Source organism: Budorcas taxicolor, chromosome 20 (genome assembly GCF_023091745.1).
Source record: "Budorcas taxicolor isolate Tak-1 chromosome 20, Takin1.1, whole genome shotgun sequence".
Taxonomy (NCBI): Eukaryota; Metazoa; Chordata; class Mammalia; order Artiodactyla; family Bovidae; genus Budorcas; species Budorcas taxicolor.
In genome coordinates this window covers 12072-1150530 of record NC_068929.1, presented here as the reverse complement: position 1 = coordinate 1150530, position 1138459 = coordinate 12072, and positions in this window count along the sequence as shown.

Sequence of the window (1138459 nt, the reverse complement as noted above, 5' to 3'; positions counted from 1 at the left end):
AGACGACGCCTGACTCCCCTGGGGAGACTCAGAAGCACCCCAAGATCCATGGCAACACTGGAGAGGAATCCTCAGGTTCCGGCCCCGACTCCACACAAGGACTGAGGCCCCGGCATGGACGGGAGAGGAATCCCGAGAGGTCCCCTAGCAACTCGCATGGGGACTGGCCTTTCCTGAGGCCACCAGAGCGGGTCCCTGAGGTCCCCGTCGTAACTCGAGAAGACCTGCCGCAACTCGAGAAAATCCGGGAGGTTCTCCCCTCCAGGCGAGATGAGGCCCATTTCCGCTGAGGCGGCTCGAGGCTGATCACACCTCACCTCTGGAACTTCGAAAGGGTTCTTCACACCCTTGGTGCAAATCAAGAAGTTCCCCGACATACCCGTCTCCACTCGAGAGGAATCATGAGGTTCCCGCCCACATCCAGAGGAGCCCCGTTTCCGCCTCGTAGCTCGAAATGAGGGATCCTATCCCTGCTTCGTCGGGGAAGAGTTCCCGGCGTTCCCGTCGCATCTCAAGAGGAGGCCCTCTCAACAGGAACGGCGAGAGGAACTCCAGGGTCGTGCCACCATTCCAAGAGTCCCCCAGATGTCACAGTCCATTCTAGAGGAACCTCTTTTCCCTTCACCGGCTCGTCTTTCACGCCGAGGATCGACTCACACCAAGGTGGCACGTGGCACAGCCCTGTGGGAAAGCCTCGTGGGAGAGCCTCGAGGGACAGCCTCGAGGGAAAGCCACAGAACCCTTGATCCACGTGACAGGAAGCGTGACACTACTGCTGCAGCTCGGGAGGAAAGCGCACGTGCATGCCCCCACTCGAGACGAGGCCTGACTCCCCTGGGGAGACTCAGAAGCACCCCAAGATCCATGGCAACACTGGAGAGGAATCCTCAGGTTCCGGCCCCGACTCCACACAAGGACTGAGGCCCCGGCATGGACGGGAGAGGAATCCCGAGAGGTCCCCTAGCAACTCGCATGGGGTCTGGCCTTTGCTGAGGCCACCAGAGCGGGTCCCTGAGGTCCCCGTCGTAACTCGAGAAGACCTGCCGCAACTCGAGAAAATCCAGGAGGTTCTCCCCTCCAGGCGAGATGAGGCCCATTTCCGCTGAGGCGTCTCGAGGCTGATCACACCTCACCTCTGGAACTTCGGAAGGGTCCTTCACACCCTTGGTGCAAATCAAGAAGTTCCCCGACATAGCCGTCTCCACTCGAGAGGAATCACGAGGGTCCCGCCCACATCCAGAGGAGCCCCGTTTCCGCCTCCTAGCTCGAGATGAGGGATCCTTTCCCTGCTTCGTCGGGAAAGAGTTCCCGGCGTTCCCGTCGCATCTCAAGAGGAGGCCTTCTCAACAGGAACGGCGAGAGGAACTCCAGGGTCGTGCCACCATTCCAAGAGTCCCCCAGATGTCTCAGTCCATTCCAGAGGAACCTCTTTTCCCTTCACCGGCTCGTCTTTCACGCCGAGGATCGACTCACACCAAGGTGGCACGTGGCACAGCCCTGTGGGAAAGCCTCGTGGGAAAGCCTCGAGGGACAGCCTCGAGGGAAAGCCACAGAACCCTTGATCCACGTGACAGGAAGCTTGACACTACTGCTGCAGCGCGGGAGGAAAGCGCACGTGCATGCCCCCACTCGAGACGACGCCTGACTCCCCTGGGGAGACTCAGAAGCACCCCAAGATCCATGGCAACACTGGAGAGGAGTCCTCAGGTTCCGGCCCCGACTCCACACAAGGACTGTGGCCCCGGCATGGACGGGAGAGGAATCCCGAGAGGTCCCCTAGCAACTCGCATGGGGACTGGCCTTTCCTGAGGCCACCAGAGCGGATACCTGAGGTCCCCGTCGTAACTCGAGAAGACCTGCCGCAACTCGAGAAAATCCGGGAGGTTCTCCCCTCCAGGCAAGATGAGGCCCATTTCCGCTGAGGCGTCCCGAGGCTGATCACACCTCACCTCTGGAACTTCGAAAGGGTCCTTCACACCCTTGGTACAAATCAAGAAGTTCCCCGACATACCCGTCTCCACTCGAGAGGAATCACGAGGGTCCCGCCCACATCCAGAGGAGCCCCGTTTCCGCCTCGTAGCTCGAGATGAGGGATCCTTTCCCTGCTTCGTCGGGGAAGAGTTCCCGGCGTTCCCGTCGCATCTCAAGAGGAGGCCCTCTCAACAGGAACGGCGAGAGGAACTCCAGGGTCGTGCCACCATTCCAAGAGTCCCCCAGATGTCTCAGTCCATTCTAGAGGAACCTCTTTTCCCTTCACCGGCTCGTTTTTCACGCCGAGGATCGACTCACACCAAGGTGGCACGTGGCACAGCCCTGTGGGAAAGCCTCGTGGGAAAGCCTCGAGGGACAGCCTCGAGGAAAAGCCACAGAACCCTTGATCCACGTGACAGGAAGCGTGACACTACTGCTGCAGCTCGGGAGGAAAGCGCACGTGCATGCCCCCACTCGAGACGAGGCCTGACTCCCCTGGGGAGACTCAGAAGCACCCCAAGATCCATGGCAACACTGGAGAGGAATCCTCAGGTTCCGGCCCCGACTCCACACAAGGACTGAGGCCCCGGCATGGACGGGAGAGGAATCCCGAGAGGTCCCCTAGCAACTCGCATGGGGTCTGGCCTTTCCTGAGGCCACCAGAGCGGGTCCCTGAGGTCCCCGTCGTAACTCGAGAAGACCTGCCGCAACTCGAGAAAATCCAGGAGGTTCTCCCCTCCAGGCGAGATGAGGCCCATTTCCGCTGAGGCGTCTCGAGTCTGATCACACCTCACCTCTGGAACTTCGGAAGGGTCCTTCACACCCTTGGTGCAAATCAAGAAGTTCCCCGACATAGCCGTCTCCACTCGAGAGGAATCACGAGGGTCCCGCCCACATCCAGAGGAGCCCCGTTTCCGCCTCCTAGCTCGAGATGAGGGATCCTTTCCCTGCTTCGTCGGGAAAGAGTTCCCGGCGTTCCCGTCGCATCTCAAGAGGAGGCCTTCTCAACAGGAACGGCGAGAGGAACTCCAGGGTCGTGCCACCATTCCAAGAGTCCCCCAGATGTCTCAGTCCATTCCAGAGGAACCTCTTTTCCCTTCACCGGCTCGTCTTTCACGCCGAGGATCGACTCACACCAAGGTGGCACGTGGCACAGCCCTGTGGGAAAGCCTCGTGGGAAAGCCTCGAGGGACAGCCTCGAGGGAAAGCCACAGAACCCTTGATCCACGTGACAGGAAGCTTGACACTACTGCTGCAGCGCGGGAGGAAAGCGCACGTGCATGCCCCCACTCGAGACGACGCCTGACTCCCCTGGGGAGACTCAGAAGCACCCCAAGATCCATGGCAACACTGGAGAGGAATCCTCAGGTTCCGGCCCCGACTCCACACAAGGACTGTGGCCCCGGCATGGACGGGAGAGGAATCCCGAGAGGTCCCCTAGCAACTCGCATGGGGACTGGCCTTTCCTGAGGCCACCAGAGCGGGTACATGAGGTCCCCGTCGTAACTCGAGAAGACCTGCCGCAACTCGAGAAAATCCGGGAGGTTCTCCCATCCAGGCGAGATGAGGCCCATTTCCGCTGAGGCGTCTCGAGGCTGATCACACCTCACCTCTGGAACTTCGAAAGGGTCCTTCACACCCTTGGTACAAATCAACAAGTTCCCCGACATACCCGTCTCCACTCGAGAGGAATCACGAGGGTCCCGCCCACATCCAGAGGAGCCCCGTTTCCGCTTCGTAGCTCGAGATGAGGGATCCTTTCCCTGCTTCGTCGGGGAAGAGTTCCCGGCGTTCCCGTCGCATCTCAAGAGGAGGCCCTCTCAACAGGAGCGGCGAGAGGAACTCCAGGGTCGTGCCACCATTCCAAGAGTCCCCCAGATGTCTCAGTCCATTCTAGAGGAACCTCTTTTCCCTTCACCGGCTCGTTTTTCACGCCGAGGATCGACTCACACCAAGGTGGCACGTGGCACAGCCCTGTGGGAAAGCCTCGTGGGAAAGCCTCGAGGGACAGCCTCGAGGGAAAGCCACAGAACCCTTGATCCACGTGACAGGAAGCGTGACACTACTGCTGCAGCTCGGGAGGAAAGCGCACGTGCATGCCCCCACTCGAGACGAGGCCTGACTCCCCTGGGGAGACTCAGAAGCACCCCAAGATCCATGGCAACACTGGAGAGGAATCCTCAGGTTCCGGCCCCGACTCCACACAAGGACTGAGGCCCCGGCATGGACGGGAGAGGAATCCCGAGAGGTCCCCTAGCAACTCGCATGGGGACTGGCCTTTCCTGAGGCCACCAGAGCGGGTCCCTGAGGTCCCCGTCGTAACTCGAGAAGACCTGCCGCAACTCGAGAAAATCCAGGAGGTTCTCCCCTCCAGGCGAGATGAGGCCCATTTCCGCTGAGGCGTCTCGAGGCTGATCACACCTCACCTCTGGAACTTCGAAAGGGTCCTTCACACCCTTGGTGCAAATCAAGAAGTTCCCCGACCTAGCCGTCTCCACTCGAGAGGAATCACGAGGGTCCCGCCCACATCCAGAGGAGCCCCGTTTCCGCCTCGTAGCTCGAGATGAGGGATCCTTTCCCTGCTTCGTCGGGAAAGAGTTCCCGGCGTTCCCGTCGCATCTCAAGAGGAGGCCCTCTCAACAGGAACGGCGAGAGGAACTATAGGGTCGTGCCACCATTCCAAGAGTCCCCCAGATGTCTCAGTCCATTCTAGAGGAACCTCTTTTCCCTTCACCGGCTCGTCTTTCACGCCGAGGATCGACTCACACCAAGGTGGCACGTGGCACAGCCCTGTGGGAAAGCCTCGTGGGAGAGCCTCGAGGGACAGCCTCGAGGGAAAGCCACAGAACCCTTGATCCACGTGACAGGAAGCGTGACACTACTGCTGCAGCTCGGGAGGAAAGCGCACGTGCATGCCCCCACTCGAGACGAGGCCTGACTCCCCTGGGGAGACTCAGAAGCACCCCAAGATCCATGGCAACACTGGAGAGGAATCCTCAGGTTCCGGCCCCGACTCCACACAAGGACTGAGGCCCCGGCATGGACGGGAGAGGAATCCCGAGAGGTCCCCTAGCAACTCGCATGGGGTCTGGCCTTTCCTGAGGCCACCAGAGCGGGTCCCTGAGGTCCCCGTCGTAACTCGAGAAGACCTGCCGCAACTCGAGAAAATCCAGGAGGTTCTCCCCTCCAGGCGAGATGAGGCCCATTTCCGCTGAGGCGTCTCGAGGCTGATCACACCTCACCTCTGGAACTTCGAAAGGGTCCTTCACACCCTTGGTGCAAATCAAGAAGTTCCCCGACCTAGCCGTCTCCACTCGAGAGGAATCACGAGGGTCCCGCCCACATCCAGAGGAGCCCCGTTTCCGCCTCCTAGCTCGAGATGAGGGATCCTTTCCCTGCTTCGTCGGGAAAGAGTTCCCGGCGTTCCCGTCGCATCTCAAGAGGAGGCCCTCTCAACAGGAACGGCGAGAGGAACTCCAGGGTCGTGCCACCATTCCAAGAGTCCCCCAGATGTCTCAGTCCATTCCAGAGGAACCTCTTTTCCCTTCACCGGCTCGTCTTTCACGCCGAGGATCGACTCACACCAAGGTGGCACGTGGCACAGCCCTGTGGGAAAGCCTCGTGGGAAAGCCTCGAGGGACAGCCTCGAGGGAAAGCCACAGATCCCTTGATCCACGTGACAGGAAGCGTGACACTACTGCTGCAGCTCGGGAGGAAAGCGCACGTGCATGCCCCCACTCGAGACGAGGCCTGACTCCCCTGGGGAGACTCAGAAGCACCCCAAGATCCATGGCAACACTGGAGAGGAATCCTCAGGTTCCGGCCCCGACTCCACAAAAGGACTGAGGCCCCGGCATGGACGGGAGAGGAATCCCGAGAGGTCCCCTAGCAACTCGCATGGGGACTGGCCTTTCCTGAGGCCACCAGAGCGGGTCCCTGAGGTCCCCGTCGTAACTCGAGAAGACCTGCCGCAACTCGAGAAAATCCAGGAGGTTCTCCCCTCCAGGCGAGATGAGGCCCATTTCCGCTGAGGCGTCTCGAGGCTGATCACACCTCACCTCTGGAACTTCGAAAGGGTCCTTCACACCCTTGGTGCAAATCAAGAAGTTTCCCGACATACCCGTCTCCACTCGAGAGGAATCACGAGGGTCCCGCCCACATCCAGAGGAGACCCTTTCCGCCTCGTAGCTCGAGATGAGGGATCCTTTACACGCTTCGTCGGGAAACAGTTCCCGGCGTTCCCGTCGCATCTCAAGAGGAGGCCCTCTCAACAGGAACGGCGAGAGGAACTCCAGGGTCGTGCCACCATTCCAAGAGTCCCCCAGATGTCTCAGTCCATTCCAGAGGAACCTCTTTTCCCTTCACCGGCTCGTCTTTCACGCCGAGGATCGACTCACACCAAGGTGGCACGTGGCACAGCCCTGTGGGAAAGCCTCGTGGGAAAGCCTCGAGGGACAGCCTCGAGGGAAAGCCACAGATCCCTTGATCCACGTGACAGGAAGCGTAACACTACTGCTGCAGCTCGGGAGGAAAGCGCACGTGCATGCCCCCACTCGAGACGAGGCCTGACTCCCCTGGGGAGACTCAGAAGCACCCCAAGATCCATGGCAACACTGGAGACGAATCCTCAGGTTCCGGCCCCGACTCCACACAAGGACTGAGGCCTCGGCATGGACGGGAGAGGAATCCCGAGAGGTCCCCTAGCAACTCGCATGGGGACTGGCCTTTCCTGAGGCCACCAGAGCGGGTCCCTGAAGTCCCCGTCGTAACTCGAGAAGACCTGCCGGAACTCGAGAAAATCCAGGAGGTTCTCCCCTCCAGGCGGGATGAGGCCCATTTCTGCTGAGGTGTCACGAGGCGGATCACACCTCACCTCTGGAACTTCGAAAGGCTCCTTCACACCCTTGCTGCAAATCAAGAAGTTTCCCGACATACCCGTCTCCACTCGAGAGGAATTACGAGGGTCCCGCCCACATCCAGAGGAGCCCCGTTTCGGCCTCGTAGCTCGAGATGAGGGATCCTGTCCCTGCTTCGTCGGGAAAGAGTTCCCGGCGTTCCCGTCGCATCTCAAGAGGAGGCCCTCTCAACAGGAACGGCTAGAGGAACTCCAGGGTCGCGCCACCTTTCCAAGAGTCCCCCAGATGTCTCAGTCCATTCCAGAGGAACCTCTTTTCCCTTCACCGGCTCGTCTTTCACGCCGAGGATCGACTCACACCAAGGTGGCACGTGGCACAGCCCTGTGGGAAAGCCTCGTGGGAAAGCCTCGAGGGACAGCCTCGAGGGAAAGCCACAGATCCCTTGATTCACGTGACAGGAAGCGTGACACTACTGCTGCAGCTCGGGAGGAAAGCGCACGTGCATGCCCCCAATCGAGACGAGGCCTGACTCCCCTGGGGAGACTCAGAAGCACCCCAAGATCCATGGCAACACTGGAGAGGAATCCTCAGGTTCCGGCCCCGACTCCACACAAAGACTGAGGCCCCGGGATGGACGGGAGAGGAATCCCGAGAGGTCACCTAGCAACTCGCTTGGGGACTGGCCTTTACTGAGGCCACCAGAGCGGGTCCCTGAGGTCCCCGTCGTAACTCGAGAAGACCTGCCGCAACTCGAGAAAATCCAGGAAGTTCTCCCCTCCAGGCGAGATGAGGCCCATTTCCGCTGAGGCGTCTCGAGGCTGATCACACCTCACCTCTGGAACTTCGAAAGGGTCCTTCACACCCTTGGTGCAAATCAAGAAGTTCCCCGACATACCCGTCTCCACTCGAGAGGAATCACGAGGGTCCCGCCCACATCCAGAGGAGCCCCGTTTCCGCCTCGTAGCTCGAGATGAGGGATCCTTTCCCTGCTTCGTCGGGAAAGATTTCCCGGCCTTCCCGTCGCATCTCAAGAGGAGGCCCTCTCAACAGGAACGGCGAGAGGAACTCCAGGGTCGTGCCACCATTCCAAGAGTCCCCCAGATGTCTCAGTCCATTCCAGAAGAACCTCTTTTCCCTTCACCGGCTGGTCTTTCACGCCGAGGATCGACTCACACCAAGGTGGCACGTGGCACAGCCCTGTTGGAAAGCCTCGTGGGAAAGCCTCGAGGGACAGCCTCGAGGGAAAGCCACAGATCCCTTGATCCACGTGACAGGAAGCGTGACACTACTGCTGCAGCTCGGGAGGAAAGCGCACGTGCATGCCGCCACTCGAGACGAGGCCTGACTCCCCTGGGGAGACTCAGAAGCACCCCAAGATCCATGGCAACACTGGAGAGGAATCTTCAGGTTCCGGCCCCGACTCCACACAAGGACTGAGGTCCCGGCATGGACGGGAGAGGAATCCCGAGAGGCCCCCTAGCAACTCGCATGGGGACTGGCCTTTCCTGAGGCCACCAGAGCGGGTCCCTGAGGTCCCCGTCGTAACTCGAGAAGACCTGCCGCAACTCGAGAAAATCCAGGAGGTTCTCCCCTCCAGGCGAGATGAGGCCCATTTCCGCTGAGGCGTCTCGAGGCTGATCACACCTCACCTCCTGAACTTCGAAAGGGTCCTTCACACCCTTGCTGCAAATCAAGAAGTTCCCCGACATACCCGTCTCCACTCGAGAGGAATCACGAGGGTCCCGCCCACATCCAGAGGAGCCCCGTTTCCGCCTCGTAGCTTGAGATGAGGGATCCTTTCCCTGCTTCGTCGGGAAAGAGTTCCCGGCGTTCCCGTCGCATCTCAAGAGGAGGCCCTCTCAACAGGAACGGCGAGAGGAACTCCAGGGTCGTGCCACCATTCCAAGAGTCCCCCAGATGTCTCAGTCCATTCCAGAGGAACCTCTTTTCCCTTCACTGGCTCGTCTTTCACGCCGAGGATCGACTCACACCAAGGTGGCACGTGGCACAGCCCTGTGGGAAAGCCTCGTGGGAAAGCCTCGAGGGACAGCCTCGAGGGAAAGCCACAGATCCCTTGATCCACGTGACAGGAAGCGTGACACTACTGCTGCAGCTCGGGAGGAAAGCGCACGTGCATGCCCCCACTCGAGACGAGGCCTGACTCCCCTGGGGAGACTCAGAAGCACCCCAAGATCCATGGCAACACTGGAGAGGAATCCTCAGGTTCCGGCTCCGAATCCACACAAGGACTGAGGCCCCGGCATGGACGGGAGAGGAATCCCGACAGGCCCCCTAGCAACTCGCATGGGGACTGGCCTTTCCTGAGGCCACCAGAGCGGGTCCCTGAGGTCCCCGTCGTAACTCGAGAAGACCTGCCGCAACTCGAGAAAATCCAGGAGGTTCTCCCCTCCAGGCGAGATGAGGCCCATTTCCGCTGAGGCGTCTCGAGGCTGATCACACCTCACCTCTGGAACTTCGAAAGGGTCCTTCACACCCTTGGTGCAAATGAAGAAGTTCCCCGACATACCCGTCTCCACTCGAGAGGAATCACAAGGGTCCCGCCCACATCCAGAGGAGCCCCGTTTCCGCCTCGTAGCTCGAGATGAGGGATCCTTTCCCTGCTTCGTCGGGAAAGATTTCCCGGCCTTCGCGTCGCATCTCAAGAGGAGGCCCTCTCAACAGGAACGGCGAGAGGAACTCCAGGGTCGTGCCACCATTCCAAGAGTCCCCCAGATGTCTCAGTCCATTCCAGAGGAACCTCTTTTCCCTTCACCGGCTCGTCTTTCACGCCGAGGATCGACTCACACCAAGGTGGCACGTGGCACAGCCCTGTGGGAAAGCCTCGTGGGAAAGCCTCGAGGGACAGCCTCGAGGAAAAGCCACAGATCCCTTGTTCCACGTGACAGGAAGCGTGACACTACTGCTGCAGCTCGGGAGGAAAGCGCACGTGCATGCCCCCACTCGAGACGAGGCCTGACTCCCCTGGGGAGACTCAGAAGCACCCAAGATCCATGGCAACACTGGAGAGGAATCCTCAGGTTCCGGCCCCGACTCCACACAAGGACTGAGGCCCCGGCATGGACGGGAGAGGAATCCCGAGAGGTCCCCTAGCAACTCGCATGGGGACTGGCCTTTCCTGAGGCCACCAGAGCGGGTCCCTGAGGTCCCCGTCGTAACTCGAGAAGACCTGCCGCAACTCGAGAAAATCCAGGAGGTTCTCCCCTCCAGGCGAGATGAGGCCCATTGCCGCTGAGGCGTCTCGAGGCTGATCACACCTCACCTCTGGAACTTCGAAAGGGTCCTTCACACCCTGGTGCAAATCAAGAAGTTCCCCGACATACCCGTCTCCACTCGAGAGGAATCACGAGGGTCCCGCCCACATCCAGAGGAGCCCCGTTTCCGCCTCGTAGCTCGAGATGAGGGATCCTTTCCCTGCTTCGTCGGGAAAGAGTTCCCGGCGTTCCCGTCGCATCTCAAGAGGAGGTCCTCTCAACAGGAACGGCGAGAGGAACTCCAGGGTCGTGCCCCCATTCCAAGAGTCCCCCAGATGTCTCAGTCCATTCCAGAGGAACCTCTTTTCCCTTCACCGGCTCGTCTTTCACGCCGAGGATCGACTCACACCAAGGTGGCACGTGGCACAGCCCTGTGGGAAAGCCTCGTGGGAAAGCCTCGAGGGACAGCCTCGAGGGAAAGCCACAGATCCCTTGATCCACGTGACAGGAAGCGTGACACTACTGCTGCAGCTCGGGAGGAAAGCGCACGTGCATGCCCCCACTCGAGACGAGGCCTGACTCCCCTGGGGAGACTCAGAAGCACCCCAAGATCCATGGCAACACTGGAGAGGAATCCTCAGGTTCCGGCCCCGACTCCACACAAGGACTGAGGCCCCGGCATGGACGGGAGAGGAATCCCGAGAGGTCCCCTAGCAACTCGCATGGGGACTGGCCTTTCCTGAGGCCACCAGAGCGGGTCCCTGAGGTCCCCGTCGTAACTCGAGAAGACCTGCCGCAACTCGAGAAAATCCAGGAGGTTCTCCCCTCCAGGCGAGATGAGGCCCATTTCCGCTGAGGCGTCTCGAGGCTGATCACACCTCACCTCTGGAACTTCGAAAGGATCCTTCACACCCTTGGTGCAAATCAAGAAGTTCCCCGACATACCCGTCTCCACTCGAGAGGAATCACGAGGGTCCCGCCCACATCCAGAGGAGCCCCGTTTCCGCCTCGTAGCTCGAGATGAGGGATCCTTTCCCTGCTTCGTCGGGAAAGAGTTCCCGGCGTTCCCGTCGCATCTCAAGAGGAGGCCCTCTCAACAGGAACGGCGAGAGGAACTCCAGGGTCGTGCCACCATTCCAAGAGTTCCCCAGATGTCTCAGTCCATTCCAGAGGAACCTCTTTTCCCTTCACCGGCTCGTCTTTCACGCCGAGGATCGACTCACACCAAGGTGGCACGTGGCACAGCCCTGTGGGAAAGCCTCGTGGGAAAGCCTCGAGGGACAGCCTCGAGGGAAAGCCACAGATCCCTTGATCCACGTGACAGGAAGCGTGACACTACTGCTGCAGCTCGGGAGGAAAGCGCACGTGCATGCCCCCACTCGAGACGAGGCCTGACTCCCCTGGGGAGACTCAGAAGCACCCCAAGATCCATCGCAACACTGGAGAGGAATCCTCAGGTTCCGGCCCCGACTCCACACAAGGACTGAGGCCCCGGCATGGACGGGAGAGGAATCCCGAGAGGCCCCCTAGCAACTCGCATGGGGACTGGCCTTTCCTGAGGCCACCAGAGCGGGTCCCTGAGGTCCCCGTCGTAACTCGGGAAGACCTGCCGCAACTCGACAAAATCCAGGAGGTTCTCCCCTCCAGGCGAGATGAGGCCCATTTCCGCTGAGGCGTCTCGAGGCTGATCACACCTCACCTCTGGAACTTCGAAAGGGTCCTTCACACCCTGGTGCAAATCAAGAAGTTCCCCGACATACCCGTCTCCACTCGAGAGGAATCACGAGGGTCCCGCCCACATCCAGAGGAGCCCCGTTTCCGCCTCGTAGCTCGAGATGAGGGATCCTTTCCCTGCTTCGTCGGGAAAGAGTTCCCGGCGTTCCCGTCGCATCTCAAGAGGAGGCCCACTCAACAGGAACGGCGAGAGGAACTCCAGGATCGTCCCACCATTCCAAGAGTCCCCCAGATGTCTCAGTCTATTCCAGAGGAACCTCTTTTCCCTTCACCGGCTCGTCTTTCACGCCGAGGATCGACTCACACCAAGGTGGCACGTGGCACAGCCCTGTGGGAAAGCCTCGTGGGAAAGCCTCGAGGGACAGCCTCGAGGGAAAGCCACAGATCCCTTGATCCACGTGACAGGAAGCGTGACACTACTGCTGCAGCTCGGGAGGAAAGCGCACGTGCATGCCCCCACTCGAGACGACGCCTGACTCCCCTGGGGAGACTCAGAAGCACCCCAAGATCCATGGCAACACTGGAGAGGAATCCTCAGGTTCCGGCCCCGACTCCACACAAGGACTGAGGCCCCGGCATGGACGGGAGAGGAAACCCGAGAGGTCCCCTAGCAACTCGCATGGGGACTGGCCTTTCCTGAGGCCACCAGAGCGGGTCCCTGAGGTCCCCGTCGTAACTCGAGAAGACCTGCCGCAACTCGAGAAAATCCAGGAGGTTCTCCCCTCCAGGCGAGATGAGGCCCATTTCCGCTGAGGCGTCTCGAGGCTGATCACACCTCACCTCTGGAACTTCGAAAGGGTCCTTCACACCCTGGTGCAAATCAAGAAGTTTCCCGACCTAGCCGTCTCCACTCGAGAGGAATCACGAGGGTCCCGCCCACATCCAGAGGAGCCCCGTTTCCGCCTCGTAGCTCGAGATGAGGGATCCTTTCCCTGCTTCGTCGGGAAAGATTTCCCGGCGTTCCCGTCGCATCTCAAGAGGAGGCCCTCTCAACAGGAACGGCGAGAGGAACTCCAGGGTCGTGCCACCATTCCAAGAGTCCCCCAGATGTCTCAGTCCATTCCAGAGGAACCTCTTTTCCCTTCACCGGCTCGTCTTTCACGCCGAGGATCGACTCACACCAAGGTGGCACGTGGCACAGCCCTGTGGGAAAGCCTCGTGGGAAAGCCTCGAGGGACAGCCTCGAGGGAAAGCCACAGATCCCTTGATCCACGTGACAGGAACCGTGACACTACTGCTGCAGCTCGGGAGGAAAGCGCACGTGCATGCCCCCACTGGAGACGACGTCTGACTCCCCTGGGGAGACTCAGAAGCACCCCAAGATCCATGGCAACACTGGAGAGGAATCCTCAGGTTCCGGCCCCGACTCCACACAAGGACTGAGGCCCCGGCATGGACGGGAGAGGAATCCCGAGAGGTCCCCTAGCAACTCGCATGGGGTCTGGCCTTTCCTGAGGCCACCAGAGCGGGTCCCTGAGGTCCCCGTCTTAACTCGAGAAGACCTGCCGCAACTCGAGAAAATCCAGGAGGTTCTCCCCTCCAGGCGAGATGAGGCCCATTTCCGCTGAGGCGTCTCGAGGCTGATCACACCTCACCTCTGGAACTTCGAAAGGGTCCTTCACACCCTGGTGCAAATCAAGAAGTTTCCCGACATACCCGTCTCCACTCGAGAGGAATCACGAGGGTCCCGCCCACATCCAGAGGAGCCCCGTTTCCGCCTCGTAGCTCGAGATGAGGGATCCTTTCCCTGCTTCGTCGGGAAAGAGTTCCCGGCGTTCCCGTCGCATCTCAAGAGGAGGCCCTCTCAACAGGAACGGCGAGAGGAACTCCAGGGTCGTGCCACCATTCCAAGAGTTCCCCAGATGTCTCAGTCCATTCCAGAGGAACCTCTTTTCCCTTCACCGGCTCGTCTTTCACGCCGAGGATCGACTCACAGCAAGGTGGCACGTGGCACAGCCCTGTGGGAAAGCCTCGTGGGAAAGCCTCGAGGGACAGCCTCGAGGGAAAGCCACAGAACCCTTGATCCACGTGACAGGAAGCTTGACACTACTGCTGCAGCGCGGGAGGAAAGCGCACGTGCATGCCCCCACTCGAGACGACGCCTGACTCCCCTGGGGAGACTCAGAAGCACCCCAAGATCCATGGCAACACTGGAGAGGAATCCTCAGGTTCCGGCCCCGACTCCACACAAGGACTGAGGCCCCGGCATGGACGGGAGAGGAATCCCGAGAGGTCCCCTAGCAACTCGCATGGGGACTGGCCTTTCCTGAGGCTACCAGAGCGGGTCCCTGAGGTCCCCGTCGTAACTCGAGAAGACCTGCCGCAACTCGAGAAAATCCAGGAGGTTCTCCCCTCCAGGCGAGATGAGGCCCATTTCCGCTGAGGCGTCTCGAGGCTGATCACACCTCACCTCTGGAACTTCGAAAGGGTCCTTCACACCCTTGGTGCAAATCAAGAAGTTCCCCGACCTAGCCGTCTCCACTCGAGAGGAATCACGAGGGTCCCGCCCACATCCAGAGGAGCCCCGTTTCCGCCTCGTAGCTCGAGATGAGGGATCCTTTCCCTGCTTCGTCGGGAAAGAGTTCCCGGCGTTCCCGTCGCATCTCAAGAGGAGGCCCTCTCAACAGGAACGGCGAGAGGAACTATAGGGTCGTGCCACCATTCCAAGAGTCCCCCAGATGTCTCAGTCCATTCTAGAGGAACCTCTTTTCCCTTCACCGGCTCGTCTTTCACGCCGAGGATCGACTCACACCAAGGTGGCACGTAGCACAGCCCTGTGGGAAAGCCTCGTGGGAGAGCCTCGAGGGACAGCCTCGAGGGAAAGCCACAGAACCCTTGATCCACGTGACAGGAAGCGTGACACTACTGCTGCAGCTCGGGAGGAAAGCGCACGTGCATGCCCCCACTCGAGACGAGGCCTGACTCCCCTGGGGAGACTCAGAAGCACCCCAAGATCCATGGCAACACTGGAGAGGAATCCTCAGGTTCCGGCCCCGACTCCACACAAGGACTGAGGCCCCGGCATGGACGGGAGAGGAATCCCGAGAGGTCCCCTAGCAACTCGCATGGGGTCTGGCCTTTCCTGAGGCCACCAGAGCGGGTCCCTGAGGTCCCCGTCGTAACTCGAGAAGACCTGCCGCAACTCGAGAAAATCCAGGAGGTTCTCCCCTCCAGGCGAGATGAGGCCCATTTCCGCTGAGGCGTCTCGAGGCTGATCACACCTCACCTCTGGAACTTCGAAAGGGTCCTTCACACCCTTGGTGCAAATCAAGAAGTTCCCCGACCTAGCCGTCTCCACTCGAGAGGAATCACGAGGGTCCCGCCCACATCCAGAGGAGCCCCGTTTCCGCCTCGTAGCTCGAGATGAGGGATCCTTTCCCTGCTTCGTCGGGAAAGAGTTCCCGGCGTTCCCGTCGCATCTCAAGAGGAGGCCCTCTCAACAGGAACGGCGAGAGGAACTCCAGGGTCGTGCCACCATTCCAAGAGTCCCCCAGATGTCTCAGTCCATTCCAGAGGAACCTCTTTTCCCTTCACCGGCTCGTCTTTCACGCCGAGGATCGACTCACACCAAGGTGGCACGTGGCACAGCCCTGTGGGAAAGCCTCGTGGGAAAGCCTCGAGGGACAGCCTCGAGGGAAAGCCACAGATCCCTTGATCCACGTGACAGGAAGCGTGACACTACTGCTGCAGCTCGGGAGGAAAGCGCACGTGCATGCCCCCACTCGAGACGAGGCCTGACTCCCCTGGGGAGACTCAGAAGCACCCCAAGATCCATGGCAACACTGGAGAGGAATCCTCAGGTTCCGGCCCCGACTCCACAAAAGGACTGAGGCCCCGGCATGGACGGGAGAGGAATCCCGAGAGGTCCCCTAGCAACTCGCATGGGGACTGGCCTTTCCTGAGGCCACCAGAGCGGGTCCCTGAGGTCCCCGTCGTAACTCGAGAAGACCTGCCGCAACTCGAGAAAATCCAGGAGGTTCTCCCCTCCAGGCGAGATGAGGCCCATTTCCGCTGAGGCGTCTCGAGGCTGATCACACCTCACCTCTGGAACTTCGAAAGGGTCCTTCACACCCTTGGTGCAAATCAAGAAGTTTCCCGACATACCCGTCTCCACTCGAGAGGAATCACGAGGGTCCCGCCCACATCCAGAGGAGACCCTTTCCGCCTCGTAGCTCGAGATGAGGGATCCTTTACACGCTTCGTCGGGAAACAGTTCCCGGCGTTCCCGTCGCATCTCAAGAGGAGGCCCTCTCAACAGGAACGGCGAGAGGAACTCCAGGGTCGTGCCACCATTCCAAGAGTCCCCCAGATGTCTCAGTCCATTCCAGAGGAACCTCTTTTCCCTTCACCGGCTCGTCTTTCACGCCGAGGATCGACTCACACCAAGGTGGCACGTGGCACAGCCCTGTGGGAAAGCCTCGTGGGAAAGCCTCGAGGGACAGCCTCGGGGGAAAGCCACAGATCCCTTGATCCACGTGACAGGAAGCGTAACACTACTGCTGCAGCTCGGGAGGAAAGCGCACGTGCATGCCCCCACTCGAGACGAGGCCTGACTCCCCTGGGGAGACTCAGAAGCACCCCAAGATCCATGGCAACACTGGAGACGAATCCTCAGGTTCCGGCCCCGACTCCACACAAGGACTGAGGCCTCGGCATGGACGGGAGAGGAATCCCGAGAGGTCCCCTAGCAACTCGCATGGGGACTGGCCTTTCCTGAGGCCACCAGAGCGGGTCCCTGAAGTCCCCGTCGTAACTCGAGAAGACCTGCCGGAACTCGAGAAAATCCAGGAGGTTCTCCCCTCCAGGCGGGATGAGGCCCATTTCTGCTGAGGTGTCACGAGGCGGATCACACCTCACCTCTGGAACTTCGAAAGGCTCCTTCACACCCTTGCTGCAAATCAAGAAGTTTCCCGACATACCCGTCTCCACTCGAGAGGAATTACGAGGGTCCCGCCCACATCCAGAGGAGCCCCGTTTCGGCCTCGTAGCTCGAGATGAGGGATCCTGTCCCTGCTTCGTCGGGAAAGAGTTCCCGGCGTTCCCGTCGCATCTCAAGAGGAGGCCCTCTCAACAGGAACGGCTAGAGGAACTCCAGGGTCGCGCCACCTTTCCAAGAGTCCCCCAGATGTCTCAGTCCATTCCAGAGGAACCTCTTTTCCCTTCACCGGCTCGTCTTTCACGCCGAGGATCGACTCACACCAAGGTGGCACGTGGCACAGCCCTGTGGGAAAGCCTCGTGGGAAAGCCTCGAGGGACAGCCTCGAGGGAAAGCCACAGATCCCTTGATTCACGTGACAGGAAGCGTGACACTACTGCTGCAGCTCGGGAGGAAAGCGCACGTGCATGCCCCCAATCGAGACGAGGCCTGACTCCCCTGGGGAGACTCAGAAGCACCCCAAGATCCATGGCAACACTGGAGAGGAATCCTCAGGTTCCGGCCCCGACTCCACACAAAGACTGAGGCCCCGGGATGGACGGGAGAGGAATCCCGAGAGGTCACCTAGCAACTCGCTTGGGGACTGGCCTTTACTGAGGCCACCAGAGCGGGTCCCTGAGGTCCCCGTCGTAACTCGAGAAGACCTGCCGCAACTCGAGAAAATCCAGGAGGTTCTCCCCTCCAGGCGAGATGAGGCCCATTTCCGCTGAGGCGTCTCGAGGCTGATCACACCTCACCTCTGGAACTTCGAAAGGGTCCTTCACACCCTTGGTGCAAATCAAGAAGTTCCCCGACATACCCGTCTCCACTCGAGAGGAATCACGAGGGTCCCGCCCACATCCAGAGGAGCCCCGTTTCCGCCTCGTAGCTCGAGATGAGGGATCCTTTCCCTGCTTCGTCGGGAAAGATTTCCCGGCCTTCCCGTCGCATCTCAAGAGGAGGCCCTCTCAACAGGAACGGCGAGAGGAACTCCAGGGTCGTGCCACCATTCCAAGAGTCCCCCAGATGTCTCAGTCCATTCCAGAAGAACCTCTTTTCCCTTCACCGGCTGGTCTTTCACGCCGAGGATCGACTCACACCAAGGTGGCACGTGGCACAGCCCTGTGGGAAAGCCTCGTGGGAAAGCCTCGAGGGACAGCCTCGAGGGAAAGCCACAGATCCCTTGATCCACGTGACAGTAAGCGTGACACTACTGCTGCAGCTCGGGAGGAAAGCGCACGTGCATGCCGCCACTCGAGACGAGGCCTGACTCCCCTGGGGAGACTCAGAAGCACCCCAAGATCCATGGCAACACTGGAGAGGAATCTTCAGGTTCCGGCCCCGACTCCACACAAGGACTGAGGTCCCGGCATGGACGGGAGAGGAATCCCGAGAGGCCCCCTAGCAACTCGCATGGGGACTGGCCTTTCCTGAGGCCACCAGAGCGGGTCCCTGAGGTCCCCGTCGTAACTCGAGAAGACCTGCCGCAACTCGAGAAAATCCAGGAGGTTCTCCCCTCCAGGCGAGATGAGGCCCATTTCCGCTGAGGCGTCTCGAGGCTGATCACACCTCACCTCCTGAACTTCGAAAGGGTCCTTCACACCCTTGCTGCAAATCAAGAAGTTCCCCGACATACCCGTCTCCACTCGAGAGGAATCACGAGGGTCCCGCCCACATCCAGAGGAGCCCCGTTTCCGCCTCGTAGCTCGAGATGAGGGATCCTTTCCCTGCTTCGTCGGGAAAGAGTTCCCGGCGTTCCCGTCGCATCTCAAGAGGAGGCCCTCTCAACAGGAACGGCGAGAGGAACTCCAGGGTCGTGCCACCATTCCAAGAGTCCCCCAGATGTCTCAGTCCATTCCAGAGGAACCTCTTTTCCCTTCACTGGCTCGTCTTTCACGCCGAGGATCGACTCACACCAAGGTGGCACGTGGCACAGCCCTGTGGGAAAGCCTCGTGGGAAAGCCTCGAGGGACAGCCTCGAGGGAAAGCCACAGATCCCTTGATCCACGTGACAGGAAGCGTGACACTACTGCTGCAGCTCGGGAGGAAAGCGCACGTGCATGCCCCCACTCGAGACGAGGCCTGACTCCCCTGGGGAGACTCAGAAGCACCCCAAGATCCATGGCAACACTGGAGAGGAATCCTCAGGTTCCGGCTCCGACTCCACACAAGGACTGAGGCCCCGGCATGGACGGGAGAGGAATCCCGACAGGCCCCCTAGCAACTCGCATGGGGACTGGCCTTTCCTGAGGCCACCAGAGCGGGTCCCTGAGGTCCCCGTCGTAACTCGAGAAGACCTGCCGCAACTCGAGAAAATCCAGGAGGTTCTCCCCTCCAGGCGAGATGAGGCCCATTTCCGCTGAGGCGTCTCGAGGCTGATCACACCTCACCTCTGGAACTTCGAAAGGGTCCTTCACACCCTTGGTGCAAATGAAGAAGTTCCCCGACATACCCGTCTCCACTCGAGAGGAATCACAAGGGTCCCGCCCACATCCAGAGGAGCCCCGTTTCCGCCTCGTAGCTCGAGATGAGGGATCCTTTCCCTGCTTCGTCGGGAAAGATTTCCCGGCCTTCGCGTCGCATCTCAAGAGGAGGCCCTCTCAACAGGAACGGCGAGAGGAACTCCAGGGTCGTGCCACCATTCCAAGAGTCCCCCAGATGTCTCAGTCCATTCCAGAGGAACCTCTTTTCCCTTCACCGGCTCGTCTTTCACGCCGAGGATCGACTCACACCAAGGTGGCACGTGGCACAGCCCTGTGGGAAAGCCTCGTGGGAAAGCCTCGAGGGACAGCCTCGAGGAAAAGCCACAGATCCCTTGTTCCACGTGACAGGAAGCGTGACACTACTGCTGCAGCTCGGGAGGAAAGCGCACGTGCATGCCCCCACTCGAGACGAGGCCTGACTCCCCTGGGGAGACTCAGAAGCACCCAAGATCCATGGCAACACTGGAGAGGAATCCTCAGGTTCCGGCCCCGACTCCACACAAGGACTGAGGCCCCGGCATGGACGGGAGAGGAATCCCGAGAGGTCCCCTAGCAACTCGCATGGGGACTGGCCTTTCCTGAGGCCACCAGAGCGGGTCCCTGAGGTCCCCGTCGTAACTCGAGAAGACCTGCCGCAACTCGAGAAAATCCAGGAGGTTCTCCCCTCCAGGCGAGATGAGGCCCATTGCCGCTGAGGCGTCTCGAGGCTGATCACACCTCACCTCTGGAACTTCGAAAGGGTCCTTCACACCCTGGTGCAAATCAAGAAGTTCCCCGACATACCCGTCTCCACTCGAGAGGAATCACGAGGGTCCCGCCCACATCCAGAGGAGCCCCGTTTCCGCCTCGTAGCTCGAGATGAGGGATCCTTTCCCTGCTTCGTCGGGAAAGAGTTCCCGGCGTTCCCGTCGCATCTCAAGAGGAGGTCCTCTCAACAGGAACGGCGAGAGGAACTCCAGGGTCGTGCCCCCATTCCAAGAGTCCCCCAGATGTCTCAGTCCATTCCAGAGGAACCTCTTTTCCCTTCACCGGCTCGTCTTTCACGCCGAGGATCGACTCACACCAAGGTGGCACGTGGCACAGCCCTGTGGGAAAGCCTCGTGGGAAAGCCTCGAGGGACAGCCTCGAGGGAAAGCCACAGATCCCTTGATCCACGTGACAGGAAGCGTGACACTACTGCTGCAGCTCGGGAGGAAAGCGCACGTGCATGCCCCCACTCGAGACGAGGCCTGACTCCCCTGGGGAGACTCAGAAGCACCCCAAGATCCATGGCAACACTGGAGAGGAATCCTCAGGTTCCGGCCCCGACTCCACACAAGGACTGAGGCCCCGGCATGGACGGGAGAGGAATCCCGAGAGGTCCCCTAGCAACTCGCATGGGGACTGGCCTTTCCTGAGGCCACCAGAGCGGGTCCCTGAGGTCCCCGTCGTAACTCGAGAAGACCTGCCGCAACTCGAGAAAATCCAGGAGGTTCTCCCCTCCAGGCGAGATGAGGCCCATTTCCGCTGAGGCGTCTCGAGGCTGATCACACCTCACCTCTGGAACTTCGAAAGGATCCTTCACACCCTTGGTGCAAATCAAGAAGTTCCCCGACATACCCGTCTCCACTCGAGAGGAATCACGAGGGTCCCGCCCACATCCAGAGGAGCCCCGTTTCGGCCTCGTAGCTCGAGATGAGGGATCCTTTCCCTGCTTCGTCGGGAAAGAGTTCCCGGCGTTCCCGTCGCATCTCAAGAGGAGGCCCTCTCAACAGGAACGGCGAGAGGAACTCCAGGGTCGTGCCACCATTCCAAGAGTCCCCCAGATGTCTCAGACCTTTCCAGAGGAACCTCTTTTCCCTTCACCGGCTTGTCTTTCACGCCGAGGATCGACTCACACCAAGGTGGCACGTGGCACAGCCCTGTGGGAAAGCCTCGTGGGAAAGCCTCGAGGGACAGCCTCGAGGGAAAGCCACAGATCCCTTGTTCCACGTGACAGGAAGCGTGACACCACTGCTGCAGCTCGGGAGGAAAGCGCACGTGCATGCCCCCACTCGAGACGAGGCCTGACTCCCCTGGGGAGACTCAGAAGCACCCAAGATCCATGGCAACACTGGAGAGGAATCCTCAGGTTCCGGCCCCGACTCCACACAAGGACTGAGGCCCCGGCATGGACGGGAGAGGAATCCCGAGAGGCCCCCTAGCAACTCGCATGGGGACTGGCCTTTCCTGAGGCCACCAGAGCGGGTCCCTGAGGTCCCCGTCGTAACTCGAGAAGACCTGCCGCAACTCGAGAAAATCCAGGAGGTTCTCCCCTCCAGGCGAGATGAGGCCCATTTCCGCTGAGGCGTCTCGAGGCTGATCACACCTCACCTCTGGAACTTCGAAAGGGTCCTTCACACCCTGGTGCAAATCAAGAAGTTCCCCGACATACCCGTCTCCACTCGAGAGGAATCACGAGGGTCCCGCCCACATCCAGAGGAGCCCCGTTTCCGCCTCGTAGCTCGAGATGAGGGATCCTTACCCTGCTTCGTCGGGAAAGAGTTCCCGGCGTTCCCGTCGCATCTCAAGAGGAGGTCCTCTCAACAGGAACGGCGAGAGGAACTCCAGGGTCGTGCCCCCATTCCAAGAGTCCCCCAGATGTCTCAGTCCATTCCAGAGGAACCTCTTTTCCCTTCACCGGCTCGTCTTTCACGCCGAGGATCGACTCACACCAAGGTGGCACGTGGCACAGCCCTGTGGGAAAGCCTCGTGGGAATGCCTCGAGGGACAGCTTCGAGGGAAAGCCACAGATCCCTTGATCCACGTGACAGGAAGCGTGACACTACTGCTGCAGCTCGGGAGGAAAGCGCACGTGCATGCCCCCACTCGAGACGAGGCCTGACTCCCCTGGGGAGACTCAGAAGCACCCCAAGATCCATGGCAACACTGGAGAGGAATCCTCAGGTTCCGGCCCCGACTCCACACAAGGACTGAGGCCCCGGCATGGACGGGAGAGGAATCCCGAGAGGTCCCCTAGCAACTCGCATGGGGACTGGCCTTTCCTGAGGCCACCAGAGCGGGTCCCTGAGGTCCCCGTCGTAACTCGAGAAGACCTGCCGCAACTCGAGAAAATCCAGGAGGTTCTCCCCTCCAGGCGAGATGAGGCCCATTTCCGCTGAGGCGTCTCGAGGCTGATCACACCTCACCTCTGGAACTTCGAAAGGGTCCTTCACACCCTTGGTGCAAATCAAGAAGTTCCCCGACCTAGCCGTCTCCACTCGAGAGGAATCACGAGGGTCCAGCCCACTTCCAGAGGCGCCCCGTTTCCACCTCGTAGCTCGAGATGAGGGATCCTTTCCCTGCTTCGTCGGGAAAGAGTTCCCGGCGTTCCCGTCGCATCTCAAGAGGAGGCCCTCTCAACAGGAACGGCGAGAGGAACTCCAGGGTCGTGCCACCATTCCAAGAGTCCTCCAGATGTCTCAGTCCATTCCAGAGGAACCTCTTTTCCCTTCACCGGCTCGTCTTTCACGCCGAGGATCGACTCACACCAAGGTGGCACGTGGCACAGCCCTGTGGGAAAGCCTCGTGGGAAAGCCTCGAGGGACAGCCTCGAGGGAAAGCCACAGATCCCTTGATTCACGTGACAGGAAGCGTGACACTACTGCTGCAGCTCGGGAGGAAAGCGCACGTGCATGCCCCCACTCGAGACGAGGCCTGACTCCCCTGGGGAGACTCAGAAGCACCCCAAGATCCATGGCAACACTGGAGAGGAATCCTCAGGTTCCGGCCCCGACTCCACACAAGGACTGAGGCCCCGGCATGGACGGGAGAGGAATCCCGAGAGGTCCCCTAGCAATTCGCATGGGGACTGGCCTTTCCTGAGGCCACCAGAGCGGGTCCCTGAGGTCCCCGTCGTAACTCGAGAAGACCTGCCGCAACTCGAGAAAATCCAGGAGGTTCTCCCCTCCAGGCGAGATGAGGCCCATTTCCGCTGAGGCGTCTCGAGGCTGATCACACCTCACCTCTGGAACTTCGAAAGGATCCTTCACACCCTTGGTGCAAATCAAGAAGTTCCCCGACATACCCGTCTCCACTCGAGAGGAATCACGAGGGTCCCGCCCACATCCAGAGGAGCCCCGTTTCGGCCTCGTAGCTCGAGATGAGGGATCCTTTCCCTGCTTCTTCGGGAAAGAGTTCCCGGCGTTCCCGTCGCATCTCAAGAGGAGGCCCTCTCAACAGGAACGGCGAGAGGAACTCCAGGGTCGTGCCACCATTCCAAGAGTCCCCCAGATGTCTCAGTCCATTCCAGAGGAACCTCTTTTCCCTTCACCGGCTCGTCTTTCACGCCGAGGATCGACTCACACCAAGGTGGCACGTGGCACAGCCCTGTGGGAAAGCCTCGTGGGAAAGCCTCGAGGGACAGCCTCGAGGGAAAGCCACAGATCCCTTGATCCACGTGACAGGAAGCGTGACACTACTGCTGCAGCTCGGGAGGAAAACGCACGTGCATGCCCCCACTCGAAACGAGGCCTGACTCCCCTGGGGAGACTCAGAAACACGCCAAGATCCATGGCAACACTGGAGAGGAATCCTCAGGTTCCGGCCCCGACTCCACACAAGGACTGAGGCCCCGGCATGGACGGGAGAGGAATCCCGAGATGTCCCCTAGCAACTCGCATGGGGTCTGGCCTTTCCTGAGGCCACCAGAGCGGGTCCCTGAGGTCCCCGTCGTAACTCGAGAAGACCTGCCGCAACTCGAGAAAATCCAGGAGGTTCTCCCATCCAGGCGAGATGAGGCCCATTTCCGCTGAGGCGTCTCGAGGCTGATCACACCTCACCTCTGGAACTTCAAAAGGGTCCTTCACACCCTTGGTGCAAATCAAGAAGTTCCCCGACCTAGCCGTCTCCACTCGAGAGGAATCACGAGGGTCCCGCCCACATCCAGAGGAGCCCCGTTTCCGCCTCGTAGCTCGAGATGAGGGATCCTTTCCCTGCTTCGTCGGGAAAGAGTTCCCGGCGTTCCCGTCGCATCTCAAGAGGAGGCCCTCTCAACAGGAACGGCGAGAGGAACTCCAGGGTCGTGCCACCATTCCAAGAGTTCCCCAGATGTCTCAGTCCATTCCAGAGGAACCTCTTTTCCCTTCACCGGCTCGTCTTTCACGCCGAGGATCGACTCACACCAAGGTGGCACGTGGCACAGCCCTGTGGGAAAGCCTCGTGGGAAAGCCTCGAGGGACAGCCTCGAGGGAAAGCCACAGATCCCTTGATCCACGTGACAGGAAGCGTGACACTACTGCTGCAGCTCGGGAGGAAAGCGCACGTGCATGCCCCCACTCGAGACGAGGCCTGACTCCCCTGGGGAGACTCAGAAGCACCCCAAGATCCATCGCAACACTGGAGAGAAATCCTCAGGTTCCGGCCCCGACTCCACACAAGGACTGAGGCCCCGGCATGGACGGGAGAGGAATCCCGAGAGGACCCCTAGCAACTCGCATGGGGACTGGCCTTTCCTGTGGCCACCAGAGCGGGTCCCTGAGGTCCCCGTCGTAACTCGGGAAGACCTGCCGCAACTCGACAAAATCCAGGAGGTTCTCCCCTCCAGGCGAGATGAGGCCCATTTCCGCTGAGGCGTCTCGAGGCTGATCACACCTCACCTCTGGAACTTCGAAAGGGTCCTTCACACCCTGGTGCAAATCAAGAAGTTCCCCGACATACCCGTCTCCACTCGAGAGGAATCACGAGGGTCCCGCCCACATCCAGAGGAGCCCCGTTTCCGCCTCGTAGCTCGAGATGAGGGATCCTTTCCCTGCTTCGTCGGGAAAGAGTTCCCGGCGTTCCCGTCGCATCTCAAGAGGAGGCCCACTCAACAGGAACGGCGAGAGGAACTCCAGGATCGTCCCACCATTCCAAGAGTCCCCCAGATGTCTCAGTCTATTCCAGAGGAAACTCTTTTCCCTTCACCGGCTCGTCTTTCACGCCGAGGATCGACTCACACCAAGGTGGCACGTGGCACAGCCCTGTGGGAAAGCCTCGTGGGAAAGCCTCGAGGGACAGCCTCGAGGGAAAGCCACAGATCCCTTGATCCACGTGACAGGAAGCGTGACACTACTGCTGCAGCTCGGGAGGAAAGCGCACGTGCATGCCCCCACTCGAGACGAGGCCTGACTCCCCTGGGGAGACTCAGAAGCACCCCAAGATCCATGGCAACACTGGAGAGGAATCCTCAGGTTCCGGCCCCGACTCCACACAAGGACTGAGGCCCCGGCATGGACGGGAGAGGAATCCCGAGAGGTCTCCTAGCAACTCGCATGGGGACTGGCCTTTCCTGAGGCCACCAAAGCGGGTCCCTGAGGTCCCCGTCGTAACTCGAGAAGACCTGCCGCAACTCGAAAAAATCCAGGAGGTTCTCCCCTCCAGGCGAGATGAGGCCCATTTCCGCTGAGGCGTCTGGAGGCTGATCACACCTCACCTCTGGAACTTCGAAAGGGTCCTTCACACCCTGGTGCAAATCAAGGTTTCCCGACCTAGCCGTCTCCACTCGAGAGGAATCACGAGGGTCCCGCCCACATCCAGAGGAGCCCCGTTTCCGCCTCGTAGCTCGAGATGAGGGATCCTTTCCCTGCTTCGTCGGGAAAGAGTTCCCGGCGTTCCCGTCGCATCTCAAGAGGAGGCCCTCTCAAAAGGAACGGCGAGAGGAACTCCAGGGTCGTGCCACCATTCCAAGAGTCCCCCAGATGTCTCAGTCCATTCCAGAGGAACCTCTTTTCCCTTCACCGGCTCGTCTTTCACGCCGAGGATCGACTCACACCAAGGTGGCACGTGGCACAGCCCTGTGGGAAAGCTTCGTGGGAAAGCCTCGAGGGACAGCCTCGAGGGAAAGCCACAGATCCCTTGATCCACGTGACAGGAACCGTCACACTACTGCTGCAGCTCGGGAGGAAAGCGCAGGTGCATGCCCCCACTGGAGACGACGCCTGACTCCCCTGGGGAGACTCAGAAGCACCCCAAGATCCATGGCAACACTGGAGAGGAATCCTCAGGTTCCGGCCCCGACTCCACACAAGGACTGAGGCCCCGGCATGGACGGGAGAGGAATCCCGAGAGGTCCCCTAGCAACTCGCATGGGGACTGGCCTTTCCTGAGGCCACCAGAGCGGGTCCCTGAGGTCCCCGTCGTAACTCGAGAAGACCTGCGGCAACTCGAGAAAATCCAGGAGGTTCTCCCATCCAGGCGAGATGAGGCCCATTTCCGCTGAGGCGTCTCGAGGCTGATCACACCTCACCTCTGGAACTTCGAAAGGGTCCTTCACACCCTTGGTGCAAATCAAGAAGTTCCCCGACATACCCGTCTCCACTCGAGAGGAATCACGAGGGTCCCGCCCACATCCAGAGGAGCCCCGTTTCGGCCTCGTAGCTCGAGATGAGGGATCCTTTCCCTGCTTCGTCGGGAAAGAGTTCCCGGCGTTCCCGTCGCATCTCAAGAGGAGGCCCTCTCAAAAGGAACGGCGAGAGGAACTCCAGGGTCGTGCCACCATTCCAAGAGTCCCCCAGATGTCTCAGTCCATTCCAGAGGAACCTCTTTTCCCTTCACCGGCTCGTCTTTCACGCCGAGGATCGACTCACACCAAGGTGGCACGTGGCACAGCCCTGTGGGAAAGCCTCGTGGGAAAGCCTCGAGGGACAGCCTCGAGGGAAAGCCACAGATCCCTTGATCCACGTGACAGGAACCGTGACACTACTGCTGCAGCTCGGGAGGAAAGCGCACGTGCATGCCCCCACTCGAGACGACGCCTGACTCCCCTGGGGAGACTCAGAAGCACCCCAAGATCCATGGCAACACTGGAGAGGAATCCTCAGGTTCCGGCCCCGACTCCACACAAGGACTGAGGCCCCGGCATGGACGGGAGAGGAATCCCGAGATGTCCCCTAGCAACTCGCATGGGGTCTGGCCTTTCCTGAGGCCACAAGAGCGGGTCCCTGAGGTCCCCGTCGTAACTCGAGAAGACCTGCCGCAACTCGAGAAAATCCAGGAGGTTCTCCCCTCCAGGCGAGATGAGGCCCATTTCCGCTGAGGCGTCTCGAGGCTGATCACACCTCACCTCTGGAACTTCAAAAGGGTCCTTCACACCCTTGGTGCAAATCAAGAAGTTCCCCGACCTAGCCGTCTCCACTCGAGAGGAATCACGAGGGTCCCGCCCACATCCAGAGGAGCCCCGTTTCCGCCTCGTAGCTCGAGATGAGGGATCCTTTCCCTGCTTCGTCGGGAAAGAGTTCCCGGCGTTCCCGTCGCATCTCAAGAGGAGGCCCTCTCAACAGGAACGGCGAGAGGAACTCCAGGGTCGTGCCACCATTCCAAGAGTTCCCCAGATGTCTCAGTCCATTCCAGAGGAACCTCTTTTCCCTTCACCGGCTCGTCTTTCACGCCGAGGATCGACTCACACCAAGGTGGCACGTGGCACAGCCCTGTGGGAAAGCCTCGTGGGAAAGCCTCGAGGGAAAGCCTCGAGGGACAGCCTCGAGGGAAAGCCACAGATCCCTTGATCCACGTGACAGGAAGCGTGACACTACTGCTGCAGCTCGGGAGGAAAGCGCACGTGCATGCCCCCACTCGAGACGAGGCCTGACTCCCCTGGGGAGACTCAGATGCACCCCAAGATCCATCGCAACACTGGAGAGAAATCCTCAGGTTCCGGCCCCGACTCCACACAAGGACTGAGGCCCCGGCATGGACGGGAGAGGAATCCCGAGAGGCCCCCTAGCAACTCGCATGGGGACTGGCCTTTCCTGAGGCCACCAGAGCGGGTCCCTGAGGTCCCCGTCGTAACTCGGGAAGACCTGCCGCAACTCGACAAAATCCAGGAGGTTCTCCCCTCCAGGCGAGATGAGGCCCATTTCCGCTGAGGCGTCTCGAGGCTGATCACACCTCACCTCTGGAACTTCGAAAGGGTCCTTCACACCCTGGTGCAAATCAAGAAGTTCCCCGACATACCCGTCTCCACTCGAGAGGAATCACGAGGGTCCCGCCCACATCCAGAGGAGCCCCGTTTCCGCCTCGTAGCTCGAGATGAGGGATCCTTTCCCTGCTTCGTCGGGAAAGAGTTCCCGGCGTTCCCGTCGCATCTCAAGAGGAGGCCCACTCAACAGGAACGGCGAGAGGAACTCCAGGATCGTCCCACCATTCCAAGAGTCCCCCAGATGTCTCAGTCTATTCCAGAGGAACCTCTTTTCCCTTCACCGGCTCGTCTTTCACGCCGAGGATCGACTCACACCAAGGTGGCACGTGGCACAGCCCTGTGGGAAAGCCTCGTGGGAAAGCCTCGAGGGACAGCCTCGAGGGAAAGCCACAGATCCCTTGATCCACGTGACAGGCAGCGTGACACTACTGCTGCAGCTCGGGAGGAAAGCGCACGTGCATGCCCCCACTGGAGACGACGCCTGACTCCCCTGGGGAGACTCAGAAGCACCCCAAGATCCATGGCAACACTGGAGAGGAATCCTCAGGTTCCGGCCCCGACTCCACACAAGGACTGACGCCCCGGCATGGACGGGAGAGGAAACCCGAGAGGTCCCCTAGCAACTCGCATGGGGACTGGCCTTTCCTGAGGCCACCAGAGCGGGTCCCTGAGGTCCCCGTCGTAACTCGAGAAGACCTGCCGCAACTCGAGAAAATCCAGGAGGTTCTCCCCTCCAGGCGAGATGAGGCCCATTTCCGCTGAGGCGTCTCGAGGCTGATCACACCTCACCTCTGGAACTTCGAAAGGGTCCTTCACACCCTGGTGCAAATCAAGAAGTTTCCCGACCTAGCCGTCTCCACTCGAGAGGAATCACGAGGGTCCCGCCCACATCCAGAGGAGCCCCGTTTCCGCCTCGTAGCTCGAGATGAGGGATCCTTTCCCTGCTTCGTCGGGAAAGAGTTCCCGGCGTTCCCGTCGCATCTCAAGAGGAGGCCCTCTCAACAGGAACGGCGAGAGGAACTCCAGGGTCGTGCCACCATTCCAAGAGTCCCCCAGATGTCTCAGTCCATTACAGAGGAACCTCTTTTCCCTTCACCGGCTCGTCTTTCACGCCGAGGATCGACTCACACCAAGGTGGCACGTGGCACAGCCCTGTGGGAAAGCCTCGTGGGAAAGCCTCGAGGGACAGCCTCGAGGGAAATCCACAGATCCCTTGATCCACGTGACAGGAACCGTGACACTACTGCTGCAGCTCGGGAGGAAAGCGCACGTGCATGCCCCCACTCGAGACGACGCCTGACTCCCCTGGGGAGACTCAGAAGCACCCCAAGATCCATGGCAACACTGGAGAGGAATCCTCAGGTTCCGGCCCCGACTCCACACAAGGACTGAGGCCCCGGCATGGACGGGAGAGGAATCCCGAGAGGTCCCCTAGCAACTCGCATGGGGTCTGGCCTTTCCTGAGGCCACCAGAGCGGGTCCCTGAGGTCCCCGTCGTAACTCGAGAAGACCTGCCACAACTCGAGAAAATCCAGGAGGTTCTCCCCTCCAGGCGAGATGAGGCCCATTTCCGCTGAGGCGTCTCGAGGCTGATCACACCTCACCTCTGGAACTTCGAAAGGGTCCTTCACACCCTGGTGCAAATCAAGAAGTTTCCCGACATACCCGTCTCCACTCGAGAGGAATCACGAGGGTCCCGCCCACATCCAGAGGAGCCCCGTTTCCGCCTCGTAGCTCGAGATGAGGGATCCTTTCCCTGCTTCGTCGGGAAAGAGTTCCCGGCGTTCCCGTCGCATCTCAAGAGGAGGCCCTCTCAACAGGAACGGCGAGAGGAACTCCAGGGTCGTGCCACCATTCCAAGAGTTCCCCAGATGTCTCAGTCCATTCCAGAGGAACCTCTTTTCCCTTCACCGGCTCGTCTTTCACGCCGAGGATCGACTCACACCAAGGTGGCACGTGGCACAGCCCTGTGGGAAAGCCTCGTGGGAAAGCCTCGAGGGACAGCCTCGAGGGAAAGCCACAGATCCCTTGATCCACGTGACAGGAAGCGTGACACTACTGCTGCAGCTCGGGAGGAAAGCGCACGTGCATGCCCCCACTCGAGACGAGGCCTGACTCCCCTGGGGAGACTCAGAAGCACCCCAAGATCCATCACAACACTGGAGAGAAATCCTCAGGTTCCGGCCCCGACTCCACACAAGGACTGAGGCCCCGGCATGGACGGGAGAGGAATCCCGAGAGGCCCCCTAGCAACTCGCATGGGGACTGGCCTTTCCTGAGGCCACCAGAGCGGGTCCCTGAGGTCCCCGTCGTAACTCGGGAAGACCTGCCGCAACTCGACAAAATCCAGGAGGTTCTCCCCTCCAGGCGAGATGAGGCCCATTTCCGCTGAGGCGTCTCGAGGCTGATCACACCTCCCCTCTGGAACTTCGAAAGGGTCCTTCACACCCTTGGTGCAAATCAAGAAGTTCCCCGACATACCCGTCTCCACTCGAGAGGAATCACGAGGGTCCCGGCCACATCCAGAGGAGCCCCGTTTCCGCCTCGTAGCTCGACATGAGGGATCCTTTCCCTGCTTCGTCGGGAAAGAGTTCCCGGCCTTCCCGTCTCATCTCAAGAGGAGGCCCTCTCAACAGGAACGGCGAGAGGAACTCCAGGGTCGTGCCACCATTCCAAGAGTCCCCCAGATGTCTCAGTCCATTCCAGAGGAACCTCTTTTCCCTTCACCGGCTCATCTTTCACGCCGAGGATCGAATCACACCAAGGTGGCACGTGGCACAGCCCTGTGGGAAAGCCTCGTGGGAAAGCCTCGAGGGACAGCCTCGAGGGAAAGCCACAGATCCCTTGATCCACGTGACAGGAAGCGTGACACTACTGCTGCAGCTCGGGAGGAAAGCGCACGTGCATGCCCCCACTCGAGACGAGGCCTGACTCCCCTGGGGAGACTCAGAAGCACCCCAAGATCCATGGCAACACTGGAGAGGAATCCTCAGGTTCCGGCCCCGACTCCACACAAGGACTGAGGCCCCGGCATGGACGGGAGAGGAATCCCGAGAGGTCCCCAGCAACTCGCATGGGGACTGGCCTTTCCTGAGGCCACCAGAGCGGGTCCCTGAGGTCCCCGTCGTAACTCGAGAAGACCTGCCGCAACTCGAGAAAATCCAGGAGGTTCTCCCCTCCAGGCGAGATGAGGCCCATTTCCGCTGAGGCGTCTCGAGGCTGATCACACCTCCCCTCTGGAACTTCGAAAGGCTCCTTCACACCCTTGGTGCAAATCAAGAATTTCTCCGACATAGCCGTCTCCACTCGAGAGGAATCACGAGGGTCCCGCCCACATCCAGAGGAGCCCCGTTTCCGCCTCGTAGCTCGAGATGTGGGATCCTTTACCTGCTTCGTCGGGAAAGAGTTCCCGGCCTTCCCGTCGCATCTCAAGAGGAGGCCCTCTCAACAGGAACGGCGAGAGGAACTCCAGGGTCGTGCCACCATTCCAAGAGTCCCCCAGATGTCTCAGTCCATTCCAGAGGAACCTCTTTTCCCTTCACCGGCTCGTCTTTCACGCCGAGGATCGACTCACACCAATGTGGCACGTGGCACAGCCCTGTGGGAAAGCCTCGTGGGAAAGCCTCGAGGGACAGCCTCGAGGGAAAGCCACAGAGCCCTTGATCCACGTGACAGGAAGCGTGACACTACTGCTGCAGCTCGGGAGGAAAGCGCACGTGCATGCCCCCACTCGAGACGAGGCCTGACTCCCCTGGGGAGACTCAGAAGCACCCCAAGATCCATGGCAACACTGGAGAGGAATCCTCAGGTTCCGGCCCCGACTCCACACAAGGACTGAAGCCCCGGCATGGACGGGAGAGGAATCCCGAGAGGTCCCGTAGCAACTCGCATGGGGACTGGCCTTTCCTGAGGCCACCAGAGCGGGTCCCTGAGGTCCCCGTCGTAACTCGAGAAGACCTGCCGCAACTCGAGAAAATCCAGGAGGTTCTCCCCTCCAGGCGAGATGAGGCCCATTTCCGCTGAGGCGTCTCGAGGCTGATCACACCTCACCTCTGGAACTTCGAAAGGGTCTTTCACACCCTGGTGCAAATCAAGAAGTTCCCCGACCTAGCCGTCTCCACTCGAGAGGAATCACGAGGGTCCCGCCCACATCCAGAGGAGCCCCGTTTCCGCCTCGTAGCTCGAGATGAGGGATCCTTTCCCTGCTTCGCGGGAAAGAGTTCCCGGCGTTCCCGTCGCATCTCCAGAGGAGGTCCTCTCAACAGGAACGGCGAGAGGAACTCCAGGGTCGTGCCACCATTCCAAGAGTCCCCCAGATGTCTCAGTCCATTCCCGAGGAACCTCTTTTCCCTTCACCGGCTCGTCTTTCACGCCGAGGATCGACTCACACCAAGGTGGCACGTGGCACAGCCCTGTGGGAAAGCCTCGTCGGAAAGCCTCGAGGGACAGCCTCGAGGGAAAGCCACAGGTCCCTTGATCCACGTGACAGGAAGAGTGACACTACTGCTGCAGCTCGGGAGGAAAACGCACGTGCATGCCCTCACTCGAGACGAGGCCTGACTCCCCTGGGGAGACTCAGAAGCACCCCAAGATCCATGGCAACACTGGAGAGGAATCCTCAGATACCGGCCCCGACTCCACACAAGGACTGAGGCCCCGGCATGGACGGGAGAGGAATCCCGAGAGGCCCCCTAGCAACTCGCATGGGGACTGGCCTTTCCTGAGGCCACCAGAGCGGGTCCCTGAGGTCCCCGTCGTAACTCGAGAAGAAGTGCCGCAACTCGAGAAAATCGAGGAGGTTCTCCCCTCCAGGCGAGATGAGGCCCATTTCCGCTGAGGCGTCTCGAGGCTGATCACACCTCCCCTCTGGAACTTCGAAAGGGTCCTTCACACCCTGTTGCAAATCAAGAAGTTCCCCGACATACCCGTCTCCACTCGAGAGGAAACACGAGGGTCCCGCCCACATCCAGAGGAGCCCCGTTTCCGCCTCGTAGCTCGAGATGAGGGATCCTTTCCCTGCTTCGTCGGGAAAGAGTTCCCGGCGATCCCGTCGCATCTCAAGAGGAGGCCCTCTCAAAAGAAACAGCGAGAGGAACTCCAGGGTCGTGCCACCATTCCAAGAGTCCCCCAGATGTCTCAGTCCATTCCAGAGGAACCTCTTTCCCCTTCACCGGCTCGTCTTTCACGCCGAGGATCGACTCACACCAAGGTGGCACGTGGCACAGCCCTGTGCGAAAGCCAAGTGGGAAAGCCTCAACGGAAAGCCACAGATCCCTTGATCTACGTGACAGGAAGCGTGACACTACTGCTGTAGCTCGGGAGGAAAGCGCACTTGCATGCCCCCACTCGAGACGAGGCCTGACTCCCCTGGGGAGACTCAGAGGCACCCCAAGATCCATGTCAACACTGGAGAGGAATCCTCAGGTTTCGGCCCCGACTCCACACAAGGACTGAGGCCCCGGCATGGACGGGAGAGGAATCCCGAGAGGTCCCCTAGCAACTCGCATGGGGTCTGGCCTTTCCTGAGGCCACCAGAGCGGGTCCCTGAGGTCCCCGTCGTAACTCGAGAAGACCTGCCGCAACTCGAGAAAATCCAGGAGGTTCTCCCCTCCAGGCGAGATGAGGCCCATTTCCGCTGAGGCGTCTCGAGGCTGATCACACCTCACCTCTGGAACTTCGAAAGGGTCCTTCACACCCTTGGTGCAAATCAAGAAGTTCCCCGACATACCCGTCTCCACTCGAGAGGAATCACGAGGGTCCCGCCCACATCCAGAGGAGCCCCGTTTCCGCCTGGTAGCTCGAGATGAGGGATCCTTTCCCTGCTTCGTCGGGAAAGAGTTCCCGGCGTTCCCGTCGCATCTCAAGAGGAGGCCCTCTCAACAGGAACGGCGAGAGGAACTCCAGGGTCGTGCCACCATTCCAAGAGTCCCCCAGATGTCTCAGTCCATTCCAGAGGAACCTCTTTTCCCTTCACCGGCTCGTCTTTCACGCCGAGGATCGACTCACACCAAGGTGGCCCGTGGCACAGCCCTGTGGGAAAGCCTCGTGGGAAAGCTTCGAGGGACAGCCTCGAGGGAAAGCCACAGATCCCTTGATCCACGTGACAGGAAGCGTGACACTACTGCTGCAGCTCGGGAGGAAAGCGCACGTGCATGCCCCCACTCGAGACGAGGCCTGACTCCCCTGGGGAGACTCAGAAGCACCCCAAGATCCATCGCAACACTGGAGAGGAATCCTCAGGTTCCGGCCCCGACTCCACACAAGGACTGAGGCCCCGGCATGGACGGGAGAGGAATCCCGAAGGGCCCCCTAGCAACTCGCATGGGGACTGGCCTTTCCTGAGGCCACCAGAGCGGGTCCCTGAGGTCCCCGTCGTAACTCGGGAAGACCTGCCGCAACTCGACAAAATCCAGGAGGTTCTCCCCTCCAGGCGAGATGAGGCCCATTTCCGCTGAGGCGTCTCGAGGCTGATCACACCTCACCTCTGGAACTTCGAAAGGGTCCTTCACACCCTGGTGCAAATCAAGAAGTTCCCCGACATACCCGTCTCCACTCGAGAGGAATCACGAGGGTCCCGCGCACATCCAGAGGAGCCCCGTTTCCGCCTCGTAGCTCGAGATGAGGGATCCTTTCCCTGCTTCGTCGGGAAAGAGTTCCCGGCGTTCCCGTCTCATCTCAAGAGGAGGTCCTCTCAACAGGAACGGCGAGAGGAACTCCAGGATCGTGCCACCATTCCAAGAGTCCCCCAGATGTCTCAGTCCATTCCAGAGGAACCTCTTTTCCCTTCACCGGCTCGTCTTTCACGCCGAGGATCGACTCACACCAAGGTGGCACGTGGCACAGCCCTGTGGGAAAGCCTCGTGGGAATGCCTCGATGGACAGCCTCGAGGGAAAGCCACAGGTCCCTTGATCCACGTGACAGGAAGCGTGACACTACTGCTGCAGCTAGGGAGGAAAGCGCACGTGCATGCCCCCACTTGAGACGACGCCTGACTCCCTTGGGGAGACTCAGAAGCTCCCCAAGATCCATGGCAACACTGGAGAGGAAACCTCAGGTTCCGGCCCCGACTCCACACAAGGACTGAGGCCCCGGCATGGACGGGAGAGGAATCCCGAGAGGTCCCCTAGCAACTCGCATGGGGACTGGCCTTTCCTGAGGCCACCAGAGCGGGTCCCTGAGGTCCCCGTCGTAACTCGAGTAGACCTGCCGCAACTCGAGAAAATCCAGGAGGTTCTCCCCTCCAGGCGAGATGAGGCCCAATTCCGCTGAGGCGTCTCGAGGCTGATCACACCTCCCCTCTGGAACTTCGAAAGGGTCCTTCACACCCTTGGTGCAAATCAAGAAGTTCCCCGACATACCCGTCTCCACTCGAGAGGAATCACGAGGGTCCCGCCCACATCCAGAGGAGCCCCGTTTCCACCTCGTAGCTCGAGATGAGGGATCCTTTCCCTGCTTCGTCGGGAAAGAGTTCCCGGAGTTCCCGTCGCATCTCAAGAGGAGGCCCTCTCAACAGGAACGGCGAGAGGAACTCCAGGGTCGTGCCACCATTCCAAGAGTCCCCCAGATGTCTCAGTCCATTCCAGAGGAACCTCTTTTCCCTTCACCGGCTCGTCTTTCACGCCGAGGATCGAATCACACCAAGGTGGCACGTGGCACAGCCCTGTGGGAAAGCCTCGTGGGAAAGCCTCGAGGGACAGCCTCGAGGGAAAGCCACAGATCCCTTGATCCACGTGACAGGAAGCGTGACACTACTGCTGCAGCTCGGGAGGAAAGCGCACGTGCATGCCCCCACTCGAGACGAGGCCTGACTCCCCTGGGGAGACTCAGAAGCACCCCAAGATCCATGGCAACACTGGAGAGGAATCCTCAGGTTCCGGCCCCGACTCCACACAAGGACTGAGGCCCCGGCATGGACGGGAGAGGAATCCCGAGAGGTCCCCTAGCAACTCGCATGGGTAGTGGCCTTTCCTGAGGCCACCAGAGCGGGTCCCTGAGGTCCCCGTCGTAATTCGAGAAGACCTGCCGCAACTCGAGAAAATCCAGGAGGTTCTCCCCTCCAGGCGAGATGAGGCCCATTTCCGCTGAGGCGTCTCCAGGCTGCTCACACCTCACCTCTGGAACTTCCAAAGGGTCCTTCACACCCTTGGTGCAAATCAAGAAGTTCCCCGACCTAGCCGTCTCCACTCGAGAGGAATCACGAGGGTCCCGCCCACATTCAGAGGAGCCCCGTTTCCGCCTCGTAGCTCGAGATGAGGGATCCTTTCCCTGCTTCGTCGGGAAAGAGTTCCCGGCGTTCCCGTCGCATCTCAAGAGGAGGCCCTCTCAACAGGAACGGCGAGAGGAACTCCAGGGTCGTGCCACCATTCCAAGAGTCCCCCAGATGTCTCAGTCCATTCCAGAGGAACCTCTTTTCCCTTCACCGGCTCGTCTTTCACGCCGAGGATCGACTCACACCAAGGTGGCACGTGGCACAGCCCTGTGGGAAAGCCTCGTGGGAAAGCCTCGAGGGACAGCCTCGAGGGAAAGCCACAGATCCCTTGATCCACGTGACAGGAAGCGTGACACTACTGCTGCAGCTCGGGAGGAAAGCGCACGTGCATGCTCCCATCGAGACGAGGCCTGACTCCCCTGGGGAGACTCAGAAGCACCCCAACATCCATGGCAACACTGGAGAGGAATCCTCAGGTTCCGGCCCCGACTCCACACAAGGACTGAGGCCCCGGCATGGACGGGAGAGGAATCCCGAGAGGTCCCCAGCAACTCGCATGGGGACTGGCCTTTCCTGAGGCCACCAGAGCGGGTCCCTGAGGTCCCCGTCGTAACTCGAGAAGACCTGCCGCAACTCGAGAAAATCCAGGAGGTTCTCCCCTCCAGGCGAGATGAGGCCCATTTCCGCTGAGGCCTCTCGAGGCTGATCACACCTCCTCTCTGGAACTTCGAAAGGCTCCTTCACACCCTTGGTGCAAATCAAGAATTTCTCCGACATAGCCGTCTCCACTCGAGAGGAATCACGAGGGTCCCGCCCACATCCAGAGGAGCCCCGTTTCCGCCTCATAGCTCGACACGATGGATCCTTTACCTCCTTCATCGGGAAAGAGTTCCCGGCCTTCCCGTCGCATCTCAAGAGGAGGCCCTCTCGACAGGAACGGCGAGAGGAACTCCAGGGTCGTGCCACCATTCCAAGAGTCCCCCAGATGTCTCAGTCCATTCCAGAGGAACCTCTTTTCCCTTCACCGGCTCGTCTTTCACGCCGAGGATCGACTCACACCAAGGTGGCACGTGGCACAGCCCTGTGGGAAAGCCTCGTGGGAAAGCCTCGAGGGACAGCCTCGAGGGAAAGCCACAGATCCCTTGATCCACGTGACAGGAAGCGTGACACTACTGCTGCAGCTCGGGAGGAAAGCGCACGTGCATGCCCCCACTCGAGACGAGGCCTGACTCCCCTGGGGAGACTCAGAAGCACCCCAAGATCCATGGCAACACTGGAGAGGAATCCTCAGGTTCCGGCCCCGACTCCACACAAGGACTGAGGCCCCGGCATGGACGGGAGAGGAATCCCGAGATGTCCCCTAGCAACTCGCATGGGGTCTGGCCTTTCCTGAGGCCACCAGAGCGGGTCCCTGAGGTCCCCGTCGTAACTCGAGAAGACCTGCCGCAACTCGAGAAAATCCAGGAGGTTCTCCCCTCCAGGCGAGATGAGGCCCATTTCCGCTGAGGCGTCTCGAGGCTGATCACACCTCACCTCTGGAACTTCGAAAGGGTCCTTCACACCCTGGTGCAAATCAAGAAGTTCCCCGACATACCCGTCTCCACTCGAGAGGAATCACGAGGGTCCCGCCCACATCCAGAGGAGCCCCGTTTCCGCCTCGTAGCTCGAGATGAGGGATCCTTTCCCTGCTTCGTCGGGAAAGAGTTCCCGGCGTTCCCGTCGCATCTCAAGAGGAGGCCCACTCAACAGGAACGGCGAGAGGAACTCCAGGATCGTCCCACCATTCCAAGAGTCCCCCAGATGTCTCAGTCTATTCCAGAGGAAACTCTTTTCCCTTCACCGGCTCGTCTTTCACGCCGAGGATCGACTCACACCAAGGTGGCACGTGGCACAGCCCTGTGGGAAAGCCTCGTGGGAAAGCCTCGAGGGACAGCCTCGAGGGAAAGCCACAGATCCCTTGATCCACGTGACAGGAAGCGTGACACTACTGCTGCAGCTCGGGAGGAAAGCGCACGTGCATGCCCCCACTCGAGACGAGGCCTGACTCCCCTGGGGAGACTCAGAAGCACCCCAAGATCCATGGCAACACTGGAGAGGAATCCTCAGGTTCCGGCCCCGACTCCACACAAGGACTGAGGCCCCGGCATGGACGGGAGAGGAATCCCGAGAGGTCTCCTAGCAACTCGCATGGGGACTGGCCTTTCCTGAGGCCACCAAAGCGGGTCCCTGAGGTCCCCGTCGTAACTCGAGAAGACCTGCCGCAACTCGAAAAAATCCAGGAGGTTCTCCCCTCCAGGCGAGATGAGGCCCATTTCCGCTGAGGCGTCTCGAGGCTGATCACACCTCACCTCTGGAACTTCGAAAGGGTCCTTCACACCCTGGTGCAAATCAAGGTTTCCCGACCTAGCCGTCTCCACTCGAAAGGAATCACGAGGGTCCCGCCCAAATCCAGAGGAGCCCCGTTTCCGCCTCGTAGCTCGAGATGAGGGATCCTTTCCCTGCTTCGTCGGGAAAGAGTTCCCGGCGTTCCCGTCGCATCTCAAGAGGAGGCCCTCTCAAAAGGAACGGCGAGAGGAACTCCAGGGTCGTGCCACCATTCCAAGAGTCCCCCAGATGTCTCAGTCCATTCCAGCGGAACCTCTTTTCCCTTCACCGGCTCGTCTTTCACGGCGAGGATCGACTCACACCAAGGTGGCACGTGGCACAGCCCTGTGGGAAAGCCTCGTGGGAAAGCCTCGAGGGACAGCCTCGAGGGAAAGCCACAGATCCCTTGATCCACGTGACAGGAACCGTGACACTACTGCTGCAGCTCGGGAGGAAAGCGCACGTGCATGCCCCCACTGGAGACGACGCCTGACTCCCCTGGGGAGACTCAGAAGCACCCCAAGATCCATGGCAACACTGGAGAGGAATCCTCAGGTTCCGGCCCCGACTCCACACAAGGACTGAGGCCCCGGCATGGACGGGAGAGGAATCCCGAGAGGTCCCCTAGCAACTCGCATGGGGACTGGCCTTTCCTGAGGCCACCAGAGCGGGTCCCTGAGGTCCCCGTCGTAACTCGAGAAGACCTGCGGCAACTCGAGAAAATCCAGGAGGTTCTCCCATCCAGGCGAGATGAGGCCCATTTCCGCTGAGGCGTCTCGAGGCTGATCACACCTCACCTCTGGAACTTCGAAAGGGTCCTTCACACCCTTGGTGCAAATCAAGAAGTTCCCCGACATACCCGTCTCCACTCGAGAGGAATCACGAGGGTCCCGCCCACATCCAGAGGAGCCCCGTTTCGGCCTCGTAGCTCGAGATGAGGGATCCTTTCCCTGCTTCGTCGGGAAAGAGTTCCCGGCGTTCCCGTCGCATCTCAAGAGGAGGCCCTCTCAAAAGGAACGGCGAGAGGAACTCCAGGGTCGTGCCACCATTCCAAGAGTCCCCCAGATGTCTCAGTCCATTCCAGAGGAACCTCTTTTCCCTTCACCGGCTCGTCTTTCACGCCGAGGATCGACTCACACCAAGGTGGCACGTGGCACAGCCCTGTGGGAAAGCCTCGTGGGAAAGCCTCGAGGGACAGCCTCGAGGGAAAGACACAGATCCCTTGATCCACGTGACAGGAACCGTGACACTACTGCTGCAGCTCGGGAGGAAAGCGCACGTGCATGCCCCCACTGGAGACGACGCCTGACTCCCCTGGGGAGACTCAGAAGCACCCCAAGATCCATGGCAACACTGGAGAGGAATCCTCAGTTTCCGGCCCCGACTCCACACAAGGACTGAGGCCCCGGCATGGACGGGAGAGGAATCCCGAGATGTCCCCTAGCAACTCGCATGGGGTCTGGCCTTTCCTGAGGCCACAAGAGCGGGTCCCTGAGGTCCCCGTCGTAACTCGAGAAGACCTGCCGCAACTCGAGAAAATCCAGGAGGTTCTCCCCTCCAGGCGAGATGAGGCCCATTTCCGCTGAGGTGTCTCGAGGCTGATCACACCTCACCTCTGGAACTTCAAAAGGGTCCTTCACACCCTTGGTGCAAATCAAGAAGTTCCCCGACCTAGCCGTCTCCACTAGAGAGGAATCACGAGGGTCCCGCCCACATCCAGAGGAGCCCCGTTTCCGCCTCGTAGCTCGAGATGAGGGATCCTTTCCCTGCTTCGTCGGGAAAGAGTTCCCGGCGTTCCCGTCGCATCTCAAGAGGAGGCCCTCTCAACAGGAACGGCGAGAGGAACTCCAGGGTCGTGCCACCATTCCAAGAGTCCCCCAGATGTCTCAGTCCATTCCAGAGGAACCTCTTTTCCCTTCACCGGCTCGTCTTTCACGCCGAGGATCGACTCACACCAAGGTGGCACGTGGCACAGCCCTGTGGGAAAGCCTCGTGGGAAAGCCTCGAGGGACAGCCTCGAGGGAAAGCCACAGATCCCTTGATCCACGTGACAGGAAGCGTGACACTACTGCTGCAGCTCGGGAGGAAAGCGCACGTGCATGCCCCCACTCGAGACGAGGCCTGACTCCCCTGGGGAGACTCAGAAGCACCCCAAGATCCATGGCAACACTGGAGAGGAATCCTCAGGTTCCGGCCCCGACTCCACACAAGGACTGAGGCCCCGGCATGGACGGGAGAGGAATCCCGAGATGTCCCCTAGCAACTCGCATGGGGTCTGGCCTTTCCTGAGGCCACCAGAGCGGGTCCCTGAGGTCCCCGTCGTAACTCGAGAAGACCTGCCGCAACTCGAGAAAATCCAGGAGGTTCTCCCCTCCAGGCGAGATGAGGCCCATTTCCGCTGAGGCGTCTCGAGGCTGATCACACCTCACCTCTGGAACTTCGAAAGGGTCCTTCACACCCTGGTGCAAATCAAGAAGTTCCCCGACATACCCGTCTCCACTCGAGAGGAATCACGAGGGTCCCGCCCACATCCAGAGGAGCCCCGTTTCCGCCTCGTAGCTCGAGATGAGGGATCCTTTCCCTGCTTCGTCGGGAAAGAGTTCCCGGCGTTCCCGTCGCATCTCAAGAGGAGGCCCACTCAACAGGAACGGCGAGAGGAACTCCAGGATCGTCCCACCATTCCAAGAGTCCCCCAGATGTCTCAGTCTATTCCAGAGGAAACTCTTTTCCCTTCACCGGCTCGTCTTTCACGCCGAGGATCGACTCACACCAAGGTGGCACGTGGCACAGCCCTGTGGGAAAGCCTCGTGGGAAAGCCTCGAGGGACAGCCTCGAGGGAAAGACACAGATCCCTTGATCCACGTGACAGGAAGCGTGACACTACTGCTGCAGCTCGGGAGGAAAGCGCACGTGCATGCCCCCACTCGAGACGAGGCCTGACTCCCCTGGGGAGACTCAGAAGCACCCCAAGATCCATGGCAACACTGGAGAGGAATCCTCAGGTTCCGGCCCCGACTCCACACAAGGACTGAGGCCCCGGCATGGACGGGAGAGGAATCCCGAGAGGTCTCCTAGCAACTCGCATGGGGACTGGCCTTTCCTGAGGCCACCAAAGCGGGTCCCTGAGGTCCCCGTCGTAACTCGAGAAGACCTGCCGCAACTCGAAAAAATCCAGGAGGTTCTCCCCTCCAGGCGAGATGAGGCCCATTTCCGCTGAGGCGTCTCGAGGCTGATCACACCTCACCTCTGGAACTTCGAAAGGGTCCTTCACACCCTGGTGCAAATCAAGGTTTCCCGACCTAGCCGTCTCCACTCGAAAGGAATCACGAGGGTCCCGCCCAAATCCAGAGGAGCCCCGTTTCCGCCTCGTAGCTCGAGATGAGGGATCCTTTCCCTGCTTCGTCGGGAAAGAGTTCCCGGCGTTCCCGTCGCATCTCAAGAGGAGGCCCTCTCAAAAGGAACGGCGAGAGGAACTCCAGGGTCGTGCCACCATTCCAAGAGTCCCCCAGATGTCTCAGTCCATTCCAGCGGAACCTCTTTTCCCTTCACCGGCTCGTCTTTCACGCCGAGGATCGACTCACACCAAGGTGGCACGTGGCACAGCCCTGTGGGAAAGCCTCGTGGGAAAGCCTCGAGGGACAGCCTCGAGGGAAAGCCACAGATCCCTTGATCCACGTGACAGGAACCGTGACACTACTGCTGCAGCTCGGGAGGAAAGCGCACGTGCATGCCCCCACTGGAGACGACGCCTGACTCCCCTGGGGAGACTCAGAAGCACCCCAAGATCCATGGCAACACTGGAGAGGAATCCTCAGGTTCCGGCCCCGACTCCACACAAGGACTGAGGCCCCGGCATGGACGGGAGAGGAATCCCGAGAGGTCCCCTAGCAACTCGCATGGGGACTGGCCTTTCCTGAGGCCACCAGAGCGGGTCCCTGAGGTCCCCGTCGTAACTCGAGAAGACCTGCGGCAACTCGAGAAAATCCAGGAGGTTCTCCCATCCAGGCGAGATGAGGCCCATTTCCGCTGAGGCGTCTCGAGGCTGATCACACCTCACCTCTGGAACTTCGAAAGGGTCCTTCACACCCTTGGTGCAAATCAAGAAGTTCCCCGACATACCCGTCTCCACTCGAGAGGAATCACGAGGGTCCCGCCCACATCCAGAGGAGCCCCGTTTCGGCCTCGTAGCTCGAGATGAGGGATCCTTTCCCTGCTTCGTCGGGAAAGAGTTCCCGGCGTTCCCGTCGCATCTCAAGAGGAGGCCCTCTCAAAAGGAACGGCGAGAGGAACTCCAGGGTCGTGCCACCATTCCAAGAGTCCCCCAGATGTCTCAGTCCATTCCAGAGGAACCTCTTTTCCCTTCACCGGCTCGTCTTTCACGCCGAGGATCGACTCACACCAAGGTGGCACGTGGCACAGCCCTGTGGGAAAGCCTCGTGGGAAAGCCTCGAGGGACAGCCTCGAGGGAAAGACACAGATCCCTTGATCCACGTGACAGGAACCGTGACACTACTGCTGCAGCTCGGGAGGAAAGCGCACGTGCATGCCCCCACTGGAGACGACGCCTGACTCCCCTGGGGAGACTCAGAAGCACCCCAAGATCCATGGCAACACTGGAGAGGAATCCTCAGGTTCCGGCCCCGACTCCACACAAGGACTGAGGCCCCGGCATGGACGGGAGAGGAATCCCGAGATGTCCCCTAGCAACTCGCATGGGGTCTGGCCTTTCCTGAGGCCACAAGAGCGGGTCCCTGAGGTCCCCGTCGTAACTCGAGAAGACCTGCCGCAACTCGAGAAAATCCAGGAGGTTCTCCCCTCCAGGCGAGATGAGGCCCATTTCCGCTGAGGTGTCTCGAGGCTGATCACACCTCACCTCTGGAACTTCAAAAGGGTCCTTCACACCCTTGGTGCAAATCAAGAAGTTCCCCGACCTAGCCGTCTCCACTAGAGAGGAATCACGAGGGTCCCGCCCACATCCAGAGGAGCCCCGTTTCCGCCTCGTAGCTCGAGATGAGGGATCCTTTCCCTGCTTCGTCGGGAAAGAGTTCCCGGCGTTCCCGTCGCATCTCAAGAGGAGGCCCTCTCAACAGGAACGGCGAGAGGAACTCCAGGGTCGTGCCACCATTCCAAGAGTTCCCCAGATGTCTCAGTCCATTCCAGAGGAACCTCTTTTCCCTTCACCGGCTCGTCTTTCACGCCGAGGATCGACTCACACCAAGGTGGCACGTGGCACAGCCCTGTGGGAAAGCCTCGTGGGAAAGCCTCGAGGGACAGCCTCGAGGGAAAGCCACAGATCCCTTGATCCACGTGACAGGAAGCGTGACACTACTGCTGCAGCTCGGGAGGAAAGCGCACGTGCATGCCCCCACTCGAGACGAGGCCTGACTCCCCTGGGGAGACTCAGAAGCACCCCAAGATCCATCGCAACACTGGAGAGGAATCCTCAGGTTCCGGCCCCGACTCCACACAAGGACTGAGGCCCCGGCATGGACGGGAGAGGAATCCCGAGAGGCCCCCTAGCAACTCGCATGGGGACTGGCCTTTCCTGAGGCCACCAGAGCGGGTCCCTGAGGTCCCCGTCATAACTCGGGAAGACCTGCCGCAACTCGACAAAATCCAGGAGGTTCTCCCCTCCAGGCGAGATGAGGCCCATTTCCGCTGAGGCGTCTCGAGGCTGATCACACCTCACCTCTGGAACTTCGAAAGGGTCCTTCACACCCTGGTGCAAATCAAGAAGTTCCCCGACATACCCGTCTCCACTCGAGAGGAATCACGAGGGTCCCGCCCACATCCAGAGGAGCCCCGTTTCCGCCTCGTAGCTCGAGATGAGGGATCCTTTCCCTGCTTCGTCGGGAAAGAGTTCCCGGCGTTCCCGTCGCATCTCAAGAGGAGGCCCACTCAACAGGAACGGCGAGAGGAACTCCAGGATCGTCCCACCATTCCAAGAGTCCCCCAGATGTCTCAGTCTATTCCAGAGGAACCTCTTTTCCCTTCACCGGCTCGTCTTTCACGCCGAGGATCGACTCACACCAAGGTGGCACGTGGCACAGCCCTGTGGGAAAGCCTCGTGGGAAAGCCTCGAGGGACAGCCTCGAGGGAAAGCCACAGATCCCTTGATCCACGTGACAGGAAGCGTGACACTACTGCTGCAGCTCGGGAGGAAAGCGCACGTGCATGCCCCCACTCGAGACGACGCCTGACTCCCCTGGGGAGACTCAGAAGCACCCCAAGATCCATGGCAACACTGGAGAGGAATCCTCAGGTTCCGGCCCCGACTCCACACAAGGACTGAGGCCCCGGCATGGACGGGAGAGGAAACCCGAGAGGTCCCCTAGCAACTCGCATGGGGACTGGCCTTTCCTGAGGCCACCAGAGCGGGTCCCTGAGGTCCCCGTCGTAACTCGAGAAGACCTGCCGCAACTCGAGAAAATCCAGGAGGTTCTCCCCTCCAGGCGAGATGAGGCCCATTTCCGCTGAGGCGTCTCGAGGCTGATCACACCTCACCTCTGGAACTTCGAAAGGGTCCTTCACACCCTGGTGCAAATCAAGAAGTTTCCCGACCTAGCCGTCTCCACTCGAGAGGAATCACGAGGGTCCCGCCCACATCCAGAGGAGCCCCGTTTCCGCCTCGTAGCTCGAGATGAGGGATCCTTTCCCTGCTTCGTCGGGAAAGAGTTCCCGGCGTTCCCGTCGCATCTCAAGAGGAGGCCCTCTCAACAGGAACGGCGAGAGGAACTCCAGGGTCGTGCCACCATTCCAAGAGTCCCCCAGATGTCTCAGTCCATTCCAGAGGAACCTCTTTTCCCTTCACCGGCTCGTCTTTCACGCCGAGGATCGACTCACACCAAGGTGGCACGTGGCACAGCCCTGTGGGAAAGCCTCGTGGGAAAGCCTCGAGGGACAGCCTCGAGGGAAAGCCACAGATCCCTTGATCCACGTGACAGGAACCGTGACACTACTGCTGCAGCTCGGGAGGAAAGCGCACGTGCATGCCCCCACTGGAGACGACGTCTGACTCCCCTGGGGAGACTCAGAAGCACCCCAAGATCCATGGCAACACTGGAGAGGAATCCTCAGGTTCCGGCCCCGACTCCACACAAGGACTGAGGCCCCGGCATGGACGGGAGAGGAATCCCGAGAGGTCCCCTAGCAACTCGCATGGGGACTGGCCTTTCCTGAGGCCACCAGAGCGGGTCCCTGAGGTCCCCGTCGTAACTCGAGAAGACCTGCCGCAACTCGAGAAAATCCAGGAGGTTCTCCCCTCCAGGCGAGATGAGGCCCATTTCCGCTGAGGCGTCTCGAGGCTGATCACACCTCACCTCTGGAACTTCGAAAGGGTCTCTCACACCCTGGTGCAAATCAAGAAGTTCCCCGACCTAGCCGTCTCCACTCGAGAGGAATCACGAGGGTCCCGCCCACATCCAGAGGAGCCCCGTTTCCGCCTCGTAGCTCGAGATGAGGGATCCTTTCCCTGCTTCGCGGGAAAGAGTTCCCGGCGTTCCCGTCGCATCTCCAGAGGAGGTCCTCTCAACAGGAACGGCGAGAGGAACTCCAGGGTCGTGCCACCATTCCAAGAGTCCCCCAGATGTCTCAGTCCATTCCCGAGGAACCTCTTTTCCATTCACCGGCTCGTCTTTCACGCCGAGGATCGACTCACACCAAGGTGGCACGTGGCACAGCCCTGTGGGAAAGCCTCGTCGGAAAGCCTCGAGGGACAGCCTCGAGGGAAAGCCACAGGTCCCTTGATCCACGTGACAGGAACCGTGACACTACTGCTGCAGCTCGGGAGGAAAACGCACGTGCATGCCCCCACTCGAGACGAGGCCTGACTCCCCTGGGGAGACTCAGAAGCACCCCAAGATCCATGGCAACACTGGAGAGGAATCCTCAGATTCCGGCCCCGACTCCACACAAGGACTGAGGCCCCGGCATGGACGGGAGAGGAATCCCGAGAGGCCCCCTAGCAACTCGCATGGGGTCTGGCCTTTCCTGAGGCCACCAGAGCGGGTCCCTGAGGTCCCTGTCGTAACTCGAGACGACCTGCCGCAACTCGAGAAAATCCAGGAGGTTCTCCCCTCCAGGCGAGATGAGGCCCATTTCCGCTGAGGCGTCTCGAGGCTGATCACACCTCACCTCTGGAACTTCGAAAGGGTCCTTCACACCCTTGGTGCAAATCAAGAAGTTCCCCGACCTAGCCGTCTCCACTCGAGAGGAATCACGAGGGTCCCGCCCACATCCAGAGGAGCCCCGTTTCCGCCTGGTAGCTCGAGATGAGGGATCCTTTCCCTGCTTCGTCGGGAAAGAGTTCCCGGCGTTCCCGTCGCATCTCAAGAGGAGGCCCTCTCAACAGGAACGGCGAGAGGAACTCCAGGGTCGTGCCACCATTCCAAGAGTCCCCCAGATGTCTCAGTCCATTCCAGAGGAACCTCTTTTCCCTTCACCGGCTCGTCTTTCACGCCGAGGATCGACTCACACCAAGGTGGCACGTGGCACAGCCCTGTGGGAAAGCCTCGTGGGAAAGCCTCGAGGGACAGCCTCGAGGGAAAGACACAGATCCCTTGATCCACGTGACAGGAACCGTGACACTACTGCTGCAGCTCGGGAGGAAAGCGCACGTGCATGCCCCCACTGGAGACGACGCCTGACTCCCCTGGGGAGACTCAGAAGCACCCCAAGATCCATGGCAACACTGGAGAGGAATCCTCAGGTTCCGGCCCCGACTCCACACAAGGACTGAGGCCCCGGCATGGACGGGAGAGGAATCCCGAGATGTCCCCTAGCAACTCGCATGGGGTCTGGCCTTTCCTGAGGCCACAAGAGCGGGTCCCTGAGGTCCCCGTCGTAACTCGAGAAGACCTGCCGCAACTCGAGAAAATCCAGGAGGTTCTCCCCTCCAGGCGAGATGAGGCCCATTTCCGCTGAGGTGTCTCGAGGCTGATCACACCTCACCTCTGGAACTTCAAAAGGGTCCTTCACACCCTTGGTGCAAATCAAGAAGTTCCCCGACCTAGCCGTCTCCACTAGAGAGGAATCACGAGGGTCCCGCCCACATCCAGAGGAGCCCCGTTTCCGCTCGTAGCTCGAGATGAGGGATCCTTTCCCTGCTTCGTCGGGAAAGAGTTCCCGGCGTTCCCGTCGCATCTCAAGAGGAGGCCCTCTCAACAGGAACGGCGAGAGGAACTCCAGGGTCGTGCCACCATTCCAAGAGTTCCCCAGATGTCTCAGTCCATTCCAGAGGAACCTCTTTTCCCTTCACCGGCTCGTCTTTCACGCCGAGGATCGACTCACACCAAGGTGGCACGTGGCACAGCCCTGTGGGAAAGCCTCGTGGGAAAGCCTCGAGGGACAGCCTCGAGGGAAAGCCACAGATCCCTTGATCCACGTGACAGGAAGCGTGACACTACTGCTGCAGCTCGGGAGGAAAGCGCACGTGCATGCCCCCACTCGAGACGAGGCCTGACTCCCCTGGGGAGACTCAGAAGCACCCCAAGATCCATCGCAACACTGGAGAGGAATCCTCAGGTTCCGGCCCCGACTCCACACAAGGACTGAGGCCCCGGCATGGACGGGAGAGGAATCCCGAGAGGCCCCCTAGCAACTCGCATGGGGACTGGCCTTTCCTGAGGCCACCAGAGCGGGTCCCTGAGGTCCCCGTCGTAACTCGGGAAGACCTGCCGCAACTCGACAAAATCCAGGAGGTTCTCCCCTCCAGGCGAGATGAGGCCCATTTCCGCTGAGGCGTCTCGAGGCTGATCACACCTCACCTCTGGAACTTCGAAAGGGTCCTTCACACCCTGGTGCAAATCAAGAAGTTCCCCGACATACCCGTCTCCACTCGAGAGGAATCACGAGGGTCCCGCCCACATCCAGAGGAGCCCCGTTTCCGCCTCGTAGCTCGAGATGAGGGATCCTTTCCCTGCTTCGTCGGGAAAGAGTTCCCGGCGTTCCCGTCGCATCTCAAGAGGAGGCCCACTCAACAGGAACGGCGAGAGGAACTCCAGGATCGTCCCACCATTCCAAGAGTCCCCCAGATGTCTCAGTCTATTCCAGAGGAACCTCTTTTCCCTTCACCGGCTCGTCTTTCACGCCGAGGATCGACTCACACCAAGGTGGCACGTGGCACAGCCCTGTGGGAAAGCCTCGTGGGAAAGCCTCGAGGGACAGCCTCCAGGGAAAGCCACAGATCCCTTGATCCACGTGACAGGAAGCGTGACACTACTGCTGCAGCTCGGGAGGAAAGCGCACGTGCATGCCCCCACTCGAGACGACGCCTGACTCCCCTGGGGAGACTCAGAAGCACCCCAAGATCCATGGCAACACTGGAGAGGAATCCTCAGGTTCCGGCCCCGACTCCACACAAGGACTGAGGCCCCGGCATGGACGGGAGAGGAAACCCGAGAGGTCCCCTAGCAACTCGCATGGGGACTGGCCTTTCCTGAGGCCACCAGAGCGGGTCCCTGAGGTCCCCGTCGTAACTCGAGAAGACCTGCCGCAACTCGAGAAAATCCAGGAGGTTCTCCCCTCCAGGCGAGATGAGGCCCATTTCCGCTGAGGCGTCTCGAGGCTGATCACACCTCACCTCTGGAACTTCGAAAGGGTCCTTCACACCCTGGTGCAAATCAAGAAGTTTCCCGACCTAGCCGTCTCCACTCGAGAGGAATCACGAGGGTCCCGCCCACATCCAGAGGAGCCCCGTTTCCGCCTCGTAGCTCGAGATGAGGGATCCTTTCCCTGCTTCGTCGGGAAAGAGTTCCCGGCGTTCCCGTCGCATCTCAAGAGGAGGCCCTCTCAACAGGAACGGCGAGAGGAACTCCAGGGTCGTGCCACCATTCCAAGAGTCCCCCAGATGTCTCAGTCCATTCCCGAGGAACCTCTTTTCCCTTCACCGGCTCGTCTTTCACGCCGAGGATCGACTCACACCAAGGTGGCCCGTGGCACAGCCCTGTGGGAAAGCCTCGTGGGAAAGCCTCGAGGGACAGCCTCGAGGGAAAGCCACAGATCCCTTGATCCACGTGACAGGAACCGTGACACTACTGCTGCAGCTCGGGAGGAAAGCGCACGTGCATGCCCCCACTGGAGACGACGCCTGACTCCCCTGGGGAGACTCAGAAGCACCCCAAGATCCATGGCAACACTGGAGAGGAATCCTCAGGTTCCGGCCCCGACTCCACACAAGGACTGAGGCCCCGGCATGGACGGGAGAGGAATCCCGAGAGGTCCCCTAGCAACTCGCATGGGGTCTGGCCTTTCCTGAGGCCACCAGAGCGGGTCCCTGAGGTCCCCGTCTTAACTCGAGAAGACCTGCCGCAACTCGAGAAAATCCAGGAGGTTCTCCCCTCCAGGCGAGATGAGGCCCATTTCCGCTGAGGCGTCTCGAGGCTGATCACACCTCACCTCTGGAACTTCGAAAGGGTCCTTCACACCCTGGTGCAAATCAAGAAGTTTCCCGACATACCCGTCTCCACTCGAGAGGAATCACGAGGGTCCCGCCCACATCCAGAGGAGCCCCGTTTCCGCCTCGTAGCTCGAGATGAGGGATCCTTTCCCTGCTTCGTCGGGAAAGAGTTCCCGGCGTTCCCGTCGCATCTCAAGAGGAGGCCCTCTCAACAGGAACGGCGAGAGGAACTCCAGGGTCGTGCCACCATTCCAAGAGTCCCCCAGATGTCTCAGTCCATTCCAGAGGAACCTCTTTTCCCTTCACCGGCTCGTCTTTCACGCCGAGGATCGACTCACACCAAGGTGGCACGTGGCACAGCCCTGTGGGAAAGCCTCGTGGGAAAGCCTCGAGGGACAGCCTCGAGGGAAAGCCACAGATCCCTTGATCCACGTGACAGGAACCGTGACACTACTGCTGCAGCTCGGGAGGAAAGCGCACGTGCATGCCCCCACTGGAGACGACGCCTGACTCCCCTGGGGAGACTCAGAAGCACCCCAAGATCCATGGCAACACTGGAGAGGAATCCTCAGGTTCCGGCCCCGACTCCACACAAGGACTGAGGCCCCGGCATGGACGGGAGAGGAATCCCGAGAGGTCCCCTAGCAACTCGCATGGGGTCTGGCCTTTCCTGAGGCCACCAGAGCGGGTCCCTGAGGTCCCCGTCTTAACTCGAGAAGACCTGCCGCAACTCGAGAAAATCCAGGAGGTTCTCCCCTCCAGGCGAGATGAGGCCCATTTCCGCTGAGGCGTCTCGAGGCTGATCACACCTCACCTCTGGAACTTCGAAAGGGTCCTTCACACCCTGGTGCAAATCAAGAAGTTTCCCGACATACCCGTCTCCACTCGAGAGGAATCACGAGGGTCCCGCCCACATCCAGAGGAGCCCCGTTTCCGCCTCGTAGCTCGAGATGAGGGATCCTTTCCCTGCTTCGTCGGGAAAGAGTTCCCGGCGTTCCCGTCGCATCTCAAGAGGAGGCCCTCTCAACAGGAACGGCGAGAGGAACTCCAGGGTCGTGCCACCATTCCAAGAGTTCCCCAGATGTCTCAGTCCATTCCAGAGGAACCTCTTTTCCCTTCACCGGCTCGTCTTTCACGCCGAGGATCGACTCACACCAAGGTGGCACGTGGCACAGCCCTGTGGGAAAGCCTCGTGGGAAAGCCTCGAGGGACAGCCTCGAGGGAAAGCCACAGATCCCTTGATCCACGTGACAGGAAGCGTGACACTACTGCTGCAGCTCGGGAGGAAAGCGCACGTGCATGCCCCCACTCGAGACGAGGCCTGACTCCCCTGGGGAGACTCAGAAGCACCCCAAGATCCATCACAACACTGGAGAGGAATCCTCTGGTTCCGGCCCCGACTCCACACAAGGACTGAGGCCCCGGCATGGACGGGAGAGGAATCCCGAGAGGTCCCGTAGCAACTCGCATGGGGACTGGCCTTTCCTGAGGCCACCAGAGCGGGTCCCTGAGGTCCCCGTCGTAACTCGAGAAGACCTGCCGCAACTCGAGAAAATCCAGGAGGTTCTCCCCTCCAGGCGAGATGAGGCCCATTTCCGCTGAGGCGTCTCGAGGCTGATCACACCTCACCTCTGGAACTTCGAAAGGGTCTCTCACACCCTGGTGCAAATCAAGAAGTTCCCCGACCTAGCCGTCTCCACTCGAGAGGAATCACGAGGGTCCCGCCCACATCCAGAGGAGCCCCGTTTCCGCCTCGTAGCTCGAGATGAGGGATCCTTTCCCTGCTTCGCGGGAAAGAGTTCCCGGCGTTCCCGTCGCATCTCCAGAGGAGGTCCTCTCAACAGGAACGGCGAGAGGAACTCCAGGGTCGTGCCACCATTCCAAGAGTCCCCCAGATGTCTCAGTCCATTCCCGAGGAACCTCTTTTCCCTTCACCGGCTCGTCTTTCACGCCGAGGATCGACTCACACCAAGGTGGCACGTGGCACAGCCCTGTGGGAAAGCCTCGTCGGAAAGCCTCGAGGGACAGCCTCGAGGGAAAGCCACAGGTCCCTTGATCCACGTGACAGGAAGAGTGACACTACTGCTGCAGCTCGGGAGGAAAACGCACGTGCATGCCCCCACTCGAGACGAGGCCTGACTCCCCTGGGGAGACTCAGAAGCACCCGAAGATCCATGGCAACACTGGAGAGGAATCCTCAGATTCCGGCCCCGACTCCACACAAGGACTGAGGCCCCGGCATGGACGGGAGAGGAATCCCGAGAGGCCCCCTAGCAACTCGCATGGGGTCTGGCCTTTCCTGAGGCCACCAGAGCGGGTCCCTGAGGTCCCTGTCGTAACTCGAGACGACCTGCCGCAACTCGAGAAAATCCAGGAGGTTCTCCCCTCCAGGCGAGATGAGGCCCATTTCCGCTGAGGCGTCTCGAGGCTGATCACACCTCACCTCTGGAACTTCGAAAGGGTCCTTCACACCCTTGGTGCAAATCAAGAAGTTCCCCGACCTAGCCGTCTCCACTCGAGAGGAATCACGAGGGTCCCGCCCACATCCAGAGGAGCCCCGTTTCCGCCTGGTAGCTCGAGATGAGGGATCCTTTCCCTGCTTCGTCGGGAAAGAGTTCCCGGCGTTCCCGTCGCATCTCAAGAGGAGGCCCTCTCAACAGGAACGGCGAGAGGAACTCCAGGGTCGTGCCACCATTCCAAGAGTCCCCCAGATGTCTCAGTCCATTCCAGAGGAACCTCTTTTCCCTTCACCGGCTCGTCTTTCACGCCGAGGATCGACTCACACCAAGGTGGCACGTGGCACAGCCCTGTGGGAAAGCCTCGTGGGAAAGCTTCGAGGGACAGCCTCGAGGGAAAGCCACAGATCCCTTGATCCACGTGACAGGAAGCGTGACACTACTGCTGCAGCTCGGGAGGAAAGCGCACGTGCATGCCCCCACTCGAGACGAGGCCTGACTCCCCTGGGGAGACTCAGAAGCACCCCAAGATCCATGGCAACACTGGAGAGGAATCCTCAGGTTCCGGCCCCGACTCCACACAAGGACTGAGGCCCCGGCATGGACGGGAGAGGAATCCCGAGAGGCCCCCTAGCAACTCGCATGGGGACTGGCCTTTCCTGAGGCCACCAGAGCGGGTCCCTGAGGTCCCCGTCGTAACTCGGGAAGACCTGCCGCAACTCGACAAAATCCAGGAGGTTCTCCCCTCCAGGCGAGATGAGGCCCATTTCCGCTGAGGCGTCTCGAGGCTGATCACACCTCACCTCTGGAACTTCGAAAGGGTCCTTCACACCCTGGTGCAAATCAAGAAGTTCCCCGACATACCCGTCTCCACTCGAGAGGAATCACGAGGGTCCCGCCCACATCCAGAGGAGCCCCGTTTCCGCCTCGTAGCTCGAGATGAGGGATCCTTTCCCTGCTTCGTCGGGAAAGAGTTCCCGGCGTTCCCGTCTCATCTCAAGAGGAGGTCCTCTCAACAGGAACGGCGAGAGGAACTCCAGGGTCGTGCCACCATTCCAAGAGTCCCCCAGATGTCTCAGTCCATTCCAGAGGAACCTCTTTTCCCTTCACCGGCTCGTCTTTCACGCCGAGGATCGACTCACACCAAGGTGGCACGTGGCACAGCCCTGTGGGAAAGCCTCGTGGGAATGCCTCGATGGACAGCCTCGAGGGAAAGCCACAGGTCCCTTGATCCACGTGACAGGAAGCGTGACACTACTGCTGCAGCTAGGGAGGAAAGCGCACGTGCATGCCCCCACTTGAGACGACGCCTGACTCCCTTGGGGAGACTCAGAAGCTCCCCAAGATCCATGGCAACACTGGAGAGGAAACCTCAGGTTCCGGCCCCGACTCCACACAAGGACTGAGGCCCCGGCATGGACGGGAGAGGAATCCCGAGAGGTCCCCTAGCAACTCGCATGGGGACTGGCCTTTCCTGAGGCCACCAGAGCGGGTCCCTGAGGTCCCCGTCGTAACTCGAGTAGACCTGCCGCAACTCGAGAAAATCCAGGAGGTTCTCCCCTCCAGGCGAGATGAGGCCCATTTCCGCTGAGGCATCTCGAGGCTGATCACACCTCCCCTCTGGAACTTCGAAAGGGTCCTTCACACCCTTGGTGCAAATCAAGAAGTTCCCCGACATACCCGTCTCCACTCGAGAGGAATCACGAGGGTCCCGCCCACATCCAGAGGAGCCTCGGTTCCGCCTCGTAGCTCGAGATGAGGGATCCTTTCCCTGCTTCGTCGGGAAAGAGTTCCCGGCGTTCCCGTCGCATCTCAAGAGGAGGCCCTCTCAACAGGAACGGCGAGAGGAACTCCAGGGTCGTGCCACCATTCCAAGAGTCCCCCAGATGTCTCAGTCCATTCCAGAGGAACCTCTTTTCCCTTCACCGGCTCGTCTTTCACGCCGAGGATCGAATCACACCAAGGTGGCACGTGGCACAGCCCTGTGGGAAAGCCTCGTGGGAAAGCCTCGAGGGACAGCCTCGAGGGAAAGCCACAGATCCCTTGATCCACGTGACAGGAAGCGTGACACTACTGCTGCAGCTCGGGAGGAAAGCGCACGTGCATGCCCCCACTCGAGACGAGGCCTGACTCCCCTGGGGAGACTCAGAAGCACCCCAAGATCCATGGCAACACTGGAGAGGAATCCTCAGGTTCCGGCCCCGACTCCACACAAGGACTGAGGCCCCGGCATGGACGGGAGAGGAATCCCGAGAGGTCCCCTAGCAACTCGCATGGGTAGTGGCCTTTCCTGAGGCCACCAGAGCGGGTCCCTGAGGTCCCCGTCGTAACTCGAGAAGACCTGCCGCAACTCGAGAAAATCCAGGAGGTTCTCCCCTCCAGGCGAGATGAGGCCCATTTCCGCTGAGGCGTCTCCAGGCTGCTCACACCTCACCTCTGGAACTTCCAAAGGGTCCTTCACACCCTTGGTGCAAATCAAGAAGTTCCCCGACCTAGCCGTCTCCACTCGAGAGGAATCACGAGGGTCCCGCCCACATTCAGAGGAGCCCCGTTTCCGCCTCGTAGCTCGAGATGAGGGATCCTTTCCCTGCTTCGTCGGGAAAGAGTTCCCGGCGTTCCCGTCGCATCTCAAGAGGAGGCCCTCTCAACAGGAACGGCGAGAGGAACTCCAGGGTCGTGCCACCATTCCAAGAGTCCCCCAGATGTCTCAGTCCATTCCAGAGGAACCTCTTTTCCCTTCACCGGCTCGTCTTTCACGCCGAGGATCGACTCACACCAAGGTGGCACGTGGCACAGCCCTGTGGGAAAGCCTCGTGGGAAAGCCTCGAGGGACAGCCTCGAGGGAAAGCCACAGATCCCTTGATCCACGTGACAGGAAGCGTGACACTACTGCTGCAGCTCGGGAGGAAAGCGCACGTGCATGCCCCCATCGAGACGAGGCCTGACTCCCCTGGGGAGACTCAGAAGCACCCCAACATCCATGGCAACACTGGAGAGGAATCCTCAGGTTCCGGCCCCGACTCCACACAAGGACTGAGGCCCCGGCATGGACGGGAGAGGAATCCCGAGAGGTCCCCAGCAACTCGCATGGGGACTGGCCTTTCCTGAGGCCACCAGAGCGGGTCCCTGAGGTCCCCGTCGTAACTCGAGAAGACCTGCCGCAACTCGAGAAAATCCAGGAGGTTCTCCCCTCCAGGCGAGATGAGGCCCATTTCCGCTGAGGCCTCTCGAGGCTGATCACACCTCCCCTCTGGAACTTCGAAAGGCTCCTTCACACCCTTGGTGCAAATCAAGAATTTCTCCGACATAGCCGTCTCCACTCGAGAGGAATCACGAGGGTCCCGCCCACATCCAGAGGAGCCCCGTTTCCGCCTCATAGCTCGACATGATGGATCCTTTACCTCCTTCATCGGGAAAGAGTTCCCGGCCTTCCCGTCGCATCTCAAGAGGAGGCCCTCTCAACAGGAACGGCGAGAGGAACTCCAGGGTCGTGCCACCATTCCAAGAGTCCCCCAGATGTCTCAGTCCATTCCAGAGGAACCTCTTTTCCCTTCACCGGCTCGTCTTTCACGCCGAGGATCGACTCACACCAAGGTGGCACGTGGCACAGCCCTGTGGGAAAGCCTCGTGGGAAAGCCTCGAGGAACAGCCTCGAGGGAAAGCCACAGATCCCTTGATCCACGTGACAGGAAGCGTGACACTACTGCTGCAGCTCGGGAGGAAAGCGCACGTGCATGCCCCCACTCGAGACGAGGCCTGACTCCCCTGGGGAGACTCAGAAGCACCCCAAGATCCATGGCAACACTGGAGAGGAATCCTCAGGTTCCGGCCCCGACTCCACACAAGGACTGAGGCCCCGGCATGGACGGGAGAGGAATCCCGAGAGGTCCCGTAGCAACTCGCATGGGGACTGGCCTTTCCTGAGGCCACCAGAGCGGGTCCCTGAGGTCCCCGTCGTAACTCGAGAAGACCTGCCGCAACTCGAGAAAATCCAGGAGGTTCTCCCCTCCAGTCGAGATGAGGCCCATTTCCGCTGAGGCGTCTCGAGGCTGATCACACCTCACCTCTGGAACTTCTTAAGGGTCCTTCACACCCTGGTGCAAATCAAGAAGTTCCCCGACCTAGCCGTCTCCACTCGAGAGGAATCACGAGGGTCCCGCCCACATCCAGAGGAGCCCCGTTTCCGCCTCGTAGCTCGAGATGAGGGATCCTTTCCCTGCTTCGTCGGGAAAGAGTTCCCGGCGTTCCCGTCGCATCTCCAGAGGAGGTCCTCTCAACAGGAACGGCGAGAGGAACTCCAGGGTCGTGCCACCATTCCAAGAGTCCCCCAGATGTCTCAGTCCATTCCCGAGGAACCTCTTTTCCCTTCACCGGCTCGTCTTTCACGCCGAGGATCGACTCACACCAAGGTGGCACGTGGCACAGCCCTGTGGGAAAGCCTCGTGGGAAAGCCTCGAGGGACAGCCTCGAGGGAAAGCCACAGGTCCCTTGATCCACGTGACAGGAAGCGTGACACTACTGCTGCAGCTCGGGAGGAAAACGCACGTGCATGCCCCCACTCGAGACGAGGCCTGACTCCCCTGGGGAGACTCAGAAGCACCCCAAGATCCATGGCAACACTGGAGAGGAATCCTCAGGTTCCGGCCCCGACTCCACACAAGGACTGAGGCCCCGGCATGGACGGGAGAGGAATCCCGAGAGGCCCCCTAGGAACTCGCATGGGGACTGGCCTTTCCTGAGGCCACCAGAGCGGGTCCCTGAGGTCCCCGTCGTAACTCGAGAAGACCTGCCGCAGCTGGAGAATATCCAGGAGGTTCTCCACTCCAGGCGAGATGAGGCCCATTTCCACTGAGGCGTCTCGAGGCTGATCACACCTCACCTCTGGAACTTCGAAAGGGTCCTTCACACCCTGTTGCAAATCAAGAAGTTCCCCGACATACCCGTCTCCACTCGAGAGGAAACACGAGGGTCCCGCCCACATCCAGAGGAGCCCCGTTTCCGCCTCGTAGCTCGAGATGAGGGATCCTTTCCCTGCTTCGTCGGGAAAGAGTTCCCGGCGTTCCCGTCGCATCTCAAGAGGAGGCCCTCTCAAAAGGAACAGCGAGAGGAACTCCAGGGTCGTGCCACCATTCCAAGAGTCCCCCAGATGTCTCAGTCCATTCCAGAGGAACCTCTTTCCCCTTCACCAGCTCGTCTTTCACGCCGAGGATCGACTCACACCAAGGTGGCACGTGGCACAGCCCTGTGCGAAAGCCAAGTGGGAAAGCCTCGACGGAAAGCCACAGATCCCTTGATCCACATGACAGGAAGCGTGACACTACTGCTGTAGCTCGGGAGGAAAGCGCACTTGCATGCCCCCACTCGAGACGAGGCCTGACTCCCCTGGGGAGACTCAGAGGCACCCCAAGATCCATGTCAACACTGGAGAGGAATCCTCAGGTTCCGGCCCCGACTCCTCACAGGGCCTTAGTTCCCGGAATCGACGGGAGAGGAATCCCAAGATGGCTCCTAGCAACTCGCATGGGGACTGACCTTTCCTGAGGCCACCAGAGCGGGTCCCTGAGGTCCCCGTCGTAACACGGAAGACCTGCCGCAACTCGAGAAAATCCAGGAGGTTCTCCCCTCCTGGCGAGATGAGGCCCATTTCCGCTGAGGCTTCTCGAGGCTAATCACACCTAACCTCTGGAACTTCGAAAGGGTCCTTCACAGCCTTGGTGCAGCTCTAGAAGTTCCCCGACATACCGTCTCCACTCGAGAGGAAACACGAGGGTCCCTCCCTCATCCAGAGGAGCCCCGTTTCCGCCTCGTAGCTCGAGATGAGGGATCCTTTCCCTGCTTCGTTGGGAAAGATTTGCAGGCGTTCCCGTCGCATCTCAAGAGGAGGCCCTCTCAACAGGAACGGCGAGAGGAACTCCAGGGTCGTGCCACCATTCCAAGAGTCCCCCATATGTCTCAGTCCATTCCAGAGGAACCTCTTTTCCCTTCACCGGCTCGTCTTTCACGCCGAGGATCGACTCACACCAAGGTGGCACGTGGCACAGCCCTGTGGGAAAGCCTCGTGGGAAAGCCTCGAGGGAAAGCCACATATCCCTTGATCCGCGAGACAGAAAGCGTAACACTACTGCTGCAGCACGGGAGGAAAGCACACGTGCATGCCCCCACACGAGACGAGGGCTGACTCCCCTGGGGTGACTCAGAGGCACCCCAAGATCCATGTCAACACTGGAAAGGAATCCTCAGGTACCGGACCCGACTCCACACAAGGTCTTAGGCCCCGGCATCGACGGGAGAGGAATCCCGAGATGGCCCCTAGCATCTTGCATGGGGAATGGCCCTTCCTGAGGCCACCAGAGCGGGTCCCTGAGGTCCCCGTCGTATCTCGAGAAGACCTGCCGCAACTCGAGAAAATCCAGGAGGTTCTCCCCTCCAGGCGAGACGAGGCCCATTTCCGCAGAGGCTTCTCGGGGCTAATCACACCTCACCTCTGGAACGTCAAAAGGGTCCTTCACACCCTTGGTGCAACTCAAGAAGTTCCCCGACATACCCGTCTCCACTCGAGAGGAAACACGAGGGTCCCGCCCACATCCAGAGGAGCCCCGTTTCCGCCTCGTAGCTCGAGATGAGGGATCCTTTCCCTGCTTCGTCGGGAAAGAATTCCAGGCGTTCCCGTCGCATCTCAAGAGGAGGCCCTCTCAACAGGAACGGCGAGAGGAACTCCAGGGTCGTGCCACCATTCCAAGAGTCCCCCAGATGTCTCAGTCCATTCCAGAGGAACCTCTTTTCCCTTCACCGGCTCGTCTTTCACGCCGAGGATCGACACACACCAAGGTGTCACTTGGCACAGCCCTGTGAGAAAGCCTCCTGGGAAAGCCTCGAGGGAAAGCCTTGAGGGAAAGCCACAGATCCCTTGATCCACGTGACAGGAAGCGTGACCCTACTGCTGCAGCTCGGGACGGAAGCACACGTGCATGCCCCCACACGAGACGAGGCGTGACTCCCCTGGGGAGACTCAGAGGCACCCAAAGATACATGTCAACACTGGAGAGGAATCCTCAGGTTCCGGCCCCGACTCCACACGACGTCTTAGGACCCGGCATCGACGGGAGAGAAATCCCGAGACGGCCCCTAGCAACTCGCATGGGGACTGGCCTTTCCTGAGGCCACCAGAGCGGGTCCCTGAGGTCCCCGTCGTAACTCGAGAAGACCTGCCGCAACTCGAGAAAATCCAGGAGGTTCTCCCCTCCTGGCGAGATGAGGCCCATTTCCGCTGAGGCTTCTCGAGGCTAATCACACCTCACCTCTGGAACTTCGAAAGGGTCCTTCACAGCCTTGGTGCAACTCAAGAAGTTCCCCGACATACCCGTCTCCACTCGAGAGGAAACAAGAGGGTCCCTCCCACATCCAGAGGAGCCCCGTTTCCGCCTCGTAGCTCGAGATGAGGGATCCTTTCCCTGCTTCGTTGGGAAAGAATTCCCGGCGTTCCCGTCGCATTTCAAGAGGAGGCCCTCTCAACAGGAACGGCGAGAGGAACTCCAGGGTCGTGCCACCATTCCAAGAGTCCCCCAGATGTCTCAGTCCATTCCAGAGGAACCTCTTTTCCCTTCACCGGTTCGTCTTTCACGCCGAGGATCGACTCACACCAAGGTGGCACGTGGCACAGCCCTGTGGGAAAGCCTCGAGGGAAAGCCTCGACGGAAAGCCACAGATCCCTTGATCCACGTGACAGAAAGCGTGACCCTACTGCTGCAGCTCGGGAGGGAAGCGCACGTGCATTCCCCCACTCGAGACGAGGACTGACTCCCCTGGGGTGACTCAGAGGCACCCCAATATCCATGTCAACACTGGAGAGGAATGCTCAGGGTCTGGCCCCGAGTCCACACAAGGCCTTAGGCCCCGGCATCGACGGGAGAGGAATCCCGAGAGGTCCCCTAGCAACTCGCATGGGGACTGGCCCTTCCTGAGGCCACCAGAGAGGGTCCCTGAGGTCCCAGTCGTAACTCGAGAAGACCTGCCGCAACTCGAGAAAATTTAGGATCTTCTCCCCTCCAGGCGAGAGGAGGCCCATTTCTGCAGAGGCTTCTCGGGGCTAATCACACCTCACCTCTGGAACGTCGAAAGGGTCCTTCACACCCTTGGTGCAACTGAAGAAGTTCCCCGACATACCCGTCTCCACTCGAGAGGAAACACGAGGGTCCCGCCCACATCCAGAGGAGCCCCGTTTCCACCTCGTAGCTCGAGGTGAGGGATCCTTTCCCTGCTTCGTCGGGAAAGAATTCCCGGCGTTCCCGTCGCATCTCAAGAGGAGGCCCTCTCAACAGGAACGGCGAGAGGAACTCCAGGGTCGTGCCACCATTCCAAGAGTCCCGCAGATGTCTCAGTCCATTCCAGAGGAACCTCTTTTCCCTTCACCGGCTCGTCTTTCACGCCGAGGATCGACACACACCAAGGTGTCACTTGGCACAGCCCTGTGGGAAAGCCTCCTGGGAAAGCCTCGAGGGAAAGCCTTGAAGGAAGCCACAGATCCCTTGATCCACGTGACAGGAAGCGTGACCCTACTGCTGCAGCTCGGGACGGAAGCGCACGTGCATGCCCCCACACGAGACGAGGCCTGACTCCCCTTGGGAGACTCAGAGGCACCCCAAGTTCCATGTCGACACTGGAGAGGAATGCTCAGGTTCCGGCCCCGACTCCACACAAGGTCTTAGACCCCGGCATCGACGGGAGAGGAATCCCGAGATGGCCCCTATCAACTCGCATGGGGACTGGCCCTTCCTGAGGCCAACAGAGCGGGTCCCTGAGGTCCCCGTCGTAACTCGAGAAGACCTTCCCCAACTCGAGAATATCCAGGAGGTTCTCCCCTGCAGGCGAGATGAGGCCCATTTTCGCAGAGGCTTCTCGGGGCTAATCACACCTCACCTCTGGAACTTCGAAAGGGTCCTTCACAGCCTTGGTGCAACTCAAGAAGTTCCCCGACATACCCGTCTCCACTCGAGAGGAAACAAGAGGGTCCCTCCCACATCCAGAGGAGTCCCGTTTCCGCCTCGTAGCTCGAGATGAGGGATCCTTTCCCTGCTTCGTTGGGAAAGAATTCCCGGAGTTCCCGTCGCATTTCAAGAGGAGCCCTCTCAACAGGAACGGCGAGAGGAACTCCAGGGTCATGCCACCATTCCAAGAGTCCCCCAGATGTCTCAGTATATTCCAGAGGAACCTCTTTTCCCTTCACCGGCTCGTCTTTCACGCCGAGGATCGACTCACACCAAGGTGGCACGTGGCACAGCCCTGTGGGAAAGCCTCGTGGGAAAGCCTCGAGGGAAAGCCACAGATCCTTTGATCCACGTGACAGGAAGCGTGACACTACAGCTGCAGCTGGGGAAGAAAGCGCACGTGCATGCCCCCACGCGAGAGGAGGCCTGACTCCCCTGGGGGGACTCAGAGGCACCCCAAGATCCATGTCAACACTGGAGAGTAATCCTCAGGTTCCGGCCCCGACTCCTCACAGGGTCTTAGGCCCCGGCATCATTGGGAGAGGAATCCCGAGATGGCCCCTAGCAACTCGCATGGGGACTGGCCTTTCCTGAGGCCACCAGAGCGGGTCCCTGAGGTCCCCGTCGTAACTCGGGAATACCTGCCGCAAACTCGAAAAATCCAGGAGGTTCTCCCCTCAAGGCGAGGTGAGGCCCATTTCCACTCAGGCGTCTCAAGGCTAATCACACCTCACCTCTGCAACTTCGAAAGGGTCCTTCACAGCCTTGGTGCAACTCAAGAAGTTCCCCGACATACCCGTCTCCACTCGAGAGGAAACACGAGGGTCCCGCCCACATCCAGAGGAGCCCCGTTTCGGCCTCGTAGCTCGAGGTGAGGGATCCTTTCCCTGCTTCGTCGGGAAAGAGTTCCCGGCGTTCCCGTCGCATCTCAAGAGGAGGCCTTCTCAGCAGGATCAGCGAGAGGAACTCCGGGGTCGTGCCACCATTCTAAAGTCCCCCAGATGTCTCAGTCCATTCCAGAGGAACCTCTTTTCCCTTCACCGGCTCGTCTTTCACGCCGAGGATGGACTCACACCAAGGTGGCACGTGGCACAGCCCTGTGCGAAAGCCTCGTGGGAAAGCCTCTAGGGAAAGCCACAGATCCCTTGATCCATGTGACAGGAAGCATGACACTACTGCTGCAGCTCGGGAGGAAAGCGCACTTGCATGCCCCCACTCGAGACGAGGCCTGACTCCCCTGGGGAGACTCAGAGGCACCCCAAGATCCATGTCAACACTGGAGAGGAATCCTCAGGTTCCGGCCCCGACACCTCACAAGGTCTTAGGCCCCGGCATCGACGGGAGAGGAATCCCGAGATGGCCCCTAGCAACTCGCATGGGCCTGGCCTTTCCTGAGGCCAGCAGATCGGGTCCCTGAGGTCCCCGTCGTAACTCGAGAAGACCTGCCGCAACTCGAGAAAATCCAGGAGGTTCTCCCCTCCAGGCGAGGTGAGGCCCATTTCCGCTGAGGCGTCTCGAGGCTAATCGCACCTCACCTCTGGAACTTCGAAAGGGTCCTTCACAGCCTTGGTGCAACCCAAAAAGTTCCCCGACAAACCCGTCTCCACTCGAGAGGAATCACGAGGGTCCCGCCCACATCCAGAGGAGTCCCGTTTCCGCCTCGTAGCTCGAGATGAGGGATCCTTTCCCTGCTTCGTCGGGAAAGAGTTCCCGGCGTTCCCGTCGCATCTCAAGAGGAGGCCCTCTCAACAGGAACGGCGAGAGGAACTCCAGGGTCGTGCCACCATTCCAAGAGTCCCCCATATGTCTCAGTCCATTCCAGAGGAAACACTTTTCCTTCACCGGCTCGTCTTTCACGCCGAGGATCGACTCACACCAAGGTGGCACGTGGCACAGCCCTGTGGGAAAGCCTCGTGGGAAAGCCTCGAGGGAAAGCCACATATCCGTTGATCCGTGAGACAGAAAGCGTAACACTACGGCTGCAGAACGGGAGGAAAGCGCACGTGCATGCCCCCACACGAGACGAGGGCTGACTCCCCTGGGTGACTCAGAGGCACCCCAAGATCCATGTCAACACTGGAGAGGAATCCTCAGGTTCCGACCCCGACTCCTCACAAGGTCTTAGGCCCCGGCATCGACGGGAGAGGAATCCCGAAATGGCCCCTAGCAACTCGCATGGGGACTGGCCTTCCCTGAGGCCACCAGAGCGGGTCCCTGAGGATCCCGTCGTAACTGAAGAAGACCTGCCGCAACTCGAGAATATCCAGGAGGTTCTCCCCTCCAGGCGAGATGAGGCCCATTTCCGCTGAGGCGTCTCGAGGCTAATCACACCTCACCTCTGGAACTTCGAAAGGGTCCTTCACAGCCATGGTGCAACTCAAGAAGTTCCCCGACATACCCGTCATCACTCGAGAGGAAACACGACGGTCCCGCCCACATCCAGAGGAGCCCCGTTTCCACCTCGTAGCTCGAGATGAGGGATCCTTTCCCTGCTTCGTCGGGAAAGAGTTCCCGGCGTTCCCGTCGCATCTCAAGAGGAGGCCCTCTCAACAGGAACGGCGAGAGGAACTCCAGGGTCGTGCCACCATTCCAAGAGTCCCCCAGATGTCTCAGTCCATTCCAGAGGAACCTCTTTTCCCTTCACCGGCTCGTCTTTCACGCCGAGGATCGACTCACACCAAGGTGGCACTTGGCACAGCCCTGTGGGAAAGCCTCGTGGGAAAGCCACAGATCCCTTTATCCACGTGACAGGAAGCGTGACCCTTCTGCTGCAGCTCGGGCGGAAAGCGCACGTGCACGCCCCCACTCGAGACGAGGCCTGACCCCCTGGGGAGACTCAGAGGCAAACCAAGATCCATGTCAACATTGGAGAGGAATGCTCAGGTTCCGGCCCGGACTCCACACAAGGCCTTAATCCCCGGCATCGACGGGAGACTAATCCCGAGATGGCCCCTAGCAACTCGCATGGGGACTGGCCCTTCCTGAGACCACCAGAGCGGGTCCCTGAGGTCCCCGTCGTAACTCGAGAAGATGTGCCGCAACTCGAGAAAATCCAGGAGGTTCTCCCCTCCATGCGAGAGGAGGCCCATTTCCGCAGAGGCTTCTCGGGTCTAATCACACCTCACATCTTGAACTTCGACAGGGTCCTTCACACCCTGGGTGCAACTCAAAAAGTTCCCCGACATACCCGTCTCCACTCGAGAGGATACACGAGGGTCCCGCCCACATCCAGAGGAGCCCCGTTTCCGCCTCGTAGCTCGAGGTGAGGTATCCTTTCCCTGCTTCGTCGGAAAAGAATTCCCGGCATTCCCTTCGCATCTGAGGAGGAGGCCCTCTGAACAGGAACGGCGAGAGGAACTCCAGGGTCGTGCCACCATTCCAAGAGTCCCCCAGATGTCTCAGTCCATTCCAGAGGAACCTCTTTTCCCTTCACTGGCTCGTCTTTCACGCCGAGGATCGACACACACCAAGGTGGCACTTGGCACAGCCCTGTGGGAAAGCCTCGTGTGAAAGCCTCGAGGGAAAGCCTCGAGGGAAAGCCACAGATCCCTTGATCCACGTGACAGGAAGCGTGACCCTACTGCTGCAGCTAGGGAGGGAAGCGCACGTGCATGCCCCCACTCGAGACGAGGCTTGACTCCCCTGGGGAGACTCAGAGGCACCCCAAGATCCATGTCAACACTGGAGAGGAATGCTCAGGTTCCGGCCCTGACTCCACACAAGGTCTTAGGCCCCGGCATCTACGGGAGAGGAATCCCGAGATGGCCCCTAGCAACTCACATGGGGACTGGCCCTTCCTGAGGCCACCAGAGCGGGTCCCTGAGGTCCCCGTCGTAACTCGAGTAGACCTGCCGCAACTCGAGAAAATCCAGGAGGTTCTCCCCTGCAGGCGAGAGGAGGCCCATTTCCGCAGAGGCTTCTCGGGGCTAATCACACCTCACCTCTGGAACTTCGAAAGGGTCCTTCACACCCTTGGTGCAACTCAAGAATTTCCCCGACATACCCGTCTCCACTCGAGAGGAAACACGAGGGTCCCGCCCACATCCAGAGGAGCCCCGTTTCCGCCTCGTAGGTCGAGGTGAGGGATCCTTTCCCTGCATCGTCGGGAAAGAATTCCCGGCGTTCCCGTCGCATCTCAAGAGGAGGCCCTCTCAACAGGAACGGAGAGAGGAACTCCAGGGTCGTGCCACCATTCCAAGAGTCCCCCAGATGTCTCAGTCCATTCCAGAGGAACCTCTTTTCCCTTCACCGGCTCGTCTTTCACGCCGAGGATCGACTCACACCAAGGTGGCACGTGGGACAGCCCTGTGGGAAAGCCTCGTGGGAAAGCCTAGAGGGAAATCCTCGAGGGAAAGCCACAGATCCCTTGATCTACGTGACAGAAGGCGTGACCCTACTGCTACAGCTAGGGAGGGAAGCGCACGTGCATGCCCCCACTCGAGACGAGGCCTGACTCCCCTGGGGAAACTCAGAGGCACCCCAAGATCCATGTCAACACTGGAGAGGAATCCTCTGGTTCCGGCACCGACTCCACACAAAGTCTTAGGCCCCGGCATCGACGGGAGAGGAATCCCGAGATGGCCCCTAGCAACTCGCATGGGGACTGGCCCCTCCTGAGGCCAGCAGAGCGGGTCCCTGAGGTCCCCGTCGTAACTGGAGAAGACCTGCCGCAACTCGAAAATATCCAGGAGGTTCTCCCCTGCAGGCGAGACGAGGCCCATTTCCGCAGAGGCTTCTCGGGGCTAATCACACCTCACTTCTGGAATGTCGAAAGCGTCCTTCACACCCTTGGTGCAACTCAAGAAATTCCCCGACATACCCGTCTCCACTCTAGAGGAAACACAAGGGTCCCGGCCACATCCAGAGGAGCCCCGTTTCCGCCTCGTAGCTCGAGGTGACGGATCCTTTCCCTGCTTCGTCGGGAAAGAATTCCCGGCGTTCCCGTCGCAATTCAAGAGGAGGCCCTCTCAACAGGAACGGCGAGAGGAACTCCAGGGTCGTGCCACCATTCCAAGAGTCCCCCAGATGTCTCAGTCCATTCCAGAGGAACCTCTTTTCCCTTCAACGGCTCGTCTTTCACGCCGAGGATCGACTCACACCAAGGTGGCACTTGGCACAGCCCTGTGGGAAAGCCTCGTGGGAAAGCCTCGAGGGAAAGCCTCGAGGGAAAGCCACAGATCCCTTGATACACGTGACAGGAAGCGTGACCCTACTGCGGCAGCTCGGGAGGGAATCGCACGTGCAAGACCCCACTCGAGATGAGGCCTGACTCAACTGGGGAGACTCAGAGGCACCCCAAAATCCATGTCAACACTGGAGAGGAATCCTCTGGTTCCGGCCCCGACTCCACACAAGGTTTTAGGCCACGGCATCGACGGGAGAGGAATACCGAGATGGCCCCTAGCAACTCGCATGGGGACTGGCCCTTCCTGAGGCCACCAGAGCGGGTCCCTGAGGTCCCCGTCGTAACTCGAGAAAACCTGCCGCAACTCGCGAATATCCAGGAGGTTCTCCTCTGCAGGCGAGATGAGGCCCATTTCCACAGAGGCTTCACGTGGCTAATCACACCTCACCTCTGGAACGTCGAAAGGGTCCTTCACACCCTTGGTACAACTCAAGAATTTCCCCGACATACCCGGCTCCACTCGAGAGGAATCACGATGGTCCCGCCCACATCCAGAGGCTGCCGGTTTCCGCCTCGTAGCTCGAGATGAGGGATCCTTTCCCTGCTTCGTCGGGAACGAGTTCCCGGCGTTCCCGTCGCATCTCAAGAGGAGGCCCTCTCAACAGGAACGGCGAGAGGAGCTCCAGGGTCGTGCCACCATTCCAAGAGTCCCCCAGATGTCTCAGTCCATTCCAGAGGAACCTCTTTTCCCTTCACCGGCTCGTCTTTCACGCCGAGGATCGACTCACACCAAGGTGGCACGTGGCACAGCCCTGTGGGAAAGCCTCCCGGGAAAGCCTAGAGGGAAATCCTCGAGGGAAAGCCACAGATCCCTTGATCTACGTGACAGAAGGCGTGACCCTACTGCTGCAGCTCGGGAGGGAAGCGCACGTGCATGCCCCCACTCGAGACGAGGCCTGACTCCCCTGGGGAAACTCAGAGGCACCCCAAGATCCACGTCAACACTGAAGAGGAATCCTCTGGTTCCGGCACCGACTCCACACAAGGTCTTAGGCCCCGGCATCGACGGGAGAGGAATCCCGAGATGGCCCCTAGCAACTCGTATGGGGACTGGCCCCTCCTGAGGCCACCAGAGCGGGTCCCTGAGGTCCCCGTCGTAACTCGTGAAGACCTGCCGCAACTCGAGAATATCCAGGAGGTTCTCCCCTGCAGGCGAGACGAGGCCCATTTCCGCAGAGGCTTCTCGGGGCTAATCACACCTCACCTCTGGAATGTCGAAAGGGTCCTTCACACCCTTGGTGCAAATCAAGAAGTTCCCCGACATACCCGTCTCCACTCTAGAGGAAACACGAGGGTCCCGGCCACATCCAGAGGAGCCCCGTTTCCGCCTCGTAGCTCGAGGTGACGGATCCTTTCCCTGCTTCGTCGGGAAAGAATTCCCGGCGTTCCCGTCGCAATTCAAGAGGAGGCCCTCTCAACAGGAACGGCGAGAGGAACTCCAGGGTCGTGCCACCATTCCAAGAGTCCCCCAGATGTCTCAGTCCATTCCAGAGGAACCTCTTTTCCCTTCAACGGCTCGTCTTTCACGCCGAGGATCGACTCACACCAAGGTGGCACTTGGCACAGCCCTGTGGGAAAGCCTCGTAGGAAAGCCTCGAGCAAAAGCCTCGAGGGAAAGGTACAGATCCCTTTATCCACGTGACAGGAAGCGTGACCCTTCTGCTGCAGCTCGGGAGGGAAGTGCACGTGCATGCCCCCACTCGAGACGAGGCCTGACTCCCCTGGGGAGACTCAGAGGCACCCCAAGATCCATGTCGACATTGGAGAGGAATGCTCAGGTTCCGGCCCCGACTCCAAACAAGGCCTTATTCCCCGGCATCGACGGGAGAGGAATCCCGAGAGGTCCCCTAGCAACTCGCATGGGGACTGGCCCTTCCTGAGGCCACCAGAGCGGGTCCCTGAGGTCCCCGTCGTAACTCGAGAAGACCTGCCGCAACTCGAGAAAATCCAGGAGGTTCTCCCCTGCAGGCGAGAGGAGGCCCATTTCTGCAGAGGCTTCTCGGGGCTAATCACACCTCACCTCTGGAACGTCGAAAGGGTCCTTCACACCCTTGGTGCAACTCAAGAAGTTCCCCGACATACCCGTCTCCACTCGAGAGGAAACACGAGGGTCCCGCCCACATCCAGGGGAGCCCCGTTTCCGCCTCGTAGCTCGAGGTGAGGGATCCTTTCCCTGCATCGTCGGGAAAGAATTCCCGGCGTTCCCGTCGCATCTCAAGAGGAGGCCCTCTGAACAGGAAAGGCGAGAGGAACTCCAGGGTCGTGCCACCATTCCAAGAGTCCCCCAGATGTCTCAGTCCATTCCAGAGGAACCTCTTTTCCCTTCAACGGCTCGTCTTTCACGCCGAGGATCGACTCACACCAAGGTGGCACTTGGCACAGCCCTGTGGGAAAGCCTCGTGGGAAAGCCTCGAGGGAAAGCCTCGAGGGAAAGCCACAGATCCCTTGATCCACGTGACAGGAAACGTGACCCTACTGCGGCAGCTCGGGAGGGAATCGCACGTGCAAGACCCCACTCGAAATGAGGCCTGACTCAACTGGAGAGACTCAGAGGCACCCCAAGATCCATGGTAACACTGGAGAGGAATGCTCAGGTTCCGGCCCCGACTCCACACAAGGTTTTAGGCCACGGCATCGACGGGAGAGGAATCCCGAATGGTCCCGTAGCAACTCGCAGAGGGACTGGCCTTTCCTTTGGCCATCAGATCGGGTCCCTGAGGTCCCCGTCGTAACTCGAGAAGACCTGTCGCAACTCGAGATAATCCAGGAGGTTCTCCCCTCCAGGCGAGATGAGGCCCATTTCCGCTGAGGCGTCTCGAGGTGATCACACCTCACCTCTGGAACTTCGAAAGGGTCCTTCACACCCTTGGTGCAAATCAAGAAGTTCCCCGACATACCCGTCTCCACTCGAGAGGAAACACGAGGGTCCCGCCCACATCCAGAGGAGCCCCGTTTCCGCCTCGTAGCTCGAGATGAGGGATCCTTTCCCTGCTTCGTCGGGAACGAGTTCCCGGCGTTCCTGTCGCATCTCAAGAGGAGGCCCTCTCAACAGGAACGGCGAGAGGAACTCCAGGATCGTGCCACCATTCCAAGAGTCCCCCAGATGTCTCAGTCCATTCCAGAGGAACCTCTTTTCCCTTAACCGGCTCGTCTTTCTCGCCGAGGATCGACTCCCACCAAGGTGGCACGTGGCATAGACCCGTGGGAAAGCCTCGTGGGAAAGCCTCGAGGGACAGCATCGAGGGAAAGCCACAGATCCCTTGATCCACGTGACAGGAAGCGTGACACTACTGCTGCAGCTCGGGAGGAAAGCACACGTGCATGCCCCCACTCGAGACGAGGCCTGACTCCCCTCGGGAGACTGAGAAGCACCCCAAGATCCATGGCAACACTGGTGAGGACTCCTCAGGTTCCGGCCCCGACTCCACACAAGGACTGAGGCCCCGGCATGGACGGGAGAGGAATCCCGAGATGGCCCCTAGCAACTCACATGGGGACTGGCCCTTCCTGAGGCCACCAGAGCGGGTCCCTGAGGTCCCCGTTGTAACTCGAGAAGACCTGCCGCAACTCGAGAAAATCCAGGAGGTTCTCCCCTCCATGCGAGAGGAGGCCCATTTCCACAGAGGCTTCTCGGGGCTAATCACACCTCACATCTGGAACTTCGACAGGGTCCTTCACACCCTGGGTGCAACTCAAGAAGTTCCCCGACATACCCGTCTCCACTCGAGAGGAAACACGAGGGTCCCGCCCACATCCAGAGGAGCCCCGTTTCCGCCTCGTAGCTCGAGGTGAGTGATCCTTTCCCTGCTTCGTCGGGAAAGAATTCCCGGCGTTCCCGTCGCATCTGAGGAGGAGGCCCTCTGAACAGGAACGGCGAGAGGAACTCCAGGGTCGTGCCACCATTCCAAGAGTCCCCCAGATGTCTCAGTCCATTCCAGAGGAACCTCTTTTCCCTTCACCGGCTCGTCTTTCACGCCGAGGATCGACTCACACCAAGGTGGCACTTGGCACAGCCCTGTGGGAAAGCCTCATGGGAAATCCTCGAGGGAAAGCCTCGAGGGAAAGCCACAGATCCCTTTATCCACGTGACAGGAAGCGTGACCCTTCTGCTGCAGGTCGGGAGGGAAGCGCACATGCATGCCCCCACTCGAGACGAGGCCTGACTCACCTGGGGATACTCAGAGGCACCCCAAGATCCATGGCAACATTGGAGAGGAATCCTCAGGTTCCGGCCCCGGCTCCACACAAGGCCTTAATCAGCGGCATCGACGGGAGACTAATCCCGAGATGGCCCCTAGCAACTCGCATGGGGACTGGCCCTTCCTGAGGCCACCAGAGCGGGTCCCTGAGGTCCCCGTCGTAACTCGAGAAGATGTGCCGCAACTCGAGAAAATCCAGGAGGTTCTCCCCTCCATGCGAGAGGAGGCCCATTTCCGCAGAGACTTCTCGGGTCTAATCACACCTCACATCTGGAACTTCGACAGGGTCCTTCACACCCTGGGTGCAACTCAAGAAGTTCCCCGACATACCCGTCTCCACTCGAGAGGATACACGAGGGTCCCGGCCACATCCAGAGGAGCCCCGTTTCCGCCTCGTAGCTCGAGGTGAGGGATCCTTTCCCTGCTTCGTCGGGAAAGAATTCCCGGCGTTCCCGTCGCATTTCAACAAGAGGCCCTCTCAACAGGAACGGCGAGAGGAACTCCAGGGTCGTGCCACCATTCCAAGAGTCCCCCAGATGTCTCAGTCCATTCCAGACGAACCTCTTTTCCCTTCACCGGCTCGTCTTTCACGCCGAGGATCGACTCACACCAAGGTGGCACGTGGCACAGCCCTGTGGGAAAGCTTTGTGGGAAAGCCTCGAGGGAAAGCCTCCAGGGAAAGCCACAGATCCCTTGATCCACGTGACAGGAAACGTGACACTACTGCTGCAGCTCGGGAGGAAAGCGCACGTGCATGCCCAAACTCGATTCGAGGCCTGACTCCCCTGGGGAGACTGAGAAGCACCCCAAGATCCATGGCAACACTGGAGAGGAATCCTCAGGTTCTGGCCCCGACTCCACACAAGGTCTTAGGCCCCGGCATCAACGGGAGAGGAATCCCGAGATGGCCCCTAGCAACTCGCATGGGGACTGGCCCCTCCTGAGGCCACCAGAGCGGGTCCCTGAGGTCCCCGTCGTAACTGGAGAAGACCTGCCGCAACTCGAGAATATCCAGGAGGTTCTCCCCTGCAGGCGAGACGAGGCCCATTTCCGCAGAGGCTTCTCGGGGCTAATCACACCTCACCTCTGGAATGTCGAAAGGGTTCTTCACACCCTTGGTGCAACTCAAGAAGTTCCCCGACATACCCGTCTCCACTCTACAGGAAACACGAGGGTCCCGGCCACATCCAGAGGAGCCCCGTTTCCGCCTCGTAGCTCGATGTGACGGACCCTTTCCCTGCTTCGTCGGGAAAGAATTCCCGGCGTTCCCGTCGCATCTCAAGAGGAGGCCCTCTGAACAGGAAAGGCGAGAGGAACTCCAGGGTCGTGCCACCATTCCAAGAGTCCCCCAGATGTCTCAGTCCATTCCAGAGGAACCTCTTTTCCCTTCAACGGCTCGTCTTTCACGCCGAGGATCGACTCACACCAAGGTGGCACTTGGCACAGCCCTGTGGGAAAGCCTCGTGGGAAAGCCTAGAGGGAAAGCCTCGAGGGAAAGCCACAGATCCCTTGATCCACGTGACAGGAAACGTGACCCTACTGCGGCAGCTCGGGAGGGAATCGCACGTGCAAGACCCCACTCGAAATGAGGCCTGACTCAACTGGAGAGACTCAGAGGCACCCCAAGATCCATGGTAACACTGGAGAGGAATGCTCAGGTTCCGGCCCCGACTCCACACAAGGTTTTAGGCCACGGCATCGACGGGAGAGGAATCCCGAATGGTCCCGTAGCAACTCGCAGAGGGACTGGCCTTTCCTTTGGCCATCAGATCGGGTCCCTGAGGTCCCCGTCGTAACTCGAGAAGACCTGTCGCAACTCGAGATAATCCAGGAGGTTCTCCCCTCCAGGCGAGATGAGGCCCATTTCCGCTGAGGCGTCTCGAGGTGATCACACCTCACCTCTGGAACTTCGAAAGGGTCCTTCACACCCTTGGTGCAAATCAAGAAGTTCCCCGACATACCCGTCTCCACTCGAGAGGAAACACGAGGGTCCCGCCCACATCCAGAGGAGCCCCGTTTCCGCCTCGTAGCTCGAGATGAGGGATCCTTTCCCTGCTTCGTCGGGAACGAGTTCCCGGCGTTCCTGTCGCATCTCAAGAGGAGGCCCTCTCAACAGGAACGGCGAGAGGAACTCCAGGGTCGTGCCACCATTCCAAGAGTCCCCCAGATGTCTCAGTCCATTCCAGAGGAACCTCTTTTCCCTTAACCGGCTCGTCTTTCTCGCCGAGGATCGACTCCCACCAAGGTGGCACGTGGCATAGACCCGTGGGAAAGCCTCGTGGGAAAGCCTCGAGGGACAGCATCGAGGGAAAGCCACAGATCCCTTGATCCACGTGACAGGAAGCGTGACACTACTGCTGCAGCTCGGGAGGAAAGCACACGTGCATGCCCCCACTCGAGACGAGGCCTGACTCCCCTCGGGAGACTGAGAAGCACCCCAAGATCCATGGCAACACTGGAGAGGACTCCTCAGGTTCCGGCCCCGACTCCACACAAGGACTGAGGCCCCGGCATGGACGGGAGAGGAATCCCGAGATGGCCCCTAGCAACTCACATGGGGACTGGCCCTTCCTGAGGCCACCAGAGCGGGTCCCTGAGGTCCCCGTTGTAACTCGAGAAGACCTGCCGCAACTCGAGAAAATCCAGGAGGTTCTCCCCTCCATGCGAGAGGAGGCCCATTTCCACAGAGGCTTCTCGGGGCTAATCACACCTCACATCTGGAACTTCGACAGGGTCCTTCACACCCTGGGTGCAACTCAAGAAGTTCCCCGACATACCCGTCTCCACTCGAGAGGAAACACGAGGGTCCCGCCCACATCCAGAGGAGCCCCGTTTCCGCCTCGTAGCTCGAGGTGAGTGATCCTTTCCCTGCTTCGTCGGGAAAGAATTCCCGGCGTTCCCGTCGCATCTGAGGAGGAGGCCCTCTGAACAGGAACGGCGAGAGGAACTCCAGGGTCGTGCCACCATTCCAAGAGTCCCCCAGATGTCTCAGTCCATTCCAGAGGAACCTCTTTTCCCTTCACCGGCTCGTCTTTCACGCCGAGGATCGACTCACACCAAGGTGGCACTTGGCACAGCCCTGTGGGAAAGCCTCATGGGAAATCCTCGAGGGAAAGCCTCGAGGGAAAGCCACAGATCCCTTTATCCACGTGACAGGAAGCGTGACCCTTCTGCTGCAGCTCGGGAGGGAAGCGCACATGCATGCCCCCACTCGAGACGAGGCCTGACTCACCTGGGGATACTCAGAGGCACCCCAAGATCCATGGCAACATTGGAGAGGAATCCTCAGGTTCCGGCCCCGGCTCCACACAAGGCCTTAATCCCCGGCATCGACGGGAGACTAATCCCGAGATGGCCCCTAGCAACTCGCATGGGGACTGGCCCTTCCTGAGGCCACCAGAGCGGGTCCCTGAGGTCCCCGTCGTAACTCGAGAAGATGTGCCGCAACTCGAGAAAATCCAGGAGGTTCTCCCCTCCATGCGAGAGGAGGCCCATTTCCGCAGAGACTTCTCGGGTCTAATCACACCTCACATCTGGAACTTCGACAGGGTCCTTCACACCCTGGGTGCAACTCAAGAAGTTCCCCGACATACCCGTCTCCACTCGAGAGGATACACGAGGGTCCCGGCCACATCCAGAGGAGCCCCGTTTCCGCCTCGTAGCTCGAGGTGAGGGATCCTTTCCCTGCTTCGTCTGGAAAGAATTCCCGGCGTTCCCGTCGCATTTCAACAAGAGGCCCTCTCAACAGGAACGGCGAGAGGAACTCCAGGGTCGTGCCACCATTCCAAGAGTCCCCCAGATGTCTCAGTCCATTCCAGAGGAACCTCTTTTCCCTTCACCGGCTCGTCTTTCACGCCGAGGATCGACTCACACCAAGGTGGCACGTGGCACAGCCCTGTGGGAAAGCTTTGTGGGAAAGCCTCGAGGGAAAGCCTCCAGGGAAAGCCACAGATCCCTTGATCCACGTGACAGGAAACGTGACACTACTGCTGCAGCTCGGGAGGAAAGCGCACGTGCATGCCCAAACTCGATTCGAGGCCTGACTCCCCTGGGGAGACTCAGAAGCACCCCAAGATCCATGGCAACACTGGAGAGGAATCCTCAGGTTCTGGCCCCGACTCCACACAAGGTCTTAGGCCCCGGCATCAACGGGAGAGGAATCCCGAGATGGCCCCTAGCAACTCGCATGGGGACTGGCCCCTCCTGAGGCCACCAGAGCGGGTCCCTGAGGTCCCCGTCGTAACTGGAGAAGACCTGCCGCAACTCGAGAATATCCAGGAGGTTCTCCCCTGCAGGCGAGACGAGGCCCATTTCCGCAGAGGCTTCTCGGGGCTAATCACACCTCACCTCTGGAATGTCGAAAGGGTTCTTCACACCCTTGGTGCAACTCAAGAAGTTCCCCGACATACCCGTCTCCACTCTACAGGAAACACGAGGGTCCCGGCCACATCCAGAGGAGCCCCGTTTCCGCCTCGTAGCTCGATGTGACGGACCCTTTCCCTGCTTCGTCGGGAAAGAATTCCCGGCGTTCCCGTCGCATCTCAAGAGGAGGCCCTCTGAACAGGAAAGGCGAGAGGAACTCCAGGGTCGTGCCACCATTCCAAGAGTCCCCCAGATGTCTCAGTCCATTCCAGAGGAACCTCTTTTCCCTTCAACGGCTCGTCTTTCACGCCGAGGATCGACTCACACCAAGGTGGCACTTGGCACAGCCCTGTGGGAAAGCCTCGTGGGAAAGCCTAGAGGGAAAGCCTCGAGGGAAAGCCACAGATCCCTTGATCCACGTGACAGGAAACGTGACCCTACTGCGGCAGCTCGGGAGGGAATCGCACGTGCAAGACCCCACTCGAAATGAGGCCTGACTCAACTGGAGAGACTCAGAGGCACCCCAAGATCCATGGTAACACTGGAGAGGAATGCTCAGGTTCCGGCCCCGACTCCACACAAGGTTTTAGGCCACGGCATCGACGGGAGAGGAATCCCGAATGGTCCCGTAGCAACTCGCAGAGGGACTGGCCTTTCCTTTGGCCATCAGATCGGGTCCCTGAGGTCCCCGTCGTAACTCGAGAAGACCTGTCGCAACTCGAGATAATCCAGGAGGTTCTCCCCTCCAGGCGAGATGAGGCCCATTTCCGCTGAGGCGTCTCGAGGTGATCACACCTCACCTCTGGAACTTCGAAAGGGTCCTTCACACCCTTGGTGCAAATCAAGAAGTTCCCCGACATACCCGTCTCCACTCGAGAGGAAACACGAGGGTCCCGCCCACATCCAGAGGAGCCCCGTTTCCGCCTCGTAGCTCGAGATGAGGGATCCTTTCCCTGCTTCGTCGGGAACGAGTTCCCGGCGTTCCTGTCGCATCTCAAGAGGAGGCCCTCTCAACAGGAACGGCGAGAGGAACTCCAGGGTCGTGCCACCATTCCAAGAGTCCCCCAGATGTCTCAGTCCATTCCAGAGGAACCTCTTTTCCCTTAACCGGCTCGTCTTTCTCGCCGAGGATCGACTCCCACCAAGGTGGCACGTGGCATAGACCCGTGGGAAAGCCTCGTGGGAAAGCCTCGAGGGACAGCATCGAGGGAAAGCCACAGATCCCTTGATCCACGTGACAGGAAGCGTGACACTACTGCTGCAGCTCGGGAGGAAAGCACACGTGCATGCCCCCACTCGAGACGAGGCCTGACTCCCCTCGGGAGACTGAGAAGCACCCCAAGATCCATGGCAACACTGGAGAGGACTCCTCAGGTTCCGGCCCCGACTCCACACAAGGACTGAGGCCCCGGCATGGACGGGAGAGGAATCCCGAGATGGCCCCTAGCAACTCACATGGGGACTGGCCCTTCCTGAGGCCACCAGAGCGGGTCCCTGAGGTCCCCGTTGTAACTCGAGAAGACCTGCCGCAACTCGAGAAAATCCAGGAGGTTCTCCCCTCCATGCGAGAGGAGGCCCATTTCCACAGAGGCTTCTCGGGGCTAATCACACCTCACATCTGGAACTTCGACAGGGTCCTTCACACCCTGGGTGCAACTCAAGAAGTTCCCCGACATACCCGTCTCCACTCGAGAGGAAACACGAGGGTCCCGCCCACATCCAGAGGAGCCCCGTTTCCGCCTCGTAGCTCGAGGTGAGTGATCCTTTCCCTGCTTCGTCGGGAAAGAATTCCCGGCGTTCCCGTCGCATCTGAGGAGGAGGCCCTCTGAACAGGAACGGCGAGAGGAACTCCAGGGTCGTGCCACCATTCCAAGAGTCCCCCAGATGTCTCAGTCCATTCCAGAGGAACCTCTTTTCCCTTCACCGGCTCGTCTTTCACGCCGAGGATCGACTCACACCAAGGTGGCACTTGGCACAGCCCTGTGGGAAAGCCTCATGGGAAATCCTCGAGGGAAAGCCTCGAGGGAAAGCCACAGATCCCTTTATCCACGTGACAGGAAGCGTGACCCTTCTGCTGCAGCTCGGGAGGGAAGCGCACATGCATGCCCCCACTCGAGACGAGGCCTGACTCACCTGGGGATACTCAGAGGCACCCCAAGATCCATGGCAACATTGGAGAGGAATCCTCAGGTTCCGGCCCCGGCTCCACACAAGGCCTTAATCCCCGGCATCGACGGGAGACTAATCCCGAGATGGCCCCTAGCAACTCGCATGGGGACTGGCCCTTCCTGAGGCCACCAGAGCGGGTCCCTGAGGTCCCCGTCGTAACTCGAGAAGATGTGCCGCAACTCGAGAAAATCCAGGAGGTTCTCCCCTCCATGCGAGAGGAGGCCCATTTCCGCAGAGACTTCTCGGGTCTAATCACACCTCACATCTGGAACTTCGACAGGGTCCTTCACACCCTGGGTGCAACTCAAGAAGTTCCCCGACATACCCGTCTCCACTCGAGAGGATACACGAGGGTCCCGGCCACATCCAGAGGAGCCCCGTTTCCGCCTCGTAGCTCGAGGTGAGGGATCCTTTCCCTGCTTCGTCGGGAAAGAATTCCCGGCGTTCCCGTCGCATTTCAACAAGAGGCCCTCTCAACAGGAACGGCGAGAGGAACTCCAGGGTCGTGCCACCATTCCAAGAGTCCCCCAGATGTCTCAGTCCATTCCAGAGGAACCTCTTTTCCCTTCACCGGCTCGTCTTTCACGCCGAGGATCGACTCACACCAAGGTGGCACGTGGCACAGCCCTGTGGGAAAGCTTTGTGGGAAAGCCTCGAGGGAAAGCCTCCAGGGAAAGCCACAGATCCCTTGATCCACGTGACAGGAAACGTGACACTACTGCTGCAGCTCGGGAGGAAAGCGCACGTGCATGCCCAAACTCGATTCGAGGCCTGACTCCCCTGGGGAGACTCAGAAGCACCCCAAGATCCATGGCAACACTGGAGAGGAATCCTCAGGTTCTGGCCCCGACTCCACACAAGGTCTTAGGCCCCGGCATCAACGGGAGAGGAATCCCGAGATGGCCCCTAGCAACTCGCATGGGGACTGGCCCCTCCTGAGGCCACCAGAGCGGGTCCCTGAGGTCCCCGTCGTAACTGGAGAAGACCTGCCGCAACTCGAGAATATCCAGGAGGTTCTCCCCTGCAGGCGAGACGAGGCCCATTTCCGCAGAGGCTTCTCGGGGCTAATCACACCTCACCTCTGGAATGTCGAAAGGGTTCTTCACACCCTTGGTGCAACTCAAGAAGTTCCCCGACATAGCCGTCTCCACTCTACAGGAAACACGAGGGTCCCGGCCACATCCAGAGGAGCCCCGTTTCCGCCTCGTAGCTCGATGTGACGGACCCTTTCCCTGCTTCGTCGGGAAAGAGTTCCCGGCGTTCCCGTCGCATCTCAAGAGGAGGCCCTCTCTACAGGAACGGCGAGAGGAACTCCAGGGTCGTGCCACCATTCCAAGAGTCCCCCAGATGTCTCAGTCCATTCCAGAGGAACCTCTTTTCCCTTCACCGGCTCGTCTTTCACGCCGAGGATCGACTCACACCAAGGTGGCACGTGGCACAGCCCTGTGGGAAAGCCTCGTGGGAAAGCCTCGAGGGACAGCCTCGAGGGAAAGCCACAGATCCCTTGATCCACGTGACAGGAAGCGTGACACTGCTGCTGCAGCTCGGGAGGAAAGCGCACGTGCATGTCCCCACTTGCGACGAGGCCTGACTCCCCTGGGGAGACTCAGAAGCACCCCAAGATCCATGGCAACACTGGAGAGGAATCCTCAGGTTCCGGCCCCGACTCCACACAAGGACTGAGGCCCCGGCATGGACGGGAGAGGAATCCCGAGAGGTCCCCTAGCAACTCGCATGGGGACTGGCCTTTCCTGAGGCCACCAGAGCGGGTCCCTGAGGTCTCCGTCGTAACTCGAGAAGACCTGCCGCAACTCGAGAAAATCCAGGAGGTTCTCCCCTCCAGGCGAGATGAGGCCCATTTCCGCTGAGGCGTCTCGAGGCTGATCACACCTCACCTCTGGAACGTCGAAAGGGTCCTTCACACCCTTGGTGCAACTCAAGAAGTTCCCCGACATACCCGTCTCCACTCGAGAGGAAACACGAGGGTCCCGCCCACATCCAGGGGAGCCCCGTTTCCGCCTCGTAGCTCGAGGTGAGGGATCCTTTCCCTGCATCGTCGGGAAAGAATTCCCGGCGTTCCCGTCGCATCTCAAGAGGAGGCCCTCTGAACAGGAAAGGCGAGAGGAACTCCAGGGTCGTGCCACCATTCCAAGAGTCCCCCAGATGTCTCAGTCCATTCCAGAGGAACCTCTTTTCCCTTCAACGGCTCGTCTTTCACGCCGAGGATCGACTCACACCAAGGTGGCACTTGGCACAGCCCTGTGGGAAAGCCTCGTGGGAAAGCCTCGAGGGAAAGCCTCGAGGGAAAGCCACAGATCCCTTGATCCACGTGACAGGAAACGTGACCCTACAGCGGCAGCTCGGGAGGGAATCGCACGTGCAAGACCCCACTCGAAATGAGGCCTGACTCAACTGGAGAGACTCAGAGGCACCCCAAGATCCATGGTAACACTGGAGAGGAATGCTCAGGTTCCGGCCCCAACTCCACACAAGGTTTTAGGCCACGGCATCGACGGGAGAGGAATCCCGAATGGTCCCGTAGCAACTCGCAGAGGGACTGGCCTTTCCTTTGGCCATCAAATCGGGTCCCTGAGGTCCCCGTCGTAACTCGAGAAGACCTGTCGCAACTCGAGATAATCCAGGAGGTTCTCCCCTCCAGGCGAGATGAGGCCCATTTCCGCTGAGGCGTCTCGAGGTGATCACACCTCACCTCTGGAACTTTGAAAGGGTCCTTCACACCCTTGGTGCAAATCAAGAAGTTCCCCGACATACCCGTCTCCACTCGAGAGGAAACACGAGGGTCCCGCCCACATCCAGAGGAGCCCCGTTTCCGCCTCGTAGCTCGAGATGAGGGATCCTTTCCCTGCTTCGTCGGGAAAGAATTCCCGGCGTTCCCGTTGCATCTGAGGAGGAGGCCCTCTCAACAGGAACGGCGAGAGGAACTCCAGGGTCGTGCCACCATTCCAAGAGTCCCCCAGATGTCTCAGTCCATTCCAGAGGAACCTCTTTTCCCTTCACCGGCTCGTCTTTCACGCCGAGGATCGACTCACACCAAGGTGGCACTTGGCACAGCCCTGTGGGAAAGCCTCGTGGGAAAGCCACAGATCCCTTTATCCACGTGACAGGAAGCGTGACCCTTCTGCTGCAGCTCGGGAGGTAAGCGCATGTGCATACCCCCAACTCGAAACGAGGCCTGACTCCCCTGGGGAGACTCAGAGGCACCCCAAGATCCACGTCAACATTGGAGAGGAATGCTCAGGTTCCGGCCCGGACTCCACACAAGGCCTTAATCCCCGGCATCGACGGGAGACTAATCCCGAGATGGCCCCTAGCAACTCGCATGGGGACTGGCCCTTCCTGAGGCCACCAGAGCGGGTCCCTGAGGTCCCCGTCGTAACTCGAGAAGATGTGCCGCAACTCGAGAAAATCCAGGAGGTTCTCCCCTCCATTCGAGAGGAGGCCCATTTCCGCAGAGACTTCTCGGGTCTAATCACACCTCACATCTGGAACTTCGACAGGGTCCTTCACACCCTGGGTGCAACTCAAGAAGTTCCCCGACATACCCGTCTCCACTCGAGAGGATACACGAGGGTCCCGCCCACATCCAGAGGAGCCCCGTTTCCGCCTCGTAGCTCGAGGTGAGGGATCCTTTCCCTGCTTCGTCGGGAAAGAATTCCCGGCGTTCCCGTCGCATTTCAACAAGAGGCCCTCTCAACAGGAACGGCGAGAGGAACTCCAGGGTCGTGCCACCATTCCAAGAGTCCCCCAGATGTCTCAGTCCATTCCAGAGGAACCTCTTTTCCCTTCACCGGCTCGTCTTTCACGCCGAGGATCGACTCACACCAAGGTGGCACGTGGCACAGCCCTGTGGGAAAGCTTTGTGGGAAAGCCTCGAGGGAAAGCCTCCAGGGAAAGCCACAGATCCCTTGATCCACGTGACAGGAAACGTGACACTACTGCTGCAGCTCGGGAGGAAAGCGCACGTGCATGCCCAAACTCGATTCGAGGCCTGACTCCCCTGGGGAGACTCAGAAGCACCCCAAGATCCATGGCAACACTGGAGAGGAATCCTCAGGTTCTGGCCCCGACTCCACACAAGGCCTGAGGCCCCGGCATCGACGGGAGAGGAATCCCGAGATGGCCCCTAGCAACTCGCATGGGGACTGGCCCCTCCTGAGGCCACCAGAGCGGGTCCCTGAGGTCCCCGTCGTAACTGGAGAAGACCTGCCGCAACTCGAGAATATCCAGGAGGTTCTCCCCTGCAGGCGAGACGAGGCCCATTTCCGCAGAGGCTTCTCGGGGCTAATCACACCTCACCTCTGGAATGTCGAAAGGGTTCTTCACACCCTTGGTGCAACTCAAGAAGTTCCCCGACATACCCGTCTCCACTCTACAGGAAACACGAGGGTCCCGGCCACATCCAGAGGAGCCCCGTTTCCGCCTCGTAGCTCGAGGTGACGGACCCTTTCCCTGCTTCGTCGGGAAAGAGTTCCCGGCGTTCCCGTCGCATCTCAAGAGGAGGCCCTCTCTACAGGAACGGCGAGAGGAACTCCAGGGTCGTGCCACCATTCCAAGAGTCCCCCAGATGTCTCAGTCCATTCCAGAGGAACCTCTTTTCCCTTCACCGGCTCGTCTTTCACGCCGAGGATCGACTCACACCAAGGTGGCACGTGGCACAGCCCTGTGGGAAAGCCTCGTGGGAAAGCCTCGAGGGACAGCCTCGAGGGAAAGCCACAGATCCCTTGATCCACGTGACAGGAAGCGTGACACTGCTGCTGCAGCTCGGGAGGAAAGCGCACGTGCATGCCCCCACTTGTGACGAGGCCTGACTCCCCTGGGGAGACTCAGAAGCACCCCAAGATCCATGGCAACACTGGAGAGGAATCCTCAGGTTCCGGCCCCGACTCCACACAAGGACTGAGGCCCCAGCATGGACGGGAGAGGAATCCCGAGAGGTCCCCTAGCAACTCGCATGGGGACTGGCCTTTCCTGAGGCCACCAGAGCGGGTCCCTGAGGTCTCCGTCGTAACTCGAGAAGACCTGCCGCAACTCGAGAAAATCCAGGAGGTTCTCCCCTCCAGGCGAGATGAGGCCCATTTCCGCTGAGGCGTCTCGAGGCTGATCACACCTCACCTTTGGAACTTCAAAAGGGTCCTTCACACCCTTGGTGCAAATCAAGAAGTTCCCCGACCTAGCCGTCTCCACTCGAGAGGAATCACGAGGGTCCCGCCCACATCCAGAGGAGCCCCGTTTCCGCCTCGTAGCTCGAGATGAGGGATCCTTTCCCTGCTTCGTCGGGAAAGAGTTCCCGGCGTTCCCGTCGCATCTCAAGAGGAGGCCCTCTCAACAGGAATGGCGAGAGGAACTCCAGGGTCGTGCCACCTTTCCAAGAGTCCCCCAGATGTCTCAGTCCATTCCAGAGGAACCTCTTTTCCCTTCAACGGCTCGTCTTTCACGCCGAGGATCGACTCACACCAAGGTGGCACTTGGCACAGCCCTGTGGGAAAGCCTCGTGGGAAAGCCTCGAGGGAAAGCCTCGAGGGAAAGCCACAGATCCCTTGATCCACGTGACAGGAAACGTGACCCTACTGCGGCAGCTCGGGAGGGAATCGCACGTGCAAGACCCCACTCGAGATGAGGCCTGACTCACCTGGGGAGACTCAGAGGCACCCCAAAATCCATGTCAACACTGGAGAGGAATCCTCTGGTTCCGGCCCCGACTCCACACAAGGTTTTAGGCCACGGCATCGACGGGAGAGGAATCCCGAGATGGCCCCTAGCAACTCGCATGGGGACTGGCCCTTCCTGAGGCCACCAGAGCGGGTCCCTGAGGTCCCCGTCGTAACTCGAGAAAACCTGCCGCAACTCGAGAATATCCAGGAGGTTCTCCTCTGCAGGCGAGATGAGGCCCATTTCCACAGAGGCTTCTCGGGGCTAATCACACCTCACCTCTGGAACGTCGAAAGGGTCCTTCACACCCTTGGTACAACTCAAGAATTTCCCCGACATACCCTTCTCCACTCGAGAGGAAACACGAGGGCCCGCCCACATCCAGAGGAGCCCCGTTTCCGCCTCGTAGCTCGAGGTGAGGGATCCTTTCCCTGCTTCGTCGGGAAAGAATTCCCGGCGTTCCCGTCGCATCTCAAGAGGAGGCCCTCTCAACAGGAACGGCGAGAGGAACTGCAGGGTCGTGCCACCATTGCAAGAGCCCCGCAGATGTCTCAGTCCATTCCAGATGAATCTCTTTTCCCTTCAACGGCTCGTCTTTCACGCCGAGGATCGACTCACACCAAGGTGGCACTTGGCACAGCCCTGTGGGAAAGCCTCGTGGGAAAGCCTCGAGGGAAAGCCTCGAGGGAAAGCCACAGATCCCTTGATCCATGTGACAGGAAGCGTGACCCTACAGCTGCAGCTCGGGAGGAATGCACACGTGCATGCCCCCACTCGAGACGAAGCCTGACTCCCCTGGGGAGACTCAGAGGCACCCCAAGATCCATGTCAACACTGGAGAGGAATGCTGAGGTTCCGACCCCGACTCCACACAAGGTCTTAGGCCCCGCCATCGACGGGAGAGGAATCACGAGATGGCCCCTAACAACTCGCATGGGGACTGGCCTTTCCTGAGGCCACTAGAGCGGGTCCCTGAGGTCCCCGTCGTAACTCGAGAAGACCTGCCGCAACTCGAGAAAATCCAGGAGGTTCTCCCCTCCAGGCGAGATGAGGCCCATTTCCGCTGAGGCGTCTCGAGGCTGATCACACCTCACCTCTGGAACTTCGAAAGGGTCCTTCACACCCTTGCTGCAAATCAAGAAGTTCCCCGACATACCCGTCTCCACTCGAGAGGAATCACGAGGGTCCCGCCCACATCCAGAGGAGCCCCGTTTCCGCCTCGTAGCTCGAGATGAGGGATCCTTTCCCTGCTTCATCGGGAAAGAGTTCCCGGCGTTCCCGTCGCATCTCAAGAGGAGGTCCTCTCAACAGGAACGGCGAGAGGAACTCCAGGGTCGTGCCACCATTCCAAGAGTCCCCCAGATGTCTCAGTCCATTCCAGAGGAACCTCTTTTCCCTTCACCGGCTCGTCTTTCACGGCGAGGATCGACTCACACCAAGGTGGCACGTGGCACAGCCCTGTAGGAAAGCCTCGTGGGAAAGCCTCGAGGGACAGCCTCGAGGGAAAGCCACAGATCCCTTGATCCACGTGACAGGAAGCGTGACACTGCTGCTGCAGCTCGGGAGGAAAGCGCACGTGCATGCCCCCACTTGCGACGAGGCCTGACTCCCCTGGGGAGACTCAGAAGCACCCCAAGATCCATGGCAACACTGGAGAGGAATCCTCAGGTTCCGGCCCCGACTCCACACAAGGACTGAGTCCCCGGCATGGACGGGAGAGGAATCCCGAGAGGTCCCCTAGCAACTCGCATGGGGACTGGCCTTTCCTGAGGCCACCAGAGCGGGTCCCTGAGGTCCCCGTCGTAACTCGAGAAGCCTGCCGCAACTCGAGAAAATCAAGGAGGTTCTCCCCTGCAGGCGAGAGGAGGCCCATTTCCGCAGAGGCTTCTCGGGGCTAATCACACCTCACCTCTGGAACTTCGAAAGGGTCCTTCACACCCTTGGTGCAACTCAAGAAGTTCCCCGACATACCCGTCTCCACTCGAGAGGAAACACGAGGGTCCCGCCCACATCCAGAGGAATCCCGTTTCCGCCTCGTAGGTCGAGGTGAGGGATCCTTTCCCTGCATCGTCGGGAAAGAATTCCCGGCGTTCCCGTCGCATCTCAAGAGGAGGCCCTCTCAACAGGAACGGCGAGAGGAACTCCAGGGTCGTGCCACCATTCCAAGAGTCCCCCAGATGTCTCAGTCCATTCCAGAGGAACCTCTTTTCCCTTCACCGGCTCGTCTTTCACGCCGAGGATCGACTCACACCAAGGTGGCACGTGGCACAGCCCTGTGGGAAAGCCTCGTGGGAAAGCCTAGAGGGAAATCCTCGAGGGAAAGCCACAGATCCCTTGATCTACGTGACAGAAGGCGTGACCCTAATGCTACACCTCGGGAGGGAAGCGCACGTGCATGCCCCCACTCGAGACGAGGCCTGACTCCCCTGGGGAAACTCAGAGGCACCCCAAGATCCATGGCAACACTGGAGAGGAATCCTCTGGTTCCGGCACCGACTCCACACAAGGTCTTAGGCCCCGGCATCGACGGGAGAGGAATCCCGAGATGGCCCCTAGCAACTCGCATGGGGACTGGCCCTTCCTGAGGCCACCAGAGCGGGTCCCTGAGGTCCCCGTCGTAACTCGAGAAAACCTGCCGCAACTCGCGAATATCCAGGAGGTTCTCCTCTGCAGGCGAGATGAGGCCCATTTCCACAGAGGCTTCACGTGGCTAATCACACCTCACCTCTGGAACGTCGAAAGGGTCCTTCACACCCTTGGTACAACTCAAGAATTTCCCCGACAAACCCTTCTCCACTCGAGAGGAAACACGAGGGCCCGCCCACATCCAGAGGAGCCCCGTTTCCGCCTCGTAGTTCGAGGTGAGGGATCCTTTCCCTGCTTCGTCGGGAAAGAATTCCCGGCGTTCCCGTCGCATCTCAAGAGGAGGCCCTCTCAACAGGAACGGCGAGAGGAACTGCAGGGTCGTGCCACCATTCCAAGAGCCCCGCAGATGTCTCAGTCCATTCCAGATGAATCTCTTTTCCCTTCAACGGCTCGTCTTTCACGCCGAGGATCGACTCACATCAAGGTGGCACTTGGCACAGCCCTGTGGGAAAGCCTCGTGGGAAAGCCTCGAGGGAAAGCCTCGAGGGAAAGCCACAGATCCCTTGATCCATGTGACAGGAAGCGTGACCCTACAGCTGCAGCTCGGGAGGAATGCGCACGTGCATGCCCCCACGCGAGACGAAGCCTGACTCCCCTGGGGAGACTCAGAGGCACCCCAAGATCCATGTCAACACTGGAAAGGAATGCTGAGGTTCCGACCCCGACTCCACACAAGGTCTTAGGCCCCGCCATCGACGGGAGAGGAATCCCGAGATGGCCCCTAGCAACTCGCATGGGGACTGGCCCTTCCTGAGGCGACCAGAGCGGGTCCCTGAGGTCCCCGTCGTAACTCGAGAAGACCTGCCGAAACTCGAGAATATCCAGGAGGTCCTCCCCTGCAGGCGAGAGGAGGCCCATTTCCGCAGAGGCTTCTCGGGGCTAATCACACCTCACCTCTGGAACGTCGAAAGGGTCCTTCCCACCCTTGGTGCAAATCAAGAAGTTCCCCGACATACCCTTCTCCACTGCAGAGGAAACACGAGGGTCCCGCCCACATCCAGAGGAGCCCCGTTTCCGCCTCGTAGCTCGAGGTGAGGAATCCTTTCCCTGCTTCTTCGGGAAAGAATTCCCGGCGTTCCCGTCGCATCTCACGAGGAGGCCCTCTCAACAGGAACGGCGAGAGGAACTCCAGGGTCGTGCCACCATTCCAAGAGTCCCCCAGATGTCTCAGTCCATTCCAGAGGAACCTCTTTTCCCTTCAACGGCTCGTCTTTCACGCCGAGGATCGACTCACACCAAGGTGGCACTTGGCACAGCCCTGTGGGAAAGCCTCGTGGGAAAGCCTCGAGGGAAAGCCTCGAGGGAAAGCCACAGATCCCTTGATCCACGTGACAGGAAGCGTGACCCTACTGCTGCAGCTCGGGAGGGAAGCGCATGTGCATGCCCCCACTCGAGACGAGGCCTGACTCCCCTGGGGAGACTCAGAGGCACCCCAAGATCCATGGTAACACTGGAGAGGAATGCTCAGGTTCCGGCCCCGACTCCACACAAGGTCTTAGGCCCCGTCATCGACGGGAGAGGAATCCGGAGATGGCCCCTAGCAACTCGCATGGGGACTGGCCCTTCCTGAGGCGACCAGAGCGGGTCCCTGAGGTCCCCGGCGTAACTCGAGAAGACCTGCCGCAACTCGAGAAAATCCAGGAGGTTCTCCCCTGCAAGCGAGAAGAGGCCCATTTCCGCTGAGGCGTCTCGAAGCTGATCACACCTCACCTATGGAACTTCGAAAGGGTCCTTCACACCCTTGGTGCAAATCAAGAAGTTCCCCGACATACCCGTCTCCACTCGAGAGAAATCACGAGGGTCCCGCCCACATCCAGAGGCGGCCGGTTTCCGCCTCGTAGCTCGAGATGAGGGATCCTTTCCCTGCTTCGTCGGGAAAGAATTCCCGGCGTTCCCGTCGCATTTCAACAAGAGGCCCTCTCAACAGGAACGGCGAGAGGAACTCCAGGGTCGTGCCACCATTCCAAGAGTCCCCCAGATGTCTCAGTCCATTCCAGAGGAACCTCGTTACCGTTCACCGGCTCGTCTTTCACGCCGAGGATAGACTCACACCAAGGTGGCACTTGGCACAGCCCTGTGGGAAAGCTTTGTGGGAAAGCCTCGAGGGAAAGCCTCGAGGGAAAGCCACAGATCCCTTGATCCACGTGACAGGAAGCGTGACACTACTGCTGCAGCTCGGGAGGAAAGCGCACGTGCATGCCCAAACTCGATTCGAGGCCTGACTCCCCTGGGGAGACTCAGAAGCACCCCAAGATCCATGGCAACACTGGAGAGGAATCCTCAGGTTCTGGCCCCGACTCCACACAAGGTCTTAGGCCCCGGCATGGACGGGAGAGGAATCCCGAATGGTCCCGTAGCAACTCGCAGAGGGACTGGCCTTTCATTTGGCCATCAGATCGGGTCCCTGAGGTCCCCGTCGTAACTCGAGAAGACCTGCCTCAACTCGAGATAATCCAGGAGGTTCTCCCCTCCAGGCGAGATGAGGCCCATTTCCGCTGAGGCGTCTCGAGGTGATCACACCTCACCTCTGGAACTTCGAAAGGGTCCTTCACACCCTTGGTGCAAATCAAGAAGTTCCCCGACATACCCGTCTCCACTCGAGAGGAAACACGAGGGTCCCGCCCACATCCAGAGGAGCCCCGTTTCCGCCTCGTAGCTCGAGATGAGGGATCCTTTCCCTGCTTCGTCGGGAACGAGTTCCCGGCGTTCCCGTCGCATCTCAAGAGGAGGCCCTCTCAACAGGAACGGCGAGAGGAGCTCCAGGGTCGTGCCACCATTCCAAGAGTCCCCCAGATGTCTCAGTCCATTCCAGAGGAACCTCTTTTCCCTTCACCGGCTCTTCTTTCACGCCGAGGATCGACTCACACCAAGGTGGCACGTGGCACAACCCTGTGGGAAAGCCTTGTAGGAAAGCCTCGAGCAAAAGCCTCGAGGGAAATGTACAGATCCCTTTATCCACGTGACAGGAAGCGTGACCCTTCTGCTGCAGCTCGGGAGGGAAGTGCACGTGCATGCCCCCACTCGAGACGAGGCCTGACTCCCCTGGGGAGACTCAGAGGCACCCCAAGATCCATGTCGACATTGGAGAGGAATGCTCAGGTTCCTGCCCCGACTTCAAACAAGGCCTTATTCCCCGGCATCGACGGGAGAGGAATCCCGAGATGGCCCCTAGCAACTCGCATGGGGACTGGCCCTTCCTGAGGCCACCAGAGCGGGTCCCTGAGGTCCCCGTCGTAACTCGAGAAGACCTGCCGGAACTCGAGAAAATCCAGGAGGTTCTCCCCTGCAGGCGAGAGGAGGCCCATTTCCGCAGAGGCTTCTCGGGGCTAATCACACCTCACCTCTGGAACGTCGAAAGGGTCCTTCACACCCTTGGTGCAACTCAAGAAGTTCCCCGACATACCCGTCTCCACTCGAGAGGAAACACGAGGGTCCCGCCCACATCCAGGGGAGCCCCGTTTCCGCCTCGTAGCTCGAGGTAAGGGATCCTATCCCTGCATCGTCGGGAAAGAATTCCCGGCGTTCCCGTCGCATCTCAAGAGGAGGCCCTCTGAACAGGAAAGGCGAGAGGAACTCCAGGGTCGTGCCACCATTCCAAGAGTCCCCCAGATGTCTCAGTCCATTCCAGAGGAACCTCTTTTCCCTTCACCGGCTCGTCTTTCACGCCGAGGATCGACTCACACCAAGGTGGCACTTGGCAGAGCCCTGTGGGAAAGCCTCCCGGGAAAGCCTAGAGGGAAATCCTCGAGGGAAAGCCACAGATCCCTTGATCTACGTGACAGAAGGCGTGACCCTACTGCTGCAGCTCGGGAGGGAAGCACACGTGCATGCCCCCACTCGAGACGAGGCCTGACTCCCCTGGGGAAACTCAGAGGCACCCCAAGATCCATGTCAACACTGGAGAGGAATCCTCTGGTTCCGGCACCGACTCCACACAAGGTCTTAGGCCCCGGCATCGACGGGAGAGGAATCCCGAGATGGCCCCTAGCAACTCGCATGGGGACTGGCCCCTCCTGAGGCCACCAGAGCGGGTCCCTGAGGTCCCCGTCGTAACTCGAGAAGACCTGCCGCAACTCGAGAATATCCAGGAGGTTCTCCCCTGCAGGCGAGACGAGGCCCATTTCCGCAGAGGCTTCTCGGGGCTAATCACACCTCACCTCTGGAACGTCGAAAGGGTCCTTCACACCCTTGGTGCAAATCAAGAAGTTCCCCGACATACCCGTCTCCACTCTAGAGGAAACACGAGGGTCCCGGCCACATCCAGAGGAGCCCCGTTTCCGCCTCGTAGCTCGAGGTGACGGATCCTTTCCCTGCTTCGTCGGGAAAGAATTCCCGGCGTTCCCGTCGCAATTCAAGAGGAGGCCCTCTCAACAGGAACGGCGAGAGGAACTCCAGGGTCGTGCCACCATTCCAAGAGTCCCTCAGATGTCTCAGTCCATTCCAGAGGAACCTCTTTTCCCTTCAACGGCTCGTCTTTCACGCCGAGGATCGACTCACACCAAGGTGGCACTTGGCACAGCCCTGTGGGAAAGCCTCGTGGGAAAGCCTCGAGGGAAAGCCTCGAGGGAAAGCCACAGATCCCTTGATCCACGTGACAGGAAGCGTGACCCTACTGCTGCAGCTCGGGAGGGAAGCGCATGTGCATGCCCCCACTCGAGACGAGGCCTGACTCCCCTGGGGAGACTCAGAGGCACCCCAAGATCCATGGTAACACTGGAGAGGAATGCTCAGGTTCCGGCCCCGACTCCACACAAGGTCTTAGGCCCCGTCATCGACGGGAGAGGAATCCCGAGATGGCCCCTAGCAACTCGCATGGGGACTGGCCCTTCCTGAGGCGACCAGAGCGGGTCCCTGAGGTCCCCGTCGTAACTCGAGAAGACCTGCCGCAACTCGAGAATATCCAGGAGCTTCTCCCCTGCCGGCGAGATGAGGCCCATTTCCGCTGAGGCGTCTCGAGGCTGATCACACCTCACCTATGGAACTTCGAAAGGGTCCTTCACACCCTTGGTGCAAATCAAGAAGTTCCCCGACATACCCGTCTCCACTCGAGAGGAAACACGAGGGTCCCGCCCACATCCAGAGGCGGCCGGTTTCCGCCTCGTAGCTCGAGATGAGGGATCCTTTCCCTGCTTCGTCGGGAAAGAATTCCCAGCGTTCCCGTCGCATTTCAACAAGAGGCCCTCTCAACAGGAACGGCGAGAGGAACTCCAGGGTCGTGCCACCATTCCAAGAGTCCCCCAGATGTCTCAGTCCATTCCAGAGGAACCTCGTTACCGTTCACCGGCTCGTCTTTCACGCCGAGGATAGACTCACACCAAGGTGGCACGTGGCACAGCCCTGTGGGAAAGCTTTGTGGGAAAGCCTCGAGGGAAAGCCTCGAGGGAAAGCCACAGATCCCTTGATCCACGTGACAGGAAGCGTGACACTACTGCTGCAGCTCGGGAGGAAAGCGCACGTGCATGCCCAAACTCGATTCGAGGCCTGACTCCCCTGGGGAGACTCAGAAGCACCCCAAGATCCATGGCAACACTGGAGAGGAATCCTCAGGTTCCGGCCCTGACTCCACACAAGGACTGAGGCCCCGGCATGGACGGGAGAGGAATCCCGAGAGGTCCCCTAGCAACTCGCATGGGGACTGGCCTTTCCTGAGGCCACCAGAGCGGGTCCCTGAGGTCCCCGTCGTAACTCGAGAAGACCTGCCGCAACTCGAGAAAATCCAGGAGGTTCTCCCCTCCAGGCGAGATGAGGCCCATTTCCGCTGAGGCGTCTCGAGGCTGATCACACCTCCCCTCTGGAACTTCGAAAGGGTCCTTCACACCCTTGGTGCAAATCAAGAAGTTCCCCGACAAACCCGTCTCCACTCGAGAGGAATCACGAGGGTCCCGCCCACATCCAGAGGAGCCCCGTTTCCGCCTCGTAGCTCGAGATGAGGGATCCTTTCCCTGCTTCGTCGGGAAAGAGTTCCCGGCGTTCCCGTTGCATCTCAAGAGGAGGCCCTCTCAACAGGAACGGCGAGAGGAACTCCAGGGTCGTGCCACCATTCCAAGAGTCCCCCAGATGTCTCAGTCCATACCAGCGGAACCTCTTTTCCCTTCACCGGCTCGTCTTTCACGCCGAGGATCGACTCACACCAAGGTGGCACGTGGCACAGCCCTGTGGGAAAGCCTCGTGGGAAAGCCTCGAGGGACAGCCTCGAGGGAAAGCCACAGATCCCTTGATCCACGTGACAGGAAGCGTGACACTACTGCTGCAGCTCGGGAGGAAAGCGCACGTGCATGCCCCCACTCGAGACGACGCCTGACCCCCTGGGGAGACTCAGAAGCACCCCAAGATCCATGGCAACACTGGAGAGGAATCCTCAGGTTCCGGCCCCGACTCCACACAAGGACTGAGGCCCCGGCATGGACGGGAGAGGAATCCCGAGAGGTCCCCTAACAACTCGCATGGGGACTGGCCTTTCCTGAGGCCACCAGAGCGGGTCCCTGAGGTCCCCGTCGTAACTCGAGAAGACCTCCGCACCTCGAGAAAATCCGGGAGGTTCTCCCCTCCAGGCGAGATGAGGCCCATTTCCGCCGAGGCGTCTCGAGGTTGATCACACCTCACCTCTGGAACTTCGAAAGGGTCCTTCACACCCTTGGTGCAAATCAAGAAGTTCCCCGACCTAGCCGTCTCCACTCGAGAGGAATCACGAGGGTCCCGCCCACATCCAGAGGAGCCCCGTTTCCACCTCGTAGCTCGAGATGAGGGATCCTTTCCCTGCTTCGTCGGGAAAGAGTTCCCGGCATTCCCGTCGCATCTCAAGAGGAGGCCCTCTCAACAGGAACGGCGAGAGGAACTCCAGGGTCGTGCCACCATTCCAAGAGTCCCCCAGATGTCTCAGTCCATTCCAGAGGAACCTCTTTTCCCTCGCCGGCTCGTCTTTCACGCCGAGGATCGACTCACACCAAGGTGGCACGTGGCACAGCCCTGTGGGAAAGCCTCGTGGGAAAGCCTCGAGGGACAGCCTCGAGGGACAGCCTCGAGGGAAAGCCACAGATCCCTTGATCCACGTGACAGGAAGCGTGACACTACTGCTGCAGCTCCGGAGGAAAGCGCACTTGCATGCCCCCACTCGAGACGAGGCCTGACTCCCCTGGGGAGACTCAGAAGCACCCCAAGATCCATGGCAACACTGGAGAGGAATCCTCAGGTTCCGGCCCCGACTCCACACAAGGACTGAGGCCCCGGCATGGACGGGAGAGGAATCCCGAGAGGTCCCCTAGAAACTCGCATGGGGACTGGCCTTTACTGAGGCCACAAGAGCGTGTCCCTGAGGTCCCCGTCGTAACTCGAGAAGACCTGCCGCAACTCGAGAAAATCCAGGAGGTTCTCCCCTCCAGGCGAGATGAGGCCCATTTCTGCTGAGGCGTCTCGAGGCTGATCACACCTCACCTCTGGAACTTCGAAAGGGTCCTTCACACCCTTGGTGCAAATCAAGAAGTTCCCCGACCTAGCCGTCTCCACTCGAGAGGAATCACGAGGGTCCCGCCCACATCCAGAGGAGCCCCGTTTCCGCCTCGTAGCTCGAGATGAGGGATCCTTTCCCTGCTTCGTCGGGAAAGAGTTCCCGGCGTTCCCGTCGCATCTCAAGAGGAGGCCCTCTCTACAGGAACGGCGAGAGGAACTCCAGGGTCGTGCCACCATTCCAAGAGTCCCCCAGATGTCTCAGTCCATTCCAGAGGAACCTCTTTTCCCTTCACCGGCTCGTCTTTCACGCCGAGGATCGACTCACACCAAGGTGGCACGTGGCACAGCCCTGTGGGAAAGCCTCGTGGGAAAGCCTCGAGGGACAGCCTCGAGGGACAGCCTCGAGGGAAAGCCACAGATCCCTTGATCCACGTGACAGGAAGCGTGACACTACTGCTACAGCTCCGGAGGAAAGCGCACGTGCATGCCCCCACTCGAGACGAGGCCTGACTCCCCTGGGGAGACTCAGAAGCACCCCAAGATCCATGGCAACACTGGAGAGGAATCCTCAGGTTCCGGCCCCGACTCCACACAAGGACTGAGGCCCCGGCATGGACGGGAGAGGAATCCCGAGAGGTCCCCTAGCAACTCGCATGGGGACTGGCCTTTCCTGAGGCCACCAGAGCGGGTCCCTGAGGTCCCCGTCGTAACTCGAGAAGACCTGCCGCAACTCGAGAAAATCCAGGAGGTTCTCCCCTCCAGGCGAGATGAGGCCCATTTCCGCTGAGGCGTCTCGAGGCTGATCACACCTCACCTCTGGAACTTCGAAAGGGTCCTTCACACCCATGGTGCAAATCAAGAAGTTCCCCGACCTAGCCGTCTCCACTCGAGAGGAATCACGAGGGTCCCGCCCACATCCAGAGGAGCCCCGTTTCCGCCTCGTAGCTCGAGATGAGGGATCCTTTCCCTGCTTCGTCGGGAAAGAGTTCCCGGCGTTCCCGTCGCATCTCAAGAGGAGGCCCTCTCAACAGGAACGGCGAGAGGAACTCCAGGGTCGTGCCACCATTCCAAGAGTCCCCCAGATGTCTCAGTCCATTCCAGAGGAACCTCTTTTCCCTCGCCGGCTCGTCTTTCACGCCGAGGATCGACTCACACCAAGGTGGCACGTGGCACAGCCCTGTGGGAAAGCCTCGTGGGAAAGCCTCGAGGGACAGCCTCGAGGGACAGCCTCGAGGGAAAGCCACAGATCCCTTGATCCACGTGACAGGAAGCGTGACACTACTGCTGCAGCTCGGGAGGAAAGCGCATGTGCATGCCCCCAATCGAGACGAGGCCTGACTCCCCTGGGGAGACTCAGAAGCACCCCAAGATCCATGGCAACACTGGAAAGAAATCCTCAGGTTCCGGCCCCGACTCCACACAAGGACTGAGGCCCCGGCATGGACGGGAGAGGAATCCCGAGAGGTCCCCTAGCAACTCGCATGGGGACTGGCCTTTCCTGAGGCCACCAGAGCGGGTCCCTGAGGTCCCCGTCGTAACTCGAGAAGACCTGCCGCAACTCGAGAAAATCCAGGAGGTTCTCCCCTCCAGGCGAGATGAGGCCTATTTCCGCTGAGGCGTCTCGAGGCTGATCACACCTCACCTCTGGAACTTCGAAAGGCTCCTTCACACCCTTGGTGCAAATCAAGAAGTTCCCCGACCTAGCCGTCTCCACTCGAGAGGAATCACGAGGGTCCCGCCCACATCCAGAGGAGCCCCGTTTCCGCCTCGTAGCTCGAGATGAGGGATCCTTTCCCTGCTTCGTCGGGAAAGAGTTCCCGGCGTTCCCGTCGCATCTCAAGAGGAGGCCCTCTCAACAGGAACGGCGAGAGGAACTCCAGGGTCGTGCCACCATTCCAAGAGTCCCCCAGATGTCTCAGTCCATTCCAGAGGAACCTCTTTTCCCTTCTCCGGCTCGTCTTTCACGCCGAGGATCGACTCACACCAAGGTGGCACGTGGCACAGCCCTGTGGGAAAGCCTCGTGGGAAAGCCTCGAGGGACAGCCTCGAGGGAAAGCCACAGATCCCTTGATTCACGTGACAGGAAGCGTGACACTACTGCTGCAGCTCGGGAGGAAAGCGCACGTGCATGCCCCCAATCGAGACGAGGCCTGACTCCCCTGGGGAGACTCAGAAGCACCCCAAGATCCATGGCAACACTGGAGAGCAATCCTCAGGTTCCGGCCCCGACTCCACACAAGGACTGAGGCCCCGCCATGGACGGGAGAGGAATCCCGAGAGGTCCCCTAGCAACTCGCATGGGGACTGGCCTTTCCTGAGGCCACCAGAGCGGGTCCCTGAGGTCCCCGTCGTAACTCGAGAAGACCTGCCGCAACTCGAGAAAATCCAGGAGGTTCTCCCCTCCAGGCGAGATGAGGCCCATTTCCGCTGAGGCGTCTCGAGGCTGATCACACCTCACCTCTGGAACTTCGAAAGGGTCCTTCACACCCTTGGTGCAAATCAAGAAGTTCCCCGACCTAGCCGTCTCCACTCGAGAGGAATCACGAGGGTCCCGCCCACATCCAGAGGAGCCCCGTTACCGCCTCGTAGCTCGAGATGTGGGATCCTTTCCCTGCTTCGTCGGGAAAGAGTTCCCGGCATTCCTGTCGCATCTCAAGAGGAGGCCCTCTCAACAGGAACGGCGAGAGGAACTCCAGGGTCGTGCCACCATTCCAAGAGCCCCCCAGATGTCTCAGTCCATTCCAGAGGAACCTCTTTTCCCTTCACCGGCTCGTCTTTCACGACGAGGATCGACTCACACCAAGGTGGCACGTGGCACAGCCCTGTGGGAAAGCCTCGTGGGAAAGCCTCGAGGGACAGCCTCGAGGGAAAGCCACAGATCCCTTGATCCACGTGACAGGAAGCGTGACACTACTGCTGCAGCTCGGGAGGAAAGCGCACGTGCATGCCCCCACTCGAGACGAGGCCTGACTCCCCTGGGGAGACTCAGAAGCACCCCAAGATTCATGGCAACACTGGAGAGGAATCCTAGGTTCCGGCTCCGACTCCACACAAGGACTGAGGCCCCGGCATGGACGGGAGAGGAATCCCGAGAGGTCCCCTAGCAACTCGCATGGGGACTGGCCTTTCCTGAGGCCACCAGAGCGGGTCCCTGAGGTCCCCGTCGTAACTCGAGAAGACCTGCCGCAACTCGAGAAAATCCAGGAGGTTCTCCCCTCCAGGAGATGAGGCCCATTTCCGCTGAGGCGTCTCGAGGCTGATCACACCTCACCTCTGGAACTTCGAAAGGTTCCTTCACACCCTTGGTGCAAATCAAGAAGTTCCCCGACCTAGCCGTCTCCACTCGAGAGGAATCACGAGGGTCCCGCCCACATCCAGAGGAGCCCCGTTTCCGCCTCGTAGCTCGAGATGAGGGATCCTTTCCCTGCTTCGTCGGGAAAGATTTCCCGGCGTTCCCGTCGCATCTCAAGAGGAGGCCCTCTCAACAGGACCGGCGAGAGGAACTCCAGGGTCGTGCCACCATTCGAAGAGTCCCCCAGATGTCTCAGTCCATTCCAGAGGAACCTCTTTTCCCCTCACCGGCTCGTCTTTCACGCCGAGGATCGACTCACACCAAGGTGGCACGTTGCACAGCCCTGTGGGAAAGCCTCGTGGGAAAGCCTCGAGGGACAGCCTCGAGGGAAAGCCACAGATCCCTTGATCCACGTGATAGGAAGCGTGACACTACTGCTGCAGCTCGGGAGGAAAGCGCACGTGCATGCCCCCAATCGAGACGAGGCCTGACTCCCCTGGGGAGACTCAGAAGCACCCCAAGATCCATGGCAACACTGGAGAGGAATCCTCAGGTTCCGGCCCCGACTCCACACAAGGACTGAGGCCCCGGCATGGACGGGAGAGGAATCCCGAGAGGTCCCCTATCAACTCGCATGGGGACTGGCCTTTCCTGAGGCCACCAGAGCGGGTCCCTGTGGTCCCCGTCGTAACTCGAGAAGACCTGCCGCAACTCGAGAAAATCCAGGAGGTTCTCCCCTCCAGGCGAGATGAGGCCCATTTCCGCTGAGGCGTCTCGAGGCTGATCACACCTCACCTCTGGAACTTCGAAAGGGTCCTTCACACCCTTGGTGCAAATCAATAAGTTCCCCGACATACCCGACTCCACTCAAGAGGAATCACGAGGGTCCCGCCCACATCCAGAGGAGCCCTGTTTCTGCCTCGTAGCTCGAGATGAGGGATCCTTTCCCTGCTTCGTCGGGAAAGAGTTCCCGGCGTTCCCGTCGCATATCAAGAGGAGGCCCTCTCAACAGGAACGGCGAGAGGAACTCCAGGGTCGTGCCACCATTCCAAGAGTCCCCCAGATGTCTCAGTCCATTCCAGAGGAATCTCTTTTCCCTTCACCGGCTCGTCTTTCACGCCGAGGATCGACTCACACCAAGGTGGCACGTGGCACAGCCCTGTGGGAAAGCCTCGTGGGAAAGCCTCGAGGGACAGCCTCGAGGGAAAGCCACAGATCCCTTGATCCACGTGACACGAAGCGTGACACTACTGCTGCAGCTCGGGAGGAAAGCGCACGTGCATGCCCCAACTCGAGACGAGGCCTGACTCCCCTGGGGAGACTCAGAAGCACCTCAAGATCCATGGCAACACTGGAGAGGAATCCTCAGGTTCCGGCCCCGACTCCACACAAGGACTGAGGCCCCGGCATGGACGGGAGAGGAATCCCGAGAGGTCCACTAGCAACTCGCATGGGGACTGGCCTTTTCTGAGGTCACCAGAGCGGGTCCCTGAGGTCCCCGTCATAACTCGAGAAGACCTGCCGCAACTCGAGAAAATCCAGGAGGTTCTCCCCTCCAGGCGAGATGAGGCCCATTTCCGCTGAAGCGTCTCGAGGCTGATCACACCTCCCCTCTGGAACTTCGAAAGGCTCCTTCACACCCTTGGTGCAAATCAAGAAGTTCCCCGACATACCTGTCTCCACTCGAGAGGAATCACGAGGGTCCCGCCCAAATCCAGAGGAGCCCCGTTTCCGCCTCGTAGCTCGAGATCAGGGATCCTTTCCCTGCTTCGTCGGGAAAGAGTTCCCGGCATTCCCGTCGCATCTCAAGAGGAGGCCCTCTCGACAGGAACCGCGAGAGGAACTCCAGGGTCGTGCCACCATTCCAAGAGTCCCCCAGATGTCTCAGTCCATTCCAGAGGAACCTCTTTTCCCTTCACCGGCTCGTCTTTCACGCCGAGGATCGACTCACACCAAGGTGGCACGTGGCACAGCCCTGTGGGAAAGCCTCGTGGGGAAGCCTCGAGGGACAGCCTCGATGGAAAGCCACAGATCCCTTGATCCACGTGACAGGAAGCGTGACACTACTGCTGCAGCTCGGGAGGAAAGCGCACGTGCATGCCCCCACTCGAGACGAGGCCTGACTCCCCTGGGGAGACTCAGAAGCACCCCAAGATCCATGGCAACACTGGAGAGAAAACCTCAGGTTCCGGCCCCGACTCCACACAAGGACTGAGGCCCCGGCATGGACGGGAGAGGAATCCCGAGAGGTCCCCTAGCAACTCGCATGGGGACTGGCCTTTCCTGAGGCCACCAGAGCGGGTCCCTGAGGTCCCCGTCGTAACTCGAGAAGACCTGCCGCAACTCGAGAAAATCCAGGAGGTTGGCCCCTCCAGGCAAGATGAGGCCCATTTCCGCTGAGGCGTCTCGAGGCTGATCACACCTCACCTCTGGAACTTCGAAAGGGTCCTTCACACCCTTGGTGCAAATCAAGAAGTTCCCCGACCTAGCCGTTTCCACTCGAGAGGAATCACGAGGGTCCCGCCCACATCCAGAGGAGCCCCGTTTCCGCCTCGTAGCTCGAGATGAGGGATCCTTTCCCTGCTTCGTCGGGAAAGAGTTCCCGGCGTTCCCGTCGCATCTCAAGAGGAGGCCCTCTCAACAGGAACGGCGAGAGGAACTCCAGGGTCGTGCCACCATTCCAAGAGTCCCCCAGATGTCTCAGTCCATTCCAGAGGAACCTCTTTTCCCTTCTCCGGCTCGTCTTTCACGCCGAGGATCGACTCACACCAAGGTGGCACGTGGCACAGCCCTGTGGGAAAGCCTCGTGGGAAAGCCTCGAGGGACAGCCTCAAGGGAAAGCCACAGATCCCTTGATCCACGTGACAGGAAGCGTGACACTATTGCTGCAGCTCGGGAGGAAAGCGCACGTGCATGCCCCCAATCGAGACGAGGCCTGACTCCCCTGGGGAGTCTCAGAAGCACCCCAAGATCCATGGCAACACTGGAGAGCAATCCTCAGGTTCCGGCCCCGACTCCACACAAGGACTGAGGCCCCGGCATGGACGGGAGAGGAATCCCGAGAGGTCCCCTAGCAACTCGCATGGGGACTGGCCTTTCCTGAGGCCACCAGAGCGGGTCCCTGAGGTCCCCGTCATAACTCGAGAAGACCTGCCGCAACTCGAGAAAATCCAGGAGGTTCTCCCCTCCAGGCGAGATGAGGCCCATTTCCGCTGAGGCGTCTCGAGGCTGATCACACCTCCCCTCTGGAACTTCGAAAGGCTCCTTCACACCCTTGGTGCAAATCAAGAAGTTCCCCGACATACCTGTCTCCACTCGAGAGGAATCACGAGGGTCCCACCCACATCCAGAGGAGCCCCGTTTCCGCCTCGTAGCTCGAGATCAGGGATCCTTTCCCTGCTTCGTCGGGAAAGAGTTCCCGGCGTTCCCGTCGCATCTCAAGAGGAGGCCCTCTCGACAGGAACGGCGAGAGGAACTCCAGGGTCGTGCCACCATTCCAAGAGTCCCGCAGATGTCTCAGTCCATTCCAGAGGAACCTCTTTTCCCTTCACCGGCTCGTCTTTCACGCCGAGGATCGACTCACACCAAGGTGGCACGTGGCACAGCCCTGTGGGAAAGCCTCGTGGGGAAGCCTCGAGGGAAAGCCACAGATCCCTTGATCCACGTGACAGGAAGCGTGACACTACTGCTGCAGCTCGGGAGGAAAGCGCACGTGCATGCCCCCACTCGAGACGAGGCCTGACTCCCCTGGGGAGACTCAGAAGCACCCCAAGATCCATGGCAACACTGGAGAGGAATCCTCAGGTTCCGGCCCCGACTCCACACAAGGACTGAGGCCCCGGCATGGACGGGAGAGGAATCCCGAGAGGTCCCCTAGCAACTCGCATGGGGACTGTCCTTTCCTGAGGCCACCAGAGCGGGACCCTGAGGTCCCCGTCGTAACTCGAGAAGACCTGCCGCAACTCGAGAAAATCCAGGAGGTTCTCCCCTCCAGGCGAGATGAGGCCCATTTCCGCTGAGGCGTCTCGAGGCTGATCACACCTCACCTCTGGAACTTCGAAAGGGTCCTTCACACCCTTGGTGCAAATCAAGAAGTTCCCCGACCTAGCCGTCTCCACTCGAGAGGAATCACGAGGGTCCCGCCCACATCCAGAGGAGCCCCGTTACCGCCTCGTAGCTCGAGATGTGGGATCCTTTCCCTGCTTCGTCGGGAAAGAGTTCCCGGCATTCCTGTCGCATCTCAAGAGGAGGCCCTCTCAACAGGAACGGCGAGAGGAACTCCAGGGTCGTGCCACCATTCCAAGAGCCCCCCAGATGTCTCAGTCCATTCCAGAGGAACCTCTTTTCCCTTCACCGGCTCGTCTTTCACGCCGAGGATCGACTCACACCAAGGTGGCACGTGGCACAGCCCTGTGGGAAAGCCTCGTGGGAAAGCCTCGAGGGACAGCCTCGAGGGAAAGCCACAGATCCCTTGATCCACGTGACAGGAAGCGTGACACTACTGCTGCAGCTCGGGAGGAAAGCGCACGTGCATGCCCCCACTCGAGACGAGGCCTGACTCCCCTGGGGAGACTCAGAAGCACCCCAAGATTCATGGCAACACTGGAGAGGAATCCTAGGTTCCGGCTCCGACTCCACACAAGGACTGAGGCCCCGGCATGGACGGGAGAGGAATCCCGAGAGGTCCCCTAGCAACTCGCATGGGGACTGGCCTTTCCTGAGGCCACCAGAGCGGGTCCCTGAGGTCCCCGTCGTAACTCGAGAAGACCTGCCGCAACTCGAGAAAATCCAGGAGGTTCTCCCCTCCAGGCGAGATGAGGCCCATTTCCGCTGAGGCGTCTCGAGGCTGATCACACCTCCCCTCTGGAACTTCGAAAGGCTCCTTCACACCCTTGGTGCAAATCAAGAAGTTCCCCGACATACCTGTCTCCACTCGAGAGGAATCACGAGGGTCCCGCCCACATCCAGAGGAGCCCCGTTTCCGCCTCGTAGCTCGAGATGAGGGATCCTTTCCCTGCTTCTTCGGGAAAGAGTTCCCGGCATTCCCGTCGCATCTCAAGAGGAGGCCCTCTCGACAGGAACCGCGAGAGGAACTCCAGGGTCGTGCCACCATTCCAAGAGTCCCCCAGATGTCTCAGTCCATTCCAGAGGAACCTCTTTTCCCTTCACCGGCTCGTCTTTCACGCCGAGGATCGACTCACACCAAGGTGGCACGTGGCACAGCCCTGTGGGAAAGCCTCGTGGGGAAGCCTCGAAGGACAGCCTCGAGGGAAAGCCACAGATCCCTTGATCCACGTGACAGGAAGCGTGACACTACTGCTGCAGCTCGGGAGGAAAGCGCACGTGCATGCCCCCACTCGAGACGAGGCCTGACTCCCCTGGGGAGACTCAGAAGCACCCCAAGATCCATGGCAACACTGGAGAGAAATCCTCAGGTTCCGGCCCCGACTCCACACAAGGACTGAGGCCCCGGCATGGACGGGAGAGGAATCCCGAGAGGTCCCCTAGCAACTCGCATGGGGACTGGCCTTTCCTGAGGCCACCAGAGCGGGTCCCTGAGGTCCCCGTCGTAACTCGAGAAGACCTGCCGCAACTCGAGAAAATCCAGGAGGTTCTCCCCTCCAGGCGAGATGAGGCCCATTTCCGCTGAGGCGTCTCGAGGCTGATCACACCTCACCTCTGGAACCTCGAAAGGGTCCTTCACACCCTTGGTGCAAATCAAGAAGTTCCCCGACCTAGCCGTCTCCACTCGAGAGGAATCACGAGGGTCCCGCCCACATCCAGAGGAGCCCCGTTTCCGCCTCGTAGCTCGAGATGAGGGATCCTTTCCCTGCTTCGTCGGGAAAGAGTTCCCGGCGTTCCCGTCGCATCTCAAGAGGAGGCCCTCTCAACAGGAACGGCGAGAGGAACTCCAGGGTCGTGCCACCATTCCAAGAGTCCCCCAGATGTCTCAGTCCATTCCAGAGGAACCTCTTTTCCCTTCTCCGGCTCGTCTTTCACGCCGAGGATCGACTCACACCAAGGTGGCACGTGGCACAGCCCTGTGGGAAAGCCTCGTGGGAAAGCCTCGAGGGACAGCCTCGAGGGAAAGCCACAGATCCCTTGATCCACGTGACAGGAAGCGTGACACTACTGCTGCAGCTCGGGAGGAAAGTGCACGTGCATGCCCCCAATCGAGACGAGGCCTGACTCCCCTGGGGAGACTCAGAAGCACCCCAAGATCCATGGCAACACTGGAGAGCAATCCTCAGGTTCCGGCCCCGACTCCACACAAGGACTGAGGCCCCGGCATGGACGGGAGAGGAATCCCGAGAGGTCCCCTAGCAACTCGCATGGGGACTGGCCTTTCCTGAGGCCACCAGAGCGGGTCCCTGAGGTCCCCGTCGTAACTCGAGAAGACCTGCCGCAACTCGAGAAAATCCAGGAGGTTCTCCCCTCCAGGCGAGATGAGGCCCATTTCCGCTGAGGCGTCTCGAGGCTCATCACACCTCCCCTCTGGAACTTCGAAAGGCTCCTTCACACCCTTGGTGCAAATCAAGAAGTTCCCCGACATACCTGTCTCCACTCGAGAGGAATCACGAGGGTCCCGCCCACATCCAGAGGAGCCCCGTTTCCGCCTCGTAGCTCGAGATGAGGGATCCTTACCCTGCTTCGTCGGGAAAGAGTTCCCGGCATTCCCGTCGCATCTCAAGAGGAGGCCCTCTCAACAGGAACGGCGAGAGGAACTCCAGGGTCGTGCCACCATTCCAAGAGTCCCCCAGATGTCTCAGTCCATTCCAGAGGAACCTCTTTTCCCTTCACCGGCTCGTCTTTCACGCCGAGGATCGACTCACACCAAGGTGGCACGTGGCACAGCCCTGTGGGAAAGCCTCGTGGGGAAGCCTCGAGGGACAGCCTCGAGGGAAAGCCACAGATCCCTTGATCCACGTGACAGGAAGCGTGACACTACTGCTGCAGCTCGGGAGGAAAGCGCACGTGCATGCCCCCACTCGAGACGAGGCCTGACTCCCCTGGGGAGACTCAGAAGCACCCCAAGATCCATGGCAACACTGGAGAGAAATCCTCAGGTTCCGGCCCCGACTCCACACAAGGACTGAGGCCCCGGCATGGACGGGAGAGGAATCCCGAGAGGTCCCCTAGCAACTCGCATGGGGACTGGCCTTTCCTGAGGCCACCAGAGCGGGTCCCTGAGGTCCCCGTCGTAACTCGAGAAGACCTGCCGCAACTCGAGAAAATCCAGGAGGTTCTCCCCTCCAGGCGAGATGAGGCCCATTTCCGCTGAGGCGTCTCGAGGCTGATCACACCTCACCTCTGGAACTTCGAAAGGGTCCTTCACACCCTTGGTGCAAATCAAGAAGTTCCCCGACCTAGCCGTCTCCACTCGAGAGGAATCACGAGGGTCCCGCCCACATCCAGAGGAGCCCCGTTTCCGCCTCGTAGCTCGAGATGAGGGATCCTTTCCCTGCTTCGTCGGGAAAGAGTTCCCGGCGTTCCCGTCGCATCTCAAGAGGAGGCCCTCTCAACAGGAACGGCGAGAGGAACTCCAGGGTCGTGCCACCATTCCAAGAGTCCCCCAGATGTCTCAGTCCATTCAAGAGGAACCTCTTTTCCCTTCTCCGGCTCGTCTTTCACGCCGAGGATCGACTCACACCAAGGTGGCACGTGGCACAGCCCTGTGGGAAAGCCTCGTGGGAAAGCCTCGAGGGACAGCCTCGAGGGAAAGCCAGAGATCCCTTGATCCACGTGACAGGAAGCGTGACACTACTGCTGCAGCTCGGGAGGAAAGCGCACGTGCATGCCCCCAATCGAGACGAGGCGTGACTCCCCTGGGGAGACTCAGAAGCACCCCAAGATCCATGGCAACACTGGAGAGCAATCCTCAGGTTCCGGCCCCGATTCCACACAAGGACTGAGGCCCCGGCATGGACGGGAGAGGAATCCCGAGAGGTCCCCTAGCAACTCGCATGGGGACTGGCCTTTCCTGAGGCCACCAGAGCGGGTCCCTGAGGTCCCCGTCATAACTCGAGAAGACCTGCTGCAACCCGAGAAAATCCAGGAGGTTCTCCCCTCCAGGCGAGATGAGGCCCATTTCCGCTGAGGCGTCTCGAGGCTGATCACACCTCACCTCTGGCACTTCGAAAGGGTCCTTCACACCCTTGGTGCAAATCAAGAAGTTCCCCGACCTAGCCGTCTCCACTCGAGAGGAATCACGTGGGTCCCGCCCATATCCAGAGGAGCCCCGTTTCCGCCTCGTAGCTCGAGATGAGGGATCCTTTCCCTGCTTCGTCGGGAAAGAGTTCCCGGCGTTCCCGTCGCATCTCAAGAGGAGGCCCTCTCAACAGGAACGGCGAGAGGAACTCCAGGGTCGTGCCACCATTCCAAGAGTCCCCCAGATGTCTCAGTCCATTCCAGAGGAACCTCTTTTCCCCTCACCGGCTCGTCTTTCACGCCGAGGATCGACTCACACCAAGGTGGCACGTGGCACAGCCCTGTGGGAAAGCCTCGTGGGAAAGCCTCGAGGGACAGCCTCGAGGGAAAGCCACAGATCCCTTGATCCACGTGACAGGAAGCGTGACACTACTGCTGCAGCTCCGGAGGAAAGCGCACTTGCATGCCCCCACTCGAGACGAGGCCTGACTCCCCTGGGGAGACTCAGAAGCACCCCAAGATCCATGGCAACACTGGAGAGGAATCCTCAGGTTCCGGCCCCGACTCCACACAAGGACTGAGGCCCCGGCATGGACGGGAGAGGAATCCCGAGAGGTCCCCTAGCAACTCGCATGGGGACTGGCCTTTACTGAGGCCACAAGAGCGTGTCCCTGAGGTCCCCGTCGTAACTCGAGAAGACCTGCCGCAACTCGAGAAAATCCAGGAGGTTCTCCCCTCCAGGCGAGATGAGGCCCATTTCTGCTGAGGCGTCTCGAGGCTGATCACACCTCACCTCTGGAACTTCGAAAGGGTCCTTCACACCCTTGGTGCAAATCAAGAAGTTCCCCGACCTAGCCGTCTCCACTCGAGAGGAATCACGAGGGTCCCGCCCACATCCAGAGGAGCCCCGTTTCCGCCTCGTAGCTCGAGATGAGGGATCCTTTCCCTGCTTCGTCGGGAAAGAGTTCCCGGCATTCCCGTCGCATCTCAAGAGGAGGCCCTCTCTACAGGAACGGCGAGAGGAACTCCAGGGTCGTGCCACCATTCCAAGAGTCCCCCAGATGTCTCAGTCCATTCCAGAGGAACCTCTTTTCCCTTCACCGGCTCGTCTTTCACGCCGAGGATCGACTCACACCAAGGTGGCACGTGGCACAGCCCTGTGGGAAAGCCTCGTGGGAAAGCCTCGAGGGACAGCCTCGAGGGACAGCCTCGAGGGAAAGCCACAGATCCCTTGATCCACGTGACAGGAAGCGTGACACTACTGCTACAGCTCCGGAGGAAAGCGCACGTGCATGCCCCCACTCGAGACGAGGCCTGACTCCCCTGGGGAGACTCAGAAGCACCCCAAGATCCATGGCAACACTGGAGAGGAATCCTCAGGTTCCGGCCCCGACTCCACACAAGGACTGAGGCCCCGGCATGGACGGGAGAGGAATCCCGAGAGGTCCCCTAGCAACTCGCATGGGGATTGGCCTTTCCTGAGGCCACCAGAGCGGGTCCCTGAGGTCCCCGTCGTAACTCGAGAAGACCTGCCGCAACTCGAGAAAATCCAGGAGGTTCTCCCCTCCAGGCGAGATGAGGCCCATTTCCGCTGAGGCGTCTCGAGGCTGATCACACCTCACCTCTGGAACTTCGAAAGGGTCCTTCACACCCTTGGTGCAAATCAAGAAGTTCCCCGACCTAGCCGTCTCCACTCGAGAGGAATCACGAGGGTCCCGCCCACATCCAGAGGAGCCCCGTTTCCGCCTCGTAGCTCGAGATGAGGGATCCTTTCCCTGCTTCGTCGGGAAAGAGTTCCCGGCGTTCCCGTCTCATCTCAAGAGGAGGCCCTCTCAACAGGAACGGCGAGAGGAACTCCAGGGTCGTGCCACCATTCCAAGAGTCCCCCAGATGTCTCAGTCCATTCCAGAGGAACCTCTTTTCCCTCGCCGGCTCGTCTTTCACGCCGAGGATCGACTCACACCAAGGTGGCACGTGGCACAGCCCTGTGGGAAAGCCTCGTGCGAAAGCCTCGAGGGACAGCCTCGAGGGACAGCCTCGAGGGAAAGCCACAGATCCCTTGATCCACGTGACAGGAAGCGTGACACTACTGCTGCAGCTCGGGAGGAAAGCGCATGTGCATGCCCCCAATCGAGACGAGGCCTGACTCCCCTGGGGAGACTCAGAAGCACCCCAAGATCCATGGCAACACTGGAAAGAAATCCTCAGGTTCCGGCCCCGACTCCACACAAGGACTGAGGCCCCGGCATGGACGGGAGAGGAATCCCGAGAGGTCCCCTATCAACTCGCATGGGGACTGGCCTTTCCTGAGGCCACCAGAGCGGGTCCCTGAGGTCCCCGTCGTAACTCGAGAAGACCTGCCGCAACTCGAGAAAATCCAGGAGGTTCTCCCCTCCAGGCGAGATGAGGCCCATTTCCGCTGAGGCGTCTCGAGGCTGATCACACCTCACCTCTGGAACTTCGAAAGGGTCCTTCACACCCTTGGTGCAAATCAAGAAGTTCCCCGACCTAGCCGTCTCCACTCGAGAGGAATCACGAGGGTCCCGCCCACATCCAGAGGAGCCCCGTTTCCGCCTCGTAGCTCGAGATGAGGGATCCTTTCCCTGCTTCGTCGGGAAAGAGTTCCCGGCGTTCCCGTCGCATCTCAAGAGGAGGCCCTCTCAACAGGAACGGCGAGAGGAACTCCAGGGTCGTGCCACCATTCCAAGAGTCCCCCAGATGTCTCAGTCCATTCCAGAGGAACCTCTTTTCCCTTCTCCGGCTCGTCTTTCACGCCGAGGATCGACTCACACCAAGGTGGCACGTGGCACAGCCCTGTGGGAAAGCCTCGTGGGAAAGCCTCGAGGGACAGCCTCGAGGGAAAGCCACAGATCCCTTGATTCACGTGACAGGAAGCGTGACACTACTGCTGCAGCTCGGGAGGAAAGCGCACGTGCATGCCCCCAATCGAGACGAGGCCTGACTCCCCTGGGGAGACTCAGAAGCACCCCAAGATCCATGGCAACACTGGAGAGCAATCCTCAGGTTCCGGCCCCGACTCCACACAAGGACTGAGGCCCCGCCATGGACGGGAGAGGAATCCCGAGAGGTCCCCTAGCAACTCGCATGGGGACTGGCCTTTCCTGAGGCCACCAGAGCGGGTCCCTGAGGTCCCCGTCGTAACTCGAGAAGACCTGCCGCAACTCGAGAAAATCCAGGAGGTTCTCCCCTCCAGGCGAGATGAGGCCCATTTCCGCTGAGGCGTCTCGAGGCTGATCACACCTCACCTCTGGAACTTCGAAAGGGTCCTTCACACCCTTGGTGCAAATCAAGAAGTTCCCCGACCTAGCCGTCTCCACTCGAGAGGAATCACGAGGGTCCCGCCCACATCCAGAGGAGCCCCGTTACCGCCTCGTAGCTCGAGATGTGGGATCCTTTCCCTGCTTCGTCGGGAAAGAGTTCCCGGCATTCCTGTCGCATCTCAAGAGGAGGCCCTCTCAACAGGAACGGCGAGAGGAACTCCAGGGTCGTGCCACCATTCCAAGAGCCCCCCAGATGTCTCAGTCCATTCCAGAGGAACCTCTTTTCCCTTCACCGGCTCGTCTTTCACGACGAGGATCGACTCACACCAAGGTGGCACGTGGCACAGCCCTGTGGGAAAGCCTCGTGGGAAAGCCTCGAGGGACAGCCTCGAGGGAAAGCCACAGATCCCTTGATCCACGTGACAGGAAGCGTGACACTACTGCTGCAGCTCGGGAGGAAAGCGCACGTGCATGCCCCCACTCGAGACGAGGCCTGACTCCCCTGGGGAGACTCAGAAGCACCCCAAGATTCATGGCAACACTGGAGAGGAATCCTAGGTTCCGGCTCCGACTCCACACAAGGACTGAGGCCCCGGCATGGACGGGAGAGGAATCCCGAGAGGTCCCCTAGCAACTCGCATGGGGACTGGCCTTTCCTGAGGCCACCAGAGCGGGTCCCTGAGGTCCCCGTCGTAACTCGAGAAGACCTGCCGCAACTCGAGAAAATCCAGGAGGTTCTCCCCTCCAGGAGATGAGGCCCATTTCCGCTGAGGCGTCTCGAGGCTGATCACACCTCACCTCTGGAACTTCGAAAGGTTCCTTCACACCCTTGGTGCAAATCAAGAAGTTCCCCGACCTAGCCGTCTCCACTCGAGAGGAATCACGAGGGTCCCGCCCACATCCAGAGGAGCCCCGTTTCCGCCTCGTAGCTCGAGATGAGGGATCCTTTCCCTGCTTCGTCGGGAAAGATTTCCCGGCGTTCCCGTCGCATCTCAAGAGGAGGCCCTCTCAACAGGACCGGCGAGAGGAACTCCAGGGTCGTGCCACCATTCGAAGAGTCCCCCAGATGTCTCAGTCCATTCCAGAGGAACCTCTTTTCCCCTCACCGGCTCGTCTTTCACGCCGAGGATCGACTCACACCAAGGTGGCACGTTGCACAGCCCTGTGGGAAAGCCTCGTGGGAAAGCCTCGAGGGACAGCCTCGAGGGAAAGCCACAGATCCCTTGATCCACGTGATAGGAAGCGTGACACTACTGCTGCAGCTCGGGAGGAAAGCGCACGTGCATGCCCCCAATCGAGACGAGGCCTGACTCCCCTGGGGAGACTCAGAAGCACCCCAAGATCCATGGCAACACTGGAGAGGAATCCTCAGGTTCCGGCCCCGACTCCACACAAGGACTGAGGCCCCGGCATGGACGGGAGAGGAATCCCGAGAGGTCCCCTATCAACTCGCATGGGGACTGGCCTTTCCTGAGGCCACCAGAGCGGGTCCCTGTGGTCCCCGTCGTAACTCGAGAAGACCTGCCGCAACTCGAGAAAATCCAGGAGGTTCTCCCCTCCAGGCGAGATGAGGCCCATTTCCGCTGAGGCGTCTCGAGGCTGATCACACCTCACCTCTGGAACTTCGAAAGGGTCCTTCACACCCTTGGTGCAAATCAATAAGTTCCCCGACATACCCGACTCCACTCAAGAGGAATCACGAGGGTCCCGCCCACATCCAGAGGAGCCCTGTTTCTGCCTCGTAGCTCGAGATGAGGGATCCTTTCCCTGCTTCGTCGGGAAAGAGTTCCCGGCGTTCCCGTCGCATATCAAGAGGAGGCCCTCTCAACAGGAACGGCGAGAGGAACTCCAGGGTCGTGCCACCATTCCAAGAGTCCCCCAGATGTCTCAGTCCATTCCAGAGGAATCTCTTTTCCCTTCACCGGCTCGTCTTTCACGCCGAGGATCGACTCACACCAAGGTGGCACGTGGCACAGCCCTGTGGGAAAGCCTCGTGGGAAAGCCTCGAGGGACAGCCTCGAGGGAAAGCCACAGATCCCTTGATCCACGTGACACGAAGCGTGACACTACTGCTGCAGCTCGGGAGGAAAGCGCACGTGCATGCCCCAACTCGAGACGAGGCCTGACTCCCCTGGGGAGACTCAGAAGCACCTCAAGATCCATGGCAACACTGGAGAGGAATCCTCAGGTTCCGGCCCCGACTCCACACAAGGACTGAGGCCCCGGCATGGACGGGAGAGGAATCCCGAGAGGTCCACTAGCAACTCGCATGGGGACTGGCCTTTTCTGAGGTCACCAGAGCGGGTCCCTGAGGTCCCCGTCATAACTCGAGAAGACCTGCCGCAACTCGAGAAAATCCAGGAGGTTCTCCCCTCCAGGCGAGATGAGGCCCATTTCCGCTGAAGCGTCTCGAGGCTGATCACACCTCCCCTCTGGAACTTCGAAAGGCTCCTTCACACCCTTGGTGCAAATCAAGAAGTTCCCCGACATACCTGTCTCCACTCGAGAGGAATCACGAGGGTCCCGCCCAAATCCAGAGGAGCCCCGTTTCCGCCTCGTAGCTCGAGATGAGGGATCCTTTCCCTGCTTCGTCGGGAAAGAGTTCCCGGCGTTCCCGTCGCATCTCAAGAGGAGGCCCTCTCAACAGGAACGGCGAGAGGAACTCCAGGGTCGTGCCACCATTCCAAGAGTCCCCCAGATGTCTCAGTCCATTCCAGAGGAACCTCTTTTCCCTTCTCCGGCTCGTCTTTCACGCCGAGGATCGACTCACACCAAGGTGGCACGTGGCACAGCCCTGTGGGAAAGCCTCGTGGGAAAGCCTCGAGGGACAGCCTCGAGGGAAAGCCACAGATCCCTTGATTCACGTGACAGGAAGCGTGACACTACTGCTGCAGCTCGGGAGGAAAGCGCACGTGCATGCCCCCAATCGAGACGAGGCCTGACTCCCCTGGGGAGACTCAGAAGCACCCCAAGATCCATGGCAACACTGGAGAGCAATCCTCAGGTTCCGGCCCCGACTCCACACAAGGACTGAGGCCCCGCCATGGACGGGAGAGGAATCCCGAGAGGTCCCCTAGCAACTCGCATGGGGACTGGCCTTTCCTGAGGCCACCAGAGCGGGTCCCTGAGGTCCCCGTCGTAACTCGAGAAGACCTGCCGCAACTCGAGAAAATCCAGGAGGTTCTCCCCTCCAGGCGAGATGAGGCCCATTTCCGCTGAGGCGTCTCGAGGCTGATCACACCTCACCTCTGGAACTTCGAAAGGGTCCTTCACACCCTTGGTGCAAATCAAGAAGTTCCCCGACCTAGCCGTCTCCACTCGAGAGGAATCACGAGGGTCCCGCCCACATCCAGAGGAGCCCCGTTACCGCCTCGTAGCTCGAGATGTGGGATCCTTTCCCTGCTTCGTCGGGAAAGAGTTCCCGGCATTCCTGTCGCATCTCAAGAGGAGGCCCTCTCAACAGGAACGGCGAGAGGAACTCCAGGGTCGTGCCACCATTCCAAGAGCCCCCCAGATGTCTCAGTCCATTCCAGAGGAACCTCTTTTCCCTTCACCGGCTCGTCTTTCACGACGAGGATCGACTCACACCAAGGTGGCACGTGGCACAGCCCTGTGGGAAAGCCTCGTGGGAAAGCCTCGAGGGACAGCCTCGAGGGAAAGCCACAGATCCCTTGATCCACGTGACAGGAAGCGTGACACTACTGCTGCAGCTCGGGAGGAAAGCGCACGTGCATGCCCCCACTCGAGACGAGGCCTGACTCCCCTGGGGAGACTCAGAAGCACCCCAAGATTCATGGCAACACTGGAGAGGAATCCTAGGTTCCGGCTCCGACTCCACACAAGGACTGAGGCCCCGGCATGGACGGGAGAGGAATCCCGAGAGGTCCCCTAGCAACTCGCATGGGGACTGGCCTTTCCTGAGGCCACCAGAGCGGGTCCCTGAGGTCCCCGTCGTAACTCGAGAAGACCTGCCGCAACTCGAGAAAATCCAGGAGGTTCTCCCCTCCAGGAGATGAGGCCCATTTCCGCTGAGGCGTCTCGAGGCTGATCACACCTCACCTCTGGAACTTCGAAAGGTTCCTTCACACCCTTGGTGCAAATCAAGAAGTTCCCCGACCTAGCCGTCTCCACTCGAGAGGAATCACGAGGGTCCCGCCCACATCCAGAGGAGCCCCGTTTCCGCCTCGTAGCTCGAGATGAGGGATCCTTTCCCTGCTTCGTCGGGAAAGATTTCCCGGCGTTCCCGTCGCATCTCAAGAGGAGGCCCTCTCAACAGGACCGGCGAGAGGAACTCCAGGGTCGTGCCACCATTCGAAGAGTCCCCCAGATGTCTCAGTCCATTCCAGAGGAACCTCTTTTCCCCTCACCGGCTCGTCTTTCACGCCGAGGATCGACTCACACCAAGGTGGCACGTTGCACAGCCCTGTGGGAAAGCCTCGTGGGAAAGCCTCGAGGGACAGCCTCGAGGGAAAGCCACAGATCCCTTGATCCACGTGATAGGAAGCGTGACACTACTGCTGCAGCTCGGGAGGAAAGCGCACGTGCATGCCCCCAATCGAGACGAGGCCTGACTCCCCTGGGGAGACTCAGAAGCACCCCAAGATCTATGGCAACACTGGAGAGGAATCCTCAGGTTCCGGCCCCGACTCCACACAAGGACTGAGGCCCCGGCATGGACGGGAGAGGAATCCCGAGAGGTCCCCTATCAACTCGCATGGGGACTGGCCTTTCCTGAGGCCACCAGAGCGGGTCCCTGTGGTCCCCGTCGTAACTCGAGAAGACCTGCCGCAACTCGAGAAAATCCAGGAGGTTCTCCCCTCCAGGCGAGATGAGGCCCATTTCCGCTGAGGCGTCTCGAGGCTGATCACACCTCACCTCTGGAACTTCGAAAGGGTCCTTCACACCCTTGGTGCAAATCAATAAGTTCCCCGACATACCCGACTCCACTCAAGAGGAATCACGAGGGTCCCGCCCACATCCAGAGGAGCCCTGTTTCTGCCTCGTAGCTCGAGATGAGGGATCCTTTCCCTGCTTCGTCGGGAAAGAGTTCCCGGCGTTCCCGTCGCATATCAAGAGGAGGCCCTCTCAACAGGAACGGCGAGAGGAACTCCAGGGTCGTGCCACCATTCCAAGAGTCCCCCAGATGTCTCAGTCCATTCCAGAGGAATCTCTTTTCCCTTCACCGGCTCGTCTTTCACGCCGAGGATCGACTCACACCAAGGTGGCACGTGGCACAGCCCTGTGGGAAAGCCTCGTGGGAAAGCCTCGAGGGACAGCCTCGAGGGAAAGCCACAGATCCCTTGATCCACGTGACACGAAGCGTGACACTACTGCTGCAGCTCGGGAGGAAAGCGCACGTGCATGCCCCAACTCGAGACGAGGCCTGACTCCCCTGGGGAGACTCAGAAGCACCTCAAGATCCATGGCAACACTGGAGAGGAATCCTCAGGTTCCGGCCCCGACTCCACACAAGGACTGAGGCCCCGGCATGGACGGGAGAGGAATCCCGAGAGGTCCACTAGCAACTCGCATGGGGACTGGCCTTTTCTGAGGTCACCAGAGCGGGTCCCTGAGGTCCCCGTCATAACTCGAGAAGACCTGCCGCAACTCGAGAAAATCCAGGAGGTTCTCCCCTCCAGGCGAGATGAGGCCCATTTCCGCTGAAGCGTCTCGAGGCTGATCACACCTCCCCTCTGGAACTTCGAAAGGCTCCTTCACACCCTTGGTGCAAATCAAGAAGTTCCCCGACATACCTGTCTCCACTCGAGAGGAATCACGAGGGTCCCGCCCAAATCCAGAGGAGCCCCGTTTCCGCCTCGTAGCTCGAGATCAGGGATCCTTTCCCTGCTTCGTCGGGAAAGAGTTCCCGGCATTCCCGTCGCATCTCAAGAGGAGGCCCTCTCGACAGGAACCGCGAGAGGAACTCCAGGGTCGTGCCACCATTCCAAGAGTCCCCCAGATGTCTCAGTCCATTCCAGAGGAACCTCTTTTCCCTTCACCGGCTCGTCTTTCACGCCGAGGATCGACTCACACCAAGGTGGCACGTGGCACAGCCCTGTGGGAAAGCCTCGTGGGGAAGCCTCGAGGGACAGCCTCGAGGGAAAGCCACAGATCCCTTGATCCACGTGACAGGAAGCGTGACACTACTGCTGCAGCTCGGGAGGAAAGCGCACGTGCATGCCCCCACTCGAGACGAGGCCTGACTCCCCTGGGGAGACTCAGAAGCACCCCAAGATCCATGGCAACACTGGAGAGAAAACCTCAGGTTCCGGCCCCGACTCCACACAAGGACTGAGGCCCCGGCATGGACGGGAGAGGAATCCCGAGAGGTCCCCTAGCAACTCGCATGGGGACTGGCCTTTCCTGAGGCCACCAGAGCGGGTCCCTGAGGTCCCCGTCGTAACTCGAGAAGACCTGCCGCAACTCGAGAAAATCCAGGAGGTTGGCCCCTCCAGGCAAGATGAGGCCCATTTCCGCTGAGGCGTCTCGAGGCTGATCACACCTCACCTCTGGAACTTCGAAAGGGTCCTTCACACCCTTGGTGCAAATCAAGAAGTTCCCCGACCTAGCCGTTTCCACTCGAGAGGAATCACGAGGGTCCCGCCCACATCCAGAGGAGCCCCGTTTCCGCCTCGTAGCTCGAGATGAGGGATCCTTTCCCTGCTTCGTCGGGAAAGAGTTCCCGGCGTTCCCGTCGCATCTCAAGAGGAGGCCCTCTCAACAGGAACGGCGAGAGGAACTCCAGGGTCGTGCCACCATTCCAAGAGTCCCCCAGATGTCTCAGTCCATTCCAGAGGAACCTCTTTTCCCTTCACCGGCTCGTCTTTCACGCCGAGGATCGACTCACACCAAGGTGGCACGTGGCACAGCCCTGTGGGAAAGCCTCGTGGGAAAGCCTCGAGGGACAGCCTCAAGGGAAAGCCACAGATCCCTTGATCCACGTGACAGGAAGCGTGACACTATTGCTGCAGCTCGGGAGGAAAGCGCACGTGCATGCCCCCAATCGAGACGAGGCCTGACTCCCCTGGGGAGTCTCAGAAGCACCCCAAGATCCATGGCAACACTGGAGAGCAATCCTCAGGTTCCGGCCCCGACTCCACACAAGGACTGAGGCCCCGGCATGGACGGGAGAGGAATCCCGAGAGGTCCCCTAGCAACTCGCATGGGGACTGGCCTTTCCTGAGGCCACCAGAGCGGGTCCCTGAGGTCCCCGTCATAACTCGAGAAGACCTGCCGCAACTCGAGAAAATCCAGGAGGTTCTCCCCTCCAGGCGAGATGAGGCCCATTTCCGCTGAGGCGTCTCGAGGCTGATCACACCTCCCCTCTGGAACTTCGAAAGGCTCCTTCACACCCTTGGTGCAAATCAAGAAGTTCCCCGACATACCTGTCTCCACTCGAGAGGAATCACGAGGGTCCCACCCACATCCAGAGGAGCCCCGTTTCCGCCTCGTAGCTCGAGATCAGGGATCCTTTCCCTGCTTCGTCGGGAAAGAGTTCCCGGCGTTCCCGTCGCATCTCAAGAGGAGGCCCTCTCGACAGGAACGGCGAGAGGAACTCCAGGGTCGTGCCACCATTCCAAGAGTCCCGCAGATGTCTCAGTCCATTCCAGAGGAACCTCTTTTCCCTTCACCGGCTCGTCTTTCACGCCGAGGATCGACTCACACCAAGGTGGCACGTGGCACAGCCCTGTGGGAAAGCCTCGTGGGGAAGCCTCGAGGGAAAGCCACAGATCCCTTGATCCACGTGACAGGAAGCGTGACACTACTGCTGCAGCTCGGGAGGAAAGCGCACGTGCATGCCCCCACTCGAGACGAGGCCTGACTCCCCTGGGGAGACTCAGAAGCACCCCAAGATCCATGGCAACACTGGAGAGGAATCCTCAGGTTCCGGCCCCGACTCCACACAAGGACTGAGGCCCCGGCATGGACGGGAGAGGAATCCCGAGAGGTCCCCTAGCAACTCGCATGGGGACTGGCCTTTCCTGAGGCCACCAGAGCGGGTCCCTGAGGTCCCCGTCGTAACTCGAGAAGACCTGCCGCAACTCGAGAAAATCCAGGAGGTTCTCCCCTCCAGGCGAGATGAGGCCCATTTCCGCTGAGGCGTCTCGAGGCTGATCACACCTCACCTCTGGAACTTCGAAAGGGTCCTTCACACCCTTGGTGCAAATCAAGAAGTTCCCCGACCTAGCCGTCTCCACTCGAGAGGAATCACGAGGGTCCCGCCCACATCCAGAGGAGCCCCGTTACCGCCTCGTAGCTCGAGATGTGGGATCCTTTCCCTGCTTCGTCGGGAAAGAGTTCCCGGCATTCCTGTCGCATCTCAAGAGGAGGCCCTCTCAACAGGAACGGCGAGAGGAACTCCAGGGTCGTGCCACCATTCCAAGAGCCCCCCAGATGTCTCAGTCCATTCCAGAGGAACCTCTTTTCCCTTCACCGGCTCGTCTTTCACGCCGAGGATCGACTCACACCAAGGTGGCACGTGGCACAGCCCTGTGGGAAAGCCTCGTGGGAAAGCCTCGAGGGACAGCCTCGAGGGAAAGCCACAGATCCCTTGATCCACGTGACAGGAAGCGTGACACTACTGCTGCAGCTCGGGAGGAAAGCGCACGTGCATGCCCCCACTCGAGACGAGGCCTGACTCCCCTGGGGAGACTCAGAAGCACCCCAAGATTCATGGCAACACTGGAGAGGAATCCTAGGTTCCGGCTCCGACTCCACACAAGGACTGAGGCCCCGGCATGGACGGGAGAGGAATCCCGAGAGGTCCCCTAGCAACTCGCATGGGGACTGGCCTTTCCTGAGGCCACCAGAGCGGGTCCCTGAGGTCCCCGTCGTAACTCGAGAAGACCTGCCGCAACTCGAGAAAATCCAGGAGGTTCTCCCCTCCAGGCGAGATGAGGCCCATTTCCGCTGAGGCGTCTCGAGGCTGATCACACCTCCCCTCTGGAACTTCGAAAGGCTCCTTCACACCCTTGGTGCAAATCAAGAAGTTCCCCGACATACCTGTCTCCACTCGAGAGGAATCACGAGGGTCCCGCCCACATCCAGAGGAGCCCCGTTTCCGCCTCGTAGCTCGAGATGAGGGATCCTTTCCCTGCTTCTTCGGGAAAGAGTTCCCGGCATTCCCGTCGCATCTCAAGAGGAGGCCCTCTCGACAGGAACCGCGAGAGGAACTCCAGGGTCGTGCCACCATTCCAAGAGTCCCCCAGATGTCTCAGTCCATTCCAGAGGAACCTCTTTTCCCTTCACCGGCTCGTCTTTCACGCCGAGGATCGACTCACACCAAGGTGGCACGTGGCACAGCCCTGTGGGAAAGCCTCGTGGGGAAGCCTCGAAGGACAGCCTCGAGGGAAAGCCACAGATCCCTTGATCCACGTGACAGGAAGCGTGACACTACTGCTGCAGCTCGGGAGGAAAGCGCACGTGCATGCCCCCACTCGAGACGAGGCCTGACTCCCCTGGGGAGACTCAGAAGCACCCCAAGATCCATGGCAACACTGGAGAGAAATCCTCAGGTTCCGGCCCCGACTCCACACAAGGACTGAGGCCCCGGCATGGACGGGAGAGGAATCCCGAGAGGTCCCCTAGCAACTCGCATGGGGACTGGCCTTTCCTGAGGCCACCAGAGCGGGTCCCTGAGGTCCCCGTCGTAACTCGAGAAGACCTGCCGCAACTCGAGAAAATCCAGGAGGTTCTCCCCTCCAGGCGAGATGAGGCCCATTTCCGCTGAGGCGTCTCGAGGCTGATCACACCTCACCTCTGGAACCTCGAAAGGGTCCTTCACACCCTTGGTGCAAATCAAGAAGTTCCCCGACCTAGCCGTCTCCACTCGAGAGGAATCACGAGGGTCCCGCCCACATCCAGAGGAGCCCCGTTTCCGCCTCGTAGCTCGAGATGAGGGATCCTTTCCCTGCTTCGTCGGGAAAGAGTTCCCGGCGTTCCCGTCGCATCTCAAGAGGAGGCCCTCTCAACAGGAACGGCGAGAGGAACTCCAGGGTCGTGCCACCATTCCAAGAGTCCCCCAGATGTCTCAGTCCATTCCAGAGGAACCTCTTTTCCCTTCTCCGGCTCGTCTTTCACGCCGAGGATCGACTCACACCAAGGTGGCACGTGGCACAGCCCTGTGGGAAAGCCTCGTGGGAAAGCCTCGAGGGACAGCCTCGAGGGAAAGCCACAGATCCCTTGATCCACGTGACAGGAAGCGTGACACTACTGCTGCAGCTCGGGAGGAAAGTGCACGTGCATGCCCCCAATCGAGACGAGGCCTGACTCCCCTGGGGAGACTCAGAAGCACCCCAAGATCCATGGCAACACTGGAGAGCAATCCTCAGGTTCCGGCCCCGACTCCACACAAGGACTGAGGCCCCGGCATGGACGGGAGAGGAATCCCGAGAGGTCCCCTAGCAACTCGCATGGGGACTGGCCTTTCCTGAGGCCACCAGAGCGGGTCCCTGAGGTCCCCGTCGTAACTCGAGAAGACCTGCCGCAACTCGAGAAAATCCAGGAGGTTCTCCCCTCCAGGCGAGATGAGGCCCATTTCCGCTGAGGCGTCTCGAGGCTCATCACACCTCCCCTCTGGAACTTCGAAAGGCTCCTTCACACCCTTGGTGCAAATCAAGAAGTTCCCCGACATACCTGTCTCCACTCGAGAGGAATCACGAGGGTCCCGCCCACATCCAGAGGAGCCCCGTTTCCGCCTCGTAGCTCGAGATGAGGGATCCTTACCCTGCTTCGTCGGGAAAGAGTTCCCGGCATTCCCGTCGCATCTCAAGAGGAGGCCCTCTCAACAGGAACGGCGAGAGGAACTCCAGGGTCGTGCCACCATTCCAAGAGTCCCCCAGATGTCTCAGTCCATTCCAGAGGAACCTCTTTTCCCTTCACCGGCTCGTCTTTCACGCCGAGGATCGACTCACACCAAGGTGGCACGTGGCACAGCCCTGTGGGAAAGCCTCGTGGGGAAGCCTCGAGGGACAGCCTCGAGGGAAAGCCACAGATCCCTTGATCCACGTGACAGGAAGCGTGACACTACTGCTGCAGCTCGGGAGGAAAGCGCACGTGCATGCCCCCACTCGAGACGAGGCCTGACTCCCCTGGGGAGACTCAGAAGCACCCCAAGATCCATGGCAACACTGGAGAGCAATCCTCAGGTTCCGGCCCCGACTCCACACAAGGACTGAGGCCCCGGCATGGACGGGAGAGGAATCCCGAGAGGTCCCCTAGCAACTCGCATGGGGACTGGCCTTTCCTGAGGCCACCAGAGCGGGTCCCTGAGGTCCCCGTCGTAACTCGAGAAGACCTGCCGCAACTCGAGAAAATCCAGGAGGTTCTCCCCTCCAGGCGAGATGAGGCCCATTTCCGCTGAGGCGTCTCGAGGCTGATCACACCTCACCTCTGGAACTTCGAAAGGGTCCTTCACACCCTTGGTGCAAATCAAGAAGTTCCCCGACCTAGCCGTCTCCACTCGAGAGGAATCACGAGGGTCCCGCCCACATCCAGAGGAGCCCCGTTTCCGCCTCGTAGCTCGAGATGAGGGATCCTTTCCCTGCTTCGTCGGGAAAGAGTTCCCGGCGTTCCCGTCGCATCTCAAGAGGAGGCCCTCTCAACAGGAACGGCGAGAGGAACTCCAGGGTCGTGCCACCATTCCAAGAGTCCCCCAGATGTCTCAGTCCATTCCAGAGGAACCTCTTTTCCCTTCTCCGGCTCGTCTTTCACGCCGAGGATCGACTCACACCAAGGTGGCACGTGGCACAGCCCTGTGGGAAAGCCTCGTGGGAAAGCCTCGAGGGACAGCCTCGAGGGAAAGCCAGAGATCCCTTGATCCACGTGACAGGAAGCGTGACACTACTGCTGCAGCTCGGGAGGAAAGCGCACGTGCATGCCCCCAATCGAGACGAGGCGTGACTCCCCTGGGGAGACTCAGAAGCACCCCAAGATCCATGGCAACACTGGAGAGCAATCCTCAGGTTCCGGCCCCGATTCCACACAAGGACTGAGGCCCCGGCATGGACGGGAGAGGAATCCCGAGAGGTCCCCTAGCAACTCGCATGGGGACTGGCCTTTCCTGAGGCCACCAGAGCGGGTCCCTGAGGTCCCCGTCGTAACTCGAGAAGACCTGCTGCAACCCGAGAAAATCCAGGAGGTTCTCCCCTCCAGGCGAGATGAGGCCCATTTCCGCTGAGGCGTCTCGAGGCTGATCACACCTCACCTCTGGCACTTCGAAAGGGTCCTTCACACCCTTGGTGCAAATCAAGAAGTTCCCCGACCTAGCCGTCTCCACTCGAGAGGAATCACGTGGGTCCCGCCCATATCCAGAGGAGCCCCGTTTCCGCCTCGTAGCTCGAGATGAGGGATCCTTTCCCTGCTTCGTCGGGAAAGAGTTCCCGGCGTTCCCGTCGCATCTCAAGAGGAGGCCCTCTCAACAGGAACGGCGAGAGGAACTCCAGGGTCGTGCCACCATTCCAAGAGTCCCCCAGATGTCTCAGTCCATTCCAGAGGAACCTCTTTTCCCCTCACCGGCTCGTCTTTCACGCCGAGGATCGACTCACACCAAGGTGGCACGTGGCACAGCCCTGTGGGAAAGCCTCGTGGGAAAGCCTCGAGGGACAGCCTCGAGGGAAAGCCACAGATCCCTTGATCCACGTGACAGGAAGCGTGACACTACTGCTGCAGCTCGGGAGGAAAGCGCACGTGCATGCCCCCACACGAGACGAGGCCTGACTCCCCTGGGGAGAATCAGAAGCACCCCAAGATCCATGGCAACACTGGAGAGGAATCCTCAGGTTCCGGCCCCCACTCCACACAAGGACTGAGGCCCCAGCATGGACGGGAGAGGAAACCCGAGAGGTCCCCTAGCCCCTCGCATGGGGCCTGGCCTTTCCTGAGGCCACCAGAGCGGGTCCCTGAGGTCCCCGTCGTAACTCGAGAAGACCTGCCGCAACTCGAGAAAATCCAGGAGGTTCTCCCCTCCAGGCGAGATGAGGCCCATTTCCGCTGAGGCGTCTCGAGGCTGATCACACCTCACCTCTGGAACTTCGAAAGGGTCCTTCACACCCTTGGTGCAAATCAAGAAGTTCCCCGACCTAGCCGTCTCCACTCGAGAGGAATCACGAGGGTCCCGCCCACATCCAGAGGAGCCCCGTTTCCGCCTCGTAGCTCGAGATGAGGGATCCTTTCCCTGCTTCGTCGGGAAAGAGTTCCCGGCGTTCCCGTCGCATCTCAAGAGGAGGCCCTCTCAACAGGACCGGCGAGAGGAACTCCAGGGTCGTGCCACCATTCGAAGAGACCCCAGATGTCTCAGTCCATTCCAGAGGAACCTCTTTTCCCCTCACCGGCTCGTCTTTCACGCCGAGGATCGACTCACACCAAGGTGGCACGTGGCACAGCCCTGTGGGAAAGCCTCGTGGGAAAGCCTCGAGGGACAGCCTCGAGGGAAAGCCACAGATCCCTTGATCCACGTGACAGGAAGCGTGACACTACTGCTGCAGCTCGGGAGGAAAGCGCACGTGTATGCCCCCACTCGAGACGAGGCCTGACTCCCCTGGGGAGACTCAGAAGCACCCCAAGATCCATGGCAACACTGGAGAGCAATCCTCAGGTTCCGGCCCCGACTCCACACAAGGACTGAGGCCCCGGCATGGACGGGAGAGGAATCCCGAGAGGTCCCCTAGCAACTCGCATGGGGACTGGCCTTTCCTGAGGCCACCAGAGCGGGTCCCTGAGGTCCCCGTCGTAACTCGAGAAGACCTGCCGCAACTCGAGAAAATCCAGGAGGTTCTCCCCTCCAGGCGAGATGAGGCCCATTTCCGCTGAGGCGTCTCGAGGCTGATCACACCTCCCCTCTGGAACTTCGAAAGGCTCCTTCACACCCTTGGTTCAAATCAAGAAGTTCCCCGACCTAGCCGTCTCCACTCGAGAGGAATCACGAGGGTCCCGCCCACATCCAGAGGAGCCCCGTTTCCGCCTCGTAGCTCGAGATGAGGGATCCTTTCCCTGCTTCGTCGGGAAAGAGTTCCCGGCGTTCCCGTCACATCTCAAGAGGAGGCCCTCTCAACAGGAACGGCGAGAGGAACTCCAGGGTCGTGCCACCATTCCAAGAGTCCCCCAGATGTCTCAGTCCATTCCAGAGGAACCTCTTTTCCCTTCACCGGCTCGTCTTTCATGCCGAGGATCGACTCACACCAAGGTGGCACGTGGCACAGCCCTGTGGGAAAGCCTCGTTGGAAAGCCTCGAGGGACAGCCTCGAGGGAAAGCCACAGATCCCTTGATCCACGTGACAGGAAGTGTGACACTACTGCTGCAGCTCGGGAGGAAAGCGCACGTGCATGCCCCCAATCGAGACGAGGCCTGACTCCCCTGGGGAGACTCAGAAGCACCCCAAGATCCATGGCAAGACTGGAGAGCAATCCTCAGGTTCCGGCCCCGACTCCACACAAGGACTGAGGCCCCGGCATGGACGGGAGAGGAATCCCGAGAGGTCCCCTAGCAACTCGCATGGGGACTGGCCTTTCCTGAGGCCACCAGAGCGGGTCCCTGAGGTCCCCGTCGTAACTCGAGAAGACCTGCCGCAACTCGAGAAAATCCAGGAGGTTCTCCCCTCCAGGCGAGATGAGGCCCATTTCCGCTGAGGCGTCTCGAGGCTGATCACACCTCCCCTCTGGAACTTCGAAAGGGTCCTTCACACCCTTGGTGCAAATCAAGAAGTTCCCCGACATACCTGTCTCCACTCGAGAGGAATCACGAGGGTCCCGCCCACATCCAGAGGAGCCCCGTTTCCGCCTCGTAGCTCGAGATGAGGGATCCTTTCCCTGCTTCGTCGGGAAAGAGTTCCCGGCATTCCCGTCGCATCTCAAGAGGAGGCCCTCTCAACAGGACCGGCGAGAGGAACTCCAGGGTCGTGCCACCATTCCAAGAGTCCCCCAGATGTCTCAGTCCATTCCAGAGGAACCTCTTTTCCCTTCACCGGCTCGTCTTTCACGCCGAGGATCGACTCACACCAAGGTGGCACGTGGCACAGCCCTGTGGGAAAGCCTCGTGGGGAAGCCTCGAGGGACAGCCTCGAGGGAAAGCCACAGATCCCTTGATCCACGTGACAGGAAGCGTGACACTACTGCTGCAGCTCGGGAGGAAAGCGCACGTGCATGCCCCCACTCGAGACGAGGCCTGACTCCCCTGGGGAGACTCAGAAGCACCCCAAGATCCATGGCAACACTGGAGAGAAATCCTCAGGTTCCGGCCCCGACTCCACACAAGGACTGAGGCCCCGGCATGGACGGGAGAGGAATCCCGAGAGGTCCCCTAGCAACTCGCATGGGGACTGGCCTTTCCTGAGGCCACCAGAGCGGGTCCCTGAGGTCCCCGTCGTAACTCGAGAAGACCTGCCGCAACTCGAGAAAATCCAGGAGGTTCTCCCCTCCAGGCGAGATGAGGCCCATTTCCGCTGAGGCGTCTCGAGGCTGATCACACCTCACCTCTGGAACTTCGAAAGGGTCCTTCACACCCTTGGTGCAAATCAAGAAGTTCCCCGACCTAGCCGTCTCCACTCGAGAGGAATCACGAGGGTCCCGCCCACATCCAGAGGAGCCCCGTTTCCGCCTCGTAGCTCGAGATGAGGGATCCTTTCCCTGCTTCGTCGGGAAAGAGTTCCCGGCGTTCCCGTCGCATCTCAAGAGGAGGCCCTCTCAACAGGAACGGCGAGAGGAACTCCAGGGTCGTGCCACCATTCCAAGAGTCCCCCAGATGTCTCAGTCCATTCCAGAGGAACCTCTTTTCCCTTCTCCGGCTCGTCTTTCACGCCGAGGATCGACTCACACCAAGGTGGCACGTGGCACAGCCCTGTGGGAAAGCCTCGTGGGAAAGCCTCGAGGGACAGCCTCGAGGGAAAGCCAGAGATCCCTTGATCCACGTGACAGGAAGCGTGACACTACTGCTGCAGCTCGGGAGGAAAGCGCACGTGCATGCCCCCAATCGAGACGAGGCGTGACTCCCCTGGGGAGACTCAGAAGCACCCCAAGATCCATGGCAACACTGGAGAGCAATCCTCAGGTTCCGGCCCCGATTCCACACAAGGACTGAGGCCCCGGCATGGACGGGAGAGGAATCCCGAGAGGTCCCCTAGCAACTCGCATGGGGACTGGCCTTTCCTGAGGCCACCAGAGCGGGTCCCTGAGGTCCCCGTCGTAACTCGAGAAGACCTGCTGCAACCCGAGAAAATCCAGGAGGTTCTCCCCTCCAGGCGAGATGAGGCCCATTTCCGCTGAGGCATCTCGAGGCTGATCACACCTCACCTCTGGCACTTCGAAAGGGTCCTTCACACCCTTGGTGCAAATCAAGAAGTTCCCCGACCTAGCCGTCTCCACTCGAGAGGAATCACGTGGGTCCCGCCCATATCCAGAGGAGCCCCGTTTCCGCCTCGTAGCTCGAGATGAGGGATCCTTTCCCTGCTTCGTCGGGAAAGAGTTCCCGGCGTTCCCGTCGCATCTCAAGAGGAGGCCCTCTCAACAGGAACGGCGAGAGGAACTCCAGGGTCGTGCCACCATTCCAAGAGTCCCCCAGATGTCTCAGTCCATTCCAGAGGAACCTCTTTTCCCCTCACCGGCTCGTCTTTCACGCCGAGGATCGACTCACACCAAGGTGGCACGTGGCACAGCCCTGTGGGAAAGCCTCGTGGGAAAGCCTCGAGGGACAGCCTCGAGGGAAAGCCACAGATCCCTTGATCCACGTGACAGGAAGCGTGACACTACTGCTGCAGCTCGGGAGGAAAGCGCACGTGCATGCCCCCACACGAGACGAGGCCTGACTCCCCTGGGGAGAATCAGAAGCACCCCAAGATCCATGGCAACACTGGAGAGGAATCCTCAGGTTCCGGCCCCCACTCCACACAAGGACTGAGGCCCCAGCATGGACGGGAGAGGAAACCCGAGAGGTCCCCTAGCCCCTCGCATGGGGCCTGGCCTTTCCTGAGGCCACCAGAGCGGGTCCCTGAGGTCCCCGTCGTAACTCGAGAAGACCTGCCGCAACTCGAGAAAATCCAGGAGGTTCTCCCCTCCAGGCGAGATGAGGCCCATTTCCGCTGAGGCGTCTCGAGGCTGATCACACCTCACCTCTGGAACTTCGAAAGGGTCCTTCACACCCTTGGTGCAAATCAAGAAGTTCCCCGACCTAGCCGTCTCCACTCGAGAGGAATCACGAGGGTCCCGCCCACATCCAGAGGAGCCCCGTTTCCGCCTCGTAGCTCGAGATGAGGGATCCTTTCCCTGCTTCGTCGGGAAAGAGTTCCCGGCGTTCCCGTCGCATCTCAAGAGGAGGCCCTCTCAACAGGACCGGCGAGAGGAACTCCAGGGTCGTGCCACCATTCGAAGAGACCCCAGATGTCTCAGTCCATTCCAGAGGAACCTCTTTTCCCCTCACCGGCTCGTCTTTCACGCCGAGGATCGACTCACACCAAGGTGGCACGTGGCACAGCCCTGTGGGAAAGCCTCGTGGGAAAGCCTCGAGGGACAGCCTCGAGGGAAAGCCACAGATCCCTTGATCCACGTGACAGGAAGCGTGACACTACTGCTGCAGCTCGGGAGGAAAGCGCACGTGTATGCCCCCACTCGAGACGAGGCCTGACTCCCCTGGGGAGACTCAGAAGCACCCCAAGGTCCATGGCAACACTGGAGAGCAATCCTCAGGTTCCGGCCCCGACTCCACACAAGGACTGAGGCCCCGGCATGGACGGGAGAGGAATCCCGAGAGGTCCCCTAGCAACTCGCATGGGGACTGGCCTTTCCTGAGGCCACCAGAGCGGGTCCCTGAGGTCCCCGTCGTAACTCGAGAAGACCTGCCGCAACTCGAGAAAATCCAGGAGGTTCTCCCCTCCAGGCGAGATGAGGCCCATTTCCGCTGAGGCGTCTCGAGGCTGATCACACCTCCCCTCTGGAACTTCGAAAGGCTCCTTCACACCCTTGGTTCAAATCAAGAAGTTCCCCGACCTAGCCGTCTCCACTCGAGAGGAATCACGAGGGTCCCGCCCACATCCAGAGGAGCCCCGTTTCCGCCTCGTAGCTCGAGATGAGGGATCCTTTCCCTGCTTCGTCGGGAAAGAGTTCCCGGCGTTCCCGTCACATCTCAAGAGGAGGCCCTCTCAACAGGAACGGCGAGAGGAACTCCAGGGTCGTGCCACCATTCCAAGAGTCCCCCAGATGTCTCAGTCCATTCCAGAGGAACCTCTTTTCCCTTCACCGGCTCGTCTTTCATGCCGAGGATCGACTCACACCAAGGTGGCACGTGGCACAGCCCTGTGGGAAAGCCTCGTTGGAAAGCCTCGAGGGACAGCCTCGAGGGAAAGCCACAGATCCCTTGATCCACGTGACAGGAAGTGTGACACTACTGCTGCAGCTCGGGAGGAAAGCGCACGTGCATGCCCCCAATCGAGACGAGGCCTGACTCCCCTGGGGAGACTCAGAAGCACCCCAAGATCCATGGCAACACTGGAGAGCAATCCTCAGGTTCCGGCCCCGACTCCACACAAGGACTGAGGCCCCGGCATGGACGGGAGAGGAATCCCGAGAGGTCCCCTAGCAACTCGCATGGGGACTGGCCTTTCCTGAGGCCACCAGAGCGGGTCCCTGAGGTCCCCGTCGTAACTCGAGAAGACCTGCCGCAACTCGAGAAAATCCAGGAGGTTCTCCCCTCCAGGCGAGATGAGGCCCATTTCCGCTGAGGCGTCTCGAGGCTGATCACACCTCCCCTCTGGAACTTCGAAAGGCTCCTTCACACCCTTGGTGCAAATCAAGAAGTTCCCCGACATACCTGTCTCCACTCGAGAGGAATCACGAGGGTCCCGCCCACATCCAGAGGAGCCCCGTTTCCGCCTCGTAGCTCGAGATGAGGGATCCTTTCCCTGCTTCGTCGGGAAAGAGTTCCCGGCATTCCCGTCGCATCTCAAGAGGAGGCCCTCTCAACAGGACCGGCGAGAGGAACTCCAGGGTCGTGCCACCATTCCAAGAGTCCCCCAGATGTCTCAGTCCATTCCAGAGGAACCTCTTTTCCCTTCACTGGCTCGTCTTTCACGCCGAGGATCGACTCACACCAAGGTGGCACGTGGCACAGCCCTGTGGGAAAGCCTCGTGGGAAAGCCTCGAGGGACAGCCTCGAGGGAAAGCCACAGATCCCTTGATCCACGTGACAGGAAGCGTGACACTACTGCTGCAGCTCGGGAGGAAAGCGCACGTGCATGCCCCCACTCGAGACGAGGCCTGACTCCCCTGGGGAGACTCAGAAGCACCCCAAGATCCATGGCAACACTGGAGAGGAATGCTCAGGTTCCGGCCCCGACTCCACACAAGGACTGAGGCCCCGGCATGGACGGGAGAGGAATCCCGAGAGGTCCCCTAGCAACTCGCATGGGGACTGGCCTTTCCTGAGGCCAACAGAGCGGGTCCCTGAGGTCCCCGTCGTAACTCGAGAAGACCTGCCGCAACTCGAGAAAATCCAGGAGGTTCTCCCCTCCAGGCGAGATGAGGCCCATTTCCGCTGAGGCGTCTCGAGGCTGATCACACCTCCCCTCTGGAACTTCGAAAGGGTCCTTCACACCCTTGGTGCAAATCAAGAAGTTCCCCGACATACCCGTCTCCACTCGAGAGGAATCACGAGGGTCCCGCCCACATCCAGAGGAGCCCCGTTTCCGCCTCGTAGCTCGAGATGAGGGATTCTTTCCCTGCTTCGTCGGGAAAGAGTTCCCGGCCTTCCCGTCGCATCTCAAGAGGAGGCCCTCTCAACAGGAACGGCGAGAAGAACTCCAGGGTCGTGCCACCATTCCAAGAGTCCCCCAGATGTCTCAGTCCATTCCAGAGGAACCTCTTTTCCCTTCACCGGCTCGTCTTTCACGCCGAGGATCGAATCACACCAAGGTGGCACGTGGCACAGCCCTGTGGGAAAGCCTCGTGGGAAAGCCTCGAGGGACAGCCTCGAGGGAAAGCCACAGATCCCTTGATCCACGTGACAGGAAGCGTGACACTACTGCTGCAGCTCGGGAGGAAAGCGCACGTGCATGCCCCCACTCGAGACGAGGCCTGACTCCCCTGGGGAGACTCAGAAGCACGCCAAGATCCATGGCAACACTGGAGAGGAATCCTCAGGTTCCGGCCCCGACTCCACACAAGGACTGAGGCCCCGGCATGGACGAGAGAGGAATCCCGAGAGGTCCCCTAGCAACTCGCATGGGGACTGGCCTTTCCTGAGGCCAACAGAGCGGGTAACTGAGGTCCCCGTCGTAACTCGAGAAGACCTGCCGCAACTCGAGAAAATCCAGGAGGTTCTCCCCTCCAGGCGATATGAGGCCCATTTCCGCTGAGGCGTCTCGAGGCTGATCACACCTCACCTCTGGAACTTCGAAAGGCTCCTTCACACCCTTGGTGCAAATCAAGAAGTTCCCCGACATACCCGTCTCCACTCGAGAGGAATCACGATGGTCCCGCCCACATCCAGAGGAGCCCCGTTTCCGCCTCGTAGCTCGAGATGAGGGATCCTTTCCCTGCTTCGTCGGGAAAGAGTTCCCGGCGTTCCCGTCGCATCTCAAGAGGAGGCCCTCTCAACAGGAACGGCGAGAGGAACTCCAGGGTCGTGCCACCATTCCAAGAGTCCCCCAGATGTCTCAGTCCATTCCAGAGGAACCTCTTTTCCCTTCACTGGCTCGTCTTTCACGCCGAGGATCGAATCACACCAAGGTGGCACGTGGCACAGCCCTGTGGGAAAGCCTCGTGGGAAAGCCTCGAGGGACAGCCTCGAGGGAAAGCCACAGATCCCTTGATCCACGTGACAGGAAGCGTGACACTACTGCTGCAGCTCGGGAGGAAAGCGCACGTGCATGCCCCCACTAGAGACGAGGCCTGACTCCCCTGGGGAGACTCAGAAGCACGCCAAGATCCATGGCAACACTGGAGAGGAATCCTCAGGTTCCGGCCCCGACTCCACACAAGGACTGAGGCCCCGGCATGGACGAGAGAGGAATCCCGAGAGGTCCCCTAGCAACTCGCATGGGGACTGGCCTTTCCTGAGGCCAACAGAGCGGGTAACTGAGGTCCCCGTCGTAACTCGAGAAGACCTGCCGCAACTCGAGAAAATCCAGGAGGTTCTCCCCTCCAGGCGATATGAGGCCCATTTCCGCTGAGGCGTCTCGAGGCTGATCACACCTCACCTCTGGAACTTCGAAAGGCTCCTTCACACCCTTGGTGCAAATCAAGAAGTTCCCCGACATACCCGTCTCCACTCGAGAGGAATCACGATGGTCCCGCCCACATCCAGAGGAGCCCCGTTTCCGCCTCGTAGCTCGAGATGAGGGATCCTTTCCCTGCTTCGTCGGGAAAGAGTTCCCGGCGTTCCCGTCGCATCTCAAGAGGAGGCCCTCTCAACAGGAACGGCGAGAGGAACTCCAGGGTCGTGCCACCATTCCAAGAGTCCCCCAGATGTCTCAGTCCATTCCAGAGGAACCTCTTTTCCCTTCACTGGCTCGTCTTTCACGCCGAGGATCGACTCACACCAAGGTGGCACGTGGCACAGCCCTGTGGGAAAGCCTCGTGGGAAAGCCTCGAGGGACAGCCTCGAGGGAAAGCCACAGATCCCTTGATCCACGTGACAGGAAGCGTGACACTACTGCTGCAGCTCGGGAGGAAAGCGCACGTGCATGCCCCCACTCGAGACGAGGCCTGACTCCCCTGGGGAGACTCAGAAGCACCCCAAGATCCATGGCAACACTGGAGAGGAATCCTCAGGTTCCGGCTCCGACTCCACACAAGGACTGAGGCCCCGGCATGGACGGGAGAGGAATCCCGAGAGGTCCCCTAGCAACTCGCATGGGGACTGGCCTTTCCTGAGGCCAACAGAGCGGGTCCCTGAGGTCCCCGTCGTAACTCGAGAAGACCTGCCGCAACTCGAGAAAATCCAGGAGGTTCTCCCCTCCAGGCGAGATGAGGCCCATTTCCGCTGAGGCGTCTCGAGACTGATCACACCTCACCTCTGGAACTTCGAAAGGGTCCTTCACACCCTTGGTGCAAATCAAGAAGTTCCCCGACATACCCGTCTCCACTCGAGAGGATTCACGAGGGTCCCGCCCACATCCAGAGGAGCCCCGTTTCCGCCTCGTAGCTCGAGATGAGGGATCCTTACCCTGTTTCGTCGGGAAAGAGTTCCCGGCCTTCCCGTCGCACCTCAAGAGGAGGCCCTCTCAACAGGAACGGCGAGAGGAACTCCAGGGTCGTGCCACCATTCCAAGAGTCCCCCAGATGTCTCAGTCCATTCCAGAGGAACCTCTTTTCCCTTCACCGGCTCGTCTTTCACGCCGAGGATCGACTCACACCAAGGTGGCACGTGGCACAGCCCTGTGGGAAAGCCTCGTGGGAAAGCCTCGAGGGACAGCCTCGAGGGAAAGCCACAGATCCCTTGATCCACGTGACAGGAAGCGTGACACTACTGCTGCAGCTCGGGAGGAAAGCGCACGTGCATGCCCCCACTCGAGACGAGGCCTGACTCCCCTGGGGAGACTCAGAAGCACCCCAAGAACCATGGCAACACTGGAGAGGAATCCTCAGGTTCCGGCCCCGACTCCACACAAGGACTGAGGCCCCGGCATGGACGGGAGAGGAATCCCGAGAGGTCCCCTAGCAACTCGAATGGGGACTGGCCTTTCCTGAGGCCACCAGAGCGGGTCCCTGAGGTCCCCGTTTTAACACGAGGAGACGTGCCGCAACTGGAGAAAATCCAGGAGGTTCTCCCCTCCAGGCGAGATGAGGCCCATTTCCGCTGAGGCGTCTCGAGGCTGATCACACCTCAGCTCTGGAACTTCGAAAGGGTCCTTCACACCCTTGGTGCAAATCAAGAAGTTCCCCGACCTAGCCGTCTCCACTCAAGAGGAATCACGAGGATCACGCCCACATCCAGAGGAGCCCCGTTTCCGCCTCGTAGCTCGAGATGAGGGATCCTTTCCCTGCTTCGTCCGGAAAGAGTTCCCGGCCTTTCCGTCCCATCTCAAGAGGAGGCACTCTCTACAGGAACGGCGAGAGGAACTCCAGGGTCGTGCCACCATTCCAAGAGTCCCCCAGATGTCTCAGTCCATTCCAGAGGAACCTCTTTTCCCTTCACCGGCTCGTCTTTCACGCCGAGGATCGACTCACACCAAGGTGGCACGTGGCACAGCCCTGTGGGAAAGCCTCGTGGGAAAGCCTCGAGGGACAGCCTCGAGGGAAAGCCACAGATCCCTTGATCCACGTGACAGGAAGCGTGACACTACTGCTGCAGCTCGGGAGGAAAGCGCACGTGCATGCCCCCACTCGAGACGAGGCCTGACTCCCCTGGGGAGACTCAGAAGCACCCCAAGAACCATGGCAACACTGGAGAGGAATCCTCAGGTTCCGGCCCCGACTCCACACAAGGACTGAGGCCCCGGCATGGACGGGAGAGGAATCCCGAGAGGTCCCCTAGCAACTCGCATGGGGACTGGCCTTTCCTGAGGCCAACAGAGCGGGTCCCTGAGGTCCCCGTCGTAACTCGAGAAGACCTGCCGCAACTCGAGAAAATCCAGGAGGTTCTCCCCTCCAGGCGAGATGAGGCCCATTTCCGCTGAGGCGTCTCGAGGCTGATCACACCTCACCTCTGGAACTTCGAAAGGGTCCTTCACACCCTTGGTGCAAATCAAGAAGTTCCCCGACATACCCGTCTCCACTCGAGAGGAATCACGAAGGTCCCGCCCACATCCAGAGGAGCCCCGTTTCCGCCTCGTAGCTCGAGATGAGGGATCCTTACCCTGTTTCGTCGGGAAAGAGTTCCCGGCCTTCCCGTCGCACCTCAAGAGGAGGCCCTCTCAACAGGAACGGCGAGAGGAACTCCAGGGTCGTGCCACCATTCCAAGAGTCCCCCAGATGTCTCAGTCCATTCCAGAGGAACCTCTTTTCCCTTCACCGGCTCGTCTTTCACGCCGAGGATCGACTCACACCAAGGTGGCACGTGGCACAGCCCTGTGGGAAAGCCTCGTGGGAAAGCCTCGAGGGACAGCCTCGAGGGAAAGCCACAGATCCCTTGATCCACGTGACAGGAAGCGTGACACTGCTGCTGCAGCTCGGGAGGAAAGCGCACGTGCATGCCCCCACTCGAGACGAGGCCTGACTCCCCTGGGGAGACTCAGAAGCACCCCAAGAACCATGGCAACACTGGAGAGGAATCCTCAGGTTCCGGCCCCGACTCCACACAAGGACTGAGGCCCCGGCATGGACGGGAGAGGAATCCCGAGAGGTCCCCTAGCAACTCGAATGGGGACTGGCCTTTCCTGAGGCCACCAGAGCGGGTCCCTGAGGTCCCCGTTTTAACACGAGGAGACCTGCCGCAACTGGAGAAAATCCAGGAGGTTCTCCCCTCCAGGCGAGATGAGGCCCATTTCCGCTGAGGCGTCTCGAGGCTGATCACACCTCAGCTCTGGAACTTCGAAAGGGTCCTTCACACCCTTGGTGCAAATCAAGAAGTTCCCCGACCTAGCCGTCTCCACTCAAGAGGAATCACGAGGATCACGCCCACATCCAGAGGAGCCCCGTTTCCGCCTCGTAGCTCGAGATGAGGGATCCTTTCCCTGCTTCGTCGGGAAAGAGTTCCCGGCCTTTCCGTCCCATCTCAAGAGGAGGCACTCTCTACAGGAACGGCGAGAGGAACTCCAGGGTCGTGCCACCATTCCAAGAGTCCCCCAGATGTCTCAGTCCATTCCAGAGGAACCTCTTTTCCCTTCACCGGCTCGTCTTTCACGCCGAGGATCGACTCCCACCAAGGTGGCACGTGGCACAGCCCTGTGGGAAAGCCTCGTGGGAAAGCCTCGAGGGACAGCCTCGAGGGAAAGCCACAGATCCCTTGATCCACGTGACAGGAAGCGTGACACTACTGCTGCAGCTCGGGAGGAAAGCGCACGTGCATGCCCCCACTCGAGACGAGGCCTGACTCCCCTGGGGAGACTCAGAAGCACCCCAAGATCCATGGCAACACTGGAGAGGAATCCTCAGGTTCCGGCCCCGACTCCACACAAGGACTGAGTCCCCGGCATGGACGGGAGAGGAATCCCGAGAGGTCCCCTAGCAACTCGCATGGGGACTGGCCTTTCCTGAGGCCACCAGAGCGGGTCCCTGAGGTCCCCGTCGTAACTCGAGAAGACCTGCCGCAACTCGAGAAAATTCAGGAGGTTCTCCCCTCCAGGCGAGATGAGGCCCATTTCCGCTGAGGTGTCTCGAGGCTGATCACACCTCCCCTCTGGAACTTCGAAAGGGTCCTTCACACCCTTGGTGCAAATCAAGAAGTTCCCCGACATACCCGTCTCCACTCGAGAGGAATCACGAGGGTCCCGCCCACATTCAGAGGAGCCCCGTTTCCGCCTCGTAGCTCGAGATGAGGGATCCTTTCCCTGCTTCGTCGGGAAAGAGTTCCCGGCGTTCCCGTCGCATCTCAAGAGGAGGCCCTCTCTACAGGAACGGCGAGAGGAACTCCAGGGTCGTGCCACCATTCCAAGAGTCCCCCAGATGTCTCAGTCCATTCCAGAGGAACCTCTTTTCCCTTCACCGGCTCGTCTTTCACGCCGAGGATCGACTCACACCAAGGTAGCACGTGGCACAGCCCTGTGGGAAAGCCTCGTGGGAAAGCCTCGAGGGACAGCCTCGAGAGAAAGCCACAGATGCCTTGATCCACGTGACAGGAAGCGTGACACTACTGCTGCAGCTCGGGAGGAAAGCGCACGTGCATGCCCCCACTCGAGACGAGGCCTGACTCCCCTGGGGAGACTCAGAAGCACCCCAAGATCCATGGCAACACTGGAGAGGAATCCTCAGGTTCCGGCCCCGACTCCACACAAGGACTGAGGCCCCGGCATGGACGGGAGAGGAATCCCGAGAGGTCCCCTAGCAACTCGCATGGGGACTGGCCTTTCCTGAGGCCACCAGAGCGGGTCCCTGAGGTCCCCGTCGTAACTCGAGAAGACCTGCCGCAACTCGAGAAAATCCAGGAGGTTCTCCCCTCCAGGCGAGATGAGGCCCATTTCCGCTGAGGTGTCTCGAGGCTGATCACACCTCACCTCTGGAACTTCGAAAGGCTCCTTCACACCCTTGGTGCAAATCAAGAAGTTCCCCGACATACCCGTCTCCACTCGAGAGGAATCACGAGGGTCCCGCCCACATCCAGAGGAGCCCCGTTTCCGCCTCGTAGCTCGAGATGAGGGATCCTTTCCCTGCTTCGTCGGGAAAGAGTTCCCGGCGTTCCCGTCGCATCTCAAGAGGAGGCCCTCTCAACAGGAACGGCGAGAGGAACTCCAGGGTCGTGCCACCATTCCAAGAGTCCCCCAGATGTCTCAGTCCATTCCAGAGGAACCTCTTTTCCCTTCACCGGCTCGTCTTTCACGCCGAGGATCGACTCACACCAAGGTGGCACGTGGCACAGCCCTGTGGGAAAGCCTCGTGGGAAAGCCTCGAGGGACAGCCTCGAGGGAAAGCCACAGATCCCTTGATCCACGTGACAGGAAGCGTGACACTACTGCTGCAGCTCGGGAGGAAAGCGCACGTGCATGCCCCCACACGAGACGAGGCCTGACTCCCCTGGGGAGACTCAGAAGCACCCCAAGATCCATGGCAACACTGGAGAGGAATCCTCAGGTTCCGGCCCCCACTCCACACAAGTACTGAGGCCCCAGCATGGACGGGAGAGGAAACCCGAGAGGTCCCCTAGCCCCTCGCATGGGGCCTGGCCTTTCCTGAGGCCACCAGAGCGGGTCCCTGAGGTCCCCGTCGTAACTCGAGAAGACCTGACGCAACTCGAGAAAATCCAGGAGGTTCTCCCCTCCAGGCGAGATGAGGCCCATTTCCGCTGAGTCGTCTCGAGGCTGATCACACCTCACCTCTGGAACTTCGAAAGGGTCCTTCACACCCTTGGTGCAAATCAAGAAGTTCCCCGACATACCCGTCTCCACTCGAGAGGATTCACGAGGGTCCCGCCCACATCCAGAGGAGCCCCGTTTCCGCCTCGTAGCTCGAGATGAGGGATCCTTACCCTGTTTCGTCGGGAAAGAGTTCCCGGCCTTCCCGTCGCACCTCAAGAGGAGGCCCTCTCAACAGGAACGGCGAGAGGAACTCCAGGGTCGTGCCACCATTCCAAGAGTCCCCCAGATGTCTCAGTCCATTCCAGAGGAACCTCTTTTCCCTTCACCGGCTCGTCTTTCACGCCGAGGATCGACTCACACCAAGGTGGCACGTGGCACAGCCCTGTGGGAAAGCCTCGTGGGAAAGCCTCGAGGGACAGCCTCGAGGGAAAGCCACAGATCCCTTGATCCACGTGACAGGAAGCGTGACACTACTGCTGCAGCTCGGGAGGAAAGCGCACGTGCATGCCCCCACTCGAGACGAGGCCTGACTCCCCTGGGGAGACTCAGAAGCACCCCAAGAACCATGGCAACACTGGAGAGGAATCCTCAGGTTCCGGCCCCGACTCCACACAAGGACTGAGGCCCCGGCATGGACGGGAGAGGAATCCCGAGAGGTCCCCTAGCAACTCGCATGGGGACTGGCCTTTCCTGAGGCCAACAGAGCGGGTCCCTGAGGTCCCCGTCGTAACTCGAGAAGACCTGCCGCAACTCGAGAAAATCCAGGAGGTTCTCCCCTCCAGGCGAGATGAGGCCCATTTCCGCTGAGGCGTCTCGAGGCTGATCACACCTCACCTCTGGAACTTCGAAAGGGTCCTTCACACCCTTGGTGCAAATCAAGAAGTTCCCCGACATACCCGTCTCCACTCGAGAGGAATCACGAGGGTCCCGCCCACATCCAGAGGAGCCCCGTTTCCGCCTCGTAGCTCGAGATGAGGGATCCTTACCCTGTTTCGTCGGGAAAGAGTTCCCGGCCTTCCCGTCGCACCTCAAGAGGAGGCCCTCTCAACAGGAACGGCGAGAGGAACTCCAGGGTCGTGCCACCATTCCAAGAGTCCCCCAGATGTCTCAGTCCATTCCAGAGGAACCTCTTTTCCCTTCACCGGCTCGTCTTTCACGCCGAGGATCGACTCACACCAAGGTGGCACGTGGCACAGCCCTGTGGGAAAGCCTCGTGGGAAAGCCTCGAGGGACAGCCTCGAGGGAAAGCCACAGATCCCTTGATCCACGTGACAGGAAGCGTGACACTACTGCTGCAGCTCGGGAGGAAAGCGCACGTGCATGCCCCCACTCGAGACGAGGCCTGACTCCCCTGGGGAGACTCAGAAGCACCCCAAGAACCATGGCAACACTGGAGAGGAATCCTCAGGTTCCGGCCCCGACTCCACACAAGGACTGAGGCCCCGGCATGGACGGGAGAGGAATCCCGAGAGGTCCCCTAGCAACTCGAATGGGGACTGGCCTTTCCTGAGGCCACCAGAGCGGGTCCCTGAGGTCCCCGTTTTAACACGAGGAGACCTGCCGCAACTGGAGAAAATCCAGGAGGTTCTCCCCTCCAGGCGAGATGAGGCCCATTTCCGCTGAGGCGTCTCGAGGCTGATCACACCTCAGCTCTGGAACTTCGAAAGGGTCCTTCACACCCTTGGTGCAAATCAAGAAGTTCCCCGACCTAGCCGTCTCCACTCAAGAGGAATCACGAGGATCACGCCCACATCCAGAGGAGCCCCGTTTCCGCCTCGTAGCTCGAGATGAGGGATCCTTTCCCTGCTTCTTCGGGAAAGAGTTCCCGGCCTTTCCGTCCCATCTCAAGAGGAGGCACTCTCTACAGGAACGGCGAGAGGAACTCCAGGGTCGTGCCACCATTCCAAGAGTCCCCCAGATGTCTCAGTCCATTCCAGAGGAACCTCTTTTCCCTTCACCGGCTCGTCTTTCACGCCGAGGATCGACTCACACCAAGGTGGCACGTGGCACAGCCCTGTGGGAAAGCCTCGTGGGAAAGCCTCGAGGGACAGCCTCGAGGGAAAGCCACAGATCCCTTGATCCACGTGACAGGAAGCGTGACACTACTGCTGCAGCTCGGGAGGAAAGCGCACGTGCATGCCCCCACTCGAGACGAGGCCTGACTCCCCTGGGGAGACTCAGAAGCACCCCAAGATCCATGGCAACACTGGAGAGGAATCCTCAGGTTCCGGCCCCGACTCCACACAAGGACTGAGGCCCCGGCATGGACGGGAGAGGAATCCCGAGAGGTCCCCTAGCAACTCGCATGGGGACTGGCCTTTCCTGAGGCCACCAGAGCGGGTCCCTGAGGTCCCCGTCGTAACTCGAGAAGACCTGCCGCAACTCGAGAAAATCCAGGAGGTTCTCCCCTCCAGGCGAGATGAGGCCCATTTCCGCTGAGGTGTCTCGAGGCTGATCACACCTCCCCTCTGGAACTTCGAAAGGGTCCTTCACACCCTTGGTGCAAATCAAGAAGTTCCCCGACATACCCGTCTCCACTCGAGAGGAATCACGAGGGTCCCGCCCACATTCAGAGGAGCCCCGTTTCCGCCTCGTAGCTCGAGATGAGGGATCCTTTCCCTGCTTCGTCGGGAAAGAGTTCCCGGCGTTCCCGTCGCATCTCAAGAGGAGGCCCTCTCTACAGGAACGGCGAGAGGAACTCCAGGGTCTTGCCACCATTCCAAGAGTCCCCCAGATGTCTCAGTAAATTCCAGAGGAACCTCTTTTCCCTTCACCGGCTCGTCTTTCACGCCGAGGATCGACTCACACCAAGGTAGCACGTGGCACAGCCCTGTGGGAAAGCCTCGTGGGAAAGCCTCGAGGGACAGCCTCGAGAGAAAGCCACAGATGCCTTGATCCACGTGACAGGAAGCGTGACACTACTGCTGCAGCTCGGGGGGAAAGCGCACGTGCATGCCCCCACTCGAGACGAGGCCTGACTCCCCTGGGGAGACTCAGAAGCACCCCAAGATCCATGGCAACACTGGAGAGGAATCCTCAGGTTCCGGCCCCGACTCCACACAAGGACTGAGGCCCCGGCATGGACGGGAGAGGAATCCCGAGAGGTCCCCTAGCAACTCGCATGGGGACTGGCCTTTCCTGAGGCCACCAGAGCGGGTCCCTGAGGTCCCCGTCGTAACTCGAGAAGACCTGCCGCAACTCGAGAAAATCCAGGAGGTTCTCCCCTCCAGGCGAGATGAGGCCCATTTCCGCTGAGGTGTCTCGAGGCTGATCACACCTCACCTCTGGAACTTCGAAAGGCTCCTTCACACCCTTGGTGCAAATCAAGAAGTTCCCCGACATACCCGTCTCCACTCGAGAGGAATCACGAGGGTCCCGCCCACATCCAGAGGAGCCCCGTTTCCGCCTCGTAGCTCGAGATGAGGGATCCTTTCCCTGCTTCGTCGGGAAAGAGTTCCCGGCGTTCCCGTCGCATCTCAAGAGGAGGCCCTCTCAACAGGAACGGCGAGAGGAACTCCAGGGTCGTGCCACCATTCCAAGAGTCCCCCAGATGTCTCAGTCCATTCCAGAGGAACCTCTTTTCCCTTCACCGGCTCGTCTTTCACGCCGAGGATCGACTCACACCAAGGTGGCACGTGGCACAGCCCTGTGGGAAAGCCTCGTGGGAAAGCCTCGAGGGACAGCCTCGAGGGAAAGCCACAGATCCCTTGATCCACGTGACAGGAAGCGTGACACTACTGCTGCAGCTCGGGAGGAAAGCGCACGTGCATGCCCCCACTCGAGACGAGGCCTGACTCCCCTGGGGAGACTCAGAAGCACCCCAAGAACCATGGCAACACTGGAGAGGAATCCTCAGGTTCCGGCCCCGACTCCACACAAGGACTGAGGCCCCGGCATGGACGGGAGAGGAATCCCGAGAGGTCCCCTAGCAACTCGCATGGGGACTGGCCTTTCCTGAGGCCAACAGAGCGGGTCCCTGAGGTTCCCGTCGTAACTCGAGAAGACCTGCCGCAACTCGAGAAAATCCAGGAGGTTCTCCCCTCCAGGCGAGATGAGGCCCATTTCCGCTGAGGCGTCTCGAGGCTGATCACACCTCACCTCTGGAACTTCGAAAGGGTCCTTCACACCCTTGGTGCAAATCAAGAAGTTCCCCGACATACCCGTCTCCACTCGAGAGGAATCACGAGGGTCCCGCCCACATCCAGAGGAGCCCCGTTTCCGCCTCGTAGCTCGAGATGAGGGATCCTTACCCTGTTTCGTCGGGAAAGAGTTCCCGGCCTTCCCGTCGCACCTCAAGAGGAGTCCCTCTCAACAGGAACGGCGAGAGGAACTCCAGGGTCGTGCCACCATTCCAAGAGTCCCCCAGATGTCTCAGTCCATTCCAGAGGAACCTCTTTTCCCTTCACCGGCTCGTCTTTCACGCCGAGGATCGACTCACACCAAGGTGGCACGTGGCACAGCCCTGTGGGAAAGCCTCGTGGGAAAGCCTCGAGGGACAGCCTCGAGGGAAAGCCACAGATCCCTTGATCCACGTGACAGGAAGCGTGACACTACTGCTGCAGCTCGGGAGGAAAGCGCACGTGCATGCCCCCACTCGAGACGAGGCCTGACTCCCCTGGGGAGACTCAGAAGCACCCCAAGAACCATGGCAACACTGGAGAGGAATCCTCAGGTTCCGGCCCCGACTCCACACAAGGACTGAGGCCCCGGCATGGACGGGAGAGGAATCCCGAGAGGTCCCCTAGCAACTCGAATGGGGACTGGCCTTTCCTGAGGCCACCAGAGCGGGTCCCTGAGGTCCCCGTTTTAACACGAGGAGACCTGCCACAACTGGAGAAAATCCAGGAGGTTCTCCCCTCCAGGCGAGATGAGGCCCATTTCCGCTGAGGCGTCTCGAGGCTGATCACACCTCAGCTCTGGAACTTCGAAAGGGTCCTTCACACCCTTGGTGCAAATCAAGAAGTTCCCCGACCTAGCCGTCTCCACTCAAGAGGAATCACGAGGATCACGCCCACATCCAGAGGAGCCCCGTTTCCGCCTCGTAGCTCGAGATGAGGGATCCTTTCCCTGCTTCTTCGGGAAAGAGTTCCCGGCCTTTCCGTCCCATCTCAAGAGGAGGCCCTCTCAACAGGAACGGCGAGAGGAACTCCAGGGTCGTGCCACCATTCCAAGAGTCCCCCAGATGTCTCAGTCCATTCCAGAGGAACCTCTTTTCCCTTCACCGGCTCGTCTTTCACGCCGAGGATCGACTCACACCAAGGTGGCACGTGGCACAGCCCTGTGGGAAAGCCTCGTGGGAAAGCCTCGAGGGACAGCCTCGAGGGAAAGCCACAGATCCCTTGATCCACGTGACAGGAAGCGTGACACTACTGCTGCAGCTCGGGAGGAAAGCGCACGTGCATGCCCCCACTCGAGACGAGGCCTGACTCCCCTGGGGAGACTCAGAAGCACCCCAAGATCCATGGCAACACTGGAGAGGAATCCTCAGGTTCCTGCCCCGACTCCACACAAGGACTGAGGCCCCGGCATGGACGGGAGAGGAATCCCGAGAGGTCCCCTAGCAACTCGCATGGGGACTGGCCTTTCCTGAGGCCACCAGAGCGGGTCCCTGAGGTCCCCGTCGTAACTCGAGAAGACCTGCCGCAACTCGAGAAAATCCAGGAGGTTCTCCCCTCCAGGCGAGATGAGGCCCATTTCCGCTGAGGTGTCTCGAGGCTGATCACACCTCCCCTCTGGAACTTCGAAAGGGTCCTTCACACCCTTGGTGCAAATCAAGAAGTTCCCCGACATACCCGTCTCCACTCGAGAGGAATCACGAGGGTCCCGCCCACATTCAGAGGAGCCCCGTTTCCGCCTCGTAGCTCGAGATGAGGGATCCTTTCCCTGCTTCGTCGGGAAAGAGTTCCCGGCGTTCCCGTCGCATCTCAAGAGGAGGCCCTCTCTACAGGAACGGCGAGAGGAACTCCAGGGTCTTGCCACCATTCCAAGAGTCCCCCAGATGTCTCAGTCCATTCCAGAGGAACCTCTTTTCCCTTCACCGGCTCGTCTTTCACGCCGAGGATCGACTCACACCAAGGTAGCACGTGGCACAGCCCTGTGGGAAAGCCTCGTGGGAAAGCCTCGAGGGACAGCCTCGAGAGAAAGCCACAGATGCCTTGATCCACGTGACAGGAAGCGTGACACTACTGCTGCAGCTCGGGAGGAAAGCGCACGTGCATGCCCCCACTCGAGACGAGGCCTGACTCCCCTGGGGAGACTCAGAAGCACCCCAAGATCCATGGCAACACTGGAGAGGAATCCTCAGGTTCCGGCCCCGACTCCACACAAGGACTGAGGCCCCGGCATGGACGGGAGAGGAATCCCGAGAGGTCCCCTAGCAACTCGCATGGGGACTGGCCTTTCCTGAGGCCACCAGAGCGGGTCCCTGAGGTCCCCGTCGTAACTCGAGAAGACCTGCCGCAACTCGAGAAAATCCAGGAGGTTCTCCCCTCCAGGCGAGATGAGGCCCATTTCCGCTGAGGCGTCTCGAGGCTGATCACACCTCACCTCTGGAACTTCGAAAGGCTCCTTCACACCCTTGGTGCAAATCAAGAAGTTCCCCGACATACCCGTCTCCACTCGAGAGGAATCACGAGGGTCCCGCCCACATCCAGAGGAGCCCCGTTTCCGCCTCGTAGCTCGAGATGAGGGATCCTTTCCCTGCTTCGTCGGGAAAGAGTTCCCGGCGTTCCCGTCGCATCTCAAGAGGAGGCCCTCTCAACAGGAACGGCGAGAGGAACTCCAGGGTCGTGCCACCATTCCAAGAGTCCCCCAGATGTCTCAGTCCATTCCAGAGGAACCTCTTTTCCCTTCACCGGCTCGTCTTTCACGCCGAGGATCGACTCACACCAAGGTGGCACGTGGCACAGCCCTGTGGGAAAGCCTCGTGGGAAAGCCTCGAGGGACAGCCTCGAGGGAAAGCCACAGATCCCTTGATCCACGTGACAGGAAGCGTGACACTACTGCTGCAGCTCGGGAGGAAAGCGCACGTGCATGCCCCCACTCGAGACGAGGCCTGACTCCCCTGGGGAGACTCAGAAGCACCCCAAGAACCATGGCAACACTGGAGAGGAATCCTCAGGTTCCGGCCCCGACTCCACACAAGGACTGAGGCCCCGGCATGGACGGGAGAGGAATCCCGAGAGGTCCCCTAGCAACTCGAATGGGGACTGGCCTTTCCTGAGGCCACCAGAGCGGGTCCCTGAGGTCCCCGTTTTAACACGAGGAGACCTGCCGCAACTGGAGAAAATCCAGGAGGTTCTCCCCTCCAGGCGAGATGAGGCCCATTTCCGCTGAGGCGTCTCGAGGCTGATCACACCTCAGCTCTGGAACTTCGAAAGGGTCCTTCACACCCTTGGTGCAAATCAAGAAGTTCCCCGACCTAGCCGTCTCCACTCAAGAGGAATCACGAGGATCACGCCCACATCCAGAGGAGCCCCGTTTCCGCCTCGTAGCTCGAGATGAGGGATCCTTTCCCTGCTTCTTCGGGAAAGAGTTCCCGGCCTTTCCGTCCCATCTCAAGAGGAGGCACTCTCTACAGGAACGGCGAGAGGAACTCCAGGGTCGTGCCACCATTCCAAGAGTCCCCCAGATGTCTCAGTCCATTCCAGAGGAACCTCTTTTCCCTTCACCGGCTCGTCTTTCACGCCGAGGATCGACTCACACCAAGGTGGCACGTGGCACAGCCCTGTGGGAAAGCCTCGTGGGAAAGCCTCGAGGGACAGCCTCGAGGGAAAGCCACAGATCCCTTGATCCACGTGACAGGAAGCGTGACACTACTGCTGCAGCTCGGGAGGAAAGCGCACGTGCATGCCCCCACTCGAGACGAGGCCTGACTCCCCTGGGGAGACTCAGAAGCACCCCAAGATCCATGGCAACACTGGAGAGGAATCCTCAGGTTCCGGCCCCGACTCCACACAAGGACTGAGGCCCCGGCATGGACGGGAGAGGAATCCCGAGAGGTCCCCTAGCAACTCGCATGGGGACTGGCCTTTCCTGAGGCCACCAGAGCGGGTCCCTGAGGTCCCCGTCGTAACTCGAGAAGACCTGCCGCAACTCGAGAAAATCCAGGAGGTTCTCCCCTCCAGGCGAGATGAGGCCCATTTCCGCTGAGGTGTCTCGAGGCTGATCACACCTCCCCTCTGGAACTTCGAAAGGGTCCTTCACACCCTTGGTGCAAATCAAGAAGTTCCCCGACATACCCGTCTCCACTCGAGAGGAATCACGAGGGTCCCGCCCACATTCAGAGGAGCCCCGTTTCCGCCTCGTAGCTCGAGATGAGGGATCCTTTCCCTGCTTCGTCGGGAAAGAGTTCCCGGCGTTCCCGTCGCATCTCAAGAGGAGGCCCTCTCTACAGGAACGGCGAGAGGAACTCCAGGGTCTTGCCACCATTCCAAGAGTCCCCCAGATGTCTCAGTCCATTCCAGAGGAACCTCTTTTCCCTTCACCGGTTCGTCTTTCACGCCGAGGATCGACTCACACCAAGGTAGCACGTGGCACAGCCCTGTGGGAAAGCCTCGTGGGAAAGCCTCGAGGGACAGCCTCGAGAGAAAGCCACAGATGCCTTGATCCACGTGACAGGAAGCGTGACACTACTGCTGCAGCTCGGGAGGAAAGCGCACGTGCATGCCCCCACTCGAGACGAGGCCTGACTCCCCTGGGGAGACTCAGAAGCACCCCAAGATCCATGGCAACACTGGAGAGGAATCCTCAGGTTCCGGCCCCGACTCCACACAAGGACTGAGGCCCCGGCATGGACGGGAGAGGAATCCCGAGAGGTCCCCTAGCAACTCGCATGGGGACTGGCCTTTCCTGAGGCCACCAGAGCGGGTCCCTGAGGTCCCCGTCGTAACTCGAGAAGACCTGCCGCAACTCGAGAAAATCCAGGAGGTTCTCCCCTCCAGGCGAGATGAGGCCCATTTCCGCTGAGGTGTCTCGAGGCTGATCACACCTCACCTATGGAACTTCGAAAGGCTCCTTCACACCCTTGGTGCAAATCAAGAAGTTCCCCGACATACCCGTCTCCACTCGAGAGGAATCACGAGGGTCCCGCCCACATCCAGAGGAGCCCCGTTTCCGCCTCGTAGCTCGAGATGAGGGATCCTTTCCCTGCTTCGTCGGGAAAGAGTTCCCGGCGTTCCCGTCGCAACTCAAGAGGAGGCCCTCTCAACAGGAACAGCGAGAGGAACTCCAGGGTCGTGCCACCATTCCAAGAGTCCCCCAGATGTCTCAGTCCATTCCAGAGGAACCTCTTTTCCCTTCACCGGCTCGTCTTTCACGCCGAGGATCGACTCACACCAAGGTGGCACGTGGCACAGCCCTGTGGGAAAGCCTCGTGGGAAAGCCTCGAGGGACAGCCTCGAGGGAAAGCCACAGATCCCTTGATCCACGTGACAGGAAGCGTGACACTACTGCTGCAGCTCGGGAGGAAAGCGCACGTGCATGCCCCCACACGAGACGAGGCCTGACTCCCCTGGGGAGACTCAGAAGCACCCCAAGATCCATGGCAACACTGGAGAGGAATCCTCAGGTTCCGGCCCCCACTCCACACAAGTACTGAGGCCCCAGCATGGACGGGAGAGGAAACCCGAGAGGTCCCCTAGCCCCTCGCATGGGGCCTGGCCTTTCCTGAGGCCACCAGAGCGGGTCCCTGAGGTCCCCGTCGTAACTCGAGAAGACCTGCCGCAACTCGAGAAAATCCAGGAGGTTCTCCCCTCCAGGCGAGATGAGGCCCATTTCCGCTGAGGCGTCTCGAGGCTGATCACACCTCACCTCTGGAACTTCGAAAGGGTCCTTCACACCCTTGGTGCAAATCAAGAAGTTCCCCGACCTAGCCGTCTCCACTCGAGAGGAATCACGAGGGTCCCGCCCACATCCAGAGGAGCCCCGTTTCCGCCTCGTAGCTCGAGATGAGGGATCCTTTCCCTGCTTCGTCGGGAAAGAGTTCCCGGCATTCCCGTCGCATCTCAAGAGGAGGCCCTCTCAACAGGACCGGCGAGAGGAACTCCAGGGTCGTGCCACCATTCGAAGAGTCCCCCAGATGTCTCAGTCCATTCCAGAGGAACCTCTTTTCCCCTCACCGGCTCGTCTTTCACGCCGAGGATTGACTCACACCAAGGTGGCACGTGGCACAGCCCTGTGGGAAAGCCTCGTGGGAAAGCCTCGAGGGACAGCCTCGAGGGAAAGCCACAGATCCCTTGATCCACGTGACAGGAAGCGTGACACTACTGCTGCAGCTCGGGAGGAAAGCGCACGTGCATGCCCCCAAACGAGACGAGGCCTGACTCCCCTGGGGAGACTCAGAAGCACCCCAAGATCCATGGCAACACTGGAGAGCAATCCTCAGGTTCCGGCCCCGACTCCACACAAGGACTGAGGCCCCGGCATGGACGGGAGAGGAATCCCGAGAGGTCCCCTAGCAACTCGCATGGGGACTGGCCTTTCCTGAGGCCACCAGAGCGGGTCCCTGAGGTCCCCGTTGTAACACGAGAACACCTGCCGCAATTGGAGAAAATCCAGGAGGTTCTCCCCTCCAGGCGAGATGAGGCCCATTTCCGCTGAGGCGTCTCGAGGCTGATCACACCTCACCTCTGGAACTTCGAAAGGCTCCTTCACACCCTTGGTGCAAATCAAGAAGTTCCCCGACCTAGCCGTCTCCACTCGAGAGGAATCACGAGGGTCCCGCCCACATCCAGAGGAGCCCCGTTTCCGACTCGTACCTCGAGATGAGGGATCCTTTCCCTGCTTCGTCGGGAAAGAGTTCCCGGCGTTCCCGTCGCATCTCAAGAGGAGGCCCTCTCAACAGGAACGGCGAGAGGAACTCCAGGGTCGTGCCACCATTCCAAGAGTCCCCCAGATGTCTCAGTCCATTCCAGAGGAACCTCTTTTCCCTTCACCAGCTCGTCTTTCACGCCGAGGATCGACTCACACCAAGGTGGCACGTGGCACAGCCCTGTGGGAAAGCCTCGTTGGAAAGCCTCAGGGGACAGCCTCGAGGGAAAGCCACAGATCCCTTGATCCACGTGACAGTAAGCGTGACACTACTGCTGCAGCTCGGGAGGAAAGCGCACGTGCATGCCCCCACTCGAGACGAGGCCTGACTCCCCTGGGGAGACTCAGAAGCACCCCAAGATCCATGGCAACACTGGAGAGGAATCCTCAGGTTCCGGCCCCGACTCCACACAAGGACTGAGGCCCCGGCATGGACGGGAGAGGAATCCCGAGAGGTCCCCTAGCAACTCGCATGGGGACTGGCCTTTCCTGAGGCCACCAGAGCGGGTCCCTGAGGTCCCCGTCGTAACTCGAGAAGACCTGCCGTAACTCGAGAAAATCCAGGAGGTTCTCCCCTCCAGGCGAGATGAGGCCCATTTCCGCTGAGGCGTCTCGAGGCTGATCACACCTCCCCTCTGGAACTTCGAAAGGGTCCTTCACACCCTTGGTGCAAATCAAGAAGTTCCCCGACCTAGCCGTCTCCACTCGAGAGGAATCACGAGGGTCCCGCCCACATCCAGAGGAGCCCCGTTTCCGCCTCGTAGCTCGAGATGAGGGATCCTTTCCCTGCTTCGTCGGGAAAGAGTTCCCGGCGTTCCCGTCGCATCTCAAGAGGAGGCCCTCTCAACAGGAACGGCGAGAGGAACTCCAGGGTCGTGCCACCATTCCAAGAGTCCCCCAGATGTCTCAGTCCATTCCAGAGGAACCTCTTTTCCCTTCACCGGCTCGTCTTTCACGCCGAGGATCGACTCACACCAAGGTGGCACGTGGCACAGCCCTGTGGGAAAGCCTCGTGGGAAAGCCTCGAGGGACAGCCTCGAGGGAAAGCCACAGATCCCTTGATCCACGTGACAGGAAGCGTGACACTACTGCTGCAGCTCGGGAGGAAAGCGCACGTGCATGCCCCCAATCGAGACGAGGCCTGACTCCCCTGGGGAGACTCAGAAGCACCCCAAGATCCATGGCAACACTGGAGAGGAATCCTCAGGTTCCGGCCCCGACTCCACACAAGGACTGAGGCCCCGGCATGGACGGGAGAGGAATCCCGAGAGGTCCCCTAGCAACTCGCATGGGGACTGGCCTTTCCTGAGGCCACCAGAGCGGGTCCCTGAGGTCCCCGTCGTAACTCGAGAAGACCTGCCGCAACTCGAGAAAATCCAGGAGGTTCTCCCCTCCAGGCGAGATGAGGCCCATTTCCGCTGAGGCGTCTCGAGGCTGATCACACCTCCCCTCTGGAACTTCGAAAGGCTCCTTCACACCCTTGGTGCAAATCAAGAAGTTCCCCGACCTAGCCGTCTCCACTCGAGAGGAATCACGAGGGTCCCGCCCACATCCAGAGGAGCCCCGTTTCCGACTCGTAGCTCGAGATAAGGGATCCTTTCCCTGCTTCGTCGGGAAAGAGTTCCCGGCCTTCCCGTCGCATCTCAAGAGGAGGCCCTCTCAACAGGAACGGCGAGAGGAACTCCAGGGTCGTGCCACCATTCCAAGAGTCCCCCAGATGTCTCAGTCCATTCCAGAGGAACCTCTTTTCCCTTCACCAGCTCGTCTTTCACGCCGAGGATCGACTCACACCAAGGTGGCACGTGGCACAGCCCTGTGGGAAAGCCTCGTTGGAAAGCCTCAGGGGACAGCCTCGAGGGAAAGCCACAGATCCCTTGATCCACGTGACAGGAAGCGTGACACTACTGCTGCAGCTCGGGAGGAAAGCGCACGTGCATGCCCCCACTCGAGACGAGGCCTGACTCCCCTGGGGAGACTCAGAAGCACCCCAAGAACCATGGCAACACTGGAGAGGAATCCTCAGGTTCCGGCCCCGACTCCACACAAGGACTGAGGCCCCGGCATGGACGGGAGAGGAATCCCGAGAGGTCCCCTAGCAACTCGCATGGGGACTGGCCTTTCCTGAGGCCACCAGAGCGGGTCCCTGAGGTCCCCGTCGTAACTCGAGAAGACCTGCCGCAACTCGAGAAAATCCAGGAGGTTCTCCCCTCCAGGCGAGATGAGGCCCATTTCCGCTGAGGCGTCTCGAGGCTGATCACACCTCCCCTCTGGAACTTCGAAAGGGTCCTTCACACCCTTGGTGCAAATCAAGAAGTTCCCCGACATACCCGTCTCCACTCGAGAGGAATCACGAGGGTCCCGCCCACATCCAGAGGAGCCCCGTTTCCGCCTCGTAGCTCGAGATGAGGGATCCTTTCCCTGCTTCGTCGGGAAAGAGTTCCCGGCATTCCCGTCGCATCTCAAGAGGAGGCCCTCTCAACAGGAACGGCGAGAGGAACTCCAGGGTCGTGCCACCATTCCAAGAGTCCCCCAGATGTCTCAGTCCATTCCAGAGGAACCTCTTTTCCCTTCACTGGCTCGTCTTTCACGCCGAGGATCGACTCACACCAAGGTGGCACGTGGCACAGCCCTGTGGGAAAGCCTCGTGGGAAAGCCTCGAGGGACAGCCTCGAGGGAAAGCCACAGATCCCTTGATCCACGTGACAGGAAGCGTGACACTACTGCTGCAGCTCGGGAGGAAAGCGCACGTGCATGCCCCCACTCGAGACGAGGCCTGACTCCCCTGGGGAGACTCAGAAGCACCCCAAGATCCATGGCAACACTGGAGAGGAATGCTCAGGTTCCGGCCCCGACTCCACACAAGGACTGAGGCCCCGGCATGGACGGGAGAGGAATCCCGAGAGGTCCCCTAGCAACTCGCATGGGGACTGGCCTTTCCTGAGGCCACCAGAGCGGGTCCCTGAGGTCCCCGTCGTAACTCGAGAAGACCTGCCGCAACTCGAGAAAATCCAGGAGGTTCTCCCCTCCAGGCGAGATGAGGCCCATTTCCGCTGAGGCGTCTCGAGGCTCATCACACCTCACCTCTGGAACTTCGAAAGGCTCCTTCACACCCTTGGTGCAAATCAAGAAGTTCCCCGACATACCCGTCTCCACTCGAGAGGAATCACGAGGGTCCCGCCCACATCCAGAGGAGCCCCGTTTCCGCCTCGTAGCTCGAGATGAGGGATCCTTTCCCTGCTTCGTCGGGAAAGAGTTCCCGGCCTTCCCGTCGCATCTCAAGAGGAGGCCCTCTCAACAGGAACGGCGAGAAGAACTCCAGGGTCGTGCCACCATTCCAAGAGTCCCCCAGATGTCTCAGTCCATTCCAGAGGAACCTCTTTTCCCTTCACCGGCTCGTCTTTCACGCCGAGGATCGAATCACACCAAGGTGGCACGTGGCACAGCCCTGTGGGAAAGCCTCGTGGGAAAGCCTCGAGGGACAGCCTCGAAGGAAAGCCACTGATCCCTTGATCCACGTGACAGGAAGCGTGACACTACTGCTGCAGCTCGGGAGGAAAGCGCACGTGCATGCCCCCACTCGAGACGAGGCCTGACTCCCCTGGGGAGACTCAGAAGCACCCCAAGATCCATGGCAACACTGGAGAGGAATCCTCAGGTTCCGGCCCCGACTCCACACAAGGACTGAGGCCCCGGCATGGACGGGAGAGGAATCCCGAGAGGTCCCCTAGCAACTCGCATGGGGACTGGCCTTTCCTGAGGCCACCAGAGCGGGTCCCTGAGGTCCCCGTCGTAACTCGAGAAGACCTGCCGCAACTCGAGAAAATCCAGGAGGTTCTCCCCTCCAGGCGAGATGAGGCCCATTTCCGCTGAGGCGTCTCGAGGCTGATCACACCTCCCCTCTGGAACTTCGAAAGGCTCCTTCACACCCTTGGTGCAAATCAAGAAGTTCCCTGACCTAGCCGTCTCCACTCGAGAGGAATCACGAGGGTCCCGCCCACATCCAGAGGAGCCCCGTTTCCGACTCGTAGCTCGAGATAAGGGATCCTTTCCCTGCTTCGTCGGGAAAGAGTTCCCGGCCTTCCCGTCGCATCTCAAGAGGAGGCCCTCTCAACAGGAACGGCGAGAGGAACTCCAGGGTCGTGCCACCATTCCAAGAGTCCCCCAGATGTCTCAGTCCATTCCAGAGGAACCTCTTTTCCCTTCACCAGCTCGTCTTTCACGCCGAGGATCGACTCACACCAAGGTGGCACGTGGCACAGCCCTGTGGGAAAGCCTCGTTGGAAAGCCTCAGGGGACAGCCTCGAGGGAAAGCCACAGATCCCTTGATCCACGTGACAGGAAGCGTGACACTACTGCTGCAGCTCGGGAGGAAAGCGCACGTGCATGCCCCCACTCGAGACGAGGCCTGACTCCCCTGGGGAGACTCAGAAGCACCCCAAGAACCATGGCAACACTGGAGAGGAATCCTCAGGTTCCGGCCCCGACTCCACACAAGGACTGAGGCCCCGGCATGGACGGGAGAGGAATCCCGAGAGGTCCCCTAGCAACTCGCATGGGGACTGGCCTTTCCTGAGGCCACCAGAGCGGGTCCCTGAGGTCCCCGTCGTAACTCGAGAAGACCTGCCGCAACTCGAGAAAATCCAGGAGGTTCTCCCCTCCAGGCGAGATGAGGCCCATTTCCGCTGAGGCGTCTCGAGGCTGATCACACCTCCCCTCTGGAACTTCGAAAGGGTCCTTCACACCCTTGGTGCAAATCAAGAAGTTCCCCGACATACCCGTCTCCACTCGAGAGGAATCACGAGGGTCCCGCCCACATCCAGAGGAGCCCCGTTTCCGCCTCGTAGCTCGAGATGAGGGATTCTTTCCCTGCTTCGTCGGGAAAGAGTTCCCGGCCTTCCCGTCGCATCTCAAGAGGAGGCCCTCTCAACAGGAACGGCGAGAAGAACTCCAGGGTCGTGCCACCATTCCAAGAGTCCCCCAGATGTCTCAGTCCATTCCAGAGGAACCTCTTTTCCCTTCACCGGCTCGTCTTTCACGCCGAGGATCGAATCACACCAAGGTGGCACGTGGCACAGCCCTGTGGGAAAGCCTCGTGGGAAAGCCTCGAGGGACAGCCTCGAGGGAAAGCCACTGATCCCTTGATCCACGTGACAGGAAGCGTGACACTACTGCTGCAGCTCGGGAGGAAAGCGCACGTGCATGCCCCCACTCGAGACGAGGCCTGACTCCCCTGGGGAGACTCAGAAGCACGCCAAGATCCATGGCAACACTGGAGAGGAATCCTCAGGTTCCGGCCCCGACTCCACACAAGGACTGAGGCCCCGGCATGGACGGGAGAGGAATCCCGAGAGGTCCCCTAGCAACTCGCATGGGGACTGGCCTTTCCTGAGGCCAACAGAGCGGGTAACTGAGGTCCCCGTCGTAACTCGAGAAGACCTGCCGCAACTCGAGAAAATCCAGGAGGTTCTCCCCTCCAGGCGATATGAGGCCCATTTCCGCTGAGGCGTCTCGAGGCTGATCACACCTCACCTCTGGAACTTCGAAAGGGTCCTTCACACCCTTGGTGCAAATCAAGAAGTTCCCCGACATACCCGTCTCCACTCGAGAGGAATCACGAGGGTCCCGCCCACATCCAGAGGAGCCCCGTTTCCGCCTCGTAGCTCGAGATGAGGGATCCTTTCCCTGCTTCGTCGGGAAAGAGTTCCCGGCGTTCCCGTCGCATCTCAAGAGGAGGCCCTCTCAACAGGAACGGCGAGAGGAACTCCAGGGTCGTGCCACCATTCCAAGAGTCCCCCAGATGTCTCAGTCCATTCCAGAGGAACCTCTTTTCCCTTCACTGGCTCGTCTTTCACGCCGAGGATCGACTCACACCAAGGTGGCACGTGGCACAGCCCTGTGGGAAAGCCTCGTGGGAAAGCCTCGAGGGACAGCCTCGAGGGAAAGCCACAGATCCCTTGATCCACGTGACAGGAAGCGTGACACTACTGCTGCAGCTCGGGAGGAAAGCGCACGTGCATGCCCCCACTCGAGACGAGGCCTGACTCCCCTGGGGAGACTCAGAAGCACCCCAAGATCCATGGCAACACTGGAGAGGAATCCTCAGGTTCCGGCTCCGACTCCACACAAGGACTGAGGCCCCGGCATGGACGGGAGAGGAATCCCGAGAGGTCCCCTTGCAACTCGCATGGGGACTGGCCTTTCCTGAGGCCAACAGAGCGGGTCCCTGAGGTCCCCGTCGTAACTCGAGAAGACCTGCCGCAACTCGAGAAAATCCAGGAAGTTCTCCCCTCCAGGCGAGATGAGGCCCATTTCCGCTGAGGCGTCTCGAGGCTGATCACACCTCACCTCTGGAACTTCGAAAGGGTCCTTCACACCCTTGGTGCAAATCAAGAAGTTCCCCGACATACCCGTCTCCACTCGAGAGGAATCACGAGGGTCCCGCCCACATCCAGAGGAGCCCCGTTTCCGCCTCGTAGCTCGAGATGAGGGATCCTTTCCCTGCTTCGTCGGGAAAGAGTTCCCGGCCTTCCCGTCGCACCTCAAGAGGAGGCCCTCTCAACAGGAACGGCGAGAGGAACTCCAGGGTCGTGCCACCATTCCAAGAGTCCCCCAGATGTCTCAGTCCATTCCAGAGGAACCTCTTTTCCCTTCACCGGCTCGTCTTTCACGCCGAGGATCGACTCACACCAAGGTGGCACGTGGCACAGCCCTGTGGGAAAGCCTCGTGGGAAAGCCTCGAGGGACAGCCTCGAGGGAAAGCCACAGATCCCTTGATCCACGTGACAGGAAGCGTGACACTACTGCTGCAGCTCGGGAGGAAAGCGCACGTGCATGCCCCCACTCGAGACGAGGCCTGACTCCCCTGGGGAGACTCAGAAGCACCCCAAGAACCATGGCAACAATGGAGAGGAATCCTCAGGTTCCGGCCCCGACTCCACACAAGGACTGAGGCCCCGGCATGGACGGGAGAGGAATCCCGAGAGGTCCCCTAGCAACTCGCATGGGGACTGGCCTTTCCTGAGGCCAACAGAGCGGGTCCCTGAGGTCCCCGTCGTAACTCGAGAAGACCTGCCGCAACTCGAGAAAATCCAGGAGGTTCTCCCCTCCAGGCGAGATGAGGCCCATTTCCGCTGAGGCGTCTCGAGGCTGATCACACCTCCCCTCTGGAACTTCGAAAGGGTCCTTCACACCCTTGGTGCAAATCAAGAAGTTCCCCGACATACCCGTCTCCACTCGAGAGGAATCACGAGGGTCCCGCCCACATTCAGAGGAGCCCCGTTTCCGCCTCGTAGCTCGAGATGAGGGATCCTTTCCCTGTTTCGTCGGGAAAGAGTTCCCGGCCTTCCCGTCGCACCTCAAGAGGAGGCCCTCTCAACAGGAACGGCGAGAGGAACTCCAGGGTCGTGCCACCATTCCAAGAGTCCCCCAGATGTCTCAGTCCATTCCAGAGGAACCTCTTTTCCCTTCACCGGCTCGTCTTTCACGCCGAGGATCGACTCACACCAAGGTGGCACGTGGCACAGCCCTGTGGGAAAGCCTCGTGGGAAAGCCTCGAGGGACAGCCTCGAGGGAAAGCCACAGATGCCTTGATCCACGTGACAGGAAGCGTGACACTACTGCTGCAGCTCGGGAGGAAAGCGCACGTGCATGCCCCCACTCGAGACGAGGCCTGACTCCCCTGGGGAGACTCAGAAGCACCCCAAGATCCATGGCAACACTGGAGAGGAATCCTCAGGTTCCGGCCCCGACTCCACACAAGGACTGAGGCCCCGGCATGGACGGGAGAGGAATCCCGAGAGGTCCCCTAGCAACTCGCATGGGGACTGGCCTTTCCTGAGGCCACCAGAGCGGGTCCCTGAGGTCCCCGTCGTAACTCGAGAAGACCTGCCGCAACTCGAGAAAATCCAGGAGGTTCTCCCCTCCAGGCGAGATGAGGCCCATTTCCGCTGAGGCGTCTCGAGGCTGATCACACCTCACCTCTGGAACTTCGAAAGGCTCCTTCACACCCTTGGTGCAAATCAAAAGTTCCCCGACATACCCGTCTCCACTCGAGAGGAATCACGAGGGTCCCGCCCACATTCAGAGGAGCCCCGTTTCCGCCTCGTAGCTCGAGATGAGGGATCCTTTCCCTGCTTCGTCGGGAAAGAGTTCCCGGCGTTCCCGTCGCATCTCAAGAGGAAGCCCTCTCTACAGGAACGGCGAGAGGAACTCCAGGGTCTTGCCACCATTCCAAGAGTCCCCCAGATGTCTCAGTCCATTCCAGAGGAACCTCTTTTCCCTTCACTGGCTCGTCTTTCACGCCGAGGATCGACTCACACCAAGGTAGCACGTGGCACAGCCCTGTGGGAAAGCTTCGTGGGAAAGCCTCGAGGGACAGCCTCGAGAGAAAGCCACAGATGCCTTGATCCACGTGACAGGAAGCGTGACACTACTGCTGCAGCTCGGGAGGAAAGCGCACGTGCATGCCCCCACTCGAGACGAGGCCTGACTCCCCTGGGGAGACTCAGAAGCACCCCAAGATCCATGGCAACACTGGCGAGGAATCCTCAGGTTCCGGCCCCGACTCCACACAAGGACTGAGGCCCCGGCATGGACGGGAGAGGAATCCCGAGAGGTCCCCTAGCAACTCGCATGGGGACTGGCCTTTCCTGAGGCCACCAGAGCGGGTCCCTGAGGTCCCCGTCGTAACTCGAGAAGACATGCCGCAACTCGAGAAAATCCAGGAGGTTCTCCCCTCCAGGCGAGATGAGGCCCATTTCCGCTGAGGCGTCTCGAGGCTGATCACACCTCACCTCTGGAACTTCGAAAGGCTCCTTCACACCCTTGGTGCAAATCAAGAAGTTCCCCGACATACCCGTCTCCACTCGAGAGGAATCACGAGGGTCCTGCCCACATCCAGAGGAGCCCCGTTTCCGCCTCGTAGCTCGAGATGAGGGATCCTTTCCCTGCTTCGTCGGGAAAGAGTTCCCGGCGTTCCCGTCGCATCTCAAGAGGAGGCCCTCTCAACAGGAACGGCGAGAGGAACTCCAGGGTCGTGCCACCATTCCAAGAGTCCCCCAGATGTCTCAGTCCATTCCAGAGGAACCTCTTTTCCCTTCACCGGCTCGTCTTTCACGCCGAGGATCGACTCACACCAAGGTGGCACGTGGCACAGCCCTGTGGGAAAGCCTCGTGGGAAAGCCTCGAGGGACAGCCTCGAGGGAAAGCCACAGATCCCTTGATCCACGTGACAGGAAGCGTGACACTACTGCTGCAGCTCGGGAGGAAAGCGCACGTGCATGCCCCCACTCGAGATGAGGCCTGACTCCCCTGGGGAGACTCAGAAGCACCCCAAGATCCATGGCAACACTGGAGAGGAATTCTCAGGTTCCGGCCCCGACTCCACACAAGGACTGAGGCCCCGGCATGGACGGGAGAGGAATCCCGAGAGGTCCCCTAGCAACTCGCATGGGGACTGGCCTTTCCTGAGGCCACCAGAGCGGGTCCCTGAGGTCCCCGTCGTAACTCGAGAAGACCTGCCGCAACTCGAGAAAATCCAGGAGGTTTTCCCCTCCAGGCGAGATGAGGCCCATTTCCGCTGAGGCGTCTCGAGGCTGATCACACCTCCCCTCTGGAACTTCGAAAGGGTCCTTCACACCCTTGGTGCAAATCATGAAGTTCCCCGACATACCCGTCTCCACTCGAGAGGAATCACGAGGGTCCCTCCCACATTCAGAGGATCCCCGTTTCCGCCTCGTAGCTCGAGATGAGGGATCCTTTCCCTGCTTCTTCGGGAAAGAGTTCCCGGCGTTCCCGTCGCATCTCAAGAGGAGGCCCTCTCTACAGGAACGGCGAGAGGAACTCCAGGGTCTTGCCACCATTCCAAGAGTCCCCCAGATGTCTCAGTCCATTCCAGAGGAACCTCTTTTCCCTTCACTGGCTCGTCTTTCACGCCGAGGATCGACTCACACCAAGGTAGCACGTGGCACAGCCCTGTGGGAAAGCCTCGTGGGAAAGCCTCGAGGGACAGCCTCGAGAGAAAGCCACAGATGCCTTGATCCACGTGACAGGAAGTGTGACACTACTGCTGCAGCTCGGGAGGAAAGCGCACGTGCATGCCCCCACTCGAGACAAGGCCTGACTCCCCTGGGGAGACTCAGAAGCACCCCAAGATCCATGGCAACACTGGAGAGGAATCCTCAGGTTCCGGCCCCGACTCCACACAAGGACTGAGGCCCCGGCATGGACGGGAGAGGAATCCCGAGAGGTCCCCGGCAACTCGCATGGGGACTGGCCTTTCCTGAGGCCACCAGAGCGGGTCCCTGAGGTCCCCGTCGTAACTCGAGAAGACCTGCCGCAACTCGAGAAAATCCAGGAGGTTCTCCCCTCCAGGCGAGATTAGGCCCATTTCCGCTGAGGCGTCTCGAGGCTGATCACACCTCACCTCTGGAACTTCGAAAGGCTCCTTCACACCCTTGGTGCATATCAAGAAGTTCCCCGACATACCCGTCTCCACTCGAGAGGAATCACGAGGGTCCCGCCCACATCCAGAGGAGCCCCGTTTCCGCCTCGTAGCTCGAGATGAGGGATCCTTTCCCTGCTTCGTCGGGAAAGAGTTCCCGGCGTTCCCGTCGCATCTCAAGAGGAGGCCCTCTCAACAGGAACGGCGAGAGGAACTCCAGGGTCGTGCCACCATTCCAAGAGTCCCCCAGATGTCTCAGTCCATTCCAGAGGAACCTCTTTTCCCTTCACCGGCTCGTCTTTCACGCCGAGGATCGACTCACACCAAGGTGGCACGTGGCACAGCCCTGTGGGAAAGCCTCGTGGGAAAGCCTCGAGGGACAGCCTCGAGGGAAAGCCACAGATCCCTTGATCCACGTGACAGGAAGCGTGACACTACTGCTGCAGCTCGGGAGGAAAGCGCACGTGCATGCCCCCACTCGAGATGAGGCCTGACTCCCCTGGGGAGACTCAGAAGCACCCCAAGATCCATGGCAACACTGGAGAGGAATTCTCAGGTTCCGGCCCCGACTCCACACAAGGACTGAGGCCCCGGCATGGACGGGAGAGGAATCCCGAGAGGTCCCCTAGCAACTCGCATGGGGACTGGCCTTTACTGAGGCCACCAGAGCGGGTCCCTGAGGTCCCCGTCGTAACTCGAGAAGACCTGCCGCAACTCGAGAAAATCCAGGAGGTTTTCCCCTCCAGGCGAGATGAGGCCCATTTCCGCTGAGGCGTCTCGAGGCTGATCACACCTCCCCTCTGGAACTTCGAAAGGGTCCTTCACACCCTTGGTGCAAATCAAGAAGTTCCCCGACATACCCGTCTCCACTCGAGAGGAATCACGAGGGTCCCTCCCACATTCAGAGGATCCCCGTTTCCGCCTCGTAGCTCGAGATGAGGGATCCTTTCCCTGCTTCGTCGGGAAAGAGTTCCCGGCGTTCCCGTCGCATCTCAAGAGGAGGCCCTCTCTACAGGAACGGCGAGAGGAACTCCAGGGTCTTGCCACCATTCCAAGAGTCCCCCAGATGTCTCAGTCCATTCCAGAGGAACCTCTTTTCCCTTCACTGGCTCGTCTTTCACGCCGAGGATCGACTCACACCAAGGTAGCACGTGGCACAGCCCTGTGGGAAAGCCTCGTGGGAAAGCCTCGAGGGACAGCCTCGAGAGAAAGCCACAGATGCCTTGATCCACGTGACAGGAAGTGTGACACTACTGCTGCAGCTCGGGAGGAAAGCGCACGTGCATGCCCCCACTCGAGACAAGGCCTGACTCCCCTGGGGAGACTCAGAAGCACCCCAAGATCCATGGCAACACTGGAGAGGAATCCTCAGGTTCCGGCCCCGACTCCACACAAGGACTGAGGCCCCGGCATGGACGGGAGAGGAATCCCGAGAGGTCCCCGGCAACTCGCATGGGGACTGGCCTTTCCTGAGGCCACCAGAGCGGGTCCCTGAGGTCCCCGTCGTAACTCGAGAAGACCTGCCGCAACTCGAGAAAATCCAGGAGGTTCTCCCCTCCAGGCGAGATTAGGCCCATTTCCGCTGAGGCGTCTCGAGGCTGATCACACCTCACCTCTGGAACTTCGAAAGGCTCCTTCACACCCTTGGTGCATATCAAGAAGTTCCCCGACATACCCGTCTCCACTCGAGAGGAATCACGAGGGTCCCGCCCACATCCAGAGGAGCCCCGTTTCCGCCTCGTAGCTCGAGATGAGGGATCCTTTCCCTGCTTCGTCGGGAAAGAGTTCCCGGCGTTCCCGTCGCATCTCAAGAGGAGGCCCTCTCAACAGGACCGGCGAGAGGAACTCCAGGGTCGTGCCACCATTCCAAGAGTCCCCCAGATGTCTCAGTCCATTCCAGAGGAACCTCTTTTCCCTTCACCGGCTCGTCTTTCACGCCGAGGATCGACTCACACCAAGGTGGCACGTGGCACAGCCCTGTGGGAAAGCCTCGTGGGAAAGCCTCGAGGGACAGCCTCGAGGGAAAGCCACAGATCCCTTGATCCACGTGACAGGAAGTGTGACACTACTGCTGCAGCTCGGGAGGAAAGCGCACGTGCATGCCCCCACTCGAGACGAGGCCTGACTCCCCTGGGGAGACTCAGAAGCACCCCAAGATCCATGGCAACACTGGAGAGGAATCCTCAGGTTCCGGCCCCTCCTCCACACAAGGACTGAGGCCCCGGCATGGACGGGAGAGGAATCCCGAGAGGTCCCCTAGCAACTCGCATGGGGACTGGCCTTTCCTGAGGCCACCAGAGCGGGTCCCTGAGGTCCCCGTCGTAACTCGAGAAGACCTGCCGCAACTGGAGAAAATCCAGGAGGTTCTCCCCTCCAGGCGAGATGAGGCCCATTTCCGCTGAGGCGTCTCGAGGCTGATCACACCTCACCTCTGGAACTTCGAAAGGGTCCTTCACACCCTTGGTGCAAATCAAGAAGTTCCCCGACCTAGCCGTCTCCACTCAAGAGGAATCACGAGGGTCACGCCCACATCCAGAGAAGCCCCCTTTCCGCCTCGTAGCTCGAGATGAGGGATCCTTTCCCTGCTTCGTTGGGAAAGAGTTCCCGGCCTTTCCGTCCCATCTCAAGAGGAGGCCCTCTCAACAGGAACGGCGAGAGGAACTCCAGGGTCGTGCCACCATCCCAAGAGTCCCCCAGATGTCTCAGTCCATTCCAGAGGAACCTCTTTTCCCTTCACCGGCTCGTCTTTCACGCCGAGGATCGACTCACACCAAGGTGGCACGTGGCACAGCCCTGTGGGAAAGCCTCGTGGGAAAGCCTCGAGGGACAGCCTCGAGGGAAAGCCACAGATCCCTTGATCCACGTGACAGGAAGCGTGACACTACTGCTGCATCTCGGGAGGAAAGCGCATGTGCATGCCCCCACTCGAGACGAGGCCTGACTCCCCTGGGGAGACTCAGAAGCACCCCAAGATCCATGGCAACACTGGAGAGGAATCCTCAGGTTCCGGCCCCGACTCCACACAAGGACTGAGGCCCCGGCATGGACGGGAGAGGAATCCCGAGAGGTCCCCTAGCAACTCGCATGGGGACTGGCCTTTCCTGAGGCCACCAGAGCGGGTCCCTGAGGTCCCCGTCGTAACTCGAGAAGACCTGCCGCAACTCGAGAAAATCCAGGAGGTTCTCCCCTCCAGGCGAGATGAGGCCCATTTCCGCTGAGGCGTCTCGAGGCTGATCACACCTCCCCTCTGGAACTTCGAAAGGGTCCTTCAAACCCTTGGTGCAAATCAAGAAGTTCCCCGACATACCCGTCTCCACTCGAGAGGAATCACGAGGGTCCCGCCCACATTCAGAGGAGCCCCGTTTCCGCCTCGTAGCTCGAGATGAGGGATCCTTTCCCTGCTTCGTCGGGAAAGAGTTCCCGGCGTTCCCGTCGCATCTCAAGAGGAGGCCCTCTCTACAGGAACGGCGAGAGGAACTCCAGGGTCTTGCCACCATTCCAAGAGTCCCCCAGATGTCTCAGTCCATTCCAGAGGAACCTCTTTTCCCTTCACTGGCTCGTCTTTCACGCCGAGGATCGACTCACACCAAGGTGGTACGTGGCACAGCCCTGTGGGAAAGCCTCGTGGGAAAGCCTCGAGGGACAGCCTCGAGAGAAAGCCACAGATGCCTTGATCCACGTGACAGGAAGCGTGACACTACTGCTGCAGCTCGGGAGGAAAGCGCACGTGCATGCCCCCACTCGAGACGAGGCCTGACTCCCCTGGGGAGACTCAGAAGCACCCCAAGATCCATGGCAACACTGGAGAGGAATCCTCAGGTTCCGGCCCCGACTCCACACAAGGACTGAGGCCCCGGCATGGACGGGAGAGGAATCCCGAGAGGTCCCCTAGCAACTCGCATGGGGACTGGCCTTTCCTGAGGCCACCAGAGCGGGTCCCTGAGGTCCCCGTCGTAACTCGAGAAGACCTGCCGCAACTCGAGAAAATCCAGGAGGTTCTCCCCTCCAGGCGAGATGAGGCCCATTTCCGCTGAGGCGTCTCGAGGCTGATCACACCTCACCTCTGGAACTTCGAAAGGCTCCTTCACACCCTTGGTGCAAATCAAGAAGTTCCCCGACATACCCGTCTCCACTCGAGAGGAATCACGAGGGTCCCGCCCACATGCAGAGGAGCCCCGTTTCCGCCTCGTAGCTCGAGATGAGGGATTCTTTCCCTGCTTCTTCGGGAAAGAGTTCCCGGCGTTCCCGTCGCATCTCAAGGGGAGGCCCTCTCAACAGGAACGGCGAGAGGAACTCCAGGGTCGTGCCACCATTCCAAGAGTCCCCCAGATGTCTCAGTCCATTCCAGAGGAACCTCTTTTCCCTTCACTGGCTCGTCTTTCACGCCGAGGATCGACTCACACCAAGGTGGCACGTGGCACAGCCCTGTGGGAAAGACTCGTGGGAAAGCCTCGAGGGACAGCCTCGAGGGAAATCCACAGATCCCTTGATCCACGTGACAGGAAGCGTGACACTACTGCTGCAGCTCGGGAGGAAAGCGCACGTGCATGCCCCCACTCGAGACGAGGCCTGACTCCCCTGGGGAGACTCAGAAGCACCCCAAGATCCATGGCAACACTGGAGAGGAATCCTCAGGTTCCGGCCCCGACTCCACACAAGGACTGAGGCCCCGGCATGGACGGGAGAGGAATCCCGAGAGGTCCCCTAGCAACTCGCATGGGGACTGGCCTTTCCTGAGGCCACCAGAGCGGGTAACTGAGGTCCCCGTCGTAAATCGAGAAGACCTGCCGCAACTCGAGAAAATCCAGGAGTTTCTCCCCTCCAGGCGAGATGAGGCCCATTTCCGCTGAGGCGTCTCGAGGCTGATCACACCTCACCTCTGGAACTTCGAAAGGGTCCTTCACACCCTTGGTGCAAATCAAGAAGTTCCCCGACATACCCGTCTCCACTCGAGAGGAATCACGAGGGTCCCGCCCACATCCAGAGGAGCCCCGTTTCCGCCTCGTAGCTCGAGATGACGGATCCTTTCCCTGCTTCGTCGGGAAAGAGTTCCCGGCGTTCCCGTCGCATCTCAAGAGGAGGCCCTCTCAACAGGAACGGCGAGAGGAACTCCAGGGTCGTGCCACCATTCCAAGAGTCCCCCAGATGTCTCAGTCCATTCCAGAGGAACCTCTTTTCCCTTCACCGGCTCGTCTTTCACGCCGAGGATCGACTCACACCAAGGTGGCACGTGGCACAGCCCTGTGGGAAAGCCTCGTGGGAAAGCCTCGAGGGACAGCCTCGAGGGAAAGCCACAGATCCCTTGATCCACGTGACAGGAAGCGTGACACTACTGCTGCAGCTCGGGAGGAAAGCGCACGTGCATGCCCCCACTCGAGACGAGGCCTGACTCCCCTGGGGAGACTCAGAAGCACCCCAAGATCCATGGCAACACTGGAGACGAATCCTCAGGTTCCGGCCCCGACTCCACACAAGGACTGAGGCCCCGGCATGGACGGGAGAGGAATCCCGAGAGGTCCCCTAGCAACTCGCATGGGGACTGGCCTTTCCTGAGGCCACCAGAGCGGGTCCCTGAGGTCCCCGTCATAACTCGAGAAGACCTGCCGAAACTCGAGAAAATCCAGGAGGTTCTCCCCTCCAGGCGAGATGAGGCCCATTTCCACTGAGGCGTCTCGAGGCTGATCACACCTCCCCTCTGGAACTTCGAAAGGGTCCTTCACACCCTTGGTGCAAATCAAGAAGTTCCCCGACATACCCGTCTCCACTCGAGAGGAATCACGAGGGTCCCGCCCACATTCAGAGGAGCCCCGTTTCCGCCTCGTAGCTCGAAATGAGGGATCCTTTCCCTGCTTCGTCGGGAAAGAGTTCCCGGCGTTCCCGTCGCATCTCAAGAGGAGGCCCTCTCTACAGAAACGGCGAGAGGAACTCCAGGGTCGTGCCACCATTCCAAGAGTCCCCCAGATGTCTCAGTCCATTCCAGAGGAACCTCTTTTCCCTTCACCGGCTCGTCTTTCACGCCGAGGATCGACTCACACCAAGGTGGCACGTGGCACAGCCCTGTGGGAAAGCCTCGTGGGAAAGCCTCGAGGGACAGCCTCGAGGGAAAGCCACAGATCCCTTGATCCACGTGACAGGAAGCGTGACACTACTGCTGCAGCTCGGGAGGAAAGCGCACGTGCATGCCCCCACTCGAGACGAGGCCTGACTCCCCTGGGGAGACTCAGAAGCACCCCAAGATCCATGGCAACACTGGAGAGGAATCCTCAGGTTCCGGCCCCGACTCCACACAAGGACTGAGGCCCCGGCATGGACGGGAGAGGAATCCCGAGAGGTCCCCTAGCAACTCGCATGGGGACTGGCCTTTCCTGAGGCCACCAGAGCGGGTCCCTGAGGTCCCCGTCGTAACTCGAGAAGACCTGCCGCAACTCGAGAAAATCCAGGAGGTTCTCCCCTCCAGGCGAGATGAGGCCCATTTCCGCTGAGGCGTCTCGAGGCTGATCACACCTCACCTCTGGAACTTCAAAAGGGTCCTTCACACCCTTGGTGCAAATCAAGAAGTTCCCCAACCTAGCCGTCTCCACTCGAGAGGAATCACGAGGGTCCCGCCCACATCCAGAGGAGCCCCGTTTCCGCCTCGTAGCTCGAGATGAGGGATCCTTTCCCTGCTTCGTCGGGAAAGAGTTCCCGGCGTTCCCGTCGCATCTCAAGAGGAGGCCCTCTCAACAGGAACGGCGAGAGGAACTCCAGGGTCGTGCCACCATTCCAAGAGTCCCCCAGATGTCTCAGTCCATTCCAGAGGAACCTCTTTTCCCTTCACCGGCTCGTCTTTCACGCCGAGGATCGACTCACACCAAGGTGGCACGTGGCACAGCCCTGTGGGAAAGCCTCGTGGGAAAGCCTCGAGGGACAGCCTCGAGGGAAAGCCACAGATCCCTTGATCCACGTGACAGGAAGCGTGACACTACTGCTGCATCTCGGGAGGAAAGCACACGTGCATGCCCCCACTCGAGACGAGGCCTGACTCCCCTGGGGAGACTCAGAAGCACCCCAAGATCCATGGCAACACTGGAGAGGAATCCTCAGGTTCCGGCCCCGACTCCACACAAGGACTGAGGCCCTGGCATGGACGGCAGAGGAATCACGAGAGGTCCCCTAGCAACTCGCATGGGGACTGGCCTTTCCTGAGGCCACCAGAGCGGGTCCCTGAGGTCCCCGTCGTAACTCGAGAAGACCTGCCGCAACTCGAGAAAATCCAGGAGGTTCTCCCCTCCAGGCGAGATGAGGCCCATTTCTGCTGAGGCGTCTCGAGGCTGATCACACCTCACCTCTGGAACTTCGAAAGGCTCCTTCACACCCTTGGTGCAAATCAAGAAGTTCCCCGACATACCCGTCTCCACTCGAGAGGAATCACGAGGGTCCCGCCCACATCCAGAGGAGCCCCGTTTCCGCCTCGTAGCTCGAGATGAGGGATTCTTTCCCTGCTTCGTCGGGAAAGAGTTCCCTGCCTTCCCGTCGCATCTCAAGAGGAGGCCCTCTCAACAGGAACGGCGAGAGGAACTCCAGGGTCGTGCCACCATTCCAAGAGTCCCCCAGATGTCTGAGTCCATTCCAGAGGAACCTCTTTTCCCTTCACCGGCTCGTCTTTCACGCCGAGGATCGAATCACACCAAGGTGTTAACTGGCACAGCCCTGTGGGAAAGCCTCGTGGGAAAGCCTCGAGGGACAGCCTCGAGGGAAAGCCACAGATCCCTTGATCCACGTGACAGGAAGCGTGACACTACTGCTGCAGCTCGGGAGGAAAGCACACGTGCATGCCCCCACTCGAGACGAGGCCTGACTCCCCTAGGGAGACTCAGAAGCACCCCAAGATCCATGGCAACACTGGAGAGCAATCCTCAGGTTCCGGCCCCGACTCCACACAAGGACTGAGGCCCCGGCATGGACGGGAGAGGAATCCCGAGAGGTCCCCTAGCAACTCGCATGGGGACTGGCCTTTCCTGAGGCCACCAGAGCGGGTCCCTGAGGTCCCCGTCGTAACTCGAGAAGACCTGCCGCAACTCGAGAAAATCCAGGAGGTTCTCCCCTCCAGGCGAGATGAGGCCCATTTCCGCTGAGGCGTCTCGAGGCTGATCACACCTCACCTCTGGAACTTCGAAAGGGTCCTTCACACCCTTGGTGCAAATCAAGAAGTTCCCCGACCTAGCCGTCTCCACTCGAGAGGAATCACGAGGGTCCCGCCCACATCCAGAGGAGCCCCGTTTCCGCCTCGTAGCTCGAGATGAGGGATCCTTTCACTGTTTCGTCGGGAAAGAGTTTCCGGCCTTCCGGTCGCACCTCAAGAGGAGGCCCTCTCAACAGGAACGGCGAGAGGAACTCCAGGGTCGTGCCACCATTCCAAGAGTCCCCCAGATGTCTGAGTCCATTCCAGAGGAACCTCTTTTCCCTTCACCGGCTCGTCTTTCACGCCGAGGATCGAATCACACCAAGGTGTTACGTGGCACAGCCCTGTGGGAAAGCCTCGTGGGAAAGCCTCGAGGGACAGCCTCGAGGGAAAGCCACAGATCCCTTGATCCACGTGACAGGAAGCGTGACACTACTGCTGCAGCTCGGGAGGAAAGCGCACGTGCATGCCCCCACTCGAGACGAGGCCTGACTCCCCTAGGGAGACTCAGAAGCACCCCAAGATCCATGGCAACACTGGAGAGGAATCCTCAGGTTCCGGCCAGGACTCCACACAAGGACTGAGGCCCCGGCATGGACGGCAGAGGAATCCCGAGAGGTCCCCTAGCAACTCGCATGGGGACTGGCCTTTCCTGAGGCCACCAGAGCGGGTAACTGAGGTCCCTGTCGTAACTGGAGAACACCTGCCGCAACTCGAGAAAATCCATGAGGTTCTCCCCTCCAGGCGAAATGAGGCCCATTTCCGGTGAGGCGTCTCGTGGCTGATCACACCTCACCTCTGGAACTTCGAAAGGCTCCTTCACACCCTTGGTGCAAATCAAGAAGTTCCCCGACATACCCGTCTCCACTCGAGAGGAATCACGAGGGTCCCGCCCACATCCAGAGGAGCCCCGTTTCCGCCTCGTAGCTCGAGATGAGGGATCCTTTCCCTGCTTCGTCGGGAAAGAGTTCCCTGCGTTCCCGTCGCATCTCAAGAGGAGGCCCTCTCAACAGGACCGGCGAGAGGAACTCCAGGGTCGTGCCACCATTCCAAGAGTCCCCCAGATGTCTCAGTCCATTCCAGAGGAACCTCTTTTCCCTTCACCGGCTCGTCTTTCACGCCGAGGATCGACTCACACCAAGGTGGCACGTGGCACAGCCCTGTGGGAAAGCCTCGTGGGAAAGCCTCGAGGGACAGCCTCGAGGGAAAGCCACAGATCCCTTGATCCACGTGACAGGAAGCGTGACACTACTGCTGCAGCTCGGGAGGAAAGCGCACGTGCATGCCCCCACTCGAGACGAGGCCTGACTCCCCTGGGGAGACTCAGAAGCACCCCAAGATCCATGGCAACACTGGAGAGGAATCCTCAGGTTCCGGCCCCGACTCCACACAAGGACTGAGGCCCCGGCATGGACGGCAGAGGAATCCCGAGAGGTCCCCTAGCAACTCGCATGGGGACTGGCCTTTCCTGAGGCCACCAGAGCGGGTCCCTGAGGTCCCCGTTGTAACTCGAGAAGACCTGCCGCAACTGGAGAAAATCCAGGAGGTTCTCCCCTCCAGGCGAGATGAGGCCCATTTCCGCTGAGGCGTCTCGAGGCTGATCACACCTCACCTCTGGAACTTCGAAAGGGTCCTTCACACCCTTGGTGCAAATCAAGAAGTTCCCCGACATACCCGTCTCCACTCGAGAGGAATTACGAGGGTCCCGCCCACATCCAGAGGAGCCCCGTTTCCACCTCGTAGCTCGAGATGAGGGATCGTTTCCCTGCTTCGTCGGGAAAGAGTTCCCTGCGTTCCCGTCGCATCTCAAGAGGAGGCCCTCTCAACAGGACCGGCGAGAGGAACTCCAGGGTCGTGCCACCATTCCAAGAGTCCCCCAGATGTCTCAGTCCATTCCAGAGGAACCTCTTTTCCCTTCACCGGCTCGTCTTTCACGCCGAGGATCGACTCACACCAAGGTGGCACGTGGCACAGCCCTGTGGGAAAGCCTCGTGGGAAAGCCTCGAGGGACAGCCTCGAGGGAAAGCCACAGATCCCTTGATCCACGTGACAGGAAGCGTGACACTACTGCTGCAGCTTGGGAGGAAAGCGCACGTGCATGCCCCCACTCGAGACGAAGCCTGACTTCCCTGGGGAGACTCAGAAGCACCCCAAGATCCATGGCAACACTGGAGAGGAATCCTCAGGTTCCGGCCCCGACTCCACACAAGGACTGAGGCCCCGGCATGGACGGGAGAGGAATCCCGAGAGGTCCCCTAGCAACTCGCATGGGGACTGGCCTTTCCTGAGGCCACCAGAGCGGGTCCCTGAGGTCCCCGTCGTAACTCGAGAAGACCTGCCGCAACTCGACAAAATCCAGGAGGTTCTCCCCTCCAGGCGAGATGAGGCCCATTTTCGCTGAGGCGTCTCGAGGCTGATCACACCTCACCTCTGGAATTTCGATAGGGTCCTTCACACCCTTGGTGCAAATCAAGAAGTTCCCCGACATACCCGTCTCCACTCGAGAGGAATCACGAGGGTCCCGCCCACATCCAGAGGAGCCCCGTTTCCGCCTCGTAGCTCGAGATGAGGGATCCTTTCCCTGCTTCGTCGGGAAAGAGTTCCTGGCGTTCCCGTCGCATCTCAAGAGGAGGCCCTCTCAACAGGACCGGCGAGAGGAACTCCAGGGTCGTGCCACCATTCCAAGAGTCCCCCAGATGTCTCAGTCCATTCCAGAGGAACCTCTTTTCCCTTCACCGGCTCGTCTTTCACGCCGAGGATCGACTCACACCAAGGTGGCACGTGGCACAGCCCTGTGGGAAAGCCTCGTGGGAAAGCCTCGAGGGACAGCCTCGAGGGAAAGCCACAGATCCCTTGATCCACGTGACAGGAAGCGTGACACTACTGCTGCAGCTCGGGAGGAAAGCGCACGTGCATGCCCCCACTCGAGACGAGGCCTGACTCCCCTGGGGAGACTCAGAAGCACCCCAAGATCCATGGCAACACTGGAGAGGAATCCTCAGGTTCCGGCCCCGACTCCACACAAGGACTGAGGCCCCGGCATGGAAGGGAGAGGAATCGCGAGAGGTCCCCTAGCAACTCGCATGGGGACTGGCCTTTCCTGAGGCCACCAGAGCGGGTTCCTGAGGTCCCCGTTGTAACTCGAGAAGACCTGCCGCAACTCGAGAAAATCCAGGAGGTTCTCCCCTCCAGGCGAGATGAGGCCCATTTTCGCTGAGGCGTCTCGAGGCTCATCACACCTCACCTCTGGAACTTCGAAAGGCTCCTTCACACCCTTGGTGCAAATCAAGAAGTTCCCCGACATACCCGTCTCCACTCGAGAGGAATCACGAGGGTCCCGCCCACATCCAGAGGAGCCCCGTTTCCGCCTCGTAGCTCGAGATGAGGGATCCTTTCCCTGCTTCTTCGGGAAAGAGTTCCCGGCGTTCCCGTCGCATCTCAAGAGGAGGCCCTCTCAACAGGAACGGCGAGAGGAACTCCAGGGTCGTGCCACCATTCCAAGAGTCCCCCAGATGTCTCAGTCCATTCCAGAGGAACCTCTTTTCCCTTCACCGGCTCGTCTTTCACGCCGAGGATCGACTCACACCAAGGTGGCACGTGGCACAGCCCTGTGGGAAAGCCTCGTGGGAAAGCCTCGAGGGACAGCCTCGAGGGAAAGCCACAGATCCCTTGATCCACGTGACAGGAAGCGTGACACTACTGCTGCAGCTCGGGAGGAAAGCGCACGTGCATGCCCCCACTCGAGACGAGGCCTGACTCCCCTGGGGAGACTCAGAAGCACCCCAAGATCCATGGAAACACTGGAGAGGAATCCTCAGGTTCCGGCTCCGACTCCACACAAGGACTGAGGCCCCGGCATGGACGGGAGAGGAATCCCGAGAGGTCCCCTGGCAACTCGCATGGGGACTGGCCTTTCCTGAGGCCAACAGAGAGGGTCCCTGAGGTCCCCGTCGTAACTCGAGAAGACCTGCCGCAACTCGAGAAAATCCAGGAGGTTCTCCCCTCCAGGCGAGATGAGGCCCAATTCCGCTGAGGCGTCTCGAGGCTGATCACACCTCACCTCTGGAACTTCGAAAGGGTCCTTCACACCCTTGGTGCAAATCAAGAAGTTCCCCGACCTAGCCGTCTCCACTCGAGAGGAATCACGAGGGTCCCGCCCATATCCAGAGGAGCCCCGTTTCCGCCTCGTAGCTCGAGATGAGGGATCCTTTCCCTGCTTCGTCGGGAAAGAGTTCCCGGCCTTCCCGTCGCATCTCAAGAGGAGGCCCTCTCAACAGGAACGGCGAGAGGAACTCCAGGGTCGTGCCACCATTCCAAGAGTCCCCCAGATGTCTCAGTCCATTCCAGAGGAACCTCTTTTCCCTTCACCGGCTCGTCTTTCACGCCGAGGATCGACTCACACCAAGGTGGCACGTGGCACAGCCCTGTGGGAAAGCCTCGTGGGAAAGCCTCGAGGGACAGCCTCGAGGGAAAGCCACAGATCCCTTGATCCACGTGACAGGAAGCGTGACACTACTGCTGCAGCTCGGGAGGAAATCGCACGTGCATGCCCCCACTCGAGACGAGGCCTGACTCCCCTGGGGAGACTCAGAAGCACCCCAAGATCCATGGAAACACTGGAGAGGAATCCTCAGGTTCCGGCCCCGACTCCACACAAGGACTGAGGCCCCGGCATGGACGGGAGAGGAATCCCGAGAGGTCCCCTAGCAACTCGCATGGGGACTGGCCTTTCCTGAGGCCAACAGAGAGGGTCCCTGAGGTCCCCGTCGTAACTCGAGAATACCTGCCGCAACTCGAGAAAATCCAGGAGGTTCTCCCCTCCAGGCGAGTTGAGGCCCAATTCCGCTGAGGCGTCTCGAGGCTGATCACACCTCACCTCTGGAACTTCGAAAGGGTCCTTCACACCCTTGGTGCAAATCAAGAAGTTCCCCGACCTAGCCGTCTCCACTCGAGAGGAATCACGAGGGTCCCGCCCACATCCAGAGGAGCCCCGTTTCCGCCTCGTAGCTCGAGATGAGGGATCCTTTCCCTGCTTCGTCGGGAAAGAGTTCCCGGCCTTCCCGTCGCATCTCAAGAGGAGGCCCTCTCAACAAGAACGGCGAGAGGAACTCCAGGGTCGTGCCACCATTCCAAGAGTCCCCCAGATATCTCAGTCCATTCCAGAGGAACCTCTTTTCCCTTCACCGGCTCGTCTTTCACGCCGAGGATCGACTCACACCAAGGTGGCACGTGGCACAGCCCTGTGGGAAAGCCTCGTGGGAAAGCCTTGAGGGACAGCCTCGAGGGAAAGCCACAGATCCCTTGATCCACGTGACAGGAAGCGTGACACTACTGCTGCAGCTCGGGAGGAAAGCGCACGTGCATGCCCCCACTCGAGACGAGGCCTGACTCCCCTGGGGAGACTCAGAAGCACCCCAAGATCCATGGCAACACTGGAGAGGAATCCTCAGGTTCCGGCCCCGACTCCACACAATGACTGAGGCCCCGGCATGGACGGGAGAGGAATCCCGAGAGGTCCCCTAGCAACTCGCATGGGGACAGGCCTTTCCTGAGGCCAACAGAGAGGGTCCCTGAGGTCCCCGTCGTAACTCGAGAAGACCTGCCGCAACTCGAGAAAATCCAGGAGGTTCTCCCCTCCAGGCAAGTTGAGGCCCAATTCCGCTGAGGCGTCTCGAGGCTGATCACACCTCACCTCTGGAACTTCGAAAGGGTCCTTCACACCCTTGGTGCAAATCAAGAAGTTCCCCGACATACCCGTCTCCACTCGAGAGGAATCACGAGGGTCCCGCCCACATCCAGAGGAGCCCCGTTTCCGCCTCGTAGCTCGAGATGAGGGATCCTTTCCCTGCTTCGTCGGGAAAGAGTTCCCGGCGTTCCCGTCGCATCTCAAGAGGAGGCCCTCTCAACAGGAACGGCGAGAGGAACTCCAGGGTCGTGCCACCATTCCAAGAGTCCCCCAGATGTCTCAGTCCATTCCAGAGGAACCTCTTTTCCCTTCACCGGCTCATCTTTCACGCCGAGGATCGACTCACACCAAGGTGGCACGTGGCACAGCCCTGTGGGAAAGCCTCGTGGGAAAGAAAGCCTCGAGGGACAGCCTCGAGGGAAAGCCCCAGATCCCTAGATCCACGTGACAGGAATCGTGACACTACTGCTGCAGCTCGGGAGGAAATTGCACGTGCATGCCCCCACTCGAGACGAGGCCTGACTCCCCTGGGGAGACTCAGAACCACCCCAAGATCCATGGCAACACTGGAGAGGAATCCTCAGGTTCCGGCCCCGACTCCACACAAGGACTGAGGCCCCGGCATGGACGGGAGAGGAATCCCGAGAGGTCCCCTGGCAACTCGCATGGGGACTGGCCTTTCCTGAGGCCACCAGAGCGGGTCCCTGAGGTCCCCGTCGTAACTCGAGAAGACCTGCCGCAACTCGAGAAAATCCAGGAGGTTCTCCCCTCCAGGCGAGATGAGGCCCAATTCCGGTGAGGCGTCTCGAGGCTGATCACACCTCACCTCTGGAACTTCGAAAGGGTCCTTCACACCCTTGGTGCAAATCAAGAAGTTCCCCGACCTAGCCGTCTCCACTCGAGAGGAATCACGAGGGTCCCGCCTATATCCAGAGGAGCCCCGTTTCCGCCTCGTAGCTCGAGATGAGGGATCCTTTCCCTGCTTCGTCGGGAAAGAGTTCCCGGCCTTCCCGTCGCATCTCAAGAGGAGGCCCTCTCAACAGGAACGGCGAGAGGAACTCCAGGGTCGTGCCACCATTCCAAGAGTCCCCCAGATGTCTCAGTCCATTCCAGAGGAACCTCTTTTCCCTTCACCGGCTCGTCTTTCACGCCGAGGATCGACTCACACCAAGGTGGCACGTGGCACAGCCCTGTGGGAAAGCCTCGTGGGAAAGCCTCGAGGGACAGCCTCGAGGGAAAGCCACAGATCCCTTGATCCACGTGACAGGAAGCGTGACACTACTGCTGCAGCTCGGGAGGAAAGCGCACGTGCATGCCCCCACTCGAGACGAGGCCTGACTCCCCTGGGGAGACTCAGAAGCACCCCAAGATCCATGGTAACACTGGAGAGGAATCCTCAGGTTCCGGACCCGACTCCACACAAGGTCTGAGGCCCCGGCATGGAAGGGAGAGGAATCCCGAGAGGTCCCCTAGCAACTCGCATGGGGACTGGCCTTTCCTGAGGCCACCAGAGCGGGTCACTGAGGTCCCCGTTGTAACTCGAGAAGACCTGCCGCAACTCGAGAAAATCCAGGATGTTCTCCCCTCCAGGCGAGATGAGGCCCAAATCCGCTGAGGCGTCTCGAGGCTGATCACACCTCACCTCTGGAACTTCGAAAGGGTCCTTCACACCCTTGGTGCAAATCAAGAAGTTCCCCGACATACCCGTCTCCACTCGAGAGGAATCACGAGGGTCCCGCCCACATCCAGAGGAGCCCCGTTTCCGCCTCGTAGCTCGAGATGAGGGATCCTTTCCCTGCTTCGTCGGGAAAGAGTTCCCGGCGTTCCCGTCGCATCTCAAGAGGAGGCCCTCTCAACAGGAACGGCGAGAGGAACTCCAGGGTCGTGCCACCATTCCAAGAGTCCCCCAGATGTCTCAGTCCATTCCAGAGGAACCTCTTTTCCCTTCACCGGCTCGTCTTTCACGCCGAGGATCGACTCACACCAAGGTGGCACGTGGCACAGCCCTGTGGGAAAGCCTCGTGGGAAAGCCTTGAGGGACAGCCTCGAGGGAAAGCCACAGATCCCTTGATCCACGTGACACGAAGCGTGACACTACTGCTGCAGCTCGGGAGGAAAGCGCACGTGCATGCCCCCACTCGAGACGAGGCCTGACTCCCCTGGGGAGACTCAGAAGCACCCCAAGAATCATGGCAACACTGGAGAGGAATCCTCAGGTTCCGGCCCCGACTCCACACAAGGACTGAGGCCCCGGCATGGACGGGAGAGGAATCCCGAGAGGTCCCCTAGCAACTCGCATGGGGACTGGCCTTTCCTGAGGCCAACAGAGAGGGTCCCTGAGGTCCCCGTCGTAACTCGAGAAGACCTGCCGCAACTCGAGAAAATCCAGGAGGTTCTCCCCTCCAGGCGAGTTGAGGCCCAATTCCGCTGAGGCGTCTCGAGGCTGATCACACCTCACCTCTGGAACTTCGAAAGGGTCCTTCACACCCTTGGTGCAAATCAAGAAGTTCCCCGACATACCCGTCTCCACTCGAGAGGAATCACGAGGGTCCCGCCCACATCCAGAGGATCCCCGTTTCCGCCTCGTAGCTCGAGATGAGGGATCCTTTCCCTGCTTCGTCGGGAAAGAGTTCCCGGCGTTCCCGTCGCATCTCAAGAGGAGGCCCTCTCAACAGGAACGGCGAGAGGAACTCCAGGGTCGTTCCACCATTCCAAGAGTCCCCCAGATGTCTCAGTCCATTCCAGAGGAACCTCTTTTCCCTTCACCGGCTCATCTTTCACGCCGAGGATCGACTCACACCAAGGTGGCACGTGGCACAGCCCTGTGGGAAAGCCTCGTGGGAAAGCCTCGAGGGACAGCCTCGAGGGAAAGCCACAGATCCCTTGATCCACGTGACAGGAAGCGTGACACTACTGCTGCAGCTCGGGAGGAAAGCGCACGTGCATGCTCCCACTCGAGACGAGGCCTGACTCCCCTGGGGAGACTCAGAAGCACCCCAAGATCCATGGCAACACTGGAGAGGAATCCTCAGGTTCCGGCCCCGACTCCACACAAGGACTGAGGCCCCGGCATGGAAGGGAGTGGAATCCCGAGAGGTCCCCTAGCAACTCGCATGGGGACTGGCCTTTCCTGAGGCCACCAGAGCGGGTCCCTGAGGTCCCCGTCGTAACTCGAGAAGACCTGCCGCAACTCGAGAAAATCCAGGAGGTTCTCCCCTCCAGGCGAGATGAGGCCCAATTCCGGTGAGGCGTCTCGAGGCTGATCACACCTCACCTCTGGAACTTCGAAAGGGTCCTTCACACCCTTGGTGCAAATCAAGAAGTTCCCCGACATACCCGTCTCCACTCGAGAGGAATCACGAGGGTCCCGCCCACATCCAGAGGAGCCCCGTTTCAGCCTCGTAGCTCGAGATGAGGGATCCTTTCCCTGCTTCGTCGGGAAAGAGTTCCCGGCGTTCCCGTCGCATCTCAAGAGGAGGCCCTCTCAACAGGAACGGCGAGAGGAACTCCAGGGTCGTGCCACCATTCCAAGAGTCCCCCAGATGTCTCAGTCCATTCCAGAGGAACCTCTTTTCCCTTCACCGGCTCGTCTTTCACGCCGAGGATCGACTCACACCAAGGTGGCACGTGGCACAGCCCTGTGGGAAAGCCTCGTGGGAAAGCCTCCAGGGACAGCCTCGAGGGAAAGCCACAGATCCCTTGACCCACGTGACAGGAAGCGTGACACTACTGCTGCAGCTCGGGAGGAAAGCGCACGTGCATGCTCCCACTCGAGACGAGGCCTGACTCCCCTGGGGAGAGTCAGAAGCACCCCAAGATCCATGGCAACACTGGAGAGGAATCCTCAGGTTCCGGCCCCGACTCCACACAAGGACTGAGGCCCCGGCATGGAAGGGAGAGGAATCCCGAGAGGTCCCCTAGCAACTCGCATGGGGACTGGCCTTTCCTGAGGCCACCAGAGCGGGTCCCTGAGGTCCCCGTCGTAACTCGAGAAGACCTGCCGCAACTCGAGAAAATCCAGGAGGTTCTCCCCTCCAGGCGAGATGAGGCCCATTTCCGCTGAGGCGTCTCGAGGCTGATCACACCTCACCTCTGGAATTTCGATAGGGTCCTTCACACCCTTGGTGCAAATCAAGAAGTTCCCCGACATACCCGTCTCCACTCGAGAGGAATCACGAGGGTCCCGCCCACATCCAGAGGAGCCCCGTTTCCGCCTCGTAGCTCGAGATGAGGGATCCTTTCCCTGCTTCGTCGGGAAAGAGTTCCCGGCGTTCCCGTCGCATCTCAAGAGGAGGCCCTCTCAACAGGCCCGGCGAGAGGAACTCCAGGGTCGTGCCACCATTCCAAGAGTCCCCCAGATGTCTCAGTCCATTCCAGAGGAACCTCTTTTCCCTTCACCAGCTCGTCTTTCACGCCGAGGATCGACTCACACCAAGGTGGCACGTGGCACAGCCCTGTGGGAAAGCCTCGTGGGAAAGCCTTGAGGGACAGCCTCGAGGGAAAGCCACAGATCCCTTGATCCACGTGACACGAAGCGTGACACTACTGCTGCAGCTCGGGAGGAAAGCGCACGTGCATGCCCCCACTCGAGACGAGGCCTGACTCCCCTGGGGAGACTCAGAAGCACCCCAAGAATCATGGCTACACTGGAGAGGAATCCTCAGGTTCCGGCCCCGACTCCACACAAGGACTGAGGCCCCGGCATGGACGGGAGAGGAATCCCGAGAGGTCCCCTAGCAACTCGCATGGGGACTGGCCTTTCCTGAGGCCAACAGAGAGGGTCCCTGAGGTCCCCGTCGTAACTCGAGAAGACCTGCCGCAACTCGAGAAAATCCAGGAGGTTCTCCCCTCCAGGCGAGTTGAGGCCCAATTCCGCTGAGGCGTCTCGAGGCTGATCACACCTCACCTCTGGAACTTCGAAAGGGTCCTTCACACCCTTGGTGCAAATCAAGAAGTTCCCCGACATACCCGTCTCCACTCGAGAGGAATCACGAGGGTCCCGCCCACATCCAGAGGATCCCCGTTTCCGCCTCGTAGCTCGAGATGAGGGATCCTTTCCCTGCTTCGTCGGGAAAGAGTTCCCGGCGTTCCCGTCGCATCTCAAGAGGAGGCCCTCTCAACAGGAACGGCGAGAGGAACTCCAGGGTCGTTCCACCATTCCAAGAGTCCCCCAGATGTCTCAGTCCATTCCAGAGGAACCTCTTTTCCCTTCACCGGCTCATCTTTCACGCCGAGGATCGACTCACACCAAGGTGGCACGTGGCACAGCCCTGTGGGAAAGCCTCGTGGGAAAGCCTCGAGGGACAGCCTCGAGGGAAAGCCACAGATCCCTTGATCCACGTGACAGGAAGCGTGACACTACTGCTGCAGCTCGGGAGGAAAGCGCACGTGCATGCTCCCACTCGAGACGAGGCCTGACTCCCCTGGGGAGACTCAGAAGCACCCCAAGATCCATGGCAACACTGGAGAGGAATCCTCAGGTTCCGGCCCCGACTCCACACAAGGACTGAGGCCCCGGCATGGAAGGGAGAGGAATCCCGAGAGGTCCCCTAGCAACTCGCATGGGGACTGGCCTTTCCTGAGGCCACCAGAGCGGGTCCCTGAGGTCCCCGTCGTAACTCGAGAAGACCTGCCGCAACTCGAGAAAATCCAGGAGGTTCTCCCCTCCAGGCGAGATGAGGCCCAATTCCGGTGAGGCGTCTCGAGGCTGATCACACCTCACCTCTGGAACTTCGAAAGGGTCCTTCACACCCTTGGTGCAAATCAAGAAGTTCCCCGACCTAGCCGTCTCCACTCGAGAGGAATCACGAGGGTCCCGCCTATATCCAGAGGAGCCCCGTTTCCGCCTCGTAGCTCGAGATGAGGGATCCTTTCCCTGCTTCGTCGGGAAAGAGTTCCCGGCCTTCCCGTCGCATCTCAAGAGGAGGCCCTCTCAACAGGAACGGCGAGAGGAACTCCAGGGTCGTGCCACCATTCCAAGAGTCCCCCAGATGTCTCAGTCCATTCCAGAGGAACCTCTTTTCCCTTCACCGGCTCGTCTTTCACGCCGAGGATCGACTCACACCAAGGTGGCACGTGGCACAGCCCTGTGGGAAAGCCTCGTGGGAAAGCCTCGAGGGACAGCCTCGAGGGAAAGCCACAGATCCCTTGATCCACGTGACAGGAAGCGTGACACTACTGCTGCAGCTCGGGAGGAAAGCGCACGTGCATGCCCCCACTCGAGACGAGGCCTGACTCCCCTGGGGAGACTCAGAAGCACCCCAAGATCCATGGTAACACTGGAGAGGAATCCTCAGGTTCCGGACCCGACTCCACACAAGGTCTGAGGCCCCGGCATGGAAGGGAGAGGAATCCCGAGAGGTCCCCTAGCAACTCGCATGGGGACTGGCCTTTCCTGAGGCCACCAGAGCGGGTCACTGAGGTCCCCGTTGTAACTCGAGAAGACCTGCCGCAACTCGAGAAAATCCAGGAGGTTCTCCCCTCCAGGCGAGATGAGGCCCATTTCCGCTGAGGCGTCTCGAGGCTGATCACACCTCACCTCTGGAACTTCGAAAGGGTCCTTCACACCCTTGGTGCAAATCAAGAAGTTCCCCGACATACCCGTCTCCACTCGAGAGGAATCACGAGGGTCCCGCCCACATCCAGAGGAGCCCCGTTTCAGCCTCGTAGCTCGAGATGAGGGATCCTTTCCCTGCTTCGTCGGGAAAGAGTTCCCGGCGTTCCCGTCGCATCTCAAGAGGAGGCCCTCTCAACAGGAACGGCGAGAGGAACTCCAGGGTCGTGCCACCATTCCAAGAGTCCCCCAGATGTCTCAGTCCATTCCAGAGGAACCTCTTTTCCCTTCACCGGCTCGTCTTTCACGCCGAGGATCGACTCACACCAAGGTGGCACGTGGCACAGCCCTGTGGGAAAGCCTCGTGGGAAAGCCTCCAGGGACAGCCTCGAGGGAAAGCCACAGATCCCTTGACCCACGTGACAGGAAGCGTGACACTACTGCTGCAGCTCGGGAGGAAAGCGCACGTGCATGCTCCCACTCGAGACGAGGCCTGACTCCCCTGGGGAGAGTCAGAAGCACCCCAAGATCCATGGCAACACTGGAGAGGAATCCTCAGGTTCCGGCCCCGACTCCACACAAGGACTGAGGCCCCGGCATGGAAGGGAGAGGAATCCCGAGAGGTCCCCTAGCAACTCGCATGGGGACTGGCCTTTCCTGAGGCCACCAGAGCGGGTCCCTGAGGTCCCCGTCGTAACTCGAGAAGACCTGCCGCAACTCGAGAAAATCCAGGAGGTTCTCCCCTCCAGGCGAGATGAGGCCCATTTCCGCTGAGGCGTCTCGAGGCTGATCACACCTCACCTCTGGAATTTCGATAGGGTCCTTCACACCCTTGGTGCAAATCAAGAAGTTCCCCGACATACCCGTCTCCACTCGAGAGGAATCACGAGGGTCCCGCCCACATCCAGAGGAGCCCCGTTTCCGCCTCGTAGCTCGAGATGAGGGATCCTTTCCCTGCTTCGTCGGGAAAGAGTTCCCGGCGTTCCCGTCGCATCTCAAGAGGAGGCCCTCTCAACAGGCCCGGCGAGAGGAACTCCAGGGTCGTGCCACCATTCCAAGAGTCCCCCAGATGTCTCAGTCCATTCCAGAGGAACCTCTTTTCCCTTCACCAGCTCGTCTTTCACGCCGAGGATCGACTCACACCAAGGTGGCACGTGGCACAGCCCTGTGGGAAAGCCTCGTGGGAAAGCCTTGAGGGACAGCCTCGAGGGAAAGCCACAGATCCCTTGATCCACGTGACACGAAGCGTGACACTACTGCTGCAGCTCGGGAGGAAAGCGCACGTGCATGCCCCCACTCGAGACGAGGCCTGACTCCCCTGGGGAGACTCAGAAGCACCCCAAGAATCATGGCTACACTGGAGAGGAATCCTCAGGTTCCGGCCCCGACTCCACACAAGGACTGAGGCCCCGGCATGGACGGGAGAGGAATCCCGAGAGGTCCCCTAGCAACTCGCATGGGGACTGGCCTTTCCTGAGGCCAACAGAGAGGGTCCCTGAGGTCCCCGTCGTAACTCGAGAAGACCTGCCGCAACTCGAGAAAATCCAGGAGGTTCTCCCCTCCAGGCGAGTTGAGGCCCAATTCCGCTGAGGCGTCTCGAGGCTGATCACACCTCACCTCTGGAACTTCGAAAGGGTCCTTCACACCCTTGGTGCAAATCAAGAAGTTCCCCGACATACCCGTCTCCACTCGAGAGGAATCACGAGGGTCCCGCCCACATCCAGAGGATCCCCGTTTCCGCCTCGTAGCTCGAGATGAGGGATCCTTTCCCTGCTTCGTCGGGAAAGAGTTCCCGGCGTTCCCGTCGCATCTCAAGAGGAGGCCCTCTCAACAGGAACGGCGAGAGGAACTCCAGGGTCGTTCCACCATTCCAAGAGTCCCCCAGATGTCTCAGTCCATTCCAGAGGAACCTCTTTTCCCTTCACCGGCTCATCTTTCACGCCGAGGATCGACTCACACCAAGGTGGCACGTGGCACAGCCCTGTGGGAAAGCCTCGTGGGAAAGCCTCGAGGGACAGCCTCGAGGGAAAGCCACAGATCCCTTGATCCACGTGACAGGAAGCGTGACACTACTGCTGCAGCTCGGGAGGAAAGCGCACGTGCATGCTCCCACTCGAGACGAGGCCTGACTCCCCTGGGGAGACTCAGAAGCACCCCAAGATCCATGGCAACACTGGAGAGGAATCCTCAGGTTCCGGCCCCGACTCCACACAAGGACTGAGGCCCCGGCATGGAAGGGAGAGGAATCCCGAGAGGTCCCCTAGCAACTCGCATGGGGACTGGCCTTTCCTGAGGCCACCAGAGCGGGTCCCTGAGGTCCCCGTCGTAACTCGAGAAGACCTGCCGCAACTCGAGAAAATCCAGGAGGTTCTCCCCTCCAGGCGAGATGAGGCCCAATTCCGGTGAGGCGTCTCGAGGCTGATCACACCTCACCTCTGGAACTTCGAAAGGGTCCTTCACACCCTTGGTGCAAATCAAGAAGTTCCCCGACCTAGCCGTCTCCACTCGAGAGGAATCACGAGGGTCCCGCCTATATCCAGAGGAGCCCCGTTTCCGCCTCGTAGCTCGAGATGAGGGATCCTTTCCCTGCTTCGTCGGGAAAGAGTTCCCGGCCTTCCCGTCGCATCTCAAGAGGAGGCCCTCTCAACAGGAACGGCGAGAGGAACTCCAGGGTCGTGCCACCATTCCAAGAGTCCCCCAGATGTCTCAGTCCATTCCAGAGGAACCTCTTTTCCCTTCACCGGCTCGTCTTTCACGCCGAGGATCGACTCACACCAAGGTGGCACGTGGCACAGCCCTGTGGGAAAGCCTCGTGGGAAAGCCTCGAGGGACAGCCTCGAGGGAAAGCCACAGATCCCTTGATCCACGTGACAGGAAGCGTGACACTACTGCTGCAGCTCGGGAGGAAAGCGCACGTGCATGCCCCCACTCGAGACGAGGCCTGACTCCCCTGGGGAGACTCAGAAGCACCCCAAGATCCATGGTAACACTGGAGAGGAATCCTCAGGTTCCGGACCCGACTCCACACAAGGTCTGAGGCCCCGGCATGGAAGGGAGAGGAATCCCGAGAGGTCCCCTAGCAACTCGCATGGGGACTGGCCTTTCCTGAGGCCACCAGAGCGGGTCACTGAGGTCCCCGTTGTAACTCGAGAAGACCTGCCGCAACTCGAGAAAATCCAGGAGGTTCTCCCCTCCAGGCGAGATGAGGCCCATTTCCGCTGAGGCGTCTCGAGGCTGATCACACCTCACCTCTGGAACTTCGAAAGGGTCCTTCACACCCTTGGTGCAAATCAAGAAGTTCCCCGACATACCCGTCTCCACTCGAGAGGAATCACGAGGGTCCCGCCCACATCCAGAGGAGCCCCGTTTCAGCCTCGTAGCTCGAGATGAGGGATCCTTTCCCTGCTTCGTCGGGAAAGAGTTCCCGGCGTTCCCGTCGCATCTCAAGAGGAGGCCCTCTCAACAGGAACGGCGAGAGGAACTCCAGGGTCGTGCCACCATTCCAAGAGTCCCCCAGATGTCTCAGTCCATTCCAGAGGAACCTCTTTTCCCTTCACCGGCTCGTCTTTCACGCCGAGGATCGACTCACACCAAGGTGGCACGTGGCACAGCCCTGTGGGAAAGCCTCGTGGGAAAGCCTCCAGGGACAGCCTCGAGGGAAAGCCACAGATCCCTTGACCCACGTGACAGGAAGCGTGACACTACTGCTGCAGCTCGGGAGGAAAGCGCACGTGCATGCTCCCACTCGAGACGAGGCCTGACTCCCCTGGGGAGAGTCAGAAGCACCCCAAGATCCATGGCAACACTGGAGAGGAATCCTCAGGTTCCGGCCCCGACTCCACACAAGGACTGAGGCCCCGGCATGGAAGGGAGAGGAATCCCGAGAGGTCCCCTAGCAACTCGCATGGGGACTGGCCTTTCCTGAGGCCACCAGAGCGGGTCCCTGAGGTCCCCGTCGTAACTCGAGAAGACCTGCCGCAACTCGAGAAAATCCAGGAGGTTCTCCCCTCCAGGCGAGATGAGGCCCATTTCCGCTGAGGCGTCTCGAGGCTGATCACACCTCACCTCTGGAATTTCGATAGGGTCCTTCACACCCTTGGTGCAAATCAAGAAGTTCCCCGACATACCCGTCTCCACTCGAGAGGAATCACGAGGGTCCCGCCCACATCCAGAGGAGCCCCGTTTCCGCCTCGTAGCTCGAGATGAGGGATCCTTTCCCTGCTTCGTCGGGAAAGAGTTCCCGGCGTTCCCGTCGCATCTCAAGAGGAGGCCCTCTCAACAGGCCCGGCGAGAGGAACTCCAGGGTCGTGCCACCATTCCAAGAGTCCCCCAGATGTCTCAGTCCATTCCAGAGGAACCTCTTTTCCCTTCACCAGCTCGTCTTTCACGCCGAGGATCGACTCACACCAAGGTGGCACGTGGCACAGCCCTGTGGGAAAGCCTCGTGGGAAAGCCTTGAGGGACAGCCTCGAGGGAAAGCCACAGATCCCTTGATCCACGTGACACGAAGCGTGACACTACTGCTGCAGCTCGGGAGGAAAGCGCACGTGCATGCCCCCACTCGAGACGAGGCCTGACTCCCCTGGGGAGACTCAGAAGCACCCCAAGAATCATGGCTACACTGGAGAGGAATCCTCAGGTTCCGGCCCCGACTCCACACAAGGACTGAGGCCCCGGCATGGACGGGAGAGGAATCCCGAGAGGTCCCCTAGCAACTCGCATGGGGACTGGCCTTTCCTGAGGCCAACAGAGAGGGTCCCTGAGGTCCCCGTCGTAACTCGAGAAGACCTGCCGCAACTCGAGAAAATCCAGGAGGTTCTCCCCTCCAGGCGAGTTGAGGCCCAATTCCGCTGAGGCGTCTCGAGGCTGATCACACCTCACCTCTGGAACTTCGAAAGGGTCCTTCACACCCTTGGTGCAAATCAAGAAGTTCCCCGACATACCCGTCTCCACTCGAGAGGAATCACGAGGGTCCCGCCCACATCCAGAGGATCCCCGTTTCCGCCTCGTAGCTCGAGATGAGGGATCCTTTCCCTGCTTCGTCGGGAAAGAGTTCCCGGCGTTCCCGTCGCATCTCAAGAGGAGGCCCTCTCAACAGGAACGGCGAGAGGAACTCCAGGGTCGTTCCACCATTCCAAGAGTCCCCCAGATGTCTCAGTCCATTCCAGAGGAACCTCTTTTCCCTTCACCGGCTCATCTTTCACGCCGAGGATCGACTCACACCAAGGTGGCACGTGGCACAGCCCTGTGGGAAAGCCTCGTGGGAAAGCCTCGAGGGACAGCCTCGACGGAAAGCCACAGATCCCTTGATCCACGTGACAGGAAGCGTGACACTACTGCTGCAGCTCGGGAGGAAAGCGCACGTGCATGCTCCCACTCGAGACGAGGCCTGACTCCCCTGGGGAGACTCAGAAGCACCCCAAGATCCATGGCAACACTGGAGAGGAATCCTCAGGTTCCGGCCCCGACTCCACACAAGGACTGAGGCCCCGGCATGGAAGGGAGAGGAATCCCGAGAGGTCCCCTAGCAACTCGCATGGGGACTGGCCTTTCCTGAGGCCACCAGAGCGGGTCCCTGAGGTCCCCGTCGTAACTCGAGAAGACCTGCCGCAACTCGAGAAAATCCAGGAGGTTCTCCCCTCCAGGCGAGATGAGGCCCATTTCCGCTGAGGCGTCTCGAGGCTGATCACACCTCACCTCTGGAATTTCGATAGGGTCCTTCACACCCTTGGTGCAAATCAAGAAGTTCCCCGACCTAGCCGTCTCCACTCGAGAGGAATCACGAGGGTCCCGCCCACATCCAGAGGAGCCCCGTTTCCGCCTCGTAGCTCGAGATGAGGGATCCTTTCCCTGCTTCGTTGGGAAAGAGTTCCCGGCGTTCCCGTCGCATCTCAAGAGGAGGCCCTCTCAACAGGACCGGCGAGAGGAACTCCAGGGTCGTGCCACCATTCCAAGAGTCCCCCAGATGTCTCAGTCCATTCCAGAGGAACCTCTTTTCCCTTCACCGGCTCGTCTTTCACGCCGAGGATCGACTCACACCAAGGTGGCACGTGGCACAGCCCTGTGGGAAAGCCTCGTGGGAAAGCCTCGAGGGACAGCCTCGAGGGAAAGCCACAGATCCCTTGATCCACGTGACAGGAAGCGTGACACTACTGCTGCAGCTCGGGAGGAAAGCGCACGTGCATGCTCCCACACGAGACGAGGCCTGACTCCCCTGGGGAGACTCAGAAGCACCCCAAGATCCATGGCAACACTGGAGAGGAATCCTCAGGTTCCGGCCCCGACTCCACACAAGGACTGAGGCCCCGGCATGGAAGGGAGAGGAATCCCGAGAGGTCCCCTAGCAACTCGCATGGGGACTGGCCTTTCCTGAGGCCACCAGAGCGGGTCCCTGAGGTCCCCGTCGTAACTCGAGAAGACCTGCCGCAACTCGAGAAAATCCAGGAGGTTCTCCCCTCCAGGCGAGATGAGGCCCATTTCCGCTGAGGCGTCTCGAGGCTGATCACACCTCACCTCTGGAATTTCGATAGGGTCCTTCACACCCTTGGTGCAAATCAAGAAGTTCCCCGACCTAGCCGTCTCCACTCGAGAGGAATCACGAGGGTCCCGCCCACATCCAGAGGAGCCCCGTTTCCGCCTCGTAGCTCGAGATGAGGGATCCTTTCCCTGCGTCATCGGGAAAGAGTTCCCCGCGTTCCCGTCGCATCTCAAGAGGAGGCCCTCTCAACAGGACCGGCGAGAGGAACTCCAGGGTCGTGCCACCATTCCAAGAGTCCCCCAGATGTCTCAGTCCATTCCAGAGGAACCTCTTTTCCCTTCACAGGCTCGTCTTTCACGCCGAGGATCGACTCACACCAAGGTGGCACGTGGCACAGCCCTGTGGGAAAGCCTCGTGGGAAAGCCTCGAGGGACAGCCTCGAGGGAAAGCCACAGATCCCTTGATCCACGTGACAGGAAGCGTGACACTACTGCTGCAGCTCGGGAGGAAAGCGCACGTGTATGCCCCCACTCGAGACGATTCCTGACTCCCCTGTGGAGACTCAGAAGCACCCCAAGATCCATGGCAACACTGGAGAGGAATCCTCAGGTTCCGGCCCCGACTCCACACAAGCACCGAGGCCCCGGCATGGACGGGAGAGGAATCCCGAGAGGTCCCCTAGCAACTCGCATGGGGACTGGCCTTTCCTGAGGCCACCAGAGCGGGTCCCTGAGGTCCCCATCGTAACTCGAGAAGACCTGCCGCAACTCGAGAAAATCCAGGAGGTTCTCCCCTCCAGGCGAGATGAGGCCCATTTCCGCTGAGGCGTCTCGAGGCTGATCACACCTCACCTCTGGCACTTCGAAAGGGTCCTTCACACCCTTGGTGCAAATCAAGAAGTTCCCCGACCTAGCCGTCTCCACTCGAGAGGAATCACGTGGGTCGCGCCCATATCCAGAGGAGCCCCGTTTCCGCCTCGTAGCTCGAGATGAGGGATCCTTTCCCTGCTTCGTCGGGAAAGTGTTCCCGGCGTTCCCGTCGCATCTCAAGAGGAGGCCCTCTCAACAGGAACGGCGAGAGGAACTCCAGGGTCGTGCCACCATTCCAAGAGTCCCCCAGATGTCTCAGTCCATTCCAGAGGAACCTCTTTTCCCTTCACCGGCTCGTCTTTCACGCCGAGGATCGACTCACACCAAGGTGGCACGTGGCACAGCCCTGTGGGAAAGCCTCGTGGGAAAGCCTCGAGGGACAGCCTCGAGGGAAAGCCACAGATCCCTTGATCCACGTGACAGGAAGTGTGACACTACTGCTGCAGCTCGGGAGGAAAGCGCACGTGCATGCCCCCACTCGAGACGAGGCCTGACTCCCCTGGGGAGACTCAGAAGCACCCCAAGATCCATGGAAACACTGGAGAGGAATCCTCAGGTTCCGGCCCCGACTCCACACAAGGACTGAGGCCCCGGCATGGACGGGAGAGGAGTCCCGAGAGGTCCCCTAGCAACTCGCATGGGGACTGGCCTTTCCTGAGGCCACCAGAGCGTGTCCCTGAGGTCCCCGTCGTAACTCGAGAAGACCTGCCGCAACTCGAGAAAATCCAGGAGGTTCTCCCCTCCAGGCGAGATGAGGCCCATTTCCGCTGAGGCGTCTCGAGGCTGATCACACCTCACCTCTGGCACTTCGAAAGGGTCTTTCACACCCTTGGTGCAAATCAATAAGTTCCCCGACCTAGCCGTCTCCACTCGAGAGGAATCACGTGGGTCCCGCCCACATCCAGAGGAGCCCCGTTTCCGCCTCGTAGCTCGAGATGAGGGATCCTTTCCCTGCTTCGTCGGGAAAGAGTTCCCGGCGTTCCCGTCGCATCTCAAGAGGAGGCCCTCTCAACAGGAACGGCGAGAGGAACTCCAGGGTCGTGCCACCATTCCAAGAGTCCCCCAGATGTCTCAGTCCATTCCAGAGGAACCTCTTTTCCCTTCTCCGGCTCGTCTTTCACGCCGAGGATCGACTCACACCAAGGTGGCACGTGGCACAGCCATGTGGGAAAGCCTCGTGGGAAAGCCTCAAGGGACAGCCTCGAGGGAAAGCCACAGATCCCTAGATCCACGTGACAGGAATCGTGACACTACTGCTGCAGCTCGGGAGGAAATTGCACGTGCATGCCCCCACTCGAGACGAGGCCTGACTCCCCTGGGGAGACTCAGAAGCACCCCAAGATCCATGGCAACACTGGAGAGGAATCCTCAGGTTCCGGCCCCGACTCCACACAAGGACTGAGGCCCCGGCATGGAAGGGAGAGGAATCCCGAGAGGTCCCCTAGCAACTCGCATGGGGACTGGCCTTTCCTGAGGCCACCAGAGCGGGTAACTGAGGTCCCCGTCGTAACTCGAGAACACCTGCCGCAACTCGAGAAAATCCGTGAGGTTCTCCCCTCCAGGCGAAATGAGGCCCATTTCCGCTGAGGCGTCTCGTGGCTGATCACACCTCACCTCTGGAACTTCGAAAGGCTCCTTCACACCCTTGGTGCAAATCAAGAAGTTCCCCGACATACCCGTCTCCACTCGAGAGGAATCACGAGGGTCCCGCCCACATCCAGAGGAGCCCCGTTTCCGCCTCGTAGCTCGAGATGAGGGATCCTTTCCCTGCTTCGTCGGGAAAGAGTTCCCGGCGTTCCCGTCGCATCTCAAGAGGAGGCCCTCTCAACAGGAACGGCGAGAGGAACTCCAGGGTCGTGCCACCATTCCAAGAGTCCCCCAGATGTCTCAGTCCATTCCAGAGGAACCTCTTTTCCCTTCACCGGCTCGTCTTTCACGCCGAGGATCGACTCACACCAAGGTGGCACGTGGCACAGCCCTGTGGGAAAGCCTCGTGGGAAAGCCTCGAGGGACAGACTCGAGGGAAAGCCACAGATCCCTTGATCCACGTGACAGGAAGCGTGACACTACTGCTGTAGCTCGGGAGGAAAGCACACGTGCATGCCCCCACTCGAGACGAGGCCTGACTCCCCTGGGGAGACTCAGAAGCACCCCAAGATCCATGGCAACACTGGAGAGGAATCCTCAGGTTCCGGCCCCGACTCCACACAAGGACTGAGGCCCCGGCATGTACGGGAGAGGAATCCCGAGAGGTCCCCTAGAAACTCGCATGGGGACTGGCATTTCCTGAGGCCACCAGAGCGGGTCCCTGAGGTCCCCGTCGTAACTCGAGAAGACCTGCGGCAACTCGAGAAAATCCAGGAGGTTCTCCCCTCCAGGCGAGATGAGGCCCATTTCCGCTGAGGCGTCTCGAGGCTGATCACACCTCACCTCTGGAACTTCGAAAGGGTCCTTCACACCCTTGGTGCAAATCAAGAAGTTCCCCGACATACCCGTCTCCACTCGAGAGGAATCACGTGGGTCCCGCCCACATCCAGAGGAGCCCCGTTTCCGCCTCGTAGCTCGAGATGAGGGATCCTTTCCCTGCTTCGTCGGGAAAGAGTTCCCGGCGTTCCGGTCGCATCTCAAGAGGAGGCCCTCTCAACAGGAACGGCGAGAGGAACTCCAGGGTCGTGCCACCATTCCAAGAGTCCCCCAGATGTCTCAGTCCATTCCAGAGGAACCTCTTTTCCCTTCACCGGCTCGTCTTTCACGCCGAGGATCGACTCACACCAAGGTGGCACGTGGCACAGCCCTGTGGGAAAGCCTCGTGGGAAAGCCTCGAGGGACAGCCTCGAAGGAAAGCCACAGATCCCTTGATCCACGTGACAGGAAGCGTGACACTACTGCTGCAGCTCGGGAGGAAAGCGCACGTGCATGCCCCCACTCGAGACGAGGCCTGACTCCCCTGGGGAGACTCAGAAGCACCCCAAGATCCATGGCAACACTGGAGAGGAATCCTCAGGTTCCGGCCCCGACTCCACACAAGGACTGAGGCCCCGGCATGGAAGGGAGAGGAATCCCGAGAGGTCCCCTAGCAACTCGCATGGGGACTGGCCTTTCCTGAGGCCACCAGAGCGGGTCCCTGAGGTCCCCGTCGTAACTCGAGAAGACCTGCCGCAACTCGACAAAATCCAGGAGGTTCTCCCCTCCAGGCGAGATGAGGCCCATTTTCGCTGAGGCGTCTCGAGGCTGATCACACCTCACCTCTGGAATTTCGATAGGGTCCTTCACACCCTTGGTGCAAATCAAGAAGTTCCCCGACATACCCGTCTCCACTCGAGAGGAATCACGAGGGTCCCGCCCACATCCAGAGGAGCCCCGTTTCCGCCTCGTAGCTCGAGATGAGGGATCCTTTCCCTGCTTCGTCGGGAAAGAGTTCCCGGCGTTCCCGTCGCATCTCAAGAGGAGGCCCTCTCAACAGGACCGGCGAGAGGAACTCCAGGGTCGTGCCACCATTCCAAGAGTCCCCCAGATGTCTCAGTCCATTCCAGAGGAACCTCTTTTCCCTTCACCGGCTCGTCTTTCACGCCGAGGATCGACTCACACCAAGGTGGCACGTGGCACAGCCCTGTGGGAAAGCCTCGTGGGAAAGCCTCGAGGGACAGCCTCGAGGATAAGCCACAGATCCCTTGATCCACGTGACAGGAAGCGTGACACTACTGCTGCAGCTCGGGAGGAAAGCGCACGTGCATGCTCCCACACGAGACGAGGCCTGACTCCCCTGGGGAGACTCAGAAGCACCCCAAGATCCATGGCAACACTGGAGAGGAATCCTCAGGTTCCGGCCCCGACTCCACACAAGGACTGAGGCCCCGGCATGGAAGGGAGAGGAATCCCGAGAGGTCCCCTAGCAACTCGCATGGGGACTGGCCTTTCCTGAGGCCACCAGAGCGGGTCCCTGAGGTCCCCGTCGTAACTCGAGAAGACCTGCCGCAACTCGAGAAAATCCAGGAGGTTCTCCCCTCCAGGCGAGATGAGGCCCATTTCCGCTGAGGCGTCTCGAGGCTGATCACACCTCACCTCTGGAATTTCGATAGGGTCCTTCACACCCTTGGTGCAAATCAAGAAGTTCCCCGACCTAGCCGTCTCCACTCGAGAGGAATCACGAGGGTCCCGCCCACATCCAGAGGAGCCCCGTTTCCGCCTCGTAGCTCGAGATGAGGGATCCTTTCCCTGCGTCATCGGGAAAGAGTTCCCCGCGTTCCCGTCGCATCTCAAGAGGAGGCCCTCTCAACAGGACCGGCGAGAGGAACTCCAGGGTCGTGCCACCATTCCAAGAGTCCCCCAGATGTCTCAGTCCATTCCAGAGGAACCTCTTTTCCCTTCACAGGCTCGTCTTTCACGCCGAGGATCGACTCACACCAAGGTGGCACGTGGCACAGCCCTGTGGGAAAGCCTCGTGGGAAAGCCTCGAGGGACAGCCTCGAGGGAAAGCCACAGATCCCTTGATCCACGTGACAGGAAGCGTGACACTACTGCTGCAGCTCGGGAGGAAAGCGCACGTGTATGCCCCCACTCGAGACGATTCCTGACTCCCCTGTGGAGACTCAGAAGCACCCCAAGATCCATGGCAACACTGGAGAGGAATCCTCAGGTTCCGGCCCCGACTCCACACAAGCACCGAGGCCCCGGCATGGACGGGAGAGGAATCCCGAGAGGTCCCCTAGCAACTCGCATGGGGACTGGCCTTTCCTGAGGCCACCAGAGCGGGTCCCTGAGGTCCCCATCGTAACTCGAGAAGACCTGCCGCAACTCGAGAAAATCCAGGAGGTTCTCCCCTCCAGGCGAGATGAGGCCCATTTCCGCTGAGGCGTCTCGAGGCTGATCACACCTCACCTCTGGCACTTCGAAAGGGTCCTTCACACCCTTGGTGCAAATCAAGAAGTTCCCCGACCTAGCCGTCTCCACTCGAGAGGAATCACGTGGGTCGCGCCCATATCCAGAGGAGCCCCGTTTCCGCCTCGTAGCTCGAGATGAGGGATCCTTTCCCTGCTTCGTCGGGAAAGTGTTCCCGGCGTTCCCGTCGCATCTCAAGAGGAGGCCCTCTCAACAGGAACGGCGAGAGGAACTCCAGGGTCGTGCCACCATTCCAAGAGTCCCCCAGATGTCTCAGTCCATTCCAGAGGAACCTCTTTTCCCTTCACCGGCTCGTCTTTCACGCCGAGGATCGACTCACACCAAGGTGGCACGTGGCACAGCCCTGTGGGAAAGCCTCGTGGGAAAGCCTCGAGGGACAGCCTCGAGGGAAAGCCACAGATCCCTTGATCCACGTGACAGGAAGTGTGACACTACTGCTGCAGCTCGGGAGGAAAGCGCACGTGCATGCCCCCACTCGAGACGAGGCCTGACTCCCCTGGGGAGACTCAGAAGCACCCCAAGATCCATGGAAACACTGGAGAGGAATCCTCAGGTTCCGGCCCCGACTCCACACAAGGACTGAGGCCCCGGCATGGACGGGAGAGGAGTCCCGAGAGGTCCCCTAGCAACTCGCATGGGGACTGGCCTTTCCTGAGGCCACCAGAGCGTGTCCCTGAGGTCCCCGTCGTAACTCGAGAAGACCTGCCGCAACTCGAGAAAATCCAGGAGGTTCTCCCCTCCAGGCGAGATGAGGCCCATTTCCGCTGAGGCGTCTCGAGGCTGATCACACCTCACCTCTGGCACTTCGAAAGGGTCTTTCACACCATTGGTGCAAATCAATAAGTTCCCCGACCTAGCCGTCTCCACTCGAGAGGAATCACGTGGGTCCCGCCCACATCCAGAGGAGCCCCGTTTCCGCCTCGTAGCTCGAGATGAGGGATCCTTTCCCTGCTTCGTCGGGAAAGAGTTCCCGGCGTTCCCGTCGCATCTCAAGAGGAGGCCCTCTCAACAGGAACGGCGAGAGGAACTCCAGGGTCGTGCCACCATTCCAAGAGTCCCCCAGATGTCTCAGTCCATTCCAGAGGAACCTCTTTTCCCTTCTCCGGCTCGTCTTTCACGCCGAGGATCGACTCACACCAAGGTGGCACGTGGCACAGCCATGTGGGAAAGCCTCGTGGGAAAGCCTCAAGGGACAGCCTCGAGGGAAAGCCACAGATCCCTAGATCCACGTGACAGGAATCGTGACACTACTGCTGCAGCTCGGGAGGAAATTGCACGTGCATGCCCCCACTCGAGACGAGGCCTGACTCCCCTGGGGAGACTCAGAAGCACCCCAAGATCCATGGCAACACTGGAGAGGAATCCTCAGGTTCCGGCCCCGACTCCACACAAGGACTGAGGCCCCGGCATGGAAGGGAGAGGAATCCCGAGAGGTCCCCTAGCAACTCGCATGGGGACTGGCCTTTCCTGAGGCCACCAGAGCGGGTAACTGAGGTCCCCGTCGTAACTCGAGAACACCTGCCGCAACTCGAGAAAATCCGTGAGGTTCTCCCCTCCAGGCGAAATGAGGCCCATTTCCGCTGAGGCGTCTCGTGGCTGATCACACCTCACCTCTGGAACTTCGAAAGGCTCCTTCACACCCTTGGTGCAAATCAAGAAGTTCCCCGACATACCCGTCTCCACTCGAGAGGAATCACGAGGGTCCCGCCCACATCCAGAGGAGCCCCGTTTCCGCCTCGTAGCTCGAGATGAGGGATCCTTTCCCTGCTTCGTCGGGAAAGAGTTCCCGGCGTTCCCGTCGCATCTCAAGAGGAGGCCCTCTCAACAGGAACGGCGAGAGGAACTCCAGGGTCGTGCCACCATTCCAAGAGTCCCCCAGATGTCTCAGTCCATTCCAGAGGAACCTCTTTTCCCTTCACCGGCTCGTCTTTCACGCCGAGGATCGACTCACACCAAGGTGGCACGTGGCACAGCCCTGTGGGAAAGCCTCGTGGGAAAGCCTCGAGGGACAGACTCGAGGGAAAGCCACAGATCCCTTGATCCACGTGACAGGAAGCGTGACACTACTGCTGTAGCTCGGGAGGAAAGCACACGTGCATGCCCCCACTCGAGACGAGGCCTGACTCCCCTGGGGAGACTCAGAAGCACCCCAAGATCCATGGCAACACTGGAGAGGAATCCTCAGGTTCCGGCCCCGACTCCACACAAGGACTGAGGCCCCGGCATGTACGGGAGAGGAATCCCGAGAGGTCCCCTAGAAACTCGCATGGGGACTGGCATTTCCTGAGGCCACCAGAGCGGGTCCCTGAGGTCCCCGTCGTAACTCGAGAAGACCTGCCGCAACTCGAGAAAATCCAGGAGGTTCTCCCCTCCAGGCGAGATGAGGCCCATTTCCGCTGAGGCGTCTCGAGGCTGATCACACCTCACCTCTGGAACTTCGAAAGGGTCCTTCACACCCTTGGTGCAAATCAAGAAGTTCCCCGACATACCCGTCTCCACTCGAGAGGAATCACGTGGGTCCCGCCCACATCCAGAGGAGCCCCGTTTCCGCCTCGTAGCTCGAGATGAGGGATCCTTTCCCTGCTTCGTCGGGAAAGAGTTCCCGGCGTTCCGGTCGCATCTCAAGAGGAGGCCCTCTCAACAGGAACGGCGAGAGGAACTCCAGGGTCGTGCCACCATTCCAAGAGTCCCCCAGATGTCTCAGTCCATTCCAGAGGAACCTCTTTTCCCTTCACCGGCTCGTCTTTCACGCCGAGGATCGACTCACACCAAGGTGGCACGTGGCACAGCCCTGTGGGAAAGCCTCGTGGGAAAGCCTCGAGGGACAGCCTCGAAGGAAAGCCACAGATCCCTTGATCCACGTGACAGGAAGCGTGACACTACTGCTGCAGCTCGGGAGGAAAGCGCACGTGCATGCCCCCACTCGAGACGAGGCCTGACTCCCCTGGGGAGACTCAGAAGCACCCCAAGATCCATGGCAACACTGGAGAGGAATCCTCAGGTTCCGGCCCCGACTCCACACAAGGACTGAGGCCCCGGCATGGAAGGGAGAGGAATCCCGAGAGGTCCCCTAGCAACTCGCATGGGGACTGGCCTTTCCTGAGGCCACCAGAGCGGGTCCCTGAGGTCCCCGTCGTAACTCGAGAAGACCTGCCGCAACTCGACAAAATCCAGGAGGTTCTCCCCTCCAGGCGAGATGAGGCCCATTTTCGCTGAGGCGTCTCGAGGCTGATCACACCTCACCTCTGGAATTTCGATAGGGTCCTTCACACCCTTGGTGCAAATCAAGAAGTTCCCCGACATACCCGTCTCCACTCGAGAGGAATCACGAGGGTCCCGCCCACATCCAGAGGAGCCCCGTTTCCGCCTCGTAGCTCGAGATGAGGGATCCTTTCCCTGCTTCGTCGGGAAAGAGTTCCCGGCGTTCCCGTCGCATCTCAAGAGGAGGCCCTCTCAACAGGACCGGCGAGAGGAACTCCAGGGTCGTGCCACCATTCCAAGAGTCCCCCAAATGTCTCAGTCCATTCCAGAGGAACCTCTTTTCCCTTCACCGGCTCGTCTTTCACGCCGAGGATCGACTCACACCAACGTGGCACGTGGCACAGCCCTGTGGGAAATCCTCGTGGGAAAGCCTCGAGGGACAGCCTCGAGGGAAAGCCACAGATCCCTTGATCCACGTGACAGGAAGTGTGACACTACTGCTGCAGCTCGGGAGGAAAGCGCACGTGCATGCCGCCACTCGAGACGAGGCCTGACTCCCCTGGGGAGACTCAGAAGCACCCCAAGATCCATGGCAACACTGGAGAGGAATCCTCAGGTTCCGGCCCCGACTCCACACAAGGACTGAGGCCCCGGCATGGACGGGAGAGGAATCCCGAGAGGTCCCCTAGCAACTCGCATGGGGACTGGCCTTTCCTGAGGCCACCAGAGCGTGTCCCTGATGTCCCCGTCGTAACTCGAGAAGACCTGCCGCAACTCGAGAAAATCCAGGAGGTTCTCCCCTCCAGGCGAGATGAGGCCCATTTCCGCTGAGGCGTCTCGAGGCTGATCACACCTCACCTCTGGCACTTCGAAAGGGTCTTTCACACCCTTGGTGCAAATCAAGAAGTTCCCCGACCTAGCCGTCTCCACTCGAGAGGAATCACGTGGGTCCCGCCCACATCCAGAGGAGCCCCGTTTCCGCCTCGTAGCTCGAGATGAGGGATCCTTTCCCTGCTTCGTCGGGAAAGAGTTCCCGGCGTTCCCGTCGCATCTCAAGAGGAGGCCCTCTCAACAGGAACGGCGAGAGGAACTCCAGGGTCGTGCCACCATTCCAAGAGTCCCCCAGATGTCTCAGTCCATTCCAGAGGAACCTCTTTTCCCTTCACCGGCTCGTCTTTCACGCCGAGGATCGACTCACACCAAGGTGGCACGTGGCACAGCCCTGTGGGAAAGCCTCGTGGGAAAGCCTCGAGGGACAGACTCGAGGGAAAGCCACAGATCCCTTGATCCACGTGACAGGAAGCGTGACACTACTGCTGTAGCTCGGGAGGAAAGCACACGTGCATGCCCCCACTCGAGACGAGGCCTGACTCCCCTGGGGAGACTCAGAAGCACCCCAAGATCCATGGCAACACTGGAGAGGAATCCTCAGGTTCCGGCCCCGACTCCACACAAGGACTGAGGCCCCGGCATGTACGGGAGAGGAATCCCGAGAGGTCCCCTAGAAACTCGCATGGGGACTGGCATTTCCTGAGGCCACCAGAGCGGGTCCCTGAGGTCCCCGTCGTAACTCGAGAAGACCTGCCGCAACTCGAGAAAATCCAGGAGGTTCTCCCCTCCAGGCGAGATGAGGCCCATTTCCGCTGAGGCGTCTCGAGGCTGATCACACCTCACCTCTGGAACTTCGAAAGGGTCCTTCACACCCTTGGTGCAAATCAAGAAGTTCCCCGACATACCCGTCTCCACTCGAGAGGAATCACGTGGGTCCCGCCCACATCCAGAGGAGCCCCGTTTCCGCCTCGTAGCTCGAGATGAGGGATCCTTTCCCTGCTTCGTCGGGAAAGAGTTCCCGGCGTTCCGGTCGCATCTCAAGAGGAGGCCCTCTCAACAGGAACGGCGAGAGGAACTCCAGGGTCGTGCCACCATTCCAAGAGTCCCCCAGATGTCTCAGTCCATTCCAGAGGAACCTCTTTTCCCTTCACCGGCTCGTCTTTCACGCCGAGGATCGACTCACACCAAGGTGGCACGTGGCACAGCCCTGTGGGAAAGCCTCGTGGGAAAGCCTCGAGGGACAGCCTCGAAGGAAAGCCACAGATCCCTTGATCCACGTGACAGGAAGCGTGACACTACTGCTGCAGCTCGGGAGGAAAGCGCACGTGCATGCCCCCACTCGAGACGAGGCCTGACTCCCCTGGGGAGACTCAGAAGCACCCCAAGATCCATGGCAACACTGGAGAGGAATCCTCAGGTTCCGGCCCCGACTCCACACAAGGACTGAGGCCCCGGCATGGAAGGGAGAGGAATCCCGAGAGGTCCCCTAGCAACTCGCATGGGGACTGGCCTTTCCTGAGGCCACCAGAGCGGGTCCCTGAGGTCCCCGTCGTAACTCGAGAAGACCTGCCGCAACTCGACAAAATCCAGGAGGTTCTCCCCTCCAGGCGAGATGAGGCCCATTTTCGCTGAGGCGTCTCGAGGCTGATCACACCTCACCTCTGGAATTTCGATAGGGTCCTTCACACCCTTGGTGCAAATCAAGAAGTTCCCCGACATACCCGTCTCCACTCGAGAGGAATCACGAGGGTCCCGCCCACATCCAGAGGAGCCCCGTTTCCGCCTCGTAGCTCGAGATGAGGGATCCTTTCCCTGCTTCGTCGGGAAAGAGTTCCCGGCGTTCCCGTCGCATCTCAAGAGGAGGCCCTCTCAACAGGACCGGCGAGAGGAACTCCAGGGTCGTGCCACCATTCCAAGAGTCCCCCAAATGTCTCAGTCCATTCCAGAGGAACCTCTTTTCCCTTCACCGGCTCGTCTTTCACGCCGAGGATCGACTCACACCAACGTGGCACGTGGCACAGCCCTGTGGGAAATCCTCGTGGGAAAGCCTCGAGGGACAGCCTCGAGGGAAAGCCACAGATCCCTTGATCCACGTGACAGGAAGTGTGACACTACTGCTGCAGCTCGGGAGGAAAGCGCACGTGCATGCCGCCACTCGAGACGAGGCCTGACTCCCCTGGGGAGACTCAGAAGCACCCCAAGATCCATGGCAACACTGGAGAGGAATCCTCAGGTTCCGGCCCCGACTCCACACAAGGACTGAGGCCCCGGCATGGACGGGAGAGGAATCCCGAGAGGTCCCCTAGCAACTCGCATGGGGACTGGCCTTTCCTGAGGCCACCAGAGCGTGTCCCTGATGTCCCCGTCGTAACTCGAGAAGACCTGCCGCAACTCGAGAAAATCCAGGAGGTTCTCCCCTCCAGGCGAGATGAGGCCCATTTCCGCTGAGGCGTCTCGAGGCTGATCACACCTCACCTCTGGCACTTCGAAAGGGTCTTTCACACCCTTGGTGCAAATCAAGAAGTTCCCCGACCTAGCCGTCTCCACTCGAGAGGAATCACGTGGGTCCCGCCCACATCCAGAGGAGCCCCGTTTCCGCCTCGTAGCTCGAGATATGGGATCCTTTCCCTGCTTCGTCGGGAAAGAGTTCCCGGCGTTCCCGTCGCATCTCAAGAGGAGGCCCTCTCAACAAGAACGGCGAGAGGAACTCCAGGGTCGTGCCACCATTCCAAGAGTCCCCCAGATGTCTCAGTCCATTCCAGAGGAACCTCTTTTCCCTTCACCGGCTCGTCTTTCACGCCGAGGATCGACTCACACCAAGGTGGCACGTGGCACAGCCATGTGGGAAAGCCTCGTGGGAAAGCCTCAAGGGACAGCCTCGAGGGAAAGCCACAGATCCCTAGATCCACGTGACAGGAATCGTGACACTACTGCTGCAGCTCGGGAGGAAATTGCACGTGCATGCCCCCACTCGAGACGAGGCCTGACTCCCCTGGGGAGACTCAGAAGCACCCCAAGATCCATGGCAACACTGGAGAGGAATCCTCAGGTTCCGGCCCCGACTCCACACAAGGACTGAGGCCCCGGCATGGAAGGGAGAGGAATCCCGAGAGGTCCCCTAGCAACTCGCATGGGGACTGGCCTTTCCTGAGGCCACCAGAGCGGGTCCCTGAGGTCCCCGTCGTAACTCGAGAAGACCTGCCGCAACTCGCAAAATCCAGGAGGTTCTCCCCTCCAGGCGAGATGAGGCCCATTTTCGCTGAGGCGTCTCGAGGCTGATCACACCTCACCTCTGGAATTTCGATAGGGTCCTTCACACCCTTGGTGCAAATCAAGAAGTTCCCCGACATACCCGTCTCCACTCGAGAGGAATCACGAGGGTCCCGCCCACATCCAGAGGAGCCCCGTTTCCGCCTCGTAGCTCGAGATGAGGGATCCTTTCCCTGCTTCGTCGGGAAAGAGTTCCCGGCGTTCCCGTCGCATCTCAAGAGGAGGCCCTCTCAACAGGACCGGCGAGAGGAACTCCAGGGTCGTGCCACCATTCCAAGAGTCCCCCAGATGTCTCAGTGCATTCCAGAGGAACCTCTTTTCCCTTCACCGGCTCGTCTTTCACGCCGAGGATCGACTCACACCAAGGTGGCACGTGGCACAGCCCTGTGGGAAAGCCTCGTGGGAAAGCCTCGAGGGACAGCCTCGAGGGAAAGCCACAGATCCCTTGATCCACGTGACAGGAAGTGTGACACTACTGCTGCAGCTCGGGAGGAAAGCGCACGTGCATGCCCCCACTCGAGACGAGGCCTGACTCCCCTGGGGAGACTCAGAAGCACCCCAAGATCCATGGAAACACTGGAGAGGAATCCTCAGGTTCCGGCCCCGACTCCACACAAGGACTGAGGCCCCGGCATGGACGGGAGAGGAATCCCGAGAGGTCCCCTAGCAACTCGCATGGGGACTGGCCTTTCCTGAGGCCACCAGAGCGTGTCCCTGAGGTCCCCGTCGTAACTCGAGAAGACCTGCCGCAACTCGAGAAAATCCAGGAGGTTCTCCCCTCCAGGCGAGATGAGGCCCATTTCCGCTGAGGCGTCTCGAGGCTGATCACACCTCACCTCTGGCACTTCGAAAGGGTCTTTCACACCCTTGGTGCAAATCAAGAAGTTCCCCGACCTAGCCGTCTCCACTCGAGAGGAATCACGTGGGTCCCGCCCACATCCAGAGGAGTCCCGTTTCCGCCTCGTAGCTCGAGATGAGGGATCCTTTCCCTGCTTCGTCGGGAAAGAGTTCCCGGCGTTCCCGTCGCATCTCAAGAGGAGGCCCTCTCAACAGGAACGGCGAGAGGAACTCCAGGGTCGTGCCACCATTCCAAGAGTCCCCCAGATGTCTCAGTCCATTCCAGAGGAACCTCTTTTCCCTTCACCGGCTCGTCTTTCACGCCGAGGATCGACTCACACCAAGGTGGCACGTGGCACAGCCCTGTGGGAAAGCCTCGTGGGAAAGCCTCGAGGGACAGACTCGAGGGAAAGCCACAGATCCCTTGATCCACGTGACAGGAAGCGTGACACTACTGCTGTAGCTCGGGAGGAAAGCACACGTGCATGCCCCCACTCGAGACGAGGCCTGACTCCCCTGGGGAGACTCAGAAGCACCCCAAGATCCATGGCAACACTGGAGAGGAATCCTCAGGTTCCGGCCCCGACTCCACACAAGGACTGAGGCCCCGGCATGTACGGGAGAGGAATCCCGAGAGGTCCCCTAGAAACTCGCATGGGGACTGGCATTTCCTGAGGCCACCAGAGCGGGTCCCTGAGGTCCCCGTCGTAACTCGAGAAGACCTGCCGCAACTCGAGAAAATCCAGGAGGTTCTCCCCTCCAGGCGAGATGAGGCCCATTTCCGCTGAGGCGTCTCGAGGCTGATCACACCTCACCTCTGGAACTTCGAAAGGGTCCTTCACACCCTTGGTGCAAATCAAGAAGTTCCCCGACATACCCGTCTCCACTCGAGAGGAATCACGTGGGTCCCGCCCACATCCAGAGGAGCCCCGTTTCCGCCTCGTAGCTCGAGATGAGGGATCCTTTCCCTGCTTCGTCGGGAAAGAGTTCCCGGCGTTCCGGTCGCATCTCAAGAGGAGGCCCTCTCAACAGGAACGGCGAGAGGAACTCCAGGGTCGTGCCACCATTCCAAGAGTCCCCCAGATGTCTCAGTCCATTCCAGAGGAACCTCTTTTCCCTTCACCGGCTCGTCTTTCACGCCGAGGATCGACTCACACCAAGGTGGCACGTGGCACAGCCCTGTGGGAAAGCCTCGTGGGAAAGCCTCGAGGGACAGCCTCGAAGGAAAGCCACAGATCCCTTGATCCACGTGACAGGAAGCGTGACACTACTGCTGCAGCTCGGGAGGAAAGCGCACGTGCATGCCCCCACTCGAGACGAGGCCTGACTCCCCTGGGGAGACTCAGAAGCACCCCAAGATCCATGGCAACACTGGAGAGGAATCCTCAGGTTCCGGCCCCGACTCCACACAAGGACTGAGGCCCCGGCATGGAAGGGAGAGGAATCCCGAGAGGTCCCCTAGCAACTCGCATGGGGACTGGCCTTTCCTGAGGCCACCAGAGCGGGTCCCTGAGGTCCCCGTCGTAACTCGAGAAGACCTGCCGCAACTCGACAAAATCCAGGAGGTTCTCCCCTCCAGGCGAGATGAGGCCCATTTTCGCTGAGGCGTCTCGAGGCTGATGACACCTCACCTCTGGAATTTCGATAGGGTCCTTCACACCCTTGGTGCAAATCAAGAAGTTCCCCGACATACCCGTCTCCACTCGAGAGGAATCACGAGGGTCCCGCCCACATCCAGAGGAGCCCCGTTTCCGCCTCGTAGCTCGAGATGAGGGATCCTTTCCCTGCTTCGTCGGGAAAGAGTTCCCGGCGTTCCCGTCGCATCTCAAGAGGAGGCCCTCTCAACAGGACCGGCGAGAGGAACTCCAGGGTCGTGCCACCATTCCAAGAGTCCCCCAAATGTCTCAGTCCATTCCAGAGGAACCTCTTTTCCCTTCACCGGCTCGTCTTTCACGCCGAGGATCGACTCACACCAACGTGGCACGTGGCACAGCCCTGTGGGAAATCCTCGTGGGAAAGCCTCGAGGGACAGCCTCGAGGGAAAGCCACAGATCCCTTGATCCACGTGACAGGAAGTGTGACACTACTGCTGCAGCTCGGGAGGAAAGCGCACGTGCATGCCGCCACTCGAGACGAGGCCTGACTCCCCTGGGGAGACTCAGAAGCACCCCAAGATCCATGGCAACACTGGAGAGGAATCCTCAGGTTCCGGCCCCGACTCCACACAAGGACTGAGGCCCCGGCATGGACGGGAGAGGAATCCCGAGAGGTCCCCTAGCAACTCGCATGGGGACTGGCCTTTCCTGAGGCCACCAGAGCGTGTCCCTGATGTCCCCGTCGTAACTCGAGAAGACCTGCCGCAACTCGAGAAAATCCAGGAGGTTCTCCCCTCCAGGCGAGATGAGGCCCATTTCCGCTGAGGCGTCTCGAGGCTGATCACACCTCACCTCTGGCACTTCGAAAGGGTCTTTCACACCCTTGGTGCAAATCAAGAAGTTCCCCGACCTAGCCGTCTCCACTCGAGAGGAATCACGTGGGTCCCGCCCACATCCAGAGGAGCCCCGTTTCCGCCTCGTAGCTCGAGATATGGGATCCTTTCCCTGCTTCGTCGGGAAAGAGTTCCCGGCGTTCCCGTCGCATCTCAAGAGGAGGCCCTCTCAACAAGAACGGCGAGAGGAACTCCAGGGTCGTGCCACCATTCCAAGAGTCCCCCAGATGTCTCAGTCCATTCCAGAGGAACCTCTTTTCCCTTCACCGGCTCGTCTTTCACGCCGAGGATCGACTCACACCAAGGTGGCACGTGGCACAGCCATGTGGGAAAGCCTCGTGGGAAAGCCTCAAGGGACAGCCTCGAGGGAAAGCCACAGATCCCTAGATCCACGTGACAGGAATCGTGACACTACTGCTGCAGCTCGGGAGGAAATTGCACGTGCATGCCCCCACTCGAGACGAGGCCTGACTCCCCTGGGGAGACTCAGAAGCACCCCAAGATCCATGGCAACACTGGAGAGGAATCCTCAGGTTCCGGCCCCGACTCCACACAAGGACTGAGGCCCCGGCATGGAAGGGAGAGGAATCCCGAGAGGTCCCCTAGCAACTCGCATGGGGACTGGCCTTTCCTGAGGCCACCAGAGCGGGTCCCTGAGGTCCCCGTCGTAACTCGAGAAGACCTGCCGCAACTCGCAAAATCCAGGAGGTTCTCCCCTCCAGGCGAGATGAGGCCCATTTTCGCTGAGGCGTCTCGAGGCTGATCACACCTCACCTCTGGAATTTCGATAGGGTCCTTCACACCCTTGGTGCAAATCAAGAAGTTCCCCGACATACCCGTCTCCACTCGAGAGGAATCACGAGGGTCCCGCCCACATCCAGAGGAGCCCCGTTTCCGCCTCGTAGCTCGAGATGAGGGATCCTTTCCCTGCTTCGTCGGGAAAGAGTTCCCGGCGTTCCCGTCGCATCTCAAGAGGAGGCCCTCTCAACAGGACCGGCGAGAGGAACTCCAGGGTCGTGCCACCATTCCAAGAGTCCCCCAGATGTCTCAGTGCATTCCAGAGGAACCTCTTTTCCCTTCACCGGCTCGTCTTTCACGCCGAGGATCGACTCACACCAAGGTGGCACGTGGCACAGCCCTGTGGGAAAGCCTCGTGGGAAAGCCTCGAGGGACAGCCTCGAGGGAAAGCCACAGATCCCTTGATCCACGTGACAGGAAGTGTGACACTACTGCTGCAGCTCGGGAGGAAAGCGCACGTGCATGCCCCCACTCGAGACGAGGCCTGACTCCCCTGGGGAGACTCAGAAGCACCCCAAGATCCATGGAAACACTGGAGAGGAATCCTCAGGTTCCGGCCCCGACTCCACACAAGGACTGAGGCCCCGGCATGGACGGGAGAGGAATCCCGAGAGGTCCCCTAGCAACTCGCATGGGGACTGGCCTTTCCTGAGGCCACCAGAGCGTGTCCCTGAGGTCCCCGTCGTAACTCGAGAAGACCTGCCGCAACTCGAGAAAATCCAGGAGGTTCTCCCCTCCAGGCGAGATGAGGCCCATTTCCGCTGAGGCGTCTCGAGGCTGATCACACCTCACCTCTGGCACTTCGAAAGGGTCTTTCACACCCTTGGTGCAAATCAAGAAGTTCCCCGACCTAGCCGTCTCCACTCGAGAGGAATCACGTGGGTCCCGCCCACATCCAGAGGAGTCCCGTTTCCGCCTCGTAGCTCGAGATGAGGGATCCTTTCCCTGCTTCGTCGGGAAAGAGTTCCCGGCGTTCCCGTCGCATCTCAAGAGGAGGCCCTCTCAACAGGAACGGCGAGAGGAACTCCAGGGTCGTGCCACCATTCCAAGAGTCCCCCAGATGTCTCAGTCCATTCCAGAGGAACCTCTTTTCCCTTCACCGGCTCGTCTTTCACGCCGAGGATCGACTCACACCAAGGTGGCACGTGGCACAGCCCTGTGGGAAAGCCTCGTGGGAAAGCCTCGAGGGACAGACTCGAGGGAAAGCCACAGATCCCTTGATCCACGTGACAGGAAGCGTGACACTACTGCTGTAGCTCGGGAGGAAAGCACACGTGCATGCCCCCACTCGAGACGAGGCCTGACTCCCCTGGGGAGACTCAGAAGCACCCCAAGATCCATGGCAACACTGGAGAGGAATCCTCAGGTTCCGGCCCCGACTCCACACAAGGACTGAGGCCCCGGCATGTACGGGAGAGGAATCCCGAGAGGTCCCCTAGAAACTCGCATGGGGACTGGCATTTCCTGAGGCCACCAGAGCGGGTCCCTGAGGTCCCCGTCGTAACTCGAGAAGACCTGCCGCAACTCGAGAAAATCCAGGAGGTTCTCCCCTCCAGGCGAGATGAGGCCCATTTCCGCTGAGGCGTCTCGAGGCTGATCACACCTCACCTCTGGAACTTCGAAAGGGTCCTTCACACCCTTGGTGCAAATCAAGAAGTTCCCCGACATACCCGTCTCCACTCGAGAGGAATCACGTGGGTCCCGCCCACATCCAGAGGAGCCCCGTTTCCGCCTCGTAGCTCGAGATGAGGGATCCTTTCCCTGCTTCGTCGGGAAAGAGTTCCCGGCGTTCCGGTCGCATCTCAAGAGGAGGCCCTCTCAACAGGAACGGCGAGAGGAACTCCAGGGTCGTGCCACCATTCCAAGAGTCCCCCAGATGTCTCAGTCCATTCCAGAGGAACCTCTTTTCCCTTCACCGGCTCGTCTTTCACGCCGAGGATCGACTCACACCAAGGTGGCACGTGGCACAGCCCTGTGGGAAAGCCTCGTGGGAAAGCCTCGAGGGACAGCCTCGAAGGAAAGCCACAGATCCCTTGATCCACGTGACAGGAAGCGTGACACTACTGCTGCAGCTCGGGAGGAAAGCGCACGTGCATGCCCCCACTCGAGACGAGGCCTGACTCCCCTGGGGAGACTCAGAAGCACCCCAAGATCCATGGCAACACTGGAGAGGAATCCTCAGGTTCCGGCCCCGACTCCACACAAGGACTGAGGCCCCGGCATGGAAGGGAGAGGAACCCGAGAGGTCCCCTAGCAACTCGCATGGGGACTGGCCTTTCCTGAGGCCACCAGAGCGGGTCCCTGAGGTCCCCGTTGTAACTCGAGAAGACCTGCCGCAACTGGAGAAAATCCAGGAGGTTCTCCCCTCCAGGCGAGATGAGGCCCATTTCCGCTGAGGCGTCTCGAGGCTGATCACACCTCACCTCTGGAACTTCGAAAGGGTCCTTCACACCCTTGGTGCAAATCAAGAAGTTCCCCGACATACCCGTCTCCACTCGAGAGGAATCACGAGGGTCCCGCCCACATCCAGAGGAGCCCCGTTTCCGCCTCGTAGCTCGAGATGAGGGATCGTTTCCCTGCTTCGTCGGGAAAGAGTTCCCGGCGTTCCCGTCGCATCTCAAGAGGAGGCCCTCTCAACAGGAACGGCGAGAGGAACTCCAGGGTCGTGCCACCATTCCAAGAGTCCCCCAGATGTCTCAGTCCATTCCAGAGGAACCTCTTTTCCCTTCACCGGCTCGTCTTTCACGCCGAGGATCGACTCACACCAAGGTGGCACGTGGCACAGCCATGTGGGAAAGCCTCGTGGGAAAGCCTCAAGGAACAGCCTCGAGGGAAAGCCACAGATCCCTAGATCCACGTGACAGGAATCGTGACACTACTGCTGCAGCTCGGGAGGAAATTGCACGTGCATGCCCCCACTCGAGACGAGGCCTGACTCCCCTCGGGAGACTCAGAAGCACCCCAAGATCCATGGCAACACTGGAGAGGAATCCTCAGGTTCCGGCCCCGACTCCACACAAGGACTGAGGCCCCGGCATGGACGGGAGAGGAATCCCGAGAGGTCCCCTAGCAACTCGCATGGGGACTGGCCTTTCCTGAGGCCACCAGAGCGTGTCCCTGAGGTCCCCGTCGTAACTCGAGAAGACCTGCCGCAACTCGAGAAAATCCAGGAGGTTCTCCCCTCCAGGCGAGATGAGGCCCATTTCCGCTGAGGCGTCTCGAGGCTGATCACACCTCACCTCTGGCACTTCGAAAGGGTCTTTCACACCCTTGGTGCAAATCAAGAAGTTCCTCGACCTAGCCTTCTCCACTCGAGAGGAATCACGTGGGTCCCGCCCACATCCAGAGGAGCCCCGTTTCCGCCTCGTAGCTCGAGATGAGGGATCCTTTCCCTGCTTCGTCGGGAAAGAGTTCCCGGCGTTCCCGTCGCATCTCAAGAGGAGGCCCTCTCAACAGGAACGGCGAGAGGAACTCCAGGGTCGTGCCACCATTCCAAGAGTCCCCCAGATGTCTCAGTCCATTCCAGAGGAACCTCTTTTCCCTTCACCGGCTCGTCTTTCACGCCGAGGATCGACTCACACCAAGGTGGCACGTGGCACAGCCATGTGGGAAAGCCTCGTGGGAAAGCCTCAAGGGACAGCCTCGAGGGAAAGCCACAGATCCCTAGATCCACGTGACAGGAATCGTGACACTACTGCTGCAGCTCGGGAGGAAATTGCACGTGCATGCCCCCACTCGAGACGAGGCCTGACTCCCCTGGGGAGACTCAGAAGCACCCCAAGATCCATGGCAACACTGGAGAGGAATCCTCAGGTTCCGGCCCCGACTCCACACAAGGACTGAGGCCCCGGCATGGAAGGGAGAGGAATCCCGAGAGGTCCCCTAGCAACTCGCATGGGGACTGGCCTTTCCTGAGGCCACCAGAGCGGGTCCCTGAGGTCCCCGTCGTAACACGAGAAGACCTGCCGCAACTCGACAAAATCCAGGAGGTTCTCCCCTCCAGGCGAGATGAGGCCCATTTTCGCTGAGGCGTCTCGAGGCTGATCACACCTCACCTCTGGAATTTCGATAGGGTCCTTCACACCCTTGGTGCAAATCAAGAAGTTCCCCGACATACCCGTCTCCACTCGAGAGGAATCACGAGGGTCCCGCCCACATCCAGAGGAGCCCCGTTTCCGCCTCGTAGCTCGAGATGAGGGATCCTTTCCCTGCTTCGTCGGGAAAGAGTTCCCGGCGTTCCCGTCGCATCTCAAGAGGAGGCCCTCTCAACAGGACCGGCGAGAGGAACTCCAGGGTCGTGCCACCATTCCAAGAGTCCCCCAAATGTCTCAGTCCATTCCAGAGGAACCTCTTTTCCCTTCACCGGCTCGTCTTTCACGCCGAGGATCGACTCACACCAAGGTGGCACGTGGCACAGCCCTGTGGGAAAGCCTCGTGGGAAAGCCTCGAGGGACAGCCTCGAGGGAAAGCCACAGATCCCTTGATCCACGTGACAGGAAGTGTGACACTACTGCTGCAGCTCGGGAGGAAAGCGCACGTGCATGCCCCCACTCGAGACGAGGCCTGACTCCCCTGGGGAGACTCAGAAGCACCCCAAGATCCATGGCAATACTGGAGAGGAATCCTCAGGTTCCGGCCCCGACTCCACACAAGGACTGAGGCCCCGGCATGGACGGGAGAGGAATCCTGAGAGGTCCCCTAGCAACTCGCATGGGGACTGGCCTTTCCTGAGGCCACCAGAGCGTGTCCCTGATGTCCCCGTCGTAACTCGAGAAGACCTGCCGCAACTCGAGAAAATCCAGGAGGTTCTCCCCTCCAGGCGAGATGAGGCCCATTTCCGCTGAGGCGTCTCGAGGCTGATCACACCTCACCTCTGGCACTTCGAAAGGGTCTTTCACACCCTTGGTGCAAATCAAGAAGTTCCCCGACCTAGCCGTCTCCACTCGAGAGGAATCACGTGGGTCCCGCCCACATCCAGAGGAGCCCCGTTTCCGCCTCGTAGCTCGAGATATGGGATCCTTTCCCTGCTTCGTCGGGAAAGAGTTCCCGGCGTTCCCGTCGCATCTCAAGAGGAGGCCCTCTCAACAAGAACGGCGAGAGGAACTCCAGGGTCGTGCCACCATTCCAAGAGTCCCCCAGATGTCTCAGTCCATTCCAGAGGAACCTCTTTTCCCTTCACCGGCTCGTCTTTCACGCCGAGGATCGACTCACACCAAGGTGGCACGTGGCACAGCCATGTGGGAAAGCCTCGTGGGAAAGCCTCAAGGGACAGCCTCGAGGGAAAGCCACAGATCCCTTGATCCACGTGACAGGAAGCGTGACACTACTGCTGCAGCTCGGGAGGAAAGCGCACGTGCATGCCCCCACTCGAGACGAGGCCTGACTCCCATGGGGAGACTCAGAAGCACCCCAAGATCCATGGCAACACTGGAGAGGAATCCTCAGGTTCCGGCCCCGACTCCACACAAGGACTGAGGCCCCGGCATGGAAAGGAGAGGAATCGCGAGAGGTCCCCTAGCAACTCGCATGGGGACTGGCCTTTCCTGAGGCCACCAGAGCGGGTCCCTGAGGTCCCCGTTGTAACTCGAGAAGACCTGCGGCAACTCGAGAAAATCCAGGAGGTTCTCCCCTCCAGGCGAGATGAGGCCCATTTCCGCTGAGGCGTCTCGAGGCTGATCACACCTCACCTCTGGAACTTCGAAAGGCTCCTTCACACCCTTGGTGCAAATCAAGAAGTTCCCCGACATACCCGTCTCCACTCGAGAGGAATCACGAGGGTCCCGCCCACATCCAGAGGAGCCCCGTTTCCGCCTCGTAGCTCGAGATGAGGGATCCTTTCCCTGCTTCGTCGGGAAAGAGTTCCCGGCGTTCCCGTCGCATCTCAAGAGGAGGCCCTCTCAACAGGACCGGCGAGAGGAACTCCAGGGTCGTGCCACCATTCCAAGAGTCCCCCAGATGTCTCAGTCCATTCCAGAGGAACCTCTTTTCCCTTCACCGGCTCGTCTTTCACGCCGAGGATCGACTCACACCAAGGTGGCACGTGGCACAGCCCTGTGGGAAAGCCTCGTGGGAAAGCCTCGAGGGACAGCCTCGAGGGAAAGCCACAGATCCCTAGATCCACGTGACAGGAATCGTGACACTACTGCTGCAGCTCGGGAGGAAATTGCACGTGCATGCCCCCACTCGAGACGAGGCCTGACTCCCCTGGGGAGACTCAGAAGCACCCCAAGATCCATGGCAACACTGGAGAGGAATCCTCAGGTTCTGGCCCCGACTCCACACAAGGACTGAGGCCCCGGCATGGAAGGGAGAGGAATCCCGAGAGGTCCCCTAGCAACTCGCATGGGGACTGGCCTTTCCTGAGGCCACCAGAGCGGGTCCCTGAGGTCCCCGTCGTAACTCGAGAAGACCTGCCGCAACTCGCAAAATCCAGGAGGTTCTCCCCTCCAGGCGAGATGAGGCCCATTTTCGCTGAGGCGTCTCGAGGCTGATCACACCTCACCTCTGGAATTTCGATAGGGTCCTTCACACCCTTGGTGCAAATCAAGAAGTTCCCCGACATACCCGTCACCACTCGAGAGGAATCACGAGGGTCCCGCCCACATCCAGAGGAGCCCCGTTTCCGCCTCGTAGCTCGAGATGAGGGATCCTTTCCCTGCTTCGTCGGGAAAGAGTTCCCGGCGTTCCCGTCGCATCTCAAGAGGAGGCCCTCTCAACAGGACCGGCGAGAGGAACTCCAGGGTCGTGCCACCATTCCAAGAGTCCCCCAGATGTCTCAGTGCATTCCAGAGGAACCTCTTTTCCCTTCACCGGCTCGTCTTTCACGCCGAGGATCGACTCACACCAAGGTGGCACGTGGCACAGCCCTGTGGGAAAGCCTCGTGGGAAAGCCTCGAGGGACAGCCTCGAGGGAAAGCCACAGATCCCTTGATCCACGTGACAGGAAGTGTGACACTACTGCTGCAGCTCGGGAGGAAAGCGCACGTGCATGCCCCCACTCGAGACGAGGCCTGACTCCCCTGGGGAGACTCAGAAGCACCCCAAGATCCATGGAAACACTGGAGAGGAATCCTCAGGTTCCGGCCCCGACTCCACACAAGGACTGAGGCCCCGGCATGGACGGGAGAGGAATCCCGAGAGGTCCCCTAGCAACTCGCATGGGGACTGGCCTTTCCTGAGGCCACCAGAGCGAGTCCCTGAGGTCCCCGTCGTAACTCGAGAAGACCTGCCGCAACTCGAGAAAATCCAGGAGGTTCTCCCCTCCAGGCGAGATGAGGCCCATTTCCGCTGAGGCGTCTCGAGGCTGATCACACCTCACCTCTGGCACTTCGAAAGGGTCTTTCACACCCTTGGTGCAAATCAAGAAGTTCCCCGACCTAGCCGTCTCCACTCGAGAGGAATCACGTGGGTCCCGCCCACATCCAGAGGAGCCCCGTTTCCGCCTCGTAGCTCGAGATGAGGGATCCTTTCCCTGCTTCGTCGGGAAAGAGTTCCCGGCGTTCCCGTCGCATCTCAAGAGGAGGCCCTCTCAACAGGAAAGGCGAGAGGAACTCCAGGGTCGTGCCACCATTCCAAGAGTCCCCCAGATGTCTCAGTCCATTCCAGAGGAACCTCTTTTCCCTTCACCGGCTCGTCTTTCACGCCGAGGATCGACTCACACCAAGGTGGCACGTGGCACAGCCCTGTGGGAAAGCCTCGTGGGAAAGCCTCGAGGGACAGCCTCGAAGGAAAGCCACAGATCCCTTGATCCACGTGACAGGAAGCGTGACACTACTGCTGCAGCTCGGGAGGAAAGCGCACGTGCATGCCCCCACTCGAGACGAGGCCTGACTCCCATGGGGAGACTCAGAAGCACCCGAAGATCCATGGCAACACTGGAGAGGAATCCTCAGGTTCCGGCCCCGACTCCACACAAGGACTGAGGCCCCGGCATGGAAAGGAGAGGAATCGCGAGAGGTCCCCTAGCAACTCGCATGGGGACTGGCCTTTCCTGAGGCCACCAGAGCGGGTCCCTGAGGTCCCCGTTGTAACTCGAGAAGACCTGCGGCAACTCGAGAAAATCCAGGAGGTTCTCCCCTCCAGGCGAGATGAGGCCCATTTCCGCTGAGGCGTCTCGAGGCTGATCACACCTCACCTCTGGAACTTCGAAAGGCTCCTTCACACCCTTGGTGCAAATCAAGAAGTTCCCCGACATACCCGTCTCCACTCGAGAGGAATCACGAGGGTCCCGCCCACATCCAGAGGAGCCCCGTTTCCGCCTCGTAGCTCGAGATGAGGGATCCTTTCCCTGCTTCGTCGGGAAAGAGTTCCCGGCGTTCCCGTCGCATCTCAAGAGGAGGCCCTCTCAACAGGACCGGCGAGAGGAACTCCAGGGTCGTGCCACCATTCCAAGAGTCCCCCAGATGTCTCAGTCCATTCCAGAGGAACCTCTTTTCCCTTCACCGGCTCGTCTTTCACGCCGAGGATCGACTCACACCAAGGTGGCACGTGGCACAGCCCTGTGGGAAAGCCTCGTGGGAAAGCCTCGAGGGACAGACTCGAGGGAAAGCCACAGATCCCTTGATCCACGTGACAGGAAGCGTGACACTACTGCTGCAGCTCGGGAGGAAAGCGCACGTGCATGCCCCCACTCGAGACGAGGCCTGACTCCCCTGGGGAGACTCAGAAGCACCCCAAGATCCATGGCAACACTGGAGAGGAATCCTCAGGTTCCGGCCCCGACTCCACACAAGGACTGAGGCCCCGGCATGGACGGCAGAGGAATCCCGAGAGGTCCCCTAGCAACTCGCATGGGGACTGGCCTTTCCTGAGGCCACCAGAGCGGGTCCCTGAGGTCCCCGTCGTAACTCGAGAAGACCTGCCGCAACTGGAGAAAATCCAGGAGGTTCTCCCCTCCAGGCGAGATGAGGCCCATTTCCGCTGAGGCGTCTCGAGGCTGATCACACCTCACCTCTGGAACTTCGAAAGGGTCCTTCACACCCTTGGTGCAAATCAAGAAGTTCCCCGACATACCCGTCTCCACTCGAGAGGAATTACGAGGGTCCCGCCCACATCCAGAGGAGCCCCGTTTCCACCTCGTAGCTCGAGATGAGGGATCGTTTCCCTGCTTCGTCGGGAAAGAGTTCCCTGCGTTCCCGTCGCATCTCAAGAGGAGGCCCTCTCAACAGGACCGGCGAGAGGAACTCCAGGGTCGTGCCACCATTCCAAGAGTCCCCCAGATGTCTCAGTCCATTCCAGAGGAACCTCTTTTCCCTTCACCGGCTCGTCTTTCACGCCGAGGATCGACTCACACCAAGGTGGCACGTGGCACAGCCCTGTGGGAAAGCCTCGTGGGAAAGCCTCGAGGGACAGCCTCGAGGGAAAGCCACAGATCCCTTGATCCACGTGACAGGAAGTGTGACACTACTGCTGCAGCTCGGGAGGAAAGCGCACGTGCATGCCCCCACTCGAGACGAGGCCTGACTCCCCTGGGGAGACTCAGAAGCACCCCAAGATCCATGGAAACACTGGAGAGGAATCCTCAGGTTCCGGCCCCGACTCCACACAAGGACTGAGGCCCCGGCATGGACGGGAGAGGAATCCCGAGAGGTCCCCTAGCAACTCGCATGGGGACTGGCCTTTCCTGAGGCCACCAGAGCGTGTCCCTGAGGTCCCCGTCGTAACTCGAGAAGACCTGCCGCAACTCGAGAAAATCCAGGAGGTTCTCCCCTCCAGGCGAGATGAGGCCCATTTCCGCTGAGGCGTCTCGAGGCTGATCACACCTCACCTCTGGCACTTCGAAAGGGTCTTTCACACCCTTGGTGCAAATCAAGAAGTTCCCCGACCTAGCCGTCTCCACTCGAGAGGAATCACGTGGGTCCCGCCCACATCCAGAGGAGCCCCGTTTCCGCCTCGTAGCTCGAGATGAGGGATCCTTTCCCTGCTTCGTCGGGAAAGAGTTCCCGGCGTTCCCGTCGCATCTCAAGAGGAGGCCCTCTCAACAGGAACGGCGAGAGGAACTCCAGGGTCGTGCCACCATTCCAAGAGTCCCCCAGATGTCTCAGTCCATTCCAGAGGAACCTCTTTTCCCTTCACCGGCTCGTCTTTCACGCCGAGGATCGACTCACACCAAGGTGGCACGTGGCACAGCCCTGTGGGAAAGCCTCGTGGGAAAGCCTCGAGGGACAGCCTCGAGGGAAAGCCACAGATCCCTTGATCCACGTGACAGGAAGCGTGACACTACTGCTGCAGCTCGGGAGGAAAGCGCACGTGCATGCCCCCACTCGAGACGAGGCCTGACTCCCCTGGGGAGACTCAGAAGCACCCCAAGATCCATGGCAACACTGGAGAGGAATCCTCAGGTTCCGGCCCCGACTCCACACAAGGACTGAGGCCCCGGCATGGAAGGGAGAGGAATCGCGAGAGGTCCCCTAGCAACTCGCATGGGGACTGGCCTTTCCTGAGGCCACCAGAGCGGGTCCCTGAGGTCCCCGTCGTAACTCGAGAAGACCTGCCGCAACTCGAGAAAATCCAGGAGGTTCTCCCCTCCAGGCGAGATGAGGCCCATTTCCGCTGAGGCGTCTCGAGGCTGATCACACCTCACCTCTGGAACTTCGAAAGGCTCCTTCACACCCTTGGTGCAAATCAAGAAGTTCCCCGACATACCCGTCTCCACTCGAGAGGAATCACGAGGGTCCCGCCCACATCCAGAGGATCCCCGTTTCCGCCTCGTAGCTCGAGATGAGGGATCCTTTCCCTGCTTCGTTGGGAAAGAGTTCCCAGCGTTCCCGTCGCATCTCAAGAGGAGGCCCTCTCAACAGGACCGGCGAGAGGAACTCCAGGGTCGTGCCACCATTCCAAGAGTCCCCCAGATGTCTCAGTCCATTCCAGAGGAACCTCTTTTCCCTTCACCGGCTCGTCTTTCACGCCGAGGATCGACTCACACCAAGGTGGCACGTGGCACAGCCCTGTGGGAAAGCCTCGTGGGAAAGCCTTGAGGGACAGCCTCGAGGGAAAGCCACAGATCCCTTGATCCACGTGACAGGAAGCGTGACACTACTGCTGCAGCTCGGGAGGAAAGCGCACGTGCATGCCCCCACTCGAGACGAGGCCTGACTCCCCTGGGGAGACTCAGAAGCACCCCAAGATCCATGGCAACACTGGAGAGGAATCCTCAGGTTCCGGCCCCGACTCCACACAATGACTGAGGCCCCGGCATGGACGGGAGAGGAATCCCGAGAGGTCCCCTAGCAACTCGCATGGGGACAGGCCTTTCCTGAGGCCAACAGAGAGGGTCCCTGAGGTCCCCGTCGTAACTCGAGAAGACCTGCCGCAACTCGAGAAAATCCAGGAGGTTCTCCCCTCCAGGCAAGTTGAGGCCCAATTCCGCTGAGGCGTCTCGAGGCTGATCACACCTCACCTCTGGAACTTCGAAAGGGTCCTTCACACCCTTGGTGCAAATCAAGAAGTTCCCCGACATACCCGTCTCCACTCGAGAGGAATCACGAGGGTCCCGCCCACATCCAGAGGAGCCCCGTTTCCGCCTCGTAGCTCGAGATGAGGGATCCTTTCCCTGCTTCGTCGAGAAAGAGTTCCCGGCGTTCCCGTCGCATCTCAAGAGGAGGCCCTCTCAACAGGAACGTCGAGAGGAACTTCAGGGTCGTGCCACCATTCCAAGAGTCCCCCAGATGTCTCAGTCCATTCCAGAGGAACCTCTTTTCCCTTCACCGGCTCATCTTTCACGCCGAGGATCGACTCACACCAAGGTGGCACGTGGCACAGCCCTGTGGGAAAGCCTCGTGGGAAAGAAAGCCTCGAGGGACAGCCTCGAGGGAAAGCCACAGATCCCTAGATCCACGTGACAGGAATCGTGACACTACTGCTGCAGCTCGGGAGGAAAGTGCACGTGCATGCCCCCACTCGAGACGAGGCCTGACTCCCCTGGGGAGACTCAGAACCACCCCAAGATCCATGGCAACACTGGAGAGGAATCCTCAGGTTCCGGCCCCGACTCCACACAAGGACTGAGGCCCCGGCATGGACGGGAGAGGAATCCCGAGAGGTCCCCTGGCAACTCGCATGGGGACTGGCCTTTCCTGAGGCCACCAGAGCGGGTCCCTGAGGTCCCCGTCGTAACTCGAGAAGACCTGCCGCAACTCGAGAAAATCCAGGAGGTTCTCCCCTCCAGGCGAGATGAGGCCCAATTCCGGTGAGGCGTCTCGAGGCTGATCACACCTCACCTCTGGAACTTCGAAAGGGTCCTTCACACCCTTGGTGCAAATCAAGAAGTTCCCCGACCTAGCCGTCTCCACTCGAGAGGAATCACGAGGGTCCCGCCTATATCCAGAGGAGCCCCGTTTCCGCCTCGTAGCTCGAGATGAGGGATCCTTTCCCTGCTTCGTCGGGAAAGAGTTCCCGGCCTTCCCGTCGCATCTCAAGAGGAGGCCCTCTCAACAGGAACGGCGAGAGGAACTCCAGGGTCGTGCCACCATTCCAAGAGTCCCCCAGATGTCTCAGTCCATTCCAGAGGAACCTCTTTTCCCTTCACCGGCTCGTCTTTCACGCCGAGGATCGACTCACACCAAGGTGGCACGTGGCACAGCCCTGTGGGAAAGCCTCGTGGGAAAGCCTCGAGGGACAGCCTCGAGGGAAAGCCACAGATCCCTTGATCCACGTGACAGGAAGCGTGACACTACTGCTGCAGCTCGGGAGGAAAGCGCACGTGCATGCCCCCACTCGAGACGAGGCCTGACTCCCCTGGGAAGACTCAGAAGCACCCCAAGATCCATGGCAACACTGGAGAGGAATCCTCAGGTTCCGGACCCGACTCCACACAAGGTCTGAGGCCCCGGCATGGAAGGGAGAGGAATCCCGAGAGGTCCCCTAGCAACTCGCATGGGGACTGGCCTTTCCTGAGGCCACCAGAGCGGGTCACTGAGGTCCCCGTTGTAACTCGAGAAGACCTGCCGCAACTCGAGAAAATCCAGGAGGTTCTCCCCTCCAGGCGAGATGAGGCCCATTTCCGCTGAGGCGTCTCGAGGCTGATCACACCTCACCTCTGGAACTTCGAAAGGGTCCTTCACACCCTTGGTGCAAATCAAGAAGTTCCCCGACATACCCGTCTCCACTCGAGAGGAATCACGAGGGTCCCGCCCACATCCAGAGGAGCCCCGTTTCCGCCTCGTAGCTCGAGATGAGGGATCCTTTCCCTGCTTCGTCGGGAAAGAGTTCCCGGCGTTCCCGTCGCATCTCAAGAGGAGGCCCTCTCAACAGGAACGGCGAGAGGAACTCCAGGGTCGTGCCACCATTCCAAGAGTCCCCCAGATGTCTCAGTCCATTCCAGAGGAACCTCTTTTCCCTTCACCGGCTCGTCTTTCACGCCGAGGATCGACTCACACCAAGGTGGCACGTGGCACAGCCCTGTGGGAAAGCCTCGTGGGAAAGCCTCGAGGGACAGCCTCGAGGGAAAGCCACAGATCCCTTGATCCACGTGACAGGAAGCGTGACACTACTGCTGCAGCTCGGGAGGAAAGCGCACGTGCATGCTCCCACTCGAGACGAGGCCTGACTCCCCTGGGGAGACTCAGAAGCACCCCAAGATCCATGGCAACACTGGAGAGGAATCCTCAGGTTCCGGCCCCGACTCCACACAAGGACTGAGGCCCCGGCATGGAAGGGAGAGGAATCCCGAGAGGTCCCCTAGCAACTCGCATGGGGACTGGCCTTTCCTGAGGCCACCAGAGCGGGTCCCTGAGGTCCCCGTCGTAACTCGAGAAGACCTGCCGCAACTCGAGAAAATCCAGGAGGTTCTCCCCTCCAGGCGAGATGAGGCCCATTTCCGCTGAGGCGTCTCGAGGCTGATCACACCTCACCTCTGGAATTTCGATAGGGTCCTTCACACCCTTGGTGCAAATCAAGAAGTTCCCCGACATACCCGTCTCCACTCGAGAGGAATCACGAGGGTCCCGCCCACATCCAGAGGAGCCCCGTTTCCGCCTCGTAGCTCGAGATGAGGGATCCTTTCCCTGCTTCGTTGGGAAAGAGTTCCCGGCGTTCCCGTCGCATCTCAAGAGGAGGCCCTCTCAACAGGAACGGCGAGAGGAACTCCAGGGTCGTGCCACCATTCCAAGAGTCCCCCAGATGTCTCAGTCCATTCCAGAGGAACCTCTTTTCCCTTCACCGGCTCGTCTTTCACGCCGAGGATCGACTCACACCAAGGTGGCACGTGGCACAGCCCTGTGGGAAAGCCTCGTGGGAAAGCCTCGAGGGACAGCCTCGAGGGAAAGCCACAGATCCCTTGATCCACGTGACAGGAAGCGTGACACTACTGCTGCAGCTCGGGAGGAAAGCGCACGTGCATGCTCCCACACGAGACGAGGCCTGACTCCCCTGGGGAGACTCAGAAGCACCCCAAGATCCATGGCAACACTGGAGAGGAATCCTCAGGTTCCGGCCCCGACTCCACACAAGGACTGAGGCCCCGGCATGGAAGGGAGAGGAATCCCGAGAGGTCCCCTAGCAACTCGCATGGGGACTGGCCTTTCCTGAGGCCACCAGAGCGGGTCCCTGAGGTCCCCGTCGTAACTCGAGAAGACCTGCCGCAACTCGAGAAAATCCAGGAGGTTCTCCCCTCCAGGCGAGATGAGGCCCATTTCCGCTGAGGCGTCTCGAGGCTGATCACACCTCACCTCTGGAATTTCGATAGGGTCCTTCACACCCTTGGTGCAAATCAAGAAGTTCCCCGACCTAGCCGTCTCCACTCGAGAGGAATCACGAGGGTCCCGCCCACATCCAGAGGAGCCCCGTTTCCGCCTCGTAGCTCGAGATGAGGGATCCTTTCCCTGCGTCATCGGGAAAGAGTTCCCCGCGTTCCCGTCGCATCTCAAGAGGAGGCCCTCTCAACAGGACCGGCGAGAGGAACTCCAGGGTCGTGCCACCATTCCAAGAGTCCCCCAGATGTCTCAGTCCATTCCAGAGGAACCTCTTTTCCCTTCACCGGCTCGTCTTTCACGCCGAGGATCGACTCACACCAAGGTGGCACGTGGCACAGCCCTGTGGGAAAGCCTCGTGGGAAAGCCTCGAGGGACAGCCTCGAGGGAAAGCCACAGATCCCTTGATCCACGTGACAGGAAGCGTGACACTACTGCTGCAGCTCGGGAGGAAAGCGCACGTGTATGCCCCCACTCGAGACGATTCCTGACTCCCCTGTGGAGACTCAGAAGCACCCCAAGATCCATGGCAACACTGGAGAGGAATCCTCAGGTTCCGGCCCCGACTCCACACAAGCACCGAGGCCCCGGCATGGACGGGAGAGGAATCCCGAGAGGTCCCCTAGCAACTCGCATGGGGACTGGCCTTTCCTGAGGCCACCAGAGCGGGTCCCTGAGGTCCCCATCGTAACTCGAGAAGACCTGCCGCAACTCGAGAAAATCCAGGAGGTTCTCCCCTCCAGGCGAGATGAGGCCCATTTCCGCTGAGGCGTCTCGAGGCTGATCACACCTCACCTCTGGCACTTCGAAAGGGTCCTTCACACCCTTGGTGCAAATCAAGAAGTTCCCCGACCTAGCCGTCTCCACTCGAGAGGAATCACGTGGGTCGCGCCCATATCCAGAGGAGCCCCGTTTCCGCCTCGTAGCTCGAGATGAGGGATCCTTTCCCTGCTTCGTCGGGAAAGTGTTCCCGGCGTTCCCGTCGCATCTCAAGAGGAGGCCCTCTCAACAGGAACGGCGAGAGGAACTCCAGGGTCGTGCCACCATTCCAAGAGTCCCCCAGATGTCTCAGTCCATTCCAGAGGAACCTCTTTTCCCTTCACCGGCTCGTCTTTCACGCCGAGGATCGACTCACACCAAGGTGGCACGTGGCACAGCCCTGTGGGAAAGCCTCGTGGGAAAGCCTCGAGGGACAGCCTCGAGGGAAAGCCACAGATCCCTTGATCCACGTGACAGGAAGCGTGAGACTACTGCTGCAGCTCGGGAGGAAAGCGCACGTGCATGCTCCCACTCGAGACGAGGCCTGACTCCCCTGGGGAGACTCAGAAGCACCCCAGGATCCATGGCAACACTGGAGAGGAATCATCAGGTTCCGGCCCCGACTCCACACAAGGACTGAGGCCCCGGCATGGAAGGGAGAGGAATCCCGAGAGGTCCCCTAGCAACTCGCATGGGGACTGGCCTTTCCTGAGGCCACCAGAGCGGGTCCCTGAGGTCCCCGTCGTAACTCGAGAAGACCTGCCGCAACTCGAGAAAATCCAGGAGGTTCTCCCCTCCAGGCGAGATGAGGCCCATTTCCGCTGAGGCGTCTCGAGGCTGATCACACCTCACCTCTGGAATTTCGATAGGGTCCTTCACACCCTTGGTGCAAATCAAGAAGTTCCCCGACATACCCGTCTCCACTCGAGAGGAATCACGAGGGTCCCGCCCACATCCAGAGGAGCCCCGTTTCCGCCTCGTAGCTCGAGATGAGGGATCCTTTCCCTGCTTCGTTGGGAAAGAGTTCCCGGCGTTCCCGTCGCATCTCAAGAGGAGGCCCTCTCAACAGGACCGGCGAGAGGAACTCCAGGGTCGTGCCACCATTCCAAGAGTCCCCCAGATGTCTCAGTCCATTCCAGAGGAACCTCTTTTCCCTTCACCGGCTCGTCTTTCACGCCGAGGATCGACTCACACCAAGGTGGCAGGTGGCACAGCCCTGTGGGAAAGCCTCGTGGGAAAGCCTCGAGGGACAGCCTCGAGGGAAAGCCACAGATCCCTTGATCCACGTGACAGGAAGCGTGACACTACTGCTGCAGCTCGGGAGGAAAGCGCACGTGCATGCCCCCACTCGAGACGAGGCCTGACTCCCCTGGGGAGACTCAGAAGCACCCCAAGATCCATGGCAACACTGGAGAGGAATCCTCAGGTTCCGGTCCCGACTCCACACAAGGACTGAGGCCCCGGCATGGACGGGAGAGGAATCCCGAGAGGTCCCCTAGCAACTCGCATGGGGACTGGCCTTTCCTGAGGCCACCAGAGCGGGTCCCTGAGGTCCCCGTCGTAACTCGAGAAGACCTGCCGTAACTCGAGAAAATCCAGGAGGTTCTCCCCTCCAGGCGAGATGAGGCCCAATTCCGCTGAGTCGTCTCGAGGCTGATCACACCTCACCTCTGGAACTTCGAAAGGGTCCTTCACACCCTTGGTGCAAATCAAGAAGTTCCCCGACCTAGCCGTCTCCACTCGAGAGGAATCACGAGGGTCCCGCCCACATCCAGAGGAGCCCCGTTTCCGCCTCGTAGCTCGAGATGAGGGATCCTTTCCCTGCTTCGTTGGGAAAGAGTTCCCAGCGTTCCCGTCGCATCTCAAGAGGAGGCCCTCTCAACAGGAACGGCGAGAGGAACTCCAGGGTCGTGCCACCATTCCAAGAGTCCCCCAGATGTCTCAGTCCATTCCAGAGGAACCTCTTTTCCCTTCACCGGCTCGTCTTTCACGCCGAGGATCGACTCACACCAAGGTGGCACGTGGCACAGCCCTGTGGGAAAGCCTCGTGGGAAAGCCTCGAGGGACAGCCTCGAGGGAAAGCCACAGATCCCTTGATCCACGTGACAGGAAGCGTGACACTACTGCTGCAGCTCGGGAGGAAAGCGCACGTGTATGCCCCCACTCGAGACGATTCCTGACTCCCCTGTGGAGACTCAGAAGCACCCCAAGATCCATGGCAACACTGGAGAGGAATCCTCAGGTTCCGGCCCCGACTCCACACAAGCACTGAGGCCCCGGCATGGACGGGAGAGGAATCCCGAGAGGTCCCCTAGCAACTCGCATGGGGACTGGCCTTTCCTGAGGCCACCAGAGCGGGTCCCTGAGGTCCCCGTCGTAACTCGAGAAGACCTGCCGCAACTCGAGAAAATCCAGGAGGTTCTCCCCTCCAGGCGAGTTGAGGCCCAATTCCGCTGAGGCGTCTCGAGGCTGATCACACCTCACCTCTGGAACTTCGAAAGGGTCCTTCACACCCTTGGTGCAAATCAAGAAGTTCCCCGACATACCCGTCTCCACTCGAGAGGAATCACGAGGGTCCCGCCCACATCCAGAGGAGCCCCGTTTCCGCCTCGTAGCTCGAGATGAGGGATCCTTTCCCTGCTTCGTTGGGAAAGAGTTCCCGGCGTTCCCGTCGCATCTCAAGAGGAGGCCCTCTCAACAGGACCGGCGAGAGGAACTCCAGGGTCGTGCCACCATTCCAAGAGTCCCCCAGATGTCTCAGTCCATTCCAGAGGAACCTCTTTTCCCTTCACCGGCTCGTCTTTCACGCCGAGGATCGACTCACACCAAGGTGGCACGTGGCACAGCCCTGTGGGAAAGCCTCGTGGGAAAGCCTCGAGGGACAGCCTCGAGGGAAAGCCACAGATCCCTTGATCCACGTGACAGGAAGCGTGACACTACTGCTGCAGCTCGGGAGGAAAGCGCACGTGCATGCTCCCACACGAGACGAGGCCTGACTCCCCTGGGGAGACTCAGAAGCACCCCAAGATCCATGGCAACACTGGAGAGGAATCCTCAGGTTCCGGCCCCGACTCCACACAAGGACTGAGGCCCCGGCATGGAAGGGAGAGGAATCCCGAGAGGTCCCCTAGCAACTCGCATGGGGACTGGCCTTTCCTGAGGCCACCAGAGCGGGTCCCTGAGGTCCCCGTCGTAACTCGAGAAGACCTGCCGCAACTCGAGAAAATCCAGGAGGTTCTCCCCTCCAGGCGAGATGAGGCCCATTTCCGCTGAGGCGTCTCGAGGCTGATCACACCTCACCTCTGGAATTTCGAAAGGGTCCTTCACACCCTTGGTGCAAATCAAGAAGTTCCCCGACCTAGCCGTCTCCACTCGAGAGGAATCACGAGGGTCCCGCCCACATCCAGAGGAGCCCCGTTTCCGCCTCGTAGCTCGAGATGAGGGATCCTTTCCCTGCTTCGTCGGGAAAGTGTTCCCGGCGTTCCCGTCGCATCTCAAGAGGAGGCCCTCTCAACAGGAACGGCGAGAGGAACTCCAGGGTCGTGCCACCATTCCAAGAGTCCCCCAGATGTCTCAGTCCATTCCAGAGGAACCTCTTTTCCCTTCACCGGCTCGTCTTTCACGCCAAGGATCGACTCACACCAAGGTGGCACGTGGCACAGCCCTGTGGGAAAGCCTCGTGGGAAAGCCTCGAGGGACAGCCTCGAGGGAAAGCCACAGATCCCTTGATCCACGTGACAGGAAGCGTGAGACTACTGCTGCAGTTCGGGAGGAAAGCGCACGTGCATGCTCCCACTCGAGACGAGGCCTGACTCCCCTGGGGAGACTCAGAAGCACCCAGGATCCATGGCAACACTGGAGAGGAATCCTCAGGTTCCGGCCCCGACTCCACACAAGGACTGAGGCCCCGGCATGGAAGGGAGAGGAATCCCGAGAGGTCCCCTAGCAACTCGCATGGGGACTGGCCTTTCCTGAGGCCACCAGAGCGGGTCCCTGAGGTCCCCGTCGTAACTCGAGAAGACCTGCCGCAACTCGAGAAAATCCAGGAGGTTCTCCCCTCCAGGCGAGATGAGGCCCATTTCCGCTGAGGCGTCTCGAGGCTGATCACACCTCACCTCTGGAATTTCGATAGGGTCCTTCACACCCTTGGTGCAAATCAAGAAGTTCCCCGACATACCCGTCTCCACTCGAGAGGAATCACGAGGGTCCCGCCCACATCCAGAGGAGCCCCGTTTCCGCCTCGTAGCTCGAGATGAGGGATCCTTTCCCTGCTTCGTTGGGAAAGAGTTCCCGGCGTTCCCGTCGCATCTCAAGAGGAGGCCCTCTCAACAGGACCGGCGAGAGGAACTCCAGGGTCGTGCCACCATTCCAAGAGTCCCCCAGATGTCTCAGTCCATTCCAGAGGAACCTCTTTTCCCTTCACGGCTCGTCTTTCACGCCGAGGATCGACTCACACCAAGGTGGCACGTGGCACAGCCCTGTGGGAAAGCCTCGTGGGAAAGCCTCGAGGGACAGCCTCGAGGGAAAGCCACAGATCCCTTGATCCACGTGACAGGAAGCGTGACACTACTGCTGCAGCTCGGGAGGAAAGCGCACGTGCATGTCCCCACTCGAGACGAGGCCTGACTCCCCTGGGGAGACTCAGAAGCACCCCAAGATCCATGGAAACACTGGAGAGGAATCCTCAGGTTCCGGCCCCGACTCCACACAAGGACTGAGGCCCCGGCATGGACGGGAGAGGAATCCCGAGAGGTCCCCTAGCAACTCGCATGGGGACTGGCCTTTCCTGAGGCCAACAGAGAGGGTCCCTGAGGTCCCCGTCGTAACTCGAGAAGACCTGCCGTAACTCGAGAAAATCCAGGAGGTTCTCCCCTCCAGGCGAGATGAGGCCCAATTCCGCTGAGGCGTCTCGAGGCTGATCACACCTCACCTCTGGAACTTCGAAAGGGTCCTTCACACCCTTGGTGCAAATCAAGAAGTTCCCCGACCTAGCCGTCTCCACTCGAGAGGAATCACGAGGGTCCCGCCCACATCCAGAGGAGCCCCGTTTCCGCCTCGTAGCTCGAGATGAGGGATCCTTTCCCTGCTTCGTCGGGAAAGAGTTCCCGGCGTTCCCGTCGCATTTCAAGAGGAGGCCCTCTCAACAGGAACGGCGAGAGGAACTCCAGGGTCGTGCCACCATTCCAAGAGTCCCCCAGATGTCTCAGTCCATTCCAGAGGAACCTCTTTTCCCTTCACCGGCTCGTCTTTCACGCCGAGGATCGACTCACACCAAGGTGGCACGTGGCACAGCCCTGTGGGAAAGCCTCGTGGGAAAGCCTCGAGGGACAGCCTCGAGGGAAAGCCACAGATCCCTTGATCCACGTGACAGGAAGCGTGACACTACTGCTGCAGCTCGGGAGGAAAGCGCACGTGTATGCCCCCACTCGAGACGATTCCTGACTCCCCTGTGGAGACTCAGAAGCACCCCAAGATCCATGGCAACACTGGAGAGGAATCCTCAGGTTCCGGCCCCGACTCCACACAAGGACTGAGGCCCCGGCATGGAAGGGAGAGGAATCCCGAGAGGTCCCCTAGCAACTCGCATGGGGACTGGCCTTTCCTGAGGCCACCAGAGCGGGTCCCTGAGGTCCCCGTCGTAACTCGAGAAGACCTGCCGCAACTCGAGAAAATCCAGGAGGTTCTCCCCTCCAGGCGAGATGAGGCCCATTTCCGCTGAGGCGTCTCGAGGCTGATCACACCTCACCTCTGGAATTTCGATAGGGTCCTTCACACCCTTGGTGCAAATCAAGAAGTTCCCCGACCTAGCCGTCTCCACTCGAGAGGAATCACGAGGGTCCCGCCCACATCCAGAGGAGCCCCGTTTCCGCCTCGTAGCTCGAGATGAGGGATCCTTTCCCTGCGTCATCGGGAAAGAGTTCCCCGCGTTCCCGTCGCATCTCAAGAGGAGGCCCTCTCAACAGGACCGGCGAGAGGAACTCCAGGGTCGTGCCACCATTCCAAGAGTCCCCCAGATGTCTCAGTCCATTCCAGAGGAACCTCTTTTCCCTTCACCGGCTCGTCTTTCACGCCGAGGATCGACTCACACCAAGGTGGCACGTGGCACAGCCCTGTGGGAAAGCCTCGTGGGAAAGCCTCGAGGGACAGCCTCGAGGGAAAGCCACAGATCCCTTGATCCACGTGACAGGAAGCGTGACACTACTGCTGCAGCTCGGGAGGAAAGCGCACGTGTATGCCCCCACTCGAGACGATTCCTGACTCCCCTGTGGAGACTCAGAAGCACCCCAAGATCCATGGCAACACTGGAGAGGAATCCTCAGGTTCCGGCCCCGACTCCACACAAGCACCGAGGCCCCGGCATGGACGGGAGAGGAATCCCGAGAGGTCCCCTAGCAACTCGCATGGGGACTGGCCTTTCCTGAGGCCACCAGAGCGGGTCCCTGAGGTCCCCATCGTAACTCGAGAAGACCTGCCGCAACTCGAGAAAATCCAGGAGGTTCTCCCCTCCAGGCGAGATGAGGCCCATTTCCGCTGAGGCGTCTCGAGGCTGATCACACCTCACCTCTGGCACTTCGAAAGGGTCCTTCACACCCTTGGTGCAAATCAAGAAGTTCCCCGACCTAGCCGTCTCCACTCGAGAGGAATCACGTGGGTCGCGCCCACATCCAGAGGAGCCCCGTTTCCGCCTCGTAGCTCGAGATGAGGGATCCTTTCCCTGCTTCGTCGGGAAAGTGTTCCCGGCGTTCCCGTCGCATCTCAAGAGGAGGCCCTCTCAACAGGACCGGCGAGAGGAACTCCAGGGTCGTGCCACCATTCCAAGAGTCCCCCAGATGTCTCAGTCCATTCCAGAGGAACCTCTTTTCCCTTCACCGGCTCGTCTTTCACGCCGAGGATCGACTCACACCAAGGTGGCACGTGGCACAGCCCTGTGGGAAAGCCTCGTGGGAAAGCCTCGAGGGACAGCCTCGAGGGAAAGCCACAGATCCCTTGATCCACGTGACAGGAAGCGTGAGACTACTGCTGCAGCTCGGGAGGAAAGCGCACGTGCATGCTCCCACTCGAGACGAGGCCTGACTCCCCTGGGGAGACTCAGAAGCACCCCAGGATCCATGGCAACACTGGAGAGGAATCCTCAGGTTCCGGCCCCGACTCCACACAAGGACTGAGGCCCCGGCATGGAAGGGAGAGGAATCCCGAGAGGTCCCCTAGCAACTCGCATGGGGACTGGCCTTTCCTGAGGCCACCAGAGCGGGTCCCTGAGGTCCCCGTCGTAACTCGAGAAGACCTGCCGCAACTCGAGAAAATCCAGGAGGTTCTCCCCTCCAGGCGAGATGAGGCCCATTTCCGCTGAGGCGTCTCGAGGCTGATCACACCTCACCTCTGGAATTTCGATAGGGTCCTTCACACCCTTGGTGCAAATCAAGAAGTTCCCCGACATACCCGTCTCCACTCGAGAGGAATCACGAGGGTCCCGCCCACATCCAGAGGAGCCCCGTTTCCGCCTCGTAGCTCGAGATGAGGGATCCTTTCCCTGCTTCGTTGGGAAAGAGTTCCCGGCGTTCCCGTCGCATCTCAAGAGGAGGCCCTCTCAACAGGACCGGCGAGAGGAACTCCAGGGTCGTGCCACCATTCCAAGAGTCCCCCAGATATCTCAGTCCATTCCAGAGGAACCTCTTTTCCCTTCACCGGCTCGTCTTTCACGCCGAGGATCGACTCACACCAAGGTGGCACGTGGCACAGCCCTGTGGGAAAGACTCGTGGGAAAGCCTCGAGGGACAGCCTCGAGGGAAAGCCACAGATCCCTTGATCCACGTGACAGGAAGCGTGACACTACTGCTGCAGCTCGGGAGGAAAGCGCACGTGCATGCCCCCACTCGAGACGAGGCCTGACTCCCCTGCGGAGACTCAGAAGCACCCCAAGATCCATGGAAACACTGGAGAGGAATCCTCAGGTTCCGGCCCCGACTCCACACAAGGACTGAGGCCCCGGCATGGACGGGAGAGGAATCCCGAGAGGTCCCCTAGCAACTCGCATGGGGACTGGCCTTTCCTGAGGCCACCAGAGAGGGTCCCTGAGGTCCCCGTCGTAACTCGAGAAGACCTGCCGTAACTCGAGAAAATCCAGGAGGTTCTCCCCTCCAGGCGAGATGAGGCCCAATTCCGCTGAGGCGTCTCGAGGCTGATCACACCTCACCTCTGGAACTTCGAAAGGGTCCTTCACACCCTTGGTGCAAATCAAGAAGTTCCCCGACCTAGCCGTCTCCACTCGAGAGGAATCACGAGGGTCCCGCCCACATCCAGAGGAGCCCCGTTTCCGCCTCGTAGCTCGAGATGAGGGATCCTTTCCCTGCTTCGTCGGGAAAGAGTTCCCGGCGTTCCCGTCGCATCTCAAGAGGAGGCCCTCTCAACAGGAACGGCGAGAGGAACTCCAGGGTCGTGCCACCATTCCAAGAGTCCCCCAGATGTCTCAGTCCATTCCAGAGGAACCTCTTTTCCCTTCACCGGCTCGTCTTTCACGCCGAGGATCGACTCACACCAAGGTGGCACGTGGCACAGCCCTGTGGGAAAGCCTCGTGGGAAAGCCTCGAGGGACAGCCTCGAGGGAAAGCCACAGATCCCTTGATCCACGTGACAGGAAGCGTGACACTACTGCTGCAGCTCGGGAGGAAAGCGCACGTGTATGCCCCCACTCGAGACGATTCCTGACTCCCCTGTGGAGACTCAGAAGCACCCCAAGATCCATGGCAACACTGGAGAGGAATCCTCAGGTTCCGGCCCCGACTCCACACAAGCACCGAGGCCCCGGCATGGACGGGAGAGGAATCCCGAGAGGTCCCCTAGCAACTCGCATGGGGACTGGCCTTTCCTGAGGCCACCAGAGCGGGTCCCTGAGGTCCCCATCGTAACTCGAGAAGACCTGCCGCAACTCGAGAAAATCCAGGAGGTTCTCCCCTCCAGGCGAGATGAGGCCCATTTCCGCTGAGGCGTCTCGAGGCTGATCACACCTCACCTCTGGCACTTCGAAAGGGTCCTTCACACCCTTGGTGCAAATCAAGAAGTTCCCCGACCTAGCCGTCTCCACTCGAGAGGAATCACGTGGGTCGCGCCCACATCCAGAGGAGCCCCGTTTCCGCCTCGTAGCTCGAGATGAGGGATCCTTTCCCTGCTTCGTCGGGAAAGTGTTCCCGGCGTTCCCGTCGCATCTCAAGAGGAGGCCCTCTCAACAGGAACGGCGAGAGGAACTCCAGGGTCGTGCCACCATTCCAAGAGTCCCCCAGATGTCTCAGTCCATTCCAGAGGAACCTCTTTTCCCTTCACCGGCTCGTCTTTCACGCCAAGGATCGACTCACACCAAGGTGGCACGTGGCACAGCCCTGTGGGAAAGCCTCGTGGGAAAGCCTCGAGGGACAGCCTCGAGGGAAAGCCACAGATCCCTTGATCCACGTGACAGGAAGCGTGAGACTACTGCTGCAGTTCGGGAGGAAAGCGCACGTGCATGCTCCCACTCGAGACGAGGCCTGACTCCCCTGGGGAGACTCAGAAGCACCCAGGATCCATGGCAACACTGGAGAGGAATCCTCAGGTTCCGGCCCCGACTCCACACAAGGACTGAGGCCCCGGCATGGAAGGGAGAGGAATCCCGAGAGGTCCCCTAGCAACTCGCATGGGGACTGGCCTTTCCTGAGGCCACCAGAGCGGGTCCCTGAGGTCCCCGTCGTAACTCGAGAAGACCTGCCGCAACTCGAGAAAATCCAGGAGGTTCTCCCCTCCAGGCGAGATGAGGCCCATTTCCGCTGAGGCGTCTCGAGGCTGATCACACCTCACCTCTGGAATTTCGATAGGGTCCTTCACACCCTTGGTGCAAATCAAGAAGTTCCCCGACATACCCGTCTCCACTCGAGAGGAATCACGAGGGTCCCGCCCACATCCAGAGGAGCCCCGTTTCCGCCTCGTAGCTCGAGATGAGGGATCCTTTCCCTGCTTCGTTGGGAAAGAGTTCCCGGCGTTCCCGTCGCATCTCAAGAGGAGGCCCTCTCAACAGGACCGGCGAGAGGAACTCCAGGGTCGTGCCACCATTCCAAGAGTCCCCCAGATGTCTCAGTCCATTCCAGAGGAACCTCTTTTCCCTTCACGGCTCGTCTTTCACGCCGAGGATCGACTCACACCAAGGTGGCACGTGGCACAGCCCTGTGGGAAAGCCTCGTGGGAAAGCCTCGAGGGACAGCCTCGAGGGAAAGCCACAGATCCCTTGATCCACGTGACAGGAAGCGTGACACTACTGCTGCAGCTCGGGAGGAAAGCGCACGTGCATGCCCCCACTCGAGACGAGGCCTGACTCCCCTGGGGAGACTCAGAAGCACCCCAAGATCCATGGAAACACTGGAGAGGAATCCTCAGGTTCCGGCCCCGACTCCACACAAGGACTGAGGCCCCGGCATGGACGGGAGAGGAATCCCGAGAGGTCCCCTAGCAACTCGCATGGGGACTGGCCTTTCCTGAGGCCAACAGAGAGGGTCCCTGAGGTCCCCGTCGTAACTCGAGAAGACCTGCCGTAACTCGAGAAAATCCAGGAGGTTCTCCCCTCCAGGCGAGATGAGGCCCAATTCCGCTGAGGCGTCTCGAGGCTGATCACACCTCACCTCTGGAACTTCGAAAGGGTCCTTCACACCCTTGGTGCAAATCAAGAAGTTCCCCGACCTAGCCGTCTCCACTCGAGAGGAATCACGAGGGTCCCGCCCACATCCAGAGGAGCCCCGTTTCCGCCTCGTAGCTCGAGATGAGGGATCCTTTCCCTGCTTCGTCGGGAAAGAGTTCCCGGCGTTCCCGTCGCATTTCAAGAGGAGGCCCTCTCAACAGGAACGGCGAGAGGAACTCCAGGGTCGTGCCACCATTCCAAGAGTCCCCCAGATGTCTCAGTCCATTCCAGAGGAACCTCTTTTCCCTTCACCGGCTCGTCTTTCACGCCGAGGATCGACTCACACCAAGGTGGCACGTGGCACAGCCCTGTGGGAAAGCCTCGTGGGAAAGCCTCGAGGGACAGCCTCGAGGGAAAGCCACAGATCCCTTGATCCACGTGACAGGAAGCGTGACACTACTGCTGCAGCTCGGGAGGAAAGCGCACGTGTATGCCCCCACTCGAGACGATTCCTGACTCCCCTGTGGAGACTCAGAAGCACCCCAAGATCCATGGCAACACTGGAGAGGAATCCTCAGGTTCCGGCCCCGACTCCACACAAGGACTGAGGCCCCGGCATGGAAGGGAGAGGAATCCCGAGAGGTCCCCTAGCAACTCGCATGGGGACTGGCCTTTCCTGAGGCCACCAGAGCGGGTCCCTGAGGTCCCCGTCGTAACTCGAGAAGACCTGCCGCAACTCGAGAAAATCCAGGAGGTTCTCCCCTCCAGGCGAGATGAGGCCCATTTCCGCTGAGGCGTCTCGAGGCTGATCACACCTCACCTCTGGAATTTCGATAGGGTCCTTCACACCCTTGGTGCAAATCAAGAAGTTCCCCGACCTAGCCGTCTCCACTCGAGAGGAATCACGAGGGTCCCGCCCACATCCAGAGGAGCCCCGTTTCCGCCTCGTAGCTCGAGATGAGGGATCCTTTCCCTGCGTCATCGGGAAAGAGTTCCCCGCGTTCCCGTCGCATCTCAAGAGGAGGCCCTCTCAACAGGACCGGCGAGAGGAACTCCAGGGTCGTGCCACCATTCCAAGAGTCCCCCAGATGTCTCAGTCCATTCCAGAGGAACCTCTTTTCCCTTCACCGGCTCGTCTTTCACGCCGAGGATCGACTCACACCAAGGTGGCACGTGGCACAGCCCTGTGGGAAAGCCTCGTGGGAAAGCCTCGAGGGACAGCCTCGAGGGAAAGCCACAGATCCCTTGATCCACGTGACAGGAAGCGTGACACTACTGCTGCAGCTCGGGAGGAAAGCGCACGTGTATGCCCCCACTCGAGACGATTCCTGACTCCCCTGTGGAGACTCAGAAGCACCCCAAGATCCATGGCAACACTGGAGAGGAATCCTCAGGTTCCGGCCCCGACTCCACACAAGCACCGAGGCCCCGGCATGGACGGGAGAGGAATCCCGAGAGGTCCCCTAGCAACTCGCATGGGGACTGGCCTTTCCTGAGGCCACCAGAGCGGGTCCCTGAGGTCCCCATCGTAACTCGAGAAGACCTGCCGCAACTCGAGAAAATCCAGGAGGTTCTCCCCTCCAGGCGAGATGAGGCCCATTTCCGCTGAGGCGTCTCGAGGCTGATCACACCTCACCTCTGGCACTTCGAAAGGGTCCTTCACACCCTTGGTGCAAATCAAGAAGTTCCCCGACCTAGCCGTCTCCACTCGAGAGGAATCACGTGGGTCGCGCCCACATCCAGAGGAGCCCCGTTTCCGCCTCGTAGCTCGAGATGAGGGATCCTTTCCCTGCTTCGTCGGGAAAGTGTTCCCGGCGTTCCCGTCGCATCTCAAGAGGAGGCCCTCTCAACAGGACCGGCGAGAGGAACTCCAGGGTCGTGCCACCATTCCAAGAGTCCCCCAGATGTCTCAGTCCATTCCAGAGGAACCTCTTTTCCCTTCACCGGCTCGTCTTTCACGCCGAGGATCGACTCACACCAAGGTGGCATGTGGCACAGCCCTGTGGGAAAGCCTCGTGGGAAAGCCTCGAGGGACAGCCTCGAGGGAAAGCCACAGATCCCTTGATCCACGTGACAGGAAGCGTGAGACTACTGCTGCAGCTCGGGAGGAAAGCGCACGTGCATGCTCCCACTCGAGACGAGGCCTGACTCCCCTGGGGAGACTCAGAAGCACCCCAGGATCCATGGCAACACTGGAGAGGAATCCTCAGGTTCCGGCCCCGACTCCACACAAGGACTGAGGCCCCGGCATGGAAGGGAGAGGAATCCCGAGAGGTCCCCTAGCAACTCGCATGGGGACTGGCCTTTCCTGAGGCCACCAGAGCGGGTCCCTGAGGTCCCCGTCGTAACTCGAGAAGACCTGCCGCAACTCGAGAAAATCCAGGAGGTTCTCCCCTCCAGGCGAGATGAGGCCCATTTCCGCTGAGGCGTCTCGAGGCTGATCACACCTCACCTCTGGAATTTCGATAGGGTCCTTCACACCCTTGGTGCAAATCAAGAAGTTCCCCGACATACCCGTCTCCACTCGAGAGGAATCACGAGGGTCCCGCCCACATCCAGAGGAGCCCCGTTTCCGCCTCGTAGCTCGAGATGAGGGATCCTTTCCCTGCTTCGTTGGGAAAGAGTTCCCGGCGTTCCCGTCGCATCTCAAGAGGAGGCCCTCTCAACAGGACCGGCGAGAGGAACTCCAGGGTCGTGCCACCATTCCAAGAGTCCCCCAGATATCTCAGTCCATTCCAGAGGAACCTCTTTTCCCTTCACCGGCTCGTCTTTCACGCCGAGGATCGACTCACACCAAGGTGGCACGTGGCACAGCCCTGTGGGAAAGACTCGTGGGAAAGCCTCGAGGGACAGCCTCGAGGGAAAGCCACAGATCCCTTGATCCACGTGACAGGAAGCGTGACACTACTGCTGCAGCTCGGGAGGAAAGCGCACGTGCATGCCCCCACTCGAGACGAGGCCTGACTCCCCTGCGGAGACTCAGAAGCACCCCAAGATCCATGGAAACACTGGAGAGGAATCCTCAGGTTCCGGCCCCGACTCCACACAAGGACTGAGGCCCCGGCATGGACGGGAGAGGAATCCCGAGAGGTCCCCTAGCAACTCGCATGGGGACTGGCCTTTCCTGAGGCCACCAGAGAGGGTCCCTGAGGTCCCCGTCGTAACTCGAGAAGACCTGCCGTAACTCGAGAAAATCCAGGAGGTTCTCCCCTCCAGGCGAGATGAGGCCCAATTCCGCTGAGGCGTCTCGAGGCTGATCACACCTCACCTCTGGAACTTCGAAAGGGTCCTTCACACCCTTGGTGCAAATCAAGAAGTTCCCCGACCTAGCCGTCTCCACTCGAGAGGAATCACGAGGGTCCCGCCCACATCCAGAGGAGCCCCGTTTCCGCCTCGTAGCTCGAGATGAGGGATCCTTTCCCTGCTTCGTCGGGAAAGAGTTCCCGGCGTTCCCGTCGCATCTCAAGAGGAGGCCCTCTCAACAGGAACGGCGAGAGGAACTCCAGGGTCGTGCCACCATTCCAAGAGTCCCCCAGATGTCTCAGTCCATTCCAGAGGAACCTCTTTTCCCTTCACCGGCTCGTCTTTCACGCCGAGGATCGACTCACACCAAGGTGGCACGTGGCACAGCCCTGTGGGAAAGCCTCGTGGGAAAGCCTCGAGGGACAGCCTCGAGGGAAAGCCACAGATCCCTTGATCCACGTGACAGGAAGCGTGACACTACTGCTGCAGCTCGGGAGGAAAGCGCACGTGTATGCCCCCACTCGAGACGATTCCTGACTCCCCTGTGGAGACTCAGAAGCACCCCAAGATCCATGGCAACACTGGAGAGGAATCCTCAGGTTCCGGCCCCGACTCCACACAAGCACCGAGGCCCCGGCATGGACGGGAGAGGAATCCCGAGAGGTCCCCTAGCAACTCGCATGGGGACTGGCCTTTCCTGAGGCCACCAGAGCGGGTCCCTGAGGTCCCCATCGTAACTCGAGAAGACCTGCCGCAACTCGAGAAAATCCAGGAGGTTCTCCCCTCCAGGCGAGATGAGGCCCATTTCCGCTGAGGCGTCTCGAGGCTGATCACACCTCACCTCTGGCACTTCGAAAGGGTCCTTCACACCCTTGGTGCAAATCAAGAAGTTCCCCGACCTAGCCGTCTCCACTCGAGAGGAATCACGTGGGTCGCGCCCACATCCAGAGGAGCCCCGTTTCCGCCTCGTAGCTCGAGATGAGGGATCCTTTCCCTGCTTCGTCGGGAAAGTGTTCCCGGGGTTCCCGTCGCATCTCAAGAGGAGGCCCTCTCAACAGGAACGGCGAGAGGAACTCCAGGGTCGTGCCACCATTCCAAGAGTCCCCCAGATGTCTCAGTCCATTCCAGAGGAACCTCTTTTCCCTTCACCGGCTCGTCTTTCACGCCGAGGATCGACTCACACCAAGGTGGCACGTGGCACAGCCCTGTGGGAAAGCCTCGTGGGAAAGCCTCGAGGGACAGCCTCGAGGGAAAGCCACAGATCCCTTGATCCACGTGACAGGAAGCGTGAGACTACTGCTGCAGCTCGGGAGGAAAGCGCACGTGCATGCTCCCACTCGAGACGAGGCCTGACTCCCCTGGGGAGACTCAGAAGCACCCCAGGATCCATGGCAACACTGGAGAGGAATCCTCAGGTTCCGGCCCCGACTCCACACAAGGACTGAGGCCCCGGCATGGAAGGGAGAGGAATCCCGAGAGGTCCCCTAGCAACTCGCATGGGGACTGGCCTTTCCTGAGGCCACCAGAGCGGGTCCCTGAGGTCCCCGTCGTAACTCGAGAAGACCTGCCGCAACTCGAGAAAATCCAGGAGGTTCTCACCTCCAGGCGAGATGAGGCCCATTTCCGCTGAGGCGTCTCGAGGCTGATCACACCTCACCTCTGGAATTTCGATAGGGTCCTTCACACCCTTGGTGCAAATCAAGAAGTTCCCCGACATACCCGTCTCCACTCGAGAGGAATCACGAGGGTCCCGCCCACATCCAGAGGAGCCCCGTTTCCGCCTCGTAGCTCGAGATGAGGGATCCTTTCCCTGCTTCGTTGGGAAAGAGTTCCCGGCGTTCCCGTCGCATCTCAAGAGGAGGCCCTCTCAACAGGACCGGCGAGAGGAACTCCAGGGTCGTGCCACCATTCCAAGAGTCCCCCAGATGTCTCAGTCCATTCCAGAGGAACCTCTTTTCCCTTCACCGGCTCGTCTTTCACGCCGAGGATCGACTCACACCAAGGTGGCACGTGGCACAGCCCTGTGGGAAAGCCTCGTGGGAAAGCCTCGAGGGACAGCCTCGAGGGAAAGCCACAGATCCCTTGATCCACGTGACAGGAAGCGTGACACTACTGCTGCAGCTCGGGAGGAAAGCGCACGTGCATGCCCCCACTCGAGACGAGGCCTGACTCCCCTGCGGAGACTCAGAAGCACCCCAAGATCCATGGAAACACTGGAGAGGAATCCTCAGGTTCCGGCCCCGACTCCACACAAGGACTGAGGCCCCGGCATGGACGGGAGAGGAATCCCGAGAGGTCCCCTAGCAACTCGCATGGGGACTGGCCTTTCCTGAGGCCACCAGAGAGGGTCCCTGAGGTCCCCGTCGTAACTCGAGAAGACCTGCCGTAACTCGAGAAAATCCAGGAGGTTCTCCCCTCCAGGCGAGATGAGGCCCAATTCCGCTGAGGCGTCTCGAGGCTGATCACACCTCACCTCTGGAACTTCGAAAGGGTCCTTCACACCCTTGGTGCAAATCAAGAAGTTCCCCGACCTAGCCGTCTCCACTCGAGAGGAATCACGAGGGTCCCGCCCACATCCAGAGGAGCCCCGTTTCCGCCTCGTAGCTCGAGATGAGGGATCCTTTCCCTGCTTCGTCGGGAAAGAGTTCCCGGCGTTCCCGTCGCATCTCAAGAGGAGGCCCTCTCAACAGGAACGGCGAGAGGAACTCCAGGGTCGTGCCACCATTCCAAGAGTCCCCCAGATGTCTCAGTCCATTCCAGAGGAACCTCTTTTCCCTTCACCGGCTCGTCTTTCACGCCGAGGATCGACTCACACCAAGGTGGCACGTGGCACAGCCCTGTGGGAAAGCCTCGTGGGAAAGCCTCGAGGGACAGCCTCGAGGGAAAGCCACAGATCCCTTGATCCACGTGACAGGAAGCGTGACACTACTGCTGCAGCTCGGGAGGAAAGCGCACGTGTATGCCCCCACTCGAGACGATTCCTGACTCCCCTGTGGAGACTCAGAAGCACCCCAAGATCCATGGCAACACTGGAGAGGAATCCTCAGGTTCCGGCCCCGACTCCACACAAGCACTGAGGCCCCGGCATGGACGGGAGAGGAATCCCGAGAGGTCCCCTAGCAACTCGCATGGGGATTGTCCTTTCCTGAGGCCACCAGAGCGTGTCCCTGAGGTCCCCATCGTAACTCGAGAAGACCTGCCGCAACTCGAGAAAATCCAGGAGGTTCTCCCCTCCAGGCGAGATGAGGCCCATTTCCGCTGAGGCGTCTCGAGGCTGATCACACCTCACCTCTGGCACTTCGAAAGGGTCCTTCACACCCTTGGTGCAAATCAAGAAGTTCCCCGACCTAGCCGTCTCCACTCGAGAGGAATCACGTGGGTCCCGCCCACATCCAAAGGAGCCCCGTTTCCGCCTCGTAGCTCGAGATGAGGGATCCTTTCCCTGCTTCGTCGGGAAAGAGTTCCCGGCGTTCCCGTCGCATCTCAAGAGGAGGCCCTCTCAACAGGAACGGCGAGAGGAACTCCAGGGTCGTACCACCATTCCAAGAGTCCCCCAGATGTCTCAGTCCATTCCAGAGGAACCTCTTTTCCCTTCACCGGCTCGTCTTTCACGCCGAGGATCGACTCACACCAAGGTGGCACGTGGCACAGCCCTGTGGGAAAGCCTCGTGGGAAAGCCTCGAGGGACAGCCTCGAGGGAAAGCCACAGATCCCTTGATCCACGTGACAGGAGCGTGACACTACTGCTGCAGCTCGGGAGGAAAGCGCACGTGCATGCCCCCACTCGAGACGAGGCCTGACTCCCCTGGGGAGACTCAGAAGTACCCCAAGATCCATGGCAACACTGGAGAGGAATCCTCAGGTTCCGGCCCCGACTCCACACAAGGACTGACGCCCCGGCATGGACGGGAGAGTAATCCTGAGAGGTCCCCTAGCAACTCGCATGGGGACTGGCCTTTCCTGAGGCCACCAGAGCGGGTCCCTGAGGTCCCCGTCGTAACTCGAGAAGACCTGCCACAACTCGAGAAAATCCAGGAAGTTCTCCCCTCCAGGCGAGATGAGGCCCATTTCCGCTGAGGCGTCTCGAGGCTGATCACACCTCACCTCTGGAACTTCGAAAGGGTCCTTCACACCCTTGGTGCAAATCAAGAAGTTCCCCGACATACCCGTCTCCACTCGAGAGGAATCACGTGGGTCCCGCCCACATCCAGAGGAGCCCCGTTTCCGCCTCGTAGCTCGAGATGAGGGATCCTTTCCCTGCTTCGTCGGGAAAGAGTTCCCGGCGTTCCCGTCGCATCTCAAGAGGAGGCCCTCTCAACAGGAACGGCGAGAGGAACTCCAGGGTCGTGCCACCATTCCAAGAGTCCCCCAGATGTCTCAGTCCATTCCAGAGGAACCTCTTTTCCCTTCACCGGCTCGTCTTTCACGCCGAGGATCGACTCACACCAAGGTGGCACGTGGCACAGCCCTGTGGGAAAGCCTCGTGGGAAAGCCTCGAGGGACAGCCTCGAGGGAAAGCCACAGATCCCTTGATCCACGTGACGGGAAGCGTGACACTACTGCTGCAGCTCGGGAGGAAAGCGCACGTGCATGCCCCCACTCGAGACGAGGCCTGACTCCCCTGGGGAGACTCAGAAGCACCCCAAGATCCATGGCAACACTGGAGAGGAATCCTCAGGTTCCGGCCCCGACTCCACACAAGGACTGAGGCCCCGGCATGAACGGGAGAGGAATCCCGAGAGGTCCCCTAGCAACTCGCATGGGGACTGGCCTTTCCTGAGGCCACCACAGCGGGTCCCTGAAGTCCCCGTCGTAACTCGAGAAGACCTGCCGCAACTCGAGAAAATCCAAGAGGTTCTCCCCTCCAGGCGAGATGAGGCCCATTTCCGCTGAGGCGTCTCGAGGCTGATCACACCTCACCTCTGGAATTTCGATAGGGTCCTTCACACCCTTGGTGCAAATCAAGAAGTTCCCCGACCTAGCCGTCTCCACTCGAGAGGAATCACGAGGGTCCCGCCCACATCCAGAGGAGCCCCGTTTCCGCCTCGTAGCTCGAGATGAGGGATCCTTTCCCTGCTTCGTCGGGAAAGAGTTCCCGGCGTTCCCGTCGCATCTCAAGAGGAGGCCCTCTCAACAGGAACGGCGAGAGGAACTCCAGGGTCGTGCCACCATTCCAAGAGTCCCCCAGATGTCACAGTCCATTCCAGAGGAACCTCTTTTCCCTTCACCGGCTCGTCTTTCACGCCGAGGATCGACTCACACCAAGGTGGCACGTGGCACAGCCCTGTGGGAAAGCCTCGTGGGAAAGCCTCGAGGGACAGCCTCGAGGGAAAGCCACAGATCCCTTGATCCACGTGACAGGAAGCGTGACACTACTGCTGCAGCTCGGGAGGAAAGCGCACGTGCATGCTCCCACTCGAGACGAGGCCTGACTCCCCTGGGGAGACTCAGAAGCACCCCAAGATCCATGGCAACACTGGAGAGGAATCCTCAGGTTCCGGCCCTGACTCCACACAAGGACTGAGGCCCCGGCATGGACGCGAGAGGAATCCCGAGAGGTCCCCTAGCAACTCGCATGGGAACTGGCCTTTCCTGAGGCCACCAGAGCGTGTCCCTGAGGTCGCCGTCGTAACTCGAGAAGACCTGCCGCAACTCGAGAAAATCCAGGAGGTTCTCCCCTCCAGGCGAGATGAGGCCCATTTCCGCTGAGGCGTCTCGAGGCTGATCACACCTCACCTCTGGCACTTCGAAAGGGTCCTTCACACCCTTGGTGCAAATCAAGAAGTTCCCCGACCTAGCCGTCTCCACTCGAGAGGAATCACGAGGGTCCCGCCCACATCCAGAGGAGCCCCGTTTCCGCCTCGTAGCTCGAGATGAGGGATCCTTTCCCTGCTTCGTCGGGAAAGAGTTCCCGGCGTTCCCGTCGCATCTCAAGAGGAGGCCCTCTCAACAGGAATGGCGAGAGGAACTCCAGGGTCGTGCCACCATTCCAAGAGTCCCCCAGATGTCACAGTCCATTCCAGAGGAACCTCTTTTCCCTTCACCGGCTCGTCTTTCACGCCGAGGATCGACTCACACCAAGGTGGCACGTGGCACAGCCCTGTGGGAAAGCCTCGTGGGAAAGCCTCGAGGGACAGCCTCGAGGGAAAGCCACAGATCCCTTGATCCACGTGACAGGAAGCGTGACACTACTGCTGCAGCTCGGGAGGAAAGCGCACGTGCATGCTCCCACTCGAGACGAGGCCTGACTCCCCTGGGGAGACTCAGAAGCACCCCAAGATCCATGGCAACACTGGAGAGGAATCCTCAGGTTCCGGCCCCGACTCCACACAAGGACTGAGGCCCCGGCATGGAAGGGAGAGGAATCCCGAGAGGTCCCCTAGCAACTCGCATGGGGACTGGCCTTTCCTGAGGCCACCACAACGGGTCCCTGAAGTCCCCGTCGTAACTCGAGAAGACCTGCCGCAACTCGAGAAAATCCAAGAGGTTCTCCCCTCCAGGCGAGATGAGGCCCATTTCCGCTGAGGCGTCTCGAGGCTGATCACACCTCACCTCTGGAATTTCGATAGGGTCCTTCACACCCTTGGTGCAAATCAAGAAGTTCCCCGACCTAGCCGTCTCCACTCGAGAGGAATCACGAGGGTCCCGCCCACATCCAGAGGAGCCCCGTTTCCGCCTCGTAGCTCGAGATGAGGGATCCTTTCCCTGCTTCGTCGGGAAAGAGTTCCCGGCGTTCCCGTCGCATCTCAAGAGGAGGCCCTCTCAACAGGAACGGCGAGAGGAACTCCAGGGTCGTGCCACCATTCCAAGAGTCCCCCAGATGTCACAGTCCATTCCAGAGGAACCTCTTTTCCCTTCACCGGCTCGTCTTTCACGCCGAGGATCGACTCACACCAAGGTGGCACGTGGCACAGCCCTGTGGGAAAGCCTCGTGGGAAAGCCTCGAGGGACAGCCTCGAGGGAAAGCCACAGATCCCTTTATCCACGTGACAGGAAGCGTGACACTACTGCTGCAGCTCGGGAGGAAAGCGCACGTGCATGCTCCCACTCGAGACGAGGCCTGACTCCCCTGGGGAGACTCAGAAGCACCCCAAGATCCATGGCAACACTGGAGAGGAATCCTCAGGTTCCGGCCCTGACTCCACACAAGGACTGAGGCCCCGGCATGGACGCGAGAGGAATCCCGAGAGGTCCCCTAGCAACTCGCATGGGGACTGGCCTTTCCTGAGGCCACCAGAGCGGGTCCCTGAGGTCCCCGTCGTAACTCGAGAAGACCTGCCACAACTCGAGAAAATCCAGGAGGTTCTCCCCTCCAGGCGAGATGAGGCCCATTTCCGCTGAGGCGTCTCTAGGCTGATCACACCTCACCTCTGGCACTTCGAAAGGGTCCTTCACACCCTTGGTGCAAATCAAGAAGTTCCCCGACCTAGCCGTCTCCACTCGAGAGGAATCACGAGGGTCCCGCCCACATCCAGAGGAGCCCCGTTTCCGCCTCGTAGCTCGAGATGAGGGATCCTTTCCCTGCTTCGTCGGGAAAGAGTTCCCGGCGTTCCCGTCGCATCTCAAGAGGAGGCCCTCTCAACAGGAACGGCGAGAGGAACTCCAGGGTCGTGCCACCATTCCAAGAGTCCCCCAGATGTCACAGTCCATTCCAGAGGAACCTCTTTTCCCTTCACCGGCTCGTCTTTCACGCCGAGGATCGACTCACACCAAGGTGGCACGTGGCACAGCCCTGTGGGAAAGCCTCGTGGGAAAGCCTCGAGGGACAGCCTCGAGGGAAAGCCACAGATCCCTTGATCCACGTGACAGGAAGCGTGACACTACTGCTGCAGCTCGGGAGGAAAGCGCACGTGCATGCTCCCACTCGAGACGAGGCCTGACTCCCCTGGGGAGACTCAGAAGCACCCCAAGATCCATGGCAACACTGGAGAGGAATCCTCAGGTTCCGGCCCCGACTCCACACAAGGACTGAGGCCCCGGCATGGAAGGGAGAGGAATCCCGAGAGGTCCCCTAGCAACTCGCATGGGGACTGGCCTTTCCTGAGGCCACCAGAGCGGGTCCCTGAGGTCCCCGTCGTAACTCGAGAAGACCTGCCGCAACTCGAGAAAATCCAGGAGGTTCTCCCCTCCAGGCGAGATGAGGCCCATTTCCGCTGAGGCGTCTCGAGGCTGATCACACCTCACCTCTGGCACTTCGAAAGGGTCCTTCACACCCTTGGTGCAAATCAAGAAGTTCCCCGACCTAGCCGTCTCCACTCGAGAGGAATCACGATGGTCCCGCCCACATCCAGAGGAGCCCCGTTTCCGACTCGTAGCTCGAGATGAGGGATCCTTTCCCTGCTTCGTCGGGAAAGAGTTCCCGGCGTTCCCGTCGCATCTCAAGAGGAGGCCCTCTCAACAGGAACGGCGAGAGGAACTCCAGGGTCGTGCCACCATTCCAAGAGTCCCCCAGATGTCTCAGTCCATTCCAGAGGAACCTCGTTTCCCTTCACCGGCTCGTCTTTCACGCCGAGGATCGACTCACACCAAGGTGGCACGTGGCACAGCCCTGTGGGAAAGCCTCGTGGGAAAGCCTCGCGGGACAGCTTCGAGGGAAAGCCACAGATCCCTTGATCCACGTGACAGGAAGCGTGACACTACTGCTGCAGCTCGGGAGGAAAGCGCACGTGCATGCCCCCACTCGAGACGAGGTCTGACTCCCCTGGGGAGACTCAGAAGCACCCCAACATCCATGGCAACACTGGAGAGGAATCCTCAGGTTCCGGCCCCGACTCCACACAAGGACTGAGGCCCCGGCATGGACGGGAGAGGAATCCCGAGAGGTCCCCTAGCAACTCGCATGGGGACTGGCCTTTCCTGAGGCCAACAGAGAGGGTCCCTGAGGTCCCCGTCGTAACTCGAGAAGACCTGCCGCAACTCGAGAAAATCCAGTAGGTTCTCCCCTCCAGGCGAGTTGAGGCCCAATTCCGCTGAGGCGTCTCGAGGCTGATCACACCTCACCTCTGGAACTTCGAAAGGGTCCTTCACACCCTTGGTGCAAATCAAGAAGTTCCCCGACATACCCGTCTCCACTCGAGAGGAATCACGAGGGTCCCGCCCACATCCAGAGGATCCCCGTTTCCGCCTCGTAGCTCGAGATGAGGGATCCTTTCCCTGCTTCGTTGGGAGAGAGTTCCCGGCGTTCCCGTCGCATCTCAAGAGGAGGCCCTCTCAACAGGAACGGCGAGAGGAACTCCAGGGTCGTGCCACCATTCCAAGAGTCCCCCAGATGTCTCAGTCCATTCCAGAGGAACCTCTTTTCCCTTCACCGGCTCGTCTTTCACGCCGAGGATCGACTCACACCAAGGTGGCACGTGGCACAGCCCTGTGGGAAAGCCTCGTGGGAAAGCCTCGAGGGACAGCCTCGAGGGAAAGCCACAGATCCCTTGATCCACGTGACAGGAGCGTGACACTACTGCTGCAGCTCGGGAGGAAAGCGCACGTGCATGCCCCCACTCGAGACGAGGCCTGACTCCCCTGGGGAGACTCAGAAGTACCCCAAGATCCATGGCAACACTGGAGAGGAATCCTCAGGTTCCGGCCCCGACTCCACACAAGGACTGACGCCCCGGCATGGACGGGAGAGTAATCCCGAGAGGTCCCCTAGCAACTCGCATGGGGACTGGCCTTTCCTGAGGCCACCAGAGCGGGTCCCTGAGGTCCCCGTCGTAACTCGAGAAGACCTGCCACAACTCGAGAAAATCCAGGAGGTTCTCCCCTCCAGGCGAGATGAGGCCCATTTCCGCTGAGGCGTCTCGAGGCTGATCACACCTCACCTCTGGAACTTCGAAAGGGTCCTTCACACCCTTGGTGCAAATCAAGAAGTTCCCCGACATACCCGTCTCCACTCGAGAGGAATCACGTGGGTCCCGCCCACATCCAGAGGAGCCCCGTTTCCGCCTCGTAGCTCGAGATGAGGGATCCTTTCCCTGCTTCGTCGGGAAAGAGTTCCCGGCGTTCCCGTCGCATCTCAAGAGGAGGCCCTCTCAACAGGAACGGCGAGAGGAACTCCAGGGTCGTGCCACCATTCCAAGAGTCCCCCAGATGTCTCAGTCCATTCCAGAGGAACCTCTTTTCCCTTCACCGGCTCGTCTTTCACGCCGAGGATCGACTCACACCAAGGTGGCACGTGGCACAGCCCTGTGGGAAAGCCTCGTGGGAAAGCCTCGAGGGACAGCCTCGAGGGAAAGCCACAGATCCCTTGATCCACGTGACGGGAAGCGTGACACTACTGCTGCAGCTCGGGAGGAAAGCGCACGTGCATGCCCCCACTCGAGACGAGGCCTGACTCCCCTGGGGAGACTCAGAAGCACCCCAAGATCCATGGCAACACTGGAGAGGAATCCTCAGGTTCCGGCCCCGACTCCACACAAGGACTGAGGCCCCGGCATGGACGGGAGAGGAATCCCGAGAGGTCCCCTAGCAACTCGCATGGGGACTGGCCTTTCCTGAGGCCACCACAGCGGGTCCCTGAAGTCCCCGTCGTAACTCGAGAAGACCTGCCGCAACTCGAGAAAATCCAAGAGGTTCTCCCCTCCAGGCGAGATGAGGCCCATTTCCGCTGAGGCGTCTCGAGGCTGATCACACCTCACCTCTGGAATTTCGATAGGGTCCTTCACACCCTTGGTGCAAATCAAGAAGTTCCCCGACCTAGCCGTCTCCACTCGAGAGGAATCACGAGGGTCCCGCCCACATCCAGAGGAGCCCCGTTTCCGCCTCGTAGCTCGAGATGAGGGATCCTTTCCCTGCTTCGTCGGGAAAGAGTTCCCGGCCTTCCCGTCGCATCTCAAGAGGAGGCCCTCTCAACAGGAACGGCGAGAGGAACTCCAGGGTCGTGCCACCATTCCAAGAGTCCCCCAGATGTCACAGTCCATTCCAGAGGAACCTCTTTTCCCTTCACCGGCTCGTCTTTCACGCCGAGGATCGACTCACACCAAGGTGGCACGTGGCACAGCCCTGTGGGAAAGCCTCGTGGGAAAGCCTCGAGGGACAGCCTCGAGGGAAAGCCACAGATCCCTTGATCCACGTGACAGGAAGCGTGACACTACTGCTGCAGCTCGGGAGGAAAGCGCACGTGCATGCTCCCACTCGAGACGAGGCCTGACTCCCCTGGGGAGACTCAGAAGCACCCCAAGATCCATGGCAACACTGGAGAGGAATCCTCAGGTTCCGGCCCTGACTCCACACAAGGACTGAGGCCCCGGCATGGACGCGAGAGGAATCCCGAGAGGTCCCCTAGCAACTCGCATGGGAACTGGCCTTTCCTGAGGCCACCAGAGCGTGTCCCTGAGGTCGCCGTCGTAACTCGAGAAGACCTGCCGCAACTCGAGAAAATCCAGGAGGTTCTCCCCTCCAGGCGAGATGAGGCCCATTTCCGCTGAGGCGTCTCGAGGCTGATCACACCTCACCTCTGGCACTTCGAAAGGGTCCTTCACACCCTTGGTGCAAATCAAGAAGTTCCCCGACCTAGCCGTCTCCACTCGAGAGGAATCACGAGGGTCCCGCCCACATCCAGAGGAGCCCCGTTTCCGCCTCGTAGCTCGAGATGAGGGATCCTTTCCCTGCTTCGTCGGGAAAGAGTTCCCGGCGTTCCCGTCGCATCTCAAGAGGAGGCCCTCTCAACAGGAATGGCGAGAGGAACTCCAGGGTCGTGCCACCATTCCAAGAGTCCCCCAGATGTCACAGTCCATTCCAGAGGAACCTCTTTTCCCTTCACCGGCTCGTCTTTCACGCCGAGGATCGACTCACACCAAGGTGGCACGTGGCACAGCCCTGTGGGAAAGCCTCGTGGGAAAGCCTCGAGGGACAGCCTCGAGGGAAAGCCACAGATCCCTTGATCCACGTGACAGGAAGCGTGACACTACTGCTGCAGCTCGGGAGGAAAGCGCACGTGCATGCTCCCACTCGAGACGAGGCCTGACTCCCCTGGGGAGACTCAGAAGCACCCCAAGATCCATGGCAACACTGGAGAGGAATCCTCAGGTTCCGGCCCCGACTCCACACAAGGACTGAGGCCCCGGCATGGAAGGGAGAGGAATCCCGAGAGGTCCCCTAGCAACTCGCATGGGGACTGGCCTTTCCTGAGGCCACCACAACGGGTCCCTGAAGTCCCCGTCGTAACTCGAGAAGACCTGCCGCAACTCGAGAAAATCCAAGAGGTTCTCCCCTCCAGGCGAGATGAGGCCCATTTCCGCTGAGGCGTCTCGAGGCTGATCACACCTCACCTCTGGAATTTCGATAGGGTCCTTCACACCCTTGGTGCAAATCAAGAAGTTCCCCGACCTAGCCGTCTCCACTCGAGAGGAATCACGAGGGTCCCGCCCACATCCAGAGGAGCCCCGTTTCCGCCTCGTAGCTCGAGATGAGGGATCCTTTCCCTGCTTCGTCGGGAAAGAGTTCCCGGCGTTCCCGTCGCATCTCAAGAGGAGGCCCTCTCAACAGGAACGGCGAGAGGAACTCCAGGGTCGTGCCACCATTCCAAGAGTCCCCCAGATGTCACAGTCCATTCCAGAGGAACCTCTTTTCCCTTCACCGGCTCGTCTTTCACGCCGAGGATCGACTCACACCAAGGTGGCACGTGGCACAGCCCTGTGGGAAAGCCTCGTGGGAAAGCCTCGAGGGACAGCCTCGAGGGAAAGCCACAGATCCCTTTATCCACGTGACAGGAAGCGTGACACTACTGCTGCAGCTCGGGAGGAAAGCGCACGTGCATGCTCCCACTCGAGACGAGGCCTGACTCCCCTGGGGAGACTCAGAAGCACCCCAAGATCCATGGCAACACTGGAGAGGAATCCTCAGGTTCCGGCCCTGACTCCACACAAGGACTGAGGCCCCGGCATGGACGCGAGAGGAATCCCGAGAGGTCCCCTAGCAACTCGCATGGGGACTGGCCTTTCCTGAGGCCACCAGAGCGGGTCCCTGAGGTCCCCGTCGTAACTCGAGAAGACCTGCCACAACTCGAGAAAATCCAGGAGGTTCTCCCCTCCAGGCGAGATGAGGCCCATTTCCGCTGAGGCGTCTCTAGGCTGATCACACCTCACCTCTGGCACTTCGAAAGGGTCCTTCACACCCTTGGTGCAAATCAAGAAGTTCCCCGACCTAGCCGTCTCCACTCGAGAGGAATCACGAGGGTCCCGCCCACATCCAGAGGAGCCCCGTTTCCGCCTCGTAGCTCGAGATGAGGGATCCTTTCCCTGCTTCGTCGGGAAAGAGTTCCCGGCGTTCCCGTCGCATCTCAAGAGGAGGCCCTCTCAACAGGAACGGCGAGAGGAACTCCAGGGTCGTGCCACCATTCCAAGAGTCCCCCAGATGTCACAGTCCATTCCAGAGGAACCTCTTTTCCCTTCACCGGCTCGTCTTTCACGCCGAGGATCGACTCACACCAAGGTGGCACGTGGCACAGCCCTGTGGGAAAGCCTCGTGGGAAAGCCTCGAGGGACAGCCTCGAGGGAAAGCCACAGATCCCTTGATCCACGTGACAGGAAGCGTGACACTACTGCTGCAGCTCGGGAGGAAAGCGCACGTGCATGCTCCCACTCGAGACGAGGCCTGACTCCCCTGGGGAGACTCAGAAGCACCCCAAGATCCATGGCAACACTGGAGAGGAATCCTCAGGTTACGGCCCCGACTCCACACAAGGACTGAGGCCCCGGCATGGAAGGGAGAGGAATCCCGAGAGGTCCCCTAGCAACTCGCATGGGGACTGGCCTTTCCTGAGGCCACCAGAGCGGGTCCCTGAGGTCCCCGTCGTAACTCGAGAAGACCTGCCGCAACTCGAGAAAATCCAGGAGGTTCTCCCCTCCAGGCGAGATGAGGCCCATTTCCGCTGAGGCGTCTCGAGGCTGATCACACCTCACCTCTGGCACTTCGAAAGGGTCCTTCACACCCTTGGTGCAAATCAAGAAGTTCCCCGACCTAGCCGTCTCCACTCGAGAGGAATCACGATGGTCCCGCCCACATCCAGAGGAGCCCCGTTTCCGACTCGTAGCTCGAGATGAGGGATCCTTTCCCTGCTTCGTCGGGAAAGAGTTCCCCGCGTTCCCGTCGCATCTCAAGAGGAGGCCCTCTCAACAGGACCGGCGAGAGGAACTCCAGGGTCGTGCCACCATTCCAAGAGTCCCCCAGATGTCTCAGTCCATTCCAGAGGAACCTCTTTTCCCTTCACCGGCTCGTCTTTCACGCCGAGGATCGACTCACACCAAGGTGGCACGTGGCACAGCCCTGTGGGAAAGCCTCGTGGGAAAGCCTCGAGGGACAGCCTCGAGGGAAAGCCACAGATCCCTTGATCCACGTGACAGGAAGCGTGACACTACTGCTGCAGCTCGGGAGGAAAGCGCACGTGTATGCCCCCACTCGAGACGATTCCTGACTCCCCTGTGGAGACTCAGAAGCACCCCAAGATCCATGGCAACACTGGAGAGGAATCCTCAGGTTCCGGCCCCGACTCCACACAAGCACCGAGGCCCCGGCATGGACGGGAGAGGAATCCCGAGAGGTCCCCTAGCAACTCGCATGGGGACTGGCCTTTCCTGAGGCCACCAGAGCGGGTCCCTGAGGTCCCCATCGTAACTCGAGAAGACCTGCCGCAACTCGAGAAAATCCAGGAGGTTCTCCCCTCCAGGCGAGATGAGGCCCATTTCCGCTGAGGCGTCTCGAGGCTGATCACACCTCACCTCTGGCACTTCGAAAGGGTCCTTCACACCCTTGGTGCAAATCAAGAAGTTCCCCGACCTAGGCGTCTCCACTCGAGAGGAATCACGTGGGTCGCGCCCACATCCAGAGGAGCCCCGTTTCCGCCTCGTAGCTCGAGATGAGGGATCCTTTCCCTGCTTCGTCGGGAAAGTGTTCCCAGCGTTCCCGTCGCATCTCAAGAGGAGGCCCTCTCAACAGGAACGGCGAGAGGAACTCCAGGGTCGTGCCACCATTCCAAGAGTCCCCCAGATGTCTCAGTCCATTCCAGAGGAACCTCTTTTCCCTTCACCGGCTCGTCTTTCACGCCGAGGATCGACTCACACCAAGGTGGCACGTGGCACAGCCCTGTGGGAAAGCCTCGTGGGAAAGCCTCGAGGGACAGCCTCGAGGGAAAGCCACAGATCCCTTGATCCACGTGACAGGAAGCGTGAGACTACTGCTGCAGCACGGGAGGAAAGCGCACGTGCATGCTCCCACTCGAGACGAGGCCTGACTCCCCTGGGGAGACTCAGAAGCACCCCAGGATCCATGGCAACACTGGAGAGGAATTCTCAGGTTCCGGCCCCGACTCCACACAAGGACTGAGGCCCCGGCATGGAAGGGAGAGGAATCCCGAGAGGTCCCCTAGCAACTCGCATGGGGACTGGCCTTTCCTGAGGCCACCAGAGCGGGTCCCTGAGGTCCCCGTCGTAACTCGAGAAGACCTGCCGCAACTCGAGAAAATCCAGGAGGTTCTCCCCTCCAGGCGAGATGAGGCCCATTTCCGCTGAGGCGTCTCGAGGCTGATCACACCTCACCTCTGGAATTTCGATAGGGTCCTTCACACCCTTGGTGCAAATCAAGAAGTTCCCCGACATACCCGTCTCCACTCGAGAGGAATCACGAGGGTCCCGCCCACATCCAGAGGAGCCCCGTTTCCGCCTCGTAGCTCGAGATGAGGGATCCTTTCCCTGCTTCGTTGGGAAAGAGTTCCCGGCGTTCCCGTCGCATCTCAAGAGGAGGCCCTCTCAACAGGACCGGCGAGAGGAACTCCAGGGTCGTGCCACCATTCCAAGAGTCCCCCAGATGTCTCAGTCCATTCCAGAGGAACCTCTTTTCCCTTCACCGGCTCGTCTTTCACGCCGAGGATCGACTCACACCAAGGTGGCACGTGGCACAGCCCTGTGGGAAAGCCTCGTGGGAAAGCCTCGAGGGACAGCCTCGAGGGAAAGCCACAGATCCCTTGATCCACGTGACAGGAAGCGTGACACTACTGCTGCAGCTCGGGAGGAAAGCGCACGTGCATGCCCCCACTCGAGACGAGGCCTGACTCCCCTGGGGAGACTCAGAAGCACCCCAAGATCCATGGAAACACTGGAGAGGAATCCTCAGGTTCCGGCCCCGACTCCACACAAGGACTGAGGCCCCGGCATGGACGGGAGAGGAATCCCGAGAGGTCCCCTAGCAACTCGCATGGGGACTGGCCTTTCCTGAGGCCACCAGAGAGGGTCCCTGAGGTCCCCGTCGTAACTCGAGAAGACCTGCCGTAACTCGAGAAAATCCAGGAGGTTCTCCCCTCCAGGCGAGATGAGGCCCAATTCCGCTGAGGCGTCTCGAGGCTGATCACACCTCACCTCTGGAACTTCGAAAGGGTCCTTCACACCCTTGGTGCAAATCAAGAAGTTCCCCGACCTAGCCGTCTCCACTCGAGAGGAATCACGAGGGTCCCGCCCACATCCAGAGGAGCCCCGTTTCCGCCTCGTAGCTCGAGATGAGGGATCCTTTCCCTGCTTCGTCGGGAAAGAGTTCCCGGCGTTCCCGTCGCATCTCAAGAGGAGGCCCTCTCAACAGGAACGGCGAGAGGAACTCCAGGGTCGTGCCACCATTCCAAGAGTCCCCCAGATGTCTCAGTCCATTCCAGAGGAACCTCTTTTCCCTTCACCGGCTCGTCTTTCACGCCGAGGATCGACTCACACCAAGGTGGCACGTGGCACAGCCCTGTGGGAAAGCCTCGTGGGAAAGCCTCGAGGGACAGCCTCGAGGGAAAGCCACAGATCCCTTGATCCACGTGACAGGAAGCGTGACACTACTGCTGCAGCTCGGGAGGAAAGCGCACGTGTATGCCCCCACTCGAGACGATTCCTGACTCCCCTGTGGAGACTCAGAAGCACCCCAAGATCCATGGCAACACTGGAGAGGAATCCTCAGGTTCCGGCCCCGACTCCACACAAGCACTGAGGCCCCGGCATGGACGGGAGAGGAATCCCGAGAGGTCCCCTAGCAACTCGCATGGGGACTGTCCTTTCCTGAGGCCACCAGAGCGTGTCCCTGAGGTCCCCATCGTAACTCGAGAAGACCTGCCGCAACTCGAGAAAATCCAGGAGGTTCTCCCCTCCAGGCGAGATGAGGCCCATTTCCGCTCAGGCGTCTCGAGGCTGATCACACCTCACCTCTGGCACTTCGAAAGGGTCCTTCACACCCTTGGTGCAAATCAAGAAGTTCCCCGACCTAGCCGTCTCCACTCGAGAGGAATCACGTGGGTCCCGCCCACATCCAGAGGAGCCCCGTTTCCGCCTCGTAGCTCGAGATGAGGGATCCTTTCCCTGCTTCGTCGGGAAAGAGTTCCCGGCGTTCCCGTCGCATCTCAAGAGGAGGCCCTCTCAACAGGAACGGCGAGAGGAACTCCAGGGTCGTGCCACCATTCCAAGAGTCCCCCAGATGTCTCAGTCCATTCCAGAGGAACCTCGTTTCCCTTCACCGGCTCGTCTTTCACGCCGAGGATCGACTCACACCAAGGTGGCACGTGGCACAGCCCTGTGGGAAAGCCTCGTGGGAAAGCCTCGCGGGACAGCTTCGAGGGAAAGCCACAGATCCCTTGATCCACGTGACAGGAAGCGTGACACTACTGCTGCAGCTCGGGAGGAAAGCGCACGTGCATGCCCCCACTCGAGACGAGGTCTGACTCCCCTGGGGAGACTCAGAAGCACCCCAACATCCATGGCAACACTGGAGAGGAATCCTCAGGTTCCGGCCCCGACTCCACACAAGGACTGAGGCCCCGGCATGGACGGGAGAGGAATCCCGAGAGGTCCCCTAGCAACTCGCATGGGGACTGTCCTTTCCTGAGGCCACCAGAGCGGGTCCCTGAGGTCCCCGTTGTAACTCGAGAAGACCTGCCGCAACTCGAGAAAATCCAGGAGGTTCTCCCCTCCAGGCGAGATGAAGCCCATTTCCGCTGAGGCGTCTCGAGGCTGATCACACCTCACCTCTGGAACTTCGAAAGACTCCTTCACACCCTTGGTGCAAATCAAGAAGTTCCCCGACATACCCGTCTCCACTCGAGAGGAATCACGAGGGTCCCGCCCACATCCAGAGGAGCCCCGTTTCCGCCTCGTAGCTCGAGATGAGGGATCCTTTCCCTGCTTCGTCGGGAAAGAGTTCCCGGCGTTCCCGTCGCATCTCAAGAGGAGGCCCTCTCAACAGGAACGGCGAGAGGAACTCCAGGGTCGTGCCACCATTCCAAGAGTCCCCCAGATGTCTCAGTCCATTCCAGAGGAACCTCTTTTCCCTTCACCGGCTCGTCTTTCACGCCGAGGATCGACTCACACCAAGGTGGCACGTGGCACAGCCCTGTGGGAAAGCCTCGTGGGAAAGCCTCGAGGGACAGCCTCGAGGGAAAGCCACAGATCCCTTGATCCACGTGACAGGAATCGTAACACTACTGCTGCAGCTCGGGAGGAAAGCGCACGTGCATGCCCCCACTCGAGACGAGGCCTGACTCCCCTGGGGAGACTCAGAAGCACCCCAAGATCCATGGCAACACTGGAGAGGAATCCTCAGGTTCCGGCTCCGACTCCACACAAGGACTGAGGCCCCGGCATGGACGGGAGAGGAATCCCGAGAGGTCCCCTAGCAACTCGCATGCGGACTGGCCTTTCCTGAGGCCACCAGAGCGGGTCCCTGAGGTCCCCGTCGTAACTCGAGAAGACCTGCCGCAACTCGAGAAAATCCAGGAGGTTCTCCCCTCCAGGCGAGATGAGGCCCATTTCCGCTGAGGCGTCTCGAGGCTGATCACACCTCACCTCTGGCACTTCGAAAGGGTCCTTCACACCCTTGGTGCAAATCAAGAAGTTCCCCGACATACCCGTCTCCACTCGAGAGGAATCACGAGGGTCCCGCCCACATCCAGAGGAACCCGTTTCCGCCTCGAAGCTCGAGATGAGGGATCCTTTCCCTGCTTCGTCGGGAAAGAGTTCCCGGCCTTCCCGTCGCATCTCAAGAGGAGGCCCTCTCAACAAGAACGGCGAGAGGAACTCCAGGGTCGTGCCACCATTCCAAGAGTCCCCCAGATGTCTCAGTCCATTCCAGAGGAACCTCTTTTACCTTCACCGGCTCGTCTTTCACGCCGAGGATCGACTCACACCAAGGTGGCACGTGGCACAGCCCTGTGGGAAAGCCTCGTGGGAAAGCCTCGAGGGACAGCCTCGAGGGAAAGCCACAGATCCCTTGATCCACGTGACAGGAAGCGTGACACTACTGCTGCAGCTCGGGAGGAAAGCGCACGTGCATGCTCCCACTCGAGACGAGGCCTGACTCCCCTGGGGAGACTCAGAAGCACCCCAAGATCCATGGCAACACTGGAGAGGAATCCTCAGGTTCCGGCCCTGACTCCACACAAGGACTGAGGCCCCGGCATGGACGCGAGAGGAATCCCGAGAGGTCCCCTAGCAACTCGCATGGGGACTGGCCTTTCCTGAGGCCACCAGAGTGGGTCCCTGAGGTCCCCGTCGTAACTCGAGAAGACCTGCCGCAACTCGAGAAAATCCAGGAGGTTCTCCCCTCCAGGCGAGATGAGGCCCATTTCCGCTGAGGCGTCTCGAGGCTGATCACACCTCACCTCTGGCACTTCGAAAGGGTCCTTCACACCCTAGGTGCAAATCAAGAAGTTCCCCGACCTAGCCGTCTCCACTCGAGAGGAATCACGAGGGTCCCGCCCACATCCAGAGGAGCCTCGTTTCCGCCTCGTAGCTCGAGATGAGGGATCCTTTCCCTGCTTCGTCGGGAAAGAGTTCCCGGCGTTCCCGTCGCATCTCAAGAGGAGGCCCTCTCAACAGGAACGGCGAGAGGAACTCCAGGGTCGTGCCACCATTCCAAGAGTCCCCCAGATGTCACAGTCCATTCCAGAGGAACCTCTTTTCCCTTCACCGGCTCGTCTTTCACGCCGAGGATCGACTCACACCAAGGTGGCACGTGGCACAGCCCTGTGGGAAAGCCTCGTGGGAAAGCCTCGAGGGACAGCCTCGAGGGAAAGCCACAGATCCCTTGATCCACGTGACAGGAAGCGTGACACTACTGCTGCAGCTCGGGAGGAAAGCGCACGTGCATGCTCCCACTCGAGACGAGGCCTGACTCCCCTGGGGAGACTCAGAAGCACCCCAAGATCCATGGCAACACTGGAGAGGAATCCTCAGGTTCCGGCCCCGACTCCACACAAGGACTGAGGCCCCGGCATGGAAGGGAGAGGAATCCCGAGAGGTCCCCTAGCAACTCGCATGGGGACTGGCCTTTCCTGAGGCCACCACAGCGGGTCCCTGAGGTCCCCGTCGTAACTCGAGAAGACCTGCCGCAACTCGAGAAAATCCAGGAGGTTCTCCCCTCCAGGCGAGATGAGGCCCATTTCCGCTGAGGCGTCTCGAGGCTGATCACACCTCACCTCTGGCACTTCGAAAGGGTCCTTCACACCCTTGGTGCAAATCAAGAAGTTCCCCGACCTAGCCGTCTCCACTCGAGAGGAATCACGAGGGTCCCGCCCACATCCAGAGGAGCCCCGTTTCCGACTCGTAGCTCGAGATGAGGGATCCTTTCCCTGCTTCGTCGGGAAAGAGTTCCCGGCGTTCCCGTCGCATCTCAAGAGGAGGCCCTCTCAACAGGAACGGCGAGAGGAACTCCAGGGTCGTGCCACCATTCCAAGAGTCCCCCAGATGTCTCAGTCCATTCCAGAGGAACCTCGTTTCCCTTCACCGGCTCGTCTTTCACGCCGAGGATCGACTCACACCAAGGTGGCACGTGGCACAGCCCTGTGGGAAAGCCTCGTGGGAAAGCCTCGCGGGACAGCTTCGAGGGAAAGCCACAGATCCCTTGATCCACGTGACAGGAAGCGTGACACTACTGCTGCAGCTCGGGAGGAAAGCGCACGTGCATGCCCCCACTCGAGACGAGGTCTGACTCCCCTGGGGAGACTCAGAAGCACCCCAACATCCATGGCAACACTGGAGAGGAATCCTCAGGTTCCGGCCCCGAATCCACACAAGGACTGAGGCCCCGGCATGGACGGGAGAGGAATCCCGAGAGGTCCCCTAGCAACTCGCATGGGGACTGTCCTTTCCTGAGGCCACCAGAGCGGGTCCCTGAGGTCCCCGTTGTAACTCGAGAAGACCTGCCCCAACTCGAGAAAATCCAGGAGGTTCTCCCCTCCAGGCGAGATGAAGCCCATTTCCGCTGAGGCGTCTCGAGGCTGATCACACCTCACCTCTGGCACTTCGAAAGGGTCCTTCACACCCTTGGTGCAAATCAAGAAGTTCCCCGACATACCCGTCTCCACTCGAGAGGAATCACGAGGGTCCCGCCCACATCCAGAGGAACCCGTTTCCGCCTCGAAGCTCGAGATGAGGGATCCTTTCCCTGCTTCGTCGGGAAAGAGTTCCCGGCCTTCCCGTCGCATCTCAAGAGGAGGCCCTCTCAACAAGAACGGCGAGAGGAACTCCAGGGTCGTGCCACCATTCCAAGAGTCCCCCAGATGTCTCAGTCCATTCCAGAGGAACCTCTTTTCCCTTCACCGGCTCGTCTTTCACGCCGAGGATCGACTCACACCAAGGTGGCACGTGGCACAGCCCTGTGGGAAAGCCTCGTGGGAAAACCTCGAGGGACAGCCTCGGGGAAAGCCACAGATCCCTTGATCCACGTGACAGGAAGCGTGACACTACTGCTGCAGCTCGGGAGGAAAGCGCACGTGCATGCCCCCAATCGAGACGAGGCCTGACTCCCCTGGGGAGACTCAGAAGCACCCCAAGATCCATGGCAACACTGGAGAGGAATCCTCAGGTTCCGGCCCCGACTCCACACAAGGACTGAGGCCCCGGCATGGACGGGAGAGGAATCCCGAGAGGTCCCCTAGCAACTCGCATGGGGACTGGCCTTTCCTGAGGCCACCAGAGCGGGTCCCTGAGGTCCCCGTCGTAACTCGAGAAGACCTGCCGCAACTCGAGAAAATCCAGGAGGTTCTCCCCTCCAGGCGAGATGAGGCCCATTTCCGCTGAGGCGTCTCGAGGCTGATCACACCTCACCTCTGGAACTTCGAAAGGGTCCTTCACACCCTTGGTGCAAATCAAAAAGTTCCCCGACATACCCGTCTCCACTCGAGAGGAATCACGAGGGTCCCGCCCACATCCAGAGGAGCCCCGTTTCCGCCTCGTAGCTCGAGATGAGGGATCCTTTCCCCGCTTCGTCGGGAAAGAGTTCCCGGCGTTCCCGTCGCATCTCAAGAGGAGGCCCTCTCAACAGGAACGGCGAGAGGAACTCCAGGGTCGTGCCACCATTCCAAGAGTCCCCCAGATGTCTCAGTCCATTCCAGAGGAACCTCTTTTCCCTTCACCGGCTCGTCTTTCACGCCGAGGATCGACTCACACCAAGGTGGCACGTGGCACAGCCCTGTGGGAAAGCCTCGTGGGAAAGCCTCGAGGGACAGCCTCGAGGGAAAGCCTCAGATCCCTTGATCCACGTGACAGGAAGCGTGACACTACTGCTGCAGCTCGGGAGGAAAGCGCACGTGCATGCCCCCACTCGAGACGAGGCCTGACTCCCCTGGGGAGACTCAGAAGCATCCCAAGATCGCTGGCAACACTGGAGAGGAATCCTCAGGTTCCGGCCCCGACTCCACACAAGGACTGAGGCCCCGGCATGGACGGGAGAGGAATCCCGAGAGGTCCCCTAGCAACTCGCATGGGGACTGGCCTTTCCTGAGGCCACCAGAGCGGGTCCCTGAGTTCCCCGTCGTAACTCGAGAAGACCTGCCGCAACTCGAGAAAATCCAGGAGGTTCTCCCCTCCAGGCGAGATGAGGCCCATTTCCGCTGAGGCGTCTCGAGGCTGATCACACCTCACCTCTGGAACTTCGAAAGGGTCCTTCACACCCTTGGTGCAAATCAAGAAGTTCCCCGACCTAGCCGTCTCCACTCGAGAGGAATCATGAGGGTCCCGCCCACATCCAGAGGAGCCCCGTTTCCGCCTCGTAGCTCGAGATGAGGGATCCTTTCCCTGCTTCGTCGGGAAAGAGTTCCCGGCGTTCCCGTCGCATCTCAAGAGGAGGCCCTCTCAACAGGAACGGCGAGAGGAACTCCAGGGTCGTGCCACCATTCCAAGAGTCCCCCAGATGTCTCAGTCCATTCCAGAGGAACCTCTTTTCCCTTCACCGGCTCGTCTTTCACGCCGAGGATCGACTCACACCAAGGTGGCACGTGGCACAGCCCTGTGGGAAAGCCTCGTGGGAAAGCCTCGAGGGACAGCCTCGAGGGAAAGCCACAGATCCCTTGATCCACGTGACAGGAAGCGTGACACTACTGCTGCAGCTCGGGAGGAAAGCGCACGTGCATGCCCCCACTCGAGACGAGGCCTGACTCCCCAGGGGAGACTCAGAAGCACCCCAAGATCCATGGCAACACTGGAGAGGAATCCTCAGGTTCCGGCTCCGACTCCACACAAGGACTGAGGCCCCGGCATGGACGGGAGAGGAATCCCGAGAGGTCCCCTAGCAACTCGCATGCGGACTGGCCTTTCCTGAGGCCACCAGAGCGGGTCCCTGAGGTCCCCATCATAACTCGAGAAGACCTGCCGCAACTCGAGAAAATCCAGGAGGTTCTCCCCTCCAGGCGAGATGAGGCCCATTTCCGCTGAGGCGTCTCGAGGCTGATCACACCTCACCTCTGGCACTTCGAAAGGGTCCTTCACACCCTTGGTGCAAATCAAGAAGTTCCCCGACATACCCGTCTCCACTCGAGAGGAATCACGAGGGTCCCGCCCACATCCAGAGGAACCCGTTTCCGCCTCGAAGCTCGAGATGAGGGATCCTTTCCCTGCTTCGTCGGGAAAGAGTTCCCGGCCTTCCCGTCGCATCTCAAGAGGAGGCCCTCTCAACAAGAACGGCGAGAGGAACTCCAGGGTTGTGCCACCATTCCAAGAGTCCCCCAGATGTCTCAGTCCATTCCAGAGGAACCTCTTTTCCCTTCACCGGCTCGTCTTTCACGCCGAGGATCGACTCACACCAAGGTGGCACGTGGCACAGCCCTGTGGGAAAGCCTCGTGGGAAAACCTCGAGGGACAGCCTCGAGGGAAAGCCACAGATCCCTTGATCCACGTGACAGGAAGCGTGACACTACTGCTGCAGCTCGGGAGGAAAGCGCACGTGCATGCCCCCACTCGAGACGAGGCCTGACTCCCCTGGGGAGACTCAGAAGCACCCCAAGATCCATGGCAACACTGGAGAGGAATCCTCAGGTTCCGGCTCCGACTCCACACAAGGACTGAGGCCCCGGCATGGACGGGAGAGGAATCCCGAGAGGTCCCCTAGCAACTCGCATGGGGACTGGCCTTTCCTGAGGCCACCAGAGCGTGTCCCTGAGGTCCCCGTCGTAACTCGAGAAGACCTGCCGCAACTCGAGAAAATCCAGGAGGTTCTCCCCTCCAGGCGAGATGAGGCCCATTTCCACTGAGGCGTCTCGAGGCTGATCACACCTCACCTCTGGCACTTCGAAAGGGTCCTTCACACCCTTGGTGCAAATCAAGAAGTTCCCCGACCTAGCCGTCTCCACTCGAGAGGAATCACGAGGGTCCCGCCCATATCCAGAGGAGCCCCGTTTCCGCCTCGTAGCTCGAGATGAGGGATCCTTTCCCTGCTTCGTCGGGAAAGAGTTCCCGGCGTTCCCGTCAAATCTCAAGAGGAGGCCCTCTCAACAGGACCGGCGAGAGGAACTCCAGGGTCGTGCCACCATTCCAAGAGTCCCCCAGATGTCTCAGTCCATTCCAGAGGAACCTCTTTTCCCTTCACCGGCTCGTCTTTCACGCCGAGGATCGACTCACACCAAGGTGGCACGTGGCACAGCCCTGTGGGAAAGCCTCGTGGGAAAGCCTCGAGGGACAGCCTCGAGGGAAAGCCACAGATCCCTTGATCCACGTGACAGGAAGCGTGACACTACTGCTGCAGCTCGGGAGGAAAGCGCACGTGCATGCCCCCACTCGAGACGAGGCCTGATTCCCCTGGGGAGACTCAGAAGCACCCCAAGATCCATGGCAACACTGGAGAGGAATCCTCAGGTTCCGGCCCCGACTCCACACAAGGACTGAGGCCCCGGCATGGACGGGAGAGGAATCCCGAGAGGTCCCCTAGCAACTCGCATGGGGACTGGCCTTTCCTGAGGCCACCAGAGCGGGTCCCTGAGGTCCCCGTTGTAACTCGAGAAGACCTGCCGCAACTCGAGAAAATCCAGGAGGTTCTCCCCTCCAGGCGAGATGAAGCCCATTTCCGCTGAGGCGTCTCGAGGCTGATCACACCTCACCTCTGGAACTTCGAAAGGCTCCTTCACACCCTTGGTGCAAATCAAGAAGTTCCCCGACATACCCGTCTCCACTCGAGAGGAATCACGAGGGTCCCGCCCACATCCAGAGGAGCCCCGTTTCCGCCTCGTAGCTCGAGATGAGGGATCCTTTCCCTGCTTCGTCGGGAAAGAGTTCCCGGCGTTCCCGTCGCATCTCAAGAGGAGGCCCTCTCAACAGGAACGGCGAGAGGAACTCCAGGGTCGTGCCACCATTCCAAGAGTCCCCCAGATGTCTCAGTCCATTCCAGAGGAACCTCTTTTCCCTTCACCGGCTCGTCTTTCACGCCGAGGATCGACTCACACCAAGGTGGCACGTGGCACAGCCCTGTGGGAAAGCCTCGTGGGAAAGCCTCGAGGGACAGCCTCGAGGGAAAGCCACAGATCCCTTGATCCACGTGACAGGAAGCGTGACACTACTGCTGCAGCTCGGGAGGAAAGCGCACGTGCATGCCCCCACTCGAGACGAGGCCTGACTCCCCAGGGGAGACTCAGAAGCACCCCAAGATCCATGGCAACACTGGAGAGGAATCCTCAGGTTCCGGCTCCGACTCCACACAAGGACTGAGGCCCCGGCATGGACGGGAGAGGAATCCCGAGAGGTCCCCTAGCAACTCGCATGCGGACTGGCCTTTCCTGAGGCCACCAGAGCGGGTCCCTGAGGTCCCCATCATAACTCGAGAAGACCTGCCGCAACTCGAGAAAATCCAGGAGGTTCTCCCCTCCAGGCGAGATGAGGCCCATTTCCGCTGAGGCGTCTCGAGGCTGATCACACCTCACCTCTGGCACTTCGAAAGGGTCCTTCACACCCTTGGTGCAAATCAAGAAGTTCCCCGACATACCCGTCTCCACTCGAGAGGAATCACGAGGGTCCCGCCCACATCCAGAGGAACCCGTTTCCGCCTCGAAGCTCGAGATGAGGGATCCTTTCCCTGCTTCGTCGGGAAAGAGTTCCCGGCCTTCCCGTCGCATCTCAAGAGGAGGCCCTCTCAACAAGAACGGCGAGAGGAACTCCAGGGTTGTGCCACCATTCCAAGAGTCCCCCAGATGTCTCAGTCCATTCCAGAGGAACCTCTTTTCCCTTCACCGGCTCGTCTTTCACGCCGAGGATCGACTCACACCAAGGTGGCACGTGGCACAGCCCTGTGGGAAAGCCTCGTGGGAAAACCTCGAGGGACAGCCTCGAGGGAAAGCCACAGATCCCTTGATCCACGTGACAGGAAGCGTGACACTACTGCTGCAGCTCGGGAGGAAAGCGCACGTGCATGCCCCCACTCGAGACGAGGCCTGACTCCCCTGGGGAGACTCAGAAGCACCCCAAGATCCATGGCAACACTGGAGAGGAATCCTCAGGTTCCGGCTCCGACTCCACACAAGGACTGAGGCCCCGGCATGGACGGGAGAGGAATCCCGAGAGGTCCCCTAGCAACTCGCATGGGGACTGGCCTTTCCTGAGGCCACCAGAGCGTGTCCCTGAGGTCCCCGTCGTAACTCGAGAAGACCTGCCGCAACTCGAGAAAATCCAGGAGGTTCTCCCCTCCAGGCGAGATGAGGACCATTTCCACTGAGGCGTCTCGAGGCTGATCACACCTCACCTCTGGCACTTCGAAAGGGTCCTTCACACCCTTGGTGCAAATCAAGAAGTTCCCCGACCTAGCCGTCTCCACTCGAGAGGAATCACGAGGGTCCCGCCCATATCCAGAGGAGCCCCGTTTCCGCCTCGTAGCTCGAGATGAGGGATCCTTTCCCTGCTTCGTCGGGAAAGAGTTCCCGGCGTTCCCGTCAAATCTCAAGAGGAGGCCCTCTCAACAGGACCGGCGAGAGGAACTCCAGGGTCGTGCCACCATTCCAAGAGTCCCCCAGATGTCTCAGTCCATTCCAGAGGAACCTCTTTTCCCTTCACCGGCTCGTCTTTCACGCCGAGGATCGACTCACACCAAGGTGGCACGTGGCACAGCCCTGTGGGAAAGCCTCGTGGGAAAGCCTCGAGGGACAGCCTCGAGGGAAAGCCACAGATCCCTTGATCCACGTGACAGGAAGCGTGACACTACTGCTGCAGCTCGGGAGGAAAGCGCACGTGCATGCCCCCACTCGAGACGAGGCCTGATTCCCCTGGGGAGACTCAGAAGCACCCCAAGATCCATGGCAACACTGGAGAGGAATCCTCAGGTTCCGGCCCCGACTCCACACAAGGACTGAGGCCCCGGCATGGACGGGAGAGGAATCCCGAGAGGTCCCCTAGCAACTCGCATGGGGACTGGCCTTTCCTGAGGCCACCAGAGCGGGTCCCTGAGGTCCCCGTTGTAACTCGAGAAGACCTGCCGCAACTCGAGAAAATCCAGGAGGTTCTCCCCTCCAGGCGAGATGAAGCCCATTTCCGCTGAGGCGTCTCGAGGCTGATCACACCTCACCTCTGGAACTTCGAAAGGCTCCTTCACACCCTTGGTGCAAATCAAGAAGTTCCCCGACATACCCGTCTCCACTCGAGAGGAATCACGAGGGTCCCGCCCACATCCAGAGGAGCCCCGTTTCCGCCTCGTAGCTCGAGATGAGGGATCCTTTCCCTGCTTCGTCGGGAAAGAGTTCCCGGCGTTCCCGTCGCATCTCAAGAGGAGGCCCTCTCAACAGGAACGGCGAGAGGAACTCCAGGGTCGTGCCACCATTCCAAGAGTCCCCCAGATGTCTCAGTCCATTCCAGAGGAACCTCTTTTCCCTTCACCGGCTCGTCTTTCACGCCGAGGATCGACTCACACCAAGGTGGCACGTGGCACAGCCCTGTGGGAAAGCCTCGTGGGAAAGCCTCGAGGGACAGCCTCGAGGGAAAGCCACAGATCCCTTGATCCACGTGACAGGAAGCGTGACACTACTGCTGCAGCTCGGGAGGAAAGCGCACGTGCATGCCCCCACTCGAGACGAGGCCTGACTCCCCAGGGGAGACTCAGAAGCACCCCAAGATCCATGGCAACACTGGAGAGGAATCCTCAGGTTCTGGCCCCGACTCCACACAAGGACTGAGGCCCCGGCATGGACGGGAGAGGAATCCCGAGAGGTCCCCTAGCAACTCACATGGGGACTGGCTTTTCCTGAGGCCACCAGAGCAGGTCCCTGAGGTCCCCGTCGTAACTCGAGAAGACCTGCCGCAACTCGAGAAAATCCAGGAGGTTCTCCCCTCCAGGCGAGATGAGGCCCATTTCCGCTGAGGCGTCTCGAGGCTGATCACACCTCACCTCTGGAACTTCGAAAGGCTCCTTCACACCCTTGGTGCAAATCAAGAAGCTCCCCGACATACCCGTCTCCACTCGAGAGGAATCACGAGGGTCCCGCCCACATCCAGAGGAGCCCCGTTCCCTCCTCGTAGCTCGAGATGAGGGATCCTTTCCCTGCTTCGTCGGGAAAGAGTTCCCGGCGTTCCCGTCGCATCTCATGAGGAGGCCCTCTCAACAGGACCGGCGAGAGGAACTCCAGGGTCGTGCCACCATTCCAAGAGTCCCCCAGATGTCTCAGTCCATTCCAGAGGAACCTCTTTTCCCTTCACCGGCTCGTCTTTCACGCCGAGGATCGACTCACACCAAGGTGGCACGTGGCACAGCCCTGTGGGAAAGCCTCGTGGGAAAGCCTCGAGGGACAGCCTCGAGGGAAAGCCACAGATCCCTTGATCCACGTGACAGGAAGCGTGACACTACTGCTGCAGCTCGGGAGGAAAGCGCACGTGCATGCCCCCACTCGAGACGAGGCCTGACTCCCCTGGGGAGACTCAGAAGCACCCCAAGATCCATGGCAACACTGGAGAGGAATCCTCAGGTTCCGGCCCCGACTCCACACAAGGACTGAGGCCCCGGCATGGACGCGAGAGGAATCCCGAGAGGTCCCCTAGCAACTCGCATGGGGACTGGCCTTTCCTGAGGCCACCAGAGCGGGTCCCTGTGGTCCCCGTCGTAACTCGAGAAGACCTGCCGCAACTCGAGAAAATCCAGGAGGTTCTCCCCTCCAGGCGAGATGAGGCCCATTTCCGCTGAGGCGTCTCGAGGCTGATCACACCTCACCTCTGGCACTTCGAAAGGGTCCTTCACACCCTTGGTGCAAATCAAGAAGTTCCCCGACCTAGCCGTCTCCACTCGAGAGGAATCACGAGGGTCCCGCCCATATCCAGAGGAGCCCCGTTTCCGCCTCGTAGCTCGAGATGAGGGATCCTTTCCCTGCTTCGTCGGGAAAGAGTTCCCGGCGTTCCCGTCAAATCTCAAGAGGAGGCCCTCTCAACAGGAACGGCGAGAGGAACTCCAGGGTCGTGCCACCATTCCAAGAGTCCCCCAGATGTCTCAGTCCATTCCAGAGGAACCTCTTTTCCCTTCACCGGCTCGTCTTTCACGCCGAGGATCGACTCACACCAAGGTGGCACGTGGCACAGCCCTGTGGGAAAGCCTCGTGGGAAAGCCTCGAGGGACAGCCTCGAGGGAAAGCCACAGATCCCTTGATCCACGTGACAGGAAGCGTGACACTACTGCTGCAGCTCGGGAGGAAAGCGCACGTGCATGCCCCCACTCGAGACGAGGCCTGACTCCCCAGGGGAGACTCAGAAGCACCCCAAGATCCATGGCAACACTGGAGAGGAATCCTCAGGTTCTGGCCCCGACTCCACACAAGGACTGAGGCCCCGGCATGGACGGGAGAGGAATCCCGAGAGGTCCCCTAGCAACTCGCATGGGGACTGGCTTTTCCTGAGGCCACCAGAGCGGGTCCCTGAGGTCCCCGTCGTAACTCGAGAAGACCTGCCGCAACTCGAGAAAATCCAGGAGGTTCTCCCCTCCAGGCGAGATGAGGCCCATTTCCGCTGAGGCGTCTCGAGGCTGATCACACCTCACCTCTGGAACTTCGAAAGGCTCCTTCACACCCTTGGTGCAAATCAAGAAGCTCCCCGACATACCCGTCTCCACTCGAGAGGAATCACGAGGGTCCCGCCCACATCCAGAGGAGCCCCGTTCCCGCCTCGTAGCTCGAGATGAGGGATCCTTTCCCTGCTTCGTCGGGAAAGAGTTCCCGGCGTTCCCGTCGCATCTCAAGAGGAGACCCTCTCAACAGGACCGGCGAGAGGAACTCCAGGGTCGTGCCACCATTCCAAGAGTCCCCCAGATGTCTCAGTCCATTCCAGAGGAACCTCTTTTCCCTTCACCGGCTCGTCTTTCACGCCGAGGATCGACTCTCACCAAGGTGGCACGTGGCACAGCCCTGTGGGAAAGCCTCGTGGGAAAGCCTCGAGGGACAGCCTCGAGGGAAAGCCACAGATCCCTTGATCCACGTGACAGGAAGCGTGACACTACTGCTGCAGCTCGGGAGGAAAGCGCACGTGCATGCCCCCACTCGAGACGAGGCCTGACTCCCCTGGGGAGACTCAGAAGCACCCCAAGATCCATGGCAACACTGGAGAGGAATCCTCAGGTTCCGGCCCCGACTCCACACAAGGACTGAGGCCCCGGCATGGACGGGAGAGGAATCCCGAGAGGTCCCCTAGCAACTCGCATGGGGACTGGCCTTTCCTGAGGCCACCAGAGCGGGTCCCTGTGGTCCCCGTCGTAACTCGAGAAGACCTGCCGCAACTCGAGAAAATCCAGGAGGTTCTCCCCTCCAGGCGAGATGAGGCCCATTTCCGCTGAGGCGTCTCGAGGCTGATCACACCTCACCTCTGGCACTTCGAAAGGGTCCTTCACACCCTTGGTGCAAATCAAGAAGTTCCCCGACCTAGCCGTCTCCACTCGAGAGGAATCACGAGGGTCCCGCTCACATCCAGAGGAACCCCGTTTCCGCCTCGAAGCTCAAGATGAGGGATCCTTTCCCTGCTTCGTCGGGAAAGAGTTCCCGGCGTTCCCGTCGCATCTCAAGAGGAGGCCCTCTCAACAGGAACGGCGAGATGAACTCCAGGGTCGTGCCACCATTCCAAGAGTCCCCCTGATGTCTCAGTCCATTCCAGAGGAACCTCTTTTCCCTTCACCGGCTCGTCTTTCACGCCGAGGATCGACTCACACCAAGGTGGCACGTGGCACAGCCCTGTGGGAAAGCCTCGTGGGAAAGCCTCGAGGGACAGCCTCGAGGGAAAGCCACAGATCCCTTGATCCACGTGACAGGAAGCGTGACACTACTGCTGCAGCTCGGGAGGAAAGCGCACGTGCATGCCCCCACTCGAGACGAGGCCTGACTCCCCTGGGGAGACTCAGAAGCACCCCAAGATCCATGGCAACACTGGAGAGGAATCCTCAGGTTCCGGCCCCGACTCCACACAAGGACTGACGCCCCGGCATGGACGGGAGGGGAATCCTGAGAGGTCCCCTAGCAACTCGCATGGGGACTGGCCTTTCCTGAGGCCACCAGAGCGGGTCCCTGTGGTCCCCGTCGTAACTCGAGAAGACCTGCCGCAACTCGAGAAAATCCAGGAGGTTCTCCCCTCCAGGCGAGATGAGGCCCATTTCCGCTGAGGCGTCTCGAGGCTGATCACACCTCACCTCTGGCACTTCGAAAGGGTCCTTCACACCCTTGGTGCAAATCAAGAAGTTCCCCGACCTAGCCGTCTCCACTCGAGAGGAATCACGTGGGTCCCGCCCACATCCAGAGGAGCCCCGTTTCCGCCTCGTAGCTCGAGTTGAGGGATCCTTTCCCTGCTTCGTCGGGAAAGAGTTCCCGGCGTTCCCGTCGCATCTCAAGAGGAGGCCCTCTCAACAGGAACGGCGAGAGGAACTCCAGGGTCGTGCCACCATTCCAAGAGTCCCCCAGATGTCTCAGTCCATTCCAGAGGAACCTCTTTTCCCTTCACCTGCTCGTCTTTCACGCCGAGGATCGACTCACACCAAGGTGGCACGTGGCACAGCCCTGTGGGAAAGCCTCGTGGGAAAGCCTCGAGGGAGAGCCTCGAGGGAAAGCCACAGATCCCTTGATCCACGTGACAGGAAGCGTGACACTACTGCTGCAGCTCGGGAGGAAAGCGCACGTGCATGCCCCCACTCGAGACGAGGCCTGACTCCCCTGGGGAGACTCAGAAGCATCCCAAGATCCCTGGCAACACTGGAGAGGAATCCTCAGGTTCCGGCCCCGACTCCACACAAGGACTGAGGCCCCGGCATGGAAGGGAGAGGAAACCCTAGAGGTCCCCTTGCAACTCGCATGGGGACTGGCCTTTCCTGAGGCCACCAGAGCGGGTCCCTGTGGTCCCCGTCGTAACTCGAGAAGACCTGCCGCAACTCGAGAAAATCCAGGAGGTTCTCCCCTCCAGTCGAGATGAGGCCCATTTCCGCTGAGGCGTCTCGAGGCTGATCACACCTCACCTCTGGCACTTCGAAAGGGTCCTTCACACCCTTGGTGCAAATCAAGAAGTTCCCCGACCTAGCCGTCTCCACTCGAGAGGAATCACGTGGGTCCCGCCCACATCCAGAGGAGCCCCGTTTCCGCCTCGTAGCTCGAGTTGAGGGATCCTTTCCCTGCTTCGTCGGGAAAGAGTTCCCGGCGTTCCCGTCGCATCTCAAGAGGAGGCCCTCTCAACAGGAACGGCGAGAGGAACTCCAGGGTCGTGCCACCATTCCAAGAGTCCCCCAGATGTCTCAGTCCATTCCAGAGGAACCTCTTTTCCCTTCACCGGCTCGTCTTTCACGCCGAGGATCGACTCACACCAAGGTGGCACGTGGCACAGCCCTGTGGGAAAGCCTCGTGGGAAAGCCTCGAGGGACAGCCTCGAGGGAAAGCCACAGATCCCTTGATCCACGTGACAGGAAGCGTGACACTACTGCTGCAGCTCGGGAGGAAAGCGCACGTGCATGCCCCCACTCGAGACGAGGCCTGACTCCCCAGGGGAGACTCAGAAGCACCCCAAGATCCATGGCAACACTGGAGAGGAATCCTCAGGTTCTGGCCCCGACCCCACACAAGGACTGAGGCCCCGGCATGGACGGGAGAGGAATCCCGAGAGGTCCCCTAGCAACTCACATGGGGACTGGCTTTTCCTGAGGCCACCAGAGCAGGTCCCTGAGGTCCCCGTCGTAACTCGAGAAGACCTGCCGCAACTCGAGAAAATCCAGAAGGTTCTCCCCTCCAGGCGAGATGAGGCCCATTTCCGCTGAGGCGTCTCGAGGCTGATCACACCTCACCTCTGGAACTTCGAAAGGCTCCTTCACACCCTTGGTGCAAATCAAGAAGCTCCCCGACATACCCGTCTCCACTCGAGAGGAATCACGAGGGTCCCGCCCACATCCAGAGGAGCCCCGTTCCCTCCTCGTAGCTCGAGATGAGGGATCCTTTCCCTGCTTCGTCGGGAAAGAGTTCCCGGCGTTCCCGTCGCATCTCATGAGGAGGCCCTCTCAACAGGACCGGCGAGAGGAACTCCAGGGTCGTGCCACCATTCCAAGAGTCCCCCAGATGTCTCAGTCCATTCCAGAGGAACCTCTTTTCCCTTCACCGGCTCGTCTTTCACGCCGAGGATCGACTCACACCAAGGTGGCACGTGGCACAGCCCTGTGGGAAAGCCTCGTGGGAAAACCTCGAGGTACAGCCTCGAGGGAAAGCCACAGATCCCTTGATCCACGTGACAGGAAGCGTGACACTACTGCTGCAGCTCGGGAGGAAAGCGCACGTGCATGCCCCCACTCGAGACGAGGCCTGACTCCCCTGGGGAGACTCAGAAGCACCCCAAGATCCATGGCAACACTGGAGAGGAATCCTCAGGTTCCGGCCCCGACTCCACACAAGGACTGAGGCCCCGGCATGGACGCGAGAGGAATCCCGAGAGGTCCCCTAGCAACTCGCATGGGGACTGGCCTTTCCTGAGGCCACCAGAGCGGGTCCCTGTGGTCCCCGTCGTAACTCGAGAAGACCTGCCGCAACTCGAGAAAATCCAGGAGGTTCTCCCCTCCAGGCGAGATGAGGCCCATTTCCGCTGAGGCGTCTCGAGGCTGATCACACCTCACCTCTGGCACTTCGAAAGGGTCCTTCACAACCTTCGTGCAAATCAAGAAGTTCCCCGACCTAGCCGTCTCCACTCGAGAGGAATCACGAGGGTCCCGCCCATATCCAGAGGAGCCCCGTTTCCGCCTCGTAGCTCGAGATGAGGGATCCTTTCCCTGCTTCGTCGGGAAAGAGTTCCCGGCGTTCCCGTCAAATCTCAAGAGGAGGCCCTCTCAACAGGAACGGCGAGAGGAACTCCAGGGTCGTGCCACCATTCCAAGAGTCCCCCAGATGTCTCAGTCCATTCCAGAGGAACCTCTTTTCCCTTCACCGGCTCGTCTTTCACGCCGAGGATCGACTCACACCAAGGTGGCACGTGGCACAGCCCTGTGGGAAAGCCTCGTGGGAAAGCCTCGAGGGACAGCCTCGAGGGAAAGCCACAGATCCCTTGATCCACGTGACAGGAAGCGTGACACTACTGCTGCAGCTCGGGAGGAAAGCGCACGTGCATGCCCCCACTCGAGACGAGGCCTGACTCCCCAGGGGAGACTCAGAAGCACCCCAAGATCCATGGCAACACTGGAGAGGAATCCTCAGGTTCTGGCCCCGACTCCACACAAGGACTGAGGCCCCGGCATGGACGGGAGAGGAATCCCGAGAGGTCCCCTAGCAACTCGCATGGGGACTGGCTTTTCCTGAGGCCACCAGAGCGGGTCCCTGAGGTCCCCGTCGTAACTCGAGAAGACCTGCCGCAACTCGAGAAAATCCAGGAGGTTCTCCCCTCCAGGCGAGATGAGGCCCATTTCCGCTGAGGCGTCTCGAGGCTGATCACACCTCACCTCTGGAACTTCGAAAGGCTCCTTCACACCCTTGGTGCAAATCAAGAAGCTCCCCGACATACCCGTCTCCACTCGAGAGGAATCACGAGGGTCCCGCCCACATCCAGAGGAGCCCCGTTCCCGCCTCGTAGCTCGAGATGAGGGATCCTTTCCCTGCTTCGTCGGGAAAGAGTTCCCGGCGTTCCCGTCGCATCTCAAGAGGAGGCCCTCTCAACAGGACCGGCGAGAGGAACTCCAGGGTCGTGCCACCATTCCAAGAGTCCCCCAGATGTCTCAGTCCATTCCAGAGGAACCTCTTTTCCCTTCACCGGCTCGTCTTTCACGCCGAGGATCGACTCACACCAAGGTGGCACGTGGCACAGCCCTGTGGGAAAGCCTCGTGGGAAAGCCTCGAGGGACAGCCTCGAGGGAAAACCACAGATCCCTTGATCCACGTGACAGGAAGCGTGACACTACTGCTGCAGCTCGGGAGGAAAGCGCACGTGCATGCCCCCACTCGAGACGTGGCCTGACTCCCCTGGGGAGACTCAGAAGCACCCCAAGATCCATGGCAACACTGGAGAGGAATCCTCAGGTTCCGGCCCCGACTCCACACAAGGACTGAGGCCCCGGCATGGACGGGAGAGGAATCCCGAGAGGTCCCCTAGCAACTCGCATGGGGACTGGCCTTTCCTGAGGCCACCAGAGCGGGTCCCTGTGGTCCCCGTCGTAACTCGAGAAGACCTGCCGCAACTCGAGAAAATCCAGGAGGTTCTCCCCTCCAGGCGAGATGAGGCCCATTTCCGCTGAGGCGTCTCGAGGCTGATCACACCTCACCTCTGGCACTTCGAAAGGGTCCTTCACACCCTTGGTGCAAATCAAGAAGTTCCCCGACCTAGCCGTCTCCACTCGAGAGGAATCACGAGGGTCCCGCTCACATCCAGAGGAACCCCGTTTCCGCCTCGAAGCTCAAGATGAGGGATCCTTTCCCTGCTTCGTCGGGAAAGAGTTCCCGGCGTTCCCGTCGCATCTCAAGAGGAGGCCCTCTCAACAGGAACGGCGAGATGAACTCCAGGGTCGTGCCACCATTCCAAGAGTCCCCCTGATGTCTCAGTCCATTCCAGAGGAACCTCTTTTCCCTTCACCGGCTCGTCTTTCACGCCGAGGATCGACTCACACCAAGGTGGCACGTGGCACAGCCCTGTGGGAAAGCCTCGTGGGAAAGCCTCGAGGGACAGCCTCGAGGGAAAGCCACAGATCCCTTGATCCACGTGACAGGAAGCGTGACACTACTGCTGCAGCTCGGGAGGAAAGCGCACGTGCATGCCCCCACTCGAGACGAGGCCTGACTCCCCTGGGGAGACTCAGAAGCACCCCAAGATCCATGGCAACACTGGAGAGGAATCCTCAGGTTCCGGCCCCGACTCCACACAAGGACTGACGCCCCGGCATGGACGGGAGGGGAATCCTGAGAGGTCCCCTAGCAACTCGCATGGGGACTGGCCTTTCCTGAGGCCACCAGAGCGGGTCCCTGTGGTCCCCGTCGTAACTCGAGAAGACCTGCCGCAACTCGAGAAAATCCAGGAGGTTCTCCCCTCCAGGCGAGATGAGGCCCATTTCCGCTGAGGCGTCTCAAGGCTGATCACACCTCACCTCTGGCACTTCGAAAGGGTCCTTCACACCCTTGGTGCAAATCAAGAAGTTCCCCGACCTAGCCGTCTCCACTCGAGAGGAATCACGTGGGTCCCGCCCACATCCAGAGGAGCCCCGTTTCCGCCTCGTAGCTCGAGTTGAGGGATCCTTTCCCTGCTTCGTCGGGAAAGAGTTCCCGGCGTTCCCGTCGCATCTCAAGAGGAGGCCCTCTCAACAGGAACGGCGAGAGGAACTCCAGGGTCGTGCCACCATTCCAAGAGTCCCCCAGATGTCTCAGTCCATTCCAGAGGAACCTCTTTTCCCTTCACCTGCTCGTCTTTCACGCCGAGGATCGACTCACACCAAGGTGGCACGTGGCACAGCCCTGTGGGAAAGCCTCGTGGGAAAGCCTCGAGGGACAGCCTCGAGGGAAAGCCACAGATCCCTTGATCCACGTGACAGGAAGCGTGACACTACTGCTGCAGCTCGGGAGGAAAGCGCACGTGCATGCCCCCACTCGAGACGAGGCCTGACTCCCCTGGGGAGACTCAGAAGCATCCCAAGATCCCTGGCAACACTGGAGAGGAATCCTCAGGTTCCGGCCCCGACTCCACACAAGGACTGAGGCCCCGGCATGGAAGGGAGAGGAAACCCGAGAGGTCCCCTTGCAACTCGCATGGGGACTGGCCTTTCCTGAGGCCACCAGAGCGGGTCCCTGTGGTCCCCGTCGTAACTCGAGAAGACCTGCCGCAACTCGAGAAAATCCAGGAGGTTCTCCCCTCCAGGCGAGATGAGGCCCATTTCCGCTGAGGCGTCTCGAGGCTGATCACACCTCACCTCTGGCACTTCGAAAGGGTCCTTCACACCCTTGGTGCAAATCAAGAAGTTCCCCGACCTAGCCGTCTCCACTCGAGAGGAATCACGTGGGTCCCGCCCACATCCAGAGGAGCCCCGTTTCCGCCTCGTAGCTCGAGTTGAGGGATCCTTTCCCTGCTTCGTCGGGAAAGAGTTCCCGGCGTTCCCGTCGCATCTCAAGAGGAGGCCCTCTCAACAGGAACGGCGAGAGGAACTCCAGGGTCGTGCCACCATTCCAAGAGTCCCCCAGATGTCTCAGTCCATTCCAGAGGAACCTCTTTTCCCTTCACCGGCTCGTCTTTCACGCCGAGGATCGACTCACACCAAGGTGGCACGTGGCACAGCCCTGTGGGAAAGCCTCGTGGGAAAGCCTCGAGGGACAGCCTCGAGGGAAAGCCACAGATCCCTTGATCCACGTGACAGGAAGCGTGACACTACTGCTGCAGCTCGGGAGGAAAGCGCACGTGCATGCCCCCACTCGAGACGAGGCCTGACTCCCCTGGGGAGACTCAGAAGCACCCCAAGATCCATGGCAACACTGGAGAGGAATCCTCAGGTTCCGGCCCCGACTCCACACAAGGACTGAGGCCCCGGCATGGACGCGAGAGGAATCCCGAGAGGTCCCCTAGCAACTCGCATGGGGACTGGCCTTTCCTGAGGCCACCAGAGCGGGTCCCTGTGGTCCCCGTCGTAACTCGAGAAGACCTGCCGCAACTCGAGAAAATCCAGGAGGTTCTCCCCTCCAGGCGAGATGAGGCCCATTTCCGCTGAGGCGTCTCGAGGCTGATCACACCTCACCTCTGGCACTTCGAAAGGGTCCTTCACAACCTTCGTGCAAATCAAGAAGTTCCCCGACCTAGCCGTCTCCACTCGAGAGGAATCACGAGGGTCCCGCCCATATCCAGAGGAGCCCCGTTTCCGCCTCGTAGCTCGAGATGAGGGATCCTTTCCCTGCTTCGTCGGGAAAGAGTTCCCGGCGTTCCCGTCAAATCTCAAGAGGAGGCCCTCTCAACAGGAACGGCGAGAGGAACTCCAGGGTCGTGCCACCATTCCAAGAGTCCCCCAGATGTCTCAGTCCATTCCAGAGGAACCTCTTTTCCCTTCACCGGCTCGTCTTTCACGCCGAGGATCGACTCACACCAAGGTGGCACGTGGCACAGCCCTGTGGGAAAGCCTCGTGGGAAAGCCTCGAGGGACAGCCTCGAGGGAAAGCCACAGATCCCTTGATCCACGTGACAGGAAGCGTGACACTACTGCTGCAGCTCGGGAGGAAAGCGCACGTGCATGCCCCCACTCGAGACGAGGCCTGACTCCCCAGGGGAGACTCAGAAGCACCCCAAGATCCATGGCAACACTGGAGAGGAATCCTCAGGTTCTGGCCCCGACTCCACACAAGGACTGAGGCCCCGGCATGGACGGGAGAGGAATCCCGAGAGGTCCCCTAGCAACTCGCATGGGGACTGGCTTTTCCTGAGGCCACCAGAGCGGGTCCCTGAGGTCCCCGTCGTAACTCGAGAAGACCTGCCGCAACTCGAGAAAATCCAGGAGGTTCTCCCCTCCAGGCGAGATGAGGCCCATTTCCGCTGAGGCGTCTCGAGGCTGATCACACCTCACCTCTGGAACTTCGAAAGGCTCCTTCACACCCTTGGTGCAAATCAAGAAGCTCCCCGACATACCCGTCTCCACTCGAGAGGAATCACGAGGGTCCCGCCCACATCCAGAGGAGCCCCGTTCCCGCCTCGTAGCTCGAGATGAGGGATCCTTTCCCTGCTTCGTCGGGAAAGAGTTCCCGGCGTTCCCGTCGCATCTCAAGAGGAGGCCCTCTCAACAGGACCGGCGAGAGGAACTCCAGGGTCGTGCCACCATTCCAAGAGTCCCCCAGATGTCTCAGTCCATTCCAGAGGAACCTCTTTTCCCTTCACCGGCTCGTCTTTCACGCCGAGGATCGACTCACACCAAGGTGGCACGTGGCACAGCCCTGTGGGAAAGCCTCGTGGGAAAGCCTCGAGGGACAGCCTCGAGGGAAAACCACAGATCCCTTGATCCACGTGACAGGAAGCGTGACACTACTGCTGCAGCTCGGGAGGAAAGCGCACGTGCATGCCCCCACTCGAGACGTGGCCTGACTCCCCTGGGGAGACTCAGAAGCACCCCAAGATCCATGGCAACACTGGAGAGGAATCCTCAGGTTCCGGCCCCGACTCCACACAAGGACTGAGGCCCCGGCATGGACGGGAGAGGAATCCCGAGAGGTCCCCTAGCAACTCGCATGGGGACTGGCCTTTCCTGAGGCCACCAGAGCGGGTCCCTGTGGTCCCCGTCGTAACTCGAGAAGACCTGCCGCAACTCGAGAAAATCCAGGAGGTTCTCCCCTCCAGGCGAGATGAGGCCCATTTCCGCTGAGGCGTCTCGAGGCTGATCACACCTCACCTCTGGCACTTCGAAAGGGTCCTTCACACCCTTGGTGCAAATCAAGAAGTTCCCCGACCTAGCCGTCTCCACTCGAGAGGAATCACGAGGGTCCCGCTCACATCCAGAGGAACCCCGTTTCCGCCTCGAAGCTCAAGATGAGGGATCCTTTCCCTGCTTCGTCGGGAAAGAGTTCCCGGCGTTCCCGTCGCATCTCAAGAGGAGGCCCTCTCAACAGGAACGGCGAGATGAACTCCAGGGTCGTGCCACCATTCCAAGAGTCCCCCTGATGTCTCAGTCCATTCCAGAGGAACCTCTTTTCCCTTCACCGGCTCGTCTTTCACGCCGAGGATCGACTCACACCAAGGTGGCACGTGGCACAGCCCTGTGGGAAAGCCTCGTGGGAAAGCCTCGAGGGACAGCCTCGAGGGAAAGCCACAGATCCCTTGATCCACGTGACAGGAAGCGTGACACTACTGCTGCAGCTCGGGAGGAAAGCGCACGTGCATGCCCCCACTCGAGACGAGGCCTGACTCCCCTGGGGAGACTCAGAAGCACCCCAAGATCCATGGCAACACTGGAGAGGAATCCTCAGGTTCCGGCCCCGACTCCACACAAGGACTGACGCCCCGGCATGGACGGGAGGGGAATCCTGAGAGGTCCCCTAGCAACTCGCATGGGGACTGGCCTTTCCTGAGGCCACCAGAGCGGGTCCCTGTGGTCCCCGTCGTAACTCGAGAAGACCTGCCGCAACTCGAGAAAATCCAGGAGGTTCTCCCCTCCAGGCGAGATGAGGCCCATTTCCGCTGAGGCGTCTCAAGGCTGATCACACCTCACCTCTGGCACTTCGAAAGGGTCCTTCACACCCTTGGTGCAAATCAAGAAGTTCCCCGACCTAGCCGTCTCCACTCGAGAGGAATCACGTGGGTCCCGCCCACATCCAGAGGAGCCCCGTTTCCGCCTCGTAGCTCGAGTTGAGGGATCCTTTCCCTGCTTCGTCGGGAAAGAGTTCCCGGCGTTCCCGTCGCATCTCAAGAGGAGGCCCTCTCAACAGGAACGGCGAGAGGAACTCCAGGGTCGTGCCACCATTCCAAGAGTCCCCCAGATGTCTCAGTCCATTCCAGAGGAACCTCTTTTCCCTTCACCTGCTCGTCTTTCACGCCGAGGATCGACTCACACCAAGGTGGCACGTGGCACAGCCCTGTGGGAAAGCCTCGTGGGAAAGCCTCGAGGGACAGCCTCGAGGGAAAGCCACAGATCCCTTGATCCACGTGACAGGAAGCGTGACACTACTGCTGCAGCTCGGGAGGAAAGCGCACGTGCATGCCCCCACTCGAGACGAGGCCTGACTCCCCTGGGGAGACTCAGAAGCATCCCAAGATCCCTGGCAACACTGGAGAGGAATCCTCAGGTTCCGGCCCCGACTCCACACAAGGACTGAGGCCCCGGCATGGAAGGGAGAGGAAACCCGAGAGGTCCCCTTGCAACTCGCATGGGGACTGGCCTTTCCTGAGGCCACCAGAGCGGGTCCCTGTGGTCCCCGTCGTAACTCGAGAAGACCTGCCGCAACTCGAGAAAATCCAGGAGGTTCTCCCCTCCAGGCGAGATGAGGCCCATTTCCGCTGAGGCGTCTCGAGGCTGATCACACCTCACCTCTGGCACTTCGAAAGGGTCCTTCACACCCTTGGTGCAAATCAAGAAGTTCCCCGACCTAGCCGTCTCCACTCGAGAGGAATCACGTGGGTCCCGCCCACATCCAGAGGAGCCCCGTTTCCGCCTCGTAGCTCGAGTTGAGGGATCCTTTCCCTGCTTCGTCGGGAAAGAGTTCCCGGCGTTCCCGTCGCATCTCAAGAGGAGGCCCTCTCAACAGGAACGGCGAGAGGAACTCCAGGGTCGTGCCACCATTCCAAGAGTCCCCCAGATGTCTCAGTCCATTCCAGAGGAACCTCTTTTCCCTTCACCGGCTCGTCTTTCACGCCGAGGATCGACTCACACCAAGGTGGCACGTGGCACAGCCCTGTGGGAAAGCCTCGTGGGAAAGCCTCGAGGGACAGCCTCGAGGGAAAGCCACAGATCCCTTGATCCACGTGACAGGAAGCGTGACACTACTGCTGCAGCTCGGGAGGAAAGCGCACGTGCATGCCCCCACTCGAGACGAGGCCTGACTCCCCTGGGGAGACTCAGAAGCATCCCAAGATCCCTGGCAACAATGGAGAGGAATCCTCAGGTTCCGGCCCCGACTCCACACAAGGACTGAGGCCCCGGCATGGAAGGGAGAGGAAACCCGAGAGGTCCCCTTGCAACTCGCATGGGGACTGGCCTTTCCTGAGGCCACCAGAACGGGTCCCTGTGGTCCCCGTCGTAACTCGAGAAGACCTGCCGCAACTCGAGAAAATCCAGGAGGTTCTCCCCTCCAGGCGAGATGAGGCCCATTTCCGCTGAGGCGTCTCGAGGCTGATCACACCTCACCTCTGGCACTTCGAAAGGGTCCTTCACACCCTTGGTGCAAATCAAGAAGTTCCCCGACCTAGCCGTCTCCACTCGAGAGGAATCACGTGGGTCCCGCCCATATCCAGAGGAGCCCCGTTTCCGCCTCGTAGCTCGAGTTGAGGGATCCTTTCCCTGCTTCGTCGGGAAAGAGTTCCCGGCGTTCCCGTCGCATCTCAAGAGGAGGCCCTCTCAACAGGAACGGCGAGAGGAACTCCAGGGTCGTGCCACCATTCCAAGAGTCCCCCAGATGTCTCAGTCCATTCCAGAGGAACCTCTTTTCCCTTCACCGGCTCGTCTTTCACGCCGAGGATCGACTCACACCAAGGTGGCACGTGGCACAGCCCTGTGGGAAAGCCTCGTGGGAAAGCCTCGAGGGACAGCCTCGAGGGAAAGCCACAGATCCCATGATCCACGTGACAGGAAGCGTGACACTACTGCTGCAGCTCGGGAGGAAAGCGCACGTGCATGCCCCCACTCGAGACGAGGCCTGACTCCCCTGGGGAGACTCAGAACCACCCCAAGATCCATGGCAACACTGGAGAGGAATCCTCAGGTTCCGGCCCCGACTCCACACAAGGACTGAGGCCCCGGCATGGACGGGAGAGGAATCCCGAGAGGTCCCCTAGCAACTCGCATGGGGACTGGCCTTTCCTGAGGCCACCAGAGCGGGTCCCTGAGGTCCCCGTCGTAACTCGAGAAGACCTGCCGCAACTCGAGAAAATCCAGGAGGTTCTCCCCTCCAGGCGAGATGAGGCCCATTTCCGCTGAGGCGTCTCGAGGCTGATCACACCTCACCTCTGGAACTGTGAAAGGGTCCTTCAAACCCTTGGTGCAAATCAAGAAGTTCCCCGACCTAGCCGTCTCCACTCGAGAGGAATCACGAGAGTCCCGCCCACATCCAGAGGAGCCCCGTTTCCGCCTCGTAGCTCGAGATGAGGGATCCTTTCCCTGCTTCGTCGGGAAAGAGTTCCCGGCGTTCCCGTCGCATCTCAAGAGGAGGCCCTCTCAACAGGAACGGCGAGAGGAACTCCAGGGTCGTGCCACCATTCCAAGAGTCCCCCAGATGTCTCAGTCCATTCCAGAGGAACCTCTTTTCCCTTCACCGGCTCGTCTTTCACGCCGAGGATCGACTCACACCAAGGTGGCACGTGGCACAGCCCTGTGGGAAAGCCTCGTGGGAAAGCCTCGAGGGACAGCCTCGAGGGAAAGCCACAGATCCCTTGATCCACGTGACAGGAAGCGTGACACTACTGCTGCAGCTCGGGAGGAAAGCGCACGTGCATGCCCCCACTCGAGACGAGGCCTGACTCCCCTGGGGAGACTCAGAAGCATCCCAAGATCCCTGGCAACACTGGAGAGGAATCCTCAGGTTCCGGCCCCGACTCCACACAAGGACTGAGGCCCCGGCATGGAAGGGAGAGGAAACCCGAGAGGTCCCCTTGCAACTCGCATGGGGAATGGCCTTTCCTGAGGCCACCAGAGCGGGTCCCTGAGGTCCCCGTCGTAACTCGAGAAGACCTGCCGCAACTCGAGAAAATCCAGGAGGTTCTCCCCTCCAGGCGAGATGAGGCCCATTTCCGCTGAGGCGTCTCGAGGCTGATCACACCTCACCTCTGGAACTTCGAAAGGGTCCTTCACACCCTTGGTGCAAATCAAGAAGTTCCCCGACATACCCGTCTCCACTCGAGAGGAATCACGAGGGTCCCGCCCACATCCAGAGGAGCCCCGTTTCCGCCTCGTAGCTCGAGATGAGGGATCCTTTCCCTGCTTCGTCGGGAAAGAGTTCCCGGCGTTCCCGTCGCATCTCAAGAGGAGGCCCTCTCAACAGGAACGGCGAGAGGAACTCCAGGGTCGTGCCACCATTCCAAGAGTCCCCCAGATGTCTCAGTCCATTCCAGAGGAACCTCTTTTCCCTTCACCGGCTCGTCTTTCACGCCGAGGATCGACTCACACCAAGGTGGCACGTGGCACAGCCCTGTGGGAAAGCCTCGTGGGAAAGCCTCGAGGGACAGACTCGAGGGAAAGCCACAGATCCCTTGATCCACGTGACAGGAAGCGTGACACTACTGCTGCAGCTCGGGAGGAAAGCGCACGTGCATGCCCCCACTCGAGACGAGGCCTGACTCCCCTGGGGAGACTCAGAAGCACCCCAAGATCCATGGCAACACTGGAGAGGAATCCTCAGGTTCCGGCCCCGACTCCACACAAGGACTGAGGCCCCGGCATGGACGGGAGAGGAATCCCGAGAGGTCCCCTAGCAACTCGCATGGGGACTGGCCTTTCCTGAGGCCACCAGAGCGGGTCCCTGAGGTCCCCGTCGTAACTCGAGAAGACCTGCCGCAACTCGGGAAAATCCAGGAGGTTCTCCCCTCCAGGCGAGATGAGGCCCATTTCCGCTGAGGCGTCTCGAGGCTGATCACACCTCACCTCTGGCACTTCGAAAGGGTCCTTCACACCCTTGGTGCAAATCAAGAAGTTCCCCGACCTAGCCGTCTCCACTCGAGAGGAATCACGTGGGTCCCGCCCACATCCAGAGGAGCCCCGTTTCCGCCTCGTAGCTCGAGATGAGGGATCCTTTCCCTGCTTCGTCGGGAAAGAGTTCCCGGCGTTCCCGTCGCATCTCAAGAGGAGGCCCTCTCAACAGGAACGGCGAGAGGAACTCCAGGGTCGTGCCACCATTCCAAGAGTCCCCCAGATGTCTCAGTCCATTCCAGAGGAACCTCTTTTCCCTTCACCTGCTCGTCTTTCACGCCGAGGATCGACTCACACCAAGGTGGCACGTGGCACAGCCCTGTGGGAAAGCCTCGTGGGAAAGCCTCGAGGGACAGCCTCGAGGGAAAGCCACAGATCCCTTGATCCACGTGACAGGAAGCGTGACACTACTGCTGCAGCTCGGGAGGAAAGCGCACGTGCATGCCCCCACTCGAGACGAGGCCTGACTCCCCTGGGGAGACTCAGAAGCATCCCAAGATCCCTGGCAACACTGGAGAGGAATCCTCAGGTTCCGGCCCCGACTCCACACAAGGACTGAGGCCCCGGCATGGAAGGGAGAGGAAACTCGAGAGGTCCCCTTGCAACTCGCATGGGGACTGGCCTTTCCTGAGGCCACCAGAGCGGGTCCCTGTGGTCCCCGTCGTAACTCGAGAAGACCTGCCGCAACTCGAGAAAATCCAGGAGGTTCTCCCCTCCAGGCGAGATGAGGCCCATTTCCGCTGAGGCGTCTCGAGGCTGATCACACCTCACCTCTGGAACTTCGAAAGGGTCCTTCACACCCTTGGTGCAAATCAAGAAGTTCCCCGACCTAGCCGTCTCCACTCGAGAGGAATCACGTGGGTCCCGCCCACATCCAGAGGAGCCCCGTTTCCGCCTCGTAGCTCGAGTTGAGGGATCCTTTCCCTGCTTCGTCGGGAAAGAGTTCCCGGCGTTCCCGTCGCATCTCAAGAGGAGGCCCTCTCAACAGGAACGGCGAGAGGAACTCCAGGGTCGTGCCACCATTCCAAGAGTCCCCCAGATGTCTCAGTCCATTCCAGAGGAACCTCTTTTCCCTTCACCGGCTCGTCTTTCACGCCGAGGATCGACTCACACCAAGGTGGCACGTGGCACAGCCCTGTGGGAAAGCCTCGTGGGAAAGCCTCGAGGGACAGCCTCGAGGGAAAGCCACAGATCCCTTGATCCACGTGACAGGAAGCGTGACACTACTGCTGCAGCTCGGGAGGAAAGCGCACGTGCATGCCCCCACTCGAGACGAGGCCTGACTCCCCTGGGGAGACTCAGAAGCATCCCAAGATCCCTGGCAACAATGGAGAGGAATCCTCAGGTTCCGGCCCCGACTCCACACAAGGACTGAGGCCCCGGCATGGAAGGGAGAGGAAACCCGAGAGGTCCCCTTGCAACTCGCATGGGGACTGGCCTTTCCTGAGGCCACCAGAGCGGGTCCCTGTGGTCCCCGTCGTAACTCGAGAAGACCTGCCGCAACTCGAGAAAATCCAGGAGGTTCTCCCCTCCAGGCGAGATGAGGCCCATTTCCGCTGAGGCGTCTCGAGGCTGATCACACCTCACCTCTGGCACTTCGAAAGGGTCCTTCACACCCTTGGTGCAAATCAAGAAGTTCCCCGACCTAGCCGTCTCCACTCGAGAGGAATCACGTGGGTCCCGCCCATATCCAGAGGAGCCCCGTTTCCGCCTCGTAGCTCGAGTTGAGGGATCCTTTCCCTGCTTCGTCGGGAAAGAGTTCCCGGCGTTCCCGTCGCATCTCAAGAGGAGGCCCTCTCAACAGGAACGGCGAGAGGAACTCCAGGGTCGTGCCACCATTCCAAGAGTCCCCCAGATGTCTCAGTCCATTCCAGAGGAACCTCTTTTCCCTTCACCGGCTCGTCTTTCACGCCGAGGATCGACTCACACCAAGGTGGCACGTGGCACAGCCCTGTGGGAAAGCCTCGTGGGAAAGCCTCGAGGGACAGCCTCGAGGGAAAGCCACAGATCCCATGATCCACGTGACAGGAAGCGTGACACTACTGCTGCAGCTCGGGAGGAAAGCGCACGTGCATGCCCCCACTCGAGACGAGGCCTGACTCCCCTGGGGAGACTCAGAACCACCCCAAGATCCATGGCAACACTGGAGAGGAATCCTCAGGTTCCGGCCCCGACTCCACACAAGGACTGAGGCCCCGGCATGGACGGGAGAGGAATCCCGAGAGGTCCCCTAGCAACTCGCATGGGGACTGGCCTTTCCTGAGGCCACCAGAGCGGGTCCCTGAGGTCCCCGTCGTAACTCGAGAAGACCTGCCACAACTCGAGAAAATCCAGGAGGTTCTCCCCTCCAGGCGAGATGAGGCCCATTTCCGCTGAGGCGTCTCGAGGCTGATCACACCTCACCTCTGGAACTGTGAAAGGGTCCTTCAAACCCTTGGTGCAAATCAAGAAGTTCCCCGACCTAGCCGTCTCCACTCGAGAGGAATCACGAGAGTCCCGCCCACATCCAGAGGAGCCCCGTTTCCGCCTCGTAGCTCGAGATGAGGGATCCTTTCAATCCTTCGTCGGGAAAGAGTTCCCGGCGTTCCCGTCGCATCTCAAGAGGAGGCCCTCTCAACAGGACCGGCGAGAGGAACTCCAGGGTCGTGCCACCATTCCAAGAGTCCCCCAGATGTCTCAGTCCATTCCAGAGGAACCTCTTTTCCCTTCACCGGATCGTCTTTCACGCCGAGGATCGACTCACACCAAGGTGGCACGTGGCACAGCCCTGTGGGAAAGCCTCGTGGGAAAGCCTCGAGGGACAGCCTCGAGGGAAAGCCACAGATCCCTTGATCCACGTGACAGGAAGCGTGACACTACTGCTGCAGCTCGGGAGGAAAGCGCACGTGCATGCCCCCACTCGAGACGAGGCCTGACTCCCCTGGGGAGACTCAGAAGCACCCCAAGATCCATGGCAACACTTGAGAAGAATCCTCAGGTTCCGGCCCCGACTCCACACAAGGACTGAGGCCCCGGCATGGACGGGAGAGGAATCCCGAGAGGTCCCCTAGCAACTCGCATGGGGACTGGCCTTTCCTGAGGCCACCAGAGCGGGTCCCTGTGGTCCCCGTCGTAACTCGAGAAGACCTGCCGCAACTCGAGAAAATCCAGGAGGTTCTCCCCTCCAGGCGAGATGAGGCCCATTTCCGCTGAGGCGTCTCGAGGCTGATCACACCTCACCTCTGGAACTTCGAAAGGGTCCTTCACACCCTTGGTGCAAATCAAGAAGTTCCCCGACCTAGCCGTCTCCACTCGAGAGGAATCACGTGGGTCCCGCCCACATCCAGAGGAGCCCCGTTTCCGCCTCGTAGCTCGAGATGAGGGATCCTTTCCCTGCTTCGTCGGGAAAGAGTTCCCGGCGTTCCCGTCGCATCTCAAGAGGAGGCCCTCTCAACAGGAACGGCGAGAGGAACTCCAGGGTCGTGCCACCATTCCAAGAGTCCCCCAGATGTCTCAGTCCATTCCAGAGGAACCTCTTTTCCCTTCACCGGCTCGTCTTTCACGCCGAGGATCGACTCACACCAAGGTGGCACGTGGCACAGCCCTGTGGGAAAGCCTCGTGGGAAAGCCTCGAGGGACAGCCTCGAGGGAAAGCCACAGATCCCTTGATCCACGTGACAGGAAGCGTGACACTACTGCTGCAGCTCGGGAGGAAAGCGCACGTGCATGCCCCCACTCGAGACGAGGCCTGACTCCCCTGGGGAGACTCAGAAGCACCCCAAGATCCATGGCAACACTGGAGAGGAATCCTCAGGTTCCGGCCCCGACTCCACACAAGGACTGAGGCCCCGGCATGGACGGGAGAGGAATCCCGAGAGGTCCCCTAGCAACTCGCATGGGGACTGGCCTTTCCTGAGGCCACCAGAGCGGGTCCCTGAGGTCCCCGTCGTAACTCGAGAAGACCTGCCGCAACTCGAGAAAATCCAGGAGGTTCTCCCCTCCAGGCGAGATGAGGCCCATTTCCGCTGAGGCGTCTCGAGGCTGATCACACCTCACCTCTGGAACTTCGAAAGGGTCCTTCACACCCTTGGTGCAAATCAAGAAGTTCCCCGACCTAGCCGTCTCCACTCGAGAGGAATCACGTGGGTCCCGCCCACATCCAGAGGAGCCCCGTTTCCGCCTCGTAGCTCGAGATGAGGGATCCTTTCCCTGCTTCGTCGGGAAAGAGTTCCCGGCGTTCCCGTCGCATCTCAAGAGGAGGCCCTCTCAACAGGAACGGCGAGAGGAACTCCAGGGTCGTGCCACCATTCCAAGAGTCCCCCAGATGTCTCAGTCCATTCCAGAGGAACCTCTTTTCCCTTCACCGGCTCGTCTTTCACGCCGAGGATCGACTCACACCAAGGTGGCACGTGGCACAGCCCTGTGGGAAAGCCTCGTGGGAAAGCCTCGAGGGACAGCCTCGAGGGAAAGCCACAGATCCCATGATCCACGTGACAGGAAGCGTGACACTACTGCTGCAGCTCGGGAGGAAAGCGCACGTGCATGCCCCCACTCGAGACGAGGCCTGACTCCCCTGGGGAGACTCAGAACCACCCCAAGATCCATGGCAACACTGGAGAGGAATCCTCAGGTTCCGGCCCCGACTCCACACAAGGACTGAGGCCCCGGCATGGACGGGAGAGGAATCCCGAGAGGTCCCCTAGCAACTCGCATGGGGACTGGCCTTTCCTGAGGCCACCAGAGCGGGTCCCTGAGGTCCCCGTCGTAACTCGAGAAGACCTGCCACAACTCGAGAAAATCCAGGAGGTTCTCCCCTCCAGGCGAGATGAGGCCCATTTCCGCTGAGGCGTCTCGAGGCTGATCACACCTCACCTCTGGAACTGTGAAAGGGTCCTTCAAACCCTTGGTGCAAATCAAGAAGTTCCCCGACCTAGCCGTCTCCACTCGAGAGGAATCACGAGAGTCCCGCCCACATCCAGAGGAGCCCCGTTTCCGCCTCGTAGCTCGAGATGAGGGATCCTTTCAATCCTTCGTCGGGAAAGAGTTCCCGGCGTTCCCGTCGCATCTCAAGAGGAGGCCCTCTCAACAGGAACGGCGAGAGGAACTCCAGGGTCGTGCCACCATTCCAAGAGTCCCCCAGATGTCTCAGTCCATTCCAGAGGAACCTCTTTTCCCTTCACCGGCTCGTCTTTCACGCCGAGGATCGACTCACACCAAGGTGGCACGTGGCACAGCCCTGTGGGAAAGCCTCGTGGGAAAGCCTCGAGGGACAGCCTCGAGGGAAAGCCACAGATCCCTTGATCCACGTGACAGGAAGCGTGACACTACTGCTGCAGCTCGGGAGGAAAGCGCACGTGCATGCCCCCACTCGAGACGAGGCCTGACTCCCCTGGGGAGACTCAGAAGCATCCCAAGATCCCTGGCAACACTGGAGAGGAATCCTCAGGTTCCGGCCCCGACTCCACACAAGGACTGAGGCCCCGGCATGGAAGGGAGAGGAAACCCGAGAGGTCCCCTTGCAACTCGCATGGGGACTGGCCTTTCCTGAGGCCACCAGAGCGGGTCCCTGAGGTCCCCGTCGTAACTCGAGAAGACCTGCCGCAACTCGAGAAAATCCAGGAGGTTCTCCCCTCCAGGCGAGATGAGGCCCATTTCCGCTGAGGCGTCTCGAGGCTGATCACACCTCACCTCTGGAACTTCGAAAGGGTCCTTCACACCCTTGGTGCAAATCAAGAAGTTCCCCGACATACCCGTCTCCACTCGAGAGGAATCACGAGGGTCCCGCCCACATCCAGAGGAGCCCCGTTTCCGCCTCGTAGCTCGAGATGAGGGATCCTTTCCCTGCTTCGTCGGGAAAGAGTTCCCGGCGTTCCCGTCGCATCTCAAGAGGAGGCCCTCTCAACAGGAACGGCGAGAGGAACTCCAGGGTCGTGCCACCATTCCAAGAGTCCCCCAGATGTCTCAGTCCATTCCAGAGGAACCTCTTTTCCCTTCACCGGCTCGTCTTTCACGCCGAGGATCGACTCACACCAAGGTGGCACGTGGCACAGCCCTGTGGGAAAGCCTCGTGGGAAAGCCTCGAGGGACAGACTCGAGGGAAAGCCACAGATCCCTTGATCCACGTGACAGGAAGCGTGACACTACTGCTGCAGCTCGGGAGGAAAGCGCACGTGCATGCCCCCACTCGAGACGAGGCCTGACTCCCCTGGGGAGACTCAGAAGCACCCCAAGATCCATGGCAACACTGGAGAGGAATCCTCAGGTTCCGGCCCCGACTCCACACAAGGACTGAGGCCCCGGCATGGACGGGAGAGGAATCCCGAGAGGTCCCCTAGCAACTCGCATGGGGACTGGCCTTTCCTGAGGCCACCAGAGCGGGTCCCTGAGGTCCCCGTCGTAACTCGAGAAGACCTGCCGCAACTCGAGAAAATCCAGGAGGTTCTCCCCTCCAGGCGAGATGAGGCCCATTTCCGCTGAGGCGTCTCGAGGCTGATCACACCTCACCTCTGGCACTTCGAAAGGGTCCTTCACACCCTTGGTGCAAATCAAGAAGTTCCCCGACCTAGCCGTCTCCACTCGAGGGGAATCACGTGGGTCCCGCCCACATCCAGAGGAGCCCCGTTTCCGCCTCGTAGCTCGAGATGAGGGATCCTTTCCCTGCTTCGTCGGGAAAGAGTTCCCGGCGTTCCCGTCGCATCTCAAGAGGAGGCCCTCTCAACAGGAACGGCGAGAGGAACTCCAGGGTCGTGCCACCATTCCAAGAGTCCCCCAGATGTCTCAGTCCATTCCAGAGGAACCTCTTTTCCCTTCACCGGCTCGTCTTTCACGCCGAGGATCGACTCACACCAAGGTGGCACGTGGCACAGCCCTGTGGGAAAGCCTCGTGGGAAAGCCTCGAGGGACAGCCTCGAGGGAAAGCCACAGATCCCTTGATCCACGTGACAGGAAGCGTGACACTACTGCTGCAGCTCGGGAGGAAAGCGCACGTGCATGCCCCCACTCGAGACGAGGCCTGACTCCCCTGGGGAGACTCAGAAGCACCCCAAGATCCATGGCAACACTGGAGAGGAATCCTCAGGTTCCGGCCCCGACTCCACACAAGGACTGAGGCCCCGGCATGGACGGGAGAGGAATCCCGAGAGGTCCCCTAGCAACTCGCATGGGGACTGGCCTTTCCTGAGGCCACCAGAGCGGGTCCCTGAGGTCCCCGTCGTAACTCGAGAAGATCTGCCGCAACTCGAGAAAATCCAGGAGGTTCTCCCCTCCAGGCGAGATGAGGCCCATTTCCGCTGAGGCGTCTCGAGGCTGATCACACCTCACCTCTGGAACTTCGAAAGGCTCCTTCACACCCTTGGTGCAAATCAAGAAGCTCCCCGACATACCCGTCTCCACTCGAGAGGAATCACGAGGGTCCCGCCCACATCCAGAGGAGCCCCGTTCCCGCCTCGTAGCTCGAGATGAGGGATCCTTTCCCTGCTTCGTCGGGAAAGAGTTCCCGGCGTTCCCGTCGCATCTCAAGAGGAGGCCCTCTCAACAGGACCGGCGAGAGGAACTCCAGGGTCGTGCCACCATTCCAAGAGTCCCCCAGATGTCTCAGTCCATTCCAGAGGAACCTCTTTTCCCTTCACCGGCTCGTCTTTCACGCCGAGGATCGACTCACACCAAGGTGGCACGTGGCACAGCCCTGTGGGAAAGCCTCGTGGGAAAGCCTCGAGGGACAGCCTCGAGGGAAAGCCACAGATCCCTTGATCCACGTGACAGGAAGCGTGACACTACTGCTGCAGCTCGGGAGGAAAGCGCACGTGCATGCCCCCACTCGAGACGAGGCCTGACTCCCCTGGGGAGACTCAGAAGCACCCCAAGATCCATGGCAACACTGGAGAGGAATCCTCAGGTTCCGGCCCCGACTCCACACAAGGACTGAGGCCCCGGCATGGACGGGAGAGGAATCCCGAGAGGTCCCCTAGCAACTCGCATGGGGACTGGCCTTTCCTGAGGCCACCAGAGCGGGTCCCTGTGGTCCCCGTCGTAACTCGAGAAGACCTGCCGCAACTCGAGAAAATCCAGGAGGTTCTCCCCTCCAGGCGAGATGAGGCCCATTTCCGCTGAGGCGTCTCGAGGCTGATCACACCTCACCTCTGGCACTTCGAAAGGGTCCTTCACACCCTTGGTGCAAATCAAGAAGTTCCCCGACCTAGCCGTCTCCACTCGAGAGGAATCACGAGGGTCCCGCTCACATCCAGAGGAACCCCGTTTCCGCCTCGAAGCTCAAGATGAGGGATCCTTTCCCTGCTTCGTCGGGAAAGAGTTCCCGGCGTTCCCGTCGCATCTCAAGAGGAGGCCCTCTCAACAGGAACGGCGAGATGAACTCCAGGGTCGTGCCACCATTCCAAGAGTCCCCCTGATGTCTCAGTCCATTCCAGAGGAACCTCTTTTCCCTTCACCGGCTCGTCTTTCACGCCGAGGATCGACTCACACCAAGGTGGCACGTGGCACAGCCCTGTGGGAAAGCCTCGTGGGAAAGCCTCGAGGGACAGCCTCGAGGGAAAGCCACAGATCCCTTGATCCACGTGACAGGAAGCGTGACACTACTGCTGCAGCTCGGGAGGAAAGCGCACGTGCATGCCCCCACTCGAGACGAGGCCTGACTCCCCTGGGGAGACTCAGAAGCACCCCAAGATCCATGGCAACACTGGAGAGGAATCCTCAGGTTCCGGCCCCGACTCCACACAAGGACTGACGCCCCGGCATGGACGGGAGGGGAATCCTGAGAGGTCCCCTAGCAACTCGCATGGGGACTGGCCTTTCCTGAGGCCACCAGAGCGGGTCCCTGTGGTCCCCGTCGTAACTCGAGAAGACCTGCCGCAACTCGAGAAAATCCAGGAGGTTCTCCCCTCCAGGCGAGATGAGGCCCATTTCCGCTGAGGCGTCTCAAGGCTGATCACACCTCACCTCTGGCACTTCGAAAGGGTCCTTCACACCCTTGGTGCAAATCAAGAAGTTCCCCGACCTAGCCGTCTCCACTCGAGAGGAATCACGTGGGTCCCGCCCACATCCAGAGGAGCCCCGTTTCCGCCTCGTAGCTCGAGTTGAGGGATCCTTTCCCTGCTTCGTCGGGAAAGAGTTCCCGGCGTTCCCGTCGCATCTCAAGAGGAGGCCCTCTCAACAGGAACGGCGAGAGGAACTCCAGGGTCGTGCCACCATTCCAAGAGTCCCCCAGATGTCTCAGTCCATTCCAGAGGAACCTCTTTTCCCTTCACCTGCTCGTCTTTCACGCCGAGGATCGACTCACACCAAGGTGGCACGTGGCACAGCCCTGTGGGAAAGCCTCGTGGGAAAGCCTCGAGGGACAGCCTCGAGGGAAAGCCACAGATCCCTTGATCCACGTGACAGGAAGCGTGACACTACTGCTGCAGCTCGGGAGGAAAGCGCACGTGCATGCCCCCACTCGAGACGAGGCCTGACTCCCCTGGGGAGACTCAGAAGCATCCCAAGATCCCTGGCAACACTGGAGAGGAATCCTCAGGTTCCGGCCCCGACTCCACACAAGGACTGAGGCCCCGGCATGGAAGGGAGAGGAAACCCGAGAGGTCCCCTTGCAACTCGCATGGGGACTGGCCTTTCCTGAGGCCACCAGAGCGGGTCCCTGTGGTCCCCGTCGTAACTCGAGAAGACCTGCCGCAACTCGAGAAAATCCAGGAGGTTCTCCCCTCCAGGCGAGATGAGGCCCATTTCCGCTGAGGCGTCTCGAGGCTGATCACACCTCACCTCTGGCACTTCGAAAGGGTCCTTCACACCCTTGGTGCAAATCAAGAAGTTCCCCGACCTAGCCGTCTCCACTCGAGAGGAATCACGTGGGTCCCGCCCACATCCAGAGGAGCCCCGTTTCCGCCTCGTAGCTCGAGTTGAGGGATCCTTTCCCTGCTTCGTCGGGAAAGAGTTCCCGGCGTTCCCGTCGCATCTCAAGAGGAGGCCCTCTCAACAGGAACGGCGAGAGGAACTCCAGGGTCGTGCCACCATTCCAAGAGTCCCCCAGATGTCTCAGTCCATTCCAGAGGAACCTCTTTTCCCTTCACCGGCTCGTCTTTCACGCCGAGGATCGACTCACACCAAGGTGGCACGTGGCACAGCCCTGTGGGAAAGCCTCGTGGGAAAGCCTCGAGGGACAGCCTCGAGGGAAAGCCACAGATCCCTTGATCCACGTGACAGGAAGCGTGACACTACTGCTGCAGCTCGGGAGGAAAGCGCACGTGCATGCCCCCACTCGAGACGAGGCCTGACTCCCCTGGGGAGACTCAGAAGCATCCCAAGATCCCTGGCAACAATGGAGAGGAATCCTCAGGTTCCGGCCCCGACTCCACACAAGGACTGAGGCCCCGGCATGGAAGGGAGAGGAAACCCGAGAGGTCCCCTTGCAACTCGCATGGGGACTGGCCTTTCCTGAGGCCACCAGAGCGGGTCCCTGTGGTCCCCGTCGTAACTCGAGAAGACCTGCCGCAACTCGAGAAAATCCAGGAGGTTCTCCCCTCCAGGCGAGATGAGGCCCATTTCCGCTGAGGCGTCTCGAGGCTGATCACACCTCACCTCTGGCACTTCGAAAGGGTCCTTCACACCCTTGGTGCAAATCAAGAAGTTCCCCGACCTAGCCGTCTCCACTCGAGAGGAATCACGTGGGTCCCGCCCATATCCAGAGGAGCCCCGTTTCCGCCTCGTAGCTCGAGTTGAGGGATCCTTTCCCTGCTTCGTCGGGAAAGAGTTCCCGGCGTTCCCGTCGCATCTCAAGAGGAGGCCCTCTCAACAGGAACGGCGAGAGGAACTCCAGGGTCGTGCCACCATTCCAAGAGTCCCCCAGATGTCTCAGTCCATTCCAGAGGAACCTCTTTTCCCTTCACCGGCTCGTCTTTCACGCCGAGGATCGACTCACACCAAGGTGGCACGTGGCACAGCCCTGTGGGAAAGCCTCGTGGGAAAGCCTCGAGGGACAGCCTCGAGGGAAAGCCACAGATCCCATGATCCACGTGACAGGAAGCGTGACACTACTGCTGCAGCTCGGGAGGAAAGCGCACGTGCATGCCCCCACTCGAGACGAGGCCTGACTCCCCTGGGGAGACTCAGAACCACCCCAAGATCCATGGCAACACTGGAGAGGAATCCTCAGGTTCCGGCCCCGACTCCACACAAGGACTGAGGCCCCGGCATGGACGGGAGAGGAATCCCGAGAGGTCCCCTAGCAACTCGCATGGGGACTGGCCTTTCCTGAGGCCACCAGAGCGGGTCCCTGAGGTCCCCGTCGTAACTCGAGAAGACCTGCCACAACTCGAGAAAATCCAGGAGGTTCTCCCCTCCAGGCGAGATGAGGCCCATTTCCGCTGAGGCGTCTCGAGGCTGATCACACCTCACCTCTGGAACTGTGAAAGGGTCCTTCAAACCCTTGGTGCAAATCAAGAAGTTCCCCGACCTAGCCGTCTCCACTCGAGAGGAATCACGAGAGTCCCGCCCACATCCAGAGGAGCCCCGTTTCCGCCTCGTAGCTCGAGATGAGGGATCCTTTCAATCCTTCGTCGGGAAAGAGTTCCCGGCGTTCCCGTCGCATCTCAAGAGGAGGCCCTCTCAACAGGACCGGCGAGAGGAACTCCAGGGTCGTGCCACCATTCCAAGAGTCCCCCAGATGTCTCAGTCCATTCCAGAGGAACCTCTTTTCCCTTCACCGGATCGTCTTTCACGCCGAGGATCGACTCACACCAAGGTGGCACGTGGCACAGCCCTGTGGGAAAGCCTCGTGGGAAAGCCTCGAGGGACAGCCTCGAGGGAAAGCCACAGATCCCTTGATCCACGTGACAGGAAGCGTGACACTACTGCTGCAGCTCGGGAGGAAAGCGCACGTGCATGCCCCCACTCGAGACGAGGCCTGACTCCCCTGGGGAGACTCAGAAGCACCCCAAGATCCATGGCAACACTGGAGAAGAATCCTCAGGTTCCGGCCCCGACTCCACACAAGGACTGAGGCCCCGGCATGGACGGGAGAGGAATCCCGAGAGGTCCCCTAGCAACTCGCATGGGGACTGGCCTTTCCTGAGTCCACCAGAGCGGGTCCCTGTGGTCCCCGTCGTAACTCGAGAAGACCTGCCGCAACTCGAGAAAATCCAGGAGGTTCTCCCCTCCAGGCGAGATGAGGCCCATTTCCGCTGAGGCGTCTCGAGGCTGATCACACCTCACCTCTGGAACTTCGAAAGGGTCCTTCACACCCTTGGTGCAAATCAAGAAGTTCCCCGACCTAGCCGTCTCCACTCGAGAGGAATCACGTGGGTCCCGCCCACATCCAGAGGAGCCCCGTTTCCGCCTCGTAGCTCGAGATGAGGGATCCCTTCCCTGCTTCGTCGGGAAAGAGTTCCCGGCGTTCCCGTCGCATCTCAAGAGGAGGCCCTCTCAACAGGAACGGCGAGAGGAACTCCAGGGTCGTGCCACCATTCCAAGAGTCCCCCAGATGTCTCAGTCCATTCCAGAGGAACCTCTTTTCCCTTCACCGGCTCGTCTTTCACGCCGAGGATCGACTCACACCAAGGTGGCACGTGGCACAGCCCTGTGGGAAAGCCTCGTGGGAAAGCCTCGAGGGACAGCCTCGAGGGAAAGCCACAGATCCCTTGATCCACGTGACAGGAAGCGTGACACTACTGCTGCAGCTCGGGAGGAAAGCGCACGTGCATGCCCCCACTCGAGACGAGGCCTGACTCCCCTGGGGAGACTCAGAAGCACCCCAAGATCCATGGCAACACTGGAGAGGAATCCTCAGGTTCCGGCCCCGACTCCACACAAGGACTGAGGCCCCGGCATGGACGGGAGAGGAATCCCGAGAGGTCCCCTAGCAACTCGCATGGGGACTGGCCTTTCCTGAGGCCACCAGAGCGGGTCCCTGAGGTCCCCGTCGTAACTCGAGAAGACCTGCCGCAACTCGAGAAAATCCAGGAGGTTCTCCCCTCCAGGCGAGATGAGGCCCATTTCCGCTGAGGCGTCTCGAGGCTGATCACACCTCACCTCTGGAACTTCGAAAGGGTCCTTCACACCCTTGGTGCAAATCAAGAAGTTCCCCGACCTAGCCGTCTCCACTCGAGAGGAATCACGTGGGTCCCGCCCACATCCAGAGGAGCCCCGTTTCCGCCTCGTAGCTCGAGATGAGGGATCCTTTCCCTGCTTCGTCGGGAAAGAGTTCCCGGCGTTCCCGTCGCATCTCAAGAGGAGGCCCTCTCAACAGGAACGGCGAGAGGAACTCCAGGGTCGTGCCACCATTCCAAGAGTCCCCCAGATGTCTCAGTCCATTCCAGAGGAACCTCTTTTCCCTTCACCGGCTCGTCTTTCACGCCGAGGATCGACTCACACCAAGGTGGCACGTGGCACAGCCCTGTGGGAAAGCCTCGTGGGAAAGCCTCGAGGGACAGCCTCGAGGGAAAGCCACAGATCCCTTGATCCACATGACAGGAAGCGTGACACTACTGCTGCAGCTCGGGAGGAAAGCGCACGTGCATGCCCCCACTCGAGACGAGGCCTGACTCCCCTGGGGAGACTCAGAAGCACCCCAAGATCCATGGCAACACTGGAGAGGAATCCTCAGGTTCCGGCCCCGACTCCACACAAGGACTGAGGCCCCGGCATGGACGGGAGAGGAATCCCGAGAGGTCCCCTAGCAACTCGCATGGGGACTGGCCTTTCCTGAGGCCACCAGAGCGGGTCCCTGAGGTCCCCGTCGTAACTCGAGAAGACCTGCCACAACTCGAGAAAATCCAGGAGGTTCTCCCCTCCAGGCGAGATGAGGCCCATTTCCGCTGAGGCGTCTCGAGGCTGATCACACCTCACCTCTGGAACTGTGAAAGGGTCCTTCACACCCTTGGTGCAAATCAAGAAGTTCCCCGACCTAGCCGTCTCCACTCGAGAGGAATCACGAGAGTCCCGCCCACATCCAGAGGAGCCCCGTTTCCGCCTCATAGCTCGAGATGAGGGATCCTTTCCCTGCTTCGTCGGGAAAGAGTTCCCGGCGTTCCCGTCGCATCTCAAGAGGAGGCCCTCTCAACAGGAACGGCGAGAGGAACTCCAGGGTCGTGCCACCATTCCAAGAGTCCCCCAGATGTCTCAGTCCATTCCAGAGGAACCTCTTTTCCCTTCACCGGCTCGTCTTTCACGCCGAGGATCGACTCACACCAAGGTGGCACGTGGCACAGCCCTGTGGGAAAGCCTCGTGGGAAAGCCTCGAGGGACAGCCTCGAGGGAAAGCCACAGATCCCTTGATCCACGTGACAGGAAGCGTGACACTACTGCTGCAGCTCGGGAGGAAAGCGCACGTGCATGCCCCCACTCGAGACGAGGCCTGACTCCCCTGGGGAGACTCAGAAGCACCCCAAGATCCATGGCAACACTGGAGAGGAATCCTCAGGTTCCGGCTCCGACTCCACACAAGGACTGAGGCCCCGGCATGGACGGGAGAGGAATCCCGAGAGGTCCCCTAGCAACTCGCATGGGGACTGGCCTTTCCTGAGGCCACCAGAGCGGGTCCCTGAGGTCCCCGTCGTAACTCGAGAAGACCTGCCGCAACTCGAGAAAATCCAGGAGGTTCTCCCCTCCAGGCGAGATGAGGCCCATTTCCGCTGAGGCGTCTCGAGGCTGATCACACCTCACCTCTGGCACTTCGAAAGGGTCCTTCACACCCTTGGTGCAAATCAAGAAGTTCCCCGACCTAGCCGTCTCCACTCGAGAGGAATCACGTGGGTCCCGCCCACATCCAGAGGAGCCCCGTTTCCGCCTCGTAGCTCGAGATGAGGGATCCTTTCCCTGCTTCGTCGGGAAAGAGTTCCCGGCGTTCCCGTCGCATCTCAAGAGGAGGCCCTCTCAACAGGAACGGCGAGAGGAACTCCAGGGTCGTGCCACCATTCCAAGAGTCCCCCAGATGTCTCAGTCCATTCCAGAGGAACCTCTTTTCCCTTCACCGGCTCGTCTTTCACGCCGAGGATCGACTCACACCAAGGTGGCACGTGGCACAGCCCTGTGGGAAAGCCTCGTGGGAAAGCCTCGAGGGACAGCCTCGAGGGAAAGCCACAGATCCCTTGATCCACGTGACAGGAAGCGTGACACTACTGCTGCAGCTCGGGAGGAAAGCGCACGTGCATGCCCCCACTCGAGACGAGGCCTGACTCCCCTGGGGAGACTCAGAAGCACCCCAAGATCCATGGCAACACTGGAGAGGAATCCTCAGGTTCCGGCCCCGACTCCACACAAGCACTGAGGCCCCGGCATGGACGGGAGAGGAATCCCGAGAGGTCCCCTAGCAACTCGCATGGGGACTGGCCTTTCCTGAGGCCACCAGAGCGGGTCCCTGTGGTCCCCGTCGTAACTCGAGAAGACCTGCCGCAACTCGAGAAAATCCAGGAGGTTCTCCCCTCCAGGCGAGATGAGGCCCATTTCCGCTGAGGCGTCTCGAGGCTGATCACACCTCACCTCTGGAACTTCGAAAGGCTCCTTCACACCCTTGGTGCAAATCAAGAAGTTCCCCGACATACTCGTCTCCACTCGAGAGGAATCACGAGGGTCCCGCCCACATCCAGAGGAGCCCCGTTTCCGCCTCGTAGCTCGAGATGAGGGATCCTTTCCCTGCTTCGTCGGGAAAGAGTTCCCGGCGTTCCCGTCGCATCTCAAGAGGAGGCCCTCTCAACAGGAACGGTGAGAGGAACTCCAGGGTCGTGCCACCATTCCAAGAGTCCCCCAGATGTCTCAGTCCATTCCAGAGGAACCTCTTTTCCCTTCACCGGCTCGTCTTTCACGCCGAGGATCGACTCACACCAAGGTGGCACGTGGCACAGCCCTGTGGGAAAGCCTCGTGGGAAAGCCTCGAGGGACAGCCTCGAGGGAAAGCCACAGATCCCTTGATCCACGTGACAGGAAGCGTGACACTACTGCTGCAGCTCGGGAGGAAAGCGCACGTGCATGCCCCCACTCGAGACGAGGCCTGACTCCCCTGGGGAGACTCAGAAGCACCCCAAGATCCATGGCAACACTGGAGAGGAATCCTCAGGTTCCGGCTCCGACTCCACACAAGGACTGAGGCCCCGGCATGGACGGGAGAGGAATCCCGAGAGGTCCCCTAGCAACTCGCATGGGGACTGGCCTTTCCTGAGGCCACCAGAGCGGGTCCCTGAGGTCCCCGTCGTAACTCGAGAAGACCTGCCGCAACTCGAGAAAATCCAGGAGGTTCTCCCCTCCAGGCGAGATGAGGCCCATTTCCGCTGAGGCGTCTCGAGGCTGATCACACCTCACCTCTGGCACTTCGAAAGGGTCCTTCACACCCTTGGTGCAAATCAAGAAGTTCCCCGACCTAGCCGTCTCCACTCGAGAGGAATCACGTGGGTCCCGCCCACATCCAGAGGAGCCCCGTTTCCGCCTCGTAGCTCGAGATGAGGGATCCTTTCCCTGCTTCGTCGGGAAAGAGTTCCCGGCATTCCCGTCGCATCTCAAGAGGAGGCCCTCTCAACAGGAACGGCGAGAGGAACTCCAGGGTCGTGCCACCATTCCAAGAGTCCCCCAGATGTCTCAGTCCATTCCAGAGGAACCTCTTTTCCCTTCACCGGCTCGTCTTTCACGCCGAGGATCGACTCACACCAAGGTGGCACGTGGCACAGCCCTGTGGGAAAGCCTCGTGGGAAAGCCTCGAGGGACAGCCTCGAGGGAAAGCCACAGATCCCTTGATCCACGTGACAGGAAGCGTGACACTACTGCTGCAGCTCGGGAGGAAAGCGCACGTGCATGCCCCCACTCGAGACGAGGCCTGACTCCCCTGGGGAGACTCAGAAGCACCCCAAGATCCATGGCAACACTGGAGAGGAATCCTCAGGTTCCGGCCCCGACTCCACACAAGCACTGAGGCCCCGGCAAGGACGGGAGAGGAATCCCGAGAGGTCCCCTAGCAACTCGCATGGGGACTGGCCTTTCCTGAGGCCACCAGAGCGGGTCCCTGTGGTCCCCGTCGTAACTCGAGAAGACCTGCCGCAACTCGAGAAAATCCAGGAGGTTCTCCCCTCCAGGCGAGATGAGGCCCATTTCCGCTGAGGCGTCTCGAGGCTGATCACACCTCACCTCTGGAACTTCGAAAGGCTCCTTCACACCCTTGGTGCAAATCAAGAAGTTCCCCGACATACTCGTCTCCACTCGAGAGGAATCACGAGGGTCCCGCCCACATCCAGAGGAGCCCCGTTTCCGCCTCGTAGCTCGAGATGAGGGATCCTTTCCCTGCTTCGTCGGGAAAGAGTTCCCGGCGTTCCCGTCGCATCTCAAGAGGAGGCCCTCTCAACAGGACCGGCGAGAGGAACTCCAGGGTCGTGCCACCATTCCAAGAGTCCCCCAGATGTCTCAGTCCATTCCAGAGGAACCTCTTTTCCCTTCACCGGCTCGTCTTTCACGCCGAGGATCGACTCACACCAAGGTGGCACGTGGCACAGCCCTGTGGGAAAGCCTCGTGGGAAAGCCTCGAGGGACAGCCTCGAGGGAAAGCCACAGATCCCTTGATCCACGTGACAGGAAGCGTGACACTACTGCTGCAGCTCGGGAGGAAAGCGCACGTGCATGCCCCCACTCGAGACGAGGCCTGACTCCCCTGGGGAGACTCAGAAGCACCCCAAGATCCATGGCAACACTGGAGAGGAATCCTCAGGTTCCGGCCCCGACTCCACACAAGGACTGAGGCCCCGGCATGGACGGGAGAGGAATCCCGAGAGGTCCCCTAGCAACTCGCATGGGGACTGGCCTTTCCTGAGGCCACCAGAGCGGGTCCCTGTGGTCCCCGTCGTAACTCGAGAAGACCTGCCGCAACTCGAGAAAATCCAGGAGGTTCTCCCCTCCAGGCGAGATGAGGCCCATTTCCGCTGAGGCGTCTCGAGGCTGATCACACCTCACCTCTGGAACTTCGAAAGGGTCCTTCACACCCTTGGTGCAAATCAAGAAGTTCCCCGACCTAGCCGTCTCCACTCGAGAGGAATCACGTGGGTCCCGCCCACATCCAGAGGAGCCCCGTTTCCGCCTCGTAGCTCGAGATGAGGGATCCTTTCCCTGCTTCGTCGGGAAAGAGTTCCCGGCGTTCCCGTCGCATCTCAAGAGGAGGCCCTCTCAACAGGAACGGCGAGAGGAACTCCAGGGTCGTGCCACCATTCCAAGAGTCCCCCAGATGTCTCAGTCCATTCCAGAGGAACCTCTTTTCCCTTCACCGGCTCGTCTTTCACGCCGAGGATCGACTCACACCAAGGTGGCACGTGGCACAGCCCTGTGGGAAAGCCTCGTGGGAAAGCCTCGAGGGACAGCCTCGAGGGAAAGCCACAGATCCCTTGATCCACGTGACAGGAAGCGTGACACTACTGCTGCAGCTCGGGAGGAAAGCGCACGTGCATGCCCCCACTCGAGACGAGGCCTGACTCCCCTGGGGAGACTCAGAAGCACCCCAAGATCCATGGCAACACTGGAGAGGAATCCTCAGGTTCCGGCTCCGACTCCACACAAGGACTGAGGCCCCGGCATGGACGGGAGAGGAATCCCGAGAGGTCCCCTAGCAACTCGCATGGGGACTGGCCTTTCCTGAGGCCACCAGAGCGGGTCCCTGAGGTCCCCGTCGTAACTCGAGAAGACCTGCCGCAACTCGAGAAAATCCAGGAGGTTCTCCCCTCCAGGCGAGATGAGGCCCATTTCCGCTGAGGCGTCTCGAGGCTGATCACACCTCACCTCTGGCACTTCGAAAGGGTCCTTCACACCCTTGGTGCAAATCAAGAAGTTCCCCGACCTAGCCGTCTCCACTCGAGAGGAATCACGTGGGTCCCGCCCACATCCAGAGGAGCCCCGTTTCCGCCTCGTAGCTCGAGATGAGGGATCCTTTCCCTGCTTCGTCGGGAAAGAGTTCCCGGCGTTCCCGTCGCATCTCAAGAGGAGGCCCTCTCAACAGGAACGGCGAGAGGAACTCCAGGGTCGTGCCACCATTCCAAGAGTCCCCCAGATGTCTCAGTCCATTCCAGAGGAACCTCTTTTCCCTTCACCGGCTCGTCTTTCACGCCGAGGATCGACTCACACCAAGGTGGCACGTGGCACAGCCCTGTGGGAAAGCCTCGTGGGAAAGCCTCGAGGGACAGCCTCGAGGGAAAGCCACAGATCCCTTGATCCACGTGACAGGAAGCGTGACACTACTGCTGCAGCTCGGGAGGAAAGCGCACGTGCATGCCCCCACTCGAGACGAGGCCTGACTCCCCTGGGGAGACTCAGAAGCACCCCAAGATCCATGGCAACACTGGAGAGGAATCCTCAGGTTCCGGCCCCGACTCCACACAAGCACTGAGGCCCCGGCATGGACGGGAGAGGAATCCCGAGAGGTCCCCTAGCAACTCGCATGGGGACTGGCCTTTCCTGAGGCCACCAGAGCGGGTCCCTGTGGTCCCCGTCGTAACTCGAGAAGACCTGCCGCAACTCGAGAAAATCCAGGAGGTTCTCCCCTCCAGGCGAGATGAGGCCCATTTCCGCTGAGGCGTCTCGAGGCTGATCACACCTCACCTCTGGAACTTCGAAAGGGTCCTTCACACCCTTGGTGCAAATCAAGAAGTTCCCCGACCTAGCCGTCTCCACTCGAGAGGAATCACGTGGGTCCCGCCCACATCCAGAGGAGCCCCGTTTCCGCCTCGTAGCTCGAGATGAGGGATCCTTTCCCTGCTTCGTCGGGAAAGAGTTCCCGGCGTTCCCGTCGCATCTCAAGAGGAGGCCCTCTCAACAGGAACGGCGAGAGGAACTCCAGGGTCGTGCCACCATTCCAAGAGTCCCCCAGATGTCTCAGTCCATTCCAGAGGAACCTCTTTTCCCTTCACCGGCTCGCCTTTCACGCCGAGGATCGACTCACACCAAGGTGGCACGTGGCACAGCCCTGTGGGAAAGCCTCGTGGGAAAGCCTCGAGGGACAGCCTCGAGGGAAAGCCACAGATCCCTTGATCCACGTGACAGGAAGCGTGACACTACTGCTGCAGCTCGGGAGGAAAGCGCACGTGCATGCCCCCACTCGAGACGAGGCCTGACTCCCCTGGGGAGACTCAGAAGCACCCCAAGATCCATGGCAACACTGGAGAGGAATCCTCAGGTTCCGGCCCCGACTCCACACAAGGACTGAGGCCCCGGCATGGACGGGAGAGGAATCCCGAGAGGTCCCCTAGCAACTCGCATGGGGACTGGCCTTTCCTGAGGCCACCAGAGCGGGTCCCTGAGGTCCCCGTCGTAACTCGAGAAGACCTGCCGCAACTCGAGAAAATCCAGGAGGTTCTCCCCTCCAGGCGAGATGAGGCCCATTTCCGCTGAGGCGTCTCGAGGCTGATCACACCTCACCTCTGGAACTTCGAAAGGGTCCTTCACACCCTTGGTGCAAATCAAGAAGTTCCCCGACCTAGCCGTCTCCACTCGAGAGGAATCACGTGGGTCCCGCCCACATCCAGAGGAGCCCCGTTTCCGCCTCGTAGCTCGAGATGAGGGATCCTTTCCCTGCTTCGTCGGGAAAGAGTTCCCGGCGTTCCCGTCGCATCTCAAGAGGAGGCCCTCTCAACAGGAACGGCGAGAGGAACTCCAGGGTCGTGCCACCATTCCAAGAGTCCCCCAGATGTCTCAGTCCATTCCAGAGGAACCTCTTTTCCCTTCACCGGCTCGTCTTTCACGCCGAGGATCGACTCACACCAAGGTGGCACGTGGCACAGCCCTGTGGGAAAGCCTCGTGGGAAAGCCTCGAGGGACAGCCTCGATCGAAAGCCACAGATCCCTTGATCCACATGACAGGAAGCGTGACAATACTGCTGCAACTCGGGAGGAAAGCGCACGTGCATGCCCCCACTCGAGACGAGGCCTGACTCCCCTGGGGAGACTCAGAAGCACCCCAAGATCCATGGCAACACTGGAGAGGAATCCTCAGGTTCCGGCCCCGACTCCACACAAGGACTGAGGCCCCGGCATGGACGGGAGAGGAATCCCGAGAGGTCCCCTAGCAACTCGCATGGGGACTGGCCTTTCCTGAGGCCACAAGAGCGGGTCCCTGAGGTCCCCGTCGTAACTCGAGAAGACCTGCCACAACTCGAGAAAATCCAGGAGGTTCTCCCCTCCAGGCGAGATGAGGCCCATTTCCGCTGAGGCGTCTCGAGGCTGATCACACCTCACCTCTGGAACTGTGAAAGGGTCCTTCACACCCTTGGTGCAAATCAAGAAGTTCCCCGACCTAGCCGTCTCCACTCGAGAGGAATCACGAGAGTCCCGCCCACATCCAGAGGAGCCCCGTTTCCGCCTCGTAGCTCGAGATGAGGGATCCTTTCTCTGCTTCGTCGGGAAAGAGTTCCCGGCGTTCCCGTCGCATCTCAAGAGGAGGCCCTCTCAACAGGAACGGCGAGAGGAACTCCAGGGTCGTGCCACCATTCCAAGAGTCCCCCAGATGTCTCAGTCCATTCCAGAGGAACCTCTTTTCCCTTCACCGGCTCGTCTTTCACGCCGAGGATCGACTCACACCAAGGTGGCACGTGGCACAGCCCTGTGGGAAAGCCTCGTGGGAAAGCCTCGAGGGACAGCCTCGAGGGAAAGCCACAGATCCCTTGATCCACGTGACAGGAAGCGTGACACTACTGCTGCAGCTCGGGAGGAAAGCGCACGTGCATGCCCCTCCTCGAGACGAGGCCTGACTCCCCTGGGGAGACTCAGAAGCATCCCAAGATCCCTGGCAACACTGGAGAGGAATCCTCAGGTTCCGGCCCCGAATCCACACAAGGACTGAGGCCCCGGCATGGACGGGAGAGGAATCCCGAGAGGTCCCCTAGCAACTCGCATGGGGACTGGCCTTTCCTGAGGCCACCAGAGCGGGTCCCTGAGGTCCCCGTCGTAACTCGAGAAGACCTGCCGCAACTCGAGAAAATCCAGGAGGTTCTCCCCTCCAGGCGAGATGAGGCCCATTTCCGCTGAGGCGTCTCGAGGCTGATCACACCTCACCTCTGGAACTTCGAAAGGGTCCTTCACACCCTTGGTGCAAATCAAGAAGTTCCCCGACATACCCGTCTCCACTCGAGAGGAATCACGAGGGTCCCGCCCACATCCAGAGGAGCCCCGTTTCCGCCTCGAAGCTCAAGATGAGGGATCCTTTCCCTGCTTCGTCGGGAAAGAGTTCCCGGCGTTCCCGTCGCATCTCAAGAGGACGCCCTCTCAACAGGAACGGCGAGAGGAACTCCAGGGTCGTGCCACCATTCCAAGAGTCCCCCAGATGTCTCAGTCCATTCCAGAGGAACCTCTTTTCCCTTCACCGGCTCGTCTTTCACGCCGAGGATCGACTCCCACCAAGGTGGCACGTGGCAGAGCCCTGTGGGAAAGCCTCGTGGGAAAGCCTCGAGGGACAGCCTCGAGGGAAAGCCACAGATCCCTTGATCCACGTGACAGGAAGCGTGACACTACTGCTGCAGCTCGGGAGGAAAGCGCACGTGCATGCCCCCACTCGAGACGAGGCCTGACTCCCCAGGGGAGACTCAGAAGCACCCCAAGATCCATGGCAACACTGGAGAGGAATCCTCAGGTTCTGGCCCCGACTCCACACAAGGACTGAGGCCTCAGCATGGACGGGAGAGGAATCCCGAGAGGTCCCCTAGCAACTCGCATGGGGACTGGCTTTTCCTGAGGCCACCAGAGCGGGTCCCTGAGGTCCCCGTCGTAACTCGAGAAGACCTGCCGCAACTCGAGAAAATCCAGGAGGTTCTCCCCTCCAGGCGAGATGAGGCCCATTTCCGCTGAGGCGTCTCGAGGCTGATCACACCTCACCTCTGGAACTTCGAAAGGCTCCTTCACACCCTTGGTGCAAATCAAGAAGCTCCTCGACATACCCGTCTCCACTCGAGAGGAATCACGAGGGTCCCGCCCACATCCAGAGGAGCCCCGTTCCCTCCTCGTAGCTCGAGATGAGGGATCCTTTCCCTGCTTCGTCGGGAAAGAGTTCCCAGCGTTCCCGTCGCATCTCAAGAGGAGGCCCTCTCAACAGGACCGGCGAGAGGAACTCCAGGGTCGTGCCACCATTCCAAGAGTCCCCCAGATGTCTCAGTCCATTCCAGAGGAACCTCTTTTCCCTTCACCGGCTCGTCTTTCACGCCGAGGATCGACTCACACCAAGGTGGCACGTGGCACAGCCCTGTGGGAAAGCCTCGTGGGAAAGCCTCGAGGGACAGCCTCGAGGGAAAGCCACAGATCCCTTGATCCACGTGACAGGAAGCGTGACACTACTGCTGCAGCTCGGGAGGAAAGCGCACGTGCATGCCCCCACTCGTGACGAGGCCTGACTCCCCAGGGGAGACTCAGAAGCACCCCAAGATCCATGGCAACACTGGAGAGGAATCCTCAGGTTCCGGCCCCGACTCCACACAAGGACTGAGGCCCCGGCATGGACGGCAGAGGAATCCCGAGAGGTCCCCTAGCAACTCGCATGGGGACTGGCCTTTCCTGAGGCCACCAGAGCGGGTCCCTGAGGTCCCCGTCGTAACTCGAGAAGACCTGCCGCAACTCGAGAAAATCCAGGAGGTTCTCCCCTCCAGGCGAGATGAGGCCCATTTCCGCTGAGGCGTCTCGAGGCTGATCACACCTCACCTCTTGAACTTCGAAAGGGTCCTTCACACCCTTGGTGCAAATCAAGAAGTTCCCCGACCTAGCCGTCTCCACCCGACAGGAATCACGTGGGTCCCGCCCACATCCAGAGGAGCCCCGTTTCCGCCTCGTAGCTCGAGATGAGGGATCCTTTCCCTGCTTCGTCGGGAAAGAGTTCCCGGCGTTCCGGTCGCATCTCAAGAGGAGGCCCTCTCAACAGGAACGGCGAGAGGAACTCCAGGGTCGTGCCACCATTCCAAGAGTCCCCCTGATGTCTCAGTCCATTCCAGAGGAACCTCTTTTCCCTTCACCGGCTCGTCTTTCACGCCGAGGATCGACTCACACCAAGGTGGCACGTGGCACAGCCCTGTGGGAAAGCCTCGTGGGAAAGCCTCGAGGGACAGCCTGGAGGGAAAGCCACAGATCCCTTGATCCACGTGACAGGAAGCGTGACACTACTGCTGCAGCTCGGGAGGAAAGCGCACGTGCATGCCCCCACTCGAGACGAGGCCTGACTCCCCAGGGGAGACTCAGAAGCACCCCAAGATCCATGGCAACACTGGAGAGGAATCCTCAGGTTCCGGCCCCGACTCCACACAAGGACTGAGGCCCCGGCATGGACGGGAGGGGAATCCCGAGAGGTCCCCTAGCAACTCGCATGGGGACTGGCCTTTCCTGAGGCCACCAGAGCGGGTCCCTGTGGTCCCCGTCGTAACTCGAGAAGACCTGCCGCAACTCGAGAAAATCCAGGAGGTTCTCCCCTCCAGGCGAGATGAGGCCCGTTTCCGCTGAGGCGTCTCGAGGCTGATCACACCTCACCTCTGGCACTTCGAAAGGGTCCTTCACACCCTTGGTGCAAATCAAGAAGTTCCCCGACCTAGCCGTCTCCACTCGAGAGGAATCACGTGGGTCCCGCCCACATCCAGAGGAGCCCCGTTTCCGCCTCGTAGCTCGAGTTGAGGGATCCTTTCCCTGCTTCGTCGGGAAAGAGTTCCCGGCGTTCCCGTCGCATCTCAAGAGGAGGCCCTCTCAACAGGAACGGCGAGAGGAACTCCAGGGTCGTGCCACCATTCCAAGAGTCCCCCAGATGTCTCAGTCCATTCCAGAGGAACCTCTTTTCCCTTCACCGGCTCGTCTTTCACGCCGAGGATCGACTCACACCAAGGTGGCACGTGGCACAGCCCTGTGGGAAAGCCTCGTGGGAAAGCCTCGAGGGACAGCCTCGAGGGAAAGCCACAGATCCCTTGATCCACGTGACAGGAAGCGTGACACTACTGCTGCAGCTCGGGAGGAAAGCGCACGTGCATGCCCCCACTCGAGACGAGGCCTGACTCCCCTGGGGAGACTCAGAAGCACCCCAAGATCCATGGCAACACTGGAGAGGAATCCTCAGGTTCCGGCCCCGACTCCACACAAGGACTGAGGCCCCGGCATGGACGGGAGAGGAATCCCGAGAGGTCCCCTAGCAACTCGCATGGGGACTGGCCTTTCCTGAGGCCACCAGAGCGGGTCCCTGTGGTCCCCGTCGTAACTCGAGAAGACCTGCCGCAACTCGAGAAAATCCAGGAGGTTCTCCCCTCCAGGCGAGATGAGGCCCATTTCCGCTGAGGCGTCTGGAGGCTGATCACACCTCACCTCTGGAACTGTGAAAGGGTCCTTCACACCCTTGGTGCAAATCAAGAAGTTCCCCGACCTAGCCGTCTCCACTCGAGAGGAATCACGAGAGTCCCGCCCACATCCAGAGGAGCCCCGTTTCCGCCTCATAGCTCGAGATGAGGGATCCTTTCCCTCCTTCGTCGGGAAAGAGTTCCCGGCCTTCCCGTCGCATCTCAAGAGGAGGCCCTCTCAACAGGAACGGCGAGAGGAACTCCAGGGTCGTGCCACCATTCCAAGAGTCCCCCAGATGTCTCAGTCCGTTCCAGAGGAACCTCTTTTCCCTTCACCGGCTCGTCTTTCACGCCGAGGATCGACTCACACCAAGGTGGCACGTGGCACAGCCCTGTGGGAAAGCCTCGTGGGAAAGCCTCGAGGGACAGCCTCGAGGGAAAGCCACAGATCCCTTGATCCACGTGACAGGAAGCGTGACACTACTGCTGCAGCTCGGGAGGAAAGCGCACGTGCATGCCCCCACTCGAGACGAGGCCTGACTCCCCTGGGGAGACTCAGAAGCATCCCAAGATCCCTGGCAACACTGGAGAGGAATCCTCAGGTTCCGGCCCCGACTCCACACAAGGACTGAGGCCCCGGCATGGAAGGGAGGGGAATCCCGAGAGGTCCCCTTGCAACTCGCATGGGGACTGGCCTTTCCTGAGGCCACCAGAGCGGGTCCCTGAGGTCCCCGTCGTAACTCGAGAAGACCTGCCGCAACTCGAGAAAATCCAGGAGGTTCTCCCCTCCAGGCGAGATGAGGCCCATTTCCGCTGAGGCGTCTCGAGGCTGATCACACCTCACCTCTGGAACTTCGAAAGGGTCCTTCACACCCTTGGTGCAAATCAAGAAGTTCCCCGACATACCCGTCTCCACTCGAGAGGAATCACGAGGGTCCCGCCCACATCCAGAGGAGCCCCGTTTCCGCCTCGTAGCTCGAGATGAGGGATCCTTTCCCTGCTTCGTCGGGAAAGAGTTCCCGGCGTTCCCGTCGCATCTCAAGAGGAGGCCCTCTCAACAGGAACGGCGAGAGGAACTCCAGGGTCGTGCCACCATTCCAAGAGTCCCCCAGATGTCTCAGTCCATTCCAGAGGAACCTCTTTTCCCTTCACCGGCTCGTCTTTCACGCCGAGGATCGACTCCCACCAAGGTGGCACGTGGCACAGCCCTGTGGGAAAGCCTCGTGGGAAAGCCTCGAGGGACAGCCTCGAGGGAAAGCCACAGATCCCTTGATCCACGTGACAGGAAGCGTGACACTACTGCTGCAGCTCGGGAGGAAAGCGCACGTGCATGCCCCCACTCGAGACGAGGCCTGACTCCCCAGGGGAGACTCAGAAGCACCCCAAGATCCATGGCAACACTGGAGAGGAATCCTCAGGTTCTGGCCCCGACTACACACAAGGACTGAGGCCCCGGCATGGACGGGAGAGGAATCCCGAGAGGTCCCCTAGCAACTCGCATGGGGACTGGCTTTTCCTGAGGCCACCAGAGCGGGTCCCTGAGGTCCCCTTCGTAACTCGAGAAGACCTGCCGCAACTCGAGAAAATCCAGGAGGTTCTCCCCTCCAGGCGAGATGAGGCCCATTTCTGCTGAGGCGTCTCGAGGCTGATCACACCTCACCTCTGGAACTTCGAAAGGCTCCTTCACACCCTTGGTGCAAATCAAGAAGCTCCTCGACATACCCGTCTCCACTCGAGAGGAATCACGAGGGTCCCGCCCACATCCAGAGGAGCCCCGTTCCCTCCTCGTAGCTCGAGATGAGGGATCCTTTCCCTGCTTCGTCGGGAAAGAGTTCCCGGCGTTCCCGTCGCATCTCAAGAGGAGGCCCTCTCAACAGGACCGGCGAGAGGAACTCCAGGGTCGTGCCACCATTCCAAGAGTCCCCCAGATGTCTCAGTCCATTCCAGAGGAACCTCTTTTCCCTTCACCGGCTCGTCTTTCACGCCGAGGATCGACTCACACCAAGGTGGCACGTGGCACAGCCCTGTGGGAAAGCCTCGTGGGAAAGCCTCGAGGGACAGCCTCGAGGGAAAGCCACAGATCCCTTGATCCACGTGACAGGAAGCGTGACACTACTGCTGCAGCTCGGGAGGAAAGCGCACGTGCATGCCCCCACTCGTGACGAGGCCTGACTCCCCTGGGGAGACTCAGAAGCACCCCAAGATCCATGGCAACACTGGAGAGGAATCCTCAGGTTCCGGCCCAGACTCCACACAAGGACTGAGGCCCCGGCATGGACGGGAGAGGAATCCCGAGAGGTCCCCTAGCAACTCGCATGGGGACTGGCCTTTCCTGAGGCCACCAGAGCGGGTCCCTGTGGTCCCCGTCGTAACTCGAGAAGACCTGCCGCAACTCGAGAAAATCCAGGAGGTTCTCCCCTCCAGGCGAGATGAGGCCCATTTCCGCTGAGGCGTCTCGAGGCTGATCACACCTCACCTCTGGCACTTCGAAAGGGTCCTTCACACCCTTGGTGCAAATCAAGAAGTTCCCCGACCTAGCCGTCTCCACTCGAGAGGAATCACGTGGGTCCCGCCCACATCCAGAGGAGCCCCGTTTCCGCCTCGTAGCTCGAGTTGAGGGATCCTTTCCCTGCTTCGTCGGGAAAGAGTTCCCGGCGTTCCCGTCGCATCTCAAGAGGAGGCCCTCTCAACAGGAACGGCGAGAGGAACTCCAGGGTCGTGCCACCATTCCAAGAGTCCCCCAGATGTCTCAGTCCATTCCAGAGGAACCTCTTTTCCCTTCACCGGCTCGTCTTTCACGCCGAGGATCGACTCACACCAAGGTGGCACGTGGCACAGCCCTGTGGGAAAGCCTCGTGGGAAAGCCTCGAGGGACAGCCTCGAGGGAAAGCCACAGATCCCTTGATCCACGTGACAGGAAGCGTGACACTACTGCTGCAGCTCGGGAGGAAAGCGCACGTGCATGCCCCCACTCGAGACGAGGCCTGACTCCCCTGGGGAGACTCAGAAGCACCCCAAGATCCATGGCAACACTGGAGAGGAATCCTCAGGTTCCGGCCCCGACTCCACACAAGGACTGAGGCCCCGGCATGGACGGGAGAGGAATCCCGAGAGGTCCCCTAGCAACTCGCATGGGGACTGGCCTTTCCTGAGGCCACCAGAGCGGGTCCCTGAGGTCCCCGTCGTAACTCGAGAAGACCTGCCGCAACTCGAGAAAATCCAGGAGGTTCTCCCCTCCAGGCGAGATGAGGCCCATTTCCGCTGAGGCGTCTCGAGGCTGATCACACCTCACCTCTTGAACTTCGAAAGGGTCCTTCACACCCTTGGTGCAAATCGAGAAGTTCCCCGACCTAGCCGTCTCCACTCGAGAGGAATCACGTGGGTCCCGCCCACATCCAGAGGAGCCCCGTTTCCGCCTCGTAGCTCGAGATGAGGGATCCTTTCCCTGCTTCGTCGGGAAAGAGTTCCCGGCGTTCCCGTCGCATCTCAAGAGGAGGCCCTCTCAACAGGAACGGCGAGAGGAACTCCAGGGTCGTGCCACAATTCCAAGAGTCCCCCAGATGTCTCAGTCCATTCCAGAGGAACCTCTTTTCCCTTCACCGGCTCGTCTTTCACGCCGAGGATCGACTCACACCAAGGTGGCACGTGGCACAGCCCTGTGGGAAAGCCTCGTGGGAAAGCCTCGAGGGACAGCCTCGAGGGAAAGCCACAGATCCCTTGATCCACGTGACAGGAAGCGTGACACTACTGCTGCAACTCGGGAGGAAAGCGCACGTGCATGCCCCCACTCGAGACGAGGCCTGACTCCCCTGGGGAGACTCAGAAGCACCCCAAGATCCATGGCAACACTGGAGAGGAATCCTCAGGTTCCGGCCCCGACTCCACACAAGGACTGAGGCCCCGGCATGGACGGGAGAGGAATCCCGAGAGGTCCCCTAGCAACTCGCATGGGGACTGGCCTTTCCTGAGGCCACCAGAGCGGGTCCCTGAGGTCCCCGTCGTAACTCGAGAAGACCTGCCACAACTCGAGAAAATCCAGGAGGTTCTCCCCTCCAGGCGAGATGAGGCCCATTTCCGCTGAGGCGTCTGGAGGCTGATCACACCTCACCTCTGGAACTGTGAAAGGGTCCTTCACACCCTTGGTGCAAATCAAGAAGTTCCCCGACCTAGCCGTCTCCACTCGAGAGGAATCACGAGAGTCCCGCCCACATCCAGAGGAGCCCCGTTTCCGCCTCATAGCTCGAGATGAGGGATCCTTTCCCTCCTTCGTCGGGAAAGAGTTCCCGGCGTTCCCGTCGCATCTCAAGAGGAGGCCCTCTCAACAGGAACGGCGAGAGGAACTCCAGGGTCGTGCCACCATTCCAAGAGTCCCCCAGATGTCTCAGTCCATTCCAGAGGAACCTCTTTTCCCTTCACCGGCTCGTCTTTCACGCCGAGGATCGACTCACACCAAGGTGGCACGTGGCACAGCCCTGTGGGAAAGCCTCGTGGGAAAGCCTCGAGGGACAGCCTCGAGGGAAAGCCACAGATCCCTTGATCCACGTGACAGGAAGCGTGACACTACTGCTGCAGCTCGGGAGGAAAGCGCACGTGCATGCCCCCACTCGAGACGAGGCCTGACTCCCCTGGGGAGACTCAGAAGCATCCCAAGATCCCTGGCAACACTGGAGAGGAATCCTCATGTTCCGGCCCCGACTCCACACAAGGACTGAGGCCCCGGCATGGAAGGGAGAGGAATCCCGAGAGGTCCCCTTGCAACTCGCATGGGGACTGGCCTTTCCTGAGGCCACCAGAGCGGGTCCCTGAGGTCCCCGTCGTAACTCGAGAAGACCTGCCGCAACTCGAGAAAATCCAGGAGGTTCTCCCCTCCAGGCGAGATGAGGCCCATTTCCGCTGAGGCGTCTCGAGGCTGATCACACCTCACCTCTGGAACTTCGAAAGGGTCCTTCACTCCCTTGGTGCAAATCAAGAAGTTCCCCGACATACCCGTCTCCACTCGAGAGGAATCACGAGGGTCCCGCCCACATCCAGAGGAGCCCCGTTTCCGCCTCGTAGCTCGAGATGAGGGATCCTTTCCCTGCTTCGTCGGGAAAGAGTTCCCGGCGTTCCCGTCGCATCTCAAGAGGAGGCCCTCTCAACAGGAACGGCGAGAGGAACTCCAGGGTCGTGCCACCATTCCAAGAGTCCCCCAGATGTCTCAGTCCATTCCAGAGGAACCTCTTTTCCCTTCACCGGCTCGTCTTTCACGCCGAGGATCGACTCACACCAAGGTGGCACGTGGCACAGCCCTGTGGGAAAGCCTCGTGGGAAAGCCTCGAGGGACAGCCTCGAGGGAAAGCCACAGATCCCTTGATCCACGTGACAGGAAGCGTGACACTACTGCTGCAGCTCGGGAGGAAAGCGCACGTGCATGCCCCCACTCGAGACGAGGCCTGACTCCCCTGGGGAGACTCAGAAGCACCCCAAGATCCATGGCAACACTGGAGAGGAATCCTCAGGTTCCGGCCCCGACTCCACACAAGGACTGAGGCCCCGGCATGGACGGGAGAGGAATCCCGAGAGGTCCCCTAGCAACTCGCATGGGGACTGGCCTTTCCTGAGGCCACCAGAGCGGGTCCCTGTGGTCCCCGTCGTAACTCGAGAAGACCTGCCGCAACTCGAGAAAATCCAGGAGGTTCTCCCCTCCAGGCGAGATGAGGCCCATTTCCGCTGAGGCGTCTCGAGGCTGATCACACCTCACCTCTGGCACTTCGAAAGGGTCCTTCACACCCTTGGTGCAAATCAAGAAGTTCCCCGACCTAGCCGTCTCCACTCGAGAGGAATCACGTGGGTCCCGCCCACATCCAGAGGAGCCCCGTTTCCGCCTCGTAGCTCGAGTTGAGGGATCCTTTCCCTGCTTCGTCGGGAAAGAGTTCCCGGCTTTCCCGTCGCATCTCAAGAGGAGGCCCTCTCAACAGGAACGGCGAGAGGAACTCCAGGGTCGTGCCACCATTCCAAGAGTCCCCCAGATGTCTCAGTCCATTCCAGAGGAACCTCTTTTCCCTTCACCGGCTCGTCTTTCACGCCGAGGATCGACTCACACCAAGGTGGCACGTGGCACAGCCCTGTGGGAAAGCCTCGTGGGAAAGCCTCGAGGGACAGCCTCGAGGGAAAGCCACAGATCCCTTGATCCACGTGACAGGAAGCGTGACACTACTGCTGCAGCTCGGGAGGAAAGCGCACGTGCATGCCCCCACTCGAGACGAGGCCTGACTCCCCTGGGGAGACTCAGAAGCACCCCAAGATCCATGGCAACACTGGAGAGGAATCCTCAGGATCCGGCCCCGACTCCACACAAGGACTGAGGCCCCGGCATGGACGGGAGAGGAATCCCGAGAGGTCCCCTAGCAACTCGCATGGGGACTGGCTTTTCCTGAGGCCACCAGAGCGGGTCCCTGAGGTCCCCGTCGTAACTCGAGAAGACCTGCCGCAACTCGAGAAAATCCAGGAGGTTCTCCCCTCCAGGCGAGATGAGGCCCATTTCCGCTGAGGCGTCTTGAGGCTGATCACACCTCACCTCTGGAACTTCGAAAGGCTCCTTCACACCCTTGGTGCAAATCAAGAAGTTCCCCGACATACCCGTCTCCACTCGAGAGGAATCACGAGGGTCCCGCCCACATCCAGAAGAGCCCCGTTCCCGCCTCGTAGCTCGAGATGAGGGATCCTTTCCCTGCTTCGTCGGGAAAGAGTTCCCGGCGTTCCCGTCGCATCTCAAGAGGAGGCCCTCTCAACAGGAACGGCGAGAGGAACTCCAGGGTCGTGCCACCATTCCAAGAGTCCCCCAGATGTCTCAGTCCATTCCAGAGGAACCTCTTTTCCCTTCACCGGCTCGTCTTTCACGCCGAGGATCGACTCACACCAAGGTGGCAGGTGGCACAGCCCTGTGGGAAAGCCTCGTGGGAAAGCCTCGAGGGACAGCCTCGAGGGAAAGCCACAGATCCCTTGATCCACGTGACAGGAAGCGTGACACTACTGCTGCAGCTCGGGAGGAAAGCGCACGTGCATGCCCCCACTCGAGACGAGGCCTGACTCCCCTGGGGAGACTCAGAAGCACCCCAAGATCCATGGCAACACTGGAGAGGAATCCTCAGGTTCCGGCCCCGACTCCACACAAGGACTGAGGCCCCGGCATGGACGGGAGAGGAATCCCGAGAGGTCCCCTAGCAACTCGCATGGGGACTGGCCTTTCCTGAGGCCACCAGAGCGGGTCCCTGAGGTCCCCATCGTAACTCGAGAAGACCTGCCACAACTCGAGAAAATCCAGGAGGTTCTCCCCTCCAGGCGAGATGAGGCCCATTTCCGCTGAGGCGTCTGGAGGCTGATCACACCTCACCTCTGGAACTGTGAAAGGGTCCTTCACACCCTTGGTGCAAATCAAGAAGTTCCCCGACCTAGCCGTCTCCACTCGAGAGGAATCACGAGAGTCCCGCCCACATCCAGAGGAGCCCCGTTTCCGCCTCATAGCTCGAGATGAGGGATCCTTTCCCTGCTTCGTCGGGAAAGAGTTCCCGGCGTTCCCGTCGCATCTCAAGAGGAGGCCCTCTCAACAGGAAAGGCGAGAGGAACTCCAGGGTCGTGCCACCATTCCAAGAGTCCCCCAGATGTCTCAGTCCATTCCAGAGGAACCTCTTTTCCCTTCACCGGCTCGTCTTTCACGCCGAGGATCGACTCACACCAAGGTGGCACGTGGCACAGCCCTGTGGGAAAGCCTCGTGGGAAAGCCTCAAGGGACAGCCTCGAGGGAAAGCCACAGATCCCTTGATCCACGTGACAGGAAGCGTGACACTACTGCTGCAGCTCGGGAGGAAAGCGCACGTGCATGCCCCCACTCGAGACGAGGCCTGACTCCCCTGGGGAGACTCAGAAGCATCCCAAGATCCCTGGCAACACTGGAGAGGAATCCTCATGTTCCGGCCCCGACTCCACACAAGGACTGAGGCCCCGGCATGGAAGGGAGAGGAATCCCGAGAGGTCCCCTTGCAACTCGCATGGGGACTGGCCTTTCCTGAGGCCACCAGAGCGGGTCCCTGAGGTCCCCGTCGTAACTCGAGAAGACCTGCCGCAACTCGAGAAAATCCAGGAGGTTCTCCCCTCCAGGCGAGATGAGGCCCATTTCCGCTGAGGCGTCTCGAGGCTGATCACACCTCACCTCTGGAACTTCGAAAGGGTCCTTCACTCCCTTGGTGCAAATCAAGAAGTTCCCCGACATACCCGTCTCCACTCGAGAGGAATCACGAGGGTCCCGCCCACATCCAGAGGAGCCCCGTTTCCGCCTCGTAGCTCGAGATGAGGGATCCTTTCCCTGCTTCGTCGGGAAAGAGTTCCCGGCGTTCCCGTCGCATCTCAAGAGGAGGCCCTCTCAACAGGAACGGCGAGAGGAACTCCAGGGTCGTGCCACCATTCCAAGAGTCCCCCAGATGTCTCAGTCCATTCCAGAGGAACCTCTTTTCCCTTCACCGGCTCGTCTTTCACGCCGAGGATCGACTCACACCAAGGTGGCACGTGGCACAGCCCTGTGGGAAAGCCTCGTGGGAAAGCCTCGAGGGACAGCCTCGAGGGAAAGCCACAGATCCCTTGATCCACGTGACAGGAAGCGTGACACTACTGCTGCAGCTCGGGAGGAAAGCGCACGTGCATGCCCCCACTCGAGACGAGGCCTGACTCCCCTGGGGAGACTCAGAAGCACCCCAAGATCCATGGCAACACTGGAGAGGAATCCTCAGGTTCCGGCCCCGACTCCACACAAGGACTGAGGCCCCGGCATGGACGGGAGAGGAATCCCGAGAGGTCCCCTAGCAACTCGCATGGGGACTGGCCTTTCCTGAGGCCACCAGAGCGGGTCCCTGTGGTCCCCGTCGTAACTCGAGAAGACCTGCCGCAACTCGAGAAAATCCAGGAGGTTCTCCCCTCCAGGCGAGATGAGGCCCATTTCCGCTGAGGCGTCTCGAGGCTGATCACACCTCACCTCTGGCACTTCGAAAGGGTCCTTCACACCCTTGGTGCAAATCAAGAAGTTCCCCGACCTAGCCGTCTCCACTCGAGAGGAATCACGTGGGTCCCGCCCACATCCAGAGGAGCCCCGTTTCCGCCTCGTAGCTCGAGTTGAGGGATCCTTTCCCTGCTTCGTCGGGAAAGAGTTCCCGGCTTTCCCGTCGCATCTCAAGAGGAGGCCCTCTCAACAGGAACGGCGAGAGGAACTCCAGGGTCGTGCCACCATTCCAAGAGTCCCCCAGATGTCTCAGTCCATTCCAGAGGAACCTCTTTTCCCTTCACCGGCTCGTCTTTCACGCCGAGGATCGACTCACACCAAGGTGGCACGTGGCACAGCCCTGTGGGAAAGCCTCGTGGGAAAGCCTCGAGGGACAGCCTCGAGGGAAAGCCACAGATCCCTTTATCCACGTGACAGGAAGCGTGACACTACTGCTGCAGCTCGGGAGGAAAGCGCACGTGCATGCCCCCACTCGAGACGAGGCCTGACTCCCCTGGGGAGACTCAGAAGCACCCCAAGATCCATGGCAACACTGGAGAGGAATCCTCAGGATCCGGCCCCGACTCCACACAAGGACTGAGGCCCCGGCATGGACGGGAGAGGAATCCCGAGAGGTCCCCTAGCAACTCGCATGGGGACTGGCTTTTCCTGAGGCCACCAGAGCGGGTCCCTGAGGTCCCCGTCGTAACTCGAGAAGACCTGCCGCAACTCGAGAAAATCCAGGAGGTTCTCCCCTCCAGGCGAGATGAGGCCCATTTCCGCTGAGGCGTCTTGAGGCTGATCACACCTCACCTCTGGAACTTCGAAAGGCTCCTTCACACCCTTGGTGCAAATCAAGAAGTTCCCCGACATACCCGTCTCCACTCGTGAGGAATCACGAGGGTCCCGAACACATCCAGAAGAGCCCCGTTCCCGCCTCGTAGCTCGAGATGAGGGATCCTTTCCCTGCTTCGTCGGGAAAGAGTTCCCGGCGTTCCCGTCGCATCTCAAGAGGAGGCCCTCTCAACAGGACCGGCGAGAGGAACTCCAGGGTCGTGCCACCATTCCAAGAGTCCCCCAGATGTCTCAGTCCATTCCAGAGGAACCTCTTTTCCCTTCACCGGCTCGTCTTTCACGCCGAGGATCAACTCACACCAAGGTGGCACGTGGCACAGCCCTGTGGGAAAGCCTCGTGGGAAAGCCTCGAGGGACAGCCTCGAGGGAAAGCCACAGATCCCTTGATCCACGTGACAGGAAGCGTGACACTACTGCTGCAGCTCGGGAGGAAAGCGCACGTGCATGCCCCCACTCGAGACGAGGCCTGACCCCCTGGGGAGACTCTGAAGCACCCCAAGATCCATGGCAACACTGGAGAGGAATCCTCAGGTTCCGGCCCCGTCTCCACACAAGGACTGAGGCCCCGGCATGGACGGGAGAGGAATCCCGAGAGGTCCCCTAGCAACTCGCATGGGGACTGGCCTTTCCTGAGGCCACCAGAGCGGGTCCCTGAGGTCCCCGTCGTAACTCGAGAAGACCTGCCGCAACTCGAGAAAATCCAGGAGGTTCTCCCCTCCAGGCGAGATGAGGCCCATTTCCGCTGAGGCGTCTCGAGGCTGATCACACCTCACCTCTGGCACTTCGAAAGGGTCCTTCACACCCTTGGTGCAAATCAAGAAGTTCCCCGACCTAGCCGTCTCCACTCGAGAGGAATCACGAGGGTCCCGCCCACATCCAGAGGAGCCCCGTTTCCGCCTCGTAGCTCGAGATGAGGGATCCTTTCCCTGCTTCGTCGGGAAAGAGTTCCCGGCGTTCCCGTCGCATCTCAAGAGGAGGCCCTCTCAACAGGAACGGCGAGAGGAACTCCAGGGTCGTGCCACCATTCCAAGAGTCCCCCAGATGTCTCAGTCCATTCCAGAGGAACCTCTTTTCCCTTCACCGGCTCGTCTTTCACGCCGAGGATCGACTCACACCAAGGTGGCACGGGGCACAGCCCTGTGGGAAAGCCTCGTGGGAAAGCCTCAAGGGACAGCCTCGAGGGAAAGCCACAGATCCCTTGATCCACGTGACAGGATGCGTGACATTACTGCTGCAGCTCGGGAGGAAAGCGCACGTGCATGCCCCCACTCGAGACGAGCCATGACTCCCCTGGGGAGACTCAGAAGCACCCCAAGATCCCTGGCAGCACTGGAGAGGAATCCTCAGGTTCCGGCCCCGACTCCACACAAGGACTGAGGCCCCGGCATGGACGGGAGAGGAATCCCGAGAGGTCCCCTAGCAACTCGCATGGGGACTGGCCTTTCCTGAGGCCACCAGAGCGGGTCCCTGAGGTCCCCGTCGTAACTCGAGAAGACCTGCCGCAACTCGAGAAAATCCAGGAGGTTCTCCCCTCCAGGCGAGATGAGGCCCATTTCCGCTGAGGCGTCTCGAGGCTGATCACACCTCACCTCTGGCACTTCGAAAGGGTCCTTCACACCCTTGGTGCAAATCAAGAAGTTCCCCGACCTAGCCGTCTCCACTCGAGAGGAATCACGAGGGTCCCGCCCACATCCAGAGGAGCCCCGTTTCCGCCTCGTAGCTCGAGATGAGGGATCCTTTCCCTGCTTCGTCGGGAAAGAGTTCCCGGCGTTCCCGTCGCATCTCAAGAGGAGGCCCTCTCAACAGGAACGGCGAGAGGAACTCCAGGGTCGTGCCACCATTCCAAGAGTCCCCCAGATGTCTCAGTCCATTCCAGAGGAACCTCTTTTCCCTTCACCGGCTCGTCTTTCACGCCGAGGATCGACTCACACCAAGGTGGCACGTGGCACAGCCCTGTGGGAAAGCCTCGTGGGAAAGCCTCGAGGGACAGCCTCGAAGGAAAGCCACAGATCCCTTGATCCACGTGACAGGAAGCGTGACACTACTGCTGCAGCTCGGGAGGAAAGCGCACGTGCATGCCCCCACTCGAGACGAGGCCTGATTCCCCTGGGGAGACTCAGAAGCTCCCCCAAGATCCCTGGCAACACTGGAGAGGAATCCTCAGGTTCCGGCCCCGACTCCACACAAGGACTGAGGCACCGGCATGGACGGGAGAGGAATCCCGAGAGGTCCCCTAGCAACTCGCATGGGGACTGGCCTTTCCTGAGGCCACCAGAGCGGGTCCCTGAGGTCCCCGTCGTAACTCGAGAAGACCTGCCACAACTCGAGAAAATCCAGGAGGTTCTCCCCTCCAGGCGAGATGAGGCCCATTTCCGCTGAGGCGTCTCGAGGCTGATCACACCTCACCTCTGGAACTGTGAAAGGGTCCTTCACACCCTTGGTGCAAATCAAGAAGTTCCCCGACCTAGCCGTCTCCACTCGAGAGGAATCACGAGAGTCCCGCCCACATCCAGAGGAGCCCCGTTTCCGCCTCATAGCTCGAGATGAGGGATCCTTTCCCTCCTTCGTCGGGAAAGAGTTCCCGGCGTTCCCGTCGCATCTCAAGAGGAGGCCCTCTCAACAGGAACGGCGAGAGGAACTCCAGGGTCGTGCCACCATTCCAAGAGTCCCCCAGATGTCTCAGTCCATTCCAGAGGAACCTCTTTTCCCTTCACCGGCTCGTCTTTCACGCCGAGGATCGACTCACACCAAGGTGGCACGGGGCACAGCCCTGTGGGAAAGCCTCGTGGGAAAGCCTCGAGGGACAGCCTCGAGGGAAAGCCACAGATCCCTTGATCCACGTGACAGGAAGCGTGACACTACTGCTGCAGCTCGGGAGGAAAGCGCACGTGCATGCCCCCACTCGAGACGAGGCCTGACTCCCCTGGGGAGACTCAGAAGCATCCCAAGATCCCTGGCAACACTGGAGAGGAATCCTCAGGTTCCGGCCCCGACTCCACACAAGGACTGAGGCCCCGGCATGGACGGGAGAGGAATCCCGAGAGGTCCCCTAGCAACTCGCATGGGGACTGGCCTTTCCTGAGGCCACCAGAGCGGGTCCCTGAGGTCCCCGTCGTAACTCGAGAAGACCTGCCGCAACTCGAGAAAATCCAGGAGGTTCTCCCCTCCAGGCGAGATGAGGCCCATTTCCGCTGAGGCGTCTCGAGGCTGATCACACCTCACCTCTGGAACTTCGAAAGGCTCCTTCACACCCTTGGTGCAAATCAAGAAGTTCCCCGACATACCCGTCTCCACTCGAGAGGAATCACGAGGGACCCGCCCACATCCAGAGGAGCCCCGTTTCCGCCTCGTAGCTCGAGATGAGGGATCCTTTCCCTGCTTCGTCGGGAAAGAGTTCCCGGCGTTCCCGTCGCATCTCAAGAGGAGGCCCTCTCAACAGGAACGGCGAGAGGAACTCCAGGGTCGTGCCACCATTCCAAGAGTCCCCCAGATGTCTCAGTCCATTCCAGAGGAACCTCTTTTCCCTTCACCGGCTCGTCTTTCACGCCGAGGATCGACTCACACCAAGGTGGCACGTGGCACAGCCCTGTGAGAAAGCCTCGTGGGAAAGCCTCGAGGGACAGCCTCGAGGGAAAGCCACAGATCCCTTGATCCACGTGACAGGAAGCGTGACACTACTGCTGCAGCTCGGGAGGAAAGCGCACGTGCATGCCCCCACTCGAGACGAGGCTTGACTCCCCTGGGGAGACTCAGAAGCACCCCAAGATCCATGGCAACACTGGAGAGGAATCCTCAGGTTCCGGCTCCGACTCCACACAAGGACTGAGGCCCCGGCATGGACGGGAGAGGAATCCCGAGAGGTCCCCTAGCAACTCGCATGGGGACTGGCCTTTCCTGAGGCCACCAGAGCGGGTCACTGAGGTACCCGTCGTAACTCGAGAAGACCTGCCGCAACTCGAGAAAATCCAGGAGGTTCTCCCCTCCAGGCGAGATGAGGCCCATTTCCGCTGAGGCGTCTCGAGGCTGATCACACCTCACCTCTGGAACTTCGAAAGGGTCCTTCACACCCTTGGTGCAAATCAGGAAGTTCCCCGACCTAGCCGTCTCCACTCGAGAGGAATCACGAGGGTCCCGCCCACATCCAGAGGAGCCCCGTTTCCGCCTCGTAGCTCGAGATGAGGGATCCTTTCCCTGCTTCGTCGGGAAAGAGTTCCCGGTGTTCCCGTCGCATCTCAAGAGGAGGCCCTCTCAACAGGAACGGCGAGAGGAACTCCAGGGTCGTGCCACCATTCCAAGAGTCCCCCAGATGTCTCAGTCCATTCCAGAGGAACCTCTTTTCCCTTCACCGGCTCGTCTTTCACGCCGAGGATCGACTCACACCAAGGTGGCACGTGGCACAGCCCTGTGGGAAAGCCTCGTGGGAAAGCCTCGAGGGACAGCCTCGAGGGAAAGCCACAGATCCCTTGATCCACGTGACAGGAAGCGTGACACTACTGCTGCAGCTCGGGAGGAAAGCGCACGTGCATGCCGCCACTCGAGACGAGGCCTGACTCCCCTGGGGAGACTCAGAAGCACCCCAAGATCCATGGCAACACTGGAGAGCAATCCTCAGGTTCCGGCCCCGACTCCACACAAGGACTGAGGCCCCGGCATGGACGGGAGAGGAATCCCGAGAGGTCCCCTAGCAACACGCATGGGGACTGGCCTTTCCTGAGGCCACCAGAGCGGGTCCCTGTGGTCCCCGTCGTAACTCGAGAAGACCTGCCGCAACTCGAGAAAATCCAGGAGGTTCTCCCCTCCAGGCGAGATGAGGCCCATTTCCGCTGAGGCGTCTCGAGGCTGATCACACCTCACCTCTGGAACTTCGAAAGGGTCCTTCACACCCTTGGTGCAAATCAAGAAGTTCCCCGACCTAGCCGTCTCCACTCGAGAGGAATCACGAGGGTCCCGCCCACATCCAGAGGAGCCCCGTTTCCGCCTCGTAGCTCGAGATGAGGGATCCTTTCCCTGCTTCGTCGGGAAAGAGTTCCCGGCGTTCCCGTCGCCTCTCAAGAGGAGGCCCTCTCAACAGGAACGGCGAGAGGAACTCCAGGGTCGTGCCACCATTCCAAGAGTCCCCCAGATGTCTCAGACCATTCCAGAGGAACCTCTTTTCCCTTCACCGGCTCGTCTTTCACGCCGAGGATCGACTCACACCAAGGTGGCACGTGGCAAAGCCCTGTGGGAAAGCCTCGTGGGAAAGCCTCGAGGGACAGCCTCGAGGGAAAGCCACAGATCCCTTGATCCACGTGACGAGAAGCGTGACACTACTGCTGCAGCTCGGGAGGAAAGCGCACGTGCATGCCCCCACTCGAGACGAGGCCTGACACACCTGGGGAGACTCAGAAGCACCCCAAGATCCATGGCAACACTGGAGAGCAATCCTCAGGATCCGGCCCCGACTCCACACAAGGACTGAGACCCCGGCATGGACGGGAGAGGAATCCCGAGAGGTCCCCTAGCAACTCGCATGGGGACTGGCCTTTCCTGAGGCCACCAGAGCGGGTCCCTGTGGTCCCCGTCGTAACTCGAGAAGACCTGCTGCAACTCGAGAAAATCCAGGAGGTTCTCCCCTCCAGGCGAGATGAGGCCCATTTCCGCTGAGGCGTCTCGAGGCTGATCACACCTCACCTCTGGAACTTCGAAAGGCTCCTTCACACCCTTGGTGCAAATCAAGAAGTTCCCCGACCTAGCCGTCTCCACTCGAGAGGAATCACGAGGGTCCCGCCCACATCCAGAGGAGCCCCGTTTCCGCCTCGTAGCTCGAGATGAGGGATCCTTTCCCTGCTTCGTCGGGAAAGAGTTCCCGGCGTTCCCGTCGCATCTCAAGAGGAGGCCCTCTCAACAGGAACGGCGAGAGGAACTCCAGGGTCGTGCCACCATTCCAAGAGTCCCCCAGATGTCTCAATCCATTCCAGAGGAACCTCTTTTCCCTTCACCGGCTCGTCTTTCACGCCGAGGATCGACTCACACCAAGGTGGCACGGGGCACAGCCCTGTGGGAAAGCCTCGTGGGAAAGCCTCGAGGGACAGCCTCGAGGGAAAGCCACAGATCCCTTGATCCACGTGACAGGAAGCGTGACACTACTGCTGCAGCTCGGGAGGAAAGCGCACGTGCATGCCCCCACTCGAGACGAGGCCTGACTACCCTGGGGAGACTCAGAAGCACCCCAAGATCCATGGCAACCCTGGAGAGCAATCCTCAGGTTCCGGCCCCGACTCCACACAAGGACTGAGGCCCCGGCATGGACGGGAGAGGAATCCCGAGAGGTCCCCTAGCAACACGCATGGGGCCTGGCCTTTCCTGAGGCCACCAGAGCGGGTCCCTGTGGTCCCCGTCGTAACTCGAGAAGACCTGCCGCAACTCGAGAAAATCCAGGAGGTTCTCCCCTCCAGGCGAGATGAGGCCCATTTCCGCTGAGGCGTCTCGAGGCTGATCACACCTCACCTCTGGAACTTCGAAAGGGTCCTTCACACCCTTGGTGCAAATCAAGAAGTTCCCCGACCTAGCCGTCTCCACTCGAGAGGAATCACGAGGGTCCCGCCCACATCCAGAGGAGCCCCGTTTCCGCCTCGTAGCTCGAGATGAGGGATCCTTTCCCTGCTTCGTCGGGAAAGAGTTCCCGGCGTTCCCGTCGCATCTCAAGAGGAGGCCCTCTCAACAGGAACGGCGAGAGGAACTCCAGGGTCGTGCCGCCATTCCAAGAGTCCCCCAGATGTCTCAGTCCATTCCAGAGGAACCTCTTTTCCCTTCACCGGCTCGTCTTTCACGCCGAGGATCGACTCACACCAAGGTGGCACGTGGCACAGCCCTGTGGGAAAGCCTCGTGGGAAAGCCTCGAGGGACAGCCTCGAGGGAAAGACACAGATTCCTTGATCCACGTGACAGGAAGCGTGACACTACTGCTGCAGCTCGGGAGGAAAGCGCACGTGCATGCCCCCACTCGAGACGACGCCTGACTCCCCTGGGGAGACTCAGAAGCACACCAAGATCCATGGCAACACTGGAGAGCAATCCTCAGGTTCCGGCCCCGACTCCACACAAGGACTGAGGCCCCGGCATGGACGGGAGAGGAATCGCGAGAGGTCCCCTAGCAACACGCATGGGGACTGGCCTTTCCTGAGGCCACCAGAGCGGGTCCCTGTGGTCCCCGCCGTAACTCGAGAAGACCTGCCGCAACTCGAGCAAATCCAGGAGGTTCTCCCCTCCAGGCGAGATGAGGCCCATTTCCGCTGAGGCGTCTCGAGGCTGATCACACCTCACCTCTGGAACTTCGAAAGGCTCCTTCACACCCTTGGTGCAAATCAAGAAGTTCCCCGACCTAGCCGTCTCCACTCGAGAGGAATCACGAGGGTCCCGCCCACATCCAGAGGAGCCCCGTTTCCGCCTCGTAGCTCGAGATGAGGGATCCTTTCCCTGCTTCGTCGGGAAAGAGTTCCCGGCATTCCCGTCGCATCTCAAGAGGAGGCCCTCTCAACAGGAACGGCGAGAGGAACTCCAGGGTCGTGCCACCATTCCAAGAGTCCCCCAGATGTCTCAGTCCATTCCAGAGGAACCTCTTTTCCCTTCACCGGCTCGTCTTTCACGCCGAGGATCGACTCACACCAAGGTGGCACGTGGCACAGCCCTGTGGGAAAGCCTCGTGGGAAAGCCTCGAGGGACAGCCTCGAGGGAAAGCCACAGATCCCGTGATCCACGTGACAGGAAGCGTGACACTACTGCTGCAGCTCGGGAGGAAAGCGCACGTGCATGCCCCCACTCGAGACGAGGCCTGACTCCCCTGGGGAGACTCAGAAGCACTCCAAGATCCATGGCAACACTGGAGAGCAATCCTCAGGTTCCGGCCCCGACTCCACACAAGGACTGAGGCCCCGGCATGGACGGGAGAGGAATCCCGAGAGGTCCCCTAGCAACACGCATGGGGCCTGGCCTTTCCTGAGGCCACCAGAGCGGGTCCCTGTGGTCCCCGTCGTAACTCGAGAAGACCTGCCGCAACTCGAGAAAATCCAGGAGGTTCTCCCCTCCAGGCGAGATGAGGCCCATTTCCGCTGAGGCGTCTCGAGGCTGATCACACCTCCCCTCTGGAACTTCGAAAGGGTCCTTCACACCCTTGGTGCAAATCAAGAAGTTCCCCGACCTAGCCGTCTCCACTCGAGAGGAATCACGAGGGTCCCGCCCACATCCAGAGGAGACCCGTTTCCGCCTCGTAGCTCGAGATGAGGGATCCTTTCCCTGCTTCGTCGGGAAAGAGTTCCCAGTGTTCCCGTCGCATCTCAAGAGGAGGCCCTCTCAACAGGAACGGCGAGAGGAACTCCAGGGTCGTGCCACCATTCCAAGAGTCCCCCAGATGTCTCAGTCCATTCCAGAGGAACCTCTTTTCCCTTCACCGGCTCGTCTTTCACGCCGAGGATCGACTCACACCAAGGTGGCACGTGGCACAGCCCTGTGGGAAAGCCTCGTGGGAAAGCCTCGAGGGACAGCCTCGAGGGAAAGCCACAGATCCCTTGATCCACGTGACAGGAAGCGTGACACTACTGCTGCAGCTGGGGAGGAAAGCGCACGTGCATGCCCCCACTCGAGATGAGGCCTGACTCCCCTGGGGAGACTCAGAAGCACCCCAAGATCCATGGCAAAACTGGAGAGCAATCCTCAGGTTCCGGCCCCGATTCCACACAAGGACTGAGGCCCCGGCATGGACGGGAGAGGAATCCCGAGAGGTCCCCTAGCAACACGCATGGGGACTGGCCTTTCCTGTGGCCACCAGAGCGGGTCCCTGAGGTCCCCGTCGTAACTCGAGAAGACCTGCCGCAACTCGAGAAAATCCAGGAGGTTCTCCCCTCCAGGCGAGATGAGGCCCATTTCCGCTGAGGCGTCTCGAGGCTGATCACACCTCACCTCTGGAACTTCGAAAGGGTCCTTCACACCCTTGGTGCAAATCAGGAAGTTCCCCGACCTAGCCGTCTCCACTCGAGAGGAATCACGAGGGTCCCGCCCACATCCAGAGGAGCCCCGTTTCCGCCTCGTAGCTCGAGATGAGGGATCCTTTCCCTGCTTCGTCGGGAAAGAGTTCCCGGCGTTCCCGTCGCATCTCAAGAGGAGGCCCTCTCAACAGGAACGGCGAGAGGAACTCCAGGGTCGTGCCACCATTCCAAGAGTCCCCCAGATGTCTCAGTCCATTCCAGAGGAACCTCTTTTCCCTTCACCGGCTCGTCTTTCACGCCGAGGATCGACTCACACCAAGGTGGCACGTGGCACAGCCCTGTGGGAAAGCCTCGTGGGAAAGCCTCGAGGGACAGCCTCGAGGGAAAGCCACAGATTCCTTGATCCACGTGACAGGAAGCATGACACTACTGCTGCAGCTCGGGAGGAAAGCGCACGTGCATGCCCCCACTCGAGACGAGGCCTGACTCCCCTGGGGAGACTCAGAAGCACCCCAAGATCCATGGCAACCCTGGAGAGCAATCCTCAGGTTCCGGCCCCGACTCCACACAAGGACTGAGGCCCCGGCATGGACGGGAGAGGAATCCCGAGAGGTACCCTAGCAACACGCATGGGGCCTGGCCTTTCCTGAGGCCAACAGAGCGGGTCCCTGTGGTCCCCGTCGTAACTCGAGAAGACCTGCCGCAACTCGAGAAAATCCAGGAGGTTCTCCCCTCCAGGCGAGATGAGGCCCATTTCCGCTGAGGCGTCTCGAGGCTGATCACACCTCACCTCTGGAACTTCGAAAGGGTCCTTCACACCCTTGGTGCAAATCAAGAAGTTCCCCGACCTAGCCGTCTCCACTCGAGAGGAATCACGAGGGTCCCGCCCACATCCAGAGGAGCCCCGTTTCCGCCTCGTAGCTCGAGATGAGGGATCCTTTCCCTGCTTCGTCGGGAAAGAGTTCCCGGTGTTCCCGTCGCATCTCAAGAGGAGGCCCTCTCAACAGGAACGGCGAGAGGAACTCTAGGGTCGTGCCACGATTCCAAGAGTCCCCCAGATGTCTCAGTCCATTCCAGAGGAACCTCTTTTCCCTTCACCGGCTCGTCTTTCACGCCGAGGATCGACTCACACCAAGGTGGCACGTGGCACAGCCCTGTGGGAAAGCCTCGTGGGAAAGCCTCGAGGGACAGCCTCGAGGGAAAGCCACAGATCCCTTGATCCACGTGACAGGAAGCGTGACACTACTGCTGCAGCTCGGGAGGAAAGCGCACGTGCATGCCCCCACTCGAGACGAGGCCTGACTCCCCTGGGGAGACTCAGAAGCACCCCAAGATCCATGGCAACACTGGAGAGCACTCCTCAGGTTCCGGCCCCGACTCCACACAAGGACTGAGGCCCCGGCATGGACGGGAGAGGAATCCCGAGACGTCCCCTAGCAACTCGCATGGGGACTGGCCTTTCCTGAGGCCACCAGAGCGGGTCCCTGAGGTCCCCGTCGTAACTCGAGAAGACCTGCCGCAACTCGAGAAAATCCAGGAGGTTCTCCCCTCCAGGCGAGATGAGGCCCATTTCCGCTGAGGCGTCTCGAGGCTGATCACACCTCACCTCTGGAACTTCGAAAGGGTCCTTCACACCCTTGGTGCAAATCAGGAAGTTCCCCGACCTAGCCGTCTCCACTCGAGAGGAATCACGAGGGTCCCGCCCACATCCAGAGGAGCCCCGTTTCCGCCTCGTAGCTCGAGATGAGGGATCCTTTCCCTGCATCGTCGGGAAAGAGTTCCCGGCGTTCCCGTCGCATCTCAAGAGGAGGCCCTCTCAACAGGAATGGCGAGAGGAACTCCAGGGTCGTGCCACCATTCCAAGAGTCCCCCAGATGTCTCAGTCCATTCCAGAGGAACCTCTTTTCCCTTCACCGGCTCGTCTTTCACGCCGAGGATCGACTCACACCAAGGTGGCACGTGGCACAGCCCTGAGGGAAAGCCTCGTGGGAAAGCCTCGAGGGACAGCCTCGAGGGAAAGACACAGATCCCTTGATCCACGTGACAGGAAGCGTGACACTATTGCTGCAGCTCGGGAGGAAAGCGTACGTGCATGCCCCCACTCGAGACGAGGCCTGACTCCCCTGGGGAGACTCAGAAGCACCCCAAGATCCATGGCAACACTGGAGAGCAATCCTCAGGTTCCGGCCCCGACTCCACACAAGGACTGAGGCCCCGGCATGGACGGGAGAGGAATCCCGAGTGGTCCCCTAGCAACACGCATGGGGACTGGCCTTTCCTGAGGCCACCAGAGCGGGTCCCTGTGGTCCCCGTCGTAACTCGAGAAGACCTGCCGCAACTCGAGAAAATCCAGGAGGTTCTCCCCTCCAGGCGAGATGAGGCCCATTTCCGCTGAGGCGTCTCGAGGCTGATCACACCTCACCTCTGGAACTTCGAAAGGGTCCTTCACACCCTTGGTGCAAATCAAGAAGTTCCCCGACCTAGCCGTCTCCACTCGAGAGGAATCACGAGGGTCCCGCCCACATCCAGAGGAGCCCCGTTTCCGCCTCGTAGCGCGAGATGAGGGATCCTTTCCCTGCTTCGTCGGGAAAGAGTTCCCGGCGTTCCCGTCGCATCTCAAGAGGAGGCCCCCTCAACAGGAACGGCGAGAGGAACTCCAGGGTCATGCCACCATTCCAAGAGTCCCCCAGATGTCTCAGTCCATTCCAGAGGAACCTCTTTTCCCTTCACCGGCTCGTCTTTCACGCCGAGGATCGACTCACACCAAGGTGGCACGTGGCAAAGCCCTGTGGGAAAGCCTCGTGGGAAAGCCTCGAGGGACAGCCTCGAGGGAAAGCCACAGATCCCTTGTTCCACGTGACAAGATGCGTGACACTACTGCTGCAGCTCGGGAGGAAAGCGCACGTGCATGCCCCCACTCGAGACGAGGCCTGACTCCCCTGGGGAGACTCAGAAGCACCCCAAGATCCATGGCAACACTGGAGAGAACTCCTCAGGTTCCGGCCCCGACTCCACACAAGGACTGAGGCCCCGGCATGGACGGGAGAGGAATCCCGAGACGTCCCCTAGCAACTCGCATGGGGACTGGCCTTTCCTGAGGCCACCAGAGCGGGTCCCTGAGGTCCCCGTCGTAACTCGAGAAGACCTGCCGCAACTCGAGAAAATCCAGGAGGTTCTCCCCTCCAGGCGAGATGAGGCCCATTTCCGCTGAGGCGTCTCGAGGCTGATCACACCTCACCTCTGGAACTTCGAAAGGGTCCTTCACACCCTTGGTGCAAATCAGGAAGTTCCCCGACCTAGCCGTCTCCACTCGAGAGGAATCACGAGGGTCCCGCCCACATCCAGAGGAGCCCCGTTTCCGCCTCGTAGCTCGAGATGAGGGATCCTTTCCCTGCTTCGTCGGGAAAGAGTTCCCGGCGTTCCCGTCGCATCTCAAGAGGAGGCCCTCTCAACAGGAACGGCGAGAGGAACTCCAGGGTCGTGCCACCATTCCAAGAGTCCCCCAGATGTCTCAGTCCATTCCAGAGGAACCTCTTTTCCCTTCACCGGCTCGTCTTTCACGCCGAGGATCGACTCACACCAAGGTGGCACGTGGCACAGCCCTGTGGGAAAGCCTCGTGGGAAAGCCTCGAGGGACAGCCTCGAGGGAAAGCCACAGATTCCTTGATCCACGTGACAGGAAGCATGACACTACTGCTGCAGCTCGGGAGGAAAGCGCACGTGCATGCCCCCACTCGAGACGAGGCCTGACTCCCCTGGGGAGACTCAGAAGCACCCCAAGATCCATGGCAACCCTGGAGAGCAATCCTCAGGTTCCGGCCCCGACTCCACACAAGGACTGAGGCCCCGGCATGGACGGGAGAGGAATCCCGAGAGGTACCCTAGCAACACGCATGGGGCCTGGCCTTTCCTGAGGCCAACAGAGCGGGTCCCTGTGGTCCCCGTCGTAACTCGAGAAGACCTGCCGCAACTCGAGAAAATCCAGGAGGTTCTCCCCTCCAGGCGAGATGAGGCCCATTTCCGCTGAGGCGTCTCGAGGCTGATCACACCTCACCTCTGGAACTTCGAAAGGGTCCTTCACACCCTTGGTGCAAATCAAGAAGTTCCCCGACCTAGCCGTCTCCACTCGAGAGGAATCACGAGGGTCCCGCCCACATCCAGAGGAGCCCCGTTTCCGCCTCGTAGCTCGAGATGAGGGATCCTTTCCCTGCTTCGTCGGGAAAGAGTTCCCGGTGTTCCCGTCGCATCTCAAGAGGAGGCCCTCTCAACAGGAACGGCGAGAGGAACTCTAGGGTCGTGCCACGATTCCAAGAGTCCCCCAGATGTCTCAGTCCATTCCAGAGGAACCTCTTTTCCCTTCACCGGCTCGTCTTTCACGCCGAGGATCGACTCACACCAAGGTGGCACGTGGCACAGCCCTGTGGGAAAGCCTCGTGGGAAAGCCTCGAGGGACAGCCTCGAGGGAAAGCCACAGATCCCTTGATCCACGTGACAGGAAGCGTGACACTACTGCTGCAGCTCGGGAGGAAAGCGCACGTGCATGCCCCCACTCGAGACGAGGCCTGACTCCCCTGGGGAGACTCAGAAGCACCCCAAGATCCATGGCAACACTGGAGAGCACTCCTCAGGTTCCGGCCCCGACTCCACACAAGGACTGAGGCCCCGGCATGGACGGGAGAGGAATCCCGAGACGTCCCCTAGCAACTCGCATGGGGACTGGCCTTTCCTGAGGCCACCAGAGCGGGTCCCTGAGGTCCCCGTCGTAACTCGAGAAGACCTGCCGCAACTCGAGAAAATCCAGGAGGTTCTCCCCTCCAGGCGAGATGAGGCCCATTTCCGCTGAGGCGTCTCGAGGCTGATCACACCTCACCTCTGGAACTTCGAAAGGGTCCTTCACACCCTTGGTGCAAATCAGGAAGTTCCCCGACCTAGCCGTCTCCACTCGAGAGGAATCACGAGGGTCCCGCCCACATCCAGAGGAGCCCCGTTTCCGCCTCGTAGCTCGAGATGAGGGATCCTTTCCCTGCATCGTCGGGAAAGAGTTCCCGGCGTTCCCGTCGCATCTCAAGAGGAGGCCCTCTCAACAGGAATGGCGAGAGGAACTCCAGGGTCGTGCCACCATTCCAAGAGTCCCCCAGATGTCTCAGTCCATTCCAGAGGAACCTCTTTTCCCTTCACCGGCTCGTCTTTCACGCCGAGGATCGACTCACACCAAGGTGGCACGTGGCACAGCCCTGAGGGAAAGCCTCGTGGGAAAGCCTCGAGGGACAGCCTCGAGGGAAAGACACAGATCCCTTGATCCACGTGACAGGAAGCGTGACACTATTGCTGCAGCTCGGGAGGAAAGCGTACGTGCATGCCCCCACTCGAGACGAGGCCTGACTCCCCTGGGGAGACTCAGAAGCACCCCAAGATCCATGGCAACACTGGAGAGCAATCCTCAGGTTCCGGCCCCGACTCCACACAAGGACTGAGGCCCCGGCATGGACGGGAGAGGAATCCCGAGTGGTCCCCTAGCAACACGCATGGGGACTGGCCTTTCCTGAGGCCACCAGAGCGGGTCCCTGTGGTCCCCGTCGTAACTCGAGAAGACCTGCCGCAACTCGAGAAAATCCAGGAGGTTCTCCCCTCCAGGCGAGATGAGGCCCATTTCCGCTGAGGCGTCTCGAGGCTGATCACACCTCACCTCTGGAACTTCGAAAGGGTCCTTCACACCCTTGGTGCAAATCAAGAAGTTCCCCGACCTAGCCGTCTCCACTCGAGAGGAATCACGAGGGTCCCGCCCACATCCAGAGGAGCCCCGTTTCCGCCTCGTAGCGCGAGATGAGGGATCCTTTCCCTGCTTCGTCGGGAAAGAGTTCCCGGCGTTCCCGTCGCATCTCAAGAGGAGGCCCCCTCAACAGGAACGGCGAGAGGAACTCCAGGGTCATGCCACCATTCCAAGAGTCCCCCAGATGTCTCAGTCCATTCCAGAGGAACCTCTTTTCCCTTCACCGGCTCGTCTTTCACGCCGAGGATCGACTCACACCAAGGTGGCACGTGGCACAGCCCTGTGGGAAAGCCTCGTGGGAAAGCCTCGAGGGACAGCCTCGAGGGAAAGCCACAGATTCCTTGATCCACGTGACAGGAAGCATGACACTACTGCTGCAGCTCGGGAGGAAAGCGCACGTGCATGCCCCCACTCGAGACGAGGCCTGACTCCCCTGGGGAGACTCAGAAGCACCCCAAGATCCATGGCAACCCTGGAGAGCAATCCTCAGGTTCCGGCCCCGACTCCACACAAGGACTGAGGCCCCGGCATGGACGGGAGAGGAATCCCGAGAGGTCCCCTAGCAACACGCATGGGGCCTGGCCTTTCCTGAGGCCACCAGAGCGGGTCCCTGTGGTCCCCGTCGTAACTCGAGAAGACCTGCCGCAACTCGAGAAAATCCAGGAGGTTCTCCCCTCCAGGCGAGATGAGGCCCATTTCCGCTGAGGCGTCTCGAGGCTGATCACACCTCACCTCTGGAACTTCGAAAGGGTCCTTCACACCCTTGGTGCAAATCAAGAAGTTCCCCGAACTAGCCGTCTCCACTCGAGAGGAATCACGAGGGTCCCGCCCACATCCAGAGGAGCCCCGTTTCCGCCTCGTAGCTCGAGATGAGGGATCCTTTCCCTGCTTCGTCGGGAAAGAGTTCCCGGTGTTCCCGTCGCATCTCAAGAGGAGGCCCTCTCAACAGGAACGGCGAGAGGAACTCCAGGGTCGTGCCACCATTCCAAGAGTCCCCCAGATGTCTCAGTCCATTCCAGAGGAACCTCTTTTCCCTTCACCGGCTCGTCTTTCACGCCGAGGATCGACTCACACCAAGGTGGCACGTGGCACAGCCCTGTGGGAAAGCCTCGTGGGAAAGCCTCGAGGGACAGCCTCGAGGGAAAGCCACAGATCCCTTGATCCACGTGACAGGAAGCGTGACACTACTGCTGCAGCTCGGGAGGAAAGCGCACGTGCATGCCCCCACTCGAGATGAGGCCTGACTCCCCTTGGGAGACTCAGAAGCACCCCAAGATCCATGGCAACACTGGAGAGGAATCCTCAGGTTCCGGCCCCGACTCCACACAAGGACTGAGGCCCCGGCATGGACGGGAGAGGAATCCCGAGAGGTCCCCTAGCAACACGCATGGGGACTGGCCTTTCCTGTGGCCACCAGAGCGGGTCCCTGTGGTCCCCGTCGTAACTCGAGAAGACCTGCCGCAACTCGAGAAAATCCAGGAGGTTCTCCCCTCCAGGCGAGATGAGGCCCATTTCCGCTGAGGCATCTCGAGGCTGATCACACCTCACCTCTGGAACTTCGAAAGGGTCCTTCACACCCTTGGTGCAAATCAAGAAGTTCCCCGACCTAGCTGTCTCCTCTCGAGAGGAATCACGAGGGTCCCGCCCACATCCAGAGGAGCCCCGTTTCCGCCTCGTAGCTCGAGATGAGGGATCCTTTCCCTGCTTCGTCGGGAAAGAGTTCCCGGCGTTCCCGTCGCATCTCAAGAGCAGGCCCTCTCAACAGGAACGGCGAGAGGAACTCCAGGGTCGTGCCACCATTCCAAGAGTCCCCCAGATGTCTCAGTCCATTCCAGAGGAACCTCTTTTCCCTTCACCGGCTCGTCTTTCACGCCGAGGATCGACTCACACCAAGGTGGCACGTGGCACAGCCCTGTGGGAAAGCCTCGTGGGAAAGCCTCGAGGGACAGCCTCGAGGGAAAGCCACAGATCCCTTGATCCACGTGACAGGAAGCGTGACACTACTGCTGCAGCTCGGGAGGAAAGCGCACGTGCATGCCCCCACTCGAGACGAGGCCTGACTCCCCTGGGGAGACTCAGAAGCACCCCAAGATCCATGGCAACACTGGAGAGCAATCCTCAGGTTCCGGCCCCGACTCCACACAAGGACTGAGGCCCCGGCATGGATGGGAGAGGAATCCCGAGAGGTCCCCTAGCAACACGCATGGGGACTGGCCTTTCCTGAGGCCACCAGAGCGGGTCCCTGTGGTCCCCGCCGTAACTCGAGAAGACCTGCCGCAACTCGAGAAAATCCAGGAGGTTCTCCCCTCCAGGCGAGATGAGGCCCATTTCCGCTGAGGCGTCTCGAGGCTGATCACACCTCACCTCTGGAACTTCGAAAGGCTCCTTCACACCCTTGGTGCAAATCAAGAAGTTGCCCGACCTAGCCGTCTCCACTCGAGAGGAATCACGAGGGTCCCGCCCACATCCAGAGGAGCCCCGTTTCCGCCTCGTAGCTCGAGATGAGGGATCCTTTCCCTGCTTCGTCGGGAAAGAGTTCCCGGCGTTCCCGTCGCATCTCAAGAGGAGGCCCTCTCAACAGGAACGGCGAGAGGAACTCCAGGGTCGTGCCACCATTCCAAGAGTCCCCCAGATGTCTCAGTCCATTCCAGAGGAACCTCTTTTCCCTTCACCGGCTCGTCTTTCACGCCGAGGATCGACTCACACCAAGGTGGCACGTGGCACAGCCCTGTGGGAAAGCCTCGTGGGAAAGCCTCGAGGGACAGCCTCGAGGGAAAGCCACAGATCCCTTGATCCACGTGACAGGAAGCGTCACACTACTGCTGCAGCTCGGGAGGAAAGCGCACGTGCATGCCCCCACTCGAGACGAGGCCTGACTCCCCTGGGGAGACTCAGAAGCACCCCAAGATCCATGGCAACACTGGAGAGCAATCCTCAGGTTCCGGCCCCGACTCCACACAAGGACTGAGGCCCCGGCATGGACGGGAGAGGAATCCCGAGAGGTCCCCTAGCAACACGCATGGGGACTGGCCTTTCCTGTGGCCACCAGAGCGGGTCCCTGTGGTCCCCGTCGTAACTCGAGAAGACCTGCCGCAACTCGAGAAAATCCAGGAGGTTCTCCCCTCCAGGCGAGATGAGGCCCATTTCCGCTGAGGCGTCTCGAGGCTGATCACACCTCACCTCTGGAACTTCGAAAGGCTCCTTCACACCCTTGGTGCAAGTCAAGAAGTTCCCCGACCTAGCCGTCTCCACTCGAGAGGAATCACGAGGGTCCCGCCCACATCCAGAGGAGCCCCGTTTCCGCCTCGTAGCTCGAGATGAGGGATCCTTTCCCTGCTTCGTCGGGAAAGAGTTCCCGGCGTTCCCGTCGCATCTCAAGAGGAGGCCCTCTCAACAGGAACGGCGAGAGGAACTCCAGGGTCGTGCCGCCATTCCAAGAGTCCCCCAGATGTCTCAGTCCATTCCAGAGGAACCTCTTTTCCCTTCACCGGCTCGTCTTTCACGCCGAGGATCGACTCACACCAAGGTGACACGTGGCACAGCCCTGTGGGAAAGCCTCGTGGGAAAGCCTCGAGGGACAGCCTCGAGGGAAAGCCACAGATTCCTTGATCCACGTGACAGGAAGCGTGACACTACTGCTGCAGCTCGGGAGGAAAGCGCACGTGCATGCCCCCACTCGAGACGAGGCCTGACTCCCCTGGGGAGACTCAGAAGCACCCCAAGATCCATGGCAACACTGGAGAGCAATCCTCAGGTTCCGGCCCCGACTCCACACAAGGACTGAGGCCCCGGCATGGACGGGAGAGGAATCCCGAGAGGTCCCATAGCAACACGCATGGGGACTGGCCTTTCCTGAGGCCACCAGAGCGGGTCCCTGTGGTCCCCATCGTAACTCGAGAAGACCTGCCGCAACTCGAGAAAATCCAGGAGGATCTCCCCTCCAGGCGAGATGAGGCCCATTTCCGCTGAGGCGTCTCGAGGCTGATCACACCTCACCTCTGGAACTTCGAAAGGGTCCTTCACACCCTTGGTGCAAATCAAGAAGTTCCCCGACCTAGCCGTCTCCACTCGAGAGGAATCACGAGGGTCCCGCCCACATCCAGAGGAGCCCCGTTTCCGCCTCGTAGCTCGAGATGAGGGATCCTTTCCCTGCTTCGTCGGGAAAGAGTTCCCGGCGTTCCCGTCGCATCTCAAGAGGAGGCCCTCTCAACAGGAACGGCGAGAGGAACTCCAGGGTCGTGCCACCATTCCAAGAGTCCCCCAGATGTCTCAGTCCATTCCAGAGGAACCTCTTTTCCCTTCACCGGCTCGTCTTTCACACCGAGGATCGACTCACACCAAGGTGGCACGTGGCACAGCCCTGTGGGAAAGCCTCGTGGGAAAGCCTCGAGGGACAGCCTCGAGGGAAAGACACAGATCCCTTGATCCACGTGACAGGAAGCGTGACACTATTGCTGCAGCTCGGGAGGAAAGCGCACGTGCATGCCCCCACTCGAGACGAGGCCTGACTCCCCTGGGGAGACTCAGAAGCACCCCAAGATCCATGGCAACACTGGAGAGCAATCCTCAGGTTCCGGCCCCGACTCCACACAAGGACTGAGGCCCCGGCATGGACGGGAGAGGAATCCCGAGTGGTCCCCTAGCAACACGCATGGGGACTGGCCTTTCCTGAGGCCACCAGAGCGGGTCCCTGTGGTCCCCGTCGTAACTCGAGAAGACCTGCCGCAACTCGAGAAAATCCAGGAGGTTCTCCCCTCCAGGCGAGATGAGGCCCATTTCCGCTGAGGCGTCTCGAGGCTGATCACACCTCACCTCTGGAACTTCGAAAGGGTCCTTCACACCCTTGGTGCAAATCAAGAAGTTCCCCGACCTAGCCGTCTCCACTCGAGAGGAATCACGAGGGTCCCGCCCACATCCAGAGGAGCCCCGTTTCCGCCTCGTAGCTCGAGATGAGGGATCCTTTCCCTGCTTCGTCGGGAAAGAGTTCCCGGCGTTCCCGTCGCATCTCAAGAGGAGGCCCTCTCAACAGGAACGGCGAGAGGAACTCCAGGGTCGTGCCACCATTCCAAGAGTCCCCCAGATGTCTCAGTCCATTCCAGAGGAACCTCTTTTCCCTTCACCGGCTCGTCTTTCACGCCGAGGATCGACTCACACCAAGGTGGCACGTGGCACAGCCCTGTGGGAAAGACTCGTGGGAAAGCCTCGAGGGACAGCCTCCAGGGAAAGCCACAGATTCCTTGATCCACGTGACAGGAAGCGTGACACTACTGCTGCAGCTCGGGAGGAAAGCGCACGTGCATGCCCCCACTCGAGACGAGGCCTGACTACCCTGGGGAGACTCAGAAGCACCCCAAGATCCATGGCAACCCTGGAGAGCAATCCTCAGGTTCCGGCCCCGACTCCACACAAGGACTGAGGCCCCAGCATGGACGGGAGAGGAATCCCGAGAGGTCCCCTAGCAACACGCATGGGGCCTGGCCTTTCCTGAGGCCAACAGAGCGGGTCCCTGTGGTCCCCGTCGTAACTCGAGAAGACCTGCCGCAACTCGAGAAAATCCAGGAGGTTCTCCCCTCCAGGCGAGATGAGGCCCATTTCCGCTGAGGCGTCTCGAGGCTGATCACACCTCACCTCTGGAACTTCGAAAGGGTCCTTCACACCCTTGGTGCAAATCAAGAAGTTCCCCGACCTAGCCGTCTCCACTCGAGAGGAATCACGAGGGTCCCGCCCACATCCAGAGGAGCCCCGTTTCCGCCTCGTAGCTCGAGATGAGGGATCCTTTCCCTGCTTCGTCGGGAAAGAGTTCCCGGCGTTCCCGTCGCCTCTCAAGAGGAGGCCCTCTCAACAGGAACGGCGAGAGGAACTCCAGGGTCGTGCCACCATTCCAAGAGTCCCCCAGATGTCTCAGTCCATTCCAGAGGAACCTCTTTTCCCTTCACCGGCTCGTCTTTCACGCCGAGGATCGACTCACACCAAGGTGGCACGGGGCACAGCCCTGTGGGAAAGCCTCGTGGGAAAGCCTCGAGGGACAGCCTCGAGGGAAAGCCACAGATCCCTTGATCCACGTGACAGGATGCGTGACACTACTGCTGCAGCTCGGGAGGAAAGCGCACGTGCATGCCCCCACTCGAGACGAGGCCTGACTACCCTGGGGAGACTCAGAAGCACCCCAAGATCCATGGCAACCCTGGAGAGCAATCCTCAGGTTCTGGCCCCGACTCCACACAAGGACTGAGGCCCCGGCATGGACGGGAGAGGAATCCCGAGAGGTCCCCTAGCAACACGCATGGGGCCTGGCCTTTCCTGAGGCCAACAGAGCGGGTCCCTGTGGTCCCCGTCGTAACTCGAGAAGACCTGCCGCAACTCGAGAAAATCCAGGAGGTTCTCCCCTCCAGGCGAGATGAGGCCCATTTCCGCTGAGGCGTCTCGAGGCTGATCACACCTCACCTCTGGAACTTCGAAAGGCTCCTTCACACCCTTGGTGCAAATCAAGAAGTTCCCCGACCTAGCCGTCTCCACTCGAGAGGAATCACGAGGGTCCCGCCCACATCCAGAGGAGCCCCGTTTCCGCCTCGTAGCTCGAGATGAGGGATCCTTTCCCTGCTTCGTCGGGAAAGAGTTCCCGGTGTTCCCGTCGCATCTCAAGAGGAGGCCCTCTCAACAGGAACGGCGAGAGGAACTGCAGGGTCGTGCCACCATTCCAAGAGTCCCCCAGATGTCTCAGTCCATTCCAGAGGAACCTCTTTTCCCTTCACCGGCTCGTCTTTCACGCCGAGGATCGACTCACACCAAGGTGGCACGTGGCACAGCCCTGTGGGAAAGCCTCGAGGGACAGCCTCGAGGGAAAGCCACAGATCCCTTGATCCACGTGACAGGAAGCGTGACACTACTGCTGCAGCTCGGGAGGAAAGCGCACGTGCATGCCCCCACTCGAGACGAGGCCTGACTCCCCTGGGGAGACTCAGAAGCACCCCAAGATCCATGACAACACTGGAGAGGAATCCTCAGGTTCCGGCCCCTACTCCACACAAGGACTGAGGCCCCGGCATGGACGGGAGAGGAATCCCGAGAGGTCCCCTAGCAACTCGCATGGGGACTGGCCTTTCCTGAGGCCACCAGAGCGGGTCCCTGAGGTCCCCGTCGTAACTCGAGAAGACCTGCCGCAACTCGAGAAAATCCAGGAGGTTCTCCCCTCCAGGCGAGATAAGGCCCATTTCCGCTGAGGCGTCTCGAGGCTGATCACACCTCACCTCTGGAACTTCGAAAGGGTCCTTCACACCCTTGGTGCAAATCAAGAAGTTCCCCGACCTAGCCGTCTCCACTCGAGAGGAATCACGAGGGTCCCGCCCACATCCAGAGGAGCCCCGTTTCCGCCTCGTAGCTCGAGATGAGGGATCCTTTCCCTGCTTCGTCGGGAAAGAGTTCCCGGTGTTCCCGTCGCATCTCAAGAGGAGGCCCTCTCAACAGGAACGGCGAGAGGAACTCCAGGGTCGTGCCACCATTCCAAGAGTCCCCCAGATGTCTCAGTCCATTCCAGAGGAACCTCTTTTCCCTTCACCGGCTCGTCTTTCACGCCGAGGATCGACTCACACCAAGGTGGCACGGGGCACAGCCCTGTGGGAAAGCCTCGTGGGAAAGCCTCGAGGGACAGCCTCGAGGGAAAGCCACAGATCCCTTGATCCACGTGACAGGATGCGTGACACTACTGCTGCAGCTCGGGAGGAAAGCGCACGTGCATGCCCCCACTCGAGACGAGGCCTGACTACCCTGGGGAGACTCAGAAGCACCCCAAGATCCATGGCAACCCTGGAGAGCAATCCTCAGGTTCTGGCCCCGACTCCACACAAGGACTGAGGCCCCGGCATGGACGGGAGAGGAATCCCGAGAGGTCCCCTAGCAACACGCATGGGGCCTGGCCTTTCCTGAGGCCAACAGAGCGGGTCCCTGTGGTCCCCGTCGTAACTCGAGAAGACCTGCCGCAACTCGAGAAAATCCAGGAGGTTCTCCCCTCCAGGCGAGATGAGGCCCATTTCCGCTGAGGCGTCTCGAGGCTGATCACACCTCACCTCTGGAACTTCGAAAGGCTCCTTCACACCCTTGGTGCAAATCAAGAAGTTCCCCGACCTAGCCGTCTCCACTCGAGAGGAATCACGAGGGTCCCGCCCACATCCAGAGGAGCCCCGTTTCCGCCTCGTAGCTCGAGATGAGGGATCCTTTCCCTGCTTCGTCGGGAAAGAGTTCCCGGTGTTCCCGTCGCATCTCAAGAGGAGGCCCTCTCAACAGGAACGGCGAGAGGAACTGCAGGGTCGTGCCACCATTCCAAGAGTCCCCCAGATGTCTCAGTCCATTCCAGAGGAACCTCTTTTCCCTTCACCGGCTCGTCTTTCACGCCGAGGATCGACTCACACCAAGGTGGCACGTGGCACAGCCCTGTGGGAAAGCCTCGAGGGACAGCCTCGAGGGAAAGCCACAGATCCCTTGATCCACGTGACAGGAAGCGTGACACTACTGCTGCAGCTCGGGAGGAAAGCGCACGTGCATGCCCCCACTCGAGACGAGGCCTGACTCCCCTGGGGAGACTCAGAAGCACCCCAAGATCCATGACAACACTGGAGAGGAATCCTCAGGTTCCGGCCCCTACTCCACACAAGGACTGAGGCCCCGGCATGGACGGGAGAGGAATCCCGAGAGGTCCCCTAGCAACTCGCATGGGGACTGGCCTTTCCTGAGGCCACCAGAGCGGGTCCCTGAGGTCCCCGTCGTAACTCGAGAAGACCTGCCGCAACTCGAGAAAATTCAGGAGGTTCTCCCCTCCAGGCGAGATAAGGCCCATTTCCGCTGAGGCGTCTCGAGGCTGATCACACCTCACCTCTGGAACTTCGAAAGGGTCCTTCACACCCTTGGTGCAAATCAAGAAGTTCCCCGACCTAGCCGTCTCCACTCGAGAGGAATCACGAGGGTCCCGCCCACATCCAGAGGAGCCCCGTTTCCGCCTCGTAGCTCGAGATGAGGGATCCTTTCCCTGCTTCGTCGGGAAAGAGTTCCCGGCGTTCCCGTCGCATCTCAAGAGGAGGCCCTCTCAACAGGAACGGCGAGAGGAACTCCAGGGTCGTGCCACCATTCCAAGAGTCCCCCAGATGTCTCAGTCCATTCCAGAGGAACCTCTTTTCCCTTCACCGGCTCGTCTTTCACGCCGAGGATCGACTCACACCAAGGTGGCACGTGGCACAGCCCTGTGGGAAAGCCTCGTGGGAAAGCCTCGAGGGACAGCCTCGAGGGAAAGCCACAGATCCCTTGATCCACGTGACAGGAAGCGTGACACTACTGCTGCAGCTCGGGAGGAAAGCGCACGTGCATGCCCCCACTCGAGACGAGGCCTGACTCCCCTGGGGAGACTCAGAAGCACCCCAAGATCCATGGCAACACTGGAGAGCAATCCTCAGGTTCCGGCCCCGACTCCACACAAGGACTGAGGCCCCGGCATGGACGGGAGAGGAATCCCGAGAGGTCCCCTAGCAACACGCATGGGGCCTGGCCTTTCCTGAGGCCACCAGAGCGGGTCCCTGTGGTCCCCGTCGAAACTCGAGAAGACCTGCCGCAACTCGAGAAAATCCAGGAGGTTCTCCCCTCCAGGCGAGATGAGGCCCATTTCCGCTGAGGCGTCTCGAGGCTGATCACACCTCACGTCTGGAACTTCGAAAGGGTCCTTCACACCCTTGGTGCAAATCAAGAAGTTCCCCGACCTATCCGTCTCCACTCGAGGGGAATCACGAGGGTCCCGCCCACATCCAGAGGAGCCCCGTTTCCGCCTCGTAGCTCGAGATGAGGGATCCTTTCCCTGCTTCGTCGGGAAAGAGTTCCCGGCGTTCCCGTCGCATCTCAAGAGGAGGCCCTCTCAACAGGAACGGCGAGAGGAACTCCAGGGTCGTGCCACCATTCCAAGAGTCCCCCAGATGTCTCAGTCCATTCCAGAGGAACCTCTTTTCCCTTCACCGGCTCGTCTTTCACGCCGAGGATCGACTCACACCAAGGTGGCACGTGGCACAGCCCTGTGGGAAAGCCTCGTGGGAAAGCCTCGAGGGACAGCCTCGAGGGAAAGCCACAGATCCCTTGATCCACGTGACAGGAAGCGTGACACTATTGCTGCAGCTCGGGAGGAAAGCGCACGTGCATGCCCCCACTCGAGACGAGGCCTGACTCCCCTGGGGAGACTCAGAAGCACCCCAAGATCCATGGCAACACTGGAGAGCAATCCTCAGGTTCCGTCCCCGACTCCACACAAGGACTGAGGCCCCGGCATGGACGGGAGAGGAATCCCGAGAGGTCCCCTAGCAACACGCATGGGGCCTGGCCTTTCCTGAGGCCACCAGAGCGGGTCCCTGTGGTCCCCGTCGAAACTCGAGAAGACCTGCCGCAACTCGAGAAAATCCAGGAGGTTCTCCCCTCCAGGCGAGATGAGGCCCATTTCCGCTGAGGCGTCTCGAGGCGGATCACACCTCACCTCTGGAACTTCGAAAGGGTCCTTCACACCCTTGGTGCAAATCAAGAAGTTCCCCGACCTATCCGTCTCCACTCGAGAGGAATCACGAGGGTCCCGCCCACATCCAGAGGAGCCCCGTTTCCGCCTCGTAGCTCGAGATGAGGGATCCTTTCCCTGCTTCGTCGGGAAAGAGTTCCCGGCGTTCCCGTCGCATCTCAAGAGGAGGCCCTCTCAACAGGAACGGCGAGAGGAACTCCAGGGTCGTGCCACCATTCCAAGAGTCCCCCAGATGTCTCAGTCCATTCCAGAGGAACCTCTTTTCCCTTCACCGGCTCGTCTTTCACGCCGAGGATCGACTCACACCAAGGTGGCACGTGGCACAGCCCTGTGGGAAAGCCTCGTGGGAAAGCCTCGAGGGACAGCCTCGAGGGAAAGCCACAGATCCCTTGATCCACGTGACAGGAAGCGTGACACTATTGCTGCAGCTCGGGAGGAAAGCGCACGTGCATGCCCCCACTCGAGACGAGGCCTGACTCCCCTGGGGAGACTCAGAAGCACCCCAAGATCCATGGCAACACTGGAGAGCAATCCTCAGGTTCCGTCCCCGACTCCACACAAGGACTGAGGCCCCGGCATGGACGGGAGAGGAATCCCGAGAGGTCCCCTAGCAACACGCATGGGGACTGGCCTTTCCTGAGGCCACCAGAGCGGGTCCCTGTGGTCCCCGTCGTAACTCGAGAAGACCTGCCGCAACTCGAGAAAATCCAGGAGGTTCTCCCCTCCAGGCGAGATGAGGCCCATTTCCGCTGAGGCGTCTCGAGGCTGATCACACCTCACCTCTGGAACTTCGAAAGGGTCCTTCACACCCTTGGTGCAAATCAAGAAGTTCCCCGACCTAGCCGTCTCCACTCGAGAGGAATCACGAGGGTCCCGCCCACATCCAGAGGAGCCCCGTTTCCGCCTCGTAGCTCGAGATGAGGGATCCTTTCCCTGCTTCGTCTGGAAAGAGTTCCCGGTGTTCCCGTCGCATCTCAAGAGGAGGCCCTCTCAACAGGAACGGCGAGAGGAACTCCAGGGTCGTGCCACCATTCCAAGAATCCCCCAGATGTCTCAGTCCATTCCAGAGGAACCTCTTTTCCCTTCACCGGCTCGTCTTTCACGCCGAGGATCGACTCACACCAAGGTGGCACGTGGCACAGCCCTGTGGGAAAGCCTCGTGGGAAAGCCTCGAGGGACAGCCTCGAGGGAAAGCCACAGATCCCTGGATCCACGTGACAGGAAGCATGACACTACTGCTGCAGCTCGGGAGGAAAGCGCACGTGAATGCCCGCACTCGAGAAGACACCTGACTCCCCTGGGGAGACTCAGAAGCACACCAAGATCCATGGCAACACTGGAGAGCAATCCTCAGGTTCCGGCCCCGACTCCACACAAGGACTGAGGCCCCGGCATGGACGGGAGAGGAATCCCGAGAGGTCCCCTAGCAACACGCATGGGGCCTGGCCTTTCCTGAGGCCACCAGAGCGGGTCCCTGTGGTCCCCGTTGTAACACGAGAAGACCTGCCACAACTCGAGAAAATCCAGGAGGTTCTCCCCTCCAGGCGAGATGAGGCCCATTTCCGCTGAGGCGTCTCGAGGATGATCACACCTCACCTCTGGAACTTCGAAACGGTCCTTCACACCCTTGGTGCAAATCAAGAAGTTCCCCGACCTAGCCGTCTCCACTCGAGAGGAATCACGAGGGTCCCGTCCACATCCAGAGGAGCCCCGTTTCCGCCTCGTAGCTCGAGATGAGGGATCCTTTCCCTGCTTCGTCGGGAAAGAGTTCCCGGCGTTCCCGTCGCATCTCAAGAGGAGGCCCTCTCAACATGAATGGCGAGAGGAACTCCAGGGTCGTGCCACCATTCCAAGAGTCCCCCAGATGTCTCAGTCCATTCCAGAGGAACCTCTTTTCCCTTCACCGGCTCGTCTTTCACGCCGAGGATCGACTCACACCAAGGTGGCACGTGGCACAGCCCTGTGGGAAAGCCTCGTGGGAAAGCCTCGAGGGACAGCCTCGAGGGAAAGCCACAGATCCCTTGATCCACGTGACAGGAAGCGTGACACTACTGCTGCAGCTCGGGAGGAAAGCGCACGTGCATGCCCCCACTCGAGACGAGGCCTGACTACCCTGGGGAGACTCAGAAGCACCCCAAGATCCATGGCAACACTGGAGAGCAATCCTCAGGTTCCGGCCCCGACTCCACACAAGGACTGAGGCCCCGGCATGGACGGGAGAGGAATCCCGAGAGGTCCCCTAGCAACACGCATGGGGACTTGCCTTTCCTGAGGCCACCAGAGCGGGTCCCTGTGGCCCCGTCGTAACTCGAGAAGACCTGCCGCAACTCGAGAAAATCCAGGAGGTTCTCCCCTCCAGGCGAGATGAGGCCCATTTCCGCTGAGGCGTCTCGAGGCTGATCACACCTCCCCTCTGGAACTTCGAAAGGGTCCTTCACACCCTTGGTGCAAATCAAGAAGTTCCCCGACCTAGCCGTCTCCACTCGAGAGGAATCACGAGGGTCCCGCCCACATCCAGAGGAGCCCCGTTTCCTCCTCGTAGCTCGAGATGAGGGATCCTTTCCCTGCTTCGTCGGGAAAGAGTTCCCGGCGTTCCCGTCGCATCTCAAGAGGAGGCCCTCTCAACAGGAACGGCGAGAGGAACTCCAGGGTTGTGCCACCATTCCAAGAGACCCCAGATGTCTCAGTCCATTCCAGAGGAACCTCTTTTCCCTTCACCGGCTCGTCTTTCACGCCGAGGATCGACTCACACCAAGGTGGCACGTGGCACAGCCCTGTGGGAAAGCCTCGTGGGAAAGCCTCGAGGGACAGCCTCGAGGGAAAGCCACAGATCCCTTGATACACGTGACAGGAAGCGTGACACTACTGCTGCAGCTCGGGAGGAAAGCGCACGTGCATGCCCCCACTCGAGACGAGGCCTGACTCCCCTGGGGAGACTCAGAAGCACCCCAAGATCCATGACAACACTGGAGAGGAATCCTCAGGTTCCGGCCCCGACTCCACACAAGGACTGAGGCCCCGGCATGGACGGGAGAGGAATCCCGAGAGGTCCCCTAGCAACTCGCATGGGGACTGGCCTTTCCTGAGGCCACCAGAGCGGGTCCCTGAGGTCCCCGTCGTAACTCGAGAAGACCTGCCGCAACTCGAGAAAATCCAGGAGGTTCTCCCCTCCAGGCGAGATGAGGCCCATTTCCGCTGAGGCGTCTCGAGGCTGATCACACCTCACCTCTGGAACTTCGAAAGGCTCCTTCACACCCTTGGTGCAATTCAAGAAGTTCCCCGACCTAGCCGTCTCCACTCGAGAGGAATCACGAGGGTCCCGCCCACATCCAGAGGAGCCCCGTTTCCGCCTCGTAGCTCGAGATGAGGGATCCTTTCCCTGCTTCGTCGGGAAAGAGTTCCCGGCGTTCCCGTCGCATCTCAAGAGGAGGCCCTCTCAACAGGAACCGCGAGAGGAACTCCAGGGTCGTGCCACCATTCCAAGAGTCCCCCAGATGTTTCAGTCCATTCCAGAGGAACCTCTTTTCCCTTCACCGGCTCGTCTTTCACGCCGAGGATCGACTCACACCAAGGTGGCACGTGGCACAGCCCTGTGGGAAAGCCTCGTGGGAAAGCCTCGAGGGACAGCCTCGAGGGAAAGCCACAGATCCCTTGATCCACGTGACAGGAAGCGTGACACTACTGCTGCAGCTCGGGAGGAAAGCGCACGTGCATGCCCCCACTCGAGACGAGGCCTGACTCCCCTGGGGAGACTCAGAAGCACCCCAAGATCCATGACAACACTGGAGAGGAATCCTCAGGTTCCGGCCCCGACTCCACACAAGGACTGAGGCCCCGGCATGGACGGGAGAGGAATCCCGAGAGGTCCCCTAGCAACACGCATGGGGACTGGCCTTTCCTGTGGCCACCAGAGCGGGTCCCTGTGGTCCCCGTCGTAACTCGAGAAGACCTGCCGCAACTCGAGAAAATCCAGGAGGTTCTCCCCTCCAGGCGAGATGAGGCCCATTTCCACTGAGGCGTCTCGATGCTGATCACACCTCACCTCTGGAACTTCGAAAGGCTCCTTCACACCCTTGGTGCAAGTCAAGAAGTTCCCCGACCTAGCCGTCTCCACTCGAGAGGAATCACGAGGGTCCCGCCCACATCCAGAGGAGCCCCGTTTCCGCCTCGTAGCTCGAGTTGAGGGATCCTTTCCCTGCTTCGTCGGGAAAGAGTTCCCGGCGTTCCCGTCGCATCTCAAGAGGAGGCCCTCTCAACAGGAACTGCGAGAGGAACTCCAGTGTCGTGCCACCATTCCAAGAGTCCCCCAGATGTCTCAGTCCATTCCAGAGGAACCTCTTTTCCCTTCACCGGCTCGTCTTTCACGCCGAGGATCGACTCACACCAAGGTGGCACGTGGCACAGCCCTGTGGGAAAGCCTCGTGGGAAAGCCTCGAGGGACAGCCTCGAGGGAAAGCCACAGATCCCTTGATCCACGTGACAGGAAGCGAGACACTACGGCTGCAGCTCGGGAGGAAAGCGCACGTGCATGCCCCCAATCGAAACGAGGCCTGACTCCCCTGGGGAGACTCAGAAGCACCCCAAGATCCATGGCAACACTGGAGAGCAATCCTCAGGTTCCGGCCCCGACTCCACACAAGGACTGAGGCCCCGGCATGGACGGGAGAGGAATCCCGAGAGGTCCCCTAGCAACTCGCATGGGGACTGGCCTTTCCTGAGGCCACCAGAGCGGGTCCCTGAGGTCCCCGTCGTAACTCGAGAAGACCTGCCGCAACTCGAGAAAATCCAGGAGGTTCTCCCCTCCAGGCGAGATGAGGCCCATTTCCGCTGAGGCGTCTCGAGGCTGATCACACCTCACCTCTGGAACTTCGAAAGGCTCCTTCACACCCTTGGTGCAAATCAAGAAGTTCCCCGACCTAGCCGTCTCCACTCGAGAGGAATCACGAGGGTCCCGCCCACATCCAGAGGAGCCCCGTTTCCGCCTCGTAGCTCGAGATGAGGGATCCTTTCCCTGCTTCGTCGGGAAAGAGTTCCCGGCGTTCCCGTCGCATCTCAAGAGGAGGCCCTCTCAACAGGAACGGCGAGAGGAACTCCAGGGTCGTGCCACCATTCCAAGAGTCCCCCAGATGTCTCAGTCCATTCCAGAGGAACCTCTTTTCCCTTCACCGGCTCATCTTTCACGCCGAGGATCGACACACACCAAGGTGGCACGTGGCACAGCCCTGTGGGAAAGCCTCGTGGGAAAGCCTCGAGGGACAGCCTCGAGGGAAAGCCACAGATCCCTTGATCCACGTGACAGGAAGCGTGACACTACTGCTGCAGCTCGGGAGGAAATCGCACGTGCATGCCCCCACTCGAGACGAGGCCTGACTCCCCTGGGGAGACTCAGAAGCACCCCAAGATCCGTGGCAACACTGGAGAGCAATCCTCAGGTTCCGGCCCCGACTCCACACAAGGACTGAGGCCCCGGTATGGACGGGAGAGGATTCCCGAGAGGTCCCCTAGAAACTCGCATGGGGACTGGCCTTTCCTGAGGCCACCAGAGCAGGTCCCTGAGGTCCCCGTCGTAACTCGAGAAGACCTGCCGCAACTCGAGAAAATCCAGGAGGTTCTCCCCTCCAGTCGAGATGAGGCCCATTTCCGCTGAGGCGATTCGAGGCTGATCACACCTCCCCTCTAGAACTTCGAAAGGGTCCTTCACACCCTTGTTGCAAATCAAGAAGTTCCCCGACCTAGCCGTCTCCACTCGAGAGGAATCAGGAGGGTCCCGCCCACATCCAGAGGAGCCCCGTTTCCGCCTCGTAGCTCGAGATGAGGGATCCTTTCACTGCTTCGTCGGGAAAGAGTTCCCGGCGTTCCCGTCGCATCTCAAGAGGAGGCCCTCTCAACAGGAACGGCGAGAGGAACTCCAGGGTCGTGCCACCATTCCAAGAGTCCCCCAGATGTCTCAGTCCATTCCAGAGGAACCTCTTTTCCCTTCACCGGCTCGTCTTTCACGCCGAGGATCGACTCACACCAAGGTGGCACGGGGCACAGCCCTGTGGGAAAGCCTCGTGGGAAAGCCTCGAGGGACAGCCTCGAGGGAAAGCCACAGATCCCTTGATCCACGTGACAGGAAGCGTGACACTACTGCTGCAGCTCGGGAGGAAAGCGCACGTGCATGCCCCCACTCGAGACGAGGCCTGACTCCCCTGGGGAGACTCAGAAGCACCCCAAGATCCATGGCAACACTGGAGAGCAATCCTCAGGTTCCGGCCCCGACTCCACACAAGGACTGAGGCCCCGGCATGGACGGGAGAGGAATCCCGAGAGGTCCCCTAGCAACTCGCATGGGGACTGGCCTTTCCTGAGGCCACCAGAGCGGGTCCCTGAGGTCCCCGTCGTAACTCGAGAAGACCTGCCGCAACTCGAGAAAATCCAGGAGGTTCTCCCCTCCAGGCGAGATGAGGCCCATTTCCGCTGAGGCGTCTCGAGGCTGATCACACCTCACCTCTGGAACTTCGAAAGGCTCCTTCACACCCTTGGTGCAAATCAAGAAGTTCCCCGACCTAGCCGTCTCCACTCGAGAGGAATCACGAGGGTCCCGCCCACATCCAGAGGAGCCCCGTTTCCGCCTCGTAGCTCGAGATGAGGGATCCTTTCCCTGCTTCGTCGGGAAAGAGTTCCCGGCGTTCCCGTCGCATCTCAAGAGGAGGCCCTCTCAACAGGAACGGCGAGAGGAACTCCAGGGTCGTGCCACCATTCCAAGAGTCCCCCAGATGTCTCAGTCCATTCCAGAGGAACCTCTTTTCCCTTCACCGGCTCGTCTTTCACGCCGAGGATCGACACACACCAAGGTGGCACGTGGCACAGCCCTGTGGGAAAGCCTCGTGGGAAAGCCTCGAGGGACAGCCTCGAGGGAAAGCCACAGATCCCTTGATCCACGTGACAGGAAGCGTGACACTACTGCTGCAGCTCGGGAGGAAAGCGCACGTGCATGCCCCCACTCGAGACGAGGCCTGACTCCCCTGGGGAGACTCAGAAGCACCCCAAGATCCGTGGCAACACTGGAGAGCAATCCTCAGGTTCCGGCCCCGACTCCACACAAGGACTGAGGCCCCGGTATGGACGGGAGAGGAATCCCGAGAGGTCCCCTAGAAACTCGCATGGGGACTGGCCTTTCCTGAGGCCACCAGAGCAGGTCCCTGAGGTCCCCGTCGTAACTCGAGAAGACCTGCCGCAACTCGAGAAAATCCAGGAGGTTCTCCCCTCCAGGCGAGATGAGGCCCATTTCTGCTGAGGCGTCTCGAGGCTGATCACACCTCACCTCTGGAACTTCGAAAGGCTCCTTCACACCCTTGGTGCAAATCAAGAAGTTCCCCGACCTAGCCGTCTCCACTCGAGAGGAATCACGAGGGTCCCGCCCACATCCAGAGGAGCCCCGTTTCCGCCTCGTAGCTCGAGATGTGGGATCCTTTCCCTGCTTCGTCGGGAAAGAGTCCCCGGCATTCCCGTCGCATCTCAAGAGGAGGCCCTCTCAACAGGAACGGCGAGAGGAACTCCAGGGTCGTGCCACCATTCCAAGAGTCCCCCAGATGTCTCAGTCCATTCCAGAGGAACCTCTTTTCCCTTCACCGGCTCGTCTTTCACGCCGAGGATCGACTCACACCAAGGTGGCACGTGGCACAGCCCTGTGGGAAAGCCTCGTGGGAAAGCCTCGAGGGACAGCCTCGAGGGAAAGCCACAGATCCCTTGATCCACGTGACAGGAAGCGAGACACTACGGCTGCAGCTCGGGAGGAAAGCGCACGTGCATGCCCCCAATCGAGACGAGGCCTGACTCCCCTGGGGAGACTCAGAAGCACCCCAAGATCCATGGCAACACTGGAGAGCAATCCTCAGGTTCCGGCCCCGACTCCACACAAGGACTGAGGCCCCGGCATGGACGGGAGAGGAATCCCGAGAGGTCCCCTAGCAACTCGCATGGGGACTGGCCTTTCCTGAGGCCACCAGAGCGGGTCCCTGAGGTCCCCGTCGTAACTCGAGAAGACCTGCCGCAACTCGAGAAAATCCAGGAGGTTCTCCCCTCCAGGCGAGATGAGGCCCATTTCCGCTGAGGCGTCTCGAGGCTGATCACACCTCACCTCTGGAACTTCGAAAGGCTCCTTCACACCCTTGGTGCAAATCAAGAAGTTCCCCGACCTAGCCGTCTCCACTCGAGAGGAATCACGAGGGTCCCGCCCACATCCAGAGGAGCCCCGTTTCCGCCTCGTAGCTCGAGATGAGGGATCCTTTCCCTGCTTCGTCGGGAAAGAGTTCCCGGCGTTCCCGTCGCATCTCAAGAGGAGGCCCTCTCAACAGGAACGGCGAGAGGAACTCCAGGGTCGTGCCACCATTCCAAGAGTCCCCCAGATGTCTCAGTCCATTCCAGAGGAACCTCTTTTCCCTTCACCGGCTCGTCTTTCACGCCGAGGATCGACACACACCAAGGTGGCACGTGGCACAGCCCTGTGGGAAAGCCTCGTGGGAAAGCCTCGAGGGACAGCCTCGAGGGAAAGCCACAGATCCCTTGATCCACGTGACAGGAAGCGTGACACTACTGCTGCAGCTCGGGAGGAAAGCGCACGTGCATGCCCCCACTCGAGACGAGGCCTGACTCCCCTGGGGAGACTCAGAAGCACCCCAAGATCCGTGGCAACACTGGAGAGCAATCCTCAGGTTCCGGCCCCGACTCCACACAAGGACTGAGGCCCCGGTATGGACGGGAGAGGAATCCCGAGAGGTCCCCTAGAAACTCGCATGGGGACTGGCCTTTCCTGAGGCCACCAGAGCAGGTCCCTGAGGTCCCCGTCGTAACTCGAGAAGACCTGCCGCAACTCGAGAAAATCCAGGAGGTTCTCCCCTCCAGGCGAGATGAGGCCCATTTCTGCTGAGGCGTCTCGAGGCTGATCACACCTCACCTCTGGAACTTCGAAAGGCTCCTTCACACCCTTGGTGCAAATCAAGAAGTTCCCCGACCTAGCCGTCTCCACTCGAGAGGAATCACGAGGGTCCCGCCCACATCCAGAGGAGCCCCGTTTCCGCCTCGTAGCTCGAGATGTGGGATCCTTTCCCTGCTTCGTCGGGAAAGAGTCCCCGGCATTCCCGTCGCATCTCAAGAGGAGGCCCTCTCAACAGGAACTGCGAGAGGAACTCCAGGGTCGTGCCACCATTCCAAGAGTCCCCCAGATGTCTCAGTCCATTCCAGAGGAACCTCTTTTCCCTTCACCGGCTCGTCTTTCACGCCGAGGATCGACTCACACCAAGGTGGCACGTGGCACAGCCCTGTGGGAAAGCCTCGTGGGAAAGCCTCGAGGGACAGCCTCGAGGGAAAGCCACAGATCCCTTGATCCACGTGACAGGAAGCGAGACACTACGGCTGCAGCTCGGGAGGGAAGCGCACGTGCATGCCCCCACTCGAGACGAGGCCTGACTCCCCTGGGGAGACTCAGAAGCACCCCAAGATCCATGGCAACACTGGAGAGGAAACCTCAGGTTCCGGCCCCGACTCCACACAAGGACTGAGGCCCCGGCATGGACGGGAGAGGAATCCCGAGAGGACCCCTAGCAACACGCATGGGGCCTGGCCTTTCCTGAGGCCACCAGAGCGGGTCCCTGTGGTCCCCGTCGTAACTCGAGAAGACCTGCCGCAACTCGAGAAAATCCAGGAGGTTCTCCCCTCCAGTCGAGATGAGGCCCATTTCCGCTGAGGCGACTCGAGGCTGATCACACCTCCCCTCTAGAACTTCGAAAGGGTCCTTCACACCCTTGTTGCAAATCAAGAAGTTCCCCGACCTAGCCGTCTCCACTCGAGAGGAATCAGGAGGGTCCCGCCCACATCCAGAGGAGCCCCGTTTCCGCCTCGTAGCTCGAGATGAGGGATCCTTTCACTGCTTCGTCGGGAAAGAGTTCCCGGCGTTCCCGTCGCATCTCAAGAGGAGGCCCTCTCAACAGGAACGGCGAGAGGAACTCCAGGGTCGTGCCACCATTCCAAGAGTCCCCCAGATGTCTCAGTCCATTCCAGAGGAACCTCTTTTCCCTTCACCGGCTCGTCTTTCACGCCGAGGATCGACTCACACCAAGGTGGCACGGGGCACAGCCCTGTGGGAAAGCCTCGTGGGAAAGCCTCGAGGGACAGCCTCGAGGGAAAGCCACAGATCCCTTGATCCACGTGACAGGAAGCGAGACACTACGGCTGCAGCTCGGGAGGAAAGCGCACGTGCATGCCCCCAATCGAGACGAGGCCTGACTCCCCTGGGGAGACTCAGAAGCACCCCAAGATCCATGGCAACACTGGAGAGCAATCCTCAGGTTCCGGCCCCGACTCCACACAAGGACTGAGGCCCCGGCATGGACGGGAGAGGAATCCCGAGAGGTCCCCTAGCAACTCGCATGGGGACTGGCCTTTCCTGAGGCCACCAGAGCGGGTCCCTGAGGTCCCCGTCGTAACTCGAGAAGACCTGCCGCAACTCGAGAAAATCCAGGAGGTTCTCCCCTCCAGGCGAGATGAGGCCCATTTCCGCTGAGGCGTCTCGAGGCTGATCACACCTCACCTCTGGAACTTCGAAAGGCTCCTTCACACCCTTGGTGCAAATCAAGAAGTTCCCCGACCTAGCCGTCTCCACTCGGGAGGAATCACGAGGGTCCCGCCCACATCCAGAGGAGCCCCGTTTCCGCCTCGTAGCTCGAGAGGAGGGATCCTTTCCCTGCTTCGTCGGGAAAGAGTTCCCGGCGTTCCCGTCGCATCTCAAGAGGAGGCCCTCTCAACAGGAACTGCGAGAGGAACTCCAGGGTCGTGCCACCATTCCAAGAGTCCCCCAGATGTCTCAGTCCATTCCAGAGGAACCTCTTTTCCCTTCACCGGCTCGTCTTTCACGCCGAGGATCGACTCACACCAAGGTGGCACGTGGCACAGCCCTGTGGGAAAGCCTCGTGGGAAAGCCTCGAGGGACAGCCTCGAGGGAAAGCCACAGATCCCTTGATCCACGTGACAGGAAGCGAGACACTACGGCTGCAGCTCGGGAGGAAAGCGCACGTGCATGCCCCCACTCGAGACGAGGCCTGACTCCCCTGGGGAGACTCAGAAGCACCCCAAGATCCATGGCAACACTGGAGAGGAAACCTCAGGTTCCGGTCCCGACTCCACACAAGGACTGAGGCCCCGGCATGGACGGGAGAGGAATCCCGAGAGGTCCCCTAGCAACACGCATGGGGCCTGGCCTTTCCTGAGGCCACAAGAGCGGGTCCCTGTGGTCCCCGTCGTAACTCGAGAAGACCTGCCGCAACTCGAGAAAATCCAGGAGGTTCTCCCCTCCAGTCGAGATGAGGCCCATTTCCGCTGAGGCGACTCGAGGCTGATCACACCTCCCCTCTAGAACTTCGAAAGGGTCCTTCACACCCTTGTTGCAAATCAAGAAGTTCCCCGACCTAGCCGTCTCCACTCGAGAGGAATCAGGAGGGTCCCGCCCACATCCAGAGGAGCCCCGTTTCCGCCTCGTAGCTCGAGATGAGGGATCCTTTCACTGCTTCGTCGGGAAAGAGTTCCCGGCGTTCCCGTCGCATCTCAAGAGGAGGCCCTCTCAACAGGAACGGCGAGAGGAACTCCAGGGTCGTGCCACCATTCCAAGAGTCCCCCAGATGTCTCAGTCCATTCCAGAGGAACCTCTTTTCCCTTCACCGGCTCGTCTTTCACGCCGAGGATCGACTCACACCAAGGTGGCACGGGGCACAGCCCTGTGGGAAAGCCTCGTGGGAAAGCCTCGAGGGACAGCCTCGAGGGAAAGCCACAGATCCCTTGATCCACGTGACAGGAAGCGTGACACTACTGCTGCAGCTCGGGAGGAAAGCGCACGTGCATGCCCCCACTCGAGACGAGGCCTGACTCCCCTGGGGAGACTCAGAAGCACCCCAAGATCCATGGCAACACTGGAGAGCAATCCTCAGGTTCCGGCCCCGACTCCACACAAGGACTGAGGCCCCGGCATGGACGGGAGAGGAATCCCGAGAGGTCCCCTAGCAACTCGCATGGGGACTGGCCTTTCCTGAGGCCACCAGAGCGGGTCCCTGAGGTCCCCGTCGTAACTCGAGAAGACCTGCCGCAACTCGAGAAAATCCATGAGGTTCTCCCCTCCAGGCGAGATGAGGCCCATTTCCGCTGAGGCGTCTCGAGGCTGATCACACCTCACCTCTGGAACTTCGAAAGGCTCCTTCACACCCTTGGTGCAAATCAAGAAGTTCCCCGACCTAGCCGTCTCCACTCGAGAGGAATCACGAGGGTCCCGCCCACATCCAGAGGAGCCCCGTTTCCGCCTCGTAGCTCGAGATGTGGGATCCTTTCCCTGCTTCGTCGGGAAAGAGTCCCCGGCATTCCCGTCGCATCTCAAGAGGAGGCCCTCTCAACAGGAACTGCGAGAGGAACTCCAGGGTCGTGCCACCATTCCAAGAGTCCCCCAGATGTCTCAGTCCATTCCAGAGGAACCTCTTTTCCCTTCACCGGCTCGTCTTTCACGCCGAGGATCGACTCACACCAAGGTGGCACGTGGCACAGCCCTGTGGGAAAGCCTCGTGGGAAAGCCTCGAGGGACAGCCTCGAGGGAAAGCCACAGATCCCTTGATCCACGTGACAGGAAGCGAGACACTACGGCTGCAGCTCGGGAGGAAAGCGCACGTGCATGCCCCCACTCGAGACGAGGCCTGACTCCCCTGGGGAGACTCAGAAGCACCCCAAGATCCATGGCAACACTGGAGAGGAAACCTCAGGTTCCGGCCCCGACTCCACACAAGGACTGAGGCCCCGGCATGGACGGGAGAGGAATCCCGAGAGGTCCCCTAGCAACACGCATGGGGCCTGGCCTTTCCTGAGGCCACAAGAGCGGGTCCCTGTGGTCCCCGTCGTAACTCGAGAAGACCTGCCGCAACTCGAGAAAATCCAGGAGGTTCTCCCCTCCAGGCGAGATGAGGCCCATTTCCGCTGAGGCGTCTCGAGGCTGATCACACCTCACCTCTGGAACTTCGAAAGGCTCCTTCACACCCTTGGTGCAAATCAAGAAGTTCCCCGACCTAGCCGTCTCCACTCGAGAGGAATCACGAGGGTCCCGCCCACATCCAGAGGAGCCCCGTTTCCGCCTCGTAGCTCGAGATGAGGGATCCTTTCCCTGCTTCGTCGGGAAAGAGTTCCCGGCGTTCCCGTCGCATCTCAAGAGGAGGCCCTCTCAACAGGAACGGCGAGAGGAACTCCAGGGTCGTGCCACCATTCCAAGAGTCCCCCAGATGTCTCAGTCCATTCCAGAGGAACCTCTTTTCCCTTCACCGGCTCGTCTTTCACGCCGAGGATCGACACACACCAAGGTGGCACGTGGCACAGCCCTGTGGGAAAGCCTCGTGGGAAAGCCTCGAGGGACAGCCTCGAGGGAAAGCCACAGATCCCTTGATCCACGTGACAGGAAGCGTGACACTACTGCTGCAGCTCGGGAGGAAAGCGCACGTGCATGCCCCCACTCGAGACGAGGCCTGACTCCCCTGGGGAGACTCAGAAGCACCCCAAGATCCGTGGCAACACTGGAGAGCAATCCTCAGGTTCCGGCCCCGACTCCACACAAGGACTGAGGCCCCGGTATGGACGGGAGAGGAATCCCGAGAGGTCCCCTAGAAACTCGCATGGGGACTGGCCTTTCCTGAGGCCACCAGAGCAGGTCCCTGAGGTCCCCGTCGTAACTCGAGAAGACCTGCCGCAACTCGAGAAAATCCAGGAGGTTCTCCCCTCCAGGCGAGATGAGGCCCATTTCTGCTGAGGCGTCTCGAGGCTGATCACACCTCACCTCTGGAACTTCGAAAGGCTCCTTCACACCCTTGGTGCAAATCAAGAAGTTCCCCGACCTAGCCGTCTCCACTCGAGAGGAATCACGAGGGTCCCGCCCACATCCAGAGGAGCCCCGTTTCCGCCTCGTAGCTCGAGATGTGGGATCCTTTCCCTGCTTCGTCGGGAAAGAGTCCCCGGCATTCCCGTCGCATCTCAAGAGGAGGCCCTCTCAACAGGAACTGCGAGAGGAACTCCAGTGTCGTGCCACCATTCCAAGAGTCCCCCAGATGTCTCAGTCCATTCCAGAGGAACCTCTTTTCCCTTCACCGGCTCGTCTTTCACGCCGAGGATCGACTCACACCAAGGTGGCACGTGGCACAGCCCTGTGGGAAAGCCTCGTGGGAAAGCCTCGAGGGACAGCCTCGAGGGAAAGCCACAGATCCCTTGATCCACGTGACAGGAAGCGAGACACTACGGCTGCAGCTCGGGAGGAAAGCGCACGTGCATGCCCCCACTCGAGACGAGGCCTGACTCCCCTGGGGAGACTCAGAAGCACCCCAAGATCCATGGCAACACTGGAGAGGAAACCTCAGGTTCCGGCCCCGACTCCACACAAGGACTGAGGCCCCGGCATGGACGGGAGAGGAATCCCGAGAGGTCCCCTAGCAACACGCATGGGGCCTGGCCTTTCCTGAGGCCACAAGAGCGGGTCCCTGTGGTCCCCGTCGTAACTCGAGAAGACCTGCCGCAACTCGAGAAAATCCAGGAGGTTCTCCCCTCCAGGCGAGATGAGGCCCATTTCCGCTGAGGCGTCTCGAGGCTGATCACACCTCACCTCTGGAACTTCGAAAGGCTCCTTCACACCCTTGGTGCAAATCAAGAAGTTCCCCGACCTAGCCGTCTCCACTCGAGAGGAATCACGAGGGTCCCGCCCACATCCAGAGGAGCCCCGTTTCCGCCTCGTAGCTCGAGATGAGGGATCCTTTCCCTGCTTCGTCGGGAAAGAGTTCCCGGCGTTCCCGTCGCATCTCAAGAGGAGGCCCTCTCAACAGGAACGGCGAGAGGAACTCCAGGGTCGTGCCACCATTCCAAGAGTCCCCCAGATGTCTCAGTCCATTCCAGAGGAACCTCTTTTCCCTTCACCGGCTCGTCTTTCACGCCGAGGATCGACACACACCAAGGTGGCACGTGGCACAGCCCTGTGGGAAAGCCTCGTGGGAAAGCCTCGAGGGACAGCCTCGAGGGAAAGCCACAGATCCCTTGATCCACGTGACAGGAAGCGTGACACTACTGCTGCAGCTCGGGAGGAAATCGCACGTGCATGCCCCCACTCGAGACGAGGCCTGACTCCCCTGGGGAGACTCAGAAGCACCCCAAGATCCGTGGCAACACTGGAGAGCAATCCTCAGGTTCCGGCCCCGACTCCACACAAGGACTGAGGCCCCGGTATGGACGGGAGAGGAATCCCGAGAGGTCCCCTTGAAACTCGCATGGGGACTGGCCTTTCCTGAGGCCACCAGAGCAGGTCCCTGAGGTCCCCGTCGTAACTCGAGAAGACCTGCCGCAACTCGAGAAAATCCAGGAGGTTCTCCCCTCCAGGCGAGATGAGGCCCATTTCTGCTGAGGCGTCTCGAGGCTGATCACACCTCACCTCTGGAACTTCGAAAGGCTCCTTCACACCCTTGGTGCAAATCAAGAAGTTCCCCGACCTAGCCGTCTCCACTCGAGAGGAATCACGAGGGTCCCGCCCACATCCAGAGGAGCCCCGTTTCCGCCTCGTAGCTCGAGATGTGGGATCCTTTCCCTGCTTCGTCGGGAAAGAGTCCCCGGCATTCCCGTCGCATCTCAAGAGGAGGCCCTCTCAACAGGAACTGCGAGAGGAACTCCAGGGTCGTGCCACCATTCCAAGAGTCCCCCAGATGTCTCAGTCCATTCCAGAGGAACCTCTTTTCCCTTCACCGGCTCGTCTTTCACGCCGAGGATCGACTCACACCAAGGTGGCACGTGGCACAGCCCTGTGGGAAAGCCTCGTGGGAAAGCCTCGAGGGACAGCCTCGAGGGAAAGCCACAGATCCCTTGATCCACGTGACAGGAAGCGAGACACTACGGCTGCAGCTCGGGAGGAAAGCGCACGTGCATGCCCCCACTCGAGACGAGGCCTGACTCCCCTGGGGAGACTCAGAAGCACCCCAAGATCCATGGCAACACTGGAGAGGAAACCTCAGGTTCCGGCCCCGACTCCACACAAGGACTGAGGCCCCGGCATGGACGGGAGAGGAATCCCGAGAGGTCCCCTAGCAACACGCATGGGGCCTGGCCTTTCCTGAGGCCACAAGAGCGGGTCCCTGTGGTCCCCGTCGTAACTCGAGAAGACCTGCCGCAACTCGAGAAAATCCAGGAGGTTCTCCCCTCCAGTCGAGATGAGGCCCATTTCCGCTGAGGCGACTCGAGGCTGATCACACCTCCCCTCTAGAACTTCGAAAGGGTCCTTCACACCCTTGTTGCAAATCAAGAAGTTCCCCGACCTAGCCGTCTCCACTCGAGAGGAATCAGGAGGGTCCCGCCCACATCCAGAGGAGCCCCGTTTCCGCCTCGTAGCTCGAGATGAGGGATCCTTTCACTGCTTCGTCGGGAAAGAGTTCCCGGCGTTCCCGTCGCATCTCAAGAGGAGGCCCTCTCAACAGGAACGGCGAGAGGAACTCCAGGGTCGTGCCACCATTCCAAGAGTCCCCCAGATGTCTCAGTCCATTCCAGAGGAACCTCTTTTCCCTTCACCGGCTCGTCTTTCACGCCGAGGATCGACTCACACCAAGGTGGCACGGGGCACAGCCCTGTGGGAAAGCCTCCTGGGAAAGCCTCGAGGGACAGCCTCGAGGGAAAGCCACAGATCCCTTGATCCACGTGACAGGAAGCGTGACACTACTGCTGCAGCTCGGGAGGAAAGCGCACGTGCATGCCCCCACTCGAGACGAGGCCTGACTCCCCTGGGGAGACTCAGAAGCACCCCAAGATCCATGGCAACACTGGAGAGCAATCCTCAGGTTCCGGCCCCGACTCCACACAAGGACTGAGGCCCCGGCATGGACGGGAGAGGAATCCCGAGAGGTCCCCTAGCAACTCGCATGGGGACTGGCCTTTCCTGAGGCCACCAGAGCGGGTCCCTGAGGTCCCCGTCGTAACTCGAGAAGACCTGCCGCAACTCGAGAAAATCCAGGAGGTTCTCCCCTCCAGGCGAGATGAGGCCCATTTCCGCTGAGGCGTCTCGAGGCTGATCACACCTCACCTCTGGAACTTCGAAAGGCTCCTTCACACCCTTGGTGCAAATCAAGAAGTTCCCCGACCTAGCCGTCTCCACTCGAGAGGAATCACGAGGGTCCCGCCCACATCCAGAGGAGCCCCGTTTCCGCCTCGTAGCTCGAGATGAGGGATCCTTTCCCTGCTTCGTCGGGAAAGAGTTCCCGGCGTTCCCGTCGCATCTCAAGAGGAGGCCCTCTCAACAGGAACGGCGAGAGGAACTCCAGGGTCGTGCCACCATTCCAAGAGTCCCCCAGATGTCTCAGTCCATTCCAGAGGAACCTCTTTTCCCTTCACCGGCTCGTCTTTCACGCCGAGGATCGACACACACCAAGGTGGCACGTGGCACAGCCCTGTGGGAAAGCCTCGTGGGAAAGCCTCGAGGGACAGCCTCGAGGGAAAGCCACAGATCCCTTGATCCACGTGACAGGAAGCGTGACACTACTGCTGCAGCTCGGGAGGAAAGCGCACGTGCATGCCCCCACTCGAGACGAGGCCTGACTCCCCTGGGGAGACTCAGAAGCACCCCAAGATCCGTGGCAACACTGGAGAGCAATCCTCAGGTTCCGGCCCCGACTCCACACAAGGACTGAGGCCCCGGTATGGACGGGAGAGGAATCCCGAGAGGTCCCCTAGAAACTCGCATGGGGACTGGCCTTTCCTGAGGCCACCAGAGCAGGTCCCTGAGGTCCCCGTCGTAACTCGAGAAGACCTGCCGCAACTCGAGAAAATCCAGGAGGTTCTCCCCTTCAGGCGAGATGAGGCCCATTTCTGCTGAGGCGTCTCGAGGCTGATCACACCTCACCTCTGGAACTTCGAAAGGCTCCTTCACACCCTTGGTGCAAATCAAGAAGTTCCCCGACCTAGCCGTCTCCACTCGAGAGGAATCACGAGGGTCCCGCCCACATCCAGAGGAGCCCCGTTTCCGCCTCGTAGCTCGAGATGTGGGATCCTTTCCCTGCTTCGTCGGGAAAGAGTCCCCGGCATTCCCGTCGCATCTCAAGAGGAGGCCCTCTCAACAGGAACGGCGAGAGGAACTCCAGGGTCGTGCCACCATTCCAAGAGTCCCCCAGATGTCTCAGTCCATTCCAGAGGAACCTCTTTTCCCTTCACCGGCTCGTCTTTCACGCCGAGGATCGACTCACACCAAGGTGGCACGTGGCACAGCCCTGTGGGAAAGCCTCGTGGGAAAGCCTCGAGGGACAGCCTCGAGGGAAAGCCACAGATCCCTTGATCCACGTGACAGGAAGCGAGACACTACGGCTGCAGCTCGGGAGGAAAGCGGACGTGCATGCCCCCAATCGAGACGAGGCCTGACTCCCCTGGGGAGACTCAGAAGCACCCCAAGATCCATGGCAACACTGGAGAGCAATCCTCAGGTTCCGGCCCCGACTCCACACAAGGACTGAGGCCCCGGCATGGACGGGAGAGGAATCCCGAGAGGTCCCCTAGCAACTCGCATGGGGACTGGCCTTTCCTGAGGCCACCAGAGCGGGTCCCTGAGGTCCCCGTCGTAACTCGAGAAGACCTGCCGCAACTCGAGAAAATCCAGGAGGTTCTCCCCTCCAGGCGAGATGAGGCCCATTTCCGCTGAGGCGTCTCGAGGCTGATCACACCTCACCTCTGGAACTTCGAAAGGCTCCTTCACACCCTTGGTGCAAATCAAGAAGTTCCCCGACCTAGCCGTCTCCACTCGAGAGGAATCACGAGGGTCCCGCCCACATCCAGAGGAGCCCCGTTTCCGCCTCGTAGCTCGAGATGAGGGATCCTTTCCCTGCTTCGTCGGGAAAGAGTTCCCGGCGTTCCCGTCGCATCTCAAGAGGAGGCCCTCTCAACAGGAACGGCGAGAGGAACTCCAGGGTCGTGCCACCATTCCAAGAGTCCCCCAGATGTCTCAGTCCATTCCAGAGGAACCTCTTTTCCCTTCACCGGCTCGTCTTTCACGCCGAGGATCGACACACACCAAGGTGGCACGTGGCACAGCCCTGTGGGAAAGCCTCGTGGGAAAGCCTCGAGGGACAGCCTCGAGGGAAAGCCACAGATCCCTTGATCCACGTGACAGGAAGCGTGACACTACTGCTGCAGCTCGGGAGGAAAGCGCACGTGCATGCCCCCACTCGAGACGAGGCCTGACTCCCCTGGGGAGACTCAGAAGCACCCCAAGATCCGTGGCAACACTGGAGAGCAATCCTCAGGTTCCGGCCCCGACTCCACACAAGGACTGAGGCCCCGGTATCGACGGGAGAGGAATCCCGAGAGGTCCCCTAGAAACTCGCATGGGGACTGGCCTTTCCTGAGGCCACCAGAGCAGGTCCCTGAGGTCCCCGTCGTAACTCGAGAAGACCTGCCGCAACTCGAGAAAATCCAGGAGGTTCTCCCCTCCAGGCGAGATGAGGCCCATTTCTGCTGAGGCGTCTCGAGGCTGATCACACCTCACCTCTGGAACTTCGAAAGGCTCCTTCACACCCTTGGTGCAAATCAAGAAGTTCCCCGACCTAGCCGTCTCCACTCGAGAGGAATCACGAGGGTCCCGCCCACATCCAGAGGAGCCCCGTTTCCGCCTCGTAGCTCGAGATGTGGGATCCTTTCCCTGCTTCGTCGGGAAAGAGTCCCCGGTATTCCCGTCGCATCTCAAGAGGAGGCCCTCTCAACAGGAACTGCGAGAGGAACTCCAGGGTCGTGCCACCATTCCAAGAGTCCCCCAGATGTCTCAGTCCATTCCAGAGGAACCTCTTTTCCCTTCACCGGCTCGTCTTTCACGCCGAGGATCGACTCACACCAAGGTGGCACGTGGCACAGCCCTGTGGGAAAGCCTCGTGGGAAAGCCTCGAGGGACAGCCTCGAGGGAAAGCCACAGATCCCTTGATCCACGTGACAGGAAGCGAGACACTACGGCTGCAGCTCGGGAGGAAAGCGCACGTGCATGCCCCCACTCGAGACGAGGCCTGACTCCCCTGGGGAGACTCAGAAGCACCCCAAGATCCATGGCAACACTGGAGAGGAAACCTCAGGTTCCGGCCCCGACTCCACACAAGGACTGAGGCCCCGGCATGGACGGGAGAGGAATCCCGAGAGGACCCCTAGCAACACGCATGGGGCCTGGCCTTTCCTGAGGCCACCAGAGCGGGTCCCTGTGGTCCCCGTCGTAACTCGAGAAGACCTGCCGCAACTCGAGAAAATCCAGGAGGTTCTCCCCTCCAGTCGAGATGAGGCCCATTTCCGCTGAGGCGACTCGAGGCTGATCACACCTCCCCTCTAGAACTTCGAAAGGGTCCTTCACACCCTTGTTGCAAATCAAGAAGTTCCCCGACCTAGCCGTCTCCACTCGAGAGGAATCAGGAGGGTCCCGCCCACATCCAGAGGAGCCCCGTTTCCGCCTCGTAGCTCGAGATGAGGGATCCTTTCACTGCTTCGTCGGGAAAGAGTTCCCGGCGTTCCCGTCGCATCTCAAGAGGAGGCCCTCTCAACAGGAACGGCGAGAGGAACTCCAGGGTCGTGCCACCATTCCAAGAGTCCCCCAGATGTCTCAGTCCATTCCAGAGGAACCTCTTTTCCCTTCACCGGCTCGTCTTTCACGCCGAGGATCGACTCACACCAAGGTGGCACGGGGCACAGCCCTGTGGGAAAGCCTCGTGGGAAAGCCTCGAGGGACAGCCTCGAGGGAAAGCCACAGATCCCTTGATCCACGTGACAGGAAGCGAGACACTACGGCTGCAGCTCGGGAGGAAAGCGCACGTGCATGCCCCCAATCGAGACGAGGCCTGACTCCCCTGGGGAGACTCAGAAGCACCCCAAGATCCATGGCAACACTGGAGAGCAATCCTCAGGTTCCGGCCCCGACACCACACAAGGACTGAGGCCCCGGCATGGACGGGAGAGGAATCCCGAGAGGTCCCCTAGCAACTCGCATGGGGACTGGCCTTTCCTGAGGCCACCAGAGCGGGTCCCTGAGGTCCCCGTCGTAACTCGAGAAGACCTGCCGCAACTCGAGAAAATCCAGGAGGTTCTCCCCTCCAGGCGAGATGAGGCCCATTTCCGCTGAGGCGTCTCGAGGCTGATCACACCTCACCTCTGGAACTTCGAAAGGCTCCTTCACACCCTTGGTGCAAATCAAGAAGTTCCCCGACCTAGCCGTCTCCACTCGAGAGGAATCACGAGGGTCCCGCCCACATCCAGAGGAGCCCCGTTTCCGCCTCGTAGCTCGAGATGAGGGATCCTTTCCCTGCTTCGTCGGGAAAGAGTTCCCGGCGTTCCCGTCGCATCTCAAGAGGAGGCCCTCTCAACAGGAACGGCGAGAGGAACTCCAGGGTCGTGCCACCATTCCAAGAGTCCCCCAGATGTCTCAGTCCATTCCAGAGGAACCTCTTTTCCCTTCACCGGCTCGTCTTTCACGCCGAGGATCGACACACACCAAGGTGGCACGTGGCACAGCCCTGTGGGAAAGCCTCGTGGGAAAGCCTCGAGGGACAGCCTCGAGGGAAAGCCACAGATCCCTTGATCCACGTGACAGGAAGCGTGACACTACTGCTGCAGCTCGGGAGGAAAGCGCACGTGCATGCCCCCACTCGAGACGAGGCCTGACTCCCCTGGGGAGACTCAGAAGCACCCCAAGATCCGTGGCAACACTGGAGAGCAATCCTCAGGTTCCGGCCCCGACTCCACACAAGGACTGAGGCCCCGGTATGGACGGGAGAGGAATCCCGAGAGGTCCCCTAGAAACTCGCATGGGGACTGGCCTTTCCTGAGGCCACCAGAGCAGGTCCCTGAGGTCCCCGTCGTAACTCGAGAAGACCTGCCGCAACTCGAGAAAATCCAGGAGGTTCTCCCCTCCAGGCGAGATGAGGCCCATTTCTGCTGAGGCGTCTCGAGGCTGATCACACCTCACCTCTGGAACTTCGAAAGGCTCCTTCACACCCTTGGTGCAAATCAAGAAGTTCCCCGACCTAGCCGTCTCCACTCGAGAGGAATCACGAGGGTCCCGCCCACATCCAGAGGAGCCCCGTTTCCGCCTCGTAGCTCGAGATGTGGGATCCTTTCCCTGCTTCGTCGGGAAAGAGTCCCCGGCATTCCCGTCGCATCTCAAGAGGAGGCCCTCTCAACAGGAACTGCGAGAGGAACTCCAGGGTCGTGCCACCATTCCAAGAGTCCCCCAGATGTCTCAGTCCATTCCAGAGGAACCTCTTTTCCCTTCACCGGCTCGTCTTTCACGCCGAGGATCGACTCACACCAAGGTGGCACGTGGCACAGCCCTGTGGGAAAGCCTCGTGGGAAAGCCTCGAGGGACAGCCTCGAGGGAAAGCCACAGATCCCTTGATCCACGTGACAGGAAGCGAGACACTACTGCTGCAGCTCGGGAGGAAAGCGCACGTGCATGCCCCCACTCGAGACGAGGCCTGACTCCCCTGGGGAGACTCAGAAGCACCCCAAGATCCATGGCAACACTGGAGAGGAAACCTCAGGTTCCGGCCCCGACTCCACACAAGGACTGAGGCCCCGGCATGGACGGGAGAGGAATCCCGAGAGGTCCCCTAGCAACACGCATGGGGCCTGACCTTTCCTGAGGCCACAAGAGCGGGTCCCTGTGGTCCCCGTCGTAACTCGAGAAGACCTGCCGCAACTCGAGAAAATCCAGGAGGTTCTCCCCTCCAGTCGAGATGAGGCCCATTTCCGCTGAGGCAACTCGAGGCTGATCACACCTCCCCTCTAGAACTTCGAAAGGGTCCTTCACACCCTTGTTGCAAATCAAGAAGTTCCCCGACCTAGCCGTCTCCACTCGAGAGGAATCAGGAGGGTCCCGCCCACATCCAGAGGAGCCCCGTTTCCGCCTCGTAGCTCGAGATGAGGGATCCTTTCACTGCTTCGTCGGGAAAGAGTTCCCGGCGTTCCCGTCGCATCTCAAGAGGAGGCCCTCTCAACAGGAACGGCGAGAGGAACTCCAGGGTCGTGCCACCATTCCAAGAGTCCCCCAGATGTCTCAGTCCATTCCAGAGGAACCTCTTTTCCCTTCACCGGCTCGTCTTTCACGCCGAGGATCGACTCACACCAAGGTGGCACGGGGCACAGCCCTGTGGGAAAGCCTCGTGGGAAAGCCTCGAGGGACAGCCTCGAGGGAAAGCCACAGATCCCTTGATCCACGTGACAGGAAGCGTGACACTACTGCTGCAGCTCGGGAGGAAAGCGCACGTGCATGCCCCCACTCGAGACGAGGCCTGACTCCCCTGGGGAGACTCAGAAGCACCCCAAGATCCATGGCAACACTGGAGAGCAATCCTCAGGTTCCGGCCCCGACTCCACACAAGGACTGAGGCCCCGGCATGGACGGGAGAGGAATCCCGAGAGGTCCCCTAGCAACTCGCATGGGGACTGGCCTTTCCTGAGGCCACCAGAGCGGGTCCCTGAGGTCCCCGTCGTAACTCGAGAAGACCTGCCGCAACTCGAGAAAATCCATGAGGTTCTCCCCTCCAGGCGAGATGAGGAACATTTCCGCTGAGGCGTCTCGAGGCTGATCACACCTCACCTCTGGAACTTCGAAAGGCTCCTTCACACCCTTGGTGCAAATCAAGAAGTTCCCCGACCTAGCCGTCTCCACTCGAGAGGAATCACGAGGGTCCCGCCCACATCCAGAGGAGCCCCGTTTCCGCCTCGTAGCTCGAGATGTGGGATCCTTTCCCTGCTTCGTCGGGAAAGAGTCCCCGGCATTCCCGTCGCATCTCAAGAGGAGGCCCTCTCAACAGGAACTGCGAGAGGAACTCCAGGGTCGTGCCACCATTCCAAGAGTCCCCCAGATGTCTCAGTCCATTCCAGAGGAACCTCTTTTCCCTTCACCGGCTCGTCTTTCACGCCGAGGATCGACTCACACCAAGGTGGCACGTGGCACAGCCCTGTGGGAAAGCCTCGTGGGAAAGCCTCGAGGGACAGCCTCGAGGGAAAGCCACAGATCCCTTGATCCACGTGACAGGAAGCGAGACACTACGGCTGCAGCTCGGGAGGAAAGCGCACGTGCATGCCCCCACTCGAGACGAGGCCTGACTCCCCTGGGGAGACTCAGAAGCACCCCAAGATCCATGGCAACACTGGAGAGGAAACCTCAGGTTCCGGCCCCGACTCCACACAAGGACTGAGGCCCCGGCATGGACGGGAGAGGAATCCCGAGAGGTCCCCTAGCAACACGCATGGGGCCTGGCCTTTCCTGAGGCCACAAGAGCGGGTCCCTGTGGTCCCCGTCGTAACTCGAGAAGACCTGCCGCAACTCGAGAAAATCCAGGAGGTTCTCCCCTCCAGTCGAGATGAGGCCCATTTCCGCTGAGGCGACTCGAGGCTGATCACACCTCCCCTCTAGAACTTCGAAAGGGTCCTTCACACCCTTGTTGCAAATCAAGAAGTTCCCCGACCTAGCCGTCTCCACTCGAGAGGAATCAGGAGGGTCCCGCCCACATCCAGAGGAGCCCCGTTTCCGCCTCGTAGCTCGAGATGAGGGATCCTTTCCCTGCTTCGTCGGGAAAGAGTTCCCGGCGTTCCCGTCGCATCTCAAGAGGAGGCCCTCTCAACAGGAACGGCGAGAGGAACTCCAGGGTCGTGCCACCATTCCAAGAGTCCCCCAGATGTCTCAGTCCATTCCAGAGGAACCTCTTTTCCCTTCACCGGCTCGTCTTTCACGCCGAGGATCGACTCACACCAAGGTGGCACGGGGCACAGCCCTGTGGGAAAGCCTCGTGGGAAAGCCTCGAGGGACAGCCTCGAGGGAAAGCCACAGATCCCTTGATCCACGTGTCAGGAAGCGTGACACTACTGCTGCAGCTCGGGAGGAAAGCGCACGTGCATGCCCCCACTCGAGACGAGGCCTGACTCCCCTGGGGAGACTCAGAAGCACCCCAAGATCCATGGCAACACTGGAGAGCAATCCTCAGGTTCCGGGCCCGACTCCACACAAGGACTGAGGCCCCGGCATGGACGGGAGAGGAATCCCGAGAGGTCCCCTAGCAACTCGCATGGGGACTGGCCTTTCCTGAGGCCACCAGAGCGGGTCCCTGTGGTCCCCGTCGTAACTCGAGAAGACCTGCCGCAACTCGAGAAAATCCAGGAGGTTCTCCCCTCCAGGCGAGATGAGGCCCATTTCCGCTGAGGCGTCTCGAGGCTGATCACACCTCACCTCTGGAACTTCGAAAGGGTCCTTCACACCCTTGGTGCAAATCAAGAAGTTCCCCGACCTAGCCGTCTCCACTCGAGAGGAATCACGAGGGTCCCGCCCACATCCAGAGGAGCCCCGTTTCCGCCTCGTAGCTCGAGATGAGGGATCCTTTCCCTGCTTCGTCGGGAAAGAGTCCCCGGCGTTCCCGTCGCATCTCAAGAGGAGGCCCTCTCAACAGGAACTGCGAGAGGAACTCCAGGGTCGTGCCACCATTCCAAGAGTCCCCCAGATGTCTCAGTCCATTCCAGAGGAACCTCTTTTCCCTTCACCGGCTCGTCTTTCACGCCGAGGATCGACTCACACCAAGGTGGAACGTGGCACAGCCCTGTGGGAAAGCCTCGTGGGAAAGCCTCGAGGGACAGCCTCGAGGGAAAGCCACAGATCCCTTGATCCACGTGACAGGAAGCGTGACACTACTGCTGCAGCTCGGGAGGAAAGCGCACGTGCATGCCCCCACTCGAGACGAGGCCTGACTCCCCTGGGGAGACTCAGAAGCACCCCAAGATCCATGGCAACACTGGAGAGCAATCCTCAGGTTCCGGCCCCGACTCCACACAAGGACTGAGGCCCCTGCATGGACGGGAGAGGAATCCCGAGAGGTCCCCTAGCAACTCGCATGGGGACTGGCCTTTCCTGAGGCCACCAGAGCGGGTCCCTGTGGTCCCCGTCGTAACTCGAGAAGACCTGCCGCAACTCGAGAAAATCCAGGAGGTTCTCCCCTCCAGGCGAGATGAGGCCCATTTCCGCTGAGGCGTCTCGAGGCTGATCACACCTCACCTCTGGAACTTCGAAAGGGTCCTTCACACCCTTGGTGCAAATCAAGAAGTTCCCCGACCTAGCCGTCTCCACTCGAGAGGAATCACGAGGGTCCCGCCCACATCCAGAGGAGCCCCGTTTCCGCCTCGTAGCTCTAGATGAGGGATCCTTTCCCTGCTTCGTCGGGAAAGAGTTCCCGGCGTTCCCGTCGCATCTCAAGAGGAGGCCCTCTCAACAGGAACGGCGAGAGGAACTCCAGGGTCGTGCCACCATTCCAAGAGTCCCCCAGATGTCTCAGTCCATTCCAGAGGAACTCTTTTCCCTTCACCGGCTCGTCTTTCACGCCGAGGATCGACTCACACCAAGGTGGCACGTGGCACAGCCCTGTGGGAAAGCCTCGTGGGAAAGCCTCGAGGGACAGCCTCGAGGGAAAGCCACAGATCCCTTGATCCACGTGACAGGAAGCGTGACACTACTGCTGCAGCTCGGGAGGAAAGCGCACGTGCATGCCCCCACTCGAGACGAGGCCTGACTCCCCTGGGGAGACTCAGAAGCACCCCAAGATCCATGGCAACACTGGAGAGCAATCCTCAGGTTCCGGCCCCGACTCCACACAAGGACTGAGGCCCCGGCATGGACGGGAGAGGAATCCCGAGAGGTCCCCTAGCAACTCGCATGGGGACTGGCCTTTCCTGAGGCCACCAGAGCGGGTCCCTGAGGTCCCCGTCGTAACTCGAGAAGACCTGCCGCAACTCGAGAAAATCCATGAGGTTCTCCCCTCCAGGCGAGATGAGGCCGATTTCCGCTGAGCCGTCTCGAGGCTGATCACACCTCACCTCTGGAACTTCGAAAGGCTCCTTCACACCCTTGGTGCAAATCAAGAAGTTCCCCGACCTAGCCGTCTCCACTCGAGAGGAATCACGAGGGTCCCGCCCACATCCAGAGGAGCCCCGTTTCCGCCTCGTAGCTCTAGATGAGGGATCCTTTCCCTGCTTCGTCGGGAAAGAGTTCCCGGCGTTCCCGTCGCATCTCAAGAGGAGGCCCTCTCAACAGGAACGGCGAGAGGAACTCCAGGGTCGTGCCACCATTCCAAGAGTCCCCCAGATGTCTCAGTCCATTCCAGAGGAACCTCTTTTCCCTTCACCGGCTCGTGTTTCACGCCGAGGATCGACTCACACCAAGGTGGCACGTGGCACAGCCCTGTGGGAAAGCCTCGTGGGAAAGCCTCGAGGGACAGCCTCGAGGGAAAGCCACAGATCCCTTGATCCACGTGACAGGAAGCGTGACACTACTGCTGCAGCTCGGGAGGAAAGCGCACGTGCATGCCCCCACTCGAGACGAGGCCTGACTCCCCTGGGGAGACTCAGAAGCACCCCAAGATCCATGGCAACACTGGAGAGGAATCCTCAGGTTCCGGCCCCGACTCCACACAAGGACTGAGGCCCCGGCATGGACGGGAGAGGAATCCCGAGAGGTCACCTAGAAACTTGCATGGGGACTGGCCTTTCCTGAGGCCACCAGAGCGGGTCCCTGAGGTCCCCGTCGTAACTCGAGAAGACCAGCCGCAACTCGAGAAAATCCAGGAGGTTCTCCCCTCCAGGCGAGATGAGGCCCATTTCCGCTGAGGCGTCTCGAGACTGATCACACCTCACCTCTGGAACTTCGAAAGGGTCCTTCACACCCTTGGTGCAAATCAAGATGTTCCCCGACCTAGCCGTCTCCACTCGAGAGGAATCACGAGGGTCCCGCCCACATCCAGAGGAGCCCCGTTTCCGCCTCGTAGCTCGAGATGAGGGATCCTTTCCCTGCTTCGTCGGGAAAGAGTTCCCGGCGTTCCCGTCGCATCTCAAGAGGAGGCCCTCTCAACAGGAACGGCGAGAGGAACTCCAGGGTCGTGCCACCATTCCAAGAGTCCCCCAGATGTCTCAGTCCATTCCAGAGGATCCTCTTTTCCCTTCACCGGCTCGTCTTTCACGCCGAGGATCGACTCACACCAAGGTGGCACGTGGCACAGCCCTGTGGGAAAGCCTCGTGGGAAATCCTCGAGGGACAGCCTCGAGGGAAAGCCACAGATCCCTTGATCCACGTGACAGGAAGCGTGACACTACTGCTGCAGCTCGGGAGGAAGGCGCACGTGCATGCCCCCACTCGAGACGAGGCCTGACTCCCCTGGGGAGACTCAGAAGCACCCCAAGATCCATGGCAACACTGGAGAGCAATCCTCAGGTTCCGGCCCCGACTCCACCCAAGGACTGAGGCCCCGGCATGGACAGGAGAGGAATCCCGAGAGGTCCCCTAGCAACTCGCATGGGGACTGGCCTTTCCTGAGGCCACCAGAGCGGGTCCCTGAGGTCCCCGTCGTAACTCGAGAAGACCTGCCGCAACTCGAGAAAATCCAGGAGGTTCTCCCCTCCAGGCGAGATGAGGCCCATTTCCGCTGAGGCGTCTCGAGGCTGATCACACCTCACCTCTGGAACTTCGAAAGGGTCCTTCACATCCTTGGTGCAAATCAAGAAGTTCCCCGACCTAGGCGTCTCCACTCGAGAGGGATCACGAGGGTCCCGCCCACATCCAGAGGAGCCCCGTTTCCGCCTCGTAGCTCGAGATGAGGGATCCTTTCCCTGCTTCGTCGGGAAAGAGTCCCCGGCGTTCCCGTCGCATCTCAAGAGGAGGCCCTCTCAACAGGAACTGCGAGAGGAACTCCAGGGTCATGCCACCATTCCAAGAGTCCCCCAGATGTCTCAGTCCATTCCAGAGGAACCTCTTTTCCCTTCACCGGCTCGTCTTTCACGCCGAGGATCGACTCACACCAAGGTGGCACGTGGCACAGCCCTGTGGGAAAGCCTCGTGGGAAAGCCTCGAGGGACAGCCTCGAGGGAAAGCCACAGATCCCTTGATCCACGTGACAGGAAGCGAGACACTACGGCTGCAGCTCGGGAGGAAAGCGCACGTGCATGCCCCCACTCGAGACGAGGCCTGACTCCCCTGGGGAGACTCAGAAGCACCCCAAGATCCATGGCAACACTGGAGAGCAATCCTCAGGTTCCGGCCCCAACTCCACACAAGGACTGAGGCCCCGGCATGGACGGGAGAGGAATCCCGAGAGGTCCCCTAGCAACTCGCATGGGGACTGGCCTTTCCTGAGGCCACCAGAGCGGGTCCCTGAGGTCCCCGTCGTAACTCGAGAAGACCTGCCGCAACTCGAGAAAATCCAGGAGGTTCTCCCCTCCAGGCGAGATGAGGCCCATTTCCACTGAGGCGTCTCGAGGCTCATCACACCTCACCTCTGGAACTTCGAAAGGGTCCTTCACACCCTTGGTGCAAATCAAGAAGTTCCCCGACCTAGCCGTCTCAACTCGAGAGGAATCACGAGGGTCCCGCCCACATCCAGAGGAGCCCCGTTTCCGCCTCGTAGCTCGAGATGAGGGATCCTTTCCCTGCTTCGTCGGGAAAGAGTTCCCGGCGTTCCCGTCGCATCTCAAGAGGAGGCCCTCTCAACAGGAACGGCGAGAGGAACTCCAGGGTCGTGCCACCATTCCAAGAGTCCCCCAGATGTCTCAGTCCATTCCAGAGGAACCTCTTTTCCCTTCACCGGCTCGTCTTTCACGCCGAGGATCGACTCACACCAAGGTGGCACGTGGCACAGCCCTGTGGGAAAGCCTCGTGGGAAAGCCTCGAGGGACAGCCTCGAGGGAAAGCCACAGATCCCTTGATCCACGTGACAGGAAGCGTGACACTACTGCTGCAGCTCGGGAGGAAAGCGCACGTGCATGCCCCCACTCGAGACGAGGCCTGACTCCCCTGGGGAGACTCAGAAGCACCCCAAGATCCATGACAACACTGGAGAGCAATCCTCAGGTTCCGGCCCCGACTCCACACAAGGACTGAGGCCCCGGTATGGACGGGAGAGGAATCCCGAGAGGTCCCCTAGAAACTCGCATGGGGACTGGCCTTTCCTGAGGCCACCAGAGCGGGTCCCTGAGGTCCCCGTCGTAACTCGAGAAGACCTGCCGCAACTCGAGAAAATCCAGGAGGTTCTCCCCTCCAGGCGAGATGAGGCCCATTTCCGCTGAGGCGTCTCGAGGCTGATCACACCTCACCTCTGGAACTTCGAAAGGCTCCTTCACACCCTTGGTGCAAATCAAGAAGTTCCCCGACCTAGCCGTCTCCACTCGAGAGGAATCACGAGGGTCCCGCCCACATCCAGAGGAGCCCCGTTTCCGCCTCGTAGCTCGAGATGTGGGATCCTTTCCCTGCTTCGTCGGGAAAGAGTCCCCGGCATTCCCGTCGCATCTCAAGAGGAGGCCCTCTCAACAGGAACTGCGAGAGGAACTCCAGGGTCGTGCCACCATTCCAAGAGTCCCCCAGATGTCTCAGTCCATTCCAGAGGAACCTCTTTTCCCTTCACCGGCTCGTCTTTCACGCCGAGGATCGACTCACACCAAGGTGGCACGTGGCACAGCCCTGTGGGAAAGCCTCGTGGGAAAGCCTCGAGGGACAGCCTCGAGGGAAAGCCACAGATCCCTTGATCCACGTGACAGGAAGCGAGACACTACGGCTGCAGCTCGGGAGGAAAGCGCACGTGCATGCCCCCAATCGAGACGAGGCCTGACTCCCCTGGGGAGACTCAGAAGCACCCCAAGATCCATGGCAACACTGGAGAGCAATCCTCAGGTTCCGGCCCCGACTCCACACAAGGACTGAGGCCCCGGCATGGACGGGAGAGGAATCCCGAGAGGTCCCCTAGCAACTCGCATGGGGACTGGCCTTTCCTGAGGCCACCAGAGCGGGTCCCTGAGGTCCCCATCGTAACTCGAGAAGACCTGCCGCAACTCGAGAAAATCCAGGAGGTTCTCCCCTCCAGGCGAGATGAGGCCCATTTCCGCTGAGGCGTCTCGAGGCTGATCACACCTCACCTCTGGAACTTCGAAAGGCTCCTTCACACCCTTGGTGCAAATCAAGAAGTTCCCCGACCTAGCCGTCTCCACTCGAGAGGAATCAGGAGGGTCCCGCCCACATCCAGAGGAGCCCCGTTTCCGCCTCGTAGCTCGAGATGAGGGATCCTTTCCCTGCTTCGTCGGGAAAGAGTTCCCGGCGTTCCCGTCGCATCTCAAGAGGAGGCCCTCTCAACAGGAAGGGCGAGAGGAACTCCAGGGTCGTGCCACCATTCCAAGAGACCCCAGATGTCTCAGTCCATTCCAGAGGAACCTCTTTTCCCTTCACCGGCTCGTCTTTCACGCCGAGGATCGACTCACACCAAGGTGGCACGGGGCACAGCCCTGTGGGAAAGCCTCGTGGGAAAGCCTCGAGGGACAGCCTCGAGGGAAAGCCACAGATCCCTTGATCCACGTGACAGGAAGCGTGACACTACTGCTGCAGCTCGGGAGGAAAGCGCACGTGCATGCCCCCACTCGAGACGAGGCCTGACTCCCCTGGGGAGACTCAGAAGCACCCCAAGATCCATGGCAACACTGGAGAGCAATCCTCAGGTTCCGGCCCCGACTCCACACAAGGACTGAGGCCCCGGCATGGACGGGAGAGGAATCCCGAGAGGTCCCCTAGCAACTCGCATGGGGACTGGCCTTTCCTGAGGCCACCAGAGCGGGTCCCTGTGGTCCCCGTCGTAACTCGAGAAGACCTGCCGCAACTCGAGAAAATCCAGGAGGTTCTCCCCTCCAGGCGAGATGAGGCCCATTTCCGCTGAGGCGTCTCGAGGCTGATCACACCTCACCTCTGGAACTTCGAAAGGGTCCTTCACACCCTTGGTGCAAATCAAGAAGTTCCCCGACCTAGCCGTCTCCACTCGAGAGGAATCACGAGGGTCCCGCCCACATCCAGAGGAGCCCCGTTTCCGCCTCGTAGCTCGAGATGAGGGATCCTTTCCCTGCTTCGTCGGGAAAGAGTCCCCGGCGTTCCCGTCGCATCTCAAGAGGAGGCCCTCTCAACAGGAACTGCGAGAGGAACTCCAGGGTCGTGCCACCATTCCAAGAGTCCCCCAGATGTCTCAGTCCATTCCAGAGGAACCTCTTTTCCCTTCACCGGCTCGTCTTTCACGCCGAGGATCGACTCACACCAAGGTGGCACGTGGCACAGCCCTGTGGGAAAGCCTCGTGGGAAAGCCTCGAGGGACAGCCTCGAGGGAAAGCCACAGATCCCTTGATCCACGTGACAGGAAGCGTGACACTACTGCTGCAGCTCGGGAGGAAAGCGCACGTGCATGCCCCCACTCGAGACGAGGCCTGACTCCCCTGGGGAGACTCAGAAGCACCCCAAGATCCATGGCAACACTGGAGAGGAATGCTCAGTTTCCGGCCCCGACTCCACACAAGGACTGAGGCCCCTGCATGGACGGGAGAGGAATCCCGAGAGGTCCCCTAGCAACTCGCATGGGGACTGGCCTTTCCTGAGGCCACCAGAGCGGGTCCCTGTGGTCCCCGTCGTAACTCGAGAAGACCTGCCGCAACTCGAGAAAATCCAGGAGGTTCTCCCCTCCAGGCGAGATGAGGCCCATTTCCGCTGAGGCGTCTCGAGGCTGATCACACCTCACCTCTGGAACTTCGAAAGGGTCCTTCACACCCTTGGTGCAAATCAAGAAGTTCCCCGACCTAGCCGTCTCCACTCGAGAGGAATCACGAGGGTCCCGCCCACATCCAGAGGAGCCCCGTTTCCGCCTCGTAGCTCTAGATGAGGGATCCTTTCCCTGCTTCGTCGGGAAAGAGTTCCCGGCGTTCCCGTCGCATCTCAAGGGGAGGCCCTCTCAACAGGAACCGCGAGAGGAACTCCAGGGTCGTGCCACCATTCCAAGAGTCCCCCAGATGTCTCAGTCCATTCCAGAGGAACCTCTTTTCCCTTCACCGGCTCGTCTTTCACGCCGAGGATCGACTCACACCAAGGTGGCACGTGGCACAGCCCTGTGGGAAAGCCTCGTGGGAAAGCCTCGAGGGACAGCCTCGAGGGAAAGCCACAGATCCCTTGATCCACGTGACAGGAAGCGTGACACTACTGCTGCAGCTCGGGAGGAAAGCGCACGTGCATGCCCCCACTCGAGACGAGGCCTGACTCCCCTGGGGAGACTCAGAAGCACCCCAAGATCCATGGCAACACTGGAGAGCAATCCTCAGGTTCCGGCCCCGACTCCACACAAGGACTGAGGCCCCGGCATGGACGGGAGAGGAATCCCGAGAGGTCCCCTAGAAACTTGCAAGGGGACTGGCCTTTCCTGAGGCCACCAGAGCGGGTCCCTGGGGTCCCCGTCGTAACTCGAGAAGACCTGCCGCAACTCGAGAAAATCCAGGAGGTTCTCCCCTCCAGGCGAGATGAGGCCCATTTCCGCTGAGGCGTCTCGAGGCTGATCACACCTCACCTCTGGAACTTCGAAAGGCTCCTTCACACCCTTGGTGCAAATCAAGAAGTTCCCCGACCTAGCCGTCTCCACTCGAGAGGAATCACGAGGGTCCCGCCCACATCCAGAGGAGCCCCGTTTCCGCCTCGTAGCTCGAGATGAGGGATCCTTTCCCTGCTTCGTCGGGAAAGAGTTCCCGGCGTTCCCGTCGCATCTCAAGAGGAGGCCCTCTCAACAGGAACGGCGAGAGGAACTCCAGGGTCGTGCCACCATTCCAAGAGTCCCCCAGATGTCTCAGTCCATTCCAGAGGAACCTCTTTTCCCTTCACCGGCTCGTCTTTCACGCCGAGGATCGACTCACACCAAGGTGGCACGTGGCACAGCCCTGTGGGAAAGCCTCGTGGGAAAGCCTCGAGGGACAGCCTCGAGGGAAAGCCACAGATCCCTTGATCCACGTGACAGGAAGCGTGACACTACTGCTGCAGCTCGGGAGGAAAGCGCACGTGCATGCCCCCACTCGAGACGAGGCCTGACTCCCCTGGGGAGACTCAGAAGCACCCCAAGATCCATGGCAACACTGGAGAGGAAACCTCAGGTTCCGGCCCCGACTCCACACAAGGACTGAGGCCCCGGCATGGACGGGAGAGGAATCCCGAGAGGTCCCCTAGCAACACGCATGGGGCCTGGCCTTTCCTGAGGCCACAAGAGCGGGTCCCTGTGGTCCCCGTCGTAACTCGAGAAGACCTGCCGCAACTCGAGAAAATCCAGGAGGTTCTCCCCTCCAGTCGAGATGAGGCCCATTTCCGCTGAGGCGACTCGAGGCTGATCACACCTCCCCTCTAGAACTTCGAAAGGGTCCTTCACACCCTTGTTGCAAATCAAGAAGTTCCCCGACCTAGCCGTCTCCACTCGAGAGGAATCACGAGGGTCCCGCCCACATCCAGAGGAGCCCCGTTTCCGCCTCGTAGCTCGAGATGAGGGATCCTTTCCCTGCTTCGTCGGGAAAGAGTTCCCGGCGTTCCCGTCGCATCTCAAGAGGAGGCCCTCTCAACAGGAAGGGCGAGAGGAACTCCAGGGTCGTGCCACCATTCCAAGAGACCCCAGATGTCTCAGTCCATTCCAGAGGAACCTCTTTTCCCTTCACCGGCTCGTCTTTCACGCCGAGGATCGACTCACACCAAGGTGGCACGGGGCACAGCCCTGTGGGAAAGCCTCGTGGGAAAGCCTCGAGGGACAGCCTCGAGGGAAAGCCACAGATCCCTTGATCCACGTGACAGGAAGCGTGACACTACTGCTGCAGCTCGGGAGGAAAGCGCACGTGCATGCCCCCACTCGAGACGAGGCCTGACTCCCCTGGGGAGACTCAGAAGCACCCCAAGATCCATGGCAACACTGGAGAGCAATCCTCAGGTTCCGGCCCCGACTCCACACAAGGAGTGAGGCCCCGGCATGGACGGGAGAGGAATCCCGAGAGGTCCCCTAGCAACTCGCATGGGGACTGGCCTTTCCTGAGGCCACCAGAGCGGGTCCCTGTGGTCCCCGTCGTAACTCGAGAAGACCTGCCGCAACTCGAGAAAATCCAGGAGGTTCTCCCCTCCAGGCGAGATGAGGCCCATTTCCGCTGAGGCGTCTCGAGGCTGATCACACCTCACCTCTGGAACTTCGAAAGGGTCCTTCACACCCTTGGTGCAAATCAAGAAGTTCCCCGACCTAGCCGTCTCCACTCGAGAGGAATCACGAGGGTCCCGCCCACATCCAGAGGAGCCCCGTTTCCGCCTCGTAGCTCGAGATGAGGGATCCTTTCCCTGCTTCGTCGGGAAAGAGTCCCCGGCGTTCCCGTCGCATCTCAAGAGGAGGCCCTCTCAACAGGAACTGCGAGAGGAACTCCAGGGTCGTGCCACCATTCCAAGAGTCCCCCAGATGTCTCAGTCCATTCCAGAGGAACCTCTTTTCCCTTCACCGGCTCGTCTTTCACGCCGAGGATCGACTCACACCAAGGTGGCACGTGGCACAGCCCTGTGGGAAAGCCTCGTGGGAAAGCCTCGAGGGACAGCCTCGAGGGAAAGCCACAGATCCCTTGATCCACGTGACAGGAAGCGTGACACTACTGCTGCAGCTCGGGAGGAAAGCGCACGTGCATGCCCCCACTCGAGACGAGGCCTGACTCCCCTGGGGAGACTCAGAAGCACCCCAAGATCCATGGCACCACTGGAGAGGAATCCTCAGGTTCCGGCCCCGACTCCACACAAGGACTGAGGCCCCTGCATGGACGGGAGAGGAATCCCGAGAGGTCCCCTAGCAACTCGCATGGGGACTGGCCTTTCCTGAGGCCACCAGAGCGGGTCCCTGTGGTCCCCGTCGTAACTCGAGAAGACCTGCCGCAACTCGAGAAAATCCAGGAGGTTCTCCCCTCCAGGCGAGATGAGGCCCATTTCCGCTGAGGCGTCTCGAGGCTGATCACACCTCACCTCTGGAACTTCGAAAGGGTCCTTCACACCCTTGGTGCAAATCAAGAAGTTCCCCGACCTAGCCGTCTCCACTCGAGAGGAATCACGAGGGTCCCGCCCACATCCAGAGGAGCCCCGTTTCCGCCTCGTAGCTCTAGATGAGGGATCCTTTCCCTGCTTCGTCGGGAAAGAGTTCCCGGCGTTCCCGTCGCATCTCAAGGGGAGGCCCTCTCAACAGGAACGGCGAGAGGAACTCCAGGGTCGTGCCACCATTCCAAGAGTCCCCCAGATGTCTCAGTCCATTCCAGAGGAACCTCTTTTCCCTTCACCGGCTCGTCTTTCACGCCGAGGATCGACTCACACCAAGGTGGCACGTGGCACAGCCCTGTGGGAAAGCCTCGTGGGAAAGCCTCGAGGGACAGCCTCGAGGGAAAGCCACAGATCCCTTGATCCACGTGACAGGAAGCGTGACACTACTGCTGCAGCTCGGGAGGAAAGCGCACGTGCATGCCCCCACTCGAGACGAGGCCTGACTCCCCTGGGGAGACTCAGAAGCACCCCAAGATCCATGGCAACACTGGAGAGCAATCCTCAGGTTCCGGCCCCGACTCCACACAAGGACTGAGGCCCCGGCATGGACGGGAGAGGAATCCTGAGAGGTCCCCTAGAAACTTGCATGGGGACTGGCCTTTCCTGAGGCCACCAGAGCGGGTCCCTGGGGTCCCCGTCGTAACTCGAGAAGACCTGCCGCAACTCGAGAAAATCCAGGAGGTTCTCCCCTCCAGGCGAGATGAGGCCCATTTCCGCTGAGGCGTCTCGAGACTGATCACACCTCACCTCTGGAACTTCGAAAGGGTCCTTCACACCCTTGGTGCAAATCAAGATGTTCCCCGACCTAGCCGTCTCCACTCGAGAGGAATCACGAGGGTCCCGCCCACATCCAGAGGAGCCCCGATTCCGCCTCGTAGCTCGAGATGAGGGATCCTTTCCCTGCTTCGTCGGGAAAGAGTTCCCGGCGTTCCTGTCGACTCTCAAGAGGAGGCCCTCTCAACAGGAACGGCGACAGGAACTCCAGGGTCGTGCCACCATTCCAAGAGTCCCCCAGATGTCTCAGTCCATTCCAGAGGAACCTCTTTTCCCTTCACCGGCTCGTCTTTCACGCCGAGGATCGACTCACACCAAGGTGGCACGTGGCACAGCCCTGTGGGAAAGCCTCGTGGGAAAGCCTCGAGGGACAGCCTCGAGGGAAAGCCACAGATCCCTTGATCCACGTGACAGGAAGCGAGACACTACGGCTGCAGCTCGGGAGGAAAGCGCACGTGCATGCCCCCACTCGAGACGAGGCCTGACTCCCCTGGGGAGACTCAGAAGCACCCCAAGGTCCATGGCAACACTGGAGAGCAATCCTCAGGTTCCGGCCCCGACTCCACACAAGGACTGAGGCCCCGGCATGGACGGGAGAGGAATCCCGAGAGGTCCCCTAGCAACTCGCATGGGGACTGGCCTTTCCTGAGGCCACCAGAGCGGGTCCCTGAGGTCCCCGTCGTAACTCGAGAAGACCTGCCGCAACTCGAGAAAATCCAGGAGGTTCTCCCCTCCAGGCGAGATGAGGCCCATTTCCGCTGAGGCGTCTCGAGGCTGATCACGCCTCACCTCTGGAACTTCGAAAGGCTCCTTCACACCCTTGGTGCAAATCAAGAAGTTCCCCGACCTAGCCGTCTCCACTCGAGAGGAATCACGAGGGTCCCGCCCACATCCAGAGGAGCCCCGTTTCCGCCTCGTAGCTCGAGATGAGGGATCCTTTCCCTGCTTCGTCGGGAAAGAGTTCCCGGCGTTCCCGTCGCATCTCAAGAGGAGGCCCTCTCAACAGGAACGGCGAGAGGAACTCCAGGGTCGTGCCACCATTCCAAGAGTCCCCCAGATGTCTCAGTCCATTCCAGAGGAACCTCTTTTCCCTTCACCGGCTCGTCTTTCACGCCGAGGATCGACTCACACCAAGGTGGCACGTGGCACAGCCCTGTGGGAAAGCCTCGTGGGAAAGCCTCGAGGGACAGCCTCGAGGGAAAGCCACAGATCCCTTGATCCACGTGACAGGAAGCGTGACACTACTGCTGCAGCTCGGGAGGAAAGCGCACGTGCATGCCCCCACTCGAGACGAGGCCTGACTCCCCTGGGGAGACTCAGAAGCACCCCAAGATCCATGGCAACACTGGAGAGGAAACCTCAGGTTCCGGCCCCGACTCCACACAAGGACTGAGGCCCCGGCATGGACGGGAGAGGAATCCCGAGAGGTCCCCTAGCAACACGCATGGGGCCTGGCCTTTCCTGAGGCCACAAGAGCGGGTCCCTGTGGTCCCCGTCGTAACTCGAGAAGACCTGCCGCAACTCGAGAAAATCCAGGAGGTTCTCCCCTCCAGTCGAGATGAGGCCCATTTCCGCTGAGGCGACTCGAGGCTGATCACACCTCCCCTCTAGAACTTCGAAAGGGTCCTTCACACCCTTGTTGCAAATCAAGAAGTTCCCCGACCTAGCCGTCTCCACTCGAGAGGAATCACGAGGGTCCCGCCCACGTCCAGAGGAGCCCCGTTTCCGCCTCGTAGCTCGAGATGAGGGATCCTTTCCCTGCTTCGTCGGGAAAGAGTTCCCGGCGTTCCCGTCGCATCTCAAGAGGAGGCCCTCTCAACAGGAAGGGCGAGAGGAACTCCAGGGTCGTGCCACCATTCCAAGAGACCCCAGATGTCTCAGTCCATTCCAGAGGAACCTCTTTTCCCTTCACCGGCTCGTCTTTCACGCCGAGGATCGACTCACACCAAGGTGGCACGGGGCACAGCCCTGTGGGAAAGCCTCGTGGGAAAGCCTCGAGGGACAGCCTCGAGGGAAAGCCACAGATCCCTTGATCCACGTGACAGGAAGCGTGACACTACTGCTGCAGCTCGGGAGGAAAGCGCACGTGCATGCCCCCACTCGAGACGAGGCCTGACTCCCCTGGGGAGACTCAGAAGCACCCCAAGATCCATGGCAACACTGGAGAGCAATCCTCAGGTTCCGGCCCCGACTCCACACAAGGACTGAGGCCCCGGCATGGACGGGAGAGGAATCCCGAGAGGTCCCCTAGCAACTCGCATGGGGACTGGCCTTTCCTGAGGCCACCAGAGCGGGTCCCTGTGGTCCCCGTCGTAACTCGAGAAGACCTGCCGCAACTCGAGAAAATCCAGGAGGTTCTCCCCTCCAGGCGAGATGAGGCCCATTTCCGCTGAGGCGTCTCGAGGCTGATCACACCTCACCTCTGGAACTTCGAAAGGGTCCTTCACACCCTTGGTGCAAATCAAGAAGTTCCCCGACCTAGCCGTCTCCACTCGAGAGGAATCACGAGGGTCCCGCCCACATCCAGAGGAGCCCCGTTTCCGCCTCGTAGCTCGAGATGAGGGATCCTTTCCCTGCTTCGTCGGGAAAGAGTCCCCGGCGTTCCCGTCGCATCTCAAGAGGAGGCCCTCTCAACAGGAACTGCGAGAGGAACTCCAGGGTCGTGCCACCATTCCAAGAGTCCCCCAGATGTCTCAGTCCATTCCAGAGGAACCTCTTTTCCCTTCACCGGCTCGTCTTTCACGCCGAGGATCGACTCACACCAAGGTGGCACGTGGCACAGCCCTGTGGGAAAGCCTCGTGGGAAAGCCTCGAGGGACAGCCTCGAGGGAAAGCCACAGATCCCTTGATCCACGTGACAGGAAGCGTGACACTACTGCTGCAGCTCGGGAGGAAAGCGCACGTGCATGCCCCCACTCGAGACGAGGCCTGACTCCCCTGGGGAGACTCAGAAGCACCCCAAGATCCATGGCAACACTGGAGAGGAATGCTCAGTTTCCGGCCCCGACTCCACACAAGGACTGAGGCCCCTGCATGGACGGGAGAGGAATCCCGAGAGGTCCCCTAGCAACTCGCATGGGGACTGGCCTTTCCTGAGGCCACCAGAGCGGGTCCCTGTGGTCCCCGTCGTAACTCGAGAAGACCTGCCGCAACTCGAGAAAATCCAGGAGGTTCTCCCCTCCAGGCGAGATGAGGCCCATTTCCGCTGAGGCGTCTCGAGGCTGATCACACCTCACCTCTGGAACTTCGAAAGGGTCCTTCACACCCTTGGTGCAAATCAAGAAGTTCCCCGACCTAGCCGTCTCCACTCGAGAGGAATCACGAGGGTCCCGCCCACATCCAGAGGAGCCCCGTTTCCGCCTCGTAGCTCTAGATGAGGGATCCTTTCCCTGCTTCGTCGGGAAAGAGTTCCCGGCGTTCCCGTCGCATCTCAAGGGGAGGCCCTCTCAACAGGAACCGCGAGAGGAACTCCAGGGTCGTGCCACCATTCCAAGAGTCCCCCAGATGTCTCAGTCCATTCCAGAGGAACCTCTTTTCCCTTCACCGGCTCGTCTTTCACGCCGAGGATCGACTCACACCAAGGTGGCACGTGGCACAGCCCTGTGGGAAAGCCTCGTGGGAAAGCCTCGAGGGACAGCCTCGAGGGAAAGCCACAGATCCCTTGATCCACGTGACAGGAAGCGTGACACTACTGCTGCAGCTCGGGAGGAAAGCGCACGTGCATGCCCCCACTCGAGACGAGGCCTGACTCCCCTGGGGAGACTCAGAAGCACCCCAAGATCCATGGCAACACTGGAGAGCAATCCTCAGGTTCCGGCCCCGACTCCACACAAGGACTGAGGCCCCGGCATGGACGGGAGAGGAATCCCGAGAGGTCCCCTAGAAACTTGCATGGGGACTGGCCTTTCCTGAGGCCACCAGAGCGGGTCCCTGGGGTCCCCGTCGTAACTCGAGAAGACCTGCCGCAACTCGAGAAAATCCAGGAGGTTCTCCCCTCCAGGCGAGATGAGGCCCATTTCCGCTGAGGCGTCTCGAGGCTGATCACACCTCACCTCTGGAACTTCGAAAGGCTTCTTCACACCCTTGGTGCAAATCAAGAAGTTCCCCGACCTAGCCGTCTCCACTCGAGAGGAATCACGAGGGTCCCGCCCACATCCAGAGGAGCCCCGTTTCCGCCTCGTAGCTCGAGATGAGGGATCCTTTCCCTGCTTCGTCGGGAAAGAGTTCCCGGCGTTCCCGTCGCATCTCAAGAGGAGGCCCTCTCAACAGGAACGGCGAGAGGAACTCCAGGGTCGTGCCACCATTCCAAGAGTCCCCCAGATGTCTCAGTCCATTCCAGAGGAACCTCTTTTCCCTTCACCGGCTCGTCTTTCACGCCGAGGATCGACTCACACCAAGGTGGCACGTGGCACAGCCCTGTGGGAAAGCCTCGTGGGAAAGCCTCGAGGGACAGCCTCGAGGGAAAGCCACAGATCCCTTGATCCACGTGACAGGAAGCGTGACACTACTGCTGCAGCTCGGGAGGAAAGCGCACGTGCATGCCCCCACTCGAGACGAGGCCTGACTCCCCTGGGGAGACTCAGAAGCACCCCAAGATCCATGGCAACACTGGAGAGCAATCCTCAGGTTCCGGCCCCGACTCCACACAAGGACTGAGGCCCCGGCATGGACGGGAGAGGAATCCTGAGAGGTCCCCTAGAAACTTGCATGGGGACTGGCCTTTCCTGAGGCCACCAGAGCGGGTCCCTGGGGTCCCCGTCGTAACTCGAGAAGACCTGCCGCAACTCGAGAAAATCCAGGAGGTTCTCCCCTCCAGGCGAGATGAGGCCCATTTCCGCTGAGGCGTCTCGAGACTGATCACACCTCACCTCTGGAACTTCGAAAGGGTCCTTCACACCCTTGGTGCAAATCAAGATGTTCCCCGACCTAGCCGTCTCCACTCGAGAGGAATCACGAGGGTCCCGCCCACATCCAGAGGAGCCCCGATTCCGCCTCGTAGCTCGAGATGAGGGATCCTTTCCCTGCTTCGTCGGGAAAGAGTTCCCGGCGTTCCTGTCGACTCTCAAGAGGAGGCCCTCTCAACAGGAACGGCGACAGGAACTCCAGGGTCGTGCCACCATTCCAAGAGTCCCCCAGATGTCTCAGTCCATTCCAGAGGAACCTCTTTTCCCTTCACCGGCTCGTCTTTCACGCCGAGGATCGACTCACACCAAGGTGGCACGTGGCACAGCCCTGTGGGAAAGCCTCGTGGGAAAGCCTCGAGGGACAGCCTCGAGGGAAAGCCACAGATCCCTTGATCCACGTGACAGGAAGCGAGACACTACGGCTGCAGCTCGGGAGGAAAGCGCACGTGCATGCCCCCACTCGAGACGAGGCCTGACTCCCCTGGGGAGACTCAGAAGCACCCCAAGGTCCATGGCAACACTGGAGAGCAATCCTCAGGTTCCGGCCCCGACTCCACACAAGGACTGAGGCCCCGGCATGGACGGGAGAGGAATCCCGAGAGGTCCCCTAGCAACTCGCATGGGGACTGGCCTTTCCTGAGGCCACCAGAGCGGGTCCCTGAGGTCCCCGTCGTAACTCGAGAAGACCTGCCGCAACTCGAGAAAATCCAGGAGGTTCTCCCCTCCAGGCGAGATGAGGCCCATTTCCGCTGAGGCGTCTCGAGGCTGATCACGCCTCACCTCTGGAACTTCGAAAGGCTCCTTCACACCCTTGGTGCAAATCAAGAAGTTCCCCGACCTAGCCGTCTCCACTCGAGAGGAATCACGAGGGTCCCGCCCACATCCAGAGGAGCCCCGTTTCCGCCTCGTAGCTCGAGATGAGGGATCCTTTCCCTGCTTCGTCGGGAAAGAGTTCCCGGCGTTCCCGTCGCATCTCAAGAGGAGGCCCTCTCAACAGGAACGGCGAGAGGAACTCCAGGGTCGTGCCACCATTCCAAGAGTCCCCCAGATGTCTCAGTCCATTCCAGAGGAACCTCTTTTCCCTTCACCGGCTCGTCTTTCACGCCGAGGATCGACTCACACCAAGGTGGCACGTGGCACAGCCCTGTGGGAAAGCCTCGTGGGAAAGCCTCGAGGGACAGCCTCGAGGGAAAGCCACAGATCCCTTGATCCACGTGACAGGAAGCGTGACACTACTGCTGCAGCTCGGGAGGAAAGCGCACGTGCATGCCCCCACTCGAGACGAGGCCTGACTCCCCTGGGGAGACTCAGAAGCACCCCAAGATCCATGGCAACACTGGAGAGGAAACCTCAGGTTCCGGCCCCGACTCCACACAAGGACTGAGGCCCCGGCATGGACGGGAGAGGAATCCCGAGAGGTCCCCTAGCAACACGCATGGGGCCTGGCCTTTCCTGAGGCCACAAGAGCGGGTCCCTGTGGTCCCCGTCGTAACTCGAGAAGACCTGCCGCAACTCGAGAAAATCCAGGAGGTTCTCCCCTCCAGTCGAGATGAGGCCCATTTCCGCTGAGGCGACTCGAGGCTGATCACACCTCCCCTCTAGAACTTCGAAAGGGTCCTTCACACCCTTGTTGCAAATCAAGAAGTTCCCCGACCTAGCCGTCTCCACTCGAGAGGAATCACGAGGGTCCCGCCCACGTCCAGAGGAGCCCCGTTTCCGCCTCGTAGCTCGAGATGAGGGATCCTTTCCCTGCTTCGTCGGGAAAGAGTTCCCGGCGTTCCCGTCGCATCTCAAGAGGAGGCCCTCTCAACAGGAAGGGCGAGAGGAACTCCAGGGTCGTGCCACCATTCCAAGAGACCCCAGATGTCTCAGTCCATTCCAGAGGAACCTCTTTTCCCTTCACCGGCTCGTCTTTCACGCCGAGGATCGACTCACACCAAGGTGGCACGGGGCACAGCCCTGTGGGAAAGCCTCGTGGGAAAGCCTCGAGGGACAGCCTCGAGGGAAAGCCACAGATCCCTTGATCCACGTGACAGGAAGCGTGACACTACTGCTGCAGCTCGGGAGGAAAGCGCACGTGCATGCCCCCACTCGAGACGAGGCCTGACTCCCCTGGGGAGACTCAGAAGCACCCCAAGATCCATGGCAACACTGGAGAGCAATCCTCAGGTTCCGGCCCCGACTCCACACAAGGACTGAGGCCCCGGCATGGACGGGAGAGGAATCCCGAGAGGTCCCCTAGCAACTCGCATGGGGACTGGCCTTTCCTGAGGCCACCAGAGCGGGTCCCTGTGGTCCCCGTCGTAACTCGAGAAGACCTGCCGCAACTCGAGAAAATCCAGGAGGTTCTCCCCTCCAGGCGAGATGAGGCCCATTTCCGCTGAGGCGTCTCGAGGCTGATCACACCTCACCTCTGGAACTTCGAAAGGGTCCTTCACACCCTTGGTGCAAATCAAGAAGTTCCCCGACCTAGCCGTCTCCACTCGAGAGGAATCACGAGGGTCCCGCCCACATCCAGAGGAGCCCCGTTTCCGCCTCGTAGCTCGAGATGAGGGATCCTTTCCCTGCTTCGTCGGGAAAGAGTCCCCGGCGTTCCCGTCGCATCTCAAGAGGAGGCCCTCTCAACAGGAACTGCGAGAGGAACTCCAGGGTCGTGCCACCATTCCAAGAGTCCCCCAGATGTCTCAGTCCATTCCAGAGGAACCTCTTTTCCCTTCACCGGCTCGTCTTTCACGCCGAGGATCGACTCACACCAAGGTGGCACGTGGCACAGCCCTGTGGGAAAGCCTCGTGGGAAAGCCTCGAGGGACAGCCTCGAGGGAAAGCCACAGATCCCTTGATCCACGTGACAGGAAGCGTGACACTACTGCTGCAGCTCGGGAGGAAAGCGCACGTGCATGCCCCCACTCGAGACGAGGCCTGACTCCCCTGGGGAGACTCAGAAGCACCCCAAGATCCATGGCAACACTGGAGAGGAATGCTCAGTTTCCGGCCCCGACTCCACACAAGGACTGAGGCCCCTGCATGGACGGGAGAGGAATCCCGAGAGGTCCCCTAGCAACTCGCATGGGGACTGGCCTTTCCTGAGGCCACCAGAGCGGGTCCCTGTGGTCCCCGTCGTAACTCGAGAAGACCTGCCGCAACTCGAGAAAATCCAGGAGGTTCTCCCCTCCAGGCGAGATGAGGCCCATTTCCGCTGAGGCGTCTCGAGGCTGATCACACCTCACCTCTGGAACTTCGAAAGGGTCCTTCACACCCTTGGTGCAAATCAAGAAGTTCCCCGACCTAGCCGTCTCCACTCGAGAGGAATCACGAGGGTCCCGCCCACATCCAGAGGAGCCCCGTTTCCGCCTCGTAGCTCTAGATGAGGGATCCTTTCCCTGCTTCGTCGGGAAAGAGTTCCCGGCGTTCCCGTCGCATCTCAAGGGGAGGCCCTCTCAACAGGAACCGCGAGAGGAACTCCAGGGTCGTGCCACCATTCCAAGAGTCCCCCAGATGTCTCAGTCCATTCCAGAGGAACCTCTTTTCCCTTCACCGGCTCGTCTTTCACGCCGAGGATCGACTCACACCAAGGTGGCACGTGGCACAGCCCTGTGGGAAAGCCTCGTGGGAAAGCCTCGAGGGACAGCCTCGAGGGAAAGCCACAGATCCCTTGATCCACGTGACAGGAAGCGTGACACTACTGCTGCAGCTCGGGAGGAAAGCGCACGTGCATGCCCCCACTCGAGACGAGGCCTGACTCCCCTGGGGAGACTCAGAAGCACCCCAAGATCCATGGCAACACTGGAGAGCAATCCTCAGGTTCCGGCCCCGACTCCACACAAGGACTGAGGCCCCGGCATGGACGGGAGAGGAATCCCGAGAGGTCCCCTAGAAACTTGCATGGGGACTGGCCTTTCCTGAGGCCACCAGAGCGGGTCCCTGGGGTCCCCGTCGTAACTCGAGAAGACCTGCCGCAACTCGAGAAAATCCAGGAGGTTCTCCCCTCCAGGCGAGATGAGGCCCATTTCCGCTGAGGCGTCTCGAGGCTGATCACACCTCACCTCTGGAACTTCGAAAGGCTTCTTCACACCCTTGGTGCAAATCAAGAAGTTCCCCGACCTAGCCGTCTCCACTCGAGAGGAATCACGAGGGTCCCGCCCACATCCAGAGGAGCCCCGTTTCCGCCTCGTAGCTCGAGATGAGGGATCCTTTCCCTGCTTCGTCGGGAAAGAGTTCCCGGCGTTCCCGTCGCATCTCAAGAGGAGGCCCTCTCAACAGGAACGGCGAGAGGAACTCCAGGGTCGTGCCACCATTCCAAGAGTCCCCCAGATGTCTCAGTCCATTCCAGAGGAACCTCTTTTCCCTTCACCGGCTCGTCTTTCACGCCGAGGATCGACTCACACCAAGGTGGCACGTGGCACAGCCCTGTGGGAAAGCCTCGTGGGAAAGCCTCGAGGGACAGCCTCGAGGGAAAGCCACAGATCCCTTGATCCACGTGACAGGAAGCGTGACACTACTGCTGCAGCTCGGGAGGAAAGCGCACGTGCATGCCCCCACTCGAGACGAGGCCTGACTCCCCTGGGGAGACTCAGAAGCACCCCAAGATCCATGGCAACACTGGAGAGGAAACCTCAGGTTCCGGCCCCGACTCCACACAAGGACTGAGGCCCCGGCATGGACGGGAGAGGAATCCCGAGAGGTCCCCTAGCAACACGCATGGGGCCTGGCCTTTCCTGAGGCCACAAGAGCGGGTCCCTGTGGTCCCCGTCGTAACTCGAGAAGACCTGCCGCAACTCGAGAAAATCCAGGAGGTTCTCCCCTCCAGTCGAGATGAGGCCCATTTCCGCTGAGGCGACTCGAGGCTGATCACACCTCCCCTCTAGAACTTCGAAAGGGTCCTTCACACCCTTGTTGCAAATCAAGAAGTTCCCCGACCTAGCCGTCTCCACTCGAGAGGAATCACGAGGGTCCCGCCCACATCCAGAGGAGCCCCGTTTCCGCCTCGTAGCTCGAGATGAGGGATCCTTTCCCTGCTTCGTCGGGAAAGAGTTCCCGGCGTTCCCGTCGCATCTCAAGAGGAGGCCCTCTCAACAGGAAGGGCGAGAGGAACTCCAGGGTCGTGCCACCATTCCAAGAGACCCCAGATGTCTCAGTCCATTCCAGAGGAACCTCTTTTCCCTTCACCGGCTCGTCTTTCACGCCGAGGATCGACTCACACCAAGGTGGCACGGGGCACAGCCCTGTGGGAAAGCCTCGTGGGAAAGCCTCGAGGGACAGCCTCGAGGGAAAGCCACAGATCCCTTGATCCACGTGACAGGAAGCGTGACACTACTGCTGCAGCTCGGGAGGAAAGCGCACGTGCATGCCCCCACTCGAGACGAGGCCTGACTCCCCTGGGGAGACTCAGAAGCACCCCAAGATCCATGGCAACACTGGAGAGCAATCCTCAGGTTCCGGCCCCGACTCCACACAAGGAGTGAGGCCCCGGCATGGACGGGAGAGGAATCCCGAGAGGTCCCCTAGCAACTCGCATGGGGACTGGCCTTTACTGAGGCCACCAGAGCGGGTCCCTGTGGTCCCCGTCGTAACTCGAGAAGACCTGCCGCAACTCGAGAAAATCCAGGAGGTTCTCCCCTCCAGGCGAGATGAGGCCCATTTCCGCTGAGGCGTCTCGAGGCTGATCACACCTCACCTCTGGAACTTCGAAAGGGTCCTTCACACCCTTGGTGCAAATCAAGAAGTTCCCCGACCTAGCCGTCTCCACTCGAGAGGAATCACGAGGGTCCCGCCCACATCCAGAGGAGCCCCGTTTCCGCCTCGTAGCTCGAGATGAGGGATCCTTTCCCTGCTTCGTCGGGAAAGAGTCCCCGGCGTTCCCGTCGCATCTCAAGAGGAGGCCCTCTCAACAGGAACTGCGAGAGGAACTCCAGGGTCGTGCCACCATTCCAAGAGTCCCCCAGATGTCTCAGTCCATTCCAGAGGAACCTCTTTTCCCTTCACCGGCTCGTCTTTCACGCCGAGGATCGACTCACACCAAGGTGGCACGTGGCACAGCCCTGTGGGAAAGCCTCGTGGGAAAGCCTCGAGGGACAGCCTCGAGGGAAAGCCACAGATCCCTTGATCCACGTGACAGGAAGCGTGACACTACTGCTGCAGCTCGGGAGGAAAGCGCACGTGCATGCCCCCACTCGAGACGAGGCCTGACTCCCCTGGGGAGACTCAGAAGCACCCCAAGATCCATGGCACCACTGGAGAGGAATCCTCAGGTTCCGGCCCCGACTCCACACAAGGACTGAGGCCCCTGCATGGACGGGAGAGGAATCCCGAGAGGTCCCCTAGCAACTCGCATGGGGACTGGCCTTTCCTGAGGCCACCAGAGCGGGTCCCTGTGGTCCCCGTCGTAACTCGAGAAGACCTGCCGCAACTCGAGAAAATCCAGGAGGTTCTCCCCTCCAGGCGAGATGAGGCCCATTTCCGCTGAGGCGTCTCGAGGCTGATCACACCTCACCTCTGGAACTTCGAAAGGGTCCTTCACACCCTTGGTGCAAATCAAGAAGTTCCCCGACCTAGCCGTCTCCACTCGAGAGGAATCACGAGGGTCCCGCCCACATCCAGAGGAGCCCCGTTTCCGCCTCGTAGCTCTAGATGAGGGATCCTTTCCCTGCTTCGTCGGGAAAGAGTTCCCGGCGTTCCCGTCGCATCTCAAGGGGAGGCCCTCTCAACAGGAACGGCGAGAGGAACTCCAGGGTCGTGCCACCATTCCAAGAGTCCCCCAGATGTCTCAGTCCATTCCAGAGGAACCTCTTTTCCCTTCACCGGCTCGTCTTTCACGCCGAGGATCGACTCACACCAAGGTGGCACGTGGCACAGCCCTGTGGGAAAGCCTCGTGGGAAAGCCTCGAGGGACAGCCTCGAGGGAAAGCCACAGATCCCTTGATCCACGTGACAGGAAGCGTGACACTACTGCTGCAGCTCGGGAGGAAAGCGCACGTGCATGCCCCCACTCGAGACGAGGCCTGACTCCCCTGGGGAGACTCAGAAGCACCCCAAGATCCATGGCAACACTGGAGAGCAATCCTCAGGTTCCGGCCCCGACTCCACACAAGGACTGAGGCCCCGGCATGGACGGGAGAGGAATCCTGAGAGGTCCCCTAGAAACTTGCATGGGGACTGGCCTTTCCTGAGGCCACCAGAGCGGGTCCCTGGGGTCCCCGTCGTAACTCGAGAAGACCTGCCGCAACTCGAGAAAATCCAGGAGGTTCTCCCCTCCAGGCGAGATGAGGCCCATTTCCGCTGAGGCGTCTCGAGACTGATCACACCTCACCTCTGGAACTTCGAAAGGGTCCTTCACACCCTTGGTGCAAATCAAGATGTTCCCCGACCTAGCCGTCTCCACTCGAGAGGAATCACGAGGGTCCCGCCCACATCCAGAGGAGCCCCGATTCCGCCTCGTAGCTCGAGATGAGGGATCCTTTCCCTGCTTCGTCGGGAAAGAGTTCCCGGCGTTCCTGTCGACTCTCAAGAGGAGGCCCTCTCAACAGGAACGGCGACAGGAACTCCAGGGTCGTGCCACCATTCCAAGAGTCCCCCAGATGTCTCAGTCCATTCCAGAGGAACCTCTTTTCCCTTCACCGGCTCGTCTTTCACGCCGAGGATCGACTCACACCAAGGTGGCACGTGGCACAGCCCTGTGGGAAAGCCTCGTGGGAAAGCCTCGAGGGACAGCCTCGAGGGAAAGCCACAGATCCCTTGATCCACGTGACAGGAAGCGAGACACTACGGCTGCAGCTCGGGAGGAAAGCGCACGTGCATGCCCCCACTCGAGACGAGGCCTGACTCCCCTGGGGAGACTCAGAAGCACCCCAAGGTCCATGGCAACACTGGAGAGCAATCCTCAGGTTCCGGCCCCGACTCCACACAAGGACTGAGGCCCCGGCATGGACGGGAGAGGAATCCCGAGAGGTCCCCTAGCAACTCGCATGGGGACTGGCCTTTCCTGAGGCCACCAGAGCGGGTCCCTGAGGTCCCCGTCGTAACTCGAGAAGACCTGCCGCAACTCGAGAAAATCCAGGAGGTTCTCCCCTCCAGGCGAGATGAGGCCCATTTCCGCTGAGGCGTCTCGAGGCTGATCACGCCTCACCTCTGGAACTTCGAAAGGCTCCTTCACACCCTTGGTGCAAATCAAGAAGTTCCCCGACCTAGCCGTCTCCACTCGAGAGGAATCACGAGGGTCCCGCCCACATCCAGAGGAGCCCCGTTTCCGCCTCGTAGCTCGAGATGAGGGATCCTTTCCCTGCTTCGTCGGGAAAGAGTTCCCGGCGTTCCCGTCGCATCTCAAGAGGAGGCCCTCTCAACAGGAACGGCGAGAGGAACTCCAGGGTCGTGCCACCATTCCAAGAGTCCCCCAGATGTCTCAGTCCATTCCAGAGGAACCTCTTTTCCCTTCACCGGCTCGTCTTTCACGCCGAGGATCGACTCACACCAAGGTGGCACGTGGCACAGCCCTGTGGGAAAGCCTCGTGGGAAAGCCTCGAGGGACAGCCTCGAGGGAAAGCCACAGATCCCTTGATCCACGTGACAGGAAGCGTGACACTACTGCTGCAGCTCGGGAGGAAAGCGCACGTGCATGCCCCCACTCGAGACGAGGCCTGACTCCCCTGGGGAGACTCAGAAGCACCCCAAGATCCATGGCAACACTGGAGAGGAAACCTCAGGTTCCGGCCCCGACTCCACACAAGGACTGAGGCCCCGGCATGGACGGGAGAGGAATCCCGAGAGGTCCCCTAGCAACACGCATGGGGCCTGGCCTTTCCTGAGGCCACCAGAGCGGGTCCCTGTGGTACCCGTCGTAACTCGAGAAGACCTGCCGCAACTCGAGAAAATCCAGGAGGTTCTCCCCTCCAGGCGAGATGAGGCCCATTTCCGCTGAGGCGTCTCGAGGCTGATCACACCTCCCCTCTAGAACTTCGAAAGGGTCCTTCACACCCTTGGTGCAAATCAAGAAGTTCCCCGACCTAGCCGTCTCCACTCGAGAGGAATCACGAGGGTCCCGCCCACATCCAGAGGAGCCCCGTTTCCGCCTCGTAGCTCGAGATGAGGGATCCTTTCCCTGCTTCGTCGGGAAAGAGTTCCCGGCGTTCCCGTCGCATCTCAAGAGGAGGCCCTCTCAACAGGAATGGCGAGAGGAACTCCAGGGTCGTGCCACCATTCCAAGAGTCCCCCAGATGTCTCAGTCCATTCCAGAGGAACCTCTTTTCCCTTCACCGGCTCGTCTTTCACGCCGAGGATCGACTCACACCAAGGTGGCACGTGGCACAGCCCTGTGGGAAATCCTCGTGGGAAAGCCTCGAGGGACAGCCTCGAGGGAAAGCCACAGATCCCTTGATCCACGTGACAGGAAGCGTGACACTACTGCTGCAGCTCGGGAGGAAAGCGCACGTGCATGCCCCCACTCGAGACGAGGCCTGACTCCCCTGGGGAGACTCAGAAGCACCCCAAGATCCATGGCAACACTGGAGAGGAATCCTCAGGTTCCGGCCCCGACTCCACACAAGGACTGAGGCCCCGGCATGCACGGGAGAGGAATCCCGAGAGGTCCCCTAGCAACACGCATGGGGCCTGGCCTTTCCTGAGGCCACCAGAGCGGGTCCCTGTGGTCCCCGTCGTAACTCGAGAAGACCTGCCGCAACTCGAGAAAATCCAGGAGGTTCTCCCCTCCAGGCGAGATGAGGCCCATTTCCGCTGAGGCGTCTCGAGGCTGATCACACCTCACCTCTGGAACTTCGAAAGGCTCCTTCACAACCTTGGTGCAAATCAAGAAGTTCCCCGACCTAGCCGTCTCCACTCGAGAGGAATCACGAGGGTCCCGCCCACATCCAGAGGAGCCCCGTTTCCGCCTCGTAGCTCGAGATGAGGGATCCTTTCCCTGCTTCGTCGGGAAAGAGTTCCCGGCGTTCCTGTCGCATCTCAAGAGGAGGCCCTCTCAACAGGAACGGCGAGAGGAACTCCAGGGTCGTGCCACCATTCCAAGAGTCCCCCAGATGTCTCAGTCCATTCCAGAAGAACCTCTTTTCCCTTCACCGGCTCGTCTTTCACGCCGAGGATCGACTCACACCAAGGTGGCACGTGGCACAGCCCTGTGGGAAAGCCTCGTGGGAAAGCCTCGAGGGACAGCCTCGAGGGAAAGCCAGAGATCCCTTGATCCACGTGACAGGAAGCGTGACACTACTGCTGCAGCTCGGGAGGAAAGCGCACGTTCATGCCCCCACTCGAGACGAGGCCTGACTCCCCTGGGGAGACTCAGAAGCACCCCAAGATCCATGGCAACAATGGAGAGCAATCCTCAGGTTCCGGCCCCGAATCCACACAAGGACTGAGGCCCCTGCATGAACGGGAGAGGAATCCCGAGAGGTCCCCTAGCAACACGCATGGGGACTGGCCTTTCCTGAGGCCACCAGAGCGGGTCCCTGTGGTCCCCGTAGTAACTCGAGAAGACCTGCCGCAACTCGAGAAAATCCAGGAGGTTCTCCCCTCCAGGCGAGATGAGGCCCATTTCCGCTGAGGCGTCTCGAGGCTGATCACACCTCAACTCTGGAACTCGAAAGGGTCCTTCACTCCCTTGGTGCAAATCAAGAAGTTCCCCGACCTAGCCGTCTCCACTCGAGAGGAATCACGAGGGTCCCGCCCACATCCAGAGGAGCCCCGTTTCCGCCTCGTAGCTCGAGATGAGGGATCCTTTCCCTGCTTCATCGGGAAAGAGTTCCCGGCGTTCCTGTCGCATCTCAAGAGGAGGCCCTCTCAACAGGAACGGCGAGAGGAACTCCAGGGTCGTGCCACCATTCCAAGAGTCCCCCAGATGTCTCAATCCATTCCAGAGGAACCTCTTTTCCCTTCACCGGCTCGTCTTTCACGCCGAGGATCGACTCACACCAAGGTGGCACGGGGCACAGCCCTGTGGGAAAGCCTCGTGGGAAAGCCTCGAGGGACAGCCTCGAGGGAAAGCCACAGATCCCTTGATCCACGTGACAGGAAGCGTGACACTACTGCTGCAGCTCGGGAGGAAAGCGCACGTGCATGCCCCCACTCGAGACGAGGCCTGACTCCCCTGGGGAGACTCAGAAGCACCCCAAGATCCATGGCAACACTGGAGAGCAATCCTCAGGTTCCGGCCCCGACTCCACACAAGGACTGAGGCCCCGGCATGGACGGGAGAGGAATCCCGAGAGGTCCCCTAGCAACTCGCATGGGGACTGGCCTTTCCTGAGGCCACCAGAGCGGGTCCCTGTGGTCCCCGTCGTAACTCGAGAAGACCTGCCGCAACTCGAGAAAATCCAGGAGGTTCTCCCCTCCAGGCGAGATGAGGCCCATTTCCGCTGAGGCGTCTCGAGGCTGATCACACCTCACCTCTGGAACTTCGAAAGGGTCCTTCACACCCTTGGTGCAAATCAAGAAGTTCCCCGACCTAGCCGTCTCCACTCGAGAGGAATCACGAGGGTCCCGCCCACATCCAGAGGAGCCCCGTTTCCGCCTCGTAGCTCGAGATGAGGGATCCTTTCCCTGCTTCGTCGGGAAAGAGTCCCCGGCGTTCCCGTCGCATCTCAAGAGGAGGCCCTCTCAACAGGAACTGCGAGAGGAACTCCAGGGTCGTGCCACCATTCCAAGAGTCCCCCAGATGTCTCAGTCCATTCCAGAGGAACCTCTTTTCCCTTCACCGGCTCGTCTTTCATGCCGAGGATCGACTCACACCAAGGTGGCACGTGGCACAGCCCTGTGGGAAAGCCTCGTGGGAAAGCTTCGAGGGACAGCCTCGAGGGAAAGCCACAGATCCCGTGATCCACGTGACAGGAAGCGTGACACTACTGCTGCAGCTCGGGAGGAAAGCGCACGTGCATGCCCCCACTCGAGACGAGGCCTGACTCCCCTGGGGAGACTCAGAAGCACTCCAAGATCCATGGCAACACTGGAGAGCAATCCTCAGGTTCCGGCCCCGACTCCACACAAGGACTGAGGCCCCGGCATGGACGGGAGAGGAATCCCAAGAGGTCCCCTAGCAACACGCATGGGGACTGGCCTTTCCTGAGGCCACCAGAGCGGGTCCCTGTGGTCCCCGTAGTAACTCGAGAAGACCTGCCGCAACTCGAGAAAATCCAGGAGGTTCTCCCCTCCAGGCGAGATGAGGCCCATTTCCGCTGAGGCGTCTCGAGGCTGATCACACCTCAACTCTGGAACTCGAAAGGGTCCTTCACTCCCTTGGTGCAAATCAAGAAGTTCCCCGACCTAGCCGTCTCCACTCGAGAGGAATCACGAGGGTCCCGCCCACATCCAGAGGAGCCCCGTTTCCGCCTCGTAGCTCGAGATGAGGGATCCTTTCCCTGCTTCGTCGGGAAAGAGTTCCCGGCGTTCCTGTCGCATCTCAAGAGGAGGCCCTCTCAACAGGAACGGCGAGAGGAACTCCAGGGTCGTGCCACCATTCCAAGAGTCCCCCAGATGTCTCAATCCATTCCAGAGGAACCTCTTTTCCCTTCACCGGCTCGTCTTTCACGCCGAGGATCGACTCACACCAAGGTGGCACGGGGCACAGCCCTGTGGGAAAGCCTCGTGGGAAAGCCTCGAGGGACAGCCTCGAGGGAAAGCCACAGATCCCTTGATCCACGTGACAGGAAGCGTGACATTACTGCTGCAGCTCGGGAGGAAAGCGCACGTGCATGCCCCCACTCGAGACGAGGCCTGACTCCCCTGGGGAGACTCAGAAGCACCCCAAGATCCATGGCAACACTGGAGAGCAATCCTCAGGTTCCGGCCCCGACTCCACACAAGGACTGAGGCCCCGGCGTGGACGGGAGAGGAATCCTGAGAGGTCCCCTAGCAACTCGCATGGGGACTGGTCTTTCCTGAGGCCACCAGAGCGGGTCCCTGAGGTCCCCGTCGTAACTCGAGAAGACCTGCCGCAACTCGAGAAAATCCAGGAGGTTCTCCCCTCCAGGCGAGATGAGGCCCATTTCCGCTGAGGCGTCTCGAGGCTGATCACACCTCACCTCTGGAACTTCGAAAGGCTCCTTCACACCCTTGGTGCAAATCAAGAAGTTCCCCGACCTAGCCGTCTCCACTCGAGAGGAATCACGAGGGTCCCGCCCACATCCAGAGGAGCCCCGTTTCCGCCTCGTAGCTCCAGATGAGGGATCCTTTCCCTGCTTCGTCGGGAAAGAGTTCCCGGCGTTCCCGTCGCATCTCAAGAGGAGGCCCTCTCAACAGGAACGGCGAGAGGAACTCCAGGGTCGTGCCACCATTCCAAGAGTCCCCCAGATGTCTCAGTCCATTCCAGAGGAACCTCTTTTCCCTTCACCGGCTCGTCTTTCACGCCGAGGATCGACTCACACCAAGGTGGCACGTGGCACAGCCCTGTGGGAAAGCCTCGTGGGAAAGCCTCGAGGGACAGCCTCGAGGGAAAGCCACAGATCCCTTGATCCACGTGACAGGAAGCGTGACACTACTGCTGCAGCTCGGGAGGAAAGTGCACGTGCATGCCCCCACTCGAAACGAGGCCTGACTCCCCTGGGGAGACTCAGAAGCACCCCAAGATCCATGGCAACACTGGAGAGCAATCCTCAGGTTCCGGCCCCGACTCCACACAAGGACTGAAGCCCGGGCATGGACGGGAGAGGAATCCCGAGAGGTCCCCTAGCAACACGCATGGGGACTGGCCTTTCCTGAGGCCACCAGAGCGGGTCCCTGTGGTCCCCGTAGTAACTCGAGAAGGCCTGCCGCAACTCGAGAAAATCCAGGTGGTTCTCCCCTCCAGGCGAGATGAGGCCCATTTCCGCTGAGGCGTCTCGAGGCTGATCACACCTCACCTCTGGAACTTCGAAAGGGTCCTTCACACCCTTGGTGCAAATCAAGATGTTCCCCGACCTAGCCGTCTCCACTCGAGAGGAATCACGAGGGTCCCGCCCACATCCAGAGGAGCCCCGTTTCCGCCTCGTAGCTCGAGATGAGGGATCCTTTCCCTGCTTCGTCGGGAAAGAGTTCCCGGCGTTCCTGTCGCCTCTCAAGAGGAGGCCCTCTCAACAGGAACGGCGAGAGGAACTCCAGGGTCGTCCCACCATTCCAAGAGTCCCCCAGATGTCTCAGTCCATTCCAGAGGAACCTCTTTTCCCTTCACCGGCTCGTCTTTCACGCCGAGGATCGACTCACACCAAGGTGGCACGTGGCACAGCCCTGTGGGAAAGCCTCGTGGGAAAGCGTCGAGGGACAGCCTCGAGGGAAAGCCACAGATCCCTTGATCCACGTGACAGGAAGCGTGACACTACTGCTGCAGCTCGGGAGGAAAGCGCACGTGCATGCCCCCACTCGAGACGAGGCCTGACTCCCCTGGGGAGACTCAGAAGCACCCCAAGATCCATGGCAACACTGGAGAGCAATCCTAAGGTTCCGGCCCCGACTCCACACAAGGACTGAGGCCCCGGCATGGACGGGAGAGGAATCCCGAGAGGTCCCCTAGCAACTCGCATGGGGACTGGCCTTTCCTGAGGCCACCAGAGCGGGTCCCTGAGGTCCCCGTCGTAACTCGAGAAGACCTACCGCAACTCAAGAAAATCCAGGAGGTTCTCCCTTCCAGACGAGATGAGGCCCATTTCCGCTGAGGCGTCTCGAGGCTGATCACACCTCACCTCTGGAACTTCGAAAGGGTCCTTCACACCCTTGGTGCAAATCAAGAAGTTCCCCGACCTAGCCGTCTCCACTCGAGAGGAATCACGAGGGTCCCGCCCACATCCAGAGGAGCCCCGTTTCCGCCTCGTAGCGCGAGATGAGGGATCCTTTCCCTGCTTCGTCGGGAAAGAGTTCCCGGCGTTCCCGTCGCCTCTCAAGAGGAGGCCCTCTCAACAGGAACGGCGAGAGGAACTCCAGGGTCGTGCCACCATTCCAAGAGTCCCCCAGATGTCTCAGTCCATTCCAGAGGAACCTCTTTTCCCTTCACCGGCTCGTCTTTCACGCCGAGGATCGACTCACACCAAGGTGGCACGAGGCACAGCCCTGTGGGAAAGCCTTGTGGGAAAGCCTCGAGGGACAGCCTCGAGGGAAAGCCACAGATCCCTTGATCCACGTGACAGGAAGCGTGACACTACTGCTGCAGCTCGGGAGGAAAGCGTACGTGCATGCCCCCACTCGAGACGAGGCCTGACTCCCCTGGGGAGACTCAGAAGCACCCCAAGATCCATGGCAACACTGGAGAGCAATCCTAAGTTTCCGGCCCCGACTCCACACAAGGACTGAGGCCCCGGCATGGACGGGAGAGGAATCCCGAGAGGTCCCCTAGCAACTCGCATGGGGACTGGCCTTTCCTGAGGCCACCAGAGCGGGTCCCTGAGGTCCCCGTCGTAACTCGAGAAGACCTGCCGCAACTCGAGAAAATCCAGGAGGTTCTCCCCTCCAGGCGAGATGAGGCCCATTTCCGCTGAGGCGTCTCGAGGCTGATCACACCTCCCCTCTGGAACTTCGAAAGGGTCCTTCACACCCTTGGTGCAAATCAAGAAGTTCCCCGACCTAGCCGTCTCCACTCGAGCGGAATCACGAGGGTCCCGCCCACATCCAGAGGAGCCCCGTTTCCGCCTCGTAGCTCGAGATGAGGGATCCTTTCCTTGCTTCGTCGGGAAAGAGTTCCCGGCGTTCCCGTCGCCTCTCAAGAGGAGGCCCTCTCAACAGGAATGGCGAGAGGAACTCCAGGGTCGTGCCACCATTCCAAGAGTCCCCCAGATGTCTCAGTCCATTCCAGAGGAACCTCTTTTCCCTTCACCGGCTCGTCTTTCACGCCGAGGATCGACTCACACCAAGGTGGCACGTGGCACAGCCCTGTGGGAAAGCCTCGTGGGAAAGCCTCGAGGGACAGCCTCGAGGGAAAGCCACAGATCCCTTGATCCACGTGACAGGAAGCGTGACACTACTGCTGCAGCTCGGGAGGAAAGCGCACGTGCATGCCCCCACTCGAGACGAGGCCTGACTCCCCTGGGGAGACTCAGAAGCACCCCAAGATCCATGGCAACCCTGGAGAGGAATCCTCAGGTTCCGGCCCGGAATCCACACAAGGACTGAGGCCCCGGCATGGACGGGAGAGGAATCCCGAGAGGTCCCCTAGCAACTCGCATGGGGACTGGCCTTTCCTGAGGCCACCAGAGCGGGTCCCTGAGGTCCCCGTCGTAACTCGAGAAGACCTGCCGCAACTCGAGAAAATCCAGGAGGTTCTCCCCTCCAGGCGAGATGAGGCCCATTTCCGCTGAGGCGTCTCGAGGCTGATCACACCTCACCTCTGGAACTTCGAAAGGCTCCTTCACACCCTTGGTGCTAATCAAGAAGTTCCCCGACCTAGCCGTCTCCACTCGAGAGGAATCACGAGGGTCCCGCCCACATCCAGAGGAGCCCCGTTTCCGCCTCGTAGCTCGAGATGAGGGATCCTTTCCCTGCTTCGTCGGGAAAGAGTTCCCGGCGTTCCCGTCGCCTCTCAAGAGGATGCCCTCTAAACAGGAACGGCGAGAGGAACTCCAGGGTCGTGCCACCATTCCAAGAGTCCCCCAGATGTCTCAGTCCATTCCAGAGGAACCTCTTTTCCCTTCACCGGCTCGTCTTTCACGCCGAGGATCGACTCACACCAAGGTGGCACGTGGCACAGCCCTGTGGGAAAGCCTCGTGGGAAAGCCTCGAGGGACAGCCTCGAGGGAAAGCCACAGATCCCTTGATCCACGTGACAGGAAGCGTGACACTACTGCTGCAGCTCGGGAGGAAAGCGCACGTGCATGCCCCCACTCGAGACGAGGCCTGACTCCCCTGGGGAGACTCAGAAGCACCCCAAGATCCATGGCAACACTGGAGAGGAATCCTCAGGTTCCGGCCCGGAATCCACACAAGGACTGAGGCCCCGGCATGGACGGGAGAGGAATCCCGAGAGGTCCCCTAGCAACTCGCATGGGGACTGGCCTTTCCTGAGGCCACCAGAGCGGGTCCCTGAGGTCCCCGTCGTAACTCGAGAAGACCTACCGCAACTCGAGAAAATCCAGGAGGTTCTCCCTTCCAGACGAGATGAGGCCCATTTCCGCTGAGGCGTCTCGAGGCTGATCACACCTCACCTCTGGAACTTCGAAAGGGTCCTTCACACCCTTGGTGCAAATCAAGAAGTTCCCCGACCTAGCAGTCTCCACTCGAGAGGAATCACGAGGGTCCCGCCCACATCCAGAGGAGCCCCGTTTCCGCCTCGTAGCGCGAGATGAGGGATCCTTTCCCTGCTTCGTCGGGAAAGAGTTCCCGGCGTTCCCGTCGCCTCTCAAGAGGAGGCCCTCTCAACAGGAACGGCGAGAGGAACTCCAGGGTCGTGCCACCATTCCAAGAGTCCCCCAGATGTCTCAGTCCATTCCAGAGGAACCTCTTTTCCCTTCACCGGCTCGTCTTTCACGCCGAGGATCGACTCACACCAAGGTGGCACGTGGCACAGCCCTGTGGGAAAGCCTCGTGGGAAAGCCTCGAGGGACAGCCTCGAGGGAAAGCCACAGATCCCTTGATCCACGTGACAGGAAGCGTGACACTACTGCTGCAGCTCGGGAGGAAAGCGCACGTGCATGCCCCCACTCGAGACGAGGCCTGACTCCCCTGGGGAGACTCAGAAGCACCCCAAGATCCATGGCAACACTGGAGAGCAATCCTAAGGTTCCGTCCCCGACTCCACACAAGGACTGAGACCCCGACATGGACGGGAGAGGAATCCCGAGAGGTCCCCTAGCAACTCGCATGGGGACTGGCCTTTCCTGAGGCCACCAGAGCGGGTCCCTGAGGTCCCCGTCGTAACTCGAGAAGACCTGCCGCAACTCGAGAAAATCCAGGAGGTTCTCCCCTCCAGGCGAGATGAGGCCCATTTCCGCTGAGGCGTCTCAAGGCTGATCACACCTCCCCTCTGGAACTTCGAAAGGGTCCTTCACACCCTTGGTGCAAATCAAGAAGTTCCCCGACCTAGCCGTCTCCACTCGAGCGGAATCACGAGGGTCCCGCCCACATCCAGAGGAGCCCCGTTTCCGCCTCGTAGCTCGAGATGAGGGATCCTTTCCTTGCTTCGTCGGGAAAGAGTTCCCGGCGTTCCCGTCGCCTCTCAAGAGGAGGCCCTCTCAACAGGAATGGCGAGAGGAACTCCAGGGTCGTGCCACCATTCCAAGAGTCCCCCAGATGTCTCAGTCCATTCCAGAGGAACCTCTTTTCCCTTCACCGGCTCGTCTTTCACGCCGAGGATCGACTCACACCAAGGTGGCACGTGGCACAGCCCTGTGGGAAAGCCTCGTGGGAAAGCCTCGAGGGACAGCCTCGAGGGAAAGCCACAGATCCCTTGATCCACGTGACAAGAAGCGTGACACTACTGCTGCAGCTCGGGAGGAAAGCGCACGTGCATGCCCCCACTCGAGACGAGGCCTGACTCCCCTGGGGAGACTCAGAAGCACCCCAAGATCCATGACAACACTGGAGAGCAATCCTAAGGTTCCGGCCCCGACTTCACACAAGGACTGAGGCCCCGGCATGGACGCGAGAGGAATCCCGAGAGGTCCCCTAGCAACTCGCATGGGGACTGGCCTTTCCTGAGGCCACCAGAGCGGGTCCCTGAGGTCCCCGTCGTAACTCGAGAAGACCTGCCGCAACTCGAGAAAATCCAGGAGGTTCTCCCCTCCAGGCGAGATGAGGCCCATTTCCGCTGAGGCGTCTCGAGGCTGATCACACCTCACTTCTGGAACTTCGAAAGGCTCCTTCACACCCTTGGTGCAAATCAAGAAGTTCCCCGACCTAGCCGTCTCCACTCGAGAGGAATCACGAGGGTCCCGCCCACATCCAGAGGAGCCCCGTTTCCGCCTCGTAGCTCGAGATGAGGGATCCTTTCCCTGCTTCGTCGGGAAAGAGTTCCCGGCGTTCCCGTCGCCTCTCAAGAGGAGGCCCTCTCAACAGGAACGGCGAGAGGAACTCCAGGGTCGTGCCACCATTCCAAGAGTCCCCCAGATGTCTCAGTCCATTCCAGAGGAACCTCTTTTCCCTTCACCGGCTCGTCTTTCACGCCGAGGATCGACTCACACCAAGGTGGCACGTGGCACAGCCCTGTGGGAAAGCCTCGTGGGAAAGCCTCGAGGGACAGCCTCGAGGGAAAGCCACAGATTCCTTGATCCACGTGACAAGAAGCGTGACACTACTGCTGCAGCTCGGGAGGAAAGCGCACGTGCATGCCCCCACTCGAGACGAGGCCTGACTCCCCAGGGGAGACTCAGAAGCACCCCAAGATCCATGGCAACACTGGAGAGCAATCCTCAGGTTCCGGCCCCGACTCCACACAAGGACTGAGGCCCCGGCATGGACGGGAGAGGAATCCCGAGAGGTCCCCTAGCAACTCGCATGGGGACTGGCCTTTCCTGAGGCCACCAGAGCGGGTCCCTGAGGTCCCCGTCGTAACTCGAGAAGACCTGCCGCAACTCGAGAAAATCCAGGAGGTTCTCCCCTCCAGGCGAGATGAGGCCCATTTCCGCTGAGGCGTCTCGAGGCTGATCACACCTCACCTCTGGAACTTCGAAAGGCTCCTTCACACCCTTGGTGCAAATCAAGAAGTTCCCCGACCTAGCCGTCTCCACTCGAGAGGAATCACGAGGGTCCCGCCCACATCCAGAGGAGCCCCGTTTCCGCCTCGTAGCTCGAGATGAGGGATCCTTTCCCTGCTTCGTCGGGAAAGAGTTCCCGGCGTTCCCGTCGCCTCTTAAGAGGAGGCCCTCTCAACAGGAACGGCGAGAGGAACTCCAGGGTCGTGCCACCATTCCAAGAGTCCCCCAGATGTTTGAGTCCATTCCAGAGGAACCTCTTTTCCCTTCACCGGATCGTCTTTCACGCCGAGGATCGACTCACACCAATGTGGCACGTGGCACAGCCCTGTGGGAATGCCTCGTGGGAAAGCCTCGAGGGACAGCCTCGAGGGAAAGCCACAGATCCCTTGATCCACGTGACAGGAAGCGTGACACTACTGCTGCAGCTCGGGAGGAAAGCGCACGTGCATGCCCCCACTCGACACGAGGCCTGACTCCCCTGGGGAGACTCAGAAGCACCCCAAGATCCATGGCAACACTGGAGAGGAATCCTCAGGTTCCGGCCCCGAATCCACACAAGGACTGAGGCCCCGGCATGGACGGGAGAGGAATCCCGAGAGGTCCCCTAGCAACTCGCATGGGGACTGGCCTTTCCTGAGGCCACCAGAGCGGGTCCCTGAGGTCCCCGTCGTAACTCGAGAAGACCTGCCGCAACTCGAGAAAATCCAGGAGGTTCTCCCCTCCAGGCGAGATGAGGCCCATTTCCGCTGAGGCGTCTCGAGGCTGATCACACCTCCCCTCTGGAACTTCGAAAGGTTCCTTCACACCCTTGGTGCAAATCAAGAAGTTCCCCGACCTAGCCGTCTCCACTCGAGCGGAATCACGAGGGTCCCGCCCACATCCAGAGGAGCCCCGTTTCCGCCTCGTAGCTCGAGATGAGGGATCCTTTCCCTGCTTCGTCGGGAAAGAGTTCCCGGCGTTCCCGTCGCCTCTCAAGAGGAGGCCCTCTCAACAGGAACGGCGAGAGGAACTCCAGGGTCGTGCCACCATTCCAAGAGTCCCCCAGATGTCTCAGTCCATTCCAGAGGAACCTCTTTTCCCTTCACCGGCTCGTCTTTCACGCCGAGGATCGACTCACACCAAGGTGGCACGTGGCACAGCCCTGTGGGAAAGCCTCGTGGGAAAGCCTCGAAGGACAGCCTCGAGGGAAAGCCACAGATCCCTTGATCCACGTGACAAGAAGCGTGACACTACTGCTGCAGCTCGGGAGGAAAGCACACGTGCATGCCCCCACTCGAGACGAGGCCTGACTCCCCTGGGGAGACTCAGAAGCACCCCAAGATCCATGGCAACACTGGAGAGCAATCCTAAGGTTCCGGCCCCGACTCCACACAAGGACTGAGGCCCCGGCATGGACGCGAGAGGAATCCCGAGAGGTCCCCTAGCAACACGCATGGGGACTGGCCTTTCCTGAGGCCACCAGAGCGGGTCCCTGTGGTCCCCGTAGTAACTCGAGAAGACCTGCCGCAACTCGAGAAAATCCAGGAGGTTCTCCCCTCCAGGCGAGATGAGGCCCATTTCCGCTGAGGCGTCTCGAGGCTGATCACACCTCAACTCTGGAACTTCGAAAGGGTCCTTCACTCCCTTGGTGCAAATCAAGAAGTTCCCCGACCTAGCCGTCTCCACTCGAGAGGAATCACGAGGGTCCCGCCCACATCCAGAGGAGCCCCGTTTCCGCCTCGTAGCTCGAGATGAGGGATCCTTTCCCTGCTTCGTCGGGAAAGAGTTCCCGGCGTTCCTGTCGCATCTCAAGAGGAGGCCCTCTCAACAGGAACGGCGAGAGGAACTCCAGGGTCGTGCCACCATTCCAAGAGTCCCCCAGATGTCTCAGTCCATTCCAGAGGAACCTCTTTTCCCTTCACCGGCTCGTCTTTCACGCCGAGGATCGACTCACACCAAGGTGGCACGGGGCACAGCCCTGTGGGAAAGCCTCGTGGGAAAGCCTCGAGGGACAGCCTCGAGGGAAAGCCACAGATCCCTTGATCCACGTGACAGGAAGCGTGACACTACTGCTGCAGCTCGGGAGGAAAGCGCACGTGCATGCCCCCACTCGAGACGAGGCCTGACTCCCCTGGGGAGACTCAGAAGCACCCCAAGATCCATGGCAACACTGGAGAGCAATCCTCAGGTTCCGGCCCCGACTCCACACAAGGACTGAGGCCCCTGCATGGACGGGAGAGGAATCCCGATAGGTCCCCTAGCAACTCGCATGGGGACTGGCCTTTCCTGAGGCCACGAGAGCGGGTCCCTGTGGTCCCCGTCGTAACTCGAGAAGACCTGCCGCAACTCGAGAAAATCCAGGAGGTTCTCCCCTCCAGGCGAGATGAGGCCCATTTCCGCTGAGGCGTCTCGAGGCTGATCACACCTCACCTCTGGAACTTCGAAAGGGTCCTTCACACCCTTGGTGCAAATCAAGAAGTTCCCCGACCTAGCCGTCTCCACTGGAGAGGAATCACGAGGGTCCCGCCCACATCCAGAGGAGCCCCGTTTCCGCCTCGTAGCTCGAGATGAGGGATCCTTTCCCTGCTTCGTCGGGAAAGAGTTCCCGGCGTTCCCGTCGCATCTCAAGAGGAGGCCCTCTCAACAGGAACGGCGAGAGGAACTCCAGGGTCGTGCCAACATTCCAAGAGTCCCCCAGATGTCTCAGTCCATTCCAGAGGAACCTCTTTTCCCTTCACCGGCTCGTCTTTCACGCCGAGGATCGACTCACACCAAGGTGGCACGTGGCACAGCCCTGTGGGAAAGCCTCGTGGGAAAGCCTCGAGGGACAGCCTCGAGGGAAAGCCACAGATCCCTTGATCCACGTGACAGGAAGCGTGACACTACTGCTGCAGCTCGGGAGGAAAGCGCACGTGCATGCCCCCACTCGAGACGAGGCCTGACTCCCCTGGGGAGACTCAGAAGCACCCCAAGATCCATGGCAACACTGGAGAGCAATCCTCAGGTTCCGGCCCCGACTCCACACAAGGACTGAGGCCCCGACATGGACGGGAGAGGAATCCCGAGAGGTCCCCTAGCAACTCGCATGGGGACTGGCCTTTCCTGAGGCCACCAGAGCGGGTCCCTGAGGTCCCCGTCGTAACTCGAGAAGACCTGCCGCAACTCGAGAAAATCCAGGAGGTTCTCCCCTCCAGGCGAGATGAGGCCCATTTCCGCTGAGGCGTCTCGAGGCTGATCACACCTCCCCTCTGGAACTTCGAAAGGGTCCTTCACACCCTTGGTGCAAATCAAGAAGTTCCCCGACCTAGCCGTCTCCACTCGAGCGGAATCACGAGGGTCCCGCCCACATCCAGAGGAGCCCCGTTTCCGCCTCGTAGCTCGAGATGAGGGATCCTTTCCTTGCTTCGTCGGGAAAGAGTTCCCGGCGTTCCCGTCGCCTCTCAAGAGGAGGCCCTCTCAACAGGAATGGCGAGAGGAACTCCAGGGTCGTGCCACCATTCCAAGAGTCCCCCAGATGTCTCAGTCCATTCCAGAGGAACCTCTTTTCCCTTCACCGGCTCGTCTTTCACGCCGAGGATCGACTCACACCAAGGTGGCACGTGGCACAGCCCTGTGGGAAAGCCTCGTGGGAAAGCCTCGAGGGACAGCCTCGAGGGAAAGCCACAGATCCCTTGATCCACGTGACAAGAAGCGTGACACTACTGCTGCAGCTCGGGAGGAAAGCGCACGTGCATGCCCCCACTCGAGACGAGGCCTGACTCCCCTGGGGAGACTCAGAAGCACCCCAAGATCCATGACAACACTGGAGAGCAATCCTAAGGTTCCGGCCCCGACTCCACACAAGGACTGAGGCCCCGGCATGGACGCGAGAGGAATCCCGAGAGGTCCCCTAGCAACTCGCATGGGGACTGGCCTTTCCTGAGGCCACCAGAGCGGGTCCCTGAGGTCCCCGTCGTAACTCGAGAAGACCTGCCGCAACTCGAGAAAATCCAGGAGGTTCTCCCCTCCAGGCGAGATGAGGCCCATTTCCGCTGAGGCGTCTCGAGGCTGATCACACCTCACTTCTGGAACTTCGAAAGGCTCCTTCACACCCTTGGTGCAAATCAAGAAGTTCCCCGACCTAGCCGTCTCCACTCGAGAGGAATCACGAGGGTCCCGCCCACATCCAGAGGAGCCCCGTTTCCGCCTCGTAGCTCGAGATGAGGGATCCTTTCCCTGCTTCGTCGGGAAAGAGTTCCCGGCGTTCCCGTCGCCTCTCAAGAGGAGGCCCTCTCAACAGGAACGGCGAGAGGAACTCCAGGGTCGTGCCACCATTCCAAGAGTCCCCCAGATGTCTCAGTCCATTCCAGAGGAACCTCTTTTCCCTTCACCGGCTCGTCTTTCACGCCGAGGATCGACTCACACCAAGGTGGCACGTGGCACAGCCCTGTGGGAAAGCCTCGTGGGAAAGCCTCGAGGGACAGCCTCGAGGGAAAGCCACAGATTCCTTGATCCACGTGACAAGAAGCGTGACACTACTGCTGCAGCTCGGGAGGAAAGCGCACGTGCATGCCCCCACTCGAGACGAGGCCTGACTCCCCAGGGGAGACTCAGAAGCACCCCAAGATCCATGGCAACACTGGAGAGCAATCCTCAGGTTCCGGCCCCGACTCCACACAAGGACTGAGGCCCCGGCATGGACGGGAGAGGAATCCCGAGAGGTCCCCTAGCAACTCGCATGGGGACTGGCCTTTCCTGAGGCCACCAGAGCGGGTCCCTGAGGTCCCCGTCGTAACTCGAGAAGACCTGCCGCAACTCGAGAAAATCCAGGAGGTTCTCCCCTCCAGGCGAGATGAGGCCCATTTCCGCTGAGGCGTCTCGAGGCTGATCACACCTCACCTCTGGAACTTCGAAAGGCTCCTTCACACCCTTGGTGCAAATCAAGAAGTTCCCCGACCTAGCCGTCTCCACTCGAGAGGAATCACGAGGGTCCCGCCCACATCCAGAGGAGCCCCGTTTCCGCCTCGTAGCTCGAGATGAGGGATCCTTTCCCTGCTTCGTCGGGAAAGAGTTCCCGGCGTTCCCGTCGCCTCTTAAGAGGAGGCCCTCTCAACAGGAACGGCGAGAGGAACTCCAGGGTCGTGCCACCATTCCAAGAGTCCCCCAGATGTTTGAGTCCATTCCAGAGGAACCTCTTTTCCCTTCACCGGATCGTCTTTCACGCCGAGGATCGACTCACACCAAGGTGGCACGTGGCACAGCCCTGTGGGAATGCCTCGTGGGAAAGCCTCGAGGGACAGCCTCGAGGGAAAGCCACAGATCCCTTGATCCACGTGACAGGAAGCGTGACACTACTGCTGCAGCTCGGGAGGAAAGCGCACGTGCATGCCCCCACTCGACACGAGGCCTGACTCCCCTGGGGAGACTCAGAAGCACCCCAAGATCCATGGCAACACTGGAGAGGAATCCTCAGGTTCCGGCCCCGAATCCACACAAGGACTGAGGCCCCGGCATGGACGGGAGAGGAATCCCGAGAGGTCCCCTAGCAACTCGCATGGGGACTGGCCTTTCCTGAGGCCACCAGAGCGGGTCCCTGAGGTCCCCGTCGTAACTCGAGAAGACCTGCCGCAACTCGAGAAAATCCAGGAGGTTCTCCCCTCCAGGCGAGATGAGGCCCATTTCCGCTGAGGCGTCTCGAGGCTGATCACACCTCCCCTCTGGAACTTCGAAAGGTTCCTTCACACCCTTGGTGCAAATCAAGAAGTTCCCCGACCTAGCCGTCTCCACTCGAGCGGAATCACGAGGGTCCCGCCCACATCCAGAGGAGCCCCGTTTCCGCCTCGTAGCTCGAGATGAGGGATCCTTTCCCTGCTTCGTCGGGAAAGAGTTCCCGGCGTTCCCGTCGCCTCTCAAGAGGAGGCCCTCTCAACAGGAACGGCGAGAGGAACTCCAGGGTCGTGCCACCATTCCAAGAGTCCCCCAGATGTCTCAGTCCATTCCAGAGGAACCTCTTTTCCCTTCACCGGCTCGTCTTTCACGCCGAGGATCGACTCACACCAAGGTGGCACGTGGCACAGCCCTGTGGGAAAGCCTCGTGGGAAAGCCTCGAAGGACAGCCTCGAGGGAAAGCCACAGATCCCTTGATCCACGTGACAAGAAGAGTGACACTACTGCTGCAGCTCGGGAGGAAAGCGCACGTGCATGCCCCCACTCGAGACGAGGCCTGACTCCCCTGGGGAGACTCAGAAGCACCCCAAGATCCATGGCAACACTGGAGAGCAATCCTAAGGTTCCGGCCCCGACTCCACACAAGGACTGAGGCCCCGGCATGGACGCGAGAGGAATCCCGAGAGGTCCCCTAGCAACACGCATGGGGACTGGCCTTTCCTGAGGCCACCAGAGCGGGTCCCTGTGGTCCCCGTAGTAACTCGAGAAGACCTGCCGCAACTCGAGAAAATCCAGGAGGTTCTCCCCTCCAGGCGAGATGAGGCCCATTTCCGCTGAGGCGTCTCGAGGCTGATCACACCTCAACTCTGGAACTTCGAAAGGGTCCTTCACTCCCTTGGTGCAAATCAAGAAGTTCCCCGACCTAGCCGTCTCCACTCGAGAGGAATCACGAGGGTCCCGCCCACATCCAGAGGAGCCCCGTTTCCGCCTCGTAGCTCGAGATGAGGGATCCTTTCCCTGCTTCGTCGGGAAAGAGTTCCCGGCGTTCCTGTCGCATCTCAAGAGGAGGCCCTCTCAACAGGAACGGCGAGAGGAACTCCAGGGTCGTGCCACCATTCCAAGAGTCCCCCAGATGTCTCAGTCCATTCCAGAGGAACCTCTTTTCCCTTCACCGGCTCGTCTTTCACGCCGAGGATCGACTCACACCAAGGTGGCACGGGGCACAGCCCTGTGGGAAAGCCTCGTGGGAAAGCCTCGAGGGACAGCCTCGAGGGAAAGCCACAGATCCCTTGATCCACGTGACAGGAAGCGTGACACTACTGCTGCAGCTCGGGAGGAAAGCGCACGTGCATGCCCCCACTCGAGACGAGGCCTGACTCCCCTGGGGAGACTCAGAAGCACCCCAAGATCCATGGCAACACTGGAGAGCAATCCTCAGGTTCCGGCCCCGACTCCACACAAGGACTGAGGCCCCTGCATGGACGGGAGAGGAATCCCGATAGGTCCCCTAGCAACTCGCATGGGGACTGGCCTTTCCTGAGGCCACGAGAGCGGGTCCCTGTGGTCCCCGTCGTAACTCGAGAAGACCTGCCGCAACTCGAGAAAATCCAGGAGGTTCTCCCCTCCAGGCGAGATGAGGCCCATTTCCGCTGAGGCGTCTCGAGGCTGATCACACCTCACCTCTGGAACTTCGAAAGGGTCCTTCACACCCTTGGTGCAAATCAAGAAGTTCCCCGACCTAGCCGTCTCCACTGGAGAGGAATCACGAGGGTCCCGCCCACATCCAGAGGAGCCCCGTTTCCGCCTCGTAGCTCGAGATGAGGGATCCTTTCCCTGCTTCGTCGGGAAAGAGTTCCCGGCGTTCCCGTCGCATCTCAAGAGGAGGCCCTCTCAACAGGAACGGCGAGAGGAACTCCAGGGTCGTGCCAACATTCCAAGAGTCCCCCAGATGTCTCAGTCCATTCCAGAGGAACCTCTTTTCCCTTCACCGGCTCGTCTTTCACGCCGAGGATCGACTCACACCAAGGTGGCACGTGGCACAGCCCTGTGGGAAAGCCTCGTGGGAAAGCCTCGAGGGACAGCCTCGAGGGAAAGCCACAGATCCCTTGATCCACGTGACAGGAAGCGTGACACTACTGCTGCAGCTCGGGAGGAAAGCGCACGTGCATGCCCCCACTCGAGACGAGGCCTGACTCCCCTGGGGAGACTCAGAAGCACCCCAAGATCCATGGCAACACTGGAGAGCAATCCTCAGGTTCCGGCCCCGACTCCACACAAGGACTGAGGCCCCGACATGGACGGGAGAGGAATCCCGAGAGGTCCCCTAGCAACTCGCATGGGGACTGGCCTTTCCTGAGGCCACCAGAGCGGGTCCCTGAGGTCCCCGTCGTAACTCGAGAAGACCTGCCGCAACTCGAGAAAATCCAGGAGGTTCTCCCCTCCAGGCGAGATGAGGCCCATTTCCGCTGAGGCGTCTCGAGGCTGATCACACCTCCCCTCTGGAACTTCGAAAGGGTCCTTCACACCCTTGGTGCAAATCAAGAAGTTCCCCGACCTAGCCGTCTCCACTCGAGCGGAATCACGAGGGTCCCGCCCACATCCAGAGGAGCCCCGTTTCCGCCTCGTAGCTCGAGATGAGGGATCCTTTCCTTGCTTCGTCGGGAAAGAGTTCCCGGCGTTCCCGTCGCCTCTCAAGAGGAGGCCCTCTCAACAGGAATGGCGAGAGGAACTCCAGGGTCGTGCCACCATTCCAAGAGTCCCCCAGATGTCTCAGTCCATTCCAGAGGAACCTCTTTTCCCTTCACCGGCTCGTCTTTCACGCCGAGGATCGACTCACACCAAGGTGGCACGTGGCACAGCCCTGTGGGAAAGCCTCGTGGGAAAGCCTCGAGGGACAGCCTCGAGGGAAAGCCACAGATCCCTTGATCCACGTGACAAGAAGCGTGACACTACTGCTGCAGCTCGGGAGGAAAGCGCACGTGCATGCCCCCACTCGAGACGAGGCCTGACTCCCCTGGGGAGACTCAGAAGCACCCCAAGATCCATGACAACACTGGAGAGCAATCCTAAGGTTCCGGCCCCGACTCCACACAAGGACTGAGGCCCCGGCATGGACGCGAGAGGAATCCCGAGAGGTCCCCTAGCAACTCGCATGGGGACTGGCCTTTCCTGAGGCCACCAGAGCGGGTCCCTGAGGTCCCCGTCGTAACTCGAGAAGACCTGCCGCAACTCGAGAAAATCCAGGAGGTTCTCCCCTCCAGGCGAGATGAGGCCCATTTCCGCTGAGGCGTCTCGAGGCTGATCACACCTCACTTCTGGAACTTCGAAAGGCTCCTTCACACCCTTGGTGCAAATCAAGAAGTTCCCCGACCTAGCCGTCTCCACTCGAGAGGAATCACGAGGGTCCCGCCCACATCCAGAGGAGCCCCGTTTCCGCCTCGTAGCTCGAGATGAGGGATCCTTTCCCTGCTTCGTCGGGAAAGAGTTCCCGGCGTTCCCGTCGCCTCTCAAGAGGAGGCCCTCTCAACAGGAACGGCGAGAGGAACTCCAGGGTCGTGCCACCATTCCAAGAGTCCCCCAGATGTCTCAGTCCATTCCAGAGGAACCTCTTTTCCCTTCACCGGCTCGTCTTTCACGCCGAGGATCGACTCACACCAAGGTGGCACGTGGCACAGCCCTGTGGGAAAGCCTCGTGGGAAAGCCTCGAGGGACAGCCTCGAGGGAAAGCCACAGATTCCTTGATCCACGTGACAAGAAGCGTGACACTACTGCTGCAGCTCGGGAGGAAAGCGCACGTGCATGCCCCCACTCGAGACGAGGCCTGACTCCCCAGGGGAGACTCAGAAGCACCCCAAGATCCATGGCAACACTGGAGAGCAATCCTCAGGTTCCGGCCCCGACTCCACACAAGGACTGAGGCCCCGGCATGGACGGGAGAGGAATCCCGAGAGGTCCCCTAGCAACTCGCATGGGGACTGGCCTTTCCTGAGGCCACCAGAGCGGGTCCCTGAGGTCCCCGTCGTAACTCGAGAAGACCTGCCGCAACTCGAGAAAATCCAGGAGGTTCTCCCCTCCAGGCGAGATGAGGCCCATTTCCGCTGAGGCGTCTCGAGGCTGATCACACCTCACCTCTGGAACTTCGAAAGGCTCCTTCACACCCTTGGTGCAAATCAAGAAGTTCCCCGACCTAGCCGTCTCCACTCGAGAGGAATCACGAGGGTCCCGCCCACATCCAGAGGAGCCCCGTTTCCGCCTCGTAGCTCGACATGAGGGATCCTTTCCCTGCTTCGTCGGGAAAGAGTTCCCGGCGTTCCCGTCGCCTCTTAAGAGGAGGCCCTCTCAACAGGAACGGCGAGAGGAACTCCAGGGTCGTGCCACCATTCCAAGAGTCCCCCAGATGTTTGAGTCCATTCCAGAGGAACCTCTTTTCCCTTCACCGGATCGTCTTTCACGCCGAGGATCGACTCACACCAAGGTGGCACGTGGCACAGCCCTGTGGGAATGCCTCGTGGGAAAGCCTCGAGGGACAGCCTCGAGGGAAAGCCACAGATCCCTTGATCCACGTGACAGGAAGCGTGACACTACTGCTGCAGCTCGGGAGGAAAGCGCACGTGCATGCCCCCACTCGACACGAGGCCTGACTCCCCTGGGGAGACTCAGAAGCACCCCAAGATCCATGGCAACACTGGAGAGGAATCCTCAGGTTCCGGCCCCGAATCCACACAAGGACTGAGGCCCCGGCATGGACGGGAGAGGAATCCCGAGAGGTCCCCTAGCAACTCGCATGGGGACTGGCCTTTCCTGAGGCCACCAGAGCGGGTCCCTGAGGTCCCCGTCGTAACTCGAGAAGACCTGCCGCAACTCGAGAAAATCCAGGAGGTTCTCCCCTCCAGGCGAGATGAGGCCCATTTCCGCTGAGGCGTCTCGAGGCTGATCACACCTCCCCTCTGGAACTTCGAAAGGTTCCTTCACACCCTTGGTGCAAATCAAGAAGTTCCCCGACCTAGCCGTCTCCACTCGAGCGGAATCACGAGGGTCCCGCCCACATCCAGAGGAGCCCCGTTTCCGCCTCGTAGCTCGAGATGAGGGATCCTTTCCCTGCTTCGTCGGGAAAGAGTTCCCGGCGTTCCCGTCGCCTCTCAAGAGGAGGCCCTCTCAACAGGAACGGCGAGAGGAACTCCAGGGTCGTGCCACCATTCCAAGAGTCCCCCAGATGTCTCAGTCCATTCCAGAGGAACCTCTTTTCCCTTCACCGGCTCGTCTTTCACGCCGAGGATCGACTCACACCAAGGTGGCACGTGGCACAGCCCTGTGGGAAAGCCTCGTGGGAAAGCCTCGAAGGACAGCCTCGAGGGAAAGCCACAGATCCCTTGATCCACGTGACAAGAAGCGTGACACTACTGCTGCAGCTCGGGAGGAAAGCGCACGTGCATGCCCCCACTCGAGACGAGGCCTGACTCCCCTGGGGAGACTCAGAAGCACCCCAAGATCCATGGCAACACTGGAGAGCAATCCTAAGGTTCCGGCCCCGACTCCACACAAGGACTGAGGCCCCGGCATGGACGCGAGAGGAATCCCGAGAGGTCCCCTAGCAACACGCATGGGGACTGGCCTTTCCTGAGGCCACCAGAGCGGGTCCCTGTGGTCCCCGTAGTAACTCGAGAAGACCTGCCGCAACTCGAGAAAATCCAGGAGGTTCTCCCCTCCAGGCGAGATGAGGCCCATTTCCGCTGAGGCGTCTCGAGGCTGATCACACCTCAACTCTGGAACTTCGAAAGGGTCCTTCACTCCCTTGGTGCAAATCAAGAAGTTCCCCGACCTAGCCGTCTCCACTCGAGAGGAATCACGAGGGTCCCGCCCACATCCAGAGGAGCCCCGTTTCCGCCTCGTAGCTCGAGATGAGGGATCCTTTCCCTGCTTCGTCGGGAAAGAGTTCCCGGCGTTCCTGTCGCATCTCAAGAGGAGGCCCTCTCAACAGGAACGGCGAGAGGAACTCCAGGGTCGTGCCACCATTCCAAGAGTCCCCCAGATGTCTCAGTCCATTCCAGAGGAACCTCTTTTCCCTTCACCGGCTCGTCTTTCACGCCGAGGATCGACTCACACCAAGGTGGCACGGGGCACAGCCCTGTGGGAAAGCCTCGTGGGAAAGCCTCGAGGGACAGCCTCGAGGGAAAGCCACAGATCCCTTGATCCACGTGACAGGAAGCGTGACACTACTGCTGCAGCTCGGGAGGAAAGCGCACGTGCATGCCCCCACTCGAGACGAGGCCTGACTCCCCTGGGGAGACTCAGAAGCACCCCAAGATCCATGGCAACACTGGAGAGCAATCCTCAGGTTCCGGCCCCGACTCCACACAAGGACTGAGGCCCCTGCATGGACGGGAGAGGAATCCCGATAGGTCCCCTAGCAACTCGCATGGGGACTGGCCTTTCCTGAGGCCACGAGAGCGGGTCCCTGTGGTCCCCGTCGTAACTCGAGAAGACCTGCCGCAACTCGAGAAAATCCAGGAGGTTCTCCCCTCCAGGCGAGATGAGGCCCATTTCCGCTGAGGCGTCTCGAGGCTGATCACACCTCACCTCTGGAACTTCGAAAGGGTCCTTCACACCCTTGGTGCAAATCAAGAAGTTCCCCGACCTAGCCGTCTCCACTGGAGAGGAATCACGAGGGTCCCGCCCACATCCAGAGGAGCCCCGTTTCCGCCTCGTAGCTCGAGATGAGGGATCCTTTCCCTGCTTCGTCGGGAAAGAGTTCCCGGCGTTCCCGTCGCATCTCAAGAGGAGGCCCTCTCAACAGGAACGGCGAGAGGAACTCCAGGGTCGTGCCAACATTCCAAGAGTCCCCCAGATGTCTCAGTCCATTCCAGAGGAACCTCTTTTCCCTTCACCGGCTCGTCTTTCACGCCGAGGATCGACTCACACCAAGGTGGCACGTGGCACAGCCCTGTGGGAAAGCCTCGTGGGAAAGCCTCGAGGGACAGCCTCGAGGGAAAGCCACAGATCCCTTGATCCACGTGACAGGAAGCGTGACACTACTGCTGCAGCTCGGGAGGAAAGCGCACGTGCATGCCCCCACTCGAGACGAGGCCTGACTCCCCTGGGGAGACTCAGAAGCACCCCAAGATCCATGGCAACACTGGAGAGCAATCCTCAGGTTCCGGCCCCGACTCCACACAAGGACTGAGGCCCCGGCATGGACGGGAGAGGAATCCCGAGAGGTCCCCTAGAAACTTGCATGGGGACTGGCCTTTCCTGAGGCCACCAGAGCGGGTCCCTGAGGTCCCCGTCGTAACTCGAGAAGACCTGCCGCAACTCGAGAAAATCCAGGAGGTTCTCCCCTCCAGGCGAGATGAGGCCCATTTCCGCTGAGGCGTCTCGAGGCTGATCACACCTCACCTCTGGAACTTCGAAAGGGTCCTTCACACCCTTGGTGCAAATCAAGATGTTCCCCGACCTAGCCGTCTCCACTCGAGAGGAATCACGAGGGTCCCGCCCACATCCAGAGGAGCCCCGTTTCCGCCTCGTAGCTCGAGATGAGGGATCCTTTCCCTGCTTCGTCGGGAAAGAGTTCCCGGCGTTCCTGTCGCCTCTCAAGAGGAGGCCCTCTCAACAGGAACGGCGAGAGGAACTCCAGGGTCGTGCCACCATTCCAAGAGTCCCCCAGATGTCTCAGTCCATTCCAGAGGAACCTCTTTTCCCTTCACCGGCTCGTCTTTCACGCCGAGGATCGACTCACACCAAGGTGGCACGTGGCACAGCCCTGTGGGAAAGCCTCGTGGGAAAGCCTCGAGGGACAGCCTCGAGGGAAAGCCACAGATCCCTTGATCCACGTGACAGGAAGCGTGACACTACTGCTGCAGCTCGGGAGGAAAGCGCACGTGCATGCCCCCACTCGAGACGAGGCCTGACTCCCCTGGGGAGACTCAGAAGCACCCCAAGATCCATGGCAACACTGGAGAGGAATCCTCAGGTTCCGGCCCCGACTCCACACAAGGACTGAGGCCCCGGCATGCACGGGAGAAGAATCCCGAGAGGTCCCCTAGCAACAAGCATGGGGCCTGGCCTTTCCTGAGGCCACCAGAGCGGGTCCCTGTGGTCCCCGTCGTAACTCGAGAAGACCTGCCGCAACTCGAGAAAATCCAGGAGGTTCTCCCCTCCAGGCGAGATGAGGCCCATTTCCGCTGAGGCGTCTCGAGGCTGATCACACCTCACCTCTGGAACTTCGAAAGGCTCCTTCACACCCTTGGTGCAAATCAAGAAGTTCCCCGACCTAGCCGTCTCCACTCGAGAGGAATCACGAGGGTCCCGCCCACATCCAGAGGAGCCCCGTTTCCGCCTCGTAGCTCGAGATGAGGGATCCTTTCCCTGCTTCGTCGGGAAAGAGTTCCCGGCGTTCCCGTCGCATCTCAAGAGGAGGCCCTCTCAACAGGAACGGCGAGAGGAACTCCAGGGTCGTGCCACCATTCCAAGAGTCCCCCAGATGTCTCAGTCCATTCCAGAAGAACCTCTTTTCCCTTCACCGGCTCGTCTTTCACGTCGAGGATCGACTCACACCAAGGTGGCACGTGGCACAGGCCTGTGGGAAAGCCTCGTGGGAAAGCCTCGAGGGACAGCCTCAAGGGAAAGCCACAGATCCCTTGATCCACGTGACAGGAAGCATGACACTACTGCTGCAGCTCGGGAGGAAAGCGCACGTGCATGCCCCCACTCGAGACGAGGCCTGACTCCCCTGGGGAGACTCAGAAGCACCCCAAGATCCATGGCATCAATGGAGAGCAATCCTCAGGTTCCGGCCCCGAATCCACACAAGGACTGAGGCCCCGGCATGGACGGGAGAGGAATCCCGAGAGGTCCCCTAGCAACACTCATGGGGACTGGCCTTTCCACAGGCCACCAGAGCGGGTCCCTGTGGTCCCCGTAGTAACTCGAGAAGACCTGCCGCAACTCGAGAAAATCCAGGAGGTTCTCCCCTCCAGGCGAGATGAGGCCCATTTCCGCTGAGGCGTCTCGAGGCTGATCACACCTCAACTCTGGAACTCGAAAGGGTCCTTCACTCCCTTGGTGCAAATCAAGAAGTTCCCCGACCTAGCCGTCTCCACTCGAGAGGAATCACGAGGGTCCCGCCCACATCCAGAGGAGCCCCGTTTCCGCCTCGTAGCTCGAGATGAGGGATCCTTTCCCTGCTTCGTCGGGAAAGAGTTCCCGGCGTTCCTGTCTCATCTCAAGAGGAGGCCCTCTCAACAGGAAAGGCGAGAGGAAGTCCAGGGTCGTGCCACCATTCCAAGAGTCCCCCAGATGTCTCAATCCATTCCAGAGGAACCTCTTTTCCCTTCACCGGCTCGTCTTTCACGCCGAGGATCGACTCACACCAAGGTGGCACGTGGCACAGCCCTGTGGGAAAGCCTCGTGGGAAAGCCTCGAGGGACAGCCTCGAGGGAAAGCCACAGATCCCTTGATCCACGTGACAGGAAGCGTGACACTACTGCTGCAGCTCGGGAGGAAAGCGCACGTGCATGCCCCCACTCGAGACGAGGCCTGACTCCCCTGGGGAGACTCAGAAGCACCCCAAGATCCATGGCAACACTGGAGAGCAATACTCAGGTTCCGGCCCCGACTCCACACAAGGACTGAGGCCCCGGCATGGACGGGAGAGGAATCCTGAGAGGTCCCCTAGCAACTCGCATGGGGACTGGCCTTTCCTGAGGCCACCAGAGCGGGTCCCTGAGGTCCCCGTCGTAACTCGAGAAGACCTGCCGCAACTCGAGAAAATCCAGGAGGTTCTCCCCTCCAGGCGAGATGAGGCCCATTTCCGCTGAGGCGTCTCGAGGCTGATCACACCTCACCTCTGGAACTTTGAAAGGCTCCTTCACACCCTTGGTGCAAATCAAGAAGTTCCCCGACCTAGCCGACTCCACTCGAGAGGAATCACGAGGGTCCCGCCCACATCCAGAGGAGCCCCGTTTCCGCCTCGTAGCTCGAGATGAGGGATCCTTTCCCTGCTTCGTCGGGAAAGAGTTCCCGGCGTTCCCGTCGCATCTCAAGAGGAGGCCCTCTCAACAGGAACGGCGAGAGGAACTCCAGGGTCGTGCCACCATTCCAAGAGTCCCCCAGATGTCTCAGTCCATTCCAGAGGAACCTCTTTTCCCTTCACCGGCTCGTCTTTCACGCCGAGGATCGACTCACACCAAGGTGGCACGTGGCACAGCCCTGTGGGAAAGCCTCGTGGGAAAGCCTCGAGGGACAGCCTCGAGGGAAAGCCACAGATCCCTTGATCCACGTGACAGGAAGCGTGACACTACTGCTGCACCTCGGGAGGAAAGCGCACGTGCATGCCCCCACTCGAGACGAGGCCTGACTCCCCTGGGGAGACTCAGAAGCACCCCAAGATCCATGGCAACAATGGAGAGCAATCCTCAGGTTCCGGCCCCGACTCCACACAAGGACTGAGGCCCCGGCATGTACGGGAGAGGAATCCCGAGAGGTCCCCTAGCAACACGCATGGGGACTGGCCTTTCCTGAGGCCACCAGAGCGGGTCCCTGTGGTCCCCGTAGTAACTCGAGAAGGCCTCCCGCAACTCGAGAAAATCCAGGAGGTTCTCCCCTCCAGGCGAGATGAGGCCCATTTCCGCTGAGGCGTCTCGAGGCTGATCACACCTCACCTCTGGAAATTCGAAAGGCTCCTTCACACCCTTGGTGCAAATCAAGAAGTTCCCCGACCTAGCCGACTCCACTCGAGAGGAATCACGAGGGTCCCGCCCACATCCAGAGGAGCCCCGTTTCCGCCTCGTAGCTCGAGATGAGGGATCCTTTCCCTGCTTCGTCGGGAAAGATTTCCCGGCGTTCCTGTCGCCTCTCAAGAGGAGGCCCTCTCAACAGGAACGGCGAGAGGAACTCCAGGGTCGTGCCACCATTCCAAGAGTCCCCCAGATGTCTCAGTCCATTCCAGAGGAACCTCTTTTCCCTTCACCGGCTCGTCTTTCACGCCGAGGATCGACTCACACCAAGGTGGCACGTGGCACAGCCCTGTGGGAAAGCCTCGTGGGAAAGCGTCGAGGGACAGCCTCGAGGGAAAGCCACAGATCCCTTGATCCACGTGACAGGAAGCGTGACACTACTGCTGCACCTCGGGAGGAAAGCGCACGTGCATGCCCCCACTCGAGACGAGGCCTGACTCCCCTGGGGAGACTCAGAAGCACCCCAAGATCCATGGCAACACTGGAGAGCAATCCTAAGGTTCCGGCCCCGACTCCACACAAGGACTGAGGCCCCAGCATGGACGGGAGAGGAATGCCGAGCGGTCCCCTAGCAACTCGCATGGGGACTGGCCTTTCCTGAGGCCACCAGAGCGGGTCCCTGAGGTCCCCGTCGTAACTCGAGAAGACCTGCCGCAACTCGAGAAAATCCAGGAGGTTCTCCCCTCCAGGCGAGATGAGGCCCATTTCCGCTGAGGCGTCTCGAGGCTGATCACACCTCACCTCTGGAACTTCGAAAGGCTCCTTCACACCCTTGGTGCAAATCAAGAAGTTCCCCGACCTAGCCGTCTCCACTCGAGAGGAATCACGAGGGTCCCGCCCACATCCAGAGGAGCCCCGTTTCCGCCTCGTAGCTCGAGATGAGGGATCCTTTCCCTGCTTCGTCGGGAAAGAGTTCCCGGCGTTCCCGTCACATCTCAAGAGGAGGCCCTCTCAACAGGAACGGCGAGAGGAACTCCAGGGTCGTGCCACCATTCCAAGAGTCCCCCAGATGTCTCAGTCCATTCCAGAGGAACCTCTTTTCCCTTCACCGGCTCGTCTTTCACGCCGAGGATCGACTCACACCAAGGTGGCACGGGGCACAGCCCTGTGGGAAAGCCTCGTGGGAAAGCCTCGAGGGACAGCCTCGAGGGAAAGCCACAGATCCCTTGATCCACGTGACAGGAAGCGTGACACTACTGCTGCAGCTCGGGAGGAAAGCGCACGTGCATGCCCCCACTCGAAACGAGGCCTGACTCCCCTGGGGAGACTCAGAAGCACCCCAAGATCCATGGCAACACTGGAGAGCAATCCTCAGGTTCCGGCCCCGACTCCACACAAGGACTGAGGCCCCGGCATGGACGGGAGAGGAATCCCGAGAGGTCCCCTAGCAACACGCATGGGGACTGGCCTTTCCTGAGGCCACCAGAGCGGGTCCCTGTGGTCCCCGTAGTAACTCGAGAAGACCTGCCGCAACTCGAGAAAATCCAGGAGGTTCTCCCCTCCAGGCGAGATGAGGCCCATTTCCGCTGAGGCGTCTCGAGGCTGATCACACCTCAACTCTGGAACTTCGAAAGGGTCCTTCACTCCCTTGGTGCAAATCAAGAAGTTCCCCGACCTAGCCGTCTCCACTCGAGAGGAATCACGAGGGTCCCGCCCACATCCAGAGGAGCCCCGTTTCCGCCTCGTAGCTCGAGATGAGGGATCCTTTCCCTGCTTCGTCGGGAAAAAGTTCCCGGCGTTCCTGTCGCATCTCAAGAGGAGGCCCTCTCAACAGGAACGGCGAGAGGAACTCCAGGGTCGTGCCACCATTCCAAGAGTCCCCCAGATGTCTCAGTCCATTCCAGAGGAACCTCTTTTCCCTTCACCGGCTCGTCTTTCACGCCGAGGATCGACTCACACCAAGGTGGCACGTGGCACAGCCCTGTGGGAAAGCCTCGTGGGAAAGCCTCGAGGGACAGCCTCGAGGGAAAGCCACAGATCCCTTGATCCACGTGACAGGAAGCGTGACACTACTGCTGCAGCTCGGGAGGAAAGCGCACGTGCATGCCCCCACTCGAGACGAGGCCTGACTCCCCTGGGGAGACTCAGAAGCACCCCAAGATCCATGGCAACACTGGAGAGCAATCCTCAGGTTCCGGCCCCGACTCCACACAAGGACTGAGGCCCCGGCATGGACGGGAGAAGAATCCTGAGAGGTCCCCTAGCAACTCGCATGGGGACTGGCCTTTCCTGAGGCCACCAGAGCGGGTCCCTGAGGTCCCCGTCGTAACTCGAGAAGACCTGCCACAACTCGAGAAAATCCATGAGGTTCTCCCCTCCAGGCGAGATGAGGCCCATTTCCGCTGAGGCGTCTCGAGGCTGATCACACCTCACCTCTGGAACTTCGAAAGGCTCCTTCACACCCTTGGTGCAAATCAAGAAGTTCCCCGACCTAGCCGACTCCACTCGAGAGGAATCACGAGGGTCCCGCCCACATCCAGAGGAGCCCCGTTTCCGCCTCGTAGCTCGAGATGAGGGATCCTTTCCCTGCTTCGTCGGGAAAGAGTTCCCGGCGTTCCCGTCGCATCTCAAGAGGAGGCCCTCTCAACAGGAACGGCGAGAGGAACTCCAGGGTCGTGCCACCATTCCAAGAGTCCCCCAGATGTCTCAGTCCATTCCAGAGGAACCTCTTTTCCCTTCACCGGCTCGTCTTTCACGCCGAGGATCGACTCACACAAAGGTGGCACGTGGCACAGCCCTGTGGGAAAGCCTCGTGGGAAAGCCTCGAGGGACAGCCTCGAGGGAAAGCCACAGATCCCTTGATCCACGTGACAGGAAGCGTGACACTACTGCTGCAGCTCGGGAGGAAAGCGCACGTGCATGCCCCCACTCGAGACGAGGCCTGACTCCCCTGGGGAGACTCAGAAGCACCCCAAGATCCATGGCAACACTGGAGAGCAATCCTCAGGTTCCGGCCCCGACTCCACACAAGGACTGAGGCCCCGGCATGGACGGGAGAGGAATCCCGAGAGGTCCCCTAGAAACTCGCATGGGGACTGGCCTTTCCTGAGGCCACCAGAGCGGGTCCCTGAGGTCCCCGTCGTAACTCGAGAAGACCTGCCGCAACTCGAGAAAATCCAGGAGGTTCTCCCCTCCAGGCGAGATGAGGCCCATTTCCGCTGAGGCGTCTCGAGGCTGATCACACCTCACCTCTGGAACTTCGAAAGGGTCCTTCACACCCTTGGTGCAAATCAAGATGTTCCCCGACCTAGCCGTCTCCACTCGAGAGGAATCACGAGGGTCCCGCCCACATCCAGAGGAGCCCCGTTTCCGCCTCGTAGCTCGAGATGAGGGATCCTTTCCCTGCTTCGTCGGGAAAGAGTTCCCGGCGTTCCTGTCGCCTCTCAAGAGGAGGCCCTCTCAACAGGAACGGCGAGAGGAACTCCAGGGTCGTGCCACCATTCCAAGAGTCCCCCAGATGTCTCAGTCCATTCCAGAGGAACCTCTTTTCCCTTCACCGGCTCGTCTTTCACGCCGAGGATCGACTCACACCAAGGTGGCACGTGGCACAGCCCTGTGGGAAAGCCTCGTGGGAAAGCCTCGAGGGACAGCCTCGAGGGAAAGCCACAGATCCCTTGATCCACGTGACAGGAAGCGTGACACTACTGCTGCACCTCGGGAGGAAAGCGCACGTGCATGCCCCCACTCGAGACGAGGCCTGACTCCCCTGGGGAGACTCAGAAGCACCCCAAGATCCATGGCAACACTGGAGAGCAATCCTAAGGTTCCGGCCCCGACTCCACACAAGGACTGAGGCCCCAGCATGGACGGGAGAGGAATGCCGAGCGGTCCCCTAGCAACTCGCATGGGGACTGGCCTTTCCTGAGGCCACCAGAGCGGGTCCCTGAGGTCCCCGTCGTAACTCGAGAAGACCTGCCGCAACTCGAGAAAATCCAGGAGGTTCTCCCCTCCAGGCGAGATGAGGCCCATTTCCGCTGAGGCGTCTCGAGGCTGATCACACCTCAACTCTGGAACTCGAAAGGGTCCTTCACTCCCTTGGTGCAAATCAAGAAGTTCCCCGACCTAGCCGTCTCCACTCGAGAGGAATCACGAGGGTCCCGCCCACATCCAGAGGAGCCCCGTTTCCGCCTCGTAGCTCGAGATGAGGGATCCTTTCCCTGCTTCGTCGGGAAAGAGTTCCCGGCGTTCCTGTCGCATCTCAAGAGGAGGCCCTCTCAACAGGAACGGCGAGAGGAACTCCAGGGTCGTGCCACCATTCCAAGAGTCCCCCAGATGTCTCAATCCATTCCAGAGGAACCTCTTTTCCCTTCACCGGCTCGTCTTTCACGCCGAGGATCGACTCACACCAAGGTGGCACGGGGCACAGCCCTGTGGGAAAGCCTCGTGGGAAAGCCTCGAGGGACAGCCTCGAGGGAAAGCCACAGATCCCTTGATCCACGTGACAGGAAGCGTGACACTACTGCTGCAGCTCGGGAGGAAAGCGCACGTGCATGCCCCCACTCGAGACGAGGCCTGACTTCCCTGGGGAGACTCAGAAGCACCCCAAGATCCATGGCAACACTGGAGAGCAATCCTCAGGTTCCGGCCCCGAATCCACACAAGGACTGAGGCCCCTGCATGGACGGGAGAGGAATCCCGAGAGGTCCCCTAGCAACTCGCATGGGGACTGGCCTTTCCTGAGGCCACCAGAGCGGGTCCCTGTGGTCCCCGTCGTAACTCGAGAAGACCTGCCGCAACTCGAGAAAATCCAGGAGGTTCTCCCCTCCAGGCGAGATGAGGCCCATTTCCGCTGAGGCGTCTCGAGGCTGATCACACCTCACCTCTGGAACTTCGAAAGGGTCCTTCACACCCTTGGTGCAAATCAAGAAGTTCCCCGACCTAGCCGTCTCCACTCGAGAGGAATCACGAGGGTCCCGCCCACATCCAGAGGAGCCCCGTTTCCGCCTCGTAGATCTAGATGAGGGATCCTTTCCCTGCTTCATCGGGAAAGAGTTCCCGGCGTTCCCGTCGCATCTCAAGAGGAGGCCCTCTCAACAGGAACGGCGAGAGGAACTCCAGGGTCGTGCCACCATTCTAAGAGTCCCCCAGATGTCTCAGTCCATTCCAGAGGAACCTCTTTTCCCTTCACCGGCTCGTCTTTCACGCCGAGGATCGACTCACACCAAGGTGGCACGTGGCACAGCCCTGTGGGAAAGCCTCGTGGGAAAGCCTCGAGGGACAGCCTCGAGGGAAAGCCACAGATCCCTTGATCCACGTGACAGGAAGCGTGACACTACTGCTGCAGCTCGGGAGGAAAGCGCACGTGCATGCCCCCACTCGAGACGAGGCCTGACTCCCCTGGGGAGACTCAGAAGCACCCCAAGATCCATGGCAACACTGGAGAGCAATCCTCAGGTTCCGGCCCCGACTCCACACAAGGACTGAGGCCCCGGCATGGACGGGAGAGGAATCCTGAGAGGTCCCCTAGCAACTCGCATGGGGACTGGCCTTTCCTGAGGCCACCAGAGCGGGTCCCTGAGGTCCCCGTCGTAACTCGAGAAGACCTGCCGCAACTCGAGAAAATCCATGAGGTTCTCCCCTCCAGGCGAGATGAGGCCCATTTCCGCTGAGGCGTCTCGAGGCTGATCACACCTCACCTCTGGAACTTCGAAAGGCTCCTTCACACCCTTGGTGCAAATCAAGAAGTTCCCCGACCTAGCCGTCTCCACTCGAGAGGAATCACGAGGGTCCCGCCCACATCCAGAGGAGCCCCGTTTCCGCCTCGTAGCTCGAGATGAGGGATCCTTTCCCTGCTTCGTCAGGAAAGAGTTCCCGGCGTTCCCGTCGCATCTCAAGAGGAGGCCCTCTCAACAGGAACGGCGAGAGGAACTCCAGGGTCGTGCCACCATTCCAAGAGTCCCCCAGATGTCTCAGTCCATTCCAGAGGAACCTCTTTTCCCTTCACCGGCTCGTCTTTCACGCCGAGGATCGACTCACACCAAGGTGGCACGTGGCACAGCCCTGTGGGAAAGCCTCGTGGGAAAGCCTCGAGGGACAGCCTCGAGGGAAAGCCACAGATCCCTTGATCCACGTGACAGGAAGCGTGACACTACTGCTGCAGCTCGGGAGGAAAGCGCACGTGCATGCCCCCACTCGAGACGAGGCCTGACTCCCCTGGGGAGACTCAGAAGCACCCCAAGATCCATGGCAACACTGGAGAGCAATCCTCAGGTTCCGGCCCCGACTCCACACAAGGACTGAGGCCCCGGCATGGACGGGAGAGGAATCCCGAGAGGTCCCCTAGCAACTCGCATGGGGACTGGCCTTTCCTGAGGCCACCAGAGCGGGTCCCTGAGGTCCCCGTCGTAACTCGAGAAGACCTGCCGCAACTCGAGAAAATCCAGGAGGTTCTCCCCTCCAGGCGAGATGAGGCCCATTTCCGCTGAGGCGTCTCGAGGCTGATCACACCTCACCTCTGGAACTTCGAAAGGCTCCTTCACACCCTTGGTGCAAATCAAGAAGTTCCCCGACATAGCCGTCTCCACTCGAGAGGAATCACGAGGGTCCGGCCACATCCAGAGGAGCCCCGTTTCCGCCTCGTAGCTCGAGATGAGGGATCCTTTCCCTGCTTCGTCGGGAAAGAGTTCCCGGCGTTCCCGTCGCATCTCAAGAGGAGGCCCTCTCAACAGGAACGGCGAGAGGAACTCCAGGGTCGTGCCACCATTCCAAGAGTCCCCCAGATGTCTCAGTCCATTCCAGAGGAACCTCTTTTCCCTTCACCGGCTCGTCTTTCACGCCGAGGATCGACTCACACCAAGGTGGCACGTGGCACAGCCCTGTGGGAAAGCCTCGTGGGAAAGCCTCGAGGGACAGCCTCGAGGGAAAGCCACAGATCCCTTGATCCACGTGACAGGAAGCGTGACACTACTGCTGCAGCTCGGGAGGAAAGCGCACGTGCATGCCCCCACTCGAGACGAGGCCTGACTCCCCTGGGGAGACTCAGAAGCACCCCAAGATCCATGGCAACACTGGAGAGCAATCCTCAGGTTCCGGCCCCGACTCCACACAAGGACTGAGGCCCCGGCATGGACGGGAGAGGAATCCCGAGAGGTCCCCTAGAAACTTGCATGGGGACTGGCCTTTCCTGAGGCCACCAGAGCGGGTCCCTGAGGTCCCCGTCGTAACTCGAGAAGACCTGCCGCAACTCGAGAAAATCCAGGAGGTTCTCCCCTCCAGGCGAGATGAGGCCCATTTCCGCTGAGGCGTCTCGAGGCTGATCACACCTCCCCTCTAGAACTTCGAAAGGGTCCTTCACACCCTTGGTGCAAATCAAGAAGTTCCCCGACTTAGCCGTCTCCCCTCGAGAGGAATCACGAGGGTCCCGCCCACATCCAGAGGAGCCCCGTTTCCGCCTCGTAGCTCGAGATGAGGGATCCTTTCCCTGCTTCGTCAGGAAAGAGTTCCCGGCGTTCCCGTCGCATCTCAAGAGGAGGCCCTCTCAACAGGAATGGCGAGAGGAACTCCAGGGTCGTGCCACCATTCCAAGAGTCCCCCAGATGTCTCAGTCCATTCCAGAGGAACCTCTTTTCCCTTCACCGGCTCGTCTTTCACGCCGAGGATCGACTCACACCAAGGTGGCACGTGGCACAGCCCTGTGGGAAAGCCTCGTGGGAAAGCCTCGAGGGACAGCCTCGAGGGAAAGCCACAGATCCCTTGATCCACGTGACAGGAAGCGTGACACTACTGCTGCAGCTCGGGAGGAAAGCGCACGTGCATGCCCCCACTCGAGACGAGGCCTGACTCCCCTGGGGAGACTCAGAAGCACCCCAAGATCCATGGCAACACTGGAGAGGAATCCTCAGGTTCCGGCCCCGAATCCACACAAGGACTGAGGCCCCGGCATGGACGGGAGAGGAATCCCGAGAGGTCCCCTAGCAACACGCATGGGGACTGGCCTTTCCTGAGGCCACCAGAGCGGGTCCCTGTGGTCCCCGTAGTAACTCGAGAAGACCTGCCGCAACTCGAGAAAATCCAGGAGGTTCTCCCCTCCAGGCGAGATGAGGCCCATTTCCGCTGAGGCGTCTCGAGGCTGATCACACCTCAACTCTGGAACTCGAAAGGGTCCTTCACTCCCTTGGTGCAAATCAAGAAGTTCCCCGACCTAGCCGTCTCCACTCGAGAGGAATCACGAGGGTCCCGCCCACATCCAGAGGAGCCCCGTTTCCGCCTCGTAGCTCGAGATGAGGGATCCTTTCCCTGCTTCGTCGGGAAAGAGTTCCCGGCGTTCCCGTCGCATCTCAAGAGGAGGCCCTCTCAACAGGAACGGCGAGAGGAACTCCAGGGTCGTGCCACCATTCCAAGAGTCCCCCAGATGTCTCAGTCCATTCCAGAAGAACCTCTTTTCCCTTCACCGGCTCGTCTTTCACGCCGAGGATCGACTCACACCAAGGTGGCACGTGGCACAGCCCTGTGGGAAAGCCTCGTGGGAAAGCCTCGAGGGACAGCCTCGAGGGAAAGCCACAGATCCCTTGATCCACGTGACAGGAAGCGTGACACTACTGCTGCAGCTCGGGAGGAAAGCGCACGTGCATGCCCCCACTCGAGACGAGGCCTGACTCCCCTGGGGAGACTCAGAAGCACCCCAAGATCCATGGCAACACTGGAGAGGAAACCTCAGGTTCCGGCCCCGACTCCACACAAGGACTGAGGCCCCAGCATGGACGGGAGAGGAATCCCGAGAGGTCCCCTAGCAACACGCATGGGGCCTGGCCTTTCCTGAGGCCACCAGAGCGGGTCCCTGTGGTACCCGTCGTAACTCGAGAAGACCTGCCGCAACTCGAGAAAATCCAGGAGGTTCTCCCCTCCAGGCGAGATGAGGCCCATTTCCGCTGAGGCGTCTCGAGGCTGATCACACCTCCCCTCTAGAACTTCGAAAGGGTCCTTCACACCCTTGGTGCAAATCAAGAAGTTCCCCGACCTAGCCGTCTCCACTCGAGAGGAATCACGAGGGTCCCGCCCACATCCAGAGGAGCCCCGTTTCCGCCTCGTAGCTCGAGATGAGGGATCCTTTCCCTGCTTCGTCGGGAAAGAGTTCCCGGCGTTCCCGTCGCATCTCAAGAGGAGGCCCTCTCAACAGGAATGGCGAGAGGAACTCCAGGGTCGTGCCACCATTCCAAGAGTCCCCCAGATGTCTCAGTCCATTCCAGAGGAACCTCTTTTCCCTTCACCGGCTCGTCTTTCACGCCGAGGATCGACTCACACCAAGGTGGCACGTGGCACAGCCCTGTGGGAAAGCCTCGTGGGAAAGCCTCGAGGGACAGCCTCGAGGGAAAGCCACACATCCCTTGATCCACGTGACAGGAAGCGTGACACTACTGCTGCAGCTCGGGAGGAAAGCGCACGTGCATGCCCCCACTCGAGACGAGGCCTGACTCCCCTGGGGAGACTCAGAAGCACCCCAAGATCCATGGCAACACTGGAGAGGAATCCTCAGGTTCCGGCCCCGAGTCCACACAAGGACTGAGGCCCCGGCATGCACGGGAGAGGAATCCCGAGAGGTCCCCTAGCAACACGCATGGGGCCTGGCCTTTCCTGAGGCCACCAGAGCGGGTCCCTGTGGTCCCCGTCGTAACTCGAGAAGACCTGCCGCAACTCGAGAAAATCCAGGAGGTTCTCCCCTCCAGGCGAGATGAGGCCCATTTCCGCTGAGGCGTCTCGAGGCTGATCACACCTCACCTCTGGAACTTCGAAAGGCTCCTTCACAACCTTGGTGCAAATCAAGAAGTTCCCCGACCTAGCCGTCTCCACTCGAGAGGAATCACGAGGGTCCCGCCCACATCCAGAGGAGCCCCGTTTCCGCCTCGTAGCTCGAGATGAGGGATCCTTTCCCTGCTTCGTCGGGAAAGAGTTCCCGGCGTTCCTGTCGCATCTCAAGAGGAGGCCCTCTCAACAGGAACGGCGAGAGGAACTCCAGGGTCGTGCCACCATTCCAAGAGTCCCCCAGATGTCTCAGTCCATTCCAGAAGAACCTCTTTTCCCTTCACCGGCTCGTCTTTCACGCCGAGGATCGACTCACACCAAGGTGGCACGTGGCACAGCCCTGTGGGAAAGCCTCGTGGGAAAGCCTCGAGGGACAGCCTCGAGGGAAAGCCACAGATCCCTTGATCCACGTGACAGGAAGCGTGACACTACTGCTGCAGCTCGGGAGGAAAGCGCACGTGCATGCCCCCACTCGAGACGAGGCCTGACTCCCCTGGGGAGACTCAGAAGCACCCCAAGATCCATGGCAACAATGGAGAGCAATCCTCAGGTTCCGGCCCCGAATCCACACAAGGACTGAGGCCCCTGCATGGACGGGAGAGGAATCCCGAGAGGTCCCCTAGCAACACGCATGGGGACTGGCCTTTCCTGAGGCCACCAGAGCGGGTCCCTGTGGTCCCCGTCGTAACTCGAGAAGACCTGCCGCAACTCGAGAAAATCCAGGAGGTTCTCCCCTCCAGGCGAGATGAGGCCCATTTCCGCTGAGGCGTCTCGAGGCTGATCACACCTCACCTCTGGAACTTCGAAAGGGTCCTTCACACCCTTGGTGCAAATCAAGAAGTTCCCCGACCTAGCCGTCTCCACTCGAGAGGAATCACGAGGGTCCCGCCCACATCCAGAGGAGCCCCGTTTCCGCCTCGTAGCTCGAGATGAGGGATCCTTTCCCTGCTTCGTCGGGAAAGAGTCCCCGGCGTTCCCGTCGCATCTCAAGAGGAGGCCCTCTCAACAGGAACTGCGAGAGGAACTCCAGGGTCGTGCCACCATTCCAAGAGTCCCCCAGATGTCTCAGTCCATTCCAGAGGAACCTCTTTTCCCTTCACCGGCTCGTCTTTCACGCCGAGGATCGACTCACACCAAGGTGGCACGTGGCACAGCCCTGTGGGAAAGCCTCGTGGGAAAGCCTCGAGGGACAGCCTCGAGGGAAAGCCACAGATCCCGTGATCCACGTGACAGGAAGCGTGACACTACTGCTGCAGCTCGGGAGGAAAGCGCACGTGCATGCCCCCACTCGAGACGAGGCCTGACTCCCCTGGGGAGACTCAGAAGCACTCCAAGATCCATGGCAACACTGGAGAGCAATCCTCAGGTTCCGGCCCCGACTCCACACAAGGACTGAGGCCCCGGCATGGACGGGAGAGGAATCCCGAGAGGTCCCCTAGCAACTCGCATGGGGACTGGCCTTTCCTGAGGCCACCAGAGCGGGTCCCTGAGGTCCCCGTCGTAACTCGAGAAGACCTGCCGCAACTCGAGAAAATCCAGGAGGTTCTCCCCTCCAGGCGAGATGAGGCCCATTTCCGCTGAGGCGTCTCGAGGCTGATCACACCTCACCTCTGGAACTTCGAAAGGCTCCTTCACACCCTTGGTGCAAATCAAGAAGTTCCCCGACCTAGCCGTCTCCACTCGAGAGGAATCACGAGGGTCCGGCCACATCCAGAGGAGCCCCGTTTCCGCCTCGTAGCTCGAGATGAGGGATCCTTTCCCTGCTTCGTCGGGAAAGAGTTCCCGGCGTTCCCGTCGCATCTCAAGAGGAGGCCCTCTCAACAGGAACGGCGAGAGGAACTCCAGGGTCGTGCCACCATTCCAAGAGTCCCCCAGATGTCTCAGTCCATTCCAGAGGAACCTCTTTTCCCTTCACCGGCTCGTCTTTCACGCCGAGGATCGACTCACACCAAGGTGGCACGTGGCACAGCCCTGTGGGAAAGCCTCGTGGGAAAGCCTCGAGGGACAGCCTCGAGGGAAAGCCACAGATCCCTTGATCCACGTGACAGGAAGCGTGACACTACTGCTGCAGCTCGGGAGGAAAGCGCACGTGCATGCCCCCACTCGAGACGAGGCCTGACTCCCCTGGGGAGACTCAGAAGCACCCCAAGATCCATGGCAACACTGGAGAGCAATCCTCAGGTTCCGGCCCCGACTCCACACAAGGACTGCGGCCCCGGCATGGACGGGAGAGGAATCCCGAGAGGTCCCCTAGAAACTTGCATGGGGACTGGCCTTTCCTGAGGCCACCAGAGCGGGTCCCTGAGGTCCCCGTCGTAACTCGAGAAGACCTGCCGCAACTCGAGAAAATCCAGGAGGTTCTCCCCTCCAGGCGAGATGAGGCCCATTTCCGCTGAGGCGTCTCGAGGCTGATCACACCTCCCCTCTAGAACTTCGAAAGGGTCCTTCACACCCTTGGTGCAAATCAAGAAGTTCCCCGACTTAGCCGTCTCCCCTCGAGAGGAATCACGAGGGTCCCGCCCACATCCAGAGGAGCCCCGTTTCCGCCTCGTAGCTCGAGATGAGGGATCCTTTCCCTGCTTCGTCAGGAAAGAGTTCCCGGCGTTCCCGTAGCATCTCAAGAGGAGGCCCTCTCAACAGGAATGGCGAGAGGAACTCCAGGGTCGTGCCACCATTCCAAGAGTCCCCCAGATGTCTCAGTCCATTCCAGAGGAACCTCTTTTCCCTTCACCGGCTCGTCTTTCACGCCGAGGATCGACTCACACCAAGGTGGCACGTGGCACAGCCCTGTGGGAAAGCCTCGTGGGAAAGCCTCGAGGGACAGCCTCGAGGGAAAGCCACAGATCCCTTGATCCACGTGACAGGAAGCGTGACACTACTGCTGCAGCTCGGGAGGAAAGCGCACGTGCATGCCCCCACTCGAGACGAGGCCTGACTCCCCTGGGGAGACTCAGAAGCACCCCAAGATCCATGGCAACACTGGAGAGGAATCCTCAGGTTCCGGCCCCAACTCCACACAAGGACTGAGGCCCCGGCATGCACGGGAGAGGAATCCCGAGAGGTCCCCTAGCAACACGCATGGGGCCTGGCCTTTCCTGAGGCCACCAGAGCGGGTCCCTGTGGTCCCCGTCGTAACTCGAGAAAACCTGCCGCAACTCGAGAAAATCCAGGAGGTTCTCCCGTCCAGGCGAGATGAGGCCCATTTCCGCTGAGGCGTCTCGAGGCTGATCACACCTCACCTCTGGAACTTCGAAAGGCTCCTTCACACCCTTGGTGCAAATCAAGAAGTTCCCCGACCTAGCCGTCTCCACTCGAGAGGAATCACGAGGGTCCCGCCCACATCCAGAGGAGCCCCGTTTCCGCCTCGTAGCTCGAGATGAGGGATCCTTTCCCTGCTTCGTCGGGAAAGAGTTCCCGGCGTTCCCGTCGCATCTCAAGAGGAGGCCCTCTCAACAGGAACGGCGAGAGGAACTCCAGGGTCGTGCCACCATTCCAAGAGTCCCCCAGATGTCTCAGTCCATTCCAGAGGAACCTCTTTTCCCTTCACCGGCTCGTCTTTCACGCCGAGGATCGACTCACACCAAGGTGGCACGTGGCACAGCCCTGTGGGAAAGCCTCGTGGGAAAGCCTCGAGGGACAGCCTCGAGGGAAAGCCAGAGATCCCTTGATCCACGTGACAGGAAGCGTGACACTACTGCTGCAGCGCGGGAGGAAAGCGCACGTGCATGCCCCCACTCGAGACGAGGCCTGACTCCCCTGGGGAGACTCAGAAGCACCCCAAGATCCATGGCAACAATGGAGAGCAATCCTCAGGTTCCGGCCCCGAATCCACACAAGGACTGAGGCCCCGGCATGGACGGGAGAGGAATCCCGAGAGGTCCCCTAGCAACACGCATGGGGACTGGCCTTTCCTGAGGCCACCAGAGCGGGTCCCTGTGGTCCCCGTAGTAACTCGAGAAGACCTGCCGCAACTCGAGAAAATCCAGGAGGTTCTCCCCTCCAGGCGAGATGAGGCCCATTTCCGCTGAGGCGTCTCGAGGCTGATCACACCTCAACTCTGGAACTCGAAAGGGTCCTTCACTCCCTTGGTGCAAATCAAGAAGTTCCCCGACCTAGCCGTCTCCACTCGAGAGGAATCACGAGGGTCCCGCCCACATCCAGAGGAGCCCCGTTTCCGCCTCGTAGCTCGAGATGAGGGATCCTTTCCCTGCTTCGTCGGGAAAGAGTTCCCGGCGTTCCTGTCGCATCTCAAGAGGAGGCCCTCTCAACAGGAACGGCGAGAGGAACTCCAGGGTCGTGCCACCATTCCAAGAGTCCCCCAGATGTCTCAATCCATTCCAGAGGAACCTCTTTTCCCTTCACCGGCTCGTCTTTCACGCCGAGGATCGACTCACACCAAGGTGGCACGGGGCACAGCCCTGTGGGAAAGCCTCGTGGGAAAGCCTCGAGGGACAGCCTCGAGGGAAAGCCACAGATCCCTTGATCCACGTGACAGGAAGCGTGACACTACTGCTGCAGCTCGGGAGGAAAGCGCACGTGCATGCCCCCACTCGAGACGAGGCCTGACTCCCCTGGGGAGACTCAGAAGCACCCCAAGATCCATGGCAACACTGGAGAGCAATCCTCAGGTTCCGGCCCCGACTCCACACAAGGACTGAGGCCCCAGCATGGACGGGAGAGGAATCCCGAGCGGTCCCCTAGCAACTCGCATGGGTACTGGCCTTTCCTGAGGCCACCAGAGCGGGTCCCTGAGGTCCCCGTCTTAACTCGAGAAGACCTGCCGCAACTCGAAAAAATCCAGGAGATTCTCCCCTCCAGGCGAGATGAGGCCCATTTCCGCTGAGGCGTCTCGAGGCTGATCACACCTCACCTCTGGAACTTCGAAAGGCTCCTTCACACCCTTGGTGCAAATCAAGAAGTTCCCCGACCTAGCCGTCTCCACTCGAGAGGAATCACGAGGGTCCCGCCCACATCCAGAGGAGCCCCGTTTCCGCCTCGTAGCTCCAGATGAGGGATCCTTTCCCTGCTTCGTCGGGAAAGAGTTCCCGGCGTTCCCGTCGCATCTCAAGAGGAGGCCCTCTCAACAGGAACGGCGAGAGGAACTCCAGGGTCGTGCCACCATTCCAAGAGTCCCCCAGATGTCTCAGTCCATTCCAGAGGAACCTCTTTTCCCTTCACCGGCTCGTCTTTCACGCCGAGGATCGACTCACACCAAGGTGGCACGTGGCACAGCCCTGTGGGAAAGCCTCGTGGGAAAGCCTCGAGGGACAGCCTCGAGGGAAAGCCACAGATCCCTTGATCCACGTGACAGGAAGCGTGACACTACTGCTGCAGCTCGGGAGGAAAGCGCACGTGCATGCCCCCACTCGAGACGAGGCCTGACTCCCCTGGGGAGACTCAGAAGCACCCCAAGATCCATGGCAACACTGGAGAGCAATCCTCAGGTTCCGGCCCCGAATCCACACAAGGACTGAGGCCCCGGCATGGACGGGAGAGGAATCCCGAGAGGTCCCCTAGCAACAAGCATGGGGACTGGCCTTTCCTGAGGCCACCAGAGCGGGTCCCTGTGGTCCCCGTAGTAACTCGAGAAGGCCTGCCGCAACTCGAGAAAATCCAGGAGGTTCTCCCCTCCAGGCGAGATGAGGCCCATTTCCGCTGAGGCGTCTCGAGGCTGATCACACCTCACCTCTGGAACTTCGAAAGGGTCCTTCACACCCTTGGTGCAAATCAAGATGTTCCCCGACCTAGCCGTCTCCACTCGAGAGGAATCACGAGGGTCCCGCCCACATCCAGAGGAGCCCCGTTTCCGCCTCGTAGCTCGAGATGAGGGATCCTTTCCCTGCTTCGTCGGGAAAGAGTTCCCGGCGTTCCTGTCGCCTCTCAAGAGGAGGCCCTCTCAACAGGAACGGCGAGAGGAACTCCAGGGTCGTCCCACCATTCCAAGAGTCCCCCAGATGTCTCAGTCCATTCCAGAGGAACCTCTTTTCCCTTCACCGGCTCGTCTTTCACGCCGAGGATCGACTCACACCAAGGTGGCACGTGGCACAGCCCTGTGGGAAAGCCTCGTGGGAAAGCGTCGAGGGACAGCCTCGAGGGAAAGCCACAGATCCCTTGATCCACGTGACAGGAAGCGTGACACTACTGCTGCACCTCGGGAGGAAAGCGCACGTGCATGCCCCCACTCGAGACGAGGCCTGACTCCCCTGGGGAGACTCAGAAGCACCCCAAGATCCATGGCAACACTGGAGAGCAATCCTAAAGTTCCGGCCCCGACTCCACACAAGGACTGAGGCCCCAGCATGGACGGGAGAGGAATGCCGAGCGGTCCCCTAGCAACTCGCATGGGGACTGGCCTTTCCTGAGGCCACCAGAGCGGGTCCCTGAGGTCCCCGTCTTAACTCGAGAAGACCTGCCGCAACTCGAGAAAATCCAGGAGGTTCTCCCCTCCAGGCGAGATGAGGCCCATTTCCGCTGAGGCGTCTCGAGGCTGATCACACCTCACCTCTGGAACTTCGAAAGGCTCCTTCACACCCTTGGTGCAAATCAAGAAGTTCCCCGACCTAGCCGTCTCCACTCGAGAGGAATCACGAGGGTCCCGCCCACATCCAGAGGAGCCCCGTTTCCGCCTCGTAGCTCGAGATGAGGGATCCTTTCCCTGCTTCGTCGGGAAAGAGTTCCCGGCGTTCCCGTCGCCTCTCAAGAGGAGGCCCTCTCAACAGGAACGGCGAGAGGAACTCCAGGGTCGTGCCACCATTCCAAGAGTCCCCCAGATGTCTCAGTCCATTCCAGAGGAACCTCTTTTCCCTTCACCGGCTCGTCTTTCACGCCGAGGATCGACTCACACCAAGGTGGCACGTGGCACAGCCCTGTGGGAAAGCCTCGTGGGAAAGCCTCGAGGGACAGCCTCGAGGGAAAGCCACAGATCCCTTGCTCCACGTGACAGGAAGCGTGACACTACTGCTGCAGCTCGGGAGGAAAGCGCACGTGCATGCCCCCACTCGAGACGAGGCCTGACTCCCCTGGGGAGACTCAGAAGCACCCCAAGATCCATGGCAACACTGGAGAGCAATCCTCAGGTTCCGGCCCCGACTCCACACAAGGACTGCGGCCCCGGCATGGACGGGAGAGGAATCCCGAGAGGTCCCCTAGAAACTTGCATGGGGACTGGCCTTTCCTGAGGCCACCAGAGCGGGTCCCTGAGGTCCCCGTCGTAACTCGAGAAGACCTGCCGCAACTCGAGAAAATCCAGGAGGTTCTCCCCTCCAGGCGAGATGAGGCCCATTTCCGCTGAGGCGTCTCGAGGCTGATCACACCTCCCCTCTAGAACTTCGAAAGGGTCCTTCACACCCTTGGTGCAAATCAAGAAGTTCCCCGACTTAGCCGTCTCCCCTCGAGAGGAATCACGAGGGTCCCGCCCACATCCAGAGGAGCCCCGTTTCCGCCTCGTAGCTCGAGATGAGGGATCCTTTCCCTGCTTCGTCAGGAAAGAGTTCCCGGCGTTCCCGTAGCATCTCAAGAGGAGGCCCTCTCAACAGGAATGGCGAGAGGAACTCCAGGGTCGTGCCACCATTCCAAGAGTCCCCCAGATGTCTCAGTCCATTCCAGAGGAACCTCTTTTCCCTTCACCGGCTCGTCTTTCACGCCGAGGATCGACTCACACCAAGGTGGCACGTGGCACAGCCCTGTGGGAAAGCCTCGTGGGAAAGCCTCGAGGGACAGCCTCGAGGGAAAGCCACAGATCCCTTGATCCACGTGACAGGAAGCGTGACACTACTGCTGCAGCTCGGGAGGAAAGCGCACGTGCATGCCCCCACTCGAGACGAGGCCTGACTCCCCTGGGGAGACTCAGAAGCACCCCAAGATCCATGGCAACACTGGAGAGGAATCCTCAGGTTCCGGCCCCAACTCCACACAAGGACTGAGGCCCCGGCATGCACGGGAGAGGAATCCCGAGAGGTCCCCTAGCAACACGCATGGGGCCTGGCCTTTCCTGAGGCCACCAGAGCGGGTCCCTGTGGTCCCCGTCGTAACTCGAGAAAACCTGCCGCAACTCGAGAAAATCCAGGAGGTTCTCCCGTCCAGGCGAGATGAGGCCCATTTCCGCTGAGGCGTCTCGAGGCTGATCACACCTCACCTCTGGAACTTCGAAAGGCTCCTTCACACCCTTGGTGCAAATCAAGAAGTTCCCCGACCTAGCCGTCTCCACTCGAGAGGAATCACGAGGGTCCCGCCCACATCCAGAGGAGCCCCGTTTCCGCCTCGTAGCTCGAGATGAGGGATCCTTTCCCTGCTTCGTCGGGAAAGAGTTCCCGGCGTTCCCGTCGCATCTCAAGAGGAGGCCCTCTCAACAGGAACGGCGAGAGGAACTCCAGGGTCGTGCCACCATTCCAAGAGTCCCCCAGATGTCTCAGTCCATTCCAGAGGAACCTCTTTTCCCTTCACCGGCTCGTCTTTCACGCCGAGGATCGACTCACACCAAGGTGGCACGTGGCACAGCCCTGTGGGAAAGCCTCGTGGGAAAGCCTCGAGGGACAGCCTCGAGGGAAAGCCAGAGATCCCTTGATCCACGTGACAGGAAGCGTGACACTACTGCTGCAGCGCGGGAGGAAAGCGCACGTGCATGCCCCCACTCGAGACGAGGCCTGACTCCCCTGGGGAGACTCAGAAGCACCCCAAGATCCATGGCAACAATGGAGAGCAATCCTCAGGTTCCGGCCCCGAATCCACACAAGGACTGAGGCCCCGGCATGGACGGGAGAGGAATCCCGAGAGGTCCCCTAGCAACACGCATGGGGACTGGCCTTTCCTGAGGCCACCAGAGCGGGTCCCTGTGGTCCCCGTAGTAACTCGAGAAGACCTGCCGCAACTCGAGAAAATCCAGGAGGTTCTCCCCTCCAGGCGAGATGAGGCCCATTTCCGCTGAGGCGTCTCGAGGCTGATCACACCTCAACTCTGGAACTCGAAAGGGTCCTTCACTCCCTTGGTGCAAATCAAGAAGTTCCCCGACCTAGCCGTCTCCACTCGAGAGGAATCACGAGGGTCCCGCCCACATCCAGAGGAGCCCCGTTTCCGCCTCGTAGCTCGAGATGAGGGATCCTTTCCCTGCTTCGTCGGGAAAGAGTTCCCGGCGTTCCTGTCGCATCTCAAGAGGAGGCCCTCTCAACAGGAACGGCGAGAGGAACTCCAGGGTCGTGCCACCATTCCAAGAGTCCCCCAGATGTCTCAATCCATTCCAGAGGAACCTCTTTTCCCTTCACCGGCTCGTCTTTCACGCCGAGGATCGACTCACACCAAGGTGGCACGGGGCACAGCCCTGTGGGAAAGCCTCGTGGGAAAGCCTCGAGGGACAGCCTCGAGGGAAAGCCACAGATCCCTTGATCCACGTGACAGGAAGCGTGACACTACTGCTGCAGCTCGGGAGGAAAGCGCACGTGCATGCCCCCACTCGAGACGAGGCCTGACTCCCCTGGGGAGACTCAGAAGCACCCCAAGATCCATGGCAACACTGGAGAGCAATCCTCAGGTTCCGGCCCCGACTCCACACAAGGACTGAGGCCCCAGCATGGACGGGAGAGGAATGCCGAGCGGTCCCCTAGCAACTCGCATGGGTACTGGCCTTTCCTGAGGCCACCAGAGCGGGTCCCTGAGGTCCCCGTCTTAACTCGAGAAGACCTGCCGCAACTCGAAAAAATCCAGGAGATTCTCCCCTCCAGGCGAGATGAGGCCCATTTCCGCTGAGGCGTCTCGAGGCTGATCACACCTCACCTCTGGAACTTCGAAAGGCTCCTTCACACCCTTGGTGCAAATCAAGAAGTTCCCCGACCTAGCCGTCTCCACTCGAGAGGAATCACGAGGGTCCCGCCCACATCCAGAGGAGCCCCGTTTCCGCCTCGTAGCTCCAGATGAGGGATCCTTTCCCTGCTTCGTCGGGAAAGAGTTCCCGGCGTTCCCGTCGCATCTCAAGAGGAGGCCCTCTCAACAGGAACGGCGAGAGGAACTCCAGGGTCGTGCCACCATTCCAAGAGTCCCCCAGATGTCTCAGTCCATTCCAGAGGAACCTCTTTTCCCTTCACCGGCTCGTCTTTCACGCCGAGGATCGACTCACACCAAGGTGGCACGTGGCACAGCCCTGTGGGAAAGCCTCGTGGGAAAGCCTCGAGGGACAGCCTCGAGGGAAAGCCACAGATCCCTTGATCCACGTGACAGGAAGCGTGACACTACTGCTGCAGCTCGGGAGGAAAGCGCACGTGCATGCCCCCACTCGAGACGAGGCCTGACTCCCCTGGGGAGACTCAGAAGCACCCCAAGATCCATGGCAACACTGGAGAGCAATCCTCAGGTTCCGGCCCCGAATCCACACAAGGACTGAGGCCCCGGCATGGACGGGAGAGGAATCCCGAGAGGTCCCCTAGCAACAAGCATGGGGACTGGCCTTTCCTGAGGCCACCAGAGCGGGTCCCTGTGGTCCCCGTAGTAACTCGAGAAGGCCTGCCGCAACTCGAGAAAATCCAGGAGGTTCTCCCCTCCAGGCGAGATGAGGCCCATTTCCGCTGAGGCGTCTCGAGGCTGATCACACCTCACCTCTGGAACTTCGAAAGGGTCCTTCACACCCTTGGTGCAAATCAAGATGTTCCCCGACCTAGCCGTCTCCACTCGAGAGGAATCACGAGGGTCCCGCCCACATCCAGAGGAGCCCCGTTTCCGCCTCGTAGCTCGAGATGAGGGATCCTTTCCCTGCTTCGTCGGGAAAGAGTTCCCGGCGTTCCTGTCGCCTCTCAAGAGGAGGCCCTCTCAACAGGAACGGCGAGAGGAACTCCAGGGTCGTCCCACCATTCCAAGAGTCCCCCAGATGTCTCAGTCCATTCCAGAGGAACCTCTTTTCCCTTCACCGGCTCGTCTTTCACGCCGAGGATCGACTCACACCAAGGTGGCACGTGGCACAGCCCTGTGGGAAAGCCTCGTGGGAAAGCGTCGAGGGACAGCCTCGAGGGAAAGCCACAGATCCCTTGATCCACGTGACAGGAAGCGTGACACTACTGCTGCACCTCGGGAGGAAAGCGCACGTGCATGCCCCCACTCGAGACGAGGCCTGACTCCCCTGGGGAGACTCAGAAGCACCCCAAGATCCATGGCAACACTGGAGAGCAATCCTAAAGTTCCGGCCCCGACTCCACACAAGGACTGAGGCCCCAGCATGGACGGGAGAGGAATGCCGAGCGGTCCCCTAGCAACTCGCATGGGGACTGGCCTTTCCTGAGGCCACCAGAGCGGGTCCCTGAGGTCCCCGTCTTAACTCGAGAAGACCTGCCGCAACTCGAGAAAATCCAGGAGGTTCTCCCCTCCAGGCGAGATGAGGCCCATTTCCGCTGAGGCGTCTCGAGGCTGATCACACCTCACCTCTGGAACTTCGAAAGGCTCCTTCACACCCTTGGTGCAAATCAAGAAGTTCCCCGACCTAGCCGTCTCCACTCGAGAGGAATCACGAGGGTCCCGCCCACATCCAGAGGAGCCCCGTTTCCGCCTCGTAGCTCGAGATGAGGGATCCTTTCCCTGCTTCGTCGGGAAAGAGTTCCCGGCGTTCCCGTCGCCTCTCAAGAGGAGGCCCTCTCAACAGGAACGGCGAGAGGAACTCCAGGGTCGTGCCACCATTCCAAGAGTCCCCCAGATGTCTCAGTCCATTCCAGAGGAACCTCTTTTCCCTTCACCGGCTCGTCTTTCACGCCGAGGATCGACTCACACCAAGGTGGCACGTGGCACAGCCCTGTGGGAAAGCCTCGTGGGAAAGCCTCGAGGGACAGCCTCGAGGGAAAGCCACAGATCCCTTGCTCCACGTGACAGGAAGCGTGACACTACTGCTGCAGCTCGGGAGGAAAGCGCACGTGCATGCCCCCACTCGAGACGAGGCCTGACTCCCCTGGGGAGACTCAGAAGCACCCCAAGATCCATGGCAACACTGGAGAGGAATCCTCAGGTTCTGGCCCCGACTCCACACAAGGACTGAGGCCCCGGCATGGACGGGAGAGGAATCCCGAGAGGTCCCCTAGCAACTCGCATGGGGACTGGCCTTTCGTGAGGCCAACAGAGCGGGTCCCTGAGGTCCCCGTCGTAACTCGAGAAGACCTGCCGCAACTCGAGAAAATCCAGGAGGTTCTCCCCTCCAGGCGAGATGAGGCCCATTTCCGCTGAGGCGTCTCGAGGCTGATCACACCTCACCTCTGGAACTTCGAAAGGCTCCTTCACACCCTTGGTGCTAATCAAGAAGTTCCCCGACCTAGCCGTCTCCACTCGAGAGGAATCACGAGGGTCCCGCCCACATACAGAGGAGCCCCGTTTCCGCCTCGTAGCTCGAGATGAGGGATCCTTTCCCTGCTTCGTCGGGAAAGAGTTCCCGGCGTTCCCGTCGCATCTCAAGAGGAGGCCCTCTCAACAGGAACGGCGAGAGGAACTCCAGGGTCGTGCCACCATTCCAAGAGTCCCCCAGATGTCTCAGTCCATTCCAGAGGAACCTCTTTTCCCTTCACCGGCTCGTCTTTCACGCCGAGGATCGACTCACACCAAGGTGGCACGTGGCACAGCCCTGTGGGAAAGCCTCGTGGGAAAGCCTCTAGGGACAGCCTCGAGGGAAAGCCACAGATCCCTTGATCCACGTGACAGGAAGCGTGACACTACTGCTGCAGCTCGGGAGGAAAGCGCACGTGCATGCCCCCACTCGAGACGAGGCCTGACTCCCCTGGGGAGACTCAGAAGCACCCCAAGATCCATGGCAACACTGGAGAGGATTCCTCAGGTTCCGGCCCGGAATCCACACAAGGACTGAGGCCCCGGCATGGACGGGAGAGGAATCCCGAGAGGTCCCCTAGCAACTCGCATGGGGACTGGCCTTTCCTGAGGCCACCAGAGCGGGTCCCTGAGGTCCCCGTTGTAACTCGAGAAGACCTACCGCAACTCGAGAAAATCCAGGAGGTTCTCCCTTCCAGACGAGATGAGGCCCATTTCCGCTGAGGCGTCTCGAGGCTGATCACACCTCACCTCTGGAACTTCGAAAGGGTCCTTCACACCCTTGGTGCAAATCAAGAAGTTCCCCGACCTAGCCGTCTCCACTCGAGAGGAATCACGAGGGTCCCGCCCACATCCAGAGGAGCCCCGTTTCCGCCTCGTAGCGCGAGATGAGGGATCCTTTCCCTGCTTCGTCGGGAAAGAGTTCCCGGCGTTCCCGTCGCCTCTCAAGAGGAGGCCCTCTCAACAGGAACGGCGAGAGGAACTCCAGGGTCGTGCCACCATTCCAAGAGTCCCCCAGATGTCTCAGTCCATTCCAGAGGAACCTCTTTTCCCTTCACCGGCTCGTCTTTCACGCCGAGGATCGACTCACACCAAGGTGGCACGAGGCACAGCCCTGTGGGAAAGCCTCGTGGGAAAGCCTCGAGGGACAGCCTCGAGGGAAAGCCACAGATCCCTTGATCCACGTGACAGGAAGCGTGACACTACTGCTGCAGCTCGGGAGGAAAGCGCACGTGCATGCCCCCACTCGAGACGAGGCCTGACTCCCCTGGGGAGACTCAGAAGCACCCCAAGATCCATGGCAACACTGGAGAGCAATCCTAAGGTTCCGGCCCCGACTCCACACAAGGACTGAGGCACCGGCATGGACGGGAGAGGAATCCCGAGAGGTCCCCTAGCAACACGCATGGGGACTGGCCTTTCCTGAGGCCACCAGAGCGGGTCCCTGAGGTCCCCGTCGTAACTCGAGAAGACCTGCCGCAACTCGAGAAAATCCAGGAGGTTCTCCCCTCCAGGCGAGATGAGGCCCATTTCCGCTGAGGCGTCTCGAGGCTGATCACACCTCACCTCTGGAACTTCGAAAGGGTCCTTCACACCCTTGGTGCAAATCAAGAAGTTCCCCGACCTAGCCGTCTCCACTCGAGCGGAATCACGAGGGTCCCGCCCACATCCAGAGGAGCCCCGTTTCCGCCTCGTAGCGCGAGATGAGGGATCCTTTCCTTGCTTCGTCGGGAAAGAGTTCCCGGCGTTCCCGTCGCCTCTCAAGAGGAGGCCCTCTCAACAGGAATGGCGAGAGGAACTCCAGGGTCGTGCCACCATTCCAAGAGTCCCCCAGATGTCTCAGTCCATTCCAGAGGAACCTCTTTTCCCTTCACCGGCTCGTCTTTCACGCCGAGGATCGACTCACACCAAGGTGGCACGTGGCACAGCCCTGTGGGAAAGCCTCGTGGGAAAGCCTCGAGGGACAGCCTCGAGGGAAAGCCACAGATCCCTTGATCCACGTGACAGGAAGCGTGACACTACTGCTGCAGCTCGGGAGGAAAGCGCACGTGCATGCCCCCACTCGAGACGAGGCCTGACTCCCCTGGGGAGACTCAGAAGCACCCCAAGATCCATGGCAACACTGGAGAGCAATCCTCAGGTTCCGGTCCGGAATCCACACAAGGACTGAGGCCCCGGCATGGACGGGAGAGGAATCCCGAGAGGTCCCCTAGCAACTCGCATGGGGACTGGCCTTTCCTGAGGCCACCAGAGCGGGTCCCTGAGGTCCCCGTCGTAACTCGAGAAGACCTGCCGCAACTCGAGAAAATCCAGGAGGTTCTCCCTTCCAGACGAGATGAGGCCCATTTCCGCTGAGGCGTCTCGAGGCTGATCACACCTCACCTCTGGAACTTCGAAAGGGTCCTTCACACCCTTGGTGCAAATCAAGAAGTTCCCCGACCTAGCCGTCTCCACTCGAGAGGAATCACGAGGGTCCCGCCCACATCCAGAGGAGCCCCGTTTCCGCCTCGTAGCGCGAGATGAGGGATCCTTTCCCTGCTTCGTCGGGAAAGAGTTCCCGGCGTTCCCGTCGCCTCTCAAGAGGAGGCCCTCTCAACAGGAACGGCGAGAGGAACTCCAGGGTCGTGCCACCATTCCAAGAGTCCCCCAGATGTCTCAGTCCATTCCAGAGGAACCTCTTTTCCCTTCACCGGCTCGTCTTTCACGCCGAGGATCGACTCACAACAAGGTGGCACGTGGCACAGCCCTGTGGGAAAGCCTCGTGGGAAAGCCTCGAGGGACAGCCTCGAGGGAAAGCCACAGATCCCTTGATCCACGTGACAGGAAGCGTGACACTACTGCTGCAGCTCGGGAGGAAAGCGCACGTGCATGCCCCCACTCGAGACGAGGCCTGACTCCCTTGGGGAGACTCAGAAGCACCACAAGATCCATGGCAACACTGGAGAGCAATCCTAAGGTTCCGGCCCCGACTCCACACAAGGACTGCGGCCCCGGCATGGACGGGATAGGAATCCCGAGAGGTCCCCTAGCAACTCGCATGGGGACTGGCCTTTCCTGAGGCCACCAGAGCGGGTCCCTGTGGTCCCCGTCGTAACTCGAGAAGACCTGCCGCAACTCGAGAAAATCCAGGAGGTTCTCCCCTCCAGGCGAGATGAGGCCCATTTCCGCTGAGGCGTCTCAAGGCTGATCACACCTCACCTCTGGAACTTCGAAAGGGTCCTTCACACCCTTGGGGCAAATCAAGAAGTTCCCCGACCTAGCCGTCTCCACTCGAGAGGAATCACGAGGGTCCCGCCCACATCCAGAGGAGCCCCGTTTCCGCCTCGTAGCTCGAGATGAGGGATCCTTTCCCTGCTTCGTCGGGAAAGAGTTCCGGGCGTTCCCGTCGCCTCTCAAGAGGAGGCCCTCTCAACAGGAACGGCGAGAGGAACTCCAGGGTCGTGCCACCATTCCAAGAGTCCCCCAGATGTCTCAGTCCATTCCAGAGGAACCTCTTTTCCCTTCACCGGCTCGTCTTTCACGCCGAGGATCGACTCACACCAAGGTGGCACGTGGCACAGCCCTGTGGGAAAGCCTCGTGGGAAAGCCTCGAGGGACAGCCTCGAGGGAAAGCCACAGATTCCTTGATCCACGTGACAAGAAGCGTGACACTACTGCTGCAGCTCGGGAGGAAAGCGCACGTGCATGCCCCCACTCGAGACGAGGCCTGACTCCCCAGGGGAGACTCAGAAGCACCCCAAGATCCATGGCAACACTGGAGAGCAATCCTCAGGTTCCGGCCCCGACTCCACACAAGGACTGAGGCCCCGGCATGGACGGGAGAGGAATCCCGAGAGGTCCCCTAGCAACTCGCATGGGGACTGGCCTTTCCTGAGGCCACCAGAGCGGGTCCCTGAGGTCCCCGTCCTAACTCGAGAAGACCTGCCGCAACTCGAGAAAATCCAGGAGGTTCTCCCCTCCAGGCGAGATGAGGCCCATTTCCGCTGAGGCGTCTCGAGGCTGATCACACCTCACCTCTGGAACTTCCAAAGGGTCCTTCACACCCTTGGTGCAAATCAAGAAGTTCCCCGACCTAGCCGTCTCCACTCGAGAGGAATCACGAGGGTCCCGCCCACATCCAGAGGAGCCCCGTTTCCGCCTCGTAGCTCGAGATGAGGGATCCTTTCCCTGCTTCGTCGGGAAAGAGTTCCCGGCGTTCCCGTCGCCTCTCAAGAGGAGGCCCTCTCAACAGGAACGGCGAGAGGAACTCCAGGGTCGTGCCACCATTCCAAGAGTCCCCCAGATGTCTCAGTCCATTCCAGAGGAACCTCTTTTCCCTTCACCGGCTCGTCTTTCACGCCGAGGATCGACTCACACCAAGGTGGCACGTGGCACAGCCCTGTGGGAAAGCCTCGTGGGAAAGCCTCGAGGGACAGCCTCGAGGGAAAGCCACAGATTCCTTGATCCACGTGACAAGAAGCGTGACACTACTGCTGCAGCTCGGGAGGAAAGCGCACGTGCATGCCCCCACTCGAAACGAGGCCTGACTCCCCTGGGGAGACTCAGAAGCACCCCAAGATCCATGGCAACACTGGAGAGCAATCCTCAGGTTCCGGCCCCGACTCCACACAAGGACTGAGGCCCCGGCATGGACGGGAGAGGAATCCCGAGAGGTCCCCTAGCAACACGCATGGGGACTGGCCTTTCCTGAGGCCACCAGAGCGGGTCCCTGTGGTCCCCGTAGTAACTCGAGAAGACCTGCCGCAACTCGAGAAAATCCAGGAGGTTCTCCCCTCCAGGCGAGATGAGGCCCATTTCCGCTGAGGCGTCTCGAGGCTGATCACACCTCAACTCTGGAACTTCGAAAGGGTCCTTCACTCCCTTGGTGCAAATCAAGAAGTTCCCCGACCTAGCCGTCTCCACTCGAGAGGAATCACGACGGTCCCGCCCACATCCAGAGGAGCCCCGTTTCCGCCTCGTAGCTCGAGATGAGGGATCCTTTCCCTGCTTCGTCGGGAAAAATTTCCCGGCGTTCCTGTCGCATCTCAAGAGGAGGCCCTCTCAACAGGAACGGCGAGAGGAACTCCAGGGTCGTGCCACCATTCCAAGAGTCCCCCAGATGTCTCAGTCCATTCCAGAGGAACCTCTTTTCCCTTCACCGGCTCGTCTTTCACGCCGAGGATCGACTCACACCAAGGTGGCACGTGGCACAGCCCTGTGGGAAAGCCTCGTGGGAAAGCCTCGAGGGACAGCCTCGAGGGAAAGCCACAGATCCCTTGATCCACGTGACAGGAAGCGTGACACTACTGCTGCAGCTCGGGAGGAAAGCGCACGTGCATGCCCCCACTCGAGACGAGGCCTGACTCCCCTGGGGAGACTCAGAAGCACCCCAAGATCCATGGCAACACTGGAGAGCAATCCTCAGGTTCCGGCCCCGACTCCACACAAGGACTGAGGCCCCGGCATGGACGGGAGAAGAATCCTGAGAGGTCCCCTAGCAACTCGCATGGGGACTGGCCTTTCCTGAGGCCACCAGAGCGGGTCCCTGAGGTCCCCGTCGTAACTCGAGAAGACCTGCCGCAACTCGAGAAAATCCATGAGGTTCTCCCCTCCAGGCGAGATGAGGCCCATTTCCGCTGAGGCGTCTCGAGGCTGATCACACCTCACCTCTGGAACTTCGAAAGGCTCCTTCACACCCTTGGTGCAAATCAAGAAGTTCCCCGACCTAGCCGACTCCACTCGAGAGGAATCACGAGGGTCCCGCCCACATCCAGAGGAGCCCCGTTTCCGCCTCGTAGCTCGAGATGAGGGATCCTTTCCCTGCTTCGTCGGGAAAGAGTTCCCGGCGTTCCCGTCGCATCTCAAGAGGAGGCCCTCTCAACAGGAACGGCGAGAGGAACTCCAGGGTCGTGCCACCATTCCAAGAGTCCCCCAGATGTCTCAGTCCATTCCAGAGGAACCTCTTTTCCCTTCACCGGCTCGTCTTTCACGCCGAGGATCGACTCACACCAAGGTGGCACGTGGCACAGCCCTGTGGGAAAGCCTCGTGGGAAAGCCTCAAGGGACAGCCTCGAGGGAAAGCCACAGATCCCTTGATCCACGTGACAGGAAGCGTGACACTACTGCTGCAGCTCGGGAGGAAAGCGCACGTGCATGCCCCCACTCGAGACGAGGCCTGACTCCCCTGGGGAGACTCAGAAGCACCCCAAGATCCATGGCAACACTGGAGAGCAATCCTCAGGTTCCGGCCCCGACTCCACACAAGGACTGAGGCCCCGGCATGGACGGGAGAGGAATCCCGAGAGGTCCCCTAGAAACTCGCATGGGGACTGGCCTTTCCTGAGGCCACCAGAGCGGGTCCCTGAGGTCCCCGTCGTAACTCGAGAAGACCTGCCGCAACTCGAGAAAATCCAGGAGGTTCTCCCCTCCAGGCGAGATGAGGCCCATTTCTGCTGAGGCGTCTCGAGGCTGATCACACCTCACCTCTGGAACTTCGAAAGGGTCCTTCACACCCTTGGTGCAAATCAAGATGTTCCCCGACCTAGCCGTCTCCACTCGAGAGGAATCACGAGGGTCCCGCCCACATCCAGAGGAGCCCCGTTTCCGCCTCGTAGCTCGAGATGAGGGATCCTTTCCCTGCTTCGTCGGGAAAGAGTTCCCGGCGTTCCTGTCGCCTCTCAAGAGGAGGCCCTCTCAACAGGAACGGCGAGAGGAACTCCAGGGTCGTGCCACCATTCCAAGAGTCCCCCAGATGTCTCAGTCCATTCCAGAGGAACCTCTTTTCCCTTCACCGGCTCGTCTTTCACGCCGAGGATCGACTCACACCAAGGTGGCACGTGGCACAGCCCTGTGGGAAAGCCTCGTGGGAAAGCGTCGAGGGACAGCCTCGAGGGAAAGCCACAGATCCCTTGATCCACGTGACAGGAAGCGTGACACTACTGCTGCACCTCGGGAGGAAAGCGCACGTGCATGCCCCCACGCGAGACGAGGCCTGACTCCCCTGGGGAGACTCAGAAGCACCCCAAGATCCATGGCAACACTGGAGAGCAATCCTAAGGTTCCGGCCCCGACTCCACAAAAGGACTGAGGCCCCAGCATGGACGGGAGAGGAATGCCGAGCGGTCCCCTAGCAACTCGCATGGGGACTGGCCTTTCCTGAGGCCACCAGAGCGGGTCCCTGAGGTCCCCGTCGTAACTCGAGAAGACCTGCCGCAACTCGAGAAAATCCAGGAGGTTCTCCCCTCCAGGCGAGATGAGGCCCATTTCCGCTGAGGTGTCTCGAGGCTGATCACACCTCAACTCTGGAACTCGAAAGGGTCCTTCACTCCCTTGGTGCAAATCAAGAAGTTCCCCGACCTAGCCGTCTCCACTCGAGAGGAATCACGAGGGTCCCGCCCACATCCAGAGGAGCCCCGTTTCCGCCTCGTAGCTCGAGATGAGGGATCCTTTCCCTGCTTCGTCGGGAAAGAGTTCTCGGCGTTCCTGTCGCATCTCAAGAGGAGGCCCTCTCAACAGGAACGGCGAGAGGAACTCCAGGGTCGTGCCACCATTCCAAGAGTCCCCCAGATATCTCAATCCATTCCAGAGGAACCTCTTTTCCCTTCACCGGCTCGTCTTTCACGCCGAGGATCGACTCACACCAAGGTGGCACGGGGCACAGCCCTGTGGGAAAGCCTCGTGGGAAAGCCTCGAGGGACAGCCTCGAGGGAAAGCCACAGATCCCTTGATCCACGTGACAGGAAGCGTGACACTACTGCTGCAGCTCGGGAGGAAAGCGCACGTGCATGCCCCCACTCGAGACGAGGCCTGACTTCCCTGGGGAGACTCAGAAGCACCCCAAGATCCATGGCAACACTGGAGAGCAATCCTCAGGTTCCGGCCCCGACTCCACACAAGGACTGAGGCCCCGGCATGGACGGGAGAGGAATCCTGAGAGGTCCCCTAGCAACTCGCATGGGGACTGGCCTTTCCTGAGGCCACCAGAGCGGGTCCCTGAGGTCCCCGTCGTAACTCGAGAAGACCTGCCGCAACTCGAGAAAATCCAGGAGGTTCTCCCCTCCAGGCGAGATGAGGCCCATTTCCGCTGAGGCGTCTCGAGGCTGATCACACCTCACCTCAGGAAATTCGAAAGGCTCCTTCACACCCTTGGTGCAAATCAAGAAGTTCCCCGACCTAGCCGTCTCCACTCGAGAGGAATCACGAGGGTCCCGCCCACATCCAGAGGAGCCCCGTTTCCGCCTCGTAGCTCCAGATGAGGGATCCTTTCCCTGCTTCGTCGGGAAAGAGTTCCCGGCGTTCCCGTCGCCTCTTAAGAGGAGGCCCTCTCAACAGGAACGGCGAGAGGAACTCCAGGGTCGTGCCACCATTCCAAGAGTCCCCCAGATGTCTCAGTCCATTCCAGAGGAACCTCTTTTCCCTTCACCGGCTCGTCTTTCACGCCGAGGATCGACTCACACCAAGGTGGCACGTGGCACAGCCCTGTGGGAAAGCCTCGTGGGAAAGCCTCGAGGGACAGCCTCGAGGGAAAGCCACAGATCCCTTGATCCACGTGACAGGAAGCGTGACACTACTGCTGCAGCTCGGGAGGAAAGCGCACGTGCATGCCCCCACTCGAGACGAGGCCTGACTCCCCTGGGGAGACTCAGAAGCACCCCAAGTTCCATGGCAACACTGGAGAGCAATCCTCAGTTTCCGGCCCCGACTCCACACAAGGACTGAGGCCCCGGCATGGACGGGAGAGGAATCCCGAGCGGTCCCCTAGCAACTCGCATGGGGACTGGCCTTTCCTGAGGCCACCAGAGCGGGTCCCTGTGGTCCACGTCGTAACTCGAGAAGACCTGCCGCAACTCGAGAAAATCCAGGAGGTTCTCCCCTCCAGGCGAGATGAGGCCCATTTCCGCTGAGGCGTCTCGAGGCTGATCACACCTCACCTCTGGAACTTCGAAAGGGTCCTTCACACCCTTGGTGCAAGTCAAGAAGTTCCCCGACCTAGCCGTCTCCACTCGAGAGGAATCACGAGGGTCCCGCCCACATCCAGAGGAGCCCCGTTTCCGCCTCGTAGCTCGAGATGAGGGATCCTTTCCCTGCTTCGTCGGGAAAGAGTTCCCGGCGTTCCCGTCGCATCTCAAGAGGAGGCCCTCTCAACAGGAACGGCGAGAGGAACTCCAGGGTCGTGCCACCATTCCAAGAGTCCCCCAGATGTCTCAGTCCATTCCAGAGGAACATCTTTTCCCTTCACCGGCTCGTCTTTCACGCCGAGGATCGACTCACACCAAGGTGGCACGTGGCACAGCCCTGTGGGAAAGCCTCGTGGGAAAGCCTCGAGGGACAGCCTCGAAGGAAAGCCACAGATCCCTTGATCCACGTGACAGGAAGCGTGACACTAGTGCTGCAGCTCGGGAGGAAAGCGCACGTGCATGCCCCCATTCGAGACGAGGCCTGACTCCCCTGGGGAGACTCAGAAGCACCCCAAGATCCATGGCAACACTGGAGAGCAATCCTCAGGTTCTGGCCCCGAATTCACGCAAGGACTGAGGCCCCGGCATGGACGGGAGAGGAATCCCGAGAGGTCCCCTAGCAACACGCATGGGGACTGACCTTTCCTGAGGCCACCAGAGCGGGTCCCTGTGGTCCCCGTCGTAACTCGAGAAGACCTGCCGCAACTCGAGAAAATCCAGGAGGTTCTCCCCTCCAGGCGAGATGAGGCCCATTTCCGCTGAGGCGTCTCGAGGCTGATCACACCTCAACTCTGGAACTCGAAAGGGTCCTTCACTCCCTTGGTGCAAATCAAGAAGTTCCCCGACCTAGCCGTCTCCACTCGAGAGGAATCACGAGGGTCCCGCCCACATCCAGAGGAGCCCCGTTTCCGCCTCGTAGCTCGAGATGAGGGATCCTTTCCCTGCTTCGTCGGGAAAGAGTTCCCGGCGTTCCTGTCGCATCTCAAGAGGAGGCCCTCTCAACAGGAACGGCGAGAGGAACTCCAGGGTCGTGCCACCATTCCAAGAGTCCCCCAGATGTCTCAATCCATTCCAGAGGAACCTCTTTTCCCTTCACCGGCTCGTCTTTCACGCCGAGGATCGACTCACACCAAGGTGGCACGGGGCACAGCCCTGTGGGAAAGCCTCGTGGGAAAGCCTCGAGGGACAGCCTCGAGGGAAAGCCACAGATCCCTTGATCCACGTGACAGGAAGCGTGACACTACGGCTGCAGCTCGGGAGGAAAGCGCACGTGCATGCCCCCACTCGAGACGAGGCCTGACTTCCCTGGGGAGACTCAGAAGCACCCCAAGATCCATGGCAACACTGGAGAGCAATCCTCAGGTTCCGGCCCCGACTCCACACAAGGACTGAGGCCCCGGCATGGACGGGAGAGGAATCCTGAGAGGTCCCCTAGCAACTCGCATGGGGACTGGCCTTTCCTGAGGCCACCAGAGCGGGTCCCTGAGGTCCCCGTCGTAACTCGAGAAGACCTGCCGCAACTCGAGAAAATCCAGGAGGTTCTCCCCTCCAGGCGAGATGAGGCCCATTTCCGCTGAGGCGTCTCGAGGCTGATCACACCTCACCTCTGGAACTTCGAAAGGGTCCTTCACACCCTTGGTGCAAATCAAGAAGTTCCCCGACCTAGCCGACTCCACTCGAGAGGAATCACGAGGGTCCCGCCCACATCCAGAGGAGCCCCGTTTCCGCCTCGTAGCTCGAGATGAGGGATCCTTTCCCTGCTTCGTCGGGAAAGAGTTCCCGGCGTTCCCGTCGCATCTCAAGAGGAGGCCCTCTCAACAGGAACGGCGAGAGGAACTCCAGGGTCTTGCCACCATTCCAAGAGTCCCCCAGATGTCTCAGTCCATTCCAGAGGAACCTCTTTTCCCTTCACCGGCTCGTCTTTCATGCCGAGGATCGACTCACACCAAGGTGGCACGTGGCACAGCCCTGTGGGAAAGCCTCGTGGGAAAGCGTCGAGGGACAGCCTCGAGGGAAAGCCACAGATCCCTTGATCCACGTGACAGGAAGCGTGACACTACTGCTGCAGCTCGGGAGGAAAGCGCACGTGCATGCCCCCACTCGAGACGAGGCCTGACTCCCCTGGGGAGACTCAGAAGCACCCCAAGATCCATGGCAACACTGGAGAGCAATCCTCAGGTTCCGGCCCCGACTCCACACAAGGACTGAGGCCCCGGCATGGACGGGAGAGGAATCCCGAGAGGTCCCCTAGAAACTCGCATGGGGACTGGCCTTTCCTGAGGCCACCAGAGCGGGTCCCTGAGGTCCCCGTCGTAACTCGAGAAGACCTGCCGCAACTCGAGAAAATCCAGGAGGTTCTCCCCTCCAGGCGAGATGAGGCCCATTTCCGCTGAGGCGTCTCGAGGCTGATCACACCTCACCTCTGGAACTTCGAAAGGGTCCTTCACACCCTTGGTGCAAGTCAAGAAGTTCCCCGACCTAGCCGTCTCCACTCGAGAGGAATCACGAGGGTCCCGCCCACATCCAGAGGAGCCCCGTTTCCGCCTCGTAGCTCGAGATGAGGGATCCTTTCCCTGCTTCGTCGGGAAAGAGTTCCCGGCGTTCCTGTCGCCTCTCAAGAGGAGGCCCTCTCAACAGGAACGGCGAGAGGAACTCCAGGGTCGTGCCACCATTCCAAGAGTCCCCCAGATGTCTCAGTCCATTCCAGAGGAACCTCTTTTCCCTTCACCGGCTCGTCTTTCACGCCGAGGATCGACTCACACCAAGGTGGCACGTGGCACAGCCCTGTGGGAAAGCCTCGTGGGAAAGCGTCGAGGGACAGCCTCGAGGGAAAGCCACAGATCCCTTGATCCACGTGACAGGAAGCGTGACACTACTGCTGCACCTCGGGAGGAAAGCGCACGTGCATGCCCCCACTCGAGACGAGGCCTGACTCCCCTGGGGAGACTCAGAAGCACCCCAAGATCCATGGCAACACTGGAGAGCAATCCTAAGGTTCCGGCCCCGACTCCACACAAGGACTGAAGCCCCAGCATGGTCGGGAGAGGAATGCCGAGCGGTCCCCTAGCAACTCGCATGGGGACTGGCCTTTCCTGAGGCCACCAGAGCGGGTCCCTGAGGTCCCCGTCGTAACTCGAGAAGACCTGCCGCAACTCGAGAAAATCCAGGAGGTTCTCCCCTCCAGGCGAGATGAGGCCCATTTCCGCTGAGGCGTCTCGAGGCTGATCACACCTCAACTCTGGAACTCGAAAGGGTCCTTCACTCCCTTGGTGCAAATCAAGAAGTTCCCCGACCTAGCCGTCTCCACTCGAGAGGAATCACGAGGGTCCCGCCCACATCCAGAGGAGCCCCGTTTCCGCCTCGTAGCTCGAGATGAGGGATCCTTTCCCTGCTTCGTCGGGAAAGAGTTCCCGGCGTTCCTGTCGCATCTCAAGAGGAGGCCCTCTCAACAGGAACGGCGAGAGGAACTCCAGGGTCGTGCCACCATTCCAAGAGTCCCCCAGATGTCTCAATCCATTCCAGAGGAACCTCTTTTCCCTTCACCGGCTCGTCTTTCATGCCGAGGATCGACTCACACCAAGGTGGCACGGGGCACAGCCCTGTGGGAAAGCCTCGTGGGAAAGCCTCGAGGGACAGCCTCGAGGGAAAGCCACAGATCCCTTGATCCACGTGACAGGAAGCGTGACACTACTGCTGCAGCTCGGGAGGAAAGCGCACGTGCATGCCCCCACTCGAGACGAGGCCTGACTCCCCTGGGGAGACTCAGAAGCACCCCAAGATCCATGGCAACACTGGAGAGCAATCCTCAGGTTCCGGCCCCGACTCCACACAAGGACTGAGGCCCCGGCATGGACGGGAGAGGAATCCTGAGAGGTCCCCTAGCAACTCGCATGGGGACTGGCCTTTCCTGAGGCCACCAGAGCGGGTCCCTGAGGTCCCCGTCGTAACTCGAGAAGACCTGCCGCAACTCGAGAAAATCCAGGAGGTTCTCCCCTCCAGGCGAGATGAGGCCCATTTCCGCTGAGGCGTCTCGAGGCTGATCACACCTCACCTCAGGAAATTCGAAAGGCTCCTTCACACCCTTGGTGCAAATCAAGAAGTTCCCCGACCTAGCCGTCTCCACTCGAGAGGAATCACGAGGGTCCCGCCCACATCCAGAGGAGCCCCGTTTCCGCCTCGTAGCTCGAGATGAGGGATCCTTTCCCTGCTTCGTCGGGAAAGAGTTCCCGGCGTTCCCGTCGCCTCTTAAGAGGAGGCCCTCTCAACAGGAACGGCGAGAGGAACTCCAGGGTCGTGCCACCATTCCAAGAGTCCCCCATAAGTTTGAGTCCATTCCAGAGGAACCTCTTTTCCCTTCACCGGCTCGTCTTTCACGCCGAGGATCGACTCACACCAAGGTGGCACGTGGCACAGCCCTGTGGGAAAGCCTCGTGGGAAAGCCTCGAGGGACAGCCTCGAGGGAAAGCCACAGATCCCTTGATCCACGTGACAGGAAGCGTGACACTACTGCTGCAGCTCGGGAGGAAAGCACACGTGCATTCCCCCACTCGAGAGGAGGCCTGACTCCCCTGGGGAGACTCAGAAGCACCCCAAGATCCATGGCAACACTGGAGAGCAATCCTCAGTTTCCGGCCCCGACTCCACTCAAGGACTGAGGCCCCGGCATGGACGGGAGAGGAATCCCGAGAGGTCCCCTAGCAACACGCATGGGGACTGGCCTTTCCTGAGGCCACCAGAGCGGGTCCCTGTGGTCCACGTCGTAACTCGAGAAGACCTGCCGCAACTCGAGAAAATCCAGGAGGTTCTCCCCTCCAGGCGAGATGAGGCCCATTTCCGCTGAGGCGTCTCGAGGCTGATCACACCTCACCTCTGGAACTTCGAAAGGGTCCTTCACACCCTTGGTGCAAGTCAAGAAGTTCCCCGACCTAGCCGTCTCCACTCGAGAGGAATCACGAGGGTCCCGCCCACATCCAGAGGAGCCCCGTTTCCGCCTCGTAGCTCGAGATGAGGGATCCTTTCCCTGCTTCATCGGGAAAGAGTTCCCGGCGTTCCCGTCGCATCTCAAGAGGAGGCCCTATCAACAGGAACGGCGAGAGGAACTCCAGGGTCGTGCCACCATTCCAAGAGTCCCCCAGATGTCTCAGTCCATTCCAGAGGAACCTCTTTTCCCTTCACCGGCTCGTCTTTCACGCCGAGGATCGACTCACACCAAGGTGGCACGTGGCAAAGCCTTGTGGGAAAGCCTCGTGGGAAAGCCTCGAGGGACAGCCTCGAGGGAAAGCCACAGATCCCTTGATCCACGTGACGAGAAGCGTGACACTACTGCTGCAGCTCGGGAGGAAAGCGCACGTGCATGCCCCCACTCGAGACGAGGCCTGACTCCCCTGGGGAGACTCAGAAGCACCCCAAGTTCCATGGCAACACTGGAGAGCAATCCTCAGGTTCCGGCCCCGACTCCACGCAAGGACTGAGGCCCCGACATGGACGGGAGAGGAATCCCGAGAGGTCCCCTAGCAACTCGCATGGGGACTGGCCTTTCCTGAGGCCACCAGAGCGGGTCCCTGAGGTCCCCGTCGTAACTCGAAAAGACCTGCCGCAACTCGAGAAAATCCAGGAGGTTCTCCCCTCCAGGCGAGATGAGGCCCATTTCCGCTGAGGCGTCTCGAGGCTGATCACACCTCACCTCTGGAACTTCGAAAGGGTCCTTCACACCCTTGGTGCAAATCAAGAAGTTCCCCGACATACCCTTCTCCACTCGAGAGGAATCACGAGGGTCCTGCCCACATCCAGAGGAGCCCCGTTTCCGCCTCGTAGCTCGAGATGAGGGATCCTTTCCCTGCTTCGTCGGGAAAGAGTTCCCGGCGTTCCCGTCGCATCTCAAGAGGAGGCCCTCTCAACAGGAACGGCGAGAGGAAATCCAGGGTCGTGCCACCATTCCAAGAGTTCCCCAGATGTCTCAGTCCATTCCAGAGGAACCTCTTTTCCCTTCACCGGCTCGTCTTTCACGCCGAGGATCGACTCACACCAAGGTGGCACGTGGCACAGCCCTGTGGGAAAGCCTCGTGGGAAAGCCTCGAGGGACAGCCTCGAGGGAAAGCCACAGATCCCTTGATCCACGTGACAGGAAGCGTGACACTAGTGCTGCAGCTCGGGAGGAAAGCGCACGTGCATGCCCCCATTCGAGACGAGGCCTGACTCCCCTGGGGAGACTCAGAAGCACCCCAAGATCCATGGCAACACTGGAGAGGAATCCTCAGGTTCTGGCTCCGACTTCACGCAAGGACTGAGGCCCCGGCATGGACGGGAGAGGAATCCCGAGAGGTCCCCTAGCAACACGCATGGGGACTGACCTTTCCTGAGGCCACCAGAGCGGGTCCCTGTGGTCCCCGTCGTAACTCGAGAAGACCTGCCGCAACTCGAGAAAATCCAGGAGGTTCTCCCCTCCAGGCGAGATGAGGCCCATTTCCGCTGAGGCGTCTCGAGGCTGATCACACCTCACCTCAGGAAATTCGAAAGGCTCCTTCACACCCTTGGTGCAAATCAAGAAGTTCCCCGACCTAGCCGTCTCCACTCGAGAGGAATCACGAGGGTCCCGCCCACATCCAGAGGAGCCCCGTTTCCGCCTCGTAGCTCGAGATGAGGGATCCTTTCCCTGCTTCGTCGGGAAAGAGTTCCCGGCGTTCCCGTCGCCTCTTAAGAGGAGGCCCTCTCAACAGGAACGTCGAGAGGAACTCCAGGGTCGTGCCACCATTCCAAGAGTCCCCCATAAGTTTGAGTCCATTCCAGAGGAACCTCTTTTCCCTTCACCGGCTCGTCTTTCACGCCGAGGATCGACTCACACCAAGGTGGCACGTGGCACAGCCCTGTGGGAAAGCCTCGTGGGAAAGCCTCGAGGGACAGCCTCGAGGGAAAGCCACAGATCCCTTGATCCACGTGACAGGAAGCGTGACACTACTGCTGCAGCTCGGGAGGAAAGCGCACGTGCATGCCCCCACTCGAGACGAGGCCTGACTCCCCTGGGGAGACTCAGAAGCACCCCAAGATCCATGGCAACACTGGAGAGCAATCCTCAGTTTCCGGCCCCGACTCCACTCAAGGACTGAGGCCCCGGCATGGACGGGAGAGGAATCCCGAGAGGTCCCCTAGCAACTCGCATGGGGACTGGCCTTTCCTGAGGCCACCAGAGCGGGTCCCTGTGGTCCACGTCGTAACTCGAGAAGACCTGCCGCAACTCGAGAAAATCCAGGAGGTTCTCCCCTCCAGGCGAGATGAGGCCCATTTCCGCTGAGGCGTCTCGAGGCTGATCACACCTCACCTCTGGAACTTCGAAAGGGTCCTTCACACCCTTGGTGCAAGTCAAGAAGTTCCCCGACCTAGCCGTCTCCACTCGAGAGGAATCACGAGGGTCCCGCCCACATCCAGAGGAGCCCCGTTTCCGCCTCGTAGCTCGAGATGAGGGATCCTTACCCTGCTTCATCGGGAAAGAGTTCCCGGCGTTCCCGTCGCATCTCAAGAGGAGGCCCTATCAACAGGAACGGCGAGAGGAACTCCAGGGTCGTGCCACCATTCCAAGAGTCCCCCAGATGTCTCAGTCCATTCCAGAGGAACCTCTTTTCCCTTCACCGGCTCGTCTTTCACGCCGAGGATCGACTCACACCAAGGTGGCACGGGGCACAGCCCTGTGGGAAAGCCTCGTGGGAAAGCCTCGAGGGACAGCCTCGAGGGAAAGCCACAGATCCCTTGATCCACGTGACAGGAAGCGTGACACTACTGCTGCAGCTCGGGAGGAAAGCGCACGTGCATGCCCCCACTCGAGACGAGGCCTGACTTCCCTGGGGAGACTCAGAAGCACCCCAAGATCCATGGCAACACTGGAGAGCAATCCTCAGGTTCTGGCCCCGACTCCACACAAGGACTGAGGCCCCGGCATGGACGGGAGAGGAATCCTGAGAGGTCCCCTAGCAACTCGCATGGGGACTGGCCTTTCCTGAGGCCACCAGAGCGGGTCCCTGAGGTCCCCGTCGTAACTCGAGAAGACCTGCCGCAACTCGAGAAAATCCAGGAGGTTCTCCCCTCCAGGCGAGATGAGGCCCATTTCCGCTGAGGCGTCTCGAGGCTGATCACACCTCACCTCAGGAAATTCGAAAGGCTCCTTCACACCCTTGGTGCAAATCAAGAAGTTCCCCGACCTAGCCGTCTCCACTCGAGAGGAATCACGAGGGTCCCGCCCACATCCAGAGGAGCCCCGTTTCCGCCTCGTAGCTCGAGATGAGGGATCCTTTCCCTGCTTCGTCGGGAAAGAGTTCCCGGCGTTCCCGTCGCCACTTAAGAGGAGGCCCTCTCAACAGGAACGGCGAGAGGAACTCCAGGGTCGTGCCACCATTCCAAGAGTCCCCCATAAGTTTGAGTCCATTCCAGAGGAACCTCTTTTCCCTTCACCGGCTCGTCTTTCACGCCGAGGATCGACTCACACCAAGGTGGCACGTGGCACAGCCCTGTGGGAAAGCCTCGTGGGAAAGCCTCGAGGGACAGCCTCGAGGGAAAGCCACAGATCCCTTGATCCACGTGACAGGAAGCGTGACACTACTGCTGCAGCTCGGGAGGAAAGCGCACGTGCATGCCCCCACTCGAGACGAGGCCTGACTCCCCTGGGGAGACTCAGAAGCACCCCAAGATCCATGGCAACACTGGAGAGCAATCCTCAGTTTCCGGCCCCGACTCCACACAAGGACTGAGGCCCCGGCATGGACGGGAGAGGAATCCCGAGAGGTCCCCTAGCAACACGCATGGGGACTGGCCTTTCCTGAGGCCACCAGAGCGGGTCCCTGTGGTCCACGTCGTAACTCGAGAAGACCTGCCGCAACTCGAGAAAATCCAGGAGGTTCTCCCCTCCAGGCGAGATGAGGCCCATTTCCGCTGAGGCGTCTCGAGGCTGATCACACCTCACCTCTGGAACTTCGAAAGGGTCCTTCACACCCTTGGTGCAAGTCAAGAAGTTCCCCGACCTAGCCGTCTCCACTCGAGAGGAATCACGAGGGTCCCACCCACATCCAGAGGAGCCCCGTTTCCGCCTCGTAGCTCGAGATGAGGGATCCTTTCCCTGCTTCATCGGGAAAGAGTTCCCGGCGTTCCCGTCGCATCTCAAGAGGAGGCCCTCTCAACAGGAACGGCGAGAGGAACTCCAGGGTCGTGCCACCATTCCAAGAGTCCCCCAGATGTCTCAGTCCATTCCAGAGGAACCTCTTTTCCCTTCACCGGCTCGTCTTTCACGCCGAGGATCGACTCACACCAAGGTGGCACGTGGCAAAGCCCTGTGGGAAAGCCTCGTGGGAAAGCCTCGAGGGACAGCCTCGAGGGAAAGCCACAGATCCCTTGATCCACGTGACGAGAAGCGTGACACTACTGCTGCAGCTCGGGAGGAAAGCGCACGTGCATGCCCCCACTCGAGACGAGGCCTGACTCCCCTGGGGAGACTCAGAAGCACCCCAAGTTCCATGGCAACACTGGAGAGCAATCCTCAGGTTCCGGCCCCGACTCCACGCAAGGACTGAGGCCCCGACATGGACGGGAGAGGAATCCCGAGAGGTCCCCTAGCAACTCGCATGGGGACTGGCCTTTCCTGAGGCCACCAGAGCGGGTCCCTGAGGTCCCCGTCGTAACTCGAGAAGACCTGCCGCAACTCGAGAAAATCCAGGAGGTTCTCCCCTCCAGGCGAGATGAGGCCCATTTCCGCTGAGGCGTCTCGAGGCTGATCACACCTCACCTCTGGAACTTCGAAAGGGTCCTTCACACCCTTGGTGCAAATCAAGAAGTTCCCCGACATACCCTTCTCCACTCGAGAGGAATCACGAGGGTCCCGCCCACATCCAGAGGAGCCCCGTTTCCGCCTCGTAGCTCGAGATGAGGGATCCTTTCCCTGCTTCGTCGGGAAAGAGTTCCCGGCGTTCCCGTCGCATCTCAAGAGGAGGCCCTCTCAACAGGAACGGCGAGAGGAACTCCAGGGTCGTGCCACCATTCCAAGAGTCCCCCAGATGTCTCAGTCCATTCCAGAGGAACCTCTTTTCCCTTCACCAGCTCGTCTTTCACGCCGAGGATCGACTCACACCAAGGTGGCACGTGGCACAGCCCTGTGGCAAAGCCTCGTGGGAAAGCCTCGAGGGACAGCCTCGAGGGAAAGCCACAGATCCCTTGATCCACGTGACAGGAAGCGTGACACTAGTGCTGCAGCTCGGGAGGAAAGCGCACGTGCATGCCCCCATTCGAGACGAGGCCTGACTCCCCTGGGGAGACTCAGAAGCACCCCAAGATCCATGGCAACACTGGAGAGGAATCCTCAGGTTCTGGCCCCGACTTCACGCAAGGACTGAGGCCCCGGCATGGACGGGAGAGGAATCCCGAGAGGTCCCCTAGCAACACGCATGGGGACTGACCTTTCCTGAGGCCACCAGAGCGGGTCCCTGTGGTCACCGTCGTAACTCGAGAAGACCTGCCGCAACTCGAGAAAATCCAGGAGGTTCTCCCCTCCAGGCGAGATGAGGCCCATTTCCGCTGAGGCGTCTCGAGGCTGATCACACCTCACCTCTGGAACTTCGAAAGGGTCCTGCACACCCTTGGTGCAAATCAAGAAGTTCCCCGACCTAGCCGTCTCCACTCGAGAGGAATCACGAGGGTCCCGCCCACATCCAGAGGAGCCCCGTTTCCGCCTCGTAGCTCGAGATGAGGGATCCTTTCCCTGCTTCGTCGGGAAAGAGTTCCCGGCGTTCCCGTCGCATCTCAAGAGGAGGCCCTCTCAACAGGAACGGTGAGAGGAACTCCAGGGTCGTGCCACCATTCCAAGAGTCCCCCAGATGTCTCAGTCCATTCCAGAGGAACCTCTTTTCCCTTCACCGGCTCGTCTTTCACGCCGAGGATCGACTCACACCAAGGTGGCACGTGGCACAGCCCTGTGGGAAAGCCTCGTGGGAAAGCCTCGAGGGACAGCCTCGAGGGAAAGCCACAGATCCCTTGATCCACGTCACAGGAAGCGTGACACTAGTGCTGCAGCTCGGGAGGAAAGCGCACGTGCATGCCCCCACTCGAGACGAGGCCTGACTCCCCTGGGGAGACTCAGAAGCACCCCAAGATCCATGGCAACACTGGAGAGGAATCCTCAGGTTCCGACCCAGACTCCACACAAGGACTGAGGCCCCGGCATGGACGGGAGAGGAATCCCGAGAGGTCCCCTAGCAACTCGCATGGGGACTGGCCTTTCCTGAGGCCACCAGAGCGGGTCCCTGAGGTCCCCGTCGTAACTCGAGAAGACCTGCCGCAACTCGAGAAAATCCAGGAGGTTCTCCCCTCCAGGCGAGATGAGGCCCATTTCCGCTGAGGCGTCTCGAGGCTGATCACACCTCACCTCTGGAACTTCGAAAGGGTCCTTCACACCCTTGGTGCAAATCAAGAAGTTCCCCGACATACCCCTCTCCACTCGAGAGGAATCACGTGGGTCCCGCCCACATCCAGAGGAGCCCCGTTTCCGCCTCGTAGCTCGAGATGAGGGATCCTTTCCCTGCTTCGTCGGGAAAGAGTTCCCGGTGTTCCCGTCGCATCTCAAGAGGAGGCCCTCTCAACAGGAACGGCGAGAGGAACTCCAGGGTCGTGCCACCATTCCAAGAATCCCCCAGATGTCTCAGTCCATTCCAGAGGAACCTCTTTTCCCTTCACCGGCTCGTCTTTCACGCCGAGGATCGACTCACACCAAGGTGGTACGTGGCACAGCCCTGTGGGAAAGCCTCGTGGGAAAGCCTCGAGGGACAGCCTCGAGGGAAAGCCAGAGATCCCTTGATCCACGTGACAGGAAGCGTGACACTACTGCTGCAGCTCGGGAGGAAAGCGCACGTGCATGCCCCCACTCGAGACGAAGCCTGACTCCCCTGGGGAGACTCAGAAGCACCCCAAGATTCATGGCAACACTGGAGAGGAATCCTCAGGTTCCGGCCCCGACTCCACACAAGGACTGAGGCCCAGGCATGGACCGGAGAGGAATCCCGAGAGGTCCCCTAGCAACACGCATGGGGACTGGCCTTTCCTGTGGCCACCAGAGCGGGTCCCTGTGGTCCCCGTCGTAACTCGAGAAGACCTGCCGCAACTCGAGAAAATCCAGGAGGTTCTCCCCTCCAGGCGAGATGAGGCCCATTTCCGCTGAGGCGTGTCGATGCTGATCACACCTCACCTCTGGAACTTCGAAAGGCTCCTTCACACCCTTGGTGCAAATCAAGAAGTTCCCCGACCTAGCCGTCTCCACTCGAGAGGAATCACGAGGGTCCCGCCCACATCCAGAGGAGCCCCGTTTCCGCCTCGTAGCTCGAGATGAGGGATCCTTTCCCTGCTTCGTCGGGAAAGAGTTCCCGGCGTTCCCGTCGCATCTCAAGAGGAGGCCCTCTCAACAGGAACGGCGAGAGGAACTCCAGGGTCGTGCCACCACTCCAAGAGTCCCCCAGATGTTTCAGTCCATTCCAGAGGAACCTCTTTTCCCTTCACCGGCTCGTCTTTCACGCCGAGGATCGACTCACACCAAGGTGGCACGTGGCACAGCCCTGTGGGAAAGCCTCGTGGGAAAGCCTCGAGGGACAGCCTCGAGGGAAAGCCACAGATCCCTTGATCCACGTGACAGGAAGCGTGACACTACTGCTGCAGCTCGGGAGGAAAGCGCACGTGCATGCCCCCACTCGAGACGAGGCCTGACTCCCCTGGGGAGACTCAGAAGCACCCCAAGTTCCATGGCAACACTGGAGAACAATCCTCAGGTTCCGGCCCCGACTCCACGCAAGGACTGAGGCCCCGGCATGGACGGGAGAGGAATCCCGAGAGGTCCCCTAGCAACTCGCATGGGGACTGGCCTTTCCTGAGGCCACCAGAGCGGGTCCCTGAGGTCCCCGTCGTAACTCGAGAAGACCTGCCGCAACTCGAGAAAATCCAGGAGGTTCTCCCCTCCAGGCGAGATGAGGCCCATTTCCGCTGAGGCGTCTCGAGGCTGATCACACCTCACCTCTGGAACTTCGAAAGGCTCCTTCACACCCTTGGTGCAAATCAAGAAGTTCCCCGACCTAGCCGTCTCCACTCGAGAGGAATCACGAGGGTCCCGCCCACATCCAGAGGAGCCCCGTTTCCGCCTCGTAGCTCGAGATGAGGGATCCTTTCCCTGCTTCGTCGGGAAAGAGTTCCCGGCGTTCCCGTCGCATCTCAAGAGGAGGCCCTCTCAACAGGAACGGTGAGAGGAACTCCAGGGTCGTGCCACCATTCCAAGAGTCCCCCAGATGTCTCAGTCCATTCCAGAGGAACCTCTTTTCCCTTCACCGGCTCGTCTTTCACGCCGAGGATCGACTCACACCAAGGTGGCACGTGGCACAGCCCTGTGGGAAAGCCTCGTGGGAAAGCCTCGAGGGACAGCCTCGAGGGAAAGCCACAGATCCCTTGATCCACGTCACAGGAAGCGTGACACTAGTGCTGCAGCTCGGGAGGAAAGCGCACGTGCATGCCCCCACTCGAGACGAGGCCTGACTCCCCTGGGGAGACTCAGAAGCACCCCAAGATCCATGGCAACACTGGAGAGGAATCCTCAGGTTCCGACCCAGACTCCACACAAGGACTGAGGCCCCGGCATGGACGGGAGAGGAATCCCGAGAGGTCCCCTAGCAACTCGCATGGGGACTGGCCTTTCCTGAGGCCACCAGAGCGGGTCCCTGAGGTCCCCGTCGTAACTCGAGAAGACCTGCCGCAACTCGAGAAAATCCAGGAGGTTCTCCCCTGCAGGCGAGATGAGGCCCATTTCCGCTGAGGCGTCTCGAGGCTGATCACACCTCACCTCTGGAACTTCGAAAGGGTCCTTCACACCCTTGGTGCAAATCAAGAAGTTCCCCGACATACCCCTCTCCACTCGAGAGGAATCACGTGGGTCCCGCCCACATCCAGAGGAGCCCCGTTTCCGCCTCGTAGCTCGAGATGAGGGATCCTTTCCCTGCTTCGTCGGGAAAGAGTTCCCGGTGTTCCCGTCGCATCTCAAGAGGAGGCCCTCTCAACAGGAACGGCGAGAGGAACTCCAGGGTCGTGCCACCATTCCAAGAATCCCCCAGATGTCTCAGTCCATTCCAGAGGAACCTCTTTTCCATTCACCGGCTCGTCTTTCACGCCGAGGATCGACTCACACCAAGGTGGTACGTGGCACAGCCCTGTGGGAAAGCCTCGTGGGAAAGCCTCGCGGGACAGCCTCGAGGGAAAGCCAGAGATCCCTTGATCCACGTGACAGGAAGCGTGACACTACTGCTGCAGCTCGGGAGGAAAGCGCACGTGCATGCCCCCACTCGAGAAGAAGCCTGACTCCCCTGGGGAGACTCAGAAGCACCCCAAGATTCATGGCAACACTGGAGAGGAATCCTCAGGTTCCGGCCCCGACTCCACACAAGGACTGAGGCCCCGGCATGGACGGGAGAGGAATCCCGAGAGGTCCCCTAGCAACACGCATGGGGACTGGCCTTTCCTGTGGCCACCAGAGCGGGTCCCTGTGGTCCCCGTCGTAACTCGAGAAGACCTGCCGCAACTCGAGAAAATCCAGGAGGTTCTCCCCTCCAGGCGAGATGAGGCCCATTTCCGCTGAGGCGTCTCGATGCTGATCACACCTCACCTCTGGAACTTCGAAAGGCTCCTTCACACCCTTGGTGCAAATCAAGAAGTTCCCCGACCTAGCCGTCTGCACTCGATAGGAATCACGAGGGTCCCGCCCACATCCAGAGGAGCCCCGTTTCCGCCTCGTAGCTCGAGATGAGGGATCCTTTCCCTGCTTCGTCGGGAAAGAGTTCCCGGCGTTCCCGTCGCATCTCAAGAGGAGGCCCTCTCAACAGGAACGGCGAGAGGAACTCCAGGGTCGTGCCACCATTCCAAGAGTCCCCCAGATGTCTCAGTCCATTCCAGAGGAACCTCTTTTCCCTTCACCGGCTCGTCTTTCACGCCGAGGATCGACTCACACCAAGGTGGCACGTGGCACAGCCCTGTGGGAAAGCCTCGTGGGAAAGCCTCGAGGGACAGCCTCGAGGGAAAGCCACAGATCCCTTGATCCACGTGACAGGAAGCGTGACACTACTGCTGCAGCTCGGGAGGAAAGTGCACGTGCATGCCCCCACTCGAGACGAGGCCTGACTCCCCTGGGGAGACTCAGAAGCACCCCAAGACCTTTGGCAACACTGGAGAGCAATCCTCAGGTTCCGGCCCCGACTCCACACAAGGACTGAGGCCCCGGCATGGACGGGAGAGGAATCCCGAAAGGTCCCCTAGCAACACGCATGGGGACTGGCCTTTCCTGAGGCCACCAGAGCGGGTCCCTGTGGTCCCCGTCGTAACTCGAGAAGACCTGCCGCAACTCGAGAAAATCCAGGAGGTTCTCCCCTCCAGGCGAGATGAGGCCCATTTCCGCTGAGGCGTCTCGAGGCTGATCACACCTCACCTCTGGAACTTCGAAAGGGTCCTTCACACCCTTGGTGCAAATCAAGAAGTTCCCCGACCTAGCCGTCTCCACTCGAGAGGAATCACGAGGGTCCTGCCCACATCCAGAGGAGCCCCGTTTCCGCCTCGTAGCTCGAGATGAGGGATCCTTTCCCTGCTTCGTCGGGAAAGAGTTCCCGGTGTTCCCGTCGCATCTCAAGAGGAGGCCCTCTCAACAGGAACGGCGAGAGGAACTCCAGGGTCGTGCCACCATTCCAAGAGTCCCCCAGATGTCTCAGTCCATTCCAGAGGAACCTCTTTTCCCTTCACCGGCTCGTCTTTCACGCCGAGGATCGACTCACACCAAGGTGGCACGTGGCACAGCCCTGTGGGAAAGCCTCGTGGGAAAGCCTCGAGGGACAGCCTCGAGGGAAAGCCACAGATCCCTTGATCCACGTGACAGGAAGCGTGACACTACTGCTGCAGCTCGGGAGGAAAGTGCACGTGCATGCCCCCACTCGAGACGAGGCCTGACTCCCCTGGGGAGACTCAGAAGCACCCCAAGATCCATGACAACACTGGAGAGCAATCCTCAGGTTCCGGCCCCGACTCCACACAAGGACTGAGGCCCCGGCATGGACGGGAGAGGAATCCCGAGAGGTCGCCTAGCAACTCGCATGGGGACTGGCCTTTCCTGAGGCCACCAGAGCGGGTCCCTGAGGTCCCCGTCGTAACTCGAGAAGACCTGCCGCAACTCGAGAAAATCCAGGAGGTTCTCCCCTCCAGGCGAGATGAGGCCCATTTCCGCTGAGGCGTCTCGAGGCTGATCACACCTCACCTCTGGAACTTCGAAAGGCTCCTTCACACCCTTGGTGCAAATCAAGAAGTTCCCCGACCTAGCCGTCTCCACTCGAGAGGAATCACGAGGGTCCCGCCCACATCCAGAGGAGCCCCGTTTCCGCCTCGTAGCTCCAGATGAGGGATCCTTTCCCTGCTTCGTCGGGAAAGAGTTCCCGGCGTTCCCGTCGCATCTCAAGAGGAGGCCCTCTCAACAGGAATGGAGAGAGGAACTCCAGGGTCGTGCCACCATTCCAAGAGTCCCCCAGATGTCTCAGTCCATTCCAGAGGAACCTCTTTTCCCTTCACCGGCTCGTCTTTCACGCCGAGGATCGACTCACACCAAGGTGGCACGTGGCACAGCCCTGTGGGAAAGCCTCGTGGGAAAGCCTCGAGGGACAGCCTCGAGGGAAAGCCACAGATCCCTTGATCCACGTCACAGGAAGCGTGACACTAGTGCTGCAGCTCGGGAGGAAAGCGCACGTGCATGCCCCCACTCGAGACGAGGCCTGACTCCCCTGGGGAGACTCAGAAGCACCCCAAGATCCATGGCAACACTGGAGAGGAATCCTCAGGTTCCGACCCAGACTCCACACAAGGACTGAGGCCCCGGCATGGACGGGAGAGGAATCCCGAGAGGTCCCCTAGCAACTCGCATGGGGACTGGCCTTTCCTGAGGCCACCAGAGCGGGTCCCTGAGGTCCCCGTCGTAACTCGAGAAGACCTGCCGCAACTCGAGAAAATCCAGGAGGTTCTCCCCTCCAGGCGAGATGAGGCCCATTTCCGCTGAGGCGTCTCGAGGCTGATCACACCTCACCTCTGGAACTTCGAAAGGGTCCTTCACACCCTTGGTGCAAATCAAGAAGTTCCCCGACATACCCCTCTCCACTCGAGAGGAATCACGTGGGTCCCGCCCACATCCAGAGGAGCCCCGTTTCCGCCTCGTAGCTCGAGATGAGGGATCCTTTCCCTGCTTCGTCGGGAAAGAGTTCCCGGTGTTCCCGTCGCATCTCAAGAGGAGGCCCTCTCAACAGGAACGGCGAGAGGAACTCCAGGGTCGTGCCACCATTCCAAGAATCCCCCAGATGTCTCAGTCCATTCCAGAGGAACCTCTTTTCCATTCACCGGCTCGTCTTTCACGCCGAGGATCGACTCACACCAAGGTGGTACGTGGCACAGCCCTGTGGGAAAGCCTCGTGGGAAAGCCTCGCGGGACAGCCTCGAGGGAAAGCCAGAGATCCCTTGATCCACGTGACAGGAAGCGTGACACTACTGCTGCAGCTCGGGAGGAAAGCGCACGTGCATGCCCCCACTCGAGAAGAAGCCTGACTCCCCTGGGGAGACTCAGAAGCACCCCAAGATTCATGGCAACACTGGAGAGGAATCCTCAGGTTCCGGCCCCGACTCCACACAAGGACTGAGGCCCCGGCATGGACGGGAGAGGAATCCCGAGAGGTCCCCTAGCAACACGCATGGGGACTGTCCTTTCCTGTGGCCACCAGAGCGGGTCCCTGTGGTCCCCGTCGTAACTCGAGAAGACCTGCCGCAACTCGAGAAAATCCAGGAGGTTCTCCCCTCCAGGCGAGATGAGGCCCATTTCCGCTGAGGCGTCTCGATGCTGATCACACCTCACCTCTGGAACTTCGAAAGGCTCCTTCACACCCTTGGTGCAAATCAAGAAGTTCCCCGACCTAGCCGTCTGCACTCGATAGGAATCACGAGGGTCCCGCCCACATCCAGAGGAGCCCCGTTTCCGCCTCGTAGCTCGAGATGAGGGATCCTTTCCCTGCTTCGTCGGGAAAGAGTTCCCGGCGTTCCCGTCGCATCTCAAGAGGAGGCCCTCTCAACAGGAACGGCGAGAGGAACTCCAGGGTCGTGCCACCATTCCAAGAGTCCCCCAGATGTCTCAGTCCATTCCAGAGGAACCTCTTTTCCCTTCACCGGCTCGTCTTTCACGCCGAGGATCGACTCACACCAAGGTGGCACGTGGCACAGCCCTGTGGGAAAGCCTCGTGGGAAAGCCTCGAGGGACAGCCTCGAGGGAAAGCCACAGATCCCTTGATCCACGTGACAGGAAGCGTGACACTACTGCTGCAGCTCGGGAGGAAAGTGCACGTGCATGCCCCCACTCGAGACGAGGCCTGACTCCCCTGGGGAGACTCAGAAGCACCCCAAGACCTTTGGCAACACTGGAGAGCAATCCTCAGGTTCCGGCCCCGACTCCACACAAGGACTGAGGCCCCGGCATGGACGGGAGAGGAATCCCGAAAGGTCCCCTAGCAACACGCATGGGGACTGGCCTTTCCTGAGGCCACCAGAGCGGGTCCCTGTGGTCCCCGTCGTAACTCGAGAAGACCTGCCGCAACTCGAGAAAATCCAGGAGGTTCTCCCCTCCAGGCGAGATGAGGCCCATTTCCGCTGAGGCGTCTCGAGGCTGATCACACCTCACCTCTGGAACTTCGAAAGGGTCCTTCACACCCTTGGTGCAAATCAAGAAGTTCCCCGACCTAGCCGTCTCCACTCGAGAGGAATCACGAGGGTCCTGCCCACATCCAGAGGAGCCCCGTTTCCGCCTCGTAGCTCGAGATGAGGGATCCTTTCCCTGCTTCGTCGGGAAAGAGTTCCCGGTGTTCCCGTCGCATCTCAAGAGGAGGCCCTCTCAACAGGAACGGCGAGAGGAACTCCAGGGTCGTGCCACCATTCCAAGAGTCCCCCAGATGTCTCAGTCCATTCCAGAGGAACCTCTTTTCCCTTCACCGGCTCGTCTTTCACGCCGAGGATCGACTCACACCAAGGTGGCACGTGGCACAGCCCTGTGGGAAAGCCTCGTGGGAAAGCCTCGAGGGACAGCCTCGAGGGAAAGCCACAGATCCCTTGATCCACGTGACAGGAAGCGTGACACTACTGCTGCAGCTCGGGAGGAAAGTGCACGTGCATGCCCCCACTCGAGACGAGGCCTGACTCCCCTGGGGAGACTCAGAAGCACCCCAAGATCCATGACAACACTGGAGAGCAATCCTCAGGTTCCGGCCCCGACTCCACACAAGGACTGAGGCCCCGGCATGGACGGGAGAGGAATCCCGAGAGGTCGCCTAGCAACTCGCATGGGGACTGGCCTTTCCTGAGGCCACCAGAGCGGGTCCCTGAGGTCCCCGTCGTAACTCGAGAAGACCTGCCGCAACTCGAGAAAATCCAGGAGGTTCTCCCCTCCAGGCGAGATGAGGCCCATTTCCGCTGAGGCGTCTCGAGGCTGATCACACCTCACCTCTGGAACTTCGAAAGGCTCCTTCACACCCTTGGTGCAAATCAAGAAGTTCCCCGACCTAGCCGTCTCCACTCGAGAGGAATCACGAGGGTCCCGCCCACATCCAGAGGAGCCCCGTTTCCGCCTCGTAGCTCCAGATGAGGGATCCTTTCCCTGCTTCGTCGGGAAAGAGTTCCCGGCGTTCCCGTCGCATCTCAAGAGGAGGCCCTCTCAACAGGAACGGAGAGAGGAACTCCAGGGTCGTGCCACCATTCCAAGAGTCCCCCAGATGTCTCAGTCCATTCCAGAGGAACCTCTTTTCCCTTCACCGGCTCGTCTTTCACGCCGAGGATCGACTCACACCAAGGTGGCACGTGGCACAGCCCTGTGGGAAAGCCTCGTGGGAAAGCCTCGAGGGACAGCCTCGAGGGAAAGCCACAGATCCCTTGATCCACGTGACAGGAAGCGTGACACTACTGCTGCAGCTCGGGAGGAAAGTGCACGTGCATGCCCCCACTCGAGACGAGGCCTGACTCCCCTGGGGAGACTCAGAAGCACCCCAAGACCTTTGGCAACACTGGAGAGCAATCCTCAGGTTCCGGCCCCGACTCCACACAAGGACTGAGGCCCCGGCATGGACGGGAGAGGAATCCCGAGAGGTCCCCTAGCAACACGCATGGGGACTGGCCTTTCCTGAGGCCACCAGAGCGGGTCCCTGAGGTCCCCGTCGTAACTCGAGAAGACCTGCCGCAACTCGAGAAAATCCAGGAGGTTCTCCCCTCCAGGCGAGATGAGGCCCATTTCCGCTGAGGCGTCTCGAGGCTGATCACACCTCACCTCTGGAACTTCCAAAGGGTCCTTCACACCCTTGGTGCAAATCAAGAAGTTCCCCGACCTAGCCGTCTCCACTCGAGAGGAATCACGAGGGTCCCGCCCACATCCGGAGGAGCCCCGTTTCCGCCTCGTAGCTCGAGATGAGGGATCCTTTCCCTGCTTCGTCGGGAAAGAGTTCCCGGCGTTCCCGTCGCATCTCAAGAGGAGGCCCTCTCAACAGGAATGGCGAGAGGAACTCCAGGGTCGTGCCACCATTCCAAGAGTCCCCCAGATGTCTCAGTCCATTCCAGAGGAATCTCTTTTCCCTTCACCGGCTCGTCTTTCACGCCGAGGATCGACTCACACCAAGGTGGCACATGGCACAGCCCTGTGGGAAAGCCTCGTGGGAAAGCCTCGAGGGACAGCCTCGAGGGAAAGCCACAGATCCCTTGATCCACGTGACAGGAAGCGTGACACTACTGCTGCAGCTCGGGAGGAAAGCGCACGTGCATGCCCCCACTCGAGACGAGGCCTGACTCCCCTGGGGAGACTCAGAAGCACCCCAAGATCCATGGCAACACTGGAGAGGAATCCTCAGGTTCCGGCCCCGACTCCACACAAGGACTGAGGCCCCGGCATGGACGGGAGAGGAATCCCGAGAGGTCCCCTAGCAACACGCATGGGGACTGGCCTTTCCTGAGGCCACCAGAGCCGGTCCCTGTGGTCCCCGTCATAACTCGAGAAGACCTGCCGCAACTCGAGAAAATCCAGGAGGTTCTCCCCTCCAGGCGAGATGAGGCCCATTTCCGCTGAGGCGTCTCGAGGCTGATCACACCTCACCTCTGGAACTTCGAAAGGCTCCTTCACACCCTTGGTGCAAATCAAGAAGTTCCCCGACCTAGCCGTCTCCACTCGAGAGGAATCACGAGGGTCCCGCCCACATCCAGAGGAGCCCCGTTTCCGCCTCGTAGCTCGAGATGAGGGATCCTTTCCCTGCTTCGTCGGGAAAGAGTTCCCGGCGTTCCCGTCGCATCTCAAGTGGAGGCCCTCTCAACTGGAACGGCGAGAGGAACTCCAGGGTCGTGCCACCATTCCAAGAGTCCCCCAGATGTCTCAGTCCATTCCAGGGGAACCTCTTTTCCCTTCACCGGCTCGTCTTTCACGCCGAGGATCGACTCACACCAAGGTGGCACGTGGCACAGCCCTGTGGGAAAGCCTCGTGGGAAAGCCTCGAGGGACAGCCTCGAGGGAAAGCCACAGATCCCTTGATCCACGTGACAGGAAGCGTGACACTACTGCTGCAGCTCGGGAGGAAAGCGCACGTGCATGCCCCCACTCGAGACGAGGCCTGACTCCCCTGGGGAGACTCAGAAGCACCCCAAGATCCATGGCAACAATGGAGAGCAATCCTCAGGTTCCGGCCCCGACTCCACACAAGGACTGAGGCCCCGGCATGGACGGGAGAGGAATCCCGAGAGGTCCCCTAGCAACACGCATGGGGACTGGCCTTTCCTGAGGCCACCAGAGCGGCTCCCTGAGGTCCCCGTCGTAACTCGAGAAGACCTGCCGCAACTCGAGAAAATCCAGGAGGTTCTCCCCTCCAGGCGAGATGAGGCCCATTTCCGCTGAGGCGTCTCGAGGCTGATCACACCTCACCTCTGGAACTTCGAAAGGGTCCTTCACACCCTTGGTGCAAATCAAGAAGTTCCCCGACCTAGCCGTCTCCACTCGCGAGGAATCACGAGGGTCCCGCCCACATCCAGAGGAGGCCCGTTTCCGCCTCGTAGCTCGAGATGAGGGATCCTTTCCCTGCTTCGTCGAGAAAGAGTTCCCGGCGTTCCCGTCGCATCTCAAGAGGAGGCCCTCTCAACAGGAACTGCGAGAGGAACTCCAGGGTCGTGCCACCATTCCAAGAGTCCCCCAGATGTCTCAGTCCATTCCAGAGGAACCTCTTTTCCCTTCACCGGCTCGTCTTTCACGCCGAGGATCGACTCACACCAAGGTGGCACGTGGCACAGCCCTGTGGGAAAGCCTCGTGGGAAAGCCTCTAGGGACAGCCTCGAGGGAAAGCCACAGATCCCTTGATCCACGTGACAGGAAGCGTGACACTACTGCTGCAGTTCGGGAGGAAAGCGCACGTGCATGCCCCCACTCGAGACGAGGCCTGACTCCCCTGGGGAGACTCAGAAGCACCCCAAGATCCATGGCAACACTGGAGAGGAATCCTCAGGTTCTGGCCCCGACTCCGCACAAGGACTGAGGCCCCGGCATGGACGGGAGAGGAATCCCGAGAGGTCCCCTAGCAACTCGCATGGGGACTGGCCTTTCCTGAGGCCAACAGAGCGGGTCCCTGAGGTCCCCGTCGTAACTCGAGAAGAGCTGCCGCAACTCGAGAAAATCCAGGAGGTTCTCCCCTCCAGGCGAGATGAGGCCCATTTCCGCTGAGGCGTCTCGAGGCTGATCACACCTCGCCTCTGGAACTTCGAAAGGGTCCTTCACCCCCTTGGTGCAAATCAAGAATTTCCCGGACCTAGCCGTCTCCACTCGAGAGGAATCACGAGGGTCCCGCCCACATCCAGAGGAGCCCCGTTTCCGCCTCGTAGCTCGAGATGAGGGATCCTTTCCCTGCTTCGTCGGGAAAGAGTTCCCGGCGTTCCCGTCGCATCTCAAGAGGAGGCCCTCTCAACAGGAACGGCGAGAGGAACTCCAGGGTCGTGCCACCATTCCAAGAGTCCCCCAGATGTCTCAGTCCATTCCAGAGGAACCTCTTTTCCCTTCACCGGCTCGTCTTTCATGCCGAGGATCGACTCACACCAAGGTGGCACGTGGCACAGCCCTGTGGGAAAGCCTCGTGGGAAAGCCTCGAGGGACAGCCTCGAGGGAAAGCCACAGATCCCTTGATCCACGTGACAGGAAGCGTGACACTACTGCTGCAGCTCGGGAGGAAAGCGCACGTGCATGGCCCCACTCGAGACGAGGCCTGACTCCCCTGGGGAGACTCAGAAGCACCCCAAGATCCATGGCAACACTGGAGAGCAATCCTCAGGTTCCGGCCCCGACTCCACACAAGGACTGAGGCCCCGGCATGGACGGGAGAGGAATCCCGAGAGGTCCCCTAGCAACTCGCATGGGGACTGGCCTTTCCTGAGGCCACCAGAGCGGCTCCCTGAGGTCCCCGTCGTAACTCGAGAAGACCTGCCGCAACTCGAGAAAATCCAGGAGGTTCTCCCCTCCAGGCGAGATGAGGCCCATTTCCGCTGAGGCGTCTCGAGGCTGATCACACCTCACCTCTGGAACTTCGAAAGGGTCCTTCACACCCTTGGTGCAAATCAAGAAGTTCCCCGACCTAGCCGTCTCCACTCGCGAGGAATCACGAGGGTCCCGCCCACATCCAGAGGAGCCCCGTTTCCGCCTCGTAGCTCGAGATGAGGGATCCTTTCCCTGCTTCGTCGGGAAAGAGTTCCCGGCGTTCCCGTCGCATCTCAAGAGGAGGCCCTCTCAACAGGAACGGCGAGAGGAACTCCAGGGTCGTGCCACCATTCCAAGAGTCCCCCAGATATCTCAGTCCATTCCAGAGGAACCTCTTTTCCCTTCACCGGCTCGTCTTTCACGACGAGGATCGACTCACACCAAGGTGGCACGTGGCACAGCCCTGTGGGAAAGCCTCGTGGGAAATCCTCTAGGGACAGCCTCGAGGGAAAGCCACAGATCCCTTGATCCACGTGACAGGAAGCGTGACACTACTGCTGCAGCTCGGGAGGAAAGCGCACGTGCATGCCCCCACTCGAGACGAGGCCTGACTCCCCTGGGGACACTCAGAAGCACCCCAAGATCCATGGCAACACTGGAGAGGAATCCTCAGGTTCCGGCCCCGACTCCACACAAGGACTGAGGCCCCGGCATGGACGGGAGAGGAATCCCGAGAGGTCCCCTAGCAACTCGCATGGGGACTGGCCTTTCCTGAGGCCACCAGAGCGGCTCCCTGAGGTCCCCGTCGTAACTCGAGAAGACCTGCCGCAACTCGAGAAAATCCAGGAGGTTCTCCCCTCCAGGCGAGATGAGGCCCATTTCCGCTGAGGCGTCTCGAGGCTGATCACACCTCACCTCTGGAACTTCGAAAGGGTCCTTCACACCCTTGGTGCAAATCAAGAAGTTCCCGGACATACCCGTCTCCACTCGAGAGGAATCACGAGGGTCCCGCCCACATCCAGAGGAGCCCCGTTTCCGCCTCGTAGCTCGAGATGAGGGATCCTTTCCCTGCTTCGTCGGGAAAGAGTTCCCGGCGTTCCCGTCGCATCTCAAGAGGAGGCCCTCTCAACAGGAACGGCAAGAGGAACTCCAGGGTCGTGCCACCATTCCAAGAGTCCCCCAGATGTCTCAGTCCATTCCAGAGGAACCTCTTTTCCCTTCACCGGCTCGTCTTTCACGCCGAGGATAGACTCACACCAAGGTGGCACGTGGCACAGCCCTGTGGGAAAGCCTCGTGGGAAAGCCTCGAGGGACAGCCTCGAGGGAAAGCCACAGATCCCTTGATCCACGTGACAGGAAGCGTGACACTACTGCTGCAGCTCGGGAGGAAAACGCACGTGCATGCCCCCACTCGAGACGAGGCCTGACTCCCCTGGGGAGACTCAGAAGCACCCCAAGATCCATGGCAACACTGGAGAGGAATCCTCAGGTTCCGGCCCCGACTCCACACAAGGACTGAGGCCCCGGCATGGACGGGAGAGGAATCCCGAGAGGTCCCCTAGCAACTCGCATGGGGACTGGCCTTTCCTGAGGCCAACAGAGCGGGTCCCTGAGGTCCCCGTCATAACTCGAGAAGAGCTGCCGCAACTCGAGAAAATCCAGGAGGTTCTCCCCTCCAGGCGAGATGAGGCCCATTTCCGCTGAGGCGTCTCGAGGCTGATCACACCTCGCCTCTGGAACTTCGAAAGGGTCCTTCACACCCTTGGTGCAAATCAAGAAGTTCCCCGACCTAGCCGTCTCCACTCGAGAGGAATCACGAGGGTCCCGCCCACATCCAGAGGAGCCCCGTTTCCGCCTCGTAGCTCGAGATGAGGGATCCTTTCCCTGCTTCGTCGGGAAAGAGTTCCCGGCGTTCCCGTCGCATCTCAAGAGGAGGCCCTCTCAACAGGAACGGCGAGAGGAACTCCAGGGTCGTGCCACCATTCCAAGAGTCCCCCAGATGTCTCAGTCCATTCCAGAGGAACCTCTTTTCCCTTCACCGGCTCGTCTTTCACGCCGAGGATCGACTCACACCAAGGTGGCACGTGGCACAGCCCTGTGGGAAAGCCTCGTGGGAAAGCCTCTAGGGACAGCCTCGAGGGAAAGCCACAGATCCCTTGATCCACGTGACAGGAAGCATGACACTACTGCTGCAGCTCGGGAGGAAAGCGCACGTGCATGCCCCCACACGAGACGAGGCCTGACTCCCCTGGGGAGACTCAAAAGCACCCCAAGATCCATGGCAACACTGGAGAGGAATCCTCAGGTTCCGGCCCCGACTCCACACAAGGACTGAGGCCCCGGCATGGACGGGAGAGGAATCCCGAGAGGTCCCCTAGCAACTCGCATGGGGACTGGCCTTTCCTGAGGCCACCAGAGCGGGTCCCTGAGGTCCCCGTCGTAACTCGAGAAGAGCTGCCGCAACTCGAGAAAATCCAGGAGGTTCTCCCCTCCAGGCGAGATGAGGCCCATTTCCGCTGAGGCGTCTCGAGGCTGATCACACCTCACCTCTGGAACTTCGAAAGGGTCCTTCACACCCTTGGTGCAAATCAAGAAGTTCCCCGACCTAGCCGTCTCCACTCGAGAGGAATCACGAGGGTCCCGCCCACATCCAGAGGAGCCCCGTTTCCGCCTCGTAGCTCGAGATGAGGGATCCTTTCCCTGCTTCGTCGGGAAAGAGTTCCCGGCGTTCCCGTCGCATCTCAAGAGGAGGCCCTCTCAACAGGAACGGCGAGAGGAACTCCAGGGTCGTGCCACCATTCCAAGAGTCCCCCAGATGTCTCAGTCCATTCCAGAGGAACCTCTTTTCCCTTCACCGGCTCGTCTTTCACGCCGAGGATCGACTCACACCAAGGTGGCACGTGGCACAGCCCTGTGGGAAAGCCTCGTGGGAAAGCCTCGAGGGACAGCCTCGAGGGAAAGCCACAGATTCCTTGATCCACGTGACAGGAAGCGTGACACTACTGCTGCAGCTCGGGAGGAAAGCGCACGTGCATGCCCCAACTCGAGACGGGGCCTGACTCCCCTGGGGAGACTCAGAAGCACCCCAAGATCCATGGCAACACTGGAGAGGAATCCTCAGGTTCCGGCCCCGACTCCACACAAGGACTGAGGCCCCGGCATGGACGGGAGAGGAATCCCGAGAGGTCCCCTAGCAACTCGCATGGGGACTGGCCTTTCCTGAGGCCACCAGAGCGGGTCCCTGAGGTCCCCGTCGTAACTCGAGAAGACCTGCCGCAACTCGAGAAAATCCAGGAGGTTCTCCCCTCCAGGCGAGATGAGGCCCATTTCCGCTGAGGCGTCTCGAGGCTGATCACACCTCACCTCTGGAACTTCGAAAGGGTCCTTCACACCCTTGGTGCAAATCAAGAAGTTCCCCGACCTAGCCGTCTCCACTCGCGAGGAATCACGAGGGTCCCGCCCACATCCAGAGGAGCCCCGTTTCCGCCTCGTAGCTCGAGATGAGGGATCCTTTCCCTGCTTCGTCGGGAAAGAGTTCCCGGCGTTCCCGTCGCATCTCAAGAGGAGGCCCTCTCAAGAGGAACGGCGAGAGGAACTCCAGGGTCGTGCCACCATTCCAAGAGTCCCCCAGATGTCTCAGTCCATTCCAGAGGAACCTCTTTTCCCTTCACCGGCTCGTCTTTCATGACGAGGATCGACTCACACCAAGGTGGCACGTGGCACAGCCCTGTGGGAAAGCCTCGTGGGAAAGCCTCTAGGGACAGCCTCGAGGGAAAGCCACAGATCCCTTGATCCACGTGACAGGAAGCGTGACACTACTGCTGCAGTTCGGGAGGAAAGCGCACGTGCATGCCCCCACTCGAGACGAGGCCTGACTCCCCTGGGGAGACTCAGAAGCACCCCAAGATCCATGGCAACACTGGAGAGGAATCCTCAGGTTCCGGCCCCGACTCCGCACAAGGACTGAGGCCCCGGCATGGACGGGAGAGGAATCCCGAGAGGTCCCCTAGCAACTCGCATGGGGACTGGCCTTTCCTGAGGCAACCAGAGCGGGTCCCAGAGGTCCCCGTCGTAACTCGAGAAGACCTGCCGCAGCTCGAGAAAATCCAGGAGGTTCTCCCCTCCAGGCGAGATGAGGCCCATTTCCGCTGAGGCGTCTCGAGGCTGATCACACCTCGCCTCTGGAACTTCGAAAGGGTCCTTCACACCCTTGGTGCAAATCAAGAAGTTCCCCGACCTAGCCGTCTCCACTCGAGAGGAATCACGAGGGTCCCGCCCACATACAGAGGAGCCCCGTTTCCGCCTCGTAGCTCGAGATGAGGGATCCTTTCCCTGCTTCGTCGGGAAAGAGTTCCCGGCGTTCCCGTCGCATCTCAAGAGGAGGCCCTCTCAACAGGAACGGCGAGAGGAACTCCAGGGTCGTGCCACCATTCCAAGAGTCCCCCAGATGTCTCAGTCCATTCCAGAGGAACCTCTTTTCCCTTCACCGGCTCGTCTTTCACGCCGAGGATCGACTCACACCAAGGTGGCACGTGGCACAGCCCTGTGGGAAAGCCTCGTGGGAAAGCCTCTAGGGACAGCCTCGAGGGAAAGCCACAGATCCCTTGATCCACGTGACAGGAAGCATGACACTACTGCTGCAGCTCGGGAGGAAAGCGCACGTGCATGCCCCCACACGAGACGAGGCCTGACTCCCCTGGGGAGACTCAAAAGCACCCCAAGATCCATGGCAACACTGGAGAGGAATCCTCAGGTTCCGGCCCCGACTCCACACAAGGACTGAGGCCCCGGCATGGACGGGAGAGGAATCCCGAGAGGTCCCCTAGCAACTCGCATGGGGACTGGCCTTTCCTGAGGTCACCAGAGCGGGTCCCTGAGGTCCCCGTCGTAACTCGAGAAGAGCTGCCGCAACTCGAGAAAATCCAGGAGGTTCTCCCCTCCAGGCGAGATGAGGCCCATTTCCGCTGAGGCGTCTCGAGGCTGATCACACCTCACCTCTGGAACTTCGAAAGGGTCCTTCACACCCTTGGTGCAAATCAAGAAGTTCCCCGACCTAGCCGTCTCCACTCGCGAGGAATCACGAGGGTCCCGCCCACATCCAGAGGAGCCCCGTTTCCGCCTCGTAGCTCGAGATGAGGGATCCTTTCCCTGCTTCGTCGGGAAAGAGTTCCCGGCGTTCCCGTCGCATCTCAAGAGGAGGCCCTCTCAAGAGGAACGGCGAGAGGAACTCCAGGGTCGTGCCACCATTCCAAGAGTCCCCCAGATGTCTCAGTCCATTCCAGAGGAACCTCTTTTCCCTTCACCGGCTCGTCTTTCATGACGAGGATCGACTCACACCAAGGTGGCACGTGGCACAGCCCTGTGGGAAAGCCTCGTGGGAAAGCCTCTAGGGACAGCCTCGAGGGAAAGCCACAGATCCCTTGATCCACGTGACAGGAAGCGTGACACTACTGCTGCAGTTCGGGAGGAAAGCGCACGTGCATGCCCCCACTCGAGACGAGGCCTGACTCCCCTGGGGAGACTCAGAAGCACCCCAAGATCCATGGCAACACTGGAGAGGAATCCTCAGGTTCCGGCCCCGACTCCGCACAAGGACTGAGGCCCCGGCATGGACGGGAGAGGAATCCCGAGAGGTCCCCTAGCAACTCGCATGGGGACTGGCCTTTCCTGAGGCCAACAGAGCGGGTCCCTGAGGTCCCCGTCGTAACTCGAGAAGACCTGCCGCAACTCGAGAAAATCCAGGAGGTTCTCCCCTCCAGGCGAGATGAGGCCCATTTCCGCTGAGGCGTCTCGAGGCTGATCACACCTCACCTCTGGAACTTCGAAAGGGTCCTTCACACCCTTGGTGCAAATCAAGAAGTTCCCCGACCTAGCCGTCTCCACTCGAGAGGAATCACGATGGTCCCGCCCACATCCAGAGGAGCCCCGTTTCCGCCTCGTAGGTCGAGATGAGGGATCCTTTCCGTGCTTCGTCGGGAAAGAGTTCCCGGCGTTCCCGTCGCATCTCAAGAGGAGGCCCTCTCAACAGGAACGGCGAGAGGAACTCCAGGGTCGTGCCACCATTCCAAGAGTCCCCCAGATGTCTCAGTCCATTCCAGAGGAACCTCTTTTCCCTTCACCGGCTCGTCTTTCACGCCGAAGATCGACTCACACCAAGGTGGCACTTGGCACAGCCCTGTGGGAAAGCCTCGTGGGAAAGCCTCGAGGGACAGCCTCGAGGGAAAGCCACAGATCCCTTGATCCACGTGACAGGAAGCATGACACTACTGCTGCAGCTCGGGAGGAAAGCGCACGTGCATGCCCCCACTCGAGACGAGGCCTGACTCCCCTGGGGAGACTCAAAAGCACCCCAAGAACCATGGCAACACTGGAGAGGAATCCTCAGGTTCCGGCCCCGACTCCACACAAGGACTGAGGCCCCGGCATGGACGGGAGAGGAATCCCGAGAGGTCCCCTAGCAACTCGCATGGGGACTGGCCTTTCCTGAGGCCAACAGAGCGGGTCCCTGAGGTCCCCGTCGTAACTCGAGAAGAGCTGCCGCAACTCGAGAAAATCCAGGAGGTTCTCCCCTCCAGGCGAGATGAGGCCCATTTCCGCTGAGGCGTCTCGAGGCTGATCACACCTCACCTCTGGAACTTCGAAAGGGTCCTTCACACCCTTGGTGCAATCAAGAAGTTCCCCGACCTAGCCGTCTCCACTCGAGAGGAATCACGAGGGTCCCGCCCACATCCAGAGGAGCCCCGTTTCCGCCTCGTAGCTCGAGATGAGGGATCCTTTCCCTGCTTCGTCGGGAAAGAGTTCCCGGCGTTCCCGTCGCATCTCAAGAGGAGGCCCTCTCAACAGGAATGGCGAGAGGAACTCCAGGGTCGTGCCACCATTCCAAGAGTCCCCCAGATGTCTCAGTCCATTCCAGAGGAACCTCTTTTCCCTTCACCGGCTCGTCTTTCACGCCGAGGATCGACTCACACCAAGGTGGCACGTGGCACAGCCCTGTGGGAAAGCCTCGTGGGAAAGCCTCGAGGGACAGCCTCGAGGGAAAGCCACAGATCCCTTGATCCACGTGACAGGAAGCGTGGCACTACTGCTGCAGCTCGGGAGGAAAGCGCACGTGCATGCCCCCACTCGAGACGGGGCCTGACTCCCCTGGGGAGACTCAGAAGCACCCCAAGATCCATGGCAACACTGGAGAGGAATCCTCAGGTTCCGGCCCCGACTCCACACAAGGACTGAGGCCCCGGCATGGACGGGATAGGAATCCCGAGAGGTCCCCTAGCAACTCGCATGGGGACTGGCCTTTCCTGAGGCCACCAGAGCGGGTCCCTGAGGTCCCCGTCGTAACTCGAGAAGACCTGCCGCAACTCGAGAAAATCCAGGAGGTTCTCCCCTCCAGGCGAGATGAGGCCCATTTCCGCTGAGGCGTCTCGAGGCTGATCACACCTCACCTCTGGCACTTCGAAAGGGTCCTTCACACCCTTGGTGCAAATCAAGAAGTTCCCCGACCTAGCCGTCTCCACTCGAGAGGAATCAGGAGGGTCCCGCCCACATCCAGAGGAGCCCCGTTTCCGCCTCGTAGCTCGAGATGAGGGATCCTTTCCCTGCTTCGTCGGGAAAGAGTTCCCGGCGTTCCCGTCGCATCTCAAGAGGAGGCCCTCTCAACAGGAACGGCGAGAGGAACTCCAGGGTCGTGCCACCATTCCAAGAGTCCCCCAGATGTCTCAGTCCATTCCAGAGGAACCTCTTTTCCCTTCACCGGCTCGTCTTTCACGCCGAGGATCGACTCACACCAAGGTGGCACGTGGCACAGCCCTGTGGGAAAGCCTCGTGGGAAAGCCTCGAGGGACAGCCTCGAGGGAAAGCCACAGATCCCTTGATCCACGTGACAGGAAGCGTGACACTACTGCTGCAGCTCGGGAGGAAAGCGCACGTGCATGCCCCCACTCGAGACGAGGCCTGACTCCCCTGGGGAGACTCAGAAGCACCCCAAGATCCATGGCAACACTGGAGAGGAATCCTCAGGTTCCGGCCCCGACTCCACACAAGGACTGAGGCCCCGGCATGGACGGGATAGGAATCCCGAGAGGTCCCCTAGCAACTCGCATGGGGACTGGCCTTTCCTGAGGCCACCAGAGCGGGTCCCTGAGGTCCCCGTCGTAACTCGAGAAGACCTGCCGCAACTCGAGAAAATCCAGGAGGTTCTCCCCTCCAGGCGAGATGAGGCCCATTTCCGCTGAGGCGTCTCGAGGCTGATCACACCTCACCTCTGGAACTTCGAAAGGGTCCTTCACACCCTTGGTGCAAATCAAGAAGTTCCCCGACCTAGCCGTCTCCACTCGAGAGGAATCAGGAGGGTCCCGCCCACATCCAGAGGAGCCCCGTTTCCGCCTCGTAGCTCGAGATGAGGGATCCTTTCCCTGCTTCGTCGGGAAAGAGTTCCCGGCGTTCCCGTCGCATCTCAAGAGGAGGCCCTCTCAACAGGAACGGCGAGAGGAACTCCAGGGTCGTGCCACCATTCCAAGAGTCCCCCAGATGTCTCAGTCCATTCCAGAGGAACCTCTTTTCCCTTCACCGGCTCGTCTTTCACGCCGAGGATCGACTCACACCAAGGTGGCACGTGGCACAGCCCTGTGGGAAAGCCTCGTGGGAAAGCCTCGAGGGACAGCCTCGAGGGAAAGCCACAGATCCCTTGATCCACGTGACAGGAAGCGTGACACTACTGCTGCAGCTCGGGAGGAAAGCGCACGTGCATGCCCCCACTCGAGACGAGGCCTGACTCCCCTGGGGAGACTCAGAAGCACCCCAAGATCCATGGCAACACTGGAGAGGAATCCTCAGGTTCCGGCCCCGACTCCACACAAGGACTGAGGCCCCGGCATGGACGGGAGAGGAATCCCGAGAGGTCCCTTAGCAACACGCATGGGGACTGGCCTTTCCTGAGGCCACCAGAGCGGGTCTCTGTGGTCCCCGTTGTAACTCGAGAAGACCTGCCGCAACTCGAGAAAATCCAGGAGGTTCTCCCCTCCAGGCGAGATGAGGCCCATTTCCGCTGAGGCGTCTCGAGGCTGATCACACCTCACCTCTGGAACTTCGAAATGGTCCTTCACACCCTTGGTGCAAATCAAGAAGTTCCCCGACCTAGCCGTCTCCACTCGAGAGGAATCAGGAGGGTCCCGCCCACATCCAGAGGAGCCCCGTTTCCGCCTCGTAGCTCGAGATGAGGGATCCTTTCCCTGCTTCGTCGGGAAAGAGTTCCCGGCGTTCCCGTCGCATCTCAAGAGGAGGCCCTCTCAACAGGAACGGCGAGAGGAACTCCAGGGTCGTGCCACCATTCCAAGAGTCCCCCAGATGTCTCAGTCCATTCCAGAGGAACCTCTTTTCCCTTCACCGGCTCGTCTTTCACGCCGAGGATCGACTCACAACAAGGTGGCACGTGGCACAGCCCTGTGGGAAAGCCTCGTGGGAAAGCCTCGAGGGACAGCCTCGAGGGAAAGCCACAGATCCCTTGATCCACGTGACAGGAAGCGTGACACTACTCCTGCAGCTCGGAAGGAAAGCGCACGTGCATGCCCCCACTCGAGACGAGGCCTGACTCCCCTGGGGAGACTCAGAAGCACCCCAAGATCCATGGCAACACTGGAGAGCAATCCTCAGGTTCCGGCCCCGACTCCACACAAGGACTGAGGCCCCGTCATGGACGGGAGAGGAATCCCGAGAGGTCCCCTAGCAACACGCATGGGGACTGGCCTTTCCTGAGGCCACCAGAGCGGGTCCCTGTGGTCCCCGTCGTAACTCGAGAAAACCTGCCGCAACTCGAGAAAATCCAGGAGGTTCTCCCCTCCAGGCGAGATGAGGCCCATTTCCACCTAGGCGTCTCGAGGCTGATCACACCTCACCTTTGGAACTTCGAAAGGGTCCTTCACACCCTTGGTGCAAATCAAGAAGTTCCCCGACATACCCGTCTCCACTCGAGAGGAATCACGAGGGTCCCGCCCACATCCAGAGGAGCCCCGTTTCCGCCTCGTAGCTCAAGATGAGGGATCCTTTCCCTGCTTCGTCGGGAAAGAGTTCCCAGCGTTCCCGTCGCATCTCAAGAGGAGGCCCTCTCAACAGGAACGGCGAGAGGAACTCCAGGGTCGTGCCACCATTCCAAGAGTCCCCCAGATGTCTCAGTCCATTCCAGAGGAACCTCTTTTCCCTTCACCGGCTCGTCTTTCACGCCGAGGATCGACTCACACCAAGGTGGCACGTGGCACAGCCCTGTGGCAAAGCCTCGTGGGAAAGCCTCGAGGGACAGCCTCGAGGGAAAGCCACAGCTCCCTTGATCCACGTGACAGGAAGCGTGACACTACTGCTGCAGCTCGGGAGGAAATCGCACGTGCATGCCCCCACTCGAGACGAGGCCTGACTCCCCTGGGGAGACTCAGAAGCACCCCAAGATCCATGGCAACACTGGAGAGGAATCCTCAGGTTCCGGCCCCGACTCCACACAAGGACTGAGGCCCCGGCATGGACGGGAGAGGAATCCTGAGAGGTCCCCTAGCAACACGCATGGGGACTGGCCTTTCCTGAGGCCACCAGACCGGGTCCCTGTGGTCCCCGTCGTAACTCGAGAAGACCTGCCGCAACTCGAGAAAATCCAGGAGGTTCTCCCCTCCAGGCGAGATGAGGCCCATTTCCGCTGAGGCGTCTCGAGGCTGATCACACCTCACCTCTGGAACTTCGAAAGGGTCCTTCACACCCTTGGTGCAAATCAAGAAGTTCCCCGACCTAGCCGTCTCCACTCGAGAGGAATCAGGAGGGTCCCGCCCACATCCAGAGGAGCCCCGTTTCCGCCTCGTAGCTCGAGATGAGGGATCCTTTCCCTGCTTCGTCGGGAAAGAGTTCCCGGCGTTCCCGTCGCATCTCAAGAGGAGGCCCTCTCAACAGGAACGGCGAGAGGAACTCCAGGGTCGTGCCACCATTCCAAGAGTCCCCCAGATGTCTCAGTCCATTCCAGAGGAACCTCTTTTCCCTTCACCGGCTCGTCTTTCACGCCGAGGATCGACTCACAACAAGGTGGCACGTGGCACAGCCCTGTGGGAAAGCCTCGTGGGAAAGCCTCGAGGGACAGCCTCGAGGGAAAGCCACAGATCCCTTGATCCACGTGACAGGAAGCGTGACACTACTCCTGCAGCTCGGAAGGAAAGCGCACGTGCATGCCCCCACTCGAGACGAGGCCTGACTCCCCTGGGGAGACTCAGAAGCACCCCAAGATCCATGGCAACACTGGAGAGCAATCCTCAGGTTCCGGCCCCGACTCCACACAAGGAATGAGGCCCCGTCATGGACGGGAGAGGAATCCCGAGAGGTCCCCTAGCAACACGCATGGGGACTGGCCTTTCCTGAGGCCACCAGAGCGGGTCCCTGTGGTCCCCGTCGTAACTCGAGAAAACCTGCCGCAACTCGAGAAAATCCAGGAGGTTCTCCCCTCCAGGCGAGATGAGGCCCATTTCCACCTAGGCGTCTCGAGGCTGATCACACCTCACCTTTGGAACTTCGAAAGGGTCCTTCACACCCTTGGTGCAAATCAAGAAGTTCCCCGACATACCCGTCTCCACTCGAGAGGAATCACGAGGGTCCCGCCCACATCCAGAGGAGCCCCGTTTCCGCCTCGTAGCTCAAGATGAGGGATCCTTTCCCTGCTTCGTCGGGAAAGAGTTCCCAGCGTTCCCGTCGCATCTCAAGAGGAGGCCCTCTCAACAGGAACGGCGAGAGGAACTCCAGCGTCGTGCCACCATTCCAAGAGTCCCCCAGATGTCTCAGTCCATTCCAGAGGAACCTCTTTTCCCTTCACCGGCTCGTCTTTCACGCCGAGGATCGACTCACACCAAGGTGGCACGTGGCACAGCCCTGTGGCAAAGCCTCGTGGGAAAGCCTCGAGGGACAGCCTCGAGGGAAAGCCACAGCTCCCTTGATCCACGTGACAGGAAGCGTGACACTACTGCTGCAGCTCGGGAGGAAATCGCACGTGCATGCCCCCACTCGAGACGAGGCCTGACTCCCCTGGGGAGACTCAGAAGCACCCCAAGATCCATGGCAACACTGGAGAGCAATCCTCAGGTTCCGGCCCCGACTCCACACAAGGACTGAGGCCCCGGCATGGACGGGAGAGGAATCCCGAGAGGTCCCCTAGCAACACGCATGGGGACTGGCCTTTCCTGAGGCCACCAGACCGGGTCCCTGTGGTTCCCGTCGTAACTTGAGAAGACCTGCCGCAACTCGAGAAAATCCAGGAGGTTCTCCCCTCCAGGCGAGATGAGGCCCATTTCCGCTGAGGCGTCTCGAGGCTGATCACACCTCACCTCTGGAACTTCGAAAGGGTCCTTCACACCCTTGGTGCAAATCAAGAAGTTCCCCGACCTAGCCGTCTCCACTCGAGAGGAATCAGGAGGGTCCCGCCCACATCCAGAGGAGCCCCGTTTCCGCCTCGTAGCTCGAGATGAGGGATCCTTTCCCTGCTTCGTCGGGAAAGAGTTCCCGGCGTTCCCGTCGCATCTCAAGAGGAGGCCCTCTCAACAGGAACGGCGAGAGGAACTCCAGGGTCGTGCCACCATTCCAAGAGTCCCCCAGATGTCTCAGTCCATTCCAGAGGAACCTCTTTTCCCTTCACCGGCTCGTCTTTCACGCCGAGGATCGACTCACACCAAGGTGGCACGTGGCACAGCCCTGTGGGAAAGCCTCGTGGGAAAGCCTCGAGGGACAGCCTCGAGGGAAAGCCACAGATCCCTTGATCCACGTGACAGGAAGCGTGACACTACTGCTGCAGCTCGGGAGGAAAGCGCACGTGCATGCCCCCACTCGAGACGAGGCCTGACTCCCCTGGGGAGACTCAGAAGCACCCCAAGATCCATGGCAACACTGGAGAGGAATCCTCAGGTTCCGGCCCCGACTCCACACAAGGACTGAGGCCCCGGCATGGACGGGAGAGGAATCCCGAGAGGTCCCTTAGCAACACGCATGGGGACTGGCCTTTCCTGAGGCCACCAGAGCGGGTCTCTGTGGTCCCCGTCGTAACTCGAGAAGACCTGCCGCAACTCGAGAAAATCCAGGAGGTTCTCCCCTCCAGGCGAGATGAGGCCCATTTCCGCTGAGGCGTCTCGAGGCTGATCACACCTCACCTCTGGAACTTCGAAATGGTCCTTCACACCCTTGGTGCAAATCAAGAAGTTCCCCGACCTAGCCGTCTCCACTCGAGAGGAATCAGGAGGGTCCCGCCCACATCCAGAGGAGCCCCGTTTCCGCCTCGTAGCTCGAGATGAGGGATCCTTTCCCTGCTTCGTCGGGAAAGAGTTCCCGGCGTTCCCGTCGCATCTCAAGAGGAGGCCCTCTCAACAGGAACGGCGAGAGGAACTCCAGGGTCGTGCCACCATTCCAAGAGTCCCCCAGATGTCTCAGTCCATTCCAGAGGAACCTCTTTTCCCTTCACCGGCTCGTCTTTCACGCCGAGGATCGACTCACAACAAGGTGGCACGTGGCACAGCCCTGTGGGAAAGCCTCGTGGGAAAGCCTCGAGGGACAGCCTCGAGGGAAAGCCACAGATCCCTTGATCCACGTGACAGGAAGCGTGACACTACTCCTGCAGCTCGGAAGGAAAGCGCACGTGCATGCCCCCACTCGAGACGAGGCCTGACTCCCCTGGGGAGACTCAGAAGCACCCCAAGATCCATGGCAACACTGGAGAGCAATCCTCAGGTTCCGGCCCCGACTCCACACAAGGACTGAGGCCCCGTCATGGACGGGAGAGGAATCCCGAGAGGTCCCCTAGCAACACGCATGGGGACTGGCCTTTCCTGAGGCCACCAGAGCGGGTCCCTGTGGTCCCCGTCGTAACTCGAGAAAACCTGCCGCAACTCGAGAAAATCCAGGAGGTTCTCCCCTCCAGGCGAGATGAGGCCCATTTCCACCTAGGCGTCTCGAGGCTGATCACACCTCACCTCTGGAACTTCGAAAGGGTCCTTCACACCCTTGGTGCAAATCAAGAAGTTCCCCGACCTAGCCGTCTCCACTCGAGAGGAATCAGGAGGGTCCCGCCCACATCCAGAGGAGCCCCGTTTCCGCCTCGTAGCTCGAGATGAGGGATCCTTTCCCTGCTTCGTCGGGAAAGAGTTCCCGGCGTTCCCGTCGCATCTCAAGAGGAGGCCCTCTCAACAGGAACGGCGAGAGGAACTCCAGGGTCGTGCCACCATTCCAAGAGTCCCCCAGATGTCTCAGTCCATTCCAGAGGAACCTCTTTTCCCTTCACCGGCTCGTCTTTCACGCCGAGGATCGACTCACAACAAGGTGGCACGTGGCACAGCCCTGTGGGAAAGCCTCGTGGGAAAGCCTCGAGGGACAGCCTCGAGGGAAAGCCACAGATCCCTTGATCCACGTGACAGGAAGCGTGACACTACTCCTGCAGCTCGGAAGGAAAGCGCACGTGCATGCCCCCACTCGAGACGAGGCCTGACTCCCCTGGGGAGACTCAGAAGCACCCCAAGATCCATGGCAACACTGGAGAGCAATCCTCAGGTTCCGGCCCCGACTCCACACAAGGAATGAGGCCCCGTCATGGACGGGAGAGGAATCCCGAGAGGTCCCCTAGCAACACGCATGGGGACTGGCCTTTCCTGAGGCCACCAGAGCGGGTCCCTGTGGTCCCCGTCGTAACTCGAGAAAACCTGCCGCAACTCGAGAAAATCCAGGAGGTTCTCCCCTCCAGGCGAGATGAGGCCCATTTCCACCTAGGCGTCTCGAGGCTGATCACACCTCACCTTTGGAACTTCGAAAGGGTCCTTCACACCCTTGGTGCAAATCAAGAAGTTCCCCGACATACCCGTCTCCACTCGAGAGGAATCACGAGGGTCCCGCCCACATCCAGAGGAGCCCCGTTTCCGCCTCGTAGCTCAAGATGAGGGATCCTTTCCCTGCTTCGTCGGGAAAGAGTTCCCAGCGTTCCCGTCGCATCTCAAGAGGAGGCCCTCTCAACAGGAACGGCGAGAGGAACTCCAGGGTCGTGCCACCATTCCAAGAGTCCCCCAGATGTCTCAGTCCATTCCAGAGGAACCTCTTTTCCCTTCACCGGCTCGTCTTTCACGCCGAGGATCGACTCACACCAAGGTGGCACGTGGCACAGCCCTGTGGCAAAGCCTCGTGGGAAAGCCTCGAGGGACAGCCTCGAGGGAAAGCCACAGCTCCCTTGATCCACGTGACAGGAAGCGTGACACTACTGCTGCAGCTCGGGAGGAAATCGCACGTGCATGCCCCCACTCGAGACGAGGCCTGACTCCCCTGGGGAGACTCAGAAGCACCCCAAGATCCATGGCAACACTGGAGAGCAATCCTCAGGTTCCGGCCCCGACTCCACACAAGGACTGAGGCCCCGGCATGGACGGGAGAGGAATCCCGAGAGGTCCCCTAGCAACACGCATGGGGACTGGCCTTTCCTGAGGCCACCAGACCGGGTCCCTGTGGTTCCCGTCGTAACTTGAGAAGACCTGCCGCAACTCGAGAAAATCCAGGAGGTTCTCCCCTCCAGGCGAGATGAGGCCCATTTCCGCTGAGGCGTCTCGAGGCTGATCACACCTCACCTCTGGAACTTCGAAAGGGTCCTTCACACCCTTGGTGCAAATCAAGAAGTTCCCCGACCTAGCCGTCTCCACTCGAGAGGAATCAGGAGGGTCCCGCCCACATCCAGAGGAGCCCCGTTTCCGCCTCGTAGCTCGAGATGAGGGATCCTTTCCCTGCTTCGTCGGGAAAGAGTTCCCGGCGTTCCCGTCGCATCTCAAGAGGAGGCCCTCTCAACAGGAACGGCGAGAGGAACTCCAGGGTCGTGCCACCATTCCAAGAGTCCCCCAGATGTCTCAGTCCATTCCAGAGGAACCTCTTTTCCCTTCACCGGCTCGTCTTTCACGCCGAGGATCGACTCACACCAAGGTGGCACGTGGCACAGCCCTGTGGGAAAGCCTCGTGGGAAAGCCTCGAGGGACAGCCTCGAGGGAAAGCCACAGATCCCTTGATCCACGTGACAGGAAGCGTGACACTACTGCTGCAGCTCGGGAGGAAAGCGCACGTGCATGCCCCCACTCGAGACGAGGCCTGACTCCCCTGGGGAGACTCAGAAGCACCCCAAGATCCATGGCAACACTGGAGAGGAATCCTCAGGTTCCGGCCCCGACTCCACACAAGGACTGAGGCCCCGGCATGGACGGGAGAGGAATCCCGAGAGGTCCCTTAGCAACACGCATAGGGACTGGCCTTTCCTGAGGCCACCAGAGCGGGTCTCTGTGGTCCCCGTCGTAACTCGAGAAGACCTGCCGCAACTCGAGAAAATCCAGGAGGTTCTCCCCTCCAGGCGAGATGAGGCCCATTTCCGCTGAGGCGTCTCGAGGCTGATCACACCTCACCTCTGGAACTTCGAAATGGTCCTTCACACCCTTGGTGCAAATCAAGAAGTTCCCCGACCTAGCCGTCTCCACTCGAGAGGAATCAGGAGGGTCCCGCCCACATCCAGAGGAGCCCCGTTTCCGCCTCGTAGCTCGAGATGAGGGATCCTTTCCCTGCTTCGTCGGGAAAGAGTTCCCGGCGTTCCCGTCGCATCTCAAGAGGAGGCCCTCTCAACAGGAACGGCGAGAGGAACTCCAGGGTCGTGCCACCATTCCAAGAGTCCCCCAGATGTCTCAGTCCATTCCAGAGGAACCTCTTTTCCCTTCACCGGCTCGTCTTTCACGCCGAGGATCGACTCACAACAAGGTGGCACGTGGCACAGCCCTGTGGGAAAGCCTCGTGGGAAAGCCTCGAGGGACAGCCTCGAGGGAAAGCCACAGATCCCTTGATCCACGTGACAGGAAGCGTGACACTACTCCTGCAGCTCGGAAGGAAAGCGCACGTGCATGCCCCCACTCGAGACGAGGCCTGACTCCCCTGGGGAGACTCAGAAGCACCCCAAGATCCATGGCAACACTGGAGAGCAATCCTCAGGTTCCGGCCCCGACTCCACACAAGGACTGAGGCCCCGTCATGGACGGGAGAGGAATCCCGAGAGGTCCCCTAGCAACACGCATGGGGACTGGCCTTTCCTGAGGCCACCAGAGCGGGTCCCTGTGGTCCCCGTCGTAACTCGAGAAAACCTGCCGCAACTCGAGAAAATCCAGGAGGTTCTAACCTCCAGGCGAGATGAGGCCCATTTCCACCTAGGCGTCTCGAGGCTGATCACACCTCACCTTTGGAACTTCGAAAGGGTCCTTCACACCCTTGGTGCAAATCAAGAAGTTCCCCGACATACCCGTCTCCACTCGAGAGGAATCACGAGGGTCCCGCCCACATCCAGAGGAGCCCCGTTTCCGCCTCGTAGCTCAAGATGAGGGATCCTTTCCCTGCTTCGTCGGGAAAGAGTTCCCAGCGTTCCCGTCGCATCTCAAGAGGAGGCCCTCTCAACAGGAACGGCGAGAGGAACTCCAGGGTCGTGCCACCATTCCAAGAGTCCCCCAGATGTCTCAGTCCATTCCAGAGGAACCTCTTTTCCCTTCACCGGCTCGTCTTTCACGCCGAGGATCGACTCACACCAAGGTGGCACGTGGCACAGCCCTGTGGCAAAGCCTCGTGGGAAAGCCTCGAGGGACAGCCTCGAGGGAAAGCCACAGCTCCCTTGATCCACGTGACAGGAAGCGTGACACTACTGCTGCAGCTCGGGAGGAAATCGCACGTGCATGCCCCCACTCGAGACGAGGCCTGACTCCCCTGGGGAGACTCAGAAGCACCCCAAGATCCATGGCAACACTGGAGAGGAATCCTCAGGTTCCGGCCCCGACTCCACACAAGGACTGAGGCCCCGGCATGGACGGGAGAGGAATCCTGAGAGGTCCCCTAGCAACACGCATGGGGACTGGCCTTTCCTGAGGCCACCAGACCGGGTCCCTGTGGTCCCCGTCGTAACTCGAGAAGACCTGCCGCAACTCGAGAAAATCCAGGAGGTTCTCCCCTCCAGGCGAGATGAGGCCCATTTCCGCTGAGGCGTCTCGAGGCTGATCACACCTCACCTCTGGAACTTCGAAATGGTCCTTCACACCCTTGGTGCAAATCAAGAAGTTCCCCGACCTAGCCGTCTCCACTCGAGAGGAATCAGGAGGGTCCCGCCCACATCCAGAGGAGCCCCGTTTCGGCCTCGTAGCTCGAGATGTGGGATCCTTTCCCTGCTTCGTCGGGAAAGAGTTCCCGGCGTTCCCGTCGCATCTCAAGAGGAGGCCCTCTCAACAGGAACGGCGAGAGGAACTCCAGGGTCGTGCCACCATTCCAAGAGTCCCCCAGATGTCTCAGTCCATTCCAGAGGAACCTCTTTTCCCTTCACCGGCTCGTCTTTCACGCCGAGGATCGACTCACAACAAGGTGGCACGTGGCACAGCCCTGTGGGAAAGCCTCGTGGGAAAGCCTCGAGGGACAGCCTCGAGGGAAAGCCACAGATCCCTTGATCCACGTGACAGGAAGCGTGACACTACTCCTGCAGCTCGGAAGGAAAGCGCACGTGCATGCCCCCACTCGAGACGAGGCCTGACTCCCCTGGGGAGACTCAGAAGCACCCCAAGATCCATGGCAACACTGGAGAGCAATCCTCAGGTTCCGGCCCCGACTCCACACAAGGAATGAGGCCCCGTCATGGACGGGAGAGGAATCCCGAGAGGTCCCCTAGCAACACGCATGGGGACTGGCCTTTCCTGAGGCCACCAGAGCGGGTCCCTGTGGTCCCCGTCGTAACTCGAGAAAACCTGCCGCAACTCGAGAAAATCCAGGAGGTTCTCCCCTCCAGGCGAGATGAGGCCCATTTCCACCTAGGCGTCTCGAGGCTGATCACACCTCACCTTTGGAACTTCGAAAGGGTCCTTCACACCCTTGGTGCAAATCAAGAAGTTCCCCGACATACCCGTCTCCATTCGAGAGGAATCACGAGGGTCCCGCCCACATCCAGAGGAGCCCCGTTTCCGCCTCGTAGCTCAAGATGAGGGATCCTTTCCCTGCTTCGTCGGGAAAGAGTTCCCAGCGTTCCCGTCGCATCTCAAGAGGAGGCCCTCTCAACAGGAACGGCGAGAGGAACTCCAGGGTCGTGCCACCATTCCAAGAGTCCCCCAGATGTCTCAGTCCATTCCAGAGGAACCTCTTTTCCCTTCACCGGCTCGTCTTTCACGCCGAGGATCGACTCACACCAAGGTGGCACGTGGCACAGCCCTGTGGCAAAGCCTCGTGGGAAAGCCTCGAGGGACAGCCTCGAGGGAAAGCCACAGCTCCCTTGATCCACGTGACAGGAAGCGTGACACTACTGCTGCAGCTCGGGAGGAAATCGCACGTGCATGCCCCCACTCGAGACGAGGCCTGACTCCCCTGGGGAGACTCAGAAGCACCCCAAGATCCATGGCAACACTGGAGAGCAATCCTCAGGTTCCGGCCCCGACTCCACACAAGGACTGAGGCCCCGGCATGGACGGGAGAGGAATCCCGAGAGGTCCCCTAGCAACTCGCATGTGGACTGGCCTTTCCTGAGGCCACCAGAGCGGGTCCCTGAGGTCCCCGTCGTAACTCGAGAAGACCTGCCGCAACTCGAGAAAATCCAGGAGGTTCTCCCCTCCAGGCGAGATGAGGCCCATTTCCGCTGAGGCGTCTCGAGGCTGATCACACCTCACCTCTGGAACTTCGAAAGGCTCCTTCACACCCTTGGTGCAAATCAAGAAGTTCCCCGACCTAGCCGTCTCCACTCGAGAGGAATCACGAGGGTCCCGCCCACATCCAGAGGAGCCCCGTTTCCGCCTCGTAGCTCGAGATGAGGGATCCTTTCCCTGCTTCGTCGGGAAAGAGTTCCCGGCGTTCCCGTCGCATCTCAAGAGGAGGCCCTCTCAACAGGAACGGCGAGAGGAACTCCAGGGTCGTGCCACCATTCCAAGAGTCCCCCAGATGTCTCAGTCCATTCCAGAGGAACCTCTTTTCCCTTCACCGGCTCGTCTTTCACGCCGAGGATCGACTCACACCAAGGTGGCACGTGGCACAGCCCTGTGGGAAAGCCTCTGGGAAAGCCTCGAGGGACAGCCTCGAGGGAAAGCCACAGATCCCTTGATCCACGTGACAGGAAGCGTGACACTACTGCTGCAGCTCGGGAGGAAAGCGCACGTGCATGCCCCCACTCGAGACGAGGCCTGACTCCCCTGGGGAGACTCAGAAGCACCCCAAGATCCATGGCAACACTGGAGAGCAATCCTCAGGTTCCGGCCCCGACTCCACACAAGGACTGAGGCCCCGGCATGGACGGGAGAGGAATCCCGAGAGGTCCCCTAGCAACTCGCATGGGGACTGGCCTTTCCTGAGGCCACCAGAGCGGGTCCCTGAGGTCCCCGTCGTAACTCGAGAAGACCTGCCGCAACTCGAGAAAATCCAGGAGGTTCTCCCCTCCAGGCGAGATGAGGCCCATTTCCGCTGAGGCGTCTCGAGGCTGATCACACCTCACCTCTGGAACTTCGAAAGGCTCCTTCACACCCTTGGTGCAAATCAAGAAGTTCCCCGACCTAGCCGTCTCCACTCGAGAGGAATCACGAGGGTCCCGCCCACATCCAGAGGAGCCCCGTTTCCGCCTCGTAGCTCGAGATGAGGGATCCTTTCCCTGCTTCGTCGGGAAAGAGTTCCCGGCGTTCCCGTCGCATCTCAAGAGGAGGCCCTCTCAACAGGAACGGCGAGAGGAACTCCAGGGTCGTGCCACCATTCCAAGAGTCCCCCAGATGTCTCAGTCCATTCCAGAGGAACCTCTTTTCCCTTCACCGGCTCGTCTTTCACGCCGAGGATCGACTCACACCAAGGTGGCACGTGGCACAGCCCTGTGGGAAAGCCTCGTGGGAAAGCCTCGAGGGACAGCCTCGAGGGAAAGCCACAGATCCCTTGATCCACGTGACAGGAAGCGTGACACTACTGCTGCAGCTCGGGAGGAAAGCGCACGTGCATGCCCCCACTCGAGACGAGGCCTGACTCCCCTGGGGAGACTCAGAAGCACCCCAAGATCCATGGCAACACTGGAGAGGAATCCTCAGGTTCCGGACCCGACTCCACACAAGGACTGAGGCCCCGGCATGGACGGGAGAGGAATCCCGAGAGGTCCCCTAGCAACTGGCATGGGGACTGGCCTTTCCTGAGGCCACCAGAGCGGGTCCCTGAGGTCCCCGTCGTAACTCGAGAAGACCTGCCGCAACTCGAGAAAATCCAGGAGGTTCTCCCCTCCAGGCGAGATGAGGCCCATTTCCGCTGAGGCGTCTCGAGGCTGATCACACCTCACCTCTGGAACTTCGAAAGGGTCCTTCACACCCTTGGTGCAAATCAAGAAGTTCCCCGACCTAGCCGTCTCCACTCGAGAGGAATCACGAGGGTCCCGCCCACATCCAGAGGAGCCCCGTTTCCGCCTCGTAGCTCGAGATGAGGGATCCTTTCACTGCTTCGTCGGGAAAGAGTTCCCGGCGTTCCCGTCGCATCTCAAGAGGAGGCCCTCTCAACAGGAACGGCGAGAGGAACTCCAGGGTCGTGCCACCATTCCAAGAGTCCCCCAGATGTCTCAGTCCATTCCAGAGGAACCTCTTTTCCCTTCACCGGCTCGTCTTTCACGCCGAGGATCGACTCACACCAAGGTGGCACGTGGCACAGCCCTGTGGCAAAGCCTCGTGGGAAAGCCTCGAGGGACAGCCTCGAGGGAAAGCCACAGCTCCCTTGATCCACGTGACAGGAAGCGTGACACTACTGCTGCAGCTCGGGAGGAAATCGCACGTGCATGCCCCCACTCGAGACGAGGCCTGACTCCCCTGGGGAGACTCAGAAGCACCCCAAGATCCATGGCAACACTGGAGAGGAATCCTCAGGTTCCGGCCCCGACTCCACACAAGGACTGAGGCCCCGGCATGGACGGGAGAGGAATCCTGAGAGGTCCCCTAGCAACACGCATGGGGACTGGCCTTTCCTGAGGCCACCAGACCGGGTCCCTGTGGTCCCCGTCGTAACTCGAGAAGACCTGCCGCAACTCGAGAAAATCCAGGAGGTTCTCCCCTCCAGGCGAGATGAGGCCCATTTCCGCTGAGGCGTCTCGAGGCTGATCACACCTCACCTCTGGAACTTCGAAATGGTCCTTCACACCCTTGGTGCAAATCAAGAAGTTCCCCGACCTAGCCGTCTCCACTCGAGAGGAATCAGGAGGGTCCCGCCCACATCCAGAGGAGCCCCGTTTCGGCCTCGTAGCTCGAGATGTGGGATCCTTTCCCTGCTTCGTCGGGAAAGAGTTCCCGGCGTTCCCGTCGCATCTCAAGAGGAGGCCCTCTCAACAGGAACGGCGAGAGGAACTCCAGGGTCGTGCCACCATTCCAAGAGTCCCCCAGATGTCTCAGTCCATTCCAGAGGAACCTCTTTTCCCTTCACCGGCTCGTCTTTCACGCCGAGGATCGACTCACAACAAGGTGGCACGTGGCACAGCCCTGTGGGAAAGCCTCGTGGGAAAGCCTCGAGGGACAGCCTCGAGGGAAAGCCACAGATCCCTTGATCCACGTGACAGGAAGCGTGACACTACTCCTGCAGCTCGGAAGGAAAGCGCACGTGCATGCCCCCACTCGAGACGAGGCCTGACTCCCCTGGGGAGACTCAGAAGCACCCCAAGATCCATGGCAACACTGGAGAGCAATCCTCAGGTTCCGGCCCCGACTCCACACAAGGAATGAGGCCCCGTCATGGACGGGAGAGGAATCCCGAGAGGTCCCCTAGCAACACGCATGGGGACTGGCCTTTCCTGAGGCCACCAGAGCGGGTCCCTGTGGTCCCCGTCGTAACTCGAGAAAACCTGCCGCAACTCGAGAAAATCCAGGAGGTTCTCCCCTCCAGGCGAGATGAGGCCCATTTCCACCTAGGCGTCTCGAGGCTGATCACACCTCACCTTTGGAACTTCGAAAGGGTCCTTCACACCCTTGGTGCAAATCAAGAAGTTCCCCGACATACCCGTCTCCATTCGAGAGGAATCACGAGGGTCCCGCCCACATCCAGAGGAGCCCCGTTTCCGCCTCGTAGCTCAAGATGAGGGATCCTTTCCCTGCTTCGTCGGGAAAGAGTTCCCAGCGTTCCCGTCGCATCTCAAGAGGAGGCCCTCTCAACAGGAACGGCGAGAGGAACTCCAGGGTCGTGCCACCATTCCAAGAGTCCCCCAGATGTCTCAGTCCATTCCAGAGGAACCTCTTTTCCCTTCACCGGCTCGTCTTTCACGCCGAGGATCGACTCACACCAAGGTGGCACGTGGCACAGCCCTGTGGCAAAGCCTCGTGGGAAAGCCTCGAGGGACAGCCTCGAGGGAAAGCCACAGCTCCCTTGATCCACGTGACAGGAAGCGTGACACTACTGCTGCAGCTCGGGAGGAAATCGCACGTGCATGCCCCCACTCGAGACGAGGCCTGACTCCCCTGGGGAGACTCAGAAGCACCCCAAGATCCATGGCAACACTGGAGAGCAATCCTCAGGTTCCGGCCCCGACTCCACACAAGGACTGAGGCCCCGGCATGGACGGGAGAGGAATCCCGAGAGGTCCCCTAGCAACTCGCATGTGGACTGGCCTTTCCTGAGGCCACCAGAGCGGGTCCCTGAGGTCCCCGTCGTAACTCGAGAAGACCTGCCGCAACTCGAGAAAATCCAGGAGGTTCTCCCCTCCAGGCGAGATGAGGCCCATTTCCGCTGAGGCGTCTCGAGGCTGATCACACCTCACCTCTGGAACTTCGAAAGGCTCCTTCACACCCTTGGTGCAAATCAAGAAGTTCCCCGACCTAGCCGTCTCCACTCGAGAGGAATCACGAGGGTCCCGCCCACATCCAGAGGAGCCCCGTTTCCGCCTCGTAGCTCGAGATGAGGGATCCTTTCCCTGCTTCGTCGGGAAAGAGTTCCCGGCGTTCCCGTCGCATCTCAAGAGGAGGCCCTCTCAACAGGAACGGCGAGAGGAACTCCAGGGTCGTGCCACCATTCCAAGAGTCCCCCAGATGTCTCAGTCCATTCCAGAGGAACCTCTTTTCCCTTCACCGGCTCGTCTTTCACGCCGAGGATCGACTCACACCAAGGTGGCACGTGGCACAGCCCTGTGGGAAAGCCTCTGGGAAAGCCTCGAGGGACAGCCTCGAGGGAAAGCCACAGATCCCTTGATCCACGTGACAGGAAGCGTGACACTACTGCTGCAGCTCGGGAGGAAAGCGCACGTGCATGCCCCCACTCGAGACGAGGCCTGACTCCCCTGGGGAGACTCAGAAGCACCCCAAGATCCATGGCAACACTGGAGAGCAATCCTCAGGTTCCGGCCCCGACTCCACACAAGGACTGAGGCCCCGGCATGGACGGGAGAGGAATCCCGAGAGGTCCCCTAGCAACTCGCATGGGGACTGGCCTTTCCTGAGGCCACCAGAGCGGGTCCCTGAGGTCCCCGTCGTAACTCGAGAAGACCTGCCGCAACTCGAGAAAATCCAGGAGGTTCTCCCCTCCAGGCGAGATGAGGCCCATTTCCGCTGAGGCGTCTCGAGGCTGATCACACCTCACCTCTGGAACTTCGAAAGGCTCCTTCACACCCTTGGTGCAAATCAAGAAGTTCCCCGACCTAGCCGTCTCCACTCGAGAGGAATCACGAGGGTCCCGCCCACATCCAGAGGAGCCCCGTTTCCGCCTCGTAGCTCGAGATGAGGGATCCTTTCCCTGCTTCGTCGGGAAAGAGTTCCCGGCGTTCCCGTCGCATCTCAAGAGGAGGCCCTCTCAACAGGAACGGCGAGAGGAACTCCAGGGTCGTGCCACCATTCCAAGAGTCCCCCAGATGTCTCAGTCCATTCCAGAGGAACCTCTTTTCCCTTCACCGGCTCGTCTTTCACGCCGAGGATCGACTCACACCAAGGTGGCACGTGGCACAGCCCTGTGGGAAAGCCTCGTGGGAAAGCCTCGAGGGACAGCCTCGAGGGAAAGCCACAGATCCCTTGATCCACGTGACAGGAAGCGTGACACTACTGCTGCAGCTCGGGAGGAAAGCGCACGTGCATGCCCCCACTCGAGACGAGGCCTGACTCCCCTGGGGAGACTCAGAAGCACCCCAAGATCCATGGCAACACTGGAGAGGAATCCTCAGGTTCCGGACCCGACTCCACACAAGGACTGAGGCCCCGGCATGGACGGGAGAGGAATCCCGAGAGGTCCCCTAGCAACTGGCATGGGGACTGGCCTTTCCTGAGGCCACCAGAGCGGGTCCCTGAGGTCCCCGTCGTAACTCGAGAAGACCTGCCGCAACTCGAGAAAATCCAGGAGGTTCTCCCCTCCAGGCGAGATGAGGCCCATTTCCGCTGAGGCGTCTCGAGGCTGATCACACCTCACCTCTGGAACTTCGAAAGGGTCCTTCACACCCTTGGTGCAAATCAAGAAGTTCCCCGACCTAGCCGTCTCCACTCGAGAGGAATCACGAGGGTCCCGCCCACATCCAGAGGAGCCCCGTTTCCGCCTCGTAGCTCGAGATGAGGGATCCTTTCACTGCTTCGTCGGGAAAGAGTTCCCGGCGTTCCCGTCGCATCTCAAGAGGAGGCCCTCTCAACAGGAACGGCGAGAGGAACTCCAGGGTCGTGCCACCATTCCAAGAGTCCCCCAGATGTCTCAGTCCATTCCAGAGGAACCTCTTTTCCCTTCACCGGCTCGTCTTTCACGCCGAGGATCGACTCACACCAAGGTGGCACGTGGCACAGCCCTGTGGGAAAGCCTCGTAGGAAAGCCTCGAGGGACAGCCTCGAGGGAAAGCCACAGATCCCTTGATCCACGTGACAGGAAGCGTGCCACTACTGCTGCAGCTCGGGAGGAAAGCGCACGTGCATGCCCCCACTCGAGACGAGGCCTGACTCCCCTGGGGAGACTCAGAAGCACCCCAAGATCCATGGCAACACTGGAGAGCAATCCTCAGGTTCCGGCCCCGACTCCACACAAGGACTGAGGCCCCGGCATGGACGGGAGAGGAATCCCGAGAGGTCCCCTAGCAATTCGCATGGGGACTGGCCTTTCCTGAGGCCACCAGAGCGGGTCCCTGAGGTCCCCGTCGTAACTCGAGAAGACCTGCCGCAACTCGAGAAAATCCAGGAGGTTCTCCCCTCCAGGCGAGATGAGGCCCATTTCCGCTGAGGCGTCTCGAGGCTGATCACACCTCACCTCTGGAACTTCGAAAGGCTCCTTCACACCCTTGGTGCAAATCAAGAAGTTCCCCGACCTAGCCGTCTCCACTCGAGAGGAATCACGAGGGTCCCGCCCACATCCAGAGGAGCCCCGTTTCCGCCGCGTAGCTCGAGATGAGGGATCCTTTCCCTGCTTCGTCGGGAAAGAGTTCCCGGCGTTCCCGTCGCATCTCAAGAGGAGGCCCTCTCAACAGGAACGGCGAGAGGAACTCCAGGGTCGTGCCACCATTCCAAGAGTCCCCCAGATATCTCAGTCCATTCCAGAGGAACCTCTTTTCCCTTCACCGGCTCGTCTTTCACGCCGAGGATCGACTCACACCAAGGTGGCACGTGGCACAGCCCTGTGGGAAAGCCTCGTGGGAAAGCCTCGAGGGACAGCCTCGAGGGAAAGCCACAGATCCCTTGATCCACGTGACAGGAAGCGTGACACTACTGCTGCAGCTCGGGAGGAAAGCGCACGTGCATGCCCCCACTCGAGACGAGGCCTGACTCCCCTGGGGAGACTCAGAAGTACCCCAAGATCCATGGCAACACTGGAGAGGAATCCTCAGGTTCCGGCCCCGACTCCACACAAGGACAGAGGCCCCGGCATGGACGGGAGAGGAATCCCGAGAGGTCCCCTAGCAACTCGCATGGGGACTGGCCTTTCCTGAGGCCACCAGAGCGGGTCCCTGAGGTCCCCGTCGTAACTCGAGAAGACCTGCCGCAACTCGAGAAAATCCAGGAGGTTCTCCCATCCAGGCGAGATGAGGCCCATTTCCGCTGAGGCGTCTCGAGGCTGATCACACCTCACCTCTGGAACTTCGAAAGGCTCCTTCACACCCTTGGTGCAAATCAAGAAGTTCCCCGACCTAGCCGTCTCCACTCGAGAGGAATCACGAGGGTCCCGCCCACATCCAGAGGATCCCCGTTTCCACCTCGTAGCTCGAGATGAGGGATCATTTCTCTGCTTCGTCGGGAAAGAGTTCCCGGCGTTCCCGTCGCATCTCAAGAGGAGGCCCTCTCAACAGGAACGGCGAGAGGAACTCCAGGGTCGTGCCATCATTCCAAGAGTCCCCCAGATGTCTCAGTCCATTCCAGAGGAACCTCTTTTCCCTTCACCGGCTCGTCTTTCACGCCGAGGATCGACTCACACCAAGGTGGCATGTGGCACAGCCCTGTGGGAAAGCCTCGTGGGAAAGCCTCGAGGGACAGCCTCGAGGGAAAGCCACAGATCCCTTGATCCACGTGACAGGAAGCGTGACACTACTGCTGCACCTCGGGAGGAAAGCGCACGTGCATGCCCCCACTCGAGACGAGGCCTGACTCCCCTGGGGAGACTCAGAAGCACCCCAAGATCCATGGCAACACTGGAGAGCAATCCTCAGGTTCCGGCCCCGACTCCACACAAGGACTGAGGCCCCGGCATGGACGGGAGAGGAATCCCGAGAGGTCCCCTAGCAACTCGCATGGGGACTGGCCTTTCCTGAGGCCACCAGACCGGGTCCCTGAGGTCCCCGTCGTAACTCGAGAAGACCTGCCGCAACTCGAGAAAATCCAGGAGGTTCTCCCCTCCAGGCGAGATGAGGCCCATTTCCGCTGAGGCGTCTCGAGGCTGATCACACCTCACCTCTGGAACTTCGAAAGGGTCCTTCACACCCTTGGTGCAAATCAAGAAGTTCCCCGACCTAGCCGTCTCCACTCGAGAGGAATCACGAGGGTCCCGCCCACATCCAGAGGAGCCCCGTTTCCGCCTCGTAGCTCGAGATGAGGGATCCTTTCCCTGCTTCGTCGGGAAAGAGTTCCCGGCGTTCCCGTCGCATCTCAAGAGGAGGCCCTCTCAACAGGAACGGCGAGAGGAACTCCAGGGTCGTGCCACCATTCCAAGAGTCCCCCAGATGTCTCAGTCCATTCCAGAGGAACCTCTTTTCCCTTCACCGGCTCGTCTTTCACGCCGAGGATCGACTCACACCAAGGTGGCACGTGGCACAGCCCTGTGGGAAAGCCTCGTGGGAAAGCCTCGAGGGACAGCCTCGAGGGAAAGCCACAGATCCCTTGATCCACGTGACAGGAAGCGTGACACTACTGCTGCAGCTCGGGAGGAAAGCGCACGTGCATGGCCCCACTCGAGACGAGGCCTGACTCCCCTGGGGAGACTCAGAAGCACCCCAAGATCCATGGCAATACTGGAGAGGAATCCTCAGGTTCCGGCCCCGACTCCACACAAGGACTGAGGCCCCGGCATGGACGGGAGAGGAATCCCGAGAGGTCCCCTAGCAACTCGCATGGGGACTGGCCTTTCCTGAGGCCACCAGAGCGGGTCCCTGAGTTCCCCGTCGTAACTTGAGAAGACCTGCCGCAACTCGAGAAAATCCAGGAGATTCTGCCCTCCAGGCGAGATGAGGCCCATTTCCGCTGAGGCGTCTCGAGGCTGATCAAACCTCACCTCTGGAACTTCGAAATGCTCCTTCACACCCTTGGTGCAAATCAAGAAGTTCCCCGACCTAGCCGTCTCCACTCGAGAGGAATCAGGAGGGTCCCGCCCACATCCATAGGAGCCCCGTTTCCGCCTCGTAGCTCGAGATGAGGGATCCTTTTCCTGCTTCGTCGGGAAAGAGTTCCCGGCGTTCCCGTCGCATCTCAAGAGGAGGCCCTCTCAACAGGAACGGCGAGAGGAACTCCAGGGTCGTGCCACCATTCCAAGAGTCCCCCAGATGTCTCAGTCCATTCCAGAGGAACCTCTTTTCCCTTCACCGGCTCGTCTTTCACGCCGAGGATCGACTCACACCAAGGTGGCACGTGGCACAGCCCTGTGGGAAAGCCTCGTGGGAAAGCCTCGAGGGACAGCCTCGAGGGAAAGCCACAGATCCCTTGATCCACGTGACAGGAAGCGTGACACTACTGCTGCAGCTCAGGAGGAAAGCGCACGTGCATGCCCCCACTCGAGACGAGGCCTGACTCCCCTGGGGAGACTCAGAAGCACCCCAAGATCCATGGCAACACTGGAGAGGAATCCTCAGGTTCCGGCCCCGACTCCACACAAGGACTGAGGCCCAGGCATGGACGGGAGAGGAATCCCGAGAGGTCCCCTAGCAACACGCATGGGGACTGGCCTTTCCTGAGGCCACCAGAGCGGGTCCCTGTGGTCCCCGTCGTAACTCGAGAAGACCTGCCGCAACTCGAGAAAATCCAGGAGGTTCTCCCCTCCAGGCGAGATGAGTCCCATTTCCGCTGAGGCGTCTCGAGGCTGATCACACCTCACCTCTGGAACTTCGAAAGGGTCCTTCACACCCTTGGTGCAAATCAAGAAGTTCCCCGACCTAGCCGTCTCCACTCGAGAGGAATCACGAGGGTCCCGCCCACATCCAGAGGAGCCCCGTTTCCACCTCGTAGCTCGAGATGAGGGATCCTTTCCCTGCTTCGTCGGGAAAGAGTTCCCGGCGTTCCCGTCGCATCTCAAGAGGAGGCCCTCTCAACAGGAACGGCGAGAGGAACTCCAGGGTCGTGCCACCATTCCAAGAGTCCCCCAGATGTCTCAGTCCATTCCAGAGGAACCTCTTTTCCCTTCACCGGCTCGTCTTTCACGCCGAGGATCGACTCACACCAAGGTGGCACGTGGCACAGCCCTGTGGGAAAGCCTCGTGGGAAAGCCTCGAGGGACAGCCTCGAGGGAAAGCCACAGATCCCTTGATCCACGTGACAGGAAGCGTGACACTACTGCTGCAGCTCGGGAGGAAAGCGCACGTGCATGGCCCCACTCGAGACGAGGCCTGACTCCCCTGGGGAGACTCAGAAGCACCCCAAGATCCATGGCAACACTGGAGAGGAATCCTCAGGTTCCGGCCCCGACTCCACACAAGGACTGAGGCCCCGGCATGGACGGGAGAGGAATCCCGAGAGGTCCCCTAGCAACTCGCATGGGGACTGGCCTTTCCTGAGGCCACCAGAGCGGGTCCCTGATGTCCCCGTCGTAACTTGAGAAGACCTGCCGCAACTCGAGAAAATCCAGGAGATTCTGCCCTCCAGGCGAGATGAGGCCCATTTCCGCTGAGGCGTCTCGAGGCTGATCAAACCTCACCTCTGGAACTTCGAAATGCTCCTTCACACCCTTGGTGCAAATCAAGAAGTTCCCCGACCTAGCCGTCTCCACTCGATAGGAATCACGAGGGTCCCGCCCACATCCAGAGGAGACCCATTTCCGCCTCGTAGCTCGAGATGAGGGATCCTTTCCCTGCTTCGTCGGGAAATAGTCCCCGGAGTTCCCGTCGCATCTCAAGAGGAGGCCCTCTCAACAGGAACGGCGAGAGGAACTCCAGGGTCGTGCCACCATTCCAAGAGTCCCCCAGATGTCTCTGTCCATTCCAGAGGAACCTCTTTTCCCTTCACCGGCTCGTCTTTCACGCCGAGGATCGACTCACACCAAGGTGGCACGTGGCACAGCCCTGTGGGAAAGCCTCGTGGGAAAGCCTCGAGGGACAGCCTCGAGGGAAAGCCACAGATCCCTTGATCCACGTGACAGGAAGCGTGACACTACTGCTGCAGCTCGGGAGGAAAGCGCACGTGCATGCCCCCACTCGAGACGAGGCCTGATTCCCCAGGGGAGACTCAGAAGCACCCCAAGATCCATGGCAACACTGGAGAGCAATCCTCAGGTTCCGGCCCCGACTCCACACAAGGACTGAGCCCCCGGCATGGACGGGAGAGGAATCCCGAGAGGTCGCCTAGCAACACGCATGGGGACTGGCCTTTCCTGAGGCCACCAGACCGGGTCCCTGTGGTTCCCGTCGTAACTTGAGAAGACCTGCCGCAACTCGAGAAAATCCAGGAGGTTCTCCCCTCCAGGCGAGATGAGGCCCATTTCCGCTGAGGCGTCTCGAGGCTGATCACACCTCACCTCTGGAACTTCGAAAGGGTCCTTCACACCCTTGGTGCAAATCAAGAAGTTCCCCGACCTAGCCGTCTCCACTCGAGAGGAATCAGGAGGGTCCCGCCCACATCCAGAGGAGCCCCGTTTCCGCCTCGTAGCTCGAGATGAGGGATCCTTTCCCTGCTTCGTCGGGAAAGAGTTCCCGGCGTTCCCGTCGCATCTCAAGAGGAGGCCCTCTCAACAGGAACGGCGAGAGGAACTCCAGGGTCGTGCCACCATTCCAAGAGTCCCCCAGATGTCTCAGTCCATTCCAGAGGAACCTCTTTTCCCTTCACCGGCTCGTCTTTCACGCCGAGGATCGACTCACACCAAGGTGGCACGTGGCACAGCCCTGTGGGAAAGCCTCGTGGGAAAGCCTCGAGGGACAGCCTCGAGGGAAAGCCACAGATCCCTTGATCCACGTGACAGGAAGCGTGACACTACTGCTGCAGCTCGGGAGGAAAGCGCACGTGCATGCCCCCACTCGAGACGAGGCCTGACTCCCCTGGGGAGACTCAGAAGCACCCCAAGATCCATGGCAACACTGGAGAGCAATCCTCAGGTTCCGGCCCCGACTCCACACAAGGACTGAGGCCCCGGCATGGACGGGAGAGGAATCCCGAGAGGTCCCCTAGCAACTCGCATGGGGACTGGCCTTTCCTGAGGCCACCAGAGCGGGTCCCTGTGGTCCCCGTCGTAACTCGAGAAGACCTGCCGCAACTCGAGAAAATCCAGGAGGTTCTCCCCTCCAGGCGAGATGAGGCCCATTTCCGCTGAGGCGTCTCGAGGCTGATCACACCTCACCTCTGGAACTTCGAAAGGGTCCTTCACACCCTTGGTGCAAATCAAGAAGTTCCCCGACCTAGCCGTCTCCACTCGAGAGGAATCAGGAGGGTCCCGCCCACATCCAGAGGAGCCCCGTTTCCGCCTCGTAGCTCGAGATGAGGGATCCTTTCCCTGCTTCGTCGGGAAAGAGTTCCCGGCGTTCCCGTCGCATCTCAAGAGGAGGCCCTCTCAACAGGAACGGCGAGAGGAACTCCAGGGTCGTGCCACCATTCCAAGAGTCCCCCAGATGTCTCAGTCCATTCCAGAGGAAACTCTTTTCCCTTCACCGGCTCGTCTTTCACGCCGAGGATCGACTCACACCAAGGTGGCACGTGGCACAGCCCTGTGGGAAAGCCTCGTGGGAAAGCCTCGAGGGACAGCCTCGAGGGAAAGCCACAGATCCCTTGATCCACGTGACAGGAAGCGTGACACTACTGCTGCAGCTCAGGAGGAAAGCGCACGTGCATGCCCCCACTCGAGACGAGGCCTGACTCCCCTGGGGAGACTCAGAAGCACCCCAAGATCCATGGCAACACTGGAGAGGAATCCTCAGGTTCCGGCCCCGACTCCACACAAGGACTGAGGCCCAGGCATGGACGGGAGAGGAATCCCGAGAGGTCCCCTAGCAACACGCATGGGGACTGGCCTTTCCTGAGGCCACCAGAGCGGGTCCCTGTGGTCCCCGTCGTAACTCGAGAAGACCTGCCGCAACTCGAGAAAATCCAGGAGGTTCTCCCCTCCAGGCGAGATGAGGCCCATTTCCGCTGAGGCGTCTCGAGGCTGATCACACCTCACCTCTGGAACTTCGAAAGGGTCCTTCACACCCTTGGTGCAAATCAAGAAATTCCCCGACCTAGCCGTCTCCACTCGAGAGGAATCACGAGGGTCCCGCCCACATCCAGAGGAGCCCCGTTTCCACCTCGTAGCTCGAGATGAGGGATCCTTTCCCTGCTTCGTCGGGAAAGAGTTCCCGGCGTTCCCGTCGCATCTCAAGAGGAGGCCCTCTCAACAGGAACGGCGAGAGGAACTCCAGGGTCGTGCCACCATTCCAAGAGTCCCCCAGATGTCTCAGTCCATTCCAGAGGAACCTCTTTTCCCTTCACCGGCTCGTCTTTCACGCCGAGGATCGACTCACACCAAGGTGGCACGTGGCACAGCCCTGTGGGAAAGCCTCGTGGGAAAGCCTCGAGGGACAGCCTCGAGGGAAAGCCACAGATCCCTTGATCCACGTGACAGGAAGCGTGACACTACTGCTGCAGCTCGGGAGGAAAGCGCACGTGCATGCCCCCACTCGAGACGAGGCCTGACTCCCCTGGGGAGACTCAGAAGCACCCCAAGATCCATGGCAACACTGGAGAGCAATCCTCAGGTTCCGGCCCCGACTCCACACAAGGACTGAGGCCCCGGCATGGACGGGAGAGGAATCCCGAGAGGTCCCCTAGCAACTCGCATGGGGACTGGCCTTTCCTGAGGCCACCAGAGCGGGTCCCTGAGGTCCCCGTCGTAACTCGAGAAGACCTGCCGCAACTCGAGAAAATGCAGGAGGTTCTCACCTCCAGGCGAGATGAGGCCCATTTCCGCTGAGGCGTCTCGAGGCTGATCACACCTCACCTCTGGAACTTCGAAAGGGTCCTTCACACCCTTGGTGCAAATCAAGAAGTTCCCCGACCTAGCCGTCTCCACTCGAGAGGAATCACGAGGGTCCCGCCCACATCCAGGGGAGCCCCGTTTCCGCCTCGTAGCTCGAGATGAGGGATCCTTTCCCTGCTTCGTCGGGAAAGAGTTCCCGGCGTTCCCGTCGCATCTCAAGAGGAGGCCCTCTCAACAGGAAAGGAGAGAGGAACTCCAGGGTCGTGCCACCATTCCAAGAGTCCCCCAGATGTCTCAGTCCATTCCAGAGGAACCTCTTTTCCCTTCACCGGCTCGTCTTTCACGCCGAGGATCGACTCACACCAAGGTGGCACGTGGCACAGCCCTGTGGGAAAGCCTCGTGGGAAAGCCTCGAGGGACAGCCTCGAGGGAAAGCCACAGATCCCTTGATCCACGTGACAGGAAGCGTGACACTACTCCTGCAGCTCGGGAGGAAAGCGCACGTGCATGCCCCCACTCGAGACGAGGCCTGACTCCCCTGGGGAGACTCAGAAGCACCCCAAGATCCATGGCAACACTGGAGAGCAATCCTCAGGTTCCGGCCCCGACTCCACACAAGGACTGAGGCCCCGTCATGGACGGGAGAGGAATCCCGAGAGGTCCCCTAGCAACACGCATGGGGACTGGCCTTTCCTGAGGCCACCAGAGCGGGTCCCTGTGGTCCCCGTCGTAACTCGAGAAGACCTGCCGCAACTCGAGAAAATCCAGGAGGTTCTCCCCTCCAGGCGAGATGAGGCCCATTTCCACCTAGGCGTCTCGAGGCTGATCACACCTCACCTTTGGAACTTCGAAAGGGTCCTTCACACCCTTGGTGCAAATCAAGAAGTTCCCCGACATACCCGTCTCCACTCGCGAGGAATCACGAGGGTCCCGCCCACATCCAGAGGAGCCCCGTTTCCGCCTCGTAGCTCGAGATGAGGGATCCTTTCCCTGCTTCGTCGGGAAAGAGTTCCCAGCGTTCCCGTCGCATCTCAAGAGGAGGCCCTCTCAACAGGAACGGCCAGAGGAACTCCAGGGTCGTGCCACCATTCCAAGAGTCCCCCAGATGTCTCAGTCCATTCCAGAGGAACCTCTTTTCCCTTCACCGGCTCGTCTTTCACGCCGAGGATCGACTCACACCAAGGTGGCACGTGGCACAGCCCTGTGGCAAAGCCTCGTGGGAAAGCCTCGAGGGACAGCCTCGAGGGAAAGCCACAGATCCCTTGATCCACGTGACAGGAAGCGTGACACTACTGCTGCAGGTCGGGAGGAAATCGCACGTGCATGCCCCCACTCGAGACGAGGCCTGACTCCCCTGGGGAGACTCAGAAGCACCCCAAGATCCATGGCAACACTGGAGAGGAATCCTCAGGTTCCGGCCCCGACTCCACACAAGGACTGAGGCCCCGGCATGGACGGGAGAGGAATCCCGAGAGGTCCCCTAGCAACACGCATGGGTACTGGCCTTTCCTGAGGCCACCAGACCGGGTCCCTGTGGTCCCCGTCGTAACTCGAGAAGACCTGCCGCAACTCGAGAAAATCCAGGAGGTTCTCCCCTCCAGGCGAGATGAGGCCCATTTCCGCTGAGGCGTCTCGAGGCTGATCACACCTCACCTCTGGAACTTCGAAAGGGTCCTTCACACCCTTGGTGCAAATCAAGAAGTTCCCCGACCTAGCCGTCTCCACTCGAGAGGAATCACGAGGGTCCCGCCCACATCCAGAGGAGCCCCGTTTCCGCCTCGTAGCTCGAGATGAGGGATCCTTTCCCTGCTTCGTCGGGAAAGAGTTCCCGGCGTTCCCGTCGCATCTCAAGAGGAGGCCCTCTCAACAGGAACGGCGAGAGGAACTCCAGGGTCGTGCCACCATTCCAAGAGTCCCCCAGATGTCTCAGTCCATTCCAGAGGAACCTCTTTTCCCTTCACCGGCTCGTCTTTCACGCCGAGGATCGACTCACACCAAGGTGGCACGTGGCACAGCCCTGTGGGAAAGCCTCGTGGGAAAGCCTCGAGGGACAGCCTCGAGGGAAAGCCACAGATCCCTTGATCCACGTGACAGGAAGCGTGACACTACTGCTGCAGCTCGGGAGGAAAGCGCACGTGCATGCCCCCACTCGAGACGAGGCCTGACTCCCCTGGGGAGACTCAGAAGCACCCCAAGATCCATGGCAACACTGGAGAGCAATCCTCAGGTTCCGGCCCCGACTCCACACAAGGACTGAGGCCCCGGCATGGACGGGAGAGGAATCCCGAGAGGTCCCCTAGCAACTCGCATGGGGACTGGCCTTTCCTGAGGCCACCAGATCGGGTCCCTGAGGTCCCCGTCGTAACTCGAGAAGACCTGCCGCAACTCGAGAAAATCCAGGAGGTTCTCCCCTCCAGGCGAGATGAGGCCCATTTCCGCTGAGGCGTCTCGAGGCTGATCACACCTCACCTCTGGAACTTCGAAAGGGTCCTTCACACCCTTGGTGCAAATCAAGAAGTTCCCCGACCTAGCCGTCTCCACTCGAGAGGAATCACGAGGGTCCCGCCCACATCCAGAGGAGCCCCGTTTCCGCCTCGTAGCTCGAGATGAGGGATCCTTTCCCTGCTTCGTCGGGAAAGAGTTCCCGGCGTTCCCGTCGCATCTCAAGAGGAGGCCCTCTCAACAGGAACGGCGAGAGGAACTCCAGGGTCGTGCCACCATTCCAAGAGTCCCCCAGATGTCTCAGTCCATTCCAGAGGAACCTCTTTTCCCTTCACCGGCTCGTCTTTCACGCCGAGGATCGACTCACACCAAGGTGGCACGTGGCACAGCCCTGTGGGAAAGCCTCGTGGGAAAGCCTCGAGGGACAGCCTCGAGGGAAAGCCACAGATCCCTTGATCCACGTGACAGGAAGCGTGACACTACTGCTGCAGCTCGGGAGGAAAGCGCACGTGCATGCCTCCACTCGAGACGGGGCCTGACTCCCCTGGGGAGACTCAGAAGCACCCCAAGATCCATGGCAACACTGGAGAGGAATCCTCAGGTTCCGGCCCCGACTCCACACAAGGACTGAGGCCCCGGCATGGACGGGAGAGGAATCCCGAGCGGTCCCCTAGCAACTCGCATGGGGACTGGCCTTTCCTGAGGCCACCAGAGCGGGTCCCTGAGGTCCCCGTCGTAACTCGAGAAGACATGCCGCAACTCGAGAAATTCCAGGAGGTTCTCCCCTCCAGGCGAGATGAGGCCCATTTCCGCTGAGGCGTCTCGAGGCTGATCACACCTCACCTCTGGAACTTCGAAAGGGTCCTTCACACCCTTGGTGCAAATCAAGAAGTTCCCCGACCTAGCCGTCTCCACTCGATAGGAATCACGAGGGTCCCGCCCACATCCAGAGGAGCCCCGTTTCCGCCTCGTAGCTCGAGATGAGGGATCCTTTCCCTGCTTCGTCGGGAAAGAGTTCCCGGTGTTCCCGTCGCATCTCAAGAGGAGGCCCTATCAACAGGAACGGCGAGAGGAACTCCAGGGTCGTGCCACCATTCCAAGAGTCCCCCAGATGTCTCAGTCCATTCCAGAGGAACCTCTTTTCCCTTCACCGGCTCGTCTTTCACGCCGAGGATCGACTCACACCAAGGTGGCACGTGGCACAGCCCTGTGGGAAAGCCTCGTGGGAAAGCCTCGAGGGACAGCCTCGAGGGAAAGCCACAGATCCCTTGATCCACGTGACAGGAAGCGTGACACTACTGCTGCAGCTCGGGAGGAAAGCGCACGAGCATGCACCCACACGAGAGGAGGCCTGACTCCCCTGGGGAGACTCAGAAGTACCCCAAGATCCATGGCAACACTGGAGAAGAATCCTCAGGTTACGGCCCCGACTCCACACAAGGATTGAGGCCCCGGCATGGACGGGAGAGGAATCCCGAGAGGTCCCCTAGCAACTCGCATGGGGACTGGCCTTTCCTGAGGCCACCAGAGCGTGTCCCTGAGGTCCCCGTCGTAACTCGAGAAGACCTGCCGCAACTCGAGAAAATCCAGGAGGTTCTCCCCTCCAGGCGAGATGAGGCCCATTTCCGCTGAGGCGTCTCGAGGCTGATCACACCTCACCTCTGGAATTTCGAAAGGGTCCTTCACACCCTTGGTGCAAATCAAGAAGTTCCCCGACCTAGCCGTCTCCACTCGAGAGGAATCACGAGGGTCCCGCCCACATCCAGAGGAGCCCCGTTTCCACCTCGTAGCTCGAGATGAGGGATCCTTTCCCTGCTTCGTCGGGAAAGAGTTCCCGGCGTTCCCGTCGCATCTCAAGAGGAGGCCCTCTCAACAGGAACGGCGAGAGGAACTCCAGGGTCGTGCCACCATTCCAAGAGTCCCCCAGATGTCTCAGTCCATTCCAGAGGAACCTCTTTTCCCTTCACCGGCTCGTCTTTCACGCCGAGGATCGACTCACACCAAGGTGGCACGTGGCACAGCCCTGTGGGAAAGCCTCGTGGGAAAGCCTCGAGGGACAGCCTCGAGGGAAAGCCACAGATCCCTTGATCCACGTGACAGGAAGCGTGACACTACTGCTGCAGCTCGGGAGGAAAGCGCACGTGCATGCCCCCACTCGAGACGAGGCCTGACTCCCCTGGGGAGACTCAGAAGCACCCCAAGATCCATGGCAACACTGGAGAGGAATCCTCAGGTTCCGGCCCCAACTCCACACAAGGACTGAGGCCCCGGCATGGACGGGAGAGGAATCCCGAGAGGTCCCCTAGCAACACGCATGGGGACTGGCCTTTCCTGAGGCCACCAGAGCGGGTCCCTGTGGTCTCCGTCGTAACTCAAGAAGACCTGCCGCAACTCGAGAAAATCCAGGAGGTTCTCCCCTCCAGGCGAGATGAGGCCCATTTCCGCTGAGGCGTCTCGAGGCTGATCACACCTCACCTCTGGAACTTCGAAAGGGTCCTTCACACCCTTGGTGCAAATCAAGAAGTTCCCCGACCTAGCCGTCTCCACTCGAGAGGAATCACGAGGGTCCCGCCCACATCCAGAGGAGCCCCGTTTCCACCTCGTAGCTCGAGATGAGGGATCCTTTCCCTGCTTCGTCGGGAAAGAGTTCCCGGCGTTCCCGTCGCATCTCAAGAGGAGGCCCTCTCAACAGGAACGGCGAGAGGAACTCCAGGGTCGTGCCACCATTCCAAGAGTCCCCCAGATGTCTCAGTCCATTCCAGAGGAACCTCTTTTCCCTTCACCGGCTCGTCTTTCACGCCGAGGATCGACTCACACCAAGGTGGCACGTGGCACAGCCCTGTGGGAAAGCCTCGTGGGAAAGCCTCGAGGGACAGCCTCGAGGGAAAGCCACAGATCCCTTGATCCACGTGACAGGAAGCGTGACACTACTGCTGCAGCTCGGGAGGAAAGCGCACGTGCATGCCCCCACTCGAGACGAGGCCTGACTCCCCTGGGGAGACTCAGAAGCACCCCAAGATCCATGGCAACACTGGAGAGCAATCCTCAGGTTCCGGCCCCGACTCCACACAAGGACTGAGGCCCCGGCATGGACGGGAGAGGAATCCCGAGCGGTCCCCTAGCAACTCGCATGGGTACTGGCCTTTCCTGAGGCCACCAGAGCGGGTCCCTGAGGTCCCCGTCGTAACTCGAGAAGACATGCCGCAACTCGAGAAATTCCAGGAGGTTCTCCCCTCCAGGCGAGATGAGGCCCATTTCCGCTGAGGCGTCTCGAGGCTGATCACACCTCACCTCTGGAACTTCCAAAGGGTCCTTCACACCCTTGGTGCAAATCAAGAAGTTCCCCGACCTAGCCGTCTCCACTCGAGAGGAATCACGAGGGTCCCGCCCACATCCAGAGGAGCCCCGTTTCCGCCTCGTAGCTCGAGATGAGGGATCCTTTCCCTGCTTCGTCGGGAAAGAGTTCCCGGTGTTCCCGTCGCATCTCAAGAGGAGGCCCTATCAACAGGAACGGCGAGAGGAACTCCAGGGTCGTGCCACCATTCCAAGAGTCCCCCAGATGTCTCAGTCCATTCCAGAGGAACCTCTTTTCCCTTCACCGGCTCGTCTTTCACGCCGAGGATCGACTCACACCAAGGTGGCACGTGGCACAGCCCTGTGGGAAAGCCTCGTGGGAAAGCCTCGAGGGACAGCCTCGAGGGAAAGCCACAGATCCCTTGATCCACGTGACAGGAAGCGTGACACTACTGCTGCAGCTCGGGAGGAAAGCGCACGAGCATGCACCCACACGAGACGAGGCCTGACTCCCCTGGGGAGACTCAGAAGTACCCCAAGATCCATGGCAACACTGGAGAAGAATCCTCAGGTTACGGCCCCGACTCCACACAAGGATTGAGGCCCCGGCATGGACGGGAGAGGAATCCCGAGAGGTCCCCTAGCAACTCGCATGGGGACTGGCCTTTCCTGAGGCCACCAGAGCGTGTCCCTGAGGTCCCCGTCGTAACTCGAGAAGACCTGCCGCAACTCGAGAAAATCCAGGAGGTTCTCCCCTCCAGGCGAGATGAGGCCCATTTCCGCTGAGGCGTCTCGAGGCTGATCACACCTCACCTCTGGAACTTCGAAAGGGTCCTTCACACCCTTGGTGCAAATCAAGAAGTTCCCCGACCTAGCCGTCTCCACTCGAGAGGAATCACGAGGGTCCCGCCCACATCCAGAGGAGCCCCGTTTCCGCCTCGTAGCTCGAGATGAGGGATCCTTTCCCTGCTTCGTCGGGAAAGAGTTCCCGGCGTTCCCGTCGCATCTCAAGAGGAGGCCCTCTCAACAGGAACGGCGAGAGGAACTCCAGGGTCGTGCCACCATTCCAAGAGTCCCCCAGATGTCTCAGTCCATTCCAGAGGAACCTCTTTTCCCTTCACCGGCTCGTCTTTCACGCCGAGGATCGACTCACACCAAGGTGGCACGTGGCACAGCCCTGTGGGAAAGCCTCGTGGGAAAGCCTCGAGGGACAGCCTCGAGGGAAAGCCACAGATCCCTTGATCCACGTGACAGGAAGCGTGACACTACTGCTGCAGCTCGGGAGGAAAGCGCACGTGCATGCCCCCACTCGAGACGAGGCCTGACTCCCCTGGGGAGACTCAGAAGCACCCCAAGATCCATGGCAACACTGGAGAGCAATCCTCAGGTTCCGGCCCCGACTCCACACAAGGACTGAGGCCCCGGCATGGACGGGAGAGGAATCCCGAGAGGTCCCCTAGCAACTCGCATGGGGACTGGCCTTTCCTGAGGCCACCAGAGCGGGTCCCTGTGGTCCCCGTCGTAACTCGAGAAGACCTGCCGCAACTCGAGAAAATCCAGGAGGTTCTCCCCTCCAGGCGAGATGAGGCCCATTTCCGCTGAGGCGTCTCGAGGCTGATCACACCTCACCTCTGGAACTTCGAAAGGGTCCTTCACACCCTTGGTGCAAATCAAGAAGTTCCCCGACCTAGCCGTCTCCACTCGAGAGGAATCACGAGGGTCCCGCCCACATCCAGAGGAGCCCCGTTTCCGCCTCGTAGCTCGAGATGAGGGATCCTTTCCCTGCTTCGTCGGGAAAGAGTTCCCGGCGTTCCCGTCGCATCTCAAGAGGAGGCCCTCTCAACAGGAACGGCGAGAGGAACTCCAGGGTCGTGCCACCATTCCAAGAGTCCCCCAGATGTCTCAGTCCATTCCAGAGGAACCTCTTTTCCCTTCACCGGCTCGTCTTTCACGCCGAGGATCGACTCACACCAAGGTGGCACGTGGCACAGCCCTGTGGGAAAGCCTCGTGGGAAAGCCTCGAGGGACAGCCTCGAGGGAAAGCCACAGATCCCTTGATCCACGTGACAGGAAGCGTGACACTACTGCTGCAGCTCGGGAGGAAAGCGCACGTGCATGCCTCCACTCGAGACGGGGCCTGACTCCCCTGGGGAGACTCAGAAGCACCCCAAGATCCATGGCAACACTGGAGAGGAATCCTCAGGTTCCGGCCCCGACTCCACACAAGGACTGAGGCCCCGGCATGGACGGGAGAGGAATCCCGAGCGGTCCCCTAGCAACTCGCATGGGGACTGGCCTTTCCTGAGGCCACCAGAGCGGGTCCCTGAGGTCCCCGTCGTAACTCGAGAAGACATGCCGCAACTCGAGAAATTCCAGGAGGTTCTCCCCTCCAGGCGAGATGAGGCCCATTTCCGCTGAGGCGTCTCGAGGCTGATCACACCTCACCTCTGGAACTTCGAAAGGGTCCTTCACACCCTTGGTGCAAATCAAGAAGTTCCCCGACCTAGCCGTCTCCACTCGATAGGAATCACGAGGGTCCCGCCCACATCCAGAGGAGCCCCGTTTCCGCCTCGTAGCTCGAGATGAGGGATCCTTTCCCTGCTTCGTCGGGAAAGAGTTCCCGGCGTTCCCGTCGCATCTCAAGAGGAGGCCCTATCAACAGGAACGGCGAGAGGAACTCCAGGGTCGTGCCACCATTCCAAGAGTCCCCCAGATGTCTCAGTCCATTCCAGAGGAACCTCTTTTCCCTTCACCGGCTCGTCTTTCACGCCGAGGATCGACTCACACCAAGGTGGCACGTGGCACAGCCCTGTGGGAAAGCCTCGTGGGAAAGCCTCGAGGGACAGCCTCGAGGGAAAGCCACAGATCCCTTGATCCACGTGACAGGAAGCGTGACACTACTGCTGCAGCTCGGGAGGAAAGCGCACGAGCATGCCCCCACACGAGACGAGGCCTGACTCCCCTGGGGAGACTGAGAAGTACCCCAAGATCCATGGCAACACTGGAGAAGAATCCTCAGGTTACGGCCCCGACTCCACACAAGGATTGAGGCCCCGGCATGGACGGGAGAGGAATCCCGAGAGGTCCCCTAGCAACTCGCATGGGGACTGGCCTTTCCTGAGGCCACCAGAGCGTGTCCCTGAGGTCCCCGTCGTAACTCGAGAAGACCTGCCGCAACTCGAGAAAATCCAGGAGGTTCTCCCCTCCAGGCGAGATGAGGCCCATTTCCGCTGAGGCGTCTCGAGGCTGATCACACCTCACCTCTGGAACTTCGAAAGGGTCCTTCACACCCTTGGTGCAAATCAAGAAGTTCCCCGACCTAGCCGTCTCCACTCGAGAGGAATCACGAGGGTCCCGCCCACATCCAGAGGAGCCCCGTTTCCACCTCGTAGCTCGAGATGAGGGATCCTTTCCCTGCTTCGTCGGGAAAGAGTTCCCGGCGTTCCCGTCGCATCTCAAGAGGAGGCCCTCTCAACAGGAACGGCGAGAGGAACTCCAGGGTCGTGCCACCATTCCAAGAGTCCCCCAGATGTCTCAGTCCATTCCAGAGGAACCTCTTTTCCCTTCACCGGCTCGTCTTTCACGCCGAGGATCGACTCACACCAAGGTGGCACGTGGCACAGCCCTGTGGGAAAGCCTCGTGGGAAAGCCTCGAGGGACAGCCTCGAGGGAAAGCCACAGATCCCTTGATCCACGTGACAGGAAGCGTGACACTACTGCTGCAGCTCGGGAGGAAAGCGCACGTGCATGCCCCCACTCGAGACGAGGCCTGACTCCCCTGGGGAGACTCAGAAGCACCCCAAGATCCATGGCAACACTGGAGAGGAATCCTCAGGTTCCGGCCCCAACTCCACACAAGGACTGAGGCCCCGGCATGGACGGGAGAGGAATCCCGAGAGGTCCCCTAGCAACACGCATGGGGACTGGCCTTTCCTGAGGCCACCAGAGCGGGTCCCTGTGGTCTCCGTCGTAACTCAAGAAGACCTGCCGCAACTCGAGAAAATCCAGGAGGTTCTCCCCTCCAGGCGAGATGAGGCCCATTTCCGCTGAGGCGTCTCGAGGCTGATCACACCTCACCTCTGGAACTTCGAAAGGGTCCTTCACACCCTTGGTGCAAATCAAGAAGTTCCCCGACCTAGCCGTCTCCACTCGAGAGGAATCACGAGGGTCCCGCCCACATCCAGAGGAGCCCCGTTTCCACCTCGTAGCTCGAGATGAGGGATCCTTTCCCTGCTTCGTCGGGAAAGAGTTCCCGGCGTTCCCGTCGCATCTCAAGAGGAGGCCCTCTCAACAGGAACGGCGAGAGGAACTCCAGGGTCGTGCCACCATTCCAAGAGTCCCCCAGATGTCTCAGTCCATTCCAGAGGAACCTCTTTTCCCTTCACCGGCTCGTCTTTCACGCCGAGGATCGACTCACACCAAGGTGGAACGTGGCACAGCCCTGTGGGAAAGCCTCGTGGGAAAGCCTCGAGGGACAGCCTCGAGGGAAAGCCACAGATCCCTTGATCCACGTGACAGGAAGCGTGACACTACTGCTGCAGCTCGGGAGGAAAGCGCACGTGCATGCCCCCACTCGAGACGAGGCCTGACTCCCCTGGGGAGACTCAGAAGCACCCCAAGATCCATGGCAACACTGGAGAGCAATCCTCAGGTTCCGGCCCCGACTCCACACAAGGACTGAGGCCCCGGCATGGACGGGAGAGGAATCCCGAGCGGTCCCCTAGCAACTCGCATGGGTACTGGCCTTTCCTGAGGCCACCAGAGCAGGTCCCTGAGGTCCCCGTCGTAACTCGAGAAGACATGCCGCAACTCGAGAAATTCCAGGAGGTTCTCCCCTCCAGGCGAGATGAGGCCCATTTCCGCTGAGGCGTCTCGAGGCTGATCACACCTCACCTCTGGAACTTCCAAAGGGTCCTTCACACCCTTGGTGCAAATCAAGAAGTTCCCCGACCTAGCCGTCTCCACTCGAGAGGAATCACGAGGGTCCCGCCCACATCCAGAGGAGCCCCGTTTCCGCCTCGTAGCTCGAGATGAGGGATCCTTTCCCTGCTTCGTCGGGAAAGAGTTCCCGGTGTTCCCGTCGCATCTCAAGAGGAGGCCCTATCAACAGGAACGGCGAGAGGAACTCCAGGGTCGTGCCACCATTCCAAGAGTCCCCCAGATGTCTCAGTCCATTCCAGAGGAACCTCTTTTCCCTTCACCGGCTCGTCTTTCACGCCGAGGATCGACTCACACCAAGGTGGCACGTGGCACAGCCCTGTGGGAAAGCCTCGTGGGAAAGCCTCGAGGGACAGCCTCGAGGGAAAGCCACAGATCCCTTGATCCACGTGACAGGAAGCGTGACACTACTGCTGCAGCTCGGGAGGAAAGCGCACGAGCATGCACCCACACGAGACGAGGCCTGACTCCCCTGGGGAGACTCAGAAGTACCCCAAGATCCATGGCAACACTGGAGAAGAATCCTCAGGTTACGGCCCCGACTCCACACAAGGATTGAGGCCCCGGCATGGACGGGAGAGGAATCCCGAGAGGTCCCCTAGCAACTCGCATGGGGACTGGCCTTTCCTGAGGCCACCAGAGCGTGTCCCTGAGGTCCCCGTCGTAACTCGAGAAGACCTGCCGCAACTCGAGAAAATCCAGGAGGTTCTCCCCTCCAGGCGAGATGAGGCCCATTTCCGCTGAGGCGTCTCGAGGCTGATCACACCTCACCTCTGGAACTTCGAAAGGGTCCTTCACACCCTTGGTGCAAATCAAGAAGTTCCCCGACCTAGCCGTCTCCACTCGAGAGGAATCACGAGGGTCCCGCCCACATCCAGAGGAGCCCCGTTTCCGCCTCGTAGCTCGAGATGAGGGATCCTTTCCCTGCTTCGTCGGGAAAGAGTTCCCGGCGTTCCCGTCGCATCTCAAGAGGAGGCCCTCTCAACAGGAACGGCGAGAGGAACTCCAGGGTCGTGCCACCATTCCAAGAGTCCCCCAGATGTCTCAGTCCATTCCAGAGGAACCTCTTTTCCCTTCACCGGCTCGTCTTTCACGCCGAGGATCGACTCACACCAAGGTGGCACGTGGCACAGCCCTGTGGGAAAGCCTCGTGGGAAAGCCTCGAGGGACAGCCTCGAGGGAAAGCCACAGATCCCTTGATCCACGTGACAGGAAGCGTGACACTACTGCTGCAGCTCGGGAGGAAAGCGCACGTGCATGCCCCCACTCGAGACGAGGCCTGACTCCCCTGGGGAGACTCAGAAGCACCCCAAGATCCATGGCAACACTGGAGAGCAATCCTCAGGTTCCGGCCCCGACTCCACACAAGGACTGAGGCCCCGGCATGGACGGGAGAGGAATCCCGAGAGGTCCCCTAGCAACTCGCATGGGGACTGGCCTTTCCTGAGGCCACCAGAGCGGGTCCCTGAGGTCCCCGTCGTAACTCGAGAAGACCTGCCGCAACTCGAGAAAATCCAGGAGGTTCTCCCCTCCAGGCGAGATGAGGCCCATTTCCGCTGAGGCGTCTCGAGGCTGATCACACCTCACCTCTGGAACTTCGAAAGGGTCCTTCACACCCTTGGTGCAAATCAAGAAGTTCCCCGACCTAGCCGTCTCCACTCGAGAGGAATCACGAGGGTCCCGCCCACATCCAGAGGAGCCCCGTTTCCGCCTCGTAGCTCGAGATGAGGGATCCTTTCCCTGCTTCGTCGGGAAAGAGTTCCCGGCGTTCCCGTCGCATCTCAAGAGGAGGCCCTCTCAACAGGAACGGCGAGAGGAACTCCAGGGTCGTGCCACCATTCCAAGAGTCCCCCAGATGTCTCAGTCCATTCCAGAGGAACCTCTTTTCCCTTCACCGGCTCGTCTTTCACGCCGAGGATCGACTCACACCAAGGTGGCACGTGGCACAGCCCTGTGGGAAAGCCTCGTGGGAAAGCCTCGAGGGACAGCCTCGAGGGAAAGCCACAGATCCCTTGATCCACGTGACAGGAAGCGTGACACTACTGCTGCAGCTCGGGAGGAAAGCGCACGTGCATGCCTCCACTCGAGACGGGGCCTGACTCCCCTGGGGAGACTCAGAAGCACCCCAAGATCCATGGCAACACTGGAGAGGAATCCTCAGGTTCCGGCCCCGACTCCACACAAGGACTGAGGCCCCGGCATGGACGGGAGAGGAATCCCGAGCGGTCCCCTAGCAACTCGCATGGGGACTGGCCTTTCCTGAGGCCACCAGAGCGGGTCCCTGAGGTCCCCGTCGTAACTCGAGAAGACATGCCGCAACTCGAGAAATTCCAGGAGGTTCTCCCCTCCAGGCGAGATGAGGCCCATTTCCGCTGAGGCGTCTCGAGGCTGATCACACCTCACCTCTGGAACTTCGAAAGGGTCCTTCACACCCTTGGTGCAAATCAAGAAGTTCCCCGACCTAGCCGTCTCCACTCGATAGGAATCACGAGGGTCCCGCCCACATCCAGAGGAGCCCCGTTTCCGCCTCGTAGCTCGAGATGAGGGATCCTTTCCCTGCTTCGTCGGGAAAGAGTTCCCGGCGTTCCCGTCGCATCTCAAGAGGAGGCCCTATCAACAGGAACGGCGAGAGGAACTCCAGGGTCGTGCCACCATTCCAAGAGTCCCCCAGATGTCTCAGTCCATTCCAGAGGAACCTCTTTTCCCTTCACCGGCTCGTCTTTCACGCCGAGGATCGACTCACACCAAGGTGGCACGTGGCACAGCCCTGTGGGAAAGCCTCGTGGGAAAGCCTCGAGGGACAGCCTCGAGGGAAAGCCACAGATCCCTTGATCCACGTGACAGGAAGCGTGACACTACTGCTGCAGCTCGGGAGGAAAGCGCACGAGCATGCCCCCACACGAGACGAGGCCTGACTCCCCTGGGGAGACTCAGAAGTACCCCAAGATCCATGGCAACACTGGAGAAGAATCCTCAGGTTACGGCCCCGACTCCACACAAGGATTGAGGCCCCGGCATGGACGGGAGAGGAATCCCGAGAGGTCCCCTAGCAACTCGCATGGGGACTGGCCTTTCCTGAGGCCACCAGAGCGTGTCCCTGAGGTCCCCGTCGTAACTCGAGAAGACCTGCCGCAACTCGAGAAAATCCAGGAGGTTCTCCCCTCCAGGCGAGATGAGGCCCATTTCCGCTGAGGCGTCTCGAGGCTGATCACACCTCACCTCTGGAACTTCGAAAGGGTCCTTCACACCCTTGGTGCAAATCAAGAAGTTCCCCGACCTAGCCGTCTCCACTCGAGAGGAATCACGAGGGTCCCGCCCACATCCAGAGGAGCCCCGTTTCCACCTCGTAGCTCGAGATGAGGGATCCTTTCCCTGCTTCGTCGGGAAAGAGTTCCCGGCGTTCCCGTCGCATCTCAAGAGGAGGCCCTCTCAACAGGAACGGCGAGAGGAACTCCAGGGTCGTGCCACCATTCCAAGAGTCCCCCAGATGTCTCAGTCCATTCCAGAGGAACCTCTTTTCCCTTCACCGGCTCGTCTTTCACGCCGAGGATCGACTCACACCAAGGTGGCACGTGGCACAGCCCTGTGGGAAAGCCTCGTGGGAAAGCCTCGAGGGACAGCCTCGAGGGAAAGCCACAGATCCCTTGATCCACGTGACAGGAAGCGTGACACTACTGCTGCAGCTCGGGAGGAAAGCGCACGTGCATGCCCCCACTCGAGACGAGGCCTGACTCCCCTGGGGAGACTCAGAAGCACCCCAAGATCCATGGCAACACTGGAGAGCAATCCTCAGGTTCCGGCCCCGACTCCACACAAGGACTGAGGCCCCGGCATGGACGGGAGAGGAATCCCGAGCGGTCCCCTAGCAACTCGCATGGGTACTGGCCTTTCCTGAGGCCACCAGAGCGGGTCCCTGAGGTCCCCGTCGTAACTCAAGAAGACCTGCCGCAACTCGAGAAAATCCAGGAGGTTCTCCCCTCCAGGCGAGATGAGGCCCATTTCCGCTGAGGCGTCTCGAGGCTGATCACACCTCACCTCTGGAACTTCGAAAGGGTCCTTCACACCCTTGGTGCAAATCAAGAAGTTCCCCGACATACCCGTCTCCACTCGAGAGGAATCACGAGGGTCCCGCCCACATCCAGAGGAGCCCCGTTTCCGCCTCGTAGCTCGAGATGAGGGATCCTTTCCCTGCTTCGTCGGGAAAGAGTTCCCGGCGTTCCCGTCGCATCTCAAGAGGAGGCCCTCTCAACAGGAACGGCGAGAGGAACTCCAGGGTCGTGCCACCATTCCAAGAGTCCCCCAGATGTCTCAGTCCATTCCAGAGGAACCTCTTTTCCCTTCACCGGCTCGTCTTTCACGCCGAGGATCGACTCACACCAAGGTGGCACGTGGCACAGCCCTGTGGGAAAGCCTCGTGGGAAAGCCTCGAGGGACAGCCTCGAGGGAAAGCCACAGATCCCTTGATCCACGTGACAGGAAGCGTGACACTACTGCTGCAGCTCGGGAGGAAAGCGCACGTGCATGCCTCCACTCGAGACGTGGCCTGACTCCCCTGGGGAGACTCAGAAGCACCCCAAGATCCATGGCAACACTGGAGAGGAATCCTCAGGTTCCGACCCGACTCCACACAAGGACTGAGGCCCCGGTATGGACGGGAGAGGAATCCCGAGCGGTCCCCTAGCAACTCGCATGGGGACTGGCCTTTCCTGAGGCCACCAGAGCGGGTCCCTGAGGTCCCCGTCGTAACTCGAGAAGACATGCCGCAACTCGAGAAAATCCAGGAGGTTCTCCCCTCCAGGCGAGATGAGGCCCATTTCCGCTGAGGCGCCTCGAGGCTGATCACACCTCACCTCTGGAACTTCGAAAGGGTCCTTCACACCCTTGGTGCAAATCAAGAAGTTCCCCGACCTAGCCGTCTCCACTCGAGAGGAATCACGAGGGTCCCGCCCACATCCAGAGGAGCCCCGTTTCCGCCTCGTAGCTCGAGATGAGGGATCCTTTCCCTGCTTCGTCGGGAAAGAGTTCCCGGCGTTCCCGTCGCATCTCAAGAGGAGGCCCTCTCAACAGGAACGGCGAGAGGAACTCCAGGGTCGTGCCACCATTCCAAGAGTCCCCCAGATGTCTCAGTCCATTCCAGAGGAACCTCTTTTCCCTTCACCGGCTCGTCTTTCACGCCGAGGATCGACTCACACCAAGGTGGCACGTGGCACAGCCCTGTGGGAAAGCCTCGTGGGAAAGCCTCGAGGGACAGCCTCGAGGGAAAGCCACAGATCCCTTGATCCACGTGACAGGAAGCGTGACACTACTGCTGCAGCTCGGGAGGAAAGCGCACGTGCATGCCTCCACTCGAGACGAGGCCTGACTCCCCTGGGGAGACTCAGAAGCACCCCAAGATCCATGGCAACACTGGAGAGGAATCCTCAGGTTCCGGCCCCGACTCCACACAAGGACTGAGGCCCCGGCATGGACGGGAGAGGAATCCCGAGCGGTCCCCTAGCAACTCGCATGGGGACTGTCCTTTCCTGAGGCCACCAGAGCGGGTCCCTGAGGTCCCCGTCGTAACTCGAGAAGACCTGCCGCAACTCGAGAAATTCCAGGAGGTTCTCCCCTCCAGGCGAGATGAGGCCCATTTCCGCTGAGGCGTCTCGAGGCTGATCACACCTCACCTCTGGAACTTCCAAAGGGTCCTTCACACCCTTGGTGCAAATCAAGAAGTTCCCCGACCTAGCCGTCTCCACTCGAGAGGAATCACGAGGGTCCCGCCCACATCCAGAGGAGCCCCGTTTCCGCCTCGTAGCTCGAGATGAGGGATCCTTTCCCTGCTTCGTCGGGAAAGAGTTCCCGGCGTTCCCGTCGCATCTCAAGAGGAGGCCCTCTCAACAGGAACGGCGAGAGGAACTCCAGGGTCGTGCCACCATTCCAAGAGTCCCCCAGATGTCTCAGTCCATTCCAGAGGAACCTCTTTTCCCTTCACCGGCTCGTCTTTCACGCCGAGGATCGACTCACACCAAGGTGGCACGTGGCACAGCCCTGTGGGAAAGCCTCGTGGGAAAGCCTCGAGGGACAGCCTCGAGGGAAAGCCACAGATCCCTTGATCCACGTGACAGGAAGCGTGACACTACTGCTGCAGCTCGGGAGGAAAGCGCACGTGCATGCCCCCACTCGAGACGAGGCCTGACTCCCCTGGGGAGACTCAGAAGCACCCCAAGATCCATGGCAACACTGGAGAGGAATCCTCAGGTTCCGGCCCCAACTCCACACAAGGACTGAGGCCCCGGCATGGACGGGAGAGGAATCCCGAGAGGTCCCCTAGCAACACGCATGGGGACTGGCCTTTCCTGAGGCCACCAGAGCGGGTCCCTGTGGTCTTCGTCGTAACTCGAGAAGACCTGCCGCAACTCGAGAAAATCCAGGAGGTTCTCCCCTCCAGGCGAGATGAGGCCCATTTCCGCTGAGGCGTCTCGAGGCTGATCACACCTCACCTCTGGAACTTCGAAAGGGTCCTTCACACCCTTGGTGCAAATCAAGAAGTTCCCCGACCTAGCCATCTCCACTCGAGAGGAATCACGAGGGTCCCGCCCACATCCAGAGGAGCCCCGTTTCCACCTCGTAGCTCGAGATGAGGGATCCTTTCCCTGCTTCGTCGGGAAAGAGTTCCCGGCGTTCCCGTCGCATCTCAAGAGGAGGCCCTCTCAACAGGAACGGCGAGAGGAACTCCAGGGTCGTGCCACCATTCCAAGAGTCCCCCAGATGTCTCAGTCCATTCCAGAGGAACCTCTTTTCCCTTCACCGGCTCGTCTTTCACGCCGAGGATCGACTCACACCAAGGTGGCACGTGGCACAGCCCTGTGGGAAAGCCTCGTGGGAAAGCCTCGAGGGACAGCCTCGAGGGAAAGCCACAGATCCCTTGATCCACGTGACAGGAAGCGTGACACTACTGCTGCAGCTCGGGAGGAAAGCACACGTGCATGCCCCCACTCGAGACGAGGCCTGACTCCCCTGGGGAGACTCAGAAGCACCCCAAGATCCATGGCAACACTGGAGAGGAATCCTCAGGTTCCGGCCCCAACTCCACACAAGGACTGAGGCCCCGGCATGGACGGGAGAGGAATCCCGAGAGGTCCCCTAGCAACACGCATGGGGACTGGCCTTTCTTGAGGCCACCAGAGCGGGTCCCTGTGGTCCACGTCGTAACTCGAGAAGACCTGCCGCAACTCGAGAAAATCCAGGAGGTTCTCCCCTCCAGGCGAGATGAGGCCCATTTCCGCTGAGGCGTCTCGAGGCTGATCACACCTCACCTCTGGAACTTCGAAAGGGTGCTTCACACCCTTGGTGCAAATCAAGAAGTTCCCCGACCTAGCCGTCTCCACTCGAGAGGAATCACGAGGGTCCCGCCCACATCCAGAGGAGCCCCGTTTCCGCCTCGTAGCTCGAGATGAGGGATCCTTTCCCTGCTTCGTCGGGAAAGAGTTCCCGGCGTTCCCGTCGCATCTCAAGAGGAGGCCCTCTCAACAGGAACGGCGAGAGGAACTCCAGGGTCGTGCCACCATTCCAAGAGTCCCCCAGATGTCTCAGTCCATTCCAGAGGAACCTCTTTTCCCTTCACCGGCTCGTCTTTCACGCCGAGGATCGACTCACACCAAGGTGGCACGTGGCACAGCCCTGTGGGAAAGCCTCGTGGGAAAGCCTCGAGGGACAGCCTCGAGGGAAAGCCACAGATCCCTTGATCCACGTGACAGGAAGCGTGACACTACTGCTGCAGCTCGGGAGGAAAGCGCACGTGCATGCCTCCACTCGAGACGTGGCCGGACTCCCCTGGGGAGACTCAGAAGCACCCCAAGATCCATGGCAACACTGGAGAGGAATCCTCAGGTTCCGACCCGACTCCACACAAGGACTGAGGCCCCGGTATGGACGGGAGAGGAATCCCGAGCGGTCCCCTAGCAACTCGCATGGGGACTGGCCTTTCCTGAGGCCACCAGAGCGGGTCCCTGAGGTCCCCGTCGTAACTCGAGAAGACATGCCGCAACTCGAGAAAATCCAGGAGGTTCTCCCCTCCAGGCGAGATGAGGCCCATTTCCGCTGAGGCGCCTCGAGGCTGATCACACCTCACCTCTGGAACTTCGAAAGGGTCCTTCACACCCTTGGTGCAAATCAAGAAGTTCCCCGACCTAGCCGTCTCCACTCGAGAGGAATCACGAGGGTCCCGCCCACATCCAGAGGAGCCCCGTTTCCGCCTCGTAGCTCGAGATGAGGGATCCTTTCCCTGCTTCGTCGGGAAAGAGTTCCCGGCGTTCCCGTCGCATCTCAAGAGGAGGCCCTCTCAACAGGAACGGCGAGAGGAACTCCAGGGTCGTGCCACCATTCCAAGAGTCCCCCAGATGTCTCAGTCCATTCCAGAGGAACCTCTTTTCCCTTCACCGGCTCGTCTTTCACGCCGAGGATCGACTCACACCAAGGTGGCACGTGGCACAGCCCTGTGGGAAAGCCTCGTGGGAAAGCCTCGAGGGACAGCCTCGAGGGAAAGCCACAGATCCCTTGATCCACGTGACAGGAAGCGTGACACTACTGCTGCAGCTCGGGAGGAAAGCGCACGTGCATGCCTCCACTCGAGACGAGGCCTGACTCCCCTGGGGAGACTCAGAAGCACCCCAAGATCCATGGCAACACTGGAGAGGAATCCTCAGGTTCCGGCCCCGACTCCACACAAGGACTGAGGCCCCGGCATGGACGGGAGAGGAATCCCGAGCGGTCCCCTAGCAACTCGCATGGGGACTGTCCTTTCCTGAGGCCACCAGAGCGGGTCCCTGAGGTCCCCGTCGTAACTCGAGAAGACCTGCCGCAACTCGAGAAATTCCAGGAGGTTCTCCCCTCCAGGCGAGATGAGGCCCATTTCCACTGAGGCGTCTCGAGGCTGATCACACCTCACCTCTGGAACTTCCAAAGGGTCCTTCACACCCTTGGTGCAAATCAAGAAGTTCCCCGACCTAGCCGTCTCCACTCGAGAGGAATCACGAGGGTCCCGCCCACATCCAGAGGAGCCCCGTTTCCGCCTCGTAGCTCGAGATGAGGGATCCTTTCCCTGCTTCGTCGGGAAAGAGTTCCCGGCGTTCCCGTCGCATCTCAAGAGGAGGCCCTCTCAACAGGAACGGCGAGAGGAACTCCAGGGTCGTGCCACCATTCCAAGAGTCCCCCAGATGTCTCAGTCCATTCCAGAGGAACCTCTTTTCCCTTCACCGGCTCGTCTTTCACGCCGAGGATCGACTCACACCAAGGTGGCACGTGGCACAGCCCTGTGGGAAAGCCTCGTGGGAAAGCCTCGAGGGACAGCCTCGAGGGAAAGCCACAGATCCCTTGATCCACGTGACAGGAAGCGTGACACTACTGCTGCAGCTCGGGAGGAAAGCGCACGTGCATGCCTCCACTCGAGACGTGGCCTGACTCCCCTGGGGAGACTCAGAAGCACCCCAAGATCCATGGCAACACTGGAGAGGAATCCTCAGGTTCCGACCCGACTCCACACAAGGACTGAGGCCCCGGTATGGACGGGAGAGGAATCCCGAGCGGTCCCCTAGCAACTCGCATGGGGACTGGCCTTTCCTGAGGCCACCAGAGCGGGTCCCTGAGGTCCCCGTCGTAACTCGAGAAGACATGCCGCAACTCGAGAAAATCCAGGAGGTTCTCCCCTCCAGGCGAGATGAGGCCCATTTCCGCTGAGGCGCCTCGAGGCTGATCACACCTCACCTCTGGAACTTCGAAAGGGTCCTTCACACCCTTGGTGCAAATCAAGAAGTTCCCCGACCTAGCCGTCTCCACTCGAGAGGAATCACGAGGGTCCCGCCCACATCCAGAGGAGCCCCGTTTCCGCCTCGTAGCTCGAGATGAGGGATGCTTTCCCTGCTTCGTCGGGAAAGAGTTCCCGGCGTTCCCGTCGCATCTCAAGAGGAGGCCCTCTCAACAGGAACGGCGAGAGGAACTCCAGGGTCGTGCCACCATTCCAAGAGTCCCCCAGATGTCTCAGTCCATTCCAGAGGAACCTCTTTTCCCTTCACCGGCTCGTCTTTCACGCCGAGGATCGACTCACACCAAGGTGGCACGTGGCACAGCCCTGTGGGAAAGCCTCGTGGGAAAGCCTCGAGGGACAGCCTCGAGGGAAAGCCACAGATCCCTTGATCCACGTGACAGGAAGCGTGACACTACTGCTGCAGCTCGGGAGGAAAGCGCACGTGCATGCCTCCACTCGAGACGAGGCCTGACTCCCCTGGGGAGACTCAGAAGCACCCCAAGATCCATGGCAACACTGGAGAGGAATCCTCAGGTTCCGGCCCCGACACCACACAAGGACTGAGGCCCCGGCATGGACGGGAGAGGAATCCCGAGCGGTCCCCTAGCAACTCGCATGGGGACTGTCCTTTCCTGAGGCCACCAGAGCGGGTCCCTGAGGTCCCCGTCGTAACTCGAGAAGACCTGCCGCAACTCGAGAAATTCCAGGAGGTTCTCCCCTCCAGGCGAGATGAGGCCCATTTCCACTGAGGCGTCTCGAGGCTGATCACACCTCACCTCTGGAACTTCCAAAGGGTCCTTCACACCCTTGGTGCAAATCAAGAAGTTCCCCGACCTAGCCGTCTCCACTCGAGAGGAATCACGAGGGTCCCGCCCACATCCAGAGGAGCCCCGTTTCCGCCTCGTAGCTCGAGATGAGGGATCCTTTCCCTGCTTCGTCGGGAAAGAGTTCCCGGCATTCCCGTCGCATCTCAAGAGGAGGCCCTCTCAACAGGAACGGCGAGAGGAACTCCAGGGTCGTGCCACCATTCCAAGAGTCCCTCAGATGTCTCAGTCCATTCCAGAGGAACCTCTTTTCCCTTCACCGGCTCGTCTTTCACGCCGAGGATCGACTCACACCAAGGTGGCACGTGGCACAGCCCTGTGGGAAAGCCTCGTGGGAAAGCCTCGAGGGACAGCCTCGAGGGAAAGCCACAGATCCCTTGATCCACGTGACAGGAAGCGTGACACTACTGCTGCAGCTCGGGAGGAAAGCGCACGTGCATGCCTCCACTCGAGACGTGGCCTGACTCCCCTGGGGAGACTCAGAAGCACCCCAAGATCCATGGCAACACTGGAGAGGAATCCTCAGGTTCCGGCCCCGACTCCACACAAGGACTGAGGCCCCGGTATGGACGGGAGAGGAATCCCGAGCGGTCCCCTAGCAACTCGCATGGGGACTGGCCTTTCCTGAGGCCACCAGAGCGGGTCCCTGAGGTCCCCGTCGTAACTCGAGAAGACATGCCGCAACTCGAGAAAATCCAGGAGGTTCTCCCCTCCAGGCGAGATGAGGCCCATTTCCGCTGAGGCGCCTCGAGGCTGATCACACCTCACCTCTGGAACTTCGAAAGGGTCCTTCACACCCTTGGTGCAAATCAAGAAGTTCCCCGACCTAGCCGTCTCCACTCGAGAGGAATCACGAGGGTCCCGCCCACATCCAGAGGAGCCCCGTTTCCGCCTCGTAGCTCGAGATGAGGGATCCTTTCCCTGCTTCGTCGGGAAAGAGTTCCCGGCGTTCCCGTCGCATCTCAAGAGGAGGCCCTCTCAACAGGAACGGCGAGAGGAACTCCAGGGTCGTGCCACCATTCCAAGAGTCCCCCAGATGTCTCAGTCCATTCCAGAGGAACCTCTTTTCCCTTCACCGGCTCGTCTTTCACGCCGAGGATCGACTCACACCAAGGTGGCACGTGGCACAGCCCTGTGGGAAAGCCTCGTGGGAAAGCCTCGAGGGACAGCCTCGAGGGAAAGCCACAGATCCCTTGATCCACGTGACAGGAAGCGTGACACTAGTGCTGCAGCTCGGGAGGAAAGCGCACGTGCATGCCTCCACTCGAGACGAGGCCTGACTCCCCTGGGGAGACTCAGAAGCACCCCAAGATCCATGGCAACACTGGAGAGGAATCCTCAGGTTCCGGCCCCGACTCCACACAAGGACTGAGGCCCCGGCATGGACGGGAGAGGAATCCCGAGCGGTCCCCTAGCAACTCGCATGGGGACTGTCCTTTCCTGAGGCCACCAGAGCGGGTCCCTGAGGTCCCCGTCGTAACTCGAGAAGACCTGCCGCAACTCGAGAAATTCCAGGAGGTTCTCCCCTCCAGGCGAGATGAGGCCCATTTCCGCTGAGGCGTCTCGAGGCTGATCACACCTCACCTCTGGAACTTCCAAAGGGTCCTTCACACCCTTGGTGCAAATCAAGAAGTTCCCCGACCTAGCCGTCTCCACTCGAGAGGAATCACGAGGGTCCCGCCCACATCCAGAGGAGCCCCGTTTCCGCCTCGTAGCTCGAGATGAGGGATCCTTTCCCTGCTTCGTCGGGAAAGAGTTCCCGGCGTTCCCGTCGCATCTCAAGAGGAGGCCCTCTCAACAGGAACGGCGAGAGGAACTCCAGGGTCGTGCCACCATTCCAAGAGTCCCCCAGATGTCTCAGTCCATTCCAGAGGAACCTCTTTTCCCTTCACCGGCTCGTCTTTCACGCCGAGGATCGACTCACACCAAGGTGGCACGTGGCACAGCCCTGTGGGAAAGCCTCGTGGGAAAGCCTCGAGGGACAGCCTCGAGGGAAAGCCACAGATCCCTTGATCCACGTGACAGGAAGCGTGACACTACTGCTGCAGCTCGGGAGGAAAGCGCACGTGCATGCCCCCACTCGAGACGAGGCCTGACTCCCCTGGGGAGACTCAGAAGCACCCCAAGATCCATGGCAACACTGGAGAGGAATCCTCAGGTTCCAGCCCCAACTCCACACAAGGACTGAGGCCCCGGCATGGACGGGAGAGGAATCCCGAGAGGTCCCCTAGCAACACGCATGGGGACTGGCCTTTCCTGAGGCCACCAGAGCGGGTCCCTGTGGTCTTCGTCGTAACTCGAGAAGACCTGCCGCAACTCGAGAAAATCCAGGAGGTTCTCCCCTCCAGGCGAGATGAGGCCCATTTCCGCTGAGGCGTCTCGAGGCTGATCACACCTCACCTCTGGAACTTCGAAAGGGTCCTTCACACCCTTGGTGCAAATCAAGAAGTTCCCCGACCTAGCCGTCTCCACTCGAGAGGAATCACGAGGGTCCCGCCCACATCCAGAGGAGCCCCGTTTCCACCTCGTAGCTCGAGATGAGGGATCCTTTCCCTGCTTCGTCGGGAAAGAGTTCCCGGCGTTCCCGTCGCATCTCAAGAGGAGGCCCTCTCAACAGGAACGGCGAGAGGAACTCCAGGGTCGTGCCACCATTCCAAGAGTCCCCCAGATGTCTCAGTCCATTCCAGAGGAACCTCTTTTCCCTTCACCGGCTCGTCTTTCACGCCGAGGATCGACTCACACCAAGGTGGCACGTGGCACAGCCCTGTGGGAAAGCCTCGTGGGAAAGCCTCGAGGGACAGCCTCGAGGGAAAGCCACAGATCCCTTGATCCACGTGACAGGAAGCGTGACACTACTGCTGCAGCTCGGGAGGAAAGCGCACGTGCATGCCCCCACTCGAGACGAGGCCTGACTCCCCTGGGGAGACTCAGAAGCACCCCAAGATCCATGGCAACACTGGAGAGGAATCCTCAGGTTCTGACCCGACTCCACACAAGGACTGAGGCCCCGGTATGGACGGGAGAGGAATCCCGAGCGGTCCCCTAGCAACTCGCATGGGGACTGGCCTTTCCTGAGGCCACCAGAGCGGGTCCCTGAGGTCCCCGTCGTAACTCGAGAAGACATGCCGCAACTCGAGAAAATCCAGGAGGTTCTCCCCTCCAGGCGAGATGAGGCCCATTTCCACTGAGGCGTCTCGAGGCTGATCACACCTCACCTCTGGAACTTCGAAAGGCTCCTTCACACCCTTGGTGCAAGTCAAGAAGTTCCCCGACCTAGCCGTCTCCACTCGAGAGGAATCACGAGGTTCCCGCCCACATCCAGAGGAGCCCCGTTTCCGCCTCGTAGCTCGAGATGAGGGATCCTTTCCCTGCTTCGTCGGGAAAGAGTTCCCGGTGTTCCCGTCGCATCTCAAGAGGAGGGCCTCTCAACAGGAACGGCGAGAGGAACTCCAGGGTCGTGCCACCATTCCAAGAATCCACCAGATGTCTCAGTCCATTCCAGAGGAACCTCTTTTCCCTTCACCGGCTCGTCTTTCACGCCGAGGATCGACTCACACCAAGGTGGCACGTGGCACAGCCCTGTGGGAAAGCCTCGTGGGAAAGCGTTGAGGGACAGCCTCGAGGGAAAGCCACAGATCCCTTGATCCACGTGACAGGAAGCGTGACACTACTGCTGCAGCTCGGGAGGAAAGCGCACGTGCATGCCCCCACTCGAGACGAGGCCTGACTCCCCTGGGGAGACTCAGAAGCACCCCAAGATCCATGGCAACACTGGAGAGCAATCCTCAGGTTCCGGCCCCGACTCCACACAAGGACTGAGGCCCCGGCATGGACGGGAGAGGAATCCCGAGAGGTCCCCTAGAAACTCGCATGGGGACTGGCCTTTCCTGAGGCCACCAGAGCGGGTCCCTGAGGTCCCCGTCGTAACTCGAGAAGACCTGCCGCAACTCGAGAAAATCCAGGAGGTTCTCCCCTCCAGGCGAGATGAGGCCCATTTCCGCTGAGGCGTCTCGAGGCTGATCACACCTCACCTCTGGAGCCTCGAAAGGCTCCTTCACACCCTTGGTGCAAATCAAGAAGTTCCCCGACCTAGCCGTCTCTTCTCGAGAGGAATCACGAGGGTCCCGCCCACATCCAGAGGAGCCCCGTTTCTGCCTCGTAGCTCGAGATGAGGGATCCTTTCCCTGCTTCGTCGGGAAAGAGTTCCCGGCGTTCCCGTCGCATCTCAAGAGGAGGCCCTCTCAACAGGAACGGCGAGAGGAACTCCAGGGTCGTGCCACCATTCCAAGAGTCCCCCAGATGTCTCAGTCCATTCCAGAGGAACCTCTTTTCCCTTCACCGGCTCGTCTTTCACGCCGAAGATCGACTCACACCAAGGTGGCACGTGGCACAGCCCTGTGGGAAAGCCTCGTGGGAAAGCCTCGAGGGACAGCCTCGAGGGAAAGCCACAGATCCCTTGATCCACGTGACAGGAAGCGTGACACTACTGCTGCAGCTCGGGAGGAAAGCGCACGTGCATGCCCCCACTCGAGACGAGGCCTGACTCCCCTGGGGAGACTCAGAAGCACCCCAAGATCCATGGCAACACTGGAGAGCAATCCTCAGGTTCCGGCCCCGACTCCACACAAGGACTGAGGCCCCGGCATGGACGGGAGAGGAATCCCGAGAGGTCCCCTAGCAACACGCATGGGGCCTGGGCTTTCCTGAGGCCACCAGAGCGGGTCCCTGTGATCCCCGTCGTAACTCGAGAAGACCTGCCGCAACTCGAGAAAATCCAGGAGGTTCTCCCCTCCAGGCGAGATGAGGCCCATTTCCGCTGAGGCGTCTCGAGGCTGATCACACCTCACCTCTGGAACTTCGAAAGGCTCCTTCACACCCTTGGTGCAAATCAAGAAGTTCCCCGACCTAGCCGTCTCCACTCGAGAGGAATCACGAGGGTCCCGCCCACATCCAGAGGAGCCCCGTTTCCACCTCGTAGCTCGAGATGAGGGATCCTTTCCCTGCTTCATCGGGAAAGAGTTCCCGGCGTTCCCGTCGCATCTCAAGAGGAGGCCCTCTCAACAGGAATGGCGAGAGGAACTCCAGGGTCGTGCCACCATTCCAAGAGTCCCCCAGATGTCTCAGTCCATTCCAGAGGAACCTCTTTTCCCTTCACCGGCTCGTCTTTCATGCCGAGGATCGACTCACACCAAGGTGGCACGTGGCACAGCCCTGTGGGAAAGCCTCGTGGGAAAGCCTCGAGGGACAGCCTCGAGGGAAAGCCACAGATCCCTTGATCCACGTGACAGGAAGCGTGACACTACTGCTGCAGCTCGGGAGGAAAGCGCACGTGCATGCCCCCACTCGAGACGAGGCCTGACTCCCCTGGGGAGACTCAGAAGCACCCCAAGATCCATGGCAACACTGGAGAGGAATCCTCAGGTTCCGGCCCCGACTCCACACAAGGACTGAGGCCCCGGCATGGACGGGAGAGGAATCCTGAGAGGTCCCCTAGCAACTCGCATGGGGACTGGCCTTTCCTGAGGCCACCAGAGCGGGTCCCTGTGGTCCCCGTCGTAACTCGAGGAGACCTGCCGCAACTCGAGAAAATCCAGGAGGTTCTCCCCTCCAGGCGAGATGAGGCCCATTTCCACTGAGGCGTCTCGAGGCTGATCACACCTCACCTCTGGAACTTCGAAAGGCTCCTTCACACCCTTGGTGCAAATCAAGAAGTTCCCCGACCTAGCCGTCTCCACTCGAGAGGAATCCCGAGAGTCCCGCCCACATCCAGAGGAGCCCCGTTTCCGCCTCGTAGCTCGAGATGAGGGATCCTTTCCCTGCTTCGTAGGGAAAGAGTTCCCGGCGTTCCCGTCGCATCTCAAGAGGAGCCCCTCTCAACAGGAACGGCGAGAGGAACTCCAGGGTCGTGCCACCATTCCAAGAGTCCCCCAGATGTCTCAGTCCATTCCAGAGGAACCTCTTTTCCCTTCACCGGCTCGTCTTTCACGCCGAGGATCGACTCACACCAAGGTAGCACGTGGCACAGCCCTGTGGGAAAGCCTCGTGGGAAAGCCTCGAGGGACAGCATCGAGGGAAAGCCACAGATCCCTTGATCCACGTGACAGGAAGCGTGACACTACTGCTGCAGCTCGGGAGGAAAGCGCACGTGCATGCCCCCACTCGAGACGAGGCCTGACTCCCCTGGGGAGACTCAGAAGCACCCCAAGATCCATGGCAACACTGGAGAGCAATCCTCAGGTTCCGGCCCTGACTCCACACAAGGACTGAGGCCCCGGCATGGACGGGAGAGGAATCCCGAGATGTCCCCTAGCAACTCGCATGGGGACTGGCCTTTCCTGAGGCCACCAGAGCGGGTCCCTGAGGTCCCCGTCGTAACTCGAGAAGACCTGCCGCAACTCGAGAAAATCCAGGAGGTTCTCCCCTCCAGGCGAGATGAGGCCCATTTCGGCTGAGGCGTCTCGAGGCTGATCACACCTCACCTCTGGAACTTCGAAAGGCTCCTTCACACCCTTGGTGCAAATCAAGAAGTTCCCCGACCTAGCCGTCTCCACTCGAGAGGAATCACGAGGGTCCCGCCCACATCCAGAGGAGCCCCGTTTCCGCCTCGTAGCTCGAGATGAGGGATCCTTTCCCTGCTTCGTCGGGAAAGAGTTCCCGGCGTTCCCGTCGCATCTCAAGAGGAGGCCCTCTCAACAGGAACGGCGAGAGGAACTCCAGGGTCGTGCCACCATTCCAAGAGTTCCCCAGATGTCTCAGTCCATTCCAGAGGAACCTCTTTTCCCTTCACCGGCTCGTCTTTCACGCCGAGGATCGACTCACACCAAGGTGGCACGTGGCACAGCCCTGTGGGAAAGCCTCGTGGGAAAGCCTCGAGGGACAGCCTCGAGGGAAAGCCACAGATCCCTTGATCCACGTGACAGGAAGCGTGACACTACTGCTGCACCTCGGGAGGAAAGCGCACGTGCATGCCCCCACTCGAGACGAGGCCTGACTCCCCTGGGGAGACTCAGAAGCACCCCAAGATCCATGGCAACACTGGAGAGCAATCCTCAGGTTCCGGCCCCGACTCCACACAAGGACTGAGTCCCCGGCATGGACGGGAGAGGAATCCCGAGTGGTCCCCTAGCAACTCGCATGGGGACTGGCCTTTCCTGAGGCCACCAGAGCGGGTCCCTGAGGTCCCCGTCGTAACTCGAGAAGACCTGCCGCAACTCGAGAAAATCCAGGAGGTTCTCCCCTCCAGGCGAGATGAGGCCCATTTCCGCTGAGGCGTCTCGAGGCTGATCACACCTCACCTATGGAACTTCGAAAGGGTCCTTCACACCCTTGCTGCAAATCAAGAAGTTCCCCGACCTAGCTGTCTCCACTCGAGAGGAATCACGAGGGTCCCGCCCACATCCAGAGGAGCCCCGTTTCCGCCTCGTAGCTCGAGATGAGGGATCCTTTCCCTGCTTCGTCGGGAAAGAGTTCCCGGCGTTCCCGTCGCCGCTCAAGAGGAGGCCCTCTCAACAGGAAAGGCGAGAGGAACTCCAGGGTCGTGCGACGATTGCCAGAGTCCCCCAGATGTCTCAGTCCATTCCAGAGGAACCTCTTTTCCCTTCACCGGCTCGTCTTTCACGCCGAGGATCGACTCACACCAAGGTGGCACGTGGCACAGCCCTGTGGGAAAGCCTCGTGGGAAAGCGTCGAGGGACAGCCTCGAGGGAAAGCCACAGATCCCTTGATCCACGTGACAGGAAGCGTGACACTACTGCTGCAGCTCGGGAGGAAAGCGCACGTGCATGCCCCCACTCGAGACGAGGCCTGACTCCCCTGGGGAGACTCAGAAGCACCCCAAGATCCATGGCAACACTGGAGAGGAATCCTCAGGTTCCGGCCCCGACTCCACACAAGGACTGAGGCCCCGGCATGGACGGGAGAGGAATCCCGAGAGGTCCCCTAGCAACTCGCATGGGGACTGGCCTTTCCTGAGGCCACCAGAGCGGGTCCCTGAGGTCCCCGTCGTAACTCGAGAAAACCTGCCGCAACTCGAGAAAATCCAGGAGGTTCTCCCCTGCAGGCGAGATGAGGCCCATTTCCGCTGAGGCGTCTCGAGGCTGATCAAACCTCACCTCTGGAACTTCGAAAGGGTCCTTCACACCCTTGGTGCAAATCAAGAAGTTCCCTGACCTAGCCGTCTCCACTCGAGAGGAATCACGAGGGTCCCGCCCACATCCAGAGGAGCCCCGTTTCCGCCTCGTAGCTCGAGATGAGGGATCCTTTCCCTGCTTCGTCGGGAAAGAGTTCCCGGCGTTCCCGTCGCCGCTCAAGAGGAGGCCCTCTCAACAGGAATGGCGAGAGGAACTCCAGGGTCGTGCCACCATTCCAAGAGTCACCCAGATGTCTCAGTCCATTCCAGAGGAACCTCTTTTCCCTTCACCGGCTCGTCTTTCACGCCGAGGATTGACTCACACCAAGGTGGCACGTGGCACAGCCCTGTGGGAAAGCCTCGTGGGAAAGCCTCGAGGGACAGCCTCGAGGGAAAGCCACAGATCCCTTGATCCACGTGACGGGAAGCGTGACACTACTGCTGCAGCTCGGGAGGAAAGCGCACGTGCATGCCCCCACTCGAGACGAGGCCTGACTCCCTTGGGGAGACTCAGAAGCACCCCAAGATCCATGGCAACACTGGAGAGCAATCCTAAGGTTCCGGCCCTGACTCCACACAAGGACTGAGGCCCCGGCATGGACGGGAGAGGAATCCCGAGAGGTCCCCTAGCAACTCGCAAGGGGACTGGCCTTTCCTGAGGCCACCAGAGCGGGTCCCTGTGGTCCCCGTCGTAACTCGAGAAGACCTGCCGCAACTCGAGAAAATCCAGGAGGTTCTCCCCTCCAGGCGAGATGAGGCCCATTTCCGCTGAGGCGTCTCGAGGCTGATCACACCTCACCTCTGGAAGTTCGAAAGGGTCCTTCACACCCTTGGGGCAAATCAAGAAGTTCCCCGACCTAGCCGTCTCCACTCGAGAGGAATCACGAGGGTCCCGCCCACATCCAGAGGAGCCCCGTTTCCGCCTCGTAGCTCGAGATGAGGGATCCTTTCCCTGCTTCGTCGGGAAAGAGTTCCCGGCGTTCCCGTCGCATCTCAAGAGGAGGCCCTCTCAACAGGAACGGCGAGAGGAACTCCAGGGTCGTGCCACCATTCCAAGAGTCCCCCAGATGTCTCAGTCCATTCCAGAGGAACCACTTTTCCCTTCACCAGCTCGTCTTTCACGCCGAGGATCGACTCACACCAAGGTGGCACAGCCCTGTGGGAAAGCCTCGTGGGAAAGCCTCGAGGGACAGCCTCGAGGGAAAGCCACAGATCCCTTGATCCACGTGACAGGAAGCGTGACACTACTGCTGCAGCTCGGGAGGAAAGCGCACGTGCATGCCCCCACTCGACACGAGGCCTGACTCCCCTGGGGAGACTCAGAAGCACCCCAAGATCCATGGCAACACTGGAGGGGAAACCTCAGGTTCCGGCCCCGAATCCACACAAGGACTGATGCCCCGGCATGGACGGGAGAGGAATCCCGAGTGGTCCCCTAGCAACTCGCATGGGGCTGGCCTTTCCTGAGGCCACCAGAGTGGGTCCCTGAGGTCCCCGTCGTAACTCGAGAAGACCTGCCGCAACTCGAGAAAATCCAGGAGGTTCTCCCCTCCAGGCGAGATGAGGCCCATTTCCGCTGAGGCGTCTCGAGGCTGATCACACCTCACCTCTGGAACTTCGAAAGGGTCCTTCACACCCTTGGTGCAAATCAAGAAGTTCCCCGACCTAGCCGTCTCCACTCGAGAGGAATCACGAGGGTCCCGCCCACATCCAGAGGAGCCCCGTTTCCGCCTCGTAGCTCGAGATGAGGGATCCTTTCCCTGCTTCGTCGGGAAAGAGTTCCCGGCGTTCCCGTCGCATCTCAAGAGGAGGCCCTCTCAACAGGAACGGCGAGAGGAACTCCAGGGTCGTGCCACCATTCCAAGAGTCCCCCAGATGTCTCAGTCCATTCCAGAGGAACCTCTTTTCCCTTCACCGGCTCGTCTTTCACGCCGAGGATCGACTCACACCAAGGTGGCACAGCCCTGTGTGAAAGCCTCGTGGGAAAGCCTCGAGGGACAGCCTCGAGGGAAAGCCACAGATCCCTTGATCCACGTGACAGGAAGCGTGACACTACTGCTGCAGCTCGGGAGGAAAGCGCACGTGCATGCCCCCACTCGACACGAGGCCTGACTCCCCTGGGGAGACTCAGAAGCACCCCAAGATCCATGGCAACACTGGAGAGCAATCCTCAGGTTCCGACCCCGACTCCACACAAGGACTGAGGCCCCGGCATGGACGGGAGAGGAATCCCGAGAGGTCCCCTAGCAACTCGCATGGGGACTGGCCTTTCCTGAGGCCACCAGAGCGGGTCCCTGAGGTCCCCGTCGTAACTCGAGAAGACCTGCCGCAACTCGAGAAAATCCAGGAGGTTCTCCCCTCCAGGCGAGATGAGGCCCATTTCCGCTGAGGCGTCTCGAGGCTGATCACACCTCACCTCTGGAAGTTCGAAAGGGTCCTTCACACCCTTGGTGCAAATCAAGAAGTTCCCCGACCTAGCCGTCTCCACTCGAGAGGAATCACGAGGGGCCCGCCCACATCCAGAGGAGCCCCGTTTCCGCCTCGTAGCTCGAGATGAGGGATCCTTTCCCTGCTTCGTCGGGAAAGAGTTCCCGGCGTTCCCGTCGCATCTCAAGAGGAGGCCCTCTCAACAGGAACGGCGAGAGGAACTCCAGGGTCGTGCCACCATTCCAAGAGTCCCCCAGATGTCTCAGTCCATTCCAGAGGAACCTCTTTTCCCTTCACCGGCTCGTCTTTCACGCCGAGGATCGACTCACACCAAGGTGGCACGTGGCACAGCCCTGTGGGAAAGCCTCGTGGGAAAGCCTCGAGGGACAGCCTGGAGGGAAAGCCACAGATCCCTTGATCCACGTGACAAGAAGCGTGACACTACTGCTGCAGCTCGGGAGGAAAGCGCACTTGTATGCCCCCACTCGAGACGAGGCCTGACTCCCCTGGGGAGACTCAGAAGCACCCCAAGATCCATGGCAACACTGGAGAGCAATCCTAAGGTTCCGGCACCGACTCCACACAAGGACTGAGGCTCCGGCATGGACGGGAGAGGAATCCCGAGAGGTCCCCTAGCAACTCGCATGGGGACTGGCCTTTCCTGAGGCCACCAGAGCGGGTCCCTGAGGTCCCCGTCGTAACTCGAGAAGACCTGCCGCAACTCGAGAATATCCAGGAGGTTCTCCCCTCCAGGCGAGATGAGGCCCATTTCCGCTGAGGCGTCTCGAGGCTGATCACACCTCCCCTCTGGAACTTCGAAAGGCTCCTTCACACCCTTGGTGCAAATCAAGAAGTTCCCCGACATACCCGTCTCCACTCGAGAGGAATCACGAGGGTCCCGCCCACATCCAGAGGAGCCCCGTTTCCGCCTCGTAGCTCGAGATCAGGGATCCTTTCCCTGCTTCGTCGAGAAAGAGTTCCCGGCGTTCCCGTCGCATCTCAAGAGGAGGCCCTCTCAACAGGAACGGCGAGAGGAACTCCAGGGTCGTGCCACCATTCCAAGAGTCCCCCAGATGTCTCAGTCCATTCCAGAGGAACCTCTTTTCCCTTCACCGGCTCGTCTTTCACGCCGAGGATCGACTCACACCAAGGTGGCACGTGGCACAGCCCTGTGGGAAAGCCTCGTGCGAAAGCCTCGAGCGAAAGCCTCGAGGGAAAGCCACAGATCCCTTGATCCACGTGACAGGAAGCGTGACACTACTGCTGCAGCTCGGGAGGAAAGCGCACGTGCATGCCCCCACTCGACACGAGGCCTAACTCCCCTGGGGAGACTCAGAAGCACCCCACGATCCATGGCAACACTGGAGAGGAATCCTCAGGTTCCGGCCCCGACTCCACACAAGGACTGAGGCCCCGGCGTGGACGGGAGAGGAATCCCGAGAGGCCCCCTAGCAACTCGCATGGGGAGTGGCCTTTCCTGAGGCCACCAGAGCGGGTCCCTGAGGTCCCCGTCGTAACTCGAGAAGACCTGCCGCAACTCGACAAAATCCAGGAGGTTCTCCCCTCCAGGCGAGATGAGGCCCATTTCCGCTGAGGCGTCTCGAGGCTGATCACACCTCACCTCTGGAACTTCGAAAGGCTCCTTCACACCCTTGGTGCAAATCAAGAAGTTCCCCGACATACCCGTCTCCACTGGAGAGGAATCACGAGGGTCCCGCCCACATCCAGAGGAGCCCCGTTTCCGCCTCGTAGCCCGAGATGAGGGATCCTTTCCCTGCTTCGTCGAGAAAGAGTTCCCGGCGTTCCCGTCGCATCTCAAGAGGAGGCCCTCTCAACAGGAACGGCGAGAGGAACTCCAGGGTCGTGCCACCATTCCAAGAGTCCCCCAGATGTCTCAGTCCATTCCAGAGGAACCTCTTTTCCCTTCACCGGCTCGTCTTTCACGCCGAGGATCGACTCACACCAAGGTGGCACGTGGCACAGCCCTGTGGGAAAGCCTCGTGGGAAAGCCTCGAGGGACAGCCTCGAGGGAAAGCCACAGATCCCTTGATCCACGTGACAGGAAGCGTGACACTACTCCTGCAGCTCGGGAGGAAAGCGCACGTGCATGCCCCCACTCGAGACGAGGCCTGACTCCCCTGGGGAGACTCAGAAGCACCCCAAGATCCATGGCACCACTGGAGAGGAATCCTCAGGTTCCGGCCCCGAATCCACACAAGGACTGAGGCCACGGCATGGACGGGAGAGGAATCCCGAGAGGCCCCCTAGCAACTCGCATGGGGACTGGCCTTTCCTGAGGCCACCAGAGCGGGTCCCTGAGGTCCCCGTCGTAACTCGAGAAGACCTGCCGCAACTCGAGAATATCCAGGAGGTTCTCCCCTCCAGGCGAGATGAGGCCCATTTCCGCTGAGGCGTCTCGAGGCTGATCACACCTCCCCTCTGGAACTTCGAAAGGCTCCTTCACACCCTTGGTGCAAATCAAGAAGTTCCCCGACATACCCGTCTCCACTCGAGAGGAATCACGAGGGTCCCGCCCACATCCAGAGGAGCCCCGTTTCCGCCTCGTAGCTCGAGATCAGGGATCCTTTCCCTGCTTCGTCGGGAAAGAGTTCCCGGCGTTCCCGTCGCATCTCAAGAGGAGGCCCTCTCAACAGGAACGGCGAGAGGAACTCCAGGGTCGTGCCACCATTCCAAGAGTCCCCCAGATGTCTCAGTCCATTCCAGAGGAACCTCTTTTCCCTTCACCGGCTCGTCTTTCACGCCGAGGATCGACTCACACCAAGGTGGCACGTGGCACAGCCCTGTGGGAAAGCCTCGTGCGAAAGCCTCGAGCGAAAGCCTCGAGGGAAAGCCACAGAATCCTTGATCCACGTGACAGGAAGCGTGACACTACTGCTGCAGCTCGGGAGGAAAGCGCACGTGCATGCCCCCACTCGAGACGAGGCCTAACTCCCCTGGCGAGACTCAGAAGCACCCCACGATCCATGGCAACACTGGAGAGGAATCCGCAGGTTCCGGCCCCGACTCCACACAAGGACTGAGGCCCCGGCGTGGACGGGAGAGGAATCACGAGAGGCCCCCTAGCAACTCGCATGGGGACTGGCCTTTCCTGAGGCCACCAGAGCGGGTCCCTGAGGTCCCCGTCGTAACTCGAGAAGACCTGCCGCAACTCCAGAAAATCCAGGAGGTTCTCCCCTCCAGGCGAGATGAGGCCCATTTCCGCTGAGGCGTCTCGAGGCTGATCAAACCTCACCTCTGGAACTTCGAAAGGGTCCTTCACACTCTTGGCGCAAATCAAGAAGTTCCCCGATATACCCGTCTCCACTCGAGAGGAATCACGAGGGTCCCGCCCACATCCAGAGGAGCCCCGTTTCCGCCTCGTAGCTCGAGATGAGGGATCCTTTCCCTGCTTCGTCCGGAAAGAGTTCCCGGCGTTCCCGTCGCATCTCAAGAGGAGGCCCTCTCAACAGGAACGGCGAGAGGAACTCCAGGGTCGTGCCACCATTCCAAGAGTCCCCCAGATGTCTCAGTCCTTTCCAGAGGAACCTCTTTTCCCTTCACCGGCTCGTCTTTCACGCCAAGGATCGACTCACACCAAGGTGGCACGTGGCACAGCCCTGTGGAAAAGCCTCGTGGGAAAGCCTCGAGGGACAGCCTCGAGGGAAAGCCACAGATCCCTTGATCCACGTGACAGGAAGCGTGACACTACTGCTGCAGATCGGGAGGAAAGCGCACGTGCATTCCCCCACTCGAGACGAGGCCTGACTCCCCTGGGGAGACTCAGAAGCACCCCAAGATCCATGGCAACACTGGAGAGGAATCCTCAGGTTCCGGCCCCGACTCCACACAAGGACTGAGGCCCCGGCATGGACGGGAGAGGAATCCCGAGAGGCCCCCTAGCAACTCGCATGGGGACTGGCCTTTCCTGAGGCCACCAGAGCGGGTCCCTGAGGTCCCCGTCGTAACTCGAGAAGACCTGCCGCAACTCGACAAAATCCAGGAGGTTCTCCCCTCCAGGCGAGATGAGGCCCATTTCCGCTGAGGCGTCTCGAGGCTGATCACACCTCACCTCTGGAACTTCGAAAGGCTCCTTCACACCCTTGGTGCAAATCAAGAAGTTCCCCGACCTAGCCGTCTCCACTCGAGAGGAATCACGAGGGTCCCGCCCACATCCAGAGGAGCCCCGTTTCCGCCTCGTAGCTCGAGATGAGGGATCCTTTCCCTGCTTCGTCGGGAAAGAGTTCCCGGCGTTCCCGTCGCATCTCAAGAGGAGGCCCTCTCAACAGGAACGGCGAGAGGAACTCCAGGGTCGTGCCACCATTCCAAGAGTCCCCCAGATGTCTCAGTCCATTCCAGAGGAACCTCTTTTCCCTTCACCGGCTCGTCTTTCACGCCGAGGATCGACTCACACCAAGGTGGCACAGCCCTGTGTGAAAGCCTCGTGGGAAAGCCTCGAGGGACAGCCTCGAGGGAAAGCCACAGATCCCTTGATCCACGTGACAGGAAGCGTGACACTACTGCTGCAGCTCGGGAGGAAAGCGCACGTGCATGCCCCCACTCGACACGAGGCCTGACTCCCCTGGGGAGACTCAGAAGCACCCCAAGATCCATGGCAACACTGGAGAGCAATCCTCAGGTTCCGACCCCGACTCCACACAAGGACTGAGGCCCCGGCATGGACGGGAGAGGAATCCCGAGAGGTCCCCTAGCAACTCGCATGGGGACTGGCCTTTCCTGAGGCCACCAGAGCGGGTCCCTGAGGTCCCCGTCGTAACTCGAGAAGACCTGCCGCAACTCGAGAAAATCCAGGAGGTTCTCCCCTCCAGGCGAGATGAGGCCCATTTCCGCTGAGGCGTCTCGAGGCTGATCACACCTCACCTCTGGAAGTTCGAAAGGGTCCTTCACACCCTTGGTGCAAATCAAGAAGTTCCCCGACCTAGCCGTCTCCACTCGAGAGGAATCACGAGGGGCCCGCCCACATCCAGAGGAGCCCCGTTTCCGCCTCGTAGCTCGAGATGAGGGATCATTTCCCTGCTTCGTCGGGAAAGAGTTCCCGGCGTTCCCGTCGCATCTCAAGAGGAGGCCCTCTCAACAGGAACGGCGAGAGGAACTCCAGGGTCGTGCCACCATTCCAAGAGTCCCCCAGATGTCTCAGTCCATTCCAGAGGAACCTCTTTTCCCTTCACCGGCTCGTCTTTCACGCCGAGGATCGACTCACACCAAGGTGGCACGTGGCACAGCCCTGTGGGAAAGCCTCGTGGGAAAGCCTCGAGGGACAGCCTGGAGGGAAAGCCACAGATCCCTTGATCCACGTGACAAGAAGCGTGACACTACTGCTGCAGCTCGGGAGGAAAGCGCACTTGTATGCCCCCACTCGAGACGAGGCCTGACTCCCCTGGGGAGACTCAGAAGCACCCCAAGATCCATGGCAACACTGGAGAGCAATCCTAAGGTTCCGGCACCGACTCCACACAAGGACTGAGGCCCCGGCATGGACGGGAGAGGAATCCCGAGAGGTCCCCTAGCAACTCGCATGGGGACTGGCCTTTCCTGAGGCCACCAGAGCGGGTCCCTGAGGTCCCCGTCGTAACTCGAGAAGACCTGCCGCAACTCGAGAATATCCAGGAGGTTCTCCCCTCCAGGCGAGATGAGGCCCATTTCCGCTGAGGCGTCTCGAGGCTGATCACACCTCCCCTCTGGAACTTCGAAAGGCTCCTTCACACCCTTGGTGCAAATCAAGAAGTTCCCCGACATACCCGTCTCCACTCGAGAGGAATCACGAGGGTCCCGCCCACATCCAGAGGAGCCCCGTTTCCGCCTCGTAGCTCGAGATCAGGGATCCTTTCCCTGCTTCGTCGGGAAAGAGTTCCCGGCGTTCCCGTCGCATCTCAAGAGGAGGCCCTCTCAACAGGAACGGCGAGAGGAACTCCAGGGTCGTGCCACCATTCCAAGAGTCCCCCAGATGTCTCAGTCCATTCCAGAGGAACCTCTTTTCCCTTCACCGGCTCGTCTTTCACGCCGAGGATCGACTCACACCAAGGTGGCACGTGGCACAGCCCTGTGGGAAAGCCTCGTGCGAAAGCCTCGAGCGAAAGCCTCGAGGGAAAGCCACAGATCCCTTGATCCACGTGACAGGAAGCGTGACACTACTGCTGCAGCTCGGGAGGAAAGCGCACGTGCATGCCCCCACTCGAGACGAGGCCTAACTCCCCTGGGGAGACTCAGAAGCACCCCACGATCCATGGCAACACTGGAGAGGAATCCTCAGGTTCCGGCCCCGACTCCACACAAGGACTGAGGCCCCGGCGTGGACGGGAGAGGAATCCCGAGAGGCCCCCTAGCAACTCGCATGGGGAGTGGCCTTTCCTGAGGCCACCAGAGCGGGTCCCTGAGGTCCCCGTCGTAACTCGAGAAGACCTGCCGCAACTCGAGAAAATCCAGGAGGTTCTCCCCTCCAGGCGAGATGAGGCCCATTTCCGCTGAGGCGTCTCGAGGCTGATCACACCTCACCTCTGGAACTTCGAAAGGCTCCTTCACACCCTTGGCGCAAATCAAGAAGTTCCCCGACATACCCGTCTCCACTGGAGAGGAATCACGAGGGTCCCGCCCACATCCAGAGGAGCCCCGTTTCCGCCTCGTAGCCCGAGATGAGGGATCCTTTCCCTGCTTCGTCGAGAAAGAGTTCCCGGCGTTCCCGTCGCATCTCAAGAGGAGGCCCTCTCAACAGGAACGGCGAGAGGAACTCCAGGGTCGTGCCACCATTCCAAGAGTCCCCCAGATGTCTCAGTCCATTCCAGAGGAACCTCTTTTCCCTTCACCGGCTCGTCTTTCACGCCGAGGATCGACTCAAACCAAGGTGGCACGTGGCACAGCCCTGTGGGAAAGCCTCGTGGGAAAGCCTCGAGGGACAGCCCCGAGGGAAAGCCACAGATCCCTTGATCCACGTGACAGGAAGCGTGACACTACTGCTGCAGCTCGGGAGGAAAGCGCACGTGCATGCCCCCACTCGAGACGAGGCCTGACTCCCCTGGGGAGACTCAGAAGCACCCCAAGATCCATGGCACCACTGGAGAGGAATCCTCAGGTTCCGGCCCCGAATCCACACAAGGACTGAGGCCCCGGCATGGACGGGAGAGGAATCCCGAGAGGCCCCCTAGCAACTCGCATGGGGACTGGCCTTTCCTGAGGCCACCAGAGCGGGTCCCTGAGGTCCCCGTCGTAACTCGAGAAGACCTGCCGCAACTCGAGAATATCCAGGAGGTTCTCCCCTCCAGGCGAGATGAGGCCCATTTCCGCTGAGGCGTCTCGAGGCTGATCACACCTCCCCTCTGGAACTTCGAAAGGCTCCTTCACACCCTTGGTGCAAATCAAGAAGTTCCCCGACATACCCGTCTCCACTCGAGAGGAATCACGAGGGTCCCGCCCACATCCAGAGGAGCCCCGTTTCCGCCTCGTAGCTCGAGATCAGGGATCCTTTCCCTGCTTCGTCGGGAAAGAGTTCCCGGCGTTCCCGTCGCATCTCAAGAGGAGGCCCTCTCAACAGGAACGGCGAGAGGAACTCCAGGGTCGTGCCACCATTCCAAGAGTCCCCCAGATGTCTCAGTCCATTCCAGAGGAACCTCTTTTCCCTTCACCGGCTCGTCTTTCACGCCGAGGATCGACTCACACCAAGGTGGCACGTGGCACAGCCCTGTGGGAAAGCCTCGTTCGAAAGCCTCGAGCGAAAGCCTCGAGGGAAAGCCACAGATCCCTTGATCCACGTGACAGGAAGCGTGACACTACTGCTGCAGCTCGGGAGGAAAGCGCACGTGCATGCCCCCACTCGAGACGAGGCCTAACTCCCCTGGCGAGACTCAGAAGCACCCCACGATCCATGGCAACACTGGAGAGGAATCCTCAGGTTCCGGCCCCGACTCCACACAAGGACTGAGGCCCGGGCGTGGACGGGAGAGGAATCACGAGAGGCCCCCTAGCAACTCGCATGGGGACTGGCCTTTCCTGAGGCCACCAGAGCGGGTCCCTGAGGTCCCCGTCGTAACTCGAGAAGACCTGCCGCAACTCCAGAAAATCCAGGAGGTTCTCCCCTCCAGGCGAGATGAGGCCCATTTCCGCTGAGGCGTCTCGAGGCTGATCACACCTCACCTCTGGAACTTCGAAAGGGTCCTTCACACTCTTGGCGCAAATCAAGAAGTTCCCCGATATACCCGTCTCCACTCGAGAGGAATCACGAGGGTCCCGCCCACATCCAGAGGAGCCCCGTTTCCGCCTCGTAGCTCGAGATGAGGGATCCTTTCCCTGCTTCGTCCGGAAAGAGTTCCCGGCGTTCCCGTCGCATCTCAAGAGGAGGCCCTCTCAACAGGAACGGCGAGAGGAACTCCAGGGTCGTGCCACCATTCCAAGAGTCCCCCAGATGTCTCAGTCCATTCCAGAGGAACCTCTTTTCCCTTCACCGGCTCGTCTTTCACGCCGAGGATCGACTCAAACCAAGGTGGCACGTGGCACAGCCCTGTGGGAAAGCCTCGTGGGAAAGCCTCGAGGGACAGCCTCGAGGGAAAGCCACAGATCCCTTGATCCACGTGACAGGAAGCGTGACACTACTGCTGCAGCTCGGGAGGAAAGCGCACGTGCATGCCCCCACTCGAGACGAGGCCTGACTCCCCTGGGGAGACTCAGAAGCACCCCAAGATCCATGGCACCACTGGAGAGGAATCCTCAGGTTCCGGCCCCGAATCCACACAAGGACTGAGGCCCCGGCATGGACGGGAGAGGAATCCCGAGAGGCCCCCTAGCAACTCGCATGGGGACTGGCCTTTCCTGAGGCCACCAGAGCGGGTCCCTGAGGTCCCCGTCGTAACTCGAGAAGACCTGCCGCAACTCGAGAATATCCAGGAGGTTCTCCCCTCCAGGCGAGATGAGGCCCATTTCCGCTGAGGCGTCTCGAGGCTGATCACACCTCCCCTCTGGAACTTCGAAAGGCTCCTTCACACCCTTGGTGCAAATCAAGAAGTTCCCCGACATACCCGTCTCCACTCGAGAGGAATCACGAGGGTCCCGCCCACATCCAGAGGAGCCCCGTTTCCGCCTCGTAGCTCGAGATCAGGGATCCTTTCCCTGCTTCGTCGGGAAAGAGTTCCCGGCGTTCCCGTCGCATCTCAAGAGGAGGCCCTCTCAACAGGAACGGCGAGAGGAACTCCAGGGTCGTGCCACCATTCCAAGAGTCCCCCAGATGTCTCAGTCCATTCCAGAGGAACCTCTTTTCCCTTCACCGGCTCGTCTTTCACGCCGAGGATCGACTCACACCAAGGTGGCACGTGGCACAGCCCTGTGGGAAAGCCTCGTTCGAAAGCCTCGAGCGAAAGCCTCGAGGGAAAGCCACAGATCCCTTGATCCACGTGACAGGAAGCGTGACACTACTGCTGCAGCTCGGGAGGAAAGCGCACGTGCATGCCCCCACTCGAGACGAGGCCTAACTCCCCTGGCGAGACTCAGAAGCACCCCACGATCCATGGCAACACTGGAGAGGAATCCTCAGGTTCCGGCCCCGACTCCACACAAGGACTGAGGCCCGGGCGTGGACGGGAGAGGAATCACGAGAGGCCCCCTAGCAACTCGCATGGGGACTGGCCTTTCCTGAGGCCACCAGAGCGGGTCCCTGAGGTCCCCGTCGTAACTCGAGAAGACCTGCCGCAACTCCAGAAAATCCAGGAGGTTCTCCCCTCCAGGCGAGATGAGGCCCATTTCCGCTGAGGCGTCTCGAGGCTGATCACACCTCACCTCTGGAACTTCGAAAGGGTCCTTCACACTCTTGGCGCAAATCAAGAAGTTCCCCGATATACCCGTCTCCACTCGAGAGGAATCACGAGGGTCCCGCCCACATCCAGAGGAGCCCCGTTTCCGCCTCGTAGCTCGAGATGAGGGATCCTTTCCCTGCTTCGTCCGGAAAGAGTTCCCGGCGTTCCCGTCGCATCTCAAGAGGAGGCCCTCTCAACAGGAACGGCGAGAGGAACTCCAGGGTCGTGCCACCATTCCAAGAGTCCCCCAGATGTCTCAGTCCTTTCCAGAGGAACCTCTTTTCCCTTCACCGGCTCGTCTTTCACGCCAAGGATCGACTCACACCAAGGTGGCACGTGGCACAGCCCTGTGGAAAAGCCTCGTGGGAAAGCCTCGAGGGACAGCCTCGAGGGAAAGCCACAGATCCCTTGATCCACGTGACAGGAAGCGTGACACTACTGCTGCAGATCGGGAGGAAAGCGCACGTGCATTCCCCCACTCGAGACGAGGCCTGACTCCCCTGGGGAGACTCAGAAGCACCCCAAGATCCATGGCAACACTGGAGAGGAATCCTCAGGTTCCGGCCCCGACTCCACACAAGGACTGAGGCCCCGGCATGGACGGGAGAGGAATCCCGAGAGGCCCCCTAGCAACTCGCATGGGGACTGGCCTTTCCTGAGGCCACCAGAGCGGGTCCCTGAGGTCCCCGTCGTAACTCGAGAAGACCTGCCGCAACTCGACAAAATCCAGGAGGTTCTCCCCTCCAGGCGAGATGAGGCCCATTTCCGCTGAGGCGTCTCGAGGCTGATCACACCTCACCTCTGGAACTTCGAAAGGCTCCTTCACACCCTTGGTGCAAATCAAGAAGTTCCCCGACATACCCGTCTCCACTGGAGAGGAATCAGGAGGGTCCCGCCCACATCCAGAGGAGCCCCGTTTCCGCCTCGTAGCTCGAGATGAGGGATCCTTTCCCTGCTTCGTCGAGAAAGATTTCCCGGCGTTCCCGTCGCATCTCAAGAGGAGGCCCTCTCAACAGGAACGGCGAGAGGAACTCCAGGGTCGTGCCACCATTCCAAGAGTCCCCCAGATGTCTCAGTCCATTCCAGAGGAACCTCTTTTCCCTTCACCGGCTCATCTTTCACGCCGAGGATCGACTCACACCAAGGTGGCACGTGGCACAGCCCTGTGGGAAAGCCTCGTGGGAAAGCCTCGAGGGACAGCCTCGAGGGAAAGCCACAGATCCCTTGATCCACGTGACAGGAAGCGTGACACTACTGCTGCAGCTCGGGAGGAAAGCGCACGTGCATGCCCCCACTCGAGACGAGGCCTGACTCCCCTGGGGAGACTCAGAAGCACCCCAAGATCCATGGCACCACTGGAGAGGAATCCTCAGGTTCCGGCCCCGACTCCACACAAGGACTGAGGCCCCGGCGTGGACGGGAGAGGAATCCCGAGAGGCCCCCTAGCAACTCGCATGGGGACTGGCCTTTCCTGAGGCCACCAGAGCGGGTCCCTGAGGTCCCCGTCGTAACTCGAGAAGACCTGCCGCAACTCCAGAAAATCCAGGAGGTTCTCCCCTCCAGGCGAGATGAGGCCCATTTCCGCTGAGGCGTCTCGAGGCTGATCAAACCTCACCTCTGGAACTTCGAAAGGGTCCTTCACACTCTTGGCGCAAATCAAGAAGTTCCCCGATATACCCGTCTCCACTCGAGAGGAATCACGAGGGTCCCGCCCACATCCAGAGGAGCCCCGTTTCCGCCTCGTAGCTCGAGATGAGGGATCCTTTCCCTGCTTCGTCCGGAAAGAGTTCCCGGCGTTCCCGTCGCATCTCAAGAGGAGGCCCTCTCAACAGGAACGGCGAGAGGAACTCCAGGGTCGTGCCACCATTCCAAGAGTCCCCCAGATGTCTCAGTCCTTTCCAGAGGAACGTCTTTTCCCTTCACCGGCTCGTCTTTCACGCCAAGGATCGACTCACACCAAGGTGGCACGTGGCACAGCCCTGTGGAAAAGCCTCGTGGGAAAGCCTCGAGGGACAGCCTCGAGGGAAAGCCACAGATCCCTTGATCCACGTGACAGGAAGCGTGACACTACTGCTGCAGATCGGGAGGAAAGCGCACGTGCATTCCCCCACTCGAGACGAGGCCTGACTCCCCTGGGGAGACTCAGAAGCACCCCAAGATCCATGGCAACACTGGAGAGAAATCCTCAGGTTCCGGCCCCGACTCCACACAAGGACTGAGGCCCCGGCATGGACGGGAGAGGAATCCCGAGAGGTCCCCTAGCAACTCGCATAGGGACTGGCCTTTCCTGAGGCCACCAGGGCGGGTCCCTGAGGTCCCCGTCGTAACTCGAGAAGACCTGCCGCAACTCGAGAAAATCCAGGAGGTTCTCCCCTCCAGGCGAGATGAGGCCCATTTCCGCTGAGGCGTCTCGAGGCTGATCACACCTCACCTCTGGAACTTCGAAAGGCTCCTTCACACCCTTGGTGCAAATCAAGAAGTTCCCCGACATACCCTTCTCCACTCGAGAGGAAACACGAGGATCCCGCCCACATCCAGAGGAGCCCCGTTTCCGCCTCGTAGCTCGAGATGAGGGATCCTCTCCCTGCTTCTTCGGGAAAGATTTCCCGGCGTTCCCGTCGCATCTCAAGAGGAGGCCCTCTCAACAGGAACGGCGAGAGGAACTCCAGGGTCGTGCCACCATTCCAAGAGTCCCCCAGATGTCTCAGTCCATTCCAGAGGAACCTCTTTTCCCTTCACCGGCTCGTCTTTCACGCCGAGGATCGACTCACACCAAGGTGGCACGTGGCACAGCCCTGTGGGAAAGCCTCGTGCGAAAGCCTCGAGCGAAAGCCTCGAGGGAAAGCCACAGATCCCTTGATCCACGTGACAGGAAGCGTGACACTACTGCTGCAGCTCGGGAGGAAAGCGCACGTGCATGCCCCCACTCGAGACGAGGCCTAACTCCCCTGGGGAGACTCAGAAGCACCCCACGATCCATGGCAACACTGGAGAGGAATCCTCAGGTTCCGGCCCCGACTCCACACAAGGACTGAGGCCCCGGCATGGACGGGAGAGGTATCCCGAGAGGCCCCCTAGCAACTCGCATGGGGACTGGCCTTTCCTGAGGCCACCAGAGCGGGTCCCTGAGGTCCCCGTCGTAACTCGAGAAGACCTGCCGCAACTCGACAAAATCCAGGAGGTTCTCCCCTCCAGGCGAGATGAGGCCCATTTCCGCTGAGGCGTCTCGAGGCTGATCACACCTCACCTCTGGAACTTCGAAAGGCTCCTTCACACCCTTGGTGCAAATCAAGAAGTTCCCCGACATACCCGTCTCCACTGGAGAGGAATCACGAGGGTCCCGCCCACATCCAGAGGAGCCCCGTTTCCGCCTCGTAGCTCGAGATGAGGGATCCTTTCCCTGCTTCGTCGAGAAAGAGTTCCCGGCGTTCCCGTCGCATCTCAAGAGGAGGCCCTCTCAACAGGAACGGCGAGAGGAACTCCAGGGTCGTGCCACCATTCCAAGAGTCCCCCAGATGTCTCAGTCCATTCCAGAGGAACCTCTTTTCCCTTCACCGGCTCATCTTTCACGCCGAGGATCGACTCACACCAAGGTGGCACGTGGCACAGCCCTGTGGGAAAGCCTCGTGGGAAAGCCTCGAGGGACAGCCTCGAGGGAAAGCCACAGATCCCTTGATCCACGTGACAGGAAGCGTGACACTACTGCTGCAGCTCGGGAGGAAAGCGCACGTGCATGCCCCCACTCGAGACGAGGCCTGACTCCCCTGGGGACACTCAGAAGCACCCCAAGATCCATGGCACCACTGGAGAGGAATCCTCAGGTTCCGGCCCCAACTCCACACAAGGACTGAGGCCCCGGCATGGACGGGAGAGGAATCCCGAGAGGCCCCCTAGCAACTCGCATGGGGACTGGCCTTTCCTGAGGCCACCAGAGCGGGTCCCTGAGGTCCCCGTCGTAACTCGAGAAGACCTGCAGCAACTCCAGAAAATCCAGGAGGTTCTCCCCTCCAGGCGAGATGAGGCCCATTTCCGCTGAGGCGTCTCGAGGCTGATCAAACCTCACCTCTGGAACTTCGAAAGGGTCCTTCACACTCTTGGCGCAAATCAAGAAGTTCCCCGATATACCCGTCTCCACTCGAGAGGAATCACGAGGGTCCCGCCCACATCCAGAGGAGCCCCGTTTCCGCCTCGTAGCTCGAGATGAGGGATCCTTTCCCTGCTTCGTCCGGAAAGAGTTCCCGGCGTTCCCGTCGCATCTCAAGAGGAGGCCCTCTCAACAGGAACGGCGAGAGGAACTCCAGGGTCGTGCCACCATTCCAAGAGTCCCCCAGATGTCTCAGTCCTTTCCAGAGGAACCTCTTTTCCCTTCACCGGCTCGCCTTTCACGCCAAGGATCGACTCACACTAAGGTGGCACGTGGCACAGCCCTGCGAAAAGCCTCGTGGGAAAGCCTCGAGGGACAGCCTCGAGGGAAAGCCACAGATCCCTTGATCCACGTGACAGGAAGCGTGACACTACTGCTGCAGATCGGGAGGAAAGCGCACGTGCATTCCCCCACTCGAGACGAGGCCTGACTCCCCTGGGGAGACTCAGAAGCACCCCAAGATCCATGGCAACACTGGAGAGGAATCCTCAGGTTCCGGCCCCGACTCCACACAAGGACTGAGGCCCCGGCATGGACGGGAGAGGAATCCCGAGAGGTCCCCTAGCAACTCGCATGGGGACTGGCCTTTCCTGAGGCCACCAGAGCGGGTCCCTGAGGTCCCCGTCGTAACTCGAGAAGACCTGCCGCAACTCGAGAAAATCCAGGAGGTTCTCCCCTCCAGGCGAGATGAGGCCCATTTCCGCTGAGGCGTCTCGAGGCTGATCACACCTCACCTCTGGAACTTCGAAAGGCTCCTTCACACCCTTGGTGCAAATCAAGAAGTTCCCCGACATACCCTTCTCCACTCGAGAGGAAACACGAGGATCCCGCCCACATCCAGAGGAGCCCCGTTTCCGCCTCGTAGCTCGAGATGAGGGATCCTCTCCCTGCTTCGTCGGGAAAGAGTTCCCGGCGTTCCCGTCGCATCTCAAGAGGAGGCCCTCTCAACAGGAACGGCGAGAGGAACTCCAGGGTCGTGCCACCATTCCAAGAGTCCCCCAGATGTCTCAGTCCATTCCAGAGGAAACTCTTTTCCCTTCACCGGCTCGTCTTTCACGCCGAGGATCGACTCACACCAATGTGGCACGTGGCACAGCCCTGTGGGAAAGCCTCGTGGGAAAGCCTCGAGGGACAGCCTCGAGGGAAAGCCACAGATCCCTTGATCCACGTGACAGGAAGCGTGACACTACTGCTGCAGCTCGGGAGGAAAGCGCACGTGCATGCCCCCACTCGAGACGAGGCCTGACTCCCCTGGGGAGACTCAGAAGCACCCCAAGATCCATGGCACCACTGGAGAGGAATCCTCAGGTTCCGGCCCCGAATCCACACAAGGACTGAGGCCCCGGCGTGGACGGGAGAGGAATCCCGAGAGGCCCCCTAGCAACTCGCATGGGGACTGGCCTTTCCTGAGGCCACCAGAGCGAGTCCCTGAGGTCCCCGTCGTAACTCGAGAAGACCTGCCGCAACTCGAGAATATCCAGGAGGTTCTCCCCTCCAGGCGAGATGAGGCCCATTTCCGCTGAGGCGTCTCGAGGCTGATCACACCTCCCCTCTGGAACTTCGAAAGGCTCCTTCACACCCTTGGTGCAAATCAAGAAGTTCCCCGACATACCCGTCTCCACTCGAGAGGAATCACGAGGGTCCCGCCCACATCCAGAGGAGCCCCGTTTCCGCCTCGTAGCTCGAGATCAGGGATCCTTTCCCTGCTTCGTCGGGAAAGAGTTCCCGGCGTTCCCGTCGCATCTCAAGAGGAGGCCCTCTCAACAGGAACGGCGAGAGGAACTCCAGGGTCGTGCCACCATTCCAAGAGTCCCCCAGATGTCTCAGTCCATTCCAGAGGAACCTCTTTTCCCTTCACCGGCTCGTCTTTCACGCCGAGGATCGACTCACACCAAGGTGGCACGTGGCACAGCCCTGTGGGAAAGCCTCGTGGGAAAGCCTCGAGGGACAGCCTCGAGGGAAAGCCACAGATCCCTTGATCCACGTGACAGGAAGCGTGACACTACTGCTGCAGCTCGGGAGGAAAGCGCACGTGCATGCCCCCACTCGAGACGAGGCCTGACTCCCCTGGGGAGACTCAGAAGCACCCCAAGATCCATGGCACCACTGGAGAGGAATCCTCAGGTTCCGGCCCCGACTCCACACAAGGACTGAGGCCCCGGCATGGACGGGAGAGGAATCCCGAGAGGTCCCCTAGCAACTCGCATGGGGACTGGCCTTTCCTGAGGCCACCAGAGCGGGTCCCTGAGGTCCCCGTCGTAACTCGAGAAGACCTGCCGCAACTCGAGAAAATCCAGGAGGTTCTCCCCTCCAGGCGAGATGAGGCCCATTTCCGCTGAGGCGTCTCGAGGCTGATCACACCTCCCCTCTGGAACTTCGAAAGGCTCCTTCACACCCTTGGTGCAAATCAAGAAGTTCCCCGACATACCCTTCTCCACTCGAGAGGAAACACGAGGATCCCGCCCACATCCAGAGGAGCCCCGTTTCTGCCTCGTAGCTCGAGATGAGGGATCCTCTCCCTGCTTCGTCGGGAAAGAGTTCCCGGCGTTCCCGTCGCATCTCAAGAGGAGGCCCTCTCAACAGGAACGGCGAGAGGAACTCCAGGGTCGTGCCACCATTCCAAGAGTCCCCCAGATGTCTCAGTCCATTCCAGAGGAACCTCTTTTCCCTTCACCGGCTCGTCTTTCACGCCGAGGATCGACTCACACCAAGGTGGCACGTGGCACAGCCCTGTGGGAAAGCCTCGTGCGAAAGCCTCGAGCGAAAGCCTCGAGGGAAAGCCACAGATCCCTTGATCCACGTGACAGGAAGCGTGACACTACTGCTGCAGCTCGGGAGGAAAGCGCACGTGCATGCCCCCACTCGAGACGAGGCCTAACTCCCCTGGGGAGACTCAGAAGCACCCCACGATCCATGGCAACACTGGAGAGGAATCCTCAGGTTCCGGCCCCGACTCCACACAAGGACTGAGGCCCCGGCGTGGACGGGAGAGGAATCCCGAGAGGCCCCCTAGCAACTCGCATGGGGACTGGCCTTTCCTGAGGCCACCAGAGCGGGTCCCTGAGGTCCCCGTCGTAACTCGAGAAGACCTGCCGCAACTCGACAAAATCCAGGAGGTTCTCCCCTCCAGGCGAGATGAGGCCCATTTCCGCTGAGGCGTCTCGAGGCTGATCACACCTCACCTCTGGAACTTCGAAAGGCTCCTTCACACCCTTGGTGCAAATCAAGAAGTTCCCCGACATACCCGTCTCCACTGGAGAGGAATCACGAGGGTCCCGCCCACATCCAGAGGAGCCCCGTTTCCGCCTCGTAGCTCGAGATGAGGGATCCTTTCCCTGCTTCGTCGAGAAAGAGTTCCCGGCGTTCCCGTCGCATCTCAAGAGGAGGCCCTCTCAACAGGAACGGCGAGAGGAACTCCAGGGTCGTGCCACCATTCCAAGAGTCCCCCAGATGTCTCAGTCCATTCCAGAGGAACCTCTTTTCCCTTCACCAGCTCGTCTTTCACGCCGAGGATCGACTCACACCAATGTGGCACGTGGCACAGCCCTGTGGGAAAGCCTCGTGGGAAAGCCTCGAGGGACAGCCTCGAGGGAAAGCCACAGATCCCTTGATCCACGTGACAGGAAGCGTGACACTACTGCTGCAGCTCGGGAGGAAAGCGCACGTGCATGCCCCCACTCGAGACGAGGCCTGACTCCCCTGGGGAGACTCAGAAGCACCCCAAGATCCATGGCACCACTGGAGAGGAATCCTCAGGTTCCGGCCCCGACTCCACACAAGGACTGAGGCCCCGGCATGGACGGGAGAGGAATCCCGAGAGGTCCCCTAGCAACTCGCATGGGGACTGGCCTTTCCTGAGGCCACCAGAGCGGGTCCCTGAGGTCCCCGTCGTAACTCGAGAAGACCTGCCGCAACTCGAGAAAATCCAGGAGGTTCTCCCCTCCAGGCGAGATGAGGCCCATTTCCGCTGAGGCGTCTCGAGGCTGATCACACCTCACCTCTGGAACTTCGAAAGGCTCCTTCACACCCTTGGTGCAAATCAAGAAGTTCCCCGACATACCCTTCTCCACTCGAGAGGAAACACGAGGATCCCGCCCACATCCAGAGGAGCCCCGTTTCCGCCTCGTAGCTCGAGATGAGGGATCCTCTCCCTGCTTCGTCGGGAAAGAGTTCCCGGCGTTCCCGTCGCATCTCAAGAGGAGGCCCTCTCAACAGGAACGGCGAGAGGAACTCCAGGGTCGTGCCACCATTCCAAGAGTCCCCCAGATGTCTCAGTCCATTCCAGAGGAACCTCTTTTCCCTTCACCGGCTCGTCTTTCACGCCGAGGATCGACTCACACCAAGGTGGCACGTGGCACAGCCCTGTGGGAAAGCCTCGTGCGAAAGCCTCGAGCGAAAGCCTCGAGGGAAAGCCACAGATCCCTTGATCCACGTGACAGGAAGCGTGACACTACTGCTGCAGCTCGGGAGGAAAGCGCACGTGCATGCCCCCACTCGAGACGAGGCCTAACTCCCCTGGGGAGACTCAGAAGCACCCCACGATCCATGGCAACACTGGAGAGGAATCCTCAGGTTCCGGCCCCGACTCCACACAAGGATTGAGTCCCCGGCGTGGACGGGAGAGGAATCCCGAGAGGCCCCCTAGCAACTCGCATGGGGACTGGCCTTTCCTGAGGCCACCAGAGCGGGTCCCTGAGGTCCCCGTCGTAACTCGAGAAGACCTGCCGCAACTCGACAAAATCCAGGAGGTTCTCCCCTCCAGGCGAGATGAGGCCCATTTCCGCTGAGGCGTCTCGAGGCTGATCACACCTCACCTCTGGAACTTCGAAAGGCTCCTTCACACCCTTGGTGCAAATCAAGAAGTTCCCCGACATACCCGTCTCCACTGGAGAGGAATCACGAGGGTCCCGCCCACATCCAGAGGAGCCCCGTTTCCGCCTCGTAGCTCGAGATGAGGGATCCTTTCCCTGCTTCGACGAGAAAGAGTTCCCGGCGTTCCCGTCGCATCTCAAGGGGAGGCCCTCTCAACAGGAACGGCGAGAGGAACTCCAGGGTCGTGCCACCATTCCAAGAGTCCCCCAGATGTCTCAGTCCATTCCAGAGGAACCTCTTTTCCCTTCACCGGCTCGTCTTTCACGCCGAGGATCGACTCACACCAATGTGGCACGTGGCACAGCCCTGTGGGAAAGCCTCGTGGGAAAGCCTCGAGGGACAGCCTCGAGGGAAAGCCACAGATCCCTTGATCCACGTGACAGGAAGCGTGACACTACTGCTGCAGCTCGGGAGGAAAGCGCACGTGCATGCCCCCACTCGAGACGAGGCCTGACTCCCCTGGGGAGACTCAGAAGCACCCCAAGATCCATGGCACCACTGGAGAGGAATCCTCAGGTTCCGGCCCCGAATCCACACAAGGACTGAGGCCCCGGCATGGACGGGAGAGGAATCCCGAGAGGCCCCCTAGCAACTCGCATGGGGACTGGCCTTTCCTGAGGCCACCAGAGCGGGTCCCTGAGGTCCCCGTCGTAACTCGAGAAGACCTGCCGCAACTCGAGAATATCCAGGAGGTTCTCCCCTCCAGGCGAGATGAGGCCCATTTCCGCTGAGGCGTCTCGAGGCTGATCACACCTCCCCTCTGGAACTTCGAAAGGCTCCTTCACACCCTTGGTGCAAATCAAGAAGTTCCCCGACATACCCGTCTCCACTCGAGAGGAATCACGAGGGTCCCGCCCACATCCAGAGGAGCCCCGTTTCCGCCTCGTAGCTCGAGATCAGGGATCCTTTCCCTGCTTCGTCGGGAAAGAGTTCCCGGCGTTCCCGTCGCATCTCAAGAGGAGGCCCTCTCAACAGGAACGGCGAGAGGAACTCCAGGGTCGTGCCACCATTCCAAGAGTCCCCCAGATGTCTCAGTCCATTCCAGAGGAACCTCTTTTCCCTTCACCGGCTCGTCTTTCACACCGAGGATCGACTCACACCAAGGTGGCACGTGGCACAGCCCTGTGGGAAAGCCTCGTGGGAAAGCCTCGAGGGACAGCCTCGAGGGAAAGCCACAGATCCCTTGATCCACGTGACAGGAAGCGTGACACTACTGCTGCAGCTCGGGAGGAAAGCGCACGTGCATGCCCCCACTCGAGACGAGGCCTGACTCCCCTGGGGAGACTCAGAAGCACCCCAAGATCCATGGCACCACTGGAGAGGAATCCTCAGGTTCCGGCCCCGACTCCACACAAGGACTGAGGCCCCGGCATGGACGGGAGAGGAATCCCGAGAGGTCCCCTAGCAACTCGCATGGGGACTGGCCTTTCCAGAGGCCACCAGAGCGGGTCCCTGAGGTCCCCGTCGTAACTCGAGAAGACCTGCCGCAACTCGAGAAAATCCAGGAGGTTCTCCCCTCCAGGCGAGATGAGGCCCATTTCCGCTGAGGCGTCTCGAGGCTGATCACACCTCACCTCTGGAACTTCGAAAGGCTCCTTCACACCCTTGGTGCAAATCAAGAAGTTCCCCGACATACCCTTCTCCACTCGAGAGGAAACACGAGGATCCCGCCCACATCCAGAGGAGCCCCGTTTCCGCCTCGTAGCTCGAGATGAGGGATCCTCTCCCTGCTTCGTCGGGAAAGAGTTCCCGGCGTTCCCGTCGCATCTCAAGAGGAGGCCCTCTCAACAGGAACGGCGAGAGGAACTCCAGGGTCGTGCCACCATTCCAAGAGTCCCCCAGATGTCTCAGTCCATTCCAGAGGAACCTCTTTTCCCTTCACCGGCTCGTCTTTCACGCCGAGGATCGACTCACACCAAGGTGGCACGTGGCACAGCCCTGTGGGAAAGCCTCGTGGGAAACCCTCGAGCGAAAGCCTCGAGGGAAAGCCACAGATCCCTTGATCCACGTGACAGGAAGCGTGACACTACTGCTGCAGCTCGGGAGGAAAGCGCACGTGCATGTCCCCACTCGAGACGAGGCCTAACTCCCCTGGGGAGACTCAGAAGCACCCCACGATCCATGGCAACACTGGAGAGGAATCCTCAGGTTCCGGCCCCGACTCCACACAAGGACTGAGGCCCGGCGTGGACGGGAGAGGAATCCCGAGAGGCCCCCTAGCAACTCGCATGGGGACTGGCCTTTCCTGAGGCCACCAGAGCGGGTCCCTGAGGTCCCCGTCGTAACTCGAGAAGACCTGCCGCAACTCGAGAAAATCCAGGAGGTTCTCCCCTCCAGGCGAGATGAGGCCCATTTCCGCTGAGGCGTCTCGAGGCTGATCACACCTCACCTCTGGAACTTCGAAAGGCTCCTTCACACCCTTGGTGCAAATCAAGAAGTTCCCCGACATACCCGTCTCCACTGGAGAGGAATCACGAGGGTCCCGCCCACATCCAGAGGAGCCCCGTTTCCGCCTCGTAGCTCGAGATGAGGGATCCTCTCCCTGCTTCGTCGGGAAAGAGTTCCCGGCGTTCCCGTCGCATCTCAAGAGGAGGCCCTCTCAACAGGAACGGCGAGAGGATCTCCAGGGTCGTGCCACCATTCCAAGAGTCCCCCAGATGTCTCAGTCCATTCCAGAGGAACCTCTTTTCCCTTCACCGGCTCGTCTTTCACGCCGAGGATCGACTCACACCAAGGTGGCACGTGGCACAGCCCTGTGGGAAAGCCTCGTGCGAAAGCCTCGAGCGAAAGCCTCGAGGGAAAGCCACAGATCCCTTGATCCACGTGACAGGAAGCGTGACACTACTGCTGCAGCTCGGGAGGAAAGCGCACGTGCATGCCCCCACTCGAGACGAGGCCTAACTCACCTGGGGAGACTCAGAAGCACCCCACGATCCATGGCAACACTGGAGAGGAATCCTCAGGTTCCGGCCCCGACTCCACACAAGGACTGAGGCCCCGGCGTGGACGGGAGAGGAATCCCGAGAGGCCCCCTAGCAACTCGCATGGGGACTGGCCTTTCCTGAGGCCACCAGAGCGGGTCCCTGAGGTCCCCGTCGTAACTCGAGAAGACCTGCCGCAACTCGAGAATATCCAGGAGGTTCTCCCCTCCAGGCGAGATGAGGCCCATTTCCGCTGAGGCGTCTCGAGGCTGATCACACCTCCCCTCTGGAACTTCGAAAGGCTCCTTCACACCCTTGGTGCAAATCAAGAAGTTCCCCGACATACCCGTCTCCACTCGAGAGGAATCACGAGGGTCCCGCCCACATCCAGAGGAGCCCCGTTTCCGCCTCGTAGCTCGAGATCAGGGATCCTTTCCCTGCTTCGTCGGGAAAGAGTTCCCGGCGTTCCCGTCGCATCTCAAGAGGAGGCCCTCTCAACAGGAACGGCGAGAGGAACTCCAGGGTCGTGCCACCATTCCAAGAGTCCCCCAGATGTCTCAGTCCATTCCAGAGGAACCTCTTTTCCCTTCACCGGCTCGTCTTTCACACCGAGGATCGACTCACACCAAGGTGGCACGTGGCACAGCCCTGTGGGAAAGCCTCGTGGGAAAGCCTCGAGGGACAGCCTCGAGGGAAAGCCACAGATCCCTTGATCCACGTGACAGGAAGCGTGACACTACTGCTGCAGCTCGGGAGGAAAGCGCACGTGCATGCCCCCACTCGAGACGAGGCCTGACTCCCCTGGGGAGACTCAGAAGCACCCCAAGATCCATGGCACCACTGGAGAGGAATCCTCAGGTTCCGGCCCCGACTCCACACAAGGACTGAGGCCCCGGCATGGACGGGAGAGGAATCCCGAGAGGTCCCCTAGCAACTCGCATGGGGACTGGCCTTTCCAGAGGCCACCAGAGCGGGTCCCTGAGGTCCCCGTCGTAACTCGAGAAGACCTGCCGCAACTCGAGAAAATCCAGGAGGTTCTCCCCTCCAGGCGAGATGAGGCCCATTTCCGCTGAGGCGTCTCGAGGCTGATCACACCTCACCTCTGGAACTTCGAAAGGCTCCTTCACACCCTTGGTGCAAATCAAGAAGTTCCCCGACATACCCTTCTCCACTCGAGAGGAAACACGAGGATCCCGCCCACATCCAGAGGAGCCCCGTTTCCGCCTCGTAGCTCGAGATGAGGGATCCTCTCCCTGCTTCGTCGGGAAAGAGTTCCCGGCGTTCCCGTCGCATCTCAAGAGGAGGCCCTCTCAACAGGAACGGCGAGAGGAACTCCAGGGTCGTGCCACCATTCCAAGAGTCCCCCAGATGTCTCAGTCCATTCCAGAGGAACCTCTTTTCCCTTCACCGGCTCGTCTTTCACGCCGAGGATCGACTCACACCAAGGTGGCACGTGGCACAGCCCTGTGGGAAAGCCTCGTGGGAAAGCCTCGAGCGAAAGCCTCGAGGGAAAGCCACAGATCCCTTGATCCACGTGACAGGAAGCGTGACACTACTGCTGCAGCTCGGGAGGAAAGCGCACGTGCATGCCCCCACTCGAGACGAGGCCTAACTCCCCTGGGGAGACTCAGAAGCACCCCACGATCCATGGCAACACTGGAGAGGAATCCTCAGGTTCCGGCCCCGACTCCACACAAGGACTGAGGCCCGGCGTGGACGGGAGAGGAATCCCGAGAGGCCCCCTAGCAACTCGCATGGGGACTGGCCTTTCCTGAGGCCACCAGAGCGGGTCCCTGAGGTCCCCGTCGTAACTCGAGAAGACCTGCCGCAACTCGACAAAATCCAGGAGGTTCTCCCCTCCAGGCGAGATGAGGCCCATTTCCGCTGAGGCGTCTCGAGGCTGATCACACCTCACCTCTGGAACTTCGAAAGGCTCATTCACACCCTTGGTGCAAATCAAGAAGTTCCCCGACATACCCGTCTCCACTCGAGAGGAATCACGAGGGTCCCGCCCACATCCAGAGGAGCCCCGTTTCCGCCTCGTAGCTCGAGATGACGGATCCTTTCCCTGCTTCGTCGAGAGAGTTCCCGGCGTTCCCGTCGCATCTCAAGAGGAGGCCCTCTCAACAGGAACGGCGAGAGGAACTCCAGGGTCGTGCCACCATTCCAAGAGTCCCCCAGATGTCTCAGTCCATTCCAGAGGAACCTCTTTTCCCTTCACCGGCTCGTCTTTCACGCCGAGGATCGACTCACACCAATGTGGCACGTGGCACAGCCCTGTGGGAAAGCCTCGTGGGAAAGCCTCGAGGGACAGCCTCGAGGGAAAGCCACAGATCCCTTGATCCACGTGACAGGAAGCGTGACACTACTGCTGCAGCTCGGGAGGAAAGCGCACGTGCATGCCCCCACTCGAGACGAGGCCTGACTCCCCTGGGGAGACTCAGAAGCACCCCAAGATCCATGGCACCACTGGAGAGGAATCCTCAGGTTCCGGCCCCGAATCCACACAAGGACTGAGGCCCCGGCATGGACGGGAGAGGAATCCCGAGCGGCCCCCTAGCAACTCGCATGGGGACTGGCCTTTCCTGAGGCCACCAGAGCGGGTCCCTGAGGTCCCCGTCGTAACTCGAGAAGACCTGCCGCAACTCGAGAATATCCAGGAGGTTCTCCCCTCCAGGCGAGATGAGGCCCATTTCCGCTGAGGCGTCTCGAGGCTGATCACACCTCCCCTCTGGAACTTCGAAAGGCTCCTTCAAACCCTTGGTGCAAATCAAGAAGTTCCCCGACATACCCGTCTCCACTCGAGAGGAATCACGAGGGTCCCGCCCACATCCAGAGGAGCCCCGTTTCCGCCTCGTAGCTCGAGATCAGGGATCCTTTCCCTGCTTCGTCGGGAAAGAGTTCCCGGCATTCCCGTCGCATCTCAAGAGGAGGCCCTCTCAACAGGAACGGCGAGAGGAACTCCATGGTCGTGCCACCATTCCAAGAGTCCCCCAGATGTCTCAGTCCATTCCAGAGGAACCTCTTTTCCCTTCACCGGCTCGTCTTTCACGCCGAGGATCGACTCACACCAAGGTGGCACGTGGCACAGCCCTGTGGGAAAGCCTCGTGCGAAAGCCTCGAGCGAAAGCCTCGAGGGAAAGCCACAGATCCCTTGATCCACGTGACAGGAAGCGTGACACTACTGCTGCAGCTCGGGAGGAAAGCGCACGTGCATGCCCCCCACTCGAGACGAGGCCTAACTCCCCTGGGGAGACTCAGAAGCACCCCACGATCCATGGCAACACTGGAGAGGAATCCTCAGGTTCCGGCCCCGACTCCACACAAGGACTGAGGCCCCGGCGTGGACGGGAGAGGAATCCCGAGAGGCCCCCTAGCAACTCGCATGGGGACTGGCCTTTCCTGAGGCCACCAGAGCGGGTCCCTGAGGTCCCCGTCGTAACTCGAGAAGACCTGCCGCAACTCGACAAAATCCAGGAGGTTCTCCCCTCCAGGCGAGATGAGGCCCATTTCCGCTGAGGCGTCTCGAGGCTGATCACACCTCACCTCTGGAACTTCGAAAGGCTCCTTCACACCCTTGGTGCAAATCAAGAAGTTCCCCGACATACCCGTCTCCACTGGAGAGGAATCACGAGGGTCCCGCCCACATCCAGAGGAGCCCCGTTTCCGCCTCGTAGCTCGAGATGAGGGATCCTTTCCCTGCTTCGTCGAGAAAGAGTTCCCGGCGTTCCCGTCGCATCTCAAGAGGAGGCCCTCTCAACAGGAACGGCGAGAGGAACTCCAGGGTCGTGCCACCATTCCAAGAGTCCCCCAGATGTCTCAGTCCATTCCAGAGGAACCTCTTTTCCCTTCACCGGCTCGTCTTTCACGCCGAGGATCGACTCACACCAATGTGGCACGTGGCACAGCCCTGTGGGAAAGCCTCGTGGGAAAGCCTCGAGGGACAGCCTCGAGGGAAAGCCACAGATCCCTTGATCCACGTGACAGGAAGCGTGACACTACTGCTGCAGCTCGGGAGGAAAGCGCACGTGCATGCCCCCACTCGAGACGAGGCCTGACTCCCCTGGGGAGTACTCAGAAGCACCCCAAGATCCATGGCACCACTGGAGAGGAATCCTCAGGTTCCGGCCCCGACTCCACACAAGGACTGAGGCCCCGGCATGGACGGGAGAGGAATCCCGAGAGGCCCCCTAGCAACTCGCATGGGGACTGGCCTTTCCTGAGGCCACCAGAGCGGGTCCCTGAGGTCCCCGTCGTAACTCGAGAAGACCTGCCGCAACTCGAGAAAATCCAGGAGGTTCTCCCCTCCAGGCGAGATGAGGCCCATTTCCGCTGAGGCGTCTCGAGGCTGATCACACCTCCCCTCTGGAACTTCGAAAGGCTCCTTCACACCCTTGGTGCAAATCAAGAAGTTCCCCGACATACCCGTCTCCACTCGAGAGGAATCACGAGGGTCCCGCCCACATCCAGAGGAGCCCCGTTTCCGCCTCGTAGCTCGAGATCAGGGATCCTTTCCCTGCTTCGTCGGGAAAGAGTTCCCGGCGTTCCCGTCGCATCTCAAGAGGAGGCCCTCTCAACAGGAACGGCGAGAGGAACTCCAGGGTCGTGCCACCATTCCAAGAGTCCCCCAGATGTCTCAGTCCATTCCAGAGGAACCTCTTTTCCCTTCACCGGCTCGTCTTTCACGCCGAGGATCGACTCACACCAAGGTGGCACGTGGCACAGCCCTGTGGGAAAGCCTCGTGGGAAAGCCTCGAGGGACAGCCTCGAGGGAAAGCCACAGATCCCTTGATCCACGTGACAGGAAGCGTGACACTACTGCTGCAGCTCGGGAGGAAAGCGCACGTGCATGCCCCCACTCGAGACGAGGCCTGACTCCCCTGGGGAGACTCAGAAGCACCCCAAGATCCATGGCACCACTGGAGAGGAATCCTCAGGTTCCAGCCCCGACTCCACACAAGGACTGAGGCCCCGGCATGGACGGGAGAGGAATCCCGAGAGTCCCCCTAGCAACTCGCATGGGGACTGGCCTTTCCTGAGGCCACCAGAGCGGGTCCCTGAGGTCCCCGTCGTAACTCGAGAAGACCTGCCGCAACTCGAGAATATCCAGGAGGTTCTCCCCTCCAGGCGAGATGAGGCCCATTTCCGCTGAGGCGTCTCGAGGCTGATCACACCTCCCCTCTGGAACTTCGAAAGGCTCTTTCACACCCTTAGTGCAAATCAAGAAGTTCCCCGACATACCCGTCTCCACTCGAGAGGAATCACGAGGGTCCCGCCCACATCCAGAGGAGCCCCGTTTCCGCCTCGTAGCTCGAGATCAGGTATCCTTTCCCTGCTTCGTCGGGAAAGAGTTCCCGGCATTCCCGTCGCATCTCAAGAGGAGGCCCTCTCAACAGGAAAGGCGAGAGGAACTCCAGGGTCGTGCCACCATTCCAAGAGTCCCCCAGATGTCTCAGTCCATTCCAGAGGAACCTCTTTTCCCTTCACCGGCTCGTCTTTCACGCCGAGGATCGACTCACACCAAGGTGGCACGTGGCACAGCCCTGTGGGAAAGCCTCGTGCGAAAGCCTCGAGCGAAAGCCTCGAGGGAAAGCCACAGATCCCTTGATCCACGTGACAGGAAGCGTGACACTACTGCTGCAGCTCGGGTGGAAAGCGCACGTGCATGCCCCCACTCGAGACGAGGCCTAACTCCCCTGGGGAGACTCAGAAGCACCCCACGATCCATGGCAACACTGGAGAGGAATCCTCAGGTTCCGGCCCCGACTCCACACAAGGACTGAGGCCCCGGCGTGGACGGGAGAGGAATCCCGAGAGGCCCCCTAGCAACTCGCATGGGGACTGGCCTTTCCTGAGGCCACCAGAGCGGGTCCCTGAGGTCCCCGTCGTAACTCGAGAAGACCTGCCGCAACTCGAGAATATCCAGGAGGTTCTCCCCTCCAGGCGAGATGAGGCCCATTTCCGCTGAGGCGTCTCGAGGCTGATCACACCTCCCCTCTGGAACTTCGAAAGGCTCCTTCACACCCTTGGTGCAAATCAAGAAGTTCCCCGACATACCCGTCTCCACTCGAGAGGAATCACGAGGGTCCCGCCCACATCCAGAGGAGCCCCGTTTCTGCCTCGTAGCTCGAGATCAGGGATCCTTTCCCTGCTTCGTCGGGAAAGAGTTCCCGGCGTTCCCGTCGCATCTCAAGAGGAGGCCCTCTCAACAGGAACGGCGAGAGGAACTCCAGGGTCGTGCCACCATTCCAAGAGTCCCCCAGATGTCTCAGTCCATTCCAGAGGAACCTCTTTTCCCTTCACCGGCTCGTCTTTCACGCCGAGGATCGACTCACACCAAGGTGGCACGTGGCACAGCCCTGTGGGAAAGCCTCGTGGGAAAGCCTCGAGGGACAGCCTCGAGGGAAAGCCACAGATCCCTTGATCCACGTGACAGGAAGCGTGACACTACTGCTGCAGCTCGGGAGGAAAGCGCACGTGCATGCCCCCACTCGAGACGAGGCCTGACTCCCCTGGGGAGACTCAGAAGCACCCCAAGATCCATGGCACCACTGGAGAGGAATCCTCAGGTTCCGGCCCCGACTCCACACAAGGACTGAGGCCCCGGCATGGACGGGAGAGGAATCCCGAGAGTCCCCCTAGCAACTCGCATGGGGACTGGCCTTTCCTGAGGCCACCAGAGCGGGTCCCTGAGGTCCCCGTCGTAACTCGTGAAGACCTGCCGCAACTCGAGAATATCCAGGAGGTTCTCCCCTCCAGGCGAGATGAGGCCCATTTCCGCTGAGGCGTCTCGAGGCTGATCACACCTCCCCTCTGGAACTTCGAAAGGCTCCTTCACACCCTTAGTGCAAATCAAGAAGTTCCCCGACATACCCGTCTCCACTCGAGAGGAATCACGAGGGTCCCGCCCACATCCAGAGGAGCCCCGTTTCCGCCTCGTAGCTCGAGATCAGGTATCCTTTCCCTGCTTCGTCGGGAAAGAGTTCCCGGCATTCCCGTCGCATCTCAAGAGGAGGCCCTCTCAACAGGAACGGCGAGAGGAACTCCAGGGTCGTGCCACCATTCCAAGAGTCCCCCAGATGTCTCAGTCCATTCCAGAGGAACCTCTTTTCCCTTCACCGGCTCGTCTTTCACGCCGAGGATCGACTCACACCAAGGTGGCACGTGGCACAGCCCTGTGGGAAAGCCTCGTGCGAAAGCCTCGAGCGAAAGCCTCGAGGGAAAGCCACAGATCCCTTGATCCACGTGACAGGAAGCGTGACACTACTGCTGCAGCTCGGGTGGAAAGCGCACGTGCATGCCCCCACTCGAGACGAGGCCTAACTCCCCTGGGGAGACTCAGAAGCACCCCACGATCCATGGCAACACTGGAGAGGAATCCTCAGGTTCCGGCCCCGACTCCACACAAGGACTGAGGCCCCGGCGTGGACGGGAGAGGAATCCCGAGAGTCCCCCTAGCAACTCGCATGGGGACTGGCCTTTCCTGAGGCCACCAGAGCGGGTCCCTGAGGTCCCCGTCGTAACTCGAGAAGACCTGCCGCAACTCGAGAATATCCAGGAGGTTCTCCCCTCCAGGCGAGATGAGGCCCATTTCCGCTGAGGCGTCTCGAGGCTGATCACACCTCCCCTCTGGAACTTCGAAAGGCTCCTTCACACCCTTGGTGCAAATCAAGAAGTTCCCCCACATACCCGTCTCCACTCGAGAGGAATCACGAGGGTCCCGCCCACATCCAGAGGAGCCCCGTTTCCGCCTCGTAGCTCGAGATCAGGGATCCTTTCCCTGCTTCGTTGGGAAAGAGTTCCCGGCATTCCCGTCGCATCTCAAGAGGAGGCCCTCTCAACAGGAACGGCGAGAGGAACTCCAGGGTCGTGCCACCATTCCAAGAGTCCCCCAGATGTCTCAGTCCATTCCAGAGGAACCTCTTTTCCCTTCACCGGCTCGTCTTTCACGCCGAGGATCGACTCACACCAAGGTGGCACGTGGCACAGCCCTGTGGAAAGCCAGGTGCGAAAGCCTCGAGCGAAAGCCTCGAGGGAAAGCCACAGATCCCTTGATCCACGTGACAGGAAGCGTGACACTACTGCTGCAGCTCGGGAGGAAAGCGCACGTGCATGCCCCCACTCGAGACGAGGCCTAACTCCCCTGGGGAGACTCAGAAGCACCCCACGATCCATGGCAACACTGGAGAGGAATCCTCAGGTTCCGGCCCCGACTCCACACAAGGACTGAGGCCCCGGCATGGACGGGAGAGGAATCCCGAGAGGCCCCCTAGCAACTGGCATGGGGACTGGCCTTTCCTGAGGCCACCAGAGCGGGTCCCTGAGGTCCCCGTCGTAACTCGAGAAGACCTGCCGCAACTCGACAAAATCCAGGAGGTTCTCCCCTCCAGGCGAGATGAGGCCCATTTCCGCTGAGGCGTCTCGAGGCTGATCACACCTCACCTCTGGAACTTCGAAAGGCTCCTTCACACCCTTGGAGCAAATCAAGAAGTTCCCCGACATACCCGTCTCCACTGGAGAGGAATCACGAGGGTCCCGCCCACATCCAGAGGAGCCCCGTTTCCGCCTCGTAGCTCGAGATGAGGGATCCTTTCCCTGCTTCGTCGAGAAAGAATTCCCGGCGTTCCCGTCGCATCTCAAGAGGAGGCCCTCTCAACAGGAACGGCGAGAGGAACTCCAGGGTCGTGCCACCATTCCAAGAGTCCCCCAGATGTCTCAGTCCATTCCAGAGGAACCTCTTTTCCCTTCACCGGCTCGTCTTTCACGCCGAGGATCGACTCACACCAAGGTGGCACGTGGCACAGCCCTGTGGGAAAGCCTCGTGGGAAAGCCTCGAGGGACAGCCTCGAGGGAAAGCCACAGATCCCTTGATCCACGTGACAGGAAGCGTGACACTACTGCTGCAGCTCGGGAGGAAAGCGCACGTGCATGCCCCCACTCGAGACGAGGCCTGACTCCCCTGGGGAGACTCAGAAGCACCCCAAGATCCATGGCACCACTGGAGAGGAATCCTCAGGTTCCGGCCCCGACTCCACACAAGGACTGAGGCCCCGGCATGGACGGGAGAGGAATCCCGAGAGGCCCCCTAGCAACTCGCATGGGGACTGGCCTTTCCTGAGGCCACCAGAGCGGGTCCCTGAGGTCCCCGTCGTAACTCGAGAAGACCTGCCGCAACTCGAGAATATCCAGGAGGTTCTCCCCTCCAGGCGAGATGAGGCCCATTTCCGCTGAGGCGTCTCGAGGCTGATCACACCTCCCCTCTGGAACTTCGAAAGGCTCCTTCACACCCTTGGTGCAAATCAAGAAGTTCCCCGACATACCCGTCTCCACTCGAGAGGAATCACGAGGGTCCCGCCCACATCCAGAGGAGCCCCGTTTCCGCCTCGTAGCTCGAGATCAGGGATCCTTTCCCTGCTTCGTCGGGAAAGAGTTCCCGGCATTCCCGTCGCATCTCAAGAGGAGGCCCTCTCAACAGGAACGGCGAGAGGAACTCCAGGGTCGTGCCACCATTCCAAGAGTCCCCCAGATGTCTCAGTCCATTCCAGAGGAACCTCTTTTCCCTTCACCGGCTCGTCTTTCACGCCGAGGATCGACTCACACCAAGGTGGCACGTGGCACAGCCCTGTGGAAAGCCTCGTGCGAAAGCCTCGAGCGAAAGCCTCGAGGGAAAGCCACAGATCCCTTGATCCACGTGACAGGAAGCGTGACACTACTGCTGCAGCTCGGGAGGAAAGCGCACGTGCATGCCCCCACTCGAGACGAGGCCTAACTCCCCTGGGGAGACTCAGAAGCACCCCACGATCCATGGCAACACTGGAGAGGAATCCTCAGGTTCCGGCCCCGACTCCACACAAGGACTGAGGCCCCGGCATGGACGGGAGAGGAATCCCGAGAGGCCCCCTAGCAACTCGCATGGGGACTGGCCTTTCCTGAGGCCACCAGAGCGGGTCCCTGAGGTCCCCGTCGTAACTCGAGAAGACCTGCCGCAACTCGACAAAATCCAGGAGGTTCTCCCCTCCAGGCGAGATGAGGCCCATTTCTGCTGAGGCGTCTCGAGGCTGATCACACCTCACCTCTGGAACTTCGAAAGGCTCCTTCACACCCTTGGTGCAAATCAAGAAGTTCCCCGACATACCCGTCTCCACTGGAGAGGAATCACGAGGGTCCCGCCCACATCCAGAGGAGCCCCGTTTCCGCCTCGTAGCTCGAGATGAGGGATCCTTTCCCTGCTTCGTCGAGAAAGAGTTCCCGGCATTCCCGTCGCATCTCAAGAGGAGGCCCTCTCAACAGGAACGGCGAGAGGAACTCCAGGGTCGTGCCACCATTCCAAGAGTCCCCCAGATGTCTCAGTCCATTCCAGAGGAACCTCTTTTCCCTTCACCGGCTCGTCTTTCACGCCGAGGATCGACTCACACCAAGGTGGCACATGGCACAGCCCTGTGGGAAAGCCTCGTGGGAAAGCCTCGAGGGACAGCCTCGAGGGAAAGCCACAGATCCCTTGATCCACGTGACAGGAAGCGTGACACTACTGCTGCAGCTCGGGAGGAAAGCGCACGTGCATGCCCCCACTCGAGACGAGGCCTGACTCCCCTGGGGAGACTCAGAAGCACCCCAAGATCCATGGCACCACTGGAGAGGAATCCTCAGGTTCCGGCCCCGAATCCACACAAGGACTGAGGCCCCGGCATGGACGGGAGAGGAATCCCGAGAGGCCCCCTAGCAACTCGCATGGGGACTGGCCTTTCCTGAGGCCACCAGAGCGGGTCCCTGAGGTCCCCGTCGTAACTCGAGAAGACCTGCCGCAACTCGAGAATATCCAGGAGGTTCTCCCCTCCAGGCGAGATGAGGCCCATTTCCGCTGAGGCGTCTCGAGGCTGATCACACCTCCCCTCTGGAACTTCGAAAGGCTCCTTCACACCCTTGGTGCAAATCAAGAAGTTCCCCGACATACCCGTCTCCACTCGAGAGGAATCACGAGGGTCCCGCCCACATCCAGAGGAGCCCCGTTTCCGCCTCGTAGCTCGAGATCAGGGATCCTTTCCCTGCTTCGTCGGGAAAGAGTTCCCGGCGTTCCCGTCGCATCTCAAGAGGAGGCCCTCTCAACAGGAACGGCGAGAGGAACTCCAGGGTCGTGCCACCATTCCAAGAGTCCCCCAGATGTCTCAGTCCATTCCAGAGGAACCTCTTTTCCCTTCACCGGCTCGTCTTTCACGCCGAGGATCGACTCACACCAAGGTGGCACGTGGCACAGCCCTGTGGGAAAGCCTCGTGGGAAAGCCTCGAGGGACAGCCTCGAGGGAAAGCCACAGATCCCTTGATCCACGTGACAGGAAGCGTGACACTACTGCTGCAGCTCGGGAGGAAAGCGCACGTGCATGCCCCCACTCGAGACGAGGCCTGACTCCCCTGGGGAGACTCAGAAGCACCCCAAGATCCATGGCACCACTGGAGAGGAATCCTCAGGTTCCGGCCCCGACTCCACACAAGGACTGAGGCCCCGGCATGGACGGGAGAGGAATCCCGAGAGGCCCCCTAGCAACTCGCATGGGGACTGGCCTTTCCTGAGGCCACCAGAGCGGGTCCCTGAGGTCCCCGTCGTAACTCGAGAAGACCTGCCGCAACTCGACAAAATCCAGGAGGTTCTCCCCTCCAGGCGAGATGAGGCCCATTTCCGCTGAGGCGTCTCGAGGCTGATCACACCTCACCTCTGGAACTTCGAAAGGCTCCTTCACACCCTTGGTGCAAATCAAGAAGTTCCCCGACATACCCGTCTCCACTGGAGAGGAATCACGAGGGTCCCGCCCACATCCAGAGGAGCCCCGTTTCCGCCTCGTAGCTCGAGATGAGGGATCCTTTCCCTGCTTCGTCGAGAAAGAGTTCCCGGCGTTCCCGTCGCATCTCAAGAGGAGGCCCTCTCAACAGGAACGGCGAGAGGAACTCCAGGGTCGTGCCACCATTCCAAGAGTCCCCCAGATGTCTCAGTCCATTCCAGAGGAACCTCTTTTCCCTTCACCGGCTCGTCTTTCACGCCGAGGATCGACTCACACCAAGGTGGCACGTGGCACAGCCCTGTGGAAAGCCTCGTGCGAAAGCCTCGAGCGAAAGCCTCGAGGGAAAGCCACAGATCCCTTGATCCACGTGACAGGAAGCGTGACACTACTGCTGCAGCTCGGGAGGAAAGCGCACGTGCATGCCCCCACTCGAGACGAGGCCTAACTCCCCTGGGGAGACTCAGAAGCACCCCACGATCCATGGCAACACTGGAGAGGAATCCTCAGGTTCCGGCCCCGACTCCACACAAGGACTGAGGCCCCGGCATGGACGGGAGAGGAATCCCGAGAGGCCCCCTAGCAACTCGCATGGGGACTGGCCTTTCCTGAGGCCACCAGAGCGGGTCCCTGAGGTCCCCGTCGTAACTCGAGAAGACCTGCCGCAACTCGACAAAATCCAGGAGGTTCTCCCCTCCAGGCGAGATGAGGCCCATTTCTGCTGAGGCGTCTCGAGGCTGATCACACCTCACCTCTGGAACTTCGAAAGGCTCCTTCACACCCTTGGTGCAAATCAAGAAGTTCCCCGACATACCCGTCTCCACTGGAGAGGAATCACGAGGGTCCCGCCCACATCCAGAGGAGCCCCGTTTCCGCCTCGTAGCTCGAGATGAGGGATCCTTTCCCTGCTTCGTCGAGAAAGAGTTCCCGGCGTTCCCGTCGCATCTCAAGAGGAGGCCCTCTCAACAGGAACGGCGAGAGGAACTCCAGGGTCGTGCCACCATTCCAAGAGTCCCCCAGATGTCTCAGTCCATTCCAGAGGAACCTCTTTTCCCTTCACCGGCTCGTCTTTCACGCCGAGGATCGACTCACACCAAGGTGGCACGTGGCACAGCCCTGTGGGAAAGCCTCGTGGGAAAGCCTCGAGGGACAGCCTCGAGGGAAAGCCACAGATCCCTTGATCCACGTGACAGGAAGCGTGACACTACTGCTGCAGCTCGGGAGGAAAGCGCACGTGCATGCCCCCACTCGAGACGAGGCCTGACTCCCCTGGGGAGACTCAGAAGCACCCCAAGATCCATGGCACCACTGGAGAGGAATCCTCAGGTTCCGGCCCCGACTCCACACAAGGACTGAGGCCCCGGCATGGACGGGAGAGGAATCCCGAGAGGCCCCCTAGCAACTCGCATGGGGACTGGCCTTTCCTGAGGCCACCAGAGCGGGTCCCTGAGGTCCCCGTCGTAACTCGAGAAGACCTGCCGCAACTCGAGAATATCCAGGAGGTTCTCCCCTCCAGGCGAGATGAGGCCCATTTCCGCTGAGGCGTCTCGAGGCTGATCACACCTCCCCTCTGGAATTTCGAAAGGCTCCTTCACACCCTTGGTGCAAATCAAGAAGTTCCCCGACATACCCGTCTCCACTCGAGAGGAATCACGAGGGTCCCGCCCACATCCAGAGGAGCCCCGTTTCCGCCTCGTAGCTCGAGATCAGGGATCCTTTCCCTGCTTCGTCGGGAAAGAGTTCCCGGCGTTCCCGTCGCATCTCAAGAGGAGGCCCTCTCAACAGGAACGGCGAGAGGAACTCCAGGGTCGTGCCACCATTCCAAGAGTCCCCCAGATGTCTCAGTCCATTCCAGAGGAACCTCTTTTCCCTTCACCGGCTCGTCTTTCACGCCGAGGATCGACTCACACCAAGGTGGCACGTGGCACAGCCCTGTGGGAAAGCCTCGTGGGAAAGCCTCGAGGGACAGCCTCGAGGGAAAGCCACAGATCCCTTGATCCACGTGACAGGAAGCGTGACACTACTGCTGCAGCTCGGGAGGAAAGCGCACGTGCATGCCCCCACTCGAGACGAGGCCTGACTCCCCTGGGGAGACTCAGAAGCACCCCAAGATCCATGGCACCACTGGAGAGGAATCCTCAGGTTCCGGCCCCGACTCCACACAAGGACTGAGGCCCCGGCATGGACGGGAGAGGAATCCCGAGAGGCCCCCTAGCAACTCGCATGGGGACTGGCCTTTCCTGAGGCCACCAGAGCGGGTCCCTGAGGTCCCCGTCGTAACTCGAGAAGACCTGCCGCAACTCGACAAAATCCAGGAGGTTCTCCCCTCCAGGCGAGATGAGGCCCATTTCCGCTGAGGCGTCTCGAGGCTGATCACACCTCACCTCTGGAACTTCGAAAGGCTCCTTCACACCCTTGGTGCAAATCAAGAAGTTCCCCGACATACCCGTCTCCACTGGAGAGGAATCACGAGGGTCCCGCCCACATCCAGAGGAGCCCCGTTTCCGCCTCGTAGCTCGAGATGAGGGATCCTTTCCCTGCTTCGTCGAGAAAGAGTTCCCGGCGTTCCCGTCGCATCTCAAGAGGAGGCCCTCTCAACAGGAACGGCGAGAGGAACTCCAGGGTCGTGCCACCATTCCAAGAGTCCCCCAGATGTCTCAGTCCATTCCAGAGGAACCTCTTTTCCCTTCACCGGCTCGTCTTTCACGCCGAGGATCGACTCACACCAAGGTGGCACGTGGCACAGCCCTGTGGGAAAGCGTCGTGGGAAAGCCTCGAGGGACAGCCTCGAGGGAAAGCCACAGATCCCTTGATCCACGTGACAGGAAGCGTGACACTACTGCTGCAGCTCGGGAGGAAAGCGCACGTGCATGCCCCCACTCGAGACGAGGCCTGACTCCCCTGGGGAGACTCAGAAGCACCCCAAGATCCATGGCACCACTGGAGAGGAATCCTCAGGTTCCGGCCCCGACTCCACACAAGGACTGAGGCCCCGGCATGGACGGGAGAGGAATCCCGAGAGGCCCCCTAGCAACTCGCATGGGGACTGGCCTTTCCTGAGGCCACCAGAGCGGGTCCCTGAGGTCCCCGTCGTAACTCGAGAAGACCTGCCGCAACTCGAGAATATCCAGGAGGTTCTCCCCTCCAGGCGAGATGAGGCCCATTTCCGCTGAGGCGTCTCGAGGCTGATCACACCTCCCCTCTGGAACTTCGAAAGGCTCCTTCACACCCTTGGTGCAAATCAAGAAGTTCCCCGACATACCCGTCTCCACTCGAGAGGAATCACGAGGGTCCCGCCCACATCCAGAGGAGCCCCGTTTCCGCCTCGTAGCTCGAGATCAGGGATCCTTTCCCTGCTTCGTCGGGAAAGAGTTCCCGGCGTTCCCGTCGCCTCTCAAGAGGAGGCCCTCTCAACAGGAACGGCGAGAGGAACTCCAGGGTCGTGCCACCATTCCAAGAGTCCCCCAGATGTCTCAGTCCATTCCAGAGGAACCTCTTTTCCCTTCACCGGCTCGTCTTTCACGCCGAGGATCGACTCACACCAAGGTGGCACGTGGCACAGCCCTGTGGAAAGCCAGGTGCGAAAGCCTCGAGCGAAAGCCTCGAGGGAAAGCCACAGATCCCTTGATCCACGTGACAGGAAGCGTGACACTACTGCTGCAGCTCGGGAGGAAAGCGCACGTGCATGCCCCCACTCGAGACGAGGCCTAACTCCCCTGGGGAGACTCAGAAGCACCCCACGATCCATGGCAACACTGGAGAGGAATCCTCAGGTTCCGGCCCCGACTCCACACAAGGACTGAGGCCCCGGCATGGACGGGAGAGGAATCCCGAGAGGCCCCCTAGCAACTGGCATGGGGACTGGCCTTTCCTGAGGCCACCAGAGCGGGTCCCTGAGGTCCCCGTCGTAACTCGAGAAGACCTGCCGCAACTCGACAAAATCCAGGAGGTTCTCCCCTCCAGGCGAGATGAGGCCCATTTCCGCTGAGGCGTCTCGAGGCTGATCACACCTCACCTCTGGAACTTCGAAAGGCTCCTTCACACCCTTGGAGCAAATCAAGAAGTTCCCCGACATACCCGTCTCCACTGGAGAGGAATCACGAGGGTCCCGCCCACATCCAGAGGAGCCCCGTTTCCGCCTCGTAGCTCGAGATGAGGGATCCTTTCCCTGCTTCGTCGAGAAAGAATTCCCGGCGTTCCCGTCGCATCTCAAGAGGAGGCCCTCTCAACAGGAACGGCGAGAGGAACTCCAGGGTCGTGCCACCATTCCAAGAGTCCCCCAGATGTCTCAGTCCATTCCAGAGGAACCTCTTTTCCCTTCACCGGCTCGTCTTTCACGCCGAGGATCGACTCACACCAAGGTGGCACGTGGCACAGCCCTGTGGGAAAGCCTCGTGGGAAAGCCTCGAGGGACAGCTTCGAGGGAAAGCCACAGATCCCTTGATCCACGTGACAGGAAGCGTGACACTACTGCTGCAGCTCGGGAGGAAATCGCACGTGCATGCCCCCACTCGAGACGAGGCCTGACTCCCCTGGGGAGACTCAGAAGCACCCCAAGATCCATGGCACCACTGGAGAGGAATCCTCAGGTTCCCGCCCCGACTCCACACAAGGACTGAGGCCCCGGCATGGACGGGAGAGGAATCCCGAGAGGCCCCCTAGCAACTCGCATGGGGACTGGCCTTTCCTGAGGCCACCAGAGCGGGTCCCTGAGGTCCCCGTCGTAACTCGAGAAGACCTGCCGCAACTCGACAAAATCCAGGAGGTTCTCCCCTCCAGGCGAGATGAGGCCCATTTCTGCTGAGGCGTCTCGAGGCTGATCACACCTCACCTCTGGAACTTCGAAAGGCTCCTTCACACCCTTGGTGCAAATCAAGAAGTTCCCCGACATACCCGTCTCCACTGGAGAGGAATCACGAGGGTCCCGCCCACATCCAGAGGAGCCCCGTTTCCGCCTCGTAGCTCGAGATGAGGGATCCTTTCCCTGCTTCGTCGAGAAAGAGTTCCCGGCGTTCCCGTCGCATCTCAAGAGGAGGCCCTCTCAACAGGAACGGCGAGAGGAACTCCAGGGTCGTGCCACCATTCCAAGAGTCCCCCAGATGTCTCAGTCCATTCCAGAGGAACCTCTTTTCCCTTCAGCGGCTCGTCTTTCACGCCGAGGATCGACTCACACCAAGGTGGCACGTGGCACAGCCCTGTGGGAAAGCCTCGTGGGAAAGCCTCGAGGGACAGCCTCGAGGGAAAGCCACAGATCCCTTGATCCACGTGACAGGAAGCGTGACACTACTGCTGCAGCTCGGGAGGAAAGCGCACGTGCATGCCCCCACTCGAGACGAGGCCTGACTCCCCTGGGGAGACTCAGAAGCACCCCAAGATCCATGGCACCACTGGAGAGGAATCCTCAGGTTCCGGCCCCGACTCCACACAAGGACTGAGGCCCCGGCATGGACGGGAGAGGAATCCCGAGAGGCCCCCTAGCAACTCGCATGGGGACTGGCCTTTCCTGAGGCCACCAGAGCGGGTCCCTGAGGTCCCCGTCGTAACTCGAGAAGACCTGCCGCAACTCGAGAATATCCAGGAGGTTCTCCCCTCCAGGCGAGATGAGGCCCATTTCCGCTGAGGCGTCTCGAGGCTGATCACACCTCCCCTCTGGAACTTCGAAAGGCTCCTTCACACCCTTGGTGCAAATCAAGAAGTTCCCCGACATACCCGTCTCCACTCGAGAGGAATCACGAGGGTCCAGCCCACATCCAGAGGAGCCCCGTTTCCGCCTCGTAGCTCGAGATCAGGGATCCTTTCCCTGCTTCGTCGGGAAAGAGTTCCCGGCGTTCCCGTCGCATCTCAAGAGGAGGCCCTCTCAACAGGAACGGCGAGAGGAACTCCAGGGTCGTGCCACCATTCCAAGAGTCCCCCAGATGTCTCAGTCCATTCCAGAGGAACCTCTTTTCCCTTCACCGGCTCGTCTTTCACGCCGAGGATCGACTCACACCAAGGTGGCACGTGGCACAGCCCTGTGGGAAAGCCTCGTGGGAAAGCCTCGAGGGACAGCCTCGAGGGAAAGCCACAGATCCCTTGATCCACGTGGCAGGAAGCGTGACACTACTGCTGCAGCTCGGGAGGAAAGCGCACGTGCATGCCCCCACTCGAGACGAGGCCTGACTCCCCTGGGGAGACTCAGAAGCACCCCAAGATCCATGGCACCACTGGAGAGGAATCCTCAGGTTCCGGCCCCGACTCCACACAAGGACTGAGGCCCCGGCATGGACGGGAGAGGAATCCCGAGAGGCCCCCTAGCAACTCGCATGGGGACTGGCCTTTCCTGAGGCCACCAGAGCGGGTCCCTGAGGTCCCCGTCGTAACTCGAGAAGACCTGCCGCAACTCGACAAAATCCAGGAGGTTCTCCCCTCCAGGCGAGATGAGGCCCATTTCCGCTGAGGCGTCTCGAGGCTGATCACACCTCACCTCTGGAACTTCGAAAGGCTCCTTCACACCCTTGGTGCAAATCAAGAAGTTCCCCGACATACCCGTCTCCACTGGAGAGGAATCACGAGGGTCCCGCCCACATCCAGAGGAGCCCCGTTTCCGCCTCGTAGCTCGAGATGAGGGATCCTTTCCCTGCTTCGTCGAGAAAGAGTTCCCGGCGTTCCCGTCGCATCTCAAGAGGAGGCCCTCTCAACAGGAACGGCGAGAGGAACTCCAGGGTCGTGCCACCATTCCAAGAGTCCCCCAGATGTCTCAGTCCATTCCAGAGGAACCTCTTTTCCCTTCACCGGCTCGTCTTTCACGCCGAGGATCGACTCACACCAAGGTGGCACGTGGCACAGCCCTGTGGAAAGCCTCGTGCGAAAGCCTCGAGCGAAAGCCTCGAGGGAAAGCCACAGATCCCTTGATCCACGTGACAGGAAGCGTGACACTACTGCTGCAGCTCGGGAGGAAAGCGCACGTGCATGCCCCCACTCGAGACGAGGCCTAACTCCCCTGGGGAGACTCAGAAGCACCCCAAAATCCATGGCAACACTGGAGAGGAATCCTCAGGTTCCGGCCCCGACTCCACACAAGGACTGAGGCCCCGGCATGGACGGGAGAGGAATCCCGAGAGGCCCCCTAGCAACTCGCATGGGGACTGGCCTTTCCTGAGGCCACCAGAGCGGGTCCCTGAGGTCCCCGTCGTAACTCGAGAAGACCTGCCGCAACTCGACAAAATCCAGGAGGTTCTCCCCTCCAGGCGAGATGAGGCCCATTTCTGCTGAGGCGTCTCGAGGCTGATCACACCTCACCTCTGGAACTTCGAAAGGCTCCTTCACACCCTTGGTGCAAATCAAGAAGTTCCCCGACATACCCGTCTCCACTGGAGAGGAATCACGAGGGTCCCGCCCACATCGAGAGGAGCCCCGTTTCCGCCTCGTAGCTCGAGATGAGGGATCCTTTCCCTGCTTCGTCGAGAAAGAGTTCCCGGCGTTCCCGTCGCATCTCAAGAGGAGGCCCTCTCAACAGGAACGGCGAGAGGAACTCCAGGGTCGTGCCACCATTCCAAGAGTCCCCCAGATGTCTCAGTCCATTCCAGAGGAACCTCTTTTCCCTTCACCGGCTCGTCTTTCACGCCGAGGATCGACTCACACCAAGGTGGCACGTGGCACAGCCCTGTGGGAAAGCCTCGTGGGAAAGCCTCGAGGGACAGCCTCGAGGGAAAGCCACAGATCCCTTGATCCACGTGACAGGAAGCGTGACACTACTGCTGCAGCTCGGGAGGAAAGCGCACGTGCATGCCCCCACTCGAGACGAGGCCTGATTCCCCTGGGGAGACTCAGAAGCACCCCAAGATCCATGGCACCACTGGAGAGGAATCCTCAGGTTCCGGCCCCGACTCCACACAAGGACTGAGGCCCCGGCATGGACGGGAGAGGAATCCCGAGAGGCCCCCTAGCAACTCGCATGGGGACTGGCCTTTCCTGAGGCCACCAGAGCGGGTCCCTGAGGTCCCCGTCGTAACTCGAGAAGACCTGCCGCAACTCGAGAATATCCAGGAGGTTCTCCCCTCCAGGCGAGATGAGGCCCATTTCCGCTGAGGCGTCTCGAGGCTGATCACACCTCCCCTCTGGAATTTCGAAAGGCTCCTTCACACCCTTGGTGCAAATCAAGAAGTTCCCCGACATACCCGTCTCCACTCGAGAGGAATCACGAGGGTCCCGCCCACATCCAGAGGAGCCCTGTTTCCGCCTCGTAGCTCGAGATCAGGGATCCTTTCCCTGCTTCGTCGGGAAAGAGTTCCCGGCGTTCCCGTCGCATCTCAAGAGGAGGCCCTCTCAACAGGAACGGCGAGAGGAACTCCAGGGTCGTGCCACCATTCCAAGAGTCCCCCAGATGTCTCAGTCCATTCCAGAGGAACCTCTTTTCCCTTCACCGGCTCGTCTTTCACGCCGAGGATCGACTCACACCAAGGTGGCACGTGGCACAGCCCTGTGGGAAAGCCTCGTGGGAAAGCCTCGAGGGACAGCCTCGAGGGAAAGCCACAGATCCCTTGATCCACGTGACAGGAAGCGTGACACTACTGCTGCAGCTCGGGAGGAAAGCGCACGTGCATGCCCCCACTCGAGACGAGGCCTGACTCCCCTGGGGAGACTCAGAAGCACCCCAAGATCCATGGCACCACTGGAGAGGAATCCTCAGGTTCCGGCCCCGACTCCACACAAGGACTGAGGCCCCGGCATGGACGGGAGAGGAATCCCGAGAGGCCCCCTAGCAACTCGCATGGGGACTGGCCTTTCCTGAGGCCACCAGAGCGGGTCCCTGAGGTCCCCGTCGTAACTCGAGAAGACCTGCCGCAACTCGAGAATATCCAGGAGGTTCTCCCCTCCAGGCGAGTTGAGGCCCATTTCCGCTGAGGCGTCTCGAGGCTGATCACACCTCCCCTCTGGAACTTCGAAAGGCTCCTTCACACCCTTGGTGCAAATCAAGAAGTTCCCCGACATACCCGTCTCCACTCGAGAGGAATCACGAGGGTCCCGCCCACATCCAGAGGAGCCCCGTTTCCGCCTCGTAGCTCGAGATCAGGGATCCTTTCCCTGCTTCGTCGGGAAAGAGTTCCCGGCGTTCCCGTCGCATCTCAAGAGGAGGCCCTCTCAACAGGAACGGCGAGAGGAACTCCAGGGTCGTGCCACCATTCCAAGAGTCCCCCAGATGTCTCAGTCCATTCCAGAGGAACCTCTTTTCCCTTCACCGGCTCGTCTTTCACGCCGAGGATCGACTCACACCAAGGTGGCACGTGGCACAGCCCTGTGGGAAAGCCTCGTGGGAAAGCCTCGAGGGACAGCCTCGAGGGAAAGCCACAGATCCCTTGATCCACGTGACAGGAAGCGTGACACTACTGCTGCAGCTCGGGAGGAAAGCGCACGTGCATGCCCCCACTCGAGACGAGGCCTGACTCCCCTGGGGAGACTCAGAAGCACCCCAAGATCCATGGCACCACTGGAGAGGAATCCTCAGGTTCCGGCCCCGACTCCACACAAGGACTGAGGCCCCGGCATGGACGGGAGAGGAATCCCGAGAGGCCCCCTAGCAACTCGCATGGGGACTGGCCTTTCCTGAGGCCACCAGAGCGGGTCCCTGAGGTCCCCGTCGTAACTCGAGAAGACCTGCCGCAACTCGAGAATATCCAGGAGGTTCTCCCCTCCAGGCGAGTTGAGGCCCATTTCCGCTGAGGCGTCTCGAGGCTGATCACACCTCCCCTCTGGAACTTCGAAAGGCTCCTTCACACCCTTGGTGCAAATCAAGAAGTTCCCCGACATACCCGTCTCCACTCGAGAGGAATCACGAGGGTCCCGCCCACATCCAGAGGAGCCCCGTTTCCGCCTCGTAGCTCGAGATCAGGGATCCTTTCCCTGCTTCGTCGGGAAAGAGTTCCCGGCGTTCCCGTCGCATCTCAAGAGGAGGCCCTCTCAACAGGAACGGCGAGAGGAACTCCAGGGTCGTGCCACCATTCCAAGAGTCCCCCAGATGTCTCAGTCCATTCCAGAGGAACCTCTTTTCCCTTCACCGGCTCGTCTTTCACGCCGAGGATCGACTCACACCAAGGTGGCACGTGGCACAGCCCTGTGGGAAAGCCTCGTGGGAAAGCCTCGAGGGACAGCCTCGAGGGAAAGCCACAGATCCCTTGATCCACGTGACAGGAAGCGTGACACTACTGCTGCAGCTCGGGAGGAAAGCGCACGTGCATGCCCCCACTCGAGACGAGGCCTGACTCCCCTGGGGAGACTCAGAAGCACCCCAAGATCCATGGCACCACTGGAGAGGAATCCTCAGGTTCCGGCCCCGACTCCACACAAGGACTGAGGCCCCGGCATGGACGGGAGAGGAATCCCGAGAGGCCCCCTAGCAACTCGCATGGGGACTGGCCTTTCCTGAGGCCACCAGAGCGGGTCCCTGAGGTCCCCGTCGTAACTCGAGAAGACCTGCCGCAACTCGAGAATATCCAGGAGGTTCTCCCCTCCTGGCGAGATGAGGCCCATTTCCGCTGAGGCGTCTCGAGGCTGATCACACCTCCCCTCTGGAACTTCGAAAGGCTCCTTCACACCCTTGGTGCAAATCAAGAAGTTCCCCGACATACCCGTCTCCACTCGAGGGGAATCACGAGGGTCCCGCCCACATCCAGAGGAGCCCCGTTTCCGCCTCGTAGCTCGAGATCAGGGATCCTTTCCCTGCTTCGTCGGGAAAGAGTTCCCGGCATTCCCGTCGCATCTCAAGAGGAGGCCCTCTCAACAGGAACGGCGAGAGGAACTCCAGGGTCGTGCCACCATTCCAAGAGTCCCCCAGATGTCTCAGTCCATTCCAGAGGAACCTCTTTTCCCTTCACCGGCTCGTCTTTCACGCCGAGGATCGACTCACACCAAGGTGGCACGTGGCACAGCCCTGTGGAAAGCCTCGTGCGAAAGCCTCGAGCGAAAGCCTCGAGGGAAAGCCACAGATCCCTTGATCCACGTGACAGGAAGCGTGACACTACTGCTGCAGCTCGGGAGGAAAGCGCACGTGCATGCCCCCACTCGAGACGAGGCCTAACTCCCCTGGGGAGACTCAGAAGCACCCCACGATCCATGGCAACACTGGAGAGGAATCCTCAGGTTCCGGCCCCGACTCCACACAAGGACTGAGGCCCCGGCATGGACGGGAGAGGAATCCCGAGAGGCCCCCTAGCAACTCGCATGGGGACTGGCCTTTCCTGAGGCCACCAGAGCGGGTCCCTGAGGTCCCCGTCGTAACTCGAGAAGACCTGCCGCAACTCGACAAAATCCAGGAGGTTCTCCCCTCCAGGCGAGATGAGGCCCATTTCCGCTGAGGCGTCTCGAGGCTGATCACACCTCACCTCTGGAACTTCGAAAGGCTCCTTCACACCCTTGGTGCAAATCAAGAAGTTCCCCGACATACCCGTCTCCACTGGAGAGGAATCACGAGGGTCCCGCCCACATCCAGAGGAGCCCCGTTTCCGCCTCGTAGCTCGAGATGAGGGATCCTTTCCCTGCTTCGTCGAGAAAGAGTTCCCGGCGTTCCCGTCGCATCTCAAGAGGAGGCCCTCTCAACAGGAACGGCGAGAGGAACTCCAGGGTCGTGCCACCATTCCAAGAGTCCCCCAGATGTCTCAGTCCATTCCAGAGGAACCTCTTTTCCCTTCACCGGCTCGTCTTTCACGCCGAGGATCGACTCACACCAAGGTGGCACGTGGCACAGCCCTGTGGGAAAGCCTCGTGGGAAAGCCTCGAGGGACAGCCTCGAGGGAAAGCCACAGATCCCTTGATCCACGTGACAGGAAGCGTGACACTACTGCTGCAGCTCGGGAGGAAAGCGCATGTGCATGCCCCCACTCGAGACGAGGCCTGACTCCCCTGGGGAGACTCAGAAGCACCCCAAGATCCATGGCACCACTGGAGAGGAATCCTCAGGTTCCGGCCCCGACTCCACACAAGGACTGAGGCCCCGGCATGGACGGGAGAGGAATCCCGAGAGGCCCCCTAGCAACTCGCATGGGGACTGGCCTTTCCTGAGGCCACCAGAGCGGGTCCCTGAGGTCCCCGTCGTAACTCGAGAAGACCTGCCGCAACTCGAGAATATCCAGGAGGTTCTCCCCTCCAGGCGAGATGAGGCCCATTTCCGCTGAGGCGTCTCGAGGCTGATCACACCTCCCCTCTGGAACTTCGAAAGGCTCCTTCACACCCTTGGTGCAAATCAAGAAGTTCCCCGACATACCCGTCTCCACTCGAGAGGAATCACGAGGGTCCCGCCCACATCCAGAGGAGCCCCGTTTCCGCCTCGTAGCTCGAGATCAGGGATCCTTTCCCTGCTTCGTCGGGAAAGAGTTCCCGGCGTTCCCGTCGCATCTCAAGAGGAGGCCCTCTCAACAGGAACGGCGAGAGGAACTCCAGGGTCGTGCCACCATTCCAAGAGTCCCCCAGATGTCTCAGTCCATTCCAGAGGAACCTCTTTTCCCTTCACCGGCTCGTCTTTCACGCCGAGGATCGACTCACACCAAGGTGGCACGTGGCACAGCCCTGTGGGAAAGCCTCGTGGGAAAGCCTCGAGGGACAGCCTCGAGGGAAAGCCACAGATCCCTTGATCCACGTGACAGGAAGCGTGACACTACTGCTGCAGCTCGGGAGGAAAGCGCACGTGCATGCCCCCACTCGAGACGAGGCCTGACTCCCCTGGGGAGACTCAGAAGCACCCCAAGATCCATGGCACCACTGGAGAGGAATCCTCAGGTTCCGGCCCCTACTCCACACAAGGACTGAGGCCCCGGCATGGACGGGAGAGGAATCCCGAGAGGCCCCCTAGCAACTCGCATGGGGACTGGCCTTTCCTGAGGCCACCAGAGCGGGTCCCTGAGGTCCCCGTCGTAACTCGAGAAGACCTGCCGCAACTCGAGAATATCCAGGAGGTTCTCCCCTCCAGGCGAGATGAGGCCCATTTCCGCTGAGGCGTCTCGAGGCTGATCACACCTCCCCTCTGGAACTTCGAAAGGCTCCTTCACACCCTTGGTGCAAATCAAGAAGTTCCCCGACATACCCGTCTCCACTCGAGGGGAATCACGAGGGTCCCGCCCACATCCAGAGGAGCCCCGTTTCCGCCTCGTAGCTCGAGATCAGGGATCCTTTCCCTGCTTCGTCGGGAAAGAGTTCCCGGCATTCCCGTCGCATCTCAAGAGGAGGCCCTCTCAACAGGAACGGCGAGAGGAACTCCAGGGTCGTGCCACCATTCCAAGAGTCCCCCAGATGTCTCAGTCCATTCCAGAGGAACCTCTTTTCCCTTCACCGGCTCGTCTTTCACGCCGAGGATCGACTCAAACCAAGGTGGCACGTGGCACAGCCCTGTGGAAAGCCTCGTGCGAAAGCCTCGAGCGAAAGCCTCGAGGGAAAGCCACAGATCCCTTGATCCACGTGACAGGAAGCGTGACACTACTGCTGCAGCTCGGGAGGAAAGCGCACGTGCATGCCCCCACTCGAGACGAGGCCTAACTCCCCTGGGGAGACTCAGAAGCACCCCACGATCCATGGCAACACTGGAGAGGAATCCTCAGGTTCCGGCCCCGACTCCACACAAGGACTGAGGCCCCGGCATGGACGGGAGAGGAATCCCGAGAGGCCCCCTAGCAACTCGCATGGGGACTGGCCTTTCCTGAGGCCACCAGAGCGGGTCCCTGAGGTCCCCGGCGTAACTCGAGAAGACCTGCCGCAACTCGACAAAATCCAGGAGGTTCTCCCCTGCAGGCGAGATGAGGCCCATTTCCGCTGAGGCGTCTCGAGGCTGATCACACCTCACCTCTGGAACTTCGAAAGGCTCCTTCACACCCTTGGTGCAAATCAAGAAGTTCCCCGACATACCCGTCTCCACTGGAGAGGAATCACGAGGGTCCCGCCCACATCCAGAGGAGCCCCGTTTCCGCCTCATAGCTCGGGATGAGGGATCCTTTCCCTGCTTCGTCGAGAAAGAGTTCCCGGCGTTCCCGTCGCATCTCAAGAGGAGGCCCTCTCAACAGGAACGGCGAGAGGAACTCCAGGGTCGTGCCACCATTCCAAGAGTCCCCCAGATGTCTCAGTCCATTCCAGAGGAACCTCTTTTCCCTTCACCGGCTCGTCTTTCACGCCGAGGATCGACTCACACCAAGGTGGCACGTGGCACAGCCCTGTGGGAAAGCCTCGTGGGAAAGCCTCGAGGGACAGCCTCGAGGGAAAGCCACAGATCCCTTGATCCACGTGACAGGAAGCGTGACACTACTGCTGCAGCTCGGGAGGAAAGCGCACGTGCATGCCCCCACTCGAGACGAGGCCTGACTCCCCTGGGGAGACTCAGAAGCACCCCAAGATCCATGGCACCACTGGAGAGGAATCCTCAGGTTCCGGCCCCGACTCCACACAAGGACTGAGGCCCCGGCATGGACGGGAGAGGAATCCCGAGAGGCCCCCTAGCAACTCGCATGGGGACTGGCCTTTCCTGAGGCCACCAGAGCGGGTCCCTGAGGTCCCCGTCGTAACTCGAGAAGACCTGCCGCAACTCGAGAATATCCAGGAGGTTCTCCCCTCCAGGCGAGATGAGGCCCATTTCCGCTGAGGCGTCTCGAGGCTGATCAAACCTCCCCTCTGGAACTTCGAAAGGCTCCTTCACACCCTTGGTGCAAATCAAGAAGTTCCCCGACATACCCGTCTCCACTCGAGAGGAATCACGAGGGTCCCGCCCACATCCAGAGGAGCCCCGTTTCCGCCTCGTAGCTCGAGATCAGGGATCCTTTCCCTGCTTCGTCGGGAAAGAGTTCCCGGCATTCCCGTCGCATCTCAAGAGGAGGCCGTCTCAACAGGAACGGCGAGAGGAACTCCAGGGTCGTGCCACCATTCCAAGAGTCCCCCAGATGTCTCAGTCCATTCCAGAGGAACCTCTTTTCCCTTCACCGGCTCGTCTTTCACGCCGAGGATCGACTCACACCAAGGTGGCACGTGGCACAGCCCTGTGGGAAAGCCTCGTGCGAAAGCCTCGAGGGACGGCCTCGAGGGAAAGCCACAGATCCCTTGATCCACGTGACAGGAAGCGTGACACTACTGCTGCAGCTCGGGAGGAAAGAGCACGTGCATGCCCCCACTCGAGACGAGGCCTGACTCCCCTGGGGAGACTCAGAAGCACCCCAAGATCCATGGCACCACTGGAGAGGAATCCTCAGGTTCCGGCCCCGACTCCACACAAGGACTGAGCCCCCGGCATGGACGGGAGAGGAATCCCGAGAGGTCCCCTAGCAACTCGCATGGGGACTGGCCTTTCCTGAGGCCACCAGAGCGGGTCCCTGAGGTCCCCGTCGTAACTCGAGAAGACCTGCCGCAACTCGAGAAAATCCAGGAGGTTCTCCCCTCCAGGCGAGATGAGGCCCATTTCCGCTGAGGCGTCTCGAGGCTGATCACACCTCACCTCTGGAACTTCGAAAGGCTCCTTCACACCCTTGGTGCAAATCAAGAAGTTCCCCGACATACCCGTCTCCACTCGAGAGGAATCACGAGGGTCCCGCCCACATCCAGAGGAGCCCCGTTTCCGCCTCATAGCTCGAGATGAGGGATCCTTTCCCTGCTTCGTCGGGAAAGAGTTCCCGGCATTCCCGTCGCCTCTCAAGAGGAGGCCCTCTCAACAGGAACGGCGAGAGGAACTCCAGGGTCGTGCCACCATTCCAAGAGTCCCCCAGATGTCTCAGTCCATTCCAGAGGAACCTCTTTTCCCTTCACCGGCTCGTCTTTCACGCCGAGGATCGACTCACACCAAGGTGGCACGTGGCACAGCCCTGTGGGAAAGCCTCGTGGGAAAGCCTCGAGGGACAGCCTCGAGGGAAAGCCACAGATCCCTTGATCCACGTGACAGGAAGCGTGACACTACTGCTGCAGCTCGGGAGGAAAGCGCACGTGCATGCCCCCACTCGAGACGAGGCCTGACTCCCCTGGGGAGACTCAGAAGCACCCCAAGATCCATGGCACCACTGGAGAGGAATCCTCAGGTTCCGGCCCCGACTCCACACAAGGACTGAGGCCCCGGCATGGACGGGAGAGGAATCCCGAGAGGCCCCCTAGCAACTCGCATGGGGACTGGCCTTTCCTGAGGCCACCAGAGTGGGTCCCTGAGGTCCCCGTCGTAACTCGAGAAGACCTGCCGCAACTCGAGAATATCCAGGAGGTTCTCCCCTCCAGGCGAGATGAGGCCCATTTCCGCTGAGGCGTCTCGAGGCTGATCACACCTCCCCTCTGGAACTTCGAAAGGCTCCTTCACACCCTTGGTGCAAATCAAGAAGTTCCCCGACATACCCTTCTCCACTCGAGAGGAATCACGAGGGTCCCGCCCACATCCAGAGGAGCCCCGTTTCCGCCTCGTAGCTCGAGATCAGGGATCCTTTCCCTGCTTCATCGGGAAAGAGTTCCCGGCATTCCCGTCGCATCTCAAGAGGAGGCCCTCTCAACAGGAACGGCGAGAGGAACTCCAGGGTCGTGCCACCATTCCAAGAGTCCCCCAGATGTCTCAGTCCATTCCAGAGGAACCTCTTTTCCCTTCACCGGCTCGTCTTTCACGCCGAGGATCGACTCACACCAAGGTGGCACGTGGCACAGCCCTGTGGGAAAGCCTCGTGCGAAAGCCTCGAGCGAAAGCTTCGAGGGAAAGCCACAGATCCCTTGATCCACGTGACAGGAAGCGTGACACTACTGCTGCAGCTCGGGAGGAAAGCGCACGTGCATGCCCCCACTCGAGACGAGGCCTGACTCCCCTGGGGAGACTCAGAAGCACCCCACGATCCATGGCAACACTGGAGAGGAATCCTCAGGTTCCGGCCCCGACTCCACACAAGGACTGAGGCCCCGGCATGGACGGGAGAGGAATCCCGAGAGGCCCCCTAGCAACTCGCATGGGGACTGGCCTTTCCTGAGGCCACCAGAGCGGGTCCCTGAGGTCCCCGTCGTAACTCGAGAAGACCTGCCGCAACTCAACAAAATCCAGGAGGTTCTCCCCTCCAGGCGAGATGAGGCCCATTTCCGCTGAGGCGTCTCGAGGCTGATCACACCTCACCTCTGGAACTTCGAAAGGCTCCTTCACACCCTTGGTGCAAATCAAGAAGTTCCCCGACATACCCGTCTCCACTGGAGAGGAATCACGAGGGTCCCGCCCACATCCAGAGGAGCCCCGTTTCCGCCTCGTAGCTCGAGATGAGGGATCCTTTCCCTGCTTCGTCGAGAAAGAGTTCCCGGCGTTCCCGTCGCATCTCAAGAGGAGGCCCTCTCAACAGGAACGGCGAGAGGAACTCCAGGGTCGTGCCACCATTCCAAGAGTCCCCCAGATGTCTCAGTCCATTCCAGAGGAACCTCTTTTCCCTTCACCGGCTCGTCTTTCACGCCGAGGATCGACTCACACCAAGGTGGCACGTGGCACAGCCCTGTGGGAAAGCCTCGTGGGAAAGCCTCGAGGGAAAGCCTCGAGGGAAAGCCACAGATCCCTTGATCCACGTGACAGGAAGCGTGACACTACTGCTGCAGCTCGGGAGGAAAGCGCACGTGCATGCCCCCACTCGAGACGAGGCCTAACTCCCCTGGGGAGACTCAGAAGCACCCCAAGATCCATGGCACCACTGGAGAGGAATCCTCAGGTTCCGGCCCCGACTCCACACAAGGACTGAGGCCCCGGCATGGACGGGAGAGGAATCCCGAGAGGCCCCCTAGCAACTCGCATGGGGACTGGCCTTTCCTGAGGCCACCAGAGCGGGTCCCTGAGGTCCCCGTCGTAACTCGAGAAGACCTGCCGCAACTCGAGAATATCCAGGAGGTTCTCCCCTCCAGGCGAGATGAGGCCCATTTCCGCTGAGGCGTCTCGAGGCTGATCACACCTCCCCTCTGGAACTTCGAAAGGCTCCTTCACACCCTTGGTGCAAATCAAGAAGTTCCCCGACATACCCGTCTCCACTCGAGAGGAATCACGAGGGTCCCGCCCACATCCAGAGGAGCCCCGTTTCCGCCTCGTAGCTCGAGATCAGGGATCCTTTCCCTGCTTCGTCGGGAAAGAGTTCCCGGCGTTCCCGTCGCATCTCAAGAGGAGGCCCTCTCAACAGGAACGGCGAGAGGAACTCCAGGGTCGTGCCACCATTCCAAGAGTCCCCCAGATGTCTCAGTCCATTCCAGAGGAACCTCTTTTCCCTTCACCGGCTCGTCTTTCACGCCGAGGATCGACTCACACCAAGGTGGCACGTGGCACAGCCCTGTGGGAAAGCCTCGTGGGAAAGCCTCGAGGGACAGCCTCGAGGGAAAGCCACAGATCCCTTGATCCACGTGACAGGAAGCGTGACACTACTGCTGCAGCTCGGGAGGAAAGCGCACGTGCATGCCCCCACTCGAGACGAGGCCTGACTCCCCTGGGGAGACTCAGAAGCACCCCAAGATCCATGGCACCACTGGAGAGGAATCCTCAGGTTCCGGCCCCGACTCCACACAAGGACTGAGGCCCCGGCATGGACGGGAGAGGAATCCCGAGAGGCCCCCTAGCAACTCGCATGGGGACTGGCCTTTCCTGAGGCCACCAGAGCGGGTCCCTGAGGTCCCCGTCGTAACTCGAGAAGACCTGCCGCAACTCGAGAATATCCAGGAGGTTCTCCCCTCCAGGCGAGATGAGGCCCATTTCCGCTGAGGCGTCTCGAGGCTGATCACACCTCCCCTCTGGAACTTCGAAAGGCTCCTTCACACCCTTGGTGCAAATCAAGAAGTTCCCCGACATACCCGTCTCCACTCGAGGGGAATCACGAGGGTCCCGCCCACATCCAGAGGAGCCCCGTTTCCGCCTCGTAGCTCGAGATCAGGGATCCTTTCCCTGCTTCGTCGGGAAAGAGTTCCCGGCATTCCCGTCGCATCTCAAGAGGAGGCCCTCTCAACAGGAACGGCGAGAGGAACTCCAGGGTCGTGCCACCATTCCAAGAGTCCCCCAGATGTCTCAGTCCATTCCAGAGGAACCTCTTTTCCCTTCACCGGCTCGTCTTTCACGCCGAGGATCGACTCACACCAAGGTGGCACGTGGCACAGCCCTGTGGGAAAGCCTCGTGCGAAAGCCTCGAGGGACGGCCTCGAGGGAAAGCCACAGATCCCTTGATCCACGTGACAGGAAGCGTGACACTACTGCTGCAGCTCGGGAGGAAAGCACACGTGCATGCCCCCACTCGAGACGAGGCCTGACTCCCCTGGGGAGACTCAGAAGCACCCCAAGATCCATGGCACCACTGGAGAGGAATCCTCAGGTTCCGGCCCCGACTCCACACAAGGACTGAGCCCCCGGCATGGACGGGAGAGGAATCCCGAGAGGTCCCCTAGCAACTCGCATGGGGACTGGCCTTTCCTGAGGCCACCAGAGCGGGTCCCTGAGGTCCCCGTCGTAACTCGAGAAGACCTGCCGCAACTCGAGAAAATCCAGGAGGTTCTCCCCTCCAGGCGAGATGAGGCCCATTTCCGCTGAGGCGTCTCGAGGCTGATCACACCTCACCTCTGGAACTTCGAAAGGCTCCTTCACACCCTTGGTGCAAATCAAGAAGTTCCCCGACATACCCGTCTCCACTCGAGAGGAATCACGAGGGTCCCGCCCACATCCAGAGGAGCCCCGTTTCCGCCTCATAGCTCGAGATGAGGGATCCTTTCCCTGCTTCGTCGGGAAAGAGTTCCCGGCGTTCCCGTCGCCTCTCAAGAGGAGGCCCTCTCAACAGGAACGGCGAGAGGAACTCCAGGGTCGTGCCACCATTCCAAGAGTCCCCCAGATGTCTCAGTCCATTCCAGAGGAACCTCTTTTCCCTTCACCGGCTCGTCTTTCACGCCGAGGATCGACTCACACCAAGGTGGCACGTGGCACAGCCCTGTGGGAAAGCCTCGTGGGAAAGCCTCGAGGGACAGCCTCGAGGGAAAGCCACAGATCCCTTGATCCACGTGACAGGAAGCGTGACACTACTGCTGCAGCTCGGGAGGAAAGCGCACGTGCATGCCCCCACTCGAGACGAGGCCTGACTCCCCTGGGGAGACTCAGAAGCACCCCAAGATCCATGGCACCACTGGAGAGGAATCCTCAGGTTCCGGCCCCGACTCCACACAAGGACTGAGGCCCCGGCATGGACGGGAGAGGAATCCCGAGAGGCCCCCTAGCAACTCGCATGGGGACTGGCCTTTCCTGAGGCCACCAGAGCGGGTCCCTGAGGTCCCCGTCGTAACTCGAGAAGACCTGCCGCAACTCGAGAATATCCAGGAGGTTCTCCCCTCCAGGCGAGATGAGGCCCATTTCCGCTGAGGCGTCTCGAGGCTGATCACACCTCCCCTCTGGAACTTCGAAAGGCTCCTTCACACCCTTGGTGCAAATCAAGAAGTTCCCCGACATACCCTTCTCCACTCGAGAGGAATCACGAGGGTCCCGCCCACATCCAGAGGAGCCCCGTTTCCGCCTCGTAGCTCGAGATCAGGGATCCTTTCCCTGCTTCGTCGGGAAAGAGCTCCCGGCATTCCCGTCGCATCTCAAGAGGAGGCCCTCTCAACAGGAACGGCGAGAGGAACTCCAGGGTCGTGCCACCATTCCAAGAGTCCCCCAGATGTCTCAGTCCATTCCAGAGGAACCTCTTTTCCCTTCACCGGCTCGTCTTTCACGCCGAGGATCGACTCACACCAAGGTGGCACGTGGCACAGCCCTGTGGGAAAGCCTCGTGCGAAAGCCTCGAGCGAAAGCTTCGAGGGAAAGCCACAGATCCCTTGATCCACGTGACAGGAAGCGTGACACTACTGCTGCAGCTCGGGAGGAAAGCGCACGTGCATGCCCCCACTCGAGACGAGGCCTGACTCCCCTGGGGAGACTCAGAAGCACCCCACGATCCATGGCAACACTGGAGAGGAATCCTCAGGTTCCGGCCCCGACTCCACACAAGGACTGAGGCCCCGGCATGGACGGGAGAGGAATCCCGAGAGGCCCCCTAGCAACTCGCATGGGGACTGGCCTTTCCTGAGGCCACCAGAGCGGGTCCCTGAGGTCCCCGTCGTAACTCGAGAAGACCTGCCGCAACTCGAGAAAATCCAGGAGGTTCTCCCCTCCAGGCGAGATGAGGCCCATTTCCGCTGAGGCGTCTCGAGGCTGATCACACCTCACCTCTGGAACTTCGAAAGGCTCCTTCACACCCTTGGTGCAAATCAAGAAGTTCCCCGACATACCCGTCTCCACTGGAGAGGAATCACGAGGGTCCCGCCCACATCCAGAGGAGCCCCGTTTCCGCCTCGTAGCTCGAGATGAGGGATCCTTTCCCTGCTTCGTCGAGAAAGAGTTCCCGGCGTTCCCGTCGCATCTCAAGAGGAGGCCCTCTCAACAGGAACGGCGAGAGGAACTCCAGGGTCGTGCCACCATTCCAAGAGTCCCCCAGATGTCTCAGTCCATTCCAGAGGAACCTCTTTTCCCTTCACCGGCTCGTCTTTCACGCCGAGGATCGACTCACACCAAGGTGGCACGTGGCACAGCCCTGTGGGAAAGCCTCGTGGGAAAGCCTCGAGGGACAGCCTCGAGGGAAAGCCACAGATCCCTTGATCCACGTGACAGGAAGCGTGACACTACTGCTGCAGCTCGGGAGGAAAGCGCACGTGCATGCCCCCACTCGAGACGAGGCCTAACTCCCCTGGGGAGACTCAGAAGCACCCCAAGATCCATGGCACCACTGGAGAGGAATCCTCAGGTTCCGGCCCCGACTCCACACAAGGACTGAGGCCCCGGCATGGACGGGAGAGGAATCCCGAGAGGCCCCCTAGCAACTCGCATGGGGACTGGCCTTTCCTGAGGCCACCAGAGCGGGTCCCTGAGGTCCCCGTCGTAACTCGAGAAGACCTGCCGCAACTCGAGAATATCCAGGAGGTTCTCCCCTCCAGGCGAGATGAGGCCCATTTCCGCTGAGGCGTCTCGAGGCTGATCACACCTCCCCTCTGGAACTTCGAAAGGCTCCTTCACACCCTTGGTGCAAATCAAGAAGTTCCCCGACATACCCGTCTCCACTCGAGAGGAATCACGAGGGTCCCGCCCACATCCAGAGGAGCCCCGTTTCCGCCTCGTAGCTCGAGATCAGGGATCCTTTCCCTGCTTCGTCGGGAAAGAGTTCCCGGCGTTCCCGTCGCATCTCAAGAGGAGGCCCTCTCAACAGGAACGGCGAGAGGAACTCCAGGGTCGTGCCACCATTCCAAGAGTCCCCCAGATGTCTCAGTCCATTCCAGAGGAACCTCTTTTCCCTTCACCGGCTCGTCTTTCACGCCGAGGATCGACTCACACCAAGGTGGCACGTGGCACAGCCCTGTGGGAAAGCCTCGTGGGAAAGCCTCGAGGGACAGCCTCGAGGGAAAGCCACAGATCCCTTGATCCACGTGACAGGAAGCGTGACACTACTGCTGCAGCTCGGGAGGAAAGCGCACGTGCATGCCCCCACTCGAGACGAGGCCTGACTCCCCTGGGGAGACTCAGAAGCACCCCAAGATCCATGGCACCACTGGAGAGGAATCCTCAGGTTCCGGCCCCGACTCCACACAAGGACTGAGGCCCCGGCATGGACGGGAGAGGAATCCCGAGAGGCCCCCTAGCAACTCGCATGGGGACTGGCCTTTCCTGAGGCCACCAGAGCGGGTCCCTGAGGTCCCCGTCGTAACTCGAGAAGACCTGCCGCAACTCGAGAATATCCAGGAGGTTCTCCCCTCCAGGCGAGATGAGGCCCATTTCCGCTGAGGCGTCTCGAGGCTGATCACACCTCCCCTCTGGAACTTCGAAAGGCTCCTTCACACCCTTGGTGCAAATCAAGAAGTTCCCCGACATACCCGTCTCCACTCGAGGGGAATCACGAGGGTCCCGCCCACATCCAGAGGAGCCCCGTTTCCGCCTCGTAGCTCGAGATCAGGGATCCTTTCCCTTCTTCGTCGGGAAAGAGTTCCCGGCATTCCCGTCGCATCTCAAGAGGAGGCCCTCTCAACAGGAACGGCGAGAGGAACTCCAGGGTCGTGCCACCATTCCAAGAGTCCCCCAGATGTCTCAGTCCATTCCAGAGGAACCTCTTTTCCCTTCACCGGCTCGTCTTTCACGCCGAGGATCGACTCACACCAAGGTGGCACGTGGCACAGCCCTGTGGAAAGCCTCGTTTGAAAGCCTCGAGCGAAAGCCTCGAGGGAAAGCCACAGATCCCTTGATCTACGTGACAGGAAGCGTGACACTACTGCTGCAGCTCGGGAGGAAAGCGCACGTGCATGCCCCCACTCGAGACGTGGCCTAACTCCCCTGGGGAGACTCAGAAGCACCCCACGATCCATGGCAACACTGGAGAGGAATCCTCAGGTTCCGGCCCCGACTCCACACAAGGACTGAGGCCCCGGCATGGACGGGAGAGGAATCCCGAGAGGCCCCCTAGCAACTCGCATGGGGACTGGCCTTTCCTGAGGCCACCAGAGCGGGTCCCTGAGGTCCCCGTCGTAACTCGAGAAGACCTGCCGCAACTCGACAAAATCCAGGAGGTTCTCCCCTCCAGGCGAGATGAGGCCCATTTCCGCTGAGGCGTCTCGAGGCTGATCACACCTCACCTCTGGAACTTCGAAAGGCTCCTTCACACCCTTGGTGCAAATCAAGAAGTTCCCCGACATACCCGTCTCCACTGGAGAGGAATCACGAGGGTCCCGCCCACATCCAGAGGAGCCCCGTTTCCGCCTCATAGCTCGGGATGAGGGATCCTTTCCCTGCTTCGTCGAGAAAGAGTTCCCGGCGTTCACGTCGCATCTCAAGAGGAGGCCCTCTCAACAGGAACGGCGAGAGGAACTCCAGGGTCGTGCCACCATTCCAAGAGTCCCCCAGATGTCTCAGTCCATTCCAGAGGAACCTCTTTTCCCTTCACCGGCTCGTCTTTCACGCCGAGGATCGACTCACACCAAGGTGGCACGTGGCACAGCCCTGTGGGAAAGCCTCGTGGGAAAGCCTCGAGGGACAGCCTCGAGGGAAAGCCACAGATCCCTTGATCCACGTGACAGGAAGCGTGACACTACTGCTGCAGCTCGGGAGGAAAGCGCACGTGCATGCCCCCACTCGAGACGAGGCCTGACTCCCCTGGGGAGACTCAGAAGCACCCCAAGATCCATGGCACCACTGGAGATGAATCCTCAGGTTCCGGCCCCGACTCCACACAAGGACTGAGCCCCCGGCATGGACGGGAGAGGAATCCCGAGAGGTCCCCTAGCAACGCGCATGGGGACTGGCCTTTCCTGAGGCCACCAGAGCGGGTCCCTGAGGTCCCCGTCGTAACTCGAGAAGACCTGCCGCAACTCGAGAAAATCCAGGAGGTTCTCCCCTCCAGGCGAGATGAGGCCCATTTCCGCTGAGGCGTCTCGAGGCTGATCACACCTCACCTCTGGAACTTCGAAAGGCTCCTTCACACCCTTGGTGCAAATCAAGAAGTTCCCCGACATACCCGTCTCCACTCGAGAGGAATCACGAGGGTCCCGCCCACATCCAGAGGAGCCCCGTTTCCGCCTCATAGCTCGAGATGAGGGATCCTTTCCCTGCTTCGTCGGGAAAGAGTTCCCGGCGTTCCCGTCGCATCTCAAGAGGAGGCCCTCTCAACAGGAACGGCGAGAGGAACTCCAGGGTCGTGCCACCATTCCAAGAGTCCCCCAGATGTCTCAGTCCATTCCAGAGGAACCTCTTTTCCCTTCACCGGCTCGTCTTTCACGCCGAGGATCGACTCACACCAAGGTGGCACGTGGCACAGCCCTGTGGGAAAGCCTCGTGGGAAAGCCTCGAGGGACAGCCTCGAGGGAAAGCCACAGATCCCTTGATCCACGTGACAGGAAGCGTGACACTACTGCTGCAGCTCGGGAGGAAAGCGCACGTGCATGCCCCCACTCGAGACGAGGCCTGACTCCCCTGGGGAGACTCAGAAGCACCCCAAGATCCATGGCACCACTGGAGAGGAATCCTCAGGTTCCGGCCCCGACTCCACACAAGGACTGAGGCCCCGGCATGGACGGGAGAGGAATCCCGAGAGGCCCCCTAGCAACTCGCATGGGGACTGGCCTTTCCTGAGGCCACCAGAGCGGGTCCCTGAGGTCCCCGTCGTAACTCGAGAAGACCTGCCGCAACTCGAGAATATCCAGGAGGTTCTCCCCTCCAGGCGAGATGAGGCCCATTTCCGCTGAGGCGTCTCGAGGCTGATCACACCTCCCCTCTGGAACTTCGAAAGGCTCCTTCACACCCTTGGTGCAAATCAAGAAGTTCCCCGACATACCCTTCTCCACTCGAGAGGAATCACGAGGGTCCCGCCCACATCCAGAGGAGCCCCGTTTCCGCCTCGTAGCTCGAGATCAGGGATCCTTTCCCTGCTTCGTCGGGAAAGAGTTCCCGGCATTCCCGTCGCATCTCAAGAGGAGGCCCTCTCAACAGGAACGGCGAGAGGAACTCCAGGGTCGTGCCACCATTCCAAGAGTCCCCCAGATGTCTCAGTCCATTCCAGAGGAACCTCTTTTCCCTTCACCGGCTCGTCTTTCACGCCGAGGATCGACTCACACCAAGGTGGCACGTGGCACAGCCCTGTGGGAAAGCCTCGTGCGAAAGCCTCGAGCGAAAGCTTCGAGGGAAAGCCACAGATCCCTTGATCCACGTGACAGGAAGCGTGACACTACTGCTGCAGCTCGGGAGGAAACCGCACGTGCATGCCCCCACTCGAGACGAGGCCTGACTCCCCTGGGGAGACTCAGAAGCACCCCACGATCCATGGCAACACTGGAGAGGAATCCTCAGGTTCCGGCCCCGACTCCACACAAGGACTGAGGCCCCGGCATGGACGGGAGAGGAATCCCGAGAGGCCCCCTAGCAACTCGCATGGGGACTGGCCTTTCCTGAGGCCACCAGAGCGGGTCCCTGAGGTCCCCGTCGTAACTCGAGAAGACCTGCCGCAACTCGACAAAATCCAGGAGGTTCTCCCCTCCAGGCGAGATGAGGCCCATTTCCGCTGAGGCGTCTCGAGGCTGATCACACCTCACCTCTGGAACTTCGAAAGGCTCCTTCACACTCTTGGTGCAAATCAAGAAGTTCCCCGACATAGCCGTCTCCACTCGAGAGGAATCACGAGGGTCCCGCCCACATCCAGAGGAGCCCCGTTTCCGCCTCGTAGCTCGAGATCAGGGATCCTTTCCCTGCTTCGTCGGGAAAGAGTTCCCGGCGTTCCCGTCGCATCTCAAGAGGAGGCCCTCTCAACAGGAACGGCGAGAGGAACTCCAGGGTCGTGCCACCATTCCAAGAGTCCCCCAGATGTCTCAGTCCTTTCCAGAGGAACCTCTTTTCCCTTCACCGGCTCGTCTTTCACGCCGAGGATCGACTCACACCAAGGTGGCACGTGGCACAGCCCTGTGGGAAAGCCTCGTGGGAAAGCCTCGAGGGACAGCCTCGAGGGAAAGACACAGATCCCTTGATCCACGTGACAGGAAGCGTGACACTACTGCTGCAGCCCGGGAGGAAAGCGCACGTGCATGCCCCCACTCGAGACGAGTCCTGACTCCCCTGGGGAGACTCAGAAGCACCCCAAGATCCATGGCAACACTGGAGAGGAATCCTCAGGTTCCGGCCCCGACTCCACACAAGGACTGAGCCCCCGGCATGGACGGGAGAGGAATCCCGAGAGGTCCCCTAGCAACTCGCATGGGGACTGGCCTTTCCTGAGGCCACCAGAGCGGGTCCCTGAGGTCCCCGTCGTAAATCGAGAAGACCTGCCGCAACTCGAGAATATCCAGGAGGTTCTCCCCTCCAGGCGAGATGAGGCCCATTTCCGCTGAGGCGTCTCGAGGCTGATCACACCTCCCCTCTGGAACTTCGAAAGGCTCCTTCACACCCTTGGTGCAAATCAAGAAGTTCCCCGACATACCCGTCTCCACTCGAGAGGAATCACGAGGGTCCCGCCCACATCCAGAGGAGCCCCGTTTCCGCCTCGTAGCTCGAGATCAGGTATCCTTTCCCTGCTTCGTCGGGAAAGAGTTCCCGGCATTCCCGTCACATCTCAAGAGGAGGCCCTCTCAACAGGAACGGCGAGAGGAACTCCAGGGTCGTGCCACCATTCCAAGAGTCCCCCAGATGTCTCAGTCCATTCCAGAGGAACCTCTTTTCCCTTCACCGGCTCGTCTTTCACGCCGAGGATCGACTCACACCAAGGTGGCACGTGGCACAGCCCTGTGGGAAAGCCTCGTGGGAAAGCCTCGAGGGACAGCCTCGAGGGAAAGCCACAGATCCCTTGATCCACGTGACAGGAAGCGTGACACTACTGCTGCAGCTCGGGAGGAAAGCGCACGTGCATGCCCCCACTCGAGACGAGGCCTGACTCCCCTGGGGAGACTCAGAAGCACCCCAAGATCCATGGCACCACTGGAGAGGAATCCTCAGGTTCCGGCCCCGACTCCACACAAGGACTGAGCCCCCGGCATGGACGGGAGAGGAAACCCGAGAGGTCCCCTAGCAACTCGCATGGGGACTGGCCTTTCCTGAGGCCACCAGAGCGGGTCCCTGAGGTCCCCGTCGTAACTCGAGAAGACCTGCCGCAACTCGAGAAAATCCAGGAGGTTCTCCCCTCCAGGCGAGATGAGGCCCATTTCCGCTGAGGCGTCTCGAGGCTGATCACACCTCACCTCTGGAACTTCGAAAGGCTCCTTCACACCCTTGGTGCAAATCAAGAAGTTCCCCGACATACCCGTCTCCACTCGAGAGGAATCACGAGGGTCCCGCCCACATCCAGAGGAGCCCCGTTTCCGCCTCGTAGCTCGAGATCAGGGATCCTTTCCCTGCTTCGTCGGGAAAGAGTTCCTGGCATTCCCGTCGCATCTCAAGAGAAGGCCCTCTCAACAGGAACGGCGAGAGGAACTCCAGGGTCGTGCCACCATTCCAAGAGTCCCCCAGATGTCTCAGTCCATTCCAGAGGAACCTCTTTTCCCTTCACCGGCTCGTCTTTCACGCCGAGGATCGACTCACACCAAGGTGGCACGTGGCACAGCCCTGTGGGAAAGCCTCGTGGGAAAGCCTCGAGGGACAGCCTCGAGGGAAAGCCACAGATCCCTTGATCCACGTGACAGGAAGCGTGACACTACTGCTGCAGCTCGGGAGGAAAGCGCACGTGCATGCCCCCACTCGAGACGAGGCCTGACTCCCCTGGGGAGACTCAGAAGCACCCCAAGATCCATGGCACCACTGGAGAGGAATCCTCAGGTTCCGGCCCCGACTCCACACAAGGACTGAGGCCCCGGCATGGACGGGAGAGGAATCCCGAGAGGCCCCCTAGCAACTCGCATGGGGACTGGCCTTTCCTGAGGCCACCAGAGCGGGTCCCTGAGGTCCCCGTCGTAACTCGAGAAGACCTGCCGCAACTCGAGAATATCCAGGAGGTTCTCCCCTCCAGGCGAGATGAGGCCCATTTCCGCTGAGGCGTCTCGAGGCTGATCACACCTCCCCTCTGGAACTTCGAAAGGCTCCTTCACACCCTTGGTGCAAATCAAGAAGTTCCCCGACATACCCATCTCCACTCGAGAGGAATCACGAGGGTCCCGCCCACATCCAGAGGAGCCCCGTTTCCGCCTCGTAGCTCGAGATCAGGGATCCTTTCCCTGCTTCGTCGGGAAAGAGTTCCCGGCGTTCCCGTCGCATCTCAAGAGGAGGCCCTCTCAACAGGAACGGCGAGAGGAACTCCAGGGTCGTGCCACCATTCCAAGAGTCCCCCAGATGTCTCAGTCCATTCCAGAGGAACCTCTTTTCCCTTCACCGGCTCGTCTTTCACGCCGAGGATCGACTCACACCAAGGTGGCACGTGGCACAGCCCTGTGGGAAAGCCTCGTGGGAAAGCCTCAAGGGACAGCCTCGAGGGAAAGCCACAGATCCCTTGATCCACGTGACAGGAAGCGTGACACTACTGCTGCAGCTCGGGAGGAAAGCGCACGTGCATGCCCCCACTCGAGACGAGGCCTGACTCCCCTGGGGAGACTCAGAAGCACCCCAAGATCCATGGCACCACTGGAGAGGAATCCTCAGGTTCCGGCCCCGACTCCACACAAGGACTGAGGCCCCGGCATGGACGGGAGAGGAATCCCGAGTGGCCCCCTAGCAACTCGCATGGGGACTGGCCTTTCCTGAGGCCACCAGAGCGGGTCCCTGAGGTCCCCGTCGTAACTCGAGAAGACCTGCCGCAACTCGAGAATATCCAGGAGGTTCTCCCCTCCAGGCGAGATGAGGCCCATTTCCGCTGAGGCGTCTCGAGGCTGATCACACCTCCCCTCTGGAACTTCGAAAGGCTCCTTCACACCCTTGGTGCAAATCAAGAAGTTCCCCGACATACCCGTCTCCACTCGAGAGGAATCACGAGGGTCCCGCCCACATCCAGAGGAGCCCCGTTTCCGCCTCGTAGCTCGAGATGAGGGATCCTTTCCCTGCTTCGTCGGGAAAGAGTTCCCGGCGTTCCCGTCGCATCTCAAGAGGAGGCCCTCTCAACAGGAACGGCGAGAGGAACTCCAGGGTCGTGCCACCATTCCAAGAGTCCCCCAGATGTCTCAGTCCATTCCAGAGGAACCTCTTTTCCCTTCACCGGCTCGTCTTTCACGCCGAGGATCGACTCACACCAAGGTGGCACGTGGCACAGCCCTGTGGAAAGCCTCGTGCGAAAGCCTCGAGCGAAAGCCTCGAGGGAAAGCCACAGATCCCTTGATCCACGTGACAGGAAGCGTGACACTACTGCTGCAGCTCGGGAGGAAAGCGCACGTGCATGCCCCCACTCGAGACGAGGCCTAACTCCCCTGGGGAGACTCAGAAGCACCCCACGATCCATGGCAACACTGGAGAGGAATCCTCAGGTTCCGGCCCCGACTCCACACAAGGACTGAGGCCCCGGCATGGACGGGAGAGGAATCCCGAGAGGCCCCCTAGCAACTCGCATGGGGACTGGCCTTTCCTGAGGCCACCAGAGCGGGTCCCTGAGGTCCCCGTCGTAACTCGAGAAGACCTGCCGCAACTCGACAAAATCGTGGAGGTTCTCCCCTCCAGGCGAGATGAGGCCCATTTCTGCTGAGGCGTCTCGAGGCTGATCACACCTCACCTCTGGAACTTCGAAAGGCTCCTTCACACCCTTGGTGCAAATCAAGAAGTTCCCCGACATACCCGTCTCCACTGGAGAGGAATCACGAGGGTCCCGCCCACATCCAGAGGAGCCCCGTTTCCGCCTCGTAGCTCGAGATGAGGGATCCTTTCCCTGCTTCGTCGAGAAAGAGTTCCCGGCGTTCCCGTCGCATCTCAAGAGGAGGCCCTCTCAACAGGAACGGCGAGAGGAACTCCAGGGTCGTGCCACCATTCCAAGAGTCCCCCAGATGTCTCAGTCCATTCCAGAGGAACCTCTTTTCCCTTCACCGGCTCGTCTTTCACGCCGAGGATCGACTCACACCAAGGTGGCACGTGGCACAGCCCTGTGGGAAAGCCTCGTGGGAAAGCCTCGAGGGACAGCCTCGAGGGAAAGCCACAGATCCCTTGATCCACGTGACAGGAAGCGTGACACTACTGCTGCAGCTCGGGAGGAAAGCGCACGTGCATGCCCCCACTCGAGACGAGGCCTGACTCCCCTGGGGAGACTCAGAAGCACCCCAAGATCCATGGCACCACTGGAGAGGAATCCTCAGGTTCCGGCCCCGACTCCACACAAGGACTGAGGCCCCGGCATGGACGGGAGAGGAATCCCGAGAGGCCCCCTAGCAACTCGCATGGGGACTGGCCTTTCCTGAGGCCACCAGAGCGGGTCCCTGAGGTCCCCGTCGTAACTCGAGAAGACCTGCCGCAACTCGAGAATATCCAGGAGGTTCTCCCCTCCAGGCGAGATGAGGCCCATTTCCGCTGAGGCGTCTCGAGGCTGATCACACCTCCCCTCTGGAACTTCGAAAGGCTCCTTCACACCCTTGGTGCAAATCAAGAAGTTCCCCGACATACCCGTCTCCACTCGAGAGGAATCACGAGGGTCCCGCCCACATCCAGAGGAGCCCCGTTTCCGCCTCGTAGCTCGAGATCAGGGATCCTTTCCCTGCTTCGTCGAGAAAGAGTTCCCGGCGTTCCCGTCGCATCTCAAGAGGAGGCCCTCTCAACAGGAACGGCGAGAGGAACTCCAGGGTCGTGCCACCATTCCAAGAGTCCCCCAGATGTCTCAGTCCATTCCAGAGGAACCTCTTTTCCCTTCACCGGCTCGTCTTTCACGCCGAGGATCGACTCACACCAAGGTGGCACGTGGCACAGCCCTGTGGGAAAGCCTCGTGGGAAAGCCTCGAGGGACAGCCTCGAGGGAAAGCCACAGATCCCTTGATCCACGTGACAGGAAGCGTGACACTACTGCTGCAGCTCGGGAGGAAAGCGCACGTGCATGCCCCCACTCGAGACGAGGCCTGACTCCCCTGGGGAGACTCAGAAGCACCCCAAGATCCATGGCACCACTGGAGAGGAATCCTCAGGTTCCGGCCCCGACTCCACACAAGGACTGAGGCCCCGGCATGGACGGGAGAGGAATCCCGAGAGGCCCCCTAGCAACTCGCATGGGGACTGGCCTTTCCTGAGGCCACCAGAGAGGGTCCCTGAGGTCCCCGTCGTAACTCGAGAAGACCTGCCGCAACTCGAGAATATCCAGGAGGTTCTCCCCTCCAGGCGAGATGAGGCCCATTTCCGCTGAGGCGTCTCGAGGCTGATCACACCTCCCCTCTGGAACTTCGAAAGGCTCCTTCACACCCTTGGTGCAAATCAAGAAGTTCCCCGACATACCCGTCTCCACTCGAGAGGAATCACGAGGGTCCCGCCCACATCCAGAGGAGCCCCGTTTCCGCCTCGTAGCTCGAGATGAGGGATCCTTTCCCTGCTTCGTCGGGAAAGAGTTCCCGGCGTTCCCGTCTCATCTCAAGAGGAGGCCCTCTCAACAGGAACGGCGAGAGGAACTCCAGGGTCGTGCCACCATTCCAAGAGTCCCCCAGATGTCTCAGTCCATTCCAGAGGAACCTCTTTTCCCTTCACCGGCTCGTCTTTCACGCCGAGGATCGACTCACACCAAGGTGGCACGTGGCACAGCCCTGTGGGAAAGCCTCGTGGGAAAGCCTCGAGGGACAGCCTCGAGGGAAAGCCACAGATCCCTTGATCCACGTGACAGGAAGCGTGACACTACTGCTGCAGCTCGGGAGGAAAGCGCACGTGCATGCCCCCACTCGAGACGAGGCCTGACTCCCCTGGGGAGACTCAGAAGCACCCCAAGATCCATGGCACCACTGGAGAGGAATCCTCAGGTTCCGGCCCCGACTCCACACAAGGACTGAGGCCCCGGCATGGACGGGAGAGGAATCCCGAGAGGCCCCCTAGCAACTCGCATGGGGACTGGCCTTTCCTGAGGCCACCAGAGCGGGTCCCTGAGGTCCCCGTCGTAACTCGAGAAGACCTGCCGCAACTCGAGAATATCCAGGAGGTTCTCCCCTCCAGGCGAGATGAGGCCCATTTCCGCTGAGGCGTCTCGAGGCTGATCACACCTCCCCTCTGGAACTTCGAAAGGCTCCTTCACACCCTTGGTGCAAATCAAGAAGTTCCCCGACATACCCGTCTCCACTCGAGAGGAATCACGAGGGTCCCGCCCACATCCAGAGGAGCCCCGTTTCCGCCTCGTAGCTCGAGATCAGGGATCCTTTCCCTGCTTCGTCGAGAAAGAGTTCCCGGCGTTCCCGTCGCATCTCAAGAGGAGGCCCTCTCAACAGGAACGGCGAGAGGAACTCCAGGGTCGTGCCACCATTCCAAGAGTCCCCCAGATGTCTCAGTCCATTCCAGAGGAACCTCTTTTCCCTTCACCGGCTCGTCTTTCACGCCGAGGATCGACTCACACCAAGGTGGCACGTGGCACAGCCCTGTGGGAAAGCCTCGTGGGAAAGCCTCGAGGGACAGCCTCGAGGGAAAGCCACAGATCCCTTGATCCACGTGACAGGAAGCGTGACACTACTGCTGCAGCTCGGGAGGAAAGCGCACGTGCATGCCCCCACTCGAGACGAGGCCTGACTCCCCTGGGGAGACTCAGAAGCACCCCAAGATCCATGGCACCACTGGAGAGGAATCCTCAGGCTCCGGCCCCGACTCCACACAAGGACTGAGGCCCCGGCATGGATGGGAGAGGAATCCCGAGAGGCCCCCTAGCAACTCGCATGGGGACTGGCCTTTCCTGAGGCCACCAGAGCGGGTCCCTGAGGTCCCCGTCGTAACTCGAGAAGACCTGCCGCAACTCGAGAATATCCAGGAGGTTCTCCCCTCCAGGCGAGATGAGGCCCATTTCCGCTGAGGCGTCTCGAGGCTGATCACACCTCCCCTCTGGAACTTCGAAAGGCTCCTTCACACCCTTGGTGCAAATCAAGAAGTTCCCCGACATACGCGTCTCCACTCGAGAGGAATCACGAGGGTCCCGCCCACATCCAGAGGAGCCCCGTTTCCGCCTCGTAGCTCGAGATCAGGGATCCTTTCCCTGCTTCGTCGGGAAAGAGTTCCCGGCGTTCCCGTCGCATCTCAAGAGGAGGCCCTCTCAACAGGAACGGCGAGAGGAACTCCAGGGTCGTGCCACCATTCCAAGAGTCCCCCAGATGTCTCAGTCCATTCCAGAGGAACCTCTTTTCCCTTCACCGGCTCGTCTTTCACGCCGAGGATCGACTCACACCAAGGTGGCACGTGGCACAGCCCTGTGGGAAAGCCTCGTGGGAAAGCCTCGAGGGACAGCCTCGAGGGAAAGCCACAGATCCCTTGATCCACGTGACAGGAAGCGTGACACTACTGCTGCAGCTCGGGAGGAAAGCGCACGTGCATGCCCCCACTCGAGACGAGGCCTGACTCCCCTGGGGAGACTCAGAAGCACCCCAAGATCCATGGCACCACTGGAGAGGAATCCTCAGGTTCCGGCCCCGACTCCACACAAGGACTGAGGCCCCGGCATGGACGGGAGAGGAATCCCGAGAGGCCCCCTAGCAACTCGCATGGGGACTGGCCTTTCCTGAGGCCACCAGAGCGGGTCCCTGAGGTCCCCGTCGTAACTCGAGAAGACCTGCCGCAACTCGAGAATATCCAGGAGGTTCTCCCCTCCAGGCGAGATGAGGCCCATTTCCGCTGAGGCGTCTCGAGGCTGATCACACCTCCCCTCTGGAACTTCGAAAGGCTCCTTCACACCCTTGGTGCAAATCAAGAAGTTCCCCGACATACCCGTCTCCACTCGAGGGGAATCACGAGGGTCCCGCCCACATCCAGAGTAGCCCCGTTTCCGCCTCGTAGCTCGAGATCAGGGATCCTTTCCCTGCTTCGTCGGGAAAGAGTTCCCGGCATTCCCGTCGCATCTCAAGAGGAGGCCCTCTCAACAGGAACGGCGAGAGGAACTTCAGGGTCGTGCCACCATTCCAATAGTCCCCCAGATGTCTCAGTCCATTCCAGAGGAACCTCTTTTCCCTTCACCGGCTCGTCTTTCACGCCGAGGATCGACTCACACCAAGGTGGCACGTGGCACAGCCCTGTGGAAAGACTCGTGCGAAAGCCTCGAGCGAAAGCCTCGAGGGAAAGCCACAGATCCCTTGATCCACGTGACAGGAAGCGTGACACTACTGCTGCAGCTCGGGAGGAAAGCGCACGTGCATGCCCCCACTCGAGACAAGGCCTAACTCCCCTGGGGAGACTCAGAAGCACCCCACGATCCATGGCAACACTGGAGAGGAATCCTCAGGTTCCGGCCCCGACTCCACACAAGGACTGAGGCCCCGGCATGGACGGGAGAGGAATCCCGAGAGGCCCCCTAGCAACTCGCATGGGGACTGGCCTTTCCTGAGGCCACCAGAGCGGGTCCCTGAGGTCCCCGTCGTAACTCGAGAAGACCTGCCGCAACTCGACAAAATCCAGGAGGTTCTCCCCTCCAGGCGAGATGAGGCCCATTTCCGCTGAGGCGTCTCGAGGCTGATCACACCTCACCTCTGGAACTTCGAAAGGCTCCTTCACACCCTTGGTGCAAATCAAGAAGTTCCCCGACATACCCGTCTCCACTGGAGAGGAATCACGAGGGTCCCGCCCACATCCAGAGGAGCCCCGTTTCCGCCTCGTAGCTCGAGATGAGGGATCCTTTCCCTGCTTCGTCGAGAAAGAGTTCCCGGCGTTCCCGTCGCATCTCAAGAGGAGGCCCTCTCAACAGGAACGGCGAGAGGAACTCCAGGGTCGTGCCACCATTCCAAGAGTCCCCCAGATGTCTCAGTCCATTCCAGAGGAACCTCTTTTCCCTTCACCGGCTCGTCTTTCACGCCGAGGATCGACTCACACCAAGGTGGCACGTGGCACAGCCCTGTGGGAAAGCCTCGTGGGAAAGCCTCGAGGGACAGCCTCGAGGGAAAGCCACAGATCCCTTGATCCACGTGACAGGAAGCGTGACACTACTGCTGCAGCTCGGGAGGAAAGCGCACGTGCATGCCCCCACTCGAGACGAGGCCTGACTCCCCTGGGGAGACTCAGAAGCACCCCAAGATCCATGGCACCACTGGAGAGGAATCCTCAGGTTCCGGCCCCGACTCCACACAAGGACTGAGGCCCCGGCATGGACGGGAGAGGAATCCCGAGAGGCCCCCTAGCAACTCGCATGGGGACTGGCCTTTCCTGAGGCCACCAGAGCGGGTCCCTGAGGTCCCCGTCGTAACTCGAGAAGACCTGCCGCAACTCGAGAATATCCAGGAGGTTCTCCCCTCCAGGCGAGATGAGGCCCATTTCCGCTGAGGCGTCTCGAGGCTGATCACACCTCCCCTCTGGAACTTCGAAAGGCTCCTTCACACCCTTGGTGCAAATCAAGAAGTTCCCCGACATACCCGTCTCCACTCGAGAGGAATCACGAGGGTCCCGCCCACATCCAGAGGAGCCCCGTTTCCGCCTCGTAGCTCGAGATCAGGGATCCTTTCCCTGCTTCGTCGGGAAAGAGTTCCCGGCATTCCCGTCGCATCTCAAGAGGAGGCCCTCTCAACAGGAACGGCGAGAGGAACTCCAGGGTCGTGCCACCATTCCAAGAGTCCCCCAGATGTCTCAGTCCATTCCAGAGGAACCTCTTTTCCCTTCACCGGCTCGTCTTTCACGCCGAGGATCGACTCACACCAAGGTGGCACGTGGCACAGCCCTGTGGGAAAGCCTCGTGCGAAAGCCTCGAGGGACAGCCTCGAGGGAAAGCCACAGATCCCTTGATCCACGTGACAGGAAGCGTGACACTACTGCTGCAGCTCGGGAGGAAAGCGCACGTGCATGCCCCCACTCGAGACGAGGCCTGACTCCCCTGGGGAGACTCAGAAGCACCCCAAGATCCATGGCACCACTGGAGAGGAATCCTCAGGTTCCGGCCCCGACTCCACACAAGGACTGAGCCCCCGGCATGGACGGGAGAGGAATCCCGAGAGGTCCCCTAGCAACTCGCATGGGGTCTGGCCTTTCCTGAGGCCACCAGAGCGGGTCCCTGAGGTCCCCGTCGTAACTCGAGAAGACCTGCCGCAACTCGAGAAAATCCAGGAGGTTCTCCCCTCCAGGCGAGATGAGGCCCATTTCCGCTGAGGCGTCTCGAGGCTGATCACACCTCACCTCTGGAACTTCGAAAGGCTCCTTCACACCCTTGGTGCAAATCAAGAAGTTCCCCGACATACCCGTCTCCACTCGAGAGGAATCACGAGGGTCCCGCCCACATCCAGAGGAGCCCCGTTTCCGCCTCGTAGCTCGAGATGAGGGATCCTTTCCCTGCTTCGTCGGGAAAGAGTTCCCGGCGTTCCCGTCGCATCTCAAGAGGAGGCCCTCTCAACAGGAACGGCGAGAGGAACTCCAGGGTCGTGCCACCATTCCAAGAGTCCCCCAGATGTCTCAGTCCTTTCCAGAGGAACCTCTTTTCCCTTCACCGGCTCGTCTTTCACGCCGAGGATCGACTCACACCAAGGTGGCACGTGGCACAGCCCTGTGGGAAAGCCTCGTGGGAAAGCCTCGAGGGACAGCCTCGAGGGAAAGACACAGATCCCTTGATCCACGTGACAGGAAGCGTGACACTACTGCTGCAGCTCGGGAGGAAAGCGCACGTGCATGCCCCCACTCGAGACGAGTCCTCACTCCCCTGGGGAGACTCAGAAGCACCCCAAGATCCATGGCAACACTGGAGAGGAATCCTCAGGTTCCGGCCCCGACTCCACACAAGGACTGAGCCCCCGGCATGGACGGGAGAGGAATCCCGAGAGGTCCCCTAGCAACTCGCATGGGGACTGGCCTTTCCTGAGGCCACCAGAGCGGGTCCCTGAGGTCCCCGTCGTAAATCGAGAAGACCTGCCGCAACTCGAGAATATCCAGGAGGTTCTCCCCTCCAGGCGAGATGAGGCCCATTTCCGCTGAGGCGTCTCGAGGCTGATCACACCTCCCCTCTGGAACTTCGAAAGGCTCCTTCACACCCTTGGTGCAAATCAAGAAGTTCCCCGACATACCCGTCTCCACTCGAGAGGAATCACGAGGGTCCCGCCCACATCCAGAGGAGCCCCGTTTCCGCCTCGTAGCTCGAGATCAGGTATCCTTTCCCTGCTTCGTCGGGAAAGAGTTCCCGGCATTCCCGTCACATCTCAAGAGGAGGCCCTCTCAACAGGAACGGCGAGAGGAACTCCAGGGTCGTGCCACCATTCCAAGAGTCCCCCAGATGTCTCAGTCCATTCCAGAGGAACCTCTTTTCCCTTCACCGGCTCGTCTTTCACGCCGAGGATCGACTCACACCAAGGTGGCACGTGGCACAGCCCTGTGGGAAAGCCTCGTGGGAAAGCCTCGAGGGACAGCCTCGAGGGAAAGCCACAGATCCCTTGATCCACGTGACAGGAAGCGTGACACTACTGCTGCAGCTCGGGAGGAAAGCGCACGTGCATGCCCCCACTCGAGACGAAGCCTGACTCCCCTGGGGAGACTCAGAAGCACCCCAAGATCCATGGCACCACTGGAGAGGAATCCTCAGGTTCCGGCCCCGACTCCACACAAGGACTGAGCCCCCGGCATGGACGGGAGAGGAAACCCGAGAGGCCCCCTAGCAACTCGCATGGGGACTGGCCTTTCCTGAGGCCACCAGAGCGGGTCCCTGAGGTCCCCGTCTTAACTCGAGAAGACCTGCCGCAACTCGACAAAATCCAGGAGGTTCTCCCCTCCAGGCGAGATGAGGCCCATTTCCGCTGAGGCGTCTCGAGGCTGATCACACCTCACCTCTGGAACTTCGAAAGGCTCCTTCACACCCTTGGTGCAAAACAAGAAGTTCCCCGACATACCCGTCTCCACTCGAGAGGAATCACGAGGGTCCCGCCCACATCCAGAGGAGCCCCGTTTCCGCCTCGTAGCTCGAGATCAGGGATCCTTTCCCTGCTTCGTCGGGAAAGAGTTCCCGGCATTCCCGTCGCATCTCAAGAGGAGGCCCTCTCAACAGGAACGGCGAGAGGAACTCCAGGGTCGTGCCACCATTCCAAGAGTCCCCCAGATGTCTCAGTCCATTCCAGAGGAACCTCTTTTCCCTTCACCGGCTCGTCTTTCACGCCGAGGATCGACTCACACCAAGGTGGCACGTGGCACAGCCCTGTGGGAAAGCCTCGTGCGAAAGCCTCGAGCGAAAGCCTCGAGGGAAAGCCACAGATCCCTTGATCCACGTGACAGGAAGCGTGACACTACTGCTGCAGCTCGGGAGGAAAGCGCACGTGCATGCCCCCACTCGAGACGAGGCCTAACTCCCCTGGGGAGACTCAGAAGCACCCCACGATCCATGGCAACACTGGAGAGGAATCCTCAGGTTCCGGCCCCGACTCCACACAAGGACTGAGGCCCCGGCATGGACGGGAGTGGAATCCCGAGAGGCCCCCTAGCAACTCGCATGGGGACTGGCCTTTCCTGAGGCCACCAGAGCGGGTCCCTGAGGTCCCCGTCGTAACTCGAGAAGACCTGCCGCAACTCGACAAAATCCAGGAGGTTCTCCCCTCCAGGCGAGATGAGGCCCATTTCCGCTGAGGCGTCTCGAGGCTGATCACACCTCACCTCTGGAACTTCGAAAGGCTACTTCACACCCTTGGTGCAAATCAAGAAGTTCCCCGACATACCCGTCTCCACTCGAGAGGAATCACGAGGGTCCCGCCCACATCCAGAGGAGCCCCGTTTCCGCCTCGTAGCTCGAGATCAGGGATCCTTTCCCTGCTTCGTCGGGAAAGAGTTCCCGGCGTTCCCGTCGCATCTCAAGAGGAGGCCCTCTCAACAGGAACGGCGAGAGGAACTCCAGGGTCGTGCCACCATTCCAAGAGTCCCCCAGATGTCTCAGTCCATTCCAGAGGAACCTCTTTTCCCTTCACCGGCTCGTCTTTCACGCCGAGGATCGACTCACACCAAGGTGGCACGTGGCACAGCCCTGTGGGAAAGCCTCGTGCGAAAGCCTCGAGCGAAAGCCTTGAGGGAAAGCCACAGATCCCTTGATCCACGTGACAGGAAGCGTGACACTACTGCTGCAGCTCGGGAGGAAAGCGCACGTGCATGCCCCCACTCGAGACGAGGCCTAACTCCCCTGGGGAGACTCAGAAGCACCCCACGATCCATGGCAACACTGGAGAGGAATCCTCAGGTTCCGGCCCCGACTCCACACAAGGACTGAGGCCCCAGCATGGACGGGAGTGGAATCCCGAGAGGCCCCCTAGCAACTCGCATGGGGACTGGCCTTTCCTGAGGCCACCAGAGCGGGTCCCTGAGGTCCCCGTCGTAACTCGAGAAGACCTGCCGCAACTCGACAAAATCCAGGAGGTTCTCCCCTCCAGGCGAGATGAGGCCCATTTCCGCTGAGGCGTCTCGAGGCTGATCACACCTCACCTCTGGAACTTCGAAAGGCTACTTCACACCCTTGGTGCAAATCAAGAAGTTCCCCGACATACCCGTCTCCACTCGAGAGGAATCACGAGGGTCCCGCCCACATCCAGAGGAGCCCCGTTTCCGCCTCGTAGCTCGAGATCAGGGATCCTTTCCCTGCTTCGTCGGGAAAGAGTTCCCGGCGTTCCCGTCGCATCTCAAGAGGAGGCCCTCTCAACAGGAACGGCGAGAGGAACTCCAGGGTCGTGCCACCATTCCAAGAGTCCCCCAGATGTCTCAGTCCATTCCAGAGGAACCTCTTTTCCCTTCACCGGCTCGTCTTTCACGCCGAGGATCGACTCACACCAAGGTGGCACGTGGCACAGCCCTGTGGGAAAGCCTCGTGGGAAAGCCTCGAGGGACAGCCTCGAGGGAAAGCCACAGATCCCTTGATCCACGTGACAGGAAGCGTGACACTACTGCTGCAGCTCGGGAGGAAAGCGCACGTGCATGCCCCCACTCGAGACGAGGCCTGACTCCCCTGGGGAGACTCAGAAGCACCCCAAGATCCATGGCACCACTGGAGAGGAATCCTCAGGTTCCGGCCCCGACTCCACACAAGGACTGAGGCCCCGGCATGGACGGGAGAGGAATCCCGAGAGGCCCCCTAGCAACTCGCATGGGGACTGGCCTTTCCTGAGGCCACCAGAGCGGGTCCCTGAGGTCCCCGTCGTAACTCGAGAAGACCTGCCGCAACTCGAGAATATCCAGGAGGTTCTCCCCTCCAGGCGAGATGAGGCCCATTTCCGCTGAGGCGTCTCGAGGCTGATCACACCTCCCCTCTGGAACTTCGAAAGGCTCCTTCACACCCTTGGTGCAAATCAAGAAGTTCCCCGACATACCCGTCTCCACTCGAGGGGAATCACGAGGGTCCCGCCCACATCCAGAGGAGCCCCGTTTCCGCCTCGTAGCTCGAGATCAGGGATCCTTTCCCTGCTTCGTCGGGAAAGAGTTCCCGGCATTCCCGTCGCATCTCAAGAGGAGGCCCTCTCAACAGGAACGGCGAGAGGAACTCCAGGGTCGTGCCACCATTCCAAGAGTCCCCCAGATGTCTCAGTCCATTCCAGAGGAACCTCTTTTCCCTTCACCGGCTCGTCTTTCACGCCGAGGATCGACTCACACCAAGGTGGCACGTGGCACAGCCCTGTGGGAAAGCCTCGTGGGAAAGCCTCGAGCGAAAGCCTCGAGGGAAAGCCACAGATCCCTTGATCCACGTGACAGGAAGCGTGACACTACTGCTGCAGCTCGGGAGGAAAGCGCACGTGCATGCCCCCACTCGAGACGAGGCCTGACTCCCCTGGGGAGACTCAGAAGCACCCCAAGATCCATGGCACCACTGGAGAGGAATCCTCAGGTTCCGGCCCCGACTCCACACAAGGACTGAGCCCCCGGCATGGACGGGAGAGGAAACCCGAGAGGTCCCCTAGCAACTCGCATGGGGACTGGCCTTTCCTGAGGCCACCAGAGCGGGTCCCTGAGGTCCCCGTCGTAACTCGAGAAGACCTGCCGCAACTCGAGAAAATCCAGGAGGTTCTCCCCTCCAGGCGAGATGAGGCCCATTTCCGCTGAGGCGTCTCGAGGCTGATCACACCTCACCTCTGGAACTTCGAAAGGCTCCTTCACACCCTTGGTGCAAATCAAGAAGTTCCCCGACATACCCGTCTCCACTCGAGAGGAATCACGAGGGTCCCGCCCACATCCAGAGGAGCCCCGTTTCCGCCTCGTAGCTCGAGATCAAGGATCCTTTCCCTGCTTCGTCGGGAAAGAGTTCCCGGCATTCCCGTCGCATCTCAAGAGGAGGCCCTCTCAACAGGAACGGCGAGAGGAACTCCAGGGTCGTGCCACCATTCCAAGAGTCCCCCAGATGTCTCAGTCCATTCCAGAGGAACCTCTTTTCCCTTCACCGGCTCGTCTTTCACGCCGAGGATCGACTCACACCAAGGTGGCACGTGGCACAGCCCTGTGGGAAAGCCTCGTGCGAAAGCCTCGAGCGAAAGCCTCGAGGGAAAGCCACAGATCCCTTGATCCACGTGACAGGAAGCGTGACACTACTGCTGCAGCTCGGGAGGAAAGCGCACGTGCATGCCCCCACTCGAGACGAGGCCTAACTCCCCTGGGGAGACTCAGAAGCACCCCACGATCCATGGCAACACTGGAGAGGAATCCTCAGGTTCCGGCCCCGACTCCACACAAGGACTGAGGCCCCGGCATGGACGGGAGAGGAATCCCGAGAGGCCCCCTAGCAACTCGCATGGGGACTGGCCTTTCCTGAGGCCACCAGAGCGGGTCCCTGAGGTCCCCGTCGTAACTCGAGAAGACCTGCCGCAACTCGACAAAATCCAGGAGGTTCTCCCCTCCAGGCGAGATGAGGCCCATTTCCGCTGAGGCGTCTCGAGGCTGATCACACCTCACCTCTGGAACTTCGAAAGGCTACTTCACACCCTTGGTGCAAATCAAGAAGTTCCCCAACATACCCGTCTCCACTGGAGAGGAATCACGAGGGTCCCGCCCACATCCAGAGGAGCCCCGTTTCCGCCTCGTAGCTCGAGATGAGGGATCCTTTCCCTGCTTCGTCGAGAAAGAGTTCCCGGCGTTCCCGTCGCATCTCAAGAGGAGGCCCTCTCAACAGGAACGGCGAGAGGAACTCCAGGGTCGTGCCACCATTCCAAGAGTCCCCCAGATGTCTCAGTCCATTCCAGAGGAACCTCTTTTCCCTTCACCGGCTCGTCTTTCACGCCGAGGATCGACTCACACCAAGGTGGCACGTGGCACAGCCCTGTGGGAAAGCCTCGTGGGAAAGCCTCGAGGGACAGCCTCGAGGGAAAGCCACAGATCCCTTGATCCACGTGACAGGAAGCGTGACACTACTGCTGCAGCTCGGGAGGAAAGCGCACGTGCATGCCCCCACTCGAGACGAGGCCTGACTCCCCTGGGGAGACTCAGAAGCACCCCAAGATCCATGGCACCACTGGAGAGGAATCCTCAGGTTCCGGCCCCGACTCCACACAAGGACTGAGGCCCCGGCATGGACGGGAGAGGAATCCCGAGAGGCCCCCTAGCAACTCGCATGGGGACTGGCCTTTCCTGAGGCCACCAGAGCGGGTCCCTGAGGTCCCCGTCGTAACTCGAGAAGACCTGCCGCAACTCGACAAAATCCAGGAGGTTCTCCCCTCCAGGCGAGATGAGGCCCATATCCGCTGAGGCGTCTCGAGGCTGATCACACCTCACCTCTGGAACTTCGAAAGGCTCCTTCACACTCTTGGTGCAAATCAAGAAGTTCCCCGACATAGCCGTCTCCACTCGAGAGGAATCACGAGGGTCCCGCCCACATCCAGAGGAGCCCCGTTTCCGCCTCGTAGCTCGAGATGAGGGATCCTTTCCCTGCTTCGTCGGGAAAGAGTTCCCGGCGTTCCCGTCGCATCTCAAGAGGAGGCCCTCTCAACAGGAACGGCGAGAGGAACTCCAGGGTCGTGCCACCATTCCAAGAGTCCCCCAGATGTCTCAGTCCTTTCCAGAGGAACCTCTTTTCCCTTCACCGGCTCGTCTTTCACGCCGAGGATCGACTCACACCAAGGTGGCACGTGGCACAGCCCTGTGGGAAAGCCTCGTGGGAAAGCCTCGAGGGACAGCCTCGAGGGAAAGACACAGATCCCTTGATCCACGTGACAGGAAGCGTGACACTACTGCTGCAGCTCGGGAGGAAAGCGCACGTGCATGCCCCCACTCGAGACGAGGCCTGACTCCCCTGGGGAGACTCAGAAGCACCCCACGATCCATGGCAACACTGGAGAGGAATCCTCAGGTTCCGGCCCCGACTCCACACAAGGACTGAGCCCCCGGCATGGACGGGAGAGGAAACCCGAGAGGTCCCCTAGCAACTCGCATGGGGACTGGCCTTTCCTGAGGCCACCAGAGCGGGTCCCTGAGGTCCCCGTCGTAAATCGAGAAGACCTGCCGCAACTCGAGAATATCCAGGAGGTTCTCCCCTCCAGGCGAGATGAGGCCCATTTCCGCTGAGGCGTCTCGAGGCTGATCACACCTCCCCTCTGGAACTTCGAAAGGCTCCTTCACACCCTTGGTGCAAATCAAGAAGTTCCCCGACATACCCGTCTCCACTCGAGAGGAATCACGAGGGTCCCGCCCACATCCAGAGGAGCCCCGTTTCCGCCTCGTAGCTCGAGATCAGGTATCCTTTCCCTGCTTCGTCGGGAAAGAGTTCCCGGCATTCCCGTCACATCTCAAGAGGAGGCCCTCTCAACAGGAACGGCGAGAGGAACTCCAGGGTCGTGCCACCATTCCAAGAGTCCCCCAGATGTCTCAGTCCATTCCAGAGGAACCTCTTTTCCCTTCACCGGCTCGTCTTTCACGCCGAGGATCGACTCACACCAAGGTGGCACGTGGCACAGCCCAGTGGGAAAGCCTCGTGGGAAAGCCTCGAGGGACAGCCTCGAGGGAAAGCCACAGATCCCTTGATCCACGTGACAGGAAGCGTGACACTACTGCTGCAGCTCGGGAGGAAAGCGCACATGCATGCCCCCACTCGAGACGAGGCCTGACTCCCCTGGGGAGACTCAGAAGCACCCCAAGATCCATGGCAACACTGGAGAGGAATCCTCAGGTTCCGGCCCCGACTCCACACAAGGACTGAGGCCCCGGCATGGACGGGAGAGGAATCCCGAGAGGTCCCCTAGCAACTCGCATGGGGACTGGCCTTTCCTGAGGCCACCAGAGCGGGTCCCTGAGGTCCCCGTCGTAACTCGAGAAGACCTGCCGGAACTCGAGAAAATCCAGGAGGTTCTCCCCTCCAGGCGAGATGAGGCCCATTTCCGCTGAGGCGTCTCGAGGCTGATCACACCTCACCTCTGGAACTTCGAAAGGGTCCTTCACACTCTTGGTGCAAATCAAGAAGTTCCCCGACATACCCGTCTCCACTCGAGAGGAATCACGAGGGTCCCGCCCACATCCAGAGGAGCCCCGTTTCCGCCTCGTAGCTCGAGATGAGGGATCCTTTCCCTGCTTCGTCGGGAAAGAGTTCCCGGCGTTCCCGTCGCATCTCAAGAGGAGGCCCTCTCAACAGGAACGGCGAGAGGAACTCCAGGGTCGTGCCACCATTCCAAGAGTCCCCCAGATGTCTCAGTCCATTCCAGAGGAACCTCTTTTCCCTTCACCGGCTCGTCTTTCACGCCGAGGATCGACTCACACCAAGGTGGCACGTGGCACAGCCCTGTGGGAAAGCCTCGTGGGAAAGCCTCGAGGGACAGCCTCGAGGGAAAGCCACAGATCCCTTGATCCACGTGACAGGAAGCGTGACACTACTGCTGCAGCTCGGGAGGAAAGCGCACGTGCATGCCCCCACTCGAGACGAGGCCTGACTCCCCTGGGGAGACTCAGAAGCACCCCAAGATCCATGGCACCACTGGAGAAGAATCCTAAGGTTCCGGCCCCGACTCCACACAAGGACTGAGGCCCCGGCATGGACGGGAGAGGAATCCCGAGAGGCCCCCTAGCAACTCGCATGGGGACTGGCCTTTCCTGAGGCCACCAGAGCGGGTCCCTGAGGTCCCCGTCGTAACTCGAGAAGACCTGCCGCAACTCGACAAAATCCAGGAGGTTCTCCCCTCCAGGTGAGATGAGGCCCATTTCCGCTGAGGCGTCTCGAGGCTGATCACACCTCACCTCTGGAACTTCGAAAGGCTCCTTCACACCCTTGGTGCAAATCAAGAAGTTCCCCGACATACCCGTCTCCACTCGAGAGGAAACACGAGGGTCCCGCCCACATCCAGAGGAGCCCCGTTTCCGCCTCGTAGCTCGAGATCAGGGATCCTTTCCCTGCTTCGTCGGGAAAGAGTTCCCGGCGTTCCCGTCGCATCTCAAGAGGAGGCCCTCTCAACAGGAACGGCGAGAGGAACTCCAGGGTCGTGCCACCATTCCAAGAGTCCCCCAGATGTCTCAGTCCATTCCAGAGGAACCTCTTTTCCCTTCACCGGCTCGTCTTTCACGCCGAGGATCGACTCACACCAAGGTGGTACGTGGCACAGCCCTGTGGGAAAGACTCGTGGGAAAGCCTCGAGGGACAGCCTCGAGGGAAAGCCACAGATCCCTTGATCCACGTGACAGGAAGCGTGACACTACTGCTGCACCTCGGGAGGAAAGCGCACGTGCATGCCCCCACTCGAGACGAGGCCTGACTGCCCTGCGGAAACTCAGAAGCACCCCAAGATCCATGGCAACACTGGAGAGGAATCCTCAGGTTCCGGCCCCGACTCCACACAAGGACTGAGGACCCGGCATGGACGGGAGAGGAATCCCGAGAGGTCCCCTAGCAACTCGCATGGGGACTGGCCTTTCCTGAGGCCACCAGAGCGGGTCCCTGAGGTCCCCGTCGTAACTCGAGAAGACCTGCCGCAACTCGAGAAAATCCAGGAGGTTCTCCCCTCCAGGCGAGATGAGGCCCATTTCCGCTGAGGCGTCTCGATCCTGATCACACCTCACCTCTGGAACTTCGAAAGGCTCCTTCACACCCTTGGTGCAAATCAAGAAGTTCCCCGACATACCCGTCTCCACTCGAGAGGAAACACGAGGGTCCCGCCCACATCCAGAGGAGCCCCGTTTCCGCCTCGTAGCTCGAGATGAGGGATCCTCTCCCTGCTTCGTCGGGAAAGAGTTCCCGGCATTCCCGTCGCATCTCAAGAGGAGGCCCTCTCAACAGGAACGGCGAGAGGAACTCCAGGGTCGTGCCACCATTCCAAGAGTCCCCCAGATGTCTCAGTCCATTCCAGAGGAACCTCTTTTCCCTTCAGCGGCTCGTCTTTCACGCCGAGGATCGACTCACACCAAGGTGGCACGTGGCACAGCCCTGTGGGAAAGCCTCGTGGGAAAGCCTCGAGGGACAGCCTCGAGGGAAAGCCACAGATCCCTTGATCCACGTGACAGGAAGCGTGACACTACTGCTGCAGCTCGGGAGGAAAGCGCACGTGCATGCCCCCACTCGAGACGAGGCCTGACTCCCCTGGGGAGACTCAGAAGCACCCCAAGATCCATGGCAACACTGGAGAGGAATCCTCAGGTTCCGGCCCCGACTCCACACAAGGACTGAGGCCCCGGCATGGACGGGAGAGGAATCCCGAGAGGTCCCCTAGCAACTCGCATGGGGACTGGCCTTTCCTGAGGCCACCAGAGTGGGTCCCTGAGGTCCCCGTCATAACTCGAGAAGACCTGCCGCAACTCGACAAAATCCAGGAGGTTCTCCCCTCCAGGCGAGATGAGGCCCATTTCCGCTGAGGCGTCTCGAGGCTGATCACACCTCACCTCTGGAACTTCGAGAGGCTCCTTCACACCCTTGGTGCAAATCAAGAAGTTCCCCGACATACCCGTCTCCACTCGAGAAGAAACACGAGGGTCCCGCCCACATCCAGAGGAGCCCCGTTTCCGCCTCGTAGCTCGAGATGAGGGATGCTTTCCCTGCTTCGTCGGGAAAGAGTTCCCGGCGTACCCGTCGCATCTCAAGAGGAGGCCCTCTCAACAGGAACGGCCAGAGGAACTCCAGGGTCGTGCCACCATTCCAAGAGTCCCCCAGATGTCTCAGTCCATTCCAGAGGAACCTCTTTTCCCTTCACCGGCTCGTCTTTCACGCCGAGGATCGACTCACACCAAGGTGGCACGTGGCACAGCCCTGTGGGAAAGCCTCGTGGGAAAGCCTCGAGGGACAGCCTCGAGGGAAAGCCACAGATCCCTTGATCCACGTGACAGGAAGCGTGACACTACTGCTGCAGCTCGGGAGGAAAGCGCACGTGCATGCCCCCACTCGAGACGAGGCCTGACTCCCCTGGGGACACTCAGAAGCACCCCAAGATCCATGGCAACACTGGAGAGGAATCCTCAGGTTCCGGCCCCGACTCCACACAAGGAATGAGGCCCCGGCATGGACGGGAGAGGAATCCCGAGAGGTCCCTTAGCAACTTGCATGGGGACTGGCCTTTCCTGAGGCCACCAGAGCGGGTCCCTGAGGTCCCCGTCGTAACTCGAGAAGACCTGCCGCAACTCGACAAAATCCAGGAGGTTCTCCCCTCCAGGCGAGATGAGGCCCATTTCCGCTGAGGCGTCTCGAGGCTGATCACACCTCACCTCTGGAACTTCGAAAGGCTCCTTCACACCCTTGGTGCAAATCAGGAAGTTCCCCGACATACCCTTCTCCACTCGAGAGGAAACACGAGGGTCCCGCCCACATCCAGAGGAGCCCCGTTTCCGCCTCGTAGCTCGAGATGAGGGATCCTTTCCCTGCTTCGTCGGGAAAGAGTTCCCGGCGTTCCCGTCGCATCTCAAGTGGAGGCCCTCTCAACAGGAAAGGCGAGAGGAACTCCAGGGTCGTGCCGCCATTCCAAGAGTCCCCCTGATGTCTCAGTCCATTCCAGAGGAACCTCTTTTCCCTTCACCGGCTCGTCTTTCACGCCGAGGATCGACTCACACCAAGGTGGCACGTGGCACAGCCCTGTGGGAAAGCCTCGTGGGAAAGCCTCGAGGGACAGCCTCGAGGGAAAGCCACAGATCCCTTGATCCACGTGACAGGAAGCGTGACACTACTGCTGCAGCTCGGGAGGAAAGCGCACGTGCATGCCCCCACTCGAGACGAGGCCTGACTCCCCTGGGGAGACTCAGAAGCACCCCAAGATCCATGGCAACACTGGAGAGGAATCCTCAGGTTCCGGCCCCGACTCCACACAAGGACTGAGGCCCCGGCATGGACGGGAGAGGAATCCCGAGAGGTCCCCTAGCAACTCGCATGGGGACTGGCCTTTCCTGAGGCCACCAGAGCGGGTCCCTGAGGTCCCCGTCGTAACTCGAGAAGACCTGCCGCAACTCGAGAAAATCCAGGAGGTTCTCCCCTCCAGGCGAGATGAGGCCCATTTCCCCTGAGGCGTCTCGAGGCTGATCACACCTCACCTCTGGAACTTCGAAAGGCTCCTTCACACCCTTGGTGCAAATCAAGAAGTTCCCCGACATACCCTTCTCCACTCGAGAGGAAACACGAGGGTCCCGCCCACATCCAGAGGAGCCCCGTTTCCGCCTCGTAGCTCGAGATGAGGGATCCTTTCCCTGCTTCGTCGGGAAAGAGTTCCCGGCGTTCCCGTCGCATCTCAAGAGGAGGCCCTCTCAACAGGAACGGCGAGAGGAACTCCAGGGTCGTGCCACCATTCCACGAGTCCCCCAGATGTCTCAGTCCTTTCCAGAGGAACCTCTTTTCCCTTCACCGGCTCGTCTTTCACGCCGAGGATCGACTCACACCAAGGTGGCACGTGGCACAGCCCTGTGGGAAAGCCTCGTGGGAAAGCCTCGAGGGACAGCCTCGAGGGAAAGCCACAGATCCCTTGATCCACGTGACAGGAAGCGTGACACTACTGCTGCAGCTCGGGAGGAAAGCGCACGTGCATGCCCCCACTCGAGACGAGGCCTGACTCCCCTGGGGAGACTCAGAAGCACCCCAAGATCCATGGCACCACTGGAGAGGAATCCTCAGGTTCCGGCCCCGACTCCACACAAGGACTGAGGCCCCGGCATGGACGGGAGAGGAATCCCGAGAGGTCCCCTAGCAACTCGCATGGGGACTGGCCTTTCCTGAGGCCACCAGAGTGGGTCCCTGAGGTCCCCGTCATAACTCGAGAAGACCTGCCGCAACTCGACAAAATCCAGGAGGTTCTCCCCTCCAGGCGAGATGAGGCCCATTTCCGCTGAGGCGTCTCGAGGCTGATCACACCTCACCTCTGGAACTTCGAGAGGCTCCTTCACACCCTTGGTGCAAATCAAGAAGTTCCCCGACATACCCGTCTCCACTCGAGAAGAAACACGAGGGTCCCGCCCACATCCAGAGGAGCCCCGTTTCCGCCTCGTAGCTCGAGATGAGGGATGCTTTCCCTGCTTCGTCGGGAAAGAGTTCCCGGCGTTCCCGTCGCATCTCAAGAGGAGGCCCTCTCAACAGGAACGGCGAGAGGAACTCCAGGGTCGTGCCACCATTCCAAGAGTCCCCCAGATGTCTCAGTCCATTCCAGAGGAACATGTTTTCCCTTCACCGGCTCGTCTTTCACGCCGAGGATCGACTCACACCAAGGTGGCACGTGGCACAGCCCTGTGGGAAAGCCTCGTGGGAAAGCCTCGAGGGACGGCCTCGAGGGAAAGCCACAGATCCCTTGATCCACGTGACAGGAAGCGTGACACTACTGCTGCAGCTCGGGAGGAAAGCGCACGTGCATGCCCCCACTCGAGACAAGGCCTGACTCCCCTGGGGAGACTCAGAAGCACCCCAAGATCCATGGCACCACTGGAGAGGAATCCTCAGGTTCCGGCCCCGACTCCACACAAGGACTGAGCCCCCGGCATGGACGGGAGAGGAATCCCGAGAGGCCCCCTAGCAACTCGCATGGGGACTGGCCTTTCCTGAGGCCACCAGAGCGGGTCCCTGAGGTCCCCGTCGTAACTCGAGAAGACCTGCCGCAACTCGACAAAATCCAGGAGGTTCTCCCCTCCAGGCGAGATGAGGCCCATTTCCGCTGAGGTGTCTCGAGGCTGATCACACCTCACCTCTGGAACTTCGAAAGGATCCTTCACACCCTTGGTGCAAATCAAGAAGTTCCCCGACATACCCGTCTCCACTCGAGAGGAATCACGAGGGTCCCGCCCACATCCAGAGGAGCCCCGTTTCCGCCTCATAGCTCGAGATGAGGGATCCTTTCCCTGCTTCGTCGGGAAAGAGTTCCCGGCGTTCCCGTCGCATCTCAAGAGGAGGCCCTCTCAACAGGAACGGCGAGAGGAACTCCAGGGTCGTGCCACCATTCCAAGAGTCCCCCAGATGTCTCAGTCCATTCCAGAGGAACCTCTTTTCCCTTCACCGGCTCGTCTTTCACGCCGAGGATCGACTCACACCAAGGTGGCACGTGGCACAGCCCAGTGGGAAAGCCTCGTGGGAAAGCCTCGAGGGACAGCCTCGAGGGAAAGCCACAGATCCCTTGATCCACGTGACAGGAAGCGTGACACTACTGCTGCAGCTCGGGAGGAAAGCGCACATGCATGTCCCCACTCGAGACGAGGCCTGACTCCCCTGGGGAGACTCAGAAGCACCCCAAGATCCATGGCAACACTGGAGAGGAATCCTCAGGTTCCGGCCCCGACTCCACACAAGGACTGAGGCCCCGGCATGGACGGGAGAGGAATCCCGAGAGGTCCCCTAGCAACTCGCATGGGGACTGGCCTTTCCTGAGGCCACCAGAGCGGGTCCCTGAGGTCCCCGTCGTAACTCGAGAAGACCTGCCGCAACTCGAGAAAATCCAGGAGGTTCTCCCCTCCAGGCGAGATGAGGCCCATTTCCGCTGAGGCGTCTCGAGGCTGATCACACCTCACCTCTGGAACTTCGAAAGGGTCCTTCACACTCTTGGTGCAAATCAAGAAGTTCCCCGACATACCCGTCTCCACTCGAGAGGAATCACGAGGGTCCCGCCCACATCCAGAGGAGCCCCGTTTCCGCCTCGTAGCTCGAGATGAGGGATCCTTTCCCTGCTTCGTCGGGAAAGAGTTCCCGGCGTTCCCGTCGCATCTCAAGAGGAGGCCCTCTCAACAGGAACGGCGAGAGGAACTCCAGGGTCGTGCCACCATTCCAAGAGTCCCCCAGATGTCTCAGTCCATTCCAGAGGAACCTCTTTTCCCTTCACCGGCTCGTCTTTCACGCCGAGGATCGACTCACACCAAGGTGGCACGTGGCACAGCCCTGTGGGAAAGCCTCGTGGGAAAGCCTCGAGGGACAGCCTCGAGGGAAAGCCACAGATCCCTTGATCCACGTGACAGGAAGCGTGACACTACTGCTGCAGCTCGGGAGGAAAGCGCACGTGCATGCCCCCACTCGAGACGAGGCCTGACTCCCCTGGGGAGACTCAGAAGCACCCCAAGATCCATGGCACCACTGGAGAAGAATCCTCAGGTTCCGGCCCCGACTCCACACAAGGACTGAGGCCCCGGCATGGACGGGAGAGGAATCCCGAGAGGCCCCCTAGCAACTCGCATGGGGACTGGCCTTTCCTGAGGCCACCAGAGCGGGTCCCTGAGGTCCCCGTCGTAACTCGAGAAGACCTGCCGCAACTCGACAAAATCCAGGAGGTTCTCCCCTCCAGGCGAGATGAGGCCCATTTCCGCTGAGGCGTCTCGAGGCTGATCACACCTCACCTCTGGAACTTCGAAAGGCTCCTTCACACCCTTGGTGCAAATCAAGAAGTTCCCCGACATACCCGTCTCCACTCGAGAGGAAACACGAGGGTCCCGCCCACATCCAGAGGAGCCCCGTTTCCGCCTCGTAGCTCGAGATCAGGTATCCTTTCCCTGCTTCGTCGGGAAAGAGTTCCCGGCGTTCCCGTCGCATCTCAAGAGGAGGCCCTCTCAACAGGAACGGCGAGAGGAACTCCAGGGTCGTGCCACCATTCCAAGAGTCCCCCAGATGTCTCAGTCCATTCCAGAGGAACCTCTTTTCCCTTCACCGGCTCGTCTTTCACGCCGAGGATCGACTCACACCAAGGTGGCACGTGGCACAGCCCTGTGGGAAAGCCTCGTGGGAAAGCCTCGAGGGACAGCCTCGAGGGAAAGCCACAGATCCCTTGATCCACGTGACAGGAAGCGTGACACTACTGCTGCAGCTCGGGAGGAAAGCGCACGTGCATGCCCCCACTCGAGACGAGGCCTGACTGCCCTGCGGAGACTCAGAAGCACCCCAAGATCCATGGCAACACTGGAGAGGAATCCTCAGGTTCCGGCCCCGACTCCACACAAGGACTGAGGACCCGGCATGGACGGGAGAGGAATCCCGAGAGGTCCCCTAGCAACTCGCATGGGGACTGGCCTTTCCTGAGGCCACCAGAGCGGGTCCCTGAGGTCCCCGTCGTAACTCGAGAAGACCTGCCGCAACTCGAGAAAATCCAGGAGGTTCTCCCCTCCAGGCGAGATGAGGCCCATTTCCGCTGAGGCGTCTCGAGGCTGATCACACTTCACCTCTGGAACTTCGAAAGGCTCCTTCACACCCTTGGTGCAAGTCAAGAAGTTCCCCGACATAGCCGTCTCCACTCGAGCGGAATCACGAGGGTCCCGCCCACATCCAGAGGAGCCCCGTTTCCGCCTCGTAGCTCGAGATCAGGGATCTTTTCCCTGCTTCGTCGGGAAAGAGTTCCCGGCATTCCCGTCGCATCTCAAGAGGAGGCCCTCTCAACAGGAACGGCGAGAGGAACTCCAGGGTCGTGCCACCATTCCAAGAGTCCCCCAGATGTCTCAGTCCATTCCAGAGGAACCTCTTTTCCCTTCACCGGCTCGTCTTTCACGCCGAGGATCGACTCACACCAAGGTGGCACGTGGCACAGCCCTGTGGGAAAGCCTCGTGGGAAAGCCTCGAGGGACAGCCTCGAGGGAAAGCCACAGATCCCTTGATCCACGTGACAGGAAGCGTGACACTACTGCTGCAGCTCGGGAGGAAAGCGCACGTGCATGCCCCCACTCGAGACGAGGCCTGACTCCCCTGGGGAGACTCAGAAGCACCCCAAGATCCATGGCAACACTGGAGAGGAATCCTCAGGTTCCGGCCCCGACTCCACACAAGGATTGAGGCCCCGGTATGGACGGGAGAGGAATCCCGAGAGGCCCCCTAGCAACTCGCATGGGGACTGGCCTTTCCTGAGGCCACCAGAGCCGGTCCCTGAGGTCCCCGTCGTAACTCGAGAAGACCTGCCGCAACTCGAGAAAATCCAGGAGGTTCTCCCATCCAGGCGAGATGAGGCCCCTTTCCGCTGAGGCGTCTCGAGGCTGACCACACCTCACCTCTGGAACTTCGAAAGGCTCCTTCACACCCTTGGTGCAAATCAAGAAGTTCCCCGACATACCCTTCTCCACTCGAGAGGAAACACGAGGGTCCCGCCCACATCCAGAGGAGCCCCGTTTCCGCCTCGTAGCTCGAGATGAGGGATCCTTTCCCTGCTTCGTCGGGAAAGAGTTCCCGGCGTTCCCGTCGCATCTCAAGAGGAGGCTCTCTCCACAGGAACGGCAAGAGGAACTCCAGGGTCGTGCCACCATTCCAAGAGTCCCTCAGATGTCTCAGTCCATTCCAGAGGAACCTCTTTTCCCTTCACCGGCTCGTCTTTCACGCCGAGGATCGACTCACACCAAGGTGGCACGTGGCACAGCCCTGTGGGAAAGCCTCGTGGGAAAGCCTCGAGGGACAGCCTCGAGGGAAAGCCACAGATCCCTTGATCCACGTGACAGGAAGCGTGACACTACCGCTGCAGCTCGGGAGGAAGGCACACGTGCATGCACCCACTCGAGACGAGGCCTGACTCCCCTGGGGAGACTCAGAAGCACCCCAAGATCCATGGCAACACTGGAGAGGAATCCTCAGGTTCCGGCCCCGACTCCACACAAGGACTGAGGCCCCGGCATGGACGGGAGAGGAATCCCGAGAGGCCCCCTAGCAACTCGCATGGGGACTGGCCTTTCCTGAGGCCACCAGAGCGGGTCCCTGAGGTCCCCGTCGTAACTCGAGAAGACCTGCCGCAACTCGACAAAATCCAGGAGGTTCTCCCCTCCAGGCGAGATGAGGCCCATTTCCGCTGAGGCGTCTCGAGGCTGATCACACCTCACCTCTGGAACTTCGAAAGGCTACTTCACACCCTTGGTGCAAATCAAGAAGTTCCCCGACATACCCGTCTCCACTCGAGAGGAATCACGAGGGTCCCGCCCACATCCAGAGGAGCCCCGTTTCCGCCTCGTAGCTCGAGATCAGGGATCCTTTCCCTGCTTCGTCGGGAAAGAGTTCCCGGCGTTCCCGTCGCATCTCAAGAGGAGGCCCTCTCAACAGGAACGGCGAGAGGAACTCCAGGGTCGTGCCACCATTCCAAGAGTCCCCCAGATGTCTCAGTCCATTCCAGAGGAACCTCTTTTCCCTTCACCGGCTCGTCTTTCACGCCGAGGATCGACTCACACCAAGGTGGCACGTGGCACAGCCCTGTGGGAAAGCCTCGTGGGAAAGCCTCGAGGGACAGCCTCGAGGGAAAGCCACAGATCCCTTGATCCACGTGACAGGAAGCGTGACACTACTGCTGCAGCTCGGGAGGAAAGCGCACGTGCATGCCCCCACTCGAGACGAGGCCTGACTCCCCTGGGGAGACTCAGAAGCACCCCAAGATCCATGGCACCACTGGAGAGGAATCCTCAGGTTCCGGCCCCGACTCCACACAAGGACTGAGGCCCCGGCATGGACGGGAGAGGAATCCCGAGAGGCCCCCTAGCAACTCGCATGGGGACTGGCCTTTCCTGAGGCCACCAGAGCGGGTCCCTGAGGTCCCCGTCGTAACTCGAGAAGACCTGCCGCAACTCGAGAATATCCAGGAGGTTCTCCCCTCCAGGCGAGATGAGGCCCATTTCCGCTGAGGCGTCTCGAGGCTGATCACACCTCCCCTCTGGAACTTCGAAAGGCTCCTTCACACCCTTGGTGCAAATCAAGAAGTTCCCCGACATACCCGTCTCCACTCGAGGGGAATCACGAGGGTCCCGCCCACATCCAGAGGAGCCCCGTTTCCGCCTCGTAGCTCGAGATCAGGGATCCTTTCCCTGCTTCGTCGGGAAAGAGTTCCCGGCATTCCCGTCGCATCTCAAGAGGAGGCCCTCTCAACAGGAACGGCGAGAGGAACTCCAGGGTCGTGCCACCATTCCAAGAGTCCCCCAGATGTCTCAGTCCATTCCAGAGGAACCTCTTTTCCCTTCACCGGCTCGTCTTTCACGCCGAGGATCGACTCACACCAAGGTGGCACGTGGCACAGCCCTGTGGGAAAGCCTCGTGGGAAAGCCTCGAGCGAAAGCCTCGAGGGAAAGCCACAGATCCCTTGATCCACGTGACAGGAAGCGTGACACTACTGCTGCAGCTCGGGAGGAAAGCGCACGTGCATGCCCCCACTCGAGACGAGGCCTGACTCCCCTGGGGAGACTCAGAAGCACCCCAAGATCCATGGCACCACTGGAGAGGAATCCTCAGGTTCCGGCCCCGACTCCACACAAGGACTGAGCCCCCGGCATGGACGGGAGAGGAAACCCGAGAGGTCCCCTAGCAACTCGCATGGGGACTGGCCTTTCCTGAGGCCACCAGAGCGGGTCCCTGAGGTCCCCGTCGTAACTCGAGAAGACCTGCCGCAACTCGAGAAAATCCAGGAGGTTCTCCCCTCCAGGCGAGATGAGGCCCATTTCCGCTGAGGCGTCTCGAGGCTGATCACACCTCACCTCTGGAACTTCGAAAGGCTCCTTCACACCCTTGGTGCAAATCAAGAAGTTCCCCGACATACCCGTCTCCACTCGAGAGGAATCACGAGGGTCCCGCCCACATCCAGAGGAGCCCCGTTTCCGCCTCGTAGCTCGAGATCAAGGATCCTTTCCCTGCTTCGTCGGGAAAGAGTTCCCGGCATTCCCGTCGCATCTCAAGAGGAGGCCCTCTCAACAGGAACGGCGAGAGGAACTCCAGGGTCGTGCCACCATTCCAAGAGTCCCCCAGATGTCTCAGTCCATTCCAGAGGAACCTCTTTTCCCTTCACCGGCTCGTCTTTCACGCCGAGGATCGACTCACACCAAGGTGGCACGTGGCACAGCCCTGTGGGAAAGCCTCGTGCGAAAGCCTCGAGCGAAAGCCTCGAGGGAAAGCCACAGATCCCTTGATCCACGTGACAGGAAGCGTGACACTACTGCTGCAGCTCGGGAGGAAAGCGCACGTGCATGCCCCCACTCGAGACGAGGCCTAACTCCCCTGGGGAGACTCAGAAGCACCCCACGATCCATGGCAACACTGGAGAGGAATCCTCAGGTTCCGGCCCCGACTCCACACAAGGACTGAGGCCCCGGCATGGACGGGAGAGGAATCCCGAGAGGCCCCCTAGCAACTCGCATGGGGACTGGCCTTTCCTGAGGCCACCAGAGCGGGTCCCTGAGGTCCCCGTCGTAACTCGAGAAGACCTGCCGCAACTCGACAAAATCCAGGAGGTTCTCCCCTCCAGGCGAGATGAGGCCCATTTCCGCTGAGGCGTCTCGAGGCTGATCACACCTCACCTCTGGAACTTCGAAAGGCTACTTCACACCCTTGGTGCAAATCAAGAAGTTCCCCAACATACCCGTCTCCACTGGAGAGGAATCACGAGGGTCCCGCCCACATCCAGAGGAGCCCCGTTTCCGCCTCGTAGCTCGAGATGAGGGATCCTTTCCCTGCTTCGTCGAGAAAGAGTTCCCGGCGTTCCCGTCGCATCTCAAGAGGAGGCCCTCTCAACAGGAACGGCGAGAGGAACTCCAGGGTCGTGCCACCATTCCAAGAGTCCCCCAGATGTCTCAGTCCATTCCAGAGGAACCTCTTTTCCCTTCACCGGCTCGTCTTTCACGCCGAGGATCGACTCACACCAAGGTGGCACGTGGCACAGCCCTGTGGGAAAGCCTCGTGGGAAAGCCTCGAGGGACAGCCTCGAGGGAAAGCCACAGATCCCTTGATCCACGTGACAGGAAGCGTGACACTACTGCTGCAGCTCGGGAGGAAAGCGCACGTGCATGCCCCCACTCGAGACGAGGCCTGACTCCCCTGGGGAGACTCAGAAGCACCCCAAGATCCATGGCACCACTGGAGAGGAATCCTCAGGTTCCGGCCCCGACTCCACACAAGGACTGAGGCCCCGGCATGGACGGGAGAGGAATCCCGAGAGGCCCCCTAGCAACTCGCATGGGGACTGGCCTTTCCTGAGGCCACCAGAGCGGGTCCCTGAGGTCCCCGTCGTAACTCGAGAAGACCTGCCGCAACTCGACAAAATCCAGGAGGTTCTCCCCTCCAGGCGAGATGAGGCCCATATCCGCTGAGGCGTCTCGAGGCTGATCACACCTCACCTCTGGAACTTCGAAAGGCTCCTTCACACTCTTGGTGCAAATCAAGAAGTTCCCCGACATAGCCGTCTCCACTCGAGAGGAATCACGAGGGTCCCGCCCACATCCAGAGGAGCCCCGTTTCCGCCTCGTAGCTCGAGATGAGGGATCCTTTCCCTGCTTCGTCGGGAAAGAGTTCCCGGCGTTCCCGTCGCATCTCAAGAGGAGGCCCTCTCAACAGGAACGGCGAGAGGAACTCCAGGGTCGTGCCACCATTCCAAGAGTCCCCCAGATGTCTCAGTCCTTTCCAGAGGAACCTCTTTTCCCTTCACCGGCTCGTCTTTCACGCCGAGGATCGACTCACACCAAGGTGGCACGTGGCACAGCCCTGTGGGAAAGCCTCGTGGGAAAGCCTCGAGGGACAGCCTCGAGGGAAAGACACAGATCCCTTGATCCACGTGACAGGAAGCGTGACACTACTGCTGCAGCTCGGGAGGAAAGCGCACGTGCATGCCCCCACTCGAGACGAGGCCTGACTCCCCTGGGGAGACTCAGAAGCACCCCACGATCCATGGCAACACTGGAGAGGAATCCTCAGGTTCCGGCCCCGACTCCACACAAGGACTGAGCCCCCGGCATGGACGGGAGAGGAAACCCGAGAGGTCCCCTAGCAACTCGCATGGGGACTGGCCTTTCCTGAGGCCACCAGAGCGGGTCCCTGAGGTCCCCGTCGTAAATCGAGAAGACCTGCCGCAACTCGAGAATATCCAGGAGGTTCTCCCCTCCAGGCGAGATGAGGCCCATTTCCGCTGAGGCGTCTCGAGGCTGATCACACCTCCCCTCTGGAACTTCGAAAGGCTCCTTCACACCCTTGGTGCAAATCAAGAAGTTCCCCGACATACCCGTCTCCACTCGAGAGGAATCACGAGGGTCCCGCCCACATCCAGAGGAGCCCCGTTTCCGCCTCGTAGCTCGAGATCAGGTATCCTTTCCCTGCTTCGTCGGGAAAGAGTTCCCGGCATTCCCGTCACATCTCAAGAGGAGGCCCTCTCAACAGGAACGGCGAGAGGAACTCCAGGGTCGTGCCACCATTCCAAGAGTCCCCCAGATGTCTCAGTCCATTCCAGAGGAACCTCTTTTCCCTTCACCGGCTCGTCTTTCACGCCGAGGATCGACTCACACCAAGGTGGCACGTGGCACAGCCCAGTGGGAAAGCCTCGTGGGAAAGCCTCGAGGGACAGCCTCGAGGGAAAGCCACAGATCCCTTGATCCACGTGACAGGAAGCGTGACACTACTGCTGCAGCTCGGGAGGAAAGCGCACATGCATGCCCCCACTCGAGACGAGGCCTGACTCCCCTGGGGAGACTCAGAAGCACCCCAAGATCCATGGCAACACTGGAGAGGAATCCTCAGGTTCCGGCCCCGACTCCACACAAGGACTGAGGCCCCGGCATGGACGGGAGAGGAATCCCGAGAGGTCCCCTAGCAACTCGCATGGGGACTGGCCTTTCCTGAGGCCACCAGAGCGGGTCCCTGAGGTCCCCGTCGTAACTCGAGAAGACCTGCCGGAACTCGAGAAAATCCAGGAGGTTCTCCCCTCCAGGCGAGATGAGGCCCATTTCCGCTGAGGCGTCTCGAGGCTGATCACACCTCACCTCTGGAACTTCGAAAGGGTCCTTCACACTCTTGGTGCAAATCAAGAAGTTCCCCGACATACCCGTCTCCACTCGAGAGGAATCACGAGGGTCCCGCCCACATCCAGAGGAGCCCCGTTTCCGCCTCGTAGCTCGAGATGAGGGATCCTTTCCCTGCTTCGTCGGGAAAGAGTTCCCGGCGTTCCCGTCGCATCTCAAGAGGAGGCCCTCTCAACAGGAACGGCGAGAGGAACTCCAGGGTCGTGCCACCATTCCAAGAGTCCCCCAGATGTCTCAGTCCATTCCAGAGGAACCTCTTTTCCCTTCACCGGCTCGTCTTTCACGCCGAGGATCGACTCACACCAAGGTGGCACGTGGCACAGCCCTGTGGGAAAGCCTCGTGGGAAAGCCTCGAGGGACAGCCTCGAGGGAAAGCCACAGATCCCTTGATCCACGTGACAGGAAGCGTGACACTACTGCTGCAGCTCGGGAGGAAAGCGCACGTGCATGCCCCCACTCGAGACGAGGCCTGACTCCCCTGGGGAGACTCAGAAGCACCCCAAGATCCATGGCACCACTGGAGAAGAATCCTAAGGTTCCGGCCCCGACTCCACACAAGGACTGAGGCCCCGGCATGGACGGGAGAGGAATCCCGAGAGGCCCCCTAGCAACTCGCATGGGGACTGGCCTTTCCTGAGGCCACCAGAGCGGGTCCCTGAGGTCCCCGTCGTAACTCGAGAAGACCTGCCGCAACTCGACAAAATCCAGGAGGTTCTCCCCTCCAGGTGAGATGAGGCCCATTTCCGCTGAGGCGTCTCGAGGCTGATCACACCTCACCTCTGGAACTTCGAAAGGCTCCTTCACACCCTTGGTGCAAATCAAGAAGTTCCCCGACATACCCGTCTCCACTCGAGAGGAAACACGAGGGTCCCGCCCACATCCAGAGGAGCCCCGTTTCCGCCTCGTAGCTCGAGATCAGGGATCCTTTCCCTGCTTCGTCGGGAAAGAGTTCCCGGCGTTCCCGTCGCATCTCAAGAGGAGGCCCTCTCAACAGGAACGGCGAGAGGAACTCCAGGGTCGTGCCACCATTCCAAGAGTCCCCCAGATGTCTCAGTCCATTCCAGAGGAACCTCTTTTCCCTTCACCGGCTCGTCTTTCACGCCGAGGATCGACTCACACCAAGGTGGTACGTGGCACAGCCCTGTGGGAAAGACTCGTGGGAAAGCCTCGAGGGACAGCCTCGAGGGAAAGCCACAGATCCCTTGATCCACGTGACAGGAAGCGTGACACTACTGCTGCACCTCGGGAGGAAAGCGCACGTGCATGCCCCCACTCGAGACGAGGCCTGACTGCCCTGCGGAAACTCAGAAGCACCCCAAGATCCATGGCAACACTGGAGAGGAATCCTCAGGTTCCGGCCCCGACTCCACACAAGGACTGAGGACCCGGCATGGACGGGAGAGGAATCCCGAGAGGTCCCCTAGCAACTCGCATGGGGACTGGCCTTTCCTGAGGCCACCAGAGCGGGTCCCTGAGGTCCCCGTCGTAACTCGAGAAGACCTGCCGCAACTCGAGAAAATCCAGGAGGTTCTCCCCTCCAGGCGAGATGAGGCCCATTTCCGCTGAGGCGTCTCGATCCTGATCACACCTCACCTCTGGAACTTCGAAAGGCTCCTTCACACCCTTGGTGCAAATCAAGAAGTTCCCCGACATACCCGTCTCCACTCGAGAGGAAACACGAGGGTCCCGCCCACATCCAGAGGAGCCCCGTTTCCGCCTCGTAGCTCGAGATGAGGGATCCTCTCCCTGCTTCGTCGGGAAAGAGTTCCCGGCATTCCCGTCGCATCTCAAGAGGAGGCCCTCTCAACAGGAATGGCGAGAGGAACTCCAGGGTCGTGCCACCATTCCAAGAGTCCCCCAGATGTCTCAGTCCATTCCAGAGGAACCTCTTTTCCCTTCAGCGGCTCGTCTTTCACGCCGAGGATCGACTCACACCAAGGTGGCACGTGGCACAGCCCTGTGGGAAAGCCTCGTGGGAAAGCCTCGAGGGACAGCCTCGAGGGAAAGCCACAGATCCCTTGATCCACGTGACAGGAAGCGTGACACTACTGCTGCAGCTCGGGAGGAAAGCGCACGTGCATGCCCCCACTCGAGACGAGGCCTGACTCCCCTGGGGAGACTCAGAAGCACCCCAAGATCCATGGCAACACTGGAGAGGAATCCTCAGGTTCCGGCCCCGACTCCACACAAGGACTGAGGCCCCGGCATGGACGGGAGAGGAATCCCGAGAGGTCCCCTAGCAACTCGCATGGGGACTGGCCTTTCCTGAGGCCACCAGAGTGGGTCCCTGAGGTCCCCGTCATAACTCGAGAAAACCTGCCGCAACTCGACAAAATCCAGGAGGTTCTCCCCTCCAGGCGAGATGAGGCCCATTTCCGCTGAGGCGTCTCGAGGCTGATCACACCTCACCTCTGGAACTTCGAGAGGCTCCTTCACACCCTTGGTGCAAATCAAGAAGTTCCCCGACATACCCGTCTCCACTCGAGAAGAAACACGAGGGTCCCGCCCACATCCAGAGGAGCCCCGTTTCCGCCTCGTAGCTCGAGATGAGGGATGCTTTCCCTGCTTCGTCGGGAAAGAGTTCCCGGCGTACCCGTCGCATCTCAAGAGGAGGCCCTCTCAACAGGAACGGCCAGAGGAACTCCAGGGTCGTGCCACCATTCCAAGAGTCCCCCAGATGTCTCAGTCCATTCCAGAGGAACCTCTTTTCCCTTCACCGGCTCGTCTTTCACGCCGAGGATCGACTCACACCAAGGTGGCACGTGGCACAGCCCTGTGGGAAAGCCTCGTGGGAAAGCCTCGAGGGACAGCCTCGAGGGAAAGCCACAGATCCCTTGATCCACGTGACAGGAAGCGTGACACTACTGCTGCAGCTCGGGAGGAAAGCGCACGTGCATGCCCCCACTCGAGACGAGGCCTGACTCCCCTGGGGACACTCAGAAGCACCCCAAGATCCATGGCAACACTGGAGAGGAATCCTCAGGTTCCGGCCCCGACTCCACACAAGGAATGAGGCCCCGGCATGGACGGGAGAGGAATCCCGAGAGGTCCCTTAGCAACTTGCATGGGGACTGGCCTTTCCTGAGGCCACCAGAGCGGGTCCCTGAGGTCCCCGTCGTAACTCGAGAAGACCTGCCGCAACTCGACAAAATCCAGGAGGTTCTCCCCTCCAGGCGAGATGAGGCCCATTTCCGCTGAGGCGTCTCGAGGCTGATCACACCTCACCTCTGGAACTTCGAAAGGCTCCTTCACACCCTTGGTGCAAATCAGGAAGTTCCCCGACATACCCTTCTCCACTCGAGAGGAAACACGAGGGTCCCGCCCACATCCAGAGGAGCCCCGTTTCCGCATCGTAGCTCGAGATGAGGGATCCTTTCCCTGCTTCGTCGGGAAAGAGTTCCCGGCGTTCCCGTCGCATCTCAAGTGGAGGCCCTCTCAACAGGAAAGGCGAGAGGAACTCCAGGGTCGTGCCGCCATTCCAAGAGTCCCCCTGATGTCTCAGTCCATTCCAGAGGAACCTCTTTTCCCTTCACCGGCTCGTCTTTCACGCCGAGGATCGACTCACACCAAGGTGGCACGTGGCACAGCCCTGTGGGAAAGCCTCGTGGGAAAGCCTCGAGGGACAGCCTCGAGGGAAAGCCACAGATCCCTTGATCCACGTGACAGGAAGCGTGACACTACTGCTGCAGCTCGGGAGGAAAGCGCACGTGCATGCCCCCACTCGAGACGAGGCCTGACTCCCCTGGGGAGACTCAGAAGCACCCCAAGATCCATGGCAACACTGGAGAGGAATCCTCAGGTTCCGGCCCCGACTCCACACAAGGACTGAGGCCCCGGCATGGACGGGAGAGGAATCCCGAGAGGTCCCCTAGCAACTCGCATGGGGACTGGCCTTTCCTGAGGCCACCAGAGCGGGTCCCTGAGGTCCCCGTCGTAACTCGAGAAGACCTGCCGCAACTCGAGAAAATCCAGGAGGTTCTCCCCTCCAGGCGAGATGAGGCCCATTTCCCCTGAGGCGTCTCGAGGCTGATCACACCTCACCTCTGGAACTTCGAAAGGCTCCTTCACACCCTTGGTGCAAATCAAGAAGTTCCCCGACATACCCTTCTCCACTCGAGAGGAAACACGAGGGTCCCGCCCACATCCAGAGGAGCCCCGTTTCCGCCTCGTAGCTCGAGATGAGGGATCCTTTCCCTGCTTCGTCGGGAAAGAGTTCCCGGCGTTCCCGTCGCATCTCAAGAGGAGGCCCTCTCAACAGGAACGGCGAGAGGAACTCCAGGGTCGTGCCACCATTCCACGAGTCCCCCAGATGTCTCAGTCCTTTCCAGAGGAACCTCTTTTCCCTTCACCGGCTCGTCTTTCACGCCGAGGATCGACTCACACCAAGGTGGCACGTGGCACAGCCCTGTGGGAAAGCCTCGTGGGAAAGCCTCGAGGGACAGCCTCGAGGGAAAGCCACAGATCCCTTGATCCACGTGACAGGAAGCGTGACACTACTGCTGCAGCTCGGGAGGAAAGCGCACGTGCATGCCCCCACTCGAGACGAGGCCTGACTCCCCTGGGGAGACTCAGAAGCACCCCAAGATCCATGGCACCACTGGAGAGGAATCCTCAGGTTCCGGCCCCGACTCCACACAAGGACTGAGGCCCCGGCATGGACGGGAGAGGAATCCCGAGAGGTCCCCTAGCAACTCGCATGGGGACTGGCCTTTCCTGAGGCCACCAGAGTGGGTCCCTGAGGTCCCCGTCATAACTCGAGAAGACCTGCCGCAACTCGACAAAATCCAGGAGGTTCTCCCCTCCAGGCGAGATGAGGCCCATTTCCGCTGAGGCGTCTCGAGGCTGATCACACCTCACCTCTGGAACTTCGAGAGGCTCCTTCACACCCTTGGTGCAAATCAAGAAGTTCCCCGACATACCCGTCTCCACTCGAGAAGAAACACGAGGGTCCCGCCCACATCCAGAGGAGCCCCGTTTCCGCCTCGTAGCTCGAGATGAGGGATGCTTTCCCTGCTTCGTCGGGAAAGAGTTCCCGGCGTTCCCGTCGCATCTCAAGAGGAGGCCCTCTCAACAAGAACGGCGAGAGGAACTCCAGGGTCGTGCCACCATTCCAAGAGTCCCCCAGATGTCTCAGTCCATTCCAGAGGAACATGTTTTCCCTTCACCGGCTCGTCTTTCACGCCGAGGATCGACTCACACCAAGGTGGCACGTGGCACAGCCCTGTGGGAAAGCCTCGTGGGAAAGCCTCGAGGGACGGCCTCGAGGGAAAGCCACAGATCCCTTGATCCACGTGACAGGAAGCGTGACACTACTGCTGCAGCTCGGGAGGAAAGCGCACGTGCATGCCCCCACTCGAGACAAGGCCTGACTCCCCTGGGGAGACTCAGAAGCACCCCAAGATCCATGGCACCACTGGAGAGGAATCCTCAGGTTCCGGCCCCGACTCCACACAAGGACTGAGCCCCCGGCATGGACGGGAGAGGAATCCCGAGAGGCCCCCTAGCAACTCGCATGGGGACTGGCCTTTCCTGAGGCCACCAGAGCGGGTCCCTGAGGTCCCCGCCGTAACTCGAGAAGACCTGCCGCAACTCGAGAAAATCCAGGAGGTTCTCCCCTCCAGGCGAGATGAGGCCCATTTCCGCTGAGGTGTCTCGAGGCTGATCACACCTCACCTCTGGAACTTCGAAAGGATCCTTCACACCCTTGGTGCAAATCAAGAAGTTCCCCGACATACCCGTCTCCACTCGAGAGGAATCACGAGGGTCCCGCCCACATCCAGAGGAGCCCCGTTTCCGCCTCATAGCTCGAGATGAGGGATCCTTTCCCTGCTTCGTCGGGAAAGAGTTCCCGGCGTTCCCGTCGCATCTCAAGAGGAGGCCCTCTCAACAGGAACGGCGAGAGGAACTCCAGGGTCGTGCCACCATTCCAAGAGTCCCCCAGATGTCTCAGTCCATTCCAGAGGAACCTCTTTTCCCTTCACCGGCTCGTCTTTCACGCCGAGGATCGACTCACACCAAGGTGGCACGTGGCACAGCCCAGTGGGAAAGCCTCGTGGGAAAGCCTCGAGGGACAGCCTCGAGGGAAAGCCACAGATCCCTTGATCCACGTGACAGGAAGCGTGACACTACTGCTGCAGCTCGGGAGGAAAGCGCACATGCATGTCCCCACTCGAGACGAGGCCTGACTCCCCTGGGGAGACTCAGAAGCACCCCAAGATCCATGGCAACACTGGAGAGGAATCCTCAGGTTCCGGCCCCGACTCCACACAAGGACTGAGGCCCCGGCATGGACGGGAGAGGAATCCCGAGAGGTCCCCTAGCAACTCGCATGGGGACTGGCCTTTCCTGAGGCCACCAGAGCGGGTCCCTGAGGTCCCCGTCGTAACTCGAGAAGACCTGCCGCAACTCGAGAAAATCCAGGAGGTTCTCCCCTCCAGGCGAGATGAGGCCCATTTCCGCTGAGGCGTCTCGAGGCTGATCACACCTCACCTCTGGAACTTCGAAAGGGTCCTTCACACTCTTGGTGCAAATCAAGAAGTTCCCCGACATACCCGTCTCCACTCGAGAGGAATCACGAGGGTCCCGCCCACATCCAGAGGAGCCCCGTTTCCGCCTCGTAGCTCGAGATGAGGGATCCTTTCCCTGCTTCGTCGGGAAAGAGTTCCCGGCGTTCCCGTCGCATCTCAAGAGGAGGCCCTCTCAACAGGAACGGCGAGAGGAACTCCAGGGTCGTGCCACCATTCCAAGAGTCCCCCAGATGTCTCAGTCCATTCCAGAGGAACCTCTTTTCCCTTCACCGGCTCGTCTTTCACGCCGAGGATCGACTCACACCAAGGTGGCACGTGGCACAGCCCTGTGGGAAAGCCTCGTGGGAAAGCCTCGAGGGACAGCCTCGAGGGAAAGCCACAGATCCCTTGATCCACGTGACAGGAAGCGTGACACTACTGCTGCAGCTCGGGAGGAAAGCGCACGTGCATGCCCCCACTCGAGACGAGGCCTGACTCCCCTGGGGAGACTCAGAAGCACCCCAAGATCCATGGCACCACTGGAGAAGAATCCTCAGGTTCCGGCCCCGACTCCACACAAGGACTGAGGCCCCGGCATGGACGGGAGAGGAATCCCGAGAGGCCCCCTAGCAACTCGCATGGGGACTGGCCTTTCCTGAGGCCACCAGAGCGGGTCCCTGAGGTCCCCGTCGTAACTCGAGAAGACCTGCCGCAACTCGACAAAATCCAGGAGGTTCTCCCCTCCAGGCGAGATGAGGCCCATTTCCGCTGAGGCGTCTCGAGGCTGATCACACCTCACCTCTGGAACTTCGAAAGGCTCCTTCACACCCTTGGTGCAAATCAAGAAGTTCCCCGACATACCCGTCTCCACTCGAGAGGAAACACGAGGGTCCCGCCCACATCCAGAGGAGCCCCGTTTCCGCCTCGTAGCTCGAGATGAGGGATCCTTTCCCTGCTTCGTCGGGAAAGAGTTCCCGGCGTTCCCGTCGCATCTCAAGAGGAGGCCCTCTCAACAGGAACGGCGAGAGGAACTCCAGGGTCGTGCCACCATTCCAAGAGTCCCCCAGATGTCTCAGTCCATTCCAGAGGAACCTCTTTTCCCTTCACCGGCTCGTCTTTCACGCCGAGGATCGACTCACACCAAGGTGGCACGTGGCACAGCCCTGTGGGAAAGCCTCGTGGGAAAGCCTCGAGGGACAGCCTCGAGGGAAAGCCACAGATCCCTTGATCCACGTGACAGGAAGCGTGACACTACTGCTGCAGCTCGGGAGGAAAGCGCACGTGCATGCCCCCACTCGAGACGAGGCCTGACTGCCCTGCGGAGACTCAGAAGCACCCCAAGATCCATGGCAACACTGGAGAGGAATCCTCAGGTTCCGGCCCCGACTCCACACAAGGACTGAGGACCCGGCATGGACGGGAGAGGAATCCCGAGAGGTCCCCTAGCAACTCGCATGGGGACTGGCCTTTCCTGAGGCCACCAGAGCGGGTCCCTGAGGTCCCCGTCGTAACTCGAGAAGACCTGCCGCAACTCGAGAAAATCCAGGAGGTTCTCCCCTCCAGGCGAGATGAGGCCCATTTCCGCTGAGGCGTCTCGAGGCTGATCACACCTCACCTCTGGAACTTCGAAAGGCTCCTTCACACCCTTGGTGCAAGTCAAGAAGTTCCCCGACATAGCCGTCTCCACTCGAGCGGAATCACGAGGGTCCCGCCCACATCCAGAGGAGCCCCGTTTCCGCCTCGTAGCTCGAGATCAGGGATCTTTTCCCTGCTTCGTCGGGAAAGAGTTCCCGGCATTCCCGTCGCATCTCAAGAGGAGGCCCTCTCAACAGGAACGGCGAGAGGAACTCCAGGGTCGTGCCACCATTCCAAGAGTCCCCCAGATGTCTCAGTCCATTCCAGAGGAACCTCTTTTCCCTTCACCGGCTCGTCTTTCACGCCGAGGATCGACTCACACCAAGGTGGCACGTGGCACAGCCCTGTGGGAAAGCCTCGTGGGAAAGCCTCGAGGGACAGCCTCGAGGGAAAGCCACAGATCCCTTGATCCACGTGACAGGAAGCGTGACACTACTGCTGCAGCTCGGGAGGAAAGCGCACGTGCATGCCCCCACTCGAGACGAGGCCTGACTCCCCTGGGGAGACTCAGAAGCACCCCAAGATCCATGGCAACACTGGAGAGGAATCCTCAGGTTCCGGCCCCGACTCCACACAAGGATTGAGGCCCCGGTATGGACGGGAGAGGAATCCCGAGAGGCCCCCTAGCAACTCGCATGGGGACTGGCCTTTCCTGAGGCCACCAGAGCCGGTCCCTGAGGTCCCCGTCGTAACTCGAGAAGACCTGCCGCAACTCGAGAAAATCCAGGAGGTTCTCCCATCCAGGCGAGATGAGGCCCCTTTCCGCTGAGGCGTCTCGAGGCTGACCACACCTCACCTCTGGAACTTCGAAAGGCTCCTTCACACCCTTGGTGCAAATCAAGAAGTTCCCCGACATACCCTTCTCCACTCGAGAGGAAACACGAGGGTCCCGCCCACATCCAGAGGAGCCCCGTTTCCGCCTCGTAGCTCGAGATGAGGGATCCTTTCCCTGCTTCGTCGGGAAAGAGTTCCCGGCGTTCCCGTCGCATCTCAAGAGGAGGCTCTCTCCACAGGAACGGCAAGAGGAACTCCAGGGTCGTGCCACCATTCCAAGAGTCCCTCAGATGTCTCAGTCCATTCCAGAGGAACCTCTTTTCCCTTCACCGGCTCGTCTTTCACGCCGAGGATCGACTCACACCAAGGTGGCACGTGGCACAGCCCTGTGGGAAAGCCTCGTGGGAAAGCCTCGAGGGACAGCCTCGAGGGAAAGCCACAGATCCCTTGATCCACGTGACAGGAAGCGTGACACTACCGCTGCAGCTCGGGAGGAAGGCACACGTGCATGCACCCACTCGAGACGAGGCCTGACTCCCCTGGGGAGACTCAGAAGCACCCCAAGATCCATGGCAACACTGGAGAGGAATCCTCAGGTTCCGGCCCCGACTCCACACAAGGACTGAGGCCCCGGCATGGACGGGAGAGGAATACCGAGAGGCCCCCTAGCATCTCGCATGGGGACTGGCCTTTCCTGAGGCCACAAGAGCGGGTCCCTGAGGTCCCCGTCGTAACTCGAGAAGACCTGCCGCAACTCGACAAAATCCAGGAGGTTCTCCCCTCCAGGCGAGATGAGGCCCATTTCCGCTGAGGCGTCTCGAGGCTGATCACACCTCACCTCTGGAACTTCGAAAGGCTCCTTCACACCCTTGGTGCAAATCAAGAAGTTCCCCGACATACCCGTCTCCACTCGAGAGGAAACACGAGGGTCCCGCCGACATCCAGAGGAGCCCCGTTTCCGCCTCGTAGCTCGAGATGAGGGATCCTCTCCCTGCTTCGTCGGGAAAGAGTTCCCGGCGTTCCCGTCGCATCTCAAGAGGAGGCCCTCTCAACAGGAACGGCGAGAGGAACTCCAGGGTCGTGCCACCATTCCAAGAGTCCCCCAGATGTCTCAGTCCATTCCAGAGGAACCTCTTTTCCCTTCAGCGGCTCGTCTTTCACGCCGAGGATCGACTCACACCAAGGTGGCACGTGGCACAGCCCTGTGGGAAAGCCTCGTGGGAAAGCCTCGAGGGACAGCCTCGAGGGAAAGCCACAGATCCCTTGATCCACGTGACAGGAAGCGTGACACTACTGCTGCAGCTCGGGAGGAAAGCGCACGTGCATGCCCCCACTCGAGACGAGGCCTGACTCCCCTGGGGAGACTCAGAAGCACCCCAAGATCCATGGCAACTCTGGAGAGGAATCCTCAGGTTCCGGCCCCGACTCCACACAAGGACTGAGGCCCCGGCATGGACGGAAGAGGAATCCCGAGAGGTCCCCTAGCAACTCGCATGGGGACTGGCCTTTCCTGAGGCCACCAGAGTGGGTCCCTGAGGTCCCCGTCATAACTCGAGAAGACCTGCCGCAACTCGAGAAAATCCAGGAGGTTCTCCCCTCCAGGCGAGATGAGGCCCATTTCCGCTGAGGCGTCTCGAGGCTGATCACACCTCACCTCTGGAACTTCGAGAGGCTCCTTCACACCCTTGGTGCAAATCAAGAAGTTCCCCGACATACCCGTCTCCACTCGAGAAGAAACACGAGGGTCCCGCCCACATCCAGAGGAGCCCCGTTTCCGCCTCGTAGCTCGAGATGAGGGATGCTTTCCCTGCTTCGTCGGGAAAGAGTTCCCGGCGTTCCCGTCGCATCTCAAGAGGAGGCCCTCTCAACAGGAACGGCCAGAGGAACTCCAGGGTCGTGCCACCATTCCAAGAGTCCCCCAGATGTCTCAGTCCATTCCAGAGGAACCTCTTTTCCCTTCACCGGCTCGTCTTTCACGCCGAGGATCGACTCACACCAAGCTGGCACGTGGCACAGCCCTGTGGGAAAGCCTCGTGGGAAAGCCTCGAGGGACAGCCTCGAGGGAAAGCCACAGATCCCTTGATCCACGTGACAGGAAGCGTGACACTACTGCTGCAGCTCGGGAGGAAAGCGCACATGCATGCCCCCACTCGAGACGAGGCCTGACTCCCCTGGGGAGACTCAGAAGCACCCCAAGATCCATGGCAACACTGGAGAGGAATCCTCAGGTTCCGGCCCCGACTCCACACAAGGACTGAGCCCCCGGCATGGACGGGAGAGGAATCCCGAGAGGTCCCCTAGCAACTCGCATGGGGACTGGCCTTTCCTGAGGCCACCAGAGCGGGTCCCTGAGGTCCTCGTCGTAAATCGAGAAGACCTGCCGCAACTCGAGAATATCCAGGAGGTTCTCCCCTCCAGGCGAGATGAGGCCCATTTCCGCTGAGGCGTCTCGAGGCTGATCACACCTCCCCTCTGGAACTTCGAAAGGCTCCTTCACACCCTTGGTGCAAATCAAGAAGTTCCCCGACATACCCGTCTCCACTCGAGAGGAATCACGAGGGTCCCGCCCACATCCAGAGGAGCCCCGTTTCCGCCTCGTAGCTCGAGATCAGGTATCCTTTCCCTGCTTCGTCGGGAAAGAGTTCCCGGCATTCCCGTCACATCTCAAGAGGAGGCCCTCTCAACAGGAACGGCGAGAGGAACTCCAGGGTCCTGCCACCATTCCAAGAGTCCCTCAGATGTCTCAGTCCATTCCAGAGGAACCTCTTTTCCCTTCACCGGCTCGTCTTTCACGCCGAGGATCGACTCACACCAAGGTGGCACGTGGCACAGCCCTGTGGGAAAGCCTCGTGGGAAAGCCTCGAGGGACAGCCTCGAGGGAAAGCCACAGATCCCTTGATCCACGTGACAGGAAGCGTGACATTACTGCTGCAGCTCGGGAGGAAAGCGCACGTGCATGCCCCCACTCGAGACGAGGCCTGACTCCCCTGGGGAGACTCAGAAGCACCCCAAGATCCATGGCACCACTGGAGAGGAATCCTCAGGTTCCGGCCCCGACTCCACACAAGGACTGAGCCCCCGGCATGGACGGGAGAGGAAACCCGAGAGGTCCCCTAGCAACTCGCATGGGGACTGGCCTTTCCTGAGGCCACCAGAGCGGGTCCCTGAGGTCCCCGTCGTAACTCGAGAAGACCTGCCGCAACTCGAGAAAATCCAGGAGGTTCTCCCCTCCAGGCGAGATGAGGCCCATTTCCGCTGAGGCGTCTCGAGGCTGATCACACCTCACCTCTGGAACTTCGAAAGGCTCCTTCACACCCTTGGTGCAAATCAAGAAGTTCCCCGACATACCCGTCTCCACTCGAGAGGAATCACGAGGGTCCCGCCCACATCCAGAGGAGCCCCGTTTCCGCCTCATAGCTCGAGATGAGGGATCCTTTCCCTGCTTCGTCGGGAAAGAGTTCCCGGCGTTCCCGTCGCATCTCAAGAGGAGGCCCTCTCAACAGGAACGGCGAGAGGAACTCCAGGGTCGTGCCACCATTCCAAGAGTCCCCCAGATGTCTCAGTCCATTCCAGAGGAACCTCTTTTCCCTTCAGCGGCTCGTCTTTCACGCCGAGGATCGACTCACACCAAGGTGGCACGTGGCACAGCCCTGTGGGAAAGCCTCGTGGGAAAGCCTCGAGGGACAGCCTCGAGGGAAAGCCACAGATCCCTTGATCCACGTGACAGGAAGCGTGACACTACTGCTGCAGCTCGGGAGGAAAGCGCACGTGCATGCCCCCACTCGAGACGAGGCCTGACTCCCCTGGGGAGACTCAGAAGCACCCCAAGATCCATGGCAACACTGGAGAGGAATCCTCAGGTTCCGGCCCCGACTCCACACAAGGACTGAGGCCCCGGCATGGACGGGAGAGGAATCCCGAGAGGTCCCCTAGCAACTCGCATGGGGACTGGCCTTTCCTGAGGCCACCAGAGTTGGTCCCTGAGGTCCCCGTCATAACTCGAGAAGACCTGCCGCAACTCGAGAAAATCCAGGAGGTTCTCCCCTCCAGGCGAGATGAGGCCCATTTCCGCTGAGGCGTCTCGAGGCTGATCACACCTCACCTCTGGAACTTCGAGAGGCTCCTTCACACCCTTGGTGCAAATCAAGAAGTTCCCCGACATACCCGTCTCCACTCGAGAAGAAACACGAGGGTCCCGCCCACATCCAGAGGAGCCCCGTTTCCGCCTCGTAGCTCGAGATGAGGGATGCTTTCCCTGCTTCGTCGGGAAAGAGTTCCCGGCGTTCCCGTCGCATCTCAAGAGGAGGCCCTCTCAACAGGAACGGCCAGAGGAACTCCAGGGTCGTGCCACCATTCCAAGAGTCCCCCAGATGTCTCAGTCCATTCCAGAGGAACCTCTTTTCCCTTCACCGGCTCGTCTTTCACGCCGAGGATCGACTCACACCAAGCTGGCACGTGGCACAGCCCTGTGGGAAAGCCTCGTGGGAAAGCCTCGAGGGACAGCCTCGAGGGAAAGCCACAGATCCCTTGATCCACGTGACAGGAAGCGTGACACTACTGCTGCAGCTCGGGAGGAAAGCGCACGTGCATGCCCCCACTCGAGACGAGGCCTGACTCCCCTGGGGAGACTCAGAAGCACCCCAAGATCCATGGCACCACTGGAGAGGAATCCTCAGGTTCCGGCCCCGACTCCACACAAGGACTGAGCCCCCGGCATGGACGGGAGAGGAATCCCGAGAGGCCCCCTAGCAACTCGCATGGGGACTGGCCTTTCCTGAGGCCACCAGAGCGGGTCCCTGAGGTCCCCGTCGTAACTCGAGAAGACCTGCCGCAACTCGAGAAAATCCAGGAGGTTCTCCCCTCCAGGCGAGATGAGGCCCATTTCCGCTGAGGCGTCTCGAGGCTGATCACACCTCACCTCTGGAACTTCAAAAGGCTCCTTCACACTCTTGGTGCAAATCAAGAAGTTCCCCGACATAGCCGTCTCCACTCGAGAGGAATCACGAGGGTCCCGCCCACATCCAGAGGAGCCCCGTTTCCGCCTCGTAGCTCGAGATGAGGGATCCTTTCCCTGCTTCGTCGGGAAAGAGTTCCCGGCGTTCCCGTCGCATCTCAAGAGGAGGCCCTCTCAACAGGAACGGCGAGAGGAACTCCAGGGTCGTGCCACCATTCCAAGAGTCCCCCAGATGTCTCAGTCCTTTCCAGAGGAACCTCTTTTCCCTTCACCGGCTCGTCTTTCACGCCGAGGATCGACTCACACCAAGGTGGCACGTGGCACAGCCCTGTGGGAAAGCCTCGTGGGAAAGCCTCGAGGGACAGCCTCGAGGGAAAGACACAGATCCCTTGATCCACGTGACAGGAAGCGTGACACTACTGCTGCAGCTCGGGAGGAAAGCGCACGTGCATGCCCCCACTCGAGACGAGGCCTGACTCCCCTGGGGAGACTCAGAAGCACCCCAAGATCCATGGAAACACTGGAGAGGAATCCTCAGGTTCCGGCCCCGACTCCACACAAGGACTGAGCCCCCGGCATGGACGGGAGAGGAATCCCGAGAGGTCCCCTAGCAACTCGCATGGGGACTGGCCTTTCCTGAGGCCACCAGAGCGGGTCCCTGAGGTCCTCGTCGTAAATCGAGAAGACCTGCCGCAACTCGAGAATATCCAGGAGGTTCTCCCCTCCAGGCGAGATGAGGCCCATTTCCGCTGAGGCGTCTCGAGGCTGATCACACCTCCCCTCTGGAACTTCGAAAGGCTCCTTCACACCCTTGGTGCAAATCAAGAAGTTCCCCGACATACCCGTCTCCACTCGAGAGGAATCACGAGGGTCCCGCCCACATCCAGAGGAGCCCCGTTTCCGCCTCGTAGCTCGAGATCAGGTATCCTTTCCCTGCTTCGTCGGGAAAGAGTTCCCGGCATTCCCGTCACATCTCAAGAGGAGGCCCTCTCAACAGGAACGGCGAGAGGAACTCCAGGGTCGTGCCACCATTCCAAGAGTCCCCCAGATGTCTCAGTCCATTCCAGAGGAACCTCTTTTCCCTTCACCGGCTCGTCTTTCACGCCGAGGATCGACTCACACCAAGGTGGCACGTGGCACAGCCCTGTGGGAAAGCCTCGTGGGAAAGCCTCGAGGGACAGCCTCGAGGGAAAGCCACAGATCACTTGATCCACGTGACAGGAAGCGTGACACTACTGCTGCAGCTCGGGAGGAAAGCGCACGTGCATGCCCCCACTCGAGACGAGGCCTGACTCCCCTGGGGAGACTCAGAAGCACCCCAAGATCCATGGCACCACTGGAGAGGAATCCTCAGGTTCCGGCCCCGACTCCACACAAGGACTGAGCCCCCGGCATGGACGGGAGAGGAAACCCGAGAGGTCCCCTAGCAACTCGCATGGGGACTGGCCTTTCCTGAGGCCACCAGAGCGGGTCCCTGAGGTCCCCGTCGTAACTCGAGAAGACCTGCCGCAACTCGAGAAAATCCAGGAGGTTCTCCCCTCCAGGCGAGATGAGGCCCATTTCCGCTGAGGCGTCTCGAGGCTGATCACACCTCACCTCTGGAACTTCGAAAGGCTCCTTCACACCCTTGGTGCAAATCAAGAAGTTCCCCGACATACCCGTCTCCACTCGAGAGGAATCACGAGGGTCCCGCCCACATCCAGAGGAGCCCCGTTTCCGCCTCATAGCTCGAGATGAGGGATCCTTTCCCTGCTTCGTCGGGAAAGAGTTCCCGGCGTTCCCGTCGCATCTCAAGAGGAGGCCCTCTCAACAGGAACGGCGAGAGGAACTCCAGGGTCGTGCCACCATTCCAAGAGTCCCCCAGATGTCTCAGTCCATTCCAGAGGAAACTCTTTTCCCTTCACCGGCTCGTCTTTCACGCCGAGGATCGACTCACACCAAGGTGGCACGTGGCACAGCCCAGTGGGAAAGCCTCGTGGGAAAGCCTCGAGGGACAGCCTCGAGGGAAAGCCACAGATCCCTTGATCCACGTGACAGGAAGCGTGACACTACTGCTGCAGCTCGGGAGGAAAGCGCACATGCATGTCCCCACTCGAGACGAGGCCTGACTCCCCTGGGGAGACTCAGAAGCACCCCAAGATCCATGGCAACACTGGAGAGGAATCCTCAGGTTCCGGCCCCGACTCCACACAAGGACTGAGGCCCCGGCATGGACGGGAGAGGAATCCCGAGAGGTCCCCTAGCAACTCGCATGGGGACTGGCCTTTCCTGAGGCCACCAGAGCGGGTCCCTGAGGTCCCCGTCGTAACTCGAGAAGACCTGCCGCAACTCGAGAAAATCCAGGAGGTTCTCCCCTCCAGGCGAGATGAGGCCCATTTCCGCTGAGGCGTCTCGAGGCTGATCACACCTCACCTCTGGAACTTCGAAAGGGTCCTTCACACTCTTGGTGCAAATCAAGAAGTTCCCCGACATACCCGTCTCCACTCGAGAGGAATCACGAGGGTCCCGCCCACATCCAGAGGAGCCCCGTTTCCGCCTCGTAGCTCGAGATGAGGGATCCTTTCCCTGCTTCGTCGGGAAAGAGTTCCCGTCGTTCCCGTCGCATCTCAAGAGGAGGCCCTCTCAACAGGAACGGCGAGAGGAACTCCAGGGTCGTGCCACCATTCCAAGAGTCCCCCAGATGTCTCAGTCCATTCCAGAGGAACCTCTTTTCCCTTCACCGGCTCGTCTTTCACGCCGAGGATCGACTCACACCAAGGTGGCACGTGGCACAGCCCTGTGGGAAAGCCTCGTGGGAAAGCCTCGAGGGACAGCCTCGAGGGAAAGCCACAGATCCCTTGATCCACGTGACAGGAAGCGTGACACTACTGCTGCAGCTCGGGAGGAAAGCGCACGTGCATGCCCCCACTCGAGACGAGGCCTGACTCCCCTGGGGAGACTCAGAAGCACCCCAAGATCCATGGCACCACTGGAGAAGAATCCTCAGGTTCCGGCCCCGACTCCACACAAGGACTGAGGCCCCGGCATGGACGGGAGAGGAATCCCGAGAGGCCCCCTAGCAACTCGCATGGGGACTGGCCTTTCCTGAGGCCACCAGAGCGGGTCCCTGAGGTCCCCGTCGTAACTCGAGAAGACCTGCCGCAACTCGAGAAAATCCAGGAGGTTCTCCCCTCCAGGCGAGATGAGGCCCATTTCCGCTGAGGCGTCTCGAGGCTGATCACACCTCACCTCTGTAACTTCGAAAGGCTCCTTCACACCCTTGGTGCAAATCAAGAAGTTCCCCGACATACCCGTCTCCACTCGAGAGGAAACACGAGGGTCCCGCCCACATCCAGAGGAGCCCCGTTTCCGCCTCGTAGCTCGAGATGAGGGATCCTTTCCCTGCTTCGTCGGGAAAGAGTTCCCGGCGTTCCCGTCGCATCTCAAGAGGAGGCCCTCTCAACAGGAACGGCGAGAGGAACTCCAGGGTCGTGCCACCATTCCAAGAGTCCCCCAGATGTCTCAGTCCATTCCAGAGGAAACTCTTTTCCCTTCACCGGCTCGTCTTTCACGCCGAGGATCGACTCACACCAAGGTGGCACGTGGCACAGCCCAGTGGGAAAGCCTCGTGGGAAAGCCTCGAGGGACAGCCTCGAGGGAAAGCCACAGATCCCTTGATCCACGTGACAGGAAGCGTGACACTACTGCTGCAGCTCGGGAGGAAAGCGCACATGCATGTCCCCACTCGAGACGAGGCCTGACTCCCCTGGGGAGACTCAGAAGCACCCCAAGATCCATGGCAACACTGGAGAGGAATCCTCAGGTTCCGGCCCCGACTCCACACAAGGACTGAGGCCCCGGCATGGACGGGAGAGGAATCCCGAGAGGTCCCCTAGCAACTCGCATGGGGACTGGCCTTTCCTGAGGCCACCAGAGCGGGTCCCTGAGGTCCCCGTCGTAACTCGAGAAGACCTGCCGCAACTCGAGAAAATCCAGGAGGTTCTCCCCTCCAGGCGAGATGAGGCCCATTTCCGCTGAGGCGTCTCGAGGCTGATCACACCTCACCTCTGGAACTTCGAAAGGGTCCTTCACACTCTTGGTGCAAATCAAGAAGTTCCCCGACATACCCGTCTCCACTCGAGAGGAATCACGAGGGTCCCGCCCACATCCAGAGGAGCCCCGTTTCCGCCTCGTAGCTCGAGATGAGGGATCCTTTCCCTGCTTCGTCGGGAAAGAGTTCCCGTCGTTCCCGTCGCATCTCAAGAGGAGGCCCTCTCAACAGGAACGGCGAGAGGAACTCCAGGGTCGTGCCACCATTCCAAGAGTCCCCCAGATGTCTCAGTCCATTCCAGAGGAACCTCTTTTCCCTTCACCGGCTCGTCTTTCACGCCGAGGATCGACTCACACCAAGGTGGCACGTGGCACAGCCCTGTGGGAAAGCCTCGTGGGAAAGCCTCGAGGGACAGCCTCGAGGGAAAGCCACAGATCCCTTGATCCACGTGACAGGAAGCGTGACACTACTGCTGCAGCTCGGGAGGAAAGCGCACGTGCATGCCCCCACTCGAGACGAGGCCTGACTCCCCTGGGGAGACTCAGAAGCACCCCAAGATCCATGGCACCACTGGAGAAGAATCCTCAGGTTCCGGCCCCGACTCCACACAAGGACTGAGGCCCCGGCATGGACGGGAGAGGAATCCCGAGAGGCCCCCTAGCAACTCGCATGGGGACTGGCCTTTCCTGAGGCCACCAGAGCGGGTCCCTGAGGTCCCCGTCGTAACTCGAGAAGACCTGCCGCAACTCGAGAAAATCCAGGAGGTTCTCCCCTCCAGGCGAGATGAGGCCCATTTCCGCTGAGGCGTCTCGAGGCTGATCACACCTCACCTCTGTAACTTCGAAAGGCTCCTTCACACCCTTGGTGCAAATCAAGAAGTTCCCCGACATACCCGTCTCCACTCGAGAGGAAACACGAGGGTCCCGCCCACATCCAGAGGAGCCCCGTTTCCGCCTCGTAGCTCGAGATGAGGGATCCTTTCCCTGCTTCGTCGGGAAAGAGTTCCCGGCGTTCCCGTCGCATCTCAAGAGGAGGCCCTCTCAACAGGAACGGCGAGAGGAACTCCAGGGTCGTGCCACCATTCCAAGAGTCCCCCAGATGTCTCAGTCCATTCCAGAGGAACCTCTTTTCCCTTCACCGGCTCGTCTTTCACGCCGAGGATCGACTCACACCAAGGTGGCACGTGGCACAGCCCTGTGGGAAAGCCTCGTGGGAAAGCCTCGAGGGACAGCCTCGAGGGAAAGCCACAGATCCCTTGATCCACGTGACAGGAAGCGTGACACTACTGCTGCAGCTCGGGAGGAAAGCGCACGTGCATGCCCCCACTCGAGACGAGGCCTGACTGCCCTGCGGAGACTCAGAAGCACCCCAAGATCCATGGCAACACTGGAGAGGAATCCTCAGGTTCCGGCCCCGACTCCACACAAGGACTGAGGCCCCGGCATGGACGGGAGAGGAATCCCGAGAGGTCCCCTAGCAACTCGCATGGGGACTGGCCTTTCCTGAGGCCACCAGAGCGGGTCCCTGAGGTCCCCGTCGTAACTCGAGAAGACCTGCCGCAACTCGAGAAAATCCAGGAGGTTCTCCCCTCCAGGCGAGATGAGGCCCATTTCCGCTGAGGCGTCTCGAGGCTGATCACACCTCACCTCTGGAACTTCGAAAGGCTCCTTCACACCCTTGGTGCAAGTCAAGAAGTTCCCCGACATAGCCGTCTCCACTCGAGCGGAATCACGAGGGTCCCGCCCACATCCAGAGGAGCCCCGTTTCCGCCTCGTAGCTCGAGATGAGGGATCCTTTCCCTGCTTCGTCGGGAAAGAGTTCCCGGCGTTCCCGTCGCATCTCAAGAGAAGGCCCTCTCAACAGGAACGGCGAGAGGACCTCCAGGGTCGTGCCACCATTCCAAGAGTCCCCCAGATGTCTCAGTCCATTCCAGAGGAACCTCTTTTCCCTTCACCGGCTCGTCTTTCACGCCGAGGATCGACTCACACCAAGGTGGCACGTGGCACAGCCCTGTGGGAAAGCCTCGTGGGAAAGCCTCGAGGGACAGCCTCGAGGGAAAGCCACAGATCCCTTGATCCACGTGACAGGAAGTGTGACACTACTGCTGCAGCTCGGGAGGAAACCGCACGTGCATGCCCCCACTCGAGACGAGGCCTGACTCCCCTGGGGAGACTCAGAAGCACCCCAAGATCCATGGCAACACTGGAGAGGAATCCTCAGGTCCCGGCCCCGACTGAACACAAGGACTGAGGCCCCGGCATGGACGGGAGAGGAATCCCGAGAGGCCCCCTAGCAACTCGCATGGGGACTGGCCTTTCCTGAGGCCACCAGAGCGGGTCCCTGAGGTCCCCGTCGTACCTCGAGAAGACCTGCCGCAACTCGAGAAAATCCAGGAGGTTCTCCCCTCCAGGCGAGATGAGGCCCATTTCTGCTGAGGCGTCTCGAGGCTAATCACATCTCACCTCTGGAACTTCGAAAGGCTCCTTCACACCCTTGGTGCAAATTAAGAAGTTCTCCGAAATAGCCGTCTCCACTCGAGAGGAATCACGAGGGTCCCGCCCACATCCAGAGGAGCCCCGTTTCCGCCTCGTAGCTCGAGATGAGGGATCCTTTCCCTGCTTCGTCGGGAAAGAGTTCCCGGCGTTCCCGTCACACCTCAAGAGGAGGCCCTCTCAACAGGAACGGCGAGAGGAACTCCAGGGTCGTGCCACCATTCCAAGAGTCCCCCAGATGTCTCAGTCCATTCCAGAGGAACCTCTTTTCCCTTCACCGGCTCGTCTTTCACGCCGAGGATCGACTCACACCAAGGTGGCACGTGGCACAGCCCTGTGGGAAAGACTCGTGGCAAAGCCTCGAGGGACAGCCTCGAGGGAAAGCCACAGATCCCTTGATCCACGTGACAGGTAGCGTGACACTACTGCTGCAGCTCGGGAGGATAGCGCACGTGCATGCCCCCACTCGAGACGAGGCCTGACTCCCCTGGGGAGACTCAGAAGCACCCCAAGATCCATGGCAACACTGGAGAGGAATCCTCAGGTTTCGGCCCCGACTCCACACAAGGACTGAGGCCCCGGCATGGACGGGAGAGGAATCCCGAGAGGCCCCCTAGCAACGCTCATGGGGACCGGCCTTTCCTGAGGCCACCAGAGCGGGTCCCTGAGGTCCCCGTCGTAACACGAGAAGACCTGCCGCAACTCGACAAAATCCAGGAGGTTCTCCCCTGTAGGCGAAATGAGGCCCATTTCCGCTGAGGCTTCTCGAGGCTGATCACACCTCACCTCTGGAACTTCGAAAGGCTCCTTCACACCCTTGGTGCAAATCAAGAAGTTCCCCGACATACCCGTCTCCACTCGAGAGGAATCACGAGGGTCCCGCCCACATCCAGAGGAGCCCCGTTTCCACCTCGTAGCTCGAGATGAGGGATCCTTTCCCTGCTTCGTCGGGAAAGAGTTCCCGGCGTTCCCGTCGCATCTCAAGAGGAGGCCCTCTCAACAGGAACGACGAGAGGAACTCCAGGGTCGTGCCACCATTCCAAGAGTCCCCCAGATGTCTCAGTCCATTCCAGAGGAACCTCTTTTCCCTTCACCGGCTCGTCTTTCACGCCGAGGATCGACTCACACCAAGGTGGCACGTGGCACAGCCCTGTGGGAAAGCCTCGTGGCAAAGACTCGAGGGACAGCCTCGAGGGAAAGCCACAGATCCCTTGATCCACGTGACAGGAAGCGTGACACTACTGCTGCAGCTCGGGAGGAAAGCGCACGTGCATGCCCCCACTCGAGACGAGGCCTGACTCCCCTGGGGAGACTCAGAAGCACCCAAAGATCCATGGCAACACTGGAGAGGAATCCTCAGGTTCCGGCCCCGACTCCACACAAGGACTGAGGCCCCGGCATGGACGGGAGAGGAATCCCGAGAGGTCCCCTAGCAACTCGCATGGGGACTGGCCTTTCCTGAGGCCACCAGAGCGGGTCCCTGAGGTCCCCGTCGTAACTCGAGAAGACCTGCCGCAACTCGAGAAAATCCAGGAGGTTCTCCCCTCCAGGCGAGATGAGGCCCATTTCCGCTGAGGCGTCTCGAGGCTGATCACACCTCACCTCTGGAACTTCGAAAGGCTCTTTCACACCCTTCGTGCAAATCAAGAAGTTCCCCGTCATACCCGTCTCCGCTAGAGAGGAATCACGAGGGTCCCGCCCACATCCAGAGGAGGCCCGTTTCCGCCTCGTAGCTCGAGATGAGGGATCCTTTCCCTGCTTCGTCGGGAAAGAGTTCCCGGCGTTCCCGTCGCATCGCAAGAGGAGGCCGTCTCAACAGGAACGGCGAGAGGAACTCCAGGGTCGTGCCACCATTCCAAGAGTCCCCCAGATGTCTCAGTCCATTCCAGAGGAACCTCTTTTCCCTTCACCGGCTCGTCTTTCACGCCGAGGATCGACTCACACCAAGGTGGCACGTGGCACAGCCCTGTGGGAAAGCCTCGTGGGAAAGCCTCGAGGGACAGCCTCGAGGGAAAGCCACAGATCCCTTGATCCACGTGACAGGAAGCGTGACACTACTGCTGCAGCTCGGGAGGAAAGCGCACGTGCATGCCCCCACTCGAGACGAGGCCTGACTCCCCTGGGGAGACTCAGAAGCACCCCAAGATCCATGGAAACACTGGAGAGGAATCCTCAGGTCCCGGCCCCGACTGAACACAAGGACTGAGGCCCCGGCATGGACGGGAGAGGAATCCCGAGAGGCCCCCTAGCAACTCGCATGGGGACTGGCCTTTCCTGAGGCCACCAGAGCGGGTCCCTGAGGTCCCCGTCGTAACTCGAGAAGACCTGCCGCAACTCGAGAAAATCCAGGAGGTTCTCCCCTCCAGGCGAGATGAGGCCCATTTCTGCTGAGGCGTCTCGAGGCTAATCACATCTCACCTCTGGAACTTCGAAAGGCTCCTTCACACCCTTGGTGCAAATTAAGAAGTTCTCCGAAATAGCCGTCTCCACTCGAGAGGAATCACGAGGGTCCCGCCCACATCCAGAGGAGCCCCGTTTCCGCCTCGTAGCTCGAGATGAGGGATCCTTTCCCTGCTTCGTCGGGAAAGAGTTCCCGGCGTTCAGGTCACACCTCAAGAGGAGGCCCTCTCAACAGGAACGGCGAGAGGAACTCCAGGGTCGTGCCACCATTCCAAGAGTCCCCCAGATGTCTAAGTCCATTCCAGAGGAACCTCTTTTCCCTTAACCGGCTCGTCTTTCACGCCGAGGATCGACTCACACCAAGGTGGCACGTGGCACAGCCCTGTGGGAAAGCCTCGTGGGAAAGCCTCGAGGGACAGCCTCGAGGGAAAGCCACAGATCCCTTGATCCACGTGACAGGAAGCGTGACACTACTGCTGCAGCTCGGGAGGAAAGCGCACATGCATGCCCCCACTCGAGACGAGGCCTGACTCACCTGGGGAGACTCAGAAGCACCCCAAGATCCATGGCAACACTGGAGAGGAATCCTCAGGTTCCGGCCCCGACTCCACACAAGGACTGAGGCCCCGGCATGGACGGGAGAGGAATCCCGAGAGGCCCCCTAGCAACTCGCATGGGGACTGGCCTTTCCTGAGGCCACCAGAGCGGGTCCCTGAGGTCCCCGTCGTAACTCGAGAAGACCTGCCACAACTCGAGAAAATCCAGGAGGTTCTCCCCTCCAGGCGAGATGAGGCCCATTTCCGCTGAGGCGTCTCGTGGCTGATCACACCTCACCTCTTGAACTTCGAAAGGTTCCTTCACATCCTTGGTGCAAATCAAGAAGTTCCACGACATAACCGTCTCCACTCGAGGGGAATCACGAGGGTCCCGCCCACATCCAGAGGAGCCCCGTTTCCGCCTCGTAGCTCGAGATGAGGGATCCTTTCCCTGCTTCGTCGGGAAAGAGTTCCCGGCGTTCCCGTTGCATCTCAAGAGGAGGCCCTCTCAACAGGAACGGCGAGCGGCACTCCAGGGTCGTGCCACCATTCCAAGAGTCCCCCAGATGTCTCAGTCCATTACAGAGGAACCTCTTTTCAATTCACCCGCTCGTCTTTCACGCCGAGGATCGACTCACACCAAGGTGGCACGTGGCACAGCCCTGTGGGAAAGCCTCGTGGGAAAGCCTCGAGGGACAGCCTCGAGGGAAAGCCGCAGATTCCTTGATCCACGTGACAGGAAGCGTGACACTACTGCTGCAGCTCGGGAGGAAAGCGCACGTGCATGCCCCACTCGAGACGAGGCCTGACTCCCCTGGGGATCCTCAGAAGCACCCCAAGATCCATGGCAACACTGGAGAGGAATCCTCAGGTTCCGACCCCGACTCCACACAAGGACTGAGGCCCTGGCATGGACGGGAGAGGAATCCCGAGAGGCCCCCTAGCAACTCGCATGGGGACCGGCCTTTCCTGAGGCCACCAGAGCGGGTCCCTGAGGTCCCCGTCGTAACTCGAGAAGACCTGCCGCAACTCGAGAAAATCCAGGAGGTTCTCCCCTCCAGGCGAGATGAGGCCCATTTCCGCTGAGGCGTCTCGAGGCTGATCACACCTCCCCTCTGGAACTTCGAAAGGGTCCTTCACACCCTTGGTGCAAATCAAGAAGTTCCCCAACATACCCGTCTCCACTCGAGAGGATTCACGATGGTCCCGCCCTCATCCAGAGGAGCCCCGTTTGGGCCTCGTAGCTCGAGATGAGGCATCCTTTCCCTGCTTCGTCGGGAAAGAGTTCCCGGCGTTCCCGTCGCATCTCAAGAGGAGGCCCTCTCAACAGGAACGGCGACAGGAACTCCAGGGTCGTGCCACCATTCCAAGAGTCCCCCAGATGTCTCAGTCCATTCCAGAGGAACCTCTTTTCCCTTCACCAGCTCGAATTTCACGCCAAGGATCGACTCACACCAAGGTGGCACGTGGCACAGCCCTGTGGGAAAGCCTCGTGGGAAAGCCTCGAGGGACAGCCTCGAGGGAAAGCCACAGATCCCTTGATCCATGTGACAGGAAGCGTGACACTACTGCTGCAGCTCGGGAGGAAAGCGCACGTGCATGCCCCCACTCGAGACGAGGCCTGACTCCCCTGGAGAGACTCAGAAGCACCCCAAGATCCATGGCAACACTGGAGAGGAATCCTCAGGTTCCGGCCCCGACTCCACACAAGGACTGAGGCCCCGGCATGGACGGGAGAGGAATCCCGAGAGGTCCCCTAGCAACTCGAATGGGGACTGGCCTTTCCTGAGGCCACCCGAGCGGGTCCCTGAGGTCCCCGTCGTAACTCGAGAAGACCTGCCGCAACTGGAGAAAATCCAGGAGGTTCTCCCCTCCAGGCGAGATGAGGCCCATTTCCGCTGAGGCGTCTCGAGGCTGATCACACCTCCCCTCTGGAACTTCGAAAGGGTCATTCACACCCTTGGTGCAAATCAAGAAGTTCCCCGACATACCCGTCTCCACTCGAGAGGAAACACGAGCGTGCCGCCCACATCCAGAGGTGCCCCTTTTCCCCCTCGTAGCTCGAGATGAGGGATCCTATCCCTGCTTCGTCGGGAAAGAGTTCGCAGCCTTCCATTCGCATCTCAAGAGGAGGCCCTCTCAACAGGATCGGCGAGAGGAACTCCAGGGTCGTGCACCATTCCAAGAGTCCCCCAGATGTCTCAGTCCATTCCAGAGGAACCTCTTTTCCCTTCACCAGCTCGTCTTTCACGCCGAGGATCGACTCACACCAAGGTGGCACGTGGCACAGCCCTGTGGGAAAGCCTCGAGGGACAGCCTCGAGGGAAAGCCACAGACCCCTTGATCCACGTGACAGGAAGCGTGACACTACTGCTGCAGCTTGGGAGGAAAGCGCACGTGCATGCCCCCACTCGAGACGAGGCATGACTCCACGGGGGAGACTCAGAAGCACCCCAAGATCCATGGCAACACTAGAGAGGAATCCTCAGGTTCCGGCCCTAACTCCACACAAGGTCTTAGGCCCCGGAATGGACGGGAGAGGAATCCCAAGAAGGCCCCAGCAACTCTCTAGTGGACTGGCCTTTCCTGAGGCCACCAGAGCGGGTCCCTGAGGTCCCCGTCGTAACTCGAGAAGACCTGCCGCAACTTGAGAAAATCCAGGAGGTTCTCCCCTCCAGGCGAGATGAGGCCCATTTCCGCTGAGGCGTCTCGAGTCTGATCACACCTCACTTCTCGAACTTCGAAAGGGTACTTCACACCCTTCATGCAAATCAAGAAGTTCCCCGACATACCCGTCTCCACTCGAGAGGAAACACGAGGGTCCCGCCCACATCCAGAGGAGCCCCGTTTCCGCTTCGTAGATCGAGATGAGGGATCCTTTCCCTGCTTCGTCGGGAAAGAGTTCCCGGCGTTCCCGTCGCACCTCAAGAGGAGTCCCTCTCAACAGGAACGGCGAGAGGAACTCCAGGGTTGTGCCACCATTCCAAGAGTCCCCCAGATGTCTCAGTCCATACCAGAGGAACCTCTTTTCCCTACACCGGCTCGTCTTTCACGCCGAGGATCGACTCACACCAAGGTGGCACGTGGCACATCCCTGTGGGAAAGCCTCGTGGGAAAGCCTCGAGGGACAGCCTCGAGGGACAGCCACAGACCCCTTGATCCACGTGACAGGAAGCGTGACAATACTGCTGCAGCTCGAGAGGAAATCGCACGTGCATGCCCCCACACGAGACGAGGCATGACTCTCATGGGGAGACTCAGAAGCACCCCAAGATCCATGGCAACAATGGAGAGGAATCCTCAGGTTCCGGTCCCGACTCCACACAAGGACTGAGGCCCCGGCATGGACGGAAGAGGAATCCCGAGAGGTACCCTAGCAACTCGCATGGGGACTGGCCTTTCCTGAGGCCACCAGAGCGGGTCCCTGAGGTCCCCGTCGTAACTCGAGAAGACCTTCCGCAACTCGAGAAAATCCAGGAGGTTCTCCCCTCCAAGCGAGATGACGCCCATTTCCGCTGAGGCGTCTCGAGGCTGACCACACCTCACCTCTGGAACTTCGAAAGGCTCCTTCACACCCTTGGTGCAAATCAAGAAGTTCCCCGACATACCCGTCTCCACTCGAGAGGAAACACGAAGGTGCCGCCCACATCCAGAGGAGCCCCGTTTCCGCCTCGTAGCTCGAGGTGTGGGATCATATCCCTGCTTCGTCGGGAAAGAGTTCCCGGCCTTCCATTCGCATCTCAAGAGGAGGTCCTCTCAACAGGATCGGCGAGAGGAACTCCAGGGTCGTGCCACCATTCCAAGAGTCCCCCAGTTGTCTCTGTCCATTCCAGAGGATTCTCTTTTCCCTATACCAGCTCGTCTTTCACGCCGAGGATCGAGTTACACCAAGGTGGCACGTGGCACAGCCCTGTGGGAAAGCCTCGTGGGAAAGCCTTGTGGGAATGCCTCGAGGGAAAGACACAGATCCCTTGATCCACGTGACAGGAAGCGTGACACTACTCCTGCAGCTTGGGAGGAAAGCACACGTGCATGCCCCCACTCGAGACGAGGCCTGACTCCCCTGGGGAGACTCAGAAGCACCCCAAGATCCATGGCAACACTGGAGAGGAATCCTCAGGTTCCGGCCCCGACTCCACACAAGGTCTTAGGCCCCGGCATAGACGGGAGAGGTATCCCGAGATGGCCCCTAGCAACTCACATCTGGACCTGCCTTTCCTGAGGCCACCAGAGCGGGTCCCTAAGGTCCCCGTTGTAACTCGAGAAGACCTGCCGCAACTCGAGAAAATCCAGGAGGTTCTCCCCTCGAGGCCAGATGAGGCCCATTTCCGCTGAGGCTTCTCGAAGCTGATCACACCTCACCTCTGGAACTTCGAAAGTGTCCTTCACACCCTTGGTGCAAATCAAAAAGTTCCCCGACATACCTGTCTCCACTCGAGAGGAAACACGAGGGTCCCGCCGACATCCAAGGGAGCCCCGTTTCCGCCTCGTAACTCAAGATGAGGGATCCTTTCCCTGCTTCATCGGGAAAGCGTTCCCGGCGTTCCCGTCGCATCTCAAGAGGAGGCTCTCTCAACAGGAACGGCTAGAGGAATTCCAGGGTCGTGCCACCATTCCAAGAGTCCCCCTGATGTCTCAGTCCATACCAGGGGAACCTCTTTTCCCTACACCGGCTCGTTTTTCACGCCGAGGATCGACTCACACCAAGGTGGCACGTGGCACAGCCCTGTGGGAAAGCCTCGTGGGAAAGCCTCGAGGGGCAGCCTCAAGGGAAAGCCACAGATCCCTTGATCCACGTGACAGGAAGCGTGACACTACTGCTGCAGCTCGGGAGGAAAGCGCACGTGCCTGCCCCTACTCGAGACGAGGCCTGACTCCCCTGGGGAGACTCAGAAGCACCCCAAGATCCATGGCAACAGTGGAGAGAAATCCTCAGGTTCCGGCCCCGACTCCACACAAGGTCTTAGGCCCCTGCATGGACGGAGAGGTATCCCGAGATGGCCCCTAGAAACTCACATGGGGACTGGCCTTTCCTGAGGCCACCAGAGCGGGTCCCTGAGGTCCCCGTCGTAACTCGAGAAGACCTGCCGCAACTCGAGAAAATCCAGGAGGTTCTCCCCTCCAGGCGAGATGAGGCCCATTTCTGCTGAGGCGTTTCGAGGCTGATCCCACCTCACCTCTGGAAATTCGAAAGGGTCCTTCACACCCTTGGTGCAAATCAAGAAGTTCCCCGACATACCCGTCTCCACTCGAGAGGAAACACGAAGGTGCCGCCCACATCCAGAGGAGCCCCGTTTCTGCCTCGTAGCTCGAGGTGTGGGATCCTATCCCTGCTTCGCCGGGAAAGAGTTCCCAGCCTTCCATTCGCATCTCAAGAGGAGGTCCTCTCAACAGGATCGGCGAGAGGAACTCCAGGGTCGTGCCACCATTACAAGAGTCCCCCAGTTGTCTCTGTCCATTCCAGAGGATTCTCTTTTCCCTACACCAGCTCGTCTTTCACGCCGAGGATCGACTCACACCAAGGTGGCACGTGGCACAGCCCTGTGGGAAAGCCTCGTGGGAAAGCCTCGTGGGAATGCCTCGAGGGAAAGCCACAGATCCCTTGATCCACGTGACAGGAAGCGTGACACTACTCCTGCAGCTTGGGAGGAAAGCGCACGTGCATGCCCCCACTCGAGACGAGGCCTGACTCCCCTGGGGAGACTCAGAAGCACCCCAAGATCCATGGCAACACTGGAGAGGAATCCTCAGGTTCCGGCCCCGACTCCACACAAGGTCTTAGGCCCCGGCATAGACGGGAGAGGTATCCCGAGATGGCCCCTAGCAACTCACATGGGGACTGGCCTTTCCTGAGGCCAACAGAGCGGGTCCCTGAGGTCCCCGTCATAACTCGAGAAGACCTGCCGCAACTCGAGAAAATCCAGGAGGTTCTCCCCTCGAGGCCAGATGAGGCCCATTTCCGCTGAGGCGTCTCGAAGCTGATCACACCTAACCTCTGGAACTTCGAAAGTGTCCTTCACTCCCTTGGTGCAAATCAAGAAGTTCCCTGACATACCCATCTCCACTCGAGAGGAAACACGAGGGTCCCGCCGACATCCAGAGGAGCCCCGTTTCCGCCTCGTAGCTCGAGATGAGGGATCCTTTCCCTGCTTCGTCGGGAAAGAGTTCCCGGCGTTCCCGTCGCATCTCAAGAGGAGGCCCTCTCAACAGGAACGGCGAGAGGAACTCCAGGGTCGTGCCACCATTCCAAGAGTCCCCCAGATGTCTCAGTCCATTCCAGAGGAACCTCTTTTCCCTTCACCGGCTCGTCTTTCACGCCGAGGATCGACTCACACCAAGGTGGCACGTGGCACAGCCCTGTGGGAAAGCCTCGTGGGAAAGCCTCGAGGGACAGCCTCGAGGGAAAGCCACAGATCCCTTGATCCACGTGACAGGAAGCGTGACACTACTGCTGCAGCTCGGGAGGAAAGCGCACGTGCATGCCCCCACTCGAGACGAGGCCTGACTCCCCTGGGGAGACTCAGAAGCACCCCAAGATCCATGGCAACACTGGAGAGGAATCCTCAGGTCCCGGCCCCGACTGAACACAAGGACTGAGGCCCCGGCATGGACGGGAGAGGAATCCCGAGAGGCCCACTAGCAACTCGCATGGGGACTGGCCTTTCCTGAGGCCACCAGAGCGGGTCCCTGAGGTCCCCGTCGTAACTCGAGAAGACCTGCCGCAACTCGAGAAAATCCAGGAGGTTCTCCCCTCCAGGCGAGATGAGGCCCATTTCTGCTGAGGCGTCTCGAGGCTAATCACATCTCACCTCTGGAACTTCGAAAGGCTCCTTCACACCCTTGGTGCAAATTAAGAAGTTCTCCGAAATAGCCGTCTCCACTCGAGAGGAATCACGAGGGTCCCGCCCACATCCAGAGGAGCCCCGTTTCCGCCTCGTAGCTCGAGATGAGGGATCCTTTCCCTGCTTCGTCGGGAAAGAGTTCCCGGCTTTCCCGTCACACCTCAAGAGGAGGCCCTCTCAACAGGAACGGCGAGAGGAACTCCAGGGTCGTGCCACCATTCCAAGAGTCCCCCAGATGTCTCAGTCCATTCCAGAGGAACCTCTTTTCCCTTCACCGGCTCGTCTTTCACGCCGAGGATCGACTCACACCAAGGTGGCACGTGGCACAGCCCTGTGGGAAAGACTCGTGGCAAAGCCTCGAGGGACAGCCTCGAGGGAAAGCCACAGATCCCTTGATCCACGTGACAGGAAGCGTGACACTACTGCTGCAGCTCGGGAGGATAGCGCACGTGCATGCCCCCACTCGAGACGAGGCCTGACTCCCCTGGGGAGACTCAGAAGCACCCCAAGATCCATGGCAACACTGGAGAGGAATCCTCAGGTTTCGGCCCCGACTCCACACAAGGACTGAGGCCCCGGCATGGACGGGAGAGGAATCCCGAGAGGCCCCCTAGCAACGCGCATGGGGACCGGCCTTTCCTGAGGCCACCAGAGCGGGTCCCTGAGGTCCCCGTCGTAACTCGAGAAGACCTGCCGCAACTCGAGAAAATCCAGGAGGTTCTCCCCTCCAGGCGAGATGAGGCCCATTTCCACTGAGGCGTCTCGAGGCTGATCACACCTCACCTCTGGAACTTCGAAAGGGTCCTTCACACCCTTGGTGCAAATCAAGAAGTTCCCCGACATACCCGTCTCCACTCGAGAGGAATCACGAGGGTCCCGCCCACATCCAGAGGAGCCCCGTTTCCGCCTCGTAGCTCGAGATGAGGCATCCTTTCCCTGCTTCGTCGGGAAAGAGTTCCCGGCGTTCCCGTCGCATCTCAAGAGGAGGCCCTCTCAACAGGAACGGCGAGAGGAACTCCAGGGTCGTGCCACCATTCCAAGAGTCCCCCAGATGTCTCAGTCCATTCCAGAGGAACCTCTTTTCCCTTCACCGGCTCGTCTTTCACGCCGAGGATCGACTCACACCAAGGTGGCACGTGGCACAGCCCTGTGGGAAAGCCTCGTGGGAAAGCCTCGAGGGACAGCCTCGAGGGAAAGCCACAGATCCCTTGATCCATGTGACAGGAAGCGTGACACTACAGCTGCAGCTCGGGAGGAAAGCGCACGTGCATGCCCCCACTCGAGACGAGGCCTGACTACCCTGGGGAGTCTCAGAAGCACCCCAAGATCCATGGCAACACTGGAGAGGAAACCTCAGGTTCCGGCCCCGACTCCACACAAGGAGTGAGATCCCGGCATGGACGGGAGAGGAATCCCGAGAGGTCCCCTAGCAACTCGCATGGGGACTGGCCTTTCCTGAGGCCACCAGAGCGGGTCCCTGAGGTCCGCATCGTAACTCGAGAAGACCTGCCGCAACACGAGAAAATCCAGGAGGTTCTCCCCTCCAGGCGAGATGAGGCCCATTTCCGCTGTGGCGTCTCGAGGCTGATTACACCTCAACTCTGGAACTTCGAAAGGGTCCTTCACACCCTTGGTGCAAATCAAGAAGTTCCCCGACATACCCGTCTCCACTCGAGAGGAATCACGAGGGTCCCGCCCACATCCAGAGGAGCCCCGTTTCGGCCTCGTAGCTCGAGATGAGGCATCCTTTCCCTGCTTCGTCGGGAAAGAGTTCCCGGCGTTCCCGTTGCATCTCAAGAGGAGGCCCTCTCAACAGGAACGGCGAGAGGAATTCCAGGGTCGTGCCACCATTCCAAGAGTCCCCCAGATATCTCAGTCCATTCCAGAGGAACCTCTTTTCCCTTCACCGGCTCGTCTTTCACGCCGAGGATCGACTCACACCAAGGTGGCACGTGGCACAGCCCTGTGGGAAAGCCTCGTGGGAAAGCCTCGAGGGACAGCCTCGAGGGAAAGCCACAGATCCCTTGATCCACGTGACAGGAAGCGTGACACTACTGCTGCAGCTCGGGAGGAAAGTGCACGTGCATTCCCCCACTCGAGACGAGGCCTGACTCCCCTGGGGAGACTCAGAAGCACCCCAAGATCCATGGCAACACTGGAGAGGAATCCTCAGGTTCCGGCCCTGACTCCACACAAGGACTGAGGCCCCGGCATGGACGGGAGAGGAATCCCGAGAGGCCCCCTAGCAACGCGCATGGGGACCGGCCTTTCCTGAGGCCACCAGAGCGGGTCCCTGAGGTCCCCGTCGTAACTCGAGAAGACCTGCCGCAACTCGAGAAAATCCAGGAGGTTCTCCCCTCCAGGCGAGATGAGGCCCATTTCCACTGAGGCGTCTCGAGGCTGATCACACCTCACCTCTGGAACTTCGAAAGGGTCCTTCACACCCTTGGTGCAAATCAAGAAGTTCCCCGACCTAGCCGTCTCCACTCGAGAGGAATCACGAGGGTCCCGCCCACATCCAGAGGAGCCCCGTTTCCGCCTCGTAGCTCGAGATGCGGCATCCTTTCACTGCTTCGTCGGGAAAGAGTTCCCGGCGTTCCCGTCGCATCTCAAGAGGAGGCCCTCTCAACAGGTACGGCGAGAGGAACTCCAGGGTCGTGCCACCATTCCAAGAGTCCCCCAGATGTCTCAGTCCATTCCAGAGGAACCTCTTTTCCCTTCACCGGCTCGTCTTTCACGCCGAGGATCGACTCACACCAAGGTGGCACGTGTCACAGCCCTGTGGGAAAGCCTCGTGGGAAAGCCTCGAGGGACAACCTGGAGGGAAAGCCACAGATCCCTTGATCCAAGTGACAGGAAGCGTGACACTACTGCTGCAGCTCGGGCGGAAAGCGCACGTGCATGCCCCCAATCGAGACGAGGCCTGACACCCTGGGGAGACTCAGAAGCACCCCAAGATCCATGGCAACACTGGAGAGGAATCCTCAGGTTCTGACCCCGACTCCACACAAGGACTGAGGCCCTGGCATGGACGGGAGAGGAATCCCGAGAGGCCCCCTAGCAACTCGCATGGGGACCGGCCTTTCCTGAGGCCACCAGAGCGGGTCCCTGAGGTCCCCGTCGTAACTCGAGAAGACCTGCCGCAACTCGACAAAATCCAGGAGGTTCTCCCCTGCAGGCGAAATGAGGCCCATTTCCGCTGAGGCTTCTCGAGGCTGATCACACCTCACCTCTGGAACTTCGAAAGGCTCCTTCACACCCTTGGTGCAAATCAAGAAGTTCCCCGACATACCCGTCTCCACTCGAGAGGAATCACGAGGGTCCCGCCCACATCCAGAGGAGCCCCGTTTCCACCTCGTAGCTCGAGATGAGGGATCCTTTCCCTGCTTCGTCGGGAAAGAGTTCCCGGCGTTCCCGTCGCATCTCAAGAGGAGGCCCTCTCAACAGGAACGACGAGAGGAACTCCAGGGTCGTGCCACCATTCCAAGAGTCCCCCAGATGTCTCAGTCCATTCCAGAGGAACCTCTTTTCCCTTCACCGGCTCGTCTTTCACGCCGAGGATCGACTCACACCAAGGTGGCACGTGGCACAGCCCTGTGGGAAAGCCTCGTGGCAAAGACTCGAGGGACAGCCTCGAGGGAAAGCCACAGATCCTTTGATCCACGTGACAGGAAGCGTGACACTACTGCTGCAGCTCGGGAGGAAAGCGCACGTGCATGCCCCCACTCGAGACGAGGCCTGACTCCCCTGGGGAGACTCAGAAGCACCCCAAGATCCATGGCAACACTGGAGAGGAATCCTCAGGTTCCGGCCCCGACTCCACACAAGGAATGAGGCCCCGGCATGGACGGGAGAGGAATCCCGAGAGGTCCCCTAGCAACTCGCATGGGGACTGGCCTTTCCTGAGGCCACCAGAGCGGGTCCCTGAGGTCCCCGTCGTAACTCGAGAAGACCTGCCGCAACTCGAGAAAATCCAGGAGGTTCTCCCCTCCAGGCGAGATGAGGCCCATTTCCGCTGAGGCGTCTCGAGGCTGATCACACCTCACCTCTGGAACTTCGAAAGGCTCCTTCACACCCTACGTGCAAATCAAGAAGTTCCCCGTCATACCCGTCTCCACTAGAGAGGAATCACGAGGGTCCCGCCCACATCCAGAGGAGCCCCGTTTCCGCCTCGTAGCTCGAGATGAGGGATCCTTTCCCTGCTTCGTCGGGAAAGAGTTCCCGGCGTTCCCGTCGCATCTCAAGAGGAGGCCCTCTCAACAGGAACGGCGAGAGGAACTCCAGGGTCGTGCCACCATTCCAAGAGTCCCCCAGATGTCTCAGTCCATTCCAGAGGAACCTCTTTTCCCTTCACCGGCTCGTCTTTCACGCCGAGGATCGACTCACACCAAGGTGGCACGTGGCACAGCCCTGTGGGAAAGCCTCGTGGGAAAGCCTCGAGGGACAGCCTCGAGGGAAAGCCACAGATCCCTTGATCCACGTGACAGGAAGCGTGACACTACTGCTGCAGCTCGGGAGGAAAGCGCACGTGCATGCCCCCACTCGAGACGAGGCCTGACTCCCCTGGGGAGACTCAGAAGCACCCCAAGATCCATGGCAACACTGGAGAGGAATCCTCAGGTCCCGGCCCCGACTGAACACAAGGACTGAGGCCCCGGCATGGACGGGAGAGGAATCCCGAGAGGCCCACTAGCAACTCGCATGGGGACTGGCCTTTCCTGAGGCCACCAGAGCGGGTCCCTGAGGTCCCCGTCGTAACTCGAGAAGACCTGCCGCAACTCGAGAAAATCCAGGAGGTTCTCCCCTCCAGGCGAGATGAGGCCCATTTCTGCTGAGGCGTCTCGAGGCTAATCACATCTCACCTCTGGAACTTCGAAAGGCTCCTTCACACCCTTGGTGCAAATTAAGAAGTTCTCCGAAATAGCCGTCTCCACTCGAGAGGAATCACGAGGGTCCCGCCCACATCCAGAGGAGCCCCGTTTCCGCCTCGTAGCTCGAGATGAGGGATCCTTTCCCTGCTTCGTCGGGAAAGAGTTCCCGGCGTTCCCGTCACACCTCAAGAGGAGGCCCTCTCAACAGGAACGGCGAGAGGAACTCCAGGGTCGTGCCACCATTCCAAGAGTCCCCCAGATGTCTCAGTCCATTCCAGAGGAACCTCTTTTCCCTTCACCGGCTCGTCTTTCACGCCGAGGATCGACTCACACCAAGGTGGCACGTGGCACAGCCCTGTGGGAAAGACTCGTGGCAAAGCCTCGAGGGACAGCCTCGAGGGAAAGCCACAGATCCCTTGATCCACGTGACAGGAAGCGTGACACTACTGCTGCAGCTCGGGAGGATAGCGCACGTGCATGCCCCCACTCGAGACGAGGCCTGACTCCCCTGGGGAGACTCAGAAGCACCCCAAGATCCATGGCAACACTGGAGAGGAATCCTCAGGTTTCGGCCCCGACTCCACACAAGGACTGAGGCCCCGGCATGGACGGGAGAGGAATCCCGAGAGGCCCCCTAGCAACGCGCATGGGGACCGGCCTTTCCTGAGGCCACCAGAGCGGGTCCCTGAGGTCCCCGTCGTAACTCGAGAAGACCTGCCGCAACTCGAGAAAATCCAGGAGGTTCTCCCCTCCAGGCGAGATGAGGCCCATTTCCACTGAGGCGTCTCGAGGCTGATCACACCTCACCTCTGGAACTTCGAAAGGGTCCTTCACACCCTTGGTGCAAATCAAGAAGTTCCCCGACATACCCGTCTCCACTCGAGAGGAATCACGAGGGTCCCGCCCACATCCAGAGGAGCCCCGTTTCCGCCTCGTAGGTCGAGATGAGGCATCCTTTCCCTGCTTCGTCGGGAAAGAGTTCCCGGCGTTCCCGTCGCATCTCAAGAGGAGGCCCTCTCAACAGGAACGGCGAGAGGAACTCCAGGGTCGTGCCACCATTCCAAGAGTCCCCCAGATGTCTCAGTCCATTCCAGAGGAACCTCTTTTCCCTTCACCGGCTCGTCTTTCACGCCGAGGATCGACTCACACCAAGGTGGCACGTGGCACAGCCCTGTGGGAAAGCCTCGTGGGAAAGCCTCGAGGGACAGCCTCGAGGGAAAGCCACAGATCCCTTGATCCATGTGACAGGAAGCGTGACACTACAGCTGCAGCTCGGGAGGAAAGCGCACGTGCATGCCCCCACTCGAGACGAGGCCTGACTACCCTGGGGAGTCTCAGAAGCACCCCAAGATCCATGGCAACACTGGAGAGGAAACCTCAGGTTCCGGCCCCGACTCCACACAAGGAGTGAGATCCCGGCATGGACGGGAGAGGAATCCCGAGAGGTCCCCTAGCAACTCGCATGGGGACTGGCCTTTCCTGAGGCCACCAGAGCGGGTCCCTGAGGTCCGCATCGTAACTCGAGAAGACCTGCCGCAACACGAGAAAATCCAGGAGGTTCTCCCCTCCAGGCGAGATGAGGCCCATTTCCGCTGTGGCGTCTCGAGGCTGATTACACCTCAACTCTGGAACTTCGAAAGGGTCCTTCACACCCTTGGTGCAAATCAAGAAGTTCCCCGACATACCCGTCTCCACTCGAGAGGAATCACGAGGGTCCCGCCCACATCCAGAGGAGCCCCGTTTCGGCCTCGTAGCTCGAGATGAGGCATCCTTTCCCTGCTTCGTCGGGAAAGAGTTCCCGGCGTTCCCGTTGCATCTCAAGAGGAGGCCCTCTCAACAGGAACGGCGAGAGGAATTCCAGGGTCGTGCCACCATTCCAAGAGTCCCCCAGATATCTCAGTCCATTCCAGAGGAACCTCTTTTCCCTTCACCGGCTCGTCTTTCACGCCGAGGATCGACTCACACCAAGGTGGCACGTGGCACAGCCCTGTGGGAAAGCCTCGTGGGAAAGCCTCGAGGGACAGCCTCGAGGGAAAGCCACAGATCCCTTGATCCACGTGACAGGAAGCGTGACACTACTGCTGCAGCTCGGGAGGAAAGTGCACGTGCATTCCCCCACTCGAGACGAGGCCTGACTCCCCTGGGGAGACTCAGAAGCACCCCAAGATCCGTGGCAACACTGGAGAGGAATCCTCAGGTTCCGGCCCCGACTCCACACAAGGACTGAGGCCCCGGCATGGACGGGAGAGGAATCCCGAGAGGCCCCCTAGCAACGCGCATGGGGACCGGCCTTTCCTGAGGCCACCAGAGCGGGTCCCTGAGGTCCCCGTCGTAACTCGAGAAGACCTGCCGCAACTCGAGAAAATCCAGGAGGTTCTCCCCTCCAGGCGAGATGAGGCCCATTTCCACTGAGGCGTCTCGAGGCTGATCACACCTCACCTCTGGAACTTCGAAAGGGTCCTTCACACCCTTGGTGCAAATCAAGAAGTTCCCCGACCTAGCCGTCTCCACTCGAGAGGAATCACGAGGGTCCCGCCCACATCCAGAGGAGCCCCGTTTCCGCCTCGTAGCTCGAGATGCGGCATCCTTTCACTGCTTCGTCGGGAAAGAGTTCCCGGCGTTCCCGTCGCATCTCAAGAGGAGGCCCTCTCAACAGGTACGGCGAGAGGAACTCCAGGGTCGTGCCACCATTCCAAGAGTCCCCCAGATGTCTCAGTCCATTCCAGAGGAACCTCTTTTCCCTTCACCGGCTCGTCTTTCACGCCGAGGATCGACTCACACCAAGGTGGCACGTGTCACAGCCCTGTGGGAAAGCCTCGTGGGAAAGCCTCGAGGGACAACCTGGAGGGAAAGCCACAGATCCCTTGATCCAAGTGACAGGAAGCGTGACACTACTGCTGCAGCTCGGGCGGAAAGCGCACGTGCATGCCCCCAATCGAGACGAGGCCTGACACCCTGGGGAGACTCAGAAGCACCCCAAGATCCATGGCAACACTGGAGAGGAATCCTCAGGTTCTGACCCCGACTCCACACAAGGACTGAGGCCCTGGCATGGACGGGAGAGGAATCCCGAGAGGCCCCCTAGAAACTCGCATGGGGACCGGCCTTTCCTGAGGCCACCAGAGCGGGTCCCTGAGGTCCCCGTCGTAACTCGAGAAGACCTGCCGCAACTCGACAAAATCCAGGAGGTTCTCCCCTGCAGGCGAAATGAGGCCCATTTCCGCTGAGGCTTCTCGAGGCTGATCACACCTCACCTCTGGAACTTCGAAAGGCTCCTTCACACCCTTGGTGCAAATCAAGAAGTTCCCCGACATACCCGTCTCCACTCGAGAGGAATCACGAGGGTCCCGCCCACATCCAGAGGAGCCCCGTTTCCACCTCGTAGCTCGAGATGAGGGATCCTTTCCCTGCTTCGTCGGGAAAGAGTTCCCGGCGTTCCCGTCGCATCTCAAGAGGAGGCCCTCTCAACAGGAACGACGAGAGGAACTCCAGGGTCGTGCCACCATTCCAAGAGTCCCCCAGATGTCTCAGTCCATTCCAGAGGAACCTCTTTTCCCTTCACCGGCTCGTCTTTCACGCCGAGGATCGACTCACACCAAGGTGGCACGTGGCACAGCCCTGTGGGAAAGCCTCGTGGGAAAGCCTCGAGGGACAGCCTCGAGGGAAAGCCACAGATCCCTTGATCCACGTGACAGGAAGCGTGACACTACTGCTGCAGCTCGGGAGGAAAGCGCACGTGCATGCCCCCACTCGAGACGAGGCCTGACTCCCCTGGGGAGACTCAGAAGCACCCCAAGATCCATGGCAACACTGGAGAGGAATCCTCAGGTCCCGGCCCCGACTGAACACAAGGACTGAGGCCCCGGCATGGACGGGAGAGGAATCCCGAGAGGCCCACTAGCAACTCGCATGGGGACTGGCCTTTCCTGAGGCCACCAGAGCGGGTCCCTGAGGTCCCCGTCGTAACTCGAGAAGACCTGCCGCAACTCGAGAAAATCCAGGAGGTTCTCCCCTCCAGGCGAGATGAGGCCCATTTCTGCTGAGGCGTCTCGAGGCTAATCACATCTCACCTCTGGAACTTCGAAAGGCTCCTTCACACCCTTGGTGCAAATTAAGAAGTTCTCCGAAATAGCCGTCTCCACTCGAGAGGAATCACGAGGGTCCCGCCCACATCCAGAGGAGCCCCGTTTCCGCCTCGTAGCTCGAGATGAGGGATCCTTTCCCTGCTTCGTCGGGAAAGAGTTCCCGGCGTTCCCGTCACACCTCAAGAGGAGGCCCTCTCAACAGGAACGGCGAGAGGAACTCCAGGGTCGTGCCACCATTCCAAGAGTCCCCCAGATGTCTCAGTCCATTCCAGAGGAACCTCTTTTCCCTTCACCGGCTCGTCTTTCACGCCGAGGATCGACTCACACCAAGGTGGCACGTGGCACAGCCCTGTGGGAAAGCCTCGTGGGAAAGCCTCGAGGGACAGCCTCGAGGGAAAGCCACAGATCCCTTGATCCACGTGACAGGAAGCGTGACACTACTGCTGCAGCTCGGGAGGATAGCGCACGTGCATGCCCCCACTCGAGACGAGGCCTGACTCCCCTGGGGAGACTCAGAAGCACCCCAAGATCCATGGCAACACTGGAGAGGAATCCTCAGGTTTCGGCCCCGACTCCACACAAGGACTGAGGCCCCGGCATGGACGGGAGAGGAATCCCGAGAGGCCCCCTAGCAACGCGCATGGGGACCGGCCTTTCCTGAGGCCACCAGAGCGGGTCCCTGAGGTCCCCGTCGTAACTCGAGAAGACCTGCCGCAACTCGAGAAAATCCAGGAGGTTCTCCCCTCCAGGCGAGATGAGGCCCATTTCCACTGAGGCGTCTCGAGGCTGATCACACCTCACCTCTGGAACTTCGAAAGGGTCCTTCACACCCTTGGTGCAAATCAAGAAGTTCCCCGACATACCCGTCTCCACTCGAGAGGAATCACGAGGGTCCCGCCCACATCCAGAGGAGCCCCGTTTCCGCCTCGTAGCTCGAGATGAGGCATCCTTTACCTGCTTCGTCGGGAAAGAGTTCCCGGCGTTCCCGTCGCATCTCAAGAGGAGGCCCTCTCAACAGGTACGGCGAGAGGAACTCCAGGGTCGTGCCACCATTCCAAGAGTCCCCCAGATGTCTCAGTCCATTCCAGAGGAACCTCTTTTCCCTTCACCGGCTCGTCTTTCACGCCGAGGATCGACTCACACCAAGGTGGCACGTGTCACAGCCCTGTGGGAAAGCCTCGTGGGAAAGCCTCGAGGGACAACCTGGAGGGAAAGCCACAGATCCCTTGATCCAAGTGACAGGAAGCGTGACACTACTGCTGCAGCTCGGGCGGAAAGCGCACGTGCATGCCCCCACTCGAGACGAGGCCTGACACCCTGGGGAGACTCAGAAGCACCCCACGATCCATGGCAACACTGGAGAGGAATCCTCAGGTTCCGACCCCGACTCCACACAAGGACTGAGGCCCTGGCATGGACGGGAGAGGAATCCCGAGAGGCCCCCTAGCAACTCGCATGGGGACCGGCCTTTCCTGAGGCCACCAGAGCGGGTCCCTGAGGTCCCCGTCGTAACTCGAGAAGACCTGCCGCAACTCGACAAAATCCAGGAGGTTCTCCCCTGCAGGCGAAATGAGGCCCATTTCCGCTGAGGCTTCTCGAGGCTGATCACACCTCACCTCTGGAACTTCGAAAGGCTCCTTCACACCCTTGGTGCAAATCAAGAAGTTCCCCGACATACCCGTCTCCACTCGAGAGGAATCACGAGGGTCCCGCCCACATCCAGAGGAGCCCCGTTTCCACCTCGTAGCTCGAGATGAGGGATCCTTTCCCTGCTTCGTCGGGAAAGAGTTCCCGGCGTTCCCGTCGCATCTCAAGAGGAGGCCCTCTCAACAGGAACGACGAGAGGAACTCCAGGGTCGTGCCACCATTCCAAGAGTCCCCCAGATGTCTCAGTCCATTCCAGAGGAACCTCTTTTCCCTTCACCGGCTCGTCTTTCACGCCGAGGATCGACTCACACCAAGGTGGCACGTGGCACAGCCCTGTGGGAAAGCCTCGTGGCAAAGACTCGAGGGACAGCCTCGAGGGAAAGCCACAGATCCCTTGATCCACGTGACAGGAAGCGTGACACTACTGCTGCAGCTCGGGAGGAAAGCGCACGTGCATGCCCCCACTCGAGACGAGGCCTGACTCCCCTGGGGAGACTCAGAAGCACCCCAAGATCCATGGCAACACTGGAGAGGAATCCTCAGGTTCCGGCCCCGACTCCACACAAGGACTGAGGCCCCGGCATGGACGGGAGAGGAATCCCGAGAGGTCCCCTAGCAACTCGCATGGGGACTGGCCTTTCCTGAGGCCACCAGAGCGGGTCCCTGAGGTCCCCGTCGTAACTCGAGAAGACCTGCCGCAACTTGAGAAAATCCAGGAGGTTCTCCCCTCCAGGCGAGATGAGGCCCATTTCCGCTGAGGCGTCTCGAGGCTGATCACACCTCACCTCTGGAACTTCGAAAGGCTCCTTCACACCCTTCGTGCAAATCAAGAAGTTCCCCGTCATACCCGTCTCCACTAGAGAGGAATCACGAGGGTCCCGCCCACATCCAGAGGAGGCCCGTTTCCGCCTCGTAGCTCGAGATGAGGGATCCTTTCCCTGCTTCGTCGGGAAAGAGTTCCCGGCGTTCCCGTCGCATCTCAAGAGGAGGCCCTCTCAACAGGAACGGCGAGAGGAACTCCAGGGTCGTGCCACCATTCCAAGAGTCCCCCAGATGTCTCAGTCCATTCCAGAGGAACCTCTTTTCCCTTCACCGGCTCGTCTTTCACGCCGAGGATCGACTCACACCAAGGTGGCACGTGGCACAGCCCTGTGGGAAAGCCTCGTGGGAAAGCCTCGAGGGACAGCCTCGAGGGAAAGCCACAGATCCCTTGATCCAAGTGACAGGAAGCGTGACACTACTGCTGCAGCTCGGGAGGAAAGCGCACGTGCATGCCCCCACTCGAGACGAGGCCTGACTCCCCTGGGGAGACTCAGAAGCACCCCAAGATCCATGGCAACACTGGAGAGGAATCCTCAGGTCCCGGCCCCGACTGAACACAAGGACTGAGGCCCCGGCATGGACGGAGAGGAATCCCGAGAGGCCCCCTAGCAACTCGCATGGGGACTGGCCTTTCCTGAGGCCACCAGAGCGGGTCCCTGAGGTCCCCGTCGTAACTCGAGAAGACCTGCCGCAACTCGAGAAAATCCAGGAGGTTCTCCCCTCCAGGCGAGATGAGGCCCATTTCTGCTGAGGCGTCTCGAGGCTAATCACATCTCACCTCTGGAAATTCGAAAGGCTCCTTCACACCCTTGGTGCAAATTAAGAAGTTCTCCGAAATAGCCGTCTCCACTCGAGAGGAATCACGAGGGTCCCGCCCACATCCAGAGGAGCCCCGTTTCCGCCTCGTAGCTCGAGATGAGGGATCCTTTCCCTGCTTCGTCGGGAAAGAGTTCCCGGCGTTCCCGTCACACCTCAAGAGGAGGCCCTCTCAACAGGAATGGCGAGAGGAACTCCAGGGTCGTGCCACCATTCCAAGAGTCCCCCAGATGTCTCAGTCCATTCCAGAGGAACCTCTTTTCCCTTCACCGGCTCGTCTTTCACGCCGAGGATCGACTCACACCAAGGTGGCACGTGGCACAGCCTTGTGGGAAAGACTCGTGGCAAAGCCTCGAGGGACAGCCTCGAGGGAAAGCCACAGATCCCTTGATCCACGTGACAGGAAGCGTGACACTACTGCTGCAGCTCGGGAGGAAAGCGCACGTGCATGCCCCCACTCGAGACGAGGCCTGACTCCCCTGGGGAGACTCAGAAGCACCCCAAGATCCATGGCAACACTGGAGAGGAATCCTCAGGTTCCGGCCCAGACTCCACACAAGGACTGAGGCCCCGGCATGGACGGGAGAAGAATCCCGAGAGGTCCCCTAGCAACTCGCATGGGGACTGGCCTTTCCTGAGGCCACCAGAGCGGGTCCCTGAGGTCCCCGTCGTAACTCGAGAAGACCTGCCACAACTCGAGAAAATCCAGGAGGTTCTCCCCTCCAGACGAGATGAGGCCCATTTCCGCTGAGGCGTCTCGAGGCTGATCACACCTCACCTCTTGAACTTCGAAAGGTTCCTTCACATCCTTGGTGCAAATCAAGAAGTTCCCCGACATAACCGTCTCCACTCGAGGGGAATCACGAGGGTCCCGCCCACATCCAGAGGAGCCCCGTTTCCGCCTCGTAGCTCGAGATGAGGGATCCTTTCCCTGCTTCGTCGGGAAAGAGTTCCCGGTGTTCCCGTTGCATCTCAAGAGGAGGCCCTCTCAACAGGAACGGCGAGCGGCACTCCAGGGTTGTGCCACTATTCCAAGAGTCCCCCAGATGTCTCAGTCCATTACAGAGGAACCTCTTTTCAATTCACCCGCTCGTCTTTCACGCCGAGGATCGACTTACACCAAGGTGGCACGTGGCACAGCCCTGTGGGAAAGCCTCGTGGAAAAGCCTCGAGGGACAGCCTCGAGGAAAAGCCACAGATTCCTTGATCCACGTGACAGGAAGCGTGACACTACTGCTGCAGCTCGGGAGGAAAGCGCACGTGCATGCCCCACTCGAGACGAGGCCTGACTCCCCTGGGGATCCTCAGAAGCACCCCAAGATCCATGGCAACACTGGAGAGGAATCCTCAGGTTCCGGCCCCGAGTCCACACAAGGACTGAGGCCCCGGCATGGACGGGAGAGGAATCCCGAGAGGCCCCCTTGCAACTCGCATGGGGACTAGCCTTTCCCGAGGCCACCAGAGCGGGTCCCTGAGGTCCCCGTCGTAACTCGAGAAGACCTGCCGCAACTCGAGAAAATCCAGGAGGTTCTCCCCTCCAGGCGAGATGAGGCCCATTTCCGCTGAGGCGTCTCGAGGCTGATCACACCTCACCTCTGGAACTTCGAAAGGCTCCTTCACACCCTTGGTGCAAATCAAGAAGTTCCCCGACATACCCGTCTCCACTCGAGGGGAATCACGAGGGTCCCGCCCACATCCAGAGGAGCCCCGTTTCCGCCTCGTAGCTCGAGATGAGGGATCCTTTCCCTGCTTCCTCGGGAAAGAGTTCCCGGCGTTCCCGTCGCATCTCAAGAGGAGGCCCTCTCAACAGGAACGGCGAGAGGAACTCCAGGGTCGTGCCACCATTCCAAGAGTCCCCCAGATGTCTCAGTCCATTCCAGAGGAACCTCTTTTCCCTTCACCGGCTCGTCTTTCACGCCGAGGATCGACTCACACCAAGGTGGCACGTGGCACAGCCCTGTGGGAAAGACTCGTGGCAAAGCCTCGAGGGACAGCCTCGAGGGAAAGCCACAGATCCCTTGATCCACGTGACAGGAAGCGTGACACTACTGCTGCAGCTCGGGAGGAAAGCGCACGTGCATGCCCCCACTCGAGACGAGGCCTGACTCCCCTGGGGAGACTCAGAAGCACCCCAAGATCCATGGCAACACTGGAGAGGAATCCTCAGGTTCCGGCCCCGACTCCACACAAGGACTGAGGCCCCGGCATGGACGGGAGAGGAATCCCGAGAGGTCCCCTAGCAACTCGCATGGGGACTGGCCTTTCCTGAGGCCACCAGAGCGGGTCCCTGAGGTCCCCGTCGTAACTCGAGAAGACCTGCCGCAACTCGAGAAAATCCAGGAGGTTCTCCCCTCCAGGCGAGATGAGGCCCATTTCCGCTGAGGCGTCTCGAGGCTGATCACACCTCTCCTCTGGAACTTCGAAAGGCTCCTTCACACCCTTGGTGCAAATCAAGAAGTTCCCCGTCATACCCGTCTCCACTAGAGAGGAATCACGAGTGTCCCGCCCACATCCAGAGGAGCCCCGTTTCCGCCTCGTAGCTCGAGATGAGGGATCCTTTCCCTGCTTCGTCGGGAAAGAGTTCCCGGCGTTCCCGTCGCATCTCAAGAGGAGGCCCTCTCAACAGGAACGGCGAGAGGAACTCCAGGGTCGTGCCACCATTCCAAGAGTCCCCCAGATGTCTCAGTCCATTCCAGAGGAACCTCTTTTCCCTTCACCGGCTCGTCTTTCACGCCGAGGATCGACTCACACCAAGGTGGCACGTGGCACAGCCCTGTGGGAAAGCCTCGTGGGAAAGCCTCGAGGGACAGCCTCGAGGGAAAGCCACAGATCCCTTGATCCACGTGACAGGAAGCGTGACACTACTGCTGCAGCTCGGGAGGAAAGCGCACGTGCATGCCCCCACTCGAGACGAGGCCTGACTCCCCTGGGGAGACTCAGAAGCACCCCAAGATCCATGGCAACACGGGAGAGGAATCCTCAGGTCCCGGCCCCGACTGCACACAAGGACTGAGGCCCCGGCATGGACGGGAGAGGAATCCCGAGAGGCCCCCTAGCAACTCGCATGGGGACTGGCCTTTCCTGAGGCCACCAGAGCGGGTCCCTGAGGTCCCCGTCGTAACTCGAGAAGACCTGCCGCAACTCGAGAAAATCCAGGAGGTTCTCCCCTCCAGGCGAGATGAGGCCCATTTCTGCTGAGGCGTCTCGAGGCTAATCACATCTCACCTCTGGAACTTCGAAAGGCTCCTTCACACCCTTGGTGCAAATTAAGTTCTCCGAAATAGCCGTCTCCACTCGAGAGGAATCACGAGGGTCCCGCCCACATCCAGAGGAGCCCCGTTTCCGCCTCGTAGCTCGAGATGAGGGATCCTTTCCCTGCTTCGTCGGGAAAGAGTTCCCGGCGTTCCCGTCGCATCTCAAGAGGAGGCCCTCTCAACAGGAACGGTGAGAGGAACTCCAGGGTCGTGCCACCATTCCAAGAGTCCCCCAGATGTCTCAGTCCATTCCAGAGGAACCTCTTTTCCCTTCACCGGCTCGTCTTTCACGCCGAGGATCGACTCACACCAAGGTGGCACGTGGCACAGCCCTGTGGGAAAGCCTCGTGGGAAAGCCTCGAGGGACAGCCTCGAGGGAAAGCCACAGATCCCTTGATCCACGGGACAGGAAGCGTGACACTACTGCTGCAGCTCGGGAGGAAAGCGCACGTGCATGCCCCCACTCGAGACGAGGCCTGACTCCCCTGGGGAGACTCAGAAGCACCCCAAGATCCATGGCAACACTGGAGAGGAATCCTCAGGTTCCGGCCCCGACTCCACACAAGGACTGAGGACCCGGCATGGACGGGAGAGGAATCCCGAGAGGTCCCCTAGCAACTCGCATGGGGACTGGCCTTTCCTGAGGCCACCAGAGCGGGTCCCTGAGGTCCCCGTCGTAACTCGAGAAGACCTGCCGCAACTCGAGAAAATCCAGGAGGTTCTCCCCTCCAGGCGAGATGAGGCCCATTTCCGCTGAGGCGTCTCGAGGCTGATCACACCTCTCCTCTGGAACTTCGAAAGGCTCCTTCACACCCTTGGTGCAAATCAAGAAGTTCCCCGTCATACCCGTCTCCACTAGAGAGGAATCACGAGTGTCCCGCCCACATCCAGAGGAGCCCCGTTTCCGCCTCGTAGCTCGAGATGAGGGATCCTTTCCCTGCTTCGTCGGGAAAGAGTTCCCGGCGTTCCCGTCGCATCTCAAGAGGAGGCCCTCTCAACAGGAACGGCGAGAGGAACTCCAGGGTCGTGCCACCATTCCAAGAGTCCCCCAGATGTCTCAGTCCATTCCAGAGGAACCTCTTTTCCCTTCACCGGCTCGTCTTTCACGCCGAGGATCGACTCACACCAAGGTGGCACGTGGCACAGCCCTGTGGGAAAGCCTCGTGGGAAAGCCTCGAGGGACAGCCTCGAGGGAAAGCCACAGATCCCTTGATCCACGTGACAGGAAGCGTGACACTACTGCTGCAGCTCGGAGGAAAGCGCACGTGCATGCCCCCACTCGAGACGAGGCCTGACTCCCCTGGGGAGACTCAGAAGCACCCCAAGATCCATGGCAACACGGGAGAGGAATCCTCAGGTCCCGGCCCCGACTGCACACAAGGACTGAGGCCCCGGCATGGACGGGAGAGGAATCCCGAGAGGCCCCCTAGCAACTCGCATGGGGACTGGCCTTTCCTGAGGCCACCAGAGCGGGTCCCTGAGGTCCCCGTCGTAACTCGAGAAGACCTGCTGCAACTCGAGAAAATCCAGGAGGTTCTCCCCTCCAGGCGAGATGAGGCCCATTTCTGCTGAGGCGTCTCGAGGCTAATCACATCTCACCTCTGGAACTTCGAAAGGCTCCTTCACACCCTTGGTGCAAATTAAGTTCTCCGAAATAGCCGTCTCCACTCGAGAGGAATCACGAGGGTCCCGCCCACATCCAGAGGAGCCCCGTTTCCGCCTCGTAGCTCGAGATGAGGGATCCTTTCCCTGCTTCGTCGGGAAAGAGTTCCCGGCGTTCCCGTCGCATCTCAAGAGGAGGCCCTCTCAACAGGAACGGTGAGAGGAACTCCAGGGTCGTGCCACCATTCCAAGAGTCCCCCAGATGTCTCAGTCCATTCCAGAGGAACCTCTTTTCCCTTCAGCGGCTCGTCTTTCACGCCGAGGATCGACTCACACCAAGGTGGCACGTGGCACAGCCCTGTGGGAAAGCCTCGTGGGAAAGCCTCGAGGGACAGCCTCGAGGGAAAGCCACAGATCCCTTGATCCACGTGACAGGAAGCGTGACACTACTGCTGCAGCTCGGGAGGAAAGCGCACGTGCATGCCCCCACTCGAGACGAGGCCTGACTCCCCTGGGGAGACTCAGAAGCACCCCAAGATCCATGGCAACTCTGGAGAGGAATCCTCAGGTTCCGGCCCCGACTCCACACAAGGACTGAGGCCCCGGCATGGACGGAAGAGGAATCCCGAGAGGTCCCCTAGCAACTCGCATGGGGACTGGCCTTTCCTGAGGCCACCAGAGTGGGTCCCTGAGGTCCCCGTCATAACTCGAGAAGACCTGCCGCAACTCGAGAAAATCCAGGAGGTTCTCCCCTCCAGGCGAGATGAGGCCCATTTCCGCTGAGGCGTCTCGAGGCTGATCACACCTCACCTCTGGAACTTCGAGAGGCTCCTTCACACCCTTGGTGCAAATCAAGAAGTTCCCCGACATACCCGTCTCCACTCGAGAAGAAACACGAGGGTCCCGCCCACATCCAGAGGAGCCCCGTTTCCGCCTCGTAGCTCGAGATGAGGGATGCTTTCCCTGCTTCGTCGGGAAAGAGTTCCCGGCGTTCCCGTCGCATCTCAAGAGGAGGCCCTCTCAACAGGAACGGCCAGAGGAACTCCAGGGTCGTGCCACCATTCCAAGAGTCCCCCAGATGTCTCAGTCCATTCCAGAGGAACCTCTTTTCCCTTCACCGGCTCGTCTTTCACGCCGAGGATCGACTCACACCAAGCTGGCACGTGGCACAGCCCTGTGGGAAAGCCTCGTGGGAAAGCCTCGAGGGACAGCCTCGAGGGAAAGCCACAGATCCCTTGATCCACGTGACAGGAAGCGTGACACTACTGCTGCAGCTCGGGAGGAAAGCGCACGTGCATGCCCCCACTCGAGACGAGGCCTGACTCCCCTGGGGAGACTCAGAAGCACCCCAAGATCCATGGCAACACTGGAGAGGAATCCTCAGGTTCCGGCCCCGACTCCACACAAGGACTGAGCCCCCGGCATGGACGGGAGAGGAATCCCGAGAGGTCCCCTAGCAACTCGCATGGGGACTGGCCTTTCCTGAGGCCACCAGAGCGGGTCCCTGAGGTCCTCGTCGTAAATCGAGAAGACCTGCCGCAACTCGAGAATATCCAGGAGGTTCTCCCCTCCAGGCGAGATGAGGCCCATTTCCGCTGAGGCGTCTCGAGGCTGATCACACCTCCCCTCTGGAACTTCGAAAGGCTCCTTCACACCCTTGGTGCAAATCAAGAAGTTCCCCGACATACCCGTCTCCACTCGAGAGGAATCACGAGGGTCCCGCCCACATCCAGAGGAGCCCCGTTTCCGCCTCGTAGCTCGAGATCAGGTATCCTTTCCCTGCTTCGTCGGGAAAGAGTTCCCGGCATTCCCGTCACATCTCAAGAGGAGGCCCTCTCAACAGGAACGGCGAGAGGAACTCCAGGGTCCTGCCACCATTCCAAGAGTCCCTCAGATGTCTCAGTCCATTCCAGAGGAACCTCTTTTCCCTTCACCGGCTCGTCTTTCACGCCGAGGATCGACTCACACCAAGGTGGCACGTGGCACAGCCCTGTGGGAAAGCCTCGTGGGAAAGCCTCGAGGGACAGCCTCGAGGGAAAGCCACAGATCCCTTGATCCACGTGACAGGAAGCGTGACATTACTGCTGCAGCTCGGGAGGAAAGCGCACGTGCATGCCCCCACTCGAGACGAGGCCTGACTCCCCTGGGGAGACTCAGAAGCACCCCAAGATCCATGGCACCACTGGAGAGGAATCCTCAGGTTCCGGCCCCGACTCCACACAAGGACTGAGCCCCCGGCATGGACGGGAGAGGAAACCCGAGAGGTCCCCTAGCAACTCGCATGGGGACTGGCCTTTCCTGAGGCCACCAGAGCGGGTCCCTGAGGTCCCCGTCGTAACTCGAGAAGACCTGCCGCAACTCGAGAAAATCCAGGAGGTTCTCCCCTCCAGGCGAGATGAGGCCCATTTCCGCTGAGGCGTCTCGAGGCTGATCACACCTCACCTCTGGAACTTCGAAAGGCTCCTTCACACCCTTGGTGCAAATCAAGAAGTTCCCCGACATACCCGTCTCCACTCGAGAGGAATCACGAGGGTCCCGCCCACATCCAGAGGAGCCCCGTTTCCGCCTCATAGCTCGAGATGAGGGATCCTTTCCCTGCTTCGTCGGGAAAGAGTTCCCGGCGTTCCCGTCGCATCTCAAGAGGAGGCCCTCTCAACAGGAACGGCGAGAGGAACTCCAGGGTCGTGCCACCATTCCAAGAGTCCCCCAGATGTCTCAGTCCATTCCAGAGGAACCTCTTTTCCCTTCAGCGGCTCGTCTTTCACGCCGAGGATCGACTCACACCAAGGTGGCACGTGGCACAGCCCTGTGGGAAAGCCTCGTGGGAAAGCCTCGAGGGACAGCCTCGAGGGAAAGCCACAGATCCCTTGATCCACGTGACAGGAAGCGTGACACTACTGCTGCAGCTCGGGAGGAAAGCGCACGTGCATGCCCCCACTCGAGACGAGGCCTGACTCCCCTGGGGAGACTCAGAAGCACCCCAAGATCCATGGCAACACTGGAGAGGAATCCTCAGGTTCCGGCCCCGACTCCACACAAGGACTGAGGCCCCGGCATGGACGGGAGAGGAATCCCGAGAGGTCCCCTAGCAACTCGCATGGGGACTGGCCTTTCCTGAGGCCACCAGAGTTGGTCCCTGAGGTCCCCGTCATAACTCGAGAAGACCTGCCGCAACTCGAGAAAATCCAGGAGGTTCTCCCCTCCAGGCGAGATGAGGCCCATTTCCGCTGAGGCGTCTCGAGGCTGATCACACCTCACCTCTGGAACTTCGAGAGGCTCCTTCACACCCTTGGTGCAAATCAAGAAGTTCCCCGACATACCCGTCTCCACTCGAGAAGAAACACGAGGGTCCCGCCCACATCCAGAGGAGCCCCGTTTCCGCCTCGTAGCTCGAGATGAGGGATGCTTTCCCTGCTTCGTCGGGAAAGAGTTCCCGGCGTTCCCGTCGCATCTCAAGAGGAGGCCCTCTCAACAGGAACGGCCAGAGGAACTCCAGGGTCGTGCCACCATTCCAAGAGTCCCCCAGATGTCTCAGTCCATTCCAGAGGAACCTCTTTTCCCTTCACCGGCTCGTCTTTCACGCCGAGGATCGACTCACACCAAGCTGGCACGTGGCACAGCCCTGTGGGAAAGCCTCGTGGGAAAGCCTCGAGGGACAGCCTCGAGGGAAAGCCACAGATCCCTTGATCCACGTGACAGGAAGCGTGACACTACTGCTGCAGCTCGGGAGGAAAGCGCACGTGCATGCCCCCACTCGAGACGAGGCCTGACTCCCCTGGGGAGACTCAGAAGCACCCCAAGATCCATGGCACCACTGGAGAGGAATCCTCAGGTTCCGGCCCCGACTCCACACAAGGACTGAGCCCCCGGCATGGACGGGAGAGGAATCCCGAGAGGCCCCCTAGCAACTCGCATGGGGACTGGCCTTTCCTGAGGCCACCAGAGCGGGTCCCTGAGGTCCCCGTCGTAACTCGAGAAGACCTGCCGCAACTCGAGAAAATCCAGGAGGTTCTCCCCTCCAGGCGAGATGAGGCCCATTTCCGCTGAGGCGTCTCGAGGCTGATCACACCTCACCTCTGGAACTTCAAAAGGCTCCTTCACACTCTTGGTGCAAATCAAGAAGTTCCCCGACATAGCCGTCTCCACTCGAGAGGAATCACGAGGGTCCCGCCCACATCCAGAGGAGCCCCGTTTCCGCCTCGTAGCTCGAGATGAGGGATCCTTTCCCTGCTTCGTCGGGAAAGAGTTCCCGGCGTTCCCGTCGCATCTCAAGAGGAGGCCCTCTCAACAGGAACGGCGAGAGGAACTCCAGGGTCGTGCCACCATTCCAAGAGTCCCCCAGATGTCTCAGTCCTTTCCAGAGGAACCTCTTTTCCCTTCACCGGCTCGTCTTTCACGCCGAGGATCGACTCACACCAAGGTGGCACGTGGCACAGCCCTGTGGGAAAGCCTCGTGGGAAAGCCTCGAGGGACAGCCTCGAGGGAAAGACACAGATCCCTTGATCCACGTGACAGGAAGCGTGACACTACTGCTGCAGCTCGGGAGGAAAGCGCACGTGCATGCCCCCACTCGAGACGAGGCCTGACTCCCCTGGGGAGACTCAGAAGCACCCCAAGATCCATGGAAACACTGGAGAGGAATCCTCAGGTTCCGGCCCCGACTCCACACAAGGACTGAGCCCCCGGCATGGACGGGAGAGGAATCCCGAGAGGTCCCCTAGCAACTCGCATGGGGACTGGCCTTTCCTGAGGCCACCAGAGCGGGTCCCTGAGGTCCTCGTCGTAAATCGAGAAGACCTGCCGCAACTCGAGAATATCCAGGAGGTTCTCCCCTCCAGGCGAGATGAGGCCCATTTCCGCTGAGGCGTCTCGAGGCTGATCACACCTCCCCTCTGGAACTTCGAAAGGCTCCTTCACACCCTTGGTGCAAATCAAGAAGTTCCCCGACATACCCGTCTCCACTCGAGAGGAATCACGAGGGTCCCGCCCACATCCAGAGGAGCCCCGTTTCCGCCTCGTAGCTCGAGATCAGGTATCCTTTCCCTGCTTCGTCGGGAAAGAGTTCCCGGCATTCCCGTCACATCTCAAGAGGAGGCCCTCTCAACAGGAACGGCGAGAGGAACTCCAGGGTCGTGCCACCATTCCAAGAGTCCCCCAGATGTCTCAGTCCATTCCAGAGGAACCTCTTTTCCCTTCACCGGCTCGTCTTTCACGCCGAGGATCGACTCACACCAAGGTGGCACGTGGCACAGCCCTGTGGGAAAGCCTCGTGGGAAAGCCTCGAGGGACAGCCTCGAGGGAAAGCCACAGGTCACTTGATCCACGTGACAGGAAGCGTGACACTACTGCTGCAGCTCGGGAGGAAAGCGCACGTGCATGCCCCCACTCGAGACGAGGCCTGACTCCCCTGGGGAGACTCAGAAGCACCCCAAGATCCATGGCACCACTGGAGAGGAATCCTCAGGTTCCGGCCCCGACTCCACACAAGGACTGAGCCCCCGGCATGGACGGGAGAGGAAACCCGAGAGGTCCCCTAGCAACTCGCATGGGGACTGGCCTTTCCTGAGGCCACCAGAGCGGGTCCCTGAGGTCCCCGTCGTAACTCGAGAAGACCTGCCGCAACTCGAGAAAATCCAGGAGGTTCTCCCCTCCAGGCGAGATGAGGCCCATTTCCGCTGAGGCGTCTCGAGGCTGATCACACCTCACCTCTGGAACTTCGAAAGGCTCCTTCACACCCTTGGTGCAAATCAAGAAGTTCCCCGACATACCCGTCTCCACTCGAGAGGAATCACGAGGGTCCCGCCCACATCCAGAGGAGCCCCGTTTCCGCCTCATAGCTCGAGATGAGGGATCCTTTCCCTGCTTCGTCGGGAAAGAGTTCCCGGCGTTCCCGTCGCATCTCAAGAGGAGGCCCTCTCAACAGGAACGGCGAGAGGAACTCCAGGGTCGTGCCACCATTCCAAGAGTCCCCCAGATGTCTCAGTCCATTCCAGAGGAAACTCTTTTCCCTTCACCGGCTCGTCTTTCACGCCGAGGATCGACTCACACCAAGGTGGCACGTGGCACAGCCCAGTGGGAAAGCCTCGTGGGAAAGCCTCGAGGGACAGCCTCGAGGGAAAGCCACAGATCCCTTGATCCACGTGACAGGAAGCGTGACACTACTGCTGCAGCTCGGGAGGAAAGCGCACATGCATGTCCCCACTCGAGACGAGGCCTGACTCCCCTGGGGAGACTCAGAAGCACCCCAAGATCCATGGCAACACTGGAGAGGAATCCTCAGGTTCCGGCCCCGACTCCACACAAGGACTGAGGCCCCGGCATGGACGGGAGAGGAATCCCGAGAGGTCCCCTAGCAACTCGCATGGGGACTGGCCTTTCCTGAGGCCACCAGAGCGGGTCCCTGAGGTCCCCGTCGTAACTCGAGAAGACCTGCCGCAACTCGAGAAAATCCAGGAGGTTCTCCCCTCCAGGCGAGATGAGGCCCATTTCCGCTGAGGCGTCTCGAGGCTGATCACACCTCACCTCTGGAACTTCGAAAGGGTCCTTCACACTCTTGGTGCAAATCAAGAAGTTCCCCGACATACCCGTCTCCACTCGAGAGGAATCACGAGGGTCCCGCCCACATCCAGAGGAGCCCCGTTTCCGCCTCGTAGCTCGAGATGAGGGATCCTTTCCCTGCTTCGTCGGGAAAGAGTTCCCGTCGTTCCCGTCGCATCTCAAGAGGAGGCCCTCTCAACAGGAACGGCGAGAGGAACTCCAGGGTCGTGCCACCATTCCAAGAGTCCCCCAGATGTCTCAGTCCATTCCAGAGGAACCTCTTTTCCCTTCACCGGCTCGTCTTTCACGCCGAGGATCGACTCACACCAAGGTGGCACGTGGCACAGCCCTGTGGGAAAGCCTCGTGGGAAAGCCTCGAGGGACAGCCTCGAGGGAAAGCCACAGATCCCTTGATCCACGTGACAGGAAGCGTGACACTACTGCTGCAGCTCGGGAGGAAAGCGCACGTGCATGCCCCCACTCGAGACGAGGCCTGACTCCCCTGGGGAGACTCAGAAGCACCCCAAGATCCATGGCACCACTGGAGAAGAATCCTCAGGTTCCGGCCCCGACTCCACACAAGGACTGAGGCCCCGGCATGGACGGGAGAGGAATCCCGAGAGGCCCCCTAGCAACTCGCATGGGGACTGGCCTTTCCTGAGGCCACCAGAGCGGGTCCCTGAGGTCCCCGTCGTAACTCGAGAAGACCTGCCGCAACTCGAGAAAATCCAGGAGGTTCTCCCCTCCAGGCGAGATGAGGCCCATTTCCGCTGAGGCGTCTCGAGGCTGATCACACCTCACCTCTGTAACTTCGAAAGGCTCCTTCACACCCTTGGTGCAAATCAAGAAGTTCCCCGACATACCCGTCTCCACTCGAGAGGAAACACGAGGGTCCCGCCCACATCCAGAGGAGCCCCGTTTCCGCCTCGTAGCTCGAGATGAGGGATCCTTTCCCTGCTTCGTCGGGAAAGAGTTCCCGGCGTTCCCGTCGCATCTCAAGAGGAGGCCCTCTCAACAGGAACGGCGAGAGGAACTCCAGGGTCGTGCCACCATTCCAAGAGTCCCCCAGATGTCTCAGTCCATTCCAGAGGAACCTCTTTTCCCTTCACCGGCTCGTCTTTCACGCCGAGGATCGACTCACACCAAGGTGGCACGTGGCACAGCCCTGTGGGAAAGCCTCGTGGGAAAGCCTCGAGGGACAGCCTCGAGGGAAAGCCACAGATCCCTTGATCCACGTGACAGGAAGCGTGACACTACTGCTGCAGCTCGGGAGGAAAGCGCACGTGCATGCCCCCACTCGAGACGAGGCCTGACTGCCCTGCGGAGACTCAGAAGCACCCCAAGATCCATGGCAACACTGGAGAGGAATCCTCAGGTTCCGGCCCTGACTCCACACAAGGACTGAGGACCCGGCATGGACGGGAGAGGAATCCCGAGAGGTCCCCTAGCAACTCGCATGGGGACTGGCCTTTCCTGAGGCCACCAGAGCGGGTCCCTGAGGTCCCCGTCGTAACTCGAGAAGACCTGCCGCAACTCGAGAAAATCCAGGAGGTTCTCCCCTCCAGTCGAGATGAGGCCCATTTCCGCTGAGGCGTCTCGAGGCTGATCACACCTCACCTCTGGAACTTCGAAAGGCTCCTTCACACCCTTGGTGCAAGTCAAGAAGTTCCCCGACATAGCCGTCTCCACTCGAGCGGAATCACGAGGGTCCCGCCCACATCCAGAGGAGCCCCGTTTCCGCCTCGTAGCTCGAGATGAGGGATCCTTTCCCTGCTTCGTCGGGAAAGAGTTCCCGGCGTTCCCGTCGCATCTCAAGAGAAGGCCCTCTCAACAGGAACGGCGAGAGGACCTCCAGGGTCGTGCCACCATTCCAAGAGTCCCCCAGATGTCTCAGTCCATTCCAGAGGAACCTCTTTTCCCTTCACCGGCTCGTCTTTCACGCCGAGGATCGACTCACACCAAGGTGGCACGTGGCACAGCCCTGTGGGAAAGCCTCGTGGGAAAGCCTCGAGGGACAGCCTCGAGGGAAAGCCACAGATCCCTTGATCCACGTGACAGGAAGCGTGACACTACTGCTGCAGCTCGGGAGGAAACCGCACGTGCATGCCCCCACTCGAGACGAGGCCTGACTCCCCTGGGGAGACTCAGAAGCACCCCAAGATCCATGGCAACACTGGAGAGGAATCCTCAGGTCCCGGCCCCGACTGAACACAAGGACTGAGGCCCCGGCATGGACGGGAGAGGAATCCCGAGAGGCCCCCTAGCAACTCGCATGGGGACTGGCCTTTCCTGAGGCCACCAGAGCGGGTCCCTGAGGTCCTCGTCGTAAATCGAGAAGACCTGCCGCAACTCGAGAATATCCAGGAGGTTCTCCCCTCCAGGCGAGATGAGGCCCATTTCCGCTGAGGCGTCTCGAGGCTGATCACACCTCCCCTCTGGAACTTCGAAAGGCTCCTTCACACCCTTGGTGCAAATCAAGAAGTTCCCCGACATACCCGTCTCCACTCGAGAGGAATCACGAGGGTCCCGCCCACATCCAGAGGAGCCCCGTTTCCGCCTCGTAGCTCGAGATCAGGTATCCTTTCCCTGCTTCGTCGGGAAAGAGTTCCCGGCATTCCCGTCACATCTCAAGAGGAGGCCCTCTCAACAGGAACGGCGAGAGGAACTCCAGGGTCCTGCCACCATTCCAAGAGTCCCTCAGATGTCTCAGTCCATTCCAGAGGAACCTCTTTTCCCTTCACCGGCTCGTCTTTCACGCCGAGGATCGACTCACACCAAGGTGGCACGTGGCACAGCCCTGTGGGAAAGCCTCGTGGGAAAGCCTCGAGGGACAGCCTCGAGGGAAAGCCACAGATCCCTTGATCCACGTGACAGGAAGCGTGACATTACTGCTGCAGCTCGGGAGGAAAGCGCACGTGCATGCCCCCACTCGAGACGAGGCCTGACTCCCCTGGGGAGACTCAGAAGCACCCCAAGATCCATGGCACCACTGGAGAGGAATCCTCAGGTTCCGGCCCCGACTCCACACAAGGACTGAGCCCCCGGCATGGACGGGAGAGGAAACCCGAGAGGTCCCCTAGCAACTCGCATGGGGACTGGCCTTTCCTGAGGCCACCAGAGCGGGTCCCTGAGGTCCCCGTCGTAACTCGAGAAGACCTGCCGCAACTCGAGAAAATCCAGGAGGTTCTCCCCTCCAGGCGAGATGAGGCCCATTTCCGCTGAGGCGTCTCGAGGCTGATCACACCTCACCTCTGGAACTTCGAGAGGCTCCTTCACACCCTTGGTGCAAATCAAGAAGTTCCCCGACATACCCGTCTCCACTCGAGAAGAAACACGAGGGTCCCGCCCACATCCAGAGGAGCCCCGTTTCCGCCTCGTAGCTCGAGATGAGGGATGCTTTCCCTGCTTCGTCGGGAAAGAGTTCCCGGCGTTCCCGTCGCATCTCAAGAGGAGGCCCTCTCAACAGGAACGGCCAGAGGAACTCCAGGGTCGTGCCACCATTCCAAGAGTCCCCCAGATGTCTCAGTCCATTCCAGAGGAACCTCTTTTCCCTTCACCGGCTCGTCTTTCACGCCGAGGATCGACTCACACCAAGCTGGCACGTGGCACAGCCCTGTGGGAAAGCCTCGTGGGAAAGCCTCGAGGGACAGCCTCGAGGGAAAGCCACAGATCCCTTGATCCACGTGACAGGAAGCGTGACACTACTGCTGCAGCTCGGGAGGAAAGCGCACGTGCATGCCCCCACTCGAGACGAGGCCTGACTCCCCTGGGGAGACTCAGAAGCACCCCAAGATCCATGGCACCACTGGAGAGGAATCCTCAGGTTCCGGCCCCGACTCCACACAAGGACTGAGCCCCCGGCATGGACGGGAGAGGAATCCCGAGAGGCCCCCTAGCAACTCGCATGGGGACTGGCCTTTCCTGAGGCCACCAGAGCGGGTCCCTGAGGTCCCCGTCGTAACTCGAGAAGACCTGCCGCAACTCGAGAAAATCCAGGAGGTTCTCCCCTCCAGGCGAGATGAGGCCCATTTCCGCTGAGGCGTCTCGAGGCTGATCACACCTCACCTCTGGAACTTCAAAAGGCTCCTTCACACTCTTGGTGCAAATCAAGAAGTTCCCCGACATAGCCGTCTCCACTCGAGAGGAATCACGAGGGTCCCGCCCACATCCAGAGGAGCCCCGTTTCCGCCTCGTAGCTCGAGATGAGGGATCCTTTCCCTGCTTCGTCGGGAAAGAGTTCCCGGCGTTCCCGTCGCATCTCAAGAGGAGGCCCTCTCAACAGGAACGGCGAGAGGAACTCCAGGGTCGTGCCACCATTCCAAGAGTCCCCCAGATGTCTCAGTCCTTTCCAGAGGAACCTCTTTTCCCTTCACCGGCTCGTCTTTCACGCCGAGGATCGACTCACACCAAGGTGGCACGTGGCACAGCCCTGTGGGAAAGCCTCGTGGGAAAGCCTCGAGGGACAGCCTCGAGGGAAAGACACAGATCCCTTGATCCACGTGACAGGAAGCGTGACACTACTGCTGCAGCTCGGGAGGAAAGCGCACGTGCATGCCCCCACTCGAGACGAGGCCTGACTCCCCTGGGGAGACTCAGAAGCACCCCAAGATCCATGGAAACACTGGAGAGGAATCCTCAGGTTCCGGCCCCGACTCCACACAAGGACTGAGCCCCCGGCATGGACGGGAGAGGAATCCCGAGAGGTCCCCTAGCAACTCGCATGGGGACTGGCCTTTCCTGAGGCCACCAGAGCGGGTCCCTGAGGTCCTCGTCGTAAATCGAGAAGACCTGCCGCAACTCGAGAATATCCAGGAGGTTCTCCCCTCCAGGCGAGATGAGGCCCATTTCCGCTGAGGCGTCTCGAGGCTGATCACACCTCCCCTCTGGAACTTCGAAAGGCTCCTTCACACCCTTGGTGCAAATCAAGAAGTTCCCCGACATACCCGTCTCCACTCGAGAGGAATCACGAGGGTCCCGCCCACATCCAGAGGAGCCCCGTTTCCGCCTCGTAGCTCGAGATCAGGTATCCTTTCCCTGCTTCGTCGGGAAAGAGTTCCCGGCATTCCCGTCACATCTCAAGAGGAGGCCCTCTCAACAGGAACGGCGAGAGGAACTCCAGGGTCGTGCCACCATTCCAAGAGTCCCCCAGATGTCTCAGTCCATTCCAGAGGAACCTCTTTTCCCTTCACCGGCTCGTCTTTCACGCCGAGGATCGACTCACACCAAGGTGGCACGTGGCACAGCCCTGTGGGAAAGCCTCGTGGGAAAGCCTCGAGGGACAGCCTCGAGGGAAAGCCACAGATCACTTGATCCACGTGACAGGAAGCGTGACACTACTGCTGCAGCTCGGGAGGAAAGCGCACGTGCATGCCCCCACTCGAGACGAGGCCTGACTCCCCTGGGGAGACTCAGAAGCACCCCAAGATCCATGGCACCACTGGAGAGGAATCCTCAGGTTCCGGCCCCGACTCCACACAAGGACTGAGCCCCCGGCATGGACGGGAGAGGAAACCCGAGAGGTCCCCTAGCAACTCGCATGGGGACTGGCCTTTCCTGAGGCCACCAGAGCGGGTCCCTGAGGTCCCCGTCGTAACTCGAGAAGACCTGCCGCAACTCGAGAAAATCCAGGAGGTTCTCCCCTCCAGGCGAGATGAGGCCCATTTCCGCTGAGGCGTCTCGAGGCTGATCACACCTCACCTCTGGAACTTCGAAAGGCTCCTTCACACCCTTGGTGCAAATCAAGAAGTTCCCCGACATACCCGTCTCCACTCGAGAGGAATCACGAGGGTCCCGCCCACATCCAGAGGAGCCCCGTTTCCGCCTCATAGCTCGAGATGAGGGATCCTTTCCCTGCTTCGTCGGGAAAGAGTTCCCGGCGTTCCCGTCGCATCTCAAGAGGAGGCCCTCTCAACAGGAACGGCGAGAGGAACTCCAGGGTCGTGCCACCATTCCAAGAGTCCCCCAGATGTCTCAGTCCATTCCAGAGGAAACTCTTTTCCCTTCACCGGCTCGTCTTTCACGCCGAGGATCGACTCACACCAAGGTGGCACGTGGCACAGCCCAGTGGGAAAGCCTCGTGGGAAAGCCTCGAGGGACAGCCTCGAGGGAAAGCCACAGATCCCTTGATCCACGTGACAGGAAGCGTGACACTACTGCTGCAGCTCGGGAGGAAAGCGCACATGCATGTCCCCACTCGAGACGAGGCCTGACTCCCCTGGGGAGACTCAGAAGCACCCCAAGATCCATGGCAACACTGGAGAGGAATCCTCAGGTTCCGGCCCCGACTCCACACAAGGACTGAGGCCCCGGCATGGACGGGAGAGGAATCCCGAGAGGTCCCCTAGCAACTCGCATGGGGACTGGCCTTTCCTGAGGCCACCAGAGCGGGTCCCTGAGGTCCCCGTCGTAACTCGAGAAGACCTGCCGCAACTCGAGAAAATCCAGGAGGTTCTCCCCTCCAGGCGAGATGAGGCCCATTTCCGCTGAGGCGTCTCGAGGCTGATCACACCTCACCTCTGGAACTTCGAAAGGGTCCTTCACACTCTTGGTGCAAATCAAGAAGTTCCCCGACATACCCGTCTCCACTCGAGAGGAATCACGAGGGTCCCGCCCACATCCAGAGGAGCCCCGTTTCCGCCTCGTAGCTCGAGATGAGGGATCCTTTCCCTGCTTCGTCGGGAAAGAGTTCCCGTCGTTCCCGTCGCATCTCAAGAGGAGGCCCTCTCAACAGGAACGGCGAGAGGAACTCCAGGGTCGTGCCACCATTCCAAGAGTCCCCCAGATGTCTCAGTCCATTCCAGAGGAACCTCTTTTCCCTTCACCGGCTCGTCTTTCACGCCGAGGATCGACTCACACCAAGGTGGCACGTGGCACAGCCCTGTGGGAAAGCCTCGTGGGAAAGCCTCGAGGGACAGCCTCGAGGGAAAGCCACAGATCCCTTGATCCACGTGACAGGAAGCGTGACACTACTGCTGCAGCTCGGGAGGAAAGCGCACGTGCATGCCCCCACTCGAGACGAGGCCTGACTCCCCTGGGGAGACTCAGAAGCACCCCAAGATCCATGGCACCACTGGAGAAGAATCCTCAGGTTCCGGCCCCGACTCCACACAAGGACTGAGGCCCCGGCATGGACGGGAGAGGAATCCCGAGAGGCCCCCTAGCAACTCGCATGGGGACTGGCCTTTCCTGAGGCCACCAGAGCGGGTCCCTGAGGTCCCCGTCGTAACTCGAGAAGACCTGCCGCAACTCGAGAAAATCCAGGAGGTTCTCCCCTCCAGGCGAGATGAGGCCCATTTCCGCTGAGGCGTCTCGAGGCTGATCACACCTCACCTCTGTAACTTCGAAAGGCTCCTTCACACCCTTGGTGCAAATCAAGAAGTTCCCCGACATACCCGTCTCCACTCGAGAGGAAACACGAGGGTCCCGCCCACATCCAGAGGAGCCCCGTTTCCGCCTCGTAGCTCGAGATGAGGGATCCTTTCCCTGCTTCGTCGGGAAAGAGTTCCCGGCGTTCCCGTCGCATCTCAAGAGGAGGCCCTCTCAACAGGAACGGCGAGAGGAACTCCAGGGTCGTGCCACCATTCCAAGAGTCCCCCAGATGTCTCAGTCCATTCCAGAGGAACCTCTTTTCCCTTCACCGGCTCGTCTTTCACGCCGAGGATCGACTCACACCAAGGTGGCACGTGGCACAGCCCTGTGGGAAAGCCTCGTGGGAAAGCCTCGAGGGACAGCCTCGAGGGAAAGCCACAGATCCCTTGATCCACGTGACAGGAAGCGTGACACTACTGCTGCAGCTCGGGAGGAAAGCGCACGTGCATGCCCCCACTCGAGACGAGGCCTGACTGCCCTGCGGAGACTCAGAAGCACCCCAAGATCCATGGCAACACTGGAGAGGAATCCTCAGGTTCCGGCCCCGACTCCACACAAGGACTGAGGACCCGGCATGGACGGGAGAGGAATCCCGAGAGGTCCCCTAGCAACTCGCATGGGGACTGGCCTTTCCTGAGGCCACCAGAGCGGGTCCCTGAGGTCCCCGTCGTAACTCGAGAAGACCTGCCGCAACTCGAGAAAATCCAGGAGGTTCTCCCCTCCAGGCGAGATGAGGCCCATTTCCGCTGAGGCGTCTCGAGGCTGATCACACCTCACCTCTGGAACTTCGAAAGGCTCCTTCACACCCTTGGTGCAAGTCAAGAAGTTCCCCGACATAGCCGTCTCCACTCGAGCGGAATCACGAGGGTCCCGCCCACATCCAGAGGAGCCCCGTTTCCGCCTCGTAGCTCGAGATGAGGGATCCTTTCCCTGCTTCGTCGGGAAAGAGTTCCCGGCGTTCCCGTCGCATCTCAAGAGAAGGCCCTCTCAACAGGAACGGCGAGAGGACCTCCAGGGTCGTGCCACCATTCCAAGAGTCCCCCAGATGTCTCAGTCCATTCCAGAGGAACCTCTTTTCCCTTCACCGGCTCGTCTTTCACGCCGAGGATCGACTCACACCAAGGTGGCACGTGGCACAGCCCTGTGGGAAAGCCTCGTGGGAAAGCCTCGAGGGACAGCCTCGAGGGAAAGCCACAGATCCCTTGATCCACGTGACAGGAAGCGTGACACTACTGCTGCAGCTCGGGAGGAAACCGCACGTGCATGCCCCCACTCGAGACGAGGCCTGACTCCCCTGGGGAGACTCAGAAGCACCCCAAGATCCATGGCAACACTGGAGAGGAATCCTCAGGTCCCGGCCCCGACTGAACACAAGGACTGAGGCCCCGGCATGGACGGGAGAGGAATCCCGAGAGGCCCCCTAGCAACTCGCATGGGGACTGGCCTTTCCTGAGGCCACCAGAGCGGGTCCCTGAGGTCCCCGTCGTACCTCGAGAAGACCTGCCGCAACTCGAGAAAATCCAGGAGGTTCTCCCCTCCAGGCGAGATGAGGCCCATTTCTGCTGAGGCGTCTCGAGGCTAATCACATCTCACCTCTGGAACTTCGAAAGGCTCCTTCACACCCTTGGTGCAAATTAAGAAGTTCTCCGAAATAGCCGTCTCCACTCGAGAGGAATCACGAGGGTCCCGCCCACATCCAGAGGAGCCCCGTTTCCGCCTCGTAGCTCGAGATGAGGGATCCTTTCCCTGCTTCGTCGGGAAAGAGTTCCCGGCGTTCCCGTCACACCTCAAGAGGAGGCCCTCTCAACAGGAACGGCGAGAGGAACTCCAGGGTCGTGCCACCATTCCAAGAGTCCCCCAGATGTCTCAGTCCATTCCAGAGGAACCTCTTTTCCCTTCACCGGCTCGTCTTTCACGCCGAGGATCGACTCACACCAAGGTGGCACGTGGCACAGCCCTGTGGGAAAGACTCGTGGCAAAGCCTCGAGGGACAGCCTCGAGGGAAAGCCACAGATCCCTTGATCCACGTGACAGGTAGCGTGACACTACTGCTGCAGCTCGGGAGGATAGCGCACGTGCATGCCCCCACTCGAGACGAGGCCTGACTCCCCTGGGGAGACTCAGAAGCACCCCAAGATCCATGGCAACACTGGAGAGGAATCCTCAGGTTTCGGCCCCGACTCCACACAAGGACTGAGGCCCCGGCATGGACGGGAGAGGAATCCCGAGAGGCCCCCTAGCAACGCTCATGGGGACCGGCCTTTCCTGAGGCCACCAGAGCGGGTCCCTGAGGTCCCCGTCGTAACACGAGAAGACCTGCCGCAACTCGACAAAATCCAGGAGGTTCTCCCCTGTAGGCGAAATGAGGCCCATTTCCGCTGAGGCTTCTCGAGGCTGATCACACCTCACCTCTGGAACTTCGAAAGGCTCCTTCACACCCTTGGTGCAAATCAAGAAGTTCCCCGACATACCCGTCTCCACTCGAGAGGAATCACGAGGGTCCCGCCCACATCCAGAGGAGCCCCGTTTCCACCTCGTAGCTCGAGATGAGGGATCCTTTCCCTGCTTCGTCGGGAAAGAGTTCCCGGCGTTCCCGTCGCATCTCAAGAGGAGGCCCTCTCAACAGGAACGACGAGAGGAACTCCAGGGTCGTGCCACCATTCCAAGAGTCCCCCAGATGTCTCAGTCCATTCCAGAGGAACCTCTTTTCCCTTCACCGGCTCGTCTTTCACGCCGAGGATCGACTCACACCAAGGTGGCACGTGGCACAGCCCTGTGGGAAAGCCTCGTGGCAAAGACTCGAGGGACAGCCTCGAGGGAAAGCCACAGATCCCTTGATCCACGTGACAGGAAGCGTGACACTACTGCTGCAGCTCGGGAGGAAAGCGCACGTGCATGCCCCCACTCGAGACGAGGCCTGACTCCCCTGGGGAGACTCAGAAGCACCCAAAGATCCATGGCAACACTGGAGAGGAATCCTCAGGTTCCGGCCCCGACTCCACACAAGGACTGAGGCCCCGGCATGGACGGGAGAGGAATCCCGAGAGGTCCCCTAGCAACTCGCATGGGGACTGGCCTTTCCTGAGGCCACCAGAGCGGGTCCCTGAGGTCCCCGTCGTAACTCGAGAAGACCTGCCGCAACTCGAGAAAATCCAGGAGGTTCTCCCCTCCAGGCGAGATGAGGCCCATTTCCGCTGAGGCGTCTCGAGGCTGATCACACCTCACCTCTGGAACTTCGAAAGGCTCTTTCACACCCTTCGTGCAAATCAAGAAGTTCCCCGTCATACCCGTCTCCGCTAGAGAGGAATCACGAGGGTCCCGCCCACATCCAGAGGAGGCCCGTTTCCGCCTCGTAGCTCGAGATGAGGGATCCTTTCCCTGCTTCGTCGGGAAAGAGTTCCCGGCGTTCCCGTCGCATCGCAAGAGGAGGCCGTCTCAACAGGAACGGCGAGAGGAACTCCAGGGTCGTGCCACCATTCCAAGAGTCCCCCAGATGTCTCAGTCCATTCCAGAGGAACCTCTTTTCCCTTCACCGGCTCGTCTTTCACGCCGAGGATCGACTCACACCAAGGTGGCACGTGGCACAGCCCAGTGGGAAAGCCTCGTGGGAAAGCCTCGAGGGACAGCCTCGAGGGAAAGCCACAGATCCCTTGATCCACGTGACAGGAAGCGTGACACTACTGCTGCAGCTCGGGAGGAAAGCGCACGTGCATGCCCCCACTCGAGACGAGGCCTGACTCCCCTGGGGAGACTCAGAAGCACCCCAAGATCCATGGAAACACTGGAGAGGAATCCTCAGGTCCCGGCCCCGACTGAACACAAGGACTGAGGCCCCGGCATGGACGGGAGAGGAATCCCGAGAGGCCCCCTAGCAACTCGCATGGGGACTGGCCTTTCCTGAGGCCACCAGAGCGGGTCCCTGAGGTCCCCGTCGTAACTCGAGAAGACCTGCCGCAACTCGAGAAAATCCAGGAGGTTCTCCCCTCCAGGCGAGATGAGGCCCATTTCTGCTGAGGCGTCTCGAGGCTAATCACATCTCACCTCTGGAACTTCGAAAGGCTCCTTCACACCCTTGGTGCAAATTAAGAAGTTCTCCGAAATAGCCGTCTCCACTCGAGAGGAATCACGAGGGTCCCGCCCACATCCAGAGGAGCCCCGTTTCCGCCTCGTAGCTCGAGATGAGGGATCCTTTCCCTGCTTCGTCGGGAAAGAGTTCCCGGCGTTCAGGTCACACCTCAAGAGGAGGCCCTCTCAACAGGAACGGCGAGAGGAACTCCAGGGTCGTGCCACCATTCCAAGAGTCCCCCAGATGTCTAAGTCCATTCCAGAGGAACCTCTTTTCCCTTAACCGGCTCGTCTTTCACGCCGAGGATCGACTCACACCAAGGTGGCACGTGGCACAGCCCTGTGGGAAAGCCTCGTGGGAAAGCCTCGAGGGACAGCCTCGAGGGAAAGCCACAGATCCCTTGATCCACGTGACAGGAAGCGTGACACTACTGCTGCAGCTCGGGAGGAAAGCGCACATGCATGCCCCCACTCGAGACGAGGCCTGACTCACCTGGGGAGACTCAGAAGCACCCCAAGATCCATGGCAACACTGGAGAGGAATCCTCAGGTTCCGGCCCCGACTCCACACAAGGACTGAGGCCCCGGCATGGACGGGAGAGGAATCCCGAGAGGCCCCCTAGCAACTCGCATGGGGACTGGCCTTTCCTGAGGCCACCAGAGCGGGTCCCTGAGGTCCCCGTCGTAACTCGAGAAGACCTGCCACAACTCGAGAAAATCCAGGAGGTTCTCCCCTCCAGGCGAGATGAGGCCCATTTCCGCTGAGGCGTCTCGTGGCTGATCACACCTCACCTCTTGAACTTCGAAAGGTTCCTTCACATCCTTGGTGCAAATCAAGAAGTTCCCCGACATAACCGTCTCCACTCGAGGGGAATCACGAGGGTCCCGCCCACATCCAGAGGAGCCCCGTTTCCGCCTCGTAGCTCGAGATGAGGGATCCTTTCCCTGCTTCGTCGGGAAAGAGTTCCCGGCGTTCCCGTTGCATCTCAAGAGGAGGCCCTCTCAACAGGAACGGCGAGCGGCACTCCAGGGTCGTGCCACCATTCCAAGAGTCCCCCAGATGTCTCAGTCCATTACAGAGGAACCTCTTTTCAATTCACCCGCTCGTCTTTCACGCCGAGGATCGACTCACACCAAGGTGGCACGTGGCACAGCCCTGTGGGAAAGCCTCGTGGGAAAGCCTCGAGGGACAGCCTCGAGGGAAAGCCGCAGATTCCTTGATCCACGTGACAGGAAGCGTGACACTACTGCTGCAGCTCGGGAGGAAAGCGCACGTGCATGCCCCACTCGAGACGAGGCCTGACTCCCCTGGGGATCCTCAGAAGCACCCCAAGATCCATGGCAACACTGGAGAGGAATCCTCAGGTTCCGACCCCCGACTCCACACAAGGACTGAGGCCCTGGCATGGACGGGAGAGGAATCCCGAGAGGCCCCCTAGCAACTCGCATGGGGACCGGCCTTTCCTGAGGCCACCAGAGCGGGTCCCTGAGGTCCCCGTCGTAACTCGAGAAGACCTGCCGCAACTCGAGAAAATCCAGGAGGTTCTCCCCTCCAGGCGAGATGAGGCCCATTTCCGCTGAGGCGTCTCGAGGCTGATCACACCTCCCCTCTGGAACTTCGAAAGGGTCCTTCACACCCTTGGTGCAAATCAAGAAGTTCCCCGACATACCCGTCTCCACTCGAGAGGATTCACGATGGTCCCGCCCTCATCCAGAGGAGCCCCGTTTGGGCCTCGTAGCTCGAGATGAGGCATCCTTTCCCTGCTTCGTCGGGAAAGAGTTCCCGGCGTTCCCGTCGCATCTCAAGAGGAGGCCCTCTCAACAGGAACGGCGACAGGAACTCCAGGGTCGTGCCACCATTCCAAGAGTCCCCCAGATGTCTCAGTCCATTCCAGAGGAACCTCTTTTCCCTTCACCAGCTCGAATTTCACGCCAAGGATCGACTCACACCAAGGTGGCACGTGGCACAGCCCTGTGGGAAAGCCTCGTGGGAAAGCCTCGAGGGACAGCCTCGAGGGAAAGCCACAGATCCCTTGATCCATGTGACAGGAAGCGTGACACTACTGCTGCAGCTCGGGAGGAAAGCGCACGTGCATGCCCCCACTCGAGACGAGGCCTGACTCCCCTGGAGAGACTCAGAAGCACCCCAAGATCCATGGCAACACTGGAGAGGAATCCTCAGGTTCCGGCCCCGACTCCACACAAGGACTGAGGCCCCGGCATGGACGGGAGAGGAATCCCGAGAGGTCCCCTAGCAACTCGAATGGGGACTGGCCTTTCCTGAGGCCACCCGAGCGGGTCCCTGAGGTCCCCGTCGTAACTCGAGAAGACCTGCCGCAACTGGAGAAAATCCAGGAGGTTCTCCCCTCCAGGCGAGATGAGGCCCATTTCCGCTGAGGCGTCTCGAGGCTGATCACACCTCCCCTCTGGAACTTCGAAAGGGTCATTCACACCCTTGGTGCAAATCAAGAAGTTCCCCGACATACCCGTCTCCACTCGAGAGGAAACACGAGCGTGCCGCCCACATCCAGAGGTGCCCCTTTTCCCCCTCGTAGCTCGAGATGAGGGATCCTATCCCTGCTTCGTCGGGAAAGAGTTCGCAGCCTTCCATTCGCATCTCAAGAGGAGGCCCTCTCAACAGGATCGGCGAGAGGAACTCCAGGGTCGTGCACCATTCCAAGAGTCCCCCAGATGTCTCAGTCCATTCCAGAGGAACCTCTTTTCCCTTCACCAGCTCGTCTTTCACGCCGAGGATCGACTCACACCAAGGTGGCACGTGGCACAGCCCTGTGGGAAAGCCTCGAGGGACAGCCTCGAGGGAAAGCCACAGACCCCTTGATCCACGTGACAGGAAGCGTGACACTACTGCTGCAGCTTGGGAGGAAAGCGCACGTGCATGCCCCCACTCGAGACGAGGCATGACTCCACGGGGGAGACTCAGAAGCACCCCAAGATCCATGGCAACACTAGAGAGGAATCCTCAGGTTCCGGCCCTAACTCCACACAAGGTCTTAGGCCCCGGAATGGACGGGAGAGGAATCCCAAGAAGGCCCCAGCAACTCTCTAGTGGACTGGCCTTTCCTGAGGCCACCAGAGCGGGTCCCTGAGGTCCCCGTCGTAACTCGAGAAGACCTGCCGCAACTTGAGAAAATCCAGGAGGTTCTCCCCTCCAGGCGAGATGAGGCCCATTTCCGCTGAGGCGTCTCGAGTCTGATCACACCTCACTTCTCGAACTTCGAAAGGGTACTTCACACCCTTCATGCAAATCAAGAAGTTCCCCGACATACCCGTCTCCACTCGAGAGGAAACACGAGGGTCCCGCCCACATCCAGAGGAGCCCCGTTTCCGCTTCGTAGATCGAGATGAGGGATCCTTTCCCTGCTTCGTCGGGAAAGAGTTCCCGGCGTTCCCGTCGCACCTCAAGAGGAGTCCCTCTCAACAGGAACGGCGAGAGGAACTCCAGGGTTGTGCCACCATTCCAAGAGTCCCCCAGATGTCTCAGTCCATACCAGAGGAACCTCTTTTCCCTACACCGGCTCGTCTTTCACGCCGAGGATCGACTCACACCAAGGTGGCACGTGGCACATCCCTGTGGGAAAGCCTCGTGGGAAAGCCTCGAGGGACAGCCTCGAGGGACAGCCACAGACCCCTTGATCCACGTGACAGGAAGCGTGACAATACTGCTGCAGCTCGAGAGGAAATCGCACGTGCATGCCCCCACACGAGACGAGGCATGACTCTCATGGGGAGACTCAGAAGCACCCCAAGATCCATGGCAACAATGGAGAGGAATCCTCAGGTTCCGGTCCCGACTCCACACAAGGACTGAGGCCCCGGCATGGACGGAAGAGGAATCCCGAGAGGTACCCTAGCAACTCGCATGGGGACTGGCCTTTCCTGAGGCCACCAGAGCGGGTCCCTGAGGTCCCCGTCGTAACTCGAGAAGACCTTCCGCAACTCGAGAAAATCCAGGAGGTTCTCCCCTCCAAGCGAGATGACGCCCATTTCCGCTGAGGCGTCTCGAGGCTGACCACACCTCACCTCTGGAACTTCGAAAGGCTCCTTCACACCCTTGGTGCAAATCAAGAAGTTCCCCGACATACCCGTCTCCACTCGAGAGGAAACACGAAGGTGCCGCCCACATCCAGAGGAGCCCCGTTTCCGCCTCGTAGCTCGAGGTGTGGGATCATATCCCTGCTTCGTCGGGAAAGAGTTCCCGGCCTTCCATTCGCATCTCAAGAGGAGGTCCTCTCAACAGGATCGGCGAGAGGAACTCCAGGGTCGTGCCACCATTCCAAGAGTCCCCCAGTTGTCTCTGTCCATTCCAGAGGATTCTCTTTTCCCTATACCAGCTCGTCTTTCACGCCGAGGATCGAGTTACACCAAGGTGGCACGTGGCACAGCCCTGTGGGAAAGCCTCGTGGGAAAGCCTTGTGGGAATGCCTCGAGGGAAAGACACAGATCCCTTGATCCACGTGACAGGAAGCGTGACACTACTCCTGCAGCTTGGGAGGAAAGCACACGTGCATGCCCCCACTCGAGACGAGGCCTGACTCCCCTGGGGAGACTCAGAAGCACCCCAAGATCCATGGCAACACTGGAGAGGAATCCTCAGGTTCCGGCCCCGACTCCACACAAGGTCTTAGGCCCCGGCATAGACGGGAGAGGTATCCCGAGATGGCCCCTAGCAACTCACATCTGGACCTGCCTTTCCTGAGGCCACCAGAGCGGGTCCCTAAGGTCCCCGTTGTAACTCGAGAAGACCTGCCGCAACTCGAGAAAATCCAGGAGGTTCTCCCCTCGAGGCCAGATGAGGCCCATTTCCGCTGAGGCTTCTCGAAGCTGATCACACCTCACCTCTGGAACTTCGAAAGTGTCCTTCACACCCTTGGTGCAAATCAAAAAGTTCCCCGACATACCTGTCTCCACTCGAGAGGAAACACGAGGGTCCCGCCGACATCCAAGGGAGCCCCGTTTCCGCCTCGTAACTCAAGATGAGGGATCCTTTCCCTGCTTCATCGGGAAAGCGTTCCCGGCGTTCCCGTCGCATCTCAAGAGGAGGCTCTCTCAACAGGAACGGCTAGAGGAATTCCAGGGTCGTGCCACCATTCCAAGAGTCCCCCTGATGTCTCAGTCCATACCAGGGGAACCTCTTTTCCCTACACCGGCTCGTTTTTCACGCCGAGGATCGACTCACACCAAGGTGGCACGTGGCACAGCCCTGTGGGAAAGCCTCGTGGGAAAGCCTCGAGGGGCAGCCTCAAGGGAAAGCCACAGATCCCTTGATCCACGTGACAGGAAGCGTGACACTACTGCTGCAGCTCGGGAGGAAAGCGCACGTGCCTGCCCCTACTCGAGACGAGGCCTGACTCCCCTGGGGAGACTCAGAAGCACCCCAAGATCCATGGCAACAGTGGAGAGAAATCCTCAGGTTCCGGCCCCGACTCCACACAAGGTCTTAGGCCCCTGCATGGACGGAGAGGTATCCCGAGATGGCCCCTAGAAACTCACATGGGGACTGGCCTTTCCTGAGGCCACCAGAGCGGGTCCCTGAGGTCCCCGTCGTAACTCGAGAAGACCTGCCGCAACTCGAGAAAATCCAGGAGGTTCTCCCCTCCAGGCGAGATGAGGCCCATTTCTGCTGAGGCGTTTCGAGGCTGATCCCACCTCACCTCTGGAAATTCGAAAGGGTCCTTCACACCCTTGGTGCAAATCAAGAAGTTCCCCGACATACCCGTCTCCACTCGAGAGGAAACACGAAGGTGCCGCCCACATCCAGAGGAGCCCCGTTTCTGCCTCGTAGCTCGAGGTGTGGGATCCTATCCCTGCTTCGCCGGGAAAGAGTTCCCAGCCTTCCATTCGCATCTCAAGAGGAGGTCCTCTCAACAGGATCGGCGAGAGGAACTCCAGGGTCGTGCCACCATTACAAGAGTCCCCCAGTTGTCTCTGTCCATTCCAGAGGATTCTCTTTTCCCTACACCAGCTCGTCTTTCACGCCGAGGATCGACTCACACCAAGGTGGCACGTGGCACAGCCCTGTGGGAAAGCCTCGTGGGAAAGCCTCGTGGGAATGCCTCGAGGGAAAGCCACAGATCCCTTGATCCACGTGACAGGAAGCGTGACACTACTCCTGCAGCTTGGGAGGAAAGCGCACGTGCATGCCCCCCACTCGAGACGAGGCCTGACTCCCCTGGGGAGACTCAGAAGCACCCCAAGATCCATGGCAACACTGGAGAGGAATCCTCAGGTTCCGGCCCCGACTCCACACAAGGTCTTAGGCCCCGGCATAGACGGGAGAGGTATCCCGAGATGGCCCCTAGCAACTCACATGGGGACTGGCCTTTCCTGAGGCCAACAGAGCGGGTCCCTGAGGTCCCCGTCATAACTCGAGAAGACCTGCCGCAACTCGAGAAAATCCAGGAGGTTCTCCCCTCGAGGCCAGATGAGGCCCATTTCCGCTGAGGCGTCTCGAAGCTGATCACACCTAACCTCTGGAACTTCGAAAGTGTCCTTCACTCCCTTGGTGCAAATCAAGAAGTTCCCTGACATACCCATCTCCACTCGAGAGGAAACACGAGGGTCCCGCCGACATCCAGAGGAGCCCCGTTTCCGCCTCGTAGCTCGAGATGAGGGATCCTTTCCCTGCTTCGTCGGGAAAGAGTTCCCGGCGTTCCCGTCGCATCTCAAGAGGAGGCCCTCTCAACAGGAACGGCGAGAGGAACTCCAGGGTCGTGCCACCATTCCAAGAGTCCCCCAGATGTCTCAGTCCATTCCAGAGGAACCTCTTTTCCCTTCACCGGCTCGTCTTTCACGCCGAGGATCGACTCACACCAAGGTGGCACGTGGCACAGCCCTGTGGGAAAGCCTCGTGGGAAAGCCTCGAGGGACAGCCTCGAGGGAAAGCCACAGATCCCTTGATCCACGTGACAGGAAGCGTGACACTACTGCTGCAGCTCGGGAGGAAAGCGCACGTGCATGCCCCCACTCGAGACGAGGCCTGACTCCCCTGGGGAGACTCAGAAGCACCCCAAGATCCATGGCAACACTGGAGAGGAATCCTCAGGTCCCGGCCCCGACTCCACACAAGGACTGAGGCCCCGGCATGGACGGGAGAGGAATCCCGAGAGGCCCACTAGCAACTCGCATGGGGACTGGCCTTTCCTGAGGCCACCAGAGCGGGTCCCTGAGGTCCCCGTCGTAACTCGAGAAGACCTGCCGCAACTCGAGAAAATCCAGGAGGTTCTCCCCTCCAGGCGAGATGAGGCCCATTTCTGCTGAGGCGTCTCGAGGCTAATCACATCTCACCTCTGGAACTTCGAAAGGCTCCTTCACACCCTTGGTGCAAATTAAGAAGTTCTCCGAAATAGCCGTCTCCACTCGAGAGGAATCACGAGGGTCCCGCCCACATCCAGAGGAGCCCCGTTTCCGCCTCGTAGCTCGAGATGAGGGATCCTTTCCCTGCTTCGTCGGGAAAGAGTTCCCGGCGTTCCCGTCACACCTCAAGAGGAGGCCCTCTCAACAGGAACGGCGAGAGGAACTCCAGGGTCGTGCCACCATTCCAAGAGTCCCCCAGATGTCTCAGTCCATTCCAGAGGAACCTCTTTTCCCTTCACCGGCTCGTCTTTCACGCCGAGGATCGACTCACACCAAGGTGGCACGTGGCACAGCCCTGTGGGAAAGACTCGTGGCAAAGCCTCGAGGGACAGCCTCGAGGGAAAGCCACAGATCCCTTGATCCACGTGACAGGAAGCGTGACACTACTGCTGCAGCTCGGGAGGATAGCGCACGTGCATGCCCCCACTCGAGACGAGGCCTGACTCCCCTGGGGAGACTCAGAAGCACCCCAAGATCCATGGCAACACTGGAGAGGAATCCTCAGGTTTCGGCCCCGACTCCACACAAGGACTGAGGCCCCGGCATGGACGGGAGAGGAATCCCGAGAGGCCCCCTAGCAACGCGCATGGGGACCGGCCTTTCCTGAGGCCACCAGAGCGGGTCCCTGAGGTCCCCGTCGTAACTCGAGAAGACCTGCCGCAACTCGAGAAAATCCAGGAGGTTCTCCCCTCCAGGCGAGATGAGGCCCATTTCCACTGAGGCGTCTCGAGGCTGATCACACCTCACCTCTGGAACTTCGAAAGGGTCCTTCACACCCTTGGTGCAAATCAAGAAGTTCCCCGACATACCCGTCTCCACTCGAGAGGAATCACGAGGGTCCCGCCCACATCCAGAGGAGCCCCGTTTCCGCCTCGTAGCTCGAGATGAGGCATCCTTTCCCTGCTTCGTCGGGAAAGAGTTCCCGGCGTTCCCGTCGCATCTCAAGAGGAGGCCCTCTCAACAGGAACGGCGAGAGGAACTCCAGGGTCGTGCCACCATTCCAAGAGTCCCCCAGATGTCTCAGTCCATTCCAGAGGAACCTCTTTTCCCTTCACCGGCTCGTCTTTCACGCCGAGGATCGACTCACACCAAGGTGGCACGTGGCACAGCCCTGTGGGAAAGCCTCGTGGGAAAGCCTCGAGGGACAGCCTCGAGGGAAAGCCACAGATCCCTTGATCCATGTGACAGGAAGCGTGACACTACAGCTGCAGCTCGGGAGGAAAGCGCACGTGCATGCCCCCACTCGAGACGAGGCCTGACTACCCTGGGGAGTCTCAGAAGCACCCCAAGATCCATGGCAACACTGGAGAGGAAACCTCAGGTTCCGGCCCCGACTCCACACAAGGAGTGAGATCCCGGCATGGACGGGAGAGGAATCCCGAGAGGTCCCCTAGCAACTCGCATGGGGACTGGCCTTTCCTGAGGCCACCAGAGCGGGTCCCTGAGGTCCGCATCGTAACTCGAGAAGACCTGCCGCAACACGAGAAAATCCAGGAGGTTCTCCCCTCCAGGCGAGATGAGGCCCATTTCCGCTGTGGCGTCTCGAGGCTGATTACACCTCAACTCTGGAACTTCGAAAGGGTCCTTCACACCCTTGGTGCAAATCAAGAAGTTCCCCGACATACCCGTCTCCACTCGAGAGGAATCACGAGGGTCCCGCCCACATCCAGAGGAGCCCCGTTTCGGCCTCGTAGCTCGAGATGAGGCATCCTTTCCCTGCTTCGTCGGGAAAGAGTTCCCGGCGTTCCCGTTGCATCTCAAGAGGAGGCCCTCTCAACAGGAACGGCGAGAGGAATTCCAGGGTCGTGCCACCATTCCAAGAGTCCCCCAGATATCTCAGTCCATTCCAGAGGAACCTCTTTTCCCTTCACCGGCTCGTCTTTCACGCCGAGGATCGACTCACACCAAGGTGGCACGTGGCACAGCCCTGTGGGAAAGCCTCGTGGGAAAGCCTCGAGGGACAGCCTCGAGGGAAAGCCACAGATCCCTTGATCCACGTGACAGGAAGCGTGACACTACTGCTGCAGCTCGGGAGGAAAGTGCACGTGCATTCCCCCACTCGAGACGAGGCCTGACTCCCCTGGGGAGACTCAGAAGCACCCCAAGATCCATGGCAACACTGGAGAGGAATCCTCAGGTTCCGGCCCTGACTCCACACAAGGACTGAGGCCCCGGCATGGACGGGAGAGGAATCCCGAGAGGCCCCCTAGCAACGCGCATGGGGACCGGCCTTTCCTGAGGCCACCAGAGCGGGTCCCTGAGGTCCCCGTCGTAACTCGAGAAGACCTGCCGCAACTCGAGAAAATCCAGGAGGTTCTCCCCTCCAGGCGAGATGAGGCCCATTTCCACTGAGGCGTCTCGAGGCTGATCACACCTCACCTCTGGAACTTCGAAAGGGTCCTTCACACCCTTGGTGCAAATCAAGAAGTTCCCCGACCTAGCCGTCTCCACTCGAGAGGAATCACGAGGGTCCCGCCCACATCCAGAGGAGCCCCGTTTCCGCCTCGTAGCTCGAGATGCGGCATCCTTTCACTGCTTCGTCGGGAAAGAGTTCCCGGCGTTCCCGTCGCATCTCAAGAGGAGGCCCTCTCAACAGGTACGGCGAGAGGAACTCCAGGGTCGTGCCACCATTCCAAGAGTCCCCCAGATGTCTCAGTCCATTCCAGAGGAACCTCTTTTCCCTTCACCGGCTCGTCTTTCACGCCGAGGATCGACTCACACCAAGGTGGCACGTGTCACAGCCCTGTGGGAAAGCCTCGTGGGAAAGCCTCGAGGGACAACCTGGAGGGAAAGCCACAGATCCCTTGATCCAAGTGACAGGAAGCGTGACACTACTGCTGCAGCTCGGGCGGAAAGCGCACGTGCATGCCCCCAATCGAGACGAGGCCTGACACCCTGGGGAGACTCAGAAGCACCCCAAGATCCATGGCAACACTGGAGAGGAATCCTCAGGTTCTGACCCCGACTCCACACAAGGACTGAGGCCCTGGCATGGACGGGAGAGGAATCCCGAGAGGCCCCCTAGCAACTCGCATGGGGACCGGCCTTTCCTGAGGCCACCAGAGCGGGTCCCTGAGGTCCCCGTCGTAACTCGAGAAGACCTGCCGCAACTCGACAAAATCCAGGAGGTTCTCCCCTGCAGGCGAAATGAGGCCCATTTCCGCTGAGGCTTCTCGAGGCTGATCACACCTCACCTCTGGAACTTCGAAAGGCTCCTTCACACCCTTGGTGCAAATCAAGAAGTTCCCCGACATACCCGTCTCCACTCGAGAGGAATCACGAGGGTCCCGCCCACATCCAGAGGAGCCCCGTTTCCACCTCGTAGCTCGAGATGAGGGATCCTTTCCCTGCTTCGTCGGGAAAGAGTTCCCGGCGTTCCCGTCGCATCTCAAGAGGAGGCCCTCTCAACAGGAACGACGAGAGGAACTCCAGGGTCGTGCCACCATTCCAAGAGTCCCCCAGATGTCTCAGTCCATTCCAGAGGAACCTCTTTTCCCTTCACCGGCTCGTCTTTCACGCCGAGGATCGACTCACACCAAGGTGGCACGTGGCACAGCCCTGTGGGAAAGCCTCGTGGCAAAGACTCGAGGGACAGCCTCGAGGGAAAGCCACAGATCCTTTGATCCACGTGACAGGAAGCGTGACACTACTGCTGCAGCTCGGGAGGAAAGCGCACGTGCATGCCCCCACTCGAGACGAGGCCTGACTCCCCTGGGGAGACTCAGAAGCACCCCAAGATCCATGGCAACACTGGAGAGGAATCCTCAGGTTCCGGCCCCGACTCCACACAAGGAATGAGGCCCCGGCATGGACGGGAGAGGAATCCCGAGAGGTCCCCTAGCAACTCGCATGGGGACTGGCCTTTCCTGAGGCCACCAGAGCGGGTCCCTGAGGTCCCCGTCGTAACTCGAGAAGACCTGCCGCAACTCGAGAAAATCCAGGAGGTTCTCCCCTCCAGCCGAGATGAGGCCCATTTCCGCTGAGGCGTCTCGAGGCTGATCACACCTCACCTCTGGAACTTCGAAAGGCTCCTTCACACCCTACGTGCAAATCAAGAAGTTCCCCGTCATACCCGTCTCCACTAGAGAGGAATCACGAGGGTCCCGCCCACATCCAGAGGAGCCCCGTTTCCGCCTCGTAGCTCGAGATGAGGGATCCTTTCCCTGCTTCGTCGGGAAAGAGTTCCCGGCGTTCCCGTCGCATCTCAAGAGGAGGCCCTCTCAACAGGAACGGCGAGAGGAACTCCAGGGTCGTGCCACCATTCCAAGAGTCCCCCAGATGTCTCAGTCCATTCCAGAGGAACCTCTTTTCCCTTCACCGGCTCGTCTTTCACGCCGAGGATCGACTCACACCAAGGTGGCACGTGGCACAGCCCTGTGGGAAAGCCTCGTGGGAAAGCCTCGAGGGACAGCCTCGAGGGAAAGCCACAGATCCCTTGATCCACGTGACAGGAAGCGTGACACTACTGCTGCAGCTCGGGAGGAAAGCGCACGTGCATGCCCCCACTCGAGACGAGGCCTGACTCCCCTGGGGAGACTCAGAAGCACCCCAAGATCCATGGCAACACTGGAGAGGAATCCTCAGGTCCCGGCCCCGACTGAACACAAGGACTGAGGCCCCGGCATGGACGGGAGAGGAATCCCGAGAGGCCCACTAGCAACTCGCATGGGGACTGGCCTTTCCTGAGGCCACCAGAGCGGGTCCCTGAGGTCCCCGTCGTAACTCGAGAAGACCTGCCGCAACTCGAGAAAATCCAGGAGGTTCTCCCCTCCAGGCGAGATGAGGCCCATTTCTGCTGAGGCGTCTCGAGGCTAATCACATCTCACCTCTGGAACTTCGAAAGGCTCCTTCACACCCTTGGTGCAAATTAAGAAGTTCTCCGAAATAGCCGTCTCCACTCGAGAGGAATCACGAGGGTCCCGCCCACATCCAGAGGAGCCCCGTTTCCGCCTCGTAGCTCGAGATGAGGGATCCTTTCCCTGCTTCGTCGGGAAAGAATTCCCGGCGTTCCCGTCACACCTCAAGAGGAGGCCCTCTCAACAGGAACGGCGAGAGGAACTCCAGGGTCGTGCCACCATTCCAAGAGTCCCCCAGATGTCTCAGTCCATTCCAGAGGAACCTCTTTTCCCTTCACCGGCTCGTCTTTCACGCCGAGGATCGACTCACACCAAGGTGGCACGTGGCACAGCCCTGTGGGAAAGACTCGTGGCAAAGCCTCGAGGGACAGCCTCGAGGGAAAGCCACAGATCCCTTGATCCACGTGACAGGAAGCGTGACACTACTGCTGCAGCTCGGGAGGATAGCGCACGTGCATGCCCCCACTCGAGACGAGGCCTGACTCCCCTGGGGAGACTCAGAAGCACCCCAAGATCCATGGCAACACTGGAGAGGAATCCTCAGGTTTCGGCCCCGACTCCACACAAGGACTGAGGCCCCGGCATGGACGGGAGAGGAATCCCGAGAGGCCCCCTAGCAACGCGCATGGGGACCGGCCTTTCCTGAGGCCACCAGAGCGGGTCCCTGAGGTCCCCGTCGTAACTCGAGAAGACCTGCCGCAACTCGAGAAAATCCAGGAGGTTCTCCCCTCCAGGCGAGATGAGGCCCATTTCCACTGAGGCGTCTCGAGGCTGATCACACCTCACCTCTGGAACTTCGAAAGGGTCCTTCACACCCTTGGTGCAAATCAAGAAGTTCCCCGACATACCCGTCTCCACTCGAGAGGAATCACGAGGGTCCCGCCCACATCCAGAGGAGCCCCGTTTCCGCCTCGTAGCTCGAGATGAGGCATCCTTTCCCTGCTTCGTCGGGAAAGAGTTCCCGGCGTTCCCGTCGCATCTCAAGAGGAGGCCCTCTCAACAGGAACGGCGAGAGGAACTCCAGGGTCGTGCCACCATTCCAAGAGTCCCCCAGATGTCTCAGTCCATTCCAGAGGAACCTCTTTTCCCTTCACCGGCTCGTCTTTCACGCCGAGGATCGACTCACACCAAGGTGGCACGTGGCACAGCCCTGTGGGAAAGCCTCGTGGGAAAGCCTCGAGGGACAGCCTCGAGGGAAAGCCACAGATCCCTTGATCCATGTGACAGGAAGCGTGACACTACAGCTGCAGCTCGGGAGGAAAGCGCACGTGCATGCCCCCACTCGAGACGAGGCCTGACTACCCTGGGGAGTCTCAGAAGCACCCCAAGATCCATGGCAACACTGGAGAGGAAACCTCAGGTTCCGGCCCCGACTCCACACAAGGAGTGAGATCCCGGCATGGACGGGAGAGGAATCCCGAGAGGTCCCCTAGCAACTCGCATGGGGACTGGCCTTTCCTGAGGCCACCAGAGCGGGTCCCTGAGGTCCGCATCGTAACTCGAGAAGACCTGCCGCAACACGAGAAAATCCAGGAGGTTCTCCCCTCCAGGCGAGATGAGGCCCATTTCCGCTGTGGCGTCTCGAGGCTGATTACACCTCAACTCTGGAACTTCGAAAGGGTCCTTCACACCCTTGGTGCAAATCAAGAAGTTCCCCGACATACCCGTCTCCACTCGAGAGGAATCACGAGGGTCCCGCCCACATCCAGAGGAGCCCCGTTTCGGCCTCGTAGCTCGAGATGAGGCATCCTTTCCCTGCTTCGTCGGGAAAGAGTTCCCGGCGTTCCCGTTGCATCTCAAGAGGAGGCCCTCTCAACAGGAACGGCGAGAGGAATTCCAGGGTCGTGCCACCATTCCAAGAGTCCCCCAGATATCTCAGTCCATTCCAGAGGAACCTCTTTTCCCTTCACCGGCTCGTCTTTCACGCCGAGGATCGACTCACACCAAGGTGGCACGTGGCACAGCCCTGTGGGAAAGCCTCGTGGGAAAGCCTCGAGGGACAGCCTCGAGGGAAAGCCACAGATCCCTTGATCCACGTGACAGGAAGCGTGACACTACTGCTGCAGCTCGGGAGGAAAGTGCACGTGCATTCCCCCACTCGAGACGAGGCCTGACTCCCCTGGGGAGACTCAGAAGCACCCCAAGATCCGTGGCAACACTGGAGAGGAATCCTCAGGTTCCGGCCCCGACTCCACACAAGGACTGAGGCCCCGGCATGGACGGGAGAGGAATCCCGAGAGGCCCCCTAGCAACGCGCATGGGGACCGGCCTTTCCTGAGGCCACCAGAGCGGGTCCCTGAGGTCCCCGTCGTAACTCGAGAAGACCTGCCGCAACTCGAGAAAATCCAGGAGGTTCTCCCCTCCAGGCGAGATGAGGCCCATTTCCACTGAGGCGTCTCGAGGCTGATCACACCTCACCTCTGGAACTTCGAAAGGGTCCTTCACACCCTTGGTGCAAATCAAGAAGTTCCCCGACCTAGCCGTCTCCACTCGAGAGGAATCACGAGGGTCCCGCCCACATCCAGAGGAGCCCCGTTTCCGCCTCGTAGCTCGAGATGCGGCATCCTTTCACTGCTTCGTCGGGAAAGAGTTCCCGGCGTTCCCGTCGCATCTCAAGAGGAGGCCCTCTCAACAGGTACGGCGAGAGGAACTCCAGGGTCGTGCCACCATTCCAAGAGTCCCCCAGATGTCTCAGTCCATTCCAGAGGAACCTCTTTTCCCTTCACCGGCTCGTCTTTCACGCCGAGGATCGACTCACACCAAGGTGGCACGTGTCACAGCCCTGTGGGAAAGCCTCGTGGGAAAGCCTCGAGGGACAACCTGGAGGGAAAGCCACAGATCCCTTGATCCAAGTGACAGGAAGCGTGACACTACTGCTGCAGCTCGGGCGGAAAGCGCACGTGCATGCCCCCAATCGAGACGAGGCCTGACACCCTGGGGAGACTCAGAAGCACCCCAAGATCCATGGCAACACTGGAGAGGAATCCTCAGGTTCTGACCCCGACTCCACACAAGGACTGAGGCCCTGGCATGGACGGGAGAGGAATCCCGAGAGGCCCCCTAGAAACTCGCATGGGGACCGGCCTTTCCTGAGGCCACCAGAGCGGGTCCCTGAGGTCCCCGTCGTAACTCGAGAAGACCTGCCGCAACTCGACAAAATCCAGGAGGTTCTCCCCTGCAGGCGAAATGAGGCCCATTTCCGCTGAGGCTTCTCGAGGCTGATCACACCTCACCTCTGGAACTTCGAAAGGCTCCTTCACACCCTTGGTGCAAATCAAGAAGTTCCCCGACATACCCGTCTCCACTCGAGAGGAATCACGAGGGTCCCGCCCACATCCAGAGGAGCCCCGTTTCCACCTCGTAGCTCGAGATGAGGGATCCTTTCCCTGCTTCGTCGGGAAAGAGTTCCCGGCGTTCCCGTCGCATCTCAAGAGGAGGCCCTCTCAACAGGAACGACGAGAGGAACTCCAGGGTCGTGCCACCATTCCAAGAGTCCCCCAGATGTCTCAGTCCATTCCAGAGGAACCTCTTTTCCCTTCACCGGCTCGTCTTTCACGCCGAGGATCGACTCACACCAAGGTGGCACGTGGCACAGCCCTGTGGGAAAGCCTCGTGGGAAAGCCTCGAGGGACAGCCTCGAGGGAAAGCCACAGATCCCTTGATCCACGTGACAGGAAGCGTGACACTACTGCTGCAGCTCGGGAGGAAAGCGCACGTGCATGCCCCCACTCGAGACGAGGCCTGACTCCCCTGGGGAGACTCAGAAGCACCCCAAGATCCATGGCAACACTGGAGAGGAATCCTCAGGTCCCGGCCCCGACTGAACACAAGGACTGAGGCCCCGGCATGGACGGGAGAGGAATCCCGAGAGGCCCACTAGCAACTCGCATGGGGACTGGCCTTTCCTGAGGCCACCAGAGCGGGTCCCTGAGGTCCCCGTCGTAACTCGAGAAGACCTGCCGCAACTCGAGAAAATCCAGGAGGTTCTCCCCTCCAGGCGAGATGAGGCCCATTTCTGCTGAGGCGTCTCGAGGCTAATCACATCTCACCTCTGGAACTTCGAAAGGCTCCTTCACACCCTTGGTGCAAATTAAGAAGTTCTCCGAAATAGCCGTCTCCACTCGAGAGGAATCACGAGGGTCCCGCCCACATCCAGAGGAGCCCCGTTTCCGCCTCGTAGCTCGAGATGAGGGATCCTTTCCCTGCTTCGTCGGGAAAGAGTTCCCGGCGTTCCCGTCACACCTCAAGAGGAGGCCCTCTCAACAGGAACGGCGAGAGGAACTCCAGGGTCGTGCCACCATTCCAAGAGTCCCCCAGATGTCTCAGTCCATTCCAGAGGAACCTCTTTTCCCTTCACCGGCTCGTCTTTCACGCCGAGGATCGACTCACACCAAGGTGGCACGTGGCACAGCCCTGTGGGAAAGCCTCGTGGGAAAGCCTCGAGGGACAGCCTCGAGGGAAAGCCACAGATCCCTTGATCCACGTGACAGGAAGCGTGACACTACTGCTGCAGCTCGGGAGGATAGCGCACGTGCATGCCCCCACTCGAGACGAGGCCTGACTCCCCTGGGGAGACTCAGAAGCACCCCAAGATCCATGGCAACACTGGAGAGGAATCCTCAGGTTTCGGCCCCGACTCCACACAAGGACTGAGGCCCCGGCATGGACGGGAGAGGAATCCCGAGAGGCCCCCTAGCAACGCGCATGGGGACCGGCCTTTCCTGAGGCCACCAGAGCGGGTCCCTGAGGTCCCCGTCGTAACTCGAGAAGACCTGCCGCAACTCGAGAAAATCCAGGAGGTTCTCCCCTCCAGGCGAGATGAGGCCCATTTCCACTGAGGCGTCTCGAGGCTGATCACACCTCACCTCTGGAACTTCGAAAGGGTCCTTCACACCCTTGGTGCAAATCAAGAAGTTCCCCGACATACCCGTCTCCACTCGAGAGGAATCACGAGGGTCCCGCCCACATCCAGAGGAGCCCCGTTTCCGCCTCGTAGCTCGAGATGAGGCATCCTTTACCTGCTTCGTCGGGAAAGAGTTCCCGGCGTTCCCGTCGCATCTCAAGAGGAGGCCCTCTCAACAGGTACGGCGAGAGGAACTCCAGGGTCGTGCCACCATTCCAAGAGTCCCCCAGATGTCTCAGTCCATTCCAGAGGAACCTCTTTTCCCTTCACCGGCTCGTCTTTCACGCCGAGGATCGACTCACACCAAGGTGGCACGTGTCACAGCCCTGTGGGAAAGCCTCGTGGGAAAGCCTCGAGGGACAACCTGGAGGGAAAGCCACAGATCCCTTGATCCAAGTGACAGGAAGCGTGACACTACTGCTGCAGCTCGGGCGGAAAGCGCACGTGCATGCCCCCACTCGAGACGAGGCCTGACACCCTGGGGAGACTCAGAAGCACCCCACGATCCATGGCAACACTGGAGAGGAATCCTCAGGTTCCGACCCCGACTCCACACAAGGACTGAGGCCCTGGCATGGACGGGAGAGGAATCCCGAGAGGCCCCCTAGCAACTCGCATGGGGACCGGCCTTTCCTGAGGCCACCAGAGCGGGTCCCTGAGGTCCCCGTCGTAACTCGAGAAGACCTGCCGCAACTCGACAAAATCCAGGAGGTTCTCCCCTGCAGGCGAAATGAGGCCCATTTCCGCTGAGGCTTCTCGAGGCTGATCACACCTCACCTCTGGAACTTCGAAAGGCTCCTTCACACCCTTGGTGCAAATCAAGAAGTTCCCCGACATACCCGTCTCCACTCGAGAGGAATCACGAGGGTCCCGCCCACATCCAGAGGAGCCCCGTTTCCACCTCGTAGCTCGAGATGAGGGATCCTTTCCCTGCTTCGTCGGGAAAGAGTTCCCGGCGTTCCCGTCGCATCTCAAGAGGAGGCCCTCTCAACAGGAACGACGAGAGGAACTCCAGGGTCGTGCCACCATTCCAAGAGTCCCCCAGATGTCTCAGTCCATTCCAGAGGAACCTCTTTTCCCTTCACCGGCTCGTCTTTCACGCCGAGGATCGACTCACACCAAGGTGGCACGTGGCACAGCCCTGTGGGAAAGCCTCGTGGCAAAGACTCGAGGGACAGCCTCGAGGGAAAGCCACAGATCCCTTGATCCACGTGACAGGAAGCGTGACACTACTGCTGCAGCTCGGGAGGAAAGCGCACGTGCATGCCCCCACTCGAGACGAGGCCTGACTCCCCTGGGGAGACTCAGAAGCACCCCAAGATCCATGGCAACACTGGAGAGGAATCCTCAGGTTCCGGCCCCGACTCCACACAAGGACTGAGGCCCCGGCATGGACGGGAGAGGAATCCCGAGAGGTCCCCTAGCAACTCGCATGGGGACTGGCCTTTCCTGAGGCCACCAGAGCGGGTCCCTGAGGTCCCCGTCGTAACTCGAGAAGACCTGCCGCAACTTGAGAAAATCCAGGAGGTTCTCCCCTCCAGGCGAGATGAGGCCCATTTCCGCTGAGGCGTCTCGAGGCTGATCACACCTCACCTCTGGAACTTCGAAAGGCTCCTTCACACCCTTCGTGCAAATCAAGAAGTTCCCCGTCATACCCGTCTCCACTAGAGAGGAATCACGAGGGTCCCGCCCACATCCAGAGGAGGCCCGTTTCCGCCTCGTAGCTCGAGATGAGGGATCCTTTCCCTGCTTCGTCGGGAAAGAGTTCCCGGCGTTCCCGTCGCATCTCAAGAGGAGGCCCTCTCAACAGGAACGGCGAGAGGAACTCCAGGGTCGTGCCACCATTCCAAGAGTCCCCCAGATGTCTCAGTCCATTCCAGAGGAACCTCTTTTCCCTTCACCGGCTCGTCTTTCACGCCGAGGATCGACTCACACCAAGGTGGCACGTGGCACAGCCCTGTGGGAAAGCCTCGTGGGAAAGCCTCGAGGGACAGCCTCGAGGGAAAGCCACAGATCCCTTGATCCAAGTGACAGGAAGCGTGACACTACTGCTGCAGCTCGGGAGGAAAGCGCACGTGCATGCCCCCACTCGAGACGAGGCCTGACTCCCCTGGGGAGACTCAGAAGCACCCCAAGATCCATGGCAACACTGGAGAGGAATCCTCAGGTCCCGGCCCCGACTGAACACAAGGACTGAGGCCCCGGCATGGACGGAGAGGAATCCCGAGAGGCCCCCTAGCAACTCGCATGGGGACTGGCCTTTCCTGAGGCCACCAGAGCGGGTCCCTGAGGTCCCCGTCGTAACTCGAGAAGACCTGCCGCAACTCGAGAAAATCCAGGAGGTTCTCCCCTCCAGGCGAGATGAGGCCCATTTCTGCTGAGGCGTCTCGAGGCTAATCACATCTCACCTCTGGAAATTCGAAAGGCTCCTTCACACCCTTGGTGCAAATTAAGAAGTTCTCCGAAATAGCCGTCTCCACTCGAGAGGAATCACGAGGGTCCCGCCCACATCCAGAGGAGCCCCGTTTCCGCCTCGTAGCTCGAGATGAGGGATCCTTTCCCTGCTTCGTCGGGAAAGAGTTCCCGGCGTTCCCGTCACACCTCAAGAGGAGGCCCTCTCAACAGGAATGGCGAGAGGAACTCCAGGGTCGTGCCACCATTCCAAGAGTCCCCCAGATGTCTCAGTCCATTCCAGAGGAACCTCTTTTCCCTTCACCGGCTCGTCTTTCACGCCGAGGATCGACTCACACCAAGGTGGCACGTGGCACAGCCTTGTGGGAAAGACTCGTGGCAAAGCCTCGAGGGACAGCCTCGAGGGAAAGCCACAGATCCCTTGATCCACGTGACAGGAAGCGTGACACTACTGCTGCAGCTCGGGAGGAAAGCGCACGTGCATGCCCCCACTCGAGACGAGGCCTGACTCCCCTGGGGAGACTCAGAAGCACCCCAAGATCCATGGCAACACTGGAGAGGAATCCTCAGGTTCCGGCCCAGACTCCACACAAGGACTGAGGCCCCGGCATGGACGGGAGAAGAATCCCGAGAGGTCCCCTAGCAACTCGCATGGGGACTGGCCTTTCCTGAGGCCACCAGAGCGGGTCCCTGAGGTCCCCGTCGTAACTCGAGAAGACCTGCCACAACTCGAGAAAATCCAGGAGGTTCTCCCCTCCAGACGAGATGAGGCCCATTTCCGCTGAGGCGTCTCGAGGCTGATCACACCTCACCTCTTGAACTTCGAAAGGTTCCTTCACATCCTTGGTGCAAATCAAGAAGTTCCCCGACATAACCGTCTCCACTCGAGGGGAATCACGAGGGTCCCGCCCACATCCAGAGGAGCCCCGTTTCCGCCTCGTAGCTCGAGATGAGGGATCCTTTCCCTGCTTCGTCGGGAAAGAGTTCCCGGTGTTCCCGTTGCATCTCAAGAGGAGGCCCTCTCAACAGGAACGGCGAGCGGCACTCCAGGGTTGTGCCACTATTCCAAGAGTCCCCCAGATGTCTCAGTCCATTACAGAGGAACCTCTTTTCAATTCACCCGCTCGTCTTTCACGCCGAGGATCGACTTACACCAAGGTGGCACGTGGCACAGCCCTGTGGGAAAGCCTCGTGGAAAAGCCTCGAGGGACAGCCTCGAGGAAAAGCCACAGATTCCTTGATCCACGTGACAGGAAGCGTGACACTACTGCTGCAGCTCGGGAGGAAAGCGCACGTGCATGCCCCACTCGAGACGAGGCCTGACTCCCCTGGGGATCCTCAGAAGCACCCCAAGATCCATGGCAACACTGGAGAGGAATCCTCAGGTTCCGGCCCCGAGTCCACACAAGGACTGAGGCCCCGGCATGGACGGGAGAGGAATCCCGAGAGGCCCCCTTGCAACTCGCATGGGGACTAGCCTTTCCCGAGGCCACCAGAGCGGGTCCCTGAGGTCCCCGTCGTAACTCGAGAAGACCTGCCGCAACTCGAGAAAATCCAGGAGGTTCTCCCCTCCAGGCGAGATGAGGCCCATTTCCGCTGAGGCGTCTCGAGGCTGATCACACCTCACCTCTGGAACTTCGAAAGGCTCCTTCACACCCTTGGTGCAAATCAAGAAGTTCCCCGACATACCCGTCTCCACTCGAGGGGAATCACGAGGGTCCCGCCCACATCCAGAGGAGCCCCGTTTCCGCCTCGTAGCTCGAGATGAGGGATCCTTTCCCTGCTTCCTCGGGAAAGAGTTCCCGGCGTTCCCGTCGCATCTCAAGAGGAGGCCCTCTCAACAGGAACGGCGAGAGGAACTCCAGGGTCGTGCCACCATTCCAAGAGTCCCCCAGATGTCTCAGTCCATTCCAGAGGAACCTCTTTTCCCTTCACCGGCTCGTCTTTCACGCCGAGGATCGACTCACACCAAGGTGGCACGTGGCACAGCCCTGTGGGAAAGACTCGTGGCAAAGCCTCGAGGGACAGCCTCGAGGGAAAGCCACAGATCCCTTGATCCACGTGACAGGAAGCGTGACACTACTGCTGCAGCTCGGGAGGAAAGCGCACGTGCATGCCCCCACTCGAGACGAGGCCTGACTCCCCTGGGGAGACTCAGAAGCACCCCAAGATCCATGGCAACACTGGAGAGGAATCCTCAGGTTCCGGCCCCGACTCCACACAAGGACTGAGGCCCCGGCATGGACGGGAGAGGAATCCCGAGAGGTCCCCTAGCAACTCGCATGGGGACTGGCCTTTCCTGAGGCCACCAGAGCGGGTCCCTGAGGTCCCCGTCGTAACTCGAGAAGACCTGCCGCAACTCGAGAAAATCCAGGAGGTTCTCCCCTCCAGGCGAGATGAGGCCCATTTCCGCTGAGGCGTCTCGAGGCTGATCACACCTCTCCTCTGGAACTTCGAAAGGCTCCTTCACACCCTTGGTGCAAATCAAGAAGTTCCCCGTCATACCCGTCTCCACTAGAGAGGAATCACGAGTGTCCCGCCCACATCCAGAGGAGCCCCGTTTCCGCCTCGTAGCTCGAGATGAGGGATCCTTTCCCTGCTTCGTCGGGAAAGAGTTCCCGGCGTTCCCGTCGCATCTCAAGAGGAGGCCCTCTCAACAGGAACGGCGAGAGGAACTCCAGGGTCGTGCCACCATTCCAAGAGTCCCCCAGATGTCTCAGTCCATTCCAGAGGAACCTCTTTTCCCTTCACCGGCTCGTCTTTCACGCCGAGGATCGACTCACACCAAGGTGGCACGTGGCACAGCCCTGTGGGAAAGCCTCGTGGGAAAGCCTCGAGGGACAGCCTCGAGGGAAAGCCACAGATCCCTTGATCCACGTGACAGGAAGCGTGACACTACTGCTGCAGCTCGGGAGGAAAGCGCACGTGCATGCCCCCACTCGAGACGAGGCCTGACTCCCCTGGGGAGACTCAGAAGCACCCCAAGATCCATGGCAACACGGGAGAGGAATCCTCAGGTCCCGGCCCCGACTGCACACAAGGACTGAGGCCCCGGCATGGACGGGAGAGGAATCCCGAGAGGCCCCCTAGCAACTCGCATGGGGACTGGCCTTTCCTGAGGCCACCAGAGCGGGTCCCTGAGGTCCCCGTCGTAACTCGAGAAGACCTGCCGCAACTCGAGAAAATCCAGGAGGTTCTCCCCTCCAGGCGAGATGAGGCCCATTTCTGCTGAGGCGTCTCGAGGCTAATCACATCTCACCTCTGGAACTTCGAAAGGCTCCTTCACACCCTTGGTGCAAATTAAGTTCTCCGAAATAGCCGTCTCCACTCGAGAGGAATCACGAGGGTCCCGCCCACATCCAGAGGAGCCCCGTTTCCGCCTCGTAGCTCGAGATGAGGGATCCTTTCCCTGCTTCGTCGGGAAAGAGTTCCCGGCGTTCCCGTCGCATCTCAAGAGGAGGCCCTCTCAACAGGAACGGTGAGAGGAACTCCAGGGTCGTGCCACCATTCCAAGAGTCCCCCAGATGTCTCAGTCCATTCCAGAGGAACCTCTTTTCCCTTCACCGGCTCGTCTTTCACGCCGAGGATCGACTCACACCAAGGTGGCACGTGGCACAGCCCTGTGGGAAAGCCTCGTGGGAAAGCCTCGAGGGACAGCCTCGAGGGAAAGCCACAGATCCCTTGATCCACGGGACAGGAAGCGTGACACTACTGCTGCAGCTCGGGAGGAAAGCGCACGTGCATGCCCCCACTCGAGACGAGGCCTGACTCCCCTGGGGAGACTCAGAAGCACCCCAAGATCCATGGCAACACTGGAGAGGAATCCTCAGGTTCCGGCCCCGACTCCACACAAGGACTGAGGACCCGGCATGGACGGGAGAGGAATCCCGAGAGGTCCCCTAGCAACTCGCATGGGGACTGGCCTTTCCTGAGGCCACCAGAGCGGGTCCCTGAGGTCCCCGTCGTAACTCGAGAAGACCTGCCGCAACTCGAGAAAATCCAGGAGGTTCTCCCCTCCAGGCGAGATGAGGCCCATTTCCGCTGAGGCGTCTCGAGGCTGATCACACCTCTCCTCTGGAACTTCGAAAGGCTCCTTCACACCCTTGGTGCAAATCAAGAAGTTCCCCGTCATACCCGTCTCCACTAGAGAGGAATCACGAGTGTCCCGCCCACATCCAGAGGAGCCCCGTTTCCGCCTCGTAGCTCGAGATGAGGGATCCTTTCCCTGCTTCGTCGGGAAAGAGTTCCCGGCGTTCCCGTCGCATCTCAAGAGGAGGCCCTCTCAACAGGAACGGCGAGAGGAACTCCAGGGTCGTGCCACCATTCCAAGAGTCCCCCAGATGTCTCAGTCCATTCCAGAGGAACCTCTTTTCCCTTCACCGGCTCGTCTTTCACGCCGAGGATCGACTCACACCAAGGTGGCACGTGGCACAGCCCTGTGGGAAAGCCTCGTGGGAAAGCCTCGAGGGACAGCCTCGAGGGAAAGCCACAGATCCCTTGATCCACGTGACAGGAAGCGTGACACTACTGCTGCAGCTCGGGAGGAAAGCGCACGTGCATGCCCCCACTCGAGACGAGGCCTGACTCCCCTGGGGAGACTCAGAAGCACCCCAAGATCCATGGCAACACGGGAGAGGAATCCTCAGGTCCCGGCCCCGACTGCACACAAGGACTGAGGCCCCGGCATGGACGGGAGAGGAATCCCGAGAGGCCCCCTAGCAACTCGCATGGGGACTGGCCTTTCCTGAGGCCACCAGAGCGGGTCCCTGAGGTCCCCGTCGTAACTCGAGAAGACCTGCCGCAACTCGAGAAAATCCAGGAGGTTCTCCCCTCCAGGCGAGATGAGGCCCATTTCTGCTGAGGCGTCTCGAGGCTAATCACATCTCACCTCTGGAACTTCGAAAGGCTCCTTCACACCCTTGGTGCAAATTAAGTTCTCCGAAATAGCCGTCTCCACTCGAGAGGAATCACGAGGGTCCCGCCCACATCCAGAGGAGCCCCGTTTCCGCCTCGTAGCTCGAGATGAGGGATCCTTTCCCTGCTTCGTCGGGAAAGAGTTCCCGGCGTTCCCGTCGCATCTCAAGAGGAGGCCCTCTCAACAGGAACGGTGAGAGGAACTCCAGGGTCGTGCCACCATTCCAAGAGTCCCCCAGATGTCTCAGTCCATTCCAGAGGAACCTCTTTTCCCTTCAGCGGCTCGTCTTTCACGCCGAGGATCGACTCACACCAAGGTGGCACGTGGCACAGCCCTGTGGGAAAGCCTCGTGGGAAAGCCTCGAGGGACAGCCTCGAGGGAAAGCCACAGATCCCTTGATCCACGGGACAGGAAGCGTGACACTACTGCTGCAGCTCGGGAGGAAAGCGCACATGCATGCCCCCACACGAGACGAGGCCTGACTCCCCTGGGGAGACTCAGAAGCACCCCAAGATCCATGGCAACACTGGAGAGGAATCCTCAGGTTCCGGCCCAGACTCCACACAAGGACTAAGGCCCCGGCATGGACGGGAGAGGAATCCCGAGAGGCCCCCTAGCAACTCGCATGGGGACTGGCCTTTCCTGAGGCCACCAGAGCGGGTCCCTGAGGTCCCCGTCGTAACTCGAGAAGACCTGCCACAACTCGAGAAAATCCAGGAGGTTCTCCCCTCCAGGCGAGATGAGGCCCATTTCCGCTGAGGCGTCTCGAGGCTGATCACACCTCACCTCTTGAACTTCGAAAGGTTCCTTCACATCCTTGGTGCAAATCAAGAAGTTCCCCGACATAACCGTCTCCACTCGAGGGGAATCACGAGGGTCCCGCCCACATCCAGAGGAGCCCCGTTTCCGCCTCGTAGCTCGAGATGAGGGATCCTTTCCCTGCTTCGTCGGGAAAGAGTTCCCGGCGTTCCCGTTGCATCTCAAGAGGAGGCCCTCTCAACAGGAACGGCGAGCGGCACTCCAGGGTCGTGCCACCATTCCAAGAGTCCCCCAGATGTCTCAGTCCATTACAGAGGAACCTCTTTTCAATTCACCCGCTCGTCTTTCACGCCGAGGATCGACTTACACCAAGGTGGCACGTGGCACAGCCCTGTGGGAAAACCTCGTGGGAAAGCCTCGAGGGACAGCCTCGAGGGAAAGCCGCAGATTCCTTGATCCACGTGACAGGAAGCGTGACACTACTGCTGCAGCTCGGGAGGAAAGCGCACGTGCATGCCCCCACTCGAGACGAGGCCTGACTCCCCTGGGGATCCTCAGAAGCACCCCAAGATCCATGGCAACACTGGAGAGGAATCCTCAGGTTCCGGCCCCGAGTCCACACAAGGACTGAGGCCCCGGCATGGACGGGAGAGGAATCCCGAGAGGCCCCCTTGCAACTCGCATGGGGACTGGCCTTTCCTGAGGCCACCAGAGCGGGTCCCTGAGGTCCCCGTCGTAACTCGAGAAGACCTGCCGCAACTCGAGAAAATCCAGGAGGTTCTCCCCTCCAGGCGAGATGAGGCCCATTTCCGCTGAGGCGTCTCGAGGCTGATCACACCTCACCTCTGGAACTTCGAAAGGGTCCTTCACACCATTGGTGCAAATCAAGAAGTTCCCCGACATACCCGTCTCCACTCGAGGGGAATCACGAGGGTCCCGCCCACATCCAGAGGAGCCCCGTTTCCGCCTCGTAGCTCGAGATGAGGGATCCTTTCCCTGCTTCCTCGGGAAAGAGTTCCCGGCGTTCCCGTCGCATCTCAAGAGGAGGCCCTCTCAACAGGAACGGCGAGAGGAACTCCAGGGTCGTGCCACCATTCCAAGAGTCCCCCAGATGTCTCAGTCCATTCCAGAGGAACCTCTTTTCCCTTCACCGGCTCGTCTTTCACGCCGAGGATCGACTCACACCAGGGTGGCACGTGGCACAGCCCTGTGGGAAAGCCTCGTGGGAAAGCCTCGAGGGACAGCCTCGAGGAAAAGCCACAGATCCCTTGATCCACGTGACAGGAAGCGTGACACTACTGCTGCAGCTCGGGAGGAAAGCGCACGTGCATGCCCCCACTCGAGACGAGGCCTGACTCCCCTGGGGAGACTCAGAAGCACCCCAAGATCCATGGCAACACTGGAGAGGAATCCTCAGGTTCCGGCCCCGACTCCACACAAGGACTGAGGCCCCGGCATGGACGGGAGAGGAATCCCGAGAGGTCCCCTAGCAACTCGCATGGGGACTGGCCTTTCCTGAGGCCACCAGAGCGGGTCACTGAGGTCCCCGTCGTAACTCGAGAAGACCTGCCGCAACTCGAGAAAATCCAGGAGGTTCTCCCCTCCAGGCGAGATGAGGCCCATTTCCGCTGAGGCGTCTCGAGGCTGATCACACCTCTCCTCTGGAACTTCGAAAGGCTCCTTCACACCCTTCGTGCAAATCAAGAAGTTCCCCGTCATACCCGTCTCCACTAGAGAGGAATCACGAGGGTCCCGCCCACATCCAGAGGAGCCCCGTTTCCGCCTCGTAGCTCGAGATGAGGGATCCTTTCCCTGCTTCGTCGGGAAAGAGTTCCCGGCGTTCCCGTCGCATCTCAAGAGGAGGCCCTCTCAACAGGAACGGCGAGAGGAACTCCAGGGTCGTGCCACCATTCCAAGAGTCCCCCAGATGTCTCAGTCCATTCCAGAGGAACCTCTTTTCCCTTCACCGGCTCGTCTTTCACGCCGAGGATCGACTCACACCAAGGTGGCACGTGGCACAGCCCTGTGGGAAAGCCTCGTGGGAAAGCCTCGAGGGACAGCCTCGAGGGAAAGCCACAGATCCCTTGATCCACGTGACAGGAAGCGTGACACTACTGCTGCAGCTCGGGAGGAAAGCGCACGTGCATGCCCCCACTGGAGACGAGGCCTGACTCCCCTGGGGAGACTCAGAAGCACCCCAAGATCCATGGCAACACTGGAGAGGAATCCTCAGGTTCCGGCCCCGACTCCACACAAGGACTGAGGCCCCGGCATGGACGGGAGAGGAATCCCGAGAGGTCCCCTAGCAACTCGCATGGGGAATGGCCTTTCCTGAGGCCACCAGAGCGGGTCCCTGAGGTCCCCGTCGTAACTCGAGAAGACCTGCCACAACTCGAGAAAATCCAGGAGGTTCTCCCCTCCAGACGAGATGAGGCCCATTTCCGCTGAGGCGTCTCGAGGCTGATCACACCTCACCTCTTGAACTTCGAAAGGTTCCTTCACATCCTTGGTGCAAATCAAGAAGTTCCCCGACATAACCGTCTCCACTCGAGGGGAATCACGAGGGTCCCGCCCACATCCAGAGGAGCCCCGTTTCCGCCTCGTAGCTCGAGATGAGGGATCCTTTCCCTGCTTCGTCGGGAAAGAGTTCCCGGTGTTCCCGTTGCATCTCAAGAGGAGGCCCTCTCAACAGGAACGGCGAGCGGCACTCCAGGGTTGTGCCACTATTCCAAGAGTCCCCCAGATGTCTCAGTCCATTACAGAGGAACCTCTTTTCAATTCACCCGCTCGTCTTTCACGCCGAGGATCGACTTACACCAAGGTGGCACGTGGCACAGCCCTGTGGGTAAGCCTCGTGGGAAAGCCTCGAGGGACAGCCTCGAGGAAAAGCCACAGATTCCTTGATCCACGTGACAGGAAGCGTGACACTACTGCTGCAGCTCGGGAGGAAAGCGCACGTGCATGCCCCCACTCGAGACGAGGCCTGACTCCCCTGGGGATCCTCAGAAGCACCCCAAGATCCATGGCAACACTGGAGAGGAATCCTCAGGTTCCGGCCCCGAGTCCACACAAGGACTGAGGCCCCGGCATGGACGGGAGAGGAATCCCGAGAGGCCCCCTTGCAACTCGCATGGGGACTAGCCTTTCCCGAGGCCACCAGAGCGGGTCCCTGAGGTCCCCGTCGTAACTCGAGAAGACCTGCCGCAACTCGAGAAAATCCAGGAGGTTCTCCCCTCCAGGCGAGATGAGGCCCATTTCCGCTGAGGCGTCTCGAGGCTGATCACACCTCACCTCTGGAACTTCGAAAGGCTCCTTCACACCCTTGGTGCAAATCAAGAAGTTCCCCGACATACCCGTCTCCACTCGAGGGGAATCACGAGGGTCCCGCCCACATCCAGAGGAGCCCCGTTTCCGCCTCGTAGCTCGAGATGAGGGATCCTTTCCCTGCTTCCTCGGGAAAGAGTTCCCGGCATTCCCGTCGCATCTCAAGAGGAGGCCCTCTCAACAGGAACGGCGAGAGGAACTCCAGGGTCGTGCCACCATTCCAAGAGTCCCCCAGATGTCTCAGTCCATTCCAGAGGAACCTCTTTTCCCTTCACCGGCTCGTCTTTCACGCCGAGGATCGACTCACACCAAGGTGGCACGTGGCACAGCCCTGTGGGAAAGCCTCGTGGGAAAGCCTCGAGGGACAGCCTCGAGGGAAAGCCACAGATCCCTTGATCCACGTGACAGGAAGCGTGACACTACTGCTGCAGCTCGGGAGGAAAGCGCACGTGCATGCCCCCACTCGAGACGAGGCCTGACTCCCCTGGGGAGACTCAGAAGCACCCCAAGATCCATGGCAACACTGGAGAGGAATCCTCAGGTTCCGGCCCCGACTCCACACAAGGACTGAGGCCCCGGCATGGACGGGAGAGGAATCCCGAGAGGTCCCCTAGCAACTCGCATGGGGACTGGCCTTTCCTGAGGCCACCAGAGCGGGTCCCTGAGGTCCCCGTCGTAACTCGAGAAGACCTGCCGCAACTCGAGAAAATCCAGGAGGTTCTCCCCTCCAGGCGAGATGAGGCCCATTTCCGCTGAGGCGTCTCGAGGCTGATCACACCTCTCCTCTGGAACTTCGAAAGGCTCCTTCACACCCTTGGTGCAAATCAAGAAGTTCCCCGTCATACCCGTCTCCACTAGAGAGGAATCACGAGTGTCCCGCCCACATCCAGAGGAGCCCCGTTTCCGCCTCGTAGCTCGAGATGAGGGATCCTTTCCCTGCTTCGTCGGGAAAGAGTTCCCGGCGTTCCCGTCGCATCTCAAGAGGAGGCCCTCTCAACAGGAACGGCGAGAGGAACTCCAGGGTCGTGCCACCATTCCAAGAGTCCCCCAGATGTCTCAGTCCATTCCAGAGGAACCTCTTTTCCCTTCACCGGCTCGTCTTTCACGCCGAGGATCGACTCACACCAAGGTGGCACGTGGCACAGCCCTGTGGGAAAGCCTCGTGGGAAAGCCTCGAGGGACAGCCTCGAGGGAAAGCCACAGATCCCTTGATCCACGTGACAGGAAGCGTGACACTACTGCTGCAGCTCGGGAGGAAAGCGCACGTGCATGCCCCCACTCGAGACGAGGCCTGACTCCCCTGGGGAGACTCAGAAGCACCCCAAGATCCATGGCAACACGGGAGAGGAATCCTCAGGTCCCGGCCCCGACTGCACACAAGGACTGAGGCCCCGGCATGGACGGGAGAGGAATCCCGAGAGGCCCCCTAGCAACTCGCATGGGGACTGGCCTTTCCTGAGGCCACCAGAGCGGGTCCCTGTGGTCCCCGTCGTAACTCGAGAAGACCTGCCGCAACTCGAGAAAATCCAGGAGGTTCTCCCCTCCAGGCGAGATGAGGCCCATTTCTGCTGAGGCGTCTCGAGGCTAATCACATCTCACCTCTGGAACTTCGAAAGGCTCCTTCACACCCTTGGTGCAAATTAAGTTCTCCGAAATAGCCGTCTCCACTCGAGAGGAATCACGAGGGTCCCGCCCACATCCAGAGGAGCCCCGTTTCCGCCTCGTAGCTCGAGATGAGGGATCCTTTCCCTGCTTCGTCGGGAAAGAGTTCCCGGCGTTCCCGTCGCATCTCAAGAGGAGGCCCTCTCAACAGGAACGGTGAGAGGAACTCCAGGGTCGTGCCACCATTCCAAGAGTCCCCCAGATGTCTCAGTCCATTCCAGAGGAACCTCTTTTCCCTTCACCGGCTCGTCTTTCACGCCGAGGATCGACTCACACCAAGGTGGCACGTGGCACAGCCCTGTGGGAAAGCCTCGTGGGAAAGCCTCGAGGGACAGCCTCGAGGGAAAGCCACAGATCCCTTGATCCACGGGACAGGAAGCGTGACACTACTGCTGCAGCTCGGGAGGAAAGCGCACATGCATGCCCCCACTCGAGACGAGGCCTGACTCCCCTGGGGAGACTCAGAAGCACCCCAAGATCCATGGCAACACTGGAGAGGAATCCTCAGGTTCCGGCCCAGACTCCACACAAGGACTGAGGCCCCGGCATGGACGGGAGAGGAATCCCGAGAGGCCCCCTAGCAACTCGCATGGGGACTGGCCTTTCCTGAGGCCACCAGAGCGGGTCCCTGAGGTCCCCGTCGTAACTCGAGAAGACCTGCCACAACTCGAGAAAATCCAGGAGGTTCTCCCCTCCAGGCGAGATGAGGCCCATTTCCGCTGAGGCGTCTCGAGGCTGATCACACCTCACCTCTTGAACTTCGAAAGGTTCCTTCACATCCTTGGTGCAAATCAAGAAGTTCCCCGACATAACCGTCTCCACTCGAGGGGAATCACGAGGGTCCCGCCCACATCCAGAGGAGCCCCGTTTCCGCCTCGTAGCTCGAGATGAGGGATCCTTTCCCTGCTTCGTCGGGAAAGAGTTCCCGGCGTTCCCGTTGCATCTCAAGAGGAGGCCCTCTCAACAGGAACGGCGAGCGGCACTCCAGGGTCGTGCCACCATTCCAAGAGTCCCCCAGATGTCTCAGTCCATTACAGAGGAACCTCTTTTCAATTCACCCGCTCGTCTTTCACGCCGAGGATCGACTTACACCAAGGTGGCACGTGGCACAGCCCTGTGGGAAAACCTCGTGGGAAAGCCTCGAGGGACAGCCTCGAGGGAAAGCCGCAGATTCCTTGATCCACGTGACAGGAAGCGTGACACTACTGCTGCAGCTCGGGAGGAAAGCGCACGTGCATGCCCCCACTCGAGACGAGGCCTGACTCCCCTGGGGATCCTCAGAAGCACCCCAAGATCCATGGCAACACTGGAGAGGAATCCTCAGGTTCCGGCCCCGAGTCCACACAAGGACTGAGGCACCGGCATGGACGGGAGAGGAATCCCGAGAGGCCCCCTTGCAACTCGCATGGGGACTGGCCTTTCCTGAGGCCACCAGAGCGGGTCCCTGAGGTCCCCGTCGTAACTCGAGAAGACCTGCCGCAACTCGAGAAAATCCAGGAGGTTCTCCCCTCCAGGCGAGATGAGGCCCATTTCCGCTGAGGCGTCTCGAGGCTGATCACACCTCACCTCTGGAACTTCGAAAGGGTCCTTCACACCATTGGTGCAAATCAAGAAGTTCCCCGACATACCCGTCTCCACTCGAGGGGAATCACGAGGGTCCCGCCCACATCCAGAGGAGCCCCGTTTCCGCCTCGTAGCTCGAGATGAGGGATCCTTTCCCTGCTTCCTCGGGAAAGAGTTCCCGGCGTTCCCGTCGCATCTCAAGAGGAGGCCCTCTCAACAGGAACGGCGAGAGGAACTCCAGGGTCGTGCCACCATTCCAAGAGTCCCCCAGATGTCTCAGTCCATTCCAGAGGAACCTCTTTTTCCTTCACCGGCTCGTCTTTCACGCCGAGGATCGACTCACACCAGGGTGGCACGTGGCACAGCCCTGTGGGAAAGCCTCGTGGGAAAGCCTCGAGGGACAGCCTCGAGGAAAAGCCACAGATCCCTTGATCCACGTGACAGGAAGCGTGACACTACTGCTGCAGCTCGGGAGGAAAGCGCACGTGCATGCCCCCACTCGAGACGAGGCCTGACTCCCCTGGGGAGACTCAGAAGCACCCCAAGATCCATGGCAACACTGGAGAGGAATCCTCAGGTTCCGGCCCCGACTCCACACAAGGACTGAGGCCCCGGCATGGACGGGAGAGGAATCCCGAGAGGTCCCCTAGCAACTCGCATGGGGACTGGCCTTTCCTGAGGCCACCAGAGCGGGTCCCTGAGGTCCCCGTCGTAACTCGAGAAGACCTGCCGCAACTCGAGAAAATCCAGGAGGTTCTCCCCTCCAGGCGAGATGAGGCCCATTTCCGCTGAGGCGTCTCGAGGCTGATCACACCTCTCCTCTGGAACTTCGAAAGGCTCCTTCACACCCTTCGTGCAAATCAAGAAGTTCCCCGTCATACCCGTCTCCACTAGAGAGGAATCACGAGGGTCCCGCCCACATCCAGAGGAGCCCCGTTTCCGCCTCGTAGCTCGAGATGAGGGATCCTTTCCCTGCTTCGTCGGGAAAGAGTTCCCGGCGTTCCCGTCGCATCTCAAGAGGAGGCCCTCTCAACAGGAACGGCGAGAGGAACTCCAGGGTCGTGCCACCATTCCAAGAGTCCCCCAGATGTCTCAGTCCATTCCAGAGGAACCTCTTTTCCCTTCACCGGCTCGTCTTTCACGCCGAGGATCGACTCACACCAAGGTGGCACGTGGCACAGCCCTGTGGGAAAGCCTCGTGGGAAAGCCTCGAGGGACAGCCTCGAGGGAAAGCCACAGATCCCTTGATCCACGTGACAGGAAGCGTGACACTACTGCTGCAGCTCGGGAGGAAAGCGCACGTGCATGCCCCCACTGGAGACGAGGCCTGACTCCCCTGGGGAGACTCAGAAGCACCCCAAGATCCATGGCAACACTGGAGAGGAATCCTCAGGTCCCGGCCCCGACTGAACACAAGGACTGAGGCCCCGGCATGGACGGGAGAGGAATCCCGAGAGGCCCCCTAGCAACTCGCATGGGGACTGGCCTTTCCTGAGGCCACCAGAGCGGGTCCCTGAGGTCCCCGTCGTAACTCGAGAAGACCTGCCGCAACTCGAGAAAATCCAGGAGGTTCTCCCCTCCAGGCGAGATGAGGCCCATTTCTGCTGAGGCGTCTCGAGGCTAATCACATCTCACCTCTGGAACTTCGAAAGGCTCCTTCACACCCTTGGTGCAAATTAAGTTCTCCGAAATAGCCGTCTCCACTCGAGAGGAATCACGAGGGTCCCGCCCACATCCAGAGGAGCCCTGTTTCCGCCTCGTAGCTCGAGATGAGGGATCCTTTCCCTGCTTCGTCGGGAAAGAGTTCCCGGCGTTCCCGTCACACCTCAAGAGGAGGCCCTCTCAACAGGAACGGCGAGAGGAACTCCAGGGTCGTGCCACCATTCCAAGAGTCCCCCAGATGTCTCAGTCCATTCCAGAGGAACCTCTTTTCCCTTCACCGGCTCGTCTTTCACGCCGAGGATCGACTCACACCAAGGTGGCACGTGGCACAGCCCTGTGGGAAAGCCTCGTGGGAAAGCCTCGAGGGACAGCCTCGAGGGAAAGCCACAGATCCCTTGATCCACGTGACAGGAAGCGTGACACTACTGCTGCAGCTCGGGAGGAAAGCGCACATGCATGCCCCCACTCGAGACGAGGCCTGACTCCCCTGGGGAGACTCAGAAGCACCCCAAGATCCATGGCAACACTGGAGAGGAATCCTCAGGTTCCGGCCCCGACTCCACACGAGGACTGACGCCCCGGCATGGACGGGAGAGGAATCCCGAGAGGCCCCCTAGCAACTCGCATGGGGACTGGCCTTTCCTGAAGCCACCAGAGCGGGTCCCTGAGGTCCCCGTCGTAACTCGAGAAGACCCGCCACAACTCGAGAAAATCCAGGAGGTTCTCCCCTCCAGGCGAGATGATGCCCATTTCCGCTGAGGCGTCTCGAGGCTGATCACACCTCACCTCTGGAACTTCGAAAGGTTCCTTCACATCCTTGGTGCAAATCAAGAAGTTCCCCGACATAACCGTCTCCACTCGAGGGGAATCACGAGGGTCCCGCCCACATCCAGAGGAGCCCTGTTTCCGCCTCGTAGCTCCAGATGAGGGATCCTTTCCCTGCTTCGTCGGGAAAGAGTTCCCGGCGTTCCCGTTGCATCTCAAGAGGAGGCCCTCTCAACAGGAACGGCGAGCGGCACTCCAGGGTCGTGCCACCATTCCAAGAGTCCCCCAGATGTCTCAGTCCATTACAGAGGAACCTCTTTTCAATTCACCCGCTCGTCTTTCACGCCGAGGATCGACTTACACCAAGGTGGCACGTGGCACAGCCCTGTGGGAAAGCCTCGTGGGAAAGCCTCGAGGGACAGCCTGGAGGGAAAGAAACAGATCCCTTGATCCAGGTGACAGGAAGCGTGACACTACTGCTGCAGCGCGGGCGGAAAGCGCACGTGCATGCCCCCACTCGAGACGAGGCCTGACACCCTGGGGAGACTCAGAAGCACCCCAAGATCCATGGCAACACTGGAGAGGAATCCTCAGGTTCCGGCCCCGACTCCACACAAGGACTGAGGCCCCGGCATGGACGGGAGAGGAATCCCGAGAGGCCCCCTAGCAGCTCGCATGGGGACCGGCCTTTCCTGAGGCCACCAGAGCGGGTCCCTGAGGTCCCCGTCGTAACTCGAGAAGACCTGCCGCAACTCGAGAAAATCCAGGAGGTTCTCCCCTCCAGGCGAGATGAGGCCCATTTCCGCTGAGGCGTCTCGAGGCTGATCACACCTCACCTCTGGAACTTCGAAAGGGTCCTTCACACCCTTGGTGCAAATCAAGAAGTTCCCCGACATACCCGTCTCCACTCGAGAGGAAACACGAGCGTGCCGCCCACATCCAGAGGTGCCCCATTTCCCCCTCGTAGCTCGAGATGAGGGATCCTATCCCTGCTTCGTCGGGAAAGAGTTCCCAGCCTTCCATTCGCATCTCAAGAGGAGGCCCTCTCAACAGGATCGGCGAGAGGAACTCCAGGGTCGTGTACCATTCCAAGAGTCCCCCAGATGTCTCAGTCCATTCCAGAGGAACCTCTTTTCCCTTCACCAGCTCGTCTTTCACGCCGAGGATCGACTCACACCAAGGTGGCACGTGGCACAGCCCTGTGGGAAAGCCTCGAGGGACAGCCTCGAGGGAAAGCCACAGACCCCTTGATCCACGTGACAGGAAGCGTGACACTACTGCTGCAGCTCGGGAGGAAAGCGCACGTGCATGCCCCCACTCGAGACGAGGCATGACTCCACGGGGGAGACTCAGTAGCACCCCAAGATCCATGGCAACACTAGAGAGGAATCCTCAGGTTCCGGCCCCAACTCCACACAAGGTCTTAGGCCCCGGAATGGACGGGAGAGGAATCCCAAGAAGGCCCCAGCAACTCTCTAGTGGACTGGCCTTTCCTGAGGCCACAAGAGCGGGTCCCTGAGGTCCCCATCGTAACTCGAGAAGACCTGCCGCAACTCGAGAAAATCCAGGAGGTTCTCCCCTCCAGGCGAGATGAGGCCCATTTCCGCTGAGGCGTCTCGAGTCTGATCACACCTCACTTCTCGAACTTCGAAAGGGTACTTCACACCCTTCATGCAAATCAAGAAGTTCCCCGACATACCCGTCTCCACTCGAGAGGAAACACGAGGGTCCCGCCCACATCCAGAGGAGCCCCGTTTCCGCTTCGTAGATCGAGATGAGGGATCCTTTCCCTGCTTCGTCGGGAAAGAGTTCCCGGCGTTCCCGTCGCACCTCAAGAGGAGTCCCTCTCAACAGGAACGGCGAGAGGAACTCCAGGGTCGTGCCACCATTCCAAGAGTCCCCCAGTTGTCTCTGTCCATTCCAGAGGATTCTCTTTTCCCTATACCAGCTCGTCTTTCACGCCGAGGATCGAGTTACACCAAGGTGGCACGTCGCACAGCCCTGTGGGAAAGCCTCGTGGGAAAGCCTTGTGGGAATGCCTCGAGGGAAAGCCACAGATCCCTTGATCCACGTGACAGGAAGCGTGACACTACTCCTGCAGCTTGGGAGGAAATCACACGTGCATGCCCCCACTCGAGACGAGGCCTGACTCCCCTGGGGAGACTCAGAAGCACCCCAAGATCCATGGCAACACTGGAGAGGAATCCTCAGGTTCCGGCCCCGACTCCACACAAGGTCTTAGGCCCCGGCATAGACGGGAGAGGTATCCCGAGATGGCCCCTAGCAACTCACATCTGGACTGGCCTTTCCTGAGGCCACCAGAGCGGGTCCCTAAGGTCCCCGTTGTAACTCGAGAAGACCTGCCGCAACTCGAGAAAATCCAGGAGGTTCTCCCCTCGAGGCCAGATGAGGCCCATTTCCGCTGAGGCGTCTCGAAGCTGATCACACCTCACCTCTGGAACTTCGAAAGTGTCCTTCACACCCTTGGTGCAAATCAAAAAGTTCCCCGACATACCTGTCTCCACTCGAGAGGAAACACGAGGGTCCCGCCGACATCCAAGGGAGCCCCGTTTCCGCCTCGTAACTCAAGATGAGGGATCCTTTCCCTGCTTCATCGGGAAAGCGTTCCCGGCGTTCCCGTCGCATCTCAAGAGGAGGCTCTCTCAACAGGAACGGCTAGAGGAATTCCAGGGTCGTGCCACCATTCCAAGAGTCCCCCTGATGTCTCAGTCCATACCAGGGGAACCTCTTTTCCCTACACCGGCTCGTTTTTCACGCAGAGGATCGACTCACACCAAGGTGGCACGTGGCACAGCCCTGTGGGAAAGCCTCGTGGGAAAGCCTCGAGGGACAGCCTCGAGGGAAAGCCACAGATCCCTTGATCCACGTGACAGGAAGCGTGACACTACTGCTGCAGCTCGGGAGGAAAGCTCACGTGCATGCCCCGACTCGAGACGAGGCCTGACTCCCCTGGGGAGACTCAGAAGCACCCCAAGATCCATGGCAACACTGGTGAGGAATCCTCAGGTTCCGGCCCCGACTCCACACAAGGACTGAGGCCCCGGCATGGATGGGAGAGGAATCCCGAGAGGTCCGCTAGCAACTCGCATGGGGACTGGCCTTTCCTGAGGCCACCAGAGCGGGTCCCTGAGGTCCCCGTCGTAACTCGAGAAGACCTGCCGCAACTCGACAAAATCCAGGAGGTTCTCCGCTCCAGGCGAGATGAGGCCCATTTCTGCTGAGGCGTCTCGAGGCTAATCACATCTCACCTCTGGAACTTCGAAAGGCTCCTTCACACCCTTGGTGCAAATCAAGAAGTTCCCCGACATACCCGTCTCCACTCGAGAGGAATCACGAGGGTCCCGCCCACATCCAGAGGAGCCCCGTTTCCGCCTCGTAGCTCGAGATGAGGGATCCTTTCCCTGCTTCGTCGGGAAAGAGTTCCCGGCGTTCCCGTCGCATCTCAAGAGGAGGCCCTCTCAACTGGAACGGCGAGAGGAACTCCAGGGTCGTGCCACCATTCCAAGAGTCCCCCAGATGTCTCAGTCCATTCCAGAGGAACCTCTTTTCCCTTCACCGGCTCGTCTTTCACGCCGAGGATCGACTCACACCAAGGTGGCACGTGGCCAGCCCTGTGGGAAAGCCTCGTGGGAAAGCCTCGAGGAACACCCTCGAGGGAAATCCACAGATCCCTTGATCCACGTGACAGGAAGCGTGACAGTACTGCTGCAGCTCGGGAGGAAAGCGCACGTGCATGCCCCCACTCGAGACGAGGCCTGACTCCCCTGGGGAGACTCAGAAGCACCCCAAGATCCATGGCAACACTGGAGAGGAATACTCAGGTTCCGGCCCCGACTCCACACAAGGACTGAGGCCCCGGCATGGACGGGAGAGGAATCCCAGGAGGTCCCCTAGCAACTCCCATGGGGACTGGCCTTTCCTGAGGCCACCAGAGCGGGTCCCTGAGGTCCCCGTCGTAACTCGAGAAGACCTGCCGCAACTCGAGAAAATCCAGGAGGTTCTCCCCTCCAGGCGAGATGAGGCCCATTTCCGATGAGGCGTCTCGAGGCTGATCACACCTCCCCTCTGGAACTTCGAAAGGGTCCTTCACACCCTTGGTGCAAATCAAGAAGTTCCCCGACATACCCGTCTCCACTCGAGAGGAATCACGAGGGTCCCGCCCACATCCAGAGGAGCCCCGTTTCCGCCTCGTAGCTCGAGATGAGGGATCCTTTCCCTGCTTCGTCGGGAAAGAGTTCCCGGCGTTCACGTCGCATCTCAAGAGGAGGTCCTCTCAACAGGATCGGCGAAAGGAACTCCAGGGTCGTGCCACCATTACAAGAGTCCCCCAGTTGTCTCTGTCCATTCCAGAGGATTCTCTTTTCCCTACACCAGCTCGTCGTTCACGCCGAGGATCGACTCACACCAAGGTGGCACGTGGCACAGCCCTGTGGGAAAGCCTCGTGGGAAAGCCTCGTGGGAATGCCTCGAGGGAAAGCCACAGATCCCTTGATCCACGTGACAGGAAGCGTGACACTACTGCTGCAGCTCGGGAAGAAAGCTCACGTGCATGCCCCCACTCGAGACGAGGCCTGACTCCCCTGGGGAGACTCAGAAGCACCCCAAGATCCATGGCAACACTGGTGAGGAATCCTCAGTTTCCGGCCCCGACTCCACACAAGGACTGAGGCCCCGGCATGGATGGGAGAGGAATCCCGAGAGGTCCGCTAGCAACTCGCATGGGGACTGGCCTTTCCTGAGGCCACCAGAGCGGGTCCCTGAGGTCCCCGTCGTAACTCGAGAAGACCTGCCGCAACGCGACAAAATCCAGGAGGTTCTCCCCTCCAGGCGAGATGAGGCCCATTTCTGCTGAGGCGTCTCGAGGCTAATCACATCTCACCTCTGGAACTTCGAAAGGCTCCTTCACACCCTTGGTGCAAATCAAGAAGTTCCCCGACATACCAGTCTCCACTCGAGAGGAATCACGAGGGTCCCGCCCACATCCAGAGGAGCCCCGTTTCCGCCTCGTAGCTCGAGATGAGGGATCCTTTCCCTGCTTCGTTGCGAAAGAGTTCCCGGCGTTCCCGTCGCATCTCAAGAGGAGGCCCTCTCAACTGGAACGGCGAGAGGAACTCCAGGGTCGTGCCACCATTCCAAGAGTCCCCCAGATGTCTCAGTCCATTCCAGAGGAACCTCTTTTCCCTTCACCGGCTCGTCTTTCACGCCGAGGATCGACTCACACCAAGGTGGCACGTGGCCAGCCCTGTGGGAAAGCCTCGTGGGAAAGCCTCGAGGAACACCCTCGAGGGAAATCCACAGATCCCTTGATCCACGTGACAGGAAGCGTGACAGTACTGCTGCAGCCCGGGAGGAAAGCGCACGTGCATGCCCCCACTCGAGACGAGGCCTGACTCCCCTGGGGAGACTCAGAAGCACCCCAAGATCCATGGCAACAATGGAGAGGAATCCTCAGGTTCCGGCCCCGACTCCACACAAGGACTGAGGCCCCGGCATGGACGGGAGAGGAATCCCAAGAGGTCCCCTAGCAAGTCCCATGGGGACTGGCCTTTCCTGAGGCCACCAGAGCGGGTCCCTGAGGTCCCCGTCGTAACTCGAGAAGACCTGCCGCAACTCGAGAAAATCCAGGAGGTTCTCCCCTCCAGGCGAGATGATGCCCATTTCCGATGAGGCGTCTCGAGGCTGATCACACCTCCCCTCTGGAACTTCGAAAGGGTCCTTCACACCCTTGGTGCAAATCAAGAAGTTCCCCGACATACCCGTCTCCACTCGAGAGGAATCACGAGGGTCCCGCCCACATCCAGAGGAGCCCCGTTTCCCCTCGTAGCTCGAGATGAGGGATCCTTTCCCTGCTTCGTCGGGAAAGAGTTCCCGGCGTTCCCGTCGCATCTCAAGAGGAGGCCCTCTCAACAGGAACGGCGAGAGGAACTCCAGGGTCGTGCCACCATTCCAAGAGTCCCCCAGATGTCTCAGTCCATTCCAGAGGAACCACTTTTCCCTTCACCGCCTCGTCTTTCACGCCGAGGATCGACTCACACCAAGGTGGCACGTGGCACAGCCCTGTGGGAAAGCCTCGTGGGAAAGCCTCGAGGGACAGCCTCGAGGGAAAGCCACAGATCCCTTGATCCACGTGACAGGAAGCGTGACACTACTGCTGCAGCTCGGGAGGAAAGCGCACGTGCATGCTCCCACTCGAGACGAGGCCTGACTCCCCTGGGGAGACTCAGAAGCACCCAAAGATCCATGGCAACACTGGAGAGGAATCCTCAGGTTCCGGCCCCGACTCCACACAAGGACTGAGGCCCCGGCATGGACGGGAGAGGAATCCCGAGAGGTCCCCTAGCAACTCGCATGGGGACTGGCCTTTCCTGAGGCCACCAGAGCGGGTCCCTGAGGTCCCCGTCATAACTCGAGAAGACCTGCCGCAACTCGAGAAAATCCAGGAGGTTCTCCCCTCCAGGCGAGATGAGGCCCATTTCCGATGAGGCGTCTCGAGGCTGATCACACCTCACCTCTGGAACTTCGAAAGGGTCCTTCACACCCTTGGTGCAAATCAAGAAGTTCCCCGACATACCCGTCTCCACTCGAGAGGAATCACGAGGGTCCCGCCCACATCCAGAGGAGCCTCGTTTCCGCCTCGTAGCTCGAGATGAGGGATCCTTTCCCTGCTTCTTCGCGAAAGAGTTCCCGGCGTTCCCGTCGCATCTCAAGAGAAGGCCCTCTCAACTGGAACGGCGAGAGGAACTCCAGGGTCGTGCCACCATTCCAAGAGTCCCCCAGATGTCTCAGTCCATTCCAGAGGAACCTCTTTTCCCTTCACCGGCTCGTCTTTCACGCCGAGGATCGACTCACACCAAGGTGGCACGTGGCCAGCCCTGTGGGAAAGCCTCATGGGAAAGCCTCGAGGGACAGCCTCGAGGGAAAGCCACAGATCCATTGATCCACGTGACAGGAAGCGTGACACTACTGCTGCAGCTCGGGAGGAAAGCGCACGTGCATGCCCCCACTCGAGACGAGGCCTGACTCCCCTGGGGAGACTCAGAAGCACCCCAAGATCCATGGCAACACTGGAGAGGAATCCTCAGGTTCCGGCCCCGACTCCACACAAGGACTGAGGCCCCGGCATGGACGGGAGAGGAATCCCGAGAGGTCCCCTAGCAACTCGCATGGGGACTGGCCTTTCCTGAGGCCACCAGAGCGGGTCCCTGAGGTCCCCGTCGTAACTCGAGAAGACCTGCCGCAACTCGAGAAAATCCAGGAGGTTCTCCCCTCCAGGCGAGATGAGGCCCATTTCCGCTGAGGCGTCTCGAGGCTGATCACACCTCCCCTCTGGAACTTCGAAAGGGTCCTTCACACCCTTGGTGCAAATCAAGAAGTTCCCCGACATACCCGTCTCCACTCGAGAGGAATCACGAGGGTCCCGCCCACATCCAGAGGAGCCCCGTTTCCGCCTCGTAGCTCGAGATGAGGGATCCTTTCCCTGCTTCGTCGGGAAAGAGTTCCCGGCGTTCCCGTCGCATCTCAAGAGGAGGCCCTCTCAACAGGAACGGCGAGAGGAACTCCAGGGTCGTGCCACCATTCCAAGAGTCCCCCAGATATCTCAGTCCATTCCAGAGGAACCACTTTTCCCTTCACCGGCTCGTCTTTCACGCCGAGGATCGACTCACACCAAGGTGGCACGTGGCACAGCCCTGTGGGAAAGCCTCGTGGGAAAGCCTCGAGGGACAGCCTCGAGGGAAAGCCACAGATCCCTTGATCCACGTGACAGGAAGCGTGACACTACTGCTGCAGCTCGGGAGGAAAGCGCACGTGCATGCTCCCACTCGAGACGAGGCCTGACTCCCCTGGGGAGACTCAGAAGCACCCAAAGATCCATGGCAACACTGGAGAGGAATCCTCAGGTTCCGGCCCCGACTCCACACAAGGACTGAGGCCCCGGCATGGACGGGAGAGGAATCCCGAGAGGTCCCCTAGCAACTCGCATGGGGACTGGCCTTTCCTGAGGCCACCAGAGCGGGTCCCTGAGGTCCCCGTCATAACTCGAGAAGACCTGCCGCAACTCGAGAAAATCCAGGAGGTTCTCCCCTCCAGGCGAGATGAGGCCCATTTCCGATGAGGCGTCTCGAGGCTGATCACAGCTCACCTCTGGAACTTCGAAAGGGTCCTTCACACCCTTGGTGCAAATCAAGAAGTTCCCCGACATACCCGTCTCCACTCGAGAGGAATCACGAGGGTCCCGCCCACATCCAGAGGAGCCCCGTTTCCGCCTCGTAGCTCGAGATGAGGGATCCTTTCCCTGCTTCTTCGCGAAAGAGTTCCCGGCGTTCCCGTCGCATCTCAAGAGAAGGCCCTCTCAACTGGAACGGCGAGAGGAACTCCAGGGTCGTGCCACCATTCCAAGAGTCCCCCAGATGTCTCAGTCCATTCCAGAGGAACCTCTTTTCCCTTCACCGGCTCGTCTTTCACGCCGAGGATCGACTCACACCAAGGTGGCACGTGGCCAGCCCTGTGGGAAAGCCTCATGGGAAAGCCTCGAGGGACAGCCTCGAAGGAAAGCCACAGATCCATTGATCCACGTGACAGGAAGCGTGACACTACTGCTGCAGCTCGGGAGGAAAGCGCACGTGCATGCCCCCACTCGAGACGAGGCCTGACTCCCCTGGGGAGACTCAGAAGCACCCCAAGATCCATGGCAACACTGGAGAGGAATCCTCAGGTTCCGGCCCCGACTCCACACAAGGACTGAGGCCCAGGCATGGACGGGAGAGGAATCCCGAGAGGTCCCCTAGCAACTCGCATGGGGACTGGCCTTTCCTGAGGCCACCAGAGCGGGTCCCTGAGGTCCCCGTCGTAACTCGAGAAGACCTGCCGCAACTCGAGAAAATCCAGGAGGTTCTCCCCTCCAGGCGAGATGAGGCCCATTTCCGCTGAGGCGTCTCGAGGCTGATCACACCTCCCCTCTGGAACTTCGAAAGGGTCCTTCACACCCTTGGTGCAAATCAAGAAGTTCCCCGACATACCCGTCTCCACTCGAGAGGAATCACGAGGGTCCCGCCCACATCCAGAGGAGCCCCGTTTCCGCCTCGTAGCTCGAGATGAGGGATCCTTTCCCTGCTTCGTCGGGAAAGAGTTCCCGGCCTTCCCGTCGCATCTCAAGAGGAGGCCCTCTCAACAGGAACGGCGAGAGGAACTCCAGGGTCGTGCCACCATTCCAAGAGTCCACCAGATGTCTCAGTCCATTCCAGAGGAACCTCTTTTCCCTTCAGCGGCTCGTCTTTCACGCCGAGGATCGACTCACACCAAGGTGGCACGTGGCACAGCCCTGTGGGAAAGCCTCGTGGGAAAGCCTCGAGGGACAGCCTCGAGGGAAAGCCACAGATCCCTTGATCCACGTGACAGGAAGCGTGCCACTACTGCTGAAGCTCGGGAGGAAAGCGCACGTGCATGCCCCCACTCGAGACGAGGCCTGACTCCCCTGGGGAGACTCAGAAGCACCCCAAGATCCATGGCAACACTGGAGAGGAATCCTCAGGTTCCGGCCCCGACTCCACACAAGGACTGAGGCCCCGGCATGGACGGGAGAGGAATCCCGAGAGGTCCCCTAGCAACTCGCATGGGGACTGGCCTTTCCTGAGGCCAACAGAGCGGGTCCCTGTGGTCCCCGTCGTAACTCGAGAAGACCTGCCGCAACTCGAGAAAATCCAAGAGGTTCTCCCCTCCAGGCGAGATGAGGCCCATTTCCGCTGAGGCGTCTCGAGGCTGATCACACCTCACTTCTGGAACTTCGAAAGGGTCCTTCACACCCTTGGTGCAAATCAAGAAGTTCCCCGACCTAGCCGTCTCCACTCGAGAGGAATCACGTGGGTCCCGCCCACATCCAGAGGAGCCCCGTTTCCGCCTCGTAGCTCGAGATGAGGGATCCTTTCCCTGCTTCGTCGGGAAAGAGTTCCCGGCGTTCCCGTCGCATCTCAAGAGGAGGCCCTCTCAACAGGAACGGCGAGAAGAACTCCAGGGTCGTGCCACCATTCCAAGAGTCCCCCAGATGTCTCAGTCCATTCCAGAGGAACCTCTTTTCCCTTCACCGGCTCGTCTTTCACGCCGAGGATCGACTCACACCAAGGTGGCACGTGGCACAGCCCTGTGGGAAAGCCTCGTGGGAAAGCCTCGAGGGACAGCCTCGAGGGAAAGCCACAGATCCCTTGATCCACGTGACAGGAAGCGTGACACTACTGCTGCAGCTCGGGAGGAAAGCGCACGTGCATGCCCCCACTCGAGACGAGGCCTGACTCCCCTGGGGAGACTCAGAAGCACCCCAAGATCCATGGCAACACTGGAGAGGAATCCTCAGGTTCCGGCCCCGACTCCACACAAGGACTGAGGCCCCGGCATGGATGGGAGAGGAATCCCGAGAGGTCCCCTAGCAACTCGCATGGGGACTGGCCTTTCCTGAGGCCACCAGAGCGGGTCCCTGAGGTCCCCGTCGTAACTCGAGAAGACCTGCCGCAACTCGACAAAATCCAGGAGGTTCTCCCCTCCAGGCGAGATGAGGCCCATTTCTGCTGAGGCGTCTCGAGGCTAATCACATCTCACCTCTGGAACTTCGAAAGGCTCCTTCACACCCTTGGTGCAAATCAAGAAGTTCCCCGACATACCCGTCTCCACTCGAGAGGAATCACGAGGGTCCCGCCCACATCCAGAGGAGCCCCGTTTCCGCCTCGTAGCTCGAGATGAGGGATCCTTTCCCTGCTTCGTTGCGAAAGAGTTCCCGGCGTTCCCGTCGCATCTCAAGAGGAGGCCCTCTCAACTGGAACGGCGAGAGGAACTCCAGGGTCGTGCCACCATTCCAAGAGTCCCCCAGATGACTCAGTCCATTCCAGAGGAACCTCTTTTCCCTTCACCGGCTCGTCTTTCACGCCGAGGATCGACTCACACCAAGGTGGCACGTGGCCAGCCCTGTGGGAAAGCCTCGTGGGAAAGCCTCGAGGAACACCCTCGAGGGAAATCCACAGATCCCTTGATCCACGTGACAGGAAGCGTGACAGTACTGCTGCAGCTCGGGAGGAAAGCGCACGTGCATGCCCCCACTCGAGACGAGTCCTGACTCCCCTGGGGAGACTCAGAAGCACCCCAAGATCCATGGCAACACTGGAGAGGAATCCTCAGGTTCCGGCCCCGACTCCACACAAGGACTGAGGCCCCGGCATGGACGGGAGAGGAATCCCAAGAGGTCCCCTAGCAAGTCCCATGGGGACTGGCCTTTCCTGAGGCCACCAGAGCGGGTCCCTGAGGTCCCCGTCGTAACTCGAGAAGACCTGCCGCAACTCGAGAAAATCCAGGAGGTTCTCCCCTCCAGGCGAGATGATGCCCATTTCCGATGAGGCGTCTCGAGGCTGATCACACCTCCCCTCTGGAACTTCGAAAGGGTCCTTCACACCCTTGGTGCAAATCAAGAAGTTCCCCGACATACCCGTCTCCACTCGAGAGGAATCACGAGGGTCCCGCCCACATCCAGAGGAGCCCCGTTTCCGCCTCGTAGCTCGAGATGAGGGATCCTTTCCCTGCTTCGTCGGGAAAGAGTTCCCGGCGTTCCCGTCGCATCTCAAGAGGAGGCCCTCTCAACAGGAACGGCGAGAGGAACTCCAGGGTCGTGCCACCATTCCAAGAGTCCCCCAGATGTCTCAGTCCATTGCAGAGGAACCACTTTTCCCTTCACCGGCTCGTCTTTCACGCCGAGGATCGACTCACACCAAGGTGGCACGTGGCACAGCCCTGTGGGAAAGCCTCGTGGGAAAGCCTCGAGGGACAGCCTCGAGGGAAAGCCACAGATCCCTTGATCCACGTGACAGGAAGCGTGACACTACTGCTGCAGCTCGGGAGGAAAGCGCACGTGCATGCTCCCACTCGAGACGAGGCCTGACTCCCCTGGGGAGACTCAGAAGCACCCAAAGATCCATGGCAACACTGGAGAGGAATCCTCAGGTTCCGGCCCCGACTCCACACAAGGACTGAGGCCCCGGCATGGACGGGAGAGGAATCCCGAGAGGTCCCCTAGCAACTCGCATGGGGACTGGCCTTTCCTGAGGCCACCAGAGCGGGTCCCTGAGGTCCCCGTCATAACTCGAGAAGACCTGCCGCAACTCGAGAAAATCCAGGAGGTTCTCCCCTCCAGGCGAGATGAGGCCCATTTCCGATGAGGCGTCTCGAGGCTGATCACAGCTCACCTCTGGAACTTCGAAAGGGTCCTTCACACCCTTGGTGCAAATCAAGAAGTTCCCCGACATACCCGTCTCCACTCGAGAGGAATCACGAGGGTCCCGCCCACATCCAGAGGAGCTCCGTTTCCGCCTCGTAGCTCGAGATGAGGGATCCTTTCCCTGCTTCTTCGCGAAAGAGTTCCCGGCGTTCCCGTCGCATCTCAAGAGAAGGCCCTCTCAACTGGAACGGCGAGAGGAACTCCAGGGTCGTGCCACCATTCCAAGAGTCCCCCAGATGTCTCAGTCCATTCCAGAGGAAACTCTTTTCCCTTCACCGGCTCGTCTTTCACGCCGAGGATCGACTCACACCAAGGTGGCACGTGGCCAGCCCTGTGGGAAAGCCTCATGGGAAAGCCTCGAGGGACAGCCTCGAGGGAAAGCCACAGATCCATTGATCCACGTGACAGGAAGCGTGACACTACTGCTGCAGCTCGGGAGGAAAGCGCACGTGCATGCCCCCACTCGAGACGAGGCATGACTCCCCTGGGGAGACTCAGAAGCACCCCAAGATCCATGGCAACACTGGAGAGGAATCCTCAGGTTCCGGCCCCGACTCCACACAAGGACTGAGGCCCCAGCATGGACGGGAGAGGAATCCCGAGAGGTCCCCTAGCAACTGGCATGGGGACTGGCCTTTCCTGAGGCCACCAGAGCAGGTCCCTGAGCTCCCCGTCGTAACTCGAGAAGACCTGCCGCAACTCGAAAAAATCCAGGAGGTTCTCCCCTCCAGGCGAGATGAGGCCCATTTCCGCTGAGGCGTCTCGAGGCTGATCACACCTCCCCTCTGGAACTTCGAAAGGGTCCTTCACACCCTTGGTGCAAATCAAGAAGTTCCCCGACATACCCGTCTCCACTCGAGAGGAATCACGAGGGTCCCGCCCACATCCAGAGGAGCCCCGTTTCCGCTTCGTAGCTCGAGATGAGGGATCCTTTCCCTGCTTCGTCGGGAAAGAGTTTCCGGCGTTCCCGTCGCATCTCAAGAGGAGGCCCTCTCAACAGGAACGGCGAGAGGAACTCCAGGGTCGTGCCACCATTCCAAGAGTCCCCCAGATGTCTCAGTCCATTCCAGAGGAACCTCTTTTCCCTTCACCGGCTCGTCTTTCACGCCGAGGATCGACTCACACCAAGGTGGCACGTGGCACAGCCCTGTGGGAAAGCCTCGTGGGAAAGCCTCGAGGGACAGCCTCGAGGGAAAGCCACAGATCCCTTGATCCACGTGACAGGAAGCGTGACACTACTGCTGCAGCTCGGGAGGAAAGCGCACGTGCATGCCCCCACTCGAGACGAGGCCTGACTCCCCTGGGGAGACTCAGAAGCACCCCAAGATCCATGGCAACACTGGAGAGGAATCCTCAGGTTCCGGCCCCGACTCCACACAAGGACTGAGGCCCCGGCATGGACGGGAGAGGAATCCCGAGAGGTCCCCTAGCAACTCGCATGGGGACTGGCCTTTCCTGAGGCCACCAGAGCGGGTCCCTGAGGTCCCCGCCGTAACTCGAGAAGACCTGCCGCAACTCGAGAAAATCCAGGAGGTTCTCCCCTCCAGGCGAGATGAGGCCCATTTCCGCTGAGGCGTCTCGAGGCTGATCACACCTCACCTCTGGAACTTCAAAAGGGTCCTTCACACCCTTGGTGCAAATCAAGAAGTTCCCCGACCTAGCCGTCTCCACTCGAGAGGAATCACGAGGGTCCCGCCCACATCCAGAGGAGCCCCGTTTCCACCTCGTAGCTCGAGATGAGGGATCCTTTCCCTGCGTCGTCGGGAAAGACTTTCCGGCGTTACCGTCGCATCTCAAGAGGAGGCCCTCTCAACAGGAACGGCAGGAGGAACTTCAGGGTCGTGCCACCATTCCAAGAGTCCCCCAGATGTCTCAGTCCATTCCAGAGGAACCTCTTTTCCCTTCACCGTCTCGTCTTTCACGCCGAGGATCGACTCACACCAAGGTGGCACGTGGCACAGCCCTGTGGGAAAACCTCGTGGGAAAGCCTCGAGGGACAGCCTCGAGGGAAAGCCACAGATCCCTTGATCCACGTGACAGGAAGCGTGACACTAATGCTGCAGCTCGGGAGGAAAGCGCACGTGCATGCCCCCACTCGACACGAGTCCTGACTCCCCTGGGGAGACTCAGAAGCACCCCAAGATCCATGGCAACACTGGAGAGGAATCCTCAGGTTCCGGCCCCGACTCCACACAAGGACTGAGGCCCCGGCATGGACGGGAGAGGAATCCCGAGAGGTCCCCTAGCAACTCGCATGGGGACTGGCCTTTCCTGAGGCCACCAGAGCGGGTCCCTGAGGTCCCCGCCGTAACTCGAGAAGACCTGCCGCAACTCGAGAAAATCCAGGAGGTTCTCCCCTCCAGGCGAGATGAGGCCCATTTCCGCTGAGGCATCTCGAGGCTGATCACACCTCACCTCTGGAACTTCAAAAGGGTCCTTCACACCCTTGGTGCAAATCAAGAAGTTCCCCGACCTAGCCGTCTCCACTCGAGAGGAATCACGAGGGTCCCGCCCACATCCAGAGGAGCCCCGTTTCCACCTCGTAGCTCGAGATGAGGGATCCTTTCCCTGCTTCGTCGGGAAAGAGTTCCCGGCGTTCCCGTCGCATCTCAAGAGGAGGCCCTCTCAACAGGAACGGCGGGAGGAACTTCAGGGTCGTGCCACCATTCCAAGAGTCCCCCAGATGTCTCAGTCCATTGCAGAGGAACCTCTTTTCCCTTCACCGGCTCGTCTTTCACGCCGAGGATCGACTCACACCAAGGTGGCACGTGGCACAGCCCTGTGGGAAAGCCTCGTGGGAAAGCCTCGAGGGACAGCCTCGAGGGAAAGCCACAGATCCCTTGATCCACGTGACAGGAAGCGTGACACTACTGCTGCAGATCGGGAGGAAAGCGCACGTGCATGCCCCCACTCGAGACGAGGCCTGACTCCCCTGGGGAGACTCAGAAGCACCCCAAGATCCATGGCAACACTGGAGAGGAATCCTCAGGTTCTGGCCTCGACTCCACACAAGGACTGAGGCCCCGGCATGGACGGGAGAGGAATCCCGAGAGGACCCCTAGCAACTCGCATGGGGACTGGCCTTTCCTGAGGCAACCAGAGCGGGTCCCTGAGGTCCCCGTCATAACTCGAGAAGACCTGCCGCAACTCGAGAAAATCCAGGAGGTTCTCCCCTCCAGGCGAGATGAGGCCCATTTCCGCTGAGGCGTCTCGAGGCTGATCACACCTCCCCTCTGGAACTTCGAAAGGGTCCTTCACACCCTTGGTGCAAATCAAGAAGTTCCCCGACATACCCGTCTCCACTCGAGAGGAATCACGAGGGTCCCGCCCACATCCAGAGGAGCCCCGTTTCCGCCTCGTAGCTCGAGATGAGGGATCCTTTCCCTGCTTCGTCGGGAAAGAGTTCCCGGCGTTCCCGTCGCATCTCAAGAGGAGGCCCTCTCAACAGGAACGGCGAGAGGAACTCCAGGGTCGTGCCACCATTCCAAGAGTCCCCCAGATGTCTCAGTCCATTCCAGAGGAACCTCTTTTCCCTTCAGCGGCTCGTCTTTCACGCCGAGGATCGACTCACACCAAGGTGGCACGTGGCACAGCCCTGTGGGAAAGCCTCGTGGGAAAGCCTCGAGGGACAGCCTCGAGGGAAAGCCACAGATCCCTTGATCCACGTGACAGGAAGCGTGCCACTACTGCTGAAGCTCGGGAGGAAAGCGCACGTGCATGCCCCCACTCGAGACGAGGCCTGACTCCCCTGGGGAGACTCAGAAGCACCCCAAGATCCATGGCAACACTGGAGAGGAATCCTCAGGTTCCGGCCCCGACTCCACACAAGGACTGAGGCCCCGGCATGGACGGGAGAGGAATCCCGAGAGGTCCCCTAGCAACTCGCATGGGGACTGGCCTTTCCTGAGGCCAACAGAGCGGGTCCCTGTGGTCCCCGTCGTAACTCGAGAAGACCTGCCGCAACTCGAGAAAATCCAGGAGGTTCTCCCCTCCAGGCGAGATGAGGCCCATTTCCGCTGAGGCGTCTCGAGGCTGATCACACCTCACTTCTGGAACTTCGAAAGGGTCCTTCACACCCTTGGTGCAAATCAAGAAGTTCCCCGACCTAGCCGTCTCCACTCGAGAGGAATCACGTGGGTCCCGCCCACATCCAGAGGAGCCCCGTTTCCGCCTCGTAGCTCGAGATGAGGGATCCTTTCCCTGCTTCGTCGGGAAAGAGTTCCCGGCGTTCCCGTCGCATCTCAAGAGGAGGCCCTCTCAACAGGAACGGCGAGAGGAACTCCAGGGTCGTGCCACCATTCCAAGAGTCCCCCAGATGTCTCAGTCCATTCCAGAGGAACCTCTTTTCCCTTCACCGGCTCGTCTTTCACGCCGAGGATCGACTCACACCAAGGTGGCACGTGGCACAGCCCTGTGGGAAAGCCTCGTGGGAAAGCCTCGAGGGACAGCCTCGAGGGAAAGCCACAGATCCCTTGATCCACGTGACAGGAAGCGTGACACTACTGCTGCAGCTCGGGAGGAAAGCGCACGTGCATGCCCCCACTCGAGACGAGGCCTGACTCCCCTGGGGAGACTCAGAAGCACCCGAAGATCCATGGCAACACTGGAGAGGAATCCTCAGGTTCCGGCCCCGACTCCACACAAGGACTGAGGCCCCGGCATGGACGGGAGAGGAATCCTGAGAGGTCCCCTAGCAACTCGCATGGGGACTGGCCTTTCCTGAGGCCACCAGAGCGGGTCCCTGAGGTCCCCGTCGTAACTCGAGAAGACCTGCCGCAACTCGAGAAAATCCAGGAGGTTCTCCCCTCCAGGCGAGATGAGGCCCATTTCCGCTGAGGCGTCTCGAGGCTGATCACACCTCCCCTCTGGAACTTCGAAAGGGTCTTTCACACCCTTGGTGCAAATCAAGAAGTTCCCCGACATACCCGTCTCCACTCGAGAGGAATCACGAGGGTCCCGCCCACATCCAGAGGAGCCCCGTTTCCGCCTCGTAGCTCGAGATGAGGGATCCTTTCCCTGCTTCGTCGGGAAAGAGTTCCCGGCGTTCCCGTCGCATCTCAAGAGGAGGCCCTCTCAACAGGAACGGCGAGAGGAACTCCAGGGTCGTGCCACCATTCCAAGAGTCCCCCAGATGTCTCAGTCCATTCCAGAGGAACCTCTTTTCCCTTCAGCGGCTCGTCTTTCACGCCGAGGATCGACTCACACCAAGGTGGCACGTGGCACAGCCCTGTGGGAAAGCCTCGTGGGAAAGCCTCGAGGGACAGCCTCGAGGGAAAGCCACAGATCCCTTGATCCACGTGACAGGAAGCGTGCCACTACTGCTGAAGCTCGGGAGGAAAGCGCACGTGCATGCCCCCACTCGAGACGAGGCCTGACTCCCCTGGGGAGACTCAGAAGCACCCCAAGATCCATGGCAACACTGGAGAGGAATCCTCAGGTTCCGGCCCCGACTCCACACAAGGACTGAGGCCCCGGCATGGACGGGAGAGGAATCCCGAGAGGTCCCCTAGCAACTCGCATGGGGACTGGCCTTTCCTGAGGCCAACAGAGCGGGTCCCTGTGGTCCCCGTCGTAACTCGAGAAGACCTGCCGCAACTCGAGAAAATCCAGGAGGTTCTCCCCTCCAGGCGAGATGAGGCCCATTTCCGCTGAGGCGTCTCGAGGCTGATCACACCTCACCTCTGGAACTTCGAAAGGGTCCTTCACACCCTTGGTGCAAATCAAGAAGTTCCCCGACCTAGCCGTCTCCACTCGAGAGGAATCACGTGGGTCCCGCCCACATCCAGAGGAGCCCCGTTTCCGCCTCGTAGCTCGAGATGAGGGATCCTTTCCCTGCTTCGTCGGGAAAGAGTTCCCGGCGTTCCCGTCGCATCTCAAGAGGAGGCCCTCTCAACAGGAACGGCGAGAGGAACTCCAGGGTCGTGCCACCATTCCAAGAGTCCCCCAGATGTCTCAGTCCATTCCAGAGGAACCTCTTTTCCCTTCAGCGGCTCATCTTTCACGCCGAGGATCGACTCACACCAAGGTGGCACGTGGCACAGCTCTGTGGGAAAGCCTCGTGGGAAAGCCTCGAGGGACAGCCTCGAGGGAAAGCCACAGATCCCTTGATCCACGTGACAGGAAGCGTGACACTACTGCTGCAGCTCGGGAGGAAAGCGCACGTGCATGCCCCCACTCGAGACGAGGCCTGACTCCCCTGGGGAGACTCAGAAGCACCCCAAGATCCATGGCAACACTGGAGAGGAATCCTCAGGTTCCGGCCCCGACTCCACACAAGGACTGAGGTCCCGGCATGGACGGGAGAGGAATCCCGAGATGTCCCCTAGCAACTCGCATGGGGACTGGCCTTTCCTGAGGCCACCAGATCGGGTCCCTGAGGTCCCCGTCGTAACTCGAGAAGACCTGCCGCAACTCGAGAAAATCCAGGAGGTTCTCCCCTCCAGGCGAGATGAGGCCCATTTCCGCTGAGGCGTCTCGAGGGTGATCACACCTCCCCTCTGGAACTTCGAAAGGGTCCTTCACACCCTTGGTGCAAATCAAGAAGTTCCCCGACATACCCGTCTCCACTCGAGAGGAATCACGAGGGTCCCGCCCACATCCAAAGGAGCCCCGTTTCCGCCTCGTAGCTCGAGATGAGGGATCCTTTCCCTGCTTCGTCGCGAAAGAGTTCCCGGCGTTCCCGTCGCATCTCAAGAGGAGGCCCTCTCAACTGGAACGGCGAGAGGAACTCCAGGGTCGTGCCACCATTCCAAGAGTCCCCCAGATGTCTCAGTTCATTCCAGAGGAACCTCTTTTCCCTTCACCGGCTCGTCTTTCACGCCGAGGATCGACTCACACCAAGGTGGCACGTGGCCAGCCCTGTGGGAAAGCCTCGTGGGAAAGCCTCGAGGGACAGCCTCGAGGGAAAGCCACAGATCCCTTGATCCACGTGACAGGAAGCGTGACACTACTGATGCAGCTCGGGAGGAAAGCGCACGTGCATGCCCCCACTCGAGACGAGGCCTGACTCCCCTGGGGAGACTCAGAAGCACCCCAAGATCCATGGCAACACTGGAGAGGAATCCTCAGGTTCCGGCCCCGACTCCACACAAGGACTGAGGCCCCGGCATGGACGGGAGAGGAATCCCGAGAGGTCCCCTAGCAACTCGCATGGGGACTGGCCTTTCCTGAGGCCACCAGAGCGGGTCCCTGAGGTCCCCGTCGTAACTCGAGAAGACCTGCCGCAACTCGAGAAAATCCAGGAGGTTCTCCCCTCCAGGCGAGATGAGGCCCATTTCCGCTGAGGCGTCTCGAGGCTGATCACACCTCCCCTCTGGAACTTCGAAAGGGTCCTTCACACCCTTGGTGCAAATCAAGAAGTTCCCCGACATACCCGTCTCCACTCGAGAGGAATCACGAGGGTCCCGCCCACATCCAGAGGAGCCCCGTTTCCGCCTCGTAGCTCGAGATGAGGGATCCTTTCCCTGCTTCGTCGGGAAAGAGTTCCCGGCGTTCCCGTCGCATCTCAAGAGGAGGCCCTCTCAACAGGAACGGCGAGAGGAACTCCAGGGTCGTGCCACCATTCCAAGAGTCCCCCAGATGTCTCAGTCCATTCCAGAGGAACCTCTTTTCCCTTCAGCGGCTCGTCTTTCACGCCGAGGATCGACTCACACCAAGGTGGCACGTGGCACAGCCCTGTGGGAAAGCCTCGTGGGAAAGCCTCGAGGGACAGCCTCGAGGGAAAGCCACAGATCCCTTGATCCACGTGACAGGAAGCGTGCCACTACTGCTGAAGCTCGGGAGGAAAGCGCACGTGCATGCCCCCACTCGAGACGAGGCCTGACTCCCCTGGGGAGACTCAGAAGCACCCCAAGATCCATGGCAACACTGGAGAGGAATCCTCAGGTTCCGGCCCCGACTCCACACAAGGACTGAGGCCCCGGCATGGACGGGAGAGGAATCCCGAGAGGTCCCCTAGCAACTCGCATGGGGACTGGCCTTTCCTGAGGCCACCAGAGCGGGTCCCTGAGGTCCCCGTCGTAACTCGAGAAGACCTGCCGCAACTCGAGAAAATCCAGGAGGTTCTCCCCTCCAGGCGAGATGAGGCCCATTTCCGCTGAGGCGTCTCGAGGCTGATCACACCTCCCCTCTGGAACTTCGAAAGGGTCCTTCACACCCTTGGTGCAAATCAAGAAGTTCCCCGACATACCCGTCTCCACTCGAGAGGAATCACGAGGGTCCCGCCCACATCCAGAGGAGCCCCGTTTCCGCCTCGTAGCTCGAGATGAGGGATCCTTTCCCTGCTTCGTCGCGAAAGAGTTCCCGGCGTTCCCGTCGCATCTCAAGAGGAGGCCCTCTCAACAGGAACGGCGAGAGGAACTCCAGGGTCGTGCCACCATTCCAGGAGTCCCCCAGATGTCTCAGTCCATTCCAGAGGAACCTCTTTTCCCTTCACCGGCTCGTCTTTCACGCCGAGGATCGACTCACACCAAGGTGGCACGTGGCACAGCCCTGTGGGAAAGCCTCGTGGGAAAGCCTCGAGGGACAGCCTCGAGGCAAAGCCACAGATCCCTTGATCCACGTGACAGGAAGCGTGACACTACTGCTGCAGCTCGGGAGGAAAGCGTACGTGCATGCCCCCACTCGAGACGAGGCCTGACTCCCCTGGGGAGACTCAGAAGCACCCCAAGATCCATGGCAACACTGGAGAGGAATCCTCAGGTTCCGGCCCCGACTCCACACAAGGACTGAGGCCCCGGCATGGACGGGAGAGGAATCCCGAGAGGTCCCCTAGCAACTCGCATGGGGACTGGCCTTTCCTGAGGCCACCAGAGCGGGTCCCTGAGGTCCCCGTCGTAACTCGAGAAGACCTGCCGCAACTCGAGAAAATCCATGAGGTTCTCCCCTCCAGGCGAAATGAGGCCCATTTCCGCTGAGGCTTCTCGAGGCTGATCACACCTCACTTCTGGAACTTCGAAAGGCTCCTTCACACCCTTGGTGCAAATCAAGAAGTTCCCCGACATACCCGTCTCCACTCGAGAGGAATCACGAGGGTCCCGCCCACATCCAGAGGAGCCCCGTTTCCACCTCGTAGCTCGAGATGAGGGATCCTTTCCCTGCTTCGTCGGGAAAGAGTTCCCGGCGTTCCCGTCGCATCTCAAGAGGAGGCCCTCTCAACAGGAACGGCGAGAGGAACTCCAGGGTCGTGCCACCATTCCAAGAGTCCCCCAGATGTCTCAGTCCATTCCAGAGGAACGTCTTTTCCCCTCACCGGCTCGTCTTTCATGCCGAGGATCGACTCACACCAAGGTGGCACGTGGCACAGCCCTGTGGGAAAGCCTCGTGGGAAAGCCTCGAGGGACAGCCTCGAGGGAAAGCCACAGATCCCTTGATCCACGTGACAGGAAGCGTGAAACTACTGCTGCAGCTCGGGAGGAAAGCGCACGTGCATGCCCCCACTCGAGACGAGGCCTGACTACCCTGGGGAGACTCAGAAGCACCCCAAGATCCATGGCAACACTGGAGAGGAATCCTCAGGTTCCGGCCCCGACTCCACACAAGGACTGAGGCCCCGGCATGGACGGGAGAGGAATCCCGAGAGGTCCCCTAGCAACTCGCATGGGGACTGGCCTTTCCTGAGGCCACCAGAGCGGGTCCCTGAGGTCCCCGTCGTAACTCGAGAAGACCTGCCGCAACTCGAGAAAATACAGGAGGTTCTCCCCTCCAGGCGAGATGAGGCCCATTTCCGCTGAGGCGTCTCGAGGCTGATCACACCTCTCCTCTGGAACTTCGAAAGGCTCCTTCACACCCTTCGTGCAAATCAAGAAGTTCCCCGACATACCCGTCTCCACTAGAGAGGAATCACAAGGGTCCCGCCCACATCCAGAGGAGCCCCGTTTCCGCCTCGTAGCTCGAGATGAGGGATCCTTTCCCTGCTTCGTCGGGAAAGAGTTCCCGGCGTTCCCGTCGCATCTCAAGAGGAGGCCCTCTCAACAGGAACGGCGAGAGGAACTCCAGGGTCGTGCCACCATTCCAAGAGTCCCCCAGATGTCTCAGTCCATTCCAGAGGAACCTCTTTTCCCTTCACCGGCTCGTCTTTCACGCCGAGGATCGACTCACACCAAGGTGGCACGTGGCACAGCCCTGTGGGAAGGACTCGTGGCAAAGCCTCGAGGGACAGCCTCGAGGGAAAGCCACAGATCCCTTGATCCACGTGACAGGAAGCGTGACACTACTGCTGCAGCTCGGGAGGAAAGCGCACGTGCATGCCCCCACTCGAGACGAGGCCTGACTCCCCTGGGGAGACTCAGAAGCACCCCAAGATCCATGGCAACACTGGAGAGGAATCCTCAGGTCCCGGCCCCGACTGAACACAAGGACTGAGGCCCCGGCATGGACGGGAGAGGAATCCCGAGAGGCCCCCTAGCAACTCGCATGGGGACTGTCCTTTCCTTAGGCCACCAGAGCGGGTCCCTGAGGTCCCCGTCGTAACTCGAGAAGACCTGCCGCAACTCGAGAAAATCCAGGAGGTTCTCCCCTCCAGGCGAGATGAGGCCCATTTCTGCTGAGGCGTCTCGAGGCTAATCACATCTCACCTCTGGAACTTCGAAAGGCTCCTTCACACCCTTGGTGCAAATTAAGAAGTTCCCCGACATACCCGTCTCCACTCGAGACGAATCACGAGGGTCCCGCCCACATCCAGAGGAGCCCCGTTTCCGCCTCGTAGCTCGAGATGAGGGATCCTTTCCCTGCTTCGTCGGGAAAGAGTTCCCGGCGTTCCCGTCACACCTCAAGAGGAGGCCCTCTCAACAGGAACGGCGAGAGGAACTCCAGGGTCGTGCCACCATTCCAAGAGTCCCCCAGATGTCTCAGTCCATTCCAGAGGAACCTCTTTTCCCTTCACCGGCTCGTCTTTCACGCCGAGGATCGACTCACACCAAGGTGGCACGTGGCACAGCCCTGTGGGAAGGACTCGTGGCAAAGCCTCGAGGGACAGCCTCGAGGGAAAGCCACAGATCCCTTGATCCACGTGACAGGAAGCGTGACACTACTGCTGCAGCTCGGGAGGAAAGCGCACGTGCATGCCCCCACTCGAGACGAGGCCTGACTCCCCTGGGGAGACTCAGAAGCACCCCAAGATCCATGGCAACATTGGAGAGGAATCCTCAGGTTCCGGCCCCGACTCCACACAAGGACTGAGGCCCCGGCATGGACGGGAGAGGAATCCCGAGAGGTCCCCTAGCAACTCGCATGGGGACTGGCCTTTCCTGAGGCCACCAGAGCGGGTCCCTGTGGTCCCCGTCGTAACTCGAGAAGACCTGCCGCAACTCGAGAAAATCCAGGAGGTTCTCCCCTCCAGGCGAGATGAGGCCCATTTCCGCTGAGGCGTCTCGAGGCTGATCACACCTCACCTCTGGCACTTCGAAAGGCTCCTTCACACCCTTGGTGCAAATCAAGAAGTTCCCCGACATACCCGTCTCCACTCGAGAGGAATCACGTGGGTCCCGCCCACATCCAGAGGAGCCCCGTTTCCGCCTCGTAGCTCGAGATGAGGCATCCTTTCCCTGCTTCGTCGGGAAAGAGTTCCCGGCCTTCCCGTCGCATCTCAAGAGGAGGCCCTCTCAACAGGAACGGCGAGAGGAACTCCAGGGTCGTGCCACCATTCCAAGAGTCCCCCAGATGTCTCAGTCCATTCCAGAGGAACCTCTTTTCCCTTCACCGGCTCGTCTTTCACGCCGAGGATCGACTCACACCAAGGTGGCACGTGGCACAGCCCTGTGGGAAAGCCTCGTGGGAAAGCCTCGAGGGACAGCCTCGAGGGAAAGCCACAGATCCCTTGATCCACGTGACAGGAAGCGTGACACTACTGCTGCAGCTCGGGAGGAAAGCGCACGTGCATGCCCCCACTCGAGACGAGGCCTGACTCCCCTGGGGAGACTCAGAAGCACCCCAAGATCCATGGCAACACTGGAGAGGAATCCTCAGGTTCCGGCCCCGACTCCACACAAGGACTGAGGCCCCGGCATGGACGGGAGAGGAATCCCGAGAGGTCCCCTAGCAACTCGCATGGGGACTGGCCTTTCCTGAGGCCACCAGAGCGGGTCCCTGAGGTCCCCGTCGTAACTCGAGAAGACCTGCCGCAACTCGAGAAAATCCAGGAGGTTCTCCCCTGCAGGCGAGATGAGGCCCATTTCCGCTGAGGCTTCTCGAGGCTGATCACACCTCACCTCTGGAACTTCGAAAGGCTCCTTCACACCCTTGGTGCAAATCAAGAAGTTCCCCGACATACCCGTCTCCACTCGAGAGGAATCACGAGGGTCCCGCCCACATCCAGAGGAGCCCCGTTTCCACCTCGTAGCTCGAGATGAGGGATCCTTTCCCTGCTTCGTCGGGAAAGAGTTCCCGGCGTTCCCGTCGCATCTCAAGAGGAGGCCCTCTCAACAGGAACGGCGAGAGGAACTCCAGGGTCGTGCCACCATTCCAAGAGTCCCCCAGATGTCTCAGTCCATTCCAGAGGAACCTCTTTTCCCTTCACCGGCTCGTCTTTCACGCCGAGGATCGACTCACACCAGGGTGGCACGTGGCACAGCCCTGTGGGAAAGCCTCGTGGGAAAGCCTCGAGGGACAGCCTCGAGGGAAAGCCACAGATCCCTTGATCCACGTGACAGGAAGCGTGACACTACTGCTGCAGCTCGGGAGGATAGCGCACGTGCATGCCCCCACTCGAGACGAGGCCTGACTCCCCTGGGGAGACTCAGAAGCACCCCAAGATCCATGGCAACACTGGAGAGGAATCCTCAGGTTCCGGCCCCGACTCCACACAAGGACTGAGGCCCCGGCATGGACGGGAGAGGAATCCCGAGAGGCCCTCTAGCAACGGGCATGGGGACCGGCCTTTCCTGAGGCCACCAGAGCGGGTCCCTGAGGTCCCCGTCGTAACTCGAGAAGACCTGCCGCAACTCGAGAAAATCCATGAGGTTCTCCCCTCCAGGCGAGATGAGGCCCATTTCCACTGAGGCGTCTCGAGGCTGATCACACCTCACCTCTGGAACTTCGAAAGGGTCCTTCACACCCTTGGTGCAAATCAAGAAGTTCCCCGACATACCCGTCTCCACTCGAGAGGAATCACGAGGGTCCCGCCCACATCCAGAGGAGCCCCGTTTCGGCCTCGTAGCTCGAGATGAGGCATCCTTTCCCTGCTTCGTCGGGAAAGAGTTCCCGGCGTTCCCGTCGCATCTCAAGAGGAGGCCCTCTCAACAGGAACGGCGAGAGGAACTCCAGGGTCGTGCCACCATTCCAAGAGTCCCCCAGATGTCTCAGTCCATTCCAGAGGAACCTCTTTTCCCTTCACCGGCTCGTCTTTCACGCCGAGGATCGACTCACACCAAGGTGGCACGTGGCACAGCCCTGTGGGAAAGCCTCGTGGGAAAGCCTCGAGGGACAGCCTCGAGGGAAAGCCACAGATTCCTTGATCCACGTGACAGGAAGCGTGACACTACTGCTGCAGCTCGGGAGGAAAGCGCACGTGCATGCCCCCACTCGAGACGAGGCCTGACTCCCCTGGGGATCCTCAGAAGCACCCCAAGATCCATGGCAACACTGGAGAGGAATCCTCAGGTTCCGGCCCCGAGTCCACACAAGGACTGAGGCCCCGGCATGGACGGGAGAGGAATCCCGAGAGGCCCCCTTGCAACTCGCATGGGGACTGGCCTTTCCTGAGGCCACCAGAGCGGGTCCCTGAGGTCCCCGTCGTAACTCGAGAAGACCTGCCGCAACTCGAGAAAATCCAGGAGGTTCTCCCCTCCAGGCGAGATGAGGCCGATTTCCGCTGAGGCGTCTCGAGGCTGATCACACCTCACCTCTGGAACTTCGAAAGGCTCCTTCACACCCTTGGTGCAAATCAAGAAGTTCCCCGACATACCCGTCTCCACTCGAGGGGAATCACGAGGGTCCCGCCCACATCCAGAGGAGCCCCGTTTCCGCCTCGTAGCTCGAGATGAGGGATCCTTTCCCTGCTTCCTCGGGAAAGAGTTCCAGGCGTTCCCGTCGCATCTCAAGAGGAGGCCCTCTCAACAGGAACGGCGAGAGGAACTCCAGGGTCGTGCCACCATTCCAAGAGTCCCCCAGATGTCTCAGTCCATTCCAGAGGAACCTCTTTTCCCTTCACCGGCTCGTCTTTCACGCCGAGGATCGACTCACACCAGGGTGGCACGTGGCACAGCCCTGTGGGAAAGCCTCGTGGGAAAGCCTCGAGGGACAGCCTCGAGGAAAAGCCACAGATCCCTTGTTCCACGTGACAGGAAGCGTGACACTACTGCTGCACCTCGGGAGGAAAGCGCACGTGCATGCCCCCAGTCGAGACGAGGCCTGACTCCCCTGGGGAGACTCAGAAGCACCCCAAGATCCATGGCAACACTGGAGAGGAATCCTCAGGTTCCGGCCCCGACTCCACACAAGGACTGAGGCCCCGGCATGGACGGGAGAGGAATCCCGAGAGGTCCCCTAGCAACTCGCATGGGGACTGGCCTTTCCTGAGGCCACCAGAGTGGGTCCCTGAGGTCCCCGTCGTAACTCGAGAAGACCTGCCGCAACTCGAGAAAATCCAGGAGGTTCTCCCCTCCAGGCGAGATGAGGCCCATTTCCGCTGAGGCGTCTCGAGGCTGATCACACCTCACCTCTGGAACTTCGAAAGGGTCCTTCACACCCTTGGTGCAAATCAAGAAGTTCCCCGACATACCCGTCTCCACTAGAGAGGAATCACGAGGGTCCCGCCCACATCCAGAGGAGCCCCGTTTCGGCCTCGTAGCTCGAGATGAGGGATCCTTTCCCTGCTTCGTCGGGAAAGATTTCCCGGCGTTCCCGTCGCATCTCAAAAGGAGGCCCTCTCAACAGGATCGGCGAGAGGAACTCCAGGGTCGTGCCACCATTCCAAGAGTCCCCCAGATGTCTCAGTCCATTCCAGAGGAACCTCTTTTCCCTTCACCGGCTCGTCTTTCACGCCGAGGATCGACTCACACCAAGGTGGCCCGTGGCACAGCCCTGTGGGAAAGCCTCGTGGGAAAGCCTCGAGGGACAGCCTCGAGGGAAAGCCACAGATCCCTTGATCCACGTGACAGGAAGCGTGACACTACTGCTGCAGCTCGGGAGGATAGCGCACGTGCATGCCCCCACTCGAGACGAGGCCTGACTCCCCTGGGGAGACTCAGAAGCACCCCAAGATCCATGGCAACACTGGAGAGGAATCCTCAGGTTCCGGCCCCGACTCCACACAAGGACTGAGGCCCCGGCATGGACGGGAGAGGAATCCCGAGAGGCCCTCTAGCAACGGGCATGGGGACCGGCCTTTCCTGAGGCAACCAGAGCGGGTCCCTGAGGTCCCCGTCGTAACTCGAGAAGACCTGCCGCAACTCGAGAAAATCCATGAGGTTCTCCCCTCCAGGCGAGATGAGGCCCATTTCCACTGAGGCGTCTCGAGGCTGATCACACCTCACCTCTGGAACTTCGAAAGGGTCCTTCACACCCTTGGTGCAAATCAAGAAGTTCCCCGACATACCCGTCTCCACTCGAGAGGAATCACGAGGGTCCCGCCCACATCCAGAGGAGCCCCGTTTCGGCCTCGTAGCTCGAGATGAGGCATCCTTTCCCTGCTTCGTCGGGAAAGAGTTCCCGGCGTTCCCGTCGCATCTCAAGAGGAGGCCCTCTCAACAGGAACGGCGAGAGGAACTCCAGGGTCGTGCCACCATTCCAAGAGTCCCCCAGATGTCTCAGTCCATTCCAGAGGAACCTCTTTTCCCTTCACCGGCTCGTCTTTCACGCCGAGGATCGACTCACACCAAGGTGGCACGTGGCACAGCCCTGTGGGAAAGCCTCGTGGGAAAGCCTCGAGGGACAGCCTCGAGGGAAAGCCACAGATCCCTTGATCCACGTGACAGGAAGCGTGACACTACTGCTGCAGCTCGGGAGGAAAGCGCACGTGCATGCCCCCACTCGAGACGAGGCCTGACTCCCCTGGGGAGACTCAGAAGCACCCCAAGATCCATGGCAACACTGGAGAGGAATCCTCAGGTTCCGGCCCCGACTCCACACAAGGACTGAGGCCCCGGCATGGACGGGAGAGGAATCCCGAGAGGTCCCCTAGCAACTCGCATGGGGACTGGCCTTTCCTGAGGCCACCAGAGCGGGTCCCTGAGGTCCCCGTCGTAACTCGAGAAGACCTGCCGCAACTCGAGAAAATCCAGGAGGTTCTCCCCTGCAGGCGAGATGAGGCCCATTTCCGCTGAGGCTTCTCGAGGCTGATCACACCTCACCTCTGGAACTTCGAAAGGCTCCTTCACACCCTTGGTGCAAATCAAGAAGTTCCCCGACATACCCGTCTCCACTCGAGAGGAATCACGAGGGTCCCGCCCACATCCAGAGGAGCCCCGTTTCCACCTCGTAGCTCGAGATGAGGGATCCTTTCCCTGCTTCGTCGGGAAAGAGTTCCCGGCGTTCCCGTCGCATCTCAAGAGGAGGCCCTCTCAACAGGAACGGCGAGAGGAACTCCAGGGTCGTGCCACCATTCCAAGAGTCCCCCAGATGTCTCAGTCCATTCCAGAGGAACCTCTTTTCCCTTCACCGGCTCGTCTTTCACGCCGAGGATCGACTCACACCAGGGTGGCACGTGGCACAGCCCTGTGGGAAAGCCTCGTGGGAAAGCCTCGAGGGACAGCCTCGAGGAAAAGCCACAGATCCCTTGTTCCACGTGACAGGAAGCGTGACACTACTGCTGCAGCTCGGGAGGAAAGCGCACGTGCATGCCCCCAGTCGAGACGAGGCCTGACTCCCCTGGGGAGACTCAGAAGCACCCCAAGATCCATGGCAACACTGGAGAGGAATCCTCAGGTTCCGGCCCCGACTCCACACAAGGACTGAGGCCCCGGCATGGACGGGAGAGGAATCCCGAGAGGTCCCCTAGCAACTCGCATGGGGACTGGCCTTTCCTGAGGCCACCAGAGTGGGTCCCTGAGGTCCCCGTCGTAACTCGAGAAGACCTGCCGCAACTCGAGAAAATCCAGGAGGTTCTCCCCTCCAGGCGAGATGAGGCCCATTTCCGCTGAGGCGTCTCGAGGCTGATCACACCTCACCTCTGGAACTTCGAAAGGGTCCTTCACACCCTTGGTGCAAATCAAGAAGTTCCCCGACATACCCGTCTCCACTAGAGAGGAATCACGAGGGTCCCGCCCACATCCAGAGGAGCCCCGTTTCGGCCTCGTAGCTCGAGATGTGGGATCCTTTCCCTGCTTATTCGGGAAAGAGTTCCCGGCGTTCCCGTCGCATCTCAAAAGGAGGCCCTCTCAACAGGATCGGCGAGAGGAACTCCAGGGTCGTGCCACCATTCCAAGAGTCCCCCAGATGTCTCAGTCCATTCCAGAGGAACCTCTTTTCCCTTCACCGGCTCGTCTTTCACGCCGAGGATCGACTCACACCAAGGTGGCCCGTGGCACAGCCCTGTGGGAAAGCCTCGTGGGAAAGCCTCGAGGGACAGCCTCGAGGGAAAGCCACAGATCCCTTGATCCACGTGACAGGAAGCGTGACACTACTGCTGCAGCTCGGGAGGATAGCGCACGTGCATGCCCCCACTCGAGACGAGGCCTGACTCCCCTGGGGAGACTCAGAAGCACCCCAAGATCCATGGCAACACTGGAGAGGAATCCTCAGGTTCCGGCCCCGACTCCACACAAGGACTGAGGCCCCGGCATGGACGGGAGAGGAATCCCGAGAGGCCCTCTAGCAACGGGCATGGGGACCGGCCTTTCCTGAGGCCACCAGAGCGGGTCCCTGAGGTCCCCGTCGTAACTCGAGAAGACCTGCCGCAACTCGAGAAAATCCATGAGGTTCTCCCCTCCAGGCGAGATGAGGCCCATTTCCACTGAGGCGTCTCGAGGCTGATCACACCTCACCTCTGGAACTTCGAAAGGGTCCTTCACACCCTTGGTGCAAATCAAGAAGTTCCCCGACATACCCGTCTCCACTCGAGAGGAATCACGAGGGTCCCGCCCACATCCAGAGGAGCCCCGTTTCGGCCTCGTAGCTCGAGATGAGGCATCCTTTCCCTGCTTCGTCGGGAAAGAGTTCCCGGCGTTCCCGTCGCATCTCAAGAGGAGGCCCTCTCAACAGGAACGGCGAGAGGAACTCCAGGGTCGTGCCACCATTCCAAGAGTCCCCCAGATGTCTCAGTCCATTCCAGAGGAACCTCTTTTCCCTTCACCGGCTCGTCTTTCACGCCGAGGATCGACTCACACCAAGGTGGCACGTGGCACAGCCCTGTGGGAAAGCCTCGTGGGAAAGCCTCGAGGGACAGCCTCGAGGGAAAGCCACAGATTCCTTGATCCACGTGACAGGAAGCGTGACACTACTGCTGCAGCTCGGGAGGAAAGCGCACGTGCATGCCCCCACTCGAGACGAGGCCTGACTCCCCTGGGGATCCTCAGAAGCACCCCAAGATCCATGGCAACACTGGAGAGGAATCCTCAGGTTCCGGCCCCGAGTCCACACAAGGACTGAGGCCCCGGCATGGACGGGAGAGGAATCCCGAGAGGCCCCCTTGCAACTCGCATGGGGACTGGCCTTTCCTGAGGCCACCAGAGCGGGTCCCTGAGGTCCCCGTCGTAACTCGAGAAGACCTGCCGCAACTCGAGAAAATCCAGGAGGTTCTCCCCTCCAGGCGAGATGAGGCCGATTTCCGCTGAGGCGTCTCGAGGCTGATCACACCTCACCTCTGGAACTTCGAAAGGCTCCTTCACACCCTTGGTGCAAATCAAGAAGTTCCCCGACATACCCGTCTCCACTCGAGGGGAATCACGAGGGTCCCGCCCACATCCAGAGGAGCCCCGTTTCCGCCTCGTAGCTCGAGATGAGGGATCCTTTCCCTGCTTCCTCGGGAAAGAGTTCCAGGCGTTCCCGTCGCATCTCAAGAGGAGGCCCTCTCAACAGGAACGGCGAGAGGAACTCCAGGGTCGTGCCACCATTCCAAGAGTCCCCCAGATGTCTCAGTCCATTCCAGAGGAACCTCTTTTCCCTTCACCGGCTCGTCTTTCACGCCGAGGATCGACTCACACCAGGGTGGCACGTGGCACAGCCCTGTGGGAAAGCCTCGTGGGAAAGCCTCGAGGGACAGCCTCGAGGAAAAGCCACAGATCCCTTGTTCCACGTGACAGGAAGCGTGACACTACTGCTGCAGCTCGGGAGGAAAGCGCACGTGCATGCCCCCAGTCGAGACGAGGCCTGACTCCCCTGGGGAGACTCAGAAGCACCCCAAGATCCATGGCAACACTGGAGAGGAATCCTCAGGTTCCGGCCCCGACTCCACACAAGGACTGAGGCCCCGGCATGGACGGGAGAGGAATCCCGAGAGGTCCCCTAGCAACTCGCATGGGGACTGGCCTTTCCTGAGGCCACCAGAGTGGGTCCCTGAGGTCCCCGTCGTAACTCGAGAAGACCTGCCGCAACTCGAGAAAATCCAGGAGGTTCTCCCCTCCAGGCGAGATGAGGCCCATTTCCGCTGAGGCGTCTCGAGGCTGATCACACCTCACCTCTGGAACTTCGAAAGGGTCATTCACACCCTTGGTGCAAATCAAGAAGTTCCCCGACATACCCGTCTCCACTAGAGAGGAATCACGAGGGTCCCGCCCACATCCAGAGGAGCCCCGTTTCGGCCTCTTAGCTCGAGATGAGGGATCCTTTCCCTGCTTCGTCGGGAAAGAGTTCCCGGCGTTCCCGTCGCATCTCAAAAGGAGGCCCTCTCAACAGGATCGGCGAGAGGAACTCCAGGGTCGTGCCACCATTCCAAGAGTCCCCCAGATGTCTCAGTCCATTCCAGAGGAACCTCTTTTCCCTTCACCGGCTCGTCTTTCACGCCGAGGATCGACTCACACCAAGGTGGCCCGTGGCACAGCCCTGTGGGAAAGCCTCGTGGGAAAGCCTCGAGGGACAGCCTCGAGGGAAAGCCACAGATCCCTTGATCCACGTGACAGGAAGCGTGACACTACTGCTGCAGCTCGGGAGGATAGCGCACGTGCATGCCCCCACTCGAGACGAGGCCTGACTCCCCTGGGGAGACTCAGAAGCACCCCAAGATCCATGGCAACACTGGAGAGGAATCCTCAGGTTCCGGCCCCGACTCCACACAAGGACTGAGGCCCCGGCATGGACGGGAGAGGAATCCCGAGAGGCCCCCTAGCAACGCGCATGGGGACCGGCCTTTCCTGAGGCCACCAGAGCGGGTCCCTGAGGTCCCCGTCGTAACTCGAGAAGACCTGCCGCAACTCGAGAAAATCCAGGAGGTTCTCCCCTCCAGGCGAGATGAGGCCCATTTCCACTGAGGCGTCTCGAGGCTGATCACACCTCACCTCTGGAACTTCGAAAGGGTCCTTCACACCCTTGGTGCAAATCAAGAAGTTCCCCGACATACCCGTCTCCACTCGAGAGGAATCACGAGGGTCCCGCCCACATCCAGAGGAGCCCCGTTTCCGCCTCGTAGCTCGAGATGAGGCATCCTTTCACTGCTTCGTCGGGAAAGAGTTCCCGGCGTTCCCGTCGCATCTCAAGAGGAGGCCCTCTCAACAGGTACTGCGAGAGGAACTCCAGGGTCGTGCTACCATTCCAAGAGTCCACCAGATGTCTCAGTCCATTCCAGAGGAACCTCTTTTCCCTTCACCGGCTCGTCTTTCACGCCGAGGATCGACTCACACCAAGGTGGCACGTGTCACAGCCCTGTGGGAAAGCCTCGTGGGAAAGCCTCGAGGGACAACCTGGAGGGAAAGCCACAGATCCCTTGATCCAAGTGACAGGAAGCGTGACACTACTGCTGCAGCTCGGGCGGAAAGCGCACGTGCATGCCCCCAATCGAGACGAGGCCTGACACCCTGGGGAGACTCAGAAGCACCCCAAGATCCATGGCAACACTGGAGAGGAATCCTCAGGTTCCGACCCCGACTCCACACAAGGACTGAGGCCCTGGCATGGACGGGAGAGGAATCCCGAGAGGCCCCCTAGCAACTCGCACGGGGACCGGCCTTTCCTGAGGCCACCAGAGCGGGTCCCTGAGGTCCCCGTCGTAACTCGAGAAGACCTGCCGCAACTCGACAAAATCCAGGAGGTTCTCCCCTGCAGGGGAAATGAGGCCCATTTCCGCTGAGGCTTCTCGAGGCTGATCACACCTCACCTCTGGCACTTCGAAAGGCTCCTTCACACCCTTGGTGCAAATCAAGAAGTTCCCCGACATACCCGTCTCCACTCGAGAGGAATCACGAGGGTCCCGCCCACATCCAGAGGATCCCCGTTTCCACCTCGTAGCTCGAGATGAGGGATCCTTTCCCTGCTTCGTCGGGAAAGAGTTCCCGGCGTTCCCGTCGCATCTCAAGAGGAGGCCCTCTCAACAGGAACGGCGAGAGGAACTCCAGGGTCGTGCCACCATTCCAAGAGTCCCCCAGATGTCTCAGTCCATTCCAGAGGAACCTCTTTTCCCTTCACCGGCTCGTCTTTCACGCCGAGGATCGACTCACACCAAGGTGGCACGTGGCACAGCCCTGTGGGAAAGCCTCGTGGCAAAGACTCGAGGGACAGTCTCGAGGGAAAGCCACAGATCCCTTGATCCACGTGACAGGAAGGGTGACACTACTGCTGCAGCTCGGGAGGAAAGCGCACGTGCATGCCCCCACTCGAGACGAGGCCTGACTCCCCTGGGGAGACTCAGAAGCACCCCAAGATCCATGGCAACACTGGAGAGGAATCCTCAGGTTCCGGCCCCGACTCCACACAAGGACTGAGGCCCCGGCATGGACGGGAGAGGAATCCCGAGAGGTCCCCTAGCAACTCGCATGGGGACTGGCCTTTCCTGAGGCCATCAGAGCGGGTCCCTGAGGTCCCCGTCGTAACTCGAGAAGACCTGCCGCAACTCGAGAAAATCCAGGAGTTTCTCCCCTCCAGGCGAGATGAGGCCCATTTCCGCTGAGGCGTCTCGAGGCTGATCACACCTCACCTCTGGAACTTCGAAAGGCTCCTTCACACCCTTCGTGCAAATCAAGAAGTTCCCCGTCATACCCGTCTCCACTAGAGAGGAATCACGAGGGTCCCGCCCACATCCAGAGGAGGCCCGTTTCCGCCTCGTAGCTCGAGATGAGGGATCCTTTCCCTGCTTCGTCGGGAAAGAGTTCCCGGCGTTCCCGTCGCATCTCAAGAGGAGGCCCTCTCAACAGGAACGGCGAGAGGACCTCCAGGGTCGTGCCACCATTCCAAGAGTCCCCCAGATGTCTCAGTCCATTCCAGAGGAACCTCTTTTCCCTTCACCGGCTCGTCTTTCACGCCGAGGATCGACTCACACCAAGGTGGCACGTGGCACAGCCCTGTGGGAAAGCCTCGTGGGAAAGCCTCGAGGGACAGCCTCGAGGGAAAGCCACAGATCCCTTGATCCACGTGACAGGAAGCGTGACACTACTGCTGCAGCTCGGGAGGAAACCGCACGTGCATGCCCCCACTCGAGACGAGGCCTGACTCCCCTGGGGAGACTCAGAAGCACCCCAAGATCCATGGCAACACTGGAGAGGAATCCTCAGGTCCCGGCCCCGACTGAACACAAGGACTGAGGCCCCGGCATGGACGGGAGAGGAATCCCGAGAGGCCCCCTAGCAACTCGCATGGGGACTGGCCTTTCCTGAGGCCACCAGAGCGGGTCCCTGAGGTCCCCGTCGTACCTCGAGAAGACCTGCCGCAACTCGAGAAAATCCAGGAGGTTCTCCCCTCCAGGCGAGATGAGGCCCATTTCCGCTGAGGCGTCTCGAGGCTGATCACACCTCACCTCTGGAACTTCGAAAGGCTCCTTCACACCCTTCGTGCAAATCAAGAAGTTCCCCGTCATACCCGTCTCCACTAGAGAGGAATCACGAGGGTCACGCCCACATCCAGAGGAGCCCCGTTTCCGCCTCGTAGCTCGAGATGAGGGATCCTTTCCCTGCTTCGTCGGGAAAGAGTTCCCGGCGTTCCCGTCGCATCTCAAGAGGAGGCCCTCTCAACAGGAACGGCGAGAGGACCTCCAGGGTCGTGCCACCATTCCAAGAGTCCCCCAGATGTCTCAGTCCATTCCAGAGGAACCTCTTTTCCCTTCACCGGCTCGTCTTTCACGCCGAGGATCGACTCACACCAAGGTGGCACGTGGCACAGCCCTGTGGGAAAGCCTCGTGGGAAAGCCTCGAGGGACAGCCTCGAGGGAAAGCCACAGATCCCTTGATCCACGTGACAGGAAGCGTGACACTACTGCTGCAGCTCGGGAGGAAACCGCACGTGCATGCCCCCACTCGAGACGAGGCCTGACTCCCCTGGGGAGACTCAGAAGCACCCCAAGATCCATGGCAACACTGGAGAGGAATCCTCAGGTCCCGGCCCCGACTGAACACAAGGACTGAGGCCCCGGCATGGACGGGAGAGGAATCCCGAGAGGCCCCCTAGCAACTCGCATGGGGACTGGCCTTTCCTGAGGCCACCAGAGCGGGTCCCTGAGGTCCCCGTCGTACCTCGAGAAGACCTGCCGCAACTCGAGAAAATCCAGGAGGTTCTCCCCTCCAGGCGAGATGAGGCCCATTTCTGCTGAGGCGTCTCGAGGCTAATCACATCTCACCTCTGGAACTTCGAAAGGCTCCTTCACACCCTTGGTGCAAATTAAGAAGTTCTCCGAAATAGCCGTCTCCACTCGAGAGGAATCACGAGGGTCCCGCCCACATCCAGAGGAGCCCCGTTTCCGCCTCGTAGCTCGAGATGAGGGATCCTTTCCCTGCTTCGTCGGGAAAGAGTTCCCGGCGTTCCCGTCACACCTCAAGAGGAGGCCCTCTCAACAGGAACGGCGAGAGGAACTCCAGGGTCGTGCCACCATTCCAAGAGTCCCCCAGATGTCTCAGTCCATTCCAGAGGAACCTCTTTTCCCTTCACCGGCTCGTCTTTCACGCCGAGGATCGACTCACACCAAGGTGGCACGTGGCACAGCCCTGTGGGAAAGACTCGTGGCAAAGCCTCGAGGGACAGCCTCGAGGGAAAGCCACAGATCCCTTGATCCACGTGACAGGTAGCGTGACACTACTGCTGCAGCTCGGGAGGATAGCGCACGTGCATGCCCCCACTCGAGACGAGGCCTGACTCCCCTGGGGAGACTCAGAAGCACCCCAAGATCCATGGCAACACTGGAGAGGAATCCTCAGGTTTCGGCCCCGACTCCACACAAGGACTGAGGCCCCGGCATGGACGGGAGAGGAATCCCGAGAGGCCCCCTAGCAACGCTCATGGGGACCGGCCTTTCCTGAGGCCACCAGAGCGGGTCCCTGAGGTCCCCGTCGTAACACGAGAAGACCTGCCGCAACTCGAGAAAATCCAGGAGGTTCTCCCCTCCAGGCGAGATGAGGCCCATTTCCACTGAGGCGTCTCGAGGCTGATCACACCTCACCTCTGGAACTTCGAAAGGCTCCTTCACACCCTTGGTGCAAATCAAGAAGTTCCCCGACATACCCGTCTCCACTCGAGAGGAATCACGAGGGTCCCGCCCACATCCAGAGGAGCCCCGTTTCCGCCTCGTAGCTCGAGATGAGGCATCCTTTCCCTGCTTCGTCGGGAAAGAGTTCCCGGCGTTCCCGTCGCATCTCAAGAGGAGGCCCTCTCAACAGGTACGGCGAGAGGAACTCCAGGGTCGTGCCACCATTCCAAGAGTCCCCCAGATGTCTCAGTCCATTCCAGAGGAACCTCTTTTCCCTTCACCGGCTCGTCTTTCACGCCGAGGATCGACTCACACCAAGGTGGCACGTGGCACAGCCCTGTGGGAAAGCCTCGTGGCAAAGACTCGAGGGACAGCCTCGAGGGAAAGCCACAGATCCCTTGATCCACGTGACAGGAAGCGTGACACTACTGCTGCAGCTCGGGAGGAAAGCGCACGTGCATGCCCCCACTCGAGACGAGGCCTGACTCCCCTGGGGAGACTCAGAAGCACCCCAAGATCCATGGAAACACTGGAGAGGAATCCTCAGGTCCCGGCCCCGACTGAACACAAGGACTGAGGCCCCGGCATGGACGGGAGAGGAATCCCGAGAGGCCCCCTAGCAACTCGCATGGGGACTGGCCTTTCCTGAGGCCACCAGAGCGGGTCCCTGAGGTCCCCGTCGTAACTCGAGAAGACCTGCCGCAACTCGAGAAAATCCAGGAGGTTCTCCCGTCCAGGCGAGATGAGGCCCATTTCTGCTGAGGCGTCTCGAGGCTAATCACATCTCACCTCTGGAACTTCGAAAGGCTCCTTCACACCCTTGGTGCAAATTAAGAAGTACTCCGAAATAGCCGTCTCCACTCGAGAGGAATCACGAGGGTCCCGCCCACATCCAGAGGAGCCCCGTTTCCGCCTCGTAGCTCGAGATGAGGGATCCTTTCCCTGCTTCGTCGGGAAAGAGTTCCCGGCGTTCCCGTCACACCTCAAGAGGAGGCCCTCTCAACAGGAACGGCGAGAGGAACTCCAGGGTCGTGCCACCATTCCAAGAGTCCCCCAGATGTCTAAGTCCATTCCAGAGGAACCTCTTTTCCCTTAACCGGCTCGTCTTTCACGCCGAGGATCGACTCACACCAAGGTGGCACGTGGCACAGCCCTGTGGGAAAGCCTCGTGGGAAAGCCTCGAGGGACAGCCTCGAGGGAAAGCCACAGATCCCTTGATCCACGTGACAGGAAGCGTGACACTACTGCTGCAGCTCGGGAGGAAAGCGCACGTGCATGCCCCCACTCGAGACGAGGCCTGACTCCCCTGGAGAGACTCAGAAGCACCCCAAGATCCATGGCAACACTGGAGAGGAATCCTCAGGTTCCGGCCCCGTCTCCACACAAGGACTGAGGCCCCGGCATGGACGGGAGAGGAATCCCGAGAGGTCCCCTAGCAACTCGAATGGGGACTGGCCTTTCCTGAGGCCACCCGAGCGGGTCCGTGAGGTCCCCGTCGTAACTCGAGAAGACCTGCCGCAACTGGAGAAAATCCAGGAGGTTCTCCCCTCCAGGCGAGATGAGGCCCATTTCCGCTGAGGCGTCTCGAGGCTGACCACACCTCCCCTCTGGAACTTCGAAAGGGTCATTCACACCCTTGGTGCAAATCAAGAAGTTCCCCGACATACCCGTCTCCACTCGAGAGGAAACACGAGCGTACCGCCCACATCCAGAGGTGCCCCATTTCCCCCTCGTAGCTCGAGATGAGGGATCCTATCCCTGCTTCGTCGGGAAAGAGTTCCCAGCCTTCCATTCGCATCTCAAGAGGAGGCCCTCTCAACAGGATCGGCGAGAGGAACTCCAGGGTCGTGCACCATTCCAAGAGTCCCCCAGATGTCTCAGTCCATTCCAGAGGAACCTCTTTTCCCTTCACCAGCTCGTCTTTCACGCCGAGGATCGACTCACACCAAGGTGGCACGTGGCACAGCCCTGTGGGAAAGCCTCGAGGGACAGCCTCGAGGGAAAGCCACAGACCCCTTGATCCACGTGACAGGAAGCGTGACACTACTGCTGCAGCTTGGGAGGAAAGCGCACGTGCATGCCCCCACTCGAGACGAGGCATGACTCCACAGGGGAGACTCAGAAGCACCCCAAGATCCATGGCAACACTAGAGAGGAATCCTCAGGTTCCGGCCCTAACTCCACACAAGGTCTTAGGCCCCGGAATGGACGGGAGAGGAATCCCAAGAAGGCCCCAGCAACTCTCTAGTGGACTGGCCTTTCCTGAGGCCACCAGAGCGGGTCCCTGAGGTCCCCGTCGTAACTCGAGAAGACCTGCCGCAACTCGAGAAAATCCAGGAGGTTCTCCCCTCCAGGCGAGATGAGGCCCATTTCCGCTGAGGCGTCTCGAGTCTGATCACACCTCACTTCTCGAACTTCGAAAGGGTACATCACACCCTTCATGCAAATCAAGAAGTTCCCCGACATACCCGTCTCCACTCGAGAGGAAACACGAGGGTCCCGCCCACATCCAGAGGAGCCCCGTTTCCGCTTCGTAGATCGAGATGAGGGATCCTTTCCCTGCTTTGTCGGGAAAGAGTTCCCGGCGTTCCCGTCGCACCTCAAGAGGAGTCCCTCTCAACAGGAACGGCGAGAGGAACTCCAGGGTTGTGCCACCATTCCAAGAGTCCCCCAGATGTCTCAGTCCATACCAGAGGAACCTCTTTTCCCTACACCGGCTCGTCTTTCACGCCGAGGATCGACTCACACCAAGGTGGCACGTGGCACATCCCTGTTGGAAAGCCTCGTGGGAAAGCCTCGAGGGACAGCCTCGAGGGACAGCCACAGACCCCTTGATCCACGTGACAGGAAGCGTGACAATACTGCTGCAGCTCGAGAGGAAATCGCACGTGCATGCCCCCACACGAGACGAGGCATGACTCTCATGGGGAGACTCAGAAGCACCCCAAGATCCATGGCAACAATGGAGAGGAATCCTCAGGTTCCGGTCCCGACTCCACACAAGGACTGAGGCCCCGGCATGGACGGGAGAGGAATCCCGAGAGGTACCCTAGCAACTCGCATGGGGACTGGCCTTTCCTGAGGCCACCAGAGCGGGTCCCTGAGGTCCCCGTCGTAACTCGAGAAGACCTTCCGCAACTCGAGAAAATCCAGGAGGTTCTCCCCTCCAAGCGAGATGACGCCCATTTCCGCTGAGGCGTCTCGAGGCTGACCACACCTCACCTCTGGAACTTCGAAAGGCTCCTTCACACCCTTGGTGCAAATCAAGAAGTTCCCCGACATACCCGTCTCCACTCGAGAGGAAACACCAAGGTGCCGCCCACATCCAGAGGAGCCCCGTTTCCGCCTCGTAGCTCGAGGTGTGGGATCATATCCCTGCTTCGTCGGGAAAGAGTTCCCGGCCTTCCATTCGCATCTCAAGAGGAGGTCCTCTCAACAGGATCGGCGAGAGGAACTCCAGGGTCGTGCCACCATTCCAAGAGTCCCCCAGTTGTCTCTGTCCATTCCAGAGGATTCTCTTTTCCCTATACCAGCTCGTCTTTCACGCCGAGGATCGAGTTACACCAAGGTGGCACGTGGCACAGCCCTGTGGGAAAGCCTCGTGGGAAAGCCTTGTGGGAATGCCTCGAGGGAAAGCCACAGATCCCTTGATCCACGTGACAGGAAGCGTGACACTACTCCTGCAGCTTGGGAGGAAAGCACACGTGCATGCCCCCACTCGAGACGAGGCCTGACTCCCCTGGGGAGACTCAGAAGCACCCCAAGATCCATGGCAACACTGGAGAGGAATCCTCAGGTTCCGGCCCCGACTCCACACAAGGTCTTAGGCCCCGGCATAGACGGGAGAGGTATCCCGAGATGGCCCCTAGCAACTCACATCTGGACTGGCCTTTCCTGAGGCCACCAGAGCGGGTCCCTAAGGTCCCCGTTGTAACTCGAGAAGACCTGCCGCAACTCGAGAAAATCCAGGAGGTTCTCCCCTCGAGGCCAGATGAGGCCCATTTCCGCTGAGGCGTCTCGAAGCTGATCACACCTCACCTCTGGAACTTCGAAAGTGTCCTTCACACCCTTGGTGCAAATCAAAAAGTTCCCCGACATACCTGTCTCCACTCGAGAGGAAACACGAGGGTCCCGCCGACATCCAAGGGAGCCCCGTTTCCGCCTCGTAACTCAAGATGAGGGATCCTTTCCCTGCTTCATCGGGAAAGCGTTCCCGGCGTTCCCGTCGCATCTCAAGAGGAGGCTCTCTCAACAGGAACGGCTAGAGGAATTCCAGGGTCGTGCCACCATTCCAAGAGTCCCCCTGATGTCTCAGTCCATACCAGGGGAACCTCTTTTCCCTACACCGGCTCGTTTTTCACGCCGAGGATCGACTCACACCAAGGTGGCACGTGGCACAGCCCTGTGGGAAAGCCTCGTGGGAAAGCCTCGAGGGGCAGCCTCAAGGGAAAGCCACAGATCCCTTGATCCACGTGACAGGAAGCGTGACACTACTGCTGCAGCTCGGGAGGAAAGCGCACGTGCCTGCCCCTACTCGAGACGAGGCCTGACTCCCCTGGGGAGACTCAGAAGCACCCCAAGATCCATGGCAACAGTGGAGAGAAATCCTCAGGTTCCGGCCCCGACTCCACACAAGGTCTTAGGCCCCTGCATGGACGGAGAGGTATCCCGAGATGGCCCCTAGAAACTCACATGGGGACTGGCCTTTCCTGAGGCCACCAGAGCGGGTCCCTGAGGTCCCCGTCGTAACTCGAGAAGACCTGCCGCAACTCGAGAAAATCCAGGAGGTTCTCCCCTCCAGGCGAGATGAGGCCCATTTCTGCTGAGGCGTTTTGAGGCTGATCCCACCTCACCTCTGGAAATTCGAAAGGGTCCTTCACACCCTTGGTGCAAATCAAGAAGTTCCCCGACATACCCGTCTCCACTCGAGAGGAAACACGAAGGTGCCGCCCACATCCAGAGGAGCCCCATTTCTGCCTCGTAGCTCGAGGTGTGGGATCCTATCCCTGCTTCGTCGGGAAAGAGTTCCCAGCCTTCCATTCGCATCTCAAGAGGAGGTCCTCTCAACAGGATCGGCGAGAGGAACTCCAGGGTCGTGCCACCATTACAAGAGTCCCCCAGTTGTCTCTGTCCATTCCAGAGGATTCTCTTTTCCCTACACCAGCTCGTCTTTCACGCCGAGGATCGACTCACACCAAGGTGGCACGTGGCACAGCCCTGTGGGAAAGCCTCGTGGGAAAGCCTCGTGGGAATGCCTCGAGGGAAAGCCACAGATCCCTTGATCCACGTGACAGGAAGCGTGACACTACTCCTGCAGCTTGGGAGGAAAGCGCACGTGCATGCCCCCACTCGAGACGAGGCCTGACTCCCCTGGGGAGACTCAGAAGCACCCCAAGATCCATGGCAACACTGGAGAGGAATCCTCAGGTTCCGGCCCCGACTCCACACAAGGTCTTAGGCCCCGGCATAGACGGGAGAGGTATCCCGAGATGGCCCCTAGCAACTCACATGGGGACTGGCCTTTCCTGAGGCCACCAGAGCGGGTCCCTGAGGTCCCCGTCATAACTCGAGAAGACCTGCCGCAACTCGAGAAAATCCAGGAGGTTCTCCCCTCGAGGCCAGATGAGGCCCATTTCCGCTGAGGCGTCTCGAAGCTGATCACACCTAACCTCTGGAACTTCGAAAGTGTCCTTCACTCCCTTGGTGCAAATCAAGAAGTTCCCTGACATACCCATCTCCACTCGAGAGGAAACACGAGGGTCCCGCCGACATCCAGAGGAGCCCCGTTTCCGCCTCGTAACTCGAGATGAGGGATCCTTTCCCTGCTTCATCGGGAAAGCGTTCCCGGCGTTCCCGTCGCATCTCAAGAGGAGGCCCTCTCAACAGGAACGGCGAGAGGAATTCCAGGGTCGTGCCACCATTCCAAGAGTCCCCCTGATGTCTCAGTCCATACCAGAGGAACCTCTTCTCCCTACACCGGCTCTTTTTTCACGCCGAGGATCGACTCACACCAAGGTGGCACTTGGCACAGCCCTGTGGGAAAGCCTCGTGGGAAAGCCTCGAGGGACAGCCTCGAGGGAAAGCCACAGATACCTTGATCCACGTGACAGGAAGCGTGACACTACTGCTGCAGCTCGGGAGGAAAGCGCACGTGCATGCCCCTACTCGAGACGAGGCCTGACTCCCCTGGGGAGACTCAGAAGCACCCCAAGATCCATGGCAACACTGGAGAGGAATCCTCAGGTTCCGACCCCGACTCCACACAAGGACTGAGGCCCTGGCATGGACGGGAGAGGAATCCCGAGAGGCCCCCTATCAACTCGCATGGGGACCAGCCTTTCCTGAGGCCACCAGAGCGGGTCCCTGAGGTCCCCGTCGTAACTCGCGAAGACCTGCCGCAACTCGAGAAAATCCAGGAGGTTCTCCCCTCCAGGCGAGATGAGGCCCATTTCCGCTGAGGCGTCTCGAGGCTGATCACACCTCACGTCTGGAACTTCGAAAGGGTCCTTCACACCCTTGGTGCAAATCAAGAAGTTCCCCGACATACCCGTCTCCACTCGAGAGGAATCACGAGGGTCCCGCCCACATCCAGAGGAGCCCCGTTTCCGCCTCGTAGCTCGAGATGAGGCATCCTTTCCCTGCTTCGTCGGGAAAGAGTTCCCGGCGTTCCCGTCGCATCTCAAGAGGAGGCCCTCTCAACAGGAACGGCGAGAGGAACTCCAGGGTCGTACCACCATTCCAAGAGTCCCCCAGATGTCTCAGTCCATTCCAGAGGAACCTCTTTTCCCTTCACCGGCTCGTCTTTCACGCCGAGGATCGACTCACACCAAGGTGGCACGTGGCACAGCCCTGTGGGAAAGCCTCGTGGGAAAGCCTCGAGGGACAGCCTCGAGGGAAAGCCACAGATCCCTTGATCCATGTGACAGGAAGCGTGACACTACAGCTGCAGCTCGGGAGGAAAGCGCACGTGCATGCCCCCACTCGAGACGAGGCCTGACTACCCTGGGGAGTCTCAGAAGCACCCCAAGATCCATGGCAACACTGGAGAGGAAACCTCAGGTTCCGGCCCCGACTCCACACAAGGAGTGAGATGCCGGCATGGACGGGAGAGGAATCCCGAGAGGTCCCCTAGCAACTCGCATGGGGACTGGCCTTTCCTGAGGCCACCAGAGCGGGTCCCTGAGGTCCGCATCGTAACTCGAGAAGACCTGCCGCAACACGAGAAAATCCAGGAGGTTCTCCCCTCCAGGCGAGATGAGGCCCATTTCCGCTGTGGCGTCTCGAGGCTGATTACACCTCAACTCTGGAACTTCGAAAGGGTCTTTCACACCCTTGGTGCAAATCAAGAAGTTCCCCGACATACCCGTCTCCACTCGAGAGGAATCACGAGGGTCCCGCCCACATCCAGAGGAGCCCCGTTTCGGCCTCGTAGCTCGAGATGAGGCATCCTTTCCCTGCTTCGTCGGGAAAGAGTTCCCGGCGTTCCCGTTGCATCTCAAGAGGAGGCCCTCTCAACAGGAACGGCGAGAGGAATTCCAGGGTCGTGCCACCATTCCAAGAGTCCCCCAGATATCTCAGTCCATTCCAGAGGAACCTCTTTTCCCTTCACCGGCTCGTCTTTCACGCCGAGGATCGACTCACACCAAGGTGGCACGTGGCACAGCCCTGTGGGAAAGCCTCGTGGGAAAGCCTCGAGGGACAGCCTCGAGGGAAAGCCACAGATCCCTTGATCCACGTGACAGGAAGCGTGACACTACTGCTGCAGCTCGGGAGGAAATTGCACGTGCATTCCCCCACTCGAGACGAGGCCTGACTCCCCTGGGGAGACTCAGAAGCACCCCAAGATCCATGGCAACACTGGAGAGGAATCCTCAGGTTCCGGCCCCGACTCCACACAAGGACTGAGGCCCCGGCATGGACGGGAGAGGAATCCCGAGAGGCCCCCTAGCAACGCGCATGGGGACCGGCCTTTCCTGAGGCCACCAGAGCGGGTCCCTGAGGTCCCCGTCGTAACTCGAGAAGACCTGCCGCAACTCGAGAAAATCCAGGAGGTTCTCTCCTCCAGGCGAGATGAGGCCCATTTCCACTGAGGCGTCTCGAGGCTGATCACACCTTACCTCTGGAACTTCGAAAGGGTCCTTCACACCCTTGGTGCAAATCAAGAAGTTCCCCGACCTAGCCGTCTCCACTCGAGAGGAATCACGAGGGTCCCGCCCACATCCAGAGGAGCCCCGTTTCCGCCTCGTAGCTCGAGATGCGGCATCCTTTCACTGCTTCGTCGGGAAAGAGTTCCCGGCGTTCCCGTCGCATCTCAAGAGGAGGCCCTCTCAACAGGTACGGCGAGAGGAACTCCAGGGTCGTGCCACCATTCCAAGAGTCCCCCAGATGTCTCAGTCCATTCCAGAGGAACCTCTTTTCCCTTCACCGGCTCGTCTTTCACGCCGAGGATCGACTCACACTAAGGTGGCACGTGTCACAGCCCTGTGGGAAAGCCTCGTGGGAAAGCCTCGAGGGACAACCTGGAGGGAAAGCCACAGATCCCTTGATCCAAGTGACAGGAAGCGTGACACTACTGCTGCAGCTCGGGCGGAAAGCGCACGTGCATGCCCCCAATCGAGACGAGGCCTGACACCCTGGGGAGACTCAGAAGCACCCCAAGATCCATGGCAACACTGGAGAGGAATCCTCAGGTTCTGACCCCGACTCCACACAAGGACTGAGGCCCTGGCATGGACGGGAGAGGAATCCCGAGAGGCCCCCTAGCAACTCGCATGGGGACCGGCCTTTCCTGAGGCCACCAGAGCGGGTCCCTGAGGTCCCCGTCGTAACTCGAGAAGACCTGCCGCAACTCGACAAAATCCAGGAGGTTCTCCCCTGCAGGCGAAATGAGGCCCATTTCCGCTGAGGCTTCTCGAGGCTGATCACACCTCACCTCTGGAACTTCGAAAGGCTCCTTCACACCCTTGGTGCAAATCAAGAAGTTCCCCGACATACCCGTCTCCACTCGAGAGGAATCACGAGGGTCCCGCCCACATCCAGAGGAGCCCCGTTTCCACCTCGTAGCTCGAGATGAGGGATCCTTTCCCTGCTTCGTCGGGAAAGAGTTCCCGGCGTTCCCGTCGCATCTCAAGAGGAGGCTCTCTAAACAGGAACGACGAGAGGAACTCCAGGGTCGTGCCACCATTCCAAGAGTCCCCCAGATGTCTCAGTCCATTCCAGAGGAACCTCTTTTCCCTTCACCGGCTCGTCTTTCACGCCGAGGATCGACTCACACCAAGGTGGCACGTGGCACAGCCCTGTGGGAAAGCCTCGTGGCAAAGACTCGAGGGACAGCCTCGAGGGAAAGCCACAGATCCTTTGATCCACGTGACAGGAAGCGTGACACTACTGCTGCAGCTCGGGAGGAAAGCGCACGTGCATGCCCCCACTCGAGACGAGGCCTGACTCCCCTGGGGAGACTCAGAAGCACCCCAAGATCCATGGCAACACTGGAGAGGAATCCTCAGGTTCCGGCCCCGACTCCACACAAGGACTGAGGCCCCGGCATGGACGGGAGAGGAATCCCGAGAGGTCCCCTAGCAACTCGCATGGGGACTGGCCTTTCCTGAGGCCACCAGAGCGGGTCCCTGAGGTCCCCGTCATAACTCGAGAAGACCTGCCGCAACTCGAGAAAATCCAGGAGGTTCTCCCCTCCAGGCGAGATGAGGTCCATTTCCGCTGAGGCGTCTCGAGGCTGATCACACCTCACCTCTGGAACTTCGAAAGGCTCCTTCACACCCTTCGTGCAAATCAAGAAGTTCCCCGTCATACCCGTCTCCACTAGAGAGGAATCACGAGGGTCCCGCCCACATCCAGAGGAGCCCCGTTTCCGCCTCGTAGCTCGAAATGAGGGATCCTTTCCCTGCTTCGTCGGGAAAGAGTTCCCGGCGTTCCCGTCGCATCTCAAGAGGAGGCCCTCTCAACAGGAACGGCGAGAGGAACTCCAGGGTCGTGCCACCATTCCAAGAGTCCCCCAGATGTCTCAGTCCATTCCAGAGGAACCTCTTTTCCCTTCACCGGCTCGTCTTTCACGCCGAGGATCGACTCACACCAAGGTGGCACGTGGCACAGCCCTGTGGGAAAGCCTCGTGGGAAAGCCTCGAGGGACAGCCTCGAGGGAAAGCCACAGATCCCTTGATCCACGTGACAGGAAGCGTGACACTACTGCTGCAGCTCGGGAGGAAAGCGCACGTGCATGCCCCCACTCGAGACGAGGCCTGATTCCCCTGGGGAGACTCAGAAGCACCCCAAGATCCATGGCAACACTGGAGAGGAATCCTCAGGTCCCGGCCCCGACTGAACACAAGGACTGAGGCCCCGGCATGGACGGGAGAGGAATCCCGAGAGGCCCACTAGCAACTCGCATGGGGACTGGCCTTTCCTGAGGCCCCCAGAGCGGGTCCCTGAGGTCCCCGTCGTAACTCGAGAAGACCTGCCGCAACTCGAGAAAATCCAGGAGGTTCTCCCCTCCAGGCGAGATGAGGCCCATTTCTGCTGAGGCGTCTCGAGGCTAATCACATCTCACCTCTGGAACTTCGAAAGGCTCCTTCACACCCTTGGTGCAAATTAAGAAGTTCTCCGAAATAGCCGTCTCCACTCGAGAGGAATCACGAGGGTCCCGCCCACATCCAGAGGAGCCCCGTTTCCGCCTCGTAGCTCGAGATGAGGGATCCTTTCCCTGCTTCGTCGGGAAAGAGTTCCCGGCGTTCCCGTCACACCTCAAGAGGAGGCCCTCTCAACAGGAACGTCGAGAGGAACTCCAGGGTCGTGCCACCATTCCAAGAGTCCCCCAGATGTCTCAGTCCATTCCAGAGGAACCTCTTTTCCCTTCACCGGCTCGTCTTTCACGCCGAGGATCGACTCACACCAAGGTGGCACGTGGCACAGCCCTGTGGGAAAGACTCGTGGCAAAGCCTCGAGGGACAGCCTCGAGGGAAAGCCACAGATCCCTTGATCCACGTGACAGGAAGCGTGACACTACTGCTGCAGCTCGGGAGGATAGCGCACGTGCATGCCCCCACTCGAGACGAGGCCTGACTCCCCTGGGGAGACTCAGAAGCACCCCAAGATCCATGGCAACACTGGAGAGGAATCCTCAGGTTTCGGCCCCGACTCCACACAAGGACTGAGGCCCCGGCATGGACGGGAGAGGAATCCCGAGAGGCCCCCTAGCAACGCGCATGGGGACCGGCCTTTCCTGAGGCCACCAGAGCGGGTCCCTGAGGTCCCCGTCGTAACTCGAGAACACCTGCCGCAACTCGAGAAAATCCAGGAGGTTCTCCCCTCCAGGCGAGATGAGGCCCATTTCCACTGAGGCGTCTCGAGGCTGATCACACCTCACCTCTGGAACTTCGAAAGGGTCCTTCACACCCTTGGTGCAAATCAAGAAGTTCCCCGACATACCCGTCTCCACTCGAGAGGAATCACGAGGGTCCCGCCCACATCCAGAGGAGCCCCGTTTCCGCCTCGTAGCTCGAGATGAGGCATCCTTTCCCTGCTTCGTCGGGAAAGAGTTCCCGGCGTTCCCGTCGCATCTCAAGAGGAGGCCCTCTCAACAGGTACGGCGAGAGGAACTCCAGGGTCGTGCCACCATTCCAAGAGTCCCCCAGATGTCTCAGTCCATTCCAGAGGAACCTCTTTTCCCTTCACCGGCTCGTCTTTCACGCCGAGGATCGACTCACACCAAGGTGGCACGTGTCACAGCCCTGTGGGAAAGCCTCGTGGGAAAGCCTCGAGGGACAACCTGGAGGGAAAGCCACAGATCCCTTGATCCAAGTGACAGGAAGCGTGACACTACTGCTGCAGCTCGGGAGGAAAGCGCACGTGCATGCCCCCACTCGAGACGAGGCCTGACACCCTGGGGAGACTCAGAAGCACCCCACGATCCATGGCAACACTGGAGAGGAATCCTCAGGTTCCGACCCCGACTCCACACAAGGACTGAGGCCCTGGCATGGACGGGAGAGGAATCCCGAGAGGCCCCCTAGCAACTCGCATGGGGACCGGCCTTTCCTGAGGCCACCAGAGCGGGTCCCTGAGGTCCCCGTCGTAACTCGAGAAGACCTGCCGCAACTCGACAAAATCCAGGAGGTTCTCCCCTGCAGGCGAAATGAGGCCCATTTCCGCTGAGGCTTCTCGAGGCTGATCACACCTCACCTCTTGAACTTCGAAAGGCTCCTTCACACCCTTGGTGCAAATCAAGAAGTTCCCCGACATACCCGTCTCCACTCGAGAGGAATCACGAGGGTCCCGCCCACATCCAGAGGAGCCCCGTTTCCACCTCGTAGCTCGAGATGAGGGATCCTTTCCCTGCTTCGTCGGGAAAGAGTTCCCGGCGTTCCCGTCGCATCTCAAGAGGAGGCCCTCTCAACAGGAACGACGAGAGGAACTCCAGGGTCGTGCCACCATTCCAAGAGTCCCCCAGATGTCTCAGTCCATTCCAGAGGAACCTCTTTTCCCTTCACCGGCTCGTCTTTCACGCCGAGGATCGACTCACACCAAGGTGGCACGTGGCACAGCCCTGTGGGAAAGCCTCGTGGCAAAGACTCGAGGGACAGCCTCGAGGGAAAGCCACAGATCCCTTGATCCACGTGACAGGAAGCGTGACACTACTGCTGCAGCTCGGGAGGAAAGCGCACGTGCATGCCCCCACTCGAGACGAGGCCTGACTCCCCTGGGGAGACTCAGAAGCACCCCAAGATCCATGGCAACACTGGAGAGGAATCCTCAGGTTCCGGCCCCGACTCCACACAAGGACTGAGGCCCCGGCATGGACGGGAGAGGAATCCCGAGAGGTCCCCTAGCAACTCGCATGGGGACTGGCCTTTCCTGAGGCCACCAGAGCGGGTCCCTGAGGTCCCCGTCGTAACACGAGAAGACCTGCCGCAACTTGAGAAAATCCAGGAGGTTCTCCCCTCCAGGCGAGATGAGGCCCATTTCCGCTGAGGCGTCTCGAGGCTGATCACACCTCACCTCTGGAACTTCGAAAGGCTCCTTCACACCCTTCGTGCAAATCAAGAAGTTCCCCGTCATACCCGTCTCCACTAGAGAGGAATCACGAGGGTCCCGCCCACATCCAGAGGAGGCCCGTTTCCGCCTCGTAGCTCGAGATGAGGGATCCTTTCCCTGCTTCGTCTGGAAAGAGTTCCCGGCGTTCCCGTCGCATCTCAAGAGGAGGCCCTCTCAACAGGAACGGCGAGAGGAACTCCAGGGTCGTGCCACCATTCCAAGAGTCCCCCAGATGTCTCAGTCCATTCCAGAGGAACCTCTTTTCCCTTCACCGGCTCGTCTTTCACGCCGAGGATCGACTCACACCAAGGTGGCACGTGGCACAGCCCTGTGGGAAAGCCTCGTGGGAAAGCCTCGAGGGACAGCCTCGAGGGAAAGCCACAGATCCCTTGATCCACGTGACAGGAAGCGTGACACTACTGCTGCAGCTCGGGAGGAAAGCGCACGTGCATGCCCCCACTCGAGACGAGGCCTGACTCCCCTGGGGAGACTCAGAAGCACCCCAAGATCCATGGCAACACTGGAGAGGAATCCTCAGGTCCCGGCCCCGACTGAACACAAGGACTGAGGCCCCGGCATGGACGGGAGAGGAATCCCGAGAGGCCCCCTAGCAACTCGCATGGGGACTGGCCTTTCCTGAGGCCACCAGAGCGGGTCCCTGAGGTCCCCGTCGTAACTCGAGAAGACCTGCCGCAACTCGAGAAAATCCAGGAGGTTCTCCCCTCCAGGCGAGATGAGGCCCATTTCTGCTGAGGCGTCTCGAGGCTAATCACATCTCACCTCTGGAACTTCGAAAGGCTCCTTCACACCCTTGGTGCAAATTAAGTTCTCCGAAATAGCCGTCTCCACTCGAGAGGAATCACGAGGGTCCCGCCCACATCCAGAGGAGCCCCGTTTCCGCCTCGTAGCTCGAGATGAGGGATCCTTTCCCTGCTTCGTCGGGAAAGAGTTCCCGGCGTTCCCGTCGCATCTCAAGAGGAGGCCCTCTCAACAGGAACGGTGAGAGGAACTCCAGGGTCGTGCCACCATTCCAAGAGTCCCCCAGATGTCTCAGTCCATTCCAGAGGAACCTCTTTTCCCTTCACCGGCTCGTCTTTCACGCCGAGGATCGACTCACACCAAGGTGGCACGTGGCACAGCCCTGTGGGAAAGCCTCGTGGGAAAGCCTCGAGGGACAGCCTCGAGGGAAAGCCACAGATCCCTTGATCCACGGGACAGGAAGCGTGACACTACTGCTGCAGCTCGGGAGGAAAGCGCACATGCATGCCCCCACTCGAGACGAGGCCTGACTCCCCTGGGGAGACTCAGAAGCACCCCAAGATCCATGGCAACACTGGAGAGGAATCCTCAGGTTCCGGCCCCGACTCCACACAAGGACTGAGGCCCCGGCATGGACGGGAGAGGAATCCCGAGAGGCCCCCTAGCAACTCGCATGGGGACTGGCCTTTCCTGAGGCCACCAGAGCGGGTCCCTGAGGTCCCCGTCGTAACTCGAGAAGACCTGCCACAACTCGAGAAAATCCAGGAGGTTCTCCCCTCCAGGCGAGATGAGGCCCATTTCCGCTGAGGCGTCTCGAGGCTGATCACACCTCACCTCTTGAACTTCGAAAGGGTCCTTCACATCCTTGGTGCAAATCAAGAAGTTCCCCGACATAACCGTCTCCACTCGAGGGGAATCACGAGGGTCCCGCCCACATCCAGAGGAGCCCCGTTTCCGCCTCGTAGCTCGAGATGAGGGATCCTTTCCCTGCTTCGTCGGGAAAGAGTTCCCGGCGTTCCCGTTGCATCTCAAGAGGAGGCCCTCTCAACAGGAACGGCGAGCGGCACTCCAGGGTCGTGCCACCATTCCAAGAGTCCCCCAGATGTCTCAGTCCATTACAGAGGAACCTCTTTTCAATTCACCCGCTCGTCTTTCACGCCGAGGATCGACTTACACCAAGGTGGCACGTGGCACAGCCCTGTGGGAAAACCTCGTGGGAAAGCCTCGAGGGACAGCCTCGAGGGAAAGCCGCAGATTCCTTGATCCACGTGACAGGAAGCGTGACACTACTGCTGCAGCTCGGGAGGAAAGCGCACGTGCATGCCCCCACTCGAGACGAGGCCTGACTCCCCTGGGGATCCTCAGAAGCACCCCAAGATCCATGGCAACACTGGAGAGGAATCCTCAGGTTCCGGCCCCGAGTCCACACAAGGACTGAGGCCCCGGCATGGACGGGAGAGGAATCCCGAGAGGCCCCCTTGCAACTCGCATGGGGACTGGCCTTTCCTGAGGCCACCAGAGCGGGTCCCTGAGGTCCCCGTCGTAACTCGAGAAGACCTGCCGCAACTCGAGAAAATCCAGGAGGTTCTCCCCTCCAGGCGAGATGAGGCCCATTTCCGCTGAGGCGTCTCGAGGCTGATCACACCTCTCCTCTGGAACTTCGAAAGGCTCCTTCACACCCTTGGTGCAAATCAAGAAGTTCCCCGTCATACCCGTCTCCACTAGAGAGGAATCACGAGTGTCCCGCCCACATCCAGAGGAGCCCCGTTTCCGCCTCGTAGCTCGAGATGAGGGATCCTTTCCCTGCTTCGTCGGGAAAGAGTTACCGGCGTTCCCGTCGCATCTCAAGAGGAGGCCCTCTCAACAGGAACGGCGAGAGGAACTCCAGGGTCGTGCCACCATTCCAAGAGTCCCCCAGATGTCTCAGTCCATTCCAGAGGAACCTCTTTTCCCTTCACCGGCTCGTCTTTCACGCCGAGGATCGACTCACACCAAGGTGGCACGTGGCACAGCCCTGTGGGAAAGCCTCGTGGGAAAGCCTCGAGGGACAGCCTCGAGGGAAAGCCACAGATCCCTTGATCCACGTGACAGGAAGCGTGACACTACTGCTGCAGCTCGGGAGGAAAGCGCACGTGCATGCCCCCACTCGAGACGAGGCCTGACTCCCCTGGGGAGACTCAGAAGCACCCCAAGATCCATGGCAACACTGGAGAGGAATCCTCAGGTCCCGGCCCCGACTGAACACAAGGACTGAGGCCCCGGCATGGACGGGAGAGGAATCCCGAGAGGCCCCCTAGCAACTCGCATGGGGACTGGCCTTTCCTGAGGCCACCAGAGCGGGTCCCTGAGGTCCCCGTCGTAACTCGAGAAGACCTGCCGCAACTCGAGAAAATCCAGGAGGTTCTCCCCTCCAGGCGAGATGAGGCCCATTTCTGCTGAGGCGTCTCGAGGCTAATCACATCTCACCTCTGGAACTTCGAAAGGCTCCTTCACACCCTTGGTGCAAATTAAGTTCTCCGAAATAGCCGTCTCCACTCGAGAGGAATCACGAGGGTCCCGCCCACATCCAGAGGAGCCCCGTTTCCGCCTCGTAGCTCGAGATGAGGGATCCTTTCCCTGCTTCGTCGGGAAAGAGTTCCCGGCGTTCCCGTCACACCTCAAGAGGAGGCCCTCTCAACAGGAACGGCGAGAGGAACTCCAGGGTCGTGCCACCATTCCAAGAGTCCCCCAGATGTCTCAGTCCATTCCAGAGGAACCTCTTTTCCCTTCACCGGCTCGTCTTTCACGCCGAGGATCGACTCACACCAAGGTGGCACGTGGCACAGCCCTGTGGGAAAGCCTCGTGGGAAAGCCTCGAGGGACAGCCTCGAGGGAAAGCCACAGATCCCTTGATCCACGTGACAGGAAGCGTGACACTACTGCTGCAGCTCGGGAGGAAAGCGCACATGCATGCCCCCACTCGAGACGGGGCCTGACTCCCCTGGGGAGACTCAGAAGCACCCCAAGATCCATGGAAACACTGGAGAGGAATCCTCAGGTTCCGGCCCCGACTCCACACGAGGACTGAGGCCCCGGCATGGACGGGAGAGGAATCCCGAGAGGCCCCCTAGCAACTCGCATGGGGACTGGCCTTTCCTGAGGCCACCAGAGCGGGTCCCTGAGGTCCCCGTCGTAACTCGAGAAGACCCGCCACAACTCGAGAAAATCCAGGAGGTTCTCCCCTCCAGGCGAGATGATGCCCATTTCCGCTGAGGCGTCTCGAGGCTGATCACACCTCACCTCTGGAACTTCAAAAGGTTCCTTCACATCCTTGGTGCAAATCAAGAAGTTCCCCGACATAACCGTCTCCACTCGAGGGGAATCACGAGGGTCCCGCCCACATCCAGAGGAGCCCCGTTTCCGCCTCGTAGCTCGAGATGAGGGATCCTTTCCCTGCTTCGTCGGGAAAGAGTTCCCGGCGTTCCCGTTGCATCTCAAGAGGAGGCCCTCTCAACAGGAACGGCGAGCGGCACTCCAGGGTCGTGCCACCATTCCAAGAGTCCCCCAGATGTCTCAGTCCATTACAGAGGAACCTCTTTTCAATTAACCCGCTCGTCTTTCACGCCGAGGATCGACTTACACCAAGGTGGCACGTGGCACAGCCCTGTGGGAAAGCCTCGTGGGAAAGCCTCGAGGGACAGCCTGGAGGGAAAGAAACAGATCCCTTGATCCAGGTGACAGGAAGCGTGACACTACTGCTGCAGCGCGGGCGGAAAGCGCACGTGCATTCCCCCACTCGAGACGAGGCCTGACACCCTGGGGAGACTCAGAAGCACCCCAAGATCCATGGCAACACTGGAGAGGAATCCTCAGGTTCCGGCCCCGACTCCACACAAGGACTGAGGCCCCGGCATGGACGGGAGAGGAATCCCGAGAGGCCCCCTAGCAACGCGCATGGGGACCGGCCTTTCCTGAGGCCACCAGAGCGGGTCCCTGAGGTCCCCGTCGTAACTCGAGAAGACCTGCCGCAACTCGAGAAAATCCAGGAGGTTCTCCCCTCCAGGCGAGATGAGGCCCATTTCCACTGAGGCGTCTCGAGGCTGATCACACCTCCCCTCTGGAACTTCGAAAGGGTACTTCACACCCTTGGTGCAAATCAAGAAGTTCCCCGACATACCCGTCTCCACTCGAGAGGAATCACGAGGGTCCCGCCCACATCCAGAGGAGCCCCGTTTCCGCCTCGTAGCTCGAGATGAGGCATCCTTTCCCTGCTTCGTCGGGAAAGAGTTCCCGGCGTTCCCGTCGCATCTCAAGAGGAGGCCCTCTCAACAGGTACGGCGAGAGGAACTCCAGGATAGTGCCACCATTCCAAGAGTCCCCCAGATGTCTCAGTCCATTCCAGAGGAACCTCTTTTCCCTTCACCGGCTCGTCTTTCACGCCGAGGATCGACTCACACCAAGGTGGCACGTGTCACAGCCCTGTGGGAAAGCCTCGTGGGAAAGCCTCGAGGGACAACCTGGAGGGAAAGCCACAGATCCCTTGATCCAAGTGACAGGAAGCGTGACACTACTGCTGCAGCTCGGGCGGAAAGCGCACGTGCATTCCCCCACTCGAGACGAGGCCTGACACCCTGGGGAGACTCAGAAGCACCCCAAGATCCATGGCAACACTGGAGAGGAATCCTCAGGTTCCGACCCCGACTCCACACAAGGACTGAGGCCCTGGCATGGACGGGAGAGGAATCCCGAGAGGCCCCCTAGCAGCTCGCATGGGGACCGGCCTTTCCTGAGGCCACCAGAGCGGGTCCCTGAGGTCCCCGTCGTAACTCGAGAAGACCTGCCGCAACTCGAGAAAATCCAGGAGGTTCTCCCCTCCAGGCGAGATGAGGCCCATTTCCGCTGAGGCGTCTCGAGGCTGATCACACCTCACCTCTGGAACTTCGAAAGGGTCCTTCACACCCTTGGTGCAAATCAAGAAGTTCCCCGACATACCCGTCTCCACTCGAGAGGAAACACGAGCGTGCCGCCCACATCCAGAGGTGCCCCATTTCCCCCTCGTAGCTCGAGATGAGGGATCCTATCCCTGCTTCGTCGGGAAAGAGTTCCCAGCCTTCCATTCGCATCTCAAGAGGAGGCCCTCTCAACAGGATCGGCGAGAGGAACTCCAGGGTCGTGTACCATTCCAAGAGTCCCCCAGATGTCTCAGTCCATTCCAGAGGAACCTCTTTTCCCTTCACCAGCTCGTCTTTCACGCCGAGGATCGACTCACACCAAGGTGGCACGTGGCACAGCCCTGTGGGAAAGCCTCGAGGGACAGCCTCGAGGGAAAGCCACAGACCCCTTGATCCACGTGACAGGAAGCGTGACACTACTGCTGCAGCTCGGGAGGAAAGCGCACGTGCATGCCCCCACTCGAGACGAGGCATGACTCCACGGGGGAGACTCAGAAGCACCCCAAGATCCATGGCAACACTAGAGAGGAATCCTCAGGTTCCGGCCCCAACTCCACACAAGGTCTTAGGCCCCGGAATGGACGGGAGAGGAATCCCAAGAAGGCCCCAGCAACTCTCTAGTGGACTGGCCTTTCCTGAGGCCACAAGAGCGGGTCCCTGAGGTCCCCATCGTAACTCGAGAAGACCTGCCGCAACTCGAGAAAATCCAGGAGGTTCTCCCCTCCAGGCGAGATGAGGCCCATTTCCGCTGAGGCGTCTCGAGTCTGATCACACCTCACTTCTCGAACTTCGAAAGGGTACTTCACACCCTTCATGCAAATCAAGAAGTTCCCCGACATACCCGTCTCCACTCGAGAGGAAACACGAGGGTCCCGCCCACATCCAGAGGAGCCCCGTTTCCGCTTCGTAGATCGAGATGAGGGATCCTTTCCCTGCTTCGTCGGGAAAGAGTTCCCGGCGTTCCCGTCGCACCTCAAGAGGAGTCCCTCTCAACAGGAACGGCGAGAGGAACTCCAGGGTCGTGCCACCATTCCAAGAGTCCCCCAGTTGTCTCTGTCCATTCCAGAGGATTCTCTTTTCCCTATACCAGCTCGTCTTTCACGCCGAGGATCGAGTTACACCAAGGTGGCACGTGGCACAGCCCTGTGGGAAAGCCTCGTGGGAAAGCCTTGTGGGAATGCCTCGAGGGAAAGCCACAGATCCCTTGATCCACGTGACAGGAAGCGTGACACTACTCCTGCAGCTTGGGAGGAAAGCACACGTGCATGCCCCCACTCGAGACGAGGCCTGACTCCCCTGGGGAGACTCAGAAGCACCCCAAGATCCATGGCAACACTGGAGAGGAATCCTCAGGTTCCGGCCCCGACTCCACACAAGGTCTTAGGCCCCGGCATAGACGGGAGAGGTATCCCGAGATGGCCCCTAGCAACTCACATCTGGACTGGCCTTTCCTGAGGCCACCAGAGCGGGTCCCTAAGGTCCCCGTTGTAACTCGAGAAGACCTGCCGCAACTCGAGAAAATCCAGGAGGTTCTCCCCTCGAGGCCAGATGAGGCCCATTTCCGCTGAGGCGTCTCGAAGCTGATCACACCTCACCTCTGGAACTTCGAAAGTGTCCTTCACACCCTTGGTGCAAATCAAAAAGTTCCCCGACATACCTGTCTCCACTCGAGAGGAAACACGAGGGTCCCGCCGACATCCAGAGGAGCCCCCTTTCCGCCTCGTAACTCGAGATGAGGGATCCTTTCCCTGCTTCATCGGGAAAGCGTTCCCGGCGTTCCCGTCGCATCTCAAGAGGAGCCCCTCTTAACAGGAACGGCGAGAGGAACTCCAGGGTCGTGCCACCATTCCAAGAGTCCCCCAGATGTCTCAGTCCATTCCAGAAGAACCTCTTTTCCCTTCACCGGCTCGTCTTTCACGCAGAGGATCGACTCCCACCAGGGTGGCACGTGGCAGAGCCCTGTGGGAAAGCCTCGTGGGAAAGCCTCAAGGGACAGCCTCGAGGGAAAGCCACAGATCCCTTGATCCACGTGACAGGAAGCGTGACACTACTGCTGCAGCTCGGGAGGAAAGCGCACGTGCATGCCCCCACTCGAGACGAGGCCTGACTCCCCTGGGGAGACTCAGAAGCACCCCAAGATCCATGGCAACACTGGTGAGGAATCCTCAGGTTCCGGCCCCGACTCCACACAAGGACTGAGGCCCCGGCATGGATGGGAGAGGAATCCCGAGAGGTCCCCTAGCAACTCGCATGGGGACTGGCCTTTCCTGAGGCCACCAGAGCGGGTCCCTGAGGTCCCCGTCGTAACTCGAGAAGACCTGCCGCAACTCGACAAAATCCAGGAGGTTCTCCCCTCCAGGCGAGATGAGGCCCATTTCTGCTGAGGCGTCTCGAGGCTAATCACATCTCACCTCTGGAACTTCGAAAGGCTCCTTCACACCCTTGGTGCAAATCAAGAAGTTCCCCGACCTAGCCGTCTCCACTCGAGAGGAATCACGAGGGTCCCGCCCACATCCAGAGGAGCCCCGTTTCCACCTCGTAGCTCGAGATGAGGGATCCTTTCCCTGCTTCGTCGGGAAAGAGTTCCCGGCGTTCCCGTCGCATCTCAAGAGGAGGCCCTCTCAACAGGAACGGCGGGAGGAACTTCAGGGTCGTGCCACCATTCCAAGAGTCCCCCAGATGTCTCAGTCCATTGCAGAGGAACCTCTTTTCCCTTCACCGGCTCGTCTTTCACGCCGAGGATCGACTCACACCAAGGTGGCACGTGGCACAGCCCTGTGGGAAAGCCTCGTGGGAAAGCCTCGAGGGACAGCCTCGAGGGAAAGCCACAGATCCCTTGATCCACGTGACAGGAAGCGTGACACTACTGCTGCAGCTCGGGAGGAAAGCGCACGTGCATGCCCCCACTCGAGACGAGGCCTGACTCCCCTGGGGAGACTCAGAAGCACCCCAAGATCCATGGCAACACTGGAGAGGAATCCTCAGGTTCTGGCCTCGACTCCACACAAGGACTGAGGCCCCGGCATGGACGGGAGAGGAATCCCGAGAGGACCCCTAGCAACTCGCATGGGGCCTGGCCTTTCCTGAGGCAACCAGAGCGGGTCCCTGAGGTCGCCGTCATAACTCGAGAAGACCTGCCGCAACTCGAGAAAATCCAGGAGGTTCTCCCCTCCAGGCGAGATGAGGCCCATTTCCGCTGAGGCGTCTCGAGGCTGATCACACCTCACCTCTGGAACTTCGAAAGGGTCCTTCACACCCTTGGTGCAAATCAAGAAGTTCCCCGACCTAGCCGTCTCCACTCGAGAGGAATCACGAGGGTCCCGCCCACATCCAGAGGAGCCCCGTTTCCACCTCGTAGCTCGAGATGAGGGATCCTTTCCCTGCTTCGTCGGGAAAGAGTTCCCGGCGTTCCCGTCGCATCTCAAGAGGAGGCCCTCTCAACAGGAACGGCGGGAGGAACTTCAGGGTCGTGCCACCATTCCAAGAGTCCCCCAGATGTCTCAGTCCATTCCAGAGGAACCTCTTTTCCCTTCACCGGCTCGTCTTTCACGCCGAGGATCGACTCACACCAAGGTGGCACGTGGCACAGCCCTGTGGGAAAGCCTCGTGGGAAAGCCTCGAGGGACAGCCTCGAGGGAAAGCCACAGATCCCTTGATCCACGTGACAGGAAGCGTGACACTACTGCTGCAGCTCGGGAGGAAAGCGCACGTGCATGCCCCCACTCGAGACGAGGCCTGACTCCCCTGGGGAGACTCAGAAGCACCCCAAGATCCATGGCAACACTGGAGAGGAATCCTCAGGTTCCGGCCCCGACTCCACACAAGGACTGAGGCCCCGGCATGGACGGGAGAGGAATCCCGAGAGGTCCCCTAGAAACTCGCATGGGGACTGGCCTTTCCTGAGGCCACCAGAGCGGGTCCCTGAGGTCCCCGTCGTAACTCGAGAAGACCTGCCGCAACTCTAGAAAATCCAGGAGGTTCTCCCCTCCAGGCGAGATGAGGCCCATTTCCGATGAGGCGTCTCGAGGCTGATCACACCTCACCTCTGGAACTTCGAAAGGGTCCTTCACACCCTTGGTGCAAATCAAGAAGTTCCCCGACCTAGTCGTCTCCACTCGAGAGGAATCACGTGGGTCCCGCCCACATCCAGAGGAGCCCCGTTTCCGCCTCGTAGCTCGAGATGAGGGATCCTTTCCCTGCTTCGTCGGGAAAGAGTTCCCGGCGTTCCCGTCGCATCTCAAGAGGAGGCCCTCTCAACAGGAACGGCGAGAGGAACTCCAGGGTCGTGCCACCATTCCAAGAGTCCCCCAGATGTCTCAGTCCATTCCAGAGGAACCTCTTTTCCCTTCACCGGCTCGTCTTTCACGCCGAGGATCGACTCACACCAAGGTGGCACGTGGCACAGCCCTGTGGGAAAGCCTCGTGGGAAAGCCTCGAGGGACAGCCTCGAGGGAAAGCCACAGATCCCTTGATCCACGTGACAGGAAGCGTGACACTACTGCTGCAGCTCGGGAGGAAAGCGCACGTGCATGCCCCCACTCGAGACGAGGCCTGACTCCCCTGGGGAGACTCAGAAGCACCCCAAGATCCATGGCAACACTGGAGAGGAATCCTCAGGTTCCGGCCCCGACTCCACACAAGGACTGAGGCCCCGGCATGGACGGGAGAGGAATCCCGAGAGGTCCCCTAGCAACTCGCATGGGGACTGGCCTTTCCTGAGGCCACCAGAGCGGGTCCCTGAGGTCCCCGTCGTAACTCGAGAAGACCTGCCGCAACTCGAGAAAATCCAGGAGGTTCTCCCCTCCAGGCGAGATGAGGTCCATTTCCGCTGAGGCGTCTCGAGGCTGATCACACCTCCCCTCTGGAACTTCGAAAGGGTCCTTCACACCCTTGGTGCAAATCAAGAAGTTCCCCGACATACCCGTCTCCACTCGAGAGGAATCACGAGGGTCCCGCCCACATCCAGAGGAGCCCCGTTTCCGCCTCGTAGCTCGAGATGAGGGATCCTTTCCCTGCTTCGTCGGGAAAGAGTTCCCGGCGTTCCCGTCGCATCTCAAGAGGAGGCCCTCTCAACAGGAACGGCGAGAGGAACTCCAGGGTCGTGCCACCATTCCAAGAGTCCCCCAGATGTCTCAGTCCATTCCAGAGGAACCTCTTTTCCCTTCACCGGCTCGTCTTTCACGCCGAGGATCGACTCACACCAAGGTGGCACGTGGCACAGCCCTGTGGGAAAGCCTCGTGGGAAAGCCTCGAGGGACAGCCTCGAGGGAAAGCCACAGATCCCTTGATCCACGTGACAGGAAGCGTGCCACTACTGCTGAAGCTCGGGAGGAAAGCGCACGTGCATGCCCCCACTCGAGACGAGGCCTGACTCCCCTGGGGAGACTCAGAAGCACCCCAAGATCCATGGCAACACTGGAGAGGAATCCTCAGGTTCCGGCCCCGACTCCACACAAGGACTGAGGCCCCGGCATGGACGGGAGAGGAATCCCGAGAGGTCCCCTAGCAACTCGCATGGGGACTGGCCTTTCCTGAGGCCAACAGATCGGGTCCCTGTGGTCCCCGTCGTAACTCGAGAAGACCTGCCGCAACTCGAGAAAATCCAGGAGGTTCTCCCCTCCAGGCGAGATGAGGCCCATTTCCGCTGAGGCGTCTCGAGGCTGATCACACCTCACTTCTGGAACTTCGAAAGGGTCCTTCACACCCTTGGTGCAAATCAAGAAGTTCCCCGACCTAGCCGTCTCCACTCGAGAGGAATCACGTGGGCCCGCCCACATCCAGAGGAGCCCCGTTTCCGCCTCGTAGCTCGAGATGAGGGATCCTTTCCCTGCTTCGTCGGGAAAGAGTTCCCGGCGTTCCCGTCGCATCTCAAGAGGAGGCCCTCTCAACAGGAACGGCGAGAGGAACTCCAGGGTCGTGCCACCATTCCAAGAGTCCCCCAGATGTCTCAGTCCATTCCAGAGGAACCTCTTTTCCCTTCACCGGCTCGTCTTTCACGCCGAGGATCGACTCACACCAAGGTGGCACGTGGCACAGCCCTGTGGGAAAGCCTCGTGGGAAAGCCTCGAGGGACAGCCTCGAGGGAAAGCCACAGATCCCTTGATCCACGTGACAGGAAGCGTGACACTACTGCTGCAGCTCGGGAGGAAAGCGCACGTGCATGCCCCCACTCGATACGAGGCCTGACTCTCCTGGGGAGACTCAGAAGCACCCCAAGATCCATGGCAACACTGGAGAGGAATCCTCAGGTTCCGGCCCCGACTCCACACAAGGACTGAGTCCCCGGCATGGACGGGAGAGGAATCCTGAGAGGTCCCCTAGCAACTCGCATGGGGACTGGCCTTTCCTGAGGCCACCAGAGCGGGTCCCTGAGGTCCCCGTCGTAACTCGAGAAGACCTGCCGCAACTCGAGAAAATCCAGGAGGTTCTCCCCTCCAGGCGAGATGAGGCCCATTTCCGCTGAGGCGTCTCGAGGCTGATCACACCTCCCCTCTGGAACTTCGAAAGGGTCTTTCACACCCTTGGTGCAAATCAAGAAGTTCCCCGACATACCCGTCTCCACTCGAGAGGAATCACGAGGGTCCCGCCCACATCCAGAGGAGCCCCGTTTCCGCCTCGTAGCTCGAGATGAGGGATCCTTTCCCTGCTTCGTCGGGAAAGAGTTCCCGGCGTTCCCGTCGCATCTCAAGAGGAGGCCCTCTCAACAGGAACGGCGAGAGGAACTCCAGGGTCGTGCCACCATTCCAAGAGTCCCCCAGATGTCTCAGTCCATTCCAGAGGAACCTCTTTTCCCTTCAGCGGCTCGTCTTTCACGCCGAGGATCGACTCACACCAAGGTGGCACGTGGCACAGCCCTGTGGGAAAGCCTCGTGGGAAAGCCTCGAGGGACAGCCTCGAGGGAAAGCCACAGATCCCTTGATCCACGTGACAGGAAGCGTGCCACTACTGCTGAAGCTCGGGAGGAAAGCGCACGTGCATGCCCCCACTCGAGACGAGGCCTGACTCCCCTGGGGAGACTCAGAAGCACCCCAAGATCCATGGCAACACTGGAGAGGAATCCTCAGGTTCCGGCCCCGACTCCACACAAGGACTGAGGCCCCGGCATGGACGGGAGAGGAATCCCGAGAGGTCCCCTAGCAACTCGCATGGGGACTGGCCTTTCCTGAGGCCAACAGAGCGGGTCCCTGTGGTCCCCGTCGTAACTCGAGAAGACCTGCCGCAACTCGAGAAAATCCAGGAGGTTCTCCCCTCCAGGCGAGATGAGGCCCATTTCCGCTGAGGCGTCTCGAGGCTGATCACACCTCACCTCTGGAACTTCGAAAGGGTCCTTCACACCCTTGGTGCAAATCAAGAAGTTCCCCGACCTAGCCGTCTCCACTCGAGAGGAATCACGTGGGTCCCGCCCACATCCAGAGGAGCCCCGTTTCCGCCTCGTAGCTCGAGATGAGGGATCCTTTCACTGCTTCGTCGGGAAAGAGTTCCCGGCGTTCCCGTCGCATCTCAAGAGGAGGCCCTCTCAACAGGAACGGCGAGAGGAACTCCAGGGTCGTGCCACCATTCCAAGAGTCCCCCAGATGTCTCAGTCCATTCCAGAGGAACCTCTTTTCCCTTCAGCGGCTCGTCTTTCACGCCGAGGATCGACTCACACCAAGGTGGCACGTGGCACAGCTCTGTGGGAAAGCCTCGTGGGAAAGCCTCGAGGGACAGCCTCGAGGGAAAGCCACAGATCCCTTGATCCACGTGACATGAAGCGTGACACTACTGCTGCAGCACGGGACGAAAGCGCACGTGCATGCCCCCACTCGAGACGAGGCCTGACTCCCCTGGGGAGACTCAGAAGCACCCCAAGATCCATGGCAACACTGGAGAGGAATCCTCAGGTTCCGGCCCCGACTCCACACAAGGACTGAGGTCCCGGCATGGACGGGAGAGGAATCCCGAGAGGTCCCCTAGCAACTCGCATGGGGACTGGCCTTTCCTGAGGCCACCAGAGCGGGTCCCTGAGGTCTCCGTCGTAACTCGAGAAGACCTGCCGCAACTCGAGAAAATCCAGGAGGTTCTCCCCTCCAGGCGAGATGAGGCCCATTTCCGCTGAGGCGTCTCGAGGCTGATCACACCTCCCCTCTGGAACTTCGAAAGGGTCCTTCACACCCTTGGTGCAAATCAAGAAGTTCCCCGACATACCCGTCTCCACTCGAGAGGAATCACGAGGGTCCCGCCCACATCCAGAGGAGCCCCGTTTCCGCCTCGTAGCTCGAGATGAGGGATCCTTTCCCTGCTTCGTCGCGAAAGAGTTCCCGGCGTTCCCGTCGCATCTCAAGAGGAGGCCCACTCAACAGGAACGGCGAGAGGAACTCCAGGGTCGTGCCACCATTCCAAGAGTCCCCCAGATGTCTCAGTCCATTCCAGAGGAACCTCTTTTCCCTTCACCGGCTCGTCTTTCACGCCGAGGATCGACTCACACCAAGGTGGCACGTGGCACAGCCCTGTGGGAAAGCCTCGTGGGAAAGCCTCGAGTGACAGCCTCGAGGGAAAGCCACAGATCCCTTGATCCACGTGACAGGAAGCGTGACACTACTGCTGCAGCTCGGGAGGAAAGCGCACGTGCATGCCCCCACTCGAGACGAGGCCTGACTCCCCTGGGGAGACTCAGAATCACCCCAAGATCCATGGCAACACTGGAGAGGAATCCTCAGGTTCCGGCCCCGACTCCACACAAGGACTGAGGCCCCGGCATGGACGGGAGAGGAATCCCGAGAGGTCCCCTAGCAACTCGCATGGGGACTGGCCTTTCCTGAGGCCACCAGAGCGGGTCCCTGAGGTCCCCGTCGTAACTCGAGAAGACCTGCCGCAACTCGAGAAAATCCAGGAGGTTCTCCCCTCCAGGCGAGATGAGGCCCATTTCCGCTGAGGCGTCTCGAGGCTGATCACACCTCCCCTCTGGAACTTCGAAAGGGTCTTTCACACCCTTGGTGCAAATCAAGAAGTTCCCCGACCTAGCCGTCTCCACTCGAGAGGAATCACGAGGGTCCCGCCCACATCCAGAGGAGCCCCGTTTCCGCCTCGTAGCTCGAGATGAGGGATCCTTTCCCTGCTTCGTCGGGAAAGAGTTCCCGGCGTTCCCGTCGCATCTCAAGAGGAGGCCCTCTCAACAGGAACGGCGAGAGGAACTCCAGGGTCGTGCCACCATTCCAAGAGTCCCCCAGATGTCTCAGTCCATTCCAGAGAAACCTCTTTTCCCTTCACCGGCTCGTCTTTCACGCCGAGGATCGACTCACACCAAGGTGGCACGTGGCACAGCCCTGTGGGAAAGCCTCGTGGGAAAGCCTCGAGGGACAGCCTCGAGGGAAAGCCACAGATCCCTTGATCCACGTGACAGGAAGCGTGACACTACTGCTGCAGCTCGGGAGGAAAGCGCACGTGCATGCCCCCACTCGAGACGAGGCCTGACTCCCCTGGGGAGACTCAGAATCACCCCAAGATCCATGGCAACACTGGAGAGGAATCCTCAGGTTCCGGCCCCGACTCCACACAAGGACTGAGGCCCCGGCATGGACGGGAGAGGAATCCCGAGAGGTCCCCTAGCAACTCGCATGGGGACTGGCCTTTCCTGAGGCCACCAGAGCGGGTCCCTGAGGTCCCCGTCGTAACTCGAGAAGACCTGCCGCAACTCGAGAAAATCCAGGAGGTTCTCCCCTCCAGGCGAGATGAGGCCCATTTCCGCTGAGGCGTCTCGAGGCTGATCACACCTCACCTCTGGAACTTCGAAAGGGTCCTTCACACCCTTGGTGCATATCAAGAAGTTCCCCGACCTAGCCGTCTCCACTCGAGAGGAATCACGTGGGTCCCGCCCACATCCAGAGGAGCCCCGTTTCCGCCTCGTAGCTCGAGATGAGGGATCCTTTCCCTGCTTCGTCGGGAAAGAGTTCCCGGCGTTCCCGTCGCATCTCAAGAGGAGGCCCTCTCAACAGGAACGGCGAGAGGAACTCCAGGGTCGTGCCACCATTCCAAGAGTCCCCCAGATGTCTCAGTCCATTCCAGAGGAACCTCTTTTCCCTTCACCGGCTCGTCTTTCACGCCGAGGATCGACTCACACCAAGGTGGCACGTGGCACAGCCCTGTGGGAAAGCCTCGTGGGAAAGCCTCGAGGGACAGCCTCGAGGGAAAGCCACAGATCCCTTGATCCACGTGACAGGAAGCGTGACACTACTGCTGCAGCTCGGGAGGAAAGCGCACGTGCATGCCCCCACTCGAGACGAGGCCTGACTCCCCTGGGGAGACTCAGAAGCACCCCAAGATCCATGGCAACACTGGAGAGGAATCCTCAGGTTCCGGCCCCGACTCCACACAAGGACTGAGGCCCCGGCATGGACGGGAGAGGAATCCTGAGAGGTCCCCTAGCAACTCGCATGGGGACTGGCCTTTCCTGAGGCCACCAGAGCGGGTCCCTGAGGTCCCCGTCGTAACTCGAGAAGACCTGCCACAACTCGAGAAAATCCAGGAGGTTCTCCCCTCCAGGCGAGATGAGGCCCATTTCCGCTGAGGCGTCTCGAGGCTGATCACACCTCCCCTCTGGAACTTCGAAAGGGTCTTTCACACCCTTGGTGCAAATCAAGAAGTTCCCCGACATACCCGTCTCCACTCGAGAGGAATCACGAGGGTCCCGCCCACATCCAGAGGAGCCCCGTTTCCGCCTCGTAGCTCGAGATGAGGGATCCTTTCCCTGCTTCGTCGGGAAAGAGTTCCCGGCGTTCCCGTCGCATCTCAAGAGGAGGCCCTCTCAACAGGAACGGCGAGAGGAACTCCAGGGTCGTGCCACCATTCCAAGAGTCCCCCAGATGTCTCAGTCCATTCCAGAGGAACCTCTTTTCCCTTCAGCGGCTCGTCTTTCACGCCGTGGATCGACTCACACCAAGGTGGCACGTGGCACAGCCCTGTGGGAAAGCCTCGTGGGAAAGCCTCGAGGGACAGCCTCGAGGGAAAGCCACAGATCCCTTGATCCACGTGACAGGAAGCGTGCCACTACTGCTGAAGCTCGGGAGGAAAGCGCACGTGCATGCCCCCACTCGAGACGAGGCCTGACTCCCCTGGGGAGACTCAGAAGCACCCCAAGATCCATGGCAACACTGGAGAGGAATCCTCAGGTTCCGGCCCCGACTCCACACAAGGACTGAGGCCCCGGCATGGACGGGAGAGGAATCCCGAGAGGTCCCCTAGCAACTCGCATGGGGACTGGCCTTTCCTGAGGCCAACAGAGCGGGTCCCTGTGGTCCCCGTCGTAACTCGAGAAGACCTGCCGCAACTCGAGAAAATCCAGGAGGTTCTCCCCTCCAGGCGAGATGAGGCCCATTTCCGCTGAGGCGTCTCGAGGCTGATCACACCTCACCTCTGGAACTTCGAAAGGGTCCTTCACACCCTTGGTGCAAATCAAGAAGTTCCCCGACCTAGCCGTCTCCACTCGAGAGGAATCACGTGGGTCCCGCCCACATCCAGAGGAGCCCCGTTTCCGCCTCGTAGCTCGAGATGAGGGATCCTTTCCCTGCTTCGTCGGGAAAGAGTTCCCGGCGTTCCCGTCGCATCTCAAGAGGAGGCCCTCTCAACAGGAACGGCGAGAGGAACTCCAGGGTCGTGCCACCATTCCAAGAGTCCCCCAGATGTCTCAGTCCATTCCAGAGGAACCTCTTTTCCCTTCACCGGCTCGTCTTTCACGCCGAGGATCGACTCACACCAAGGTGGCACGTGGCACAGCTCTGTGGGAAAGCCTCGTGGGAAAGCCTCGAGGGACAGCCTCGAGGGAAAGCCACAGATCCCTTGATCCACGTGACAGGAAGCGTGACACTACTGCTGCAGCTCGGGAGGAAAGCGCACGTGCATGCCCCCACTCGAGACGAGGCCTGACTCCCCTGGGGAGACTCAGAAGCACCCCAAGATCCATGGCAACACTGGAGAGGAATCCTCAGGTTCCGGCCCCGACTCCACACAAGGACTGAGGCCCCGGCATGGACGGGAGAGGAATCCCGAGAGGTCCCCTAGCAACTCGCATGGGGACTGGCCTTTCCTGAGGCCACCAGAGCGGGTCCCTGAGGTCCCCGTCGTAACTCGAGAAGACCTGCCGCAACTCGAGAAAATCCAGGAGGTTCTCCCCTCCAGGCGAGATGAGGCCCATTTCCGCTGAGGCGTCTCGAGGCTGATCACACCTCCCCTCTGGAACTTCGAAAGGGTCCTTCACACCCTTGGTGCAAATCAAGAAGTTCCCCGACATACCCGTCTCCACTCGAGAGGAATCACGAGGGTCCCGCCCACATCCAGAGGAGCCCCGTTTCCGCCTCGTAGCTCGAGATGAGGGATCCTTTCCCTGCTTCGTCGCGAAAGAGTTCCCGGCGTTCCCGTCGCATCTCAAGAGGAGGCCCTCTCAACAGGAACGGCGAGAGGAACTCCAGGGTCGTGCCACCATTCCAGGAGTCCCCCAGATGTCTCAGTCCATTCCAGAGGAACCTCTTTTCCCTTCACCGGCTCGTCTTTCACGCCGAGGATCGACTCACACCAAGGTGGCACGTGGCACAGCCCTGTGGGAAAGCCTCGTGGGAAAGCCTCGAGGGACAGCCTCGAGGCAAAGCCACAGATCCCTTGATCCACGTGACAGGAAGCGTGACACTACTGCTGCAGCTCGGGAGGAAAGCGTACGTGCATGCCCCCACTCGAGACGAGGCCTGACTCCCCTGGGGAGACTCAGAAGCACCCCAAGATCCATGGCAACACTGGAGAGGAATCCTCAGGTTCCGGCCCCGACTCCACACAAGGACTGAGGCCCCGGCATGGACGGGAGAGGAATCCCGAGAGGTCCCCTAGCAACTCGCATGGGGACTGGCCTTTCCTGATGCCACCAGAGCGGGTCCCTGAGGTCCCCGTCGTAACTCGAGAAGACCTGCCGCAACTCGAGAAAATCCAGGAGGTTCTCCCCTCCAGGCGAGATGAGGCCCATTTCCGCTGAGGCGTCTCGAGGCTGATCACACCTCCCCTCTGGAACTTCGAAAGGGTCCTTCACACCCTTGGTGCAAATCAAGAAGTTCCCCGACATACCCGTCTCCACTCGAGAGGAATCACGAGGGTCCCGCCCACATCCAGAGGAGCCCCGTTTCCGCCTCGTAGCTCGAGATGAGGGATCCTTTCCCTGCTTCGTCGCGAAAGAGTTCCCGGCGTTCCCGTCGCATCTCAAGAGGAGGCCCTCTCAACAGGAACGGCGAGAGGAACTCCAGGGTCGTGCCACCATTCCAAGAGTCCCCCAGATGTCTCAGTCCATTCCAGAGGAACCTCTTTTCCCTTCACCGGCTCGTCTTTCACGCCGAGGATCGACTCACACCAAGGTGGCACGTGGCACAGCTCTGTGGGAAAGCCTCGTGGGAAAGCCTCGAGGGACAGCCTCGAGGGAAAGCCACAGATCCCTTGATCCACGTGACAGGAAGCGTGACACTACTGCTGCAGCTCGGGAGGAAAGCGCACGTGCATGCCCCCACTCGAGACGAGGCCTGACTCCCCTGGGGAGACTCAGAAGCACCCCAAGATCCATGGCAACACTGGAGAGGAATCCTCAGGTTCCGGCCCCGACTCCACACAAGGACTGAGGCCCCGGCATGGACGGGAGAGGAATCCCGAGAGGTCCCCTAGCAACTCGCATGGGGACTGGCCTTTCCTGAGGCCACCAGAGCGGGTCCCTGAGGTCCCCGTCGTAACTCGAGAAGACCTGCCGCAGCTCGAGAAAATCCAGGAGGTTCTCCCCTCCAGGCGAGATGAGGCCCATTTCCGCTGAGGCGTCTCGAGGCTGATCACACCTCACCTCTGGAACTTCGAAAGGGTCCTTCACACCCTTGGTGCAAATCAAGAAGTTCCCCGACCTAGCCGTCTCCACTCGAGAGGAATCACGAGGGTCCCGCCCACATCCAGAGGAGCCCCGTTTCTGCCTCGTAGCTCGAGATGAGGGATCCTTTCCCTGCTTCGTCGCGAAAGAGTTCCCGGCGTTCCCGTCGCATCTCAAGAGGAGGCCCTCTCAACAGGAACGGCGAGAGGAACTCCAGGGTCGTGCCACCATTCCAGGAGTCCCCCAGATGTCTCAGTCCATTCCAGAGGAACCTCTTTTCCCTTCACCGGCTCGTCTTTCACGCCGAGGATCGACTCACACCAAGGTGGCACGTGGCACAGCCCTGTGGGAAAGCCTCGTGGGAAAGCCTCGAGGGACAGCCTCGAGGCAAAGCCACAGATCCCTTGATCCACGTGACAGGAAGCGTGACACTACTGCTGCAGCTCGGGAGGAAAGCGTACGTGCATGCCCCCACTCGAGACGAGGCCTGACTCCCCTGGGGAGACTCAGAAGCACCCCAAGATCCATGGCAACACTGGAGAGGAATCCTCAGGTTCCGGCCCCGACTCCACACAAGGACTGAGGCCCCGGCATGGACGGGAGAGGAATCCCGAGAGGTCCCCTAGCAACTCGCATGGGGACTGGCCTTTCCTGATGCCACCAGAGCGGGTCCCTGAGGTCCCCGTCGTAACTCGAGAAGACCTGCCGCAACTCGAGAAAATCCAGGAGGTTCTCCCCTCCAGGCGAGATGAGGCCCATTTCCGCTGAGGCGTCTCGAGGCTGATCACACCTCCCCTCTGGAACTTCGAAAGGGTCCTTCACACCCTTGGTGCAAATCAAGAAGTTCCCCGACATACCCGTCTCCACTCGAGAGGAATCACGAGGGTCCCGCCCACATCCAGAGGAGCCCCGTTTCCGCCTCGTAGCTCGAGATGAGGGATCCTTTCCCTGCTTCGTCGCGAAAGAGTTCCCGGCGTTCCCGTCGCATCTCAAGAGGAGGCCCTCTCAACTGGAACGGCGAGAGGAACTCCAGGGTCGTGCCACCATTCCAAGAGTCCCCCAGATGTCTCAGTCCATTCCAGAGGAACCGCTTTTCCATTCACCGGCTCGTCTTTCACGCCGAGGATCGACTCACACCAAGGTGGCACGTGGCCAGCCCTGTGGGAAAGCCTCGTGGGAAAGCCTCGAGGGACAGCCTCGAGGGAAAGCCACAGATCCCTTGATCCACGTGACAGGAAGCGTGACACTACTGCTGCAGCTCGGGAGGAAAGCGCACGTGCATGCCCCCACTCGAGACGAGGCCTGACTCCCCTGGGGAGACTCAGAAGCACCCCAAGATCCATGGCAACACTGGAGAGGAATCCTCAGGTTCCGGCCCCGACTCCACACAAGGACTGAGGCCCCGGCATGGACGGGAGAGGAATCCCGAGAGGTCCCCTAGCAACTCGCATGGGGACTGGCCTTTCCTGAGGCCACCAGATCGGGTCCCTGAGGTCCCCGTCGTAACTCGAGAAGACCTGCCGCAACTCGAGAAAATCCAGGAGGTTCTCCCCTCCAGGCGAGATGAGGCCCATTTCCGCTGAGGCGTCTCGAGGCTGATCACACCTCCCCTCTGGAACTTCGAAAGGGTCCTTCACACCCTTGGTGCAAATCAAGAAGTTCCCCGACATACCCGTCTCCACTCGAGAGGAATCACGAGGGTCCCGCCCACATCCAAAGGAGCCCCGTTTCCGCCTCGTAGCTCGAGATGAGGGATCCTTTCCCTGCTTCGTCGCGAAAGAGTTCCCGGCGTTCCCGTCGCATCTCAACAGGAGGCCCTCTCAACTGGAACGGCGAGAGGAACTCCAGGGTCGTGCCACCATTCCAAGAGTCCCCCAGATGTCTCAGTCCATTCCAGAGGAACCTCTTTTCCCTTCACCGGCTCGTCTTTCACGCCGAGGATCGACTCACACCAAGGTGGCACGTGGCCAGCCCTGTGGGAAAGCCTCGTGGGAAAGCCTCGAGGGACAGCCTCGAGGGAAAGCCACAGATCCCTTGATCCACGTGACAGGAAGCGTGACACTACTGCTGCAGCTCGGGAGGAAAGCGCACGTGCATGCCCCCACTCGAGACGAGGCCTGACTCCCCTGGGGAGACTCAGAAGCACCCCAAGATCCATGGCAACACTGGAGAGGAATCCTCAGGTTCCGGCCCCGACTCCACACAAGGACTGAGGCCCCGGCATGGACGGGAGAGGAATCCCGAGAGGTCCCCTAGAAACTCGCATGGGGACTGGCCTTTCCTGAGGCCACCAGAGCGGGTCCCTGAGGTCCCCGTCGTAACTCGAGAAGACCTGCCGCAACTCGAGAAAATCCAGGAGGTTCTCCCCTCCAGGCGAGATGAGGCCCATTTCCGCTGAGGCGTCTCGAGGGTGATCACACCTCCCCTCTGGAACTTCGAAAGGGTCCTTCACACCCTTGGTGCAAATCAAGAAGTTCCCCGACATACCCGTCTCCACTCGAGAGGAATCACGAGGGTCCCGCCCACATCCAAAGGAGCCCCGTTTCCGCCTCGTAGCTCGAGATGAGGGATCCTTTCCCTGCTTCGTCGCGAAAGAGTTCCCGGCGTTCCCGTCGCATCTCAAGAGGAGGCCCTCTCAACTGGAACGGCGAGAGGAACTCCAGGGTCGTGCCACCATTCCAAGAGTCCCCCAGATGTCTCAGTTCATTCCAGAGGAACCTCTTTTCCCTTCACCGGCTCGTCTTTCACGCCGAGGATCGACTCACACCAAGGTGGCACGTGGCCAGCCCTGTGGGAAAGCCTCGTGGGAAAGCCTCGAGGGACAGCCTCGAGGGAAAGCCACAGATCCCTTGATCCACGTGACAGGAAGCGTGACACTACTGCTGCAGCTCGGGAGGAAAGCGCACGTGCATGCCCCCACTCGAGACGAGGCCTGACTCCCCTGGGGAGACTCAGAAGCACCCCAAGATCCATGGCAACACTGGAGAGGAATCCTCAGGTTCCGGCCCCGACTCCACACAAGGACTGAGGCCCCGGCATGGACGGGAGAGGAATCCCGAGAGGTCCCCTAGCAACTCGCATGGGGACTGGCCTTTCCTGAGGCCACCAGAGCGGGTCCCTGAGGTCCCCGTCGTAACTCGAGAAGACCTGCCGCAACTCGAGAAAATCCAGGAGGTTCTCCCCTCCAGGCGAGATGAGGCCCATTTCCGCTGAGGCGTCTCGAGGCTGATCACACCTCCCCTCTGGAACTTCGAAAGGGTCCTTCACACCCTTGGTGCAAATCAAGAAGTTCCCCGACATACCCGTCTCCACTCGAGAGGAATCACGAGGGTCCCGCCCACATCCAGAGGAGCCCCGTTTCCGCCTCGTAGCTCGAGATGAGGGATCCTTTCCCTGCTTCGTCACGAAAGAGTTCCCGGCGTTCCCGTCGCATCTCAAGAGGAGGCCCTCTCAACAGGAACGGCGAGAGGAACTCCAGGGTCGTGCCACCATTCCAGGAGTCCCCCAGATGTCTCAGTCCATTCCAGAGGAACCTCTTTTCCCTTCACCGGCTCGTCTTTCACGCCGAGGATCGACTCACACCAAGGTGGCACGTGGCACAGCCCTGTGGGAAAGCCTCGTGGGAAAGCCTCGAGGGACAGCCTCGAGGGAAAGCCACAGATCCCTTGATCCACGTGACAGGAAGCGTGACACTACTGCTGCAGCTCGGGAGGAAAGCGCACGTGCATGCCCCCACTCGAGACGAGGCCTGACTCCCCTGGGGAGACTCAGAATCACCCCAAGATCCATGGCAACACTGGAGAGGAATCCTCAGGTTCCGGCCCCGACTCCACACAAGGACTGAGGCCCCGGCATGGACGGGAGAGGAATCCCGAGAGGTCCCCTAGCAACTCGCATGGGGACTGGCCTTTCCTGAGGCCAGCAGAGCGGGTCCCTGAGGTCCCCGTCGTAACTCGAGAAGACCTGCCGCAACTCGAGAAAATCCAGGAGGTTCTCCCCTCCAGGCGAGATGAGGCCCATTTCCGCTGAGGCGTCTCGAGGCTGATCACACCTCCCCTCTGGAACTTCGAAAGGGTCTTTCACACCCTTGGTGCAAATCAAGAAGTTCCCCGACATACCCGTCTCCACTCGAGAGGAATCACGAGGGTCCCGCCCACATCCAGAGGAGCCCCGTTTCCGCCTCGTAGCTCGAGATGAGGGATCCTTTCCCTGCTTCGTCGGGAAAGAGTTCCCGGCGTTCCCGTCGCATCTCAAGAGGAGGCCCTCTCAACAGGAACGGCGAGAGGAACTCCAGGGTCGTGCCACCATTCCAAGAGTCCCCCAGATGTCTCAGTCCATTCCAGAGGAACCTCTTTTCCCTTCACCGGCTCGTCTTTCACGCCGAGGATCGACTCACACCAAGGTGGCACGTGGCACAGCCCTGTGGGAAAGCCTCGTGGGAAAGCCTCGAGGGACATCCTCGAGGGAAAGCCACAGATCCCTTGATCCACGTGACAGGAAGCGTGCCACTACTGCTGAAGCTCGGGAGGAAAGCGCACGTGCATGCCCCCACTCGAGACGAGGCCTGACTCCCCTGGGGAGACTCAGAAGCACCCCAAGATCCATGGCAACACTGGAGAGGAATCCTCAGGTTCCGGCCCCGACTCCACACAAGGACTGAGGCCCCGGCATGGACGGGAGAGGAATCCCGAGAGGTCCCCTAGCAACTCGCATGGGGACTGGCCTTTCCTGAGGCCAACAGAGCGGGTCCCTGTGGTCCCCGTCGTAACTCGAGAAGACCTGCCGCAACTCGAGAAAATCCAGGAGGTTCTCCCCTCCAGGCGAGATGAGGCCCATTTCCGCTGAGGCGTCTCGAGGCTGATCACACCTCACCTCTGGAACTTCGAAAGGGTCCTTCACACCCTTGGTGCAAATCAAGAAGTTCCCCGACCTAGCCGTCTCCACTCGAGAGGAATCACGTGGGTCCCGCCCACATCCAGAGGAGCCCCGTTTCCGCCTCGTAGCTCGAGATGAGGGATCCTTTCCCTGCTTCGTCGGGAAAGAGTTCCCGGCGTTCCCGTCGCAACTCAAGAGGAGGCCCTCTCAACAGGAACGGCGAGAGGAACTCCAGGGTCGTGCCACCATTCCAAGGGTCCCCCAGATGTCTCAGTCCATTCCAGAGGAACCTCTTTTCCCTTCACCGGCTCGTCTTTCACGCCGAGGATCGACTCACACCAGGGTGGCACGTGGCCAGCCCTGTGGGAAAGCCTCGTGGGAAAGCCTCGAGGGACAGCCTCGAGGGAAAGCCACAGATCCCTTGATCCACGTGACAGGAAGCGTGACACTACTGCTGCAGCTCGGGAGGAAAGCGCACGTGCATGCCCCCACTCGAGACGAGGCCTGACTACCCTGGGGAGACTCAGAAGCACCCCAAGATCCATGGCAACACTGGAGAGGAATCCTCAGGTTCCGGCCCCGACTCCACACAAGGACTGAGGCCCCGGCATGGACGGGAGAGGAATCCCGAGAGGTCCCCTAGCAACTCGCATGGGGACTGGCCTTTCCTGAGGCCACCAGATCGGGTCCCTGAGGTCCCCGTCGTAACTCGAGAAGACCTGCCGCAACTCGAGAAAATCCAGGAGGTTCTCCCCTCCAGGCGAGATGAGGCCCATTTCCGCTGAGGCGTCTCGAGGCTGATCACACCTCCCCTCTGGAACTTCGAAAGGGTCCTTCACACCCTTGGTGCAAATCAAGAAGTTCCCCGACATACCCGTCTCCACTCGAGAGGAATCACGAGGGTCCCGCCCACATCCAAAGGAGCCCCGTTTCCGCCTCGTAGCTCGAGATGAGGGATCCTTTCCCTGCTTCGTCGCGAAAGAGTTCCCGGCGTTCCCGTCGCATCTCAACAGGAGGCCCTCTCAACTGGAACGGCGAGAGGAACTCCAGGGTCGTGCCACCATTCCAAGAGTCCCCCAGATGTCTCAGTTCATTCCAGAGGAACCTCTTTTCCCTTCACCGGCTCGTCTTTCACGCCGAGGATCGACTCACACCAAGGTGGCACGTGGCCAGCCCTGTGGGAAAGCCTCGTGGGAAAGCCTCGAGGGACAGCCTCGAGGGAAAGCCACAGATCCCTTGATCCACGTGACAGGAAGCGTGACACTACTGCTGCAGCTCGGGAGGAAAGCGCACGTGCATGCCCCCACTCGAGACGAGGCCTGACTCCCCTGGGGAGACTCAGAAGCACCCCAAGATCCATGGCAACACTGGAGAGGAATCCTCAGGTTCCGGCCCCGACTCCACACAAGGACTGAGGCCCCGGCATGGACGGGAGAGGAATCCCGAGAGGTCCCCTAGCAACTCGCATGGGGACTGGCCTTTCCTGAGGCCACCAGAGCGGGTCCCTGAGGTCCCCGTCGTAACTCGAGAAGACCTGCCGCAACTCGAGAAAATCCAGGAGGTTCTCCCCTCCAGGCGAGATGAGGCCCATTTCCGCTGAGGCGTCTCGAGGCTGATCACACCTCACCTCTGGAACTTCGAAAGGGTCCTTCACACCCTTGGTGCAAATCAAGAAGTTCCCCGACCTAGCAGTCTCCACTCGAGAGGAATCACGAGGGTCCCGCCCACATCCAGAGGAGCCCCGTTTCCGCCTCGTAGCTCGAGATGAGGGATCCTTTCCCTGCTTCGTCGGGAAAGAGTTCCCGGCGTTCCCGTCGCATCTCAAGAGGAGGCCCTCTCAACAGGAATGGCGAGAGGAACTCCAGGGTCGTGCCACCATTCCAAGAGTCCCCCAGATGTCTCAGTCCATTCCAGAGGAACCTCTTTTCCCTTCACCGGCTCGTCTTTCACGCCGAGGATCGACTCACACCAAGGTGGCACGTGGCACAGCCCTGTGGGAAAGCCTCGTGGGAAAGCCTCGAGGGACAGCCTCGAGGGAAAGCCACAGATCCCTTGATCCACGTGACAGGAAGCGTGACACTACTGCTGCAGCTCGGGAGGAAAGCGCACATGCATGCCCCCACTCGAGACGAGGCCTGACTCCCCTGGGGAGACTCAGAAGCACCCCAAGATCCATGGCAACACTGGAGAGGAATCCTCAGGTTCCAGCCCCGACTCCACACAAGGACTGAGGCCCCGGCATGGACGGGAGAGGAATCCCGAGAGGTCCCCTAGCAACTCGCATGGGGACTGGCCTTTCCTGAGGCCACCAGAGCGGGTCCCTGAGGTCCCCGTCGTAACTCGAGAAGACCTGCCGCAACTCGAGAAAATCCAGGAGGTTCTCCCCTCCAGGCGAGATGAGGCCCATTTCCGCTGAGGCGTCTCGAGGCTGATCACACCTCACCTCTGGAACTTCGAAAGGGTCCTTCACACCCTTGGTGCAAATCAAGAAGTTCCCCGACCTAGCCGCCTCCACTCGAGAGGAATTACGAGGGTCCCGCCCACATCCAGAGGAGCCCCGTTTCCGCCTCGTAGCTCTAGATGAGGGATCCTTTCCCTGCTTCTTCGGGAAAGAGTTCCCGGCGTTCCCGTCGCATCTCAAGAGGAGGCCCTCTCAACAGGAACGGCGAGAGGAACTCCAGGGTCGTGCCACCATTCCAAGAGTCCCCCAGATGTCTCAATCCATTCCAGAGGAACCTCTTTTCTCTTCACCGGCTCGTCTTTCACGCCGAGGATCGACTCACACCAAGGTAGCACGTGGCACAGCCCTGTGGGAATGCCTCGTGGGAAAGCCTCGAGGGACAGCCTCGAGGGAAAGCCACAGATCCCTTGATCCACGTGACAGGAAGCGTGACACTACTGCTGCAGCTCGGGAGGAAAGCGCACGTGCATGCCCCCACTCGAGACGAGGCCTGACTCCCCTGGGGAGACTCAGAAGCACCCCAAGATCCATGGCAACACTGGAGAGGAATCCTCAGGTTCCAGCCCCGACTCCACACAAGGACTGAGGCCCCGGCATGGACGGGAGAGGAATCCCGAGAGGTCCCCTAGCAACTCGCATGGGGACTGGCCTTTCCTGAGGCCACCAGAGCGGGTCCCTGAGGTCCCCGTCGTAACTCGAGAAGACCTGCCGCAACTCGAGAAAATCCAGGAGGTTCTCCCCTCCAGGCGAGATGAGGCCCATTTCCGCAGAGGTGTCTCGAGGCTGATCACACCTCACCTCTGGAACTTTGAAAGGGTCCTTCACACCCTTGGTGCAAATCAAGAAGTTCCCCGACCTAGCCGTCTCCACTCGAGAGGAATCACGAGGGTCCCGCCCACATCCAAAGGAGCCCCGTTTCCGCCTCGTAGCTCGAGATGAGGGATCCTTTCCCTGCTTCGTCGCGAAAGAGTTCCCGGCGTTCCCGTCGCATCTCAACAGGAGGCCCTCTCAACTGGAACGGCGAGAGGAACTCCAGGGTCGTGCCACCATTCCAAGAGTCCCCCAGATGTCTCAGTCCATTCCAGAGGAACCTCTTTTCCCTTCACCGGCTCGTCTTTCACGCCGAGGATCGACTCACACCAAGGTGGCACGTGGCCAGCCCTGTGGGAAAGCCTCGTGGGAAAGCCTCGAGGGACAGCCTCGAGGGAAAGCCACAGATCCCTTGATCCACGTGACAGGAAGCGTGACACTACTGCTGCAGCTCGGGAGGAAAGCGCACGTGCATGCCCCCACTCGAGACGAGGCCTGACTCCCCTGGGGAGACTCAGAAGCACCCCAAGATCCATGGCAACACTGGAGAGGAATCCTCAGGTTCCGGCCCCGACTCCACACAAGGACTGAGGCCCCGGCATGGACGGGAGAGGAATCCCGAGAGGTCCCCTAGCAACTCGCATGGGGACTGGCCTTTCCTGAGGCCACCAGAGCGGGTCCCTGAGGTCCCCGTCGTAACTCGAGAAGACCTGCCGCAACTCGAGAAAATCCAGGAGGTTCTCCCCTCCAGGCGAGATGAGGCCCATTTCCGCTGAGGCGTCTCGAGGCTGATCACACCTCACCTCTGGAACTTCGAAAGGGTCCTTCACACCCTTGGTGCAAATCAAGAAGTTCCCCGACCTAGCAGTCTCCACTCGAGAGGAATCACGAGGGTCCCGCCCACATCCAGAGGAGCCCCGTTTCCGCCTCGTAGCTCGAGATGAGGGATCCTTTCCCTGCTTCGTCGGGAAAGAGTTCCCGGCGTTCCCGTCGCATCTCAAGAGGAGGCCCTCTCAACAGGAATGGCGAGAGGAACTCCAGGGTCGTGCCACCATTCCAAGAGTCCCCCAGATGTCTCAGTCCATTCCAGAGGAACCTCTTTTCCCTTCACCGGCTCGTCTTTCACGCCGAGGATCGACTCACACCAAGGTGGCACGTGGCACAGCCCTGTGGGAAAGCCTCGTGGGAAAGCCACAGATCCCTTGATCCACGTGACAGGAAGCGTGACACTACTGCTGCAGCTCGGGAGGAAAGCGCACATGCATGCCCCCACTCGAGACGAGGCCTGACTCCCCTGGGGAGACTCAGAAGCACCCCAAGATCCATGGCAACACTGGAGAGGAATCCTCAGGTTCCAGCCCCGACTCCACACAAGGACTGAGGCCCCGGCATGGACGGGAGAGGAATCCCGAGAGGTCCCCTAGCAACTCGCATGGGGACTGGCCTTTCCTGAGGCCACCAGAGCGGGTCCCTGAGGTCCCCGTCGTAACTCGAGAAGACCTGCCGCAACTCGAGAAAATCCAGGAGGTTCTCCCCTCCAGGCGAGATGAGGCCCATTTCCGCTGAGGCGTCTCGAGGCTGATCACACCTCACCTCTGGAACTTCGAAAGGGTCCTTCACACCCTTGGTGCAAATCAAGAAGTTCCCCGACCTAGCCGCCTCCACTCGAGAGGAATTACGAGGGTCCCGCCCACATCCAGAGGAGCCCCGTTTCCGCCTCGTAGCTCTAGATGAGGGATCCTTTCCCTGCTTCTTCGGGAAAGAGTTCCCGGCGTTCCCGTCGCATCTCAAGAGGAGGCCCTCTCAACAGGAACGGCGAGAGGAACTCCAGGGTCGTGCCACCATTCCAAGAGTCCCCCAGATGTCTCAATCCATTCCAGAGGAACCTCTTTTCTCTTCACCGGCTCGTCTTTCACGCCGAGGATCGACTCACACCAAGGTAGCACGTGGCACAGCCCTGTGGGAATGCCTCGTGGGAAAGCCTCGAGGGACAGCCTCGAGGGAAAGCCACAGATCCCTTGATCCACGTGACAGGAAGCGTGACACTACTGCTGCAGCTCGGGAGGAAAGCGCACGTGCATGCCCCCACTCGAGACGAGGCCTGACTCCCCTGGGGAGACTCAGAAGCACCCCAAGATCCATGGCAACACTGGAGAGGAATCCTCAGGTTCCAGCCCCGACTCCACACAAGGACTGAGGCCCCGGCATGGACGGGAGAGGAATCCCGAGAGGTCCCCTAGCAACTCGCATGGGGACTGGCCTTTCCTGAGGCCACCAGAGCGGGTCCCTGAGGTCCCCGTCGTAACTCGAGAAGACCTGCCGCAACTCGAGAAAATCCAGGAGGTTCTCCCCTCCAGGCGAGATGAGGCCCATTTCCGCAGAGGTGTCTCGAGGCTGATCACACCTCACCTCTGGAACTTTGAAAGGGTCCTTCACACCCTTGGTGCAAATCAAGAAGTTCCCCGACCTAGCCGTCTCCACTCGAGAGGAATCACGAGGGTCCCGCCCACATCCAGAGGAGCCCCGTTTCCGCCTCGTAGCTCGAGATGAGGGAACGTTTCCCTGCTTCGTCGGGAAAGATTTCCCGGCGTTCCCGTCGCATCTCAAGAGGAGGCCCTCTCAACAGGAACGGCGAGAGGAACTCCAGGGTCGTGCCACCATTCCAAGAGTCCCCCAGATGTCTCAGTCCATTCCAGAGGAACCTCTTTTCCCTTCACCGGCTCGTCTTTCACGCCGAGGATCGACTCACACCAAGGTGGCACGTGGCACAGCCCTGTGGGAAAGCCTCGTGGGAAAGCCTCGAGGGACAGCCTCGAGGGAAAGCCACAGATCCCTTGATCCACGTGACAGGAAGCGTGACACTACTGCTGCAGCTCGGGAGGAAAGCGCACGTGCAAGCCCCCACTCGAGACGAGGCCTGACTCCCCTGGGGAGACTCAGAAGCACCCCAAGATCCATGGCAACACTGGAGAGGAATCCTCAGGTTCCGGCCCCGACTCCACACAAGGACTGAGGCCCCGGCATGGACGGGAGAGGAATCCCGAGAGGTCCCCTAGCAACTCGCATGGGGACTGGCCTTTCCTGAGGCCACCAGAGCGGGTCCCTGAGGTCCCCGTCGTAACTCGAGAAGACCTGCCGCAGCTCGAGAAAATCCAGGAGGTTCTCCCCTCCAGGCGAGATGAGGCCCATTTCCGCTGAGGCGTCTCGAGGCTGATCACACCTCACCTCTGGAACTTCGAAAGGGTCCTTCACACCCTTGGTGCAAATCAAGAAGTTCCCCGACCTAGCCGTCTCCACTCGAGAGGAATCACGAGGGTCCCGCCCACATCCAGAGGAGCCCCGTTTCCGCCTCGTAGCTCGAGATGAGGGATCCTTTCCCTGCTTCGTCGGGAAAGAGTTCCCGGCGTTCCCGTCGCATCTCAAGAGGAGGCCCTCTCAACAGGAATGGCGAGAGGAACTCCAGGGTCGTGCCACCATTCCAAGAGTCCCCCAGATGTCTCAGTCCATTCCAGAGGAACCTCTTTTCCCTTCACTGGCTCGTCTTTCACGCCGAGGATCGACTCACACCAAGGTGGCACGTGGCACAGCCCTGTGGGAAAGCCTCGTGGGAAAGCCTCGAGGGACAGCCTCGAGGGAAAGCCACAGATCCCTTGATCCACGTGACAGGAAGCGTGACACTACTGCTGCAGCTCGGGAGGAAAGCGCACATGCATTCCCCCACTCGAGACGAGGCCTGACTCCCCTGGGGAGACTCAGAAGCACCCCAAGATCCATGGCAACACTGGAGAGGAATCCTCAGGTTCCAGCCCCGACTCCACACAAGGACTGAGGCCCCGGCATGGACGGGAGAGGAATCCCGAGAGGTCCCCTAGCAACTCGCATGGGGACTGGCCTTTCCTGAGGCCACCAGAGCGGGTCCCTGAGGTCCCCGTCGTAACTCGAGAAGACCTGCCGCAACTCGAGAAAATCCAGGAGGTTCTCCCCTCCAGGCGAGATGAGGCCCATTTCCGCTGAGGCGTCTCGAGGCTGATCACACCTCACCTCTGGAACTTCGAAAGGGTCCTTCACACCCTTGGTGCAAATCAAGAAGTTCCCCGACCTAGCCGCCTCCACTCGAGAGGAATTACGAGGGTCCCGCCCACATCCAGAGGAGCCCCGTTTCCGCCTCGTAGCTCTAGATGAGGGATCCTTTCCCTGCTTCTTCGGGAAAGAGTTCCCGGCGTTCCCGTCGCATCTCAAGAGGAGGCCCTCTCAACAGGAACGGCGAGAGGAACTCCAGGGTCGTGCCACCATTCCAAGAGTCCCCCAGATGTCTCAGTCCATTCCAGAGGAACCTCTTTTCCCTTCACCGGCTCGTCTTTCACGCCGAGGATCGACTCACACCAAGGTGGCACGTGGCACAGCCCTGTGGGAAAGCCTCGTGGGAAAGCCTCGAGGGACAGCCTCGAGGGAAAGCCACAGATCCCTTGATCCACGTGACAGGAAGCGTGACACTACTGCTGCAGCTCGGGAGGAAAGCGCACATGCATGCCCCCACTCGAGACGAGGCCTGACTCCCCTGGGGAGACTCAGAAGCACCCCAAGATCCATGGCAACACTGGAGAGGAATCCTCAGGTTCCAGCCCCGACTCCACACAAGGACTGAGGCCCCGGCATGGACGGGAGAGGAATCCCGAGAGGTCCCCTAGCAACTCGCATGGGGACTGGCCTTTCCTGAGGCCACCAGAGCGGGTCCCTGAGGTCCCCGTCGTAACTCGAGAAGACCTGCCGCAACTCGAGAAAATCCAGGAGGTTCTCCCCTCCAGGCGAGATGAGGCCCATTTCTGCTGAGGCGTCTCGAGGCTGATCACACCTCACCTCTGGAACTTCGAAAGGGTCCTTCACACCCTTGGTGCAAATCAAGAAGTTCCCCGACCTAGCCGCCTCCACTCGAGAGGAATTACGAGGGTCCCGCCCACATCCAGAGGAGCCCCGTTTCCGCCTCGTAGCTCTAGATGAGGGATCCTTTCCCTGCTTCTTCGGGAAAGAGTTCCCGGCGTTCCCGTCGCATCTCAAGAGGAGGCCCTCTCAACAGGAACGGCGAGAGGAACTCCAGGGTCGTGCCACCATTCCAAGAGTCCCCCAGATGTCTCAATCCATTCCAGAGGAACCTCTTTTCTCTTCACCGGCTCGTCTTTCACGCCGAGGATCGACTCACACCAAGGTAGCACGTGGCACAGCCCTGTGGGAATGCCTCGTGGGAAAGCCTCGAGGGACAGCCTCGAGGGAAAGCCACAGATCCCTTGATCCACGTGACAGGAAGCGTGACACTACTGCTGCAGCTCGGGAGGAAAGCGCACGTGCATGCCCCCACTCGAGACGAGGCCTGACTCCCCTGGGGAGACTCAGAAGCACCCCAAGATCCATGGCAACACTGGAGAGGAATCCTCAGGTTCCAGCCCCGACTCCACACAAGGACTGAGGCCCCGGCATGGACGGGAGAGGAATCCCGAGAGGTCCCCTAGCAACTCGCATGGGGACTGGCCTTTCCTGAGGCCACCAGAGCGGGTCCCTTAGGTCCCCGTCGTAACTCGAGAAGACCTGCTGCAACTCGAGAAAATCCAGGAGGTTCTCCCCTCCAGGCGAGATGAGGCCCATTTTCACTGAGGCGTCACGAGGCTGATCACACCTCACCTCTGGAACTTCGAAAGGGTCCTTCACACCCTTGGTGCAAATCAAGAAGTTCCCCGACATACCCGTCTCCACTCGAGAGGAATCACGAGGGTCCCGCCCACATCCAGAGGAGCCCCGTTTCCGCTTCGTAGCTCGAGATGAGGGATCCTTTCCCTGCTTCGTCGGGAAAGAGTTCCCGGCGTTCCCGTCGCATCTCAAGAGGAGGCCCTCTCAACAGGAACGGCGAGAGGAACTCCAGGGTCGGGCCACCATTCCAAGAGTCCCCCAGATGTCTCAGTCCATTCCAGAGGAACCTCTTTTCCCTTCACCGGCTCGTCTTTCACGCCGAGGATCGACTCACACCAAGGTGGCACGTGGCACAGCCCTGTGGGAAAGCCTCGTGGGAAAGCCTCGAGGGACAGCCTCGAGGGAAAGCCACAGATCCCTTGATCCACGTGACAGGAAGCGTGACACTACTGCTGCAGCTCGGGAGGAAAGCGCACGTGCATGCCCCCACTCGAGACGAGGCCTGACTCCCCTGGGGAGACTCAGAAGCACCCCAAGATCCATGGCAACACTGGAGAGGAATCCTCAGGTTCCGGCCCCGACTCCACACAAGGACTGAGGCCCCGGCATGGACGGGAGAGGAATCCCGAGAGGCCCCCTAGCAAATCGCATGGGGACTGGCCTTTCCTGAGGCCACCAGAGCGGGTCCTTGAGGTCCCCGTCGTAACTCGAGAAGACCTGCCGCAACTCGAGAAAATCCAGGAGGTTCTCCCCTCCAGGCGAGAGGAGGCCCATTTCCGCTGAGGCGTCTCGAGGCTGATCACACCTCACCTCTGGAACTTCGAAAGGGTCCTTCACACCCTTGGTGCAAATCAAGAAGTTCCCCGACATACCCGTCTCCACTCGAGAGGAATCACGAGGGTCCCGCACACATCCAGAGGAGCCCCGTTTCCGCCTCGTAGCTCGAGATGAGGGATGCTTTCCCTGCTTCGTCGGGAAAGAGTTCCCGGCGTTTCCGTCGCATCTCAAGAGGAGGCCGTCTCAACAGGAACGGCGAGAGGAACTCCAAGGTCGTGCCACCATTCCAAGAGTCCCCCAGATGTTTCAGTCCATTCCAGAGGAACCTCTTTTCCCTTCACCGGCTCGTCTTTCACGCCGAGGATCGACTCACACCAGGGTGGCACGTGGCACAGCCCTGTGGGAAAGCCTCGTGGGAAAGCCTCGAGGGACAGCCTCGAGGGAAAGCCACAGATCCCTTGATCCACGTGACAGGAAGCGTGACACTACTGCTGCAGCTCGGGAGGAAAGCGCACGTGCATGCCCCCACTCGAGACGAGGCCTGACTCCCCTGGGGAGACTCAGAAGCACCCCAAGATCCATGGCAACACTGGAGAGGAATCCTCAGGTTCCGGCCCCGACTCCACACAAGGACTGAGGCCCCGGCATGGACGGGAGAGGAATCCCGAGAGGTCCCCTAGCAACTCGCATGGGGACTGGCCTTTCCTGAGGCCACCAGAGCGGGTCCCTGAGGTCCCCGTCGTAACTCGAGAAGACCTGCCCCAACTCGAGAAAATCCAGGAGGTTCTCCCCTGCAGGCGAGAGGAGGCCCATTTCCGCAGAGGCTTCTCGGGGCTAATCACACCTCACCTCTGGAACTTCGAAAGGGTCCTTCACACCCTTGGTGCAACTCAAGAAGTTCCCCGACATACCCGTCTCCACTCGAGAGGAAACACGAGGGTCCCGCCCACATCCAGAGGAGCCCCGTTTCCGCCTCGTAGGTCGAGGTGAGGGATCCTTTCCCTGCATCGTCGGGAAAGAATTCCCGGCGTTCCCGTCGCATCTCAAGAGGAGGCCCTCTCAACAGGAACGGCGAGAGGAACTCCAGGGTCGTGCCACCATTCCAAGAGTCCCCCAGATGTCTCAGTCCATTCCAGAGGAACCTCTTTTCCCTTCACCGGCTCGTCTTTCACGCCGAGGATCGACTCACACCAAGGTGGCACGTGGGACAGCCCTGTGGGAAAGCCTCGTGGGAAAGCCTAGAGGGAAATCCTCGAGGGAAAGCCACAGATCCCTTGATCTACGTGACAGAAGGCGTGACCCTACTGCTACACCTCGGGAGGGAAGCGCACGTGCATGCCCCCACTCGAGACGAGGCCTGACTACCCTGGGGAAACTCAGAGGCACCCCAAGATCCATGTCAACACTGGAGAGGAATCCTCTGGTTCCGGCACCGACTCCACACAAGGTCTTAGGCCCCGGCATCGACGGGAGAGGAATCCCGAGAGGTCCCCTAGCAACTCGCATGGGGACTGGCCCCTCCTGAGGCCAACCGAGCGGGTCCCTGAGGTCCCCGTCGTAACTGGAGAAGACCTGCCGAAACTCGAGAATATCCAGGAGGTCCTCCCCTGCAGGCGAGATGAGGCCCATTTCCGCAGAGGCTTCTCCGGGCTAATCACACCTCACCTCTGGAACGTCGAAAGGGTCCTTCCCACCCTTGGTGAAAATCAAGAAGTTCCCCGACATACCCTTCTCCACTGCAGAGGAAACACGAGGGTCCCGCCCACATCCAGAGGAGCCCCGTTTCCGCCTCGTAGCTCGAGGTGAGGAATCCTTTCCCTGCTTCTTCGGGAAAGAATTCCCGGCGTTCCCGTCGCATCTCACGAGGAGGCCCTCTCAACAGGAACGGCGAGAGGAACTCCAGGGTCGTGCCACCATTCCAAGAGTCCCCCAGATGTCTCAGTCCATTCCAGAGGAACCTCTTTTCCCTTCAACGGCTCGTCTTTCACGCCGAGGATCGACTCACACCAAGGTGGCACTTGGCACAGCCCTGTGGGAAAGCCTCGTGGGAAAGCCTCGAGGGAAAGCCTCGAGGGAAAGCCACAGATCCCTTGATCCACGTGACAGGAAGCGTGACCCTACTGCTGCAGCTCGGGAGGGAAGTGCATGTGCATGCCCCCACTCGAGACGAGGCCTGACTCCCCTGGGGAGACTCAGAGGCACCCCAAGATCCATGGTAACACTGGAGAGGAATGCTCAGGTTCCGGCCCCGACTCCACACAAGGTCTTAGGCCCCGTCATCGACGGGAGAGGAATCCCGAGATGGCCCCTAGCAACTCGCATGGGGACTGGCCCTTCCTGAGGCGACCAGAGCGGGTCCCTGAGGTCCCCGTCGTAACTCGAGAAGACCTGCCGCAACTCGAGAAAATCCAGGAGGTTCTCCCCTGCAAGCGAGAAGAGGCCCATTTCCGCTGAGGCGTCTCGAGGCTGATCACACCTCACCTATGGAACTTCGAAAGGGTCCTTCACACCCTTGGTGCAAATCAAGAAGTTCTCCGACATACCCGTCTCCACTCGAGAGAAATCACGAGGGTCCCGCCCACATCCAGAGGCGGCCGGTTTCCGCCTCGTAGCTCGAGATGAGGGATCCTTTCCCTGCTTCGTCGGGAAAGAATTCCCGGCGTTCACGTCGCATTTCAACAAGAGGCCCTCTCAACAGGAACGGCGAGAGGAACTCCAGGGTCGTGCCACCATTCCAAGTGTCCCCCAGATGTCTCAGTCCATTCCAGAGGAACCTCGTTACCGTTCACCGGCTCGTCTTTCACGCCGAGGATAGACTCACACCAAGGTGGCACTTGGCACAGCCCTGTGGGAAAGCTTTGTGGGAAAGCCTCGAGGGAAAGCCTCGAGGGAAAGCCACAGATCCCTTGATCCACGTGACAGGAAGCGTGACACTACTGCTGCAGCTCGGGAGGAAAGCGCACGTGCATGCCCAAACTCGATTCGAGGCCTGACTCCCCTGGGGAGACTCAGAAGCACCCCAAGATCCATGGCAACACTGGAGAGGAATCCTCAGGTTCTGGCCCCGACTCCACACAAGGTCTTAGGCCCCGGCATGGACGGGAGAGGAATCCCGAATGGTCCCGTAGCAACTCGCAGAGGGACTGGCCTTTCATTTGGCCATCAGATCGGGTCCCTGAGGTCCCCGTCGTAACTCGAGAAGACCTGCCTCAACTCGAGATAATCCAGGAGGTTCTCCCCTCCAGGCGAGATGAGGCCCATTTCCGCTGAGGCGTCTCGAGGTGATCACACCTCACCTCTGGAACTTCGAAAGGGTCCTTCACACCCTTGGTGCAAATCAAGAAGTTCCCCGACATACCCGTCTCCACTCGAGAGGAATCACGTGGGTCCCGCCCACATCCAGAGGAGCCCCGTTTCCGCCTCGTAGCTCGAGATGAGGGATCCTTTCCCTGCTTCGTCGGGAAAGAGTTCCCGGCGTTCCCGTCGCATCTCAAGAGGAGGCCCTCTCAACAGGAACGGCGAGAGGAACTCCAGGGTCGTGCCACCATTCCAAGAGTCCCCCAGATGTCTCAGTCCATTCCAGAGGAACCTCTTTTCCCTTCACCGGCTCGTCTTTCACGCCGAGGATCGACTCACACCAAGGTGGCACGTGGCACAGCTCTGTGGGAAAGCCTCGTGGGAAAGCCTCGAGGGACAGCCTCGAGGGAAAGCCACAGATCCCTTGATCCACGTGACAGGAAGCGTGACACTACTGCTGCAGCTCGGGAGGAAAGCGCACGTGCATGCCCCCACTCGAGACGAGGCCTGACTCCCCTGGGGAGACTCAGAAGCACCCCAAGATCCATGGCAACACTGGAGAGGAATCCTCAGGTTCCGGCCCCGACTCCACACAAGGACTGAGGCCCCGGCATGGACGGGAGAGGAATCCCGAGAGGTCCCCTAGCAACTCGCATGGGGACTGGCCTTTCCTGAGGCCACCAGAGCGGGTCCCTGAGGTCCCCGTCGTAACTCGAGAAGACCTGCCGCAACTCGAGAAAATCCAGGAGGTTCTCCCCTCCAGGCGAGATGAGGCCCATTTCCGCTGAGGCGTCTCGAGGCTGATCACACCTCCCCTCTGGAACTTCGAAAGGGTCCTTCACACCCTTGGTGCAAATCAAGAAGTTCCCCGACATACCCGTCTCCACTCGAGAGGAATCACGAGGGTCCCACCCACATCCAGAGGAGCCCCGTTTCCGCCTCGTAGCTCGAGATGAGGGATCCTTTCCCTGCTTCGTCGCGAAAGAGTTCCCGGCGTTCCCGTCGCATCTCAAGAGGAGGCCCTCTCAACAGGAACGGCGAGAGGAACTCCAGGGTCGTGCCACCATTCCAGGAGTCCCCCAGATGTCTCAGTCCATTCCAGAGGAACCTCTTTTCCCTTCACCGGCTCGTCTTTCACGCCGAGGATCGACTCACACCAAGGTGGCACGTGGCACAGCCCTGTGGGAAAGCCTCGTGGGAAAGCCTCGAGGGACAGCCTCGAGGCAAAGCCACAGATCCCTTGATCCACGTGACAGGAAGCGTGACACTACTGCTGCAGCTCGGGAGGAAAGCGTACGTGCATGCCCCCACTCGAGACGAGGCCTGACTCCCCTGGGGAGACTCAGAAGCACCCCAAGATCCATGGCAACACTGGAGAGGAATCCTCAGGTTCCGGCCCCGACTCCACACAAGGACTGAGGCCCCGGCATGGACGGGAGAGGAATCCCGAGAGGTCCCCTAGCAACTCGCATGGGGACTGGCCTTTCCTGATGCCACCAGAGCGGGTCCCTGAGGTCCCCGTCGTAACTCGAGAAGACCTGCCGCAACTCGAGAAAATCCAGGAGGTTCTCCCCTCCAGGCGAGATGAGGCCCATTTCCGCTGAGGCGTCTCGAGGCTGATCACACCTCCCCTCTGGAACTTCGAAAGGGTCCTTCACACCCTTGGTGCAAATCAAGAAGTTCCCCGACATACCCGTCTCCACTCGAGAGGAATCACGAGGGTCCCGCCCACATCCAGAGGAGCCCCGTTTCCGCCTCGTAGCTCGAGATGAGGGATCCTTTCCCTGCTTCGTCGCGAAAGAGTTCCCGGCGTTCCCGTCGCATCTCAAGAGGAGGCCCTCTCAACTGGAACGGCGAGAGGAACTCCAGGGTCGTGCCACCATTCCAAGAGTCCCCCAGATGTCTCAGTCCATTCCAGAGGAACCGCTTTTCCATTCACCGGCTCGTCTTTCACGCCGAGGATCGACTCACACCAAGGTGGCACGTGGCCAGCCCTGTGGGAAAGCCTCGTGGGAAAGCCTCGAGGGACAGCCTCGAGGGAAAGCCACAGATCCCTTGATCCACGTGACAGGAAGCGTGACACTACTGCTGCAGCTCGGGAGGAAAGCGCACGTGCATGCCCCCACTCGAGACGAGGCCTGACTCCCCTGGGGAGACTCAGAAGCACCCCAAGATCCATGGCAACACTGGAGAGGAATCCTCAGGTTCCGGCCCCGACTCCACACAAGGACTGAGGCCCCGGCATGGACGGGAGAGGAATCCCGAGAGGTCCCCTAGCAACTCGCATGGGGACTGGCCTTTCCTGAGGCCACCAGATCGGGTCCCTGAGGTCCCCGTCGTAACTCGAGAAGACCTGCCGCAACTCGAGAAAATCCAGGAGGTTCTCCCCTCCAGGCGAGATGAGGCCCATTTCCGCTGAGGCGTCTCGAGGCTGATCACACCTCCCCTCTGGAACTTCGAAAGGGTCCTTCACACCCTTGGTGCAAATCAAGAAGTTCCCCGACATACCCGTCTCCACTCGAGAGGAATCACGAGGGTCCCGCCCACATCCAAAGGAGCCCCGTTTCCGCCTCGTAGCTCGAGATGAGGGATCCTTTCCCTGCTTCGTCGCGAAAGAGTTCCCGGCGTTCCCGTCGCATCTCAACAGGAGGCCCTCTCAACTGGAACGGCGAGAGGAACTCCAGGGTCGTGCCACCATTCCAAGAGTCCCCCAGATGTCTCAGTCCATTCCAGAGGAACCTCTTTTCCCTTCACCGGCTCGTCTTTCACGCCGAGGATCGACTCACACCAAGGTGGCACGTGGCCAGCCCTGTGGGAAAGCCTCGTGGGAAAGCCTCGAGGGACAGCCTCGAGGGAAAGCCACAGATCCCTTGATCCACGTGACAGGAAGCGTGACACTACTGCTGCAGCTCGGGAGGAAAGCGCACGTGCATGCCCCCACTCGAGACGAGGCCTGACTCCCCTGGGGAGACTCAGAAGCACCCCAAGATCCATGGCAACACTGGAGAGGAATCCTCAGGTTCCGGCCCCGACTCCACACAAGGACTGAGGCCCCGGCATGGACGGGAGAGGAATCCCGAGAGGTCCCCTAGAAACTCGCATGGGGACTGGCCTTTCCTGAGGCCACCAGAGCGGGTCCCTGAGGTCCCCGTCGTAACTCGAGAAGACCTGCCGCAACTCGAGAAAATCCAGGAGGTTCTCCCCTCCAGGCGAGATGAGGCCCATTTCCGCTGAGGCGTCTCGAGGGTGATCACACCTCCCCTCTGGAACTTCGAAAGGGTCCTTCACACCCTTGGTGCAAATCAAGAAGTTCCCCGACATACCCGTCTCCACTCGAGAGGAATCACGAGAGTCCCGCCCACATCCAAAGGAGCCCCGTTTCCGCCTCGTAGCTCGAGATGAGGGATCCTTTCCCTGCTTCGTCGCGAAAGAGTTCCCGGCGTTCCCGTCGCATCTCAACAGGAGGCCCTCTCAACTGGAACGGCGAGAGGAACTCCAGGGTCGTGCCACCATTCCAAGAGTCCCCCAGATGTCTCAGTCCATTCCAGAGGAACCTCTTTTCCCTTCACCGGCTCGTCTTTCACGCCGAGGATCGACTCACACCAAGGTGGCACGTGGCCAGCCCTGTGGGAAAGCCTCGTGGGAAAGCCTCGAGGGACAGCCTCGAGGGAAAGCCACAGATCCCTTGATCCACGTGACAGGAAGCGTGACACTACTGCTGCAGCTCGGGAGGAAAGCGCACGTGCATGCCCCCACTCGAGACGAGGCCTGACTCCCCTGGGGAGACTCAGAAGCACCCCAAGATCCATGGCAACACTGGAGAGGAATCCTCAGGTTCCGGCCCCGACTCCACACAAGGACTGAGGCCCCGGCATGGACGGGAGAGGAATCCCGAGAGGTCCCCTAGAAACTCGCATGGGGACTGGCCTTTCCTGAGGCCACCAGAGCGGGTCCCTGAGGTCCCCGTCGTAACTCGAGAAGACCTGCCGCAACTCGAGAAAATCCAGGAGGTTCTCCCCTCCAGGCGAGATGAGGCCCATTTCCGCTGAGGCGTCTCGAGGGTGATCACACCTCCCCTCTGGAACTTCGAAAGGGTCCTTCACACCCTTGGTGCAAATCAAGAAGTTCCCCGACATACCCGTCTCCACTCGAGAGGAATCACGAGGGTCCCGCCCACATCCAAAGGAGCCCCGTTTCCGCCTCGTAGCTCGAGATGAGGGATCCTTTCCCTGCTTCGTCGCGAAAGAGTTCCCGGCGTTCCCGTCGCATCTCAAGAGGAGGCCCTCTCAACTGGAACGGCGAGAGGAACTCCAGGGTCGTGCCACCATTCCAAGAGTCCCCCAGATGTCTCAGTTCATTCCAGAGGAACCTCTTTTCCCTTCACCGGCTCGTCTTTCACGCCGAGGATCGACTCACACCAAGGTGGCACGTGGCCAGCCCTGTGGGAAAGCCTCGTGGGAAAGCCTCGAGGGACAGCCTCGAGGGAAAGCCACAGATCCCTTGATCCACGTGACAGGAAGCGTGACACTACTGCTGCAGCTCGGGAGGAAAGCGCACGTGCATGCCCCCACTCGAGACGAGGCCTGACTCCCCTGGGGAGACTCAGAAGCACCCCAAGATCCATGGCAACACTGGAGAGGAATCCTCAGGTTCCGGCCCCGACTCCACACAAGGACTGAGGCCCCGGCATGGACGGGAGAGGAATCCCGAGAGGTCCCCTAGCAACTCGCATGGGGACTGGCCTTTCCTGAGGCCACCAGAGCGGGTCCCTGAGGTCCCCGTCGTAACTCGAGAAGACCTGCCGCAACTCGAGAAAATCCAGGAGGTTCTCCCCTCCAGGCGAGATGAGGCCCATTTCCGCTGAGGCGTCTCGAGGCTGATCACACCTCCCCTCTGGAACTTCGAAAGGGTCCTTCACACCCTTGGTGCAAATCAAGAAGTTCCCCGACCTAGCCGTCTCCACTCGAGAGGAATCACGAGGGTCCCGCCCACATCCAGAGGAGCCCCGTTTCCGCCTCGTAGCTCGAGATGAGGGATCCTTTCCCTGCTTCGTCACGAAAGAGTTCCCGGCGTTCCCGTCGCATCTCAAGAGGAGGCCCTCTCAACAGGAACGGCGAGAGGAACTCCAGGGTCGTGCCACCATTCCAGGAGTCCCCCAGATGTCTCAGTCCATTCCAGAGGAACCTCTTTTCCCTTCACCGGCTCGTCTTTCACGCCGAGGATCGACTCACACCAAGGTGGCACGTGGCACAGCCCTGTGGGAAAGCCTCGTGGGAAAGCCTCGAGGGACAGCCTCGAGGGAAAGCCACAGATCCCTTGATCCACGTGACAGGAAGCGTGACACTACTGCTGCAGCTCGGGAGGAAAGCGCACGTGCATGCCCCCACTCGAGACGAGGCCTGACTCCCCTGGGGAGACTCAGAATCACCCCAAGATCCATGGCAACACTGGAGAGGAATCCTCAGGTTCCGGCCCCGACTCCACACAAGGACTGAGGCCCCGGCATGGACGGGAGAGGAATCCCGAGAGGTCCCCTAGCAACTCGCATGGGGACTGGCCTTTCCTGAGGCCAGCAGAGCGGGTCCCTGAGGTCCCCGTCGTAACTCGAGAAGACCTGCCGCAACTCGAGAAAATCCAGGAGGTTCTCCCCTCCAGGCGAGATGAGGCCCATTTCCGCTGAGGCGTCTCGAGGCTGATCACACCTCCCCTCTGGAACTTCGAAAGGGTCTTTCACACCCTTGGTGCAAATCAAGAAGTTCCCCGACATACCCGTCTCCACTCGAGAGGAATCACGAGGGTCCCGCCCACATCCAGAGGAGCCCCGTTTCCGCCTCGTAGCTCGAGATGAGGGATCCTTTCCCTGCTTCGTCGGGAAAGAGTTCCCGGCGTTCCCGTCGCATCTCAAGAGGAGGCCCTCTCAACAGGAACGGCGAGAGGAACTCCAGGGTGGTGCCACCATTCCAAGAGTCCCCCAGATGTCTCAGTCCATTCCAGAGGAACCTCTTTTCCCTTCAGCGGCTCTTCTTTCACGCCGAGGATCGACTCACACCAAGGTGGCACGTGGCACAGCCCTGTGGGAAAGCCTCGTGGGAAAGCCTCGAGGGACATCCTCGAGGGAAAGCCACAGATCCCTTGATCCACGTGACAGGAAGCGTGCCACTACTGCTGAAGCTCGGGAGGAAAGCGCACGTGCATGCCCCCACTCGAGACGAGGCCTGACTCCCCTGGGGAGACTCAGAAGCACCCCAAGATCCATGGCAACACTGGAGAGGAATCCTCAGGTTCCGGCCCCGACTCCACACAAGGACTGAGGCCCCGGCATGGACGGGAGAGGAATCCCGAGAGGTCCCCTAGCAACTCGCATGGGGACTGGCCTTTCCTGAGGCCACCAGAGCGGGTCCCTGAGGTCCCCGTCGTAACTCGAGAAGACGTGCCGCAACTCGAGAAAATCCAGGAGGTTCTCCCCTCCAGGCGAGATGAGGCCCATTTCCGCTGAGGCGTCTCGAGGCTGATCACACCTCACCTCTGGAACTTCGAAAGGGTCCTTCACACCCTTGGTGCAAATCAAGAAGTTCCCCGACCTAGCCGTCTCCACTCGAGAGGAATCACGTGGGTCCCGCCCACATCCAGAGGAGCCCCGTTTCCGCCTCGTAGCTCGAGATGAGGGATCCTTTCCCTGCTTCGTCGGGAAAGAGTTCCCGGCGTTCCCGTCGCAACTCAAGAGGAGGCCCTCTCAACAGGAACGGCGAGAGGAACTCCAGGGTCGTGCCACCATTCCAAGGGTCCCCCAGATGTCTCAGTCCATTCCAGAGGAACCTCTTTTCCCTTCACCGGCTCGTCTTTCACGCCGAGGATCGACTCACACCAGGGTGGCACGTGGCCAGCCCTGTGGGAAAGCCTCGTGGGAAAGCCTCGAGGGACAGCCTCGAGGGAAAGCCACAGATCCCTTGATCCACGTGACAGGAAGCGTGACACTACTGCTGCAGCTCGGGAGGAAAGCGCACGTGCATGCCCCCACTCGAGACGAGGCCTGACTCCCCTGGGGAGACTCAGAAGCACCCCAAGATCCATGGCAACACTGGAGAGGAATCCTCAGGTTCCGGCCCCGACTCCACACAAGGACTGAGGCCCCGGCATGGACGGGAGAGGAATCCCGAGAGGTCCCCTAGCAACTCGCATGGGGACTGGCCTTTCCTGAGGCCACCAGATCGGGTCCCTGAGGTCCCCGTCGTAACTCGAGAAGACCTGCCGCAACTCGAGAAAATCCAGGAGGTTCTCCCCTCCAGGCGAGATGAGGCCCATTTCCGCTGAGGCGTCTCGAGGCTGATCACACCTCCCCTCTGGAACTTCGAAAGGGTCCTTCACACCCTTGGTGCAAATCAAGAAGTTCCCCGACATACCCGTCTCCACTCGAGAGGAATCACGAGGGTCCCGCCCACATCCAAAGGAGCCCCGTTTCCGCCTCGTAGCTCGAGATGAGGGATCCTTTCCCTGCTTCGTCGCGAAAGAGTTCCCGGCGTTCCCGTCGCATCTCAACAGGAGGCCCTCTCAACTGGAACGGCGAGAGGAACTCCAGGGTCGTGCCACCATTCCAAGAGTCCCCCAGATGTCTCAGTTCATTCCAGAGGAACCTCTTTTCCCTTCACCGGCTCGTCTTTCACGCCGAGGATCGACTCACACCAAGGTGGCACGTGGCCAGCCCTGTGGGAAAGCCTCGTGGGAAAGCCTCGAGGGACAGCCTCGAGGGAAAGCCACAGATCCCTTGATCCACGTGACAGGAAGCGTGACACTACTGCTGCAGCTCGGGAGGAAAGCGCACGTGCATGCCCCCACTCGAGACGAGGCCTGACTCCCCTGGGGAGACTCAGAAGCACCCCAAGATCCATGGCAACACTGGAGAGGAATCCTCAGGTTCCGGCCCCGACTCCACACAAGGACTGAGGCCCCGGCATGGACGGGAGAGGAATCCCGAGAGGTCCCCTAGCAACTCGCATGGGGACTGGCCTTTCCTGAGGCCACCAGAGCGGGTCCCTGAGGTCCCCGTCGTAACTCGAGAAGACCTGCCGCAACTCGAGAAAATCCAGGAGGTTCTCCCCTCCAGGCGAGATGAGGCCCATTTCCGCTGAGGCGTCTCGAGGCTGATCACACCTCCGCTCTGGAACTTCGAAAGGGTCCTTCACACCCTTGGTGCAAATCAAGAAGTTCCCCGACATACCCGTCTCCACTCGAGAGGAATCACGAGGGTCCCGCCCACATCCAGAGGAGCCCCGTTTCCGCCTCGTAGCTCGAGATGAGGGATCCTTTCCCTGCTTCGTCACGAAAGAGTTCCCGGCGTTCCCGTCGCATCTCAAGAGGAGGCCCTCTCAACAGGAACGGCGAGAGGAACTCCAGGGTCGTGCCACCATTCCAGGAGTCCCCCAGATGTCTCAGTCCATTCCAGAGGAACCTCTTTTCCCTTCACCGGCTCGTCTTTCACGCCGAGGATCGACTCACACCAAGGTGGCACGTGGCACAGCCCTGTGGTAAAGCCTCGTGGGAAAGCCTCGAGGGACAGCCTCGAGGGAAAGCCACAGATCCCTTGATCCACGTGACAGGAAGCGTGACACTACTGCTGCAGCTCGGGAGGAAAGCGCACGTGCATGCCCCCACTCGAGACGAGGCCTGACTCCCCTGGGGAGACTCAGAAGCACCCCAAGATCCATGGCAACACTGGAGAGGAATCCTCAGGTTCCGGCCCCGACTCCACACAAGGACTGAGGCCCCGGCATGGACGGGAGAGGAATCCCGAGAGGTCCCCTAGCAACTCGCATGGGGACTGGCCTTTCCTGAGGCCACCAGATCGGGTCCCTGAGGTCCCCGTCGTAACTCGAGAAGACCTGCCGCAACTCGAGAAAATCCAGGAGGTTCTCCCCTCCAGGCGAGATGAGGCCCATTTCCGCTGAGGCGTCTCGAGGCTGATCACACCTCCCCTCTGGAACTTCGAAAGGGTCCTTCACACCCTTGGTGCAAATCAAGAAGTTCCCCGACATACCCGTCTCCACTCGAGAGGAATCACGAGGGTCCCGCCCACATCCAAAGGAGCCCCGTTTCCGCCTCGTAGCTCGAGATGAGGGATCCTTTCCCTGCTTCGTCGCGAAAGAGTTCCCGGCGTTCCCGTCGCATCTCAACAGGAGGCCCTCTCAACTGGAACGGCGAGAGGAACTCCAGGGTCGTGCCACCATTCCAAGAGTCCCCCAGATGTCTCAGTTCATTCCAGAGGAACCTCTTTTCCCTTCACCGGCTCGTCTTTCACGCCGAGGATCGACTCACACCAAGGTGGCACGTGGCCAGCCCTGTGGGAAAGCCTCGTGGGAAAGCCTCGAGGGACAGCCTCGAGGGAAAGCCACAGATCCCTTGATCCACGTGACAGGAAGCGTGACACTACTGCTGCAGCTCGGGAGGAAAGCGCACGTGCATGCCCCCACTCGAGACGAGGCCTGACTCCCCTGGGGAGACTCAGAAGCACCCCAAGATCCATGGCAACACTGGAGAGGAATCCTCAGGTTCCGGCCCCGACTCCACACAAGGACTGAGGCCCCGGCATGGACGGGAGAGGAATCCCGAGAGGTCCCCTAGCAACTCGCATGGGGACTGGCCTTTCCTGAGGCCACCAGAGCGGGTCCCTGAGGTCCCCGTCGTAACTCGAGAAGACCTGCCGCAACTCGAGAAAATCCAGGAGGTTCTCCCCTCCAGGCGAGATGAGGCCCATTTCCGCTGAGGCGTCTCGAGGCTGATCACACCTCCGCTCTGGAACTTCGAAAGGGTCCTTCACACCCTTGGTGCAAATCAAGAAGTTCCCCGACATACCCGTCTCCACTCGAGAGGAATCACGAGGGTCCCGCCCACATCCAGAGGAGCCCCGTTTCCGCCTCGTAGCTCGAGATGAGGGATCCTTTCCCTGCTTCGTCACGAAAGAGTTCCCGGCGTTCCCGTCGCATCTCAAGAGGAGGCCCTCTCAACAGGAACGGCGAGAGGAACTCCAGGGTCGTGCCACCATTCCAGGAGTCCCCCAGATGTCTCAGTCCATTCCAGAGGAACCTCTTTTCCCTTCACCGGCTCGTCTTTCACGCCGAGGATCGACTCACACCAAGGTGGCACGTGGCACAGCCCTGTGGGAAAGCCTCGTGGGAAAGCCTCGAGTGACAGCCTCGAGGGAAAGCCACAGATCCCTTGATCCACGTGACAGGAAGCGTGACACTACTGCTGCAGCTCGGGAGGAAAGCGCACGTGCATGCCCCCACTCGAGACGAGGCCTGACTCCCCTGGGGAGACTCAGAATCACCCCAAGATCCATGGCAACACTGGAGAGGAATCCTCAGGTTCCGGCCCCGACTCCACACAAGGACTGAGGCCCCGGCATGGACGGGAGAGGAATCCCGAGAGGTCCCCTAGCAACTCGCATGGGGACTGGCCTTTCCTGAGGCCACCAGAGCGGGTCCCTGAGGTCCCCGTCGTAACTCGAGAAGACCTGCCGCAACTCGAGAAAATCCAGGAGGTTCTCCCCTCCAGGCGAGATGAGGCCCATTTCCGCTGAGGCGTCTCGAGGCTGATCACACCTCCCCTCTGGAACTTCGAAAGGGTCTTTCACACCCTTGGTGCAAATCAAGAAGTTCCCCGACATACCCGTCTCCACTCGAGAGGAATCACGAGGGTCCCGCCCACATCCAGAGGAGCCCCGTTTCCGCCTCGTAGCTCGAGATGAGGGATCCTTTCCCTGCTTCGTCGGGAAAGAGTTCCCGGCGTTCCCGTCGCATCTCAAGAGGAGGCCCTCTCAACAGGAACGGCGAGAGGAACTCCAGGGTCGTGCCACCATTCCAAGAGTCCCCCAGATGTCTCAGTCCATTTCAGAGAAACCTCTTTTCCCTTCACCGGCTCGTCTTTCACGCCGAAGATCGACTCACACCAAGGTGGCACGTGGCACAGCCCTGTGGGAAAGCCTCGTGGGAAAGCCTCGAGGGACAGCCTCGAGGGAAAGCCACAGATCCCTTGATCCACGTGACAGGAAGCGTGACACTACTGCTGCAGCTCGGGAGGAAAGCGCACGTGCATGCCCCCACTCGAGACGAGGCCTGACTCCCCTGGGGAGACTCAGAAGCACCCCAAGATCCATGGCAACACTGGAGAGGAATCCTCAGGTTCCGGCCCCGACTCCACACAAGGACTGAGGCCCCGGCATGGACGGGAGAGGAATCCCGAGAGGTCCCCTAGCAACTCGCATGGGGACTGGCATTTCCTGAGGCCAACAGAGCGGGTCCCTGTGGTCCCCGTCGTAACTCGAGAAGACCTGCCGCAACTCGAGAAAATCCAGGAGGTTCTCCCCTCCAGGCGAGATGAGGCCCATTTCCGCTGAGGCGTCTCGAGGCTGATCACACCTCACCTCTGGAACTTCGAAAGGGTCCTTCACACCCTTGGTGCAAATCAAGAAGTTCCCCGACCTAGCCGTCTCCACTCGAGAGGAATCACGTGGGTCCCGCCCACATCCAGAGGATCCCCGTTTCCGCCTCGTAGCTCGAGATGAGGGATCCTTTCCCTGCTTCATCGGGAAAGAGTTCCCGGCGTTCCCGTCGCATCTCAAGAGGAGGCCCTCTCAACAGGAACGGCGAGAGGAACTCCAGGGTCGTGCCACCATTCCAAGAGTCCCCCAGATGTCTCAGTCCATTCCAGAGGAACCTCTTTTCCCTTCACCGGCTCGTCTTTCACGCCGAGGATCGACTCACACCAAGGTGGCACGTGGCACAGCCCTGTGGGAAAGCCTCGTGGGAAAGCCTCGAGGGACAGCCTCGAGGGAAAGCCACAGATCCCTTGATCCACGTGACAGGAAGCGTGACACTACTGCTGAAGCTCGGGAGGAAAGCGCACGTGCATGCCCCCACTCGAGACGAGGCCTGACTCCCCTGGGGAGACTCAGAAGCACCCCAAGATCCATGGCAACACTGGAGAGGAATCCTCAGGTTCCGGCCCCGACTCCACACAAGGACTGAGGCCCCGGCATGGACGGGAGAGGAATCCCGAGAGGTCCCCTAGCAACTCGCATGGGGACTGGCCTTTCCTGAGGCCACCAGAGCGGGTCCCTGAGGTCCCCGTCGTAACTCGAGAAGACCTGCCACAACTCGAGAAAATCCAGGAGGTTCTCCCCTCCAGGCGAGATGAGGCCCATTTCCGCTGAGGCGTCTCGAGGCTGATCACACCTCACCTCTGGAACTTCGAAAGGGTCTTTCACACCCTTGGTGCAAATCAAGAAGTTCCCCGACATACCCGTCTCCACTCGAGAGGAATCACGAGGGTCCCGCCCACATCCAGAGGAGCCCCGTTTCCGCCTCGTAGCTCGAGATCAGGGATCCTTTCCCTGCTTCGTCGGGAAAGAGTTCCCGGCGTTCCCGTCGCATCTCAAGAGGAGGCCCTCTCAACAGGAACGGCGAGAGGAACTCCAGGGTCGTGCCACCATTCCAAGAGTCCCCCAGATGTCTCAGTCCATTCCAGAGGAACCTCTTTTCCCTTCAGCGGCTCGTCTTTCACGCCGAGGATCGACTCACACCAAGGTGGCACGTGGCACAGCCCTGTGGGAAAGCCTCGTGGGAAAGCCTCGAGGGACAGCCTCGAGGGAAAGCCACAGATCCCTTGATCCACGTGACAGGAAGCGTGCCACTACTGCTGAAGCTCGGGAGGAAAGCGCACGTGCATGCCCCCACTCGAGACGAGGCCTGACTCCCCTGGGGAGACTCAGAAGCACCCCAAGATCCATGGCAACACTGGAGAGGAATCCTCAGGTTCCGGCCCCGACTCCACACAAGGACTGAGGCCCCGGCATGGACGGGAGAGGAATCCCGAGAGGTCCCCTAGCAACTCGCATGGGGACTGGCCTTTCCTGAGGCCAACAGAGCGGGTCCCTGTGGTCCCCGTCGTAACTCGAGAAGACCTGCCGCAACTCGAGAAAATCCAGGAGGTTCTCCCCTCCAGGCGAGATGAGGCCCATTTCCGCTGAGGCGTCTCGAGGCTGATCACACCTCACCTCTGGAACTTCGAAAGGGTCCTTCACACCCTTGGTGCAAATCAAGAAGTTCCCCGACCTAGCCGTCTCCACTCGAGAGGAATCACGTGGGTCCCGCCCACATCCAGAGGAGCCCCGTTTCCGCCTCGTAGCTCGAGATGAGGGATCCTTTCCCTGCTTCGTCGGGAAAGAGTTCCCGGCGTTCCCGTCGCATCTCAAGAGGAGGCCCTCTCAACAGGAACGGCGAGAGGAACTCCAGGGTCGTGCCACCATTCCAAGAGTCCCCCAGATGTCTCAGTCCATTCCAGAGGAACCTCTTTTCCCTTCAGCGGCTCGTCTTTCACGCCGAGGATCGACTCACACCAAGGTGGCACGTGGCACAGCCCTGTGGGAAAGCCTCGTGGGAAAGCCTCGAGGGACAGCCTCGAGGGAAAGCCACAGATCCCTTGATCCACGTGACAGGAAGCGTGCCACTACTGCTGAAGCTCGGGAGGAAAGCGCACGTGCATGCCCCCACTCGAGACGAGGCCTGACTCCCCTGGGGAGACTCAGAAGCACCCCAAGATCCATGGCAACACTGGAGAGGAATCCTCAGGTTCCGGCCCCGACTCCACACAAGGACTGAGGCCCCGGCATGGACGGGAGAGGAATCCCGAGAGGTCCCCTAGCAACTCGCATGGGGACTGGCCTTTCCTGAGGCCAACAGAGCGGGTCCCTGTGGTCCCCGTCGTAACTCGAGAAGACCTGCCGCAACTCGAGAAAATCCAGGAGGTTCTCCCCTCCAGGCGAGATGAGGCCCATTTCCGCTGAGGCGTCTCGAGGCTGATCACACCTCACCTCTGGAACTTCGAAAGGGTCCTTCACACCCTTGGTGCAAATCAAGAAGTTCCCCGACCTAGCCGTCTCCACTCGAGAGGAATCACGTGGGTCCCGCCCACATCCAGAGGAGCCCCGTTTCCGCCTCGTAGCTCGAGATGAGGGATCCTTTCCCTGCTTCGTCGGGAAAGAGTTCCCGGCGTTCCCGTCGCATCTCAAGAGGAGGCCCTCTCAACAGGAACGGCGAGAGGAACTCCAGGGTCGTGCCACCATTCCAAGAGTCCCCCAGATGTCTCAGTCCATTCCAGAGGAACCTCTTTTCCCTTCAGCGGCTCGTCTTTCACGCCGAGGATCGACTCACACCAAGGTGGCACGTGGCACAGCTCTGTGGGAAAGCCTCGTGGGAAAGCCTCGAGGGACAGCCTCGAGGGAAAGCCACAGATCCCTTGATCCACGTGACAGGAAGCGTGACACTACTGCTGCAGCTCGGGAGGAAAGCGCACGTGCATGCCCCCACTCGAGACGAGGCCTGACTCCCCTGGGGAGACTCAGAAGCACCCCAAGATCCATGGCAACACTGGAGAGGAATCCTCAGGTTCCGGCCCCGACTCCACACAAGGACTGAGGCCCCGGCATGGACGGGAGAGGAATCCCGAGAGGTCCCCTAGCAACTCGCATGGGGACTGGCCTTTCCTGAGGCCACCAGAGCGGGTCCCTGAGGTCCCCGTCGTAACTCGAGAAGACCTGCCGCAACTCGAGAAAATCCAGGAGGTTCTCCCCTCCAGGCGAGATGAGGCCCATTTCCGCTGAGGCGTCTCGAGGCTGATCACACCTCCCCTCTGGAACTTCGAAAGGGTCCTTCACACCCTTGGTGCAAATCAAGAAGTTCCCCGACATACCCGTCTCCACTCGAGAGGAATCACGAGGGTCCCGCCCACATCCAGAGGAGCCCCGTTTCCGCCTCGTAGCTCGAGATGAGGGATCCTTTCCCTGCTTCGTCGCGAAAGAGTTCCCGGCGTTCCCGTCGCATCTCAAGAGGAGTCCCTCTCAACAGGAACGGCGAGAGGAACTCCAGGGTCGTGCCACCATTCCAAGAGTCCCCCAGATGTCTCAGTCCATTCCAGAGGAACCTCTTTTCCCTTCAGCGGCTCGTCTTTCACGCCGAGGATCGACTCACACCAAGGTGGCACGTGGCACAGCCCTGTGGGAAAGCCTCGTGGGAAAGCCTCGAGGGACAGCCTCGAGGGAAAGCCACAGATCCCTTGATCCACGTGACAGGAAGCGTGCCACTACTGCTGAAGCTCGGGAGGAAAGCGCACGTGCATGCCCCCACTCGAGACGAGGCCTGACTCCCCTGGGGAGACTCAGAAGCACCCCAAGATCCATGGCAACACTGGAGAGGAATCCTCAGGTTCCGGCCCCGACTCCACACAAGGACTGAGGCCCCGGCATGGACGGGAGAGGAATCCCGAGAGGTCCCCTAGCAACTCGCATGGGGACTGGCCTTTCCTGAGGCCAACAGAGCGGGTCCCTGTGGTCCCCGTCGTAACTCGAGAAGACCTGCCGCAACTCGAGAAAATCCAGGAGGTTCTCCCCTCCAGGCGAGATGAGGCCCATTTCCGCTGAGGCGTCTCGAGGCTGATCACACCTCACCTCTGGAACTTCGAAAGGGTCCTTCACACCCTTGGTGCAAATCAAGAAGTTCCCCGACCTAGCCGTCTCCACTCGAGAGGAATCACGTGGGTCCCGCCCACATCCAGAGGAGCCCCGTTTCCGCCTCGTAGCTCGAGATGAGGGATCCTTTCCCTGCTTCGTCGGGAAAGAGTTCCCGGCGTTCCCGTCGCATCTCAAGAGGAGGCCCTCTCAACAGGAACGGCGAGAGGAACTCCAGGGTCGTGCCACCATTCCAAGAGTCCCCCAGATGTCTCAGTCCATTCCAGAGGAACCTCTTTTCCCTTCAGCGGCTCGTCTTTCACGCCGAGGATCGACTCACACCAAGGTGGCACGTGGCACAGCTCTGTGGGAAAGCCTCGTGGGAAAGCCTCGAGGGACAGCCTCGAGGGAAAGCCACAGATCCCTTGATCCACGTGACAGGAAGCGTGACACTACTGCTGCAGCTCGGGAGGAAAGCGCACGTGCATGCCCCCACTCGAGACGAGGCCTGACTCCCCTGGGGAGACTCAGAAGCACCCCAAGATCCATGGCAACACTGGAGAGGAATCCTCAGGTTCCGGCCCCGACTCCACACAAGGACTGAGGCCCCGGCATGGACGGGAGAGGAATCCCGAGAGGTCCCCTAGCAACTCGCATGGGGACTGGCCTTTCCTGAGGCCACCAGAGCGGGTCCCTGAGGTCCCCGTCGTAACTCGAGAAGACCTGCCGCAACTCGAGAAAATCCAGGAGGTTCTCCCCTCCAGGCGAGATGAGGCCCATTTCCGCTGAGGCGTCTCGAGGCTGATCACACCTCCCCTCTGGAACTTCGAAAGGGTCCTTCACACCCTTGGTGCAAATCAAGAAGTTCCCCGACATACCCGTCTCCACTCGAGAGGAATCACGAGGGTCCCGCCCACATCCAGAGGAGCCCCGTTTCCGCCTCGTAGCTCGAGATGAGGGATCCTTTCCCTGCTTCGTCGCGAAAGAGTTCCCGGCGTTCCCATCGCATCTCAAGAGGAGTCCCTCTCAACAGGAACGGCGAGAGGAACTCCAGGGTCGTGCCACCATTCCAGGAGTCCCCCAGATGTCTCAGTCCATTCCAGAGGAACCTCTTTTCCCTTCACCGGCTCGTCTTTCACGCCGAGGATCGACTCACACCAAGGTGGCACGTGGCACAGCCCTGTGGGAAAGCCTCGTGGGAAAGCCTCGAGGGACAGCCTCGAGGCAAAGCCACAGATCCCTTGATCCACGTGACAGGAAGCGTGACACTACTGCTGCAGCTCGGGAGGAAAGCGTACGTGCATGCCCCCACTCGAGACGAGGCCTGACTCCCCTGGGGAGACTCAGAAGCACCCCAAGATCCATGGCAACACTGGAGAGGAATCCTCAGGTTCCGGCCCCGACTCCACACAAGGACTGAGGCCCCGGCATGGACGGGAGAGGAATCCCGAGAGGTCCCCTAGCAACTCGCATGGGGACTGGCCTTTCCTGAGGCCACCAGAGCGGGTCCCTGAGGTCCCCGTCGTAACTCGAGAAGACCTGCCGCAACTCGAGAAAATCCAGGAGGTTCTCCCCTCCAGGCGAGATGAGGCCCATTTCCGCTGAGGCGTCTCGAGGCTGATCACACCTCCCCTCTGGAACTTTGAAAGGGTCCTTCACACCCTTGGTGCAAATCAAGAAGTTCCCCGACATACCCGTCTCCACTCGAGAGGAATCACGAGGGTCCCGCCCACATCCAGAGGAGCCCCGTTTCCGCCTCGTAGCTCGAGATGAGGGATCCTTTCCCTGCTTCGTCGCGAAAGAGTTCCCGGCGTTCCCGTCGCATCTCAAGAGGAGGCCCTCTCAACTGGAACGGCGAGAGGAACTCCAGGGTCATGCCACCATTCCAAGAGTCCCCCAGATGTCTCAGTCCATTCCAGAGGAACCTCTTTTCCCTTCACCGGCTCGTCTTTCACGCCGAGGATCGACTCACACCAAGGTGGCACGTGGCCAGCCCTGTGGGAAAGCCTCGTGGGAAAGCCTCGAGGGACAGCCTCGAGGGAAAGCCACAGATCCCTTGATCCACGTGACAGGAAGCGTGACACTACTGCTGCAGCTCGGGAGGAAAGCGCACGTGCATGCCCCCACTCGAGACGAGGCCTGACTCCCCTGGGGAGACTCAGAAGCACCCCAAGATCCATGGCAACACTGGAGAGGAATCCTCAGGTTCCGGCCCCGACTCCACACAAGGACTGAGGCCCCGGCATGGACGGGAGAGGAATCCCGAGAGGTCCCCTAGCAACTCGCATGGGGACTGGCCTTTCCTGAGGCCACCAGATCGGGTCCCTGAGGTCCCCGTCGTAACTCGAGAAGACCTGCCGCAACTCGAGAAAATCCAGGAGGTTCTCCCCTCCAGGCGAGATGAGGCCCATTTCCGCTGAGGCGTCTCGAGGCTGATCACACCTCCCCTCTGGAACTTCGAAAGGGTCCTTCACACCCTTGGTGCAAATCAAGAAGTTCCCCGACATACCCGTCTCCACTCGAGAGGAATCACGAGGGTCCCGCCCACATCCAGAGGAGCCCCGTTTCCGCCTCGTAGCTCGAGATGAGGGATCCTTTCCCTGCTTCGTCGCGAAAGAGTTCCCGGCGTTCCCGTCGCATCTCAAGAGGAGTCCCTCTCAACAGGAACGGCGAGAGGAACTCCAGGGTCGTGCCACCATTCCAAGAGTCCCCCAGATGTCTCAGTCCATTCCAGAGGAACCTCTTTTCCCTTCAGCGGCTCGTCTTTCACGCCGAGGATCGACTCACACCAAGGTGGCACGTGGCACAGCCCTGTGGGAAAGCCTCGTGGGAAAGCCTCGAGGGACAGCCTCGAGGGAAAGCCACAGATCCCTTGATCCACGTGACAGGAAGCGTGCCACTACTGCTGAAGCTCGGGAGGAAAGCGCACGTGCATGCCCCCACTCGAGACGAGGCCTGACTCCCCTGGGGAGACTCAGAAGCACCCCAAGATCCATGGCAACACTGGAGAGGAATCCTCAGGTTCCGGCCCCGACTCCACACAAGGACTGAGGCCCCGGCATGGACGGGAGAGGAATCCCGAGAGGTCCCCTAGCAACTCGCATGGGGACTGGCCTTTCCTGAGGCCAACAGAGCGGGTCCCTGTGGTCCCCGTCGTAACTCGAGAAGACCTGCCGCAACTCGAGAAAATCCAGGAGGTTCTCCCCTCCAGGCGAGATGAGGCCCATTTCCGCTGAGGCGTCTCGAGGCTGATCACACCTCACCTCTGGAACTTCGAAAGGGTCCTTCACACCCTTGGTGCAAATCAAGAAGTTCCCCGACATACCCGTCTCCACTCGAGAGGAATCACGAGGGTCCCGCCCACATCCAGAGGAGCCCCGTTTCCGCCTCGTAGCTCGAGATGAGGGATCCTTTCCCTGCTTCGTCGCGAAAGAGTTCCCGGCGTTCCCGTCGCATCTCAAGAGGAGTCCCTCTCAACAGGAACGGCGAGAGGAACTCCAGGGTCGTGCCACCATTCCAGGAGTCCCCCAGATGTCTCAGTCCATTCCAGAGGAACCTCTTTTCCCTTCACCGGCTCGTCTTTCACGCCGAGGATCGACTCACACCAAGGTGGCACGTGGCACAGCCCTGTGGGAAAGCCTCGTGGGAAAGCCTCGAGGGACAGCCTCGAGGCAAAGCCACAGATCCCTTGATCCACGTGACAGGAAGCGTGACACTACTGCTGCAGCTCGGGAGGAAAGCGTACGTGCATGCCCCCACTCGAGACGAGGCCTGACTCCCCTGGGGAGACTCAGAAGCACCCCAAGATCCATGGCAACACTGGAGAGGAATCCTCAGGTTCCGGCCCCGACTCCACACAAGGACTGAGGCCCCGGCATGGACGGGAGAGGAATCCCGAGAGGTCCCCTAGCAACTCGCATGGGGACTGGCCTTTCCTGAGGCCACCAGAGCGGGTCCCTGAGGTCCCCGTCGTAACTCGAGAAGACCTGCCGCAACTCGAGAAAATCCAGGAGGTTCTCCCCTCCAGGCGAGATGAGGCCCATTTCCGCTGAGGCGTCTCAAGGCTGATCACACCTCCCCTCTGGAACTTTGAAAGGGTCCTTCACACCCTTGGTGCAAATCAAGAAGTTCCCCGACATACCCGTCTCCACTCGAGAGGAATCACGAGGGTCCCGCCCACATCCAGAGGAGCCCCGTTTCCGCCTCGTAGCTCGAGATGAGGGATCCTTTCCCTGCTTCGTCGCGAAAGAGTTCCCGGCGTTCCCGTCGCATCTCAAGAGGAGGCCCTCTCAACTGGAACGGCGAGAGGAACTCCAGGGTCGTGCCACCATTCCAAGAGTCCCCCAGATGTCTCAGTCCATTCCAGAGGAACCTCTTTTCCCTTCACCGGCTCGTCTTTCACGCCGAGGATCGACTCACACCAAGGTGGCACGTGGCCAGCCCTGTGGGAAAGCCTCGTGGGAAAGCCTCGAGGGACAGCCTCGAGGGAAAGCCACAGATCCCTTGATCCACGTGACAGGAAGCGTGACACTACTGCTGCAGCTCGGGAGGAAAGCGCACGTGCATGCCCCCACTCGAGACGAGGCCTGACTCCCCTGGGGAGACTCAGAAGCACCCCAAGATCCATGGCAACACTGGAGAGGAATCCTCAGGTTCCGGCCCCGACTCCACACAAGGACTGAGGCCCCGGCATGGACGGGAGAGGAATCCCGAGAGGTCCCCTAGCAACTCGCATGGGGACTGGCCTTTCCTGAGGCCACCAGATCGGGTCCCTGAGGTCCCCGTCGTAACTCGAGAAGACCTGCCGCAACTCGAGAAAATCCAGGAGGTTCTCCCCTCCAGGCGAGATGAGGCCCATTTCCGCTGAGGCGTCTCGAGGCTGATCACACCTCCCCTCTGGAACTTCGAAAGGGTCCTTCACACCCTTGGTGCAAATCAAGAAGTTCCCCGACATACCCGTCTCCACTCGAGAGGAATCACGAGGGTCCCGCCCACATCCAAAGGAGCCCCGTTTCCGCCTCGTAGCTCGAGATGAGGGATCCTTTCCCTGCTTCGTCGCGAAAGAGTTCCCGGCGTTCCCGTCGCATCTCAAGAGGAGGCCCTCTCAACTGGAACGGCGAGAGGAACTCCAGGGTCGTGCCACCATTCCAAGAGTCCCCCAGATGTCTCAGTCCATTCCAGAGGAACCTCTTTTCCCTTCACCGGCTCGTCTTTCACGCCGAGGATCGACTCACACCAAGGTGGCACGTGGCCAGCCCTGTGGGAAAGCCTCGTGGGAAAGCCTCGAGGGACAGCCTCGAGGGAAAGCCACAGATCCCTTGATCCACGTGACAGGAAGCGTGACACTACTGCTGCAGCTCGGGAGGAAAGCGCACGTGCATGCCCCCACTCGAGACGAGGCCTGACTCCCCTGGGGAGACTCAGAAGCACCCCAAGATCCATGGCAACACTGGAGAGGAATCCTCAGGTTCCGGCCCAGACTCCACACAAGGACTGAGGCCCCGGCATGGACGGGAGAGGAATCCCGAGAGGTCCCCTAGAAACTCGCATGGGGACTGGCCTTTCCTGAGGCCACCAGAGCGGGTCCCTGAGGTCCCCGTCGTAACTCGAGAAGACCTGCCGCAACTCGAGAAAATCCAGGAGGTTCTCCCCTCCAGGCGAGATGAGGCCCATTTCCGCTGAGGCGTCTCGAGGGTGATCACACCTCCCCTCTGGAACTTCGAAAGGGTCCTTCACACCCTTGGTGCAAATCAAGAAGTTCCCCGACATACCCGTCTCCACTCGAGAGGAATCACGAGGGTCCCGCCCACATCCAAAGGAGCCCCGTTTCCGCCTCGTAGCTCGAGATGAGGGATCCTTTCCCTGCTTCGTCGCGAAAGAGTTCCCGGCGTTCCCGTCGCATCTCAAGAGGAGGCCCTCTCAACTGGAACGGCGAGAGGAACTCCAGGGTCGTGCCACCATTCCAAGAGTCCCCCAGATGTCTCAGTCCATTCCAGAGGAACCTCTTTTCCCTTCACCGGCTCGTCTTTCACGCCGAGGATCGACTCACACCAAGGTGGCACGTGGCCAGCCCTGTGGGAAAGCCTCGTGGGAAAGCCTCGAGGGACAGCCTCGAGGGAAAGCCACAGATCCCTTGATCCACGTGACAGGAAGCGTGACACTACTGCTGCAGCTCGGGAGGAAAGCGCACGTGCATGCCCCCACTCGAGACGAGGCCTGACTCCCCTGGGGAGACTCAGAAGCACCCCAAGATCCATGGCAACACTGGAGAGGAATCCTCAGGTTCCGGCCCCGACTCCACACAAGGACTGAGGCCCCGGCATGGACGGGAGAGGAATCCCGAGAGGTCCCCTAGCAACTCGCATGGGGACTGGCCTTTCCTGAGGCCACCAGAGCGGGTCCCTGAGGTCCCCGTCGTAACTCGAGAAGACCTGCCGCAACTCGAGAAAATCCAGGAGGTTCTCCCCTCCAGGCGAGATGAGGCCCATTTCCGCTGAGGCGTCTCGAGGCTGATCACACCTCCCCTCTGGAACTTCGAAAGGGTCCTTCACACCCTTGGTGCAAATCAAGAAGTTCCCCGACATACCCGTCTCCACTCGAGAGGAATCACGAGGGTCCCGCCCACATCCAGAGGAGCCCCGTTTCCGCCTCGTAGCTCGAGATGAGGGATCCTTTCCCTGCTTCGTCACGAAAGAGTTCCCGGCGTTCCCGTCGCATCTCAAGAGGAGGCCCTCTCAACAGGAACGGCGAGAGGAACTCCAGGGTCGTGCCACCATTCCAGGAGTCCCCCAGATGTCTCAGTCCATTCCAGAGGAACCTCTTTTCCCTTCACCGGCTCGTCTTTCACGCCGAGGATCGACTCACACCAAGGTGGCACGTGGCACAGCCCTGTGGGAAAGCCTCGTGGGAAAGCCTCGAGGGACAGCCTCGAGGGAAAGCCACAGATCCCTTGATCCACGTGACAGGAAGCGTGACACTACTGCTGCAGCTCTGGAGGAAATCGCACGTGCATGCCCCCACTCGAGACGAGGCCTGACTCCCCTGGGGAGACTCAGAATCACCCCAAGATCCATGGCAACACTGGAGAGGAATCCTCAGGTTCCGGCCCCGACTCCACACAAGGACTGAGGCCCCGGCATGGACGGGAGAGGAATCCCGAGAGGTCCCCTAGCAACTCGCATGGGGACTGGCCTTTCCTGAGGCCACCAGAGCGGGTCCCTGAGGTCCCCGTCGTAACTCGAGAAGACCTGCCGCAACTCGAGAAAATCCAGGAGGTTCTCCCCTCCAGGCGAGATGAGGCCCATTTCCGCTGAGGCGTCTCGAGGCTGATCACACCTCCCCTCTGGAACTTCGAAAGGGTCTTTCACACCCTTGGTGCAAATCAAGAAGTTCCCCGACCTAGCCGTCTCCACTCGAGAGGAATCACGAGGGTCCCGCCCACATCCAGAGGAGCCCCGTTTCCGCCTCGTAGCTCGAGATGAGGGATCCTTTCCCTGCTTCGTCGGGAAAGAGTTCCCGGCGTTCCCGTCGCATCTCAAGAGGAGGCCCTCTCAACAGGAACGGCGAGAGGAACTCCAGGGTCGTGCCACCATTCCAAGAATCCCCCAGATGTCTCAGTCCATTCCAGAGGAACCTCTTTTCCCTTCAGCGGCTCATCTTTCACGCCGAGGATCGACTCACACCAAGGTGGCACGTGGCACAGCCCTGTGGGAAAGCCTCGTGGGAAAGCCTCGAGGGACAGCCTCGAGGGAAAGCCACAGATCCCTTGATCCACGTGACAGGAAGCGTGCCACTACTGCTGAAGCTCGGGAGGAAAGCGCACGTGCATGCCCCCACTCGAGACGAGGCCTGACTCCCCTGGGGAGACTCAGAAGCACCCCAAGATCCATGGCAACACTGGAGAGGAATCCTCAGGTTCCGGCCCCGACTCCACACAAGGACTGAGGCCCCGGCATGGACGGGAGAGGAATCCCGAGAGGTCCCCTAGCAACTCGCATGGGGACTGGCCTTTCCTGAGGCCAACAGAGCGGGTCCCTGTGGTCCCCGTCGTAACTCGAGAAGACCTGCCGCAACTCGAGAAAATCCAGGAGGTTCTCCCCTCCAGGCGAGATGAGGCCCATTTCCGCTGAGGCGTCTCGAGGCTGATCACACCTCACCTCTGGAACTTCGAAATGGTCCTTCACACCCTTGGTGCAAATCAAGAAGTTCCCCGACCTAGCCGTCTCCACTCGAGAGGAATCACGTGGGTCCCGCCCACATCCAGAGGAGCCCCGTTTCCGCCTCGTAGCTCGAGATGAGGGATCCTTTCCCTGCTTCGTCGGGAAAGAGTTCCCGGCGTTCCCGTCGCATCTCAAGAGGAGGCCCTCTCAACAGGAACGGCGAGAGGAACTCCAGGGTCGTGCCACCATTCCAAGAGTCCCCCAGATGTCTCAGTCCATTCCAGAGGAACCTCTTTTCCCTTCACCGGCTCGTCTTTCACGCCGAGGATCGACTCACACCAAGGTGGCACGTGGCACAGCCCTGTGGGAAAGCCTCGTGGGAAAGCCTCGAGGGACAGCCTCGAGGGAAAGCCACAGATCCCTTGATCCACGTGACAGGAAGCGTGACACTACTGCTGCAGCTCGGGAGGAAAGCGCACGTGCATGCCCCCACTCGAGACGAGGCCTGACTCCCCTGGGGAGACTCAGAAGCACCCCAAGATCCATGGCAACACTGGAGAGGAATCTTCAGGTTCCGGCCCCGACTCCACACAAGGACTGAGGCCCCGGCATGGACGGGAGAGGAATCCCGAGAGGTCCCCTAGCAACTCGCATGGGGACTGGCCTTTCCTGAGGCCACCAGATCGGGTCCCTGAGGTCCCCGTCGTAACTCGAGAAGACCTGCCGCAACTCGAGAAAATCCAGGAGGTTCTCCCCTCCAGGCGAGATGAGGCCCATTTCCACTGAGGCGTCTCGAGGCTGATCACACCTCCCCTCTGGAACTTCGAAAGGGTCCTTCACACCCTTGGTGCAAATCAAGAAGTTCCCCGACATACCCGTCTCCACTCGAGAGGAATCACGAGGGTCCCGCCCACATCCAAAGGAGCCCCGTTTCCGCCTCGTAGCTCGAGATGAGGGATCCTTTCCCTGCTTCGTCGGGAAAGAGTTCCCGGCGTTCCCGTCGCATCTCAAGTGGAGGCCCTCTCAACTGGAACGGCGAGAGGAACTCCAGGGTCGTGCCACCATTCCAAGAGTCCCCCAGATGTCTCAGTCCATTCCAGAGGAACCTCTTTTCCCTTCACCGGCTCGTCTTTCACGCCGAGGATCGACTCACACCAAGGTGGCACGTGGCAAGCCCTGTGGGAAAGCCTCGTGGGAAAGCCTCGAGGGACAGCCTCGAGGGAAAGCCACAGATCCCTTGATCCACGTGACAGGAAGCGTGACACTACTGCTGCAGCTCGGGAGGAAAGCGCACGTGCATGCCCCCACTCGAGACGAGGCCTGACTCCCCTGGGGAGACTCAGAATCACCCCAAGATCCATGGCAACACTGGAGAGGAATCCTCAGGTTCCGGCCCCGACTCCACACAAGGACTGAGGCCCCGGCATGGACGGGAGAGGAATCCCGAGAGGTCCCCTAGCAACTCGCATGGGGACTGGCCTTTCCTGAGGCCACCAGAGCGGGTCCCTGAGGTCCCCGTCGTAACTCGAGAAGACCTGCCGCAACTCGAGAAAATCCAGGAGGTTCTCCCCTCCAGGCGAGATGAGGCCCATTTCCGCTGAGGCGTCTCGAGGCTGATCACACCTCCCCTCTGGAACTTCGAAAGGGTCCTTCACACCCTTGGTGGAAATCAAGAAGTTCCCCGACATACCCGTCTCCACTCGAGAGGAATCACGAGGGTCCCGCCCACATCCAGAGGAGCCGCGTTTCCGCCTCGTAGCTCGAGATGAGGGATCCTTTCCCTGCTTCGTCGGGAAAGAGTTCCCGGCGTTCCCGTCGCATCTCAAGAGGAGGCCCTCTCAACAGGAACGGCGAGAGGAACTCCAGGGTCGTGCCACCATTCCAAGAGTCCCCCAGATGTCTCAGTCCATTCCAGAGGAACCTCTTTTCCCTTCAGCGGCTCGTCTTTCACGCCGAGGATCGACTCACACCAAGGTGGCACGTGGCCAGCCCTGTGGGAAAGCCTCGTGGGAAAGCCTCGAGGGACAGCCTCGAGGGAAAGCCACAGATCCCTTGATCCACGTGACAGGAAGCGTGACACTACTGCTGCAGCTCGGGAGGAAAGCGCACGTGCATGCCCCCACTCGAGACGAGGCCTGACTACCCTGGGGAGACTCAGAAGCACCCCAAGATCCATGGCAACACTGGAGAGGAATCCTCAGGTTCCGGCCCCGACTCCACACAAGGACTGAGGCCCCGGCATGGACGGGAGAGGAATCCCGAGAGGTCCCCTAGCAACTCGCATGGGGACTGGCCTTTCCTGAGGCCACCAGATCGGGTCCCTGAGGTCCCCGTCGTAACTCGAGAAGACCTGCCGCAACTCGAGAAAATCCAGGAGGTTCTCCCCTCCAGGCGAGATGAGGCCCATTTCCGCTGAGGCGTCTCGAGGCTGATCACACCTCCCCTCTGGAACTTCGAAAGGGTCCTTCACACCCTTGGTGCAAATCAAGAAGTTCCCCGACATACCCGTCTCCACTCGAGAGGAATCACGAGGGTCCCGCCCACATCCAAAGGAGCCCCGTTTCCGCCTCGTAGCTCGAGATGAGGGATCCTTTCCCTGCTTCGTCGGGAAAGAGTTCCCGGCGTTCCCGTCGCATCTCAAGAGGAGGCCCTCTCAACTGGAACGGCAAGAGGAACTCCAGGGTCGTGCCACCATTCCAAGAGTCCCCCAGATGTCTCAGTCCATTCCAGAGGAACCTCTTTTCCCTTCACCGGCTCGTCTTTCACGCCGAGGATCGACTCACACCAAGGTAGCACGTGGCCAGCCCTGTGGGAAAGCCTCGTGGGAAAGCCTCGAGGGACAGCCTCGAGGGAAAGCCACAGATCCCTTGATCCACGTGACAGGAAGCGTGACACTACTGCTGCAGCTCGGGAGGAAAGCGCACGTGCATGCCCCCACTCGAGACGAGGCCTGACTCCCCTGGGGAGACTCAGAAGCACCCCAAGATCCATGGCAACACTGGAGAGGAATCCTCAGGTTCCGGCCCCGACTCCACACAAGGACTGAGGCCCCGGCATGGACGGGAGAGGAATCCCGAGAGGTCCTCTAGAAACTCGCATGGGGACTGGCCTTTCCTGAGGCCACCAGAGCGGGTCCCTGAGGTCCCCGTCGTAACTCGAGAAGACCTGCCGCAACTCGAGAAAATCCAGGAGGTTCTCCCCTCCAGGCGAGATGAGGCCCATTTCCGCTGAGGCGTCTCGAGGCTGATCACACCTCCCCTCTGGAACTTCGAAAGGGTCCTTCACACCCTTGGTGCAAATCAAGAAGTTCCCCGACATACCTGTCTCCACTCGAGAGGAATCACGAGGGTCCCGCCCACATCCAGAGGAGCCCCGTTTCCGCCTCGTAGCTCAAGATGAGGGATCCTTTCCCTGCTTCGTCGCGAAAGAGTTCCCGGCGTTCCCGTCGCATCTCAAGAGGATGCCCTCTCAACAGGAACGGCGAGAGGAACTCCAGGGTCGTCCCACCATTCCAAGAGTCCCCCAGATGTCTCAGTCCATTCCAGAGGAACCTCTTTTCCCTTCACCTGCTCGTCTTTCACGCCGAGGATCGACTCACACCAAGGTGGCACGTGGCACAGCCCTGTGGGAAAGCCTCGTGGGAAAGCCTCGAGGGACAGCCTCGAGGGAAAGCCACAGATCCCTTGATCCACGTGACAGGAAGCGTGACACTACTGCTGCAGCTCGGGAGGAAAGCGTACGTGCATGCCCCCACTCGAGACGAGGCCTGACTCCCCTGGGGAGACTCAGAAGCACCCCAAGATCCATGGCAACACTGGAGAGGAATCCTCAGGTTCCGGCCCCGACTCCACACAAGGACTGAGGCCCCGGCATGGACGGGAGAGGAATCCCGAGAGGTCCCCTAGCAACTCGCATGGGGACTGGCCTTTCCTGAGGCCACCAGAGCGGGTCCCTGAGGTCCCCGTCGTAACTCGAGAAGACCTGCCGCAACTCGAGAAAATCCAGGAGGTTCTCCCCTCCAGGCGAGATGAGGCCCATTTCCGCTGAGGCGTCTCGAGGCTGATCACACCTCCCCTCTGGAACTTCGAAAGGGTCCTTCACACCCTTGGTGCAAATCAAGAAGTTCCCCGACATACCCGTCTCCACTCGAGAGGAATCACGAGGGTCCTGCCCACATCCAGAGGAGCCCCGTTTCCGCCTCGTAGCTCGAGATGAGGGATCCTTTCCCTGCTTCGTCGCGAAAGAGTTCCCGGCGTTCCCGTCGCATCTCAAGAGGAGGCCCTCTCAACTGGAACGGCGAGAGGAACTCCAGGGTCGTGCCACCATTCCAAGAGTCCCCCAGATGTCTCAGTCCATTCCAGAGGAACCTCTTTTCCCTTCACCTGCTCGTCTTTCACGCCGAGGATCGACTCACACCAAGGTGGCACGTGGCACAGCCCTGTGGGAAAGCCTCGTGGGAAAGCCTCGAGGGACAGCCTCGAGGGAAAGCCACAGATCCCTTGATCCACGTGACAGGAAGCGTGATATTACTGCTGCAGCTCGGGAGGAAAGCGCACGTGCATGCCCCCACTCGAGACGAGGCCTGACTCCCCTGGGGAGACTCAGAAGCACCCCAAGATCCATGGCAACACTGGAGAGGAATCCTCAGGTTCCGGCCCCGACTCCACACAAGGACTGAGGCCCCGGCATGGACGGGAGAGGAATCCCGAGAGGTCCCCTAGCAACTCGCATGGGGACTGGCCTTTCCTGAGGCCACCAGATCGGGTCCCTGAGGTCCCCGTCGTAACTCGAGAAGACCTGCCGCAACTCGAGAAAATCCAGGAGGTTCTCCCCTCCAGGCGAGATGAGGCCCATTTCCGCTGAGGCGTCTCGAGGCTGATCACACCTCCCCTCTGGAACTTCGAAAGGGTCCTTCACACCCTTGGTGCAAATCAAGAAGTTCCCCGACATACCCGTCTCCACTCGAGAGGAATCACGAGGGTCCCGCCCACATCTAGAGGAGCCCCGTTTCCGCCTCGTAGCTCGAGATGAGGGATCCTTTCCCTGCTTCGTCGCGAAAGAGTTCCCGGCGTTCCCGTCGCATCTCAAGAGGATGCCCTCTCAACAGGAACGGCGAGAGGAACTCCAGGGTCGTCCCACCATTCCAAGAGTCCCCCAGATGTCTCAGTCCATTCCAGAGGAACCTCTTTTCCCTTCACCTGCTCGTCTTTCACGCCGAGGATCGACTCACACCAAGGTGGCACGTGGCACAGCCCTGTGGGAAAGCCTCGTGGGAAAGCCTCGAGGGACAGCCTCGAGGGAAAGCCACAGATCCCTTGATCCACGTGACAGGAAGCGTGACACTACTGCTGCAGCTCGGGAGGAAAGCGTACGTGCATGCCCCCACTCGAGACGAGGCCTGACTCCCCTGGGGAGACTCAGAAGCACCCCAAGATCCATGGCAACACTGGAGAGGAATCCTCAGGTTCCGGCCCCGACTCCACACAAGGACTGAGGCCCCGGCATGGACGGGAGAGGAATCCCGAGAGGTCCCCTAGCAACTCGCATGGGGACTGGCCTTTCCTGAGGCCACCAGAGCGGGTCCCTGAGGTCCCCGTCGTAACTCGAGAAGACCTGCCGCAACTCGAGAAAGTCCAGGAGGTTCTCCCCTCCAGGCGAGATGAGGCACATTTCCGCTGAGGCGTCTCGAGGCTGATCACACCTCCCCTCTGGAACTTCGAAAGGGTCCTTCACACCCTTGGTGCAAATCAAGAAGTTCCCCGACATACCCGTCTCCACTCGAGAGGAATCACGAGGGTCTCGCCCACATCCAGAGGAGCCCCGTTTCCGCCTCGTAGCTCGAGATGAGGGATCCTTTCCCTGCTTCGTCGCGAAAGAGTTCCCGGCGTTCCCGTCGCATCTCAAGAGGAGGCCCTCTCAACTGGAACGGCGAGAGGAACTCCAGGGTCGTGCCACCATTCCAAGAGTCCCCCAGATGTCTCAGTCCATTCCAGAGGAACCTCTTTTCCCTTCACCTGCTCGTCTTTCACGCCGAGGATCGACTCACACCAAGGTGGCACGTGGCACAGCCCTGTGGGAAAGCCTCGTGGGAAAGCCTCGAGGGACAGCCTCGAGGGAAAGCCACAGATCCCTTGATCCACGTGACAGGAAGCGTGACACTACTGCTGCAGCTCGGGAGGAAAGCGCACGTGCATGCCCCCGCTCGAGACGAGGCCTGACTCCCCTGGGGAGACTCAGAAGCACCCCAAGATCCATGGCAACACTGGAGAGGAATCCTCAGGTTCCGGCCCCGACTCCACACAAGGACTGAGGCCCCGGCATGGACGGGAGAGGAATCCCGAGAGGTCCCCTAGCAACTCGCATGGGGACTGGCCTTTCCTGAGGCCACCAGATCGGGTCCCTGAGGTCCCCGTCGTAACTCGAGAAGACCTGCCGCAACTCGAGAAAATCCAGGAGGTTCTCCCCTCCAGGCGAGATGAGGCCCATTTCCGCTGAGGCGTCTCGAGGCTGATCACACCTCCCCTCTGGAACTTCGAAAGGGTCCTTCACACCCTTGGTGCAAATCAAGAAGTTCCCCGACATACCCGTCTCCACTCGAGAGGAATCACGAGGGTCCCGCCCACATCCAGAGGAGCCCCGTTTCCGCCTCGTAGCTCGAGATGAGGGATCCTTTCCCTGCTTCGTCGCGAAAGAGTTCCCGGCGTTCCCGTCGCATCTCAAGAGGAGGCCCTCTCAACAGGAACGGCGAGAGGAACTCCAGGGTCGTGCCACCATTCCAGGAGTCCCCCAGATGTCTCAGTCCATTCCAGAGGAACCTCTTTTCCCTTCACCGGCTCGTCTTTCACGCTGAGGATCGACTCACACCAAGGTGGCACGTGGCACAGCCCTGTGGGAAAGCCTCGTGGGAAAGCCTCGAGGGACAGCCTCGAGGCAAAGCCACAGATCCCTTGATCCACGTGACAGGAAGCGTGACACTACTGCTGCAGCTCGGGAGGAAAGCGTACGTGCATGCCCCCACTCGAGACGAGGCCTGACTCCCCTGGGGAGACTCAGAAGCACCCCAAGATCCATGGCAACACTGGAGAGGAATCCTCAGGTTCCGGCCCCGACTCCACACAAGGACTGAGGCCCCGGCATGGACGGGAGAGGAATCCCGAGAGGTCCCCTAGCAACTCGCATGGGGACTGGCCTTTCCTGAGGCCACCAGAGCGGGTCCCTGAGGTCCCCGTCGTAACTCGAGAAGACCTGCCGCAACTCGAGAAAATCCAGGAGGTTCTCCCCTCCAGGCGAGATGAGGCCCATTTCCGCTGAGGCGTCTCGAGGCTGATCACACCTCCCCTCTGGAACTTCGAAAGGGTCCTTCACACCCTTGGTGCAAATCAAGAAGTTCCCCGACATACCCGTCTCCACTCGAGAGGAATCACGAGGGTCCCGCCCACATCCAGAGGAGCCCCGTTTCCGCCTCGTAGCTCGAGATGAGGGATCCTTTCCGTGCTTCGTCGCGAAGAGTTCCCGGCGTTCCCGTCGCATCTCAAGAGGAGGCCCTCTCAACTGGAACGGCGAGAGGAACTCCAGGGTCGTGCCACCATTCCAAGAGTCCCCCAGATGTCTCAGTCCATTCCAGAGGAACCTCTTTTCCCTTCACCGGCTCGTCTTTCACGCCGAGGATCGACTCACACCAAGGTGGCACGTGGCCAGCCCTGTGGGAAAGCCTCGTGGGAAAGCCTTGAGGGACAGCCTCGAGGGAAAGCCACAGATCCCTTGATCCACGTGACAGGAAGCGTGACACTACTGCTGCAGCTCGGGAGGAAAGCGCACGTGCATGCCCCCACTCGAGACGAGGCCTGACTCCCCTGGGGAGACTCAGAAGCACCCCAAGATCCATGGCAACACTGGAGAGGAATCCTCAGGTTCCGGCCCCGACTCCACACAAGGACTGAGGCCCCGGCATGGACGGGAGAGGAATCCCGAGAGGTCCCCTAGCAACTCGCATGGGGACTGGCCTTTCCTGAGGCCACCAGAGCGGGTCCCTGAGGTCCCCGTCGTAACTCGAGAAGACCTGCCGCAACTCGAGAAAATCCAGGAGGTTCTCCCCTCCAGGCGAGATGAGGCCCATTTCCGCTGAGGCGTCTCGAGGCTGATCACACCTCCCCTCTGGAACTTCGAAAGGGTCCTTCACACCCTTGGTGCAAATCAAGAAGTTCCCCGACATACCCGTCTCCACTCGAGAGGAATCACGAGGGTCCCGCCCACATCCAAAGGAGCCCCGTTTCCGCCTCGTAGCTCGAGATGAGGGATCCTTTCCCTGCTTCGTCGCGAAAGAGTTCCCGGCGTTCCCGTCGCATCTCAAGAGGAGGCCCTCTCAACTGGAACGGCGAGAGGAACTCCAGGGTCGTGCCACCATTCCAAGAGTCCCCCAGATGTCTCAGTCCATTCCAGAGGAACCTCTTTTCCCTTCACCGGCTCGTCTTTCACGCCGAGGATCGACTCACACCAAGGTGGCACGTGGCCAGCCCTGTGGGAAAGCCTCGTGGGAAAGCCTCGAGGGACAGCCTCGAGGGAAAGCCACAGATCCCTTGATCCACGTGACAGGAAGCGTGACACTACTGCTGCAGCTCGGGAGGAAAGCGCACGTGCATGCCCCCACTCGAGACGAGGCCTGACTCCCCTGGGGAGACTCAGAAGCACCCCAAGATCCATGGCAACACTGGAGAGGAATCCTCAGGTTCCGGCCCCGACTCCACACAAGGACTGAGGCCCCGGCATGGACGGGAGAGGAATCCCGAGAGGTCCCCTAGCAACTCGCATGGGGACTGGCCTTTCCTGAGGCCACCAGAGCGGGTCCCTGAGGTCCCCGTCGTAACTCGAGAAGACCTGCCGCAACTCGAGAAAATCCAGGAGGTTCTCCCCTCCAGGCGAGATGAGGCCCATTTCCGCTGAGGCGTCTCGAGGCTGATCACACCTCCCCTCTGGAACTTCGAAAGGGTCCTTCACACCCTTGGTGCAAATCAAGAAGTTCCCCGACATACCCGTCTCCACTCGAGAGGAATCACGAGGGTCCCGCCCACATCCAGAGGAGCCCCGTTTCCGCCTCGTAGCTCGAGATGAGGGATCCTTTCCCTGCTTCGTCGCGAAAGAGTTCCCGGCGTTCCCGTCGCATCTCAAGAGGAGGCCCTCTCAACTGGATCGGCGAGAGGAACTCCAGGGTCGTGCCACCATTCCAAGAGTCCCCCAGATGTCTCAGTCCATTCCAGAGGAACCTCTTTTCCCTTCACCGGCTCGTCTTTCACGCCGAGGATCGACTCACACCAAGGTGGCACGTGGCACAGCCCTGTGGGAAAGCCTCGTGGGAAAGCCTCGAGGGACAGCCTCGAGGGAAAGCCACAGATCCCTTGATCCACGTGACAGGAAGGGTGACACTACTGCTGCAGCTCGGGAGGAAAGCGCACGTGCATGCCCCCACTCGAGACGAGGCCTGACTCCCCTGGGGAGACTCAGAAGCACCCCAAGATCCATGGCAACACTGGAGAGGAATCCTCAGGTTCCGGCCCCGACTCCACACAAGGACTGAGGCCCCGGCATGGACGGGAGAGGAATCCCGAGAGGTCCCCTAGCAACTCGCATGGGGACTGGCCTTTCCTGAGGCCACCAGATCGGGTCCCTGAGGTCCCCGTCGTAACTCGAGAAGACCTGCCGCAATTCGAGAAAATCCAGGAGGTTCTCCCCTCCAGGCGAGATGAGGCCCATTTCCGCTGAGGCGTCTCGAGGCTGATCACACCTCCCCTCTGGAACTTCGAAAGGGTCCTTCACACCCTTGGTGCAAATCAAGAAGTTCCCCGACATACCCGTCTCCACTCGAGAGGAATCACGAGGGTCCCGCCCACATCCAGGGAGCCCCGTTTCCGCCTCGTAGCTCGAGATGAGGGATCCTTTCCCTGCTTCGTCGCGAAAGAGTTCCCGGCGTTCCCGTCGCATCTCAAGAGGAGGCCCTCTCAACAGGAACGGCGAGAGGAACTCCAGGGTCGTGCCACCATTCCAGGAGTCCCCCAGATGTCTCAGTCCATTCCAGAGGAACCTCTTTTCCCTTCACCGGCTCGTCTTTCACGCCGAGGATCGACTCACACCAAGGTGGCACGTGGCACAGCCCTGTGGGAAAGCCTCGTGGGAAAGCCTCGAGGGACAGCCTCGAGGCAAAGCCACAGATCCCTTGATCCACGTGACAGGAAGCGTGACACTACTGCTGCAGCTCGGGAGGAAAGCGTACGTGCATGCCCCCACTCGAGACGAGGCCTGACTCCCCTGGGGAGACTCAGAAGCACCCCAAGATCCATGGCAACACTGGAGAGGAATCCTCAGGTTCCGGCCCCGACTCCACACAAGGACTGAGGCCCCGGCATGGACGGGAGAGGAATCCCGAGAGGTCCCCTAGCAACTCGCATGGGGAGTGGCCTTTCCTGAGGCCACCAGAGCGGGTCCCTGAGGTCCCCGTCATAACTCGAGAAGACCTGCCGCAACTCGAGAAAATCCAGGAGGTTGTCCCCTCCAGGCGAGATGAGGCCCATTTCCGCTGAGGCGTCTCGAGGCTGATCACACCTCCCCTCTGGAACTTCGAGAGGGTCCTTCACACCCTTGGTGCAAATCAAGAAGTTCCCCGACATACCCGTCTCCACTCGAGAGGAATCACGAGGGTCCCGCCCACATCCAGAGGAGCCCCGTTTCCGCCTCGTAGCTCGAGATGAGGGATCCTTTCCCTGCTTCGTCGCGAAAGAGTTCCCGGCGTTTCAGTCGCATCTCAAGAGGAGGCCCTCTCAACTGGAACGGCGAGAGGAACTCCAGGGTCGTGCCACCATTCCAAGAGTCCCTCAGATGTCTCAGTCCATTCCAGAGGAACCTCTTTTCCCTTCACCGGCTCGTCTTTCACGCCGAGGATCGACTCACACCAAGATGGCACGTGGCCAGCCCTGTGGGAAAGCCTCGTGGGAAAGCCTCGAGGGACAGCCTCGAGGGAAAGCCACAGATCCCTTGGTCCACGTGACAGGAAGCGTGACACTACTGCTGCAGCTCGGGAGGAAAGCGCACGTGCATGCCCCCACTCGAGACGAGGCCTGACTCCCCTGGGGAGACTCAGAAGCACCCCAAGATCCAAGGCAACACTGGAGAAGAATCCTCAGGTTCCGGCCCCGACTCCACACAAGGACTGAGGCCCCGGCATGGACGGGAGAGGAATCCCGAGAGGTCCCCTAGCAACTCGCATGGGGACTGGCCTTTCCTGAGGCCACCAGATCGGGTCCCTGAGGTCCCCGTCGTAACTCGAGAAGACCTGCCGCAACTCGAGAAAATCCAGGAGGTTCTCCCCTCCAGGCGAGAAGAGGCCCATTTCCGATGAGGCGTCTCGAGGCTGATCACACCTCCCCTCTGGAACTTCGAAAGGGTCCTTCACACCCTTGGTGCAAATCAAGAAGTTCCCCGACATACCCGTCTCCACTCGAGAGGAATCACGAGGGTCCCGCCCACATCGAAAGGAGCCCCGTTTCCGCCTCGTAGCTCGAGATGAGGGATCCTTTCCCTGCTTCGTTGCGAAAGAGTTCCCGGCGTTCCCGTCGCATCTCAAGAGGAGGCCCTCTCAACTGGAACGGCGAGAGGAACTCCAGGGTCGTGCCACCATTCCAAGAGTCCCCCAGATGTCTCAGTCCATTCCAGAGGAACCTCTTTTCCCTTCACCGGCTCGTCTTTCACGCCGAGGATCGACTCACACCAAGGTGGCACGTGGCACAGCCCTGTGGGAAAGCCTCGTGGGAAAGCCTCGAGGGACAGCCTCGAGGGAAAGCCACAGATCCCTTGATCCACGTGACAGGAAGCGTGACACTACTGCTGCAGCTCGGGAGGAAAGCGCACGTGCATGCCCCCACTCGAGACGAGGCCTGACTCCCCTGGGGAGACTCAGAAGCACCCCAAGATCCATGGCAACACTGGAGAGGAATCCTCAGGTTCCGGCCCCGACTCCACACAAGGACTGAGGCCCCGGCATGGACGGGAGAGGAATCCCGAGAGGTCCCCTAGCAACTCGCATGGGGACTGGCCTTTCCTGAGGCCACCAGAGCGGGTCCCTGAGGTCCCCGCCGTAACTCGAGAAGACCTTCCGCAACTCGAGAAAATCCAGGAGGTTCTCCCCTCCAGGCGAGATGAGGCCCATTTCCGCTGAGGCGTCTCGAGGCTGATCACACCTCACCTCTGGAACTTCAAAAGGGTCCTTCACACCCTTGGTGCAAATCAAGAAGTTCCCCGACCTAGCCGTCTCCACTCGAGAGGAATCACGAGGGTCCCGCCCACATCCAGAGGAGCCCCGTTTCCACCTCGTAGCTCGAGATGAGGGATCCTTTCCCTGCTTCGTCGGGAAAGAGTTCCCGGCGTTACCGTCGCATCTCAAGAGGAGGCCCTCTCAACAGGAACGGCGGGAGGAACTTCAGGATCGTGCCACCATTCCAAGAGTCCCCCAGATGTCTCAGTCCATTCAGAGGAACCTCTTTTCCCTTCACCGGCTCGTCTTTCACGCCGAGGATCGACTCACACCAAGGTGGCACGTGGCACAGCCCTGTGGGAAAGCCTCGTGGGAAAGCCTCGAGGGACAGCCTCGAGGGAAAGCCACAGATCCCTTGATCCACGTGACAGGAAGCGTGACACTACTGCTGCAGCTCGGGAGGAAAGCGCACGTGCATGCCCCCACTCGAGACGAGGCCTGACTCCCCTGGGGAGACTCAGAAGCACCCCAAGATCCATGGCAACACTGGAGAGGAATCCTCAGGTTCCGGCCCCGTCTCCACACAAGGACTGAGGCCCCGGCATGGACGGGAGAGGAATCCCGAGAGGTCCCCTAGCAACTCGCATGGGGACTGGCCTTTCCTGAGGCCACCAGAGCGGGTCCCTGAGGTCCCCGTCGTAACTCGAGAAGACCTGCCGCAACTCGAGAAAATACAGGAGGTTCTCCCCTCCAGGCGAGATGAGGCCCATTTCCGCTGAGGCGTCTCGAGGCTGATCACACCTCCCCTCTGGAACTTCGAAAGGGTCCTTTACACCCTTGGTGCAAATCAAGAAGTTCCCCGACATACCCGTCTCCACTCGAGAGGAATCACGAGGGTCCCGGCCACATCCAGAGGAGCCCCGTTTCCGCCTCGTAGCTCGAGATGAGGGATCCTTTCCCTGCTTCGTCGGGAAAGAGTTCCCGGCGTTCCCGTCGCATCTCCAGAGGAGGCCCTCTCAACAGGAACGGCGAGAGGAACTCCAGGGTCGTGCCACCATTCCAAGAGTCCCCCAGATGTCTCAGTCCATTCCAGAGGAACCTCTTTTCCCTTCACCGGCTCGTCTTTCACGCCGAGGATCGACTCACACCAAGGTGGCACGTGGCCAGCCCTGTGGGAAAGCCTCGTGGGAAAGCCTCGAGGGACAGCCTCGAGGGAAAGCCACAGATCCCTTGATCCACGTGACAGGAAGCGTGACACTACTGCTGCAGCTCGGGAGGAAAGCGCACGTGCATGCCCCCACTCGAGACGAGGCCTGACTCCCCTGGGGAGACTCAGAAGCACCCCAAGATCCATGGCAACACTGGAGAGGAATCCTCAGGTTCCGGCCCCGACTCCACACAAGGACTGAGGCCCCGGCATGGACGGGAGAGGAATCCCGAGAGGTCCCCTAGCAACTCGCATGGGGACTGGCCTTTCCTGAGGCCACCAGAGCGGGTCCCTGAGGTCCCCGTCGTAACTCGAGAAGACCTGCCGCAACTCGAGAAAATCCAGGAGGTTGTCCCCTCCAGGCGAGATGAGGCCCATTTCCGCTGAGGCGTCTCGAGGCTGATCACACCTCCCCTCTGGAACTTCGAGAGGGTCCTTCACACCCTTGGTGCAAATCAAGAAGTTCCCCGACATACCCGTCTCCACTCGAGAGGAATCACGAGGGTCCCGCCCACATCCAGAGGAGCCCCGTTTCCACCTCGTAGCTCGAGATGAGGGATCCTTTCCCTGCTTCGTTGCGAAAGAGTTCCCGGCGTTCCCGTCGCATCTCAAGAGGAGGCCCTCTCAACTGGAACGGCGAGAGGAACTCCAGGGTCGTGCCACCATTCCAAGAGTCCCCCAGATGTCTCAGTCCATTCCAGAGGAACCTCTTTTCCCTTCACCGGCTCGTCTTTCACGCCGAGGATCGACTCACACCAAGGTGGCACGTGGCACAGCCCTGTGGGAAAGCCTCGTGGGAAAGCCTCGAGGGACAGCCTCGAGGGAAAGCCACAGATCCCTTGATCCACGTGACAGGAAGCGTGACACTACTGCTGCAGCTCGGGAGGAAAGCGCACGTGCATGCCCCCACTCGAGACGAGGCCTGACTCCCCTGGGGAGACTCAGAAGCACCCCAAGATCCATGGCAACACTGGAGAGGAATCCTCAGGTTCCGGCCCCGACTCCACACAAGGACTGAGGCCCCGGCATGGACGGGAGAGGAATCCCGAGAGGTCCCCTAGCAACTCGCATGGGGACTGGCCTTTCCTGAGGCCACCAGAGCGGGTCCCTGAGGTCCCCGCCGTAACTCGAGAAGACCTTCCGCAACTCGAGAAAATCCAGGAGGTTCTCCCCTCCAGGCGAGATGAGGCCCATTTCCGCTGAGGCATCTCGAGGCTGATCACACCTCACCTCTGGAACTTCAAAAGGGTCCTTCACACCCTTGGTGCAAATCAAGAAGTTCCCCGACCTAGCCGTCTCCACTCGAGAGGAATCACGAGGGTCCCGCCCACATCCAGAGGAGCCCCGTTTCCACCTCGTAGCTCGAGATGAGGGATCCTTTCCCTGCTTCGTCGGGAAAGAGTTCCCGGCGTTACCGTCGCATCTCAAGAGGAGGCCCTCTCAACAGGAACGGCGGGAGGAACTTCAGGATCGTGCCACCATTCCAAGAGTCCCCCAGATGTCTCAGTCCATTCCAGAGGAACCTCTTTTCCCTTCACCGGCTCGTCTTTCACGCCGAGGATCGACTCACACCAAGGTGGCACGTGGCACAGCCCTGTGGGAAAGCCTCGTGGGAAAGCCTCGAGGGACAGCCTCGAGGGAAAGCCACAGATCCCTTGATCCACGTGACAGGAAGCGTGACACTACTGCTGCAGCTCGGGAGGAAAGCGCACGTGCATGCCCCCACTCGAGACGAGGCCTGACTCCCCTGGGGAGACTCAGAAGCACCCCAAGATCCATGGCAACACTGGAGAGGAATCCTCAGGTTCCGGCCCCGTCTCCACACAAGGACTGAGGCCCCGGCATGGACGGGAGAGGAATCCCGAGAGGTCCCCTAGCAACTCGCATGGGGACTGGCCTTTCCTGAGGCCACCAGAGCGGGTCCCTGAGGTCCCCGTCGTAACTCGAGAAGACCTGCCGCAACTCGAGAAAATACAGGAGGTTCTCCCCTCCAGGCGAGATGAGGCCCATTTCCGCTGAGGCGTCTCGAGGCTGATCACACCTCCCCTCTGGAACTTCGAAAGGGTCCTTTACACCCTTGGTGCAAATCAAGAAGTTCCCCGACATACCCGTCTCCACTCGAGAGGAATCACGAGGGTCCCGGCCACATCCAGAGGAGCCCCGTTTCCGCCTCGTAGCTCGAGATGAGGGATCCTTTCCCTGCTTCGTCGGGAAAGAGTTCCCGGCGTTCCCGTCGCATCTCCAGAGGAGGCCCTCTCAACAGGAACGGCGAGAGGAACTCCAGGGTCGTGCCACCATTCCAAGAGTCCCCCAGATGTCTCAGTCCATTCCAGAGGAACCTCTTTTCCCTTCACCGGCTCGTCTTTCACGCCAAGGATCGACTCACAGCAAGGTGGCACGTGGCACAGCCCTGTGGGAAAGCCTCGTGGGAAAGCCTCGAGGGACAGCCTCGAGGGAAAGCCAGAGATCCCTTGATCCACGTGACAGGAAGCGTGACACTACTGCTGCAGCTCGGGAGGAAAGCGCACGTGCATGCCCCCACTCGAGACGAGGCCTGACTCCCCTGGGGAGACTCAGAAGCACCCCAAGATCCATGGCAACACTGGAGAGGAATCCTCAGGTTCCGGCCCCGACTCCACACAAGGACTGAGGCCCCGGCATGGACGGGAGAGGAATCCCGAGAGGTCCCCTAGCAACTCGCATGGGGACTGGCCTTTCCTGAGGCCACCAGAGCGGGTCCCTGAGGTCCCCGTCGTAACTCGAGAAGACCTGCCGCAACTCGAGAAAATCCAGGAGGTTCTCCCCTCCAGGCGAGATGAGGCCCATTTCCGCTGAGGCGTCTCGAGGCTGATCACACCTCACCTCTGGAACTTCGAAAGGGTCCTTCACACCCTTGGTGCAAATCAAGAAGTTCCCCGACCTAGCCGTCTCCACTCGAGAGGAATCACGTGGGTCCCGCCCACATCCAGAGGAGCCCCGTTTCCGCCTCGTAGCTCGAGATGAGGGATCCTTTCCCTGCTTCGTCGGGAGAGAGTTCCCGGCGTTCCCGTCGCATCTCAAGAGGAGGCCCTCTCAACAGGAACGGCGAGAGGAACTCCAGGGTCGTGCCACCATTCCAAGAGTCCCCCAGATGTCTCAGTCCATTCCAGAGGAACCTCTTTTCCCTTCACCGGCTCGTCTTTCACGCCGAGGATCGACTCCCACCAAGGTGGCACGTGGCACAGCCCTGTGGGAAAGCCTCGTGGGAAAGCCTCGAGGGACAGCCTCGAGGGAAAGCCACAGATCCCTTGATCCACGTGACAGGAAGCGTGACACTACTGCTGCAGCTCGGGAGGAAAGCGCACGTGCATGCCCCCACTCGAGACGAGGCCTGACTCCCCTGGGGAGACTCAGAAGCACCCCAAGATCCATGGCAACACTGAAGAGGAATCCTCAGGTTCCGGCCCCGACTCCACACAAGGACTGAGGCCCCGGCATGGACGGGAGAGGAATCCCGAGAGGTCCCCTAGCAACTCGCATGGGGACTGGCCTTTCCTGAGGCCACCAGAGCGGGTCCCTGAGGTCCCCGTCGTAACTCGAGAAGACCTGCCGCAACTCGAGAAAATCCAGGAGGTTCTCCCCTCCAGGCGAGATGAGGCCCATTTCCGCTGAGGCGTCTCGAGGCTGATCACACCTCCCCTCTGGAACTTCGAAAGGGTCCTTCACACCCTTGGTGCAAATCAAGAAGTTCCCCGACATACCCGTCTCCACTCGAGAGGAATCACGAGGGTCCCGCCCACATCCAGAGGAGCCCCGTTTCCGCCTCGTAGCTCGAGATGAGGGATCCTTTCCCTGCTTCGTCGGGAAAGAATTCCCGGCGTTCCCGTCGCATCTCAAGAGGAGGCCCTCTCTACAGGAATGGCGAGAGGAACTCCAGGGTCGTGCCACCATTCCAAGAGTCCCCCAGATGTCTCAGTCCATTCCAGAGGAACCTCTTTTCCCTTCACCGGCTCGTCTTTCACGCCGAGGATCGACTCACACCAAGGTGGCACGTGGCACAGCCCTGTGGGAAAGCCTCGTGGGAAAGCCTCGAGGGACAGCCTCGAGGGAAAGCCACAGATCCCTTGATCCACGTGACAGGAAGCGTGACACTACTGCTGCAGCACGGGAGGAAAGCGCACGTGCATGCCCCCACTCGAGATGCCGCCTGACTCCCCTGGGGAGACTCAGAAGCACCCCAAGATCCATGGCAACACTGGAGAGGAATCCTCAGGTTCCGGCCCCGACTCCACACAAGGACTGAGGCCCCGGCATGGACGGGAGAGGAATCCCGAGAGGTCCCCTAGCAACTCGCATGGGGACTGGCCTTTCCTGAGGCCACCAGAGCGGGTCCCTGAGGTCCCCGTCGTAACTCGAGAAGACCTGCCGCAACTCGAGAAATCCAGGAGGTTCTCCCCTCCAGGCGAGATGAGGCCCATTTCCGCTGAGGCGTCTCGAGGCTGATCACACCTCACGTCTGGAACTTCGAAAGGGTCCTTCACACCCTTGGTGCAAATCAAGAAGTTCCCCGACATACCCGTCTCCACTCGAGAGGAATCACGAGGGTCCCGCCCACATCCAGAGGAGCCCCGTTTCCGCCTCGTAGCTCGAGATGAGGGATCCTTTCCCTGCGTCGTCGGGAAAGAGTTCCCGGCGTTCCCGTCGCATCTCAAGAGGAGGCCCTCTCAACAGGAACGGTGAGAGGAACTCCAGGGTCGTGCCACCATTCCAAGAGTCCCCCAGATGTCTCAGTCCATTCCAGAGGAACCTCTTTTCCCTTCACCGGCTCGTCTTTCACGCCGAGGATCGACTCACACCAAGGTGGCACGTGGCACAGCCCTGTGGGAAAGCCTCGTGGGAAAGCCTCGAGGGACAGCCTCGAGGGAAAGCCACAGATCCCTTGGTCCACGTGACAGGAAGCGTGACACTACTGCTGCAGCTCGGGAGGAAAGCGGACGTGCATGCCCCCACTCGAGACGAGGCCTGACTCCCCTGGGGAGACTCAGAAGCACCCCAAGATCCATGGCAACACTGGAGAGGAATCCTCAGGTTCCGGCCCCGACTCCACACAAGGACTGAGGCCCCGGCATGGACGGGAGAGGAATCCCGAGAGGTCCCCTAGCAACTCGCATGGGGACTGGCCTTTCCTGAGGCCACCAGAGCGGGTCCCTGTGGTCCCCGTCGTAACTCGAGAAGACCGGCCGCAACTCGAGAAAATCCAGGAGGTTCTCCCCTCCAGGCGAGATGAGGCCCATTTCCGCTGAGGCGTCTCGAGGCTGATCACACCTCACCTCTGGAACTTCGAAAGGGTCCTTCACACCCTTGGTGCAAATCAAGAAGTTCCCCGACCAAGCCGTCTCCACTCGAGAGGAATCACGTGGGTCCCGCCCACATCCAGAGGAGCCCCGTTTCCGCCTCGTAGCTCGAGATGAGGGATCCTTTCCCTGCTTCGTCGGGAAAGAGTTCCCGGCGTTCCCGTCGCATCTCAAGAGGAGGCCCTCTCAACAGGAACGGCGAGAGGAACTCCAGGGTCGTGCCACCATTCCAAGAGTCCCCCAGATGTCTCAGTCCATTCCAGAGGAACCTCTTTTCCCTTCACCGGCTCGTCTTTCACGCCGAGGATCGACTCACACCAAGGTGGCACGTGGCACAGCCCTGTGGGAAAGCCTCGTGGGAAAGCCTCGAGGGACAGCCTCGAGGCAAAGCCACAGATCCCTTGATCCACGTGACAGGAAGCGTGACACTACTGCTGCAGCTCGGGAGGAAAGCGCACGTGCATGCCCCCACTCGAGACGAGGCCTGACTCCCCTGGGGAGACTCAGAAGCACCCCAAGATCCATGGCAACACTGGAGAGGAATCCTCAGGTTCCGGCCCCGACTCCACACAAGGACTGAGGCCCCGGCATGGACGGGAGAGGAATCCCGAGAGGTCCCCTAGCAACTCGCATGGGGACTGGCCTTTCCTGAGGCCACCAGAGCGGGTCCCTGAGGTCCCCGTCGTAACTCGAGAAGACCTGCCGCAACTCGAGAAATCCAGGAGGTTCTCCCCTCCAGGCGAGATGAGGCCCATTTCCGCTGAGGCGTCTTGAGGCTGATCACACCTCACGTCTGGAACTTCGAAAGGGTCCTTCACACCCTTGGTGCAAATCAAGAAGTTCCCCGACATACCCGTCTCCACTCGAGAGGAATCACGATGGTCCCGCCCACATCCAGAGGAGCCCCGTTTCCGCCTCGTAGCTCGAGATGAGGGATCCTTTCCCTGCGTCATCGGGAAAGAGTTCCCGGCCTTCCCGTCGCATCTCAAGAGGAGGCCCTCTCAACAGGAACGGCGAGAGGAACTCCAGGGTTGTGCCACCATTCCAAGAGTCCCCCAGATGTCTCAGTCCATTCCAGAGGAACCTCTTTTCCCTTCACCGGCTCGTCTTTCACGCCGAGGATCGACTCACACCAAGGTGGCACGTGGCACAGCCCTGTGGGAAAGCCTCGTGGGAAAGCCTCGAGGGACAGCCTCGAGGGAAAGCCACAGATCCCTTGATCCACGTGACAGGAAGCGTGACACTACTGCTGCAGCTCGGGAGGAAAGCGCACGTGCATGCCCCCACTCGAGACGAGGCCTGACTCCCCTGGGGAGACTCAGAAGCACCCCAAGATCCATGGCAACACTGGAGAGGAATCCTCAGGTTCCGGCCCCGACTCCACACAAGGACTGAGGCCCCGGCATGGACGGGAGAGGAATCCCGAGAGGTCCCCTAGCAACTCGCATGGGGACTGGCCTTTCCTGAGGCCACCAGAGCGGGTCCCTGTGGTCCCCGTCGTAACTCGAGAAGACCGGCCGCAACTCGAGAAAATCCAGGAGGTTCTCCCCTCCAGGCGAGATGAGGCCCATTTCCGCTGAGGCGTCTCGAGGCTGATCACACCTCACCTCTGGAACTTCGAAAGGGTCCTTCACACCCTTGGTGCAAATCAAGAAGTTCCCCGACCAAGCCGTCTCCACTCGAGAGGAATCACGTGGGTCCCGCCCACATCCAGAGGAGCCCCGTTTCCGCCTCGTAGCTCGAGATGAGGGATCCTTTCCCTGCTTCGTCGGGAAAGAGTTCCCGGCGTTCCCGTCGCATCTCAAGAGGAGGCCCTCTCAACAGGAACGGCGAGAGGAACTCCAGGGTCGTGCCACCATTTCAAGACTCCCCCAGATGTCTCAGTCCATTCCAGAGGAACCTCTTTTCCCTTCACCGGCTCGTCTTTCACGCCGAGGATCGACTCACACCAAGGTGGCACGTGGCACAGACCTGTGGGAAAGCCTCGTGGGAAAGCCTCGAGGGACAGCCTCGAGGGAAAGCCACAGATCCCTTGATCCACGTGACAGGAAGCGTGACACTACTGCTGCAGCTCGGGAGGAAAGCGCACGTGCATGCCCCCTCTCGAGACGAGGCATGACTCCCCTGGGGAGACTCAGAAGCACCCCAAGATCCATGGCAACACTGGAGAGGAATCCTCAGGTTCCGGCCCCGACTCCACACAAGGACTGAGGCCCCGGCATGGACGGGAGAGGAATCCCAAGAGGTCCCCTAGCAACTCGCATGGGGACTGGCCGTTCCTGAGGCCACCAGAGCGGGTCCCTGAGGTTCCCGTCGTAACTCGAGAAGACCTGCCGCAACTCGAGAAAATCCAGGAGGTTCTCCCCTCCAGGCGAGATGAGGCCCATTTCCGCTGAGGCGTCTCGAGGCTGATCACACCTCACCTCTGGAACTTCGAAAGCTTTCTTCACACCCTTGGTGCAAATCAAGAAGTTCCCCGACATACCCGTCTCCACTCGAGAGGAATCACGAGGGTCCCGCCCACATCCAGAGGAGCCCCGTTTCCGCCTCGTAGCTCGAGATGAGGGATCCTTTCCCTGCTTCGTCGGGAAAGAGTTCCCGGCGTTCCCGTCGCATCTCAAGAGGAGGCCCTCTCAACAGGAACGGCGAGAGGAACGCCAGGGTCGTGCCACCATTCCAAGAGTCCCCCAGATGTCTCAGTCCATTCCAGAGGATCCTCTTTTCCCTTCACCGGCTCGTATTTCACGCCGAGGATCGACTCACACCAAGGTGGCACGTGGCACAGCCCTGTGGGAAAGCCTCGTGGGAAAGCCTCGAGGGACAGCCTCGAGGGAAAGCCACAGATCCCTTGATCCACGTGACAGGAAGCGTGACACTACTGCTGCAGCTCGGGAGGAAAGCGCACGTGCATGCCCCCACTCGAGACGAGGCCTGACTCCCCTGGGGAGACTCAGAAGCACCCCAAGATCCATGGCAACACTGGAGAGGCATCCTCAGGTTCCGGCCCCGACTCCACACAAGGACTGAGGCCCCGGCATGGACGGGAGAGGAATCCCGAGAGGTCCCCTAGCAACTCGCATGGGGACTGGCCTTTCCTGAGGCCACCAGAGCGGGTCCCTGAGGTCCCCGTCGTAACTCGAGAAGACCTGCCGCAACTCGAGAAATCCAGGAGGTTCTCCCCTCCAGGCGAGATGAGGCCCATTTCCGCTGAGGCGTCTCGAGGCTGATCACACCTCACGTCTGGAACTTTGAAAGGGTCCTTCACACCCTTGGTGCAAATCAAGAAGTTCCCCGACATACCCGTCTCCACTCGAGAGGAATCAAGAGTGTCCCGCCCACATCCAGAGGAGCCCCGTTTCCGCCTCGTAGCTCGAGATGAGGGATCCTTTCCCTGCGTCATCGGGAAAGAGTTCCCGGCGTTCCCGTCGCATCTCAAGAGGAGGCCCTCTCAACAGGAACGGCGAGAGGAACTCCAGGGTCGTGCCACCATTCCAAGAGTCCCCCAGATGTCTCAGTCCATTCCAGAGGAACCTCTTTTCCCTTCACCGGCTCGTCTTTCACGCCGAGGATCGACTCACACCAAGGTGGCACGTGGCACAGCCCTGTGGGAAAGCCTCGTGGGAAAGCCTCGAGGGACAGCCTCGAGGGAAAGCCACAGATCCCTTGATCCACGTGACAGGAAGCGGGACACTACTGCTGCAGCTCGGGAGGAAAGGGCACGTGCATGCCCCCACTCGAGACGAGGCCTGACTCCCCTGGGGAGACTCAGAAGCACCCCAAGATCCATGGCAACACTGGAGAGGAATCCTCAGGTTCCGGCCCCGACTCCACACAAGGACTGAGGCCCCGGCATGGACGGGAGAGGAATCCCGAGAGGTCCCCTAGCAACTCGCATGGGGACTGGCCTTTCCTGAGGCCACCAGAGCGGGTCCCTGTGGTCCCCGTCGTAACTCGAGAAGACCGGCCGCAACTCGAGAAAATCCAGGAGGTTCTCCCCTCCAGGCGAGATGAGGCCCATTTCCGCTGAGGCGTCTCGAGGCTGATCACACCTCACCTCTGGAACTTCGAAAGGGTCCTTCACACCCTTGGTGCAAATCAAGAAGTTCCCCGACCAAGCCGTCTCCACTCGAGAGGAATCACGTGGGTCCCGCCCACATCCAGAGGAGCCCCGTTTCCGCCTCGTAGCTCGAGATGAGGGATCCTTTCCCTGCGTCATCGGGAAAGAGTTCCCGGCGTTCCCGTCGCATCTCAAGAGGAGGCCCTCTCAACAGGAACGGCGAGAGGAACTCCAGGGTCGTGCCACCATTTCAAGACTCCCCCAGATGTCTCAGTCCATTCCAGAGGAACCTCTTTTCCCTTCACCGGCTCGTCTTTCACGCCGAGGATCGACTCACACCAAGGTGGCACGTGGCACAGACCTGTGGGAAAGCCTCGTGGGAAAGCCTCGAGGGACAGCCTCGAGGGAAAGCCACAGATCCCTTGATCCACGTGACAGGAAGCGTGACACTACAGCTGCAGCTCGGGAGGAAAGCGCACGTGCATGCCCCCTCTCGAGACGAGGCATGACTCCCCTGGGGAGACTCAGAAGCACGCCAAGATCCATGGCAACACTGGAGAGGAATCCTCAGGTTCCGGCCCCGACTCCACACAAGGACTGAGGCCCCGGCATGGACGGGAGAGGAATCCCGAGAGGTCCCCTAGCAACTCGCATGGGGACTGGCCTTTCCTGAGGCCACCAGAGCGGGTCCCTGAGGTTCACATCGTAACTCGAGAAGACCTGCCGCAACTCGAGAAAATCCAGGAGGTTCTCCCCTCCAGGCGAGATGAGGCCCATTTCCGCTGAGGCGTCTCGAGGCTGATCACACCTTACCTCTGGAACTTCGAAAGGGTCCTTCACACCCTTGGTGCAAATCAAGAAGTTCCCCGACCTAGCCGTCTCCACTCGAGAGGAATCACGTGGGTCCCGCCCACATCCAGAGGAGCCCCGTTTCCGCCTCGTAGCTCGAGATGAGGGATCCTTTCCCTGCTTCGTCGGGAAAGAGTTCCCGGCGTTCCCGTCGCATCTCAAGAGGAGGCCCTCTCAACAGGAACGGCGAGAGGAACTCCAGGGTCGTGCCACCATTCCAAGAGTCCCCCAGATGTCTCAAACCATTCCAGAGGAACCTCTTTTCCCTGCACCGGCTCGTCTTTCACGCCGAGTATCGACTCACACCAAGGTGGCACGTGGCACAGCCCTGTGGGAAAGCCTCGTGGGAAAGCCTCGAGGGACAGCCTCGAGGGAAAGCCACAGATCCCTTGATCCCCGTGACAGGAAGCGTGACACTACTGCTGCAGCTCGGGAGGAAAGCGCACGTGCATGCCCCCACTCGAGACGAGGCCTGACTCACCTGGGGAGACTCAGAAGCACCCCAAGATCCATGGCAACACTGGAGAGGAATCCTCAGGTTCCGGCCCCGACTCCACACAAGGACTGAGGCCCCGGCATGGACGGGAGAGGAATCCCAAGAGATCCCCTAGCAACTCGCATGGGGACTGGCCTTTCCTGAGGCCACCAGAGCGGGTCCCTGAGGTTCCCGTCGTAACTCGAGAAGACCTGCCGCAACTCGAGAAAATCCAGGAGGTTCTCCCCTCCAGGCGAGATGAGGCCCATTTCCGCTGAGGCGTCTCGAGGCTGATCACACCTCACCTCTGGAACTTCGAAAGCTTTCTTCACACCCTTGGTGCAAATCAAGAAGTTCCCCGACATACCCGTCTCCACTCGAGAGGAATCACGAGGGTCCCGCCCACATCCAGAGGAGCCCCGTTTCCGCCTCGTAGCTCGAGATGAGGGATCCTTTCCCTGCTTCGTCGGGAAAGAGTTCCCGGCGTTCCCGTCGCATCTCAAGAGGAGGCCCTCTCAACAGGAACGGCGAGAGGAACGCCAGGGTCGTGCCACCATTCCAAGAGTCCCCCAGATGTCTCAGTCCATTCCAGAGGATCCTCTTTTCCCTTCACCGGCTCGTATTTCACGCCGAGGATCGACTCACACCAAGGTGGCACGTGGCACAGCCCTGTGGGAAAGCCTCGTGGGAAAGCCTCGAGGGACAGCCTCGAGGGAAAGCCACAGATCCCTTGATCCACGTGACAGGAAGCGTGACACTACTGCTGCAGCTCGGGAGGAAAGCGCACGTGCATGCCCCCACTCGAGACGAGGCCTGACTCCCCTGGGGAGACTCAGAAGCACCCCAAGATCCATGGCAACACTGGAGAGGCATCCTCAGGTTCCGGCCCCGACTCCACACAAGGACTGAGGCCCCGGCATGGACGGGAGAGGAATCCCGAGAGGTCCCCTAGCAACTCGCATGGGGACTGGCCTTTCCTGAGGCCACCAGAGCGGGTCCCTGAGGTCCCCGTCGTAACTCGAGAAGACCTGCCGCAACTCGAGAAATCCAGGAGGTTCTCCCCTCCAGGCGAGATGAGGCCCATTTCCGCTGAGGCGTCTCGAGGCTGATCACACCTCACGTCTGGAACTTTGAAAGGGTCCTTCACACCCTTGGTGCAAATCAAGAAGTTCCCCGACATACCCGTCTCCACTCGAGAGGAATCAAGAGTGTCCCGCCCACATCCAGAGGAGCCCCGTTTCCGCCTCGTAGCTCGAGATGAGGGATCCTTTCCCTGCGTCATCGGGAAAGAGTTCCCGGCGTTCCCGTCGCATCTCAAGAGGAGGCCCTCTCAACAGGAACGGCGAGAGGAACTCCAGGGTCGTGCCACCATTCCAAGAGTCCCCCAGATGTCTCAGTCCATTCCAGAGGAACCTCTTTTCCCTTCACCGGCTCGTCTTTCACGCCGAGGATCGACTCACACCAAGGTGGCACGTGGCACAGCCCTGTGGGAAAGCCTCGTGGGAAAGCCTCGAGGGACAGCCTCGAGGGAAAGCCACAGATCCCTTGATCCACGTGACAGGAAGCGGGACACTACTGCTGCAGCTCGGGAGGAAAGGGCACGTGCATGCCCCCACTCGAGACGAGGCCTGACTCCCCTGGGGAGACTCAGAAGCACCCCAAGATCCATGGCAACACTGGAGAGGAATCCTCAGGTTCCGGCCCCGACTCCACACAAGGACTGAGGCCCCGGCATGGACGGGAGAGGAATCCCGAGAGGTCCCCTAGCAACTCGCATGGGGACTGGCCTTTCCTGAGGCCACCAGAGCGGGTCCCTGTGGTCCCCGTCGTAACTCGAGAAGACCGGCCGCAACTCGAGAAAATCCAGGAGGTTCTCCCCTCCAGGCGAGATGAGGCCCATTTCCGCTGAGGCGTCTCGAGGCTGATCACACCTCACCTCTGGAACTTCGAAAGGGTCCTTCACACCCTTGGTGCAAATCAAGAAGTTCCCCGACCAAGCCGTCTCCACTCGAGAGGAATCACGTGGGTCCCGCCCACATCCAGAGGAGCCCCGTTTCCGCCTCGTAGCTCGAGATGAGGGATCCTTTCCCTGCGTCATCGGGAAAGAGTTCCCGGCGTTCCCGTCGCATCTCAAGAGGAGGCCCTCTCAACAGGAACGGCGAGAGGAACTCCAGGGTCGTGCCACCATTTCAAGACTCCCCCAGATGTCTCAGTCCATTCCAGAGGAACCTCTTTTCCCTTCACCGGCTCGTCTTTCACGCCGAGGATCGACTCACACCAAGGTGGCACGTGGCACAGACCTGTGGGAAAGCCTCGTGGGAAAGCCTCGAGGGACAGCCTCGAGGGAAAGCCACAGATCCCTTGATCCACGTGACAGGAAGCGTGACACTACAGCTGCAGCTCGGGAGGAAAGCGCACGTGCATGCCCCCTCTCGAGACGAGGCATGACTCCCCTGGGGAGACTCAGAAGCACGCCAAGATCCATGGCAACACTGGAGAGGAATCCTCAGGTTCCGGCCCCGACTCCACACAAGGACTGAGGCCCCGGCATGGACGGGAGAGGAATCCCGAGAGGTCCCCTAGCAACTCGCATGGGGACTGGCCTTTCCTGAGGCCACCAGAGCGGGTCCCTGAGGTTCACATCGTAACTCGAGAAGACCTGCCGCAACTCGAGAAAATCCAGGAGGTTCTCCCCTCCAGGCGAGATGAGGCCCATTTCCGCTGAGGCGTCTCGAGGCTGATCACACCTTACCTCTGGAACTTCGAAAGGGTCCTTCACACCCTTGGTGCAAATCAAGAAGTTCCCCGACCTAGCCGTCTCCACTCGAGAGGAATCACGTGGGTCCCGCCCACATCCAGAGGAGCCCCGTTTCCGCCTCGTAGCTCGAGATGAGGGATCCTTTCCCTGCTTCGTCGGGAAAGAGTTCCCGGCGTTCCCGTCGCATCTCAAGAGGAGGCCCTCTCAACAGGAACGGCGAGAGGAACTCCAGGGTCGTGCCACCATTCCAAGAGTCCCCCAGATGTCTCAAACCATTCCAGAGGAACCTCTTTTCCCTGCACCGGCTCGTCTTTCACGCCGAGTATCGACTCACACCAAGGTGGCACGTGGCACAGCCCTGTGGGAAAGCCTCGTGGGAAAGCCTCGAGGGACAGCCTCGAGGGAAAGCCACAGATCCCTTGATCCCCGTGACAGGAAGCGTGACACTACTGCTGCAGCTCGGGAGGAAAGCGCACGTGCATGCCCCCACTCGAGACGAGGCCTGACTCACCTGGGGAGACTCAGAAGCACCCCAAGATCCATGGCAACACTGGAGAGGAATCCTCAGGTTCCGGCCCCGACTCCACACAAGGACTGAGGCCCCGGCATGGACGGGAGAGGAATCCCAAGAGATCCCCTAGCAACTCGCATGGGGACTGGCCTTTCCTGAGGCCACCAGAGCGGGTCCCTGAGGTTCCCGTCGTAACTCGAGAAGACCTGCCGCAACTCGAGAAAATCCAGGAGGTTCTCCCCTCCAGGCGAGATGAGGCCCATTTCCGCTGAGGCGTCTCGAGGCTGATCACACCTCACCTCTGGAACTTCGAAAGCTTTCTTCACACCCTTGGTGCAAATCAAGAAGTTCCCCGACATACCCGTCTCCACTCGAGAGGAATCACGAGGGTCCCGCCCACATCCAGAGGAGCCCCGTTTCCGCCTCGTAGCTCGAGATGAGGGATCCTTTCCCTGCTTCGTCGGGAAAGAGTTCCCGGCGTTCCCGTCGCATCTCAAGAGGAGGCCCTCTCAACAGGAACGGCGAGAGGAACTCCAGGGTCGTGCCACCATTCCAAGAGTCCCCCAGATGTCTCAGTCCATTCCAGAGGATCCTCTTTTCCCTTCACCGGCTCGTCTTTCACGCCGAGGATCGACTCACACCAAGGTGGCACGTGGCACAGCCCTGTGGGAAAGCCTCGTGGGAAAGCCTCGAGGGACAGCCTCGAGGGAAAGCCACAGATCCCTTGATCCACGTGACAGGAAGCGTGACACTACTGCTGCAGCTCGGGAGGAAAGCGCACGTGCATGCCCCCACTCGAGACGAGGCCTGACTCCCCTGGGGAGACTCAGAAGCACCCCAAGATCCATGGCAACACTGGAGAGGCACCCTCAGGTTCCGGCCCCGACTCCACACAAGGACTGAGGCCCCGGCATGGACGGGAGAGGAATCCCGAGAGGTCCCCTAGCAACTCGCATGGGGACTGGCCTTTCCTGAGGCCACCAGAGCGGGTCCCTGAGGTCCCCGTCGTAACTCGAGAAGACCTGCCGCAACTCGAGAAATCCAGGAGGTTCTCCCCTCCAGGCGAGATGAGGCCCATTTCCGCTGAGGCGTCTCGAGGCTGATCACACCTCACCTCTGGAACTTCGAAAGGGTCCTTCACACCCTTGGTGCAAATCAAGAAGTTCCCCGACATACCCGTCTCCACTCGAGAGGAATCAAGATGGTCCCGCCCACATCCAGAGGAGCCCCGTTTCCGCCTCGTAGCTCGAGATGAGGGATCCTTTCCCTGCGTCATCGGGAAAGAGTTCCCGGCGTTCCCGTCGCATCTCAAGAGGAGGCCCTCTCAACAGGAACGGCGAGAGGAACTCCAGGGTCGTGCCACCATTCCAAGAGTCCCCCAGATGTCTCAGTCCATTCCAGAGGAACCTCTTTTCCCTTCACCGGCTCGTCTTTCACGCCGAGGATCGACTCACACCAAGGTGGCACGTGGCACAGCCCTGTGGGAAAGCCTCGTGGGAAAGCCTCGAGGGACAGCCTCGAGGGAAAGCCACAGATCCCTTGATCCACGTGACAGGAAGCGTGACACTACTGCTGCAGCTCGGGAGGAAAGCGCACGTGCATGCCCCCACTCGAGACGAGGCCTGACTCCCCTGGGGAGACTCAGAAGCACCCCAAGATCCATGGCAACACTGGAGAGGAATCCTCAGGTTCCGGCCCCGACTCCACACAAGGACTGAGGCCCCGGCATGGACGGGAGAGGAATCCCGAGAGGTCCCCTAGCAACTCGCATGGGGACTGGCCTTTCCTGAGGCCACCAGAGCGGGTCCCTGTGGTCCCCGTCGTAACTCGAGAAGACCGGCCGCAACTCGAGAAAATCCAGGAGGTTCTCCCCTCCAGGCGAGATGAGGCCCATTTCCGCTGAGGCTTCTCGAGGCTGATCACACCTCACCTCTGGAACTTCGAAAGGGTCCTTCACACCCTTGGTGCAAATCAAGAAGTTCCCCGACCAAGCCGTCTCCACTCGAGAGGAATCACGTGGGTCCCGCCCACATCCAGAGGAGCCCCGTTTCCGCCTCGTAGCTCGAGATGACGGATCGTTTCCCTGCGTCGTCGGGAAAGAGTTCCCGGCGTTCCCGTCGCATCTCAAGAGGAGGCCCTCTCAACAGGAACGGCGAGAGGAACTCCAGGGTCGTGCCACCATTCCAAGAGTCCCCCAGATGTCTCAGTCCATTCCAGAGGAACCTCTTTTCCCTTCACCGGCTCGTCTTTCACGCCGAGGATCGACTCACACCAAGGTGGCACGTGGCACAGCCCTGTGGGAAAGCCTCGTGGGAAAGCCTCGAGGGACAGCCTCGAGGGAAAGCCACAGATCCCTTGATCCACGTGACAGGAAGCGTGACACTACTGCTGCAGCTCGGGAGGAAAGCGCACGTGCATGCCCCCACTCGAGACGAGGCCTGACTCACCTGGGGAGACTCAGAAGCACCCCAAGATCCATGGCAACACTGGAGAGGAATCCTCAGGTTCCGGCCCCGACTCCACACAAGGACTGAGGCCCCGGCATGGACGGGAGAGGAATCCTAAGAGGTCCCCTAGCAACTCGCATGGGGACTGGCCTTTCCTGAGGCCACCAGAGCGGGTCCCTGAGGTTCCCGTCGTAACTCGAGAAGACCTGCCGCAACTCGAGAAAATCCAGGAGGTTCTCCCCTCCAGGCGAGATGAGGCCCATTTCCGCTGAGGCGTCTCGAGGCTGATCACACCTCACCTCTGGAACTTCGAAAGGGTCCTTCACACCCTTGGTGCAAATCAAGAAGTTCCCCGACCTAGCCGTCTCCACTCGAGAGGAATCACGAGGGTCCCGCCGACATCCAGAGGAGCCCCGTTTCCGCCTCGTAGCTCGAGATGAGGGATCCTTTCCCGGCTTTGTCGGGAAAGAGTTCCCGGAGTTCCCGTCGCATCTCAAGAGGAGGCCCTCTCAACAGGAACGGCGAGAGGAACTCCAGGGTCGTGCCACCATTCCAAGAGTCCCCCAGATGTCACAGTCCATTCCAGAGGAACCTCTTTTCCCTTCACCGGCTCGTCTTTCACGCCGAGGATCGACTCACACCAAGGTGGCACGTGGCACAGCCCTGTGGGAAAGCCTCGTGGGAAAGCCTCGAGGGACAGCCTCGAGGGAAAGCCACAGATCCCTTGATCCACGTGACAGGAAGCGTGACACTACTGCTGCAGCTCGGGAGGAAAGCGCACGTGCATGCCCCCACTCGAGACGAGGCCTGACTCCCCTGGGGAGACTCAGAAGCACCCCAAGATCCATGGCAACACTGGAGAGGAATCCTCAGGTTCCGGCCCCGACTCCACACAAGGACTGAGGCCCCGGCATGGACGGGAGAGGAATCCAGAGAGGTCCCCTAGCAACTCGCATGGGGACTGGCCTTTCCTGAGGCCACCAGAGCGGGTCCCTGAGGTTCACATCGTAACTCGAGAAGACCTGCCGCAACTCGAGAAAATCCAGGAGGTTCTCCCCTCCAGGCGAGATGAGGCCCATTTCCGCTGAGGCGTCTCGAGGCTGATCACACCTTACCTCTGGAACTTCGAAAGGGTCCTTCACACCCTTGGTGCAAATCAAGAAGTTCCCCGACCTAGCCGTCTCCACTCGAGAGGAATCACGTGGGTCCCGCCCACATCCAAAGGAGCCCCGTTTCCGCCTCGTAGCTCGAGATGAGGGATCCTTTCCCTGCTTCGTCGGGAAAGAGTTCCCGGCGTTACCGTCGCATCTCAAGAGGAGGCCCTCTCAACAGGAACGGCGAGAGGAACTCCAGGGTCGTGCCACCATTCCAAGAGTACCCCAGATGTCTCAGTCCATTCCAGAGGAACCTCTTTTCCCTTCACCGGCTCGTCTTTCACGCCGAGGATCGACTCACACCAAGGTGGCACGTGGCACAGCCCTGTGGGAAAGCCTCGTGGGAAAGCCTCGAGGGACAGCCTCGAGGGAAAGCCACAGATCCCTTGATCCACGTGACAGGAAGCGTGACACTACTGCTGCAGCTCGGGAGGAAAGCGCACGTGCATGCCCCCACTCGAGACGAGGCCTGACTCACCTGGGGAGACTCAGAAGCACCCCAAGATCCATGGCAACACTGGAGAGGAATCCTCAGGTTCCGGCCCCGACTCCACACAAGGACTGAGGCCCCGGAATGGACGGGAGAGGAATCCCAAGAGGTCCCCTAGCAACTCGCATGGGGACTGGCCTTTCCTGAGGCCACCAGAGCGGGTCCCTGAGGTTCCCGTCGTAACTCGAGAAGACCTGCCGCAACTCGAGAAAATCCAGGAGGTTCTCCCCTCCAGGCGAGATGAGGCCCATTTCCGCTGAGGTGTCTCGAGGCTGATCACACCTCACCTCTGGAACTTCGAAAGCTTTCTTCACACCCTTGGTGCAAATCAAGAAGTTCCCCGACATACCCGTCTCCACTCGAGAGGAATCACGAGGGTCCCGCCCACATCCAGAGGAGCCCCGTTTCCGCCTCGTAGCTCGAGATGAGGGATCCTTTCCCTGCTTCGTCGGGAAAGAGTTCCCGGCGTTCCCGTCGCATCTCAAGAGGAGGCCCTCTCAACAGGAACGGCGAGAGGAACTCCAGGGTCGTGCCACCATTCCAAGAGTCCCCCAGATGTCTCAGTCCATTCCAGAGGAACCTCTTTTCCCTTCACCGGCTCGTCTTTCACGCCGAGGATCGACTCACACCAAGGTGGCACGTGGCACAGCCCTGTGGGAAAGCCTCGTGGGAAAGCCTCGAGGGACAGCCTCGAGGGAAAGACACAGATCCCTTGATCCACGTGACAGGAAGCGTGACACTACTGCTGCAGCTCGGGAGGAAAGCGCACGTGCATGCCCCCACTCGAGACGAGGCCTGACTCCCCTGGGGAGACTCAGAAGCACCCCAAGATCCATGGCAACACTGGAGAGGAATCCTCAGGTTCCGGCCCCGACTCCACACAAGGACTGAGGCCCCGGCATGGACGGGAGAGGAATCCCGAGAGGTCCCCTAGCAACTCGCATGGGGACTGGCCTTTCCTGAGGCCACCAGAGCGGGTCCCTGAGGTCCCCGTCGTAACTCGAGAAGACCTGCCGCAACTCGAGAAAATCCAGGAGGTTCTCCCCTCCAGGCGAGATGAGGCCCATTTCCGCTGAGGCGTCTCGAGGCTGATCACACCTCACCTCTGGAACTTCGAAAGGGTCTTTCACACCCTTGGTGCAAATCAAGAAGTTCCCCGACATACCCGTCTCCACTCGAGAGGAATCACGAGGGTCCCGCCCACATCCAGAGGAGCCCCGATTACGCCTCGTAGCTCGAGATGAGGGATCCTTTCCCTGCATCGTCGGGAAAGAGTTCCCGGCCTTCCCGTCGCATCTCAAGAGGAGGCCCTCTGAACAGGAACGGCGAGAGGAACTCCAGGGTCGTGCCACCATTCCAAGAGTCCCCCAGATGTCTCAGTCCATTCCAGAGGAACCTCTTTTCCCTTCACCGGCTCGTCTTTCACGCCGAGGACCGACTCACACCAAGGTGGCACGTGGCACAGCCCTGTGGGAAAGCCTCTTGGGAAAGCCTCGAGGGACAGCCTCGAGGGAAAGCCACAGATCCCTTGATCCACGTGACAGGAAGCGTGACACTACTGCTGCAGCTCGGGAGGAAAGCGCACGTGCATGCCCCCACTCGAGACGAGGCCTGACTCCCCTGGGGAGACTCAGAAGCACCCCAAGATCCATGGCAACACTGGAGAGGAATCCTCAGGTTCCGGCCCCGACTCCACACAAGGACTGAGGCCCCGGCATGGACGGGAGAGGAATCCCAAGAGGTCCCCTAGCAACTCGCATGGGGACTGGCCTTTCCTGAGGCCACCAGAGCGGGTCCCTGAGGTCCCCGTCGTAACTCGAGAAGACCTGCCGCAACTCGAGAAAATACAGGAGGTTCTCCCCTCCAGGCTAGATGAGGCCCATTAACACTGAGGCGTCTCGAGGCTGATCACACCTCACCTCTGGAACTTCGAAAGGCTCCTTCACACCCTTGGTGCAAATCAAGAAGTTCCCCGACATACCCGTCTCCACTCGAGAGGAATCACGAGGGTCCCGCCCACATCCAGAGGAGCCCCGTTTACACCTCGTAGATCGAGATGAGGGATCCTTTCCCTGCTTCGTCGGGAAAGAGTTCCCGGCCTTCCCGTCGCATCTCTAGAGGAGGCCCTCTCAACAGGAACGGCGAGAGGAACTCCAGGGTCGTGCCACCATTCCAAGAGTCCCCCAGATGTCTCAGTCCATTCCAGAGGAACCTCTTTTCCCTTCACCGGCTCGTCTTTCACGCCGAGGATCGACTCACACCAAGGTGGCACGTGGCACAGCCCTGTGGGAAAGCCTCGTGGGAAAGCCTCGAGGGACAGCCTCGAGGGAAAGCCACAGATCCCTTGATCCACGTGACAGGAAGCGTGACACTACTGCTGCAGCTCGGGAGGAAAGCGCACGTGCATGCCCCCACTCGAGACGAGGTCTGACTCCCCTGGGGAGACTCAGAAGCACCCCAAGATCCATGGCAACACTGGAGAGGAATCCTCAGGTTCCGGCCCCGACTCCACACAAGGACTGAGGCCCCGGCATGGACGGGAGAGGAATCCCGAGAAGTCCCCTAGCAACTCGCATGGGGACTGGCCTTTCCTGAGGCCACCAGAGCGGGTCCCTGAGGTCCCCGTCGTAACTCGAGAAGACCTGCCGCAACTCGAGAAAATCCAGGAGGTTCTCCCCTCCAGGCGAGATGAGGCCCATTTCCGCTGAGGCGTCTCGAGGCTGATCACACCTCACCTCTGGAACTTCGAAAGGGTCCTTCACACCCTTGGTGCAAATCAAGAAGTTCCCCGACATACCAGTCTCCACTCGAGAGGAATCACGAGGGTCCCGCCCACATCCAGAGGAGCCCCGTTTCCGCCTCGTAGCTCGAGATGAGGGATCCTTTCCCTGCTTCTTCGGGAAAGAGTTCCCGGCGTTCCCGTCGCATCTCAAGAGGAGGCCCTCTCAACAGGAACGGCGAGAGGAACTCCAGGGTCGTGCCACCATTCCAAGAGTCCCCCAGATGTCTCAGTCCATTCCAGAGGAACCTCTTTTCCCTTCACCGGCTCGTCTTTCACGCCGAGGATCCACTCACACCAAGGTGGCACGTGGCACAGCCCTGTGGGAAAGCCTCGTGGGAAAGCCTCGAGGGACAGCCTCGAGGGAAAGCCACAGATCCCTTGATCCACGTGACAGGAAGCGTGACACTACTGCTGCAGCTCGGGCGGAAAGCGTACGTGCATGCCCCCACTCGAGACGAGGCCTGACTCCCCTGGGGAGACTCAGAAGCACCCCAAGATCCATGGCAACACTGGAGAGTTATCCTCAGGTTCCGGCCCCGACTCCACACAAGGACTGAGGCCCCGGCATGGACGGGAGAGGAATCCCGAGAGGTCCCCTAGCAACTCGCATGGGGACTGGCCATTCCTGAGGCCACCAGAGCGGGTCCCTGAGGTCCCCGTCGTAACTCGAGAAGACCTGCCGCAACTCGACAAAATCCAGGAGGTTATCCCCTCCAGGCGAGATGAGGCCCATTTCCGCTGAGGCGTCTCGAGGCTGATCAAACCTCACCTCTGGAACTTCGAAAGGGTCCTTTACACCCTTGGTGCAAATCAAGAAGTTCCCCGACCTAGCCGTCTCCACTCGAGAGGAATCACGAGGGTCCCGCCCACATCCAGAGGAGCCCCGTTTCCGCCTCGTAGCTCGAGATGAGGGATCCTTTCCCGGCTTCGTCAGGAAAGAGTTCCCGGCGTTCCCGTCGCATCTCAAGAGGAGGCCCTCTCAACAGGAACGGCGAGAGGAACTCCAGGGTCGTGCCACCATTCCAAGAGTCCCCCAGATGTCTCAGTCCATTCCAGAGGAACCTCTTTTCCCTTCACCGGCTCGTCTTTCACGCCGAGGATCGACTCACACCAAGGTGGCACGTGGCACAGCCCTGTGGGAAAGCCTCGTGGGAAAGCCTCGAGGGACAGCCTCGAGGGAAAGCCACAGATCCCTTGATCCACGTGAGAGGAAGCGTGACACTACTGCTGCAGCTCGGGAGGAAAGCGCACGTGCATGCCCCCACTCGAGACGAGGCCTGACTCCCCTGGGGAGACTCAGAAGCACCCCAAGATCCATGGCAACACTGGAGAGGAATCCTCAGGTTCCGGCCCCGACTCCACACAAGGACTGAGGCCCCGGCATGGACGGGAGAGGAATCCCGAGAGGTCCCCTAGCAACTCGCATGGGGACTGGCCATTCCTGAGGCCACCAGAGCGGGTCCCTGAGGTCCCCGTCGTAACTCGAGAAGACCTGCCGCAACTCGAGAAAATCCAGGAGGTTCTCCCCTCCAGGCGAGATGAGGCCCATTTCCGCTGAGGCGTCTCGAGGCTGATCACACCTCACCTCTGGAACTTCGAAAGGGTCCTTCACACCCTTGGTGCAAATCAAGAAGTTCCCCGACATACCCGTCTCCACTCGAGAGGAATCACGAGGGTCCCGCCCACATCCAGAGGAGCCCCGATTACGCCTCGTAGCTCGAGATGAGGCATCCTTTCCCTGCTTCGTCGGGAAAGAGTTCCCGGCCTTCCCGTCGCATCTCAAGAGGAGGCCCTCTGAACAGGAACGGCGAGAGGAACTCCAGGGTCGTGCCACCATTCCAAGAGTCCCCCAGATGTCTCAGTCCATTCCAGAGGAACCTCTTTTCCCTTCACCGGCTCGTCTTTCACGCCGAGGATCGACTCACACCAAGGTGGCACGTGGCACAGCCCTGTGGGAAAGCCTCGTGGGAAAGCCTCGAGGGACAGCCTCGAGGGAAAGCCACAGATCCCTTGATCCACGTGACAGGAAGCGTGACACTACTGCTGCAGCTCGGGAGGAAAGCGCACGTGCATGCCCCCACTCGAGACGAGGCCTGACTCCCCTGGGGAGACTCAGAAGCACCCCAAGATCCATGGCAACACTGGAGAGGAATCCTCAGGTTCCGGCCCCGACTCCACACAAGGACTGAGGCCCCGGCATGGACGGGAGAGGAATCCCAAGAGGTCCCCTAGCAACTCGCATGGGGACTGGCCTTTCCTGAGGCCACCAGAGCGGGTCCCTGAGGTCCCCGTCGTAACTCGAGAAGACCTGCCGCAACTCGAGAAAATACAGGAGGTTCTCCCCTCCAGGCTAGATGAGGCCCATTAACACTGAGGCGTCTCGAGGCTGATCACACCTCACCTCTGGAACTTCGAAAGGCTCCTTCACACCCTTGGTGCAAATCAAGAAGTTCCCCGACATACCCGTCTCCACTCGAGAGGAATCACGAGGGTCCCGCCCACATCCAGAGGAGCCCCGTTTACACCTCCTGGCTCGAGATGAGGGATCCTTTCCCTGCTTCGTCGGGAAAGAGTTCCCGGCCTTCCCGTCGCATCTCTAGAGGAGGCCCTCTCAACAGGAACGGCGAGAGGAACTCCAGGGTCGTGCCACATTCCAAGAGTCCCCCAGATGTCTCAGTCCATTCCAGAGGAACCTCTTTTCCCTTCACCGGCTCGTCTTTCACGCCGAGGATCGACTCACACCAAGGTGGCACGTGGCACAGCCCTGTGGGAAAGCCTGGTGGGAAAGCCTCGAGGGACAGCCTCGAGGGAAAGCCACAGATCCCTTGATCCACGTGACAGGAAGCGTGACACTACTGCTGCAGCTCGGGAGGAAAGCGCACGTGCATGCCCCCACTCGAGACGAGGTCTGACTCCCCTGGGGAGACTCAGAAGCACCCCAAGATCCATGGCAACACTGGAGAGGAATCCTCAGGTTCCGGCCCCGACTCCACACAAGGACTGAGGCCCCGGCATGGACGGGAGAGGAATCCCGAGAAGTCCCCTAGCAACTCGCATGGGGACTGGCCTTTCCTGAGGCCACCAGAGCGGGTCCCTGAGGTCCCCGTCGTAACTCGAGAAGACCTGCCGCAACTCGAGAAAATCCAGGAGGTTCTCCCCTCCAGGCGAGATGAGGCCCATTTCCGCTGAGGCGTCTCGAGGCTGATCACACCTCACCTCTGGAACTTCGAAAGGGTCCTTCACACCCTTGGTGCAAATCAAGAAGTTCCCCGACATACCCGTCTCCACTCGAGAGGAATCACGAGGGTCCCGCCCACATCCAGAGGAGCCCCGTTTCCGCCTCGTAGCTCGAGATGAGGGATCCTTTCCCTGCTTCTTCGGGAAAGAGTTCCCGGCGTTCCCGTCGCATCTCAAGAGGAGGCCCTCTCAACAGGAACGGCGAGAGGAACTCCAGGGTCGTGCCACCATTCCAAGAGTCCCCCAGATGTCTCAGTCCATTCCAGAGGAACCTCTTTTCCCTTCACCGGCTCGTCTTTCACGCCGAGGATCGACTCACACCAAGGTGGCACGTGGCACAGCCCTGTGGGAAAGCCTCGTGGGAAAGCCTCGAGGGACAGCCTCGAGGGAAAGCCACAGATCCCTTGATCCACGTGACAGGAAGCGTGACACTACTGCTGCAGCTCGGGCGGAAACCGCACGTGCATGCCCCCACTCGAGACGAGGCCTGACTCCCCTGGGGAGACTCAGAAGCACCCCAAGATCCATGGCAACACTGGAGAGGAATCCTCAGGTTCCGGCCCCGACTCCACACAAGGACTGAGGCCCCGGCATGGACGGGAGAGGAATCCCGAGAGGTCCCCTAGCAACTCGCATGGGGACTGGCCATTCCTGAGGCCACCAGAGCGGGTCCCTGTGGTCCCCGTCGTAACTCGAGAAGACCTGCCGCAACTCGACAAAATCCAGGAGGTTATCCCCTCCAGGCGAGATGAGGCCCATTTCCGCTGAGGCGTCTCGAGGCTGATCAAACCTCACCTCTGGAACTTCGAAAGGGTCCTTCACACCCTTGGTGCAAATCAAGAAGTTCCCCGACATACCCGTCTCCACTCGAGAGGAATCACGAGGGTCCCGCCCACATCCAGAGGAGCCCCGTTTCCGCCTCGTAGCTCGAGATGAGGGATCCTTTCCCGGCTTTCTCGGGAAAGAGTTCCCGGCGTTCCCGTCGCATCTCAAGAGGAGGCCCTCTCAACAGGAACGGCGAGAGGAACTCCAGGGTCGTGCCACCATTCCAAGAGTCCCCCAGATGTCTCAGTCCATTCCAGAGGAACCTCTTTTCCCTTCACCGGCTCGTCTTTCACGCCGAGGATCGACTCACACCAAGGTGGCACGTGGCACAGCCCTGTGGGAAAGCCTCGTGGGAAAGCCTCGAGGGACAGCCTCGAGGGAAAGCCACAGATCCCTTGATCCACGTGACAGGAAGCGTGACACTACTGCTGCAGCTCTGGAGGAAAGCGCACGTGCATGCCCCCACTCGAGACGAGGCCTGACTCCCCTGGGGAGACTCAGAAGCACCCCAAGATCCATGGCAACACTGGAGAGGAATCCTCAGGTTCCGGCCCCGACTCCACACAAGGACTGAGGCCCCGGCATGGACGGGAGAGGAATCCAGAGAGGTCCCCTAGCAACTCGCATGGGGACTGGCCTTTCCTGAGGCCACCAGAGCGGGTCCCTGAGGTCCCCGTCGTAACTCGAGAAGACCTGCCACAACTCGAGAAAATCCAGGAGGTTCTCCCCTCCAGGCGAGATGAGGCCCATTTCCGCTGAGGCGTCTCGAGGCTGATCACACCTCCCCTCTGGAACTTCGAAAGGGTCCTTCACACCCTTGGTGTAAATCAAGAAGTTCCCCGACATACCCGACTCCACTCGAGAGGAATCACGAGGGTCCCGCCCACATCCAGAGGAGCCCCGTTTCCGCCTCGTAGCTCGAGATGAGGGATCCTTTCCCGGCTTCGTCAGGAAAGAGTTCCCGGCGTTCCCGTCGCATCTCAAGAGGAGGCCCTCTCAACAGGAACGGCGAGAGGAACTCCAGGGTCGTGCCACCATTCCAAGAGTCCCCCAGATGTCTCAGTCCATTCCAGAGGAACCTCTTTTCCCTTCACCGGCTCGTCTTTCACGCCGAGGATCGACTCACACCAAGGTGGCACGTGGCACAGCCCTGTGGGAAAGCCTCGTGGGAAAGCCTCGAGGGACAGCCTCGAGGGAAAGCCACAGATCCCTTGATCCACGTGACAGGAAGCGTGACACTACTGCTGCAGCTCGGGAGGAAAGCGCACGTGCATGCCCCCACTCGAGACGAGGCCTGACTCCCCTGGGGAGACTCAGAAGCACCCCAAGATCCATGGCAACACTGGAGAGGAATCCTCAGGTTCCGGCCCCGACTCCACACAAGGACTGAGGCCCCGGCATGGACGGGAGAGGAATCCCGAGAGGTCCCCTAGCAACTCGCATGGGGACTGGCCATTCCTGAGGCCACCAGAGCGGGTCCCTGAGGTCCCCGTCGTAACTCGAGAAGACCTGCCGCAACTCGAGAAAATCCAGGAGGTTCTCCCCTCCAGGCGAGATGAGGCCCATTTCCGCTGAGGCGTCTCGAGGCTGATCACACCTCACCTCTGGAACTTCGAAAGGGTCCTTCACACCCTTGGTGCAAATCAAGAAGTTCCCCGACATACCCGTCTCCACTCGAGAGGAATCACGAGGGTCCCGCCCACATCCAGAGGAGCCCCGATTACGCCTCGTAGCTCGAGATGAGGCATCCTTTCCCTGCTTCGTCGCGAAAGAGTTCCCGGCCTTCCCGTCGCATCTCAAGAGGAGGCCCTCTGAACAGGAACGGCGAGAGGAACTCCAGGGTCGTGCCACCATTCCAAGAGTCCCCCAGATGTCTCAGTCCATTCCAGAGGAACCTCTTTTCCCTTCACCGGCTCGTCTTTCACGCCGAGGATCGACTCACACCAAGGTGGCACGTGGCACAGCCCTGTGGGAAAGCCTCGTGGGAAAGCCTCGAGGGACAGCCTCGAGGGAAAGCCACAGATCCCTTGATCCACGTGACAGGAAGCGTGACACTACTGCTGCAGCTCGGGAGGAAAGCGCACGTGCATGTCCCCACTCGAGACGAGGCCTGACTCCCCTGGGGAGACTCAGAAGCACCCCAAGATCCATGGCAACACTGGAGAGGAATCCTCAGGTTCCGGCCCCGACTCCACACAAGGACTGAGGCCCCGGCATGGACGGGAGAGGAATCCCAAGAGGTCCCCTAGCAACTCGCATGGGGACTGGCCTTTCCTGAGGCCACCAGAGCGGGTCCCTGAGGTCCCCGTCGTAACTCGAGAAGACCTGCCGCAACTCGAGAAAATACAGGAGTTTCTCCCCTCCAGGCGAGATGAGGCCCATTTCCGCTGAGGCGTCTCGAGGCTGATCACACCTCACCTCTGGAACTTCGAAAGGGTCCTTCACACCCTTGGTGCAAATCAAGAAGTTCCCCGACATACCCGTCTCCACTCGAGAGGAATCACGAGGGTCCCGCCCACATCCAGAGGAGCCCCGTTTCCGCCTCGTAGCTCGAGATGAGGGATCCTTTCCCTGCTTCTTCGGGAAAGAGTTCCCGGCGTTCCCGTCGCATCTCAAGAGGAGGCCCTCTCAACAGGAACGGCGAGAGGAACTCCAGGGTCGTGCCACCATTCCAAGAGTCCCCCAGATGTCTCAGTCCATTCCAGAGGAACCTCTTTTCCCTTCACCGGCTCGTCTTTCACGCCGAGGATCGACTCACACCAAGGTGGCACGTGGCACAGCCCTGTGGGAAAGCCTCGTGGGAAAGCCTCGAGGGACAGCCTCGAGGGAAAGCCACAGATCCCTTGATCCACGTGACAGGAAGCGTGACACTACTGCTGCAGCTCGGGCGGAAACCGCACGTGCATGCCCCCACTCGAGACGAGGCCTGACTCCCCTGGGGAGACTCAGAAGCACCCCAAGATCCATGGCAACACTGGAGAGGAATCCTCAGGTTCCGGCCCCGACTCCACACAAGGACTGAGGCCCCGGCATGGACGGGAGAGGAATCCCGAGAGGTCCCCTAGCAACTCGCATGGGGACTGGCCATTCCTGAGGCCACCAGAGCGGGTCCCTGTGGTCCCCGTCGTAACTCGAGAAGACCTGCCGCAACTCGACAAAATCCAGGAGGTTATCCCCTCCAGGCGAGATGAGGCCCATTTCCGCTGAGGCGTCTCGAGGCTGATCAAACCTCCCCTCTGGAACTTCGAAAGGGTCCTTCACACCCTTGGTGCAAATCAAGAAGTTCCCCGACCTAGCCGTCTCCACTCGAGAGGAATCACGAGGGTCCCGCCCACATCCAGAGGAGCCCCGTTTCCGCCTCGTAGCTCGAGATGAGGGATCCTTTCCCGGCTTTGTCGGGAAAGAGTTCCCGGCGTTCCCGTCGCATCTCAAGAGGAGGCCCTCTCAACAGGAACGGCGAGAGGAACTCCAGGGTCGTGCCACCATTCCAAGAGTCCCCCAGATGTCTCAGTCCATTCCAGAGGAACCTCTTTTCCCTTCACCGGCTCGTCTTTCACGCCGAGGATCGACTCACACCAAGGTGGCACGTGGCACAGCCCTGTGGGAAAGCCTCGTGGGAAAGCCTCGAGGGACAGCCTCGAGGGAAAGCCACAGATCCCTTGATCCACGTGACAGGAAGCGTGACACTACTGCTGCAGCTCGGGAGGAAAGCGCACGTGCATGCCCCCACTCGAGACGATGCCTGACTCCCCTGGGGAGACTCAGAAGCACCCCAAGATCCATGGCAACACTGGAGAGGAATCCTCAGGTTCCGGCCCCGACTCCACACAAGGACTGAGGCCCCGGCATGGACGGGAGAGGAATCCCGAGAGGTCCCCTAGCAACTCGCATGGGGACTGGCCATTCCTGAGGCCACCAGAGCGGGTCCCTGTGGTCCCCGTCGTAACTCGAGAAGACCTGCCGCAACTCGACAAAATCCAGGAGGTTATCCCCTCCAGGCGAGATGAGGCCCATTTCCGCTGAGGCGTCTCGAGGCTGATCACACCTCACCTCTGGAACTTCGAAAGGGTCCTTCACACCCTTGGTGCAAATCAAGAAGTTCCCCGACCTAGCCGTCTCCACTCGAGAGGAATCACGAGGGTCCCGCCCACATCCAGAGGAGCCCCGTTTTCGCCTCGTAGCTCGAGATGAGGGATCCTTTCCCTGCTTCGTCGGGAAAGAGTTCCCGGCGTTCCCGTCGCATCTCAAGAGGAGGCCCTCTCAACAGGAACGGCGAGAGGAACTCCAGGGTCGTGCCACCATTCCAAGAGTCCCCCAGATGTCTCAGTCCATTCCAGAGGAACCTCTTTTCCCTTCACCGGCTCGTCTTTCACGCCGAGGATCGACTCACACCAAGGTGGCACGTGGCACAGCCCTGTGGGAAAGCCTCGTGGGAAAGCCTCGAGGGACAGCCTCGAGGGAAAGCCACAGATCCCTTGATCCACGTGACAGGAAGCGTGACACTACTGCTGCAGCTCGGGAGGAAAGCGCACGTGCATGCCCCCACTCGAGACGAGGCCTGACTCCCCTGGGGAGACTCAGAAGCACCCCAAGATCCATGGCAACACTGGAGAGGAATCCTCAGGTTCCGGCCCCGACTCCACACAAGGACTGAGGCCCCGGCATGGACGGGAGAGGAATCCCAAGAGGTCACCTAGCAACTCGCATGGGGACTGGCCTTTCCTGAGGCCACCAGAGCGGGTCCCTGAGGTCCCCGTCGTAACTCGAGAAGACCTGCCGCAACTCGAGAAAATCCAGGAGGTTCTCCCCTCCAGGCGAGTTGAGGCCCATTTCCGCTGAGGCGTCTCCAGGCTGATCACACCTCCCCTCTGGAACTTCGAAAGGGTCCTTCACACCCTTGGTGCAAATCAAGAAGTTCCCCGACATACCCGTCTCCACTCGAGAGGAATCACGAGGGTCCCGCCCACATCCAGAGGAGCCCCGTTTCCGCCTCGTAGCTCGAGATGAGGGATCCTTTCCCTGCTTCGTCGGGAAAGAGTTCCCGGCGTTCCCGTCGCATCTCAAGAGGAGGCCCTCTCAACAGGAACGGCGAGAGGAACTCCAGGGTCGTGCCACCATTCCAAGAGTCCCCCAGATGTCTCAGTCCATTCCAGAGGAACCTCTTTTCCCTTCACCGGCTCGTCTTTCACGCCGAGGATCGACTCACACCAAGGTGGCACGTGGCACAGCCCTGTGGGAAAGCCTCGTGGGAAAGCCTCGAGGGTCAGCCTCGAGGGAAAGCCACAGATCCCTTGATCCACGTGACAGGAAGCGTGACACTACTGCTGCAGCTCGGGAGGAAAGCGCACGTGCATGCCCCCACTCGAGACGAGGCCTGACTCCCCTGGGGAGACTCAGAAGCACCCCAAGATCCATGGCAACACTGGAGAGGAATCCTCAGGTTCCGGCCCCGAATCCACACAAGGACTGAGGCCCCGGCATGGACGGGAGAGGAATCTCGAGAGGTCCCCTAGCAACTCGCATGGGGACTGGCCTTTCCTGAGGCCACCAGAGCGGGTCCCTGAGGTCCCCGTCGTAACTCGAGAAGACCTGCCGCAACTCGAGAAAATCCAGGAGGTTCTCCCCTCCAGGCGAGATGAGGCCCATTTCCGCTGAGGCGTCTCGAGGCTGATCACACCTCCCCTCTGGAACTTCGAAAGGGTCCTTCACACCCTTGGTGCAAATCAAGAAGTTCCCCGACATACCCGACTCCACTCGAGAGGAATCACGAGGGTCCCGCCCACATCCAGAGGAGCCCCGTTTCCGCCTCGTAGCTCGAGATGAGGGATCGTTCCCGGCTTCGTCGGGAAAGAGTTCCCGGCGTTCCGGTCGCATCTCAAGAGGAGGCCCTCTCAACAGGAACGGCGAGAGGAACTCCAGGGTCGTGCCACCATTCCAAGAGTCCCCCAGATGTCTCAGTCCATTCCAGAGGAACCTCTTTTCCCTTCACCGGCTCGTCTTTCACGCCGAGGATCGACTCACACCAAGGTGGCACGTGGAACAGCCCTGTGGGAAAGCCTCGTGGGAAAGCCTCGAGGGACAGCCTCGAGGGAAAGCCACAGATCCCTTGATCCACGTGACAGGAAGCGTGACACTACTGCTGCAGCTCGGGCGGAAACCGCACGTGCATGCCCCCACTCGAGACGAGGCCTGACTCCCCTGGGGAGACTCAGAAGCACCCCAAGATCCATGGCAACACTGGAGAGGAATCCTCAGGTTCCGGCCCCGAGTCCACACAAGGACTGAGGCCCCGGCATGGACGGGAGAGGAATCCCAAGAGGTCCCCTAGCAACTCGCATGGGGACTGGCCTTTCCTGAGGCCACCAGAGCGGGTCCCTGAGGTCCCCGTCGTAACTCGAGAAGACCTGCCGCAACTCGAGAAAATCCAGGAGGTTCTCCCCTCCAGGCGAGATGAGGCCCATTTCCGCTGAGGCGTCTCGAGGCTGATCACACCTCCCCTCTGGAACTTCGAAAGGGTCCTTCACACCCTTGGTGCAAATCAAGAAGTTCCCCGACATACCCGTCTCCACTCGAGAGGAATCACGAGGGTCCCGCCCACATCCAGAGGAGCCCCGTTTCCGCCTCGTAGCTCGAGATGAGGGATCCTTTCCCTGCTTCGTCGGAAAGAGTTCCCGGCGTTCCGGTCGCATCTCAAGAGGAGGCCCTCTCAACAGGAACGGCGAGAGGAACTCCAGGGTCGTGCCACCATTCCAAGAGTCCCCCAAATGTCTCAGTCCATTCCAGAGGAACCTCTTTTCCCTTCACCGGCTCGTCTTTCACGCCGAGGATCCACTCACACCAAGGTGGCACGTGGCACAGCCCTGTGGGAAAGCCTCGTGGGAAAGCCTCGAGGGACAGCCTCGAGGGAAAGCCACAGATCCCTTGATCCACGTGACAGGAAGCGTGACACTACTGCTGCAGCTCGGGAGGAAAGCGCACGTGCATGCCCCCACTCGAGACGAGGCCTGACTCCCCTGGGGAGACTCAGAAGCACCCCAAGATCCATGGCAACACTGGAGAGGAATCCTCAGGTTCCGGCCCCGACTCCACACAAGGACTGAGGCCCCGGCATGGACGGGAGAGGAATCCAGATAGGTCCCCTAGCAACTCGCATGGGGACTGGCCTTTCCTGAGGCCACCAGAGCGGGTCCCTGAGGTCCCCGTCGTAACTCGAGAAGACCTGCCGCAACTCGAGAAAATCCAGGAGGTTCTCCCCTCCAGGCGAGATGAGGCCCATTTCCGCTGAGGCGTCTCGAGGCTGATCACACCTCCCCTCTGGAACTTAGAAAGGGTCCTTCACACCCTTGGTGCAAATCAAGAAGTTCCCCGACATACCCGACTCCACTCGAGAGGAATCACGAGGGTCCCGCCCACATCCAGAGGAGCCCCGTTTCCGCCTCGTAGCTCGAGATGAGGGATCCTTTCCCTGCTTCGTCGGGAAAGAGTTCCCGGCGTTCCGGTCGCATCTCAAGAGGAGGCCCTCTCAACAGGAACGGCGAGAGGAACTCCAGGGTCGTGCCACCATTCCAAGAGTCCCCCAGATGTCTCAGTCCATTCCAGAGGAACCTCTTTTCCCTTCACCGGCTCGTCTTTCACGCCGAGGATCGACTCACACCAAGGTGGCACGTGGCACAGCCCTGTGGGAAAGCCTCGTGGGAAAGCCTCGAGGGACAGCCTCGAGGGAAAGCCACAGATCCCTTGATCCACGTGACAGGAAGCGTGACACTACTGCTGCAGCTCGGGAGGAAAGCGCACGTGCATGCCCCCACTCGAGACGAGGCCTGACTCACCTGGGGAGACTCAGAAGCACCCCAAGATCCATGGCAACACTGGAGAGGAATCCTCAGGTTCCGGCCCCGACTCCACACAAGGACTGAGGCCCCGGCATGGACGGGAGAGGAATCCCAAGAGGTCCCCTAGCAACTCGCATGGGGACTGGCCTTTCCTGAGGCCACCAGAGCGGGTCCCTGAGGTCCCCGTCGTAACTCGAGAAGACCTGCCGCAACTCGAGAAAATCCAGGAGGTTCTCCCCTCCAGGCGAGATGAGGCCCATTTCCGCTGAGGCGTCTCCAGGCTGATCACACCTCCCCTCTGGAACTTCGAAAGGGTCCTTCACACCCTTGGTGCAAATCAAGAAGTTCCCCGACATACCCGTCTCCACTCGAGAGGAATCACGAGGGTCCCGCCCACATCCAGAGGAGCCCCGTTTCCGCCTCGTAGCTCGAGATGAGGGATCCTTTCCCTGCTTCGTCGGGAAAGAGTTCCCGGCGTTCCCGTCGCATCTCAAGAGGAGGCCCTCTCAACAGGAACGGCGAGAGGAACTCCAGGGTCGTGCCACCATTCCAAGAGTCCCCCAGATGTCTCAGTCCATTCCAGAGGAACCTCTTTTCCCTTCACCGGCTCGTCTTTCACGCCGAGGATCGACTCACACCAAGGTGGCACGTGGCACAGCCCTGTGGGAAAGCCTCGTGGGAAAGCCTCGAGGGACAGCCTCGAGGGAAAGCCACAGATCCCTTGATCCACGTGACAGGAAGCGTGACACTACTGCTGCAGCTCGGGAGGAAAGCGCACGTGCATGCCCCCACTCGAGACGAGGCCTGACTCCCCTGGGGAGACTCAGAAGCACCCCAAGATCCATGGCAACACTGGAGAGGAATCCTCAGGTTCCGGCCCCGAATCCACACAAGGACTGAGGCCCCGGCATTGACGGGAGAGGAATCCCGAGAGGTCCCCTAGCAACTCGCATGGGGACTGGCCTTTCCTGAGGCCACCAGAGCGGGTCCCTGAGGTCCCCGTCGTAACTCGAGAAGACCTGCCGCAACTCGAGAAAATCCAGGAGGTTCTCCCCTCCAGGCGAGATGAGGCCCATTTCCGCTGAGGCGTCTCGAGGCTGATCACACCTCCCCTCTGGAACTTCGAAAGGGTCCTTCACACCCTTGGTGCAAATCAAGAAGTTCCCCGACATACCCGACTCCACTCGAGAGGAATCACGAGGGTCCCGCCCACATCCAGAGGAGCCCCGTTTCCGCCTCGTAGCTCGAGATGAGGGATCCTTTCCCGGCTTCGTCGGGAAAGAGTTCCCGGCGTTCCGGTCGCATCTCAAGAGGAGGCCCTCTCAACAGGAACGGCGAGAGGAACTCCAGGGTCGTGCCACCATTCCAAGAGTCCCCCAGATGTCTCAGTCCATTCCAGAGGAACCTCTTTTCCCTTCACCGGCTCGTCTTTCACGCCGAGGATCCACTCACACCAAGGTGGCACGTGGCACAGCCCTGTGGGAAAGCCTCGTGGGAAAGCCTCTAGGGACAGCCTCGAGGGAAAGCCACAGATCCCTTGATCCACGTGACAGGAAGCGTGACACTACTGCTGCAGCTCGGGAGGAAAGCGCACGTGCATGCCCCCACTCGAGACGAGGCCTGACTCCCCTGGGGAGACTCAGAAGCACCCCAAGATCCATGGCAACACTGGAGAGGAATCCTCAGGTTCCGGCCCCGACTCCACACAAGGACTGAGGCCCCGGCATGGACGGGAGAGGAATCCAGATAGGTCCCCTAGCAACTCGCATGGGGACTGGCCTTTCCTGAGGCCACCAGAGCGGGTCCCTGAGGTCCCCGTCGTAACTCGAGAAGACCTGCCGCAACTCGAGAAAATCCAGGAGGTTCTCCCCTCCAGGCGAGATGAGGCCCATTTCCGCTGAGGCGTCTCGAGGCTGATCACACCTCCCCTCTGGAACTTCGAAAGGGTCCTTCACACCCTTGGTGCAAATCAAGAAGTTCCCCGACATACCCGTCTCCACTCGAGAGGAATCACGAGGGTCCCGCCCACATCCAGAGGAGCCCCGTTTCCGCCTCGTAGCTCGAGATGAGGGATCCTTTCCCTGCTTCGTCGGGAAAGATTTCCCGGCGTTCCCGTCGCATCTCAAGAGGAGGCCCTCTCAACAGGAACGGCGAGAGGAACTCCAGGGTCGTGCCACCATTCCAAGAGTCCCCCAGATGTCTCAGTCCATTCCAGAGGAACCTCTTTTCCCTTCACCGGCTCGTCTTTCACGCCGAGGATCGACTCACACCAAGGTGGCACGTGGCACAGCCCTGTGGGAAAGCCTCATGGGAAAGCCTCGAGGGACAGCCTCGAGGGAAAGCCACAGATCCCTTGATCCACATGACAGGAAGCGTGACACTACTGCTGCAGCTCGGGAGGAAAGCGCACGTGCATGCCCCCACTCGAGACGAGGCCTGACTCCCCTGGGGAGACTCAGAAGCACCCCAAGATCCATGGCAACACTGGAGAGGAATCCTCAGGTTCCAGCCCCGACTCCACACAAGGACTGAGGCCCCGGCATGGACGGGAGAGGAATCCCGAGAGGTCCCCTAGCAACTCAAATGGGGACTGGCCTTTCCTGAGGCCACAAGATCGGGTCCCTGAGGTCCCCGTCGTAACTCGAGAAGACCTGCCGCAACTGGAGAAAATCCAGGAGGTTCTCCCCTCCAGGCGAGATGAGGCCCATTTCCGCTGAGGCGTCTCGAGGCTGATCACACCTCCCCTCTGGAACTTCGAAAGGGTCCTTCACACCCTTGGTGCAAATCAAGATGTTCCCCGACATACCCCACTCCACTCGAGAGGAATCTCGAGGGTCCCGCCCACATCCAGAGGAGCCCCGTTTCCGCCTCATAGCTCGAGATGAGGGATCCTTTCCCTGCTTCGTCGGGAAAGAGTTCCCGGCGTTCCCGTCGCATCTCAAGAGGAGGCCTTCTCAACAGGAACGGCGAGAGGAACTCCAGGGTCGTGCCACCATTCCAAGAGTCCCCCAGATGTCTCAGTCCATTCCAGAGGAACCTCTTTTCCCTTCACCGGCTCGTCTTTCACGCCGAGGATCCACTCACACCAAGGTGGCACGTGGCACAGCCCTGTGGGAAAGCCTCGTGGGAAAGCCTCGAGGGACAGCCTCGAGGGAAAGCCACAGATCCCTTGATCCACGTGACAGGAAGCGTGACACTACTGCTGCAGCTCGGGAGGAAAGCGCACGTGCATGCCCCCACTCGAGACGAGGCCTGACTCCCCTGGGGAGACTCAGAAGCACCCCAAGATCCATGGCAACACTGGAGAGGAATCCTCAGGTTCCGGCCCCGACTCCACACAAGGACTGAGGCCCCGGCATGGACGGGAGAGGAATCCCGAGAGGTCCCCTAGCAACTCGCATGGGGACTGGCCTTTCCTGAGGCCACCAGAGCGGGTCCCTGAGGTCCCCGTCGTAACTCGAGAAGACCTGCCGCAACTCGAGAAAATCCAGGAGGTTCTCCCCTCCAGGCGAGATGAGGCCCATTTCCGCTGAGGCGTCTCGAGGCTGATCACACCTCCCCTCTGGAACTTCGAAAGGGTCCTTCACACCCTTGGTGCAAATCAAGAAGTTCGCCGACATACCCGACTCCACTCGAGAGGAATCACGAGGGTCCCGCCCACATCCAGAGGAGCCCCGTTTCCGCCTCGTAGCTCGAGATGAGGGATCCTTTCCCTGCTTCGTCGGGAAAGAGTTCCCGGCGTTCCCGTCGCATCACAAGAGGAGGCCCTCTCAACAGGAACGGCGAAAGGAACTCCAGGGTCGTGCCACCATTCCAAGAGTCCCCCAGATGTCTCAGTCCATTCCAGAGGAACCTCTTTTCCCTTCACCGGCTCGTCTTTCACGCCGAGGATCGACTCACACCAAGGTGGCACGTGGCACAGCCCTGTGGGAAAGCCTCGTGGGAAAGCCTCGAGGGACAGCCTCGAGGGAAAGCCACAGATCCCTTGATCCACGTGACAGGAAGCGTGACACTACTGCTGCAGCTCGGGAGGAAAGCGCACGTGCATGCCCCCACTCGAGACGAGGCCTGACTCCCCTGGGGAGACTCAGAAGCACCCCAAGATCCATGGCAACACTGGAGAGGAATCCTCAGGTTCCGGCCCCGACTCCACACAAGGACTGAGACCCCGGCATGGACGGGAGAGGAATCCCGAGAGGTCCCCTAGCAACTCGCATGGGGACTGGCCTTTCCTGAGGCCACCAGAGCGGGTCCCTGAGGTCCCCATCGTAACTCGAGAAGACCTGCCGCAACTCGAGAAAATCCAGGAGGTTCTCCCCTCCAGGCGAGATGAGGCCCATTTCCGCTGAGGCGTCTCGAGGCTGATCACACCTCACCTCTGGAACTTCGAAAGGGTCCTTCACACCCTTGGTGCAAATCAAAAAGTTCCCCGACATACCCGTCTCCACTCGAGAGGAATCACGAGGGTCCCGCCCACATCCAGAGGATCCCCGTTTCCGCCTCGTAGCTCGAGATGAGGGATCCTTTCCCTGCTTCGTCGGGAAAGAGTTCCCGGCGTTCCCGTCGCATCTCAAGAGGAGGCCCTCTCAACAGGAACGGCGAGAGGAACTCCAGGGTCGTGCCACCATTCCAAGAGTCCCCCAGATGTCTCAGTCCATTCCAGAGGAACCTCTTTTCCCTTCACCGGCTCGTCTTTCACGCCGAGGATCGACTCACACCAAGGTGGCACGTGGCACAGCCCTGTGGGAAAGCCTCGTGGGAAAGCCTCGAGGGACAGCCTCGAGGGAAAGCCACAGATCCCTTGATCCACGTGACAGGAAGCGTGACACTACTGCTGCAGCTCGGGCGGAAACCGCACGTGCATGCCCCCACTCGAGACGAGGCCTGACTCCCCTGGGGAGACTCAGAAGCACCCCAAGATCCATGGCAACACTGGAGAGGAATCCTCAGGTTCCGGCCCCGACTCCACACAAGGACTGAGGCCCCGGCATGGACGGGAGAGGAATCCCGAGAGGTCCCCTAGCAACTCGCATGGGGACTGGCCTTTCCTGAGGCCACCAGAGCGGGTCCCTGAGGTCCCCGTCGTAACTCGAGAAGACCTGCCGCAACTCGAGAAAATCCAGGAGGTTCTCCCCTCCAGGCGAGATGAGGCCCATTTCCGCTTAGGCGTCTCGAGGCTGATCACACCTCCCCTCTGGAACTTCGAAAGGGTCCTTCACACCCTTGGTGCAAATCAAGAAGTTCCCCGACATACCCGTCTCCACTCGAGAGGAATCACGAGGGTCCCGCCCACATCCAGAGGAGCCCCGTTTCCGCCTCGTAGCTCGAGATGAGGGATCCTTTCCCTGCTTCGTCGGGAAAGAGTTCCCGGCGTTCCCGTCGCATCTCAAGAGGAGGCCCTCTCAACAGGAACGGCGAGAGGAACTCCAGGGTCGTGCCACCATTCCAAGAGTCCCCCAGATGTCTCAGTCCATTCCAGAGGAACCTCTTTTCCCTTCACCGGCTCGTCTTTCACGCCGAGGATCCACTCACACCAAGGTGGCAGGTGGCACAGCCCTGTGGGAAAGCCTCGTGGGAAAGCCTCGAGGGACAGCCTCGAGGGAAAGCCACAGATCCCTTGATCCACGTGACAGGAAGCGTGACACTACTGCTGCAGCTCGGGAGGAAAGCGCACGTGCATGCCCCCACTCGAGACGAGGCCTGACTCCCCTGGGGAGACTCAGAAGCACCCCAAGATCCATGGCAACACTGGAGAGGAATCCTCAGGTTCCGGCGCCGACTCCACACAAGGACTGAGGCCCCGGGATGGACGGGAGAGGAATCCCGAGAGGTCCCCTAGCAACTCGCATGGGGACTGGCCTTTCCTGAGGCCAACAGAGCGGGTCCCTGAGGTCCCCGTCGTAACTCGAGAAGACCTGCCGCAACTCGAGAAAATCCAGGAGGTTCTCCCCTCCAGGCGAGATGAGGCCCATTTCCGCTGAGGCGTCTCGAGGCTGATCACACCTCACCTCTGGAACTTCGAAAGGGTCCTTCACACCCTTGGTGCAAATCAAGATGTTCCCCGACATACCCCACTCCACTCGAGAGGAATCTCGAGGGTCCCGCCCACATCCAGAGGAGCCCCGTTTCCGCCTCGTAGCTCGAGATGAGGGATCCTTTCCCGGCTTCGTCGGGAAAGAGTTCCCGGCGTTCCCGTCGCATCTCAAGAGGAGGCCCTCTCAACAGGAACGGCGAGAGGAACTCCAGGGTCGTGCCACCATTCCAAGAGTCCCCCAGATGTCTCAGTCCATTCCAGAGGAACCTCTTTTCCCTTCACCGGCTCGTCTTTCACGCCGAGGATCCACTCACACCAAGGTGGCAGGTGGCACAGCCCTGTGGGAAAGCCTCGTGGGAAAGCCTCGAGGGACAGCCTCGAGGGAAAGCCACAGATCCCTTGATCCACGTGACAGAAAGCGTGACACTACTGCTGCAGCTCGGGAGGAAAGCGCACGTGCATGCCCCCACTCGAGACGAGGCCTGACTCCCCTGGGGAGACTCAGAAGCACCCCAAGATCCATGGCAACACTGGAGAGGAATCCTCAGGTTCCGGCGCCGACTCCACACAAGGACTGAGGCCCCGGGATGGACGGGAGAGGAATCCCGAGAGGTCCCCTAGCAACTCGCATGGGGACTGTCCTTTCCTGAGGCCACCAGAGCGGGTCCCTGAGGTCCCCGTCGTAACTCGAGAAGACCTGCCGCAACTCGAGAAAATCCAGGAGGTTCTCCCCTCCAGGCGAGATGAGGCCCATTTCCGCTGAGGCGTCTCGAGGCTGATCACACCTCCCCTCTGGAACTTCGAAAGGGTCCTTCACACCCTTGGTGCAAATCAAGATGTTCCCCGACATACCCCACTCCACTCGAGAGGAATCTCGAGGGTCCCGCCCACATCCAGAGGAGCCCCGTTTCCGCCTCGTAGCTCGAGATGAGGGATCCTTTCCCGGCTTCGTCGGGAAAGAGTTCCCGGCGTTCCCGTCGCATCTCAAGAGGAGGCCCTCTCAACAGGAACGGCGAGAGGAACTCCAGGGTCGTGCCACCATTCCAAGAGTCCCCCAGATGTCTCAGTCCATTCCAGAGGAACCTCTTTTCCCTTCACCGGCTCGTCTTTCACGCCGAGGATCGACACACACCAAGGTGGCACGTGGCACAGCCCTGTGGGAAAGCCTCGTGGGAAAGCCTCGAGGGACAGCCTCGAGGGAAAGCCACAGATCCCTTGATCCACGTGACAGTAAGCGTGACACTACTGCTTCAGCTCGGGAGGAAATCGCACGTGCATGCCCCCACTCGAGACGAGGCCTGACTCCCCTGGGGAGACTCAGAAGCACCCCAAGATCCATGGCAACACTGGAGAGGAATCCTCAGGTTCCGGCCCCGACTCCACACAAGGACTGAGGCCCCGGCATGGACGGGAGAGGAATCCCGAGAGGTCCCCTAGCAACTCGCATGGGGACTGGCCTTTCCTGAGGCCACCAGAGCGGGTCCCTGAGGTCCCCGTCGTAACTCGAGAAGACCTGCCGCAACTCGAGAAAATCCAGGAGGTTCTCCCCTCCAGGCGAGATGAGGCCCATTTCCGCTGAGGCGTCTCGAGGCTGATCACACCTCACCTCTGGAACTTCGAAAGGGTCCTTCACACCCTTGGTGCAAATCAAGAAGTTCCCCGACATACCCGTCTCCACTCGAGAGGAATCACGAGGGTCCCGCCCACATCCAGAGGAGCCCCGTTTCCGCCTCATAGCTCGAGATGAGGGATCCTTTCCCTGCTTCGTCGGGAAAGAGTTCCCGGCGTTCCCGTCGCATCTCAAGAGGAGGCCCTCTCAACAGGAACGGCGAGAGGAACTCCAGGGTCGTGCCACCATTCCAAGAGTCCCCCAGATGTCTCAGTCCATTCCAGAGGAACCTCTTTTCCCTTCACCGGCTCGTCTTTCACGCCGAGGATCCACTCACACCAAGGTGGCACGTGGCACAGCCCTGTGGGAAAGCCTCGTGGGAAAGCCTCGAGGGACAGCCTCGAGGGAAAGCCACAGATCCCTTGATCCACGTGACAGGAAGCGTGACACTACTGCTGCAGCTCGGGAGGAAAGCGCACGTGCATGCCCCCACTCGAGACGAGGCCTGACTCCCCTGGGGAGACTCAGAAGCACCCAAAGATCCATGGCAACACTGGAGAGGAATCCTCAGGTTCCGGCCCCGACTCCACACAAGGACTGAGGCCCCGGCATGGACGGGAGAGGAATCCCGAGACGTCCCCTAGCAACTCGCATGGGGACTGGCCTTTCCTGAGGCCACCAGAGCGGGTCCCTGAGGTCCCCGTCGTAACTCGAGAAGACCTGCCGCAACTCGAGAAAATCCAGGAGGTTCTCCCCTCCAGGCGAGATGAGGCCCATTTCCGCTGAGGCGTCTCGAGGCTGATCACACCTCACCTCTGGAACTTCGAAAGGGTCCTTCACACCCTTGGTGCAAATCAAGAAGTTCCCCGACATACCCGTCTCCACTCGAGAGGAATCACGAGGGTCCCGCCCACATCCAGAGGAGCCCCGTTTCCGCCTCATAGCTCGAGATGAGGGATCCTTTCCCTGCTTCGTCGGGAAAGAGTTCCCGGCGTTCCCGTCGCATCTCAAGAGGAGGCCCTCTCAACAGGAACGGCGAGAGGAACTCCAGGGTCGTGCCACCATTCCAAGAGTCCCCCAGATGTCTCAGTCCATTCCAGAGGAACCTCTTTTCCCTTCACTGGCTCGTCTTTCACGCCGAGGATCCACTCACACCAAGGTGGCACGTGGCACAGCCCTGTGGGAAAGCCTCGTGGGAAAGCCTCGAGGGACAGCCTCGAGGGAAAGCCACAGATCCCTTGATCCACGTGACAGGAAGCGTGACACTACTGCTGCAGCTCGGGAGGAAAGCGCACGTGCATGCCCCCACTCGAGACGAGGCCTGACTCCCCTGGGGAGACTCAGAAGCACCCCAAGATCCATGGCAACACTGGAGAGGAATCCTCAGGTTCCGGCCCCGACTCCACACAAGGACTGAGGCCCCGGCATGGACGGGAGAGGAATCCAGAGAGGTCCCCTAGCAACTCGCATGGGGACTGGCCTTTCCTGAGGCCACCAGAGCGGGTCCCTGAGGTCCCCGTCGTAACTCGAGAAGACCTTCCGCAACTCGAGAAAATCCAGGAGGTTCTCCCCTCCAGGCGAGATGAGGCCCATTTCCGCTGAGGCGTCTCGAGGCTGATCAGACCTCCCCTCTGGAACTTCGAAAGGGTCCTTCACACCCTTGGTGCAAATCAAGAAGTTCGCCGACATACCCGACTCCACTCGAGAGGAATCACGAGGGTCCCGCCCACATCCAGAGGAGCCCCGTTTCCGCCTCGTAGCTCGAGATGAGGGATCCTTTCCCTGCTTCGTCGGGAAAGAGTTCCCGGCGTTCCCGTCGCATCTGAAGAGGAGGCCCTCTCAACAGGAACGGCGAGAGGAACTCCAGGGTCGTGCCACCATTCCAAGAGTCCCCCAGATGTCTCAGTCCATTCCAGAGGAACCTCTTTTCCCTTCACCGGCTCGTCTTTCACGCCGAGGATCGACTCACACCAAGGTGGCACGTGGCACAGCCCTGTGGGAAAGCCTCGTGGGAAAGCCTCGAGGGACAGCCTCGAGGGAAAGCCACAGATCCCTTGATCCACGTGACAGGAAGCGTGACACTACTGCTGCAGCTCGGGAGGAAAGCGCACGTGCATGCCCCCACTCGAGACGAGGCCTGACTCCCCTGGGGAGACTCAGAAGCACCCCAAGATCCATGGCAACACTGGAGAGGAATCCTCAGGTTCCGGCCCCGACTCCACACAAGGACTGAGGCCCCGGCATGGACGGGAGAGGAATCCCGAGACGTCCCCTAGCAACTCGCATGGGGACTGGCCTTTCCTGAGGCCACCAGAGCGGGTCCCTGAGGTCCCCGTCGTAACTCGAGAAGACCTGCCGCAACTCGAGAAAATCCAGGAGGTTCTCCCCTCCAGGCGAGATGAGGCCCATTTCCGCTTAGGCGTCTCGAGGCTGATCACACCTCCCCTCTGGAACTTCGAAAGGGTCCTTCACACCCTTGGTGCAAATCAAGACGTTCCCCGACATACCCGTCTCCACTCGAGAGGAATCACGAGGGTCCCGCCCACATCCAGAGGAGCCCCGTTTCCGCCTCATAGCTCGAGATGAGGGATCCTTTCCCTGCTTCGTCGGGAAAGAGTTCCCGGCGTTCCCGTCGCATCTCAAGAGGAGGCCCTCTCAACAGGAACGGCGAGAGGAACTCCAGGGTCGTGCCACCATTCCAAGAGTCCCCCAGATGTCTCAGTCCATTCCAGAGGAACCTCTTTTCCCTTCACCGGCTCGTCTTTCACGCCGAGGATCCACTCACACCAAGGTGGCACGTGGCACAGCCCTGTGGGAAAGCCTCGTGGGAAAGCCTCGAGGGACAGCCTCGAGGGAAAGCCACAGATCCCTTGATCCACGTGACAGGAAGCGTGACACTACTGCTGCAGCTCGGGAGGAAAGCGCACGTGCATGCCCCCACTCGAGACGAGGCCTGACTCCCCTGGGGAGACTCAGAAGCACCCCAAGATCCATGGCAACACTGGAGAGGAATCCTCAGGTTCCGGCCCCGACTCCACACAAGGACTGAGGCCCCGGCATGGACGGGAGAGGAATCCAGAGAGGTCCCCTAGCAACTCGCATGGGGACTGGCCTTTCCTGAGGCCACCAGAGCGGGTCCCTGAGGTCCCCGTCGTAACTCGAGAAGACCTTCCGCAACTCGAGAAAATCCAGGAGGTTCTCCCCTCCAGGCGAGATGAGGCCCATTTCCGCTGAGGCGTCTCGAGGCTGATCAGACCTCCCCTCTGGAACTTCGAAAGGGTCCTTCACACCCTTGGTGCAAATCAAGAAGTTCGCCGACATACCCGACTCCACTCGAAAGGAATCACGAGGGTCCCGCCCACATCCAGAGGAGCCCCGTTTCCGCCTCGTAGCTCGAGATGAGGGATCCTTTCCCTGCTTCGTCGGGAAAGAGTTCCCGGCGTTCCCGTCGCATCTGAAGAGGAGGCCCTCTCAACAGGAACGGCGAGAGGAACTCCAGGGTCGTGCCACCATTCCAAGAGTCCCCCAGATGTCTCAGTCCATTCCAGAGGAACCTCTTTTCCCTTCACCGGCTCGTCTTTCACGCCGAGGATCGACTCACACCAAGGTGGCACGTGGCACAGCCCTGTGGGAAAGCCTCGTGGGAAAGCCTCGAGGGACAGCCTCGAGGGAAAGCCACAGATCCCTTGATCCACGTGACAGGAAGCGTGACACTACTGCTGCAGCTCGGGAGGAAAGCGCACGTGCATGCCCCCACTCGAGACGAGGCCTGACTCCCCTGGGGAGACTCAGAAGCACCCCAAGATCCATGGCAACACTGGAGAGGAATCCTCAGGTTCCGGCCCCGACTCCACACAAGGACTGAGGCCCCGGCATGGACGGGAGAGGAATCCCGAGACGTCCCCTAGCAACTCGCATGGGGACTGGCCTTTCCTGAGGCCACCAGAGCGGGTCCCTGAGGTCCCCGTCGTAACTCGAGAAGACCTGCCGCAACTCGAGAAAATCCAGGAGGTTCTCCCCTCCAGGCGAGATGAGGCCCATTTCCGCTTAGGCGTCTCGAGGCTGATCACACCTCCCCTCTGGAACTTCGAAAGGGTCCTTCACACCCTTGGTGCAAATCAAGACGTTCCCCGACATACCCGTCTCCACTCGAGAGGAATCACGAGGGTCCCGCCCACATCCAGAGGAGCCCCGTTTCCGCCTCGTAGCTCGAGATGAGGGATCCTTTCCCTGCTTTGTCGGGAAAGAGTTCCTGGCGTTCCCGTCGCATCTGAAGAGGAGGCCCTCTCAACAGGAACGGCGAGAGGAACTCCAGGGTCGTGCCACCATTCCAAGAGTCCCCCAGATGTCTCAGTCCATTCCAGAGGAACCTCTTTTCCCTTCACCGGCTCGTCTTTCACGCCGAGGATCCACTCACACCAAGGTGGCACGTGGCACAGCCCTGTGGGAAAGCCTCGTGGGAAAGCCTCGAGGGACAGCCTCGAGGGAAAGCCACAGATCCCTTGATCCACGTGACAGGAAGCGTGACACTACTGCTGCAGCTCGGGAGGAAAGCGCACGTGCATGCCCCCACTCGAGACGAGGCCTGACTCCCCTGGGGAGACTCAGAAGCACCCAAAGATCCATGGCAACACTGGAGAGGAATCCTCAGGTTCCGGCCCCGACTCCACACAAGGACTGAGGCCCCGGCATGGACGGGAGAGGAATCCCGAGACGTCCCCTAGCAACTCGCATGGGGACTGGCCTTTCCTGAGGCCACCAGAGCGGGTCCCTGAGGTCCCCGTCGTAACTCGAGAAGACCTGCCGCAACTCGAGAAAATCCAGGAGGTTCTCCCCTCCAGGCGAGATGAGGCCCATTTCCGCTGAGGCGTCTCGAGGCTGATCACACCTCACCTCTGGAACTTCGAAAGGGTCCTTCACACCCTTGGTGCAAATCAAGAAGTTCCCCGACATACCCGTCTCCACTCGAGAGGAATCACGAGGGTCCCGCCCACATCCAGAGGAGCCCCGTTTCCGCCTCATAGCTCGAGATGAGGGATCCTTTCCCTGCTTCGTCGGGAAAGAGTTCCCGGCGTTCCCGTCGCATCTCAAGAGGAGGCCCTCTCAACAGGAACGGCGAGAGGAACTCCAGGGTCGTGCCACCATTCCAAGAGTCCCCCAGATGTCTCAGTCCATTCCAGAGGAACCTCTTTTCCCTTCACCGGCTCGTCTTTCACGCCGAGGATCGACTCACACCAAGGTGGCACGTGGCACAGCCCTGTGGGAAAGCCTCGTGGGAAAGCCTCGAGGGACAGCCTCGAGGGAAAGCCACAGATCCCTTGATCCACGTGACAGGAAGCGTGACACTACTGCTGCAGCTCGGGAGGAAAGCGCACGTGCATGCCCCCACTCGAGACGAGGCCTGACTCCCCTGGGGAGACTCAGAAGCACCCCAAGATCCATGGCAACACTGGAGAGGAATCCTCAGGTTCCGGCCCCGACTCCACACAAGGACTGAGGCCCCGGCATGGACGGGAGAGGAATCCAGAGAGGTCCCCTAGCAACTCGCATGGGGACTGGCCTTTCCTGAGGCCACCAGAGCGGGTCCCTGAGGTCCCCGTCGTAACTCGAGAAGACCTTCCGCAACTCGAGAAAATCCAGGAGGTTCTCCCCTCCAGGCGAGATGAGGCCCATTTCCGCTGAGGCGTCTCGAGGCTGATCAGACCTCCCCTCTGGAACTTCGAAAGGGTCCTTCACACCCTTGGTGCAAATCAAGAAGTTCGCCGACATACCCGACTCCACTCGAGAGGAATCACGAGGGTCCCGCCCACATCCAGAGGAGCCCCGTTTCCGCCTCGTAGCTCGAGATGAGGGATCCTTTCCCTGCTTCGTCGGGAAAGAGTTCCCGGCGTTCCCGTCGCATCACAAGAGGAGGCCCTCTCAACAGGAACGGCGAAAGGAACTCCAGGGTCATGCCACCATTCCAAGAGTCCCCCAGATGTCTCAGTCCATTCCAGAGGAACCTCTTTTCCCTTCACCGGCTCGTCTTTCACGCCGAGGATCGACTCACACCAAGGTGGCACGTGGCACAGCCCTGTGGGAAAGCCTCGTGGGAAAGCCTCGAGGGACAGCCTCGAGGGAAAGCCACAGATCCCTTGATCCACGTGACAGGAAGCGTGACACTACTGCTGCAGCTCGGGAGGAAAGCGCACGTGCATGCCCCCACTCGAGACTAGGCCTGACTCCCCTGGGGAGACTCAGAAGCACCCCAAGATCCATGGCAACACTGGAGAGGAATCCTCAGGTTCCGGCCCCGACTCCACACAAGGACTGAGACCCCGGCATGGACGGGAGAGGAATCCCGAGAGGTCCCCTAGCAACTCGCATGGGGACTGGCCTTTCCTGAGGCCACCAGAGCGGGTCCCTGAGGTCCCCGTCGTAACTCGAGAAGACCTGCCGCAACTCGAGAAAATCCAGGAGGTTCTCCCCTCCAGGCGAGATGAGGCCCATTTCCGCTGAGGCGTCTCGAGGCTGATCACACCTCACCTCTGGAACTTCGAAAGGGTCCTTCACACCCTTGGTGCAAATCAAAAAGTTCCCCGACATACCCGTCTCCACTCGAGAGGAATCACGAGGGTCCCGCCCACATCCAGAGGATCCCCGTTTCCGCCTCGTAGCTCGAGATGAGGGATCCTTTCCCTGCTTCGTCGGGAAAGAGTTCCCGGCGTTCCCGTCGCATCTGAAGAGGAGGCCCTCTCAACAGGAACGGCGAGAGGAACTCCAGGGTCGTGCCACCATTCCAAGAGTCCCCCAGATGTCTCAGTCCATTCCAGAGGAACCTCTTTTCCCTTCACCGGCTCGTCTTTCACGCCGAGGATCGACTCACACCAAGGTGGCACGTGGCACAGCCCTGTGGGAAAGCCTCGTGGGAAAGCCTCGAGGGACAGCCTCGAGGGAAAGCCACAGATCCCTTGATCCACGTGACAGGAAGCGTGACACTACTGCTGCAGCTCGGGAGGAAAGCGCACGTGCATGCCCCCACTCGAGACGAGGCCTGACTCCCCTGGGGAGACTCAGAAGCACCCCAAGATCCATGGCAACACTGGAGAGGAATCCTCAGGTTCCGGCCCCGACTCCACACAAGGACTGAGGCCCCGGCATGGACGGGAGAGGAATCCCGAGACGTCCCCTAGCAACTCGCATGGGGACTGGCCTTTCCTGAGGCCACCAGAGCGGGTCCCTGAGGTCCCCGTCGTAACTCGAGAAGACCTGCCGCAACTCGAGAAAATCCAGGAGGTTCTCCCCTCCAGGCGAGATGAGGCCCATTTCCGCTTAGGCGTCTCGAGGCTGATCACACCTCCCCTCTGGAACTTCGAAAGGGTCCTTCACACCCTTGGTGCAAATCAAGACGTTCCCCGACATACCCGTCTCCACTCGAGAGGAATCACGAGGGTCCCGCCCACATCCAGAGGAGCCCCGTTTCCGCCTCGTAGCTCGAGATGAGGGATCCTTTCCCTGCTTTGTCGGGAAAGAGTTCCCGGCGTTCCCGTCGCATCTCAAGAGGAGGCCCTCTCAACAGGAACGGCGAGAGGAACTCCAGGGTCGTGCCACCATTCCAAGAGTCCCCCAGATGTCTCAGTCCATTCCAGAGGAACCTCTTTTCCCTTCACCGGCTCGTCTTTCACGCCGAGGATCCACTCACACCAAGGTGGCACGTGGCACAGCCCTGTGGGAAAGCCTCGTGGGAAAGCCTCGAGGGACAGCCTCGAGGGAAAGCCACAGATCCCTTGATCCACGTGACAGGAAGCGTGACACTACTGCTGCAGCTCGGGAGGAAAGCGCACGTGCATGCCCCCACTCGAGACGAGGCCTGACTCCCCTGGGGAGACTCAGAAGCACCCCAAGATCCATGGCAACACTGGAGAGGAATCCTCAGGTTCCGGCGCCGACTCCACACAAGGACTGAGGCCCCGGGATGGACGGGAGAGGAATCCCGAGAGGTCCCCTAGCAACTCGCATGGGGACTGTCCTTTCCTGAGGCCACCAGAGCGGGTCCCTGAGGTCCCCGTCGTAACTCGAGAAGACCTGCCGCAACTCGAGAAAATCCAGGAGGTTCTCCCCTCCAGGCGAGATGAGGCCCATTTCCGCTGAGGTGTCTCGAGGCTGAGCACACCTCACCTCTGGAACTTCGAAAGGGTCCTTCACACCCTTGGTGCAAATTAAGAAGTTCCCCGACATACCCGTCTCCACTCGAGAGGAATCACGAGGGTCCCGCCCACATCCAGAGGAGCCCCGTTTCCGCCTCGTAGCTCGAGATGAGGGATCCTTTCCCTGCTTCGTCGGGAAAGAGTTCCCGGCGTTCCCGTCGCATCTGAAGAGGAGGCCCTCTCAAAAGGAACAGCGAGAGGAACTCCAGCGTCGTGCCACCATTCCAAGAGTCCCCCAGATGTCTCAGTCCATTCCAGAGGAACCTCGTTTCCCTTCACCGGCTCGTCTTTCACGCCGAGGATCGACTCACACCAAGGTGACACGTGGCACAGCCCTGTGGGAAAGCCTCGTGGGAAAGCCTCGAGGGACAGCCTCGAGGGAAAGCCACAGATCCCTTGATCCACGTGACAGGAAGCGTGACACTACTGCTGCAGCTCGGGAGGAAAGTGCACGTGCATGCCCCCACTCGAGACGAGGCCTGACTCCCCTGGGGAGACTCAGAAGCACCCCAAGATCCATGGCAACACTGGAGAGGAATCCTCAGGTTCCGGCCCCGACTCCACACAAGGACTGAGGCCCCGGCATGGACGGGAGAGGAATCCCGAGAGGTCCCCTAGCAACTCGCATGGGGACTGGCCTTTCCTGAGGCCACCAGAGCGGGTCCCTGAGGTCCCCGTCGTAACTCGAGAAGACCTGCCGCAACTCGAGAAAATCCAGGAGGTTCTCGCCCCCAGGCGAGATGAGGCCCATTTCCGCTGAGGCGTCTCGAGGCTGATCACACCTCACCTCTGGAACTTCGAAAGGGTCCTTCACACCCTTGGTGCAAATCAAGAAGTTCCCCGACCTAGCCGTCTCCACTCGAGAGGAATCACGAGGGTCCCGCCCACATCCAGAGGAGCCCCGTTGCCGCCTCGTAGCTCGAGATGAGGGATCCTTTCCCTGCTTCGGCGGGAAAGAGTTCCCGGCGTTCCCGTCGCATCTCAAGAGGAGGCCCTCTCAACAGGAACGGCGAGAGGAACTCCAGGGTCGTGCCACCATTCCAAGAGTCCCCCAGATGTCTCAGTCCATTCCAGAGAAACCTCTTTTCCCTTCACCGGCTCGTCTTTCACGCCGAGGATCGACTCACACCAAGGTGGCACGTGGCACAGCCCTGTGGGAAAGCCTCGTGGGAAAGCCTCGAGGGACAGCCTCGAGGGAAAGCCACAGATCCCTTGATCCACGTGACAGGAAGCGTGACACTACTGCTGCAGCTCGGGAGGAAAGCGCACGTGCATGCCCCCACTCGAGACGAGGCCTGACTCCCCTGGGGAGACTCAGAAGCACCCCAAGATCCATGGCAACACTGGAGAGGAATCCTCAGGTTCCGGCCCCGACTCCACACAAGGACTGAGGCCCCGGCATGGACGGGAGAGGAATCCCGAGAGGTCCCCTAGCAACTCGCATGGGGACTGGCCTTTCCTGAGGCCACCAGAGCGGGTCCCTGAGGTCCCCGTCGTAACTCGAGAAGACCTGCCGCAACTCGAGAAAATCCAGGAGGTTCTCCACTCCAGGCAAGATGAGGCCCATTTCCGCTGAGGCGTCTCGAGGCTGATCACACCTCACCTCTGGAACTTCGAAAGGGTCCTTCACACCCTTGGTGCAAATCAAGAAGTTCCCCGACCTAGCCGTCTCCACTCGAGAGGAATCACGAGGGTCCCGCCCACATCCAGAGGAGCCCCGTTTCCGCCTCGTAGCTCGAGTTGAGGGATCCTTTCCCTGCTTCGTCGTGAAAGAGTTCCCGGCGTTCCCGTCGCATCTCAAGAGGAGGCCCTCTCAACAACAACGGCGAGAGGAACTCCAGGGTCGTGCCACCATTTCAAGAGTCCCCCAGATGTCTCAGTCCATTCCAGAGGAACCTCTTTTCCCTTCACCGGCTCGTCTTTCACGCCGAGGATCGACTCACACCAAGGTGGCACGTGGCACAGCACTGTGGGAAAGCCTCGTGGGAAAGCCTCGAGGGACAGCCTCGAGGGAAAGCCACAGATCCCTTGATCCACGTGACAGGAAGCGTGACACTACTGCTGCAGCTCGGGAGGAAAGCGCACGTGCATGCCCCCACTCGAGACGAGGCCTGACTTCCCTGGGGAGACTCAGAAGCACCCCAAGATCCATGGCAACACTGGAGAGGAATCCTCAGGTTCCGGTCCCGACTCCACACAAGGACTGAGGCCCCGGCATGGACGGGAGAGGAATCCCGAGAGGTCCCCTAGCAACTCGCATGGGGACTGGCCTTTCCTGAAGCCACCAGAGCGGGTCCCTGAGGTCCCCGTCGTAACTCGAGAAGACCTGCCGCAACTCGAGAAAATCCAGGAGGTTCTCCCCTCCAGGCGAGATGAGGCCCATTTCCGCTGAGGCGTCTCGAGGCTGATCACACCTCACTTCTGGAACTTCGAAAGGGTCCTTCACACCCTTGGTGCAAATCAAGAAGTTCCCCGACCTAGCCGTCTCCACTCGAGAGGAATCACGAGGGTCCCGCCCACATCCAGAGGAGCCCCGTTTCCGCCTCGTAGCTCGAGATGAGGGATCCTTTCCCTGCTTCGTCGGGAAAGATTTCCCGGCGTTCCCGTCGCATCTCAAGAGGAGGCCCTCTCAACAACAACGGTGAGAGGAACTCCAGGGTCGTGCCACCATTTCAAGAGTCCCCCAGATGTCTCAGTCCATTCCAGAGGAACCTCTTTTCCCTTCACCGTCTCGTCTTTCACGCTGAGGATCAACTCACACCAAGGTGGCACGTGGCACAGCCCTGTGGGAAAGCCTCGTGGGAAAGCCTCGAGGGACAGCCTCGAGGGAAAGCCACAGATCCCTTGATCCACGTGACAGGAAGCGTGACACTACTGCTGCAGCTCGGGAGGAAAGCGCACGTGCATGCCCCAACTCGAGACGAGGCCTGACTCCCCTGGGGAGAATCAGAAGCACCCCAAGATCCATGGCAACACTGGAGAGGAATCCTCAGGTTCCGTCCCCGACTCCACACAAGGACTGAGGCCCCGGCATTGACGGGAGAAGAATCCCGAGAGGTCCCCTAGCAACTCGCATGGGGACTGGCCTTTCCTGAGGCCACCAGAGCGGGTCCCTGAGGTCCCCGTCGTAACTCGAGAAGACCTGCCGCAACTCGAGAAAATCCAGGAGGTTCTCCCCTCCAGGCGAGATGAGGCCCATTTCCGCTGAGGCGTCTCGAGGCTGATCACACCTCCCCTCTGGAACTTCGAAAGGGTCCTTCACACCCTTGGTGTAAATCAAGAAGTTCCCCGACATACCCGTCTCCACTCGAGAGGAATCACGAGGGTCCCGCCCACATCCAGAGGAGCCCCGTTTCCGCCTCGTAGCTCGAGATGAGGGATCCTTTCCCTGCTTCGTCGGGAAAGAATTCCCGGCGTTCCCGTCGCATCTCAAGAGGAGGCCCTCTCAACAGGAACGGCGAGAGGAACTCCAGGGTCGTGCCACCATTCCAAGAGTCCCCCAGATGTCTCAGTCCATTCCAGAGGAACCTCTTTTCCCTTCACCGGCTCGTCTTTCACGCCGAGGATCGACTCACACCAAGGTGGCACGTGGCACAGCCCTGTGGGAAAGCCTCGTGGGAAAGCCTCGAGGGACAGCCTCGAGGGAAAGCCACAGATCCCTTGATCCACGTGACAGGAAGCGTGACACTACTGCTGCAGCTCGGGAGGAAAGCGCACGTGCATGCCCCCACTCGAGACGAGGCCTGACTCCCCTGGGGAGACTCAGAAGCACCCCAAGATCCATGGCAACACTGGAGAGGAATCCTCAGGTTCCGGCCCCGACTCCACACAAGGACTGAGGCCCCGGCATGGACGGGAGAGGAATCCCGAGAGGTCCCCTAGCAACTCGCATGGGGACTGGCCTTTCCTGAGGCCACCAGAGCGGGTCCCTGAGGTCCCCGTCGTAACTCGAGAAGACCTGCCGCAACTCGAGAAAATCCAGGAGGTTCTCCCCTCCAGGCAAGATGAGGCCCATTTCCGCTGAGGCGTCTCGAGGCTGATCACACCTCACCTCTGGAACTTCGAAAGGGTCCTTCACACCCTTGGTGCAAATCAAGAAGTTCCCCGACCTAGCCGTCTCCACTCGAGAGGAATCACGAGGGACCCGCCCACATCCAGAGGAGCCCCGTTTCCGCCTCGTAGCTCGAGATGAGGGATCCTTTCCCTGCTTCGTCGGGAAAGAGTTCCCGGCGTTCCCTTCGCATCTCAAGAGGAGGCCCTCTCAACAACAACGGCGAGAGGAACTCCAGGGTCGTGCCACCATTTCAAGAGTCCCCCAGATGTCTCAGTCCTTTCCAGAGGAACCTCTTTTCCCTTCACCTGCTCGTCTTTCACGCCGAGGATCGACTCACACCAAGGTGGCACGTGGCACAGCCCTGTGGGAAAGCCTCGTGGGAAAGCCTCGAGGGACAGCCTCGAGGGAAAGCCACAGATCCCTTGATCCACGTGACAGGAAGCGTGACACTACTGCTGCAGCTCGGGAGGAAAGCGCACGTGCATGCCCCAACTAGAGACGAGGCCTGACTCCCCTGGGGAGAATCAGAAGCACCCCAAGATCCATGGCAACACTGGAGAGGAATCCTCAGGTTCCGTCCCCGACTCCACACAAGGACTGAGCCCCCGGCATGGACGGGAGAGGAATCCCGAGAGGTCCCCTAGCAACTCGCATGGGGACTGGCCTTTCCTGAGGCCACCAGAGCGGGTCCCTGAGGTCCCCGTCGTAACTCGAGAAGACCTGCCGCAACTCGAGAAAATCCAGGAGGTTCTCCCCTCCAGGCAAGATGAGGCCCATTTCCGCTGAGGCGTCTCGAGGCTGATCACACCTCACCTCTGGCACTTCGAAAGGCTCCTTCACACCCTTGGTGCAAATCAAGAAGTTCCCCGACCTAGCCGTCTCCACTCGAGAGGAATCACGAGGGTCCCGCCCACATCCAGAGGAGCCCCGTTTCCACCTCGTAGCTCGAGATGAGGGATCCTTTCCCTGCTTCGTCGGGAAAGAGTACCCGGCGTTCCCGTCGCATCTCAAGAGGAGGCCCTCTCAACAGGAACGGCGAGAGGAACTCCAGGGTCGTGCCACCATTCCAAGAGTCCCCCAGATGTCTCAGTCCATTCCAGAGGAACCACTTTTCCCTTCACCGGCTCGTCTTTCATGCCGAGGATCGACTCACACCAAGGTGGCACGTGGCACAGCCCTGTGGGAAAGCCTCGAGGGACAGCCTCGAGGGAAAGCCACAGATCCCTTGATCCACGTGACAGGAAGCGTGACACTACTGCTGCAGCTCGGGAGGAAAGCGCACGTGCATGCCCCCACTCGAGACGAGGCCTGACTCCCCTGGGGAGACTCAGAAGCACCCCAAGATCCATGGCAACACTGGAGAGGAATCCTCAGGTTCCGGCCCCGACTCCACACAAGGACTGAGGCCCCGGCATGGACGGGAGAGGAATCCCGAGAGGTCCCCTAGCAACTCGCATGGGGACTGGCCTTTCCTGAGGCCACCAGAGCGGGTCCCTGAGGTCCCCGTCGTAACTCGAGAAGACCTGCCGCAACTCGAGAAAATCCAGGAGGTTCTCCCCTCCAGGCGAGATGAGGCCCATTTCCGCTGAGGCGTCTCGAGGCTGATCACACCTCACCTCTGGAACTTCGAAAGGCTCCTTCACACCCTTGGTGCAAATCAAGAAGTTCCCCGACCTAGCCGTCTCCACTCGAGAGGAATCACGAGGGTCCCGCCCACATCCAGAGGAGCCCCGTTTCCGCCTCGTAGCTCGAGATCAGGGATCCTTTCCCTGCTTCGTCGGGAAAGAGTTCCCGGCGTTCCCGTCGCATCTCAAGAGGAGGCCCTCTCAACAGGAACGGCGAGAGGAACTCCAGGGTCGTGCCACCATTCCAAGAGTCCCCCAGATGTCTCAGTCCATTCCAGAGGAACCTCTTTTCCCTTCACCGGCTCGTCTTTCATGCCGAGGATCGACACACACCAAGGTGGCACGTGGCACAGCCCTGTGGGAAAGCCTCGTGGGAAAGCCTCGAGGGACAGCCTCGAGGGAAAGCCACAGATCCCATGATCCACGTGACAGGAAGCGTGACACTACTGCTGCAGCTCGGGAGGAAAGCGCACGTGCATGCCCCCACTCGAGACAAGGCCTGACTCCCCTGGGGAGACTCAGAAGCACCCCAAGATCCATGGCAACACTGGAGAGGAATCCTCAGGTTCCGGCCCCGACTCCACACAAGGACTGAGGCCCCGGCATGGACGGGAGAGGAATCCCGAGAGGTTCCCTAGCAACTCGCATGGGGACTGGCCTTTCCTGAGGCCACCAGAGCGGGTCCCTGAGGTCCCCGTCGTAACTCGAGAAGACCTGCCGCAACTCGACAAAATCCAGGAGGTTATCCCCTCCAGGCGAAATGAGGCCCATTTCCGCTGAGGCTTCTCGAGGCTGATCACACCTCACCTCTGGAACTTCGAAAGGCTCCTTCACACCCTTGGTGCAAATCAAGAAATTCCCCGACATACCCGTCTCCACTCGAGAGGAATCACGAGGGTCCCGCCCACATCCAGAGGAGCCCCGTTTCCACCTCGTAGCTCGAGATGAGGGATCCTTTCCCTGCTTCGTCGGGAAAGAGTTCCCGGCGTTCCCGTCGCATCTCAAGAGGAGGCCCTCTCAACAGGAACGGCGAGAGGAACTCCAGGGTCATGCCACCATTCCAAGAGTCCCCCAGATGTCTCAGTCCATTCCAGAGGAAACTCTTTTCCCTTCACCGGCTCGTCTTTCACGCCGAGGATCGACTCACACCAAGGTGGCACGTGGCACAGCCCTGTGGGAAAGCCTCGTGGGAAAGCCTCGAGGGACAGCCTCGAGGGAAAGCCACAGATCCCTTGATCCACGTGACAGGAAGCGTGACACTACTGCTGCATCTCGGGAGGAAAGCGCACGTGCATGCCCCCACTCGAGACGAGGCCTGACTCCCCTGGTGAGACTCAGAAGCACCCCAATATCCATGGCAACACTGGAGAGGAATCCTCAGGTTCCGGCCCCGACTCCACACAAGGACTGAGGCCCCGGCATGGACGGGAGAGGAATCCCGAGAGGTCCCCTAGCAACTCGCATGGGGACTGGCCTTTCCTGAGGCCACCAAAGCGGGTCCCTGAGGTCCCCGTCGTAACTCAAGAAGACCTGCCACACCTCGAGAAAATCCAGGAGGTTCTCCCCTCCAGGCGAAATGAGGCCCATTTCCGCTGAGGCTTCTCGAGGCTGATCACACCTCACCTCTGGAACTTCGAAAGGCTCCTTCACACCCTTGGTGCAAATCAAGAAGTTCCCCGACATACCCGTCTCCACTCGAGAGGAATCACGAGGGTCCCGCCCACATCCAGAGGAGCCCCGTTTCCACCTCGTAGCTCGAGATGAGGGATCCTTTCCCTGCTTCGTCAGGAAAGAGTTCCCGGCGTTCCCGTCGCATCTGAAGAGGAGGCCCTCTCAACAGGAACGGCGAGAGGAACTCCAGGGTCGTGCCACCATTCCAAGAGTCCCCCAGATGTCTCAGTCCATTCCAGAGGAACCTCTTTTCCCTTCACCGGCTCGTCTTTCACGCCGAGGATCGACTCACACCAAGGTGGCACGTGGCACAGCCCTGTGGGAAAGCCTCGTGGGAAAGCCTCGAGGGACAGCCTCGAGGGAAAGCCACAGATCCCTTGATCCACGTGACAGGAAGCGTGACACTACTGCTGCAGCTCGGGAGGAAAGCGCACGTGCATGCCCCCACTCGAGACGAGGCCTGACTCCCCTGGGGAGACTCAGAAGCACCCCAAGATCCATGGCAACACTGGAGAGGAATCCTCAGGTTCCGGCCCCGACTCCACACAAGGACTGAGGCCCCGGCATGGACGGGAGAGGAATCCCGAGAGGTCCCCTAGCAACTCGCATGGGGACTGGCCTTTCCTGAGGCCACCAGAGCGGGTCCCTGAGGTCCCCGTCGTAACTCGAGAAGACCTGCCGCAACTCGAGAAAATCCAGGAGGTTCTCCCCTCCAGGCGAAATGAGGCCCATTTCCGCTGAGGCTTCTCGAGGCTGATCACACCTCACCTCTGGAACTTCGAAAGGGTCCTTCACACCCTTGGTGCAAATCAAGAAGTTCCCCGACATACCCGTCTCCACTCGAGAGGAATCACGAGGGTCCCGCCCACATCCAGAGGAGCCCCGTTTCCACCTCGTAGCTCGAGATGAGGGATCCTTTCCCTGCTTCCTCGGAAAGAGTTCCCGGCGTTCCCGTCGCATCTCAAGAGGAGGCCCTCTCAACAGGAACGGCGAGAGGAACTCCAGGGTCGTGCCACCATACCAAGAGTCCCCCAGATGTCTCAGTCCTTTCCAGAGGAACCTCTTTTCCCCTCACCGGCTCGTCTTTCATGCCGAGGATCGACTCACACCAAGGTGGCACGTGGCACAGCCCTGTGGGAAAGCCTCGTGGGAAAGCCTCGAGGGACAGCCTCGAGGGAAAGCCACAGATCCCTTGATCCACGTGACAGGAAGCGTGACACTACTGCTGCAGCTCGGGAGGAAAGCGCACGTGCATGCCCCCACTCGAGACGAGGCCTGACTCCCCTGGGGAGACTCAGAAGCACCCCAAGATCCATGGCAACACTGGAGAGGAATCCTCAGGTTCCGGCCCCGACTCCACACAAGGACTGAGGCCCCGGCATGGACGGGAGAGGAATCCCGAGAGGTCCCCTAGCAACTCGCATGGGGACTGGCCTTTCCTGAGGCCACCAGAGCGGGTCCCTGAGGTCCCCGTCGTAACTCGAGAAGACCTGCCGCAACTCGAGAAAATCCAGGAGGTTCTCCCCTCCAGGCAAGATGAGGCCCATTTCCGCTGAGGCGTCTCGAGGCTGATCACACCTCACCTCTGGAACTTCGAAAGGGTCCTTCACACCCTTGGTGCAAATCAAGAAGTTCCCCGACCTAGCCGTCTCCACTCGAGAGGAATCACGAGGGTCCCGCCCACATCCAGAGGAGCCCCGTTTCCGCCTCGTAGCTCGAGATGAGGGATCCTTTCCCTGCTTCGTCGGGAAAGAGTTCCCGGCGTTCCCTTCGCATCTCAAGAGGAGGCCCTCTCAACAACAACGGCGAGAGGAACTCCAGGGTCGTGCCACCATTTCAAGAGTCCCCCAGATGTCTCAGTCCATTCCAGAGGAACCTCTTTTCCCTTCACCGGCTCGTCTTTCACGCCGAGGATCGACTCACACCAAGGTGGCACATGGCACAGCCCTGTGGGAAAGCCTCGTGGGAAAGCCTCGAGGGACAGCCTCGAGGGAAAGCCACAGATCCCTTGATCCACATGACAGGAAGCGTGACACTACTGCTGCAGCTCGGGAGGAAAGCGCACGTGCATGCCGCAACTAGAGACGAGGCCTGACTCCCCTGGGGAGAATCAGAAGCACCCCAAGATCCATGGCAACACTGGAGAGGAATCCTCAGGTTCCGTCCCCGACTCCATACAAGGACTGAGCCCCCGGCATGGACGGGAGAGGAATCCCGAGAGGTCCCCTAGCAACTCGCATGGGGACTGGCCTTTCCTGAGGCCACGAGAGCGGGTCCCTGAGGTCCCCGTCGTAACTCGAGAAGACCTGCCGCAACTCGAGAAAATCCAGGAGGTTCTCCCCTCCAGGCGAGATGAGGCCCATTTCCGCTGAGGCGTCTCGAGGCTGATCACACCTCACCTCTGGAACTTCGAAAGGCTCCTTCACACCCTTGGTGCAAATCAAGAAGTTCCCCGACCTAGCCGTCTCCACTCGAGAGGAATCACGTGGGTCCCGCCCACATCCAGAGGAGCCCCGTTTCCGCCTCGTAGCTCGAGATGAGGGATCCTTTCCCTGCTTCGTCGGGAAAGAGTTCCCGGCGTTCCCGTAGCATCTCAAGAGGAGGCCCTCTCAACAGGAACGGCGAGAGGAACTCCAGGGTCGTGCCACCATTCCAAGAGTCCCCCAGATGTCTCAGTCCATTCCAGAGGAACCTCTTTTCCCTTCACCGGCTCGTCTTTCACGCCGAGGATCGACTCACACCAAGGTGGCACGTGGCACAGCCCTGTGGGAAAGCCTCGTGTGAAAGCCTCGAGGGACAGCCTCGAGGGAAAGCCACAGATCCCTTGATCCACGTGACAGGAAGCGTGACACTACTGCTGCAGCTCGGGAGGAAAGCGCACGTGCATGCCCCCACTCGAGACGAGGCCTGACTCCCCTGGGGAGACTCAGAAGCACCCCAAGATCCATGGCAACACTGGAGAGGAATCCTCAGGTTCCGGCCCCGACTCCACACAAGGACTGAGGCCCCGGCATGGACGGGAGAGTAATCCCGAGAGGTCCCCTAGCAACTCGCATGGGGACTGGCCTTTCCTGAGGCCACCAGAGCGGGTCCCTGAGGTCCCCGTCGTAACTCGAGAAGACCTGCCGCAACTCGAGAAAATCCAGGAGGTTCTCCCCTCCAGGCGAAATGAGGCCCATTTCCGCTGAGGCTTCTCGAGGCTGATCACACCTCACCTCTGGAACTTCGAAAGGCTCCTTCACACCCTTGGTGCAAATCAAGAAGTTCCCCGACATACCCGTCTCCACTCGAGAGGAATCACGAGGGTCCCGCCCACATCCAGAGGAGCCCCGTTTCCACCTCGTAGCTCGAGATGAGGGATCCTTTCCCTGCTTCGTCAGGAAAGAGTTCCCGGCGTTCCCGTCGCATCTCAAGAGGAGGCCCTCTCAACAGGAACGGCGAGAGGAACTCCAGGGTCGTGCCACCATTCCAAGAGTCCCCCAGATGTCTCAGTCCATTCCAGAGGAACCTCTTTTCCCTTCACCGGCTCGTCTTTCACGCCGAGGATCGACTCACACCAAGGTGGCACGTGGCACAGCCCTGTGGGAAAGCCTCGTGGGAAAGCCTCGAGGGACAGCCTCGAGGGAAAGCCACAGATCCCTTGATCCACGTGACAGGAAGCGTGACACTACTGCTGCAGCTCGGGAGGAAAGCGCACGTGCATGCCCCCACTCGAGACGAGGCCTGACTCCCCTGGGGAGACTCAGAAGCACCCCAAGATCCATGGCAACACTGGAGAGGAATCCTCAGGTTCCGGCCCGGCTCCACACAAGGACTGAGGCCCCGGCATGGACGGGAGAGGAATCCCGAGAGGTCCCCTAGCAACTCGCATGGGGACTGGCCTTTCCTGAGGCCACCAGAGCGGGTCCCTGAGGTCCCCGTCGTAACTCGAGAAGACCTGCCGCAACTCGAGAAAATCCAGGAGGTTCTCCCCTCCAGGCGAAATGAGGCCCATTTCCGCTGAGGCTTCTCGAGGCTGATCACACCTCACCTCTGGAACTTCGAAAGGGTCCTTCACACCCTTGGTGCAAATCAAGAAGTTCCCCGACATACCCGTCTCCACTCGAGAGGAATCACGAGGGTCCCGCCCACATCCAGAGGAGCCCCGTTTCCACCTCGTAGCTCGAGATGAGGGATCCTTTCCCTGCTTCCTCGGAAAGAGTTCCCGGCGTTCCCGTCGCATCTCAAGAGAAGGCCCTCTCAACAGGAACGGCGAGAGGAACTCCAGGGTCGTGCCACCATTCCAAGAGTCCCCCAGATGTCTCAGTCCATTCCAGAGGAACCTCTTTTCCCCTCACCGGCTCGTCTTTCATGCCGAGGATCGACTCACACCAAGGTGGCACGTGGCACAGCCCTGTGGGAAAGCCTCGTGGGAAAGCCTCGAGGGACAGCCTCGAGGGAAAGCCACAGATCCCTTGATCCACGTGACAGGAAGCGTGACACTACTGCTGCAGCTCGGGAGGAAAGCGCACGTGCATGCCCCCACTCGAGACGAGGCCTGACTCCCCTGGGGAGACTCAGAAGCACCCCAAGATCCATGGCAACACTGGAGAGGAATCCTCAGGTTCCGGCCCCGACTCCACACAAGGACTGAGGCCCCGGCATGGACGGGAGAGGAATCCCGAGAGGTCCCCTAGCAACTCGCATGGGGACTGGCCTTTCCTGAGGCCACCAGAGCGGGTCCCTGAGGTCCCCGTCGTAACTCGAGAAGACCTGCCGCAACTCGAGAAAATCCAGGAGGTTCTCCCCTCCAGGCAAGATGAGGCCCATTTCCGCTGAGGCGTCTCGAGGCTGATCACACCTCACCTCTGGAACTTCGAAAGGGTCCTTCACACCCTTGGTGCAAATCAAGAAGTTCCCCGACCTAGCCGTCTCCACTCGAGAGGAATCACGAGGGTCCCGCCCACATCCAGAGGAGCCCCGTTTCCGCCTCGTAGCTCGAGATGAGGGATCCTTTCCCTGCTTCGTCGGGAAAGAGTTCCCGGCGTTCCCTTCGCATCTCAAGAGGAGGCCCTCTCAACAACAACGGCGAGAGGAACTAAAGGGTCGTGCCACCATTTCAAGAGTCCCCCAGATGTCTCAGTCCATTCCAGAGGAACCTCTTTTCCCTTCACCGGCTCGTCTTTCACGCCGAGGATCGACTCACACCAAGGTGGCACGTGGCACAGCCCTGTGGGAAAGCCTCGTGGGAAAGCCTCGAGGGACAGCCTCGAGGGAAAGCCACAGATCCCTTGATCCACGTGACAGGAAGCGTGACACTACTGCTGCAGCTCGGGAGGAAAGCGCACGTGCATGCCCCCACTCGAGACGAGGCCTGACTCCCCTGGGGAGACTCAGAAGCACCCCAAGATCCATGGCAACACTGGAGAGGAATCCTCAGGTTCCGGCCCCGACTCCACACAAGGACTGAGGCCCCGGCATGGACGGGAGAGGAATCCCGAGAGGTCCCCTAGCAACTCGCATGGGGACTGGCCTTTCCTGAGGCCACCAGAGCGGGTCCCTGAGGTCCCCGTCGTAACTCGAGAAGACCTGCCGCAACTCGAGAAAATCCAGGAGGTTCTCCCCTCCAGGCGAAATGAGGCCCATTTCCGCTGAGGCTTCTCGAGGCTGATCACACCTCACCTCTGGAACTTCGAAAGGCTCCTTCACACCCTTGGTGCAAATCAAGAAGTTCCCCGACATACCCGTCTCCACTCGAGAGGAATACGAGGGTCCCGCCCACATCCAGAGGAGCCCCGTTTCCACCTCGTAGCTCGAGATGAGGGATCCTTTCCCTGCTTCGTCAGGAAAGAGTTCCCGGCGTTCCCGTCGCATCTCAAGAGGAGGCCCTCTCAACAGGAACGGCGAGAGGAACTCCAGGGTCGTGCCACCATTCCAAGAGTCCCCCAGATGTCTCAGTCCATTCCAGAGGAACCTCTTTTCCCTTCACCGGCTCGTCTTTCACGCCGAGGATCGACTCACACCAAGGTGGCACGTGGCACAGCCCTGTGGGAAAGCCTCGTGGGAAAGCCTCGACGGACAGCCTCGAGGGAAAGCCACAGATCCCTTGATCCACGTGACAGGAAGCGTGACACTACTCCTGCAGCTCGGGAGGAAAGCGCACGTGCATGCCCCCACTCGAGACGAGGCCTGACTCCCCTGGGGAGACTCAGAAGCACCCCAAGATCCATGGCAACACTGGAGAGGAATCCTCAGGTTCCGGCCCCGACTCCACACAAGGACTGAGGCCCCGGCATGGACGGGAGAGGAATCCCGAGAGGTCCCCTAGCAACTCGCATGGGGACTGGCCTTGACTGAGGCCACCAGAGCGGGTCCCTGAGGTCCCCGTCGTAACTCGAGAAGACCTGCCGCAACTCGAGAAAATCCAGGAAGTTCTCCCCTCCAGGCGAAATGAGGCCCATTTCCGCTGAGGCTTCTCGAGGCTGATCACACCTCACCTCTGGAACTTCGAAAGGGTCCTTCACACCCTTGGTGCAAATCAAGAAGTTCCCCGACATACCCGTCTCCACTCGGGAGGAATCACGAGGGTCCCGCCCACATCCAGAGGAGCCCCGTTTCCACCTCGTAGCTCGAGATGAGGGATCCTTTCCCTGCTTCCTCGGAAAGAGTTCCCGGCGTTCCCGTCGCATCTCAAGAGGAGGCCCTCTCAACAGGAACGGCGAGAGGAACTCCAGGGTCGTGCCACCATTCCAAGAGTCCCCCAGATGTCTCAGTCCATTCCAGAGGAACCTCTTTTCCCCTCACCGGCTCGTATTTCATGCCGAGGATCGACTCACACCAAGGTGGCACGTGGCACAGCCCTGTGGGAAAGCCTCGTGGGAAAGCCTCGAGGGACAGCCTCGAGGGAAAGCCACAGATCCCTTGATCCACGTGACAGGAAGCGTGACACTACTGCTGCAGCTCGGGAGGAAAGCGCACGTTCATGCCCCCACTCGAGACGAGGCCTGACTCCCCTGGGGAGACTCAGAAGCACCCCAAGATCCATGGCAACATTGGAGAGGAATCCTCAGGTTCCGGCCCCGACTCCACACAAGGACTGAGGCCCCGGCATGGACGGGAGAGGAATCCCGAGAGGCCCCCTAGCAACTCGCATGGGGACTGGCCTTTCCTGAGGCCACCACAGCGGGTCCCTGAGGTCCTCGTCGTAACTCGAGAAGACCTGCCACAACTCGAGAAAATCCAGGAGGTTCTCCCCTCCAGGCGAGATGAGGCCCATTTCCGCTGAGGCGTCTCGAGGCTGATCACACCTCACCTCTCGTACTTCGAAAGGTTCCTTCACATCCTTGGTGCAAATCAAGAAGTTCCCCGACATAACCGTCTCCACTCGAGGGGAATCACGAGGGTCCCGCCCACATCCAGAGGAGCCGTGTTTCCGCCTCGTAGCTCGAGATGAGGGATCCTTTCCCTGCTTCGTCGGGAAAGAGTTCCCGGCGTTCCCGTTGCATCTCAAGAGGAGGCCCTCTCAACAGGAACGGCGAGCGGAACTCCAGGGTCGTGCCACCATTCCAAGAGTCCCCCAGATGTCTCAGTCCATTCCAGAGGAACCTCTTTTCCCTTCACCGGCTCGTCTTTCACGCCGAGGATCGACTCACACCAAGGTGGCACGTGGCACAGCCCTGTGGGAAAGCCTCGTGGGAAAGCCTCGAGGGACAGCCTCGAGGGAAAGCCACAGATCCCTTGATCCACGTGACAGGAAGCGTGACACTACTGCTGCAGCTCGGGAGGAAAGCGCACGTGCATGCCCCCACTCGAGACGAGGCCTGACTCCCCTGGGGAGACTCAGAAGCACCCCAAGATCCATGGCAACACTGGAGAGGAATGCTCAGGTTCCGGCCCCGACTCCACACAAGGACTGAGGCCCTGGCATGGACGGGAGAGGAATCCCGAGACGTCCCCTAGCAACTCGCATGGGGACTGGCCTTTCCTGAGGCCACCAGAGCGGGTCCCTGAGGTCCCCGTCGTAACTCGAGAAGACCTGCCGCAACTCGAGAAAATCCAGGAGGTTCTGCCCTCCAGGCGAGATGAGGCCCATTTCCGCTGAGGCGTCTCCAGGCTGATCACACCTCACCTCTGGAACTTCGAAAGGGTCCTTCACAACCTTGGTGCAAATCAAGAAGTTCCCCGACATACCCGTCTCCACTCGAAAGGAAATACGAGGGTCCCGCCCACATCCAGAAGAGCCCCGTTTCCGCCTCGTAGCTCGAGATGAGGGATCCTATCCCTGTTTCGTCGGGAAAGAGTTCCCGGCCTTCCAGTCGCATCTCAAGAGGAGGCCCTCTCAACAGGAATGGCGAGAGGAACTCCATGGTCCTGCCACCATTCCAAGAGTCCCCCAGATGTCTCAGTCCATTCAGAGGATCCTCTTTTCCCTTCACCGGCTCGTCTTTCACGCCGAGGATCGACTCACACCAAGGTGGCACGTGGCACAGCCCTGTGGGAAAGCCTCGTGGGAAAGCCTCGAGGGAAGCCTCGAGGGAAAGCCACAGATCCCTTGATCCAAGTGACAGGAAGCATGACACTCCTGCTGCAGCTTGGGAGGAAAGCGCACGTGCATGCCCCCACTCGAGACGAGGCCTGACTCCCCTGGGGAGACTCAGAAGCACCCAAAGATCCATGGCAACACTGGAGAGGAATCCTCAGGTTCCGGCCCCGACTCCACACAAGGTCTTCGGGCCCGGCATGGACGGGAGAAGAATCCCGAGATGGCCCCTAGCAACACGCATGGGGACTGGCATTTCCTGAGGCCACCAGAGCGGGTCCCTGAGGTCCCCGTCGTAACTCGAGAAGACCTGCGGCAACTCGAGAAAATCCAGGAGGTTCTCCATTCCAGGCGAGATGAGGCCCATTTCCGCTGAGGCGTATCCAGGCTGATCAAACCTCACCTCAGGAACTTCGAAAGGGTCCTTCACACCCTTGGTGCAAATCAAGAACTTCCCCGACATACCCGTCTCCACTCGAGAGGAAACACGATGGTCCCGCCCACATCCAGAGGAGCCCCGTTTCCGCCTCGTAGCTCGAGATGAGGGATCCTTTCCCTTCTTCGTCGGGAACGAGTTTCCGGCGTTCCCGTCGCATTTCAAGAGGAGGGCCACTCAACAGGAACGCCGAGAGGAACTCCAGGGTCGTGCCACCATTCCAAGAGACCCCAGATGTCTCAGTCCATTCCAGAGGAACCTCTTTTCCATTCACCGGTTCGTCGTTCACGCCGAGGATCGACTCACACCAAGGTGGCACGTGGCACAGCCCGGTGGGAAAGCCTCGTGGGAAAGCCTCGAGCGAAAGCCTCGAGGGAAAGCCACAGATCCCTTGATCCACGTGACAGTAAGCGTGACACTACTGCTGCAGCTAGGGAGGAAAGCGCCCGTGCATGCCCCCACTCGAGACGAGGCCTGACTCCGCTGGGGAGACTCAGAAGCACCCCAAGATCCATGGCAACACTGGGAGGAATACTCAGGTTACGCCCACGACTCCACACAAGGTCTTAGGCCCCGGAATGGACGGGAGTGGAATCCCGAGATGGCACCTAGCAACTCGCATGGGGACTGGCCTTTCCTGAGGCCACCAGAGCGGGTCCCTGAGGTCCCCGTCGTAACTCGAGAAGACCTGCAGCAACTCGAGAAAACGCAGGAGGTTCTCCCCTCCAGGCGAAATGAGGCCCAATTCCGCTGAGGCGTCTCGAGGTTGATCACACCTCACCTCTGGAACTTCGAAAGGGTCCTTCACACCCTTGGTGCAAATCAAGAAGTTCCCCGACATACCCGTCTCCACTCGAGAGGATACACGAGGGTCCCGTCCACATCCAGAGGAGCCCCGTTTCCGCCTCGTAGCTCGAGATGAGGGATCCTTTCCCTGCTTGGTCGGGCAAGAGTCCCCGGCGTTCCCGTTGCACCTCAAGAGGAGGCCCTCTCAACAGGAAGGGCGAGAGGAACTCCAGGGTCGTGCCACCATTCCAAGAGTCCCCCAGATGTCTCAGTCCATTCCAGAGGAACCTCTTTCGCTTCACCGGCTGGTCTTTCACGCCGAGGATCGACTCACACCAAGGTGGCACGTGGCACAGCCCTGTGGGAAAGCCTCGACGGAAGCCTCGAGGGAAAGCCACAGATCCCTTGATCCAAGTGACAGGAAGCGTGACACTACTGCTGTAGCTTGGGAGGAAAGCGCACGTGCAGGCCCCCACTCGAGACACAGCCTGACTCCCCTGGGGAGACTCAGAAGCACCCAAAGATCCATGGCAACACTGGAGAGGAATCCTCAGGTTCCGGCCCCGACTCCACACAAGGTCTTCTGGCCCGGCATGGACGGGAGAAGAATCCCGAGTTGGCCCCTATCAACACGCATGGGGACTGGCATTTCCTGAGGCCACCAGAGCGGGTCCCTGAGGTCCCCGTCGTAACTCGAGAAGACCTGCCGCAACTCGAGAAAATCCAGGAGGTTCTCCCCTCGAGGCGAGATGAGGCCAATTTCTGCTGAGGCGTCTCGAGGATGATCACACCTCACCTCTGGAACTTCGAAAGGGTGCTTCACACGCTTGGTGCGAATCAAGAGGTTCGCCGACATACCCGTCTCCACTCGAGAGGAAACACGAGGGTCCCGCCCACATTCAGAGTAGCCCCGTTTCCGCCTCGTAGCTCGAGATGAGGGATCCTTTCCCTGCTTGGTCGGGCAAGAGTCCCCGGCGGTCCCGTTGCATCTCAAGAGGAGGCCCTCTCAACAGGAACGGCGAGAGGAACTTCAGGGTCGTGCCACCATTCCAAGAGTCCCCCAGATGTCTAAGTCCATTCCAGAGGAACCTCTTTCCCTTCACCGGCTGGTCTTTCACTCCGAGGATCGACTCACACCAAGGTGGCACGTGGCACAGCCCTGTGGGAAAGCCTCGTGGGAAAGCCTCGACGGAAGCCTCGAGGGAAAGCCACAGATCCCTTGATCCAAGTGACAGGAAGCGTGACACTACTGCTGCAGCTTGGGAGGAAAGCGCACGTGGATGCCCCCACTCGAGACGAGGCCTGACTCCCCTGGGGAGACTCAGAAGCACCCCAAGATCCATGGCAACACTGGAGAGGAATCCTCAGGTTCCGGCCCCGACTCCACACAAGGTCTTCGGGCCCGGCATGGACAGGAGAAGAATCCCGAGATGGCCCCTAGCAACACGCATGGGGACTGGCATTTCCTGAGGCCACCAGAGCGGGTCCCTGAGGTCCCTGTCGTAACTCGAGAAGACCTGCCGCAACTCGAGAAAATCCAGGAGGTTCTCCCTTCCAGGCGAGATGAGGCCCATTTCCGCTGAGGCTTATCGAGGCTGATCAAACCTCACCTCTGGAACTTCGAAAGGGTCCTTCACACCCTTGGTGCAAATCAAGAACTTCCCCGACATACCCCTCTCCACTCGAGAGGAAACACGAGGGTCCCGCCCGCATCCAGAGGAGCCCCGTTTCCGCCTCGTAGCTCGAGATGAGGGATCCTTTCCCTGTTTCATTGGGAACGAGTTCCCGGGGTTCCCGTCGCATCTCAAGAGGAGGCACTCTCAACAGGAACGGCGAGAGGAACTTCAGGGTCGTGCCACCATTCCAAGAGTCCCCCAGATGTCTCAGTCCATTCCAGAGGAAACTCTTTTCCCTTCACCGGCTCGTCTTTCACGCCGAGGATCGACTCACACCAAGGTGGCACGTGGCACAGCCCTGTGGGAAAGCCTCGTGGGAAAGCCTCGAGGGAAAGCCTCGAGGGAAAGCCACAGATCCCTTGATCCAAGTGACAGGAAGCGTGACACTACTGCTGCAGCTTGGGAGGAAAGCGCACGTGCATGCCCCCACTCCAGACGAGGCCTGACTCCCCTGGGGAGACTCAGAAGCACCCCAAGATCCATGGAAACACTGGAGAGGAATCCTCAGGTTCCGGCCCGACTCCACACAAGGTCTTAGGCTACGGCATGGACGGGAGAGTAATCCCGAGATGCCCCTTAGCAACTCGCATGGGGACTGGCCTTTCCTGAGGCCACCAGAGCGGGTCCCTGAGGTCCCCGTCGTAACTCGAGAAGACCTGCCACAACTCGAGAAAATCCAGGAGGTTCTCCCCTCCAGGCGAGATGAGGCCCATTTCCGCTGAGGCGTCTCGAGGCTGATCACACCTCACCTCTGGAACTTCGAAAGGGTCCTTCACACCCTTGGTGCAAATCAAGAAGTTCCCCGACATACCCGTCTCCACTCGAGATGAATCACGAGGGTCCCGCCCACATCCACAGGAGCCCCGTTTCCGCCTCGTAGCTCGAGATGAGGGATCCTTTCCCTCCTTCGTCGGGAAAGAGTTCCCGGCGTTCCCGTCGCATCTCAAGAGGAGGCCCTCTCAACAGGAACGGCGAGAGGAACTCCAGGGTCGTGCCCCCATTCCAGGAGACCCCCAGATGTCTCAGTCCATTCCAGAGGAACCTCTTTTCTTGTCACTGGTTCGTCTTTCACGCCGAGGATCGACTCACACCAAGGTGGCACGTGGCACAACCCTGTGAGAAAGCCTCGTGGGACAGCCTCGAGGGACAGCCTCAAGGGAAAGCCACATATCCCTTGATCCACGTGAGAGGAAGCGTGACAGTACTGCTGCAGCTAGGGAGGAAAGCACACGTGCATGCCCCCACTCGAGACGAGGCCTGACTCCCCTGGGGAGACTCAGAAGCACCCCAAGATCCATGGCAACACTGGAGAGGAATACTCAGGTTCCGGCCACGACTCCACACAAGGTCTTAGGCCCCGGAATGGACGGGAGTGGAATTCCGAGATGGCCCCTAGCAACTCGCATGGGGACTGGCCTTTCTTGAGGCCAACAGAGCGGGTCCCTGAGGACCCCGTCGTAACTCGAGAAGACCTGCAGAAACTCGAGAAAATCCAGGAGGTTCTCCCCTCCAGGCGAAATGAGGCCCAATTCCGTTGAGGCGTCTAGAGGTTGATCACACCTCACTTCTGGAACTTCGAAAGGGTCATCCACACCCTTGGTGCAAATCAAGAAGTTCCCTGACATACCCGTCTCCACTCGAGAGGAAACACGAGGGTCCCGCCCACATCCAGAGGAGCCCCGTTTCCAACCTCGTAGCTCGAGATGAGGGATCCTTTCCCTGCTTCGTCGGGCAAGAGTCCCCAGCGTTCCCGTTGCATCTCAAGAGGAGGCCCTCTAAACAGGAACGGCGAGAGGGACTCCAGGGTCGTGCCACCATTCCAAGAGTCCCCCAGATATCTCAGTTCATTCCAGAGGAACCTCTTTCCTTTCACCGGCTGGTCTTTTACGCCGAGAATCGACTAACACCAAGTTGGCACGTGGCACAGCCCTGTGGGAAAGCCTCGTGGGAAAGCCTCGAGGGACAGCCTCGAGGGAAAGACACAGATCCCTTGATCCACGTGACAGGATGCGTGACACTACTGCTGCAGCTCGGGAGGAAATTGCACGTGCATACCCCCACTCGAGACGAGGCCTGACTCCCCTGGGGAGACTCAGAGGCACCCCAAGATCCATGGCAACACTGGAGAGGAATCCTCAGGTTCCGGCCCCGACTCCACACAAGGTCTTAGGCCCCAGCATGTACGGGAGAGGAATCCCGAGATGGCCCCTAGCAACTCGCATGGGGACTGGCCATTCCTGAGGCCACCAGAGCGGGTCCCTGAGGTCCCCGTCGTAACTCGAGAAGACCTGCCGCAACTCGAGAAAATCCAGGAGGTTCTCCCCTCCAGGCGAGATGAGGCCCATTTCGGCAGAGGCGTCTCGAGGATGATCACACCTCACCTCTGGAACTTCGAAAGGGTGCTTCAAACCCTTGGTGCAAATCAAGAAGTTCCCCGACATACCCGTCTCCACTCGAGAGGAAACACGAGGGTCCCGCCCATATCCAGAGGAGCCCCGTTTCCCCCTCGTAGCTCGAGATGAGGGACCTTTCCCTTATTCTTCGGGAAAGAGTTCCCGGCGTTCCCGTTGCATGTCAAGAGGAGGCCCTCTCAACAGGAACGGCGAGAGGAACACAGGGTCGTGCCACCATTCCAAGAGTCCCCCAGATGTCTCAGTCCATTCCAGAGGAACCTCTTTTCCCTTCACAGGCTCGTCTTTCACGCCGAGGATCGACTTACACCAAGGTGGCACGTGGCACAGCCCTGTGGGAAAGCCTCGTGGGAAAACTTCGAGGGAAAGACTCGAGGGAAAGCCACAGATCCCTTGATCCACATGACAGGAAGCGTGACACTACTCCTGCAGCTCGGGAGGAAAGCGCACGTGCATGCCCCCACTCGAGACGAGGCGTGACTCCCCTGGGGAGACTCAGAAGCACCCCAAAATCCATGGCAACACTGGAGAGGAATCCTCAGGTTCCGGCCCCGACTCCACACAAGGTCTTAGGCCCCGGCATGGACGGGATAGGAATCCCGAAGGGTCCCCTAGCAACTCGCATGGGGACTGGCCTTTCCTGAGGCCACCAGTGCAGTTCCCTGAGGTCCCCGTCGTAACTCGAGAAGACGTGCCGCAACTCGAGAAAATCCAGGAGGTTCTCCCCTCCAGTCGAGATGGGGCCCATTTCCGCTGGGGCGTCTCGAGGCTGATCACACCTCACCTCTGGAACTTCGAAAGGGTCCTTCACACCCTTGGTGCAAATCAAGAAGTTCCCCGAAATACCCGTCTCCACTCGAGAGGAAACACGAGGGTTCCGCCCACATCCAGAGGAGCCCCGTTTCCGCCTCGTATCTCGAGATGAGGGATCCTTTCCCTGCTTCGTCGGGAAAGCGTTCCCGGCGTTCCCGTCGCATCTCAAGAGGAGGACCTCTCAACAGGAACGGCGAGAGGAACTCCAGGGTCGTGCCAGCATTCCAAGAGTCCCCCAGAAGTCTCAGTCCATTCCAGAGGAACCTCTTTTCCCTTCACCGGCTCGTCTTTCACGCCGAGGATCGACTCACACCAAGGGGGCACGTGGCACAGCCCTATGGGAAAGCCTCGTGCGAAAGCCTGGAGCGAAAGCCTCGAGGGAAAGCCACAGATCCCTTGATCCACGTGACAGGAAGCGTGACACTACTGCTGCAGCACGGGAGGAAATCGCACGTGCATGCCCCCACTTGAGAGTAGGCCTGACTCCCATGGGGAGACTCAGAGGCACCCCAAGATCCATGGCAACACTGGAGAGGAATCCTCAGGTTCCGGCCCCGACTCCACACAAGGTCTTAGGCCCCAGCATGTACGGGAGAGGTATCCCGAGATGGCCCCTAGCAACTCGCATTGGGACTGGCCATTCCTGAGGCCACCAGAGCGGGTCCCTGAGGTCCCCGTCGTAACTCGAGAAGACCTGCCGCAACTCGAGAAAATCCAGGAGGTTCTCCCCTCCAGGCGAGATTAGGCCCATTTCGGCTGAGGCGTCTCGAGGATGATCACACCTCACCTCTGGAAATTCGAAAGGGTGCTTCACACCCTTGGTGCGAATGAAGAAGCTCCCCGATATACCCGTCTCCACTCGAGAGGAAACACGAGGGTCCCGCCCACATCCAGAGGAGCCCCGATTCCCCCTCGTAGCTCGAGATGAGGGACCTTTCCCTGCTTCTTCGGGAAAGAGTCCCCGGCGTTCCCGTTGCATGTCAAGAGGAGGCCGTCTCAACAGGAATGGCGAGAGGAACTCCAGGGTCGTGCCACCATTCCAAGAGTCCCCCAGATGTCTCAGTCCATTCCAGAGGAACCTCTTTTCCCTTCACCGGCTCGTCTTTAACGCCGAGGATCGACTCACACCAAGGTGGCACGTGGCACAGCCCTGTGGGATACCCTCGTGGGATTGCCTCTAGCGAAATCTTTGAGGGAAACGACAGATCCCTTGATCCACGTGACAGGAAGCGTGACACTAGTGCTGCAGCTCGGGAGGAAAGCGCACGTGCATGCCCCCACTCGAGACGAGGCCTGACTCCACTGGGGAGACTCAGAAGCACCCCAAGATCCATGGCCTACTGGAGAGGAATCCTGACTTTCCGGCCCCGACTCCACACAAGGTCTTAGGCCCCGGCATGGACGTGAGAGGAATCCCGAGATGGATCTTAGCAACTCGCATGGCGACTGGCCTTTCCTGAGGCCACCAGAGCGGGTCCCTGAGGTCCCCGTCATAACTCGAGAAGACCTGCCGCAACTCGAGATAATCCAGGAGGTTCTCCCCTCCAGGCGAGATGAGGCCGATTTCCGCTGAGGCGTCTCGAGGCTGATCACACATCACCTCTGGAACTTCGAAAGGGTCCTTCACACCCTTGGTGCAAATCAAGAAGTTCCCCGACATCCCCGTCTCCACTCGAGAGGAAACACGAGGGTCCCGCCCACATCCAGAGGAGCCCCGTTTCCGCCTCGTAGCTCGAAATGAGGGATCCTATCCCTGTTTCGTCGGAAAAGAGTTCCCGCCCTTCCGGTGGCATATCAAGAGGAGGCCCTCTCAACAGGAATAGCGAGAGGAACTCCAGGGTCGTGCCACCATTCCAAGAGTCCCCCAGATGTCTCAGTCCATTCCAGAGGAACCTGTTTTCCCTTCACCGGCTCGTCTTTCACGCCGAGGATCGACACACACCAAGGTGGCACGTGGCACAACCCTGTGGGAATGCCTCGTGGGAAATCCTCGTGGGAAATCCTCGAGGGAAAGCCACAGATCGATTGATCCAAATGACAGGAAGCGTGACACTACTGCGGCAGCTTGGGAGGAAAGCGCACGTGCAGGCCCTCACTCGAGACGAGGCCTGACTCCCCTGGGGAGACTCAGAAGCAACCCAAGATCCATGGCAACACTGGAGAGGAATCCTCAGGTTCCGGCCCCGACTCCACACAAGGTCTTAGGCCCCGGCATGGACGGGAGAGGAATCGCGAGATGGCCCCGAGCCACTCGCACGGGGACTGGCCTTTCCTGAGGCCACAAGAGCGGGTCCCTGAGGTCCCCGTCGTAACTCGAGAAGACCTGCCGCAACTCGAGAAAATCCAGGAGGTTCTGCCCTCCAGGCGAGATGAGGCCCATTTCCGCTGAGGCGTCTCCAGGCTGATCACACCTCACCTCTGGAACTTCGAAAGGGTCCTTCACACCCTTGGTGCAAATCAAGAACTTCCCCGACATACCCGTCTCCACTCGAGAGGAAACACGATGGTCCCGCCCACATCCAGAGGAGCCCCGTTTCCGCCTCGTAGCTCGAGATGAGGGATCCTTTCCCTGTTTCATTGGGAACGAGTTCCCGGCGTTCCCGTCGCATCTCAAGAGGAGGCACTCTCAACAGGAACGGCGAGAGGAACTCCAGGGTCGTGCCACCATTCCAAGAGTCCCCCAAATGTCTCAGTCCATTCCAGAGGAACCTCTTTTCCCTTCACCGGCTCGTCTTTCACGCCGAGGATCGACTCACACCAAGGTGGCACGTGGCACAGCCCTGTGGGAAAGCCTCGTGGGAAAGCCTCGAGGGAAAGCCTCGAGGGAAAGCCACACATCCCTTGATCCAAGTGACAGGAAGCGTGACACTACTGCTGCAGCTTGGGAGGAAACGAACGTTCATGCCCCCACTCGAGACGAGGGCTGACTCCCCTGGGGAGACTCAGAAGCACCCCAAGATCCATGGCAACACTGGAGAGGAATCCTCAGGTTCCGGCCCGACTCCACAAAATGTCTTAGGCCACGGCATGGACGGGAGAAGAATCCCGAGTTGGCCCCTAGCAACACGCATGGGGACTGGCATTTCCTGAGGCCACCAGAGCGGGTCCCTGAGGTCCCCGTCGTAACGCGAGAAGACCTGCCGCAACTCGAGAAAATCCAGGAGGTTCTCCCCTCCAGGCGAGATGAGGCCCATTTCCGCTGAGGCGTCTCGAGGATGATCACACCTCACCTCTGGAACTTCGAAAGGGTGCTTCACACGCTTGGTGCGAATCAAGAGGTTCGCCGACATACCCGTCTCCACTCGAGAGGAAACACGAGGGTCCCGCCCACATTCAGAGTAGCCCCGTTTCCGCCTCGTAGCTCGAGATGAGGGATCCTTTCCCTGCTTGGTCGGGCAAGAGTCCCCGGCGGTCCCGTTGCATCTCAAGAGGAGGCCCTCTCAACAGGAACGGCGAGAGGAACTTCAGGGTCGTGCCACCATTCCAAGAGTCCCCCAGATGTACCAGTCCATTCCAGAGGAACCTCTTTCCCTTCACCGGCTGGTCTTTCACTCCGAGGATCGACTCACACCACGGTGGCACGTGGCACAGCCCTGTGGGAAAGCCTCGTGGGAAAGCCTCGACGGAAGCCTCGAGGGAAAGCCACAGATCCCTTGATCCAAGTGACAGGAAGCGTGACACTACTGCTGCAGCTTGGGAGGAAAGCGCACGTGCATGCCCCCACTCGAGACGAGGCCTGACTCCCCTGGGGAGACTCAGAAGCACCCCAAGATCCATGGCAACACTGGAGAGGAATCCTCAGGTTCCGGCCCCGACTCCACACAAGGTCTTCGGGCCCGGCATGGACAGGAGAAGAATCCCGAGATGGCCCCTAGCAACACGCATGGGGACTGGCATTTCCTGAGGCCATCAGAGCGGGTCCCTGAGGTCCCTGTCATAACTCGAGAAGACCTGCCGCAACTCGAGAAAATCCAGGAGGTTCTCCCTTCCAGGCGAGATGAGGCCCATTTCCGCTGAGGCGTATCGAGGCTGATCAAACCTCACATCTGGAACTTCGAAAGGGTCCTTCACACCCTTGGTGCAAATCAAGAACTTCCCCGACATACCCGTCTCCACTCGAGAGGAAACACGAGGGTCCCGCCCGCATCCAGAGGAGCCCCGTTTCCGCCTCGTAGCTCGAGATGAGGGATCCTTTCCCTGTTTCATTGGGAACGAGTTCCCGGGGTTCCCGTCGCATCTCAAGAGGAGGCACTCTCAACAGGAACGGCGAGAGGAACTTCAGGGTCGTGCCACCATTTCAAGAGTCCCCCAGATGTCTCAGTCCATTCCAGAGGAACCTCTTTTCCCTTCACCGGCTCGTCTTTCACGCCGAGGATCGACTCACACCAAGGTGGCACGTGGCACAGCCCTGTGGGAAAGCCTCGTGGGAAAGCCTCGAGGGAAAGCCTCGAGGGAAAGCCACAGATCCCTTGATCCAAGTGACAGGAAGCGTGACACTACTGCTGCAGCTTGGGAGGAAAGCGCACGTGCATGCCCCCACTCGAGACGAGGCCTGACTCCCCTGGGGAGACTCAGAAGCACCCCAAGATCCATGGCAACACTGGAGAGGAATCCTCAGGTTCCGGCCCGACTCCACACAAGGTCTTAGGCTACGGCATGGACGGGAGAGGAATCCCGAGATGCCCCTTAGCAACTCGCATGGGGACTGGCCTTTCCTGAGGCCACCAGAGCGGGTCCCTGAGGTCCCCGTCGTAACTCGAGAAGACCTGCCACAACTCGAGAAAATCCAGGAGGTTCTCCCCTCCAGGCGAGATGAGGCCCATTTCCGCTGAGGCGTCTCGAGGCTGATCACACCTCACCTCTGGAACTTCGAAAGGGTCCTTCACACCCTTGGTGCAAATCAAGAAGTTCCCCGACATACCCGTCTCCACTCGAGATGAAACACGAGGGTCCCGCCCACATCCACAGGAGCCCCGTTTCCGCCTCGTAGCTCGAGATAAGGGATCCTTTCCCTCCTTCGTCGGGAAAGAGTTCCCGGCGTTCCCGTCGCATCTCAAGAGGAGGCCCTCTCAACAGGAACGGCGAGAGGAACTCCAGGGTCGTGCCCCCATTCCAGGAGACCCCCAGATGTCTCAGTCCATTCCAGAGGAACCTCTTTTCTTGTCACTGGCTCGTCTTTCACGCCGAGGATTGACTCACACCAAGGTGGCACGTGGCACAACCCTGTGAGAAAGCCTCGTGGGACAGCCTCGAGGGACAGCCTCAAGGGAAAGCCACATATCCCTTGATCAACGTGAGAGGAAGCATGACACTACTGCTGCAGCTAGGGAGGAAAGCACACGTGCATGCCCCCACTCGAGACGAGGCCTGACTCCCCTGGGGAGACTCAGAAGCACCCCAAGATCCATGGCAACACTGGAGAGGAATACTCAGGTTCCGGCCACGACTCCACACAAGGTCTTAGGCCCCGGAATGGACGGGAGTGGAATTCCGAGATGGCCCCTAGCAACTCGCATGGGGACTGGCCTTTCTTGAGGCCAACAGAGCGGGTCCCTGAGGACCCCGTCGTAACTCGAGAAGACCTGCAGAAACTCGAGAAAATCCAGGAGGTTCTCCCCTCCAGGCGAAATGAGGCCCAATTCCGTTGAGGCGTCTAGAGGTTGATCACACCTCACTTCTGGAACTTCGAAAGGGTCCTCCACACCCTTGGTGCAAATCAAGAAGTTCCCTGACATACCCGTCTCCACTCGAGAGGAAACACGAGGGTCCCGCCCACATCCAGAGGAGCCCCGTTTCCAACCTCGTAGCTCGAGATGAGGGATCCTTTCCCTGCTTCGTCGGGCAAGAGTCCCCAGCGTTCCCGTTGCATCTCAAGAGGAGGCTCTCTAAACAGGAACGGCGAGAGGGACTCCAGGGTCGTGCCACCATTCCAAGAGTCCCCCAGATATCTCAGTCCATTCCAGAGGAACCTCTTTCCTTTCACCGGCTGGTCTTTCACGCCGAGAATCGACTAACACCAAGTTGGCACGTGGCACAGCCCTGTGGGAAAGCCTCGTGGGAAAGCCTCGAGGGACAGCCTCGAGGGAAAGACACAGATCCCTTGATCCACGTGACAGGATGCGTGACACTACTGCTGCAGCTCGGGAGGAAATTGCACGTGCATACCCCCACTCGAGACGCGGCCTGACTCCCCTGGGGAGACTCAGAAGCACCCCAAGATCCATGGCAACACTGGAGAGGAATCCTCACGTTCCGGCCCCGACTCCACACAAGGTCTTAGGCCCCGGCATGGACGGGAGAGGAATCCCAAGATGGCCCCTAGCAACTCGCATGAGGACTGGCCTTTCCTGAGGCCACCAGAGCGGGTCCCTGTGGTCCCCGTCGTAACTCGAGAAGACCTGCCGCAACTCGAGAAAATCCAGGAAGTTCTCCCGTTCAGGCGAGATGTGGCCCATTACCGCTGAGGCGTCTCGACGCTGATCACACCTCACCTCTGGAACTTCGAATGGGTCCTTCACACCCCTGGTGCAAATCAAGAAGTTCTCCGATATACACGTCTCCACTCGAGAGGAAACACGAGGGTCCCGCCCACATCCAGAGGAGCCCCATTTCCGCCTCGTAGCTCGAGATGAGGGATCCTTTCCCTGCTTCGTTGGGAAAGAGTTCCCAGCGTTCCCGTTGCATCTCAAGAGGAGGCCCTCTCAACAGGAACGGCGAGAGGAACTCCAGGGTCGTGCCAGCATTCCAAGAGTCCCCCAGAAGTCTCAGTCCATTCCAGAGGAACCTCTTTTCCCTTCACTGGCTCGTCTTTCACGCCGAGGATCGACTCACACCAAGGGGGCACGTGGCACAGCCCTGTGGGAAAGACTCGTGCGAAAGCCTGGAGCGAAAGCCTCGAGGGAAAGCCACAGATCCCTTGATCCACGTGACAGGAAGCGTGACACTACTGCTGCAGCACGGGAGGAAATCGCACGTGCATGCCCCCACTCGAGACGAGGCCTGACTCCCCTGGGGAGACTCAGAGGCACCCCAAGATCCATGGCAACACTGGAGAGGAATCCTCAGGTTCCGGCCCCGACTCCACACAAGGTCTTAGGCCCCAGCATGTACGGGAGAGGTATCCCGAGATGGCCCCTAGCAACTCGCATGGGGACTGGCCATTCCTGAGGCCACCAGAGCGGGTCCCTGAGGTCCCCGTCGTAACTCGAGAAGACCTGCCGCAACTCGAGAAAATCCAGGAGGTTCTCCCCTCCAGGCGAGATTAGGCCCATTTCGGCTGAGGCGTCTCGAGGATGATCACACCTCACCTCTGGAAATTCGAAAGGGTGCTTCACACCCTTGGTGCGAATGAAGAAGCTCCCCGATATACCCGTCTCCACTCGAGAGAAAACACGAGGGTCCCGCCCACATCCCGAGGAGCCCCGTTTCCGCCTCGTAGCTCGAGATGAGGGATCCTTTCCCTGCTTGGTCGGGCAAGAGTCCCCGGCGGTCCCGTTGCATGTCAAGGGGAGGCCCTCTCAACAGGAACGGCGAGAGGAACACAGGGTCGTGCCACCATTCCAAGAGTCCCCCAGATGTCTCAGTCCATTCCAGAGGAACCTCTTTTCCCTTCACAGGCTCGTCTTTCACGCCGAGGATCGACTTACACCAAGGTGGCACGTGGCACAGCCCTGTGGGAAAGCCTCGTGGGAAAACTTCGAGGGAAAGCCTCGTGGGAATACTTCGAGGGAAAGACTCGAGGGAAAGCCACAGATCCCTTGATCCACATGACAGGAAGCGTGACACTACTCCTGCAGCTCGGGAGGAAAGCGCACGTGCATGCCCCCACTCGAGACGAGGCGTGACTCCCCTGGGGAGACTCAGAAGCACACCAAAATCCATGGCAACACTGGAGAGGAATCCTCAGGTTCCGGCCCCGACTCCACACAAGGTCTTAGGCCCCGGCATGGACGGGATAGGAATCCCGAAGGGTCCCCTAGCAACTCGCATGGGGACTGGCCTTTCCTGAGGCCACCAGTGCAGTTCCCTGAGGTCCCCGTCGTAACTCGAGAAGACCTGCCGCAACTCGAGAAAATCCAGGATTTTCTCCCCTCCAGGCGAGATGGGGCCCATTTCCGCTGGGGCGTCTCGAGGCTGATCACACCTCACCTCTGGAACTTCGAAAGGGTCCTTCACACCCTTGGTGCAAATCAAGAAGTTCCCCGAAATACCCGTCTCCACTCGAGAGGAAACACGAGGGTTCCGCCCACATCCAGAGGAGCCCCGTTTCCGCCTCGTAGCTCGAGATGAGGGATCCTTTCCCTGCTTCGTCGGGAAAGCGTTCCCGGCGTTCCCGTCGCAACTCAAGAGGAGGCCCTCTCAACAGGAACGGCGAGAGGAACTCCAGGGTCGTGCCAGCATTCCAAGAGTCCCCCAGAAGTCTCAGTCCATTCCAGAGGAACCTCTTTTCCCTTCACCGGCTCGTCTTTCACGCCGAGGATCGACTCACACCAAGGGGGCACGTGGCACAGCCCTGTGGGAAAGCCTCGTGCGAAAGCCTGGAGCGAAAGCCTCGAGGGAAAGCCACAGATCCCTTGATCCACGTGACAGGAAGCGTGACACTACTGCTGCAGCACGGGAGGAAATCGCACGTGCATGCCCCCACTTGAGACTAGGCCTGACTCCCATGGGGAGACTCAGAGGCACCCCAAGATCCATGGCAACACTGGAGAGGAATCCTCAGGTTCCGGCCCCGACTCCACACAAGGTCTTAGGCCCCAGCATGTACGGGAGAGGTATCCCGAGATGGCCCCTAGCAACTCGCATTGGGACTGGCCATTCCTGAGGCCACCAGAGCGGGTCCCTGAGGTCCCCGTCGTAACTCGAGAAGACCTGCCGCAATTCGAGAAAATCCAGGAGGTTCTCCCCTCCAGGCGAGATTAGGCCCATTTCGGCTGAGGCGTCTCGAGGATGATCACACCTCACCTCTGGAAATTCGAAAGGGTGCTTCACACCCTTGGTGCGAATGAAGAAGCTCCCCGATATACCCGTTTCCAATCGAGAGGAAACACGAGGGTCCCGCCCACATCCAGAGGAGCCCCGTTTCTCCCTCGTAGCTCGAGATGAGGGACCTTTCCCTGCTTCTTCGGGAAAGAGTCCCCGGCGTTCCCGTTGCATGTCAAGAGGAGGCCCTCTCAACAGGAACGGCGAGAGGAACTCCAGGGTCGTGCCACCATTCCAAGAGTCCCCCAGATGTCTCAGTCCATTCCAGAGGAACCTCTTTTCCCTTCACCGGCTCGTCTTTCACGCCGAGGATCGACTCACACCAAGGTGGCACGTGGCACAGCCCTGTGGGATACCCTCGTGGGATTGCCTCTAGCGAAATCTTTGAGGGAAACGACAGATCCCTTGATCCACGTGACAGGAAGCGTGACACTAGTGCTGCAGCTCGGGAGGAAAGCGCACGTGCATGTCCCCACTCGAGACGAGGCCTGACTCCACTGGGGAGACTCAGAAGCACCCCAAGATCCATGGCCTACTGGAGAGGAATCCTGAGGTTCCGGCCCCGACTCCACACAAGGTCTTAGGCCCCGGCATGGACGTGAGAGGAATCCCGAGATGGATCTTAGCAACTCGCATGGCGACTGGCCTTTCCTGAGGCCACCAGAGCGGGTCCCTGAGGTCCCCGTCATAACTCGAGAAGACCTGCCGCAACTCGAGATAATCCAGGAGGTTCTCCCCTCCAGGCGAGATGAGGCCGATTTCCACTGAGGCGTCTCGAGGCTGATCACACATCACCTCTGGAACTTCGAAAGGGTCCTTCACACCCTTGGTGCAAATCAAGAAGTTCCCCGACATCCCCGTCTCCACTCGAGAGGAAACACGAGGGTCCCGCCCACATCCCGAGGAGCCCCGTTTCCGCCTCGTAGCTCGAGATGAGGGATCCTTTCCCTGCTTCGTCGGGAAAGAGTTCCCGGCGTTCCCGTCGCATCTCAAGAGGAGGCCCTCTCAACAGGAACGGCGAGAGGAACTCCAGGGTCGTGCCACCATTCCAAGAGTCCCCCAGATGTCTCAGTCCATTCCAGAGGAACCCCTTTTCCCTTCACTGGCTCGTCTTTCACGCCGAGGATCGACTCACACCAAGGTGGCACGTGGCACAGCCCTGTGGGAAAGCCTCGTGGGAAAGCCTCGAGCGAAAGCCTCGAGGGAAAACCACAGATCCGTTGATCCACGTGACAGGAAGCGTGACACTACTGCTGCAGCTCGGCAGGAAAGCGCACGTGCATGCCCCCACTCGAGACGAGGCCTGACTCCCCTGGGGAGACTCAGAAGCACGCCAAGATCCATGGCAACACTGGAGAGGAATCCTCAGGTTCCCGCCCCGACTCCACACAAGGACTGAGGCCCCGGCATGGACGGGTGAGGAATCCCGAGAGGTCCCCTAGCAACTCCTATTGGGACTGGCCTTTCCTGAGGCCACCAGAGCGGGTCCCTGAGGTCCCCGTCTTAACTCGAGAAGACCTGCCGCAACTCGAGAAAATCCAGGACGTTCTCCTCTCCAGGCGAGATGAGGCCCATTTCCGCTGAGGCGTCTCGAGGCTGATCAAACCTCACCTCTGGAACTTCGAAAGGGTCCTTCACACCCTTGGTGCAAATCAAGAAGTTCCCCGACATACCCGTCTCCACTCCAGAGGAAACACGAGGGTCCCGCCAACATCCCGAGGAGCCCCGTTTCCGCCTCGTAGCTCGAGATGAGGGATCCTTTCCCTGCTTCTTCGCGAAAGAGTTCCCGGCCTTCCTGTCGCATCTCAAGAGGAGGCTCTCTCAACAGGAACGGCGAGAGGAACTCCAGGGTCGTGCCACCATTGCAACAGTCCCCCAGATGTGTCAGTCCATTCCTGAGGAACCTCTTTTCCCTTCACCGGCTCGTCTTTCACGCCGCGGAACGACTCACACCAAGGTGGCACGTGTCACAGCCATGTGGGAAAGCCTCGTGGGAAAGCCTCGAGCGAAAGCCTCGAGGGAAGGCCACAGATCCCTTGATCCACGTGACAGTAAGCGTGACACTACTGCTGCAGCTAGGGAGGAATGCGCCCGTGCATGCCCCCACTCGAGACGAGGCCTGACTCCGCTGGGGAGACTCAGAAGCACCCCAAGATCCATGGCAACACTGGGAGGAATACTCAGGTTACGCCCACGACTCCACACAAGGTCTTAGGCCCCGGAATGGACGGGAGTGGAATCCCGAGATGGCACCTAGCAACTCGCATGGGGACTGGCCTTTCCTGAGGCCACCAGAGCGGGTCCCTGAGGTCCCCGTCGTAACTCGAGAAGACCTGCAGCAACTCGAGGAAACGCAGGAGGTTCTCCCCTCCAGGCGAAATGAGGCCCAATTCCGCTGAGGCGTCTCGAGGTTGATCACACCTCACCTCTGGAACTTCGAAAGGGTCCTTCACACCCTTGGTGCAAATCAAGAAGTTCCCCGACATACCCGTGTCCACTCGAGAGGATACACGAGGGTCCCGCCCACATCCAGAGGAGCCCCGTTTCCGCCTCGTAGCTCGAGATGAGGGATCCTTTCCCTGCTTGGTCGGGCAAGAGTCCCCGGCGTTCCCGTTGCATCTCAAGAGGAGGCCCTCTCAACAGGAAGGGCGAGAGGAACTCCAGGGTCGTGCCACCATTCCAAGAGTCCCCCAGATGTCTCAGTCCATTCCAGAGGAACCTCTTTCGCTTCACCGGCTGGTCTTTCACGCCGAGGATCGACTCACACCAAGGTGGCACGTGGCACAGCCCTGTGGGAAAGCCTCGACGGAAGCCTCGAGGGAAAGCCACAGATCCCTTGATCCAAGTGACAGGAAGCGTGACACTACTGCTGCAGCTTGGGAGGAAAGCGCACGTGCATGCCCCCACTCGAGACACAGCCTGACTCCCCTGGGGAGACTCAGAAGCACCCAAAGATCCATGGCAACACGAGAGGAATCCTCAAGTTCTGGCCCGTACTCCTCACAAGGTCTTAGGCCCCGGCATGGACGTGAGAGGAATCCCGAGATGGCCCCTAGCAACTCGCATGGGGACTGGCCTTTCCTGAGGCCACCAGAGCGGGTCCCTGAGGTCCCCGTCATAACTCGAGAAGACCTGCCGCAACTCGAGATAATCCAGGAGGTTCTCCCCTCCAGGCGAGATGAGGCCCATTTTCGCTGAGGCGTCTCGAGGCTGATCACGCCTCACCTCTGGAACTTCGAAAGGGTCCTTCACACCCTTGGTGCAAATCAAGAAGTTCCCCGACATCCAGGTCTCCACTCGAGAGGAAACACGAGGGTCCCGCCCACATCCAGAGGAGCCCCGTTTCCGCCTCGTAGCTCGAGATGAGGTATCCTTTCCCTGCTTCGTCGGGAAAGAGTTCCCGGCGTTCCCGTCGCATCTCAAGAGGAGGTCCTCTCAAGAGCAACGGCGAGAGGAATTCCAGGGTCGTGCCACCATTCGAAGAGTCCCCTAGATGTCTCAGTCCATTCCAGAGGAACCTCTTTTCCCTTCACCGGCTCGTCTTTCACGCCGAGGATCGACTCACACCAAGGTGGCACGTGGAACAGTCCTGTGGGAAACCCTCGTGGGATTGCCTCTAGCGAAATCTTTGAGGGAAACGACAGATCCCTTGATCCACGTGACAGGAAGCGTGACACTAGTGCTGCAGCTCGGGAGGAAAGCGCACGTGCATGCCCCCACTCGAGACGAGGTCTGACTCCCCTGGGGAGACTCAGAAGCACCCCAAGATCCATGGCAACACTGGAGAGGAGTCCTCAGGTTCCGGCCCCAACTCCACACAAGGACTGAGGCCCCGGCATGGACGGGTGAGGAATCCCGAGAGGTCCCCTAGCAACTCTTATTGGGACTGGCCTTTCCTGAGGCCACCAGAGCGGGTCCCTGAGGTCACCGTCGTAACTCGAGAAGACCTGCCGCAACACGAGAAAATCCAGGAGGTTCTCCCCTCCAGGCGAGATGAGGCCCATTTCCGCTGAGGCGTCTCGAGGCTGATCACACCTCACCTCTGGAACTTCGAAAGGGTCCTTCACACCCTTGGTGCAAATCAAGAAGTTCCCCGAAATACCCGTCTCCACTCGAGAGGAAACACGAGGGTTCCGCCCACATCCAGAGGAGCCCCGTTTCCGCCTCGTAGCTCGAGATGAGGGATCCTTTCCCTGCTTCGTCGGGAAAGCGTTCCCGGCGTTCCCGTCGCAACTCAAGAGGAGGCCCTCTCAACAGGAACGGCGAGAGGAACTCCAGGGTCGTGCCAGCATTCCAAGAGTCCCCCAGAAGTCTCAGTCCATTCCAGAGGAACCTCTTTTCCCTTCACCGGCTCGTCTTTCACGCCGAGGATCGACTCACACCAAGGGGGCACGTGGCACAGCCCTGTGGGAAAGCCTCGTGCGAAAGCCTGGAGCGAAAGCCTCGAGGGAAAGCCACAGATCCCTTGATCCACGTGACAGGAAGCGTGACACTACTGCTGCAGCACGGGAGGAAATCGCACGTGCATGCCCCCACTTGAGACTAGGCCTGACTCCCATGGGGAGACTCAGAGGCACCCCAAGATCCATGGCAACACTGGAGAGGAATCCTCAGGTTCCGGCCCCGACTCCACACAAGGTCTTAGGCCCCAGCATGTACGGGAGAGGTATCCCGAGATGGCCCCTAGCAACTCGCATTGGGACTGGCCATTCCTGAGGCCACCAGAGCGGGTCCCTGAGGTCCCCGTCGTAACTCGAGAAGACCTGCCGCAACTCGAGAAAATCCAGGAGGTTCTCCCCTCCAGGCGAGATTAGGCCCATTTCGGCTGAGGCGTCTCGAGGATGATCACACCTCACCTCTGGAAATTCGAAAGGGTGCTTCACACCCTTGGTGCGAATGAAGAAGCTCCCCGATATACCCGTCTCCACTCGAGAGGAAACACGAGGGTCCCGCCCACATCCAGAGGAGCCCTGTTTCTCCCTCGTAGCTCGAGATGAGGGACCTTTCCCTGCTTCTTCGGGAAAGAGTCCCCGGCGTTCCCGTTGCATGTCAAGAGGAGGCCCTCTCAACAGGAACGGCGAGAGGATCTCCAGGGTCGTGCCACCATTCCAAGAGTCCCCCAGATGTCTCAGTCCATTCCAGAGGAACCTCTTTTCCCTTCACCGGCTCGTCTTTCACGCCGAGGATCGACTCACACCAAGGTGGCACGTGGCACAGCCCTGTGGGATACCCTCGTGGGATTGCCTCTAGCGAAATCTTTGAGGGAAACGACAGATCCCTTGATCCACGTGACAGGAAGCGTGACACTAGTGCTGCAGCTCGGGAGGAAAGCGCACGTGCATGTCCCCACTCGAGACGAGGCCTGACTCCACTGGGGAGACTCAGAAGCACCCCAAGATCCATGGCCTACTGGAGAGGAATCCTGAGGTTCCGGCCCCGACTCCACACAAGGTCTTAGGCCCCGGCATGGACGTGAGAGGAATCCCGAGATGGATCTTAGCAACTCGCATGGCGACTGGCCTTTCCTGAGGCCACCAGAGCGGGTCCCTGAGGTCCCCGTCATAACTCGAGAAGACCTGCCGGAACTCGAGATAATCCAGGAGGTTCTCCCCTCCAGGCGAGATGAGGCCGATTTCCACTGAGGCGTCTCGAGGCTGATCACACATCACCTCTGGAACTTCGAAAGGGTCCTTCACACCCTTGGTGCAAATCAAGAAGTTCCCCGACATCCCCGTCTCCACTCGAGAGGAAACACGAGGGTCCCGCCCACATCCCGAGGAGCCCCGTTTCCGCCTCGTAGCTCGAGATGAGGGATCCTTTCCCTGCTTCGTCGGGAAAGAGTTCCCGGCGTTCCCGTCGCATCTCAAGAGGAGGCCCTCTCAACAGGAACGGCGAGAGGAACTCCAGGGTCGTGCCACCATTCCAAGAGTCCCCCAGATGTCTCAGTCCATTCCAGAGGAACCCCTTTTCCCTTCACTGGCTCGTCTTTCACGCCGAGGATCGACTCACACCAAGGTGGCACGTGGCACAGCCCTGTGGGAAAGCCTCGTGGGAAAGCCTCGAGCGAAAGCCTCGAGGGAAAACCACAGATCCGTTGATCCACGTGACAGGAAGCGTGACACTACTGCTGCAGCTCGGCAGGAAAGCGCACGTGCATGCCCCCACTCGAGACGAGGCCTGACTCCCCTGGGGAGACTCAGAAGCACGCCAAGATCCATGGCAACACTGGAGAGGAATCCTCAGGTTCCCGCCCCGACTCCACACAAGGACTGAGGCCCCGGCATGGACGGGTGAGGAATCCCGAGAGGTCCCCTAGCAACTCCTATTGGGACTGGCCTTTCCTGAGGCCACCAGAGCGGGTCCCTGAGGTCCCCGTCTTAACTCGAGAAGACCTGCCGCAACTCGAGAAAATCCAGGACGTTCTCCTCTCCAGGCGAGATGAGGCCCATTTCCGCTGAGGCGTCTCGAGGCTGATCACACCTCACCTCTGGAACTTCGAAAGGGTCCTTCACACCCTTGGTGCAAATCAAGAAGTTCCCCGACATACCCGTCTCCACTCGAGAGGAAACACGAGGGTCCCGCCAACATCCCGAGGAGCCCCGTTTCCGCCTCGTAGCTCGAGATGAGGGATCCTTGCCCTGCTTCTTCGCGAAAGAGTTCCCGGCCTTCCTGTCGCATCTCAAGAGGAGGCTCTCTCAACAGGAACGGCGAGAGGAACTCCAGGGTCGTGCCACCATTGCAAGAGTCCCCCAGATGTGTCAGTCCATTCCTGAGGAACCTCTTTTCCCTTCACCGGCTCGTCTTTCACGCCGCGGAACGACTCACACCAAGGTGGCACGTGGCACAGCCATGTGGGAAAGCCTCGTGGGAAAGCCTCGAGCGAAAGCCTCGAGGGAAGGCCACAGATCCCTTGATCCACGTGACAGTAAGCGTGACACTACTGCTGCAGCTAGGGAGGAATGCACCCGTGCATGCCCCCACTCGAGACGAGGCCTGACTCCGCTGGGGAGACTCAGAAGCACCCCAAGATCCATGGCAACACTGGGAGGAATACTCAGGTTACGCCCACGACTCCACACAAGGTCTTAGGCCCCGGAATGGACGGGAGAGGAATCCCGAAACGTCCCCTAGCAACTCGCACGGGGACTGGCCTTTCCTGAGGCCACCAGAGCGGGTCCCTGAGGTCCCCGTCGAAACTCGAGAAGACCTGCCCCAACTCGAGAAAATCCAGCAGGTTCTCCCCTCCAGGCGAGATGACGCCCATTCTGCTGAGGCGTCTCGAGGCTGATCACACCTCAACTCTGGAACTTCGAAAGGGTCCTTCACACCCTTGGTGCAAATCAAGAATTTCCCCTACATACCCGTCTCCACTCGAGAGGAAACACGATGGTCCCGCCCACATCCAGAGGAGCCCCGTTTCCGCCTCGTAGCTCGAGATGAGGGATCCTATCCCTGCTTCGTCGGGAAAGAGTTCCCGGCGTTCCTGTCGCATCTCAAGAGGAGGCCCTCTCAACAGGAACGCGAGAGGAACTCCAGGGTCGTGCCACCTTTCCAAGAGTCCCCCAGATGTCTCAGTCCTTTCCAGAGGAATCTTTTTCCCTTCACCGGCTCGTCTTTCACGCCGAGGATCGACTCACACCAAGGTGGCACGTGGCACAGCCCTGTGGGAAAGCCTCGTGGGAAAGCCTCCAGCGAAAGCCTCGAGGGAAACCACAGATCCCTTGATCCACGTGACAGGAAGCGTGACACTACTGCTGCAGCTCGGGAGGAAAGTGCACGTGCATGCCCCCACTTGAGACGAGGTCTGATTCCCCTGGGGAGACTCAGAAGCACCCCAAGATCCATGGCAACACTGGAGAGGAATCCTCAGGTTCTGGCCCCGACACCACACAAGGTCTTAGGCCCCGACATGGACGGGAGAGGAATCCAGAGATGGCCCCTAGCAACTCGCACGGGGACAGGCCTTTCCTGAGGCCACCAGAGCGGGTCCCTGAGGTCCCCGTCGTAACTCGAGAAGACCTGCTGCAACTCGAGAAAATCCAGGAGGTTCTCCCCTCCAGGCGAGATGAGGTCCATTTCCGCTGAGGCGTCTCGAGGCTGATCACACCTCACCTCTGGAACTTCGAAAGGGTCCTTCACACCCTTGGTGCAAATCATGAAGTTCCCCGACATACCCGTCTCCACTCGAGAGGAAACACGAGGGTCCCGCCCACATCCAGAGGAGCCCCGTTTCCGCCTCGTAGCTCGAGATGAGGGATCCTTTCCCTGCTTCGTCGGGAATGAGTTCCCGGCGTTCCCTTCGCATCTCAAGAGGAGGCCCTCTCAACAGGAACGGCCAGAGGAACTCCAGGGTCGTGCCACCTTTCCAAGAGACCCCAGATGTCTCAGTCCATTCCAGAGGAACATTTTTTCCCTTCACCGGCTCGTCTTTCACGCCGAGGATCGACTCACACCAAGGTGGCACGTGGCACAGCCCTGTGGGAAAGCCTCGTGGGAAAGCCTCGAGGGACAGCCTCTAGGGAAAGCACAGATTCCTTGATCCACGTGACAGGATGCGTGACACTACTGCTGCAGCTCGGGAGGAAAGCACACGTGCATGCCCCCACTCCAGACGAGACCTGACTCCCCTGGGGAGACTCAGAAGCACCCCAAGATCCATGGCAACACTGGAGAGGAATCCTCAGGTTCCGGCCCCGACTCCACACAAGGTCTTAGACCGCAGCATGGACGGGAGAGGAATCCCGAAAGATCCCCTAGCAACTCGCACGGGGACTGGCCTTTCCTGAGGCCAACAGAGCGGGTCCCTGAGGTCCCCGTCGTAACTCGAGAAGCCCTGCCGCAACTCGAGAAAATCCAGCAGGTTCTCCCCTCCAGGCGAGATGACGCCCATTCCGCTGAGGCGTCTCGAGGCTGATCACACCTCAACTCTGGAACTTTGAAAGGGTCCTTCACACCCTTGGTGCAAATCAAGAAGTTCCCCGACATACCCGTCTCCACTCGAGAGGAAACACGAGGGTCCCGCCCACATCCAGAGGAGCCCCGTTTCCGCCTCGTAGCTGGAGATGAAGGATCCTTTCCCTGCTTTGTCGGGAAAGAGTTCCCGGCATTCCCGTCGCATCTCAAGAGGAGGCCCTCTCAACAGGAATGGCGAAAGGAACTCCAGGGTCGTGCCACCATTCTAAGAGTCCCCCAGATGTCTCAGTCCATTCCAGAGGAACCTCTTTTTCCTTCACCGGCTCGTCTTTCATGCCGAGGATCGACTCACACCAAGGTGGCACGTGGCACAGCCCTGTGGGAAAGCCTCGTGGGAAAGCCTCCAACGAAAGCCTCGAGGGAAACCACAGATCCCTTGATCCACGTTACAGGAAGCGTGACACTACTGCTGCAGCTCGGGAGGAAAGTGCACGTGCATGCCCCCACTCGAGACGAGGCCTGACTCCCCTGGGGAGACTCAGAAGCACCCCAAGATCCATGGCAACACTGGAGAGGAATCCTCAGGTTCCGGCCCCGACTCCACACAAGGTCTTAGGCCCCGGCATGGACGGGAGAGGAATCCAGAGATGGCCCCTAGCAACTCGCACGGGGAATGGCCTTTCCTGAGGCCACCAGAGCGGGTCCCTGAGGTCCCCGTCGTAACTCGAGAAGACCTGCCGCAACTCGAGAAAATGCAGGAGGTTCTCCCCTCCAGGCGAGATGAGGCCCATTTCCGCTGAGGCGTCTTGAGGCTGATCACACCTCACCTCTGGAACTTCGAAAGGGTCCTTCACACCCTTGGTGCAAATCAAGAAGTTCCCCGACATACCCGTCTCCACTCGAGAGGAAACACGAGGGTCCCGCCCACATCCAGAGGAGCCCCGTTTCCACCTCGTAGCTCGAGACGAGGGATCCTTTCCCTGCTTTGTCGGGAAAGAGTTCCCGGCCTTCCCGTCGCAACTCAAGAGGAGGCCCTCTCAACAGGAACGGCGAGAGGAAGTCCACGGTCGTGCCACCATTCCAAGAGTCCCCCAGATGTCTCAATCCACTCCAGAGGAACCTCTTTTCCCTTCACCGGTTCGTCTTTCACGCCGAGGATCGACTCACACCAAGGTGGCACGTGGCACAGCCCTGTGGGAAAGGCTCGTGGGAAAGCCTCGAGGGAGAGCCTCGAGGGAAACCACAGATCCCTTGATCCACGTGACTGGAAGCGTGACAATACTGCTGCAGCTCGGGAGGAAAGCGCACATGCATGCCCCCACTCGAGACGAGGCCTGACTCCCCTGGGGAGACTCAGAAGCACCCCAAGATCCATGGCAACACTGGAGAGGAATCCTCAGGTTCCGGCCCCGACTCCACACAAGGTCTTAGACCGCAGCATGGACGGGAGAGGAATCCCGAAAGATCCCCTAGCAACTCGCACGGGGACTGGCCTTTCCTGAGGCCACCAGAGCGGGTCCCTGAGGTCCCCGTCGAAACTCGAGAAGACCTGCCCCAACTCGAGAAAATGCAGGAGGTTCTCCCCTCCAGGCGAGATGACGCCCATTCTGCTGAGGCGTCTCGAGGCTGATCACACCTCAACTCTGGAACTTCGAAAGGGTCCTTCACACCCTTGGTGCAAATCAAGAATTTCCCCTACATACCCGTCTCCACTCGAGAGGAAACACGATGGTCCCGCCCACATCCAGAGGAGCCCCGTTTCCGCCTCGTAGCTCGAGATGAGGGATCCTATCCCTGCTTCGTCGGGAAAGAGTTCCCGGCGTTCCTGTCGCATCTCAAGAGGAGGCCCTCTCAACAGGAACGCGAGAGGAACTCCAGGGTCGTGCCACCTTTCCAAGAGTCCCCCAGATGTCTCAGTCCTTTCCAGAGGAATCTTTTTCCCTTCACCGGCTCGTCTTTCACGCCGAGGATCGACTCACACCAAGGTGGAATGTGGCACAGCCCTGTGGGTAAGCCTCGTGGGAAAGCCTCGACGGACAGCCTCGAGGGAAAGCCACAGATCCCTTGATCCACGTGACTGGAAGCGTGACACTACTGCTGCAGCTCGGGAGGAAAGCGCACGTGCATGCCCCCACTCGAGACGAGGCCTGACTCCCCTGGGGAGACTCAGAAGCACCCCAAGATCCATGGCAACACTGGAGAGGAATCCTCAGGTTCCGGCCCCGACTCCACACAAGGTCTTAGGCCCCGGAATGGACGGGAGAGGAATCCCGAGATGGCCCCTAGCAACTCGCACGGGGACTGGCCTTTCCTGAGGCCACCAGAGCGGGTCCCTGAGGTCCCCGTCGTAACTCGAGAAGACCTGCCGCAACTCGAGAAAATCCAGGAGGTTCTCCCCTCCAGGCGAGATGAGGCCCATTTCCGCTGAGGCGTCTCGAGGCTGATCACACCTCAACTCTGGAACTTCGAAAGGGTCCTTCACACCCTTGGTGCAAATCAAGAAGTTCCCCGACATACCCGTCTCCACTCGAGAGGAAACACGAGGGTCCCGCCCACATCCAGAGGAGCCCCGTTTCCGCCTCGTAGCTGGAGATGAAGGATCCTTTCCCTGCTTTGTCGGGAAAGAGTTCCCGGCGTTCCCGTCGCATCTCAAGAGGAGGCCCTCTCAACAGGAACGGCGAGAGGAAGTCCACGGTCGTGCCACAATTCCAAGAGTCCCCCAGATGTCTCAGTCCATTCCAGAGGAACCTTTTTTCTCATCACCGGCTCGTCTTTCACGCCGAGGATCGACTCACACCAAGGTGGCACGTGGCACAGCCCTGTGGGAAAGCCTCGTGGGAAAGCCTCCAGCGAAAGCCTCGAGGGAAACCACAGATCCCTTGATTCACGTGACAGGAAGCGTGACACTACTGCTGCAGCTCGGGAGGAAAGTGCACGTGCATGCCCCCACTTGAGACGAGGTCTGATTCCCCTGGGGAGACTCAGAAGCACCCCAAGATCCATGGCAACACTGGAGAGGAATCCTCAGGTTCCGGCCCCGACTCCACACAAGGTCTTAGGCCCCGGCATGGACGGGAGAGGAATCCAGAGATGGCCCCTAGCAACTCGCACGGGGAATGGCCTTTCCTGAGGCCACCAGAGCGGGTCCCTGAGGTCCCCGTCGTAACTCGAGAAGACCTGCCGCAACTCGAGAAAATGCAGGAGGTTCTCCCCTCCAGGCGAGATGAGGCCCATTTCCGCTGAGGCGTCTTGAGGCTGATCACACCTCACCTCTGGAACTTCGAAAGGGTCCTTCACACCCTTGGTGCAAATCAAGAAGTTCCCCGACATACCCGTCTCCACTCGAGAGGAAACACGAGGGTCCCGCCCACATCCAGAGGAGCCCCGTTTCCACCTCGTAGCTCGAGACGAGGGATCCTTTCCCTGCTTTGTCGGGAAAGAGTTCCCGGCCTTCCCGTCGCAACTCAAGAGGAGGCCCTCTCAACAGGAACGGCGAGAGGAAGTCCACGGTCGTGCCACCATTCCAAGAGTCCCCCAGATGTCTCAATCCACTCCAGAGGAACCTCTTTTCCCTTCACCGGTTCGTCTTTCACGCCGAGGATCGACTCACACCAAGGTGGCACGTGGCACAGCCCTGTGGGAAAGGCTCGTGGGAAAGCCTCGAGGGAGAGCCTCGAGGGAAACCACAGATCCCTTGATCCACGTGACTGGAAGCGTGACAATACTGCTGCAGCTCGGGAGGAAAGCGCACATGCATGCCCCCACTCGAGACGAGGCCTGACTCCCCTGGGGAGACTCAGAAGCACCCCAAGATCCATGGCAACACTGGAGAGGAATCCTCAGGTTCCGGCCCCGACTCCACACAAGGTCTTAGACCGCAGCATGGACGGGAGAGGAATCCCGAAAGATCCCCTAGCAACTCGCACGGGGACTGGCCTTTCCTGAGGCCACCAGAGCGGGTCCCTGAGGTCCCCGTCGAAACTCGAGAAGACCTGCCCCAACTCGAGAAAATCCAGCAGGTTCTCCCCTCCAGGCGAGATGACGCCCATTCTGCTGAGGCGTCTCGAGGCTGATCACACCTCAACTCTGGAACTTCGAAAGGGTCCTTCACACCCTTGGTGCAAATCAAGAATTTCCCCTACATACCCGTCTCCACTCGAGAGGAAACACGATGGTCCCGCCCACATCCAGAGGAGCCCCGTTTCCGCCTCGTAGCTCGAGATGAGGGATCCTATCCCTGCTTCGTCGGGAAAGAGTTCCCGGCGTTCCTGTCGCATCTCAAGAGGAGGCCCTCTCAACAGGAACGCGAGAGGAACTCCAGGGTCGTGCCACCTTTCCAAGAGTCCCCCAGATGTCTCAGTCCTTTCCAGAGGAATCTTTTTCCCTTCACCGGCTCGTCTTTCACGCCGAGGATCGACTCACACCAAGGTGGAATGTGGCACAGCCCTGTGGGTAAGCCTCGTGGGAAAGCCTCGACGGACAGCCTCGAGGGAAAGCCACAGATCCCTTGATCCACGTGACTGGAAGCGTGACACTACTGCTGCAGCTCGGGAGGAAAGCGCACGTGCATGCCCCCACTCGAGACGAGGCCTGACTCCCCTGGGGAGACTCAGAAGCACCCCAAGATCCATGGCAACACTGGAGAGGAATCCTCAGGTTCCGGCCCCGACTCCACACAAGGTCTTAGGCCCCGGAATGGACGGGAGAGGAATCCCGAGATGGCCCCTAGCAACTCGCACGGGGACTGGCCTTTCCTGAGGCCACCAGAGCGGGTCCCTGAGGTCCCCGTCGTAACTCGAGAAGACCTGCCGCAACTCGAGAAAATCCAGGAGGTTCTCCCCTCCAGGCGAGATGAGGCCCATTTCCGCTGAGGCGTCTCGAGGCTGATCACACCTCAACTCTGGAACTTCGAAAGGGTCCTTCACACCCTTGGTGCAAATCAAGAAGTTCCCCGACATACCCGTCTCCACTCGAGAGGAAACACGAGGGTCCCGCCCACATCCAGAGGAGCCCCGTTTCCGCCTCGTAGCTGGAGATGAAGGATCCTTTCCCTGCTTTGTCGGGAAAGAGTTCCCGGCGTTCCCGTCGCATCTCAAGAGGAGGCCCTCTCAACAGGAACGGCGAGAGGAAGTCCACGGTCGTGCCACAATTCCAAGAGTCCCCCAGATGTCTCAGTCCATTCCAGAGGAACCTTTTTTCTCATCACCGGCTCGTCTTTCACGCCGAGGATCGACTCACACCAAGGTGGCACGTGGCACAGCCCTGTGGGAAAGCCTCGTGGGAAAGCCTCCAGCGAAAGCCTCGAGGGAAACCACAGATCCCTTGATTCACGTGACAGGAAGCGTGACACTACTGCTGCAGCTCGGGAGGAAAGTGCACGTGCATGCCCCCACTTGAGACGAGGTCTGATTCCCCTGGGGAGACTCAGAAGCACCCCAAGATCCATGGCAACACTGGAGAGGAATCCTCAGGTTCCGGCCCCGACTCCACACAAGGTCTTAGGCCCCGGCATGGACGGGAGAGGAATCCAGAGATGGCCCCTAGCAACTCGCACGGGGAATGGCCTTTCCTGAGGCCACCAGAGCGGGTCCCTGAGGTCCCCGTCGTAACTCGAGAAGACCTGCCGCAACTCGAGAAAATGCAGGAGGTTCTCCCCTCCAGGCGAGATGAGGCCCATTTCCGCTGAGGCGTCTTGAGGCTGATCACACCTCACCTCTGGAACTTCGAAAGGGTCCTTCACACCCTTGGTGCAAATCAAGAAGTTCCCCGACATACCCGTCTCCACTCGAGAGGAAACACGAGGGTCCCGCCCACATCCAGAGGAGCCCCGTTTCCACCTCGTAGCTCGAGACGAGGGATCCTTTCCCTGCTTTGTCGGGAAAGAGTTCCCGGCCTTCCCGTCGCAACTCAAGAGGAGGCCCTCTCAACAGGAACGGCGAGAGGAAGTCCACGGTCGTGCCACCATTCCAAGAGTCCCCCAGATGTCTCAATCCACTCCAGAGGAACCTCTTTTCCCTTCACCGGTTCGTCTTTCACGCCGAGGATCGACTCACACCAAGGTGGCACGTGGCACAGCCCTGTGGGAAAGGCTCGTGGGAAAGCCTCGAGGGAGAGCCTCGAGGGAAACCACAGATCCCTTGATCCACGTGACTGGAAGCGTGACAATACTGCTGCAGCTCGGGAGGAAAGCGCACATGCATGCCCCCACTCGAGACGAGGCCTGACTCCCCTGGGGAGACTCAGAAGCACCCCAAGATCCATGGCAACACTGGAGAGGAATCCTCAGGTTCCGGCCCCGACTCCACACAAGGTCTTAGACCGCAGCATGGACGGGAGAGGAATCCCGAAAGATCCCCTAGCAACTCGCACGGGGACTGGCCTTTCCTGAGGCCACCAGAGCGGGTCCCTGAGGTCCCCGTCGAAACTCGAGAAGACCTGCCCCAACTCGAGAAAATCCAGCAGGTTCTCCCCTCCAGGCGAGATGACGCCCATTCTGCTGAGGCGTCTCGAGGCTGATCACACCTCAACTCTGGAACTTCGAAAGGGTCCTTCACACCCTTGGTGCAAATCAAGAATTTCCCCTACATACCCGTCTCCACTCGAGAGGAAACACGATGGTCCCGCCCACATCCAGAGGAGCCCCGTTTCCGCCTCGTAGCTCGAGATGAGGGATCCTATCCCTGCTTCGTCGGGAAAGAGTTCCCGGCGTTCCTGTCGCATCTCAAGAGGAGGCCCTCTCAACAGGAACGCGAGAGGAACTCCAGGGTCGTGCCACCTTTCCAAGAGTCCCCCAGATGTCTCAGTCCTTTCCAGAGGAATCTTTTTCCCTTCACCGGCTCGTCTTTCACGCCGAGGATCGACTCACACCAAGGTGGAATGTGGCACAGCCCTGTGGGTAAGCCTCGTGGGAAAGCCTCGACGGACAGCCTCGAGGGAAAGCCACAGATCCCTTGATCCACGTGACTGGAAGCGTGACACTACTGCTGCAGCTCGGGAGGAAAGCGCACGTGCATGCCCCCACTCGAGACGAGGCCTGACTCCCCTGGGGAGACTCAGAAGCACCCCAAGATCCATGGCAACACTGGAGAGGAATCCTCAGGTTCCGGCCCCGACTCCACACAAGGTCTTAGGCCCCGGAATGGACGGGAGAGGAATCCCGAGATGGCCCCTAGCAACTCGCACGGGGACTGGCCTTTCCTGAGGCCACCAGAGCGGGTCCCTGAGGTCCCCGTCGTAACTCGAGAAGACCTGCCGCAACTCGAGAAAATCCAGGAGGTTCTCCCCTCCAGGCGAGATGAGGCCCATTTCCGCTGAGGCGTCTCGAGGCTGATCACACCTCAACTCTGGAACTTCGAAAGGGTCCTTCACACCCTTGGTGCAAATCAAGAAGTTCCCCGACATACCCGTCTCCACTCGAGAGGAAACACGAGGGTCCCGCCCACATCCAGAGGAGCCCCGTTTCCGCCTCGTAGCTGGAGATGAAGGATCCTTTCCCTGCTTTGTCGGGAAAGAGTTCCCGGCGTTCCCGTCGCATCTCAAGAGGAGGCCCTCTCAACAGGAACGGCGAGAGGAAGTCCACGGTCGTGCCACAATTCCAAGAGTCCCCCAGATGTCTCAGTCCATTCCAGAGGAACCTTTTTTCTCATCACCGGCTCGTCTTTCACGCCGAGGATCGACTCACACCAAGGTGGCACGTGGCACAGCCCTGTGGGAAAGCCTCGTGGGAAAGCCTCCAGCGAAAGCCTCGAGGGAAACCACAGATCCCTTGATTCACGTGACAGGAAGCGTGACACTACTGCTGCAGCTCGGGAGGAAAGTGCACGTGCATGCCCCCACTTGAGACGAGGTCTGATTCCCCTGGGGAGACTCAGAAGCACCCCAAGATCCATGGCAACACTGGAGAGGAATCCTCAGGTTCCGGCCCCGACTCCACACAAGGTCTTAGGCCCCGGCATGGACGGGAGAGGAATCCAGAGATGGCCCCTAGCAACTCGCACGGGGAATGGCCTTTCCTGAGGCCACCAGAGCGGGTCCCTGAGGTCCCCGTCGTAACTCGAGAAGACCTGCCGCAACTCGAGAAAATGCAGGAGGTTCTCCCCTCCAGGCGAGATGAGGCCCATTTCCGCTGAGGCGTCTTGAGGCTGATCACACCTCACCTCTGGAACTTCGAAAGGGTCCTTCACACCCTTGGTGCAAATCAAGAAGTTCCCCGACATACCCGTCTCCACTCGAGAGGAAACACGAGGGTCCCGCCCACATCCAGAGGAGCCCCGTTTCCACCTCGTAGCTCGAGACGAGGGATCCTTTCCCTGCTTTGTCGGGAAAGAGTTCCCGGCCTTCCCGTCGCAACTCAAGAGGAGGCCCTCTCAACAGGAACGGCGAGAGGAAGTCCACGGTCGTGCCACCATTCCAAGAGTCCCCCAGATGTCTCAATCCACTCCAGAGGAACCTCTTTTCCCTTCACCGGTTCGTCTTTCACGCCGAGGATCGACTCACACCAAGGTGGCACGTGGCACAGCCCTGTGGGAAAGGCTCGTGGGAAAGCCTCGAGGGAGAGCCTCGAGGGAAACCACAGATCCCTTGATCCACGTGACTGGAAGCGTGACAATACTGCTGCAGCTCGGGAGGAAAGCGCACATGCATGCCCCCACTCGAGACGAGGCCTGACTCCCCTGGGGAGACTCAGAAGCACCCCAAGATCCATGGCAACACTGGAGAGGAATCCTCAGGTTCCGGCCCCGACTCCACACAAGGTCTTAGACCGCAGCATGGACGGGAGAGGAATCCCGAAAGATCCCCTAGCAACTCGCACGGGGACTGGCCTTTCCTGAGGCCACCAGAGCGGGTCCCTGAGGTCCCCGTCGAAACTCGAGAAGACCTGCCCCAACTCGAGAAAATCCAGCAGGTTCTCCCCTCCAGGCGAGATGACGCCCATTCTGCTGAGGCGTCTCGAGGCTGATCACACCTCAACTCTGGAACTTCGAAAGGGTCCTTCACACCCTTGGTGCAAATCAAGAATTTCCCCTACATACCCGTCTCCACTCGAGAGGAAACACGATGGTCCCGCCCACATCCAGAGGAGCCCCGTTTCCGCCTCGTAGCTCGAGATGAGGGATCCTATCCCTGCTTCGTCGGGAAAGAGTTCCCGGCGTTCCTGTCGCATCTCAAGAGGAGGCCCTCTCAACAGGAACGCGAGAGGAACTCCAGGGTCGTGCCACCTTTCCAAGAGTCCCCCAGATGTCTCAGTCCTTTCCAGAGGAATCTTTTTCCCTTCACCGGCTCGTCTTTCACGCCGAGGATCGACTCACACCAAGGTGGAATGTGGCACAGCCCTGTGGGTAAGCCTCGTGGGAAAGCCTCGACGGACAGCCTCGAGGGAAAGCCACAGATCCCTTGATCCACGTGACTGGAAGCGTGACACTACTGCTGCAGCTCGGGAGGAAAGCGCACGTGCATGCCCCCACTCGAGACGAGGCCTGACTCCCCTGGGGAGACTCAGAAGCACCCCAAGATCCATGGCAACACTGGAGAGGAATCCTCAGGTTCCGGCCCCGACTCCACACAAGGTCTTAGGCCCCGGAATGGACGGGAGAGGAATCCCGAGATGGCCCCTAGCAACTCGCACGGGGACTGGCCTTTCCTGAGGCCACCAGAGCGGGTCCCTGAGGTCCCCGTCGTAACTCGAGAAGACCTGCCGCAACTCGAGAAAATCCAGGAGGTTCTCCCCTCCAGGCGAGATGAGGCCCATTTCCGCTGAGGCGTCTCGAGGCTGATCACACCTCAACTCTGGAACTTCGAAAGGGTCCTTCACACCCTTGGTGCAAATCAAGAAGTTCCCCGACATACCCGTCTCCACTCGAGAGGAAACACGAGGGTCCCGCCCACATCCAGAGGAGCCCCGTTTCCGCCTCGTAGCTGGAGATGAAGGATCCTTTCCCTGCTTTGTCGGGAAAGAGTTCCCGGCGTTCCCGTCGCATCTCAAGAGGAGGCCCTCTCAACAGGAACGGCGAGAGGAAGTCCACGGTCGTGCCACAATTCCAAGAGTCCCCCAGATGTCTCAGTCCATTCCAGAGGAACCTTTTTTCTCATCACCGGCTCGTCTTTCACGCCGAGGATCGACTCACACCAAGGTGGCACGTGGCACAGCCCTGTGGGAAAGCCTCGTGGGAAAGCCTCCAGCGAAAGCCTCGAGGGAAACCACAGATCCCTTGATTCACGTGACAGGAAGCGTGACACTACTGCTGCAGCTCGGGAGGAAAGTGCACGTGCATGCCCCCACTTGAGACGAGGTCTGATTCCCCTGGGGAGACTCAGAAGCACCCCAAGATCCATGGCAACACTGGAGAGGAATCCTCAGGTTCCGGCCCCGACTCCACACAAGGTCTTAGGCCCCGGCATGGACGGGAGAGGAATCCAGAGATGGCCCCTAGCAACTCGCACGGGGAATGGCCTTTCCTGAGGCCACCAGAGCGGGTCCCTGAGGTCCCCGTCGTAACTCGAGAAGACCTGCCGCAACTCGAGAAAATGCAGGAGGTTCTCCCCTCCAGGCGAGATGAGGCCCATTTCCGCTGAGGCGTCTTGAGGCTGATCACACCTCACCTCTGGAACTTCGAAAGGGTCCTTCACACCCTTGGTGCAAATCAAGAAGTTCCCCGACATACCCGTCTCCACTCGAGAGGAAACACGAGGGTCCCGCCCACATCCAGAGGAGCCCCGTTTCCACCTCGTAGCTCGAGACGAGGGATCCTTTCCCTGCTTTGTCGGGAAAGAGTTCCCGGCCTTCCCGTCGCAACTCAAGAGGAGGCCCTCTCAACAGGAACGGCGAGAGGAAGTCCACGGTCGTGCCACCATTCCAAGAGTCCCCCAGATGTCTCAATCCACTCCAGAGGAACCTCTTTTCCCTTCACCGGTTCGTCTTTCACGCCGAGGATCGACTCACACCAAGGTGGCACGTGGCACAGCCCTGTGGGAAAGGCTCGTGGGAAAGCCTCGAGGGAGAGCCTCGAGGGAAACCACAGATCCCTTGATCCACGTGACTGGAAGCGTGACAATACTGCTGCAGCTCGGGAGGAAAGCGCACATGCATGCCCCCACTCGAGACGAGGCCTGACTCCCCTGGGGAGACTCAGAAGCACCCCAAGATCCATGGCAACACTGGAGAGGAATCCTCAGGTTCCGGCCCCGACTCCACACAAGGTCTTAGACCGCAGCATGGACGGGAGAGGAATCCCGAAAGATCCCCTAGCAACTCGCACGGGGACTGGCCTTTCCTGAGGCCACCAGAGCGGGTCCCTGAGGTCCCCGTCGAAACTCGAGAAGACCTGCCCCAACTCGAGAAAATGCAGGAGGTTCTCCCCTCCAGGCGAGATGACGCCCATTCTGCTGAGGCGTCTCGAGGCTGATCACACCTCAACTCTGGAACTTCGAAAGGGTCCTTCACACCCTTGGTGCAAATCAAGAATTTCCCCTACATACCCGTCTCCACTCGAGAGGAAACACGATGGTCCCGCCCACATCCAGAGGAGCCCCGTTTCCGCCTCGTAGCTCGAGATGAGGGATCCTATCCCTGCTTCGTCGGGAAAGAGTTCCCGGCGTTCCTGTCGCATCTCAAGAGGAGGCCCTCTCAACAGGAACGCGAGAGGAACTCCAGGGTCGTGCCACCTTTCCAAGAGTCCCCCAGATGTCTCAGTCCTTTCCAGAGGAATCTTTTTCCCTTCACCGGCTCGTCTTTCACGCCGAGGATCGACTCACACCAAGGTGGAATGTGGCACAGCCCTGTGGGTAAGCCTCGTGGGAAAGCCTCGACGGACAGCCTCGAGGGAAAGCCACAGATCCCTTGATCCACGTGACTGGAAGCGTGACACTACTGCTGCAGCTCGGGAGGAAAGCGCACGTGCATGCCCCCACTCGAGACGAGGCCTGACTCCCCTGGGGAGACTCAGAAGCACCCCAAGATCCATGGCAACACTGGAGAGGAATCCTCAGGTTCCGGCCCCGACTCCACACAAGGTCTTAGGCCCCGGAATGGACGGGAGAGGAATCCCGAGATGGCCCCTAGCAACTCGCACGGGGACTGGCCTTTCCTGAGGCCACCAGAGCGGGTCCCTGAGGTCCCCGTCGTAACTCGAGAAGACCTGCTGCAACTCGAGAAAATCCAGGAGGTTCTCCCCTCCAGGCGAGATGAGGCCCATTTCCGCTGAGGCGTCTCGAGGCTGATCACACCTCAACTCTGGAACTTCGAAAGGGTCCTTCACACCCTTGGTGCAAATCAAGAAGTTCCCCGACATACCCGTCTCCACTCGAGAGGAAACACGAGGGTCCCGCCCACATCCAGAGGAGCCCCGTTTCCGCCTCGTAGCTGGAGATGAAGGATCCTTTCCCTGCTTTGTCGGGAAAGAGTTCCCGGCGTTCCCGTCGCATCTCAAGAGGAGGCCCTCTCAACAGGAACGGCGAGAGGAAGTCCACGGTCGTGCCACAATTCCAAGAGTCCCCCAGATGTCTCAGTCCATTCCAGAGGAACCTTTTTTCTCATCACCGGCTCGTCTTTCACGCCGAGGATCGACTCACACCAAGGTGGCACGTGGCACAGCCCTGTGGGAAAGCCTCGTGGGAAAGCCTCCAGCGAAAGCCTCGAGGGAAACCACAGATCCCTTGATTCACGTGACAGGAAGCGTGACACTACTGCTGCAGCTCGGGAGGAAAGTGCACGTGCATGCCCCCACTTGAGACGAGGTCTGATTCCCCTGGGGAGACTCAGAAGCACCCCAAGATCCATGGCAACACTGGAGAGGAATCCTCAGGTTCCGGCCCCGACTCCACACAAGGTCTTAGGCCCCGGCATGGACGGGAGAGGAATCCAGAGATGGCCCCTAGCAACTCGCACGGGGAATGGCCTTTCCTGAGGCCACCAGAGCGGGTCCCTGAGGTCCCCGTCGTAACTCGAGAAGACCTGCCGCAACTCGAGAAAATGCAGGAGGTTCTCCCCTCCAGGCGAGATGAGGCCCATTTCCGCTGAGGCGTCTTGAGGCTGATCACACCTCACGTCTGGAACTTCGAAAGGGTCCTTCACACCCTTGGTGCAAATCAAGAAGTTCCCCGACATACCCGTCTCCACTCGAGAGGAAACACGAGGGTCCCGCCCACATCCAGAGGAGCCCCGTTTCCACCTCGTAGCTCGAGACGAGGGATCCTTTCCCTGCTTTGTCGGGAAAGAGTTCCCGGCCTTCCCGTCGCAACTCAAGAGGAGGCCCTCTCAACAGGAACGGCGAGAGGAAGTCCACGGTCGTGCCACCATTCCAAGAGTCCCCCAGATGTCTCAATCCACTCCAGAGGAACCTCTTTTCCCTTCACCGGTTCGTCTTTCACGCCGAGGATCGACTCACACCAAGGTGGCACGTGGCACAGCCCTGTGGGAAAGGCTCGTGGGAAAGCCTCGAGGGAGAGCCTCGAGGGAAACCACAGATCCCTTGATCCACGTGACTGGAAGCGTGACAATACTGCTGCAGCTCGGGAGGAAAGCGCACATGCATGCCCCCACTCGAGACGAGGCCTGACTCCCCTGGGGAGACTCAGAAGCACCCCAAGATCCATGGCAACACTGGAGAGGAATCCTCAGGTTCCGGCCCCGACTCCACACAAGGTCTTAGACCGCAGCATGGACGGGAGAGGAATCCCGAAAGATCCCCTAGCAACTCGCACGGGGACTGGCCTTTCCTGAGGCCACCAGAGCGGGTCCCTGAGGTCCCCGTCGAAACTCGAGAAGACCTGCCCCAACTCGAGAAAATCCAGCAGGTTCTCCCCTCCAGGCGAGATGACGCCCATTCTGCTGAGGCGTCTCGAGGCTGATCACACCTCAACTCTGGAACTTCGAAAGGGTCCTTCACACCCTTGGTGCAAATCAAGAATTTCCCCTACATACCCGTCTCCACTCGAGAGGAAACACGATGGTCCCGCCCACATCCAGAGGAGCCCCGTTTCTGCCTCGTAGCTCGAGATGAGGGATCCTATCCCTGCTTCGTCGGGAAAGAGTTCCCGGCGTTCCTGTCGCATCTCAAGAGGAGGCCCTCTCAACAGGAACGCGAGAGGAACTCCAGGGTCGTGCCACCTTTCCAAGAGTCCCCCAGATGTCTCAGTCCTTTCCAGAGGAATCTTTTTCCCTTCACCGGCTCGTCTTTCACGCCGAGGATCGACTCACACCAAGGTGGAATGTGGCACAGCCCTGTGGGTAAGCCTCGTGGGAAAGCCTCGACGGACAGCCTCGAGGGAAAGCCACAGATCCCTTGATCCACGTGACTGGAAGCGTGACACTACTGCTGCAGCTCGGGAGGAAAGCGCACGTGCATGCCCCCACTCGAGACGAGGCCTGACTCCCCTGGGGAGACTCAGAAGCACCCCAAGATCCATGGCAACACTGGAGAGGAATCCTCAGGTTCCGGCCCCGACTCCACACAAGGTCTTAGGCCCCGGAATGGACGGGAGAGGAATCCCGAGATGGCCCCTAGCAACTCGCACGGGGACTGGCCTTTCCTGAGGCCACCAGAGCGGGTCCCTGAGGTCCCCGTCGTAACTCGAGAAGACCTGCCGCAACTCGAGAAAATCCAGGAGGTTCTCCCCTCCAGGCGAGATGAGGCCCATTTCCGCTGAGGCGTCTCGAGGCTGATCACACCTCAACTCTGGAACTTCGAAAGGGTCCTTCACACCCTTGGTGCAAATCAAGAAGTTCCCCGACATACCCGTCTCCACTCGAGAGGAAACACGAGGGTCCCGCCCACATCCAGAGGAGCCCCGTTTCCGCCTCGTAGCTGGAGATGAAGGATCCTTTCCCTGCTTTGTCGGGAAAGAGTTCCCGGCGTTCCCGTCGCATCTCAAGAGGAGGCCCTCTCAACAGGAACGGCGAGAGGAAGTCCACGGTCGTGCCACAATTCCAAGAGTCCCCCAGATGTCTCAGTCCATTCCAGAGGAACCTTTTTTCTCATCACCGGCTCGTCTTTCACGCCGAGGATCGACTCACACCAAGGTGGCACGTGGCACAGCCCTGTGGGAAAGCCTCGTGGGAAAGCCTCCAGCGAAAGCCTCGAGGGAAACCACAGATCCCTTGATTCACGTGACAGGAAGCGTGACACTACTGCTGCAGCTCGGGAGGAAAGTGCACGTGCATGCCCCCACTTGAGACGAGGTCTGATTCCCCTGGGGAGACTCAGAAGCACCCCAAGATCCATGGCAACACTGGAGAGGAATCCTCAGGTTCCGGCCCCGACTCCACACAAGGTCTTAGGCCCCGGCATGGACGGGAGAGGAATCCAGAGATGGCCCCTAGCAACTCGCACGGGGAATGGCCTTTCCTGAGGCCACCAGAGCGGGTCCCTGAGGTCCCCGTCGTAACTCGAGAAGACCTGCCGCAACTCGAGAAAATGCAGGAGGTTCTCCCCTCCAGGCGAGATGAGGCCCATTTCCGCTGAGGCGTCTTGAGGCTGATCACACCTCACCTCTGGAACTTCGAAAGGGTCCTTCACACCCTTGGTGCAAATCAAGAAGTTCCCCGACATACCCGTCTCCACTCGAGAGGAAACACGAGGGTCCCGCCCACATCCAGAGGAGCCCCGTTTCCACCTCGTAGCTCGAGACGAGGGATCCTTTCCCTGCTTTGTCGGGAAAGAGTTCCCGGCCTTCCCGTCGCAACTCAAGAGGAGGCCCTCTCAACAGGAACGGCGAGAGGAAGTCCACGGTCGTGCCACCATTCCAAGAGTCCCCCAGATGTCTCAATCCACTCCAGAGGAACCTCTTTTCCCTTCACCGGTTCGTCTTTCACGCCGAGGATCGACTCACACCAAGGTGGCACGTGGCACAGCCCTGTGGGAAAGGCTCGTGGGAAAGCCTCGAGGGAGAGCCTCGAGGGAAACCACAGATCCCTTGATCCACGTGACTGGAAGCGTGACAATACTGCTGCAGCTCGGGAGGAAAGCGCACATGCATGCCCCCACTCGAGACGAGGCCTGACTCCCCTGGGGAGACTCAGAAGCACCCCAAGATCCATGGCAACACTGGAGAGGAATCCTCAGGTTCCGGCCCCGACTCCACACAAGGTCTTAGACCGCAGCATGGACGGGAGAGGAATCCCGAAAGATCCCCTAGCAACTCGCACGGGGACTGGCCTTTCCTGAGGCCACCAGAGCGGGTCCCTGAGGTCCCCGTCGAAACTCGAGAAGACCTGCCCCAACTCGAGAAAATCCAGCAGGTTCTCCCCTCCAGGCGAGATGACGCCCATTCTGCTGAGGCGTCTCGAGGCTGATCACACCTCAACTCTGGAACTTCGAAAGGGTCCTTCACACCCTTGGTGCAAATCAAGAATTTCCCCTACATACCCGTCTCCACTCGAGAGGAAACACGATGGTCCCGCCCACATCCAGAGGAGCCCCGTTTCCGCCTCGTAGCTCGAGATGAGGGATCCTATCCCTGCTTCGTCGGGAAAGAGTTCCCGGCGTTCCTGTCGCATCTCAAGAGGAGGCCCTCTCAACAGGAACGCGAGAGGAACTCCAGGGTCGTGCCACCTTTCCAAGAGTCCCCCAGATGTCTCAGTCCTTTCCAGAGGAATCTTTTTCCCTTCACCGGCTCGTCTTTCACGCCGAGGATCGACTCACACCAAGGTGGAATGTGGCACAGCCCTGTGGGTAAGCCTCGTGGGAAAGCCTCGACGGACAGCCTCGAGGGAAAGCCACAGATCCCTTGATCCACGTGACTGGAAGCGTGACACTACTGCTGCAGCTCGGGAGGAAAGCGCACGTGCATGCCCCCACTCGAGACGAGGCCTGACTCCCCTGGGGAGACTCAGAAGCACCCCAAGATCCATGGCAACACTGGAGAGGAATCCTCAGGTTCCGGCCCCGACTCCACACAAGGTCTTAGGCCCCGGAATGGACGGGAGAGGAATCCCGAGATGGCCCCTAGCAACTCGCACGGGGACTGGCCTTTCCTGAGGCCACCAGAGCGGGTCCCTGAGGTCCCCGTCGTAACTCGAGAAGACCTGCCGCAACTCGAGAAAATCCAGGAGGTTCTCCCCTCCAGGCGAGATGAGGCCCATTTCCGCTGAGGCGTCTCGAGGCTGATCACACCTCAACTCTGGAACTTCGAAAGGGTCCTTCACACCCTTGGTGCAAATCAAGAAGTTCCCCGACATACCCGTCTCCACTCGAGAGGAAACACGAGGGTCCCGCCCACATCCAGAGGAGCCCCGTTTCCGCCTCGTAGCTGGAGATGAAGGATCCTTTCCCTGCTTTGTCGGGAAAGAGTTCCCGGCGTTCCCGTCGCATCTCAAGAGGAGGCCCTCTCAACAGGAACGGCGAGAGGAAGTCCACGGTCGTGCCACAATTCCAAGAGTCCCCCAGATGTCTCAGTCCATTCCAGAGGAACCTTTTTTCTCATCACCGGCTCGTCTTTCACGCCGAGGATCGACTCACACCAAGGTGGCACGTGGCACAGCCCTGTGGGAAAGCCTCGTGGGAAAGCCTCCAGCGAAAGCCTCGAGGGAAACCACAGATCCCTTGATTCACGTGACAGGAAGCCTGACACTACTGCTGCAGCTCGGGAGGAAAGTGCACGTGCATGCCCCCACTTGAGACGAGGTCTGATTCCCCTGGGGAGACTCAGAAGCACCCCAAGATCCATGGCAACACTGGAGAGGAATCCTCAGGTTCCGGCCCCGACTCCACACAAGGTCTTAGGCCCCGGCATGGACGGGAGAGGAATCCAGAGATGGCCCCTAGCAACTCGCACGGGGAATGGCCTTTCCTGAGGCCACCAGAGCGGGTCCCTGAGGTCCCCGTCGTAACTCGAGAAGACCTGCCGCAACTCGAGAAAATGCAGGAGGTTCTCCCCTCCAGGCGAGATGAGGCCCATTTCCGCTGAGGCGTCTTGAGGCTGATCACACCTCACCTCTGGAACTTCGAAAGGGTCCTTCACACCCTTGGTGCAAATCAAGAAGTTCCCCGACATACCCGTCTCCACTCGAGAGGAAACACGAGGGTCCCGCCCACATCCAGAGGAGCCCCGTTTCCACCTCGTAGCTCGAGACGAGGGATCCTTTCCCTGCTTTGTCGGGAAAGAGTTCCCGGCCTTCCCGTCGCAACTCAAGAGGAGGCCCTCTCAACAGGAACGGCGAGAGGAAGTCCACGGTCGTGCCACCATTCCAAGAGTCCCCCAGATGTCTCAATCCACTCCAGAGGAACCTCTTTTCCCTTCACCGGTTCGTCTTTCACGCCGAGGATCGACTCACACCAAGGTGGCACGTGGCACAGCCCTGTGGGAAAGGCTCGTGGGAAAGCCTCGAGGGAGAGCCTCGAGGGAAACCACAGATCCCTTGATCCACGTGACTGGAAGCGTGACAATACTGCTGCAGCTCGGGAGGAAAGCGCACATGCATGCCCCCACTCGAGACGAGGCCTGACTCCCCTGGGGAGACTCAGAAGCACCCCAAGATCCATGGCAACACTGGAGAGGAATCCTCAGGTTCCGGCCCCGACTCCACACAAGGTCTTAGACCGCAGCATGGACGGGAGAGGAATCCCGAAAGATCCCCTAGCAACTCGCACGGGGACTGGCCTTTCCTGAGGCCACCAGAGCGGGTCCCTGAGGTCCCCGTCGAAACTCGAGAAGACCTGCCCCAACTCGAGAAAATCCAGCAGGTTCTCCCCTCCAGGCGAGATGACGCCCATTCTGCTGAGGCGTCTCGAGGCTGATCACACCTCAACTCTGGAACTTCGAAAGGGTCCTTCACACCCTTGGTGCAAATCAAGAATTTCCCCTACATACCCGTCTCCACTCGAGAGGAAACACGATGGTCCCGCCCACATCCAGAGGAGCCCCGTTTCCGCCTCGTAGCTCGAGATGAGGGATCCTATCCCTGCTTCGTCGGGAAAGAGTTCCCGGCGTTCCTGTCGCATCTCAAGAGGAGGCCCTCTCAACAGGAACGCGAGAGGAACTCCAGGGTCGTGCCACCTTTCCAAGAGTCCCCCAGATGTCTCAGTCCTTTCCAGAGGAATCTTTTTCCCTTCACCGGCTCGTCTTTCACGCCGAGGATCGACTCACACCAAGGTGGAATGTGGCACAGCCCTGTGGGTAAGCCTCGTGGGAAAGCCTCGACGGACAGCCTCGAGGGAAAGCCACAGATCCCTTGATCCACGTGACTGGAAGCGTGACACTACTGCTGCAGCTCGGGAGGAAAGCGCACGTGCATGCCCCCACTCGAGACGAGGCCTGACTCCCCTGGGGAGACTCAGAAGCACCCCAAGATCCATGGCAACACTGGAGAGGAATCCTCAGGTTCCGGCCCCGACTCCACACAAGGTCTTAGGCCCCGGAATGGACGGGAGAGGAATCCCGAGATGGCCCCTAGCAACTCGCACGGGGACTGGCCTTTCCTGAGGCCACCAGAGCGGGTCCCTGAGGTCCCCGTCGTAACTCGAGAAGACCTGCCGCAACTCGAGAAAATCCAGGAGGTTCTCCCCTCCAGGCGAGATGAGGCCCATTTCCGCTGAGGCGTCTCGAGGCTGATCACACCTCAACTCTGGAACTTCGAAAGGGTCCTTCACACCCTTGGTGCAAATCAAGAAGTTCCCCGACATACCCGTCTCCACTCGAGAGGAAACACGAGGGTCCCGCCCACATCCAGAGGAGCCCCGTTTCCGCCTCGTAGCTGGAGATGAAGGATCCTTTCCCTGCTTTGTCGGGAAAGAGTTCCCGGCGTTCCCGTCGCATCTCAAGAGGAGGCCCTCTCAACAGGAACGGCGAGAGGAAGTCCACGGTCGTGCCACAATTCCAAGAGTCCCCCAGATGTCTCAGTCCATTCCAGAGGAACCTTTTTTCTCATCACCGGCTCGTCTTTCACGCCGAGGATCGACTCACACCAAGGTGGCACGTGGCACAGCCCTGTGGGAAAGCCTCGTGGGAAAGCCTCCAGCGAAAGCCTCGAGGGAAACCACAGATCCCTTGATTCACGTGACAGGAAGCCTGACACTACTGCTGCAGCTCGGGAGGAAAGTGCACGTGCATGCCCCCACTTGAGACGAGGTCTGATTCCCCTGGGGAGACTCAGAAGCACCCCAAGATCCATGGCAACACTGGAGAGGAATCCTCAGGTTCCGGCCCCGACTCCACACAAGGTCTTAGGCCCCGGCATGGACGGGAGAGGAATCCAGAGATGGCCCCTAGCAACTCGCACGGGGAATGGCCTTTCCTGAGGCCACCAGAGCGGGTCCCTGAGGTCCCCGTCGTAACTCGAGAAGACCTGCCGCAACTCGAGAAAATGCAGGAGGTTCTCCCCTCCAGGCGAGATGAGGCCCATTTCCGCTGAGGCGTCTTGAGGCTGATCACACCTCACCTCTGGAACTTCGAAAGGGTCCTTCACACCCTTGGTGCAAATCAAGAAGTTCCCCGACATACCCGTCTCCACTCGAGAGGAAACACGAGGGTCCCGCCCACATCCAGAGGAGCCCCGTTTCCACCTCGTAGCTCGAGACGAGGGATCCTTTCCCTGCTTTGTCGGGAAAGAGTTCCCGGCCTTCCCGTCGCAACTCAAGAGGAGGCCCTCTCAACAGGAACGGCGAGAGGAAGTCCACGGTCGTGCCACCATTCCAAGAGTCCCCCAGATGTCTCAATCCACTCCAGAGGAACCTCTTTTCCCTTCACCGGTTCGTCTTTCACGCCGAGGATCGACTCACACCAAGGTGGCACGTGGCACAGCCCTGTGGGAAAGGCTCGTGGGAAAGCCTCGAGGGAGAGCCTCGAGGGAAACCACAGATCCCTTGATCCACGTGACTGGAAGCGTGACAATACTGCTGCAGCTCGGGAGGAAAGCGCACATGCATGCCCCCACTCGAGACGAGGCCTGACTCCCCTGGGGAGACTCAGAAGCACCCCAAGATCCATGGCAACACTGGAGAGGAATCCTCAGGTTCCGGCCCCGACTCCACACAAGGTCTTAGACCGCAGCATGGACGGGAGAGGAATCCCGAAAGATCCCCTAGCAACTCGCACGGGGACTGGCCTTTCCTGAGGCCACCAGAGCGGGTCCCTGAGGTCCCCGTCGAAACTCGAGAAGACCTGCCCCAACTCGAGAAAATGCAGGAGGTTCTCCCCTCCAGGCGAGATGACGCCCATTCTGCTGAGGCGTCTCGAGGCTGATCACACCTCAACTCTGGAACTTCGAAAGGGTCCTTCACACCCTTGGTGCAAATCAAGAATTTCCCCTACATACCCGTCTCCACTCGAGAGGAAACACGATGGTCCCGCCCACATCCAGAGGAGCCCCGTTTCCGCCTCGTAGCTCGAGATGAGGGATCCTATCCCTGCTTCGTCGGGAAAGAGTTCCCGGCGTTCCTGTCGCATCTCAAGAGGAGGCCCTCTCAACAGGAACGCGAGAGGAACTCCAGGGTCGTGCCACCTTTCCAAGAGTCCCCCAGATGTCTCAGTCCTTTCCAGAGGAATCTTTTTCCCTTCACCGGCTCGTCTTTCACGCCGAGGATCGACTCACACCAAGGTGGAATGTGGCACAGCCCTGTGGGTAAGCCTCGTGGGAAAGCCTCGACGGACAGCCTCGAGGGAAAGCCACAGATCCCTTGATCCACGTGACTGGAAGCGTGACACTACTGCTGCAGCTCGGGAGGAAAGCGCACGTGCATGCCCCCACTCGAGACGAGGCCTGACTCCCCTGGGGAGACTCAGAAGCACCCCAAGATCCATGGCAACACTGGAGAGGAATCCTCAGGTTCCGGCCCCGACTCCACACAAGGTCTTAGGCCCCGGAATGGACGGGAGAGGAATCCCGAGATGGCCCCTAGCAACTCGCACGGGGACTGGCCTTTCCTGAGGCCACCAGAGCGGGTCCCTGAGGTCCCCGTCGTAACTCGAGAAGACCTGCCGCAACTCGAGAAAATCCAGGAGGTTCTCCCCTCCAGGCGAGATGAGGCCCATTTCCGCTGAGGCGTCTCGAGGCTGATCACACCTCAACTCTGGAACTTCGAAAGGGTCCTTCACACCCTTGGTGCAAATCAAGAAGTTCCCCGACATACCCGTCTCCACTCGAGAGGAAACACGAGGGTCCCGCCCACATCCAGAGGAGCCCCGTTTCCGCCTCGTAGCTGGAGATGAAGGATCCGTTCCCTGCTTTGTCGGGAAAGAGTTCCCGGCGTTCCCGTCGCATCTCAAGAGGAGGCCCTCTCAACAGGAACGGCGAGAGGAAGTCCACGGTCGTGCCACAATTCCAAGAGTCCCCCAGATGTCTCAGTCCATTCCAGAGGAACCTTTTTTCTCATCACCGGCTCGTCTTTCACGCCGAGGATCGACTCACACCAAGGTGGCACGTGGCACAGCCCTGTGGGAAAGCCTCGTGGGAAAGCCTCCAGCGAAAGCCTCGAGGGAAACCACAGATCCCTTGATTCACGTGACAGGAAGCGTGACACTACTGCTGCAGCTCGGGAGGAAAGTGCACGTGCATGCCCCCACTTGAGACGAGGTCTGATTCCCCTGGGGAGACTCAGAAGCACCCCAAGATCCATGGCAACACTGGAGAGGAATCCTCAGGTTCCGGCCCCGACTCCACACAAGGTCTTAGGCCCCGGCATGGACGGGAGAGGAATCCAGAGATGGCCCCTAGCAACTCGCACGGGGAATGGCCTTTCCTGAGGCCACCAGAGCGGGTCCCTGAGGTCCCCGTCGTAACTCGAGAAGACCTGCCGCAACTCGAGAAAATGCAGGAGGTTCTCCCCTCCAGGCGAGATGAGGCCCATTTCCGCTGAGGCGTCTTGAGGCTGATCACACCTCACGTCTGGAACTTCGAAAGGGTCCTTCACACCCTTGGTGCAAATCAAGAAGTTCCCCGACATACCCGTCTCCACTCGAGAGGAAACACGAGGGTCCCGCCCACATCCAGAGGAGCCCCGTTTCCACCTCGTAGCTCGAGACGAGGGATCCTTTCCCTGCTTTGTCGGGAAAGAGTTCCCGGCCTTCCCGTCGCAACTCAAGAGGAGGCCCTCTCAACAGGAACGGCGAGAGGAAGTCCACGGTCGTGCCACCATTCCAAGAGTCCCCCAGATGTCTCAATCCACTCCAGAGGAACCTCTTTTCCCTTCACCGGTTCGTCTTTCACGCCGAGGATCGACTCACACCAAGGTGGCACGTGGCACAGCCCTGTGGGAAAGGCTCGTGGGAAAGCCTCGAGGGAGAGCCTCGAGGGAAACCACAGATCCCTTGATCCACGTGACTGGAAGCGTGACAATACTGCTGCAGCTCGGGAGGAAAGCGCACATGCATGCCCCCACTCGAGACGAGGCCTGACTCCCCTGGGGAGACTCAGAAGCACCCCAAGATCCATGGCAACACTGGAGAGGAATCCTCAGGTTCCGGCCCCGACTCCACACAAGGTCTTAGACCGCAGCATGGACGGGAGAGGAATCCCGAAAGATCCCCTAGCAACTCGCACGGGGACTGGCCTTTCCTGAGGCCACCAGAGCGGGTCCCTGAGGTCCCCGTCGAAACTCGAGAAGACCTGCCCCAACTCGAGAAAATCCAGCAGGTTCTCCCCTCCAGGCGAGATGACGCCCATTCTGCTGAGGCGTCTCGAGGCTGATCACACCTCAACTCTGGAACTTCGAAAGGGTCCTTCACACCCTTGGTGCAAATCAAGAATTTCCCCTACATACCCGTCTCCACTCGAGAGGAAACACGATGGTCCCGCCCACATCCAGAGGAGCCCCGTTTCCGCCTCGTAGCTCGAGATGAGGGATCCTATCCCTGCTTCGTCGGGAAAGAGTTCCCGGCGTTCCTGTCGCATCTCAAGAGGAGGCCCTCTCAACAGGAACGCGAGAGGAACTCCAGGGTCGTGCCACCTTTCCAAGAGTCCCCCAGATGTCTCAGTCCTTTCCAGAGGAATCTTTTTCCCTTCACCGGCTCGTCTTTCACGCCGAGGATCGACTCACACCAAGGTGGAATGTGGCACAGCCCTGTGGGTAAGCCTCGTGGGAAAGCCTCGACGGACAGCCTCGAGGGAAAGCCACAGATCCCTTGATCCACGTGACTGGAAGCGTGACACTACTGCTGCAGCTCGGGAGGAAAGCGCACGTGCATGCCCCCACTCGAGACGAGGCCTGACTCCCCTGGGGAGACTCAGAAGCACCCCAAGATCCATGGCAACACTGGAGAGGAATCCTCAGGTTCCGGCCCCGACTCCACACAAGGTCTTAGGCCCCGGAATGGACGGGAGAGGAATCCCGAGATGGCCCCTAGCAACTCGCACGGGGACTGGCCTTTCCTGAGGCCACCAGAGCGGGTCCCTGAGGTCCCCGTCGTAACTCGAGAAGACCTGCCGCAACTCGAGAAAATCCAGGAGGTTCTCCCCTCCAGGCGAGATGAGGCCCATTTCCGCTGAGGCGTCTCGAGGCTGATCACACCTCAACTCTGGAACTTCGAAAGGGTCCTTCACACCCTTGGTGCAAATCAAGAAGTTCCCCGACATACCCGTCTCCACTCGAGAGGAAACACGAGGGTCCCGCCCACATCCAGAGGAGCCCCGTTTCCGCCTCGTAGCTGGAGATGAAGGATCCGTTCCCTGCTTTGTCGGGAAAGAGTTCCCGGCGTTCCCGTCGCATCTCAAGAGGAGGCCCTCTCAACAGGAACGGCGAGAGGAAGTCCACGGTCGTGCCACAATTCCAAGAGTCCCCCAGATGTCTCAGTCCATTCCAGAGGAACCTTTTTTCTCATCACCGGCTCGTCTTTCACGCCGAGGATCGACTCACACCAAGGTGGCACGTGGCACAGCCCTGTGGGAAAGCCTCGTGGGAAAGCCTCCAGCGAAAGCCTCGAGGGAAACCACAGATCCCTTGATTCACGTGACAGGAAGCGTGACACTACTGCTGCAGCTCGGGAGGAAAGTGCACGTGCATGCCCCCACTTGAGACGAGGTCTGATTCCCCTGGGGAGACTCAGAAGCACCCCAAGATCCATGGCAACACTGGAGAGGAATCCTCAGGTTCCGGCCCCGACTCCACACAAGGTCTTAGGCCCCGGCATGGACGGGAGAGGAATCCAGAGATGGCCCCTAGCAACTCGCACGGGGAATGGCCTTTCCTGAGGCCACCAGAGCGGGTCCCTGAGGTCCCCGTCGTAACTCGAGAAGACCTGCCGCAACTCGAGAAAATGCAGGAGGTTCTCCCCTCCAGGCGAGATGAGGCCCATTTCCGCTGAGGCGTCTTGAGGCTGATCACACCTCACCTCTGGAACTTCGAAAGGGTCCTTCACACCCTTGGTGCAAATCAAGAAGTTCCCCGACATACCCGTCTCCACTCGAGAGGAAACACGAGGGTCCCGCCCACATCCAGAGGAGCCCCGTTTCCACCTCGTAGCTCGAGACGAGGGATCCTTTCCCTGCTTTGTCGGGAAAGAGTTCCCGGCCTTCCCGTCGCAACTCAAGAGGAGGCCCTCTCAACAGGAACGGCGAGAGGAAGTCCACGGTCGTGCCACCATTCCAAGAGTCCCCCAGATGTCTCAATCCAATCCAGAGGAACCTCTTTTCCCTTCACCGGTTCGTCTTTCACGCCGAGGATCGACTCACACCAAGGTGGCACGTGGCACAGCCCTGTGGGAAAGGCTCGTGGGAAAGCCTCGAGGGAGAGCCTCGAGGGAAACCACAGATCCCTTGATCCACGTGACTGGAAGCGTGACAATACTGCTGCAGCTCGGGAGGAAAGCGCACATGCATGCCCCCACTCGAGACGAGGCCTGACTCCCCTGGGGAGACTCAGAAGCACCCCAAGATCCATGGCAACACTGGAGAGGAATCCTCAGGTTCCGGCCCCGACTCCACACAAGGTCTTAGACCGCAGCATGGACGGGAGAGGAATCCCGAAAGATCCCCTAGCAACTCGCACGGGGACTGGCCTTTCCTGAGGCCACCAGAGCGGGTCCCTGAGGTCCCCGTCGAAACTCGAGAAGACCTGCCCCAACTCGAGAAAATGCAGGAGGTTCTCCCCTCCAGGCGAGATGACGCCCATTCTGCTGAGGCGTCTCGAGGCTGATCACACCTCAACTCTGGAACTTCGAAAGGGTCCTTCACACCCTTGGTGCAAATCAAGAATTTCCCCTACATACCCGTCTCCACTCGAGAGGAAACACGATGGTCCCGCCCACATCCAGAGGAGCCCCGTTTCCGCCTCGTAGCTCGAGATGAGGGATCCTATCCCTGCTTCGTCGGGAAAGAGTTCCCGGCGTTCCTGTCGCATCTCAAGAGGAGGCCCTCTCAACAGGAACGCGAGAGGAACTCCAGGGTCGTGCCACCTTTCCAAGAGTCCCCCAGATGTCTCAGTCCTTTCCAGAGGAATCTTTTTCCCTTCACCGGCTCGTCTTTCACGCCGAGGATCGACTCACACCAAGGTGGAATGTGGCACAGCCCTGTGGGTAAGCCTCGTGGGAAAGCCTCGACGGACAGCCTCGAGGGAAAGCCACAGATCCCTTGATCCACGTGACTGGAAGCGTGACACTACTGCTGCAGCTCGGGAGGAAAGCGCACGTGCATGCCCCCACTCGAGACGAGGCCTGACTCCCCTGGGGAGACTCAGAAGCACCCCAAGATCCATGGCAACACTGGAGAGGAATCCTCAGGTTCCGGCCCCGACTCCACACAAGGTCTTAGGCCCCGGAATGGACGGGAGAGGAATCCCGAGATGGCCCCTAGCAACTCGCACGGGGACTGGCCTTTCCTGAGGCCACCAGAGCGGGTCCCTGAGGTCCCCGTCGTAACTCGAGAAGACCTGCCGCAACTCGAGAAAATCCAGGAGGTTCTCCCCTCCAGGCGAGATGAGGCCCATTTCCGCTGAGGCGTCTCGAGGCTGATCACACCTCAACTCTGGAACTTCGAAAGGGTCCTTCACACCCTTGGTGCAAATCAAGAAGTTCCCCGACATACCCGTCTCCACTCGAGAGGAAACACGAGGGTCCCGCCCACATCCAGAGGAGCCCCGTTTCCGCCTCGTAGCTGGAGATGAAGGATCCTTTCCCTGCTTTGTCGGGAAAGAGTTCCCGGCGTTCCCGTCGCATCTCAAGAGGAGGCCCTCTCAACAGGAACGGCGAGAGGAAGTCCACGGTCGTGCCACAATTCCAAGAGTCCCCCAGATGTCTCAGTCCATTCCAGAGGAACCTTTTTTCTCATCACCGGCTCGTCTTTCACGCCGAGGATCGACTCACACCAAGGTGGCACGTGGCACAGCCCTGTGGGAAAGCCTCGTGGGAAAGCCTCCAGCGAAAGCCTCGAGGGAAACCACAGATCCCTTGATTCACGTGACAGGAAGCGTGACACTACTGCTGCAGCTCGGGAGGAAAGTGCACGTGCATGCCCCCACTTGAGACGAGGTCTGATTCCCCTGGGGAGACTCAGAAGCACCCCAAGATCCATGGCAACACTGGAGAGGAATCCTCAGGTTCCGGCCCCGACTCCACACAAGGTCTTAGGCCCCGGCATGGACGGGAGAGGAATCCAGAGATGGCCCCTAGCAACTCGCACGGGGAATGGCCTTTCCTGAGGCCACCAGAGCGGGTCCCTGAGGTCCCCGTCGTAACTCGAGAAGACCTGCCGCAACTCGAGAAAATCCAGGAGGTTCTCCCCTCCAGGCGAGATGAGGCCCATTTCCGCTGAGGCGTCTTGAGGCTGATCACACCTCACCTCTGGAACTTCGAAAGGGTCCTTCACACCCTTGGTGCAAATCAAGAAGTTCCCCGACATACCCGTCTCCACTCGAGAGGAAACACGAGGGTCCCGCCCACATCCAGAGGAGCCCCGTTTCCACCTCGTAGCTCGAGACGAGGGATCCTTTCCCTGCTTTGTCGGGAAAGAGTTCCCGGCCTTCCCGTCGCAACTCAAGAGGAGGCCCTCTCAACAGGAACGGCGAGAGGAAGTCCACGGTCGTGCCACCATTCCAAGAGTCCCCCAGATGTCTCAATCCACTCCAGAGGAACCTCTTTTCCCTTCACCGGTTCGTCTTTCACGCCGAGGATCGACTCACACCAAGGTGGCACGTGGCACAGCCCTGTGGGAAAGGCTCGTGGGAAAGCCTCGAGGGAGAGCCTCGAGGGAAACCACAGATCCCTTGATCCACGTGACTGGAAGCGTGACAATACTGCTGCAGCTCGGGAGGAAAGCGCACATGCATGCCCCCACTCGAGACGAGGCCTGACTCCCCTGGGGAGACTCAGAAGCACCCCAAGATCCATGGCAACACTGGAGAGGAATCCTCAGGTTCCGGCCCCGACTCCACACAAGGTCTTAGACCGCAGCATGGACGGGAGAGGAATCCCGAAAGATCCCCTAGCAACTCGCACGGGGACTGGCCTTTCCTGAGGCCACCAGAGCGGGTCCCTGAGGTCCCCGTCGAAACTCGAGAAGACCTGCCCCAACTCGAGAAAATCCAGCAGGTTCTCCCCTCCAGGCGAGATGACGCCCATTCTGCTGAGGCGTCTCGAGGCTGATCACACCTCAACTCTGGAACTTCGAAAGGGTCCTTCACACCCTTGGTGCAAATCAAGAATTTCCCCTACATACCCGTCTCCACTCGAGAGGAAACACGATGGTCCCGCCCACATCCAGAGGAGCCCCGTTTCCGCCTCGTAGCTCGAGATGAGGGATCCTATCCCTGCTTCGTCGGGAAAGAGTTCCCGGCGTTCCTGTCGCATCTCAAGAGGAGGCCCTCTCAACAGGAACGCGAGAGGAACTCCAGGGTCGTGCCACCTTTCCAAGAGTCCCCCAGATGTCTCAGTCCTTTCCAGAGGAATCTTTTTCCCTTCACCGGCTCGTCTTTCACGCCGAGGATCGACTCACACCAAGGTGGAATGTGGCACAGCCCTGTGGGTAAGCCTCGTGGGAAAGCCTCGACGGACAGCCTCGAGGGAAAGCCACAGATCCCTTGATCCACGTGACTGGAAGCGTGACACTACTGCTGCAGCTCGGGAGGAAAGCGCACGTGCATGCCCCCACTCGAGACGAGGCCTGACTCCCCTGGGGAGACTCAGAAGCACCCCAAGATCCATGGCAACACTGGAGAGGAATCCTCAGGTTCCGGCCCCGACTCCACACAAGGTCTTAGGCCCCGGAATGGACGGGAGAGGAATCCCGAGATGGCCCCTAGCAACTCGCACGGGGACTGGCCTTTCCTGAGGCCACCAGAGCGGGTCCCTGAGGTCCCCGTCGTAACTCGAGAAGACCTGCCGCAACTCGAGAAAATCCAGGAGGTTCTCCCCTCCAGGCGAGATGAGGCCCATTTCCGCTGAGGCGTCTCGAGGCTGATCACACCTCAACTCTGGAACTTCGAAAGGGTCCTTCACACCCTTGGTGCAAATCAAGAAGTTCCCCGACATACCCGTCTCCACTCGAGAGGAAACACGAGGGTCCCGCCCACATCCAGAGGAGCCCCGTTTCCGCCTCGTAGCTGGAGATGAAGGATCCTTTCCCTGCTTTGTCGGGAAAGAGTTCCCGGCGTTCCCGTCGCATCTCAAGAGGAGGCCCTCTCAACAGGAACGGCGAGAGGAAGTCCACGGTCGTGCCACAATTCCAAGAGTCCCCCAGATGTCTCAGTCCATTCCAGAGGAACCTTTTTTCTCATCACCGGCTCGTCTTTCACGCCGAGGATCGACTCACACCAAGGTGGCACGTGGCACAGCCCTGTGGGAAAGCCTCGTGGGAAAGCCTCCAGCGAAAGCCTCGAGGGAAACCACAGATCCCTTGATTCACGTGACAGGAAGCGTGACACTACTGCTGCAGCTCGGGAGGAAAGTGCACGTGCATGCCCCCACTTGAGACGAGGTCTGATTCCCCTGGGGAGACTCAGAAGCACCCCAAGATCCATGGCAACACTGGAGAGGAATCCTCAGGTTCCGGCCCCGACTCCACACAAGGTCTTAGGCCCCGGCATGGACGGGAGAGGAATCCAGAGATGGCCCCTAGCAACTCGCACGGGGAATGGCCTTTCCTGAGGCCACCAGAGCGGGTCCCTGAGGTCCCCGTCGTAACTCGAGAAGACCTGCCGCAACTCGAGAAAATGCAGGAGGTTCTCCCCTCCAGGCGAGATGAGGCCCATTTCCGCTGAGGCGTCTTGAGGCTGATCACACCTCACCTCTGGAACTTCGAAAGGGTCCTTCACACCCTTGGTGCAAATCAAGAAGTTCCCCGACATACCCGTCTCCACTCGAGAGGAAACACGAGGGTCCCGCCCACATCCAGAGGAGCCCCGTTTCCACCTCGTAGCTCGAGACGAGGGATCCTTTCCCTGCTTTGTCGGGAAAGAGTTCCCGGCCTTCCCGTCGCAACTCAAGAGGAGGCCCTCTCAACAGGAACGGCGAGAGGAAGTCCACGGTCGTGCCACCATTCCAAGAGTCCCCCAGATGTCTCAATCCACTCCAGAGGAACCTCTTTTCCCTTCACCGGTTCGTCTTTCACGCCGAGGATCGACTCACACCAAGGTGGCACGTGGCACAGCCCTGTGGGAAAGGCTCGTGGGAAAGCCTCGAGGGAGAGCCTCGAGGGAAACCACAGATCCCTTGATCCACGTGACTGGAAGCGTGACAATACTGCTGCAGCTCGGGAGGAAAGCGCACATGCATGCCCCCACTCGAGACGAGGCCTGACTCCCCTGGGGAGACTCAGAAGCACCCCAAGATCCATGGCAACACTGGAGAGGAATCCTCAGGTTCCGGCCCCGACTCCACACAAGGTCTTAGACCGCAGCATGGACGGGAGAGGAATCCCGAAAGATCCCCTAGCAACTCGCACGGGGACTGGCCTTTCCTGAGGCCACCAGAGCGGGTCCCTGAGGTCCCCGTCGAAACTCGAGAAGACCTGCCCCAACTCGAGAAAATCCAGCAGGTTCTCCCCTCCAGGCGAGATGACGCCCATTCTGCTGAGGCGTCTCGAGGCTGATCACACCTCAACTCTGGAACTTCGAAAGGGTCCTTCACACCCTTGGTGCAAATCAAGAATTTCCCCTACATACCCGTCTCCACTCGAGAGGAAACACGATGGTCCCGCCCACATCCAGAGGAGCCCCGTTTCCGCCTCGTAGCTCGAGATGAGGGATCCTATCCCTGCTTCGTCGGGAAAGAGTTCCCGGCGTTCCTGTCGCATCTCAAGAGGAGGCCCTCTCAACAGGAACGCGAGAGGAACTCCAGGGTCGTGCCACCTTTCCAAGAGTCCCCCAGATGTCTCAGTCCTTTCCAGAGGAATCTTTTTCCCTTCACCGGCTCGTCTTTCACGCCGAGGATCGACTCACACCAAGGTGGAATGTGGCACAGCCCTGTGGGTAAGCCTCGTGGGAAAGCCTCGACGGACAGCCTCGAGGGAAAGCCACAGATCCCTTGATCCACGTGACTGGAAGCGTGACACTACTGCTGCAGCTCGGGAGGAAAGCGCACGTGCATGCCCCCACTCGAGACGAGGCCTGACTCCCCTGGGGAGACTCAGAAGCACCCCAAGATCCATGGCAACACTGGAGAGGAATCCTCAGTTTCCGGCCCCGACTCCACACAAGGTCTTAGGCCCCGGCATGGACGGGAGAGGAATCCCGAGATGGCCCCTAGCAAGTCGCATGGGGACTGGCCTCTCCTGAGGCCACCAGAGCGGGTCCCTGAGGTCCCCGTCGTAACTCGGGAAGACCTGCCGCAACTCGAGAAAATGCAGGAGGTTCTCCCCTCCAGGCGAGATGAGGCCCATTTCTGATGAGGCATCTCGAGGCTGATCACACCTCACCTCTGGAACTTCGAAAGGGTCCTTCACACCCTTGGTGCAAATCAAGAAGTTCCCCGACATTCCCGTCTCCACTCGAGAGGAATCACGAGGGTCCCACCCACATCCAGAGGAGCCCCGTTTCCGCCTCGTAGCTCGAGATGAGGGATCCTTTCCCTGCTTTGTCGGGAAAGAGTTCCCGGCGTTCCCGTCGCATCTCAACAGGAGGACCTCTCAACAGGAACGGCGAGAGGAACTCCAGGGTCCTGCCACCATTCCAAGAGTCCCCCAGATGTCTCAGTCCATTCCAGAGGAACCTCTTTTCCCTTCACCGGCTGGTCTTTCACGCCGAGGATCGACTCACACCAAGGTGGCACGTGGCACAGCCCTGTGGGAAAGTCTCGTGGGAAAGCCTCCAGTGACAGCCTCGAGGGAAAGCCACAGATCCCTTGATCCACGTGACAGGAAGCGTGACACTACTGCTGCAGCTCAGGAGGAAAGCGCACGTGCATGCCCCCACTCGAGACGAGGCCTGACTCCCCTGGGGAGACTCAGAAGCACCCCAAGATCCATGGCAACACTGGAGAGGAATCCTCAGTTTCCGGCCCCGACTCCACACAAGGTCTTAGGCCCCGGCATGGACGGGAGAGGAATCCCGAGATGGCCCCTAGCAACTCGCATGGGGACTGGCCTCTCCTGAGGCCATCAGAGCGGGTCCCTGAGGTCCCCGTCGTAACTCGGGAAGACCTGCCGCAACTCGAGAAACTCCAGGAGGTTCTCCCCTCCAGGCGAGATGAGGCCCATTTCCGCTGAGGCGTATCGAGGCTGATCAAACCTCACCTCTGGAACTTCGAAAGGGTCCTTCACACCCTTGGTGCAAATCATGAAGTTTCCCGACATACCCGTCTCCACTCGAGAGGAAACACGATGGTCCCGCCCACATCCAGAGGAGCCCCGTTTCCGCCTCGTAGCTCGAGATGAGGGATCCTTTCCCTGTTTCATTGGGAACGAGTTCCCGGCGTTCACGTCGCATCTCAAGAGGAGGCACTCTCAACAGGAACGGCGAGAGGAACTCCAGGGTCGTGCCACCATTCCAAGAGTCCCCCAGATGTCTCAGTCCATTCCAGAGTAACCTCTTTTCCCTTCACCGGCTCGTCTTTCACGCCGAGGATCGACTCACACCAAGGTGGCACGTGCCACAGCCCTGTGGGAAAGTTTCGTGGGAAAGCCTCGAGGGACAGCCTCGAGGAAAGGCACATATCCCTTGATCGACGTGACTGGAAGCGTGACACTACTGCTGCAGCTCGGGAGGAAAGCGCACGTGCATGCCCCCACTCGAGACGAGGCCTGACTCCCCTGGGGAGACTCAGAAGCACCCTAAGATCCATGGCAACACTGGACAGGAATCCTCAGTTTCCGGCCCCGACTCCACACAAGGTCTTAGGCCCCGGCATGGACGGGAGAGGAATCCCGAGATGGCCCCTAGCAAGTCGCATGGGGACTGGCCTCTCCTGAGGCCACCAGAGCGGGTCCCTGAGGTCCCCGTCGTAACTCAGGAAGACCTGCCGCAACTCGAGAAAATGCAGGAGGTTCTCCCCTCCAGGCGAGATGAGGCCCATTTCTGATGAGGCATCTCGAGGCTGATCACACCTCACCTCTGGAACTTCGAAAGGGTCCTTCACACCCTTGGTGCAAATCAAGAAGTTCCCCGACATTCCCGTCTCCACTCGAGAGGAATCACGAGGGTCCCGCCCACATCCAGAGGAGCCCCGTTTCCGCCTCGTAGCTCGAGATGAGGGATCCTTTCCCTGCTTTGTCGGGAAAGAGTTCCCGGCGTTCCCGTCGCATCTCAACAGGAGGACCTCTCAACAGGAACGGCGAGAGGAACTCCAGGGTCCTGCCACCATTCCAAGAGTCCCCCAGATGTCTCAGTCCATTCCAGAGGAACCTCTTTTCCCTTCACCGGCTGGTCTTTCACGCCGAGGATCGACTCACACCAAGGTGGCACGTGGCACAGCCCTGTGGGAAAGCCTCGACGGAAGCCTCGAGGGAAAGCCACAGATCCCTTGATCCAAGTGACAGGAAGCGTGACACTACTGCTGCAGCTTGGGAGGAAAGCGCACGTGCATGCCCCCACTCGAGACACAGCCTGACTCCCCTGGGGAGACTCAGAAGCACCCAAAGATCCATGGCAACACGAGAGGAATCCTCAGGTTCTGGCCCGTACTCCACACAAGGTCTTAGGCCCCGGCATGGACGTGAGAGGAATCCCGAGATGGCCCCTAGCAACTCGCATGGGGACTGGCCTTTCCTGAGGCCACCAGAGCGGGTCCCTGAGGTCCCCGTCATAACTCGAGAAGACCTGCCGCAACTCGAGATAATCCAGGAGGTTCTCCCCTCCAGGCGAGATGAGGCCCATTTTCGCTGAGGCGTCCCGAGGCTGATCACGTCTCACCTCTGGAACTTCGAAAGGGTCCTTCACACCCTTGGTGCAAATCAAGAAGTTCCCCGACATCCAGGTCTCCACTCGAGAGGAAACACGAGGGTCCCGCCCACATCCAGAGGAGCCCCGTTTCCGCCTCGTAGCTCGAGATGAGGGATCCTTTCCCTGCTTCATCGGGAAAGAGTTCCCGGCGTTCCCGTCGCATCTCAAGAGGAGGTCCTCTCAAGAGCAAAGGCGAGAGGAATTCCAGGGTCGTGCCACCATTCGAAGAGTCCCCTAGATGTCTCAGTCCATTCCAGAGGAACCTCTTTTCCCTTCACCGGCTCGTCTTTCACGCCGAGGATCGACTCACACCAAGGTGGCATGTGGCACAGCCCTGTGGGAAACCCTAGTGGGATTGCCTCTAGCGAAATCTTTGAGGGAAACGACAGATCCCTTGATCCAAGTGACAGGAAGCGTGACACTAGTGCTGCAGCTCGGGAGGAAAGCGCACGTGCATGCCCCCACTCGAGACGAGGCCTGACTCCCCTGGGGAGACTCAGAAGCACCCCAAGATCCATGGCAACACTGGAGAGGAGTCCTCAGGTTCCGGCCCCAACTCCACACAAGGACTGAGGCCCCGGCATGTACGGGTGAGGAATCCCGAGAGGTCCCCTAGCAACTCTTATTGGGACTGGCCTTTCCTGAGGCCACCAGAGCGGGTCCCTGAGGTCCCCGTCGTAACTCGAGAAGACCTGCCGCAACACGAGAAAATCCAGGAGATTCTCCCCTCCAGGCGAGATGAGGCCCATTTCCGCTGAGGCGTCTCGAGGCTGATCACACCTCACCTCTGGAAATTCGAAAGGGTCCTTCACACTCTTGGTGCAAATCAAGAAGTTCCCCGACATCCCCGTCCCCACTAGAGGAAACACGAGGGTCCCGCCCACATCAAGAGGAGCCCCGTTTCCGCCTCGTAGCTCGAGATGAGGGATCCCTTCCCTGCTTCGTCGGGAAAGAGTTCCCGGCGTTTCCGTCGCATCTCAAGAGGAGGTCCTCTCAAGAGCAACGGCGAGAGGAATTCCAGGGTCGTGCCACCATTCGAAGAGTCCCCCAGATGTCTCAGTCCATTCCAGAGGAACCTCTTTTCCCTTCACCGGCTCGTCTTTCACGCCGAGGATCGACTCACACCAAGGTGGCAGGTGGCACAGCCCTATGGGAAACCCTCGTGGGATTGCCTCTAGGGAAATCTTTGAGGGAAACGACAGATCCCTTGATCCACGTGACAGGAAGCGTGACACTAGTGCTGCAGCTCGGGAGGAAAGCGCACGTGCATGCCCCCACTCGAGACGAGGCCTGACTCCACTGGGGAGACTCAGAAGCACCCCAAGATCCATGGCCAACTGGAGAGGAATCCTCAGGTTCCGGCCCCGACTCCACACAAGGTCTTAGGCCCAGGCATGGACGTGAGAGGTATCCCGAGATGGAGCCTAGCAACTCGCATGGCGACTGGCCTTTCCTGAGGCCACCAGAGCGGGTCCCTGAGGTCCCCGTCATAACTCGAGAAGACCTACCGCAACTCGAGATAATCCAGGAGATTCTCCCCTCCAGGCGAAATGAGGCCCATTTCCGCTGAGGCGTCTCGAGGCTGATCACACTTCACCTCTGGAACTTCGAAAGGGTCCTTCACACCCTTGGTGCAAATCAAGAAGTTCCCCGACATACCCGTCTCCACTCGAGAGGAAACACGAGGGTCCCGCCCACATCCAGAGGAGCCCCGTTTCCGCCTCGTAGCTCGAGATGAGGGATCCTTTCACTGCTTCGTCGGGAAAGAGTTCCCGACGTTCCCGTCGCATCTCAAGAGGAGGCCCTCTCAACAGGAACGGCGAGAGGAACTCCAGGGTCGTGCCACCATTCCAAGAGTCCCCCAGATGTCTCAGTCCATTGCAGAGGAACCTCTTTTCCCTTCACCGGCTCGTCTTTCACGCCGAGGATCGACTCACACCAAGGTGGCACGTGGCACAGCCCTGTGGGAAACCCTCGTGGGATTGCCTCTAGCGAAATCTTTGAGGGAAACGACAGATCCCTTCATCCACGTGACAGGAAGCGTGACACTAGTGCTGCAGCTCGGGAGGAAAGCGCACGTGCATGCCCCCACTCGAGGCGATGCCTGACTCCCCTGGGGAGACTCAGAAGCACGCCAAGATCCAAGGCAACACTGGAGAGGAATCCTCAGGTTCCTACCCCGACTCCACACAAGGACTGAGGCCCCGGCATGGACGGGTGAGGAATCCCGAGAGGTCCCCTAGCAACTCTTATTGGGACTGGCCTTTCCTGAGGCCACCAGAGCGGGTCCCTGAGGTCCCCGTCGTTATTCGAGAAGACCTGCCGCAACTCGAGAAAATCCAGGAGGTTCTCCCCTCCAGGCAAGATGAGGCCCATTTCCGCTGAGGCGTCCCGAGGCTGATCACACCTCACCTCTGGAACTTCGAAAGGGTCCTTCACACCCTTGGTGCAAATCAAGAAGTTCCCCGACATACCCGTCTCCACTCGAGAGGAAACACGAGGGTCCCGCCCACATCCAGAGGAGCCCCGTTTCCGCCTCGTAGCTCGAGATGAGGGATCCTTTCCCTGCTTTGTCGGGAAAGAGTTCCCGGCGTTCCCGTCGCATCTCAAGAGGAGGCCCTCTCAACAGGAACGGCGAGAGGAAGTCCACGGTCGTGCCACCATTCCAAGAGTCCCCCAGATGTCAGTCCATTCCAGAGGAAACTCTTTTCTCTTCACCGGCACGTCTTTCACGCCGAGGATCGACTCTGACCAAGGTGGCACGTGGCACAGCCCTGTGGGAAAGCCTCGTGGGAAAGCCTCGAGGGAGAGCCTCGAGGGAAAGCCACAGATCCCTTGATCCACGTGACTGGAAGCGTGACACTACTGCTGCAGCTCGTGAGGAAAGCGCACGTGCATGCCCCCACTCGAGACGAGGCCTGACTCCCCTGGGGAGACTCAGAAGCACCCCAAGATCCATGGCAACACTGGAGAGGAATCCTCAGGTTCCGGCCCCGACTCCACACAAGGTCTTAGGCCCCGGAATGGACGGGAGAGGAATCCCGAGATGGCCCCTAGCAACTCGCACGGGGACTGGCCTTTCCTGAGGCCACCAGAGCGGGTCCCTGAGGTCCCCGTCGTAACTCGAGAAGACCTGCCGCAACTCGAGAAAATCCAGGAGGTTCTCCCCTCCAGGCGAGATGAGGCCCATTTCTGCTGAGGCGTCTCGAGGCTGATCACACCTCACCTCTGGAACTTCGAAAGGGTCCTTCACACCCTTGGTGCAAATCAAGAAGTTCCCCGACATACCCGTCTCCACTCGAGAGGAAACACGAGGGTCCCGCCCACATCCAGAGGAGCCCCGTTTCCGCCTCGTAGCTGGAGATGAAGGATCCTTTCCCTGCTTTGTCGGGAAACAGTTCCCGGCGTTCCCGTCGCATCTCAAGAGGAGGCCCTCTCAACAGGAACGGCGAGAGGAACTCCAGGGTCGTGCCACCATTCTAAGAGTCCCCCAGATGTCTCAGTCCATTCCAGAGGAACCTCTTTTTCCTTCACCGGCTCGTCTTTCATGCCGAGGATCGACTCACACCAAGGTGCACGTGGCACAGCCCTGTGGGAAAGCCTCGTGGGAAAGCCTGCAGCGAAAGCCTCGAGGGAAACCACAGATCCCTTGATCCACGTGACAGGAAGCGTGACACTACTGCTGCAGCTCGGGAGGAAAGTGCACGTGCATGCCCCCACTCGAGACGAGGCCTGACTCCCCTGGGGAGACTCAGAAGCACCCCAAGATCCATGGCAACACTGGAGAGGAATCCTCAGGTTCCGGCCCCGACTCCACACAAGGTCTTAGACAGCAGCATGGACGGGAGAGGAATCCCGAAAGATCCCCTAGCAACTCGCATGGGGACTGGCCTTTCCTGAGGCCAACAGAGCGGGTCCCTGAGGTCCCCGTCATAACTCGAGAAGCCCTGCCGAAACTCGAGAAAATCCAGCAGGTTCTCCCCTCCAGGCGAGATGACACCCATTCCGCTGAGGCGTCTCGAGGCTGATCACACCTCAACTCTGGAACTTCGAAAGGGTCCTTCACACCCTTGGTGCAAATCAAGAATTTCCCCGACATACCCGTCTCCACTCGAGAGGAAACACGATGGTCCCGCCCACATCCAGAGGAGCCCCGTTTCCGCCTCGTAGCTCGAGATGAGGGATCCTATCCCTGCTTCGTCGGGAAAGAGTTCCCGGCGTTCCTGTCGCATCTCAAGAGGAGGCCCTGTCAACAGGAACGGCGAGAGGAACTCCAGGGTCGTGCCACCTTTCCAAGAGTCCCCCAGATGTCTCAGTCCTTTCCAGAGGAACCTTTTTCCCTTCACCGGCTCGTCTTTCACGCCGAGGATCGACTCACACCAAGGTGGAATGTGGCACAGCCCTGTGGGTAAGCCTCGTGGGAAAGCCTCGACGGACAGCCTCGAGGGAAAGCCACAGATCCCTTGATCCACGTGACTGGAAGCGTGACACTACTGCTGCAGCTCGGGAGGAAAGCGCACGTGCATGCCCCCACTCGAAACGAGGCCTGACTCCCCTGGGGAGACTCAGAAGCACCCCAAGATCCATGGCAACACTGGAGAGGAATCCTCAGGTTCCGGCCCCGACTCCACACAAGGTCTTAGGCCGCAGCATGGACGGGAGAGGAATCCCGAAACGTCCCCTAGCAACTCGCACGGGGACTGGCCTTTCCTGAGGCCACCAGAGCGGGTCCCTGAGGTCCCCGTCGAAACTCGAGAAGACCTGCCGCAACTCGAGAAAATCCAGGAGGTTCTCCCCTCCAGGCGAGATGAGGCCCATTTCCGCTGAGGCGTCTCGAAGCTGATCACACCTCAACTCTGGAACTTCGAAAGGGTCCTTCACACCCTTGGTGCAAATCATGAAGTTCCCCGACATACCCGTCTCCACTCGAGAGGAAACACGAGGGTCCTGCCCACATCCAGAGGAGACCCGTTTCCGCCTCGTAGCTCGAGATGAGGGATCCTATCCCTTCTTCGTCGGGAAAGAATTCCCGTCGTTCCCGTCGCATCTCAAGAGGAGGCCCTCTCAACAGGAACGGCGAGAGGAACTCCAGGGTCGTGCCACAATTCCAAGAGTCCCCCGGATGTCTCAGTCCATACCAGAGGAACCTCTTTTCCCTACACCGGCTCGTCTTTCACGCCGAGGATCGACTCACACCAAGGTGGCACGTGGCACAGCCCTGTGGGAAAGCCTCGTGGGAAAGCATCAAGGGACAGCCTCGAGGGAAAGCCAAATATCCCTTGATCCACGTGACAGGAAGCGTGACCCTACTGCTGCAGCTCGGGAGGAAAGCGCACGTGCATGCCCCCACTCGAGACGAGGCCTGACTCCCCTGGGGAGACTCAGAAGCACCCCAAGATCCATGGCAACACTGGAGAGGAATCCTCAGGTTCCGGCCCCGACTCCACACAAGGTCTTAGGCCCCGGCTTGGACTGGAGAGGAATCCCGAGATGGCCCCTAGCAACTCGCACGGGGACTGGCCTTTCCTGAGGCCACCAGAGCGGGTCTCTGAGGTCCCCGTCGTAACTCGGGAAGACCTGCCGCAACTCGAGAAAATCCTGGAGGTTCTCCCCTCCAGGCGAGATGAGGCCCATTTCCAGTGAGGCGTCTCGAGGCTGATCACACCTCACCTCTGGAACTTCGAAAGGGTCCTTCACACCCTTGGTGCAAATCAAGAAGTTCCCCAACATACCCGTCTCCACTCGAGAAGAAACACGAGGGTCCCACCCACATCCAGAGGAGCCCCGTTTCCTCCTCGTAGCTCGAGATGAGGGATCCTATCCCTGCTTCCTCGGGAAAGAGTTCCCGGCATTCCCGTCGCATCTCAAGAGGAGACCCTCTCAACAGGAACAGCAAGAGGAACTCCAGGGTCGTGCCACCATTCCAAGAGTCCCCCAGATGTCTCAGTCCATTCCAGAGGATCCTCTTTTCCCTTCACCGGCTCGTCTTTCACGCCGAGGAGCGACTCACACCAAGGTGGCACGTGGCACAGCCCTGTGGGAAAGCCTCGTGGGAAAGCATCGAGGGACAGCCTCGAGGGAAAGCCAAATATCCCTTGATCCACGTGACAGGAAGCGTGACACTACTGCTGCAGCTCGGGAGGAAAGCGCACGTGCATGCCCCCACTCGAGACGAGGCCTGACTCCCCTGGGGAGACTCAGAAGCACCCCAAGATCCATGGCAACACTGGAGAGGAATCCTCAGGTTCCGGCCCCGACTCCACACAAGGACTGAGGCCCTGACATGGACGGGAGAGGAATTCCGAGTGGTCGCCTAGCAACTCGCATGGGGACTGGCCTTTCCTGAGGCCACCAGAGCGGGTCCCTGAGGTCCCCGTCGTAACTCGAGAAGACCTGCCGCAACTCGAGAAAATCCAGGAGGTTCTGCCGTTCAGGCGAGATGAGGCCCATTTCTGATGAGGGGTCTCGAGCTGATCACACCTCAACTCTGGAACTTCGAAAGGGTCCTTCACACCCTTGGTGCAAATCAAGAAGTTCCCCGACATACCCGTCTCCACTCGAGAGGAATCACGAGGGTCCCGCCCACATCCAGAGGAGCCCCGTTTCCGCCTCATAGCTCGAGATGAGGGATCCTTTCCCTGCTTCTTCGGGAAAGAGTTCCCAGCGTTCCCGTCGCATCTCAAGCGGAGGCCCTCTCAACAGGAACGGCGAGAGGAACTCCAGGTTCGTGCCACGATTTCAAGAGTGCCCCAGATGTCTCAGTCCATTCCAGAGGAACCTCTTTTTCCTTCACCGGCTCGTCTTTCACGCCGAGGATCCACTCACACCAAGGTGGCACGTGGCACAGCCCTGTGGGAAAGCCTCGTGGGAAAGCATCAAGGGACAGCCTCGAGGGAAAGCCAAATATCCCTTGATCCACGTGACAGGAAACGTGACCCTACTGCTGCAGCTCGGGAGGAAAGCGCACGTGCATGCCCCCACTCGAGACGAGGCCTGACTCCCCTGGGGAGACTCAGAAGCACCCCAAGATCCATGGCAACACTGGAGAGGAATCCTCAGGTTCCGGCCCCGACTCCACACAAGGACTGAGGCCCCGGCATGGTCGGGAGTGGAAACCCGAGAGGTCCCCTAGCATCTTGCATGGGGACTGGCCTTTCCTGAGGCCACCAAAGCGGGTCCCTGAGGTCCCCGTCGTAACTCGGGAAGACCTGCCGCAACTCAAGAAAATCCAGGAGGTTCTCCCCTCCAGGCGAGATGACGCCCATTTCTGATGAGGCATCTCGAGGCTGATCACACCTCACCTCTGGAACTTCGAAAGGGTCCTTCACACCCTTGGTGCAAATCAAGAAGTTCCCCGACATACCCGTCTCCACTCGAGAGGAAACACGAGGGTCCCGCCCACATCCAGAGGAGCCCCGTTTCCGCCTCGTAGCTCGAGATGAGGGATCCTATCCCTGCTTCTTCGGGAAAGAATTCCCGTCGTTCCCGTCGCATCTCAAGAGGAGGCCCTCTCAACAAGAACGGCGAGAGGAACTCCAGGGTCGTGCCACCATTCCAAGAGTCCCCCGGATGTCTCAGTCCATACCAGAGAACCTCTTTTCCCTTCACCGGCTCGTCATTCACGCCGAGGATCCACTCACACCAAGGTGGCACGTGGCACAGCCCTGTGGGAAAGCCTCGTGGGAAAGCCTCGAGGGACAGCCTCGAGGGAAAGCCAATTATCCGTTGATCCACGTGACAGGAAGCGTGACACTACTGGTGCAGCTCGGGAGGAAAGCGCACGTGCATGCCCCCACTCGAGACGAGGCCTGACTCCCCTGGGGAGACTCAGAAGCACCCCAAAATCCATGGCAACGCTGGAGAGGAATCCTCAGGTTCCGTCCCGGCGCCACACAAGGACTGAGGCCCCGGCATGGTCGGGAGAGGAATCCCGAGATGTCCCCTAGCATCTCGCATGGGGACTGGCCTTTCCTGAGGCCAACAGAGCGGGTCCCTGAGGTCCCCGTCGTAACTCGAGAAGACCTGCCACAACTCGAGAAAATGCAGGAGGTTCTCCCCTCCAGGCGAGATGAGGCCCATTTCCGCTGAGGCGTCTCGAGGCTGATCACACCTCACCTCTGGAACTTCGAAAGGGTCCTTCACACCCTTGGTGCAAATCAAGAAGTTCCCCGACATACCCGTCTCCACTCGAGAGGAAACACGAGGGTCCCGCCCACATCCAGAGGAGCCCCGTTTCCGCCTCGTAGCTCGAGATGAGGGATCCTTTCCCTGCTTCATAGGGCAAGATTTCCCGGCGTTCCCGTCGCATCTCAAGAGGAGGCCCTCTCAACAGGAACGGCGAGAGGAACTCCAGGGTGGTGCCACCATTCCAAGAGTCCCCCAGATGTCTCAGTCCATTCCAGAGGAACCTCTTTTCCCTTCACCGGCTCGTCTTTCACGCCGAAGATTGACTCACACCAAGGTGGCACGTGGCACAGCCCTGTGGGAAAGCCTCGTGTGAAAGCCTCAACCGAACGCCTCGACGGAAACCACAGATCCCTTGATCCACGTGACAGGAAGCGTGACACTACTGCTGCAGCTCGGGAGGAAAGCGCACGTGCATGCCCCCACTCGAGACGAGGCCTGAATCCCCTGGGGAGACTCAGAAGCACCCCAAGATCCATGGCAACACTGGAGAGGAATCCTCAGGTTCCGGCCCCGACTCCACTCAAGGTCTTAGGCCCCGGCATGGTCGGGAGAGGAATCCCGAGATGGCCCCTAGCAACTCGCATGGGGACTGGCCTTTCCGGAGGCCACCAGAGCGGGTCCCTGAGGTCCCCGTCGTAACTCGAGAAGACCTGCCGCAACTCGAGAAAATCCAGGAGGTTCTCCCCTCCAGGCGAGATGAGGCCCATTTCCGCTGAGGCGTCTCGAGGCTGATCACACCTCACCTCTGGAACTTAGAAAGGGTCCTTCACACCCTTGGTGCAAATCAAGAAGTTCCCCGCCATACCCGTCTCCACTCGAGAGGAAACACGAGGGTCCCGCCCACATCCAGGGGAGCCCTGTTTCCGCCTCGTAGCTCGAGATGAGGGATCCTTTCCTTGCTTCGTCGGGAAAGAGTTCCCGGCGTTCCCGTCGCATCTCAAGTGGAGGCCCTCTCAACAGGAACGGCGAGAGGAACTCCAGGGTCGTGCCACCATTCAAAGAGTCCCCCAGATGTCTCAGTCCATTCCAGAGGAACCTCTTTTCCCTTTACCGGCTCGTCGTTCATGCCGAGGATCGACTCACACCAAGGTGGCCCGTGGCACAGCCCTGTGGGAAAGCCTCTTGGGAAAGTCTCGAGGGACAGCCTCGAGGGAAAGCCACAGATCCCTTGATCCACGTTACAGGAAGCGTGACACTACTGCTGCAGCTCGGCAGGAAAGCGCACGTGCATGCCCCCACTCGAGACGAGGCCTGACTCCCCTGGGGAGACTCAGAACACCCCAAGATCCATGGCAACACTGGAGAGGAATCCTCAGGTTCCGGCCCCGACTCCACACAAGGTCTTAGGCTCCGGCATGGACGGGAGAGGAATCACGAGATGGCCTCTAGCAACTCGCATGGGGACTGGCCTTTCCTGAGGCCTCCAGAGCGGGTCCCTGAGGTCCCCGTCGTAACTCGGGAAGACCTGCTGCAACTCGAGAAAATGCAGGAGGTTCTCCCCTCCAGGCGAGATGAGGCCCATTTCTGATGAGGCATCTCGAGGCTGATCACACCTCACCTATGTAACTTTGAAAGGGTCCTTCACACCCTTGGTGCAAATCAAGAAGTTCCCCGACATTCCCGTCTCCACTCGAGAGGAAGCACGAGGGTCCCGCCCACATCCAGAGGAGCCCTGTTTCCACCTCGTAGCTCGAGATGAGGGATCCTTTCCCTGCTTCGTAGGGAAAGAGTTCCCGGCGTTCCCGTCCCATCTCAAGAGGAGGAACTCTCAACAGGAACGGCGAGAGGAACTCCAGGGTCCTGCCACCATTCCAAGAGTGCCCCAGATGTCTCAGTCCATTCCAGAGGAACCTCTTTTCCCTTCACCGGATCGTCTTTCATGCCGAGGATCGACTCACACCAAGGTGGCACGTGGCACAGCCCTGTGGGAAAGTTTCGTGGGAAAGCCTCGAGGGACAGCCTCGAGGGAAAGGCACATATCCCTTGATCCACGTGACTGGAAGCGTGACACTACTGCTGCAGCTCGGGAGGAAAGCGCACGTGCATGCCCCCACTCGAGACGAGGCCTGACTCCCCTGGGGAGACTCAGAAGCACACCAAGATCCATGGCAACACTGGAGAGGAATCCTCAGGTTCCAGCCCCGACTCCAAACAAGGACTGAGACCCCGGCATGGACGGGAGAGGAATCCGAGATGTCCCCTAGCAACTCGCATGGGAACTGGCCTTTCCTGAGGCCACCAGAGCGGGTCCCTGAGGTCCCTGTCGTAACTCAAGAAGACCTGCCGCAACTCGAGAAAATCCAGGAGGTTCTCCCCTCCAGGCGAGATGAGGCCCATTTCCGCTGAGGCGTCTCCAGGCTGCTCACACCTCACCGCTGGAACTTCGAAAGGGTCTTTCACACCCTTGGTGCAAATCAAGAAGTTCCCCGACATACCCGGCTCCACTCGAGAGGAAACACGACGGTCCCGCCCACATCCAGAGGAGCCCCGTTTCCGCCTCGTAGCTCGAGATGAGGGATCCTTTCCCTGCTTCGTTGGGAAAGAGTTCCCGGAGTTCCCGTCGCATCTCAAGAGGAGGCCCTCTCAACAGAAACGGCGAGAGGAACTCCAGGGTCGTGCCACCATTCTAAGAGTCCCCCAGATGTCTCAGTCCATACCAGAGGAAACTCTTTTCCCTACACCGGCTCGTCTTTCACGACGAGGATCGACTCACACCAAGGTGGCACGTGGCACAGCCCTGTGGGAAAGACTCGTGGGAAAGCCTCGAGGGACAGCCTCGATGGAAAGCCAAATATCCCTTGGTTCACGTGACAGGAAGCGTGACACTACTGCTGCAGCTCGGGAGGAAAGCGCACGTGCATGCCCCCACTCGAGACGAGGCCTGTCTCCCCTGGGGAGACTCATAAGCACCCCAAGATCCATGGCAACACTGGAGAGGAATCCTCAGGTTCCGTCCCGACTCCACACAAGGACTGAGGCCCCGGCATGGTCGGGAGAGGAATCCCGAGAGGTCCCCTTGCATTTCGCATGGGGACTGGCCTTTCCTGAGGCCAACAGAGCGGGTCCCTGAGGTCCCCGTCGTAACTCGAGAAGACCTGCCGCAACTCGAGACAATCCAGGAGGTTCTCCCCTCCAGGCGAGATGCGGCCCATTTCCCCTGAGGCGTCTCCAGGCTGCTCACACCTCACCTCTGGAACTTCGTAAGCGTCTTTCACACCCTTGGTGCAAATCAAGAAGTTCCCCGACATACCCGTCTAGACTCGAGAGGAAACACGAGGGTCCCGCCCACATCCTGAGGAGCTCCGTTTCCGCCTCGTAGCTCGAAATGAGGGATCCTATCCCTGCTTCGTCGGGAAAGAGTTCCCAGCGTTCCCGTCGCATCTCAAGAGGAGGCCCTCTCAACAGGAACGGCGAGAGGAACTCCAGGGTCGTGCCACCATTCCAAGAGTGCCCCAGATGTCTCAGTCCATTCCAGAGGAACCTCTTTTCCCTTCACCGGCTCGTCTTTCACGCCAAGGATCGACTCACACCAATGTGGCACGTGGCACAGCCCTGTGGGAAAGCATTGTGGGAAAGCCTGGAGGGACAGCCTCGAGAGAAAGCCACAGATCCCTTGATCCAAGTTACAGGAAGCGTGAAACTACTGCTGAAGCTCGGGAGGAAAGCACACGTGCATGCCCCCACTCGAGACGAGGCCTGACTCGCCTGGGGAGACTCAGAAGCACCCCAAGATCCATGGAAACACTGGAGAGGAATCCTCAGGTTCCGGCCCCGACTCCACACAAGGTCTTAGGCCCCGGCATGGACAGGAGAGGAATCCCGAGATGGCCCCTAGCAACTCACATGGGGACTGGCCTTTCCTGAGGCCTCCAGAGCGGGTCCCTGAGGCCCCGTCGTAATTCGGGAAGACCTGCCGCAACTCGAGAAAATGCAGGAGGTTCTCCCCTCCAGGCGAGATGAGGCCCATTTCTGATGAGGCATCTCGAGGCTGATCACACCTCACCCCTGTAACTTTGAAAGGGTCCTTCACACCCTTGGTGCAAATCAAGAAGTTCTCCGACATTCCCGTCTCCACTCGAGAGGAATCACGAGGGTCCCGCCCACATCCAGAGGAGCCCCGTTTCCGCCTCGTAGCTCGAGATGAGGGATCCTTTCCCTGCTTCGTCGGGAAAGAGTTCCCGGCGTTCCCGTCCCATCTCAAGAGGAGGAACTCTCAACAGGAACGGCGAGAGGAACTCCAGGGTCCTGCCACCATTCCAAGAGTGCCCCAGATGTCTCAGTCCATTCCAGAGGAACCTCTTTTCCCTTCACCGGATCGTCTTTCATGCCGAGGATAGACTCACACCAAGGTGGCACGTGGCACAGCCCTGTGGGAAAGTTTCGTGGGAAAGCCTCGAGGGACAGCCTCGAGGGAAAGGCACATATCCCTTGATCCACGTGACTGGAAGCGTGACACTACTGCTGCAGCTCGGGAGGAAAGCGCACGTGCATGCCCCCACTCGAGACGAGGCCTGACTCCCCTGGGGAGACTCAGAAGCACACCAAGATCCATGGCAACACTGGAGAGGAATCCTCAGGTTCCAGCCCCGACTCCAAACAAGGACTGAGACCCCGGCATGGACGGGAGAGGAATCCGAGATGTCCCCTAGCAACTCGCATGGGAACTGGCCTTTCCTGAGGCCACCAGAGCGGGTCCCTGAGGTCCCTGTCGTAACTCGAGAAGACCTGCCGCAACTCGAGAAAATCCAGGAGGTTCTCCCCTCCAGGCGAGATGCGGCCCATTTCCGCTGAGGCGTCTCCAGGCTGATCACACCTCACCTCTGGAACTTTGAAAGCGTCTTTCACACCCTTGGTGCAAATCAAGAAGTTCCCCGACATACCCGTCTAGACTCGAGATGAAACACGAGGGTCCCGCCCACATCCTGAGGAGCTCCGTTTCCGCCTCGTAGCTCGAGATGAGGGATCCTATCCCTGCTTCGTCGGGAAAGAGTTCCCAGCGTTCCCGTCGCATCTCAAGAGGAGGCCCTCTGAACAGGAACGGCGAGAGGAACTCCAGGGTCCTGCCACCATTCCAAGAGTCCCCCAGATGTCTCAGTCCATTCCAGAGGAACCTCTTTTCCCTTCACCGGCTCGTCTTTCACGCCGAGGATCGACTCACACCAAGGTGGCACGTGGCACAGCCCTGTGGGAAAGTCTCGTGGGAAAGCCTCCAGTGACAGCCTCGATGGAAAGCCACAGATCCCTTGATCCACGTGACAGGAAGCGTGACACTACTGCTGCAGCTCGGGAGGAAAGCACACGTGCATGCCCCCACTCGAGACGAGGCCTGACTCCCCTGGGGAGACTCAGAACACCCCAAGATCCATGGCAACACTGGAGAGGAATCCTCAGGTTCCGGCCCAGACTCCACACAAGGTCTTAGGCCACGGCATGGACGGGAGAGGAATCCCGAGATGGCCCCTAGCAACTCGCATGTGGACTGGCCGTTCCTGAGGCCTCCAGAGCGGGTCCCTGAGGTCCCCGTCGTAACTCGGGAAGACCTGCCGCAACTCGAGAAAATGCAGGAGGTTCTCCCCTCCAGGCGAGATGAGGCCCATTTCTGATGAGGCGTCTCGAGGCTGATCACACCTCACCTCTGGAACTTTGAAAGGGTCCTTCACACCCTTGGTGCAAATCAAGAAGTTCCCCAACATTCCCGTCTCCATTCGAGAGGAATCACGAGGGTCCCGCCCACATCCAGAGGAGCCCCGTTTCCGCCTCGTAGCTCGAGATGAGGGATCCTTTCCCTGCTTCGTCGGGAAAGAGTTCCCGGCGTTCCCGTCGCATCTCAAGAGGAGGACCTCTAAACAGGAACGGCGAGAGAAACATCAGGGTCGTGCCACCATTCCAAGAGTCCCCCAGATGTCAAGTCCATTCCAGAGGAAACTCTTTTCCCTTCACCGGCTCGTCTTTCACGCCGAGGATCGACTCACACCAATGTGGCACGTGGCACAGCCCTGTGGGAAAGCATTGTGGGAAAGCCTGGAGGGACAGCCTCGAGAGAAAGCCACAGATCCCTTGATCCAAGTTACAGGAAGCGTGAAACTACTGCTGAAGCTCGGGAGGAAAGCACACGTGCATGCCCCCACTCGAGACGAGGCCTGACTCGCCTGGGGAGACTCAGAGGCACCCCAAGATCCATGGAAACACTGGAGAGGAATCCTCAGGTTCCGGCCCCGACTCCACACAAGGTCTTAGGCCCCGGCATGGACGGGAGAGGAATCCCGAGATGGCCCCTAGCAACTCGCATGGGACTGGCCTTTCCTGAGGCCTCCAGAGCGGGTCCCTGAGGCCCCGTCGTAATTCGGGAAGACCTGCCGCAACTCGAGAAAATGCAGGAGGTTCTCCCCTCCAGGCGAGATGAGGCCCATTTCTGATGAGGCATCTCGAGGCTGATCACACCTCACCTCTGTAACTTTGAAAGGGCCCTTCACACCCTTGGTGCAAATCAAGAAGTTCCCCGACATTCCCGTCTCCACTCGAGAGGATTCACGAGGGTCCCGCCCACATCCAGAGGAGACCCGATTCCGCCTCGTAGCTCGAGATGAGGGATCCTATCCCTTCTTCGTCGGGAAAGAATTCCCGTCGTTCCCGTCGCATCTCAAGAGGAGGCCCTCTCAACAGGAAAGGCGAGAGGAACTCCAGGGTCGTGCCACCATTCCAAGAGTCCCCCGGATGTCTCAGTCCATACCAGAGGAACCTCTTTTCCCAACACCGGCTCGTCTTTCACGCCGAGGATCGACTCACACCAAGGTGGCACGTGGCACAGCCCTGTGGGAAAGCCTCTTGGGAAAGCCTAGAGGGACAGCCTCGAGGGAAAGCCACAGATCCCTTGATCCACGTGACATTAAGCGTGACACTACTGCTGCAGCTTGGGAGGAAAGCGCACGTGCATGCCCCCACTCGAGACGAGGCCTGATTCCCCTGGCGAGACTCAGAAGCACCCCAAGATCCATGGCAACACTGGAGAGGAATCCTCAGGTTACGTCCCGACTCCACACAAGGACTGAGGCCCCGGCATGGTCGGGAGAGGAATCCCGAGAGGTCCCCTAGCATCTCGCATGGGGACTGGCCTTTCCTGAGGCCACAAGAGCGGGTCCCTGAGGTCCCCGTCGTAACTCGAGAAGACCTGCCGCAACTCGAGATAATCCAGGAGGTTCTCCCCTCCAGGCGAGATGAGGCCCATTTCTGATGAGGCATCTCGAGGCTGATCACACCTCACCTCTGTAACTTTGAAAGGGTCCTTCACACCCTTGGTGCAAATCAAGAAGTTCTCCGACATTCCCGTCTCCACTCGAGAGGAATCACGAGGGTCCCGCCCACATCCAGAGGAGCCCCGTTTCCGCCTCGTAGCTCGAGATGAGGGATCCTTTCCCTGCTTCGTCGGGAAAGAGTTCCCGGCGTTCCCGTCCCATCTCAAGAGGAGGAACTCTCAACAGGAACGGCGAGAGGAACTCCAGGGTCCTGCCACCATTCCAAGAGTGCCCCAGATGTCTCAGTCCATTCCAGAGGAACCTCTTTTCCCTTCACCGGATCGTCTTTCATGCCGAGGATAGACTCACACCAAGGTGGCACGTGGCACAGCCCTGTGGGAAAGTTTCGTGGGAAAGCCTCGAGGGACAGCCTCGAGGGAAAGGCACATATCCCTTGATCCACGTGACTGGAAGCGTGACACTACTGCTGCAGCTCGGGAGGAAAGCGCACGTGCATGCCCCCACTCGAGACGAGGCCTGACTCCCCTGGGGAGACTCAGAAGCACACCAAGATCCATGGCAACACTGGAGAGGAATCCTCAGGTTCCAGCCCCGACTCCAAACAAGGACTGAGACCCCGGCATGGACGGGAGAGGAATCCGAGATGTCCCCTAGCAACTCGCATGGGAACTGGCCTTTCCTGAGGCCACCAGAGCGGGTCCCTGAGGTCCCTGTCGTAACTCAAGAAGACCTGCCGCAACTCGAGAAAATCCAGGAGGTTCTCCCCTCCAGGCGAGATGAGGCCCATTTCCGCTGAGGCGTCTCCAGGCTGCTCACACCTCACCGCTGGAACTTCGAAAGGGTCCTTCACACCCTTGGTGCAAATCAAGAAGTTCCCCGACATACCCGGCTCCACTCGAGAGGAAACACGACGGTCCCGCCCACATCCAGAGGAGACCCGTTTCCGCCTCGTAGCTCGAGATGAGGGATCCTTTCCCTGCTTCGTTGGGAAAGAGTTCCCGGAGTTCCCGTCGCATCTCAAGAGGAGGCCCTCTCAACAGAAACGGCGAGAGGAACTCCAGGGTCGTGCCACCATTCCAAGAGTCCCCCAGATGTCTCAGTCCATACGAGAGGAAACTCTTTTCCCTACACCGGCTCGTCTTTCACGCCGAGGATCGACTCACACCAAGGTGGCACGTGGCACAGCCCTGTGGGAAAGACTCGTGGGAAAGCCTCGAGGGACAGCCTCGATGGAAAGCCAAATATCCCTTGGTTCACGTGACAGGAAGCGTGACACTACTGCTGCAGCTCGGGAGGAAAGCGCACGTGCATGCCCCCACTCGAGACGAGGCCTGTCTCCCCTGGGGAGACTCAGAAGCACCCCAAGATCTATGGCAACACTGGAGAGGAATCCTCAGGTTCCGTCCCGACTCCACACAAGGACTGAGGCCCCGGCATGGTCGGGAGAGGAATCCCGAGAGGTCCCCTAGCATCTCGCATGGGGACTGGCCTTTCCTGAGGCCAACAGAGCGGGTCCCTGAGGTCCCCGTCGTAACTCGAGAAGACCTGCCGCAACTCGAGAAAATCCAGGAGGTTCTCCCCTCCAGGCGAGATGCGGCCCATTTCCGCTGAGGCGTCTCCAGGCTGATCACACCTCACCTCTGGAACTTTGAAAGCGTCTTTCACACCCTTGGTGCAAATCAAGAAGTTCCCCGACATACCCGTCTAGACTCGAGAGGAAACACGAGGGTCCCGCCCACATCCTGAGGAGCTCCGTTTCCGCCTCGTAGCTCGAGATGAGGGATCCTATCCCTGCTTCGTCGGGAAAGAGTTCCCAGCGTTCCCGTCGCATCTCAAGAGGAGGCCCTCTGAACAGGAACGGCGAGAGGAACTCCAGGGTCCTGCCACCATTCCAAGAGTCCCCCAGATGTCTCAGTCCATTCCAGAGGAACCTCTTTTCCCTTCACCGGCTTGTCTTTCACGCCGAGGATCGACTCACACCAAGGTGGCACGTGGCACAGCCCTGTGGGAAAGTCTCGTGGGAAAGCCTCCAGTGACAGCCTCGAGGGAAAGCCACAGATCCCTTGATCCACGTGACAGGAAGCGTGACACTACTGCTGCAGCTCGGGAGGAAAGCACACGTGCATGCCCCCACTCGAGACGAGGCCTGACTCCCCTGGGGAGACTCAGAACACCCCAAGATCCATGGCAACACTGGAGAGGAATCCTCAGGTTCCGGCCCAGACTCCACACAAGGTCTTAGGCCACGGCATGGACGGGAGAGGAATCCCGAGATGGCCCCTAGCAACTCGCATGTGGACTGGCCGTTCCTGAGGCCTCCAGAGCGGGTCCCTGAGGTCCCCGTCGTAACTCGGGAAGACCTGCCGCAACTCGAGAAAATGCAGGAGGTTCTCCCCTCCAGGCGAGATGAGGCCCATTTCTGATGAGGCATCTCGAGGCTGATCACACCTCACCTCTGGAACTTTGAAAGGGTCCTTCACACCCTTGGTGCAAATCAAGAAGTTCCCCAACATTCCCGTCTCCACTCGAGAGGAATCACGAGGGTCCCGCCCACATCCAGAGGAGCCCCGTTTCCGCCTCGTAGCTCGAGATGAGGGATCCTTTCCCTGCTTCGTCGGGAAAGAGTTCCCGGCGTTCCCGTCGCATCTCAAGAGGAGGACCTCTAAACAGGAACGGCGAGAGAAACATCAGGGTCGTGCCACCATTCCAAGAGTCCCCCAGATGTCAAGTCCATTCCAGAGGAAACTCTTTTCCCTTCACCGGCTCGTCTTTCACGCCGAGGATCGACTCACACCAAGGTGGCACGTGGCACAGCCCTGTGGGAAAGACTCGTGGGAAAGCCTCGAGGGACAGCCTCGAGGGAAAGCCACAGATCTCTTGATCCACGTGACAGGAAGCGTGACCCTACTGCTACAGCTCGGGAGGAAAGCGCACGTGCATGCCCCCACTCGAGACGAGGCCTGACTCCCCTGGGGAGACTCAGAAGCACCCCAAGATCCATGGCAACACTGGAGAGGAATCCTCAGGTTCCGGCCCCGACTCCACACAAGGTCTTAGGCCCCGGCATTGACTGGAGAGGAATCCCGAGATGGCCCCTAGCAACTCACATGGGGACTGGCCTTTCCTGAGGCCACCAGAGCGGGTCCCTGAGGTCCCCGTCGTAACTCGGGAAGACCTGCCGCAACTCGAGAAAATCCAGGAGGTTCTCCCCTCCAGGCGAGATGAGGCCCATTTCTGATGAGGCCTCTCGAGGCTGATCACACCTAACCTCTGGAACTTCGAAAGGGTCCTTCACACCCTTGGTGCAAATCACGAAGTTCCCCGACATACCCGTCTCCACTCGAGAGGAAACACGAGGGTCCCGCCCAGATCCAGAGGAGACCCGTTTCCGCCTCGTAGCTCGAGATGAGGGATCCTATCCCTTCTTCTTCGGGAAAGAATTCCCGTCGTTTCCGTCGCATCTCAAGAGGAGGCCCTCTCAACAGGAAGGGCGAGAGGAACTCCAGGGTCGTGCCACCATTCCAAGAGTCCCCCGGATGTCTCAGTCCATACCAGAGGAACCTCTTTTCCCTACACCGGCTCGTCTTTTACGCCGAGGATCGACTCACACCAAGGTGGCACGTGGCACAGCCCTGTGGGAAAGCCTCGTGGGAAAGCCTCGAGGGACAGCCTCGAGGGAAAGACAAATATCCCTTGATCCACGTGACAGGAAGCGTGACACTACTGCTGCAGCTCGGGAGGAAAGCGCACGTGCATGCCCCCACTCGAGACGAGGCCTGACTCCCCTGGGGAGACTCAGAAGCACCCCAAGATCCATGGCAACACTGGAGAGGAATCCTCAGGTTCCGTCCCGACTCCACACAAGGACTGAGGCCCCGGCATGGTCGGGAGAGGAATCCCGAGATGTCCCCTAGCATCTCGCATGGGGACTGGCCTTTCCTGAGGCCAACAGAGCGGGTCCCTGAGGTCCCCGTCGTAACTCGAGAAGACCTGCCGCAACTCGAGAAAATCCAGGAGGTTCTCCCCTCCAGGCGAGATGCGGCCCATTTCCCCTGAAGCGTCTCCAGGCTGCTCACACCTCACCTCTGGAACTTCGAAAGCGTCTTTCACACCCTTGGTGCAAATCAAGAAGTTCCCTGACATACCTGTCTCCACTCGAGAGGAAACACGAGGGTCCCGCCCACATCCAGAGGAGCCCCGTTTCCGCCTCGTAGCTCGAGATGAGGGATCCTATCCCTTCTTCTTCGGGAAAGAGTTCCCGTCGTTCCCGTCGCATCTCAAGAGGAGGCCCTCTCAACAGGAACGGCGAGAGGAACTCCAGGGTCGTGCCACCATTCCAAGAGTCCCCCAGATGTCAAGTCCATTCCAGAGGAACCTCTTTTCCCTTCACCGGCTCGTATTTAACGCTGAGGATCGACTCACACCAAGGTGGCACGTGGCACAGCCCTGGTGGAAAGTCTCGTGGGAAAGCCTCGAGGGACAGCCTCGAGGGAAAGCCACAGATCCCTTGATCCACGTGACAGGAAGCGTGACCCTACTGCTGCAGCTCGGGAGGAAAGCGCACGTGCATGCCCCCACTCGAGACGAGGCCTGACTCCCCTGGGGTGACTCAGAAGCTCCCCAAGATCCATGGCAACACTGGAGAGGAATCCTCAGGTTCCGGCCCCGACTCCACACAAGGTCTTAGGCCCCGGCATTGACTGGAGAGGAATCCCGAGATGGCCCCTAGCAACTCACATGGGGACTGGCCTTTCCTGAGGCCACCAGAGCGGGTCCCTGAGGTCCCCGTCGTAACTCGGGAAGACCTGCCGCAACTCGAGAAAATCCAGGAGGTTCTCCCCTCCAGGCGAGATGAGGCCCATTTCTGATGAGGCCTCTCGAGGCTGATCACACCTAACCTCTGGAACTTCGAAAGGGTCCTTCACACCCTTGGTGCAAATCACGAAGTTCCCCGACATACCCGTCTCCACTCGAGAGGAAACACGAGGGTCCCGCCCACATCCAGAGGAGACCCGTTTCCGCCTCGTAGCTCGAGATGAGGGATCCTATCCCTTCTTCTTCGGGAAAGAATTCCCGTCGTTCCCGTCGCATCTCAAGAGGAGGCCCTCTCAACAGGAAGGGCGAGAGGAACTCCAGGGTCGTGCCACCATTCCAAGAGTCCCCCGGATGTCTCAGTCCATACCAGAGGAACCTCTTTTCCCTACACCAGCTCGTCTTTTACGCCGAGGATCGACTCACACCAAGGTGGCACGTGGCACAGCCCTGTGGGAAAGCCTCGTGGGAAAGCCTCGAGGGACAGCCTCGAGGGAAAGACAAATATCCCTTGATCCACGTGACAGGAAGCGTGACACTACTGCTGCAGCTCGGGAGGAAAGCGCACGTGCATGCCCCCACTCGAGACGAGGCCTGACTCCCCAGGGGAGACTCAGAAGCACCCCAAGATCCATGGCAACACTGGAGAGGAATCCTCAGGTTCCGTCCCGACTCCACACAAGGACTGAGGCCCCGGCATGGTCGGGAGAGGAATCCCGAGAGGTCCCCTAGCATCTCGCATGGGGACTGGCCTTTCCTGAGGCCACCAGAGCGGGTCCCTGAGGTCCCCGTCGTAACTCGAGAAGACCTGCCGCAACTCGAGAAAATCCAGGAGGTTCTCCCCTCCAGGCGAGATGCGGCCCATTTCCCCTGAGGCGTCTCCAGGCTGCTCACACCTCACCTCTGGAACTTCGAAAGCGTCTTTCACACCCTTGGTGCAAATCAAGAAGTTCCCCGACATACCCGTCTAGACTCGAGAGGAAACACGAGGGTCCCGCCCACATCCTGAGGCGCTCCGTTTCCGCCTCGTAGCTCGAGATGAGGGATCCTATCCCTGCTTCGTCGGGAAAAAGTTCCCAGCGTTCCCGTCGCATCTCAAGAGGAGGCCCTCTCAACAGGAACGGCGAGAGGAACTCCAGGGTCGTGCCACCATTCCAAGAGTGCCCCAGATGTCTCAGTCCATTCCAGAGGAACCTCTTTTCCCTTCACCGGCTCGTCTTTCACGCCGAGGATCGACTCACACCAATGTGGCACGTGGCACAGCCCTGTGGGAAAGCATTGTGGGAAAGCCTGGAGGGACAGCCTCGAGAGAAAGCCACAGATCCCTTGATCCAAGTTACAGGAAGCGTGAAACTACTGCTGAAGCTCGGGAGGAAAGCGCACGTGCATGCCCCCACTCGAGACGAGGCCTGATTCCCCTGGCGAGACTCAGAAGCACCCCAAGACCCATGGCAACACTGGAGAGGAATCCTCAGGTTACGTCCCGACTCCAAACAAGGACTGAGGCCCCGGCATGGTCGGGAGAGGAATCCCGAGAGGTCCCCTAGCATCTCGCATGGGGACTGGCCTTTCCTGAGGCCACAAGAGCGGGTCCCTGAGGTCCCCGTCGTAACTCGAGAAGACCTGCCGCAACTCGAGAAAATCCAGGAGGTTCTCCCCTCCAGGCGAGATGAGGCCCATTTCTGATGAGGCATCTCGAGGCTGATCACACCTCACCTCTGTAACTTTGAAAGGGTCCTTCACACCCTTGGTGCAAATCAAGAAGTTCTCCGACATTCCCGTCTCCACTCGAGAGGAATCACGAGGGTCCCGCCCACATCGAGAGGAGCCCCGTTTCCGCCTCGTAGCTCGAGATGAGGGATCCTTTCACTGCTTCGTCGGGAAAGAGTTCCCGGCGTTCCCGTCGCATCTCAAGAGGAGGACCTCTCAACAGGAACGGCGAGAGGAACTCCAGGGTCCTGCCACCATTCCAAGAGTCCCCCAGATGTCAAGTCCATTCCAGAGGAACCTCTTTTCCCTTCACCGGCTTGTCTTTCACGCCGAGGATCGACTCACACCAAGGTGGCACGTGGCACAGCCCTGTGGGAAAGTCTCGTGGGAAAGCCTCGAGGGACAGCCTCGAGGGAAAGCCACAGATCCCTTGATCCACGTGACAGGAAGCGTGACCCTACTGCTGCAGCTCGGGAGGAAAGCGAACGTGCATGCCCCCACTCGAGACGAGGCCTGACTCCCCTGGGGAGACACAGAAGCACCCCAAGATCCATGGCAACACTGGAGAGGAATCCTGAGGTTCCGGCCCCGACTCCACACAAGGTCTAGGACCCGGCATGGACTGGAGAGGAATCCCGAGATGGCCCCAGCAACTCACATGGGGACTGGCCTTTCCTGAGGCCACCAGAGCGGGTCCCTGAGGTCCCCGTCGTAACTCGGGAAGACCTGCCGCAACTCGAGAAAATCCAGGAGGTTCTCCCCTCCAGGCGAGATGAGGCCCATTTCTGATGAGGCGTCTCGAGGCTGATCACACCTCACCTCTGGAACTTCGAAAGGGTCCTTCACACCCTTGGTGCAAATCAAGAAGTTCCCTGACATACCTGTCTCCACTCGAGAGGAAACACGAGGGTCCCGCCCACATCCAGAGGAGCCCCGTTTCCGCCTCGTAGCTCGAGATGAGGGATCCTATCCCTTCTTCTTCGGGAAAGAATTCCCGTCGTTCCCGTCGCATCTCAAGCGGAGGCCCTCTCAACAGGAACGGCGAGAGGAACTCCAGGGTCGTGCCACCATTCCAAGAGTCCACCGGATGTCTCAGTCCATACCAGAGGAACCTCTTTTCCCTACACCGGCTCGTCTTTCACGCCGAGCAGCGACTCACACCAAGGTGGCACGTGGCACAGCCCTGTGGGAAAGCCTCGTGGGAAAGCATCGAGGGACAGCCTCGAGGGAAAGCCAAATATCCCTTGATCCACGTGACAGGAAGCGTGACACTACTGCTGCAGCTCGGGAGGAAAGCGCACGTGCATGCCCCCACTCGAGACGAGGCCTGATTCCCCTGGCGAGACTCAGAAGCTCCCCAAGACCCATGGCAACACTGGAGAGGAATCCTCAGGTTACGTCCCGACTCCACACAAGGACTGAGGCCCCGGCATGGTCGGGAGAGGAATCCCGAGAGGTCCCCTAGCATCTCGCATGGGGACTGGCCTTTCCTGAGGCCACAAGAGCGGGTCCCTGAGGTCCCGTCGTAACTCGAGAAGACCTGCCGCAACTCGAGAAAATCCAGGAGGTTCTCCCCTCCAGGCGAGATGAGGCCCATTTCCGCTGAGGCGTCTCGAGGCTGATCACACCTCACCTCTGGAACTTCGAAAGGGTCCTTCACACCCTTGGTGCAAATCAAGAAGTTCCCCAACATACCCGTCTCCACTCGAGAAGAAACACGAGGGTCCCACCCACATCCAGAGGAGCCCCGTTTCCTCCTCATAGCTCGAGATGAGGGATCCTATCCCTGCTTCCTCGGGAAAGAGTTCCCGGCGTTCCCGTCGCATCTCAAGAGGAGACCCTCTCAACAGGAAAGGCGAGAGGAACTCCAGGGTCGTGCCACCATTCCAAGAGTCCCCCAGATGTCTCAGTCCATTCCAGAGGATCCTCTTTTCCCTTCACCGGCTCGTCTTTCACGCCGAGGAGCGACTCACACCAAGGTGGCACGTGGCACAGCCCTGTGGGAAAGCCTCGTGGGAAAGCATCGAGGGACAGCCTCGAGGGAAAGCCAAATATCCCTTGATCCACGTGACACGAAGCGTGACACTACTGCTGCAGCTCGGGAGCAAAGCGCACGTGCATGCCCCCACTCGAGACGAGGCCTGACTCCCCTGGGGAGACTCAGAAGCACCCCAAGATCCATGGCAACACTGGAGAGGAATCCTCAGGTTCCGGCCCCGACTCCACACAAGGACTGAGGCCCCGGCATGGTCGGGAGTGGAAACCCGAGAGGTCCCCTAGCATCTTGCATGGGGACTGGCCTTTCCTGAGGCCACCAAAGCGGGTCCCTGAGGTCCCCGTCGTAACTCGGGAAGACCTGCCGCAACTCAAGAAAATCCAGGAGGTTCTCCCCTCCAGGCGAGATGACGCCCATTTCTGATGAGGCGTCTCGAGGCTGATCACACCTCACCTCTGGAACTTCGAAAGGGTCCTTCACACCCTTGGTGCAAATCAAGAAGTTCCCCGACATACCCGTCTCCACTCGAGAGGAAACACGAGGGTCCCGCCCACATCCAGAGTTGCCCCGTTTCCGCCTCGTAGCTCGAGATGAGGGATCCTATCCCTGCTTCTTCGGGAAAGAATTCCCGTCGTTCCTGTCGCATCTCAAGAGGAGGCCCTCTCAACAAGAACGGCGAGAGGAACTCCAGGGTCGTGCCACCATTCCAAGAGTCCCCCGGATGTCTCAGTCCATACCAGAGGAACCTCTTTTCCCTTCACCGGCTCGTCTTTCACGCCGAGGATCCACTCACACCAAGGTGGCACGTGGCACAGCCCTGTGGGAAAGCCTCGTGGGAAAGCCTCGAGGGACAGCCTCGAGGGAAAGCCAATTATCCCTTGATCCACGTGACAGGAAGCGTGACACTACTGGTGCAGCTCGGGAGGAAAGCGCACGTGCATGCCCCCACTCGAGACGTGGCCTGACTCCCCTGGGGAGACTCAGAAGCACCCCAAAATCCATGGCAACACTGGAGAGGAATCCTCAGGTTCCGTCCCGACGCCACACAAGGACTGAGGCCCCGGCATGGTCGGGAGAGGAATCCCGAGATGTCCCCTAGCATCTCGCATGGGGAATGGCCTTTCCTGAGGCCAACAGAGCGGGTCCCTGAGGTCCCCGTCGTAACTCGAGAAGACCTGCCTCAACTCGAGAAAATGCAGGAGGTTCTCCCCTCCAGGCGAGATGAGGCCCATTTCCGCTGAGGCGTCTCGAGGCTGATCACACCTCACCTCTGGAACTTCGAAAGGGTCCTTCACACCCTTGGTGCAAATCAAGAAGTTCCCCGACATACCCGTCTCCACTCGAGAGGAAACACGAGGGTCCCGCCCACAACCAGAGGAGCCCCGTTTCCGCCTCGTAGCTCGAGATGAGGGATCCTTTCCCTGCTTCTTCGGGAAAGAGTTCCCGGCGTTCCCGTCGCATCTCAAGAGGAGGCCCTCTCAACACGAACGGCGAGAGGAACTCCAGGGTCGTGCCACGATTCCAAGAGTGCCCCAGATATCTCAGTCCATTCCAGAGGAACCTCTTTTCCCTTCATTGGCTCGTCTTTCACGCCGAGGATCGACTCACACCAAGGTGGCACGTGGCACAGCCCTGTGGGAAAGAATCGTGGGAAAGCCTCATGGGGCAGCCTCGAGGGAAAGCCACAGATCCCTTGATCCACGTGACAGGAAGCGTGACACTACTGCTGCAGCTCGGGAGGAAATCGCACGTGCATGCCCCCACTCGAGACGAGGCCTGACTCCCCTGGGGAGACGTAGAAGCACCCCAAGATCCATGGCAACACTGGAGAGGAATCCTCAGGTTCCGTCCCCGACTCCACACAAGGACTGAGACCCCGGCATGGACTGGAGAGGAATCCCGAGTTGGCCCCTAGCAACTCGCATGGGGACTGGCCTTTCCTGAGGCCACCAGAGCGGGTCCCTGAGGTCCCCGTCATAACACGGGAAGTCCTCCTCAACTCGAGAAAATCCAGGAGGTTCTCCCCTCCAGGCGAGATGAGGCCCATTTCTGATGAGGCGTCTCGAGGCTGATGACACCTCACCTCTGGAACTTCGAAAGGGTCCTTCACACCCTTGGTGCAAATCAAGAAGTTCCCCGACATACCCGTCTCCACTCGAGAGTAAACACGAGGGTCCCGCCCACATCCATAGGAGCCCCGTTTCCGCCTCATAGCTCGAGATGAGGGATCCTATCCCTGATTCGTCGGGAAAGAGTTTCCGTCGTTCCCCTCGCATCTCAAGAGGAGGCCCTCTCAACAGGAAAGGCGAGAGGAACTCCAGGGTCTTGCCACCATTCCAAGAGTCCCCGGGATGTCTCAGTCCATTCCAGAGGAACCTCTTTTTCCTTCACCGGCTCGTCTTTCACGCCGAGGATCGACTCACACCAAGGTGGCACGTGGCACAGCCCTGTGGGAAAGCCTCGTGGGAAAGCCTCGAGGGACAGCCTCGAGGGAAAGCCAAATATCCCTTGATCCACGTGACAGGAAGCGTGACACTACTGGTGCAGCTCGGGAGGAAAGCGCACGTGCATGCCCCCACTCGAGACGAGCCCTGACTCCCCTGGGGAGACTCAGAAGCACCCCAAGATCCATGGCAACACTGGAGAGGAATCCTCAGGTTCCGTCCAGACTCCACACAAGGACTGAGGCCCCGGCATGGTCGGGAGAGGAATCCCGAGAGGTCACCTAGCATCTCGCATGGGGACTGGCCTTTCCTGAGGCCAACAGAGCGGGTCCCTGAGGTCCCCGTCGTAACTCGAGAAGACTTGCCGCAACTCGAGACAATCCAGGAGGTTCTCCCCTCCAGGCGAGATGAGGCCCATTTCTGCTGAGGGGTCTCGAGGCTGATCACACCTCACCTCTGGAACTTCGAAAGGGTCCTTCACACCCTTGGTGCAAATCAAGAAGTTCCCCGACATACCCGTCTCCACTCGAGAGGAATCACGAGGGTCCCGCCCACATCCAGAGGAGCCCCGTTTCCGCCTCATAGCTCGAGATGAGGGATCCTTTCCCTGCTTCTTCGGGAAAGAGTTCCCAGCGTTCCCGTCGCATCTCAAGCGGAGGCCCTCTCAACAGGAACGGCGAGAGGAACTCCAGGTTCGTGCCACGATTTCAAGAGTGCCCCAGATGTCTCAGTCCATTCCAGAGGAACCTCTTTTCCCTTCACCGGCTCGTCTTTCACGCCGAGGATCGACTCACACCAAGGTGGCACGTGGCACAGCCCTGTGGGAAAGCCTCGTGGGAAAGCCTCAAGGGACAGCCTCGAGGGAAAGCCACAGATCCCTTGATCCAAGTTACAGGAAGCGTGACACTACTGCTGCAGCTCGGGAGGAAAGCGCACGTGCATGCCCCCACTCGAGACGAGGCCTGACTCCCCTGGGGAGACTCTGAAGCACCCCAAGATCCATGGCAACACTGGAGAGGAATCCTCAGGTTCCGGCCCCGACTCCACACAAGGACTGAGGCCCCGGCATGGTCGGGAGTGGAAACCCGAGAGGTCCCCTAGCATCTTGCATGGGGACTGGCCTTTCCTGAGGCCACCAAAGCGGGTCCCTGAGGGCCCCGTCGTAACTCGGGAAGACCTGCAGCAACTCAAGAAAATCCAGGAGGTTCTCCCCTCCAGGCGAGATGACGCCCATTTCTGATGAGGCGTCTCGAGGCTGATCACACCTCACCTCTGGAACTTCGAAAGGGTCCTTCACACCCTTGGTGCAAATGAAGAAGTTCCCCGACATACCCGTCTCCACTCGAGAGGAAACACGAGGGTCCCGCCCACATCCAGAGGAGCCCCGTTTCCGCCTCGTAGCTCGAGATGAGGGATCCTATCCCTGCTTCTTCGGGAAAGAATTCCCGTCGTTCCCGTCGCATCACAAGAGGAGGCCCTCTCAACAAGAACGGCGAGAGGAACTCCAGGGTCGTGCCACCATTCCAAGAGTCCCCCGGATGTCTCAGTCCATACCAGAGGAACCTCTTTTCCCTTCACCGGCTCGTCTTTCACGCCGAGGATACACTCACACCAAGGTGGCACGTGGCACAGCCCTGTGGGAAAGCCTCGTGGGAAAGCCTCGAGGGACAGCCTCGAGGGAAAGCCAATTATCCCTTGATCCACGTGACAGGAAGCGTGACACTACTGGTGTAGCTCGGGAGGAAAGCGCACGTGCATGCCCCCACTCGAGACGAGGCCTGACTCCCCTGGGGAGACTCAGAAGCACCCCAAAATCCATGGCAACACTGGAGAGGAATCCTCAGGTTCCGGCCCCGACTCCACACAAGGTCTTAGGCCCCGGCATGGACGGGATAGGAATCCCGAAGGGTCCCCTAGCAACTCGCATGGGGACTGGCCTTTCCTGAGGCCACCAGTGCAGTTCCCTGAGGTCCCCGTCGTAACTCGAGAAGACCTGCCGCAACTCGAGAAAATGCAGGAGGTTCTCCCCTCCAGGCGAGATGAGGCCCATTTCCGCTGAGGCGTCTCGAGGCTGATCACACCTCACCTCTGGAACTTCGAAAGGGTCCTTCACACCCTTGGTGCAAATCAAGAAGTTCCCCGACATACCCGTCTCCACTCGAGAGGAAACACGAGGGTCACGCCCACATCCAGAGGAGCCCCGTTTCCGCCTCGTAGCTCGAGATGAGGGATCCTTTCCCTGCTTCTTCGGGAAAGAGTTCCCGGCGTTCCCGTCGCATCTCAAGAGGAGGCCCTCTCAACACGAACGGCGAGAGGAACTCCAGGGTCGTGCCACGATTCCAAGAGTGCCCCAGATATCTCAGTCCATTCCAGAGGAACCTCTTTTCCCTTCATTGGCTCGTCTTTCACGCCGAGGATCGACTCACACCAAGGTGGCACGTGGCACAGCCCTGTGGGAAAGAATCGTGGGAAAGCCTCAAGGGGCAGCCTCGAGGGAAAGCCACAGATCCCTTGATCCAAGTGACAGGAAGCGTGACACTACTGCTGCAGCTCGGGAGGAAAGCGCACGTGCATGCCCCCACTCGAGACGAGGCCTGACTCCCCTGGGGAGACGTAGAAGCACCCCAAGATCCATGGCAACACTGGAGAGGAATCCTCAGGTTCCGTCCCCGACTCCACACAAGGACTGAGACCCCGGCATGGACTGGAGAGGAATCCCGAGTTGGCCCCTAGCAACTCGCATGGGGACTGGCCTTTCCTGAGGCCACCAGAGCGGGTCCCTGAGGTCCCCGTCATAACACGGGAAGTCCTCCTCAACTCGAGAAAATCCAGGATGTTCTCCCCTCCAGGCGAGATGAGGCCCATTTCTGATGAGGCGTCTCGAGGCTGATGACACCTCACTGCTTGAACTTCGAAAGGGTCCTTCACTCCCTTGGTGCAAATCAAGAAGTTCCCCGACATACCCGTCTCCACTCGAGAGGAAACACGAGGGTCCCGCCCACATCCATAGGAGCCCCGTTTCCGCCTCGTAGCTCGAGATGAGGGATCCTATCCCTGATTCTTCGGGAAAGAGTTTCCGTCGTTCCCCTCGCATCTCAAGAGGAGGCCCTCTCAACAGGAACGGCGAGAGGAACTCCAGGGTCTTGCCACCATTCCAAGAGTCCCCGGGATGTCTCAGTCCATTCCAGAGGAACCTCTTTTCCCTTCACCGGCTCGTATTTCACGCCGAGGATCGACTCACACCAAGGTGGCACGTGGCACAGCCCTGTGGGAAAGCCTCGTGGGAAAGCCTCGAGGGACAGCCTCGAGGGAAAGCCAAATATCCCTTGATCCACGTGACAGGAAGCGTGACACTACTGGTGCAGCTCGGGAGGAAAGCGCACGTGCATGCCCCCACTCGAGACGAGGCCTGACTCCCCTGGGGAGACTCAGAAGCACCCCAAGATCCATGGCAACACTGGAGAGGAATACTCAGGTTCCGGCCCCGACTCCACACAAGGGCTTAGGCCCCGGCATGGAGGGGAGAGGAATCCCGAGATAGTCCCTAGCAACTCGCATGGCGACTCCCCTTCCTGAGGCCACCAGAGCGGGTCCCTGAGGTCCCCGTCGTAACTCGAGAAGACCTGCCGCAACTCGAGAAAATCCAGGAGGTTCCCCCACCAGGCGAGATGAGGCCCATTTTTGCTGAGGCGTCTCGAGGCTGATCACACCTCACCTCTGGAACTTCGAAAGGGTCCTTCACACCCTTGGTGCAAATCAAGAAGTTCCCCGACATACCCGTCTCCACTCGAGAGGAATCACGAGGGTCCCGCCCACATCCAGAGGAGCCCCGTTTCCGCCTCGTAGCTCGAGATGAGGGATCCTATCCCCGCTTCGTCGGGAAAGAGTTCCCGGCGTTCCCGTCGCATCTCAAAAGGAGGCCCTCTCAACAGGAACGGCGAGAGGAACTCCAGGGTCGTCCCACCATTCAAAGAGTCCCCCGGATGTCTCAGTCCATACCAGAGGAAACTCTTTTCCCTACACCGGCTCGTCTTTCACGCCGAGGATCGACTCACACCAAGGTGGCACGTGGTACAGCCCTGTGGGAAAGCCTCGTGGGAAAGCCTCCAGGGATAGCCTCGAGGGAAAGCCACAGATCCCTTGATCCACGTGACAGGAAGCGTGACACTACTGCTGCAGCTCGGGAGGAAAGCGCACGTGCATGCCCCCACTCGAGACGAGGCCTGACTCCCCTGGGGAGACTCAGAAGCACCCCAAGATCCATGGAAACACTGGAGAGGAATCCTCAAGTTCCGTCCCGACGCCACACAAGGACTGAGGCCCCGGGATGGTCGGGAGAGGAATCCCGAGAGGTCCCCTAGCAACTCGCATGGGGACTGGCCTTTCCTGAGGCCACCAGAGCGGGTCCCTGAGGTCCCCGTTGTAACTCGAGAAGACCTGCCGAAACTCGAGAAAATCCAGGAGGTTCTGCCGTCCAGGCGAGATGAGGCCCATTTCTTCTGAGGCGTCTCGAGGCTGATCACACCTCACTTCTGGAACTTCGAAAGGGTCCTTCACACCCTTGGTGCAAATCAAGAAGTACCCCGACATACCCGTCTCCACTCGAGAGGAAAAACGAGGGTCCCGCCCACATCCATAGGAGCCCCGTTTCCGCCTCGTAGCTCGAGATGAGGGATCCTTTCCCTGCTTCGTCGGGAAAGAGTTCCCGGCGTTCCCGTCGCATCTCAAGAGGAGGCCCTCTAAACACGAACGGCGAGAGGAACTCCAGGGTCGTGCAACCATTCCAAGAGTCCCCCAGATGTCTCAGTCCATTCCAGAGGAACCTCTTTTCCCTTCACCGGCTCGTCTTTCACGTCGAGGATCCACTCACACCAAGGTGGCACGTGGCACAGCCCTGTGGGAAAGCCTCGTGGGAAAGCCTCGAGGGACAGCCTCGAGGGAAAGCCAATTATCCCTTGATCCACGTGACAGGAAGCGTGACACTACTGGTGCAGCTCGGGAGGAAAGCGCACGTGCATGCCCCCACTCGAGACGAGGCCTGACTCCCCTGGGGAGACTCAGAAGCACCCCAAAATCCATGGCAACACTGGAGAGGAATCCTCAGGTTCCGTCCCGACGCCACACAAGGACTGAGGCCCCGGCATGGTCGGGAGAGGAATCCCGAGAGGTCACCTAGCATCTCGCATGGGGACTGGCCTTTCCTGAGGCCAACAGAGCGGGTCCCTGAGGTCCCCGTCGTAACTCGAGAAGACTTGCCGCAACTCGAGACAATCCAGGAGGTTCTCCCCTCCAGGCGAGATGAGGCCCATTTCTGCTGAGGGGTCTCGAGGCTGATCACACCTCACCTCTGGAACTTCGAAAGGGTCCTTCACACCCTTGGTGCAAATCAAGAAGTTCCCCGACATACCCGTCTCCACTCGAGAGGAATCACGAGGGTCCCGCCCACATCCAGAGGAGCCCCGTTTCCGCCTCATAGCTCGAGATGAGGGATCCTTTCCCTGCTTCTTCGGGAAAGAGTTCCCAGCGTTCCCGTCGCATCTCAAGCGGAGGCCCTCTCAACAGGAACGGCGAGAGGAACTCCAGGTTCGTGCCACGATTTCAAGAGTGCCCCAGATGTCTCAGTCCATTCCAGAGGAACCTCTTTTCCCTTCACCGGCTCGTCTTTCACGCCGAGGATCGACTCACACCAAGGTGGCACGTGGCACAGCCCTGTGGGAAAGCCTCGTGGGAAAGCCTCAAGGGACAGCCTCGAGGGAAAGCCACAGATCCCTTGATCCACGTGACAGGAAGCGTGACACTACTGCTGCAGCTCGGGAGGAAAGCGCACGTGCATGCCCCCACTCGAGACGAGGCCTGACTCCCCTGGGGAGACTCTGAAGCACCCCAAGATCCATGGCAACACTGGAGAGGAATCCTCAGGTTCCGGCCCCGACTCCACACAAGGACTGAGGCCCCGGCATGGTCGGGAGTGGAAACCCGAGAGGTCCCCTAGCATCTTGCATGGGGACTGGCCTTTCCTGAGGCCACCAAAGCGGGTCCCTGAGGGCCCCGTCGTAACTCGGGAAGACCTGCCGCAACTCAAGAAAATCCAGGAGGTTCTCCCCTCCAGGCGAGATGACGCCCATTTCTGATGAGGCGTCTCGAGGCTGATCACACCTCACCTCTGGAACTTCGAAAGGGTCCTTCACACCCTTGGTGCAAATGAAGAAGTTCCCCGACATACCCGTCTCCACTCGAGAGGAAACACGAGGGTCCCGCCCACATCCAGAGGAGCCCCGTTTCCGCCTCGTAGCTCGAGATGAGGGATCCTATCCCTGCTTCTTCGGGAAAGAATTCCCGTCGTTCCCGTCGCATCACAAGAGGAGGCCCTCTCAACAAGAACGGCGAGAGGAACTCCAGGGTCGTGCCACCATTCCAAGAGTCCCCCGGATGTCTCAGTCCATACCAGAGGAACCTCTTTTCCCTTCACCGGCTCGTCTTTCACGCCGAGGATACACTCACACCAAGGTGGCACGTGGCACAGCCCTGTGGGAAAGCCTCGTGGGAAAGCCTCGAGGGACAGCCTCGAGGGAAAGCCAATTATCCCTTGATCCACGTGACAGGAAGCGTGACACTACTGGTGTAGCTCGGGAGGAAAGCGCACGTGCATGCCCCCACTCGAGACGAGGCCTGACTCCCCTGGGGAGACTCAGAAGCACCCCAAAATCCATGGCAACACTGGAGAGGAATCCTCAGGTTCCGGCCCCGACTCCACACAAGGTCTTAGGCCCCGGCATGGACGGGATAGGAATCCCGAAAGGTCCCCTAGCAACTCGCATGGGGACTGGCCTTTCCTGAGGCCACCAGTGCAGTTCCCTGAGGTCCCCGTCGTAACTCGAGAAGACCTGCCGCAACTCGAGAAAATGCAGGAGGTTCTCCCCTCCAGGCGAGATGAGGCCCATTTCCGCTGAGGCGTCTCGAGGCTGATCACACCTCACCTCTGGAACTTCGAAAGGGTCCTTCACACCCTTGGTGCAAATCAAGAAGTTCCCCGACATACCCGTCTCCACTCGAGAGGAAACACGAGGGTCACGCCCACATCCAGAGGAGCCCCGTTTCCGCCTCGTAGCTCGAGATGAGGGATCCTTTCCCTGCTTCTTCGGGAAAGAGTTCCCGGCGTTCCCGTCGCATCTCAAGAGGAGGCCCTCTCAACACGAACGGCGAGAGGAACTCCAGGGTCGTGCCACGATTCCAAGAGTGCCCCAGATATCTCAGTCCATTCCAGAGGAACCTCTTTTCCCTTCATTGGCTCGTCTTTCACGCCGAGGATCGACTCACACCAAGGTGGCACGTGGCACAGCCCTGTGGGAAAGAATCGTGGGAAAGCCTCAAGGGGCAGCCTCGAGGGAAAGCCACAGATCCCTTGATCCAAGTGACAGGAAGCGTGACACTACTGCTGCAGCTCGGGAGGAAAGCGCACGTGCATGCCCCCACTCGAGACGAGGCCTGACTCCCCTGGGGAGACGTAGAAGCACCCCAAGATCCATGGCAACACTGGAGAGGAATCCTCAGGTTCCGTCCCCGACTCCACACAAGGACTGAGACCCCGGCATGGACTGGAGAGGAATCCCGAGTTGGCCCCTAGCAACTCGCATGGGGACTGGCCTTTCCTGAGGCCACCAGAGCGGGTCCCTGAGGTCCCCGTCATAACACGGGAAGTCCTCCTCAACTCGAGAAAATCCAGGATGTTCTCCCCTCCAGGCGAGATGAGGCCCATTTCTGATGAGGCGTCTCGAGGCTGATGACACCTCACTGCTTGAACTTCGAAAGGGTCCTTCACTCCCTTGGTGCAAATCAAGAAGTTCCCCGACATACCCGTCTCCACTCGAGAGGAAACACGAGGGTCCCGCCCACATCCATAGGAGCCCCGTTTCCGCCTCGTAGCTCGAGATGAGGGATCCTATCCCTGATTCTTCGGGAAAGAGTTTCCGTCGTTCCCCTCGCATCTCAAGAGGAGGCCCTCTCAACAGGAACGGCGAGAGGAACTCCAGGGTCGTGCAACCATTCCAAGAGTCCCCGGGATGTCTCAGTGCATTCCAGAGGAACCTCTTTTCCCTTCACCGGCTCGTATTTCACGCCGAGGATCGACTCACACCAAGGTGGCACGTGGCACAGCCCTGTGGGAAAGCCTCGTGGGAAAGCCTCGAGGGACAGCCTCGAGGGAAAGCCAAATATCCCTTGATCCACGTGACAGGAAGCGTGACACTACTGGTGCAGCTCGGGAGGAAAGCGCACGTGCATGCCCCCACTCGAGACGAGGCCTGACTCCCCTGGGGAGACTCAGAAGCACCCCAAGATCCATGGCAACACTGGAGAGGAATACTCAGGTTCCGGCCCCGACTCCACACAAGGGCTTAGGCCCCGGCATGGAGGGGAGAGGAATCCCGAGATAGTCCCTAGCAACTCGCATGGCGACTCCCCTTCCTGAGGCCACCAGAGCGGGTCCCTGAGGTCCCCGTCGTAACTCGAGAAGACCTGCCGCAACTCGAGAAAATCCAGGAGGTTCCCCCACCAGGCGAGATGAGGCCCATTTTTGCTGAGGCGTCTCGAGGCTGATCACACCTCACCTCTGGAACTTCGAAAGGGTCCTTCACACCCTTGGTGCAAATCAAGAAGTTCCCCGACATACCCGTCTCCACTCGAGAGGAAACACGAGGGTCCCGCCCACATCCAGAGGAGCCCCGTTTCCGCCTCGTAGCTCGAGATGAGGGATCCTATCCCCGCTTCGTCGGGAAAGAGTTCCCGGCGTTCCCGTCGCATCTCAAAAGGAGGCCCTCTCAACAGGAACGGCGAGAGGAACTCCAGGGTCGTCCCACCATTCCAAGAGTCCCCCGGATGTCTCAGTCCATACCAGAGGAAACTCTTTTCCCTACACCGGCTCGTCTTTCACGCCGAGGATCGACTCACACCAAGGTGGCACGTGGTACAGCCCTGTGGGAAAGCCTCGTGGGAAAGCCTCCAGGGATAGCCTCGAGGGAAAGCCACAGATCCCTTGATCCACGTGACAGGAAGCGTGACACTACTGCTGCAGCTCGGGAGGAAAGCGCACGTGCATGCCCCCACTCGAGACGAGGCCTGACTCCCCTGGGGAGACTCAGAAGCACCCCAAGATCCATGGAAACACTGGAGAGGAATCCTCAAGTTCCGTCCCGACGCCACACAAGGACTGAGGCCCCGGGATGGTCGGGAGAGGAATCCCGAGAGGTCCCCTAGCAACTCGCATGGGGACTGGCCTTTCCTGAGGCCACCAGAGCGGGTCCCTGAGGTCCCCGTTGTAACTCGAGAAGACCTGCCGAAACTCGAGAAAATCCAGGAGGTTCTGCCGTCCAGGCGAGATGAGGCCCATTTCTTCTGAGGCGTCTCGAGGCTGATCACACCTCACTTCTGGAACTTCGAAAGGGTCCTTCACACCCTTGGTGCAAATCAAGAAGTACCCCGACATACCCGTCTCCACTCGAGAGGAAAAACGAGGGTCCCGCCCACATCCATAGGAGCCCCGTTTCCGCCTCGTAGCTCGAGATGAGGGATCCTTTCCCTGCTTCGTCGGGAAAGAGTTCCCGGCGTTCCCGTCGCATCTCAAGAGGAGGCCCTCTAAACACGAACGGCGAGAGGAACTCCAGGGTCGTGCAACCATTCCAAGAGTCCCCCAGATGTCTCAGTCCATTCCAGAGGAACCTCTTTTCCCTTCACCGGCTCGTCTTTCACGTCGAGGATCCACTCACACCAAGGTGGCACGTGGCACAGCCCTGTGGGAAAGCCTCGTGGGAAAGCCTCGAGGGACAGCCTCGAGGGAAAGCCAATTATCCCTTGATCCACGTGACAGGAAGCGTGACACTACTGGTGCAGCTCGGGAGGAAAGCGCACGTGCATGCCCCCACTCGAGACGAGGCCTGACTCCCCTGGGGAGACTCAGAAGCACCCCAAAATCCATGGCAACACTGGAGAGGAATCCTCAGGTTCCGTCCCGACGCCACACAAGGACTGAGGCCCCGGCATGGTCGGGAGAGGAATCCCGAGAGGTCACCTAGCATCTCGCATGGGGACTGGCCTTTCCTGAGGCCAACAGAGCGGGTCCCTGAGGTCCCCGTCGTAACTCGAGAAGACTTGCCGCAACTCGAGACAATCCAGGAGGTTCTCCCCTCCAGGCGAGATGAGGCCCATTTCTGCTGAGGGGTCTCGAGGCTGATCACACCTCACCTCTGGAACTTCGAAAGGGTCCTTCACACCCTTGGTGCAAATCAAGAAGTTCCCCGACATACCCGTCTCCACTCGAGAGGAATCACGAGGGTCCCGCCCACATCCAGAGGAGCCCCGTTTCCGCCTCATAGCTCGAGATGAGGGATCCTTTCCCTGCTTCTTCGGGAAAGAGTTCCCAGCGTTCCCGTCGCATCTCAAGCGGAGGCCCTCTCAACAGGAACGGCGAGAGGAACTCCAGGTTCGTGCCACGATTTCAAGAGTGCCCCAGATGTCTCAGTCCATTCCAGAGGAACCTCTTTTCCCTTCACCGGCTCGTCTTTCACGCCGAGGATCGACTCACACCAAGGTGGCACGTGGCACAGCCCTGTGGGAAAGCCTCGTGGGAAAGCCTCAAGGGACAGCCTCGAGGGAAAGCCACAGATCCCTTGATCCACGTGACAGGAAGCGTGACACTACTGCTGCAGCTCGGGAGGAAAGCGCACGTGCATGCCCCCACTCGAGACGAGGCCTGACTCCCCTGGGGAGACTCTGAAGCACCCCAAGATCCATGGCAACACTGGAGAGGAATCCTCAGGTTCCGGCCCCGACTCCACACAAGGACTGAGGCCCCGGCATGGTCGGGAGTGGAAACCCGAGAGGTCCCCTAGCATCTTGCATGGGGACTGGCCTTTCCTGAGGCCACCAAAGCGGGTCCCTGAGGGCCCCGTCGTAACTCGGGAAGACCTGCCGCAACTCAAGAAAATCCAGGAGGTTCTCCCCTCCAGGCGAGATGACGCCCATTTCTGATGAGGCGTCTCGAGGCTGATCACACCTCACCTCTGGAACTTCGAAAGGGTCCTTCACACCCTTGGTGCAAATGAAGAAGTTCCCCGACATACCCGTCTCCACTCGAGAGGAAACACGAGGGTCCCGCCCACATCCAGAGGAGCCCCGTTTCCGCCTCGTAGCTCGAGATGAGGGATCCTATCCCTGCTTCTTCGGGAAAGAATTCCCGTCGTTCCCGTCGCATCACAAGAGGAGGCCCTCTCAACAAGAACGGCGAGAGGAACTCCAGGGTCGTGCCACCATTCCAAGAGTCCCCCGGATGTCTCAGTCCATACCAGAGGAACCTCTTTTCCCTTCACCGGCTCGTCTTTCACGCCGAGGATACACTCACACCAAGGTGGCACGTGGCACAGCCCTGTGGGAAAGCCTCGTGGGAAAGCCTCGAGGGACAGCCTCGAGGGAAAGCCAATTATCCCTTGATCCACGTGACAGGAAGCGTGACACTACTGGTGTAGCTCGGGAGGAAAGCGCACGTGCATGCCCCCACTCGAGACGAGGCCTGACTCCCCTGGGGAGACTCAGAAGCACCCCAAAATCCATGGCAACACTGGAGAGGAATCCTCAGGTTCCGGCCCCGACTCCACACAAGGTCTTAGGCCCCGGCATGGACGGGATAGGAATCCCGAAAGGTCCCCTAGCAACTCGCATGGGGACTGGCCTTTCCTGAGGCCACCAGTGCAGTTCCCTGAGGTCCCCGTCGTAACTCGAGAAGACCTGCCGCAACTCGAGAAAATGCAGGAGGTTCTCCCCTCCAGGCGAGATGAGGCCCATTTCCGCTGAGGCGTCTCGAGGCTGATCACACCTCACCTCTGGAACTTCGAAAGGGTCCTTCACACCCTTGGTGCAAATCAAGAAGTTCCCCGACATACCCGTCTCCACTCGAGAGGAAACACGAGGGTCACGCCCACATCCAGAGGAGCCCCGTTTCCGCCTCGTAGCTCGAGATGAGGGATCCTTTCCCTGCTTCTTCGGGAAAGAGTTCCCGGCGTTCCCGTCGCATCTCAAGAGGAGGCCCTCTCAACACGAACGGCGAGAGGAACTCCAGGGTCGTGCCACGATTCCAAGAGTGCCCCAGATATCTCAGTCCATTCCAGAGGAACCTCTTTTCCCTTCATTGGCTCGTCTTTCACGCCGAGGATCGACTCACACCAAGGTGGCACGTGGCACAGCCCTGTGGGAAAGAATCGTGGGAAAGCCTCAAGGGGCAGCCTCGAGGGAAAGCCACAGATCCCTTGATCCAAGTGACAGGAAGCGTGACACTACTGCTGCAGCTCGGGAGGAAAGCGCACGTGCATGCCCCCACTCGAGACGAGGCCTGACTCCCCTGGGGAGACGTAGAAGCACCCCAAGATCCATGGCAACACTGGAGAGGAATCCTCAGGTTCCGTCCCCGACTCCACACAAGGACTGAGACCCCGGCATGGACTGGAGAGGAATCCCGAGTTGGCCCCTAGCAACTCGCATGGGGACTGGCCTTTCCTGAGGCCACCAGAGCGGGTCCCTGAGGTCCCCGTCATAACACGGGAAGTCCTCCTCAACTCGAGAAAATCCAGGATGTTCTCCCCTCCAGGCGAGATGAGGCCCATTTCTGATGAGGCGTCTCGAGGCTGATGACACCTCACTGCTTGAACTTCGAAAGGGTCCTTCACTCCCTTGGTGCAAATCAAGAAGTTCCCCGACATACCCGTCTCCACTCGAGAGGAAACACGAGGGTCCCGCCCACATCCATAGGAGCCCCGTTTCCGCCTCGTAGCTCGAGATGAGGGATCCTATCCCTGATTCTTCGGGAAAGAGTTTCCGTCGTTCCCCTCGCATCTCAAGAGGAGGCCCTCTCAACAGGAACGGCGAGAGGAACTCCAGGGTCGTGCAACCATTCCAAGAGTCCCCGGGATGTCTCAGTGCATTCCAGAGGAACCTCTTTTCCCTTCACCGGCTCGTATTTCACGCCGAGGATCGACTCACACCAAGGTGGCACGTGGCACAGCCCTGTGGGAAAGCCTCGTGGGAAAGCCTCGAGGGACAGCCTCGAGGGAAAGCCAAATATCCCTTGATCCACGTGACAGGAAGCGTGACACTACTGGTGCAGCTCGGGAGGAAAGCGCACGTGCATGCCCCCACTCGAGACGAGGCCTGACTCCCCTGGGGAGACTCAGAAGCACCCCAAGATCCATGGCAACACTGGAGAGGAATACTCAGGTTCCGGCCCCGACTCCACACAAGGGCTTAGGCCCCGGCATGGAGGGGAGAGGAATCCCGAGATAGTCCCTAGCAACTCGCATGGCGACTCCCCTTCCTGAGGCCACCAGAGCGGGTCCCTGAGGTCCCCGTCGTAACTCGAGAAGACCTGCCGCAACTCGAGAAAATCCAGGAGGTTCCCCCACCAGGCGAGATGAGGCCCATTTTTGCTGAGGCGTCTCGAGGCTGATCACACCTCACCTCTGGAACTTCGAAAGGGTCCTTCACACCCTTGGTGCAAATCAAGAAGTTCCCCGACATACCCGTCTCCACTCGAGAGGAAACACGAGGGTCCCGCCCACATCCAGAGGAGCCCCGTTTCCGCCTCGTAGCTCGAGATGAGGGATCCTATCCCCGCTTCGTCGGGAAAGAGTTCCCGGCGTTCCCGTCGCATCTCAAAAGGAGGCCCTCTCAACAGGAACGGCGAGAGGAACTCCAGGGTCGTCCCACCATTCCAAGAGTCCCCCGGATGTCTCAGTCCATACCAGAGGAAACTCTTTTCCCTACACCGGCTCGTCTTTCACGCCGAGGATCGACTCACACCAAGGTGGCACGTGGTACAGCCCTGTGGGAAAGCCTCGTGGGAAAGCCTCCAGGGATAGCCTCGAGGGAAAGCCACAGATCCCTTGATCCACGTGACAGGAAGCGTGACACTACTGCTGCAGCTCGGGAGGAAAGCGCACGTGCATGCCCCCACTCGAGACGAGGCCTGACTCCCCTGGGGAGACTCAGAAGCACCCCAAGATCCATGGAAACACTGGAGAGGAATCCTCAAGTTCCGTCCCGACGCCACACAAGGACTGAGGCCCCGGGATGGTCGGGAGAGGAATCCCGAGAGGTCCCCTAGCAACTCGCATGGGGACTGGCCTTTCCTGAGGCCACCAGAGCGGGTCCCTGAGGTCCCCGTTGTAACTCGAGAAGACCTGCCGAAACTCGAGAAAATCCAGGAGGTTCTGCCGTCCAGGCGAGATGAGGCCCATTTCTTCTGAGGCGTCTCGAGGCTGATCACACCTCACTTCTGGAACTTCGAAAGGGTCCTTCACACCCTTGGTGCAAATCAAGAAGTACCCCGACATACCCGTCTCCACTCGAGAGGAAAAACGAGGGTCCCGCCCACATCCATAGGAGCCCCGTTTCCGCCTCGTAGCTCGAGATGAGGGATCCTTTCCCTGCTTCGTCGGGAAAGAGTTCCCGGCGTTCCCGTCGCATCTCAAGAGGAGGCCCTCTAAACACGAACGGCGAGAGGAACTCCAGGGTCGTGCAACCATTCCAAGAGTCCCCCAGATGTCTCAGTCCATTCCAGAGGAACCTCTTTTCCCTTCACCGGCTCGTCTTTCACGTCGAGGATCCACTCACACCAAGGTGGCACGTGGCACAGCCCTGTGGGAAAGCCTCGTGGGAAAGCCTCGAGGGACAGCCTCGAGGGAAAGCCAATTATCCCTTGATCCACGTGACAGGAAGCGTGACACTACTGGTGCAGCTCGGGAGGAAAGCGCACGTGCATGCCCCCACTCGAGACGAGGCCTGACTCCCCTGGGGAGACTCAGAAGCACCCCAAAATCCATGGCAACACTGGAGAGGAATCCTCAGGTTCCGTCCCGACGCCACACAAGGACTGAGGCCCCGGCATGGTCGGGAGAGGAATCCCGAGATGTCCCCTAGCATCTCGCATGGGGACTGGCCTTTCCTGAGGCCAACAGAGCGGGTCCCTGAGGTCCCCGTCGTAACTCGAGAAGACCTGCCGCAACTCGAGAAAATGCAGGAGGTTCTCCCCTCCAGGCGAGATGAGGCCCATTTCCGCTGAGGCGTCTCGAGGCTGATCACACCTCACCTCTGGAACTTCGAAAGGGTCCTTCACACCCTTGGTGCAAATGAAGAAGTTCCCCGACATACCCGTCTCCACTCGAGAGGAAACACGAGGGTCCCGCCCACATCCAGAGGAGCCCCGTTTCCGCCTCGTAGCTCGAGATGAGGGATCCTTTCCCTGCTTCTTCGGGAAAGAGTTCCCGGCGTTCCCGTCGCATCTCAAGAGGAGGCCCTCTCAACACGAACGGCGAGAGGAACTCCAGGGTCGTGCCACGATTCCAAGAGTGCCCCAGATATCTCAGTTCATTCCAGAGGAACCTCTTTTCCCTTCACCGGCTCGTCTTTCACGCCGAGGATCGACTCACACCAAGGTGACACGTGGCACAGCCCTGTGGGAAAGAATCGTGGGAAAGCCTCAAGGGGCAGCCTCGAGGGAAAGCCACAGGTCCCTTGATCCAAGTGACAGGAAGCGTGACACTACTGCTGCACCTCGGGAGGAAAGCGCACGTGCATGCCCCCACTCGAGACGAGGCCTGACTCCCCTGGGGAGACGTAGAAGCACCCCAAGATCCATGGCAACACTGGAGAGGAATCCTCAGGTTCCGTCCCCGACTCCACACAAGGACTGAGACCCCGGCACAGACTGGAGAGGAATCCCGAGTTGGCCCCTAGCAACTCGCATGGGGACTGGCCTTTCCTGAGGCCACCAGAGCGGGTCCCTGAGGTCCCCGTCATAACACGGGAAGTCCTGCCTCAACTCGAGAAAATCCAGGAGGTTCTCCACTCCAGGCGAGATGAGGCCCATTTCTGATGAGGCGTCTCGAGGCTGATGACACCTCACCTCTTGAACTTCGAAAGGGTCCTTCACACCCTTGGTGCAAATCAAGAAGTTCCCCGACATACCCGTCTCCACTCGAGAGGAAACACGAGGATCCCGCCCACATCCAGAGGAGCCCCGTTTCCGCCTCGTAGCTCGAGATGAAGGATCCTTTCCCTGCTTCTTCGGGAAAGAGTTCCCGGCGTTCCCGTCGCATCTCAAGAGGAGGCCCTCTCAACACGAACGGCGAGAGGAACTCCAGGGTCGTGCCACGATTCCAAGAGTGCCCCAGATGTCTCAGTCCATTCCAGAGGAACCTCTTTTCCCTTCATTGGCTCGTCTTTCACGCCGAGGATCGACTCACACCAAGGTGGCACGTGGCACAGCCCTGTGGGAAAGCCTCGTGGGAAAGCCTCGAGGGACAGCCTCGAGGGAAAGCCACAGATCCCTTGATCCACGTGACAGGAAGCGTGACACTACTGCTGCAGCTCGGGAGGAAAGCGCACGTGCATGCCCCCACTCGAGACGAGGCCTGACTCCCCTGGGGAGACTCAGAAGCACCCCAAGATCCATGGAAACACTGGAGAGGAATCCTCAAGTTCCGTCCCGACGCCACACAAGGACTGAGGCCCCGGGATGGTCGGGAGAGGAATCCCGAGAGGTCCCCTAGCAACTCGCATGGGGACTGGCCTTTCCTGAGGCCACCAGAGCGGGTCCCTGAGGTCCCCGTTGTAACTCGAGAAGACCTGCCGAAACTCGAGAAAATCCAGCAGGTTCTGCCGTCCAGGCGAGATGAGGCCCATTTCTGATGAGGCGTCTCGAGGCTGATCACACCTCACCTCTGGAACTTCGAAAGGGTCCTTCACACCCTTGGTGCAAATCAAGAAGTTCCCCGACATACCCGTCTCCACTCGAGAGGAAACACGAGGGTCCCGCCCACATCCAGAGGAGCCCCGTTTCCGCCTCGTAGCTCGAGATGAGGGATCCTTTCCCTGCTTCTTCAGGAAAGAGTTCCCGGCGTTCCCGTCGCATCTCAAGAGGAGGCCATCTCAACAAGAACGGCGATTGGCACTCCAGGGTCGTGCCACCATTTCAAGAGTCCCCCAGATGTCTCAGTCCATTCCAGAGGAACCTCTTAACCCTTCACCGGCTCGTCTTTCACGCCGAGGATCTATTCACACGAAGGTGGCACGTTGCACAGCCCTGTGGGAAACCCTCGTGGGATAGCCTCGAGGGAAAACCTCTAGGGAAACCAAAGATCCCTTTATCAACGTGACAGGAAGCGTGACTATACTGCTGCAGCTCGGGAGGAAAGTGCACGTGCATGCCCCCACTCGAGACGAGGCCTGACTCCCCTGGGGAGACTCAGAAGCACCCCAAGATCCATGGCAACACTGGAGAGGAATCCTCAGGTTCCGGCCCCGACTCCACACAAGGTCTTAGTCCCCGGCAAGGACGGGAGAGGAATCCCGAGATGCCCCCTAGCAACTCGCATGGGGACTGGCCTTTCCTGAGGCCACCAGAGCGGGTCCCTGAGGTCCCCGTCGTAACTCGAGAAGAAGACCTGCCGCAACTCGAGAAAATCCAGGAGGTTCTCCTTTCAAGGCGAGATGACGCCCAATTCCGCTGAGGCGTCTCGAGGCTGATCACACCTCACCTGTGGAACTTAGAAAGGGTCCTTCACACCCTTGGTGCAAATGAAGTTCCCCGACACAACCGTCTCCACTAGAGAGGAAACACGAGGGTCCCGCCCACATCCAGAGGAGCACCGTTTCCGCCTCGTAGCTCGAGATGAGGGATCATTTCCCTGCTTGTTCGGGCAAGAGTTCCCGACGTTCCCGTCGCATCTCAAGAGAAGACCCTCTCAACAGGAACTGTGAGAGGAACTCCAGGGTCGTGCCACCATTCCAAGAGTCCCCCAGATGTCTCAGTCCGTTCCAGAGGAACCTCTTTTCCCGTCACCGGCTCGACTTTCACGCCGAGGATCGACTCACACCAAGGTGGCACGTGGCACATCCCTGTGGGAAAGACTCGTGTGAAAGCCTCGAGGGAAAGCCTCGAGGGAAAGCCACAGATCCCTTGATCCACGTGACAGGAAGCGTGACAATACTGCTGCAGCACGGGAGGAAAGCGCACGTGCATGCCCCCACTCGAGACGAGGCCTGACTCCCCTGGGGAGACTCAGAAGCACCCCAAGATCCATGGAAACACTGGAGAGGAATCCTCAAGTTCCGTCCCGACGCCACACAAGGACTGAGGCCCCGGGATGGTCGGGAGAGGAATCCCGAGAGGTCCCCTAGCAACTCGCATGGGGACTGGCCTTTCCTGAAGCCACCAGAGCGGGTCCCTGAGGTCCCCGTTGTAACTCGAGAAGACCTGCCGAAACTCGAGAAAATCCAGGAGGTTCTGCCGTCCAGGCGAGATGAGGCCCATTTCTTCTGAGGCGTCTCGAGGCTGATCACACCTCACCTCTGGAACTTCGAAAGGGTCCTTCACACCCTTGGTGCAAATCAAGAAGTTCCCTCACATACCCGTCTCCCCTCGAGAGGAAACACGAGGGTCCCGCCCACATCCAGAGGAGCCCCGTTTCCGCCTCGTAGCTCGAGATGAGGGATCCTTTCCCTGCTTCTTCGGGAAAGAGTTCCCGGCGTTCCCGTCGCATCTCAAGAGGAGGCCCTCTAAACACGAACGGCGAGAGGAACTCCAGGGTCGTGCCACCATTCCAAGAGTCCCCCAGATGTCTCAGTCCATTCCAGAGGAACCTCTTTTCCCTTCACCGGCTCGTCTTTCACGCCGAGGATCGACTCACACCAAGGTGGCACGTGGCACAGCCCTGGGGGAAATCCTCGTGGGAAAGCCTCGAGCGAAAGCCTCGAGGGAAAGCCACAGATCCCTTGATCCACGTGACAGGAAGCGTGACACTACTGCTGCAGCTCGGGAGGAAACGCACGTGCATGCCCCCACTCGAGACGAGGCCTGACTCCCCTGGGGAGACTCAGAAGCACCCCAAGATCCATGGCAACACTGGAGAGGAATCCTCAGGTTCCGGCCCCGACTCCACACAAGGTCTTAGTCCCCGGCATGGACGGGAGAGGAATCCCGAGATGCCCCCTAGCAACTCGCATGGGAACTGGCCTTTCCTGAGGCCATCAGAGCGGGTCCCTGAGGTCCCCGTCGTAACTCGAGAAGACCTGCCGCAACTCGAGAAAATCCAGGAGGTTCTCCCCTCCAGGCGAGATGAGGCCCATTTCCGCTGAGGCGTCTCGAGGCTGATCACACCTCACCTCTGGAACTTCGAAAGTTTCCTTCACACCCTTGGTGCAAATCAAGAAGTTCCCCGACATACCCGTCTCCACTCGAGAGGAAACACGAGGGGCCCGCCCACATCCAGAGGAGCCCCGTTTCTGCCTCGTAGCTCGAGATGAGGGATCCTTTCCCTGGTTCTTCGGGAAAGAGTTCCCGGCGTTCCCGTCGCATCTCAAGAGAAGACCCTCTCAACAGGAACTGTGAGAGGAACTCCAGGGTCGTGCCACCATTCCAAGAGTCCCCCAGATGTCTCAGTCCGTTCCAGAGGATCCTCTTTTCCCGTCACCGGCTCGACTTTCACGCCGAGGATCGACTCACACCAAGGTGGCACGTGGCACATCCCTGTGGGAAAGACTCGTGTGAAAGCCTCGAGGGAAAGCCTCGAGGGAAAGCCACAGATCCCTTGATCCACGTGACAGGAAGCGTGACACTACTGCTGCAGCTCCGGAGGAAACGCACGTGCATGCCCCCACTCGAGACGAGACCTGACTCCCCTGGGGAGACTCAGAAGCACCCCAAGATCCATGGCAACACTGGAGAGGAATCCTCAGGTTCCGGCCCCGACTCCACACAAGGGCTTAGGCCCCGGCATGGAGGGGAGAGGAATCCCGAGATAGTCCCTAGCAACTCGCATGGCGACTCCCCTTCCTGAGGCCACCAGAGCGGGTCCCTGAGTTCCCCGTCATAACTCGAGAAGACCTGCCGCAACTCGAGAAAATCCAGGACGTTCTCCCCTCCAGGCGAGATGTGGCCCATTTCCGCTGAGGCGTCTCGAGGCTGATCACACCTCACCTCTGGAACTTCGAAAGGTTCCTTCACACCCTTGGTGTAAATCAAGAAGTTCACCGACATACCCGTCTCCACTCGAGAGGAAACACGAGGGTCCCGCCCACATCCAGAGGAGCCCCGTTTCCTCCTCGTAGATCGAGATGAGGGATCCTTTCCCTGCATCGTCGGGAAAGAGTTCCCGGCGTTCCCGTCGCATCTCAAGAGGATGCCCTCTCAACAGGAAAGGCGAGAGGAACTCCAGGGTCGTGCCACCATTCCAAGAGTACCCCAGATGTGTCAGTCCATTCCAGAGGAACCTCTTTTCCCTTCACCGGCTCGTCTTTCACGCCGAGGATCGACTCACACCAAGGTGGCACGTTGCACAGCCCTGTGGGAAACCCTCGTGGGATAGCCTCGAGCAAAAGCCTCGAGGGAAACCTAAGATCCCTTGATCCACGTGACAGGAAGCGTGACAATACTGCTGCAGCTCGGGAGGAAAGCGCACGTGCATGCCCCCTCTCGAGACGAGGCCCGACTCCCCTGGGGAGACTCAGAAGCACCCCAAGATCCATGGCAACACGGGAGAGTAAACCTCAGATTCCGGCCCCGACTCCACACAAGGTCTTAGGCCCCGGCATGGACCGGAGAGGAATCCCGAGATGTCCCCTAGCAACTCGCATGGGGACTGGCCTTTCCTGAGGCCACCAGAGCGGGTCCCTGAGGTCCCCGTCGTAACTCGAGAAGACCTGCCGCAACTCGAGAAAATCCAGGAGGTTCTCCTTTCAAGGCGAGATGACGCCCAATTCCGCTGAGGCGTCTCGAGGCTGATCACACCTCACCTGTGGAACTTAGAAAGGGTCCTTCACACCCTTGGTGCAAATGAAGTTCCCCGACACAACCGTCTCCACTAGAGAGGAAACACGAGGGTCCCGCCCACATCCAGAGGAGCACCGTTTCCGCCTCGTAGCTCGAGATGAGGGATCATTTCCCTGCTTGTTCGGGCAAGAGTTCCCGACGTTCCCGTCGCATCTCAAGAGAAGACCCTCTCAACAGGAACTGTGAGAGGAACTCCAGGGTCGTGCCACCATTCCAAGAGTCCCCCAGATGTCTCAGTCCGTTCCAGAGGAACCTCTTTTCCCGTCACCGGCTCGACTTTCACGCCGAGGATCGACTCACACCAAGGTGGCACGTGGCACATCCCTGTGGGAAAGACTCGTGTGAAAGCCTCGAGGGAAAGCCTCGAGGGAAAGCCACAGATCCCTTGATCCACGTGACAGGAAGCGTGACAATACTGCTGCAGCACGGGAGGAAAGCGCACGTGCATGCCCCCACTCGAGACGAGGCCTGACTCCCCTGGGGAGACTCAGAAGCACCCCAAGATCCATGGAAACACTGGAGAGGAATCCTCAAGTTCCGTCCCGACGCCACACAAGGACTGAGGCCCCGGGATGGTCGGGAGAGGAATCCCGAGAGGTCCCCTAGCAACTCGCATGGGGACTGGCCTTTCCTGAGGCCACCAGAGCGGGTCCCTGAGGTCCCCGTTGTAACTCGAGAAGACCTGCCGAAACTCGAGAAAATCCAGGAGGTTCTGCCGTCCAGGCGAGATGAGGCCCATTTCTTCTGAGGCGTCTCGAGGCTGATCACACCTCACCTCTGGAACTTCGAAAGGGTCCTTCACACCCTTGGTGCAAATCAAGAAGTTCCCTCACATACCCGTCTCCCCTCGAGAGGAAACACGAGGGTCCCGCCCACATCCAGAGGAGCCCCGTTTCCGCCTCGTAGCTCGAGATGAGGGATCCTTTCCCTGCTTCTTCGGGAAAGAGTTCCCGGCGTTCCCGTCGCATCTCAAGAGGAGGCCCTCTAAACACGAACGGCGAGAGGAACTCCAGGGTCGTGCCACCATTCCAAGAGTCCCCCAGATGTCTCAGTCCATTCCAGAGGAACCTCTTTTCCCTTCACCGGCTCGTCTTTCACGCCGAGGATCGACTCACACCAAGGTGGCACGTGGCACAGCCCTGGGGGAAATCCTCGTGGGAAAGCCTCGAGCGAAAGCCTCGAGGGAAAGCCACAGATCCCTTGATCCACGTGACAGGAAGCGTGACACTACTGCTGCAGCTCGGGAGGAAACGCACGTGCATGCCCCCACTCGAGACGAGGCCTGACTCCCCTGGGGAGACTCAGAAGCACCCCAAGATCCATGGCAACACTGGAGAGGAATCCTCAGGTTCCGGCCCCGACTCCACACAAGGTCTTAGTCCCCGGCATGGACGGGAGAGGAATCCCGAGATGCCCCCTAGCAACTCGCATGGGAACTGGCCTTTCCTGAGGCCATCAGAGCGGGTCCCTGAGGTCCCCGTCGTAACTCGAGAAGACCTGCCGCAACTCGAGAAAATCCAGGAGGTTCTCCCCTCCAGGCGAGATGAGGCCCATTTCCGCTGAGGCGTCTCGAGGCTGATCACACCTCACCTCTGGAACTTCGAAAGTTTCCTTCACACCCTTGGTGCAAATCAAGAAGTTCCCCGACATACCCGTCTCCACTCGAGAGGAAACACGAGGGGCCCGCCCACATCCAGAGGAGCCCCGTTTCTGCCTCGTAGCTCGAGATGAGGGATCCTTTCCCTGGTTCTTCGGGAAAGAGTTCCCGGCGTTCCCGTCGCATCTCAAGAGAAGACCCTCTCAACAGGAACTGTGAGAGGAACTCCAGGGTCGTGCCACCATTCCAAGAGTCCCCCAGATGTCTCAGTCCGTTCCAGAGGATCCTCTTTTCCCGTCACCGGCTCGACTTTCACGCCGAGGATCGACTCACACCAAGGTGGCACGTGGCACAGCCCTGGGGGAAATCCTCGTGTGAAAGCCTCTAGGGAAAGCCTCGAGGGAAAGCCACAGATCCCTTGATCCACGTGACAGGAAGCGTGACACTACTGCTGCAGCTCCGGAGGAAACGCACGTGCATGCCCCCACTCGAGACGAGACCTGACTCCCCTGGGGAGACTCAGAAGCACCCCAAGATCCATGGCAACACTGGAGAGGAATCCTCAGGTTCCGGCCCCGACTCCACACAAGGGCTTAGGCCCCGGCATGGAGGGGAGAGGAATCCCGAGATAGTCCCTAGCAACTCGCATGGCGACTCCCCTTCCTGAGGCCACCAGAGCGGGTCCCTGAGTTCCCCGTCATAACTCGAGAAGACCTGCCGCAACTCGAGAAAATCCAGGACGTTCTCCCCTCCAGGCGAGATGTGGCCCATTTCCGCTGAGGCGTCTCGAGGCTGATCACACCTCACCTCTGGAACTTCGAAAGGTTCCTTCACACCCTTGGTGTAAATCAAGAAGTTCACCGACATACCCGTCTCCACTCGAGAGGAAACACGAGGGTCCCGCCCACATCCAGAGGAGCCCCGTTTCCTCCTCGTAGATCGAGATGAGGGATCCTTTCCCTGCATCGTCGGGAAAGAGTTCCCGGCGTTCCCGTCGCATCTCAAGAGGATGCCCTCTCAACAGGAAAGGCGAGAGGAACTCCAGGGTCGTGCCACCATTCCAAGAGTACCCCAGATGTGTCAGTCCATTCCAGAGGAACCTCTTTTCCCTTCACCGGCTCGTCTTTCACGCCGAGGATCGACTCACACCAAGGTGGCACGTTGCACAGCCCTGTGGGAAACCCTCGTGGGATAGCCTCGAGCAAAAGCCTCGAGGGAAACCTAAGATCCCTTGATCCACGTGACAGGAAGCGTGACAATACTGCTGCAGCTCGGGAGGAAAGCGCACGTGCATGCCCCCTCTCGAGACGAGGCCCGACTCCCCTGGGGAGACTCAGAAGCACCCCAAGATCCATGGCAACACGGGAGAGTAAACCTCAGATTCCGGCCCCGACTCCACACAAGGTCTTAGGCCCCGGCATGGACCGGAGAGGAATCCCGAGATGTCCCCTAGCAACTCGCATGGGGACTGGCCTTTCCTGAGGCCACCAGAGCGGGTCCCTGAGGTCCCCGTCGTAACTCGAGAAGACCTGCCGCAACTCGAGAAAATCCAGGAGGTTCTCCTTTCAAGGCGAGATGACGCCCAATTCCGCTGAGGCGTCTCGAGGCTGATCACACCTCACCTGTGGAACTTAGAAAGGGTCCTTCACACCCTTGGTGCAAATGAAGTTCCCCGACACAACCGTCTCCACTAGAGAGGAAACACGAGGGTCCCGCCCACATCCAGAGGAGCACCGTTTCCGCCTCGTAGCTCGAGATGAGGGATCATTTCCCTGCTTGTTCGGGCAAGAGTTCCCGACGTTCCCGTCGCATCTCAAGAGAAGACCCTCTCAACAGGAACTGTGAGAGGAACTCCAGGGTCGTGCCACCATTCCAAGAGTCCCCCAGATGTCTCAGTCCGTTCCAGAGGAACCTCTTTTCCCGTCACCGGCTCGACTTTCACGCCGAGGATCGACTCACACCAAGGTGGCACGTGGCACATCCCTGTGGGAAAGACTCGTGTGAAAGCCTCGAGGGAAAGCCTCGAGGGAAAGCCACAGATCCCTTGATCCACGTGACAGGAAGCGTGACAATACTGCTGCAGCACGGGAGGAAAGCGCACGTGCATGCCCCCACTCGAGACGAGGCCTGACTCCCCTGGGGAGACTCAGAAGCACCCCAAGATCCATGGAAACACTGGAGAGGAATCCTCAAGTTCCGTCCCGACGCCACACAAGGACTGAGGCCCCGGGATGGTCGGGAGAGGAATCCCGAGAGGTCCCCTAGCAACTCGCATGGGGACTGGCCTTTCCTGAGGCCACCAGAGCGGGTCCCTGAGGTCCCCGTTGTAACTCGAGAAGACCTGCCGAAACTCGAGAAAATCCAGGAGGTTCTGCCGTCCAGGCGAGATGAGGCCCATTTCTTCTGAGGCGTCTCGAGGCTGATCACACCTCACCTCTGGAACTTCGAAAGGGTCCTTCACACCCTTGGTGCAAATCAAGAAGTTCCCTCACATACCCGTCTCCCCTCGAGAGGAAACACGAGGGTCCCGCCCACATCCAGAGGAGCCCCGTTTCCGCCTCGTAGCTCGAGATGAGGGATCCTTTCCCTGCTTCTTCGGGAAAGAGTTCCCGGCGTTCCCGTCGCATCTCAAGAGGAGGCCCTCTAAACACGAACGGCGAGAGGAACTCCAGGGTCGTGCCACCATTCCAAGAGTCCCCCAGATGTCTCAGTCCATTCCAGAGGAACCTCTTTTCCCTTCACCGGCTCGTCTTTCACGCCGAGGATCGACTCACACCAAGGTGGCACGTGGCACAGCCCTGGGGGAAATCCTCGTGGGAAAGCCTCGAGCGAAAGCCTCGAGGGAAAGCCACAGATCCCTTGATCCACGTGACAGGAAGCGTGACACTACTGCTGCAGCTCGGGAGGAAACGCACGTGCATGCCCCCACTCGAGACGAGGCCTGACTCCCCTGGGGAGACTCAGAAGCACCCCAAGATCCATGGCAACACTGGAGAGGAATCCTCAGGTTCCGGCCCCGACTCCACACAAGGTCTTAGTCCCCGGCATGGACGGGAGAGGAATCCCGAGATGCCCCCTAGCAACTCGCATGGGAACTGGCCTTTCCTGAGGCCATCAGAGCGGGTCCCTGAGGTCCCCGTCGTAACTCGAGAAGACCTGCCGCAACTCGAGAAAATCCAGGAGGTTCTCCCCTCCAGGCGAGATGAGGCCCATTTCCGCTGAGGCGTCTCGAGGCTGATCACACCTCACCTCTGGAACTTCGAAAGTTTCCTTCACACCCTTGGTGCAAATCAAGAAGTTCCCCGACATACCCGTCTCCACTCGAGAGGAAACACGAGGGGCCCGCCCACATCCAGAGGAGCCCCGTTTCTGCCTCGTAGCTCGAGATGAGGGATCCTTTCCCTGGTTCTTCGGGAAAGAGTTCCCGGCGTTCCCGTCGCATCTCAAGAGAAGACCCTCTCAACAGGAACTGTGAGGGGAACTCCAGGGTCGTGCCACCATTCCAAGAGTCCCCCAGATGTCTCAGTCCGTTCCAGAGGATCCTCTTTTCCCGTCACCGGCTCGACTTTCACGCCGAGGATCGACTCACACCAAGGTGGCACGTGGCACATCCCTGTGGGAAAGACTCGTGTGAAAGCCTCGAGGGAAAGCCTCGAGGGAAAGCCACAGATCCCTTGATCCACGTGACAGGAAGCGTGACACTACTGCTGCAGCTCCGGAGGAAACGCACGTGCATGCCCCCACTCGAGACGAGACCTGACTCCCCTGGGGAGACTCAGAAGCACCCCAAGATCCATGGCAACACTGGAGAGGAATCCTCAGGTTCCGGCCCCGACTCCACACAAGGGCTTAGGCCCCGGCATGGAGGGGAGAGGAATCCCGAGATAGTCCCTAGCAACTCGCATGGCGACTCCCCTTCCTGAGGCCACCAGAGCGGGTCCCTGAGTTCCCCGTCATAACTCGAGAAGACCTGCCGCAACTCGAGAAAATCCAGGACGTTCTCCCCTCCAGGCGAGATGTGGCCCATTTCCGCTGAGGCGTCTCGAGGCTGATCACACCTCACCTCTGGAACTTCGAAAGGTTCCTTCACACCCTTGGTGTAAATCAAGAAGTTCACCGACATACCCGTCTCCACTCGAGAGGAAACACGAGGGTCCCGCCCACATCCAGAGGAGCCCCGTTTCCTCCTCGTAGATCGAGATGAGGGATCCTTTCCCTGCATCGTCGGGAAAGAGTTCCCGGCGTTCCCGTCGCATCTCAAGAGGATGCCCTCTCAACAGGAAAGGCGAGAGGAACTCCAGGGTCGTGCCACCATTCCAAGAGTACCCCAGATGTGTCAGTCCATTCCAGAGGAACCTCTTTTCCCTTCACCGGCTCGTCTTTCACGCCGAGGATCGACTCACACCAAGGTGGCACGTTGCACAGCCCTGTGGGAAACCCTCGTGGGATAGCCTCGAGCAAAAGCCTCGAGGGAAACCTAAGATCCCTTGATCCACGTGACAGGAAGCGTGACAATACTGCTGCAGCTCGGGAGGAAAGCGCACGTGCATGCCCCCTCTCGAGACGAGGCCCGACTCCCCTGGGGAGACTCAGAAGCACCCCAAGATCCATGGCAACACGGGAGAGTAAACCTCAGATTCCGGCCCCGACTCCACACAAGGTCTTAGGCCCCGGCATGGACCGGAGAGGAATCCCGAGATGTCCCCTAGCAACTCGCATGGGGACTGGCCTTTCCTGAGGCCACCAGAGCGGGTCCCTGAGGTCCCCGTCGTAACTCGAGAAGACCTGCCGCAACTCGAGAAAATCCAGGAGGTTCTCCTTTCAAGGCGAGATGACGCCCAATTCCGCTGAGGCGTCTCGAGGCTGATCACACCTCACCTGTGGAACTTAGAAAGGGTCCTTCACACCCTTGGTGCAAATGAAGTTCCCCGACACAACCGTCTCCACTAGAGAGGAAACACGAGGGTCCCGCCCACATCCAGAGGAGCACCGTTTCCGCCTCGTAGCTCGAGATGAGGGATCATTTCCCTGCTTGTTCGGGCAAGAGTTCCCGACGTTCCCGTCGCATCTCAAGAGAAGACCCTCTCAACAGGAACTGTGAGAGGAACTCCAGGGTCGTGCCACCATTCCAAGAGTCCCCCAGATGTCTCAGTCCGTTCCAGAGGAACCTCTTTTCCCGTCACCGGCTCGACTTTCACGCCGAGGATCGACTCACACCAAGGTGGCACGTGGCACATCCCTGTGGGAAAGACTCGTGTGAAAGCCTCGAGGGAAAGCCTCGAGGGAAAGCCACAGATCCCTTGATCCACGTGACAGGAAGCGTGACAATACTGCTGCAGCACGGGAGGAAAGCGCACGTGCATGCCCCCACTCGAGACGAGGCCTGACTCCCCTGGGGAGACTCAGAAGCACCGCAAGATCCATGGAAACACTGGAGAGGAATCCTCAAGTTCCATCCCGACGCCACACAAGGACTGAGGCCCCGGGATGGTCGGGAGAGGAATCCCGAGAGGTCCCCTAGCAACTCGCATGGGGACTGGCCTTTCCTGAGGCCACCAGAGCGGGTCCCTGAGGTCCCCGTTGTAACTCGAGAAGACCTGCCGAAACTGGAGAAAATCCAGGAGGTTCTGCCGTCCAGGCGAGATGAGGCCCATTTCTTCTGAGGCGTCTCGAGGCTGATCACACCTCACCTCTGGAACTTCGAAAGGGTCCTTCACACCCTTGGTGCAAATCAAGAAGTTCCCTCACATACCCGTCTCCCCTCGAGAGGAAACACGAGGGTCCCGCCCACATCCAGAGGAGCCCCGTTTCCGCCTCGTAGCTCGAGATGAGGGATCCTTTCCCTGCTTCTTCGGGAAAGAGTTCCCGGCGTTCCCGTCGCATCTCAAGAGGAGGCCCTCTAAACACGAACGGCGAGAGGAACTCCAGGGTCGTGCCACCATTCCAAGAGTCCCCCAGATGTCTCAGTCCATTCCAGAGGAACCTCTTTTCCCTTCACCGGCTCGTCTTTCACGCCGAGGATCGACTCACACCAAGGTGGCACGTGGCACAGCCCTGGGGGAAATCCTCGTGGGAAAGCCTCGAGCGAAAGCCTCGAGGGAAAGCCACAGATCCCTTGATCCACGTGACAGGAAGCGTGACACTACTGCTGCAGCTCGGGAGGAAACGCACGTGCATGCCCCCACTCGAGACGAGGCCTGACTCCCCTGGGGAGACTCAGAAGCACCCCAAGATCCATGGCAACACTGGAGAGGAATCCTCAGGTTCCGGCCCCGACTCCACACAAGGTCTTAGTCCCCGGCATGGACGGGAGAGGAATCCCGAGATGCCCCCTAGCAACTCGCATGGGAACTGGCCTTTCCTGAGGCCATCAGAGCGGGTCCCTGAGGTCCCCGTCGTAACTCGAGAAGACCTGCCGCAACTCGAGAAAATCCAGGAGGTTCTCCCCTCCAGGCGAGATGAGGCCCATTTCCGCTGAGGCGTCTCGAGGCTGATCACACCTCACCTCTGGAACTTCGAAAGTTTCCTTCACACCCTTGGTGCAAATCAAGAAGTTCCCCGACATACCCGTCTCCACTCGAGAGGAAACACGAGGGGCCCGCCCACATCCAGAGGAGCCCCGTTTCTGCCTCGTAGCTCGAGATGAGGGATCCTTTCCCTGGTTCTTCGGGAAAGAGTTCCCGGCGTTCCCGTCGCATCTCAAGAGAAGACCCTCTCAACAGGAACTGTGAGGGGAACTCCAGGGTCGTGCCACCATTCCAAGAGTCCCCCAGATGTCTCAGTCCGTTCCAGAGGATCCTCTTTTCCCGTCACCGGCTCGACTTTCACGCCGAGGATCGACTCACACCAAGGTGGCACGTGGCACATCCCTGTGGGAAAGACTCGTGTGAAAGCCTCGAGGGAAAGCCTCGAGGGAAAGCCACAGATCCCTTGATCCACGTGACAGGAAGCGTGACACTACTGCTGCAGCTCCGGAGGAAACGCACGTGCATGCCCCCACTCGAGACGAGACCTGACTCCCCTGGGGAGACTCAGAAGCACCCCAAGATCCATGGCAACACTGGAGAGGAATCCTCAGGTTCCGGCCCCGACTCCACACAAGGGCTTAGGCCCCGGCATGGAGGGGAGAGGAATCCCGAGATAGTCCCTAGCAACTCGCATGGCGACTCCCCTTCCTGAGGCCACCAGAGCGGGTCCCTGAGTTCCCCGTCATAACTCGAGAAGACCTGCCGCAACTCGAGAAAATCCAGGACGTTCTCCCCTCCAGGCGAGATGTGGCCCATTTCCGCTGAGGCGTCTCGAGGCTGATCACACCTCACCTCTGGAACTTCGAAAGGTTCCTTCACACCCTTGGTGTAAATCAAGAAGTTCACCGACATACCCGTCTCCACTCGAGAGGAAACACGAGGGTCCCGCCCACATCCAGAGGAGCCCCGTTTCCTCCTCGTAGATCGAGATGAGGGATCCTTTCCCTGCATCGTCGGGAAAGAGTTCCCGGCGTTCCCGTCGCATCTCAAGAGGATGCCCTCTCAACAGGAAAGGCGAGAGGAACTCCAGGGTCGTGCCACCATTCCAAGAGTACCCCAGATGTGTCAGTCCATTCCAGAGGAACCTCTTTTCCCTTCACCGGCTCGTCTTTCACGCCGAGGATCGACTCACACCAAGGTGGCACGTTGCACAGCCCTGTGGGAAACCCTCGTGGGATAGCCTCGAGCAAAAGCCTCGAGGGAAACCTAAGATCCCTTGATCCACGTGACAGGAAGCGTGACAATACTGCTGCAGCTCGGGAGGAAAGCGCACGTGCATGCCCCCTCTCGAGACGAGGCCCGACTCCCCTGGGGAGACTCAGAAGCACCCCAAGATCCATGGCAACACGGGAGAGTAAACCTCAGATTCCGGCCCCGACTCCACACAAGGTCTTAGGCCCCGGCATGGACCGGAGAGGAATCCCGAGATGTCCCCTAGCAACTCGCATGGGGACTGGCCTTTCCTGAGGCCACCAGAGCGGGTCCCTGAGGTCCCCGTCGTAACTCGAGAAGACCTGCCGCAACTCGAGAAAATCCAGGAGGTTCTCCTTTCAAGGCGAGATGACGCCCAATTCCGCTGAGGCGTCTCGAGGCTGATCACACCTCACCTGTGGAACTTAGAAAGGGTCCTTCACACCCTTGGTGCAAATGAAGTTCCCCGACACAACCGTCTCCACTAGAGAGGAAACACGAGGGTCCCGCCCACATCCAGAGGAGCACCGTTTCCGCCTCGTAGCTCGAGATGAGGGATCATTTCCCTGCTTGTTCGGGCAAGAGTTCCCGACGTTCCCGTCGCATCTCAAGAGAAGACCCTCTCAACAGGAACTGTGAGAGGAACTCCAGGGTCGTGCCACCATTCCAAGAGTCCCCCAGATGTCTCAGTCCGTTCCAGAGGAACCTCTTTTCCCGTCACCGGCTCGACTTTCACGCCGAGGATCGACTCACACCAAGGTGGCACGTGGCACATCCCTGTGGGAAAGACTCGTGTGAAAGCCTCGAGGGAAAGCCTCGAGGGAAAGCCACAGATCCCTTGATCCACGTGACAGGAAGCGTGACAATACTGCTGCAGCACGGGAGGAAAGCGCACGTGCATGCCCCCACTCGAGACGAGGCCTGACTCCCCTGGGGAGACTCAGAAGCACCGCAAGATCCATGGAAACACTGGAGAGGAATCCTCAAGTTCCATCCCGACGCCACACAAGGACTGAGGCCCCGGGATGGTCGGGAGAGGAATCCCGAGAGGTCCCCTAGCAACTCGCATGGGGACTGGCCTTTCCTGAGGCCACCAGAGCGGGTCCCTGAGGTCCCCGTTGTAACTCGAGAAGACCTGCCGAAACTGGAGAAAATCCAGGAGGTTCTGCCGTCCAGGCGAGATGAGGCCCATTTCTTCTGAGGCGTCTCGAGGCTGATCACACCTCACCTCTGGAACTTCGAAAGGGTCCTTCACACCCTTGGTGCAAATCAAGAAGTTCCCTCACATACCCGTCTCCCCTCGAGAGGAAACACGAGGGTCCCGCCCACATCCAGAGGAGCCCCGTTTCCGCCTCGTAGCTCGAGATGAGGGATCCTTTCCCTGCTTCTTCGGGAAAGAGTTCCCGGCGTTCCCGTCGCATCTCAAGAGGAGGCCCTCTAAACACGAACGGCGAGAGGAACTCCAGGGTCGTGCCACCATTCCAAGAGTCCCCCAGATGTCTCAGTCCATTCCAGAGGAACCTCTTTTCCCTTCACCGGCTCGTCTTTCACGCCGAGGATCGACTCACACCAAGGTGGCACGTGGCACAGCCCTGGGGGAAATCCTCGTGGGAAAGCCTCGAGCGAAAGCCTCGAGGGAAAGCCACAGATCCCTTGATCCACGTGACAGGAAGCGTGACACTACTGCTGCAGCTCGGGAGGAAACGCACGTGCATGCCCCCACTCGAGACGAGGCCTGACTCCCCTGGGGAGACTCAGAAGCACCCCAAGATCCATGGCAACACTGGAGAGGAATCCTCAGGTTCCGGCCCCGACTCCACACAAGGTCTTAGTCCCCGGCATGGACGGGAGAGGAATCCCGAGATGCCCCCTAGCAACTCGCATGGGAACTGGCCTTTCCTGAGGCCATCAGAGCGGGTCCCTGAGGTCCCCGTCGTAACTCGAGAAGACCTGCCGCAACTCGAGAAAATCCAGGAGGTTCTCCCCTCCAGGCGAGATGAGGCCCATTTCCGCTGAGGCGTCTCGAGGCTGATCACACCTCACCTCTGGAACTTCGAAAGTTTCCTTCACACCCTTGGTGCAAATCAAGAAGTTCCCCGACATACCCGTCTCCACTCGAGAGGAAACACGAGGGGCCCGCCCACATCCAGAGGAGCCCCGTTTCTGCCTCGTAGCTCGAGATGAGGGATCCTTTCCCTGGTTCTTCGGGAAAGAGTTCCCGGCGTTCCCGTCGCATCTCAAGAGAAGACCCTCTCAACAGGAACTGTGAGGGGAACTCCAGGGTCGTGCCACCATTCCAAGAGTCCCCCAGATGTCTCAGTCCGTTCCAGAGGATCCTCTTTTCCCGTCACCGGCTCGACTTTCACGCCGAGGATCGACTCACACCAAGGTGGCACGTGGCACATCCCTGTGGGAAAGACTCGTGTGAAAGCCTCGAGGGAAAGCCTCGAGGGAAAGCCACAGATCCCTTGATCCACGTGACAGGAAGCGTGACACTACTGCTGCAGCTCCGGAGGAAACGCACGTGCATGCCCCCACTCGAGACGAGACCTGACTCCCCTGGGGAGACTCAGAAGCACCCCAAGATCCATGGCAACACTGGAGAGGAATCCTCAGGTTCCGGCCCCGACTCCACACAAGGGCTTAGGCCCCGGCATGGAGGGGAGAGGAATCCCGAGATAGTCCCTAGCAACTCGCATGGCGACTCCCCTTCCTGAGGCCACCAGAGCGGGTCCCTGAGTTCCCCGTCATAACTCGAGAAGACCTGCCGCAACTCGAGAAAATCCAGGACGTTCTCCCCTCCAGGCGAGATGTGGCCCATTTCCGCTGAGGCGTCTCGAGGCTGATCACACCTCACCTCTGGAACTTCGAAAGGTTCCTTCACACCCTTGGTGTAAATCAAGAAGTTCACCGACATACCCGTCTCCACTCGAGAGGAAACACGAGGGTCCCGCCCACATCCAGAGGAGCCCCGTTTCCTCCTCGTAGATCGAGATGAGGGATCCTTTCCCTGCATCGTCGGGAAAGAGTTCCCGGCGTTCCCGTCGCATCTCAAGAGGATGCCCTCTCAACAGGAAAGGCGAGAGGAACTCCAGGGTCGTGCCACCATTCCAAGAGTACCCCAGATGTGTCAGTCCATTCCAGAGGAACCTCTTTTCCCTTCACCGGCTCGTCTTTCACGCCGAGGATCGACTCACACCAAGGTGGCACGTTGCACAGCCCTGTGGGAAACCCTCGTGGGATAGCCTCGAGCAAAAGCCTCGAGGGAAACCTAAGATCCCTTGATCCACGTGACAGGAAGCGTGACAATACTGCTGCAGCTCGGGAGGAAAGCGCACGTGCATGCCCCCTCTCGAGACGAGGCCCGACTCCCCTGGGGAGACTCAGAAGCACCCCAAGATCCATGGCAACACGGGAGAGTAAACCTCAGATTCCGGCCCCGACTCCACACAAGGTCTTAGGCCCCGGCATGGACCGGAGAGGAATCCCGAGATGTCCCCTAGCAACTCGCATGGGGACTGGCCTTTCCTGAGGCCACCAGAGCGGGTCCCTGAGGTCCCCGTCGTAACTCGAGAAGACCTGCCGCAACTCGAGAAAATCCAGGAGGTTCTCCTTTCAAGGCGAGATGACGCCCAATTCCGCTGAGGCGTCTCGAGGCTGATCACACCTCACCTGTGGAACTTAGAAAGGGTCCTTCACACCCTTGGTGCAAATGAAGTTCCCCGACACAACCGTCTCCACTAGAGAGGAAACACGAGGGTCCCGCCCACATCCAGAGGAGCACCGTTTCCGCCTCGTAGCTCGAGATGAGGGATCATTTCCCTGCTTGTTCGGGCAAGAGTTCCCGACGTTCCCGTCGCATCTCAAGAGAAGACCCTCTCAACAGGAACTGTGAGAGGAACTCCAGGGTCGTGCCACCATTCCAAGAGTCCCCCAGATGTCTCAGTCCGTTCCAGAGGAACCTCTTTTCCCGTCACCGGCTCGACTTTCACGCCGAGGATCGACTCACACCAAGGTGGCACGTGGCACATCCCTGTGGGAAAGACTCGTGTGAAAGCCTCGAGGGAAAGCCTCGAGGGAAAGCCACAGATCCCTTGATCCACGTGACAGGAAGCGTGACAATACTGCTGCAGCACGGGAGGAAAGCGCACGTGCATGCCCCCACTCGAGACGAGGCCTGACTCCCCTGGGGAGACTCAGAAGCACCGCAAGATCCATGGAAACACTGGAGAGGAATCCTCAAGTTCCATCCCGACGCCACACAAGGACTGAGGCCCCGGGATGGTCGGGAGAGGAATCCCGAGAGGTCCCCTAGCAACTCGCATGGGGACTGGCCTTTCCTGAGGCCACCAGAGCGGGTCCCTGAGGTCCCCGTTGTAACTCGAGAAGACCTGCCGAAACTGGAGAAAATCCAGGAGGTTCTGCCGTCCAGGCGAGATGAGGCCCATTTCTTCTGAGGCGTCTCGAGGCTGATCACACCTCACCTCTGGAACTTCGAAAGGGTCCTTCACACCCTTGGTGCAAATCAAGAAGTTCCCTCACATACCCGTCTCCCCTCGAGAGGAAACACGAGGGTCCCGCCCACATCCAGAGGAGCCCCGTTTCCGCCTCGTAGCTCGAGATGAGGGATCCTTTCCCTGCTTCTTCGGGAAAGAGTTCCCGGCGTTCCCGTCGCATCTCAAGAGGAGGCCCTCTAAACACGAACGGCGAGAGGAACTCCAGGGTCGTGCCACCATTCCAAGAGTCCCCCAGATGTCTCAGTCCATTCCAGAGGAACCTCTTTTCCCTTCACCGGCTCGTCTTTCACGCCGAGGATCGACTCACACCAAGGTGGCACGTGGCACAGCCCTGGGGGAAATCCTCGTGGGAAAGCCTCGAGCGAAAGCCTCGAGGGAAAGCCACAGATCCCTTGATCCACGTGACAGGAAGCGTGACACTACTGCTGCAGCTCGGGAGGAAACGCACGTGCATGCCCCCACTCGAGACGAGGCCTGACTCCCCTGGGGAGACTCAGAAGCACCCCAAGATCCATGGCAACACTGGAGAGGAATCCTCAGGTTCCGGCCCCGACTCCACACAAGGTCTTAGTCCCCGGCATGGACGGGAGAGGAATCCCAAGATGCCCCCTAGCAACTCGCATGGGAACTGGCCTTTCCTGAGGCCATCAGAGCGGGTCCCTGAGGTCCCCGTCGTAACTCGAGAAGACCTGCCGCAACTCGAGAAAATCCAGGAGGTTCTCCCCTCCAGGCGAGATGAGGCCCATTTCCGCTGAGGCGTCTCGAGGCTGATCACACCTCACCTCTGGAACTTCGAAAGTTTCCTTCACACCCTTGGTGCAAATCAAGAAGTTCCCCGACATACCCGTCTCCACTCGAGAGGAAACACGAGGGGCCCGCCCACATCCAGAGGAGCCCCGTTTCTGCCTCGTAGCTCGAGATGAGGGATCCTTTCCCTGGTTCTTCGGGAAAGAGTTCCCGGCGTTCCCGTCGCATCTCAAGAGAAGACCCTCTCAACAGGAACTGTGAGAGGAACTCCAGGGTCGTGCCACCATTCCAAGAGTCCCCCAGATGTCTCAGTCCGTTCCAGAGGATCCTCTTTTCCCGTCACCGGCTCGACTTTCACGCCGAGGATCGACTCACACCAAGGTGGCACGTGGCACATCCCTGTGGGAAAGACTCGTGTGAAAGCCTCGAGGGAAAGCCTCGAGGGAAAGCCACAGATCCCTTGATCCACGTGACAGGAAGCGTGACACTACTGCTGCAGCTCCGGAGGAAACGCACGTGCATGCCCCCACTCGAGACGAGACCTGACTCCCCTGGGGAGACTCAGAAGCACCCCAAGATCCATGGCAACACTGGAGAGGAATCCTCAGGTTCCGGCCCCGACTCCACACAAGGGCTTAGGCCCCGGCATGGAGGGGAGAGGAATCCCGAGATAGTCCCTAGCAACTCGCATGGCGACTCCCCTTCCTGAGGCCACCAGAGCGGGTCCCTGAGTTCCCCGTCATAACTCGAGAAGACCTGCCGCAACTCGAGAAAATCCAGGACGTTCTCCCCTCCAGGCGAGATGTGGCCCATTTCCGCTGAGGCGTCTCGAGGCTGATCACACCTCACCTCTGGAACTTCGAAAGGTTCCTTCACACCCTTGGTGTAAATCAAGAAGTTCACCGACATACCCGTCTCCACTCGAGAGGAAACACGAGGGTCCCGCCCACATCCAGAGGAGCCCCGTTTCCTCCTCGTAGATCGAGATGAGGGATCCTTTCCCTGCATCGTCGGGAAAGAGTTCCCGGCGTTCCCGTCGCATCTCAAGAGGATGCCCTCTCAACAGGAAAGGCGAGAGGAACTCCAGGGTCGTGCCACCATTCCAAGAGTACCCCAGATGTGTCAGTCCATTCCAGAGGAACCTCTTTTCCCTTCACCGGCTCGTCTTTCACGCCGAGGATCGACTCACACCAAGGTGGCACGTTGCACAGCCCTGTGGGAAACCCTCGTGGGATAGCCTCGAGCAAAAGCCTCGAGGGAAACCTAAGATCCCTTGATCCACGTGACAGGAAGCGTGACAATACTGCTGCAGCTCGGGAGGAAAGCGCACGTGCATGCCCCCTCTCGAGACGAGGCCCGACTCCCCTGGGGAGACTCAGAAGCACCCCAAGATCCACGGCAACACGGGAGAGTAAACCTCAGATTCCGGCCCCGACTCCACACAAGGTCTTAGGCCCCGGCATGGACCGGAGAGGAATCCCGAGATGTCCCCTAGCAACTCGCATGGGGACTGGCCTTTCCTGAGGCCACCAGAGCGGGTCCCTGAGGTCCCCGTCGTAACTCGAGAAGACCTGCCGCAACTCGAGAAAATCCAGGAGGTTCTCCTTTCAAGGCGAGATGACGCCCAATTCCGCTGAGGCGTCTCGAGGCTGATCACACCTCACCTGTGGAACTTAGAAAGGGTCCTTCACACCCTTGGTGCAAATGAAGTTCCCCGACACAACCGTCTCCACTAGAGAGGAAACACGAGGGTCCCGCCCACATCCAGAGGAGCACCGTTTCCGCCTCGTAGCTCGAGATGAGGGATCATTTCCCTGCTTGTTCGGGCAACAGTTCCCGACGTTCCCGTCGCATCTCAAGAGAAGACCCTCTCAACAGGAACTGTGAGAGGAACTCCAGGGTCGTGCCACCATTCCAAGAGTCCCCCAGATGTCTCAGTCCGTTCCAGAGGAACCTCTTTTCCCGTCACCGGCTCGACTTTCACGCCGAGGATCGACTCACACCAAGGTGGCACGTGGCACATCCCTGTGGGAAAGACTCGTGTGAAAGCCTCGAGGGAAAGCCTCGAGGGAAAGCCACAGATCCCTTGATCCACGTGACAGGAAGCGTGACAATACTGCTGCAGCACGGGAGGAAAGCGCACGTGCATGCCCCCACTCGAGACGAGGCCTGACTCCCCTGGGGAGACTCAGAAGCACCCCAAGATCCATGACAACACGGGAGAGTAAACCTCAGATTCCGGCCCCGACTCCACACAAGGTCTTAGGCCCCGGCATGGACCGGAGAGGAATCCCGAGATGTCCCCTAGCAACTCGCATGGGGACTGGCATTTCCTGAGGCCACCAGAGCGGGTCCCTGAGGTCCCCGTCGTAACTCGAGAAGACCTGCCGCAACTCGAGAAAATCCAGGAGGTTCTCCTTTCAAGGCGAGATGACGCCCAATTCCGCTGAGGCGTCTCGAGTCTGAGCACACCTCACCTGTGGAACTTAGAAAGGGTCCTTCACACCCTTGGTGCAAATGAAGTTCCCCGACACAACCGTCTCCACTAGAGAGGAAACACGAGGGTCCCGCCCACATCCAGAGGAGCACCGTTTCTGCCTCGTAGCTCGAGATGAGGGATCCTATCACCGCTTCGTCGGGAAAGAGTTCCCGGCGTTCCCGTCGCATCTCAAAAGGAGGCCCTCTCAACAGGAAAGGCGAGAGGAACTCCAGGGTCGTCCCACCATTCCAAGAGTCCCCCGGATGTCTCTGTCCATACCAGAGGAACCTCTTTTCCCTTCACCGGCTCGTCTTTCACGCCGAGGATCGACTCACACCAAGGTGGCACGTGGCACAGCCCTGTGGGAAAGCCTCGTGGGAAAGCCTCGAGGGACAGCCTCGAGGGAAAGCCACAGATCCCTTGATCCACGTGACAGGAAACGTGACACTACTGCTGCAGCTCGGGAGGAAAGCGCACGTGCATGCCCCCACTCGAGACGAGGCCTGACTCCCCTGGGGAGACTCAGAAGCACCCCAAGATCCATGGAAACACTGGAGAGGAATCCTCAATTTCCGTCCCGACGCCACACATGGACTGAGGCCCCGGGATGGTCGGGAGAGGAATCCCGAGAGGTCCCCTAGCAACTCGCATGGGGACTGGCCTTTCCTGAGGCCACCAGAGCGGGTCCCTGAGGTCCCCGTTATAACTCGAGAAGACCTGCCGAAACTCGAGAAAATCCAGCAGGTTCTGCCGTCCAGGCGAGATGAGGCCCATTTCCGCTGAGGCGTCTCGAGGCTGATCACACCTCACCTCTGGAACTTCGAAAGGGTCCTTCACACCCTTGGTGCAAATCAAGAAGTTCCCCGACATACCCGTCTCCACTCGAGAGGAAACACGAGGGTCCCGCCCACATCCAGAGGAGCCCCGTTTCCGCCTCGTAGCTCGAGATGAGGGATCCTTTCCCTGCTTCTTCAGGAAAGAGTTCCCGGCGTTCCCGTCGCATCTCAAGAGGAGGCCATCTCAACAAGAACGGCGATTGGCACTCCAGGGTCGTGCCACCATTTCAAGAGTCCCCCAGATGTCTCAGTCCATTCCAGAGGAACCCCTTAACCCTTCACCGGCTCGTCTTTCACGCCGAGGATCTACTCACACGAAGGTGGCACGTTGCACAGCCCTGTGGGAAACCCTCGTGGGATAGCCTCGAGGGAAAGCCTCTAGGGAAACCAAAGATCCCTTTATCAACGTGACAGGAAGCGTGACAATACTGCTGCAGCTCGGGAGGAAAGCGCACGTGCATGCCCCCACTCGAGACGAGGCCTGACTCCCCTGGGGAGACTCAGAAGCACCCCAAGATCCATGGCAACACTGTAGAGGAATCCTCAGGTTCCGGCCCCGACTCCACACAAGGTCTTAGTCCCCGGCATGGACGGGAGAGGAATCCCGAGATGCCCTCTAGCAACTCGCATGGGGACTGGCCTTTCCTGAGGCCACCAGAGCGGGTCCCTGAGGTCCCCGTCGTAACTCGAGAAGACCTGCCGCAACTCGAGAAAATCCAGGATGTTCTCCCCTCCAGGCGAGATGAGGCCCATTTCCGCTGAGGCGTCTCGAGGCTGATCACACCTCACCTCTGGAACTTCGAAAGTTTCCTTCACACCCTTGGTGCAAATCAAGAAGTTCCCCGACCTAGCCGTCTCCACTCGAGAGGAAACACGAGGTTCCCGCCCACTTCCAGAGGAGCCCCGTTTCCGCCTCGTAGCTCGAGATGAGGGATCCTTTCCCTGCTTGGTCGGGAAAGAGTTCCCGGCGTTCCCGTCGCATCTCAAGTGAAGACCCTCTCAACAGGAACTGTGAGAGGAACTCCAGGGTCGTGCCACCATTCCAAGAGTCCCCCAGATGTCTCAGTCCGTTCCAGAGGAACCTCTTTTCCCGTCACCGGCTCGACTTTCACGCCGAGGATCGACTCACACCAAGGTGGCACGTGGCACATCCCTGTGGGAAAGACTCGTGTGAAAGCCTCGAGGGAAAGCCTCGAGGGAAAGCCACAGATCCCTTGATCCACGTGACAGGAAGCGTGACAATACTGCTGCAGCACGGGAGGAAAGCGCACGTGCATGCCCCCACTCGAGACGAGGCCTGACTCCCCTGGGGAGACTCAGAAGCACCCCAAGATCCATGACAACACGGGAGAGTAAACCTCAGGTTCCGGCCCCGACTCCACACAAGGTCTTAGGCCCCGGCATGGACGGGAGAGGAATCCCGAGATGTCCCCTAGCAACTCGCATGGGGACTGGCCTTTCATGAGGCCACCAGAGCGGGTCCCTGAGGTCCCCGTCGTAACTCGAGAAGACCTGCCGAAACTCGAGAAAATCCAGGAGGTTCTCCCCTCCAGGCGAGATGAGGCCCATTTCCGCTGAGGCGTCTCGAGGCTGATCAAACCTCACCTCTGGAACTTCGAAAGGGTCCTTCACACCCTTGGTGGAAATCAAGAAGTTCCCGACATACCCGTCTCAACTCGAGAGGAAACACGAGGGACCCGCCCACATCCAGAGGAGTCCCGTTTCCGCTTCGTAGCTCGAGATGAGGTTTCCTCTCCCTGCTTCGTTGGGAAAGAGTTCCCGGGCTCCCCTGCGCATCTCAAGAGGAGGCCCTCTCAACAGGAACGGCGAGAGGAACTCCAGGGTCGTGCCACCATTCCAAGAGTCCCGCAGATGTCTCAGTCCATTCCAGAGGAACGTCTTTTCCCTTCACCGGCTCGTCTTTCACGCCGAGGATCGACTCACATCAAGGTGGCACGTGGCACAGCCCTGTGGGAAAGCCTCGTGGGAAAGCCTCGAGGGACAGCCTCGAGGGAAAGCCACAGATCCCTTGATCCACGTGACAGGAAGCGTGACACTACTGCTGCAGCTCGGGAGGAAAGCGCACGTGCATGCCCCCACACGAGACGAGGCCTGACTCCCCTGGGGAGACTCAGAAGCACCCCAAGATCCATGGCAACACTGGAGAGGAATCCTCAGGTTCTGGCCCCGACTCCACTCAAGGACTGAGGCACCGGCATGGACGGGAGAGGAATCCCGAGAGGTCCCCTAGCAACTCGCATGGGGACTGGCCTTTCCTGAGGCCACCAGAGCGGGTCCCTGAGGTCCCCGTCGTAACTCGAGAAGACCTGCCGCAACTCGAGAAAATCCAGGAGGTTCTCCTTTCAAGGCGAGATGACGCCCAATTCCGCTGAGGCGTCTCAAGGCTGATCACACCTCACCTGTGGAACTTAGAAAGGGTCCTTCACACCCTTGGTTCAAATGAAGTTCCCCGACACAACCGTCTCCACTAGAGAGGAAACACGAGGGTCCCGCCCACATCCAGAGGAGCACCGTTTCCGCCTCGTAGCTCGAGATGAGGGATCATTTCCCTGCTTGTTCGGGCAAGAGTTCCCGACGTTCCCGTTGCATCTAAAGAGGAGGCCCTCTCAACAGGAAAGGCGAGAGGAACTCCAGGGTCGTGCCACCAATCCAAGAAACCCCCAGATGTCTCAGTCCATTCCAGAGGAACCTCTTTTCCCTTCACCGGCTCGCCTTTCACGACGAGGAACGTCTCACACCCAGGTGGCACGTGGCACAGCCCTGTGGGAAAGCCTCGTGAGAAAGCCTCGAGGGACATCCTCGAGGGAAAGCCACAGATCCCTTGATCCACGTGACAGGAAGCGTGACACTAGTGTTGCAGCTCGGGAGGAAAGCACACGTGCATGCCCTCACTCGAGACGAGGCCTGACTCCGCTGCGGAGACTCAGAAGCACCCCAAGATCCATGGCAACACTGGAGAGGAATCCTCAGGTTCCGGCCCCGAGTCCACACAAGGGCTTAGGCCCCGGCAAGGAGGGGAGAGGAATCCCGAGATAGTCCCTAGCAACTCGCATGGCGACTCCCCTTCCTGAGGCCACCAGAGCGGGTCCCTGAGTTCCCCGTCATAACTCGAGAAGACCTGCCGCAACTCGAGAAAATCGAGGACGTTCTCCCCTCCAGGCGAGATGTGGCCCATTTCCGCTGAGGCGTCTCGAGGCTGATCACACCTCACCTCTGGAACTTCGAAAGGTTCCTTCACACCCTTGGTGTAAATCAAGAAGTTCCCCGACATACCCGTCTCCACTCGAGAGGAAACACGAGGGTCCCGCCCACATCCAGAGGAGCCCCGTTTCCGCCTCGTAGCTCGAGATGAGGGATCCTTTCCCTGCTTCGTCGGGAAAGAGTTCCCGGCGTTCCCGTCGCATCTCAAGAGGAGGCCGTCTCAAAAGGAACGGCGAGAGGAACTCCAGGGTCGTGCCACCATTCCAAGAGTCCCCCAGATGTCTCAGTCCATTCCAGAGGAACCTCTTTTCCCTTCACCGGCTCGTCTTTCACGCCGAGGATCGACTCACACCAAGGTGGCACGTGGCACAGCCCTGTGGGAAAGCCTCGTGGGAAAGCCTCGAGTGAAAGCCTCGAGGGAAACCACAGATCCCTTGATCCACGTGACAGGAAGCGTGACACTACTGCTGCAGCTCGGGAGGAAAGCACACGTGCATGCCCTCACTCGAGACGAGGCCTGACTCCGCTGCGGAGACTCAGAAGCACCCCAAGATCCATGGCAACACTGGAGAGGTATCCTCAGGTTCCGGCCCCGAGTCCACACAAAGTCTTAGGCCCCGGCATGGACGGGAGAGGAATCCCGAGAGGTCCCCTAGCAACTCGCATGGGGACTGGCCTTTCCTGAGGCCACCAGAGCGGGTCCCTGAGGTCCCCGTCGTAACTCGAGAAGACCTGCCGCAACTCGAGAAAATCCAGGAGGTTCTCCTTTCAAGGCGAAATGACGCCCAATTCCGCTGAGGCGTCTCGAGGCTGATCACACCTCACCTGTGGAACTTAGAAAGGGTCCTTCACACCAATGGTGCAAATGAAGTTCCCCGACACAACCGTCTCCACTAGAGAGGAAACACGAGGGTCCCGCCCACATCCAGAGGAGCACCGTTTCCGCCTCGTAGCTCGAGATGAGGGATCATTTCCCTGCTTGTTCGGGCAAGAGTTCCCGACGTTCCCGTCGCATCTCAAGAGAAGACCCTCTCAACAGGAAATGTGAGAGGAACTCCAGGGTCGTGCCACCATTCCAAGAGTCCCCCAGATGTCTCAGTCCGTTCCAGAGGAACCTCTTTTCCGGTCACCGGCTCGACTTTCACGCCGAGGATCGACTCACACCAAGGTGGCACGTGGCACATCCCTGTGGGAAAGACTCGTGTGAAAGCCTCGAGGGAAAGCCTCGAGGGAAAGCCACAGATCCCTTGATCCACGTGACAGGAAGCGTGACACTACTGCTGCAGCTCGAGAGGAAAGTGCACATGCATGCCCCCACACGAGACGAGGCCTGACTCCCCTGGGGAGACTCAGAAGCACCCCAATATCCATGGCAACAGTGGAGAGGAATCCTCAGGTTCCGGCCCCGACTCCACACAAGGACTGAGGCCCCGACATGGACGGGAGGGGAATCCCGAGAGGTCCCCTAGCAACACGCATGGGGACTGGCCTTTCCTGAGGCCACCAGAGCGGGTCCCTGAGGTCCCCGTCGTAACTCGATGAGACCTGCCGCAACTCGAGAAAATCCAGGAGGTTCTCCCCTCCAGGCGAGATGAGGCCCATTTCCGCTGAGGCGTCTCGAGGCTGATCACACCTCACCTCTGGAACTTCGAAAGGGTCCTTCACACCCTTGGTGCAAATCAAGAAGGTCCCCGACATACCCTTCTCCCCTCGAGAGGAAACACGAGGTTCCCAACCACATCCAGAGGAGCCCCGTTTCCGCCTCGTAGCTCGAGATGTGGGATCCTTTCCCTGCTTCGTCGGGAAAGAGTTCCCGGCGTTCCCGTTGCATCTCAAGAGGAGGCCCTCTCAACAGGAACGGCGAGAGAAACTCCAGGATCGTCCCACCATTCCAAGAGACCCCAGATGTCTCAGTCCATTCCAGAGGAACCTCTTTTCCCTTCACCGGCTCGTCTTTCACGCCGAGGATCGACTCACACCAAGGTGGCACGTGGCACAGCCCTGTGGGAAAGCCTCGTGGGAAAGCCTCGAGGGACAGCCTCGAGGGAAAGCCACAGATCCCTTGATCCACGTGACAGGATGCGTGACACTACTGCTGCAGCTCGGGCGGAAAGCGCACGTGCATGCTCCCACTCGAGACGAGGCCTGACTCCCCTGGGGAGCCTCAGAAGCACCCCAAGATCCAAGGCAACACTGGAGAGGAATCCTCAGGTTCCGGCCCCGACTCCACACAAGGACTGAGGCCCCGGTATGGACGGGAGAGGAATCCCGAGAGGTCCCCTAGCAACTCGCATGGGGACTGGACTTTCCTGAGGCCACCAGAGCGGGTCCCTGAGGTCCCCGTCGTAACTCGAGAAGACCTGTCGCAACTCGAGAAAATCCAGGAGGTTCTCCCCTCCATGCGAGATGAGGCCCATTTCCGCTGAGGCGTCTCGAGGCTGATCACACCTCACCTCTGGAACTTCGAAAGGGTCCTTCACACCCTTGGTGCAAATCAAGAAGTTCCCCGACATACCCGTCTCCACTCGAGAGGAAACACGAGGGTCCCAACCACATCCAGAGGAGCCCCGTTTCCGCCTCGTAGGTCGAGATGAGGGATCATTTCCCTGCTTCGTTGGGAAAGAGTTCCCGCCATTCCCGTCGCATCTCAAGAGGAGGCCCTCTCAACAGGAACGGCGAGAGGAACTCCAGGGTCGTGTCACCATTCCAAGAGTCCCCCAGATGTCTCAGTCCATTCCAGAGGACCCTCTATTCCCTACTCCGGCCCGTCTTTCACGCCGAGGATCGACTCACACCAAGGTGGCACGTGGCACAGCCCTGTGGGAAAGCCTCGTGGGAAAGCCTCGAGGGACAGCCTCGAGGGAAAGCCACAGATCCCTTGATCCACGTGACAGGAAGCGTGACACTACTGCTGCAGCTCGGGAGGAAAGCGCACGTGCATGCCCCCACTCGAGACGAGGCCTGACTCCCCTGGGGAGACTCAGAAGAACCCCAAGATCCATGGCAACACTGGAGAGGAAACCTCAGGTTCCGGCCCAGACTCCACACAAGGACTGAGGGCCCGGCATGGACGGGAGAGGAATTCCGAGAGGTCCCCTAGCAACTCGCATGGGGACTGGCCTTTCCTGAGGCCACCAGAGCGGGTCCCTGAGGTCCCCCTCGTAACTCGAGAAGACCTGCCGCAACTCGAGAAAATCCAGGAGATTCTCCCCTCCAGGCGAGATGAGGCCCATTTCCGCTGAGGCGTCTCGAGGCTGATCACACCTCAACTCTGGAACTTCGAAAGGGTCCTTCACACCCTTGGTGCAAGTCAAGAAGTTCCCCGACATACCCGTCTCCCCTCGAGAGGAAACACGTGGGTCCCGCCCACATCCAGAGGAGCCCCGTTTCCGCCTCGTAGCTCGAGATGAGGGATTCTTTCCCTGCTTCGTCGGGAAAGAGTTCCCGGCGTTCCCGTCGCATCTCAAGAGGAGGCCCTCTCAACAGGAACGGCGAGAGGAACTCCAGGGTCGTGCCACCATTCCAAGAGTCCCCCAGATGTCTCAGTCCATTGCAGAGGAAACTCTTTTCCCTTCACCGGCTCGTCTTTCACGCCGAGGATCGACTCACACCAAGGTGGCCCGTGGCACAGCCCTGTGGGAAAGCCTCGTGCGAAAGCCTCGAGGTACAGCCTCGAGGGAAAGCCACAGATCACTTGATCCACGTGACAGGAAGCGTGACACTACTGCTGCAACTTGGGAGGAAAGCGCATGTGCATGCCCCCACTCGAGACGAGGCCTGACTCCCCTGGGGAGACTCAGAAGCACCCCAAGCTCCATGGCAACACTGGAGAGGAATCCTCAGGTTCCGGCCCCGACTCCACACAAGGACTGAGGCCCCGGCATGGACGGGAGAGGAATCCCGAGATGCCCCCTAGCAACTCGCATGGGAACTGGCCTTTCCTGAGGCCATCAGAGCGGGTCCCTGAGGTCCCCGTCGTAACTCGAGAAGACCTGCCGCAACTCGAGAAAATCCAGGAGGTTCTCCCCTCCAGGCGAGATGAGGCCCATTTCCGCTGAGGCGTCTCGAGGCTGATCACACCTCACCTCTGGAACTTCGAAAGTTTCCTTCACACCCTTGGTGCAAATCAAGAAGTTCCCCGACATACCCGTCTCCACTCGAGAGGAAACACGAGGGGCCCGCCCACATCCAGAGGAGCCCCGTTTCTGCCTCGTAGCTCGAGATGAGGGATCCTTTCCCTGGTTCTTCGGGAAAGAGTTCCCGGCGTTCCCGTCGCATCTCAAGAGAAGACCCTCTCAACAGGAACTGTGAGAGGAACTCCAGGGTCGTGCCACCATTCCAAGAGTCCCCCAGATGTCTCAGTCCGTTCCAGAGGATCCTCTTTTCCCGTCACCGGCTCGACTTTCACGCCGAGGATCGACTCACACCAAGGTGGCACGTGGCACATCCCTGTGGGAAAGACTCGTGTGAAAGCCTCGAGGGAAAGCCTCGAGGGAAAGCCACAGATCCCTTGATCCACGTGACAGGAAGCGTGACACTACTGCTGCAGCTCCGGAGGAAACGCACGTGCATGCCCCCACTCGAGACGAGACCTGACTCCCCTGGGGAGACTCAGAAGCACCCCAAGATCCATGGCAACACTGGAGAGGAATCCTCAGGTTCCGGCCCCGACTCCACACAAGGGCTTAGGCCCCGGCATGGAGGGGAGAGGAATCCCGAGATAGTCCCTAGCAACTCGCATGGCGACTCCCCTTCCTGAGGCCACCAGAGCGGGTCCCTGAGTTCCCCGTCATAACTCGAGAAGACCTGCCGCAACTCGAGAAAATCCAGGACGTTCTCCCCTCCAGGCGAGATGTGGCCCATTTCCGCTGAGGCGTCTCGAGGCTGATCACACCTCACCTCTGGAACTTCGAAAGGTTCCTTCACACCCTTGGTGTAAATCAAGAAGTTCACCGACATACCCGTCTCCACTCGAGAGGAAACACGAGGGTCCCGCCCACATCCAGAGGAGCCCCGTTTCCTCCTCGTAGATCGAGATGAGGGATCCTTTCCCTGCATCGTCGGGAAAGAGTTCCCGGCGTTCCCGTCGCATCTCAAGAGGATGCCCTCTCAACAGGAAAGGCGAGAGGAACTCCAGGGTCGTGCCACCATTCCAAGAGTACCCCAGATGTGTCAGTCCATTCCAGAGGAACCTCTTTTCCCTTCACCGGCTCGTCTTTCACGCCGAGGATCGACTCACACCAAGGTGGCACGTTGCACAGCCCTGTGGGAAACCCTCGTGGGATAGCCTCGAGCAAAAGCCTCGAGGGAAACCTAAGATCCCTTGATCCACGTGACAGGAAGCGTGACAATACTGCTGCAGCTCGGGAGGAAAGCGCACGTGCATGCCCCCTCTCGAGACGAGGCCCGACTCCCCTGGGGAGACTCAGAAGCACCCCAAGATCCATGGCAACACGGGAGAGTAAACCTCAGATTCCGGCCCCGACTCCACACAAGGTCTTAGGCCCCGGCATGGACCGGAGAGGAATCCCGAGATGTCCCCTAGCAACTCGCATGGGGACTGGCCTTTCCTGAGGCCACCAGAGCGGGTCCCTGAGGTCCCCGTCGTAACTCGAGAAGACCTGCCGCAACTCGAGAAAATCCAGGAGGTTCTCCTTTCAAGGCGAGATGACGCCCAATTCCGCTGAGGCGTCTCGAGGCTGATCACACCTCACCTGTGGAACTTAGAAAGGGTCCTTCACACCCTTGGTGCAAATGAAGTTCCCCGACACAACCGTCTCCACTAGAGAGGAAACACGAGGGTCCCGCCCACATCCAGAGGAGCACCGTTTCCGCCTCGTAGCTCGAGATGAGGGATCATTTCCCTGCTTGTTCGGGCAAGAGTTCCCGACGTTCCCGTCGCATCTCAAGAGAAGACCCTCTCAACAGGAACTGTGAGAGGAACTCCAGGGTCGTGCCACCATTCCAAGAGTCCCCCAGATGTCTCAGTCCGTTCCAGAGGAACCTCTTTTCCCGTCACCGGCTCGACTTTCACGCCGAGGATCGACTCACACCAAGGTGGCACGTGGCACATCCCTGTGGGAAAGACTCGTGTGAAAGCCTCGAGGGAAAGCCTCGAGGGAAAGCCACAGATCCCTTGATCCACGTGACAGGAAGCGTGACAATACTGCTGCAGCACGGGAGGAAAGCGCACGTGCATGCCCCCACTCGAGACGAGGCCTGACTCCCCTGGGGAGACTCAGAAGCACCCCAAGATCCATGACAACACGGGAGAGTAAACCTCAGATTCCGGCCCCGACTCCACACAAGGTCTTAGGCCCCGGCATGGACCGGAGAGGAATCCCGAGATGTCCCCTAGCAACTCGCATGGGGACTGGCATTTCCTGAGGCCACCAGAGCGGGTCCCTGAGGTCCCCGTCGTAACTCGAGAAGACCTGCCGCAACTCGAGAAAATCCAGGAGGTTCTCCTTTCAAGGCGAGATGACGCCCAATTCCGCTGAGGCGTCTCGAGTCTGAGCACACCTCACCTGTGGAACTTAGAAAGGGTCCTTCACACCCTTGGTGCAAATGAAGTTCCCCGACACAACCGTCTCCACTAGAGAGGAAACACGAGGGTCCCGCCCACATCCAGAGGAGCACCGTTTCTGCCTCGTAGCTCGAGATGAGGGATCCTATCACCGCTTCGTCGGGAAAGAGTTCCCGGCGTTCCCGTCGCATCTCAAAAGGAGGCCCTCTCAACAGGAAAGGCGAGAGGAACTCCAGGGTCGTCCCACCATTCCAAGAGTCCCCCGGATGTCTCTGTCCATACCAGAGGAACCTCTTTTCCCTTCACCGGCTCGTCTTTCACGCCGAGGATCGACTCACACCAAGGTGGCACGTGGCACAGCCCTGTGGGAAAGCCTCGTGGGAAAGCCTCGAGGGACAGCCTCGAGGGAAAGCCACAGATCCCTTGATCCACGTGACAGGAAACGTGACACTACTGCTGCAGCTCGGGAGGAAAGCGCACGTGCATGCCCCCACTCGAGACGAGGCCTGACTCCCCTGGGGAGACTCAGAAGCACCCCAAGATCCATGGAAACACTGGAGAGGAATCCTCAATTTCCGTCCCGACGCCACACATGGACTGAGGCCCCGGGATGGTCGGGAGAGGAATCCCGAGAGGTCCCCTAGCAACTCGCATGGGGACTGGCCTTTCCTGAGGCCACCAGAGCGGGTCCCTGAGGTCCCCGTTATAACTCGAGAAGACCTGCCGAAACTCGAGAAAATCCAGCAGGTTCTGCCGTCCAGGCGAGATGAGGCCCATTTCCGCTGAGGCGTCTCGAGGCTGATCACACCTCACCTCTGGAACTTCGAAAGGGTCCTTCACACCCTTGGTGCAAATCAAGAAGTTCCCCGACATACCCGTCTCCACTCGAGAGGAAACACGAGGGTCCCGCCCACATCCAGAGGAGCCCCGTTTCCGCCTCGTAGCTCGAGATGAGGGATCCTTTCCCTGCTTCTTCAGGAAAGAGTTCCCGGCGTTCCCGTCGCATCTCAAGAGGAGGCCATCTCAACAAGAACGGCGATTGGCACTCCAGGGTCGTGCCACCATTTCAAGAGTCCCCCAGATGTCTCAGTCCATTCCAGAGGAACCCCTTAACCCTTCACCGGCTCGTCTTTCACGCCGAGGATCTACTCACACGAAGGTGGCACGTTGCACAGCCCTGTGGGAAACCCTCGTGGGATAGCCTCGAGGGAAAGCCTCTAGGGAAACCAAAGATCCCTTTATCAACGTGACAGGAAGCGTGACAATACTGCTGCAGCTCGGGAGGAAAGCGCACGTGCATGCCCCCACTCGAGACGAGGCCTGACTCCCCTGGGGAGACTCAGAAGCACCCCAAGATCCATGGCAACACTGTAGAGGAATCCTCAGGTTCCGGCCCCGACTCCACACAAGGACTGAGGCCCCGGCATGGACGGGAGAGGAATCCCGAGATGCCCTCTAGCAACTCGCATGGGGACTGGCCTTTCCTGAGGCCACCAGAGCGGGTCCCTGAGGTCCCCGTCGTAACTCGAGAAGACCTGCCGCAACTCGAGAAAATCCAGGATGTTCTCCCCTCCAGGCGAGATGAGGCCCATTTCCGCTGAGGCGTCTCGAGGCTGATCACACCTCACCTCTGGAACTTCGAAAGTTTCCTTCACACCCTTGGTGCAAATCAAGAAGTTCCCCGACCTAGCCGTCTCCACTCGAGAGGAAACACGAGGTTCCCGCCCACATCCAGAGGAGCCCCGTTTCCGCCTCGTAGCTCGAGATGAGGGATCCTTTCCCTGCTTGGTCGGGAAAGAGTTCCCGGCGTTCCCGTCGCATCTCAAGTGAAGACCCTCTCAACAGGAACTGTGAGAGGAACTCCAGGGTCGTGCCACCATTCCAAGAGTCCCCCAGATGTCTCAGTCCGTTCCAGAGGAACCTCTTTTCCCGTCACCGGCTCGACTTTCACGCCGAGGATCGACTCACACCAAGGTGGCACGTGGCACATCCCTGTGGGAAAGACTCGTGTGAAAGCCTCGAGGGAAAGCCTCGAGGGAAAGCCACAGATCCCTTGATCCACGTGACAGGAAGCGTGACAATACTGCTGCAGCACGGGAGGAAAGCGCACGTGCATGCCCCCACTCGAGACGAGGCCTGACTCCCCTGGGGAGACTCAGAAGCACCCCAAGATCCATGACAACACGGGAGAGTAAACCTCAGGTTCCGGCCCCGACTCCACACAAGGTCTTAGGCCCCGGCATGGACGGGAGAGGAATCCCGAGATGTCCCCTAGCAACTCGCATGGGGACTGGCCTTTCATGAGGCCACCAGAGCGGGTCCCTGAGGTCCCCGTCGTAACTCGAGAAGACCTGCCGAAACTCGAGAAAATCCAGGAGGTTCTCCCCTCCAGGCGAGATGAGGCCCATTTCCGCTGAGGCGTCTCGAGGCTGATCAAACCTCACCTCTGGAACTTCGAAAGGGTCCTTCACACCCTTGGTGGAAATCAAGAAGTTCCCGACATACCCGTCTCAACTCGAGAGGAAACACGAGGGACCCGCCCACATCCAGAGGAGTCCCGTTTCCGCTTCGTAGCTCGAGATGAGGTTTCCTCTCCCTGCTTCGTTGGGAAAGAGTTCCCGGGCTCCCCTGCGCATCTCAAGAGGAGGCCCTCTCAACAGGAACGGCGAGAGGAACTCCAGGGTCGTGCCACCATTCCAAGAGTCCCGCAGATGTCTCAGTCCATTCCAGAGGAACGTCTTTTCCCTTCACCGGCTCGTCTTTCACGCCGAGGATCGACTCACATCAAGGTGGCACGTGGCACAGCCCTGTGGGAAAGCCTCGTGGGAAAGCCTCGAGGGACAGCCTCGAGGGAAAGCCACAGATCCCTTGATCCACGTGACAGGAAGCGTGACACTACTGCTGCAGCTCGGGAGGAAAGCGCACGTGCATGCCCCCACACGAGACGAGGCCTGACTCCCCTGGGGAGACTCAGAAGCACCCCAAGATCCATGGCAACACTGGAGAGGAATCCTCAGGTTCTGGCCCCGACTCCACTCAAGGACTGAGGCACCGGCATGGACGGGAGAGGAATCCCGAGAGGTCCCCTAGCAACTCGCATGGGGACTGGCCTTTCCTGAGGCCACCAGAGCGGGTCCCTGAGGTCCCCGTCGTAACTCGAGAAGACCTGCCGCAACTCGAGAAAATCCAGGAGGTTCTCCTTTCAAGGCGAGATGACGCCCAATTCCGCTGAGGCGTCTCAAGGCTGATCACACCTCACCTGTGGAACTTAGAAAGGGTCCTTCACACCCTTGGTTCAAATGAAGTTCCCCGACACAACCGTCTCCACTAGAGAGGAAACACGAGGGTCCCGCCCACATCCAGAGGAGCACCGTTTCCGCCTCGTAGCTCGAGATGAGGGATCATTTCCCTGCTTGTTCGGGCAAGAGTTCCCGACGTTCCCGTTGCATCTAAAGAGGAGGCCCTCTCAACAGGAAAGGCGAGAGGAACTCCAGGGTCGTGCCACCAATCCAAGAAACCCCCAGATGTCTCAGTCCATTCCAGAGGAACCTCTTTTCCCTTCACCGGCTCGCCTTTCACGACGAGGAACGTCTCACACCCAGGTGGCACGTGGCACAGCCCTGTGGGAAAGCCTCGTGAGAAAGCCTCGAGGGACATCCTCGAGGGAAAGCCACAGATCCCTTGATCCACGTGACAGGAAGCGTGACACTAGTGTTGCAGCTCCGGAGGAAACGCACGTGCATGCCCCCACTCGAGACGAGGCCTGACTCCCCTGGGGAGACTCAGAAGCACCCCAAGATCCATGGCAACACTGGAGAGGAATCCTCAGGTTCCGGCCCCGAGTCCACACAAGGGCTTAGGCCCCGGCAAGGAGGGGAGAGGAATCCCGAGATAGTCCCTAGCAACTCGCATGGCGACTCCCCTTCCTGAGGCCACCAGAGCGGGTCCCTGAGTTCCCCGTCATAACTCGAGAAGACCTGCCGCAACTCGAGAAAATCGAGGACGTTCTCCCCTCCAGGCGAGATGTGGCCCATTTCCGCTGAGGCGTCTCGAGGCTGATCACACCTCACCTCTGGAACTTCGAAAGGTTCCTTCACACCCTTGGTGTAAATCAAGAAGTTCCCCGACATACCCGTCTCCACTCGAGAGGAAACACGAGGGTCCCGCCCACATCCAGAGGAGCCCCGTTTCCGCCTCGTAGCTCGAGATGAGGGATCCTTTCCCTGCTTCGTCGGGAAAGAGTTCCCGGCGTTCCCGTCGCATCTCAAGAGGAGGCCGTCTCAAAAGGAACGGCGAGAGGAACTCCAGGGTCGTGCCACCATTCCAAGAGTCCCCCAGATGTCTCAGTCCATTCCAGAGGAACCTCTTTTCCCTTCACCGGCTCGTCTTTCACGCCGAGGATCGACTCACACCAAGGTGGCACGTGGCACAGCCCTGTGGGAAAGCCTCGTGGGAAAGCCTCGAGTGAAAGCCTCGAGGGAAACCACAGATCCCTTGATCCACGTGACAGGAAGCGTGACACTACTGCTGCAGCTCGGGAGGAAAGCACACGTGCATGCCCTCACTCGAGACGAGGCCTGACTCCGCTTTGGAGACTCAGAAGCACCCCAAGATCCATGGCAACACTGGAGAGGTATCCTCAGGTTCCGGCCCCGAGTCCACACAAAGTCTTAGGCCCCGGCATGGACGGGAGAGGAATCCCGAGAGGTCCCCTAGCAACTCGCATGGGGACTGGCCTTTCCTGAGGCCACCAGAGCGGGTCCCTGAGGTCCCCGTCGTAACTCGAGAAGACCTGCCGCAACTCGAGAAAATCCAGGAGGTTCTCCTTTCAAGGCGAAATGACGCCCAATTCCGCTGAGGCGTCTCGAGGCTGATCACACCTCACCTGTGGAACTTAGAAAGGGTCCTTCACACCAATGGTGCAAATGAAGTTCCCCGACACAACCGTCTCCACTAGAGAGGAAACACGAGGGTCCCGCCCACATCCAGAGGAGCACCGTTTCCGCCTCGTAGCTCGAGATGAGGGATCATTTCCCTGCTTGTTCGGGCAAGAGTTCCCGACGTTCCCGTCGCATCTCAAGAGAAGACCCTCTCAACAGGAAATGTGAGAGGAACTCCAGGGTCGTGCCACCATTCCAAGAGTCCCCCAGATGTCTCAGTCCGTTCCAGAGGAACCTCTTTTCCGGTCACCGGCTCGACTTTCACGCCGAGGATCGACTCACACCAAGGTGGCACGTGGCACATCCCTGTGGGAAAGACTCGTGTGAAAGCCTCGAGGGAAAGCCTCGAGGGAAAGCCACAGATCCCTTGATCCACGTGACAGGAAGCGTGACACTACTGCTGCAGCTCGAGAGGAAAGTGCACATGCATGCCCCCACACGAGACGAGGCCTGACTCCCCTGGGGAGACTCAGAAGCACCCCAATATCCATGGCAACAGTGGAGAGGAATCCTCAGGTTCCGGCCCCGACTCCACACAAGGACTGAGGCCCCGACATGGACGGGAGGGGAATCCCGAGAGGTCCCCTAGCAACACGCATGGGGACTGGCCTTTCCTGAGGCCACCAGAGCGGGTCCCTGAGGTCCCCGTCGTAACTCGATGAGACCTGCCGCAACTCGAGAAAATCCAGGAGGTTCTCCCCTCCAGGCGAGATGAGGCCCATTTCCGCTGAGGCGTCTCGAGGCTGATCACACCTCACCTCTGGAACTTCGAAAGGGTCCTTCACACCCTTGGTGCAAATCAAGAAGGTCCCCGACATACCCTTCTCCCCTCGAGAGGAAACACGAGGTTCCCAACCACATCCAGAGGAGCCCCGTTTCCGCCTCGTAGCTCGAGATGTGGGATCCTTTCCCTGCTTCGTCGGGAAAGAGTTCCCGGCGTTCCCGTTGCATCTCAAGAGGAGGCCCTCTCAACAGGAACGGCGAGAGAAACTCCAGGATCGTCCCACCATTCCAAGAGACCCCAGATGTCTCAGTCCATTCCAGAGGAACCTCTTTTCCCTTCACCGGCTCGTCTTTCACGCCGAGGATCGACTCACACCAAGGTGGCACGTGGCACAGCCCTGTGGGAAAGCCTCGTGGGAAAGCCTCGAGGGACAGCCTCGAGGGAAAGCCACAGATCCCTTGATCCACGTGACAGGATGCGTGACACTACTGCTGCAGCTCGGGCGGAAAGCGCACGTGCATGCTCCCACTCGAGACGAGGCCTGACTCCCCTGGGGAGCCTCAGAAGCACCCCAAGATCCAAGGCAACACTGGAGAGGAATCCTCAGGTTCCGGCCCCGACTCCACACAAGGACTGAGGCCCCGGTATGGACGGGAGAGGAATCCCGAGAGGTCCCCTAGCAACTCGCATGGGGACTGGACTTTCCTGAGGCCACCAGAGCGGGTCCCTGAGGTCCCCGTCGTAACTCGAGAAGACCTGTCCCAACTCGAGAAAATCCAGGAGGTTCTCCCCTCCATGCGAGATGAGGCCCATTTCCGCTGAGGCGTCTCGAGGCTGATCACACCTCACCTCTGGAACTTCGAAAGGGTCCTTCACACCCTTGGTGCAAATCAAGAAGTTCCCCGACATACCCGTCTCCACTCGAGAGGAAACACGAGGGTCCCAACCACATCCAGATGAGCCCCGTTTCCGCCTCGTAGGTCGAGATGAGGGATCATTTCCCTGCTTCGTTGGGAAAGAGTTCCCGCCATTCCCGTCGCATCTCAAGAGGAGGCCCTCTCAACAGGAACGGCGAGAGGAACTCCAGGGTCGTGTCACCATTCCAAGAGTCCCCCAGATGTCTCAGTCCATTCCAGAGGACCCTCTATTCCCTACTCCGGCCCGTCTTTCACGCCGAGGATCGACTCACACCAAGGTGGCACGTGGCACAGCCCTGTGGGAAAGCCTCGTGGGAAAGCCTCGAGGGACAGCCTCGAGGGAAAGCCACAGATCCCTTGATCCACGTGACAGGAAGCGTGACACTACTGCTGCAGCTCGGGAGGAAAGCGCACGTGCATGCCCCCACTCGAGACGAGGCCTGACTCCCCTGGGGAGACTCAGAAGCACCCCAAGCTCCATGGCAACACTGGAGAGGAATCCTCAGGTTCCGGCCCCGACTCCACACAAGGACTGAGGCCCCGACATGGACGGGAGAGGAATCCCGAGAGGTCCCCTAGCTACTCGCATGGGGACTGGCCTTTCCTGAGGCCACCAGAGCGGGTCCCTGAGGTCCCCGTCGTAACTCGAGGAGACCTGCCGCAACTCGAGAAAATCCAGGAGGTTCTCCCCTCCAGGCGAGATGAGGCCCATTTCCGCTGAGGCGTCTCGTGGCTGATCACACCTCACCTCTCGAACTTCGAAAGGGTCCTTCACACCCTTGGTGCAAATCAAGAAGTTCCCCGACATACCCGTCTCCACTCGAGAGGAAACACGTGGGTCCCAACCACATCCAGAGGAGCCCCGTTTCTGCGTCGTAGCTCGAGATGAGGGATCCTTTCCCTGCTTCGTCGGGAAAGAGTTCCCGGCGTTCCCGTCGCATCTCAAGAGGAGGCCCTCTCAACAGGATAGGCGAGTGGAACTCCAGGGTCGTGCCACCATTGCAAGAGTCCCCCAGATGTCTCAGTCCATTCCAGAGGAACCTCTTTTCCCTTCATCGGCTCGTCTTTCACGCCGAGGATCGACTCACACCAAGGTGGTACGTGGCACAGCCCTGTGGGAAAGCCTCGAGGGAAAGCCTCGAGGGACAGCCTCGAGGGAAAGCCACAGATCCCTTGATCCACGTGACAGGAAGCATGACACTACTGCTGCAGCTCGGGAGGAAAGCGCACGTGCATGCTCCCACTCGGTACGAGGCCTGACTCCCCTGGGGAGACTCAGAAGCACCCCAAGATCCATGGCAACACTGGAGAGGAATCCTAAGGTTCCGGCCCGGAATCCACACAAGGACTGAGGCCCCGGCATGGACGGGAGAGGAATCCGAGGGGTCCCCTAGCAACTCGCATGGGGACTGGCCTTTCCTGAGGCCACCAGAGCGGGTCCCTGAGGTCCCCGTCGTAACTCGAGAAGACCTGCCGCAACTCGAGAAAATCCAGGAGGTTCTCCCCTCCAGGCGAGATGAGGCCCATTTCCGCTGAGGCGTCTCGAGGCTGATCACACCTCAACTCTGGAACTTCGAAAGGGTCCTTCACACCCTTGGTGCAAATCAAGAAGCTCCCCGACATACCCGTCTCCCCTCGAGAGGAAACACGAGGGTCCCAACCACATCCAGAGGAGCCCCGTTTCCGCCTCGTAGCTCGAGATGAGGGATCCTTTCCCTGCTTCGTCGGGAAAGAGTTCCCGGCGTTCCCGTCGCATCTCAAGAGGAGGCCCTCTCAACAGGAACGGCGAGAGGAACTCCAGGGTCGTGCCACCATTCCAAGAGTCCCCCAGATGTCTCAGTCCATTCCAGAGGAAACTCTTTTCCCTTCACCGGCTCGTCTTTCACGCCGAGGTTCGACTCACACCAAGGTGGCCCGTGGCACAGCCCTGTGGGAAAGCCTCGTGGGAAAGCCTCGAGTGACAGCCTCGAGGGAAAGCCACAGATCCCTTGATCCACGTGACAGGAAGCGTGACACTACTGCTGCAGCTCGGGAGGAAAGCGCACGTGCATGCCCCCACTCGAGACGAGGCCTGACTCCCCTGGGGAGACTCAGAAGCACCCCAATATCCATGGCAACCCTGGAGAGGAATCCTCAGGTTCCGGCCCCGATCCACACAAGGACTGAGGCCCCGGCATGGACGGGAGAGGAATTCCGAGAGGTCCCCTAGCAACTCGCATGGGGACTGGCCTTTCCTGAGGCCACCAGAGCGGGTCCCTGAGGTCCCCGTCGTAACTCGAGAAGACCTGCCGCAACTCGAGAAAATCCAGGAAGTTCTCCCCTCCAGGCGAGATGAGGCCCATTTCCTCTGAGGCGTCTCGAGGCTGATCACACCTCAACTCTGGAACTTCGAAAGGGTCCTTCACACCCTTGGTGCAAGTCAAGAAGTTCCCCGACATACCCGTCTCCACTCGAGAGGAAACACGAGGGTCCCAACCACATCCAGAGGAGCCCCGTTTCCGCCTCGTAGCTCGAGATGAGGGATCCTTTCCCTGCTTCGTCGGGAAAGAGTTCCCGGCGTTCCCGTCGCATCTCAAGAGGAGGCCCTCTCAACAGGAACGGCGAGAGGAACTCCAGGGTCGTGCCACCATTCCAAGAGTCCCCCAGATGTATCAGTCCATTCCAGAGGAACCTCTTTTCCCTTCACCGGCTCGTCTTTCACGCCGAGGTTCGACTCACACCAAGGTGGCCCGTGGCACAGCCCTGTGGGAAAGCCTCGTGGGAAAGCCTCGAGTGACAGCCTCGAGGGAAAGCCACAGATCCCTTGATCCACGTGACAGGAAGCGTGACACTACTGCTGCAGCTCGGGAGGAAAGCGCACGTGCATGCCCCCACTCGAGACGAGGCCTGACTCCCCTGGGGAGACTCAGAAGCACCCCAATATCCATGGCAACCCTGGAGAGGAATCCTCAGGTTCCGGCCCCGATCCACACAAGGACTGAGGCCCCGGCATGGACGGGAGAGGAATTCCGAGAGGTCCCCTAGCAACTCGCATGGGGACTGGCCTTTCCTGAGGCCACCAGAGCGGGTCCCTGAGGTCCCCGTCGTAACTCGAGAAGACCTGCCGCAACTCGAGAAAATCCAGGAAGTTCTCCCCTCCAGGCGAGATGAGGCCCATTTCCTCTGAGGCGTCTCGAGGCTGATCACACCTCAACTCTGGAACTTCGAAAGGGTCCTTCACACCCTTGGTGCAAGTCAAGAAGTTCCCCGACATACCCGTCTCCACTCGAGAGGAAACACGAGGGTCCCAACCACATCCAGAGGAGCCCCGTTTCCGCCTCGTAGCTCGAGATGAGGGATCCTTTCCCTGCTTCGTCGGGAAAGAGTTCCCGGCGTTCCCGTCGCATCTCAAGAGGAGGCCCTCTCAACAGGAACGGCGAGAGGAACTCCAGGGTCGTGCCACCATTCCAAGAGTCCCCCAGATGTATCAGTCCATTCCAGAGGAACCTCTTTTCCCTTCACCGGCTCGTCTTTCACGCCGAGGATCGACTCACACCAAGGTGGCACGTGGCACAGCCCTGTGGGAAAGCCTTGTGGGAAAGCCTCGAGGGACAGCCTCGAGGGAAAGCCACAGATCCCTTGATCCACGTGACAGGAAGCGTGACACTACTGCTGCAGCTCGGGAGGAAAGCGCACGTGCATGCTCCCACTCGGGACGAGGCCTGACTCCCCTGGGGAGTCTCAGAAGCACCCCAAGATCCATGGCAACACTGGAGAGGAATCCTAAGGTTCCGGCCCGGAATCCACACAAGGACTGAGGCCCCGGCATGGACGGGAGAGGAATCCGAGGGGTCCCCTAGCAACTCGCATGGGGACTGGCCTTTCCTGAGGCCACCAGAGCGGGTCCCTGAGGTCCCCGTCGTAACTGGAGAAGACCTGCCGCAACTCGAGAAAATCCAGGAGGTTCTCCCCTCCAGGCGAGATGAGGCCCATTTCCGCTGAGGCGTCTCGAGGCTGATCACACCTCAACTCTGGAACTTCGAAAGGGTCCTTCACACCATTGGTGCAAGTCAAGAAGTTCCCCGACATACCCGTCTCCACTCGAGAGGAAACACGAGGGTCCCGCCCACATCCAGAGGAGCCCCGTTTAGGCCTCGTAGCTCGAGATGAGGGATTCTTTCCCTGCTTCATCGGGAAAGAGTTCCCGGCGTTCCCGTCGCATCTCAGGAGGAGGCCCTCTCAACAGGAACGGCGAGAGGAACTCCAGGGTCGTGCCACCATTCCAAGAGTCCCCCAGATGTCTCAGTCCATTCCAGAGGAAACTCTTTTCCCTTCACCGGCTCGTCTTTCACGCCGAGGATCGACTCACACCAAGGTGGCCCGTGGCACAGCCCTGTGGGAAAGCCTCGTGGGAAAGCCTCGAGTGACAGCCTCGAGGGAAAGCCACAGATCCCTTGATCCACGTGACAGGAAGCGTGACACTACTGCTGCAGCTCGGGAGGAAAGCGCACGTGCATGCCCCCACTCGAGACGAGGCCTGACTCCCCTGGGGAGACTCAGAAGCACCCCAATATCCATGGCAACCCTGGAGAGGAATCCTCAGGTTCCGGCCCCGATCCACACAAGGACTGAGGCCCCGGCATGGACGGGAGAGGAATTCCGAGAGGTCCCCTAGCAATTCGCATGGGGACTGGCCTTTCCTGAGGCCACCAGAGCGGGTCCCTGAGGTCCCCGTCGTAACTCGAGAAGACCTGCCGTAACTCGAGAAAATCCAGGAGGTTCTCCCCTCCAGGCGAGATGAGGCCCATTTCCTCTGAGGCGTCTCGTCGCTGATCACACCTCAACTCTGGAAATTCGAAAGGGTCCTTCACACCCTTGGTGCAAGTCAAGAAGTTCCCCGACATACCCGTCTCCACTCGAGAGGAAACACGAGGGTCCCAACCACATCCAGAGGAGCCCCGTTTCCGCCTCGTAGCTCGAGATGAGGGATCCTTTCCCTGCTTCGTCGGGAAAGAGTTCCCGGCGTTCCCGTCGCATCTCAAGAGGAGGCCCTCTCAACAGAAACGGCGAGAGGAACTCCAGGGTCGTGCCACCATTCCAAGAGTCCCCCAGATGTATCAGTCCATTTCAGAGGAAACTCTTTTCCATTCACCAGCTCTCTTTTATGCCGAGGATCGACTCACACCAAGGTGGCACGTGGCACAGCCCTGTGGGAAAGCCTCATGTGAAAGCCTCGAGGGACTGCCTCGAGGGAATGCCACAGATCCCTTGATCTACGTGACAGGAAGCGTGACACTACTGCTGCAGCTCGGGAGGAAAGCGCACGTGCATGCCCCCACACGAGATGAGGCTTGACTCCCCTGGGGAGACTCAGAAGCACCCCAAGATCCATGGCAACACTGGAGAGGAATCCTCAGGTTCCGGCCCCGACTCCACACAAGGACTGAGGACCCGGCATGGACGGGAGAGGAATCCCGAGAGGTCCCCTAGCAACTCGCATGGGGACTGGCCTTTCCTGAGGCCACCAGAGCGGGTCCCTGAGGTCCCCGTCGTAACTCGAGAAGACCTGCCGCAACTCGAGAAAATCCAGGAGGTTCTCCCCTGCAGGCGAGATGAGGCCCATTTCCACTGAGGCGTCTCGAGGCTGATCACACCTCACCTCTGGAACTTCGAAAGGGTCCTTCACACCCTTGGTGCAAATCAAGAAGTTCCCCGACATACCCGTCTCCACTCGAGAGGAAACACGTGGGTCCCAACCACATCCAGAGGAGCCCCGTTTCTGCGTCGTAGCTCGAGATGAGGGATCCTTTCCCTGCTTCGTCGAAAAAGAGTTCCCGGCCTTCCCGTCGCATCTCAAGAGGAGGCCCTCTCAACAGGAAAGGCGAGTGGAACTCCAGGGTCGTGCCACCATTGCAAGAGTCCCCCAGATGTCTCAGTCCATTCCAGAGGAACCTCTTTTCCCTTCATCGGCTCGTCTTTCACGCCGAGGATCGACCCACACCAAGGTGGTACGTGGCACAGCCTTGTGGGAAAGCCTCGTGGGAAAGCCTCGAGGGACAGCCTCGAGGGAATGCCACAGATCCCTTGATCTACGTGACAGGAAGCGTGACACTACTGCTGCAGCTCGGGAGGAAAGCGCACGTGCATGCCCCCACACGAGACGAGGCTTGACTCCCCTGGGGAGACTCAGAAGCACCCCAAGATCCATGGTAACACTGGAGAGGAATCCTCAGGTTCCGGCCCCGACTCCACACAAGGACTGAGGCCCCGACATGGACGGGAGAGGAATCCCGAGAGGTCCCGGAGCTACTCGCATGGGGACTGGCCTTTCCTGAGGCCACCAGAGCGGGTCCCTGAGGTCCCCGTCGTAACTCGAGAAGACCTGCCGCAACTCGAGAAAATCCAGGAGGTTCTCCCCTCCAGGCGAGATGAGGCCCATTTCCGCTGAGGCGTCTCGAGGCTGATCACACCTAAACTCTGGAACTTCGAAAGGGTCCTTCACACCATTGGTGCAAGTCAAGAAGTTCCCCGACATACCCGTCTCCACTCGAGAGGAAACATGAGGGTCCCGCCCACATCCAGAGGAGCCCCGTTTACGCCTCGTAGCTCGAGATGAGGGATTCTTTCCCTGTTTCATCTGGAAAGAGTTCCCGGCGTTCCCGTCGCATCTCAAGAGGAGGCCCTCTCAACAGGAACGGCGAGAGGAACTCCAGGGTCGTGCCACCATTCCAAGAGTCCCCCAGATGTCTCAGTCCATTCCAGAGGAAACTCTTTTCCCTTCACCGGCTCGTCTTTCACGCCGAGGTTCGACTCACACCAAGGTGGCCCGTGGCACAGCCCTGTGGGAAAGCCTCGTGGGAAAGCCTCGAGGGACAGCCTCGAGGGAAAGCCACAGATCCCTTGATCCACGTGACAGGAAGCGTGACACTACTGCTGCAGCTCGGGAGGAAAGCGCACGTGCATGCCCCCACTCGAGACGAGGCCTGACTCCCCTGGGGAGACTCAGAAGCACCCCAAGATCCATGGCAACACTGGAGAGGAATCCTCAGGTTCCGGCCCCGACTCCACACAAGGACTGAGGCCCTGGCATGAACGGGAGAGGAATCCCGAGAGGTCCCCTAGCAACTCGCATGGGGACTGGCCTTTCCTGAGGCCACCAGAGCGGGTCCCTGAGGTCCCAATCGTACCTCGAGAAGACCTGCCGCAACTCGAGAAAATCCAGGAGGTCTACCCTCCAGGCGAGATGAGGCCCATTTCCGCTGAGGCGTCTCGAGGCTGATCACACCTCACCTCTGGAACTTCGAAAGGGTCCTTCACACCCTTGGTGCAAATCAAGAAGTTCCCCCACATACCCGTCTCCACGCGAGAGGAAACACGAGGGTCCCGCCCACATCCAGAGGAGCCCCGTTTCCGCCTCGTAGCTCGAGATGAGGGATCCTTTCCCTGCTTCGTCGGGAAAGAGTTCCCGGCGTTCCCGTCGCATCTCAAGAGGAGGCCCTCTCAACAGGAACGGCGAGAGGAACTCCAGGGTCGTGCCACCATTCCAAGAGTCCCCCAGATGTATCAGTCCATTCCAGAGGAAACTCTTTTCCCTTCACCAGCTCTCTTTCAAGCCGAGGATCGACTCACACCAAGGTGACACGTGGCAGAGCCCTGTGGGAAAGCCTAATGTGAAAGCCTCGAGGGACAGCCTCGAGGGAATGCCACAGATCCCTTGATCTACGTGACAGGAAGCGTGACACTACTGCTGCAGCTCGGGATCAAAGCGCACGTGCATGCCCCCACACGAGACGAGGCTTGACTCCCCTGGGGAGACTCAGAAGCACCCCAAGATCCATGGCAACACTGGAGAGGAATCCTCAGGTTCCGGCCCTGACTCCACACAAGGACTGAGGCCCCGACATGGACGGGAGAGGAATCCCAAGTGGTCCCGGAGCAACTCGCATGGGGACTGGCCTTTCCTGAGGCCACCAGAGCGGGTCCCTGAGGTCCCCTTCATAACTCGAGGAGACCTGCCGCTACTCGAGAAAATCCAGGAGGTTCTCCCCTCCAGGCGAGATGAGGCCCATTTCCGCTGAGGCGTCTCGAGGCTGATCACACCTCACCTCTGGAACTTCGAAAGGGTCCTTCACACCCTTGGTGCAAATAAAGAAGTTCCCCCACATACCCGTCTCCACGGGAGAGGAAACACGAGGGTCCCAACCACATCCAGAGGAGCCCCGTTTCTGCCTCGTAGCTCGAGATGAGGGATCCTTTCCCTGCTTCGTCGGGAAAGAGTTCCCGGCGTTCCCGTCCCATCTCAAGAGGAGGCCCTCTCAACAGGAACGGCGAGAGGAACTCCAGGGTTGTGCCACCATTCCAAGAGTCCCCCAGATGTCTCAGTCCATTCCAGAGGAACCTCTTTTACCTTCACCGGCTCGTCTTTCACGCCGAGGATCGACTCACACCAAGGTGGCACGTGGCACAGCCCTGTGGGAAAGCGTCGTGGGAAAGCCTCGAGGGACAGCCTCGATGGAAAGCCACAGATCCTTTGATCCACGTGACAGGAAGTGTGACACTACTGCTGCAGCTCGGGAGGAAAGCGCACGTGCATGCTCCCACTCGAGACAAGGCCTGACTCCCCTGGGGAGTCTCAGAAGCACCCCAAGATCCATGGCAACACTGGAGAGGAATCCTAAGGTACCGGCCCCGACTCCACACAAGGACTGAGGCCCCGACATGGACGGGAGAGGAATCCCGAGAGGTCCCCTAGCTACTCGCATGGGGACTGGCCTTTCCTGAGGCCACCAGAGCGGGTCCCTGAGGTCCCCTTCGTAACTCGAGGAGACCTGCCGCAACTCGAGAAAATCCAGGAGGTTCTCCCCTCCAGGCGAGATGAGGCCCAATTCCGCTGAGGCGTCTCGAGGCTGATCACACCTCACCTCTGGAACTTCGAAAGAATCCTTCACACCCTTGGTGCAAATCAAGAAGTTCCCCGACATACCCGTCTCCACTCGAGAGGAAACACGAGGGTCCCAACCACATCCAGAGGAGCCCCGTTTCCGCCTCGTACCTCGAGATGAGGGATCCTTTCCCTGCTTCATCGGGAAAGAGTTCCCGGCGTCCCCGTCTCATCTCAAGAGGAGGCCCTCTCAACAGGAACGGCGAGAGGAACTCCAGGGTCGTGTCACCATTCCAAGAGTCCCCCAGATGTCTCAGTCCATTCCAGAGGAAACTCTTTTCCCTTCACCGGCTCGTCTTTCACGCCGAGGATCGACTCACACCAAGGTGGCACGTGGCACAGCCCTGTGGGAAAGCCTCGTGGGAAAGCCTCGAGGGACAGCCTAGAGGGAAAGCCACAGATCCCTTGATCCACGTGACAGGAAGCGTGACACTACTGCTGCAGCTCGGGAGGAAAGCGCACGTGCATGCCCCCACTCGAGACGAGGCCTGACTCCCCTGGGGTGACTCAGAAGCACCCCAAGATCCATGGCAACACTGGAGAGGAATCCTCAGGTTCCGGCCCCGACTCCACACAAGGACTGAGGCCCTGGCATGAACGGGAGAGGAATCCCGAGAGGTCCCCTAGCAACTCGCATGGGGACTGGCCTTTCCTGAGGCCACCAGAGCGGGTCCCTGAGGTCCCAATCGTACCTCGAGAAGACCTGCCGCAACTCGAGAAAATCCAGGAGGTTCTCCCCTCAAGGCGAGATGAGGCCCATTTCCGCTGAGGCGTCTCGATGCTGATCACACCTCCACTCTGGAACTTCGAAAGGGTCCTTCACACCCTTGGTGCAAATCAAGAAGTTCCCCCACATACCCGTCTCCACTCGAGAGGAAACACGAGGGTCCCAACCACATCCAGAGGAGCCCCGTTTCCGCCTCGTAGCTCGAGATGAGGGATCCTTTCCCTGCTTCGTCGCGAAAGATTTCCCGCCGTTCCCGTCGCATCTCAAGAGGAGGCCCTCTCAACAGGAACGGCGAGAGGAACTCCAGGGTCGTGCCACCATTCCAAGAGTCCCACAGATGTCTCAGTCCATTCCAGAGGATCCTCTTTTCCCTTCACCGGCTCGTCTTTCACGCCGAGGATCGACTCACACCAAGGTGGCACGTGGCACAGCCCTGTGGGAAAGCCTCGTGGGAAAGCCTCGAGGGACAGCGTCGAGGGAAAGCCACAGATCCCTTGATCCACGTGACAGGAAGCGTGACACTACTGCTGCAGCTCGGGCCGAAAGCGCACGTGCATGCTCCCACTCGAGACGAGGCCTGACTCCCCTGGGGAGACTCAGAAGCACCCCAAGATCCATGGCAACACTGGAGAGGAATCCTCAGGTTCCGGCCCCGACTCCACACAAGGACTGAGGACCCGGCATGGACGGGAGAGGAATCCCGAGAGGTCCCCTAGCAACTCGCATGGGGACTGGCCTTTCCTGAGGCCACCAGAGCGGGTCCCTGAGGTCCCTGTCGTAACTCGCGAAGACCTGCCGCAACTCGAGAAAATCCAGGAGGTTCTCCCCTGCAGGCGAGATGAGGCCCATTTCCGCTGAGGCGTCTCGAGGCTGATAACACCTCACCTCTGGAACTTCGAAAGGGTCCTTCACACCCTTGGTGCAAATCAAGAAGTTCCCCGACATACCCGTCTCCACTCGAGAGGAAACACGTGGGTCCCAACCACATCCAGAGGGGCCCCGTTTCTGCGTCGTAGCTCGAGATGAGGGATCCTTTCCCTGCTTCGTCGGGAAAGAGTTCCCGGCGTTCCCGTCGCATCTCAAGAGGAGGCCCTCTCAACAGGAAAGGCGAGTGGAACTCCAGGGTCGTGCCACCATTGCAAGAGTCCCCCAGATGTCTCAGTCCATTCCAGAGGAACCTCTTTTCCCTTCATAGGCTCGTCTTTCACGCCGAGGATCGACTCACACCAAGGTGGTACGTGGCACAGCCTTGTGGGAAAGCCTCGTGGGAAAGCCTCGAGGGACAGCCTCGAGGGAATGCCACAGATCCCTTGATCTACGTGACAGGAAGCGTGACACTACTGCTGCAGCTCGGGAGGAAAGCTCACGTGCATGCCCCCACACGAGACGAGGCTTGACTCCCCTGGGGAGACTCAGAAGCACCCCAAGATCCATGGCAACACTGGAGAGGAATCCTCAGGTTCCGGCCCCGACTCCACACAAGGATGAGGCCCCGACATGGACGGGAGAGGAATCCCGAGAGGTCCCGGAGCTACTCGCATGGGGACTGGCCTTTCCTGAGGCCACCAGAGCGGGTCCCTGAGGTCCCCTTCGTAACTCGAGGAGACCTGCCGCAACTCGAGAAAATCCAGGAGGTTCTCCCCTCCAGGCGAGATGAGGCCCATTTCCGCTGAGGCGTCTCGAGGCTGATCACACCTCACCTCTCGAACTTCGAAAGGGTCCTTCACATCCTTGGTGCAAATCAAGAATTTCCCCGACATACCCGACTCCACTCGAGAGGAAACACGAGGGTCCCGCCCACATCCAGAGGAGCCCCGTTTCCGCCTCGTAGCTCGAGATGAGGGATCCTTTCCCTGCTTCGTCGGGAAAGAGTTCCCGGCGTTCCCGTCGCATCTCAAGAGGAGGCCCTCTCAACAGGAACGGCGAGAGGATCTCCAGGGTCGTGCCACCATTGCAAGAGTACCCCAGATGTCTCAGTCCATTCCAGAGGAACCTCTTTTCCCTTCACCGGCTCGTCTTTCACGCCGAGGATCGACTCACACCAAGGTGGCACGTGGCACAGCCGTGTGGGAAAGCCTCGTGTGAAAGCCTCGAGGGACAGCCTCGAGGGAAAGCCACAGATCCCTTGATCCACGTGACAGGAAGCGTGACACTACTGCTGCAGCTCGGGAGGAAAGCGCACGTCCATGCTCCCACTCGGGACGAGGCCTGACTCCCCTGGGGAGACTCAGAAGCACCCCAAGATCCATGGCAACACTGGAGAGGAATCCTAAGGTTCCGGCCCGGAATCCACACAAGGACTGAGGCCCCGGCATGGACGGGAGAGGAATCCGAGGGGTCCCCTAGCAACTCGTATGGGGACTGGCCTTTCCTGAGGCCACCAGAGCGGGTCCCTGAGGTCTCCGTCGTAACTCGAGAAGACCTGCCGCAACTCGAGAAAATCCAGGAGGTTCTCCCCTCCAGGCGAGATGAGGCCCATTTCCGCTGAGGCGTCTCGAGGCTGATCACACCTAAACTCTGGAACTTCGAAAGGGTCCTTCACACCATTGGTGCAAGTCAAGAAGTTCCCCGACATACCCGTCTCCACTCGAGAGGAAACACGAGGGTCCCGCCCACATCCAGAGGAGCCCCGTTTACGCCTCGTAGCTCGAGATGAGGGATTCTTTCCCTGCTTCATCGGGAAAGAGTTCCCGGCGTTCCCGTCGCATCTCAAGAGGAGGCCCTCTCAACAGGAACGGCGAGAGGAACTCCAGGGTCGTGCCACCATTCCAAGAGTCCCCCAGATGTCTCAGTCCATTCCAGAGGAACCTCTTTTCCCTTCACCGGCTCGTCTTTCACGCCGAGGATCGACTCACACCAAGGTGGCCCGTGGCACAGCCCTGTGGGAAAGCCTCGTGGGAAAGCCTCGAGGGACAGCCTCGAGGGAAAGCCACAGATCCCTTGATCCACGTGACAGGAAGCGTGACACTACTGCTGCAGCTCGGGAGGAAAGCGCACGTGCATGCCCCCACTCGAGACGAGGCCTGACTCCCCTGGGGAGACTCAGAAGCACCCCAATATCCATGGCAACCCTGGAGAGGAATCCTCAGGTTCCGGCCCCGATCCACACAAGGACTGAGGCCCCGGCATGGACGGGAGAGGAATCCCGAGAGGTCCCCTAGCAACTCGCATGGGGACTGGCCTTTCCTGAGGCCACCAGAGCTGGTCCCTGAGGTCCCCCTCGTAACTCGAGAAGACCTGCCGCAACTCGAGAAAATCCAGGAAGTTCTCCCCTCCAGGCGAGATGAGGCCCATTTCCGCTGAGGCGTCGTGGCTGATCACACCTCACCTCTGGAACTTCGAAAGTGTCCTTCACACCCTTGGTGCAAATCAAGAAGTTCCCCGACATACCCGTTTCCCCTCGAGAGGAAACACGAGGGTCCCAACCACATCCAGAGGAGCCCCGTTTCCGCCTCGTAGCTCGAGATGAGGGATCCTTTCCCTGCTTCGTCGGGAAAGAGTTCCCGGCGTTCCCGTCGCATCTCAAGAGGAGGCCCTCTCAACAGGAACGGCGAGAGGAACTCCAGGGTCGTGCCACCATTCCAAGAGTCCCCCAGATGTATCAGTCCATTCCAGAGGAAACTCTTTTCCCTTCACCAGCTCTCTTTCAAGCCGAGGATCGACTCACACCAAGGTGACACGTGGCACAGCCCTGTGGGAAAGCCTAATGTGAAAGCCTCGAGGGACAGCCTCGAGGGAATGCCACAGATCCCTTGATCTACGTGACAGGAAGCGTGACACTACTGCTGCAGCTCGGGAGGAAAGCGCACGTGCATGCCCCCACACGAGACGAGGCTTGACTCCCCTGGGGAGACTCAGAAGCACCCCAAGATCCATGGCAACACTGGTGAGGAATCCTCAGGTTCCGGCCCTGACTCCACACAAGGACTGAGGCCCCGACATGGACGGGAGAGGAATCCCAAGAGGTCCCGGAGCTACTCGCATGGGGACTGGCCTTTCCTGAGGCCACCAGAGCGGGTCCCTGAGGTCCCCTTCATAACTCGAGGAGACCTGCCGCTACTCGAGAAAATCCAGGAGGTTCTCCCCTCCAGGCGAGATGAGGCCCATTTCCGCTGAGGCGTCTCGAGGCTGATCACACCTCACCTCTCGAACTTCGAAAGGGTCCTTCACACCCTTGGTGCAAATCAAGAAGTTCCCCCACATACCTGTCTCCACGGGAGAGGAAACACGAGGGTCCCAACCACATCCAGAGGAGCCCCGTTTCTGCCTCGTAGCTCGAGATGAGGGATCCTTTCCCTGCTTCGTCGGGAAAGAGTTCCCGGCGTTCCCGTCGCATCTCAAGAGGAGGCCCTCTCAACAGGAACGGCGAGAGGAACTCCAGGGTTGTGCCACCATTCCAAGAGTCCCCCAGATGTCTCAGTCCATTCCAGAGGATCCTCTTTTCCCTTCACCGGCTCGTCTTTCACGCCGAGGATCGACTCACACCAAGGTGGCACGTGGCACAGCCCTGTGGGAAAGCCTCGTGGGAAAGCCTCGAGGGACAGCGTCGAGGGAAAGCCACAGATCCCTTGATCCACGTGACAGGAAGCGTGACACTACTGCTGCAGCTCGGGCCGAAAGCGCACGTGCATGCTCCCACTCGAGACGAGGCCTGACTCCCCTGGGGAGACTCAGAAACACCCCAAGATCCATGGCGAAACTGGAGAGGAATCCTCAGGTTCCGGCCCCGACTCCACACAAGGACTGAGGACCCGGCATGGAGGGGAGAGGAATCCCGAGAGGACCCTAGCAACTCGCATGGGGACTGGCCTTTCCTGAGGCCACCAGAGCGGGTCTCTGAGGTCCCCGTCGTAACTCGAGAAGACCTGCCGCAACTCGAGAAAATCCAGGAGGTTCTCCCCTGCCGGCGAGATGAGGCCCATTTCCACTGAGGCGTCTCGAGGCTGATCACACCTCACCTCTGGAACTTCGAAAGGGTCCTTCACACCCTTGGTGCAAATCAAGAAGTTCCCCGACATACCCGTCTCCACTCGAGAGGAAACACGTGGGTCCCAACCACATCCAGAGGAGCCCCGTTTCTGCGTCGTAGCTCGAGATGAGGGATCCTTTCCCTGCTTCGTCGGGAAAGAGTTCCCGGCGTTCCCGTCGCATCTCAAGAGGAGGCCCTCTCAACAGGAAAGGCGAGAGGAACTCCAGGGTCGTGCCACCATTGCAAGAGTCCCCCAGATGTCTCAGTCCATTCCAGAGGAACCTCTTTTCCCTTCATCGGCTCGTCTTTCACGCCGATGATCGACTCACACCAAGGTGGTACGTGGCACAGCCTTGTGGGAAAGCCTCGTGGGAGAGCCTCGAGGGACAGCCTCGAGGGAAAGCCACAGATCCCTTGATCCAAGTGACAGGAAGCGTGACACTGCTGCTGCAGCTCGGGAGGAAAGCGCACGTGCATGCCCCCACTCGAGACGAGGCCTGACTCCCCTGGGGAGACTCAGAAGCACCCCAAGATCCATGGCAACACTGGAGAGGAATCCTCAGGTTCCGGCCCCGACTCCACAAAAGGTCTTAGGCCCCGGCATGGACGGGAGAGGAATCCCGAGAGGTCCCCTAGCAACTCGCATGGGGACTGGCCTTTCCTGAGGCCACCTGAGCGGGTCCCTGAGGTCCCCGTCGTAACTCGAGAAGACCTGCCGCAACTCGAGAAAATCCAGGAGGTTCTCCCCTCCAGGCGAGATGAGGCCCATTTCCGCAGAGGCGTCGTGGCTGATCACACCTCACCTCTGGAAATTCGAAAGGGTCCTTCACACCCTTGGTGCAAATCAAGAAGTTCCGCGACCTAGCCGTCTCCACTCGAGAGAAATCACGAGGGTCCCGCCCACATCCAGAGGAGCCCCGTTTCCGCCTCGTAGCTCGAGATGAGGGATCCTTTCCGTGCATCGTCGGGAAAGAGTTCCCGGCGTTCCCGTCGCATCTCAAGAGGAGGCCCTCTCAACAGGAACGGCGAGAGGAACTCCAGGGTCGTGCCACCATTCCAAGTGTCCCCCAGATGTCTCAGTCCATTCCAGAGGAACCTCTTTTCCCTTCACCGGCTCGTCTTTCACGCCGAGGATCGACTCACACCAAGGTGGCACGTGGCACAGCCCTGTGGGAAAGCCTCGTGGGAAAGCCTCGAGGGACAGCCTCGAGGGAAAGCCACAGATCTCTTGATCCACGTGACAGGAAGCGTGACACTACTGCTGCAGCTCGGGAGGAAAGCGCACGTGCATGCCCCCACTCGAGACGAGGCCTGACTCCACTGGGGAGACTCAGAAGCACCCCAAGATCCATGGCAACACTGGAGAGCAATCCTCAGGTTCCGGCCCCGACTCCACACAAGGACTGAGGCCCCGGCATGGACGGGAGAGGAATCCCGAGAGGTCCCCTAGCAACACGCATGGGGACTGGCCTTTCCTGAGGCCACCAGAGCGGGTCCCTGTGGTCCCCGTCGTAACTCGAGAAGACCTGCCGCAACTCGAGAAAATCCAGGAGGTTCTCCCCTCCAGGCGAGATGAGGCCCATTTCCGCTGAGGCGTCTCGAGGCTGATCACACCTCACCTCTGGAACTTCGAAAGGGTCCTTCACACCCTTGGTGCAAATCAAGAAGTTCCCCGACCTAGCCGTCTCCACTCGAGAGGAATCACGAGGGTCCCGCCCACATCCAGAGGAGCCCCGTTTCCGCCTCGTAGCTCGAGATGAGGGATCCTTTCCGTGCTTCGTCGGGAAAGAGTTCCCGGCGTTCCCGTCGCATCTCAAGAGGAGGCCCTCTCAACAGGAACGGCGAGAGGAACTCCAGGGTCCTGCCACCATTCCAAGAGTCCCCCAGATGTCTCAGTCCATTCCAGAGGAACCTCTTTTCCCTTCACCGGCTCGTCTTTCACGCCGAGGATCGACTCACACCAAGGTGGCACGTGGCACAGCCCTGTGGGAAAGCCTCGTGGGAAAGCCTCGAGGGACAGCCTCGAGGGAAAGGCACAGATCCCTTGATCCACGTGACAGGAAGCGTGACACTACTGCTGCAGCTCGGGAGGAAAGCGCACGTGCATGCCCCCACTCGAGACAAGGCCTGACTCCCCTGGGGAGACTCAGAAGTACCCCAAGATCCATGGCAACACTGGAGAGCAATCCTCAGGTTCCGGCCCCGACTCCACACAAGGACTGAGGCCCCGGCATGGACGGGAGAGGAATCCCGAGAGGTCCCCTAGCAACTCGCATGGGGACTGGCCTTTCCTGAGGCCATCAGAGCGGGTCCCTGAGTTCCCCGTCGTAACTCGAGAAGACCTGCCGCAACTCGAGAAAATCCAGGACGTTCTCCCCTCCAGGCGAGATGAGGCCCATTTCCGCTGAGGCGTCTCGAGGCTGATCACACCTCACCTCTGAAACTTCGAAAGGGTCCTTCACACCCTTGGTGCAAATCAAGAAGTTCCCCGACCTAGCCGTCTCCACTCGAGAGGAATCACGAGGGTCCCGCCCACATCCAGAGGAGCCCCGTTTCCGCCTCGTAGCTCGAGATGAGGGATCCTTTCCCTGCTTCGTCGGGAAAGAGTTCCCGGCGTTCCCGTCGCATCTCAAGAGGAGGCCCTCTCAACGGGAACGGCGAGAGGAACTCCAGGGTCGTGCCAACATTCCAAGAGTCCCCCAGATGTCTCAGTCCATTCCAGAGGAACCTCTTTTCCCTTCACCGGCTCATCTTTCACGCCGAGGATCGACTCACACCAAGGTGGCACGTGGCACAGCCCTGTGGGAAAGCCTCGTGGGAAAGCCTCGAGGGACAGCCTCGAGGGAAAGCCACAGATCCCTTGATCCACGTGACAGGAAGCGTGACACTACTGCTGCAGCTCGGGAGGAAAGCGCACGTGCATGCCCCCACTCGAGACGAGGCCTGAGTCCCCTGGGGAGACTCAGAAGCACCCCAAGATCCATGGCAACACTGGAGAGGAATCCTCAGGTTCCGGCCCCGACTCCACACAAGGACTGAGGCCCCGGCATGGACGGGAGAGGAATCCCGAGAGGTCCCCTAGCAACACGCATGGGGACTGGCCTTTCCTGAGGCCACCAGAGCGGGTCCCTGTGGTCCCCGTCGTAACTCGAGAAGACCTGCCGCAACTCGAGAAAATCCAGGACGTTCTCCCCTCCAGGCGAGATGAGGCCCATTTCCGCTGAGGCGTCTCGAGGCTGATCACACCTCACCTCTGGAACTTCGAAAGGGTCCTTCACACCCTTGGTGCAAATCAAGAAGTTCCCCGACCTAGCCGTCTCCACTCGAGAGGAATCACGAGGGTCCCGCCCACATCCAGAGGAGCCCCGTTTCCGCCTCGTAGCTCGAGATGACGGATCCTTTCCGTGCTTCGTCGGGAAAGAGTTCCCGGCGTTCCCGTCGCATCTCAAGAGGAGGCCCTCTCAACAGGAACGGCGAGAGGAACTCCAGGGTCGTGCCACCATTCCAAGAGTCCCCCAGATGTCTCAGTCCATTCCAGAGGAACCTCTTTTCCCTTCACCGGCTCGTCTTTCACGCCGAGGATCGACTCACACCAAGGTGGCACGTGGCACAGCCCTGTGGGAAAGCCTCGTGGGAAAGCCTCGAGGGACAGCCTCGAGGGAAAGCCACAGATCCCTTGATCCACGTGACAGGAAGCGTGACACTACTGCTGCAGCTCGGGAGGAAAGCGCACGTGCATGCCCCCACTCGAGACGAGGCCTGACTCCCCTGGGGAGACTCAGAAGCACCCCAAGATCCATGGCAACACTGGAGAGCAATCCTCAGGTTCCGGCCCCGACTCCACACAAGGACTGAGGCCCCGGCATGGACGGGAGAGGAATCCCGAGAGGTCCCCTAGCAACACGCATGGGGACTGGCCTTTCCTGAGGCCACCAGAGCGGGTCCCTGTGGTCCCCGTCGTAACTCGAGAAGACCTGCCGCAACTCGAGAAAATCCAGGAGGTTCTCCCCTCCAGGTGAGATGAGGCCCATTTCCGCTGAGGCGTCTCGAGGCTGATCACACCTCACCTCTGGAACTTCGAAAGGGTCCTTCACACCCTTGGTGCAAATCAAGAAGTTCCGCGACCTAGCCGTCTTCACTCGAGAGAAATCACGAGGGTCCCGCCCACATCCAGAGGAGCCCCGTTTCCGCCTCGTAGCTCGAGATGAGGGATCCTTTCCCTGCTTCGTCGGGAAAGAGTCCCCGGCGTTCCCGTCGCATCTCAAGAGGAGGCCCTCTCAACAGGAACGGCGAGAGGAACTCCAGGGTCGTGCCACCATTCCAAGAGTCCCCCAGATGTCTCAGTCCATTCCAGAGGAACCTCTTTTCCCTTCACCGGCTCTTCTTTCACGCCGAGGATCGACTCACACCACGGTGGCACGTGGCACAGCCCTGTGGGAAAGCCTCGTGGGAAAGCCTCGAGGGACAGCCTCGAGGGAAAGGCACAGATCCCTTGATCCACGTGACAGGAAGCGTGACACTACTGCTGCAGCTCGGGAGGAAAGCGCACGTGCATGCCCCCACTCCAGACGAGGCCTGACTAACCCTGGGAAGACTCAGAAGCACCCCAAGATCCATGGCAACACTGGAGAGGAATTCTCAGGTTCCGGCCCCGACTCCACACAAGGACTGAGGCCCCGGCATGGACGGAGAGGAATCCCGAGAGGTCCCCTAGCAACTCGCATGGGGACTGGCCTTTCCTGAGGCCACCAGAGCGGGTCCCTGAGGTCCCCGTCGTAACTCGAGAAGACCTGCCGCAACTCGAGAAAATCCAGGAGGTTCTCCCCTCCAGGCGAGATGAGGCCGATTTCCGCTGAGGCGTATCGAGGCTGATCACACCTCACCTCTCGAACTTCGAAAGGGTCCTTCACACCCTTGGTGCAAATCAAGAAGTTCCCCGACCTAGCCGTCTCCACTCGAGAGGAATCACGAGGGTCCCGCCCACATCCAGAGGAGCCCCATTTCCGCCTCGTAGCTCGAGATGAGGGATCCTTTCCCTGCTTCGTCGGGAAAGAGTCCCCGGCGTTCCCGTCGCATCTCAAGAGGAGGCCCTCTCAACAGGAACGGCGAGAGGAACTCCAGGGTCGTCCACCATTCCAAGAGTCCCCCAGATGTCTCAGTCCATTCCAGAGGAACCTCTTTTCCCTTCACCGGCTCGTCTTTCACGCCGAGGATCAACTCACACCAAGGTGGCACGTGGCACAGCCCTGTGGGAAAGCCTCGTGGGAAAGCCTCGAGGGACAGCCTCGAGGGAAAGCCACAGATCCCTTGATCCACGTGACAGGAAGCGTGACACTACTGCTGCAGCTCGGGAGGAAAGCGCACGTGCATGCCCCCACTCGAGACGAGGCCTGACTCCCCTGGGGAGACTCAGAAGCACCCCAAGATCCATGGCAACACTGGAGAGCAATCCTCAGGTTCCGGCCCCGACTCCACACAAGGACTGAGGCCCCAGCATGGACGGGAGAGGAATCCCGAGAGGTCCCCTAGCAACACACATGGGGACTGGCCTTTCCTGAGGCCACCAGAGCGGGTCCCTGTGGTCCCCGTCGTAACTCGAGAAGACCTGCCGCAACTCGAGAAAATCCAGGACGTTCTCCCCTAGAGGCGAGATGAGGCCCATTTCCGCTGAGGCGTCTCGAGGCTGATCACACCTCACCTCTGGAACTTCGAAAGTGTCCTTCACACCCTTGGTGCAAATCAAGAAGTTCCCCGACCTAGCCGTCTCAACTCGAGAGAAATCACGAGGGTCCCGCCCACATCCAGAGGAGCCCCGTTTCCTCCTCGTAGCTCGAGATGAGGGATCCTTGCCCTGCTTCGTCGGGAAAGAGTCCCCGGCGTTCCCGTCGCATCTCAAGAGGAGGCCCTCTCAACAGGAACGGCGAGAGGAACTCCAGGGTCGTGCCACCATTCCAAGAGTCCCCCAGATGTCTCAGTCCATTCCAGAGGAACCTCTTTTCCCTTCACCGGCTCGTCTTTCACGCCGAGGATCGACTCACACCAAGGTGGCACGTGGCACAGCCCTGTGGGAAAGCCTCGTGGGAAAGCCTCGAGGGACAGCCTAGAGGGAAAGCCACAGATCCCTTGATCCACGTGACAGGAAGCGTGACACTACTGCTGCAGCTCGGGAGGAAAGCGCACGTGCATGCCCCCACTCGAGACGAGGCCTGACTCCCCTGGGGAGACTCAGAAGCACCCCAAGATCCATGGCAACACTGGAGAGGAATCCTCAGGTTCCGGCCCCGACTCCACACAAGGACTGAGGCCCCGGCATGGACGGGAGAGGAATCCCGAGAGGTCCCCTAGCAACACGCATGGGGACTGGCCTTTCCTGAGGCCACCAGAGCGGGTCCCTGAGGTCCCCGTCGTAACTCGAGAAGACCTGCCGCAACTCGAGAAAATCCAGGACGTTCTCCCCTCCAGGCGAGATGAGGCCCATTTCCGCTGAGGCGTCTCGAGGCTGATCACACCTCACCTCTGGAACTTCGAAAGGGTCCTTCACACCCTTGGTGCAAATCAAGAAGTTCCCCGACCTAGCCGTCTCCACTCGAGAGGAATCACGAGGGTCCCGCCCACATCCAGAGGAGCCCCGTTTCCGCCTCGTAGCTCGAGATGAGGGATCCTTTCCCTGCTTCGTCGGGAAAGAGTTCCCGGCGTTCCCGTCGCATCTCAAGAGGAGGCCCTCTCAACAGGAACGGCGAGAGGAACTCCAGGGTCGTGCCACCATTCCAAGAGTCCCCCAGATGTCTCAGTCCATTCCAGAGGAACCTCTTTTCCCTTCACCGGCTCATCTTTCACGCCGAGGATCGACTCACACCAAGGTGGCATGTGGCACAGCCCTGTGGGAAAGCCTCGTGGGAAAGCCTCGAGGGACAGCCTCGAGGGAAAGCCACAGATCCCTTGATCCACGTGACAGGAAGCGTGACACTTCTGCTGCAGCACCGGAGGAAAGCGCACGTGCATGCCCCCACTCGAGACGAGGCCTGACTCCCCTGGGGAGACTCAGAAGCACCCCAAGATCCATTGCAACACTGGAGAGCAATCCTCAGGTTCCGGCCCCGACTCCACACAAGGACTGAGGCCCCGGCATGGACGGGAGAAGAATCCCGAGAGGTCCCCTAGCAACACGCATGGGGACTAGCCTTTCCTGAGGCCACAAGAGCGGGTCCCTGTGGTCCCCGTCGTAACTCGAGAAGACCTGCCGCAACTCGAGAAAATCCAGGAGGTTCTCCCCTCCAGGCGAGATGAGGCCCATTTCCGCTGAGGCGTCTCGAGGCTGATCACACCTCACCTCTGGAACTTCGAAAGGGTCCTTCACACCCTTGGTGCAAATCAAGAAGTTCCCCGACCTAGCCGTCTCCACTCGAGAGGAATCACGAGGGTCCCGCCCACATCCAGAGGAGCCCCGTTTCCGCCTCGTAGCTCGAGATGAGGGATCCTTTCCGTGCTTCGTCGGGAAAGAGTTCCCGGCGTTCCCGTCGCATCTCAAGAGGAGGCCCTCTCAACAGGAACGGCGAGAGGAACTCCAGGGTCCTGCCACCATTCCAAGAGTCCCCCAGATGTCTCAGTCCATTCCAGAGGAAACTCTTTTCCCTTCACCGGCTCGTCTATCACGCCGAGGATCGACTCACACCAAGGTGGCACGTGGCACAGCCCTGTGGGAAAGCCTCGTGGGAAAGCCTCGAGAGACAGCCTCGAGGGAAAGCCACAGATCCCTTGATCCACGTGACAGGAAGCGTGACACTACTGCTGCAGCTCGGGAGGAAAGCGCACGTGCATGCCCCCACTCGAGACGAGGCCTGACTCCCCTGGGGAGACTCAGAAGCACCCCAAGATCCATGGCAACACTTGAGAGCAATCCTCAGGTTCCGGCCCCGACTCCACACAAGGACTGAGGCCCCGGCATGGACGGGAGAGGAATCCCGAGAGGTCCCCTAGCAACACGCATGGGGACTGGCCTTTCCTGAGGCCACCAGAGCGGGTCCCTGTGGTCCCCGTCGTAACTCGAGAAGACCTGCCGCAACTCGAGAAAATCCAGGAGGTTCTCCCCTCCAGGCGAGATGAGGCCCATTTCAGCTGAGGCGTCTCGAGGCTGATCACACCTCACCTCTGGAACTTCGAAAGGGTCCTTCACACCCTTGGTGCAAATCAAGAAGTTCCCCGACCTAGCCGTCTCCACTCGAGAGGAATCACGAGGGTCCCGCCCACATCCAGAGGAGCCCCGTTTCCGCCTCGTAGCTCGAGATGAGGGATCCTTTCCCTGCTTCGTCGGGAAAGAGTCCCCGGCGTTCCCGTCGCATCTCAAGAGGAGGCCCTCTCAACAGGAACGGCGAGAGGAACTCCAGGGTCGTCCACCATTCCAAGAGTCCCCCAGATGTCTCAGTCCATTCCAGAGGAACCTCTTTCCCCTTCACCGGCTCGTCTTTCACGCCGAGGATCGACTCACACCAAGGTGGCACGTGGCACAGCCCTGTGGGAAAGCCTCGTGGGAAAGCCTCCAGGGACAGCCTCGAAGGAAAGCCACAGATCCCTTGATCCACGTGACAGGAAGCGTGACACTACTGCTGCAGCTCGGGAGGAAAGCGCACGTGCATGCCCCCACTCGAGACGAGGCCTGACTCCCCTGGGAAGACTCAGAAGCACCCCAAGATCCATGGCAACACTGGAGAGCAATCCTCAGGTTCCGACCCCGACTCCACACAAGGACTGAGGCCCCGGCATACACGGGAGAGGAATCCCGAGAGGTCCCCTAGCAACACGCATGGGGACTGGCCTTTCCTGAGGCCACCAGAGCGGGTCCCTGTGGTCCCCGGCGTAACTCGAGAAGACCTGCCGCAACTCGAGAAAATCCAGGAGGTTCTCCCCTCCAGGCGAGATGAGGCCCATTTCCGCTGAGGCGTCTCGAGGCTGATCACACCTCACCTCTGGAAGTTCGAAAGGGTCCTTCACACCCTTGGTGCAAATCAAGAAGTTCCCCGACCTAGCCGTCTCCACTCGAGAGGAATCACGAGGGTCCCGCCCACATCCAGAGGAGCCCCGTTTCCGCCTCGTAGCTCGAGATGAGGGATCCTTTCCCTGCTTCGTCGGGAAAGAGTTCCCGGCGTTCCCGTCGCATCTCAAGAGGAGGCCCTCTCAACAGGAACGGCGAGAGGAACTCCAGGGTCGTGCCACCATTCCAAGAGTCCCCCAGATGTCTCAGTCCATTCCAGAGGAACCTCTTTTCCCTTCACCGGCTCGTCTTTCACGCCGAGGATCGACTCACACCAAGGTGGCACGCGGCACAGCCCTGTGGGAAAGCCTCGTGGGAAAGCCTCGAGGGACAGCCTCGAGGGAAAGCCACAGATCCCTTGATCCACGTGACAGGAAGCGTGACACTACTGCTGCAGCTCGGGAGGAAAGCGCACGTGCATGCCCCCACTCGAGACGAGGCCTGACTCCCCTGGGGAGACTCAGAAGCACCCCAAGATCCATGGCAACACTTGAGAGCAATCCTCAGGTTCCGGCCCCGACTCCACACAAGGACTGAGGCCCCGGCATGGACGGGAGAGGAATCCCGAGAGGTCCCCTAGCAACACGCATGGGGACTGGCCTTTCCTGAGGCCACCAGAGCGGGTCCCTGTGGTCCCCGTCGTAACTCGAGAAGACCTGCCGCAACTCGAGAAAATCCAGGAGGTTCTCCCCTCCAGGCGAGATGAGGCCCATTTCCGCTGAGGCGTCTCGAGGCTGATCACACCTCACCTCTGGAACTTCGAAAGGGTCCTTCACACCCTTGGTGCAAATCAAGAAGTTCCCCGACCTAGCCGTCTCCACTCGAGAGGAATCACGAGGGTCCCGTCCACATCCAGAGGAGCCCCGTTTCCTCCTCGTAGCTCGAGATGAGGGATCCTTTCCCTGCTTCGTCGGGAAAGAGTCCCCGGCGTTCCCGTCGCATCTCAAGAGGAGGCCCTCTCAACAGGAACGGCGAGAGGAACTCCAGGGTCGTGCCACCATTCCAAGAGTCCCCCAGATGTCTCAGTCCATTCCAGAGGAACCTCTTTTCCCTTCACCGGCTCGTCTTTCACGCCGAGGATCGACTCACACCAAGGTGGCACGTGGCACAGCCCTGTGGGAAAGCCTCGTGGGAAAGCCTCGAGGGACAGCCTCGAGGGAAAGCCACAGATCCCTTGATCCACGTGACAGGAAGCGTGACACTACTGCTGAAGCTCGGGAGGAAAGCGCACGTGCATGCCCCCACTGGAGACGAGGCCTGACTCCCCTGGGGAGACTCAGAAGTACCCCAAGATCCATGGCAACACTGGAGAGCAATCCTCAGGTTCCGGCCCCGACTCCACACAAGGACTGAGGCCCCGGCATGGACGGGAGAGGAATCCCGAGAGGTCCCCTAGCAACTCGCATGGGGACTGGCCTTTCCTGAGGCCACCAGAGCGGGTCCCTGAAGTCCCCGTCGTAACTCGAGAAGACCTGCCGCAACTCGAGAAAATCCAGGACGTTCTCCCCTCCAGGCGAGATGAGGCCCATTTCCGCTGAGGCGTCTCGAGGCTGATCACACCTCACCTCTGAAACTTCGAAAGGGTCCTTCACACCCTTGGTGCAAATCAAGAAGTTCCCCGACCTAGCCGTCTCCACTCGAGAGGAATCACGAGGGTCCCGCCCACATCCAGAGGAGCCCCGTTTCCGCCTCGTAGCTCGAGATGAGGGATCCTTTCCCTGCTTCGTCGGGAAAGAGTCCCCGGCGTTCCCGTCGCATCTCAAGAGGAGGCCCTCTCAACAGGAACGGCGAGAGGAACTCCAGGGTCGTGCCACCATTCCAAGAGTCCCCCAGATGTCTCAGTCCATTCCAGAGGAACCTCTTTTCCCTTCACCGGCTCGTCTTTCACGCCGAGGATCGACTCACACCAAGGTGGCACGTGGCACAGCCCTGTGGGAAAGCCTCGTGGGAAAGCCTCGAGGGACAGCCTCGAGGGAAAGCCACAGATCCCTTGATCCACGTGACAGGAAGCGTGACACTACTGCTGCAGCTCGGGAGGAAAGCGCACGTGCATGCCCCCACTCGAGACGAGGCCTGACTCCCCTGGGGAGACTCAGAAGCACCCCAAGATCCATGGCAACACTGGAGAGCAATCCTCAGGTTCCGGCCCCGACTCCACACAAGGACTGAGGCCCCGGCATGGACGGGAGAGGAATCCCGAGAGGTCCCCTAGCAACACGCATGGGGACTGGCCTTTCCTGAGGCCACCAGAGCGGGTCCCTGTGGTCCCCGTCGTAACTCGAGAAGACCTGCCGCAACTCGAGAAAATCCAGGAGGTTCTCCCCTCCAGGCGAGATGAGGCCCATTTCCGCTGAGGCGTCTCGAGGCTGATAACACCTCACCTCTGGAACTTCGAAAGGGTCCTTCACACCCTTGGTGCAAATCAAGAAGTTCCCCGACCTGGCCGTCTCCACTCGAGAGAAATCACGAGGGTCCCGCCCACATCCAGAGGAGCCCCGTTTCCGCCTCGTAGCTCGAGATGAGGGATCCTTTCCCTGCTTCGTCGGGAAAGAGTCCCCGGCGTTCCCGTCGCATCTCAAGAGGAGGCCCTCTCAACAGGAACGGCGAGAGGAACTCCAGGGTCGTGCCACCATTCCAAGAGTCCCCCAGATGTCTCAGTCCATTCCAGAGGAACCTCTTTTCCCTTCACCGGCTCGTCTTTCACGCCGAGGATCGACTCACACCAAGGTGGCACGTGGCACAGCCCTGTGGGAAAGCCTCGTGGGAAAGCCTCGAAGGACAGCCTCGAGGGAAAGCCACAGATCCCTTGATCCACGTGACAGGAAGCGTGACACTACTGCTGCAGCTCGGGAGGAAAGCGCACGTGCATGCCCCCACTCGAGACGAGGCCTGACTCCCCTGGGGAGACACAGAAGCACCCCAAGATCCATGGCAACACTGGAGAGGAATCCTCAGGTTCCGGCCCCGACTCCACACAAGGACTGAGGCCCCGGCATGGACGGGAGAGGAATCCCGAGAGGTCCCCTAGCAACACGCATGGGGACTGGCCTTTCCTGAGGCCACCAGAGCGGGTCCCTGAGGTCCCCGTCGTAACTCGAGAAGACCTGCCGCAACTCGAGAAAATCCAGGACGTTCTCCCCTCCAGGCGAGATGAGGCCCATTTCCGCTGAGGCGTCTCGAGGCTGATCACACCTCACCTCTGAAACTTCGAAAGGGTCCTTCACACCCTTTGTGCAAATCAAGAAGTTCCCCGACCTAGCCGTCTCCACTCGAGAGGAATCACGAGGGTCCCGCCCACATCCAGAGGAGCCCCGTTTCCTCCTCGTAGCTCGAGATGAGGGATCCTTTCCCTGCTTCGTCGGGAAAGAGTTCCCGGCGTTCCCGTCGCATCTCAAGAGGAGGCCCTCTCAACAGGAACGGCGAGAGGAACTCCAGGGTCGTGCCACCATTCCAAGAGTCCCCCAGATGTCTCAGTCCATTCCAGAGGAACCTCTTTTCCCTTCACCGGCTCATCTTTCACGCCGAGGATCGACTCACACCAAGGTGGCATGTGGCACAGCCCTGTGGGAAAGCCTCGTGGGAAAGCCTCGAGGGACAGCCTCGAGGGAAAGCCACAGATCCCTTGATCCACGTGACAGGAAGCGTGACACTACTGCTGCAGCTCGGGAGGAAAGCGCACGTGCATGCCCCCACTCGAGACGAGGCCTGACTCCCCTGGGGAGACTCAGAAGCACCCCAAGATCCATTGCAACACTGGAGAGCAATCCTCAGGTTCCGGCCCCGACTCCACACAAGGACTGAGGCCCCGGCATGGACGGGAGAAGAATCCCGAGAGGTCCCCTAGCAACACGCATGGGGACTAGCCTTTCCTGAGGCCACAAGAGCGGGTCCCTGTGGTCCCCGTCGTAACTCGAGAAGACCTGCCGCAACTCGAGAAAATCCAGGAGGTTCTCCCCTCCAGGCGAGATGAGGCCCATTTCCGCTGAGGCGTCTCGAGGCTGATCACACCTCACCTCTGGAACTTCGAAAGGGTCCTTCACACCCTTGGTGCAAATCAAGAAGTTCCCCGACCTAGCCGTCTCCACTCGAGAGGAATCACGAGGGTCCCGCCCACATCCAGAGGAGCCCCGTTTCCGCCTCGTAGCTCAAGATGAGGGATCCTTTCCCTGCTTCGTCGGGAAAGAGTTCCCGGCGTTCCCGTCGCATCTCAAGAGGAGGCCCTCTCAACAGGAACGGCGAGAGGAACTCCAGGGTCGTGCCACCATTCCAAGAGTCCCCCAGATGTCTCAGTCCATTCCAGAGGAACCTCTTTTCCCTTCACCGGCTCGTCTTTCACGCCGAGGATCGACTCACACCAAGGTGGCACGTGGCACAGCCCTGTGGGAAAGCCTCGTGGGAAAGCCTCGAGGGACAGCCTCGAGGGAAAGCCACAGATCCCTTGATCCACGTGACAGGAAGCGTGACACTACTGCTGCAGCTCGGAAGGAAAGCGCACGTGCATGCCCCCACTCGAGACGAGGCCTGACTCCCCTGGGGAGACTCAGAAGCACCCCAAGATCCATGGCAACACTTGAGAGCAATCCTCAGGTTCCGGCCCCGACTCCACACAAGGACTGAGGCCCCGGCATGGACGGGAGAGGAATCCCGAGAGGTCCCCTAGCAACACGCATGGGGACTGGCCTTTCCTGAGGCCACCAGAGCGGGTCCCTTTGGTCCCCGTCGTAACTCGAGAAGACCTGCCGCAACTCGAGAAAATCCAGGATGTTCTCCCCTCCAGGCGAGATGAGGCCCATTTCCGCTGAGGCGTCTCGAGGCTGATCACACCTCACCTCTGGAACTTCGAAAGGGTCCTTCACACCCTTGGTGCAAATCAAGAAGTTCCCCGACCTAGCCGTCTCCACTCGAGAGGAATCACGAGGGTCCCGCCCACATCCAGAGGAGCCCCGTTTCCGCCTCGTAGCTCGAGATGAGGGATCCTTTCCCTGCTTCGTCGGGAAAGAGTTCCCGGCGTTCCCGTCGCATCTCAAGAGGAGGCCCTCTCAACAGGAACGGCGAGAGGAACTCCAGGGTCGTGCCACCATTCCAAGAGTCCCCCAGATGTCTCAGTCCATTCCAGAGGAACCTTTTTTCCCTTCACCGGCTCGTCTTTCACGCCGAGGATCGACTCACACCAAGGTGGCACGTGGCACAGTCCTGTGGGAAAGCCTCGTGGGAAAGCCTCTAGGGACTGCCTCGAGGGAAAGCCACAGATCCCTTTATCCACGTGACAGGAAGCGTGACACTACTGCTGCAGCTCGGGAGGAAAGCGCACGTGCATGCCCCCACTCGAGACGAGGCCTGACTCCCCTGGGGAGACTCAGAAGCACCCCAAGGTCCATGGCAACACTGGAGAGCAATCCTCAGGGTCCGGCCCCGACTCCACACAAGGACTGAGGCCCCGGCATGGACGGGAGAGGAATCCCGAGTGGACCCCTAGCAACACGCATGGGGACTGGCCTTTCCTGAGGCCACCAGAGCGGGTCCCTGTGGTCCCTGTCGTACCTCGAGAAGACCTGCCGAACTCGAGAAAATCCAGGAGGTTCTCCCCTCCAGGCGAGATGAGGCCCATTTCCGCTGAGGCGTCTCGAGGCTGATCACACCTCACCTCTGGAACTTCGAAACGGTCCTTCACACCCTTGGTGCAAATCAAGAAGTTCCCCGACCTAGCCGTCTCCACTCGAGAGGAAACACGAGGGTCCCGCCCACATCCAGAGGAGCCCCGTTTCCTCCTCGTAGCTCGAGATGAGGGATCCTTTCCCTGCTTCGTCGGGAAAGAGTCCCCGGCGTTCCGGTCGCATCTCAAGAGGAGGCCCTCTCAACAGGAACGGCGAGAGGAACTCCAGGGTCGTGCCACCATTCCAAGAGTCCCCCAGATGTCTCAGTCCATTCCAGAGGAACCTCTTTTCCCTTCACCGGCTCGTCTTTCACGCCGAGGATCGACTCACACCAAGGTGGCACGTGGCACAGCCCTGTGGGAAAGCCTCGTGGGAAAGCCTCGAGGACAGCCTCGAGGGAAAGCCACAGATCCCTTGATCCACGTGACAGGAAGCGTGACACTACTGCTGAAGCTCGGGAGGAAAGCGCACGTGCATGCCCCCACTGGAGACGAGGCCTGACTCCCCTGGGGAGACTCAGAAGTACCCCAAGATCCATGGCAACACTGGAGAGCAATCCTCAGGTTCCGGCCCCGACTCCACACAAGGACTGAGGCCCCGGCATGGACGGGAGAGGAATCCCGAGAGGTCCCCTAGCAACTCGCATGGGGACTGGCCTTTCCTGAGGCCACCAGAGCGGGTCCCTGAAGTCCCCGTCGTAACTCGAGAAGACCTGCCGCAACTCGAGAAAATCCAGGACGTTCTCCCTTCCAGGCGAGATGAGGCCCATTTCCGCTGAGGCGTCTTGAGGCTGATCACACCTCACCTCTGAAACTTCGAAAGGGTCCTTCACACCCTTGGTGCAAATCAAGAAGTTCCCCGACCTAGCCGTCTCCACTCGAGAGGAATCACGAGGGTCCCGCCCACATCCAGAGGAGCCCCGTTTCCGCCTCGTAGCTCGAGATGAGGGATCCTTTCCCTGCTTCGTCGGGAAAGAGTCCCCGGCGTTCCCGTCGCATCTCAAGAGGAGGCCCTCTCAACAGGAACGGCGAGAGGAACTCCAGGGTCGTGCCACCATTCCAAGAGTCCCCCAGATGTCTCAGTCCATTACAGAGGAACCTCTTTTCCCTTCACCGGCTCGTCTTTCACGCCGAGGATCGACTCACACCAAGGTGGCACGTGGCACAGCCCTGTGGGAAAGCCTCGTGGGAAAGCCTCGAGGGACAGCCTCGAGGGAAAGCCACAGATCCCTTGATCCACGTGACAGGAAGCGTGACACTACTGCTGCAGCTCGGGAGGAAAGCGCACGTGCATGCCCCCACTCGAGACGAGGCCTGACTCCCCTGGGGAGACTCAGAAGCACCCCAAGATCCATGGCAACACTGGAGAGCAATCCTCAGGTTCCGGCCCCGACTCCACACAAGGACTGAGGCCCCGGCATGGACGGGAGAGGAATCCCGAGAGGTCCCCTAGCAACACGCATGGGGACTGGCCTTTCCTGAGGCCACCAGAGCGGGTCCCTGTGGTCCCCGTCGTAACTCGAGAAGACCTGCCGCAACTCGAGAAAATCCAGGAGGTTCTCCCCTCCAGGCGAGATGAGGCCCATTTCCGCTGAGGCGTCTCGAGGCTGATAACACCTCACCTCTGGAACTTCGAAAGGGTCCTTCACACCCTTGGTGCAAATCAAGAAGTTCCCCGACCTGGCCGTCTCCACTCGAGAGAAATCACGAGGGTCCCGCCCACATCCAGAGGAGCCCCGTTTCCGCCTCGTAGCTCGAGATGAGGGATCCTTTCCCTGCTTCGTCGGGAAAGAGTCCCCGGCGTTCCCGTCGCATCTCAAGAGGAGGCCCTCTCAACAGGAACGGCGAGAGGAACTCCAGGGTCGTGCCACCATTCCAAGAGTCCCCCAGATGTCTCAGTCCATTCCAGAGGAACCTCTTTTCCCTTCACCGGCTCGTCTTTCACGCCGAGGATCGACTCACACCAAGGTGGCACGTGGCACAGCCCTGTGGGAAAGCCTCGTGGGAAAGCCTCGAGGGACAGCCTCGAGGGAAAGCCACAGATCCCTTGATCCACGTGACAGGAAGCGTGACACTACTGCTGCAGCTCGGGAGGAAAGCGCACGTGCATGCCCCCACTCGAGACGAGGCCTGACTCCCCTGGGGAGACACAGAAGCACCCCAAGATCCATGGCAACACTGGAGAGGAATCCTCAGGTTCCGGCCCCGACTCCACACAAGGACTGAGGCCCCGGCATGGACGGGAGAGGAATCCCGAGAGGTCCCCTAGCAACACGCATGGGGACTGGCCTTTCCTGAAGCCACCAGAGCGGGTCCCTGAGGTCCCCGTCGTAACTCGAGAAGACCTGCCGCAACTCGAGAAAATCCAGGACGTTCTCCCCTCCAGGCGAGATGAGGCCCATTTCCGCTGAGGCGTCTCGAGGCTGATCACACCTCACCTCTGAAACTTCGAAAGGGTCCTTCACACCCTTGGTGCAAATCAAGAAGTTCCCCGACCTAGCCGTCTCCACTCGAGAGGAATCACGAGGGTCCCGCCCACATCCAGAGGAGCCCCGTTTCCGCCTCGTAGCTCGAGATGAGGGATCCTTTCCCTGCTTCGTCGGGAAAGAGTTCCCGGCGTTCCCGTCGCATCTCAAGAGGAGGCCCTCTCAACAGGAACGGCGAGAGGAACTCCAGGGTCGTGCCACCATTCCAAGAGTCCCCCAGATGTCTCAGTCCATTCCAGAGGAACCTCTTTTCCCTTCACCGGCTCATCTTTCACGCCGAGGATCGACTCACACCAAGGTGGCATGTGGCACAGCCCTGTGGGAAAGCCTCGTGGGAAAGCCTCGAGGGACAGCCTCGAGGGAAAGCCACAGATCCCTTGATCCACGTGACAGGAAGCGTGACACTACTGCTGCAGCTCGGGAGGAAAGCGCACGTGCATGCCCCCACTCGAGACGAGGCCTGACTCCCCTGGGGAGACTCAGAAGCACCCCAAGATCCATTGCAACACTGGAGAGCAATCCTCAGGTTCCGGCCCCGACTCCACACAAGGACTGAGGCCCCGGCATGGACGGGAGAAGAATCCCGAGAGGTCCCCTAGCAACACGCATGGGGACTAGCCTTTCCTGAGGCCACAAGAGCGGGTCCCTGTGGTCCCCGTCGTAACTCGAGAAGACCTGCCGCAACTCGAGAAAATCCAGGAGGTTCTCCCCTCCAGGCGAGATGAGGCCCATTTCCGCTGAGGCGTCTCGAGGCTGATCACACCTCACCTCTGGAACTTCGAAAGGGTCCTTCACACCCTTGGTGCAAATCAAGAAGTTCCCCGACCTAGCCGTCTCCACTCGAGAGGAATCACGAGGGTCCCGCCCACATCCAGAGGAGCCCCGTTTCCGCCTCGTAGCTCAAGATGAGGGATCCTTTCCCTGCTTCGTCGGGAAAGAGTTCCCGGCGTTCCCGTCGCATCTCAAGAGGAGGCCCTCTCAACAGGAACGGCGAGAGGAACTCCAGGGTCGTGCCACCATTCCAAGAGTCCCCCAGATGTCTCAGTCCATTCCAGAGGAACCTCTTTTCCCTTCACCGGCTCGTCTTTCACGCCGAGGATCGACTCACACCAAGGTGGCACGTGGCACAGCCCTGTGGGAAAGCCTCGTGGGAAAGCCTCGAGGGACAGCCTCGAGGGAAAGCCACAGATCCCTTGATCCACGTGACAGGAAGCGTGACACTACTGCTGCAGCTCGGAAGGAAAGCGCACGTGCATGCCCCCACTCGAGACGAGGCCTGACTCCCCTGGGGAGACTCAGAAGCACCCCAAGATCCATGGCAACACTTGAGAGCAATCCTCAGGTTCCGGCCCCGACTCCACACAAGGACTGAGGCCCCGGCATGGACGGGAGAGGAATCCCGAGCGGTCCCCTAGCAACACGCATGGGGACTGGCCTTTCCTGAGGCCACCAGAGCGGGTCCCTGTGGTCCCCGTCGTAACTCGAGAAGACCTGCCGCAACTCGAGAAAATCCAGGAGGTTCTCCCCTCCAGGCGAGATGAGGCCCATTTCCGCTGAGGCGTCTCGAGGCTGATCACACCTCACCTCTGGAACTTCGAAAGGGTCCTTCACACCCTTGGTGCAAATCAAGAAGTTCCCCGACCTAGCCGTCTCCACTCGAGAGGAATCACGAGGGTCCCGCCCACATCCAGAGGAGCCCCGTTTCCGCCTCGTAGCTCGAGATGAGGGATCCTTTCCCTGCTTCGTCGGGAAAGAGTTCCCGGCGTTCCCGTCGCATCTCAAGAGGAGGCCCTCTCAACAGGAACGGCGAGAGGAACTCCAGGGTCGTGCCACCATTCCAAGAGTCCCCCAGATGTCTCAGTCCATTCCAGAGGAACCTTTTTTCCCTTCACCGGCTCGTCTTTCACGCCGAGGATCGACTCACACCAAGGTGGCACGTGGCACAGCCCTGTGGGAAAGCCTCGTGGGAAAGCCTCTAGGGACTGCCTCGAGGGAAAGCCACAGATCCCTTTATCCACGTGACAGGAAGCGTGACACTACTGCTGCAGCTCGGGAGGAAAGCGCACGTGCATGCCCCCACTCGAGACGAGGCCTGACTCCCCTGGGGAGACTCAGAAGCACCCCAAGGTCCATGGCAACACTGGAGAGCAATCCTCAGGGTCCGGCCCCGACTCCACACAAGGACTGAGGCCCCGGCATGGACGGGAGAGGAATCCCGAGTGGACCCCTAGCAACACGCATGGGGACTGGCCTTTCCTGAGGCCACCAGAGCGGGTCCCTGTGGTCCCTGTCGTAACTCGAGAAGACCTGCCGAACTCGAGAAAATCCAGGAGGTTCTCCCCTCCAGGCGAGATGAGGCCCATTTCCGCTGAGGCGTCTCGAGGCTGATCACACCTCACCTCTGGAACTTCGAAACGGTCCTTCACACCCTTGGTGCAAATCAAGAAGTTCCCCGACCTAGCCGTCTCCACTCGAGAGGAATCACGAGGGTCCCGCCCACATCCAGAGGAGCCCCGTTTCCGCCTAGTAGCTCGAGATGAGGGATCCTTTCCCTGCTTCGTCGGGAAAGAGTTCCCGGCGTTCCCGTCGCATCTCAAGAGGAGGCCCTCTCAACAGGAACGGCGAGAGGAACTCCAGGGTCGTGCCACCATTCCAAGAGTCCCCCAGATGTCTCAGTCCATTCCAGAGGAACCTCTTTTCCCTTCACCGGCTCGTCTTTCACGCCGAGGATCGACTCACACCAAGGTGGCACGTGGCACAGCCCTGTGGGAAAGCCTCGTGGGAAAGCCTCGAGGGACAGCCTCGAGGGAAAGCCACAGATCCCTTGATCCACGTGACAGGAAGCGTGACACTACTGCTGCAGCTCCGGAGGAAAGTGCACGTGCATGCCCCAACTCGAGACGAGGCCTGTGTCCCCTGGGGAGACTCAGAAGCACCCCAAGATCCATGGCAACACTGGAGAGGAATCCTCAGGTTCCGGCCCCGACTCCACACAAGGACTGAGGCCCCGGCATGGACGGGAGAGGAATCCCGAGAGGTCCCCTAGCAACACGCATGGGGACTGGCCTTTCCTGAGGCCACCAGAGCGGGTCCCTGTGGTCCCCGTCGTAACTCGAGAAGACCTGCCGCAACTCGAGAAAATCCAGGAGGTTCTCCCCTCCAGGCGAGATGAGGCCCATTTCCGCTGAGGCGTCTCGAGGCTGATCACACCTCACCTCTGGAACTTCGAAAGGGTCCTTCACACCCTTGGTGCAAATCAAGAAGTTCCCCGACCTAGCCGTCTCCACTCGAGAGGAAACACGAGGGTCCCGCCCACATCCAGAGGAGCCCCGTTTCCGCCTCGTAGCTCGAGATGAGGGATCCTTTCCCTGCTTCGTCGGGAAAGAGTCCCTGGCGTTCCCGTCGCATCTCAAGAGGAGGCCCTCTCAACAGGAACGGCGAGAGGAACTCCAGGGTCGTGCCAGCATTCCAAGAGTCCCCCAGATGTCTCAGTCCATTCCAGAGGAAACTCTTTTCCCTTCACCGGCTCGTCTTTCACGCCGAGGATCGACTCACACCAAAGTGGCACGTGGCACAGCCCTGAGGGAAAGCCTCGTGGGAAAGCCTCGAGGGACAGCCTCGAGGGAAAGCCACAGATCCCTTCATCTACGTGACAGGAAGCGTGACACTACTGCTGCAGCTCGGGAGGAAAGCGCACGTGCATGCCCCCACTCGAGACGAGGCCTGACTCCGCTGGGGAGACTCAGAAGCACCCCAAGATCCATGGCAACACTGGAGAGCAATCCTCAGGTTGCGGCCCCGACTCCACACAAGGACTGAGGCCCCGGCATGGACGGGAGAGGAATCCCGAGCGGTCCCCTAGCAACTCGCATGGGGACTGGCCTTTCCTGAGGCCACCAGAGCGGGTCCCTGAGGTCCCCGTCGTAACTCGAGAAGACCTGCCGCAACTCGAGAAAATCCAGGACGTTCTCCCCTCCAGGCGAGATGAGGCCCATTTCCGCTGAGGCGTCTCGAGGCTGATCACACCTCACCTCTGGAACTTCGAAAGGGTCCTTCACACCCTTGGTGCAAATCAAGAAGTTCCCCGACCTAGCCGTCTCCACTCGAGAGGAATCACGAGGGTCCCGCCCACATCCAGAGGAGCCCCGTTTCCGCCTCGTAGCTCGAAATGAGGGATCCTTTCCCTGCTTCGTCGGGAAAGAGTTCCCGGCGTTCCCGTCGCATCTCAAGAGGAGGCCCTCTCAACAGGAATGGCGAGAGGAACTCCAGGGTCGTGCCACCATTCCAAGAGTCCCCCAGATCTCTCAGTCCATTCCAGAGGAACCTCTTTTCCCTTCACCGGCTCGTCTTTCACGCCGAGGATCGACTCACACCAAAGTGGCACGTGGCACAGCCCTGTGGGAAAGCCTCGTGGGAAAGCCTCGAGGGACAGCCTCGAGGGAAAGCCACAGATCCCTTGATCCACGTGACAGGAAGCGTGACACTACTGCTGCAGCTCGGGAGGAAAGCGCACGTGCATGTCCCCACTCGAGACGAGGCCTGACTCCCCTGGGGAGACTCAGAAGCACCCCAAGATCCATGGCAACACTGGAGAGGAATTCTCAGGTTGCGGCCCCGATTCCACACAAGGACTGAGGCCCCGGCATGGACGGGAGAGGAATCCCGAGAGGTCCCATAGCAACACGCATGGGGACTGGCCTTTCCTGAGGCCACCAGAGCGGGTCCCTGAGGTCCCCGTCGTAACTCGAGAAGACCTGCCGCAACTCGAGAAAATCCAGGACGTTCTCCCCTCCAGGCGAGATGAGGCCCATTTCCGCTGAGGCGTCACGAGGCTGATCACACCTCACCTCTGGAACTTCGAAACGGTCCTTCACACCCTTGGTGCAAATCAAGAAGTTCCCCGACATACCCGTCTCCACTCGAGAGGAATCACGAGGGTTCCGCCCACATCCAGAGGAGCCCCGTTTCCGCCTCGTAGCTCGAGATGAGGGATCCTTTCCCTGCTTTGTCGGGAAAGAGTTCCCGGCGTTCCCGTCGCATCTCAAGAGGAGGCCCTCTCAACAGGAACGGCGAGAGGAACTCCAGGGTCGTACCACCATTCCAAGAGTCCCCCAGATGTCTCAGTCCATTCCAGAGGAACCTCTTTTCCCTTCACCGGCTCGTCTTTCACGCCGAGGATCGACTCACACCAAGGTGGCACGTGGCACAGCCCTGTGGGAAAGCCTCGTGGGAAAGCCTCGAGGGACAGCCTCGAGGGAAAGCCACAGATCCCTTGATCCACGTGACAGGAAGCGTGACACTACTGCTGCAGCTCCGGAGGAAAGCGCACGTGCATGCCCCAACTCGAGACGAGGCCTGTGTCCCCTGGGGAGACTCAGAAGCACCCCAAGATCCATGGCAACACTGGAGAGGAATCCTCAGGTTCCGGCCCTGACTCCACACAAGGACTGAGGCCCCGGCATGGACGGGAGAGGAATCCCGAGAGGTCCCCTAGCAACACGCATGGGGACTGGCCTTTCCTGAGGCCACCAGAGCGGGTCCCTGTGGTCCCCGTCGTAACTCGAGAAGACCTGCCGCAACTCGAGAAAATCCAGGAGGTTCTCCCCTCCAGGCGAGATGAGGCCCATTTCCGCTGAGGCGTCTCGAGGCTGATCACACCTCACCTCTGGAACTTCGAAAGGGTCCTTCACACCCTTGGTGCAAATCAAGAAGTTCCCCGACCTAGCCGTCTCCACTCGAGAGGAAACACGAGGGTCCCGCCCACATCCAGAGGAGCCCCGTTTCCGCCTCGTAGCTCGAGATGAGGGATCCTTTCCCTGCTTCGTCGGGAAAGAGTCCCTGGCGTTCCCGTCGCACCTCAAGAGGAGGCCCTCTCAACAGGAACGGCGAGAGGAACTCCAGGGTCGTGCCAGCATTCCAAGAGTCCCCCAGATGTCTCAGTCCATTCCAGAGGAAACTCTTTTCCCTTCACCGGCTCGTCTTTCACGCCGAGGATCGACTCACACCAAAGTGGCACGTGGCACAGCCCTGAGGGAAAGCCTCGTGGGAAAGCCTCGAGGGACAGCCTCGAGGGAAAGCCACAGATCCCTTCATCTACGTGACAGGAAGCGTGACACTACTGCTGCAGCTCGGGAGGAAAGCGCACGTGCATGCCCCCACTCGAGACGAGGCCTGACTCCGCTGGGGAGACTCAGAAGCACCCCAAGATCCATGGCAACACTGGAGAGCAATCCTCAGGTTGCGGCCCCGACTCCACACAAGGACTGAGGCCCCGGCATGGACGGGAGAGGAATCCCGAGCGGTCCCCTAGCAACTCGCATGGGGACTGGCCTTTCCTGAGGCCACCAGAGCGGGTCCCTGAGGTCCCCGTCGTAACTCGAGAAGACCTGCCGCAACTCGAGAAAATCCAGGACGTTCTCCCCTCCAGGCGAGATGAGGCCCATTTCCGCTGAGGCGTCTCGAGGCTGATCACACCTCACCTCTGGAACTTCGAAACGGTCCTTCACACCCTTGGTGCAAATCAAGAAGTTCCCCGACCTAGCCGTCTCCACTCGAGAGGAATCACGAGGGTCCCGCCCACATCCAGAGGAGCCCCGTTTCCGCCTCGTAGCTCGAGATGAGGGATCCTTTCCCTGCTTCGTCGGGAAAGAGTTCCCGGCGTTCCCGTCGCATCTCAAGAGGAGGCCCTCTCAACAGGAACGGCGAGAGGAACTCCAGGGTCGTGCCACCATTCCAAGAGTCCCCCAGATCTCTCAGTCCATTCCAGAGGAACCTCTTTTCCCTTCACCGGCTCGTCTTTCACGCCGAGGATCGACTCACACCAAAGTGGCACGTGGCACAGCCCTGTGGGAAAGCCTCGTGGGAAAGCCTCGAGGGACAGCCTCGAGGGAAAGCCACAGATCCCTTGATCCACGTGACAGGAAGCGTGACACTACTGCTGCAGCTCGGGAGGAAAGCGCACGTGCATGCCCCCACTCGAGACGAGGCCTGACTCCCCTGGGGAGACTCAGAAGCACCCCAAGATCCATGGCAACACTGGAGAGGAATTCTCAGGTTGCGGCCCCGATTCCACACAAGGACTGAGGCCCCGGCATGGACGGGAGAGGAATCCCGAGCGGTCCCCTAGCAACACGCATGGGGACTGGCCTTTCCTGAGGCCACCAGAGCGGGTCCCTGAGGTCCCCGTCGTAACTCGAGAAGACCTGCCGCAACTCGAGAAAATCCAGGACGTTCTCCCCTCCAGGCGAGATGAGGCCCATTTCCGCTGAGGCGTCTCGAGGCTGATCACACCTCACCTCTGGAACTTCGAAACGGTCCTTCACACCCTTGGTGCAAATCAAGAATTTCCCCGACATACCCGTCTCCACTCGAGAGTAATCACGAGGGTTCCGCCCACATCCAGAGGAGCCCCGTTTCCGCCTCGTAGCTCGAGATGAGGGATCCTTTCCCTGCTTTGTCGGGAAAGAGTTCCCGGCGTTCCCGTCGCATCTCAAGAGGAGGCCCTCTCAACAGGAACGGCGAGAGGAACTCCAGGGTCGTACCACCATTCCAAGAGTCCCCCAGATGTCTCAGTCCATTCCAGAGGAACCTCTTTTCCCTTCACCGGCTCGTCTTTCACGCCGAGGATCGACTCACACCAAGGTGGCACGTGGCACAGCCCTGTGGGAAAGCCTCGTGGGAAAGCCTCGAGGGACAGCCTCGAGGGAAAGCCACAGATCCCTTGATCCACGTGACAGGAAGCGTGACACTACTGCTGCAGCACCGGAGGAAAGCGCACGTGCATGCCCCAACTCGAGACGAGGCCTGTGTCCCCTGGGGAGACTCAGAAGCACCCCAAGATCCATGGCAACACTGGAGAGGAATCCTCAGGTTCCGGCCCTGACTCCACACAAGGACTGAGGCCCCGGCATGGACGGGAGAGGAATCCCGAGAGGTCCCCTAGCAACACGCATGGGGACTGGCCTTTCCTGAGGCCACCAGAGCGGGTCCCTGTGGTCCCCGTCGTACCTCGAGAAGACCTGCCGCAACTCGAGAAAATCCAGGAGGTTCTCCCCTCCAGGCGAGATGAGGCCCATTTCCGCTGAGGCGTCTCGAGGCTGATCACACCTCACCTCTGGAACTTCGAAAGGGTCCTTCACACCCTTGGTGCAAATCAAGAAGTTCCCCGACCTAGCCGTCTCCACTCGAGAGGAAACACGAGGGTCCCGCCCACATCCAGAGGAGCCCCGTTTCCGCCTCGTAGCTCGAGATGAGGGATCCTTTCCCTGCTTCGTCGGGAAAGAGTCCCTGGCGTTCCCGTCGCACCTCAAGAGGAGGCCCTCTCAACAGGAACGGCGAGAGGAACTCCAGGGTCGTGCCAGCATTCCAAGAGTCCCCCAGATGTCTCAGTCCATTCCAGAGGAAACTCTTTTCCCTTCACCGGCTCGTCTTTCACGCCGAGGATCGACTCACACCAAAGTGGCACGTGGCACAGCCCTGAGGGAAAGCCTCGTGGGAAAGCCTCGAGGGACAGCCTCGAGGGAAAGCCACAGATCCCTTCATCTACGTGACAGGAAGCGTGACACTACTGCTGCAGCTCGGGAGGAAAGCACACGTGCATGCCCCCACTCGAGACGAGGCCTGACTCCGCTGGGGAGACTCAGAAGCACCCCAAGATCCATGGCAACACTGGAGAGCAATCCTCAGGTTGCGGCCCCGACTCCACACAAGGACTGAGGCCCCGGCATGGACGGGAGAGGAATCCCGAGCGGTCCCCTAGCAACTCGCATGGGGACTGGCCTTTCCTGAGGCCACCAGAGCGGGTCCCTGAGGTCCCCGTCGTAACTCGAGAAGACCTGCCGCAACTCGAGAAAATCCAGGACGTTCTCCCCTCCAGGCGAGATGAGGCCCATTTCCGCTGAGGCGTCTCGAGGCTGATCACACCTCACCTCTGGAACTTCGAAAGGGTCCTTCACACCCTTGGTGCAAATCAAGAAGTTCCCCGACCTAGCCGTCTCCACTCGAGAGGAATCACGAGGGTCCCGCCCACATCCAGAGGAGCCCCGTTTCCGCCTCGTAGCTCGAGATGAGGGATCCTTTCCCTGCTTCGTCGGGAAAGAGTTCCCGGCGTTCCCGTCGCATCTCAAGAGGAGGCCCTCTCAACAGGAACGGCGAGAGGAACTCCAGGGTCGTGCCACCATTCCAAGAGTCCCCCAGATCTCTCAGTCCATTCCAGAGGAACCTCTTTTCCCTTCACCGGCTCGTCTTTCACGCCGAGGATCGACTCACACCAAAGTGGCACGTGGCACAGCCCTGTGGGAAAGCCTCGTGGGAAAGCCTCGAGGGACAGCCTCGAGGGAAAGCCACAGATCCCTTGATCCACGTGACAGGAAGCGTGACACTACTGCTGCAGCTCGGGAGGAAAGCGCACGTGCATGCCCCCACTCGAGACGAGGCCTGACTCCCCTGGGGAGACTCAGAAGCACCCCAAGATCCATGGCAACACTGGAGAGGAATTCTCAGGTTGCGGCCCCGATTCCACACAAGGACTGAGGCCCCGGCATGGACGGGAGAGGAATCCCGAGCGGTCCCCTAGCAACACGCATGGGGACTGGCCTTTCCTGAGGCCACCAGAGCGGGTCCCTGAGGTCCCCGTCGTAACTCGAGAAGACCTGCCGCAACTCGAGAAAATCCAGGACGTTCTCCCCTCCAGGCGAGATGAGGCCCATTTCCGCTGAGGCGTCTCGAGGCTGATCACACCTCACCTCTGGAACTTCGAAACGGTCCTTCACACCCTTGGTGCAAATCAAGAATTTCCCCGACATACCCGTCTCCACTCGAGAGGAATCACGAGGGTTCCGCCCACATCCAGAGGAGCCCCGTTTCCGCCTCGTAGCTCGAGATGAGGGATCCTTTCCCTGCTTTGTCGGGAAAGAGTTCCCGGCGTTCCCGTCGCATCTCAAGAGGAGGCCCTCTCAACAGGAACGGCGAGAGGAACTCCAGGGTCGTACCACCATTCCAAGAGTCCCCCAGATGTCTCAGTCCATTCCAGAGGAACCTCTTTTCCCTTCACCGGCTCGTCTTTCACGCCGAGGATCGACTCACACCAAGGTGGCACGTGGCACAGCCCTGTGGGAAAGCCTCGTGGGAAAGCCTCGAGGGACAGCCTCGAGGGAAAGCCACAGATCCCTTGATCCACGTGACAGGAAGCGTGACACTACTGCTGCAGCACCGGAGGAAAGCGCACGTGCATGCCCCAACTCGAGACGAGGCCTGTGTCCCCTGGGGAGACTCAGAAGCACCCCAAGATCCATGGCAACACTGGAGAGGAATCCTCAGGTTCCGGCCCTGACTCCACACAAGGACTGAGGCCCCGGCATGGACGGGAGAGGAATCCCGAGAGGTCCCCTAGCAACACGCATGGGGACTGGCCTTTCCTGAGGCCACCAGAGCGGGTCCCTGTGGTCCCCGTCGTAACTCGAGAAGACCTGCCGCAACTCGAGAAAATCCAGGAGGTTCTCCCCTCCAGGCGAGATGAGGCCCATTTCTGCTGAGGCGTCTCGAGGCTGATCACACCTCACCTCTGGAACTTCGAAAGGGTCCTTCACACCCTTGGTGCAAATCAAGAAGTTCCCCGACCTAGCCGTCTCCACTCGAGAGGAAACACGAGGGTCCCGCCCACATCCAGAGGAGCCCCGTTTCCGCCTCGTAGCTCGAGATGAGGGATCCTTTCCCTGCTTCGTCGGGAAAGAGTCCCTGGCGTTCCCGTCGCACCTCAAGAGGAGGCCCTCTCAACAGGAACGGCGAGAGGAACTCCAGGGTCGTGCCAGCATTCCAAGAGTTCCCCAGATGTCTCAGTCCATTCCAGAGGAACCTCTTTTCCCTTCACCGGCTCGTCTTTCACGCCGAGGATCGACTCACACAAAAGTGGCACGTGGCACAGCCCTGTGGGAAAGCCTCGTGGGAAAGCCTCGAGGGACAGCCTCGAGGGAAAGCCACAGATCCCTTCATCCACGTGACAGGAAGCGTGACACTACTGCTGCAGCACGGGAGGAAAGCGCACGTGCATGCCCCCACTCGAGACGAGGCCTGACTCCCCTGGGGAGACTCAGAAGCACCCCAAGATCCATGGCAACACTGGAGAGCAATCCTCAGGTTGCGGCCCCGACTCCACACAAGGACTGAGGCCCCGGCATGGACGGGAGAGGAATCCCGAGAGGTCCCCTAGCAACACGCATGGGGACTGGCCTTTCCTGAGGCCACCAGAGCGGGTCCCTGAGGTCCCCGTCGTAACTGGAGAAGACCTGCCGCAACTCGAGAAAATCCAGGACGTTCTCCCCTCCAGGCGAGATGAGGCCCATTTCCGCTGAGGCGTCTCGAGGCTGATCACACCTCACCTCTGGAACTTCGAAACGGTCCTTCACACCCTTGGTGCAAATCAAGAAGTTCCCCGACATACCCGTCTCCACTCGAGAGGAATCACGAGGGTTCCGCCCACATCCAGAGGAGCCCCGTTTCCGCCTCGTAGCTCGAGATGAGGGATCCTTTCCCTGCTTTGTCGGGAAAGAGTTCCCGGCGTTCCCGTCGCATCTCAAGAGGAGGCCCTCTCAACAGGAACGGCGAGAGGAACTCCAGGGTCGTGCCACCATTCCAAGAGTCCCCCAGATGTCTCAGTCCATTCCAGAGGAACCTCTTTTCCCTTCACCGGCTCGTCTTTCACGCCGAGGATCGACTCACACCAAGGTGGCACGTGGCACAGCCCTGTGGGAAAGCCTCGTGGGAAAGCCTCGAGGGACAGCCTCGAGGGAAAGCCACAGATCCCTTGATCCACGTGACAGGAAGCGTGACACTACTGCTGCAGCTCGGGAGGAAAGCGCACGTGCATGCCCCCACTCGAGACGAGGCCTGACTCCCCTGGGGAGACTCAGAAGCACCCCAAGATCCATGGCAACACTGGAGAGGAATTCTCAGGTTGCGGCCCCGATTCCACACAAGGACTGAGGCCCCGGCATGGACGGGAGAGGAATCCCGAGCGGTCCCCTAGCAACACGCATGGGGACTGGCCTTTCCTGAGGCCACCAGAGCGGGTCCCTGAGGTCCCCGTCGTAACTCGAGAAGACCTGCCGCAACTCGAGAAAATCCAGGACGTTCTCCCCTCCAGGCGAGATGAGGCCCATTTCCGCTGAGGCGTCTCGAGGCTGATCACACCTCACCTCTGGAACTTCGAAACGGTCCTTCACACCCTTGGTGCAAATCAAGAATTTCCCCGACATACCCGTCTCCACTCGAGAGGAATCACGAGGGTTCCGCCCACATCCAGAGGAGCCCCGTTTCCGCCTCGTAGCTCGAGATGAGGGATCCTTTCCCTGCTTTGTCGGGAAAGAGTTCCCGGCGTTCCCGTCGCATCTCAAGAGGAGGCCCTCTCAACAGGAACGGCGAGAGGAACTCCAGGGTCGTACCACCATTCCAAGAGTCCCCCAGATGTCTCAGTCCATTCCAGAGGAACCTCTTTTCCCTTCACCGGCTCGTCTTTCACGCCGAGGATCGACTCACACCAAGGTGGCACGTGGCACAGCCCTGTGGGAAAGCCTCGTGGGAAAGCCTCGAGGGACAGCCTCGAGGGAAAGCCACAGATCCCTTGATCCACGTGACAGGAAGCGTGACACTACTGCTGCAGCACCGGAGGAAAGCGCACGTGCATGCCCCAACTCGAGACGAGGCCTGTGTCCCCTGGGGAGACTCAGAAGCACCCCAAGATCCATGGCAACACTGGAGAGGAATCCTCAGGTTCCGGCCCTGACTCCACACAAGGACTGAGGCCCCGGCATGGACGGGAGAGGAATCCCGAGAGGTCCCCTAGCAACACGCATGGGGACTGGCCTTTCCTGAGGCCACCAGAGCGGGTCCCTGTGGTCCCCGTCGTAACTCGAGAAGACCTGCCGCAACTCGAGAAAATCCAGGAGGTTCTCCCCTCCAGGCGAGATGAGGCCCATTTCCGCTGAGGCGTCTCGAGGCTGATCACACCTCACCTCTGGAACTTCGAAAGGGTCCTTCACACCCTTGGTGCAAATCAAGAAGTTCCCCGACCTAGCCGTCTCCACTCGAGAGGAAACACGAGGGTCCCGCCCACATCCAGAGGAGCCCCGTTTCCGCCTCGTAGCTCGAGATGAGGGATCCTTTCCCTGCTTCGTCGGGAAAGAGTCCCTGGCGTTCCCGTCGCACCTCAAGAGGAGGCCCTCTCAACAGGAACGGCGAGAGGAACTCCAGGGTCGTGCCAGCATTCCAAGAGTTCCCCAGATGTCTCAGTCCATTCCAGAGGAACCTCTTTTCCCTTCACCGGCTCGTCTTTCACGCCGAGGATCGACTCACACAAAAGTGGCACGTGGCACAGCCCTGTGGGAAAGCCTCGTGGGAAAGCCTCGAGGGACAGCCTCGAGGGAAAGCCACAGATCCCTTCATCCACGTGACAGGAAGCGTGACACTACTGCTGCAGCACGGGAGGAAAGCGCACGTGCATGCCCCCACTCGAGACGAGGCCTGACTCCCCTGGGGAGACTCAGAAGCACCCCAAGATCCATGGCAACACTGGAGAGCAATCCTCAGGTTGCGGCACCGACTCCACACAAGGACTGAGGCCCCGGCATGGACGGGAGAGGAATCCCGAGAGGTCCCCTAGCAACACGCATGGGGACTGGCCTTTCCTGAGGCCACCAGAGCGGGTCCCTGAGGTCCCCGTCGTAACTGGAGAAGACCTGCCGCAACTCGAGAAAATCCAGGACGTTCTCCCCTCCAGGCGAGATGAGGCCCATTTCCGCTGAGGCGTCTCGAGGCTGATCACACCTCACCTCTGGAACTTCGAAACGGTCCTTCACACCCTTGGTGCAAATCAAGAAGTTCCCCGACATACCCGTCTCCACTCGAGAGGAATCACGAGGGTTCCGCCCACATCCAGAGGAGCCCCGTTTCCGCCTCGTAGCTCGAGATGAGGGATCCTTTCCCTGCTTTGTCGGGAAAGAGTTCCCGGCGTTCCCGTCGCATCTCAAGAGGAGGCCCTCTCAACAGGAACGGCGAGAGGAACTCCAGGGTCGTGCCACCATTCCAAGAGTCCCCCAGATGTCTCAGTCCATTCCAGAGGAACCTCTTTTCCCTTCACCGGCTCGTCTTTCACGCCGAGGATCGACTCACACCAAGGTGGCACGTGGCACAGCCCTGTGGGAAAGCCTCGTGGGAAAGCCTCGAGGGACAGCCTCGAGGGAAAGCCACAGATCCCTTGATCCACGTGACAGGAAGCGTGACACTACTGCTGCAGCTCCGGAGGAAATCGCACGTGCATGCCCCAACTCGAGACGAGGCCTGTGTCCCCTGGGGAGACTCAGAAGCACCCCAAGATCTATGGCAACACTGGAGAGGAATCCTCAGGTTCCGGCCCCGACTCCACACAAGGACTGAGGCCCCGGCATGGACGGGAGAGGAATCCCGAGAGGTCCCCTAGCAACACGCATGGGGACTGGCCTTTCCTGAGGCCACCAGAGCGGGTCCCTGTGGTCCCCGTCGTAACTCGAGAAGACCTGCCGCAACTCGAGAAAATCCAGGAGGTTCTCCCCTCCAGGCGAGATGAGGCCCATTTCCGCTGAGGCGTCTCGAGGCTGATCACACCTCACCTCTGGAACTTCGAAAGGGTCCTTCACACCCTTGGTGCAAATCAAGAAGTTCCCCGACCTAGCCGTCTCCACTCGAGAGGAAACACGGGGGTCCCGCCCACATCCAGAGGAGCCCCGTTTCCGCCTCGTAGCTCGAGATGAGGGATCCTTTCCCTGCTTCGTCGGGAAAGCGTCCCTGGCGTTCCCGTCGCATCTCAAGAGGAGGCCCTCTCAACAGGAACGGCGAGAGGAACTCCAGGGTCGTGCCAGCATTCCAAGAGTTCCCCAGATGTCTCAGTCCATTCCAGAGGAACCTCTTTTCCCTTCACCGGCTCGTCTTTCACGCCGAGGATCGACTCACACCAAAGTGGCACGTGGCACAGCCCTGTGGGAAAGCCTCGTGGGAAAGCCTCGAGGGACAGCCTCGAGCGAAAGCCACAGATCCCTTCATCCACGTGACAGGAAGCGTGACACTACTGCTGCAGCACGGGAGGAAAGCGCACGTGCATGCCCCCACTCGAGACGAGGCCTGACTCCCCTGGGGAGACTCAGAAGCACCCCAAGATCCATGGCAACACTGGAGAGCAATCCTCAGGTTGCGGCCCCGACTCCACACAAGGACTGAGGCCCCGGCATGGACGGGAGAGGAATCCCGAGCGGTCCCCTAGCAACTCGCATGGGGACTGGCCTTTCCTGAGGCCACCAGAGCGGGTCCCTGAGGTCCCCGTCGTAACTCGAGAAGACCTGCCGCAACTCGAGAAAATCCAGGACGTTCTCCCCTCCAGGAGAGATGAGGCCCATTTCCGCTGAGGCGTCTCGAGGCTGATCACACCTCACCTCTGGAACTTCGAAAGGGTCCTTCACACCCTTGGTGCAAATCAAGAAGTTCCCCGACCTAGCCGTCTCCACTCGAGAGGAATCACGAGGGTCCCGCCCACATCCAGAGGAGCCCCGTTTCCGCCTCGTAGCTCGAGATGAGGGATCCTTTCCCTGCTTCGTCGGGAAAGAGTTCCCGGCGTTCCCGTCGCATCTCAAGAGGAGGCCCTCTCAACAGGAACGGCGAGAGGAACTCCAGGGTCGTGCCACCATTCCAAGAGTCCCCCAGATGTCTCAGTCCATTCCAGAGGAACCTCTTTTCCCTTCACCGGCTCGTCTTTCACGCCGAGGATCGACTCACACCAAGGTGGCACGTGGCACAGCCCTGTGGGAAAGCCTCGTGGGAAAGCCTCGAGGGACAGCCTCGAGGGAAAGCCACAGATCCCTTGATCCACGTGACAGGAAGCGTGACACTACTGCTGCAGCTCCGGAGGAAATCGCACGTGCATGCCCCAACACGAGACGAGGCCTGTGTCCCCTGGGGAGACTCAGAAGCACCCCAAGATCTATGGCAACACTGGAGAGGAATCCTCAGGTTCCGGCCCCGACTCCACACAAGGACTGAGGCCCCGGCATGGACGGGAGAGGAATCCCGAGAGGTCCCCTAGCAACACGCATGGGGACTGGCCTTTCCTGAGGCCACCAGAGCGGGTCCCTGTGGTCCCCGTCGTAACTCGAGAAGACCTGCCGCAACTCGAGAAAATCCAGGAGGTTCTCCCCTCCAGGCGAGATGAGGCCCATTTCCGCTGAGGCGTCTCGAGGCTGATCACACCTCACCTCTGGAACTTCGAAAGGGTCCTTCACACCCTTGGTGCAAATCAAGAAGTTCCCCGACCTAGCCGTCTCCACTCGAGAGGAAACACGGGTGTCCCGCCCACATCCAGAGGAGCCCCGTTTCCGCCTCGTAGCTCGAGATGAGGGATCCTTTCACTGCTTCGTCGGGAAAGAGTCCCTGGCGTTCCCGTCGCATCTCAAGAGGAGGCCCTCTCAACAGGAACGGCGAGAGGAACTCCAGGGTCGTGCCAGCATTCCAAGAGTCCCCCAGATGTCTCAGTCCATTCCAGAGGAACCTCTTCTCCCTTCACCGGCTCGTCTTTCACGCCGAGGATCGACTCACACCAAAGTGGCACGTGGCACAGCCCTGTGGGAAAGCCTCGTGGGAAAGCCTCGAGGGACAGCCTCGAGGGAAAGCCACAGATCCCTTCATCCACGTGACAGGAAGCGTGACACTACTGCTGCAGCTCGGGAGAAAAGCGCACGTGCATGCCCCCACTCGAGACGAGGCCTGACTCCCCTGGGGAGACTCAGAAGCACCCCAAGATCCATGGTAACACTGGAGAGCAATCCTCAGGTTGCGGCCCCGACTCCACACAAGGACTGAGGCCACGGCATGGACGGGAGAGGAATCCCGAGCGGTCCCCTAGCAACTCGCATGGGGACTGGCCTTTCCTGAGGCCACCAGAGCGGGTCCCTGAGGTCCCCGTCGTAACTCGAGAAGACCTGCCGCAACTCGAGAAAATCCAGGACGTTCTCCCCTCCAGGCGAGATGAGGCCCATTTCCGCTGAGGCGTCTCGAGGCTGATCACACCTCACCTCTGGAACTTCGAAACGGTCCTTCACACCCTTGGTGCAAATCAAGAAGTTCCCCGACCTAGCCGTCTCCACTCGAGAGGAATCACGAGGGTCCCGCCCACATCCAGAGGAGCCCCGTTTCCGCCTCGTAGCTCGAGATGAGGGATCCTTTCCCTGCTTCGTCGGGAAAGAGTTCCCGGCGTCCCGTCGCATCTAAAGAGGAGGCCCTCTCAACAGGAACGGCGAGAGGAACTCCAGGGTCGTGCCACCATTCCAAGAGTCCCCCAGATGTCTCAGTCCATTCCAGAGGAACCTCTTTTCCCTTCAACGGCTCGTCTTTCACGCCGAGGATCGACTCACACCAAGGTGGCACGTGGCACAGCCCTGTGGGAAAGCCTCGTGGGAAAGCCTCGAGGGACAGCCTCGAGGGAAAGCCACAGATCCCTTGATCCACGTGACAGGAAGCGTGACACTACTGCTGAAGCTCGGGAGGAAAGCGCACGTGCATGCCCCCACTCGAGACGAGGCCTGAGTCCCCTAGGGAGACTCAGAAGCACCCCAAGATCCATGGCAACACTGGAGAGCAATCCTCAGGTTCCGGCCCCGAATCCACACAAGGACTGAGGCCCCGGCATGGACGGGAGAGGAATCCCGAGAGGTCCCCTAGCAACACGCATGGGGACTGGCCTTTCCTGAGGCCACCAGAGCGGGTCCCTGTGGTCCCCGTCGTAACTCGACAAGACCTGCCGCAACTCGAGAAAATCCAGGAGGTTCTCCCCTCCAGGCGAGATGAGGCCCATTTCCGCTGAGGCGTCTCGAGGCTGATCACACCTCACCTCTGGAACTTCGAAAGGGTCCTTCACACCCTTGGTGCAAATCAAGAAGTTCCCCGACCTAGCCGTCTCCACTCGAGAGGAAACACGGGGGTCCCGCCCACATCCAGAGGAGCCCCGTTTCCGCCTCGTAGCTCGAGATGAGGGATCGTTTCCCTGCTTCGTCGGGAAAGAGTCCCTGGCGTTCCCGTCGCATCTCAAGAGGAGGCCCTCTCAACAGGAACGGCGAGAGGAACTCCAGGGTCGTGCCAGCATTCCAAGAGTTCCCCAGATGTCTCAGTCCATTCCAGAGGAACCTCTTTTCCCTTCACCGGCTCGTCTTTCACGCCGAGGATCGACTCACACCAAAGTGGCACGTGGCACAGCCCTGTGGGAAAGCCTCGTGGGAAAGCCTCGAGGGACAGCCTCGAGCGAAAGCCACAGATCCCTTCATCCACGTGACAGGAAGCGTGACACTACTGCTGCAGCACGGGAGGAAAGCGCACGTGCATGCCCCCACTCGAGACGAGGCCTGACTCCCCTGGGGAGACTCAGAAGCACCCCAAGATCCATGGCAACACTGGAGAGCAATCCTCAGGTTGCGGCCCCGACTACACACAAGGACTGAGGCCCCGGCATGGACGGGAGAGGAATCCCGAGCGGTCCCCTAGCAACTCGCATGGGGACTGGCCTTTCCTGAGGCCACCAGAGCGGGTCCCTGAGGTCCCCGTCGTAACTCGAGAAGACCTGCCGCAACTCGAGAAAATCCAGGACGTTCTCCCCTCCAGGAGAGATGAGGCCCATTTCCGCTCAGGCGTCTCGAGGCTGATCACACCTCACCTCTGGAACTTCGAAAGGGTCCTTCACACCCTTGGTGCAAATCAAGAAGTTCCCCGACCTAGCCGTCTCCACTCGAGAGGAATCACGAGGGTCCCGCCCACATCCAGAGGAGCCCCGTTTCCGCCTCGTAGCTCGAGATGAGGGATCCTTTCCCTGCTTCGTCGGAAAGAGTTCCCGGCGTTCCCGTCGCATCTCAAGAGGAGGCCCTCTCAACAGGAACGGCGAGAGGAACTCCAGGGTCGTGCCACCATTCCAAGAGTCCCCCAGATGTCTCAGTCCATTCCAGAGGAACCTCTTTTCCCTTCACCGGCTCGTCTTTCACGCCGAGGATCGACTCACACCAAGGTGGCACGTGGCACAGCCCTGTGGGAAAGCCTCGTGGGAAAGCCTCGAGGGACAGCCTCGAGGGAAAGCCACAGATCCCTTGATCCACGTGACAGGAAGCGTGACACTACTGCTGCAGCTCCGGAGGAAATCGCACGTGCATGCCCCAACTCGAGACGAGGCCTGTGTCCCCTGGGGAGACTCAGAAGCACCCCAAGATCTATGGCAACACTGGAGAGGAATCCTCAGGTTCCGGCCCCGACTCCACACAAGGACTGAGGCCCCGGCATGGACGGGAGAGGAATCCCGAGAGGTCCCCTAGCAACACGCATGGGGACTGGCCTTTCCTGAGGCCACCAGAGCGGGTCCCTGTGGTCCCCGTCCTAACTCGAGAAGACCTGCCGCAACTCGAGAAAATCCAGGAAGTTCTCCCCTCCAGGCGAGATGAGGCCCATTTCCGCTGAGGCGTCTCGAGGCTGATCACACCTCACCTCTGGAACTTCGAAAGGGTCCTTCACACCCTTGGTGCAAATCAAGAAGTTCCCCGACCTAGCCGTCTCCACTCGAGAGGAAACACGGGGGTCCCGCCCACATCCAGAGGAGCCCCGTTTCCGCCTCGTAGCTCGAGATGAGGGATCCTTTCCCTGCTTCGTCGGGAAAGAGTCCCTGGCGTTCCCGTCGCATCTCAAGAGGAGGCCCTCTCAACAGGAACGGCGAGAGGAACTCCAGGGTCGTGCCAGCATTCCAAGAGTCCCCCAGATGTCTCAGTCCATTCCAGAGGAACCTCTTTTCCCTTCACCGGCTCGTCTTTCACGCCGAGGATCGACTCACACCAAAGTGGCACGTGGCACAGCCCTGTGGGAAAGCCTCGTGGGAAAGCCTCGAGGGACAGCCTCGAGGGAAAGCCACAGATCCCTTCATCCACGTGACAGGAAGCGTGACACTACTGCTGCAGCTCGGGAGAAAAGCGCACGTGCATGCCCCCACTCGAGACGAGGCCTGACTCCCCTGGGGAGACTCAGAAGCACCCCAAGATCCATGGTAACACTGGAGAGCAATCCTCAGGTTGCGGCCCCGACTCCACACAAGGACTGAGGCCACGGCATGGACGGGAGAGGAATCCCGAGCGGTCCCCTAGCAACTCGCATGGGGACTGGCCTTTCCTGAGGCCACCAGAGCGGGTCCCTGAGGTCCCCGTCGTAACTCGAGAAGACCTACCGCAACTCGAGAAAATCCAGGACGTTCTCCCCTCCAGGAGAGATGAGGCCCATTTCCGCTGAGGCGTCTCGAGGCTGATCACACCTCACCTCTGGAACTTCGAAAGGGTCCTTCACACCCTTGGTGCAAATCAAGAAGTTCCCCGACCTAGCCGTCTCCACTCGAGAGGAATCACGAGGGTCCCGCCCACATCCAGAGGAGCCCCGTTTCTGCCTCGTAGCTCGAGATGAGGGATCCTTTCCCTGCGTCGTCGGGAAAGAGTTCCCGGCGTTCCCGTCGCATCTCAAGAGGAGGCCCTCTCAACAGGAACGGCGAGAGGAACTCCAGGGTCGTGCCACCATTCCAAGAGTCCCCCAGATGACTCAGTCCATTCCAGAGGAACCTCTTTTCCCTTCACCGGCTAGTCTTTCACGCCGAGGATCGACTCACACCAAAGTGGCACGTGGCACAGCCCTGTGGGAAAGCCTCGTGGGAAAGTCTCGAGGGACAGCCTCGAGGGAAAGCCACAGATCCCTTGATCCACGTGACAGGAAGCGTGACACTACTGCTGCAGCTCGGGAGGAAAGCGCACGTGCATGCCCCCACTCGAGACGAGGCCTGACTCCCCTGGGGAGACTCAGAAGCACCCCAAGATCCATGGCAACACTGGAGAGGAATCCTCAGGTTGCGGCCCCGATTCCACACAAGGACTGAGGCCCCGGCATGGACGGGAGAGGAATCCCGAGCGGTCCCCTAGTAACACGCATGGGGACTGGCCTTTCCTGAGGCCACCAGAGCGGGTCCCTGAGGTCCCCGTCGTAACTCGAGAAGACCTGCCGCAACTCGAGAAAATCCAGGACGTTCTCCCCTCCAGGCGAGATGAGGCCCATTTCCGCTGAGGCGTCTCGAGGCTGATCACACCTCACCTCTGGAACTTCGAAACGGTCCTTCACACCCTTGGTGCAAATCAAGAAGTTCCCCGACCTAGCCGTCTCCACTCGAGAGGAATCACGAGGGTCCCGCCCACATCCAGAGGAGCCCCGTTTCCGCCTCGTAGCTCGAGATGAGGGATCCTTTCCCTGCTTCGTCGGGAAAGAGTTCCCGGCGTTCCCGTCGCATCTCAAGAGGAGGCCCTCTCAACAGGAACGGCGAGAGGAACTCCAGGGTCGTGCCACCATTCCAAGAGTCCCCCAGATGTCTCAGTCCATTCCAGAGGAACCTCTTTTCCCTTCAACGGCTCGTCTTTCACGCCGAGGATCGACTCACACCAAGGTGGCACGTGGCACAGCCCTGTGGGAAAGCCTCGTGGGAAAGCCTCGAGGGACAGCCTCGAGGGAAAGCCACAGATCCCTTGATCCACGTGACAGGAAGCGTGACACTACTGCTGCAGCTCGGGAGGAAAGCGCACGTGCATGCCCCCACTCGAGACGAGGCCTGACTCCCCTGGGGAGACTCAGAAGCACCCCAAGATCCATGGCAACACTGGAGAGCAATCCTCAGGTTCCGGCCCCGAATCCACAGAAGGACTGAGGCCCCGGCATGGACGGGAGAGGAATCCCGAGAGGTCCCCTAGCAACACGCATGGGGACTGGCCTTTCCTGAGGCCAACAGAGCGGGTCCCTGTGGTCCCCGTCGTAACTCGAGAAGACCTGCCGCAACTCGAGAAAATCCAGGACGTTCTCCCCTCCAGGCGAGATGAGGCCCATTTCCGCTGAGGCGTCTCGAGGCAGATCACACCTCACCTCTGGAACTTCGAAAGGGTCCTTCACACCCTTGGTGCAAATCAAGAAGTTCCCCGACCTAGCCGTCTCCACTCGAGAGGAAACACGAGGGTCCCGCCCACATCCTGAGGAGCCACGTTTCCGCCTCGTAGCTCGAGATGAGGGATCCTTTCCCTGCTTCGTCGGGAAAGAGTCCCTGGCGTTCCCGTCGCATCTCAAGAGGAGGCCCTCTCAACAGGAAAGGCGAGAGGAACTCCAGGGTCCTGCCAGCATTCCAAGAGTCCCCCAGATGTCTCAGTCCATTCCAGAGGAACCTCTTTTCCCTTCACCGGCTCGTATTTCACGCCGAGGATCGACTCACACCAAAGTGGCACGTGGCACAGCCCTGTGGGAAAGCTTCGTGGGAAAGCCTCGAGGGACAGCCTCGAGGGAAAGCCACAGATCCCTTCATTCACGTGACAGGAAGCGTGACACTACTGCTGCAGCTCGGGAGGAAAGCGCACGTGCATGCCCCCACTCGAGACGAGGCCTGACTCCCCTGGGGAGACTCAGAAGCACCCCAAGATCCATGGCAACACTGGAGAGCAATCCTCAGGTTGCGGCCCCGACTCCACACAAGGACTGAGGCCCCGGCATGGACGGGAGAGGAATCCCGAGCGGTCCCCTAGCAACTCGCATGGGGACTGGCCTTTCCTGAGGCCACCAGAGCGGGTCCCTGAGGTCCCCGTCGTAACTCGAGAAGACCTGCCGCAACTCGAGAAAATCCAGGACGTTCTCCCCTCCAGGAGAGATGAGGCCCATTTCCGCTGAGGCGTCTCGAGGCTGATCACACCTCACCTCTGGAACTTCGAAAGGGTCCTTCACACCCTTGGTGCAAATCAAGAAGTTCCCCGACCTAGCCGTCTCCACTCGAGAGGAATCACGAGGGTCCCGCCCACATCCAGAGGAGCCCCGTTTCCGCCTCGTAGCTCGAGATGAGGGATCCTTTCCCTGCTTCGTCGGGAAAGAGTTCCCGGCGTTCCCGTCGCATCTCAAGAGGAGGCCCTCTCAACAGGAACGGCGAGAGGAACTCCAGGGTCGTGCCACCATTCCAAGAGTCCCCCAGATGTCTCAGTCCATTCCAGAGGAACCTCTTTTCCCTTCACCGGCTCGTCTTTCACGCCGAGGATCGACTCACACCAAGGTGGTACGTGGCACAGCCCTGTGGGAAAGCCTCGTGGGAAAGCCTCGAGGGACAACCTCGAGGGAAAGCCACAGATCCCTTAATCCACGTGACAGGAAGCTTGACACTACTGCTGCAGCTCCGGAGGAAAGCGCACGTGCATGCCCCAACTCGAGACGAGGCCTGAGTCCCCTGGGGAGACTCAGAAGCACCCCAAGATCCATGGCAACACTGGAGAGGAATCCTCAGGTTGCGGCCCCGACTCCACACAAGGACTGAGGCCCCGGCATGGACGGGAGAGGAATCCCGAGCGGTTCCCTAGCAACTCGCATGGGGACTGGCCTTTCCTGAGGCCACCAGAGCGGGTCCCTGAGGTCCCCGTCGTAACTCGAGAAGACCTGCCGCAACTCGAGAAAATCCAGGACGTTCTCCCCTCCAGGAGAGATGAGGCCCATTTCCGCTGAGGCGTCTCGAGGCTGATCACACCTCACCTCTGGAACTTCGAAAGGGTCCTTCACACCCTTGGTGCAAATCAAGAAGTTCCCCGACCTAGCCGTCTCCACTCGAGAGGAATCACGAGGGTCCCGCCCACATCCAGAGGAGCCCCGTTTCCGCCTCGTAGCTCGAGATGAGGGATCCTTTCCCTGCTTCGTCGGGAAAGAGTTCCCGGCGTTCCCGTCGCATCTCAAGAGGAGGCCCTCTCAACAGGAACGGCGAGAGGAACTCCAGGGTCGTGCCACCATTCCAAGAGTCCCCCAGATGTCTCAGTCCATTCCAGAGGAACCTCTTTTCCCTTCACCGGCTCGTCTTTCACGCCGAGGATCGACTCACACCAAGGTGGCACGTGGCACAGCCCTGTGGGAAAGCCTCGTGGGAAAGCCTCGAGGGACAGCCTCGAGGGAAAGCCACAGATCCCTTGATCCACGTGACAGGAAGCGTGACACTACTGCTGCAGCTCCGGAGGAAATCGCACGTGCATGCCCCAACTCGAGACGAGGCCTGTGTCCCCTGGGGAGACTCAGAAGCACCCCAAGATCCATGGCAACACTGGAGAGGAATCCTCAGGTTCCAGCCCCGACTCCACACAAGGACTGAGGCCCCGGCATGGACGGGAGAGGAATCCCGAGAGGTCCCCTAGCAACACGCATGGGGACTGGCCTTTCCTGAGGCCACCAGAGCGGGTCCCTGTGGTCCCCGTCGTAACTCGAGAAGACCTGCCGCAACTCGAGAAAATCCAGGAGGTTCTCCCCTCCAGGCGAGATGAGGCCCATTTCCGCTGAGGCGTCTCGAGGCTGATCACACCTCACCTCTGGAACTTCGAAAGGGTCCTTCACACCCTTGGTGCAAATCAAGAAGTTCCCCGACCTAGCCGTCTCCACTCGAGAGGAAACACGGGGGTCCCGCCCACATCCAGAGGAGCCCCGTTTCCGCCTCGTAGCTCGAGATGAGGGATCCTTTCCCTGCTTCGTCGGGAAAGAGTCCCTGGCGTTCCCGTCGCATCTCAAGAGGGGGCCCTCTCAACAGGAACGGCGAGAGGAACTCCAGGGTCGTGCCAGCATTCCAAGAGTCCCCCAGATGTCTCAGTCCATTCCAGAGGAACCTCTTTTCCCTTCACCGGCTCGTCTTTCACGCCGAGGATCGACTCACACCAAAGTGGCACGTGGCACAGGCCTGTGGGAAAGCCTCGTGGGAAAGCCTCGAGGGACAGCCTCGAGGGAAAGCCACAGATCCCTTGATCCACGTGACAGGAAGCGTGACACTACTGCTGCAGCTCGGGAGGAAAGCGCACGTGCATGCCCCCACTCGAGACGAGGCCTGACTCCCCTGGGGAGACTCAGAAGCACCCCAAGATCCATGGCAACACTGGAGAGGAATCCTCAGTTTGCGGCCCCGATTCCACACAAGGACTGAGGCCCCGGCATGGACGGGAGAGGAATCCCGAGCGGTCCCCTAGCAACACGCATGGGGACTGGCCTTTCCTGAGGCCACCAGAGCGGGTCCCTGAGGTCCCCGTCGTAACTCGAGAAGACCTGCCGCAACTCGAGAAAATCCAGGACGTTCTCCCCTCCAGGCGAGATGAGGCCCATTTCCGCTGAGGCGTCTCGAGGCTGATCACACCTCACCTCTGGAACTTCGAAACGGTCCTTCACACCCTTGGTGCAAATCAAGAAGTTCCCCGACCTAGCCGTCTCCACTCGAGAGGAATCACGAGGGTCCCGCCCACATCCAGAGGAGCCCCGTTTCCGCCTCGTAGCTCGAGATGAGGGATCCTTTCCCTGCTTCGTCGGGAAAGAGTCCCTGGCGTTCCCGTCGCATCTCAAGAGGAGGCCCTCTCAACAGGAAAGGCGAGAGGAACTCCAGGGTCCTGCCAGCATTCCAAGAGTCCCCCAGATGTCTCAGTCCATTCCAGAGGAACCTCTTTTCCCTTCACCGGCTCGTATTTCACGCCGAGGATCGACTCACACCAAAGTGGCACGTGGCACAGCCCTGTGGGAAAGCTTCGTGGGAAAGCCTCGAGGGACAGCCTCGAGGGAAAGCCACAGATCCCTTCATTCACGTGACAGGAAGCGTGACACTACTGCTGCAGCTCGGGAGGAAAGCGCACGTGCATGCCCCCACTCGAGACGAGGCCTGACTCCCCTGGGGACACTCAGAAGCACCCCAAGATCCATGGCAACACTGGAGAGCAATCCTCAGGTTCCGGCCCCAACTCCACACAAGGACTGAGGCCCCGGCATGGACGGGAGAGGAATCCCGAGCGGTCCCCTAGCAACTCGCATGGGGACTGGCCTTTCCTGAGGCCACCAGAGCGGGTCCCTGAGGTCCCCGTCGTAACTCGAGAAGACCTGCCGCAACTCGAGAAAATCCAGGAGGTTCTCCCCTCCAGGCGAGATGAGGCCCATTTCCGCTGAGGCGTCTCGAGGCTGATCACACCTCACCTGTGGAACTTCGAAACGGTCCTTCACACCCTTGGTGCAAATCAAGAAGTTCCCCGACCTAGCCGTCTCCACTCGAGAGGAATCACGAGGGTCCCGCCCACATCCAGAGGAGCCCCGTTTCCGCCTCGTAGCTCGAGATGAGGGATCCTTTCCCTGCTTCGTCGGGAAAGAGTTCCCGGCGTTCCCGTCGCATCTCAAGAGGAGGCCCTCTCAACAGGAACGGCGAGAGGAACTCCAGGGTCGTGCCACCATTCCAAGAGTCCCCCAGATGTCTCAGTCCATTCCAGAGGAACCTCTTTTCCCTTCACCGGCTCGTCTTTCACGCCGAGGATCGACTCACACCAAGGTGGTACGTGGCACAGCCCTGTGGGAAAGCCTCGTGGGAAAGCCTCGAGGGACAACCTCGAGGGAAAGCCACAGATCCCTTAATCCACGTGACAGGAAGCTTGACACTACTGCTGCAGCTCCGGAGGAAAGCGCACGTGCATGCCCCAACTCGAGACGAGGCCTGACTCCCCTGGGGAGACTCAGAAGCACCCCAAGATCCATGGCAACACTGGAGAGCAATCCTCAGGTTGCGGCCCCGACTCCACACAAGGACTGAGGCCCCGGCATGGACGGGAGAGGAATCCCGAGCGGTCCCCTAGCAACTCGCATGGGGACTGGCCTTTCCTGAGGCCACCAGAGCGGGTCCCTGAGGTCCCCGTCGTAACTCGAGAAGACCTGCCGCAACTCGAGAAAATCCAGGACGTTCTCCCCTCCAGGAGAGATGAGGCCCATTTCCGCTGAGGCGTCTCGAGGCTGATCACACCTCACCTCTGGAACTTCGAAAGGGTCCTTCACACCCTTGGTGCAAATCAAGAAGTTCCCCGACCTAGCCGTCTCCACTCGAGAGGAATCACGAGGGTCCCGCCCACATCAGAGGAGCCCCGTTTCCGCCTCGTAGCTCGAGATGAGGGATCCTTTCCCTGCTTCGTCGGGAAAGAGTTCCCGGCGTTCCCGTCGCATCTCAAGAGGAGGCCCTCTCAACAGGAACGGCGAGAGGAACTCCAGGGTCGTGCCACCATTCCAAGAGTCCCCCAGATGTCTCAGTCCATTCCAGAGGAACCTCTTTTCCCTTCACCGGCTCGTCTTTCACGCCGAGGATCGACTCACACCAAGGTGGCACGTGGCACAGCCCTGTGGGAAAGCCTCGTGGGAAAGCCTCGAGGGACAGCCTCGAGGGAAAGCCACAGATCCCTTGATCCACGTGACAGGAAGCTTGACACTACTGCTGCAGCTCCGGAGGAAAGCGCACGTGCATGCCCCAACTCGAGACGAGGCCTGAGTCCCCTGGGGAGACTCAGAAGCACCCCAAGATCCATGGCAACACTGGAGAGCAATCCTCAGGTTGCGGCCCCAACTCCACACAAGGACTGAGGCCCCGGCATGGACGGGAGAGGAATCCCGAGCGGTCCCCTAGCAACTCGCATGGGGACTGGCCTTTCCTGAGGCCACCAGAGCGGGTCCCTGAGGTCCCCGTCGTAACTCGAGAAGACCTGCCGCAACTCGAGAAAATCCAGGACGTTCTCCCCTCCAGGAGAGATGAGGCCCATTTCCGCTGAGGCGTCTCGAGGCTGATCACACCTCACCTCTGGAACTTCGAAAGGGTCCTTCACACCCTTGGTGCAAATCAAGAAGTTCCCCGACCTAGCCGTCTCCACTCGAGAGGAATCACGAGGGTCCCGCCCACATCCAGAGGAGCCCCGTTTCCGCCTCGTAGCTCGAGATGAGGGATCCTTTCCCTGCTTCGTCGGGAAAGAGTTCCCGGCGTTCCCGTCGCATCTCAAGAGGAGGCCCTCTCAACAGGAACGGCGAGAGGAACTCCAGGGTCGTGCCACCATTCCAAGAGTCCCCCAGATGTCTCAGTCCATTCCAGAGGAACCTCTTTTCCCTTCACCGGCTCGTCTTTCACGCCGAGGATCGACTCACACCAAAGTGGCACGTGGCACAGCCCTGTGGGAAAGCCTCGTGGGAAAGCCTCGAGGGACAGCCTCGAGGGAAAGCCACAGATCCCTTGATCCACGTGACAGGAAGCGTGACACTACTGCTGCAGCTCGGGAGGAAAGCGCACGTGCATGCCCCCACTCGAGACGAGGCCTGACTCCCCTGGGGAGACACAGAAGCACCCCAAGATCCATGGCAACACTGGAGAGGAATCCTCAGGTTCCGGCCCCGACTCCACACAAGGACTGAGGCCCCGGCATGGACGGGAGAGGAATCCCGAGCGGTCCCCTAGCAACTCGCATGGGGACTTGCCTTTCCTGAGGCCACCAGAGCGGGTCCCTGAGGTCCCCGTCGTAACTCGAGAAGACCTGCCGCAACTCGAGAAAATCCAGGAGGTTCTCCCCTCCAGGCGAGATGAGGCCCATTTCCGCTGAGGCGTCTCGAGGCTGATCACACCTCACCTCTGGAACTTCGAAAGGGTCCTTCACACCCTTGGTGCAAATCAAGAAGTTCCCCGACCTAGCCGTCTCCACTCGAGAGGAATCACGAGGGTCCCGCCCACATCCAGAGGAGCCCCGTTTCCGCCTCGTAGCTCGAGATGAGGGATCCTTTCCCTGCTTCGTCGGGAAAGAGTTCCCGGCGTTCCCGTCGCATCTCAAGAGGAGGCCCTCTCAACAGGAACGGCGAGAGGAACTCCAGGGTCGTGCCACCATTCCAAGAGTCCCCCAGATGTCTCAGTCCATTCCAGAGGAAACTCTTTTCCCTTCACCGGCTCGTCTTTCACGCCGAGGATCGACTCACACCAAGGTGGCACGTGGCACAGCCCTGTGGGAAAGCCTCGTGGGAAATCCTCGAGGGACAGCCTCGAGGGAAAGCCACAGATCCCTTGATCCACGTGACAGGAAGCGTGACACTACTGCTGCAGCTCGGGAGGAAAGCGCACGTGCATGCCCCCACTCGAGACGAGGCCTGACTCCCCTGGGAAGACTCAGAAGCACCCCAAGATCCATGGGAACACTGGAGAGCAATCCTCAGGTTCCGGCCCCAACTCCACACAAGGACTGAGGCCCCGGCATGGACGGGAGAGGAATCCCGAGCGGTCCCCTAGCAACTCGCATGGGGACTGGCCTTTCCTGAGGCCACCAGAGCGGGTCCCTGAGGTCCCCGTCGTAACTCGAGAAGACCTGCCGCAACTCGAGAAAATCCAGGAGGTTCTCCCCTCCAGGCGAGATGAGGCCCATTTCCGCTGAGGCGTCTCGAGGCTGATCACACCTCACCTGTGGAACTTCGAAACGGTCCTTCACACCCTTGGTGCAAATCAAGAAGTTCCCCGACCTAGCCGTCTCCACTCGAGAGGAATCACGAGGGTCCCGCCCACATCCAGAGGAGCCCCGTTTCCGCCTCGTAGCTCGAGATGAGGGATCCTTTCCCTGCTTCGTCGGGAAAGAGTTCCCGGCGTTCCCGTCGCATCTCAAGAGGAGGCCCTCTCAACAGGAACGGCGAGAGGAACTCCAGGGTCGTGCCACCATTCCAAGAGTCCCCCAGATGTCTCAGTCCATTCCAGAGGAACCTCTTTTCCCTTCACCGGCTCGTCTTTCACGCCGAGGATCGACTCACACCAAGGTGGTACGTGGCACAGCCCTGTGGGAAAGCCTCGTGGGAAAGCCTCGAGGGACAACCTCGAGGGAAAGCCACAGATCCCTTAATCCACGTGACAGGAAGCTTGACACTACTGCTGCAGCTCCGGAGGAAAGCGCACGTGCATGCCCCAACTCGAGACGAGGCCTGACTCCCCTGGGGAGACTCAGAAGCACCCCAAGATCCATGGCAACACTGGAGAGCAATCCTCAGGTTGCGGCCCCGACTCCACACAAGGACTGAGGCCCCGGCATGGACGGGAGAGGAATCCCGAGCGGTCCCCTAGCAACTCGCATGGGGACTGGCCTTTCCTGAGGCCACCAGAGCGGGTCCCTGAGGTCCCCGTCGTAACTCGAGAAGACCTGCCGCAACTCGAGAAAATCCAGGACGTTCTCCCCTCCAGGAGAGATGAGGCCCATTTCCGCTGAGGCGTCTCGAGGCTGATCACACCTCACCTCTGGAACTTCGAAAGGGTCCTTCACACCCTTGGTGCAAATCAAGAAGTTCCCCGACCTAGCCGTCTCCACTCGAGAGGAATCACGAGGGTCCCGCCCACATCCAGAGGAGCCCCGTTTCCGCCTCGTAGCTCGAGATGAGGGATCCTTTCCCTGCTTCGTCGGGAAAGAGTTCCCGGCGTTCCCGTCGCATCTCAAGAGGAGGCCCTCTCAACAGGAACGGCGAGAGGAACTCCAGGGTCGTGCCACCATTCCAAGAGTCCCCCAGATGTCTCAGTCCATTCCAGAGGAACCTCTTTTCCCTTCACCGGCTCGTCTTTCACGCCGAGGATCGACTCACACCAAGGTGGCACGTGGCACAGCCCTGTGGGAAAGCCTCGTGGGAAAGCCTCGAGGGACAGCCTCGAGGGAAAGCCACAGATCCCTTGATCCACGTGACAGGAAGCTTGACACTACTGCTGCAGCTCCGGAGGAAAGCGCACGTGCATGCCCCAACTCGAGACGAGGCCTGAGTCCCCTGGGGAGACTCAGAAGCACCCCAAGATCCATGGCAACACTGGAGAGCAATCCTCAGGTTGCGGCCCCAACTCCACACAAGGACTGAGGCCCCGGCATGGACGGGAGAGGAATCCCGAGCGGTCCCCTAGCAACTCGCATGGGGACTGGCCTTTCCTGAGGCCACCAGAGCGGGTCCCTGAGGTCCCCGTCGTAACTCGAGAAGACCTGCCGCAACTCGAGAAAATCCAGGACGTTCTCCCCTCCAGGAGAGATGAGGCCCATTTCCGCTGAGGCGTCTCGAGGCTGATCACACCTCACCTCTGGAACTTCGAAAGGGTCCTTCACACCCTTGGTGCAAATCAAGAAGTTCCCCGACCTAGCCGTCTCCACTCGAGAGGAATCACGAGGGTCCCGCCCACATCCAGAGGAGCCCCGTTTCCGCCTCGTAGCTCGAGATGAGGGATCCTTTCCCTGCTTCGTCGGGAAAGAGTTCCCGGCGTTCCCGTCGCATCTCAAGAGGAGGCCCTCTCAACAGGAACGGCGAGAGGAACTCCAGGGTCGTGCCACCATTCCAAGAGTCCCCCAGATGTCTCAGTCCATTCCAGAGGAACCTCTTTTCCCTTCACCGGCTCGTCTTTCACGCCGAGGATCGACTCACACCAAAGTGGCACGTGGCACAGCCCTGTGGGAAAGCCTCGTGGGAAAGCCTCGAGGGACAGCCTCGAGGGAAAGCCACAGATCCCTTGATCCACGTGACAGGAAGCGTGACACTACTGCTGCAGCTCGGGAGGAAAGCGCACGTGCATGCCCCCACTCGAGACGAGGCCTGACTCCCCTGGGGAGACACAGAAGCACCCCAAGATCCATGGCAACACTGGAGAGGAATCCTCAGGTTCCGGCCCCGACTCCACACAAGGACTGAGGCCCCGGCATGGACGGGAGAGGAATCCCGAGCGGTCCCCTAGCAACTCGCATGGGGACTTGCCTTTCCTGAGGCCACCAGAGCGGGTCCCTGAGGTCCCCGTCGTAACTCGAGAAGACCTGCCGCAACTCGAGAAAATCCAGGAGGTTCTCCCCTCCAGGCGAGATGAGGCCCATTTCCGCTGAGGCGTCTCGAGGCTGATCACACCTCACCTCTGGAACTTCGAAAGGGTCCTTCACACCCTTGGTGCAAATCAAGAAGTTCCCCGACCTAGCCGTCTCCACTCGAGAGGAATCACGAGGGTCCCGCCCACATCCAGAGGAGCCCCGTTTCCGCCTCGTAGCTCGAGATGAGGGATCCTTTCCCTGCTTCGTCGGGAAAGAGTTCCCGGCGTTCCCGTCGCATCTCAAGAGGAGGCCCTCTCAACAGGAACGGCGAGAGGAACTCCAGGGTCGTGCCACCATTCCAAGAGTCCCCCAGATGTCTCAGTCCATTCCAGAGGAAACTCTTTTCCCTTCACCGGCTCGTCTTTCACGCCGAGGATCGACTCACACCAAGGTGGCACGTGGCACAGCCCTGTGGGAAAGCCTCGTGGGAAATCCTCGAGGGACAGCCTCGAGGGAAAGCCACAGATCCCTTGATCCACGTGACAGGAAGCGTGACACTACTGCTGCAGCTCGGGAGGAAAGCGCACGTGCATGCCCCCACTCGAGACGAGGCCTGACTCCCCTGGGAAGACTCAGAAGCACCCCAAGATCCATGGGAACACTGGAGAGCAATCCTCAGGTTCCGGCCCCAACTCCACACAAGGACTGAGGCCCCGGCATGGACGGGAGAGGAATCCCGAGCGGTCCCCTAGCAACTCGCATGGGGACTGGCCTTTCCTGAGGCCACCAGAGCGGGTCCCTGAGGTCCCCGTCGTAACTCGAGAAGACCTGCCGCAACTCGAGAAAATCCAGGAGGTTCTCCCCTCCAGGCGAGATGAGGCCCATTTCCGCTGAGGCGTCTCGAGGCTGATCACACCTCACCTGTGGAACTTCGAAACGGTCCTTCACACCCTTGGTGCAAATCAAGAAGTTCCCCGACCTAGCCGTCTCCACTCGAGAGGAATCACTAGGGTCCCGCCCACATCCAGAGGAGCCCCGTTTCCGCCTCGTAGCTCGAGATGAGGGATCCTTTCCCTGCTTCGTCGGGAAAGAGTTCCCGGCGTTCCCGTCGCATCTCAAGAGGAGGCCCTCTCAACAGGAACGGCGAGAGGAACTCCAGGGTCGTGCCACCATTCCAAGAGTCCCCCAGATGTCTCAGTCCATTCCAGAGGAACCTCTTTTCCCTTCACCGGCTCGTCTTTCACGCCGAGGATCGACTCACACCAAGGTGGTACGTGGCACAGCCCTGTGGGAAAGCCTCGTGGGAAAGCCTCGAGGGACAACCTCGAGGGAAAGCCACAGATCCCTTAATCCACGTGACAGGAAGCTTGACACTACTGCTGCAGCTCCGGAGGAAAGCGCACGTGCATGCCCCAACTCGAGACGAGGCCTGACTCCCCTGGGGAGACTCAGAAGCACCCCAAGATCCATGGCAACACTGGAGAGCAATCCTCAGGTTGCGGCCCCGACTCCACACAAGGACTGAGGCCCCGGCATGGACGGGAGAGGAATCCCGAGCGGTCCCCTAGCAACTCGCATGGGGACTGGCCTTTCCTGAGGCCACCAGAGCGGGTCCCTGAGGTCCCCGTCGTAACTCGAGAAGACCTGCCGCAACTCGAGAAAATCCAGGACGTTCTCCCCTCCAGGAGAGATGAGGCCCATTTCCGCTGAGGCGTCTCGAGGCTGATCACACCTCACCTCTGGAACTTCGAAAGGGTCCTTCACACCCTTGGTGCAAATCAAGAAGTTCCCCGACCTAGCCGTCTCCACTCGAGAGGAATCACGAGGGTCCCGCCCACATCCAGAGGAGCCCCGTTTCCGCCTCGTAGCTCGAGATGAGGGATCCTTTCCCTGCTTCGTCGGGAAAGAGTTCCCGGCGTTCCCGTCGCATCTCAAGAGGAGGCCCTCTCAACAGGAACGGCGAGAGGAACTCCAGGGTCGTGCCACCATTCCAAGAGTCCCCCAGATGTCTCAGTCCATTCCAGAGGAACCTCTTTTCCCTTCACCGGCTCGTCTTTCACGCCGAGGATCGACTCACACCAAGGTGGCACGTGGCACAGCCCTGTGGGAAAGCCTCGTGGGAAAGCCTCGAGGGACAGCCTCGAGGGAAAGCCACAGATCCCTTGATCCACGTGACAGGAAGCTTGACACTACTGCTGCAGCTCCGGAGGAAAGCGCACGTGCATGCCCCAACTCGAGACGAGGCCTGAGTCCCCTGGGGAGACTCAGAAGCACCCCAAGATCCATGGCAACACTGGAGAGCAATCCTCAGGTTGCGGCCCCAACTCCACACAAGGACTGAGGCCCCGGCATGGACGGGAGAGGAATCCCGAGCGGTCCCCTAGCAACTCGCATGGGGACTGGCCTTTCCTGAGGCCACCAGAGCGGGTCCCTGAGGTCCCCGTCGTAACTCGAGAAGACCTGCCGCAACTCGAGAAAATCCAGGACGTTCTCCCCTCCAGGAGAGATGAGGCCCATTTCCGCTGAGGCGTCTCGAGGCTGATCACACCTCACCTCTGGAACTTCGAAAGGGTCCTTCACACCCTTGGTGCAAATCAAGAAGTTCCCCGACCTAGCCGTCTCCACTCGAGAGGAATCACGAGGGTCCCGCCCACATCCAGAGGAGCCCCGTTTCCGCCTCGTAGCTCGAGATGAGGGATCCTTTCCCTGCTTCGTCGGGAAAGAGTTCCCGGCGTTCCCGTCGCATCTCAAGAGGAGGCCCTCTCAACAGGAACGGCGAGAGGAACTCCAGGGTCGTGCCACCATTCCAAGAGTCCCCCAGATGTCTCAATCCATTCCAGAGGAACCTCTTTTCCCTTCACCGGCTCGTCTTTCACGCCGAGGATCGACTCACACCAAAGTGGCACGTGGCACAGCCCTGTGGGAAAGCCTCGTGGGAAAGCCTCGAGGGACAGCCTCGAGGGAAAGCCACAGATCCCTTGATCCACGTGACAGGAAGCGTGACACTACTGCTGCAGCTCGGGAGGAAAGCGCACGTGCATGCCCCCACTCGAGACGAGGCCTGACTCCCCTGGGGAGACACAGAAGCACCCCAAGATCCATGGCAACACTGGAGAGGAATCCTCAGGTTCCGGCCCCGACTCCACACAAGGACTGAGGCCCCGGCATGGACGGGAGAGGAATCCCGAGCGGTCCCCTAGCAACTCGCATGGGGACTGGCCTTTCCTGAGGCCACCAGAGCGGGTCCCTGAGGTCCCCGTCGTAACTCGAGAAGACCTGCCGCAACTCGAGAAAATCCAGGAGGTTCTCCCCTCCAGGCGAGATGAGGCCCATTTCCGCTGAGGCGTCTCGAGGCTGATCACACCTCACCTCTGGAACTTCGAAAGGGTCCTTCACACCCTTGGTGCAAATCAAGAAGTTCCCCGACCTAGCCGTCTCCACTCGAGAGGAATCACGAGGGTCCCGCCCACATCCAGAGGAGCCCCGTTTCCGCCTCGTAGCTCGAGATGAGGGATCCTTTCCCTGCTTCGTCGGGAAAGAGTTCCCGGCGTTCCCGTCGCATCTCAAGAGGAGGCCCTCTCAACAGGAACGGCGAGAGGAACTCCAGGGTCGTGCCACCATTCCAAGAGTCCCCCAGATGTCTCAGTCCATTCCAGAGGAAACTCTTTTCCCTTCACCGGCTCGTCTTTCACGCCGAGGATCGACTCACACCAAGGTGGCACGTGGCACAGCCCTGTGGGAAAGCCTCGTGGGAAATCCTCGAGGGACAGCCTCGAGGGAAAGCCACAGATCCCTTGATCCACGTGACAGGAAGCGTGACACTACTGCTGCAGCTCGGGAGGAAAGCGCACGTGCATGCCCCCACTCGAGACGAGGCCTGACTCCCCTGGGAAGACTCAGAAGCACCCCAAGATCCATGGCAACACTGGAGAGCAATCCTCAGGTTCCGGTCCCGAATCCACACAAGGACTGAGGCCCCAGCATGGACGGGAGAGGAATCCCGAGAGGTCCCCTAGCAACACGCATGGGGACTGGCCTTTCCTGAGGCCACCAGAGCGGGTCCCTGAGGTCCCCGTCGTAACTCGAGAAGACCTGCCGCAACTCGAGAAAATCCAGGAGGTTCTCCCCTCCAGGCGAGATGAGGCCCATTTCCGCTGAGGCGTCTCGAGGCTGATCACACCTCACCTCTGTAACTTCGAAAGGGTCCTTCACACCCTTGGTGCAAATCAAGAAGTTCCCCGACCTAGCCGTCTCCACTCGAGAGGAAACACGATGGTCCCGCCCACATCCAGAGGAGCCCCGTTTCCGCCTCGTAGCTCGAGATGAGGGATCCTTTCCCTGCTTCGTCGGGAAAGAGTCCCTGGCGTTCCCGTCGCATCTCAAGAGGAGGCCCTCTCAACAGGAACGGCGAGAGGAACTCCAGGGTCGTGCCAGCATTCCAAGAGTCCCCCAGATGTCTCAGTCCATTCCAGAGGAACCTCTTTTCCCTTCACCGGCTCGTCTTTCACGCCGAGGATCGACTCACACCAAAGTGGCACGTGGCACAGCCCTGTGGGAAAGCCTCGTGGGAAAGCCTCGAGGGACAGCCTCGAGCGAAAGCCACAGATCCCTTCATCCACGTGACAGGAAGCGTGACACTACTGCTGCAGCTCGGGAGGAAAGCGCACGTGCATGCCCCCACTCGAGACGAGGCCTGACTCCCCTGGGGAGACTCAGAAGCACCCCAAGATCCATGGCAACACTGGAGAGCAATCCTCAGGTTGCGGCCCCGACTCCACACAAGGACTGAGGCCCCGGCATGGACGGGAGAGGAATCCCGAGCGGTCCCCTAGCAACTCGCATGGGGACTGGCCTTTCCTGAGGCCACCAGAGCGGGTCCCTGAGGTCCCCGTCGTAACTCGAGAAGACCTGCCGCAACTCGAGAAAATCCAGGACGTTCTCCCCTCCAGTCGAGATGAGGCCCATTTCCGCTGAGGCGTCTCGAGGCTGATCACACCTCACCTCTGGAACTTCGAAAGGGTCCTTCACACCCTTGGTGCAAATCAAGAAGTTCCCCGACCTAGCCGTCTCCACTCGAGAGGAATCACGAGGGTCCCGCCCACATCCAGAGGAGCCCCGTTTCCGCCTCGTAGCTCGAGATGAGGGATCCTTTCCCTGCTTCGTCGGGAAAGAGTTCCCGGCGTTCCCGTCGCATCTCAAGAGGAGGCCCTCTCAACAGGAACGGCGAGAGGAACTCCAGGGTCGTGCCACCATTCCAAGAGTCCCCCAGATGTCTCAGTCCATTCCAGAGGAACCTCTTTTCCCTTCACCGGCTCGTCTTTCACGCCGAGGATCGACTCACACCAAGGTGGCACGTGGCACAGCCCTGTGGGAAAGCCTCGTGGGAAAGCCTCGAGGGACAGCCTCGAGGGAAAGCCACAGATCCCTTGATCCACGTGACAGGAAGCATGACACTACTGCTGCAGCTCGGGAGGAAAGCGCACGTGCATGCCCCCACTCGAGACGAGGCCTGACTCCCCTGGGGACACTCAGAAGCACCCCAAGATCCATGGCAACACTGGAGAGCAATCCTCAGGTTCCGGCACCAACTCCACACAAGGACTGAGGCCCCGGCATGGACGGGAGAGGAATCCCGAGAGGTCCCCTAGCAACTCGCATGGGGACTGGCCTTTCCTGAGGCCACCAGAGCGGGTCCCTGAGGTCCCCGTCGTAACTCGAGAAGACCTGCCGCAACTCGAGAAAATCCAGGAGGTTCTCCCCTCCAGGCGAGATGAGGCCCATTTCCGCTGAGGCGTCTCGAGGCTGATCACACCTCACCTGTGGAACTTCGAAACGGTCCTTCACACTCTTGGTGCAAATCAAGAAGTTCCCCGACCTAGCGGTCTCCACTCGAGAGGAATCACGAGGGTCTCGCCCACATCCAGAGGAGCCCCGTTTCCGCCTCGTAGCTCGAGATGAGGGATCCTTTCCCTGCTTCGTCGGGAAAGAGTTCCCGGCGTTCCCGTCGCATCTCAAGAGGAGGCCCTCTCAACAGGAACGGCGAGAGGAACTCCAGGGTCGTGCCACCATTCCAAGAGTCCCCCAGATGTCTCAGTCCATTCCAGAGGAACCTCTTTTCCCTTCACCGGCTCGTCTTTCACGCCGAGGATCGACTCACACCAAGGTGGCACGTGGCACAGCCCTGTGGGAAAGCCTCGTGGGAAAGCCTCGAGGGACAACCTCGAGGGAAAGCCACAGATCCCTTGATCCACGTGACAGGAAGCTTGACACTACTGCTGCAGCTCCGGAGGAAAGCGCACGTGCATGCCCCAACTCGAGACGAAGCCTGAGTCCCCTGGGGAGACTCAGAAGCACCCCAAGATCCATGGCAACACTGGAGAGCAATCCTCAGGTTGCGGCCCCGACTCCACACAAGGACTGAGGCCCCGGCATGGACGGGAGAGGAATCCCGAGAGGTCCCCTAGCAACTCGCATGGGGACTGGCCTTTCCTGAGGCCACCAGAGCGGGTCCCTGAGGTCCCCGTCGTAACTCGAGAAGACCTGCCGCAACTCGAGAAAATCCAGGACGTTCTCCCCTCCAGGAGAGATGAGGCCCATTTCCGCTGAGGCGTCTCGAGGCTGATCACACCTCACCTCTGGAACTTCGAAAGGGTCCTTCACACCCTTGGTGCAGATCAAGAAGTTCCCCGACCTAACCGTCTCCACTCGAGAGGAATCACGAGGGTCCCGCCCACATCCAGAGGAGCCCCGTTTCCGCCTCGTAGCTCGAGATGAGGGATCCTTTCCCTGCTTCGTCGGGAAAGAGTTCCCGGCGTTCCCGTCGCATCTCAAGAGGAGGCCCTCTCAACAGGAACGGCGAGAGGAACTCCAGGGTCGTGCCACCATTCCAAGAGTCCCCCAGATGTCTCAGTCCATTCCAGAGGAACCTCTTTTCCCTTCACCGGCTCGTCTTTCACGCCGAGGATCGACTCACACCAAGGTGGCACGTGGCACAGCCCTGTGGGAAAGCCTCGTGGGAAAGCCTCGAGGGACAGCCTCGAGGGAAAGCCACAGATCCCTTGATCCACGTGACAGGAAGCATGACACTACTGCTGCAGCTCGGGAGGAAAGCCCACGTGCATGCCCCCACTCGAGACGAGGCCTGACTCCGCTGGGGACACTCAGAAGCACCCCAAGATCCATGGCAACACTGGAGAGCAATCCTCAGGTTCCGGCCCCAACTCCACACAAGGACTGAGGCCCCGGCATGGACGGGAGAGGAATCCCGAGAGGTCCCCTAGCAACTCGCATGGGGACTGGCCTTTCCTGAGGCCACCAGAGCGGGTCCCTGAGGTCCCCGTCGTAACTCGAGAAGACCTGCCGCAACTCGAGAAAATCCAGGAGGTTCTCCCCTCCAGGCGAGATGAGGCCCATTTCCGCTGAGGCGTCTCGAGGCTGATCACACCTCACCTGTGGAACTTCGAAACGGTCCTTCACACCCTTGGTGCAAATCAAGAAGTTCCCCGACCTAGCCGTCTCCACTCGAGAGGAATCACGAGGGTCCCGCCCACATCCAGAGGAGCCCCGTTTCCGCCTCGTAGCTCGAGATGAGGGATCCTTTCCCTGCTTCGTCGGGAAAGAGTTCCCGGCGTTCCCGTCGCATCTCAAGAGGAGGCCCTCTCAACAGGAACGGCGAGAGGAACTCCAGGGTCGTGCCACCATTCCAAGAGTCCCCCAGATGTCTCAGTCCATTCCAGAGGAACCTCTTTTCCCTTCACCGGCTCGTCTTTCACGCCGAGGATCGACTCACACCAAGGTGGCACGTGGCACAGCCCTGTGGGAAAGCCTCGTGGGAAAGCCTCGAGGGACAACCTCGAGGGAAAGCCACAGATCCCTTGATCCACGTGACAGGAAGCGTGACACTACTGCTGCAGCACGGGAGGAAAGCGCACGTGCATGCCCCAACTCGAGACGAGGCCTGAGTCCCCTGGGGAGACTCAGAAGCACCCCAAGATCCATGGCAACACTGGAGAGCAATCCTCAGGTTGCGGCCCCGACTCCACACAAGGACTGAGGCCCCGGCATGGACGGGAGAGGAATCCCGAGCGGTCCCCTAGCAACTCGCATGGGGACTGGCCTTTCCTGAGGCCACCAGAGCGGGTCCCTGAGGTCCCCGTCGTAACTCGAGAAGACCTGCCGCAACTCGAGAAAATCCAGGAGGTTCTCCCCTCCAGGCGAGATGAGGCCCATTTCCGCTGAGGCGTCTCGAGGCTGATCACACCTCACCTCTGGAACTTCGAAAGGGTCCTTCACACCCTTGGTGCAGATCAAGAAGTTCCCCGACCTAGCCGTCTCCACTCGAGAGGAATCACGAGGGTCCCGCCCACATCCAGAGGAGCCCCGTTTCCGCCTCGTAGCTCGAGATGAGGGATCCTTTCCCTGCTTCGTCGGGAAAGAGTTCCCGGCGTTCCCGTCGCATCTCAAGAGGAGGCCCTCTCAACAGGAACGGCGAGAGGAACTCCAGGGTCGTGCCACCATTCCAAGAGTCCCCCAGATGTCTCAGTCCATTCCAGAGGAACCTCTTTTCCCTTCACCGGCTCGTCTTTCACGCCGAGGATCGACTCACACCAAAGTGGCACGTGGCACAGCCCTGTGGGAAAGCCTCGTGGGAAAGCCTCGAGGGACAGCCTCGAGGGAAAGCCACAGATCCCTTGATCCACGTGACAGGAAGCGTGACACTACTGCTGCAGCTCGGGAGGAAAGCGCACGTGCATGCCCCCACTCGAGACGAGGCCTGACTCCCCTGGGGAGACTCAGAAGCACCCCAAGATCCATGGCAACACTGGAGAGGAATCCTCAGGTTGCGGCCCCGACTCCACACAAGGACTGAGGCCCCGGCATGGACGGGAGAGGAATCCCGAGCGGTCCCCTAGCAACTCGCATGGGGACTGGCCTTTCCTGAGGCCACCAGAGCGGGTCCCTGAGGTCCCCGTCGTAACTCGAGAAGACCTGCCGCAACTCGAGAAAATCCAGGAGGTTCTCCCCTCCAGGCGAGATGAGGCCCATTTCCGCTGAGGCGTCTCGAGGCTGATCACACCTCACCTCTGGAACTTCGAAACGGTCCTTCACACCCTTGGTGCAAATCAAGAAGTTCCCCGACATACCCGTCTCCACTCGAGAGGAATCACGAGGGTTCCGCCCACATCCAGAGGAGCCCCGTTTCCGCCTCGTAGCTCGAGATGAGGGATCCTTTCCCTGCTTTGTCGGGAAAGAGTTCCCGGCGTTCCCGTCGCATCTCAAGAGGAGGCCCTCTCAACAGGAACGGCGAGAGGAACTCCAGGGTCGTACCACCATTCCAAGAGTTCCCCAGATGTCTCAGTCCATTCCAGAGGAACCTCTTTTCCCTTCACCGGCTCGTCTTTCACGCCGAGGATCGACTCACACCAAAGTGGCACGTGGCACAGCCCTGTGGGAAAGCCTCGTGGGAAAGCCTCGAGGGACAGCCTCGAGGGAAAGCCACAGATCCCTTGATCCACGTGACAGGAAGCGTGACACTACTGCTGCAGCTCGGGAGGAAAGCGCACGTGCATGCCCCCACTCGAGACGAGGCCTGACTCCCCTGGGGAGACTCAGAAGCACCCCAAGATCCATGGCAACACTGGAGAGGAATCCTCAGGTTCCGGCCCCGACTCCACACAAGGACTGAGGCCCCGGCATGGACGGGAGAGGAATCCCGAGCGGTCCCCTAGCAACACGCATGGGGACTGGCCTTTCCTGAGGCCACCAGAGCGGGTCCCTGTGGTCCCCGTCGTAACTCGAGAAGACCTGCCGCAACTCGAGAAAATCCAGGAGGTTCTCCCCTCCAGGCGAGATGTGGCCCATTTCCGCTGAGGCGTCTCGAGGCTGATCACACCTCACCTCTGGAACTTCGAAAGGGTCCTTCACACCCTTGGTGCAAATCAAGAAGTTCCCCGACCTAGCCGTCTCCACTCGAGAGGAAACACGAGGGTCCCGCCCACATCCAGAGGAGCCCCGTTTCCGCCTCGTAGCTCGAGATGAGGGATCCTTTCCCTGCTTCGTCGGGAAAGAGTCCCTGGCGTTCCCGTCGCATCTCAAGAGGAGGCCCTCTCAACAGGAACGGCGAGAGGAACTCCAGGGTCGTGCCAGCATTCCAAGAGTTCCCCAGATGTCTCAGTCCATTCCAGAGGAACCTCTTTTTCCTTCATCGGCTCGTCTTTCACGCCGAGGATCGACTCACACCAAAGTGGCACGTGGCACAGCCCTGTGGGAAAGCCTCGTGGGAAAGCCTCGAGGGACAGCCTCGAGGGAAAGCCACAGATCCCTTGATCCACGTGACAGGAAGCGTGACACTACTGCTGCAGCTCGGGAGGAAAGCGCTCGTGCATGCCCCCACTCGAGACGAGGCCTGACTCCCCTGGGGAGACTCAGAAGCACCCCAAGATCCATGGCAACACTGGAGAGGAATCCTCAGGTTCCAGCCCCGACTCCACACAAGGACTGAGGCCCCGGCATGGACGGGAGAGGAATCCCGAGCGGTCCCCTAGCAACACGCATGGGGACTGGCCTTTCCTGAGGCCACCAGAGCGGGTCCCTGTGGTCCCCGTCGTAACTCGAGAAGACCTGCCGCAACTCGAGAAAATCCAGGAGGTTCTCCCCTCCAGGCGAGATGAGGCCCATTTCCGCTGAGGCGTCTCGAGGCAGATCACACCTCACCTCTGGAACTTCGAAAGGGTCCTTCACACCCTTGGTGCAAATCAAGAAGTTCCCCGACCTAGCCGTCTCCACTCGAGAGGAAACACGAGGGTCCCGCCCACATCCAGAGGAGCCACGTTTCCGCCTCGTAGCTCGAGATGAGGGATCCTTTCCCTGCTTCGTCGGGAAAGAGTCCCTGGCGTTCCCGACGCATCTCAAGAGGAGGCCCTCTCAACAGGAAAGGCGAGAGGAACTCCAGGGTCCTGCCAGCATTCCAAGAGTCCCCCAGATGTCTCAGTCCATTCCAGAGGAACCTCTTTTCCCTTCACCGGCTCGTATTTCACGCCGAGGATCGACTCACACCAAAGTGGCACGTGGCACAGCCCTGTGGGAAAGCTTCGTGGGAAAGCCTCGAGGGACAGCCTCGAGGGAAAGCCACAGATCCCTTCATTCACGTGACAGGAAGCGTGACACTACTGCTGCAGCTCGGGAGGAAAGCGCACGTGCATGCCCCCACTCGAGACGAGGCCTGACTCCCCTGGGGAGACTCAGAAGCACCCCAAGATCCATGGCAACACTGGAGAGCAATCCTCAGGTTGCGGCCCCGACTCCACACAAGGACTGAGGCCCCGGCATGGACGGGAGAGGAATCCCGAGCGGTCCCCTAGCAACACGCATGGGGACTGGCCTTTCCTGAGGCCACCAGAGCGGGTCCCTGAGGTCCCCGTCGTAACTCGAGAAGACCTGCCGCAACTCGAGAAAATCCAGGAGGTTCTCCCCTCCAGGCGAGATGAGGCCCATTTCCGCTGAGGCGTCTCGAGGCTGATCACACCTCACCTCTGGAACTTCGAAAGGGTCCTTCACACCCTTGGTGCAAATCAAGAAGTTCCCCGACCTAGCCGTCTCCACTCGAGAGGAATCACGAGGGTCCCGCCCACATCCAGAGGAGCCCCGTTTCCGCCTCGTAGCTCGAGATGAGGGATCCTTTCCCTGCTTCGTCGGGAAAGAGTTCCCGGCGTTCCCGTCGCATCTCAAGAGGAGGCCCTCTCAACAGGAACGGCGAGAGGAACTCCAGGGTCGTGCCACCATTCCAAGAGTCCCCCAGATGTCTCAGTCCATTCCAGAGGAACCTCTTTTCCCTTCACCGGCTCGTCTTTCACGCCGAGGATCGACTCACACCAAAGTGGCACGTGGCACAGCCCTGTGGGAAAGCCTCGTGGGAAAGCCTCGAGGGACAGCCTCGAGGGAAAGCCACAGATCCCTTGATCCACGTGACAGGAAGCGTGACACTACTGCTGCAGCTCGGGAGGAAAGCGCACGTGCATGCCCCCACTCGAGACGAGGCCTGACTCCCCTGGGGAGACTCAGAAGCACCCCAAGATCCATGGCAACACTGGAGAGGAATCCTCAGGTTGCGGCCCCGATTCCACACAAGGACTGAGGCCCCGGCATGGACGGGAGAGGAATCCCGAGCGGTCCCCTAGCAACACGCATGGGGACTGGCCTTTCCTGAGGCCACCAGAGCGGGTCCCTGAGGTCCCCGTCGTAACTCGAGAAGACCTGCCGCAACTCGAGAAAATCCAGGACGTTCTCCCCTCCAGGCGAGATGAGGCCCATTTCCGCTGAGGCGTCTCGAGGCTGATCACACCTCACCTCTGGAACTTCGAATCGGTCCTTCACACCCTTGGTGCAAATCAAGAAGTTCCCCGACCTAGCCGTCTCCACTCGAGAGGAATCACGAGGGTCCCGCCCACATCCAGAGGAGCCCCGTTTCCGCCTCGTAGCTCGAGATGAGGGATCCTTTCCCTGCTTCGTCGGGAAAGAGTTCCCGGCGTTCCCGTCGCATCTCAAGAGGAGGCCCTCTCAACAGGAACGGCGAGAGGAACTCCAGGGTCGTGCCACCATTCCAAGAGTCCCCCAGATATCTCAGTCCATTCCAGAGGAACCTCTTTTCCCTTCACCGGCTCGTCTTTCACGCCGAGGATCGACTCACACCAAGGTGGTACGTGGCACAGCCCTGTGGGAAAGCCTCGTGGGAAAGCCTCGAGGGACATCCTCGAGGGAAAGCCACAGATCCCTTAATCCACGTGACAGGAAGCTTGACACTACTGCTGCAGCTCCGGAGGAAAGCGCACGTGCATGCCCCAACTCGAGACGAGGCCTGAGTCCCCTGGGGAGACTCAGAAGCACCCCAAGATCCATGGCAACACTGGAGAGCAATCCTCAGGTTGCGGCCCCGACTCCACACAAGGACTGAGGCCCCGGCATGGACGTGAGAGGAATCCCGAGCGGTCCCCTAGCAACTCGCATGGGGACTGGCCTTTCCTGAGGCCACCAGAGCGGGTCCCTGAGGTCCCCGTCGTAACTCGAGAAGACCTGCCGCAACTCGAGAAAATCCAGGACGTTCTCCCCTCCAGGAGAGATGAGGCCCATTTCCGCTGAGGCGTCTCGAGGCTGATCACACCTCACCTCTGGAACTTCGAAAGGGTCCTTCACACCCTTGGTGCAGATCAAGAAGTTCCCCGACCTAGCCGTCTCCACTCAATAGGAATCACGAGGGTCCCGCCCACATCCAGAGGAGCCCCGTTTCCGCCTCGTAGCTCGAGATGAGGGATCCTTTCCCTGCTTCGTCGGGAAAGAGTTCCCGGCGTTCCCGTCGCATCTCAAGAGGAGGCCCTCTCAACAGGAACGGCGAGAGGAACTCCAGGGTCGTGCCACCATTCCAAGAGTCCCCCAGATGTCTCAGTCCATTCCAGAGGATCCTCTTTTCCCTTCACCGGCTCGTCTTTCACGCCGAGGATCGACTCACACCAAAGTGGCACGTGGCACAGCCCTGTGGGAAAGCCTCGTGGGAAAGCCTCGAAGGACAGCCTCGAGGGAAAGCCACAGATCCCTTGATCCACGTGACAGGAAGCGTGACACTACTGCTGCATCTCGGGAGGAAAGCGCACGTGCATGCCCCCACTCGAGACGAGGCCTGACTCCCCTGGGGAGACTCAGAAGCACCCCAAGATCCATGGCAACACTGGAGAGGAATCCTCAGGTTGCGGCCCCGACTCCACACAAGGACTGAGGCCCCGGCATGGACGGGAGAGGAATCTCGAGCGGTCCCCTAGCAACACGCATGGGGACTGGCCTTTCCTGAGGCCACCAGAGCGGGTCCCTGAGGTCCCCGTCGTAACTCGAGAAGACCTGCCGCAACTCGAGAAAATCCAGGACGTTCTCCCCTCCAGGCGAGATGAGGCCCATTTCCGCTGAGGCGTCTCGAGGCTGATCACACCTCACCTCTGGAACTTCGAAACGGTCCTTCACACCCTTGGTGCAAATCAAGAAGTCCCCGACATACCCGTCTCCACTCGAGAGGAATCACGAGGGTTCCGCCCACATCCAGAGGAGCCCCGTTTCCGCCTCGTAGCTCGAGATGAGGGATCCTTTCCCTGCTTCGTCGGGAAAGAGTCCCTGGCGTTCCCGTCGCATCTCAAGAGGAGGCCCTCTCAACAGGAAAGGCGAGAGGAACTCCAGGGTCCTGCCAGCATTCCAAGAGTCCCCCAGATGTCTCAGTCCATTCCAGAGGAACCTCTTTTCCCTTCACCGGCTCGTATTTCACGCCGAGGATCGACTCACACCAAAGTGGCACGTGGCACAGCCCTGTGGGAAAGCTTCGTGGGAAAGCCTCGAGGGACAGCCTCGAGGGAAAGGCACAGATCCCTTCATTCACGTGACAGGAAGCGTGACACTACTGCTGCAGCTCGGGAGGAAAGCGCACGTGCATGCCCCCACTCGAGACGAGGCCTGACTCCCCTGGGGATACTCAGAAGCACCCCAAGATCCATGGCAACACTGGAGAGCAATCCTCAGGTTGCGGCCCCGACTCCACACAAGGACTGAGGCCCCGGCATGGACGGGAGAGGAATCCCGAGCGGTCCCCTAGCAACTCGCATGGGGACTGGCCTTTCCTGAGGCCACCAGAGCGGGTCCCTGAGGTCCCCATCGTAACTCGAGAAGACCTGCCGCAACTCGAGAAAATCCAGGACGTTCTCCCCTCCAGGAGAGATGAGGCCCATTTCCGCTGAGGCGTCTCGAGGCTGATCACACCTCACCTCTGGAACTTCGAAAGGGTCCTTCACACCCTTGGTGCAAATCAAGAAGTTCCCCGACCTAGCCGTCTCCACTCGAGAGGAATCACGAGGGTCCCGCCCACCTCCAGAGGAGCCCCGTTTCCGCCTCGTAGCTCGAGATGAGGGATCCTTTCCCTGCTTCGTCGGGAAAGAGTTCCCGGCGTTCCCGTCGCATCTCAAGAGGAGGCCCTCTCAACAGGAACGGCGAGAGGAACTCCAGGGTCGTGCCACCATTCCAAGAGTCCCCCAGATGTCTCAGTCCATTCCAGAGGAACCTCTTTTCCCTTCACCGGCTCGTCTTTCACGCCGAGGATCGACTCACACCAAGGTGGTACGTGGCACAGCCCTGTGGGAAAGCCTCGTGGGAAAGCCTCGAGGGACATCCTCGAGGGAAAGCCACAGATCCCTTAATCCACGTGACAGGAAGCTTGACACTACTGCTGCAGCTCCGGAGGAAAGCGCACGTGCATGCCCCAACTCGAGACGAGGCCTGAGTCCCCTGGGGAGACTCAGAAGCACCCCAAGATCCATGGCAACACTGGAGAGCAATCCTCAGGTTGCGGCCCCGACTCCACACAAGGACTGAGGCCCCGGCATGGACGTGAGAGGAATCCCGAGCGGTCCCCTAGCAACTCGCATGGGGACTGGCCTTTCCTGAGGCCACCAGAGCGGGTCCCTGAGGTCCCCGTCGTAACTCGAGAAGACCTGCCGCAACTCGAGAAAATCCAGGACGTTCTCCCCTCCAGGAGAGATGAGGCCCATTTCCGCTGAGGCGTCTCGAGGCTGATCACACCTCACCTCTGGAACTTCGAAAGGGTCCTTCACACCCTTGGTGCAGATCAAGAAGTTCCCCGACCTAGCCGTCTCCACTCGAGAGGAATCACGAGGGTCCCGCCCACATCCAGAGGAGCCCCGTTTCCGCCTCGTAGCTCGAGATGAGGGATCCTTTCCCTGCTTCGTCGGGAAAGAGTTCCCGGCGTTCCCGTCGCATCTCAAGAGGAGGCCCTCTCAACAGGAACGGCGAGAGGAACTCCAGGGTCGTGCCACCATTCCAAGAGTCCCCCAGATGTCTCAGTCCATTCCAGAGGAACCTCTTTTCCCTTCACCGGCTCGTCTTTCACGCCGAGGATCGACTCACACCAAGGTGGCACGTGGCACAGCCCTGTGGGAAAGCCTCGTGGGAAAGCCTCGAGGGACAGCCTCGAGGGAAAGCCACAGATCCCTTGATCCACGTGACAGGAAGCTTGACACTACTGCTGCAGCTCCGGAGGAAAGCGCACGTGCATGCCCCAACTCGAGACGAGGCCTGAGTCCCCTGGGGAGACTCAGAAGCACCCCAAGATCCATGGCAACACTGGAGAGGAATCCTCAGGTTGCGGCCCCGACTCCACACAAGGACTGAGGCCCCGGCATGGACGGGAGAGGAATCCCGAGCGGTCCCCTAGCAACTCGCATGGGGACTGGCCTTTCCTGAGGCCACCAGAGCGGGTCCCTGAGGTCCCCGTCGTAACTCGAGAAGACCTGCCGCAACTCGAGAAAATCCAGGACGTTCTCCCCTCCAGGAGAGATGAGGCCCATTTCCGCTGAGGCGTCTCGAGGCTGATCACACCTCACCTCTGGAACTTCGAAAGGGTCCTTCACACCCTTGGTGCAAATCAAGAAGTTCCCCGACCTAGCCGTCTCCACTCGAGAGGAATCACGAGGGTCCCGCCCACATCCAGAGGAGCCCCGTTTCCGCCTCGTAGCTCGAGATGAGGGATCCTTTCCCTGCTTCGTCGGGAAAGAGTTCCCGGCGTTCCCGTCGCATCTCAAGAGGAGGCCCTCTCAACAGGAACGGCGAGAGGAACTCCAGGGTCGTGCCACCATTCCAAGAGTCCCCCAGATGTCTCAGTCCATTCCAGAGGAACCTCTTTTCCCTTCACCGGCTCGTCTTTCACGCCGAGGATCGACTCACACCAAAGTGGCACGTGGCACAGCCCTGTGGGAAAGCCTCGTGGGAAAGCCTCGAGGGACAGCCTCGAGGGAAAGCCACAGATCCCTTGATCCACGTGACAGGAAGCGTGACACTACTGCTGCATCTCGGGAGGAAAGCGCACGTGCATGCCCCCACTCGAGACGAGGCCTGACTCCCCTGGGGAGACTCAGAAGCACCCCAAGATCCATGGCAACACTGGAGAGGAATCCTCAGGTTGCGGCCCCGACTCCACACAAGGACTGAGGCCCCGGCATGGACGGGAGAGGAATCCCGAGCGGTCCCCTAGCAACACGCATGGGGACTGGCCTTTCCTGAGGCCACCAGAGCGGGTCCCTGAGGTCCCCGTCGTAACTCGAGAAGACCTGCCGCAACTCGAGAAAATCCAGGACGTTCTCCCCTCCAGGCGAGATGAGGCCCATTTCCGCTGAGGCGTCTCGAGGCTGATCACACCTCACCTCTGGAACTTCGAAACGGTCCTTCACACCCTTGGTGCAAATCAAGAAGTCCCCGACATACCCGTCTCCACTCGAGAGGAATCACGAGGGTTCCGCCCACATCCAGAGGAGCCCCGTTTCCGCCTCGTAGCTCGAGATGAGGGATCCTTTCCCTGCTTCGTCGGGAAAGAGTTCCCGGCGTTCCCGTCGCATCTCAAGAGGAGGCCCTCTCAACAGGAACGGCGAGAGGAACTCCAGGGTCGTGCCACCATTCCAAGAGTCCCCCAGATGTCTCAGTCCATTCCAGAGGAACCTCTTTTCCCTTCACCGGCTCGTCTTTCACGCCGAGGATCGACTCACACCAAGGTGGCACGTGGCACAGCCCTGTGGGAAAGCCTCGTGGGAAAGCCTCGAGGGACAGCCTCGAGGGAAAGCCACAGATCACTTGATCCACGTGACAGGAAGCGTGACACTACTGCTGCAGCTCGGGAGGAAAGCGCACGTGCATGCCCCCACTCGAGACGAGGCCTGACTCCCCTGGGGAGACACAGAAGCACCCCAAGATCCATGGCAACACTGGAGAGCAATCCTCAGGTTGCGGCCCCGACTCCACACAAGGACTGAGGCCCCGGCATGGACGGGAGAGGAATCCCGAGCGGTCCCCTAGCAACTCGCATGGGCACTGGCCTTTCCTGAGGCCACCAGAGCGGGTCCCTGAGGTCCCCGTCGTAACTCGAGAAGACCTGCCGCAACTCGAGAAAATCCAGGAGGTTCTCCCCTCCAGGCGAGATGAGGCCCATTTCCGCTGAGGCGTCTCGAGGCTGATCACACCTCACCTCTGGAACTTCGAAAGGGTCCTTCACACCCTTGGTGCAAATCAAGAAGTTCCCCGACCTAGCCGTCTCCACTCGAGAGGAATCACGAGGGTCCCGCCCACATCCAGAGGAGCCCCGTTTCCGCCTCGTAGCTCGAGATGAGGGATCCTTTCCCTGCTTCGTCGGGAAAGAGTTCCCGGCGTTCCCGTCGCATCTCAAGAGGAGGCCCTCTCAATAGGAACGGCGAGAGGAACTCCAGGGTCGTGCCACCATTCCAAGAGTCCCCCAGATGTCTCAGTCCATTCCAGAGGAAACTCTTTTCCCTTCACCGGCTCGTCTTTCACGCCGAGGATCGACTCACACCAAGGTGGCACGTGGCACAGCCCTGTGGGAAAGCCTCGTGGGAAATCCTCGAGGGACAGCCTCGAGGGAAAGCCACAGATCCCTTGATCCACGTGACAGGAAGCGTGACACTACTGCTGCAGCTCGGGAGGAAAGCGCACGTGCATGCCCCCACTCGAGACGAGGCCTGACTCCCCTGGGAAGACTCAGAAGCACCCCAAGATCCATGGCAACACTGGAGAGCAATCCTCAGGTTCCGGTCCCGAATCCACACAAGGACTGAGGCCCCGGCATGGACGGGAGAGGAATCCCGAGAGGTCCCCTAGCAACACGCATGGGGACTGGCCTTTCCTGAGGCCACCAGAGCGGGTCCCTGTGGTCCCCGTCGTAACTCGAGAAGACCTGCCGCAACTCGAGAAAATCCAGGAGGTTCTCCCCTCCAGGCGAGATGAGGCCCATTTCCGCTGAGGCGTCTCGAGGCTGATCACACCTCACCTCTGGAACTTCGAAAGGGTCCTTCACACCCTTGGTGCAAATCAAGAAGTTCCCCGACCTAGCCGTCTCCACTCGAGAGGAATCACGAGGGTCCCGCCCACATCCAGAGGAGCCCCGTTTCCGCCTCGTAGCTCGAGATGAGGGATCCTTTCCCTGCTTCGTCGGGAAAGAGTTCCCGGCGTTCCCGTCGCATCTCAAGAGGAGGCCCTCTCAACAGGAACGGCGAGAGGAACTCCAGGGTCGTGCCACCATTCCAAGAGTCCCCCAGATGTCTCAGTCCTTTCCAGAGGAACCTCTTTTCCCTTCACCGGCTCGTCTTTCACGCCGAGGATCGACTCACACCAAGGTGGCACGTGGCACAGCCCTGTGGGAAAGCCTCGTGGGAAAGCCTCGAGGGACAGCCTCGAGGGAAAGCCACAGATCCCTTGATCCACGTGACAGGAAGCTTGACACTACTGCTGCAGCTCCGGAGGAAAGCGCACGTGCATGCCCCAACTCGAGACGAGGCCTGAGTCCCCTGGGGAGACTCAGAAGCACCCCAAGATCCATGGCAACACTGGAGAGCAATCCTCAGGTTGCGGCCCCGACTCCACACAAGGACTGAGGCCCCGGCATGGACGGGAGAGGAATCCCGAGCGGTCCCCTAGCAACTCGCATGGGGACTGGCCTTTCCTGAGGCCACCAGAGCGGGTCCCTGAGGTCCCCGTCGTAACTCGAGAAGACCTGCCGCAACTCGAGAAAATCCAGGACGTTCTCCCCTCCAGGAGAGATGAGGCCCATTTCCGCTGAGGCGTCTCGAGGCTGATCACACCTCACCTCTGGAACTTCGAAAGGGTCCTTCACACCCTTGGTGCAAATCAAGAAGTTCCCCGACCTAGCCGTCTCCACTCGAGAGGAATCACGAGGGTCCCGCCCACATCCAGAGGAGCCCCGTTTCCGCCTCGTAGCTCGAGATGAGGGATCCTTTCCCTGCTTCGTCGGGAAAGAGTTCCCGGCGTTCCCGTCGCATCTCAAGAGGAGGCCCTCTCAACAGGAACGGCGAGAGGAACTCCAGGGTCGTGCCACCATTCCAAGAGTCCCCCAGATGTCTCAGTCCATTCCAGAGGAACCTCTTTTCCCTTCACCGGCTCGTCTTTCACGCCGAGGATCGACTCACACCAAAGTGGCACGTGGCACAGCCCTGTGGGAAAGCCTCGTGGGAAAGCCTCGAGGGACAGCCTCGAGGGAAAGCCACAGATCCCTTGATCCACGTGACAGGAAGCGTGACACTACTGCTGCATCTCGGGAGGAAAGCGCACGTGCATGCCCCCACTCGAGACGAGGCCTGACTCCCCTGGGAAGACTCAGAAGCACCCCAAGATCCATGGCAACACTGGAGAGGAATCCTCAGGTTGCGGCCCCGACTCCACACAAGGACTGAGGCCCCGGCATGGACGGGAGAGGAATCCCGAGCGGTCCCCTAGCAACACGCATGGGGACTGGCCTTTCCTGAGGCCACCAGAGCGGGTCCCTGTGGTCCCCGTCGTAACTCGAGAAGACCTGCCGCAACTCGAGAAAATCCAGGAGGTTCTCCCCTCCAGGCGAGATGAGGCCCATTTCCGCTGAGGCGTCTCGAGGCTGATCACACCTCACCTCTGGAACTTCGAAAGGGTCCTTCACACCCTTGGTGCAAATCAAGAAGTTCCCCGACCTAGCCGTCTCCACTCGAGAGGAATCACGAGGGTCCCGCCCACATCCAGAGGAGCCCCGTTTCCGCCTCGTAGCTCAAGATGAGGGATCCTTTCCCTGCTTCGTCGGGAAAGAGTTCCCGGCGTTCCCGTCGCATCTCAAGAGGAGGCCCTCTCAACAGGAACGGCGAGAGGAACTCCAGGGTCGTGCCACCATTCCAAGAGTCCCCCAGATGTCTCAGTCCATTCCAGAGGAACCTCTTTTCCCTTCACCGGCTCGTCTTTCACGCCGAGGATCGACTCACACCAAGGTGGCACGTGGCACAGCCCTGTGGGAAAGCCTCGTGGGAAAGCCTCGAGGGACAGCCTCGAGGGAAAGCCACAGATCCCTTGATCCACGTGACAGGAAGCGTGACACTACTGCTGCAGCTCGGAAGGAAAGCGCACGTGCATGCCCCCACTCGAGACGAGGCCTGACTCCCCTGGGGAGACTCAGAAGCACCCCAAGATCCATGGCAACACTTGAGAGCAATCCTCAGGTTCCGGCCCCGACTCCACACAAGGACTGAGGCCCCGGCATGGACGGGAGAGGAATCCCGAGCGGTCCCCTAGCAACACGCATGGGGACTGGCCTTTCCTGAGGCCACCAGAGCGGGTCCCTGTGGTCCCCGTCGTAACTCGAGAAGACCTGCCGCAACTCGAGAAAATCCAGGAGGTTCTCCCCTCCAGGCGAGATGAGGCCCATTTCCGCTGAGGCGTCTCGAGGCTGATCACACCTCACCTCTGGAACTTCGAAAGGGTCCTTCACACCCTTGGTGCAAATCAAGAAGTTCCCCGACCTAGCCGTCTCCACTCGAGAGGAATCACGAGGGTCCCGCCCACATCCAGAGGAGCCCCGTTTCCGCCTCGTAGCTCGAGATGAGGGATCCTTTCCCTGCTTCGTCGGGAAAGAGTTCCCGGCGTTCCCGTCGCATCTCAAGAGGAGGCCCTCTCAACAGGAACGGCGAGAGGAACTCCAGGGTCGTGCCACCATTCCAAGAGTCCCCCAGATGTCTCAGTCCATTCCAGAGGAACCTTTTTTCCCTTCACCGGCTCGTCTTTCACGCCGAGGATCGACTCACACCAAGGTGGCACGTGGCACAGCCCTGTGGGAAAGCCTCGTGGGAAAGCCTCTAGGGACTGCCTCGAGGGAAAGCCACAGATCCCTTTATCCACGTGACAGGAAGCGTGACACTACTGCTGCAGCTCGGGAGGAAAGCGCACGTGCATGCCCCCACTCGAGACGAGGCCTGACTCCCCTGGGGAGACTCAGAAGCACCCCAAGGTCCATGGCAACACTGGAGAGCAATCCTCAGGGTCCGGCCCCGACTCCACAC